The following is a 923,782-nucleotide window of genomic DNA, read 5'->3' as shown; positions in this document are numbered from 1 at the left end:
CTCTAGTTCTGCCCCCTAGCAAGTCTTGCCCTCTCCACCGAACCATTTCCCTCCATTGTACTGTTTGCCTGAAGACTTTTCTCTAACTGGAAATTGGAGTTCATTCTACCCTTGGGTAAGGTGACACACTTTGCCTCTTCCTCTAAGGGTATGTTTAGATAAGAGCCAGCTTATGGCTACAGTGGTGAGTGCCATTGTTTAGTTTATGACAGAAAGTTGGGTTTTATTGGCATGTTAGTATTTTAATGACAAGGAAATTTGTACGGCATCTAGTGTAGGAGAAGGTTATGGCCAGTAAATGACAGATCATGCTATACGAATAGAGAAATGTGAAGGGGGGCAGACTTTCCCTTGTGGAGTCTATAACCACACTTGCCAACCCTCGCTAGGATTAAACACTACATTTTTTTAAAGTTCTCATTAAAAGACAATAAATCATACAATGTTTTGGGCTAGAAGGAATCTGGACATTATCCGGACCCCATTCTGCCCCTGAAAGAAATGAGGCAAAAACAAGGTTAACAATCACAGAGCTAGCTAATTGTGGTATATCCAGAATTTTTAAAAAGTTTCTGACACATAGTCTTTACAGAGTTATTATACCATGTTAAATTAGCCGGCTCATTTGCCTTACTAAGTTCAGGAAAGTGTGAAGGGAACCATTACCTGTGTTTCTCTCCTAACATAAAGCACCTTTGTGATGAAGAGGCATACAGGAACTGCCCTAAGACTGTACCAGCTTGGGGCCCGCTACTGGTGTACAGGACCCGTCTCCAGTCTCTACTCACAGCCCCGGGCTCATAGTACAAGACCTGCAGATACCACATTAAACTTGCAAGGGAGGAAACCAAGCTGAGGCTGAGACCCTCTTAAGTATAATAAGTAAGTATTGATGAAACAACAAATCAATTCTGAGTGTTAGGTTCTGACAAAAGGAGGAAGCATAAGGAGAAGGAAGGGAAAAAATGAGAGGGAATAAAGGTATCAAACCAAAAGAATAAAGAGAATGTAGGTGAATTTAAAAAATGAAAATATAACTTAGTTGATTTCTTAAGTGAGCTTTCCTTTGGTGCTTTCCTGTGGAGCCTCAAACCCACACTCCTTTCTTACAGGGGAGCGGTTCATACAAGAGAGGAAGGAAGAGTGCATCTGGCATCCAGACATGATTTTGAAGAGTCTTTAATGGAGGAAGAATTTCTGGCCAGTACTGGACATGAAAGCATGATGTGTGTGTGTGGGGGGGTGTTTACTTGACATTTATTGAGTGCTTTTCATGGTCCAATTATTTTTTTAATTGAAGTATAATTGACATGTATCATTATATTAGTTTCAGGTGCACAACATATTGATTCAATATATGTATACATTATAAAATGATCATCACAATAAGTCTAGTCATCCATCCTCATATAAAGTTACAAAAACTTTTTTTCTTGTGATAAAAACTGTCAAGATTAGGGGCGCCTGGGTGGCTCAGTCGGTTAAGCATCTGCCTTTGGCTCAGGTCATGATCCTAGGATCCTGGGATGGAGCCCCGCATCAGGCTCCACCTGCTCCACTGGGAGCCTGCTTCTTCCTCTCCCACTCCCCCTGCTTGTGTTCCCGCTCTTGCTGTCTCTCTCTCTGTAAAATAAATAAATAAAATCTTAAAAAAAAAAAAAACTGCCGAGATTACTCTTAGCGACCTTCAAATGTGTGATACAATATTATTGACTGGTCATCACACTGTACATTCTATCTCCATGACTTTGTTTTATAACTGAAAGTTTGTACCCCTTGGTGTCCTTCACCCATTTTACCTAGCGCCCAACTCCCCTCCCCTCTGGCAACCACCAATTTAGTCTCTTTATCTATGAGTTTTGCTTTGTTTTAATAGATTCCACAAAAAAGTGAAATCATATGTTATTTATCTATCTTTGTCTGACTTATTCTGCTCAGCATAATACCCTCAAAGTCCATCCATGTTGCAAATGGCAAGATTTTACTCTTTTTTTGTGGCTAAGTAGTATTCCACTGTGGATGGATGGATGGATGGATAGATAGATAGATAAACAGACCAGCTACAATTTCTTTATGCATTCATCCATGAATGGGCACTTCGATTGTTCTCATATTTTGGCTAGTATAAATAATGCTACAATGAACATGGGGGTGCAGATATCTTTTTGAGCTAGTGTTTTCATTTTCTTTAGATAAATACTCAGAATTGGAATTGCTGGGTCATATGGTAGATGATTTTTAATTTTTTGAGGAAGCTCGATATTGTATTCCATAGTGATTTCGCCAATTCACATTCCCACTGAGAGTATACAAGGGTTCCCTTTTCTCCATGTCCTCCATACTTGTTATTTCTTGTCTTTATGATAATAGCTATTCTGACAGGTGTGAGATAATCATGGTTTTAATTTGCATTTCTCTGATGTTTAGTGAAGTTGAGCATCTCTTCATATGCCTGTTGGCCATTTTTATGTCCTTGGAAAAATGTCTATTCAGATCCTCTTGCCCATTTTTTATTTGAATTGTTTTTGTTGTTGTTGTTATTGAGTTGTATGAGTTCTTAATGTATTTTGGATTTTAACTCTTTATCAGATATATGATTTAAAAGTATCTTCTCCCATTCAGTAGACTGCCCTTTAATTTTGTTGATAGTTTCTTTCACTGTGCAGAAGTTTTTTAATTTGATGTAGTCCCATTTGTTTATTTTTGCTTTTGTTGCCATTGTCTTTGGAGTCAGATAAAAAAAAATGTTGCCAAGAGTGATGTCAAAGAGCTTACTACTTGTTTTCTTCTAGGAGTTTTATGGTTTCAGGTCTTTCATTCAGGTTTTTAATCTATACTGAGTTAATTTTTATCTATGGTATAAGAAAATGGTCAATTCTTTTGTACGTGCCTGTCCAGTTTTCCCAACACCATTTATTGAAAAGACTCTCCTTTCCCCCATTGTATATTCTTGCCTCTTTGTCATAAATTAATTGACCATATACTATGGGCTATCTATTTCATTGATCTGTGTATCTGTTTTTATGCCAATACCATATTGTTTTGATTATTATAGCTTTGTAATGCATTTTTTTTCACTCAAAAGCAATGAGGTTTATTTATTTTTCTGTTGATTAATGCTAAAGTTTTTTTTTTGAGTTGTATTTTATTTTATTTTTTTTAATGATTTTTTATTATATTATGTTAGTCACCATACAGTACATCCCCGGTTTCCGATGTAAGGCTCGATGATTCCTTAGTTGTGTATAACACCCAGTGCACCATGCAATATGTGCCCTCCTTACTACCCATCACCAGTCTATCACATTCCCCCACCCCCCTCCCCTCTGAGGCCCTCAGTTTGTTTCTCATAGTCCATAGTCTCTCATGTTTCATTCCCCCTTCTGATTACCCACCCTTTCTTTATCCCTTTCTTCCCCTACTGATCATCCTAGTTCTTATGTTCCATAGATGAGAGAAATCATATGATAGTTGTCTTTCTCTGCTTGACTTATTTCACTTAGCATTATCTCCTCCAGTGCCATCCATGTTGCAGCAAATGTTGAGAACTCGTTCTTTCTGATAACTGAGTAATATTCCATTGTATATATGGACCACAACTTCTTAATCCAGTCATCTGTTGAAGGGCATCTCAGCTCCTTCCACGATTTAGCTATTGTGGACATTGCTGCTATGAATATTGGGGTGCATATGGCCCTTCTCTTCACTACGTCTGTATCTTTGGGGTAAACACCCAGTAGTGCAATGGCTGGATCATAAGGTAGCTCAATTTTTAACTTTTTAAGGGACCTCCACACTGTTTTCCAGAGTGGCTGTACCAACTTGCATTCCCACCAACAATGTAGGAGGGATCCCCTTTCTCCACATCCTCTCCAACAATTGTTGTTTCTTGCCTTGTCTATTTTTGCCATTCTAACTGGCGTAAGGTGGTATCTCAGTGTGGTTTTGATTTGAATTTCCTTGATGGCTAATGATTTTGAACATTTTTTCATGTGTCTGTTAGCCATTTGTATGTCTTCATTGGAAAAGTGTCTGTTCATATCTTCTGCCCATTTTTTGATTTGTTTATTTGTTTCTCCTGTATTGAGTTTGAGAAGTTCTTTGTAGATCTTGGATACCAGTCTTTTATCTGTAGTGTCATTTGCAAATATATTCTCCCATTCCGTGGGCTGCCTCTTAGTTTTTCTGACTGTTTCCTTGGCTGTGCAGAAACTTTTAATCTTGATGAAGTCCCATAAATTCATTTTATCTTTTGTTTCTCTTGCCTTTGGGGATGTCTCATGAAAAAGGTTGCTGTGGCCGATGTCGTAGAGGTTGCTGCCTTTGTTCTCCTCTAGGATTTTGATGGATTCCTGTCTCACATCGAGGTCTTTCATCCATTTGGAGTTTATCTTTGTGTATGGTGTGAGATAGTGGTCAAGATTCATTCTTTTGCATGTAGCTGTCCAATTTTCCCAGCACCATTTATTGAAGAGACTGTCTTTTTCCCACCGGATGTTTTTTCCTGCTTTATCAAATATTAGTTGCCCAAAGAGCCGAGGGTCCATTTCTGGGTTCTCTGTTCTGTTCTATTGGTCTATGTGTCTGTTTTTGTGCCAGTTTTGTGCTGTCTTTGTGATCACAGCTTTGTAGTACAGCTCGAAATCCGGCATTGTGATGCCCCCAGCTTTGTTTTTCCTTTTCAACAGTTCCTTGGCGATTCGGGGCCTTTTCTAGTTCCATACGAATTTAAGGACTATTGTTCCAGTTCTTTGAAAAATGTCCTTGGTATTTTGATCGGGATAGCATTGAAAGTGTAGATTGCTCTGGGTAGCATGGACATTTTAACTATGTTAATTCTTCCGATCCATGAGCATGGAATATTTTTCCATCTTTTTATGTCTTCCTCAATGTCTTTCAAGAGTGATTTATAGTTTCTAGAATATAGGTCCTTTGTGTCTCTAGTTAAGTTAATTCCAAGGTAACGTATGGTTTTTGGTGCTATTGCAAATGGGATGGATTCCCTAATTTCTCTTTCTTCAGTCTCATTATTCATGTATAGAAATGCAACTGATTTCTGAGCATTGATTTTGTATCCTGCCACATTACTGAATTGCTCTATAACTTCTAATAGTTTGGGAGTGGATTCTTTTGGGTTTTCCATATAGAGTATCACGTCATCTGCGAAGAGAGACATTTTGACTTCTTCTTTGCCAATTTGAATACCTTTGATCCCTTTTTGTCGTCTGATTGCTGTTGCAAGGACTTCTAGTACTATGTTGAATAATAGTGGCGAGAGTGGGCATCCTTGTCGAGTTCCTGATCTTAAGGGAAAGGCTTCCAGTTTTTCCCCATTGAGAATAATATTTGCAGTAGGCTTTTCATAGATGGCTTTTATGAGATTGAGAAATGTACCCTCTATTCCTACGCTCTGAAGGGTTTTAATCAGGAAAGGATGCTGTATTTTGTCAAATGCTTTTTTGGCATCGATTGAGAGGATCATATGGTTCCTGAGTCTTTTCTTGTTGATATGATGTGTCACGCTGATTGATTTTGGAATATTGAACCACGCTTGCATCTCAGGTATGAATCCCACTTGATCGTGATGGATAATCCTTTTAATGTACTGTTGGATTCTATTAGCAAGTATCTTGTTGAGGATTTTGGCGTCCATATTCATTAGGGAAATCGGTCTGTAATTCTCCTTTTTGAGGGGGTCTTTGCCTGGTTTGGGGATCAAGGTAATATTGGCCTCATAGAATGAGTTTGGTAGCTTTCCTTCTGTTTCTATTTTTTGAAATAGCTTTAGGAGAATAGGTATTATTTCTTCTTTGAATGTTTGGTAGAATTCCCCAGGAAAACCATCCGGGCCTGGAGTTTTGTTATTTGGAAGGTTGTTTATCATTGACTCAATTTCTTCATAATTAATTGGCCTGTTTAAGAAATCAATTTCTTCCAGTTTCAATCTTGGTAGTTTATAGGTTTCCGGGAAGGATTCCATCTCTTCCAGATTGCTTAGTTTATTGGCATATAGCTGTTGATAAAAATTTCTAATAATCCTTCCAATTTCAATGGTGTTCGTCGTGACCTGTCCTTTTTCATTCATAATTTTAATAACCTGGGTCCTTTCTCTTTTCTTTTGGATAAGTGTTGCCAGTGGTCTGTCAATTTTATTGATTCTCTCAAAGAACCAGCTTCTAGTCCTGTTGATCTGCTCTACTGTACTTCTGGTTTCTGCTTGATTGATTTCAGCTCTAATTTTGGTCAACAGCTTCCTCGTGCATGGATTAGGCCTGTCCCTCTGTTGCTGTTCCAGCTTCTTAGGTGAGAATATAAAAACTGCATTTTAGATTTTTCTACTCTTTTGAGTGAGGCTTGGATGGCTATGTATTTCCCCCTTAGGACTGCCTTTGCAGTATCCCATAGGTTTTGGACTGTTGTATTTTCATTCTCATTGGTCTCCATAAATTCTTTAAATTGATTTTTGATTTCCTGGTTTATCGAGTCATTCCTGAGCAGGATGGTTCTTAGTCTCCAAGTGTTTGAGTTTCTTCCAAATTTTTCCTTGTGGTTGAGTTCCAATTTCAGAGCGTTGTGGTCTGAGAATATGCAGGGGATAATTTCAATCTTTTGGTATCGGTTGAGACCTGTTTTGTGTCCCAGAACATGGCCTATTCTTGAGAATGTTCCATGGGCATTAGAATAGAATGAGTATTCTTTGGTTCTGGGGTGTAGTGTTCTATATATATCTATGAGGCCCAACTTGTCGAGTATGGCATTCAAAGCCTTTGATTCTTTGCTTAGTTTTTGCCAAGGTGTTCTGTCTATTTCTGATAGTGGAGTGTTGAGGTCCCCTACTATTAATGTATTTTTATCTATATGTCTCTTTATTCTGGTTAAGAGTTGGCTTGTGTATCTTGCTGCTCCCCTGTTGGGGGATGTATATATTATAATTGTCATATCCACTTGTTGAATACTTCCTTTAAGAATAATACAGTGCCCTTCTGTGTCTCTAACTATAGTCTTTAGTTTAAAATCCAATCTATCTGATATGAGAATTGCTACCCCAGCTTTCTTTTGAGGTCCATTTGCGTGAAAAATGGTACTCCATCCCCTTACTCTCAGTCTGAATGCATCTTTGGGTTCGAAATGAGTCTCTTGTAGACAGAAAATGGATGGGTCATTTCTTTTTATCCAATCTGCAACCCTGTGGTATTTTATGGGAGCATTTAAGCCATTCACATTAAGACTGAGTACTGAGAGATATGTTTTTAATTCTGCCATGTTGCCAGTAAAGTCTTTGTTTGTATTGGCTGTGACTTTCTGTTCTGTATCACTCTTGGGGCCTTTTTACTTTTATAGAACCCCCCGTAATATCTCCTGTAGTGCTGGTTTCGTGGTTACGAAATTGGTTAGTGACTGGCGATTCTGAAATGTCTTTATTTCTTCATCAATTCTGAATGACAGCCTTGCTGGATAAAGGATCCTTGGCTGCATGGTTTTCTCTGAAAGAGCTTTAAAAATGCACCCCCAACCCTTTCTCTCATTCCAGGTCTGTGTAGACAGGTCTGACGTAATTCTGATGCCTTTGCCTTGGTACGTGAGAAATTTCTTTGCCCTGGCCACTTTCAATACTGTATCCTTGGATCTAATATTTGCGAATTGCACTATGACGTGACGTGGCGTAGGTTTGTCGTGGTTGAGCTTGGGAGGGGTCCTCTCTGCCTCTTGGACACGAATGTTTGTTTCCCTCGCTAGACTAGGGAAGTTTTCAGCTACAATTTGTTCAAATATCTCTTCTAGACCTCTGTTTTTCTCCACCCCATCGGGGATGCCGATGATTCTAACATTGGATCATTTCATTGAGTCAGTAATCTCCCATAACCTACATTCGTGGGCTTGGATTTTTTTAAGACCATCTTCTATTTTGGTTTTTTCCTCTATTAACCCATCCTCCAATTCACTAACCCTTTCCTCTGCTTCTGTGACCCTGGCCGTCAGAGCCTCTAGTTTTGCCTGCATTTGGCTCATAGAATTTTTAATTTCTGTCAGATTCGCTCTCATTTCTGTCCTTAGGGATTCTATATTCTCAGTAACCTTTTCATTAATAGTTTTTTCAATTCTAATCATCATTTTGACCATGATTACTCTGAATTCCATTTCTGATACTTTGGTTACATCCAGATCCATTATTTCTGTGGCAGAGGCCACAGACTCACTGTCTTTTCTTTGCTGGGGGGGGCTTCTCCTTCTTGTCATTCTGATGAAGAGAGGTTGTGGGGTTGTCCAGAGCCCAAATTATTGACTGGGTCCCAGGCCGTGCCCCTTGTTTTATAGGGATCTTAGGGATGTGGGCTTCTTCTTTAAAGATTTTATTTATTTATTTATGTGGCAGCCAAAAGCGAGAGAGGGAACAGAAGCAGGGGAGTGGGAGAGGAAGAAGCAGGCTCCCAGCGGAGAAGCCCGATGAGGGACTCCTTTCCGGAACGCTGGGATCACACCCTAAGCCGAAGACAGGAGCTCAATGACTGCGCCACCCCGGTGCCCGGTGCCCGGGTTGTGGGCTTCTTGATTTTTCAGCCTGCCTTCTGTGTTCTGGGGGAGGGGCCTGCCGCGTCGATACTCAGGCAACCCTGTTTGGGTAGAGTCTCCGCGTCCCCTGCGAGGGGGGATGGGGATGGGCACTCTCTGAGCCGGTATTTCCAGGCTTTTGTTCTCTGGTGGCTTTCCCTGGCAGTTTGCTGTGCCTCTTCTGAGAGTCAGAGCAGCAGCGGCCGAATTTCAGCCTCTGTCACAGAACAGAGGGATTGCGGCCCGTTCTCTACTAATGTTCTGGCCAATTTAACTCTGTTTCTGTTGGTGCTGCTCAACCCTGCAGCGTCCCGGGATGTGCGCACCAACCCGGCGTCCCTGCCCTCACTTCCAGGGCCGGCGCGTCTCTGTCCTTTGTGTTTCTAACGCCGCCAGCCGCCCGCCACCCCGCGCGTGCTCCGGAAGCTCCCGGTCTCAGTCTGGATCCAGTGAGCGCACCGGGATTCCGGTGTTCCGCGAGATGCCTGGTGGCGCGCGCACCCGGCTCACGGTCTCAGTCTGCTGTTTCGCGGGTGCTGTCCGCGAGCCTGCCCGCTCCCCCGTGCAGGTGGCTGCCGCTTCCTGGTGCCCGAGCGCTGTGGCTCCCTCCCCCTTCCGTTTATCTTCTGATATCTGTACGCGGTTTCATGGCTCCCCGCTTAGTACCTCAATACTCAGCGCTGGAGATGTTCATTTGTAGAGATCCAGATGCATCTTCCTACGTCTCAGGCTGGTTCCGTGGTTGTTTAGGCTGGTCTGGTACCTATCCAGCTTGACTCGGGGGGACCGGCTGAAAAAGGTGTCTCCTACTCCTCCACCATCTTAACTCCCTTGTAATGCATTTTGAAATCCAGAAGTGTGATGCCTCCTGCTTTGTTCTTCTTTCTCAAGATGTCTTGGCTATTCGGGATCTTTTGTGATTCCGTACAAATTTTAGGATTGTTTGTTCTATTCCTGTGAAAATTGACATTGGAATTTTATTAGAAATTGCACTGAATCTATAGATTCTTTTGCATAATATGGATATTTAAACAATATTGATTTTCAAACATTATTGATTCTTCTAATTCATGAACATAGAATATCTATTTGTGTATTCTTCAGTTTCTTTCATCAGTGTCTTACATTTTTCAATGTATAGGTCTGTTTCACTTCCTTGGTTAAATTTATTTCTAAGTATTTTATTCTCATGATCCAATTGTAAAAGTGGTTGTTTTCTTAATTTCTCTTTTTGAGGGGTGCCTGGGTGGCTCAGTCGCTTAAGCGCCTGCCTTTGACTCAGGTCATGATCCCAGGGTCCTGGGATCGAGTCCTGCATCAGGGCTCCCTGCCCAGTGGGGAGCCTGCTTCTCCCTCTGCCTACTGCTCCTCCTGCTTTATGCTCTCTTTCTCTCTCTCTCTCTGAAAAATAAATAAAATCTAAAAAAAAATTCTCTTTCTGGTAGTTCATTATTAGTATATAAAAACACAACAGATTTTTGCATAAGCGTACCTCACAGATATTACAGGCTCAGTTCCAGACCACCACAATAAATATCACAATAAAACCATCCAAAAAATCTCTTTGTTTTCCAGTGCATATATACAGTTCTGTTTACATTATACTGTACTCTATTATAAAGTTTGCAATAACATCATGCCTAAAAAAGCAATGTACACAACTTAATTAAAAATACTTTATTGATAAAATATGCTATCATTTGAACTTTCAGTGAATTGGAATCTTTTTGATGATAGAGGGTGTTGCCCTGATGTTGAGAGCTGCTGGATGATCATGGGGGTTGTTGCCAAAGGTTGGGGTGGCTATGACAATTTAAAATAAGACTGCGATGTAGTTTGCCACATTGATTCTTCTTTTCACTTGAACGTTTAGAGGCCATTGTAGGGTTATTAATTGGCCTAATTTCAGTATTGTTCTATCTCTGGGAATAGAGGCACAAGGAGAAAGAAAGAGATAGAAGAACAGCCAGTTGATGAACCAGTCAAAACACACACGTTTATGAAGTTTGCTGTTTTATGTGGGTGTGGTTCATAGTATCCCCAAATAATTACAATAGTAACATCAAATATCACTGATCACAGATCACCATAACAAATATGATAAAAATGACAAAGTTTGTAATATTGTAAGAATTGCCAAAATGTGACAGAGACAGGAAGTGAGCAAATGCTGTTAAAAAATGTTCCCAATAGACTTGGTTAATGTAGGCTTGCCACAAAACTTAAATTTGTACAAAACACAGTATCTGTGAAGTGCAATAAAACAAGGTATGCCTGTATATTGATTTTATACCCTGCAGATTTACTGAATTTGTTTATTAGTTCTAGCAGTTTTTTCGTGGAATCTTTGGGGTTTTCTCTATATAAAACCATATCCACAAATAGTGACAGTTTTACTTCTTCCTTCCCAATTTGGATAACTTACTTCTTTTTCCTACCTAATTGCTCTGGCTGGGACTTCCAATACTATGTTGAATAAAACTGGCTAGTGTGGGCATCCTTGTCTTATTCCTGATCTTACAGAAAAGCTTTCAGCTTTTTGCTATGAATATGATGTTGACTGAAGGCTTCCCATATATGGCCTTCATTATGTTGAGGTACATTCTGTCTATACCCACTTTGCTGAGAGTTTTTATGAGTGTATGTTGAATTTTGTCAAATGCTTTTTTTGCATCTTGAGATGATTATATGATTTTTAATCTTCATTTCGTTAATGTGGTGTATCATACTGATTGATATATAATGGTCTATTTTAAGTTGATAGCAAGTAAAATTTGTATGCATTCTAAAGCTCTGCTCTTTTTTTCTGGGGTTTTATCTTGTTTTTTCATTTGGAACATATCCCTCTGTCTCCTTGTTTTGCTGACTGTGTTTGTTTCTATGTATTAAGTGAAACAGCTATCTCTTTTAGTCTTGAAGGAGTAGCCCTGTGTGGGAGACGAACCTTATCTTTAACCTTGCCCTAGCTCTTGATTGTCTCTCAAACCATCTCTCTGATTGTCTCAGACCTGCTGAGTCCAGCAGCACCCACAGGAGCAACAGGGAGTGGCAGGGCACCAGCCCATGGAGGGGCAGGACACTTGCCCACCAGGTCACACAGTGGGTTGGTGCCATCTCAGTAGAAAGAAAGTGTAAAGATGCTACCCACCTTTGTTGGCACATGAAGGTAGAAGGAGAGTGCCAAAAATAGCATCTGCTAGTGCCTTTGTCCCCAGAGAGTCCCAACAGGCCTTTGGCCCTTTGGTAGATGCCTTAATGTTGGCGAATGAATCTCCCTCACATATGATCTGGGTGCTTTTCAATCTGCTACTTTTGTGCTGGTTCCTGGATCAAAAGAGTCTGTGTATGAGTCCTCTAAGAGCAGAATTTCCATTCCCTACAGCCCTATGTTTCTCTTGGATGTAAGCTTTGTTGGTTTTTGGAGCTGGCTGTTTTGGGAGCTTATCTCTCACGTTAGGTCCCAAAGATTTGGGTGCTGGATGTGGAGCACAAACCCTCTGCTTCTCAGAGAGAAGCTCTGTGTGTAGGAGATCCCTCCCAACTCCTGTTGTGGGTCACATGTCGGGGGCGGGGTTTTTGGAGAGACGGTGTCTCTGTTTTTCTTACCCATCTGGATGTGACCTTTTAATTCTTGGTTGTGGAAGACCTGTTGGGCTAGTTTTCAGGGGGGTCTTTAGAAAGAATTGTTGTATATGTAGCTATATGCTTGTTTTATCTATGGGAGGAGGTAAGTTTAGGATTTTCCTAAACTGCCATCTTGAAATGCCTCCTCTAAAAGCATAAAGGTTATGTTAGTTTTGCTACATGGTGAGCAGCCCTCCTAAACTGGCTGAATAAAAAGTCTAGTTAAATGCCAAGGAACAAAAGACTCAAATCATCTGTTTTTAAAAATAATATTCCCTAGCTACACTTCAGGAGGTAACATATGCCACTAAAGAGATGATACTTAACAGACAGAAATAGTTTTTAGTCCTCTGTGTGTGCTGTAAATGATAATGGCACCATAAATCTGTACAGATTAACATGTCAGAGCACTTTCAAACTATTATTTCATTCAGTTCTCGCAACATGTTTGGTGAGATAAGCCTTTGATCCTAATCGACAAATGAAGACACTTAGTTACAGGCCAATGCAATGATTTGCCTGGTTTACACAGTAAACACAGTAAACTGTACTGTTACATTGTAAACCGGTGGTGGTGGGACCAGGGCTGGGATTCAGGACTTCCAACATTCAGTCCAAGGCTCTTTCCCCTATGCTCTACTGTCACTGGCACTCTGTCATTTCCCCTGCGTGCACAGTAAAGCTGCAACTTTGTCATCTTATATATGCCCCCCCCCCGAGTCTAGCCCAGTACATCATATGGAGTGGGTCCTTAATACATGCTTGTTGAATAAATGAATGAATCTAAATTTGGGCTTTCCCAGAAAGAATCAGTACCTCTCTGAATAATCAGGGTAAGCTCAATTTAGACTTTGTAGCCTAAGAAATCATCACCATGTTTTATGGAATTATCTTAATCCCAGGAATGGCTCATTTAACTTGAAAGTACTGAGATGAGATACTATTCTGTAGGAAAGGAAGGCATAATTTATTGGGATTATATTATTATCCTGCCACAGAATCATATATCTATACATTTATTTTCCTTTGAATTTTTATTATTTTTCAAACGATCATTCATTACATGCAATGATACAAATCTTTCATCCCCAGGATGTGAATGACACACATATGAGTAACTCTTGTTTTTAAATAGATAGCATTTCTAGAACTCTGGCCCAGAAGGATTATTATTATGACTGGTCTTGCAATTTTAGTCATGTACCATCTCAAATTATTCAATAGTTTTATTGTCCTTGGTTGTCCAACTAGATTATAAACTCCTTTGAATCAACTCATGCATTTTATTCATTTCATATCTCCCTCCTGCCTAATAAAGAACTGAAAGCTCAACAAAGATGGATTTCTGAGCACACAAATCAGGGCAAAGAATGTAGTACTCTCTTGAGACAGCTCTTAGTGAGGTCTGGAAAATGTTGTGAAAAAATACTTGTTTTTTAAAATTTTCATCTTGATCCAATTTAACAGATATTATAGTTAGAATGGAATTCCGTTTTATGAAACTCCTCCCAGTATTTCCTAAGAGTATATATATTTTTCACAATGAAACTTTATAGACAGAATTGAGAAGGCTAGTTCTAGGATATTTGGCCAGAAAAGAAGCCACGTATGGCTCTCCTTCTCTTCCTGTTTTTCCTTCTTTTCTTACTCACTTAGCATGTTTTAAATCTGCAGGTGTATACTTTCCATTGCTAAAGTGAAAGGGAAATGATTGATTGCTTCTGCTTATTTGTCAAGCATTTAGTAAATGCCTATTATTGCTGGGGAGGGAGGTAACAAAAAGAAACTCTGATGGCAATAAGCATAATATCTAAAAAGGAGAAATGCTATAAATAAAAACAATTGTAATAACTTCAATAAAGGTGTAGAAAGTATGAATACCACAAAGACCACCGAGACAAAGCTGTGAGAGTTCGGAAGACAGATTACATCAACTTGGAAGGATCTGTATCTTGTGTACGGCAAACTGATGGTCATTGATGGGGCTGCCCTCAGATGTACCACTTTGGCATATTGATTTTTAAAAATTAAAGTTACTTAAGCAACAGCTACTGCCAAGAGGACAGTTATCCTCCTTTGTACTCCTGAAAGCAGAAAATAAATCTCACATGTGAAAGGTACCCTCCCTGTGCCAGGAGGTAAAGAGAGAATTTTAGGGCTGAAAAGACTGTATAAATAAACCTTGTTACTTCACTAATGTACTACCCCAAGCTCAAAATTCTTTATCGTGTCAACTCTTCACAAATTTATTGTTTCTAAAAGATATACAAGCTGTCTGCTTTGGTCACTTCTTTGAATATTATATTTTGAAGAACATATGAAATAAATTTGTTTTTCTCCTATTAATCTATCTTATGTCAATTTAATTATTAGGCCATCCAAGAAACCAAGAAGTGAAGAAAAGTTTTCCTCCTTTACATTATCATAAAATTTATCTTACATTCCCTCCCTCTTTTTTTATAGTATATTGGCAAAGGATTGGTAAGAATTCGTGGGGCAGTCACAGAGGAGTTAGGGGCCTCAGTGAGGCTGAACACATAATAGGATTTTAAGGCTGTAGGATTTTAGGAACATTTTCTGAATTAGAAATTTTTAGTTTTCTGGTTTGATCTTTCCAACTTGTATCAGTTACCATTTACTGTATAACAAATGCCCCCAAACTGAGTGACTTCAAACAATAACACTTTAATATTTCTCACGGGTCTGTGAGTTGACTGGATGGTTATTGCACAGGTCTTGGGTGGCCTCACTCATGTGGGTCGGCTGAAACCTGACAGGCTGGAACAGCTGGGCCTTCCCTGCACATGGCCTCTCACGCTCAAGGAGTCTTCACGTGGCAGGAGTAGCATTCCAAGGGGCAAGTCCCCGTGTGCTGGAGCACACGTGCTGATGACGCTGTTGGCTGAGGGAAGCCATGGGACCACATGCAGACACGTGCTGATGACGCTGTTGGCTGAGGGAAGCCATGGGACCACATTCAGTCAACCCGGGAGGAGCTACGCAAGGGCAGGGACACTGGGAGGCGGGACTCACTGGAACCAGTAGTGTAACGATCTACCATAGTCCAATACAGAACTCTCTAGAATATGAACGCATGCCTGGGGAAGCACAGAGTTGTATAGAAATTTATTCTATGGTGTCCTGGGTTGGTTTTATTCCTTCAGGTGTCTGTTGTGGAGTGACTAGACAACTCATAAATTATAATAAACCACTGCAGTAGTTCCTATAAGGACCTTTCTTCCTCCCTCCCTCCCTAAATGCTCCTCACTTCCTTCCTTTCCTCCCTCCTTTCTCTCTTTCCCTCCCTCCCTCCCCTGTAGCATTTTTTCCTTCCTCCCAGAAGGGCAATTACTTACTCATGCTCAATTAGGGAGCATTAAACACTAGAGCTCAATCTAATGATCTTTGCATAAACAACCTTCCTCCTCCTCTGTCTGCTGTGGATATGTGGTCTACAGTTTCATTTACTCTAAACTACACATTTGAGGACTTCTTGTCTAACATTTTATGTGATTTTCAATGTTTATAATTAATGTATTTGATATTTCTTTTACTTTTTAATGCCACGAATGACCCTTATTTACTGCATAACTAATTTCTCATCAATTTTGTTTTTATTTATTTAACGTTAACTAGTAGAGCCAGTAAAAGAGAAATGATCCTAAACCAGATCTTACAGCACTGAACCTTACATTCCCTAAACTATATTTCCTCCTGTTTATTATTAACATTGATTTACCGCGTTTCAGCTTGTAATCTGACTAGGAGGCCATGGTCTGACATGTGATAACTTGGGCTGCTTTTCAGAAAAGAGATGATCATTCCACATCAAACAAACCTCAACTTGTAACTCCGTGAATTCAAAGTATATTTTAAAATAGATTTTAGTTTTCATTAAGCCTAAAGGTATAATTTAACAAACAATAGCATGCCAAATAGGAGCAGGATGTCGAGTACTTCTTTCTGTTGTGCTTTTTGTATGAGTCAGAATTTCCCAGTGTGTAAGGCCATCACATGGGGGATAATTTAGGCCCCTCTAGAAGCCACATTAACACTCTGATCTTGCACTACCTGATTTAAACCAGGAAGTAACCTGGGCATTAGAATTAGGTCCTTGAGAAACTCTATTCTTTGTCTTATACATAAGGTTCAGGTTAAACAACAAACAAAACAAAACCTGTTCATTGTCCACCTCACCAGTGTTAAAGTGAGTTCTCTGAGACCTCTATCACCCACGGATTGCCCTCAGCTTCATGGGTTAATCATCATCATTATTATTCATATTGTTCTCCTTACTTGTCATCAATGAGCAAATCTTTGTTCAGGCATGTGTTCATTTGAAGGAAATGAAGAAAAGAAGGGGGGGCGTCAAAGATGTCAGGGTCTTTTATGGCTCAGTGAAGCAATTTTAGGGTGTAGGGAGGAAAAGTTAGATAGTTTCACCATATTCTCCTTTGGTCAGATTACCTTTGGAACATGTTTGATATTGAGATAAACCAATCACAACCAAGTGCAATTTTCCAGAGAAAAATGAATATGTTAAGTGAAAGATAGCTAAAGGAATGGGGATGGTTAGCCTCAATAAAAGAAGGCGTGGGGATGTGTGGAGACATCTTCAAATATCTGAAGGAGTCCCGTGTGGTTTCAGTTGTGGCTTAGTTATTTCTAGTAATAGAAATACTTTGGTGAAATTAGGGCATTTGAAATTTGAGATCAGCTATTGCTCGCCAGACATCTCATTTCTTCTTCTGACAATCATCATTTACCAAATGAAGGACGACCAGAACTTATTGCCATCTTCAACCTCTCCTGGCCCATTTTTTTCTGTATTGATACACCGGGCTTCATAATCCTTAGTTTTGGCTGTGACTCCTTTCTAAATATTTTCACCCACCATGACTGTTTTTAGTATATCACAGTTCTTGTATTAAAGCTCATTCCACCATTTTGGAAAACCACAGGCCCAAAATGGCATTATTTAGATTAAGGTCTCAAATCAGTAAACCAAGACTTACTACCTAATTTAACTGCAGTTTCAACCCTGGGGAATATAACCTTTAAGCAGTCGACATAGAATTTCCTGGTCAAAACTAAGAAACTTATTGATAGACCCTCTTCATTCCCCTTAGGAGAGTAACCTTGCCTAAACAATCATTCCTTGCTTAATATATTCCTTTCTTTTTCTCCTCTCTCTCTCTCTCATTTTGTTTGTTTGAGAGAGAGTGCGAGCGCATGCAAGCATGTGGGGGGCGCATAGGTGGCGACTAGAGAGCGAGGGAGAGAGAATCCCAAGCCAGCTCCAGCCCAGCACAGAGCCCTGTGTAGGGCTCAATCTCATGACCCTGAGATCATGACCTGAGCTGAAATCAGGAGTTGGATGCTTAAGTTACTGAGCAACCCAGGTGCTCCACTAATATATTCCTTTCTTCTTTTTTTTAATGCACTCTCTCTGCCTTTAGAAAGCTTTGCTTTGTTTAGCTCAGTGGAGCTTCCCTCTGCTTGATAGACAATATGCTGCCTGATTCACGAATCATTTAATAAAACCAATCAGATCTTCAAATTTACTTGGTTGCATTTTGTTTTTTTAACAGAGTTGATGACTGTGTTGGGATCTGAAATGAACTTCTGATGGCATTTGGGGACAATGAGAAACACAGGAATGGTGTCCCATGAAGCCCTTTGAGTTCTTGCAGTTTCCTAGGCCTACTGATAAGTTCTTCTAGCTTTGAGCTTTGCTCTTTTTGTGTTTGAGCTACTGACCTAATTGGCTTTGCAGTCTAGGGTTAATGGGTCAGTCTAGACTAACAGGAGGCTCTAACAGAGTGGCAGTTCTCAGCCCTTGGTTCAGTCTGTGATTTCACATGGGAGTCCTTTCCCAATTTCCAGTCCACAGTCCTTGTTTACTGTGGTTTGCTGGTTTAGTCCTTTACCCATTTCCCGTCCCAGTCTCCATTTACTGGTTTAGAATTACTGATGGTGCACATTTTCTTGGCCAGTCCACAGTAACTTCTTTTATTTACTGCTGTTATGTTAAGGTGCATAGGTTCATTTGTCTTACTTTGTGTAAATAAAAGGTTAACTAATAGGATGCTTAAAATCGAAAGCGTTAAGAACATCAACTTCTGGCACACCTACTTATCTAAAAGTCTAAAAATTATGGTGCTAGGAGCTGTGAATATCTACAGAAATGGCAAAATTCTAGAATTGCAATGGCCATTGTGGGGAATGTTTCAATTAGATAAGATCCTTTAAGAAGTGCACTTGACAGCAAGGGTTCCCAAATTAAACAGAATGGGAAATAGGCAATTTCAAAACCCCGAATAATTTCATTGAAAGATTCATTGCAAAAACTAAAGAAAAAGAAAGATCTAAGAGGTATCTAAGACAGGAAGTCTAAGACTGATATTGAGATAAGGAAATTAAAGGGACCCCATGAAAAAAAGCTGTTTTTTTTTCTTTGCTCCTTTTTCTGCTTCTCTTCTTGCTAGGATCTGCGCCCCCACCTTACACATACCTTAATATGCGTCCTCCTTGTAAAGATCAAGGAGTTAATGATTTCTTTGCAGTCTTCCAGCTCAATAGATAACATCTAAAGAGTAACTACGTGAGGTTGTCATGTATGTTTTCCAAGACCACTGACTCACCAACACCCCTGGCTCCAGGGCATAAGCAACTCAGGGTGGACACCTGAACACTTGTTCCTGTCCAACCAGTTCCTGGATGCCTGCAAGGACATGTACACCAGACCACCCTCCTCAATAAAAACCACAAACCCTAAGCAAAGATGAGACTCATGCTCCTTTTCCTTTCTGAGCCTCCCAGATGCTCTGTCTGTATCTGTTCTTTCCATGTCTTCAATAAACTTTGCTCTTACTTCCTCTCAGCTCCTGTTTGATTTCCATCTTGTGCAAAGCTGAGGGCCCCCTTGGCTGGTCCTGTAGAAACCACTCTGGGTCCTTGGACCCAGCCTGCTTGCATCAGTTATCACTTACTCCCTTCTTTTTTTTTTTTTTTAAGATTTTATTTATTTGACAGAGATAGAGACAGCCAGCGAGAGAGGGAACAGAAGCAGGAGGAGTGGGAGAGGAAGAAGCAGGCTCATAGCGGAGAGCCTGATGTGGGGCTCGATCCCATAACGCCGGGATCACGCCCTGAGCCGAAGGCAGACGCTTAACCGCTGTGCCACCCAGGCGCCCCCACTTACTCCCTTCTATCCTCGTTTGAGTACTCATTCTATTAATCAAGACTGTCTAAATTGTTTTTTCCACTCTGAAAAGATGACACAACCAGAAACAAAAGTCCACCAAGTTTATGGCCTTACAGACATTCCCATATCTATCTTCAAAGGAGGGCTCCCAAATGCGCCCCTCCCTGATTTGACAAAACAGAGGGATTTTTCTGGTAACACATTATTCATTTAAACAGCTAAGGGGAAACTGATAGCTACCAGACCTGCAGAAGGGATCCTATAAAAACTGGCAGAAGACAGCAAAGGCTAAAAATTCTTACCAGAATAATTTCTTCTAAATCTCTGTCTGTGATGTTCACTTGAGATTGAAAAATAAAATTTCACCTTGTCATTTCCTTTCCAAATCCAAACCCATTGTTTATTGATCCTTTCTCTCCCAGGAATAACCATTTCCTTCTTGCTTGTCTCATTTTGCACAACTGGGTTTGGCTTTCTTCCAATCTGGGATATTCTGGTTGTTGGCTCTTTCTTTTGGTTATTTTTGGAAGTGACTCTGGATTTGGGAAAGGTAATATCCTTTCACTCTCTTTGGAGGCCCATCTTATACCCAAGAAGGGTTATTCAATACTGCCAGAAATGTTTAAAACTATGTACCTAGAAGGAAAGAAGCATATTTAGGATAATATAGTTGGATAAGTAGATCAGCCTATGAAGTCATTTAAGTTACAGCCTAATTCTTTGAGGAATTGAGAACAACTGTCTATCTTAAAAATCTTTTGCAAAACAAAAGTCATCTCTGGAGGCAATTCAAAGTTCACCCATTCCTTTACCAATCTGTTTATCTCAAAAGGTTTGTAAATTATTGGCTTTAGAAAACCAAAATCCTTCTTGAAAGAACTTATATTCTTTCTGTTTCTTAAAGCTATATATATTATCATGTCTTTGAAATGTAAACACAGCCTACAGTGTACCTGAGACTAAAGGAAAAGAGGGGGAAAAGAATCCTTATTAAAATACAAACTGCTAAAAAGACTCTTGTGCCTCAAAAGATTAAATCCAGGGACAAATACAAATCTTGAAAATCCTCTTCACAAAGACCCCAAATAGCCAAAGCAATCTTGAGAATGATTAACAAAGCTGAAGATATCACAATTCCACATTTCAAGATATATTACAAAGCTGTAGTAATGAAAACAAAATAGTACTGGCACAAAAATAGACATAGAGACATAGAGACCAATAGAACAGAATAGAGAGCCCAGAAAGAAGCCCATGGTCAATTACATAGTCAATTATATGTCATAGAGGAATATCTATGACAAGAAGGCAAAAATATACAATGGAGAAGACAGTCTCTTCAGCAAATGGTTCTGGGGAAACTGGACAGCTACATGTGGAATAAAACTAGACCACTTTCTTACACCATACAATATATAAACTCAAAATTGGTTAAAGACTTAAATGTGAGACCTGAAACCATAAAACTCCTAGATAACAACATAGGCAGTAATTTCTTTGACATTGGCCATAGAAATATTTTTCTAAATATGTCTCATAAGGCAATGAATACAAAAATAAAATTAAACTTTTGGGACTACACTGAAATAAAAAGCTTCTGCATAGTGAAGGAAACCATCAACAAAATGACACGGCAATCTACTGAACAGGAGGCGTTATTAGCAAATGATACAAGCATAAGGGCTTAATATTGAAAACATATAAAGAACTTAGAACCAAATAATCCAATTAAAAAAAGTAGGCAGAGGACCTGAACAAGCATATTTCTGAAGAAGAAATCCAGGTGGCCAACAGACACAGGAAAGGATGCCCAACATCACTCAGTATCAGGAAAATGCAAATGAAAACCACAGTGAGCCAGAATGGCTAGAATCAAAATGACAAGAAATAACACATGTTGGTGAAGATGTGGAGAAAAAGGAATCTTCGCACACCGTTGTTGGAAAAGCAAATTGGTGCAGCCACTGTGGAAAACAGTGTGGAGATTCCTCAAAATATTAAAAATAGAATTACCATATGATCCAGTATTCCACTACTGGTTATTTACCCAAAGAAAATTAAAACACTAATTTAAAAAGATATATACACCCCCTATATTTGTTGCATCATTATTTACAATAGCCAAGATGTAAAAGTAACCTAAGTGACCATCGATAATTGGATAGGTAAAAAAAGGTGTGTACATATATACTGCACACACACACACACACACACACACACAAGTGGAATCTTAGCCATAAACAAGCATGAGGTCTTGCCATTTGTGTCAACATGGATGGGCCTAGAGGGTATAATGTGAAGTGAAGTAAGTCAGACAGAGAAAGACAAATACCATATGTGGAAGTTAAGAAACAAAACAAATGTACAAACAAAGAAAGATCAAATAAACAAAAAAACCAGACCTACATACAGAGAACAAACTGGTGGTTGCCAGAGGGGAGGTGGGTGAAGGAGGGGCGAGATTGATAAAGGAACTAAGGATACACTTATGATGAGCAATGAGTAATATATAGAATCGTTGAATCATTATCTTATACACCTACAACTAATACATAATATATGTTAATTATGTTTCAATAAAAAATAAATAAAAATGAAATAAATTATTTTAAAAATCTGGAGAAGAACTTGGAAACCTCAGTTACTAGTTTCACCATTCAAATCACCTGAAATCCCAGTTTGAAGCCACTCTTATAAAGGAAGTTTTATTCATTTTTCTGTTCTTCTGATAACCTCTCTCCTTTGAAAAAAATAAAATAATTTCACTGATTTTTTTTCGGTCAAAGAAATTTTGTAAGCACATGCTCAATTTCAGTTAACATGAAGTATCTAATTTTTTGAAAAAAATCCTCTCCACAAATATTAGTAACCATAAGGTCTTTGCATCTATCTGTGCGTGTCCCCATATATGTTGTAAACATGAGATGTTTTTCTACCTCTGGATGATATTGCTAAAATAATTTGTAAAAGAGCTCAATTGGTTTAAACGAAGTACTAGTAAGGACTCGGCATTCTACAGCTCTCAGAAAGATAGAAACTAACCCAAATGTTTTTTCAAGTTCAGATGAACTGGGAAAATATTTGATATAAAAGTTAGCTTAAAGTTGTTGGTTTAATTAAAATAGACATATCTTTAGAGTTATCAGCAGTAAAATTAAATTTTTTTTTCTGCCTGGCTTTACTTAAAGTCAAATAAATGGATGTTATCTGCCATAAAAATGTTTTTAAATAGCTTGGAAGATTGACTGACTTTGATGTCCCATGAAATTTTTCTTAGCATAATTGTTAAGAGCAAATACATTGAATAGATGTAAATAATTTGTTTTTAATTAGGTAGATTTTTGTATAGTCTTCCAAGGGGCGCCTGGGTGGCTCAGTCAGTTAGGCAACCAACTCGATTTCAGCTCAGGTCATGATCTCAGGGTCCTGAGATTGATCCCTCGGTGGGGCTCCCCACTGAGTATAGAGCCTGCTTAGTATTCTCTCTTTTTTTCCTCTCTCTCTCCCTCTGCCCCTCCCCCTACACACTCTCTCTCTTTAATTAAAATAATAACAATAATATTATTAAGTAAGTAAATAAATAAATAGTCTCCTAAATCTTTCTAGCAACCTAAAAACTTAAAGTTTTTCTGAGTTAGGTTAAATGATGAATTCAGTTAAATTTATGTAAAGTCCAGATCATTTACAAATAAGACAAAATATTAAAACATTACTAAACCCGTTTATCTCCTTTTAGCTTCTTATTACAGAAAAACTAAAAGATATTTAAATGTGTTAATGCTATATCAGAAAATTTTAGAAGGCATATGTTTCTAAAAACTATGAAATGTATTCATAAATTTGCAAATCTAAAGTATGCTGGGGCACCTGGGTGGCTCAGTCAGTTAATCAACCAACTTTTGATTTCAGCTCAAGTCATGATCTCAGGCTTGTGAGAACAAGCCCCAAGTTGGACTCGCACTGGGTGTGGAACCTGCTTAAGATTCTTTCTCCCCCTCTCCCTCTGCCCATTTCCCTCTCTCCCTCTCTAAACAAAAAAAACAAAACAAACACCCAGAAAGAACTCTGGTGTAACAGTTCACAGTTGCTTGCTACTTAATTTTACTTAGTTAAGTTTGCTAAGGATTAAACATTCTACTTAATATATGCAACTAAACCTACTGGAAATAAGGGGAAACATCTCCATATGCCAGGAAAGTAGTATGTGTTTTCTGTAACAGAAGGTTTAAGAAATGGAGATACATTTTTTTTTTTTGAGGAAAAAGAAAATAGTTTTGTCCTAAAGTAAGGCTGGCTGTTTAAAGGAAAAAAAAATCAATGTAAAAAAGAAAGTTGTAGATGGTTTATGAAAAGGGATTTTTTTTTTGAGAGAGAGCGTGTGTATGTGGGTGGAATGGGAGGGAGGGGAGAGAGAATCTTAGGCAGGCTCCATGCCCAGTGTGGAGCCTGACTTGGGCTTGATCTCACAACTCTGAGATCATGACCTTAGCCTGAATCAAGAGTTGGATGCTTTAACTGACCGAGCCATCCAGGTACCCCCAAAAGGGAATCTTTGAAAGCAAATTTTAATGTGTGCCCAAGTTGACTAAGATAAAAATGAATTTATTTAAAAATCAGGTTTTTTTTGTTTTTGTTTTTTTAAAGATTTTATTTATTTATTCGACAGAGATAGAGACAGCCAGCGAGAGAGGGAACACAGCAGGGGAGTGGGAGAGGAAGAAGCAGGCTCCCAGCGGAGGAGCCCGATGCAGGGCTCGATCCCAGAACGCCGGGATCACGCTGAGCGGAAGGCAGACGCTTAATGACTGAGCCACCCAGGTGCCCCTAAAAATCAGTTTTAGTATCAAAAGTAAGCTGATACAAAATTAGAATTTGGTTTTCTCTCAGTTAAAAGGACAACTTTTTTTTTTCTTTTTTTACTTTTGATCTGCTTAAGTCTTTTTAACCTGGAACATTCCAAAAGATTTGCTAAACTATTAGCCTTATTTTCTCTGTTAAATTCTATGGGAAGCATTGTTAAATAAGAAGTAATATTAAGCCTTCTTTATGTTGTATTCGTAAGACTGTGGTACAGGTGGATAGAGTCCATTCTGCCTCCACAAAAATGGCCCCTCATTGCCAGACTTTCACCATCTTGATGTCCTTGTAACATGGCAACAGTCTGCTCCTAAATAAAAACATTAACACTGACTGTAAGTTAAGCAAACAGGGCTTTAGAAAACCAAGACAGCTGCTTGGTTCTTCCCTGCTCCCTGACAAACCCCATTTTTTAATTTTTGCATTCCTTCATCCACCATAGTGCTTTTAAGATGACTCATATTATTATATAGACATGAGTGGGGAAACCTCTATAAAGTTACAAAAACAGTCTATCAGCAGTGTCTGACTTGTCAGGTCCATAACTCTGGAAACACCGTTTTTGCTGCCTAGAGGCCTCCAGGCTCCTCTCTTATACCCTTCCGGCACTTGCTGATGGACTTCATTCACCTGCCACTTAGTAGTGATTACCAATATGTTCCTGTAATTGTGTGTATGTTTTCCAGATGAGTTAAACACTTTCTTTGCTGCAAGACTGATGCCCTCAAAGTAGCAAAGAAACTGTTGGAAAGTGTGTTACCCACTTGAGGTATACTTTCCAGTCTCTAGTGATTAAAGCACCCATTTCACCAGACCAATCATATGAGCCTTACACAAAAACCTTGCAAACTTCTTGGAATTCTATTGCATACAATCTTCTGCCAATCCCTTGTTGACTCACACTAGTATGACCAGTTGATGTAAGTCTCTAATGTCTTATGTTCAAGCCTATCAACAACGGATTAAAAAAGCCTTTCTAGATTTCATTTAAAGGATCCTGTTGGTCACAGTTTACAGCCTGGTGATTAGATATTTTGAAAACATTATCAGAAAAAAAGTTGCTCTCGAGCCCTGTTTGGAAAGGACCTTACCAAATGTTTCTGACTACTGACACTGCTATAAAACTAAAAGGTATTAAACCTCGGTTACACATCACACAACTAGAAAAAGGCTCCACATGACACCTGGTCTTGCGCAGATGCTGGGGACCTCCAAATCAAAGTGACGAGAAAGAGAAGGAGCTGACATCAAAGTAGACTACTTCTACCCAAGACAACAAATTAAGACTTCATGCTTTAATTGAACATGTGACCCTTCCTTCTTCCCTTTCCTTTACTCTGGCACACCCTTATCTTTATCTCCCAGGCCAGTGCTAAGGGGAGTAAACTTTGGAATTTAGAACAACCCTCAGTTTCAGGCTTGGAAAAAGATCTAACTGTGCCCCTAATGTTTCACAACTGAAATAAGACATCTCTCAATTCCGGTAAATTTACATTGTGGAGTTAGAAAGGACATAACAAGAGGCTTTCATGATTCAGGATTTACTCTTTTGGACAGATCCCTATTTTCCTAGTTAGAAATAAATGTAAATGAATCTAACTTAATTTTTTTTTTTGAGAGAGAGAGAACAGAGAGAGGGAGAGGGAGGGGGTGGGGAAGGGGGAGAGAATATCTAAGCAGACTTCACGCCCAGCGCAGGGCCTGGCAGGGGATCTCACAAACCTGAGGTCCTGACCTGAACTGAAATCACGAGTTGTATGCTTAACTGACTGAGCCAGGGGCTAACTTCTTAATTTTTAAGAGTATTACAGAATCTGCTGCTAAAGCAATAACCGCACAACAAAGATCCTCAGACTTTCTGGCCAAAGTCTTTCTTGATAATAAAGTAGCTCTTCATTATCTTTTACCTGAGCACAACGGTGGCTGTGCTATGACAAATACCACCTGCTACCTGGGGATGTTAAAACTCAATTACAGGGGCGCCTGGGTGGCACAGCAGTTAAGCATCTGCCTTCGGCTCAGGGCGTGATCCCGGCGTTACGGGATCGAGCCCCACATCAGGCTCCTCTGGTGGGAGCCTGCTTCTTCCTCTCCCACTCCCCCTGCTTGTGTTCCCTCTCTCACTGGCTGTCTATCTCTTGTCAAATAAATAAATAAAATCTTAAAAAAAAAATAAAACTCAATTACATAAGATCACAAAACAAGCCACTGGTCTTAAAAAGTGACTCCTTCCATGGGGTATTTCTTTGACGTACTTGATTTTGATTGGCTGGCTTTGGGGACCGTGGATCTGAAGTGTGCTCCAAACATTTGGGAATTATTCTGTGTATAGTAACCATTATAACTTCTCTGGTGCGTTATATTTTTACGGTGAGCACAGCATAATGTATAGACTATAAACTTATCAAATCGCTAAGTTGTACGCCTGAAACTAATGTAACATTATGGGTCAACTCTACTCAAATTTCTTAAAAAGCTTTAAGTGTGTGTTCACAGCCACTAACCACCACACAAATGATCTCACCAAGACTGGAAGGTCAGAAAAGGAACAAAGAGGAGAACTGACATAAAGAATGTAAAACTACAGTCATAACCTGTAAATATCACAGAGATAAAGCAAAAATATCATGACCTGAGCACATATTCATCCCTACCTCACAGTGCCTAGATGCTGCTTTCGACCCTGGAGATGTCTCCTCCTTCTCCAAACTTGCTATTCCTTTGGCTTCTGTGAATGCCCACTCTCTTGGTCTTCCTGACCTTTCTAATCAACCCTTCTCTTCTGCTTCATGGGCTGTTCATCTTCCACTTCAAATGTCAGGGTTCCTAAGTCGACAACTCCTCTGAAACTAACAACTCAAATGGACTCTGCTTACATGATTTCATCTACTTGCGTTTTTTGAGCCTATTTTATGTGGATACCTCCTAAATCTGTATCTGGAGCCTGGACATCTTTCCTGAAGTTTAGACTTGGTAATATAACGCCTGATGGACATGTCCACTTGAACATCATCCCTGCATGCCATGTCAACAAAGCACAAACAGAATTAACATTTTCTTCTTTATTTTAATCTCTTTTAGTTGGTTATATCAACCAGTCCCTCAAGTTATTCTTGGTATATCCTTTTTCTTTACTATTCCTCACCCCACATTAATTCTAATCTGGCTATTGTCGATTCTAATGCTTAAATACTTCGCACATGCATCACAAGCTTTCCGGTTGTGTTATCACTGGCCCAGAGTCTCATCATATCTTTCTGAATTTCTAACTGATCTAAACTACTAACTGGTCTTGCTTTCTCCCATTTTGTCCTCTCCAAATTCATCTTCTATACAGCAACAAAAAAAGAATATAAATTTTAAACCAATTATGTTACTACATCTCAAAATCTATCACTGAGAGGGTAAAGACAAATCTTCAAGGTGGGCTCCTGCCTCCCTCTTCAGTTTCATCCCTTACACTATCTGTCTCACACTTTTGGCTTCAATAACAGTAATTTATCTAGTTTCTTTCACTGCCATGCCAGTTTTGACTTCTCCATCTTTGTACATGTTATCCCCTTTTCTGGAATGCTCTTCCCTTTCTCCTCTCTATATTGCCCCCAACTACTTCCCTCCACCAAAACAAAACAAAACAATGCTCCCCCCCCCCTCCAAAAAAAAAACACCTGGCTAACTCATCCTCTTCCTTGTAGGCTCCTCCACAAAGCCTATCCTGACCTCTTTTCTCCTCCACTACAGAGTTAGGTACCCCTTTTGACCTTTGGCTGAGGTTACTCCTTGGTGAGGATCCGAAGACCCAGCTGGACTGCCCTTGCCTGAAAGGGTGAGGAATTTCCCCTTTTGCCCTTTGGAGGGATCCTTTTCTCCCCCTCCTTTCTCTTTTCAGCTTTTCTGCAGCCTAACTGTAGAACTTCCCAGACAACTGAAGATCTCTGGCCCGAGCAGCTCCCTGGTGTGGTCTGAACGTCTGAGAGCAAACAGGTCAGACTGTCTGTGCCTATGAGGGTGAAGGACCCCTTTCCTCTGCTTTCTCACTCCGTGTGTGGTGCAGCTGGCAAAGGCAGCTCGACCAGGGCGAATCCACACATGTATGGACTGGATTGAGACCCTTTCTTGAATCCACATATGTATGGACTGGATTGAGACCCTTTCTTGAATCTACACACGTATGGACTGAATTGAGACCGTTTCTTGAATCTACACACGTATGGACTGGATTGAGACCCTTTCTTGAATCCACACATGTATGGACTGGATTGAGACCCTTTCTTGAATCCACACATGTATGGACTGGATTGAGACCCTTTCTTGAATCCACACATGTATGGACTGGATTGAGACCCTTTCCTCATGCTGGCTGACTCTCAGCTGCCTTAATTCTTTTAGCTCCCTTCCCATTTTGGTTTGTTTCCACGGATCCAGACTCCATCTTGATCTATGGGTAAACACATTCTTATGCTTCTGAGTGGTGAGTCCTCCTCCTCTTTTTTCTGACCTGGTTCAGCCACCCAGTGTCTGGCTTTTCCTGTTGGAGGGGACACCCCAATAGGAAGTGCCACCACTATTTGCTGTAACCCTTTTCTTGGTGAGATGCCCCAAAAGAGTTAGTCAGCCCATATAAGGTGCAGTCCTTTTTCAGGTCAGTGGGATGCCATTACTGAAATCGTGACCACTTATCAGAGCTCCATTTCTTTTGGTGGGATGCCCCTTTGGGAATTGATAGCCGGTCTTTCTCACTATAGTACAAACCCCCTCTATTCCTTTGGACTCATCCTTGGGCTGTATTCTTTTGTGGGGGAGGTTGTATTCTTAAAAACTGAAACAAATTGACCCCCAAGACCTGAGGAAAAAAATTTCTCATCTTATTATGTAATGTTTCCTGGCCTCAGTACAAAGCTCCAGATCAAGAATTATGGCCTTTCCTCAGAACTCTTTCTTATAATACTATTTTCCAGCTTGACCTCTTTTGCCAGAACTCCTCCAAATGGTCAGAGGTCTCATATGTGCAAGCCTTTATGACATTGTCCCAAGACACCGACCTCCACAAAAACTAGAATGTGTCTTGCTCAGTTTCATGGCCCATCTGACCCCTTGATTAGCTATCAACCCTGAAACTTTAAAGTTTTGCTAAGTTAAATAAGTTGGATTGAATTCATTGGATATCGAAGTTTCTTCCCAATAAGATACAATACTGAAACATAAATGACTAAACGTAAAGTTTATCTGCTTTAGGCTTCTTATTGCAGAGAAACTAAAGATACTTGGGTCTATTGGAAAACATGCTTTGTGCTTAATTGATTCATAAATTTGCCATCTAAAGAATTCTGGTGTAACAGACAGTTCACAACTGGTTACACTTAGTTTTCACTGGAAACTAAGATGCTGTTAAATGTAATGAAGACTGATGGAAATAAGGAAAGCAGCTCTGTATGTGGGAAAGCAGGAGATGTGTAAGAAAGATAAAAGGAATGGGAATACATTTTTGTTGAAGGGAAAAGAAAGTAATTTTGTCCTAAGATGAGAGTGGTTGTTTGGAGAGAAAAGGCTTGGAACAAAATCCCAATGTAAAAGAAAATTGTAGAAGGTTTGTGAAGGGAAAGCTTTAGAATTTTATATGTGGTCAGAATGGAGTAAGGTTGAAATGAATGGTTTTTAAAGTACATTGCTATAAGATTGACTCTGTTAAAAGACAAAGTTTTCTTGATTATTGCTCTGCTCTTGATAAAAAAAAAATGTAAACAAAGGGTTATTTTTCTCTTTTGTCTGCCCAGAAGACCAAGGTTTCTGTTCTGTTTTTATCCGGTCTTTGATGACCCCTGATCCTATTTAAGCACACAACAAACTTCCCTGAGATTTGAATTGTAAATGAAGTCTTTTGACTAGTTAGGGCTTTTCATGTATTTTGTTAAGTTACTCTGGAAGCACTGTTTAACAAATAATGTTATGGCTTGGGGTGGGTAAAAGCTATAGCTCGTCTAGAGATCATACACAATGCCTGAAGTTTTCACATGTTTTGATAACTCTTATATCAGATCTTTAACCATGTCCATTTTTTTAGTCTTCTGTCGTACATAGTTATTGTTCTTATTCTCATGCAAAATGAGTTTCATCTTCAAGGAGATTCATAAAAAGGACTTTTGACGAAGACAGGTGTTTGGTACCTTTAAGATCATAAAACTAAAATGAACAAGAATTAGTAACATGGGACTAAATGGATTAAGGAAGACAATTATAGTTTTTATGACTCTTCTTTGAAACATTACTGGTTCCCGATTAAGGAAACATTTTCTTAAGATAAATAACCATGATATACAGAAATTTGATAAAATATTTCTTTGTGAACAAATTGAAGCGTTTAACTTTTCTCTCTACTTGAGCCCTCCAGAATTCAAAAAAGTCTCAGTGAGTATTCTTTCTTTCATGGCAATTACAGTTACTTGCATAAGTTTAATAAGACTCTGTTTTCCTTGTAACAGAACACCATTGGAAACACTGGTTATATTACTAAGGCTTTGACTGGAATGTTATATTTGAGAGACGTGCATAGACTTAGATGTGACCAGGAACAAAGGTTGACCTTATGAAGCATGAAGCCAACAGAGCCCCATGGAAATGTTGGCCTGATACCTTGCTTATAGAGTTCCCAGCAGCCTTACCAGGCGAGTAAAGAATGTCACTTCCTGGCAGGTACAGGAACCTCAGGATACTTAGGGGACCTCAAGAGGAGTTTGCCCAAACCTATAGGTGTTGCAGGCATACCTGATGGCAAGCACTTGGCTTGGCTTCTGGCCTAAAGAGGCTAATAAAAGTTCAACCTGGAGATTCCTTGTAAAAAGTTCCAGCAAAGCAGGTTCTAAAAGATCTATATGATCAATCACTATTTTTGTTGAGCTTACATTAATAACTAGGCCAATTTTGTTAAAATTAGACTTTTTTAAAACTAACTTGTCTTAATTTGGCTATCTTTGATAAAAATGAGGGCAATTATAGAGAAAATGTTTCAATAACATCTTTGTAGATATTAGATTTTAATACTATTTATCATAAACTAGACTAGATTCTGAATTCTTCTAGTTTCCCCATATATCTAGTTATAGCTTTCCAAACTAAGGTTTCCAATCTTCTTCCATTCTCTCAAAGTCATTGCAGACTAAAACTGCCCTTATGCCTGGACTTGACCGTCGTACTTTTATAGAATATTAACTATTCAGAGATTATTGATCTTATTTATTCAGGAGATCAGACTTAAAAGATTCTCCTATTGATAAGGCAGATGACAGTTGGTTTACTGATGGTGGTAGTTTCATGGAAGAGGAGATAAGAAAAGCTGGGTACATTATAGTTAGTCTAACTCAGACTATTGAGGCCAAAGCCCTCCCAGCAAATATGTCTGCCAAGGAGTGGAGTTAATATTCATAAATTTCTAAGCAAATATGCAGACCATATATATCCTCCCTAAACCTGATCTGACAGTTACTAGCAACCCACCCCACATAAACCCAGGACACATGGTTTATTTAAAGGAGTGGAAATCTAATACAGCAGGGATTTAACTCTAAAATGGAAGGGCTGCTACTGGGTCATATTATGTACTCCCACAGCCATAAATTTAGGACATTCTTCATGGACTCATATATTAAGAATTAAACTTGTACCTTCGCTACAGGAATCTAGCTAACTCATCTTACTCCTGTGAAACTGTGAAAGACCTTGAACCTCTTCAAATGACAATGCACGTTGTGCCTTTCTTTTTCATTCTCTTTTCCCCAATTTATACTGACAATTTCTTCTTACAATGGACACAGCATTATGCTGAACTTCAAAATCCAGCAGCTTTCTGGAAATCTGCCTATATCAAGCACATCTGGTCTGCCTTGATGGGTCTCCCCATTTCAGGGCAGAGATTGGCATTCCTTATGTAACTATGCCTTAGATATGATCTATGACCCAAATACTGCTATATATTGTGATATTTCTGTAACAAAATGAAATGTTACCCTCTGGCCTATGGTCAATGCCACCTGGAATCTCTCAGGCCACAATTAGACTTTTTCATATTCTCAAGCCACTCTCAAATGCACTCACCCACAAATAAATGGGGACCAGAAGATGCCTAAGTTACAAAACCCAACTTCTCAGTATACACTGAATGGAATGTATTAAATCTCAGATGAATATTTATGGCTTATCCCCACAATTGGACAGTTAAATCAAAAGGCAATTCTATTCTGGAAATAAAGAAACCATATTTATGATACATGAGCAAATAGCACAGGACACTTAGGATGGCTGTCATCAGAAATATGCTCACAAATCATTGTTCTTCTGGTCATTAATTGGTTTGCTACTGACTGGACCAGGAGGCCCAGAATTAGATGGCTGGCTCCTATTGGGACCCAATGGCTATGTGGCTCTAAACTATGGCCATGGCTTCCCCCAGGCTGGATAGGCCACTGTACTCTGGGTTTTGCCTGCCTGCACAGATGCATTAAGACCATTACCAACCCAGCCAATCTTCCAAATTTAAAACCACAGTGGACATGTTCTGTGTTTCATTGCTATGACTGCCTAGCACCCTTCTTTATTTCTTCTTTAGGACTGGAGGATGTCACTTGGCACATGGATGCACTTAATAAGTACATGGTCAAAGCCCTGAATGACACTCAAAATAGTATTTCCTCATTAAATACTGAACTAACACAAATGTGTAAAGCAGTTTTACAAAGTAGAATGGTATTAGATGTTTTAACTACTGCACAAGGTGGAACATGTATTATCACAAAAACAGAATGCTGTGTATACATTCTAGATTACCACAGATATTTCTGGGTTTCTTTTTCTTTTTCTTTTCTTTTCTTTCTTTCTTTCTTTCTTTCTTTCTTTCTTTCTTTATTTATTTATTTTTTAATGATTTTTATTATATTATGTTAGTCACCATACAGTACATCCCCGGTTTCTGATGTAAGGCTCGATGATTCATTAGTTGTGTATAACACCCAGTGCACCATGCAATACGTGCCCTCCTTACTACCCATCACCAGTCTATCCCATTCCCCCACCCCCTTCCCCTCTGAGGCCCTCAGTTTGTTTCTCATAGTCCATAGTCTCTCATGATTCATTCCCCCTTCTGATTACTCCCCTTTTTTTATCCCTTTCTTCTCCTACCGATCTTCCTAGTTTTTATGTTCCATAGATGAGAGAAATCATATGATAGTTGTCTTTCTCTGCTTGACTTATTTCACTTAGCATTATCTCCTCCAGTGCCGTCCATGTTGTAGCAAATGTTGAGAACTCGTTCTTTCTGATAGCTGAGTAATATTCCATCGTATATATGGACCACAACTTCTTAATCCAGTCATCTGTTGAAGGGCATCTCGGCTCCTTCCACGATTTAGCTATCGTGGACAATGCTGCTATGAACATTGGGGTGCATATGGCCCTTCTCTTCACTACGTCTGTATCTTTGGGGTAAACACCCAGTAGTGCAATGGCTGGATCATAGGGTAGCTCAATTTTTAACTTTTTAAGGGACCTCCACACTGTTTTCCAGAGTTTCTGGGTTTCTAACTGACATGAACACTCAGATTGGTACTCTAAAACATCCCTCCCTTTCTTTTACGGACTGGTTAACATCCTGGATAGGAGGAGGATTTTTGTCAACTATCAAAGGACCCTAATTTGGGCTTCTTTTTCTTCTTGTTATTCTAATCATGTTTTGCTGTTTTCTCCCATTTCTCTGCCTGCTGCCAAGACTTCTTCACTGCCAGAACTTCAAGCTGACAGATGTTCCTCTCTGCTCAAGGAGACTTCCACATGTCATCAACTTTAGACACAGCTATCTCAGCCTTCCATAATTCCTATTAAATTCTCAACTGAATTCTCAACCAATGTTGACCCATAGGTTGGGACATCTCTATACCCCTCATTCAGCATGAAGCAGTTACAGAAGATAAGACCTTCCACCCTCAGCAGTCTTAAATATTTACGGGTCAATATTGTTCAAGGGGAAATGTAGAGGCCGCTTTTAGACAACCAACTCGGAAAATGGAAAGCTGAGTAAGGAAGAAGGTTGCACAGTGACCTCCTGGCTGAATATGAATAGGCCCATCCGACAACCCATCTCAAAATATGCGTAAGTCCTAGCTCACCAATGGATTACTTACATCTGGACACAGTTACCAAAAAAGGAAAATTCCATATGTTCCCATACCTCCTCACACTTCCCTTTATAGCCCCCCATCACTGTGTCATGGCAGATAATCTCTACTTCACTGTCCTGCTGTCACTCTCTTGCAGTATATTCAATAATCTTCTATCTCCTTGGTCTGCCTTGGGTGAATTCTTTCATTGCCCGTGCTGCCAGCCTCCACCCAATCAGGTCGTCCCACATTTGGTGACCTGTACAGGGAGCCTTGGTGCCCCCCATATAACAGATTACCTTTACAAACCTGGGTCATGTTTTGGTGCCAAGATGCTAACCCTCTCATTATTCCCTGTTACCACCCTGACTGCATATGAAAAATGGCTCAATCATCTAACAATCTTATGGTTAGGATTTGCAACGCTACCAAAATACACTTCTAACAGCACTTTAAAAGCTAAGTTTACATGAACCCAACAATATCACAAGTGTGGCAGAATCAGGACTATCCTTTGTCTAAAATTAAGAAAGCAACTCTATGTCCATCAATAGATGAATGGATAAAGAAGATGTGATATATATATATATATATATATATACACACACACACACAATGGAATATTACTCAGCCATTAGAAAAGATGAATATTTACCATTTGCACCCACCTGGATGGAACTGGAGGATATTATGCAGAGCAAAATAAGTCAATCAGAGGAAGACAATTATCATATGGTTTCACTCATATGTGGAATATAGGAAACAACACAAAGGGTCACAGGGGAAGGGAGGGAAAACTGAATGAGAAGTCATCAACGAGGGAGAAAAACCATGAGAGATTCTTAACTATAGGAAACAAACTGAGGGTTGCTGGAGGGGAGGAGGGCGGGGGGATGTGTTAATTGGGTGGTGGGCATTAAGGAGAGCATGTGATATGAAGAGCACTGGGTGTTATATGCAACTGATAAATTGTTGAACACTATATCTGAGACTAATGAGGTACTAGATGTTGGTTAATTGAATTAAAAAAAAAGAAAAGAAAAGAAAGCAACTCTAATACTGACCTGTGGGCTCACTGGATAATCAGAGCATGTCCTAGATAAGAAGGAAGACTAAGCCACATGAAAGTCAAATATCCAATATGTTGCAATCTTTGGGGTGAAATTAGAGCAGGCGAGAATTGAAAAGACTGGTTCTTAAACTACAGGATAGATGAATCATGAGGAGGGGAGAGTGGAATGGAAGTATAGTGCGGTGAACATGTTTGCTTTAAACACTCAAAAAAGAAAGGAGTTCTTATCACATGCACCGTCAATGGCTCAACTTTCAAAGGTTTTTTAGGTTTCCTGAATTGACATGTCCATCCTTAAGTGGTCTAACCCTTATTCGGGGCTATTTTGAAATTCTCCTGAGGGCAATCGTGAAGCAGAGCTAAAGACCACTACAGAAGTTGCCAGAATGCCAGTCTACCAAGTAGACTCACAGGGACCCAAATACTCCATCCTTCTCTGGGGAAAATGGAACAATAAAAACCACTTCACTTGCCACTGTGCAAAATGCTGTTGGACCTCCGGAATGGCCAAATACCTAGAAAGACAAATTTTAGAAACTTGTTTATTTATTTTAATTAAAGAAAATATTGAATTCTTTATTTCCATTAATCATCTGTATTAATATGGGTCCTTAGAGGAAATACCTCTATTGGTGGAATCTGAGCTCTCAGAACAAATGTAACCAGGTAAAAAGACTTTTTCTCTGTTCTTAATAAACTGTTTCCTTCTATGGGCTATAGTCTGTAAATATTATAGTATAATGAAGATGGCAAAATGTGTTATAGTGCAATAATACAAAGTTTTTAGGTATGAAAGTTATATTTGAATCGCAAACATATAACTGGCTTTTGCCAAGGTAACTTAAAAGGATTGGTGCGTGGGGCACCTGGGTGGCTCAGTCGTTTGAGCCTTCTGACTTCGGCTGGCGTCATGGTCTTGGGGTCCTAGGATCAAACCAGGTGTTGATTTCCCTGCTCAGTGGGGAGTCTGCCTGTCCTTCTCCCTCTGCCCCTCCACCCCACTCTTGCTCACTCTCTCTGTTTCTCTCTCCCAAATAAGTAAATAAAATATTTTAAAAAAGATTTTATTTATTTATTTACTTACTTATTTATTTGAGAGAGAGCAAGAGCGAGCCAGAGAGCGCAAACAGGGCGGAGAGGGAGAGGGAGAAGAAGCAGACGCCCCGCTGAGCAGAGAGCCCAATGCGGGACTTGAGCCCAGGACCCCAGAGTCATGACTTGAGCCGAAGGCAGACGCTTAACCAACTGAGCCACCCAGGCACCCAAGTAAATAAAATCTTAAAAAGAAAAAAGAAAGAAAGAAAAAAAAGAAAGGATTGGTTGGCTATTTTTATCCATCAGCTGTGTGGCTCATGCTTAACTGGTCATTCTCAATGACAGCCATGACCATTAGCCTCATGATTGTTGGAGTCCTTTAGTCTTTCTTAGCCTGTGGAATGACATACACTCTGGTTCCTTCTGCTCTCTTAAACTCTTTGGTATCCCCAACGGAACCACTTCCTTCTGCTCCCTGGGGATATGTCAGCTGTCGGACTTAGGCTACTGTGCCCTCCCTCCTGCATTGGCACCACGTACTACCCTCTGCCCAGAATGGTAGAAGTTGTATTCATCACAGCTAGGAGGAGTCTCCTTCTCCAAATGGCTATCAGTGTGACAATAGGTAGCGCTGGGACGGCTTTGGTTTTCCCACATCTAGTGGGATCCTTTATGCTCTTTGGCAGGGAACTAATTTCATTAGAGGACAAAAGGAACTTTTTGCAGCTCCACTTTTGGAAGTAGTGAGTTAATCATTAACTAAAACACCTATGCTTCTGGAAATGAGTCCCTGCAACCTGAACACTACTCTTTTGTAGAAATAGCCTATGATTGAAAGAGTGATGACAGTTTGGAGTAGAATAAAGACCAAATGAAGAATGGAAAGAGGAGTGGGGATACCTAGAGGCTTATCTTGGCTCCTACAGAACAAATAAGGGGTCCAGGGCTCAGACACTCCTCTCTCCAGCCTCAGTTTCCCCAAGTCCATAATGAAGGATTTAGAAGGAAAGGACTCTAAAAGTTTAAAATTCTATAGTTTTATAAATCTTAAGAAGTAGACAACTAATTTGAGTTAAAAGTAAGTAAGGGTATGAGCAACACATTTGCAAGTTTCGATCACTATTCTATGCATATTGTCATAAAGAATAATAGGGAAGATTTTGAAAATGTCAATAGTCTGTTTTTTTTCCAGCCCATGACAAGATCTATTCAGTTGTCAATTTCTTTTTCCTAATATAAATCAGTCCATTAGTGGTTTGAGATTTAAGTGTGGAATGATGGAAGACTAGAAATTCCAGTTGCATCAATAGGAAAAGAGATGTGTCCCTATAGCCATTTAACTTTTATTTTCATTCTTAAAGATCAACCTGAAATCCAAAACCAGGCCAGTCAAATTTAGTGTTGATGTGTCAAACATTTAACAGCAATGGCAGTTTGCTAGAGCCTCAGAACAAGGGTCTGGGGGGATATAAAGGTCCTTTTAGTGTTTGTTATTATAATGCACCTAGATGAATTTCAAAAGTACTTTGCCATCTTCCAAAGGTCATTTGATTTCAGATCTGGACCCTATCATGCACTGATTAGTGAGTGGCTAGTGACACATGAGGCTTTGGAGACTAGAACTCTTGATAGGTTTCTAACATTTGAATATTTCCCAGCATGTCCCTCAGCACTTCCAAAGGGAGCAGTACAAATGCATGGGCACTCATGTGGAACTGAGCTCTTTGAGTTATTCTCAGTTACAAGTTTCTAGGATCTGAGCCAACAGTCAAAAAATATGTGCTAAGTGCCAGTATGTTCTAAACACAGTGCTGGGGGGAGAGTATGGAAAAAAAAAAAAGATAGATAAGGCTTTTGCCCTCCGGCTTTCAGTCGGGCGGGAAAGGGTGACATTCTTCAGATTGATGTAATAAAGATTTCAAGTAGGTTTCTACCCGATTCCTGTGGCAGAAGACCAGGATTATTTGGGCAAAAATACCACTCAAACGTTGAATGTCCTGATCACCACCTACACAACTAACAGGCCCATTGGCCACAAAAATATCACAGGATTGATTTAAGTACTCAAAACACTGATGAGGTAGAATCTTTCCTTATCTCCATAAGAGAATTCTCTTGCTTCGGCTTCCGTGCTCTCTCTGCTCTCTTTGTCTGGCTCTATTTTTGTCCTCTGCCTACCCTATACTTTAGAATGAAAAAATTAATTAAATGACCTCAGTTGATTATCTCCATCTCGGAGCCTTTCTACCTTGAGAGAGGCGTAGCTGTAGATCACACAGGGTGATTAGACAGCAGAAGGTAGGTGCACATGCAGACAGAAATGATGTGCAAAGTGGATGCAGCAAATATTCACATGGACTTTTTCATTCCTCACCTTTTTTGTTCTTTAGTTGATTTATACAAGATGTGGTCCTGAGGGTCCAGAGAACACTGCCCTCTGTGGGCTGCTGTATTGTTTAAGAAATAATTCAGATAGTCTTCAGTTTAAAAAAAAAAAAAAGCTTACATTAAGTATTTACTGTGTGCCAGGCAGCACATGTCTTCCATGCTTTAATTCATTGAACCATCACACTGAACCTTTTGTTATCTCAATGTTACAGGTGAGTAAACCGAGGCAGAGAAGTCACCTGCCCAAGATTACACAGCAGAAGAATGGTAGAGCCAGCATTCCAGTCCAGACCATTCGACTCCCAAGTTTATGTCCTTAACTAGTGCACATTCTGCCATGAAAAACTGATGGGGAATCTTCTCTGTCACATTTCCCATTCCTCTTGAATTTGTGTCAACCAAGTGGCAATCCTGAAGTATGCTTGGCATCCACAGAAGCTAATCTATCTGCTGTGCTGGCCTCCCCTGCCGCAAAACAGCAAGCATGTTCCTGAGTCACTCATGGTGTGAGCATGTGGCTGGAGCTGACTTACACCTCCTGAACCAGACGCTGAAGCTGTCTAACTGGCTTTTCAACTGACACCACACAGGGAAATACATGTTTAAGGCGTCTCTGTACTTCTCTAACTTCCTTGAAAATGGTGTTATTTAAGTGGTTATGAAACATGCCTTGAAAAGGATTCTCTTTGATTTAAATACTTAGAGATGTACTTACTGAAGCATGTCCATTTTTACGGTTGTTGCATAATGTCTTGCCTATTAAGTGTGCTTCATAATTTCGATGGTTTAAGGGTCAATTGGAATAAAGCTTTTGAAAGGGAAACCATTCTCTGAAAATCATAGACATATTTATATAATCATCTCCTGCTTTTTGACCTCCATGGCATGCAAATCTATTCTGGCTTAGGATGTTATTTAAACTGTTTTATATGTGTTAAGACTTGCCTCTACATTTAGTTATGAAACTCCTTAAAGACACATCAAGACTTCTGGGGACACAGTAAGTGCAATACCTAATAAATATTTCTGCTGAACTGAGATGAAAATATACAGATACTAAATTATCATTAGGTATAAAAATCAAGCCATAGATAATAAATTTGAAAACTTATAGTCTCCTTTATTCCCCTAGGGACTGCAAGTCTCCTTTTTTATTTCTGTCTTAAAGTGAAAATTAAGTGGCCTATCTTTGTGAAGATAATGGAGTAGTTATTGTAAAAAGGTTATTTTTTTAAAAAATATCAAAGAATAATGTGAGTTTCTGAAAGACATTAAATCTCATGATTAAATACGCTAGCTTTTCTCACAGCAGAATTTAAAATTAATAAAGCAGTCAGGACCTATTCTATTCTATTCTGTTTTAATCTTTACAAGGAGGACAGTTTCTATTCCCATTCATGTTGCACCCCGGCTTCCCAACCTCACAAGTATTGGCAGCATTGAGAGTGGCATTTAAAGGAAGGCTGTCTAAATGCAATCCAGTCCCTTGTCCATGGCTTCACAAAGAAGCAGAGCTGCATATAAAACTTAAATCTTTGAGCTGGAAGTGTCAGCTCTCACTGTCTCTTGTTATGGAACCAAGAACTTGGGTTTTAATTCTTGGGGCTGGTAAAACTTGTGCAGATTATCAACGGAGTTTGTTATTAAATAGTGTTTTTTACACTACTGGATCTCAGCTCAGAAGCTAGTAAACAAATGGCCTTAACAAATGACCAGTGATGGATGGCTGTGCAGAAAGCAAGGGCAAGAAGACCCTAAAGACAGCACGTATTTTATAAAATGCCTCCCGTGAAACATGGCCACACAGTTTTGGAGACAGGGAGCTGGAGCATACTTGGCATACAGTAAGGGGTCCATTTTCCCCTTATGCAAGCACAGGCATGGGACAGGGACAAGAAAGTGGGATATGGGTGAGGAAGGGGACAACAAAACGGTGAATGACAAGCTAGTGAAGAAAAAAGGACAGACGTGCCCAAAAATGCCCGAAGGAAGGTATTTCCAGGCCTCAAGTTTTTTAATCTTTAAAATGAGAAGATTGAATTATGTCTTGGTTTGATAGCCATTCATACAAACTAACTCCAGCTGGCTAATGCAAAAGCAAGAATATACTGGAAAGATGCTGGGGTTTGTAGTATCCAAAAGAGGGTTGAAAACCCAGGCCCCAGAAACAACAGGGACCAGGAACCTCAGCAGGTGGATTTGTGAATTTTCTTTCTAGAATGTTGCTTTGCACATGACTCAATAACAAGGGCCCTCTCCCCAACATCTCTCTCCCTCCAAAAAGCTCTGTGTCTCTCAAAAGTCCCAATTTCTGGGAGAAACATCCAATTAGCTCAGGTTGGGTCAGCTGTTCACACCTGGATTATTCATCTATGACCAGAGAGATAGGATCTTAAAAGTGCAAACATAGCTGTAGGGTCCCATTCTGTGTCTCAGGCGGGAATTGAGGAGGAGGAAAGTAATTCCTGGAGAAACGCAAATAGATGAGAGCTGAGGGACCATACGATATCTTTCAGTTTCACCTAAAGTTCTACATAAACTACCATAGCTCATAAGAATATTTATATAAATAAGTAAAATAAATCGTTAATGGTACATTAAAGCTGGGTAAGGTTGATCAGGAAGGAGTTCTTAGAAAGGAGATAGTTTGAATGGCACTTTAGAAGGACCTGGTTTGGTGAGGCACGGCTTATTTCAGATAGTGAGGAGAGCGTGCACAGGGGCTCAAGACAGGAGTAGACAAGCCTTGTTTTGGGAAGAGGAACCACTTTGCTTGACTAGTCCAAAAAATTAAAGTTCGAGATTAAAGAGCATTTAAGTAAATTAGGTTAAAGGTGAGCTGATTTGTCAGGAGCCTGGGGTTGGGAAGGCAGCTTGGAGGAGAGGAAAAGCAACATGTTGTCATGGAAAGAGCAGGAGCGAGAGCCTGGGAGCCTGGCTTCTCTTGGCCTTAGTGTATTCACCTGTAAAGGGAGTCTATGATTCTACCACTGGCAATTGGGTTTTACTTATTCATTTGAAAAATATTTATTGAGCAACTACAGTGTTCCAGGAAGAACTTTAAGTGCCGATGATTCTGCGATGAACAAGACAAAGTGTCTTTCCTGATGGAACTCCATACCCAATTGATAAAGCAACCATCAAAACAGTGTTTGATTCAGACTCATAATGATGATAAACCCTGCCATGTTTCCTTGCTCCCGCATTTCCTGTACACACTTCCTTCCCAGAGCCACTTCTTGGGGTTACATTGTTCCTTTGCTAGCTCTCCCTGCCCTATCAGATGGTACTGTCATTATCACAAAATACTTGCCAGACTCGTAAATGGAGTGTTTCAAGAGTCCCAATAATAACCCCACTCTTTCTTTTCCAACTTGTGAACCATGTAAGAAATAAGACAAGAGTAAAGCAGATGGGAGACCTAAGTGACTCCTTAGTTACTGGCAAACGCTAGGGCACAGTTTATATTTGCTGTGAAGAAGTCCTTTTGACAGTAAACCTCAGAATTAGACACATTGGGTCAGTTCACGCCCTCGTCCTGGTAGCCTGCCCTGTGTGGTTTCCTGACGGAAGAGAGGGCAGAATGCATGCTTCTTACTGACAGCTGGTTCCCAGGAGATGGAGAAAGCCCAGCTTACCCACATCTAGTTCCTCTCCCCAACTCACAGCCAGTAGCTGGATAAAGGAAGAAAATTTTATTCCACTTCCCCGACAGAAACAGGCCAGGGCCAGAGACCCCATGAAACATTCCCGTGTAGCACTGTAACCCCGCCCCTGACTGCGGGAAGTCCTGTGTTCCCTTGTTTAACACTCATAACTATTGCATGGCCCACTTCGGCAAGTTGTCTAGACTCTTTGTATACTGTTTTTGTAAGGCCTGGGGTCTCCAGTGAGTTTTCCGCCAAACACTCGGAAATTAGGAAGACTGCTACCATAAGAGATTAGACACACAATTGAAGGACAAAAAAATAACCTCCAAGCCAGCAGTGCTTGACTGAGTAAGTGGCTAGGCCTGTGCTGTGAAATATGAGATGGCTACATGAGGTGACTTAAGTTTAAATTAACGAAAATGAAATAGAATTTAAAATTCTGTTCCTCGGTCTCAATAGTCACTTTTCGAGTGCTCAATAGACAATGTGGCTAACAGCTATCATGTTGGACCGTGCACACGGAGGACATTTTATCATTACAGAGAGCTTTCCTGGATGGTGTTCATCTAGAAAAGCTCCTATTAGTTGATGGAAGAGTTGGTCCGTTGATTAACCTTTGAAGTGCAGACAATGGAGAGCACTCAAGTCAAACCTGGGCAGTGAGATTACATCAGTCTGGGTCCTGGAAGAAAACAGATGGCACACTTCAAGGGTTAATTGAAGAGAGTTCAATAAACACATTATTTACAAAGTTGTGGACCAGGCTGAGTGAAGCAATGGAAGATGGTGAAGCATCTGGAAGCTTTGAACCATGAGCAGCCATCAACTGCCCTGGTGATGAAAGGTCTGAGAGGAATGATATCCCTGCAGCTGACAGCCCTGCCAAACTGACAGCCCTCCAGTGGGCAGTTGGGGAGATGCCCTGACTCTTTCTCTTTCTGTTCTTCAGCTGTCTTGCTGGTGCCTCCACTGGCCTCCAACTGGAAGCCAGAAGGCAAGAGCACTTGGGGATGCAGGCTGCCAAGACAGACACATGAGGCACAGAGCAGGACGTGGAAACAGAAAGACAAAGGAGAGGGATCAGCTCTCTTTGCAATTGCTGCCCAGGGCAGAGGGAGATTCGATCTGGCTAAGAGTGGTGTGAACTTCTGGGGCAGCAGTCCTAATGGAGACACAGATTGCCAGAGGGTGGTTTATCTAGGTACAGAGAAAGAATACCTAATGCATGTGGTTCCCATATCTGTTCACGGAGCAGTTTGCTCTCTCACTGTAATGAATACATTGGCCGTTTTGAACACTTGGCCAGGTGTTTCCAAGCCTTGGACCAGGTAGGGAGACAACACAGCCCCTTGACTTGACTTAGGAGGAGTACGCGTACAGTCTGAACTGTTCTTTGCAGTGACCACTTTGAGACCGAATGTTTGCTATCATTTAATCAGTTTGGTTTCCAAGATATTCCTAAAACATTCAAGAAATGTTGTTTTTCTTTTTCAGCACTATTTGCAAGTAAGGAAAACAATTAAGTGAGTAGTGACAGGGGCATCTGGGTGGCTCAGTCAGTTAAGCATCTGACTTTTGATTTCTGCTCAGGTCATGATCTCAGGATCATGGGATTGAGCCCCATGTCAGGCTCCACACTCAGCAGGGAGTCTGCCTGAGATTCTCTCTCTCTCCCTCTCCCTCTGCCCCTCCCCCTGTACACACACTCTCTCCAATCAATCAATCAATCAATCAATCAATCTTAAAAAAGAAAAAAGTGAACAGTGACTGGCCAAAACTTCTTGCCATTTATTTTGATGTGTTTAGTTGAATCACAAATAATAAAGTACACTTTTATAACTCAATTATGCTGTGACTTTACTTTCCTTTTATTATAGCAGGAAAATTGTAGAACACTTAGTAAGGAGAAAGTCACCTACTATCCTAACTCATAAAGTGTAATTTTTTAAACATTTGCTTCTTAGCTTTTTACTACTTGTACCACTAAGACTTGTATTGTGCTCAGTTCCTAAATGTGATTTCCTATGCAGTAATTTTAATATCTGCATAATATTCCTTCTATGATATACCATAATCATTCTCCATTAGCTAGCATTTAATAGCTTCCACTTTTTATTATTAAAATTACTGCAGTGGGGGCGCCTGGGTGGCACAGCGGTTAAGCGTCTGCCTTCGGCTCAGGGCGTGATCCCGGCGTTATGGGATCGAGCCCCACATCAGGCTCCTCCGCTATGAGCCTGCTTCTTCCTCTCCCACTGCCCCTGCTTGTGTTCCTTCTCTCGCTGGCTGTCTCTATCTCTGTCGAATAAATAAATAAAAAAATTTAAAAAAAAAATCTTTAAAAAAAATTACTGCAGTGAACATCTACGAGCTTGTGGTCTTCTTATAGTTTAGATTATTTCCTTACAATAGATTCCCAGAGATAGAATTATGGGCCAAAGGGCTTTAATATTTTTATAATTCTTCATATATATTGCCAGCTTGCCTTTTTGAAGGACTGTATAGCTTCACAGTCACCATTGATATGGGAGGTAGTCTGATTCCCAGAGCCCTGCCAGCAGGGAAATTGTATTAAATATGCAAATTAACTAGGGGGAATATTATGTTATTAAATTCAGTCTTGCATTTAAGAAGTATATATATTGCTCTATTTGTTATTGTGCAATATATATACTTATATATATATACTTATATATATCGTGCAATATATATATGTGTATTATATATATATACACACACATACACATATATGTGTATATATATTATTCTGCATACACTTAGCTTGAGGAGAATTGGTAACTCAAGGGGGCAGGATAGACCTTGGGCACCCTGTACGTTACCCAGAAATCCCCACATGTGGCATGGCCTATCCCTACAAGGCCAAGATTTGGGGACCAACTTCAGAGAGCAAGGATGCTTAGTCCCAAGGCCTGCACATGCAAATTCACTCCTATAACCTGTCTTAGGCTTCCAAGACCTCTAGACCTATGTGAAGAGGGGCTACCCAACCCCAGCAGGTCATCTTCCTAGAGTTAGGGCTTCCCCAAATTGCAATTCTGCTGCAGAGTGGGGAAGGTCATTTGAGTCAGAGTCCTTATGGACCTATGCTGGGAGGATACATGTGTCTTGATGGAAGTCAGATCTTTTAGGTGTCTCTCAGCAGAATTCCTGGCCATGCCAGGATGGCAAGGCTAACAAGTTCCTTGAAATATGGCTTTGGGGGAAAAAGCAACTGTGTTTTGGAGTGGGATGGACTTCACACATCATTGTGAGCTTCCAGAAGTCCCCGTGGGGGCCCAGTCCATCTCCACAAGGCCTGGATATAGAAGACCATCTCAGAGTGCCTGAACATGGAGTCATAGCAGCTTTCCCATGTACAATTTGCTCTGGTGCACCTGCCCCCAGGTATCAGAACCTCTTAGTCCTTTAGACTGGGCCTGTCCTTGCTGACCAAGCCATCTTCCCGGAACCGTCTTTCTCAGAACTGCACCACTGGTGAAGACACTTGAATGGTGGTTACCTTCAGACCACATAGGACCCTATGGTCCTTATGGGACCAGGGGCCTGTCTGGCAATTGTATTTCCCAGGTGTCTCCCATACCACATAGCCCTGGTCAGGCCCAGAATGGCTTCTGAGATCCCGTGAAATCTGGCATCAGAGAAAATAGCTATGCTGTGTCTATGTTGTAAAGCAGAGTGGTGCCTGGCAGCCTAGTGTGTCTCCCAGCAGTCCCTAACTATGGCTCAGCCTGCACCTACACAGCCTTGACCCAGGGACTGATCCTAGAGAGTCTGGCTGCAGAATGGAAGCCACAGGAGCATGTGCACTATGATCCCTGCCCACCTCCTACCCTCATGTATCCAGGTCCTCTAGACCTGAGTGAACAGGTCCGCACCAGCCCTGTTGGCTGTCTTCCTAGAGTTGTGGCTCCCTGCACTGCAGTCCTGATGCAGAGTAGGGGAGGTCTTTGAGTTAGCTTCTATTGACCTGTGCTGGCAGGATACATGGGGAGTCAGTCATCCCAGGCATCTCTATCAGTGGAATTCCCAGTGGTACCCAGGATGGTAAGGCTAGGGAGTTCCTTGAGATCAGGGTATAGGTAACTGAATTTTGGAGCAGGGTGAACCTTGTCATTGCTGTGAATCCTGCAAAAGTCCGCAGAGGGGGACTGGGTCCACCCCTGCAAGTCCTGGATCCAGGGTGCATGCGTGCTGACTCACCATGGCTGACACGTGTGCAGCACACTCCATCAACCTGCCCCCAGGCATCTGGACCCGTTGGTCCTCAGATAGGCCCTTCCCGCACTCACCAGACCATCTTCCCAGGGCAGACTTTCCCCATGTGTCATTGATGAGGATATTTGAATTGCGGTCACTATCAGACATTATATGCCTCTGTTGTTCATATGAGGCTAGGCACCTATCTGGCAGTCATGATTCACAGGTGCTTTGTTTTGGAGACAAATTATGTTCAGAGAAGAGTTCATCTTTCCCAGCAATTTATTTAATACAGTCTCACTGTGGGAGGATGCTGGTCTCATAAAATAAATTCGTACGGTTTCTTTCCTCATTTATTTTTTGGAATGGTATGAGAAGACTAGATATTAATTCTTCTTTAAATGTTTGGTAGAATTGGGGTGCCTGGCTGGCTCAGTCCATAGAGCATGAGACTTTTGATCTCAGGATCATGAGTTCAAGCCCCACAATGGACATGGAGACTACTTAAATAAGCAAGCAAACAAATAAATAATATTTGGTTGAATTCACCTGTGAAGCCTTCTGGTCCCAGATTGTGTTTTGTTGATTAGTGATTTGATTTCATTGCTGGTTATCAGTCTGTTCAAATTTTGTATTTCTTCCCAATTGAGTTTTGGGAGGTTTTTTGTTTCTAGGAATTTATCCATTTCTTCTAGGTTGTTCAATTTGTTGTCATATAACCTTTCATAATACTCTCTTATAATCCTTTGTATTTCTGTGGTGTTAGTTGTTATTTCTCATCTTTCATTTTTGGTTTTGCTTATTTGAGTCCTCTCTTTTTCTTTCTTTCCTTCTTTCTTTCCTTTCTTTCTTTCTCTTTCTTTCCTTCTTCCCTTCCTTTTCTCTCTCTCTTTCTTTCTTTCTTTTCTTCTTTCTTTCTTTCTTTCTTTCTTTCTTTCTTTCTTTCTTTCTTTCTTTTCTTTCTTTCTTTCTTTCTTTCTTTCTTTCTTTCTTTCTTTCTTTCTTTCTCTCCTTCCTTCCTTCCTTCCTTCCTTCCTTCCTTCCTTCCTTCCTTCCTTCCTTTTTTTAATAAGTCTGGCTACAAGTTTCCCAATTTTGTTGATCTTTTCAAAGAACCAGCTCCCGGATTTATTGATCTGTTCTGTTGCCTCTTTAGCTTTTATTTTGTTTATTTTTGCTCTAATCCTTATTATTTTTGCCCTTTTACTGGTTTGGGGTTTTGTTTGGTCTTTTTCTAGCAGACATTAGGTTGGGCTGTATATTTGAGATTTTTCTTGCTTCCTGAGGTAGGACTGTATTGCTATAAACATCCCTCTTAGAACAGCTTTTGCTACATCCAAGATTTTGGACTATTGTCTTTTCATTTTCATTTGTCTCCATGTATTTTTTTTTTATTTCCTTTTGACTTCTTGGATGACCCATTCATTGTTTAGCAGCATGTTATTTAACCTTCATGTATTTGTGTTCATTCCAGATGTTTTCTTCTGGTTGATTTTTAGTTTCATAGTGTTATTGTCAGAAAAGATGGACGGTATGACTTCAGTCTTTTAGAATTTGTTGAGACTTGTTTTGTGGCCTAACATGTGATCTATTCTGGAGAATGTTGCATGTGCATTTGGAATGAATGTGTATTCTGCTATTTCAGGATGGGATGTTTTAAAAATATCTGTTAGGTCCATGTGGTCCAATGTGTCATTCAAAGCCACTGCTTCCTTTGTTGATTTTCTTTTTGGATGATCTATCCATTGATGTAAGTGATGTAATAATACTACTATTATTGTATTTCTATCCATTTATGCTGTTAATAGCAACTTTATGTATGTGGGTGGTCTCATGTTAGGTGCATAAATAGTTATAATTACCATATCTTCTTATTGGATTATTCCCTTTATGATTATGTAGTATCCTTCTTTGTCTCTTCTTACAGTTTTTGTTTTATAGTCTATTTTGTCTGATGTAAGTATTGCTACCCGGGCTTTTTTTTCACTTCCATTTTCATGATAAATGGTTTTTCATCCCCTGCCTTTCAATCTGTGTGCGTTGTTAAGTCTGAAATGAGTCTCATAGACAGCATATACATGGGTCTTGCTTGTTTATTTATTCAGTCACCTTATGTCTTTTTTTTTTAAGATTTTATTTATTTATTCGATAGAGATAGAGACAGCCAGCGAGAGAGGGAACACAAGCAGGGGAGTGGGAGAGGAAGAAGCAGGCTCATAGCTGAGGAGCCTGACGTGGGGCTCGATCCCATAACGCCGGGATCACGCCCTGAGCCGAAGGCAGACGCTTAACCGCTGTGCCACCCAGGTGCCCCACCTTATGTCTTTTGATTGGAGCATTTAGTCCATTTACATTCAGTGTAATTATTTGGCTATGCACTTATTGTCATTTTGTTACTTGTTTTATGGTTGCTTTTGTAGTTCTTCTGTGCTCCTTTCTCTCTTGTTCTCTTTTCTCATGGTTGATTGCCTTTCTTTAGTGATATACTTGAATTCCTTTCTCTTTTTGCATTTCTAGTCCCAGTTTTTGATTTGTGGTTACCATTAGGTTTTTATGTAACATCTTATGCATATAGCATATATATTAAGTTGATGGTTGCTTAAGTTTGAACCCATTCCAAAAGCACTATATGTTGACTTTTCATCCTCCCCACCTCCATTATATGTATGTGCTGTAATACTTTACATTTTTTAATTTTGTAAATACCCTGACTGATTTTTATAGATATTCTTAATTTTATGGCTTTTGTGCTTCCTGCTTTTCTTACTCCTGCTTATGGTCTTTCTTTTCCACTCTAAGAATCTCCTTTAACATTTCCTGGAAGGCTGGTTTAGTGGTGATGAATTCCTTTAATTTTTGTTTGTTAGGGAAACTCTTTATCTCTCCTTCTATTCTGAAAGATTGCTTTGCTGGATAAAGTATTCTTGGTTGTAGGTTTTCTTCTTTCAGCACTTTGAATATATCATGTCACTCCTTTCTGTCTTGCAAAGTTTTGGCTGAAAAATCAGATAATAGACTTATGGCATTACCTCCTGCTTTCTTTTCTCATGCTGCTTTAAAAATTCTCTCTTTATCACTACTTTTTGCCATTTTAATTGCTATGTGTCTTGGTTTGGACCTCCTTGGGTTGATTTTCTTGGGGGCTCTCTGTGCCTCCTGGATCTGGATTTCTGTTTCCTTTTCCAGATTCAGGAAGTTTTCAGCTATTATTTCTTCAAATAAATGTTCTGCCCCCTTTTTTCTCTATTTCTTTTTGGGCTTCCTATAATGCAAATGTTATTATGCTTGATCCTGTTGCTGAGTTCCTTTAATCTATTCTCAGTTTTTAATATTCTTTTTTCTTTCTCCTGTTCAGCTTGATTGCTTCCCATTACTCTCTCTCTCAGGTTGCTAATCCATTCTCCTGCTTCCTCTAATCTATTCTTCTTTCCCTTCAGTATATTTTTAATTTCAGTTATTGAGTCCTTCATCTCTGATTGGTTCTTTTTTATGTTTTCTATCTCATTGTTGAGAGCCCCACTGAGGTTTCCACTCTTTCCTCAAGTCCAGTGAATACCTTTATGACCACTTCATTAAATTTTCTATTGGCATATTACTTATCTCTGGTTCATTTAGCTCTCTTGCTGTGATTTTGTCCTGTTCTTTCATTGGAAGACATTCTCCCCATTTTGTCTAACTCTCCATGTCTGTTTCTATGTGTTAGGAAAGTCAGCCACATACCTGCTCTTGAAAGTAGTGGACTTATGAACAAGAGGTCCTATAATGCCCTACAGGGCAATGTCTTCTGTTCACTAGAACCTGATGCTTCAGGGGTGTCTCTTATGTGTGTTGCGTGCACCCTACTATTGTGGCAGTGCCACATTTGCCCTCAGTCCAAGCATCTGCAATGGCTCACTTTGCCCGTTGTGGACAGGGTTTTGTTCCTCTGTTATTAGTGGGCCAGTCTGGGGCCATTTTGTGCTTGACTTGGATCAAACATGGCACTTGCCAGAGCTGCAGTAGCGCTGAACTGCAGGGCACTCTCACTGTGTTGACCCGTGAGAGGCTTTCATTGTGGGTGAGGCCAGCAATCAGACCAGATGTCTGCCCCACCCCCCTCCCAGTGCTGGGGTAGCAGTCTAGCTGCTGTGTGTGGTTATTTTCCCCTCTCCCTGGGCAGGAGTGACTTTGGAGTGTTGGTGGCCCGTCAGGGCTGCTTGCACAATGCCATGCTTGTGGTACTGCTTTGAATGGGCTCCTGCCTAGGGCAGTTTGGAGGGGGCTGGTCTGAAGGTGAATGTGGGGACAGGGTGTACTGTTAGCAAGTGAGGTGAACAGTATTTAAGCTGTACTGGTTCCATCAGGTCTCTATATATCTAGGCTGGGGGACAGGGTGGGGAAATGGTAACCACCAGCTCTTTTTATTGGGGAAGTATCCTAATGATAACAGTCCCCTCATCACACACTCTGAAATTATTAAATAAATCTCCTGCCCATATACCCATGATTTTCAAACTGCTGCTTATGTTGTTATCAGTGGGGCTGTTTGTGGTGTTGTCCCTTTAAAGGTGGGGACTCAGTTTCCTATTCGCCTCCCACTCTCCTAGGGCCTGCTGACTTTTATTTATTATTTTTTATTATTTTTTTAAAGACTTTTATTTATTTGACAGAGGAAGAGAAAGCACATGTGCGAGAGAGAGCGCAAGCAGGGGGAGCAGGCAGAGGGAGAAGCAGACTCCCCACTGAGTGGGGAGCCAGACATGGGGCTCAATCCCAAGATCCTGGGATCATGACCTGAGCCAAAGGCAGATGCTCAACTGACTGAGCCACCCAGGTGTCCTGAGCCTGCTGATTTCTAAAGTTCAGGTATTAAGCTTCACTGATTATAAGAATTCATGAAGTTAAGCCCCTGTGATTTTCAAAGCCAAATGTTATGGGGATTCATCTTCCCAGTGGAGGTCCACTGTGCCTGGGGTGCCTGGGGTGGGACCTGTTCATCCCCCTTCTCCATGCTTATGGTGTCCCTCCCTCTTGGGGAGAGTCTAGGATGTCAGTTCCCAACCAAATCTCAACTGTTCCTACTCTTTACGATGTGGCCTCTTCTCTACATGTAGCTATGGAGAGTGTTCTGCCAGTCTTTGGGTCATTTTCTGGATTATTTACACTGATGTGGGTGTTATCTACTTGTCTCCATTGGACGAAGTGAGCTTAGGATCCTGCCATCTTCCCTGGAAGTGCTCAGCTTCTCCTCCATTTTAAAGACTGACAAAAGCTGGCAGCCTTGGGTGTTCCACACAAGCCACTCTATGGGGCCTGGACCGTGGCTTACTGGTACCTAACCTGGGAACTGAGCCCATGCAGTCTGGCCGCAAGGTTTGGAGAGCGTGGCAATGCACAAGCTGCTCTCTGCCTACCTCCTGCCCTCAGGTTTCCAGCACCCCCAGGCCTAGGAAAATAGGGGCTGTCTTATCCCAGAAGGCTGCCTTCCCTTAGCTAGGGCTGCCCCAATGGCACACCTGTTGCCAAGAGGTGAAGCCCATCTGAGTGAGACCAGTTGTGGCCCTGTGCCCAAGATGGGCTCAAGGTATCTCTCCAGTGTTTGGCAGGGGAGGGAGTCAGGCACCCCAGAAGTCTGCTAGGAGCCAATATCCCAGACAAACCCAAGATGATGAGGCCAAGGGATTCCCTCTGAGATCTGGCTTCAGTCACAGACATGAAAGGGTGCGGTGGAGGGGTGTGGACCTGGGCACTGCAGTGAGTGCCCCACAAGTCCTCACCATGAGACTGGTCCATCCCCACATATCCAAGGCCCAGGGACTCAGCTGAGGCCACTTGAATGCTGAGGCTCTGGGGCTGGTGGGTACATCCTGGGCATCAGATTTCCCTCAGCCTGCTGGGTTGGGACTGCTCTCCCTCACCAGTCCTTCTTCCTGTGTCATCACTGCTCTGCACTGATCCATTGATGATAACGAGTTTTGAATGGTCATTCTGTCATACCCCATCAGACCCACCTGTCCTTATTGGACAAGGGGCCTGTTTGGCAATGGTGATTTCCAGGTGTCTCCTATCCCACCTAGTACTGCTGGGGCCTTGAATGGGCTTCCAAGATCTGGCTTCAGAGGGGTCAACTGTTCTGGCTAGGAGCAGGGTGGACCCTTTGGTCCTCAAGGGAACCCCAAAAGCCCCAAATATGGCCCAAACCATCCCTACCTGGCCCTGACCCTGGGGCTGAGGCCAGGGAGCCTGACTCCCACCTCAGGATGGCCAATGCAAGGGTGCTGCCCTTCACATGCACTTTCTGCCCTCAGACCTCCCGGATGAACTGAGGTCCATACTCACCCTTGGACACAGGGGAGGGGCCATCCTAGCCCATTACCTTCCCTGGTGCCAAGGGTCCTATTACTGCACTCCTAAGGCTGCTGGGAAAAGGCCATTTGAGTAAGAGCCCTGGTATTCCTGTGCTGGTGGGGTAGTCAGAGCCTCTGAGGGAGTCAAGACTTTCAGGTGTCTCTCATCCACATACTTTCTGGCCCTGCCCGGGGAAGACAAGGTTCAGGAGCTCCACGCCATATGTCTTGGGCAGAGCACAAAAATGGGTCTCAAAGCAGTGTGGAATTGGGCATAGCTATGAGTGTCCTGGAAGTCCCCCGAAGTGACTTATTTTACCCCATCCCCCATAATTAGGGTCGAATAGCAGGGTGCCAGAATGCTGCTCACAAATGCAGAGTTAGCTTAGGCATACTTATCTCTCGACGTTGGGCTTGGGCATACTTGTCTCTCGGCATTGGGCTTGGGTATACTTGTCTCTCGGCGTTGGGCTCTCTTGGCTTGTTCTGCAGGACTTGCCTTCTTGCCAAGCATCCCCACTGTGGCCAAGGCTATTCCTACACATCCCTGAGCTGGGGACCAATCCCAGGGTGCCTGGATGCTGAGTCACACTCACTTCTGCATGGATCATTCCCTTCTGTGCACCTCCGCTCAGATATCATGTATCTGTTTTTGTGTATAAGGGCTGTCCCTTACCTAGTGGGGCTATTCTCCGGGGGCCAGAGTTCTCTGCATTTAACTCTTGGTGAGGAAGCTGGAAAAATCCTTTACTCTTATGACCCTGGTGAATGTCTGGGAATAGGGGTCATTCTAAGTTGGTAAGCCTCCCTGATGTCTTTGCACTACCTTTCTGTCTTCCTGGCATAGCATGGCTCCTGAAATCCCACAAGATATGTACATAGGGTAATTGGCATCTCTGGTTTAGAGCAGGCTGGACTTCGACAGTGTGATGTGTCCCCTAGACATCTCTACCTGTCATCTTCGCTATCCCTTCCCATCCTAGACTCAGGGACAGATTCCAGGGAGATTATGCACTGAGTTGTGCTGCATCTCTCTATGGAGTTCATTCTCGGGCACATGCCCTCTGGCTCTTTGATCTGGCCTAAGCTCTCTCACATGAACATACATACATAATCAGACTTAGGAAATAAGAGGGTGCTTGGACCATGTACTCTTTCCCATCTGCTTGCCTTCTATGTGCTCCCTTACTATTCTCCTGTCTTCTTCCTGCCCAGCACACCCTGTTTACTTCTCTGCGCACAAGCCAACATGAAGTCATAACACTTCACAAAGGTGATAATTAAAGCTCAATAACCCAATGGTAGAGACACCTATTGCATCCAGGATAGTGAAGGTTTATGCTAGAGGCTGAGTACCTGGATCATGTGTGTGTTGATTAGGTCCCCCCCACATGGAATTAGATTGTGGTGAGCTTCAGTCTTATAGCACACTGTCTGGTGGTCAGAACTGTGGAGCATCCAAAATGAGAGTGTCACATAGTACCTGAAAAGAATCTTGGTCCTCTTGTAGTGTGTGTGTGTGTGTGTGTATGTGTACGTACCCCACATATCCATTTATGTGAGCTAATAAATGTGAGTTCTCAGCATGTTTACTTAGCATCATTCTCTAGTTTTAGGGGCAAAATATGTTCTTTTTGCAGGACGGCACTTATCTGCTCTGGGGCCAAATGAAGAAGGAGTTATTTGTGATGTTCCACACTTGCCCTTACTTCCCCTTTGCTGCTTCCTGACTCTCCTCTCTTGCTCCTGGCCCATGGTTAATGTGTGCCCACACACGGCTCCAAGGTCTGAATTGTAGGATCTCAGAGCAAAAAAGGCATCTCAAAAAATCACTTGGTCCAAACTTTTCCTTTTGAAAAGATGAGAAAACTGAGTCCAAGAAAAGTAAAATGACTTGACCCAGGTTAGTCTATGCAAAACCAGTACTAGAACCAAGGTGTCCAAGAAGAAAGGCTTTTAGATAAAGGGCCAAAAGACAGGGGTAAGTCCTACCTTTGCCTTGTAGGAAGTTCATGGCTTAGGATAAAAGTCACATGCCCTTGCTCATTTCCATAATTGTTCTAGCCACCTCTGCCTATCCAAAAGGCTGTTGCAAAGACCAAATTAAACAATGGATATGAGAGAAGGCTTGAGATACTGTTAAGACTCCTATCAATGTAAGATTTTTGCTATGTCCAGTCAAAGGTGTACCAAGGTCAGCCTTGTGTGCAGACAATAAGAAGGTACATTGTCTGTAGAGAATTTTAAAGTAATTATAAAACTGACAAAGTTAGGTTGCTTTTTGTTATCACCATGTTTGGCAATTCTAAATAATGGCAGTAATAAGATATCCTTTCTTGAATTTTTTTTTCATTTTAGAGCAGGTTTATGGCTTATCCCAAGATTAAAACTTTCCTAAGTATAAAATAGCTATGTCTTTACTTGCCAGACCACCCCTAGGAAATAGTGGCTTTCTTTTTCCCTCCTCAAAACCTGTTAAGCCCATCATTTTTTGTTTCTACCTGGAGTAGTTCCTAGAGCAGAATAACTTCCTTGTACTTATTTCAAACAAGACTTATTGAGCAGAGAGCTTAGCTCAGAGCCTCTTGTTGGCATACAATATATTTATTCATTGCGAAGCAGGCTTGTGGGTTCTAACATCTTGTTTTTGCTGTTTTTGTTTAATGGGCATATATTTTCTATAAAATATTGGTACTACTATTCCTAGCCATCTCATAAAGCTGTCTAGCTGTGCACTGGCTTTAGAGATAATGTGTGTAGAACAGTTGACATAGTGGCTGCCTAAATGAGTGCAATAATCCATTTTCCTTCCTTCCTACCTCCCTCTCTCCACCCCTCTCTTCTTTTGGCAAAATTTTTTATAGATTGACCTCCTATTTGCCTACAATATGTAGGCATGAGAATGGGGTTGACTGATGTCTTTTGTATATTTGTTTTTCCAAGTTCACCACATTCAGTTTACTAAAGTTGCATAAAATAAAAAGTTCTTCCAGCAGGCGTCACTGTAGGCTGCCAGAGGATCTGGAAGCCACTGGCTCCAGAAGTAGGTGCCCATCCTACAGTCAGAAAAGAAGTCTCCTTTTCTGGGTTTGTTCAAGGACAGAGTCGCATGCTCATGTTTCAACCTGGAATCCAACAGCGTTGTCATGTCATCCTGTTACAGACAGGACAATCGGTGCATAAAGCCTTCCTGAAGTCCTGCAGTCCTGAAGAAATAGAAGAACAAGTTAGCTGAAGCATGCATGGAGAATAATCCTGGTGAAACACCATAATGTTAGCTTATATATGCCATGTAACAGAAACAGGACTGACTTAAAAGGCAAACAAAGAAATGAACCAAGGAAACCAAGTAACTTAAGTTTAAATAAAGTATATGAAAATGCACTGGTTCTTGAGCAGAGGGACTCATCCGAATCTCCTTACAGCTTAAAACAAAATAAACATTCTTCGCTCCCACTCCTGAATGCTCCAATTGGATAAGTCTGGGTGGGATCTGGGCCTCCATGTTTTCTTAGGTTCCATAGATGATTCCAATGAACGATCCCAGTATCTAGTACAATGCTACAAAGGTCATCTGTATTATTCTTGACCCTGCAGTTAGTGTGATATAATGGGAAGAACATGTTAAATCTAGTGAGCTTTCAGTTTTCTGAATCAGCTTGCTCATCTGTAAAAAGGGCCAAGTTGCAGAGCTGGGCTAGTTCCTCAAACCGAATCCAGACATTAGCTATGATAGGGTGCCTAGATCTCTCCACATCACTCCTCCACATCCCCCACACCCCCCAAAAAAAGCCACTGACACAATGCTGAATGGCGAGATGTCACTGTTGAGATCCTTGCTCTCCTCAGTAATCAATTACAATATAATGATGTCCTTTCCCTAAGGCTGGTATTAGGAAACTGAGCCTCTGTCATGATATAGTCTAAGAAGTAGCGAGTCTTAAAACAGTGCTCCTTTGGGTCACTAATTATTTAATGATTTGGGACTCAGAGACTCCTCAAAGGAATAATTAAACCTGTTCACAGTAGGAGGAAACTGATATTTGGTCACTAATGATTTGGTTTACTCTTTTAGAGAGAAGAAACTAGAGGAAAAACTCCTTGAAAAGACATTGAGTCTTAACACTGGGGCAGACAGTGTCCTTGGGAACCTTCTATATGATATGAAACAACAGCCAGCCTTTTCGTTAAAACTGGTCACCTTGTAAAACCCTCTAGTTCCCACCTTTCCTCCACTTCTCCCACTTGACACCCTCTTCTACATCCTTCAAGAGGGAGTCAAAGGTCAGCTTCTCTGCAAGCCCTTCTGTCTTCCTTGGGCATTTTGGTTCCACCTCTCCTGGCCATATATGTTGTAAATATGTCTGTCCCATAGACTCCAAGTTCCTTGAGCACAGGAACTCTGCACCCTTCAAAGTAGAATTAACTAATTAATGATGGAAGATTAATGGACAAGTAAGGTTTCCTCATGTGCAGGGAATATGGGTGGCAATTTACGGAGTATGTCTGAAATAAACATAATCCCATCACCCCCTACTTCCCAGTATCTCGTATATCAGCCAAACAGGTGTTTAATTTTACCAGTGATTTATTCGGGTTAAACATTGCCTGTGCCTGAGGCCCTTTTGACAAGATAAGCATCCTTAGGAAGGATGAGACCACCACCTTGGAGTACGTGTGATTATCAGATCTTTTTTTATCAGGCAGAATGTAGGGTTCAGGATGGTTCGGTGACAATGCCCTGGGAGTGCAGGATTTGAAAGAGAGGTGTCACCTCAGGATTCTGAAGAGGACCAGCTCTGGGCAAAGGGATGTCCTATTATGGAGGACATGTTTTGGTACAAGGGAGCATTGCAGCTGGATTATGAACAAATAGAATGTCCACGTTGGAAGAGAATCCAATCCTTCATTTCGCAGAAGCAGCAGCTGAGGCCCAGAGACAGGAAGAATTTTGCCCAAGGTCAGGAAGAGGACATCACGATCCACATGCAAAATATCTTCAGTAGGGATAGAAGCAATGCCCTTGTGCAGTCCTTGGTGTTACTGGCAAGGCAACCTTCTCAGTGCCAGAGCTTTGCTTTACCTTCTACCGGCTGCTCACCAGAATTCTCCAGGACTCTTTTTTAAAAACCAAGGGACTGTATTTTTAACATTAATCTGCATTTTTAACAAATGCTCTCAAATGAATCTGATGCACAGCAGGTTTGGGAACTACTTGTCTCTGTTATTAAAACTGTTCATATAGCTAACCATAGATTTTTGTGGTTTGTTTGATCTTTTGCTTTTTATTTTTTGGTTGTGTGTGTGTGTGTGTGTGTGTGTGTGTGTGTGTGTGTGTGTTTAAAAGGGCCTTAGACACAGCATAAGTTCTCTTATTTTTTTTCCTTTTAGTTACAGAAAAATTATGCATTACTAACTACAGTCTACTTTCATGAAAAAAAAAATACAGAAATAAAAAAGACAGACTACGAAGTCAGAGAAAAAATAAATTCACTAATGCCACATTTTAGTGTTTCCTTGACTTCTTCGTTTCCCAAAAGGAGAAAACCAGATCTACAGAACTTAGTGGTTCTTCTTAAAGTCAAACAGGTGTTTGTGACAAAGCTGGGCCTAGGAATCTAGGCCCTCTGTCACCACTAGCCCAAACATACAAGACTATATAAACTTAAAGAAAAGTCTTGTGGGAAAAGACCACGCTGTTCACAGTGGTTAGCACGAGAAACCGATTCCTGATGTGGACTTTCATTTTATACCTATCTGTATTATTTGAGTTTGTTCTAACTAACACAAAAGACTAAATTACCTGAAAAGTCCTACTTTGAACACTAGATAATGCTGTAGTGCATATTGCAAATAGCCCTTCCAACAGAGAGCTGAGCTTGCAGAAAAGAAAGAGAAATGCTCATGTGCTGAAAATCAGGGTGGCTTTGCCTGATGCCACAGCTCCTCTGGGAGGATCAGCCTGAGACAGAAGAAGTAGCTTCTGCCCCCAGCATGCCAAGGTATGAGTGAGCCCCTCACATAAGCCAGGCCTGGATGGGCTGAACTCACACAGGAAAAGAAGGAAATGTTGCTGTTGCTGCTGAAACTCAGGTTAGGAAAATTCTCCCTGAGAACTTGTAGCTTGTGATTTATTCAAGTAGAAATTGTATTTTATTTAGTTAAGTTAGAAGTTAATAATAAAGGTATAACTTTTAAAAAATCCTCTACATTTGGAAATTTAGTAATACATTGCTCAATAAGCATTGGTTTTAAAGGAAATACCAAATTATTAGTGTTTATAATTAAAGGATAATGTAAACACTGCAGGTTAAGAGATGTGGAACAACTGAGGAAGTACTCTTAGGTAAAATAATAACCTTAAATATGTTTAACAGGAAATTAAAAAGATTAAAAAGTACAAGCTAACTGTTCAACTCAAGAGTTTGGAAAAAGAACAATGGAACAAACAAAGAAACATCATGAAAAGAAACAAAAATAAGTGCACAAATTAATGAGATGAAAGAGGAAAAATACCAGTGGGAATTAACAAAACCAGCATCTGGTTTGCGGAAAATATGAGTAAGAAAGGTATATGAAGGGAAAAAGAGAAAATACAAGTATACAAAATGCATAATTGAGAGGAAAAATAACTATAAACACTTAAACATTTTAAGGTTGTTATGAATGAATATATACTAATGAATTTGAAAACCAACCTGAGTATAAAATGTAACATGTAAAATGTGTAAAAATTGACACAAAGAGAAATTTAAAAATTAAACAGACCAGAACTTCTCGAAAAGATGGTGGTGTAAGGGGATCTTAACTCAGCTCATTCCACAGATACAACTAGATAACACTCACATCAGTGTAAATAACCCAGAAAATGACCAGAAGATAGAACTGACCCTCCATAGCCAAATGTAGAGAGGAGGCCACATCGAAAAAGGTAGGAAGGTCAGAGATGTAGTCAGAAACCAGACTGAGCTGTGAGAGAGACAGTTCATGGGAGGGAGAGACACCACAAGTACAGAGAAGGGAGGTGAACAGATCTCATCCCAGTCACACCAGTCACCCCAGAAATGGGAAAACCTGTACTGGGAAGATAAATTCCCCATAACATTTGGCTGGTTCTTTGAAAAGATCAACAAAATTCAGAAAGCCAGACTTTAGAAACAAAGAAAGAAAGAAAGAAAGAAAGAAAGAAAGAAAGAAAGAAAAGAAAAAGAGAAGATTCAAATAAGCAAAATCAGAAATGAAAGAGGAGAAATAACAACCAGCACTACAGAAATACAAAGGATTATAAGAAAGTATTATGAAAGATTCTATGCCAACAAATTGAAAAACCTAGAAGAAATGAATAAATTCCTAGAAACAAAAAACCTCCCAAAACTGAATCAGGAAGAACTACAAAATTTGAACAGACTGATTACCAGCAGCCAAAAAGAATCAGTAATCAAAAAACTCCAAACAAACCAAAGTCCAGGACCAGAAGGCTTCACAGGTGAATTCTACCCAACATTTAAAGAAGAGTTAATACTTATTTTTCTCATGCCATTCCAAAAATAGGTGAGGAAGGAAAGTTTCCAAATTCATTTTATGAGACTAGCTTTACCCTGATACCAAAACCAGACAAAAATACCCCCTAAAATGAGAACTACAAGCCGACATGTCCAATGAACATGATGTAAAAATCCTCAAAAAATAGGAAACTAAATCCAACAATATGTTTAAAAAATCATGTACCACTATCAAGTAGTATTTATTCCTGTAATGCTGGTATGGTTCAATATTCACAAATCAATCAATGTGATACATCTAATCAACAAGACAAGATAAAAACCATATGATCATTTCAATAGATTGAAAAAAAGCATCTGACAAAGTACAACATCCATTCATGATAAAAACCCTCAACCAGGGGCGCCTGGGTGGCACAGCGGTTAAGCGTCTGCCTCCGGCTCAGGGCGTGATCCCGGCATTCTGGGATCGAGCCCCACATCAGGCTCCTCTGCTGGGAGCCTGCTTCTTCCTCTCCCACTCCCCCTGCTTGTGTTCCCTCTCTCGCTGGCTGTCTCTATCTCTGTCAAATAAATAAATAAAATCTTAAAAAAAAAAAACCCTCAACCAGGTAGGTTTAGAGGGAACATACACCCACATAATAAAAGCCATTTATGACAAACCCACAGATAACATCATACTCAATGGTGAGAAACAAGTTTTCACCTAGGATCAGGAATAAGACCAGGATATCCACTCTCACCACTTTTATTCAACATAGGACTGGAAGTCCTACCCACAGCAATCAGACAAGAAAAAGAAATAAAATGCACCCAAATTGGTAAGGAAGAAGTAAAACTTTCAGTATTTGCAGGTGACATGATACTATATATAGAAAACCCTAAAGACTCTACCAAAATACTACTAGAACTGATAAATGAATTTAGGAAGGTTGCAGGATACAAAATCACTATACATAAATCCATTGCATTTCTATATACTCATAACAAAGTAGCAGAAAGAGAAATTAACAAAGCAATCCCATTTACTATTGCACCAAAAATAACAAAATACCTAGAAATAAATTTAACCAAGGAGGGGAAGACATGTACTCTGAAAATTATAAAACATTGATGAAAGAAATTGAAGCTGACACAAATGAAAAGACATTCCATGCTCATGGATTGGGAGAACAAATATTGCTAAAATATCCATACTATCCAAAACAATGGATAGATTCAATGCAATCCCTATAAAAACCCCAATAATATTTTTCACAGAACTAGAACAAATAATCCTAAAATTTGCAGAGAACCACAAAAGACCCTGAATAGCCCAAGCAATCTTGAAAAAGAAACACAAAATTGGTGGTATCACAATCCCAGATTTCAAGATATACTACAAAGCTGTAGTAATCAAAACAGTATGGCACTATCTAAAAAACAGACACATAGGTCAATGGAACACAATAGAGTCCAGAAATAAACCCATGATTATATGGTTAACTCATCTACAACAAAGGAGCCAAGAATATGCAATGGAAAAAGACAGTCTCCAACAAATGGTGTTGGGAATTCTGGGCATCTACATGCAAAGGAATGAAATTGGACTACTTTCTTACACCATACAAAATATAAACTCAAAATGGATTAAAAATCGAAGTATGAGAATTAAAACCATAAAAATCCCAGGAGAGAGTACAGGCGGTGATTTCTCTGACATCAGCCATAGGAACACTTTTCTAAAAATGTCTCCTGAGGCAAGGTAACAAAAACAAAAATAAACTATTGTGACTACATTAAAATAAAAAGCTTCTGCACGACAAAGGGAAGAGTGAACAAAACAAAAAGATGACCTAGTGAATGGGAGAAGATATTTGCAAATGTTATATCCGATAATGGGTTAATAATCAAAAACATATAAATATAAAAACAACTTCTACAACTTAACACCAAAGACTCCCAAATAATCCAATTTAAAAATGGGCAGAAAACATGAACAGGACTTTCTCCAAAGAAGACATCCAGATAGCCAACAGACTGAAAAGATACTCAACATCACTCATCATCAGGGAAATGAAAATCGACACCACAATGAGATATCACCTCACACCTGCCAGACTGGCTAAAATTAAAAAAATGCAAGAAGCAGCAGGTATTGACAAGGATGTGGAGAAAAGGGACCCCCTGTGCTGTGTTGGTGGGAATGCAAACTGGTACAGCCACTGTGAAAACAGTACAGAGTTTACCCCAAAAATTTTAAATAGGATTATCATATGATCCAGTAATTCCACTATTGCATATCTAACTAAAAATATGAAAACAGTAATTCATAAATATACATGCACCCTTATGCTTATTGCAGCATTATTTACAATAGCCCAATTATGCAAACAGGCCATGTGTCCATCAATAGATGAATGGATACAGATGTGGTGCATACACACACACACACACACACACAGAGGAATATTATTAAGTATAAAAAAGTGAAATCTTGCCATTTGCAGCAACGTGGGTGGACCTAGAGGATATAATGCTAAGTGAAATAAGTCAGTCAGATAAAAAAAAATGCCATATGATTCCACTCTTACGTAGAATTTAGGAAACCAAACACATGAACAATGAAAAAATGAGACAAACCAGAAACAGACTCTTAAATTTAGAGAACAAACAGGTGGTTCCCAGAGGGAAGGTGGGTGGGGGGATGGGTGATATGTGTGAGGAGGATGATGAGCACTGAGTAATGTACAGAATTGTTGAATCACTATATTGTACACCTGAAACTAATAAAACATTGTATGTTAATTATACTGGAATTAAAAAAATTAAGTAGATCACTACACAAGATTTTTAAAATGGAATTAACAAGTTGTTTCTCTCAAAGCATAACATACACACACTGTGGTATGCAGCCTCTTACATGTCTCTCAATAATCTCTCTGTCTCTTGGATTCATACCCCTGTGTAACTAATTCCCTGCCCATGAGTGTGGGCTGGGCTTTGTAGTTGTCTTCTAACAATAGAATATGGCAATATGGCAAAGTGTTTGGATGTCACTTCTGTGTTTAGGTTCCAGAAAGACTGTGACTTCCATCTTGCTCTCTCGCAATCTCCTTTTCTCTCTCTCTAAGCTGTCTCTGGGTGAAGCATGATGGTGTGTTATAAGTAGCTTTATGGAGATGCTCATAGGCAAGGAACTTATGTCTCTGGCCAATAATCAGTGAGGACCTACAGCTTGTGAACAGCCATCTGATTGAGTTTGGAAGTGGATTTCTGAGGCCAAGAGTGAATTGAATGAACTTGGAAGCAGATTCTCACTCAGGAGAACCCTGACTAATGCATTAACTGCCATTTCATGAGAGACCCTGAGTCAGAGGCACCCAGCTAAGACTTGCCCACAAAGAGCATGACATAATAGATGTGTGTTGTTTTCAGTCTCTAAGATCTGGGATTGTTACATGGCAAAACAAACAAAAACTGGTTTTACTGGTGAATTCAATCAACTTTCAATAAGTATTTTCTATCTTATGAAACTTGTTTCAAAAAGTAAAAAATGAAGCTGCCCAGTTCATTTGTGAAGCTAGTATCATCATTTCATTAATGCAGACATGCACACATCTGAAGTGTATAATTAGGTGAGTGATGAAGAATGCATGCTCCTGTGTAACCAATACACTAATCAAGATAAAATCTTTCTGTTACCCCAGAAAATTCCCCCATGCCTCCTCTAGTTAATCTCCTTTCTTAGAGGCAATCATTAATACCATCGGTTATTTTTGCTATTCTTCAAATGGAATTGTATATTTATGTACTCTTTTGTTCCTGGCTTTTTTTTTCTCAACATGTTTATAAAATTAAACCAGGTACCCCTCTTTCCTCTACTAATGCCAACTTTTCTCCATTCTGCACACCCATCTATACTCACAAAACTAAAATACTGCATTAAAACAAGGTCAGATAGTCTACCCAATTGAAAAACTGATTAAAGTGGGTCTTTTAACCACAGATTAATGACTATTTTAAAGATGTACAAAGAATTAAGATAATTTAGTGGCATAAAATCAGGCTGAAAGGCATGAAATTATTACAGTAGGTTATAATTTTCTATCTTTCTATAGAATATAATACTATGATGAAATAAAGGAGGCTGCATGAATAAGGTTGGTGGTCACATTGTACCAAATAATTTTGTCTTTGATATATATTAAAAATAGCTTATTTATATGTAGACTTTTATCTAAGAATTTTCATGTGGACGTGTATAGCCCTTTTTGTTCTTTTTTGCAACTAAAATTTTGTGTTTTTAATATACCATTGTTGAGGGAGGCACTGATCATTGCCATTAACTAATAGTAATCTTAAGTTATTTTAAAATACTCATGCCAGAGATAGCAGATTGTGGGCACTGAGGCTACAGCTCCTCCCCTTCATTATACGAGAAAATATTACTAATGCATCACACCACTTCACTGCTCTGAGCCAGAGCTGGCCTGTGAATTTTCTCAACCAAGTTCTCTGAGCAGCTACCATCCATCTATTTGAGTTGGCAAAGGAGTGGAAACCTATTGAATTATTCAAATAACTTCTTAAAGAATATGCTATTCATAATAATGTATTGAGATACAGAATGCTACTTTTAAAAAATAGTACAGTGTAAGAGTGTAGAGAAAAAAGGGACTTTGGAGTCTAAGAACGCTGGGTGTGAATCCTGGCTCCATATTTAATTTACCTCATGGCCTTGGCAAACCACACCTCTTTTTCAAAAGAGGAATGATCACTGTTATCTTATTGATTTTTTTGCTAGAATATAGAAATAAATTTTTTAAACTGCTGGGCAAATAATGAGTTCATTAAATGGTGCCTATTACTCTTATTACATTGAAACAGGTTTTGAATCAGGTGACTTATTCAAATCTTGGCTCTGCTCCTTTACTGTTACTTTAGAGAACTTACTTATTCACTCAGTCTGTTTCCTCATGGGCAAAACAAACAAACAAACAAATCATAAAAACTGCCCTGATGGGTTGTTTTACAAGAATCAGTGCTAATACATGGAAATTACCTAGAAATTAGTCAAAGCTTGACCAATGATAGCTTTATTTTAATGTCATTGTCATTATTTTTCTTCCTTCCTTCCTTCCTTCCCCAAAACTATGGAAAATAATTGAGAGAAAATGTGCCCAGCTCAGTTGATGGGGCAAAGATGGTGTGGGCATAGAACTTGAAAAGCTTCCAATGACTTCAATTGGTATTGTTTGAATTTTCCAGCTCTTAATTTATACATGAAATATAAAGGCAATATAATAGCAAAACTTTAAAAATGTGAATGTTAATTATCTACACGTGAAGATATTTTCAAATACTGATTCAACCATAATAAACAAAATTCCAAAGAAAGATTAAGCCGTGTCATTGTGTGTATGAAGTAGTAATTTGTTTTTTATTCCAATTTGTTTATCCAATTTATTTATCTGATAGTAAGCTGGGTTTTATTGCTATATTCCAAATAATTTGCTTAACCAACAAATTTGCATTGTTTTCATATTTTGGTTATGATAAGCTGCTATAAACATTCTTGTACAAGTCTTTTTGTAGACATGTTTTCATATTAGATAAATTCCTACAGTGGAATTACTGAGTTATACGGTAGGTACCTATTTAACTTTATCAGGAACCGCCAACACTATCAATTTTCCAAAGTGATGAAGCACTTCTACTTCAGGCAATAAAGTAGGAGAGATTTGTTATTCTACACCACCACCAATATCACTCACCTGATTACACACTTCATATTTTTGTTATCTTTTTAAATTTTAGTCACTATAATGGGTACAAAGTGGTGTCTCACTGTGCTTATAATTTGCATTCCCTTAGGGACTAATGACAGCCTATTTTCATGTGCTTGTTTGCCATCCATAGATCTTTCCGTGTGAAGTTAACTTCAACTCCTTTTCCCACGTTTTACATTTGGGTTGTTTTATTTTTATTATTGATTTATGAGTCCTTTATAATTTGGATACGAGTCCTTTGTATATTATGTATTTTCTCTCAGTCTGTGGTTTGTCTTTTTGCTTCCTTTATGGGGAGACAAATTTATTTATTTATTTATTTATTTAATTTTTTAAAATTATATTATGTTAGTTACCATACAGTACATCCCTGGTGGGAGCCAAATTTAAAAATGTTTATAATAAGTTCATTTATTTCATAAAGGTCGATACCTATTTATTATTCAAATTTTTCCTAGTAAATTATAAATATAACAGAAATTCCTTACCTTGTTTTGGATTATGTCCAAAACCTACAGCAAACATCATACTTAATGGAAAATTTTGAAAAAAAATTCCCTTTAAGATAAAGTCTACAATCCTCAGTATAGATCTGGCCAGTATTACAAGAGGAAAAAGAGGTAGTATAAATTGTGAAAGAAAAAGAGATAAACTGTTACTGTTTGAAGATTGTATGATCATCTAATTACCTAGAAAAACCAGCTGAATCAGCATGGAAACTAATAAAACTAATAAGAAAGTTCAACAAAATTGTCAAATAAATATCAATGTAAAACAACAACATCCCTTACACATGAATACAAAACCATAAAGATATAATAAAGTGTCATGTACATAGTAACAAAAATGTATGAAGTGTCCAGGAACTAACCAAGTTATTCAGACAGTGAATAACAGTAGAAAACAGATGAGACACTCAAATTTGAAAATTAGAGAAGAGATTATTATTATTATTATTTGGTAAAATACTTTGGAGCTTGTATTATCAGGCAGTGATTGCTACTCTTAAGTCTCTAAGTTTTTGAAGTTCTTATTTTGCATTTTCATCCAAGGTGGCTTATTTCTTCCTGTGTTTCTTTTCTTTTCTTTTTTTTTTTTTTTAAAGATTTTATTTATTTATTTGACAGAGATAGAGACAGCCAGCGAGAGAGGGAACACAAGCAGGGGGAGTGGGAGAGGAAGAAGCAGGCTCACAGCAGAGGGGCCTGATGTGGGGCTTGATCCCATAACGCCGGGATCACGCCCTGAGTCGAAGGCAGACACTTAACCGCTGTGCCACCCAGGCGCCCCTCTTCCTGTGTTTCTGAGTTTGGTTTGTGAGTTCATGTTCCTTAGAACTTCATTTGCAAAAAAATTTAGAAGACAAGGATTAGAAAACACTTTCCATCAGTGTTTGTTTTTGACAAGCCCCTGTCAGACTAAGTCTTCTTTAAACTAAATTTTAACTTTTTCTTGTATAAGTATTGTGACTTCTGGCCCCAAACTCATGTGTGAGCTGTCTGTGATTAGGAATTCTGAGACAAGAATTGTTTTATTTTTCTTATTTTCTCCTTCCACTCAGAACCAAGGCTTATCCAGGCAAATATTCTTAACATCTCCCATTGCATGACAGATTATTGTCATTCCTATTTTTTTAAATTTTGTTTTCTAGTTTACCCACTGAGAGTATTGCTGTTTAAGGCTAAATATCTCCAAGACTAACTTTCTGACCCATCCCACACCTTGGGAGAGCTTGGGCTTGTCTCTTGGCTCCAGCAACCATAGGCTATCAAAATGCATGGCAGTGCTTCCTCTTCCATGCAGTCCTTTCTGACGCTTTCAGATGCTCATCACCCCTGAGCTCCTTTGACAATCTGATGCTTAGCAAAGCTTGGTATTCAAACCTGACATCAGTCTGGCAACGAATTTCTTTCCTAACATTATCTGTGTCCAAAAGATATTAATTAAATTATTCATCTATTTAATTAATAAATATCTCTTTAGAACATTGCTGGAGATACACTAGTGAAGAATATAGAAAAAAATTCTTAATATTAGGGTCTTATAGTCCAGTAAGGACAGATAGCCAATAAATGCATTAAAAATATGTAAGTAAAATAATTTCAGATACTGATAAATGCTAAATATAAAACTGGGTAGTGGGATAAATAGTGTCTGCACAGGGATGGGGTTACCTTAGCCAGAATATTCAAAAAGGTTCTTTCCAGGAGGAAAACATTTGGTTTGAGAAAATGATGAGAAAGGGGCAGGTATGAAATAATCTGGTGTAAGATATTTTTAGAAGAAGCAGATAGAAAAGAGGTGTGTGTAAGGGATAAAAAGGGGTGTATCAGGGTTTTATGAATTGAGAGTATGAGACAAGGCTGGGGAGATCTGGGAGAAACCTGTAAGCCATGGTGAGGAGTTTGGACTTCTCCAGTGATTATATGAATTTTAAGAAGGGTATGGCATAATCTGATTCATGTATAAGAAAGATCCCTCTTGGGTCACCTGGGTGGTTCCTGGGAGCCTACTTCTTCCTCTCCCTCTGCTTGCCACTCCTCCTGCTTGTGCGCTCTCTCTCTATCAAATAAATAAATAAATAAATAAATAAAAATCTCTTTGTCAAAAAAAAGAAAGAAAGAGAGAGAGAGAAAAGAAAGAAAGAAAGAAAGAAAGAAAGAAAGAAAGAAGAAGAAAGAAAGAAGAAAGAAAGAAAGAAAGAAAGAAAGAAAGAAAGAAAGAAAGAAAGAAAGAAAGAAAAAGAGAGAGAGAGAGGGAGGGAGGAAGGAAGGAAGAGAAAGAAAGAAAGAAAGAAAGAAAGAAAGAAAGAAAGAAAGAAAGAAAGAAAGAAAGAAAGAAAGAAAAGAAAGAAAAAGAAAGAAAGAAAGAAAAAGATTTCCCTCTTGCTGTGTGGGGAATATTTGGATTGTGGCAAAAAAGGAAAATCTCAAAGACAGCTTCCAAGTGCAATCACAAAGGTAAGTATGATGACTGAAGAGAGCTGGGGAAGAGAGTGGACAGAAATAAAGGAGAGCTTTTAGTAAGTGTTGGCAATTATGCTTGCATGGACCCCTTAGGAGACTGAAGGAAAGATGCAACTCTTTTCGCCTCCCTGAAGACTGTGGGAATATGAAAGTCATTAGGTCCAATATTCTGGATCTCCTCCTTCTAGCCACAAGAGAGGAATGCATTTCCTGCCCCCCTTGAAGGTAAGTGTGTCCATGTGACTATCCAATGAATGGAAATACATGATTTTCCATGAACCCTTACCTTACCATGGTGACTGGAGACATTCCAGATGATAGAAGCACTGTCACCGTGGGTCCCTGACTGAAGATGACAGGGGGGAAGCTGACCAAAGATGGGCACATAGCATGAGCAAGAAATAAAACTTCATGGTTTTAAGCCACTGAGATTTTAGAGTTCTTTGTTGTTACACCATTATCTAACCTATTTGACTAAATATAGAGTGATAATGATAGGAGCTTCTGCTGTACTTGAACTAGTTTCAGTTCAAAACCTTTTTTGGGAGACTACTATGCACCAGACTCAAAAACATATGTCTAGACAAACCTCATGGTGCTTGCCATCTACATTTTGACAAAGAAAAGCACAGTACACTGTGTTAAGTAGAAAGATTTTGAACATACTCCTGCCCCTCCCATCTTAAAAAAATCTGTTTATAATTCCACCTTGCTGAATCACTAAGTAGTCTGCACAGCTATGTTTCTTGAGTTGTCTTTAGTTTCTATCTTCCTAATCTGTCTTTATTCCACTATACTCTGACTTTTGAACCTGCTTTTCCCAAAGTCAACAATGATAGACTATTGCTAATTCCCATGGCTTTATGTTTTTTAGTTTTTATCTCATCTGACTTCTCAGCAATGTTTAGTACTGCTGACTACCGCCTCCTTCTTGAAATGTTTTCTTTTATAACACAATCTTATCTTGCTTTATCCCCTGTCTACCTGACAATTCCTTCTCAATATCCCAACTGTATTTTGAAAGCTGATACTCCTCAGGAGTTTGTCCTAGGGCCCACCATCTTTTCTTCACACTCTGGACCTTTTCTCCTGTCAATCTCATCCATTCCTATGGCTTTAATTACATTTAAATGGTGATGGCATCCATATTTTTACCTCATCCCAGATTTTTCTTATAAGCTGCAGACCCCACACATTCATCTTTTACTTGGATGTTCCACGAAGATTTCAAGCTCAGTATGTCCTCAACTGATTTCACCATCGTCAAACCTCTCTATATAACTATGTCTAACTTCTCTGGGCTCTACCTCATCACATAGCACCTTCTTCTATCTTATCACTCTGCCGTAAATATTGGAGTCATCCATAATTCTCCTTGTCTCTCCTTTCTTTATAGCATCCAGTTGTTTCACAAATGTGATATTTTCTCTATTTCTGGGGATATTAATTTTGATTTTATTTTTTAAACATTTTTTATTCTCTACGTTGGGTCTTTTCCTTCATATTATTTTCTGTGGTTTATTTGTTTTATCATTTTCATCCATGTTGGAGGATTTTTTTAACTATCTTGCTTCCCATTCACATTTAAAATAACCACTGAACTTTGATTGGAAACTCTATGTCTACAGATGAGGCTTGTTTCCTGAGGGATTTACTGTAGAATAATTATGTCTAAACCAGCTGTTTCACTGAGGGAAACAACCAGGGGTTAGGGTGACTCATTCAGTGAGTGTCTCTACCTTTGGCCATCCCTGCACTTATGCATTAGACTTATTTAAAAAATAGCCACTCCTGTAAAGATAAAAGCTGTGCATGAGACCCAACAGCATGAACTTCCTCTCATTGATGCTGATCTAGCTACCACTGTTGCTAAAAGTGTGATACACCATATATATTCAATATGTTGATCCCATGGGCCCACAGTATGGTTTCATCCCTCAAAGTGACCAATCAACAATTTGACTGCAGGTAATTACATATTTCTTCTTCCTTGATTCATTCTTTTGTTGTTGATATGTTTTCTATTTATAAGTTTTCCTTTCTTGAATTAAGGAATAAACTCTAAGAGGAGTTATCCCCTAGAAGTAAGAGCAAAACATAAATAGATCAGTTTCTTGGCCAACAGCATTATCTGAGTTTTCACAGAGGACCTGATTTAATATAATTGGCTCTTCCAGATATTACTTCAGATCAAGGGACTCACTTTATGGATAATAAATTGTGACACTGTATACACAACTATGGAATCCACTGGACCTGTCATATAATACAACACTTAGATTCTGCTAGCCTGATAAGGTGTTCGAATGTCCTCTTAAAGGTGTAGCTAAGGCATCAGTTTAGGGTGGAGGAGTTGTCCTCCCAGATGAGGTACATATTTTGAACAAAAGGCAATTAAAAGGTGTTATTTCTTCATAGTTACAAAGCATGAATTTAAGAATGAAGGGGTAGAAATAGTCATAACCCTTCTCACCATCATTCCTGGACTAGCTTCATAAATTGTGCATCTTGTCCCTAAAACTTTTGCCTCTGTTTTGGCTGGGGGTCTTGTTGTCTGAAAGGGGGTGAAAGGTAAGATACTTCTAACAAGGGGCATTTAAAATTTCTTTAAACCTAATGTGGGGGAGAAAAAAATTTCATTTGCCATTTAAGATTCTTCTAGCTGGACTAAAAAAGTAAATCAACATGAGCTAAATTAACTGCAGAAAATAACATTTAGTTTGTACACACAGGAAATCCACACAGACATGAAATTCCAAAGATGGTCAGGCCTAATGATGTGCATATGTCATCCTGAACTAAGTATGAGAGGGTAGTAGTCTGGGACTTCAAAGGGAAAGAATGTAATTCATAGGAAGATAAAAAGAATAAATATTGGTTAGACAAATGTTTGCTGGGCCATTCAGACACAACAGGACATAGAGAAGGCTTTCATCAAACAGGTCTTGCAAGGGTCCTCCCTGTGTATCATATCTAGCTCATATTATAGTGTAGTTATTTATGGTTATAGCTCTCTTCCTAGAGCAGATCTTCTTTCTAAATTCTTTTAGGTAGTTGGTATGGGGAGGTTAAAGTTCATTCCTGAGTCTTTTGGGCCTTGATTGTTTGTAGCTTGGCAAAATCTTCATGCCTAGGTGGCCTACTGTGGGGTCACCCGCCTGTAGCTCCTACACTAAATTATAATTATAACCCTAACTGTAAGTTAGGTTATAACCTAAACTTAATCATTTCGAATTCCCCATGCCAGTAGACCATCTGGCAAAGAAAGAAATTACTTTAGAGGCAGGTGTAATTTACTGTGATATCATGAGGAGATAGAATGGTTGGTATGTAATGGGACAGGGAGAAGTACATTTGAAACTCAAGCTTTCACTAGGATGCCTCTGGATTTCTATATGCCTACTGCTCTAAACAAAGTAATGAAAGGGCAAATGTAGCAGCTATTCCCATGGAAAAGGCATGGTAGCCAGAGTCTCAGATTCCTCACAGATAAAGGTCTGGGTTATCCTGTTGGGCAAGCAACCTAGACCAGAAGAACAGTTGGCCAAGGATGAGAGAAGTCTACAGTGAGTGTTAAAAGAATAATAAATTATGGCTTTGGCACCAACTAAACAGTGGAGTCTGTGGCATGTCCCACTAACTCTCCTATTGTACTTTGAAAAAAAATTATTTACATATTTGAATATTGTGACTGGCCACCACCTTGATGAATCAATGACAGAGCAGAGTGAATTTAATGTAGGACACAAGTGAATCTGAGTAGTGCAAAAGGTACACTGTAATAGATAGTGCAGGCATTCTGTCCATATCTCCCGGGCATGCATCTTCCCAATCCTCAATGACTCAATTGCTTCCAATAGCAAGCACCTATGACCCTTTGCCTGAGGGTTTTCTCTGGCTGCTGGAGCACAACTGATCTGCCTGAATTCAGGCCTAAATGTTGGAGGAATTAATGTCTCTTAGGATCAGCACTGAATCAATATTTGGTGGAAGTTAGTGAATACCTGAATATGCAGAGAATCCTTGACCTTTTGTTAAGTTAACTGAGGTGCGTTTGTCTGGCATGAGCCCTAGTTTCCCACAGCAGTGATCTTTCTATTTAACTTTGTTTCTCTCTTTCACCACCCCCCCCTTCTTGGTATTTCCTGTGATTACCTCCTGGATTAATTATTTGCATATTTGCATCACATCTTTGCCTCAGGTTCTGCCTTTGGAATAACCCAATTTAAGAAAAGTTCCTTGATATGCTCCTTTGGGCTTCCAATCATATATATATATATATATATATATATATATATATATATATATATGATTTTTTTTAAACTATTATTTGGGTGGATTTCTATTTCTCACAGGAAACAATCCCCATCTAAGCTGGGTTTTGACCTAAATACCACCCCATTCAAGAAGCCTTGTCGGACACCCCCAGTGCAATGCACTTGTATAGACGTTGTAATTTTCAGTTCATACCATATTGTAATCTCTTATTTGTCTCTGTCTACTGCTACACTGATAATTCAATGAAGCCAGGAACTATTGTTTTATTTTTTATTATTATATTTAAGTACCTTAACCCAGCAGTTGGCATTTGGTAATTTCTCCCTCCCCCAAAAAAGTCTTTAAAAATCAGTTAAATAAAGGAGAATAAGCCCTGAGTGGGAGAAAATGATGAGTTTAGTTTTGGACATATTAGATATAAAGGGCTAGGCAGCTGCTTCTTTGAAAACAGAATTGGATATATGAGTGTGAAGCTCAGGTGGAAAGTGAGAACTGAAGATACAGATTTGATTTGTGAGATGTATCATTTATATGACAGTTGAAAGAAAAGAATATGAACAGTGAAAAAATTGTTGGCTGAGCACAAAACCCACAGAATTCTGTCAATTAAGGGAATGATGGAGTAAAGATATCAAAAAGCAGAAAGTGATTGGTAGCATCCAGTGTGGTAGAAAGGTCAATTAAACTGAGGACCAAAAAAATGTCTACTTGATTTAACAAGGTCATTGATAATCATGGAAAGAATAATTCCTTTCTTCAGTAAATATTTTTAAGAGTATTTATTTATTTATTTATTTGAGAAAGAGAGAGAGCATGAGAGTCAGTGAGCAGGGGAGGGGTGGAGGGAGAGGGACAATCAGACTCCATGCTGAGCATGGAGCCTGACATGCATGGGGCTTGATCTCAGGACCCTGAGATCATGACCTGAGCTGAAACCAAGAGTTGGACACTTAACCAACAGAGCCACCCAGGTGCCCCTTCAGTAAATATTTTATTTAAAGCATACCATGTGCCAGGCCCTGGTGTAGGCACAGAGGAAGCAGCAAAATACTGTGAAATGTAGTGATGAATAAAGTAGAAGACAGATTGTGGTGGTCCGAGGAGAAGCTATGTATAAGGAAGTAGAAACAGAGAATGGAGAATAATTTTTTTAAAAGTTTGGAAAGGAAGAAGAGAGATTAAGTAGTCACCATGCCGTATAATAAAGACTTTTCTGATTATTTATTTTCTTCTCTTGCCTGCTGATTTGTGAGTGATGAGTATTTTTAAAATTTGTAATTCACTGTAATATCTGGAAGGACAGCAGTTTTAATGGTATTATTTGCCTATTTGGCATTAAAGTAGATAGGTCTATAATACTTCAAGAAAAAGGCTTCTAGGCCAGGGGAAATGAATACAACCACCATAGATCAGCTAGGCCAACCCAAAGCTTGGAATGACTTCAAGTGCCAAATGTTGAGGGGAATCTGGACTTTAATTTCCACTGGATGGCATAACTTAGAAACAAGAATATTACCAAAACATGTAATTCTAAGAAATTTATATTTTTTTCCTTGTGATGAGAACTCTTAGGATTTACTCTCAATCTTGGAACTGGAAATTTGTGCTTTCTGACCACCTTCCTCTAATTCATCCTCCCCCTACCCCATCTCAAATAACCACAAATCTGAACTCTTTTTTTTAATGAATTTGGAGTTTTTTAAGATTCCACATATCTAAACTTGAAATTATATATTTGTATTTCTCTGTCTTACTTATTTCACTTAGTATAATGTCCTCAAAATCCATTCACATTGTCACAAATGGCAAGATTTCCTCACTTTTGTGGCTGAATAATATTCCAGTGTGTGTGTGTGTGTGTGTGTGTGTGTGTGTGTGTGTGTGTGTGTGTATGTGTGTGTATACTTTATCAATTCATCCATTGATGGGATACTTAGGTTGTTTCTATATCTTTACTATTATAATAATGCTGCTGCATCAAAGTGCAGATATCTTTTTGAATTAGTGTTTTCATTTCCTTTGAATTTATTCCTAGAAGTAGAATTGCCGAATTATATGGTAGTTCTATTTTTAATTTTTTGAGGATCCTCCATACTGTTTTCTGTAGTAGCTGTGCCTGTTTGGAATCTCACTAACAGTGCACAAGTGTTCCCTTCTCTCCACATGCTCACCAACATTTACTATCTCTTGTCTTTTTGGTGATGGCTGTTCTAACAGGCATGAAGTGATAGCTTATTGTGGTTTTTTGATTTGCATTTCCCTGATGACTAGGGACGCCGTGCATCTTTTTATGTACCTGTTAGCCTTTGTATATTGTCTTTGGAGAAATGTCTATTCATGTATTTTGCTCATTTTTAAACTGGATTTTTTGTTTGTTTGGTATTGAGTGGTATGAGGGTTTTTTTACGTATTTTGGATATGAACCTCTTACTAGATATATGGCTTACAAATACTTTTTTCCTTTTCCATATGTTGTTTTTTCACTTTGTTGATTATTTATTGTTCTGCGCAAAAGCTTTTGATTTTGATGTAGTCTCACTTGTCTGTTTTTTTATTTTGTTACTTGTGCTTTCATTGTCATACCCAAAAAAATCATTGCCAAGATCCACGTTAAGGAGCTTTTCCTATATTTTTTCTTGCAGTTTCATGGTTTCAAGTCTTTAAGTCTTTAATCCATTTTGAGTTAATTTTTGTGAGTTGTGTGAGACAGTGCTTTAGTTTCATGTGAAACTACACGTGAAAATCCAATTTTCCCAGCACCATTTATTGAAGAAATTGCCTTTTCTTTATTGAGTATTCTTAGCTCCCTTGTCAAATATTAGTTGACTATATATGCTGAGCTTGTTTCTGGACTCTCAATTCTGTTCTATTGATCTATTTGTCTGTTTTCATGTCAGTACCATGCTGTTTTGATTACTACAGCTTGAAATCAAGAAGTGTAATGTCTCAGGGCGCCTGGGTGGCACAGCGGTTAAGCGTCTACCTTCGGCTCAGGGCGTGATCCCGGCGTTATGGGATCGAGCCCCACATCAGGCTCTTCCGCTATGAGCCTGCTTCTTCCTCTTCCACTCCCCCTGCTGTGTTCCCTCTCTCGCTGGCTGTCTCTATCTCTGTTGAATAAATAAATAAAATCTTTAAAAAAAAAGAAGTATAATGTCTCTCACTTTGTTCTTTCTCAGGATTGTTTTGGCTATTAGGGTTGTTTTGTTTGTTTGTTTGTTTTTGTGGTTCCATATAAATTTTAGGATTATTTTTTATACTTCTGTATAAAGTGCCATTGGAATCTTGATAAGGTTTGCACTGAATCTATAGATTGTTTTTGGCATTCTTAACTTTTTAACAGTATTAATTCTTTAATCCGTGAACATGAGATACTGTTCCCATTATTTGTGTCTTCCTCAATTTTTTTTTTAATCAGTGTCTTATAGTTCAGACTAGAGATCTTTCACCTCCTTGGTCAGATTTATTCCTAAGTATTTTATTGTTTTTGATAGTGTTCCTCCTATGTCCCTGATTCCTCCTTCTTAGTCTATTTTGTGACCTACTCTTCTACTTGTCTTCCAAATAATTTTTCAGAGTCTTAAGACTCCCTCTATTTGCTCTGAAGGTGTCCAAATCTTTGGACTGCCCCAAAACCAGGAAACAGAAAACATTTATTCTTTTTTTTTTTCAGATTTGTTGAGTGGACTCATGGTTTTAAATATAGAGTGTCTTTGCCTGCAAAGATAAAAGAATACAGTTACATTTTACAATGTAATTAACATTTTTGGGGGGGCGCCTGGGTGGTTCAGTGGACTAGGTGTCAGCCTCCAGCTCAGGTCATGATCCCAGGGTCCTGGGATTGAGCTCTGCATTGGGCTCCCTGCTCAGCGGGGAGTCTGCTTGTGAACCATCTCCTCCCAGCTCCTGCTCTCTCTCACTATCTCTGTTTCTTTCTCTCAAATAAATAAAATCTTTAACAAAACAAAACAAAACAAAATGTAACTAACATTTTAAAGATATGTTCTCTGTATTTCCAGTTCTCATGTTTCTGCCTTGAACTCCTGACTATCCAAAGGCCACTTGGATGTGTTGTCATCTCAAATTAAGTTGGTCAAGATAGAAACTACTTATTTCCCCACTCCCATTTTTTATGTCTAACCTATCTCAGAAAATGGCACATCATCCACTTACTTGCTTTAGTAAAGCAACTGAGCATCATCTTTGATTCTTCTCTTTTATAGTCCGTATTGGTTTCATTTCCAAAATATGGAAAACCACCACATGTCCCTTGGACTCTCGAAGCAGCCTCTTAACTGGTGTCTGCCACCACTTTTCTCTCTTAGAACCCATCTGTTCCATCCTCCACATTTCAACCAGTGACTTTTTGAAATGTAAATCACATCAAGTCAACTCCCTGCTTAAAACTCAATTGGCTTTCATTATACTTAGAATAAAACTCATCTCGTTTCCTGCCTTTGCATTCACTTTGCAAGCACTTCACTAGGTATTTACATAGCTGCCTCCTGAATGCCCCTGGCACACTAAGTTGCTGTACTTTGTTTTCTTCATCATATTATATGAAGCTACTTATTTATTTCCATATTTATTATTTGACCTCCCACCCCCTCCCCATGCCCACACACTAGAATGTAAGGTCCTGGAGAGCAGGGACTTTGTTCTCTTCACTGCATATCCCATAGGCTTGTATAAGGCCACACACAGCATTCAACAAAGGCTAGTTCACCAACTGACTTTCTGTCCATTCTTTTCTCTTCACACATACAGACAAGAGAAACCACACTTACCTGTACATCATGCTGTTTTTCCTCCTTGAATGTTCTTTTCTTCCTTCTTTGGTGTTAGGATTTTTCTGGATTCAAATCCTCAAAGATGAGGATTTTTCTAGACTCAACTCAAAATCCTAACACCAGAAGATTCTCAATTCAGACAATAGTATCCTTAATGAAATTATCTTTGCGGAGTTGCATTTATGCAATGTCCTTGGCTTTTATCAATGACTGTTTAAGAAAATGCCATATATGGGTGCCTGGGTGGCTCAGTCCTTAAGCATCTGCCTTCGGCTCAGGACATGATCCCAGAGTCCTGGGATCAAGCCCTGCACCGGGGTCCCTGCTCCACTGGGAAGCCTGCTTCTTCCTTTCACACTCCCCCTGCTTGTGTTCCCTCTCTCACTGGCTGTCTCTCTCTCTCTCAAATAAATAAATAAAATCTTCAAACAAACAAACAAAAAGAAAATGCCATATAAAATCTATTACATTTGTTATAGGAGCATTGTAGGAGACATTGTTTCTCCTATTGCTCTCAGTGACACTAATAAAACTCCCACTTGAAAATTTTGTTTGAGAAAATAGTTCTAAGATTTGTTTCCCCCTTTATGAACTGGTTTGTTTTTTTTCTTTTATGACAATAAACATTATGCAATTGACCATGACTTCCTTTTCTCTTTGACTACCAGAGAGCTTATACATGCTAAAGTATGGTATGACTTGGGCCCCTGGGTGGCTCAGTTGGTTAAATGACTGCCTTCAGCTCAGGTCATGATCACAGCGTCCTGGGATCAAGTCCTGCATCGGGCTCCTTGCTCTGCAGGGGAACCTGCTTCTCCCTCTCTCTCTGAGTGCTGCTCTCCCTGCTTGTGCATGTGTGCGTGCGCTTTCTCTCTCTGTCAAATAAATAAAATCTTAAAAAAATAAAAAAAATAAAGTATGGTATGACTAAACTCTTCTTCTTGTTCTTATTCTCCTCCTTCTTGCTCTTGTTTTTCTCCTTCCCCTTGTTCTTCTCCTTATCCTCCTCCTCATTCTCCTTCTCCTCCTGCTCCTCCTTCTTCTTCTTTTTCTCCTTCTTCTTCTTCATTGTTGTTTTTTAATGTATTTCAGACAAATTTCTTTTTCCTCTGGTCTTGATTTTTCTTATGATATTTACATTTTCCCTGGTCCCAATCCCCTAATTTCTATTTTATCATTACTTAAATGTATGCATTTTTTTGGTGTAAGTTGGCCCAATCTCTTTCTAAAAGGAGGTAGAGGTATACATAAAGAATAGGGTAATACTGTCTCAGTGACACCATTTCCCACATCTCCAAGCTGAATAGCTCTATCCTTTATGCTCACACAATACTTTGTTCATATCTCTACTGTACCTCTTTTCAAATTATCATATAATGCAGTGGTTAAAGAGTGCTTAAAGTTCAATGTCTCAGTCTGCCAACCTCTCGTAAAACCTCTCGATGGTTCAGCTATAAAATGAAGATACTGATGATACCTACCTCATAGGTTTCCTGTGTTAAAAAACAAAATTCACTTGAGTAAATTTGAAAATCTAATTGGTTTTATTAGGTGATTCATGAATCAAGCAGCATCTCACCCAGCAAGTAGAAAGATTCTGCTCAGTGGTATTGTACAAAATGGAAGATTTTTATAAGAAGGAGGATGGGAAGCGGTGTCTGGGTGGCTCAGTTCGATAAGTGTCCAACTCTTAGTTTGGGCTCAGGTCATGATCTTGTGGTTGTGGGATGAAGCCCCATTTAGGGCTCTGTGCTCAGCATGGAGTCTGCTTCAGATTATCTCTCCCTCTGCCCCTCTCTGCATGTGTGCTCTCTCTCTCTCTCAAATAAATAAATAAATAAATAAATAAATAAATAAAATCTTTTTTTAAAAAGGAGGGTGGGGAGAAGAGTGATTAGCAAAAGAAAAGAAAGGATAATTTTGGACCAGAACATTTTCTTCTTGGGGGGAAGGGGCTTACAGGGTTTTCATCATGCAGATAACCTCACTAGTACTAATCAGAAAATTTTAGATTGACTTTTAAAAGAAGGTCACATTGCTAGGAGAGGTTGAAACTGTGATTAAGTCTCCATTTGCTGTTGTGGGGAGCAAATTATTCCATTTGGGGGTTGGTTTTTCTCTTTTAACAGTTGTGAGGATTAAAGGAGTGGATATGCAATACTTAGAATAATGCCTGGGCTATATAAAGTGCTCAGTAAAGTTAGTGATTATTATTATTACTATTACATTATAGTTACTTATGTGTTTGATTCCCCTGATTTGTCCCAAGCTCCTTTAGGGCAGAGACTTTGTCTTACTTATTCCTAGTGCATAATAAAGTGCTTGCAATCAACTAGGCATTCAATGAATATTATAGAAATTGTTTAGATTGAAGTAAGAATCTGTTTCATGACCATAGAACATTAGGAAGTGAATTTATTTATTTATTTATTTATTTATTTATTTATTTATTTATTTTTAATGATTTTTTATTATGTTAGTCACCATACAGTACATCCCCGGTTTCCGATGTAAAGTTCGATGACTCATTAGTTGCGTATAACACCCAGTGCACCATGCAATATGTGCCCTCCTTACTACCCATCACCGGCCTATCCCATTCCCCCACCCCCTTCACCTCTGAGGCCCTCAGTTTGTTTCTCATAGTCCATAGTCTCTCATGTTTCATTCCCCCTTCTGATTATCCCCCTTTCTTTATCCCTTTTTTCCCCTACCGATCATCCTATTTCTTATGTTCCATAGATGAGAGAAATCATATGATATTTGTCTTTCTCTGCTTGACTTATTTCACTTAGCATTATCTCCTCCAGTGCCATCCATGTTGCAGCAAATGTTGAGAATTCATACTTTCTGATAGCTGAGTAATATTCCATTGTATATATGGACCACAACTTCTTAATCCAGTCATCTATTGAAGGGCATCTCAGCTCCTTCCACGATTTAGCTATTGTGGACAATGCTGCTATGAACATTGGGGTGCATATGACCCTTCTCTTCACTACGTCTGTATCTTTGGGGTAAATACCCAGTAGTGCAATGGCTGGGTCATAGGGTAGCTCAATTTTTAACTTTTTAAGGGACCTTCACACTGTTTTCCAGAGTGGCTGTACTAACTTGCATTCCCACCAACAATGTAGGAGGGATCCCCTTTCTCCACATCCTCTCCAACAATTGTTGTTTCTTGCCTTATCTATTTTTGCCATTCTAACTGGCGTAAGGTGGTATCTTAGTGTGGTTTTGATTTGAATTTCCCTGATGGCTAATGATTTTGAACATTTTTTCATGTGTCTGTTAGCCATTTGTATGTCTTCATTGGAAAAGTGTCTGTTCATATCTTCTGCCCATTTTTTGATTTGTTTATTTGTTTCTCCTGTATTGAGTTTGAGAAGTTCTTTGTAGATCTTGGATACCAGTCTTTTATCTGTAGTGTCATTTGCAAATATATTCTCCCATTCCGTGGGCTGCCTCTTAGTTTTTCTGACTGTTTCCTTGGCTGTGCAGAAGTTTTTTTATCTTGATGAAGTCCCATAAGTTCATTTTATCTTTTGTTTCTCTTGCCTTTGGAGATGTGTCATGAAAAAGGTTGCTGTGGCCGATGTCGTAGAGGTTGCTGCCTATGTTCTCCTCTAGAATTTTGATGGATTCCTGTCTCACATCGAGGTCTTTCATCCATTTGGAGTTTATCTTTGTGCATGGTGTGAGAGAGTGGTCAAGTTTCATTCTTTTGCATGTAGCTATCCAATTTTCCCAGCACCATTTATTGAAGAGACTGTCTTTTTTCCACTGGATGTTTTTTCCTGCTTTATCAAAGATTAGTTGCCCAAAGAGCCGAGGGTCCATTTCTGGGTTCTCTATTCTGTTCCATTGGTCTGTGTGTCTGTTTTTGTGCCAGTACCATGCTGTCTTTGTGATCACAGCTTTGTAGTACAGCTCGAAATCCGGCATTGTGATGCCCCCAGCTTTGTTTTTCCTTTTCAACAGTTCCTTGGCGATTTGGGGCCTTTTCTAGTTCCATACAAATTTAAGGACTATTGTTCCAGTTCTTTGAAAAATGTCCTCGGTATTTTGATCGGGATAGCATTGAAAGTATAGATTGCTCTAGATAGCATGGACATTTTAACTATGTTAATTCTTCCGATCCATGAGCATGGAATATTTTTCCATCTTTTTATGTCTTCCTCAATGTCTTTCAAGAGTGATTTATAGTTTCTAGAATATAGGTCCTTTGCATCTCTGGTTAAGTTAATTCCAAGGTAACGTATGGTTTTTGGTGCTATTGTAAATGGGATGGATTCCCTAATTTCTCTTTCTTCAGTCTCATTATTCATGTATAGAAATGCAACTGATTTCTGAGCATTGATTTTGTATCCTGCCACATTACTGAATTGCTCTATAACTTCTAATAGTTTGGGAGTGGCTTCTTTTGGGTTTTCCATATAGAGTATCATGTCATCTGCGAAGAGAGACAGTTTGACTTCTTCCTTGCCGATTTGGATACCTTTTATCCCTTTTTGTTGCCTGATTGCTGTTGCAAGGACTTCTAGGACTATGTTGAATAATAGTGGTGAGAGTGGGCATCCTTGTCGTGTTCCTGATCTTAAGGGAAAGGCTTCTAGCTTTTCCCCATTGAGAATAATATTTGCTGTAGGCTTTTCATAGATGGCTTTTATGAGATTGAGAAATGTACCCTCTATTCCTACACTCTGAAAGGTTTTAATCAGGAAAGGATGCTGTATTTTGTCAAATGCTTTTTCTGCATCAATTGAGAGTATCATATGGTTCCTGAGACTTTTCTTGTTGATATGATGTATCACGCTGATCGATTGGCGAATGTTGAACCACCCTTGCATCCCAGGGATGAATCCCACTTGGTCATGATGGATAATCCTTTTAATGTACTGTTGGATTCTATTAACCAGGATCTTGTTGAGGATTTTGGCGTCCATATTCATTAGGGAAATCGGTCTGTAATTCTCCTTTTTGATGGGGTCTTTGCCTGGTTTGGGGATCAAGGTAATATTGGCCTCATAGAATGAGTTTGGTAGCTTTCCTTCTGTTTCTATTTTTTGAAATAGCTTTAGGAGAATAGGTATTATTTCTTCTTTGAATGTTTGGTAGAATTCCCCAGGAAAACCATCCAGGCCTGGAGTTTTGTTATTTGGAAGGTTGTTTATCACTGACTCAATGTCTTCATAATTAATTGGCCTGTTTAAAAAATCAATTTCTTCCTGTTTCAGTCTTGGTAGTTTATAGGTTTCCAGGAAGGCCTCCATCTCTTCCAGATTGCTTACTTTATTGGCATATAGCTGTTGATAAAATTTTTTAATAATCCTTCCAATTTCCTTGGTGTTGGTGGTGACCCCTCCTTTTTCATTCATAATTTTATTAATTTGGGTCCTTTCTCTTTTCTTTTGGATAAGTCTTGCCAGTGGTCTGTCAATTTTATTGATTCTCTCCAAGAACCAGCTTCTAGTCCTGTTGATTTGCTCTACTGTGCTTCTGGTTTCTAATTCATTGATTTCTGCTCTCATCTTGGTCAACTGCTTCCTCGTGAGTGGATTAGGCCTGTCCCTCTATTGCTGTTCCAGCTTCTTGAGGTGAGAATATAAAAACTGCATTTTAAATTTTTCTATTCTTTTGAGTGAGGCTTGGATGTCTATGTATTTCCCCCTTAGGACTGCCTTTGCAGTATCCCATAGGTTTTGGACGGTTGTGTTTTCATTCTCGTTGGTCTCCATAAATTCTTTAAATTGATTTTTGATTTCCTGGTTTATCGAGTCATTCCTGAGCAGGATGGTTCTTAGTCTCCAAGTGTTTGAGTTTCTTCCAAATTTTTCCTTGTGGTTGAGTTCCAATTTCAGAGCGTTGTGGTCTGAGAATATGCAGGGAATAATTTCAGTCTTTTGGTATCGATTGAGACCTGTTTTGTGTCCCAGAACATGGCCTATTCTTGAGAATGTTCCATGGGCATTAGAATAGAATGAGTATTCTTTGGGTCTGGGATGTAGTGTTCTATATATATCTATGAGGTCCAACTCGTCGAGTATGGCATTTAAAGCCTTTGATTCTTTGCTTAGTTTTTGCCAGGGTGTTCTGTCTATTTCTGATAGTGGAGTGTTGAGGTCCCCTACTATTAATGTATTTTTATCTATATGTCTCTTTATTCTGGTTAAGAGTTGGCTTGTGTATCTTGCGGCTCCCTTGTTGGGGGCATATATATTTATAATTGTCATCTCCACTTGTTGGATACATCCTTTAAGAATAATATAGTGCCCTTCTGTGTCTCTAACTATAGTCTTTACTTTAAAATCCAATCTATCTGATATGAGAATTGCTACCCCAGCTTTCTTTTGGGGTCCATTTGCGTGAAAGATGGTACTCCATCCCTTCACTGTCAGTCTGAATGTATCTTTGGGTTCAAAATGAGTCTCTTGTAGACAGCAAATGGATGGGTCATTTCTTTTTATCCAATCTGCAACCCTGTGTCATTTTATGGGAGCATTCAAGCCATTTGCATTGAGAGAGATTACTGAGAGATATGATTTTAATGATGCCATGTAGCCAGTAAAGTCTTTGTTTGTATCGGTTGTGACTTTCTGTTCTGTATCACTCTTGGGGCCTTTTTACCTTTATAGAACCCCCCTTAATATCTCCTGTAGGGCTGGTTTCATGGTTATGAAATTGGTTAATGACTGGCGATTCTGGAAGGTTTTTATTTCTCCATCAATTCTGAATGACAGCTTTGCTGGATAAAGGATCCTTGGCTGCATGTTTTTCTCTGAAAGAGCTTTAAAAATGTCCCCCCCCCCCCAACCCTTTCTCTCATTCCAGGTCTGTGTAGACAGGTCTGACGTAATTCTGATGCTTTTGCCTTGGTACGTGAGAGATTTCTTTGCCCTGGCCACTTTCAATACTGTATCCTTGGATCTAATATTTGCGAAATGCACTATGACGTGACGTGGTGTAGGTTTGTTGTGGTTGAGCTTGGGAGGGGTCCTCTCTGCCTCTTGGACACAAATGTTTGTTTCCCTTGCTAGATTAGGGAAGTTTTCAGCCACAATTTGTTCAAATATCTCTTCTAGTCCTCTGTTTTTCTCCACCCCCTCGGGGATGCCGATGATTCTGACATTGGATTGTTTCATCGAGTCAGTAATCTCCCGTAACCTACATTCGTGGGCCTGGATTTTTTTAAGTCCAGCTTCATTTTCGTTTTTTCTTCTACTAACCCATCTTCCAATTCGCTAATTCGTGCCTCTGCCTCAGTGACCCTGGCCATCAGAGCCTCTAGTTTTGCCTGCATTTGGCTCATAGAATTTTTAATTTCTGCCAGATTCGCTCTCATTTCTGCCCTTAGAGATTCTATATTCTCATTAACATTTTCGTTAATACTTTTGTCAAGTCTACACATCATCTTGACCATTGTTACTCTGAATTCCATTTCTGATAATTTGGTTACATCCATATCCGTTAGTTCTGTGGCAGAGGCCACAGACTCATTGTCTTTTCTTTGCTGGGGGGGGCTTCTCCTTCTTGTCATTCTGATGAGGAGAGGTTGTGGGGTTGTCCAGAGCCCAAATTATTGACCTGGACCCAGGCCGTGCACCCTTGCTTTATAAGGATCTTAGGGATGTGGGCTTCTTCTTTAAAGATTTTATTTATTTATGTGGCAGAGAGACAACCAGCGAGAGATGGAACACAAGCAGGTGAGGGGGAGAGGAAGAAGCAGGCACGCAGCGGAGGAGCCCGATGAGGGACTCCTTCCCAGAATGCCGGGATCATGCCCTGAGCTGAAGACAGACGCTTAACGACTGTGCCACCCAGGCACCCCGGGATGTGTGCTTCTTGATTTTTCAGCCTGCCTTCTGGGGGAGGGTCCTGCCACACCGATACTCAGGCAACCCTGTTTGGGTAGAGTCTCCGTGTCCCCTGCGAGGGGGGATGGGGATGGGCACCCTGTGAGCCGGTATTTCTAGACTATTGTTCTCTGGCAGCTTTCCCTGGCGGTTTGCTGTGCCTCTTCTGAGAGTCAGAGCAGCAGGGGCCAAATCTCAGCCTCTGTCTCAGAGCAGAGGTATCGCGGACCATTCTCCACTAATGTTCTGGCCACTTTAACTCTGTTTCCGTTGGTGCTACTCAACCCTGCAGCGTCCCTGGATGTTCGCCCCACACCCAGTGTCCCAGCCCTCACTTCCAGGGCCAGCGCTTCTCTGTCCTTTGTGTTTCTAATGCCGCCAGCCGCCCCCGCGCGCTCCTGGAGCTCCTGGTCTCAGTCTGGTTCCACTGAGCACATCGGAGTTCCGTGAGAAGTCTGGTGGCACGTGCTCCCAGCTCAGCGTCTCAGTCTGCTGTCTCGGGTGCATTCCGCGAGTCGGCCCGCTCCCCTGTGCAGGTGGCCACCGCTTCCCTGCGCCCGAAAGCAGCAGCTCCCTCCCTGTTCCGTTTATCTTCCGATATCTGTGCACGGTTTCTCGTACCTCAATACTCAGCGCTGGAGATGTTCGTTTGTAGAGATCCAGATGTATCTTCCTGCATCTCAGGCTGATTCCGTGGATGTTCAGGCTGGTCTGGTACCTATCCAGCTCGACTCAGGGGACCGGCTGGAAAAGGGGTCCCCTACTCCTCTACCATCTTAACCCTCCCAGGAAGTGAATTTAGAGAGGCATGGTGGGGATGGATTTTGGAAGGCTTTAAATGCCAAGTCACATTTACATTTAATGTCATGGTTTCCAAAAAACAGGTGGGGAAAACAGTTTATTAAGGAAGATTAATCTAATAATGGAGTGAAAATCTGATGGTATATGGGGTGGGATAGGGTCATTAGGCTGATGAGCCTAATATCCCTCTTTGTCAAGTAATCCTTCCATGTTTCTAAGGTCACTTTTCGGTTGTGCTAAACTTATTCACAAGGACTTGACTATAGTGAACTAAAAGTGATGCCAATTCTTTTACCAGCAATAGCCATCAGAGCTTGCCCCAGCATTTGAGGACGTAAGGCAGGGGCAAGGAAGGGTTAATAAGAACAAAGGCACATACACAAGTCCTCTCCCTCAAGAGAATTGTATGCTTGTGAAATAAATCAGATTGAAATCATCTCCTATGGCAATCCGGAGGGGGGGAAAAAAAGACCCACAAAGAAGTTAAACATCAACCAGTGCTGAAAGGGCATGGAGGAAAGGAGGACAGTCCCAGCCTCTCTGTGACCATGAAGACTGTAGCCATGTGGACATGAGCTGAAGCCGTCCTTTAGCACCAGCTGAGATTCTTCTGCCCTGGAACTACTTCTTTTGACTTATTGCCAACCCCTGGGGATTTGATTCCTACACCTGGAAAGTGAGGATGTGGTTAGATGAGCCAAGGGGTTATGGATTTAGCAGATCAACTTCCCTGCTCGGGAGGGCTGTTGATGGAGAGGGATTCTCCCTTCCGGCGGTAGACTCTAGAGTTCAGAGAAAGAAAGGAGGAAGAGAGAGTCAGAATGAAAAACCCTCCCTCCCTCCTCAGGAGCATGTCCTGTTAGCAATCTCTCTGATACAAGGACAAATATTTAAGAAGCATGATTCCTGCTCATACTACCTTTTTATTTTTTTCAGAATGTGAACAGCTCTAATGTTATATAAAGTTTCCTAGAAGTTTATTTTGTAAGTCAATCATTTCACTCATTCATTTTACGATTCATTTCATTAATAATGCAGAAAAATAATAGCAAATATGTTGTATAGTAACCAGAAACAAATAATGACTCTTGGATTTAACTCCTCCATACATTATAGCAGACCCCATTACATGGTATCTGAGGGTTAGCCATTCTCCAAAACTTTCAAATATAAGCTCCATTACCACACTGATTTATTAAAAATTCAGATTATTTTAAATGTATTAATCACAAAACAAGCAAATGAATTTTTTTTTAAATCCCTTGATTCTGTATGGAGGCATTCAAATAATCCAGAAAAAGAAACGTTTCCATCTTTCTGTGAAAATACATAAAGGAAACCTCATTTAAAATGGAGTCAGGTAGCCCAGAAGGGGGAGCCCTCATGCCCATACCACTCACTGCAGTTGAGTGAACCAGCAGCAAGAAGGAATACAAGAATCATTTCAACAAAGGGAGGGCACTTTTCACATAAACATCTATCTCCTGCCGTTAAGGAAGGAAGACCCCTCCCCTGACTCAGGAACAATGCCTTAGCCACTGTTGGCAGCCAATGAGAAACCCCCACAACCTCAAAGTCCTATTCTCCAATACAATTTTGTTCAGAACAACCCTCCTCAATTGTCTTTTTAAAAACCTTTTAAAATATTTTAATTCTAATATAGTTAACATGTGGTGTTATGTTAATTTCAGTTGTATAATATAGTGATTCAACAACTCCATACACTACTCAGTGCTCATTGTGATAAGTGTATCCTTAATCCCCTTTACCTACCTCACCCACCCCACCCCCACCCACACGATTGCTTTTTAAAATGTAGTAAAAGCTGACTTTCCTTGTGTCTCTTCAGACTTGCTTATGGTACATCATGGCTTACTTGTCCGCATTTGCAATTCCTCTGTTACTGCCAGATAAACTCATTTTTTTTTAACTAAAAAAAATTGTCCCTTTCTCTGTTTAAATGTAACATGTCCATAAGTTAAAATCAAAGTGCACAGTTTCTTAGGAACCTTTGGGTTTGGGTTCTATTACTAAACTTGCTTAGAGGGCTTCAGAGGGGAGGGGAGTGGGGGACTGGGATAGACCGGTGATGGGTAGTAAGGAGGGCATGTATTGCATGGTGCACTGGGTGTTATACGCAAGTAATGAATCATGGAACTTTACATCAAAAACTAGGGATGTACTGTCTGATGACTAACATAATATAATAAAAATTATTATAAAAAAATAAAATCTTAAAGTTAACTCAGGCAAAGCTGTCTAAAATAAAAAGTGAAGCATATTTCAATAATTACATTTATCACATAGGCAAAAAGTCTGTTTACCTTATTTTACTCCCACTAATTGTTTACCTTACCTTACTCCCAGTAATTCTCTTAATCCTGTACTTTGGTTTCCTTACAGAGTTTTCGTCACATTTCAGATACACTGCAAGGACCAGCTACAGTGGTAAATTGCGTCAGATGACACATAGAGAAAATATTGTTGGCATTTTTAGTTTTTCTACTTTTCTTTAATAACTGTAAAGAGTAACTGTATGTAAAGAACAAATTACTTCAAAGGCCATGACATTAGACTATCACCATCTGTATTTTTAGAAAGCACTCAGGTTGCCTGTGTTCTTAAAATAATACATATTGCTTATCTATGGTAAATTAGAAAAAATCAATACACTTTCAAAGAAGGTACATGGCTTTTTGTTTTGTTTCAAGTTTTTATTTTAATTCTAGTTAGTTAACATATAGTGTAATATTAGTTTCAGGAGTAGAATTTAGTGATTCATCACTTACATGTAACACTCAGTACTTACCACAACAGGTGTCCTCCTTAATACCCATCACCTACGTAGCCCATCCCATGCCCTCCTCCCCTCCAGTAACTCTCAGTTTGTTCTCTATAGTTAACAGTCTCTTTTGGCTTGCCTCCCTCTTTTTTTTTTTCTCTTCCCCTATGTTCATCTGTTTTATTTCTTAAATTCCACATATGAGTGAAATCATACAGTATTTGTCTTTCTCTGACTGGCTTATTTTGCTTAGGGTAATACACTCTAACTCCATCCATGTTGTGGCAAAAGGAAAGATTTCATTCTTTTTGATGGCTGAATAATATTCCATTATATATATATACACACCACATCTTCTTTATCCATTCATCAGTCAATAGACATTTGGGCTTTTTCCATAATTTGGCTATTGTTGATAATGCTGCTATGAACACTGGGGTGCATGTGCCTCTTTGAATCAGTATTTCTGTATCCTTTGGGTAAATACCTAGTAGTGCAACTGCTGGATCATAGGGTAGCTCTATTTTTAACTTTTTGAGGAATCTCATACTGTTTTCCAGAGTGGCTGCACCAGTTTGCATTCCCACCAACGGGGTACATGGCCTTTTGAACGTCTTTATTTTGTATAGTATAGAAAATTGATTTTTATTTATAACACATATTCATATATTAGTTAATCAGTAATTTTGCCCTTGGAACTCTACTAAAAAAATCAAAGGAAATACAGTATTAAACTATTTTTTTGAGTCTATGTTTTAGTTGTAAATAACTTTCACATTACCTCTCTAAAACTTTGTCTAAAATATTCACCACTCTCAATAACCTTAAAATGTAGCATTGAGGATAACTCAAATTACATGTTTATTATAAAAACAAAATTTTAGAAAAGGATAAAATGGATCTTTGCCTTTTACTTTTAATTCTGACTCTTGAACTTTGTTAGTAAATTTACTCTTTTCATTCAATGAAAGCCTTATAATAAGCTCCACACAACCATTTGGAATTGTAATTAAGAATTGCACTACATTAACACCTGTACTACTAGGAAAATGCACCATAACCATGTCCTAGACTCAGATTTGTGCAGCTGGACGCTTATCTCCCATATTGCACTATACAAAATTGTACAATAAGCATGCCCCTGACAATTAAGCAAAAGATATTATTACTGAAGAGTCTCTCAAATATATTTATTTTGCCATGAAGTTTCCTGGCATTAATTTCATTAAAAAGTTACATCATAGAAATAGTAAATATCATTGCATAACAGGTAGGAGGAAGAGCATGTAGGGCAGTGTTTCTTTCACTAACAAAATTAAAACAGATTTCACCAACAAAAATAAGACTAAGAGTGACTACGAACTCATCAATTTTGTAATTGAAATGAACAAGACAGATTCCCATTCCATAAGGTCTGAGAAGCAAAGGTGACTCCATAGGCTTTTCACTTGTGTGCAAGGAAAGCAAAAGCATCCACTATGAGATGCACCCAAAGATTAGGTACAGATTTAAGAGAAGAGTCCTGGACAACATGCACTCCTATGAAGGCTACAGTTGGGGCTACAACATTGACAGTCAACTGAAATTGAAGGAATTTGGAGATGCTGTCATAAACATTCCTACTCCTACTTGACAGCTGTAACAATATTTGTGAATTTGTCATTTATAAGAATGATATTGGTAGGATATGACACCATCTGTTAAGTGATAGTCCTGAGGCTTCCTTGATGAACAACTGAAAGCCCCGTCAGGCAGTTTTAAGACAGTAGTCATGGATTTCTTCTCTGAGTAGAAGGTATATACTTTTATAGAGTCTCTTATGTTAAGCCTCTTCCTTCCTTCTTTCCTTCCTTCCTTCCTTCCTTCCTTCCTTCCTTCCTTCCTTCCTTTTTCTTTCTTTCTTTCTTTCTTCCTTCCTTCCTTCCTTCCTTCCTTCCTTCCTTCCTTCCTTCCTTTTTCTTTCTTTCTTTCTTTCTTTCTTTCTTTCTTTCTTTCTTTCTTTCTTTCTCTTTCTTTTTCTTTTTTTCTTTCTTTCTTTCTTCTTTCTTTCTTTCTTTCTTTCTTTCTTCTTTCTTTCTTTCTTTCTTCTTTTCTCATCATCTATTTTTAAATGCAGAATAAATCCTGACAAAGCATATTTTATTTTATTGCCAGTCTGTTGTGGTAGACCTTTGATATCTTTTAAAAAAAAAGTTAGAAATATAAGAACAATTAACACAATATTTGTTAAAAAGATATTCCAAATGGGTCTGGAACAGGCTTAAGTCTAGGAATTGTTTTATAATGATATCACCAATGTAATCCTGGACTATCATTCTGTTAATAGTCAACGTTCTTTTTTTATCTGAGCAAATGATTACTTGTATTTCCTGTAGTTTCAAAAGCTTCCAAGTGTCTTAGTAAGTTATTATCTTTCATTATTTTCTTTACAGAATAAGCCAAGGAAAGAGGGACTGCAAATGGAAGGTTTTCTGGGATAGCCATCACCAAGACTGTTATTCCGATAATGAAATACTGAACAGTATATCCTATGTAACCATTTGTGCTCCCCAGTTCCAGAAGTCCATAGTACAAAGTTTGTCATTAAGAAGCAAAGTGAGTAAAGCCATTAGCAAACCATACTTGCCAGTTGTGCTATGGATAACTGAAAGTTTGTCTTATAGAACCAACCACTCTTTGGCACTAGTACTGTCTGAATCTGCTGCATTTGTCTTTGCTCCTTTGGATTGTTTTGCCCTCTCTGGTCCTTTGAGAATCTGTTTTCTTTACATCATCTTTGCTCTTTGTTTCATAAGTCAGCAAAGACAGGATGAAACTGCTTTGGAGCTAAGGCTGGCTGTGGTCACCTAGGACCCAGACAGCGGCATGGGGTCGCCGGGAAGCATCCTCTTCACCATTTCCTACTGTGTGGTGAGGATTCTCTCCTCCATCTTGAAGTGGTGTTAGAGGATCGGCAGCTGGTCCACTGCAGCCTAGTGCCCTAGGGAATCTGCACCATGTCTCCCACCACGAGGTCCATCACGTGGACCTCTTCCACCTGGAGCCCAGCAACACAACAAATGTCTCGTGGGCCTTGTTGATGCACTTCTCCAGGCAGCGGAACTGTTTTCTGCTCTCTGGTCACTGTAGCTGTCACCCATACCACGTGCACCACCCTCCTCCATCTCCATGTTCTGGAACAGCTGGCAACCCGGCTCCCAGCCCAAGCCACATGCACCCCATCTTCACGTGCCTGCACCATTGGGTCACTGCTGGGCATGTTTCTTCATTTCCTTCCCCTTTTCTCCAGTGGACCCTCAGGCCCTGGCCAGAAGAGTCACCTGTGTCCTTTCCCTACACCCCCAGCTACTTCCACCAAAGTTGAAATTTCCCCGTCTTCCAATTCCAGATCTCACTCTCCTCTGCCCCCTCCTGCCCCCTGCAGCCCCCACTGCAATGCCAAGTCCTTCTGTCACATATCAGCAGGCTCTCAGAGTGCTTCAAAGACCACAAACACCCAAATGAGAGTGAGCAGAAGCTATTGATTCAGAGTTGCTTTGGCAGGAATGTCAGCCACTGTCATGCCTAGGACAGAGACTCAAGAGCAGGCAAGGAGTGGGATGACTTTATAGTGGAAAACAAGGGAGGCTTCACGTAGGTCCTAGATAGAGTCTGTTGACCTGGGGAAAGGAGACAAGAATTCTATGTGATTGGTTGGAAGTACATCTGGCTTCCTCTGGTTGGTTCTGAGTTGGTAGCATTGGCGCAGGCAGGGCAAACATTAGGGGAGCTTGCATTTATTGACCAAATCTTGACTGCTTTGGTCTGGTTGGTGCAAAGATTGTGGGTCAGTGTTCAATTTTTTTATGGCCTGACCATGATCCCTTTGCATGTGGTCACAGTCATCCCCTCTGGTTCCTTTGGCCACATTTCCAAGTAAAAGCTGTCATTGGGAGTTTTCAGTAGGAACTAACCTTCCAGGGTGCTGGGGTTCAGCACTTTTCCCGAAAGAAAAAGCTCCAAGTGGTAGGCCTTGTACATGCAGCCTGTGCCCAGGGCTGTGTCTTCTAGGCCTTCCGCTCTAGGATACAGAAAGGTAGCTGAGCTCTTTGATTTTTAAAATTGTGAAACTAGCCCACCTCTTTCAGTTCTATTGCAGTGGAGCCAGTGGTTACAGAAAATCAGATATTGTCTGTATATTCATCATATTCTCATGAATAGTAACGAAAAAACTGAGTATACACCACATGCAAGGTCCACCACAGTGGATGAGGTAGGGTGTGGTGGACATTCTGTGGCCACAAATTTGGTATTAACCCAGTTTCTGTATTCACATAGCCTCCAAATTAATTTTTGTGATGGCCTTTTTTTCTGTCTGAATTATCACCATGGTGATAATTGTATGTAACGCTCTGTTACGCAGAGCCTTGGAACATCTTACAAAACCTTCCATCACTGAGGAATGATGTTTTGTCTTCATCTTTACTGTCTCCCTGCATCTGGTTAGCAGCAATTGAACAGTCAACTGGTGATTCACTGGTTGCTATTTAGTTTGTTCGGTCAGCTGTTTATTAATCTGTAACTTCCTGTTAAGATGCAGGGTGTGCTTTTTAAAGAAACCTTACACAGCATAAGTTTTATTTTGGGACTGGCTGTACTAATATATAAAGAGGATCTGTGAGAGTTACTTAGTCCTGTAAACTATTTTCTTTCAGCAAAATTTTGCGGGCACTTACCATGTGCCAGGCACTGTAGTGCAGGAATGAATGAGATAGTCTCAGCTTCCAGAAGTTTACCATTTACTCCAGAGAGACAAGCATAATAAAGTATGGTAAGTACAATCATAGATGTGCGAGGTATGGTGTGATGCAGAGGAGGAACTGGAAAATTCCAGGGGTACAGAGAAGTGAGAAAGCTTTCGTAGAAGCAGCTCTAGAAGGCAATCTAGGAAAGATTTCCAACAAAGATGTCACATTTTGTGACAATAAAGAGGGACAGATTGGACAAGGAAGAGCTTGAAACTAGGGAAATTATTTGAAGGTTGTTTAGGAAGCTGTTGTAATGATTTAGGCAAGAGATGATAAGGGCCTAATTGAAGACTGAGAGAGAGTTGCAGAAAAGATTTGAATTTGTACAGTGGAGTGGGAGAATGGGAGGTGAGGAAAAAAGATTTGAGCAAAGGTTTTCGTTTTGGAGCACTTGGTAATTAGCGTTGCCTTTAAATAGAATGGAAAAGAAAGAGAAGCAGGTGAGTTGGGTGACGGCTGTGGAAACAATGGGTTCACTTTTGGACCTGTTGAAATTCAGGTGCCATGTGGGGACATCATTTGTTCATTGGAAATCCAAGTTTGAAGTTTGAGAAAGAGGTCTGGGCTGGAAAAACAGATGTGAGTGTCATCTAACAATTTAGAAGCATGATTCTGTTAAAAATGGATTGTGTTTTCTGTGTGTGGCATTGGACAACTGACTAATACTTCAAAAATATAGAGTTTATTTGAAGATATAGTTTTCTATAGAAATGTAAGTAACTTCTAGATCATGGTTTTTTTTCTTTAATGGTGTCAGCTTTTATGTTGGGAATTGGGCGTACCAGGGCAGGGGAAGAGGGCAGTACAAACTGAATACAATCTGCAAATTGAACTTGGGGATTTTAACATTGACATTAAAAGTGTTACCATTTTCAGTATTAGAGATTAAAAAAAAACAACACAGGGGCACCTGGGTGGCTCAGTCGTTAAGTGTCTGCCTTCAGCTCAGGGCCTGCGATCAAGCCCCACTTTGGGCTCCCTGCTCAGCAGGAAGCCTGCTTCTCTCTCTCCCATTCCCCCTGCTTGTGTTTCCTCTCTCGCTGTGTTTCTCTCTGTCAAATACATAAATAAAATCTTTAAAAAAACCCAAAAACAACTCATGCCTTATGCTTTGGGTTTAAAAATAAAATAAAATTAAATTAAATTAAATTAAAAAAAACAAAATGATAAACTATGGAAAACTGTACAGTTGTATTTAATCTTGGATTGTCGTAAAATGTTCTTTACCAACAGTGCTTTACTAGTTCCTGGGAATTTGGAAATCTGAAAAGCCTGTCATCTTTTACTAGACACAGTGGGATTTTCAGGAATACCCTTTTGTAAAATTGTCCTTTGTATCCAGGAATCTAACCACACCCTAAATTTAACTCAAACCCTAAATTGTAGCCTTAATTATAACTCTAGCCCCAACGCTAACCCCAAGTGAATGAATCTGTATACCTAGACCTACACCTCATCTTCAACTGAGCCTTAACCCTACACTAACCACCAACTTAACTGTAACCCCAACTCTGAACCTACATATAGCATTGGCTCTATTTCTTGTCACTAACCGGAACCGGAACTGGCTCTTTCAGGGGTAGACCTATGAAGTTTTCCTTCTTTAGGGCTCTAGTAATTAGATAATCAAAACTGAGAAATGAATTTCAGACTAAATGAGTAATTTATAAGCAGATCATCAGCAGACCATCTTTAACAACATATCATGATTAGGTAACCTGAGCTTTCTGTTAAAGATGTCCAAAGGTTTGGCTATTGTTCCTGGATGTCTACAGGATGTACTTGCTTCTGGTCTCTGATTTCAGAATGTGTATTTTACATTTACCTAAGGGTGGCTGTGAAAATTTGGTGAATATCTCTGAAAGGCAAGGTCCAAATGAAGAGTACATTTTCATAGATTTCACAAAGGTGTATGCTAAACTTGCTTCCAGTCTTCTAGGGTTCCCCAAAGTGTAAGACTTTCCTACTCCAGAAGACTTACTGGGTCTCTTTCATTTGTATCTAAATCCTGATGTGACTCATAGCCAGACCTTACCAGCTATAACTAGTATCTGTTAGACTAGCAGTCATTAAGACAATGTGCAGTGTTAGACTCTGGGGATTACAGAAGTATTATAAGATACTGTATTACATTCAGAGATTTTATAGCCAAGGTGAGGAAAAAATGATTAACATTCATAAAACAAAGAGACAGTATGATGGGACAGAATGTAATTCAGTGCTATATTATGTGGTACAGACCTGGAAACTGAACTGTTTCAAAGTGTTGACAATACTTTCTCTTATCTACATTAACACTCAGCAGCTTACCAAATCTTTGTAACATGCATTCAATCTTTCTTAGGATACTGGGAGGTTGATAGAAGGCAGATATTAGTATAATTGTTCATATTTCCCTATGTAGAAATAGGCTCAGAGGAGCTAATTGTGTCCCCCCAACTCTCCCAGAAAAATCGCAAAGCAGAGTTTTGAAGGCAAGTTGGCCAACTTCAAATCCAACGGGAATGCAAGTTGGTCAAATCCAATGGGAAACTCATTCTATTTCATGGAGTAAATGAGACTTGAACTGGGCCTTGGAGGATTGAGTAAAGTTTGAAGAGATGAAATAAGAGTATTTTGAATGGGGTAAATACTATAAGGAGAAGGCAAGAAGCCAAGAATGGGACAGTGAAGAGACAGAGAGGGGAGTGGATGAAGTAAAACTGGTTGAAGAAAATGGGGCTTTGAAAGCCAGGCAGAGGGGTTTATATTATGTGTAAGGTTTCATTAAGAAGTCAATGATCTGGAGAGCGGAATAAAGGAAGATTCATTCATCTGAATGTGCACAGGTGTACAAGGAGGATTAGAACAAGGAGGTCCCAGAGACAGGAAGGCCATTTAGGTGGCTTTGTGGTATAGGTACATGGAAGGGTCTGGAATGGGGTAGCAAGAGTTAGTGTTAAATGAAAATAAATGGGCTAAAAAGAGACAAGTCAAAAGGATTGATTTAGTGCTTGATTGAGCATGAGAGATGGAGAAAGTGAAAAAATCGAAGAATTCCAAATTTCAAATAACTAGTTTTGTGGCCTCAGGCAAGTTATAGGGTGTGTCTGGGCTCCTCCCCTGAAGACAACGTGATGGCAGAAGGTGACAGCAGCCCTCATCTCACATATGACTGAGACTTGTTACGTTCATGGGGCTATTGGGTTAATCAGCTGCTTTAATGAGGAGGGGCAATGTTTAAATGTCTAGAAAGATATTCTCAATAACATTATTGAAAATAATGAAAATAATGAAAAATTGGGAAATATCTAAATGTTCTACAATGGAGGAAGAAGTAAATAAATTATGACTATTATGGGAAATCAAAATCACGTTTGTACAACACGGGGACATAAGTATTCAAAATATAAAGGTAGGTGGAGAAAACAGGACACAATGCTATCTGAACATTATTAAAAATAAAAATATGAATTGAAAAAAGGACTGAAAGAAAACATTAAGAGTGATTATCTCTGGCTGATGGTAACGTGGCTGATTTGTATAATCACTTTTGTACTTTGTACTTTTCTGAAATTTCCAAATTTTGTACAATGGAGCTTTTTTCTTTTATAATAAGAAAAACTATTTAGGAAAAAAAGAAAAAAAATGGGACCAGCTACTACTGTTTAAAATCTTTAGATGTGTTGTGTCCCTTCTGCTTAAAAATAAAATACAGAACCTTCTCTATCCGACTTGGAAAATATCAGTGGAGTGGAGTAGCTTTGAAGAAGTGCCCGAGACGGAGAGGTGACCTTCATAAGAAACAGGGAACAGAGCTGAAGAAGATTCCAGGGCTGCACGAACAGAGCAGAGATGTGTGCCTTTACTGAAAGAAAACGGAATCCTTCTCTGTAAGGTAGTTTGGTCTTTGGAAAATGCTTACAGCTCAGATTAATACAAAAGCAGCTCCGGAAGTAGATAAGAATGCGGTTATGTCACAACTGCAAACAGTGCTTCAGTGTACGAGGTATTTCATTAGGTTTGCTAACCTCAAGGAGACCTCTGCCAGGATTCCTCCTGGTTTTCCACTAGGACTGCAAAATGTTTTCCTTGACTGTGTATTCAGGCACAAGTGGAAATTGACTCTCCTGTGCATTATGAAACATTTACGGGTTAAGAATTTTTAATAAGCATTTGTATAACTAAACAAAATATTTCTAGGAAATGAGACCGCAAATATGCCCTTGAGGAACATAACTGAAAACCAGTAGAATAATTCTGGGAATCTTAATATTGATATTGATCCGTGATAGTTCCGATAGTTCCTGGCTTTGTGCTCAGTAAACACATAATATGACGTGACAGGGCTACTTATCTGAAGCAACAGGAAGTGTTACAACGGTCTTTGACTCAGTTTTCTGCTAAATGTGCTATTTCACATGACCTTGTACTATCACTTAAAACCCATGGAATTATCTTTGGTAGGTAGATAAGTTTCCGACAGTTGGAGCCTTCCTTTTGGTTTATCTTGGAATTTACTTTACATTTACCATTGTGGTGTTGTTTTCATTAAATATATGCTAGTTCAGGGAACTCTCCTCAAATATTGTTTCTCCTCCCTACGATTTATATCGGCCTCGCTATCTTTCCCATCACTGTCTGCTCTGGACGCCACCCTGCCGTGTTAATGGGTAAAGCACACTAGGGTCTGCCAGGGAGAGGTTCAGAGTTCTCTCAATACAAAAGTCCCTGGAACCCAATAAAGACCAAACCTGAAAAGGATCAGGGTACAACCTCTGTCTGGTTTTTCTTCAGGGTTAGTTTGTTATTAGACATTGGATAGACTCAGTTACGCTAATTTTCTTGGCTGTGCTCACATTCGTAAAAATGGCATACAGGAAAATAAACAAACATAGCAAACAGTGGGAAACTTTCCCACTACCTCTTGCCATCTCCCAGTGTTTGTGATCCTTGCCTATATTTTATGCCGCCAAGTGGACAAAACTGCTTCAGGCAGAGTTGGAGGTTTTTCCCAATTGTACTATATTTGTCTCTATAGGTTGTCAAAGTAAATATGTAAGCTTGTTTGCTTATGATATCACCGTAGATGATGCCAGGAACATTAGGAAAACAAAAATTCGCATGTCAATACTAATTTTTTAAAGGTTGGACCTCAGTAGAGTATATTTGCACCTTTAAAAATGTCTCACAGGAGGAAGTAAGCAGTGCTAGGAAGGAAGGATAGAGGACAGTAACAGAATGGGAACTTCACGGCCTTACTTGCAAAAATGAAATAATTAGGCCTGCGATGGCTTTTCTATTGTCCTCTCCCCGTCGTTTTACTTGAATGACTATCAAAATAAACGACAAGTTATCACACCGTGTGTAATCAGTGTGACATCTGGGGCTCCATAAGAGGCCACTGTTTCTCTGACTTCAGCTAACCAGTGCACTTCCTGTAGCGTGCTTCGGGTTAGCTGTCAGAGCCAAAGGGTCTGATTACCCTCGGCTTGTTCTAGAATCACTCTCTCTCTCTCACTCAGCTGGCAGAAGTGTCTCTCGCTGCACTTACCTCATTCCAGCCTTGGGAAAGCCTATTCTTCTGACAAATACATACAAACAAAGAGCTAATGTGGTAGCTGCATCTATTTGAAGAAACTCTTAAATCATTTTGTAATCGATGATTCCCAATTTGCGTGATACACGTACATTTTACACCTTTTCCTTGACAAGTAAGCCAAGATCGTGTGGTGCTTCTCGTCGCGGCCTGAAGTGTAGAAGAGAAGGAGAATGAGGAAGAAAATATTTTTGAGATTTTACAGAGATTTTCACTCTGTTGTGGAATAAAGTCGCTCACACCAGGCAGCTTAACTGAACGCATTTTATACTTTAAGTTTCTGACACAACCTCAGAGCAAAGAGGAACCTCTCCAAGGACCTAACCAGATGCGAGCCTGGTAAGTCACTGACCAGCATGGAAAATTTCGTGTGAAGCAAAACACTAGTAAGGATATATTTTAGGAGGAAACACTGGGTCCTTAAAAATACTGTCCTTTCTACAACCATGAGTGTGTAAATATAAGGGTTCCCACATGGTGGATGAGGTGATTTGGGGTATTTTTCCAGGCTGCTTTGTGTTATGTTTTCCTTGGGAGGAAGGAGAGGGAGAAAAATATTCTTAGTTTTACCATCTAACTCTGCTCTCTAAAGTCAAATTGCCAGTGGCTGGGTGTTTGAGGTTCCCGGCAGGTTGGTGACCTGTGAATCATGCTTTTATTTCAGTATGTTTTGGAATATTGACTGCTTGGATATATAGAGTTTTCATAAACATAAACTGAAGGATGATTTTATTGGAAAACTCAAGTGTATCTTGATTTTAGAAGATCTAGTTCCGTTTTTTAAAAACTGTGCTTTTTGTCCCTTATTTAATATCTTTAGAGTTGAAGAGATGAAACCACAATCAAAGCACTGAGTTGATGACAAAGAAGCTATAAATAAAACTGTAACAGTAAAAATATTAGAATAAGATATGTATTTCCACAGAAAAGCTGGACATTAAAACTTAAAAAAACAGAGGCAGAAGAGACAACTTTTTACTTTCCATTTATCCATAGTAATTGCCTTTATTTTCTTAAGCACACCCACTAAGCTGGCCTTCATATATGGTCCTTTGCCCTCGTGAAGCAAGTGGGGAAATAACCTGTATGTGAAATGATTGCCGTTTATTAAATGTCAAAGAGAAATTTGTTAACCAGGTGTATCAGATAACCAATTGCCATGCAGAGCGGTTGCCAACCACAGCAAGTGTCAGTCTTCCCTTTAAGGACAACTGGTGACTACACAAAATGCAGAGTTGATAAATAATTAGGAAAAAAAGATGAGAAAGCATGCCACTCATGTTATGCTATATGTTCCTAAAAAGAATAAATATTACCAGTAGTATCATTCATAAGAATGATTAAGTATCAGTGTGTTAGAAAACTGTGAACACAATCAGAGCCTTCCTTTTGGTTTATCTTGGAATTTACTTTATTTAATTTATTTTAGACAATTTCAGCTTAACTCCATAATCTCAGATAAATGGGCAAGATATAAGCATAAGAGTGAGGTTTCAAGGACAAGTGTTGGGGGAGGGGTGTCCAGAGCGCTTTTGAAGTGCTTTTTGTGGCTGTGGACTGAAAGACCAGTTTCCCTGGAAGAACTCCTGCAGTTATGAGATGGGGTTTTTTTTCCCTTTCTCTGTCCTGGGAATTTCTCTTCCCTGAGATGAGGGAAGGAATGAAGGCCTCTCAGTGTCTTTTCTGGATGTTCTTTTTCTTGGAAAAGGAAGAAATTAAATTGCCAGAATGGGATTCTGGCCAAGTTAGAGAAACCCTCAGAGCATTTATGGTATTCTAGAAGGTTCAGCCCTGGGTAGGGCTAAGAAGGCCTACCCGACATGAACCCCCTGCAATTTTATGCAGAATTGCATAAGAAGAAAAGAAGAACATTCGAAGGAAAGCACGTGCACAAGTGGAGGAGAGACAGGTCTTTGAACTACAGCTGCCTTTGAAGCGAGCGCCTCTATTGCTTTAATACTACACTCTGTATCATGGGATAGTCATGAAAAAAACAGGCTCAATTCAAGACCGCTTGGCTCATGCTTTGTATAGGGATCTGTGTATGGAGGGCTAGAGGACAAGATGCTTCCTGCGCTTTGCAAATAAATACAGGTCAGCCAGTGAAATTTAAGAACACTATAATTGAGTTAGACTTGCCCAGGCAGTGACAGAGAGGGTTTTGGTCATGAGAGGAACTGAGGCCTGCTGGAGGGGGCCTCTGAATTTGACGCAGGAGTGGGGAGATGAAGACTCAAGTGGAAAATCAGAATACTAGAACACTCAGATCACAGGAAGGGAAGGATGTGGTTCTGATGATCAAGGCAAAGAGAGAAATTGGGAGCTAGAAGTGAAGTCGGTGCTGACTTAAGAGCAGAATAGGGCAGGTTTAAAGGAAGGAATCATGAAGGAATCATGACTGCAAATTGATGCACCGGGGGAGCTGGCCGTGGCCATGGTGGCCTGAAGGTGCAGCAGCAGATTGAGCAAACTTCCTTCCCGATGCTATGGGTAGGCAAACTCTGGCTAGAATATTATATCGCGGATGAAAAGTTACCTTAAGACATCTTCTATTCTGACTCCCTCATTTCATACACATGGAAAGTGTAGCCCAGAGATTATACTGTGGCCTACGGAAGCCAGAACCATAGAGGGAAGGAAATCCGGGAAAATGTGGTTCCATCTTAGCTAAACTGACACAGTTCAGAGTCAGCAGAGATGTCTAATGGCCTTCTCACCCTTGACCTAACTCTACTCCTCCATCTTCTTTGTCTACGACCTTTCTCCATTAATGGCATCTCCATCCTTCCCAGGACTTCAAGGTCACTCTTGATTTTACGTTCTCTCTCACACCATACATTCAATCCTTCAGGAAGTTTAGTCAGCTCTGCCTTCAAAAATATCCCGCATCTGACCATGTGGTTCAAGCCGCCATAGTTTCCTACCTGGATGACTGCAGTAGGTGCTCTCTCTGCTTCTCATGTGCCCCTCCTTGTATATACTCAACACAACAGCCAGCATGACCGTGTTAAAGCATCACATTACTCTGCTGCACCAAACACACAGACTGTGATTGAATAAAATATCTCCTTGATTAGCATTAGGAAAGAAAGAGTCATTATTTATGTGATATGTCTCATTCAACTGGGAAAGGGAAGGAGGGTGGAAAGGGAAACGAGTATTTTTTGAGAGCCTACGATGGAATTTGTGTAACTGGCACTCATTACATGGTAGCTGTTTTTATTTTATTTAATTTTTACAGACTTTGTGAGGTGGATGTTTTGACCCCTTCTTGGTAGGTAAGGAAACTTTGGTTCAGAGAGAGGTTACAGACTTTAGGTTCCCTTAACTAATGGTGGTGGAGCAAGGATTCAATCCCAAGACTATGCACTTTTCCCAATCCTATTGCTCCACTGTAATCTTCAGAAAGGACCCCCAGGAGCATATAGCAGGTGTATATATGCATGCATGTAGGCATTATTCACCATAGACATGGGTAGGAAGGGAACTGGCAAAAACTCATCCCTGGTGCCTCTTAACTTCTCTTTATAACCCAACTGCTGAGCCCTTTGCCTTGTTCCTGGACACCCATTCAGTGTCTCATATTATCAGATGTCCTTAACCTCAGCGATCATCATTCCATTTTTCTTTTTCTTTTTTTTTTCAAGATTTTATTTATTTATTTATTTATTTATTTATTTATTTATTTATTTATTTGAAAGAGGGAGACAAAGATAGTGACAGGGAGCAGAGCAGAGCGAGATGAGCAAGCACGGGTGGGGAGGAGAGGGAGAAGCAGGCTCCCCGCTGAGCACGGAGCCAGATGCAGGGCTCCATCCCAGGACCCTGGGATCCTGCCTGCTCAGTTTTAAACAAGACTAATGAATCTTTGAACACTACATCAAAAACTAATGATGGACTATACGCTGGCTAACTGAACATAATAAAATAAATAAATAAAAATAAAAATAAATGGGAGTTTAATATCTTAAACATTTTTAACTTTCAAATGACTTCTCTGGAAAAGAAATTGTAGATTTCTTAGGCAGAAAACACAGACCAACCATCAAAACAGATAGTATTTATTTTCTTAATCTCTCTTGAAATGATAATAAGAGCAGCTAACATTTTTATAGCACTTGTGTACCTGTGGGCACTTCCTTAAGGGTTTTATGTTACATGTAATTAATTTATATGAATCATAGTTTTCACAACTATCTTATGAGGTAGGGACTTTAAATAATGATTGGAAATAAAAAGAAATTTGTCTCAATAAATAAATAAATTTTGAGAAAAATGAAATTGCTTTAATGTGCTCATTTGTGAAAATGGGTATAGTCAACAAATTTGATGGTGGGAAAATAATGGAATGTGTAACAAAATAGCTTAAATTATTTTTTCTAAAAGGATAATTTAAAAAACCATTGGATAGCCTGGCTAAAAACACTTTTTGGATATTGTTTGATCTTAAAATCTTCAGGAAAAATCACGACCCATTTAAGAAGTTTCTTAATCATTTCACGATCTATGTCAGTCACATTATAATGCTGTATGCCTTAAACTAACGCGGCTGTTGTATGTCATTTATAGCTCCATAAAACTGGAAAAGGACAAAAGAAGTCTCTTAGGAGTAAGAGTCTCAAGGTTAAGCAAAGAATTAGAATTTGAAAATAAAGCAGGGAGGCATTCCTAAGAAGTTAGTAACTTAGTTGCCAGGGCAACTCTTTTATGATAAAACAAAGGAAAGACGAAGGAAAATGTGTATGCTATGGGGTTTTTGTTGTTGTTGTTTCTTCCTTATTTTGTTCTGCTAGACATAAGGAAGAGAACACTTAGGGTTTTGGATCAGAGAGGAAGAAAAGTAACTTTCTCCTAGAAAAGGAGATTCAGGGATTTTAGATTCCCTGAATAATTAACTTAGATACAGATAAAGTCCTACTAATTAGAATAGAGAACAATTAAAGGCTTGATAGGGCAATAAGCTTTCTTTTTTTTTTTTTTTTATTAAAGATTTTATTTACTTATGTGACAGAGAGACAGCCAGTGAGAGAGGGAACACAGCAGGTGAGTGAGAGAGGAAGAAGCAGGCTCCTAGCAGAGGAGCCCAATGTGGGACTCGATCCCGGAACGCCGGGATCACACCCTGAGCCGAAGGCAGACGCTTTAACGACTGCGACTGCGCTACCCAGGCGCCCAGGGCAATAAGCTTTCTTGCCCAGCAAGATTGTTGCATATATGTAATATACTAATAGACAATTGCCTATGTCTTGGGCAATTTCTGATCTTAAGAAAAGGCTCAGTGAGTCCTTCTTAAAGTCAGAACTGCTAAACTTGAATTCTAGTTCAGGGTACCCAAATATACCTGGATATTTGAGTTTCTTTAACTCTTGCTCTGTGTCAGCTCATGTAGTTACTCAAGAGTTAATAAATATGTTCCCTCTCTCACTCTATTTTTTAGAAAAGAATAACTGGCCGGCTTGTAACTAAGTGTATTACTTCTTAGCTGGAAAGTATACATCACTCACCTGCATATCCGTACTTCACCACTTTTCACCTGGTGGCAGCTCAGCTTCCCTATGGGAAACATAATTAGTGTTCTGTGACAGTATGTGTATACTCAAACCTTTTGCGATGGCACACATTTTAGGTTTAATATTTTATAAAGGATTGTACACATATTGGGTCAGTGTCTATATGGCAAGCCGAATATTTTCCCATTTCTAATAAAAGCCTAGCTTAGAACTTCCTGTTTTCTGAGCTTTGTAGGAAGCGGCCAGAAAGCCATATATGTTACCTGAGACTTGTTTGTTTCCTTTGGCTCTCAACTGAGTTTGGCATCATGTTCCTTTTTCCTTGGCAGAAGCTGGAAATTAGAGCCTTCAAGGGGATTTAAATGTAGCACTTGGGGCAGCACCCTGCCGAGCAGCTGGCCATTGACACCTGAGATAAGGTTATGACAAGGTTTCTCAACAGTTGTGACTGGAAGAGTCCAAGAGTGAAGATTAATAATCACCTTGCCTTGGACTGATGTTACTTTGAGTCCCCTCTGAAAACAATCGAGACGACCATGTCCATGTTCAGATTGTCTCAATCAGCTGTGGTTTCTCTTTCAGACAAAAGTGGTGCCAATGAATGTTACTTCTGCTCCCGCCTGAAGAGCACTTTTCTCCTTATTTTAAAGTGTCATTTTACCAGGAGATGTAGTGAGGGGAGGAAGAAGCTTTAAATAAGTATGCTTTTTCTTTCTTTTTTAAGCTCTGCTCCCTGGAGACCAGTGTCCATAACACCTCTACGTAAACTTGGTGCACTCCTCTTTCCTCCATGCCCACTCTTAGAGAGAGACGGCTTCCCAGCTTATTCAGAAAAGAAGTTAGGAGGCATCTTCATGCCTTAGTTTCCCTCTTGTCTGCTTCCAAAGTAACCATATGTTACCCATCTTATTCTTCCTCCTATCTTAGAGGAAAAGAAATCCTTCATTTCTTTCCAAAGCCAATTTTTTTCATCTTTGTTAGTGATCTTTCTCTTTTCCCACCTTTTCTGGGATTTAATTTACTAATTTTTCTACTTTCTCATTTCTAGTTTTTCTTTCCCCTGCCTATAAATGTATATGAGTCTTAACCTTGCACAAAAACCTTCTCTAAGGTCACACACTCCGTCCAGTTACTCACCTTCTCCTCTGCTTTGTTTCATTGCCAACTTCTTTTTTTTTTTAATTTTTATTTATTTTATTTTGAGAGAGAGAAAGAGCACAAGCGGGGTGAGGGGCAAGGGAGAAGCAGACTCCCCACTGAGCAGGGAGCCCGACGTGGGGCTCGAGCCCAGGACCCTGGGATCGTGACCTAAGTCAAAGGCAGCCACTTAACTGAATGAGCCACCCAGGTGCCCCTGCATAAAGTATTTTTGATGCACAAGTACTGTATCTTTCATTTAGAAAACCACGGTACTTGTTACAAGTTATGCAATATCTCTCTGCCGTGGCATTGAGAAATGTCCAGGAAATCACCCAGTGAAGCTTTCCTGTATTCTCCGGGTATATTCCCTTAAAGGTTTCTCCAAAGTCTGATGATTGGCTGATGCTACAGATTGGTTTGTGGAGGCTGTAGTTACTTGCCTACTTCTATTTCAGCAACATCTTCCTTTTCTATTTTTTTTCTTTTCTGCCCCTCCTTCTTGCTCATGGGACTATTATACAGGAAACTATTAATAACCCCCCAAAACTGCAGGTTCAACTTTCTTCTAAAGAACAGAGGAAACAGACAACAGAAGTTGTGCACACAACAAACTGAAAGAGAAAAACCCAGAAAGTAGCAAAGAAGCCTGAAGTAAAGTGTAAGACATAACTCAGGGCAGCGAGGGAGGAGATCTCCAGCACTTTCAAAGGCCCCCTCTGGCACCGCGGTATCAGTAAGGAGGGAAATGAATCACCCCGGGTAGGTAGTTGGGAGTTTTTGAGTTTCAAAATTTGTATCATATTGCACCGTTCACGGGTGTAATAGGTGTAATAAAGTTTATCCAGCACTTAAGAGCCCAGTGTACTGGGGGGTGTTTTGGAGGAACTAAAGATACTGATTTTCTCAGGCTCAGTCCTTTGGTTTTCCCTTTTTTCAGACATAACTTTTAGAAGAATGTGAAAACTTTTGATAGTTTTCCAAGGAGCATTTATTTACAGTCACCCTTTTAGGTTGTGAAGAGTTATCAGAAGACTCTTTTCTTAACCGTATTTTGTAGTTTTGTATATTCTAGACAGTTCGAGGGTTTACACCAGAATAAAACAGCTTGAATTTAGAGTGGAAGTGCTTGGGTGGGAAAGGATTGATCATGCTAATGATATTGTATATTGTTTGTTCTTCCCTTCCATCTCCCAAATATTTCCATCCATCTATATCCAAACAAAAAGTTGTTTATTCCTTTTTGTTTAGTTTTGCCTCACATTTCTTTTTGATCAGAGTACTCACTAATTGCTGTGGGAGTTTAAGTTACCCAGTCTAATAAAATGCCATCCAGAGTCTGAAACTATGTAACATCCACCCTTTTGAATAAGCTGCAATGTTCTCAACTCAGCTGCAAAGTTTTTTCAGGATCTAACGTTTCTTCAGAAGTTGAATGGCCAGCAACGGGGAATCTATCATTTCAGAACTCTCTTTCCAGTGGAATGAATCTAGGATTTATGCTTTAGATACATGTGAACACAGTTCCGCAATTATCCATCTTGCTGAAGAGCAGATGTGAGACTAGACAAAAGAATGTGCAATTCAGTGGTTTCTTTTTGCTCAATTTGTAATGATTCCACTGTAAGCAGTAATAAATAATGATAATGTTTTTCTCGGACTTTGATTTGACTCAGAATCGGAGGGCCTGCTCCATGCAGATTGCTGGGCCTCACCTCCAGAGTTTCTGATTCAGTGGTCTTGCGGAAGCCTGAGAATCTGCATTCCAAACGCGTTCTCAGGTGATGCTGATGTTACTTGTACAGAGACTGAACTTTGAGAAACACTGTTCTAATTATAATCTTACAGCATGATAATTATACACGGTAATTTAAATGAGTTTCTATTTTCATCTCTGCATATGCAAGAGAAACTGAAAGATTAATGTGGGAATTTCAATTTTTGGTGAAGAACACATACTGAGGAAAATGATATTTTAAGAGCTGACTCTTCCTGATAACCTCAAAAGTCTGGCATAGTATGTATGAAACACCTGAGACAAACCAAGTCATCTTTTTCTCAGTGATTTGCTGCTCCAGAACAACTGTCCGGTTTTGCCTTTGAAAACAGACCATGAGATTGACGTCACATGACTATTGCTGAGGTCGGATCCACTTCTACACAAAACCTGTCTCGTCAGCAGTCCAGTTACATTTTCAATCTGGTTGGCCTATTTGACACCACAGTATTTAATCAATGGCCATCCGTCCCTCCGACGGGATTAAATCAGTACATGCTCCTACGGCCAAAGCAAGTGTCTTTCTTTGGGAATTTTACCTTTGGAATTCAAACACAAATCAAATTCCCCGAGTCGCTATTCAAAGAACATGTACAAGACTGCCCCACAACGTGTTTTTATTGGGTTTGCCTCACTTTTTAAAAAATTTAAGTACTTATGACTTTTAAAAACCACTAGCCTTTTCTGTGAATATTCCCTATGTGATATTTCAGCTTTTTTTAAAGCCCGAAGAGAGAAGAGCTCGAGGAGCTCTGACAAGCGCAGCCGACACACTGTAAAAGGCAGGCAAAGATGGCGCCACGGTAACCGAGCCCGGGCCGTGGCCGTGGCTGCCTGTCCACAGAGGCTGGTAGACGCAAGCCCCGGGAGGAAGAGAAGCCCCACAGCGCACGAGGACTGTAGCTCCGGCCGCCGCTGTACAGAGGCTGGTGAAGAGCAATGGAACGGCTTTCCCCCCAGACACCTGGTGTCCCGCAACGTGCAGCCTGAGTCTAAAGGAGCTATACCGTCCCTATTGTTTAGACCCGGGTCTATGTTAGCAAAGCAATCTTACGGGAAAACTTGGGGAAATGAATCAACAGCACTGCATCTGGTTATGATTGTCAAGCACGTTCTTTCTTTGATCGGCCTCATCTAGATTGCTTCCCTTCCCTTTCAGTGTAACAACTGCCGCCCGCGAGAGGCGAGGAGAGTCAGGGAAGTGCTTTTAGCCTTTGCCTTTTTCCTTCTCTTCGTTTTTGATCCCTTTGTTCTACCCCTCTCCCTCTCCCTTTTACCACCCCTTCCTCTTCTGATACAGAAAATGACTATAAAGTCATTAACTGGTTGCCCAGCTGCACATGAGAAACAACCCTTTTATTTCATTTTTAAGATTCTATTTATGTATTTACGTGAAAGAGAGACAGAGCGAGCTTGAGCAAGGGAGAGGGACAAGTAGATTCTGTGTTGAGCACAGAGCCCGACAACTGGCTCCATCCCATGACCCTGAGATCACGACATGAGCTGAAACCAAGTCAGACACTTAGCTGACTGAGCCGCCCCGGTGCCCCACAGTCCTTTTATTTTATATCTATGACTAGAATAGATCTAGTCTCAGTTATATTTTCCAGCTTATTCAGTCTCACTTTTCCCCCCTTTTTTTCTTTATTCTTTTTTCTCAGTCTCAAACTGAAGTGTCCTCTAGTTTTCCCACAAGTTCTCAGGTTACTTTCTTTATTGCCCAATGGTGCGTGCTCAAAATAATGTAACTCTTGATACTAGTCTCTCCAAAATGTAACTAAAAAATAGTGATCTGCAAACATCACATGCAAAAGCAAATAAATACATGATTTTTAATATTATTTGTGATTTTGGATTACGAGTGACTGTTCTCCATGGTAATAGGTAGCATGGTATATTGCCTCATACTTTTAGTACGCATTAAATTATTGACCGATTGATTGTCCTTCTGTCCTATGAGTTTAATGATGCAAAAAAACAGGAAGATTATGAGTATATTTTTATAATTGTTCTCAACCCAATTCTTTTTTTTTTCTGAGTTTCTGGCTGAGGACTTTATTTTTTTTCTATTTTAATGTTTTTTAATTATATTATGTTAGTCACCATACAGTACATCCCTGGTTTCTGATGTAAGGTTCGATGATTCATTAGTTGCGTATAACACCCAGTGCACCATGCAATACGTGTCCTCCTTACTACCCATCACCAGTCTATCCCATTCCCCCACCCCCTCCCCTCTGAAGCCCTCAATTTGTTTCTCAGAGTCCATAGTCTCTCATGCTTCATTCCCCCTTCTGATTACCCTCCCTTTCTTTATCCCTTTCTTCCCCTACCGATCTTCCTAGTTCTTATGTTCCATAGATGAGAGAAATCATATGATAATTGTCTTTCTCTGCTTGACTTATTTCGCTTAGCATTATCTCCTCTAGTCCCGTCCATGTTGCAGCAAATGTTGAGAATTCGTTCTTTCTGATAGCTGAGTAATATTCCATCGTATATATGGACCACAACTTCTTAATCCAGTCATCTGTTGAAGGGCATCTCGGTTCCTTCCACGCTTTGGCTATTGTGGACAATGCTGCTATGAACATTGGGGTGCATATGGCCCTTCTCTTCACTACATCTGTCTCTTTGGGGTAAATACCCAGTAGTGAAATTCAACCCAATCCTTTATTTAGTAAACTGCATTATAACAAAGTTTCTTAGGCTTGACAAAAGGATAAATTGTTTTTCTTTTCAATCTCCTAAGGCTATAGTTTTATAGTTTTTTGTGTTTTTTTTTTTAAGACTTTATCATTTTGAGACAGAGGGAGCACAAGCAGGGGTAGGGGCAGAAGGAGAGGGAGAAGCAGACCTCCCCCTGGGCAGAGAGCCTGATGGGGCTTGAGTTAAGGACCCTGGGATCATGACATGAGCTGAGGGCAGATGCTTACCTGACTGAGCCACACAGGCGCCCTTATAGTTATTTTAAAAGTATGTCTTTTGAGGGTGCTAAGACTAAAGACCAGTAGGCAAATCAAGTTGAAAACGGAAATAACATGGATTCAATCTATTAATGAACAACTATTAATGAATAGCCAGTAGCCACCAGACTCATATACTTGAGCTTGAGGTAAAAACACAAGATGAGAAGTTCTCTTTCTTTCTTAAGCATTCATATTTGGAACCACATAAACATCCCATAACAAATTCAGCTTGTCTCCACACAATTTGCTACCTTGTTCTGGCTTGACATCATGTCTAAATAGAGACTGAAAAAGTAATGGCTCAGAAAAATGACCAGCCCTGAAGTTCTATCCTGCTCTGAAAATAAAGCTAAGCAAATCCTAAAGAGTGGAGTGTCCCTCCGGAGAGTCACCTCCTCGGGGGACTGTCTAGATCTGCCTCCCATACTCCGTACTTGCGAAGGACGTGTCTCATGCACGTCTGCTGAAAGGGGGCTCTGATTTAGACAGATTCAGACTAAGACTCTTTTAGGAATGATCCCATAAACCCTGAGAGTTCTCAAAGGTGAAGGAGGGAAGGGTCAGAATAGGCTGGAGTTCTAACAGAAGAGATCTCTTAGAGAATCGGGCTTCAGGTAAAGACTCAGGGGCTGAGGTCTTTCGGGCCAGGCTTCTTAAGTCCCGCTGGCTTAATTTGGAAGATATGCCTCTGGTGCCACCAGCCTTTCAGAATGGTGGCTTGCGATCTTCATGACTTTGAATACGACTTGTCAGAAGGAGATAGGATGGTGGTAATACATCAATACATGCTTTCCGGTAGAAAGAAAAGTGAAAGGAGCATGAAATTTTGAATGTTTGTGTTTGGGGAACACTTAAGACACTCAACAACCTACTTATTGATTGATTTAAATGTACCTTTTCAATCCAGAAAAAAATCTGGTCTTCACTGTTTGATGGGAAAATTAGAAAGTCTACTGTTTTTTTCCTCTGGGCTCTCGAATAGGAAAAGACGGGAACAGGCTGGTGCCGAGGGAGAAGGAAAGGGACTGAGGAAAGCTTAATCCTTCAAAGCATTTGAATCATATTTTTATTGAGTGATGATGCCAATTATGATAACTGAGAAATACTGAGGGTGGAGATTTTATATGTTCATTATTAGAGAATGTCACAAACACAAGAGTTATGATGCCTGATCTTACAAAGGAAAGTAGCTGAAGATGCAGACTCTAGGGGTAGGCAAGTGAGGCACTCACCTTGGGTATACAGTTCATTGGGGTGCTAAAACCCCAGTCATCACGATCAATTATGTTATAGTCACAAAATACTTACATTTTGTGCCTGAGGCAAGAGCCTCCCTCCCCTCATCCTAGTTCCATAGATGGCTTCTCTAAATGAGTTGGACTAATCTGCTGTGAAGAGGGTTATAGAAAGCAGATTGCTCAGGGCAGGGGCCAGGGAGGCAGTCCTCAGTTGGCTTTTAACTTGTAACAGGGACATCTAAGATATACATGCCATCATGTCACCTGTAAGTGATTCAATGGGATCTTTGAAAATGTAACCCAGAAATCCCATACTTTAAAAAATATAGTTAGAAAATGTAAGCTTAACCTTAATATGTGTGGTGGGTTGAACAGTGGCCCTCCAAAAATTCTGTCTATGTCATAATTCCTGAGACCTGTGAATGTGACCTTATTTGAAAAAAAAAAAAATCTTTGCAGATGTAATTAAATGAAGGAGTTTGAGATAAAGAGATCATCCTGTGTTATCCTGGTTGGGACCTAGATCTAACGACAAATCTGCGAAGGGTCAGACCGGGTGAGACTATGCAGACAGGAGAGACAGCAGGGGAGTGGTGAGGCTGCAAACCAGGGAGCAGCCAAGGGAAGCCGTAAGAGGCAAAGAACGGATTCTCCCCTCGAGCCTTCCAAGGAGTGCCCCTGACCCGCACCTTGATTCTGGACCTGTAGCTTCCAGAACTGTGAAGGAATAAAAATGCCTGCTGGGTTAAGCCATCAAGTTTGTGGGGATGTGTTACAGCAGCCGCAGGAAATTAACACGAGACGCAATGAATTGCCGAACGACCGCATAGGTATCACAGCTGCACCGTTAGTGAGGTGCTGCGTGAGGCATGCTGTCATCTTGAAGTTACTAGGCCGAGGGTGGGCCTTTAAGTAGGGTGACCACATAATTCATTGACCAAATCAGAATACTTTTGAGAAAAGAAGGGGGTACTATTAATCATTACACCTGGACAATGGGCATAAATCCTGGAACGCCTGCCCTATGTGATTAAGGGCTTAAGCTGTGAATTTCCAGCAAATGAGGGGTCAATGGTAAGTTTATTGGAGCCACAACCTCACCTTATTAGTTATAGATGTTCAGGGAGTTCTAGTGTGTGATGCAAACACTTCAGGTTGTTTTTGTTAAATAGATCAATTAGAGAAATGAGTACTGAGTGGCCTTCGAAGCAAGGTGTATTTTTTTTAAGATTATTTATTTTGAGAGAAAGAGAGAGTGGGGGGAGGGGCAAAGGGAAAGACCCTCAAGCAGACTCCCCGCTGAGCAGGGAGCCAGGGGCGGGGTTTGATCTCAGGACCTTGAGATCAGGACCTGAGCAGAAATCAAGAGTCAGACGCGTAAGGGATTGAGCCACCCAGGCTCCCCTGAAGTAAGAGTTTTATGCTGCAAAAATCAGCAAGCAGACGTATTTATAAAAGCTGGGAATCTGACTTGGGAAAGCTGGAGGACCAGCAGTGTGTTTTAGACGGCTGGCAGCACTGCAGTGAGCTCCTGGGCCAGCTCTCCGGTGTCTTCAGAGGCGGCGTAACTGATACATTTGTGTGTGTTTATCATTAGCTGCAACGTTCCTGTTATGCCCGAGTTTCATGGTGTTTTAATTATTAAACTGCCGGAGGAGCTTCAGTATTTGGGCAAGAAATGTAGAACAAAAAATCTATTTTTCTAATACGAAGAGGTATGCAAAATCTTTAACTGAATCCACTTGGGGAAGCAATAACTTCGAAGCCATACAATACTGTACCTTGGCTATAACATTCTTAAACCAATTAGTTTTATGTTTTGGTTTAGAAATTTAACTTCATTATGACAACAGAACACTTTAAACTTTGATAATACACAGTTTATATATGCTATAGCAATGTTTAAAAATGTTTTCTATATTTCTAGGATATATCAATGAGAATATCTAAGATTCAGCAATTCGATAGAAAGTATTTCTGTGCACCAACCCTATGCTGAGTACTTGGCCACATGCTGGGGATGCAAAGACGTGAGCTCATTCTACATCAGTCCCACTTTCTGCCCTCTCTTCCCCGTTCTGAGCCCTGGGAGACTGACGCTTACTGATGGGCTCCCTTGCCTTCTGGCTTCCGGTTGGTGTTGGCTGCACCTGTGAAGTGACGCTCATCTGTCAGCAGCTATGTCCATATGATGACCATTTCTCTGGTTCTGATTCCAAAAGGATTCCAAAAGGATTCAGCTCTAGGACTGGTAAAAAAAAGGGGGTAGGGGAGTTGGTGAGAGAAGGGAAAGGAGGATATTGTATGATTCTTTCATTTTCTTAAAATCTGTTCACATTTTTGTAAATAGTCCCTTTGTTAGACTGACTCCAGATTACTAATTTGAGAGGCCAAGATCCTAACTGATGAAAATACGGACTCACTTCTAGCTGGAGAGACAAACGTATAACAGCTACCTGTACCATAAAGTGAAAACTTTACAGTAAGGGCCTGTGCAAAGAGATGTCAGGGCCCTGAGCGAGGCGGTGCTCCCAGGAGCGGTAGAGGTGAGAGAGACATAGACTAGTCCTCACCCATAGCGGAGCATTTGGGTTGTGGAGGGTTCAGAGGTGGTGGGTTTCCTGGCATCTTTATGGACCTCAGGACCTCAGAGATCTTGGGCTGGTTAGTGGAAGATGGTGGCACAGGCTCAAGAAGGAAGAGGAACCTCCTGGAGATCACATTATGCGGGGTTTTCACTATTACTATTTTAGAATAATGGTATGTGGTGAGATGAGCAATGAGCCCAAGCCAGAAAGCCTTTGGGTCCCAGTTGTCACCAGCTAACTGTATGAGCAAAGGTAAGTTCCTAACCTTTTCTCGGTCTCAACTGCTTCATCTACTGAAAGGAGAGGATAATTCCTGCCCTTCCTCTTATGGGATTTCTGTGAGGCTCAAAATGAAATAGTGTTTGTAAAAATGTTATAGGATTAAAGCACTATACAAATGTGAAACACGTAGGTATAGGTAAGGATGCCAGGTTAGCCAGGAGTTGGTAATAACTGAAGCCGGATAATAATTACCTAGAAGTTTATACATTATTTGTTCTACTGGTGTGTATATAAAACATTGTGATTAAGGATAATTAACTTACAGAAAAATTGCAAAAATAATACAAAAAAATTTCTGTATATACTCTATCAGAATCCCCAAATGTTGATAACATACCCCTTGTGCTTTATCATTTTCTGTATGTATTTATGGATGAATGTGTATGTGTTTTTTTATTAAACCATTTGAGAATAAGTTATAGACATGATGCCATTCACTCCTGTGAATGTGTATTTCCTACAAACAAATTCACCCTCTTTCATACCCATACTCCAATCATCAAAATCAAAACTAATACCTATATAGTACTATAAGTATTACAAGTGTATAATATGCACCATTATCTATACTTCATATCTCATTCAAATGTCACCAAATGTCTCGCTAATATCTTTTATAGCCAAAGAAAAATAGTTTTTGCTTTCTGGTTCAGGATCCAATCAAGGCCCACACTTGCATTTAGCAAGTGTTTGTTTAATGTCTTTAATCTCTTTAAATCTGGATCAGTTCCTGTCTTGTCTAGCTTTTTTTTTATCACCTCACATTTAAAAAATACATAGGCCCTTTATTTTGTAAAATGTCCCTCAGTCTAGGTTTGTCAGATGTGTCGTCATGATTAGATTTAGGTTATACATTTTTTACTGGAAAACCATGTTACGGAAATCCAAGTTCAGCTGCCCGTTGTTCTAAAGGCCAATGCTCAAGAGACAGGTTTTGACTGGAAAGGAATATGAGCTTTATTCAGGAGGCCAGCCACCTGGGAAGAAGGAAGACTCTTGTCAAAGGCTTATCTGAGGTTTCCTCCTGGCGCAGGAATTTTTAAAGGAGTTTAATCGGTTAAGGGAGTGCAGTGGTCTGTGACGTTTCTTGATTACAGGCTGACTCAATGATGTCAGCTGCCAAGTTATCTCAGGGCTTGGAAATTGTGCAAGAAGATCTGGTTCCTTGGTACCCAGGGGTTGTGCAAGAGAACTCTGTTCTTTCTGCAAAGGAGGGCAAGGTCTACAGATGTGCAAAGGGAGGCCAGTGAAGTCATTTGTGTGACCTTAAAAAAGAAAAACATTTTGCTAAGAGATTGCTGGGCTAATCAGAAAGCTAAGGGGGCTTCAAACAGACTTGTTGCCCTCTATGGCCTGGGAACATTCTGGTCCTTCATTCCCCAAGGCCAGTGGTCTGCAAGTCTCAAAGAAAGTAAATTAGTTCTGGTGAAGGGCCTTAAGCCAGCAAGCAAGGAGTGTGTTAACTTGAAGCAAGTTAACCCTTAAGACCAGCTGGAGTGCTGTGAGAACCACAGAAGTAATGTATCTTCTGAGTGTCCTATCAAGAGTCACCCAGTATCTGTCACATGATTGGTGATTAACTTTACTTGATTAAGGTTATTTATGCCAGTAAAGTTACATTTTCTCTTTGTCCTTAATAAACATCTTGTGAAGAGATCATTTACTTTCATATCTTTTTTACATATTTTATAATAAAAATGGGGGTGGCTGGGGGATCAAGAGTTTAGTTTTAGATAAGTTAAATTGGAGATATCAACTAGGAAAACAAATATATGAATATGAAGCTCAGAGTAGTGTTGTAAGGTAGTGTGGTGTAATATAGATGAAGAATTGAGTGGACTGAAGAGGAAAGAGTGGGCAAGGAAGTCAAGAGCCTTTGTAGAATTGGGGTTGGTAACTGACGGCATTTAAGGTCAGGAAAGAATTTTTTTAAATGTTGGAAATAGAAGAACATTACTGTATGCTGATAGGAATGATGCAGCAGGCGCGGAGGGGGCTGGGGGTCGGGGGTAAAATGGTGCAGCAGAGAGAGGGGGTATCAGAAGCAGTGAGATCCTTGAGGATCGTTATCCTGAAGTCAGGAAGCTGGCTTCCCATCCCAGCTCTGCCCCTCTTGAGCTGTGAAGATTTGGTAAGTAAATCAAACTCTTAGTACCTCAATTAACCCATTTGAAAAGTAGGATTATTATGAGGATTAAGTAAGATGATATTTATAAAGAACACAGTACAGAGCCTGCTGAAGTAAGTGCTCTGTACGTGTAAAGTTAAACATGAACTTGAACTCACAGTCATCTGATATCTTAGAATTGTTTTATCTCTCAGCTGAATTCTGAGATATTTCCTCAGGTCCTTTCCGCTCTTTAATTACATCTGATTTGTTATTTAACCCATACTTTGAGTTTTTAGCTTCAATAACTGTATCTTTCATTTTTTAGTTCTGTTTAGAGTCTCCTTTCTTTAGATGGTGTCTTGATATTTCATATGGTTTCTATTTCCTGTTTTAACTTTTAAATGATTTAAACATAGCTATTATATAGTCCCTTTCTAATATTTCAATTTGGTGGGGAGCACATGTTTTCCTGTATATTTATATCTGCTGACTTTCCCTTATGGTGATTCATTTTCTTTTGTGGTTTGTAACTTCTACTGTGAGTTCATTTTCAACTGTAGTTGTTTGTGTCTCTGGGTGTCCCATGAGACTTGTTTTGCATTTTCTTTTACCAAGTGTTCTATGAGTTTCAGAGGTCTGGAAACCATTTTTGTATTAATTTTGCAGTTTATTATCCCACAGATTCGGGCTCTGTACTTGCAAATGGCTCAGGATTGGGATTTCATTTCTCACAGGAGGATCTGTTGTTGTTCATTTATTCAATTTTTATTTTTAAATCAGAACCCTTTCCAGAACAGCTAATACTAGAATTTTTTATAACTTCTTTCCAGGGACTTAGCTATATAAAGCATTTCCCAGTTTCAGTTCCCTATTTTGCAGAGGCTTAAGACCACATCAAAATGCCCTTCTTGGGGCATTAGAATCTCAGTCTTTTGGGCCTATACCCAGGTAGGATGTGCCCCTGGACCACCAGAGGCAGCTGGTGAGCCTACCACTCTGCCTGAGACATTTCTTGTTATTGCCAATAACAGAAGAAAGTCCATTTGTTCTTTCAATCTTGGCTATGTGTTTACAACTTTTTGTTAGGTTTTATGTGTTTGTAGGAGGGATAGAATCTATTTTAGTCCAAATGACCCTGTCGTAGGAACCAGAATGCTGTCACTTAATATAGATAGATATAGATATATAGATATTATAAAGAGACCAGCATGAAGATTTTCCTGAAGCATATGCAAGCTATTTGTTTCTCTATAGATTCTTTGAACGCAACTCCTGGGGTAAGCCAGATCAAAGATCAAGAGCTGTGGACCAGGAATGTGTCTCATCCACCCTCTTGTAGAATTGCTTTTCCTGAATTACAGTTTGGCATGATACCCTCACCTTCTACAGGCAGATTTTTATCAGAAACAGCCTTGTGAAACCCCTCAATGCCTTTACTATAAAGATATTGTTGAAAAGAACACATTGTGCCTTTCTGTACTCCCCCCGAGGAACTGCATTGTTCTTTTATGGAAACTCTCCACTGAGTAACTGCTAGCGTTCTCCTCTTTGAACAGACTATTAGAAAGCTTAGAGCCAAGTTTGTAGCCAACTTCTAATGAGAGTATGAGGTTCTTGGCATGCATTATTGGATTCCAACCTTACTCTTGACTCCATCTTATGTTACTATGTTTATTTTCTCTTTTAGTCCCATATATTTGAAATGTACTTTGTCTCACTATATTTTATTTATCTCTGTAAACTGTTTTACATCTTTGACGGGAAGGGGTGAATGATGTGTCTGTGAATGAATAACATTAATGCGCAAGGTACCAAACTAGTTGAATGACACAGTAAATTGACTCTGTGAGTTTCTATTAAGGGCAGAAAATAATGTATAATCAAAGTGCAAGAGAGTTAAAATATCACAAAATAATAGGCAACCATTAAAAATTAAAATTGAAGAATGTTTAAAGAAATGGACACACACAACAAAAAGTTATTTATCTAATGCTCCTCTTCTCATATATACCAATAGGAGCAATGCAATAATAAGTTAATAATGATTATCTCCTCTAGTAGGATTCTGGTTGGTTTTATTTTATTATTTATGTATTCTTTATTTTCCAAAATTTTGATTATAAACATGTATTTCTATTACAATTATAAAATGGAAAAGCAGATGAATACCACTGTATCTATTAGGGCTGCAAGGAACCAGCATTCACCCCAAATGGTCTAAACACAGAGACAGATATTCCACAGAGACACGTGCTGGGTTAAAAGGATGAGCAAAGATTGTTCAGGTGCCCCCAAACCAGTAACACAGGGAGATATTACCAGCCCCCCGGGGGGACTGGAAGGGTAAGAGAGAAAATAAATAGAACAGTAGCCTGGGGGTGGGAGGCTATTTCAGTGGAACTGTAGCCGCAGAGAAACACAGACCCTTACAGAGACATGGTGCCAAAGCAGGGAGGCAGTAGGAAAGGAATATTCAGAACTTTCTCTTCTTTACCCACTGTGATGGTCAATTTTGTGTTAACTTGACTGAGCCACAGTATGCCCGAATATGTGATCCAGCATTATTCTGGGAGTTTCTGAGGGTGTTTTCAGATGACATTAACGTTTCAGTTGGTAGACCGCGTAGATTACCCTCCATACCGTGGGTGAACCTCATCCAATCAGTTGAAGGCCTGACGAGAACAAAAAAGCTGCCTCTCCCCCAAGCAAGAGAGACTCTTTCCTGTCTGACTGCCTTTGAACTGGAACACTGGCTTTTTCCTTTTTTGAACTCCTCTGAAACATGAACTTTTCCTGGTCTCAAGCCTGCCAACCATTGGGAGGGAACCCTCCGCGGCTGGCTCTCCTGGGTCTCCAACTTACTGAGTGACCCTGCAGATCTTGGAACTTTCAGCTTCCATAGTCATGCGAGCCAATTCATTATAATACACCTATAAATTACGCACACGCACACACAGCCAACTGGTTCTGTTTATCTGGAGAACCCTAATTCCTGACTAATACACACTCTGATCTCCCGTTGGTGCTTTCCATTGGCCAAATCCAGGCTGCAGAGGACCTGGTGATGTCCTGGGACTCAGAGCAATGCAGAAGACAGTGGGTGACTCCCGGAGCTGTGCATATTGACAAGGTGGCGGAGGTTGGGGATGCGAACAAATGGAGACAGTTAAAATGCTATGGTGGTTCAGAGAAGAGAGAGATTGGAATCAATGGGGAAAAATTCATGTAGAGGTAGATTTTGAGCTATTTATCTGCGGGTAAGATGGGATTTTGACTGAAAATTATTTAATAACTATAAAGTTCTGTAATATTCCAGCTCTTATGACCATGAAGCTGCATAGTACTACACACCATGTGATGATACTACCTACACAATAAAAATTACAATAGCATGGGGGTGCCCGGGTGGCTCAGTCGGTTGAGCTTCTGACTCTTGGTTTGAGCTCAGGTCATGATCTCATGGGTTGTGGGATTGGTCTACGTGGGGCTCTGTGCTCAGTGGGGAGTCTGCTTAAAGATTCTCTCCTTCTGCCCCTCCCCCACTCACGTGTGTGTGTGTGTGTGTGTGTGTGTGTGTGTGTGCACGCACGTGCGCACGCACTCTCTCTCTCAAATAAATTAATTAATCTTAAAAAAATCATAACAGCATTTACCATGTATCAGGCACTATGCTAAATGTTTTATGTAAGAAATTGTATATTTCCTTTTTAAATGTTAAATAATGAGACAGAAATATGACCCCTTCACAGAGACCTAGATATGTAAGACCAGCAGGTGGTTGGAGGAATAATTGCAATTTGCTCAAGCATTCTGCAACTAAGAGGCCCTATGGCTTGAAGAGACCATAATGCCATTTTGGGTTTCATGTTCATTCAATGCAGTCCTAGTTATTGCCAGAAAAACACTGACCTTGTGGTCCAAATCTCACATCAAGAATGATTTATGTCCTTGCAGGAGGAAAAAAAGCTCTTCCCACTCAGGTGCCCTGCAGGCAATCTCCCCTGCCTGAGGCCCATGACCAAACCTAGAAAGTAGGTAAAACAAAGAAGAAAGCTCAGAAGGACATATGAGTAAACGTGTCAGTTGTGGAAAGGAGTTAGGAAGCGCTCAGCTTTCTGCTGATATGAAATTCTATTTCTTCCTGTTTCGTCTGTGTCTTGCCAAGCCTTTGGAAGAATGAGGGTGGTGGTCGTCATGCTGTCAGATAACTGTAGGTCCCTTGATAGGAAGAGAAAAAAGCACAAGTGAAAGGAAGCCAAGTGAAATGGATCAGATCATTCTGGGCAAAGTAATAACGCCCATGGCAAGGCAGGGGAAGCTTCTCCGCATTGTCCCCAGGCCTTTTCTAGGCAGAGCATGTTGAAGGTCAGATGACGCAGAGCCTGACATCAGGTCTGACTCATATCTGCCCTGAGCTGGCTCTTGTCACTAACAGACCAGACAGGAATACTGGGGCTTGTTCAGGATTCTGAAAAAGGTTAAGAACAGGTTAAGAGCATCCAGTTTCGGGGTGCTTGGGTGGCTCAGTTGGTTAAGTGTCTGCCTTCAGCTCAGGTCATGATCTCAGGGTCCTGGGATTGAGCCCCACATCAGGTTCCCCGCTCAGTGGGGACTCTGTTTCTCTCTCCCTCTGCTGCTCCCCCTGCTTGTGCTCTCTCTCTCAAATAAGTAAATAAACTCTGTAAAACAAAAACAAAAACAAAGACAAAACATCCAGTTTCATTGCTTACATGACAAAAGACACTGTACTGCAGCCCGAGGTTAGACTGGGCATTTTAGGAGCCACAGTTATTGACATCTCCTGAGTTAAAGTGCAGTGAGTGACTGGATCCTGAAGAACAAGAGGTCAAACTTGTGACACCAAAATGGAACAGGAACAGAACCTAGGAAGGAAGACAGCCGGCAGCCCAGAGATTGACAAGTCCCTCACAGCTTTAAGAGGAATCTGATATGGCCATCCAGGACCTGAGAGCAGTGCTGCAGGTGGGGAGCACTTCCATTCCCCCCCCAAATTTCAGGTCACAGGTGTGGGAGCCAGGGAGTGTGGGTTCTGGTCCCAACCTTGCCTCTATGTCTTATGGTGAACCAGCTTCCCTGTCCTCAGCCTCTTCATAATTAAAATGATATAGAAAAAGCCTTCTAAGGACTTTCCCTGTAGGGGGTATAGCTCTATAGTATACCCACAGGTTCCTAGTCTTTTTGCGGCTCCTGATAAACTTCAAAGGAAGAAAAATCTCAGTTCCAGAACCCTGGTACAGGATGTCCACACTGCCAGGGGTATCTTGGATTCTGACCTCTAGCTGGGATCTAAGAGAGTTTGGCGAACGGCAGACAAATTGTCACTAGCTTTTCTTACACCATGGCAGACATCATTAATGGATCATATTATTTTCCTAAAACCCTTCTCAGCTCAGAGCTTCAGGCAAACACTACGAACAAATTACAGTAGGCTTGCTAGATGAAACTTATTTGCCATCCCTGCTTTCATCTTTCTTTCCAGTTTGACATTCTTCATTAGATAACATCAAAATTAATTGGCTTGCGTGGAAAATCCAGCTATTGTATGAGATGACCACATTTTAATTAGGGCTTTAAGTGATTGAACTCTGTAGGCAACAGTCTTTGTATTTAAGTATTACATTAGTGAAGACATTTGTTCTCATAATTCAGCGCTGTGCAAACAAAGATGTAGTTACCATAGAATCATGGCATGTGGAGAAAAGAAATAGTAAACATGTGTCTGGACAGCCCCTTAGTCCCCTGGAAGAAACACAGTGCAGTTACTCATAACACATTCAGTGATAATATTGTTTTCTCTGTGCTGAGTAATAGTATTACTTGTGTCTCCTCTGGGAGATTTCTATAACCTAATAGAGTTTCACAACATTTGGCCCAAATTATCTTTTACTTAATTTAATTCATTTGATTTAATTTAGATTGCTTTCTACCAAGCTAAGTTTTTCATCCTTTTCCTTGTAAATACACACAGCGATTACTAGAAGGTAGCTATCACATCTGTTCCCAAATGTCACAACTGGGCTAAAAATTCTTTTGGTTTTGCATTACAGCATCTACCCTGATGTTTGATGCTCTTCCCAGAATCATTTCCAAGTTATCTACATTATGATAAATAACATCACATACTTGGGGAACTTGTTTCTCTTGTCAACATACAAAATTGTGTAGGTTCTTTGAATTTTGTCTGATAATACTTGGGTCTAAATTTTCATGTTCTTCACTCATTCAGAGATAGTTTCTTCCGTAACTCACAGTGAGGACCAGAGAAGACCAGAAGTAAGGAGCTTAGTTGAGGAAGCCTGAATTATTAGAACAAACCAAGAGGAGACATGTTTGCATTAAAATGCAACAGACCATCTGGGAGAAACTGAGACCACTAAAATATATGATAACAGGTCTTCTCCACTCTGATTAATGCTTCTGAATAAGAGGGAGGCAAATAGCTCCCACATCTGGATAAAGAGCACAGTGGATGAGCATGGAAAGTACCTTAATCAATCAGAGAATTGAGGTCCCTATCCATGTGCTGGAACACTGGCTCAAGGCTGACATAAGGGTAGGGGCTGACTTATAGTGAAGCGAATAAAGCTTATGCTTATGGGCCCCTGGCTTCTATGGACCAGTTCTAAGAACCCCAGGAGGGGCCTTAGCAATGTGTTCACATTGTCAGATGTTCTTTTAAAATATTCCTCCAAAAAGGAAAAGAAAAGAGATTTTATTTTTAAAGATTTATCTATTTATTTGAGAGGAGAGAGAGTGGGGGTGGGGAGGAGGGGCAGAGGGAGAAAAGAATCTTAAACAGACTGCAGGCTGAGCACAGAACCTGATGCGTGACCTGGAGATCAAGACCCTGAGATCACAAACTGAGCCGAAACCAAGAGTCAGACGCTTAACTGGCTGCGCCACCAGGGGCCCCAAGAAAAGATATTTTAAACACTGTTGGTCAAGATTTCTGTCTCTGTCCACTTTACTCTGTCCTTCTTTTTCTCACATTAAGTGTGTTAAGAGCTCATGACGTTTTGAGGCTCCATCTAATGGGAAGTTCATTGGGGATACATTTAGCTGGATCAGTGGGATATACCCCTGAGGTTTACAGTACCTTTTGTGCAGGGTTTAGTGCCCATGAGCTGTGCCGGTGTGGGAGGCCTGTGCCCTCATACGTATATGCCTGCTGGGATGTGACCGTACAGGGCCAGAGGTCATCCTGTGATAATGATGTGCCCTGTGACACCTGGGCTGGTCCAGCTGGATTATGGAAGAGAAGTGAGGATTTAAACATGGGGAGAGAGAACCTGGTCTGCGGAAAATTCTTCTATTATCAGACATATAAAAAATAGGTAGAGGATTTTATTGTCAATAATATCTAGTCAAAATGGAAGTGATCTTTTACCAGGAATAGACTCAATAATCCAGTGTATAAAATAATAAAGTTACTCTATAATATATCTCTTTGTTGATGGAAACCAGTGTAACGAACCGATGGGACCTCTTGTGCATGAAGAGCACAAACTTATACCAGCACTGGATACAGAGGAAACGTCTGTGTGTGAAGCTACGTGCTTTATGCATCGTAACATATTGCCGCATCGAGAGTACTCTATCTTCACCTAACAAAGTCTGGTGGCTCCAGAGGAAATGATGTGCCGAATAATTACTGACACTAGCAATCCAGGGACAAAACCCCTCAATTCATCATCAAAAACTCAATGTTATGGATGTACGGAGCAGAAGAATGATTTGATTAAGTGGCAATGCAGCTAATACAACAATGCAGCATCAAAACCATTTAAAATTGCTTTTGAATTGCTGTATGTATGCCTCAGTTTCAAATTAAGTTGATATATTTCTTCATATTTATTGTTCAGACTAAAATTCAAATACAGTAAGAAAGAAGTAGCCTAGTGGAAGCCCAAATTAGTAAGCTAAAAGACTGACAGAGCTTAAAATGTGAAAAACTCTCCTGTATATCACGATAGAAAATAAAAAACAAAATAAAAAAAATACTGGTGGTTAAAACTCACAAAGGATGAGTTGATAAAGCTCAGAAAATAAGGGTAGTGAAAATGACATAGAAGAATTTTTAAAAATTTAATTTTTTTTTTTAGAGAGAGAGACAACACATGCAGAGGGTAGAGACAGAGGGCAAGGGAGAGAGAATCTTGAGCAGGCTCCATGCCCAGTGCAGAGCCCAATGTGGGGCTCAATCTCACCACCCTGAGATCATGACCTGAGCCTAAATTAAGAGTCCAATGCTTAACTCACTGAGCCATCCAGGAGCCCCGACATAGAAGAATTTTAAAAGATAATGAAGATCAGGACACTCTTAAATGGGAAAAAAAATGCAAGAGGATTAAAATCAGAATGAAGTAAAACAATTTGTGTAGTCAAATAGTACGTAAGGCTAGTAGCTTCATTTTGATGAATTCACTGACTTGTGACCTCTCCTTTTAGCTTGTTACAATGAGCAATAATTTTATTTGACACCATTTAATGAACATATAGTTTATTTTTTTTCTCAAAATTATTGCCCCAGTAATATTTACAGAAAATCAAACATAACACGCAAGTACGCACACACACAAAATATGTTTTGAAAATAGACAGTCTGGAAAAAACTTTCAATGATCAAATTTTCATGAGATTCTAACTGGACTATTCCAACACTGCGTGTATCATTTTGTTTGTAAACTATTATCAGAAACAGACATTTCTTATATCAGGTTAGTTTTTAGACTGAATGAATATTTCAAGAAACTTCAAAAGTCATAAAGATTCTACAGAGCACTAGAAGGCTATGTTTACTTGGGTCACATATTGATCAAATAAAAATGTACTATGTCTCAAAGAACAGACAGAGAAATAGTATTATTTTGATTGCTAAAAGGAGTTTCGTTTATTTTTTAATAGTATTGGAATATACTTGGATAATACTGTGACTTCTCTTTTTAGCTTGTGCTAAAATATGTTTTGAAAATTATATTTATATAATTATTTGAAAATTATATAATTTGAAAAGTATAATTATATATTATATACACATATAATCATATGTGTATATAATATATAATTATATTATATTTGAAAATTATAATATATATAAATATATAATTATATATACTATGTAATTATAATTGACACATGATATTAGATTTGTTTCAGATGTACAACATATTGATTTGACAGTTCTATACATTACTCATTGCTCACCATAATAACTGTCATCATACAACATCATACAACATTATTACAACATTACTAAATATATTCCCTATGTATTTTATAACTGGAAGTTGTACCTCTTAGTCCCCTTTATCTATTTTTCCCATTCTACCGCCTACCTCTCCTCTGGCAACCACCAGTTTGTTCTCTGTATTTGAGTTTGGTTTTGTTTGTTTGTTCATTTATTTTGTTTTTTAGATTCCACATATAAGTGCAATCATACGGTATTTGTCTTTTTTGTCTCTTATTTCACTTAGCATTATACCCTGTAGGTCCTTGCATAAAGCCACAAATGGCAAGTTCTTATGCTTTTTTATGGTTGAGTAATATTCCATTGCATATCTATACCACATCTTCTTTATCCATTCATCTATCAATGGACACTTGGGTTGCTTCCATATCTGGGCTATTGTAAATAATACTTCAGTCAACATAGGGTGCATATATTTCTTCAAATTAGTGTTTCCATTTTCTTTGGGTAAATACCCAGTAGTGGAATTACTGGATCATAAGGTATTTTTATTTTTAATTTTTTTGAGGAAACTCCACACTGTTTTCCACAGTGTTTGCACCAATTTACATTCCCACCAACAGTGCATGAGCATTCCCTTTTCCTCACATCTTCACCAGCACTTGTTATTCCTTGTCTTTTTGATAATAGCCATTTTGACTAGTGTAAGGTAATTTCTCATAGTGGTTTTGATTTGCATTTCCCAGATGGTGAATGATGTCAAACATCTCTTCCTGTGTCTGTTGGCCATCTGTATGTCTTTGGAAAAATGTCCATTCAGGTCTTTTGCCCATTTTTTGATCTAATCATTTGATTTTTGGTGTTGAGTTCTGTAAGTTCTTTATATATTTTGGATATTAATGCCTTATCAGATATATCATTTGTAAACATCTTCTCCCACTTGGTAGGTCACCTTTTTGTTTTGTTGATGGTTTCCCTTGGTGTGTAAAACCTTTTTATTTTGTTTAGTCCCAAAGCTTTATTTTTACTTTTGTTTCTTTTGCCTGTGGAGACAGATCCATAAATATGTTATTAAGGCCAGTGTCCAAAACAGTATTGCCTATGTTTTCTTTTAGGAATTTTATGGTTTCAGGTATTACATTTAGGTCTTCAATCAATTTTGAATTTATTTTTGTGTATGGTGTAAGAAAGTTATTCAGGGGCGCCTGGGTGGTACAGCGGTTAAGCGTCTGCCTTCGGCTCAGGGCGTGATCCCAGCATTATGGGATCGAGCCCCACATCAGGCTCTTCCACTATGAGCCTGCTTCTTCCTCTCCCACTCCCCCTGCTTGTGTTCCCTCTCTCGCTGGCTGTCTCTATCTTTGTCGAATAAATAAAATCTTAAAAAAAAAAAAAAAGAAAGAAAGAAAGTTATTCAGTTTCATTCTTTTGCATGTAGCTGTCCAATTTTCCTGACATCATTTATTGAAATGACTATCTTTTCTCCATTACATATTCTTGCCTCCTTTGTCATAGATTAATTGACATAGGTTTATTTCTGGGTCTTATCCTGCTCTATTGATCTGTTTGTTTTTGTGCCAGTACCATACTGTTTGGGTCACTAAAGCTTTGTAATATAACTTAAAGTCCAGAATTGTGAAACCACCAGCTTTGTTCTTTCTCAAGATTGCTTTGGCTATTTGGGGTCTTTTGTGGTTCCATATACATTTTAGGATTATTTTGTTACAGTTCTGTGAAAAATGCTATTGGTATTTTGATGAGGATTACATTGAATGTGTGAATTGCTTTGGGTAGCATGGACACTTTAACAACATTAATTCTCTCAATCCATGAGCATGGTATACCTTTTCATTTGTTTATGTCTTCTTCAATTTCTTTCATTAATGCCTTATAGTTTTCACAGTATAGGTCTTTCACCTCCTTGGTTAAATTTATTCTGAGGTATCTTAGTCTTTATGGTGCAATTGTAAATGGGGCTGTTTTCTGAGTTTCTTCTTCTGTTACTTCATTTTTAGTGCATAGAAATGCAACTGATTTCTGTAGATTATTTTTTTATCTTGCAAGTAAATTCATTTATTAGTTCCAAAACTTTTTGGTGGAGTGTTTGAAGTGTTCTACATATAATATCATGTCATCTGCAAATAGTGACAGTTTTACTTCTGTCTTATCAATTTGGAGGACTTTTATCTTTTTCTTGACTGATTGCTGCAGGAAGGACTTCCACTACTTGGGTTGAAGAAAAGTGGTGAGAGTCGACAGCCTTATCTTTTTCCTTATCTTAGAGGAAAAGCTTTCAGTTTTTTACCATATTGATGTTAATTGTGGGTTTTTCATAAATGGCCTTTATTTTGTTGAGGTATGTTACCTTTGAACCCACTTTGTTGAGAGTTTTTATCATGAGCATATGTTGTATTTTATCAAATGCTTTTTCTTTATCTATTGAGATAATCATGCTTTTCATCCTTCCTCTTGTTAATGTGACATATCACATTGATTGATTTGTGAGTATTGAACCTCCCTTATATCCTTGGAATAAATCCCACTTGATTGTGATGAATGACCCTTTAATATATTGTGGAATTAAGTTTGCTAATATTTTGTTGAGAATTTTGTGTTTATGTTCATTAGGGATGTTGGCCTGTAGTTTCCTATTTTTGTAATGTCTTTGTCTGGTTTTGGTATCAGGGTGATTTTTGGCCTCAATGAATGGATTTGGAAGTTTTTCTTCCTCGTCTATTTTTTGGAATAGCTTGAGATTAGCTATTAACTCTTTTTAAAATGTTTGGTAGAATTCACTTGTGAAGCCCTCTGGTCCTGGATATTTGTTTTTTGGGGAGTTTTTGATTACTGATTCAATTTTATTACTAGTAATATGTTTGTTCTATTTCTTCTTGATTCAGTTTTGGAAGACTGTATCTTTCTAGGAACTTATCCATTTCTCTAGATTGTCCAATTTATTGGCATATAATTTTCATAATATTTTCTTATAACTATTTGTATTTCTGTGGTGTTGGTTATTAGTTCTCCTCCTTCGTTTCTGATTATTTATTTATTTTATTTAAATGTTCTCTTTTTCTTTTTTTAAAGATTTTATTTATTTAATTGACAAAGAGAGAAAGAGAGTGAGAGAGCAAGAGAGCACAAGTAGGGGGAGCAGCAGAGGGAGAGAGAGAAGCAGGCTCCTGCTGAGCAACGAGTCCGATGTGGGGCTTGATCCCAGTACCCTGGAATCATGACCTGAGCTGAAGCAGATGCTTAACCACTCAGGTGTCCCTCTCTTTTTTTCTTTTCTTTTCTTTTCTTTTTTTTTAAGATTTTATTTATTTGACCGAGAGAGACACAGTGAGAGAGGGAACACAAGCAGGGAGAGTGGGAGAGGGAAAAGCTGGCTTCTCGCCGAGCAGGGAGCCTGATACAGGGCTCAATCCCAGAAACCTGGGATCACAACCTGAGCCTGGGATAAAAAAGATCTTGGTTTCATCTTTTCTATTATCATTTTAATTTCTATTTCATTTCTGCTCTAATCTTTACTACTTCCTTTTTTTCTACTAGTTTTGGGCTTTGTTTGTTCTTCTTTTTCTCATTCCTTTATGTGTGAGGTTAGGTTACTTATTTGAGATTTTTCTTATTTCTTGAAGTAGGCCTTTGTATCCATAAACTTTTTTCTTAGAACTGTTCTTGCTGTGTCCCAAAGATTTTGGAACATAGTGTTTTCATTTTCATTTGTCACCATCTATTTTTCAATTTCCTCTTTGATTTCTTCACTGGCCCATTTTGTTTATTTTTTTAGATGAAAAATTATCCTGATGTTGCAATGAGAAGTGGTTTTCTTCAAATACTGGAACTTTCATGGGAATCATTAAGCTGATTATTGAATTTGATGCATTTTTGTGTGATCAACTGACAGTTTTTAAAAAGTGACTTGCTTATGCAAAATAGTTTACATTACATTAATCAAAATAACTGAAAATCCTTTACAAAATGCATTAGACAATCAAATAAATAAACCAGGAAACAAACACTACTCCATAACTGTAAATTCTTCATAGGATATGACAAATGTTTTATCTGTTGCTGATTATTGTGCATTAGCCTTGTAACAGAAACACCTATGCATAATTTTAACTTTTTTACCAAAAGAAAACCATTTATCTGTGACTTTATTCTAAAAAGTAAAAGAAATGGTTATCATATGACAATATATGAAAGACGACTACAAAGGGCAGCAAACACCCTTTCAAATATTAATAATTACGTAGGGCATATGACATACACAGCTCATTCCCTAATCACTTTAGAGAAAAAGCTGCCCCAATAGTACCGAAGTTGTTGGTTACTGTAGTATTTCCACAATGGTTAATAAATTTGCTTTTCAGTCTTGTCTAGTACAGTGCTACCCAATAGGAATATAATATAAGCCATATTAAAATTTTCTAGTAATCACATTTAAACAAGTAAGAAGAAATAGTTGAAATATATTTTAATGATATGTTTTATTTAACCCTATGGATCTTAATACACAATCAGTAAAAATATATTTAAACATTAAAAAAGATTTTGTGTGCTAAATCTTTGAAATCTCATGTGCACTTGATGTCACAGCTCCCATGTGATTAGCCGCATTTTAGCCAGATTTTATTTATTTGTTTGACAGAGAAAGAGACAGGCAGCGAGAGGGGGAACACAAGCAGGGGGAGTGGGAGAGGAAGAAGCAGGCTCCCAGCAGAGGAGCCTGATGTGGGGCTCGATCCCAGAGCACTGGGATCATGCCCTGAGCCAAGGCAGACGCTTAACGACTGAGCCACCCAGGCGCCCCTGTTGGTGTGTTTTAAACACATATGACAACTAAGATTTTTCTTTAAAGGGTCTGAATACAATTAAATAGTTGGTCTATTATAAAGTGTTCGAGCCTTGCAACAGGGGTGCAAACTAATAACAAGCTAAAGTTAACTGCAGGGCTAGATCAGATAAGGCTGACTTCTGGGACTGAACCTCTCCCAGGTGATGAAAATTTTAAAGTGCAGATCACCAGGGCCCTCAGAAGAGTAAGCAGGCAAGTACAGCTACAGTTGGGCCACCAGTGAGAGCTGGTGACCAAGCAGCTCAGCCACAGGACCTAGGAGGGGTACCTCGGGCAAAGATAACAGGCTATGGAGAAGACACCCCATAATGAAGGATGACAGAAGGGGACCAGGGGAATAACAGATGGTTAACCTTCTTGAATGCTAGTAAGGGTGTGCCAGGGCCCTGGAATTTTGTATATATACGACAACTCATTGAGTCTCAGAACCATCTACAGTTAGGCTTTATTATACTGAATGTACAGGTCACACCAGTAGAGCTGAGAAAGGTGGACAGTTTGTCTGACATCACACAGTAAGAAGTGGAATCTGAATTTGAAAGCAGGTCTGTGTTTTTTCAAAGCCTCTGCGTGCCACACTGCCATAATGTCCCTGTCAGAGAGAGTGGTATTCCAAAAATGGTGCTGGAGGGACTTGATTACTTTATCCCCAATTCTAGCATTGCCTAAAAAGTCAAGAGTTTTCTTACTATTTCCACAGTATCTTTCAACAAAAATGGCAGGGGAAAAGAAAAAGTACCCATTGGCCAGATACAAGCCTGTGCAACAGCCGCTGCTTAGAGGGTTTCTAAAGATGCCCCTTATATTGTGATTCCTAGAAATACATTATGTCGTAGGAGCAGAGACCGCCTATGTTGTTCAGTATTGCTAAATTCCATTTGAACTAGTACAACTCATTTCCCTCTGACTTCTTGTTTCCAGGGCTTTTCTGAAAAATTGAATGGATAGAGCTTACACCTTCTTACCTTTTCTCTCCCACAGATGTAACTTTTAAGCAGGAAAATTCTTCTGAAGGAAGAGAGAGTGAAAGCATATGAAATGAATCTCAAGCTGAATGAACATCCTCCAAGTAATTAAAAGCAGATTGTTTCCTCCTAAACCCTTTAGTTTCTGGTTTCTGCCTAAGGAGGGCAAGGTTTAGGTGTGAATTGTGGGCTAAAATGACTTGAAAGGCAATCTAGACAACTGTCTGTTGATTTGAGCTCTTTACTTACTGACTGTGTGTCTGTAGGGAGAGGCGTGAATAACCTTGGAGCACCGTCCTGCATACTGATAAAAACATTAAGAACTATAGGCATTAGTTCTGCCTTTGGCTGCAACTTTTGTAAAGGAGCGTAGCCTCAGCTCTTCCTTGGTAAAATGAGAAGAGCTTGCTGTCACGAGCACGCTATGAAGGCACACACTCGCATTGTGTCTTTCCACAGTGTCAGCTTTATTCAATCATAGAGCCAAGTTAATCCCAGTAACAAAGCAGGTTCAGGATTCCAAACTCAATGGCAACTCACCATGTGATTAAACTTGGCTTCTTACACAGCACCCAGAGCGGGACAGAAGACGCGTCACACAACACACGAGATAACAGAAGGGTGCAGGAAGTGCTCGAACCGACTGTGAAGTCAGTCTGTGGGCGCACGGCTGAGATAAGGCCTCTGTCTCGTTGGGGTCGGCTCTCCACACTTACCGCTTCTTAGGTTCAAGCACTGAGGGCTCTCGGTTCTGTTCCGAGATCACGGGGATCAATGGGCAGAGCCTTCGGCGGCAGTTGCCTTTTTGAAGTGGTCAGACATGGAGGGGTCACATCTAAGGAGTCTGAAAGTTTGCTGCCCAAATCCTCCTCTTTTTAAAGGGATTTAATTGGTCTCGGGGCCCCTGAAGCCCTTGTCTGGTTCTGCTTGTTAGTAGTGCTGGAGTGTTAGCTGATGCGCGATACCTTGTAGCTACAGTACCGTTAACTGCTTACCTCATCGCTTGACACAGCCTCCTGCTTGACATGAGAGACTCCATTTTGCTCTCTACAGTTGACCATTTCATGGGATTGGTGGGCATATGGAATGAGATTAAATGAGACAATATGTGAAAGTGACTCCCACAGTTCCTGGGTCATGGTAAATAAAATGTTGAATGAATGAACAAATGAACATTTTAAGCTTTTTAAAAAATCATGTACAGAATATTAGACGAATTTATCATAGAAAATACTTAATCCATTTCTCACATAGCTTTCATTCTTAAAATTCACAGTTTATTTTCCTTAGTAGGCTACACATGATTATATACCTTTTTTATTTTATTTGTTTATTTTTTAAAGATTTATTTATTTGAGAGGGAGAGAGAAAAAGTGCACACAAAGGTGGGGGTGGATGGAGGAGGGGGCAGAGGGAGATTTTTCAAGGAGACTCCCTGCTGAGCGCGACCCCAGCCCAAACCAAGAGTCAGACACCCAACTGACTGAACCACCCCGGTCCCCCTATACATCTTTTTTTAAATCACAAATTTCACATAACCAAACAACTTCCACCTCTATTTTCTTTATACACTGATTTCAGAGTTAAGTCAGAAATTTATATAGCCTTATCTGCGTTGTCCAGAGATGGAGTCAAAAGGCTCTGAGAGGCCCTGCTGTATGCACAGCCAAGAATCGACTTGGGTCTGGACACCTATTTTGACAGTGCCTCTGTTGAGCGCTGCCCGGTTCTCAATGCACTGAGGGGAATGTTGGGTTCACAGATGGCTCAGGAATGGCCCTCATTCTAGCTGAGCCTATTAATGAGAGGAAAGTGTGTTAATACCTGCACACTCTCTCCTATGGTAATGATGATGCATCAGAAAAATAATGAGCAGTAGTGAGCACGAGGCCACTTGCTACGTGTCCGCTGTGCATCACCGCACGCAATCCTCACACCACCCTATGAGGTCAGTCTAGTATTTTACCCCATTTTCTACGGAGGAAATGAGGGGAAAGAGAGGTTAAATAACTTGCAAGGGCACTTTGTTGCAGAAATTCTCTGCCTTTAGTGCCCACAGTTCTCGGTCACACCGCTTCGCAGAATGAAGAGGTCGACCAGACGAAGGGTGGTGTTTATTGAGCAAGAGTATAAAGCTCCCAGAGAGGGAGGGGACCCAACAGGGCTGCCCTCAGAGTTTCTAAGTTTAGGGGTTTTTATGAGCTCATTTGCGGAACTATCTTCAGCAATCAGGGTGTACTGAGTCGTGCCAATCAGGGCCTTGGTCACGTATCTATCTACCTATTACGTTATTGTCTACGTGCAGATGGTCTTTTTTGCTGACATCTGGGGGCTTATGTCTTAATTGCTCCTTGCCCATGATGGTGACGAAAGCTTTGTGGTTAATTGTCTTATTTGAGGATGTTTTGCAGAAATCGTTTCTGCAAAGGCTGCAAAGCAGAATGCTAGTGTGGTCCTGTCTAAGCTGCAAAACAGATGTCAGTGGTGTTTTGTGTTAGCTGCCCTGACTCCAAATTTTCTTGTTGGGGACCCTGGCCCTGACTACCTAACTGTCCAACTAAATCTTAACAGTTTGACTGCTAAGCAGCAGACCTGGGACCAGATCTCGTTCTATAGACAACAGAGATTTAACCACTGAGCCATACCAGCGAGAGCCATAAAACACAACATGCTGACACCACTCTGACCATTTGAAAATGGCAAACGTGCCTGTTATAGAGAATTGTGTGTTTGGGGCCCATTGCACCATCTGTAGAGACCTGACTCTTGAATAGAATATTTCCCAGGAGGTGATTTTCATGCTTAAGTGCTATTGTGTGAGATAATAAGAATCAATTCTAAGTGCCCCTTAATTAATCAATACAAAGACTGTGAAGATGGAGAACTTGGATTTAAATCTTAGCTCTGTCACTCACCAGCCACAGCAACCTGGGCGTAATGAATACAGTAGTGCATATAAATATTCAGTTTATTGCCTAGCACACAGTAAGTGCTCTGTAACCATCAGCTGTTATTCTTTTTATTATCAGCACATTTTTGGTAAGCATCTATTATGGGTAGGTATTGTTATAGGGGTACTAAGTATTGGCTTTAAAATTTTTGATGTTGGAGAGATTCAGGGCTAACATTCTGATTAGAGGAAGAGTAGGCAGAGGACTTATCTTAAATCGGCTTAACATAACAATAGACTTGAGAAACAGCAGTTTTACATACCAGTGATGAGGGAGGGTAGACTGACAAAAACCTTAGAGGGGCTTAAGCTGCTCCTAAACCACCCCTTGCGGCCACAAGTGTCGCTTCTATAGAGAATACATATTCATATCCATGCAGCTGCCATTGTGCTACAAGAGAATATCTTATGCTGCCACTTTAAGAAAACCATCTTGTTGGAAAAGTGGACATGTAAATAAATCATGTGGCAGGAGACTTTCTGAAGGAGAGACTCCAGCCAGCACTGTGGCAATTTGGAAGAAGGAGCGGACAGTGCTTTGGGAAGTTGGGTTCAGCTTCACGGATATATTTGAGCTGGGTCTTATAGGGTATGTAACAATGTGCCAGACAGAGAAATACGAGAGCCAGCTAAGCAAAGAAAACCACATGAAGAAAGATCTGATAACATTGAAAGGACCGGGGTAGTCGGGAAAAGGCATCTTGAGGAATGGCATAGGAATTAGTGCGGCTGCAATTTAGGATCTAGGTTGCGGGGCGTAACTCCAGATTAGCCTGGTATTACAGGGGCAGGTTGGACAGGTGGTCTGCCGGGGTAAAGCACTTGTACCTTATCATTTAGGTAATAGCTAGACCCTGATAATTTTTGAGGAAGGAAATACTGGGGCGCCTGGATGGCTCAGTTGGCTAAGTGTCTGCCTTCTGCTTGTGCTCTCTCTCTTGCTCACTCTCTAATAAATAAAATCTTTTCTTTTTTTTTAAAGAAGGAAACACTATGATCAAATTCTTATTTCAAGGATATAAAAACATCAAATATAGTGTCTACTGAGACTCCAGTTGTTTTAGTGAGAATGTGCTAGATTGTGCTACAATAATAAACCCCAAATTTTAAGGACTTAAAACACATTTATTTTTCTCTCCCACACAATGTGTCCCACATGGGTCAGCAAGGGTTTTATAACACATAATCCCTCAATATTCCATCTTGGAGCTGCAGCACCTGGATAGAGCACCAGTCCTCCTCATCAGCAAGGGAAGAGAGAGTTAATCACACAGCCTTGTCTAACTGAAGAAGGGCTAGAATTGTTGATGAGCAAATGGAATGTTTGGTGAGTCTTAACTGTCTCTGCCATACCAGGAGAAAAGGAATTTTAAAACGATCTGGATATGACAAAATAAGAGCCATTGGAGGGGCGGAAAGTAGGGTCAGATGCAGCACCTAGAATTTGTAGGGCCAGGGCCAAGTAGTCATGGAAAAATTGGTCCTTCTGTATCCTGATCACATGCTTCCACTTTTATCCCACCCCTGCTTACAGATGCTTATCCACTAACCTCTACTGAGATAACTGTAGATAATTAAGAAGTAAGCTGATAAATATTCTAGGTCTAGTGGGGGCTGGAAAGACATGGTATGTAGAGATCCAAGGCCATGGTAAGTTATTAACCCCAACAATGTTTCAGGGCATGGGTCCCATTGTACCCATTTCCCTTTTCACCTCTCTGCCCTATTTGTGAGAGAAAATAAAGTAACCAACCTCTGGATGAGATGGGGGAGAACAGAGAGAGGCGAAAGAGAATAAAATGCTATTACTGGATAAACATAACGTTAATAGTGGTTGTTTGGAGGTAGTAAGATTATGGATTGCCTTTTCTCTCTCTTTTATCTCCTTTCTTTTCTGTATTTTCACATTTCAAAGCGAAGTACTATTAGTTTTCATCATTGGGCAACTCATTTTATTTAAAACACAATACAGAAATTGTACTGTTTATTCTGCCAATGGTTCTGTGAGGTTGACACTTAAAATTTTGATTTAATTTTCTGCATTATACAATGAAGAATAGAAAAGATTAGCAAAAAAATCTTCCAGCTTCTCAGTAAAACTAGTCTTGGACTCAATCAAGGATCTGAGGACAAAGTTGGGCCAGTGCCTGGGAAGATCTCCAGGAAAGGGGCTGGAGCCGGGCTTGGGGCATGGTGGGGGGGGAGGGCAGGGGCACATTACTGCCTTGAGGCTAAATTGTTAGCAACAGAAGTGGCTTCTGCTCTCCTAGGAGCACATTTCTTCAGTGCTGGGTCAACATCTGAGTCTTCCATCTGTCTAGAGAAAATTCTCCCCATGATTACATAATGAAAGTAATTACTATTGATTGTTAAGAATCTTATATTGATATGAATACTTTAAAAAAAAACTTTGTAAAGACAAAAAGAACGTTAATTATGTAATAATTAGCACATGTGACAGCAGCAGGGGTAGGGGGACACTATTAATCTGAACAGACATAAAGATGAACACTGAAAGGACAAGAAGTTTGGGGTTTGTAATTTAAGTAATGCGAATTGTTTCCCTGCGTGAAATCAAGCCAGGATGGTAACTTGTGGTTATGTCACTGTGAACATTCTTTCCCTCTGCATCATGGGAGATGTTATGCAGTCATTCTGATTCTCCAGCTGTTTCTAATCAGATTAAATGAAAACTTGAAAAAATACTCTGAACTGAACCCACACCGTCTATAGACAGTTCTTGCCTCAAGCAACACGGGGGGAGTGGAATATTCCTATCACCTACTTACACCATATTTATTTTATTCCTGATGGAGAAACCTACTAAGAGTCACTAATCAAGCAGAAGATGGCTTCTATTCTCTCTCTGGACCCCTTGTCCTTTGTAGGTCCCGCTAGAGAGACTGTCCGCCAAGCCCTGGCCTTTAGTAGTGTCTTTGAAAGAGCCACATATGATAACTAAGTCCTCGGAAGACATCACAGGCTCTGAATACCAGGCGGAGCCAACAGGTAGTTTAAACACCAAGGTTAAGATACATGTCTGCAAGTAAAAATGCACAACACTTTCTTTTGGTGATAGCTGCAAACGCCCCCCCCCATGATAGCAAAACATATTGTACAATGTTGTAAAGGAATAAAATGGTAATGTTTTGTGTGAATTGGTGTGAAGTAAGTGAAATGAGTGAGAGCACAGGCGAATCTGTATCCGGTTGCATGTCTCCACGCGGGTAATCTCACCTCTCTGAGTATCCATTTTCCCAACAGCATAATCGGGACATTACTTCTCTCATTGGAGTTTTGAGTGCCTGGCTCACAGTAAGTGAGGAAACAGAAGGATGGAAAATTCTCACAGCCAGAGAAGGGCAGAATAAGAATTTAGCCTCACTTTCTTTGGACTCGGAATCTGGGCTTCTACCCTCTAGGCTGTAATAGAACCAAAAAGCCAATGTAAGAAAATATAGGGCTGTTTTCGGAACTAGAGTAAGAAAGAATTTTTCAGTAGTATAAACAAATGAATAAACCATAAAGGAAAATGTTTAGATTTAACCACACAAAAATTTTAAACTTTTATATAAAAAACACTTTCTAAAAGTTTAAGAGGTAAATAGCAACTGAGCAAAACATTCACACCATATATCGGTTAATATTCTAAGTATATAAAAAAGCCAAGTGTTTAAGAAGATGAATAGTCAATTTAAAAAAAAAGACAAAATACATATACTAAAAATGCACAAAGTAAGAAATACAAATGGCCGATAAACATGTAGGAAAATATTCTAAGCCAGAAAAAATTTTCAGAGCACTTCATAGGCTGAGGGAATGTCCATGCTCCTAGACTCCTCTGATTCCCTTTTCTGCTCAGGCTCTCAGCTTGTCATGAGCTGGGAAGCTGAGGACTGTCAGGATCTAGCCACGGCCCCTCTCCTCCACCCTGTGTCGCTCAGCCTTGCAGGACACAGCAGACCTGCGGCGTTCTCAGGTTGAATTCTCCTGGTGTTGACTCTTCGTGAGCTACCCTGCTGAGGCTTGAATTTTAATCACAGGCGGATGATCGGTTAGCTAGTGAGTGAGCCTACCGGACTGTGAAGCATTCCCAATTAACTGTTCTTCCCTGAATGCATGTTGCTTTAGGATTTGGTGCCTTTGCCTTCCCTGTTTTTTACCCTCTTTGCTTCCCTTCTTCCCCACAAGGCCAAGTCCCAGCCCCACTTCCTCTGAGAAGCCTGCCCTGCAAATGGGCAAAGGACATCGCACCATCTTTGTACTCTCTTCACTCTTTGTGTATGCAGTAACATGGAGGTTAACAGCACAGACTCATGAGCCAGACTGTCTGGGTTCAATCCCAGTTCTGCCACTTACAGATGGTGTGACGTTGAGCCAGTTAACTTCTCTGTGCCTCAGTGTCCTCATCTGCAAAATGGGGATAAAAATAGCAACAATTCATTGGAATGTTGTAAGCCTTAGTAGTCAACAGGGTGCTTAGGACAGCGTCTGACACATTAAGTGCCTTTTTTTTCATTCTCCTATAAAACTTCCCAGACTTTATGGTAGTTAATTGCTTATATGAAGAGCAGGATTGAAAAAGAGGAAAAGAGAACTACCAAAACTCAGTTGTGCAGATATTTTGTTTATAGATTTTCTGGACTTCCTCTTGATCAACAACTGCCTTTACTCCTCTTGCTCTGGGAGATAAAACCACCAAATGTATTCCAGCTTTGTAAACTGAGTTTGATCCAATAATTTAAATAGCCCATTGATAATGCTGTCTTTGAAACAATTGCTTAGACTCTTATCTGCAGTTCTCCAAACCCCACCCAACTCCCGGGGTTGGCCTCTGAGTTTTTTGGGGGAGAGAATGTCCTGCCTCTGATGGGGGAGGGTAAGGACCTCCAATACACGTCGTGCTTTCAGCTCCTCCCTCCTCCCAGCGGACAGGGGCTGCGCTGGCCTTCCAATGGCTCACACCCCCCTCTATCTCAGCTCAGGAAGACCCACTGGCCCCTTCTTGCTGACTTAGCTCCCCTCCTGCTATGGCTTCCTCTAAGTCTCTGTCATGTCTTCCATCCTGCCCCCTGTTCCAGGTGGTCCGCCCCCAGCTCTCTTGCTGTTAGCTGCCTCTCCACTTAGTATCCCCACCACACCAGATGTGTGAGGAGTTCAGGAGCACGAACCAGACCCTTTCTCTGCCTGAACATGGTGCTCTGCCCCGATTTACGCCAGAACAACAGACTCCTAAACTCTCCTGCCCCCAATATTTCCAAATTCTATCAAACATACAATACCTCTTTTGACCATCTTATTCCCACTATCCCTGGTTGTAGAATGGGGACTTCCTCCATTTCTTGTAGATTGGTTGCCCCCCCTCCAGTCTCCCCCTACATGAAACTCTGATCTGGACATCTGGCCTGGAACTTAATATAGCTTTCTTCTCTTCCTATCATAACTGATAAGTACCTGCCTTTCAAGCCTATTTCGTAATTGAAAAATCTAATTCAAAAATCAGATTCATTAGAACCTAAATGCTAATGTTTTCTTTTCCCTTTGGAATTCATGCTGCCACAATTTAAATCTCCTTAAGGCTGACAAAGAAGGAAGGTTAAACGCAGTGAACTACTTCCCAACACACACACACACACAACTGGAAACATCAGCCCCATTGTTTGAGGTTGTTTCTCAGCCCCCAGAGCTCTGCAGAGACAGACTTCATCATATTCATCGAGGGGCGCTCTGTCTCAGTTTGAACACTGGCCCTACCACTTACCCTGTGACCTTAGGCAAGTTACTTGGCCTGAGTCTGTTTTTTTCATCTGTAAAATGCAGATAAGAATATAACTTTGGGGGCGCCTGGGTGGCTCAGTCGGTTAAGCATCTGCCTTCAGCTCAGGTCATGATCCCAGGGTCCTGGGATCGAGCCCTGCATCAGGCTCCCTGCTCAGCAGGGAGTCTGTTTTGTCCTCTCCCTCTGCCCCAGCCCCCTGCTTGTGCTCTCTCTCACGCTCATTCTCTCTCTCAAATAGATAAATAAAATCTTAAAAAAAAAAAGTATGACTTTATGGGATTGTTTTGAGGGTTAAATAACTTAATACAAGGAAAATTTTCAAAACAGTGCCTGGCATAAAATAATTGCTCAAAAAATGAGAATCATTATTGTTATTAGCTCAGCACTTCTCCAGAGCAGTTTGCTCAATAAATGTTAGTTGAAAGATCATACAATGTGGTAGTAACTAAACTTGGGGTATAGATCAGGAGTTCTGATTATCAGCACGGAACTATGTGTTTAATTGCACTGTGTTCTTAAAAAGAAGCCATTTGTAAGGCAGGTGCAATACTGCCTATGTTTTGCAATCATGTGTCTAATCTTTACTCACGGGGGAAACTACAATTAGCCTTTTTTTCACCTAATGCCATGCATTTAAATATTTAAGACTTATTCCCAAAGCTACTTTTTAAAAATTGGGCTTAGAGAAAGTAAAGAAAAATAATAAGAGCACAGGGAAGTAAAAAGAGCAGGGCTCTAAAAATCAAAAGATGGGCATCCCACTTGCAGCTCTGGTTCATAGGAGCCAAATGACCAAGAGTAAGCCATCACCTTCCCAGTCTTCCTCTTGCTGCTGCACGAGATGTCTAAGTTCCTTCCAATAAACAATGATATTCCCTACTTCTCTGAAGAAAGAGCACAAAGTAGTATGAACTAGATCTGCAGCACTGAATTTGCTTACATAGCCCTTTAGTTTGGTTCGGGATCCATCAAAATCTTCTTGCAAAGAAAGGCATTTGAGTAGTACCCACTGAAAACGCCCCTTGGACTGCAGGAGTCTTGCTTTAAAATGGGTCTCTTGGACAACCAGAAAAGTTAAAGGGGTCTAGATACATCTACTTTGGATCTCTTATCTCAAATTACTTTATTGATTTAAAGACATTGATGAATTTAAATGTAAATTATTTATGAATTAAACAGTAACAGCAAAATTTAAACACTCTTCGAGAAAGAACTTACTAAGAAAAAAATTAAAGTGAAAAAATTATTTTACTTTTTTTTATCCATCATCGTGAAGATATTTCTGGTCATACTTTTCAACTTCTCTTCAAAATATTTAATATAACCTAGGTTTTAATGCTGTAAGAATTTTGGCATAATTTTTGATTATCATTTAAAAATATTTTATAATTATAAATGTGACAGCAAATCTTTGATATTATATGCATAAGAATTTGTGTTTAAATAATTTATAAAATAATCTTACTATTATTATTTTTAAAGATTTTATTTATTTATTTGTCAGAGAGAGAGAGAGGGTACAAGCAGGGGAAGTGGCAGGCAGAGGGACTAGCAGACTCGCCACTGAGCAGGGAGCCGGACTGGGGACTTGATCCCAGGACCCTGGGATCATGACCTGAGCCGAAGGCAGATGCTTGACCAACTCAGCCACCCAGGTGCCCCTATTGTGTATACTCTTTTTGAATGGACTTAAGAAAAGTAATATTTTGGAGAAAAGTTAAAGAATTGTTTTTAGTTCCACCTCAATTATCTTAACCTTCTGTTAATTAATGTATATATAAGTATATATGTAGTCTATTGACTGTTCACTTGTTTATTTACCTGTCTGAAGTTTAAGAGTATATTAACAAAATACTTAAATACCCTATAACAACATAGTCATGGGTTAAATAAGCCACCAAGATGAGAATAAGCATAGTGATGTAGACATGCATCAAGTATGCTGGTAAGAAGGATATTAGCACTTAGGAATTATTTTCACCTCATTTTTCTGGAGTACTAGCTCTTCACTCAGACTAGTAATTTCTCATTTTCCACTGTTTACTTTTAGTTCTCCAAATCCATCTTTTTTTATTTTCTGTTTACTTTTTTTTGTCCCCCAGGGAGAGAGAAAGAGACAGGAGGGGGGCGGTGGGGAGAGGGAACGGGGGAAGGACAGAGGGAGAAAGAATCTTAAGCAGGTTCCACACGCAGCATGGAGCCCAACACGGAGCTTGATCTCACAACCCCGAGATCATGACCTGAGCCCAAATCAAGAGTTGGATGCTTAACCTACAGAGTCATCCAGGCACCCCAGTTTTCTTTTTCTTTTTATATTATATTCTACTGTTAATTGAATATCTTTCCCCGTTCAGACTTTAGTCATACTTCTTTTCTGGGATATTTAAACTTATGTTATTTTTCTTCCTGGTTCTCCCTTTCTTCTCTGTACTCTCGTGGCACTCCTTCCTAGCATGTCATACTTTTTACACAATTACATTGATTGCAATTGTTTCTGGGCTTTATATTTCTGAGCTTTATATATAGCAAAATTGTGTTTGAAAGGAAACTATCAGTACTGTTAACTGCCCCCAAACTCAACCCTATCCTTGAATCTGCCAATAAAGCTGTATGGGAATATAGCTCACTTTCTCTTTTTGTGGGGTAATACTTTTTCTCAGTGATATACGATTACTTGCAATCAACAAGGGAGAGTTAATTGATCTGAGATTAAAAGATACATAGGATGGTACAGTTCTTCCATCACTAACACCCCCTCCGTATACGTAGGTATAAAGAAAAAATCTGAATCAACTTTTAGAAAGATGAATAAAATTAGCTCCAATGGACTTTGAATAAAACATAGATTATTGGGAGAAAAAATTAAAATTCTAAAGGATTCATTTGTCAATCCGTAAGTCTAAAAGGTTCATGAAAAAAGAAGTAGAACCAAAGAATGCGACAGCTGGAAAAGGCCTAGAGGTCATCTAGGGGCTCGCTTATTTAATGCCCACTCCAACGTTCCCCCTGGAGTTTGTTGGAGATGCCACAGTCTGTCTCCTGCAATCCATTGCTGCAAGAGATTGTACTGAAACCTACTGCAGACCCAGTGATTATCCTAAAATTGACTGAAAGAAATTGAAGCATATATTTTCCTATTCTTTTGATTGATTTCACAAAAGTGTACCTAAGTCAAAGTTAAAATTCAGACTACCAAAAACGTCTAAATAATTTCACCATAGTTTTGAGTCCTTTTAGTATGTTGATGGTCCATTTTTGCATATTATAATAAGGGTACCTTGGGGTTTCTCTTATTATAAATATATTTTTAAAACAAGTTGGAGTTTCTGAGTAGGGATGGTTTAACAGAAACATTTGGGAGGAAATTCCACATTTCCAAAGCATGCCTTCAGTATAGAAAAAGAGCAAATGTGTTGATTTTTCTTTTGGGTGTGTTGGTTTTGGTTAGGTCTTAGTCATAGCACAGTATATGGAAAATTCATAGGACTTTATGTTAGCAAAGGGAATGAAATGGAACAGTTATTTAAAAGACCAAGACATTTGGACAAGAACCCAAGCACCTGGGTATCTAAGATATATAGCCTTGTTTAGAATAGCTGTTCCCTTCCTGTGTGTATGACTTTCATAGTGAAGTATGCAGAACTTCAACTGCCTATATGTTTCTGTAACTAAATCTAAAGTTTATTTTAAGGTCTCATTATCCCTGAATATAAAAAAATCAAAGATATTTGCAAATGACTTATTCCATAAAGGGTTAGCATCCAAAAAATATGAAGAACTTATAAAACTCAACACACCAAAAATTAATAATCCAATTTAAAAATTGGCAGAAGACATGAATAGATATTTCCCCAAAGAAGACATCCAGATGCCAACAGACACATGAAAAGATGCTCAACATCACTCATCATCAAGGAAATGCAAATCAAACCACAAATGAGCTATCACCTCATGCCTGTCAGAATGGCTAAAATCAGCACAAGAAACAAGTATCGGTGAGGATGCGGAGAAAAGGGAACGCTCTTGCACTGTTGCAAACTGGTGCAGCCACTGTGGAAAACAGTATGGAGGTTCCTCAAAAAATTAAAAATAGATCTACCCTATGATCCAGTAAACACACTGCTGAGTATTTACCCTCCAAAAAGAAAAATGCTAATCCAAAGGCATTCATATACCCGTATGTTTATAGCAGCGTTATTTACAATAGCCCAGTTATGGAAGCTGCCCAAGCGTCCATCAATGGATGAATGGATAAAGAAGATGTGGTATTTGTATATACAATGAAATATTACTCAGCCATAATGAAGAATGAAATCTTGCCATTTGCAATGACATGGATGGAACTAGAGGGTATAATAAATGCTAAGTGAAATAAGTCAGTCAGAGAAAGACAAATACCATATGATCTCACTCATATGTGAAATTTGAGAAATAAAACAAATGAGCAAAGGAAAAGAGAGAAAGAGACAAACTCACTCTTTTCAAAAATCTTTTTGTGATGTAATTTTTAAAATCACATTTCCATTTTTTAAGGTTTTTATTTAAATTCCAATTAGTAAACATATAGCATAATATTAGTTTCAGATATACAGTACAGTGATTCAACACTTCCATACAACACCGGTATTCATTACAAGTGCATTCCTTAAACCCATCACCTATTTAACCTATCCCTCCACCCACCTGCCTACTGATAACCATCAGTTTGTTCTCTATAGTTCTCTTTGAGTCTGTTTCTTGGTTTGCCTGTCTCTTTTTTCCCCCTTTGTTCATTTGTTTTGTTTCTTAAATTCCACATATAAGTGAAATCATATGGTGTTTGCTTCTCTCTGACTTATTTCATTTAGCATAATACTCTCTAGCTCCATCCATATACATATGTATACCTATATGTATATGTACATTCATATACATAGGTATAGATCTATATATACAATAGCCCAGTTATGGAAACTGCCCAAGTGATATATACATGTACATATATATATATCACTCCTTCTTTAGCCATTAATCAGCTAATGGACACTTGGCCTGTTTTCATTATTTGTTTATTATAGATAATGCTGCTATAAACATTGGGGTGCATGTATCCCTTTGAATTAATATTTTTGTATTCTGCAGGTAAATTCCGAATAGTGGGATTGCTGGAACCCAGGATAGTTCTATTTTTAACTTTTTGAGGAACCTCCATACTGTTTTCCACAGTGGCTGCATTCCTATCAACAGTGTTAGGCAGTTCCCCTTTCTCTGCATCCTCGCCAACTCCTGTTGTTTCATGTGTTGTTGATTTTAGCCATTCTGACAGGTGTGAGGTGATATCTCATTGTGGTTTTGATTTGCATTTCCCTGATGATGAGTGATGTTGAGCATCTTTGCATGTGTCTGTTGGCATCTGATGTCTTCTTTGGAAAAATATCTTTTCATGTCTTCTGCCCATTTTTAATTGGATTATTAATTTTTGGTGTATTGAGTTTTGTAAGTTCTTATATATTTTGGATACTAACACTTTATCAGATATGTCATTTGCAAATTTCTTCTCATATTCCATAGGCTGCCTGTTAGTTTTGCTGATTGTTTTCTTCTCTGTGCAGAAGTTTTTATTTTGGTGTAGTCCCAATAGTTTATTTTTGCTTTTGTTTCCCTTGCTTCAGGAGACATATTTAGAAAAAAGTTGCTTGGTCAATGTCAGAGAAATTACTGTCTATGCTTTTTTCAAGTACTTTTATGGTTTCAGGTCTCACATTTAGGTGTTTCATCCATTTTGAATTTATTTTTGTGTATGGTGACAAAAAGTAGGCCAGTTTCATTCTTCTGCATGTGGCTGTCCAGTTTTCCCAACACCATTTGTTGAAGAGACTATTTTTTCCCATTGGATATTCTTTCCTGCTTTGTTGAAGACCAATTGACCACATAGTTGTGGGTTTATTTCTGGACACTATATTCTGTTCCATTGATCCATGTGTCTATTTTTGTGCCAGTACCATACTGTTTTGATCACTACTTCTTTGTAAAATAACTTGAAGTCTGGAATTGTGATGACTCCAGCTTTGCTTTTCTTTTTCAAGTTTACTTTAGCTATTTGGGGTCTTTTGTGGGTTCATGAAAATTTTAGGATTGTTTATTCTAGCTCTGTGAAAGATGCTGGTGATATTTTGATAGGGATTGCATTAAATGGGTAGATTGCTTTGGGAAGTATAGACATTTTAACAATATTTGTTCTTCCAATCCATGAGCATGGAATATTTTTCCATTTCTTTGAGTCCTCTTCAATTTCTTTCATCGATGTTTCATAGTTTTAAGAATATAGATCTTTCACCTCTTTGGTTAAGTTTATTTCTGTTTCTTATTGCTTTTGGTGCATTTGAAAATGGGGTTGATTCCTTGATTTCTCTTTCTGCTGCTTCATTATTGTTGTATAAGAATGCAACATATTTCTGAGTGTTGATTTTGTAACCTGGGATTTATTGATTTCATTTATCAGTTCCAGCAGCTTTTTGATGGAGGCCAGGGTTTTCTATATAGAGTATCATGTCATCTGCAAATAGTGAAAGTTTGACTTCGTCCTCGCCAATATTGGATGCCTTTTATTTTTCTTTTTTGTTGTCTGATCGCTATGGCTAGGACTTCCAGTACTATGTTAAATAACGGTGGTGAGAGTGGACATCCCTGTCTTATTCCTGACTGTAGGGAAAAAGTTCTCAGTTTTTCCCCATTGAGGATGATATTAGCTGTGGGTTTTTTTATAGATGGCCTTTATGATGTTGAGGTATGTTCCCCCTAACCTTACTTCGTTGAGGGTTTTTGTCATGAAGGTATGTTTGTACTTTGTCAGGTGCTTTTTGTATATGTATTGAAATGATCATATGGTTCTTACCCTTTTTTAAAAATTGATATGGGGTATCATGTTGATAGATATATATTTATTGTCATTTTATTACTTGTTTTGTAATTGTTTCTGGAGATTTTCTCTGATCCTTTCTTGTCTTTGTCACTTTTGATCTCTCTTTTCCACTCAAAGAAGTCCCCTTTAATATTTCTCACGGGCCTGACTTAGTGGGAGCCATGGTGTGGACAGAGGGGTTTCTGCTGGTCTTCTGTGGAAGGGGCCCACTGCACTGGGATTGAGGCAAATTTTTCTGAGAAAGGCCGTCCCACCAGAGCGCAAAGGTGGGGCACTTGGTGTAAGAAAGTTAGGCAGCCAATATTGGTGCCACACTGCTTCCCACATGTGGCTCTGTGTTTATGCTGAGAAGCCAGGGAGGGAAATGGCACCAGCCAGCTTGTTTGTCCCTGGAGAGGTGTCTCCATGAATGCTGCCTCTCAGGCATATGTTCCAAGAAGAGAGAATAATCTCTCCACTGTGTGCCCTAGGTGCTCATCATATGCTATTTCCATGCTGTACAACTGTGATTGTTTGCTTGCCTTATCTCTAGGAGTTGGGCAGTGCCCTCCAGGCTCTATCCAAGCCAATTCCACTCACCTTTAAAACTTTAGGCTTTAAGCCCCACTGGTTGCAATAACTCATGTAATTCAGCCCCTCTCATTTTCCAAGTCAGTGGCTTTGGGGAAATGTTCTCTTCGTGTGTTCCCCTGTGTGCTCATCTCTCTCTTGCCCTTCTATATGACCATGGCTCTCTCTCCCCTCTGCAGAGTTCAAGATCCATTTCTCCCCGAAACTACATCTCCACACTTCCTACCTTCTTCAGTGTGGCCTCTTCTGTCCGTTTAGTTGTGGCGTTTGTTTGGTCAGTCTTCAGGTTGATTTCTGGATTATTTAGGATGATTTGATCATTATCTAGTAGTGTTCATGGGACAAGACGAGTGTAGGGTCCTTCTACTCTGTTGCCACCTTCCTTTATCTTAACAGACTCTTACCTATAGAGAACAAATTGATGGTTACCAGACTGGAGGTGGGTGGGGGCATGGGTGAAATAGGTGATGAGGATTAAGGCGTGCACTTGTGATGAGAACAGGGAATCACTGTCTTCTACATCTGAAACTAATAGAACACTGTATGCTAACTATAGTGGAATTAAAATAAAAAATAAAATGAGAATATGATTTTTTAAAATGTAGTCAGTTTCAAGTAAACCTGTTGCTATAAGGATTTTTCAGTCATTTTAGGATTTTCCCTGCTCACTTCTTCCTACTTTGAAGGATGAGGTAAATTCCAGAGCTTGTCTAGCATCATAGTCAAGGCAGAAGTAGCATTTGGGGAAAGCACAAAGCTCTAGTTGTTCTCTGTCCTACAGTGGCACCTAGTGAGGAGAACAATTTGCTTAGTCCTTGGGTGTAGACCTCTCTGCACACTTGTGCTTGCTTGGATGAGTTCATCCCTATCTCAGTATGGGCTAGAGGATCCACACTCCTATCTTGACTAAGAGACACTCTAATAAGACCATTGGCTTTTCTTTAAGTACATGTTCCCATTTCTCTGTTTTTACCCACACTGTCCCCTCTATTTGTAAAGGTCTTCCCCACTCAATAATCTTGTCTCAGAACCGTATCCAATCTTGAAAAAATTTGTCAGTTCTGGCCACAGTGGGCCCTTATGCCTGTATGACTGCAGTCCATCCATGTGAAGTCACAATTCCCCTCTTTGGTCCAGGCTTATGTAAACTGTCCACAAAATATAGGTACTTGTGACTTGGGCCCCAAACTACTAACTTTTACATTCGGTCTTTAAATTGAGCTCACCACAGGCAAGGTAAAAAAAATCTGACTAGGGTTATGACAAATAAATGTAAGAACAGAATGGAGAATCAAGAGGCCTCCTCCCCGGTGCCATGGCTGCCACTTAACAGGCTGTGTGACTGAATGAGTCCCTCGGCTTGTCTGTGCCTCTGTTCTTCACCAGTATAACGATGGTGTGGAATTAAAGTAGTAAAGACCTCTTCCAATACTAAAATCAGTGGAGACAGCTTTCTGATGTTCCCACCTCTCCTCTGAACTCTTCCCTCAAGTGGGGTTGTCATCTCCATGCAAGTGAACTTGATTTATGTATTCAGCATGAAGCACCTCTGTGCTCAGGGAAAAGTAATTCCCTCAGCTCTGGAAGTACTCTGCGGTGTGAGTGTGCCTTAAATAATTGAATGAGAGAGGGAAAGAAGAAAGAAAGAAAAGGAAAGAGAAAGTAGTTTACCTACAAAAAAAGTTAAGAAGAAATATTTGTAAACCACTGGAAATCTACAGGGTATTAGGGTTCATTCTATGACATTAAAGCACCATATTAAATTACCTTCACCTTAGTCTTCATTGTACTTTACCTTTGTGCTGATCTATATTGATAACTGAATACATTATGTTAGATTATATATACATATATCTCCTAAATAAATCTCCTAAAGAAATGGAGATGCCACCTCTTGCTCTGTGATCCCTCTGAGTCAGAAATAATCTCTTTCTGCTCAAAACCTTTTATTATGTTTTATATCTCTCGTATCACTCACCACACATTTTGCATTTTGTTTGTGTCTTTTTGTATTTTACCTTCTAGCCTATAAGGTGCTTGACAATAGAAGAGACCAAGTTTTGTATACTAAAGAATAGCCACACTGGGTGTTATACGCAGCTAATGAATCATTGAACTTTGCATCAGAAACCAGGGATGTACTGTATAGTGACTAACATAATATAATAAAAAAAAATTAAATAAATAAATAAATAAATAAAAAGAATAGCCACGGAATCTAACGCATGGTAGTGTTCAAAATATGTCTTCTCAATGAATAAAACGACAACTGCATTAGTCAGCTTTCATGATGTTAAGCTATGTAAAACAAAAATCAGTAGAATGCAAACCTGTATTTCTCCCTTGAAGGTCATGGACAGTCAGGTAGCTGTGCTTCGGGCTGATGTTTACTTCAGTTCTGCTCCATGCGTCTTTCATCTGGGACTCAAGCTGAAAGAGACACTTTTTTCTGGACTGCTCACTTCTATTGTTAGATAGTTATAAGAAGATTGGCAGAAAATCTAGAAGCTTCTTCAAGCATCCATTTGGAACTAGCAGGAGTCACTACTTGCCTCACTACTAAGCCAAAGCAAGTCACCCAGCTAAACCCAAATTCATTGGGAAATATACTTCTCCTAGGAGTGAGGTGGAACAGGTTCAGAAGTGAGGGAATACTTACTGAAAAATAATATAATCCACCACAAAGACAATGAAGCATACAGAACAGAAAATAAGCAGATCCATAGGAGACCTTCAGTGTTATGGCAACAGTATCACCAAGCTAAGTAAGTGCACTCAAAAAGCTCTTTCACATTAATTTTCCATCCTTATATACTTTCTAGTTAGGAAGTTGTTGTAAATATGGATATAGCCTGCATAAAAAATATATGTAGATGAAGTAAAATTCAGATCATGAAGGTTTTTCCCCAGAAGACTAAGAATGAATGGCTCTTTTCCATTTCTGACCTGGGTTTAGAGAAAAAAGGGATAGAGCGGTCTTAATCAAATGAAGTTCATTAAAAAAATTTTTTTGTATCTTTTTGAGATTTAATTTTGAATATAATAAAATTCGCCCATTTAGAGTATTCAATTCAATTCAATGCTTTTAATATATTGAAAGATTTTTGCGACCATCATCATAATCTAAATTTAGAACATGTTCCTCCTTGAAAAGAAACAGGTACTCATTAGCTTTATCTGCTTATTACCCATCCCCTAGCCTGAGGCAGCCACTAATCTACTTTCTTTCTCATTAGATTTGCTCACTTTGAACATTTCATAGAAATGGAATCATATAGTATGTTGTCACTTACGACTGCCTTCTTTTACCTAGCATCTGTTTTCAAGGTTTGTGCGTGCTGTATCAGTACTTCATAATGTTTTTATGGCTAAATAATATTCCATTGTGTGGATATACCACGTTTTACATCCACTCATCAGTTAATAGACATTTAGGTTTTCTCACTTTTTGACTATTATAAAAAATATTGTGTATAGGTTTTTGTATGGATATATGTTTTCATTTCTCTTGGGTACATATGAAGGAGTAGAGTTGGATGGTAATTCTATCAGCCTTTTGAAGAACCGCCAGAATGTTTTCTAAAGCCACAGCACCATTTTATATTTTAATCAGCAATGCATAGGGTTACCAATTTCCCCACATCCTCACCAACATTTGCTCTACCTGTTTTCTTGATTCTACCATCTTAGTGATAGCTCACTGTGGTTTTGATGTGCATTTTCTAAATGACTAATGATGCTCAGCACCTTTTCATGTGCTTATTGGCCATTCATATACCTTTCCTGAAGAAATATCTGCTGAAAGATGTTGCTCATTTTTAATTAAGTTATTTGTTCCTTTACTATGGAATTCTAAGAGTTCTTTGTATATTCTGGTTGTCAGCCCCTCATCCAATAATGATTTGCAAATATTTTCTCTGTTCTATGGTTGTTTTTTCACTTTCATGATGGTTTCATAGAATGAAGTCTTTTTGCCTTAGCTCTTCAGCTTTATTTCTTTCATGCCAATGCATCTGTACCGTCTTAACTGTAATAAGATGCTAGACTGGGTGCTGAAGACTATGACTTCACGTGCCTTTGTCCCCATATCTTGACTTCTTTGTTTATTTTGTCAGCATAAAGGAAGTTAACCTAGCACTGGCTGAGAACCTCCTTAATCAAACTAGTCCCACTTCCTCTGTTTGTGTAACAGCTACACTTGGATGAGCCCTGAACAACTGGATGAGCCACAGTTCAGTTGTGGCTCGAGTGGAAGCCCCTGGAGCAATGTCTGCTCTCACTTCGGTGGAGCTTCTTTCTGCCCTAACTGAAATTCAAGGTCATCAATGCCTTTCTGCTTAAAGAAGAAGCATCACGGCTAGTTCTCCTCTGGGTCATATCACCATGAGAATTTGTTTTCTGTTGTAATAAGAATTATTTAACTCCTCACATTTAGTCCCAAATAATCTAATTTGGAAAGGCACAGTATACTTTGCATGGACTTTAAATCAAGTATCTCCCGTGGAATGGTGCAGAGGTGCTCGAGAAAGCTTCATTATTTCCAGTTAATGTCCCATGACCATGCCTGCATATTCTCAATCCTCTGATCTAAAACCTAATGGAAAATGCTAAACCCATAAATTTCCAAGCATGAATGTGACTTTCTAAACCTGAAATCCTTGAGAGCTCTTTGTTTCTAATATGCAAGAAGACTGTGGTGTGCAAAGTCTGCTTTTAGTTTCAGGCAGCCTTTCAATTAGCAAATTGTAAGGTCAAATGTTCTTAAATTCATTAATAAAACTGACTGGAAGCCCAGAGAATTTAGGACAATTTATGGAGATTTCAGAGCTGTCAGATCTGCTGTGGACAAAGTTAGAGATGTCAGTTTCACCACCCTTGCTTCCCAATTTCCTTTTAATATATTGAGACTTATTTTAAAAACATGAAGTCGTATGCAAACAGCCAAACCCTGCGATGGTGACAATACTTATTGTCTTAGGTAGAATTTCCCAGAAGAGGTCCTGAGACAGAAATCGACTCCCAGGAGGTTTATTGGGTGTGCTGTCAGAAACCACTCCCATAAGAAAGTGAGACCTGTGAGCTCACACTGTATTCTCAGCATCTGGGGTGTGCTGAAACTTAACCCTAGTTATAGGCTGAGGTCAATAGGTGAGGTAGGGGTAGGTTCTGATGGGGATACATATCTTGTGGGTAGAGGTCTCAACACTGTCTTCAAGTAAGGGGGGATGCTGCTATTAATAGGGAGGGGTGGCCCACTTCTGTAGGCCCAGAGGGCTTGGGGAGTTAGGAATTTGAAGACTGAAGGGGGAGCTGTAATCAACTCAGATGTTCTTGGCTGCAAGTTTCATCTTTTTTGGTGATTTGTTGTTCTCACAATTAGGTCCTGAACCTGGTAGTCAGCTTTCTCTATCTAGCGTTTGACACCCTCTTTGTATGCTTCAAAGAGGTCCTCTTGCTTCCACATTTGGCTCTCATTTGCCTGTAAATTGCTTTCAGGTTTTCATTATATTTTCCAGAGTGTCAACCTATCTTAGTAATAGCTACTGATGTACATTATAGTTACTATTTTCTCCAAACTTTGGACACATCTTGTGCTTTATACCAGCTGCTGCCTGTCCTTCCACTGGTGTACCATTTCAATTTGCTACTGGTGAAAGTTTTAACAACCAGACCAAGTATTAGTTTCCTACAGCTGTCATAATAAACTGGATGGCTTAAACAACAGAAATTTATTCTTTCATAGTTCTGAGGGCTGGAAGTCTGAAATCAAGGTATCACTAGAGCCATGCTTCTTCTGAAGGCTCTAGGGGAGAATTCTTCCTCCCTCTTTCTGTTTCTGGTGGCTCCTGACATCCCTTGGCTTATGGCTTTATGACTTTATGGTCTGCCTCCATCTTCATGTGCCTTCTTCCCTATTTCTCTCTGTCTGCACATTTCCCCTTTTCTCAGAAGGCTGTCAGTCATTGGGATTTGAAACAATCCTAAATCTAAGATAATCGTATTCTGAAATCCTTAACTAATTACATCTTCAATGACCCTATTTCCTTTTTAAAAATTTGTTTTAATGTTTCAAGTCTTTATTTAAATTCATATTAGTTAACATATAGGCTAGTATTAGCTTCAGGAGTAGAAGTTAGTGATTCATCCTTACATGTAACACTCAGTGCTCATCATAACAAGTGCCTTCCTTAATACCCACAGCCCATGTAGACTACCCCTACCCACCTCCCTCCAACAACCCTCAGTTTGTTCTCTATAGTTACCTGTCTCTCTTATGGTTTGCCTCCCTCTCTTTTTTTCTTCTTTTCCTTATGTTCATCTGTTTTATTTCTTAAATTCCATATGAGTGAAATCATATGGTATTTGTCTTTCTCTGACTGATTTATTTCGCTTAACATAATACACTCTAGTTCCATCCATGTCATTGCAAATGGCAAGATTTCATTCTTTTTAATGGCTGAATAATATTCCACTGTGTGTATGTATGTATGTATGTACATACCACATCTTTATCCATTCATTAGTTGATGGACATTTAGTCTCTTTCCATGATTTGGCTATTCTTGATAATGCTGCTATAAACATTGGGCTGCGTGTATCCCTTCAAATCAGTATTTTTGTATCCTTTGGATAAATACCTGGTAGTGCAATTGCAGAGTCATAGGGTAGTTCTATTTTTAACTTTCTGAGGAACCTCCATACTGTTTTCCAGGGTGGCTGCACCAGTTTGCATTCCCACCAACAGTGTAAGAGGGTTCCCTTTTCTCTTCATCCTCACCAACATCTGTTGTTTCCTGAGTTGTTAATTTTAGCCATTCTGACTGGTGTGATGCCACGGCACCGTCTGCAGTGTTTGGGAGAAGGACGAGGCACAGACAGGTTAGCTTGCAAAAGAGAGCGTGGGTGCAGGGGACGACCGCCAGGCGTGCCACCACCATGAGTGCGATCTCCCCGAACAGCTGCAACCTCACGTATTTATTGGCAATAAGCAAAGACAATCAAGGGAGTGATCCGTATTACATCCTAGTGAATAGTAGTACATCACGGGGAAGGTCAGGGGCTTAGATGATGTAACGTTCAGCAAGTGGGACCGATTCTTAAACATGCTTCTATGGACCCTGGGGGCTATTGTCAAGAGCAATCAAGTTTCGGCAGTGTTCTGCCCTGAACGAGTTGGGCGTTTCCAACTGTTGGACAAACCGGGAGTTCCTGGCTGCTGGGCAGGCCCAGTGTTCTCGGCCGCTTGGCTCTGACATTTATGCTAAAGACCACAAGGTCACAAACGTGTTTTCCTATTATATCCTTAGCGTAAGTTCTCGGCCAGGGGCTGCTGCAGTGTGAGGTGGTATCTCGTTGTGGTTTTGATTTGTATTTCCCTGATGATGAGTGATGTCGAGCATCTTTTCACGTGTCTGCTGTCATCTGGATGTTTTCTTTGGAAAAATGTCTGTTCATGTCTTCTGTCCATTTCTTAACTGGATTATTTGTTTTTTTGGGTGTTAAATTTGATAAGTTCTTTATCTATTTTGGATAGTAACCCTTAATCAGATATGTCATTTGCAAACATCTTCTCCCATTCTATAGGCTGTCTTTTAGTTTTGTTGATAGTTTCCTTCACTGTGCAGAAGCTTTTTAACTTGGTGAAGTCCCAATAGTTCATTTTTGCTTTTGTTTCCCTTGCCTTCAGAGACATGTCTAGTAAGAAGTTGCTATGGATGATATCAAAGAGGTTGCTACCTGTGCTCTCTTCTAGGATTTTGATGGTTTCCTGTCTCACATTTAGGTCTTTCATCCATTTTGAATATTTTTTTTGTGTATGGTGTCAAAAAGTCAAAGACCCTATTTCCAAATAAGTTCATCTTCCGAGGTTCTGTATGGACCTCGGTGGTGGGTGAGATGGGTGGTGGGGGAGAACACTATTCAATCCACTATAGGTAGCCAGTTTGGCCAGGGACTATTTGTGCTCAATTTACCACTGACGAGGAGCTCCTTACTGCTAGCCAGATGGCAAGTGATTCATTTCCAAAACCGCATATTACCTTTGTCGTCCCACTCCTGGTACCAACCTCATAGGTTAGGTTCTCAAGGAAACAGACCCTGAGGTGGAGTTCAGCCTGCAGGACGTTAACTAGGGAATGCTTTTGGTACTTCTAGAAGGGAAGAGGAAGGCAAGCTGCATTAGCCTCAACCAGCCCCACAGGCAGCTTTGGAGCTCACTAAAATCACCTGTCAGAGTCATCCTGGGTTGGGCCAAAATGGCTAGATGTTTATATACCCACCTCTGTTAGTCACTGGATATGAGCAACTCTGGGAAACGCTTGACCTTGAAAGAGGTGGCGCTTTGTAGCTTTCATAACTATAGCCAAATTGCTCCTCCATATGTTTGAACCAATTTACTTTTTCATTGGCAACATGTGAATCTCAGTTATATCACATTCTTGTGAAATTTGATATCAGACTTTAAATTTTTGCCACTCTGATGGATGTGATCCAGTTTGTTAGTTTAATTTACATTTTGTTTATTACTAGTAAATTTGAGCTCATCTCCTAAGCTTATTAACCACTTAGATTCCCTTTTCTGTGACTTGCCTTTTATATTCTCTACCTATTTTTCTACTGTATTGCTTATATTTTTCATTTCTGTTTTTTTATTGATATGTTAGTCACCATACAGTACATCCTTAGTTTTGATGTAGAGTTCCATGATTCATTGTTCGCATGTAACACCCAGGGCTCCATGAAACACGTGCCCTCCTTAATACCCTTCACTGAGCTAACCCATCCCCCACCCCAAACCTTCAGTTTGTATCCCAGAGTCCATAGTCTCTCATGTTTCATCTCCCCCTCTGTTTACCACCCCTTCATTTTTCCCTTCCTTCTCCTAATGATCTCCCTGCTGTTCTTTATGTTCCACAAATGAGTGAAACCATATGATAATTTCTTTCTGTTTTACTTATTTCACTTAGCATAATCTCCTCCAGTCCCATCCATGTTGATGCAAATGTTGGGTAATCATTCTTTCTGATGGCTGAGTAATATTCCATTGTATATATGGACCACATCTTCTTTATCCATTCGTCTGTTGAAGGACATCTCGGCTTCTTCCACAGTTTGGCTATTGTGGACAATGTTGCTATGAACATTGGGGTCCATATGGCCCTTCTTTTCAATACATCTGTATCTTTGGCTTATATTTTTCTTATTGGTTTATAAGTGTTTTCATGTTCTGGATCCCAACTCTTTTGTATTCTATAGATTGCAGACATTTTCTCCCAGTCTGTCCTTTGTCTTTTATAGTGTTTTTGTTATACAAGAGTTTTACATTTTAATATACTCAGAAGTGTTTATTGTTACCTCTGTTGATTGTATTTTTCTCTTTTCCCGAACCTGTTATAAAAGGTATTTTCATAAATTTTACTCTAAGATCAAAAGTTTTACTTTTTACATTTGTCTTTAATATACTTGAAACATATTTTTGTGTATGAGATAAAGTTTCTACATGAATAACCAATTTTCATAAAGATAATAAGCAAAACATGTTTGAAGAGTATACATAATTTTTGACTCAGGAATTACATGATTAAGATTTATCCCAAAGAAAGGAACAGAGATGTGTGCAAAGATTTACTAGGATGATGACCACATCATTGTTTACTATATGGAAGAATTGCAGACAGTCCAAATATTTAACAGTGGGAGAATGAGTGAAATGAATTTGATTACAGTTATATAATGTTATATAGCTATAAAAATAACATATTTGAAAAAAATTAAATGACATTGAAATAAATGAATTGTAGGGTCTCACGTGGAAAAGACCAGTTAAGACAGTGTATATGTATGGAATGAATAAATCATGGGGATGGAAGGTACAGCATAGGGAATATTGTCAATGATACCGTAATAGCATTGTATGGTGACAGAGGGTAGCTACACTTGTGGTGAGCATAGAATAAAATATAGACTTGTCAAATCACTATTCTGTACACCTGAAACTAATTTAACATTGTGCCAACTATACCTTAATAAAAAATCCGGTGTATATGATCTAATATTATTTTGAAAAGAAAATGTAAATACACACAAAATAAGCCGAAAAGTTATTTATCGAACTATTAATGGTTATTGTCTCTGGGTCATGAAATTATGGATGGATGACTTTATTTTATTTACTTCTTTTTTCATGTCTATTTTTCTACATTTAATATGATTTACATTTTAACAAAAAATTGGAAGTTATTTTAAAATAGTCATTCCAAGGATTAAGGTTAACAGAGCATTCCTATGTGATTAATGAAGAATAAGTAGTCTTTGTTGCCTGATACAGTGGTTAGAACGATAGAAAACCCAGAATCTTAATGACAGGACTGAAGTCAAACATCCTGCGCCATTGTCTTCCATATTTGTATGACCACATATCCTGACTCGGGGTTCAGAAAATTTGATTACATTACACCCTAGGTTATGGGTGCAGAGGCTTGCTCAAACCATATAGACTTTCAAGGTGATATCATAATCACTTTTAATCCAGATTTATTTTTACACAAGTAGAAATCAAAATTGTAGTTCAACAACTAAAATTTCATGAGGCAAATGTAGGTATTCTGACAGTTATAGAAGATATTTTCCTTTCTGAAAAGAAGCAGGAAGTTTCTTATCACATAGAGGATGTCATATATGATTTGAAGACACTTTCTCCTGAAATTATGCAAGAAGTAGGAACTCAGGAATTTCTCCCAACACAAATAAGCCAGGTTTTCTCAAAAGCCAGATAAAACCTGATGTTTGGTTATATCTTTCTTAGAGATGCTTTACTTTTTTTTCATTACCCCAGCAAGACATATGTACAGGATGCTTTGTGGGAAAAAAATCCTGAAAAATTAAATAGAACTTTAATTTTTTTTATATTTTGAAAAATTTAAAAATCATTAAAAGTAGTAAGATTAATTTAATAGATACATTGTACCCAGAGCTGTGCTCGTCAATGTTAACAACTGACTCTCTAGCAGGAAAAAACCTCTGATTTGTAACATTTGTTGATTTCTGTGATGTAAATACTTCCATAGTGGCCAGTTTCAGGCTCTCGTGGTGGCATCATTGAAGGGGAAGTTGGGGAGAGATGCACAAAATTCACTCTTCCTGGTGTGATCCAGATCCAGCACAACACTGACTGTACCCAATAGCCATAATTAACAAACATTAACAATTTTTGCATGACATTTTTCACAAAAGGAAGAAAACATTAGGAACAATGTTGAAGTCTTCCTTGTTTCTCTCCACAGATCCATCTCCTTATCTTCCTTCCCCAGAGACAACACTATCAAGAATCTGGTATGTATTCTTCCAGACTGAATTTTCATACTTTTATTACAATATAGATGCAGTCGAAACAATAGTTACGCTTTGCATATTTTGAATTTTACCTAATGTTATCATGTTCATATTCTTCAGTTTCCTTTTCTCTCACATTATGTTTATGAAGTTTATTCATATTGACTCATGTAGATGTGGATCATTCCTTTTAACTGCTGATTGTGCTCAATTATATGAAAATATCACGACTTATTTATCTATCCTCTTACTAATGGACTTTTAAGTTGTTTCCAATTTTTGCTAATACAAGTGATGCTGTAACCACTCTAGATATGTCTCAGTATGTGAAGTTACAATGCCTATAAATGAAACAAATGAGTTTTAGAGGGTGGTTATTTTCTACTTTAGTAATATTGACAAATTGTTCCCTAGGTGGTTGTACCAATTTATACTTCTGGTAGAGGTATATGAAAATTTCTCATTTTCATATTGCCAATTTTTAATATCACAGGACTTTTTAAGTATCACCAAAACCTTAGGGTATGAAATGGTATCTTGTTTTACCTTGCATTTCATAGACTATGGGTTGGGTTGAACATTGTATTAGTTAGCATAAAGGCTAAGCTGCTGTAACAAATAGCCTCCCCCCCCCACACACAGTATGGTAGTTTAAAAAAGAAAGACATTTCTTTCTTGCATAGCAATCTTACATTGGGTAGTCCAGACTGGTAAGGTGGCTTGGCTCTACACAGTTATTCAGGGATCTTTCCATTTGTTATACTGCCATCCCTTAGGCCATCATCCTTGTCTTCATGGTTAGTTAGGCTGTTACCATATACCAACTTTTGGGGAAAGAGGTGAGAATTTTTGGGAAAGCAATTTTCTCATAGGCATGTAAGGCAGAAGCTGCATACGTCCCTTCCACTCACGTTCCATTAGCACTACTTAGCTTTATAGATGCATCCTAAGGAGGATGCTGGGAAATGTAGTCCTTGGCTGGACAACCATGTGTCCTGTGGGAAGGGAAGAGGGTGGGGACTAGTATTCCTTCTCAAGCAGGTGTTTATTGACCTTTTGGGCTTGACCTTCTACGACTCAGCTGGCAATATGTTTTGTCCGTGTTTGTTCTGTTTGCTTTTTCTTATCTATTTATAGGAATTCTTTATATGTTCTAGTTTGCTTATTTACAATAAATTTGATCCCTTAAAATGTACCAGTATACATACATCAATAAAGATATCTTAAATATTCCATTGTACATTTAAAGGAGTTATTTAAACAAGTCATGTCACATTCTTTTGATAAATTAAGATTTCCTTTATAAAGTGAATAATTCCCACCTATTCCGATTTTCTCTTTTCTGGAAATATGGAATCTCACCTGCTTAGTTTATTTAAAATGAAATAGACCTATATACTCCATTGACTTCTTAAAAATCTAAGTTTTATGGCAAGTTTTTAGGCTAATGTAAGTTTCTCAAAATTAACACTTAGCAAAATGTCGCTTCTTAAATTCAATTGAACCTACTGAACCTATATGGGAACCTGACAACATGTATAATATTGTGGTAATTTTCTTAACCACACTGAGATTCAATTATCTCAATTCAGTTAAGGATGATATTATTTGCTCTACCTGCAATATGAGTTGTTATAAGGACCAAGGAAGATTATGTACAGAAACACTCTATAGAATCCAAACTTTATTTAATTGTTAAGAATTAGAATTACAAATAGGACTTAAGTAGCATGCATTAGATTTTATTTGAAGTCTGATAAATCTTGTTTCCAGTTCCACTGACATACTCTATATATTATCTACACACATAATGTATACTCCATATCGGGGCCTAACTTTTGACAGTCACTACCATCTCTGGGTGTGCGTGTAGGTGTAGGTTGGAATAACAGCCATGTGGCTGAGCACATCCATGTGAGATAAGACTCTCGTGAGAATTGCTTTTATTCAGAGCTGCTCCTTTCCTAATGGCAACTTAGGAGACGCTTTCCAGATTGTTTTCAAGCTGTTCTCAGCTAAATCTCATCATTTCTAGTTGTGCCTTGGAGTTTCTTTCTATCACTGATTCGGGCCAACCCAGCTTGTCATTTATCACTGTCTTCACTGTCTCAGTTTCCTGGAATTTTGTGTCCAGCCTGTCACACACAATTAAAGCCCATTTCAGTTAGGTGGGCAGCACATAAATGGTGTATCCCTATCTTAGCCTGATCCATCAGCTCCTCTTCCCAGTATCTCTGTGCCACGACAACTCTGCATGGCAGTCCTCAGGTGTGGCCAAGGAAAAAGAGGGCTGGTGGGGGCAGAGAAGGAAAGAAACAAGAATGTTCTGGAATGTAATTTTTGCTTTATTAATGATAAACAGATTTTAAAAAGTTGGAAAGAATTATATCAATGTGTTGAAGGAGTATATAGTAGAAGTCTCATTATTTTATTGATAGACTTGAATTTTGTTTTAAAAATTAGAACAACAGTGTTCTTGTGACAAAATGCAGGACAATTATTTTATGCTGTGTGGCTTACACCTGCAGATGTTAGGTATACCCAGTGGGAAATAAAATGAGAACTGAGGTGATTATGTGGTGACCAAGGTGGGGAAATTAGCAGAGTGAAGGTCTCTGTCCTCCCTCCTATCCAAAATGGGGCTAACATTCATCCACTTGTTAAGCATTTATTGAGGGACTCCTATATATTAAGTGATATCTTAGGTGCTGGGAAACAGCAGAGGAGGAAAAAGGTGAGGTCCTGCACTCATGAAGCTTGAATGGTAGGGCATGAAGGAGGTTAAAGGGCAAGGCTTAGACAAAGAGGCACATGATAATGAAAATAAATAAATAAATACAAGCATATCAGTTAGTGGCAAATGCTATGTAAAGATTTTTAAAAGTGATGTGAGAGATTGGGGTCATCAAGAAAGATCTTTCTGAAAATGTAACGTGTAAGCTGAGATCTGAATGATAAGGAGCAAATCATGTAAAATCATATGGTAGGAACACATAGCTGGAAGGTTCAGCTAATGCAAAAGACCAAAAGTAGGACCAAGTTTAACAAGTCCCAGTGGGACAAAGGAGAAGGCATGTAGTGAGATGGTGAAGGCAGGTGGCAAGGAGGTGTGTGAGGATAGGTAGGTTAGATCATGCAGAGCTCTGCCAGGCAAGGCCTGCATCACAAGTCCGGGGGTTTAGTCCAGAATGAGGTCCATTTTGGGGAGCTTCTGGGACAATGAGGAAGCCAGGGTTCTCAGAATCAGGTAACTGCGAGGTCTAGGAAGTTCATCTGAGTTGGTTCAAGCGCAGTCTTTAGGGGTAAATGGGCAGCCATTGGGAAGATGGAAGCCATTACAGAAACAGTATCCTGTCCTGAAGGAATATTCTAGTATTGGGAGAGTTGGTGATGGTCTTAGCTGATGGAAATGAAACACCAGAACAAGGTAGGACGGAAAGACATCCTCTAAGTAAAGATTTAGTAGGGCTATAGTGGCTTTTAACTCATGCAAGCATCCCATAAGCAACAGTTCAGCCCCTTGTACCCCATATACAGACATAGGGAAGCAAACAAGCTATGAAACCCACTCACTTGTGTGTGGGAGCTCCAAATGTACCGCAAGGTCTGCCTTTGTTGGCTAACAGCCTCACCAGGTCCAAGCCTAAAGCTGGCAGATCCTTTTGGCACAGAAGGGAACGTGTACCTAAACAGTACTACAGCAGACTGGGAACGACAACCAAGAGGGGAAGAATTTTGCTTTTAAAAATTCAGGATCAAACCCAAGGTTCTGCTTCTTTGAGTTTGGGCACCACTCAAGACAACCAAGCCTTTCAAGTTTTTTGACATTGTAAGGCAACCATCTGGTAAAGGAACAAAGTTAAAAGTTTGTTGTGAATGACTTGATTATGCATCCCGCAGGCAGATATGCCCTGAATTAGGTCAGGCACAAAGTGAGGCTTTATGTGTCAAGAAATATCTCAGGATAGCAGAAAGTGTCCCTGCTTCAAAGGTAGCACCGTGTCTAACAACATTTTCCTTAATTTTTGTAGCCAGGAAAATCTCCCGATAGCCTGAAACCTCATACTCTTCTTACTAGACCATCCAGTCTTGCAAGTAAACAGGTCCCTAAACTTTTTATTTATTGCAGTAGAATTAGGCCATAATTATGAGGAATTGAAATGAGGCATATTTCATAAAGATAATATATAGTATTAAATTAAAATGTGCGTGCCTGTTTGCTCAGTGGAAACCGAAGATAGACAGTACACCTGACTATGTACATCACATGAGGATCTTTCTATAAAAAGTTAACAACAAAACAATTTTTTTTTTAGTTAGAAGCTTTTCTTTCTTGGTGCCTGATTGTTCTAGGCACTGTGCTGAGCACATTTTATATGATTTCAGGTCACTTCTATTATGCTATTATTTCTAACTAAAAGCAATGTACTCAAGGAATCCCAGGGTTTGGAGGGTCTTCTGTTCTGACTTAAACCATTTGACCTACATCACCTTTTCCATTAATGTAATCTTTACCTTACAGGACTTGGGTAATCACTTATTTGTACTTCTCTCTCTCTCTGTTTTTTTTTTTTTAAGATTTTATTTATTTATTTAATGCGACAGGGAGAGAGCACAAGCAGGGGGAGGAGGCAGAAGGAGAGGGAGAAGCAGACTCCCCGCTGAGCAAGGATCTCGATGTGGGGCTCAATCCCAGGACCCTGGGATCATGGCCTGAGCCGAAGGTAGACACTTAACCAACTGAGCCACCCAGATGCCCCTGTACTTCTCTCTTTTTGAGGGGAGGATGAGGGTAACAACAAAGTAACTAAACTAAGTGCTTGGATCATAGATATTAGAGATAGAAGGACCTTAAGAGGCCTGAGCTAGACTTCTGCCTTCAGATAATTATGCACAGGAGGGCAGGAGCGGTTAAATCACCTTCTCAATGCCACGCAGCTAAAAAATGGCAGAATGAAAACCATAGTCCAGATCTTCTATTAAGATCCTGTCACGTGGGCGCCTGGATGGCTCAGTTGGTTAAGCGTCTGCCTTCGGCTCAGGTCATGATCCCAGGGTTCTGGGATCAAGTCCCAAGACAGGCTCCCTGCTCAGGGGAGAGCCTGCTTCTCTCTCTCTCCCTCTCCCCCTCCCCTCCCACTTGTGCACGCTCGCACGCGCTCTCTCTCTCTCCTGCTTTCTCTCTTTCTATCTCAAATAAATAAATAGAATCTTAAAAAAAGAAAAGATCCTGTCACCTATTAAGATCTCCCTCTCCTAAACTGAGTTTTGCTGTGAAAGCAAGAGTTAATGTGTGTTGAGATAGGGCACATTTGTGACATTGGTTCTCCTTGACAAGTTGCACTTTCAAAACATAGAATGAAGAGGTGAGGGTAGAATAAAAAATGGTTACTGCAAATGGTATATTGTACTTCCAACTGGCCAATTTGGAAGAATTTAGGAAAGGCAAAAAACTAAAATCTGTAGCTCAGGATAAGCACTACCCCAAGGAACGAGATCAGAGCCTTATCCCAGCCCACGCTATCACAACATTCTACTCAGATGATGAAACAAACATGCCTCCCTCCTGCCCACCTCCTCTACTCAAGCATGTCTGTTCCATTCCATCCCTCCCATCTGCTGATGTCCCAAACCTCAGGACAGCCTGAGGATGCAGTACAGGATTTAAAAGGGAAGGCACGAAGAGGAATTTTCTGACAATCTCAAGTGATTTTTTAAAATGCAGGAAGAGTAATTAGCATAAAGAAGGCTCATTTTAGTGTGTGTGTGTGTGTGTGTGTGTGTGTGTGTGTGTGTGTGTGTGTGTTGGGGAGGGAGCACTCTTCCTGATGACTGTGCCTGAATGCTGGTCTTTCCTGACCTACTAATGAGATTCCCTCCATGGCAGAGGAATCACCTCTCACTCCATGAAAAGAGCCAGTCCCAGAAAATCTCTGGGAAGACAGAAAGATCTAAACAAACATAGACCAGACGTTGATTTAATGCAGATGCTGACACTACCAGGAAAATGAGAAGAAAAGGGAATATTTGGGGGAGAAGGATCAGCATCTCTTGAAAGAGGGGGGAAAGCAAAGTAATACATTAAAAGACCAAGAATTGGCAGCAAGAAAATTATCTTGTGACATTCATAACCATGTCAACCAGAACATGTCAAGAAGTGACTCTGAAAGTAATAGAGAAAACGTGGAGCTTTAGCAGAGGATAAAGAACCCAATCAAAGCATGAAGCTTGCTCACATCCAATCTGTGAAACTATCATCTCCCTAATAAAGAGGAATAGAGGCTCAAACTGCACTCACCCTAGCATGATTTATTTGCAGATAAATTATGTATCTATAATTAAGCCCATAGGTTTAACTGAAATGTTTAGCTACAATATTATACATACATGTTGTTGAATTATACTTAAGTGCCATTATTAATTTTAAATTATATTTAAAGTGCCATTAGGGAACTAGGTACCGGGGGTGTGGTGGGGAAAAGAGGAGTAGAGGATGGAGAACTCAAGAGTAAGCTATATTTTGCATAACAAAAGACCATCCTAGATTGGGGCTCTCTCTACCTTTACCTTTTTGCTGGAAAGGGGCTATGTTGGAGTTAATGGCCCCACAAGGAAGTTCCATCAGCAGATTTGAGGGTGTGCTGGTAGACTGAGTCAGTGAGTGAGTCAATTCCTGCTCCACCCAGGAGCAAAATGACAATAGCGTCTTTCAGGGCTAGGTGTGAGTCATGTTTGAGCACCAACCTCTGCAATGCAACACCATGACATCACCTCTACAGCCTACTATTTGGCCTACAGAACAGCTGTGGAAGCAGTGATTGAATCTGAATCAAATTCAACTCTATTAAGTAACCTTTATAAGGTCAACATCTGCTACTTGATTTTTGGCCAGCAGCAATCTAGAAAATGAGTGTAGATGACTTGGTTAATGAGGCTTCAATAATAGAAATCTGGGTCCTGATTAAATTTTGTACAGCATGTCTTTGTGGATGCTAGTGTATCTTGCAGGGTTTCTCAGAGTTGTCAATTATATATAAAAAAGTATAACAGCAAATGCTCTTTTAAAAAGCATCCTATAGATAATAAGCATTAAGTATGAATATGAATAACTGTGTATATATATGCATATAACTTTATATACATTTATATACATATACATATTATAAGTACTTAATGCTATTGTATCTGTATATATATGTATACATAGACATGTGTGTGTGTGTGTATACCCAAAGTTGTTCACTGTAGCATTCTTTATTGCAGCAATAAATTCAACAATAAATGGCCAAGACCAAGATATTTTTAATTAGATTATGGCCCATATATACGGCAGGATGTTATAGAGCTGTTGACAGAAAAAAGTGTATTAGTACATATGATATTATTACAAGTTATGAAAGAAAGCTATGTGATAGAAAAAATTATGCAGTATGATCCCATTTATGTAAAAAAAGGAGATATATAAATATAAACGTGTATTATGGCTTAGACAGTCTCTGAAAATGGGGGAAAATAGCTATTAACTGGCTTAGGCTCTGGAAAGGGATTTGTGGGCAGATGAATGTAGAGAGGTGTGAGGGAGAATTTATTTGTTAAAAGGAGTTTTTTTCTTAATGTATCTTCTAAAATATAACAAACATTTAAGAAAGGCACAATAATCTCATCTAATATTTGGAAGCCAAACTGTCATTACTAAGATACTGGCTGCTGAATATATACTGTAAAAATGGTTCCAAGTTTCCATGCATAAGGATTCAAGTACCCCCAAAGCAATTTCACATTAATGTTTTTATTCTGCCATGCTTTCTCTTTAGCACCATTTTCAAGAATTGGGGCATTCTCTTTCTAGGTATTTTCTTTCTCAGTTATTCAATCATTGATCTAATAACAAAAGGAAGCTATTAGAGATACTGTGTGCCAGATATTACTTATACTTGATAAATTGCATGCCCGAGGGAATATGAAAAGAAGCACATCAACAAAAATAGAATATAGTTCACATTGATTAAAACAATATGTGCCAAACAGTTCTTTTTGTGGGAGAGGAAAAACAGCAGCATATATTAAGAAATCTAACAAGTGAACATAGGAGACTATGGCCCGCATAGGTTTCAGTGATTCAGTGGACTTTTCTTGATTGTTTAGTTTGCATTGTGCACGATGCTGAGAATGAGTAGCCGGGCACCGTGGTGAAAGGAACAGGTAAGCTAAAACTGTAATTACAGTGCAGTGGAATAAGTGGTAAAGTAGAGGTCGAGAGGAAAATACATTTAAGCAAATGCAAAATAGCATATAAACATGAAAGAATGAGTTACTGAAGGAAAGGCGAGAACACTGCTATTCTTGGGTATGAAGGATACATATCCCAAACTGTCTATTCAACACATCCACTTGGATATCTAATAAGCATCTCAAACTTAATACACCCCAAATTGAGCATCTTATTCCTCCACTCTCCTATGGTCTCCAACTTCTCCTATGGTCTTACTCTTCTTAGTTTATGGCAACAGCATCCTTCAGCTGCTCAGCCAAATGCCTAGGAGTCACTATTGAATCCTCTCCATGCTCCATCTACAAAGTGTCAGCATATCTTTCTGGATCCCCTGAAAGGATCCAGAACCTGATCACAACTCACCAGCTCTATTGCTTCCATCCTGTCCCAAGCCACCATCATCTCTGGCAGCCTTGCTCCACTTCAACCTATCTACATAGCAAACGAAGCGATCTGTTTATACAGTAAGACAGATCAGGTACTTGTCCAGCCCAAACCCCACCTTGACCCTCATCTCACCCTGAGTAAAAAGCTGAAGTCCTTACTGTGATTGATCAAGGTCCTGAATAATCTGACACTTCCCCATCTCCTCATTCTGCTTACCTCCCCTCTACTTCCTCTTGTTGCCCTCTCCTCACCACCCACAGGAGTCGAGCACTTCCCCCAGCCACCCCCAGGCGTGCCTCCAGCTTTTATTCAATGACCCTTCTCAGTAAGTCTTTCTAATCCTCCTACATAAATTGCAATCTCTATTCTCATACTCCATCTTCTTTTTAATTTTTCATATCACACGGAACTATCAAACACATTTTATATTCCATGTATTTATTTTGTTTATTATCTGCCATCTAAAACCCATCCCCGAATATAAGCTCCAGAATGATAAAGATTTTCTTCTGTTTTTCTCACTATTACATCCTCAGAACCTAGAATAAGATTCAGAATATTATAGACATTCAATAAATATTTGTAAAATTCATGAATGAATGAGTGGGGTGAATGAGGTATGAAATGATCCAAAGTTGAGATTGAAGGGATATACAAGGGCCCAGCTGTTAAAGGTGCCACGGTAAGAACTTTGAAACTCATCAAACAATAGAAAACCGCAGGAACAAGAGAGGTGGTTATACCATTTGTGTGTGTGTGTGTGTGTGTGTGTGTGTGTGTGTGATATATATAAATACATATACGGTATAAAGAATGCAATAGGTAGGGAAAGACAGGGAAAAAATGGACAAATGTTTTGAATAGACACTTCTCCAAAAATATATCCAAATGTCCAACAAGCACATTAAAAGACGCTCAACATCATCAGTCACTAGGGAAATGCAAATCAAAACCACAATGAAGTATCACCTCAGTAGGATGACTATAATAAAAAAAGAGAGGTAATGACAGGTGTTGATGAGGCTGTGGAGAAATTGGAACTCTCGTACGTCTCTGCTGGGATTATCAAATAGTGCATCTACTGTAGAAAACAGTTTTTCATATGTTCAAAAAGTGAAATGTATAGTTACCATATGACTCAGTGATTGTGGCTTGATAGTTCATTTCTTCTTGTCACTGAATAATATTTCATTGTATGGGTGTCCTAAAATTTGCTCATTTACCTATTAAAGAACATCTTTGTTGCTTCCAAGTTTTGGCAATTACGCATGACGATTCTATAAACATTCATGTGCAGGTTTTTGTATGGGCATAAGTTCGCAACTCATTTGGGTGATATCAAAGAGCGTGATTGCTGGATCATCGGGCAGACTATGTTCAGCTGTGTAAGAAGCTGCCAAACTGTCTTCTGAAGTGGTTGTACCAGTTTGCCTTCTCACCAGCAGTTAATGAGTGCTCCTCCTGCTCCCTATCTTCAACAGCATTCGGTGTCAGCAGTGTTTTGGATTCCAACCATTCTAATAACTGTAGAGTTTGTTTTAATTTGCAATTTCCTGGGGCGCCTGGGCAGCTCAGTCGGTTGGCGTCTGCCTTTGGCTCAGGTCATGATCCCAGGGTCCTGGAAACCAGCCCCACCTCAGGCTCCCTGCTCAGTGGAGAGCCTGCTTCTCCTTTTCTCTTTGCCGTTCCCCCTGCTTGTGCTCTCTCTCTCACATAAGTAAATAAAATCGTTAAGAAAAATAATTTGCAATTTCCTGATGAAAGCATAGGTGAAAAATGTTGAATATTTTGGACGCTTATTTGCCATCTTTATATTTATATTATAGTATTATATAATGTTTCCAGTGTCTCCAATCTAAGTATGAATTGCTTATTTTTAGTCTTCCCACATTTCTATCTTTAGATCCAGATCATATTGGGGAAAGTGAATTTAAGAAATTTAAGGACAGACTGTATCTAGTAAGCTCACTATCTGGTACAGGAAATCACTCATGTAATATGTAAATTTGACTCCTAGCATGAGACCGATTATAAAGCCCAGAAGTCAGTCAGTTTGCATTTCCTCCTGGAAGATACCACTACTGGTTTTACTACCTTCCTTCCAGGTCGTATATTCTAACTTAATTTAACGGCATTTAAATATGCCCAAACACCCAGTCTAGAAACTCAGAGCTATCTTTGGGTCTTCCCTCTGCTTCAACTCGCACATTAATATAGCTACTATAGCTCATGAATTCTACTTTAAAATGTTTCTGGAATTGGTGTCATTTTCTTCGTCCTCAATGACAAATATAATTGTGATAACTTTTACACTTTTTTTTTCCTGCTCTAAAGGCCTGATGTGGCAGCAGGAAGCTCCCTATTGTGACCAGAGAGCTAAGATCCCACTTCTGCTTCACCAGAGTACCTTCACTTTTTGTCTGTTTTATATACTGGATTCCACATAGATTTAATTTTTTTCAAAAGGGTCCTCCAAGCACAAGCAACCAAAAAAATTTTTTGATAAATTGAACCTTATCAAAATTAAAACCTTATGTGGATCAAAAGATACAACCAAGGAATGAACACAACAGGAGAAAATATTTGCAAATTACGTATCTGATAAAAGTCTCATAACCAGAATATATAAAGAACGCTTCAACTCAATAAAAATAAGACAAATATTCCAATTTTTAAAAGGACTCAGCAGTTCCACTCCCAGGTATATATCCAAGAGAATTAAAAACATATGTTCACAGAAAAACTTGTACATAAATTTTCATAGCAGCAATATTTCAAAATATCTCAAAGTAGAAACAACCCACATGTCCATCAACTGATAAAGGGATAAACAAAATATGGCATAGCCGTACAACGGAATGTTAGTCAGCTGTGTAAAGGAATGAAGTTCTAATTCATGCTACAACATGGATGAACCTTGAAAACATTATACTAAGTGAAAAAAACAGACACAAAAGCCCACATGTGGTATGATTCCATTTATATGAAATATCCAAAGTGGACAAATACGCACAGGGAGAAGGTAAGTTCGTGGTTGCTAGTAGATGGGTGGATGGGAGAACAGTGAGTACCTGCTAACAGGTATGGAGGTTCTTTTTGGAGTCATTAAATTGTTCTAGAATTATTAGTGGTGACAGTTGCACAACATTGTGGGTATACTGAAAACCACTGGAGGTACTAAAAAACCACTTTAAAATGGTGAATTTCATGTTATATGGATTATATCCCAAATAAATATTGCAAAACAATTGGTGTCTTCCAGAAATTATTATCTGGAGCTTTAGAGACAACTTTGTGATCCAGAAAATAAGCAGACGGATAAAGGAGATTACTGTGGATTTCTGCTGAGGAGGAATTTGTGGAGAATCCTTACTGCCAGATTGAATGATCCTCTCAGATAAGCAGAGTTGGGCTTAGTTCTCAGGTCACTGTACTCTCAGGGTAACTGCTGTCATGTGCAAAGTGTGAAAATGCGGTTTTCAAGTGAGTGAACACAGGGCCACAAGAAATTAAAGATAGGTCAGTTTAAGGTCTGCTGACAAATGCCCTTAGCCCGAGGTAGGGCAGAACTTTCATATGTTCTTGTAAAACTCAGGTAGAAATGAAACTAACGACTAGAAATAAGGAAATAAAAACAAAACTAAAAATACCACTATAACTATAAAAGCACGTGGGTTTCATACATCATGGGAAAATAATCTATTTATGAGTTGAATGCTTTTTCTCTGGTCACCTATGGAGTTTAGGAAAGACGATCCAATCAAACCAGCACTTGTATGAATTCATTCCCCCAAAAAAGAACACAAAAGAACAAGATTTGAGTTTAATGGCAAAAGACAATTTTTTTTAAAAAAAGTGAGCCAATTAAAAGCTCGTTACCCAGAAATACATATGATGGTGTACGTCTTGGGAAGTAATGATCTGACAAACTTTTCTTGAAGCTACTCCCTGATCTACAGCTGGAGTAAGAACAATGAGAGAGAGGAGAAGCAGTGCAAGTCAGGCTCCAAGGGGTTGTGGAGGCAAACGCGCCCTAAGACAGAGGAACTTTGAGGAAAGGAATTCAAGGGTGGTTCTCAATTTCGCAGGTAATGGGACACAGCCTGCTATAGATGGAGCAGTCTCCAAGTGTTAGCTTCCTTAGGAGACCTGGGATTGTTGAGGGTCCCTGATTGGTAGGTAGACTTGTCTGGATTTTAAAGTTAAGACTAAGAGGACCCAGGCAGGCAAGGGGGACAAAGAGGTCCCAAATGGACTAGCGTGTAGACATTCTGTGTAATGCTCAAGTTTGAAAGATCCGTTATATCGTGTGTGTTATGTAGGCTGACAATACCACAGTTCTTAATTTATACTAGAGCAATACTACTCAGAAGGAAACAAATAGTAATTTGACAGATATTTGACTATAATCACTGCATATTGTAAGCTATATATAGAGTTACATATTTAACTCACTCCCAAAGAGAGAGAAATGGAAGGATTTTTTTTAAGACGAGAAAAGGATGCATCCTTTTGATTAGTTTTCTCATGTTCTGTCATTGTGCAAAATGAAATTCAGGTCCGAAGGGCAGTAAGCAGTCACAAATATGCAACATCCATCTGGAGTGGTACATGAGTAGTCACTAAGGAAACGATTCCAAAAAGGAAACCATAAATGCCTTCACCAAAGCCAGATAACTAGAAGTGTTGTTAAAGAAACAGTGTGGGATTTTTCTTAACTTCCTGGTGAAGGTAAATCAGATCTAATTATATTTTAGTTGCTAATTCCTACCCAAATCGCTGAAATCTTTCACGAAAATGAATTAAACTGATAATTCTTAATAGGAAGTTTGAGAACAATCAAGCTCTCTCCATGTTGTGTGGTTTCTTAATTTATAATCGTAACAGGAGTACAACATCTTCACACATTACTCTCTTCTCCTACCTCGTGGGATTCTTTTTTTCTGTAGTTGCACTAAATAGGTCCTATAGATCCTTTTTCTGTTTTGGTAAGTTTAGAGAAGGCAAATTTGATTTCTTCAATTTCATGTAGGCTTGCAAACTCAGACTGACCCACATCATAAAGAGACAGCATGCGCCTTACCACAGCCTAACTGAAATGTATCTGGCAGCCATTACATCATCGGCTAAATTACGTTCGAGTTTGGGCAGGATTCTGTGAATGAGGGAGCACAGGAGGGAGAAATAACTTTTGAGTAAGTGAGAGTCAGAAGAAAAATCGAGTAGGTGGAGAGCTCTGTTACTTGCCTTGCCTTCTGAGCCGTGGTATCCCCCAGGGAGTCTCACAGGCCCTTATCCGAAATTCGCGGGGTCAGATGTGTTTCAAAATTCCGAATGTTTCGGACGTCATGAAGGCAATCTGTTTTGGATATGTTGCATATGCCATGACACCCCCAGGGTGGCTGGGGCAGCAGCTCATCAAACATATCGGCGTGTCTGCAATTTAATGTATGAACATGACTACAAATAAAAAAATGACTGAAAACAGCCTCTTGTCAGTTCAGCTCAGGTTTTACTTTCAAATGAATTCTGAAAAATCTTTTGGTTTTCAGAGATGATTTTGGAATCGTGGATAAAAGTTTGTGAACTTGTAATGAAATTAAAGAGATTGAACTCTTTGTCCTGGTTGTAGGTGGAAAATCCTCCCGGGTGTCTTTTTTTACCCTTGTGTCCCCCTGACCCTTCAGAATAGAACTTGAGCAAAAGAGCAGCACCGCAGGCCCCGGTGGACCCTTGCTCCCGCAGCTCAGTGTGTCTTGGGAGAGAAGTTGGGCACTCAGTCAGACACAGAGTTCCTTGTTAGTTATACCCCCAACTGGAGGGTTCTGTAATTGCTGGATTTGAAATCAGCATGTGAGTTTCCAAATAATTATCTTGGGAATCTCTCACTCTCTCATTCACCGTTACCTAAATTTTGTGTATCATTTATCTCAGCAGTCCAGGATTATCTGATGATAAAAAAATGTTTACTTTCCCAGTGAATTTAAAAACATGAGGGATCCCTTCCTATTCTCCTTCTGGTTCCTCTCTCTCCCCACTGAGCCCTCAGCCCCCAACCCAAGTTAAATGGGATTAAAAGTATGAGCAAATTCTGAAAAACCTTATTCTAATAACTAGCACAAGCATAACAACTATAGTCAATGCGAATCTCTTTGGCTGTGAACCAGTTTTCATGTTTGAACTGGCAGGGCTGTCAGTTTAGGAACTGAAAATGCCATTTGCTTGGTCTTCAGACCTACTCAAGGAAGGGAGGTTCTTAACTGGAAAGACTAAGGGCTGTGTCACAGAAACATAAAGTGAGCCCTACTTGTCGCTTGAATTTTCTAGTAGCTGCATTTGAAAAGAAACAAGTGAAATTAATTTTAATAATATATTTTATGTAAGCTCATATATCTAAAACATTAACTTTCTATTATGTAATCAATATGAAAATTAATGATAAAATATTTTACATTTTTTTCAACCAAGTCTTTGAAATCTTGTGTATATTTTATACTTAAAGAACATTTCAATTTGCACTACCCACGTTTCAAGTGCTCAAGAGCCACATGCTATTGGCCACCATTTGGACAATAAAAAGAATGTAAAAGTTAGAAAGTGGAGCTGGCAACCAATCCCTCAGAAGTTTGTGATTCTTCAGGGAAAAGAATGGCTCCTACACTGACTTTTCTTTCACGTTAATTCTACTATATACTATAAGGAAAAACAAAGATCATTAACTAGTGAAAATAATGAAATACTCGGGATTCATGCTAAGAATTGTACGTCATTACTTGGCTAAGGAGAAGTCACAGTTTGAATCCAAAATTGGTTTAACAGTACAATCAGAAAGGTGTTGCCCACTGATCTTTTTGCAAATTTGCCAAACAGGCACCTCTACTGACTTTAACCTTGAACTTCTGCTGGTAGCAACTTAAACTGCTCTAAGGAAAACATGAACATGGTAAATGCTAACAAGTGAATGTTGAAATGATTTAAAAATAAAATTCAAGCATGTTTAGGCAGTTAGACTCCTTCCCTTCTGGACTAGGGAATTTAGATCTTACCATGTTACTGCACAGTAACGAGCTGCAGCTAGATTTTCACAACTACAAGATGAGAATAATATCGAGTGTTTATTATAGGCATTGTTCCCAGGGTATTACATGTGTTGATTTGCTTAATCCTCAAACTAATCGTATACAGAAGACACTGTATTTTATTCCCACATGAAGGATGAAGAAACTGAGACCAAAAAGGTAGTTTATCCAAGATCACACAGCCAAGAAGAAATGAAATAGTATTCAAACTCATGTTAGTCATCATTATTTCATTATTCTGTAACCTATTAGATTTCTAAGACGAGGTGACATAAAATGAAACCTGATTATCTTAAACAGAAATCACACTATAAGTGCAATATGTTAATATTAAAAAATATCTATTAGTGAAAATACTTTTGTTACAGGAAATCCTATTTGGTGTGGTTTTGCTTTTTAAATATGTGTATTTTTATGTCCCTCTTTTAATACAAATGTTAGGATAATATGTAGAGGGTTATGAGTTTCGCTTTTTTTAAAACTTAATAACAGCCTTGAGATCTTTTCACCTGAGCATTGATATAGTATTGAGTAGTATTTCGTTCTTTTTTACTCCCAAATTTGCTTTATTTTATCATTTTATTTTATTTTTTTCTTCATGACAAGTATACTCTTTAATCCCTATTTCTTATTTCCCCCAATTTCCCCACCCACCTCCCCTCTGGTAACCATCAGTTTGTTCTCTAGGGTTAAGAGTCTGTTTCTTGGTTTGTTTCTCTCCCTTTCTCTTTCCTTTCTTCATTTGTTTTGTTTCTTAAATTCCACGTATGAATGAGATCACACAGTATTTGTCTTTCTCTGACTGACTTATTTCGTTTAGCGTTATACTCTCTAGCTCTGTCCATGTTGTTTTATGTTTAAGTTATATGTAGTTTGTCTCATGTTGTACAAAAACAGCTGAAATTTAAACTCATTTATTCACTTCATTCAAATATCATCTATTAGTGAGATTTTCCCTGATCATTTAAAGTAAAATAACAATAAACTTTTCCAGCCCTTGACAATATCAATCTTCCTTAATTATAAATTTATACATATAATTCATTATTATAAATATATAAATTATAAATTTATGTATAAATTCATTATTCTAAATTTACTTTTGTGTTTGTGCTCTGTCCTTAATAATGTAAGCTCCATACAGGCTAGATTTTTTTTCTGTTTTGTTCACTCTTATATCCCGAGTACCTGACAACAATGTTGGGATCTTAGGAAACCCTCAATAAATATTTATTAATTGAATAAACAATTGACTTTTTAATATGTATTCACTTGCTGATGCTGAAACAACACATATAGCAATGACGTACATAGACTTTGGAACAAAATAGACTTGGATTAGAATCACAGCTGCCATTTACTATTTGTAAAATATTTTAAAAATAATAAATACTTGGATCTTGTAAGGTTATTGGGAAGATTAAATAGGATACTTCTTTCTAAAAGTAGTGTAGAGGCTGGCACAAGGCTATGCTCCATGAATGTCGTGGTGGTTAAATTGTTATTACTCATCCACTCATTAAACAAACACAGTGCCCAGCACTGTGCCAGGTGCTGAAGGAGTTTGAGTTAAAGCAGACATCTCCTTTGAGATAAATCATAGCTTTTAATACACTGCTGGACTCATAAGAAGTAAAGGAGCCTTTAATGCTTCCATACGCCACAAGCTCCAGCCACAACCCCCACCTCCCAACCATAAAGTGAGCTGAAAGCAGAGTCAGGAGCTGGGAGCAGGAAGCAAACGAGAAGTGTAGTGTTTTCCTGAGAACAAAGGCTACAAACTGTACTGCCATCAGGAGCTCAGGTCTCAGGCCGGTACCAGGCGGATAAACCTGCCAGTCCGACATTAGAAAGGCCTAAAATAGTACCTGTGTCAGTAGTAGCAAAAACAGGCAGAAATTCTCTCTGAAGAAGTTTGCATGATTTCCATGATTTAAGATCATGCAAACATGAGCTCAGAAAGATCATCAAAAGCACACATGAACAAGTCACCATGTTGCAGAAAAAGGAAATACACAGGTTTAGACCCCCAAGAATTTCACATGTTTAAATTATTATATAAACAATACATAATAAGAAATAAAGGATAGGATTATAAATTTGATGAAGAAACAACATGACAGGTAGATTTACAAAAGAATCTAATAGAGCTCTTTAAATCGAAAAATATAATCGTTGAAATTAAAAATTCAATGGAGGGGTGAAATAGGAGATGAATAGCAGCTGCCCAGGGAATCTCCGAGGTCATACATGGAAACTACGAGAAAGAGACAGAGGCTTGTGGAGGAGGGAGTGAGAAGCCTGTCATAGGTATAACCAGAGTCCCAGAAGTAGACAACGGAAAATATGGAGGAGAGGTGATGATTGAAGAGAAAAATGGGCTTCTGATGAGAGAAGACTCACCAAACATGATACATAAAAATGGAACTACACTTAGATAAATCATAGTGAAACTGCAAAATATCCAAGCAAGGAGATCTTATAAGTAGCCAAAGAGAAAATGCAAGTCACCCACAAAGGTACGACAATTAACTTCTAGCAGACTTCTGAACACACCATAAAAGCAGCCAGAAACTGTGGAATAATGTCGCGAATAGTTGAATGAAAATTTAGAAAAGCTGTTCACAAAATAAGTCTGAAATAACAACAATTTTAGACCATCAAGCCTGGAAGAGTTGCCACCAGCAGATCTTTACTAAAGACACTTCTACAGAATCCACTTCGAAATAGAGAACAGTGATTCCAGAAGAAAGGTCTGAGACACAGGAAGGAATGGTAAGCAGATAGATTAGAAAACATGCAGTTTATGATAAAAGTTATGTCTAATTGTGAAATAAAGCATTCCAAAGCCCTTGCATTTTTTTTAATGTTTTTTTATTATATTATGTTAGTCACCATACAGTACATCCCTGGTTTCTGATGTAAAGTTCGATGATTCATTAGTTGTGTATAACACCCAGTGCACCATGCAATACGTGCCCTCCTTACTACCCATCACCAGCCTATCCCATTCCCCCACCCCCCTCCCCTCTGAAGCGCTGTTTGTTTCTCAGAGTCCATAGTCTCTCATGGTTCATTCCCCCTTCTGATTACCCTCCCTTTCTTTATCCCTTTCTTCCCCTACCGATCTTCCTAGTTCTTATGTTCCATAGATGAGAGAAATCATATGATAATTGTCTTTCTCTGCTTGACTTATTTCACTTAGCATTATCTCCTCCAGTGCCGTCCATGTTGCAGCAAATGTTGAGAATTCGTTCTTTCTGATAGCTGAGTAATATTCCATTGTATATATCAAAGCCCTTGCATTTTGGGGAGAACATGAAGATAATGGGTTACAATTCGGCTTTGTTTACTCCAGAAAGATCACTGAAAAAAACTGTAATACAGTATTTTAGTTTCCTAACCAGAAGCAAAAAGATGAGGAAAATAAGTGAACAGAAGTCATGTTAAATTTTTTTTTAAGGCAAAGCAGAGGGGGAAAAGAGGTGTATAAAACATAAGACAAACAAAAATAATGAAATAAGTCTAAATATATCAATAATCACAATAATCAATAATCACAAGAACATAAATGTTATCATCTTACAAGTTAGAAACAAAGTAAATCAAAGAGACAAAAAAATTCCAGCTATAAACTATTTATGATATGCCTAAACACAAAAGCAACAAAAAGTTGAAGTAAAAGAATAGAAAATGATATAACAGATAAATACTAATTTAAAGCAACATTATATTAAATAACTTTTTGAATAAAATGAAAACAAAAACCGTCCAAAATCTAAACCACAATTATTTTTCATTTTTGTAAACTCCTTTGTTTGTCCAAAACTTCCATATTTGGATATTACCATATTTGTGATACACATTTAATTTCAATTCAGCTTTTTTCTTTTTAAAATTATAGTATAATATAATTTCCCAAGTTTTTAGGTCGTTTGTATAAAATCTATTTTGAGGGCAATTGTGGACAAATATGTTTGACCTTTTTATAATTCAATTATATTTTCTGCACGACCTTTCTAGTAATGAATTTTATAAGCTTATTACCAACTGTGTGAAGTAAAAACTCATTTTATTTGTCCTAAAATCTTAGAATTTCAGAATCTCTTTATCCTCTGAATACTTCTCAGTTTGGGGACTGCCCATGTTCATTTTACGCATGCGACAGATCTTACAGATTTTGAACATAAGCCTACTCGGTCTTTGAGGCTGAAGCACTGCCCTTCTTCGCACATCCTCACCGAGCACCGGCCATCTTGCGAATCATTTTACCTGACTCTTCTGTCTTTCTGCAGAGGGCAGGAGGCTGCTCAGTTGGTTAGGAATTGGAGTGGAGGATACAGCACCTTTGTACAAAGTCTCAGGATGCAGTACAAGACTGAAATAGAGGTGCTCAGAGATACCAACAAGAGATGATAACAGCAACAAACGTTATTCATACAGGACTTCCTACATGCCAGGCACTGTTTAATCATATTCCATACCGTAGTCTTTCTGATGAGTCCAGGAAGGGCTCAAATACCTGTCTTATTCTTCTCTTTCTCCTCCTCCCTTCTTTGTTTCCAAATAAATTAGAGACACGTGAGTAGGCATTCAGGCCTCTTGCCTGTTTGCAGAAGCTGTAGACTTGGTATCAATGCTTCCATTCATCTGCCTCTCTCCTGGGTCAAGAGGGCACAATGACAGCATGGATTATGAAACAAAGAGGTGTGAACTTGGGGGCAGGAGGCCAAAAAAGAAAAAAAAATCCAAATAAACAAACCATAGAGGTCAATGCTAATGAGCAGAGAACCAGCTTACAACTAAGACTTTCTTTCCAAGCCTTTAAGGAACTAAAAAAAATTAGATTATGTTTCAATGACTGGCATGAGAGCAAGGCTGAATAGTAATAATACAGTAGTGCAGTACATAGAAATTTCTTATGTACATAATTATGGCTTTACGCAAAGTAATGAACCAGATGAACTTCTCTGTTACCTCTGACACAAACCTTGGTTTTCTCCTGGGAGTTGGAAAAACGTCAATGTGTCAGCAATTCATCTATTTCTGCCTGTTGGTTCATCACGCAGAAATTAAATGAGGTGCATAATGGGAATTTAGATGTCAACATTCTGTTGAATTCTAGAAAGATGTACTCAAATGTTTAGTTTGCATTATAACAAATTTGTGTCATTCTGAGTTTGTTAAATTTGGATTATGGAAAATTGAAGATTTGCATAAATCTAAATTCTACTAAGGATCCTGTGTTAATACATTCTTCACATTATTTTTCCAAAGAATAACTTTGATCTGTTCAATCCAATCTTTAAAGTCTTCATTATATATTTTGGAAAGTAATGTTTCCTTCAACTCAAATATTCAGCCATTAAATTAATCTTTTGAACAGGTCCTAAAATATTTAGTAGTTTTATCTGCCAGGGTAATCATTTGACAGGAACATTACCATGATGTATTAAAAAACAAAACAAAGCAAAATAAAACAGCAAAAAAAGGTTCGCGCTGCCAACCATTTGATTGGTCTGTGCTAAAGTCACCCACAGGCCCTCACTGGGTCCTCCTGACAAATGGCACCGATCTGCGAATAGAGGCTGGTCAGGACCAGAGCTCTGAGCTCAGCCACGGAGCTGAGCACGTCTACGTGGGCTCTCCTGGGCCCTGCCCAGCTGATAACAACAAGAATTATAATTACTACTTAAACGAAGCGAGTTTTAATATTGTGCAACACAGAATGAAATATCAGCTTATGTAAAGCAGCCTGTAACATATGCTGCATATCGGTTTATTTGGGTGATAGCTTACCCCGAAACTGGCTCCTTTGAAAGCTAATGGACCCGCTACTCTTAGTTATCGTCCCTGTGGATACCAATCTCATCTAAGCCCTCATCACCCAGACGGAGGCCACTGTAACTCTTTGCCCATTTTCTTGCCTCAGCCTCATTCCACTTAGACTGCTCTCCACAGTCAAGCTAATCGTCCTATAAGAAAACTCTTGTCGTGTCCTAGCACGACTGAACAAGCTAGAACCATGCACAACTGCTCCTCCATCTGGCTTTACAGTCTTCCCTGTCTGCCTTCTTTCCTTCCTCCCTTCTTTGTTTCCTCCCTCCTTCTTTCTTCTTTCCTTTTGACCGGTGACAATGGGCATCTAGAAGAGTGCATGTATCAGTAGATTTCACAGGACTGACCAGCAACCCGGAAATTCCTCCTTGCTCCTTCCCAGGCTCCATCCACATGACCTAAAGGTAGCCAGTATCCCACATTCTAAGAGCAGGAGTCAATTTAGTCAGTCTTTACTTCTATTAACCTCCTACATACAGGACTCAGGGAAAGGCTCTAACTCGGGGTGTAGGAGGATGCCTTGGCCCCCCCAGACCTTGTAACCTATGGCAGCAAGTCTAATTTGAGTCCCTACATGGATGGATCTGAATGGCCTGAGATGTTACCTGCCTTCATCAGAATTTGCTCAGGAGCTGCCAGCAGGAGGTGTCCAGGTGACAGCTAGTGAGAGTTCGGTAGGGAGAGACCGACAAAGGGGGCATTTGCTGATGACGTTCTGAAGTGAATATAGGCATTTCGCCTCCCCCCCATTTTCTCCATCTCTTGCTCCTTAGTCATCTCCTCTGCTTCCTACTCAGTTGCTTTTCAATCAACAAAGCCACAAAAGGCACCTGCAACCTATGGCGTTCGATCATAGAGTCCCCGGCTAATACCCAGGACCTCTTGCATCTCAAGTGGAATGCCTCCAGGATGGGGGAGCCTTTGATGCTGCCCTGACCTACAGAACATTCTCCCTGTCTTCCAGGAGCAAAGACATGAAAATATTTTTTATCTGTGTTTCTTTTTAACAGCAACTCAACAAATGCTATTTGTTGTTGCCTTATTGTGAAGTTGAGATTTTCTTAAGCGTTATCTATAACAGAAAAATAAACCTAACATAAAAATAGTATATTAAATATTGAAGAAAAGTCAGTGGGTATTACTCATAATCCCAACCTAACTCTACAACTAGTTTAATTTTGTCTCTCAGATCCTGTCCACATTCATAATTTGTACACTGTTGCTTTTGTGCTCATATCAGGAGACTACCTTTAAGTAGCCTTTGTTTATGCAAACAAAAGGAGGAAGTTTTATGGAGTCCCCTATAAAATGATTTTGATACAGAATCACAAAGTCCTGCCTTTCTTTTCTGATATGCCCTAATTCTTCCCATTCAGGGGAGCTGTGGAGCTTAGCTAAAACAAACGGCAGCCGTGCCAGGACAGAGGAGCCGGATTCCGGCTCCGCTCTGTCATCGCTGGTTAGGTAAGCACACAGATGTCATTGTAACTTTGTTATGCCTCAGAATGTTCAGGAGTTAAGTACAGAGGCTGAGACCTATCCCACCTACCTCGCAGGACGTTTTATTAACTCAAGAAAACCGAGTACCTACTACACATGCTTGGTGTCCTGCTAGGGACTGCGGAAAGCAGCAGAGCCACCAAGTACAGCTACCGGGGCAGTGGACCTGTGAAGGCTCTGGTACAGAAGTGGCAATGGTCCCACTCAGGAGGGTATGTGATCAGACCTCGGTCTCGGCTCTGGTTCTTGCCTTGCCTGCTCTATTCCCCTCTAATACTCTCTGAGAGCAGGCTGCCAAGATCCCCAGGATGGTCGCAGGGATGTGACCTCTCTGGATCCCCCCTGGCCCCTTTGTCCCAGCTCCTCAGCTCCCTCCCCAGTTTCCACCACATCTTCTTTAGCCCTCCTTCACCAAAGCCTCATTCTCTGCTTTTTCCAAGGCAGGGGCTTGGTGGTTCATCAAACTGGAACCCTGACCCTGTGCAACACAAAACTTATTTCCCTTCCTGGAAGGGAAGAGTGGGGGCCTCGGAAACCCAGGGGCCTTTCTTTAATATATAACACCTTCCCTCAAGAATGCACAGAAAAAAGGTTTTCTGCTGAGGAGGGAAAAAATAGTTTTAAGACATTCCATTTCAAATTCCATATCCCATTCCACTTAAATGAATTCAGAAGCAAGAGCAGTTGTTTCTGATTGGAAATGTCTTGTAGGCTTTTGCAGAGAGTGTGGCATTTGTGTCAAGCAATAAAGACAGTTGGGGACTTAAATAGGGCACCTCACATGAAGGAACACTAGGGGCAGAGTTCAGAGGTGGGGGGATCCGGAGTGTGTTTGGAGAGCTGCAAGGATCCAGAGGCAGACAGGGACAGCTGTGTGGGGTACCCAAGGAGAACAGCTGCCTGTGATGACAAGGGCAGGACTGTGGCACCAGGCTACCAGAGCCAAATCTGCTTCCTCTAAGAGGCCAGTAGGCTCATTGCTTTGTGCACACCCCCCCTCTCCACTTCATCGCTCCAGAGGTCCCAGCGTCCCCAGCATCCATCACCACGCTCTCACCGCACCTTCTCCATGTGTGCCCTGACCTGATCCAGTCCACCTTCAGTTCCCTTCTGAAACGTCTCCATATCACCACCTCTCTTTCAAAATATGGAGGTTCCCTGAAGACGCCTTTCCCATGGCCCCCAAAGGCTGTCTTTTCTCCCACATTCCATGTAACCAGGACCCCAGAGTTAAGGTAGATATCTTCCTCGCTTCCCTGGGCTCACCTCCAGACCATGTTTTCCTGCAAAGCCTTGCCCTTTGACATTCATGTGACTTGGACACACTACCTCCCTCGTCTCTGTCACCTCCTGGTCACACTTCTTCATTCGATGGTTCCCAGGCTTCCTCTCCACTCCAAATTCTGTCCCTCTTTGTAATTGCAGCATTCCCAAGAAACGCTATTTTAATTCTCTGGCATCTCAGTTGCTTCACCTCTTTGTCTTATATGATCTTTCCTTCCCTCTACTTCAGTTACCTCCTCTGATCGTTGCACCCTGGACAATTTGCACCACCTCTGAAATCTTGAATGCCAACATTAAGCTCCCAGACCATCCACATCCTTCTAGTTTAATTATTCATGTTTCCTACTAGAAAAGTCCTTTAATCTCACCATGGCTTCCACTTCATTGATCCTCCCACTTTCTCACTACCCAACAATATCCTCCTCATAAATGCCTCCCTTCCTGCCTACGTTGATTTCCATACTCCACCATTCTAATCATTTTTTACAAAAGCCATAAATTCACTTCCCTTGCATTGCTTCATGGATGTGTTATGGGCAAGGATCCCCAGTAGCAGCATAAGGAATGAATTAAATTAGAAGGAAATTGAAGGCAAAACTGTTGGGAAGATAAAGTGATTCCACAGATATATATCTATTCTGTGAAAAGGTAAATAGACTATATAAACATATGGTTGTACTAAGCTACATTTAGTAATTTTATTCTTCATTAAGAATTAATAATACTTGACTCGACCAAATAGTTCAGCCTTGGGTTTGTCATGTTCAAATTATCATGGTCTTTGAGTAAATTTCTTAGATTATCTCAATATATTTATGCCTACAAGCTATAAAACATTTATGGTTTGTGGTTTGGGGGCTAATCAGGCCTAAAAGTATCTTTCTACAGTAATTGGAAAAAGCCTCCCATACTCAGCTGGCTATTTTTAAACACAAACAACCTGTCACTCTTTCCAAATCAGATTGCCTTAAACTTGGAGAGCAAGTGCTCTTATTCAGGACATGTGTGTAGCAGCTCTGAAGTTCTCAAGCCCGTTTCCTTCAAGTATCTGGATTGAAATGGTGCCTGGAAAAAGTGATTACAGTGACAATGAGTTTGAAAACTTCAAAAATGGTCATACACATTTTAAAGATGTATTTAAAAGCAAATAAACAAAAACTAACTCTACCCAAATACCTGTGAAAAGAAGGAGGTCAAACTCTACTCTAAATACCAAAAGAAATGAACAAAGAAAGGTGTCGAACTGAATCGAAGCCAAGAGACCTTTAGCAAAGGGCTATAAATGGCTATTTTATTCATTGTTGTTTCAAAAATCCAAAAATTCTAAGTGAAGCGGGCACACTGATGTGTCTGGTTCTGTGGTGGTAACGCCTTCACTGATCTGGTCATGAAAGCACTTTGCTGCCTACTGATTGGAAAAGGAGGTACGTCTCAAGCACCTCGCTGGGACATCCTCAACATAGTGGTGACCCAGAGAAAATGATGGAAAAAAGGGAAAAAAAAGATGGAGCTCCTATGAAAGGCATCTGAAAAAAATTAGTTTTAGTTTTAATTGTTAGGACAGAAAGCGTTATATTGATCCCTGGGTAGTTCTAGGACTAGAATGGTTTATCCTAAAGAAAGTGCTGTGAAAAGAAGGGGAAACTTAAAATAGTTATAGAAAAAAAAAAACTTGACAGATTACTACCAGCAGATATTCACAATGTGACTAGGTAATTTTATGCCACCATAAAAAATGTATTAATGACGTGCATCCGTCATATACTTGGACCTCTGGGGAGGCATCTGAAAGGCAGCATGGCGGGTGGAAAGGGCCCTCACCGGGGCATCAGGAGATGGGTTTGTTCCAGCCACATCTCTGACTCTTACCACCACTGACTTTGAAGAGTTAGCTTCCCTTCTCTGACAATTCTTTCCTCCTCTTAGACTAAAATGTCGGCACCCACCTTAGGCAGGAGAAACGACATCTCAGAGACTAACCAGGACAGAGTCCACGGGTGTAGATGTGTTAAAGAGTGGAGTAGAAAGCCAGCCTCCAGCTTGGACCTCATCCTTTCTGCAGAGCGGGAAGTGACTTTATCCACTGGGGGAAGAGGCAGGGGCCCACATGAAGAGGAAGTTTGGAGGAGTGTCTTGGTGAGCAGAAGGAGATCAGAAAAAGCTGGCAAAGCCACAGTAACACTTACAAGCACCGATACGCAGTGGACCCGACACATGGCTCCTTGCAGTGGCAGCATTTTCCAATGTGTGCAGCTAGAAGATGAACCCTTGAGCAGTGGGAGTTGGAGAGCGAGTAGGGGGCAGGAAGAGGTCCTGCAGTCAAATCTGAAGAAATATTGCAGAGTGCATTCCCTTAGTGAGGATTCATGGTGTATATTAGCATATTGAAGGCTCTGGGGAGACTTACAGTAAAGAAACAGGATCAAATCTTTAATCCTGAACGCACTTGACTATAGAAACTTTTAAAAAATAGATGTTTGCAATGGTTACCGGAGGGGAGGTGGGGGGAGGATGGGGGACATAGGGGATGAGAATGAAAGGGTACACTTATCATGATGGAAAAATAAAAGAAAATGAAAAAAAATGCTGGAAAAAATATGTTTGTTAAAATTTCACTGAACACAATAGCTAAAACACTGTTCTAGGGTATAAAATGCGAGCTTGCTACCAAGGTACGGACCAAGGTATACACCTCAACCCTGAAGGATCGAGCTCCTGCCTCTGCCTGTCGCAAACCTAATGTTTAGAGCTACTAAGCCAAACCACCTGGGGCGCATCTCTGCCCACCCCATCCCCCCAGTCTGCACCCCAGACTGCCCTGCAAACTGCATGCCCATGGTTTCCTTATGTGTGTTTTGCTCACTGAAAACACAAATGCTCTCCCACCCTTCAGACTGGCTAGTTCCTATTCATCTTTTAAGATCTGTGTAAGAATTATCCAGGAGGGAGGTGCCTGGATGGCTCAGTCAGTTAAGCGGCTGCCTTCGCTCAGGGCAATTAGGATCGGAGCCCCCTCCCCGCCTCCTGCTCAGCAGGGAGTCTGCTTCTCTCTCTCTTTCCCCCTGCCCCTCCCCACCACTTGTTCTGTCTCTCAAATAAATAAATAAAATCTTTAAAAAATACAAAGAATTATCCAGGAGGCCATGCTTGTCAGGGATGTTTTATAACTTTAAGTGGAGTCATACATTCAGAAAAATAACTCACTTGTGTATAACAATATCCATTCTATAAACTACTTTCTTACATGTTATCTCATTCAGTCCTTGCTTCTCTTTTACAAGGGAGACATTATTATCATCGTTTTATACGTGAGAAAACGAGGGTCAGCAAGCCCTGGCGACTTGCCCGAGTTTACCCCATCAGGAAGTGGCAGAACTGGGCCTTCTCGCTTCAAAGCCAAGGCCTGTCCAGACAGTGGGTATGTGAGCCATTGGGAATAGACTCCAAGCATTTAAAGAGCTTCTTGTAGAAAAAATCATCTGCTTCTCCCTCCTGTCTCTTTCTCAGTGTGTCTCTTTCTCTACCATCGTCACTGCCAGCATCACAGCGTCTGCCTCTCGGATGGGCCCCCAGTGACTGAGGACAGACAGTCTAGGTGGAATAAAACTCGTTTGTACCCTGTGCACACGTCTCTTCTCACAGCTGCTGCTGTTCCCAATTTTCTGCTTGGCTGGATTTTTTAAAGAGTGTTAACTGTGTTTTTCCTATTGCCAAATGCAAAACAAACAGAAAGCACAGTCACGTGTGTGTACACATGCTGGTATATTTCTTTCCGAAGCAAATATTTGTAATAACAAGGAGCTGGAAAGGATGAAACTTGCCTCTAAAAAAATTTTTTTACGTCGTTTTCCATATTTTAAAAGTAGAAAGTGACTAAAGGAAAATTCTCCAACTATAGTTGGAAACACGGAACCCAATAAAACCCTATGCTGTTGTCGGACTTTACCTTCACCAGCTGCACCCCATGCCCTTGACTTGTGTGGAGTTCACTGGGAAGAGTGGGTGCAGGTGAGACTCTCCCTGGCCTGCCTATGGCCCAGTCTCTCCTCCTGCTGCCCCGCTCGCATCTCCAGGAGCTGCTGAACCTGGACAGTGTACGAAGCAGCCTCAGAAAAGCACTTGCACCGAGATATTGGCGGTATGATGGGTTTGCTCCCCCCGAGTAACTGGAATTTTAAAAGAGAATCTGCCCTCCCCCAGGGGATGACTGACCCAGAGAAACTGATCTGCAAGGGTAGAACTTTTGGATCTATGTCACTCTGTGAACATCTCGTTGGGGCCAAGTAGGCCTTCCTGGCCTCCTTCGAGTTGCACCCTACGGGAGGGCATTTTCTTTTCCCACTTCTGAGGCCATGCTGACTACCCGGGCGAAAGAAGTCGTGCTAAGTTGAAAAGGAGGCCCTAACACGTATGTGTGTGAAATGCAATGAACAATCATTTTCTGTCATTGAAACAGCTGCACAGACCTAATGAAAAGCATTCTATTTCAAACAGTTATTCTTTTAAGTATTGCTTTCTGCCCTTTACCCTTCACTCTTCTTTTACTCCTTTCAAGATAAATAGGCCTTTTTTCCCCCTGCTATTAGAAGATTTCCTTCTGAAAGGCACAGACTGTGTGAGAAGCACATCCATTCATATCCAGCCGAGGTAGTCGCTGCTGCCTGGTCTGCCAGGCAAAGGGGAACCGGATCCATTGCGCTGTCTGTCTGCATCTACCCACAGGGCATGGCCACGTGCCCACCAGCCTCAGTGCCCCATACTGGCTCTGTTCTTCTCCCAGCAGAAAGGACACGCTGTGTCTCCCAGGCAGCGTTTCTGTTTGCTTCCTGACGGGAACACGGCTTGAGGGCTGCAGAGAATGACTCGGACGCCTGGCAGACCACACTGGTTACTGTGGCTACTGCTTGGTCCACGCACCCTCAGAGCCTCTGTTTGCTTATCTAAACCCCAAGGTGCCAGTGTGTGCTGTGGGAACTCGTGCAATGTGGCCTGTGAAGGGCCTGGCGCACTCATGCCCAGCGCAGTGTGCACGACTAGCTCTCACCAGACCCCCAAGAAGGGTTTGCTGGGCTGAAGCACGGAATTGAGCACGCTAACAAACTGTCTTTCACAGACTCAAAGTCATTCCTCCTCAAAAGCCTTAAAAGACTCCCTTAACTTTATTTTCGAGGCCTTCTGTGATCTAAACGTCCCCCATTTCCCATTGTAAACCATGTTTGCATGCACGCCATCACTTTGAGCCACTTATCATATGCCCTAAACTTGTTACATCATGCCCCATTTCTGTGTTTTTCCTCTAGTTTCCTCCAGCCTTGAATGTATGACTTCCTAATCTTTACCTATCGTAATGCTGACCAAGGCCACCTGAGGTGGCCTTCCTTCCATGAGACCTCCCTGACTGCTCTGTCAGAAAAATCTCTCTACTTGTACCTCTCTTCAGTGTTTATCCCATTCTATCTTGTATTAAAGCTGTGTTTTTCTGTCTTCCCCATTAGATTACAAGCTGATTAAAGGCAAGAACTTGTCCACATATACACTGTTTCTTCATTTAACAAGTATTTATGGTGCTAAGCTCTGTGCTGGGGACTAGGTGTGGGGTGAAGAGCAAAGTCACGTGGTACCTCCCCTAGTCCTGTGGGAAACAGACTTCAAATAATTAAGCAAATCAGTAACTCTGGGATGACACATCGTGATATGTGCTATGAGACCTATTGCAGAGACGCATCGTATGCAAGTACATATTTTCCGAACTGCCCTCTCTTCCTACTCTCATCTCACCTTCATCTTCAAAAGTCAAAATTCATGGTGCTCCTTACCTGGCAGTTCACGCCCATTCTAATCTCCTTATCAAATGGGTGCTGGACCACACCCTACATTCTCTTCCAAACACATTCTCTTTTTATTCAGTATGGGAATTTTTCAAATCTTTAAGGTCTGGTTCCTTTTTCCTTAATAATTCCATCTTTAATTCACTTCTCTCCTCTCATATTTTACTGTAAGAACTCAGAAGAAACCAAGTCACTTCTTCAACACTTTGCTTAGAAGTGTCCTCCACAAAGCATCTGACTTCATGGGGCACCTGGGAGGCTCGGTCGGTTAAGCATCTGCCTGACGCTCAGGTCATGATTCCGGGATCCTGGGATCAAGCCCGGCATCTGGCTCCCTGCTCAGCAGGGAGCCTGCTTCTCCCTCTCCTCCCCACTCGCACTCTCTCTTGCTATCACGGTCTGTCTCTCTCTAAATAAATAAATAAATAATCTTAAAAGCATCCAACTTCAGCCCTGGAAGTTCTACCTGCCACAAAACACTAGTACGCAAACACAGTTCAGCGGCATTCCTCACCATGTTAGAACAGGGATGGCCTTTTCTCCACTGTCCAACAAGTTCCTCGCCTCCATCACAGACCTCATCGGAATGGCCTCTGTTGTCCGCATTTCTATCAACATTCTGTACATGATGATTTATGTATTTTCTAAGATGGAAAACTTCTTTACAGCTCTCCTTTCCTTTCTGAGCTCCTACCACAATTGTTTACAGATGTTCCTGTATGATAATTTCAGCTTTGTCCAGCAAGCAACTAAACCTCCTCCTGCCTCTACCTGTAACCCGGCCACCAAGCTGCCGCCACCTTCTTAGGGGTTTGCTGTAGCGGCACCCCATTACGTGGTATGAATTTTTGTCTTAGTCAATTCAAGCTGCTTTCACAAAATACCACAAACTGGTGGCTTATCAACAATAGAAACTTATTTCTCACCGTTCTGGGAAATCCAAGATCAAGGTGCCGGCCAATTCAGCGTCTGACGAGGGCCTTCTTCCCCATTGCACAATGCCGACTTCTTGGTGTGAACTCACAGGACAGAAGGAACAGCCCTCTGGCCTCTTCTTTTAAGGAAATGAACCCCACCAAAACGGCTCCACCCTCATGACCTGACTACCTCCCAAAGGCTCTACCTCCAAATACCACTGGGATTAGGTTTAAACCTAATAAATCCTGGGGGGACACTAACATTCAGTCCGCAATATGACTCCGCAGTGTCCTCTCTTCTGAGCCCTGTAGCACTGTGGCCTCACTGCATCTAAGGACGTTTTCTTACTTGTATCTGGGTTCAGAGTTTTCCGTGTAGGCAGCACCCCCACTGGATCGAAGCTGCTTCTGGGCACTGACTAGTGCATACTTACCTCTGCAGTCCCTGCCACACAGGAGACGCTCAACAATACTTGTTGAAATGGTGAATGTGTGTCCCTTGGTGGCAATGACATACATGCCACTGATGTTAGAAACCTCAACTGACATAGACCAGAGGAGCATAGAGGAAGGCAGGGAAAAACAAAACAAGACAAAATCAGAGAGGGAGACAAACCTCTTGTAAGAGACTCTTAACCATGGGAAACAAACTGAGGGTTGCTGGAAGGGAAGGGGTTGAGGGGCTGGGGTCAGTGGGTGATGGGCATTAAGGAGGGCATCTGACGGGGCGCCTGGGTGGCTCAGTCATTAAGCATCTGCCTTCAGCTCAGGGCGTGATCCCGGGGTCCTGGAATCGAGCCCCACATCAGGATCCTCTGCTGGGAGCCTGCTTCTTCCTCTCCCACTCCCCCTGCTTGTGTTCCCTCTCTCGCTGGCTGTCTCTCTGTCAAATAAATAAATAAAAATCTTTAAAAAAAAAAAAGGAGGGCATGTGACATAATGAGCACTAGGTGTTATATGCAACTGATGAATCACTGACCTCTACCTCTGAAACTAATAATATATGTTAATTAATTGAATTTAAATAAAACAAAATTAAAATAAAACCTCAATTGTTTAATCAATTTGTCTTATCTTAAAAGAAAGCATCAAAATTCGAATTCTCCTCTATAGTCCTAACATGGTAATTATTCAGTAACACTCTGAGTTAGGGCAGATATTTTTATATTTCACATATAGATGCTGAATCTGTGCTCCTGGTGAGGTGTGGGGCTAGACCTGCAATCTGGTCAGAGCTCTTTTCTTTTTCTCATTCTTCTCCAAAACAAAGCCTAGGCCTGTCTCCAGTGACCATCATTCCTTTGACCTGAAGCCCCTGTCAAGAATCATAGCAGAAGCCCAGAAATCCTAAAAACAAAACAGGGAATCCATTTTGGATAAGTAAGTATCACCAAATATTATCTAGCCTTATTATATTCTCGACTTCTCCCTTCCTGTTACTTAAGGGATGACATCATGCCTTTCTTGGGAGAGAAATTGTGTTTAACACTGATGCAGGTGACTGCTTTGGTTCTGGATCATATTTTTGCCCTTGCTGGAGTCAGGGAATAGAGCAAAAGATCAAACTCCCAAGGACTGAAGATCACTGTTTTCCTGTGAGACCTTTATGCAAGGGCATTATTACTGCAGGGTAGCGAGCGGATACTCAATCAGTACGTGCTTAGTAATTGTTTTTATTATTAAGACCCGATAAAACCTCCTTCGCTTCTATTTAAACAGTGCCTCATTGGGCAAGTTGGTATGCCTCACACACAGCTTTCCAAACCCACTGCTGAATTAGTCATAATTTGATAGTGTTTCAAGTGAAACTATTGTCTGGTATATCTCAAAAATTACCAATGTGTGGTTCTGATCTGAGTATACAACTGAGCCAGATGTTTTACTTAGGGCAGAATGGTTGTAACACTAAAATATTTTGGATTTTTGAGACTGAGTCAGGAGTTAGCAAAAAGACAATTTCCAAACTTTTTGAAAACTTCTTTCTTTCTTTTCTCTCTTTCACCACAGGGAACAACACGTGGCTGGCGTTAGAATAGAAGTTGTTGGCAGAGCATGCTAGGAAGGGAAGGACTCCTGACGGCCGGAGTGTCTGGCAAGGTGTCAGAAAGCTGATGGAATCTGTACAGGGCCCCAGAAGGCAGTAGCGTTTGCATAGGTGGGGGAGACAGAGAAGGGAAGGGGCTCAAGCAAGGGTCTAAGTGAAAGTTTTGCATGGGGAACACACTTGCATGAGGGGGATCCCATGGAAGAGCAGTGGGAGAAAAGTCTGGAAAGAGAGGGAAGGTACAGGCAAACCAGTGGTTAAGATTATCTTTATGTTGGAGACCACAGATCATGGGCATGACTGACTTGGGGTCTTAGAAGACCGAGGTAGCAGCAGCTAGTAAAATCCATTGAACTGGGATGGAGTGAGCACTGAAGGAACTTGGAGTGGGCTGGAATGAGGACAGGGATGCACTGAGAGGCACTTGGCCCCTGTTTGGAGTTAGGACAAAAGGGCTTGAATGCTGGCTTTACCTCTTGTTAATGACCTTGGGCAAGGTGCTTCATGTCTCTGGGCCTCAGTTTCTTCATCCTGTGGCCTCTTGAGGACTAAACTGGGTAGCAAGTGGGAAGTCCTTGGCACATGGTGACACTAGATGAAATTGCAGCCATTATGAGTTCAATAGAAATGAGTCATTTCCTCTAATTAGTTATAAAAGGTTCACTTAGATGTAATCCCTATTCATCTAATCAAGCTTTTTTGAAGGCTGCTTCTGGCAAACGCACTAACACTGTGAGGAGAACTTCGCTGAAGAATGATCTGGAACAATTAGAGATTAAGTGAAGGAGGTATAGCCTCTGGCTCTGACCTGGGTCTTAGAACACAAATAACTCAGACCTTACTCCTCACACCACAAACTGTCCCTATCCCACCCCACCTCACCCCTTCTGTAAGGTGGAGCTCCCTACCTGGCTGCAAAGACCCCCACCTTTGACTGTCCAGCGCTTTCACAGTGGAAAAGGCTTCAGAAACCATGAACTAAAAGACAGCCAGCTGGGCACGACACAGAGCTGAGCATTTAAATTCCTCATGGGTATCGCTCTGGTCTGTTCAAGAACTTTTTCCATTTACTTCAAAAACAGTCAGCCTATGGGATCAGATGCCGGGGTAGGCACGTATCAACCTGAAACGCAAGTCACTCAAAACGCACCCATCTATGGGGTGGGGGGCGTCAAGGTGGCAGGCAGTTACAGGAAATGGAAATGGGAAAACTCCATCTGGTTCTTCCAAAAATAATCATCGCAAGGGGAAATATCCGACATGATGTCGACTCCTGAAGAAATGAGCTGAGCTTGCTTATTGGGGAGAGGCAGGAAATGGTCACAGGCGAGTGAGTTTGAAGAAAGTAAGAGGTGGAGGAGTTGAGGGGACCATATGCCCTTGGTACTTGAAAAGGATGTGAGAAAAGTTTTCTTTTCTTTCTTTTAACCTCTCCAAATCGCAGGTGTTTATCTATAAAATAGAAGATAAAGTTGGTCCCTGAATAGAGGCATTTGGAAGCAGTGTGGCATCATGGAAAGCACGTAGACTTTGGCGCCTGAAAGACCCGAGTCTGCATCCACTTAATTGCTATGTCACTTTGGGAAAATAGTTTAACTTCTGCACACTTAGTGTCTGCTTTGAGATAGACTCTAATATTTACCTTGTTGTGAGGATTAATGTCGGCATTAACATGTTCACTATTAAGCAAATCTCCTTATTTAAGCCACAACTGTGAGGGGAGGTGTATTTCTAACCAGTAGATAGACTATCCTAAAGAATCTTGAAGCCTTAGTTGAAATGGCATGAATAGGAATGTTCAGTGCTTACTATTGGCGTTGCTCCGACTCTCCTAGGTCATATCTTTCAGTTCAGTCCATGTCCCTGCCCTAACATACTCTCTCTGGCCTCTTCTTGCCTCCTTAGCTATTCAGGTTTCATTTCTGCCAAACTCTTCCTCAGTCCCATGCCCCACCCTTACCTCTGCCCTATTTCTCATTCTTTCTTGACTCAAGAATGCATTTTCCATGGTGCACTGGGTGTTATACGCAAGTAATGAATCATGGAACTTTACATCAAAAACTAGGGATGTACTGTATGGTGACTAACATAATAAAAAATATTATTAAAAAAATAAATAAAATAAAATTGATGATTCATAAAAAAAAAAGGAATGCATTTTCCAAACACATATAGCAGGAGAGGCTATACCTCCTATAGCCTTCTTTCCTTCCTATCAGGCTATGGATGACCAACAGGTCACAAACTGGACACAGTGACTCCAGAAGTTTCCCAGTTTAATTAACAAGGGCGGACCACTGTGGATGCCACCTTCTGAGAGAATGACTGACTGCAGAGAGGCAGGTTGTGACTCTGACTTTAACTCTGAATAGAATATTTCCGGGAATCCTTGGGATTTCCTGGAACTTGCACCTCTAACACTTGTTCTCTGGAATCACCACTCCTGGGAGAAAACCTTATCTTCAACTCAGACAACAGATTCTTGATTTTACCATTTTTGTACAATCTTGAATCATTTTAAGCTCTTAAAAACACCAGGGAAACAATTTTAGAGAGGCTCCCTCATCAGCAAACATAACACTTATGTGGTGAGTAGGTCTTCCCCAGGAATCCAGGCTTTGGAGATGGGAAGCACAGACATGCTGAAGGAGCTGCAGCGTTGATGGGGCCTACCCAGCCTAGTGAGGGGAAGAGCCAGACCTGGATGCAAATCTCAAATCCCTGTCCTCCCAAAACACATTGCTCTAAGCAAGTGACTTCATTTTCCTTATTCTCCCTTTTCTGCATTTCTTTTCTTTTTTTTTTGTTTTACTTATTTATTTGAGAGAGAGAGAGAGAAAAAAAAAAAAAGCCTGAGTGGGGGGAGCAGCATAGGGAAAGGGACAGGCAGACTCCCCACTGAGCAGGGAGCCTAACGTGGGGCTCTATCCTAGGACCCTGGGATCATGACCTGAGCCAAAGGCAGACACTTAACCGACTGAACCATCCAGGTGCCCCTCTTTTCTGCATTTCTAAAAGGGGGATCCTGCTGCCTACTTCCTAAGGTTGTCATAAGATTTAAGTGAGACAAGCAAGTACTCTGATATCCCTCCTCAATGCCCACTCCCCACACCACCCTTGTTAAGATTCTAGAATGTTCTTTTCCTCTCTAAATGTAATGAGAAGAAATCACTAGCAGAAATAGAGCATAATTTAAATTATCTGTTGTTTGCGATCACACCTTATGAATCTTGAAGGTCAATGGTGGTGGGAGTCAACCTAGAATCCTTTCAGACAAAGAAATCTTGAGTCTTCAGAGAAATCAGAGGCAATGATTTAGAGTTATTATTGATATTATAACAAAACCCATGCTGACTTAAAGACCTAATATATATGAATTTTGTGTTTACAAAGTATTCTTACATAGATTATCCCATTTGACCTTCGAGATAATTCTGTAAGGCAGGAAAGGCAGAAATTTATTTTGCTCAGGTAAATGCACTGAAGTTCAGAAATTTACTGTGAGTCATAGCTAATAAATGATCACATCAGAACTCAAGCACATGTGTCCAGACCCCAATTCACAGCTGACTCCTCCCTCATCCCAATTAATTCCTTAGCTCTTAGGTGCTTCATCACATGAGAAGCATGAAAATATGCGTGTGATTGCCCACCATGGATTAAATATATACATTTCATGCCACAGCTCAACCTTTCCATTGGGTCAACCAGTTTTCTCTAGGCCTTAATAGTATGTGGGTATAAATTCTAAGAGTTCCTAACATTTATTGAGAAACCATTATGTGCCAGCTACTAAGCTAAGTAAGCCCTTTATATACACTTCCACCTAATCCTCTCAGCAACCCTATAAATTAGATATTGTTACCTCATCTTAAACTAATTATCAGAGAGGTTAAGTAACTTGCTGAAGGTCACACAGCCACACAGTGGATTCAGAGAAATGTCTGTCTGGCATCAAAGCATGTGCTCTCAATCACAGTGCTATTTACATCATAGCAGAAACCTGTGTCTCTCTGGCACCTGCCTCAACTTCTCATACAGAACTTCAGCCTCCCTTTAAGGTGCCCCCCAAATACTTAAGAGGGTCCTAAGGAGATGTCTTACGTGTGTCCTCCAAGTAAGTCCTGTCAGCCCTTCTGCCGACTCTTTAGTGGCATCTACCATTTCTTTACTCTTCTCCTATTCCAAACCCGCACAACCTAGAAACGAAATATTTGTCCGTAGTTACTTCTGGGGTAGGCTTACAAATAAAAAGTTAGACAAGAGAAGTGTCGTGAACACACTACCACTACCACCATAGTTCTTTTGTACCTCGTTTTATTTGGAGGTTGGAGTTGAAGTGAGACCTCTCATCTCCTCACTCTTCAAAGCCCTGGCCTATCTGCAGCTGTGGGAAAGAGGCAGCTGGTAATCCTCTCACTCCCCTGAGCCGCACACTCCGCACCTGCAGGACCAAGGTGGTGCCACGTCCTCACGGGACTGTGTTCTGCCTTGAGTCACAGAAGGTGTGCAAAGCACCTGCTGTAATGCTCGCCACCGTAGAGGCTAAAACAAAACGATGGTTTCTTCTCAGCCACGTTCCTGTTCTGTACAAACACAGAGCTCCTGGCCTTCTTAGCGGTTGATCAGTTAACAAACTAGCATTTGTTGAGTGATTAGTGTCCAAACAAGTAATTTTAGGGGACAGTGGGCAAATTACATAAGAGGACCGGACACAGGACTTTTGTTGAAAAACAGCGTGATCAGATCAACATATCATTATTTCAGTGGACGGGTCTAAGACTTCGCCACAGTTTCCTCTGTAATGGTGTTTGTTGTAGACGGTTACAGTGGCCCATGCCTACATGAGACAGCGCTGGCACAGTTCTCAGGAGATGTACACTGACTCCTTGGTCAGCTGTCTGGAAATGAGGGCAGAGCCGCCATCGCCTTGGTTGTAAACGTTGTGCGAAGATGTTTAAAAATAAAAATAAATGGAGAACCCCCGCCACCCATCCTGAGAACTTCCCAAGACGCCCTGGCCAGCCGTGGCCCTGCATTACCCCAGGGGTGCTGCCGATGGAAGGTAATGGCCAGGGGCCAGGGAGGGAGAGGGGCTCAGGCTTGTGTGCTGCAGAGCAGACAACTTTCTGGGCTCTGGGCGCAGTCTGTCTCCTAGCATAATGTCCTGGTTCCCTTGCAGTCAAGTCCACATTGAGAAAGAAAAGACCTTTCCCACCTCCTACTCTCTCTTCACTCCTCAGGGATAAGGCCACAGGACTCAGAATGTTCTTTTCCACTGTGAGAGGTATTGAGCCTATAGTAACACTGAAAGTGGATTACTCAATGGATTTCCAGGTGGATTACTGTGGTTCTCACAAGAGGCTGAAGTATTTCTTTAAAACAAACAAAACCCCCTTGCATCTGGTTTGTCACTGCAGGTTTTTAATTTCATCTTTCTGTCACTGTCTCTCTCTCTTTTTCCCCTTATCTCTTTTTCTTCTTTATCTGTTTATTTTTATTTATTTGTGTGTGTGTGTGTGATGTCAAGTATTTTGATATGGAACTATGGGACTAACGCTGGGGCACTCCTAAATAACCACAGGATTTAAAGAGGAAATTCATGAAAACATTGAAGTTGGGTAAACTGTGTGTTACCAGCGCAGGCAAGCGAGATTGCAAGCACACTTTGAAGTGTCCTGGAGGCTTCATCTCTACATCACACACTGTCTCACAAGTCAGACACCAAAGAACAGCTGTAGCTAACACAGAATTTAGGATGAAACAATGAAACAAATAACTTTAGTGTTTCATTTCAAATATGGGGAAAGGGATATTTAATTAAGAAAAAGGAATTCCATCCGACACACCAAGGTGAGAGCGGTGGAGTCTTGACTGTCCCCTCCCACCCCTCAGTCCCAGTGTGTGCCCCACCAGTCTGTCTGTTCTTGTGATTCTATGAAGTGAGTGCTGAGTCCAGCCCCACAGCCAACATTCCCCCTGCTCCTTGAAGACTCCCCCTGGGTGCTGAAGGTGTGTCGTTTGCTTCCTCAGGCTGTCAGTGGAACCATGGGGCCAACTCGTGTCTGCCCACAGCTGCTGGCATTCGCATCCCTGGGCACTGAGGTCTGAAACTCGACCCTGGCAGGAGCCAGCCCTACCCCCTTGGAGGAAGTGGCTGAACAGCCTGAGCAACAGCAGATGAAAACTTCCTTCCTCTCCATCCAGCTGCAGGCCCCCCCTGCCCGCGCTCCCCCCTCCCTGTCTCCAGCCGCTGCAGCCTGGACAGCAGCCCCAGGGGGCCCGGAGGAGGGACACATTTTCCCAAGTCCCAGGACTGGCTTCTTGGCAGGCCGGGACCTCAGGCGCACACAGGGCTTGGCTGCTCCCCCCTTGCGCCTGCTGCAGAAGGGGGCCTCTGGGACAGAGGAACCAGCTGCTTTCAGTTGCTCTGCTCTGAAGGAGGAGAGAGAGGAAAAACCCCGGGACCTGTGTGTAAGGAGGGGTCGCGTGTGCAGATCCCCACGTCACAGGCCTTCCCTGGCCCCTGCCTCCAGGAAATTTGGACGACTACAGCCCCTGTCATGCAGCCTTCCTAGCCCAGCTCCCGTAATGAGCGATGAAAGGAGCAATCCCTCCATGGGCTGGGAGCACTGGGCAGCCACCACTGCCCCCCAGGACCTGTGGAGCACGGACCCTCGGTCTTGGGATGCCTGGGGATGTTCAATTCCACAGTCCAACCTGGCTCACACTACTGACAGGGGTGAGAGCGCTATGCTGAGGAGAAGTGTGGCCACCTGCCAGGTGCTCCCAAACAGCTGTGAAGAGGGCGCCGGGAGCACAGCGCGAGCTAGGAGAGCAAGGCTCTGCAGATACTGTCCACGTGTTCAGACCAGCAAGAGCTACCCGGCCCCGCCTGCCGCTCTGCCTCTCAAGGTAAGAAAGCGTGTGTGGCTGAATCCCCGGACTCCAGCTGTTCTCTTGGAAGAGGGCTAGAGAGTGGGGACAGGTGAGCCCACCAGGCTTCGCAGTTCCTCACACTTGGGTGTCCCCTCTGCTATGGATTGGGTGCACCCCAATAGTAGAGGACTCACCAGCCACAGTCCGCCGAGCCTGGGCCTGGATCTTTCCCCCAGGCTCCGCCACCTTCCCAGACATTGACAACTTTTTGTTTGGAAGGGGAGAGTGAATAACTGTTTCCCAAGATTTCTGCCAAAGATAGGAGAAGAGAAGTTAGGCAAGGAAGTACATACTTTTAGGGGAAGACCAGAGGAAGGACAAAGGAGGTCTACAGACCTTTACAGCCCGGTGATGCGCCAGCCATCATGCTAGATGTTTTCTTAGATCCCATTTATCCTCATAACCACCCTGAAGAATAGAGGCCCATATCCCCAGTTCCAGATGGGAGAACTGACAAGTGGCTAGGCAAAAATCTTCTTCCTTCCAAAAAGAAGAGGGCAGAAGCAAAATCTGTTCTCCAGAATGGGCTGTGGGAACTTTGGGGAGGCTTCAGTGAATTTTGTGGAGGTCTTCAGGACTGGGGTACAGCTTGGAACTCAGACACATCTTTACATGTTTGACCCTCTAAGGCCCACATCTACTTTCCATCACCCTCCCCCGCCCCAAGAGGATATGTAGCCTGGGCATCAGCCTCCCAGCCTCCACTTCCCAGCAGGAAGGGAAGGGGAGGTACGTTCGCGTGCTCCTCAGGGTCTCTTCCGGCTCCTGTGGGCTGTATGTCCAACCACGGCCACGCTGACTCTGTCATTAGCGTCTTGTTCTCTGCATCTCTGACTCCACGCCCTCATCACGCTGCTGCTCTCTCCACCCAGTTCAGGTGTATGGCTCCCAAAATGGGTGGACAAAATACAAAATTATGCTTTTATTTTTCCTTTCTTCGCAGCATGGACACTTTGCTATACGTTGTAGATATATAGGTGACAGCAGCGAGGGTGAGGAAGAGTGTGTGTGCTGGGGTTGCTGAGAGGAGATGGAAGAGTAGGGATTTTTGTCGGGACATGTGGAAGGTTGACACGGAGGGGACTGTCAGGGACCTCACAGGAGGAACGGATGAAATTCATAACATCAGAAAATGGGTCTTCCGTGGGCTTGGGAGTGATGTGGCTTCATCTAGATTCTGCGGCTGTCTCCTACATGCTTCTACACACCATCCTTCCTTTCCCTTTCCCTTTTTAACAGGGAGCCTGTACAGTCACAGTTAAGAAAGGATGAGCCTACTGTTCAGGGGAACTCTTAGAAGAAGAGAGATGCTAGCATGCTTCCTTAAGAAATAGTTGACATTCCTTCCTAGTTCTTGTATCATTCATTTCCTACAGGGACTTACAAGGAATGACATTCCCGTGCGTCAGCCCCGACTCTGTATGTGGGGTCACACAGTAGTTGTTTATGTACTTTAATGCTGGTCTGATAACTTGAAAATGGCATCTTTTCCTACTCTCCCCTCCTATCTTCCAGATATAAGCCAAAGCCTCAGAACTGTTGCCATTTGTCTAGGGAGAGGCACCTTGGGAGTTGGTCCAAGTGGGTGGATTTCTGCCTTGTCTACCTCATGTAGCCACTTTTGCTAATGGGCTCCCAGATATCTGCCCCCATCTAAAGCAGGGATTGCAAGATTCCAGACTAAAAACTTAGATTTGTATATGAAAGTGTTGGGCCAGTGAAAGGGATACTCTGTAGCCCTGTCTTAAAGGAGAGAAAAAGAGAGGCAAATCAGTGGGACATTTGGGTAGGACCAGGGAATACACGGTTCATGTGGGGTGGGACTCAAGGGTTAGGAAGCAGGGCTAAAAAAATTAACCTTGAGTTTGCTGGTCAGGTTTTGTGATTCCCTCCACCACAGGAAGGCAAGTTGTGAAATTAGCACCCTCAGACCACAAGTCCTTTAAATGCCTGTGGCTGTTATTAACCAGGTGACCCTTCCTGGTCTTCTGTGATAGAGAAAGGAGAAATTAACAGAGACAGATTTTCCATCTGTGATCCTGAGCTGATTAAGGTGTCTGGATTTGCTCGATTAGTGTCTGATAATTCTCCAGTGTTCTCATGTTTCTCATAGCTGTATAAGTCACAGCAAAGTGGCAGAAGGGTGATTGAAAACATCTTCTTGTCACCTATGAATGGAAAGCCCTTGATTACCTATAGTGGGAACTTCCACTTGATGTACTCGTGAAACATATGATCAATTATATTTGTTAAAGTGAAATGCTGGTTATATGGAAGCAAAGCCTGCATAGACTACATGTGTATGATAGGATCGAGGTTCTTGTATCAACTTTCCAAGCAGAAAAATCTGGATCGTAAGCATAAACTCTCTTCTTCGCAGTGCTCCAGATGGCTAAATTTATCCTCTCACAGTTGAAACAAATGGGCTCCAATGTGAAAATTGTTGACTTAAATCCTTCCAAGTTAGCACAGGGAATAAGCACAGCAAATCAAATCAAATCAATGGGTTCCTAATTTATAGTAAAAACAATTATAGCGCTCTGTGACCAACATGGGCCTTCCAACGCACTATTTCCTCTTATTAAAACCTCAGAATTCTGCGAGGATATACGTTATTATCATCCCCCCTTCACTGATGAGGTGACAAGATGTTTAGGGACAGTCAGCTGCTTGCTGTGTCCTATTACTAGGACATGGCAGCTCAGGACAGAACTCTAGTTATCCACTCAGAAGTCAGAGCTCTTTCAGCCTTCTCTCAGTGTCTTCTGAGAGGGTGAGATTTCCTTGGAAGGCAATACACTGCTTCTAGAACCTGGGATACTATTCTCCTACTTTCCCTGGTGGAAAGGATGGGAGAAGGACCGTCAGGAATATCGGATCTAGTAACCAGCCTTGCGCGAACAAGTGTGACTTTTAGAAGCAGGGAAGGCCTGGGTTTGCAAGACGTGGAGTTCCAGCTCCTGGCAATGCCAGCTGAGGGCTACAACATTCCTGTGGTGAGCCCGTCAGTGTGAATCACAAAATGTTCCATGGTCTGAGGCCAGAGCCAGCCCTAACAGTTTCTTGGACCCCATGTTCTGCTGCCTCTCTGTGGGAACAAGAGGAACTGCCAACGGGTGGCTTGAATTTGGGGTTAAAGATACAAAGACCATACAAAGATAAAGAAAACAGACACAACACAAGAGAGGGAAAGAAGCTTTCTCTATAATCATTTTGGGAAATTTCCATTTTTTTTAAAACTAGGTCTTCGTATCTTATATATGTTATGTTTTGAAATAACAATGACTTTTGGTATGTAAATGACAGAAAATTTTCTCCCAAATGCCATTTTTATAAACCTCACAAAATTTTCACCTATAGCTTTAAATTTCCCAGAAATTTTACCTCTCTCTATTGGTCTTCCTCTTTCTCTTCCTCTGTCATCTCAAAAGCATTCACCTTTTTGAGTTCTTATCCCCAGTTTCCAGGAGTGCTCAGATCTAGAAGACAGGGTGGAGAAGGAGCAGGACAGACAAGGAGTCCCTGGGAGGTTTACGCGGGAGGGAGACAGGGATGGGTAGTTCTTCTTTAAGGTAGTGACGGGAAGTGCCAGTCTACTGTCCTATAGGCAGGCCTTGTCAAGCAGACTAGAAAAAAGTAGTTTTAACTTTCTGTATCTTGGATTGTTTTGCCTTAAAATAAGACCAATGTCTGAAATAGAAGTCTGTAAAGTGCATTAAATTTTTAAAAGATTATTTATTTATTTATTTATTTGAGACAGAGACAGCGAGAGAGAGCTCCTGCGCCTGTGAGGGAGCAGTGGGGAGGAGCAGAGGGAGAGGGAGAAGCAGACTCCCGCTGAGCAGGGAGCCAGACACGGGGCTCCATCCTAGGACTTTGGAATCATGACCTGAGTGGAAGGCAGACGCTTAACTGACTGAGCCACCCACGCGCCCCAAAGTGCATTAAATTTTTGATGGAAAGTTTTAATTTAGAGTAAAGGTCTCTGGCACTGGAATTTAAGAGATGGAAATGAAACTCTGGTTCTGGCAACTAACTAGCTAAGGGGCCCCTGACAGCTCACTGAACAAAGCTAGGTTATCACATTTGTTCTCTGAGGTCTTTCCAGTTCTCACACTCCGCATAAAGTATGCATCTACAAATCCAGAGAGGGAATGAAACTGTTTGGTGAAATGAAAGTATTAAAACAATCAGTTTGTCTCTAAAAAGCAATGATTTTGTCAAATGACCTCCCCGCAAGGAAGATACCGGGTGGGCTTGCCTCTCTCGGGAGATCTGGGACTTAAGCCAGCGCCCGGGGGCTATATCCACAGTAGCACAGTGCCTGCGCGTAAGAAGTAGTCGAATGAGTGAAGGGATGAAGGAATGAACCTTTGAAAGGCTGATTAACATTCAGGGGGATGGAAGAGTCCGTGCCTTTTTTGAGCAATAAAACAAATCCCACCATGGAATTTTAGGGCCAGAATTCCCAGCCATCTGCCCCAATGATTATTTCCTTCTCTGACCTGATTCCAGGTGAATTAAATTCCCTTCTGGTGCTGAATACTGACACACACCTCCCTCCCGCCCCCCGCCCCGGGGGTATACTTAACCCGCCCCTGGAAAAGGTCATTTATCTTATCTGGGGTCAACAGTTAATTACCCAAGTCTGTTTGACTTTTTCTGGCCTGTCGTAAGTTTAGAAACTGTTCTGAACATAAAATGGTAGATAATTCTACCTTTACATTAATCCTTCTTGGTGAGCAATTTAGAATTTTAAAAAAGAACAAAGAGAGAGCTTGCACAAATGCCCATACAGTAATTTTAACAGCAATATAGATAAATATGCAATGGTGTCCCTTTTAAAAGATTTTGGTACTTAGGGGACAGCACTGATTGGATTGAAAAGCTTATCTTTAGTCTATTTTACACTGCATTGGTTTTGACACAGATGTCTTGATTTATTACTTGAGTAAATGAAGTCTGAGATAGCAGAATGGGTTTCAATTCTTTTTTATCTTGTGATTTGCCTCCGTGTTCCCATGACAACATTTTCTTGCTCTTATTCTCTCCTTACCCTTTCTTTCACTTTCAAACACAGAAGTCCTGTGGGTCCTTGTACGAGTGCTATGCTCAAGGAACTACGTGCACTGCGGCATCCTGATCGGGAGAAGAGGGCGGAGAGCACACCGGCCACTTTACGGTTGGGTGTCCCTGTGACATACAGAAAAGCAGTTGGGGGGCGCCTGGGTGGCACAGCGGTTGAGCGTCTGCCTTCGGCTCAGGGCGTGATCCCAGCGTTCTGGGATCGAGCCCCACATCGGGCTCCTCCGCTATGAGCCTGCTTCTTCCTCTCCCACTCCCCCTGCTTGTGTTCCCTCTCTCGCTGGCTGTCTCTATCCTGTCGAATAAATAAATAAAATCTTTAAAAAAAAAAGAAAAAGAAAAAGAAAAAGAAAAAGAAAAAGAAAAGCAATTGGAATGGGAGCTGGGACATAGGGACTCTGGCCTCTCTTTGATTAAGTTAGCTAAGGAAGGACAAGTCTCTTCATTCTGGGTCTTAACACCTTGTCTCTAGTGTGAAAAGATTAGACTGCTTTCCTCCCATCTAGTTCTATGATTCTAAGTTCTTGCTAATCCATTTGTGCTTACTTTAAAATTTAACCAAAACTACAGCTTTTGATGACAAGTCTCTGAAAGTCCATCATATTTAGAAGTTACTATGACTTGGAAAACTCCTTTATTGGTAAAATTAGATGTCTCTTCACTATCCAGAGGATAAGCAAGAACTAAATACTTTTTTAAGAAAAGATTTATTTATTTTTAGAGAGAGAGTGCAAGCAGGGGGGAGGGACAGAAGGAGAGGGAGAGAGAGAATGGCAAGCAGACCCCCCACTGAGTGCAGAGCTCAATGCCAGGCCCCATCTCATGACCCTGAGATCGTGACCTGAGCCGAAACCAAGGGTCAGATGCTCAAAACCTCAGCCACCCAGGTGCCCCAGAACTAAATACATCTTAAAACGCTTTACACCAAGTGTTAATTGTTTTTACAAAATGTTAGCAGCGTTAGTCAAGCATTAGTTTGGCCTGAGACATTTGGACAAAGAGACTAAAGCTGAGTGTTTTTTATAACTATCCAAAAAGGAGTTTTGTTTTGTTATTCTCCCATTTTAAAAAGGAAACAAATGCTGAAAGGGTTGTTCGTGTTTTTAGTTGAATCAGTTATTCAGCAAAGGAGATATTTGGAAATCAACGCCAATCAGAAATTAAGACCAAAATGGTGAAGAGACTTGTCCTCACTTAACTCGTTTGAATTAGTTCCAACAGATTGCCTCAGTTTAACTTTGAAGGTTTGTGCCCTTGAACAAAAGTGTTCTGCTTGGAGATTTAGTTAGGATTCTTGGTTGCATATAATAGAAATCCTCAAGGATACTTTATCCCAAACGCAGGGCATTCGTTGGAAGAAGGACACGTATATGTAAGAGTAGGGTCTCATAAAACCCGAGGGCCTCAGGACCCTAGGATGTGGAGATGTGGATGGGTCACGGGACTAACTGGAGTGAGGGCTCCAGAGCTTTCAGGGCTCTCTATCTCTTTTCTCTGTTGGTCTCTGCTCTTCTCTGAATCATTTTTTCTCTTTCTGCATATCTACTTCTATTCCCTCTTCCATAGGGGGGAGCATGGCCACCCACAAGTCCCAGGTTTACATCTCCTCTCTTTAGAGACAATTCAGGCTAAGACTGGAACCCCTTAGGCCTGCTTCCCAATCCCCCAGGAAGAGGCTCCTTGGTCCAGCGTGGGTTGGGTGTCACGCTGGTTTACTATGGTGGGGGCGAGGGCAGGAACAGCTCACGGGATACTATCAGGTCTGCTGAGAGCCCAAAGATGGTGAAATATATGTATATCTCAGAAAGGGACAGTTTCTAGAAATTAATGGGACGTGGAGAGGAGGGGAGCAAATTTGGACAACCAACCCAATAAATGACTAAAAACACTTTCAGGGAGTTGTCAACTAAATTTATAAAGTGACTGCTTTGTATAAATGTCCTATATGTGCCTTCCCAAATTTTAGGAAAGCTAGTTTTTATAGCCTTTGGGGAGATTTTTTTAAAAGAGCGTGCCTGAACTAAGCAATATATTAGAACCAAAATATTGCCTGATACGGTTTATGAGTAGATTTGCTTCTAGAATCTGATATTGGTCATGACATTGTAAATTTTCTCTTTCAAATATGTTTCTTCTTCGTAGACTTTTCAGAGACTATAGGATGCTAGAAGATTTATACACAGCTAAGTCCTTAGTGAAAGCGGGGTTCTCTACAAAGCAGGTTACCATCTCAGAGTCTACACGTGGTCTCTTCCACATCACAGCAACTCCCTGGGACGCCTGACCCACGGTATTCAAGAATTGAGAACAACAAAAATCGTAAAGATAACCACATTTCTTGAACTGGGTTATGCTGATTCCTTGAACTGAACCATATTAATGAAGAACAAAAGGTGGTGGCTAGAAGGAATGATGGTGCCGTGCAGTTCACAGGGCTGCCCTACTGCAGGGCTGCGTGCTTAAGGGGCTCCCTTTCCCTTGTTCTGAAGTAAGCTGCAGCTGCCACGCGGTTTTGGCTGCCCTTTGTGTTGTGCATATTTCCTGTGATTATATTTAGTCGATTTTTACTTTTTGGAATTTAACTTTCAATTTTCAGGATGTGTGATTTTGTATTAACCTTTCAATTACCAGGTCCAGCAGATTATGAGCCAAAAAGCTTCATTATTCAAGCACTTAACAGTGTTTTATCATTGAAAATCCCACTTTATCAGCAAGGAGCTTGGTTTCTCTTTATTGAATTCTCAAAGTGTTGTTTAATGGAGGAACAGTTAAAATGTCACACCATTTATCCCATGCCACAAGCAGAAAGGTCGCAGGAGAGTTGGTTACCTACGCTCCATCTTTTTCCGTAAAGGATTTCAAGCGTACTACAACTATAGCACAAATAATAAATAAAAATAATGGTAAAGGTAAATAGTAATAAAGAATCAGGTCTGGAAAATATAACTAGGGATCAAGATGAAGAAGAGATCAAGTGAAAATCAGGGAAAGAACAACAATAACAACATATATGCCGTAAAGGCTTACAGAGCTGGTGTTTTTCAGTCAGATTTGGATCTGGGCTTTCCAGGCATCCATGCTATAAGGGGCATGGTTAGTTGCACAGCTGCACAGTTCCCATTGTGAGAAGGGAAGGAGGGGAGGGGGAAAAGGAAGAAAGGAAGGAAGGAAGGAAGGAAGGAAGGAAGGAAGGAAGGAAGGAAGGGAGGGAGGATGGAAGGGAGTTTCTTTAACATGTTCCACAAAAATAATTCTCTCAGAAAACCAAATTTTGCTTGCCCTTTCAAATAGCAATAAAAATAACACTTTGGATAAAATCTTTTCTAAGGAGCACTTGATATTTACTATTTCCTTGTTTCTTTAGATGTATATACAAAATAATTTAACTTTCTTGATAACTTAAGTAATTACTATAATAGCAATATTGTTTGCTGGCAACCTTACATCTGTAAGACTATTGGCTTTGTACGTAATATCCCCCAGTGCTCTGCTCTCTGAGTTCTTACTGCTTTTTAGCAATTTTTCAGTTTCCTCCGTGCTGGCCTAGTCCCTCTTACTGCTATTAGTGGGCCTACCTCTAAGATTCTTTTTAAAACCCACCACAGGCCAGGAAACTAGATAACAAATTTGTTTAAATTGTAAAGCGAGTTCGTTAATTATGGAAAGTAAAAGTAAAAACCCTCCGTGTGAGGGGTTGAGTGGCTCATCTAGGAGAAAATCTCATGAGTTTTAATACAGATTTTTTTCTTTTGATTTTGTGTGTTCAGACATGATACTTTTGCTTTCTGTAACTATGGTTTCAATCTGGATGAATAGTTGCTAAAGAAATAACTTCTGGATTCATTCATTCAATTAACATTTCTTGATCACTGTTCCAGGCACTAAGGATACAGCAATGAATAGGACAAAGTCACTGCTCACATATTCTGGTAGGAGCAGGAAATGAAACAAGTAAATAAGACATGAACATATAACTTCAGATTGTGACAAGTACTTGGAATAAAATTAAACAGAAGGAAGTAGTGAGGTGAGGGGTGTTAGAATAAATAGTTTAGTTTGTGTGATGAGAATTGGCCTAACAGAAAAGGTGACTTTTGAATTAAGACTTGAATGACAGGCAGGAGCCAGCCGTGGAGATCAGGGAGGGGACGGTTCACGGTGGGGTTAGCACACGAGTCCACGTACCTGCAGGATCACTAGTGGGCATTACTTACTAGAAACGTCAAAACCATAGGAAGGGACAGATTGTGTAGAGCTTCACAGACTCAGAAAAGTAGTTTGAATTTTATTCTACGTACAATGGGGAGCTCCTGGAGAGTTTTAAACAGGAGAGGAACACAGAAATTAAGGGAAGAGTGGATGCATTGATGAAGTAACTTCCCTACACTCTACAGATTACAGGATTTAATATTCCTGCCTCCCACTTCCTAATCTTCCCAAAAAATCCTTGAGGCATACAATTTAACTTCCTCTGGATGATAGGCAGCTCTCATTTTTTCCTCAAAGTCTTTTAATTCTGAACCATAGATTTTATTTATTTATTTATTTGTTTGTTTATTTATTTATTTATTTGACAGAGAGAGAGAGGGAGAGAATGAGTCCAAGCAGGGGGAGCAGCAGAGGGAGAGAGAGAAGCAGACTCCCCACTGAGCAGGGGACCCTGGGATCATGACCTGAGCTGAAGGCAGAAGCTTAACTAACTGAGCCACCCAGGCACCCCTAGTTCTGAGCTATAGGGGTATGATGAATTCTGAAGGAATAAGATAGGTGGAGGGGGGAGAATACTCCCGTTCCTCAAGTACTTGAGGTTTCCCCAAATGAAACTGCATTCTGATGATAGACAGTCGAGCAGACCCTTCAATATATGTAACCTTGAGAAGTTTGATGTTATTTAGGGAAACAATGTATAGGATTTAAATTAAAAAAACTTTCTCTCTTTTTTTATTACGACAAAATGTACTGCACATAATAGGTACTCCATGAATATAACCTCTCGGTTGCCTATGGCATAGCCACTCTAAGTGACTCTTTTACTAATTCCTTCACTTCTGTCCTAAAGTCGTTTAGTTCCTTCACTTCACATTTCTAAGGCATTAAACTATGAGGCCTCCAGGCTGGTGACTTGTCCATCAAGGGGTAGTTGGCACTGTTGGAGTCAATCCAAAGTAGAATAAAATATCCAACTATCTTTGGGGTCATAAATTTAGCATAGTGGTATTTTTATGATAATACATTTCTCTTGTGGCTTAGACTAATGTTTAAGGAGTTCTTGGGTGGGCCTGTGGCCAAGGGATTACAGTAATATTTCTCTTTGGCTCAGCTTGTTGACCTAATTTTCTCAATCTACTTTGCAAATAATCTCCGTGAATAATGTCGCCTCAATAGTGATAGCTACTCTCCTAAAGAACCAGCTTTACTCCGTGCTTTGAACAACCTATGAAGTAAGTATTTTCACCGTAAATAATCATTCCTACTTTTCATGCCATTTGAGAAAGCTAATGGCAAAATTCTTTCCGTTTCCATCCTCAGTCTGTTTTAGTAAGTGAACTGTTTCTTACAGTTCTCTCCAAACTGCTCCTCCACCCTGTTATGCTGTTCGTGAGTCATTTATGGCTGGCTGCCTTCTGTGCAGTTATTGGGTTGCCCTGTTGTTTGTAGCCTCGGAAGCCCTTTGGGCAAAGAAAAAGCATTGCAAAATCCAACTAGAAGGAATTATACTGTTGACTACTGTAAGTTACTCTAAGCATTGTTAAAAGAATTTTTTAAATGTTTCTGTAGGTCCTTTAGGTAGACATTAAACAGGTGGGAGACTTTTTCCCTGCTTTCTCTAAGCTTGAAGTTTGAGGCAAACAAACATAGAGACATTTTAGACATATACAAGAAACACCTGCAGAGTAAGGACAAAGGCTTGCTACTTTGTGTAGTAATCAGCGTAGGCCCGCACTCTTGCGATGGCCGAATAAGAAGGTGGTTGTGCAAGTCACTATCTGCTCATCATGATTTGAGGAGAAAAGTCACCATTTCTGTTCCATTTAGTCAGGGAAAGATCCATACTGGAGATGGGCTTCAAGGGCTTTCTGAGTGAAGGAAGGAAAAGCGTGGCTGACCGAGTGGAAAGAGGGTTTGAGTATGGAGTTTCTCCTGAGTTCACGTGTGAATTTTCTTATTCATTAATAAGGAACATAACAACTGATGTAATCATATACACACAGAGTGAATGTTGTCCTAACTGAAAACTAAGATTTCTGGGTTGTAAGCTTATACCTTTTATTCAAAATATAAAAATTAATTTAAAATAATAGACTGCATTTACTGAATTAAAAAATACCATGAAAAGGAACACACATTTCAGCATAAAAATATGCATAATTTAATGCAACATTGGAGAATCTGGAGTCAGAACCAGAAAATCTGGACCATAGATGCCATGTTTATGCAATTGAGAGCAGTAGTAGCATACCCCCGGGATGGAGAAGATTTCTCCTCACCCTGGAAGATTTCCCTTCCCAGGTGGCAGGCAGTGATGGCAACTGATAAAGGGCCACTTTGCAAGGCATTGCTAAGAGACAGAGGACACACAGGAACGGGTCCTGTAAGCTTGATCAAAGTCAGTGAATCTGAATCTATCTCCTGGTCAGAGTGTGCAGGGAGGTGAGGAGGGGCGGTTGGGCTTGGGATGCCTCTTGAATGTGACTCCTTGTGCAAGGACTACAATCTTGCCGATAGCATGTGAAGGATTCTGTCATTTGGACAGCAAATGAAAGCAGGTGATCCAGGTTGGGAGTGAGCAGAATGTGGCCTTTGAACAAAAGTGAGGTTTAGAACTTTGTGACACTGTAACAACATGTCAGTTCACAACAGTAATGTATACGTGGGCTTTTCTGCACCTTTCTTCCCAGACAAAATGATTTTGAGACCTCTTAGGCCCCTTAATCATGAAGACAGGCCAAAGTATTCACAGCGTTACTATCCCTCCGTTTGCATACTTGCCTAGCCTTTCCTGCACGTACAACAAACAGTCTTTGCCTTATGAAAAAACTGGTTCCTATTCTGTTAAGAGCAGGAAAAATAAGAAAATAAATAATTCATGAACTATAACTATAGCAGGTATCAAAAGCCATCACCATGTTCAGAGAAAGAGCCATTTCACTATTTTTTATAAAATCACATTAATCTTGCTTCATACCCCCATCTTCTTGGACTAGCAATAAATTCAAAATTGGGCCAAGGGTCAAGAAATTTCCATGGTACAAAAGCAGTCATGAATTCTTGCATTTACTTGTTCCTTTAGCACATGGTCAGTGTAGCACCATCTTGGAGAGCACAGAGCCCGGAGTCAGACTCCAGGTGTGAGTCTCAGCTCTGCCCGCACCTTCCTAGCTGGGTAGTCTTGGGTGAGTTCCTTAATCTTTCTGTCCCTCAGTTTCCTCATCTGTAAAATAGAAGTGAGGTGAGTCCCTACCAGATAGAAAAAAAGAATTAAATTCTAATTTGTAAGGCACTTGGGCCCATGCCTGGCACAGAGTATGCAGATGCTGGGCAACTCCAACTTCGATCCAACTTCGATCACCAGTACTCCATCCACCCTAACCGTTGCCGAACTGCCTCTCACTCGGGCTGTGTGCCTTCGGGTCTGGCAGCTCCGTTCCTTCTGGGCCCCAGGGCCTGGGGTCTGGACTCCATCTGTGCTTCTGGAAGAGTAACACATAGGAAGTGGGTTAAGTCTGGAGCATGGGAGGGGAAGTAGAGGTCTCCCTCTACCTGTAGGTCTGAATAATACTTCCTTTCCTTACTCTCTTCCATCTCTGAGTATAAAGACAAAGGCGATTACTTTCTTTGTCTAATTGTAACTTTAGTGTTACTTGCACCTCCTATGTGAATTCTCTATCAAGTCATCATCTACTGTGGTCCAGAACTGATGGTCCTGGAGAAAAGGAAACACACTGAAGCTCGGAAAACTTCAGGAAAACAAAAAAGAGACCCCTCTGTAGTTGGAAGTGTGAATTTGCCTCAGAGTCCTAAAACAAGGTTAGGAAGTGGGAGGTAGAAACATGAAAACCTGTAAAATCCTAAGTACAAGTCATTTCATAAACACACCCATCCTTCCTTTAATTTCTGCCTTCTCCTGCTTAAAACTCCCCCAAGGGCATTGCCTCTGAGCAGTCCCCCAGGATTAATCAGGATTCGCATTACACCCCTTGCCACGCTCAGGCCAACACCTTCCAGACACTCGTTTTAGCATTTTTAGCATCTTCCAACAGAAGGGAAATATCTTGAGGGACATTGTGGATTGATATATAAACCCCTCCAAGGCACAGCAAAGGGCTTGGCTTAAAGGGAAGGGTGCTGAAAAAAAAATCAAGAGAAAATTCACAAATTCATATTAATAAATTATTCTGCCACTCAAGATGGTTTGGAGAGGTTTTAAATTATTAGACCACATTCTAAAAATAAAACACTAAAGCTGGGTCTGCCTAGCCAAAGTAAAAAGGAAAGAGTCAAAGAAAATTTGGATTTTACAAAAATTTATTGATAAACTATGCTGGTTCTCCGGATACAATATCCTGGATTCAAGATTCAAGTTGCTTAGTTAGTTCCAGTAGTTCCAGTGTCCTCTTTTTTTTTAATATTTAGGAGGGAAAACCAATCTTTATTTGCACTTGGGTTCCAGTTCAGAGCCATCTTAAACAGGATTGCAAAGCAGAAAAAAGCACAGATCCTGGGACCAAGGTTCAAATTCCAACACAAGCATATTAACTATGTGACAATTGGTAAACATTACCCGTAGTTTCTTCAGTGAAGTGGGGGAGAGCCTCATCCCAGCTTCCAGCAGCCCCTCCCTGGGCACTCTCCCTGAAAGGCCGCTTGGCTGAAGGAGCATGGGGTCTGCAAGTCTCAGTTCTGCTGGTTAGGGTAGGTCTTAAAATAGGAACTCTGCAACTGATGCAAGACCCAGTGAGAAAAACGGCACATAGGTCTTCAATAGGTATTTGTTATCTACAGGTCTTGCCCAGGACAAGGATGTGTCCGAAGTGGGCAACGATGTGCAAAGTGGGGTGCACAAGACAATTTATTTGGTACAGAAAGAAAAAGATAGTACCCCTTTTTATGTTTTTATATCTCATCTTTTAAAATTTTTGTTTTCTGTTTTAAAGTTTACATGATGTAATAATTTGGTAGTATTAATTGCAATGATGACTGGGTTCAGGGGAAAAGGTTTAAACATTGCTAGGCATATCATACTAAAAACTAATATTAAAAACAAATATTATTTACATGACAATTTTGTCAAAGCTTATGCTTCTTGTAGCATCATGACTCATCTGAGATAGGGAGGGAGTGCCCAGAACTATGGTCTGCTTCTGCTCCAAATTTCAATGTGTTGTGGAGCTTTCTCCCACACCACCAAGTAATTCTACACCAGCTGGGTGCCCTACAATTCAACTCAATTCTGACACTATCGACAGGGAGAGAGCGTCAGATCCCACAGGTTAGGTGTTTAGTACTGCGAGACTGCCCCTCTCCACCCAGCCACCCCTATTTTAGATGCCAGACCAGATTGTCACCTTTGCTTCTGCCCGAGTGGCTCTAGATTGGAGCTTTCCACAATCACTCCTGGAGTTCAGTTAATTTGCTAGAGTAGTCCGCAGAACTCAGAGCGACAGTTTACTTACTAGACTACCGGTTTATTATAAAAGGGTATAACTCAGGGGCGCCTGGGTGACGCAGTCGTTAAGCGTCTGCCTTCGGCTCAGGGCATGATCCCGGTGTTATGGGATGGAGCCCCACATCAGGCTCCTCCGCTGGGAGCCTGCTTCTTCCTCTCCCACTCCCCCTGCTTGTGTTCCCTCTCTCGCTGGTTGTCTCTATCTCTGTCAAATAAATAAATAAAATCTTTAAAAAAAAAAAAAGGTATAACTCAGGAACAGCCAGATGGAAGAGATCATAGGGTGAGGTCTGGAGAAGTGGCACAGAGCTTCCAACCCCTCACTGGGCAGGTGTGCCCCCTCCCCAAATCTCCAGTGTTTGCCCACTCAATAGCTTTCTGAACCCCATCTTTTCTGTTTGATGATGGCTTAATTGCACAGGTAACAACTGATTAAATCATCAACTGTTGGTAATTGAACCCAATCTCCTGTCCCTCTCCCCTCCTTGGAGGTGTGGGGAGGGGGAGCTGGACTGAAGTTCCAACTCTAATCACAGGTTAGTTTCTAAGGGACCAGCTCTCCTCCTTAGGGGTTTTCCAAAAGTTACTTCATTAACATAACAAGAGACATCTTCAAGGCCCTCTTCACTTAGGAAATTCCAAGGGGTTTAGGAGCTCTGAGCCAGGATTGGGACAAAGACTAAATACATATTTCTTACTATAAGTCATAATATCACATACAGGCAATAGGCTATTTTGTGATACTCCTAACCAGAGAGAACCCCTTCTAGTCCTGAATTCCCTACCACCTAAAAACAGGATCTTACCTTATCTTATAGGTTAAGATTTGGAGTAGGGTTGCCAGATTTACCAAATAAAAATAGCAATATTTGAGACATACTTTTACTTTTCAGTGTAATTATTTGTTGTTTATCTGAAATTCAAATTTACTGGTTTTCTATATTTTATCTAGCCACCCGTGTTTGGAGGTGGACTTGTCAACTTGTCCTTGTTTGGAGTCAACTTGTTGCACTCAGCTAGCTAAGCGATCTCGGACAAATTACTTAACTTCTCTGAGCCTCACTTTCTTTGCGCCCCTCCATTGTTGTGAGTGTCTGTTTTATAAGGATGTCAAGCACTTGCACAGTTCTTACACATAGTAGATAAAGTTCCTACTAAATTATAGGTATTATTGTAATCACAGATGACCCTGTTACTTGTAGTTTCAAGTGTTGCCTAGTTGTGCCTAATATTACCTAGTATTACCTAGTTTCAAGGATATCTGTACAAACCTTATCTCCTTTACTAGAAGTTGGGATCTACATTTGCACAGGCCTGTACATAATGGGTGCATAATATACTGAATTCTGAATAAATATAGCCTCTGCCACTTCTGTGGAGTCTGGTGGACTGGCTACTTGGCTGGCCCCTTCTTCCCATTCTCGTATTCCTTTCCTTTCCCTTTCCCCATATGAAGAATCAAGCTTGGTTCCTAAGTTATTTCAAGCAAACGAAGCCTTTGTGGAAACTGCTTCAGTCAGTTTTTATAGGCCAAGAGATCCCACAACATGTAGAAGATTTATTGTTCATATTAAGTTGAAAAGCTCCCTTGTGTAATTCTTCGGAACTACTGATGAAAGCGAATGGCGTTCGCTAGAACTGTTGTAAAGATTTAGTGACACTTGCATTTCAACCTGCTGAAAGTAAACACTTAGGATGCTGGGTAGCTATTCTTCTGCAGAGTTTAGACAGTTTAAAACAACTTGCCCTATGTTAGCTTGACATTAACTCAGGGTGTGTGAATAATCCCCATCATAACTGTGGGCTTGGGGTCGCCCAGGTAGCTCAGTGGGTTAAGCATCTGCCTTTGGCTCAGGTCATGATCTCAGGGTCCTGGGATTGAGTCCCGCATCGGGTTCCCTACTCAGCAAGGAGCCTGCTTCTCCCTCTCTCCCCCTCACTGCAGCTCCCCTGCTTGTGCTCTCTCTCTTTCTCCGTCAAATAAATAAATAAATAAATCTTAAAAAAAAAAAAGGACTATGAACTAGATACGATGGAAACTTAGACATTTTTATAGAATTACAGAGCATAACAAGGATTGGGGGAGGGGACTCCAAGGACAATGACAGGGTATGGTGGGAAGGACTTCCTGGAAGGTTCACCTGTCCAGACCACCCCATGAAAGGATGAGAGGAAGAAAGAACAACCATTGTTCCCACAGTCACAGCAAGCCAACTTCAGATGGCCCGCACGCCACTGCACCAAGGCACTTTCTCATCTTCCGTGCCAGCTCTTTGTCCTGCCCCTTCTTGCTATCAAGAAGGAAGATGAAAGTGAAAAATAAAGACTGAGTGTGACTTTATTTTTTTAAAAAGGTCCCTGACCTTAGCTTCCCCCATTTCAACTCTGTTGTTACTAAGTATCCCACTGGGCCACCCATTGTACCCTGTTCTGGGAGCTCTGGCAGTATCCCCTGAAGGGGAGGGAAAATTTTCCTTTGGTCCAAGATTTTTCTAGCTGGCCTAAGAATTAAATTTACATGAGGCAGATGAATAGGAGAAAAAAACCAGTTATATAAGGTGCACATGGAGACTCAATAATGAAACTGAGACATAAAGAGGTGACCAAGGCAGGCAGTTTTTATACTTTTTACACAAAGAGACAATACGTCTGCAAGGCATTGACAGGACAAAAAAAACTTAGCTTTGGGAACTTCGGTGAGTAAGGAATTCCAAACAGAATTTGGGTTGTAGTAGTTAATTAGTAAAAAAAGTAACCAGGGTTGTTTACACAGCTTGCTGGGCTCTAAATTTCCTGTCTCCAGGTGATGAGGACGTCTCTTTACCTTCTGGTGCTGGAAGGGTACCTTTCACATGGGAGGTGTATTTCCTGCTTCCACTTAGAGGACAGTCTAAGTGTCCTCCTTGCACAGCCTCTTAAGTTACTTTTATTTAAAATAATCAGTATGGGGGTGCCTGGGTGGCTCAGTCGGTTAAGAGTCTGCCTTCAACTCAGGTCATGATCCATCAGTCCTGGGATGGAGCCTGGTGATGGTGTAGGTGTCAGGCTCCCTGCTCAGCGGGAATCTGCTTCTCCCTCCCCCTGCTCTTACACTTGCTCTTGCTCTCTCTTCCTCTCGAATAAATAAATACATAAATAATCTTAAAAAATAAAAATAAAATAAGTAAAATAACCAATATACCAGAATGGTACATTTCGGGTGGCCTGCCCTTGGCCCCTACAGCTTCATATGCAGGCTACAGAGGAGCCAAAATCAGGGTACTGGGCAATCAGTCCTGTATTCCCAGCACATGGACTTGAGCCATGAACAAATGAACTTAAGTGAACTTTTGGGAATGTGGAAGATCATTGCCTTCCACATCATTATCAGAAAGCATTTCCCATGTGCCTAACTAATGGAGGGATTTTCCTTCAGAACCCAGGTGTGCATGTGGAAAGCTAAAGGGAGATCCCTGCAGTTGGCAGAAAAGACAGATGCCAGGAGCATTTCTCCAAGCTGGCCAGCAAACAGTATAAAGGGCTGCATTTGTTAAGCCCAGTGTTCACCCAGTTGGCCCAAGGGGGGAAGTGAGTCACACATAGGTGACTCCTGTGGGTCTCTCCAGAGCAGCTCCTACCTGTTTTGCCTAGCTTGCCATGCTTCACTTTACCCTGGGCCTTGAGTGTCACCCCTTGCTGCTGACTCAAGACACAGGAAAGACTGTGTCTGGACCACCCAATTGTACTTCCATCTTCTATTTCTGGCTGCCATTTGTGTGGGGTTTCTTATCCTTTCACAGGCCATTTGAGTGACACTCATGAAGGTTATGATTCAGACCCGTGAGCTCATTGAATGCATTGGTTAAAGTCCCAGGGCTTTTCTGATGTCCTTTCCGTGGGAGGTGTTTTGAAGAATGCAGTGACTCTTGGTGCAATGACGGCTTTCAGTTTCCTTATCTCTCAAGTGAAGATTTGGATGTGATGACTCCGGAGTGTCTTCCATCTCAAATAGTTTGTGAGCCTCTGCTATGGAATAAAAGGTATGAACATACTAAAAAGCACCATAAAGTAAGGTCACTACTGTTATTATGTTTTCCCCTGCATCATATCACAAACTAAGATGTAGCTTGATACCAATTTCTCTTGATAATTCCTTCAAATGCACCAATTTTTAAAAATGAAAATTGAGATAATCGGATGTCTACCCAAAGAACGAATCAGTCTTATAACTTCAGCATTAACTTTCACTCATTTAACAAATATTCCTTTACAGGCTTTGTGCTAGACATTAGGGAAATTAATAATAATAACAATAATAAACCCCAGAGTCTTCTTGAAGTATATATAATCTAGCTGAGAAGACAGACATTGAATAAGTAATTAAAAGTATGAGGAGTGTTACAAGGAAGGTCAAGATGCTATAGAAATGTAAAATGGGGGCACCCAGCCTGATTTGAATGGGTAAGAAAAGCTTCCTGCCAGGAGTAACATCCAGGTTAATAATAACAGCTAACATTACTGAATATTTATGATACGTCGTCATGTTATGTGCATTATTTCATTTAATCTTCACAACAGCCCCATCAGATAGGGTCTATTATTATTTCTACTTACAGACCAAAAAAAAAAAAAATCAAAGCACAAGAGGTGAAAAACATGGCCAAGGTTCCCAGCTAACACCTGGATATGAGCACAGGATACGAACACCACATTCTTTACTGATTCTGGGGTAGAAGAGAAGCTGGACAAGCCTGGAGACAAAGGCTGGGTCAGATCCTGCAGGACTTGATGGACTGTGTGAAATTGCACTGGAAGGAAGCATCAAATGGTTATGTGTGAACTTGAGAGGGAGTTTCTCTTTGTCCCTCTGTTCCTTAAGATAATAATGTGTTCGTGAACAAAAAACACACTGCTTTAGAATTCTAGAAAGAAGGAGATGGGATGGTTTATATACAGTCAAAGGTATTAGGGTTTGTGAGAAGTAGAGTTTCTTTAAAGTAAAATTTTCTCATAAGTAAGATAGATGGCACAATCTAATTTTCTAATAAGCCTTGAATAATAAAACTCTATAGTGATCTTAATGAAATTCCACCTGGTATCTATCAGATGGCAGTAACAGTGGAGGTTGATTGTTTTAATAATAGAATAATGCTAGCTAAAGTCACAAAGACATTGATTCTAGCAGGTTCTTTTTCTCAATACTTGGAATTACTACTATTTAGGGAAGAAGTGGGAATAATAAGGAAATAGTACAATGGTGGTAGGGAGGAATTTTATTTCTGACATTTTAAGCATAGCTCTAAAAAGTTTAACTTGAACATTTCTTAGCTAGGAATGACGTAACATTTAGGAGATGAATGTGCTGGACAGCATTTAGATTCTTCAGTATTATTAGAATGTTTCCACCTTAACTTCAAAAGAAGCAATTTAAGCGTGTCCAATATTGCTTTATCTAGGTGCCTAACAAAGGCATCTTTACTATTAGGAATCCCATGCTATTAAAGCTTAATTAACTAGAATTCAGCTACCTGTAGTTCACAATTAACTTGAATTTCTTTCTGTTTTGTATCTAAGGCTTAAGGGAAATTGGCAGATAATGAGGTGTTAAAAAAAAACAAAACCTGACTCATATATTTTTAAGACTAAGCATGTCATGCTGACTGTGCACTTCAGGCCAGGATTCTGTGCATTCCAATTCTGCTACACTTGGGATTAAAGGCTGAACTTGGAAATCAGATGGACCTAGCTGAGAGTCCTTATTATACTTGCTACTAGTCTCCAGGCAAGTTATTTAATTTCTTGATAGCTCAATTCATTCATCTGCACAAAAGGGATAATAATTTGTCTTGCTGTAATGTAGGAAGAGTAAAAAGGGATTGCATAAGTGAAGCAGAGAGCCAGCTCAGGCTCTTGACAGGTGCTCAAGAAAATGAAATCATTTAAAACCAAGATTTAGCCATCCCAATATCATAAATAATAATTTTAAAAAGTGACATTATCTTTGGTATTCAGTACTCTTATAGAAAATTATGCCTTCATTTTTTCAAAAATTATTTTTAACAATGATGATTAAAATTAAAATATTTCCTGGTTAAACCTTGGTAAGCTACAATTAAAATCAGGTAATTAGAATGCCCAATTTAGAAAATATTCAGGTTAATAAAGACTTGATTTTTTACATATTCAGAAACTACAGTGTTTTATCTACAAAAAAAAAAAAAAAATAGGATCACCTTCCAGAGTCAATAGAATGGTCAAGTCTGAGTTTAGTGAAGTTTAAATCGACTGCCAGGTAGGAATTAGTGTTATGTTTCTCTGCCTGTTTAAGCTAATTCCACATTTTTCAGGTCTCACTGTCTCGGACATGCCTTCTAATTAATTTCGTAGTTTTGTGTTTTGCTGAATACCTATTACCGCATTTATTTTGCAGGGATAATAGACTTTTTTCTTGACTAGTTTTGAATGGTTCTGAATTTTCTTTTCTTTTGCATTTGGGACAAAACGGACAAATCACACAGATATGACTTTGAAAAGATCAATTTTCAAATATAGGTTATACCATATGTATATAGTAACACCTGTGTAAAAAATACACTGTCTGATTGGTTAATATGGATTTTGGTGTAATGTAATGTTTCCCAAAAACATAAACTTTAAGTAGTAACACAAATTTTATTATTTTTATTTTAAAAATTATATATTTTAGGGGGATCTGGGTGGCTCAGTCGTTAAGCGTCTGCCTTTGGCTCAGGGCGTGATCCCAGGGTCCTGGGGTCGAGCCCAGCGTCAGGCTCCCTGCTCTGCTGGGAGCCTGCTTCTTCCTCTCCCACTCCCCCTGCTTATGCTCTCTCTCACTGGCTGTCTCTCTCTCTGTTAAATAAATAAATAACTAAAATCTTTAAAAAAAGTTAAATATTTTAAAGAATACTAGTATATACCTTCTACTTATAGAAAATGATACTAGTTTGTCATTTATTGATGGTAATTCTAGAGATTCCTTCTTAAATTATTTAAGTAAAAATCGTTGTAGGAATTGAACAGATTTTATTCATATGCAACAAAAATCGTGCATATGATGTGTGAGGAGGTGAAACTAGGGGAACAGTGGAATATTGCTGCTCTTAGCTTCACTACTTGGGCAAGTCACCTCACTTTTTTTTTTTCACTTCACTTTTCTAAGCTTTGGCTTCCTCACCTACAAAATGGGAATTGGACCTTATGATCACCACATCATCGGTAAGCATCCTGAGCTTACAACCATTTTACTCATCTTTCTCTCCCAACTGCCAACATAGTGAGAGAAACAGTGCCATGTGGCTCAATGTAGGATTATAAGATTCACTAAACTAATTGGAACCCCTTCAATTCTACCATTGGAGGGTGCCTCTAAGTCTATAGTAATTAGTATGTCAATTCTCTTTTCAGTCGCTAACTCATAGAGATACATTGTATAGCCACAAGCTGAATATCCAAACACTGTTTTCCTTTTCTTGTGTGTGTGTGTGTGTGTGTGTGCGCGCACGCCCGCACATGCATACGCGTGTGCCCTGGACATGTGAGGTGCAATCAAGGAAATAAGAGAAGTGTCAGAAATGTCCTCGAGGAGTTTACAGGGCAGGCAGTTAGAGGGCAGGTTAGGCATGTTGGTGAGCAAATATAATTGGATGTGGCAAATTTCACCCAGGATGGGAGGTGAAAGTTGTCCGCAAGTTTGAGGATGAGATAGAACATGGCCTGGAAGGAAAAGGAGTTTAAAATAAAGGGTGAGAAGAAGGAGAACATTCTAAGCGGGGTTAGTTAGCCGTGCATGTAAAGTCTCAGCAGTGATGTTCTTAAATGTATAATTTAGCAAATTTACTAGCAAACAAGCAAAATAGTAATACCTGTTTACTCCTGATTCAGGCACAATATTTGCAAACTAACATGCTTGTTGGTTGAGTCATTTTGTTAATTCTGTCTTGTCATCAATGATTAGATTATTAACTATGTCCTTTTTTGATTCTCTAAAATAGTCTCTAACTATAAGGATTTTGACCAACTAAATTACTTTGTCTCTTTTGCTTGTTTGCTTTGTAAGTGTGGTGTGGTTGTGTGTGTGGGGGGGGGGGCATTTATAAGAACTGTCAACTGTGATTTCACTTATTTCTCTTTAAGAAATTCTAAGCTGTTATAGGAAAATGGGAAGGGGTAAAGAAAAATGAGGCATGATCAGAGGCCACTGGTGGAGGCCGGCATCTGGCTGATGGCTGCAAAGAGTGCCAAGGCTAGAAAGGAAACCCTGGCTAATGAATGTGCCCTCCTGTGTTTTGTGGCTGATTGAAAGAGGACAAAGAAAGGGCCAGTCAGAGTCGGTAGAAGCAAAGAGCCTTCAACAAGGGGCTATTGTTACCTTGCCAAAGAAGGTATCTAGATAACCGTTGCATGACTGGCTGCTTCCATTTATCATCTTTCATTTCCCTCTTTCCTCCTTTAGTTAACTTTATAACTGAGGAAATCATAAAGAAGAATTTCATCCTATTAATAAAAAATAGGCATAACAATGAAGTGATCAATTTGGCTTCATCAGGAAAGCATATTTCACACTAACAAGATTTATTGACATATATTGATGTTAGTGCTGAGCTATGTATGAGATCTACAGATCTCTGGGCTATAGACATAAGGAAACCAATAATCCTATGAGTGAAGCTACAGATATGTGTATATTCATAAATAAGAGGTATGATAGCAAAATCTCTATATAGATATTTCTAAAGCTGCTTCTTAGAAACTCAATTAAATTTTAAAGTGTTTTTTTTTTTTAATTTTCCTTTAGTCATCTGAAACCACATAGTCCTTAAATCCCTAAGCTTCAAAATGTATTCGCTTCCTTCAGCTGACGTTATTCACAAAGCAGGAGGAAAACAAATCCCAGCTCAACAAAACCTGACATTTCAGGGAGTTAGGGCCCTCCAAACATCATAATACAAAACGGGTGCTATCATCTGAAAGGTCAGTGACATTTAAAGCTGCCTTTGGTCAAAAGCACTCATCTCAAGCACAGATTTGACTGCAGCCCGGGCAGACGTGCTAATCCTTTGGTTCTCAGCGCAGTTGCTTGGAATCCAGTGGTAGGCACAGCACAAAACCAGAAGTTCCCATGGTTATAGGAGGCAGAAGGCAGCCTGGGGCGGGTACCCTGGTCTGAAGGGTGGCTCTACAGAGCTGAAGGGGACTCTGGCAAGCCGGAAAAAAAGAAAATGATCCAAGAGAAAGAAAAGCCTTGAACTTTCAATGAATTGTTGTTTCCTTCCTATTTCTCTCCTTTGTTGTCTCCATAATTTGTTACCTAACCTTTCTTCTTTTTGTTGTGGGAGTGATTAAAGGTCTCAACGTTCTACAAACACAGAAAATTTTTAATTTTTTTAATAACTGATAACAAACTTGCTCTCATCATTTGCTTGCTTAGGTACTGAGGTAGGAGAAAGAGGTATCTATTTGATCTCATCAAATAAAGTATCCCAGTGTAATCTGATACTGTTTTAAATCTCAGACTTTTCTCAAAGCTTCAATCTCTCACCCTCCTGCTGAGGCTAGTTTTTTGTTCAAGGGCAGCTGCTCCTGCGACTCTTGGGAAGAGTGAGTTGCAGATCTTGGCATACCCTGTATTCCTCGTCCTTCCCTTAGTTTTCCCATTTTTTCCCTTGGAGCTGCGTCCTCTGCAGAAGCAGCTATAGAGCTGGAGGGTGGGGCAACCATCTTCCTACGAGAGCGAAGGCAGCCTACAGAATCCAGAAGCCTGGGTGTGGTCACTCTTTGTGGACCCCTGCTGCTGTGCCATTCCCTAGTCTGGTTCCGGGCACAATGATGCAGACTCAGCAACAGCTTGGTCTCTTGGGTGGAGGGAAGTGCCCATGACTTAGACCTTGATCATTCTGTTTCTCATGCTCTCCGCTAAAATGGGGATTGCAGTGTAGGTGGCATACAGAGTTTGCATGCGCAGCACTCAGCTCCAAAATGTAGCCAGCCCAAAAGACCACTGGAGGACCGTCAAACTTTCCTGGAGCTCTTGCCAACAGCACATGCTGTAGCCCTTCAGGCTGGACAACTCTGCTTTGCATAGTGATCACAAAGGCAAGCTATTGCCTTCCCTCCTTCACTTAATCTCATTTGGGTCACAGAAACCAGCTGGGCTCTTGCCTTGATACCCAAAGCCGCTAAGAACTGGAATGGCAATATCCTCACTTTCTCTTTCCTTGGTGTGCTCCATGCTATGGTCCCCTTTCATTCTATTGGCCGAGGTACTGCCCAGCCGCTTGCCATCAAAAATATCCAGATAAGTAGCTGGCACCAGTCCTTAATTTCCAGAAACATCTCCAAACTTCGGAGGACTTCTGTACAATGTACTGAGTTACTCCAGTTCAGGGAGAAAGAAGGGATACTGGCAGTACTTTAGTTCAGCCTGGTAGAGTAGACAACTTAAAAAAAGTATCATAAAGAAAAATTAACTTTTGTGTATGTGCATATGTATGTGTGCATGTGTACATAGTTCTATGAGTTTTAACACACACAGATATATACATAGATAATATATACACGTGTAAATTTGTACAACCAACCACCACTATAATCAGGAAATATAATGGTTACATCACCCCAAAAAACTCACTTGTGCTATTCCTTTATAGTTACACCTCCCCCTCACCCATAATCCCTGGAAATCATGGATCTGTTCTTTAATACAATAGTTTTGTCTTTTCAAAAATGTCCTAAAAATGGAATCACAAGTATGTAATTTTTTGAGACTTGCTTCTTTCACCCAGCTAGTCTTTTCTTTTTTTATTATGATATGTTCGTCACCATTCAGTACATCCTTAGTTTTTGATGTAGAGTTCCATGACTCATTGTTCGCATGTAACACCCAGTGCTCCGTGCAATACGTGCCCTCCTTCATACCCAGCTCAACCAAGCTATTAGCTCTCGCATGGACCCACAGCTGTTCCTTTTTGATGCAGAGTGTCCGCCGCATGGGTGCTCCACAGCTTGTTCAGCCATTTTCCCCTGGAAAGACATTGGGCTGTTTCCAAGTTTTAGTGATTGTGAATAGAGCTGCTATAAACATCCATGTACAGGTCTTGTATGAACATTAGTTTTCATTTCTCTAGGGAAAATACTCAGTAGAGAGATTGCTAGGTCATATGGTAAGTATATGTTGAACTTTATAAAAAATAAAACAACACTGCCAAGCTGTTTTCCTAGAATGGTTCTACCATTTTGCACTCCCACCAACAGTGTAGGAGAGATCCCATTTTTCCTCTTGCCAGGACTTGGTACTTCTGTTTCGTGTTTGTGCCATTCTAATATGGGCGTAGTAGTGTCTCCTTGTGGTTTTAGCCTGCTCTTCCCTAATGCCTATCCTTATAATCTCTTTAGTGAAGTAATTGTTCAAGTCCTTTGCCCATTTTTCCCCTTAAAAACCGTTTATTGAGTGAATTTTTTTCTTTTTTCTTTTTTTAAGATTTTATTTATTTATCTATTTATTTAATTTTTTAAAAATATTTTATTTATAAGATTTTGTTTATTTATTTGACAGAGGCAGAGAGAGCAAGAGAGGGAACATGAGCAGAGGGAGTGGGAGAGGGAGAAGGAGGCTTCCCGCAGAGCAGGGAGCCCGATGCCGGTCTCCATTCCAGGACCATGGGATCATGACCTGACCTGCTTAACAACTGGGACACCCAGGCGCCCATTAAGTGAATTTTTCTCTTTCTGTTTTTTTCTTTTTTGAGTTTTGAATATTCTTTATATATTCTAGATATAAGTCCTTTGTCAGATATGTGGCTTGTAAATATTTTATCAGTCTGTAGTTTATCTTTTCATTTTCTCGACAGGGTCTTTCATGAAACAAAAGTTTTTAATTTTTGATGGACTATAATTTATCATATTTTTTCTTTTATGGATCATGCTAATGGAATATCATGTCTAAAAACTCTTCATTTAATCCTAGGTCATGAGATTTTTCAATTGTTTTCTTCTAAAAGTTTTATGGTTGTAGGTTTTAGATTTAAGCTTATTACCCATTTTTAGTTAATTTTTGTGTGTGGGATTTAAATTCAGGTATATCTTTTTTTGTATAAAGGTAACCTGTTGTTGCAACATCATTTGTTAAAAGGGCTATACTTTCTCCATTGAATTGCTTTTTCATTATTGTTAAAATGAAATAGTCATATTTGTGTGGGTCTATTTCTGGACTCTGTGTGTTCCCTTGACCTCTATGTATTTCTTCATGAATACCACTCTGTCTTATTACTGTAGCTTAAAGTCTTAAGATTGGATACTATGATTCCTTCAATTTCATTATTCTTCAAAACTGCTTTAGTTATTCTAGTTCTTCTACCATTCATATATATTTTAGAATCAGGTTGTTTATATCTTTTAAAAAATCCTGCTTGGGGCAACCCTCTTGGGTCCCCTTCTTCTTTGGGAGCTTTTGGCATGTAGCTCCCGAATCGTTTTTTTAGACTTTGCCTAACTATTGCAACTTGGGGACTTATTATAAATGGCCTATTTTTTGTTTTAGTGTCGACTTTTCTTTTTTAAATTACAGTAAAACATACATAACATAAATCTTATCATTTAAATTATTTTATTTTATTTAAGTAAATTCTATCCCCAATTTGGGGCTTGAACTCACAATCCTGAGATCAAGAGTCAAAAGCTCTACCAACTGAGCCAGCCAAGCATCCCTCATTTTAACCATTTTATTTTATTTTTATTTTTTATTTATTTATTTTTTTAAGATTTTATTTATTTATTTTACAGAGATAGAGACAGCCAGCGAGAGAGGGAACACAAGCAGGGGGAGTGGGAGATGAAGAAGCAGGCTCATAGCGGAGGAGCCTGATGTGGGGCTCGATCCCATAACGCCAGGATCATGCCCTGAGCCGAAGGCAGATGCTTAACTGCTGTGCCACCCAGGCGCCCCTTTTTATTTGTTTTTTAAAGATTGTATTTATTTATTGGACAGAGAGACACAGTGAGAGAGGGAATACCAGCAGGGGGAGTGGGAGAGGGAGAAGCAGACTTCCCGCTGAGCAGGGAGCCTGATGTGGGGCTTGATCCCAGGACCCTGGGATCATGACCTGAGCCAAAGGCAGACACTTAATGACTGAGCCACCCAGGTGCCCCCATTTTAACCATTTTAAAATGTACAATTTCAGTAGCATCGAGTACATTCATAATGTCATACAATTATCACCTCCATCTAATTCCAGAACTTGCTTATTATTACCCCAAAAGTGAGTGGTATTATTTTTTATTTTTTAAAGTTCAGTTTTCAATTGTACATTGTTATTATATAGAAATAAGACTCTTGTGTGTTTACTTTGTATCTTGTGGCCTTTCTAAATTCACTTACTAGTTCCAGGAGTTTTGTTGTAGATTTCTAGGTATTTTCTACATAGGCAATCATGCAGTCTATAAATGAGGAGAGTTTTATTTATTCCATTGGGTTTTTTATTTATTTTATTTTATTTTAAAAATTGTCATTTGGTTCTTCTTTTTATCTTCTGATACTTTTTCAATATTTCTTTCAAGAATGTTTGCAATTACTTATAATAAGAGCACTTTTATAATAGCCGTTGAAAGTCTTTTGTCGAATATCCCAGTATCTATGTCATCTTGTTTGTATTTGCTGATTATCTTTTCCCACGTGAGTTAACATATTCCTGATTCTTTGTAGGCCAAGCAATTTTGGATCATATCCTGGACGTGTAGAATATTACTTTAAGAGACTCTGAGAATGGCTTAAATCATATGAAGGATATTGTTTTGTTTTACCAGATTACCAGCCTGCTTAAGTTCAGGGTACAATTCCAACCCTCCTTTGTGGTTTGTGGTTCCAATGTCAGTTCAGTTTCCAAAGCTTTTGCGAGACTATTTAAATTCTCCTCACAGGTACACCACTCAGTGGTCAGTGTGGGACCTAGTGGAGTTTATCCATTAACTCAGTTCTCAAAGTCTTTCATTTGCTAATTAGGATCAAATCCACGCACACTTGAGCCTAGGAGTTCATGAACAACTTTATGTAGTCAGGTTCCCGAGATGCTCTCTCTTCACTATCTACGTAGTATCTTCCAGTTCACTAGTTTCCTCTTTTAGATCCCCTAGCTGGAAACTTTCCACTTCCACACCTGTGCCATATCTGGGGCCAAGAGACAGGAGAAGATACGAGAGGGAAAGGGTGAGAAAGATTGGGGCCCCTGGGTGGCTCAGTCATTAAGCGTCTGCCTTCGGCTTGGGGCGTGGTCCTGGCATTCTGGGATCGAGCCCCACATCAGGCTCCTCTTTTGGGAGCCTGCTTCTTCCTCTCCCACTCCCCCTGCTTGTGTTCCCTCTCTCGCTGCCTGTCTCTCTCTGTGTCAAATAAATAAATAAAATCTTAAAAAAAAAGGATGAGAAAGATGAAAGGAAAGGAAAGCAATGGGATTTGATCCCACTTCTGAGAGCTGCAACTCCACTGAAGAGAGAAAAAGTTTCTCTCCTTTTGAGTTTTGGAGTTTGGGCTCCGGCAGGTTGCTGTTGCCACTACTATCATTACTGCCACCATTGCCACAGGATAATCTGGTGGCTGGTGATTTCCCCCCACACTCTCTGAAATTTAGTAGATCCCTACATTGCTTCTCAAGCCAGAACTAGAGTGCGTCTCCTGATTTCTCTCCATACGTATCACACACTTGCACATTTCCAGCTATCTCAAGTTCAGGCTGCAGCATACGGGAGGGAAAATAAAATGGTAAACTCATCAACGGTTCAGTGCTATTTTGAATTACGGTGTTCCCTGATCTGCCTGCTGGTATATATTTCCTTTGTTGGATCTTCAAATATCTGAACCATGCTTTCTGTCTATGTTTTATACTTGCATTCAGTGAGAGACAGGAAGCATGTGCTTATGCCATCATACCTAGAAACAGAAGTTCTGATGAGTTTTGCATGACATAATTTTTTTAACCCAACGAATTTTGATTTGATGAAGTGCTGTTAATTAAGGCATCATTACGTAACATTAGAATAAAAGATTACTAGATCTATACTCTTTCCATGTCTCAGCTTTCTCTTCTGAAAAGTGAAGATAATAATAATTTTTACTTTACAGAGTTGTTATGAGATTTAGATGACTAATGTATATGTAACACTTAGAATTGTGTCTCAAACATAGTGTTATATAAGCTTTTGATATCATCAACATGCACCATTAGAAAGACATAAATCATTTTTGTGATATTAGATCTATTTTTGATATTTCAAATATATGTGCAAATGGAGATAAAAAGAAAAATTTTAAGCAATTATATAGAATGTAGGAAAAAGTAAGATAAATATAATATCAATTTTAGACTTATGTATGAAAGCTAAGCAAGTAAAATACAATGAAGTTTAGATCTGAAAGTTAAGCAATAAAAAATCCACTGAAAATCGGGCGTTCTTTCTCTACTATACATGCCACTTTGTAAAAGTAAACCATGATTTTCCTTGAAACTTACTGCAAACGTGAGTTTTCTTATTAGATGAATATATAATTTCTCATTGTTTCTCTGAAGAACAATTTAGCAAGAATCCAAAACTCATTCATTTCTAAATGCTGAAAAAATTAGGATTCCCTACGAAAACTACTCCCTTGGTTTGGGAGAGCACTGAGTCTAATTTTTCTTTTTTCTTTTTTTTTTTTAAAGATTATATTTATTTATTTGCCAGAGAGAGAGACAGCCAGCGAGAGAGGGAACACAAGCAGGGGAAGTGGGAGAGGAAGAAGCAGGCTCCCAAAAGAGGAGCCTGATGTGGGGCTGGATCCCAGAATGCCGGGACCACGCCCCGAGCTGAAGGCAGACGCTTAACGACTGAGCCACCCAGGTGCCCCTGAGTCTTATTTTTCTAACTAATAACAGTTTACATCTGCTGAGTTGAATTTCCCTTAAAAAGTCCCATCCAAGTTGCTTTAGAAGTGTCCCTTCCATTCTTGCTGATGTTTGTACACAGGAACAGTCACACTAACACTTCTGTATATATTGTCAGGCCTTTTGTTGTTCTCAGACATTCTTGGGGCTTAGTCTTTAAGGCAGGGATGGGACATTCATTCACAGTTTTTCAAAGGAGCATAGCCATAATTTTAGCTTGGTTAGCTGACAACATTCTTTAATTTCATTCGTATCTAAAATGTCAACGTAGTCCAACCCTGTTTCTCGTTAGAAATATTTTCGGGGCGCCTGGGTGGCACAGCGGTTAAGCGTCTGCCTTCAGCTCAGGGCGTGATCCCGGCATTGTGGGATTGAGCCCCACATCAGGCTCCTCTGCTATGAGCCTGGTTCTTCCTCTCCCACTCCCCCCGCTTGTGTTCCCTCTCTCACTGGCTGTCTCTATCTCTGTCAAATAAATAAATAAAATCTTTAAAAAAAAAAAAGAAAGAAATATTTTCTTCAAATGTAAAGAAAATTAACCCATAAGTCCCCAAACTGTGCCTACTTAAATTGTACAAGTACTATATGCACAGTCTGAGTGACAAGGATGACTACCTCCAAGAGGCAACCTCTCTAAACCTTTCTACTTCTGTGTTGTATCTAATCTGACACCTGCTCCCAGCTCTCAGTAGTCATCCTCTAACCTGTATAGAACCAACTGGAAGAAAGAAACTTTTACATCTCCTTATTCTGCCATTATTCCCTTATGCCAGTGGGGCTAGCTCAAGAGAAGGCCTACAGAGGACAGGGCAGTTTCTGCATTTTGGAACCCATCTTCTCTTATGCTGGAGAGGAGAGGGCACAGAGTGTGGACCTCTGAGGAGACGTGACAATTACGATGTGATCTGGGCTTTCAGGGATTACCTCCAAGACTAGTCTGGAGTGCCCGAATCTCCTTTCCTTCAGACTCCTATACAATCAGCTTGCAGGCCCCTCAACTTTAATTTTTCTCTCCTAGCAACTTAGGAGTGTGAGTAATGAGAGGCACAGTATCTGCTAGTCAGCGAGTGAGGGGTGGCAAATGAGAAGGTGGTCTTTTATTAAGAGAAGATAAATGCTAACTAGTTGTTCTAGGGGCCTGAGTTCTGCACTTCTCCACCGCTAGACATCCTGTCGATTCAACCCACCCATCGATGCGTAGCATGGCCTTAAGGAAAGCCTTCAGAATATCTACAGGTTGGGTCAGACACTTTCATAAATAATCAGAATTTTCTGATTTCTATAGGGAGATTACTTGACCTAACAGTGTGTTCAGGAAACTTTAGTCATTTATATATTGTTTTTGTGATTTTTTTCCATAGTTAATATCTCTGAAGTCAAGATTTGATGTTCTAATTACATGCTTTCTAATATATGTTAAAATAGGTGCATCTAACTATCAAAATATATCAGAATCTCTCAGGTGGGACACATGCATCAGTAGTTCAGAGAGCCCCAGGTGATAACAATGTCTGGTCAATGTTGTTGAGACCTCATGCTTTAACGGTTATTGTGAAAAGAAAAGGAGATGCTGTGTGAGAATGTCTACCGTGCTAGCTGGCACATGAGTGTTGACTTTCTTACACTTCTACTAAGAAAATGGGTATTTCCTTTATACCCTCTCATTGACAAGCAGCTGAAAAATCTCAAATAACAAATAAATGTGCTTAGTAAGGTGGTGTATTCTAAATATATGCCTTCATTGGCTTCTGTCAGTGAAATCAAGTACCTCCCGGTTTCATAATACAGAGAGTAAAGGGCTTCTGTTTTGTCAGTGGTGGTTACTTGAAGCTCTTTTCTGTAGAAGAATGGTAACACCATTAAACATATGGCTGAATGGCTAGAAGGAAGGTGGTCAGTTGGCCATGAAATCCAAGGAAAGTTTTTTTGTTTTGTTTATTTTTTGTTTTTTGTGGGTTTTTTTTTTTTTTTCATTGTGGTGGCATCAGGCTCTTGGTATATAATTGTGAATAAAAGAGGTAGGGTTTTTACCCTCTTCTAGCTTATGGTCTAATGAAAGAGAAAGACCACAAATAAAACAAACAAATGAACGAAGAAACAAACAAACAGAAAATAGAATTACAAATTGTGGAAAGTACTACAAAGAAAAAGAATAGAGAACTATGGGTGAAAATAATGGGAGGCAGTAGAAGAGCATACTTTACATAGTTAGGAAAGACCTCTCTGAAATAAAAACATTTATGTTAAGACCTAAAGGGTGAGAAGAACTTTACCAAAAGAGTAGAAAGAAAGAGCATTTCCAGATGGGGTACAAAGTCCTGAGGCTGGAAAAAAGCTTGGTGAGTTTTAGAAATTGAAAGAAGACCAATGTGATAGGAACCGAGAAAGAAAACAGGAGGTAGCATGCTTACTTACTTATTACTGATGTATTTTGGTTTATTCCAAATGCTATGGGAAGTCATTGAAGAGTTTGGGTGAGGAGGATATTATAACAGGATATATATATTTAGATCACTCTGACCATAGACTGGATACAGGCAAGAATGGAAGCAGAGAACAAGTTTAGAGGCTATTCAGTGGTTCATGAGAGAAATGATATGAGAGTGGACATGAGATATATTGCCAAGTAGAATTGACAGATGACAGAAAAGAAATGGAGGGGTTGATTAAGGGAAGGAAGAATCTTGAGCAACTCGGACTATGGCAAAGACCCCAGACAAATAAGTTGGTGTGTGGGGGTGGGGTGGTGGATTAAGAACTCAGTTGGGATGTATAAAGTCAGAGGTGTCTCTGAGTTCATCCAAAAGGAAAGGTTGGGGAAGCAGTTGAGCTCTGGGGAGAGGATGGCGCCGAAGATAAAAGTTTAGGAATCTTCAGCATTTTGAAGTACTTAAGTCAAAGATATAGGTGAGATTACTCAGGGAATGAATGTAGAGGGAAAAGCCCAGAAATTCAGGACAAACCATTAGGCCTCTAAGGATTTAGAGATCAGGCAGCAGAGGAGTCTAAATGGTCACAAGGGTCAGGCACAGACACTGGCCTGTCTGAAGAAATGCTAGTGACATCCCTAAAACAGGGTCTTGGAAGCCCCCTCCTGTGCTATATTAAATAAATGTTTAGCAGGGCCCAGAAGAGGGTCCAAGATAGCAGAAAGGCTGGGGCAGAAGTGGCTCAGGACTACAACTATTTACAAGTGGTATGAAGTATTTCAATATTTTAGCAACAGGTATTGTCAAAATGGTACAGACCAATTGAATATCGTAGTGGATCCTGCAAAGGAAAACAGAGGCAAAACTAGAGTGGTAGGCAGAGTTTTTGGTGTCTTAGAAGCTTGAAAGGTTAATTGTGTCTAATATTGCTGAGATGAGGCAACATGCAGACCTTAACAAGAGAAATTTTGGTGGAAAGATGGGAGTGAAGCCAAATTACAGTGAGTTGAAGAGTAAATGAAGAACAGTATGCATATGCCACTCTGAGAAATTTGGCTACAAAATAGAGAAGAAAATGGAGGGATGTGTAAGGAGAAGTAAAACATATTTGCATGTCAGTGAGAGTAATATAGGAGTCTAGGGGAGAACCAAAGTAATACAGTTTTGGGAAGAAGAGAGATGAAATAGCATCAAGAGCTCATCAAAACCTAGCAAGAGAAATGAGGGAGGAGCCAGGCTGGCATGTAGGTTTGTTGGTAGTGAGATGAAAGATCACAGCCTTGAATGAGAGCTTTTCTTTTCTTTTCTTTTTTTTAAATTATTTTTTTATTTTTTAGTATTTATTTAAATTCCAGTTAACAACAGTGTAATATTAGTTTCAGGTGTACAATTCAGTGATTTAACACTTATATAAAACACCTGGTGCTCATCACAATACGTGCACTCCTTAATCCCCATCACCTTTAACCCATCTCCCATCCTCCTCCCCTCTGGGAACCATCAGTTTGTAAGAGTCTGTTTCTTGGTTTGCCTCTCTCTTTCTTTTTTTCCCTATGCTCCTTTGTTTTGTTTCTTAAATGCCACATATGAGTAAATCATATGGTATCTGTCTTTCTCATATTTTGCTTAACATAATACTCTCTAGCTCCATCCATGTTGTTGCAAATGGTGAGATTTCATTCTTTTTTATGGCGGAGTAATATATTCCATTGTATGTGTAGACCAACTCTTCTTTATCTGTTTATCAGTCGATGTACATTTGGGCTGTTTCCATAATTTGGCTGTTGAAGACAATGCTGCTGTAAACATTGGGGTGCATGTATGCCTCATGAATTAGTATTTTTGTATTAGTAGAGGAATTGCTGGATCACAGGGTAGTTCTATTTTTAACATTTTGAGGAACCTCCATACTTTTCCACAGTGGCTGCACCAGTTTGCATTCCCACCAACAGTGCAGGAGGATTCCCCTTTCTCCACATCCTCGCCAACACCTGTCATTTCTTATGTTGTTGATTTTAGCCATTCTGACAGGTGTGAGGTGATATCTCATTGTGGTTTTGATTTGTATTTCCCTGATGATACGTGATATTGAGCAACTTTTCATGTGTCTGTTGGCCATCTGTATGTCTTCTTCGGAAAAATATCTATTCTTGTTTCTTCTGCCCATTTTAAAACTGTATTATTCTTTTTTGGGGGTGATGAGTTTTTTAAGTTCTTTATATATTTTGGATACTAACCCTTTATCGGATATGCCATTTGCAAATACCTTCTCCCATTCCATCAGTTGCTTTTTAATTTTGTTGATTGTTTCCAGAAGACTTTTATTTTCATGAAGTCCCACTAGTTTATTTTTGCTTTTTTCCCCCTTGCCTCAGGAAACATATCTAGAAAAAAGTTTCTATAGTTCATGTCAAAGAGTTTATTGCCTGTATTCTTCTCTAGGATTTTAATGGTTCCATGCCTCACATTTAGGTCTTTAATCCATTTTGAATTTATTTTTGTGTATGTTGAAAGACAGTGGTCCAGTTTCATTCTTTTGCACATTGCCGTCTAGTTTTCCCAACACAGTTTGTCCAAGAGACAGTCTTTTTCCCATTGGATATTCTTTACTGCTTTGTTGAAGATTAACTGTTGTGTGTTCATTTCTGGTTTTCTACTGTTCCATTGATCTATGTGTCTATTTTTGTGCTGATACCGTACTGTCTTGATCACTACAGCTTTGTAATATAACTTGAAGTCCTGAATTGTGATGTCTCCAGCTTTGCTTTTCTTTTTCAAGGCTGCTTTGGCTACTCACGGTCTTTTCTGGTTCCATACAAATTTTAGGATTATTTGTTCTAGCTCTGTGAAAAATGCTGGTGGTATTTTGATAAAGATTGCATTGAATGGGTAGATTGCTTTGGGTAATACACACATTCTAACCTGATTTGTCCTTCAGATCCATGAGCATGGAATGTTTTTCCATTTCTTTGTGTCATCTTCAATTTCTTTCACCAGTGTTTTATAGTTTTTAGAGTACAGGTCTTCCACCTCTTTGGCTAGGTTTATTTCTAGGTATCTTATTGTTTTTGGTGCAATTCTAAATGGGATTGATTCCTCGATTTCTCTTTCTGCTGTTTTATTATTGTTGTATAGAAATGCAACAGATTTCTGTACCTTGATTTTGTATCCTGCAACTTTACTGAATTCGTGAATCAGTTGTAGCAATTTCTTTTAGTGGAGTCTTTCTGGTTTTCTAAATATAGCATCATGTCATCTGCAAATAGGGGAAGTTTGACTTCTTCCTTGACAATTTTGGAAGTTTTATTTATTTTTGTTGTCTGATTGCTATGGCTAGGACTTCTAGTACTGTGTTAAATAACAGTGGTGAGAGTGAACATCTCTGTCTTATTCCTGACTGTAGAGGAAAAGCTCTTAGTTTTCACCCATTGGGCATGATATTAGCCGTGGGTTTTTCATATATGGTCTTTATTATGTTGAGGTATGTTCCCTCTAAACCTGCTTTGTTGAGGATTTTTATCATGAAAGGTATGTTTGTACTTGTCAAGGGCTTTTTCTGCACCTGTTTAAGTGATCATATTGTTCTTATCCCTTCTTTTATTAACATGGTGTATCAAGTTGATTGATTTGTGATTACTGAACCACTCTTGCAACCCAGGAATAAATCACACTTGATCATGAGGAATGATTTTTTTAATGTATTGTTAGATTCGGTTTGCTGGTATTTTATTGAGGATTTTGGCACCGATGTTCACCAGGGATATTGGCTTGTAGTTCTCTTTTTTAGTAGTGTCTTTATCTGGTTTTGGTATCAGGGTAATGCTGGCCTCATAGAATGAATTTGGAAGTTTTCCTTCCTTTTCTATTTTTGGAATAGTTTGAGAAGAATAGGTATTAACTCTTCTTTAAATGTTTGGTAGAATTCTCCTGTGAAGCTATCTGGCCCTGGACTTTTGTTTGTTGGGAATTTTTTGATTACTAATTCAATTCCTTTGCTGGTTATCAGTCTGTTCAGTTTTCTGTTTCTTCCCATCTCAGTTTTGGTAGTTCATATATTTCTGGGAATTTATCCTTTTCTTCCAGGTTGTCCAATTGGTTGGTATATAGTTTTTCATAATATTCTCTTATCATTGTCTGTATTTCTCCTCTCTCATTTGTGATTTTATTTATTTGGGTCCTTTCTCTTTTCTTTTTGATAAGTCTGCCTAGAGGTTTATCAATTTTATTAATTTTTTCAAAGAACCAGCTCCTGGTTTCATTGATCTATTCTACTGGTGTTGGGTTTTTGTTTTGTTTTTAGTTTTTGTATCATTTTTTTCAGCTCTAATCTTTATTATTTCTTTCCTTCCGCTGGCTTTAGGTTTTGTTTGTTGTTCCTTTTCTAGCTCCTTTAGGTTGTTTATTTGAGATTTTTCTTGCTTCTTGAGGTAGACCTGTACTGCTATATACATCCCTCTTAGGACCACTTTTGCTGCATCCCAAATGTTTTGAACCATTGTATTTTCATTTTCATTTGTGCCAATGTATTTTTTAATTTTTTCTTTGATTTCCTGGTTGACCCATCCATTGTTTAGTAGCATGTTGTTTAACCTCCATGTATTTGTGACCTTTCCAAATTTTTTCTTGTGGTTGACTTCTAGTTTCATAGCAGTATAGTCAGAAAAGATGCATGGTATGATCTCCATCATTTTGTATTTGCTGAGGCCTGATTTGTGACCTAGTATGTAATCTATTACAGAGAATGTTCAATGTGAGGGCTTATACTTTCTCAATGAAGAAGCAGGAAAATTAGGTCATTGCCAATAGTCCAGGAGATAAGGGGGGATTTGGGGAGCAAAAGAAGCTTCTGCAATTCCTTTTGGAAATTTTTACACAGTGAATCCCTTTATTATATGTTTATCTTTCTGTTTCATTTTATTTTTGTCTTTGTTTGTATATTTTGAATCAGTGCAGCTGAGAAAGGGGTTAGCAAGGAATACTCAGGTATATTTGCACCAGACAGATATCAGTGTTCACTTAGTTTCAGAATATGGAAACTAGAAAACCTCGAAGAGGTTTGGAATAGCTGATGAAGAAGCCTGCACAGACACCATATATATTTTGGAGTCTGAATGGAATGTTCGCTATCTGTTGGAATTTGAAAATGAAGCAATTGCCTTGCTAACATGGTCTCCACTAAGCCGTATCTTGGTTTGTCCATGCATTTTTCTGTTCTAATTAGATTGCATGCATGGAATATGTCCAATCTTTCCATCAGGAGCCTTCTCTTTACTTTGTAGTTGTACAATGAATAAAATATCTGACTCACTTTTCTTCAACTGAGAGGAACAGTTCCAAGACACATTTTAGATTTAATATAAATATTCAAACATCCAGATTCTGCCTGGCCTGTTTAATTAGGGTATAAGATAGTCAACTTTCTTTCTGTATTTGTAAAGCTGCAGTGTAACAAACTGCCCAGAGGTTACAACAGATTTCTTTCATGGCTTCTGAGTGTTAGATTTTGCATTGAAATAATATCTTTTGTCTGTTTGTACTTGAAAAAAATGAAAGGGAAGGAAGTCATCCCATGAGAAAGTTGCTATAAATGATCACATTTAGATGAGATTAAAACTCAAAGAAGCACAACAAAGGGCACAGTATTTAACATCAAGGAGGAAAAGAAAATTCAGACCAAGAAACAAATATTTTTAAGATAATATAATTATCTTTCAGTAGACCGTATCTTAATAAGGTATATAGCAGCATTTTTAGTATAAGAACAAATAATTTTGGGAAGTAGTGTGTTCTCTTGCCATATACATCAGCATGCAGCATGGAGACTGAAGTTGAATTGTATTGAATTTTGTATCTACCTTTGTTTGGTAGGATGGCTGTCCAGCCATGTTTAAGGTAATCTGAATACAGGAAAGGAACCACCAAGAAGATTAAATCTCTGTAGTCACAGGTCACAGAATGGGGTGTGGATTTAGTTGGGTCTAGGATTTCAGCATACTGGTCCTAATTGTGTAATTTTCTTTGTCAACACATTTTATCTTTAGCATCAATTCTACACTTACCCTCTGAGCCTTTGCCTTTTCTTGCTATCTTGAAGACTGAAATAGTCCTTTTACCCCAGAACTAGTGATGTAGATGATTAAAAAGTCTACAAGTCATCTAGGAAGTAGATGTGTCATTAATTATGTATGAACCGCCTCGTCAGTAACCTTCAGCTGTTCTATTAGTTAGACTAAGCTAACCTCTTCCTTGGCAACATAGCAACCCCTGAGTCTCAGTGGATTAACACAACAAAGGTTTATTTCTTGCTCATGCAATATCAAGTAAGAGAAGAGAGATCAAGCAGGTTATGCAAAGGCTTTTCATTGTCACAGTCCAGAAATGACATATACATCTCTTCCACTCACATTAAATAGGACTAGTCACACCATGTGCCTACCTGCAAAGGGGCTCAACATGTGGTCTTCCATGTGCCCAGGAAGAAGAAAAAAGAATAGACAAACTTCTACGACCAATTTTCTTTCTGTTGGCATTATATATATCATATAACCTGTAATATATTCAATATTGTTATTTTCTAAATGACTTAGTTCAAAAGTCCCTCAAGCCTAGAATTGCAGATATGCCAGAATTAAAAATTGTTGGCATTGTTAGATGCATTAAGGGGAAATTTTATTAGCATGATTCCTGTTTAAGAGTAGGCCTTTTAGGGAAAAAAAAACCCCTATTTTTATAAAATAGTTTCAGATTCATGTAGTTAGCTCACAAGTATTATTAAAATTAAGATCACCAAAAATATTAATTCCCTGGACTGCATTTAGCAAATTCCCAAGTGAAGATTCCTTGCTGCATTTTTCAGCATAAAGAGAAGTAAGGGAGATGGGAGGAAGAAAACAGAGACATATGGGACAAAGAAGTTGGATCCATGCAAGATGATTATAGAGCTCTGGAAACATAATTTCCTTGCTCCCTTCCTCCCTCCCTTTGTCTCTTCCTCCCTTCCTTTCTCTCTTCTTTCCTTCAACAAATATTATTCAATCTCTGCCATACGCCACAAACCGCCCGGCACCAAGGAAACGCTCACAAACAAGGTAGTCATTGTCCCTAATTAGGGTAACACTGGGTGCTATGACAGATAAACCTCCAAATCTCAGTGGCTTAACACAATAGAAGTTTGCTTTTAATTCACATAAAATCCAAAATGTGTGTTTCAGAGAAGTGGGAGGCTGTTTTCAATCAAGTAGTTCACTCACATGGCTCCACAAATTTTACATGTGGCTTCCAAAGTGCTTGACTGCAACACACCAGCAGAAGGGGAAAGCACATGGATGATCTCATGTAGGAGATTTTTATAGGCCTGGCCTGGGAGTACTCTCTACCACTGCCATGTCCGAATGTGTCTAAATGCAAGGAGGGAAGATCAGAGCAGGAAAGACTTAATGGACCGTAGAGAAACAGGCTAAAGGAGTCCTCTTTTGGTTTAGGGAAACAAAAATAAAAATTTTATTTATTCACTTGTTCAACAAATAATCATTAGTGCCTTCTCTTTCAGGCATTGTTCTAGGTACAGGAGATAATATAGAGAACAAGAAAAACACAATTCTTCTCTCATTAGACTAATGGTAAAGTTTTAAATATTCCTAACCAAAAATTCCACTTTTAGGCCTTATACTCTCAAGAAAATCTTGTACAGGGCCCCTGGGTGACTCAGTTGGTTAAGTGTCTGCCTTCGGCTCAGGTCATGATTCCCGCATCCTGGAATCGAGTCCTGCATCAGGCTCCCTGCTCAGTGGGGAGTCTGCTTCTCCCTCTCCCCCTCCCCCAACTCATGCACTCTCTCTCTCTCACAAAAACAAATAAATAAAATCTTAAAAAAAGGAAAATCTTGTACATATAAATAAGAACCCATACACAAAATGTTTACTACATTGTACAAAAGCAAAAAAATGGAAATAAATGTCCATCATTGGAAAAATAAATTATAATATATTTATTCAATAGAATATTATAAAGCAGATAAACTGAAAAAATTTGAGCAAAACTATCAATACGAACAAATCTCGAAAACATAATATTGCGGGGGGGAGAAAAGTAAATTGCAGAATGATTACTGATAGATGAGGGTTACATTTAAATAAGTTTTAGAAGCCCGGAAAACAATACTGTATACTCTTCATGGATACAAATATATATTAAAAGTTAAAAACATGCATGAGTATGGTGAACACAGAATTTAGGATAGTGGTTGTTATCTTCAAAAATGAAGCAACAGGGAAACGGATCAGGAAGGGATACACAGAGGTCCTTGTGTGTATCTATAAAGCACAATTTCTCTTAGAAGAATCTGAAGCAAATATGGCACAATGTTTAGATTGGATAAAGCTGGATGTAAGCAGGTGAGTGTTCACCACAGCATTAGCTATTTTTGTTATTAAATTTGAACTGTTTTTAGTACCCTTCTAACTACTCATTCCCTCTATCTTCTTCCCGTATTGTCCCTCTCCAAACATCCTACATATCCCCTGGCTAGTATCTCAACTACTGGTCCTGCCAAGGGGAGACATTTTCCCTTCTTGCCTTTGGGTGACGCATCTGAGGCAGTACAGGAAGGCGCTAGTGGGAAGGAGGGAGGAACAGGGTGCAGGGTTACAGGCTTTCAAGTGAAGAGGGAGTGGTAGGTAGAAACATAGTCACTGGAGCCCGCTACTTACGCTCAGGTCTTTACCCAAACACCTGTCCTCCCCAGCTGGTCTGATTTCCCAGCCTGGTGCACACAATGGACCCACTCACTATCTTGTAGCCTCAAGTCCTGACCTTCAGCCATCACCAAGATTTCTAGTGACTAAAATCCTCCCACTTTGCATGGACAATTTGTCCTCTCTTGATATCCCTGGACTCCCTCCCCACCTTGGACTCTTTGATTAGCTGTATTAATGCAGAACCTCCACCCCATTTGGATATTGAAGCACAGTTAGAGAAATTTCAAGAAATCCATACATATATTTGTAGCAAACCAATTCTCAGCTCCTGATACTTGCTTTTATAACTTTCTGTAGTTTTTTTTTTTTTTGGCTAACTTTCTGGCTTTATTACTATAGTAGTTTTCCAGACCATCTTTACTCTCTTCAAGCCTGCATCTTTTCTTCCACCTACACTTACTCCTTTTTTTTTTTTTTAGGGAGAAGGAGGGCATTGGGAGGGTTTTTGTTGTTGTTGTTGTGTTGTTTTTATAATAATTTTTTATTATGTTATGTTAGTCACCATACAGTACATCCTTAGTTTTTGATGTAAAGTTCCATGATTCATTATTTGCCTATAACACCCAGTGCTCCATGCAATATGTGCCCTCCTTATTACCCATCACTGGCCTATCCCATTCCCCCACCCCCCTCCCCTCTGAAGCCTTCAGTTTGTTTCCCAGAGTCCATAGTCTTTCATGGCTCATTCCCCCTTCTATTTACTCCCCTTCATTCTTCCCTTCCTTCTCCTACCAATCTTCCTGCTATTTCTTATGTTCTATAAATGAGTGAAACCATATGATAATTGTCTTTCTCTGCTTGACTTATTTCACTTAGCATAATCTCCTCCAGTCCCGTCCATGTTGCAGCAAATGTTGTGTAATTGTTCTTTCTGATAGCTGAGTAATATTCCATTGTATATATGGACCACATCTTAATCCAGTCATCTGTTGAAGGGCATCTTGGTTCCTTCCACAATTTAGCTATTGTGGACAATGCTGCTATGAACATTGGGGTGCATATGGTCCTTCTCTTCACTACGTCTGTATCTTTGTGGTAAATACCCAGTAGTGCAATTACTGGATCATAGCCACCTACCCTTACTCCTATCTGAGGACCTCACCATGGAAAGCTGAAGCAAAACAGACTGTGAACACCTAGCACAAATGCTCCATCCCCAATCACCTTTACCTATTTTTATTTCTACATCTGTTCTCTCTTCCTTTGTTGTGGTATAGGAGGAAGAGATTTTCCCATTCCTTCCTGGAGTTAATTCACCTACCTGTTCTCTAAATTTCTTTACATCTAAGCTGAGAGATATTATTTCCATATCATACCATCTTTTTCTAGTAGCCTGTGTAGTCTGTCATTTTTCAGTTAGCTTTTTGTGTGTGCGGTTTTTTGTTTTTGTTTTTTTGAGTGCCTGCACTGTGCTAGATGCAGTGGATATAGTAAAGAATAATATATGGCTCCTGCCCTCAGCTGAGTAGGGAAAGATGGTAAATGCTATTCCCCTATTATAATATAGGAACAGCATGACACAATGAAAAATAGTTCTCCAGGTGTTCACAGGAAGGAGCAATTATTCTGATGAGGGCTTTTTTATTTCTTCAAGTCTTTCAACTGCCCCCAAGCCAATTTCCCCATTCCAGCAGCAAAATAATAGAAAAGGAGAAAATGCATGCAAATGCATTCATTAATCCATTCAGAAAATATTTATTGAGTGCCTACTATGTGTCAGCACTACTGGGGTGCTGGATGCTTCCTAATGAGCAAAAACAGGCAAGGTCCTTGCACTTCTGGAGCTTATAGATAATTGAACAAGAAAAGTCTTAACTACACAAAATAAGTATGAGCTATAGTAAGTGCTAAAAAAAGACAATGCTGGATCATGTAAGAGACCATAATAGAAGATGTGGTCTAAATTATCATATGATTTCTCTCATCTATGGAACATAAGAACTAAGAAGATCGGTAGGGGAAGAAAGGGATAAAGAAACGGGGTAATCAGAAGGGGGAATGAAGCAGGAGAGACTATGGACTCTGAGAAACAAACTGAGGGCTTCAGAGGGGAGGGGGGTGGGGAAATGGGATAGACCGGTGATGGGTAGTAAGGAGGGCACGTATTGCATGGTGCACTGGGTGTTATACGCAACTAATGAATCATCGAACTTTACATTGGAAACCAGGGATGTACTGTATGGTGACTAACATAATATAATAAAAAATAAATAAAAAAAATAAAAAGAAGATGTGGTCTAATCCCAGGAAGCAAAGAATTCTTGCCTGGACCTGAGATAATGAAACTAAGAATTGAAGAGTGAGCGCTGGTTATGGGGGCAAAGATGGAGGCAAGATGAGGGCTAGACTGTGCAGAGCTCCTGTCTAGGAAGGGAGCTCGACAAGGACACAGGCCTGGACAAGGCATCAAGGGAGGGGGACACCCTGGAAGGCTGGGGTGCATGCACGTCAGGTGAAGAGATGCCATGTGGGAGGGGCTCACAGACCAGGGTAAGAAACGTGTGTTTATTCTAAGAGCCACGGAACAGTTGATGATTTAAACAAAAGGGGAATATAATCGGATATATAAATCAATGAGCACTCTAGTCTCAGTGTGAGGAGCACTGTGGAGGGGTTGGGGGTCAGCTCTGCTGAAATTGAAAGAACGCTGGACTTGGAATTGGGAATCATACGTTCTATCTCCAATTTTTTAAGTCCCGTGACTTGGGCAAACTTTTCTTCCTGCGGCTTGGTTTCCTCCTCTGGATGCTGAGACTATTGGAAGAGTATTATGTGACTAGGTCCTGGTCCACAGGAGGTCTTCAGCCCAATTTTTTAATCCTGTACCTTTTTAATTTTCTCTAAGCCTCATAGCCAAAATCCATTTGACAGGTAGGGATGTGGGTGAGGGGAATAGACTATGGAGCCCACAGCATATCTGTGGCTGAAGTTCAAAGAGCTTCAGGCAAACCTCACAGGCCCAGGAGAAGTAGAGTCATTTAAATTAGAATACTTTTTTTTTTCTAATTTCCAAAATACATTTGTCAAAAACTAACTTAGCAGAGCTGAATGGCCTCCTTGACCCACATTGTATGTAGTGAGATCTTGATCTAAGAATTATTGCAATCCCTATCATGAACTGGTTGGCTTGTTTGAGCAGAAGTGTCATGTTTTTTAAAATCTTGGCTTCTTCAAGACTTCAACTTTCTGCTAGGTCATGGCTGGAACCAAGAATTTTAATTGTTTCATTCCTTTCCTTGTTGTGATTGTTTTCTACTAATGGGTTAGTGACATAAGAAGTTAAGCTAATAAGCGGCAGGGATGGGATCCAGAAGCAGGGCGTCTGGCTTCAGACTTTGGATTTTGCCAGGCCACTCTGCCTTCTCACAAGTCAAAGCAGGCTGAGAAGCCAAGCGGATAAAACACCTAGATTTTTGCCTTCTCATTAAACACGAAAATAAAACCGCCTTCACCATTATCCTCTCTCACGGATCATAGAGCACAGGAAAGTCTTAGGAGCACAGGAAGCTCATCCATACGTACGATTTAGCTTTAAGGGCTTCCTGACCTCCCGCTTATGGTAGGACTACAATGATGGAGATATTCTCCGCCCGCCTCATTGGAGAATATCACCTCCTTTTACAGCCCGTGAACCATGCTCCCTTTCCTACTCCCAGTTTATATGTTGAAGTCTCAACTTCCAGTACCTCAGAATGTGACTATATTTGGAGACAGGGCCTTCAAAGAGTAATGAAGATAAAATGAGGTCGTAAGTTTGAACCCTCATTCAATATGACTGGTTTCCTTATAAGAAAAGATTAGGACACAGACCACACACAGACCAAGGGGGAACCCTGGGAGGACACAGAAAGTGGCCATCTGCATGCCAAGGAAGACGAGCCTCAGAAGAAACCAAGCCTGCTGATGCCTTGACCTTGGACTTGTAGCCTCCAGAACTGGGAGAAAACAGATTTCTGTTATTCAAGCCTCCCAGTCTGTGGTATTTCGCCATGGCAGCCCGAGATAATTAACACAAAGCCTCATGCAGCTCTACCAAATCCACGTAAAATGAGAAAACCTGATTAGGTTTCCTTGCTTTCCTGCTCCTATGGATTAAATCTGACTCCGTGACAGTTTTCTGTATTTTGTGAATGAGGCTGCCTACTGCTAAAGCAAATTGCCTCTCCATATCTTTCAACTCAACATCGCGCAGGTCTCACGTTTATTGACCATGTTGATGATTTGGAATCTCCTCTCTCTCTTCTCTCTCATTTCTCTCACAAAGATATATAAGCTAGCACATTGGCAGTTAAATTGCTTAGAGTACACAAAGTATTAATTCTGTAGCTAAGCACCTTTTGCTAGTTTATGTATCTTTGTAAGCTAAATGTTTTTTATCATGATCAGTGCTATAAACTGTTTCTCCAGGAATCTTTCAAAGGCGTGGGCTCTGGGGAGACAAAGTACACCCCGCCCTCATAAAAGGACCCCATAAAAGATGACTCTAGCTGCTTTTGCCTCCAAGGTGATAGGTCTGCCAGAACTCGGCAGCCTATAGGAGAGGGTGGGGCCGCTTCTCCTTGAAGAGCCAAAGAGGTTGGCTCCATTGCTCCACCAGGTTCACTGGCATTTGAGTTAATTTCAGTCCCTGAGGGCAGTTATCCAACCTGGCCTTACTCTGGCTGCTGCTTCTGACAGAGACTTCAGGAAAATGAATTAGAAGCTATTGGCCCTGTTCTTTGAAGTATTTGGATGTGCACATACTGTTTGTTCTAGGTTTAGGCAAGCCAAGGATGCTAACCGGTTTGTCAGTGGAGCTGCTGCATAAGCAAGGATGGAAAGTAAATTTGCAGGAAGATTCATCTGGAAAAAAAATCTAATCACAAGACACTCAGTGGCCCAACTAGGCTGTAAGTAAGTGCCACCTCATAGCAGAAACTCCAGAGCAGGAGGCCCACCTGGCCATGGCGTTGGGCCCTGGGCAGTGTGATAGCCAGCTTCTGCCTGGAGCATAGGCACCTTGGGATCATTGTTCCAAGGGGTTCCCATCCTTAGGAAGGGGAGGGCTGGTTCTCTGCCTTGTAAACCCACATCATTCAACATGTCCCTATTGAATAACTGCCTTGTGCCAGGTATTATGCAAGATATGGGAGAAGAGTGGTGAATAGACAGACATGATCCCTGCCCTTTGGGCTCAATAGTATAGGTGTGGAGAAAGCAAAGGTTGTGTTTCCTTCCCCTACCCACACTCTGTATCTACTTCTTCTTTGTCCTTTCTCCCATTCATTCGTCCCCTGTACTCCTACTCCCAGAGGTTTGCATCTGAGGAAGAGAGCCACAGGAAGAGTGATGCTTACCCCAGGGCGAGTGCTATAGCCTGGAAGCCTTGTGGAGGTACATGAAGGCTCTCCAGAGCGCCAAGAACTGCAGAGTTAGAGAGAGATCACTAGGCTTGCGAATCAGCAGTGCATGTTGTCATTAGCAAATAAACAGCTGAGTGGCACTGCCTTTCTCTGCTAAGTCTCTTAAATTCAAGCTCCTAGTCTAGTTCCTGCTAAATTTACGTCCCCACATACACAGGAATGAGAAGTCTGCTGGCAGTGAGCCCCAGAGAGGTAGTGAGGTTCGCAGAGGATATGCTGAGAAATATACTTGCTGGCAGCTGTGGTCCCAAGGATGCCAGCCATAAGATTTAATTCCTTATTCTCCATATAGTAAGTGAACTGAGGATGGGTAGAGACCTCTCTTGATCGAAGACAAGTGTTCACCTGAAGCCCACACCTGAGAACTTTGTTCCTGTCCCTACTAAGTTTAATGCCTTTTCTTCTATTGTAGGACTAACAAATCATTTCACTTGGTAAGAATCGAATGATAGCAAGCTTCAGTATTAAATACCGTTTAGCAGAGCGAACAGTATTTCTTTGAACTCTTGTTGGCTTTAACAAAACCTCATCAGATCTTACTAAAAGGATTAGCATCTGGAGTTTTTATTTGGATAATCCAACAATGGCTCCAATTTGGAAAAAAAAGTTTAGCTTGCCTTGAAAATTTAAGGCAAGGTTACACTTGGGCATTCCAAGAGGTGTAAGGAGATGACAAGGGGATTATGAATAAGTAAGAAAGAGTGGTCATGACCCTTTGTTAAATCTGACCTCAATCAGATGCATGGTGCTGGGAATTTAGCTCATATTTATTGAATAAGAAAGTGATGGCCCAAGAAAAGAAATTGGCCAATGCTAAAATGATGAATAAATCAGGATCCCCATCAGGTCTGAGAGTGCACGATCTAATTATTTCATCTTTTTCTACACAACACTTTTTTGTCCCTATTGGATAATCCCAGTAGAAGTTTGCTTATGCAAACTAAACATGAAATTTATTTCAATTGTCCTTGGTAATCATCTATTAAGGACAGAGCATAAGGGATGATGGTTATGGCCTAAAAAGAGATATAAGGAAAAGTATTTGAGAATCTAGTAATGATTAGATTGATGTGAAACTTGAATTCAACTGGGATAAAAATGCCTGCCTGTGAGAATTAAATGAATTAATGGGTATAAAGCATCTAGCATAATGCCGGCACCTAGGAGATGGCCAACAATTGTTAATAACCTCTTCTCAGCCCTCTCAACACTAGCTGATGTTTAGCTGAATCAGACAGCTGGTTTCTTTTACTTCTTTCCAAATGGAAATCTAGGATTTCCTTCCCTTTTAATGGAGATGTCACTAAGGTAAGGAATTACTACCTTTCTTTCGTGCTATAGAGAAACTTCATCTTTGCAAGAGCCAAGAGTTTTCTAACCACTTGGATAAACTTCTGTAGAGTCAGTCTTAGAGAACAACTACTGTGAACTGCTATCTTCAAGTGCTCTATGCTGTTGCTTAGAAATGCGTATTATTTTTCCAGGAAAGATGCTTAGCTGTGTTCAAGGGAGTTTGGCTGTCAGTCTCATCTCCCTTAACACTTCTGGTATATTCAAAATAAAAGATATATGAAAGGAATATCTAGGCCTTTTGGTCACGTTTTCCCATGATACTGTGAATCTCTTAGTTTTATATCATCCTCTCCTTAAAATTTTCTCCTGATTGCCTGTGAGAAATGAAGTCCAAATCCCTTACAATGGCATTCAAGGATTTTCGCAATTCAGACCTTAACTTTCTTCAAAGTCTCATTTCCCTCTCTCCCTAGAACATTTATCTCCTTCTCCATCTCTACACCAAACTCTCGTCTTCATCCCTGGAGAATCTCCTTCGTGAAGCTTTATGGTATTGGGTAGAACAAGGTTCTTATAGTCCTTTCTTATTTGTTTCAATCCCACAGTACTTTTCATGTTTTTTTGTAATTATTTGCATGTGTTTGTCCTCACTGGACTACAAAGTCTTAGAGACCAAGACCTGGGTATTGAAAGTCACTAGATTAAGGACTATGGAATGAGTGAAAAGGAACAGTAAATATAGTGAAAAAGAACAGATGATAATTTATATTCACTTAATATTTGCTATTAGCTGGGTAGTGTGCCAGATGCTTGCCAGGATGTAATTGATATAATCTTATTTAATCTATTCAACAACCATGCAGGGATTAACCCATTTACAGATTAGTAAATAGATTTAAGGATAGAGTGACTTGTTCAGACTAATTAAGAATAGAACCTAGATTTGAATCCTATCTGATGCTCCAAAAAACCCCAGGCTCTTTGCATTACACCAGGCTGGCTTGAAAAGGGAATGCTGCAATGGAAGGTATAGGCTGGCGTTAGTAAACAGTACAGATTTGGCAGGGGAGGAAAAGCAGCTAGGACACTAGCCAGTGGAGCAATTGAATTGTGGAGTAATGAGGGCCTGGGTAAGAGTAATAAACAGAGAATAATTAATGAAAGTGATAGACATTGACAAGGAGCCAAACTGAGAACGAAGCAAATGAAAAGCAGATTCACAGAAATCACCAGTGCAACACAGTACATGGTCTGAATGTGGTTGGGGGACAGAGGACCTGTAGTAGGGTCAAGACATAGTCCTTAGCCTGGATCCTCAGAGGTAGCTTCTCCTGGCCCTATGCTGGGATACCACCGAGCAGCATGTGGAGCAGAAAACCAAAAGACTCAGGTCCTGCAAAGAAATCCTAATCTGTTCAATCCTATGTGAGTATTTGGGATTTGACATGAGAGGTGGTAAGGTATTTTCCCCTAACTATAAACCTAAAGGTGGCCTGCAAAAATGATAGGTTGAATCCCATTTCTCCCCCAGCTCAGATTTGTCAAGGGCATATCAGCTGCTGTGAAGAAAGGACGGCACCTTAGCCCCACAAATGCACTAACAGATGAGAGGGTTGTTTGAGTTACGTTTGGCTGAATACCACAGTGTATGGAAAGGCTGACCCTGAACCACCACTAAAACTGTTTGAAATCTTGTTTATGTAGCATGATTCCACATGTATGAATTCTTTCCTTAGCCATTTTGACCAAATATGCTATTTGCCAGTCTGTAGTATTTGACAAAATGTGTGGTCTGATGCTGAACATAGAATTGTCCTACTGGCTCAAGTCTTGGGTCTTTGCTCTTTTTTTCTACTCTTTTCTGTTCTACCTGCCCTGCCCCCACCCCCCACCTTTTTGACTTTTTGTTTCTATAAGGTCGAAGTCATTTAAGGACAAGAACCAGGTAATTGGGAAGAAGAGGTAGGACAAAGTAAGGACCATATTTTTTTGTAACTCCCTCTTACTTGCATTATTGGCCTGCTCACTGGTAAAATATTCCTTTATTTGATCTTACCAAGATGGGAGTTGTATTTAACTGGAGATGAGGGCAATTATTCTTCTCTTGTAAAGTTGTGCTTTCTTTTTAGGAAGTATGATTCTTTCACAGGCATTTAATTCAATTTAAAAAAGAAAGAAAATTGAACTTTTGGCAGCAAGCTCAAGCATTATGAATGAAATTAAAATGCCCAAGTCTGCTCAAGAGCATTACGTGGATTTATGATACTCCTTTGAGCTCTTCATGAATTCAACTATTTTGAGTTTCAGTGGCGCATGAAAAAAGCACTTTCATGACTGCTTTTTGTTTATATCCTCAACTTCTTTTTTTTTTTTTTTAAGAAAACTGCAGAGATTCTATTAGTGTTTAGACCTGGTCAATTTCATAGATTACCTACTTTGCTGGCACAGAATTGAAGGTTTTGATATTTCAATCACTGACATTTGGCTGTTACATATGATTTTTTTTCACTTTATGTATTATAGAACTAGATTTATCATGCCTGATATTTTTCTTTTAAATATGTGCTGGTTTTGCTTAGAAACATGCTGGGGACTTACATAGGAGCCTCTCCCCACATTTCACTAGCATATGGAAGGGAAATCATTTTGCAGGATGTAATTCTAGAAGCTAGGTCACCTGCAAAATCACTTTGGAATTTGATAGCCTTAAAAAAAAAAAAAAAAAAAAGAGCCCACAGGGATGAAATACCATATGTTAGGTGCAATGTGGGAATCTGAATCTTTTTCTTCTCTTTTATTATGTAAGTTTTAAAAACCACATGTTCATCCAGCTGTTTCTCATCAGTTTTGTTTTGTTCCCATATAAACACATACACATAAAATAAACAATTTTAATGAAAAGAGAAATTCTCTTTTTTCCTTAAAGTTTCTTTGATGATGGAATTCATGTAAAGCTCTGAATTATGAAAATGTACAAGTTGAGAATCCAAAGTAGAATTTAAAACAAAATGCATTTTGATTGTCTCTTTGTCTTGTCACCATTGTTCAAATATGTTCATTCTTTTAACTCTATAAAAACAACATAGGAAAAGCACAATTTTAAAATAATATTAGCAAATAAGGTTTTTGGTTTCTTTTTAATGAGAAAAGATCAATCAGAACATTTTTGCTGACAAAATCAGGGAATACTGGTTGTTCAGAGCATGTTGGGACATATCCTTACCTTTCTCATCTGTCCATTTTAAAAAATTTTTAAGTTTATTTATTTATTTATTTTTGAGAGAGAGCATGGGTTGGGGGAGGGGCAGTGGGAGAAGCAGACTCTCTGCTGAGCAGGGAGCCCAAGGCAGGACTCCATCCCAGGACCCGACCTTAGCCAAAGGCAGATGCTTAACTGACTGAACCACCCAGGTGCCTGGTCTCATCTATTTAAAAGCTGTCTAGGCTTATAGTCCAGTGTGTTTATCTGATATGTATTGACTTATAGCTTTTAGCTATCTCTGTGTACAGCTCTGGAAAGTTCAAGAGGTACGGTATTTCCAGCAGTTACAAAGTAACATAGTGGGGCGCCTGGGTGGCACAGCGGTTAAGCGTCTGCCTTCGGCTCAGGGCGTGATCCCGGCGTTACGGGATCAAGTCCCACATCAGGCTCTGCTATGAGCCTGCTTCTTCCTCTCCCACTCCCCCTACTTGTGTTCCCTCTCTCGCTGGCTGTCTCTATCTCTGTCGAATAAATAAATAAAATCTTTAAAAAAAAAAAAAAGAAAATATTTGATTGTACTTTTTTACTGAATTTTACTTAAATAAACAACAGTGACTTAGGTATCTATAGAACTTTATAGCTTTATGATTTTCATATACATTCTCTCATTTAATCCTCACAAACGTTTACCTCTTTTATCATGAATTTAAGGCTTGGGGGACATAGATAATTAAGATGAGTATAAGGGTGCCTGGGTGGCTCAGTCAGTTAGGTGACCAACTCTTGGTTTCAGCTCAGGTCATGATCTCTTCGTAGTGAGATTGAGCCCTGCATCGTGCTCAGTGCTGAGTCTGTTTCAGATTCTCTCTCCCTCTCCTTTACCCTCTCCCTCTACCCCTCTCCCCACTCACGCTCTCTCTTTAAATGGATAAAATCTTTAAAAATAAATAAATGGATAAAATCTCTCAAATAAATGGATAAATAAATGGATAAAATAAATGGATAAAATCTTTAAAAATAAGTAAATGAGTGTCATACAATGGGGCCCATTCGCTTTGGCAGTGTACTCTACCTCAGGGTCATATGAGCTACTAAAGATAAGATATTAGCTAGACCAGCTCCGAAGAGCCTTGTCCTTCTCTGAGTTAATGCCATTGCCATTTGGCTTCTGACTTGCAGGATGTAGGGGGCCATACAAAAGTAAATAAGGTAGGTTCTACAGAAAATGGGATCAATTCTCACAATACGTAGAATGTGGAAGTTAAAAAAACCTTACATACCGTGTGGTCCAAGCACGATTCACAGACAGCATCCTTAATTTCCCCCCCTTTTGCTTGGATACTTCCAATAAGGGACATAGCACCTTACAAAGTAGCTTATTCGGCAAACTTATCATTTGCATTGATATTTTGGTCCAAGCCACCGTAATCTCTCACCTAGCCCACTGAATCTTAGCAGGTCTTCTGCTATCATTCTTGTTCTACCCTGATCTCTATGATCTATTCTTCATACCGAAGCAAATGAACTTTAAAAAATGTAATCAGGACAAGTTATTCTCAGGTTTAAAATCCTCCCACCATGCTTTAAATCTAAATCCAAACTCTTACTATGGCCTTAAGGCCCAATGACCTGGCTCACTGCCTAAGTCTCCTGCCCCTCCCTTTCTTAAGCACTCAGCCCTGACCACATGGGTCATTCTGCTCTTTCCATTTCATGACATTTGTACGCTGCTCCCTGAGCCTGCTGAGCTTTTCCCATGCACCTGTGTGTGGCACATTCCCTCATTCAGTCCGATCATTGCTCACTTATTATCTCCACCAATCACCCTAACTAAAATAGGTCCCCCCAGATCACTCATAAACACTTGACCTGCTTTATTTTTCTTCATAGTTTTGTTGCTCCTTCATATTATTATTTTTATATTCAATTATAATTAACATACAGTGTTATACTAGTTTCAGGTGTACAATATAATGACTCAGCAATTCTACACATGTTTATTTGTGTGGATGTTTATCTTCACCTCCCCATTGTACTGTAGCTCCATGAGGTAGGGACTTTGTCTCTCTCATTCTCTACTGTATTGTCACATAGTAGGTATTCTATATATGTTGATGGAATGAATAAATTAACTATTAGAAAAATTTCCTCTCCATTTTAAGACTGAATTTATGTGGAGTGAAAGATGCTCTAAGGGGCGCCTGGGTGGCACAGCGGTTAAGCGTCTGCCTTCGGCTCAGGGCGTGATCCCAGCGTTCTGGGATCGAGCCCCACGTCAGGCTCCTCTGCTATGAGCCTGCTTCTTCCTCTCCCACTCCCCCTGCTTGTGTTCCCTCTCTCGCTGGCTGTCTCTATCTCTGTCAAATAAATAAATAAAATCTTTAAAAAAAAAAAGATGCTCTAAGATTCCATCCCTGGGTAATTGAAAGAAAGATGGAAGTTGGGCAGCAGGAATTTTAGGAATAAAGAGCTCAAAAGCACCTAATGTCATCCAATCTACCACCGTATTCTAGAGATAAGTTGAATAATGACCTCTAGATCATACATCCAGTACATCAAGGACTGGAATCCGGGTCTTGTGTAAATTTCCCTGATTTGTGTATTTTCCACAACACACACCATCTCATTTAATTCAGCAGAAGGAGATGAGGTTGGAGTATAGCTAAAACGGTAAAGGAAAGATGTTAAAGCCAGCTTTGGATATGCTGAGTTTGAAGTGTTACTGGAACATTTAGATTCAGATGTCATGTACCATAGATGTAAAAACTGAAACTCACAGATGAGCTGAGTTACCTGCATTGATTTTGTAATTCCAATTGTGGGAAAGGATGGATTGCCAAGAGTAGAGAAAGAGGGAAAAAAGAAAAGAAAAGGGAAAGAACAGAGGGGAAAAAGGCAAAGGCCAGAATCTTTACATATGAAAGAAATTTGCAAAGAAAAAAGGATCCACGTGGTCTCATAGAATCAAAGAAGAAAGAAAATCAACCTAGGGAAGGTCAGGTAGGATAAGTACTAGGCAGAAAGAGATGCAGTTTCAACAATGTGGGATAGAAAGTCAAATTTCTCAGGGCTGAGAAAATAAGGATGAGGGGCTTAATGGTTAAGAGCTCTGGAATTAAATTGTCTGGATTTAAATCCAGAGTTCAGCTTTACTATATGTCCTCGGGCAAGGTTTTTAATGTCTCTAAGCCTTATTGCCTCGTATATTAAGTAGGGATAAAATTAGTATCTACCACATGAAAGTGTTGTGAGAAATAAATGAAATAATCCATTTAAATAGTTTAGTCCACTACCTGACACATAGTAACTACTCGATAAATTTAGATATTATTTCTCTTGGTAAAAGTTTAGAATATAAAGGAAGGAGAAAGATAAATTTTGGAAATTAATGGGGTCAAGGGAAGACTGCTCTTGAGTGAAAAATCCTGTAAAGAAAGGAAAAAGGATCACAAATTTAGGCACAGGGCTTAGTTTTAGGGAAGAGAAGATAGATTTTGAAATAAGAGCACAAAACAGATTATAGGGATGAGAAGAAATATGGATATTTTGATAAAGAGAAATGTATTCTGATGTCACCTTGACAGATCAGTCCATGGCGCCAGCTTGTTGAGAGCTTTTGAGTCCTTGTTTCTTACAGTGCCACGTGTTAGCTGATAATTCCAACACTCTGAAGTGATAAGCTTGATAAATTTGATAAGCACTGCAAAGAGCTAAGGATAGATTTCTACAACATGCTGTGAGAAAGCCTCTCCAAGTTGCCGTTGATCAACACTGAATCAAGTGGCTATTGATTTAACACAATCTTTTTAGAATTTCGGGTTGGAAGGCATCTGATAAGGCCATCTGGCCCAATCTCATCTGAATTCTCTCTACACCTCTAGCAGGTAGTTTCATATAAGCTGTGTTTGAACAGCATCCCGCTTGATATCTTGCAAACCAGACCTTTCTTCCTCAGGTTAGATTCTTCAGCATATAATGTTCTTCCCACTGATTTGCCATGGGTCTTGAAATGGTCAAGTTCAATCACTCCTTAGGTTTAAGGGACAGAAGAATTCTTTTTCTTCTCTTTTTTCTAAAAATATTAATTTATTTATTTGAGAGAGAGAGAGAGAGAGCAAGGGGAGGGACAGAAAGAGAGGGGAGAAACTCAAGTACACTTCCCACTGAGCATGGAGCCAGATGCAAGGTTCAATCTCAGGACCCAGAGATCATGACCCAAGAAAAAACCAAGAGTGCAACACTCAATTGACTAAGCCACCCAGGCAGCCCGACAGAAGGATTCTTTCAAACAAAAACATACCTGGGAATAAAGACACTGACAATGACTTGTCTGTAACAGTCCTTTGTTAGTCACATAGAATGACCTCAAGGATAGGTAAATTCCAGTGTGGAGCAGGAGAGGCTGGAGCCCAGAGGATCTTTAAGAGCATAAGATACTGCTAAAAGGGTTAGTCCTAGAGAGTTGCAAAACAAAAGCACAAGGTATCAGAGGGAGGGAAATATTGAAGTCATATTCATCCTTCTTCACACCTTTGGCTTGTTCTGACCCTAGGTGGGTAGTAGGTGAGCTACCATCTAAAGAGCAGCCCAGGCCTGAGCAATTTACTCACCGCCATCATGTAAAGGATGACATTTCAGTTACTGGCAATGAGATAGTCCATTTAGTCCATTTAAAGGGATCCAGTCAGAAGTGCTTGGATCTGGTCTAAGGTAAGAAAGTTAAATGTATTCTCTATCTACCTGTGGATAAGATTTCCAACCCCAGCCACATAATGCCACCATAATCCAGATGTAGTCCAACCCAACCCAGTTCAGCCCAATACTCTCTGAGTTCAGCTAATCTGAACTTTGTGTCTCCTCATTTGTAAATTACCTTACCTATCAGATTTCAGAGAGCTGATTAAAAAGCCTCTGGTGGGTTTTCCCACTTTTAAGTTCCATGATAGTAGCTCAGCTATAAGATCTCCCTGGAGACTCAAGAGGTCATAGCAAGAGGCAGGTAGGCAGTGGCATCTCCAGAATTTCAACCTAGGACACAGTTGGGGTCAATCTATTTGAAAGCAAAAGCTGCAGGCTTGTCATGGAGCTGCATCTTCTTGGCAAGTGGCTGTTTTTACCTTAATTGCATAAGCACTGGGGGGACTTAGGGGAAGTTAACAAGAATTGGGAGAATCTAAACCTGCCCCACAAACAACCCCTTGTGCCATTTCTGGAAATAGTTCTAAGTAGATGGTGTGGTAATTCTTCCAGCTCTATACTCCTGGCAATCTCCATATCCTTTGTTCAACTTTAGGAAACTAAAAGGCTCAGCATTGGTATTTGAATATTATATCCACCGTCAGAAGATATTCCTTTTTCATCAGGAAACTTTGGTTATCTCTGTGAATTAATTTTCTCTTTTGCCTGAGTGTGTAATGTGAGTTGGTTAAGATTTGGCCAAGAGAAGTATAAAAGACAGACTGGACAATTTGTTAAAAACAACGACAACAACAAAGAAAAGAAGTTTAAAAAATTCTTCTTCCTAATTCAACAATGAAATTATGACTGTTAATGAAAAATGAACCGGTCAGGGTGCTTGGCTGGCTCAGTCAAGCATCTGACTCTTGATCTCAGGGTTGTGAGTTCAAGTCCCACGTTGGGCGTGGAGCTTACTTTAAAAAAAAAAAAGAAAGAAAGAAAAATGAACTGGTCTATTCTGGCCATGAACACTTCACCATTTATGATAATAACACTAGCATCAATACTAAACACTGTGCATCTATTAATAGCAGCTTTCATCTTCATAGTGTTTTACCAACAACTAATTAATTAAACAAACCTATTTTAATTAGTTGCCATGGTAGTAAATAGAGGTACACAGAAATAGTTGCCTCCATTAAATCTGTTCTTAGCTCCTGAAACATAATTCAGTTTGGGCAACAAATCATCATTATGTAGCACTATAATGTGTTTAGAATGACAATTATGTTATGTTAGTAATGAAGAGATTTGAAAGTACATGTAAATACATGCAACAGCAAATATTTATAGAGATGATTTTTATGTTTGTTACACGTAATTTTTTTCTTTTACTGAATCTGATAGCTAAAAATGAAAATTTCATCTATAATTATTACTGTTTATATCTTACCTATTATGTTTCTTCCTGGGTACCTATCCTGACAAAAGGGTCATCAGAATGTCAGAGACTACAAAAAAATCTGCTGTTAAATTAACAGTCAAGAGAGGAGTTATGGAGGAAGGATGAGAAGATGATACAGTCACCATCTTCAAGTGTCTGAGTGGTTATTGGTGGGGAAAAGGAATTGGACTGATGGTTTGTCCTCTGGGGTCCAGACCAGAGTGCACAGAAGCCACGGGGAAGTGTGATCTGAGGCGTCATGGCACAGTGGTTATGGCAAATGCTCTGGAGTCAGACTGTGCTTAAATCCAGACTCTGTCCCTTCCATAGGTCAGGCTACCTACTTCAAGCCACAGACCTGTTTCATGGGGTCACGTTGGGACTACTAAATTAACGCACTGAGAATGCGCTCAGGCCTATGCCTAGTTTATAGTAAGCAGTGCATGAGTGTTAGCACTTTATTAGTGGAAGGTTGTTAAAAATGGAATGGGTTGCTTTGTGAGGCAACTACTCACTTCTCTGTCACCAGAAGTAATGCGGCGAAACTGAATGGCCACCTGTTAAATATATTGTATAAGGGCTTCCTGCTTTGAGTGTGAGGTTGAAATAGATAATTCCTGGGTCCATATGATTTTTGGGGAGGGAAAGGAGGAAGGACTTCTTTTATTCTACACTGGATTCTTGCTATAATGTAATGCTTGGGGGACTATGTTGGTGACATAGTATTACTGGTTAAATTGTATTATATGGAGCAAACTTTTCTCTTTCAGACTTTTGCCCTGAAATAGCCTTAATTCTGGGGGGAAAAAATCCACTAATTTTGACAGTCTAGTCTCTGCTGGGTTTTCCTCTGAGACTCCTTAGGTAATTTTCAAATGGAGATTTTTTTTCCAACTGGTTTCCCTAAGTCTATGGCTCACTATGTTCTAAAATTACAAATTACTTCCCTTAATATCCAGAATGCTCTCTATTATAATCACGTTTCCCTAAATATTTATATCGACCTTTATCTTGTTGTTTAACTCTTCTGTCAGTGAGAAAGCAGGGAACTGATCTAGGTTTTAAACAATGGGGACTTCTTTCTCATCATTTTTCTCATTTTTATTTCCTTCTCTCTAACAACACTGTGTGGTGACAACTCTGGCCCAGTTGCACAGAGCTGCTGAAATCCATAACATTTCGGGCTTGTTTGTGGGACATGATGTTGGGTCAGTCCCAACCACCCATGAGACTGCTACTCTTGGGAGTGTGGCTGTCATATGACATAAGGCTGGGAATAACAGTGAACTGACTGAGAACCTTAAAGAGAAGCTGAGACAGAGCCAAGGGAAAAGGAAATGAAAAAAATTAATCCAGTGGAGGTAACCAAGGCAAGGGTAAAAGGCTAGACATAAACAGTACAGGAAGAGAACTGAAACAGAAGGAAAAGAGCACAGAGCAGAGAAAGAAAGAAGAGAGGTTTAAAATCTGTTCTTTTACCTTTGAACCTTACATTAATACAGATCCTTCAAATGCAACAAAAACTATTCTTTTTTTAAATTTAAATTAAATTAATTAACGTATAATGTATTATTACTTTCAGAGGTAGAGATCAGTGATTCATCAGTCTTATATAATACCTAGTGCTCATTACATCATATGCCCTCCTTAATGTCCATCACCCAAGTTACCCCATCCCCCCGCCCCCGCAACCCTGTTTGCTTCCTATGATTAAGAGTCTCTTATGGTTTGTCTCCCTCTCTGATTTTGTCTTGTTTTATTTTTTCCTCTCTTCCCATATGATCCTCTGTTTTGTTTCTTAAATTCCACACATGAGTGAGATCATATGATAATTGTCTTTCTTTGATTGACTTATTTCGCTTAGCATAATACCCTGTAGTTCCAACCACATCATTGCAAATGGCAAGATTTCATTTTTTGTTGGCTGAGTAGTATTCCATTGTATATATATATATACCACATCTTCTATCCATTCATCTGTGAATAGACATCTGGGCTCTTTTCATAGTTTGGCTATTGTGGACATTGTTGCTATAAACATTGGGGTGCAGGTGTCCCTTCAAATCACTACATTTGTATCTTTGGGGGTAAATCCCTAGCAGTGCAATTGCCACTCATAGTGTACCTCTATTTTAAACTTTTTGAGGAGCCTCCATACTGTTTTCCAGAGAGGCTGCACCAGCTTGCATTCCCACCAACAGTGTAAGAGGGTTCCCCTTTCTCCACATCCTTGCCAACATCTGTCATTTCCTGACCTGTTAGTTTTAGCCATTCTGACTGGTGTGAGGTGGTATCTCCTTGTGGTTTTGATTTGTATTTCCCTGATGCCAGGTGAAGTTGAGCACTTTTCATGCATCTGTTGGCCATTTGTGTGTCTTATTTGGAGAAATGTCTGTTCATGTCTTCTGCTCATTTCTTGATTTGATTATTTATTCTTTGGGTGTTGAGTTTGATAAGTTCTTTATAAGTTTTGGATACTAGCCCTTTATCTGATACGACATTTGCAAATGTCTTCTCCCATTCTGTGCGTTGTTTTCTGGTTTTGTCAACTGTTTTCCTTTGCTGTGCAAAAGCTTCTAATCTTGGTGAAGTCCCAATAGTTCACTTTTGCCTTTGTTTCACTTGCCTGTGGAGACGTGTCTAGCAAGAAGTTGCTGTGGCCTAGGTCACAGAGGTTGCTGCCTGTGTTCCCTTCTATGATTTTGATGGATTCCTGTCTCACACTGAGGTCTTTCATCCATTTTGAGTCTATTTTTGTGTATGATGCAACAAAAACTATTCTTCAGAGAAAATAAAAATTAAAGTTTGAAGGCCAAAATAGGTAGTAAAAGAGAAAAGAAAAATGTCCTTTTATAGATAGTTATTATAGAATTAATCATTTACTAGAAGCAGTTTAACTGCGTAGGCAGCATAAACTAGTATTTCCGGTATGGGCACTTTCCATAGTAAACCACAAATGAGAAAAAAATTAAAGGAGAAAACAATCTTATATCCAAGAAAAACTAAAACATCACATTAAAAGTCTTTTTTTTTCTAAACAAAACGGACTTGAAGTCAAATCCCCATTGTTTTGAGGGTGTGTGTGTGTGACATGTATGTGGCATTTTTATCAAATGACAAATTTTAAGGCATTAAAATAGCCTTCCCTCTTAATGTTTATAGTTTCAGAATTTCTTTAGCAAAAATGTGGGCATATTCAACTTATATTCACAACAAAGTAAGAGGTGAGTTCTACACTCTGATACGAATATTGAATATTCATCAACTACAAATTACTAATACTTTCTTTGGAAATATTTTATGACCTGAAAAAGTTCCACAGCAAATCAATATAATTAAATTATAAAATAGGTCAACTTGGCTTTCAATTTTGTCCCTAAATATTGTATTTAACTTATAACATAAGGGATAGATAAACTATAACTCGTGTGTGTGTGTATGTGTGTGTGTGTGTGTGTGTGTGTGTGTGTGTGTGTTTGGGGGTAGTGTAAGGGGATAAAATGTTGATTTTGAAAAGACAAAAAATTGCTCTACAAATCTTAATGTCTTTTCTATAAGGTAAAAGCACTTCTACTTGTAACTCATTTGACAAATGAAGATGGTGATAGGAATAAAATGACCAGATATGACTCAGTGGCTTCAGGTTGGCATCCTCCATTGGTCCCCTCCTTCCAGGTGTCCAGTGGTTTGAGCATCCCATTCCCAAGTCATGTTGAATGGCAGGAGGGACTCCCCTCAGAAGGTGATCATCTCTCTAAAATAGAACAGATCATTGGATGTATCCAATTATTAAATTTTTATAGTAAAATGTTATGATGACTTTACTCAAACAATTGTCTTGCAGCCTATCCCAAGAGTCTATACGAGGGTTTCCTCATCTGTAAAATAAAGAGATTGAGTTAAATAATCTCTAATGTCCTTTTTAGTTTTGTCTATGAAGTCAAGTCCCTTGTTCATGGTTTTATTTTCCACCCCCATTTAGTTAACATACAGAAACAAACCTGTCATCAGAATGTAACCCACTTTCTTCAGCAGGTAGCACCTAACTACACTATAAGGAATCTACTATACTTGGTAATGAACTCTCATCCTAAGTCTCCTTATTGGAGAGCCTTTAGATCGTTTGTTGGGGAGGTGGGGAACACCTTCACCTACATATGTGTTTAGTACTTTTTCAGACTTTTCCTGACTTTATTGTGTCAAACAACAAAGATCAGTTCACCAGGGTAGATAATAGAATGAGTTTAAATTTGTTATATATCACCCTGTCCCTGCTGTGATTTTACTCCTTGAAGTAGTGTGGCAAATGTGACTAAACTGATAACTGTTTTCAAAATACATGATTCACATATTTTCCAACAACAGAATTCCCTTACAACTTTCAAAATATATTATTTGGTACTTGATTATTTGTATTGGGGCTAGGTATTAATCATGTTCTTGCTCTAATAGAAAACCTCATAAATTTCAGTAGCATAACACAATAGAAGTTTATTTCTCATTTACATCACAGAATGTATGTTAGTGAATGTTCTGGTTGCTCTGGGCACTGGCAACTTCCTGATAAACAAAGAGAACAAGGAAGACTTTGGGTGTCAGGCCTTGAAGTGGCATATATTACTGCTGGGGACATTTCATTGACCGGAACTAGTAAAATGACCTCATCCAGATACCTTTGGGATAGGAAACATAGTCTTCCTAACATGCCTAGGAGGAAATTAAAATGGGCTGATAAACACAAGGGATTGTTTCTGCCATGTATTCTATAGCAATGAGCCATATTTAGCAATGAGTTGAAGAAGAGGAGCCTGAAGGGAAAGCAGCTTATCCAGGTACATTTTCCATGACCAAAGTTAGGATGGTCCTCAGAGGTTGTAAAAATTATCATGTTGAATTTCTCCTATTTGGGTAATTCAGAAATGCAAAAGTGGTAAAACTTTAGAAATTAAGTTGATATGGAGCTGAAGAGGATAAATGCTGAATAGGAGGAAAGTGCATTATTCTGCAGAGTGTGTGTGTGTGTGCGTGTGTTGGGGGAGTATTTACAGAATCTGGAGATATTCTCTGTCAGATATTGGGTTCCTATTTTTGCCTGGATGCCCCACCTCCTAATCTTCCTACAGTCTATACTGGCAATATACTTTATTTTCTTTGTTGTTGGTTTAAGCTTAAGAGCTCTCTAAGGTACACCTTAAGAAGCTAGAAAAATAAAAGCAAATTCAATCCAAAGTAAGAAGAAAAATAGACACAAAAACAATAAACACAGAAATCAATAAAATAGGAAATAGAAAAATAATGTAGACTATACATGAAACAAAAAGTTGATTCTTTGAGATCAATAAAATTGACAAGCCTCTAGCTAAACTGATGAGGAAAAAATAGAGAGAAGACACAAATGACAAATATCAAGAATGAAAAGGAGAACATGACTAGAGATCATAGAGACATTAAAAGGATAATAAGGAAATGCTATGAAAAACTTTTTTCCAATTAATTTTGACAGATGAAATGGACAAGTTCTTTAGGAGCTCACTCAAGAACTAGATAAACCTGAAATAGATAACCATATATATTTTATATGTTATTACATACATATGTGCATACACATATGTATATTTTTTAAAGAAATTGACTTTGTAATTAAAAACCTTCTCCAAGAAAACTCCAAGTCCAGATGGCATCACAGGTAAATTATACCAAACACTTCAGGAAGAAATAATACTGACCTACACTAACTCTTTTAGAAAGTAGGAGAGAAGAAAATACTTCCCAACTCTTTTATGAGGCCAACATTACTCTGATATTCAAATCAGAAAGATATATTACAAGAAAGGAGATGTCAGACCAATATCCTTCATAAACACAGCTGCCATGATAGTATAAATAATTAGCAAATTGAATTCAGCAACATACAAAAAGTATAATTGTTATGAACTGAATTATGTCCCCACAAAAAACCATATGTTGAAACCCTAACCCCAACGTGACTGTATTTGGAGAGAGGGACTTTAAGGTTAAATGAGGTCATAAGTATGGGGACCTAATCCAATAAGACTGGTGTCCTATAAGAGAGGAAGAGACTCCAGGGGAAAGCCTGTGTGAGGACATAGCAAGAAGGTGGTGTCTGCAAACCCAGAAGAGAGGTCTCATTAGAAACTAACCCTACTGGCACTTTAATCTTGGACTTTGGAACTGTGGGAAAATACATTTTTGTTGTTTAAGCTACAACGTCTATAGTGATCTGTTATGGCTGCTTTAGCAGACTAATGCAGTAATATATGGTGATCAAATGAGGTTTATCTCAAATGTAGGGTTGGTTTGACATTTGAACATCAGTCAATGTAATTCTCCAAGATTATAGCATAAGAAAGAAAAATCATATGAATATCCGAATAGATGCAAAAAAAGCATTTGACAAAATTCAATACCCATTCATGATAGAAGAAAGAAAGAAAGAAAGAAAGAAAGAAAGAAAGAAAGAAAGAAAGAAAGGAAGGAAGGAAGGAAGGAAGGAAGGAAGGAAGAAAGAAAGAAAGAAAGAAAGAAAGAAAGAAAGAAAGAAAGAAAGAAAGAAAGAAAGAAAGAAAGAAAGAAAGAAAACCTCTCAACAAACTAGGAATAGTAGGGGACTTTCTCAACCTGATAAAAATCATCTACCAAAAACTTGTAGCTAACATTACACCTAATATGGAAAAACAAATGCCTTCCCCCTAAGAACAGAAACGAAGCAAGAATGATTTGATTTAATATTGTACTACAGTTCCTGATCAGTGCAATAAAGCAAGAAGTAAACCCATCTTCATTCACAAATTACATGATTAGCTATGTTGAACATTATAAGGAATTTATTTAAAAACTAGTAGAATGAGTTTAGCAAGGTCACAGGACACAAGATCAATATACAAAAACAAAATTTGTTTCTCTGTATTAATAGTCAAATATTTGAAAGTATAGTTAAGAAAATAATAACATTTACATACCATGAAAAATCATGTGACAATTGGGTATAAAGTTAATAAAATATGTGCAAATACTATACACTAGAAACTACATAACACTGATGAAAGAAATCAAAGGAGACCTTAATAAATGGATATATATGTAACATGTTCACGTTTCAGAAGACTAAGTGCTGTTGAGATTTTCAATGTTCTCCAAACTGACCTATAGATTTAGTGCAATCCCAATCAAAATCCTAGTAAGCATTTTTAAAGAAATTGACAAGTTGATTTTCAAATTTATATGGAAATACAAAAGACCTAGAGAGGCAAAACAATTTTGAAAAGGAAGAACAAAGTTGAAATACTTACACTACCCCATCTCAAGATAATCTTTTTAAGAATGGTATTAGAACAACTGGATATCCATATGGAAGACCCTTAGTTTATACCATATATAAAAATTAAATCATATTGTAAACATAAGAATTAAAACCATAAAACTTCTGGAAACAAACATAGGGGAAAACTTTGTGACATGATGTTAGGCAGAGATTTCTTAGGACACTAAAAACATAAATCATAAGAGAAAAAATGGTAGACTAGACTTCATTTAAATTAAAAACTTCTGTTCTTCAAAGAAACTTAAGAAATTGAAAAGGCAAGACAGAGGCAGGAAGAAAATATTTACAAAATACATACCTGACACAGAACCTGTATCCAGGATATAAAAGAATTCTTACAATTCAATAATAAGAAGACAAAAGAATCCATTTTAAAAAATTGGCAAAAGTTTTAAAAGACACTTTAGGAAAGAAGACATAGAAATTGGAAATAAGCACATAAAAGGAAGCTCAATACCATTCATCATTAAGACACGCTAACCAAACTACAGTGATAGCTTACTAACCACACATACAGAAAGTCAAAATTGAAAAAAAAATTGATAATACCAAATGTTGGCAACAATGTAGAAAATTAGGATTCTCATACCTTGCAAATGGGAATGTAAAATAATATGGCCAATTTGGAAAACTATTTGGTATTTTTTTTAAAGTGAACATGAACAGCAATACCATATGTGGGTATTTATCCAAGAAAGAACATACATACACAAAAAAACTTGAACATATATATTCATACATTTTCTTTATAATAGCCAAAAGCTGGACACAGCCCGAATGTCCATCAACTGGTAGAGAGACAAGTTATGTATCCATGCAATGGAACACTACTGAACAATAAAGAGGAGTAAACTACAGACCCATGTAAAAACATGCATGAGGGGCACCTGGCTGGCTCAGCGGTAGAACATACAGCTCTTGATCTCAGGGTCATGAGTTTGAGCCCCACACTGGGCATGAGGGCTACTTAAAAAAAGAAAAACATGCATGTATCTTAAAGGCATTATGCTATGTGAAAGAAGGTAGACAACAGAAAATTTCTTATTTTATGATTCCATTTATGTGGAATTCCAGAAGGGCAAAACAGAAAAGCCGGTCAGTAGTTGCTAGGATCCAGGGTTTGGAAGGAGGGATTAACTGCAAAGAGACTTGGAACTTCGGCAGAGGCAAAATATCTTGATTGTAGTAGTGATTTGCACAACTCCATATATTTGTCAGAATCCCCTGAATTGTATACTTAACAATTCTGATTACCAGTTCCAACATGTATGAGTTTTCCCCCCGTATCACGGAGTAATTCTCCCATACCAGCTGGGTATTCTGCAATTCAACTCAATTCTGACACTATTTACCTGGAGACAGCATCATATCCCATAGGTTAAGGGCTCAGGCCTGTTAAGGGACTAATGGCGAGACTGCCTCCTTCCCTTCAGAAACCATAAGTCCAGGTGGCCGTTTGGGCTTCTGACCAGCTTGCTGTAGATGGAAGGTTTCGACATCCTCCGCCTCAGGTTCAGCTAATTTGCTAGAGCAGCTCACATTACTCAGAGAAACAATTTACTTACTAGATTACCAGTTTATCGGGGTGCCTGGGTGGCTCAGCTGTTAAGTGTCTGCCTTAGGCTCAGGTAATGATCCCAGGGTCCTAGGATTGAGCCCCGCGTCGGGCTCCCTGCACAGAGGGAAGCCTGCTTCTCCCTCTCCCACTTCCTCTGCTTGTGTTCCCTCTCTCGCTATGTTTCTCTCTGTCAAATAAATAAAATCCCTAAAAAAAAAAAAACAACCAATTACCAGTTTATCATTAAAGGGTATAACTGATTGACAGCCAGACAGAAGAGATGCAAAGGACAATGTATGGGGAAAGCGCACAGAGCCTCCATGTCCTCTCTGAATGAGCCACTCTCCCAGAATCTCCAAGTGTTCACCAACCCGGAAGCTCTCCAAGCCTGTGCTTTTTGGGTTTTATGGAGGCTTCATTACATAGGTGCAGTTGATTAAATCATTAGTTCTGGGCAACAATTCAACCTTCAGCCCCTCTCCCCTTCCTAGAGGGCAGGAGTTGGGACTGAAAGTTTCAACTCTATAGTCACAAGGTTGGTTCTCCTGGCAACAAGCAACAAGTCCCATCTTCAGGTGAGGTCCAAAAGTTACCTCATTAACAAAGCAAAAGACTTTTTAAAAAGATTTAATTAATTTATTTGAGAGGAGCAAGAGATGGGGAGAGAGGCAGAGAGAGAGGGAGAAGCAGACTCCTCGCTGAGCAGGGAGCCTGATGCAGGGCTCCATCCCAGGACCATGGGATCATGGCCTGAGCTGAAGTTGGACGCTTAAATGACTGAGCCACCCAGGTGCCCCAAAAGAAAATACATTTGAATGCTCTAGTCACTCAGGAAATTTTGAGGGTTTTGGGAGCCTCTCTGTAAGGAATGAGGACAAAGATGAAATACATATTTCTTATAAATCACAACATCATAGTACTTAAAATTGTTGAGCTTTACTGTACGTAAATTGTACCTCAATAAAGCTTATATTAAAGGGAAAAGACCCTTTCCTCCAGGGTTCCTAACTGGATTTATATGACTCAATAGACCAAAATAGCTTGTCTCACAGATCTTAGAGGTGAAATGACTCAAAAAGAGCCACTCTGTCAGAATTCAGCCTCAGGAATGTGTCACTTCTTGCAAGTAATTCAGCAGTTATGTCTAGAATGAGAGTCTTTAATGGGAAATAGAAAACTGATAGAACTCTTTCTTCTCAGAAACATTTAAATTTACAGAAATTTTCAAATGTAGGAGTTCATAATGGATGTATTTTGTGGTGAGACTTCTATTCAAAGTTCTCTTACCTACTTTGTGGCTAGTGCTTACCAACATTACTCTCTATAGAGTCACTGAAATCAAAGGAATTTTTTTTTTTAAGATTTTATTTATTTATTTGACAGAGAGAGACACAGCCAGCGAGAGAGGGAACACAAGCAGTCGGAGTGGGAGAGGAAGAAGCAGGCTCCCAGCAGAGGAGCCTGATATGGGGCTCAATCCCAGGACTCTGGGACCACGCCCCGAGCCGAAGGCAGACGCTCAACAACTGAGCCACCCAGGCGCCCCTGAAATCAAAGGAATTCTTAAACATGTTACTCCTTCCCAAAACAAGGAGAGATAATTCTTTCATGCGTTTATTCATTCAGTGAACATTTGTTGAGTACTTCTGTGCTAGGCAATATGTTCTGTGCTGGAGACAAAAAGTAAATGAATGAATAAATGAATGAATGAATGAATATGGTTTGGTCTGTATCCTCTGGAAAGTGCTGTCTGCTCTGGGTTTCTTGGGTCACAATTCAGAGCATTCAGCTCCTGGGGTTTGCCACTGTCACTTAAAGACTTGCCAGAAAGACTGAGGATCATGAAATTAAAGAATATTTTTAATTGAAAGCTCTTTAAATCCCCAAATAATAAAATTTTTCAAGTGGGAAGGCCAATTTTTTCCATTTATAGGAAAGGAAACAAGGGCCTATGATAAGAAGGTCCCATTCCATGGTTAGGCAGTGAGTGAGCTGAGACCCTGTCATCTGATTCTTGTTCAATATTCTTAGAGGCCCTTGGGGTCATCTTCATTGTCTCCTCTCATCACTGACTGTAGAGCAGCCTGTTACTATGTTATGCTTTTTTTCTTGGAGAAATGCCTGACTACTTTTACAATTTGAATGCACACAGCATTGGTAGTTTCCATAGGTCATTTTTTCTCTGTAAAAAATATTATAAGTGAAATGCTTATTTCAGCAAAGAAATGTTTTGTGTGGAATCCCCCTTCAATCTTCAATACAAATACTGCTTTTGAAACAATTCCTTTTCATTCGTTGAATGATTCTGAAAAAAAGTGATTTGTTTTTTGAGGGAAATAGGGACTTTTTCCTCAAACATTTTCAGTAATTATTCTGGTGGTAAAGCATTTTCTGGAGAAGTAGGAGAAAGCACACAGGTTTTCAAGTGTGAAATAAAAAAGCAGCTGTAGCTATGTAAAGGTTTGGTTTTTGTTTTTAATTGTTGAGTTGGTACATAGTATTGCACTAAAAAGCTTTATCTTCTCAGAAAAATAAATCAGTGCAATCATATGGTATTCTTGGACCAAACTTTCATTTGTCATGTATTCAGAGCCACCTATGTGCCAAACCCTGTGTGAGGCAGGGCTGTCAACAAAACTCTTATGAGTATGGCTATGTTCTGTCTGCATTGTCTAAATATAGAAGTCATTAGCCACATTCGAAATATGGCTAAAAACTGAATTTTAATTTAATATTAATTCATTTAAATTTAAGTGGCTACGTGTGGCTAGTAGTTATCAAATTGGACAGGATATGTATGAGGAATAAGTAATATGAAGTGTCTCAATATGCACAATGTGGTTATGGTGTATTGGGCTAGATGTAGATGTAGGATCTTTTCCAGTGATATCTGCCCACAAGGGTACCAGATCTTTCAGAATCATCACCTTCAATGAATCTACAATGAAAATGATTAAGTCTGTATCCAGAGGTACAATGTATAATGTGCATACTTACATGTCCATGTAAATATATGTGCACACATATTTACAGTGAGAAATAGAGTGTTAGGACTCTTTCAAACTAAGAAATTTAAGAGGATGATAGAATAAGGCTCTGTCTCAAGTTCAATTGAGGTGTCAATGCAATAGATATCAAAGGATATCAAAGTTAATGTGAGACAAACCTCCACCCCATGTGCAGATTTTTAAGGAAATGGTCCTGAGACCCTGTTCCACAATATTGGGTCCTATAGTCAGATCAAATCTATAAAAAGAAGTGAGTATGAGGAGAGTGGGAGCCTAGCTTTACTCCTCATTAGGGGGAGGTGGGAGGGGCTACTCTCTAATTCTAAGCCTAGTGATGGGATTTCAAAAGGCCCCTTGGAGATATTTGAAATTGTTCCCTCTGGCTGGAAAATGCTGAGGATGGTGGCCTAACTCATGTCCCAAAAAACTAATGGATGGGGCGCCTGGGTGGCACAGCGGTTAAGCGTCTGCCTTCGGCTCAGGGCGTGATCCTGGCGTTATGGGATCGAGCCCCTCGTCAGGCTCCTCTGCTACGAGCCTGCTTCTTCCTCTTCCACTCCCCCTGCTTGTGTTCCCTCTCTCGCTGGCTGTCTCTATCTCTGTCAAATAAATAAATAAAATCTTTAAAAAAAAAAAAAAGAAAGAAAACAATTGACTTTTCTATAAAAAAAAAAACAACTAATGGAGACTGCGGCTTCCCAAGAAACTCAGTGTGGGAGACAGTTGACCCCGCTTCGGGCCGGGGCCGGAGAGCTCCTGCTGTGCGGTGGGGATTAGCCTGCGCTTTCAGAATGAGTGAGGCCTGGGACGTGCGACTGTTTCTCGTGGACCAGATGTGGATCACATGCAGGAGAGTTGGCCTTGGGTCCGCCCTCTTGGGGTATGTCCAATAGGGTGGGCTGCAGAGAGACTCCGCGGGAACAGGAGGTGTCCTGCTGGGTACCTAGGACTGAATAACAGGAACAGGGGACTCACCCACCCTCTTCCCCGCTGCACACTTCCAGCTAAGCAGAGAAGATTTAATGCTAGGTCAAACGTCTTTTTAGCCACTTCCCTTTGAGGCACCTTCTAGCGATTACAAGAGGTAAAAGTAGCCTTCGTGCCATTAAACCGTAAGACAAACGTGCCGTAAGCACCATGCGGCTGGCCACGTGGACTTCTGCCTCTAGACAGACCTGGCAAGAGTGGAAGGGAACGTGTGATGCGCCCTTGGCTTCTAACAGACCTTACATGGGGTGGTTTCTAGATCGCCCTCTTCCTTCGCCAGGGGAGGGCGCCTCTGCTGGCCTGCCTTGGCCGCACACGACCGAAGGCGGGAGGAAAAACGGCACAGGACTTCGGCATGTTCGATCGAAAATGCAGTGTTTAAGTGAGCTACCCTTGCAGGCACATTCGGGGTGGGACAGTCCCGACACTGGACCGCCAGGTGCAGTGAGCGCTGTCTTCTCAGGCGGGACCCTTCTGGGGGGAATGGACCTCAAACGGGGCGGCGGGTGGGCAGGTCGCTGGAACTCCAGCGGCGGCTAGGCGCCCTAGGCGCCCCCGCGGAGGCGGACAAACCACAGCCCCGACCTGAGGGGCCTCCCCTCGCCACCCGCTGCCGCCCCGGACCCAAGGGCGGACGCGTAGGCGCGTGTCCCAGCCGGCGCGGCCCGGCGCTCTTCCTCCCCGCCGATCCTTCACACGGCCTTTCCAGAGAGGAAACACCCTGCAAGCGCCTCTCACTCTCCTCAGGCTGGGAAACCTGTCGGGGGGGAAGACAAAGCAACAGGCACGGCTCCGCGCTCCGGCTGCAGGCCGGGCGGGGGGCGAGCGCGTGGCACCTAGCGACGGCTGGAAGCGCAGGGCGCCGCCCCCGCGAAGGCACCGCCCCCTCCACCTCCCCTCCCGCCCCCTCTCACCCCCGGGAAGTTACCCCTTCCCGCTCTCCCGCAGCCTCCCCGCCCCCGGGCGCCTGCCCCGCCCACCGCCGGCAGCCGCCGCCTGCTCTCGGACCTTCTCAGGGGGCCTCGAGGGCGGCCGGGCGGGCGGGCGAACGGCCTCGGCCGCCTCCGCCAGGGTGCGCACCGCCGCCGCCGCCGCCCGGCTGCTCGCCCGCCGCCCCTCGGCTGTCCCGGGAACCCAACAAAGAGCGCGCGGCGCCGGCCGCCCTCCTGCAGTCGCTCCCGAGGCTCCCTGGGCCGGGAGCGCCCGGCGACAGTTTCGGCGCGGGCGATGGAAGATGGAAGGAAGAAACGCCGCGGTGAGGCTCGAGAACCGCGGGACTGAAGGGCGTGCGGGGTCGCTCACGGTGCTCACCGTGCGATCGGGGATTTGATTTGCTTTGTCGCCCCTTAGTTCCCCTGGGTCCCTGGGCCACTTGTGCTTGTGCCTTGATGTCAGGTTCTGGTAACTGTTTTCCTTTTTGCTCTTTCTTTGTGTGTGTTAGGAGCCCAGAAGGGTCAACTTTGTGGTGTTAAGGTTTAGGGGTTTTGATTCAGCCCTCCGCTTTGACTTGGAAGAAAAGCCTGAATATTCGTACTTGCTTAATGATCAAAAGAAGGAAAGCATTAAAGAGGACTTAATGTGCCAATTTTGACTCTGCCCAAGGCAGCTCTTGTATTTCTCTTTCAGAAAGAAACAACAACAACAACGACAAAACCCAAAACAAATTTGCATTGAGCGAGCAAACAGGGGAAGATTATTTGGTCTAACATTCTCAGTAGCTTTTAAAGACGTTTCATTCTGTTTTACATGCATTTAACTTTTATCTGCTGTTTTCAGCTTTAAGTTCTAGCAAATGATGTTCTGAGACTTTAAAAAATCCAGGTTAACACTCAGAGAACGTGCGTTTAGAATGTTGTCGGTGACTTAAATAATAAATGTTTAGTTTTACCGTTCCCCTCGAGGTTAAAGGATGTTAAACACCCAGTAGGCAGAAGATGTAAAGGGCATTAAGATTTTGTTTTATAGAAACTGGTTTGCCTGACAATGGGATGCAGGATTTCCACTCCAGAGTAACTCTTCAGTGGGTCCAGGTGTTGGTGTAGGAAGAAGGCAGATCTTGAAAATTACACCAAGGGGAATTCTGAGAACAAAATGCTTCATTTCATTAACTATAATTCAGTATATACAAAGGATTTTGCAAAGCCCAATAGCCAGGTAAATAAGACAGAATTTCTGCTGTCAAGGAGCTGCTTTCTAGTACGGAGAGACTTCTGCATAGCCTAGGTTAGGATGAGAAACCCAGAGGGAGGAGAGCTTCTGACCTAAGGGCTCGAAGTGCTCTGAGAGGAGCTAGCAGTTGAGCTGGACCTTGAAGTGGGGAGGGTTTGGCTGTCTTTTTGTGTGTGGGGGAAAGGATGTTCCCTGCTGAAGGAAGAGAAATGCACTTTCTATCCGATTCCAGGAGACACTTTACCATCCTTTCTTTTCTTAGAGTATTTACAAATCAAGAGATTTTTTTTAAAGTCGTTAAATTCCTCTTCACTTGAAAATGCAACATGCTCAACCGAACCAGCAAAACAATACAGAATAAATTAACACCTTCCCAACCAATTTTTAGTGGCTTGATGCATGTCCTTCTAACAACTTTCTTATATCCATTCACAGATCATATCACAAATATATGATTTGTCTTGCCAGATATTTCATTAACATATGCTTTTTATACTAAAAGGAGCAGAGTGGTACCATGGAAAGCACTTGGGTGGGACACTTGGCTTGTAGGTTTTGTCACTGAGTTTTTGCTGTTGTCTTGGGCAAATTATTTTAACCTCTAACTAAAATTTCTTCCTTTGTAGGTTGAGGGGATTGGGTAGATGCTTTCTCAGAGCCATCTAGCACTAACATTTTATGTTAACATGCTTAAACATGTATATGCATTACTAACTTAGTATTGTTCTCTTAACTTCACATTCTGACTATCTCTCAATTTGTGTTTGTGAACGGATCATCACTCTTATCCTAGCCATTGAATGTGGGAGAGCGATTAAAGCTGCAAAGCTAAAATAACCTTATTTAAAGGTGAAATTCCACAGTTGAATGTTATTTTTAGAAATGCAAGCCTAAGAAGCTTGATTTGCAAATCTCAGTTTGTGTTGGCTTTAAAAAAATTTTGTTGACACTGTTTACTTCATTTGTGAACAAAGAATAATCCATACTTCATTATGTACATTGTACTTCAGAGGTTCGGTTTTGCTTTTAATTAAAATAGTAGCAGTTAAAAAATGGGATACCTTGGAAATCTCTTTAGGTTAGTAAATCTTGGGAATTCGGAAATAAAAATAAGAAAATCAGTTCATTGAGAAAGGAAAATTCAGAGAAAGAAAAATTCAGAGCCTTTTACGGCTCTATTCACTTTTTAAAAACTTGGTATTTATATATTTGTTTGCTAATCCTGATGGAAAATATGAGTGGGATTTAAAAAAAAAACCCAACCAAACAACATGTCCAAGGTGTTACTACTTTTAGAGGGAATTTTTTTTTTCCTTTAGAAATTCTGGAGTCATCTGTCCTGCCTTATTCATAAACTGACATGCCATTGTGGTAATGGGTTAATCTCAGTCATGGTTAAGCTGAGGCAAAAACCATGTGAACTTTAAAATGTGTATGTGCTTTGGCCTCCAGATTGGTTTGTTCGAGGTTTACCTGAGGTATGTTGTCATATGGCAGTTATGAAAAGAGCATTTCTTTGGGCTTGGGTTGGATTAGGAGGTGAGTAATGGATGGTTGATCCTTTCCAATTTTTAGAAATGAATTCAGACATGATTGAAGCTTAGGCAGTCTGCGAAAAATAATCCGGCAATCAGTAGGTGACCAAAGTCCACTTACCCCAGGATATGAGTCAGGCTCACAGAAGGCTGGGGATCTCGTCTAGCTTTAAATCACTGTTGTTTTGTGGGTTCTCAGCAGTTAGGGATTCTTCCCCTGTAGTCTGGGCCAAACACAGAAATCCTTAGTTTCCCTTTGCTGAGAGCGGAGGTGATTTATCTCGAATACTGCCTTTTAGTTCTTTCTGAGGTCTTTTACAGTTTAACTAGCCTAGCCTTATGTTAGAGGAATACAGGATCCAGATGAATTTCTCCAGAGCATTTGTTCAGACTGTCCATGCCTGGACGGTTTGTGTTGTTTGTGATATTGTATGCAGACTCCGAGGCTTGCTGGGAAGAATTTTAGTGGTGACATTTTGAGAATGTGTCCCTTTGTACTTTTCCTGTGTTTCCGAGTTACAAGATCATCTTCCAAAGACATTTTTCACATGCTGCAAATTAGTGTTAGTTGCAGTGGCTGCAGTGGCAGTGTCAATCACTGTTGCAGTTTACAGTGGAGGAAAAAAGATAGTTTGCAGCGTGTAGTTAACAAATTATTCTTAAATCCAGATCACCAGATTTCCACGCCTCCTTCAAAAATAAGGTGTAACTCATAACCATAATGAATCTTTGCTTATGCTATCTATTTATATAAAAATAACACGTCCCTGCAGTCCATGTTTTCCGCTGGGCCCAAAAGGTCAACAAACTGGGGCCCAGTGGATGCCAATCTGCAAGGGCTTTGTTGACAGTCCAGGGCACAAAGGTGGTGAAACATTTTTTCTCTTGGGCATACTCGTGGTGTGAGGGAGTCGCTGACTCCTGCCCCTTCTTCCATGTGAGTGCCAGGCCCTGGTCAGGGCCTGCCACTCATTTCTTGGGGCTTGCTTAACTTTGAACAACCGTCTAGTATCAAACTCCCTTGTCTTTGGCCACAGTCAGTAATATGTGTCAGAATAATTGTACATGTTGATGGATGGTTTTCAAGTCTATTCTTGGAGTTAGGGATTTCGGGTAAGTGGAAAAGTAAGCATTTTGACCCAAGCCTGGGCCTCTTTGTTCTTACAGAGTATTTTCATGTGGGTTGTCTGAGCAGCAACATTTTCCTTTAAGTTTCATCTGAAGTCCTAACTTCTGGAAGATGCTTATTTTGAGCATTTTAGAAAAGCTAATTTAAGTTTCTAGGAGATGCATCATTACCATCATAGCTAATACTGATTGAGATCTTGCTGTGTGCTTTGACAGATTACCTCCTCTAGTCCCCATGACAACCCCATGAGGTCAGTACTGTCATTATCTCCATTCTGAAGTCTGGAGAGGTTAAGTAACACAGCTAATAAGTGGCAGAATGAGGTTTAAATTCAACAGTCCAATTTTCTTAACTACTTTTCTGCTTTTATGTCCTCAAAGTTAGCATTGCGTGTTGCAGAAACTGAACTTTTTGGCTCTCATGTTTAGATTCTGAAATTGGATGACTAATCAACAACCATTATTTTATATATGTGTTGGCTTGAGTGGTAGGACCAGGATTGTAGTTTGGCTCAAGAGATGGAAATTGTGTAATTTTCTTTCAAAAACACTTTTAGTGTCTAAAGGGATCACTAAATGGATTATGTAAGGAGTTCCATATAGTTATAAGCAATTCATTGGAATTCAAAATAAAGCAGATTCACAATTTAAAATTGAATGTAAGGCTCACCTCTTTTAACTTATAATTACATCACCTCATAGATGTAATCTAGACTTTTTTTTAATAATTGTGGGTGTTGACACAGAGAAGGCTGCTTTTTTCTTCCCATGAGCTGGGACTTAGGTTGTTGAGAAAAGGAACCTGAAACAATGAGAAGGAGAATGGGGAATGAGCTGGGGGCATTAATAAAAAGATCAGGCGGCAGCTGCTCCCTTTTCTCTTACCTTCTGTTCCCAGACTTTTGCTAAGAAAAAGTAAATTATAGAAGTGGAGCAGCTTGGTTCTTCCTATGGCTATTTGGTCTGTGGACAAGGCGAGAAGAAAAATGTAACTAGAAGAAGCTATAGCTTCTTTTGTTTGGACTTCAGAAGATTATTGCTTAAGGGCCAATGAAACTGCTTCTTTCGGTACATGAAAATTTACACCCTTTTCTGAATTTTGATTTTTTTTTTTGTAATCCTTTCCAAGAAGTTATTTGATAGTTACAATATAGATTCACTCATAGGACACTGGGAGAAAGGGAAATCTAGGTGTAAAAGTGAGTGACGTACAGTTAATGCAGTTAATGGAGTTGAATGATTGCTACCTTTGTGATTAATAATATTTTCTAAGAAAATTATATCTGGAAAATACTGCGAAATGACAGCAGGCTGTATGATCTTTCCTAGCATCTCTGCTGATCTTTCCTTCGTGTCTCTAAAATATACAAGTCCTAAGTGTTTAAAGAAGCAAGATACTTCCTTGGAGCTGAAACTTCATTTGAGTATCAAAGTTTACTCTGGGCAGGTGTTTATTTTCAGCTTTATTTCTAGTGGCTTCAGAGGGTCCATGAGCTGCCTGCCCCACCTGCTGGTGCTTATTTCTTCCTATAATATTCCCCTGTGCTGGAAAAAATCCCATTGCTTTCCATGAACTAATATCTAAGTAAATTAAGGCAGAAACTGAAGTACAGATGTTAATATACTACTCATTTATTCAGTTAAGTGTACTTATCACGTGCTAAGTTCTATGTTAGGCTCTAAATAAAAAGCTTGTCCACTGACCACTAAGAAAACCTGCCAAAAACATTCAGATGCATTTGGGTACTTCTGAGAGTCAGACCTCACAATCTGTAAATACTGATAATGTACCTAAGAACTCTGAACTTACAAACTTCTGTAGAATCAATGAAGTTTCTGTCATATCAGGATTGTTAAGTAGAACCTTCTGCTCTGATGGCAGTGTTCTGTATCTGTGCTGTCCAGTATGGTAGTCCGTAGCCGCATGTACCTGCTGAGAGCAGTTGGAATGTGGCTAGTGAGATTTAGGAACTGAATTTTAAATTTGATTTATTTAGGCGAATTTAAATAGCCTCATGTGGCTAGTGGTTAATATGTTGGATAACACAGCTCTAAAGCAAAAATGCACTAACGGATACCATTGGCTGTCCTGGGCAGTCATTTCCTACTTGACCATCTGGTTGCTTATGATGTGTTCACCAAAGAGGCTTTGCTAAGTTTTTAGTTTTGCACATACTTACCTGATCATGTCAGATAATACAAAGCAGTGAGAGTGTATGGAAGCATGGGATTTTAGTGGAAGGGAAAGTGGAGGTTAAATCATTGAAAGTGATGAGAAGGAAAAAAAATGTATTTGACAGTGGGAATTAGTCTGGTAAAAAAAAAAAAGAACAAATTGTGTAACAGGTAGCATGCAGTTGACAGTACTCAGCAAGATGGAGGAAAACCTTTGATAAAATGGTAAAACTTGAGTGTCCTGCTGAGAGTCTTCTCTTATATTAATAATGAGTTGTTTGAGAACTTACGAAGATGGTGAGAACACTGCAGTTGACTTTTTTTTTGTTGCAAGCTGTGGATAGTTCATAATTTCAAGTCCCGTCTGATTTGCCTACCATTGCAGTGAGTATCAGGGTGGGTCATGCTCGATACCCACGTGGCTAAGGTCTTTCCTGGGACCCCTTAAAGCTGTCCTGGAGGCCCAGTGGATTTTCAGTGTAGATGAAGCCAACTAGGAAAGATGCCTGAATAGCATAGGTATTGGCAAGGAATATGCCTGGTTTTAAAACTACTCATTAGTAGAGGTGCTTTTGCACCATCATTAGAGATCAAGAACACAGTAAGACAATGGAATGGAGGAAAAAAAAATCTTACTCTTTTTCCCCCAAATACTTTTAAGTGACAGGTCTGGGAGGTGGACAGCCCTGTTTGCAGGCTCCAGGATTTCTCCAGGTAGCTATACAGAAATAGCCTTGAGTGTAGCATATGTGAAATCATGAGAGAATTCTCATGGTTAGGCCTCTGTTGAAATACATTCCAGTTTTTGAGTTTGGTGAAAACACAGTGAAATCAAGGCATAATGATGCAAAGATGGGGGGATAGGAAGAGGAGAAGGAATAACATGTGTTCTGTATTTACTGTGTGCCAGGCTCTGTGTGAAGCATGTGTGTGTGTAAACTTATGTATTCTTATATGTTCTTCACAATATTGTGAGATAGGTGGTGTCCCCGTTTTCAGAGGATGAAATTGAAGCTCATGAAGGTTTAAATGGGATTCTTTTTAAAAACAACTTTATTGACAATAAGATTTACACACCACGCAACTCATCCATTTAAAGTGTATATTCAGTGACTTTTAGTATGTTCACAGAGTCGTGCATTTGTCACCATAGTCAGCTTCAGAGCATATTCATGACCTCAGAATAAACTTTGGACCTATTGGCTGTCACCCCTTCCCAACCCAGGCAACTGATAATCTACTTTCTATGGATTTGCCTAGTCTGCACAGTATGTGGCCTTTTGTGACTGTCTCCTTTCATTTAGCACAGTTTTTCAGTGCTCACCTGTGTTGTACTTTATTCCTTTTAATTGCTGAATAATATTCATTTGAATACACAGGGCACATTTCATTTATTCATTCATCAGATAATGGGTTTTTTCCATTTTTTGGCTATTAGGAATGATGCTGATTTGAACATGCAAATACAAGTTTTTGTGGGGACGTATGTTTTCATTTCTCTTGGATATATACATAGGAATGAATTGCTGGGTCATATTGTAACTCTATCTTTAACATTGGAGGAATTGCCAAACTGTTTTTCACAGGGGCTGCACTATTTTACATTCCCATCAACCATGTGTGAGCGTTCCCATTTCTCTGCATCCTCATTGACACTTATTCTTTTCTCTGTTTTTGATTTTAACCATCTTAGTGGGTGTGGGGTGTTATTTCACTGTGGTTTTCCCTAATGTAGTTGAGCTTCTTTTCATAGGCTTGTTGCTCATTTGTATATCTTCTTTGAAGAGATATCTCTTTAGATCCTTTGCTCTTGGTAAAATTGGATTGTCTTTCAAAATTGGGTATTTGTCTTTTCATTATTGAATTGTAGAATTTTTTTTATATATTATGGATACAAGGCCCTTGTCAGATATATGCCCTGCAGATATCTTCTTCCATTCTGTGGATGGTCTCTCTCTTCATTTTCATGTCTTGTCTTTTGAAGTAAGTGAAGTTCTTTCTTTACCTTAAGCAAAGCTTGGGTAGGGCTTAGCACACTTCACATACTTACTGAGGTCAGTCAACAAAATGACTTGTAAAATGGCTTGTGTAATGAATGTCCTTTTGTTTGTTTGTTTCTGGTTGGAGAAAAAGATAGATTTAACCTTTGCCTAAGCTGCTCAGGCAGGATTGCAAAGCTTTCATGTGTATTGAAAGTAAAATTTGGAAGTTGTTTCTCTGTAGACTTTTATGTATAGAAAATAGTGTTTTCCTCCTGAATTTGACAGAGAACTGTTTAAAAGGAAAAGGAGACTTTACCAAGAAGAACCCTCTTTTGAGGTCCTGTAATTTTTATGATCTAAATAGTGTTTCCCATATTTGTCTATCACAGGAATTACCTGGTTGTAGATTTCTGGGGCCAGTTGAAGGTTCTGGTTCAGTAGTTCTGAAGCGGCACAATTCATCAACACTTCACATGATCAGGGTCAGGAATGCTTGAGAAACTCTGATCTAAACTGGTGATAATAATGACCTTTTAGTGGTTGCCCCTAGAACTTAATTAGACCTCTTTAGTGGGTGTGGCCTCCAGGGGACTGCAGCCTTCACTGAGGGTTATTACAAAGAGCAGATCCAGCCAGTCTGACTACTTTGCTTACCGCAGCTACTGATCTTGATCCAGCACATCCCAAATTCTCCTCCCCTCCCCTCATATACTAGAGATAGTGCCACTGTAAAAATTTAATCCAGATTCATGAACATTTTCATGTCATAAGGTCACCACCATCCTCCTGAGAGTGTTGGTCTCTCTCCTTTTCCTCCCCTTTAAGATATGTTCATAGTTTTCTTAGCATCGTTGAATCCCTCGAGGCCTCCCATAGCCACACAAATCTCTGTGTAACTTGGATGGTAGGTTACTTACCTGGGTGGGTGGGAATTATTTTTATTCTTAAAGTCGCACAGCTATTAATTGGTAAAATTGCTCTTTCTTGTACCCCATATTATTATTGCCTGTAGTGCACTGTGGTTGCCAAGAGGGAAATCCTAGTACTTTGAGTGGTGTTCTGGCACATAGTAGTCACTTAGTAAATGTTTGTTCGATGAATGAGTTGAAGACCACAGTCTATTTAATAGCTAAGCCCAGGAACCCTTCCAAAAATGTATGGACAGAGTAGGTGCTCTGACATTTAGCCTTGTGTTACAGTGGAGTAGAATTTCCAGTCAGCAGACTTCTGGTGTCATCATTTTTTGCTCTTGGCTTCACTGTGGGGTTTTGTTGCATCTCCTGTTTTAGGGAAGTAGAATTTTCCCCTACTTTGTAGACGGTGTTCATGATCTGCTTTTAGAGCTCCAGGTGTGTGACTTTCGTTACAGCTTTCTTGCAAATGACAACCTAGGGCAGAAAAGATAAGAGTAATGTGTCACTGTGAATTTCCTCACACAGGTCCTTCCCTTGTGGCAGAGGCATCTGATTGAATTAGATAAAGGTGTGGGCTGTGTTTGCCTGGAGTGATGTAACGGTCTCAGAGGCCTGTTTCATTTATTCTTTTGATTTTACCGGATTTTTCATTCTTGGTTCATTTCCTCCTACTTTCCTTGTCTGGCTGGTATGTCAGTTGATTCTCTCTTCTATTGATGGGTTCTATTTGGAAAAAAAGATCTAATAAAATACAGCATAATCTAAAATGAACTTACATAAAGGTATGTTTATGTTAAAAATATTTATATATTTTAATTATATATATAAAAATATATGTTTCAAAGAACTTGGTAGGCTTAAAGCAATTAAAGCCAACGTTTTAGAAGCACTACTAAAATAAATATATCTGTGATTATGTTGTCTGTGAAAAAAATGTTTTAATTTATAATATCTATCAAGAAGGTTCACAGGTGAGCTAAAAGGATAACGGTAATTTCTTGGTATATGTATGGATATTTGCATGATGAATCTTAATATATGACAAATATAAGTTTTGTTTTATTTCTATACAGTGAAAACAATTTAAAAATAAACCATTGTTGGTAGAGTTCTCTTATGCTCATTTAATGTATTGTTTCTAAAACATTCCTTTTAGCTTTCATGGAAACAACTCTTTCTTATATACCCATACGTAGTTGTTTTACATTATATTTAATTGAATTACACAATTTCAGTAGCAAATACAACTGGCACAAATCAGTTTGGGAGCAAACACAGTTGATTCTTGGTAACCATCAACTCAGTGATAGGAGCAGAATTTCATGAACTTGCCAGAGTCTTGATTACTAGCTGTGGGCACTGAGTAATAATGGGCATCAGCTAGGATGTTTTACAGGGTGAATGTTTATCCTGGAGTTGGCTAATTGGAGGTTGGTTGAGAGTTTCTGCTCTATGCATGCTCCTATACATAACTTCAGAAACAAGCAAACATATGAGAATTAATATTACAAGGTAGAGAAATTAAGATACTCCATTTTTTTCCAAAAGTCAGTTTTCGGTTTTATCTGCCTCACATCAGAGTTACTTTACTCCCGAATAATTTATTTCTGCATGTAAATGTTTCTTGCAATTATTTTGCTTTCCTTTAACATGGAAGATAGTTGAAGTTCTTTTAAAATGTGGTTTGTAAAAATATGACCCACCCATGTCTATCTATTGTGTGAGTATATTACTAAAGTATTAAAAAAAAATCCGATTTTTGGTCTTAGATATCTAAGTTCAGAGGTTCACTGAAAATAGGTTACACCCATATTTTTTATATTATTAAAACATTGAGTGCTTCGTACTTTGTGTCATAATTTCTCTGTCTTTTTTAGAAATCAAAGCCCATTCTATTGCCTGGTAACTTTGACCTGCTTCGGGAAAGCTATGCGTATCGAGACCGTCTTTTCAGTGTGCTCTGGCGAAGCAAGATCTAGGGTTTTGAGAAGTCCTAGTGCCTTTGGAGTGTTTTAGAGTATCTCAGTTTAGAGAACTATTTTTTTTTTTTTTTTTACAATTACTCAGTTTTTTTGTCAGGTTAACTTAATTTTCAAATTGGAGCTGCTTGGTTTTTTTCCACAATATCTGAATATGTATATACATACAAAGTGCCTTATTAAGATATAATCCTTTGGAAAGGCTGCAGAGTATGCTGTCATAAATCATATACAGGTCTGTATCACTGTCCTCTTTCATTCACTCACGTATTTATTAAACAAATATTTATCATCTCCTATGTAGCAGGCATTATTTTAGATACTGGAGGTAAAGCCGTCAACAAAACAGACAAAAAATTCTTACTTTTGCAAGGTGTGACAGACTGTGTGTGTGTGTGAAGTACTTGGTGAAAAATAAAGCAGAGGAGAGGGATCAGGAATGAGGTGGAGTTGCAGTTATAAATAGGATCATCAAGGATGGCCTCGCTGAGGTGACTTGTGATGAAAGGCCTAGGAAGGTAAAGGGACTCGTGTAGGGAAAAGTACTTCAGGAAGAGTGGACAGCAAGTGCTAAGTCCTGAGGCTGAGGCATGCTTTCTGCCTTCCAGGAACTACAAGACCAGTGTGACTGGAGTAGAGTGAGGAGGGAGGGGAGCAGACACCAGTTCCTGTGAGGCCTCTGGTCTTATAGGCTATTGCCAAAGGCTTGGGCTTGTACTTAGAGTGAGCAAAGAAGCTGGGGGAGAGTTTCAAAGAAAGATGTGACATGATCTGGCTTCTGTTTTAAGAAGACACCCTGCTACTGTGTCTTATGAGACTAAACTTAAATGGGGAAGGGTAGAAATAAGGACACCAGTTAAGAGGCTGTTGTAGGAACCCAGATGGGTGATGGCAACTGGAGTGGTTATGTTTTGAAGGTAGAATGGGAAAGATGTCCTGAGTGACAGGATGTGAGATGTGAGTGAGAGAAATCAGTGGTGAATTATAGGGTTTTTAGCTTATACGGCTTGAAGGATGGAGTTGCATTAACTAAGCTAAGGGAGACACTGATTTGGGGGGAAGGATCAGGAGCTCAGTTTTGGAGCTGCCCAGTCGGCACTTGGATATATTACTCTGGATTTCAGAGCAAAGGTCTGGGCTGGAGGTGGACACTTGGGAGTTGTCAGAGGATAGGGATTGGATGAAATCCACAAGAGAGTGAGTGTAGATAGAGAAGCAGAGAGGTTCAGGACCAGGAACCTGGGCTACTTGCCCACTGAGGTTGGGAGATAGAACCAATAAAGGAGAATGAGAAGCAGCTAATGAGGTAGGAGGAAAACCAGGGGGAGTGTGGAGTCTCGGGAGCCAAGTGAAGAAGGACAGTGAATCAGATGCTCCCAAGATAGGGGTCAAGACTTGACTTAGGAGTTTAGCAACGGGGGCTTGACAACAGCAATTTTGGTGGAGTATTAGGGACCAAAATCAGTAAGGATTCAAGAGAGCAGGGATAGAGAAATGGAAACAAAACGTTGACACATATTTCAAAGGATTTTTGCTGCAAAGGGAAGGTGAGAAATATAGCTGAAGGGAAAAGGGAGGTCAAGAGAGATTTTAAAATGGAGAAAATAGCAATATGTTTGCTGATAGGAAAGACAGTAAAGAGGAAAAAAGGAATGAGCCTCATGTAGTAGCATAATTCCCATTCAGAAAAACATTGGTTTTGTTTGATATAGCTAAAATCATTTAGCTTACTATTGTAGACGTGAATTCTTGTTAATGCAGTTCGTATTTTCAGTATACAAAGTTCTTATCATCCTATCTCCATCAAAACCCAAAACTTTTTTTTTGTCTGAGCCTTTAACTAAATGATGTTTTGGTATGGATAGTTTCTGTTCATTTTATTCAACCTAATGTAGTCCTTAGTTCTGCATCAGTATGCATAAGCCTGAAGTACACTCAATTCACATGCTTTCTTCAGTAGCTGATGACTCTTTTTTTCTTTAAAGACTTTAGAACAGTTTTAAGGCCACAGCATAATTGAGAGGAAGGTGCAGAGATTTCCCATTTATCCCCTACCCCCACCCATTCATAACATCCCCCATTATCAACGTTTCCCATCAGAGTGGTACATTGGTTACAATTGACGAACCCACTCTGACACATCATCACCACCCAACGTCCATACTTTGCATTAGGGATTCACTCTTGGTGTTCTGCATTCTGTGGGTTGGCAAAAATGTATAATGATATGTATCCTTCATTATCATATCATACAGAATATTTTCACTGCCCTAAAAAGCGCTCTGTGCTCTGCTTATTCAACCTTCCCCACTGTCCCAGTACCTGGCAGCTGATCTTTTTACTCTCTCTACAGTTCTCCTTTTTCTAGAATGTTATATAATTGGAATCATGAAATATGTAGCCTTTTCAGATTGGCTTCTTTCACTTAGCAATATGACCTAAGCTTCCGCCATGTTTTTTCATGGCGTAATAACATTTCTTTTTAGTGCTGAATAATATTCTATTGTCTGGATACACCACAGTTTATCCATTCACCTACTGAAGGATGTCTTGGTTGTTTCCAAGTTTTTGCAATTATGAATAAAGCTGCTGAGAGCATATGGGTGTAGGTTTTTGTGTGGATATAACTCCTTTGGGTAAATACCAAGGAGCTGATTGCTGGATCATATTGTAAGAGTATGTTTAGTTTTATAAGAAAATGCCACATTGTCCTCCAAGTGGCTGGACCATTTTTGCATTCCCACCAACATTGAATGAGACTTCAGAGGTACTACTTCTGAGCTTATTTTTTTCTCCTTAGGTTTTGTTTCTGTTTTCTTCCTATTTTCTCTTATTTCCATATTGGGTCCTCTTCTAGCAAGAACTTTCTGAGTCTCAGAACATGTAGCATTTCAGTATCTTCTGCCATCCAGCCTTTGCATTTTTGTTGATCTCTGCAAAAAGGCTATTGGCTCCTGGGTGTTTGTTTAGTACTTAGGTTAGCTGAAGGGACTCGAGGCACATTTCATTTGTCTGAATGGCCAGATTCTGGGTCTTACTTAAATTCTGAGACATCGCATACTGACAAAAGCTTCTCAGATGGCTCTAGAATTGAAGAGGTACCTATCAAAGATAATTTTTTTTTTGGTTGAGGAAGAGTTTGAAGTTAATTACCTATGAACTCTGAAAATTCATTTAAGTTTTACATTTAGTTTCTGCTATAATTTAGAGCATATATCTTGTCCTGAATTTAATTTTCACGAGGAATGTTTTTTAGGATCATCTACATCAGTACTGTCTAATGGAAATATTAATGTAAGTTTTATATATAATTTTAAAATCCAGGACCCAGGATTTGAACTCTAGACAGTCGTATTCAAGTGAGAGTTTATTTTCTTAAAGTCTGTGCCAGATTGCTTCCTCAGCATATTTTAGCAATACATCTTTAAGTTGTATGATTGAGGGGTGAAGAGTGGGGATCGCTTGATTTATGAAATCAATATATTCAGGAAACTTGAGTGTAAATTAACTCTTTAAATAAATCACATTGTTTGCCATTAATTTGTCTTAATTTTAGAGTTGCTTTATCTTGATTTCTCACTGATCTTCCATTATAGTTGAGCCTCAACACTTTATTACTCTGTCCAACTCTGACTTGGGGGAAAAGCACCTAATAATATGTAAGGCAAACCTTCAGTGTAAAGAGAGAACTGGAGCCCAATAACTGCAGCAACGACTATTATCTCATCTGAACTTGGAGCTCAGTGATTTTCCTGAAGACAAACTTTCCGTTTCTTCATGGTGTTTTAGTTCCTTGAAGACATATGCATCTTCACTTTTGAAAGCAGAAGAAAGGTACAGTGGCTCTGATAATTTATCATTCATTCAAAAAATATTTATTGAAGGTCTTCTGTGTGCCAAACACTTTTCTAAGCACAATTGTACTGTCACAAGCTTTTACTCTGAGATGGGAAGCCACCAAATAGTTTTGGGCAGAGGTTGAGGAGATTTTCTTTTGTTTTTGTTTTTGTTTTTTAAGATTTTACTTATTTATTTGGCAGAGAGAGAGCACTAGCAGGGGCAGCAGCAGGCAGAGGGAGAGGGAGAAGCAGGCTCCCCACTGAGCAGGGAGCCTGATGCAGGACTCTGTCCCAGGACCCTGGGATCATGACCTGAGCCAAAGGCAGCCACTTAACCGACTGAGCCCCCCAGGCGCGCCACCCCCCCCCCGCCTTTTTTTTAAAGTATGGCTGAAATATAAAATGTATTCTCTCCAAGTTTCAGCCAGGTGCAGCCTGCCTTGATTTAGTGAGACACACCTTTTGGCCGCTAGACACAAGATTGAAATAACTGCAATTAGAGGTTTATATAAGTTATGTATGTAAGTTCACAACAAGTTATACAAGTAAGTTCACAATAAAACAAGTATAAACCTCTTGAAAATATTTACCATATACCAGTTTGAAAAACATTATAACTTCTTAATGGAATTTATAGACCTGGGTTTGAATTCCACCTCTCAGTGTTTATGTGATTTTGAAATGTATGAATTCTCTGAGCTTCAATTTCCTCATTGGTAAAATGGGGGTAAAACCTTTTTCATGGGACTTTTTTGATGGTTAAAGTGGGACCATGCATGTGAAATGCTCAGCTCAGTGCCTGGCACATTGTAAACATTCAGTCAAACTATTACTATGATAATTTAGTCAAGGGAATTTTAAAATGGGTAAGTTTTATTTTAAAGATAGATTTGGGGTGCTAACTCAGAGTGTTAATTTTTTTTTTTAGTCTAGACTAAATGTCTTAAATACCTTTGTCTAGAAGTCCTGACATGGACTTAATGCTTAAAATAATACCCTTCCTTAGCATTGTTTTATATGTACATGAATTAATCATTTTATATGTCACTAGCTGTTTTGTGGTGTCACAATGTGGCAAATTCTAGAGCTCTCCTCCACATTCCACAGCCCTTATCAGGTTTGGCTATTGATGAAAGCAGGCAGGGAAGGTCATAGTTGACCTCTAGCCAGAGGGCACCCAAGGGACTGGTTTACTGTGAAGCCTCCCTGGGTTTTGGGGGTGTGTGCATGTGTGCGTACTCTGTTATCCAGAATCTTTGTCCTCCCAGAGAGTAAACACAACACCTTACAGAGTTCACCTCTGTAATGTTTTTTGTTTGCCCATTTTTACACCTGGAAATTCAAAGCTGACTTTTAGTTCAATATTGTATCTATGGCTGTGTCTGGTTAAAAGTATAACAAATTTGACTTGCCAGCCTCCAAGTAATACTAGGAGAAAGTTCTGTGTAAAACTGGCTTGGACCTCTGTAAAACATGTCTTTAGGGTGCCCTCCTTTTCTTTTGCTATGGCTGTCAGCTGCTTCTAGCCCAGTGCTATGTCTTACTTTCCTGAGGCTTTAGGTATCACCTGGCTGAGTTGATAAATTCAGCTGGGTTAATGGGAGAGGGTTAGAGGACATTTTAACTGTTTTTGGAGGCACTGTTTTGCTTTCCTCTCCCCTCACTTATTTGAAAGTACTTTGGCAAAACTAAGACCACTGTGTTAATACAACATTTCAGTATTATTTTCAGTTGAGCCATTAGTGAATGTCATAGTCATGAGAATTCTAGATCATGGAAAATGTAGGTGCGTGGCAGGTCTCTTGTGAAGATATGGGCATGTAGAGCCCTTTTTGTTTTCCCTTTGGATTGTGTAATTTTTAAAATTCTACTTTAAAATATAAAATTTTAATTTTATTTTTTTTCTGATTATGGGAAAAGGCCTGGTAATTGTGGATTAATTGGGTTATACAGAAATATTTAAAGAAGACAACAAAAATCAACTAATCCTTCTACTCAAAGATAAAACACTATTAGCTTTTTTTTTTTTTTAAAGATTTTATTTATTTATTTGGGAGAGACAGAGAAAATGAGTGAGCACAATTGGGGGTGGGGGGTGGAGGCAGGGGGTGAGGGAGAAATAGATTCCCTGCTGAGCAGGGAGCCTGAAGGCTTGATCCTAGCACCCTGAGACCATGACCTGAGCTGAAGGCAGACCCTTAATGGACTGAGCTACCCAGGCCCCCCCTTGTTAACCTTTTTTGAGACATTTCTATTTCCTCTCTTATTCTGGGCATGTATGTGTATGTGTGTTCATATAGTATACAGTTTTACATGGTGTTTTAGTTTGCTTAATATTATAATATGAACATTTCCTCATTCATTAACACTATTTGCAAATATGCTTTATTATTTATTATTATTTTTTGAGGAGCATCTTTTTTTTTAATTGAAGTGTAGTTGACATACAATGTCATGTTAGTTTTAGCAAAAATGTTTTTTAAATGGCCACCTGCTATTTAATCTTAGGGTTTTTCTGTAACTTGGTTAACCAATTCCCAATTACTGAATACTTAGGATGTTTCTATTTTTTTCATTGTGATGACATATATATACACCTTAACAAAAGGTTTTTATGTAAACTTTGTGTCCGTGTCTCTGATTATTTCCATAGAATATTTTCCTAGAAGAGGAGTTTTGAGAGTGAAACGTGTGAACTTTTTAAGGCCCTCAAATCTATATTCCTTTCTGGCACCATTTGTATTTTACCCACCGTCATATAGAGGCAGACAGAAACATTTGCTTTTTAGGTGATAGAGGTTAGGGCTGGCTCTCTTTTAGCCATTATCCTAAGTTTACGCCTTTAAAAAGGAGGTGGTGGAATCACAGAGCTAAAATCTTTAGATCTGTATCTAGAAAAGATCTCGTCCTACTTTGATACTTTTATAGATGAAAAAACTGAGAACTACAACAAGGAGTTAATTCATTGACCCAAGATCATATAGGTAGTAGTTGGCTGAGCCAGGATTAGAGACTTAACTCCTTTTTTTTTTTTTATTAATAATGATTTTTTATTATATTATGTTAGTCACCATACAGTACATCCCCGGTTTTCGATGTATAGAGACTTAACTCCTTTTTGTCCTGTGTCGTTTCTTCTTCAGCTTGAACCTGATGTACCAGAGCTTGTTGTCTGAAGGACTGAACTCGAGGGGAGTGGGGACAGACTTTTTATTTTCTACAGCGTAGCCTCTGTTTAGTGTATAGTGCCATTACCTAGCATCTGGCCCCCTGGCATGCCTCTTGCCCATATTTCCAGCAAAATCCCCACGCTTAATTTTGATAGGACTAGCTTGAGTTATGTGTCTATCTCTATGGCCAAGGGAATAGAATACCTTGGCTAGGTCTGAGTCACATGGCTGCATGCGTGGCCCTAGGTAAGAATGAAGGGAAGTTGTCAATTTAAGCCTAACTACATGGAGTGAGAATAAGGGAAAGATGATTTAAAGAAGAAAAGAGGTGTTCTGTTATGAGAAGAGAGTGCGGGTAGGCAGAAACAACAGATGCTCATGGCACATGAAATGGGGCTGGCCAGGAGAAGCATATGCCATATAGCAGAATAGCAAGCAGAGGCCAGGGGTGGGCTAAAGCCTAGCATTTGAAGAATGGGAAGTGAGTAAGGAGGTGGTAGGTGGGGGAATGGGGCCGGGAGGGAAGGGAATTAGAAAGGTAGGCTGAAGCAGATAGTGCAGGACCTTATAAAGTAGGCTGCTTGGATTTTATCCTATGAAAATGGGAAGTGATTGAAGGGGTTTAAGCAGTTTGGCATTTTAAAAAGATCACTCTCAGGGTGCCTGGCTGGCTCCGTTGGTAAAGCGAGGATTCTTGACCTTGGGGTTGTGAACGAGTCCCATGTTGGGTGTAGAGATTACTTAAAAATAAAATCTTTAAAAAGATCCTTCTTCATTCCATTCTCTACACTGTAGAAGGGAAGCAGGGCACTCAGGAGGTGTTTGTAGGTGAGAGAGAAAGGTTTCTTGGATGGGAATGGTGGCAGTTGTGATACAGACAAATAAATAAGCCACATTTTGTGTAGATCAGTAGAACCTGCTTATTGATGGGATGTAAGGAGAGGGGAATAAAATAGATTTCTGGCTTGATTAACACAATGGATGGAATTACCACTATTGAGATTTAGCACTCTTGTTAGTATTGTTTTGTGTCACTCAGTTCCTTCCCCCTAGACTGTGGACTTCTTGAGAATAGGGTTAGACATCATCACTTCACCATTGATGGTAACGCAGTGCAGAGCGTGTGATAGGCACTTGGTTCAGTATCTGTTAAGTGGGTAGTTGGTCCTAGTCTCCTTCCAGGTTGGGTCTTGAGAGGAGGCTTAAAGTAACAACAATAAATCCTATTTGTTAGGACATACCTTGTTGCATTTGTAAATTTATTTAAAATACAAATTATATGGAAAGAAGGTACCATGAGCTGCATTATATAGAAAATGTAGTCAGACCTCAGAGTTAACAAAATCTGCCCTAATTTATTGACAGAGCTGTAACAATTTCTAATCCCTCGTATCCTCATTAAATCATCCACCCTATTGTTCTTCTGGGTAATTTTTTTTTTTTTTTTTTGCCTAAAATTAGTGTTTTTTTCTTCCTTTGGCATTCTATTATTAAAAGTGAAAGAAAACACTGGATAACTAGCCACGTCCCTGTACCTTTGATACTGCTTTGATTGTCTCAGTTCCTTTCAGTCTCTTTTTTCTCTTTTACCAAAAACCTCATTCTGGAGTGCCTGCGAAAAAGAGGCCCAGACCAGAAGAAATCAGTCCAGTGGCCCAGTAACAAGCTCCCCGAGGTTATAGGGCAAATTAAACCTCTCTTCCGAATGTGCTTCTAACACGTAAGCACAGTGCCTAGCTAGGACTCAGGAGATGTTCACCAATGCTGGTTACTCATCCTTAGCCAGTGCTTGGGTTTATCTTATTCATGGCTTGTTGCTCTCTCTGGCATGCTTTTTATTTCCTCCCAAGAGAAACTTTAAAACAGGAGGAATTGAATAGAGGTAGTCTAAAAAAAAGGGCACAGAACACAAGCTACCCTTATCTGATATCCTCACTTTGCAGGCTGTTGTCGATGTAAAGTGTTCCTACAGTCCTATGGTTTGCTGTTGGTTTTGAAGCCCCAGGCCAAATGGCAGGCTCTAGTCCAATAAGTACACACCTTCCCCTCTGGGGCAAAAACATGCTTTTTGTTCTGTCATTCCTCCATTTGCTACAGATTTTAATTTTTAATTTTTATTTATTTATTTGAGAGAGAGAGCATGTGTGAGAGAGCATGAGCAGGGGGAGGGCCAGAGGGAGAAGCAGACTCCCCGCTGAGCAGAGTAAAGAGACACCGGACACCACGCCACACCACGTATCAGGACCCTGGGATCATGACATGAGCTGAAGGCAGACACTTAACTGACTGACCCACCCAGGTGCCCTGATAGAAATTTTTAAAACAGTGATTGATTAAGAGAATTTCAGAAACCAGAGTTACTTTCCCTACTCTTTATTTGCATATTTCTGAGGGGTTATTTAAAAGTTCATAAGGGGGGCGCCTGGGTGGCACAGTGGTTAAGCGTCTGCCTTCGGCTCAGGGCGTGATCCCAGCGTTCTGGGATCGAGCCCCACATCAGGCTCCTCCGCTATGAGCCTGCTTCTTCCTCTCCCACTCCCCCTGCTGTGTTCCCGCTCTCGCTGGCTGTCTATCTCTGTCGAATAAATAAATAAAATCTTTAAAAAAATAAATAAATAAATAAAAGTTCCTAAGGAAAAAAATGTTCCAAAACTTTGGGATCTCTTTCACGCTCCCAGATCAGTCCTTGTTTTTTACATGTGGTGGAGTCATTAATGTTCTTCTGGAAAAATTGTTTAAGGAATAGAGCTGTGGAGGGGCTTGGTATGTTGGGGTTGGGCGAACATTTTGAGTTAGGTAATTAGGCAGCTACAGCTGTGTGGAACAGAAGCAATGATTAGACTAATTAGTTAAGCGATTTTGTAAGTGCGATGTCGACCCAAGGGTAATGGCCTAGAAATGCTGCCTTTCCTAATTTATTTGATTGATGAAAAGCAGGTTTTACACGTGGAGTTTACTTTTAAAATTAGGGATGTGCCTGGTTTTCATCTGTTTCGGTTTTAGTTCTCTGATAAAGGAGAGGCAGGTGTATCAGATTTTGGAGTTTTGGGCTCGGGCTTTTCTGCTTCCGTTTCCATCTCCTTCACTGTACTGTCGTAGTGGAGCAGATTTAACAGGGCGCCTGGAGTCAAGTAAGTCTTTGAGAACAACGGGAGTGTTGTATTTGGTCAGTATACAAGCAGCTTTCTAGTGGCAGGCCTCTTTCTGGTCATTTTTATGCGCCTAACTTTTTCATGTGTACATTTATTTATGTGCCATTCCATGGGGTCTGTTGTGTGCCAGATACTATTAGATACAAAGGATACAAAGATAGATAGCAGTTAGAGACTTTATTTCGTTCATTGTTACTACCCCAATTGCCCCAACTGCTTGGCATGGTAGGGATGTATGTTCAGATTCACCTCATGCAATTGTAGCTGAGTTTGCAAAACAGATTTTTTTTTTTTAAAGAAAAATTTCTGTAGACTGAATCCCATTTATTTCCTTGTAGTTTTAAAATTTAAGCTGAATCTCTTCAAATGATTGCTTTCTAAAAAAAATAATATCAGGAACACTGTAGATCTTTTTAAAAATAAAAATACAAAGTGAAAACATTTTGCCAAATTTTAATATGGTACTACGTGAAATTTACACAAGCTATGTTGTTTGATCCTGCCATCAACTCTGAAGTAGGCAGGCAGGCAATTACTGTCCCTGTGATAGCACCCTGAGAAGCAGGCACATTGTGTGCAGTTCAGAAGACGTAGCTGATTTTCCTCAGGTGTGCATAGCCAATACATAACAGAGACACAACATTACCTCATCTTCTCACTCCTGGCTTATTTTAGTCTTTTCTTAAAGGAATACTTTCTTCTGTAGTCAGTTCACAAATGGCTAAAGTGGACTCACTGGGCTTAAAGAATCCTTTAGGGGCATTCAGCAGTAAGTAAAGTGTCTAACTCTTCAAAAACAGCATTAGTAATATACATAGTAATCAGATAAACTAAATATAGCACTATTAAAACATGCTCGTGAGACTTTCTTCACACAGTGAACATTTTGTGCTGATTTGTCCGTTGTCCTTACCTTAGGTAAGAGTGATGGGCTTTATGAAAATCGGTAGTGAGGTGGAGAGCCAAATAGCTTTCTGAATCCTTTGAGTGTATTTTGTAATATACAATGAAGTAATAATACCAACTTTTCGGGAGTGTTCTGAGGATTACATGATAATCCATGTAAGCAAGGTGCTTGTCATATGAAGTACTCAATATTTGGTAGCAAAAATGAAAAAAAACAGAAACAAGTGAAATCCTAAACACCAAAGGGGAGATAAAACTTTAGGTGACTTTGTTTACTTTATAATTGAAATTCTAATTATAATTTTTATCTATTTATTAATGCGGCTTCTCCAAAGCCCTATACTGTTAACCTCATTTCAGTTATTCCATGTGTGAAAGGATCAAAATCATTCTTTTTAAAATTAAAACTTCTCAATTCAGTATGACCTTTTACAGTTAGTCTGAGTTAATGAGCCTTTATTACATCATTGCCAATTGAGGATTTTAAAGACCTATTGCTCAGCCTCTCAGCATCTTGTGGCTTAGGAATCTGAGACACAACTGGAATCTTAGTCTTTAAATAGAATTTTAGGTAATAAAATGAGGGGGATTATCAACAGCAAAGCTCGATTAAATATGATTGTAATGTAATGTTATTAATTCAGTCACAAGATATCCATTAAAATCGCACTAATTAGGAAATATTTAATTGGCTTCTAGGAAAAATAGAAAATGTTATAGAGTGAATTGCCACCCAAAATCAGGAACAGAGAATTAGAATTGATTCTGAGACCTTTTCATGGTACTGAAATACATCATTCTAATACTTAAATATTTAGAGAGAAAAGAAATCCAAAACAACTGTTTAAAATATTTCATCTGTCTTATGGGATAATAATGAATATTGATTTCATCATTTGGATAATATTTTTGGAAAATGCAGAATTTTAAAAAACTCAACACTTTTTAATAGTTACAATTAAGGAATTATGGTAATATTCAAAATTTACTTTATTACCTCATTTAAAAAACTGAAACTTGTTCCTTAAAATGGTCAGATGGTTCCTTTAGGTCATTTTTTGATGTAATTCTTTGTATTATTATTCCCTTTTCTGTATTTTAAATGCATGTACTTAATGCTGGTTAACTTTTTTCGATGATTCATGTTGACTCTTTTCTAGTATTCAGTTACAGTGTTGTTGTCTTTATGGGCTATAAATCTGTATCTTAAAGGCATTATGGTAAATTGTTTTAATGTATGATAACCAGCTTGTAAATAACAGTTTTAAATAATAATCTATGATAACCAGGTTTTAAATAACAGTTTTAGTTAAATTATGCTACTGAGGGGCGCCTGAGTGGCTCGGTTGGTTAAGTGGCTGCCTTCGGCTCAGGTCATGATCTCGGTCCCGGGATCGAGCCCCGCATTGGGCTCCCTGCTCAGCAGAGAGCCTGCTTCTCCCTCTCCCTCTGTCTCCTGGCTTGTGCTCTCACTCTCTGTCAAATAAATAAATAAAATCTTAAAAAAAAAAATTATGTTATTTAACAACTAGATATTCAGCCCCTATTGTAAATATACATACAGAATCTTAAGAAAAAATGTTTTAAGTCTTTTCAAGTAGTAGCTCATTTTTATTCCTTACAACAACTTAATGAGGCTGTTTTTATAATTATTTTCTTTTTTTAAAGTCACAGGGAAGTTAAGTACCTTGTCAAACTTACCTACTAGTAAGTAGTAGCATTTAGATTTGAATTCTCTCGTCTGGCACCAGAGCCTTCACTCTTAATCACCAAGGTCGTCTTTTTGTTGTATGATGAGTGGACTTTGTTTTTCATTTTGGGTACTCTGTGGGCTGTTTTGTTTCCATCCTGATTTTTGTATGTTTAGAAACTTTTTGTTCACTCATTCGTTCATCAGCACATATTGATTGAGCACCCATTATGTGGTGCTGAGGGTGCAGCAGGTTAACCCAGGTAGGCCCTTCCTTACCTGTTGGAATTTAGTCCATGACTGTTAGTGCTTGATGTCTAGGAGGAGGGAAGACAGATGTAGCAGAGTGCAGCTTACTGTGGGGTTAGAAAGAACTCTCTAGGAAGCGAGGGGCTGAGAGGTGAGCAGGGTTAAGCCAGATTGGGAAGGAGGTGTGAGGAGAAGAGGGGTGACATTCTAGTTTAGAAGGAGCAGTCAAGTGTAAAGGCTGGGATGAGAGGCTGTGTAAGTTGTTCAGGGAACTGCCAATAAATCCATTGTGGCTGAAGCTCAGTGTTTTGAATTGGGAGGGATGAAATGTGTAAATAGTGTAAAAGTGTTCAAAGATCAGATAGATGAGTAAAAGAATTAACTTTATACTTTTTGTAATTTCTGGGATAATAAAAGCATAGAAACAGAGTATATGGCTTCCATACATGTAGGGGGCACAGAATAATAAATCAATTCAAAAGGAGCAAGAAAGGAGATTAAAATAAAATAGATGAGATAAATAGCACAAAATAAGATGGTACATCTTACAAATGTATTTGTAATTACATTAAATATGTATGGATTAAATAAACAAACAGATTGTCAGACTGATAAAAACCAACCAACCAACCAAAGGCGGCCCTTTTACTTTATTCATTCTCACAGTATGAGAAATGACAAGAAGTGGCCATGAAATGATATACCCCCATCTCCTTACCTCTCCTTGTACTCTGGAAGCTGCTACCTTCTTGGGAAGGGCACTGGGCTTCCCACTGTAAGTGCAGTGGTTGTACTGGGAACTGGCAGGTTAGTTGTATCTGGGTTATAAAGGCCTGGCTCCCTACCAGCTTGTGAGACCTTTTATGGCAGAGGTGGAGTTTTATTCACATCTCTAGTGACTTATGTACTGTTTGACTTGTGGTAGTATTTGATATACGTAAGTGTAAATACCTTACCTAGAATTTCTCATGTGTATACATTTGATTTCCACGTGAGATTGTAAAATCTGCAGGCAGGGAACTTGTTATAGTTTCACTTTTCCCTAATACCTGCTAAAGTATGTATAAATATATAATAAATATTTCTTAATTAATTCAGTCAAGGTTAAATCTGACGTCTGCACAAGGATATTCTACCTCTAAATTCTTTGGTTGTTTTTTTTTGTATATATAGCACAGAAAACCAAAAACCACTTCTAATGACCTACTTCTCCATAAATACATTTTACAGGTAGAAGAGTGTTCTTTTGGGGTGGTGGGTGGGATGGGTGAAATAGGTGAAGGGGATTAAGAGTACACCTGTCTTGCTGAGCACTGAATAATGTATAGAATTGTTGAATCACTTATATTGTACACCTGAAACTAATATAACACAGTATGTTAACACAGTGGAATTAAAGTAAAATTTAAAAAATTGATTAACATCCAAAAAAGGTATTCTTCTGTGTTTTGAAAAGCATGATTTATTTAATATCAAAATAAATACTTTGCTTATATAAAAGCTGTAATAAAATATTAGTAATAAAATGATGAAAATATTTTTCTTGGAAGAAATATTGGGCAAAACATATCAAAACGGCAGTTTCTTTTTCTGGAGTGAAAGATACTTTTGATTCTGTTAGTACAAATGCCTAAAGTTCACTTGTTGACTGAGAATGTGCTGCTTGATATAAAACTCAGTTGACTTCATATAAGAGCTACGCCTTATAAGTGGAAAGAATTACAGAGTCCAGGGTGCCTGGGTGGCTCAGATGGTTAAGCGTCTGCCTTCAGCTTGGGTCATTATCGCGGGGTCCTGGGATCGAGCCCCATGTCGGGCTCCCAGCTCAGCTTGGGATCTGCTTCTCCCTCTCCCTCTCCCTCTGCCTCTCCCCCTGGTTGTGCTCTCTCTGTCTCTCTCAAATAAATAAATAAAATCTTTAAAGAAAAAAAAGAATTAGAGTCCAAAGTAAAAGCAAGACATTCTGTTTTTAATTACAAGTATAAAAATTTAAACATGCAGCCAGGATCTAGTTGGATATACTTTTTTGCAGTAGGCATTTTAGAAACGTTTACAGAGAAATAAAGTAAAAATGGGTAAATGCAGCATCCCCTCAATGTCCTGGTAGTCCTCCTGTTTCGTGATCTATTTGGCTGTCATGAAATCACAGAGTTTACAACCAGGGAAAAGTTCTCAGAAACCTCTTAGTGGTGAGAGGACTAGACTGAAGTTATCTGGCTAACTCTAGAAGGAACTAGAAAGGGGGAGAGGTTGAGAGGGAGAGTCAGTGTCAGTGAGAGAGATGAGAGACTGCAATTGAGAGGAGGAGAGGCATAGAGGATGATAAAGAAAACTGCCCTCTTTGCTCCTTCTCAGAAGTGGGAAGTCAAGCAGTGATCTGAAGCAGTGCATGCAGGAGGCGAACGGAGTCTGGCAGTGGTGGGGATCTAAGAACAGTCTGTCCCTTCAGTATAAACCCCACCTCGAGCTAACTGAGGCTTGCTGGCTGTGCTTCAGTGCAGAGACCATAGAGCTAGCTGACTCGGGGTAGATAGAGATGTTAAGGAGAGAAGAGGCAAATTGAAATTTATGTGGCTGATAATTTGTCAGATTTCAGATTTTTCAACTCTTAGCAAAAGTGTATAACCTCACATTCCCTTTTCTACTTTCAAATCTGACCAAAATTGTTTGACCTTCCTTGCTTGGTTAGGGTTTGACTTTTTAAGGAGAGTCATAATGCAAACTAATTTTCAAAAGTAATGTATGTTCATTTTAGGAAAATGGGAACATAGGGGGGAAAAAAAGAAAAAAATATAAATTAATCTATAATCCTCCTCCTAGAGAACCCCCTGGTAACATTTTAGTGCATATCTAAATGGTTTTCTTTGTATGTTTATTTACATAATTCTAAGTATATTTTAATAAAAATGAGTTTGTACTACATATATTGTTTTATACTAGCATTTCTCATTTGACATATTCTATACCTCTCTCGTGTCATATAAATATAGTTTTGTATTTTCAAAAGACACATCTTTTTGTCTCTATCTTTTAAATACAGGTAAGTACAAGAAAACAAAAAAGTCCTGTAATCTCATAACCCATGTTGACATATTTGAATGGCTAGTAATAAAACATCTAACATTAAATGTTTGCTTACTGTATGCCAGGGGCTGTTTTGTCTGTTAATTCCTCTAATCCTCACAAAAGCTGTAAGAAGTAGATACTATTATTAATCTTGTTTTACAGATGAGGATACTGAGGCTAAGTGTTTAAGTACTTTCCCAAAGCCATAGAGCTAGTAAGAAATGAGCCTGGAATAGGACTCAGGCAGCCGCCCCAGAGCCCATTTCTTAACCATGTACCACACTTTAAAAAGAAACAAACAGAAATACTTTTATGTCCATTTTAGCATTCATCTACCATCCATCCATTTCTGTTTATATGAAAGGGATCATACACATTTTTCTAAAAAGTTAATAATTAATTTGGAGATCCTTATCGGCATGGACAGAACTATTTCATTCCATATAACTGTTACATAGACATTTCGTGTAACTTGGTTTAATTGCCTAGTTCACTACAATGGACATTTTGGTATTACACTGTTAATATTATGTGCCACACCCTGTACTAAAATTTTATTTAATCTTCAAAATATCCCTAAGAGATAGTGTGATTATTCCTAGTTAAGGGAACTAAGGCCTAGAGAGGTTTAACAGTTTTCATTGTGTCACATAGGAAAGTAAGTAAAACCTAGGATTTGAACCCAGCCTTGTGATTCTGGAGCACATGGTTTTGACTTTTCCCATCTATATATGCTCAACTTCCAGGGGCCAGGGAGTTGTGACCCTCCCAGTACCCACAAGTGTAGGAGCATGGATCTTAGTAAATATGTATTTTGATGAGAACATATAAGTTCTACTCTCAGTAAATTTCATTCATGCAATACAATGTTACCAACTATAGTCACCATGTTTTACGTTAGTCCTCATACCTTATTCATCTTATAGCTGAAAATTTGTACCCTTTTACCAACCTTTCTTTATTTCCCCCACCCATGTAGCTCCTATAAACCATTTTTCTACTCTGGATAAATATTTGACTTAAATTTTGTTTTGTTTTGTTTTTTGTTTGTTTTTAGATTTCACATGTAAGTGATACCATGCAGTATTTGTCTTTTTCTTCCTGGCTTATTTCACCTAGCATAATACCCTCAAGATACATCATGTTGTTGGAAATGACAGGATTTCTTTCTTGTGGCTGAATATTCCATTATATATCCATATAATTACATATATATGTGTTATATGTATTATATAAACATGTATGTATATTATATCCATATATTTATGAATGTGTATTTACATATAATGTGCATGATGTGTATAATATGTATGTATAAATGTACATACACACCATGTCTTCGTTATCCATTCGTCCACTGAGGGACATTTACATTGTTTCCATATCTTGGCTATTGTGAATAATGCTGCAATGAACATGGAAATGCAGATATCTTTTCCGGATACTGTTTATATTTCCTTTGGATATATACCCAGAATTTGGATTGCTGGATCCCATGGTAGTTCTTTTTTTAACATTTTAAGAAACCTCCATACTGTTTTCCATAGTGGCTATAACAATTTACATTCCCACCAACAGTGTACAAAGGTTTCTTTTTCTCCACACCCTTACCAATACTTGTTATCTCACCTTTAAAAAAAAAATTATTTATTTGAGAGAGAGAGAGTGCGAGCATGTGTGAGCAGTAGGAGGAGCAGAAGGAGAGTGAGAGAGAATCCCCAGGCAGACACCCTGCTGAGCATGGGACTCGCAGGACCCTGAGATCATGACCTGAGCCGAAATTAAGAGTCAGATGCTTAACCCACTGAGCCACCCAGGTGCCCCCTCTTTGTCTTTTTGATGATAGCTGTTCATATAGCTGTGAGGTGATACTCAGAATGTGGCTCTGATTTGCATTTGTGGGTGACTAGTGATGTTGAGCATCTTTCACGTATTTGTTGGCCATTTGGATGTCTTCTTTGGAAATATCTTTTTGCTTCCTATGCCCAGTTTTTAATTAGATTGTTCCTTTGCTATTGAGTTGTATTTCTTTATATCTTTTGGATATTACCCTAACAGATAACACAATTTGCAAATAGTTTCTATCATTCCATAGATTGCCTTTTCACTTTGTTGATGGTTTCCTTTTCTTTGCAAAAGCTTTTTAGTTTGATGTAGTCACACTTACTTTTGCCTTTGTTGTCTTAGCTTTTGCTGTCATATCCAAAAAAATCATAGCCAAGGATGTCAGGCCTATGTATTCTTGTAGTTTTATGGTTTCAGATCTTATGGTTAAGTCTTTAATCCATTTTGAATTGATTTTTTGTTTGTGGTGTAAGATAGAGGTCCATTTTCATAGATGATTCTTTTTTTTAAAAAAAAGATTATTTTGAGTTCACTATAAAATAAAGAAATAGCCCTTCAATTTTCGTATGCATTGTGAATGCTTTTCCAACGTAAGCATTTTAATGACGGCATTTTCCATTATGTGGAGATACTGTAATTTATTTGAATAGTCTGTCTTTTGATTCTAGTTTTTTATTGCAATGCTGTCAAGAACATCCACTTAATATTTCCTTATGAAATTTCTTGTAAGTATAAATGGTAGATGGAAAGGAATATACATTTTTAAGGCTTTGATTCCTATTGTTATATTTCTAGAAAGATCATGTGTATGTTGGCCAGCAGTGTGTGATACAATGCCTATGTCCCCATAATTGATGATATTATATGGTGTTATTAAATAAAAAAATCTTGGCTAATATGTACTCCTTTGTTTATGAGTTAAGATTGAGATTTTTTCCATATGTTTATTAGGAGTTGATATTTTTTCATGAATTGCCTATTTATGCATTAGGGAAGATTTTGACTTTATGTGCAGTTTTTCAATTATGTTATCTACCGGTGGAATGAACTGCCTTACCTTCCCATCACAGGTGATACTAAAAGTAGAAGTTAAAGGTACTGGAACTGTTTAAAGCCAGGGAATGAATATTTATTAACTTACAATTATCCGTCAGCTTTTATACCTTTAAAAAATTATAAGTCAGTCTTTAATCTTTCTGTTTTAATCTTACGGGTAAAGAACAAAAGGCTTAGATAGGCCAACTAACTTATCCAGTGTCGCATTGTTGTAAATGGCAGAAAGAGGATATAAATCCTGTTCTGCCTAAGCTCACAGCACATGTTTCTTCTTCTCTAACTCCTGGGCCATACCTTGTTTAAGAAGGTTCATTTATATTAAGTGTTAAGTTTTCAGAAAATACCTATTTAGAAATACACTAATGTGATATAGATAGAGTACTTCAGAAATTTGTATTTTTCTTTTTATTTTTCTTCTAACTCTTCCATTAAGAACTGTGATGGATTAGGGGTATAGAAAACGGGTGGGGTTTAGGCAAAGACCTTTTCCTTAAGAGCTTTGACCTCTTCCCCCTCCCTACACTTCCAGGGGAGTGATATACCTCTACTTGCCTTTTGTTTTCTCCCCGATAGTACATTTGTCTTCCTACCCTCGTGTTAGAATGCTGTTTTCTGTTTCCCAATGCCATGGCAACAGTACATGGTAACTGCTTTCCTTGAGGCTAAGGAAAAAGACTTCTTATTTTTCTTTCTGTTTGACCTGTTGTTTGCAGTTAGCACTCTGGTCTACCCTTTCATCCCATGAAAAGCAAGAAAGCACTGAACAGTAGTCAAGACTACAGGACCTGCTGGACGTAATCGATAGCAGGCCTGCTGTGCTCCTCTGCAGCACTTTAAACCCAAGCCTCTTCTGACCACGAGTTCGAAAATAGCACCTGTTGAGTCTTCTGCCCACTGTCCTATGCCCCTTCACTCTCTATGCCTTTCTTTTTTAACTTGATATGTTATGCATTCGAAGTTTATTTGTTCAGTCTGCCCCCTACTAGTATGTAGGGTTTAGGTGAGTGGGATTTTCTTTCGCTCACTGTTCTACATGTTCCCTGGGACTAGCACACTGCAGGGGCTCCGTAAGTATTTGTCTCATGAGCCACAGAACTAGGTGGTGGAAAGTCTAATTTGCTCTCCTTAGATCTCTTCCCCTTGAAGGCACGTTTGGATTATATTTGGCCCTTCCTGGGAAGTTTGGTCAACTCCAGGGGATTTTGAAGGCCATCAGTTCTCAGGGCCTGAGCTAAGTGAGAGTCCCATAAAGAGGGGGTTGTAGTTATGAAAGATTTGCATGAAGAGTAGCTCAGACCTTGGTTTGAATCCTGACCCCAGATATTCTTAGTCATTGTATGAATTTCAGGAAAGCCTTCTGGGCCTGTTTGCTTAATCTGTAAATGTGCATAGTAATACCTGCCTCCTTGGTGTGCAGTGAGGATGAACTGGTACAGGGGAAGAAAAATAGACAATGGTGATAATGTGGTTGTTAGCACTTTAGTTTTCTTCTGTGTGATTTTCTGTTGGCAAATGGATTTATTTCCTCAGTTAGATTGTACTTACTGTCTTTTACTAATTTAGAGAGGCTGTTCAATGTAATGGGTAAAAGCTCTGTAGGTGACTTTGGACTTTGACTGCCTGGGATCTGGTCCTTTTGCCACTTATCAGCACTGTGACACTGGGCAAGAGCGAGCTGTCAGTAATAAATGACAACAAATGGCTGTAGTAATAGTATTTACCTCAGAGTGGATGTAAAGGATTCAGTTAAATCCTGCTTAACGCAAAGTGTGGTCCATAAGAAGCACCAACTAATTTATATCCTGTAGTTTAAGAGTAGTAGTTAATGATAGCTAGTAGAGTTGACAGAGGCTTAAACTTCATCTAGTGCAACTCTAGTAGCCCTGTGTTTCTTTCTTTTTCTTTTTTTTTTTAAGATTTATTAATGTATTTATTTGAGAGAGAGATGCACGCACACAGGCAGGGGGAGGGGCAGAGGGAAAGAATCTCAGGCTGACTGCCTTCTTGATCTCATGACCCTGAGATCATGACTTAAAATGAAATCAAGGGTTGGATGCTTAACCGACTGAGCCAACCAGGCACCCCCACCCTGTGTTTCTGATTTTGCCTCGTGCGGTAATGAACAGATGAGGATCCTTTCCAGTCACAGTCATTCATGTACTTCAGATTGGATCTTGTAGACTGATTTATATCCCTTCAGAATTCGTTATGTTGAAGCCCTAACCCCCACTATCACTAAATTTGGAGATGGAGCATTTAGGAAGGTAATTTAAGGTTAAATGAGGTCGTAAAGGCGGGGCCTTAATCCTGTAGGACAGGTGTTCTTAAAAAAAATAGGAAGAGACAGCAGAGATTTCTCTTTGTGAGAGACAGATACAGTGAGAAGGTGGCTATCTACAAGTCAGGAGGGGAGGCTTCATCAGTAAACAACCCTATGGCACCTTGATCTTGGACTTCTGGCCTCTAGAACTGTGAGAGAGCCCTGGAGGCTGGTTCTTAAGCCATTCAGTCTGAAGGTATCTTGTCAGAGCAGTGAGAGATTTGAACAGATCTTTTTTCTTTTCTCATGTTACCATCCCTATCTTACCTTAGTTCCCCTCTTGAGACAGTTTTCAGATGCTTCGCTGTCCTGGTCGTCTCTGGCTAGATACTTTCAGGTGTACCATTGTCCTTTTTAAAATGGAAAACCCCAAGAAGAACTCAGGACTCTCAGGTGGTCTGAGCAGATTGGGTACTGGGCATTACTCTTCTAATGAAATCTAAGATCATGTTTGGTAGTCCCCCAAATACCCAAGACTCATATCTGTGCCGCCCTTTATTTGGCCAATATTTTAGTCCAAATTCAAAATTTTATCTTGTTAATTTCAGCCCCCCCCCGTCAGAACTCTCTTTGGACCAAGTACTCAGTGCTGGTAGTTTTCATGCTGTGTGTTTTGGTCAGTCTGAGCTGCTATAACAAATTACCATAGACTGATGGCTTTGACGGTGAGCATTTCTCACAGTTCTGGAGGTTGGAAGTCCAAGTTCAGGATGGTAACATGGTTGTTTCTAGTGAGGGTCTGGTTTCTGGTTTACAGAGGGCTGTCCTGTTGCTGTTTTTTCACTTGGTGGAAAGGGAGCTGGTCAGCTCTGTCCTCTTCTTGTAAGAGGCACTAAACCCATTCTTCAGAGCTCTACACTCATGACCTAATTACCTCCCAAAGGCCCGCCTCCAGTTATGATTACATTGGGATTAGAGTTTCAGCATGCACGTTTTGGGGAGACACAAGCACATTGCACTGTGTTCCTAATGTTGGCTGTCTAGCCTGCTCCTACACTTCCAGTGGTGGGGAGCTCACCCTTTTGCTGTAGAAATTAACCCATTGTTTGGATTCCTTCAAGTGTTTTGAGGAATTACGTATGTTGAGTTAAAATCTGACTCTCTGTGGGGTTCTGTAGAGTAGCAGAAAATGTCTATTCTGTCTGCACTTGACAGTTTCTCATAGACTCCCTTTCCCCTCCTGTTATTTGTCCTAAACAATATAATAATATTTTATGTAGCATCATTAGGGAAAATCAGTTCCACTTGGCTTTCCACAGGCCAAAGGTATATAGGTAAATAAATCTGTAATACATTAGTAAAAGAGTAATTTTTAATTGACTTTGGAATTTCTTAATTGACAGTGGAATACTGTATTTGGTTTTCCTTAACGAGTAGCTTCCATCAGATCATTCTCTATGAAAATAGATTGAGGGAATAGGCTCTCCATTCCTTATTATTTTCATCAGTAAAATTTGTAGCTTCTCTGTTCAGTGTGATAAACATTAAATCTTTACCTGAACTCTTCATAGTATTTTAGATCTGGAAGGTACCCTACAAATTTAATTTCTTGTAGACCCTTCTGTGGCAGATGTTTATCTTTTCTGTGCTCAGTTTTCTTTTTTGTTGTGGTAATCCAAGGCAAATGGAAAGCTGGGATCAGCCTCCCTGTACTGAAGCCCAAGGCTGGGAGACCTACCTTGGCCCACTTTTGGCCATCAGATTGGGCTTGTGATTCTAAGGAGCTCTGCATTCTTCAGTTTGCCTCTGTAGATTATTGGAGGCAGCTGGGCTGGTTGATGGGCATCCTACTGACATTACCTATGGTCCAGAGCCTAGGTGGATGGGGGTGACTGGCTGCTGTGGTGGAGTAGTGGCAGTAGCCATGGCTCCATGCAGCGTTCCAGCAGGATAGGCTGTTCTGTTGTAGGACCTTGGCTATGCTTTGCCCTGCCTGGTCCCAGTCTGAGTCTGCATCTGCAGCCCTCCTGCATACAGTGAGCTCCCTGAAACCTTTCCAATAGCAAGTACCTTTTCTGCCTATACGAACCTGAGTCAGTTTCTTGTTTTTCACCAGGAACCTAGACAGGTACATCCTTATTTGAGTGTTTTCAAGTTGTGGTATAGGATTTTGGTGTTTAATCATCTCTGCCTAAGCACATCTGAGGTTTGCATGTACTAGTTAAGGAATGTACTCCCTAGGGTGTATAATTGCTATTTATGTGGCAGTTAGGAGCTATATCTTCTCATCCTTAACTGATTAATTTTCAGAGTACTCTTGTAGGAGAGATTTGTTTGTTTGTTTGTTTTTTAATTAAGTTTTGTGCCCAACATGGGGCTTGAACTCAGCAGTCCTGAGGTCCAGAGTTGTATGCTCTACTGACTGCGCCAGCCAGGCGCCCCAGAGAGATTTATTTTTTGACCTTTTCAAAGCAGGTACTTATAGAGTAGGCAGTTAGACATGACCTGGGGGCAAAAGTAGTGATAAATAGGTGACACTTAGAAGCCTGAGGGCACAACGTCCTGATTTTGTAGCTTTTAATTAATTTTATTTTATTTCTTAAAGATTTTATTTATTTATTTGACAGAGACAGCCAGCCAGAGAGGGAACACAAGCAGGGGGAGTGGGAGAGGAAGAAGCAGGCTCATAGCGGAGGAGCCTGATGTGGGGCTCGATCCCATAACGCCGGGATCACGTCCTGAGCCGAAGGCAGACGCTTAACCGCTGTGCCACCCAGGCGCCCCCTGATTTTGTAGCTTTTAACATCTTGGCCTAGCTGCTTCCAGCACCTTGGGGCTGACGGCCCACGAGCCACGGGTGCAGAAAGTGCACTCTCCTCTTCAACCATTGCCCCAGGGTAACCTGTGGCTTCATTATAATGTATTTATGTTGTGGTTTTGACCTCCCCCACCGACCCCTATAGGGGAAGATGGCTCTGACAGTTCCGTTTGTGTTCCTACTGGCAAGTACCTTGTAGGGCCAGAAGCTCCCCCTCCCAACCCTTAGGAGGAGTCCCTTAGATGATGGGAAACAACCTCAGTTGGAGACTGCCCTAGCTATACCCTCTGCAAACATAAAAAGAAGACACAGCCCTGACCAGTGCACTTGCCACCTCTGGGCCTGCCTGCTCCCCACCTTGAGAGTGTGCTGTCCTTAATGAGCTGCTTCGTGCTTGCTGCTTTCTTTCTGGCTGTCTTTGTTCGAGCGTGGATCCTCACATAAATCTTTCCTGGGGAATCCAAGAACTGAGACCTTCTTTTTTAGAACGCAGACTGTCCCACTGGTAACTGTACTTTTATTTATTTTACTTTATTTTTTTAAGTGGGCTCCACACACATTGTGGGGCTTGATCTCATGACCCTGAGCTCGAGAGTCGCGTGCTCTACCTACCGAACCAGCCAGGTGCCCCGGTAATAGTATTTTTTAGAAGAAGGTGGTCAGTCAGGCAGGGAACATGCCAGGATGTTGAAATTTAGGATGTGGAAAGTATTATAAAGTGGTAAAGCTATGTCTGATTGGCTGGTAGGAAAGTTACAATCTGTTATGAACACTGAAGTTTTTACCGAGCTCCATGAAAGGGCTCAAATTGCAAATAAATTTCAGAAAATGAGGTAAGTTGGTTTATCAGAATTTGGATATATTAGGGTAAATGAGGGTTTTTCCCCCCTCTTTTACCAAGCATGTTATTTCTCAGTTCAAAAACTAGATAGTTAAGAAATAATTAATGTTATCTTGCACACTAGTATATATTTGTATTTTATTAGCAGAAATAAACTCTTTAAATTCTTAAAGGTATATGTAATTTGGAGGGGTTTTAAAAAAATCCCCTGTGGGCCATTCATATGGAGACCATGTGTCTGTGGTGTCTACAAATCCATAATAATAATCCATCCTTTCAGAATATTTATCCCTTGTGACTAGTATTTTCAGATTTCTAAAGATCCTTGGGTTTACTTTAAATTACACTCATTTACATTAAATTATAGGTAAGTTAACAAGGATTCGGGTCTGTGGAATATGATAGCCAAGGCTAATATTAATAATATTAATATTAACGATACTAATATTATAACAGTTTGGATATTGAATTTTCCTACAGATGAACATTCAAAATATCAAGGGCATTTGATTAATTATAATCTTATACTATCTTGTTGAAATTTGTCTTGCTTATCAGTCCATTTCTGTGAATACCATACCTTGAACAAATAAGGTGACCTCTTTTTAGAAATGGACACAAGTAAGTATAAAATAATTTTTAACAAGTCCTAAAACATGAATACTTTGTATTTCATTACTGAATTCCGCCCCCCGTCCCCCAGAATTTGTGTTGTTTTCTGGTTATTCCATAAATTCACATTGTACTGTGGATTTCTAAATCTAAATTCAGCTGTTTTGTTTTCAGGATTTCATTAATATAGTGTGCTTTGTGGGGCACTTGAACAAAGAATATTTGTGGGAAAGGGATTTTTTTAAAGAATATATGAGTATGAGGTAACTTTACTTTGTACCTTAAAGCTGTTATTAAAATGGATCCCAGTAAGAGAAGGCATTCTGGAAAGCATACTGAACATTAGCTCCCCCCCCACCTGACATGTTTATTAAATAAATAAATTTTATATCAAAACATAAAGATTTTAAAGAATATTATTCTTTTCAGAGTAGACACTTTAGGAGGCTTTACACTTATTTTTGTGATTTCACAGTAACTCAACACATTGTTGGATCTTTTTACTTCGGAATTACTTTTATATCTGCCATTGCACTTTGAAAAATTACCCACACCAGTGATGGACCTTTACTTTTTTATGGGTAGATTTTGTTTTTGAGTCAGTCTACGACTTTGAAAGTTTGCTCTGTAGGCCAGCTGATAACAAGCTGGGGCACAGTCTTTCTTCAGTGAGACATGAGGTATGTCTGTAAGGAATCCCCCTGTCTTATGTGATGTGAAAACTGGTTTTGGAGGTTCCTTCAGAACAGGAATTCTAAATGATTCGCTCAGGATTTCTTGAAATAACAAGTGTGGTTTCCTAGGGAGACTCTTTGAATGAGGACAGTTCATTTAGACATACAAGTTCTGCTTTTAAAAATAAAGTTCAGTATATTTTATGATCTGCTTGTGAAATCTTCCTCGATGTCTGAGTATCCTAATTAGGCAGAATTGGACTTGGGAGCAGTTTTCTGAGTTGGAAAATCTCTGTTATTGGGTAGAAATCTAGGGTGATCTTAACCGGGGGCAGTAGCTACCCTGAGGCAGTGCACGGTATTTTATGTGGGTGTGTGTAGATATTTTTGTTTCCCCTCAGGAAAGGGTACAGTGTATTCGCCATCTTCTCCAAGGGTTCTGGAACCCCCAAACAATTGAAAACTGGGAGTAGCTTCCTTCTTTGGCAGTTTCAGGAACTGTAGGAATATAGATATGCATTTCTGCACCCCGGTTTTTTGTAAATCTAGAGCTGTCCCGAGGAGCTGAAATTAATGTCTTCCATGGTCGTTGTTGCTCATTTAGCTCCTCAGAGGGGTTACCAGTTTAATTTTGGTGGTATAGATTTAGATCTTTCACCAGCCTCTTGTTGAACTTCTTGGATGTTGGGAAAAATTCCCATCATAAATTCTGGGAATATATGAATGGGCCCTCAATACTTAATCCTCATTCCACGCATTTGGAAGCAAGTAAGTTTTGGGAGAAGCCTAGTTGATTTTCCTGGTTACCTGGTAACCTGGTAAACTGTGTGCTCTTTACCTTTGGTTACTAACTTGCTCTTGTGACTCTTTTGGCAGTGATATTTTTTCTTCCTTCCTTCCTTCCTTCCTTCCTTCCTTCCTTCCTTCCTTCCTTCCTCCTTCCTTCCTTCCTTCCTTCCTTCCTTCCTTCCTTCCTTTCTTTCTTTCTTTCTTTCTTTCTTTCTTTCTTTCTTTCTTTCTTTCTTTCCTTCCTTCCTTCCTTCCTTCCTTCCTTCCTTCCTTCCTTCCTTCCTTCTCTTTCTTTCTTTCTTTCTTTCTTTCTTTCTTTCTTTCTTTCTTTCTTTTAAAGATTTTATTTATTTGATAGAGAGAGTGAAAGAGAGAAAGAACAGGAGTTGTGGGGAGAGGCAGAGGGAGAGGGAGACACAGGGTCCCCGCTGAGAAGGGAACCCTACTCAGGATTGACCTCAGGACCCCGGGATCACGCCCTGAGCCGAAGGCAGCCGCTTAACCGCTGTGCCACCCAGGCGCCCCTGTAGTATAGATTGTAAAAACTTTATGAGAAGTGAAATGGCAATCCCTTTTGCAAAGTATATAGTAGTGTAAAAATTATAAAGGGAAACCTAATAAAAATGGAGTTGGGAGGTCAGAAGAGGGAGCCTTCACTTGTCAGTTGCAGAACCAACAGAGAGAGAGGTACTTTGCAAGTCCGTACTACTTTACTGCCCCAGCAGGACAAAGAAGGATTTTCTCCTTGCTCTTTAACAGCCCAGCCAATGAAAAGCCACTACACTTGGAATTCCCAGTTTACTCAGTAGACTTTTTGTTTATAACAGCCCCTCCCAACTCCCTCCTTTTCTTTATAAAAGAGCATTCCTCTCCTTTGTTCTCCAGACTTAGCTATGGTTTTGCCATAGGTGGGTAGTTTGTGTGTCCTGAATTGCAATTCTCTGCTATACCCAAAGAAACCCATTTTTGCTGGTTATAACTGGCAGTTTTATATTTAAGTTTAATAGTATACCACACTGGCTAACTAAGAAATCCATCTTATCTCAACGAGAATCATTTCCTTTAAAATAGCCCAATGTATTCCACCCTTTACCGAGAGTCAGGCCAACTGTTGCCCTGACTGTAGGACTGTGTGTGCCAGCTGTAATCCTGGGGAAAGTTATAGATCACATTTTTTTTTCCATTTTAAAAAGGGAGATTAAAATACTTGTTGCCTACTCCTCTTATAAGGTGTTGTAAGGATTAATGAGATCATGCTAGTAATGTGCCTTAAAAGCTCTGGAAAAAATGGGCACGGAAAATACCAAGTGTTATATTACCAGGAGTTTAACCCAGGCGTGGCTTTTACTCTGCCATTTATTTTGTTTACATGTTGCTTTAAACAATAAAGTCAAGTACTGTATTAAGCTTCAGGCCCTTCCAGTAGGTGTGTCAAAATGAGGAGTAAGCCTGTTGGCCTCACATGTTTTAACTTGCTGTCTATTTCAAGAATCCTGCAAGCTTGACTATTGCGTGATGGATTGGAGAATTTTTCTATAAGACCTCTTACTACATTTTGCAGCTTGAAGTTGGTTTGTGGGACTCGGCTTCTTTAATAACTATAGGCTGTCATTTTTAGCATATAGTTTAAACTTTGTGCCCTACTTGAGTAATAAATTGTCATTCTGGCAACCTGATGTGTATTCTCACCAGGGGATATGGTGCATGCCAAGGAGAGGGCTGATGACCTTGCCAGTGAACCCTGTGGTCCTTTTGTGAATGGCCCAATAGAGATGGTGATTTCTGAAGGGCATAGCCTCCTCTCTGGGTAGATTTCCCCTGATTTCATTTGGGAAACCTCTGGGTCTTGGCAGGATGTGCTCACACATCTTTATGTAGCCAAATCCTGACTGTATAATAACTGAGTTTAAAAATCAGATGCCAGAGTGTTCAGAAAGTCATGATTTCTGAATTATCAATGAATGAATCTACTGTAATAGAAGACAGCTGAGTTTAAAATAGTTGATATTCGGGATGGCAGAATTGGGGAAGTTGGGAAGGAGATGGGAGAAATATAATTTTAAACTTTTAAGATTCCATTGAAATATAATGCTTAATTGGTAGTGATTCTAAGCAGTGAGTTAGGCACATTTAAAAATAGCTTTTTAACATGAACGAACCTTTTTATGAGTAGAACTTCAATTAAGAATAAGTTGGTCACGCAAATTGTTTTTAGTGGTCTGTCCATTTTAGGGCTGAGATTAAAAAAAAAAAACAACATTTTTAGGCTGTAAAAGCAAAAAGTCTGACCTAAATGCAACATTAATTATAGTAATAGTCCATTGTATAGCTCAATGAAGAAATATGTGTCACTTTCTTTATAATGTTATGTTTTCTTTGAGTTTCAGAATATGCAAAAGGAGTGGCTTGGATGTAAAGTGGAGAGCAGTGAGTTGAGTGAATTGAGAATAGTTGTAGACACAGGGGTCTTTTGTGCCTCTCTGGGTAAAAACAGTCAGTTCAGAAGCACGCTGCACTCCAGCAGCTTTGGAAATCAAGGGAGGCCTTGCAAAGAGAGAAGTTAAGAGTAGTTGGCTGCTTACAAAGTAGCACTGTAAGGAGGAAATCATTGCTTGTGCTATGAATTGGTTCTGAGGCCACTGAGTCCTTGAAATAAGAAAGTAAGTGCTCCAGGGTTTTAAGGAATAAAACATTATTTTGGTGAAGTGTAGCAAGAGATGTTGATTAGAATTAGAAAATAATATTTCTTAGAATTTAATTGAGCTATTTTGCCTGTAAATATAGGCAAATACAGGTGGAAACTATGCATATGTATGTGCTGTCTTCTTAATGAGGTATTTTTGGTAGAAAGTACTGAAATGTGTAAATTCCATTATTTTTCATAACTCTGTTTTTCTCTGTACATGGTGGCCTACCTCTTGTGGCTAAATTACTGAAAGCAGGACCAACATTCACAGAGGGGTAGCAAGCAAATCGTACGAATATGGAATACGTAGGATGAATGGACCCAACCGAATGGGCCAGCTTGATAACTCATACTCTTTCAAGTGACATGTTTGCTTCATGTTGTAATAATGTGGCCTCTATATTTTAGCTTTAAGGAAAACCTTAAAATATTGCTGTTTCATTAAATTTGTAGTAGTACTATTAATAAAATGTTTATATCTGAAACATTGCTACTGACCATTCATTTTCCCCTACCCCCCATTTCTTATTTACTCCCAGCAGTGTTGTATGGTAGGAATTCCTCTGGCAAGATAAACGTAAAGAACTAATCATTGGTATTGGTTTTTAAATGTTTTCATGGTCTCTACTAACCCCTCTGAGTAAATCTGAAAAAGAATTGAATTTGTTTTGTTTATGCTTTGCATTTCAGTTGTCGCTAGTTAAATATGTATAAAATAAGAAAACGAAAGGAAAAAAAAAAAAAACCCTGAGGTTCATAAACTGAGAATCCATAGCATGCAGAAAATTTCAAGAACCTGATATGTGTATGAGAAAAGTTTTGAAGGAATTTTTTAGTTTTAGAAGCAGAAATTAAGGGGGTCAAGTTCTTTGTGGGTTGTTGTGTATGGGAATATATATAGTCTAAACAGAACTCTTCCAAAGATCATGGCAAATCTTGGCTTCCCCGTGGCCTGATGAAGATTCTATGTCTTCTTGAGATAGGGTTGGCAATAGAACCTAGGTCTCAAGTGCTTGTAAGGATTAAGGTGATACAGTATATGAAGTTGTTTAGCCAGGCACCCCTGGCTCATAGTTTGTAAGCATACATACCTGTTTTTTTTTTTTTTTTTTAAATAAAAGAAACGTCTTTTTTTTTTTTTTTTTAACTAGACAGTAAGAGCTGTCTAGGCTAGTCAGTTCTTCAACAGTTGCAGGTATTCAAACTTAAGCGTGCTGCATAAGGATTCAAGCATAAACTTGATAGTCAAACTGAAATAACTCCAAGTCCAGTCTAAGAATGATCCTTTTACCCAGTGAGAAAAAGACATCTCACTTGCATATTGAGTTAGCAATATGGTTGACCATTTTTTCCAAAACAATATTTTCTTTCTCTCCCACAAAAAATCCCTTTGGCTGAGCGTCTATTGTCATACATAAAGTTGTCTTGCCAACTTTAAAGCAAACCAAAGACTTCTAAGTTTTTTAATGTTGGGGAAAGTGTTGAAGGAAGTTCCGAATAGGCACAACAACGTTTTAAGAATCATAGTTGACCTGTCTTCATTTTGAGACTATTACAGAATTTTTGCAGAATGAAAGCCAGTGTTGTAGATTTTTTTTTTAAAAGATTTTTTATTTATTTATTCGACAGAGATAGAGATAGCCAGCGAGAGAGGGAACACAAGCAGGGGGAGTGGGAGAGGAAGAAGCAGGCTCCCAGCGGAGGAGCCTGATGTGGGGCTCGATCCCACAACGCTGGGATCATGCCCTGAGCCGAAGGCAGACGCTTAACGACTGCGCCCCCCAGGCGCCCCCCAGTGTTGTAGATTTTACAAAGTTTTATCAGGAAAGCAGGTAATGCCTGTTATGTGCATGAAGGAATGAGCTCTGGGCAGTGGAGGAAGCACGTACACTGTTGACCAGGACGTAGAAATATTTTCGTCAGACAGATACCCGATTTATCTGTTTGACTCAGGACAAACAAAATACCTTAATGACAATTTTAAAGACCTCTCTAGAGGAATATTTATATCTAAAATAGTTTCTTATGTATATTTATTTTTTATGACTCTTGTTTTTTTATCTTCTGTTGCCTTTCAATAGCTTAAATTGTGGCAACATGTTCTGTTACTGTCCCATTGTGTTGACAACTGTGTGGACTACCGAGTATTGAGATGACTAAAAAAGATCGTATTGTTTCTACTCCGGCTTCATTAACAATGCTTATGTTTAGAGTTTCTCCTTCAGATTTAGGTAAAATTTCTCTGTTGCTGAATTTCATCATTTTTCAGTGGCGCTGTAAAATGTCTAATTGCTGTATTGTCTTTAACTTCTAGTCTTCAAGAGTATGATTACTCCTCAGAAGTTTTTTTATATTTGTCCGAAGCTTTTTTACTCTTTGCAGAAGTTTCATTTTTTATTTATTTTTATTTTTATTTTTATTTTATTTTTAAAAAATATTTATTATTATATTATGTTAGTGACCATACAGTACATCCCTGGTTTTTGATGTAAAATTTGATGATTCATTACTTGCGTATAACACCCAGTGCACCATGCAATACGTGCCCTCATTACTACCCATCACCAGCCTATCCCATTCTCCACCCCTCTCCCCTCCGAAGCCCTCAGTTTGCTTCTCAGAGTCCATAGTCTCTCATGCTTCACTCCCCCCTCTGATTACCCCCGCTTTCTTTATCCCTTTCTTCTCCTACCGATCTTCCTAGTTCTTATGTTCCATAGATGAGAGAAACCATATGATAATTGTCTTTCTCTGCTTGACTTATTTCACTTAGCATTATCTCCTCCAGTGCCGTCCATGTTGCAGCAAATGTTGAGAATTCGTTCTTTCTGATAGCTGAGTAATATTCCATTGTATATATGGACCACATCTTCTTAGCTCCTTAAATCGTCTTCATTATTCTTTTCAATTAGGCTTGGAACTCTAATAAGGATCTAATTGGGATCTGTTGGTTGTACATAAAAAGAGTATAAAAATGACTTAGTTACCAGCTCCGATTTTTGGCAACTCTGTTATGTGAGCAATATTCCAGAGGCAGCAAGCCATTCCGGATCAGCTGATGACCTACAGTGAAGTGATCCTTAGTATACTTATGCATTTGCCAATTTGTTTTCATGAATTGTTTTGTTCAGTTCTTTGTTGGACAACTGTCCATTCTTTTATGATTTCTGCTTTAGTTTATCACTCTGACATTCAAAGAACCCTTTTCCAAATCACCTCTAAATAACTGTAGTTCCCTCTCTCGCTTCTCTCTGGCCTGTTTTCTTGGCTTTTGCTTCTTTGTATTTTGTATTCTAACCAGAATGCCATTGACTATGAATCTTCAGAGAACACCACTTGATTATGTTTCCCCTTTATTTAGCATTCCTTTTTAACTATCGAACACTCCACTCCACATTCTGACATTAATAATTTTTCTAAATCAGGAGATAGTTGGGTGTCGTTTGTTCGGGTATGCATCTAAGTGCTGCGCAGTCAGAGAGAGAAGATAGAGTCCCAGGATAGACTACTCATCAGTACAGCAGATACTGTTGTAAGTGAACAGAGTAGCACAGTATTAAGTGCTATAGGAATTCCAAGGAAAGGATAACATGATAAATGATGTCTGAGATGGGATGGTTTTCAGATCAAGGGTGGAACCTGTACTGTGCCTTGAAGAAAGGGTTGAGTATTAGTGAGACAGTCTATCTTTACCTGGCCTCATATTTCTAGTCAAAGGGACTGCCGCAGAAAGAGGAGTGACTTACTGATTGGTGAGTTGGGGAGAACAAAGATTCTCCACTCAGCACCTGCTAGGCCTCTCTGTTCACAGTCAGCCTGCATTTGGCTTTTTCTGCTTTAAAAGACCTGGCCCTGCTGGGATGGCTTGGGATTATCTAGCTGTGCCAATGACTGGCTAGAGAGAAGTCTGGTTAATTCCTATCATAGATTATAGCCATTTTCTCTAGTCATCTTTATCAGTAATAAAGATGATGTCTTGACTCATCTTGACTTGCTTCTCTCTTGGTTAAATGTGAGCTTGGAGAGAGGATGGAAGGACAAGGTTGGTGGAGGCATAAGGCATTAACTACTGGGTGGTTGAATAGTGTTGGTTAGTGTAGTGGATCAGCGAGAGGTAAAAGTTGAAAGAGGAGATGGAGCCAGATTGTCCAGCCAGAGCATGGACTTTATTTTGTAGTCTGAGGACGCATTCAGGTTTTTCGAACACTTGAGTATGTAGAGTCTTGTTTTAGTACTATAAATCAGATAGTGTTATAGAATGGATTCCTGTTTTTATACTTTTATTTAGGTCTTTATGTCAAGAATTCTTCAGTTGGGATTCATGGAAATTCTGGCTTTGGAAGTTTTGATGTAAGATGTTATAAAACATGCTGAAAGCATATGTAGGATATTTTAAAGGGGTTATCTTTCAAAAAGGGTTTAAGGTGCACCATTAAACACCTTTGTATCGTTTGTGTATAGGACAGGTAGGATTGTGTATAGGACAGGTAGGTACTCTGGATTGTTTGTAATGCCTTTGCCAGTTTACAGAACTTCTTTTCTATACCGAGTTTGCTAAGGATTCTTTTTAAAATAATGAATGGATGTTGAATTTTATCAAATATTTTTCTGCATGTATTCTGATGATCAGATAGGTTTTTTTTCCTCCCCTAATTTGTCAGTATGGTACATTACATTAATGGAGTTCTAAAATTAAAACAGCTTTGCTTTCTTGGGATAAAGCCAGGTTGGTTGTGATGGATTATTTTTTTTATATATTGTTGAATTCACTTTGCTAATTTCTTGTTTAGGATTTTTACATTCAGTTTTGTGAGATTGACCTGCAATTTTCCTTTACAGGAAAATGTGTAAATATTTTCTGTAACTCCTTGAATGCTCAGAAGAAACCCTAGAAAAACAACAACCAACCAAGCAACAAATCCCAAATTGAAAATAATAATATATGATGTATGATTAAAAACTAATTAATTAATTAATTGATACGAAAGAGTAGGAATTATAAAAAGAAAGTCTTTCTCTAACCTCAAAAACCCAGGTCTCCTGGCGTCTGTTACCAGAGACTGTGTGTGTGTGTGTGTGTGTGTGTGTGTGTGTACGTGTACGTGTGCACATACCCACACATCCCTCCCATAAATGGTTGCATATTCTACACAGATTTCTATTACTGTTTTTACTTAATGTACTTTGGAGATAGCTTTAGAGTAGCACATAAAGTCTTCCTTATTCTTTTCTTAAATCTCTATTGTATTTCATTATATTCTAGAATAGGTCATTAGACCCCTATTGATAGACAGGTGAATTATTTCTTGTGTTTTGCTAAAACAAATATCATTTTACTGCCCTCTTTGGTATGTTGGTTTTTGTAGACTAAATTCCTACAAGTGGAGCTGCTAAAGGGGTGTGTACATCTCAGATTTTGACAGAAATAGCCAAATTATTGTCCAAGTGGGTTACATCTCTTTACACTCCAACAGTGGTATGAGCACGCCATAGCAAATGTCTGAAGGATCCTGACCTAGGACTCATTTACTAGGGCACAGGTCACTGGGTTTCTTAGTCATGCTAGTTGCACCCACACTTCACCCCACCTACAAGTGCATTCATTATTAACTTGGTGATCTCATAAGCTTTGGCAAGCAGTGATTTCCTGCTTAAGAGCCTCTTGAGAGCCTTGGAAATGGCTGTGTTGTAATGTATTACTCTTCTAACATATACCTGATCTCAGCCTCCCTAACTCATTCCTGTCTCTTCTCTGCCTCCCTCCTTTTCCAGGTCATAGTGGAATAGTGAAAGTAAATTCAGCATATGCTGGCTTCTATCTCAGTCAGCTTACCAGTGCTCATGCTGAATGGAGAGGACAGGGATTGATGGGATGACATGGAATTAGTTCTTAGAGAATTGGACTCTGTCTGGGCTGTTCTTACCTTTGATTTTGTTGCCCTGAGTTAGATTAATTTCTAGAGTTGTGTGCTGTCACCATTCTTTCCTGAGGGATTATTTATTCTGAAGCCTAGGTGTGTTGAGGTGATTGATACGTACTCCTAGGATTGGCATCGTTGTGAATCCTTGTAGTTGTAGTCATGGGGGATGTGTGGCAGGGAGACTTAACACTTGGTTACTCCTCTTCCTAATAAACTGTTGGGAGTCCTACTTAGAAAATAACAAGATTTCCCTCAGTTGTTCATATGCAAGAGCCCTCAAGTGTTTTCCTGATTAATGTATATATATTTAATTGCATGGACTTTTGAACATGTATACTTTGATCAGTCTGAAAATCTCTTTTCTGTTGTCTCAATATGTGTTTGTTGGATTATTATGTTCCAGATAAGGGAAGTGTTAAACTAATAATATCACCATCTCTTTATATTTTTAATTGATTTGTTCTTGTACAAAAGATCATTTGTTCTCAGCTCCCCCAAGCAAAATTAGGGATCTGTAATCACTCACATCAGTAGCCTTTATTCATAAATTTATGTGAGCTACCAATCTCAGTTAACCAGATTTTACCATATATCTATGTCTAAGTAAAATGTATAGGCAATTTCTGACTCTCATATTTGAATCCCAAAAGTTTATTTATTATTATTTGGAACTCTGCTTTTATTTTCCCACAGAAGCAAATCAGTTTCTAGGTTTCCAGTAAGCCCAATCAAGCATTCTTAAAATTAGCTCTCGATACTTAGTAAAGCATTAAGTATTATTTGAGCTCAACCTAAAAAATATAGTTTATCACATGATTTGTATATTCCAATTATAAATGTAAAAATAGAACAAGCCTCTAATCCTCAGAAGCTCTGGTGATCAGAGACTGTGGGGTGTGTGGGTGGGTAGGCTGGGGCTAGGGTATGTGTAAATGTCTTTAAAACTATAAAAGTGAAGACACTTCTCAGTGAATCATTTATTCTCCAGTGTTCTGTATTTAAGAACAAAGGTAATTTGCATTCACTCCTTTTTCTTCAGCTCCTGCATTATCTGTTGAAAATCCCATTGTCTGTGAGGATGACTTGCCTTTTGTAGGAACGGGCATTACTCCATACGGTACTCCTTGCATTGCTTGGATTCAAAAACAACTTCGTGACTAATCTCGCTCACTGCACTAATTTAAAGCCATTGATAATAGCAGTTAATATCTTTAACACCAGTTGTGAAATACCCACAATAAACCAGAAATCCTAAGAGTACATTTTCCCAGGTATTTTGTGGTTGTAGTTTTTGCTGTAGGGATGGTGGAGGTAGCCTAAGAGGAACAGACTTTGTTCCTTTCTGTCAGCTTCCTACTGTTAGTATTTCTTAAGGGCTCAGTTGTATACTCCATGGAGCTCTAGAATAATAGAGTCAAACTTCAGCATGCCTAAGAATCAGTTGGAGGAGTGAGGTAAAAATTTAGGTTCTTCAGGGGCGCCTGGGTGGCTCAGTCGTTAAGCGTCTGCCTTCGGCTCAGGGCGTGATCCCGGCGTTGTGGGATCGAGCCCCACATCAGGCTCCTCCGTTATGAGCCTGCTTCTTCCTCTCCCACTCCCCCTGCTTGTGTTCCCTCTCTCGCTGGCTGTCTCTGTCGAATAAATAAATAAAATCTTAAAAAAAAAAAAATTTAGGTTCTTCAGCTCCATTTCCAAGAATCTGATCCAGTGTGCCTGAGCAGTTTGGTGATCTACAGTTTATCCATTGCACCCCGGGTACTCTCTTACAGATGTTCCCTGGGCCAGCAGAAATCGTGCTCTAGAATGTTTCGTTCTTCCTAATGTTATCTTTCTCAGGTATGAGTCAGAGCAAGGCAGTTCCTAGATCACCTGCTTCTGTGGTTGAGGCTGATGAACTGTCAGGGACCAGTGTACAACTTGATGTCCCTGAAGAGGTAATTGACCAAATGGGACATATAAGTCCTGAAATAATTATTTACTTTTATCATGTTTATGTAAGTGGTTTGTGTCTGAGAAGTTTACTCATTTTGGATTACAAATGTGTGTCTTTGCAAAATCTAAACATGTAAAATTGAACTTTTTAGTATTGAAGGTAGTGTAGAACGGAGATCTTCTGAAATCAAAATCCAGATCACTTTGTCAGTTTGTGTAGTGTCTTTTCCCTATTAACTGCCCATCATGACTTTCCTGAAGCTGGGATGCTGAGAAGTTATCAGTGGAAAATTGGCAATTAATGTATCTTGCTTTGTCAGGACATTTTGAAAAAAATGACTTTACTGGTGATTAACTGGGGTATTAAACACTCACATAAGTATTTCACTTTTGTGTTTCATTTTAAGTTAAAATTTAAATTTGATGAAAAAATTTATCAGGACCATTGATAACTAGTATTGTTTGTCTGAGAATTGACTTAGAATTTTTTGTTAAATTTCTGTTTTCAGGACCTAGTGTTCTATTTGCTGTCCTTCTATACCTTGCCTTGACAGATGTGTGTTTTATAAATAATTTTATTTTAGCTCATGCACATTTCTTCATGACAGGCATCTGTTAGCAGTTAGGGATGTGATGCTTGGTATTGTCTGGTCTGGATTTATGTCCTGCAGGAAGAACCAGCTCCAGGGTCGTTGACCTGATCCTTATGGTTTTATGAAACCAATTTCATGATCATTTGGTGTTTTTCAAAAGGAGTTTGGAGACCCTTTGCTTTGGACTGCATATTTTCTTGTAGAAATTAATGCAATGATTGTATTACTCCTAATATTTCATGTGTTATTTCAGCTTAAATTACAACCTGAATTTTATGACTTTTAGAATGTTTGTATTTGCCCAGAGGCACTTTTTTCTCTATACATTTGGGTCTGGTAAATGACTTGTACTTCAAAAGTAGGAAAGAATGTTGGTTTAATTTATTTGATCCCTCACATGCCTCCTTGAGAAGAAAATTGTGGCTGCTTTTCTTACCTTAATCAAAAACCATCTTTAGCATGGCTTATTTGTAAGATCCGGTCTTGGGTATTACACGTTTCACTAAAATACATAGCCACCACCCAAGAGGTCACTTTTAAGTTAAGGGAAATGAAGATGTAGCAGACTAAGGTTAGAAGACACTTTGAGAAGCGTCTTGAGACACTTCTCGTTTTTAAGGGAAGTGTTAAACTAATAATACCACCATCTCTTTATATTTTTAATTGATTGTTCTTGTACAAAAGATCATTTGTTCTTTTGTTCAAAAACCGAGAAGATCTCGTTTTTTCCACCTTGGTCACATTTAGCACCTATTTTTCCTTCCTGTCAAAGTGCCAAATGACATGTTTTTTAAACATTAGAGTGGTTGTAGTTTTTTTCAGAATTTAGTGGAAACTTTGAAGTAACTAAAGACATTCATATTTTGCAAAGCTTAGATTTAGATGAGTAGGCAGATAGTTTTCATTTATGTAATTTTTTTCTGGTGTTTCTGCCAAGGCTTCTAGAGTTTTTTGAGGTTGCTGAGTTTGTAAGGACTCAGCAAAAACATTTTGGGACACTTGGTGTGAGCCCATAGTCTGTCTGCTTTGTGTGATACTGGTTTTGATTGTTCTCAGTACCTAGTCTTCCTGCCTTTTTTGAGTACGCGGAGGAGCATTTGTGAATGCTATTATTCGAAGTCTGATTGATTCCCTTGGAGGCATGTTGATTTTGCTGGGCTGACTTCTGAAGTTTTGTGTGGCTTTGCAGTCTTCTCTCAGGTTGCTGAAATCGTGCAGTGCTCTCCGCATGTGGAAAACTCGAGCCTCCTGAGTAAGGACCTGAGGCAAGTAGGAAGATGTGTTTAAAGGCTTAAAAATGTGTGTTTTTCTCTTTAAAATCTGGATCTTTATATTGTCTGCTTCATTTATGAGTTTTAAACCTGAAGCACACGGGTCCAGAGCCTGAGGAAGGTGGAGGTGGTAGGTAATAGGTAGGTAGGGAAACAGGAAAGGCAAAATGAAACGCTGTCATGGGTCTGTACATTTGCTGCCGAAGGTCTCACCCACTTGTCATTACTAACTGAAATAGTGGGAAAGGCAAGGATATAGTATGAATTGATAATATTTGGTTACTAATTTTCTTTTAATTCTTTCTTTGAAGGTCTCCAGCACTTTAGTTAGTTGGTGCCTTACGGAAGGAGCTGTGAGGAAACTTGATCCCTGTGTCTTGCATTTATTTTACAGAGGTTTTGTAATGAGTATTTATCATCCTAGTTTTCTAACCCCTAACTCTCTACATTGCCCTCCCCCCAAAATAAAGGTTCTGTCACTATTTCTAATAAATCATAATGTGCTGTGAATGCAGAGTCTTGCCCAGTGTGGGCAGAGTTCCAAGAAGGGAGATATAATCTTCCCATTTGGTCAGAAAGTAACTAAAATGGGTCCAGGACACAGATTATCAAGGGAAGAGTCCTTTGAGTTGGCCCAAAGCCTGCTTATCCTTCCCTTTGACTTTCCACGCGATGGAAGGCAGCAGGGTTCCTCTGTGTCTGCCCTGGAGCCCCTGCCACCCCCTCCCCCATTAGGCTGGCTGCCCTGACTCCATAGGGGAGGAGCAGCAGGACTCCCACTTGCCCTGCCCCAGGGGAATGCACTTTCAGGAAATGGGCTGAGTGAGTAGACAGCAGCTGGTGGGAAAATGAGAATGGAGCTTCAGGGGCTTTTAAAAAAGCCATGAATTCAGCTCTTGTCTTTGTGCTCACACAGTAAAAAAATAGGCTTGGCAGCAGGGCCAGATAGTGACGAGGTGAGGAGCTGAGGTCTCCTTTTTGCTACTGTCTTCCTTTTGGTCTTGTGGCCCATTTCCTGCTTTGCTCTTTGGTTTTGCTCCTGTTTTTAACCTTTAGAAATCAAAGATTTAGCCTCTCTGTTACCTTGTTTGTCTCCTGGCTGTTTCTCGTCTCCCTCTACTCTTGAGAGGCCCTCTGTCCCAACTGTACTTGGTGCGGTTACCGGTTTTGGAATATCTATCCCATTAGCCTGTCAAGGTAGTAGGAGCTGGTTGTAGGGGAATTCTAAATTCCCCACCTATAAATTGGGCCACCTTCTTCTCAAACACCAGTGTTTATTCTGCTTGTTTATATGCATGCATGCAGGCATGTATCAAATATCTTTTTAAAGGGAAAAATGCTGCACATGATAAGATTTGAGTATCTCTGTTTATAACCATGTAAATGGAAGAAATGGATGGTTTTGTTTTTGGTTTTTCAGCAATACAAGTGTCTTAGCTACAGTGGAACAGTGGAGTATATTTGGATGAACTGCAATCACGACAGCAGGATTAGTGCAATAGCAATTCCTTCGTAAGTCTGGTGATTATTTCATTAACAACTCATTTGTACTTGAAAGCAGCAGAAGTATACTTATGGAAAAAATGTGAGTGTGAACTCTTGGTTTTTTAATTGTGTAGATGTAGAAAAATAGAATAAAAAGTATGCACTTGTACATACATTTCTCTGGTGTTTGTATTAGTTCCCTATGGCTGCTGTAACAAAGTACTCCAGTGTGGTAGCTTAAACGACAGAAGTGTATTCTCTTACAGTTCTAGAGGTGAAAAGTCTGATTGAGTCTTAGGGGCTAAAATGAAGGTGCCAGCAAGGCAGTGTTTGCTCTGGAGACTGGAGAGGGTCGATTTCCTTGCTATTTCCAGCCTCTGGAACTGCATTTCTCACATTCCTTACTAGGGGCGTTTGGCCCCTTTATCCATCTAATAGCATAGCACTGTCTCACTCTGCTTTCCTCTTTTCTGTATCAAATCTGGGCCCACCTGAGTAACCCACAATAGTCTCCTCATATCAAGAAACTTAATCATGTCTTCAAAGTCTTTGCTATGTAAGGCAACATTCACAGATAGCAGGGATTAGAATGTGGACATGCTGAGGGGCCCTTATTCAGCCTGTTGCTGGGAGCACACATGCTTGTGTGTGTCTGTTTAAAATTTTCTGTGTCCTCTGAGCTGGTCTGTAAGCAGGTGCACCTCAGTAGCAATGAGCATACCCAATCACCCAAAGTCTAGTTCTTAAATCTAAATACTAAGTGATATTCTTCACTAAAAGGGACTGGGTATTTTTGTCCCCCCCCCCTTTTTTTAAAGAAATGGCTGATTCTAGGGAGAAGCCTGGAACATCCTATTATACCAGAAAGTAAAGTGGTACTCATAAAATAATGGGGACATGTCAAGAAAAACCAGAGACCAGATAGTCAAAACTGGGCAATCTGAACTTTGAAATACATAATGAAAGTAGATTACAACCCATTGAATAAAATAGTAAATTCAGCCTTTACTGATAAAAATATATAAATTTATAGGTTGAAAGTTTGATGAGGTATTTACTTAGTTTCTAAGAATTTTTCTGCAGCATACTGATTAATTGCAATGAGAAGAAGTTGCAGATGACAGTGGAGAAACCTGGCAGATCAAAATGAGTATGATTAAGTAATGGGACAGGTTAAAACTGTGTGCCACGGAAGGATGCAAAGAGCAGAACAGCCTCACCTCTATGATATTCATGTCAAAGATGTATAATCTGAACTTAATAATGAGGAACTGTAAAGATAAACCCAAGGTGAAGAACATTCTACAAACTAACTGGATGATAATTTTCATAAAGTATCACAGACGTGAAAATTAAGGAATATGAAGTACTGTAATGGTGGGTTCTAATAGCCAGTCGGTAGTTTAAACTTCACTGTATGAGAACCTGGTTAGGCCACTTATTAGTGGACCCCTGATTTAATTATCTAGGTCTTTCTTCAGCTGGTTACATTTTGCAGAGAAAACTCTTCACATCTGCCTGCCTGCACAGTAAAGTCTAGTGTGCCAGCATTTTATGGGCTGGATTGGAGAAGTCTAAGCATCCTAACGTTTAGCAAACAAATCCCCATTTCCACTCTTTTGTCTTGTATCATTTGTGCCTGGTGTCCCTCAGCCAGAGATGTTCTTCAAAAAATCTCTGCGGTGAATACAGCTCCATTCTTTTGCCTGCGTTGGGGAGGGATACTTGCCCATGGAAGCAGAGGTAGGGATCTGGGGATCTAACTTTTTGATGACCATTCTTTTTTTCTAATCCTACTTGTTTTAGCCACTCCTCTCCCCACCTTCCCCTGCCCCTTGGCATTTGAGTACTGTGTGGTATGACTTTGGTTCTGTTCTCTTTTAACAGGACATAAAGTACTTGTCATCCTAAATGGCCTTCTTTTTGCTCTTGCTCCCTCAGCCTTCCTAATGTAATAGTTGCCTTGGCTGCCATAATAAGGTACCTCAGAGTAGGTGGCTTAAGCAGCCAGAGACAAAATTACTTTATCACAGGTTTGGAGGCCAGAAGTCTGAGATCAAGGTGTCAGCAGGGCTGGTTTCTTCTGAAAGCCTCTCTCCTTGGCTTGCAGATGTCTGGCTTCTCCTTGTATCTTTGTATGGTCTTCCTTCTGTGTGTGTCTGTGTCCTGATCTCCTCTTCTTATAAGGACACCAGTCATATTGAATTAGAGTCCACCCAAATGACCTTATTTTAACTTAATTATTTCTTTAAAGACTGTCTCCAAATACAATCACATCTAAGGTAGTAGGGGTTAGGACTCCAACATACGAATTTTGGAGGACACAGTTCAGCCGTAACACCCATCTCACCATCGCCTTTTGCAGCATTGGCACTAAGCCTGCCTGCACTTGCAATGCCATGCACAGTGCCCTGTTTCCACAGGCCCGACTTCTGCTGGGCGATGGGAGCAGATGGGATTGAACAGGATCAAGTGTGAGGTGTGAATGTTGGAACCAAGTACTTGTTCTTAATAAGTTCTGAAATACTGCTTTTATGGCCTTTTATTTCAGTTTGTCTCTGGCTTAAAGCATTTGATAGCACTCAGCTCTGGCTGACTAGGAGACTCTCCCATCCTCTGAACACCACACTGAGATGGAAATGATGAGAAATGAAAGAGCATACAACCTCTACTCTCAGTCCCTGTTCCACCCTTCCCTTCCTTTGGCTCCATCCTTCTCCTCCCAAATCAAATTACTTTTACTTCTAAAATTTGCTTGTTGCTTTCTGCTTTCTCCTCTTGATTTTTTGCAGCTAGGCAATTAAAAGAATAATTTTACATCAGTAGTGTTTCTTATGTGTCTAGACTGGTAATTATAGTCAATAACATCCAGAGAGTTGGATAATGTAAGTGAAAATTCTTTGCACACTTGAACAGCCATGTAAAATGTAAGATTGAGATTTTATTTGTCCTGTCCATATAACGGTGGACTTGCATCTTTAAATGCAGGGCGTGTTTTGGTAATCATGTCATTGTAATGTTATCATAGGGAAAGATTTGTGTTTTTCCTCCTTAATGTAATATCTGTGAGGGTGGTTCAGAAGTGTGAAGAATCTTTGTGCTACCGAATGTGAAGGGATCTTAGAGATAAATTTGAATAACACTCTTTATCAATAGGGAAGCTAATGTCCAAAGACTAAGTATTAGTGTGAGATTGAGTGCTAATTCCAGGTGGAATTGAAGTCTGGATCATCTGGCAGTCCGTTTGCTAATGTTACTTCATATCCCATACTTCTTAATGCAATCTATGTTTCTAAAATGACTGTGACAAAATCAAAGAATATACTTTATTCAATTAGTAGAATTCCTTCAGTACAGAAGGAAAAAGTAGTACTGAATTATATGGGTCTTTGGTCAAGTTGCTTGTTTCAAATACTATTTTTCAAAGACCTTCAAAAATTACTGTAGAGACGGGTGCTGATACAACCCTTGGCTTGGGAAGAGGAGACACACACAAACACACACCTACATATAAAACCTATATATATATATATATGTATATATATATATATAGGTTAAGAATTATTAATGTAGGTAGAATGGATTTTATTTCACTAGGCAAGGTGGAGGAATGTTGATGCTTTGATTCGGGTCTGATTGTTGGGTTTTAGGGTCCCCCATAGTTGTCCCCCATAGTTGTCATAGCATGGAGTGCTTTATCAGACTGGAATCTTTTAGTGTATTTAATTCCTGGGTAAAACATCCCTTTAAAAAATGCTTCTCTTCTCTGAAGTCTGAATATGCTATGAACACTGCTTTACTTACAAATTTTAGCACAGATGTGCTCTGTGAACCAGTGTCAGCATCCCCCTGGGAACTTTTTAGGAATGCAGAGGCATCTCAGGTCCCACCCCAGACCTGCTTAGTCTGTATATTAACAAGATTCCTGTGTGATTACGAGAAATACTGGTCTAGGACGGTGGTTCACAACATTCAGTCCCTGGAGCGCCAGCATTAACATTACCTGGCAACATTGTTAGAAAATGCAAATTCTCAGGCCAAACATCCCAGACCTACTGAAACAGGAACTCTGGGTGATTCCAAAGTACATGTGTTAACAAGCCCTGAGGATGGTGCCAATTCATGCTGAAGTTGGAGAGCCACTGTAGAGCAGTGTGTTTCCAACAGTTTGTAAGATACTCATTTTACATAATGATCCCCCCCATTCCCCTCCCACATGCATGTGCACATGCACACCAGTAACTTAGGAGTTTTACGAACAGTGTTTATCTTACTGCATAGTAAGGTATCATACTCTGGTCTTTTCAGTTTTATTCTCTTAAATGTATATATGTACGTATAAACTTAAAAATCTGATCAGCTCACTAACGAGTCATGAGGTGCACGTAAAGGAACAATGCTCTTGAGCAGGGTCTCTTCTTTTTTGTTTGCTTGTTTTCTTTTTAAAAATTTATTTTATTTTGTTTTATTTTATTTTATTTTAATTTTATTTCATCATGATAAGTGTACTCTTTAATCCCCATCATGTATTTCCCCCACCCCAGCACCCACCTCCCCTGTGGTAACCATCAGTTTGTTCTCTATAGTAAAGAGCAAGGTCTCTTCTTTTGCGCCACGGCCCCTTTGGCAGTCAGGTAATGCTCTGGATCTCTTGTCAGAAGAATGCTTTCACAGTACATATGGTAATGTACATGGAGCTGCAGGAAAATCAGTTACAGTGTTTAACACATATGTTTAACAAAATATTAAAGAAAATTTTGATAGGGTAATGCATTTCTTTATTCATAATTAAATTTAGCGGTGGGTCTAGTAACTACTATCATTTCAAAGTAGGGATGAGTATAAATTATATTTTAAAATATCTGCAGTAACTGTTAGGTGGTGTGAAAATGGTTGTGATTTCTATTGGTAACAAAGTTGCAGCTATTGAAAATAATACTGTGGTTCATTGCATACATTCGTATTTGAAAAAATGCTACATTTCAGCTTCAGGTAAGTGAAAATAAAGATGGAATTTTTTTTTTCACCATCTAACATCAGATTTCCAGAATTCTATTGATAGACCCCTGTGGAACTGAGGTTAAGAACCCTTCCTCAATAGGAATATTCCTTTAGAGAACAGTTTTCAGGCTTTAAATCGAAACTACGCCAGAAAATTCTTTCTGCAGTTTCTTAAAACCGGTGCTTCATAGATGGCATCTTTTCTTGTTTTTTAGCACCACAGTAATGGATTTTGTCTTTAGAATTTTCTCTTCTGTTGTTTTACTGAGACCTTGAGAGGTTACCTGGAAGCCCAAATCCGAGCTATTGATAATGTTCCTTCTCTAGTCTCCCCTGTCTCAATACATGCACCGAGTTGCTTAGGCCAGATTCCTGGGGGTCATTGCTTGGGTCATGGGTTCTGGATTCAGAATTTGAATCCATAATTTACTAGCTTTATAACCTTGGATAAGTTACTTACCCACTTATTGCTTCTTTCTCTACATATGAGACTGGGATGATAGTAGGGCCCACTTCATATGACTGTTCTGAGTGTTAAATGAGATATCCCATGTATTGCATTAGTGTGACCGAGTCCAAGCCTGTCCTGCTGGCCACATGATAGAGCACTAAGTCAAAGGCAAGATGTTGGGGCAAGGAAAGCAATTTCATTCAGAAAGCCGGCGAACTGATGGTGGACTAGGACTGTTGTCCCACAGAACCATCTCCCCAGGCACGAGATTTGAGATTCTTTTGTTAGGAAGAGGAGGAAGTAAGAGAGGGTTGGAGTCAAAAGGTGACTGATGTCTGTAGAACATCTAAAGAAGGTTGTGTAACTTCTTTGTCCTTGGTCAGTCGATCTTTGCATACAGGAATCTGGTCATGTCATTCTGTAAATCTTGAACATAGCAGAGTCATTTTTGTACATACTTCCTTATTTCCCTGGGTGAGGTAGATTTTGGATAGGAAACAGTTTTTGCAAATCTTAGGTGCCTATGTGCAGGGGTAAGCAGAAGTTTCTAAGCTATAAGTCACAGTATCAAGGGAAGTAGAAGCCATACAGTCAGACATGCTAAGTTTCTCTCTGCTGCATTAGAGCAATGATTTGCTGGGACTAAGTGGTTAGTAAATGTTATTCATTATAATTATCCCAGATTTCTCCCTGTCTCTCATTCCTTAAGCCCAATTTATCAGAAAATTTATGTAGATCCTCCCTACAAAATATATTTAAAATTCATCTACTTCTGCCTATTTTTATTGCCATTGTTCTACTCTAAGCTTCCATACTCTCTAACTTGGACTCCTAACTGCTTCCTCTTGACTCATTTCAGTCTGTTTTCCTATAACAATCATATGCTCTTTTTAAGTGAATGATCTTTAAAAAATATTAGTGAATCGTTGTATATTTCAAATCCTTCACTGCCTTCCCATTAAACCTTTCCTTGACCTACACACCTTGTGTGTTTGGCCCCTGTCACTTCTACAGTGTTACTTTCTGCTGTGTTATTTTCCTGGTCAGTCTCTAGTTTCCCACTTACCCGCTATTCTGTGACCCCACTGGCTTTCCAATCATTTGAGTAGCCTAATCCTTTCATGCTTTAAGGCCATTGTGTATAACCCTTCCTCTGCTTAGATGATGGGGGTTTCTGTCCCTCCCCAGCCTCTCCTCCTTCTCATCTCTGCAAGTATTAGTTCCTCAGAGAGCCTTCCTTAACCACTCTACCTAAATTACGGCACCACATTCCTCTTCTACCAGTCTGAAGCTCGCTAAACACATCAAAACGTTGATATTTCCTCTATGCTGGGGAAAAGGTTGATCAACAAACAGCCTGTGATTATCAAGCATGTAACTTCAAGAGGAGTGTGCACCTTTACCATAAAGCTAAATTTTACACAGGATGAACATTAAGTGATTTTAGAGCTATTTTAAGAAATAAATCATTATCTCAAAATTGTACAGGCTAGCGCTTTGATATTAGTATTAAAGAACAAAGAGAAGCCTGCTTGTTGAACTAGTCTGCAGTAGGGTGATGGTGTTAATCATAACCCCATCATAGGCCTTCTCATTACTGTCAATCATTTCTCTCCAAAGAATATAATAGAAATCATAAAATTTCCCTCTTTGAAGTGGTTGCCTGGTTGCCTATAAAATCCTTTGTGTTTCTCTCTCTTAAAGTGAATGGTCAAGTTTGCTACTCAGACATGAGAAAAGAAGATGTCTCATAATTAGAGGGTGGAAACCAGTGAGGGCAGTGTCTGGATCCTGGTTGATTTTTGAGTTCAGGGTAAAGTGTCAGAAGAATAGCTGCTTGAATGAACTAGGTCAGATTTCTGTGTTTTCCAATTTCTGCCTTATTACTTATTTTTAATTAATCCTAGGCCAGAGAAGGGAGGCACTCCTGATTTTTGTCAGTTGCCTAAAGCAGCCAGGAAGAAGGTCATAGGAATTCAGAATCATGATTTGAACCACTTTCACAGTTACCTTTGTAGCTTTTCTTTCAAATAGGGGATTTTAAGGCATTCCAAAGAACACTGGGACTGATGCTTAAATTTAGGACAGTTAGTATAAATGGAATGAATGGTACTTCTACTCTGTGCCCCCTGTTTGGCTGAGTGGTGTTCCTGATTATATAAAAAATATGGTCTCTTTTGGGGAAAGACTACTTTTTGTTGTCATATTTAGTAGAACCTATGCACAAATACTCCTGCTCTGTACCGTGGGGTAATGACAATCATTTGGAAAATGATGCATCTAAAAATAAAATACAGTTTTCTATTTGCAGAAAAGTAACATAAATTTAATTTAAAAAATTCCACCAACCCATAGCTAACATTATATTCCATGGTGAAAAGCCAAAAGCTTTTTCTCTACAACTAGGAACAAGACAAGGATGTCACTTCTCACCACTTTTATTCAACATAGTACTAGAAGTCTTAGCTGCAGTGGTAAGTCAAGAAAAAGAAATAAAAGACATTCAAATTGGTAAGAAGAAGTAGAACTGTCACTGTTTGCAGATGACATAGTATGATATATAGAAGACCTAAAGAGCCCACTAAAAAAACTATTAGAACTGATAAATGAATTCAGTCAGGTTGCAGGATACCAAATTAATATACAAAAATCTGTTTGGTTTCTATACAGTAATAATGAATTAGCAGAAAGAGAAATTAGGAAAACAATCCCATTTATAATAACATCAAAAAGAATAAAATACTTAGGAATAAATTTAACCAAGGAAGTGAAAGACCTGTACTCTGAAAACTTTAAGACATTGATGAAAGAAATTGAAGATGACACAAATAAATGGAAAGATATACCATACTTATGGACTGGAAGGATTAATGTTGTTAAAATGTCCATACTAACCCAAAACAGTCTACAGATTCAGTGCATCCCTATCAAAATACCAATAGTACTTTTCACAGAACTAGAACAAACAATCCTAAAATTTATATGGAACCATAAAGGACCCTGAATGGCCAAAGCAATCTTGAGAAAGAAGCGCAAAGTTGGAGGTATCACAATCCCAGATTTCCGAATATACTGCAAAGCTGTAGTACTCAAAACAGTATGGTCCTAGGACAAAAATAGACATGTAGGTCAATAGCACAGGATAGATAGCCCAGAAATAAACCCACATTTATATGGTCAACAAATCTATGACAAAGGAGGCAAGAATGTGCACTGGGGAAAAGACCGTCTCTTTAGTAAATAGTGTTGGGAAGACTGGACAGCAACATGCAAAAGAATGAAACTGGACCACTTTCTTACACCATACACAAAAATAAACTCAAAATGGATAGAAGGCCAAAATGTATGACCTGGAACCAAAAAACCCCTAAAAGAAAACATAGGCAGTCAGCTTTTGGACAGTGCCCTTAGCAGTATTTTTCTGGATCTGTCTCCTCAGGCAAGGGAAACAAAAGCAAAAACCCAACTATTGGGACAGCAAACTAAAGAGCTGCACAACAAAAGAAACCATCAACAAAACAAAAAGGAAACCTACTGAATGGGAGAAAATATTTGCAAATGATATATCTGATAAGGGCTTAATATCCAAAATATATAAAGAACTCATACAACTCAACTCCAAAAAACCCAAATAATTGATAAAAAATTGGGCAAAGCACCTGAATAGACATTTTTCCGAAAGAAGACCTACAGATGGCCAAGAGACACGTGAAAAGATGTTCAGCATCACTCATCATCAGAGAGGTACAGATTAAAATCACAACTGAGACATCACCTCCCACAGATGGAATGGCTAATGACTATTATAAAAAAGACAAGAAATAGCAGTGTTGTTAGTAAGGATGTAGAAAAAAGGGAACCCTCATGCACTGTTGGTGGGAATGTAAATTGGTGCAGTGACTATGGAAAACAGTATGGAGGTTCCTCAAAAGATTAAAAATAGAAGTACTGTGTAATCCAGGAATTCAGCTGTGGAAGAAGAAAACAATAACGTGAATTTGAAAAGATATATGCACCCTATGTTTATTGCAGTGTTATTTCTAATAGCCAAGATATGGAAGCAACCCAAGTACCCATCCACAGATGAATGGATTAAGAAAATGTATATATGTACAATGGAATAATACTCAGCCATGAAAAGGATGGAAAGCTTGCCATTTACAACAACATGGATGGACCTAGAGTGTATTATGCTAAGTGAAATAAGTCAGACAAAGACAAATGCCATATGATTTCAGTCATGTAGAATCTAAAAAACAAAATCAGTGAACAGACAAACACATACGCCCAGAAATAGAGATAAGTGCAGAGAACGTAAATGCAGAGAACAAATTGGTGGTTGCTAGAGGGGTGGGAGGATGGGCTAAGTAGGTGAAGGGGATTAAGAGGTTAAACTTCCAATTATAAAATAAGTCATGGGGATGAAAGTTACAGTATAGGGAATATACAGCCAATATTGTTGGAATAACTTTGTATGGTGACAGGTGGTAACTATGTTTATCATGGTGAGCATTTTGTACCACTGTTTGTTGTATACCTGAAGCTAATATGTTGTATGTCAACTATACTTTAATTAAAAGAAGACACTGTACCACAGTTCTGCCATCCCATCAAGCCAAAGTTTTCATATTTTTCTTATTCCCCTATAGATGTATGTTTATTTTTCTATATAATTGTAATCTTGCAGTGATCATCTTATATTTTGCTTTTTGTTGTGTTATATTTTTCATGTTTCATTTTTAATGACTGTGTAGCATTCTGTCAATTAGATATGTCATTATTGCCTAACCATTCTCTTGTGGTTGTTTTGCTTTATGATGTATTTTTTTATGATATGTTTTAAATGATGTCTTTGTTATGTTTTAATTTTGCAGGCAGAGACATTTGTTTGGGTTAACAGTCCATCAGTGCATTCCCAGAGTGTTGCCAAGGCCAAATACGAGTTCTTATTTGGCAGATCTGAAGAGAAACCTCCAGATACTAGTAAGTGTTTCCTGACCCTCCTCCTTCAGATAACAGGTGTGAAGTGCTACTGGAATTTCGTATCTCAGAAACTGAGACTTCTTCAAACCAAGAACTGATTTGAAATTACCCAGAACAGGCTACAAGAGTCACGTCCAATATTAGAAAGTTTGTTTTGAAGAGTAAAGCAAGCAGGCTTCAAAGAGGAGGAAGGCAGCAAGGAGGGTGGAGAAGTACTCAGTAGGTGATAAAGGGGATATTAATGTGCCTTGGGAATTAGCTAGGAAAGGGATACTGCAGTTAGGAGCCTGGGCTCTGGAGCTAGACTTTCTGCATTTGAATCCTGGCCTTGTAGTTTATGAGGTTTGTAACCTTGCCTTAGTGCTGTCACCTGTAAAATGGGATTATACATGTTAAAAATAAACTAGTCACACACAAGTCAGAGTTCTCTTAACGTTTTAAGTAAATTGACATATATAAAGATCTGAGAGCCACATGTGGCATGTAATAAGTGCATAAAGTGTTTCTGATGGTATGATTTATTGTAATCATCATCGTCATCATCACTGTGTCCCTGACCTTTGAAGTACAGTCCTGACTTTCCTGATTCTGTCACTCTCTGACGCTGATTTTTGTTTTGGGTAGACAAGAAATCTGATCTAATGTAGCCGTTGTTCAGTTGGAAAAAAATCAACTAATAACTGCATTTTTGACTTATATGGATGGACCTCATAATATTTGGGGATAGCAAGAGTGTAGTGCATATGCAGCTATGCAAGAATTTCTTTTACCTTAATAATGAATGCTTATTAGCTATTTCAGTAGTTGAGGACTCTTAATGAAGTGTAAACCAGCTTGATTATTTTTAAAAAATCATTCTGCTTTTATTAGAGTGCCCCAATTTGCTATTTAACATTCAGCATAAATACCTAACTATTTCTGGGCTTGAGGTTTGGGACACTAAATCATCTATTCATTATTTCTCAGACAGGGAATACTGATTCACCTAAGACTATTTAAAACTCTTTTTGGGGGGCGCCTGGGTGGCTCAGTCGTTAAGCGTCTGCCTTCGGCTCAGGGCGTGATCCTGGCGTTATGGGATCAAGCCCTGCATCAGGCTCCACCGCTGGGAGCCTGCTTCTTCCTCTCCCACTCCCCCTGCTTGTGTTCCCTCTCTCGCTGGCTGTCTCTATCTCTGTCAAATAAATAAATAAAATCTTAAAAAAACAAACAAACAAACAAAACCCCTCTTTTTTGACATAGCTTTAACTTTGCATGTCACATTGTGATTTTGTGCTGATTAAGCTATTTTTGGACTTCGATAAAAAATGATTTTTACTTCACTATGTAGAGATAATATCAAATGTCTACATAGTTCTCTGACTTGGTAGGTGAGAGGGGTTCTTCCTTCCTTATAGGTTTTGAGTATACCTGTATACCTGAGGCAAATTACAATGACATTTTAAACCTGTTTTTATTTGCCTTGGTAAAAATGGTTAGTATTATTTGTTTCTAGTGTGATGTTGTTCGGCAGGTGTGAAAGTATGCGTGCATTTATTGAATAAATATGTTTAAAGAACACTTACTGTGTATAGTCACCTGTACTGACCACTGTGAGGGTGCAAAGAAGAACAGGTATAGTTCTTTCCCTTTAGGAGCTTATTTGGTCACGGAGAAATAGATCCGTAAGTGACTAGAGGGAGAGCGTAATCATTTTCAGCTGTGACCTCATGGAGGACGTAGAAGTTGAACTTTTTCATAAAGGATGACTAGTGTTCTGATTAGTAGGATTTTTGGAGAGGGCATTTCAGATTGGAGGGAATCGTATGAACAAGGGTATGGTGGCAGAAAATAAAAATTGCTTGAAGGACAGGAAGGAGACTAGCCTGGTTGGTTAACAAAGTATACCAGTGAGAGATAAGTTTAGCAAAATAATCATTTGAAAAGGGGCAAAATCATGTAGGGCCTTTAAGGCAAGGTAAAGAATTTGTTCATTATCCAGGTGTGCAAAAGGAAGTGGCAAATCAAGATGGATTGATCTGGAAATTGGAATAGAGCAGCAGAAGCTGTTGCTTACCACAGGAGGGTTGTAAGATGCATGTTTATATATTTTTCATGTCTTTTTCTTTTCATAGCTTTACATATCTTTTCATATCTTTACAAAAAATTATGGCATATTTTTTTCATTTTAAAAACACTATTGAAGTTTCTTTACATAGACTAGTCATCTGTCATCAAAACACTGCCCAAATTCAGAATACCGTAGGGTAAGGTAGTAGAGAGACTAGGACAGTTTTTATTTGAATTTGATTGATAGACATACCTCTTCCCTCAAAGGTTGATAGACATACCTCTTCCCGCAAAGGTTTTTTTTTCCTAGAAAAAAAAAAAAAAAAGGTGAATTAGATAAGTGATTTAAACTAGGTGCTCCAGAAACAGCTGGCTGGAGAAATTTGGATGCATCTCCAGTAATACTCGGGGGCCATCATCTGTGGGGTGACCATCAGATCAGGAGGTGACTTGGTTCATGATCCCCAGTCAAGGAAAGTGTCACTGCTACAGGGAGAGAAGGCTTAGACTTTGCCACTGAGCAGGGACTTAACAGGAGTTGGAGGTGGGAGGTTCTAGGGAAAACAAGTCAAGATTATTTGCAAACTATAGCTTATTGCAGGGTTTTGAATCAGTTACAAGGCTTAGGATTTTGGATGGCATACAAGAGAACATGTGAATAGTAGGAAGAATCCCTTGGCTTGGAATTAAGATCTAGATTCTCATTATCTGTTCATCAGTATAGTGAAAGGAAAGCAATGACTGTGCTTCTCTGGTTTCTGTGTTCGCCTTACTTTCTGGGAGCTGCAGTTTTCAGGAGCTTCTCAAGGGCTAGAGCAGTAGCGGGTGCTTCTTGAGAGTCTCTGGGCTATGTGTGACATCAGTTGTGCTGTGACTTAATGAGGCTGTGAGTCACCAGAGGTAGGTTCTCTTCCATTCCAGTCAGCTGTTGGAATATGCTTGGAGCTGCAGTGAACTTCAAAGAGATAGAAAGAGGTATCATGGGAGCCTCACCTGGGGTTAACCATCAGGCCTGTATTAATTAGTGTGTGGTGACAATGCCTTTCAGACTTCTGCTTACCACACTTTTCCTCTTTAGATTGCCACACTTAGATGACCAGCATGACTTTTCTAAACTAGTCAGATAAAGTATACTTTAATAGAAGGGCGGCTTCATTTGGGAAAGTATGTTTTTTGAAGTGTTTGTAAGGCAGTATCAAATGACCATGGTCGGTTGGTCTCTCTTTTATCAAAATCTGATAGGAAGAAATGCTTGAGAAAGTCTTTGAAGAAGAATAAGACTCTGGTCCTCAACTTATAGGGAGAAAAGTGACTTGCGGAGGTATGTGAGGAAGTAAAAAGGACTGTGGGATACTAAGAAGGGGAATTAACTTATATTAACTCTTAGAAGTTGGCAAAATCTTACTCCTATGTTCTTTATTGATTTATAAACTAATTTTTAAGATACGTAGGTGAAGAAATGCACTTCAGAAATATTAAAGAACTTCTCCAAGGTACATAGTTTAGAGCTTTAGAATGAGGTGGAGGTCTGGGAGCAGATAAGGGGGATTGGGATATACTGATTTTCCAGAGCTCTGAGGGATGTGGAACTGAAACCCAAGGCTGCAGCACAGATGGGGTAGAGATCCAAGTGTATCTTCACATGATATCTAGAAATTGACACAAAACTGGTGTTGGACTTGTTGACCTTAAAAGTAAAAGAGCCAGTTATTTTATCAGCAAAATCAGTTTATTCAGGAGTAGCAGAGGAATTGCAGTTTGGGACACGCAAACTGTGGCAAAACATAGAAGTCCAAAGATCAAAGGAGAGGAACCTTACTTTATAGAGGGAAAGAAAGTTGGGACTTCTGCTTCGAACAGAAGTCTGTTGGAAAAAAGCGAGAGTTTAGGGTAGTGACAGTTTCTCATTTGTTGAGTCTTGGTATTAATGGTTGAGCTTATTGCTGGCCAATGAGAAATTCTTCCTTTCTCCTGCTGGAATTGTGAAGTAGGCTTCTTCCTGTTGGGAAAGCACAATAATACTTCCCTTCCTGTTGGCTTCTGCAGCTGACCAGTGGTAGGGCATGAGAGCTCCCCTTCTGGCCTCCCCACTCCATTTTAAATGAGGTATCCTTTAGTTTTCAGTTTCACAGACTAGGGAAAACCACAAATTATTGTCAAAGTAAATGCAAAACCACTGAGGGATCGTTTCACAGCTCAGGATATAGAAAACTCTCATATGAATAAATAAATCAGGAATCCATAACATTGATCAGCTCACAATAAAATGCTATAAATTGCAAAAAGGAAGTAATTTGCATGGAAGGAGGGGAAGTAAACATTCACAACAAATAGGGAACCAAGACCTAAAGAACTAGACAGAATATTTTGAAATTGTAAAATTCGTTTGTTTAAAAGATAAAAGAGGGAAAAGATACCATTGTGATGAAAGAGGAAAGTGTGAAATTGGACATACATATTTGAACAAGAACCAAATATAACTTACAGTGAATAAATATAGATTAATCATCAATGTCTCTTAATTTTTCTGTCCTATTTTAAAATATTATCTTCTTTCTAATAGAAGTTTCACTTTGATAATTCTATTTATAATTTCAAAAGTTCTTTCCCATTCTCTGATCACTCAGTTTTCATTTTAATCTGTTCTTATATGTATGCATTGTTATATCTAATCTCTCTAAAGAATTTGTTAGAATTGTTTTACTAAGATTACCTTCTGTTTTTGTAATTTCTATTTCATCCAGGGTCAGTTCTGTTTTATTCAATCTGGGAGCTTCTCTTGGAAGCCACTGTTTTTCCTCAAATGTCTGTTGGGGTGGTTGTTTTTTCTCCATTCATACACATGAATAAAGAGTGAGTTCCCAACTATAGGTAGCTAGAATTTCTCTCTGTGTGTTGAGTGCATCCCCAGCAGGCCTCTTCCTTGTAAATAGAGAAGGGCTGAGAAGAATCTTGGTGAGTTGAGATTTGTGGACTGGTACAGGGTAGGTTGGTGTGCTGCCTGTTTTATTCAAGCTAAGTGCTTTGATGTCAGCAAGCCTCTAGGTAGGGAGGATATTGGGAGAGGGACCAACATAGGAAGCTGTTCTGTAGCTAATTCTTCAGTTAATCACAGTGACATCTATTCTGCTTCCCATTCTAGGTGTGGACACCTGTCAACCCTGGGCTTTTAGCTTCTTTGTGACTTTACCATTAGGGTATCTGAAGCCTTCTTGATTAGGTTTTGGTTGTGATTTCTGCTTTATTTTGTCTGTGATTAAAACCCCATCCATCCCTTTCAGTCTGACAAACTCATTAAAATTTCTGGCTTAATAATGTTCCTCTTTTTCTCAGCATCGTTAAGAAATTTATTTTCTTTTGAAATTTGTTTTCATTTTAATAGGACTTAGAAAAGGAGAGGTACATTATTTGAAAATATTTTCTTGCATTTTATGGATTGTCTTTACTTTCTTGATGGTATCATTTGCAGCACAAAATTTTAAAATTTTGATCAAGTCCAGTTTATCTATTCTTTTGTTGCTTGTGCTTTTGGTATCATATCTAAGAAGCTTGTGCCTAATCCAAGATCAAGAAGATTTACTCCTAATATTGTCTTCTAAATTTTATAGTCCTAACTCTTAGATTTAGGCCTGTGATTGTGTTACTTTTTGCTTATGGTGTGAGGAAGAAGCTGAGTAATTTTTAATGATGGGAGGTATTGGGTAAATGTAGAGCGTCTGACTGATGTGTGTTGACACCTCCCCATACGCAGAATTCCTGGAGAGCAGGATGCAAACAAAGTAGCACTGCAGCTTAACACCCTATTCATGTTCTTTCCTGATCTTTGCATCTGGCCTTGGGATGCAAGAAAGCTAGGAGACGTTGCTTTAGGAAAAATGTGGGTTGGTATAGAAAACCACAAATGTACAAAGTAACAAATGACAAATCCACTAATTCTAGGGTCTTCTGTTGTTTTATTTTCTTGTCTTCATCACAGATACAGGTTGATATATAATTTTATGCCTAGTCCTTTGGTAAATCCTCTGTCTCTGGCACTTTTTATTTAGTTTACTCCTTCCTTTCCACTTCCAGTCTCCTTCCCACCCATGATGGGAAGCAGAAAAATGATTTTACAGTATGATACACAAGCATATATTACACTAGCTTGCCAGTCCTTTGCCCTTATTAAATTGTCCAGATGGCCAGATGGCCTCTGTTTTTTTAAGCTATTCCACAGACCCTGCTTGATAGACAGTAGTTTTTAGTGGTCTGTTTCGGCTTGGCAAAGTGGGCCAGGAAGTGAAGTGACTGTAAACTGTCTCTTCAGCTGGGGTTTTGGGTGATGATAATCCAGTGCTTCCGTCTTCTACTTGCGTGGTCCACACATGTGCACATTGGACTGTATACAGATAGCCTCAGCTGCCTCCTCAGAGCTGCCTGGTGTCTCTTAGACTGACGGAGCTAAGGAGTGTTGCAAAAATCAGTGTGGAGGGCATGTTGCAGAGCTTACTCCTCCTGTCTACTCAGTACAGTATTTTAATTTTGCCTAGGAGATCCGTTTTTTTGAACCAGTGTTCTTTGTATTTTGTTTAAAGCACCTATTGAAAAGCTGAACAGGATTTGACTCTTCTGAGAGTGGGATATGATCACCTTTAGAGCAATACCTCTCAATTGGAAAAGAGTTGTTTTTTTTTTTTTTTAAAGATTTTATTTATTTATTCGACAGAGATAGAGACAGCCAGCGAGAGAGGGAACACAAGCAGTGGGAGTGGGAGAGGAAGAAGCAGGCTCATAGCAGAGGAGCCTGATGTGGGGCTCGATCCCAGAACGCCGGGATCACGCCCTGAGCCGAAGGCAGACGCTTAACCGCTGTGCCACCCAGGCGCCCCTGTTTTTTTTTTTTTTTTTAATTGAAATATAGTTGACACATAATGTTACATTAGTGTCAGGTACACAACATAGTGATTTAGAAAAGAGCTTTTACTTTGCTAAAGGTAAGGCACCAAATGTAGTTGAGGTCAAACTTTTTTCACGTACTTATTAGTCACTAAGGATTCATTTTTAAGGATTTTCCTCTCTGTGTGTTTTGTATTAGAGAGTCTTTTCTTGACTTATAGAACTCTTTGAGTGCTGTTAGGATATTTTAGAGTAAATTTGGGTCCTTGAGATGGATCAAAGTATGCCTTTAGCAGAATCTCCCTTCATCTTCCTTAAATCAACTGTCTAATATTAAGTTTTCTTTTATTTTTAGGTAGAAGGTGTCTTTTTCCCTTTATTTTCTAAAGCAGAGGTTATATACTGCCATCTTTCACTCATGTTTTATTTAGCTTAGCCAATGTTTTATTTAAAAATTGAGCTAACTTTTAAAATTTGGGAGATTTCCTAATAAAAACCCAGATTTCAACCTTCTGTTAAAAATCTGAGACTGCAGCACTGAGTAGGCCCTGACACTAAATGGCGGCTGGCACCTTTGGAGCTCAGGTTTGCCAGTCACCACCCCTCTTGTGTTGTCTCCTACGTTGCCTGCTTTCTGTTTGTTATCTCCTGAAGCTTGTAGGCATTTTGGGCTAATGGTCTCTGCTTCAAAGTCATACTAGTGTAAGACTTCCCCCGTTCAGTCACGTTTTGTAGTAATGATTCATTACATCATCGTTTGCAGCCCTGATTAGCGTCCGGCAGTGGATATGCCAGGAAGCTAACACACAGCACTTTTCCAAGGCCTTGAGAGATGTTGCAGTTTTTTCTTCTTTCTTTTAAAGAGAGCACCCCAAATTGTGTAACTTTCAGGAGGCACAAAACTGGATCTGGCTCGGCCAGCATGAAAATCACCTGTAGACCTTTCAAAGAGAATAGAGATTCCTGGGCCCCACCTTTTCAGGCCTATGTAGTCAGAATCTGTGGGCAAGGCGCTCAGGCATCTCTGAATTTTTAAATAGCTCTCCAGGTGATGGCTATGGTACACACGCAGGCTTAAGAACTACCGTATTAAAAATACTCATCGGGCGTCTGGGTGGCTCAGTCAGTTAAGCATCTGCCTTCGGCTCAGGTCATGATCCCAGGGTCATCCCTGCTCATCAGGGAGTCTCCTTCTCCCTCTGCCTCTCCCCCCAGCTTTGCTCTCTTTCTCACTCTCTCTCTCAAATAAATAAATAAAATCTTAAAAAAAAATACTAATTCACGTATTGCATGGTGCACTGGGTGTTATACGCAAGTAATGAACCATGGAACTTTAAAAAAAATGCAAAAAAATTAAAAAATTAAATTCAGGATTTATATTCACTAAAAAAAAAAAAACTAATTCAAAGGGATACCCACACCCCAATGTTCATAGCAGCATTGGTATAATAGCCAAATTATGAAATAGCCCAAGTGTCCATTGACTGATGAACAGATAAAAAAAAAGTGGTGTACACACAAACACACACACACACACACACACAGGAATATGACTCAGCCATAAAAAATATGAAATCTTGCCATTTGCAATGACTTGGATGGAGCTAGAGTCTTATTCTAAGCAAAATAAGTCAGTCAGAGAAAGACAAATACCATATGATTTTATTCATATATGGAATTTAAAAAATAAACAAGCAAAGGGAAAAAAAGAGAGAGGAAAACTAAAAAACAGTCTTAACTATAGAGAACAAAGTGATGGTTCCCAGAGGGAGGTGGGTGGGGGGTGGGTGAAATAGGGGATGAGGATTAAGGACGGTGCTTGTGATGAGCAGAGGATAGTGTATGGAAGTGAATCACTATATTGTACACCTGAAACTGATATTACACTGCATGTTAACTAGCTGGAATTTAAATAAAAACTTAGAAGAATTACTGTATTTAAAAAGGTAATTACTTGAGCTATATATAAGTCGTTTTAATACTAAAAGGAGTAAAACATTTGAACTAAGGTTGTGGATATATTTTATAGACATTCAGATAAATAAGAAGACATCTCTGAAATTAAAAAGAAAGGTCAACAGGAAAACGTGATTTGATTGTAAAAAATAGTGTGCATTAGTTTTTAAAGAATTTATGAAGAAGTTTTCTCATATCTGTGATATTTGTCCATTCCTGTGGGATTTCATCAGCAATTTCAGTTTTGCTAGTATTTGTGTAAATATTTGCTTTGGAAAACATTGTTGTACAGGTGGACTGAGGTAGAGATTCTGGAGTTACTATCGTGTAAGACGGTAGTACGAGGGAGAATAATATTGTAGCCTGATACAGCTGCCTCTGTTCTTATTGCTTGAGGAGGTTGAATTGTTATGTTAAGGCGGTGGTTTTGGAAACGTGTGGGGATGTTTTTAATTGTCACAATGATAGGGGATGAAGGTTGGCTCCTGACCTTTCATGGGGAAGACCAGGGATGGTAGGCACCTTATAGCGCTTGGGATAGTACTGCGCAAGGAAAAATCTTTCCACGTGCTGCATGGCTGGGAATGTCCTGGACATTCATGTTGGAGGAAAAAACATGTTTCTAATGATCTGGACTTAGGACATGGTTTTTTTGAAGATTTTATTTATTTGTTTATTTTTAAAGATTTTTATTCATTTGACACACAGAGAGAGAGCGAGCATAAGAAGGCAGAATGCAGGCAGATGGAGAGGGAGTAGCAGGCTCCCTGATGTGGGGCTCAGTCCCAGGATCCTGGGAATCATGACCTGAGCTGAAGGCAGATGTTTAAGCGACTGAGTCACCCAGGTGCCCCTGGACTTAGGACGTCTAAACAAAATGTTTTTTTGCATTATTTTAAATACCACTGCATCTTCTAGGACTATAACTATCCTGTAAACCAAGGGAAGATTTTACTTAGTTTGGAAGGTTACTAAAAATTGTTCAGCATTTCAAAATACCATGTCCCACAGGTGGTGTTCATGCTGTTGAGTCATCAGTTCCACACACTGTTACCTGTGCGTGAGCTTGCCATCCGGGTGACTCTGTGTTTAGGTGCAAGCAAGCATCCGGCTAACCTAACATTTACATAATGAAAATCATTTTAATTTTTTGTATTGCATTTAGTAAACTGCTGAATGTACCACATTCCAGAAATTATTGATTATTTTGAATTTTATATTTAGGCAGGTTATATTATTTTTGAATGTCCTTCATGATAATAAAGGAGGGATTATAAAATATTTGTTATAAAATCAAAGGCATTTTTGATCTTAAAAAGTTGAGAATTGCTGTTTTTTTAGATTTTATTTATTTGAGAGCGAGAACACCGGGGGAGGGGCTGGGGAGGAAGGGGAGAAGGGAGAGGGGGAGGGAGAGAATCTCAAGCAGACTCTGCAGTGAGCTCAGAGCCCCCTGCGGGGCTGGATCTTGAGACCCTGAGATCATGACCTGAGCCAAAATCAAGAGTGGGCCACTTACCCGACTGCCACCCTGGCACCCCGAGAGTTGCTATTTTAAAGCAGTGGTTCTTAAGCACATCAGATTGCCCTGTGGAAGTTTTGAAAATGACCATTATGAATCACCCCTAGAAAAACTAATTTAATAGTCCTCTGTGGGGCGCCTGGGTAGCGCAGTCGTTAAGCGTCTGCCTTCGGCTCAGGGCGTGATCCCGGCATTCCGGGATCCAGTCCCACATCGGGCTCCTCGGCTAGGAGCCTGCTTCTTCCTCTCCCACTCCCCCTGCTTGTGTTCCCTCTCTCGCTGTCTGTCTCTCTGTCACATAAATAAATAAAAAATCTTAAAAAAAAAAAAAAAAGTTCTCTGTAAATTCTAGGAACTCTACACACCTTTCCCACTTCATGACAAACTTAGGTGATATTCTTTGTATTATACATTTCGGATAAATGAAGCTGCTTCAGGCTTCAGGTGACAGTTTCTGGGGATTCCTAGGCCCCTGTTTTGTCCATCCCTGTCCTGCCTTGCAGATATATTGACACCCTGGATGCTTAGAATGCTCGTTAAAAACTCAAATACTTCCTTTCACAGTGCATACATATATCAAATATCATCTTGTACGCTTTAAAATCTTATAATTTTACTGTCCGTTATATCTCAGTAAAGCTGAAAAAACAGTTTGGATTCTTGAACTGCACCCCAGTAATCCTGATTTTGGTGTGTGACCCGAACATCTAGTACTATAGTGAATGCCTGGATGATTCCGACCCAGGTATTCTCGGATTGCCCTGTGAGCCGTCCTGCTCTTGAGGGTGAGTGCAGTAACTATGTGGCCTCTGACGGGAGGACAACGAAAGGTGACACACCTTTCTAAGGGTGCGGGAGGTCATGCTAAGAGATTTCTGAGATAACGTGGAGATACGAAACCCCTGCTTGATTGGGTTTGTCCTATCACGGAGAGCGGTTGCCTTGTTGGAAATGGTAGAGCAAACAGTGTTGGGGAGCAAAAGCCCAGGAAGAGCTCAGCTTGCTCCTCTCACATGAATTTCAGCTGTGAGGGATTGTGTCCTGAGAGGCTGAGCAGAGTCACACATAAAGTGCAGACCCCCTCTAGGTAATCTTGGAAAAACAGAAAGAGAGGGCAAGTGCTCAAGAATTTCGAGAGGCAAAACCTCTATTTTTAGAAAGAATAAAGGAAATTGTAGAGACTCATGAGTTTCAGGATAATGTTCAGACAAAGTTTAGAGGATTGTTAAAAGTATTGGGAGAAGACATAGTCCTCTCCCGCTAGGGGCTGGTGACGGGGGCACAGGGATGGAGGGTGGGATCCGGACGGAGGGTGAGGCTGAGGGAGAAGAGCTTCCAGGCAGAAAGTAGCCAGCAGGGTGGGAGACAGGGTGGAAGGACTTTGACAGGTTAGTGGAACTGAAAGTCGTCTGGAGTGGCTGGAAACCCACATGTTAGTAACATTATTAACTTCCCTACGTGGATGTTATTGGAACACAGTTGGGGAAATGCTGATGTACTGGAAATAGTCTGGGCGAAGAATCAGGAAGCCTGGATTTCCATTTGTGTCAGGTACCAGACGCCAAAAACGTCCTTCAAGGCAAGTAAAGGCACTTCTGGGTATTATCTTTTTCAACATATAATAAATAATCTATAGTTGCTAGCCGGGAGATACAGAAATGAAGCCTGGAGTCTGACTAAAATCCGGTGGGGGAAACAGACGAATAATACCATGATTCTAACACAATACGCTACTTGCTAGTGGAAGGAAGAACAGTGGGTTTGGGAGGTGATTGGAAGCACACCTAAGATTGACTGGTTCTAGGAGAGGCTGATTATCTGAGCAGGGTTTTTGAGGGTCAGGTGGAGTGGGTGCTGGGAAGAAAGATGTTTCCAACAGGGGGAAGAGCGTATGTAAGGATGTGTTACTGTGAACACTGTGGCTTGTTCAGAGCAACTGGTGTCAACACAGGAGGAATGAGGGAGAAGGCCTGGGGCAGGCAAGGGCCAGGCTGTAAACTGTCTTATACGCCATGCTAAGGAGTATATATAGTATGGGTTTTTTAAAAATCATGGACTGATTTTTCACACTTGGGATTTATAAGAAGTAGTGTAGAGATTGGATTGCAGTTACGGAAAGGTGAGATTGGAGGCAGTGTACCGTGTTAAGGAAGGTACACGCACACACAAACACGTGAATACACACACACTAGTGGCTTAGCCAAATGAAAGGTTACTCTTCTCTTCCGTGGAAGGAATCCAGACTGATGATTTAGAGCTCAGATGCTGATTCCATGAGTCCTTTGGACTCTTCGGTCTGCTATCCTTTGAACATTTCTCACCTTCTGATGGGGCTGCCTGGGCTCTGCCATATTCTTTTAGAGCTGGAAGGTGCAGGAGGAGCGCTGGAATGGCAGAGGGACATGTGCTTTATGTAATTTAAAGATATTTGGGGGACAGGACCACAGCACTTTCAGTTAGAGCTCATTGTTTATAATGTGGTGCCGTAGCTACAAGGGAAAGGCCGAAAACATAATCTTTATTCCAAGTGGCCATGTGCCCAGCTAAAAATTGGGAGTTCTGTTAGAAAGGGAGGAGGACGAATGGGGCCAGGGGGTTAAACCACCAGAGCCTCTGCTCCAGAGTCATGCAGGAATGCAAGGGACTTGTGAGGAGGAAGGGACTGGGGCAGCGGAGACCAGAGAGAAGAGGCTTCCTGCAGAGACAGTGAGGTGTCCCCGCTGGCAGCTGAGTGGATGTGGAAAGGAAGAAGAGGGAGGCACTGAGTGGCCTCTACTTGGGTGGCTGCATAGATGGTGGTGCCTTTCAACAAGGCGCCATTTCGAAGGAGGAGCAGATGTGGGGTAAGAAAAAGAACGGTGCCGTTTGGACATGTTGAGTTTGAGATGCCTGTGGCACACTCAGGTGGAGACACCCGATGGGCAGGGGGCATGCAGGTCAGAGAGAAGAAAAGAGGTTTCGGAAGTGGATAGGATTGTCCAGGAAGCATGTGCAAAATGAAAAGATGGCACTTTGAAGAAAAAAAAATTAAAGGGCAGGCTGAGAGAGTGGTGTTTAAAGGAAAATCAGAACAGAAAGCTATTTGGGAAACAAGAGAGAAAGAATTTTAATAAGGAGTAATTCATGCCATACATGAATCTACTAAGATCAAGACTGAAGTGTCTAGAAATTAAGAGTTAACTGAATGCAATAAAATAGAGAAGTGTGTGTGTGTGTGTGTGTGTGTGTGTGTGTGTGTATAGACAGCTCTGTATATCAGATGTGTACGTGTGTATGTGTAAAGTTGTTTAGATTAAGCCTCATGATCCTATGACTTGTTAAAAATCACTCAGGGTTGGGGCGCCTGGGTGGCTCAGTCGTTGAGCGTCTGCCTTCGGCTCAGGGCGTGATCCCGGCATTCTGGGATCGAGCCCCACATCGGGCTCCTCTGCTGGGAGCCTGCTTCTTCCTCTCCCACTCCCCCTGCTTGTGTTCCCTCTCTCGCTGGCTGTCTCTGTGTCAAATAAATAAATAAAATCTTAAAAAAAAAAATCACTCAGGGTGGATGGTTGCTGTTTTCCTGAAATGACCTCTAAAAGTTGTCCTCGTATTCTGTGCCCACACTGGGCTTTTGTCACTGAGACAGGGTAGTGACTGAATCTCTCAAGTTAAAATTATGGGTATATTTACTGCTAAGTGAGAATATTTTTATGGGTATGGTGGGGTAGATATTTAATACAAGGACTAGTATGCCCTAAGCATCATGAAAGGGTTTAAAATATGTGATGGAACACTATTCCACCTGCCACTGTCCACTACCTTCTTGAGCTTTATAGTGTGAGGATGAGGGACTGCTCAGAACTGCAGCGAGCTTGGCTAGGTGGAACTGAGCATGGTGAGTCTTTGTTCCTTGTAAGATAATACTATATCTAGAGGTTCGATTAATTCATAGGCACAAAATGATTTTGAAAACTGGACCATCTTTTATGATATCATTTTAACCTAATTAGATATGTAGTGGCAGATGTCTAGGTTTTTCCTTCAATGAGTAGATATTTTTTCCCCCGAAAGCTTGGAAAGAAATTTTTTGAAAATACAGAATTTTATTCCTGAGTTCTTAATTGTTCCTGCAGTTGTTACCAGTGAGACAACACTGCCCTCTGGTGGACAAAGTGTGTAACACTTTCAGTAGCCGTTTTCAAGTTGTCAAGTGCTGTTTGCTTTTCCTGCAGGCAGATTTCTTGCAGATTTGTTTTGGAGGTCAGTTAATATACTCTTGTTCTTTCTGCCTAATCTAATCTGGAGGTTTATAAAAATTCCAGTGCTGTACAAATACGCCTTAAATCTGTTGTGTCCTAATCTCATTATGATGTTATGAAATTAAAGATTTTGTAATTTTTATGGCAAGAAAAACACATAAGTTTTTGAAATAGAAATGTTAACCAGCTATGCCTTTGGATGGACATTTTGTAGGCTGTTGATAATAATATTGCCTGAATATAATATACACTAAAATAATATAGAAATCTAGTCTGGAGTGTTGTTTTTTTCCCTTGTATGTAAATTTTGCAAAAACTTCTGAAGAAGTCAGTATTATTGGAGATGTGATAGTTGAAAGACTAAAGTGGAAGGTCCTAACTTGTTCTTAACTGGTGGGTTTTGGTTGCTGTGCTTGTTTTGCTCTCTATTAAGTAAGTTATGATATAGGCTGATACTGTGAGTAGGATATTTTTCTTAAATTTTTTGGTTCAATCCTGAGTGATCATTTTTACACTTTCACATTTATTATGTGACAGGTACTCTACTAGAAAATCTTTATATTAGCTTACACTTTGGAAGAATCCTCTGATATTAGTTAGTGTCTCCTCCCGGTTTATTTCATAGATGAGACTCACTGAGGTTTAAATAATTTAACTTCAGGCTACACAGCAAGGAAGGCCTGGGAGTGGCATGCCAACTGGAGTGTGACTTCAGAGCCTAAGTCTTCCGTGGTATCCTCCGTTTCTACAGAGAATCAGAGTGGGTGCCACTGTACCCCCAGTTGCCAGTCTATGTGAAGGTGGACTGTAATTCTGACTTTGTCACTAATTGGTAGTATGATATTGGACAAACTATTTAACTTTTTGGCTTCACTTTTTTTTTTTTTTTTTAATCTTGAAACCAAAATCTTCTTGTCTCCCTAAGGTTTTGAGGAATGAGTTGATGCGGTGCAATACCTCCTTGTATTTTCCTTTGGGAGGGAAAGAAGATATGGCCTAAGGCATCAGATTATTTAGTGCATGATCCTTTCCATTGGTAGCATTAGGGTGCTGATGACAGGGCCATCAAATTAGAAAGAAAGAAAGCTCGTGGTGGGGCAGTCTTCTGTGTCTTAGGATACTGAAATGTCTAAATTCTTTATCCATTATGATTGGAGCATCCAGCCTGCCCCTTTTTCCTTGCAGTGTAACTTCAACAACCCAACCTTTCTCAACCAGAGGGAAATTATAATGCCAGGAATGTGATAGAAGTAAAAAAATACATAAAAACACTGAAACATAAATTGAAATATCGATTTGCTTTCAACATTGTAGCATTAGAGATTTCTTGGCAAGATACAAAATAGCAGTAAGACCAAGCACCCTTTCATCCATTGCTATGTTATCTGTGCTTTTCCCCAACAATTTTTTTTCCCCTTGTTATGTCTATACTGTTCATATATTACAGTATCCTGTCAGTACTCATTCACTTGATAAGACAGTAGTGTTAACAAGGCCAGGGTCAAATCTTAAGGAGTAGGTAAGTTTATTTCAGTATATCAGGAGACTTGCAAACAATTTTACAAAAAGATTTCTGTTATGAGATTATGAGGGTGGCCCTAGCAAAGGGATAGGGGTGGCTCAATGTAAAACTCAACTAACTATACTAGGAAAAGCAATTTAGAGAGCTTGCCCTTTTGATGACTGATTGTTAAATATTTAAAATATGGTCTCTTTAGTTGTCCTTGGAACAATTAGCATGGTGAACTTTGAGTTAGTCCTGGTAAAAATGAAGAGAATTTTTAAAAGAAGCTTGAGACCCTGTTCTTTTTAAGGGAAAAATTTTTTTGGTGGCAAGTTCCCTAAAATTTGCTGGGAACTGAGATTTGTATAGCTTTGGTTCTTATATCTGGGTAATTAAAGATAAGAGAAGAAAGTAGGGGCAGGAAATAAATTTCTCTTGTTTAATACATTTAAATAATCTCTACAAATATTTATTGAGTATTTGCTATGTACCCAATACTGCTAATCACTGTTTATAAGAAGCTGATGAACTTGTAAGCAAGATAATATTGATGCTCGGAGCCATTAAATAGAAGATGATGTATTTAAGTGCCAGATAATTGGTTTAAATCTCATGAACAGATGACTAATTCCATGTTAAAGATCCTACATAGAGACAGACATGCTCTTAAAAGGAGACAGACTGTCGAGGTCAGGAGCACTGTGGGAAATCAGGGATGTGTGGTCATCATATTATATACAGTGGAGGAGAGAACAGAGCAGGTAATGAAGGAGTAATCAGGGGCTTCTTGGAGGGGTGCTAATGTGTTCTGTGTCTTAGATAGGTAGTATTTGAATATATGGAAAGAATGGGGAGAACATTGTGTTATGGGAGAAGATGAGAGTGCTGCGGAGAACGGTACAATACTGACTCAAGTGGAGAGGTGAATGAAGGTATGATCATGGCCTTTAATATCAGCTCAGAAAGTTGTGATTTGAAGTCTGTGTCCTGAAAAGCTTTATTTAATCCCTTTCAATCTGATCGACTATCATTTCTTTGAGGGTCCCCTTCGTAGGGTCTGTCTCGGCTTTTGAATCAGTCATTCAAAAGGCACTAGTTTATTTACAGGTTTTTCTTTCACTAAATGAGACTTACACTACACCTTGTTACCATGACTGGAATTTGGCTGTTTTTGAAATTCCACATTCATCAATTTCCCTATTATATTCAAGGTGGATTACTTCTACAGATAGTTTGATTTTAATTATTTTATGTTTGAATCCTAAAATTTAGATTTTTTTGTGGTATTTTGCTCTCATTCTCATGTGCCGAGTACAAAAGACAAAAATTAAATCCTATCTAGCAATACGTTTAATGAATTTGTCTTATAAAAAAAGACTAAATGAAAGAAAATTGAAGGTCAGCCACTATGTGTCATGAATATTGTGTGTTTTATTTATCTGCTTTTGTATTCACAGCGTGTTATTCTGCTGATGTTTAGAAACTCATTTTTATCTCTGAATTTGAGTTTTAAAGAGATATTTTACAAGTAGTTGCTAATGACAGTTTTTCCTGAGTTGTTGTTTTAGGGTATGAAACTGCCACTTCTGATGTTTGTGGTTTAGCAGTAACCTGTGTTGTCCCAAGGAAACCTGGGTGTGGTGGGGGGTGTGTCTCCAGGCCATCTGAGCTTTCCTTGCAGGCGGTGAAATGAAATTGAAATCTGTAAGTCATTGCTGATATTTCTCCTCTCCCCTCTCACCCATTTGCTTGTAACTATAAATTTTTCCATTTCCACTGTTTATGATCTTTGACATCTTCTGATTTAGGTATAATAGTTTGTTCTTTGACAATGTAAAAAAAATATTGCCAGGGGCGCCTGGGTGGCTCAGATGGTAAGTGTCTGCCTTCGGCTCAGGGCATGATCCCGGAGTCCTGGGATTGAGCCCCACATCAGGCTCCTCTGCTGGGAGCCTGCTTCTTCCTCTCCCACTCCCCCTGCTTGTGTTCCCTCTCTCGCTGGCTGTCTCTCTCTGTCAAATAAATAAATAAAATCTTAAAAAAAAAAAAATATATATATATATATATATATTGCCAGATTCTTTGATGCATTGAAATTTCTTTGAATGACTTGAACTAAAAGGAAAGTTTCTTAGGTGAGTGAGAGCTGTGAATGTCTAATGTGAAACCCTCTCAGGGAGGATTTCTTAACTTTAGAGGGTCTGTGAGCCCCCCAGAAATTTTATGCAGAGTTTATATAAATGTCCATCTGAATGTTTCTTATTGGGAGAGGGTCCATGGCTTTCTCTAAGAGGTCCATGATACCAAAAAATTAAGAACCACTTCTCTGAGACTTGGGGAACAGAAAAATCAGTTTAAGGATTATATTTTCCTAGTCCTACAAATATAACTATTATCCTAAATCAACAGCACTGGTAAGATGTTTATTGTAAAATAACCTCTTTTAAGTAGTTCAGTTACTGAATCTATATTGTCATTGTTTTTTTCCTAGATATACCTCATACTGGAAAGGCCAAAGGGATCAATTTATACTTTGTTCCATTAAAAAAAATATGTATTTACTCTATAGGGATCACTTGCTATAATCTTTATAAATAAGGGGAGTGGTGAAAATTGTTTTGGGTCCATATATCCATGGTTTGTCTTATAACTTAACATTGTCATCATTCTAGTAAAGAATTAATGAATACCTTTTAATTTTTACCGTATGGTAGTTATCTAGGGTATAGAAAATTTGAGATAAAAAAGAAGTAGGGAAGGCAGTATGATATCATGAATATATAAGGACCCAGTGAAAAGTACAGCAGTATATGTTTGAAGAGTAAAAGGGAGGGGATGATCACGGAGCTGGGTTAAGCATGGATGACGTCAGTGAGAAGTAGATTTTGAGTGGGGACATGAGTAATAAGGAAGACATAATTGGGAAAGAGGGAATAACTGTATACTAGTTTTATGGGTGCACAGCCATGGATTAATTTATTATCGTCTGTGGCTGTTTTTGCTACTAGGGCAGAGTCACATATTTGCGTAGAGACCTTATGGCCCATGGAGCTTAAAAATATTTACTATTTAGTCCTTTACAGAAAATGTTTGCTGACTCCTGAGTTAAAGAATTAGAGCTTTAATTTAGTCCTGCTGAGAATTCATTTAAGATTTGTTTTGTTTTGTTTAGGGGAAGGGGAGTCATATAATGGGACTGTGGTGACAACAATGCTATCAGAAAAGTGCTTTAGGAAGATGAATATGGCAGAATTACTTAGAGGGTATTAGAGGATATGAATTCATGTTGAGGTGGGTAGGCTGTTCAGGACCAGTAGCTAATTCCTAAAGCAATAGTACCCGCTCTACAGAAGTGATAGTAATAATATAAATGAAGGGGTAGATGCATAAGACTTTAAGAAACGAGTTATAGTCTTGGAGACTAAAGATATGGGGACATGTGAGGACTCTAAAGTGTCAGGAGAGGTTCATGTTACATCAAAGTAGGAATTCTCTCTCAGAAGCTAGTTTTTCAGGGAAGGTAATCACTATGATTTTGACGTGTTGAATGTATAACATGAGACATCTGTCAGATAGTTAGAAATTGTTGACTCTTTGCTTTTTCTCTGCTTCTCTGGACAGACCCAACTTTCCAGGGATGGTAGGCACAGTTCCTAGAAGAGGCTGCCCTGAGACCCCTACAGGATCCTAGGAGAGAGAGAATCTGTTTCCTCAGTTCAGGTTTCCTTCTTTCTGCTAGTTAGTGCCTTTCAAATCGAGAAGGCAGGGGGTTGACCTGATGAAGTAATGTGGATATGTAATGCATGGTTTATTATTGGCAGTGACGTGACCACTGTCTGTGGAGAAGCACGGAGCAGAGCTCCCAAGGGCTCTCTGGAGCATACAGACTCAAGTTAGCCCGTCATACAGAACTTTTCCTGTGCATTCTTCACATGAGACACACATCTCTTCTAGACTCCTCCTGAGACACTTCCCCGCCCCCCATGCCAGCTAACTAGACTGTATGTGAACTGCTTCTCGCTGTGGTTTCCCTTGTGTTTGTTTTCTCATATGTCGTCATTATCATAGGTTGACAGATAGGAATGTAGCCTCGAGACCTTTAACTCTCCTTGGTAAGATTTCTTCTGTGTTTGGTTTCCTTCATGCTTGTAATTAAAAGGGTACAAACTGGTCTAGAGTTCTCCTGTTTTCTGTTACCGCAGTCTAAGTCTAGACCCTGCCCCAGATGTCTGGTCTGCCTGATTGGCAGTTTCTTCTGAATCGACTGGTTTAAATCATTCACATCTTTCTCTTTTTATTTATGGTGGTCTCTATGTGACTCATACTCACTTTCCACTCAACAGAAGTGTGAAGTGGACTGAAGCTCAGAAGGGATGTCCAGTCTGGAAACCTGGATTATCAGTGTAGAGCCCTACTTTCAAATACCACATTGTAGTCCTCAGCTACTTTTTCATGTGACCTTTCTATTTTAATCTTTTTTTTTTTTAAGATTTTGTTTATTTATTTGAGAGAGAGAGTGTGCACATGAGAGTGCCAGAGCATGAGCAGGGGGAGGGGGAGGAGGGGTAGAGGGAGAGGGAGAAACAGGCTTCCCGCTGAGCAGGGCGCCCAACTTGGGGCTCCATCCCAGGACCCTGGGATCATGACCTGAGCTGAAGGCAGATGAACTGATTATGATTAGTTCATCTAATTAGTTCACTCAGACTAGCCGACTGAGCCACCCATGTGCCCCTCTAATTTTAATCTTATAGCAACCTTGTGAGGTAAATATCTTGTTTACTTACATTATTGTTTGAATCATGAATCAAAATTAATTGCAAATTTTTATTTTAGTGAGGACAAAAGACTGGAAAAAAAGGTGACTTTAAATGAGTTTTTTTAAAAGTAATAGGTGAAAGCTGAAGCTCAGAGAGACAAAATTATTTGCCCAAATTATAGTAAGTACTGGAGCAAAGACTGATTCCTAGTAGTAATAGTGTATCAGCTAGTTCGCACTAACCATTTCCTATATGCTGGGTGCCATTTTAAGCACTTTATGTGTCTTAACTCATTTAGGATACTTCTGCCACCATATCGGTTTGTCTTTTGGATGATCAATATTTATTCCAAGCTCTTGTATTTTATTTATTTTTTAAAGATTTTATTTATATATCAGAGAGAGAGAGAGAGAGAGAGGGAGCAGGGGTCGGGCAGAGGGAGAAGGAGAAGCAGACTTGGGACTCGATCCCAGAACCCTGGGATCATGACCTGAGCCAAAGGCAGATGCTTAACCAACTGAGCCACCCAGGCACCCAAAGCTCTTGCATTTTAGAAGGCAGAGAATGCCAAGTGAGAAGAGCAGTGAGCTGAAAACTAACCGATTCTTGATACTACCTAGAGTTCAAGGGCGGAAGAAGAGGAGTAACAAGCCACAGAGACAGAAGCATGGCAGAAGAGGTAGAACCACAAGCAGGACAGCATATTGCTACACAAGCCAATGGGGGAGACAGTTTCTAAAAGAAATTCTGTTCCCTTCCATCCTTTGGCCAAGCAGATGTGCTCTGTTGTTGAGCCTGGGTCTAGAATCGTTCTGGTCCTGATTCCCTGCTCATGGATGCCCTTATTGATCCTTACAGAGGTGAAATCACGGTTTACATTAACATAGTTAATATGAGAATTTTTTAACAGAATCTCTTACTGAAAGAAGGAAAGAAAATAGCAGCCGCAAATAAAGGAGTTGTAGGATAGAGAATTATATAAGTGTGGCTTACTGAGCCCTTCTGGCTGCTTATTTGCCCATTTGAATGCCATTTGGATACTTACCAACTTTTCTATATTAGGGGAGATTCAGTTCCTCATATTTGCTTTCAAGTTTTACTTTTGTGTATGGATAAGGACCCCCTCAGGTCACCTCTTGAGCTCAAGACTGTACTTTCCTTCTGCTCTAATGCTATCCTGGCACCCTTGGTTCTTATTCCATCCTGCACCCCATACATGAGGAAGGCAGCTTCCTGACTGTAAAAGTTCTCCTTGCTCATTACATGCAACCAAGTTTTATGCCCACTTGAACTGGGCTTGCAGTTTGATATTTGTGCTTCCCGAGTATCTTAGTGACATGCAGATATGGCAGTGAACAAATAGAAAAAAATCAGTGACTTCATGGAAGTTATATTTTGATTATATTCTGAATAATATTAATTAGCCAGTTATCATTGTAAGAATCTACTTAGAATAATATTGGAAATAACCAGACTATTCAACAATAACTAAATTATATTACTACTAAAAATGATGTTTACATGGTTTATATTAGCAAACAATAAACATGATATGAGTTATTACTGTAAATAAGTTAATGGAAACAATCAACAAGAAAACAAGGTTCAGATCCCCAAACTGTGCTAGATTAAAAGACCAGAATGGAGTATAATCCAATGTGAAATAATAATTTTGTTTGTTTCCTTCTGCTGTTCTGTATATTCATATTTGGGCTGGCAACTAATTGCTTTTTTTTCCCCCCTCTTCTTTATCCTTTTTTTCCTTTTCCAGCCTGAGGGATGTTTCTTGCTCTCCTGATCTAATCGTGTGTCAGCCAGGTTTCTTCAGCTTTATACCCTTGATCTGTAAAAAAGCAGTTAATACCCTAAATTATTCTATATACTCCCAAATTAGGGTAAGGATATTTTCCTTAAAAACTTACCAGAAAAAAAGGAGTGGTTTTATACTCAAGTTGTTAACTATTTCTGTATTAGAGATGTTTTGATTATTTTGAATAACAAAGAACTTTTTGGAGAAAACACATTAGCTTTAAACAACTATAGATAATGCTAATTGGGATATTTACAGAATTCACTAAAACAGATTAAAAAAAGGAGAAGAAAACATACTTAACACACGTTTAGTAATTATTCCTGGGGAAATGATCCTAGAGTTGTGTCAAAAGACACTGTAATCTAGCTTTTTAAAGATGACTTCCAAAGGACATACAGTAAGAAGTGGTTACATTGTGGGGAATCACCTAAAGTGAATGGATACTGTAGACTAGGATAGAATTTCCAGTTATAGCGTCACACAGATTTAAAATTGCTATGTGTCAACTAAAGACAGGACTGAAGATGTAATATAACTCAAAATAAGACTCTATGGGAGCAAAGATCTAATGACAAATTGCATGTGAAAAGCTTGAGTAAAGTAATTCCCTGAAATATAACTGAATAAAAGCTAATATTTTTTAATTGCTTTATGTGGTATATTGTTAAATATATATATAAATTACCATAAAACTAACAAAATATGCACAAAATTAGCATGAATTCTGTGCAAATTTGTACAAATATAGACAAATAATAGTAAAAGTGCTAATAGAGAAACTGAGATCTATTAAAAAAATTTTTTTTAATAGAGAGAGGAGGGGCAGAGGGAGAGGGAGAGGATCTTAAGCAGACTCCACACCCAGTGTGGAGCCTGAAGTGCGGCTTGATCTCACGACTTTGGAAAAATGATCTGAGCCGAAATCAAGAGTTGGATGCCTAACCAACTGAGCCACTCAGGCGCCCCAGGTCTGTTAAAAATTTTAAGAGTTTATTTGAGCAAAAATTGATTTAAATGAGACAGCATCCAATATAGGAGATAGAAGGGAGTTCCAACTTGTATAAAATGAAAGACTTTTATTGGCAAAGGGGGATGAGAACCAGGAGGTCATAGTAGGCAAAGTGGGTTGGTTATTGCAAAGTTACCTTCCTGTAGGGGATGGCTGGGGTCTGTCAGGCGTATTACCTAACTAGTACTGATTAGGTGATTCATTCCTGATTGACTGGTTTAACATTACATTTCTGGGAGAGCCAAAACTGTAATTAAGTTTTGTCTCAGTTTGGTAATGTAGAGCTTAGCAATAAAAGACTCCATTTGGCGCCTGTTGTCTTGTTTTTTTATTTTTTATTTTTATTTTTTATTATTTTGTATTGTCTTGTTTTTAACATAAGTTACATTTAAGCTTAGAGTGATTTTTTTTTTTTTAACAGCATTTCAGAGTATAAAGCTCTGCCATCACATTAATCTTGGTATTGCCTGCCCCTCCTCTCTGCTTGGATTTATTTCATGTTATATCTTCCTAGATTCTATTTATCTCTATGTGAAGCTTAAACTTTCAGATGTACCTTATAATAGAGACAATAGACTAATATATAAAAACTAAATTTTGGAACCCTGAAATTGGCAATGAGTTTTTTTGTTTGTTTTTTGTTTTTAAGATCTAAGAACCAGACTTAAAAAATAAACTGGAATCTGGCTCCTTACTTATTGGAATTTGTTCAATGAAAGAAAGTTATTTCAAATAAGGAATTATTGTTACCAGTTCTCCTACATGGATTTAGGAATTATTAAAAGCTAACAATAAAATATCATGATATGGTGATAAGAATTGGCATCGTAGTCTTGATTTGTGAAGAAGGTTTAATTCTAAAATCTCATACTTAATTGGATAAGTTTGCTTGCCTGTATTACTTTGTTTGAAGATTTTGAGAAATAACACATTATATAAAGTAACAGTATATTACCTATAGCTTGTCTTCTGAACTTTATAAAGGGGCAGTGCCAGTGAATGAAAATGGAGAAATCCATTACTGATTTGAAATTTTGTTCTTAAGGAATGCTTAATTGTTCATTTCTCTTAAAACTTTGTTATAAAATTTGGACCTAGCATATGTATTATCAGGTATACTCAAGTTGTTAACTATTTCTGTATTAGAGATGTTTTGATTATTTTGAATAACAAAGAACATTTTGGAGAAAACACATTAGAAAGACACACAAACATGGAAGTAACTGTCATGAAGAAAGAAGTTTATACCCACAGACTCCTAGAAATAGGCATAGTAGGTGTGCCTGGCCTCATAGGGAAGGAGGCAAAGGGAGTCTGGGAGAACACAGCCCAGCTTTTCTGTTTGTATGTATGTATGTATGTATGTATGTATGTATTTATTTTTTAAATTTGCTATATTAATATGAACTCAAGGTTTATTTTTTATTTTTTTTAATAATTTTTTATTATGTTATGTTAGTCACCATACAGTATATCCTTAGTTTTTGATGTAGTTTTAACATGGTTTTTGCAGGAAGGAATGGGCAAGGTTGGTAAGTCCCTGAGTATGGTTAGGATTGGATAGTTTGAATCATTTCATGGGTTCTAGTCTGTAGTGGTAGTTCCTAGTTGTCCAGTACAGGGCCCTGGAGTGATTTAGGGCAGGGGGAATATTGGTTTAAGAGTGTGAGAGATTTAGGGGCACCTGGGTGGCTCAGTCGTTAAGCGTCTGCCTTCAGCTCAGGGCGTGATCCTGGTGTTCGGGATGGAGCCCCACATCAGGCTCCTCCGCTAGGAGCCTGCTTCTTCCTCTCCCGCTCCCCCTGCTTGTGTTCCCTCTCTCGCTGGCTGTCTCTAAAGATTTAAATAAAATCTTTAAAAAAAAAAGAAAAGAGTGTGAGAGATTTATGTAGGAAATGGGGTGTGGCAGTAGATTGGTTTGTAATCCAAAGTGCTCTCCTGTGGGAGTCTACTGGCTAGCTCCAGGAAGCAGCTAGTGTGGTGGGGGAGGGGTGCTTTGCCTCAAGGTCGCAGCTCCAAATGCCAGAGCATCAATACAGCAAATAAGAAGATGTAGTCAATGTAAACTTTATGTTCATGTTCAAAGTATTTTATAATTTAAATTTCATACTTTATTAAAAAACATTGGTTGTAGTTAGTTGGCAAGTATACTTTTACTTATAAAATATTCCTTTAAATTTTAATGAAAAATAAATCTAGCTTTTTTTGATTAGTTCACTCTGTCAGTGACATTTCTAGAAAAACTATTATATTTTACAGAAGAGGTACAAACAGAATATTGGTTTGGATTTTTTTAATGGTTCTCTCCTCTGAATATTTTGGTAGTATATATCCTTTAAGAATAATGGCAGTGTTACTAGATTACATTTCAGACACAGAACAAAATAATTTCATTATGGCACTGCTCTCAGTCTAAATAAAGAGGTAAACTGAGGCAAGCTTGAATTACCAGAAATTGAGTTTATTTGGGAATAGCAGAGCAATTACAGTTTGGGAAATGCATCCTGTGGCAAACTATAGGTGGGCCCATTGAGGGTTTGAATCAGGCTGTGTCTTTGGCCAAGGAGTGTAGAGGCGGAGGGCCAGCTAGAGTTCAAGCCGGTCAATTCATTGACTTGAGGATGGAGGGAGAGTTGTGGCAGATGTTCATTGGTCAGGAGATAAGTGTTGGTCTTCTGTAAATCAGGCATTTATAGGAATCAGTCTCTTAGTTACTAAATTTTGTTTTTCTGCGGGTGCCTGTGTGAGTTCCTCCATTTCATATCCCCTGGTTCCATTTTAGATTGAAAAATCCTTTCACTTAATCTAGTTATGGACTTACATGCTGTTTTTGAACATACAGTTTTTAGAGATGGTGCCCATGAGAGACTAGAGAATATGTAACAAATATATTTTTGAGCTTTACTTTTTGAAATAGAAGGTTTTAGAGTGTCAGTCCAAGATAGTGTTAGTTAAAGCCTAATGTGAAATTAGACAGTTGTGTTAGACATTTGGTATTGGGACAGTTGTGAGGTGGAGACATGTTTCTTCATGGTCCCTGGTAGTTGCAGTTGTATAGCCTTTGTAATAGCAGTAACTTTATCAAGCATCCTCATTCTGTTTTTGAGGGATTTTGTTTTGTTTTGGTTTGCTTTTCTCCTTTAACATTAGCCTAGTGGCATGCTGATTGGATGTATGGATCCAGAGACTGGAGGAAAGTGAGATGGAGGAGGGACATTTCACAGGTTGTTGCTTTAACCCTTCAACCCATTGTTGTTCTGTTTGTAGTAAGGCAACAGAGCTACTAAGTATTGAGGAGTAGCATGTTTTGCTTTTTCTTTCCCACAGGGTCATCCATTGACTTTGACTTGGCACTGGAGAGGATGCAGTCTCAGGATGTAACAGAAAAGTCATGATAAATAGCCCAGCCCTCCAGTTAGCCCTTGAAACTACCAGGAAACTGTGGCCTTTAACTGTGTTTCATAGGATCATGGAGAGTTGCATATAATACAAAACTTGAATAAAATACTCGAACTAAAGGTTTATTTCTCTCCAATGTAAAAAAAGATGGGGGTGAGAGATCTATGATGGGTTTGGTCATTCTCTGTTTCACCTCCCTAACTAATAGGATGCCAACAGTTAAGGATGGCTGCTTTGGCTCTGGCCCCCTTCCATATTCCTGGCAAAGGAAGAAGTTGGGGAGGGCAAAAAGGTAAATGCTCCTGTTTCTTCCCCATATAAGGAGCTTTTTTTGAAAGGCATGCCTAATAACATCCATCTTCCATCTCATAGGAAATCGGTGATTCGTTGATTGGTTAATGCTCATTTGAAGCCAGCAGAGGTTGTCCTTTGCTTCTCCAAAATCAACTCTGGAAAAATAGCAGCTCTTCTTGGAGAGGTTTTTGAAAAGTTGGCACTTTTAGGGGAAAGAAATGTGATATTAATTCTAAAAGTAATGATGATTGTGGAAAACAATAATAATTAACCTTGAGCTTTTGTTATATACTTGTTGCTACTCTGAGTGCTTTATATATTTATATGCATAGTTCGTTAATCCTCAGAATAACCCCATTGTTTTCCTCATTTCTTTGGAGGAGGAAGTTGAGCCTCTCAGAGGTTAAATAATTTGCCTAAATTGACATAATTGGAAAATAATGGAGCCCAGATTTCAAGTCTGGATCATGTGCTTTAACCACATTTTAATACGGATCTCTAATTTAAAAATCTGCAGCTCAGAAATAAGGAAACTAAAGCTGGAAGATTTTAAGCCATTGTCTCCAGGTGACTCGAGCGCTCAGCACCGAACTACTCCTGGGCATTATTTCCAGTGTTTCTGTGTGCTGTCTCTTGGTGCACTCTCTACATTTATTCTCTTACATCGGGCCAGTCTTCTGGAGAGGTGGCTATTTTTGGCTTGCTGTGCTTCTAAATCTTGAAAATTATGTTCTTCCTTTAGAATTCTTTCACTTGACAAGGAAGCTGTCAGGAGGCAATGTAGCTTAGTGGTCAAGCGGGTGGAATTTGTAGCCTTAGTGTCTGTGTGTGAATCCTGCCTGTGCCAGTTTTCACCACGTGATATCAGACAAATTACATACCTGTTTGTGTTTCAGTAGTCGTATTTGTAAAATGGGTTAACTATAGTAGTAGCTATCCCAAGGGCTGCTGGTAGGAATAGAGGAGTTAATACAGTAAACCTGCCTAGTGCAGTGCCTGGCACCTAGTCAGCATTATAAATGTATTTTCTATTCTGATTTTATTATTTAGCAGAAATGTACACTCCAAAGTAGGCTTCTCACATTTTTTAGAACCTAGTAACCTCTCAGTAAATGTACATGGAATGAATGAAAATAACCATCAGTTGCTTTGTATTGTTGACCTCTGCTTTTTATACTGTTTGGAATATTAAGGTTATAGAAGATGAGTTCTTTTTAATGTTTGTATTAACCTCCATTACCAAGACTAAGGACCAGTATTATATTATGCTAGTCATCTTGTGCTATTTTTCACCTCACTTTTCTTATCTACAAAACTATTAGTTTTTACATTTAGTATTTTAATTGAGATCGTGTTGAAAGGTATCGCATACGTCCAAGGTACTATTAGTGATGTAAAAGTTTATGCCATCATATTTAAAAGCTAGATGTTAATGTCTTTGAATTTTTTATGTCACATTTCCCAAGTAATATCAATTACCCATTAAATATTAATTTAATCACAGAAATGATAATGTGATCATCAGTAAAATGACTTGAGATGGCAGTGTCATTTAGCAGTGAGATAAGGACTGGTGAAGCAGGATTTATATCTTCCTACAGCGTTTTTCAACATTGTATTTGCTTTTGCCTTTTCTGTTCAAATAACACAGGAATTAAACCCTTTTAAAGGGACCCCATGCATTTCCTTTCACATATGTCATTCTCTCATCAGAGAAAATGCTGCATAATACTGAGATGACAGCCCCACCTCTGATGTCACTGAGGATGGTACAATCCTCTCGGAGCCTTTGCTGGGGTTTCTGCTGCCGCACTGGGGAAATGGTTACATTAAAGCTAACTCCCGTCATCTCAATTATCTCCTTGGAAGTAGTTTTCACAAATATAGAAAAGCTGTACGGTGGTTGTTTTCGGTAAGCTACCAAGGTAGAGAGAGACAGGCAGAAAGAGGGCGAGCAAGTGAGCGAGGGAACAGGCGGCTTAGCCTTTGTGAGAGAGGGACTGAGGCGGCAGCTCCTCTCAGCTAGGGCTTCTAGTGCTCAAAGTGCTTCCATTGACATCACCGTGTGCAGTGCAGGGCAAAAGGGGCTGCCAGGAAATTTGAAACTAATTTGCTTCCAGTTGACTAGGACAGCAGATTTTGAATTAGCTGGCTTTTTTTCTAGCTAACTTTTCTCAAGCATTAAGCTGATGAACTGGGCATTTTCTATGATCAATGGGTAACTGCTGGAGCTACAGTAATCTCTGTGAGTAACCTCTATTTGTAGGTCTATGCAGGCAAATATATTTTTATATATCTATCTCTTGTAAAATGCTGCTGTGAAATGATCCATCTGTATTATTGACTGCTTTTGCTTACTAGTCTTGTATTTTGACTGTCCCATTAGGAGACTCCTGGGGCTAGACCAGGTTGTGCTGAATCCTGACATAGGGAAAAGCATACTGCATTATTTAGGGATGCCCACGCCAATATTTTTTTAATTCCCCAGTCATCAGAAAGATGCCACCTACCCTCTGAATGCTTTTGCCCAGTACCTTACCTGGCTTTAACCTGGAACATTTATTTTAGCATCTGATATTGGATTTTCCAAAATTTTTATTTTTAAATAGAAAGCAATATTCTTACCTGTGATTTTATTTCTTTTCATTGTTTTTTGTTGTTGCTGTTTTTGTTCAACCAGCTTTCCTGAGAATATAGTTCTCTCGATCTATTTCTCTACTCTCTGTTTGTGATGCATTATAGAGAAAGCAGGAGGAAAACGGGCTACCCCTGTAGTTTTAGAAAGACATTGTGGCGCTGGATGGGAACAGGGGAGGAGTTTCTCTTAAAGAGCTCAAACCCTTTTCCATCTGCATGCCTAAAGTATGGCTCTGAGTAGCCTAGGAGAGAACCAACGTTGGCCACAGGGTAGCACCAAAAATGTTCTGTGAACACTGTAGTTAAGGCTGAGATAGTATCCACTGGAGATTTATAATCGGTATTTTAACTCCTCAGTTTATACATGGAGGTGTGTTTTTTGCATCTATTGGAAGAGTCACTTTTAGAGTAATACAAGATTTATTTTTCTCTCACCAGTGTACTTGACTTTCTGTAAAATTTGCATTTCAGATATACTTGGAATTATTGCTCATGTTAGTTTGCAGCTGAATCCTTAGCAAGACTGTGGGTCTCTTTTTGATTATGAAAATCACTGAATGCAAATATGAATCAGCTGAGGCTTAGTACAGACTGGAGGCTGAGCGAGGTTGTTTACCACTGCACCTAACATCTGCCCGACACACAGCAGTGTAGAGAGGTCCACAGCTGTAGCCGATCATCACTGCTAGGAACTCCAGCTGCTTGGCATTCATGATAAAGGAAAAAAGAAGACGACTTGTATTTTTAAACATCAATTTCAGCTTCTTAAATATTAAAATATTTCATTAAATATTTTATATAAGAATTTATATTAATACTAACACATTCATATTAACTTTAGCAGAGGAGAGCCTGCTGTAAACAAAATTGTGGAATTATTTAAAACTTTAAACTTTTTGTGCTTTTCAAAATAAAGTAAGGGGCAGAGAATTGTTAAAATCGGGTTTTTCAGAGAATAGAGTGATAGTTATGAGGTGCTGGGGGGTGGAGGAAACGGGGAGATGTTGATCAAAGGGTACAAAGTTCCAGTTATGAGTGCGTTCTGGGGATCTAATGTGCAGCATAGTGACTGTAGTAAATAATATTATATTATACACTTTGAAGCTGCTAAAGAGAGTAGATCGAAAATGTTTTCAACACAAAAAAGAGATGGCAATTATGTGACATGATGGAGATGTTAGCTTAAACTATGGTGGTAATCATTGTGCAGTCTACAAGTATCCAATTAACACATACACCTTAAACTTACACAATGTTGTATGTCAATTATAGCTCAACAAAGCTGGAAGAAAATTAAAAAATAAAATTGGATTTTTATAAGTGTGAATTCCTAAACAGGAAGAAGTAGTAGAAAATGGATAGAGTGGCTGAAATCAGAGGAGCAACTCTAATGAGAGTAAGGCTGAAGGGAGAAGCATAAGGTGTGGATAAAAGAAGAAACAGAAGTTATGAGAAGTGGATGACAGTGGAGGAACTTATTGTTTGGCAAAAGGAAACCAGCTTCAAAAATGATTTTAAATTTGAATCTTACAGCTTAGTATTTCTTCTGCATGCCAAGAACAGTGTTCTGCACACTTGCAGAGACTTTCATTTAAAATTAGTGGGCTGTTCCTTATCTCACTCATTTTACCTTCTGTATGCTGCATGCAGTGCCACGCCTTAGCTTGCAGAGCGCCCTCTGAAATTGACTGGGGTGGTAAGCTAGTATCATTTCCCCAGGGATTAGAACTGAATGGGAAAAAATGGATTCTGAATCATTAGTATGTGAAATATCGCTCATGGTAAGCACAGCTGTAACTATTAATCACTCAGGAAAAGAGTGTTCAATTAATGCAATAGTCTCTATTTGTATGCACGTGCTAATAGCTTGTGTAGTAATTTGGCAGGCCTTTTCCTGGTTTTTGCAGCATATAAAAAAATACCTGAAATACGTGTGTTTTTAGACTTATTAGTGACCAAACAGTAGCCAGCATTCTCTGTGAGTTTTATTAGGGTGAAGGGTGTGTACCAAAATACAGTGTACTTTGATTACTCATTTAGTAAATTCTCATTACTCATACTCATTTTCTGTTATTCTTATCATACTAAATATATTTTCTATTGTTAAGTTAAAACAGATGAGATTATTTTTTTAAAGGTAACTTTTTCTATTGCGTTGCAAATCTGAACAGCATGTACATGCATCACTATTACTGGAGGGGTTTATTGATTATTAGACTTAAAAACATTGATCAATGTTATTCACAGTTAAGGATTATAGTTACTTATGGGTGAAATGTATTTGAGGTTTTTTAGCTCTGCAAGGCTTTTCATATTTGCTTTGTGAACTGGACCTTTGTCTTCCAGTTTTTTTCATTGATTTATGAAATTTCAGACTAAAGGGGACAAAGTGGTCACCCTCCTGTCTGTGGGACTGAATTCCTGTTTGACAAGTCAGGGGGACTTTAAGATTATTTCTGTAAAATTTCCAGTGTTAAAATAATTTAGGAATTTATAGTTCTTTTATCACACTAACTCATGATGTAAGTCTTAAGGTGTTTGCTAACTGATATTCATTAAGGAACAGAGTACCAGTGACATTATTGCATTTTATTTTTATTTTTTAATTTTATTTATTTTATTTTTATTTTTTGCATTTTTGAAAAAGATTTTGTTTATTTATTTGAGAGAGAGAGAGAGAGAAAACAAGCAGAGGGAGAAGCAGAATCAGACTCCCCTCTGAGCAGGGAGCCCAATGCTGGGCTCAACCCCAGGACCCCCAGGATCATGGCCTGAGCCAAAGGCAGACGGTTTACCGACGGAGCCACCCAGGCGCCCCAACATTATTGGATTTATGAACAAAGTACATGGACAGGAGACAAAGTAGATTTTTAGTGGCTAAGTTAGCTGCGATTTATAAAGAAATGAAAATCTGTTAAATTGAAAAAGCTTACCTTTCCGTCAGCTCTTTTTCCTTTAAGCTCTCGTGTTATTTCTTTAAGGGTGTGTACAGATGTTTACAGTGCTCAAGTTTACATTTGCATTATTTTAGGATTCTATGGGGTTTTTTTTTCATAAGTAGAGTTGAGTCATTGACCATTCATTATGAGAGAAATTTACTATGCGACGTAAAATAAAGAAGAGATTAAATCACAGTAGAGGCGATTCTCTTCCTCTCTGAAGGATTCCAGGATAATTGGAGGGCAAACCCAGACGAGAATGAGCAAGCCCTTCTTTTGTAGGAATGAGAGACTGTATGCTTCTTTAGTTGTTGTCTATTCAAATAGACAGCAAATAGAAACAAATCCTTTCAGTTAGGAGGTTGGAACTCTAGGCATTATCTTTTAGAATAAAAAAGTAGCCATTTAAATGTAGTCAGAGCTTCTAGATATTGTAGTAGATATTATTGTAGTTCTATGGAGAAGTGCTTCTCATACTTTAATGTGTATACAAATAACCTGGGTTTCTTTTTAGAAATACAGATTCTGATTAGGAAGGTCTAGGCTGGCGCCAGAGTCTGCATTTTTTACAAACCCCTCAGTGGTATTTGTGCTACTGTCCCAAGGCCACACTCTGAGTAGGAGGATTCTAGGACAGTACTTTCAAATAGAGTTTTCTGGAATCACAGAAAAATGTTCTATATCTGTGTGGTGCAATATGGTAGCCACTAACTACATATGGTATTGAGCACTGGATTTTCAATTTTATTTTATTTTAATTAATTTAAATTTAAGTAGCCATATGTGGCTATGCGTAACATATTGGACAGCATAGCATTTAGAGTAAGTTAATCAGTTGAGAAATTTATTCTTAACTGTAATAGCCCCTGTAGGGTCATGTTGAAATCTGGAACTGTGGACAAGATTGTCTCCTCTTAATTTTTACCACTTCCTGAACTTTGCAGGAGACAAGTGCATACAAATGGGAGTTACTGGATTGTAAACTCTCTGACAGCAAGAGCCGTGTTGGTCGTGTTTGTTGCTTTGTTTTCCAGTGTTCAGCACATCCTTGGCTCACAGTAAATGTTAGCTGAGCAATTGGAAGAATTAGCTAGCTTGATGTTAGGAAGGACCCCCATGTTTCCAGCAGCCTTTTCAAGCCTATACTTGGGACTAGGGGACAGAAGGCTGATGGCAATGACATGTAGTATTTTGTTTGTGTTTTGGTAGGTTTCTTTTTGTTTCTGTTTTGAAGTTCTCTTAAATGGTATCCTGATGGTTATAGGACATTCTTCATTTATTCACTGATCCAACAAATATATCCATTTTGCTAGGTACTATTGTTCTGGGCTCTGGGGATAGAATGATAAAGAAAGCAAAGTTCCAGCCTTTTGCAGTTTATATTCTCATGGCAACAAAACAAAACCAGTACAAAACAAAAGCAAAAACCTCTTTCTAAAAATGACTAGGTCCAATTTCTAGGGAATATGTATGTGTAGAATTCATAATTAATGGTTCTTCTGGGGCTCTAGGCATAGACATGACAGTAATGTTCTCTTGGGAAACCGACATCCTGTTGCTCAGAATCCCTCATGATAAACCTTTTTACTTGCTTCTCATTTCAGCTTCCTGTGTCCTAGTCTGCAGTAGACTTGCCAAATAGTTCTACTTTTTTCCTTCGACCATTTTCTTTCAAGGAGTTTGCTAGCCAGAATGGAAGGAAATCCATTTCATTTACTGGTCCTCAGATAGGATCATTCTTAGAAGGCCACACTCTTTCTGACGCCCATCTTATGGAGCAGGCTCATTTCCTCATGATTTGAAGAAAAACAGGTTTTTTAAATGGAGGTATAATTGACATATAACATTATATTAGTTTCAAGTGCATAACGATTTGATATTTGTATATATTGCAAAATATTCGCCATGAAAAGTCTAGTTAACATTCATCACCATATATAGTTATAATTTTTTTCTTGTGATGAGGGCTTTTAAGATCTACTCTCTCAGCAACTTTGAAATATGTGATACGGCATCGTTAATTATAGTCAGTATAAGCGCATTACATCTCCATGACTTATTTATTTTGTAACTGGAAGTTGGTGCCTATTGATCCCCTTCACCCGCTTCACCTAACCCCCACCCCCTGCCTCTGGTAACCACCAATTAGTTCTCTGTGAGCTTGGATGTTGTTGTCGTCGTTTTTAGATTTCCACCTATAAATGAGATCATATAGTATTTGTCTTGATCTGTCTGACTTATTTCACTTAGCATAATGCCCTCAGGTTCTATCCATGTTACTGCAGATGGCAGGATTTCCTTCTTTTTTTATGACTGAATAATATTTCAGTGTGTGTGTGTATATGGGTGAGCACGTGCGTGATTTTCTTTATTCATTCATCCGTTGACGTACACTTGGGCTATTTGCGTGTCTTGGCTATTGTAAATAATGCTGCAGTGAACATGGGGGTGCCTGTCTTTTCAAATTAGTGTGTTTTCATTTTCTTTGGATAAATTCCCAGAAGTGGAATTGCTAGATCATATGATAGTACTATTTTTAATTTTTTGAGGTGCCACCATACTGTTTTCCATAGTGGCTGCACCGATTTACATTCCCACCAACAGTGCACAAGGGTTCCCTTTCTTCCACATCCTAACACTTGTTGTTCTTGTGTTTTTGATACTGGCCATTCTAAGAGGTATGCAGTGATATTGCGGTTTTGATTTGCATTTCCCTGATGATGAATGATGTTGAACATCTTTTCATTTACCTGTATGTATATCTGTATGTCTTATTTGAAAAAAAATGTCTTTTCAGAACTTCTCCCTGTTTTTAAATTAGATTTTTTTCTGCTATTGAGTTATATGAGTTCTTTATATATTTTGGATATTAACTGTTATCAGATATATGATTTTCAAGTATTTTCTCCCAATCAGTAGGGTGCCTTTTCATTTTATGGATGGTTTCCTTAGCCAAACAAAAAGCTTTTTAGTTTTATGTAGAAGGTTTTTTGTTTTTTTGTTTTTCTATTCCGTTTTGTTTTATTTCAGTCCTGTCCCTGTTTCCCAGAAGTGGATGGCTATTTAATATACAACCCAACGCACTCTTGAAATTGATCTTGTTAACAGTCAAAAGTATCCCATTTCTTTCTCAATATAGTAAGTTAAAAAAACATTAAAAAAATTACTGGGTTTAGTTCATCACAGGAAAAGCATCTTTACTAAACAACAGGAAAAAATTTGTTAGGGATCTGACCAAATATACAAAGTGGCAGATAAGATTCCTATTAGAAAAAGATGATTCGTAAAGGAATATAAATAGATACCCCCAAAGTATATGAAAAGCTCTTCTCTCTCCCCTCCTCTCCTTCCTACACACTTGACACTACATTTTCATTCCTTTAAGGGGAAAAATAAATGCAGGAGAGCTATGAACTCTTATTAATTCAGATTCTACTAGTGTGTGGTTTATATTTAGGTAAGTGCTAAAGTTCTTTTTTTATACCTTGCAAATCCCTTTGTCACAGATATGAAACCAAATTTGGGCAAGACTAATTCAGTAAGACTTTCTGGAAGAGAAATAGCTATTTCAATATTCACTTGGATTCTTACATTAGTAATAGATGGAGACTGACAAAGGTGAAGGAAAAGCTTTAACAAGATGTAAGAGCCCACGGCAGCTGGCACGGGCTGGGCAGCAGCTTTGTGGGGGCGTGTTCAAGTTAGAGGGGGCAGGGCAGAGGGCATGAGGTGATACTGGATGTGGATACTGGCTGGAGTGGGAGACGCAGGAGCCTTGCATCTTTGTTCTGTCCCTTCTGCCTTTGCCCAGGCTCACCCCGTGCTATTGCCAGTGGCCTGTCTTGTTACTCCTAAGTCTGTTTAGGCTCATTTCTCCCCTGTATATCCCTTCAGACGCTACCAGAATAAACTTTTCTAACATGCTAAACAGACTTTTCATGCTTTGGCAATATTCACTTTTGAATCCCCTGTGTTTAGTACACAGCAGGTAATTAATAAAAGTTTGTTGAATTTGAAGGAATTTTGGAAATGATAGGCATTTAATGAGAAGTATCTAATGGTCCTGTTTCAAAAGGGAGCAGAAAAAAAATCTTACAGTAAAAGAAGAATTCGGTCTTTAAAAAAAAAATCACCCTAATAAATAGTCCCAATTTTTAAAAATAAGGAACAAGTCAGAAATTCTAAATAAAAAGGTCAGGATTAATATCTTAAGAAGTTTTGTTTGTTGTTAAATACAGTTTAAGTGGTGACCTGAAATGTAAGCAGCAAAAATAAACTACTCTTGCATTCTAACAAAGAAATGCCTTATTTGAAAGGAAAGATTTGATGCTGTGCTGCGTCCTGTGATGAGCGCTTTAACCAAGAGCCATGTGATATTTAGGGCTATTTTTACTCAGAAGCTACAACTGGAAGATTTTTCATTCTTCATTGTGTCTGGTAATATTATTGCTGTCAGAAATAAAGGTCTGACAACTCAGAGGCCTTAGTTTTTCCCAGGAATTTACTCCTGAGAACAAAAGACTAGGAATCTAGTCCTGACTTGTAATTCTCGCATAATACATGGTTGAACATTGTTCCATTTACCGTGGTCAAGTCAGTTTGCCTCTCAGAACATTGATTTCTCTTGGTCTATGCTAGTCCTTATTTAGTTAAAAAGTAAACAAAACTTATTAGACTCATACTTATTAGAACAGTAAACTTAGAACAGGAGAACTGACTGGAATGGTAAAGCAAGCTATTTGTCACGCAGAGTTTTGGTTTTGTCCTTCCCCCTTTCGTCTCACTTTCTTTGACCAGTTTGTCAAGATATCACAAGCTGTTGCCCACAACGGAGCGATTTGCCATCTCCTTTATGTGCTGCATTTTAATGAAAAGTATTAAAAATAGGGTGGAGAGATTATTTAATTCCTTTGAGGCCTCTTTTCTTGATTTCTTTATGGTCACTTGTCTTTGGGCTCGTGTGCCAGTGTTTATTTTAGTGGGTGTTTTACAGATGGCAATTTAAACTGTTAGAGCAAAGTGGACTCCTGAATGATAAAGTGTAATTTTTCTTCCCTTTGTTGAATGGATTTCCCTATAGTATGTTAAATATATGTACGGCTTCAATGGTCACTATGGGCAGTTTTGTTAAAGCACTTCAGATAGGTTAAAAAATTGTAGCTTTCTGTAGCTTTAAAATACGAGCTAAGATCATGTCCACTTATTTCATGTTTTTGTACTATCTGTGCAGCTAAAATTCTCTTGACATCTGTAAGGGGAGAGGTGACTTCTTGCAAGGGCTAGTGATTAAGGGAAGACTTAATTAGAGAATTAGGTCTTGAAGGATGAAAACAATTTGGTCATTTAGAGATGGGAAGAAAAACTACGTCTTATGGGGAAAAGAGATTGAGCAGAGACAAAGGCATGTATATATAGTTCACTTTATTTCCAGTATATATTTGAGAGTACCTTTTCAAGGTATTCATGTGCTGTACCCCTCCTTCAGTTAGAGAAGTAGTAGTATAACATATTTGAAAAGAGTTGAGCAAGAGAAAGACAGTAGTTTGGGGAAGATAGATTGGGACTGGTTTATGGGTCCTGACTTCTAAATCAAGGAGTTTGGACTTCAGACTTTATTCTGTAGGCAGTGTGAAACTACTGAAAGCAACATAATTTTTGGTTTGGGAACAAAAGGGAAAATGAGGGTGCGCATTGGATAACGATTTCAGAAGATTTTTAAATTTTAGGGAAAAGATTGAAGACACACATGTTAGGGTACCTTACTACCAATAAACGTGGAGGGGTGGGGAGGAATGTAAAGCCTAGTAGAGGTAGACTAGAAAAGCTGATTTTTTTATTTGTTGTGTCATGTTGGTAGAGTACACCATTCAGTTGAGCCTGGTTTCTCACCTAACTATGTTAGGTGGCTGAAGTAATTCTTAAATCTCTTCAACCTTTGAAATTCTATATTCTTCTGTCCTTAAATTTTTGTAAAGGTATCTAGCTTAGAGAAATAATGAAAAGTATTTAAAATCTAAAGGAAATATTTCCTACGTGGACTAAGTACTTCTGTATGCATTTTAAGCCCTTTTACTGTGTTAAAGAAAGGAAAACGTCTTTTTGGATTATTCACTTTTTTCTTTCATTGCATATTAACAATAAATTTATAGCTTTAAAGTGGTGAAGAAACTGATAATGGAGAGAAAACTGTTAAGAGCTCAAAAAAAGTATAAACCGTGAAAAATGTTTTTAAAAAGTGTAAAAAGGATATAAACAGATGCCCATATAGGATATTTCCCAATTCATTTTGTGAAGCCAGCATTACCCTAATACCAAAGCCAGACGAAGGTAATACAAGACAACTGCAGACCAATATTGCTCACCAAAAATATGAGAAACCTGAATCTAGCAACATATAAAAGGATTATACACTCTGACCAAGTGAGATTTATTTCAGGGATGCAAGGTTGGTTCACTATATAAAAATCAATCAATGCAATATACCATGTTACTAGAAAAAAATATGAAATGCACATGAGCATCTCAGTTAACAGAGAAAAAGCATTTGACAGAATTTGACACCATTTCATGATAAAAACACATAACAAACTAGGAATAGAAGGGATCTTCTTCAGCCTGATAGAAGGCATTTGTGAAAAATCCACAGCTAACATTATACTTAATGGTAAGAGACTGAAAGCTTTCTCCTAAGTTTAGGAACAAGACAAGGTTGTCTGCTCTTACCACCACCACTACTACTGCTTCTTGCTTCTTGCTTCTTGCTTCTTGCTTCTTGCTGCTGCTGCTGCTGCTGCTGCTGCTGCTTCTTCTTCCTTTAAGATTTTTATTTATTTATTTGAGAGAGAGACAGCACGAGCAGGGGCGGTGAGGGGAGGGGCAAAGGGAGAAGCAGACTCCCTACTGAGTAGGGAGTCTGATTTGGAGCTCAGTCCCAGGACCCTGAGATCATGACCTGAGCTGAAGGCAGCTGCTTAACTGACTGAGCCACCCAGGTACCCCTGCTCTTAACACTGCTAATCAACGTTGTACTAGGGGTTTACCCAGGTAGTTAGGCAAGAAAAAGAAATAAAAGGTGTCCAGATAAGAAAGAAAAAGTGAAACTATTTATTTTCATAGATGACATGATTTTGTATGTAGGAAAACCTGAGAAATCCACAGAAAATCTATTAGAACCTCTAAGTTCAGCAAGGTTGCAGGATATAAATTCAATGTACAGTAACCAGTTGTATTTCTCTATGCTATCAATGAATAATCTGAAAATGCAATTTTAAAATGACAGTTCTACTTATAACACTATCAAAAAGAATAAACTAAGAGGGATAAATTTAACAAAAGTAATGCAGAATTTGTACATTATAAAATTATAAAAAATTACTAAGAGAAATTAAAGAAAATTAAATAAATGGAAAGACAGCCTGTGGCATAGATCAAAAGATGTACTAGTAGTATTGTTAAGATACTCTACAGATTCACCCAAGGCTCTCACAATTTCAGCTGTCTGACAAGCTGATCCTAAAATTCATATAGGAAATGCAAGGGGCCCAGAGTAGTCAAACAACTTGGAAAAGGATGAACAAAGTAGGACTCACACTTCCTGATTTTACTTTCTACAGAGTTATAATCAAGATGGTGTAATACCAGCTACAAGATAGGCCTCTAGCTCAATGGAATAGAATTGAGAGTCCAGAAGTAAACCTTTACTCTTGGTCAGTTGATTTTCTACAAGGGTATCAACACAGTTCAGTGGGGGTGGGAATAGTTTTTTCAACAGAAAGTGTTGGGACAACTGGATATCCACATGAAAAATGAAGTTGGAACTCTGCCTCACACCATATACAAAAATTAACACAGAATGGATCAGAGATCTATCTAAATGTGAAAGCTGACTCTGTAAAACTCTTGGGAGAAGACATAGGAATAAATTTTTGTGATCTTGGACAATAATTTGTTTGGACATATAACATTTGGGCATATAACTCCAAAAGCACAAGCAACAACAACAAAAAAGTAGATAAGTTGGATTTTATCAAAATTAAAAGCCTTTGTGCTTCAAAAGACACTATCAACTAAGGGAAAAGACAGCCCACAGAATGGGAGAAAATACTTGCAAAGTATATATCTGATAAAGAAATCCTGTCAAGGATATATATAGAACTCTTACAACTCAAAAATAAAAAGACAAGTAACTGAATTATAAAATGGGTGAAGGGTCTGAACAGATATGTCTCTAAAGAAAATGGACAAATGACCAATTTATATATGACAAGATGCTCAATATCAGTTACTAGAGAAATGCAGATCAAAACCACAGTGAGATACATTTCATTCCCACCAGGACAGCTAGAATTAAATAAAGATGGGCAATAATGATACTCTCAGACTTTGCTGGTAGGAGTGTAAAATGGTGCAGTGTCTCAAACACTAAACATAGAGTAACCATGAGACCCAGAAATGGCACTCATAGGTGTATATCCAAGAAAATTGAAAATAAATATAGACACAAAAACTTGTACACAAATGTTTATTATTCCTAATAGCCAAAAAGTAGAAACAACACAAATGTCCATCAACTGATGAATGGACAAAGAAACTATGGTATATCCATACAGTGAAATATTGTTTGGCAATAAAAAGAAATAAAGTTCTGATACATGCCACAGTGTGGATAAACCTTGGAAGCATTGTGCTAAGTGAAAAAAGCCAGACACAAAATACCACATATTATATGATTCCATTTTTATGACCTGTCCAGAATACACAAATCTTTAGAGACAGAAAGTAGATTGCTCATTACCAGGGGCTGAGGAGACAGGGCAATGAGGAGTGACAGCTGATGGATATGTGTTTTTTTGGGTAGGTGGTGAAATGTTCTGGAATTAGATGCTGGTAATGGTATAATTTAGTGAGCATATTACAAACCACTGAATCTTCAAAGAGGAAAAAATGTCAATATGCCACCCTAGTAAGAGGGATCTTATTGTTTTTAATTCTCTTTGTTTCAAATTCAGGATTTGAAGACATGCTCTCTCTTCAGATTTCAGCAAGCCAAATTCTCATAGGACTGTTTTATGAAGGTATTATAAGTACTGCCATCACAGAGAAGTGCTTGTTGGATTCCATCCATACCTTATTCAAATTTAATTTTAAAAATGTATTTCAAATTATTTTAAAAATGGAATATTAGCTAGTATACACTCTCAGATATATAACTATTCATCGTATTTTGCATACTGTGGGATACCATATGTTAATTATGTTGATTCCAAATTAACCTCATTTTGTGCATGCCTTGGAATCAAGTCTTTCATGTCATTTTAGTGTATATATTCAGATATTTATCTAATATTTCACTAAGTAGGTAGGTAGAAGTTCACAGTGCTTTAAAAATAACAACACAACAACAAATGTCCTCTTTCATAAAGTTGTCAAAGTGGGTACACTACATTTCTAGTGTAGATGAGGATTTTCTTGATACAAAGCAACCAAAACCAAATTCAGAAGGAAATTGGATTATCAGAGCTGATAGAACTGTAACTGTTATCTATAAACTCCCAATTTAAATTTTTCTTCATCAGAACGTTTTCGTTGTTCTCACTGACTACCATTTTAATAAGAAAATATTGTAAATTTGGTTCATTGCAGTAAATATATACTAATTATTGTTTTTACTTCATATATTGGGGTTCTGCATAACATACCATTTAAATTTTATGCAGCTGGGATCCTCGAAATTTTTTTTAACACATTAAGTATCCTATTCCATTTTGACTTCACTCTCATTCTCCAAGGATGTTCTGAAAGCCTTTTTTCCCCATAGAAATCCGATACTGAAGGGGGGGGAGGCTTCCAGCTGAAAAAGTATTTATTGACTTTAAATAGATCATATCTGTTTCGGAGATTGCACTGTACAAATGCTGTTGGCTGGATCATAAGGCTATTTGTTTTTATGCCCAATATAAATATTCTAGTTACTACTTCATGAGTATAGTATATGGAAAATGATCCGTATTTTATTTTAATCTCTTTTTGCATATGCAGCAACAGGGTTGCATGTGTGGGACTTTATCAAAAGCAGGGTGAAATATGGTATGTATCATTAGATGCCTCCTTCTGTACTAAAACCTTTATCCTCATGTAAGCTAAGTGGAAAGGACCACTGGCAAAGTTATGAGAAGAATGTGTTGCAGGGTGGCTGAGGGGCAGGAGACAGTGAAAGAATCAAATAAGGATTACTGAGTACCTGACACGTGTGGTGGTTATTTATTAATACACACTGGAACCTGTTGTTCAAAACAAGTTATGTGTCCATTTTGTTCTGTTCGCAGGTGATCATGGAGGAAGCACTTTACTCCCACCGAATGTCACAAATGAATTTCCAGAATATGGGACCATGGAGGAAAGTGGAGAAGGCCCAAGAACTTCTCTTGGGTTTGATGCAGAGTCTCTGCCAGGCGGCCCACAAGGGCAGCAGGGGGTCCAGCTTCTTGATGGCCACCACTCTGGGCCTGACAGTGTTACAGAAGGACCAAAAGATGTCAGAGAGTCCCTCTCTCAAAGTCACCTCAAGGAACAAAGTTTACAACCTATTGACTCTTTGATTTCAACTCTGAAAGCCACAGAAGCCAGAATAGCTTCAGGAACATTGCAGGCTACAAAGGTACTGGACAAAGATGCTATTTCTAGGTTTTCAGTTCCGCGGGTGGAGAAGGAGCCGGACACTGCCCCTCATAAAACAAAGAGACAGAGAGCCAACCAATTATTTCCTACTGGCCAAGCAAAAGGACCAGATACACCTCTTTCAGCTGAAGCTACGAATGAGGAGAATTCTCATTTAAGCATCCAGAAGGGTCTGACTGTACTGTTAACTGGAGAAGCTCAGGCAGAGCTTTCCAAGATAACCGATAATGGTACAAAGGGGGCTCTTCATGTGCGGGAGCCAGCTTGTCCAGGGTCCTCCCTGGGGAGCCCAGCAGCGACCCATACGTCTGTGGGCAGTGTTGGTTTTTTGAGGGAGAGAAGGTCTGATCAAGGTAGCTCCACAGGACGCCCCAGCCGGGTCAAACACGTGGAGTTTCAAGGGGTGGAAATCTTGTGGACAGGAGGGGAGAAAAGAGAGACACGTCACCCTGTGGATTTTGAGATCCCATTGGAAAGGACGACCTCTCCTGAAAGCAGAGAGTTTTCCAAACTGCCAAGCCATATCATCTCATCTGCTGGTGTGTATAATTCAGTTGGTTTAACTGAGAATGTTTGGGATGAAACCTGGAGCGCTTCATCAGAGAAGCCAGGCACTAGCTCAGGGACGTTTTCCCCTCTGCCTCTTATTGACAGTGGAGAGGATGAAGTCTTCCTCAAGGAAAACAAAGGACATCCTGAGAAGAAACCAGAACTGGAGAGAGATAAGGAAAGGTGAGCTCCCATAGTCATCCTGCTCTCTGTGATGCCTGGTACACATTATAGGAAACTGTTAACCTCTGCTTGGCGATGAGAACTCAACACAGTGTCCGGGGCTTCCTCGTCGGAACTCCCATTTTATTCCATAAGCAGTGAGAAGCTATTTAGAGATATAAACCCAGAATACTGTTTGGTACATGGTAGACCTTTGTAATTTAAAAACAACAGAGACAACTGTATTGTTGATAGGGAGTCCTCATAACACCTAGGAATATGGATACTTATGAGGTAGTTTTCTTTCTATATTTATTGTATTCCTATTTATAGGAATCTGAGGCTCAGAGGTTAAGTAAAGTTTTCTAAAGTGACATAGCTGGTAATTGGGACATCCAGCACTCAGCTCCAGGGTTTTCTAACTCTTGACCTCTTGCTTTTACTGAGTTTTAAAATTTTTATTTAGTTATCCTAATGTTCATTTTTAATATTTGAACAAAATGTTGCATACTAATTAGTTGGTGCTCCACCCATATATATTAAATTGTAAGCTGTTTATAGATTTTCACTCTTTTGGTTAGCCTTGAAATTAACATGTTTGTTGCCTTTAAAGAAAACTTTAATAAAGATCATTCACAGTCTCTCTGATTTTGGGCTTGAAATCTCTGCAGTGCTGCCTTGTTGTCAGCAGGGGGCGGCCCTTGGATTCTAATGTATTCATCCTCTTGAGGGCCTTTGGTCTTGTTTAAATCAGAAAGTGTTAATAGACTGATGAAAGTTTAGTGTATTTTTACTCCGTTAAGTTTACACAATATATTTATCTGTGTCTGTTAAAATTGAGAATGACAGTAGCTGTTAATACTTTGAATTATTATTTGGAGTTTAGTTGGTTAAAATGAAAATTTAGTATTTTATTCAAATACTCATTAGACCAGATATAGTCACATACTGGGAAACTATTTGAGAGTATATAAATTATTTAGAGGGTAGTGTATCACATGTATGCCAAGAGGCTTGTCAACCCGAGTAAGTTTCTGTGATACCTTCCTTTCCAAACATATTAAAATGTAAGCCCAAAGAATATACTTGTTAGCTTTAAGAATATTATCTTTTTTATATGGTAGAAGGGGAAAAATAAAAAGAATATTAACCTAATTTTGAAATTCTTTATTCGTATTTCCTTTCCAGGATTCTTGAGCAAGAAGAGAACTTTAGGGGAGGAGATGACGACATCCTTGGGCCTGGGTATGCAGAGGACTCCACTGATGTATACAGCTCCCAGTTCGAAACCATTTTGGACAACACTTCCCTATACTACAGTGCTGAGTCCTTGGAAACATTATATTCAGAACCTGATAGCTACTTTAGCTTTGAAATGCCCCTCACTCCAATGATACAGCAGCGCATTAAAGAAGGCAGTCAGTTCCTGGAGAGGACATCGGTGGCGGGACAGCCAGACGTCCTGAGCATCTCAGCAGATGGTGGAATAGTGATGGGCTATTCTGGTGGGATCACCAACGGGCTGAATGACACCAGTGACTCCATCTACATGAAAGGCACACCGGAGATTGCTTTCTGGGGAAGGTACTAGCTCTATTCTCATTAATGTCATGTGGTGGTTTTTGTATCATTTTCTCTTTGGGAGATCTGAGTGTAGAATATATCTAAGCAGCATTTGGCCAGTTTCTGTGGCTATAAGTGCATGATGGGAATAGAAAGTAATTTAGGTGCTTGGGGCAGGCAGAGTACACCTTAGCAGTTTGTCAAATTGGCAAGCTGTGTTATTGTATTTGGTGATATTTCCTGGATTACCATATGTAAATTGGATCTGGAGCAAATATTTGTGGGTGAGGAGTAGGTGTTGGCTCCCTTGGTGCAGCTTTGGTAGCAGTGGTGTGGTGCTGTGAAAAGAACACTGAGAGGTGTTGACTTTAGTTTTGGCACTGATATGGGTGGATGACTTGAAGTGGGTTGTTTGACTAGGCCAGAAGTTCCTTCATTGCAAATTGAGGGTGTTGGGTTAGATGGTCACCAGAGTCTCTTGCAGGCCTTTGCTCTGCGAGGTCCTGTTCTGTCAGGCATTCTTCCTGTTCCTGAGGTGGTGGGGGAAGGATCTGATTATATGAATGCTTGATAGAACCAATACTTGGTCAAGGCTATAAATATTTCCTCTCTCTACTTTAGGATTTAAGTCTTTCTGGGAGATAAGATGACAAACTACATTGTTTGTATGTGGCATATCTGTCATTAGGTGATTCCCTATTTATGGATTATCCAGCATTTTATTTCTTCTTGCTCATCATCCCCAGGTCATTCACCTGTCCTTTAGCATCTTTATCAATGGGCAGGGAATACTAAACTTAAAATGATTTTGTGAATTTAGTTTTGATATAATTTTCCTGAGTCAAAGTATGTCAGTGTGTGTGTATTGGGAAAAATGGAGGGGAGGTTAAATGGGGATAAACTATTTTAAAGCTGTATAAAAAAGTGTCAGTGCTTTTTTTATGTCAGTATTCACGTTACAGGTTTTCAGTGAACCTCTCTTTGTGATCAGTCCATCTTATGTTGAGCGTTTTCTAGATTTCATTGGATGAGCACATTCAAGACTGGCACGTTAAAGCATTGTAGCTATGCACGTCCACGTGAAGTGGACCATGGGTGTTGATTGTCTTCTCCCAAAGAGAAAATGATACAATGATATATTTCTAATATATCTATATTAGAAATTAGATATATATTTCTAATATATCACTAGTGGGATATATTAGAAAACACCAGTCTCAAAAGCAGAAGACCTTGGTCTGAAATACTTGGCCAAGCCACTTATTTTCTCTGATACCCACTTTATTTATTGGCAAAATGGGGTTAATAATATCCAGTATGCTATGTGGCTATATTAAAGAGTTCATATAGATTTAAAGCAACTAGCATAGTGCCTGGTACAAAATAGGAGCTTGAGTAAAGCTGTTGTGACTCAGAATTGGTTTGGCTGCTAAGTCCACATTGAGACTTCCCGTATCTCTTAGAGGGGCCGTGTCCCTGAGACGGAGGGTGTCTCTGGAGGGGATCTTTGAGGGGAAGGTGTTTCTGAGGAGGGTGGTCCTCCCCTCAAAGGGGGGGACCTTTTTGCTTTACTCTTTTGTCCTTTAGTTTCACCATCACCTCTGATAACGAAGTTGTGATAAAATGCAATAGTATAGGCATGCAGATAATTTTATTAAAATTTCAGTCCAACTTTCTGGGGTGAGTTGAAGTTGTTTAAATTATAGGCCCAAAAAATAGGTTGGGGAGCTGAGGGGTTTTGTGGCTGAGAGGCTTTGTTGTAGAAGTTACAAGAAGGGTAAGTAACAAAAAGAAGAGGTGAACGTCAGCAAGTCAGATCAGGAAGGAATTAGGTGAAAGGTTTATCAAATACACGTATGGTCTGCTTACTTAGAATAGGAAGTAGTCATCATTGGGGCCAGCGTGGGTGCCAGTCATTATTAGTAGGGCAGAGTTAGATAGTTAAGAAAGAATATCAAGGTAGGTTACAGTATTTTAGCATCTCAGATTTAGGTAGCATGGAGTATACTGAAGTAGACTCAGGCCATGTCAAGACAAAGCTTCATTTACCTGCATTGTAAAGCCATGAGATCTTGGCCAGTAGTAAGACAAACCAAGAAACAGACTGTTAACTATAGAGAACAATCTGATGGTTACCAGAGGGGAGGTGGGTGGAGGGATGGGTGAGATGGGGAATAAGGAGTGCAACAGCATTTTCATAACAACCCCCCCCCAACACTAAGTGTTAATACCATGCACAGGAATGCAGGAAGGACTATCCTTTTGTCTGTTGCACACAGTTTATTTAACAATATAATTGATAGAAGAAATGAGTTGGTGCTTTACCATTCTATACAGTGGTTGAGTCTTCTTGAATTTTCTTATATATAGTAATTCTAATGCTTGCATGATTTACACTAGAATTGCTTTTCCTCATTTCAAGTTTGATATAGAAGAAAAGAATGCTTCTTCTCTATTAACATTAGCATGATCTAAGGGAGTGATTATCCCTGTTTTTTTTGTCTAAAACCAATTTTATCAGAGAAACAAATCAACAATTTCTACATCTGCAAGGCAAGACTTTGGCTTAAGCCAGTATGTATAGGTAGACGTGTGTGGGGGTTTGTACCTGTGTGCACGCAGGAGCCAGTTCCTGTCGTACAGGGGTAATAATTTGGAGAACGCCCACAGAGTTCACTATAGAAAAAAATCTTCTCACCATGTCAGAAAGTCATTGGGATACATTATAAGCTTGTGTTATTTCAAGAATCTGAAATTTCTTCTGAATATTATTTTTCTTCTGAATATTATTTTTCTGAATATTGTTTTTCTTCTCACTCTTAAATATAAATGTTTAGAGTCTTGAAAATACAAATAAAAATATGAATATAATGTACTTGTTTTTCCCGTTAAAAAAAGGCATGGGTCACCAGCAATGACAACAAGAAGAATCCAAACAAAACCCCCCTCCCCCAAAACAAACAAATAAAAAAACAGAGAGAGAGAGAACAGATATTTAATCAACTGGTTTTTAACAAAAAATATATATTATTTGTATTGTATGGATGGGTGAGATGGGGATTAGGGAATGCACTTATGATGAGCAGTGGGTATCGTATGGAGGTGTTGAATCGCTATATTGTACACTTGAAACTAATATTACACTGCATGCTAATTAACTGGAATTTAAATTAAAACTTTAAAAAAAAATTAGGTGGAATTCTAGTACTGCTTCTAGTAATGAGAAGCATCTTAGAGCTGTTCCAACCAATATTCTCTCCGAGCTCTTGCACTCTTCCACATGATTCCTGACTAGTGGTCATTCTACCCTTCCTTGAACCGTGCTGGTGACTTGGGTGGATCTATTTGTGTTCTTTGAGTTGGTGTAAGATAGTATATGGTTATAGGTGGAGGAGGGTTTGTTTTATGATAGGGGTCTCTATTCAGGGTTAAAAAAATAGAGTGGGCTCAATGATCCTAAGAAATTTTAAAGAAACTGGAATAACTGTTATGTTTTTCTTTACCCTCTCTGCCTTATTGGTGCTTTCAAGTTGCAGTACCACATTGTAGGTTGAAGAATTATCACATTTTTCAACTCGAAGGGGCCTTACGTAATCTTTCCTGTTTTTATAGTAAAGAATCTGAGTCCCAGTTTGGTGGGATGGATTTACCTGGTGAGAGATCCTGTACCAGAATTCAAATTGTCTGACTCCTAGACCAGATACATTCACTGTTCTAGGCTGCCTGGTCTCTTTATTCTTTTTCTAAATCTAATTTCTCTCATTCGTAAGTCTATAGAACCAGGAGTCTGAGTTGGTAATTGTAGGACTTGGTGGTGGTGGTGGTGGTGGTGTGTATGTTTAATTTGAGAAAAAATTTACCAAATTGATAATGAACATGTTTCCATAAATTTTTTAAGTAATCAGTGAGCAGACTTTTAAACATTTCTTCTACATTAAAACATTCTTCTGCAGAGGTAAGGAAGTAGACTATTGAGCCTGTTAAGGAAATCCAGACTAGAATGCTGACTGCACAGTTATCAACCTGGTTGACTTCCCTCATCCAAGCACTGAGGGTCAAAGTGTTAGGATTCAAGGGAAAAAATATTTTCCAATTTTATTAATAAATATTGTGACGTTTACATAAGGAAAGTGCCAAATAAAGCAAGTGCACATGCCTAGTATCTTGTCTCTATTCACCAGCCTCGCTGCTGCGTTGGCAGAGGACTGGGGGGTCTGACCATATTATAAAGGGAATCTGAAGAAGGCTCCAAGGAAAGGGGATTATATGACTAATGAAACAACTGTCTTCCCGATAATGCTTCTTTGATTTTAGCTAGACCTGAGCCAAGAAATTAAGCCCACCTCTCTTGATTGATTTTAATGTATAAAAGGTTAGTTCTCAGCCAGTAGAAAAAATAGGAAGTTACTTAGGTTGTCTCTAAGCACAATTTTATATCAAAGGCATCCTGTAGGTTTTATTTAGTAAACACATGGTGTGTAATTCTCATAAGAAGCCAGGAGAAAGAAGTTATTAATGATCCCATCTTCTAGATAAGGAAACTGAGGCACAGCACAGTTGACTAACTTGCTCAAAGTCACACAGGTGATAAGTGGCACACCCAGGCTTTGAACCCAGGTAGTCAGGCTCCAGAGTCCATTTATTATTGGTTTCAAAACAAAAATATATTTGGCATTGCCTAGGTATATTTTAAAATCTTTTTCTACTTCAATATGTGCCTTTACTCTGTCATTAAAGATGATTTCAGTGGCAGTATTTGACGGTAATTTCTTTTGAACACAGGGTAACACTGTTCTCTCTTGTGTTGCTTCTTTAAAGGCAGGTGCAGATGTTTGGGGAAGGTGATGACAATGTTGTGTCGTCTCAGCAAAGCTTAGTTCTCTTTCTCAGCAACACCTTCCGTTCTTGGATTTAGCCATACGTTGGCGGCCAGAGGGGGTTATTCTTTCCCGATACTCTCTCTCACCAATTAAGTCAAAGAAAAAACATTTCAAATCTGTAATATTCTAGTATCAGGTTGGAAAGGACATTTTTAAAGAGTACATGTACTCACTGTTAGTCTTTTAAAGGATGATATACCTTTGTGATATCAAATGAATCATTCTTTATAAGGTGAAAACAATTCTTAAGACCCTGTACTAAACCCGCGTAGGAATAGTTAAATTCTCTCAGGTGCTCTAAGTGCTCTGAACACTGAATATTGGCGAGGGAGCTGCATGTTGGTCCGGAAGTAGCTCACCCTGTGAATGTAACACAATATTTTAATGAAGGAGCAAAGAGGAGCGTCTCCTCCCGTTGCGGTCCGTTACTTAGCACTCAGGCGGACAGGGTCAGCAGTGCTGTGTGAAGTCCAGTCACATGGCTCCAAAATTAGAAAGGATAATTAGAGACTTAACAGTTGTACATGTTCCAATGGGTTCCTTTGTGTCTGGGTGCTTCTTCCTCGCTGGCTTGTCATCTGATGATTGCAACTCCGATCAGTAAGTTCTGACCTGAGGACTGAAAGGCACACATGTCACTGTGACCAATAACAGAACTGAATATTGTCCGTTTCTAATGAGCTTGGATTTGGACAGACAGGAAAAAAGAGATATCAAATACAGTAATATGGCAGGAGCTTTCTTTTGGTTCTCTGAAATATGTAACACTGCTTTTTAAAATCACCTATTTAGTGTAATGGATATATTTTATGTCTCAGCTGCCTAGTTTTTCTTTCAGATACCGCTCAGACCATGGAGTGCCTCTGAGGAGGTGAATTACATCTGTGTGCAGCTGGTATGCCTGAGGAGCCTGCTCCAGCCAGTCTTGGGTCCACTCAGAATTTGATAGTTTGGTTTTTTGCCGTCCTCTTTTCTCCCTCTCCCCTTCTCAAATGGAATGCTGACGCTTAAAAGTATCCCCTTTCTTCAGTTTTTCTCTTTCTTTAGTGTCTTTCTGTCTAGGGAAAAGTCACATGAAATAGGATTAATACAGAAATTTGTGAAGTGTGATTTCAAAAATTTGTTTGACATTACGATTTAAAACCTGCAGGTATTTTAATATAATGTACAAGTATTAAAATAAGAAATTAAAATAATGTGATATTAGTTAAGCTGGTGACTGAGGAAAGATTTGATCTTGTGAAATCATCTTTAGAGACCTGGCTGACCACTGAGTAACCAACTTTTCTAGTATCATTAGAAGTGGGAAGCTCTGCTGTCCCATAGGTTCATTATTGGGTCTCTCTTGCTCTAGTACTCTCTTTAGTCCTTTTCTTTTATGTTTTAGGTTCTCATTTTTTTTCTTCCTAGCTTCTTTCTGCTTTTCTAGCAGCTATAATGGATTTTGTTTTTTTATTTACCGAAAGGTGTTCTTGCGCAGTGATGAGTGATGTGGACTCTGCTAGGTCGAGCCAGGCATACCTGGGTTTGAATCCTGCCTCCGTTACTTACTAGATGTGTGATCTTAATTATAGAAAATCTGGGAGCCTTTCCAAGTGTAAAATGCAATAAATAATACCTATCTGGTAAAGGAAGGGGAAGCAAATGAAATTAATCAGGTGACAGAAATCAAAAAAAGAAAACCAAGTGTTGTAACAATGCCTGGTGTACATAGTAGGAGATAAATAAATCAAAATTTATGTCCATGCCACTCTACCTTGTGCCCAAGTCCTGTATCAGCCTCTGAGCTACCAGCACTGTCCTCCCAGCTCTAAGCTACCTGGCACACTTATTACTGGACTTCCTGAAATATCACTTCTAACGTGGGGATTTGGGATCAGAAGACGCGGAGGTCAAGTCATCTTTTTTACTGGCTGCCTGATGTTGGTAGGTTGTTTTGCTTCAGAGAGCCTCTGATTCCTTATTGGTAAAATGGAAATAACCTTACCACTCAATTTATAGTTTTGTTGTAAGAATTTACTAAGTTCTAGTTTGTGGATATTTATTTTAAACCTACTGTGAGTTTTGTAGTATTCTGAGTAATAGTCTAAGGGATATAAGAAAATAGGTAAGAAAAGCCTGGTAAAGAAAAAAAGATGCAAGGATTTGGTGAATGTTTGAATATAGGACATGAAGGCTGGGTCAAAATCGTTGTGAGACTGCAAGCTTAGGTGACATACTGCATCTAGAAGTAATAGAAATTGGGGAGATCAGCAGGGTTTGTGGGAGAATGGCTTGTAGGCGGGTCAGTTTAAACAGGTTATGTTTGAGGAGAGTGATGGTGCTTAATGTACAGATGCTGGTGGGAATATGAGATTGAAGGTTGGCTGCAGAGACTTTGGAGTCACCCTTGAGAGGTGAGGCCCGCAGCTGTTGACATGAGCGAACTCTTGGAGGGTGAGGGCTGCACTGAGGCCAGCTGCAGAGAGATGCATGCACAGGAGCTCTAGAGTGCTGCTCGTGCATCTTTCTGATGCCATGTTTGTAGAAAATAGCCCCTAAGGTGAGTTTCCTGGCAGTTCTTCTGCGTTGGCTTCATTTCTCCAACAGCAGGCACCTTGTTTATCAGGGAGCCCAGTGTAAAAGCTACGTGCTCTGGTCATCGATGTTCTTTCAGTTCCTTCCGGACAGTCCTGGCCCTGGCTGGCTCTGGCGGTTTTGGGCTCTTTCTATTGGTTGAGTGCCTCTTGTATACACTGGTGATGACTTCAGGAAATGGTGCTGGATTTGAAATAGGGTTTCCTAGAAACATTCTAATTCTGTAGTTTACAACTTAAAATAATGCGCCCTGGATAATGGTCAACATTACACTGAGGAGTGCTGAGGGATGCTCACTGAAGCGGATGATCTTTTATCAAAGACCGTATTAAAAGACTTCAAATGATAAAAGACGTTGGGCATATATATTAGTTACAAGGATAATCGCAGGTCTAAAAATAAAAACTGGATTGGCAATTAACATTATAACTGGTTGGGATGATGCAGCAATCTTTTTATTCATATATCAGTGCAATATTTAACTTTTAAAGGAAGCAATAACATTTCCTCTCAGCAGAGGTCACTTAACACAAGATTAGCAGTACTGGATGAGAAGTGTTATCCACTGATTTGCGGGTTGGGGAAGAAAAAAGAGAAGTAAAAGTTCTTTGAAGGTAGGAGTACCAATTTATCAGAACCCAAAATGGGTACATTTCCAATGCTTTAATCTTTTGTTTTTCTACTGCGGATCTCATAAGCTTTCTATTAACTGATATATGGAGTCTGTATTAAATTGGCTCAGGCTCCTAGCAGAGCCTTAATACTCAGTACCCAAGTGGCCATGGTGCAGGGTATGTTCAATATAATCTTTCTCATGAATGCTAATGAAAATTAATATTAAACTACATCTAAGCCAATGTTAGATAAATGATTTACCTTTATAATTCCTACACCCCATATGCTATTTCATATGCCTGCACCGAAACCTCCATCTGCAGTATTCTCCTGGTCTCTGAATTAAGAATTATGAAAGGAGGGGCGCCTGGGTAGCGCAGTCGTTAAGTGTCTGCCTTCGGCTCAGGGCGTGATCCCGGCGTTCCGAGATCGAGTCCCATATCAGGCTCCTCCGCTGGGAGCCTGCTTCTTCCTCTCCCACTCCCCTGCTGTGTTCCCTCTCTCACTGGCTGTCTCTCTGTCAAATAAATAAATAAAATTAAAAAAAAAAAGAATTATGAAAGGAGAGCCTTATAAATCACACACCCTAAACTACTGGAAATTTTTAGTTTTTCTACTTACCACCTTGCTTCCCAGCAGTATCAACCTGGGAGTTTGTTAGAAGTGCAGAGTCTCAGGCCCCACCTCTGACCCACTAAATTAGGATCTACATTTTAAGAAGATGTCCAGGTGGTTTACATATACGTAATGAAGTTTGAGAGGCACTGGTCTAGAACCGTGGTCCATGGACCGAGCTAAAGTAGGAAAGCTCTAGAATAGGGTTTTCTAACCTGACTTCACATTAGAGTTACACAGGGAGCTTTTTAAAATTCCGACTTCCCACGCTTCCCCTCCAGAGGTTCTGATTGTGTTGATGTAGGGTGACATCCGGACAGGGATAGCTTTAAAAGATTCTCAGGTAGATTCTGTTGTGCAGCTTAGGCGGTCATTCTCTCGCAGTTTGTTAGAAACATGTACCAGAGACCTTACCCCTGACCTACGTGATCAAAATGTGTGTCTTAACAAATTCTGAGGTGATTCCTAAGTACTTTAAAGCTTGAGATGCGGTGAAAACTGTTCAGAGGCAGAATACAAAGCTCAGTAAGACAGTCCCTGTTCTCAGGTAAGCAGGGTCATTGTGCTAGTGGCAGAGGTTTGTAAAAGTGAGTGGTCCTGGCTGTGAACCTTGGAGTGATTTCTTGTTTCATCTTTGGTGCGGTGATCGTAGGGCGTCCATCCTTACTCTAGAAATAAAGGGGTTGATCCATTTTCCTGTTAGGAAACAGTATGGTGTTTTTAGTAAAGAGTCTGGATTCTGAAGTCGGACTGCTTTGGTTCAAATTTTGGTGAGTTACCTTCCTAAACCTCAACTTTCTTTTTTTTCCTTTTTTATTTTTTTAAAGATTTTATTTATTTATTTGACAGAGAGAGGGACAGCCAGCAAGAGTGGGAACACAAGCAGCGGGAGTGGGAGAGGAAGAAGCAGGCTCCCAGCGGAACAGGGAGCCCAATGCGGGGCTCGAGCCCAGGACCCTGGGATCACTCCCTGGGCCAAAGGCAGACACCTAATAACTGAGCTACCCAGGCGCCCCAAACCTCAACTTTCTTATCTGGGAAAAGGGATAATAATTTACTTCCACTTGATGAGTACTCAAAATATGTTGGCTATTATTATCAGTAATAACACTGCTTAAACTAAAAGTTTTCTTTAAAACTTTTTCAAAGTCACCTGATATGAATGGGCTGTGGTCAGGTCGACGAAGGTGTTGTATATCTGTAATAATTTTAAGGGCCTTGGATTACTTGAAGGTGAGGATTTCTAATGACAGTTTTACTGTCTTTGTAATTATCTATTTAGCAGCTCCACCTCAACACAAAGAAGGTGACATTTTTTTTAGTCAAGAGTAATAATATAAAATTTTTAGTACACAGAAAATAAGAGGTATTGAATAATTATTCCAAAACAAAATCATGAAAGTTCTTTATTCACACTCTGCGTTCATTTGACAGTAGTTTTAGGGTTCATCCTATAATGTCCTTAGGTATGGGCCTGTCCCTCCTCTCAGGCAGTGATCTCAAGTCCTTAGTTCTGATACTGAGAGAACCTCTGTTGCAGGGGCCAGCACACACCAGACACTTGGTTTTTGCTTAATGAAGAACTTAATTACTGGCCGCTCACTGCTAGGGACTAGGTGTCTCCCAGAGAGGAGGCTGGTAAGATAATTTAACAAACAGTTCTAGTGCAGGCCTACTGAGCCAAACAGTAAGGTTCTGAGGCTGGGGTTACTTCTAGCATGAGGCATTGTGGGGGCCCTCTGGAAGTGTTGCTTTTTGTGGCGGGTTTTGAAGGGAGAGGTAGATATGTATAAATGATCATGGGGGGAGTGGGCAGGGTGACTGTCCAGATGGAGCCAAACTGAGGCAGAATTAGTAACAGGTGCTCGGATTTGGGGACTTGAAAGTTAGGAATTGAGGGAACTGTGAACCTCTTTGCCTCTTCTGTTAATTTTTTAGACTGAACAGGTGCCACTACACTCAGAGGCAGCCATTATGAGGTGACTTTTTACAACTTCTGAAACATTTTAGGCATACCCCAAAATGTAGGAAATAATAAACACCTGTGATTTCACCAGCCAATTTAAAAAATAAACATTGCAGGTGAATTGCCAACTCCTGTGAATGCCTCCGTGGTCCCAGTCCTTCCTTTCTCTTCCTTAAGGTAACCATGACCTGTGGGTGTTTGTCATTCCTATATAAGTGTGCACCTGTCAATACTAGATAGTAGTTTTTCATGTTTTTAAACCTATATAAATGCTACCTTCATCTCTCCTTTTGTAACTCACTTTTTTGCTCAACATTTCAAATTCATTCTTCCTGATTCATAAAGTCCTAATTTATTAATTTATTTGCTTATAGTATTCATTACATGAATATATACTATAATTTATTTTTCCATTTTCCTATTTATGAACATTTTGGCTGTCTTGTATTTTTGTTATCTCAGAGGGCATGGCAGTGAACATTCTAATTTGTGGCTTCTTGTGCACTTATGGGAGAGTTCCTCTAGGCTGGACAGTAAGTTATAATCATTTTCTGGGTGAACCAAGGCATTCTTGAAAGGGCATATTACATTTTCTTTGAGAAGTTGTAATTTTATCTACTTCTATTTATAAAGTAATTTTTAGTTATTTTACCTTCTGATCCTTATAATTCCGATATCCCAACAAAAACAGCTGGTGCCCAAAGAAAAAGCATGGAAAGAAACTGAAGTAAAACCCTGCTGTCCTTTCCTTTGAGGGGCGCAGAGTGCGGACTCTGTCATCAATTAGTTGGGTCTGGTGGCTGTGCTTTCTGTCCGATGTGATGCCCGATGCGATGCCCCGTAGCTCCTGGTTGCTGAGACTTCTCTGTGGCAGTTGTTGCCTGTTGCCTGTTGCCTGTGTCTGACAGCTGTGAGTGTTGCCTGTCCACTTCTGGTTGTCTGAAGCAGGATTCCAACAACAGGCAAATGAATATTTTCACATTAGTGATGGTAGAAAACCAGAATCACAGCTAGGAATGAAAATAGGAAAACACAAATCACATAAGAATAAGTGTGAATTTTATATAATATAAATGAACTAGGTTTTTTCCCCATTTTAGTCATTCTTATAGGTCCAGAATGTTTGTGCTGCAAGAAATTACAGTCTTCAGAAACAGTACTTCAAAAACCTTAGTGCTATTATGAAAGGCCAATTCCGAAATTACTTTGTTTTTCTTTTTTTAAAATGATGTTGGACAAACCTCTCTTTCTTCCGCAAGAGCAACGACTCCGAATCAGCTAAGACAGTTGGCCTTTCTCCCTGTTGTCGGCTTGCCTTCTGGCTTCTGAAGAGTTAAGTTGGAGGTTTGTGAGGTCATGTGTGACTTCACTGGGTCTGGACTTTTGAAGCAGATCTCTTGGAGGGAAGCTGCCTGTTGAGAGGGGAGGCTAGGCAGAGGGGGTGGAGGGAGTGCTCCTTTCACTTCTTTCAAGTTCTTCTCCCTCAGCCCCTGAGGGACATAGTGGCATTCTGGGAGAATGTCACTGCAGAGTCAGTGTGTAGCAGTTTGTACTCACAGCAGAAGCAGCTGTATAAGTGCATTAAAAGAGGCCTTGCTGAAGATGAGGGTTTGCTGAACAGATGGAACAGGAGAATGTTCTTTGTATTCCTGATAAAATTATGGGCAGACTGTTTGCTGACGGAGGTAACTGGAATTCAGTTTATTTTCTTTGTCTGGTCCTAGGCAGTACTGGGTTATATATAATTGTAGTTACAGAAAATTCCTTGGATTTTAAACTGTTTTATTTAAAATGGAAAACATCATAAGAAAGTCTTAGAAACTTAGGAAAATGATAATTCATATATATTGTTCTCTAAATTAGGTTGACAAAAATGAAGAGAGTGTATTTGTTATAGAGTAATGTTTGGACAGGATGAGAGTTTTTTTTCCTTAGTAGAGTTGTGCTGCTCTTTGAGGTGGTCAGACGTAGCTTGGTGCTCCTAGACTACAGTGTGCTTTCAGCTACCTTTTCTGAAACTGCATCCAGGCATTAGAAGGTTACCAGTTCGAGCTCCGTCATTTAGTGGGATCCATTCTGACTATTGCACAAGGCTGTCACTCTTATTTTGGTGTATCACTGTTCTAAAGGGAAAGTTGCTGTGCTGTTAGTGTAGAAACATGATTTGTCTTAGAATTTAGCATTAGGTTTGAAATTCCAAAGGCTAGCTGGTTATCTAAAGAAAAGAGTCATAGGGAATATTTTTTTCTGGAACTGAGGGAATTTCAGCTCCAGAGTTTACCTCTGAGAAGGTCTCTCTCCTGTTTCACATTCATAAATAAGATCAGCAATGGTAAAGGAGGGAACTTGAACCCAGTGTGTTGATATTTTTTTTTGGGCCATTCTTGAGATGCTTGGGGTTAAAGGATTCCTGAATACCTGGGAGCCTTTGAGAACCCTGGCATTTGAATGCCCAGGACAGTCAGCTGATTCTAACAGATGTATTTGTGTATTGGGTAAGTTAAAGTTTCTTGCCTTGATAACAGTGTTTAAGTTCATAATTTTAAATTCATATTTCTAGAATTTTATAATGTCATTTATCTTACCTGGCCATCAGTATAAAAAAAAAGCCTCTTTCTAATTGGATATTTTGTTTCATAGCTTTAATAACAAAGGACAAAGAGAATCCTTGATAAAAAGGATGTGAAATGTAATTTGTGAGAAGCATGGTGGTTATGATACTGGACTTGGGAATTATAGGCCCACTGATTGAGTTTTATCTCTATTTCTTACAATTTGACCTCTGGTAAGTTACTTAACCACTCTTCGATAGCAGTTTCTTCATACGAGACCTACGGATGGTCATAGCACCTAACCTGAGAGGTGGTGGTTGTGAAGATTAACTGAGGTTCAATGCATGGGAAGCACTTAGCAGAATTTCTCCTGCATTAATAAAAGCTCAGTGAGTATTAATAAACTGGCTCTTGTTATGTTTAAATTGCCCTTCCTTACATCAGGTATGTGAGAGGACTTAGAGAACGGCAGTATGCCCATACTGTAAGCATGGCAGGGTTCCAGGTAGTGCCCTGTGCCTCACGGCAGGCAGGCTTCCCCACCGCTGCCATCTCTCAAATGGAGCTCTATGTCAAGGAGGGCTGAGAGAGAAAAAGGGCAAATTAGTGCAATCCGTCAACACTTTGTGAAAACATCTTTATGCTCACGTCCTGTTGATAGTGTATCCTTTCCATCGTCTTTGAATGTGGAGCACGGGACTGCACATACATGTACCTCATAGGAGGAATGTGACCCACACTAGGAGTAAAACCCCAAGCGATCGCCAGAACCAGGCCATTCTTTCTGTGTTCTTTTTGTAAGTGCAGATTGTCCTTTTCCACGCAGTGGTGGCTGTTCTTAGAGGGTTTATCTGTATTTCCAGCTTGGCCCTTTCTATCTTTATGCTCCAGAAGTTAGTAGCTGAGCAGCTGTTTGAAGCTGCTGAATTTCTGTTTCCTGGTCTATGACTTGTGGATAATATCTTTTCTTCCATGGTTATTGAGATTAAATAAGATAAAATATGGGGGCCTGGTGGCTTAGTCGGTTAAGCATCTGCCTTCGGCTCAGGTCATGATCCCAGGGTTCTGGGATCAAGCCCTGCATCAGGCTCCCTGCTCAGCCAGGAGCCTGCTTCTCCCTCTGCCCCTCCCACAGTTTGAGTGGGCTCTCTCTTTCTCTCTCTCTCTCAAATAATTAAATAAAATCTTTTAAAAAAATAAGATAAAATATGTGGAAATGCCTAGCATAAAGTCCTAAGCACTAACAAATTTTTGGTCTTCCAAAAATACCTCCATTTCTTCTATTACTGTGAAAGGAAAATTCATACAATTTGTAAATGAGTCTCTTTCCCTATTTTGCTTTATAAAGGTCTCATGTCTAGATCAGTGTTTCTAAAGCTTTTGTTTACAATTATTTTCTTCTGTGTTATTAGTTTACTTTGTCTAGTGTCAGTTTCTCTGTTTGTCGCCATGACTTTCCCGGGCAGTCATTATAGCTTTTAAATTTAATTTTGAACTAGTTTTCAAAAATATGAAAGGAATATGTGCCAATGGTAAAAATTGAAGTTGAAGTTCTCTTTTTCCCCACTTTGCTCCCACTTGTCAGAAGGAACCTCCTGATGGTTTTTAGTGTATTCTTTAAGGCATGGTCTGTGCCGCTCTTTTAAACTGCCTTACTGGTGCAGATGTGGAATGGAAAGTCTGTCAGATTTGCCAGCTCCCTCTGCAGCTCAGTTCCTCCCCCCAGTTCTGCAGCACAATGTTTGGAATGTTTGGGAGCACCGTTGTAGGGAACCTGCCCACACAGCTGGGTTGTGTCACCAGGAGCTGAATGCACCAGGTCCAGCTGCAGCCACACTGTTGTGATTCATGTTATCAGGCCAGAGTTCATGCAGAGTAGCGAGGCATGCTTGGGTCTGAACGTACTGTGAAAATGCTCAGTCCTGAAATTCTGGGGAGGCAGAGCCTGTGTTGGGTTCCAGCAAGGATTTTAGTCATTGTTTAGCTGGCTAGAGGGTGTGGTTCAGTCAGCCCTTTGAGCGACTGTTGTGTTTGGCTTTTTGTCATTAATAACATTGGGTGGAGGGAGGATACAAGTAGGTGCACTGAATGTGGAGTTGGAAGAAAGGGGCTCAACTGCCAGCCTTGCTGCTTACCAGCTGTGCGGGCGGGGGGCAAGGCTTCTTTGGTTCTCTGTTTCTTTACTTGGAAAATGGGACTGTTGTGAGGGTGAGATACAGTAATGCTTAAGAAAGTGCTAGGTAGACTGCAAAGTGCTGTATTTGTTTTTCTTAATGAATATTGAAAGGACTGGCTTCTTCCTCCTGATTGGCTTAGGTATGTTAAACTATTTGTGCTTTGGAGAGGGAGGAACCTCGTCGCTGTCTAGTGTTTGGTGTCATTGGACTTCATCCCACCTCTTTGTGAAAGTTGTTTGTCCCATCTGCTTTTGAATGCCCCTGGCATACCTAGAAGCCTGCGTTTAGAAGGGGCTAGGGCAGTATAATTTCTGTGCTCAGAATGTTCTCAAAGAAGCCACTCCCTTTTGTTGATTCAGCTGGTCCTTTATTGAGACCCTGCCTTTTAGAAGAGGAAGCACTGAGAAGTGAGGCCCTGAGCATCTCCACTCGCCCAACTCTGCTACTGATTGTGAGACCTGGAAATAGTCATGTCCTCTCTTGATCTCTCTCACTTTTCTCCTCTGTAAAACAAAGGTGGTTGGACAGAAGACTTTTTTGTATTTGGGGTTGGAGACGGTGGACTAGATATCTTCCTTTTTCTATCCTTCCTCTACCTTATTATACCCATCATCCTACTGACCAGTTCTTTCTTCCCCTTTTAAACAACTTAGGACAGTTATCTTCAAAAGATAACACAATCACTTGTGTTGACTTGTGAGACCTAAACATAATGAAAACCCTTAAAGGGTGACAGGGTGTTAAGAGAGTGAGTGTCATATTCTCCTGCCTATAATCCACTGACCTTGACATGCTTTGTTTTGTAGTCATCTAGAACTAATCATCTTTGATTAGGGCTTCCATGTCTCAGATCTGTTGTTATGGGAGATATGAGTACCTGAAGGAAGAGAGAGAAAAAGGATGCCATGGCAAGTGGTAGCTGAAATAGAGATGCCACCAGGAGAAGAAATGGAGTATGAACAGTCTTTTAGCTGGAGGCAATAATCCCTTCAGGGCAGAGGAGGGGCCTTTTGCCAGGCTGTGTGTGAGATGTTTTCATTGCTGTGGCTTGGTTCTCAGTACTATTCATCCATCCTGGCTCTTAAGCTCTTTATCTAAATCTTATTCAGTAGAGAAACACATTTATCATGTATGGACATTTTAGTCTGGCTTTCCCAGGATGAGACTGCATTTCTAGGTGACAGAATGTTAGGGAAACATTTGTATGTCTTCAGTATTTTGCTGCTGAAAGATAAACAAAAAGACAGTTAAAAACTGTCTCTGCAGCTTGGAAATCAGAAGGCTTAGTACTGGCCCAAGTAGTGTGAGATAGTTGCTGCCTGCTTGTGTATTTAGTGTATTCCTTGGGTCAGCTGAGCCAACTGTTAGAGACCCGTGGAAAGTATCCTTCTTGTTGAAATAATTCAGCTAAAGAATTCCTGGATTCATGACTTCAAAAGTCAACAGTTGGTAAGAGGAACACAGATTTCTTGTGTGATTGGCTGAGTAGCCCAAGTCTATGACCATGTGTTAGAGGGATTATCTTTGTTGTAGACCCTTCAGTCTCAATGTAAGTAGAGATTCTTTTGATCAAAATTTCACACTTCTTGCTAATTCCAAAGGTGAGGTCTCAGATATTTACCTTGCATAAACTTAGTGACAAGTCGATCAATACTTGATTCAATGCCAAACATATAAATGCTGCTTCAGGATTGGAGGTAGGGATATGGCCAATAGGTTTAGGAGGTAATGAAGAATAAACCTAAGGACGTAGTCAGTATAAGATGAGTTTGGCTTTGCATTTTCTGGCGTCTTGACCTTGGGAAGCTGGTGTGTAACATCCTTGACTATAATTTTGAATTCACGATGGAAATTGCTGGGCATTTTCTTAAGGTTGAAAATGAGGGAACCAAAGTATCCACCTGAAACACAGCCAAAAACGTGTTGGCGTATTTTAATGTAATAAGAAACTGCCTAGTCCTTGGGCCCCACCTTCTCAGTTGGGTTCTGGTAAATTTACTGATCATTTTGGGGCTCCTCCTTGGTAAGCAATATGGATTTCACATCCTAATCCTTTGAATTATAACTTGTTTTTTTTAAGATTTATTTATTTGACAGAGAGAGAGAGAGAGCACAAGCAGGGGGAGTAGCAGGCAGAGGGAGAGGGAGAAGCAGGCTCCCCACAGAGCAGGGGGAGCCCGATGTGGGGCTCGATCCCAGAACCCCGGGATCATGACCTGAGCCGAAGGTAGTCGCTTAACCAACTGAGTCACCCAGGTGCCTTTTTTTCCTTTCCTTTCCTTTCCTTTCCTTTCCTTTCCTTTCCTTTCCTTTCCTTTCCTTTCCTTTTCCTTTTCCTTTTCCTTTTCCTTTTCCTTTTCCTTTTCCTTTTCCTTTTCTTTCTTTCTTTCTTTCTTTCTTTCTTTCTTTCTTTCTTTTCTTTTCTTTTCTTTTCTTTTCTTTTCTTTTCTTTTCTTTTCTTTTCTTTCTAAGGAGAAAAACATTTTAGTTAACAGAATTTTTCACTGGGAAATTTAGGTCGAACAAAACAGGCACCCAGTATCATACATAGACATACATACACATGCACACGCGTACACACACGCGCGCACACACACACACACACACACACACACACGGCTATTCCCAGAAATATCTCTACTTGAGAGAGAACATACAGCACTTACTTTTGAGCCTCAGTAGATGTTTGAAATGTCAGCACTGCGACATACTGATTCTTAGCTCCATGTCTGGCTTCATTTGGTTGCTGCAAATTGAGAGCTTGGCTATCTCCTGAGTCATCAATATCTCTTCCCGTGGCACTGAGGTCTTCTTGGGAGGTCTCAGAGCCACACAGCCATGGGGCCAGCTCTGGCAGTAGGCTGAGAGATCCATCTACAGAAGCTAGGCTGTGAGCCAAGGGTGGGGTTGCCCTACCCAGTATGTGTTAAGTATTAAAATCCACCCATGGTTGGCTAGTGTAGAAGTAATATTTATCTTGTGTTATACTCAGTTTTATGAAACCATACCCGAAGGCAGCAGTCTGCTGTAACTGTACACCAAGTTGATTAGAAATTGGATTAGATATACCTTCTTAAAGAACTTAAAGAGGAAGTCTCATTGTGAAAAAATAACAAGATTTAGGTATTTTTTCCCCTCAAAATATTGTATATTATATGGCCACCAGCTGTCCTTCCTGTGCTCCGATGCCATTCTTTTCATTTGCTTTTTTGATAGTACGTTTTCTCCTTCCTGCTTTCCTTCCTTTGCCTTTCCTGTCTCTTCTGTCCTCAGAATTCAGATTGTCATGGGATCTTTTCCTTTCCCTGAATATTTAACCATGCTCATGTCTCTCTAATTTTTTCTCCATTCCACGTTCTTGTCTTATTGAGCCTCAATAGCCACTGACAGACAGGGACTTTAAGTTGCTATGTTGCTGTGGCCATCATACATCGACCAGTGAGACTCTGGTAAGCTCAGGTTGCTTCCAGACCTGTCTATGGGACGTGGACATGTACAGTAGTCCTGTGTCTGTTGGTGATGCAAGTGGTAGTAGGAAGAGTGCTGTGCTGGGAGTTGAAGGACTTGGGCTCTGGCCCTTGTTCTGTCTATATCTAAATTCCTAACCTGCGTCTCCATTCACTCATATGGAAAATGAGATTAGATTAAATAGTTCACAACGTGTATTTTCAACTCCAAAAAATCCATTACTTGACTCTATGAAATCCTACTAATTCTGGCTCCTTAGATTAGTTCTTTGTGACCAATTAGAATCTTCTTTATAAGAACAAACCGAGAAATAGTGAGGAGACTGTGAAATTGAAGCAGGTAGAATAACACCAAAATTTAGCAACAATGCTCATAGCATTGATAAGATGGAGAGCAAGTGGAAGGAGAGGCCATTTTCCATTCTTCTGTGGTCTTATTTGGGCTGTGTACACAGCTCGACTTTTGCATCGTTCTTCCATGGAAGCAACATCCACCAATTACCCTTTTTCAGTCTGAGTTGGCTGATAAGAAATACTTATTTTGAAATCCCAAATGCACTCTGCTAGGAAGATGAGCACAGAGATAGTAGGACGTTAGAATTTTCCTTCTTTTGGCTGAAAGAGGTGACTGATGGTTATGTCTTCTTTATCCCTTCTTGAAGTCCTTGTTTCTCACATGAAAGCAGAAGTGTGACCCACAGCAGCTGAAATGAAACCAGAATGTAGGAGGTTAAGAGTCCGTGTAATTCTCTCTAGATTCTGGTTATCCGGTGTCTGGATATTGCATCCCCTGCACTTAGGAGAACTATTCTCTTCTCTTTGAACTAAAGAAGTATGGAGTTGGCAGTTGGGAGCCTGGGGTTTTTCTAGTACTTCACATTAGCTCTGCGGCTCTGGGCATGTCACTTACCCATTTCTGAGCTGATCTTGTCTTTAAAATGAGGGAGTTGGGCTAGGCAATACTTAGATTTTTTTTCCAGAGCCAACATGCCATGACCCTGTAATTTCCCTCTGCATTTGTGAGACCATGAGAAAGGAGTGGCAGTGAGGGAAAAGGAGAGTGACAACAGTCAGGTTCTTCTGATGCCTCGTGTAGAACTTCCAACCTCCTTGAAGGCAGAGGCTGTCTTTTTATTTTTGTATAGCACTAAGTCCAGGTTACCACAATGTTTTAAAATCGATTCTTCTTTTCTGTTAGTGTATTGATTTTAGCATTTATGAAGGCATCAGCAGTCTGCAGCTCTCTCTGTGAGGAGGACGACCTCCAAGAAGCATGAGTTTCTATATTCCAGTCTGAATTTTTCTTGTAGTGATGGTTTGACTCTCTGTACATCCCTCTGTGGGATGGTAGAAACTTTTCTATTGATCTCCCTTTCCGTTTGTTTTTTCTTCGACAAAAGCCTCAAGGACATTCGTTGTTCCCCAGCTTGTAATAAATGTCTGTTGGCATCCAGGTTGAGGGGCTTGCTTGTGTTTTTGAACCCTAAGTGAGGTTTAGCAAGGGAACATCAGTGTTTCTTCAGGGAATTATTTGCCTTTGCCTTCTCGATAACGATAGTGCTAATCAAAACATTTGTATTCTGATTGATAAAGTTGAGTACATGCACTGAATGGCTTATCAAAAATATTTTCTGGTCATGAGGAGATCTGAAAATCTCCTTTTCCTATTTTTACTTTTTTCAGTACCACAAAGCAACTTCAGAGTTGGCGGATTGCCCTGAGCTTAAAATACATCCTATTTCAGTGAGGAATGCCACTCTTTCCAGTTCTGGAGAATGCTTTGGTTTAGGCTCATACCTCTGACTTAGGGAAGGGTATCCATAGGAGTGGAGATCATTACAGTTGCATTTAGTTAGTCTGTGCTATTGGTCAGCAGAAAAAGAAAGGATTTCATTTATTTATATATGTTTATTTTATTCAAAACATTAGTTTCGGGGCGCCAGGGTGGCTTAGTCGTTAAGCGTCTGCTTTCGGCTCAGGGCGTGATCCCAGCGTTCTGGGATCAAGCCCCACATCAGGCTCCTCCGCTGGGAGCCTGCTTCTTCCTCTCCCACTCCCCCTGCTTGTGTTCCCTCTCTCGCTGGCTGTCTCTATCTCTGTCAAATAAATAAAATCTTTAAAAAAAAAAAAAACATTAGTTTCAGTATTTTGTCAAACTCTTAGACTGGGTTATAATTTGATTTATTTGTGTTTCTCTCTTCTGCCGTGTCCTAACTGATGTAGTAATGAGGTGTGTGAATCTTCACCTGAGGGAGAAGAGGGAGTCAGAGGCTCAAGTAGCCCCGACTTGTGCAGCTGACATAACTAAGAGCGTGTTGATGTGGTGGTTACAGAGTTCTCTTAGTTTGGAAGTACCTGTCTCCTGAAGCCCTGTCCTGTACACTGGAAGTGATGACTGAGGATGGACTTGCCCCCTGCCTATGCCACTTATTCTGGGACCACAGACAGGGCCACATCAGTGGGATGGCGCAGGTGCCAACGGCCCAGGGGGCAACTACTGCAGCAGATTGCAAGATTTCTCCAGCTTACACTGATGTGACAGCCTGTCCTCTCCCTATCCTTTTCAAGATAATATCTGTATAGATGAGCCAAGCTTCTATGAGTAATATAATCTGAAATCAGAATAATAATAGTGAAAGATGCTATTTACTTTTGAAGAAAAATTCTAATTTACTAAACATATTTCTACCTCCTGATTTTTTTCTCCTTAGACCAAACTTACCCTCAAATTAAAACTTTGTTCTATTTAAATAACAAGATTTTAGACAATCTAGGCTAGTTTGTGAACTCCCATGACATGGTTTGAGCCATCCGTGGCTGTACATTCCTAGATTTGAGTACAAGCCTTTTCCCACCAATTTGGAATGAACTGGTCATTGTAACCAGTTTTGTATGGGACAGTTGTTTCAGATCCTAACCCTATAATGATGTCATTTTCTTTATACCCAAAATAAATGCTGTGCAGACTAGATTATTCTGGAATTTGACTGCTCTATTTTTCTCCCAATTAAAATCTGTTGTAAAGGAACCCTGCTAGTGAACGGTTTCCCTTATAAGTTATTGTTTTTGTGCTTCTAACTTTGCTAGTAATAAATCTTATTTTTCCATGAGAAAGCAGTCTGTTCTATTTAAGGTGGAGTAGGAGTTGTGGTTGAAATTGTAAGCACATTCAGTGTGCTATTTTCTAGCTTCAGAGTATTCAGTGGAAATGGTTTAATCTCAATGTGGTTTGGATTCAACGGTATAGAAGAATAATAGCTATAAATATGGTGAATGGAAGGAGGATCATTATTCTATTAGCCAAAATAAAGTGTACTCTAATTTTTTATACATAAGGCCTTGAATTAGAGAAACTAGTAATCAGTAATAGAGTTCTCAGGTTTCTGATGGAAGGTATGCATGTCTACCTCAAATTGTTTATATGAAAAAGAATAGAGGAGAGATCACCTTGTAGAAAATTCCACCTTCTTTAGAACTCCCAGGATATTGGAAGGGGACCTTCCTTTACTTTCCTTCTATGGTATTTTCGTATTTGATGAATAATTACCGGAACTCGTAGTTTATCCTTGGGAAGCTACAGCTCTTAGGTAATTATAGATATATTTATATGATTTAAAGAGTATTAATGCAAGTCTTGCCATAGCTATTTTATGTAATCCCATCAAGCTAACTGCTGGAGCTCTTTTAGGGCTAGAATTCTAAGTATGCGATGGCTTAGAACCACATGTAGGGCTAAGAACCTGTTTCTTTATCAGGAGATTTATCTTCATAGCCCAAACTGGACATTTCCTGACAGTTTTACCTTGGGCAAAAAACCCTCCCTTTTATCCTTTGTAAAAGGACAGTAATACGGTAATACCTGCTTCCTAGAGGTGTTTTGGTTAAGGTAATGCTCATGAAGTGCTTCACACAGTGTGCAGGAAATACCGGTTGTCATCACCGTCTTCGCTGTCCTCATCATTATCAAGTCATTCCATATACTTGAAAATGCCTGTATTTTTACGATGCTTTTTTATAGAATTTCCATTAAGCATAAAGCTTAAATTAGCAACAAGGGACATTATTGCATACTCATTTCCTTTCTCCTCTCCTCTATGCTTTGTACCTCTTGGTGTCCTTCGGTCAGGGGTGCTAGGTGAGGCTTATAGCTGTATCTCAAAGCTATTATTAGAAGAGGAGAAAATCCAGAATACAGAGCTCTTTGTAGGCATCTTTTCACTGAGAAGGAATTTCCTAATGCCTCTTATTGTACTTTATTCCATAAAGGGGGGAAAAATATGCTAATGCCTGTGAAAGTCTCAGAACAGTGCCTCGAACAGTGAAAGTGCTTAATACACATTAAATATCATTTTTATTATGGATCACACTGAAATGTTTACCACAGCCTGGGCAGACCAACCAAGTTTCATTTAGTTCATTTAGCATAGCAAAATATATACCAACCACCCAGGTCATCTCTGGAAGGCCAGCATATTTGTCATAAGTGTTTTGAGACATTTTGGCTCAGCCTCCCCTCCAGTACACACCTCCCCACACCCCAGCCTATAACGAGGAGTGATTGGCGGCATGAGGCTTAGCTGCTTAGCATGATATGGTGGGATGTTTTCAGACAGAAGGTAGTTCTTGCTCTAAGCTCTTTAGGCTTATTCACTTGGCAATCACATTCCTTTGAAATAATGCAGAGTAGTTTTGTTTGAGACCCAGAGGACAAAGGGATCAACAGTAGGATCCTTAAAGGCTCATGGGATGGTTACTTTTTACAAAGCATGAGCCATTATTTTGTTCGTTCATGTAATAATGTAAATTATTATATGGAACAGTATGTGGGAGGAGAGAGAAAAGTTTTTATGGAACGATGGCACTGCATTGTCTGTCTATGTGAATGATGTGGGTGAAATAACCACAAAGTATTGCTAGGTAACTACCACATCTGTCAGTCCATTGCCATAGGCTGCGTGGGAGGCAGGGAGATACTGTGTGGAGCTAATTGTGTCATCACTATGTCATGGGAGAGCTACAGTCAAGCCCAAGTCTTGCTTTGTGTGCTAAAATACTGGGAGGATAACCCTATTGGTACTTTGAGCTCAGTGTTGAGTTGACTTACAGTGCGTGATACCTGTGGTGAGGGGTGTGTTCTAGAACTACTGGAGCTGCAAAACCTTCTTAGGAAACTCGTTTTTCTGTGGGTGAGTAATCTTGGTTCCAGCTTACATTTGCAGAAGTGTTTCTTCTCCTAGTAGGCCTCCCCTGTGACTGGCCACAGCCTGTTTGTCACTCCCTTCTCTTTGCTGTAGCGAACAGGCTCCACCTTTAAGGGCCATGAGTTGTATGAGGAGAAGCAGACTCAAGGTGCTTTGGTGGAGAGAGAATTCTGTGAGGAAGTTGTCCCTAGGAACCAGGGAAATTTGCCTTTTGACAAAGGATCTTTTAAAGGGAAAGCTTTGCTCTATTGTTTTTTGGTCATTTTCTTCTTTCAGGCTGAAGAAACAATTTTCCTTTAAAAGTAAGTTAGATGTGTGTCTAAAAGTTCAATGGAGAAAATGTGTTTGCGCTAGCGATGTCTTTTCTGTCCGTGCTCTGATGAGATAATAATGCAAGAAACCGATGAATCCACCAATTCAGAATACTTGTAAATGGTGTACTCTTAAGTTAGGATGCTGGCACACTTCCGTGGCTGCTCTTCTGCTTAAAATGAGGAGCAGTATCTTGGCTGCTTTTGAGAGAGCTTAGTACAAGAAGTGGTGTTTTGAGATTTAGTTCCCTTTTCAAAGACCTCTTCCTTCTGTTTGTTTTGAAGTTGGTTTTGAGTTGTCTACCATTTCCATTTGTATGATAAGCCCATTTCCTTGGGTCATTTGTAGAATATTTAGAGACTAATTGAGATTACTGAGAAACAGGGCCAAAGTTATATTTTTGAAATGCTTTTAGCTAAAATAGGTTGTCAGCCACTGAAGGCTTATATTTGTTTTATTGAACATTATTATTTTTAAAAAGTTGAACTTTGGTTTACATGTACTTAAAAAAGTTTCCCTAACTCGTATGTAGTTGGTTAGTTGGTTGGGTTTTTTTGTTTTTGGTTTTGGTTTTTTTAAGAGAACAGGATACATTTAGTGAATAATGATACTTAGCTTTACTAATCACAGAAGTACTTTTGGAGAGCAGATGCAGACTCTTTCCTTTCCAGGAAACCCATGTTCTAACACTTGCCAAGAGTGGTAAGACAATGCAGTCCTTTGAATAATAGATTTAATGTTTCCTGATCATATCATGAAGCCATAGCTCTACATGAAAACAAAACTTAAACTCTAGTATTATTGGCAGAAGATTGTTTAGAAACTAAAAGCCCTGCTCAGGGCTGCCGGGTGAATATAGGTGTGAGCCTTGTCAGATGGCGTTGTGTGATAACTGGTTAAGCCATATGATTCATTCGATAAATGAGACAACTAAAAGGCATTTGTAATTATGCTCTTTATTAGAGAGATTGGAGAGCTTTGTCTACACAGGGCAGACATCTAGAACAGTCCTCTATCATTTCATTCTCAGAGTGACCCTCCCTTACCCAGTGACTGTCTGTCTGATGTACAACATGACATTTTGAAGATAAAACAAGTTGTTAATCTGATTGAGGTTAGAAGAGAGTCATCCTAATTCTTACCCAAGGTGGAGTACTTGAAAACCTTTGAGCTGACCAAAATGCTGTAGAGTTTCATCTCTCATTTCATTTAGTATGTGTGTTTTATGGCCTTTTGCCAGTTAGTAATAAAGTGTTAAGAGCAGTGATATCTTGGTAACCTAACTAAGTGGTATGAAAATTAAGCCATTAGGATGGAGACAGAAAGCATAGTCGGTTTCTTCCAGAGCCCACTCTGACTTTCATTAAACTTGCCCTTACTCCTCTTGAGCTCTATGTAGGTAAACCTGGGTTTATTTTACCTGGGTAATGTTTTATTTTTTTATTTTTTATTTTTTTTAAGATTTTATTTATTAGAGTGAGTGAGAGAGAGAGACAGAGAGAGAGAGCATGAGTAGGGGGAGGAGCAGAGGGAGAGGGAGAAGCAGACACCCCATTGAGCAGGGAGCCCAACACGGGGCTCGATCCCAGGACTCCAGGATCATGACCTGAGCCACCCAGGCACCCCCTGGGTAATTTAGATGACGTTAATGTGGAAGCATCTGAGCAGTTCACTAAAATACAGTATTATGGTATTGGCACATGTCAAGAAGACTTGTTTACCACAAAGCAGTGAAGAATCTCTTGGTAGAGAGCTGGCCTCTGGTCGAACAAGTTCCCAAGAACTTGTTTGTGGCTGACTCAAGAGTGTCTTGCATTTGCTCTCTGTCTTCTACTTTCTGGACCTTGATTTTTGCACGTGGAATGCCATCCACCAGAGTTTTAAGATTATGTATACTATCTGTGTCTGCTACTGATAGTATTATGTATACTACTACTATCTGGGCTTCTGTTTTTTGTTTCTGAGCATAATTCCCACTCCCACCTTGAAGGTCTCTATCCTAGTTCTTTTCTGTTCTGGATATGTAGCTAAAAACCTTACCGATCAGATCAAACCAGAAACCAAAGAGCTTAATTCTTTCTTAATTAGTTTCAGAGGTAGAATTTAGAGATTCATCAGTTGCATAAAACACCCAGTGCTGATTTGCCTCTCTCTCTGTTTTTGTCTTATTTTATTTTTCCTTCCCTTCCCCTATGTTCATCTGTTTTGTTTCTTAAATTCCACATATGAGTGAAATCATATGGTATTTATCTCTCTCTGACTTATTTTGCTTAGCATAATACCCTTTGGTCTCATCCATGTCCCTGCGAATGGCAAGATTTCATTCTTTTTGATGGCTGAGTAATATTCCATTACATGTATATACACCACATCTTCTTTATCCATTCATCTGTCGATGGACATCTGGGCCCTTTCCATTGTATGGCTATTGCGGATCTTGCTGCTATAAACATTGGAGCGCATGTGCCCCTTTGAGTCACTATGTTTGTATCCTTTGGATAAATACCTAGTAGTGCAATTGCTGGGTCATTTCACTTTTTGAAGAACTTCCATACTGTTTTAGGAATGACTGCACCGGTTTGCATTTCCACCAGCAGAGCAAGAGGGTTCCCCTTTCTCCACATCTTCACCAACATCTGTTGTTCCCTGGTTGTTCATTTTAGCCATTCAGACTGGTGTGAGGTGGTATCTCATTTGTATTTCCCTGATGCCAAGTGATGTTGAGCATTTTTTCATGTGTCTGTTGGCCATTTTTATGTCTTCTTTGAAGAAATGTCTGTTCATGTCTTCTGCCCATTTCTTGACTGTTTTTTGTTTGTTTGCTTTTTGGGTGTTGAGTTTGATAAGTCAAAGAACTTAACTTGAGTGAAACTTGCATTTATATTGAAAACCCAACCACTTACAAAGGAATCTAATTCTAAAAGGAAAGTATTTAATCATGGAAGACAATTTCAAGAGTAAAGTATATATTCTTTGAAGACAATGTGAAAAGCACAAAGAAGAAAACAATGTATTATTCTACCACCAAGGAATTAGTACTGTTGTCATTTTGATATATGCATTTTCAACATGTGTGTGCATGTGCACACATGTGCACAGAATCTATCAAGTTTATTTAGATAGCATTTCTCCCAAGTTTGGTGCAGACACTATTCGTGGTATATGAGATATTGTGGAGAATATATGAATGAGCATTTTTCATTAATAGGTATATATTCTAATATGTATTATGAAATTATAACTAGCACATCAAACCTGTGATTTCATGGTTACAATTACTGTGAAAGACCTTTAGCTGTTGGGAGTCCTCATCACCTCTTCATTGCCTCACTCTTTAGGTGATTTAGGTGACTTTAATATCTAGCATATCAGCGATCTGGTCAGCTCTACCTTCAAAATATATTAGTAATTCAATTCTTTCACCATTCCAAATGCCATCATGATCCAAATGATCCAAGTCACAATGGTTTATTACAGTATTCTTTTAACTAGTGTCCCGCTTCAGTCTTTTATCAATCTGTGTTGGCTTCTCATCTCAGAGCAGAAGCCAGAGTCCTTACCATGATGTATAAGTCCCTACAAAATATATCCCCGTGTCTGCAGCCCGTACCTTTATGATCTCATCTCCTTTCACTCTTCTTACTCACTTTGCTTCACTCACATTGGCTTCTTTGCCCTTCTTTGAACACACCGGACATGTTTCCACCTTTTCCTTTGACCTTGTTATTCCATCATCCTGGAATGCTATCTCTCAGTTAGTCTCGTGGCCAGTCCCCTAACCGCAGGTCTTTCTAGTGAGGATTTACCTGGCTACCTTCTCTAAAATTCTAACCCCTTTCCTCACAAAGCCTCATATTCCCCTTGCCTGCTTTATTTTTTCTCCCTAACCGTGTCACTAACATGCTGTATATGTTATTTATTTTAGTAACAATTACACCACTAAAATGTAAGCTCCACTAAGGTAGGGATTTTTATCTGCTTTAGTCATTGCTGAATTTCCAGCACTTAGAACAGTTCCTGGCATATAGTAGGCATTTAATAAAACCTTGTCGAAAGAGTAGGTTAAATAAAAATCATGAGGGGACTTAAGGAGTAATGTTAAGTAACTCAATACATGTGCTGAAGGGATATATAAAAGTCATGAAAGCAAAGAATGATGTTTGAGAAACACTGATTTAAGTAATCTTTGAGTTTGTTTCTTTTGTGTTATTATAAATAGCACTGTAGTAAATATTCTTAATTTTTTTGTGCATGTTTATGATTATTTCCTTAAACTAAATGCTTAAAAGTGTAATTTCTGATTCTTAGGATATACAGTACTTAAGTCTTACCGAAACTAGAAACTTTACAGTTTACATTCCTCCCTCCAGTATATGAGTTGTCCCTGTTTCCTCCCATACCCCGCTGTGCAGTTATTTCAGTACTTTTTTATCTTTGCAAGTTGAATAGCTAAAAAAGTTATCTGAGTACCTTAACCTGTACTTCTTTGATAACTTATATGTATGAGCATTTTGTCGTATGTTTAATTTTGATCTTTTTATCCTTTTTTGTGAATTGTTTGCTCATGTCTGTTTTGGTCTGGGCTCTGGGTGTAGTAGACTGAAAACCTACAAGAACTGGTTTTATTGGACTGATATCAGAGGCACTCTGGTTTATCTTGAGGAATAGAATACAAAGGACAGTCATACCTCCCAGAGACAAGAATTGGAGAGTCAGCTTCCCTCTGTCATCCTCACTCTCCTGCTTTTCTTTACATCCTGCATTTCCCTTTCTTCCAGGCCTCTTCGCTCTCCCATAACTCTTTATTCCATCTGGTTTTGGCTTGCCATGTCACTTAGTTCAGCCCCTACTTCAAAGTGACCCTTCAGTTCAGGTGCCCGTCATCTAAGTGCCCTGGGTATCTGTGTCCCAGATTTCTAGGAGTGAGCAATTGATTGGCTCAGTTTCACTCCATGTTCAGTCGGCTGAGATTAGGATTAGGAGTTGAGGTACTTGGGGCTGTTCTTTCTAGGCACTATGAATGAAGCAGCTTCTCTAGGAGAGACACAGCAGCTGGCATGTTCAGTACAGTGTCTTTTGCCCATTTTTTGATTTGTCGTGTTCATTTTTCTCTTTTGGATCCACAGAAATCCTTTACATATGGAGGCTAGTGTTGTCTTTATCTTATGGGTGTTTTTCTGTCCATTTATCATTTTTCTTTTGCTTGGTGTTTTTGCCATGTAATTAAATCGGTCAGTTAAAGCATGATTTCTGCTGGCATAATATTGAGAAATACCTTCTCTGTGAGGAAATTATACATTTAGCTATAACTTCTTCTAGTTCATAATGGTTTTATTTTTTATGTGCCCCCTGAATTGTGTTAAATTTTAGAGGAATTTGAGAAATGATTATCTTTGCCATAGTCATTCCAGGAATATAGTCTTCATTTAGTACTCATTTTTTTTTCTCTTAGCAAAGTTTTGTAGCTTTATTTTAGTTCTGTGCTTTTAAGTTTATTCCTAGCTACTTTATAAATTTTATTCTTATTATGAGCAGGATTTTTTTTTTCAGTTATGTTTTCTAATTGCTCCTTCATGGTTTATTAAAGCTATTTAAAAATATTTTTATTTTATTATTGACCACCTCAGGCAGGCTGGCTCATACTAGTTCTAATAACTTTTTTACTTGATACTTTTGGGCTTTACATGTGGAGAATTTTAATATATAAGTAATTATCACTTTATTTCTACCTTTCTTTCTTCTTTCTTTTATTTTGTGGTAGATCTTTTAGGATGGGGATAATAATAGTTGTATTGAAATGTAGGGCATATCTTATACTGTTGTAGTTTGTTAGGGATAATTCTGATTAGAATGCTCTGGGAACATGTAAGTAAATGAAACTAGTGGAAAATGGGTCTTGACCCCCAATTTTTTTCCACTGCTTTGTCTTAGAGCCTGAACATTTCACTTGCTACACTATTTCTGGTCCAACCACTGCCTCTAGAAAGACCCATAAAACATAAAATGCACATATGATCCCTCCCATTAACATATTATACTTGCTAATATAGCATGTCATGGATTTAGTTTTCTGATGGATTTAGTTTTCTGTTTCTGGTCTACTGTTATTATGGAAAATTGAGAAGTACACCTTAAATGGAATAGAAAGTGTTTTGATGCTGATGTCAGCAGGAAACCTTCATAATGTAGCAGCTGCATGCCTCTCTAGCTTCTTCTTCTGCCAGTGCTGTGTTCGGCATACCTCCCACTTCCACGCCAGAGTGAATTTTTGCTTTCTTAACTATGTTTTGTTCTGGTGCATTGGGCTTTCCTGTTCTCCCCCCCACCCACCCCTAGCCTAGCGTCCTTGTTCTCAGGGTCAACTTCAGTATCACTTTCTCTAGGAAGGCTGATTTCCTTAGACAAAGCTGTATTCCTAATGTATTCCTTTCCTTAGACTACCATGTATTCCTAATGCACCTGGTATTTTCTTTAAAATAACATTGCAATTTTTAGGGGCACTTTGGTGGCTCAGTCGGTTAAGCATCTGCCTTTGGCTCAGGTCATGATCCTAGGGTCCTGGGATCAAGTCCGACATCGGGCTCCCTGCTCAGCTGAGAGTCTGCTTCTCCCTCCTCCTCTTCTACTCCCCCTACTTATGGGCTATCTCTCAGATAAGTAAATGAAGTAATTAATTAATTAATTAAAATCTTTTAAAAAATAACATTGTAATTTTTTAAATCACTCCTTTTAAAAATTGTTAACAGCTATTCAACTGTGACCTCAAACTGCAATGCCAGGGAGTGTATCTTATATCTGTGTTATTGACCATTATGTCTGACGTATAAAAGTTCTCACCCAATAAATGCTTCCTAAAGTAATGATTAAAAGGGGAATGGACGATAGTGCTTGGCATGCTTATCAGTGAGTTTATCGGTAAGATACTGCAGGGAGCTGCCTGGATTAGCAGCAGTAGTAGCAAGAGGGAAGTTGGTGGAGTTGAAAGGGGTAGGGACAGGGTATGCCTTCGTCAGAAACACTTAATTGTACTTGGAGTTGAACCTATGCAGAACTGAAGGGAAGGCCTGTCTTCTGTTATTGGAGTCCGAACAAAGAGTTTTGAGGAATTTAGAAGGCCGTTTCATACATGGATGAACTCTGTATCCCCTTGTGTACCTTGGACATGAAGGAAAATATAACCCTGTACTTTATGCTTTTACCCTTTAATTTCTTTGCCCTCCAGGGTTGAAGTAGTGCAGCTACTGGACTTTTACATCCTCTAAAATGTCAGGCTATCTCATAAAGTTCAGGAACCCCACCTACAAGGAAGACCATATTTAAGAAGTCAGAGTGAAAAAAGGCAACAGGAAAAACAGGAATGTCTACAAAAATGTAGTATTTGGTGCTCTTTTGTTGTCAAAAGAAAGGAAGGTTTGCTTTTGTGAGCCTGGATGGTACCAGTTTATGAAAATATTTCCAGCAGTGAATAAAAAATTATCATATGGTTTCAATGTTCTTCAAGTTAAACTTGTCTTCCTATGCTTCTTTTTTTTGTGTGTTATCATATTCTATTATAAATTATAAACTGTGGGGCACCTGCGTGGCTCAGTTGGTTAAGTGGCTGCCTTGGGCTCAGGTCATGATCCCGGAGTCCTGCATTTAAACCCCACATGGGGCTCCCGGCTCAGTGGAGAGCATGCTTCTGCCTCTCTCTCTCCCTCTGCCCCCCCTTCTGGTGCGCACGCACGCTCTCTCTCTTTCTCTCTCTCTCAAGTAAGTAAAATCTTTAAAAAAAGTAAATTATAAACTGTGAACTCAGAACTGAATATAAACAGGAAGACCAAATACATTTTGGTTTTTATTTTCTATATCTCATTTATTTGTACTATGTCTTTCTTAGGAAATCTGCTGTTTGGCATAATGTTGAATTGGTATTAAAAACAAACACAGCAATTGAGCTGATTTTATGTGAGATTACTATATGACTAATAAACAAGTTCAGACTGTGTATTTTGGCAGTTTGAGTTGTGGTGCTATATTTCAGTTCATAGTAATTCTAGAGCTGAACACTGGCTCAGATTTAATTAACCCTTTCACTTTACAGACAAGGTAGCTGAGATATTAAGTGGCTTACCTGAGGTCATGTGGCCTTCCAGCTTCAGGGCCAGACTAATAATAGTAGCCACACTATTGTATGCACTCGATGATGGTAACACTCTTACCTATTTTACAGAAGTGGAAAGTGAGGCTCAGAGAAGTAACTTCCTCACCTTCACACAGCTGTTGCGCATGAAGCCAGGATGTGAACCAGAGTCTGGGTCTCACATCCTTGCTTTTAACCACTGAGTTGTTTTGCTTCTCCACTCAGTCCAGTATTCTGTGCTGGTCATCACGCTGCCACGTAGCATTGTTTCAGTATTGCTATTTCCCCAGTGTTTGGCTCTAGAGGTGTTTTTCATGCCTGAGAATGGTATTAGCTTTTCCCCAAGACATGCTCTGTCCTCAGAGCTGGTTGAGGTTGAACGGATCTAGTCTGTGATTAAGTAACCTTGAGACAGGAAATAGGTCTGCAAGCAGTAGGGCCAGTTCCCCCAAAAGACAAATACAACTTCTTCAGGGACATAGCTCAGGTTATGCTGCAGTCCTTTTATTTCCTTTCTCAACCATGGAATTTTTTAGTTAACTAATTTCTTTTTCCTCAAAAGCCAACAGATGAAATGTGTTGATGCTATCATAGCTGAAGGGTACTCCGATACTTACTAAATATTTATCTACCATAGATTACAGAAGGTAATTTCTACTGGCATTCTTTGAAATGAATTGTAGTATGCATCTGTTCTTTGTCCTCTTGGGAAGTAGCTAAAAGAAATCCTCAGGAGCTTTGGTGCATAAAATTTGCTCTAAAGCTAGGTTTAGCACCAAATGGATCTGTTTTAGATGTGGGCCACAGGGGTTTATCATCGGGAAAACCAAGTAGAACCTGAATGCATTTTACTGCACTTGTGGAATCCAGAGTCCACGGTGTCCAGAGGGCTTATTCATTCAGTAGAAAATCGCTAAGGTTTGGTGTTTCTAGAGCTTTCTGAGGGAAAAAATGGTTGTGCTTTTTGCCAATCAGGTTCATGTGAGATGGTAGCCTTTTAAAAATTTCTGTTTATAAAATTATAATAAAAATTTTCTCTCAAACTTTAGAGCATCTTTTAATTCATATCCTATATATTATTTTATTTCAAGACAGAATTAAAGAAGTGCTCTTGTAGAGGTCGAGCAAAAGTGCTGTGGGATTGTAAAGTCAAGTCATTTGAGGGCTTGGATCGGCTGTACAGAGGCATGAGTAGATTTCCATATGCTAGGGAAGACAAAGCACGCTTGGAGCTAAGGGAGCACTAACCTGAGCAAAGGGTCTGCATAGCGCACAGGGAAAGATGCAGTGGGGACCGAGCCTAGAGACTTGATATCAGATGATACTAAGAATACCGTGCTAGGAACAGTGCGATGAACATCATGCTGAGGAGGTAGGAGGATAGGTAGGCTTCAGAATTTTTTTTAAGAGAATGATATCCATCCTATGATAGCAGGAGAATTCTGGACGAATGGAGGTTGGATTAGAAAGAAAAGGCCCATGGTGATTGAGTGTATCTAAAGATTTCGGGTTATATAACCTTGAAACTTTCCTCCTTCTGTATTTTTTGATGAATTTTTATTTTTCCATATGTAGTTATTAAATAAATGAACATTAAATTTATTTTAATCAAATATTAAATACATTAATTAAGTATTTAATTTAATATTAATTTTAAAATTAAAATTTAAAAAATTTTCGATGTCAGGTACCTTGCCTTTTCATTATAAAGAAAACTGCCTTTAAAAAAAACAAAAAGAAACATGAATAAGACCTTTTTTTCTGTTATCAAAATTTGGATGTGGTAACTTGGTTGTTTCTGTAACTTGTAAATAGACTTGAATCTTCAGTATTATTAAGTGTTTGGGCATTTCTCATTAGTAAATACATATAACAAAAAAATCAGCAACTGTAATACTCGTTTGTAATTATAAAAGACTAGTTATTTTGGTAATTTGGGCTGCTTTCTACAATTAGTTCAGGGAAAAGTGGAAAATTAGAGTATGAGGATGATGTGTTTCCTCTGGTGAAATTTGTGAAGTAGAAATAACCCAGAACCAAGGAGCTAGAGGATTTGGCTTATAGTTCTGCTGCTTGTAACTTTTAAATTACGCAACTCAGGGATCTTGTTAACTTCTCTGAGTCTTTTCTTATAAAATACAAGTAAACTGTCCACCCTACAAGGAGTTTGAGACCCAAGTGATCTAAGAATGAGAAACATCAGATTTTATTGCTGATATAAAATTACATGCATTATCCCTGTCTTTCCTAAAACAGTCTAACTTGTGTTTCTTATCTTGGCTAAAAGTTGGTTAAATTCACTATTATTCACCCAACATCCTTAAGTTGTACAAAGCCAAAAGCCTGGAAATCTACCTCGATTCCTCTCCTTCCTTCATTTCCCAAGTGTAATTGGCTAAAACATTTTACCACTTTTACTACTTTTCTTACAATTCTGCTCATTAGCTCCATATTCATTACCTTGTATTGAGTCTTGTGTTTTTTGCCTGACCTTTGCAGTAGTTTAATAATTGGAAGCCCCTCTCTTCAGTCTCTCCTCCTAACAAACATTTGAATGGCACTACTTTCCAGCTGCCATTTTAAGCACTTTATAAATTCCAACTCATTTAATCCGTCCCTGTAATCCAGTCACCTTCCATAATGCCACCCAGTGATCTCTCCCAAATCTGGCCATTTTTCTTACCTTCTTAAGTCTTTGGCTGGTTGGCTTGCCTGAGTATTCATACTCCTCCTTCCCCCTCTCCTACGTTGTAATCTGGTGACACTGGCCTGTTGCAGTTCTCTGAACAAGCCATTTGGTTTTACTGCTCTGTAACTTGCATGTAGCCATTCCCGGTGCTGGGAGAGCCTTTCTTTCATCACTATCCACCTGGCGAATGCCTTCTTTTGGGTCAGGATGGTGCAGGATGTAACCTCTTGCAACAGAAGCACTATCTCCTCCATGATTTCCGTCATGTTTGTAGTTATTTGTATAAAGTTCGTCTTCACTCCCTAGACTGAAATCCTGGATGTTGAGAGCTGTTTTTTGTTCTTTATTCATCTTTGTATACTCCATACCTACTGTGAGGTCTGGGTGCTTAGTAGTTGATGTCAGTGAGGGAACTTTGAAGATGGTTAGGCATATCTGGTAAGCCTGTGCTCTTAACCATCATGTTAACATTGTACGAAACAATGTCAGAATCATCATACTATTCATATCACTTTGGTATGAGCTGATGTTAGTTAGCTCCTTGTTAGTTATAGCTGTTGTTAGTTATAGCACTTAAGGCTTAGAACTTACAGTACACTTGAAAGATAGAAGATGTACTTCTTCTGGCTATAGAAATATTCATATCACTCTTGTAAGTATGAAATGGAGGTGGCCCTGGGTATGTATAGACATAATTAGATTTTTAAGAAATCAAAAATAAAACCTTCAAAAATTTTCCAAAGGGCCTTTGCCAAGACCGATATGCATTTCCAAACATCGGGGATAACATAGTAGATGTTAGTGGAATCAGTTGTATGTAATAGAACTTTTTTCTTCCTTGATAACATTTTTATTTTCCCAACAGGAAAGTACAAAAGGATCTCTTTTACATCACAGAGAATATTAAGTAATATGATATTATACCATCTGATGAGAACTATAGGAAGTTGGACTTAGGTTAGAAGGGAAATTGCTGTTGATATTATTCTGTTTGGATCCAACAATTGCACCAATTCATATAGAGTGTAGTATACCTGTGCTAGTCAGGGTTCTTCCAAAAAACAAACAAACAAACAAAAAAAACAACAGAATCCATAGGGGATACATATAATGAAATTTATTTTAAGGAAGTGGCTTATGTGCTTACAGAGGCTGAGAAGTTCCACAGTCTGCCATCTGCAAGCTCAAGACCCAGAAAAGTTGGTGGTATAATCCAAAGACCTTAGAGCCAGAGAGGTATAGATTCTGAGTTTGAAGGCCTGAAGACCAGGAGTGATCAGGGCAGGAGAAGATAGATGTCCTAGTTCAAACAGTTAGGCAGAGGTCAAACTCAGCTCTTCTCCCCCCTTTGCTTCTATTCATGCCCTTGGTGGATTGGATATGCCCACCCATATTGAGGAGAGCAATCTGCTTTACTGAGTTCCTAACTTAGATGTTAATTTCTTCCAGAAACATCCTCACAGACAGACCCAGAAATACTGTTTAACCACGTATTTGGGCATCCTGGGACTCAGTCAAGTTGGTGGATAAAATTAATCAATCATCACAATGCCTTTTGTTTTAAGAAGGGAACATGCAGAAGAACTCAAGCATCTGAGCAAAGGAAGTGGCTATGAACCAACTACACAGATCCTGCTGGGTGTTCTGATCTTGCAATACTTGGCAAGATGGAGGAGGCAATGGAAGAGATCAGATTTTCACAGGTCATTCTCAGTCCATGAAAGATAACAATCAGTTATACCAGTAATGTTCAAAGTATGAATCAGTGAATTATAGTTTCTTATCTTAAAGCAAATATTGAAAGCATCTTCATTCAAAATAATATTGAAATTCTTTGAGCTGTTTTTTACCAATGAACAGGGCTCTCTTCCCCCTCAGCATTCATGTCCTAATTGTTGCTTACTATTTTATAAAATATAATGATTAGGAGGAAGATGCTTATAGCCAGCAGACATTTTAGTTCTACCTGCTGTAGGTGTGATTCTCAAAGTGGCCCACACCCTGTAAATCTGAGTCGTTAGGGGTGGTGCCCAGTAATGTGCTTGCTTGCTTTTTTTTTTTTTTTTTAATATTTTATTTATTTATTTTACAGAGAGAGTGAGAGAGCATGAGCAGGGGGGATGAGGAGGGAGGGGGGGAGGAACAGACTCCCCACTGAGCAGGGAGCCCCATGTGGGACTTGATCCCAGGACCCTAAAATCATGACCTGAGCCAAAGGCAGATGCTTAACCAACTGAGACACCCAGGCGCCCCAGTAATGTGCTTTTTTTTAAAACAAGTTTCCAGGTGACTCTTAAAGACATTGAACTTTGAAAGGTACTGGTGGTAATTACAATGAGAGATAGCTGACAACACTAAAACTACTAGTATGTACATGGCTTTAAATTTGTTATAACCTGGGAGGCTTATTTGAAATATAACTAACCCATTGGTTCTCAAACTTTAGGTCTTGAGTGGGGTTGGAGAAGTTGTCTTTGTAACAATTTCCCAGGTGCTTCTGATGTAAACGTGAGTTCAAGAAACTGCTGTAGTACGTGACAGCACTGTAGTAAGTCAGGGTTTTCCAAACTCTAGGTGTCAGGAGAGATGTTCTTAAGCACAAAAGGATTTATGGTCAGATAAGTTTGAGAAATGTTAGAAAGTTAAAAAGTTTTTTGTTTTTGTTTTTAATAGCTCTACTTTTCAGAGCCTGGAGCACTAAGAATGGAATACTGTTTTGGGAGACATATAAGAAAAGGTGGCTCTTGTCCTCTGGTTTGGTCTAAGGCATGGTAAAGAGGTGATGTTGGACTTGTGTGTAGTAGGGCACACTGTGTGTTATTGGTGCTCTGAGTTGGGGGTTAGTTGGTCTCTTTTAGGTATCTGTATTGCAGTCAGGTATTGAACAAAGCCATCTTGGTTCAACTTTTTTATTAACTGCTGCACCCAAACACTGCAAATTTCTTTGGAGCATTTATCATGGATAATGAAGTGTGTGCTTTAGACATTGGTATGTGGCCCCTGGATTTATTTTGGGTAGTTGTGGGGAACTTTTTTCCCCCTTTCTATTCTGTAAAATTAAGAGTTCTGGGAAAGAGAAAACAAAGTCTTTAGAAAAAATTGTTAACACTATTTTTGAGTGCCTGATTTTATTTAATCTTCACAGTAACCCTTTAATGGAGGTATTACGATCTTCGTTATTTGTAGGCAAGGACGCCGAGGCTAGGACAGGAGATATAACTTGGTGATGCTGAACCCTGAGCCTGTGAGTCTCCAAACTCATAATTTTTTTTCTTAGTGATTTTGCCTTTCAGTTTTATTTAAGGTCTGTACTAGTGCATTGGGTTGTTTACTGTGGGAAATAATCTAAGACTGAAGATAGATATGGCTCAATTCGTTTTGTGTCTAAGTAGCTTTGTGTTTTTGGGAAAGTCGGTAATCTCTCTGGGCCTCACATTTTTCCTCCATTAAGTTTATAGTGCTTTCCAGACCTTATCCCCAGAGTATTAGGAAAATTTGTGAGTGTGTGTGTGCATGCGTGCGCTCGTATGTATTCAGTATAAAGTACCATCTGTAACTGTAAGGGAAGAGAGCAGGTAATGGTATTCTTATTTATAATAATGAGCTTTCCCCAAACTTTGGCAAGTTTAAAATGGTATCAATGGGAGTTACTTCTGCAAGTATTTTGGTTGCTGTGAAGTGACTAGCATGTGACAGCAGTGTGACAAGGTGCAGAAACGTCATCTCTTGCGTGACTTGGAGCTGATGGCATTGCAGCAAATTGCGGAATTTAGGATCTCCTGTGGCAGGACCAAAAAGCTAACCTGATCTCCAGTAGGACGGGACTTTTAACACCTCTGGTGAATAAAGGGGAGGGGAGAATTCACACCTTTGCAGTTATTGCCACTTGTACTTTTTTTCGTTTTATTTTAAATGGTTGGGGTAAAAATCTTCTGGTAGGATTGGCGACATTGACTTAAAGTGTGTTTAGATCTTATTTTATCAGTCCTCATTCCAAGGATAAGAATTCAGAATGTGAAAGTAAGACTGTCTAGGTAATTTGACTGTAGTTGAAGGAGAAATTTAAAAATGAATTTTAAGAATGGTGCCAGAGTAAATTCCGTTTCCTACAGACCCCAAAGGAAGGAGTGTATCCTTCGAGTAGAAGTTCCAGACTGGTAGGTTGGTTTTTTTTTTGTTTGTTTGTTTGTTTGTTTTTTACTTGTGTGTGTTTGTGTTTTAATTTTGCTTCTTGGGTGTTTTTTTAACTATTGACTTAGTTTTTTCTTTTCTTTGTCTTCCTTCCCTCCCTCCCTCCTTCCCTCTATACTGCTTTATAAAACTGGAGTTTTTATACCTCAGAATAAAGTTACTTACAATATACCTCAGAAATAAAAGAATAAAGCTTAAATAAAAACTTCATAGAGCTGATTGACTAGATTGATTCATCATTTTCGAGTGAGTATATATGCTGGGATAGGAGTTGTGGTGCCAGAATCTAGGAGAAGGGTGGACAAGCAAATATTCTTGTTCTCTAAACTTTAAAATATTTATGGTCATCCGACATGTATTTTTTATTTTTAGAAGAAAGATGAGGTATTATATGGAGTTAATGTACTGGTGAGGACAGTGTATTTTATTTTCTATTGTGCATTTCGTTCTGAAATGTCAGCATGTTCTCTGAAAGTCACAATGTATGTGAAAGCTGTTTTCTGGGTTAATCTCTGATATGTAGCTTTGTGTAGCAAATAGTTGGGAATTGCCAAGTTATTCACATTGACTACTATGGCATTTAGGTCAGGAAGTAGACAGACGGTCATTAGGGGGATACTGGCTTATAGATTTTACAGATTTTACCCAAGACATCACAACTAGGTCATTCATTCTAGCTATTTTAAAAGTTGAGTTTGAGGATATTTCTTATTTTTTTAATAATAATTTTTTTATTATGTTATGTTAGTCACCATACAGTATATCCTTGAGTTTGAGGATATTTCTACTTTATTCTTACACTATTATGTGAGGTGTTCCTCAGAAGAGTGTGTATGTCCAGCTTGGGGTGGGGTGAAGGGGTATCAGGAGCACACTCCAGGGGGTGGACTGTAGTATTGAAGAAGGGACCCAGGTTTGCCCTCCTGTTCTCAAGTGAGTGACACTCTTTGAGGAGCTGGGCTGTCCAAGGGCTCTGCGTGGTACTTCTTTTTCAGGAAGGCATATGTTACTAGATCTCCCTCATTTGCTTTTCTCTGAAGTCTGAAGACTCAGCCTGGGACATCTGTTGGATTCAAGCCACTGAAGACCGTCTTATGCCCCTCCCCCCCCCAAAAAAACTTTCTGTGGTACAAAAAGCATCTAACTCTGCAGCTCTAGTAACTTAGTGAAAGTTTGAATGCTCGTGTTCACAGAGTGTGTGTTCCACGTAGAATAGATAGGAAGTAGATGGGTCATAAAACCAAAACCAAAACCAAACAACAAAAAAACATTTTATCAAGGTTAATGTAAAACTCTTTCTGAAGAACTTCTAAGTCTTGAGGACTAAGAGGACTCAACTGCATTGTCAGTTGGCAGGAGGAGGGGGTGTTAGAAGTAAATACTCGTTTACTTCCCCCATTCTTCTTTTGTATGTTATGGAGGGTATTTATTCTATAGAGAATTTTCTCCCCTTGCTATCCCTTTCTCAAAATACAGTTTGAAGTGATGGAATTGATAATGGTTCAAGATTTAAAAATCTCTCTCTATATAATTTGAAGCCATGGGTATAGAAGTTCATGAACTGTATGGAGTTGCAGCTTTATTTGTGTGTGTTTGTGCATGTCAAAAGTCCAAAATTTTGGTATTAGAGCAATATGGATATTTAATATTATCTATAGCAATGTTTGAATTAGCTGGGGAAATACTTTTCATTTCTACAGAAACTGGCCAAAAAATGAGAAAAGTAATGATTTTTTTAGAGGAAGCACAAGAGTTTTCATTTGCTTTTGTTAGGCCTTAACTAGTTCACATAAACTCCACTTTATCATTTTTCTGCGGAGGTATAGTTACTCATAATCTTTAAAGTTTGGTATTTTGGAACTTGGTATATCAGTTTTTTTAAAACTGGAGGAGCAAAATTTTAGTACTAATTATCTGAAATCTGTTCTTGGTGCATATTGTCTTGGAGACAATAGCAATGCTTTAAAGATACTGTTCTCATTTATCTATATGGAAAAATAGTACTTTTAAAAGCACTGATTGGACTCTGAGAAACAAACTGAGGGCTTCAGAGGGGCGGGGGGTGGGGGAATGGGATAGGCTGGTGATGGGTATTAAGGAGGGCACGTATTGCATGGTGCACTGGGTGTTATACACAACTAATGAATCATGGAACTTTACATCAAAAACTAGGGATGTACTGTATGGTCGCTAACATAATATAATAAAAAATATTATTATAAAAAATAAAAATAAAAAAAATGAAAGCACTGATTGGAGAGTATGTCTGCGTCCTTTTGAATGGTGATTTTTGAGAAGTGGGCCATAAACTTCTAGAATTAAATGTAAACACTAGAACTTCAAAATAACTTGTCTTTTTTAAAACAGAGGGAACAGAAACCAAAGAATTTCATGCCATTATTATTTTACTCTCATGACCCATAAATGAGCAAATCAAGAAACTGAATATAATCTTCCTTTTAAAAAAGTTAATGTTATTGAAATTAAAGGTAAGCATAAAGTAACAAAAACAAAAAAGACAGAATTTTTAAAATCTAAGGTGCTGTTGATTCTGAGGTAAATCATTATTTTAAGTACCACCAGAAAATAATATGCCACCAATTAACTATGACACAATGCTTTTTAATAGTTAGAATTTTTTTTTCTTTCTCTGACTTATTTCATTTAGCATAATATTCTTTAGGTCCATCTATGTTGTTGCAAATAGCAAGGTCTCATTCTTCATGGCTGAGTAATGTTCCATCGTATATTCATATACCATATCTTCTTTATCCATTCATCAGTTTATGGACACTTGGGTCACTCCCACATCTTGGCTATTGTAAATAATGCCTCAGTAAACACAGGGATGCATGTGTCTTTTCAAATTTGTTTTTGTTTTCTTCTGGTAAATACCCAGTAGTGGAATTACCAGATTATTTGGTATTTCTATTTAAACGTACAGATTTTTACATAAAAATAAGAATCTTAGTTGTTTGTTCTCGTTGCCTTCTCCATACACAGTACCTTTGTTTCAGTATCAGTTAATAGCATAATCTTTTTGGAGACCTTGTACACTTCATTTAAGTCAAGACTAAATCAACAATGTATAATTTTTCCTTTGTTTACAGATAATGAACACCTGTCTGGCTGACAGGAATTGTACTATATAAGAAACCATCCTAATTTCAAAGACTATGAAATTAAAACAAATTGTCTAAGAATCAATGGAATATGATATGTACTTGTATTTATATAGTTTCGTCAAAGTCAGTGCCATTTTTGCCTCGTCTCTCTGGAGATGTTCAATGAGAAAAAAAAGGAAGGGGGAGAGGACTTCTAGTTTTTGTTCAGGAGCAATCTGGCTCTTCCTGGTATCACCTCCCTTTATAGGAAGGCTCATGATCAAGTTTTGGAGGATTGCTTTTAGGGTTTGCAGCTGGTCTGCACTGCCTCTAACATCATCCCCTCCTTTGTTAGTTTTCTGGACTTTCAGAAGTGTTCCTCCCCTAGCGCCCTTTCCCTTGACCAAGAGACTTTGTCATCTTCAGTTTACTTGAAAAATATTTTCAGAAGCATTTGTTGAGACTGAGCCTACCCTTTGGGAAGTTCAGCTTTGTCACCAGTTATTTAAATTGTCATCTTTGCTCTGGACGATTGTGTCCTGGACAAAAAGTTTTAGGTTTGGAGTGGAGGAGATGATTCTAAGGGCAGGTCACACCTCTGGATATCAATTGTTGTCATGCGAACGATGAGTAGTTAGATGATCTATTATTTGAAACTTCTGCAGGTGCTTTTCTAAGGCCACGTGATCTAATGGTAGGTGGTTGTCCTAATTATGCCATAATTTCTTTGGATCATGGCAAGGGTCTATGACCTGAATTCTGTTTGCTCAGCCCTGAGCCCTGGTAGGGTTTCCTTTATCTAAAATGTACCAAAGTGGATGCCTTACTGTATTTCATTTGTACATAGGGATACCTTTGTAAAATTCATTCAAAGAAGCTGTACTAGGAGGTTCTATCTAAAATGAGATCATACATGTAAAGGACTTGTCACGTGTCAGAGTGTCAAAAATGTGATTTCCTTTCTTTTCATCTGATTTTAAAGACTCTTCTTTTTTCTTTTTTGGAGAGGGAGGTATTCACTAAATTTGTGTCTACTGTGTCCCTTTAATTCTCAGCTTATTTGCGGAGCAGATTGTCTTGTCGTGTCCAGGAACTGAATCTGTTCCAGCTCATGTTATTAAACTACCTCTGAAATCCCATGATTTCAATTTTAAAATACCAAAATACTCGAGAAAAGAGTTAGATGGAGATAGCTGATGTCATTTACATTACAGAGCACTAGGATCTCTCCCCTCGCATTGCAGGTGGTTTGATTTTAGCAGTCGATAGTGTGAAATCAAAGGGCAAATGAAGATGATCTACAGCTCCCTAAAATTTGGTAACTTTTTTTGCATGGGAAAAGTAGTTTATTTCTAAATTGAACTTATACATGGTTCAGATGATTTATTCATTAAGCAAACACTTTGGTAAAAACAAACAGTGTGCCAACTGTCTGGTAGGCACAGTTCTCCTGGATTTCTTGCTTATTACCTCATTTATTTAAAAATATATATTTTTTAAATCAAAGATGGTTTCAAGAAACTTGTAACTTTCTAAAACATATTCCTTGGAAAGGAAAGCACCCCATGTCTGAGCACCTCCTCCTCTCTTATGTGACTCAGTGATCTGGGAATGTCGTCTTAAGCATTGTCTCATCTATTTTTTATTTTAATGTTTTTTTATTATATTATGTTAGTCACCATGCAGTACATCCCTGGTTTCTGATGTAAAGTTCGATGATTCATTAGTTGCGTATAACACCCAGTGCACCATGCAATACGTGCCCTCCTTACTACCCATCACCAGACTATCCTATTCCCCCACCCCCCTCCCCTCTGAAGTGCTCAGTTTGTTTCTCATAGTCCATAGTCTCTCATGCTTCATTCCCCCTTCTGATTACCCCCCCCTTTCTTTATCCCTTTCTTCCCCTACCGATCTTCCTAGTTCTTATGTTCCATAGAGGAGAGAAACCATATGATAATTGTCTTTCTCTGCTTGACTTACTTCACTTAGCATTATCTCCTCCAGTGCCGTCCATGTTGCAGCAAATGTTGAGAACTCATTCTTTCTGATAGCTGAGTAATATTCCATTGTATATATGGATCATAACTTCTTAATCCAGTCATCTGTTGAAGGGCATCTCGGTTCCTTCCACGATTTAGCTATTATGGACAATGCTGCTGTGAACATTGGGGTGCATATGGCCCTTCTCTTCACTACGTCTGATCTTTGAGGTAAATACTCAGTAGTGCAATGGCTGGGTCATAGGGTAGCTCAATTTTTATCTTTTTAAGGGACCTCCACACTGTTTTCCAGAGTGTCTGTACCAACTTGCATTCCCACCAACAATGTAGGAGGGATCCCCTTTCTCCATATCCTCTCCACCAATTGTTGTTTCTTGCCTTGTCCCATTTTTGCCATTCTAACTGGCGTAAGGTGGTATCTCAGTGTGGTTTTGATTAGAATTTCCCTGATGGCTAATGATTTTGAACATTTTTTCATGTGTCTGTTAGCCATTTGTATGTCATCATCGGAAAAGTGTCTGTTCATATCTTCTGCCCATTTTATGATTTGTTTATTTGTTTCTTGCGAATTGAGTTTGAGAAGTTCTTTGTAGATCTTGGACACCAGTCTTTTATCTGTAGCATCATTTGCAAATATATTCTCCCATTCCGTGGGCTGCCTCTTAGTTTTTTTTGACTGTTTCCTTGGCTGTGCAGAAGCTTTTTATCTTTTTTTTTTTTTAAGATTTTATTTATTTATTCAACAGAGATAGAGACAGCCAGCGAGAGAGGGAACACAAGCAGGGGCAGTGGGAGAGGAAGAAGCAGGCTCATAGCGGAGGAGCCTGATGTGGTGCTCGATCCCATAACACCGGGATCACGCCCTGAGCCGAAGGCAACGGTCAACCGCTGTGCCACCCAGGCACCCCAGAAGCTTTTTATCTTGATGAAGTCCCACAAGTTCATTTTATCTTTTGTTTCTCTTGCCTTTGGAGGTGTGTCATGAAAAAGCTTGCTTTGGCCGATGTCGTAGAGGTTGCTGCCTATTTTCTCCTCTAGGATTTTGATGGATTCCTGTCTCACATCGAGGTCTTTCATCCATTTGGAGTTTATCTTTGTGTATGGTGTGAGAGAGTGGTCAAGTTTCATTCTTTTGCATGTAGCTGTCCAGTTTTCCCAGCACCATTTATTGAAGAGACTATCTTTTTTCCACTGGATGTTTTTTTCCTGCTTTATCAAAGATTACTTGCCCAAAGAGCCGAGCGTCCACTTCTGGGTTCTCTATTCTATTCCATCGGTCTATGTGTCTGTTTTTGAGCCAGTACCATGCGGTCTTTGTGATCACAGCTTTGTAGTACAGCTCGAAATCCGGCATTGTGATGCCCCCAGCTTTGTTTTTCCTTTTCAACAGTTCCTTGGCGATTCGGGGCCTTTTCTGGTTCCATACAAATTTAAGGACTATTTGTTCCAGTTCTTTGAAAAATGTCCTTGGTATTTTGATCGGGATAGCATTGAAAGTGTAGATTGCTCTGGGTAGCATGGACATTTTAACTATGTTAATTCTTCCGATCCATGAGCATGGAATATTTTTCCATCTTTTTGTGTCTTCTTCAGTGTCTTTCAGAAGTGATTTGTAGTTTCTAGAATATAGGTCCTTTACGTCTCTGGTTAAGTTAATTCCAAGGTAACGTATGGTTTTTGGTGCTATTGTAAATGGGATGGATTCTCTTATTTCTCCTTCTTCAGTTTCATTATTCGTGAATAGAAATGCAACTGATTTCTGAGCATTGATTTTGTATCCCGCCACATTACTGAATTGCTCTAGAAGTTCTAGTAGTTTGGGAGTGGATTCTTTTGGATTTTCCATATGGAGTATCATGTCATCTGCGAATAGAGACATTTTGACGACTTCTTTGCCGATTTCGATACCTTTTATCCCTTTTTGTTGTCTGATTGCTGTTGCAAGGACTTCTAGTACTATGTTGAATAATAATGGCGAGAGTGGGCATCCTTGTCGTGTTCCTGATCTTAAGGGAAAGGCTTCCCGCTTTTCCCCATTGAGAATGATATTTGCTGTTGGCTTTTCATAGATGGTTTTTATGAGATTGAGGAATGTACCCTCTATCCCTACACTCTGAAGGGTTTTTTTAATCAGGAAAGGATGCTGTATTTTGTCAAATGCTTTTTCTGCATCTATTGAGCGAATCATATGATTTTTGAATTTTTCTTTCTGGATAAAATCTATGACACTGATAGATTTGCGAATGTTGAACCACCCTTGCATCCCAGGGATGAATCCCACTTGGTCATGATGGATAATCCTTTTAATGTACTGTTGGATTCAATTAGCCAGGATCTTGTTGAGGATTTTGTCTTCCATATTCATTAGGGAAATCGGTCTGTAATTCTCCTTTTTGATGGGGTCTTTGCCTGGTTTGGGGATCAAGGTAATATTGGCCTCATAGAATGAGTTTGGTAGCTTTTCTTCTGTTTCTAATTTTTGAAATAGCTTTAGTAGAATAGGTATTATTTCTTCTTTGAATGTTTGGTAGAATTCCCCAGGAAAACCACCCGTGAAGCCTGGAGTTTTGTTTTTTGGAAACAAAAAACACTGACTCAGTCTCTTCATAATTAATTGGCCTGTTTAAAAAATCAATTTCTTCCTGTTTCAGTCTTGGTAGTTTATAGGTTTCCAGGAAGTCCTCCATCTCTTCCAGATTGCTTAATTTATTGGCATAAAGCTGTTGATAAAAGTTTCTAATAATCCTTCCAATTTCATTGGTGTTGGTTGTGACTTCTCCTTTTTCATTCTTAATTTTATTAATTTGGGTCTTTCTTTTTTCTTTTTGATAAGACTTGCCAGTGGTCTGTCAATTTTATTGATTCTCTCAAAGAACCAGCTTCTAGTCCTGTTGATCTGCTCTACTGTACTCCAGGTTTCTAATTCATTGATCTCTGCTCTACTCTTGGTCAACTGCTTCCTCGTGCGTGGATTAGGCCTGTCCGTCTGTTGCTGTTCCAGCTTCTTGAGGTGAGACTATAAAACTGAATTTTAGATTTTTCTATTCTTTTGAGTGAGGCTTGGATGTCTATGTATTTTCCCCTTAGGACTGCTTTTGCAGTATCCCATAGGTTTTGGACCATTGTATTTTCATTCTCGTTGGTCTCCATAAATTGTTTAAATTGATTTTTGATTTCCTGGTTTATCGAATCGTTCCTGAGCAGGATGGTTCTTAGTCTCCAAGTGTTTGAGTTTCTTCCAAATTTTTCCTTGTGGTTGAGTTCAAATTTCAAAGCGTTGTGGTCTGAGAATATGCAGGGAATAATTTCAGTCTTTTGGTATCGGTTGAGACCTGTTTTGTGACCCAGACATGGTCTATTCTTGAGAATGTTCCATGGGCATTAGAATAGAATGAGTATTCTTTGGTTCTGGGGTGTAGTGTTCTATATATATCTATGAGGTCCAACTTGTTGAGTATGGCATTCAAAGCCCTTGTTTCTTTGTCAATTTTCTGCATGGGTGCTCTTTCTATTTCTGATAGTGGAGTGTTGAGGTCCCCTACTATTACCATATTTTTATCTATATGTCTCTTTATTCTGGTTAAGAGTTGCCTTCTGTATCTTGCTGCTCCCCTGTTGGAGGCATATATATTTATAATTGTCATATCCAATTGTTGGATACATCCTTTAAGAATAATATAGTGCCCTTCTGTGTCTGTAACTATAGTCTTTAGTTTAAAATCCAATTTATCTGATATGAGAATTGCTTCCCAGCTTTCTTTTGAGGTCCATTGTCATGAAAGATGGTATTCCATCCCTTTACTTTCAGTCTGATGTATCTTTAGGTTCAAAATGAGTCTCTTGTAGACAGCAAATGGATGGGTCATGTCTTTTTATCCAATCTGCAACCCTGTGGCGTTTTATGGGAGCATTTAGTCCATTTACATTGAGACTGATTATTGAGAGAGATGATTTTAATGATGCCATGTTGCCTGTAAAGTCTTTGTTTCTATAGATTGTGATTTCTGTTCTGTATCACTCTTGGGGCCTTTTTACTTTTATAGAACCCCCCTTAATATCTCCTGTAGGGATGGTTTTGTGGTTACAAAATTGGTCAATGACTGGCGATTCTGGAAGGTCTTTATTTCTCCATCAATTCTGAATGACAGCCTTGCTGGATAAAGGATCCTTGGCTGCATGTTTTTTTCTGAAAGAGCTTTAAAAATGCCCCCACCCCCCACCCCTTTCTCTCATTCCAGGTCTGTGTAGACAGGTCTGACGTAATTCTGATATCTTTGCCTTGGTACGTAAGGAATTTCTTTGCCCTGGCCGCTTTCAATATTGTATCCTTGATCTAATATTTGCGAATTGCACTATAACATGACGTGACGTAGGTTTGTCGTGGTTGAACTTGGGAAGGGTCCTCTCTGCCTCTCGGACACGAATGTTTGTTTCCCTTGCTAGATTAGGGACGTTTTCAGCTACAATTTGTTCAAATATCTCTTCTAGACCTCTGTTTTTCTCCACCCCCTCGGGGATGCCAATGATTTTGACATTAGAACGTTTCATTGAGTCAGTAATCTCCTGTAACCTACATTCATGTGAATGGATTTTTTTGAGTCCTGATTCTATTTTAGCTTTCTCTTCTACTAACCCATCCTCCAATTCGCTGATACGTTCTTCTGCCTCATTGTCCCTGGCTATCAGAGCCTCTAGTTTTGACTGCATTTGGCTCGTAGAATTTTTAATTTCTGCCAGATTCGCTCTCATTTCTGCCTTTAGAGATTCTATATTCTCATTAACATTTTCGTTAATACTTTTTTCATGTCTACACATCATCTTGACCATTGTTACTCTGAATTCCATTTCTGATAATTTGGTTATATCCATATCCATTAGTTCTGTGACAGAGGCCACAGACTCACTGTCTTTTCTTTGCTGGTGGGGATTTGTCCTTCTCATCATTCTGATGAGGAGAGGTTGCGGGGTTGTCCAGAGCCCAATTATTGACCGGGACCCAGGCAGTGTGCACTTGTTTCATAGGGATCTTAGGGATGTGAGCTTCTTGATTTTTCAGCCTGCCTTCTGGGGGAGGGGCCTGCCACGCCAATACTCAGGCAACCCTCTTTGGGTAGAGTCTCTGTGTCCCCTGGGAGGGGGAATGGGGATGGGCACCCTGTGAGCTGGTATTTCCAGGCTTTTGTTCTCTGGAGGCTTTCCCTGGCGGTTTGCTGTGCCTCTTCTGAGTCAGAGCAGCAGTGGCCGAATCTCAGCCTCTGTCGCAGAACAGAGGGATTGCAGACCATTCTCCACTGATGTTTTTGCCACTTCAACTCTGTTTCTGTTGGTGCTGCTCAACCCTGCAGCATCCCGGGATGTTCGCCCCACACCCTCACTTCCAGGGCCAGCGCGTCTCTGTCCTTTGTGTTTCCAACACCACCAGCCGTCAGCCGCCCCGTGCGCTCCGGAGCTTCCGATCTCAGTCTGGTTCCAGTGAGCACACCAGAGCTCCGGTTTTCAGTCTGGTCGCATGCGTTCTCCGGCTCATGGTCTCAGTCTGCTCTCTCGCGGGTGCGGTCCCCAAGTCCGCCCGCTCCCCCGTGCAGGTGGCTACTGCTTCACGGCGTCCGAGTGCGGCGGCTCCCTCCCCCTTCCGTTTATCTTCCGATATCTGTGCGCGGTTTCACGGCTCCCTGCTTCGTACCTCAATCCTCAGCGCTGGATATGTTCATTTGTAGAGATCCAGGTGTATCTTCTCGCATCTCAGGATGATTCCGCGGATGTTCAGGCTGGTCTGGTACCTATCCAGCTCGACTCAGGGACCAGCTGAAAAAGGGGTCCCCTACTCATCCGCCATCTTAACTCCCTCTCCCTGTCTCTATTTTTAACATATAATAAATGAAGATAGGAAGAACCTGGTTTAAGCATCATGCCTGGGAATATACAAAGCTTGTCAACTGGCAATGCTACTTTTCTTTTTAAGATAATGTATATGATCTTTTTATTTAGCAATGCTGGTTTTACTTATCTAAGTTATTAAGATTTGGGTGTTCCCCTTGGATTCTGTCTACTTTGTTGCCACTTTTTCGTATTTGCTTCCCATTGTGCAATATGAAGAAGCAGGTAATGTTTAAAAAAATAATAATAAACCTGGGGAAAAGTGGCTAGAGAGAGCTCATTGGTAAGTGTTTTGTACTGGTCAGAGTTTCTAGATTCCACAATGGGGGAAGTATTTAAAATTATTGAAGTAATTCTAATTGGTGGATGTAAGTAACCAAAACTTCATGGTGGAGACTTTCAGCTTTTTATATAGGGTCATGAGAGGATGCGTCCTAATTAATTATTTTCAGGCATCATCTAGTCAGGTACTTGGTGTGTTTAGACTAGAACATAGTCATTGACTTTTCTTTTTAAATTTTTCGCAATTTGATTTAGGGCACTTAGCAACTGTTTATGTGCCGGTCCTTGTCCTAGGCACTGAGATAGAAAGGGTGAAGATCTGGATTCAGCCCTAGAAACGTCACAGACCAACCCGATGGGGACAGTAGTGGAGACATTATGCACAGTATACAGTGGATCTTTGTGCCACAGGATGGGTTAGGGGATTCCTGCCTGGAGTCTGGGCCTTGGATGATGCGGAGAGTCACGGAAACATTCTCAGGAAGTAGCGGAGGAACTGAAAAACAGCCTACTGACTTTGGAAGCTAACATGTGTCTAAGATATGAATAGTCTATTTTTTTGTTTGTTTGTTTTGGTTTTGGTTTTTTTGGTTTTCTTTTCATTGTTGTGCCTTTTCTGACCATAGATGTTTGAGAATTGGAGTTGATTTGGGAGCTTTTGAGTGAGTGACTGCTTCGGAAGTACAAGTGAGTTCAGGCGCCACCTCTTCTCTTGCTGTCTCCCCTCTAGCCATAGTGTCCTCTCTGTGCTGTCCTTTGGACTTGCCAAACACAGTCCTGCCCAGGCCTTAGTATTTGGTTGGAGTGCTCTTCCTGAAGATACTTTGCAAGGATACATCCCTTACTTTCCTTCAGTTTTCCACTCAGATGGCACTTTCCTGGTGCCGTGGATAAAACAGCAGGTCTAGCCTCCCCTGTTTCCTTACCTGGCTGTATTTATCTCCAAGGCATTTATCACTATCACTGTCTGAATCTTAGCTGCATGAAAACAAGGACTTTAGCTCTTCGATGCTTTATTGAACACTTAGTATTTACCTAGAAGAGTGTCTGACTCATAACAGATATTCAGCAGATATTTGTGGAAAGGTAAAAGGGAGGGACACAGAGAGGGAGGACCTACATTTGGTTTATTGTCTGTCTCTTGAAGTTAGAACTGTACAAAGGCAGCGCTTTGTTATGGTCTATCTGTACTCCTAGCACCTAAAGTTTGTCCAGCACATATTAGATGCTTTAATAAGTTATTGCAGAGATAATTGTGCAAACTTATGTGTACACTTAATTAAGAAACTATACGAAGCATGTTTAGTCATATGGCTGTCCCCTAAGAAGTAGACATTTTTGTTCTTATATGCCGATATTATACCTGAAGTGTAACTATTGCCACAGAAGGAAGGCCACACAGCATATTGTTTAGGAGCTTGAACTTTGCAGGTCACACTGCCTGGCTTGAGCTTCTGTCCCAGCTTTGCCATTGATTAGCACTGTGACCATGTGAAATTACTTTATGTCTCCATGTCTTGGTTTACACCTCTGTTAAGTGGTGATGATAGTACCTATCACAGGGCTGTTAAAGGGGTTACATGAGTTTATATAAAGTGCTTAGAATAGTGTACAGAGCACAGTACACATTCTAGATGCACTTACAAAATACATTAAGACAAAAATTTGTATGGATGTTCTGGCTAACTCATTCATCATAGGCAATCAAGAGTGGAAAAACCCCTCTTTATTCCCACGGCCCCAGAGGACAGTGATCCCTTTGGTCTGTCTCCAGATGAGCTGAATAATGTAAAGAAATGAAAGCAGGAAGTGACTGAGATAAGACTTTATTATCTTCCTGCTTTCTTTGTGCTGATCTTCCTACATTGTTACGAAGCTCATTTTTTCTCTTTAAAATTATACACAAAATTTGTTAAGCAAATCTGAGAAACCTTTATCAAATACAGCGGCTTTCAGGGTAGTTGCAATAAGTAGAGCGTAAGGAAAACTCAGTGTGGAGAGGATATGCTGACAGGCCACTGTAGTAGGAATTTCATGGAGTTTGTGACAGTGAAAAAGCAAAAACCTACATCATCTAGGTCATGCCCCCAGGGAGTATGAAACTCTAGAAGGGCAAAGAGTAAAATTATATATTGAAAATAAATGCCTCCAAAGTAAATGCAGCCTGTGTCGTCCACTTGGTGTTTGGGCAGTTTCTGTACCCCTGCTTTTGCATGTTGGTGCCCTCTCCTGGAAGACTGCAGAAGGTATTTGCAAGGTGAGAGTGCTGGCCCTGCAGTGGCCCTATCAGAAGCTGAGGAGCGTTGTAGGGCAGCTGTGCAGTTCTGAGTGCACCAAGGAAGTGCAGCAAAACTGTGGTATGGGACAGTGAAAACAGGTATTTATAAAAATTTGAAGAGAGGGCAGAAAACACTAATGGTGATGATACAAATTGGATATATTTAACCATAGAAAGTATTCATAAAGCCTCTTGTTCTTCTGAAGATAGAAAGAAGAGTTAGAAGAGAAGAGGAAGAGAGACAGAGGAGAGTATAGAATTGATCTAATGTTCCCTACCTAGATAATATTATTTAGTACCTGGACCTGCAAAGGTGTGTGTGTGTGGGGGGGATGTTTGATCAAGCTAAATTTGTATTTACAGGTATGCTTTTGAGTGGTTGTAATGTTAGTTTAGGAATGGGATACTTATGTTTAGTAAGCTAATTTTAACTTACTTATCCCTAATGGTTATTACTCTCAAGTAAATTACATTAAAAAGTAATTAAGTTCTAAGTTGAGACTTCTAGCAGGGGTTGATTAAAAAAAAAAAATTCGACTTGAATTAGGATACATCTTCTACCTCTAGCCACTGCTTGCAAAATAGAAGAGGGGTATCTATCCCTGACTCGCTTTACGTGCCACTTGACTTGAAACAGGGATTCACAGGATTGGTTTAGACACACCAAGCCTTTTTTCTTCTTTTAAATTCCAGTAGAGTTAACATACAGTGCTATATTAATTTCAGGTGTACAATACAGTGATTCAGCATTTCCATACATCACCCTGTGCTCAGCAAGCCAAGAACACTCCTTATTCCCCATCACCTATTTCACCCATCCCCCCACCCACCTCCTTTCTGGTAACCATCAGTTTGCTCTCTATAGTTAAGAGTCTGTTTCTTGGTTTGTCTCCCTCTCTTTTTTCTTTCCTTTGCTCGTTTTTTTGTTTGTTTCTTAAATTCCACATATGAATGAAATCATATGGTGTTTGTCTTTCTCTGACTTATTTTGCTTAGAAAGTATAATTACTTTCTAGCTCCATCCACATCATTGCAAATGGCAAGATTTCATTCTTTTATATGACTGAGTAATATTCCATTATATATACATACCACATCTTTATCCATTCATCAGTCGATGGACACTTGGGCTGCTTCCGTAATTTGGCTATTGTGAATAATGCTCCTGCAAACGTAAGGGTGCATGTATCCATCTGAATTAGTGTTATTGTCTTTTTTGGGTAAGTATCTGATACCATGCTTACTGGACTGTAGGGTAGTTCTCTTTTTAACTTCTTGAGGAACCTCCATATTCTTTTCCAGAGTGGCTACACCAGTGTGCATTCCCACCAACAGTGCAAGAAGGTTCCTTTTTCTTATATCCTCACCAATACTTGTTATTTCTCGTGTTTTTTATTTCAGTCATTCTGACAGGTATGAGGTGATATCTCATTGTAGTTTTGATTTGCATTTCCATGGTGATGAGTAATGTTGAGCATTGTTTCATGTGTCTGTTGGCCATCTGTGTGTCTTCTTTGGATAAACGTCTGTTCATGTCTTCTGCCCATTTTTAATCGGATTGTTTTTTGGGTGTTGAGTTATATAAGTTCTTCATATATTTTGGATACCAACCCTTCATTGGGTATGTCATTTGCAAATATCTTCTCTCATTCTGTAGGTTGCCTTTAAGTTTTGTTGATTGTTTCCTTTGCTGTACAGAAGTGTTTTTTTATTTTGATGTAATCCCAATAATTTATTTTTGCTTTTATTTCCCTTGTCTCAGGAGACATATCTAGAAAAATGTTGCTACAGCTGACGTCAGAGAAATTACTGCCTGTGTTCTCTTCTAAGATTTTTATAGTTTCAGGTCTCACATTTAGGTCTTTAATCCATTTTGAGTATATTATTGTGTATGGTGTAAGAAAATGGTTTCATTCTTTTGCATGTACCTGTCCAGTTTTCCCAACACCTTTTGTTGAAAAGATTGTCTTTTCCTACTGGATAGTCTTTCCTTCTTTGTCAAATTTCAATTGACCATAGAGTTGTAGGTTTATTTCTGGGTTTTCTGTTATGTTCCATTGAACTATGTGTCTATTGTTATACTAGTACCATACTGTTGTGATCACTACAACTTTGTAATATGACTTGAAGTCTAGAATTGTAATACCTCCAGCTTTGCTTTGCTTTTTCAAGATTGCTTTGATTATTCAGGGTCTTTTGTGGTTCCATACATATTTTAGGATTGTGTGTTCCAGTTCTGTTAAAAATGTTGGTGTTTTGATAGGAATTGCATAAATGTATAGATTGCTTTGGATAATCAAGACATTTTAACAGTATTTGTTCTTCGGATCCATGAGCATGGAATGTCTTTTCATTTCTTTGTGTCATTTTCAATTTCTTTCATCAGTGTTTAAAGTTTTCAGAGTACAGTTCTTTTATCTCTTTGGTTATGTTTATTCTTAGGTATCTTATTATTTTTGGTACAGTTGTAAATGGGATTTTTTTTTTTAAGTTTTTATTTAAATTCCAGTTAGTTGTGGGGTGCCTGGATGGCTCAGTCGGGTAAGTGTCTGACTCTTGGTTTCGGCTCAGGTCATGATCTCGGGGTCATAAGATCAAGTCCTGCAACTGTCTACGCTCTCCCTCTGCCCCTCCCTCTCCCTCTGCCTCTGCCTCTCCCTCTCCCTCTCCCTCTGCCCTCTGCCCCTTCCCCCTGCTCCTGTGTGTGCATGCCTCTCCCTCTCCCTCTGCCCCTTCCCCCTGCTCCTGTGTGTGCATGCCTCTCTCTCTCTCTCTCAAATAAATAAATAAAATCTTTAAAAAAAATAAATTCGATTAGTTGGGATTGTTTTCCTAATTTCTCTTTCTGCTGCTTCATTATTGGTGTATAGAAATGCAACAGATTTCTTCATGTTGATTTTATACCCTGGGACTCTACAAAATGAAAATTTGTTTATCAGTTCCAGCAGTTTTTTGGTGGAGTGTTAGTTTTTCTATATAGAGTATCATGTCATCTGCAAATAGTGAAAATTTGATTTCTTCCTTGCCAGTTTGGATGCCTTCTATTTCTTTTTGTTATCTAATTGCCGAGGCTATTACTTCTAGTACCATTTTGAATAAAACTAGTAAGAGTGGACATCCTTGTCTTCTTGACCTTAGGTTCTGAGAAGTCTCAGTTTTTCCCCATTGAGTTTGATATTTACTGTGGGTTTTTCAGAGATGGCTTTTATTATGTTCCCTCTAAACTTACTTTGATGAGGGTTTTTTAAATAATGAATGGATGTTCTCCTTTGTCTAATGTTTTTTCTACATCTGTTGAGACAATTATATGGCTTTTGTTCTTTTATTGATGGGTAGACCAACTTTTGATATGACACTATTTAACAAACTGTTTACAATAGTAAAATTGTAGTCATTATCCATGTAAGGATGATCCACTTAGTGGAGTATCTGTTGCCAGTTGTGTTGTTCAGAGTTCATGTATACCATCACTGGTAAAATCCTTGACCACTTTCTGTTGCCCGGTGAATGTATAGTAATGCTAATTCAGTGCAGTAAAAGTGTAGACAGTTGATAAATTTTTGCTTAAAAATTATTTATTGTATTTTAAAATGTGTGGAACATCTATTAATATGAATAATTAGGAGATGGTTTAAGATCCTGTTGAAAATAATTCAGTGCTTCATATTTTTTAAATTAAAATTGAGCATTTTTCCCCCTCTGTGCAGAATATAACACTTTTAAAACATTATTTTTTAGGTATAACTTTTCCTCAATAATATAACCATAGTGATAGAAAACTGATCTTTTTCAAGTGTCAGATAAACTTAAAAATCTAGAAAACATTTTAGATAATTGTGATTGAACTTATAATAAAACATATCTTAAGTTATCAGATGGTTATCTGGGAATTTTGCTTTTGCATTGACTTCTTTTGTTTAATGATAGATTGTGTCATTGAATGGGCCTCAGTAGAGGGAAGCACTAAGAAATAATGTTATAAGCACTACAGAAAAGCAGCCATTGTCATTAGTTTTCTTGTTATATAGAACTGTATGGGACTGTTATTTGTTGTTGTCTGTCTTTTTTTAGTCGGTAGGGATTTCAGAGAGAAAAAACAAAGATGTGCTAGTTGAGGCAATTTTTGGCTTCTAAAAATTTGACATTCCTTTTAATAAATTGTCTTTGGAAGGATAGACTTGATTTCATTCCATGTTATTGTAAATACTGTCTCTAAGGGTATTAAACTTTCTTCCTTATAATCGTATTGCATTTGGCAATAATAGCATCCTTGACTAAATCTCAGGAGTGAGGTTAGTGGGCTCTAGCAGTTTAGCTAGTCCCTTTTACATATCTTTCTTTTCTCAAGTGTTCTAGGGACAAATAGTACCTCCTTCTTCCTCAGTCAAAGGAGGCTATGTTTTGATGAGTTTATGCTTTATTTGTATATGTATGCATTCATTTATTTAGAGCGTTAATGCCTTCCTTTAAATGAAATTTTTTTAAATTAGGTAATTTGAATTTGGAGAAACATGAAGGGATATAATATCTTGGCATGGGGGATAAGCTAGTGATTTTCTGTATAGACATGTGGGTGTATTGTCTAAATTCAGACCACCCTGTTTCCCCAGAGTGTGCAGTGCATAATCACAGTCATTAACAGATGTGGTCAGCTTCAGACTGTCTACTTATGAATTTACAGGGATATGAAATGCAGTTGCCCCTTTTATTTGCTTTTGTCAGGGTAGAGAGTGATATAGTGCCATTAGAGATTTTTAATGCCATATAAAGGCAGGGAGGTAACATGGCCAAAAGCTGTATCTCATGAAAGATGTAAACTCAGAATATGCAGTGACATTTTAGTAGCATTCCAGGAAAATAAGTTAGTCCATCTGTGAATGAGTCACTCTTCCTTTCTTGCCCTCTGGACTTGGGATTCACTGATTCGTTCACTGAAGCTTCTGTGCAAATAATGAACATGTAAATGTTTTTGCATCACTTTCCTCCTTATTTATTATCGAGCTAGACATCTAGTAATAGTTGCTTTGCAAATGATTCATCTCAAATTTTTATAATGTAGTTGTATTAAAATTGACTTGATAATATTGCAGCAAAATTACATTCTCATTTGGGAGCCAGCCCAGAAAAGCTCCAGTTTAATATGAAAAATCAAAACAAAATTAAAAACTAAAAAAGTAAAAAAGAAAAAAGAAAAAAATAACGCTGCATCATCTGGATTATGCCCCCAGCAGCATATGACTTTCTAGAAGAGTAAAGATTCCAATTATTTATTGGAAATAAGTGCTTCCGAGGCAAATCGGTTAAGTTTGGTCAGCTTCTGTACTACTGCCTTGCACGTTGGTGCCCTTTTCTGGAGTACTGAATGCAGGTCTAAGTAAAATGAATGAGGTTTAAAAAATATCCTGAGCCAGAACCTCTCGGTGACACTTACTATGATTCTTCATTTGTAAAGACTGAGTTATGTTTTCCATGCCAAACAGAACTAGCCATGAGAAGTTTCTATAGTTAGATTTTGTCAATGGTTCTCTATAATTATGAAGTCCCTGAAATCATTTATAAGTAAAATGCAGTCCCATCCAGAGAGATGTATTCTATATAAATGTCAAAAGTGGGTTCTTTGAGGCAATTTTCTTTAGAGAAGTCAAGTATTAATTTCTACTGAGAGCCAGTTAACATTTGTGTACAATACAAATAGCAGTTTACGTTTAATAAAATACGGCCTGATGTAATTATCTCATGTGATCATCCAAATAACCGAGTATCATCTTAGGAGTAGTAGTAGTGATGAAACGGGTCTGGTGATGGCACCTAACATGTATTGTTCACTATGTGTCAAACACTACTAGGTAAGCATTTATGTGGATCTTCTCATTTAATCTGCACAACACCTTGGGAAGTTGGTACGTTCTCTCCATTTCATAGATGAAGAAACTGAGGCTCACAGAAAATAATGAATTTACCCACTCTTGGGGACTGATAGAACCAGTGTTTGAACCTTGGCAGTCTAACTGGAGCTTTTTGACAGATACTTGCTTTTAGCATCTTCTAAATTAGTAATTGTTACTGGCAAACTAAGCACTTGCATGTAGAATCTCATTAATAAATGAAAGGAGACCTCCTAATTCTTCTGCTTTAATGGATTTGTGTTCAGATGAACACACTGCTAGACATATTTCTTTGTCACACATTTCTGGGTTCTTTGGGCATATTGGACATTACAGCCCCTTACCACATTAGTGGAGGGGACTGCTGTGCCTGTGCTGAGTTCCCACAGGTGGTGGGTAGTTGCTGTGGCTACTAGACAGCTCTGCCTGAATGTCCTGGACCCCTTATATGATTACATCTGCGAATCAAACTCATGATCTTTTCTCTTTCTGTCTCCTGTTTCTGTATGTGTGCATGCTCACGTGCCCCTCACACACTGTTCCACGTCCCGTCTTCTTCCTCTTGTATTTGCTATCTTGGTTGGTGGCAGCATATTCTGCCCAGCTTCTAAGTCAGAGTTAGCCTTCTGCCCTCCCTTTGAACACAGCTCCACACACATTCCAAATCACTCATTGTGTTCTTTTAGTTTATTTCTAAATATCTTTCAGAGCAGGTTTTCTTCTTCTTCTTCTTCTTCTTCTTCTTCTTCTTCTTCTTCTTCTTCTTCTTTTTAAGATTTATTTATTTATTTGAGAGACAGCACAGACATGGGGAGGAGCAGAGGAAGAAGGAGACAGTCTCAAGTAGACTGTGTGCTGAGTGTGGAGCCCGAGGCGGGCCTATCTCACGACTCTGAGATCTTGACCTGGAAATCGAGGTTGGTCAGTTTTACCAACTGGGCCACCCAGGTGCCCCTCAGAGCAAGTGTTTGTTTTTTTAAAAATATTCACATGAATTATCTTTCAATTCAGGTTCTTGTCTCCTAGTATTTTCATGGCTTTCCTAGCTGATTTCTCTGCCCTCAGTTTTGTCTCCCTATAGTTTTTCCTCCATAGTACGAAGAAAAGTGATCTTATAAAAATCCAAGTCTGGTGGGGTGCCTGGGTGGCTTAACTGTCTGACTCCTGATTTCTGCTCAGGTCATGATCTTAGGGTCGTGAGATCGAACCCCGAGTCCAGCTCCACCCTGAGTATGGAACCTGCTTAAGATCATCTCCCCCCTCTCTTAAGAAAAAGAAGAAAAAATCCAAGTCTGATCATTACCATTTCCCCTCTTTAGACCCATAGTGATTTTCCATGGGTTACAGTGGTAGCTCAAAATCCTGATAACACATCAGAATCATTTTGGAGTTTAAAAAGAAAATTTGAAGGCCCACCTCAGGCCAACAGTCTGAGAATTCCCTGGAGTAGGCCGCCGGCACATGTCTTTTCTGAAAAACATTATATATGCTCATATTCCCCTGTCTCCTTGGATATCTAATGGAGATCTCAAAGTTAATGTATCTAAAATGGAACTTCTTTCTCTTAAAACTTATGCCAACTTTGGTTTCCCTATGTTTATTGATGACAACTCCACCCTTCAAGTTTTTTGGACCTGCCATGGCCACTTTTTAAAGAAAAATATGTCTACCTCTCTCCCCAAGAGATTCTTGATCTCTCTTTCTTTGTTCTATTTTTTTCCATAGCAGTTATCACCTTCTAACATAACTACATATATTTTTTTCATTTGTTATGTGTGTTGTTTATTTTTAGCTCTCCTGGGGTAGAAGCATTTTCTTTTGTTTACTGATGTATTCCTAAACAGTAAGCACCTAAACACATTGCTTGACACATCGTAAGGGATTTGTTAATGTTTGTTGAATCAGCAAAAACAACCATACCAGAAAATGACCAGCAGTAACAAAATTAATAGTACTAGAGGATATAAAGGACTTGGGTACTAAAGTGCCATTGTCCATGTCCAGCTCTGTGCCTCAGTTTCCATCTGTAAAATGGGTATGCAACTATCTACTTTATAAGATTATTGAGGATTAGATGAGATAATCTCTAGGAAGCACTTATCTCTGACTGGCACAAAGTGCTTAACCAGGGTTAGATGCTGTTAGGTGAATGGGTACCACTGGAGGTACTGTAGCTTTCTGAATAATTTCTCATTTATATTTCCTCCAAGATTAGATGATGTGCTACCTCTGCAATGCCTGAGAAATAAATGTCCTACGGAATGATGGCCAACAAGGTTTCCTTTCCTTTCCTTCCCTTTCCTTTCCTTTCCTTTCTTAAAGGCAGTTTTTTACTTCAGGATTTTAAGTGTATCTTGCATATAATATACTTAGAACTCTTTTTGACTGACATTCTTTCTGGCCATGAAAGCTAATGCATTTGTACCGGCTTTCCTGAATCTGTTGGTTCCAGGCCTTTGTATCTGTATTTTCAGCCTGAAGAGTGGTGCCAGGGTCATATTGCACCCTCTGGTCCTTTCATTCCACTTGCAACTGAAGTCATTTCTTTCCACTCTTTGGGATTCTTCTGACTGGCCTTTACCTCGCTTATACAGTATAAAATTGGACTAGGTACTATTTGTTGTTGTTTTCTATGCACAACTCCTCAGGTATACTTTATAAGTGCAGGGGGTAGGGAGAGCTTTGACATCTTAGCCTAGTTTACTTTTTTATCCTCGTTTATTACCTCAGTTCAATAAAAATTTAAAGAATTTTTTTTTAATTCAAAGTAAATATGAAACCAGACAATCTAACTGGTACCCTCTGCTGATGTCAGTCTCTTCTAGAACACTCCAGGGTTGGTCATAATGAATTAGAAAGTTCGTGCCATGTGTCATTGATAGTATAGCAAAGAAGACAGTGGAGAAAGTGGACACAGCCAGTTGCTCGGTTCTTGCATTCTTTTAGCAGATGGCTATTGAATAACCTCAACCTACTCTTGTGATGTGGATACAGAGTGAAATTCAAGATTGTAGTTGGTGAGAGAGATGGGACTTTTATAAGAAGAGCTAAAATAAAGGTAATTTATCAAGTGCTCTGAGAATGCATCAGGAGGGAGTTGGAATATGATTCTTAAAAAAATCATCTCGCTTGGGCTCTTGTGGGGTTAAAGAGAATTTGCAAAATTTGGGGCACCACAGAATTTTAGGGAAGGAGTAACAAGAGGGACAAAGGGAACAGGATGGAAAAGGAGTATGAGAGCACAGCTAATATTCCTGTGTGGCCCAAGCATGAGGAAAATGGTAGATGATAAATCTAAATGAGCAGTTGGGGTCAGCTTGTGAATGGTCTTACCTGACATGCTACAGAATATGGATTTTTATCTTGTGTAGGATTTTTATGAAGGAGGCATATTATTACATCTGTGATAGCAGTATGTAGGCTAGGAAGGAAAGGTGAAAATATAGAGAAAAGAGAGTTTTTCCTTTGTATTTAGAGGACATTAGAGAAGAATCAGTAGGTCATAGGCTGAGAGAAGGTCTTGATGAAACTATAGAAAAATAGTTTAATAAGGAGTAAAAATTACATAAGTAAGTCAGAATAAACCCACTTTGTGGGTTGTGAAACATGCTTCCAGTGGGCATTAGGGAATTAGGGAACACCATTATTGGAATTCTTCAAATAAGTTTAGAACAAACATTTTAGGAGGTAGGGTTACCAGGTGAACCTAGGTAAAATATAAGACAACCAGTTAAATTTGAATTTCAGATAAACATTGCATGATTTTTTTTTAGTGTATGTTATGTGCTAAAAACTATTTTTTGTTTACCTGAAATTCAGATTTAACTGGGTATCCTAATATTTTTACCTAGAAAAACTGGTAATCCTAGTATTATAAAAAGGTTATGAGAATGCCCGGTGATCAGACTCAATAATCTGATCCTTCTTCTGATGATAGTGTTACCATATTTGTTTGCGAGTGTGAGGTACAGGCCCCAGTGAAGCATTTTCTAGAACACAGGGAGAATCTTTTGGGGAGTCTACATTTAAGTGGCTATTAGAAATTTCACCTTAGGAATTGTAAAGTTACATAATCAAGAAGAAAAGAGAGACTAGGAAAAAAAGGGAAAATTCAAACACTAAAAGCATCTAATATCAGCAGACTAGAAGGACAATGTCTTGTGTATTCCAGGAAACAAAATGGGGTGTCATCCCTCCTGAGAGGGATCGTCCAGTTCGCTTTATCAAGTGTGAGCAAGGCTGGGCTGCCATTGTTGTTTATGCTCTTGATATACAGTGGCTCTTGTGTTCTGGCTCCTGTTTTTATTGGGGATGTAAAAACATTACAAAAACCCCAACAGTAAGCACTCTGCCAAGAAGGTGAGGTCATAGTAATATGACTTCACAGGGAGCTAGGTCCTTGGAAGCCCTTGTGGACCAACAGACACTGGACTTGTGGGGCAAAGAGTGCTGAGAAGGGGCTTATAAGAGGATGTATGTATGGCCCAGGCACCCTAGGCTCTGGGATGAGTTCTTTTTGGTGTCTGCCTTATTGCTGGTGAGTTTGTATTGCCATTATATTGCCAGGCTTTCTGATTTAAAAGGAGCAGTCTCTGTTCTTGTTCAAGTAATCTCATAAATCATGAAATGGGACAAGAAGGAAGCCATCTAGGAATGGAGGTATTTATCCTCACTGTATTCCTTATTTTATTTTTTACTGAAGGTTTTTTCAAGAAGATCCAGAGAAGTCTGATTTGTTTAGATTTTAAAATTACCTCCTTTTGAAGAATGTAGGGAGGATGCAGTGAAATAGACTGGGCTGGGCAAGAGAGTAGAAAGGGGGCAAATATGAGGAATGAGAAACAGGAGTGACTGGCACCACTACACTTAAAAAAATATGCTCATTAGGATAAGTCTCTTATATTTGAACAAAATCTTCACAGTCCTGTATATGTGGTGTAATTATACTATTTACACAGAGTGATTAAATATATGCCATAAATTTGTCTTGAAAAATGAGCAATAAGTAGCAGTTTCATTGAAACGAAAATGCTTTCTTTAGCATTTGTTTTTTCTCCATGATAGCTACTACATGGAGTAAGAGAATGCATGCAGACACAACTGCAGGGATTTCTTTTATAATTACAAAAATTACTTGTTTGTAACTAAAATAGTTCTTGGAATAAATACTATATTTCCACCACGATGTGGGAAAACACAAAGTGTGAGTTGCCCTTTAAAAGAATTTTCTAATATGAGTTTATATATTATAGATTTGCTGTATATAATGATTAAATACTCAGTTTTCTGATAGAATAGATTTCATAAAACTGGCTGGTAACTCTGTAGAGGAAGATTTAGGGTGAAAAAATATTTAAATATAGTTGCATGAAGATCTCATCATAATGAAGCAATTTATTTTAATTAGTATCTATTTCTGTTGGAAAATTGTTTAAGGTGGCTAATTGTTTAGAAGGGTTACCAAATATCTTAGTTTGCCTGGGGCAATTCCAGTGTATGTTTGTTGTCCTGGCATTGACTGTGGTTTAACATTTGACTGAGTTTAAAAAATGAAGTATTATCATTAATAACTGCAGTAAAATTAAGTCAGCCCGGGTTTGATAAGCCTCCACTTGGTTGTTCTAGCTTCTCTCCAGTGTCCGGTGGGAGGTGTGAGTTTACATGTGTGTTGAACAGAGGAGTTGAGTCTAAAAGAAGTGTGGGATAAGCTCTCTCTTTTCCCTCCCCTCTCTTTCAAAGACAGCATGTAGAATACTGGCTGAGGAGTTGTGAGGGGCAGGTATCTCCCTCAAGTCTGGCAGTGGTTGGGAAGTCTGGGTCTGTGCAGTCCTAGGGGCCTGGTGTACTGGCTGGCGTACAGCGGCTGGAACTGCGTTTGAGTGAGGGTGTACCTACTAGGCTACCTCTCAGTTGGTGGTAGGAAATGGAAAATCATAAGGTGGAATAACTGACAAAAATAGGTACTGAATAGTCTGCTTAAAAAAACAAAACAAACATTTTTTGCTATAATGATTTTTGTCATTTGTTATAAGTTTACAAGTAATTTTTTTTATTGGTGATGCCTTTTTAAAAAAAAAACTTTGTAACAATTATAATTACATATTTAATTTTATCATCCTCTTCCCTCTTCAGAGTATCTTGGGTTAGACAATAAATGGATACTCTACTTATAATTCAGGCCAAGTTAAAGAACTATGTGATAGAGCAAAGACATGCAAAACTAGGCCTGTGGGCCTTGTCAGCCTAGCCTGGAGTGGTTTTTAGTTTTAAAAGGTTGTGGGGGAAAAACCCAACAAAAACAAAGAAGCGTGTGTGTGTGATGGAGACCTTATGTGGCCTTGGCTGAAATATTTAGTATCAGACACAGATCTCGGTTAGACTTTGTGGCAAGTATGTTGGAAGGCTACTTAAACATGGTAGCTTATCATGAATGTATCTTTCCTTAGTTACCAAGTTAACGTGAGGATTTGGAAATTACTGCATTATTGGTGTGTGTGTTATAAATTGATGACGTAGCATTCTGTAGCCAGCCACAGGCTGTCCCCTTTCAAGAGCAGAGGTACTCACAGTGTGGTTTGTGGGGCTTATCGAGACCTGTTGAGGAGGTTTATGAGTTCAGAGTTATTTTATAGTAACAGTACAGCATTATTTTCCTTTTTCACTGTATGGTGTGGGGGCTTTAGCATAAATCACACAGTGTAATTTAGCACAGTGTGGGGGCTTTAGCACAAATCAGGGTGGTGGCACCAGACTGTCCTGGTCCTTACGATGTTCTTCACTCTCATGTACTCAGAATAAAAACAAAGCCAGTCTCACCTAAAAATTCCTTGATAAATCAGTACAAAGTAATTACATTTTAACCCTTGAGTCATACCTTTTTAATTTCACATGTGATGAAATGGAAAATATGCATGAAGCAATTCTCCTCCTGATGGTTTTCTTTAGGACGGTCTTGTATGTAATTTGAGTTGTGAGTTATAAACTAGTTGCTTTTTATGAAATGCCATTTTTCCTTCAAAGTGTAACTGACAAACTATGGTTATTGGCAGCCATTTTCTCAAAAATAGAGGGAGCCTATTAATACTTTAAGAAGACAACTGACAATATTTGTTGCCAACAGTACAATTTGAGCTTTCAGTTAAAACTTAGAATTTTGGAAAACTTATATCTGCCACCAAAAGTTTGGTAGGTTTTCCATACTTAAAGATTTTTCTGAAGATGATAGTGGTGACATAATAAATGTGATTTTAAAAAATATTATATAATGAAATGTGCCAACAGATATTTTGCAAATGACCAATGTATGGTACAGAATCTTGCCTGGGTAAAAGATCCATTTAAAGTAGAAAACAGATTTTAACATGAATACAAAAAGTTCTTTGATACTATATTGCCGCTAACCTTTGGGAAACTACCACTTATTTTGGTGCCATAAAAAAAAAAAAAAGAATATCTACAATTATCTAAAAAGGATATTAAATTACTTCTTATTTTTTTAACTAAATATCTGTGTGAGGCTGGATTTTCTTAATATATTTCAACCAAAACAAAGTATCGGTTAGTGGCAGCGAGAACCCACCTGTCTTCCAGTAAGCCAACCATTAAAGAAATTTCTAAATATGTAAATAATTGTTGCTTTTCTCACTAAATTTTATGTTGTTTTGGAAACGATAATTGTTTTTAATAAAATATGTTATTTATATTCATGAAATGGGTGTTATTTTTAAGCAAGTTAATATTTGAAATTTTTCTTTTTAAATTACTAATACAGTGAGTATCAATAGATATAACCCACATAAACACAAAGGTCTTCGATGTCTTCCATATTTTTAAAGGTCTTGAGACCAAAAGTTTCGAGAACTGCTCATCAACGGTTTAAGCAATCAATTTTTCAGTACATTGAAATATAGTAGCTGGAAATACTTTTAAGCATAAAACTATCTCATTTAAAGGTTTTTTCATTTAGTTCTGCAATAGCATGGTAATTTCATCAGGTAGTTTTCCTTTGTGTCACATAAGAAAAATCTTTTCTTTTTTTTCTTCTTTCTCAATTCTCACAGCAATGCTGGGGTAAAAACAACACTACTAGAGGCTCATTCTGAGATGGGGAGCACTGAAATTCTGGAAAAGGAGACCTCAGAAAGTCTCAGTAATGGTACCAGCAGCAACGTAGAAGCAGCCAAAAGATTGGCCAAACGTCTTTATCAGCTAGACAGATTCAAAAGATCGGATGTTGCAAAGCACCTAGGCAAGAAGTACGTTCTGTACCAAGGCTGGTGTCTGAGTGTGTCCTTGTGTGTGTGTCTTTTTTAATAGCTTGGATTTTAATAACAAAGTGTATCCTGTTTTCTTATAGCAATGAATTTAGCAAACTAGTCGCAGAAGAATATCTGAAGTTTTTTGATTTTACAGGAATGACACTGGATCAGAGTCTCAGGTATGATTAAATATCACTTCTGTTCTCTTTTGCCTCCAAATAATTAATTCTGAGAAGAGACAGTAATACTGAAACTAAAATCCGATTTTTAATTTTTTTAGCCTACAGTGACTTTGTGATCTTAGCTGATTACACTACAGTTTATGAAGCATAGTAGAAAGAAAGTTAGATTGTTTTTACAAAATCACACATGAAATCGTATTTTCCATCTAGTACATGACATAGTAAAGAATAGTGACAGAGTGAGTCTTGAGAAGTGGAATCTGTGGGAGCTTGGTTTTTGAATGATCACTTAAAAAAGGCACAGATTTACAGACTGTAGAATTACAGTCTTTTTTCCCCTAAGCATTTGTTTACAATAGCCAAATAGCCTTTTAAGATGATACTTTGGAATTAACTCAGGAATGTAATAAAAATGAATATCAACATAATAACCAGCAGAAGATATCTGTAAACTGTTTCGGGTAGTAGCATTTTTGCTGATCTGTTCGAATGAAGGTTTAATAAGCACACTGATCCCCACTTTTCACACCATACTGTACTGTAAATTTCTAAGAGCCGCTGAAGGTAAAAACCCAATCAGCATTTACTCTTACAAACTTTATAGCATGTCAGAGCCTGGAGGAATTCTGAGATCATCTGTATAACCCTCTAGTTTTATAAATCAGGAAACTGCATTTTGGGAGGTAAAGTGAGGATGTTTGGATTAGAATGCACAATAATGACTTATTCAGTGGCGCTTTGTGTGAATTGAGGGCAGGCATAGGTTTTTCCACTGAAAACAAATAAGGGTAGAGGAAAGATCTGTATTTATGCTTTGTTCTCTGATGTGATTTATAAAAGACAGTTATGAAAAATTCAAGTTTGATCAACATAATTTAGATCTAACAAACTAAGACAGCAACACTTTCATCATAGGAATAAGGTTTTTTTATGTTTCTTTTAATTATAAGATTTCTTAGAACATTTTAAAGGGTTTTCTTTCTTCCTATCTCATGTTTAGGGAAGTGTATCTAATTTGTCAAGTTAGGGTCATTGGAATTCATCATTAATAGACAGTGCTCTTAGGGACTCTGATTTAGATTGGTGTGTGGTTCTGGGCGTATTTTTATTTTTCAAATAATTTTTATACATAAATTAATTTATTCCTAGCCTAAATAATAAATTACGGTTTTAGCTCCCAATTTTCTTCTCATATAAAAAGTTAATAATATGATGTGATAATAGGCAAAATAAAATTAATGAAAATCTACTGTGCACAAGATAATATAATTGTAATTTTTTCTTTTTTTAAGTTTTATTTTATTTATATTCAGGTAATTAACATATAGTGTACTATTAATTTCAGAGGTAGAGTTCAGTGATTCATCAGTAGAATATAACAGTGTGTCAATGGCAAGTACAATCATATGACAACATGACAAACTGTGATCCATGTATAGTTTTAAAACAGCCTACATGGTTATGGGTTCAGGCTTAAGTGTTCTTTGGGTTTTATCTTACTGATCTTTTAAACGGCTACTTGTCACTAAGTCATATGGGGACGTTACTACCTTCCCAAGGCTTTTCTTAATGTATTAGCTACCATGTTATTGTTATTGCCCTATCATCTTTTATATTGACATTTTATAGAATTAAATAAATTTATATCGAATGGCTATCAAGTAAGTGATTTTTTAAAAAAATAACTAGAATATCTTACTTTGTATAATTAATTTCTTATTATATATGAATTAACTTTAATTGTCAAACATAAAGAGTATGGTAATGTTTTCTAGTTTCACTTTTTTTCTCTTAATTCTTTTTTAGGTATTTCTTTAAAGCATTTTCTCTTGTGGGAGAAACTCAAGAACGAGAGAGAGTTTTAATACACTTCTCCAATAGATACTTTTATTGTAACCCAGATACCATTGCTTCACAAGGTAATCTAATGGAAATGTTTGTATTTCAGAAACTAAGGGTTATTTTTCTCATTATGAAAGTTATATTTTTTGGAAAATTTGGAAGATTATACAGAAGAGAATGAAAATCATCTAGGGATCTCTATCTGGAGATGACTATTAACTGTGATTTATTTCCTTCTACTCTGCACAATATTTAATTTCAAATTTGAATCATTACAGAGTTTTGTTTCCTGTTGTCTTTCCCTTTCATCGTGAGCATTTTCTTATGTCATTAAATATTCTTTAAAAAGCATGATATTTAATGACTGTATGGTATTCTTTTTTTTCATTATTTTTTACTTTGTTTTCCAGTTCCAAAGTATGACAAGATGCTTTAAGTTGCTCATGCTGTCACTCTGAGATTTTACATGCAAAGCACATTGTAATAAATGAAATGCTGGTTTTCATATTTCTTCTTTCTGTCCATCTGATCTCTAAACTTCTTGAAGTGCATGTGTGCTTAGTTTTGGAAACATTTACAAATCTCACTGGCGTTTGTAGTGTGTCCCCAGTGCTTTGGTTTGATATTCGTTGTAACAGCACTGACCACTGACTTTGATTTATGATTTTAATGAACTATGAGTTTATGTTTATTGTACTAATTTTAAAATCAACTTTAAACTATTTAATTGTTGATGCACCCTATCAAGAGGTTTTTCCTCCATGTCAGTTCCTGCAATAAAGCAAAATTTTCAAGGTTTGAAGTCAGGCGCATTCATTTGCAGTTGGAGAATCTTTCATAAGCGCAAAGTCTGGAATAGATCACTAGGACTAGATGCACTAGAAATAACAATTATCTCTTAGCTTCAGTATTGCCAGTTAACTGGGATAAGTGTACCTGATCTTGACTAAAGTGGTTAATCCCCTGGCCTCTGCCCTGCAGGCTATAGCTAAATTAACTAACAATCTGATCATTAAAGTCACATTCCTCTCCTCTGTAAAATGGAAGCTTAATTTTCTTTAGTCCTTTCTGTGATTCTACTTTGACTATTTATTCACTGTTTCTATCACTATCAGAATTGAGTAGAGAACGAAAGGGATAGAGGGTGTTGTTTTTATTAAAACCTCCTTTAAATCTAATAAGATGTTGACATTCCTGAGTGAAGTAAAGCATATGGATGTGTACACTCAACTGGCAGTTGATAAGGGTATTTGAGAGTTGGCTGCTGAGTTTTACACATGCTTTCAAGGAATTTATTCTAAGTGTATTTAAAATTTAGTAATAATAACCTGAACTGGAATAAATATACTTTTGGGCGTTTAATAGCATCATCTCCTTAGAGATATTAATAACACAAATCAGCTACTATACTCAAAGGCATACTTCTGAAAAATAAGCTGTCTTTAATTCATGAATTCAGTAATTAGGAAGGGCTGCCTTTCTGCACATTTAGCATACACTAAATGCACTAATAAGATTTTTCTGCAACTGCCACTTGGATTGAGAATTGCAGGAGAAGAATGAGGAGAAGTAATTCTAAGGTTTGGAAATGAGAAGCTTCTAACTCTTAGTGCTTTTTCTTTTCCTTTATAAAGTGAGAGAGAGAGTGGTGTTTCCATCTAAATGTAACATGATCCACCTGGTTTGAGCAACATCTTTCCCCTGACTATTTAATTTTTTAATCTTTACAGATTATTGCAGTATTTTACTTTTGCCTGATGCACAGTATCCTAGACCAGTCAACCTACATGTTGCCTTTAGTGAATTGTCAAGAAAGAGGATAACTGTTCCTGCCCATATATTTTTAGCCAGAGAACTAATACCCAGATAGTACAGTGAAAGACCCAAATCTTGGTTTCCTTTAACTTTTGCTTCTTTCTTAATTCACATTCCTCCCAGAAAGTAAAAAAAGAAAGAATATTAGCAAATAATTTATTTTCATTTCTGCATCTTGTGTTACAGAAAATTGAGGAAATAAATAAAAAGATAAAAATTATCTCACTATCCAGAGACGATAATCTTTTAATATAATGTTATATATTATTCTAGATGTATTTATATTTAAATGGAACCATACAGCCTATAATGTGCTTTTCATATAATAATTTATTGTGAAATATCTTTCTGTTTCAACATGTATACTTGGACAACATTTTTAATAACTTAAACATAACTGTGTTTTTGTAGGGTTTTATTTACTTGTTCCCCATTATAAGCAGTATTTCTTTGGATACCCTTGTATTTTGTATAGATTCCTTTTTCCTTAGTGTAAAGCCTTATAAATGGATTTGCTGTGTCAAAAAATACTGTTTCGAAGCTTAAGATATGTGGTATCAAACTACCCTCCAGAGAGGTAAGAATAATATACTTTATCACCAGCGGAGTCCAACTCTGTGCAGAGGTCCTTTTAATAATGTGTCTATTTTTTGTCTCCCCAAATATGATTAATTGTGCCTAGCCACATGATTGTGTTTTCATAGGTTCTTAATTTATGCCACTTTAATGATAATAAGGAGTCCAACAGGAAGTAGTGAATTAATGCTTTCTTTCTTTGTCTCTTCCCTTAGATGGAGTTCATTGTCTCACCTGTGCAATGATGCTTCTTAACACAGATCTTCATGGCCATGTAAGTATGGGTGTGTGAAGCTGTCTTATAGAAATCAAAATAGCTTGGGCTTATCTTTGCTTTTGTGTTCATACACACTTATTTTCTGCTTCCCTTTCTCTCATTCTGTACATGGCAGGTAGGTAAACGTAAATCCTTGGAAAAAGAAATAACTTTTTTTACGTGCTAGCACACAGCATGATTCACTTAAAAGTGAATATGATACCGTCTACATGTCTGGAGTTGACTTATCTGTAGTGAGTGTTCTGTATCTTCTTTCTCCAGTAGATGGCAGAGACAGAGCATTTGCTTTTTGGTTAGCCATTTGGGTTGATATATGATAGAAACGGGATGTGAGTTAGATCTGAAGATGTTGACTGTGTTTTTACTAAATATAGTAGCCAGTCTTAAGAACTCAGCCTTTGCTACGCTTCTCAGCTCACGTGGTCTTTTACTAGTTGAAATATCAAAATATTCTAATTACTGTCTCATCTTCTATTTAAAATCTAGAGTGAACTTAAATTTATAATTACATATAAACTTTTACCTTTCATAGATGTGGAATTTTAGCATTTACTTAAACTGTTTATCTTAGAGAAAGTAAAAATGTTTTAATTTAATAGAGGCCAATATGTACTTATTTAGCACAAAAATTATTTCATAGTCCCAGGTCCATTTATTTTGAAGAGAAAACCAGGTTTCTTGTAATTAAAGAATCTAGATCATCCCTTGATTTGCTATATGATTTATCTTACAATTAAAAAAAATCACATTGAAAGAACTAAAACTTATGTATCCATACAAATTCGTTCTCATATTCCAAAAGGCCACATAATTTGGGAAGTGAACTAACAGACCATTTTCCTTTTCTTCCTTACCATTGTGCCATGATAGCCATACAACAGCATGACCTTTCTAAGAAATACTGAGATAAACTTGTCATCTTGCTTTCAGTGGGGGAGGCATAACTTGGGAATTAGCTTCTTTTGGCTTTCCTTTGTGAATCCTTCGTGCGGGTTTTATTTACTCTAAGAAATGATACATTGAAAATGTACTGGTATGGGCCTTTGTTCATTCTGCTAACTTTTCTTACTAATAAAATGATAGAACGTATACTAATATAATAAATCTAATATAGTGTTGTATGTTGGAATGCCTTTCTATCTTTCTTTTTACAATTTATTCTGTCATTCAACACTTATAGTATGTCTACTCTCTCCAAGTTCTGTGCCATTTGGGTAAGGATCAGAAATGAATGAGACATTCATGGAAGTCAAATCTCATTTCTGGTAGTGTTGGCTAAGCAGCCTTCCATTAGTCTTTTTAACTGAAGAATGTAGCAGGTAACTGAGGTGCTATGGTGGAAAAGTAGTGGGGAGCTATTTTAATTATACCTTGGATTATTGAATTTCACTAATCAGGCTAGGGAAAAAATAATACAAAGTAATATTTCTGGGAGAAGCTCATTCAAATGTTTTAATTTCATTGAAGCTAAAAATGCTGATTCCCTTTTGTACCTATTTTTTAAAAATATGAATGATGTATCATTATTTTAACAATAATGTTGACTTGCTTTTCTTTGAATTCTCTTAGATAAAATATTTTATAATTGTGGTCACATGGCTAATTTGCTAAGTAATCTCTTATTTTTAAAATGCCTCTTCGTCTATGAAATATGTATGTAAATTAAACTTTTGCATATACAGATACATTTCTATTAAAACAAACTCTAGAGTTTAATTTTCTTTTACCATACTAGGACTAAGTTGTATTGATGTTATTTGAACTATCAACATGGAAAGAGCTGAAAATCTGAAAATCTTTTTCTTTAAAGCCTTGCGTTTTATTGGAAATAGTATGAATAGAAGATTTTGTCATGTTAGAATAAATTCAAACCTATTTCTTTTCTGGACTAATTTTCAAATGTGCTTTGTTGACTATACCTAGCTCTTGGGTACTTGGACCATAGTTGAGATTCAGCTATCTGCCAAGATTATCACTGGGGCTGAAGACAGGTGTTAGGGGCAGGACAGTAGGCAGAAACTTCTTACCAGGGCTGGACCCTGAGGTGGAAGGAAGTTTTAGATAATAGACTGAGTTGTAATGAAGAGCGGGATAGATAAATATAGAATCAGTTGGTCATTTTCACAACTAAAAGTCTAAAGAGATCTATAAGACAGTGGCTGCCCAGGGTCAGGCCATGGTCAGAGGCAGTAGCCAGGACGTTATTTTTAATCAAGGTATTGTTGCAGAATCTACCCTTTAACACTGTGGCTTGGGATTTTTAGTAGCAATTTTACGCAAGGTGTCTCTGTTTTTCAGTAATGGCAGAAGCTAGCCTACTCCTTCAACAGGCGTAAGGAAGTTGGGAGTGTGGTTCTTCTGGAGTGGTGGCTCTTTCTGACTCAGGCTAGGAATCCTGTAGATATCTTTGGGATACTCTGGGTGTGTTGAATATCATCCTCAGTGGTCTGAGTTTAATGTATGAGGCAGGACCTTACTGTTTTTTGTTTGTTTTTGTTTTTGTTTGGTGTTGGGTTATAGGTTGACTAAGGGATAAAACCACAGTTAGTATACCATACTGGTAGGGGAGCAGAAAGAAGTCAAGGAATCAGGTATAGATTTTGTAATAGAATAATGTTAAAAATATATGTGTAGTTCAGTTTAACATAGGTCATAGTAGTTCATTATTTTAAACTGCATTGGTAATTGTGTTTTTAATTCCCAGATTGGCTCTGTAGGATCATAGAATTTTAAATTGGCAGGTAAAATATTTGGTTTATTATCAGAAGTAGAAAATGACTATTATAAGAATTGTTTAATGCTTTTACTTTTCATAGTGTGCTGTTTTACCTTTCTACTCTCAAAAGCACCACAAACCGCTGTAAGGTTGATAGGTAGGGTTAACATCCTTAGGAAGTCTCTGTTTCTGTGATTATCATGATTGTAACTGGCAGCTGCCTTAAGTGCGTTTTGCCTGCTGCTTTCCAACCATATACCTGTCTTCTCTCTGGGTTCTTCTTCCTGTCTGTGCTGCCCCACATCCTCGATGCCCTCTGCCAGGAAAGCCATCCCTGGCATTCATTTATTTTCCTATCTGAGTTTTACCTTACTGTAGATTCTAGCCTTGTTCTTAATTTCCACTCAACCAGCACAGCCTCCTTCCCTTGGAGTCCTCTTTTCCATGTCCTTGGTACCCTTTCCTTTCACCTCTTTGGGAGCTTCCCGGCCATGGTGACTTCCAGCAGGCTCTCATCCCTGGAGCTGCTCAGTGATACTGAGAGTTCACAGAAGCACCGGGTCTGGACCAGAGTTGCCGCGGGTTTCTAGTGGGGCGTTGGGTTCAGTTTTACTGTTTCTCTTGCCAGAAGGAGTATTTGGGGGATCGCCTGAGAACCTTAACCATCAGCTGTTGAAATGTTCTTTATAGAAAAATGTCTTGATTTCAGATTTTTTTTTAAAAGATTTTATCTATTTATTTGAGAGAGAGAGAGAGCACAAGTTGGGAGGAGGGGCAGTGGGGGAGAGAGAAGCAGACTCCCTGCTGAGCAGAGAGCCTGACTCAGGGCTCCATCCCAGGACCCCAGGATCATGACCTGAGATTTTTCAATTTTAAAAATTTGCCCCTCAGATTTTTCAATTTAAAAATGACCTTTAAGATACTGTCACATTGACAACTACGTGAATTTTAATAGGAATGCTTACTTAAGCATGTCACAGTTAATTGTCTACTGGTGCATTTTCTCTGCTTCTGTGACTCCTCAAAATGAAAGCCTCCTTTCCTTTTTTTCTTTTCCCCCATTTCTTCCTCCCTAGCCATCTCCCACCCCTTCTATTTCTTTTTTCACTTTTCTTTTTTTTTTTTTTGTAGTTCTGCTTTTTTTTAGAATAGGTTCATACATGGAAAATACAATGCAGGTATAAGTTGGGTCAATCAATTGGGGCTCATTTAGGGACCTCAGGTTATCTAATTTATACATTACTCAGTCGCTGCATTCTTTTTCCTTCTTACTATTATGAGTTTTTCACGTTTGCCCAGGTCATTAATAGAACACGATAAAGGAAAGTAGATGAAACTCCATATTGTCTATTTTGCTCTTTCTTCCTGAGAATGGTTTGGGGAGGGAATAAGTGAGGGAGAGGAAGGTGACTGAAACCTCTTACCTCTAATCCCATTACGTGAATGTCTGTCATTCTATGACAGGTTAACAGTAGAGTTTAATCTTTGTAATTGGATAATGAGGTCAGTGTCTTTTCCTTTATGTTCTCAAATTTCAGAGGAAACACTTTCTGTGAAGTTGTGGTAGAATGTGCTAGGACAGTACTTCTCAAACTTCATAGTATCACATTCCGTTTATACTCTTACATTTTTTTGAGGACCCCAACGAGCTTTTGTGTGTATCCATTAATACCATGTTAGAAACTAAAATGGATAAGATTTTAAAATATTTATTAAATTATTTTAAAATAGCATTAATAAACCCATTAAATTAATTATGTACTTTTTTCTTTTAAAATGAGTGAATTTTATTTTTTAGTTTATTTTAGGTGTACAACGTAATGATTCATTATTCATATGTAGTAGAAAATGATCACCACAGTAAGTCCGGTTAACATCTGTCACCATACATAGTTATAATTTTTTGTCTTGCAATGAGAAATTTAAGCTACTCTTCAGTTTCAAACATTCAGTACTGTAGTCACCAACATGTACATTATATCCTCATGCAGTATTTATTTTATAACTAGAAGATTGTACCTTTTATAAAAATTGAAGTATAATTGACACACAATGTTATGTTAGTTTCAGGTGTACAGCATAGTGATTTGACAAGTCTGTATGTTATGCTATGCTGACCAGAACTATAGCTGTCATCTGTCACCATACAATGCTATTACAATACTATTGACTATTTTCCCTGTACTGTACTTTTTATCCTGTGACTTATTCATTCCATAACTGAAAGCCTGTTTGTCCCTCTCCCCTTCACCTGTTTTGGCCAACCCCCTCCCCTCTGGCAGCAGTTAGTTTGTTCCTCCGTATTTATGGGTCTGTTTCTGCTCTTCTTTTTCTTATTTTTTTAACTTTACACACACATATTTTTTTAAGTTTTTAATTTAAATTCCAGTTAATTAACATACAGAATAATATCAGTTTCAGGTGTACAATTTAGTGATTCAGCACTTACAAAGAACACCTGGTGCTTATCACAAGTGCACTCTTTAATCCCCATCACCTATTAGTTCATTTGTTTGTTTTTCAGATTTCACATATAAGTGAAATCATATAGGAATAACATTCTTTTTTATGAGTAATAATTATACTTAGAAAAACAAAAAGAATCTGAAAAGTATAGCATTGAAATTTTTTTTGCAAGACTCTTTCATATTTGGCTTAATAGAAGACAGCTAAATTCTCTGCTTCTGTATTTAGTTAGTTGCAGTATGTCACAAGTAATGTAGCTTCTAGAAAACTCCACTGTAACTTGTGAGAGAGAGTGAAAAAAATGTTCTGAGTGTTATTGTAACACTAGGTTTGACCTCATGGACACCCTGAACAGGATCCCTGAGTCATACTTTGAAAACCACCGTGTTACAATATTATTATCAGTTGCTGTATTTTTTTTCTTTATACCACGTCTAGTTCCAGTGGCAGGAAAAGTCCAAGTAATATTTCAGATATCCCTAAAAGTTGAACTTGTAATACTTACATTAGCTCTGTGATTGGGGTTTATGAAAGAATACTTTGAATATCACAGCCATAGCTTCTTGGTTTGGAAATTTACGAATGATCCTGCTTTGCCTGCTAATCATGCATATAAAAAAATAGACACCTGAGGGCAGCATAATACACTTAAACTTATTTGATAGAGAAGACAACAAAACAAAAGCAGATCTACAGAACTGAAGTAATTACCAAATCTGTAGTATGCTTTTGTCCCCCCATTTATTGTAACATGTTGAAGGAAGTGGAATTGTCATGTGGGAGGGTATGCCTGCTGTGTTTTAAAATCCCAAGATTTATGAGGCCAGATTTTAGCAATGGATCATGAAAGCTTTTAGTTTCTCTGAAAGCATGCTTTTCCGCAATGGTTCCAGACTCTACATTATTAAAAATAAAAATTTTAGGATTATTTTGCCTAATTCTGCAACCTGTAGGTCAGATTATATGCTGTGGTCTGTTTTCCTGGTGAATACTTGAGAGAGCTGTCCTTGCTAGCAGCTGCCTCTTAGGACTGAGTTTAGGTTAGGTCTTGGCTGGAGCTTTGAAGAAGGTTTCATTCTTCCAGTTGTCAGGGAAGGCATACTCAAAGCAAAGACTTGGTCACTCTTGTGCTGAATTTTGGACAGTAGCTTGTATGGTTTCTAGGTGACTCTAAAGAAGGAATCTCTTCATCTCAACTTTGCCCCTTTGCTCTCATAGTTACCACTAAAGCTGGGAGCAGATTATCAACTGAGTGGGAAAAATACCATAATTTTAACAGTAAGGCACAGAATACATCAGGGTGCCTAATCTGTTTGTATGCTCACTCATGATGTTGTCCTCAATACAAATACCACTTTCTTCCAGTTTTCTTTTAGTTCAGGGGTCAGCTGGGTGCCTGGCTGGCTCATTGGTGGAGCATGCAACTCTTGATCTTGGGGTTGTGATTTTGAGGCACACATTGGGTGTAGAGATGACTTAAAAATAAAATCTTAAAAAAAAAAAAATCAGGTGTCAGCAAAGCATGACCCACAGGTAAAATCCAGCTGATGGCCTGTTTTTGTAAGTGAAGGTTTATGGAACACAGTCACACCCATTTCTATACATCTTCACACTAAAATGATTAAGTGTCGAGTAGTTGTAACAGGGACCTCATGACCTGTAAAGCCTAAAGTACTTGCTATCTGGTTCTTTTCACAAACTTACAGAACTTTTCTCTTCTATACCCGCTGCCCTTAGTCCATGAAACCTTCTACTCTCTCCCAAACATAGTAGAGTAAGGTTGAGGATGATCCTTTTACTTAACATTCTGAATGAGAACATGTTAAAAACATGTGAATTCAGGGGCGCCTGGGTGGCACAGCGGTTAAGCGTCTGCCTTCGGCTCAGGGCGTGATCCTGGCATTCTGGGATCGAGCCCCACATCGGGCTCCTCCGCTGGGAGCCTGCTTCTTCCTCTCTCACTCGCCTGCTCTGTACCCTCTCTCGCTGGCTGTCTCTCTGTCACATAAATAAATAAAATCTTTTTTATTTATTTATTTATTTATTCAACAGAGATAGAGACAGCCAGCGAGAGAGGGAACACAAGCAGGGGGAGTGGGAGAGGAAGAAGCAGACTCATAGTGGAAGAGCCTGATGTGGGGCTCGATCCCATAACGCCGGGATCACGCCCTGAGCCGAAGGCAGACGCTTAACCGCTGTGCCACCCAGGCGCCCCAATAAATAAAATCTTTAAAAAAAAAAAATCTGAATTCAGTTTTTCAGAAATGATAAATTCATCAAAGAATTTCTCTCTAAAAGGCATTTAATGTATCTTTAAAAGAAAACAAATGGAGAAAACAGCTCTTTCTTTTGTATTATAAGAGAACATATTTGAAAATGGCAATATAATCATTTTGGAGAAAAGCCTTAAATTTTTCTGGGGATATGAACGTCCAGTGTTGGGTTGGGTTTTTCATCTTTTTGCTTAATATTTTCTCTCATTAAGGAGGGTGCCTTAATTGGCCAAATATTAAAAATTTGGGCCTGCCTGGGATTTTGGGGTTTCAAATAAAATTCTTACTCTCTGTGGATTTTCCATTCTGTATGTTAAATTTTATATGTGATTAAAGATGCCTCTTGATTTTAGTTAATGATCTAGAGATTCATATTCATTGAACAGCTCAGATTTGATTGGAAATGTTGCATTGATTTCAAGAAACGATTTCTGTGACTCTCAATGCATCAGGAGTCTTTTTCATATCTCCATGCTTTATTCATTTCAGAATATAAAAAGGTACTACAAAATTAGGGCCTTGGCATGTAACTGGCCAGCATTTGTTTCAGAGCAAGCCTACTTTTTTCCAAAGTTATGAATCAATTTGGGAAGAAAATAGAACCATGGCAGTGTGTGAGTTTCTCTGTGGTAGCTATGAATGGTTGAGATACAAAATCAGTGATTACAGTTAGCTTTGTTCAGTGGACAGTATTTGAATAATGGTATTTCGAAATAATTGATACAGTTTGGTATAACAAGAAGGAAAAATCCAGGTATTTTATGAAGGAATGTTTCTCAGTGACACAGATTTCATTTCATTTTACTTTTACTCCATGATAAAAATGGTATAAAAACTCAGAGAGTGTTTAAACATTTATGTTAGTAAAGCACAAATGGACTACGGAGACCCTTTGCCTTTCCTCCTGCGCCTTGCCTAGAATTACCGGTGAGTCAGAGGAGGACAATAAATAGCAGATATAAATAGCCTCAACTAATCAAATATTCAGTAAGTTGTTGGACATCTTTGACTAATAGAAGGCCGTGTATCTTGGTTATTTTCCTGCATTAGTCAGACAAATTGAGACACCAGGTATTGGGTCATTGTACTAATTCTTCCTTACTGTGGAGGACCCAGAGTGTATGAATTGTTTTTGTTGGTTCAAATTTACATATCCATTTTCTCCCTGATTGCTATTTTCCTAATTTTTATTTCAAAATCCGTATGAGTCAAAATGGTATCTTTATACTAATGTAGGCTGTGAAAATATACAAAAAGCAATGCTAAATAAGCAAATAAATAAAATAAGTCTGAATTTAAAATGAAGTGTGATTTTATAAACCAAAATAATGCCAGGGACTTTACCATTGTTTTTAAATGTTATAAAACATAACAATTGTTCGGGGCGCCTGGGTGGCGCAGTCATTAAGCATCTGCTTTCAGCTCAGGGCGTGATCCCGGCATTCTGGGATTGAGCCCCACATCAGGCTCCTTTGCTAGGAGCCTGCTTCTTTCTCTCCCACTCGCCCTGCTTGTGTTCCCTCTCTCGCTGGCTGTCTCTGTCAAATAAATAAATAAAATCTTTTAAAAAAAAAACATAACAATTGTTAATTTAAATGATGAAAGTCTTATTTATACCATACAATAGGAATTCATGGTGTCCTCAGTAAGTTTTGACTTAGTGAACTTCAAACATATTGCTCATGAATCTTTCAAAAGAATTTTGAACAAAAAATAGTATCCTTCTTCCAGTTTAAAGGTGTCCTCTAAATTTTTTCATTAAAAGTTTAAGTAATTAAAACTTAATTTTTGACGTGGACATTATTGACATTAAAAATACTCTTTCGTTAGAGTCTAAAAGTTATACTGAGGGAGTAGTACTTCCAAGGGGGAGTAAGTACTTCTGAAAATCTGTTCCTCCAAAGAACAATGAGAACACTTGCAAAAAATGATCAAAATCAATGTTTTCAGAACTCTGGAGATTAACAAAAGGCTTGCAACAATCTGAAGAGTCTGAAGAGTGTTTATTGAAGAAAAAAAACAGCTGAATATTCATAAGAACAATAAGGTTTTGTGGCTTTTTCATTTGCTCTGTTATCATTCCCCTCTCCTCAGCTCCACAGTAATCTTGAAAACCAATAGTCTCTCACAGTCATAGTAGCTGTGCAAACCAGAAGCTTAGCATTCACTGGAGTGGGCAGTTAGGAGCTTCCTCAAAAGCCCCATTCCCAGGGAACTGTCATTATTTGACTTGTCTGGCAGCCCCCTGGAAAATCCTCGCTTGCAGAGCTTGTTTTTCTTTGCTCTGACTCTGTGCTCATTCGTAAAAACAGTCTTTTCCCCAGAGCATTTGACAGTTTTTCAATATTACTGCTGCATCTGGTGCTAATAGCAGTTGGGCAAACCAAAAAACTTAAAAGGAAAAGCTGGGAAATACGGCATACTGGTGAACTCAGACATATTCTTGGGAATCTATGTCCACCTGCCTAGGAAAAACCTGAGAAGGTTCTAAGCTCTTACCTCTGACAACCCTTGAGATTCTGCGTAAACAGAAAGTGAAGACTATGACAGTCTTAAAAACCGTCTCCTGGAACATTGAAGGTATTTTTTGACATGCACGCAGAACCCGATGACAAAGGCTGGGATACTTACTCATTCAAGGCATTTAAGGAAATCTCTATCCAGTAATAAGCTGGCTACCGAGCTAACTGAGACTTCAGGGGTCATATTCAACAAAGAATTAGTTCAGAAAAGCCACTAAACAAACAATACAGTAACAACAAACAGGTGGGGAAGGGAAGGGATCTGATTTACAGATTTGCCACATTATTTAAAATCTTTAGTTTTCAACAAATAATTATGAGACTTGCAAAGAAATAGGAAAGTATAGGTCATACACAGTAAAAGAAAGCAGTTGATAGAAACTGTCCTCAAGGAAAGCCAGACATTGGACTTAAAATATTAGAAAAATGGATTAAAAATATTCAACTATGTGCTGTCTAGAAGAGGCACATTTTTGTTTCAGAGACAAATATGTTGAAAGTTAAGAATGAAAAAAAGTAGTACCATGTAAACAGGAATTGAAAGAGAACTGAAATTTCTATGTTAATATCAACAAAATATACTTTAAGACCAGAATTACTAGAGACAAAGACATTTTAAAATGATGAAAGGATCAATGCACCAAGAGGATACAACAATTCTAAGTGTAGGAACTTAATAATATAGCCCTGTAGGGGCACCTGGGTGGCTCACTCAATTAAGCTTCTGCCTGTGGCTCAGGTCATGATCCCAGGGTTCTGGGATTGAGACCTGCAGTGGGCTCCCTGCTCAGTGGGGAGTCTGCTTCTCCCTCTGCCTGCTGCTCCCCCTGCTCGTGCTCGCTCTCTCTCTCTGTCTGACAAATAAATAAAATCTTTAATAATAATAATAATAATAATATAGCCCTGTAATAAATGGATAAACAACTGACAAGTGGAAGGTAGATAATACACTGAAAATCAGAGCACAAAAATATATAAAGCAAATACAGAACTAAAAGGAGCAATAAACAGCAGTACAGTAATAATTGGGGCCTTTAATACCCACTATCACCAATGGTTAGATCACTTAGAGAATCAATAAGGAAACAGTGGATTTGAACAATAGTATAGGCCTGATGGACCTAGGAGACATATACATTCTGACGTACATTCCATCCAACAGCAGTAGAATACATATTATTTTAAAGCACATATGGTGCATTATCTAGGATAAATCATGTTAGGCTGCAAAACAAGTCTCAGTAATAGAAGATGATAATTATATCAAGTACCTTTTCTGACCACAAAGGTCAGAAAATAAAAATAGAAATCAATAACAGGAGGGAAGGTAGAAAATTCACAAATATATAGAAATTAACAACCAGTGGATCAAAGAAGAAATCAAAAGAAATGAGAAAGTATCTTGAGACAATTAAAAATGGAAACACAATATACTAAAACTTATGAGATGCAACATAAACAGTTCTAACAGGAAACTATAGCTATAAGCACATATGTCAAGAAAAAAAAATCTCAAGCAACCTAACCTTATACCTCAAGGAACTAAAAGAAGAAGAAACTAAGCCCAATGTTTGCAAAAGAGAGGAAATAATAAAGATAAAAGCAGAAATAAATGGAATAGAAAATAGGAAAGCAGTAGAAAAGATGAACAAAACTGAGTTGGGTCTTTGAAACGATACTGACATTGACAAACCTTTAGGTAGACTAACCAAGAGTAAAAGAGAAGACTCCTAAATAAATAAAATTATAAATGAAAGAGGAGACCTTACAGAACACCACAGAAATAAAAAGTATTATGAGAAACTATTAACAATTATACTGCAACTTATTGGACAACCTGGAATAAATGGATAAATTTCTAGAAACATATAGTCCTCCAAGGAAATAAAAAACCTGAACAGACCAGTAATGAGTACGGAGATTGATTCAGTATCAAAAACCTCCTAACAAAGATAAGCCCAGCACCAGATGGTTTCACTAGTGAATACAAACATATAAAGAAGGATTAATGCCAGTCCTTGTCAGACTCTTCCAAAAAATTCAATAGGAGGGAACACTTCCAAGCTCATTTACAAGAACAGCATTACCTCGATAAAAAAGCCAGATAAGGTCAGTATAAGAAAAGAAAATTACAGGCCTCTGATGAAGACATGCAAACATTCTTGAAATACTAGCAAATCACATTTAAGAGTACATTAAAAGGAACATACACTGTGACCAAGTGGGATTTGTTCCTAGGAGGCAAGGATGTTTCATCATACACAGATCAATAAGTGTGATACATTGTATTCATAGAATGAAAGATAAAAATTACATAATCATCTTAATAGATGCAGAAAAAGCATTTAACAAAACTTAATATCCTTTCATGAAAAAAACTCTTAATATGTATGGGATGGAAATATATATACCTCAACAAAGGCCATGCCACTGCTAACATCATACTCCATGGTGAAATGAAAATTTTTCCTTTAAGAATGAGGCAAGTGTTTCCATTCTCCTATGCCTATTCAACTTAGTAGTGCAAATCCTAGCCATAGCAATCAAACAAGGAAAAGAAATTAAAAGAATCCAAATGGGAAAGGAGTAAAATCATCTGTTTGCAAATGACATTCTTAAAATACACAAAAATTTTAGAACTAATAGAAGAACTCAGTAAAGATTGAAGATAAAAAGTTAGTATGCAAAAAATCATTTGGGTTTGTATACACTGATTACAGAGTATCTGAAAAAGAAATAAAACAATCCCAGTCACAATGTTATCAAAAACAATGAAATACTTAGGAATAAAAGGAGGTGAAAGATCTGTACACTGAAAACTAGAAGACATTGATGAAAGAAAATGAATGGAAATTGACATGGAAAGATGTCCCATATTCATGACTGGAATAATTAATATTGTTAAGATGTCCATAGTACCCAAAGTCATCTATAGGTCCAATGCAATCCCTATTCAAATTTCAATGGCAGTTTTTACACAAAAGGAAAAACAACCCTAAAATCTGTATGGAACCACAGAAAACCCCAAGGAACCAAAGCAATTTTGAGGAAGAAGAACAAAGCCAGATATATCACATTTCTGGATTTCAAACTATACTACAAAGTTATAGTAATTAAAACTGCATGGCACTGGCATAAAAATAGACACATAAACCAATGGAACAGAATTGATAGCCCAGAAATGAACTCACATATATACAATCGATACACACACACACACACACACACTCTACACTGAGCATAGAGCCCAACACGGGGTTCAATCTTGCAACCCTGAGATCATGACTTGAGCTGAGATCATGACGAACTGAAATCAAGAATTGGACATTTAATTACTGAGCCACCCAGGTGCCCCACAATCAACTAATATTTGACAGGGGAGCCAAGAATACTCTATGGGGTAATGATTATCTCTGCAATAAATGGTATTGGGAAAACTAGTTATCCATATGCCAAAGAATGAAACTGGACCCCTATCTTACACCATTCACAAAATTAACTCAGAGTGGATTAAAGGCTTATATGTAAGGTCTAAAACCATAAAATCCTGGAAGAAAACATTGGAAAAAAGCTTCTTGGCATTGATTTTGGAAATGATTTTTTTAATCTGACACCAAAGCAAAAGCAACAGAAGCAAAAATAGGTAAGTGGGACTACATCAGACTAAAAAGTTTGCACAGCAAAGGCAACCACCAACAAAATGAAAAGATGGCCTATGAAATGAGAGGAAATATTTGTATATCATATATCTGATAAGAGAGTAATATCCAAAAAATGTAAGGAACTCCTACAATAACAAGAAAAAAATTAAAATTGGGAAAGGAACTTAAATTTTCCAAGGAAGGTCTGTACAAATGTTCAATAGGTACATGAAAAGATGCTCACCATCACTTACCATCAGGAAATGCAGATCAAAACCACAGAGATATTACCTCACAGCTGTTAAAATGGCTATTATCACAAAGACAAGAGGTAACAAGTGCTGGTGAAGATTTGTAGAAAAGGGAACTCTTTTGCATTGTTGGTAGGAATGTAAGTTGGTGCCTCTTGTCACTTCTGTGTACCTTATTGAAGATTTTAACTAGAGTAATTAGGCAAGGGAAAAAAGTATCAAGATTAGAAAGGAATAAGTAAAATTAACTCTGCAGAAGACTTGATCTTGTATATAAAAAATCTTAAGGAATCTCCAAAAAAAAAAAAAAAAACCTTAAAAATCTCAAAAAAAAAGTTCAGCAAGGCTGCATAATAAAAGTTGACTGTACTAAGATCAATTATATTTCTATATATCAGTAATGAATAATATGAAAATGAAATTCATTTCATTTACAGTAGCAGCAGAAATACTAAGATACTTAAGAATAAACTTAAAGTAAGATTACTATATTGATGTTGAAAACTATAAAACGTTTTTCAAATAAATCAGTTGGAAAGTTATCCCATGGTCATCCCATGGGGATTGGAACACTTAACGTTAAAGTGGCATACTCTCCAAAATGAGTCAGTAGTCACTCAATGTCGAAATCCCAATTGGTCTGCCTTTCAGCAGGGATGGGGGTGGGGGGGGTGGTCAATCTTGAAATTCATGTAGAAATACCAAAAAAATCTAGAGCACAGAAATAACTTGGAGGACTTTTACTTTTTGATTGCAAAACTTACTACAAAGCATTGCTAAAAGAAATTAAAGAAGACACAAATAAGTGAGAAGACTTCCCATGTTCATGGATTGGAAGACAATATTGTTAAGATGTCCATACCACCCAAAGTGATCTGTAGATTCAATACAGTTTGTATCAAAATCCCAATGGCGTATTTTGCAGAAATAGAAAAAAAAATCCTAAAATTCATATGGATTCTCAAGGTACTGTGGATAGCCCAAACAACTTTGGAAAAAAATGGAGGACCCACACTTCCTGATTCCACAATATAGTGTAAGGCTATAATAATCATAAGAGTGTGATACTGACATAAAGACAGGCAAATAGATCAATGATTGGAGTACACAGTGCAAAGATTGACCCTTGCATATTTGGTCTAATGATCTTCAACAAGGATGCCAAGATCACTCAATGGGAAAGGACAGACAGTCTCTTCAAATGGTGTTGGGAATAAAGGATATCCAAGGCAGAAAAATGAAGTTGGGCCTTTATACCATATAAAAAATTAACTCAAAATGGATTAACAATCTAAATATAAGACCTAAAACTATAAAACTCCTAGAAGAAAACATGAGTTTGGACCTAGCGATGAGTTCTTGACTATGATACTCACGCACAGGCAACAAAAGCAAAAATAGACAAACAGGGTTACATCAAACTTAACTTTTATGCATGTAAGAACACAATGGAGTTAAATGGCTGCCAATGGAATGGGAGAAAATATTTGCAAATTATATATATGGCGAGGAGTTAATATCCTGTGTATATACCAAAACTCTATAATAAAAAATCAAGCATGAAGGTTAAAAGACAAAAGTAGTAAAATTAACTAAAATGACAATTAGTTAATGGAAATATAAAAGGATGTAAAATGTGTCATCAAAAATATGAAATGTGTGGATGAGGAAAGTAAAAAGGTAAAACTTTGGAAGTGTTTAAAATTAAGTCTATAACAGCATTATCTACACTCGCCAAATTATAGGAGATAGCACAAGTATCCATTGGCTGATGAATTGATAAAAAAGAATGAAATCTTGCCATTTACAATAGGAACGGATAGAACTAGAGACTATTACACTAAGCAAAATAAGTCAGGAAAGACAAATACCATTTGATTTCACTCATATGTATAATTAAAAAAAACAAGCAAAAGGAAAAAAAAAGAGAGAGACAAACGAAGAAACAGACTCTTAACTATAGAGAACAAACTGTTGGTTCCCAGACGGAAAGTGGGGAGGGGGTGCATGGGTAAAATAGATGATGGGAATTAAGGAGTACACTTGCTGTTGTATGGAAGTGTTGAATCACTGTATTGTATACCTGAAACTAATAGTACACTGTATGTTAACTAGCTGGATTTTAAATAAAAATTTAAAAAAAATAAAATTTGGTATCAACTTAAAACAGGCTGCTGTTTACATAAGCTATCTTACATGAACCTCACAGTAACCACGAGGAAAAAAAAAAAACAGGGTAAATAGACAAAAATGAGAAATGAATCTAAACAAAACTTGAAAGAAAGCCATCCAGTCACAAGGGAAGAGAGAAGGAGAAGAAAGGAACAGAGAAGAACTACAAAACAGCCAAAAAACAATGAACAAGATGGCAATAAGTATATGCTTATCAATAGTAACTTTAAATGTAAATGGACTAAATTTACCAGTCAGAAGACATGGAGTGGCTGAATGAGTAAGGAAACGAGTCATCTAGATGTTGCCTATAGGAGACTCACTCCAGAAGTAAGGACACACAGAAAGCGAGGGGATGGAAAAAGATATTCTATGGAAATGGATATGAAATGAAAGCTGGAGTAGGTATATTCATATCAGACAGAGTAGACTTTAAAAGACAGTAATATAAGTAGGTATATTGACATATACTTATGTCAAACAGAGTAGACTTTAAAAGACTGTAATATAAACAGAGAAGGGCATTGCACAGTCTTAAGGGGGTCAATACAATAGGAAGATATAACACTTATATATGCCCTCAACATAGGAGCACCAAGATCTATAAAGCCATATCTATGGAAATGGATATGAAATGAAAGCTGGAGTAGGTATATTCATATCAGACAGAGTAGACTTTAAAAGACAGTAATATAAGTAGGTATATTGACATATACTTATGTCAAACAGAGTAGACTTTAAAGACAGTAATATAAGTAGGTATATTGACATATACTTATGTCAAACAGAGTAGACTTTAAAAGACTGTAATATAAACAGAGAAGGGCATTGCACAGTCTTAAGGGGGTCAATACAATAGGAAGATATAACACTTATATATGCCCTCAACATAGGAGCACCAAGATCTATAAAGCAAATATTACCAGACCTAGAGGGAGAAACTGAAAACAGTGCAATAATAGTAATGTTTCATAAATGGACAGACCGTTCAGGCAAAAGATCAAGATGGAAACATCAGGCTTAAATGACACGTTAGACCAGATGGATTTAATAACTATACACAGAACATTCCATCCAAAAGCAGCAGCATACACAAACATCTCAAGTGCACATGGAACATTCTCCAAGGATAGATCATATGTTGAATCACAAAACAAGTCTCAGTAAATTCAAGAAAACAAATCATATCAAACATTTTTTCCAATCATAATGATATGAAACTAGAAATTAATTACAAGAAGAAAATGAGTAAAAAACTCACAAAAACTTGGAGATTAAACGGTAAGGTACTGAACAACCAGGGGTCATTAAATAAATCAAAAAGAGAAAAAAGTACCTAGAGACACATAAACAGAAATATGACATATCAAATTTATGGGATGCAGCAATCTCAAATCTATGACACATAATAAAAATGGTTCTAAGAAGGAAGTTCATAGCAATATAGACCTACCCCAAGAAACAAGAAAAATCTCAAATAAACAATCTAACTTTACACCTAAGAGAACTAGAGAAAGAAGAGCAAAGCCCAACATTGGTAGAAAGAAGAAAATACTAAAGATCAGAGAGGAAATAAATGAAATAGAGACTAAAAAGACAATACAAAAAGAATCCAGTGAAATTCAGAACTGGTTCTTTGAAAATATAAACAAAATCAATAAACTCAAGCTTGACTAACCAAGAAAAAAAGAGGACTCAAATAAAATAAGAAATGAAAGGGAAGTTACAACTGATATTACAGAAATACAAAGGATCATAAGAGACCATAATGAACAATTACATGCCAACAAGGTGGACAACCTAGAAGAAATTGACAAATTCCTCAAAATATACAAACTTCCAAGACTGAATATGAAGAAATATAAATTTTATGATTTTACCAGTAAGGAGATTAAAACAGTAATCAGAAATCTCTCGACAAATGAAATTTCAGGATCAGATGGCTTCATTGGCAAATTCTATCAAATATTCAAAGAAGATTTAATATTCTTCTCAAATTCTTCCAAAAAATTGGAGAGGAGGGAACCTTTTCCAATACATTTTATGAAGCCAGCATTATCCTGATACCAAACCCAGAAAGGGACACCACAAAAAAGAGAAAATTGTAGGCCAATATCCTTGATGAACATAGAAGCAAAAATCCTCAACAAGGTATTAGTAAACTGATCCAGTAATATGTTAAAAAGATCATACACCATGATCAAGTGGTGTTTATTTTAGGGATGCAAGGATGGTTCAACATCTGCAAATCTGGAGCGCCTGGGTGACTCAGTCATTAAGCGTCTGCCTTCGGCTCAGGGTATGATCCCAGAGTCCTGGGATCGAGCCCCACATCGGGCTCCTCCGCTGGGAGCCTGCTTCTTCCTCTCCCACTCCCCCTGCCTGTGTTCCCTCTCTCGCTGGCTGTCTCTCTCTGTCAAATAAATAAATAAAATCTTCAAAAAAAAAATCTGCAAATCCATGTGATCTGTAAACAAAATGTATGGTAAAAATCATGTGACATCTCAACAGACACAAAAAAAGCATTTGATAAAATTCAGCATTTATATGTGAGAAAAACTTAACAAAATGGGTATGGATGGAACATAACCTAAAATAATAAGGGTCATATATCACAATCCCAGAGCTAGCATCATACTCAACAGTAAGGAGCTGAAAGCTTTTCCTCTAAGAATAGGAACAAAACACGGTTGCCCACACTGACCACTTTAATTCAACATAGTATTAGAAGTCCTAGGTGCAGCAGTTAGACAAGAAAAAGAAGTAAAAGACATCCAAATCAGAAAGGCAGAAGTAGAACTATTTTCACAGATGACATGCTACTACATATAGAAAACCGTAAAGAATCCACCAAAATCTGATCAGTTGGAACTGATAAATGAATTCAGTAAAGTTGCAGGATACAATATACAGAAATCCATGGCATTTCTATATGCTAATAACAAAACATCAGAAAGATAAAGAAAACAATCCCATTTATAATTGCAAGCATTACAAAGAGTAATATACCCAGAAATGAATTAAACTACAAAGGTGAAAGACCTGTACCCTGAAAACTATAAGACACTGATAAAATAAATTGAAGATGATATAAATAAATGAAAAGATATACCATGTTCAGGAATTGAAAGAATTACTATTGTTAAAATGTCCATACTACTCAAATAATCTACAGATTCAATTCAATACCAATCAAAATCCTAATGGCATACCTCACAGAACTAGAACAAGTAATTGTAAAATTTGTATGTAACTGCAAAAGATTCCAAAGAGCCAAAGTGATCCTGAGAAAGAACAAAGTTGGAGGTATCTTGCTCCCTGACTTCAAACTGTAATACAAAGCTGTAATAATCAAAACATGTTATTGGTATAAAAACAGACACACAGACCGGTGGAATGAAATTGAGAGCCCTCAAATAAATTGACATATATATGGACAGTTAAACTACAAAAAAGGAACCAAAAACATACAATGGAGAAAAGATAGTCTCTTCAATAAAGAGTACTGGGAAAACCGGACAGCCACATGCAAGATAATGAAACTATACCCACTATCTTATACCATACACAAAAATTAACTCAAAATGGATTAAAGACTTGAATGTAAGACCTGAAACCATGAAATTCCTAGAAGAAAACATAGACAAGGAAACTCCTGGACATTAGTCCTCATGATGTCTTTTGGGACCTGACTCCCAAGATGGGAAACAAAAACAAAAATAAACAAAAATGGGACTGTGTGAAACTAAAAAGCTTCTGCAAAGGAAAACCACCATCAAAACATAAAGGCAACCTACTGAATGCAAGAATATATTTGCAAACCATATATCCGATAAGGGGTTAATATCCTATATATACATACATATATATATATATATATATGTGTGTATGTATATATTCTATATATATGTATGTATGTATATATTCTATATATATGTATGTATGTATATTCCATATATATATGGAACTCCTATAACTCAACAAAACCCAAATAACCTTATTAAAAAGTGCACAGAGGATCTGAATAGACATTTTCCCAGAAAAGACATATGGATGGCCAAAAGGCACATGAGAAGATGCTCAGCATCACTAATTTTTAGGGAAATGCAAACCAAAACCACAGTGAGATATCACCTCACACCTGTTAGAATGGCTATTATCAAAAAGACAAGAAATAAGTGTCAGATAGGTTGTGGGAGAAAGGGAACCCTCACACACTGTTGGGATTGTAAATTGGCATACCCACTATGGAAAACATTATGGAGGTTCCTCAAGAAATTAGGAATAGAACTACCGTATGACTTAGCTATTATACTTCTGTGTATTTTTTTTTTGAAGAATATAAAAACACTAAAAGAGATGCATGGATCCCTATGTTCATAACCCAGATATGGAAACAGGCTAAATCTCCATCAATAGACGAATGGAAAAAGAAGATGTGGTATATATGTATGTATGTGTGTATGTACAATGGAATATTAGCCATAAAAATAATGAAATCTTGCCATTTGAGACAACTTGGATGGACCTTGAATGTATTATCCTAAGCAAAATAAGTCAGAAGGAGAAAGACAAATACTGTGTTATTTCCCTCATACATGGAAAGTTAGAAAATGAATGAACAAACAAAACAAAAGAAACTCATAGATACAGAAAACAGAGTAGTGGTTACCAGAGTGTAAGGGGATTGGGGAGTGGGTAAAATGGGTAAAGGAAGTCAGCTGTATGGTGGTGGGTGGTAACTGGACCTGTGGTGGTGATCATTTGATAGTGTATGCAGATGTCTCATACATTTTTGTATGAGTGCACAACTTTGTAACAAGTTTGTGCACTTAAAAACATATATATATGTATATATACACACATACATACATTTATACATACATATATGTACATTTGTTACATTTGTACATATACGTAACATTGTAACATATGTACATTTATGTTACATTTGTACATATATGTAACTTTGTTACAAAGTTGTATACATACATATATGTACATATGTTACATTTGTACATATATGTAACATTGTATGTAACATATGTACATTTGTACATATATGTTACATTTGTACACATATGTAACTTTGTTACAAAGTTGTGCACTTGAAACATATATATGTATATATACACACATACATACATTTATACGTACATATATGTACATACATATATGTACATACAAGAAAGTACTCTATGATTCCACTTATGTAAAATATCTAATGCAGTAAAATTCAGAGAAATAGAAAGAAAGTAAAATGATTGTTACCAGAGGCTCAGTGGAGGGGTAAAGGGGAGTCATTTTTTAATGGGTATAGAGTTTAAGATTTGCAAGATGCAAAAGTTCTGAAAGTCTGTTTTATAACCATGTGAATATACTTAACACTACTGAACTGTACACTTAAATAAGTTAAGATGGTAAATTTTTGCTATGTATTTTTTAGCCATAGTAAAGTATAAAAGCAAAAACAACTTACTACAAAGCTACAAGAATCAAGAGAGTGTAATACTGGCATCCAGTCATAAGTCTAGGTCAGTACAATAGAATTGAGAATTTATAAGTAAACCGTTATATTTATTGTCAGTTGATTTTCAACAAGGATGCCAAGATTATTCAGTGGGAGAAAGAACAGCCTTTCAACTAATGGTGCTGGGAAAGTCACATGGAAAAGAACGAACTTGGATTTGTTTTACCTACCCTGTACAAAAATTATTGCAATATGGATCAAATACCTCTGAATGTAAGAGCTGACAGCGTAACATTTTTAGAAAACATAGGAATAAATCTTTCTGACCTTGGATTAGGCAATAATTTGTTAATTTGACAATAAAAACACAAGCAGCAAAAGAAAAAAAATACATAAATTGGATTTCATCGAGATCAAAACTTTCTGTGCTTCAGACAACACCATCAAGAAAAGATAACCCACAGAGGAGGAGAAAACATTTTCAAAGTATATATCTGATAAGGAGTTTTGAATCCAGAATATATAAATAACTCCTACAACTCAACAATAAAAGACAAATGACTCAATAAGAAAAAGGCAAACGGTTTGAGTAAGCATTTCTTCAAAGAATATATACAAATGGCCAGTATCTGCATGAAAGGATGCTGAACATCATTAGTCATTAGGGAATTGCAAATCAGAACCGCAAGATGGCAATTCATATCTACTAGAAATGGCTAAAATAAAAAAGACAGATAAATGTTGGTAAGGATGTGGAGAAATTAAAACTCACATTTTTAGTGGGGATGTAAACTGGTGTGGTCTGTTTGGAAAAAATTCTGACAGTTCCTCAAATGATTAAACATAGAGTTACCGTACGACCTAGCAATCCCACTCCTGAGTTATATATATGGTAAGAATGAAAACATATGTCTACGCAAAAACTTTACACAAATATTTATAGCAACATTATTCATAATAACCAAAATGTGGGAACAGTCCAAGAAGCCATCAACTTCTGAATGGAAAATTTGGTATATTCATACAATGAAATGTTATTTTGCAATAAAATACTGATACATACTAAAATATGGAGGTACCTTGAAAAGAATATGGTAGATGAAAGAAGCCAGTCAAAAAAGGCCACATTTTATATGATTCCATTTATGTGAAATGTTCCTGCACAGGCAAATCCATACAGATAAAAAGGAGATTAGTGGTTGCCAGGAGATGGATATTGGGAATGGGAGGAGAGATATGGGAACTGACTGCTAATGGATATGGGGGTATCTTTTGGGGTGATGAAAATGTTCTGAATTTAGATAGTGGTGATGGCTGCAGAACTCTATCAATATATTAAGAATTGTTGAATTATAGGGACATCTGGGTGACTCGGTTGAATGGTGGGCCCTTGATTTCAGCTCAGATCATAATCTCAAGATCATGAGATCGAACCCCCAGTTGGGTTCTGCACTCAGCGCAGGGTCTGCTTGTCTCTCTCCTTCACCCTTTGTCTCTCCCCCTGCTCGCCCTTGCTGTCTCTCAAGTAAATAAATACACAAATAAGCAAATTAGAATTACTGAATTGTGTAATTCAAAAGGATGAATGTTATGTGGATTATATTTCAATAAACCTGGTATTTTTTTTATAATTTTTATTTTGTTATATTAGTCACCACAAAGTACATCCCCAGTTATTGATGCAATGTTCCATGATTCATTATTTGCGTATAACACCCAGTGCTCCATGCAATACGTGCCCTCCTTACTACCCATCACCGGCCTATCCCAACCCCCCACCCCCCTCCCCTCTGAAGCCCTCAGTTTGTTTCCCAGAGTCCACAGTCTCTCATGGTTCATTCCCCCTTCTGTTACCCCCCCTTCATTCTTCCCTTGCTTCTCCTACAGATCTTCCTGTTTCTTATGTTCCATAAATGAGTGAAACCATATGATAATTGTCTTTCTCTGCTTGACTTATTTCACTTAGCATAATCTCCTCCAGTCCCGTCCATGTTGCTGCATCAGAAAGAACCATTTCAATAAACCTGGTATTTGTAAAAAGTTAGAGTGAGTGGACACTCCATCATATTAAAAACTCGACTCTTTTTATTTCACTTTTTTTCCTCCAAATAGTCAAAATTGTTTAATTTTCCATAGTTTTTTTTCATATAATATGTTTTTATACTTGGGAGTTTTTTATTGATTATTATTTGAAACTTATTTGTAACAAAATATCTCATGACTATAATACTACAAATGTTTAAATATAAATCATTCTTCAAGAAATTTTTGTTATGAACAATACAAAATTGATTTTAAAAAGATAATGTTACAAATATTTGAATTTACCAGATCACATTTTAAAGGAAATTTTGGTTTATGACTGATGGTTAAATCATGTCCTCTTTTGATTTTGAGAATTGGAAACTGCCTGACTTGGAAAAGAATTTGTTATGTCATCATTATTCATTCATTTTCTCAGGTCCTCAGAACATAACCAGAAAGACCTTGTCAAGTCATTATCAAAATGACTATTGAATATACTTGTTACTTTTTACCTTGAGGCACCTTTTGTTCTTTTTATTGTTGTGTTCAGTTAGCCAACATATAGTACATGTACCTTTTTTGATCTGTGCACTCGATAAGGATTGGGAAGGCTGAGATACTGTGGCGTTCAATATAATGTTGTCAAACAGTATTTTTTATTAAAGTTTCTGTGCTTTAAATAAATTTTCGTCAGAACTTAGGGCTGCAGATTTAACTTACTTAAAGTAATTGGCAAAGCCAGTTCTCATTGTTTATAACATTCATCCAGGCTTTCATGTAAAATCTGACTATGCCGTCTTTGCTGATGGAAGAGGTGAGGTTTTTAACAAAAGCTATTTAGCACTTGCACTATAATTAATTAGATAGGATGGGTTGGATGATTTGTTTCATGTTATAAAGTAGAAGAACGGTTGTGAGAGGGGGAGTGGGAAGCGATTACTTTTAAGACACATAGGTGTATATGTTCCCAGGCAGATCTGTGTTTTCGAAGTTAAGGTTTTGTATACATACTCTCCTAAAATTATCCATGGCTTTGCATCCCTTTTAAAGTCTTAAAATTTTTCCTCAACTTGAAGACTAATGTTCCATCCCACTCTTAGTCTCTTCTGAAAAATAGCCTCACAGAACATACATTTTATTTGTATGCATAATAGGTACAAGGATATATTAATATGTTGGTACACTCCATGTTCCCTTGGACCACATTTTGCCAGAGATCCCATGCTGGTGCGTGTGTGTTCCGCATCCCTCTCCTGCACTCGTGACAGATTGCTGTTTGTGTTCAGATTGAGCCTCTGAATCCTTCACGACTGGCAGCTCTTACTAGTTGACTGAAGCTGGCATAGGAGCTTTATTAGTTTTCTCAGTCTAACTTATTTGTATCTTCTCTTTTTTTTGTTAGTTTAGATTTTCTACCTTTTTCATTTTGTTTATTGTGATTTTTTTTTTGGTTAAACTTACTCTTAAATCAGCTTGGAAGTGTGTTTGGAGACAATTTTCCATGGGTCTCTTGCATTTCTGTACATTTTGTGAACAGAAGCTTTGGTTGTCTTTGTTCTGGTGTATTTTTTCAAAATCGTTTCTATAGTGAGCAGCTTTGGAAAATATAGTGACTTCAGAGCAATGGATAGGTATGCTTGCTTATATATAGCCTTGGATGAGAAGAGCTGGTTTCTTCCTTTAGAGCAAAAGCAATAGGCATGCTTACTGTCCATTACAAATATTCAGATTTCCAAATCTCGGGGCTCCTTTCCTGTATCACAACCCACTGCGTGTGCATGTCAGCTGGCCCTGTTCAGGTTCTGTGAGAATTGGGACTCAGGAAACTGGAGCAAGAAAATGCTGATATTTTGGCTACTCCTATTGTTGTAAAAAAAAAATTCCTGTGCCTCCGACTCAGGAATCTTGCTTCATCTGCCAACATGTGAGATTGTGGTAGACTAGTTTGTTAGTTTGAAAGTGGGCTAAAATCTCAGCTCCGTCACAGTTCTTGACAATATGTAGGAAATAAAAATAAACAAGCAAATAAATAGTTATCAGAGTTCAGCTCAGAAATGTCATCTTATCCATGTTTTTCATTAAAAACTACCTTTTCTGTATATAAATGTAGCATAGATATCTCAGATGTTTTCTTAGGTTAAAATAAAGATTTGGCATAATTTTGCTATTTATATTTAACGACTATTTTGAAAGCATAATAAGCCATCTGTTTCTCATGCATATAAGTTTGTATCATATGTGTGTGTAGATATATGCACATATAGGGGCATATGTATTCATATTTTGAAAAGCCAAATCAGTCTTGCTTTGCTTAATCACAGTTTTAAGAATTCCATGTATGTCATTATGATGTATTATTTGCCTCTATTCCAGAATATTGGAAAGAAGATGACCTGCCAAGAGTTCATTGCAAACCTCCAAGGGGTAAATGAGGGTGGTGATTTCTCCAAGGATCTACTGAAAGTAAGCATTGAAATATTGGTTTTAAAAATATGTTTATATTTATCTTTTCTGCTTATTTTCAAATCTGAAATAAACAGGCCAAGGATCACTTAAGTATTTTGTTTTTTACTTTTGGTTTTGTTGGTGATATTTCTATTGGACCTCATCCTTGTTGTGTCAGACCGCAAATACCCTTCAATGAATAAATGCTAAAAGTTCACATTGTAATCAATAATACTGAGATAATAAGTAGATTTGGAATAACTGGTGATTCAGATAATGGGAAGTTTTTGTTTTATTTGTGAGCATACTGTCAGAACTTCAGAAAGATCACAAAGGTGTATTTGCTATGGAAACAAAGAAGCATTTGCATACTGTTATGGAAGCTGTATTCAGTCCCTAGTTGCAGAGCCACTTAGGTTGTCTCTAGAAATCTGAGTAATTGTAGAATGTTTGAATTATTTGTAGCTGGCTTCATTATTGGTGACAATAAGCGTGTTTTTCTGTATCAGATTGTTTTCAAGGAGACAACAAAATCAGCTTTAGAATTCATAACATTCTACAACAGTATAAATGAGATATGCATTTGTTTAAATACAAAATAGTGATTGATAATGGATGTGAATATTTTAGAAATTCAGGATGAGATGTGTATGTTGACAATGTGATTTTTACAGATTTCTATTTGATTCTAGTCTTCTTTTTAAAAACTTTGTACATACGTAGATTTCTTTGGCAGTTCCTTTGAATTTGCTAAGGGCAACACATATGAATCATGGTACGATCTGGAAATGTACCAGTTGAGAATAAGTCCTTTATTATGTTTTATGTATCTTTTAAACCGTATAAAATATATACAGTAGAGTTCTAGATTTTGAAAGACATCTATACTATGGAAAGTGAAAGAAGGCATAAGAATGTAGTATTTATGAGATTCTCTTACTGACTTGAATTGCAGCTCATTAAAAAATTACATTATGGAAAAAGCAGGAAGAAAAGTAGCTTCAGGTTACTATAGAAGGTATTTTTTAAGTTGTTTCTTTATAGGACAAATGCTGTCATTGCTGAAGCTACAGTTCTGAATGGGAAATAAAAGGTGATGGATAATAAATATTTTCTCTACATCCGTTGAAGATGTACTGTAGACACGTTAACAAGTCTTTTTTCAGTTTAGTGTATTGACATGGAAAATAATGCAGTCTTTCTAGGAGAAGAATTGGTAAGGCTTTAATCAAGTCATGTCAGAAGTGGAAATTGTCAGGAAGAGTTTTCATAGTGAAGCTTTTAGCTTTTATTGGTAGGCATGACTGTGGATGAATTATTGGGCAGATTTAGAGCATGTTTGATGAGCTGTCTGAAACCAAATGTAGTTAACATACAGTCCAGTGGCTGTGTTCACCTTGGGTAAACATATGTTCTTTGGTTTACTCTGCCAAGAATTTTCTGGATGATTTGTTACAGCCGTACCATTGAGATCATGTTTATAAACCTCAGGGGGGGAAATATTTGTTATACTCTTTTATTTACTGTAGGAAGATGACAGTGAAATGACACTGAAAGTAACAGTGGCATTTAGCATGGAAATTGTCAAGTAAAATACGGATTCCCTTTTATAGCAAAAACCCCAGCCACTCACCCACCTAAGATGGGAGTTTTCCATTTCAGTAAGAATCTAGGTTTTACTGCACATTTCATCAAGAAAAGGTTTTCTTCAAACCATTTTTGTTTCATTTCTCCTTTCCACGTAGCTCTTCTTTTTTCCTTCCTGCTCTTCCTCCCTTACTTCCTCTATTTATCTCTGTTTTTGTCCTTCCTCTTATGCTCTTCTTTTGTCTCTCTTCTTTCTCCTCTTCTCTCTCTCTCAAACTCTCTCCCTCACTCTCTTTCTCAATGGCTGTCTCTTGATTCTCTTCAGAGATAAATTACTGGGTGGAATGTTAATTTGAACTTTTCTGGAAAATGATTATACACATGACACACAGACAGATAAACACAAAACATTTGGTATTACGTTGCAGGTTCTGAGTAACCTAACCCTCTTCTGTCTTCTTCTACCCTCTCTCCAACTTGAAAATTATAGGCACATACAACATTCAGTTTAATTTATGAGGTAAGATGCTTAGAGTTACATGGATTGAATTGAGGCTTTCATTGCTACATACTGATCTTACTGCTTTTAGATTTCTTTGGTTCAAAAATAGCATTTGGATTTATATCTGTTCAGATTCTTTGGACCAGCAGTAAGATTTCACCTTGTTCAATGTGTTTGGGTAGTAGGGAATATTTATTGATGGCCCATTGTGCATTCACTGGGTATTGTGGACTTGGAGAACATGCTGGAACTAAATGGGCCACTATCATCACAAACTACTGAGAATGGGTGGTTCTTTTTCCTTTAAAATGAACAGTTATTCCATATTAAAATTAAAATATAAACTGATTCTGCTTGTTCTCAAGAGAAATGGTTATCAAAAAAGATAAACCGTAATGTATTTAAAGGATGAAAAATGAGAAATTTATTTCAATCCTTTAATTCAGAGACTTCAATTAATATTTTGGTTTAATTTTGCCTTAGACTACATGAAAGGGATAGATGATAAATTGAGCCCTTTTTATAATTTACAGTTCCACTGCACTGTCCCTTTTGACCTGATGACCTAACAGATAAATGAGTGCTTTGTGCAAATAAGAATGTTTCTCTCACAAGTTGCATTGAGTATAAATTCTAGATACCTATAATATAAAGTAGAATTAGTTGGCTACCAAAGGACAACCAGTGATAGAATATTATTTAGGTTCTTTAAAGTTGAACTCTGGCTGGGAGGATATGATGTCTGAGAGAGGCCGTTGAAGTATAGATACCATTTTACTAGTAGACTTATTTTGGTTTTTAGTTAGATTATTATTCTGTTTCATTTCCCACCATCTTCCCCACCCATAAACGTTAATGTTCTCTGTCATAAGTACCTTTCCCTATTATTTCACCAAATCAGGACAGCAATGCTTTAACAAAATACACCAAACCATCTGGCATGGTTCATGGCTGTATAGGGACTGCCCACCCCAGCACTTGAATGTGTTTGTGCTTAAGCATCCTTGTGGGACAATATGGAAAAGAAAGACAAAGGGATGTTCTGCGTTTGGTACTGATAGACTTACTAAGACATTCCTAAGATTTTATAGCAAGTAATAAAACTCTTAAGTACATGAATAGAGGGGGATGAGAATGTGAAACGTGGGTCAACTCTGGGTTGGAGGCTGAACTTTCTGAGAGACACTATAGTGTGATGATTATGATTACGGACTTGGGAGCTATACTGATTGGGTTCTAATCCCAGCTCCCCTCTCTTAGTAGCTGAGGGATTAAAAAAAAAATTCACTGAAACTTTGTCTCTTGATTTCTGCATCTGTGAAATGGGAGATCTTATTAGTACCCACTTCATCAGTTGTTTTAATAATTGAATGAGTTAACCTATAAAGCCTTTAGAGTCTTAGCATGTAATAAATACTGTATGTGTTAGCTATTGTAACTTTTTATTTTTAATATTATTTTATTCTTTTCCTCGTTTGAAATGGATTGGGAAGGACCTCCATCCCTTCCTGCAGGGTTTGGGTCTAAGGTGTTTTTGTAAGTACGAAGGCCAAGTGGGATTAGCTTTAATTCACAAGACCTCTATTGCCCATCCTTTGTTAGCCTAACCATGCACATTCTCTTGCTCTTTCCAAGGGACCATCTGTGACCTTGAGCTTGAGCATTTCCTCCTTTTGTGGTAAGATTTTTAACCCTCGTCATTTATGGGTTCCTTCTTTTCCGAAGACTGTTGATTCCAAAGAATGGCCATCAAAATTTTCCACAAGAAGCATTTGTTCCATAAAGTCTGTGGTAACATCGTGGAGGCACTTGAAAATGAACCTTGGTTAGCCCTGTTTCTCCTGCCTTTTTACCTTGTTAACAACAGGTTATTTCTCATGGACCCTCTTGCCACGCTTTTATATCTTATGTTTGGTTTGGATCTTTGAAACTGCAAGATTGGAGATCCTGAGCCTTCTTACTAGAACTGTTTGGAGAAGATATAGAGAGCAGGTGGACATCTAGCAACATTTCTTTTTTCCCTGTGATTTTGAACCACTTCAAATAATTCACTTCTCCATTAACATCCCAGGATTATTTTGGGATCTTCAAAGAGGACAAGAACTAATTTGCTTCCTCAAAGGTTCTTCATGATTCCAGGGCCAGTTTAAGTTTGGTCTTAAACTGTTCTGTAAGTTTTATTTCTTCTGAGTTTCCCGTGAATCTCTATTCTTGGTTTTAACAGAAATGCCACATTTTTATCTTCAGTCCGTTCTGTGTTCTATTTCTAAGGAGGGTGGTTGATAATCCTTCATTTCTCATTACATATAGGGGGAAACACAGGAACTTTGGGTGATGACCACCAGTTATTTAAATATTTAGAGGGGAAGTAGCCATTTCAAAACATATTTACATAAAAGCAGGAAAGAAGCAATGGGAAGTAAGGCAAAAGGCGCCAATGAGAAGTGTCATAGAAACATGTGGGGTAGAAGGTTAGTTATTGGCTGCATAATAATTTCATTTTGGGGAGATCCAGACTGGAGATTTTGACAATGGAACATGAAACCCTGGTGGTTTTCTATCTCAGCTTTCTTATTGCCACCTACCATTTGATATTCAAATAACATTCTTAATATTTTTATCCTTGTCGTAGTTAGGTCTTTAAATTTCTTTTTTTCTTGAGCAGCAATTGAATTCAAAGGTGCCCATGGGAATTAGAAAAAAAAATCTCTAAGAATTTTTATATCATCTTGGGGCGCCTGGGTGGCTCAGTCGTTAAGCGTCTTGTCTTTGGCTCAGGTCATGATCCCAGGGTCCTGGGATTGAGCCCCGCATGGGGCTCCCCGCTCAGTGGAAAGCCTACATCTCCCTCTCCACTCCCCCTGCTTGTGTTCTTTCTCTTCCTGTCTCTCTCTCTGTCAAATAAATAATATCTTAAAAAGAAAAAAAAGAATTTTTATATCATTTTGATGAGGGCAGAAACAGCAAAACACCCAAGTCTTTCAAAATGGTTCTAATATAAGTAAAAAACAAAACTGAATACAATTTGCAGAGTGTTTTGAAACCTATCTCCTTTTAAATCTGCTTAAATACACAAATAGCTTTAATAATAGCTCTAGTTACAAGGCAGTGTCACTGGAAATCATTAAAAAGCAAGGTAAATAAATCTTGCTTGGGCTAGTCAATAACATGCCATTCTTTCAGGCTATTGCTTATAATGAGATGTTTGACTTTAGAATATTCTTCTGAAACTTAATTTTTTGGGTGGAAATTATCTGCACCTATCTCCTTTACTTGGGAATTTATTAACATTGAAATTAACTTGCAGTCTCTTGAGGAAAGACCAAAAGTTTTCACTCTCTCGGATGTTACTGGTGAAGAGAGAGGTAGTTAATGGTGAAGAGAGAGAGAGAAATAGTGTGTGTGTGTGTGTGTGTGTGTGCACGCGCACGTGTGTCTGTGTGTGTAGATTGTGGGGTGGGGGGGAGTGGCAGTTAAATTGACAAAATATAAATTAGTATGCCTGGCTTAGTGGAATTCTTATGTATCATTCCATTAATGGAACAGTAAATAACGTAGTGAACTAAATTGTTACATATTGTATTGGTCAGAATCCCAAAAAAAGTTCTTATTCAGATGTGCTTGTTTTTCCTTAGCTTTCACAAAAGACAGGTGAGGTTCTTTCATAAGAAGTTTCTAAGAACATAGACTACCTATATCCAATCCTTAACATACATATTTGGCTAAAAGCACTGTATTTTATTCTAAATGCATTTTTCTCATTTGGTATTATGGAAAAATAATTTGTGAAAATGATGGAGAAATTAGCTGGAATGTTAGTGTTTAAACAGACTCAAGGTCAGCAAAGAAAAATACAATACAGTTTATTTCTTTTCAAGGTTTTAAATTCCAGTGAACATACAGTGTAACATTAGTTGCAGGTATAGAGTCTAGTGATTCATCACTTACGTGCAACACCCAGTGCTCATTACAACAAGTGCCCTCCTTAATACCCATCACCCGTTCCCTGCCCACCCCCCTCCAGTAATGCTCAGTTTGTTTGTTCTCTAAAGTTAAGAGTCTGTTTTCTGGTTTGCCTCTCTTTTTCCTTCCCTCATGTTCATGTTTTGTTTCTTAAATTCCACATGAGTGAAGTCATAGGTATTTGTTTTTCTCTGACTTATTTAGCTTAGCATAATGTGCTCTAGATCTGTCCACATTATTGCAAATGGTAAGATTTAATTTTTTGATGGCTGAATAATATTCCATTGTATGTGTGGATATATATATATATATACACACACACACACCACATCTTTATCCATTCATCTGTTGATGCACATTTGGGCTCTTTCCATATTTTGGCAACTGTGGACATTGCTGAATAAACATTGGGGTGCATGTGCCCCTTCAAATCACTGTGTGTATCCTTTGGATAAATATCTAGTAGTGCCTTTGCTGGGTCATAGGGTAGCTCTGTTGTTCACTATTTGAGGAACCTCCATAGTGTTTTGAGGAGTGGCTGCGCCAGTTTGCAGTCCCACCAACAGTGTAAGAGGGTTCCTCTTTCTTCATATCCTCACCAACATCTGTTGTTTCCTGAGTTGTTAATTTTAGCCATTCTGACAGGTGTGAGGTAATATCTCATTGCAGTTTTGATTTGTATTTCCCTGATGATGAGTGATGTTGAGCATTTTTTCATGTATCTATTAGCCATCTTTAAGCCTTTTTTTGGAAAAATGTTCATGTCTTCTGCCCATTTTTTTAACTGGATTATTTGTTTTTTGGGGTGTTGAGTTTGAGAAGTTCTTTATAGATTTTGAATACTAACACTTTATCATATATGTCATTTGCAAATATCTTCTCCCATTCCATAGACTGCCTTTTCTTTTTTTTCTTTCTTTCTTTTTTTTTTTTTTTTGTTGTTCCTTCACTGTGCAGAAGATTTTTATCGTGATGAAGTCCCGACCCAATAGTTTATTTTTGCTTTTGTTCCCTTGCCTCAGGAGACATATCTAGTAAGAAGTTGCTATGGCCAATCCCAGACAGGTTATTGCCTGTGTTCTCCTCTCGGATTTTGATGGTTCCTATCTCACATTTAGGTCTTTCATTCATTTGAAATTTATTTTTATGTATGGGATAGGAAGGTGGTCCAGTTTCATTCTTTTGCATGTTGTTGTGCGGTTTTCCCAAAACCATTTGTTGAAGTGACTGTCTTTTTTCCATTGGATATTCTTTCCTGCTTTGTTGAATATTAGTTGCCCATATAGTTGTGGATTCATTTCTGGGTTATCCTTGTGTCTGTTTTTATGCCAGGGCCGTACTGTCTTGATCACTACTGCTTTGTAATATAACTTGAAGTAACTTGAAGATTTGTAATGCCTCTCACTTTGCTTTTCTTTTTTGAGATTGCTTTGGCTCTTTGGGTTGGGGTGAAAAATACATTTTAAATAAAGATTAATGTGTCTTATTGGACAAGGAAGAAACATGATTAGGAAATATAAGATACTGTGAAGGTTCATAGCCATTAGGCTTTTAAGTCAATTATAGTTGTATTTAAGGGTAAATAAAAATCAGTCATCAGTTAGACTTAGAGATAAGCAATTTTTTGTGATCTCAATCCCTGAAAAGGACCTGTTTCACACAGTGTGACATGAAGAGTTGTAAGAATTCTCCTTAAAAAGAGAGAGAGCAAAGTTAGCCGACTTCACTTCTAGAGTTCTAATTTGACCCTTTCAGCCAGGGAGAAGGTTGAAAATTTAACACTGAAAATTGCCCTCCTTTTCTTTATCCCAAAAGGCTAACCTTAAGCAACATCCCGCACTCCCCCTGCACATGCCATTTTTGCTCTCTACTCTTTACTTCCATTGTTGTCACTGAGGACAAGGATAACTAGAGAAACCTGAGTAAGATCAAGTTTTATTAACGTCAGTATTCTGGTTGTGATATTATACTGTAGTTTTGTAAATATTGCCTCTGGAGGAAACTGGGTAAAATGTATAAGAAATCTATTATTTCTTAAAACTACATGCAGATCCACAATTATATCAATAAAACTTTCAATGAAGAAAAGGCCCATTTAAAAAAGAAAAACAAAAAAAGAGGTTGGGGGCAAATGGGCCTGTTCTTTCCATTCAGCCAGAGATTTAAGCATTGTATAAAAATTAGCTTAATGAAATTTTACTACTCTTGGGTCTTTCTTTTAAATTACCAAATATCATGATCAGGTTAGGTATAACTATGTAGCAGCATTAAAAACAGTGGTATATTAAGAAAAAGACAATGAGAATTATTTTCAAGAGTTGAAAGCTGGAAAGTCATATAAATCTATTTTTATGATTATTCCGGATACTGTGGAGATTTGTTTGGGAAAATGTGGGAGTAGAAATGGAAAAGATGGTGAAGAAATGGTCTGTCCATGAGAGAAGGAATAGTGGCGTGAGAGTGGGTAGTGAGAGTATTGAGAAAAATATATTCACTATTGAATTATTTTGAGTTTATTATTAGAGTTTCTGTTGCTAAATTGTTACCCCAAATTGCCCATCTGCACCCTCCTATATCACCTGCATTCTGATCTGCGTGGAATGGAAGAACAATAAAAGGTAGAAAACCATAATTTTTTTTCTGAGTTAATGTTTGATCTGTTAGGCTGAATGTAATGGTAGGGTTTGTGGCCATGTAAAGTGAATAGTGTCAGATCTGGAAAGGAAGGCCAGTATTTTACCTTGGCCAGAAAGTAACTTTTTTCAGTTTCCTCGTGTACAACACAGTTAACAATACTTTCCTCCAAGAGTGGTTATGAGGATTAAATAAGATGCTGTGTGTTCAGTGGCTAGCATTGTGTCATCTAAAATGCATTCAAGTGTACGTAAATTTTAGCTTCTTTGTTTTTTCTGCTGCTCTAGTTTTTGTGAATGGGATGTGGGGGTCATTGGGGCTCTGAGCCTTTCTTAATGCTGCCAGTGACTGGTGATGGACCCTCAGCGTGATCATTTCACCACTTTGTGCCTTAGTTTCTTCATTTGTAAAATAAGGTATTTGGGCTGTGCCCATAACCTGTTCGGGCTCCTATAGCCCACAGTGTCTAGGGCCCACTCCTGTTCTGTCACCGCCACTTGCCACCTGGACCAGAACTTCTTGCTCTGTTTTTCTGCTGTGCTCATATTTTTTGAGCTAAATATTCAGTGGCAGGAATATTGGAAAAATCCTATAGATGGTGTTTAAGGTACCTTTCAATCTAAGTATTGGAGGCATTCTTAATTTCTCTTTGTAAATGCAAATCGTATCAAGTTTTATCTTTCATATTGTATTTATTGGTTTAGACAAACAAGTGTGTACTAATAGTGAAAGTTTAGATTTAAATCCAGGAAAATTACCTTTGTCGTAGCAGCATTCTCAAAGGCTTAGTCCTAAAGACTTACATGAGAGGAAGAAGCAGGCTGCAGTCAGAAAAAGTCTGAACTTTTTATAAATGAAAAGCTTGAAGTGAATTCTCAAAAATACTTGATCTGAGTTATATTCGGAGTATGTAGTTGAAAATAGGAACTTATGGGTGGTATTTAAGTGTAGCTAAAAAAAGAGCATCAACTGTTGCCTAGAGTAGGTGAGTTCTCTCAGAGAGAAGGTCATGGAAACCTGGTAGCAACAGTATCTATGGAGGAAAAGGGCTTAGATGCTTATCCTGATAGAAGCAGGATAGCTTTTAAAGAGAAAAGCTATGTTAGCAAGGTTTTTAAGACAAAAGCTCTAAAGGTTCTTGTTTAAAATATGGAATATTGCTTTTTTTCAGTAAAATGAATCAAGCTGAGTTGTGATGAAAGGTTTGTGGTGTGTTTCTGCTTCTGCTTTCTCCATGGAGATCTAGAAGCATGCTTTGCTTCCAGTCATGTGCTCGTCATGGACTGAATAATGATGCTGCCTTTCGTGTGGTTCAGACCTTGAATGAAACATGGTGACTATAATGAGAATAATACTTTGAAATAGCTGAAAATCCACAAATCATGTTCATGCTTAAAAAAAATGTATCTATCAGAAAGAAGTCTGGTAGAACATTTTGGCAGAACAGATGCTACTTAAAGAGTACAAACAGATTTTTAACCAAAAAAAAAAAAAAAAGAAGAAGAAAGAAAGGATAGAGGTTTGAGTAGGGGAGGTAGTAATCATTAAGGGTACTTTAATGGAATATTAATGATTCCCAGAGAGATTCCATTTTTAATTTGATCATGAAGGAGTGCTACAGAATTTCATATTCAGATGTCTCTATGGAAGTTAGATTGTATGTTTGGAGATTTTTTAGAACATACTCTGTCAAGGTTGCTGCTCCTTTGACTCAAGTATGAACATGTGATATTAATATGAATGTCATGGGTCACACTGTGAATTTAAACCCTCCTCCTTTTGCTTATGATATACCACATGGGGATGGGTTCCTTAGGAGTGATGTACTTTTTTTTTTTTTTGACAGGCCTGCAATCCAATGTAAATGAGCTGTCAGCAAATATGTATTCTAAACACAGTGTTTACCTATCCATTTAAGGATATAATGAAACAAATTTTAATTTAAAGACACTTTTAGCTGTACAATAAAAATGTTATAAAGGAAAATAATTTTTGTGGTTGTATTAATGGTTTACTCATGTAAAGGTCAGTTGTTTGAAAAAGACTCAGAAAGTTGAAAGCACAAAGTTAACATAAGAACTCCAAAAAGCCTGAATAAGTGGATGTTATATTGTCTGTGTAACAAACCTTAAAATTTTACTCAGACCCTCACTTGTGGACTATTTTTAATAATAACCACAATTTTTACTTCAAAATTGTTGTCCTCATTACCTTTCTTGGTATATCCTAAGCAAATGGCCATGCAGACACAGGTGGACACTGATACACAAACAACTGCTTCAGTCTGTGGTCGGGCTGGGCACCTGGCAGTCTGAACCAGCTCTTCACTGACAAAGTAGTAGTCACAGCCCATTGATTTTTCTAAAACCAACTTCATAAAACACAAGTATTTAGGTTGTTACTTAAATTTTTTAGTTGAAATTTTAACTTAATTTTGTTATTTTCCCAGTTAGCCATGAATTAGAAGGATGAAGTGGGAGGGACTACTGTTCGGTATATGGACATTAGCAAGAAATGATTTAATAAGGAGGTGGAAAGAAAATGAAACTTTAAAAAGCACTGGGTCTCCAAATGGAACAGCTGGAGTTGTTTTGACAAAGGACAGGCAAATCTGTGTAGTCAAGTAGCTTCTCAGAGAATGGCTCTATTGTGTACCGCATCAGAGTAATGGTTTTACTTAATGAGTCATCAAAAATGTTGAATTATGCTTATTTAGTTTAAGGAGACAGTGTGAAATAGATTTGGAAAGATTGCCAATGAAACTATAAAGATTTTGGCTTTTAAAGAAATTAGCTTACATCAGAAAATCTATTGTAGAATAATTCATTTCTCTGCTCATTTTTGAACTCCATTCCCTGTCAATGTTGGATTTTTTGTTGTTTAAAGTTTTTTGTTTCTTTTAGTAGTTTTAACATTTACCCTTCCCTCAAACTTTTCATAGACAGCAGTATAGTTTTTGTGCTGTAATGTTGCTTTCTCAGAAACACCAGGAAACAGCATTTTCCCAGACTTCACAAGGAAGTGTTTACTGGATGATGCAGGTACACAGACTTCCTCTTGAGCACTGTACATTCCTGCAGTTCTCCGTCAGCATCTCAGCTACCTGTTGAAAATTCTGATACTTTCAGATAAATGAACTACTATGTTTATTTCAACACACTGCCATTTGAAGACCACTAGGGAAACTCAGTATTTAATCCTAGGCAAGTCATTTTACCATGTAGTTGCTTAATTCTAGAAGCAATCAGAAGCAATTATTCCTTAAGAATGCAACATAGATACATTGTTTTCCTCTTGTGTTTTCCTTCACTTATAGAAATGTAAATCAAAGATAAATCTGTGTACCTAAAATATTACCTTGAAGGGTTGTTTGTATTTCAGGTTGTTAATCATATGTTATAAACTTAGCCAAAAAAAGACATATTTTAAAAGTGTTACGGATTTTGAGAATATCTGAATTTTTATTAGATGATATGACTTGTTGCTTGTGTATGACCTTCTCCCTGACCCTTTTTTTTAATATAGTTGACACACAATGTTGTATTAGTTTCAAGTGTGCAATTTAGTGATTTGACCAGTTTATACATTATGCTGTGTTCACCACAAGTATAGCTACCGTCTGACCCATTTCATTGGTATTACAATATCCTTGACTGTGTTGCTTATACTCTGCTTTTTATTCCTGTGGCTACTTATTCCTCTCCCTTTCACCCATTTTGCCCAAACCAACACCCTTCTCCATCTGGCAACCATAAGTTGGTTCTCTGTATTTATAGTTCTGAATCTTCTTTTTATTTATTCATTTTTTTAAAATCTTAATTCCAGTGTAGTTAACGTACAGTGTTGTATTAGTTTCAGGTGTACAATATAGTGATTCAGCAGTTCCATATATTACTCAGTGCTCATCAAGTTAAGTGTATTCTTAATCCTCTTCACCTATCTCACCCATCCCCCCCCCACCTTCCCTCTGGTAACCATCTGATTGTTCTCTGTAGTTAAGAATCTGTGTTTTGATTTGACTCTTTTCCCCCCTTTGTTCATTTGCTTTGTTTCTTAAATTCCACACATGAGTGAAATGATATGGTATTTGTCTTTCTTTTACTGGCTTATTTCACTTAGCACAGTATTTTCTAGGTCTGTGTTGTATCAAATGGCATGATCTCATCATTTTTATGGCTGTGTGCTATTCCTGTGTGTGTGTGTGTGACATTTTCTTTATCCATTTTCTTGACACTATTCTTTTTTTTTAATTTTTATTTAAATTCAATTTAGTTAACATATAGTGTATTATGAGTTTCAGGGGTAGAATTTAGTGATTCCTCAGTTGCATATAACACCCATTGCTATTACATCAAGTGCCCTTCTTCATGCACATCAACCAATTACCGCACCTGCCCACCCACCCCCGCTTCAGCAACCCTCAGTTTGTTCCAAATAGTTAAGAGTCTCTTATGGTTTGTCTTCCTCTCTCTTTTTTTTTTTTAATCTCATTATATTTTTCCTTCCTTCCTTTTCCCTATGTTCATTAGTTAGATTTCTTAAATTCCACATATGAGTGAAATCATATGGTATTTGATTTTCTCTGACTTATTTTGCTTAGCATAATATCCTCTGGTTCCATCCATGTTGCTGCAAATGGCAAGATTTCATTTTTTTGATGGCTGAGTAATATTCCATTGCATATATATACCACATCTTATTTATCCATTCATCTGTCGATGCACATTTGGGCTCTTTCCATATTTTGGCAACTGTGGACATTGCTGAATAAACATTGGGGTGCATGTTCCTCTTTGAATCACTGTGTGTATCCTTTGGATAAATACCTAGTAGTGCCATTGCTGGGTCATAGGGTAGCTCTATTGTTCACTATTTGAGGAACCCCCATAGTGTTTTGAGGAGTGGCTGCACCAGTTTGCGTTCCCACCAACAGTGTGAGAGAGTTCCCCTTTCTTCACATCCTCGCTAACATCCGTTGTTTCCTGAGTTGTTAATTTTAGCCATCCTGAGTGGTGTGAGGTTGTATCTCATTTTGGTTTTGATTTGTATTTCCCTGATGATGAGTGACATTGAGCATTTTTTCATGTGGCTCTTGGCCATTTGTCTATCTTCTTTGGAGAAATGTCTGTATATGTTTTCTGTCCATTTCTTGACTGGATTTTTGTTTTTTTGAGTGTTGAGCTTGGTAAGTTCTTTGTATATCTTGGATACAAGCCCTTCATCTGATATGTCATTTGCAAATATCTTCTCCCAGTCTCTAGGTTGCGTTTTCATTTTGTTGATTTTTTTCTTTTCCTGTGTAAAAGCTTTTTATCCTGATAAAGTCCCAATAGTTCATTTTTGCTTTTGTTTTCCCTGACCCTATTCTTAAGGGCAGAGACTGTGTCTTATTGGTCATAGTATCTTTATACCTAGTGTAATTCCAGGACAAATCAGATATTCAACAAATACTTGTGAAAGAAATTATTACAGTTGTATGTAAAACACAGTGTAGTGATTTCTGCCCATGGATTGACTTTGTGAGCATTATGTGAAGAACTTGACACTGTATGCAGAATTGTGAATGGGTGTGAGTGTATATATAATTCAATCTTTTTTTTTTTTTTTTTGAGAGAGAGAGAGAGAGCAAGGGGATCCATATAGTTTTAATCAGATTGTCAGAGGGATCTTTGGTCCCCCAAATATTGAGAGCCTATAGACCTAGGACCCTCCTAGAGTAGAGAGTTGTGCCGTATTGTTTTGATGTAAATAAACACACAAAATACTAAGAAAGAGTCTTTCTTTCCCCAAAAGCATATTGTTCATTCATTGAGGTCCTGCCATGGGCCAATCTCTGCTGGATTCTGGGGTGCAGCCCTTAAATAACACATACACAGGTTATGCCCTCATGGAACTCAGAATTTGGTATGGAAAAACAAATATTGGGCCCATTATTATATGGGGTATTAATTCTATCTGCAGAGTTCCTTCCCAGCAGCACCTAGGGAATGAAAATCTTGGAGAGGGAGGGCAAGCATGTTTAGAATTCTGCCAAAATTATATGCTAGTTCTGGTTAGGTATAAAAGGCATACTTAATAGATTTGCCATGTATGGCAAAATTAAAAAACTGGATTAAGATGAAATTTGAAAGGATTCATGAGTTCTGCTTTGCTAAAGACTGTGCTAAATATATTGGGGAAAGCAAAAATAAGTGAGACATGCATCTTGCCCTGAAGGAATTTTTAACATAGTGGTTCGTAACTCTGGCTACACACTAAAATCATTTGAGGTGAGAGGAGAAATAATAGGCAACTAACGTATTCTCACTTAGATGGAAACTATTAAAGTGGTATAGACTCTTTGAAGTAAGGTCTTGAACTTTCTTATAAAACTAAACATACACTTACCCTATGATCCAGCAATTCAAGATAAATGAAAGCCTATGTCACAAAAATATTTGTAGCAACCTTATTCGTAATAGCCCCAAATTGGTAACAACCCAAATGTCTGTTAACAGGTGAATGGATAAACTGTGGCATACAGTGTGGTATTCAGTAAAAAGGAATGGCCTACCAGTTCACACATCACGAGGAATAGACATGCAGAAACTTTCTGTGATAATGCTAATATTTAAAAAATTGTTGGGGAGAGGCGCCTGGGTGGCACAGCAGTTAAGCATCTGCCTTCGGCTCAGGGCATGATCCTGGCGTTCTGGGATCGAGCCCCACATCAGGCTCCTCCACTATGAGCCTGCTTCTTCCTCTCCCACTCCCCCTGCTTGTGTTCCCTCTCTCGCTGGCTGTCTCTATCTCTGTCAAATAAATAAATAAAATCTTTAAAAAAAAATTGTTGGGGAAAATGTCACTTGTGGAGTGTAAACAAAATGTTGATGTCTTCTCCCAGCTCTCCTCTCCTCGCTGTAATCAATTTCAAATCTCTAGGTCCATCTGCATTTTTAAAAGCTCCTCAGATGTCTCTGATGTCCACTAAGATAGGACAGATTATTGAGTATGATAAAGTGCAAAAGAAAACATAAGGTTTCTATTGCTCTTGTAACAAATTACCGTAAACTCAGCAGTTTAAGACAACACAGATTGATTATCTTACTGTTTTGTAGGTCACAGGTTGGGGTTGACCTGGATTTTTCTGCTCCAGGTCTCACAAAACCCAAGTCAAGGTTTAGGCAGGCTTACCTCTCTTTCTGAAAGCTCTGAGGGTGAATCCATTTCCAAACTTGTTCAGGCTGTTGGCAGAAATCAGTTCCACGTGGTTGTCAGACTGAGGTCCTCATTTCCTTATTTGCTGTTAGCTTGTGGTCATTCTCATCTTTTAGAAGCCAGCCACATTCCTTGGCTTCTGGTCCCCTTTCTCTATCTTTACACGTAGCACTGATGGCTCAAGTCCTTCTCACTCTTCATGTCTCTCTAACCTCCCTCCTGCTTCACCTCTCCTCTGCTCTTTTTGTTTTTGTTTTGTTTCGTTTTGTTTGGCACATCTCCCGAGTGACTGTTCTGTCTTTCTCTTATGTTTTGGAGGGCTTGTAGAATTAAATTGGGCCCACCCAGATAATCCAGAATAATCTTTCTGTATTAAGGTCAGCTGATTAATAAGTTTAATTCTATCTGCAGAGTTCCTTCCCAGCAGCACCTAGGGAATGAAAATCTTGGAGAGGCAGGGCAAGCATGTTTAGAATTCTGCGTTCAGTAGAAAATTACCTATAAAATGCTGTGGGTTTTCAGAATAAAGAGAAATTGCTTCCAACTCAGGAGCATTAGGAAACCTCCTTTAAGGAAGTAGAATTTAGTTGTCATTTAAAAGGTGGTTCTTATAGATTCTATGGATCTAGAATAGGAGAGAGAACTCCGGATGGGGGAGGTAATAGTTTAAGTGCCAGTGTGGTGAAAGGAAGGGTGACATTGTGTGATGCACTTAGAACAACCCTTATCCTATGAATGTAATCCATGTGTATTGTTTGTGTACACTGAGCTATTTGAGTCACTATGGCATAAAATCAGATTTTTTTAAAGTAGAATAGGAAGAATGTCAAAAAGTTACACATCTAACATGTAGAAATATCATTTTTAAAAGGACTGGGCAATTTTGTAATGTGACTTTTGTGTCAACTTTTTTTCAGCTGTTAGAACCCAGTAGAATTACATATGAAAGTCTAAAAGTTATTTACATATTTCTAAATTTTTTAGAACTCCAGATCTACTGATGAAAACCTGGGGATTGTGGGCTTCCATAAAAGTATACCACTCTTCCTTTACATTTCCCCACAATACTTAACTCTTGACCATTTTTAGTAGACTTTTTACCCTGCTATAGGTGGGTGATAAAACATGAGTAGACTTGCAGCTTCTATGTGGAGATGCTGTGGCCCTGTGGCGTCTAAAAACTACAGGGTTAGCCACTGATTTTTTTATAGTAATTTCACATAAAGGAAAAATCCTTTTTATAAGCATTAAGTTTTTCATACCAGTTATCTTCTTTTTGCCTAATTTATTTATAAGTATTTATTTATTTATTTATAGAGGTGGGTGAGGGGCAAAGGGAGAGAGAGAGAATAATAAGCAGGCTTCACACCTAGCGTGGAGCCTGACTCAGGGCTCAATCTCACAACCCTGCGAGCATGACCTGAGCTAAAATCAAGAGTCAGACGCTTAACTGACTGAGCCACCCAGGTGCCCCTATTTATGTTTTTAAAAAAGATTGTGTATACATTTTTTTTTGAAACACACACATCTATATAAAAAGTCTTAAAATACTTCCTGCCAACCTTTTAAAAATACAAAGGATGTAACTGCCTATGGTCATTTTTATTCAGCCTTCTAAAGGATGTGTACATAAAAGCTAGAATAATAAGACCAGCACAGCTAGCTCTGTAAAATTCTTGTGCATACTAAGCAGTCTGGAGTCTTTCCAGACTTTTCTTCCTAGCGCTTGCCAGTGTCTGTCTTCCTTCCTTCTTTTCCCAGCCTCCACCCAAACCTAAAGTGGTGGTCATAATTAGAGTCCTGCTAAAGGACACCCATTCTTCTTCTGTGTCATTTTTTACTAGCTTTGAGATGAGAAATAGCTTTTTCTTGGAGTTGCTTTCTGCGTTCTGAGTAAATAGTATATAAGTTATTCATACAGTAGTTAATTTAGCTATTTAGCACCTGCAAAGGAAGCACTGCTTTCTTCACCATGTTGCAGTCTTTTTCTTGTCACCATCCTGCCAGGATCTCTGCTGGTGTTTTGATTAAAACTTCATGCTTTCATATTCAGAATTACTGGGAGCTGTTTTCTGATTTCAACTTTTTCCATTTGTTTTCCCACTTTTATTTGCTGAGGTATATTTTCCAGCAGCTCTGAGAGACCGCAGTTACTTTCATTTACTCTCTCTCTTCATATTTCCACAATGCTGCTGACTCGGAGAACATATTTTTTTGGCTGTCTACTACATCAGTTGCATTTTTTTAAATAGGAAAAATTGAATTAAAGATACCTGAAAACTAAACCTTTAGAAACTCTCTTAGGTCACTTCTTCAAGTTCTTATGTTCTTATGTTTTCCTTGTTTATAATACTTCTAATTAAGCTCACTGTAAGGATTTTTCCAGTGCTGTTAGCCTCCAGTAAATGGTGTCAGTATTTCTGCAGGTACCCACATATATTTTTATTAAAGGGCCAAACTCTGATTTATGATGTGTTTTACATTAGTGTTATTAAGAAACAGAGAATTATTTGGCAATATTTGCATTTGAGAAGCCCTTTTTAACATTAAAAAATCGGTATGTTTCTAAATTTCACATTATTTCCTATGAGCAAAGGAGACCATGAGCTAGCAATTCTGAAACTATTACTAGGATTAAACAAATAAGCAAATAAACTGTAGGTGATAAGAACCAGGTTTCTCTCTATAGGAGAAAGACAGTACAAATTAGGGAAAAGGGTAGAGTTAAACCCTTTGGTGTTAGATTGGGATTGGAGTTATCATTACAAATTTATAGTATTTAATGTACAGACACAGAAATGTAGCAGAGTGTGTCTGTGTTAGTACATATAGAGATATTTCCTAGTTCTGCCTGCTGAGAGGATCCGGAAGCAGTGACTTTCCTAGCATCCAGACCTTGGTTTCTAAGTATTATTCACTAATAAAAGGAACCAGGGCTCCTTGGAGAAGTATTTGGTTCTAGACCTGGGGCAGGAAAAATACAAGGGGAGCCGAGAACATCTTGGGGTGCCAGAAAGTTAAGGAAGTGCTCAACAGAGGGGGGGGCATGCCAAAAAGACAACTGGGCCAACCTGGAGAGACTCCCAAGGTCAAAGCTGGAATGATTTGAGCAAGGAAATGTTAATATTAGATTATACCCCATAGAACAAAATAAATATCCATTGAAAAATGCCTAACCTCAGTGTAAACATGAGAAAACATCAAACAAATTCAAATTGAAGAATATTCCACAGACTCGCCAGTTTTATTCAGAAGTGTCAAGGTCATAAAAGATTAAACTATCACAGATTAGAGGGGACAAAGAAAACACAACTACCAAGTGGATCATAGGATCCTGGAGAGTGTCCTGGAATAGAAAAAAGACAGTAATGGAAAAACCGGTGAAATTCAAATAAGGTCTGTAGTTTATAGTACCATACCAATGTTAATGTCTTGGTTTTGGTCATTATAGTATAGTTTTGTAAGTTAACATTAGGAGAAGGTTGGGTGAAGGGTATACAGGAACTTCCTGTACTATTTGTACAACCTTTTTTACTAAGTCTAGAATTATTTCAAAAGAAGATGCTGGGCACTTAAATGTACAAAGATGTGTGTACAAGGACATTAATTGCAGCGTTGTTTACAAAAGCAAGAAATTGAAAATAATGCAGATGTCCATTGGTAAGGGATTAAGTAAATTATACTCATATAATTAATAAAGTTATTAGAAAGAACCACATAGCGTTATGTGTACTGATATGTATGTCATGGTGAAGGGTTGGAAGTGTAGTTTCACTCAGGCTGCATAGATTTTCATCCCCTCCTCAGTACTTAAAACTGATTCTGTGGGGTGCCTGGGTGGCTTATTTGGTTAAGTGACTGCCTTCGGCTCAGATCATGATCCCAGGGTCCTGGGATCGAGCCCTGCATCACACTCCCTGATCAGTGGGGAGTCTGCTTCTCCCTCTCCCACTCCCCCTGCTTATGCTCTCTCTCTCTCTCTCCCTTTGTCATATAAATAAATAAAAATCTTTTAAAAAAAACTGATTCTATAATCTTGGGCAGATTATTTTTCTTCTCTCAGTTCACCAATTTCCTCATCTATAAATTGGAAATAATTGGACTGGCTATGAAGATTAAATGTGAAAATCCACGTAAAGCTTATACTAATAATACTTAGCACATAATATTGATAAAATATTAGTACTTTATTATTTTCTAGGAATAAATGGAGGGAAAAAACCCAAAATAAGATTAAGTATCAAATGATGCCATTTCTGTTAAAAAATTGTCAGGCGCCTGGGTGGCTAGACCAAGAGTCGGTAAGCATCCAACTCTTGATTCCAGCCCAGATCATGATCTTGAGGTCATGGGATTGAGTCCTGTGTCACACTCCGCACTCAGCACTGAGTCTGCTTGAGATTCTCTCTCTCCCTCTGCCCCTCCCCTGCTCATGCACGTTATCTCTCTCTCTAAATAAGTAAATAAAATCTTTAAAGAAAAAACAAAGTCTATTAAAAAACATATGTATGAATCGTAGAGGTCAGATACTAATGTATTAATGGGGGTGGTGTTGGGGGAGTTTGACAAATTAGGGAACTTGCACTTTCTAAGTTAAACTTTAAAAATGTATTTACCATAAAGTACACAATTAGACAAGTGTGTATAGCAGCTTTTAAAAGAAGCCTAGTATTAATAATTATTAAATAAAAATTATTAAGTAGAAGTGATTATTAATAGAAATGGAAACTGTATGTCTAAGGCTAAAGGAATTGGTTAGTCATTCTAGATGAGTCGTCAAGACCATATGACTTGTGTTCTTTTATAGTGGGAAGTAGAAGAGGTTTGACTCGGCTCTTGGCCATGTAAAGCTAGTCGGTATCTAATACCCTGCATCATGGTTCTTGACTTGGAAAATGAAGAACTTAATGGCTCTAGCTGATTATTCGAGGCTGTGGAAGGTTATTGTGAGGATGAATATGACCAGCTTTTTCTCTTCATGGGATCTAACCCAAAAGACCTAAATTGTAGAGTTTAGCCAGAAATAAGTAGTTCTGGTAAATTTTATTAGAATGATTAAACTCTGGAGGAGAGTGCAAAAATGATATCTCTAAGCTCATAGGTAAAAATAGGATAGGTATCAATTGCTTTTTGATCCCTAGGTAGTGGTGGCCCACCTGAGTTACAGTGTAAGCCAGAATTCACTGTATGATAACAAAAACCATTTATATTTGTATACAGCATAGATAGAATATACATGTATATGTACCTGTAAACAGCTACACATTTTTGAAGAATATCCTTAATTCATATTTTGGATATGACATCAACTTTTTTGTGATTAAAAAGGCTTGTGTTTGTTGTTGGTTTTTGGTTTTTTGTGTTTTTTTTTTCCCTTCATACTTGCTTCAGTACCTATGATGTTCTGAAGTTCTTTATAGTGCTAGGGCTCTATGCTTGACCACTCTGATCTGTACAGGTCTATGTGGCAGATTTAGGTACATCTGTCTTTGTAGTTCTAGACTGTACTGGGTTTCTAAAAGGATCACAGGGTAGAACTAGGATGAAATCTCAAAAATAAGTATATTCCAGGGAGATAGGAAGACTATTTCTAGAAATTGGAATAAAAGGTAGAATGCTCTTCTGTTCTTTTGCATTTGTAATTCCTTTTTAATATCTTCCCTGTAATAGGCCTCTCAAATTTGAATCACTGAAGCTTTCCAAGGGAAAAAAAGTGAAAATGTTGAAAGCATATTTTCCTCATTTGACTCTTGGTAATATTTTTACACTCTTTCCTCTTGGTTTTGTTAAACATTTTTGTTCAAATATACAATATTGGTTGACCTGCTATTTTAAAATCATTTAGATTTCACTTACATTTCACTTTTCCTTCAGGACTCCACCTGCTTTTCTCTTTTGTTTGCAACAGTCACTGTTTCATCCATGGTAACTGGATGGCAGAGAATTTTTCTTTTATGATAAAATTAGATGCAGTGCATCGAAGCCCATATTATTATATTGCAATCTCTGGGAAGCTTGATGTGGAGAAGAGAGAGCGTCCCCAGATGCAGTGTGCTTGTAGCTAAGGTCCTGGTAGGTTATCTTAGCACAAGACTGGGTTTTATAGGAGTACATTTAACGGTACTGGTATATATAGCTAGTGACCATGTATAAATGTAGGGTCCGTGCATGAGCAGCACAGCCGGAATGTCAGTAGAGTTTTCCACTTTTTTCTAAATACTTTGGTTTCCTAAATTTCTAGAATTTTAATATGAGATAAAATTGGCTAGCTGTAGCAGGCACAGCTAGGTGAGCCAGTGCTGTGAAGGTGGGATCATGATAGTAACAAGTCTAGGGAAAGAGCAGTGGACTTTTGGAGTCACGTCATCTTTGGTGTTGTTCTGACCCTGCCACTTAACTGGTATTGTGACATTGGACAAATTATTGAAGTTTTCGAGGATTCTTTCTCTAACTGTAAAATGGAGATAACATTAAATCCCCTCGAACAGTTGTTATGAGGATTAAATTAGATCATGTATATCAAAATGTTTAGCACATCCTCTGGCTCAGAACTACCCTACCCCACTTGTTCTAACCTACCTCTTGCTCAGTGCTTTATTTTCTAATATTTAAAAAACAGACAACAGAAAATATTACTTAAGTCAAATTTTAAAAATAAGAAAAAAATTTAAAAATATATTACTTAAGTCCCTTTCATATATTTGGGCCTGAAAATTCTTATTATAAGTTTTTTCTTCTTTTCATTTTTTTTTTTTTTAAGATTTTATTTATTTGACAGAGAGAGAGAGACAGCCAGCGAGAGAGGGAACACAAGCAGGGGGAGTGGGAGAGGAAGAAGCAGTCTCCCAGTGGAGGAGCCTGATGCGGTGCTCGATCCCAGAATGCCGGGATCACGCCCTGAGCTGAAGGCAGATGCTTAACGACTGAGCCACCCAGGAGCCCCATCTTTTCATTTTTTCATTCATTGTTGACTGTTGCCAGAACATCTTTCTGGAGGATAAGATAAACCCTTCGGAAGACACCCAGGCTCACACACAGCAGAATATTCGAAGACACTGGCAGAGCCCTGAAGTAGGTGTACTGAGCCCTGGGGGAGCTAAAAGGTGTGGGAAGGTTAAGGTTGGCTCCACAGAGGAGGTTGAAGCAATGTTTAAGCAAAGTTAGGAGGAATAGGAGATAAAATGGCAGGAATAGAGGGAATAATTTGTTCATTTGGATCTGGGAATGAGCGAGAGAGAGGATTTCTGGGTGCCTGGTGGTGCTATTTCACTGAGATGAGCAATACATGGGCAATTTTATTAGAGCTAGAGGTAGTTTTAAAAGGTTATCTAGTCTGGTGTCCCTGAAATTTTAGATGAGGGAACTGAGGAACTCTTAAAGGTAGGCTCAAAGAGGAATTGGGATTTATTCAAGGTCACTCAGATACTTACCCTGCTTTATTAGGGGTGTAGTAATTTGATTGCTGAGAGTCCCTAAAGAATGGGACTAAAGGTCTGCTGTGTTTTACTTGAGAATTTTACACATGAAACACCAAGGCATTTCTGTCTTTGTAGCAAGAGAAGGTCACTGCAAACTGTCAGAATTGAGGAGGAGGAGTGAAGTGGGGGGGGGGGGTAGAGCTGAGGTCAGACTCTGAAGAGTGAATAGGTTGCCAACACCCATTGCCAGTAAAAGCAGTGTGGGAGTGATCCAGGGTGAGTTAACAGAGCAGGAGCTGTCAGCCTGGAGCGAGTGTCAGTGTCTGGTTCAGCAGGCCAGTGGAGATCAGAGCTGGGGACAAAAGACAAGGAAGCAAGGCCATGTTATATGAATATGGAGTTGGTGCCGAGAAATAACATGGGAGCCGCTGTGGAGGTGGCCTGAGGACGTCTCCTACAGGCCGGCCTGCCACCATTGCTTCTTAGTGTTTGGCTGATATCTAACATCTTGCAGTTTTGTTTCTCTGAGCTTTTTCATGAAAAAGAAAGTTACCAAGCAGTCTCTTAGCCCAGATTTGATGTTACATTATTTGTGGTATCTTGAAAATTTCTTTTTGGAAAGAACCTATGTTCTAAAAATAGCTAATAGTGTCTGCCTTTGGCTCAGGTCCTGTCATCGAGCCCTGCGTTCTCCCTCCCCCTCTCCTGCTTGTTGTGTTCATTCTCTTTCTCTGTCAAGTAAATAAATGAAACCTTTAAAAAAATATAAAAATAGCTAATAGTGTTATTTTCATCTAGTTTTATATAATTTAAAAATATTTGGTTTTTATTTTTTGCTACTAAAAATAGGACAAGTTAGAAATCTGTGACTATGTTTATTAATAAGTAAAAAGTAGACAGTATTTATAAAATGGACCTCTTATCTGTAACTATTAGACCCATGAAAAATGGAAGTTTTAAAAGTAAACTTTGGAGTACATAATCCTGTTCTTCATTTCCAAGCCTATAATAAAACACAGATGTTTTAGGAAATTTTATGGTTCACCATAGAGTTCAAACAAATGTATTTATATTTGATGTTTTCCGGGTTTGCCCAGCCCTCCGTTTCTTTAAATACTGATGGTATTTCAACAGTGAGCCTGTAACTAATAATTAAGCATAGGAACACCCATTTTTTCCCCTTTTATATCCCAGTCTTCTTTTTTGCACAAAGATTTGTTTATTGCCTAAAGTCTATTTCTGCTGGGAGAATCATATGTTTCCTTGTTACCGATTATAGCTGAGCAGTTTTCAATCTAAATGAGTTTTTCAATCGCTTAATATTTTCTTTTTTAAGAATATTTATTGCTAAATTCTCATCCACTTGGATTTTTCCTAATTTTCCATATGTGCTTTTCAAAATGATTTTTTAATGTTGAAATTATTTATTAACTAAATCACTAAGTGAAAGTTAGCCTTTTGTCCGATTTGTTCTGAGCAATCTGTGACACTTAGGTGCCAGAGGTTCTTCAAAAGAAAATCATTCTTAGGGTTGTTTTTATCTTATAAATATATTAAGACAATTTTAGAAAAAAAAAATGACTACAATTTCTTACAGACCACTTTTTTTTTTTTTTTTTTTTTTTTTTTTGAGAGAGAGAGGAGGTAGTTAGAAAGGTTACCTTTGTCTGCTCTTTACCAATCCAAGGAGACCATTTCTGGAACATGATCAGTTCATTAACAGTATAATCAACCCTTCTACCTGTGATGTTTATATCTCTTTCATTCAGCCATCGTTCTGGTAACTAGAACGAGTCTTCATTTTGATGCTGAGAGTAAGGTGCCATTTTGGCATTCAGACCTACTCATGTTATGGTTTAACCTATAATGGAATTGAGATATCCAGTAATGAGCAGAGTTTTCAGAATTTGATGTGTAGTATGTATGGTAGTCCCCCTTTATAGGATGGTTACTGTGTGGATTCACATGTACCACCTGGTGGATTGTGTCCACAGAAAAAAGCAGCTACATATTGTAAAACATATCGGTCCTGACAACATGGATGTTATTTAGTCATAGGTCATAAGGGTTAGAAGTCACTCCTGACATGATTCTGATGAACCCTCTCTGTTGACAAATGAGAAAATGGGTTTCAGGGAGATAGTGACTAATTCAAGGGCCTAGTCAGTATGGTTAGGCAAAGACAGAACAGAGGAGTAAAGCTAATTCTCTTTCCCACTGCCATGGTTTTCTCACCTCCAGGATGCCTCTAATTTTGAAATGACATGCAAAACTGACTACTGGAAAGTCATAATAGTCTGTGATGCAGATGCTAAGGTCAGGAATTAACAGTTCTGTTTTTTGCCAGTGACCTATGTCAGGGTTTCAGAGTTCCTGATTCCCACTGCATTATCCTTCTCCCAATCTCACACTGAAGGACTTTTAAGATCAAGCAAAGATAGGCTAGCACAACAGAATCCCTGGTTTCAAATGATAGTTCTATCATCTTCTAATAGTAAGCCCTAATTTTCTTCTTTTTTTTTAAGATTTTATTTATTTGACAGACAGAGTGAACACAAGCAGGGGGAGTGGCAGGAAGCGGGAGAAGCAGGCTCCGCACTGAGCAAGGAGCCTGATGTTGGATTTGATCCCGGGACCCTGGGATTATGACCTGAGCCGAAGGCAGACGCTTAACCAACTGAGCCAGCCAGGCCTCCCACCTAATTTTCTCATTTGTGAACTAATGCACTGTTTTTCAACTGTGGCTATATTAGCATCATCTGGGAGAATTATAAAGGCAACACAAAGCAAACAATAGTGCCAGCCTTTACCCCGACAAAGCTCTGATTTTAAGTGATCCTGGATGGGGTTACTATTGTTTTTAAAGCTCTTCACGTGAATCTAATGGACAACCAAGCCATTAGACCTGATAACTTTGAAGTTCCTTTCAAATTCTAATATTCTGAGATTCTTAGATTTTTTAAAATGTCGTGTAGTCCAACTCTTCACTCAGCATAATCATCCCTTAGTATTTGAAAAGTCGCATCTTATTTTTATGTTAACATGTTGAAAGAATGCTCATTACCATCAGAAATCTTAGATTCTTAAAAAGTTTTTTTCTGGTAAGCAGCCAGATTTGCCTTTGGAGAAACAGATAATAACTACAATTCCTTATTTATTTGATGACTTTTCTAATATTTGAAGATTACTTTTATGATTCTGCAAAGTTACGTCTTAAAGCAGAATACTCCCAACTTTCTATCTCTGTTGATGTGACAATATGTCCATATCCTAAATCCTGCTTGTCTTGCTCTGGGAATAACCTGGGTGGCTATCATCTCAGTGATGTGTGTTCCTTAGAAGTGAACACAGTCCTTTGATGATCACAGGAGGGAGCCTAGGGGGTTTGGTGATTGTCATCCTCTGAAATTCTCATTGAGCTTAGGGTTAATGAAAGTCCTTGGTTTCAGTAAATAGTTAATTACTTACTGACGCTCACTGGTTTACAGATATATGCACTAGTAAATACCGTAGATGATACAATCCCCAGCATTTTTGAATTCTTACGTACCAGGCATGGTTCTAGTGTTTAAGTATATTAATACATTTGATTCTTAGAATAACCCTATCAGGTAGCTACCATTATTATCTTCATGTTATTGATAAAAAGAAGAAACAAGCCAAGGAGCACAACAGGTAGGTATCTTGCCTCTGATTTCACAATGGGTGGCAGAGCTAGAATATGAATAATAAAAGGCATCTTACTGCAGAACCTGTAATCCTTTAGCCTTTCAGTAACGGTCTCCTGATCTGTAATGTAAGAATCTTGATTTCTAAGTACCTTGACACCTCTGAGTTCTTATGATTCTATGTAAATTAACAATTGTATATTGATACTCATCAATTTAACATAGTATATTAAAAGAAAACAATCTTCAGCTCCTTAGGCCTATTTCTAAAGCTAAGAGTTTTTCATTTATTTTATTGTAAATCACAGGTACGTTGCCTGAATTTGCACAAGAAATTGATCTTTTTATTGTATAGTAATACAGACATGCATACATGCATAAACACATAAAATAAAGGAATTTAAATTCTGTTCATTCATCCCTCATCTGAAAGTCTAGAGAGTCTGGCCTGAATCTTGTTGTATTTCATAGAATTCTAGAACTCTATAGAGTTTCAAGCATTGTGACTCATGATAATGAATTATCTTTAGTTTGTAATTGTGGAAGTTGGAAGTTAAAGAAGTTACATGGAGGGCGTAAGGTTTATGCTTATACCTAAATAAGTAAACTAAATTATAAGAGATGTGCTCAAATTTGTTATAATTATGTGCTGTTTTAAGAAACCTCAAGCACTTCAGAAGCTACTTTCCATAAAACAATTTATATGCTAATTATGTTATTTTTATTTATTCTTTAAAGTAGATTTTTAATGAATTCTGCTAGACAGTCTTTGTTCAATTTGCCAAATAAATTTTCTAAAACATAATTTTATTATTCAAATGAGTGTTTCTTCAATTGATTCAAACAGAAAGTTTCTGACTATATCATTGAAAAGTCATTTAAAGAACCCTTGTTGATATCCAGTAATCCTCGGTGTCCTCACAGTTTCACCAGCCTGAGAAATTTGTATTGATTCTTTTTATGAATGTTGTTTCTTAGTCCTTGTCTGATTCATTCTGAAAGCTCAGTCTTTGTGTGAAGGGCTTATATCCTCAAGGTTGCCAGTAAAACCCATGCCCCTGGGGAATAGAAACATTTCAGTTACAATTTTTCTAAATTGACCTTGTAGAACTTACTCTTCATGTGATTACTTTAGCAGATATGTTTGTATGGCTGGTAACAGAATATGAAGTATAAAAGCTGCAAATAAAGCATTTCTGTTCAGTGTGACTCTTAACCTACAGGGTAGTGTGTCTACTTGTGCTCATTTGCAGTCCATGTCCCAGCTCAAGAGATTTTCTGAACTAGTATTGTGAGCATCTCAGCCATCAGTCGGATTGTTTATGCTAAGGCCTTGGTGGTCTTGTGAATATGTGCCAGTATTACCCTCTAAATTATTGGCTTTAGGAGTATATGGAAAAGTGGTCTTTGATGTGAAGATCCGACTTTCCCTAATTTTAACAGCAGAATTTTAAGTTTTCATCTCAGATGAGGACTGTTGCTTTTGTAGTACAGAAAAGCTTTGTAATCACGCTGCTGTTCTTTGGAAGCTTTTGATTTCAGCTTTAGAAAGAATGATTTAACACCTTATAAAACATCAGAATGAGAAATTGTGATCTTCCTTTCTTTTTGTTGACTTTGAGATTTATAGTCATGGACTCACAAACTTAAATGGGGATGAGGTGGGGCTTGAAGATACTCTTGCCCAGTCACCTCATATATAGGTGATGGTACCTGGCACTATGCATTTGTTCTTTTTATGTCTCCCCATGACATGAAGAGCTCCTTGAGGGCAGAGAGTTGATTTGCCACATTCACTGTTGTGTCCCCAGCGCCCCCATAGGTGAAAAACCTAAGACTTAGGGAGAGAAAAAAGACTTACCCAAGATTGTCCGGCCCAGTAAGTTGCAAAATATGACCTAGACACTTCATCTTCTGACTACGAACTTTGTGCCTTTTTGTGATTAAAAAGATAAAAACACTTTACTTGGGAGTCTTAATTATTTGGGGGCCTTAATCTGTGTAAAAAGGCAGAATCATACATAGTTTACATTTATTGGATACTGTTTTTCAGGCATATAAACTACTTATTTCATTGAACCCATAGAAGAAAACTCACTGAGTATATTTTTATCCATATTTTTATAGGTGAAGAAACTTGGACTTTAAAAGATTAGTTTACCAGGGGTTCTGTATGGAATCAGAGAGCCAGGGTTCATTTTTTTTTTTTTAATGATTTTTTATTATATTATGTTAGTCACCATACAGTACATCCCCGGTTTCCGATGTAAGGCTTGATGATTCATTATTTGCGTATAACACCCAGTGCACCATGCAATACGTGCCCTCCTTACTACCCATCACCGGTCTATCCCATTCCCCCACCCCCCTCCCCTCTGAGGCCCTCAGTTTGTTTCTCAGAGTCCATAGTCTCTCATGTTTCATTCCCCCTTCTGATTACCCCCCTTTCTTTATCCCTTTCTTCCCCTACCGATCTTCCTAGTTCTTATGTTCCATAGATGAGAGAAATCATATGATAGTTGTCTTTCTCTGCTTGACTTATTTCACTTAGCATTATCTCCTCCAGTGCCGAGAGAGCCAGGGTTCAAATCTGTTTTTTCCTCCTCCCAAGTTTAGTGATCTTTCTACTTTTGCTTTTTATGTGGGGGCCAGTGTTTGTCAGAATAAAGAATTATCCAGGCCCAAAGTAACAGTAACTGAAATTATTTAGCCTTATATGTTGCAGACCTTAATACCTGTAAAATTGTTAAGTGAGTGCTGGCTTAGCCTAGAGGTCTCTGTTTAAAAGATAGCAAAAGAAGCATCGCTTCCCAGTTTCTTTCATCTGTGGTAGTCAGTGTTGGCCTCCTGTGTGGTCTGACATGAAGAGCTTTTCTGCTCCCTTGTCTTTTTCTCATTTTCCCATATTACTCTTAGATTTCCTCATTTTGGTCTTACACAGTTTGCAGGTTTCAGAGCTTTCCTGCTAAATTACAGATAACCCTCAGGAGCACCCAGGTGGCTTAGTCAGTTAAGCGTCTGCCTTCAGCTCAGGTCATGATCCTGGGGCCCCTCCGTGCTCAGTGGGGAGTCTGCTTCTCCCTCTCCCTCTGACCCCCCCCCCCCCCCCGCTCATGCTCTCACTGGCTCTCTGTCTTTCTAATGAATAAATTAAAATATGTTTAAAAAAGAAATTACAGATACCCCTGAGAAGGTATGGTATTGGCTTAGTTGAAGACTAACATCTATAGCTGGCAGAAAATTATTTACCTTTGTTGTTTTTATTATGGAAAATGGAGAGGAACAGTGACAAACTGGGGAATGAGTGGAAGCCCTGTAGCAGGGTGTATTTGTCTACATTCTTTGCAAATGATAAACCTCTTATCCAATGAAATTTTGTCCAGGCTCAATTGGACTAGTTTCTTGGGACTCAGTATAATCTCATTACATCTCCACTTTGGTATATAAACCCATCTGCCAACCACTTTTTGGGAAAGTCATGCATGACTAATACCACTGTTTCCTAGACTCAGAGATTGGAGATGTCAAGAGGGGTTGGTGTTCTGCAACATTGCACACTGGTGCAGGAAAGAGGCAGCTGCCTGTCCACAAGAGCTGCTGTGTTACTACCTCCATTTCCCACTTTTATTTTTCAACTGTGGATATTCCACTATTTACTTCTTCTAAAAAAGATGTTAGAGACATTGATCTTTTAAAAGCATGACCCTAAGAAGTAGAAATTTTTTGAAAAGAACTTTCTATCTTTTCCCCTAACAATTTGTATATTCTTTACTTGGCATTAAATCCTTATATCTTTTTGTTTACAGCATACATTTAGCTAAAGGTACTGAGAGACCTAGGGACAGTACCGTAAGCTCATTCTTTTGTTCTCTATTTCTGTATTTTAAAAAAATCTAATTAGATGGTATCGTCAAGGTTGCTCTCTGTGAAGGTATAGTCTGCACTGCATCTTCCATTTGGTTCTATTCTTCATTGGATAAAGAGTCAAGGGTAGGAAATAGGGTATATTGGTAAGAAAAGGCACTTAATTTTGACCATTTTTAATTTTTTTCTCTTGATTTCCTTTATGTTACAGTGGTTTCACTGTACATATGTTACAGTAGTGGGGCTTATGACAGATTGTTTGCAAAGATGGTCACCTGTAGTTCTTCCCATCCCTGTTTGCCATCAAGAGGGTGGCATCTCTTTTCCCTCCCCTTGAAGTCTGGGCGGGCCTAGTGGGACAGAATGTGGCAGAAGAAATGCTGTGAGAGTCACAAACCTTAGAAGGGACAGTTTCTGAGCCACTGTGTAAGGAAGGAAGGCCAGGCTATCCTGCTGGAGAGGGCAAGCATTTGTAATAGGAAGTCCAAAGCTCTGCATCCTATAGCCAGCACATCTTCCAGACATGGCAGTGAGGTACCTTGGATCCTCCAGCCCCTGGTAAGCCCAGCTAACGCCATGTGGGGCAGAGATAGGCAGTCTCCTCAGAGCTCTGCCCCAAGCTGCACATCCACAGAATCATGAGCAAATAAAACAGTAGGTGTTAAATGCCACTGGCTTTTGAGGTAGCTTGTTGCAGAGGAATAGATCATCAAGACAGGATTTTTATTTCTTCCAAATCTTTCTTCTTTTCATACAGCTGGTTACTGATTGTCTAAGTATGTCCATGAACGTGTATTCCAGAGGGGTTTTCTAACTGATCAGTATTTTGTCTGTTGTGGTAAAAATTTGTTAAAATTCTTTAACAGTTGTTTCTCATTTTATTCTTTACCAGCTTGATATTTGTCTTCACTTAGAGCAGATTCTGTGTCTCCTGAAACACCCCAAAGAGGTCATTTCTCTGGAGCACACAGAGAGACCAATTTCTCATAGTGTGTAGAAGACAAAAAATTACTCTTCTTTTGCAAAAGAAAAATAATGAAACAAAAAAAGATAACCTATTTTCTCTAAAGAGTATTTCCTGCTACTGCCTTAGACCATACTTACCTCTCAGACTCCACGAGTAGCTGAACATTGTGCTTGTTGGTGGACAAAGAACGTGCAGTGTATGTTTCCTGTTGAAATTATAAGCATTCCCAGGAAAACTTAGAGAGTAATTATTGAGTTTTACTTTAAATTTTCTGGACGGATCTGAAACCATTTTTAAGAGTATGACTTTTAATTTCCTGAGCAGAATGAATGCTTATTCTGAGGTCCTTGTATCAGCTTCTGTAAGCAATTTCCTTTGAAAACTCAAGGTAGTATTTTTCTCATTTTGTTGTCAGTTTTTTATACTTTAATTAAATATTTATCATGTTTTCTGTTGTCTTTCTGTCTAGCAATTTCTTTCCTCAAACTCTCCCCGAACAGTTGACTAAAAAGAGTTACTGAAATTATGTTTGATCAGGCAGTAAAGTTTAAGTATCAAATGGATAGAAGAGGCTGGGTTTAGAGGATCTAAGCTGCCTTTCTTAATAGAATCATATCAGGCCCACTTTAATGATTTCTTTACCGTTTCACTTACTTCTAGTCATTATTTATGGGGAAACATGATTCCATGAGTTCAATACTCAGTAGTTAGAATAAATGTCTTGCTGTTTGAATGAAGAGGGTTCTTTGGGATGGTGGGGGAGGAGACAATTTTCTAAAAAAGACTGAGGGGAATGATTTTTAGGACCAAATTCTCTTTCCTTCATTTTATTTAAAAATATTTTCCATCTTACCTAGGTACTTTTGAATTTCTGCTTGGTTACCATCTCTCCAACTCTAAAATGCTATTACATACTCTTAACAACCTCTAAGGCAGTGGTTCCTGCTGGCATTTGGCAATGTGTGGAGACATTTTTGGTTTTTACAACTTGAGGTGGGTAGGTGCTAATCGTATTTAGTGCATGGAGGCCAAAGATGCCGCTGAACATTTTGCAGTGCGTGGTATCTGGCACATAGGAGGTGATAATTAAATGAGTATTAAATGGATGTATGAGAGGTCAGTGAGTGTAACAGTGGATACAGTGCGTCTTCCTTCTCTTTTCTCAAAGGTACTGAAGGTAGGCTTTGTTAAAGATCAGATTGCTGGTTCAGGTGTAACCCATGGTCTTCTTGTTAATATGCATAGATAAAAGGTTTTTGCATTTCCTACACACAACAGAGATGAAAGCTGAATAATTTTTTTAGTTGTAATGTGGGTGTGGGGGTGTGTGTGTTTGTGCACACGCATATATATGTTTATATTAGAGATACGTGCCACTTATCAACTAGAGATTAACAGATTAAGGTATTAACAGATGAGAATTAATGGTAAGGTTGATCACACCATGGTACTTTCATTTTTAAAATGTCAGGTCCTCATTTTGTTGTCCTGGGGTTGTGGAGTGCATGGATTTTTTAGAGCTGTTCCAAAGTAACATTCCCTGTTAAGAACATCTCAAAAGAAGTGGTATGTTGGGAATAACACAGTGTACTACTTGTAATTAGTAAAAAGCAATGTTTTCATGTATTTTTACTTTTGAAAGTCAAGAACTAGTATGCCAAATGATGCCCTGTTTTAAAAAGGGGGCAGCTTTTTCGTTTTATGATGCTTTCTTTTCTAGTCTCTGTGGAATTGTGGCTTCACTATTTTTAATGAAAGAGGAAATAAATGAATGTGATAAATAATAAGAGTTTTTACTGGGTGGGAACATTGTTTAATGCGCTGGGGCAATATTATTTTAAAATTTTGAATTAGTAACTTCCTCAGAAGGAAGAAGTTTAGCAAGGGATTTATTTCCCTGTCCTGTGTAGTAGGCCAGAAACAGGGATGTAAGGGATTTTCCCCCAGAATAGCATTTATATTTTTTCATAGTGTCCTCATTTCATTCATGGCCCAGAGCAAGTGCTAGCTGTTTTGAAGAAGAGCAGTGTCGAAAGACAATGTATGAGACAGGTGCTGGGTAGTTCTTAATACACTTACTAAAAATTGTCCATTTAAAATCCATACCTGTTCTAATTCATACTTAGAAAATTGCATCTTTTTTGTCTTGGGAGCTGTGAATTCTGTTTATCCCTTTTATCTTTGTTGCACACTTCTTTAATGTAATGGGATGTTCTCAGGAGTACTATGAGTCTAGGTTTAGCCCTCTGTCTTGAAATAATTTCAGGTGACAGTCCCAAACAAGTTACCACATTTGGACAGAACTCAGTATTGAATATGGACTAATGCTAGGAACTGGTGGTGGATTAAAGGGAGCTAGTAAATTCAAAGCAAGAAATAAAACAGAAAGCAGAACCAGTTTAAACTGTTTCCTTAGCTTATTGCTTAAACTTTTACACATTGCCTGGTAATTATGGAAATTGATAGGATTACGGATTCTGAGAGAAGTCCAGTTCAGAGTCCCAAAGGGGAAAAAAAAATTAGAGACTTGAGGTTCATATAGTTGATGAAATCTTCATTTGCATTTAAAGTTGCTTATTAGTTCAATTACTACATTTTAAAATTACTCTTTTTTTTTGTTTGTTTGCTTGTTTGGATGGGAAAGGAGCCAGAAGAATAAAAATTTTCAGTCAGTGTTTTCAACACTGCATTTTTCGAACAGGCATTAAAGGATACAGAGAAAATATAAGACCACAAGGATTTTATTCTGTGTTTTTCCCACAAGGAATTATTCTCTAAACTCAGTATTAGAACTGACACAGAGGCCTTTCTCCCTTTCTTGTGTCCCTTCTCAGCTTCCCTCTCATATTCATTTTGATAGCCCATACCTTTTTTCCCTTTGGATGGGAAAGAACAGCTGAAGATGATTTCCAGGCCCTTCACACTCTGATCCCTGCCAGCCCTGAAGCTTCATTTCTTTTCTGGTCCTCTTTGTGCTCTGAACTCTCAACCTATTGAACTTCTTTCAGTTCCTGAACACTCTCTACTCTCTCTTGCTTCATGCTGTTCCCTCTGCCTCAAACACACTTCCCCACTTTTTTCTGGGTAACTCATACTCATCCTCAGGTCTTCCTTTGCATGTCCCTCTAAGAAGCCTTCCCTATTGTTGATTTCCAGGTTAAATGTCCTTTCTGTTTCATCCATAGCACCTGGTTTTTAGTTGACTTTAATGTTTACACTAGTCTATACATTTGGAGAAGACAAAGACCATATCTGCCGTGTGCATTGGTGTATCACCAGTGCCTGACTCAGAGCTTGATGCATCGTAGGCTCTCAGTTCTTCACTGAATACTTGAAATGAGTATTTAAGTGTTAAGTTGTATGAAGAGAGGAAACACTGATGATAGAAGTGACTTGTAAAAATGGGGATATGACCTGAATTATAAGCTCCTTCGTGGGGAGAGTTTGGCACATTCTTTCTCCTACTTCCCTTTCTCTCTTCCTTCTGTTTTTCTCTTATTCTCACAACTCATTCATTCATCAAGCAGATATTTTTTGCGTCCTAATATGTTTTCAGCATTATTCTAGGTGCTGAAGATATAAAAGTGAAAAATCCCTGCTTTGGTGGAGTTTATATTCTGATGGACTAAATGGATAAAAATGAGTTAAATCTGAGTATAGAAATTAGCAGGCTGGTAGGGCAACGAGGAGGGCCAGTTTGATGAATAAGGTATATTGCAAGTTGGACTTTGAATGGCTCCCCTTAAGAGCATAATTTTACTTTGGAAAGTAGGTGGGTAATGGAGAAGTATATATAGCTTTTGAGTAAAGGAGACTTTTTGTCTGTAATTAGTATGCAGCAACTGAAAGTAAAAAGGCCAACTTAGACAAGATTGCCAAAATAGGGGTAAAGAAACCCAACTTGGAATAGGGTAGTGGCAGAGAGGTAAGATTTTTAGAAGAGACATTGTGTGTGTGTGTGTGTGTGTGCGCGCGCGCGCGTGTGTGTGTGTGTATGGGGGGAGTGTTTGGATTTCTTTTTAATTCAGCAATTTAGTTTCTAAAGAAAATGTCCTAGATGATGGACTGTCTGGATAGAGGAGACAAAAGATAGAGATAAATTAAGACTATACATTTAGAGCCCAGAAGAGCAATAGGAACACCGAGAAACACAGGGGCAGTAGTTCTGGGTGGAATTAAGATACTTCGCATAAGTTGAATCAGATTTCATCAGATTTAGGTTACTTAATTGATGCTTATTAAGCTCCCACTCTTTATCATTCTCTGGAGGTCATACAGCTACACAAGACCGATGAGGCCTGTGCTGCCAGAAAGTTTACATTTTAATGGATACCCAGATGAAAGGATGGAATTGTAGATCAGGGTTTGGCAATCTTCTCTAACAAATATGAGTTGAAGTCATGGGATATCTAAGTAGCAGATAATCTTGTAGTTTAAATTTTTATATCTAGGGTTTGATATAATAATGTAATAATTATAATCAGTTATATGGCAATTGAAATGAAAATAAAGAAAAAGATAAGAGAAAATGAGGGAATTACTGTGAATCTTTTAACCAGCTATACTCCTATTCCATATGTGGAAGAAATATGGAAATAAAGACATTTCTTTGTCTTTAAATTCTGAGCTGTCGTTTTATTAAAGTTCAGTAACTTAATGTCTCTCTCTGCTTATTACTTGGCAGTATCTCACTAGCTCATCGATGTCAATTTAGGCTTGTCTCCAACAAATACATGAAAGAAATAGAGGCCAGTAATTCACATGGTTTTTAAATAGATTTAGCACATGGGTGCCTGTTTGGGTTTAGGGAAGTAGAGTAAGAAGAGACCCACAGTCATAGCTTCTGTTGTCTTTGTCTTCTGTCTTTCAATAATGGCTCTGAACTGTGAGGTTAGTGTCTTGGCTCAGAGATAAGGATGGTTTGGCATTGATTCTTCTGTTGCTATCTCAAGCTGTTTTCTTCATCCCCAAGAACAGCTCTCTCAGTGGGTGTGGAAGTGGGTGGGACGTGAAGCAATGGTTCGTTGCATTGCCTGGCTACAGCTTGGCATTTCTTCCCTTTTTCTTTCTCTCTGCGTCATTGCCACTAGTGCCACTAATTTTACTTATCCCAACCACCCTTGTTTCTTTGGGAGTATCCCATTATATTTTCTTCAGAGGTGTGGCAATGTTCTCAAGAAATAATCTAGGAGATGATACCCATCCCATCTTCCAAGGTTAATGCTAGAGGAATTCATGAAAGAAATAGAGTGGGAGAGAGAGAAAGTCCCTCTCACTTGATCTACTTTTCTCTCTGATTGTCTTTACTTGGGACATATCCTAAAAGAATGTATACGAGATGTCTCCGTTGCCAAAAGAAGGGATTTAAAATGGGACATAAGGTAGAAGGGTTGTAAAAAAGAGTGCCAACCCCATTCCTTCCAGTGATTCCAGAAATCAAAAGCAAGCTTCCTTGAAGGAAGTATCAAAGATTTTTACCCCCTTAGGACAAAGTGTGATTGAGAGACCTGGTTTTCGTCTTTTTTTTTTTTTTCCAGATACCAACCAAAGAAGTCTATAATATTAGTTTCTTCCAAGCTCAGATCCTACTTACATCTCCTCCTTTATCTATTTCTGTCCCTATCTGTTTGTAGCCTCTCTTCTCAAAGCTAGCTATTTTCTAAGTTTCCTAAAGAAGAAAGAATTCTTAGGGCTTTTATTGAGTTAGACCTTAAAGGATGAATAGGATCGGGGTGGGGTGAGGTGGAGTGGAGACTTATTACAGACGTGGGTTACAAAAGAAATAACATGATTGGGAGCCAATAAACAGAACATGTTTTCTCCGTTGAAAGCCTAATGAAAGGTTATTTGGCAGAAAAGAACTAGGAAATTAGGATTTGCTCAATGATCTACATGGGAAAAGTCAGTTCACTTTACCTATGTCTTAAAATCTTTTTACATAAGTTTTTTTTTTTCCTCTGATTGATAACTTTGCCCCAAGCTCAACTGCTCACTTCAGATCATCCAGTATTCCTGTCTCGTGGTTAGGATTGTTCTTTGTCCATTTTCTTCACCCATATCCAGGAGTAAATAATTTATCCCCACACTCCTTGTTCTGTTCTTGCATTCATTTATTCCTTCCTCTATTTATTAAATGTTATGTGTTCTAGAATCATTTGTTAAGCAGTATTTACCTTTCTCATATTAACCATTACGTGTTCACATTAAATTTTCTGCCTGTGCTGGAAACAATCTGAAGAGGTGTCTAGCCGTAATAGGACTGCTACTTGTTTTGGCTACTCGGTATGTTGTTGCCTCATTTTTGTTCTTCTGGTAATAGGCATAGGCATATCTGATGCCAAGATCTCCACTCTGCATAATGCTTCCATTCTCACCTGTGACCCAAACCCTAGGCTTGTATTTTCGTCTTGTTTTTAGCATATCCATTTTTTAAATGTCTGTTATTGTTTACTTTCGAAAGAATATTTTTCTATGTAACTTTCTTTATATATGTAGCCTTGCAGTCCTTTACTTAAATTAAAATGGCTGTGATAGCCAATCACTGTTGTGGCAACAGCAGGCTTCCAGAGGTATTCTGATATGTACAAATACCGAAGTTCCACCTCAAATTAACTACTGCTTCAGGGAACATGAGATTTAAAATCAATAGATGGTTTTTGCAGTGACAGTGTGTGGGAGAATCAACTCTTCTCTAAAAATTAAGTCAGAAGAAAAAAATGTCCTTAAAATATATTATTTTTATGTACTTGGCTTTCATAGGATTGTTTATTTATAAAGGGCCGCTGTGCTTTTCTGTGTTTATACCTACAAACTCCATTATTTCATAAACAATGCAGTGCCACTGACGCATTCTTTGAGCTATTACTGTATATGCTGCGGCAGGAGAAATGGTGATGGAGATGCAGACGGAGTAGGTTTCTGTTCCTTCCCTGAAAACTCCGTGTGTGTGTGTCTAGGTGTGTTTGTATGTGTGCTTTTTATATTTGAGAATTATCAAAATAGGGAACTCTGTCATATGTCTTTTTGTATTTATTTCAGGATGTTGTTAGGTGCTGGGCATTTAATAGATCTTCAGTAGAGAAATGCCTGTGTGACTAATTTGGATTACATTAAAATAGTTGACTGAAAGATCCTTTTAATGACTTGCTGCAAAATGAAAAAAATGCACCGGATGATGAAATCCAAAAATGAAAGAAAAATTACATCCATATTGGCACAAAGGCATTTGAGGAATTTGCGTGCCATAACTGTTACTTACAGCATTTTGCTTTCTTGAAGATGAATAACAACAATAATATTGATGATTATGTCTGGTCTCTTCAAAGGAGCTGGATCAGCAGTGTGATTTATAACCATATACCTTTCAATTTCATCTGAGTTCATGTACAGCCAAGGGAAGAAATACTGTCTCACTCCTGAGAGGCATGATTTTGACTATGCTAATTCAGTGTGGCAGGATTTTTTTCCCAAGCTCCTATTTGTCCACTTGCATGCTAGTGCTATGGAGCATATTTTGAAAGTATAAGTTCTGGTGTATGTCCTTGTAAGATCAAGGGAAACAAACTGGGTAATGTATATGCAACAACTAGCAAAGGACATGACATTCTCTAGTTGGTAACAAATTACGGGTTTCGCATAAGAGTGCTGTAAGAGTTCAGAAAATGGGAGCTTGGTGGATAGTGGTACTCCAGGGAAGCTCTGTTTGGGTGATGAATTTTGAATGGGCCTAACAGATAGATGGGATTTAGACAGATGGAAGGCTGCTTATGGTGAGGAGGAAAGGGCATTCTGGGGTTAGAGAAGAGCAGGATTTGGGAGGAGTGAGGGAGCACAGTCTTAGTGTTGGATAGCAGTGAAGATGGCCAAGCTAAGGTCTGACTGCACAGGTCTAGTGGTTACTAAGAGGCTGTGACACTAATGGGAGACACTGGAAGAGCAACCTGGGGGCTGAGGGAGGTTGATATGCTTTCTTTGCCCTACTGCTGTGTGCTTTCTTGAAATGGGAACGAAGGAGAGAGGACGGAGAGAAAGATTTAATATCTGTCTCTTTCTTAAAATACTAAGTTTATTCTTAGTGTAGATCATTTATTACCCAAATGAAGGGAAACCTTTTACAAGGCCATCTAGGTAAAAATCTCAGATTATCACCTGTGATTTGTGTTTATACTGTGCTGGAAAGAGAACATGGACATTTTTAGATTCTGGTTTAAGTTTTTCCTTGTGTTTGTCAGCTCTATAAAGTAGACCCAGCAGAGGTAGGCTGACTGTTGTTTCTTTAAAAGAGGGAACAACCTGCCCCTTGTCGAATTAGGGAATCTCTATAAGACTTTGTCACATACTTTTTAGTCCCACTGACATATTACTCCCACTTCCTTGTGGGTAGTAAAGTTAAAATTTTTTAAATGTTCTTTGATCTTCCACCCACTGATCTAGTAGACATTTAAGTTCAATACTGCAGCTGGGAGAAAGGGGAGTTGAAATATAATTTATACCATTAAAAAAGCCTCAGAAATCACAGTCTCTATGTCTGCACTAGTTTAGAAATTATAAGAATAAATTGGTTTCCGTTTTAGAATATGTTGTTAGTCATCACACTTCAAATTACATGGAATTACTATTTGTGACCTACTTGAAATGGTTGTCCTTGTACTGGGAACAATATGTGTATAGCCGTTGGTTGACTTGTAGGCCTTTTACAAAGCTGTCTTTTCATTGCAAGCATATTTCGAACATGAAGAGGTTAAATAAAGACTGATTCTCGGTGGACTGGATTTTATTGGGCGAAGTAGTGCAATGAGCCTTTACTCAGGGAACTACTTAGTAAATAGTATTGACTACTATTAACTATTAGTTAAATGCCTCCCTCCTGCCCTGCAGTAAGATAGGACACACTTTCCAGAGTGATCACCTGTTTATGTGGAGTGATTCCTAGAGCAGGAGTCAAGAGACCCAGGCCCTCCCATAGCCATGATGGTGCAGTGTTCTATGGCCTTGGGCAGGTTACACACAGCTTCACTTTCCTCATGTATAAACTGAGACATTGCGTTATGATCTCACTAAATGTCAATCTTTTTAACTTCTGAGGTTTTTATGGTCCTAGCTATACTATAGAACTCTGCAGGAATATAAAAGGATCGATCCAGTGTTCCTTGGTCTCAGATGGCTCAAGTACTTGGTCCTGGATACCTAGGACATGCTTGACTCATCCAGGTAGACATTTGTAGGCATATATCAAAATGAATCTTACATCAAATAGCACTTTGCCTCCCCCAGTCCTTTGGAGCCTCGCCTAGAAATTTCATAGATTTTTATTCAGAAATAATCGATCCTTAAAAGGAAACCATTAAGATTATTTGAAAAAAAAAAATACCAGAAGTTGCATACATCTTGTTTGGCTAGCCAGAAGTGAGTGCTCTGAGGGGGTATCCTGCGTGTCAGATGGCAGTGATTTGATCCCCTGGGGTTCTAGGGGTGAAAAGAGCTTTGTTCTCAGAGGGTCATACAGTGGTCAAAGTCTTCTTTCATCAAGAAAACTGGTAGAATGTTCATGATTTAATCTCTTTGTTCACATTGGCTGATGAAGCTTACCCCTCAGTATAAATATGTTTATCTTCATGCTTGCTTTTAAAATAAAGGCTCATTTTGGTTTCCCCAGATTCTGAGGAAGAGTGATATAAAATAGGAAAGATTAGAGGTGCCTGGGTGGCTCAGTCAGTTAAGCATCAGACTCTTGATTTAGGCTGAGATCATGATCTCAGGGTTGTGAGATTGAGTCCCAGGTAGAGCTCCATGCTAGGCATGGCGCCTGCTTAAGAGTCACTCTGTCCCTCTCCCTCTACCCCTCCTCCACTCCACCCCCCACCCCCCACTCATGTGCACTCTCTCTCCCTCAAAAACAATAAAGGTAGGAAAAATTAAAACTTTCAGAACATCAGTGCTAATGATAAATGCCTATTTTTGAAAGTGACCTTTGAACTTCTTTGCTGTTCTTGAAGACTTGAGTTGTAATTATGTGTGTATTTAAAGCGTGTTACATGAGTGCATCTGCATCCCTGCTATGGGTATTGTATGCCATCTGCAGAGCACTGTGGGGGTGGTTAGGCGGGGAGGAGGTTTTCATACTAGACTGGATTTTTCTTTCAGTTTTTCTGGCAGATTTCAATATGAACTTCTTTAAGAATCTATGATTTTTCTTTTCTTCCGGTCAGTTTGCATATAATAATTTGTTTCTATCCCATCAAGAGCTTCTCATTCTTGCTGCTTTTTGCCAAATCTACATAGCTGTAAACACATATAATTCCAGGTAGTGTGAGGATATGGTTACAGTTTGTTTTTTTTTTAAGTTTTGTTTCCTGCATTGCTTGTGTTTTACTCAACAAAATTGTACTGTTTTTCTAGATTAATATTAAAATATGTTGTCAATTCAAAGGGTCTTAAGAGGTTCAGAGTGCGTGCAGTTCTGTCAAAAAGTGTAATCCAATAAACATTTAGTGGTTCAGGTAGGTAGGAATTATTGGAATGTGCTTGTGTGCTTTGTTGCCTAGTCCAATAAAACAGGGTTATGTTTTTGTATCCAAAGCTAAGGCTTTGAGCTTCTTTGTATTTTCCAGCATGTCCCTCTGCTTATAGAATATCTCTGCAGATTTTCTCTGTACATAACAGTTTTGCCATATCAGGTATGGCAGTTAATCCTTAATGGGGTGGGTCAGAATGGGACAGTCATAATTGCCTGTAGGTTTCTGTATTTTACACTTCGGGCACGGTGGACAAAATGTACATATCCTTTTCTGTATTTCAGTGAGAGAAATATGATACATCACTATGAACAGAATAGATATTTCTATTTTTAAAAAATTTTTGAGTATAGTTACCACACAGTATTATATTAGTTTCAGGTATACAACATAGTAATTTGACAAGTTTATACATTATGCTGTGCTCAACACAAGTGTAGATACCATCTGTCACCATACAATGCTGTTTACAATGTCATTGACTATGTTCCTTATGACGTGCCTTTTATTCCCATGACTTACTCATTCCATAACTGGAAGCCTGTATCTCCTACTCCCCTTCACCCATTTTGCCCATCCCCCTACCCTCTCTCCTCTGGCAACTGTGAGTTTGTTCTCTGTATTTATAGGTCTGATTCTGCTTTTTGTTTGTTTATTCATTTTTTTTTTAGATTCTACATATGAGTAAAATCATATGGTATTTGTCTTTTTATGACTGACTTTTTTCACTTAGCATAATACCCTTTAGGTCTATCCGTGTTGTCACAAATGTCATAATCTCATCCTTTGTTATAGATGCATAGTATTCCATTGTGTGTTTTATATATATATAAGTTTATATAGTCATGGCTTCCTTATCTGTTCCCCTATCAGTGGACACTTAGGTTGCTTCCATCTCTTGGCTAGTGTAAATAACACTGCAGTAAACACAGGGGTGCATATATACTTTCAAATTTGTGTTTTCATATTCTTTGGGTAAATGCCCAAAGAATATGAAACTGTCTTCCACAGTGGCTGAACCACTTTGCATTACCGCCAGCAGTGCACAAGGGTTCCTTTTTCTCCGCATCCTTACCAACACTTGTTTCTTGACCTTTTGATTTTAGCCATTCTGACAGGTGTGAGGTGATATCTCTTAGTAGTTTCGACTTCCATTTCCCTGATGATGAGTGATGTTGAGCATCTTTTCATATGTCTGCTGGCCATCTGTATGTCTTCTTTGGAGAAGTTTTTCATGTCTTCTGCCCATTTTTTAATTAGATCATTTGTTGTTGTTTTTTTGTGTTTTTTTGTTTTGTTTTGTTTTTGTCTTTGGTGTTGAATTGTATACATTCTTTATATATTTTGAATACTAACCTTTTATCAGATATGTCATTTGCAAATATCTTCTCCCATTTTGTTTGTTTGTTTTGTTGATTGTTTCCTTCACGGTACAAAAAGCTTTTAATTTTGATGTAGTCCCAATAGTTTATTTAGTTTGGTTTTCCTTGCCTTAGGAGACTTATCTAGGAAAATGTTGCTATGGCCAATGTCAGAAAAATTACTGTCTGTGTTCTCTCTAGATTTTTATGGTTTCAGATCTTTCATCCATTTTGAGTTTATTTTTGTGTATGGTGTTAGAAAGTGGTCCAGTTCCATTCTTTTGCATGTAGTTGTCTGGTTTTCCGAGCACCATTTATTGTCTCTTCTCCATTGTATATTCTTGCCTCCTTTGTCATAGATTAATTGACCAGATAAGCATGCGTTTATTTCAGGGTTTTCTGTTCAGGTCCATTGATCTATGTATGTGTTTTTGTGCCAGTATCATACTGCTTTGATTTGTACAGCTTTGTAATATATCTTGAAATATGGAGTTGTGATACCTCCAGCTTTGTTCTTCTTCCTCAAGATCACTTTGACAATTCAGGGCTGTTTGTGGTTCCATACAAATTTTAAGAGTCTTTGTCTAGTTCTGTGAAAAATGCTGTTGGAGTTTTGATAGGGATTGCATAGAATCTGTAGATTGTTTTGGACAGTATGGACATTTTAACAATATTAAATCTTCCAATCCATAGCGTAGAATATCTTTCCATTTTTTGTGTCATCTTCAATTCCTTTCGTCAGTTTTTTTAAATTTTTGAGTACAGGTCTTTCACCTCCTTTGTTAAGTTTATTCCTAGGTATTTTATTCTTTTTGCTACAATCGTAGATGGAATTGTTTTCTTAATTTCTCTTTCTGCTACTTTGTTATTTGTGTGTAGAAATGCTACCAATTTCTATGTATTAATTTTGTATCCTGCAACTTTGCTGAATTCATTTATTATTTCTAGTTGTTTTTTGATGGAGTCTTTAGGATTTTCTTTGTATAGCATTATGTCATCTGCAAATAGTGACAGTTTAACTACTTCTTTACCAATATGGATGCCTTGCATTTCTTTTTCTTATCTGATTGCTGTGGCTAGGGCTTGTAGTATTATGTTGAAAGAAAGTAGCAGGAGTGGACGTCCTTGTTTTGTTAAGGATTTAGAGGAAAAGCTTTTAGTTTTTCACCATTGAGTATGAAGTTAGCTGTATGTTTTTCATATATAGCCTTTATTATGTTGAGGTATGTGCCCTCTAAACCCACTTTGTTGAGAGTTTTTATTATGAATGGATATTGAATTTTGTCAAGTGCTTTTTCTGCAACTATTGAGGTAATCATGTGATTTTTATCCTTTCTCTTGTTTATGTGGTGTGTCATGTTGATTGATACTGAACCATCTTTGCATCCCTACAATAAATCCTACTTGATCATGGTGAATGATCCTTTTAAGGTATTGTTGAACGTGGTTTGACTATACTGTATTAAGGATTTTTGCAACTATGTTCCTCATGGATATTTTCCTATAGATTTCTTTTCTGTGATTTTGTCTGGTTTTGGTATCAGGGTAATGCTGGTGACTTCTATTTTTTAATCATATGTGTTAGTATATAGTTTATGATATACAAAATGTTTTCCTATGTATTACCTCAAAATCTTCGGCAAAACAAAATATAAAATACTGAGTTTGCTATATACATAAATGCTATCTTCCTACAAAGCTATTTGGTTAAATGAAATGACTTGACTGTAAAAGAGGAGATGCAGGCAGTTTTAGGAATAAAAATAAAATATCCTGGAACAAGCAAGTCAGTCTTTCTCAGAGTTGGAGTTGTCCATAGATAAAATGTACTGCCTCTGTAAATGTGGCTTCCTTGGCCTGAGAGTGTTCAAGCATAGACTGGGCAGTTAGCTGGGGTACTGAAGGAGAGGTTCAGTTAAAAGAATAGTTGGACTAAATGAGTCTTTCTCATTTTTTTTTTCTCAAATAAGATTCTATGGTATTGTTCATTACAGTTCAATACAGATATGAATGTTGTTTTAAGCAAGATTACTAATAATATATAATAAAGAAGATGTCTTTAAAGAAGTCTTCTGTTTCTGCCAATGTTGCTTATGTGGCTTGAGAATGTTTTCTCCCCCCTTAGGAGTCTTCTAAAACATGGAATAAGGTACAAGCCTGGATTTAGTTATTTCCTCAAGCCAAACAGTTAATGTCAGATTTTTAAATTTTTCCTAAGGGTTTTATCTTTTGACAAATACCCCAATAAAGCCTGATTAAGAGGAACTTTATAATTAATATCATCCTCATGTTACAGATAAGGCAGTTGAAGTGTTTAAGTGAGGAACATTTCTGCATTCCTAAAGTCAAACTCCAGAGTCTTAACTTTGATTATATATTTTATACTGTCCTTTTATTTTTTTTTAAAGATTTTATTTATTTATTTGAGAGAGAGAGCAGAGAGGGAGCAGGGAGCACAAACAGGGACTGGGGGAGAGTGACAGAGGAAGAGGGAGAAGCAGACTCCCTGCTGAGCAGGAAGTCTGATGCTGGCTGGATCCCAGGACCCCGAGATCATGACCTGAGCTGAAGGCAGAACTTAACCAACCGAGCCACCCAGATGCCCCTATACTATCTTTTTAGAAACAAGATACATCTCATAAAGAAGCTGGAAGTTTTGTTAAAGATGAGTCCTTAGTGATGTTGGTGCTACTAATCATCTCACTTGACATCTTAAAGAAAAAAAAAAGGAACTTTATATATGCTACACACCAAACATGTTACTTTGACAGTCTCAGTGGAGTCTTTTCATATCCCTCTTCCAAGGTGCCTCCTGGAAACTTAGTTTATTATCTGGAACAGGGCAGAATACTTCTGAAACAGGCTCCATGCCTATCAGAAGTCACAGACACCTAGTTTTCACTCTCTGCCTTCATTCTTTCCTATTAACTTCGTTCTCCTGATCTAAGATAACTCTGTTATCACTTATAGTCCTTAATCCCTTATTCTCACAGGTTCCGTACATCAGTTGACTGACAGTTATACAGATGTCTGTGTCAGTTGGGTAGAGTCTGAAGTTCTGTGATGCCTGTTTTTGCGCATTATTTAGGCATTTGTGCTAAACTCTGCTCTCCTTATTTGCCTTCCTTTTTTTTAACCTGTTTTTCCCATTTTTGCTTAGTTTTTTATTTATTTTTTGCACCAAATCCCTTTACTTTCAAACTCATTATATCTCTAAGTTAGAAAATGTCCCTGACTTCCTACTCTTCTGCCATCATTTCCTATTTTTCTCCTACCTCTGTTTTTCATCTCCTAAGGGACTTTAGGGTTTTTACTTCAGATTGTATGACCTTTCAGGTTTTAGAGGACCTTGTACTCAAGAACACAGCTGAGACATGAATATATGCAGTATTGATGTGTTTTCTTTTTATTATTTTTGAGTATAAAATTTATTAAACACTTGTTACAGAAAATATTTAAAGTATTACAAATGCCTTCAGTATTCCGATAGCCCAGAGATAATATTTTTGAATATTTCCTCTAGTCCTCTTTATCTATGAAGCTGAATGATTTAACCTCGTTGTAATCCCTGCCTCTGCCTACTTTCTTAGAAAAATAAAAACCAAAAAACGCATACAATAGGATGCTAAAGTTACAAGTCTTTTATAATTTCTTATGGGGAAAAAAAGATATGTGAACATGTAATGGATAACACGGAAAACAGGTAAACATTGCCGGATGGTTCTAGAGAAATGAGCATGAATGAGTAAATGGACGAAAGGATAAAATAAAGAGTGTGAGTGTAAAAGAAGTTATTTACACTATACCTTTGTAAGGTGTTCTTTTAGGGACTGGAGGTGGGTTTTGTGTGTGGGAGCAGCAGCAGGAGGTAAGAAACAGTCAAAGCCAGCTGACAACAGAAGGTTCATCGAGGGCTTGGTGAAGCTGATGTGAAATATATCCCCCCTCTACCAAATATCCTTGAAAAAAAAACTCTGGTACAAAAGTAGAAAGGGATGCGCAAGAGTGTGACTCCTAGAGGCAGGACACACTGGGTGCCTTCTTAGAGACTGGCTACCACAAATCCTTCTGAGCCATATTTGACATTTAGTCTAAACCCTGTGGAACATTTGCTGTGTTCTTTTATTTACCAGGTCTCACCTCATGTAATTTAGTGTATGTAGGGGAGCCGGAGCAGGTGAAAGTTGTGAAATGGAAAGAATGATTTAATATATGTGTGAAAAAAAAATCACCAAAGCAGGCTGTATGGAAAAAAAACCCAAATAATGTTTTTTTCTGGCTCTCTCAAAATGGCAGGAATTCATCAAAGTCAGTGTTGTGGTTGCTTTGGAGAAGAAGGTAAAAGAAATTATATAAATAACTAATGAACAAATCTATGAAATAGATAATATATCGAAGAGTATTTAAAACTGACTTCCTTTCTGCAGTTTTGCATTTTGTTTTCTTTTAAAATTGGAGCAAAATATGTTTAAGCTCAAAAGGTTAAGACATTATAATTGTAAAAATAAAAGCAAATTAGAATGTTTTGACCACAGTTATGATGTGTGACCTCAAACCAGTAACAGGTACTCCTGGCAGAAGCATCAGAATCGCTAAATTAGGTATATACTTAAGGAAAGGTCCCCTAATTCCCATTCTGGAACATTTTTTAAATTGACATTTTTCTGAGTGAATTCACTTCTTATTAAAAAAAAGTAGGTTTGTTGTAAATGGAATGTTGTAAATGGAATGTAAGTGAAATGCTTACTACCTGAAAAAAAAATTGAGAAACATGATTGACTTTGATGATTTATTTATTTTTATTTAATCCTGTTGTTTTGCTTTTGATTTGTGTACTGGAGAAGAAAACAAAAAACCTTTGTTGATACTGGGACTCCTTTTAAAAAGGCTGATTTCATTTCTTTCTTTTTTTTTTTTTTGATATAAGTATGTCCCAAATATTTACTAAATGTGGCGACTCTAAGATGGAGGGAAATACTAGGAATTCTTACACAGTTCTGAGTATACATCAGAAGGCGGACCAGCTCACACTCGGCCTGACAGCCAAGGATGAGCGAAGAAGAATGGGTTTGGGTCTAGCCAAGTAGAAGACTCCAATGGGAGAGACTTATTTCTTCTCTGCATTTGTGGCGGACAGGTGCAGGGCCATTATTTAATTCCTCTTTAGTTACAACATAATTTTTTTCTCACTTCTCTGCTGCTTTTCCTCTTTTTTTTATATCCAGAGTTTAAATGTTTATCTTGAGAGTTTTTCTCAACTTGTTGCTGTAAAAATAAAAGTATAACATTGAAAGTGCTCCCCCCATAAACAAGGGGGTATGAATACCAATAACCATATAGGCTGATTTCATTTCTGCTGGCTAATTTTCATTTTCGTTTCTAACTGTGCTATTTTTTCCTGTTTGAGGAACTTCAGGTTTCTAAGTCTAGAGGTTTAATTTTTTTTAAATTTTATTTATTTATTTTTTAAGTAGGTGCATACTGATAAGCCACATTTCTTTGGAGTCTGACAGGAGACTATGCTCAGGGTCGGGCTGCCATTGTGCCTTCCCTCTCTGTCCTGGGGAAGGTGGAGACAATCATGTTACCACCCCTGTCTCTGTGACAGAGACATACATTGAGAGATACTACCTTGTAGTCCTTTTTTTTTTTTCTAAAATTCTCATTTTGTATGAGATCAAATTAGCCATTTTTAAACCATTTGTGTTTTTAAACCATTGACTTAAATCAGACGTGGAGAATAGTTTATAGAACTATAAAATGGTCTGTTATAAATGTTAATAGATCATGTTACTCCCTGCTTAAAACCCTTGATCCTATAACTTCCCTCCACACTTAGAAAAATAAATTTAGGCTCCTTATCAAGATCTACAAGACTCACATGATCAGACACCTGACACTTACCCCTAACCTCACTCTCACCTCATCTCTTGCCAATGTTTTTCTTACTGCACAAGCTTTCAGCCACACTGGCCTTCTTCGCGCTCTGTGAATACACTAAGCTCATTCCCACTCTCAGCCGTTTCATCGCTTCACACACGTGGAACATTCTTCCTTTCATGGGCTCCTCCTCATTAATCAGCAGCCTGCTCAAAAATTGGATTCTCAGGCATCTGTGCCTCTGAGGTACCTGGAAAGATAGAAATTGTATTTCCTTTAGCCCTTGCTGCCCGGGTTCAGATTTGTGATTTAGGTTTGACCATCAGGACTCCAAGTGAGACGTGTGACCAAGTGAGATGTGTGAGATGAGCCGTAAACAGGCTGAGTCTGCTTGTAATGGTGGTGTTCTTTCTGCAGCAGTTTTATTTCTCTGTGGCTTCCGTGGCAGATGTCCAAATGTCCACTGCTTATGTACCTGCACAGAGGCAGGATGTGGGTGCCAGTCATGTTAGAGGTCAGGTGGTTCCGGTGGCAGCGCTGTCCTCATTCTGGTCGGGGCCGTGGCTCCTGTAGTAGTGCAGGTCTGCTGTATGGCTCTGGGACTACTGCCTGGACACTCAGCCTGGATTTTTCCATTAGCCCTTCTAGTAATCTGTACACTGTTTGTCTGAGAAATCACAGTCTTAAATTTCCTTAGTAGATTCCATTCTCTGCACTTGCACCCTGACCGCTATTTTTGCTGGGCCTGCCCTCTCAAGTAGCACTTACCCACCCCCACCGTTACATTCTGTTCTCTTACCCTACTTTATGTTCTTCATAACACTTCAGCAACCTGGAATGATTCATGAATTTGCTTATTCACATGTTGGCTGCTTTCCTCACCGAAATCTATGTTCTGTGAGGGTAGATGCTTTGTATTTTACTGTGCCCATCTATACGTAGAACAATGCCTGACACATAGTAGAGTCTCAGTACATATTTATTGAATGAACTTCTGTGCCAACTCCAGTTTTGGGGTAGCTTCTGAGAGAATTGAGAGAAAAACTGAAGCCTGCAATAGGATTTGGTAAAAAAAAAAAAGTATTATTAATAAGTGATATTCATGGGCTGTGGAGCAGCAAGGCCTGTGTTTGCCATGCCTGCCATAGATTTTCACAGCGGAGGCAGAGCGTTGATATCTGTGTTTGGAAAGCATTTTCAAGTAATTTAATATTTTAAAAAATCTGCTATATTTAGCAATTATTAACAGATGAGTCTTTAGACTTAGTCTGTAGAAAGAAATCACATTTTAAAATTACCGTCAATTTGGAGTGCCTGGGTGGCGCAGTCATTAAGCGTCTGCCTTCGGCTCAGGGTGTGATCCCGGCGTTCTGGGATCGAGCCCACATCAGGCTCCTCCGCTGGGAGCCTGCTTCTTCCTCTCTCACTCCCCCTGCTTGTGTTCCCTCTCTCGCTGGCTGTCTCTCTCTCTCCGTCAAATAAATAAATAAAATCTTTAAAAAAAAAAGAAAAAAATAAAATTACCGTCAATTTATAAACTAGCTAATTTAGAGTCTGTAGAGTGCTTACCTTTCTTAAATAAATCTGAATTAGGGTAATTTAAAGAATAGCAAAATATTCTTTTCTTAAAGTGTTACAATTTGTAGATGGACAATAAATACATGAATACATTAAGAAAATAAATGTCCTAAAATTGGGTTTTTAGATCTGCTTAGTCTAGACCATTGCTTTTTAAATTGCAGGTTAACAGATCGTTAAATCAATCTAGTGTTTTGTGGCTAGCATTTCTTTCATTAAAATGGAATAAAAAAGAATGTAGTACATTTAGGAAAGGTAAGTATTACTTTTTAAAATTTTCATTTTAGATATATATGTGTGTCTTGTGTGTGCTGGGTCATGATTAGAAAATGTTATTTGTTACTGAATATTAGAGTAAAAACTTCCTGAAAAAACATGGAGAGACATGTATGATCCACAACTCATCAGCGATAGCTCTACCCCGAAGTACTGCTAAGATTAAAAGTTAGAAATTTGTGGTTAAACCTACTATTTTTTAAGCCCCAAACTATCACCCTACTCGACCAAACAAAAACTGCCCTCCCTTCTCCCAGAGAAGACAGATTGGTATTTATCTGTTTTTATTCAAGCACTCTTTTGGGGGGCTCTTATTTCCCATTCCAAACTTTCCAATCTCACGTGGTACTCTTCTGAGTGTAATAATTTTTCTCTGTCTTGTTTCACTTCCATTGAGTCTTACATTAGCATAAGAAGCAGAAATTAGCAAGAGGTAATATACGTAAGACCAAGCTAATGGACTCTGAATCCTAGCTTTACTACTACTGCCCCTGGGAAGGTTATTAATTGTCTGCGTGTTGCTGTGTCTATGGAATATGGGAGTGATGACAGTATCTATCTCATAGTCTTGTACTTTTTTTTTTTTTTCGAGTAATTTGTAAACAAGTATTCAGGACCGTTTGCTGCAGGGCTGCTGCCCATAAATCCTAAGCCTCCCTGCCCTGAACCTGTGAAATTAATGTGGTCAGATTTGCATAAATATTTTTTGAGAATCCACTGCTCACTTGTTGCTGTGGGGAATACAGGAGAAGGTTTCAGGAGCTTGTGGTTCCTGGAGAGGAAAATCTCGTATACTTGACATGTGAGTGGAGCAGAATAACAGGGAGTGCTGTTGTGAATTAGAAAGGAAGGAATAGGGTTCCTGGAAGGGAGAGAAGGGTGAGCCTTGAAGTATTTTTTTTAATGACTCCTTGTTGCTGTCTCTCCTAAAAATGAAATCTGAATCCCAATTTATTAACTTACTGACTTAAATAACTTTATCTGAGCCTGTTTTAGTAGCAAATTCTTTTCCATTGGTTAAAACTATGAAACCATATAATATTCAGAAGATAGTTTGGCTGGAGTGGGCATCAGGACAGAGGGGGTTAGTTGAATTGAATGCTTAATGTCATTGGGCTAATAAAGGCAGCTTGATATAGCCATTTCCAATAGGGATGAGTGTGCAGTGGATCACAAACCTCAGAGTTCCTTAGCCTCAGCTTCTCATCTCTATGCTCAGAGATTGCCAATTGGACCAAAAATATATCTAAGCTCACTAGCTAAGGCTGCTTCTCCTCTGGACTGTACTTGGATGGGCACTGCCAGTGCTTTTGTGTAGGGCTCATTTGCTCTTCTTCCTTGGCTAACAAATAGCTGACAATGAGTATTTCTTTAGATATTATAATATATGCAGTCAAGGTGAATCATTCTAGCTTGTTGAGCTAACTTGTTTGAACTACTGTGTGATTATGTAATACATAGTTGTAATAGAAAAATTAGGAAATATAGATAATAAAAACGAGAGAAAAATTCTCCCATAATGACATTTTGCAGAATAGCATTGCATTGTATATGTTTTAAATAGTTTTGCTACATAACAAACAACCCCAAAATCTTGATGACTTAAATCGGATTTATTTCCTTCTCTTACTACATATTGATTGGTGGCTGTGTGACGGCTATGACTGAACTCTGCTGTGCTCCAAGTGTCTTCTCATTTGGAGATCCAGCCTGGACGAGGTGTTCCTCTGTGGACAGGCCCATTCTTGTGGTAGGAAGACCAGGAGAGCCTGAACCCAACCACAACGAACTTAAAGCTTCTACTGGTGTGTGACATAGTTCGTATTCAAATATTCATATGCCATTGGCCCAAGCAAGTTACATGTCTGTGGCCAACATCAATGGGGTAGGTAGTTTTTCTTGGAAAAACTTGGGAGTAGGGTGTATATAGGTATTTGTGAAAAACAGGACAATTTATGATAGTTTTGATCACAAATATTCCCTCTCTTCACACCCAAAATATACATGTATCCAATAATACAGCAACTGCATTCTACTTTCCTGTTCATGAATACTCACTTCCTTCCACAGGCAAAATACACTCACCCGCTCTCTAAAGAGGAGACATCCAAGAACAGCCTGTGTTGCATTCTTTAAGAGTTTTGTAATATAGCCATAAATGAACACAAATTTAAGTGATGTGGTCTGCTTTTTTCAATTCATATATTAAAAAATCTTTACATATCAATATATATTTCAATAAAATTTTAATGCTTGCACTGTATTTCATTATTTATGCTATTTTTTTTTACCAGTCCTCAGTTAGACAGTTTGATTGTTTTTAGTTTTTGCCATTTTAAACAACTGTTTAAACATTTTTTTTTTCATTCCTTGGTTATGTACTTAGGAATTGCTGAGTCAAAGGATAAATTCATATTTTTAGTGCTTTTTCTTTATATTACAAAATTATACTCCCGAAGGCTTATTCTATGCTATTTCTGAACCAATTTGACAGGTGAAAATCCTATCTCATTGTTTTTTTTTAAGTATCAATTTCATTATGTTTATTGAACATTTTAGTATTTCTTCATTTTTGAATTGCCTGTTCATTACTTTTTACCAATTTTTTAAATTGTTATTTTCATCTTTTTTTCTCATTGATCTCTAAAATTTGTATTTAGTGATTTTTTTTTACCTTTGTCTCTCACATATGCTGCTTTTTTTTTTCTAGCCTGTCTTTTAACTTTATGTTATTTTTTAAACTTTCAGTTCTTAAATATTAAACAGGGCAAAGACATTATGGATAGTATGTTGCATGAAGGTAGAATAGGGCAGAATGCAGAAAATGGACACACTGAGACTGGGCAGCAGGCCTCTCAATAACTGAGCAGACCTGAGATGAAACTCAAAGAGTAGGAAGGGAGCACCGGGGTTCTCTTGTTTTCCTCTACACTCCGTGTTTAGGGTTTCCCACTGTGGAAGTGTATCCTCCCAGAACTTCTCATAAAGGGACATTCTCCGTTTATAGTCTAGTAAAAGAAAAAATGTTCAGGATAAAGGAAATGATCTTTATCTTAGTGGCAGTAAAGTAGTGTTTGAAGACAGAAATGTATGTTTTCACTTGGGAAGCAATATTTTGGTACATCATGCCTTGCTTTGATTTTTGCTTTTTCATCCTTTTGGCATCTTTGTTTTAGGTCTTATCTGCCAGGAAGTTCATTTTTGATTAATCATCTTTTTTTCTTCTTCCTTCCTTCCTTCCTTCCTTCCTTCCTTCCTTCCTTCCTTCCTTTCTTTCTTTCTTTCTTTCTTTTTTTCTTTCTTTCTTTCTTTCTTTCTTTCTTTCTTTCTTTCTTTCTTTCTTTCTTTCTTTCTATCGGTGCCACAATTTTAGGAACAAACCAGTGATGTTGCTGTATTTTCAGGGTTAAAAGCACTTTGATTAATGTGAAATTCATGGGCAATATACTTCAGGCCAAATTGCTTTGAGATTTAACTGCATTCATTTCTGTTGGTTTTAAAATACAAGGTTTACTAAATTTTCAGACTTAGCGTTATCTATTCTAGAAACACATTCATGTTATTTTACTTTAGAAAAAAAAGAAAACCCTAAAGATTGGCAACTGATCTTTTAGAAATAGCATCTATTTCTTAATCCAGTCATCTGTTGAAGGGCATCTCGGTTCCTTCCACGCTTTGGCTATTGTGGACAGTGCTGCTATGAACATTGGGGTGCATATGGCCCTTCTCTTCACTACGTCTGTATCTTTGGGGTAAATACCCAGTAGTGCAATGGCTGGGTCATAGGGTAGCTCAATTTTTAACTTTTTAAGGGAGTGGTCCATATATACAATGGAATATTACTCAGCTATCAGAAAGAACGAATCTCAACATTTGCTGCAACATGGACGGCACTGGAGGAGATAATGCTAAGTGAAATAAGTCAATCAGAGAAAGACAATTATCATATGATTTCTCTCATCTATGGAACATAAGAACTAGGAAGATCGGTAGGGGAAGAAAGGAATAAAGAAGGGGGGTAATCAGAAGGGGGAATGAAGCATGAGAGACTATGGACTCTGAGAAACAAACTGAGGGCTTCAGAGGGGAGGGGGGTGGGGGAATGGGATAGGCTGGTGATGGGTAGTAAGGAGGGCACGTATTGCATGGTGCACTGGGTGTTATACGCAACTAATGAAATCATCGAGCCTTACATCGGAAACCGGGGATGTACTGTATGGTGACTAACATAATATAATAAAAAAACATTAAAAAAAAAGAAATAGCATCTATTGCAGTGGATGTGTATCCCCTAGTGTTCTGTGGAAGTTATTTGTATGTTATTTATTTTAACTAACAGTTCCACCTCCAGGGGAATTCTCTATGTGGGAGTGTGTTTTTGTGGGTGATTATTTACACCAACAAAAATGGCACGTTCTTAATTGTTTGTGTTCTTAGAAATTTGTTTTAAACTTTTCCTTGAAAAGTAAATGCTTGATCTCCTCAGAGTTCAAATAATTTCATGATAATGAAGAATTAAAGAAAAGCAATTTTGATTTTAACCTCTTGAAAGCCTGATTAAGCACCTTTAGGTACCTTGGAGGGGACAATAACTCAGTATAACTCTGGGTAAGCCATTCCTGAGCCAGGTGGGTGCTAGATAGCTGTAGGTTTCAGTTGCATTTTGGTCAGTGAGCTTCACTCTTTTACAGCCACAGAAAGCACGTGAGAAAAATCTCTGTCATGGTTCATAGACTACGAATTCATCAATAAAAGACCCCCTATAACCAGGAGAACAATGAGAAAGCTCAGGGACTGTTTGTGGTGCCTTCTTTTTAGGGAGTCCTAGCAGCAAAGAATTGAAGGACACTTCATGCAGCTCTTGACACTGACAAATAAGAGTTTTTTCTTGCTAGAATTTCTCACAGTTCTTGTCCCCACAAGAAACAAGAGAGTATCAGAAAAGAGATAAGAAAAGGAAATTTTAGGAGAACATGAAAATGGCCCTGGCAAAGCAGTACACAAGACAATAAAATGCCCCTTGTAAAGAGTACCAGTTCTAATAAGCTAATATTTTAAGTCATTTCCATCTTACAACTCTGAGAACAATCCGTAAGTAGGTTATATGTAATATGTATACATATACACATACATAAGATTTCCCTATTTTATAGAATTGAAAACTGAAGCTTAACATATAGCATAATTCCCCAGACAGTAAATGTACCTCTCCCCCACCCCCATCCTTCTTAACCACTGTACTGTGTTTGTGTGGGCCTCAGTATAATTTACTTAATTAATCAGGTCATGTTTTCAAGTTATTAGGGAGAATGTGGATCTTAGAGATAGAGTTACAAACGGTTCCATCGATTTCAAGATAATCTTAAACATGTAGAAACAACTGTTGGTTACGAATTAGTGGTGTCAGCCTCCCTCTACAGATGGATGAGCTATCAGTGTAATACCTGCCACAGTAAACGTCACTCAGTATCTATCTGAAGGCAACGCCACAACTCCTGGGAAACACTCTGTCCTGAGAAGTACAGTGTTAAAACTCGATCTTGAAGAGTTTTTTGGTTTTGCTTTTATTTTCAGTTCTTTCATATAATTTTCAAATACTGTGTAGGCAAAAAGTCCCAAGAGCCATAAATGGTCCTATGAACATAGTGTTTCACAGAGACATTTTCATGATTTTTGTGCGTGTGTGTCGGATTGAAAAAGATTGAAATGAAGTATTGTCTATAAGTTTCTTTTTTAAAGTAGGTTTTTACACTCTTGGGAAAGCTTATGGCTTTGCTTTTGTAAAGCTTATTACAAGTGTGAATAATTCCATTTTAAAAATAAATATCCACCTAAGGGGCTCCTGGGTGGCTCAGTCGTTAAGCTTCTGCCTTTGGCTCAGGGCGTGATCCCGCTGTTCTAGGATCAAGCCCACATCAGGCTCTGCCACTGGGAGCCTGCTTCTTCCTCTCCCACTCCCCCTGCTTGTGTTCCCTCTCTCGCTGGCCGTCTCGCTGTCTGTCGAATGAATAAATAACGTCTTTAAAAAATAATAAATAAATAAATAAATAAATATCCACTTAAAGACAGACACTAAGCATTATCAAATAAACTCCATGCATTTGAGGAAAATTCACCTTGACAGATACGTGTATATATCTTGGAATATTTCCTGTTAGGAAACCACTTTTTATTTCTTTCTACAATGAAGGACTTAGATGGCATTTGCACACATACATCTGGTTTAACTGAATTGTAATATAAATGATCAACTATGTTCTTTAGATAATCATTATGATTCTATTTTGTTCTGTATGAGAGGCCCCTTGCTATATGCTAGGTTTTAAGTTGTACAGTCTTCACATGGGGCATGTTTAAGTAGTATATTTATATTTGGGTTTGAAATTTGTAGCAAGCTGAATGAAACTTGTTTTGTCATTGAAATTATTTATATCAACTCAAAATATCCAACTCCAACTTTGAGTTATACCAACTCAAAGTGTCATTTCCTGTGGCCAAATTTTTTTTAAATAACATTTAAGGTAAGATGTTATTTTATGAAATTGTGGAACTTTAAATCTGTAAGGGCCTTAGAGGTCATACCTTCTATACAGATGAGTAAACTGAGGCCTTGATATGTGAAGGGACTCTTCCAAGGTTGTTTCAGTTTCACTTAGGGTTTTGAATCTCAGTTCAGCACCCTTTCTGTTCCACTGTTTTTTTAGACCTTGGCTGAGGTAAAGAAAGGAAAGATGAAAAGAAAGGACAAAAGGAAATATTCTATAGATTGGTCGATAGTGTGATGTGAAGTCCATTGGTCCTGGAGTCTCGCAGTTTAGAGGTTTGGCCCTTTTTGCCCTTGCTAATTTTGGTCTTGTTTTCCTCTTAAGTAAAAACTATTTCTGCAGTGTTTTATGTATCCGGCCTATTTTTGTGTTTTGTTTCTGATGGGAAAAGGAACCTTTATACATTTTGTTTTATAAAAGGAAGTTTGTTTTTAAATCTTTATTCTCCAGAGCTCAGATCATTTATAAACAGGTAACTGTGCTTAATGATAAAATTATAGATCCCTGCACAGCTGCCTAGAAGCTGTTATTCCATCCTGCAAGCCTGCTACATGATGAAGCTGTGCTTCTGCTTAGTCTTAGCTCCCAAAGCAAACTGTTGATTTTCTTAAACACAGTTTTCAGGTTATTAGAAGTAAGTAATAGCAAAAAGGCTTAAGATGATAGGTGTGGGATATAGCCTCTAAGCAATGTTCACACTGTTTGGGTGGTGTTTTATATCTTTAAGAACTTGATCCAGAAAGAAACAACCATACTGTAGAAAGTACATCATATTTCCAATTATTAATATGAAAATATATACCTTTTTGATGAGTCATTCATTATAATCTATATAATATTCATATTCTAACAGCCTATATACTAAATTCTTGGACTTTGTGTATCTTTTTTTTTTTAAAGATTTTATTTATTTATTTGACAGAGATAGAGACAGCCAGCGAGAGAGGGAACACAAGCAGGGGGAGTGGGAGAGGAAGAAGCAGGCTCATAGCGGAGGAGCCTGATGTGGGGCTCGATCCCAGAATGCCGGGATCACGCCCTGAGCTGAAGGCGGACGCTTAACTGCTGTGCCACCCGGGCGCCCCCCCCCCCTTTTTTTTTTTTTAAGATTTTATTTATTTATTTGACAGAGATAGAGACAGCAAGAGAGGGAACACAAGCAGGGGGAGTGGGAGAGGAAGAAGCAGGCTCATAGCGGAGGAGCCTGACGTGGGGCTCGGTCCCATAATGCCGGGATCACGTGTGTATCTTTTTAAATTGTATTTAATTAAGTGATTAAATTAAGAAACCTGCTTTCAGAGGGAAACAGGGAGAGCCGCTGCATTATTTTCTGGTCTTCATTTTTAAAGATATGTTTAATGTTAACGTGAGAGCCCCAGAGTAGTGGGTAATTTCTTAGGTCCCATTTCTTTAAATCTTGGCTTAGGAAAATGATAACAAGGTTTGACTGAAGTAAGATTCTCTCAAATCCTCTTGCAAAAAAGGAAGCCTCATCTCATTAAAATTTTCCAGGATTTTTGTCATTGATTAACTAACTGCCTGTGGGAAAATTTTTATTCTTGCAAGTAAGTTCCAAAAGCTAACCGTTCACCAGTGGTTAATAAAGAAAGGAAGAAATAAAAAGCAGAATCTATAGCTTGCTTTTGTTTTTTTTAAAGCCTCCTTACAAGTTGTGCAATGTGTAGTACTAGGAAGAACCCTAATAAACTTCGTTTAAGTAAGGTAAATAATTAAAATGCTTTACATCTTACTTTTTCCTCTGTCTTAAAACACTCATTCTGGGGCACCTGGCTGGCTCAGTTGGTGGAGTGTGCAGCTCTTGATCTCAGGGTCATGAGTTGGACTTGGAGCTTACTTACAAAATAAAATTAAAATAATACACCCATTCTGTATCTCAGTATGCCTATCCAAAAGTTTCTTATGATTAATTTATCTTTCATACTACTTGAATTGCTTTTATTTTTCTCTTATCATATATTGTTCAGTAATCCTTACACTGCCTGAAATCTTTACCAAGAATTATAAACATCCCAGCAAACATTTTCTGAGGAAGTCCTTCTTCATATAGAATAATTGACCAAGTGAGATTAGCCAGCTCACTAAATAAAAAAGCTACAATTTTTACCACATACCACATTGTCACCATTAAAGTAAACTCAAAAATCAAATGTTGGGTCTTCTTTTTTAATTGTAACTAGGCGTATCAATTTAGGTAGGCTAAATTGCGGTAGTAAATGATCCCAAATTATATAATGGCTAAACACAGTAGAAGTTTATTTTCCTTCTTACCCAAGGCAGATATTCCTGGTGAGCAAGTTGCTTTTCGCAATGAAGAAAAGTAGCCGCCTGTTTCCATTTTGTGGCAGGGTAACAAACCCAGGGACACCTTAATTTTTCTATACCTGGCTTTTAAAAAGGGAAAGAGAACATGGTGGGAGCAAGGGAGAGGATGCTTTAAAAGCTTGACCTGGAAGAGGCACACATTCCTTCCACTCACATTCCATTGGCAGGCTGCAAGGGGGCTGAGAAACAGTGTCTGGATATTTCCAGCAACAGCCTTATTAACCTTAAGTTAATTCCACCTGTTTTCTTTTTACTCATTTTGATGAGGTTACTAGAAAATTTTAAAGTATATATGTGATTTTCATTATAAATTTCTGTCAGACAGAAACTTTTCCCCCAAGCTAATGATGGTATGATTTAAGGCTGAACAACTTTCCTCTATCCTAGTCAGAATGGATAAAAATAGTGGAGCCCGATTTGTTAGAAGTAGCTTAATAAAAACTATTTCCTGTTAAACTTACATTGATGAACAGGACTTGAAGAGTGATTGTGATACTGTATATAGTAAAACCTGGGTGATTCTCAACGGAAACTATAGTTAGTACCTGAATTAAAGAATATTTTAAAAGAAATGCATTTTATTTGCTTCTAGGGATATATACTAATACAAGCTAAGCAAAAGGCTGCTCAGTAAAATAGGTCACACAGTATTAGAAAGGGAATAGCTTTTAGGATCTTAGTGGATTTAATAATGAATTCAAGTCCTTATTTTAGCTGAGTGACTTTCTGTAGTTTAGCTAACTTCTCTAAAACCCACCTCTAAAATGAGATTAATGATGTCTACCTAGTAAGGTATGTCATAGGATTAAATGAAATAATGTAAGTGAAATTTCTGGCATATATAAAGTTCCCTGGGCAAAAATTGACAAGGCAAGAAACAACAAATGTTGGAGAGGATGTGGAGAAAGGGGAACCCTCTTACAATGTTAGTGGGAATGCAAGTTGGTACAGCCACTTTGGAAAACAGTGTGGAGGTCCCTCAAAAAGTTAAAAATAGAGCTACCCTGTGACCCAGCAATTGCACTAGTGGGTATTTACCCCAAATACACAGACGTAGTGAAGAAAAGGGCTATCATATGCACCTCAGTGTTCATAGCAGCATTGTCCACAATAGCTAAACAGAAGGAGCCAAGATGCCCTTCAACAGACAAATGAATAAAGAAGATGTGGTCCATATATACAATGGAATATTACTCAGCCATCAGAAAGAACGATTACCCAACATTTGCAGCAACATGGACGGGATTGGAGGAGATTATGCTAAGTGAAATAAGTCAAGCAGAAAAAGATAATTATCATATGGTTTCATTCATTTATGGAACATAAGGAATAGCAGGGAGATCAGTAGGAGAAGGAAGGGAAGAATGAAGGGGGGGAGTAAACAGAAAGGGGGATGAACCATGAGAGACTATGGGAAATAAACTGAGGGTTTCAAAGGGGAGGGGGGTGGAGGATTGGGCTAGGCCAGTGATGGGTATTAAGGAGGGCATGTATTGCATGGAGCACTGGGTGTTATAGGCAAACAATGAATCATGGAACACTACATCAAAAACTAAGGATGTACTGTATGGTGACTAACATAACATAATTGTTTAAAAAAATGCTTTAAATTAAAAAAAAAAAGTTTCCTGGGATGCATACTTTTTGTCAGAGGTTAACTTGTAGGACATTGACTCCCTAGTCAGCGATTCTCCCTAGAATCCAGATCATACCAGGTAGGTGGGGGCAGGGTGGGAGCATGCTGGGGAAGAGAGAAGAGTAGAAACTGGACTGTGATGTGGTCTTACAAAGGCCTCAGCTGACCCTTGATGGAGCTCTGAAACCAAGAGGTGGCCCTTCAGAATTGTCCTGCAGTGGGGTTAAGGAGCCAGGCAGCCACAGACTTATCTGTATATAGATCCAGGTCCTAGGTCATCCCTTCCTCAGAGCAATTCTCAGAGAGGGCTAGCAAGTGAGGCTGGATGTGTCCTTCCTTCCTGAAGGGCATCTGGGCAGCCCAGCACTGTTTCCACCCAGGAATGTTCATTACCTTTTCCCCCCTGTTACAAAGCTTGCTTTACAATAGGAAAATATGCTATTGTGTTGTACGAAGTTACTATAATTAAATAACCATTTTAATTTTTTCCTGTTTTCCCATTACAATGACATTTTTTAGTTCATTTCCTGGAACGTATATGTAAGAGCTTTTCTAGAGTATAGTCCTGGGACAAGAACTGCCAGGTCATAAGGTAGACAAACTCAGTTTTATAAGATAATGCCACATTTTCTGGAGTATTTATATGGAGGGAAGAGCAAGACAGGTAGGATGGGGCCCCAGAAAGTTTTAATGGTGATGATTATATTATATTTCACATAATGAGGGTAGAGGGTTAATGGGTGTTTCTCATTATTATGTTTATTTAGCATAAATATTGCATGTATTATTTTGTATGTATCAATTATTACATAATTAAAATGCCCCCTAAATGGGAATAGGTAGAAGTTTTCCATAGTTCTGTGAAATCGCTCAGGTGTCATCTAAAGTACACAGAAGAGGTCTAGCAGTTTGTTTCTGAAGTACGGCAGGAAACAACAAATGTTGGAGAGGGTGTGGAGAAAGGGGATCCCTCTTACATTGTTGGCGGGAATGCAAGTTGGTACAGCCACTCTGGAAAACAGTGTGGAGGTCCCTTAAAAAGTTAAAAATTGAGCTACCCTATGATCCAGCCATTGCACTACTGGGTACTTACCACAAAGATACAGACGTAGTGAAGAGAAGGGCCATATGCACTCCAATGTTCATAGCAGCATTGTCCACAATAGCTGAATCATGGAAGGAGCCAAGATGCCCTTCAACAGATGACTGGATTAAGAAGTCGTGGTCCATATATGCAATGGAATATTACTCAACCATCAAAAAGAATGATTTCACAACATTTGCAGCAACATGGACGGGACTGGAGGAGATAATGCTAAGCAAAATAAGTCAAGCAGAGAAAGACAATTATCATATGATTTCTCTCATCTATGGAACATAAGAAGTAGGAAGATCGGTAGGAGAAGAAAGGGAAAAAGAATGGTTGGGGGTAAACAGAAGGGGGAATGAACCATGAGAGACTATGGACTCTGGGAAACAAACTAAGGGCTTCGGGTGTGGGGGGGATTGGGAGAGGCTGGTGATGGGTAGTAAGGAGGGCACGTATTGCATGGAGCACTGGGTGTTATACACAAGTAATGAATCATGGAACTTTACATCAAAAACTAGGCATGTACTGTATGGTGACTAACATAATATAATAAAAAAATATTATAAAAAAAAAGTATTTGATACCTTAACCAGTTCTGTTTCTAACATGTTATGAAGGGAGGCGTGAAAGACGTTATCTTTTTACTCTTTTACCTCGTGCTTGCACTTTCCTTTCCACGAGGCTCATTTGGGGCTGTCAGATATCAGTGATTGTTGTGTCTACAGCTTCCTCTAAGAGATATTAAGATTTAATTAAGATTGTCAGCCTTCACCTAGTCAGCCCAAGCTGTGATCTCAAAATGACTGTAATACTAGCTCTCGTCAGCCCTTTGTTGTTGCTGCTCTTTGTAAAGAAGCTTTTTCCTTCTGCTGGAGATCTTTAGTCTTCTTAGGGGTAGTCTTATCCCTAGAGAATTTGAGAATTGCAGAGCATAGCTCTGGTCCCTTTTTCATGCTCTTTGTCTTAGATTCTCTGTTTCCATTTATTGGTTCCTCTTACATCAAAATGTATATTGGATTGCACCTGGGTGGCTCAGTCAGGTAAGCCTCTGCCTTCGGCTCAGGTCATGATCCCAGGGTCCTGGGATCAAGACCCTAGTAGGGCTCCTTGCTGGACTGGGGAGTCCGCTTCTCCCTCTGCCCCTCCCCCACCACTTGTGCTTGTGTGGGTGCATTCGCTCTCCCTCTCTCTTAAATGAGTAAAATCTTAAAAATAAATAAATAAATAAAATGTGTATTGGATTGTTTTTAGCGTCTAAGAGTTAGTAATATTTTGGGGGGGTTGGTATAAATTTCCACATACTTGACCAGCTCTAAGGATCCCTTGAATGACAACTACTGCTAACCTGAAAACCATTTAATTTTTCAGAATAATTTAAATTTATGATCTAAGTAAGAAATGAAAGAGCTTTCACCTAGAAAGGTAAACTTACTTTCTAAATAATTTGAGCTCTGTAGGATGGTTTCCTGAGAGACTTGGGGAACACTGTAGCAGTGGGAACAGGTGAGCAGGGTTGGCTGTTGGGGTGGGAATGGTGGGTTTAAGGGATAGCTGTTTAAGGCATAGGGAACAAGAATGTACTATTAATGATTATGTACTATTTGTGGCCCAGGCTTAAATAGGTACCAGGATCTTTTTAATCTTTGTTACTGAAGTGAAACTCTGGATTGAGCTGCTTTGTTGTTTATTTCATGAAACTCGGACAGGAATATTTTCACATCTCAAAAATCAAGTCTTTCAGAGCATCAGGATCTAGCTTTACTACTCAGTTACCACAAATACGTCTTTTACATGTGCTATGCTAAGTGCTTCAGCTGTGTTTCTTCTCTACCATCTTCCGTAATGCCACGATTGTTGACTACACCCCCCCCAAAAGGAAACTGACCCTTGATAAAGATAAAAAGAATTTATTGGAAGGTCATCAGGTAACTCACAATATGGAGGGGGAGATTATTTGAGAATCATAGTGGAAAATAGGCCCTATCCAAGGAAGGCTGACAGCAGAGGAAGATGCCAAGTTCCTTCCATGAGAAAGGTGCTGTCAGGACCCTGCAACCGCCACCAGGACTGTAACAGGGATGCTCTATCATTGCCCCTGTGTCTTTATGTCACTCCCTTGGGAGCACCAGGTGGTCAAGCTTAGGTCATGTGGCCTTTGCTGCTAACTTACAGTGACAGAGACTGTTTGTAACCCCACCTTTGGCCCACAGTAGGGGTTTCCCCTAAAGTAGGAAGTTGTTCTTGATCAGTAGCCTAAAATCAACAAATGTACATTGACTTGTTTCTCCCTTTTTCATTGAGATTTGGAGAATTCAAGTAACTTACCCAAGGTCATACATCCAGTCAGTGATGAAGCCACGGTGTAAACTCCAGTCTGTTTTGGCTCATAACCTTATACCTGGCTGCCACTTTAAGTGATATTATCCTTGTAGAAGCCACCGGTATAGTCTTGTATACACTGAAATTTGAATGAAGCAGGGAGTATTAAGTAGAAACCTATGCTTTGTTTAGTTTTGTTTTTTGAAGGTTGCACATTTCCAGCTGGTCTGGTTCCATTGGAAAAATCTGGCCCAGTTTGAGAAGTTGATCATTGGATACTCTGTTATATGGATAGTGTAGCCTTTACCCATTTCAGAATAAACTGTACTCCTGAATTTGCTCTGAGATTTTTCTAAACCCTTCGGGAGTTGACTTGAGGGTAAACTTATACCAGTCCAACCTCCCACCTGGACCCCCTACCCCGGGAAATGACTTTCTGAGGCTCTAGAGTACAACTTTGGTTTTACAGGACTTTGAATGTTCCTAACACTCTGTGTTCCATTCTTTTCTTTGATTGGAATTGCTGATTAAGAAGTTAAAGTAATATTCACGTAGTATGAGCAGTTTGGTTTACTGTCCTTTTGAAAATAAAAGCCACAGGTAGATTTGGAAACAGAAAATGGCCCCAAATTAACAATGTTTGCAGTTCCTTTTTTGACTGATCTAACTGTGGCTACTGCTATTATGCTACAATTACTTAGGCCGTTGGTCCCTCTCCTTCCTGTTACCCTTCAGATTCCATGTCATCATCAGCTTTCTCAGGGAAGCCTTCCTAGACTTCTGAAGACCAGCTCAGAACCTGATGGAGACTCTCAGAGTACCTTGTGCTTCTCCTCAAATCAGCGGCACAGTTACTATTTTCCATTTTCTTGTGCGATTATTTGATTATTTACTAATTAATGATTCTGGGGCTAATGTCTAGCTCCATGTAGACTCAGTAGGAGCTGGAACCTGTCTGGTTTTGTTAATATTCTGTTCCAAGTGCTAACATAGTGAATGAAGGAAATTATAGTGGTGAATAGAATTAAACAGGTCTTTTGTCTTTTGCACGAATAGAGCTTACAGTTACTCTTATGTAATACTGTTTTTGGCAAAATTAAATATGACTTGATATTATTAAAGACTGATAGAAACTGATAATGTAACCCAAACTACCAAGCAAACTAATCAAAGAAATGGAAAATGAAAGTCTGTGGTTTCTAAGGATTTTCTGAAAGAGAGGCAGCAAAAACTGGTGCTCTCTCTATACAAATCCTGTTTTTTTTTGGAAAAAAAAATGAAGGTAAAGTCAGGAACTTTGATTAGCATTATTTTTTACTCAGAATAATTTGTCTTTGGTGTGAAGCTCTGCAAGGGCAGCCATCTCTATTTTCTTTTCTCCTGGACACGGTGCCTGGCATGTGTAAGGCACTTACTGAATATTTTTTGAATTAACACTAAGCGTTATAAAGAGATTATTGTGGGTGGTCTTATTGGATTAGCTTCTGGAACAGAATATTTTCTCAGCACTTGCCATCCCATCTATAATTATTGGTTTACCTCCTAGAAGAACATCTTTTAGAGCTCTGAAGTGATAACCATTTTAGCGTTTGCATTTGTGTGTGTTTTGGGATAGAATGAAGAGTACTTGTGGCACAGAAAGAAGAATTTATAGTGTCTCAGGTATACATGATAGGTTCTTCTAGCATCCTAGAAGGCCTAAGCCGAGTGTGCCAGTGTTATACAAAATTATATCTTATGAACACTTGGATGAAGTCTTCCTTCTGTATTTTCCTGTACTTCAAAATAGCACATCTAATATTTGACCCTTGTCTAAATGTTTTACATCACTGGATTTGGTTTTATGAGGGGAAAATGATATTTTTTCAAGTTTGGAACTATTTCACGCTTACAGGGTGTTTTTCCCCCCTCAAGAATGTTATTTAATTTTAAATGTAAGAAGGTTCTATTTAAAGATTTTTTTCCCCATCCTGTTGCTTTGTATGAGGAACAGATGGAACTAAAGCATGTGATAACAGAGGCAAGACTGAGGGCTGCTGGAGTGAGGTAATATGTCTTCATAGGTTGAACAAGTCATAGGGATTTTGACTTCCAACTGCCAGTTACTGCAGACAGTGGTTATTCATTAAAATTAAACTGATTTTACTTTTTAGATAATGAATTATGACCCAAAGAAATCTGTAGCCCCACTGCTAGACAAAACTTCTCACTTTTGTGCACAGCTGAGATGTGTAAAGATAAGCATCATCAGACCTTTAGGAAAAGGGACAGTGGACAAAGGAAAGGAGCTGTGAAACTTGCTCTTTAGGCTGAGATTGAAGAATAGGGACCAGAGAGCAGGTTCAGTGTCTGTTTGTGGAGAAATTGTCTGGGTCCCGATTTGGACAATAGTCTTGAGGTATGTCCAACCGGTTAAAGTTGTAGATTGGTGACACATGGCAACAGAGTTCCAGTTCAGACTGTGGGCACAGATGTCAGGCAGGTGAGCCTGCGTGAGGCCTCATGCGGTCAGACCACCTATGGATCAGGACTTAGTCCTGGGGTGTAGAGCACTAGAAGAGTCCAGACTAATCACCATTTGCTAGGGTTCAAAATGAGTCCCCAGATTGGAAAAGTATCAGAATTATGGGAAAGCCTGGAAGAAGAAAGGAAAATAAAGCAGGGAATAAGTTTTTATCAAATGTATCTATTTTATTATTTAAAGTCATTTGTTGTTTTTATCTACTCTCAACGACTACATTGTCCTCTAGAAGGTTAATTTTGCAATCATGTTGCTATATAGAAAGGAATAGCACCCGGAGAATGGGAGGATACGTACCCTACTCTTGCCATATCAGGAACAGGAAACTGTCACACATTTTCCTGGACCCTAAGACTAGTTCCTAAGCTTTTGGCAGAGTTGATTTTTCAAGTCTTCCCTGCAGTTATATGAGTGGCTGGCCTCCATTTCACTTCTGGAGTCAGTCTTTCTGTAGTGAATTTTCCATTTCAAGGTAACCATTTCAAGCCTTACGGCAGTCTGAAAAAAAATGTATGGCCGTGGAATCCTTAGCTTTCAAGAAGCAAACAGCACAGGAGAAAAACAGCTTCTGTTAGATATTAGGAAACCTGGACACAAGTCTCAATTCTGTCACTTATTAGTTATGAGATCCTGGACAAGTCACTTCATGTTTCTAGGTTTCAGAAATCTTCACCTGTGAAATGAAGACATTGAAGGTGATTTTTTCTAAGGTCCCTTCCAGCTCCACCAATGAGATTAAATCCAAATGAATGGCCTAGAAGAAAACCACTCATTAGCACCTTTATGACACTAGCACCAGCACCAATAGTGAAGATGTGGGGCCACATGACAACAACAGCCAGAGAGCCTCACTGAGCACCTGACCTCTGACTCCCAGATCAGCATTCTGTCACTTTACTCTCTTTCATACAAGACACTGTGTTCTAAAGAACCTAGGGAAAGCCATGAGATCCTTTTATATTAAGTGATGTTACATCCACCATTCTGTTATGAAAATGAAGTGAGCTGGTTTCCTCCTGCCATTTCACGCCTCCTCCCTCCCCCAGCCCTTCTATGTATCATGTTAATAATTGTACCTCTGGGCAGTTGGTATTTAGAATTCATTACCACTGTGGCTTCTCTCCAGAGCTCATCACTCAGTCTTTATCTTTTTCTGCTCATGGTTCCATGACATTTTCTTAGAGGGGAAAGATGTTTTTGTTTTTGTTTTTTGTTGTTGTTAATAAAAACATTTATTTTGCATTTTATATGGAACAACCTGAAGGTCTGGATCGTGACTTGACAGTTGCCCAGGGGTTTACTGACAGTGTGTCCATCTCAGCGTGGTTCTGGGATTAGGGATCCACACAAACACAGGCAGGAGTTGCAAGGGAGGAAGGGGCACAGGAAGAGTGTATTTCAATCCTTTCTTAAAGAAAAGGCAGTAGAGCATTCTGAGTCACTGAAAACCTGTGCAAATGGGGCTTCTAAAAAATAAACACTGTACTGTGAGCTCTTGGCGAAGGGGCCAGATAAGGACCTGGATAAATAAAGGGACATTTCCTTGTAGCAGGGAAAGAGGAGGGAGGCCTACTATTTTTAATGTTCTCAGCCCCAGAACCTGATATTCAAAGGAAATCACATCCAATCTTAAATAATTTCCCTGCTCAGGAAGAAGTACCCATATCCCTGGAACCAGACTACAAAGATATCATGCTAGTCATTTCCAAGTCCTACTCAATGGCCCATAGCATATTACAAAGGGGCGGGGGGGGGGTTAGAGGGTAGTGGCTTGTGTTCCAAAGAAGTGAAAACTCAGTTCATGTGAAGCTGATAAAGCCAAATGACTGGGAAGGACCACAGTTTAGACAGTGGCGTATACAACCTGCTGAAAGAGGTCTCTAGTGAGGACCAAGAAGGGGAGGTCCAGAGCACCCTCAGCTTGAGGTGCAGCAGGTATAGAAAATCTGCGAGGAGGGGAGTATTAAAGTAGTAGGGAATAGAACACTCCAGGTCTTAATTTTCATGGGATAATTTAAAAAAAAAAATCAAACCCTGGGTGCTAGTCACAACAAATGCCATGGCCTTTATGTTCACCTGGCAGCATTAAAAAAAATATGCCAAAGATGTCCGACTAAACACAGGTCTTGCTAGGAAGTGTCTGTGTTCAATGGGGCTTGATAGAGCTGACAATCCAACATGATTCCTATGGAAACAGAAGAGGCAGAGTCCTGATTTGCTGGCCTATGGAGGGCTGGAGAGAGTAGAACCACAAGCTCTGAAGTGACTGCAGATTCTCTGCAACCAGCTTTGACCCAGGCCATGGAGAGCCAGATTCTCACTCTAGAGATGGTGAGGGGCCCAAACATAACCCATACTACATGCACTAGTCCTGGTCACCCTACAGTTGAAGGGCAGCTCACTAGGCAGGAGAAAGGAACTAACTGGTTGGGAAAGAAGGGGTTACTTTTTATCTTTTAAAATCTTAATTTATATTTTAACCTCAAACTTTTTTTATCAGTGCCTCAGATACAATTTAATCTTCAGTCTTAAAAAGCCCCCTGAAACAAAACAAAATTATACTTTTTAAAAATCTCCCTCACTTTCTGGTAGTTCGTTGCTTCCAGTCTTCAGTTTTACCCTGACTTAGAGCCCACAAATTTCATCAGACCATCTGTGCTCACGGACTTGGGCCTCTCTAGTGTGAAGCCTAGGGCTCAGCTCCAGGTGTTTTGTTTGTTTGGTTTTGTTTTCTCACTGACTGCCTTTATTGGCAGCTATATCAGACCCGACGCTCCACAGCCACAGGAAGGGGCTGGTGGGCATCACTCAAAGCAGGGACTCTCCAGTAGAAGGCATGGCCAACGATGCCACATAGCCCCCAGGACACTTGCCTCAGCCCCGGACCTCTCTGTAACCCACGTAGCTGACCCTAGATACCATTGACGTTCTCTTCTCTATCTCATTTGGGATCTGCAGTCTTCAGTTCATTGATCTTTCAAAGGTATTCACCATTATGGTAATAGAATTTCCTGTTTTTTCTAACCCTCACCCCCAACTGAGTATGAGCTGCCTAAAGTTAGGGGCCTCGTGCTGATCTTGTGTGTGTGTGTGTGTGTGTGTATGTGTGTGTGTGTCACACACATCTCCCCAGCACATGGTAGGCACACGTGAACAAGGTATTAAATTGGATTAGTTTCTCTGGGACTCTGCCTGTGGAAAGGCTTAGAGAGTTTTTCTGCTACCCATTAACTGGGACACTATTTTAGCAGCCTTTTAGGGTTTAGGTACTAAATAGTATCCTAAGTCAGAGAAAGCGTCAGAAGGTGAAGTACCAATTTTCAGACTTTCAGTTAATTAATTTGTAGAATTAAATTTCCCTTACAATTTCTATTTCATATGGAAGTCACTTTTATTTTCTGTGAAAGCTTTTATGGAAAGTTATTTTGAACTTCTAAATAGCTGCTTCTCTCCAGGAGGCCTGCCTTTATTTCATAGCAAGCAGGCTCTCTGTGCACAGGCTGCTGTAGTCTGAGGACAGTCAAGCCCACAGAGCAGGACGGGGCAGCACAGGGTGTTCCGATAAGTCTTTGAAGTGATTCATATTGAATCTGGTTGTGACCCCCATAAATATCTAACATGATGACTGCAGGAGATATGAAATAAATGTAGGAAAAGGAAAATATGACTTGTTCTGAAAACAGTTGGAAAACCATATTGTTTATACTATTTAAGATGTGGAATATTACAGGCATATTCACTGCATCCTGATTTATGGTAGCAAAGACTGTAAACTAAATGTCCAATAATAAGACCCTGATGACATATGATGCCTCACCACACTGGAAAACTATGCAGCTATTAACAAGAGTGAGGTAGCTTTGTGCTGATGTAGAAAGATCTTGAGGGTCGCCTGGGTGGCGCAGTTGTTAAGCGTCTGCCTTCGGCTCAGGGCGTGATCCCGGTGTTCTGGGATCGAGCCCCACATCAGGCTTCTCTGCTCGGAGCCTGCTTCTTCCTCTCCCACTCCCTCTGCTTGTGTTCCCTCTCTCACTGGCTGTCTCTCTCTGTCAAATACATAAAATCTAAAAAAAAAAAAAAAGAAAGAAAGATCTTGAAAAGGGAAAAAGGCAAGAAACAAAAAGAATATATATCATGCTTTCATTTATAGCCCATAAGAAGGGAAAGGACACAATGTACACATACACATATAGTGTATATGGATGGGTTATCTTTGGAAGGATGCATGGGAAACTGGCACTAGTGCTTATATCTGGGCATAGGACTGGGAAACCGGTGTGGGAGGGAACTTAAATTTCACTGCATACTCTTTTGTACCATTAGGAAAGAAATTAATTGTATATTAACTGTATTCATTTTTCAGAAAAAAATTATGCTGAATTTTCTTAGAAAGTTTAACAACATGAAATGCAATAGAGAAGGGAAGCTTACTATGTATTTAAGGAATTTAATTATTTGGGGGGCGCCTGGGTGGCACAGCAGTTAAGCGTCTGCCTTCGGCTCAGGGCATGATCCCGGCATTATGGGATCAAGCCCCACATCAGGCTTCTCTACTGGAAGCCTGCTTCTTCCTCTCCCACTCCCCCTGCTTGTGTTCCCTCTCTCGCTGGCTGTCTCTATCTCTGTCAAATAAATGAATAAAATCTTAAAAAAAAAAAAAAGGAATTTAATTATTTGACAAATAGTCACTGAGCTCCTGCTCTCTACCAGGTACTGTTGTAGGCTCTGAGGGGCACAGATGACTTCAGACAACAGTGAGCTCCATAAAGACAAGGAGATAGCCGCTACGATAGAGAAAGAATGAGGTGGAGAGTAGGGGCTCTTTTAGGAAGGGTGACGGGGAAAGTCTCTTGGAACAAGTAGCAGCTGAGCTGAATTCTGAATGATGAGAAGCTGGCTATGTGTGGGATCAGGGTAACACCACAGAGTTCCAGGTGGGAGGACAGCAAATAGGAAGTAATTCAGGAGAGTTACAGTAAGGAGCTGAGCTTGTGTTTTATGTGTAGGTTGAGTAAAAGCTACAGTCCAGTGTATTACACTGGAATGGACAGACAGGCCTAACTGAAGGAAAGATGGTATTGGGAAGTGGTGGAAATTAAGTTTAGGTCAATAGGATGAGGCCACACCACTGACCCTGAGTGCTAGGGGTCCTGCCAGCTTCTCCACATACCTCTTGGTGGACATGCTCAGGTATGTTATAGGCGTCATCTGTTGTTAATTCTTAGAGTACTAGAGGCATTGGAGTGGTTCTCTTCACTCGTCCAGATAGAAGTCTGAAACAGAAAATGTAGGGGGGGCACAGGGGGAGACTTCTCTCCCTGACTTGCAGAAAGATTTATTCTAGTTTAAAAAGGAAAGGGCCAATGTAAACAGCCACAGTTTGTGAGAGACAGTGTGGTTGGTGGTGTGGTTTAAAGTGAGGATTTGAGCGCTGACTCTGTGCTGGCTTCCTGAACTGACCTGGCTCACCTATAAAGTGGTAGGGATTGTAATGTCACTTCAACCCACCTCACAAAATTGTCAAGTTGAGAATCAAAATGAGGTAACAGATGTTACTTACAGAAAGTGTAAGGTGTTAAACAGATGAAAATTGTTTTTAATAATGACATTACAGGAGTAGTAGTGTCAGTTGGACAGTCTGTGGGTAAAGATAGAATATTTCTGCTAGACAGAAATGAAGTTGTATATCAGAATCCATTTCTGTACATACTAGCACATGGTTTTCATTCTTTTTATGTAACCTTTTTGGTGGAGAAAAGGTAATTCACTTCATCAGGAGCCATATTCTAACTCCTTATTATGGTGACTAGCAAATATCCAAAAGACGTGTTTCTTTTAAACCAGTGCTCTGTATTTATAACCATGCTGAGGCGGGGGCTCTGTGTTTTACACAGTACTTTTTGAATTTTTATCTTGCCTCTGCTAGTAGTTCCTTCATGGGTTCTACCTCAGGCTTACTTGTGTTAAATGAAGATATCTGCCTATATTATCACCACATACTTAAATTTGAATTGTGCGTATTTTAAACGGTCAACTTTATCATACTGTTTTATAGCACTTCTTTTATGCCTTTGGAACATGCTTTGTAATATGTGAAGTCGCTACGTTTTTGTTTTTTCCTTAATTTACTTTAAAGAACAGTCATGCAATAGCTTCAAATTACCTGGGAAGAGAGGAAAATTTACCATAAAGTAGCCAAAAATGATATTATAGACTCTAAAATCAATCAATTCTTAGAAGAGATCCCCAAGATCTTCTAAAAAGCTATTGTCTAATATTATTTTAGACAAAATTCTATCAAAAGTTAATTTCTCTCTTCGTTTATAACAGAGTTGAAATATCAAGTGCTTCAGAGATAAGAGATGGAAAGTGAAGAAGTCTAGAGGAGGGTGGGAGGAAGCCCCTGACCTGAGGGGGAAATAAAACCCCAAGTCCAAATATCACTTTGCCTGGGCTGATTGACAGTGGACGAAAGAGCCTGAATACCTTCTTAAGTAGTTCTCAAGCACATGGGTGCTTTTCCATATACTGTATAGAATTTGTAATCCTGAGTCATCAAGGAAATTTCAGATTTGAGGATTAGATCAGTTGAGGCACCACTCTCTTCCTAGATTGGCGTTTTACAAACTATTTTAAAATTTTGTTATTTATATTAACACTAAAACGTTTTTTATCTGGGGGTTATCAGGCTGACCCTCTCTGTACCCCTGAGATGCCAGATGTGTGAGGCATTGCAATCCTGAGTGTTATAGTCAAAACTGACTCTTTGTGTCAGGAACTAAAGTTATCTGGTCTTCTAATAATCTCCAGTTTGTAATTCTTACTCAGATTCTTACTCGTATTCTTGTTCACTGGTGGAACATTTACAGCTCTTGGAAAAGCTTATTGCTTTTTATTGATTGGAATTCGTTTTATTGGTCTTACTCTAAGCCATATTTAAAATTAACATGTGCTAACTGGCAAATTTTTTTTTAACTTTTTAATATGATAGTAGCATAACCTCTTTTTTTTTTTTTTCTGGATTTTTCATACAGCCTGACATAATTCCTGTCTAAATATCTGGCTAAGTACTCTAAGATCATAATAAACATTTAATTCATCAGAAGGCAGTACGATTTAAAGTACTGTTAAACAATGTGTGGCCTGAAACAGGAAAGAGAGGAAAATAAATGATCATTGGAGAGGCCTCCATCCTTTTATACTAGCCTGTTAATGGATGAGCCTTTTGATTTCCATCCTTTCCCTCCCCCCCTTTTGGAGATTTATCTCTGTTCCCACCCCACATGGTGCCTCACAGATTACTTGAGGCTTTTATTTGTGGTATCTCTATTTTGTTGTTGACATTAATGAGCTTGCTGCACAGTATCACGAGAGAAATGGTGCTGCTATTTGGAATGCTAATGAATAGCTTGCCTGGCCAATTGCCATTTGTTCCACTGTGTGAATATGGAGTGTGTGTGTGTGTGTGTGTGTGTGTGTGTGTGTGTAAAAGAGAGATGAGTAGCAGGGGTGGGATTGCATTTTTTTTTCCTCTTCGCAGCCAGTGACGTGAGCTGTGCCTGGAACAATCAGACTCGCTGCAAACAGGGTAGTTGAAGATGCTGGGGGAGGCAGCCTGGTGTTTCTTAGGCTAACGCCGATCTCAGCTCCCTGAGCTGCTCAGGCACAACCCGACAGAGTTCCTTCAGCATCAGAACCTTTCAGCGGTTGGAAAGTGCCTTTTATTTCTCCAAACCTCTTCCCCGGTCAACCTGCAAAATGATTGGAGTGAATAGTGTTCAGAGTACCAGCAAGGTGCGGGTGAGGACCTCAGGTTCCGTGAAATACTCCCGGGAGGATTCTATCCGGCGGCAGTCCCACCGGTCAAAGTCTATGAAAATTTCTAACTCCTCAGAGTTTTCTGCTAAGGATACCAAGGTAAAGAAATACCATGTTAAACCGTATTGAAAATGTGGTACAGTCTTTGCCAGTGTCTAATATGCAGTGACAGAATGAGAAAATAAGATCTATAAAATGGCTCTAAGATAATCAGGTGAGATCAGATGAAAGGGATGGTATCTGAAGTCCAGATATAAAGATTGCTGTGACGTGGGTCAGTCTTATAAAGAGCCCGTTTGTGGAAGAGAAGGGTGAGGCAACGCTCAGAATGAGGTGATTGTGAGAAAGTGTTGGTTGGCACATTGATCTTGTTTTTAGTCTCAGAAAGGTTGCCTTGACAAATGATTTGTCAGTGCAGTGTATTTTTAGAACATCAGGAATACAGAGACATTGTGTATGATTTCATCGTTCAGTTAGTCCTCTTGCCTTCCCTTCTCTGCCCTGCCCAACAATACGTGGAGCTGATGTACACAGTGACCTGGTCTTATTAAACTGCATTCTTGCTTTGTACGGAGTCAGTAGCCTCAGGTATATGTAATTGGGAAGATTTTCTTCTTTCATGTTTCTTGCACATATGTGTTCTGGCTGTGCTGCCATTAATCGCTTGTCTTTTTGCGACGTCTGTAGGATAATATTATCTCTGTTCATATGAAATGTGAAGGGAGTGATTACGTAGTGAAATGGGCATTTACTACATGCAACATTTCTTGAGATTCTTCCCACCACCATCTGTGTGAGCAGGGTACTCAGAAACACTCCCACTCCACAGGTTTAAAAATGGAATAATAGAATCACAGAACTCTAAGGCTGGAGACGTACATGATCATGATGGAGATTTCAACGCACAGAAAAAGCTTGGGGAGGTAGAGCTTAGTGTCTTCTGTCTTCTCACAAGTTATGTATCCAGACCCACTGAGAGTGACATTAGGCTTTCACCCGCCCACCTTTCACCTTCCCAGTCCCCTTCTATGGCATTTACATTGTTGAAAGACTTTGGCAATAACAGGTTCCCTTAAAAGTATGGCAGGGGTAGGGATGAAGGGGGCAAAATACCTTAATGTGACTTTAAGAAACATGTTCGCTTTCCATCCACCCCCTTAGATTATGACACAGTGGGATCTAACCCCTTCAATCATTAGCAAATTTCCTAGCTAGAATGTTGTCAGATACAGCTCTTTCCCCTTCAGTATTTTTTTTAAATTTGTAGCTTTGGGGAGAAACATGTACCTTCACATGTCCTGTTCACATGTCATCTTCACCGTCCTGTCACTGTGACCTGCACGGTGATGTATTGGTCTCTGTTGAAATTGCTGTGAGACCTCCTGTGGTGTGCTGACTACTGTCTCCTGCTCTGATAGACCTGGATGGCTGCTTATATTGTTAAATAAATGTATGTAAGCATCTATGTGATTTTCAACATGGCTCTAAAATTGGCTTCTATTAGGAGTGCTAAGAAGCATCTTTAGATTTTGTTTTAACATGGATTTTACCTGCACTATGCTGTCAAAGACTTTGGGAAATAAACAGATCATCATCATCTACCATAAATCCTGATGATAATTTAAGCATTGTAATATTAGTCTGTTTACCCAGAATTATGGTTGTATACTGTAATTAATGTTGAAATCTAGCATAGATGTGAAATGAAAAGACTTTCTACTATCTTCTCTGTTTGTTACGCAGTACAGGTTTTCTTATTTGATATTGCATCTATGCAAGAGAAAGCCAAGTATTTTTTTTTTTTAATATTGCAAACGTTACAAGCAGTGAACAGTATAAAAGACCCCTGGTAATCAATAGGCCATGATATGGTATTTGGAAATTACTGTCAAATTTTTAATATGTTTTTTAAGCATATGTCGTCTCTAAGTTCTGGAGTGTATATTGAAGAATGTATCCAAGTCCCCAGTATCTCACAAGAGATATTTTTGTAGGATTATGTAGTCTTTTAAAATTGAACACCAGAAGGAGCTCATAGAAAATCATTAGAATAGGAAATTAGATAGATTGAACTTAATCTTTCATTAGCCATTTTTGTTCCCTAAATGAAGTTAACTGGATAACACTATAGACTTGTACCCTAAATATGGGGGACTGAATTATATTATAAATGCATAAATGCATATCAACACATATTTCTATCTAGAGTGTACACATTTTACTCCAGGGGTTAATAATCAGAATTCTTATTCACCAGTAGTACTTTTTTAGCACTTAAATTAATATTTCTTCCTGCTAGTAATATAAATAACACTTTTTAATTATCTGACTTTTTATCTAAAATGAAAGATATCTAATCCAATGATTAGAAAAAATTCCTCCTCTAGTCCCCTCCAAAAAAGGTAAGCTGATGTATGTTCCTGGGATTTAATTTTGTCTATCTGGAACTCCACTTCTTCCTAGAATAGATGTATTAATTGTCCTTTGTCAGAGAGTTGGAGTTATAACATGTTTTGTGTTCCTTGAAAGCTTTCATTTTTCACATTTCTAACTTCTGTTTTGTTGTTTATTGAAAACATAATGGTTTAATTTAAATTTGATTCATCTATTGTCCTCACTTTTTATCTCGTTTATTCGTATTTGTTCTTCATTTGAAGCAGGTATTAAAGGACTTCTGTGAAAGGATTAGGTGCCATTGCCTTTGATTTTAGAAAAATATCTTAAAAGCTTCCCTTGATCTAATAATTTTAAACTAAGAAAATTGAATTTTCTAATCTTTTGTGGTTCATTTTGACATAGTTTAAAGAATGTTATTTGAACTACCAAAGCACAGCCTATATGTTATTTTCTTTAAAACTTGATTTTCTATATGGTCTTTTTTTTTTCTTTAAGGTATTTTAAATTATATTCTTTAGACTTCTGTGGCTTTGTTCTTTTCTAGATAACATTGTTTATATCAAATTCTGAAGCAGATAAAATGGGTAGGACACATGTCAGTGTGTTTTAGGAGAATATGCATTTTGTGGAGAACACATTCACTGTTCAAAGGTATTAATTCTTACTTTGACTTATAAGCTATTTGTCAGTTAAGGGTCTGTTATTGGAAGAGTTACCAGTGAGGCTCATGGCCATGAGGGGGCAGTGCAGACTTTCCTGCTGTCAGCCCAGCTGGTTGCTCTGCCTTTGACAGAAGTAACATTTTGGAATCAATTTCTTAAAAGGCAAATACTCCAGAATTTGGTATGTGTAGTATAAGAAATGTTGATTAGGTCTCAGTTCTGCTTGGAATTTCCACATGTCTCCCATGGATTTAGTTAAACCTCAAATATAAATTATTTCACTGTTCCTTAGTTTTTAACTTGAGTAAGTCAATTATAGGTCTAAAACATAAATCTATAAAAGTTCTTGTTGATAGTATCACTTATTTCCTTCTTTATGTCTTGTCAGACTACATTATATGTTATAGATCAGGAAGATCTCAACCGATGCTTTTGTTTCATGTTGTTGTGGGTGAATATAACAGGCATGGTTGAACTCTTTAGGCCTTTTTTTGAGGACTAGTATGAGGCTAGAGATAAACCAACAGTTCTCTAGTTGATTATTGTATGGATTCAAACAAATTGTTTAAAGCTATTATTTAATAATAAGGCAAAGAAATAAATTTCTCCAACACTGAAATTTGAGAGTAAAACTAGTACTTTGGGTAGTGCAAAATGGAAAAAGTTGGCCATTTGCTGTCTGTGCCAGGTTGTTGCATCCTGGTGGCCTAGCCTGGGTTTTGCTCCCTGTAATTAGCAGTGTGTGCCTAGACAGTCACTTCTCCTCCCTGGGACTCATCCATAAAATGCAGGGGTTGATAGAATGATAGCTTTGTTCTGAGCAATGTTAATTTTAGAAATCTTGCGGGGGTTGGTGGGGGTTATTTCCTCTGTAAAAGGAATCTAAAGACTGAGCTAGATTCAGGGAAGGTGAGTTTTATATGTATTTTGAATAAAACTCTTCCTGTGCTAGGAGATGTTACCCAAAAACATGTTAAAGCGAAATGAAATGCCTAATTCATTGCTTTGTAAAACATGTTGCAATTGTGGTGAAAGGCCCCATCAACTCTATTCTCTCCATCTGCATAAGCTTGCTTGTTATTTCTTTAGCATTGTTAGGTAAATGTTACTCATTTCCCCTTCTGTGAATCAAATCTATACACAAAGGAACCTTAAAGATAACATTACAATGCCCATTGCAGCCTCAAGTTTTTCATGAGAGGTTTGCGGATTGTTATTCTTTACTAGATCCTTTTGTGCTTTAGATTAAGGCCAGAGCCTGGGAAGGAGATTCTGGTCAAATGATCCTTTATATATGCGTATTCAAAAATGTATATCTCATATATTATGGGAAAAATCCTTAGTCATAATTTGGAAAAATTCCTGCAAATGTCTGTTTATATATATTTTTTATTCTTAAATTGAAACAGAACATCTTTTAATCTTGTAAATTCATGCTTACTCCGATACTTTCAGAAGGACAGTAGATTTAAACAATTGGGGTCAGAATTCAAGAACATCTCTCTGAACATCTTATAACCGTGGCACATGTGAGAGAATTAGGGAGGAAGTGTCTTTCACAACGCAAATACGATAGTGTAAAGATAAAAAATAATTTTATTTCCAAAACTCTATTTTTCTTACATTGGCTCTACTGTCTTCCCACTGGAGTCACTTCTTGTGTTCCAAGAACTTATGCTTTTCCCTCAGGTGTGATTCTGCCAGACTAAAAAATTTTGATGTTTTAACGTAGTCTCTACCCAAAGGAGATCTTAAGAAGAGACCTGGCTCCTTCTGGAAAGTATTTCTGCAGACTACATTCTTATCAATAGCTGTTTAACTCTCTTAAGATTTTAGTCAGCCTTGCCCCTAAATAGAAGCTTGTATTACCTTTTGATTTATTTTTAAATTATAAAGCTAGCAAAGTGATACTGGTTTTTATTGTTGGTTTGAGTTTTTTTCAATTCTCCTTCAAGCCCTAGCCACCCCCCAGAACCACTACCAGCTTGTTTCTGAATTTCTCAGATCCTGCCAGTACTTTCATGTAAATTAATACTTTTTTTCTTTAGATTATACAAATTTTGAGATGACCCTTGTTGACCCTTGAGTATAATTAAAAGCAGATCTTCATCATTTACCTATTTTCACTTGATTAAAGTGCCAGTAGAGTTGTGCTTGCTTGAGTGTCTCTAAAATAACTCCCAGTGTCATACTGTGTTCTTGATCTGCTTCCTCATGCCTTTCTATTTGAACACATTCTTCTAATGATGTTGCTGTATAGCAGGTGGTACAGAGCTTCCATGCCAGTATTTGAACATTGTAAAGAAACTGCTGGCCCATGCCATCATTCTTGGCAAGCTAGTATATTATCCTTGTCAGAATCAAAGAAAAGGGGGAAAAAAATCTATGAAATATTAAGATGAGCGTTCAGGGAGGAAAAAAAGAATCCTTGCGTTTTTAAGAGTATTAGTTGAAGCTGGAGGGAGGTTAGTAGCGTCATGATAACCTGAACTTAGCCATCTGGGAGCTCTTGTGTGGGAATATGCATGGTGACCAGATGTCCTGATTTTCCAGGATGATGCCTTTCCTTTATTGTATCCTGTTGTTAGATCATGCCTGGTGGCCTGGTTTATAATTCAGGATTGCATTCAGTTTAGGAACTAATAGGAGATTTTTGGAGAATGTTTTTATTTACTCATCCATGGTGATGCAGAAACCATGAGGGGCAAGGTGGCTCTTCCTCAGTCATTTATCATGGAGTTCATCTTTGATTTTAATTAAAATTTTGGAGCATTATCTTATCTTTCAAGCAGATCACTTTTCATTGCTTTTTAAAAGCCAATCTTTCACATTGGATGGTACAACATTTGGTTTATTTATGCATATATGACCATTTGATCTTTGTTTTTGTAGATAGATTACTTGTAGTGTTTCATGTCAAAATTTTTAAGAAAGTACTGGCTGAGACTCAAATTTTATAGCCTGACTCATCTCATAACACTGTTGTCACTGGACACATTAGTATACTTAAGCTCATTATTACCAGATTCAAATCTGGTAAGCCAAGTTTTTGTTTGATTCTGGCAAATCAAACAAGATTATATAGCTCTTCCATGGGGCGCCTGGGTGGTTCAGTTGGTTAAGCGTCTACCTTCGGCCCAGGTCATGATCCCAGGGTCCTGGGATCGAGCCCCACATTGGGCTCCTTACTCATCAGGAGCCTACTTCTGCCTCTGCCTCTGCCTGCTGCTCCCTCTGCTAGTTCTCCCTCTCTCTCTCTCTGTCAAATAAATAAATAAAATCTTTATAAAAAATTATATAGCTGTTCCAGACACAATAATCTCCTTGCATCCAGGTGCAACTTAGTGGGGTCAGCTTCAACTCTATAAATGAGAAATCCACTGGATCATGCCGAGGTATTTACAGCAAGCAGTAGGACCTTCTCTAGACATTGGAGCTCCTAGTAGCTCATGACAAGGGAATTCATTCCTATTGAGCTTTTTATTAAAGTTTTCTTCTAAGATTTCCCTTCAACTAGAAGGGTTGGGATCTAGTTAATTTAGTAGACCGAATAGGCAGAGAGTGCTTTGAGAGAAAAAGCTCTTTACTGTCATTTAGAAGGACTGCTGAAATACCAGCAATGCACTGATTTATGACAGTTCTCCTTAGAACACTTTTTAAAGAACAGGTAAAATGGAAAGGCTCTCCAGAATACTTTAATTATGTATGATTGGGCAGTATTTTGAGCGGATTTTTGTACGTTTCATTAACCCCCTGCTGTGACCTCTTATGACTGTGATTAAGTTGTATTTATATACTGCAAAAGCATAACTCTTAAAATTAAAGATAACAATATGCTTTTGTCTCCATGCCTGTGTAAACCTCACTAAAATGACAGTAGAACTCATAGATCTTAAAGGGCACAGAATGAGACCTGATGCCCTCAAGATGTCAAAAAAATTTGAAAAATTGAAAGCTTACAGACCTGTTAACTATTTACCACCCCAGAGAAAGCCAAAACCCAAGTGCCTGCAGACCTGGAAGCCAAGAAAGGGTGACTGATTTTCCCCATAGAACACAAGAAAGGTCTAGGAATTGGAAGCACTGATTACATCTAAGGACAGTAGGTCAAAACAAAAAGATAGCTTTAAAGGTTCTAAATTAGTAACTAGACACTCTCAGTGCCCTCCCTAATTTGTACAGCAAAATGCTCCTCATTTTCTGCAACTCCTGTCTGGGAAGATTAACCCAAAAACTTTGGACTTCAGAAGTCAGGTCAGTTGAGGCCAGTAGTGAGATGCCCACATTGAAAATAGCAAAATTAAGTGAAAAGTACCTACGTTTCACAATGGGCAGATTCTTCCTTTCTCCTCACCCATGTACTTTTTCTTAGTTACTTAAAGAGGAGGCTTGATATCCAATAAACAGGAAATCTGATAGCAGAGAGAGAAAAGCCTCAGGGTGATGATAAAGGGAAGCCCTAGGACATCAGCTATGCAGGAGATAGAAACCAACCAGTTTAGATTAGAGTGAGAGAATAGAGGATTCCAATGATGCTTCCAACAGTGTCACTGAGAGGATATGTGAAATGTTAGAACATATGGAGAGGAGAGTCACAGTTCTTTTGGAGAATGTGGAGATGAATTAGAGATAGGCTTTTGAAAATGAAATAAACAACAAAATGAGGTAATAACTCCAGAGAAGACAAAAAGCAAAATGAAACAGACTGCGTACATAGCTCAGAGGTGAATTATATGTACACAGTCACAATAATGTAAGCACTTAAAATTGATGTAACGTTCAGTTGTGATTGTGATATAATTTTAGTGGAAGGATTGGGGGTACAGGAAGGGAGAGAGAGTGAGAGTCAGCTGTGTGTGTGTGTGAGTGAGAAAAAGAGAGAACGAGAAGTGCCCTTTTACCAGAGGTCCATAGGTAAAAGTTAGTAGGTCATATTGAAAATACAAAAAAAAAAAAAAAAAAAAGGAGTTCAAAGATATTATTTCTGGGCAGCAAAAATCAGAGGTAAGTCAAGGCATTGTTATATTAATTATATGCTGTTAAGTATTTTTTATTATAAAAATTATATACATATATTGCCTTGTTAAGCTTTTAAAAATGAATAGAAAAGAAAATAGCATATATATGTGCATATGAGACTGGAACAATTTCCAGTGACAAGAATGGTTTGTGTAGAAAAGCAGGCTAGCATTGCACTACTGGGTGTTATCCCCAAAGATACAGACGTAGTGAAGAGAAGGACCATATGCACCCCAATGTTCATAGCAGCATTGTCCACAGTAGCTAAATTGTGGAAGGAACTGAGATGCCCTCCAACAGATGACTGGATTAAGAAGTTGTGATCCATATATACAATGGAATATTACTCAGCTATCAGAACGAATTCTCAACATTTGCTGCAACATGGACGGCACTGGAGGAGATAATGCTAAGTGAAATAAGTCAAGCAGAGAAAGACAAATATCATATGATTTCTCTCATCTATGGAACATAAGAAATAGGATGATCGGTAGGGGAAGAAAGGGATAAAGAAAGGGGGGTAATCAGAAGGGGGAATGAAACATGAGAGACTATGGACTATGAGAAACAAACTGAGGGCCTCAGAGGGGAGGGGGGTGGGGGAATGGGATAGACCGGTGATGGGTAGTAAGGAGGGCACGTATTGCATGGCACACTGGGTGTTATACGCAACTAATGAATCATTGAACTTTATATCGGAAACCGGGGATGTACTGTATGGTAACTAACATAATATAAAAAATCATTTAAAAAATAAAATAAAAATAAAAGTAATTAGGATGACTGGAAAAAAAAAAAGAAAAGCAGGCTAGAGGAGTTGGTGGCAGAGTAGGTGGACACTGGGCTTGCCTCATCCCATGAATATAGCTAGATAACTATCAAATTATCCTAAATACTCCAGAAATCAATCTGAGTGCTGGCAGAACAAACTTCCCAACTAAAGGTAGAGAAGAGGCGACATCAAAGAAGGTAAGAATTGTGGATACAGAGTTTGGAAAAGAAACGGAGCATGACTGCTGTGGTAGGCAGGGAGCTGCGATCATGGAGAAGGACTAGAGGTAGACAAGCACATAAGAGAGCTCACAGGGAAAACAAATCCCCATAGTAATTGGCTTGGAGAGTAAGAGGTCCCAAATTTTGTGAGTTCTTGCAAACTATGACTCTTAAAGCCTAGAGTTTTAAAGGTCAGCATGCACGTGGCTCTGGGAGAGCTCAGAGGAAGGACATTGGGACTGCTTTTGGGGAGAAGGCAAGCAAACAATCAGCAGACATGTGGTGTGGAAATAGCAATCTGAAGAGCACCTGGGGCATACAGTGGGGAAGTTAGTTGCTCATCTCTTGGAGCTCATCCCAGAGAGAGAGCATTCACAGAGACCCTTCCAGGAAAAGGAACTGGCAGGCATTATTTCCCTCCCTTCAGCATAAGCACAGGGCCAGCTGGCAGAACCAGCACAGTACCAACACTTGCTTCCTAACTTGCTTACACCATGCCACACCCCCATGCTCTGGTAGAACAGCCACTCCCAGTCTTGCTTCAGTCCCAGCACGTCACCTCTTCCCCCAGAAGACAGGTCCAAACCCCTGCTCACATCGCATCTCCCGATATGGGCGTTTTGTGGAGCCTAGGTTTAGTAGCAGTGGTGACAGGTCTCATTTAAACAAACAAAATCAGGGGCGCTTGGGTGGTGCAGTCGTTAAGTGTCTGCCTTCCGCTCAGGGCATGATCCCGGCATTCTGGGATCGAGCCCCACATCAGGCTCATCTGCTGGGAGCCTGCTTCTTCCTCTCCCACTCCCCCTGCTTGTGTTCCCTCTCTCGCTGGCTCTCTCTCTGTCAAATAAATAAATAAAATCTTTAAAAAAAAAAGAATATTAAAAAAATAAATAAACAAACAAAATCAGAAGACAGAGAAATTTATCCCAAATGAAAGAACAGGCCACAGCCAGGGATCTAAGTGAAACAGATATAAGTAACATGCCTGATAGAAAATTTGAAGTAGTGATCATAAGGGTACTTACCAGACTTGGGGAAAGAGTCAAAGACATGAGTGAGGCCCTTAACACAGAGATAAGGAATAATATAGCATAGATTAAAGGCTCAATAAATGAAATGAGAAGCACACTTTATGCAACAAACAGTGCAATGGAAGAAGCAGAGGAATGAATTAGTGACTTAGAAGACAGAGTAATGGAAATTAATCAAGCCAACCAAAACAGAAAAAAGAATTATGCAAAATGAAAATAGACTTAGGGAACTCAGTGATTCCATTTGTGGCAACATTTGTATTATAAGAGTCCAAGAAGAAGAGAGACAAAAAGGGGCAGAAAATTTATTTGAAGAAATAATAGCTGAAAACTTCCTTCATTTAGGGAAGGAAACAGGCATCCAAATCCAGGAGGCACAGAGAACTCCCATCAAAATCAACAAAAGCAGGTCCTCACCAAGGCATATTGTACTCAAATTGGCAAAATGTACAGTGATAAAAAAATTTTTTTAAAGCAGCAAGAGGAAAGAAAACTAACTCACAAAGGAAAACACAAAAGGCTAGCAGGGGATTTTTCAGCAGAAACTTCATACAGAAGAGAAGAAGATAGAGAGTTTCCCAGGCAGATGAAAACTAAAGGAGCTTGTGACCACTAAATAAACCACGTAAGAAATATTTTTTATTTTATTTAAATTCAAGTTAGTTAACCTGTAGTATAGTATTGGTTTCAGGGGTAGAATTTAGTGATTCATCACTTACATATAACACCCACTGCTCATCCCAACAAATGCTCTCTTTAATACCCATCACCCATTTAGTCTATTCCTCCCAACAGCCTCCCTTCCAGCAACCCTCAGTTTGTTCTCTTAACTATAGAATCACTTATGGTTTGCCTCCCTGTTTTTATCTTACTTTATGTTTCCTTCCCTTCCCTTATGGTCATCCGCTTTGTTTCCAAAATTCCACATATGAGTGAAATCATATGGTGTTTGTCTTTGTCTGACTGACTTATTTCACTTAGCATAATACACTCTAGTTCCACCCAGCCATCCAAGAAATATTAAAGGGAACTCTCTGAGTGAGAAGGGGAGACCAAAAGTGACAGTATAAAGGTAGGAAACACAAAAGTAGTAAAAATAAATACTTCTGTAAAAAATCAGTCATGGAACTCACAAAATAAAAGTACATAAAGTATAAAAACATAAACCTAAAGCGCAGGGAGTAAAGAGTGAGTTCAAACCTAAACGACCATCAACTTAATATAGATTGCTATATGCAGAAGAGGTTATTATATACAAACCTAATGATAACCATATATCAAAACCCACTAATAAACATGCAAAAAATAAAGAGAAAGAGATCCAAATATACCACTAAAGAAAATAAGCAACCCATGAAACAGAGAAAGAAAAGAAAGGATCAGAGAAAATATTAAGAAACAACCATAAAACAAATAATAAAACAACAATAAATACATATCTACCAATAATTACTTTGTATGTAAATGGACTAAATGTTCCAATCAAAGACAGTGGATAAAAAAACAATACCCATCTATATGCTGCTTACAAGAGACTCATATCAGACTTAAAGACACCTGCAGATTGAAAGTGAGGGGATGGAGAAACATCTATCATGTAAATAGATTTCAAAAGAAAGCTGGAGTAGCAATACTTATAATAGACAAAATAGACTTTAAAACAAAGACAAAGAAGGACACTATATAATCAGGGGACAATCCAAAAAGAAGATATGACAATTGTAAATATTTATGCACCCAATATAGGAGCACCCAAATACATAAAATAGTTAATAGCACACATAAAAGAACTAATCAATAATATAATAGTAGGAGACTTTAACACCCCACTTACATCAAAGTACAGATCATCTAAACAAAATCAAGAAGCAAATAGTGGCTTTAAATGACACACTGAAACAGATGGATTTAACAGATATATTCAACATTCCATCCTAAAGCAGCAGAATACAAATTATTTTCAAATGCACATGAAACATTTGCTAGAATGGATCACATATTAGCCCACAAAACAAACCTCAACAAATTCAAGATGGAAGGCATGCTATGTATTTTTTCTGACTACAGTGTTATGATACTAGAAGTCAAACACAAGAAAAAAATCTAGAAAGACCATAAATACATGGACGTTAAATAACATGCTACTAAACAATGAATGGTTCAACCAGGAAATAAAAGAAGCAATTAAAAGTACATGAAAACAAATGAAAATGAAAACACAACAGTACAAACCTCTGTGATACAGTAAAAGTTGTTCCAAGAGGGAAGTTTATAGCCATACAGGCCCACCTCAAGAAGCAAGAAAAATCTCAAACAACCTAATCTTTTTTTTTTTTTAAGATTTTATTTATTTATTCGACAGAGAAAGAGACAGCCAGCGAGAGAGGGAACACAAGCAGGGGGAGTGGGAGAGGAAGAAGCAGGCTCATAGCAGAGGAGCCTGATGTGGGGCTCGATCCCATAACGCCGGGATCACGCCCTGAGCCGAAGGCAGATGCTTAACCGCTGTGCCACTCAGGCGCCCCTCAAACAACCTAATCTTACACATGAAGGAGCCAGAAAAAGAACAACAAACAAAACCTAAAACTAGCACAGGGAAAGAAATAATAAGGATTAGAGCAGAAGTGAATGAAATAGAAAGTAGAAAAAAAAAATCAGGAGCTGATTCTTTCAAAAGAATCAATGAAATTGATAAACCTTTAGCCAGACATATCAAGAAGAAAAGAGAAGGGAGTCAAATAAATAAAATCATAAATGAGAGAGGAGAAACAACAACCAACACCACAGAAATACAAATAATTAGAATATTATAAAAACTATATGCCAACAAATTGAATAACCTAGAAGAAATGGATAAATTTCTAGAAACTTATAAATTACCAAAACTGAACAGGAGGAAATAGAAAATTTGAACAGACTGATAACCAGCAGAGAAACTGAGTTACTAATCAAAAAATTTTCAGTAAACAGAAATCCAGGACCAGATGGCTTCACAGGCAAATTCCACCAAACATTTAAAGAAGAGTTAATACCTAGTCTTCTGAAACTATTTCAAAAAATAGAAAAGGGTTGAAAACATCCAAATTCTATGAGGCCAGTGTCACCCCAATACCAAAACCAGATAAAGACACCAGTAAAAAAGCAGAGTACAGGCCAGTATGCCTGATGAACATAGATGCAGAACTCCTCAACAGAATACTAGCAAGCCACATCCAACAATACATTTAAAAAATCATTCACCACGATCAAGTTGGATTTATTCCTGGTTTGCAAGCGTGGTTCAGTATTTGCAAATCCATTAACGTGATACATCACCTCAATAAGAAAAAGGCTAAGAATCATATGACTATTTCAATATCTGCATAAAAGCATTTGACAAACTACAACATCCATTCATGTTAAAAACCCTCAACAAAGTAGGGATAGAGGGAACATACCTCAACATAATAAATGCCTGATATGAAACCCCACAGTCAGCATCGTTCTAAATGGGGAACACCTGAGATATTTTCCCCTAAGGTCAGGAACAAGACAAGGATGTCCACTCTCACCACTTTTATTCAACATTATACTAAAAGTTCTAGCCACAGCAGTCAGACAACAAAAAGAAATAAAACACATCCAAATTGGTAAGGAAGAAGTAAAACTTTTGCTATTTACAGATAACATGGTACTCCAGATAGAAAACCTAAAAGACTCCACCAAAAAACTTCTAGAATTGATAAATTAAGTAGAGTCACAGGATACAGAATCAACATATGGAAATATGTTGCCTTTCTGTGAGCTAATGATGAAGTCGCAGAAAGCGAAATTAAGAAAACAATCCCATTTACAATTGTGCCAGAAATACCTAGGAATAAACCTAACCAAAGAGGTAAAAGATCTATACTCTGAAAGAAATTCAAGACAATGCAAAGAAATGAAAGATATTCCATGCTCAAGGATCGGAGGAAGAAATATTGTTAAAATGTTTATGCTACCCAAGCAATGTACAGATTTAATGGAATCTCTATGAAAATACCAAGAGCATTTTTCACAGAACTGGAACAAAGAATAAAAATTTATGTGGAACCACCAAGAACCTCACATAGCCAAAACAGTCTTGAAAAAGCAAAGCAAAGCTGATGGCATCCCAATTCTGAAGTTCAAGTTATATTACAAAGCAGTAGTAATCAAATAGTATGGTGCTGACACCAAAATTAACACCTAGATTAATGGAACAGAACAGAAAACCCAGAACTAAACCTACAACTATATGGTCAATTAATCTTTGACAACACAAGAAAGAACAGCCAGTGGGAAAAAGTCTCTTCAACAAATGGTGTTGGAAAAACTGGACAGCTACATACAAAGGAAAGAAACTGGACGTCTTTCTTATACCATACACAAAAATAAATTCAAAATGGATTAAAGACCTAAATGTGTGACCTGAAACCGTAAACATCCCAGAAGAGAACACGGAGTAATCTCTTTGACATTGGCCATAGCAACTTCTTTCTAAATATGTCTCTTGAGGCAAGAGAAACAAAGCAAAAATAAAGTATTAGAACTATATCACAATAATAGCCTCTGAGCAGTGGAGAAAATGGTCAACAAAACTGAAAAGCAACCTATTGGAATAGGAAAAGAGATTTGCAAATGACTGATAAAAGGTTAGTATCTAAGTATAAAGAACTTATACAACTCAACACCCAAGAAACAAGTAATCTATTTAAAAAGGCAGAAGACATTAACAGGCCAAGACACATGGAAAGATTCTTATCATCAGGGAAATGCACATGAAAACCACAATGAGATATCACCTCATACCTGTCAGTATGGCTAAAATCAACCACACAGGAAACAGCAGGTTTTGGTGAGGATGTGGAGAAAAAAGAACATTCATGCAGTGTTGCTTTAAATGCAAACTGGTGCAGCCACTGTGGAAGACAGTATGGATGTTTCTCAAAAAGTTAAAAATAGATCTACGCTTTGATCCAGCAATCCCACTACTGGGTATTTGCCCAAAGAATAAAAAAACACTAATTCAAAGGGATACATGCACCCCTATGTTTGTAGCAGCATTATTTATAATAGAGGAAATATGGAAGCAGCCCATGTGTCCATCTATTGACGAATGGTTAAAGAAGCTGTGGTATACACACACACACACACACGCACACACACACACACGCAGTGGAATATTATCCACCCTAAAAAAATGAAATCTTGCTATATGCAGCGACACACATGGAGTTAGAGAGTATAATGCTAAGCAATTAAGTCAGTCAGAGAAAGACAAATACCATATGATTTTACTGATATGTAGAATCAAGAAACGAAACAAATGAGCAAAGGGAAAGAAAGAGAGAGGAATTAAGAAACTGATTCTTAATTATAAAGAACAAACTGATGATTACCAGAGGGTGGGGGGATGGGTTAAGTAGGTGATGGAGATTAAGGAGTCCACTTGTTGTGTTGAGTACTGGGTGATGTATGGATTGTTCAAAACTATATTTTACACCTGAAACTAATGCAGCACTAACTGGAATTACGTATGTTAACTAACTGGAATTAAAAAGTTAAAAATTGGGCACGTGGGTGGCTCAGCCATTAAGCGCCTGCCTTCAGCTCAGGGTCCTGGGATCAAGCCCCGCATCAGGCTCCCTGCTTGGCGGGAAGCCTGCTTCTCCCTCTCCCACTTCGCTTACTTGTGTTCCCTCTCTCGCTGTCTCTGTCAAATAAATAAATAAAATCTTTTTTTAAAAAAGTTAAAATTTTTAAAAATTTAGGAAAGCATAAAAAATTCAAAAAATAAAATGGTTTGTGTGTCTTAATTAACTTGTTGTTTAGCTAATACCAAAAAAACAGAGACTACTTTTTTAAAAGTTACATCTTTCCCAAGACAGTATATTTTAGCGGTTACAGGACTCGATTGTGTTCTGCTGATGGTTGCTGTCAGAATTTTCTGTCTGTAGTAAAAATGGTCATGAAAGACTGGTCCTCTCTTGGGAAACATTCCTCTATTGAGATTGTCCTTGTTACTTATTTTTATGGAATGATGACAGTAGTAGATAGTGTTGTGGTTTGGTTTGTTTTTAAAAATTTATTTCCTCACTTGGCAAAATTTAAACTTGGCAATTCCATGTGGGTTCCCAAAACCTCTTTAGAAAATTTTCCTGTTTATGAAATCCAAAAACCTGGTAGTCACTAGATTAGATCATTTAATTTGGCTATATTGATTGTTTTGGATAAAATCTAGTTCCATTGGGTTTGTCTTTCCTTGCTTTGTCTAATCCATGGAAATGACAGAGAACAAATGTCATGCCTGGTGTTCTCTATAAATGTCAGAGTCCCCTAACGATCATGTTTTTACAAGTGTTTTGTAAAAAGAAATCTGCATGTTACCCACCAAACAGTTTTTTAACTGTATACTTTAACTTTACCATAATGTCCATAATCATCAAATAGTTGATCATTTTTCTCAGGTATTTAAACAGTACTGCATGCAATTTGTAAAGATGCTTAGAATTTGTTTTCCTTATGTTCTAAAATTATAAAGCCTCTTTATTATGGTATAAGCCTGGCAGTTCTTAACAAGTAAGGTTTACCAACAGGAAGGTGTGACAACTGATTATTGCAAGTATAATTGAGAACCTTCTTTGAGGTTATTGGTTATTGGTATATTTTTTCAAAAGAATAGCTTAACTATCTCAATCCAGATAAGTTTTTGGTAAGTAAATTACAGTGCCAGAGGATTAGGGTGTAAGAATTAAAAGCAAAATCAGGAGATAATTATAAATGAGTTTGAAAATCATGAATAGTCTGAATCAGGTCAGAGAATAGTTAAACGTCTGCTGAAGAATATTTTGGAAGTTAATCATAACTCACATGGAAGAAGGTGGTGATTCACTAAGAACATAGTTACATTAACTTTTCCCAAGCTGTCTGGCTCTAAGGATTGCTATATTAAGTTACATCTATATCATGTTTTTGGATACTAGTTTTTAGTGCCAACATTGGTTCGAGAATGGAGGGTCCTTTTAAAATATATATATACACAAAGATAAACTCCAAATGGATGAAAGACCTCGATGTGAGACAGGAATCCATCAAAATCCTAGAGGAGAACATAGGCAGCAACCTCTACGACATCAGCCACAGCAACTTTTTCATGACACATCTCCAAAGGCAAGAGAAACAAAAGATAAAATGAACTCGTGGGACTTCATCAAGATAAAAAGCTTCTGCACAGCCAAGGAAACAGTCAGAAAAACTGAGGCAGCCCACGGAATGGGAGAATATATTTGCAAATGACACTACAGATAAAAGACTGGTATCCAAGATCTACAAAGAACTTCTCAAGCTCAATACACAAGAAACAAATAAACAAATCATAAAATGGACAGAAGATATGAACTGACGCTTTTCCAATGAAGACATACAAATGGCTAACAGACACATGAAAAAATGTTCAAAATCATTTGCCATCAGGGAAATTCAAATTAAAACCACACTAAGATACCACCTTACGCCAGTTAGAATGGCAAAAATGGACAAGGCAAGAAACAATAATTGTTGGAGAGAATGTGGAGAAAGGGGATCCCTCCTACATTGTTGGTGGGAATGCAGGTTGGTGCAGCCACTCTGGAAAACAGTGTGGAGGTCCCTTAAAAAGTTAAAAATTGAGCTACCCTATGATCCAGCCATTGCACTACTGGGTATTTACCCCAAAGATACAGACGTAGTGAAGAGAAGGGCCATATGCACCCCAATGTTCATAGCAGCTCTGTCCACAATAGCTAAATTGTGGAAGGAGGCGAGATGTCCTTCAACAGATGACTGGATTAAGAAGTTGTGGTCCGTATATAGAATGGAATATTACTCAGCTATCAGAAAGAACGAGTTCTCAACACATGCTGCAACATGGACGGGACTGGAGGAGATAATGCTAAGTGAAATAAGTCAAGCAGAGAAAGACAATTATCATATGATTTCTCTCATCTATGGAACATAAGAACTAGGAAGATCGGTAGGGGAAGAAAGGGATAAAGAAGGGGGGGTAATCGAAGGGGGAATGAAGCATGAGAGACTATGGACTATGAGAAACAAACTGAGGGCTTCAGAGGGGAGGGGGGTGGGGGAATGGGATAGACCGGTGATGGGTAGTAAGGAGGGCACGTATTGCATGGTGCACTGGGTGTTATACGCAACTAATGAATCATCGAACTTTACATCAAAAACCAGGGAGGTACTGTATGGTGACTAACATAATATAATAAAAAATATTATTATAAAAAAAAAGAAAAAATAAAATATCTGTTGCAGTCTTTCCATCTTTCATAAGAATCTCACTTAATGAGAGTACCTCTTCTACCCAGGATACATATCCTCTTCTTAAGAGTGTCATTTGACAGGTTATGGCAAGCTCATTTGGGGAAGGACAAAGAAGAAAGTATGAAGCAGTGAATAAAAACATGGGTTCTGGAGTCAGATAGTCCTATGTTTGAGTCCCAGTTTTGCCACTTCCTAATAACTCTGTCAACGGGATAAGATTGCCAGATTTAGCCAATAACTATACAGAAAACCTAGCTAAATGTGAATTTCAGATAAATTATTTAGACATATTTATGCCAAAAAAAGTCATTCATTGTTTATCTGAATTTCACATTTAACTGGGCATCTTGCATTTGATCTGACAACCTACGGCATTCAGCAAGTAACAATCTGCCTTATTCCCAGCTTTGAGATCAATGGAGTAAATTATACTTGCAGAAGGTTAAGTTAAATAATGTACATAAGTGTTAAGTTCAGAGTCCAGCACATAGTAGCACTCAATAAATGTGACATATATGGAAGGCCTTCTTTCAGTTTTCAGACATCTAGCCTGGCATCCTAAAACAGATAGGGCTCTAGCCCTAAAATGTTGTTAGACATCTAGTTGGAGTTCTGTGCCAGATTCTAAGATCCTTGAGTGAAGAGTCTGCTAGTCTGAGTGGTCAGAGGCTTTGTACTTGGTCTTTTAAAATTTGGGGAGGAGGAATTATATAGCCCAGGCTAGTTAGTATACACAGAGGTGGGAATAGGAAGTGAATGCCTATATTTTTTAAGGAAATCAGAGGTCAAGGAAAAAATTGTCGAGGCTTTAGAGTCAAACTGCCTATGATTCCATTTTGAGATCTGCCACTTAGCAGCAGTTTACTTCACCTCTCTGCACTCTATTTTCCTTCTCTGTAAAATGGGAATAATCCCCGTGGGTGGTGGTATAAGGAGTAAATGTGTAGTTCATGTACAACCCTAGTAATAGGTCTTGGCACTTGTTAACTACTCAGTAAATGTTAGTTTGTTGGCACAATTTGTCCATGATGCCAAACTGCCAATTTGATTCAAAATAAGTGATTCTCCCAATGCCCAGCATATGTTTGCCGTGGGGTATTGCTTGGCTAAGGGGCATGGAATGAATAGAGTCTGGATATCTAAATTCAAGTGTTCTATAAAATCTGAGGAGGACAGGAGTAGACTGCATGTAACAAAAGTAGTATTTTTTATTTCTGTGTCACTTAACCAGAGTACAAATGGTTTCATATCATCTTCACAATTCGGTGAGGTAGGTGTTGTTATACTATCTTTACAGATGAAGAAAGCAGAGGTTTAGTGTTAGTGGCCTAAAGTCATAACAACTGATTCAAGAGGCAGGTTTGATATGAGTACACTGATTTCTAGTCCATTGTTCTTTTTTCTACGTTTGCTACTTCCCATCATAATCGTTGTATTAAAATTATCATTATTGAGGTCTTTGTCTTCTCAACAGTTTTTTTTTAAAACACTTGCTGTGGTCGAGACAATTTATGAGGCATTGTGGAGACTAAAGAGAGGCTGAAGACTTGATTACATGTGCAAGAAGTTTAAAATTGAGTATCATCTAGTTTTTCAGTTGAAGTAATGCATACGTAGTATGGTAAACATTTGAATAACACAGAAGATTACACATTGAAAATGCTCTCTCACCCCATTTCCCCAATCATCCTCTCCAAAGGCAGTCACTGTCAATGGTTTCTTCTGTATTTCAGAAATGTTCTGTGTAAGCATATATTTATATTTATATATACACACATATGCACTGTTTTGCACCTTTTTTCTTTTAACAATATATTCTAATATATCTACTTCATTTTTAGCTTAAATAACTTTAAATACTAATGGGTGACAATATATCTCTGCTGCTATTGTTAAAACTGTCTTATCCAATTTTTTATTTGTGCTTAAGGCATGCAAAAATGGGCCACCCTTCTCCCATAATTTAGGAAGATAGCCTGATACATCCCAAATCTGCCACTGCCATTACCTCAGTCCAGGTCACATCATCTCTACCCAGACACCACCAGTCTTTCTGCCACTTCCCTTGCTCTCTTCTAGTTCTTTCTCCACACAGAAACCAGGGTGAACTGTAAGAACATGAACTAGAGCAGGTTTCTCCTCCATGGTTGCCCAACACACACAGAAGTTGCTTGTTTTCTGGTCAAAAAGCCCTTTGTGACCTGTCTACCCATTTGCCCTTACCACAGACTTTCAGACCCACTATGCTGTTATGCCAAGGAGCTGCTTACCAACCTTCCCTTTATCTTTGTGTCACTCATATTAAATTCCTTGCATAGAGGTTTTCTCGTCCATCCAGTTGAAAGCTAGTCTTTTAAGTTACCTTATATTATATACCTTATGATAATTATCTGGAAGTCTACCAGAAAATGACAGAATCATCTTGATGTGTTTGTCTGTTTTCTTATTGCTTTATTGTCTGTTTCCACCCCCACTAAATCTAAGTTCTTTGCCTGTGTTTTTCACCACTGAACTTTTAGTGCCTATATCAATACCTGACAGCCTGATAGGTAGTAGAGACTCCGTTAATACTTATTGACTGAATAGATGAATGAATGAGTGAACAGTTTTAAGAAATTTGTTTATACTATTTGTTACAAGTGTTACAACTGTTATAGTCTACTATTGACGTTACAATAGGAATTATAGTCTAGTAGTGAAGAAGGAAACTATTTTGTATAATTACTTATACTATATATTATACTATTATAGAAAAATATCATTGGTAGTTATAAAAAGTAGTTTTAAAAAGTTACTTAAAATTTTTTTCTGATATATTAGCATGTTATAATAAAGGTAATAAATAATATTGGCTACATTTCTTTTCCCTTCAGTAATAATGAAGGAATGGTGGTTTCTATTTTAGCTCACAAAGATACGTTTGACAACAGGTAATCACGCAAGCCCCATGTTCCCCTCCTCCCCCTTAGAGAATCAAATATCTCTCTCTCTCTCTGTCAAATAAATAAGTAAAATCTTAAAAAAGTCCATGTCAGTTAGATGCTCACCCCCCACACTTTAAATTCTTAGATCCAGAAACTGTTTTCCTTCTGTGAAACTTTTCTCTAAAGAAAATACATTTAATATAACATCAGATATTAGATACTGTGTGTGTAAAAGCATCTTGCACATTGTAAATAGAAAGCAAAGTTAGTTAACTCTGTTAGCTGACTAATTATCCATTAGGTAAGGTTCAATCAGGTTTAGTGTCACATTTTGTCACTCTCACATAAGAGGCCCCTGAAGGCAGAGTGTATTTTATCTGTACCTAACATAATGCCACTCCAGCCAATAGAATGTTCTCAAAAATGTTTATTATGTGATGAATTATACATATTAACTATTCCTCAGGTTCCTTTTCAATAACAAAATCATTTTTACATCAGTTTTCTAATGTCTGTTATGGGTTTTTGCTGGTACGTCTACTCAGTTGAGTCAGACAGTTAATGGTTGGATATTTCTGCCATTGCTGGCTGGGTTTGTAAGTGCACCACAACAGAAGGTTCAAGTTAATTGTCCAAGGCATAGATTTTGATTCTGCTTACATGGTGGCTGGATCCAATAGATCTGACTATAGATGTGGAAAAAAAGAACTCAAAATAAATTACTTTATATTGAGCATGCTTCTGTCACCCTGAGTGAGCACTAGAGATGTATGTTTATGTTGTTGCTTGTGAATACATGTTCTTCAATGTAGTGCTCTTTAAACTTGGGTACATGAAAACTGTCTAGTGGGTTTGGGAACACAGGTGGCTTAAAGGGAATCAATTCTGAGAAACTCATCTTTAGTACTTCTCCCTAAAATGGATCTACTGTATGAATGCCCTGTGGTCAAAGCTTCAGGCTATTAATTCTTTTTTACCTCTACTTGACAATTGCCTTCTGCCATTTAAAAAAAGGAGGAGGGGTTAGCTCTCACTCATAATCTTATTTGGTATATTGCATACATGAGAAATCCTCCAGAAATAGAAGGGGAAAACAAAACATCTATTCTAAATACTGATTTTATGGAAGCCTCTAATGGGGGGGAGAGTAATGCAATTTTTCAATATTATTTTAAGGCACAGAGAAGAAAATAAAAATAGAACGCCATTGCTTTAACATATTTTGAGTTTCTCTAAACAATTGAAAATTCATTTGGATACTAGTTTTATCATTAGTTTTTAAATAATGTTTTTTCTTTTTAAGATTTTATTTATTTATTTGACAGAGAGGCAGCCAGCGAGAGAAGGAACACAAGCAGGGGTGGGGGAGAGGAAGAAGCAGGATCCCAGTGGAGGAGCCTGATGTGGGACTCGATCCTAGGACTCAGGGATCACGCCCTGGGCCGAAGGCAGACGCTTAACAACTGAGCCACCCAGGCGCCCCATAAATAATGTCTTTTTCAAACATAGTCTTTCTTTGATAACAACTTCCAGAGTAGTGCATATTTAATTTTACACTTAAAAGTCTGCTTGATCTGAATATCTGCATGAAGCAGCATTGTACTTGGAGTAGATAGCCCTGGTGTTAATGCTGTCATAATTCTTCCTGGGTACAAATTTCATTGTGGTCACTGCCTGTCTCACTAAAGGAAATTGGAAGCTATCCCATTTATTCTTTGTACTTTTTATAATAATTGAAAGAACACATAGGAAAAAAATTATTGGAGTTTAGAGACGATTGAACTAAAATACATGAAAATCATAGATTGCAGAATGTGCCTCTCTGGGGCAGGGTGGGGGGGGAAGGAAAGAGAGAGAGAGAGAGACAGAGAGAGAAACTCAACAATGGATGGTAATGGGGAAAACGTCAGAGAACCACCAGTGGGCTGTCAGTGATGGTGTTGAGCCTTGAATAAAATGGCATTTTATCATCTCAATGAGAAGCAATCAAAAGTTAGGAACAAAGACTTAAAAGTAAATTTAGACCAAGATACCTTGATCTCTGTAATTTAAGCAATTTACTTTTGCTTTCTCATTCTTAAAATTTAATGAGCTTCAAATTTGAAGAATCATTCTGTCCTGTTTAGTCTCAGTGGAGGCATTTGATTGTTGTCTAGCTCCTGCGTTAAGTTGCAGGAATATCATTTAAAGAAATAATTGGTAGCTTTTTATCTTGATGAAGTCCCACAAGTTCATTTTATCTTTTGTTTCTCTTGCCTTTGGAGATGTGTCATGAAAAAGGTTGCTGTGGCCGATGTTGTAGAGGTTGCAGCCTATATTCTCCTCTAGGATTTTGATGGATTCCTGTCTCACATCGAGGTCTTTCATCCATTTGGAGTTTTCCTTTGTGTATGGTGTGAGAGAGTGGTCAACTTTCATTCTTTTGCATGTAGCTGTCCAATTTCCCCAGCACCATGTATTGAAGAGACTGCCTTTTTTCCACTGGATGTTTTTTCCTGCTTTATCAAAGATTAGTTGCCCAAAGAGCCGAGGGTCCATTTCTGGGTTCTCTATTCTGTTCCATTGGTCTATGTGTCTGTTTTTGTGCCAGTACCATGCTGTCTTGGTGATCACAGCTTTGTAGTACAGCTTGAAATCCAGCAATGTGATGCCCCCAGCTTTGTTTTTCCTTTTCAACAATTCCTTGGCGATTTGGGGCCTTTTCTGGTTCCACACAAATTTAAGGGCTGTTTGTTCCAGTTCCTTGAAAAATGTCATTGGTATTTTGATTGGGATAGCATTGAAAGTGTAGATTGCTCTGGGTAGCATGGACATTTTAACCATGTTAATTCTTCTGATCCATGAGCATGGAATATTTTTCCGTCTTTTTGTGTCTTCTTCAATGTCTTTCAAGAGTGATTTGTAGTTTCTAGAATATAGGTCCTTTACGTCTCTGGTTAAGTGAATTCCAAGATAACGTACGATTTGTGGTGCTATTGTAAATGGGATGGATTCCCTAATTTCTCTTTCTTCAGTCTCGTTGTTTGTGTAGAGAAATGCAACTGATTTCTGAGCATTGATTTTGTATCCTGCCACATTACCGAATTGCTCTATAACTTCTTGTAGTTTGGGAGTGGATTCTTTTGAGTTTTCCATATAGAGTACCATGTCATCTGCGAAGAGAGACAGTTTGACTTCTTCTTTGCCGATTTGGATACCTTTTATCCCTTTTTGTTGTCTGATTGCTGTTGCAAGGACTTCTAGTACTATGTTGAATAATAATGGCAAGAGTGGGCACCCCACATGAAAAAATGTTCAAAATCATTAGCCATCAGGGAATTTCAAATCAAAACCACACTAAGATACCACCTTACTCCAGTTAGAATGGCAAAAATTGACAAGGCAAGAAACAACAATTGTTGGAGAGGATGTGGAGAAAGGGGATCCTTCCTACATTGTTGGTGGGAATGCAAGTTGGTACAGCCACTCTGGAAAACAGTGTGGAGGTCCCTTAAAAAGTTAAAAATTGAGCTACGCTATGATCCAGCCATTGCACTACTGGGTATTTACCCCAAAGATACAGACGTAGTGAAGAGAAGGGCCATATGCACCCCAATGTTCATAGCAGCTCTGTCCACAGTTGATAAATCATGGAAGGAGCCGAGATGCCCTTCAACAGATGACTGGATTAAGAAGTTGTGGTCCATATATACAATGGAATATTGCTTAGCTATCAAAAAGAACGGTTTCTCAACATTTGCTGCAACATGGACGGCACTGGAGGAGATAATGCTAAGTGAAATAAGTCAAGCAGAGAAAGACAATTATCATATGGTTTCTCTCATCTATGGAACATAAGAACTAGGAAGATTGGTAGGAGAAGAAAGGGATAAAGAAGGGGGGGTAATCAGAAGAGGGAATGAGCCATAGAGACTATGGACTCAGAAACAAACTGAGGGCTTCAGAGGGGAGGGAGTTGGGGGAATGGGATAGGCTGGTGATGGGTAGTAAGGAGGGCACGTATTGCATGGTGCACTGGGTGTTATACGCAACTAATGAATCATCGAACTTTACATCAAAAAAAAATAATAAGGGGCGCCTGGGTGGCTCAGTTGTTAAGCGTCTGCTTTTGGCTTGGAGTCCTGGGATCAAGCCCCACATCAGGCTCATCCACTGGGAGCCTGCTTCTTCCTCTCCTGCTCCCCCTGCCTGTGTTCCTTCTCTCACTGGCTGTCTCTCTCTCTGTCAAATAAATAAATAAATAAAATCTTAAAAAATAAAAATAAAAAAATAAAAAGATAAAAATAAATTTAAAAAAAAAAGAAAAGAAAGAAATAATGGTAGGTACACCTGGGTGGCTCAGTCAGTTAAGTGTCTGCCTTCTGCTCAGTTCATGGTCCTGGGATCCTTGCTAAGCCAGGAGCTCCCCCTGCTTGTGCACTCACGCACTCTCTCTCGCTCTCTGACAAATAATTACATGAAATCTTAAAAAAAAAAATGAAGAAATGATTGGTAAACTTGCAAAGCATTGGTTTTTAGCAAAGGGTTCATGTAAGTCTCAGGAGTAGAGCATTTAGAAATATTCATATATTTACTCAACTGGGAATCTGGTTCAGTAGATCTCAGATGGGGCTCAATAATCAATATTTTAAAAAAATTCCTTGACTGATTTTGGTGACCACTATGGTAAAAGATTATGTTTTACCTAGGGACCAACTCTGGAAATATTTCTGAAATATTTCTGAGTATTTCTGAAGTCTGAAATCAAGGTGTCAACATGCTGCACTCCCTTTGGAGCATCTAGGAGAGAATCCCCACCTCTTCCAACTTATGGTGGTTGCTGGCATTCCTTCACTTGAGTCTGTATCCAATTTCTGTGTCTATCCTCACATTGCCTTCTCTTCTGTCTTTCTTAAATCTCCCTCTTTCATCGTCCAGCCCAGATACCCTCCCCATTTCAAGATCATTAACTTAAATTTGCAATCTTTTGCTATATACAGAAATGTTTACAGGTTCCAGGGATTAGGACCTAGACGTCATCTGAGGGTCCATTATTTAGCCCACCACAACTGGTTATCACCTCACTGCATATAATATATATGGGATACTGTGACCCAATAAGGTTGATTTATCCCCCAACTATCAATCTGTGGCCAATGGGATATAACAGCCTTTCATGACAATGTGTTTGCCCACAAACCTTGCTGTCTTGGAGCTAGGTCAAATAACCCCTCACATAGCTAGGGATGAATTATTTTCCTGAGCTATGGACTACATCTCCAGTTTCAGCCATTTATATGGCAGATACCTTTAGTGGTAAGTGGACTGAGACTATAGGATTAGTGTGGCAAAACCAGTCATGGTCACCAACAACGGCATTTCAAACATGTGTCCTAGCAACAGTGACTTTTGTTGAAAGCTCATTCTTTAGAATATTACAGTGACCACCACTATTCAATGTATCCTAAGGGAGGCACAAGCCTTGTTGCCTTTTCACATGGGTCTTGGCAAGCCAGGGATTTACGGTGCTGTAAAGTTTGGTCTTAGGAGAGAATGTAATTAGTTTTAGTTAGCTGATAAGGGAAAATGTAGTTAGTTGAATGAATATAGTCAATTTATTTCTAAGAAATGTGATTTCTGAGTCAGAGTTTGTGAAAAACAGCTATTGGACCTTGAGAGAAGTTAATTAACATTGGATTTCATTTTCTTTAATCTATAAAAGGAAGAATTTGTTTTATGATCTCTAAGGCTACTGTCAGCTGTGAAATTCCATTTTGTTGTTTCTTGAGTGGAAATCAGAGAGTTTTTACAATTTGTCCTGAAAACAGTATTATTACCAAAAGGCTTGTCCCTATGCCATTGCTGAGCAGATACAAATATGATTTCAACTTGAAACTTTCTTGCTTGTATGATAGGTATATAATAGTATTTTGGATGAAATAGTTGATAGAAAAATTCTGACGGTCTTAGGATTCTGACTTGGATATATTTTATATTATTGTAAACTACCTTTCCTTGGGCTTTATGTATAGTGTGTTCACACTCAAAAAGTTAAATACTTTATACCAATACAGTTAACTAAGATTGAGAGTACATTTTCACTTTTAGGTCTTCATGCCTTAGTTCCTCTTTACTGAGTTTTGTGGTGCTGTGGAAACATCCAAGTGCATCTGACATATGGAGCTAATGTTTACAAGAGTTCACACAGGCTGAAGATAAACCCTTAGGCTCACCCACATTTAAGTGATAAGATGAGGAAAATGTGAGTCATGGGGATTATCCAAAGAGTTAGGAGAAAATTCAGGAGACTGTATTGTGTCACAGAAAATAAGGAAGGGAATATTTGAGAGTATTCAGTGCTGCTGACAGGCGAAGTGATGCAGGAACACTGAAAAGTGGCCTTGAATTTAGCATGAAAGAAGCAGATGCATTTATTGTGATCAGTTTTTAATGGAGGAAGAGGAATGAAAGCAAGATTGCCTGAGTTGAAGAGAAGACATTAAGTGGAGGTATGAATTGCAGAAAGTTCTCTCAGAAATTTGGCTAAAATAGGGGCTGAGGAACAAATGGTGGTAACTAAATTGCAGAAGTGGGGTTTGGAGAGACTTGCACATGTTTGAAAGCTAATAGAAAGGAGCTAATAAAGGAGGAGATGTTACCACAGAAAGGGAAGATATCAGGACCAGTTTTAGAGGTTTAGCCTTGTAGAGGTGGGATATCCCTTCCCTTACCATCAGAAAGGCAGAAAAAATAAATGCTGTTGCAGATACATTTTAGGGAAGATGGCAAAAAGTTAAAGGAGGCTCATGAATGAAGTCTCTCCTGAAGTTTGAGATGGTGAATATTAATGGCATTAATTTGTGCTCTTGTTTAGTTTTCACTATTAGTGCTGAAATAGTCACATGCAAATGGAGGAGGCTGTGAAGGTCAGGAGGATTACACTAGTGGCTGGGTCAGTGCTACCCCTTCTTTGATACATAACCCAACCTCCTTGACTTCAGGGCTGGGCCCAGTCATTATACCTCATCTTCCAGCCACATGGATTAGTCCGTGGGGAGTACAGGTGATCTAAACCACACCAGTTAGAATCTTTTCAAATTGGAGTTAGGAGGAAAACTGTTTTATCTTGTTAAAAGACAGAAAGGATGTAAATGGGTGTTGCTTGTTGTAGACATGTTTCTTGTGTAGTAAAGAAACAAGGAGTGGAAATGTTTAGGGTGGAAAGAGAATAGTTGAGAAGAGAGGGGGAGAGTTTTAAGTGCGTGTGTCCCTGAGGCCAGCTCCATCCATGTCTTTTTATGATTTGGCTACATAAACTATCAGGTCCCCCTTATGCATAAGGTAGCTAGTTTAGGTATTTGTATTTGAAACTAAAGAAACCTTAACTAATGTAGGGGATATAAATGTGGAGAAGTCAGAGTAGGATTGGTTAAGAGTTTCAATGTTTCTTTTTTAGGTACAGCAGAGAGGCAGTGGGACAAAGAATTTAAAGATATTACTAAGAAGAAGACCAGTTGATGTGATAGAGCATGGGGTCTAGGCTGCACAAGAATGGAAAGGATGACTATGGGGCTAAAGAGGAAGCAATTCTGAACTAAGCTAAGTAGGTAAAAGGACAGGAAGTTGTGATGGAGGAGATATAAGTGTTAGATGCAAAACATATTTTCCTTTTTTTAAGAAAAATAATGTGTCATTATAAAGCACCAGAAAGATTCAAGAAAATCCCTTTGTAATTTTGCAGTTGAAAAGGATAAGGATAACATCCACTTTTTAGATTTGTCATGTTATAATATATACACTGGGAGAGGACTACAATATGGCAAGTTTGTTGAATTTTACATAATACTTTTGTTGCATGATATGCAGCTGAACAAGAATTTTCTGTTTTGGAACTCAGTACCTTATTAAGAAAAATATTCTCGTGAGCAAAAAATTTGAAAAACTTGTTCCAGGACAGAATTGAATGTATTAGAAAATTTTTAGATGCTTAGATATCATTGTCAAGTATCTACCTTTATGAATAGATTTTTTTAATCTTTACTACATTGTTCAATCACTCTAGGTGAATTTGAGTATGATAGTACATAAAGAACCTTTAATGATCTGTCTCTTTTCAGTTGCAGTTTCTCAGCTCACTATTACTTGTGAGTTCAAAATGACAAGTAATGGAGCCCATTAAAAAGGCATTTATCCAGCAAGAGTCTGCTGAGGCTTGAGTTAGACGTCTCCTCTCTCTGCACTTCTAAATAAGTGCAGCGTCATGAGACATTTAAACAATAGGTTGTTGTAGTTCTTCAGTAAATTTGAGTTCCTCAAAAAGCACATCTAATTTACAGCATGGTCTTTGTGCCTCAATTTACCCTTTATTTTAATTTGATGTTCTGTCAGTTTTTATATTTGAGGACACATTTTATCATGTCCTGTTAATGATGAAATGCCTCCTAATTTTTATTAGCTTCATAATTATCCAGTATTTAAACTGACTGTTGTAGCCACCCTGTAAAATTCCCACAGAGTTTGTGAAAATACTGGCTAAGGATATATGAATTAAATCTTAAGTAATGTAAAATCTGTAACCTAAATATATTTGTACTGAATCTTTGGTGAGTCGAGTTGGTCCAAGTTCTCCTTTGAAGAAAAACATTCCAACATCATTATAATGTTATGATGCACATATCCTTTTCTTCAGCATAATTTATTGTGGTTATAGCTTTTATAGCTTAGAGATATAGCTTGTGGTTATAACTGTTATAGCTTAGAGATTTTTTTTCTTTTCCGTCTTACTCAAAATTAAGAAAGCACAGATGTGGAGCAGCATTTTTTGGGTGGTTGTCATAGTGGAACAACTTGATTACAAGGATCTTATCTGGGAGAATCAGAGAGAATCAGGCTGACTGTCATTATTGTTATCAAAGGTCTAAAGAAGTTTTCTGTCTTTCTACTCCACCACCTCACGCACACCAGGGTAACACTCACTAACTGTAAAGCACAATTATGAAGTTAGACTGATAAAAATTGCATAAGTCATTGATAAAGAAACTGTGAAATTATTCTAAGATGGTTTTCCATAACATAGGTTCAGTCCCCCTCTCATGTATCTTGCTCATTAAAATGTTTTGAAAACAGTTAAATTTATTACATCAATGAAAAAGGCATGCATACTTCAGTATCCAAACTAGTGAAACTATAAGACTGTGTTTTGAATAAGAAAAATAGAGTACATGGTCTAATTTTAATCATATTCTAATATTTTACCATGGTAAAATGTAATACAGTGTTGTGTGTCTTATTTATAAAAGCCATTTTTTACTTTGTGCAAAATCTGTTTCACAAAATGCTGCTTACCCTGTGCTTTTTGCCTCACCTGTGTATTCCTTATCTTTCAGAGCCAACAGGGTGACCAAGAAGGGGCTTAGGAGTTGCTTGCTGACTCAGTCAAGCCTTTTGGCTGTGGTCGTTTGCTGAATTAAAAATATTGAACAGAATGAAAAGAATAATTCCATCTTGTTTTCTCTCTTTACAGGCTCTGTACAACTCTATTAAGAATGAGAAGCTTGAATGGGCAGTGTGAGTATGCTAGATGTCAGCATTTTAATAAATGAACCACTTGTTCTTTTCTTTCTTTATGCTTTAAAAGTGATCTTAGAGAAGGATTAAATATGCATGGCCAAGTTCTCATTTTATACCAGTGTCTAACATACTTTGTATAAAACCTAAGCAAACCTTGAGTATCCCATGTCTTTTTCTTGGTACCCAGCATGCTCCTCTTTGCTTTTAGTCTAGTTGCTTTGCCTAGAGACAGTTATCTTTTCAATGTATCCTTTTAAAAAATAGCATTCTAGAAGAAAATCTGATAAAATCATGTTTATTCCAGAATCCAATACAATTATTTTGGTATCATCTACTTGTTTTAATTCCCTGCTTCCTATCATCATAGATCAAGGTTTTCCAATTCTTATTTCCAGTGACCCTAATCATACCAAGATATTGATAAACTTGAGAAATGATGGATTAAATAAGCTAAAAAAATTTTTTAAACTGCAGAACCGCCAGGAGTGTGTACAATGCCAATCTCCAAGAGAGGAATCAAGTTTGCAATGTTTTCTGAACCTTTCAACAATATAATGTAGTGTTTCAAAGTACATACTTTGGGAGATACTATTATAGATAAATTATATCTAATCTGATGTAGACCAACAATACTACTCTTGCTGAACTTTCACCGATCAATGACGCAGTTAAGAATTTAACTTAAAAAAATTGTTACTAAAGTTATTCATAAATTAGGTCAAAATAATGTTTTTTAATGGTACTACATGTGAATTTTATTTTTGATTTTCACTGATATAAAGCATTCATAAATATTTTTCTACCATGTGACCTAACATGGCAATCTGTAATGAACTTTGGTTTATAGAATCAGAACTTAGGGCATAAATCTTATTCTTTCATTTGTACATTGGAAAAAAAAGTGGTTTAGCAATTGACTACATATGTCTCACATATAATATGCTAGAATGAATTTAAAAAAAAAAATACTATTAAACTGTTCCCACTGTAAAATCATATGGTACCGTTTTAAATTAGGGATTCAGAGTTTAATTTGGGACTAATATTTTCAAGTACATGTGATGGGTCTATATTTATATACATCATGAGACTCAAAGTGTATCATTTCAAGGAAAACTCATTAAGCTAATAAGAGTTCATGGCCTATCCAAAGTGATCGCTTTTGGACTTCTCTCTCATGAATGAAAGTGGGTGTCTTAGAAAAATTTCATAAATGATATACTTAGAATCTTGCTGAATTGTTAAAAGCATATCCTGACCTATGCAGAATATCTCCTCTAGCTAAAATTAATAAAAATGAAGCATAAATATATTAATACTAGGTAAGAGAATATTTTTCTTTTATAAAGTTATTTTAAAAACCAAATAAATGTACCGAGGATCTGTTTTGTAAATCTAAATTTTTGATATATTAAATTTGTTACAGTAGGTTTTATATATATTTATGTGTAATGGCAATTTGGTGCAAGAAAGTATCTTTTTTTAAAATGCTGGTATAGTTAACATAGAATGTTATATTAGTTTCAGGTGTACAATATAGTGATTCAACAATCTGTATGTTACCCAGTGCTCATCATGATAAGTGTACTCTTGATCCCCATCCCCAATCTCACTCATCCCCCAACTCACCTCCCCTCTGTTAACCACCAGTTTGTTCTCTGTAGTTGAGTCTGCTTTTTGGTTTGTCTCTTTTTTCTTTGCTCATTTGTTTTATTTCTTAAATTCCATATATGAGTGAAAGCATATGGTATTTGACTTTCTTTGAACGAATTATTTTACTCAGCATTGTACCCTCTAGTTCCATCCATGTCATTGCAAATGGAAGACTTCATTCGTTTTTATGTCTCAGTAATATATACACAGCATCTTCTTTATCCATTCATCTATCGATGGGCGCTTGGGCTGCTTCCTTATCTTGGCTATTGTAAATAATGGTGCAATAAACAAAGGAGTGCACGTATCTTTTTGATTTAGTGTTTTTTGTATTCTTTGGGTAAATACCCAGTAGTAGAATTAGTGGATCATATGGTAATTCTATATTTAATTTTTTGAGGAAACTCCATGCCATTTTCCACAGTGGCTGCATCAGTTAGCATTCCTACCAACAGTGCACAAGGGTTCTCTTTATCTCCATATCCTCTCCAAAACTCGTTTCTTGAATTTTTTATTTTAGCCATTCTGACAGGTATGAGGTGATATCTCGTTGGAGTTTTGATTTGCATTTCCCTGATGGTAAGAAAGTATCTTATCTTGGGCTCAATCCATGGGTGAGCATGGGAGTTTACCCAAGAACAGAATTCTTCTGTGGCCCTCTTGTCTAGTCAAGAGAGCATTGTGTTCAGGAGCCCAAATTCCAGAATCAGAGAGATTTGGGTTTGAATTCCAACTCTTGCATGTGCCAGCTGGGTCACTGGTCATGCCTCTGTGCCTCAGTTTCCTCTTTTGTATGATGAGCAGTTATAGACCTCATATAAGTCTCAGGATGTCACTATAAAATGTTCTAAAATACTAAACATAAAGCAACAGTGAAGGCCCTATCTACAGCAGTGAAAGGCATGGAGGAGTCAAAGACAAGGTACAGGCCAAAACTTAAGTAAGTAGGGAAATACTGGTGTTGCTTATAGAGATGGAGAATGTATGACAAAGTTCAGAGACAGATGATAAAGGCTAAATGGAGTGGAAATGTCCTGCAGGGAAGTGAAAATGTTGAGTTGAAACTTGGGAAAAAGGTCAGAGCTATATAAATACTTGGAAAATTTTTTGCAGATATGGCAGATGAAGTTTTAACAATGAGTCAAGATTGCTGAGAAAAGGACCTTAGTGAAAGAAGACAATTCTAAGTGCTGATCTGTGGGAGGTACCAACACTAATAAATAATAGGATGAAAATGAGTCATAGAAAGTGTGATTGGAGAGGTACAAGGAAAACTCGGTGAGCACAGTGTTCTATACAGTTATATACATGGCACGTACTTATTTATCAAGGAAAAATCTTAGTTCTTGATCTGAAGAATCACATAAATTGATACATAGCAGAGTTTTCTAAAGTGTGTTCTAAGGAACGTTAGTTTTAGTAGCTGTTAAAAGGTCCTTTATGATCAATATAGGACTCAGTTATCCCATTTTTTAATTGGATTATTTTGGGAGGTATTGAGTTTTATAAATTCTTAATATATTTTAGATACTAGCCATTTATTAGAAATGTCAGTTGCAAATATCTTGCCCATTCTGTAGGTTGTCGTTTAGTTTTCTTGGTTGTTTCTTTGCTGTGCAGAACCTTTTTGATTTGATGTAGTTCCAATAGTCTATTTTTGCTTTTATTGCTTCAGGAGACATATCTAGACAGATGTTGCTGTAGCCAGTGTCAGAGAAACTATTGCCTATGTGCTCTTCCAGGGCTTTATGGAGTCAGATCTCACATTTAGCTTCTTAATCCATTTTCAGTTTATTTCTGTGTGTGGTTTAAGAAAGTGGTCCGTTTCATTCTTTTACATAGTGCTGTCCGGTTTTCCCAACACCATTTGTTGTAGAGGCTTTTTTCCATTACACATTCTTTTCTGCTTTGTTGAAGATTCATTGATCATATAATTGTGGGTTTATTTCTGGGGTATTATTCTGTTCCATTGTTCTATGTGTCTGTTTTTGTGCCAGTGCCAATACTGTTTTGATCACTACAGCTTTGTAATATAACTTGAAGTCCAGAATTGTGATGCCTCCAGCTTTGCTTTCTTTTTTAAGGTTGCTTTGGCTATCTGGAGTCTTTTGTGGTTCCATACAAATTTTAAGATTGTTGTAGTTTTGTGGAAAATGCTGTTGGCATTTTGATGGGATTGCATTAAATCTGTAGTTTGCTTTGGGTAGTATAGACATTTTAACAATATCAGTTCTTCCGATACAATGAGCATGGACTATCTTTCCATTTCTTCGCATCATATTGAATTTCTTTCATCAGTGCTTTATAGTTTTCAGAGTACAGGTCTTTCACCTCTTTGGTTAGGTTTATTCCTAGGTATCTCATTATTTTCCATGCAATTGTAAATGGGATTGTTTTCTTAATTTCACTCTCTATTACTTTGCTATTGGTGCACAGAAATGCAACAGATTTCTGTACATTGATTTTATATCCTATGAATTTACTGAATTCATTTATCAATTCTAGAAGTTTTTTGATTGATTGTTTGGGTTTTCCATCTAGAGTATGATGTCTTCTGCAAATAGCAAAAGTTTTACTTCTTCCTTACCAATTTGAATGACTTTTCTTTTTGCTGTGTGATTGCTGTGGCTAGGACTTTGAGTACCATGTTAAATAAAAGCAGTGAGAGTAGACATCCTTTTCTTGTTCTTAATATTAGGGGAAAAGCTCTCAGTTTTTCCCCATTTAGGATGACGTTGACTGCGGGTGCTTCATATCAGGCCTTTATTATGTTGAAGTATGTTCCCTCTACCCCTACTTTGTTAAGAGTTTTTATCATGAATTGCTCTTTGTCAAATGCTTTTTCTGCAGATATTGAAAGGTTCATATCCTTTCTCTTATTTATGTGATGTATTACATTGATTCGTCAATAATTAACCACCCTTCATCCCAAGATTAAATCCCACTAGACAGTGGTGAATGAATTTTGTTGGATGCAGTTTGCCAGTATTTTGTTGAGGATTTTTGCATGTATGTTCATCGGAGATATTGGACTGTAGTTCTCTTTTTTTATTGTGTCTTTATCTGGTTTTGGTATGAGGGTAATGCTACCCTCGTAGAAAGAATATGGAAGTTTTCTTTCCTCTTATATTTCTTGGAAGCATTTGAGAAGAATAGATATTAACTCTTCCATTAATGTTTGGTAGAATTCAGTGGTGAAGCCATGTGGTCCTGGTCTTTTGTTTATTGGGAGTTTTTTTATTACTGATTCAATTACATTGCTGGTAATAGATTTGTTCAAATTTTCTATTTCTTCCTTACTTAGTTCTGGTAGGTAATATGTCTAGGCATTTATCCATTTCTTCTTGGTTGTCCAGTGTGTTGACATACAGTTTTTCATAATATTCTCTTAAGTTGTTTGTATTTCTGTGGTGTTGGTTGTTATTTCTCCTCTTTCATTTATGGTTTTGTTTGAGTCCTCTCACCCTTTTTTTCTCTCTCTTTTTTGATGATTTTGGCTAGAGTTTTATCAATTCTTTGATCTCTTCAAAGAACCAACTTCTTGTTTCATTGATCTGTTCTTTGTTTTTTTTTAGTTTCTACATTACTTATTTTTACTGTAATCTTTATTATTTCCTTCCTTCTGTTTGTTTTGGGTTTAGTGTGTTGTTCTTTCTCTAACCCGTTTGGGTATAAGGTTAGGTTTTTTATTTGAGATTTTTCTTGCTTTTTGAGATAGGACTGTATTACTATAAATTTCCCTCTTAGAACTGCTTTTGCTGCATCCCAAAGATTGTGTATCGTTATGTTTTTATTTCCATCGTTCTCCATCTAATTTTTTATTTCTTTTTTGATTTCATAGTTGATCCATTCATTGTTTAATAGCATGATAATTAACCTCCTTGTATCTGTGCTCTTTCCAGATTTTTTCTTGTAGTTGATTTCTGGTTTCATAGCATTGTGGTTATAAAAGATGCATGATATGACTTCAATCTTTTTTAATTTCTTGAGACTTGGTTTTTGGCCTAATATGTGATCTATCTGGAGAATGTTCCATGTACACTTGAAAAGAATGTGTTCTTTTGTTTTAGGTTGGAATATTCTGAATATATCTTTTAAATCCATCTGGTCCAATGTGTCATTCAAAGCCACTGTTTCCGTGTTTGTTTTCTGTTTCTATGATCTGTCCATTGATGTAAATGCAGAGTTAAATATCCCCTAATATTGTATCAATATTGATTTGTTTCTTCATGTTCGTTATTAACTGTTTTATGTATATAGGTGCTCCCATGTTGGGTGCATAAATATTTACAATTGTTGTATCTTCTTATTGGATTTTCCCCTTTATGATTATGTAGTATCCTTCTTTGTCTCTTATTACAGTCTTTGTTTTAAAGTCTGTTTTGTCTGATAAAAGTATTGCTACCCCAGCTTTCTTTCGCAATCAATTTGCATGATAAGTGTTTCTGTATCCCCTAACTTTCAATCTGCAAATGTCTTTAGGTCTGAAATGAGTCTCTTATAGGAACTGTATAAATGGGTCATGTATCTTTATCCATTCTGTCACCCTTTATCTTTTGATTGGAGCATACAGCCCATTTACATTCAGAGTAATTATTGGTAGATATGTATTTATTGCCATTTTGTTACTTGATTTGTGGTTGTTTTATACTTCTTCTCTGACCCTTTCTTCTCTTGCTGTCTCCTCTCATGATTTTCTGGCTTTCTTTAGTGATGTACTTGGATTTCCTTTTATTTTTTGCATATCTCTTACTTGTTTTTGATTTGTGGTTAACATAGGGTTTGTATATAACATCTGCATATAGTTGTCTATGTTAAGTTGAAGATCACTTAAATTTGAACCCATTCTTTACTCCTCCCCCACCCATGTTTTAGGTATATGGTGTCATACTTTACACCATTTTGAGTCCCTTGACTGATATTTACATATGTACTTACTTTTACTGTTTTTCCTACTTTTCTTACTCCTACTTATAGCCTTTCCTTTCTAATCAAAGAGTCCTCTTTAACATTTCCTGTAGGGCTGGTTTAGTGGTCATGAATGCCTTTACCTTTTGTTTGTCTGGGAAACTTTTTCTCTCTCCTTCTATTCTGCATGATAGCCTTTCTGGAAAGAGTATTCCTGGCTGCAGATTTTTTTCCTTTGAATATATCATGCCACTCTCTTCTGGCCTGCCAAGTTTCTGGTGAAAAACCTGCTAATAGTCTTATGGGGTTTCCCTTCTATGTAACTGTTTTCTTTTCTCTTTTTTCTTTTCAAATTCTATCTTTATCACCACTTTTTGCCATTTTGTTACTCTGTGTTTTGGTGTGGACCTCCTTGGGTTGATTTTGTTGAGGTATCTCTGTGCCTCCTTGATGTTGATATAGTTTCTTCCCTACATCGGAAGTTGTGCAGTTTATTCTGCTAGTCTTAGAGTCATCTTCTAGGTTATTTATGCTGAATGTGACTGTTATCTGGTTTTATCTGTGGGCTGAGGTGAGCTTACGGTTCTCCTACTCTGCCATCTTCCCAGCCTCCCTCCAGTAATTCTCTTTTTAAACTTACAAATAGCCAACTGTAGGTTTATATCAATTACTATTGAGAAAACTAAGGCAAAGAAAAGTTGCCATAGGTTGTACAGTGTTTGTACGTACCACAAATATATTTAATGTTAAAAAAAATTGAGTGTATCAGAAGTTGAGGAAGTTGGCATTAAGAGTCACTGGTACAGGAAGAAGTAACCGTGGAAAAATTAAAACTATTTGCGTGAAACATTGGACCATTAGGAAGAAAAGAAATAAAACTCAGTTCTCCATTTTGGGTGTTCATACTACTAAACATTTGCTAGATATGTATTGTGCCTCATTAAAATAATAGAATAGAATAAGATTTAACATTCTTAACTTCATTGCTATTAGATGATTGCTTTCCTCACATTCCTAACATGGAGAATGCTACATCATGTTTTTGATAAAATAAAAATTCTAATGTTACATGGAACTGACAAATTTAGAAGGTAATCTACATAAATATTAAATAAGGGTAAGTCTGTATGTATAGGTAGATATATAAAGAATATTATTCATTTTTTATTCTAATGTAAATTCAGTGAAAATACATTGAATATAAGATCAGGAAAGAAGGAAAAACAGAAATAACATAGTTATGAAGTGTCTTAATTTGAAAGGAGATTTTTGAGCTGAAGAATTACTATCACTTAAAAGTTTGTTAGCTAAAAATGATACTGAATGTGGATCAATCTCCCTGATTTTGGGGTTTAAAGGAGGGAAGATTTCAGGGTATAGAATTAGGGAAGATTCTCCTACAGCTCTGTGAAGTGTAATTTATTCAGAATCTGAATCATAGATCACAATGTTTAATCTGTAAGGACCTGTTTTTCTCAGTCATTTCAAGTATGCTAAACTCAGATATATAGGAAACTAGAAGAATTTGCCGTTTTATTCTTAGCTTTAAAAGACCAAGTTAAAAACAAAACATCTGCTTTTTGTGTAAGTAATATCTCTCTCAATGCTGAGATTGAGATGGATACTTAGAATATTTAAGGATTTATTGTCATAACAGTTTTAATATCCATAAAGATGATGATGAAAGTGATGTAATATACAAATACTGTTATCTTTAATTTCAGAATATGCTGAACAGACAGTTGGTGAGCAGATGGAATATGATTATAATGTTAGTATCCTACTTGTCCCAAAGCAATTTGAGAATCACTGAGGTGCAAAGAATTATGGAGGCTGGGCTATAAGGAAATTGTTTTTCCTAATATGCTGATAATTTAGAATTTTTTACCATCTATATTAATTGCCAACCTTTTTTTATAATTTTTATTTTGTTATATTAGTCACCATACACTACATCCCTAGTTTTTGATGCAATGTTCCATGATTCATTATTTGCTTATAATTACCCAGTGCACCATGAAATATGTGCCCTCCTTAATACCCATCACACCTTTTGATTTTTGTTAATGACACGAGGAAAATACTACAATGAATATAATTTCTAAATGGAGCATAGTATTCATGCAGTGGCTATTATAGTGCCTTGAACATTTTAGACAAGTAGTCTGGATTTCATTAAGCATTTTGTATGTGTACATTTTAATATACATGCATACATACATTTTCAGGGGTGAGGAAAATTTAGCCAGATCAGTAATACTAAAAGAAGTTATTTTATGTTGCCCATTAAAAATGTCTTAGTATCATGGAACATTGCATCAAAAACTGGGGATGTACTGTATGGTGACTAATAAAACAAAATAAAAATTATTTAAAAAATAAATAAAAAATGAAAAAATAAAAAATAAAAATTTCTTAGTAGATCTTTTGGAAACATCTTGTTTGACCCCAGTGAACTTCCAACAACTTTTTAAAAACCATCTTATCATTTATACTTAACTTTTCCTTAGTTTGAAAAGTATCCTACAGTCTGTACGTATAGCTAAGTTACCAGCCTGCATCTTCCTCACATCTGGCAGCATTTTTATTGGTGTTAAAGGACTAATGATGGAGCTTGACATTTTTAATAGAAAGGTCAACCCTTTTTTTTATAGTTCAGATGACTGTGTCAGAATAAGGTATTTTTAGAAAATAAAATATATTTCCTGGTTTAATCAGAATTTTTAAATTTACATACCTTTTTTATTTTATACTGTTGGTAAATGACAAAGACCGATTCATTTTAAACTCATTCTACTTTGTGCCATAATATGATCTGGTATCATAGAAATTTCTTGACATGTCAGCAAATTTTTTAAATAAGTTTATTCTTTATTTTCCAACAATCACCTGATCACAATGTTCAGATTACGTTCAACTTAGTGTTCTGTTCCTGCACTCAACTCGTATGTTCATTTTTAAAAAACAAATTTACTAAGGTGCAATTTATATACCATAAAATTCACTCTTAATTGTGCAATTTCATGGTTTTTTGTATATTTATAGAGTTGTATAACAATCACCAGAATTCATCACCCCATTGTTAACATTTCATAAAGATTCCTTGTGCATGTCATTCAGTATATTTGATTTGAACTCTTCCCTCCTCTCTGGTCCTATACTGTCTTGTGCACAACTGTATTGAGTTTATAATACAATACTCTATTTTATAAAAATGTATTACCCATTATTATATGTATCTATTCCCCTGCTGGACTATGAATCCTTCAAATCCTCTTAATCATTTTGATGTCCCTGTTGCCTAGCACACTGCCTGACAACTAAAGGCTCCTTTTAATCATTACTGAGCTGGTACCCACTCCCTCTTGGAAACAGGCAGGGGCTTGGCCTCTTGCTGTCTACCATGCTCCACAGGCATCCCTGTGGATGATACAATGACTTTCAAAAAAATTTTTTTAAGATTTTATCCATTTATCATTTATTTTAGTGAGAGAGAGAGAGCGCACCAGGGGAAAGAGAAAAAGGGGAAAGAATCCCAAGCAGACCCCACACCGAGTGTAGAGCCCAGTGTGGGGCCCAATCTCATGACCCTGAGATCATGACCTGAGCCAAAACCAAGAGTTGGATGCCCAACCAATTGAGCCACCCAGGCTCCCCAAACCTGAAGATAAAAATAGACACCAGATCCAAGAGGCCCAATGAGCCCCAAGCAGGTTGAAGCCAAATAAGGCTACACTGAAACATATTGTTATGAAATTTTCAGAAGTAAAGACAAAGAATTTTAAAAGCAACAGGAGAAAATGGAGAAGGACATAAAAGGGAACCCTCATAAAACTATGGGTAACTGTCTTAACAGAAAATTTTCCAGCCAGAAGAGAATGGCATAACACATTCAAAATATTGAAATAAAAAACTGTCAACCAAGAATACTGTATCCAAAGAAGATGTCCTTCAGAAATGGAGGAGAGATAAAAACATTCTGGAATAAACAAAAGCCAAGGGAATTTATTATCACTAGACCTGCCTTAGAAGAAATGCTAAAGGGATTTATTTAAGTGGAAATAAAGGGACATTAATTAACATCATAAAAACATATAAGAAGGCAGGGTAAAACTCACTAGAATGCTAAATTTATAGTCAAAGTTTGATTCTGTAATAAGGTAATAGTGATGATTAATTCACTTAGAACTCTAGTTACTTAAACTTTAAAAAAAAACTTTAAAAAAAGATATAGTAAAAGTATACTTAACGGCAATAACTTGTCATTAGTTACAAAATATAAGAAAATGTAAATTATAGCATCAGTAACTTAAAATATGTGGAAGAAGAGTGTAAAACTTACAAAGTTTATTGAAGTTACTAGCTTAAATTAGGGTGTTATAATTCTAAGATATTTTATGTATACCTCATGGTAACCACAAAAGAAATACCAAAAGTAAGTACACAAAAGAAAATGATAAAGCAGTCAAAGCATGCTGATACCAGAAGACATCAAGATACATAAAAGACAGCAGGGTAAGAAGGCATGATGGATCTACAAAACAACCAGAAAATAGTTAATAACGACAATTGTAAGTTCTTACCAATAACTACTCTAAAAATAAATGGATTAAATTTGTCAGTAAAAAGATATAGAATGGCTGATGGATTAAAAAAAAAAAAAGACAAAAAAAGGCTCAACCATATGCTGCCTACAAGAGACTCACTTGGACATTAAGACAAGCAGACTGAGAGTAGAGGGCCAGAAGAGATATTTGAAGTAAATGGTAACCAAAACCAAACAGAACAGCAGAGATAACTATACTTCTATCAGACAAAAAGGTCTTTAAGCTAAAAATGGTAGAAAGAGATAAGGCCATTATGTAATGAGAAAGGGGTTGGTACATCAAGAAGATATAACTTGTAAGTATATATGTGACCAACATGGATCACCTAAATATATAAAGCAAAAATTAGCAGAACTAAAAGGAGAAATAAACACTGATACAGTAACAGTTAAGGACTTTAATACTCCATTCTCAACAATGGATAGGTCATCCAGAGAATCAATAAGGAAACAGCAAATTTAAACAACACTATAGACTTAAATGACCTAAGAGACGTATACAGAACATTGTATCCTAAATAGCAGAATATATTCTTATCAAGTGCACATGTAACATTTGCTAGGATAGATTATATATTAGATCACAAAACAAGTCTTAGAGAATTCAAGATTAAAATCATACCAAATGTCTTTTCTGACCACAGTGATATGAAACTAGAAGTCAGTAACAAGAGGAAAATTGGAAATTCACAAGTATGTGGAAATTAAATAACACTCTTCTGAATAACCAATGGATCAAAGAAACTAAATCTTGAGACAAACAAAAATACACAATATACCAAAACTTACGGGATGCAGCAAAAGAAGTTCTAGTAGGTGAGTCCATAGCAATAAACACCCATTTTAAGAAGCAGGAAAAATCCCAAATAAACAACCTAACTATGCCCTAAGGAACTAGAAAAAGAAGAGCAGAGCCTAAAGTTTAGCAGAAGGAAGGAAATAGTAAAGATTAGAGCAGAAATAAATGAAATAGAGAAAAGGAAAATAGTAGAAAAGATTAACCAAACTAAGAGTTCCTTTTTTGAAAAGATTAACAAAATTGACAAAGCTTTAGCTAGACTAGCCAAGGATAAGAGAGGAAACCCAAGGCAACAAGATTATAAATGAAAAAGGAGATACTACAACTGATATACAGAAATACAAAGAATCATAGGCTACTATGAACAATAGAATACCAACAAACTGGACAACCTAGAAAAAAATGGAAAACTTCTTAGAAACATACAAAGTACCTTTCCTGAATCAGGAAGAAGTAGAAAGTCTGAATAAGTCAATTAGTAAGGAGATTGAATCAGTAATCGAAAATCTCCTGACAAAGAAAAGCCTAGGAACAGATGGCTGCATTGGTAAATTTTACCTAACATTTAAAGAGTTAATGACAATCCTTCTCAAACTCTTCCATAAAATTAAAGAAGAGGGGACACTCACAAATCTATTTTACAAGGCCAGTATTGTCCTGATACCAAAGCCAGGAAAAGAAAATATTAGAAACTACAGACCAATATTCCTGATGAATATAGATGCAAAAATTCTCAATAAAATAGGAGCAAACCAGGGGTGCCTGGGTGGCTCAGTTGTTAAGCATCTGCCTTCGGCTCAGGACATGATCCCGGAGTCCTGGGATCAAGCCCCACATCAGGCTCCTCTGCTGGGAGCCTGCTTCTTCCTCTCCCACTCCCCCTGCCTGTGTTCCCTCTCTCACTGTCTCTCTCTCTGTCAAATAAATAAATAAAATCTTTAAAAAAAAATATAGCAAACCAAATTCAGCAGCACATTAAAAGGGTCATTCACTATGATCAAGTAGGCTTTATATTTGGATATAGGGATGGTTCAACATATACAAATCTATCAAGTGATACATCACATTAAAAGAATCAAAGAAAAAAATCATATGACCATCTCAAGAGATCCATAAAAAGTATTTGACAAAATTCAACATTCATGATAAAAACTCTTAACAAATTAGGTATAGAAGCAACATACCTCAACATAATAAAGAACATATATGATAAGTCCATAACTAATATCCTATCAGCAGTGAAATGTTGAAAGCTTTTCCTCTAAGATCAGGAGTAAGACAAGGGTGCCCACTCTTACCACTCCTATTCAAGTAGTACTGGAAATTCTTGCCAGAGCAATTAGGCAAGAAGGAGAAATAAAAGGCATCAGAACTGGAAAGAAAGATATAAAATTGTCTCTGTTTGCAGATGACTTGATTTTATGTATAGAAAATCCTAAAGAATCCAACAAAAAACTGTTAGGCCTAATCAACAAATTCAGTAAAGTTGCAGGATACAAAGTTAATATTTAAAAATCAATAGCATTTATATATACTAATACTGAATTATCTGAAAAAGAATTAAAATGATCCTATTTACTATAGCATTAAGAACAATGAAATACTTTGGAGTAAACTTAGTCATGGAGGTAAAAGATCACTGCTCTGAAAACTGCAAGACACGGATGAAAGGAATTGAAGAAGACACAGATAGAAAGGTTTTCTATGTTCATGGATAGGAAGAATTAATGTTGTTTGAATGTGCATATTACCAAAAGCCATCAATAGATTGAGTGCAATCCTGATTAAAATTCCTATGGCACATTTTGCAGAAGTAGAAAAAACAGACCTAAAATTTATATGGAATCACAAAATAGCCAAAGCAATACTGAGAAAGAACAAAGCAGGAGAAATCATACCTTCTGATTTCAAGCTATACTATTAGAGCTGTAGTAATCAAAACAGTATGATACCGACATAAAAACAAATAGCTCAATGGAACAGAACTGACAGCTCAGAAATAAACCCCAGCGTATGTGGTCAACCTATTATTAGACAAGGGAGCCAATAATTCTCAATAGAGAAAAGACAGTCTCAAATAAATGGTGCTGGGAAAATTGGATATTCATATGTTTAAAAAATGAATTTTTAACACTATTTTACACCACTCATGAAAACTAAGTTGATATGGATTAAAGACTTGAACATCAGATCTGATACCATGAAACTACTAGAAGAAACATAGGACTAAAACTCCTTGACATGGATCTTGCCAATGATTTTTTTCTGTTTGACACCTAAAGCACAAGCAACGAAATAAACAAGTGGAACTACATCAAACTGGAAAGCTTCTGCACAGCAAAAGAAACAACAAAGTGAAAAGATGACCTACAGGATGGGAAAAATATTTCAAACCATGTTTCTGATTAGAGGCTAATGGCCAAAATATATAAAGGACTCCTACAACTCAATAGCCAAAACACCTAATTTAAAAATGGGCAGAAGACCTGAATAAACGTTTTTCCAAAGAAGATATGCAAAACACCACAGATACATGAAAAATGCTCAGCATCACTAGTTATTAGGGAAATGCAAATCAAACCACTATGAGATATAACTTATTCCTTTTAGGATGGCCATGATAAAAAGACAAGAAATAACAAATGCTGTCAAGAATGTGGTGAAAAGGGAACCCTTACACACTGTTGGTGGAATTGTAAACTGGCACAGCCAATCTGGAAAACAGCATGGAGGATCCTCAAAAAATTGAAAATAGAACTGTTATATGATCCAGCAATTTAACTGCTAGAAATACATTCAAAGGAAATGAAAACACTAACTTGAAAAGATATCTGCACCGCCCGCCCATGTTCATTGCAGCATTATTTGCAATAGCCAAGAAGTGGAAGTAACCTAAGTGTCCATCAATAAATTAATAGAAAGAAACTGTGATACACACATACACACACACGCACACGCATACACAATGGGATATTATTCAGCCATAAAAAAATGAGGAAAATCATGCCATTTGTGAACATGGATGGGCCTTGAAGGCAATTATGCTAAGTGACATAAGTCAGAGAAAAACAAATACTATATGATTTCATTTATATGTTGAACCTTAAAAAAAAAAAAAACTCATAGCAAAAGAGATCAGATTTGTGGTTACCAGAGGTGAGTATCGGGGTGGGTGGAAGGGAATTAGAGATTGGTGGTCAAAGATAAAAACTTCCAGTTACAAGACAATTAAGTACTAGGGATTTAATGTATTGCATGAAAAGTATAGTTAACACTGCTGTATGATATATGTGAAAATTGTTAAAAGAGTAAATACTAAGTTCTCATAAGAAGAAATTTTTTTTTTTGCTTTCTCTTTATATAAGATGATGGATGCTAACTAAGCTTGTTGTGATAATCATCTCAGACTATATATATACATATATATAGGTCAAAACATTATGCCGTATTTCTTGAACTTACACACTGATGTATGTCAGTTATATTTCAGTAAAACATAGGGAAAACAGTAAAGGAGAAATATGTTCTCATACAAGTATTGAGGAAATTTTAGACCTGTCTAAAAGAATTGTTAAAAGAAGTTCTTTTTTTTTTTTATAATTTTTTTTATGTTGTTAGTCACCATACAGTACATCATTAGTTTTTGATGTAGTGTTCCATGTTTCATTGTTTGCATATAACACCCAGTGCTCCATGCAATACATGCCCTCCTTAATACCCATCACCGGCCTATCCCAATCCCCCACCCCCCTCCCCTCTGAAGCCCAGTTTGTTTCCCAGACTCCATAGTCTCTTATGGTTCATTCCTCCTTCTGTTTACCCCCCCTTCATTCTTCCCTCCTTCTCCTACCGATCTTCCTACTATTTCTTATGTTCCTTAAATGAGTGAAACCATATGATAATTGTCTTTCTCTGCTTGACTTATTTCACTTAGCATAATCTCCTCCAGTCCCATCCATGTTGCTGCAAATGTTGGGTAATTGTTCCTTCTGATGGCTGAGTAATATTCCATTGTATATAAAGAAGTTCTTGAGAGAGAAGGAAAACGATACAAATCAGAAGTTCAGCTCTACTACCCTATGATCCAGCCATTGCACTACTGGGTGTTTACCCCAAAGATACAGACGTAGTGAAGAGAAGGGCCATATGCACCCCAATGTTCATAGCAGCAATGTCCACAATAGCTAAATCGTGGAAGGAGCCGAGATGCCCTGCAACAGATGACTGGATTAAGAAGTTGTGGTCCATATATACAATGGAATATTACTCAGCAATCAGAAAGAATGAGTTCTCAACATTTGCTACAACATGGACGGCACTGGAGGAGATAATGCTTAGTGAAATAAGTCAAGCAGAGAAAGACAACTATCATATGATTTCTCTCATCTATGGAACATAAGAACTAGAATGATCAGTAGGGGAAGAAAGGGATAAAGAAAGGGGGGGTAATCAGAAGGGGGAATGAAACATGAGAGACTATGGACTATGAGAAACAAACTGAGGGCTACAGAGGGGAGGGAGGTGGGGGAATGGGATAGACCGGTGATGGGTAGTAAGGAGGGCACATATTGCATGGTGCACTGGGTGTTATACACAACTAATGAATCATCGAGCCTTACATCGAAAACCGGGGATATACTGTATGGTGACTAACATAATATAATAAAAAATCATTATTAAAAAAAAAAAAAAAGAAGTTCAGCTCTACATAGAGGAAGTGCATCATAGGAGGAATAAGTGAACGTAAAATTTTTAAAACTTTTTATTTTTCTTAACATATCTAACTGATGAGAGTTTGTTGAAAACAATAGGAACAATTACTTGATTACGCATATATGTGTACTTATATACATATATGCTTGTATATAAGTGATATGAATTATAGCAATAAGAACAGGAGGCTGAAATTTGATGGTTTCTGTTATTATAAAGTATTTGCCGTACCTTTGAAATATCATTTGAATATAGATTTGGATTAGTTGTAAATGTATATTGCAAACTTTAGGGCAACTACTAGTAAACATTCAAAAATGTAACATACTAAGAAATGAGGAAAATGGAATCATATAAACTGCTCAGTTAAAATCACCAAAAGACGGGAAAAAGGGGGAAGACAAAAATAGGAATGAATAACAAGAGCCATGAATAGAAAGCAGTAACAAATATGGTAGCTATGAATCCAACTATATCATTAAATGTCAGTGGCCTAAACACACAGTAGACAAATTGTCAGAGTGGATCAAACAGAGAGAAATTTATAGCATTAATGCTTATATTAAAAAAGAAGAGGGTTCTCAATTCAAAACCTAATTTTATACCTTAAAAACTAGTAAAAGGAAACTAACAGAAATAATTAATATACTTTACTGCAGAGATATAAAATAGGGAATAGCAAAATAATAAAGAAAATCAATGAAACCCAGAGTACTTTGAAAAGTTTAACAAAATTGACAAATCTTTAGCTAGACTGAGGAAAAAAGAGAAGACTCAAATAATTAAAATCAGAAATGAAAGAGGGGATGTTTCTACTGATTTTACTGAAACAAAATGTTTATTAAAAGAGTACTATGAACAGTTATACACCAACAAATTGAATAACCTAGATGACAAATGAATAATTTTTGTAAATAAACAACCTACCAAGACTGAATCATGCAGAAATACAAAGTTTGACAGACTGATAGGAGATTGAATCAGTAATAATAAACCTCCCAATGAAGAAAAGCCTACAACCATAGAACACTTAGCATGGAGTCTGCTTGAGGTTCTCTCTCCCTCTCCCTCTGCTCCTCCCCTCCCATGAATGCTCGCTCACTCTCAAATAAATAAATCTTTTTAAAAAACTAATAAATGAAATCAGTAAAGTTGCAAAATGCAGAATCAACACACAAATATAGTTGCATTTCTATACACTAACAACAATATAAAAAGGAAATTAAGAGGGGTGCCTGGGTGACACAGCAGTTAGGCGTCTGCCTTCGGCTCAGGGCGTGATCCCGGTGTTGTGGGATCGAGACCCACATCAGGCTCCTCCACTATGAGCCTGCTTCTTCCTCTCCCACTCCCCCTGCTTGTGTTCCCTCTCTCGCTGGCTGTCTCTATCTCTGTTGAATAAATAAATAAAATCTTTAAAAAAAAAAAAGGAAATTAAGAAAACAACTCATTTTACAATAGCATCAACAAGAATAAAATACTTTGGGCTGAACTTAACCAAGAAGGTAAAAGACTTGTACAGTGTACACCCCTGCCCCTGACACACTGAGAAAACTCTGTTTAATTTTTGAGAAACTACCTACTATATAGTTTTCTAAAGCAGCTCGAATAGTGAAAATGTTTCAGCGCTGAAAATGGTTATTGAAATTAACAAAGACAAGTAAATGGAAGAATATCTTGTTTTCATGGGTTGGAAGACTTAAATTATTGTTAAGGCATCAGTTATGCCTATAGCAACCCACAGATTTGATGTGGCTCCCAGACATTCCTAAGTGACTTTTTTATTGTTTTGCAAAAATAGAAACCTATTCTAAAATTCATAGGGAATCTGAAGGAACCCCAGATAGCCAAAACAATCCTTTTTTTTAAGATTGTATTTATTTATTTGACACAGAGAGATAGAGAGGGAGGTGTAGGCAGAGGGAGAGGGAGAAGCAGGATCTCCACTGAGCAAAGAGCCCAATGCGGGGCTTGATCCCAGGACCATGGGATCATGACCTGAGCTGCAGGCAGGTGCTTAACCAACTGAGCCACCCAGGTGCCCCTAGCCAAAATAATCTTGAAAAAGAACAAAGTTGGAATAAAAAATATTAAAAAAAAAAAAAAGTTTAGGGGTGCCTGGGTGGCTCAGTCAAATAAGTGGCTGCCTTCAGCTCAGGTCATGATCTCGGAGTCCTGGGATCAAGCCTCGCATCAGTCTCTCTGCTCTTCCTCTCCCTGTGACCCTCCCTCCTGCTTGGCTGTTGCTGGCTCACTCTCTCAAATAAATAAATAAATAATCTTTAAAAAAATAAAAAGTTGGAGGCCTCACACTTAATGATTTCAAAACTTAACTACAAAGCCATGGTATCAAAACAGTGCAGTCAGGGGCGCCTGGGTGGCACAGCGGTTAAGCATCTGCCTTCGGCTCAGGGCGTGATCCCGGCGTTCTGGGATCGAGCCCCACATCAGGCTCCTCTGCTGTGAGCCTGCTTCTTCCTCTCCCACTCCCCCTGCTTGTGTTCCCTCTCTCGCTGGCTGTCTCTATCTCTGTCAAATAAATAAATAAAATCTTAAAAAAAAAAAAAGTGCAGTCAGATATAAAGACCAATGGACTAGAATGGAGAGCCAGAAATTAACCGTTCCATATTGTGGTCAAATGATTTTCAGCAAGTTGCTATGACCATTCAAATGAGGAAAGGACACTCTTCAACAATTGGTATTTGGAAAACTGGACTTACACATGAGGGAAAAAAATGAAGCTGAACCCTATCTTACACCATATACGGTAATTATCTTAAAATGGATCAAAGACCTAAATGTTAGAGCTAAAATATAAAACTTTTAGAAGAAACATGAGAGGTAAAACTTCAGACATTGGATTTGGCAATGATTTTTTGGATATAACACCTAAAATACAGGAAACAAAAGAAATGTTATACTTGGATTTCATCAAAATTAAAAAATTTTGTGCATCAAAGGACGTTATCAACAGAGTGAAAAGGTAACCCATGGAATGGGACAAATTATCTGCAAATCACATATTTGATGGAGGATTAACCTCCAGAATATTTAAAGGATGACACTTCAACAATTAACGACAAAAACAAAACATTTACTTGAATGGATAATTTTCCAAAGAAGATATACAAATGATCCATAAGCATATGAAAAGATGCTCAACATCACTGATTATTAAGGAAGTACAAATCAAAATCACAATGAGATACCATCTTATACCTGTTAGGATGGCTACTATCAACTCAAAAGAAAGTAAGTGTTAGCAAACATGTGGAGTAAAGGAATTCTGTGTACTGTCTGAGAGAATGTAAAAGGGCATAGCCATCTATGGCAAGCAATTCCTCAAAAAGTTTAAAAAAGAATTACCAAAAATAAATAAATAAATAAATTACCATATGTTCCAGCAATTGTACTTCTGAGTATATACCCAAAGTAATTTTTTTAAAATTCTTTGTTTAACTTCAGTTTAGTTAACATATACTGTATTATTACTTTCAGGGATAGAATTTAGTGATTCATCAGTGGGATATAACACCCAGTGCTGATTACATCAAGTGCCCTCCTTAATGACCACCACCCAATTATCCCTTCAACCCACCTACCTCCCCTCCAGCAACCCTCAGTTTGTTTCCTAGAATTAAGGGTCTCCTATGGTTTGCCTCCCTCTCTATTGTCATCTTATTTTATTTTTCTTTCCCTTCCTCTGTGTTCATCTGTTTTGTTTCTTAAATTCTACATAGGAGTGAAATCATACGGTATTTGTCTTTCTCTGACTTATTTCACTTAGCATAATACCCTCTAGTTCCATCCACATTTTTGCAAATGACAAGATTTCATTCTTTTTGATGGCTGAGTAATACTCTGTTTATATATACCACTTCTTTATCCACTCATCTGTCAGTGGACATCTGGACTCTTCCCATATTTGGGGTATTGTGGATATTCCTACTATAAACACTGGGGTGCATGTGCCCCTTCAAATCACTGTGTTGTATCCTTTGGATAAATACCTAGAAGTGCAATTGCTGGGTCATAGGGTAGTTCTGTTTTCCCCAAAGTAACTGAAAATAAAGACTCAAGATATTTTTACACCCATGTTCTTAGCAACATTATTCAGAGTAGCCAAAGTGGGGAAGCAACCTAAGTGTCCCTTGATGGATGAATGCTTAAACAAAATGGGTGAACACATACATATATACATACATACATACACAGTGGAATATTGGCCTTTAAAAGGAAGAAAATTCTGAAACATTGTACACCACTGATGAATCTTTAGGACACTATACTAAGTGAAAGAAGCCATTTACAAAAAAAGAGAAAGACTATGATTTCATTTACATGAGGTATACCTACAGTAGTGAAATTCATAGAGACAGAAAATGGAATGGTGGTTGTCAGTGGCTAGGGACGGAGGGAATGAGAAGTTGTTTTACTTAGTGGGTATAGAATTTCAGTTTGGAATGATGAACAATTCTGAGATGGATGGTTGTTTTGGTTTCACAGCAATGTGAATGTAATTAATATCACAGAACTATAGCATTTTTAAATGGTAAGTTTTATGTTAAGTGTTTTACTATAACTTAAAAGGAAATGCATGTATAAATGTGAATACTGGAAGTGTTTCACTTTTTCTGCCTGGTGAACTTATATTTATTGTCCAACTCCAATAACACATTCTTAGTGATGATTTCACATTGAGTGCAGTTAATATTCCAGTTTTGCTCTAGAAAATGTTTTTGTTTTCTTTTCAACTGTTACTTCTCTCCACCCCTCACACGCACACACACACACACACACACACACACACACACACACAAGCCCCACCAATTTATATTTGATTTCAGTATTTGAATGCCACATAACTGAGGCCCCTCAAGGTAATGTAGTTTTCAAGTTTGGTTCCAGCTTAACTACTTCGTTAAAACTGAAACTCCACTGTGATGAAACTTACCAGTATGAGGTATTTCAAAATCTGCTGAGTCTCTGAGTCAATGTAATGATACTCAGCTTTTGTAAATTTTAGGAAGCAGTTGTTTTCCATTCTTTGTGAAATTCCACTGAAATACAAGACTCCAATGAATTTATATGATTTCTTACCTAATTTTTTTTTCATAGTAAATCACCTGTCAGGAGTAAGACAGAATGTAGGAAATTCATGATTTACAGTTGCCCTTTAGAAAGAACATAAAAGCTAGAAACGTTATCTGCTATCAGCACAAGAGCGTTTGCCATTCTTGAAATGAACTGCACTGCCAAGTAGTGGACTTAGACCACCCGATGAGTCATACACTTGATTACTGAGAGAATAGATTCGTGTGAAGAATGGGGGGATTTTGTAGGTTGTAAGGTTTTGAGACGTCTGGAGTCTCAATAGAAAATACTACACTGTGAGTCTTTTTAAAAATATTCAGGTATGAATCATTCTTTTCACAATCCAGACCAAAAGCCCTGTTGTGTCTCCTCCATTTCAATTTAACAAAGTAACATCATCCTGAAAATTTCTTGGTGGTTCAGTGTACACAGGAAAATCCTAGTTAGGTGGACTATTTTCTATAGAAATGAGCTAACTTTATTTTTAGAAATATTTTTACCAAAATATTAATTTATATCCTCTGTGTACAGTGGAAATGATCTCCCTTATGGGGAAGCACTGGCATTATGAAAAACAATGAAACCCTACAATGATGCTGTCAGGAATCCAGGTATAAAGTGATTGGTTCCTATTCTATGCCAATTCCATGTCTCAAGTGAAGCCTGGCACAGGTTCTTCTGGGGACTAGGGAGATATGGAAAGAAGGGCAGGAATAAGAGAGAAAGAGGGTATGCTGCAGGGGTTGAAGGGTGGCTGTTAGGGAAGGAGAAGGTCCTCACATTATTATCTGATATAGCTTCCATCCCAGAAGTCCCAGCCAGCACAGACCCATGTATATTTAAGCCCAAAAAATAGTCGTCACCAGATGGAGCCAATCAGCATCTCAGACTAAAGTAGGTTTTTACTCTCAGAGCTTGACAAGATCATTTCATTAATTTTCAAAATACCAAGAATACTTGTTTACAGGATTGAATATTTCCAGCCTTCACTTATTTTCAGGGTTTTACTGAGCTGTACTCTGTTGAACATTTCTTTAATTATTGTTGTCCTATTGTTTTTAATATTCCAATATCATAGAATATTTAAGCTGTTCTAACAACAGACCTGCCTAAAAGAAATCTAATGCATGCCACATATGTAATTTTAAAGTTTTTAGTACCATATCCTAAAAGTAATAAGGAATCAATGAAATTAATTTCATAATGTATTTTTCAAATTTAATCCAGTGTATATAGAATATTATTTCAATATGTAAACAGAAATCTGTGAAACAATTCCTCCCTTTTTTTGTACTGAGTCTTTTGAAATCTATTGTATATTTTTTCACTTATTGCACATCTCAATTTGGATTATCCACGTTTCAAGTTCTCAATAGCTATATGTGGCCAGTGCTACCATATTAAACATTGTAACTCTATAAGCTTCTTTTTGTTGATGTTTATGTAGAGAAAAATCATAATTGCATCCTGAAAGCTCAGTACATTTTATTATTATTTTTTTTAATTTCATTTATTTATTTGACAGAAAAAGAGCATAAGGAGGCAGAGTGTCAGGCATAGGGAGGGGGAGAAACAGGCTCCCCGCTCAGCAGAACGCCTGATGCGAGGCCCAGTACCAGGCCCCCAGGGTCATGACCCAAGCCAAAGGCAGACATTAACCAACTGAGCTACCCAGGGGCCCCTCAGTACAACATTTTAAACAATACACGTGTAAGGTCTCAAATGACATTACATTTGAAGGTCAGTCATGTAGTCATTTTGAAAACTGTGCACATTGTCAGTAAAGAATTTTCTTGGACTAGGATGTTGCTGGTGCAAAGAGAACCAAGAAGTATAAAAAGAATTTGTTTAAAAACACAGTATTGGGGGGGCGCCTGGGTAGCGCAGTCGTTAAAGCGTCTGCCTTCGGCTCAGGGCGTGATCCCGGCGTACCGGGATCGAGTCCCACATCAGGCTCCTCCGCTGTGAGCCTGCTTCTTCCTCTCCCACTCCCCCTGCTGTGTTCCCTCTCTCTCTGGCTGTCTCTCTGTCACAGAAATAAATAAAATCTTTAAAAAAAAAAAACAAAAACACAGTATTGGGGTACCTGGGTGGCTCAGTCAGTTAAGTGTCCGGCTGTTGGTTTCCACTTGGGTCATGATCTCAGTGTTGTGGGATTGAGCCCTGGGTCCAGCTCCACTCTGGGTGAGGAGTCTACTTGAGATTCTACCCCCCCACCCTCCCACCACTCAGGTGCATTCTCTCTCTCAAATAAAATAAATAAATATAATCTAAAAACAGTTATTTGGTGATATGGAAGCAATATTTTAAGCACCTTATATCTTATGTGAGTGATTAGTGTATATATATATATATATATAGGTATTTTTACTGTGCTTTAAACACTTCTTAGGAAACTGTTTGAGATTGACATGTAATACACTATTATCACTTTTTTCTCTTGCAAGGACTAAGAAATAGATCCCCATTTTGCACTTCCTGACCAAACATTGATTTCCAGAAATGAATTACTTGCATTAAGTGGAACATGACTTTGATGCCAACTGTTGAGTACAGTGCTTTTCAAATTGTGTTTGTGTTGACTGAAGTTGAAGGCTGTTTTGTAGTGCTTCAGGATTTTAAAAGAATTTGATTCTACATTTTAAAATGTGTTTCAAACTTTTCAGCTTAAAATACAAAATGGCTTACCTGTACAAAATTTTTATATATTTATACATTATCATATTAATTTCTTTTATATATCTCAGAATGTTCTGCTATCTCACTTTTCTATTAAAAAGTACTATTTATGAAGTAGGCAACTTAAAAACTTTTATCATTTACGCCACTTTTTTGTATGAATCAGAATTTTTACAAAACTCTAACCATCCAAAGTACAAAATTAGACAGAATGCTAAGGCTGACTACACTGATACGCAGTCCAGGTTTTATAAATTGTGTGTTTGTAAAAAAAGTTCCAAAAAAAACAAAGTAATTTACAAAGTTCCACCTTTCCAATTGATATGCTTCAAAATAAATATTATATGTTAAAGTTTATAAAGCAGAATTACACTTCATCAATTTTATACTCAGGTTTTGTTTAGTTTACTCCCTCCAAAAGATTAATCTGCTTAAAAAACAAGCTTGGGAACAATGCATATAGTAGTGTTTCTTATAGCTCTTTATTTCTAAAATAATTAACATAATTCCCAGGATAATCATTCTGGTTTTTTCTACTCACAACTCAAAACCCCCCAAAATTAGTTATGCCCAAATATTAAGGACAGATTTATGAATAAATTTTGAAGTCAAGCAGTTAATACTTTATTAACACTTATTTAATCTGTGTCTTATCTTTCTCCTTCAAAATGAGAAAACTGTACTTTGAGTATGATCATCTTAAAATACCACTGCATGGATAAAGAAGAACTGTAACATTTATTATTATTTTTGTCTTGGACTTAATAATTTAAAGCAGTCAAAATTGCTTTAGAAATAGCCATGTGTGTCATGTGCTCTCTTTTAGAAATGTGGCATATTTACATTAAAATTACATTTAAAATAATCAAAATTTTAAAATTTATATTTCTAATGACTACCAAATGTAATAATAAAGAATGGTGTGGTGAGAAACGAAGTCTAATTTTTATAAGCACTTTGTAAATAGGTGAAATTAGAAAGGAGATAAAATTTTTTCAGGTAGACATATTTTGGCTTGCTTACATCAGAATTTACTTTGTATCATCAGTTGCACAAACAAAAAATTATGTAGGATACTACACAGAACAAGCAATATTTGACTTGTGAAACTGTGATTCTTTTTTTTAATACAGAGGATTACTTTTTGTTTTTCAAACAAATCCAAATTTATATCTTACCAGTATTAAATCTTAATAGTAGCTGAGAATAATCTATTTGAATAGAAGGAATCTTCCTTCTGGATTGATTACAAACTATGAAAGATCTGTAAAACTACTTTTATTTTATTATCATGATGGTGTTTACAAACACAAATATTTTTTCATTATAAAAATAAAACCTAGAAGCTAGAAGTTACCCAGATACCTTTCAAAAGAGAAATTAAAAAAAAAAAATCTTGAGACAAATGAAAATGGAAGTACAACGTATCAAAACTTATGAGATGCATAAAAAGCAATTCTCAGAGGGAAGTTGATAGCAATAAATGCCTGCACTAAGTAAAAGGTAAGATCTCAAATAAACAACCTAATTTTATACTTCAAGGTATTAGAAAAAGAAGCACAAACCAAACCCCAAATTAGAAGAAAAAGGGAAATAATAAAGGTCAGAGTGGAAATAAATAGTCTAAAAAGGACAATAGAAAAGATCAATGAAATGAAGAGCTCAGTTTTTGAAAACATAAACAAAATAGACAGACTTAAGAAAAAAAGAGGACTCAAGTAAAACTAGAAATGAAACAGACATTACAACTGATACCACGGAAAATGCAATCATTCATAAAAGACTATCTGCCAACAAAATGGACAACATAAAACAAAAAAAGGATAAAATCCTAGAAATGACCACCCTACCAAGACTAAATCAAGAAAAAATAGAAGAACTGAACAAATTACTAATAAGGAGATTGAATCAACAATCAAATACCTCCCAAAAAATAAAAATCCAAGACTGATGTTTTCGCTGGTGAATTCTACCAAACTTCAAAGAAGAATTAATGCCAATCCTTCTCAAACTATTCCAAAAAAAATAAAGAGGAGGGAACACTTTCAAATTACATTACCCTGATACCAAAGCCAGACAAGGATACAGCAAAAAAGTCCAAATCCCTGATGAACATAGATGCAAAAGATCCTCAATAAAATATTAGCAAATTGAATGCAACAATATATTGAAAAGATCATACTCCATGATCAGATGGGATTTATTCCGGAGACACAGGGATGGTTTGACATCGACAAATCAATAATGTGATGTACCACATGATCAAAATGAAGTGTAAAAACTATATGATTGTCTCAGTAGACTCCAAAAGAGCATTTCACAATATGTCACTTTTATGATAACTCTCAACAAACTAGGTAGAGAGAGGATGTATCTCAACATAGTAGGGGCTGTATGTGACAAGCCCATAGCATATATCGAACTCAACGGTGAAATGCTAAAAGCAGTACCTCTAAGATGAGGAACATTGGCCAAGGATGCCCACTCTCAACATTTTATTCAACATAGTACTGGAAATCCTATCCAGAGGAGTTAGATAAGAAAAAGAAATAAAAAGGATACAAATCAAAAAGGAGGAAGTAAAATTACCTCTGTTTGCACATGACACGGTATTATATATAGAAAACCCTATAGACTTACACAGAAACACTATTAGAATCAGTAAATGAATTCAGTAAAGTTGCAGAATATAAATCAGCATATGAAAATCAGTTATGTTTCTGTATATTAACAACAAACAGAAACAGATTTTAAATAAATCCCATGTACAATAGCATCCAAATCCGTAAAATACTTATGAATAAGTTTAATGAAGGAAGTGATAGGCTGTACATTGAAAACTGTAAGACACTGATGAAAGAAATGGAAGAGGGGACAAAAAACTGGGAGAAGTATTTTGTGTTTATGGATTGGAGTAATAAATATTGTTAAAGTGTCCATACCATCCAAGGCAGTCTACAGATTCAATGCAATCCCCATCTAAATTGAAATACCACTTTTCACAGAAATAGAACAAAAAGTCCTAAAATTTATGTGGAACCACAAAAGGCATCAAATAGCCAAATCAATCTTTTTTTTTCTTTTTTTAATTTAATTTTATTTATTATTTTTCATCATGATAAGTATACTTTTCTTTGCCTTCTGTATGATTGATTGATTGATTTGGTTTCAGCAGAAGTTTGTGATTCATCCCATCACCCATTTAACCCACCCCACACCTACCTCCCTCCATCAACCTTCAGTTTTTTCTTTTGTTAAGGGTATCTTATGATTTGCTTCCCTTTTTCTTTCTTCCCATATGTTCATCTATTTTGTTTCTTAAATTCCACATATGAGTGAAATCATATGGTATTTATCTTTCTCTGACTGACTTATTTCACTTAACATAATTCTCCCTAGCTCCATCCACATCATTGCAAATGACAAGATTTCATTTATTTTTATGGCTGAGTAATATTCAATTGTGTGTACACACACACACACACACACGGGGTACTTCCATAATGTGGCTATTGTAAATAATGCTGCTATAAATGTTGGTGTGCATGTATCTCTTTGAATTAGCATTTTTGTATCCTTCAGATAAATACCTAGTAGTGCAATTGTTGGATTATAGGGTAGTTCTATTTTTAACTTTTTGAGGAACCTCCATACTGTTTGCTACAATGGCTGCACCAGTTTGCATTTCCACCAACAGTGCTAGAGGGTTCCCCTTTCTCCACATCCTCACATCATCGCCAACCCCTGTTGTTTCCTATGTTGTTAATTTTAGCTATTCTGACTAGTATGAAGTGATATCTCATTGTAGTTTTGATTTGTATTTCCCTAAAGATGAATGAGGTGAGCATCTTTTCATGTGTCTGTTGGCCATAAGTTTGTCTTCTTTGGAAAAATATCTGTTCATGTCTTCTGCCCATTTTTCAATTGGATTATTCTTTTTTTGGGTGTTGAGTTAAGTTCTTTACATATTTTGGATACTAAACCTTCATCAGATATATCACCTGCAAATATCTTCTCCCATCCCATAGGTTTCCTCTTAGCTTTATTGTATTTCCTTCTCTGTGTGAACGTATTTATTTTGATGTAATTCGAATAGTTTATTTTTGCTTTTGTTTCCCTTGCCTCTGACACATATCTAGAAAAATGTTCCTGTGGCCGATTTCAGAGAAGTTACTGCTTGTACCCTATTCAAGGATTTTTATGATTTCAGGTCTCACATTCTAGTCTTTAATCTGTTTTGAGTTATTTTTGTGTATGGTATAAGAAAGTGGTCCAGTTTCATTCTTCTGCATGTAGGTGTCTCGTTTTCCCAACACCATCTGTTGAAGAGACTGTCTTCAATCAAATTGAAGAGGGCACAAAAAAATGTGAAAAGTATTTTGTGTTTATGGACATATATATATATATATGTATACATATGTATAGGTATATATATATATATATATATATATAGTGGAATATTACTCAACATAGAAGAGAAAATGTAATCCATACAATAACTAATTGTAATTTTGCAAGATTTTTGCAATATCCAGAAGATATTTTCCAAACATCAGTAGGGACCATTAACTTTAAATAAATTAATAAATAAGTAAATCTTTTACATTGCATAAATCAGTTATTCCAGAGGGAGAGAAAGATGGCAGCAGAGTAGGAGAACCCTAGACTAATGTTGTTCCATGAACACAAACTAGGTGACTATCAGATCATCCTAAATAACCCAGAAATTGACGTGAAGACTGAAAGAACAAACTCCACAACTAATGGAAGAGAAGACATTGAATAAGGTAGGAAGTGCAGAGATGTGATTTAAGGGAGAAACAGATGCCAGGTGCTACAGAGGGGAGAGAAGTGTGGTTGTAGAGAAGGATAAAAGAGAGAGGAGCACACAGGGGAACACACAAGGAGAATGTTTCCCCAAAGCCATTGGTTTGGAAAACAGAGGAGCTGGATTTCATGTATTCTTGCCATCAGAAGGGCTTAGAGCCTAGAGTTTTAAAGGTCAGCAGGCTTGCCTAGCATAGAGACCAGAGGGCACTGCACTGCTCCTGAAGAGAAGGCAGGCAAACAGAGCAGAGGGAACTAGACAGCATTATGCTAAGCAAAATAAGCCAGTCAGGGAAAGACAAATACCATATGATTTCACTCATATGTGGAATTTAAGAAACAAAACAAATGAACAAAAGGACAAAAAAAGAGAGAGAGAGAGAGAAACAAACCCAGAAACAGACTCTTAAGTGTAGAGAACAAACTGATGGTTACTAGAAGGGAGGTGGGTGGGCAGATGGGTTAAAGAGGTGATGGGGATAAAGGAATGCACTTGTGATGAGCACCAGGTGATGTGTGGAAGTGTTTAATCACTGTGTTGTACACATGAAACTATTACACTGTATGTTCACTAACTGGAATATAACTAAAAACTTTTAAAAATGTATTAAATCAGTTATTCTTCAGTAAAGTTGGGAACAGGGAAACACATGGATAAGCAAACTAAATATAGTGTACCATAAAATGAAATAGTACTTAGCAATAAAAGGAAACAAACTATTGATTTGTACAATATGGATGAATTTATGCCATTTTGAAAAAGGGAAATCAATAGGGATGGAGGACATCAGTAATTTTCGAGAATTGGTAGGAGAAAGGAATTGACTAAAAGAGGGAAACAGGAGGCAATTTTCTATATATAGTGAACACATCAACTACCTAGATTTGGTTTCTAAATACCGTTATCCAACAAGAAGAACTGGACTTCTTGGGCACATTTCCTCCAGGGTCAAGATAAGGAAATTTTAAGATGAGCTTGGAAGCATCTTCTTGTGGTACCTAAAAGAAGTGCTTGAAAAACAAAAAGGAAAAAGAAGGAGGCACGTTCAAAGGACACAGAAGCCTCCTTATAGAACAGTGGCCAAAGCTGAAAAAAATGGAGAAATAGGGGCACCTGGGTGGCTCAGTCGTTAAGCGTCTGCCTTCGGCTCAGGTCATGAGCCCAGGGTCCTGGGATTGAGCCCCGCATCAGGCTCCCTGCTCAGGGGGAAACCTGCTTCTCCCTCTTCTACTCCCCCTACTTGTGTTCCCTCTCTTGCTGTGTCTCTCTCTGTCGAATAAATTAAAAAATCTAAAAAAAAAGGAGCAATAAATTTAATAATGATGGTGTTTTATTATAATTCAAAAGAATAAGATTATATCCATTTGTCCATACTTACAGAATTCCAATTACTAATGTAGAACAAATGAGGGAAATAAATAAACACCATTAGATCAGCACAATAATTTTCATAGGCAAGATCCACTGATGAATGCTCATGTTAGCGCTCAGAAGTTTAAGGAGAAACAGGCTATTTTCATAGTCACAAATTTTCCCCAAAACATTTACAAAAGGAAATGATAACATTCCAGAATAGAAACTTGGCAGACAGCACCTTAACCAAGTAATCAAGGTTAATATCACTAGTCATAAAACATATGTACCCTGATCTGATGCACTGAGAGGGTGTATCACGTATGGTATCCTTCCCAAAAATGTACAACCTCAATCTAATCAAACAAACCTAAATTGGGGATATTCTATAACATAACTGGCCAGTTCTAATACTCTTCAAAATGTCAAGGTCAAGAAGGACAAGGAAAGAGTGAGGTTCTGTTGGTGACTGGAGAAAACTAAGAAATCATAACAACTACATGCACTGTGGGATCATAGATATGATCCTGGAACAGAAAAAAAATTAATGAAAAAATTGGTAAAGTCTGAATAAAGTCTTAAGTTTAATTCATAGTATTGCATTATTGCTTTGTTCATTTTGAAATTTTTACTATGGTTATGTAAGTTGTTAATATTGGGGGAACTGGGTGATGGGCAGATGAGAATGTATGTACTATCTTTACAAATCTAAAATTGTCTCAGAATTAAAAATTAAGTATAGATGTCTAAGGGTCCAGTGTTCTTTTTATATATTTCACAATAATTAAATATTTTAATTTGATCACCAAATAAACACTTGATAATTATTAATTTTTTGGTTTATTTTAAATATATTTTGGTCGTGGTTATTTTGAAGTTTTAATAAAAATATTCACTAATCAACACAATAAGCAATAAAGCCAGAGGCAATTGAGGAAATTGAACAGGTGAACTAAGACAAATGCTCCGAATTCGGTGCTGTGGTTTTTTTTAGCAGTATATCAGTTTGTTTTCTTCTTCTCTTCCTCTTTATTAATTGAATGTCACCATACATTTTCTGCTTCCTTCATACATTAGAATCTCAGAGTTTAATTTGCCCTCCTTGAAGGAACAGAGTTTTTTTTTAAGGTTTTTATTTATTTGAGGGTGGGGGGCAAGCAGAGCAGGGAGGAAGAGCAGAGGGAAAGGGAAAAGCAGACTCCCCGCTGAACAGGGAGCCCGATGTGGGGCTCAGTCCCAGGACCTTGAGATCATGACCTGAGCCCAAGGCAGATGCTTAACCAACTGAGCCACCCAGATGCCCCGGAACAGAGATTTTAAAAAGATTTGACAATTACAGGTTTTCTCAGTGGCTGTTAGGGTGCCCCACACTTTTATGGCAGTTGAGAAAGTAGTCACTATAAGATGCCAAAGCACTGTGGATGACACCACCATCCTACATCATTAATAGCTTTACAGGGGGTTTCAATATAAGAGAATTACCTGTTATTTGGCAGATATAGATCAGTATTATTCACTGGACTGAGTCTGTAATTATTTGTATTCTGTATACTTGGCAATGTGCTAAAGATGTAGAAATCAAAAATCAAGATCGAGGTCTCTGCCAAAGAATCCCCACTCTTTTGAAAGAGGACAGACATGAAGGCACTGTAGTGGGTAAGAAAGAGCAAAGGCTTTAGAGATTTTGCAGTCGTATCCTTAGAATCTCTTTCTTTGATTACTAGATCTGTGGCCTTGGGCATTTATTTAGTCTCTGAGTTTATTTCCTTATCTGTAATATGGGATACTGATGTCAGTCTTAGAAAATTGTGATGACCATTAATACCTGGCACATAGACACATAGTAAATGATACCTGTTATTACAGCTTTTGTTATCTAGTCTGATAGACTATTGGAAAACATGGTAGTTTATTACACTGAAAAACTTTGTTTATTGAATATTGCGTTAGGTGCTCAATCTGTGTTTTCTTCCTTTAGAGATGATGAAGAGAAAAAAAAATCTCCATCTGAAGGTACTGATGAGAAGGCTAATGGAACACATCCAAAGACCATCAGTCGTATTGGGAGCACTACCAACCCATTCTTAGACATTCCTCATGACCCAAATGCTGCTGTGTACAAAAGTGGATTCTTGGCTCGGAAGATCCATGCAGATATGGATGGAAAGAAGAGTAAGCACAATTTGTTGTCATTATCTATTTCATTTATTTCATCTTGAGGCTCAGAATTTAAAGTGAATTTATCTGAAGTAAAGTAAGGATGAAGAAAAATTATATTAGGTATTTCTGGAGAACTATTAACTGCAGTTTGATGAAGCTTCTAACCCTAAGTCAGAAATCCATTGTGGCACCTGCTCTTCTCCAAGTAGAACTATAGAGCTTCAGAAATGGAAGACCTCTTACAGATGATTCGTTTCCAAATATTTATTCATTTATTTACTCTTGCCTTCAACAAATAATTTTGGGTACTTAACTATGTACTAGACATCAGAAATTTATCAGTGAATGGGATGGGCAAGGTCCCTATCTTCATGGAGTTTACATCTCTGGTGATTGAGGGGAAGAGTAAATTTATAACACGTAGAATAATCAATAATGTAAGATCCCACAGACAAGGAAGGGAAAGAATTGCAGTCCACACACATTTGAAGGGATTGGCCTTTATGGGAGGTGGATAGGTGTGTCATGGGCAAGCATGGTATAATTAGTACTGGAAAACTAAAGGAGTCCCAACTGATGACTCTGTGAAGTATGAGACATTGTTATCTACTGTCTTTGAAATTTGATAGAAATGAAGTGTGTTTCTATGCTTAGAATAACCTATGCAGAGAGTGAAATAGCAGTTTGATATAGTTGAACAGGCTAAGGTAAGCTGGTATGTGTGCTTATAATTATTGGATTAAACCTTTGGGTGTTCCTACCTACCTACAGACACAAATATGCACTGCTTAGATGGACAATACCACTACTTCTATCTGTGGCTGGGTACTTTTTTTTAATGTGTTACACATTCTATTGGGTTATAGTCAAGAGAAATATTGTAATAGAGTGGCTTTGACACTGACTTATGATGCTGAGTAAGTTTCTCAGTTTTTCCAAGTTCCTTAGGAGTACCTCTACCATATATCCTGTACACTCTATCTACTAGCCTATTAGACTACTTAATTTTCTTGAAGAGAATTGTTTTACTTACCTGTCACTTGTAGTTGCAAGTGACAGGTAGTCTAACTGACTTAGGAAAAAAAGGACAAGGACACACTTAAAATGAAGAATGTTGCCAGGATACTTTGTCCATTTTTGTCTCTGCATTATATTGCATGTCATCTTTACTCTTTGAAGCAGGTCTCTTTTACATGGCTGGATCCATGATTATTAGCAGCCTTTTAAAGCATGTGTTTAATTTTGTCAACAAAAGTATTCTCCTTCTTTCCTAACTTTGAATTTATTATATTCTGGGCAGAACTCTGATTTGTATGACTGAGAGATGGAATACTGTAATTGTCAGCACTCACTTGGTTGAAACGCAAAGAGGGAAAGTTCCCTCAAGACGAGTAAGATACAGTTCTCATAGAAAAAGGGTTCTTTTTGGTGGATAAATAGATATTCATCTCTTTGTTGCCAGCATTTGCACACACCTTTCTCCAGCCAGTTCAAGTGAAGCTTTTGGTGAACACAGTACCATTTTCCATTTATAACCACAGATACACTTATCTCTGTCCCACATGTCATGCCTAGGAGTAGCTCCCATCTCCAAGGTTTAAATTTGCTGTTCAGTGTCCATTTTCCCTAGTAAATTCACTCTATAGGCTAAATGAAAAATATGGAAATATCTGACTTACTTCAGATAAAGTACTAGAAGCAAAAAGCAGAATAACTGCAGTTTAAAATACCAGTTCAGGAAAGACAAGAAAGGAAGCAAAACAGCAATCACTGATTCAGTGTATTTTACTACATTCTGCAAAGTTAACCTACTTGAGCATCTTTTCATTGATTCACTTCCCTAGCAATGGATTGATATAATTGATTAACTTATTCCAAAGAGTGCCCAGATTCAGCCTACCAGTGAAATTTTCTTTCTGTCTTGTTTTCCTGGGCCACTTCTAAGGATTATTGGAGAGAGTTCCCTTGCTGGAAGCTCTACTCCCTTAGCCCACTGTATATGAGTATAGGTACAAAACCTGGGAGGTGCTTAGTTGTTGAGCCATCATAGACCTTTTATATCACACTAGATTTTCCTGCCAGTATAATTCCTTTAAAGCCTTAGTTAACTCCTTTAAGAACTTCAGATTCATTAAAGCAGTTTTAAGTGTCATGGGACTTTATCTTTTTAGCACCTTAAGAATTTCTGCCCAGGTGAGACACTCCCCCCAAAGACCAGCACAGACCCCTGCCCACATCATGTCCCTAAAGCCTGAGTTTTAAAAGTCAGCAGTCTTGGCTGGGATACAGCTCAGAGGGCACTGCACTGTTCCTGGAGAGAAGTCAGACAAACAACCCAGAGGCAGACTGTAGAAACAGCAGTCTGAAAAACACCTGGAACAAACAGTGGGGAGATTATTCACTCTTCTTGGCATGCCTCCCTGAGAGACAGCATGCACAGATACTTCTCTCCAGGAATAGAGGAACTGGCTGGGGCCATTTCCTCTACTGCCCCTCATCATAAACACAGAGCCACCTGTGGTGAGCAGCACAGTGCCCACACTGGCTGTCTAACCTGCTTACACCAAGTCTCACATCCTTGCCGTCTGGTAGTACTGCCCTTCTCAGTGAAGCTTGCCTCAGTCCCAGTGCTGCAGGGCCTTTCCACAGAAGACCAGCAGAAGCCCCTGTCCACACCACAGCTCCTGACTGGAGAGTTCTGCTTGGCTTCAGTTCAAGTGGAAGTATCAGGTCTCATTTAACACACAGACCAAAGCATACCTAGTTAAAACGTGCCACATTCTAGCCAAGGACCAGACACTTCCCACTGTGGGCAAGGTGAGCCCCTGCAGAAACTGGCCTGAAGGATACAGCAGCCAAAACACAGTAGCAGAGGGCATGCAGCACACACCAGGGACATTATCTGAAGTACCAGGCCCTGGACCTATATGATCTCTTCTTCATAAAGCCATGACTCTCAGGAGCAGGAAACATACAGGCTTTTCTAACACAGAGAAGAAGAGAGACTTAGACAAAATGCCAAGACAGAGGAATTTATCCCAAATGAGAGAATAAGATAAGGGCACAGCCAGAGATCTAAGCAGAACAGATGCAAGTAATATGACTGATGGGGAATCCACTGCAGCAATCATAAGTTACTTGCTGGCTTGAGAAAAGAATGGAAGACCAGGGAGACCCTTACCACAGAGATAAAAGAGTAAAAAAAAAAAATCATCAGAAATAAATTCAATAACTGAGATTCAAAACAGGCTTGATGCAACGAACACAAGGATGGAAGAAGCAGAGGCACAAAGAAGTGACATACAAGATCAAATAATGAAACATAAGCTGAACAAAAGAAAGAATTTTGCAGTATGAGAATATACTTAGGGAACTCAGTGACTCCATTAAATGTAGTAACATTCATATTATAGGTGTACTAGAAGAAGAAGACAGAGAAAAGAGGACAGGAAATTTATTTGAGAAAATAATATATGAAAACTTCCCTAATCTGGGAAAGGAAACAAGTATCCAGATCTAGGAGACACCAAGAACTCCCATCAAAATCAACAAAAGCTGCAGCGCCTGGATGGCTTAGTCAGTTAAGCCTCTGACTCTTGATTTCGGCTCAGGTCATGATCTCAGGGTTGTGAGATTGAGCCCTGTGTTGGGCTCCGTGCTCAGCGGGGAGTCTGCTTGAGATTCTCTCTCTCTCCCTCTGCCCCTTCCCCCCACACACACACTGTCTCTCAAATAAATAAATCTTTTAAAAAATCAACAAAAGCTGGCCAAGAACATGACATTGTAATTAAATTTTGCAAAATATACTGATAAAGAGAAAAGTCTTAAAAGCAGCAAGACAAAAAGAAGTCCCTAACTTACAGGGAAGACCCACGAGGCTAGTTTCAGATCTCTCAACATAAATTTGGCAAGCTAGGAGGGAGTAGCATGATATATTCATAGTACTGAATGGGATAAGTCTGCAGCCAAGAATACTCTATCTAGCAAGGCTATAATTCAGAATATAAGGAAAGACAAAGAGTTTCCCAGACAAAGAAAACTAAAGGAGTTTGTGGCCATTAAACCAGGCCTGCAAGAAATATTAAAGGGGACTGTGAGTGGAAAGGAAAGACCAAAGGGACAGAGACAAGAATGTAATAGAGAAAATCTCCCAAAACAACGAAACAAGGTATAAAATGGCACTAAATACATATCTATCGATAATTACTCTAAATGTAAATGGACTAAACACTCCAATCAGATTACACAGTGTCAGAATGTATTAAAAAAAGAAGACCCATTTATATGCTGCCTACTAGAAATTCATTTTATACCTAAAGACACCTGCGCATTGAAATTGATGGAATGGAGAACTACTTTTCATGTAACTGGACATCAAAATAAAGCCAGAGTAGCAATACTTCTATCCGACTAACTAGACTTTAAACTAAACACTATAAGAAGAGATGAAGGGCATTATATCATAATAGAGGGGACGATCTAAAAATAAGATCTAATAATTGGAAGTGTTTATACACACAACATGGAGGCATCCAAATATATAAAACAATAACAAACATAAAGGAACTCATTGATAATAATACAGTTAAGAGTAGGGTACTTTATCACCCCACTTACATCAACAAATAGAACATCTAAGTAGAAAATCAACAAGGAAACAATAACTTTGAATGACACATTGGACCAGATGGACTTCACAGATATATTCAGAATATTTCATTCTAAAGCAGCAGAATACACTTTAATGCAGGTTCTTTTTGAGTGCACATGGAACATTGTCCAGAATAGATCATATACTAGGTCATAAACCAGGCCACAACAAGTACAAAAAGATTGAGATCATGCCATGCATCTTTTCTGACCAGAGTGCTATGAAACTTGAAGTCAACCACAAAAAAAAAAAAAAAAAAAAAAAAAAAGGAACGACCACAAACACATGGTGGTTAAACAATGTGCTACTAAATGATGAATGGGTCAACCAGGAAATCAAAGAAGAAATAGAAATGTATGTGGAAACAAATAAAAATGAACACAACAGTCCAAAACCTTGGGGATGCAGGAAAAGCAGTGGTAACAGGGAACTATGTAGCAATACAAGGCTCAAGAGGCAAGAAAAATCTTTAACAACCTAACCTTATTTCTAAAGGAGCTAGAAAAAGAACAATAAATGAAGCCTTAATCCAGCATAAAGAAGAAAATACTAAAGATTAGAACAGAAATAAATGATATAGAAACTAAAAAGAAAACAATAGAACAGATCAATGAAACCAGGAACTAGTTCATTGAAAAAATGAATAAAATTGACAAGCCCCAAGCCAGACTTATCTAAAAGAAAAGAGAAAGGAAATAAATAAATAAAATCAAAACAAGAGACAAAAAATAACCACCAACACCACAGAAATAAAATTATAAGAAAATATTATGAAAAACTATATGCCCACAAATTGGACAACCTGAAAGAAATGGATGTATTCCTAGAAACATGTGAACCACCAAAACTAAAACAGGAAGAAATAGAAAACTTGAAGGGACCATAACTAGCAAAGAAATTGAATTAGTCCAGGGCTAGGTGGCCTCATGGGTCAATTTGGCCAAACATTTAAATGATAGTGATTACCTTTTCTTCTCAAATTATTCCAAAAAAAAAAAAATAGAAGAGGTGGGAAAACTTCCACATTCATTCTATGGGGCCAGAATTGCCCTGAATTCAAAAATAAAGACTCCACTAAAAGAGAGAACTAGAGGCCAATATCCCTGATGCTTATAGATGTACAAGTTCTCAATAAAATAGTAGCAAACCAAATCAAACAGTATGTTAAAAAAAAACCATCCACCACTATCAAGTGGGATTTATGCTTGGCCTGTAAGGGTGGTTCAATATTAGTAAATCAATCAAAATGATACACCACATTAATAAAAGAAAGGACAAGAACCATATGATCCTTTCAATAGATGTAGAAAAAGCATTTGAAAAAATGTATAACATCCATTCATTATAAAAAACCCTCAACAAAGTAGTGTCAAAGGGAATATACCTCAACATAGAATAAAGGACATATATGAAAAACCCACAACTAATATTCTCTTCCATAGGGAAGACCTGGGAGCTTTTCCTCCATGGTCAGAAACAAGGCAGGGATGTCTACTCTTACCACTATTATTTAACATAGTACTGGAAGCCCTAGCCACATCAGTCAGTCAACAAAAAGAAATAAAAGGCATCCAAATCAGCAAGGAGGAAGCCAAACTTTCACACTTCACAGACAACATGATATTCTATGTAGAAAACCCAACAGACTCCACAAAAAAATTGCTAAAACTCATACATGAATTCAGCAAAGTCGCAGGATATAAAATCCATGTACAGAAATCTATTGCATTTTTTTATGCCAGTAATGAAACAGTAGAAATCAAGGAATTGATCCCATTTACAAGTGCAGCAAAACCTGTTAAGTAAGATATCTAGGAATAAACCTAACCAGAGAGGTATTCTGGAAACTATAGAACACTTATGAAAGAAATTGAAGTTTGAGACCCTTACAACAGGTTACTTTCTTTTCTATTTTCCTAGCATTTGTGCTATATCATTTGTTTTCCTTGTGTATAAAACTCATAGTACATTGTGATTATTTTTGCTTTAAATAGAAATGTAGTTTTTACTTTTACCCACACATTGTCTATTTCTGGCATACTGAGTTTCCTTTTGCATTTCCAAATTTCCATTTAGTATCTTTTCTTTTTCTGCTTAAATCATTTCCTTTAATATGTCTTGTAGTAAAGTCCTGCTAGCAAGACATGTGCTCATATTTTATTGGCTTTAAAAAAATGTACACTGCATCTTAATTTTAGGAATTTTTGACTACTGGTTGTAGAATTATTTGGCAGTATTTTCCTTTTCCTTCAGTAATTTAAAAATGTTCTATTTTTCAATGCCCTGTGTGGTTTCAGACAAAAGCCTGCTGACATTATTTATTTCTGTTTACCTGCCATGTTTTTATTTTCTCTCTGGCTACTTTCAAGATTTTTCTTTTTCTTTTTGATTTTCATCAGTTTTATTATGAGCTGCCTTATTGGGTTTTTCTTTTTGTTTTTCTTGTCTGGTGTTGATTGAAGTTCTTGTATTCATCAGGTTATATTTTTCACCTATTATGGAAATCTATTAGCCATTATTTCTATAGCACCCACTCCTCTTTCTAGGATTCTCTTTTCCTATATATATGACTACTTGATATTACACAAAAAGTTCATTAAAGCTCTGTTCGATTTTTTTCCAAATCTTTTTTATACTTTAAGAACTTACTGTTTTTGCATGTCTTCAATTTTACCACAGTATTTGTCATTGCATATATAGTATTTTTTTTTATGAGAGAGCGGAGGGAGGGGTAGAGGGAGAGGGTAGAGAGAATCTTAAGCAGCTTTATGTCCAGCACGAAGCCCAACTCCAGGCTTGATCTCATATCCCTGAGATTGTAACCTGAGCCGAAAACAAGAGTCAGACACATAACTGACTGAGCCACCCAGGTGGAACATATATATAGTATTCTTTATTTTTGAAACTGCATCTTGAATCTTTTCTATCCTCCATTTCTCTCATTATCAAGTTTCTGATTCTCTTAATGTCCTTGAGCATATTTTTCATATATACCATAGCTATATTAAGGTCCCTCTCTTTGATTCTTTTCTCCCTGTGATTTCCAGGACTGTTACTTTGATTAATTTTCCTGCTACCTCTAGGTTATAGTTTTCTTTTTCTTTGCGTTCCTAGTAACTTTTATTTGAATGCCAGATGTTGTGACATTTTGGGAGACCAGATTTAGTTATATTCCATTAAAGAATGTTGGATTTTATCCTATTGTATAGATAAGTAGCTTATGAATTAACTGGATCCTTTAGAGGCTTGCCTTTACTCTTTGTCAAGGTATATCCAAATCAGCCTTTTTTCTGGAACTTATTTAGCTTCATACTAGGGAGCCATTATTACTCTTTAGCCTCCAATGCCCTAGTATTACACAGTCTTTCTCTCCTCTGTCTTATGAAAAATACAGACTATTTCTACCCCCACATGAGCTTTTGAAATTGTTCATTCCACTACTGTTTGGTTATTTTTTTCACATGTGACCACATCAGTGCTGTAGCCAAGACCTGGGAATTCCTCTGCGGATCTCCAGAGCTATCCTCTTGTGTAGCTTTCCTCTCTCTTATACTCCGATCAACAAATTCTAGCCACCTCAGCCTCACAAAAGTCAGCACAAGTTCCAAACTCTATTTCAGTACCCTCTTTCCCTATTGGATCTTAGATACTTCCTTCAAGCAGCTATATGGTCTTACCTCTTTTGTTCCTTTCTCTTTAGAATCAGTTCAAAGCTGCCTATTGTACAATATCTGGAAACTTTTGTTTCATATGTATTGTTCTGTTTTCTAGTTGTTATGAAAGGAGAGAAGTTTTTGTAGCAATTAACCTTTCATGGACATAAGGAGAACTAAACTGATTACTGATTGCTTTTGTTAAGAAATTTTTTCTAGTTGCCTCAGACCTCAAGACTTAATATTTATTGAGCTTTAAAAGTGAAATGGAATTCTAATATCAAGCTCAATAGAGAAGAACTGAGACTTTTCTTCTGTGGTCAAGGACAAGACAGTGATGTCTACTCTCACCAATATTATTTAACATAGTACTGGAAGTCCTAGCCACAGCAGTCAGTCAACAAAAAGAAATAAAAGGCATCCAAATCAGCAAGCAGGAAGCCAGACTTCCACACTTCACAGACAACATGATACTCTATGTAGAAAACTCAACAGACTCCACAAAAAAAATTGCTAAAATTCATACATGAATTCAGCAGTCACAGGATATAAAATCAATGTACAGAAATCTGTTGCATTTCTCTATGCCAGTAATGAAGCAGTAGAAATCAAGGAATCGATCCCATTTACAACTGCACCAAAACCTGTAAGATATCTAGGAATAAACCTAACCAGAGAGGTAAAAGATCTGTACTCTGGAAACTATAGAACACTTATGAAAGAAATTAAAGAGGACACAAAGAAACGGGAAGGCATTCCCCACTCATGGATTAGAAGAGCAAACATTGTTAAAATGTCTATACTACCCAAAGCAGCCTACACATTCAGTGCAATCCCTATCAAAATACCACCAGCATTTTTCACAGAGCTTGAACAAATCCTAAAATCTGTATGGAACCACAAAAGACCCCGAATAGCCAAAACAATCCTGAAAAAGAAAAAGCAAAGCTGGAGCCATCACAATTCTGGACTTCAACCTATGTTACAGCTCTGTAATGATCACAACAGTATGGTACTGGCACAAAAACAGACACATAGATCAATGGAAAAGAATAGAAAACCCAGAAATGAACCCACAACCGTATGGACAACTACTCTTCAATATAGCAGGAATGAATATCCAGTGAGAAAAAGACAGTCTCTTCAACAAATGGTGTTGGGAAAACTAGATGGTGCATGCAAAAGAATGAAACTGGACCAGTGTCCTACACCATACACAAATATAAATTCGAAATGGATGAAAGGCCTAAATGTGAGATGGGAAATCATCAAAATCCTAGAGAACACAGGCAGCAACCTCTTTGACCTCGGCCAGAGCAACCTCTTACTACTCATATCGCCGGAGGGAAGGGAATCAAATGCAAAAATACGCTATTGCTATTTCTTCAATTTAAAAGGCTAATGCACAGCAAAGGAAACAGTCAACAAAACTAAAAGACAACCTATGGAATGGGAGAAGATATTTGCAAATGCCATATCTGATAAAGGGTTAGTATCCAAAATATGTAAAGAACTTGTCAAACTCAAAATCTCAAAAACAAATAATCCATTTAAGAAATAGGCAGAAGACGTGAGTAGACATTTTTCCAAAGAAGACATCCAGATGGCTAACAAAACATGAAAACAAAAAACAAAAACATGAAAAGATGCTGAACATCACTCATCATCAGGGAAATACAAAAACCTCTCATCAAAACCACGATGAGATACCACCTCACACCTGTCAGAATGGCTAAAATGAACAACACAGGAAACAACAGATCTTGGCACAGATGTGGAGAATCTTACACTCTGTTGATGGGAATGCAAACTGTTGCAGCCACTGTAGTAAGCAGTATGAATGTTCCTCAAAAAGTTAAAGATAGAACTGCCCTGTGACCCAGCAATTGCACTATTAGGTATTTATCCAAAGGTTACAGAAATACTGATTCAGAGGGTAACCTGCACCCCTATTTATTAGCAGCATTATCAACAACAGCCAAATTATGGAAGGAACCCAAATATCCATTAACTGAAAACTGAATAAAGAAATTGTGGTATAGGTGTGGAAAGTTAAGATGGCAGAGTAGTAGGAGTACCCCGGTCCTGCCTCATCCCTTAAACACAGCTAGGGTAATATCAAATCATTTTAAATACCTAGAAAATTGACCTGAGGATTAAGAACAATCTTCACAGTTAGAGGGAGAGAACGTGGCATGTACAGGGTACAGAGATGTGAATTGGAGAAGAGAAAAGCAACAGTGCTGTGAAGGGGAGGAGGGAGCACTTTCCATGGAAGAAGGAGAGAATGAGAGAGGGGGACAGTGAGCAGCGTGTTGGTTCACACAGGAAAAACACTTTCCCAAAACCATTGACTGGGGAATCCAGAGGAACTGACTATCACAAGTTTTTACAAGGAGGAGAGTTCAAAGTTTGAAGTTTTAGAAAGCCATGCCTGAATCCGGACTCCAGCGGGGTGGGCAGCATTTCTCCTGGAGGGGAGGAGGGTGGAGACCTGGAAGCAGAAAGCATTGTGTAGGGATCCCCTGAGTCACACTGGGAGAGAATATACCCCTTCCTGGGGTACATTTGAAAGAGGGCATATTGCCTCTCCAAGGAAAAAATACCCTTGAGGCACCAGTGAGCGGTTGTTCATTAGCAAGGGACAGAAGTATGCAGGGAGGGCAGATAACCTGTTCACAGCTTTTCACTATGCTTTACCGTAAACTCCAAGCTCCTACACTGATATACGACTGCTTTCCTGTGACAGAACAGCACCAGACACAATGTGGTAAGGCTCTGCTCCAGAGGAGGGGAGTGGGTTGACGCCATAGCAGGTTTTTTAAAATTTAGAATTTTGTATCCCATCCAGGCGCCAGACATAAAACACAGGAGAACTGTGGCACTGGATGTGCCCACAGCTCAGGCAGAGACAAATTGAGGGCAGGGATCAGCCTGGGACACCAGAAGGGAGCTTGTTCACTTTTCTTTTAGGGCTTTCTAAATAGTGTCAGTCCGAGCTCGCCTCTTTGGGGACCAGAGAACAGAATGATGCCATCTTTCCCTCTCCCAACAGCATGATTGGACCTCAGTGAGCAACACAGCACCCCCAGTGGAGTCTTGAGCCACTTACACCAAAGCCCGCCCCCCTGCACCCTGTAGGGGCATCTTTACTACAGCAGGTTGGACTGTGAGCCAGCGCAGGAGGTGTCTCCCCCAGAGGAATAGCATAAGCCCCCTGTATGCACCAAGTCTACTGATCATAGAGTGCTCCAAAGTGTCACCTTCAGTTCTGGTGGAAACAGGACCAGGCTTTCTTTTTTCTTTTTCCTTTGGAATCAGGTTTATAGTTTATAGTTTTTTGTTTGTTTGTTTTTTCATTTCCTTTTCTCTTTTTTAGTATCAGAGGTTTTCTTTCTTTTTCTTTGGAATCAGACTTATCGCTTTTAGTTTGTGTATTTGCAGGGTTTTTTTGTCCTTTTCTCTTTTTTTGGATCAAGTTAAAAAAAACACACACACACACAGGCTTATTGTAGCAAACAAATCAAAGCATACCTGGTTAAATGTCTAAACACTCCCCACTGGAAGCAAGGAGGAACTCTGCAGAAGACTGACCTATGAGAAAGGGCAACCAAAACACAACAGCAGAGTGTACATAGCATATACCAGAAACACTTCTGAAGTGCCACACCGTGGACAGTGTATTACCCCTTCTTGATATAGCATTACTGTCAGGAACAGGGAGCATAACAAGCTCTCATAACACACAAAAGACAGAAACCTAGACAAAATTACAAGGTGGAAGAATTCTCCCCAAAAGAAAGATGAAGAAAAAATCACATCCAGGGATTTACTCAGATAAAAGCAATACATCTGAACAAGAATTTAGAACAGCAATCATAAGAATACTAGCTGGCTTGAAGGAAGCATAGAAGACACCAGAGATACCCTTGCTGGAGAGAAAAAAAAAACCTAAAAAGTAGTCAAGCTGAAAGAAAAAATGCTATAACTGAGATGCAAAACTAAGCGGATAAAGTCACAATGAGGATGGAAGAATCAGAGGAGACAATACGTGATGGAGAAGATAAAATTATGGAACATAATGAGGATGAAAAGAAGAGGGGAAGAAAACTGATCACTAAGTTAGACTTAAGGAACACAGCAACTCCATGAAGTGCAATAATATCCACATCATAGGAGTCGCAGAAGAAGAGTGGGATAAAGGGGCAGAAGGTTTATTTGAACAAATTACAGCTGATAACTTTCCTAATCTGGGGAAAGAAACAGGCATTCAAGTCCAAGAGACACAGAGAACTCCACTCAGAATCAACAAAAACAGATCAACACCCTACATATCATGGTGAAGCAAAATGTAAAGATAAAGAGAGAATTCTGAAAGCAGCTAGGGACAAAAAAAAAAAAAAAAAGTCTTTTACCTATAAGGGTAGACACATAAGGTTAGCAGCAGACCTGGCCACTGAAACTTACAAGGCCAGAAGAGAGGGCAGGAAATATTCAACATGCTAAGTGGGAAAAGTATGTAGCCAAGAATACTTTATCCAGGGGTGCCTGGGTGACTTAGTTGGTTAAGTGTCTGCCTTCGGCTCAGGTCATGATCTCAGGGTCCTGGCATCAAGCCATGCATTGGGCTCCCTGCTCAGCAGAGGAGTCTGCTTCTCCCTGTCCCCCTGCTCGTGCTCTCTCTAAATTGAATAAATAAAATCTTTAAAAAAAAAAAAAGAATACTTTATCCAGCAAGTCTGTATTCAGAATAGAAGAAGAGAGATAGTTTCCAAGACAAGTGAAAAGTATAGTTCTTGAATTCTAAAGCACCTGTGCAAGAAATATTAAAGGGAACCCTTTGAGCAGGAAAGAGAGACCAAAAACAACAAAGACTAGAAAGGAACAGAGACAATCTATGGGAACAGCAACTTGACAGGTAATACAGTGGCACTAAATTCATATCTATCAATATTATTCTGAATGTACGTGGATTCAATGCTCCAACAAAAGACATAGGGTATCAGAACGGATAAAAAAAGAAGACCCGTCAATATGCTGCTTAGACAAGATGGACTTTAGATGCACTGACATCTCCAGATTCAAAGTGAATGGTTGGGGAACCATCTCATTTTAATGGACATCAAAAGAAAGCTGGAGTAGCTATACTTATATCAAACAACATTTTAAACCAAAGACTGTAATAAGAGATGAGAAAGGACACTGTATCATAATAAAAGGGTCTATCCAACAAGAAGATCTAACAATTGTAAATGTTTATGCCCCTAACTTCAGGGCAGACAAATATATAAATCAATTAATAACAAGGAAGCTCATGGATAATAATACAAAAATAATAGAGGACTTTAACACCCCACTTAGAGCAATGGACAGATCATCTAAGCAGAGGATCAGCAAGGAAATATGCATGGTATAATCTCAATCTTTTGTATCGTATTTATCCTACCCATCCATTCTGTTCATCTGCATTATTTCTTAAATTCCGCATATGAGTGAAATCTTTTGGTATTTGTCTTTCTCTGACTGACTTATTTCACTTAGAATACACTCTAGTTCCATCCACATCATTACAAAAGGCAAGATTTCATTCATTCTGATGGCCGAGTAATATAGCTTTGTATACATATACCACATATTCTTTATCCATTCATCAGTCTATGGATACTTGGCATTTTCCATAGTTTGGCTCTTGTTGATAACTCTGCTCCAAACATAGGGTACATGTACCCCTTAGAAAATGTACTAAATAGTATTTAGTGACTTGTCACTTACATATAATATCCACTGCTAATCACAACAAGGGCCCTCTTTAGTTCCCATCACCCATTTAGCCCATTCCCTACCCACCACCCCTCCAGCAAATCTGTTTGTTTTCTATAGTTAAAGAGTTTCTTATGGTTTGCCTCCCTCTCTACTTTAATCTTATTGTATTTTTCAATTCAATTTGAATGACACACTGGACCAGATGGACTTCACAGATATATTCAGAGCATTCCATACTAAAGCAGCAGAATACACATTCTTTCCAAGTACATAGGGAACATTCTCCAGAATAGATCACATACTAGGACACAAATCAGGCCTCAACCAATACAAAAAGATTGAGATTATACCATGCATATTTTCAGACCACAATGCTGTGAAACTTGAAGTCAGCCATTAGAAAAATTTGGAAAGACCACAAATACATGGAGGCTAAATAATATTCTACTAAAGAATGAATGAGCTAACCAAGAAATTAAAGAATTAAATAAATGTAGGGAAGACCGAAAATGAAAACATGACAGTACCAAACCTTTGGGATGCAGCAAAGGTGGTCATAGGAGGGAAGTATATGGCAACACAGGCCTTCCTTAAGAAGCAAGAAAAGTCTCAAATATACAACATAACTTTATACCTGAAGGAGCTGCACAAAGAACAGCAAATAATACCTAAAACCAGCAGAAGAAGGAAATAATAAAGATTAGAACAGAAATCAATGATATATAAATTAAAAAAAAAAACAGTAGAATACATCAATAAAACTAGAAGCTGGTTCTTTGAAAGAATAAACAAAATTGATAAACCCCTAGCCAGACTTACCAAAAAGAAAAGAGAAAGGACCCAAATAAATAAAATCACAAAAGAGGAGAGATCACAACCAACACCGAAGAAATACAAACAATTATAAAAGAATATTATGAGCAATTACATGCCAATAAATTGGGCAATCTGAAAGAAATGGATAACTTCCTAGAATCATATAAGGTACCAAAACTGAAATAGGAAGAAATAAAAAATTAGAACAGACTCATAACCAGGGAAGAAATTGAGCCAGTAACCAAAAATCTCCCAACAAACAAAGAGTCCAGAGCTAGATGGCTTCCCAGAAGAATTCTTCCAAACACTTAAGAGTTAATACTTATTTTTCTGAAACTATTCCAAAAAATAGAAATGTAAGGAAAACTTCAAAACTCATTCTGTGAGGCCAGTATTACCTTCATTCCAAAACCAGACAAAGACCACATTAAAAAGGAGAATTATAGACCAATATCCCTGATGAACATGGATTTAAAAATTCTCAACAAATACTAGCAAATTGAAAGCAATGGTACGTTAAAAAAATTATTCACCAAGACCAAGTGGGATTCGTTCTTGGCTGCAGGGTTCGTTCAATATCCCCAAGTTAATGAAGAAAAAGAAAAGGCATCCAGATCAACAAAGAAGTCAAACTTTTCCTCTTCACAGATAACATGGTACTCTATGTTGAAAACACAAAGACTCTACCCAAAAATTGCTAGAACTCATCAGGAATTCAGCAAAGTGGCAGGATACAAAATTAATGCACAGAAGTCAGTTGCATTTCTGTACACTAACAATGAATTAGAAGAAAGAAATTAAGGAATCAATCCCATTTACAATTGCACAAAAAAAAACATAAGATACCTGGGAATAAATCTAACCAAGGAGGTAAAGGATCTGTACTCTGAAACTATAAAACACTCATGAAAGAAATTGAGGAAGATACAAAGAAATGTAAAAGCATTCCATGCTCATGGATTGGAAGAACAAATATTGTTAAAATGCCGGTGCTTCCCAGAGTAATCTATACATTCAGTGCAATCCCTATCAAAATACCGTCAACATTTTTCTCAGAGCTGGAACAAATAATACTAAAATTTTTAAGGAACCAGAAAAGACCCCGGATAGCCAAAGAAAGTTGGAAAAGAAAACCAAAGCTGGTAGCATCACTATACTGGACTTCAAGCTATATTACAAAGCTGTAATCATCAAGACAGTATGGTACTGGCACAAAACCAGAAACGTAGAGCAGAATAGGGAACCCAGAAATGGACCCTCTGTGGTCAACTAATCTTTGACAAAGCAGGAAAGCGTATCCAGTGGAAAAAAAGGCAGTCTCTTCAGTAAATGGTGTGGAAAAATTGGACAGCAACATGCAGAAGTATGAAAGTGGACCACTTTCTTACATCACACACAAAAGTAAATTCAAAATGGATGAAAGACGACCTAAATGTGAGAAATGAAACCCTCAAAATCCTACAAGAGAACACAGGCAGAAACCTCTTTGACCTTGGCTGTAGCAACTTCTTACTAGACACGTTGCTATAGGCAACGGAAACAAGCAAAATGAACTATTGGCTTGGCCACCTGAGTGGTTCCGTAGGTTAAGCGTCTGCCTTCGACTCAGGTCGTGATCTCAGGGTCCTGGAATCCAGCCCTGCATTGGGCTTCCTGCTCAGTGGAGCATCTGTTTCTCCTCCTCCCTTGCCCCTCCCCCAGCTCATGCATGATCTCTTTCTCAAATAAATAAATAAAATCTTTTTTAAAAAGATAAAAACTTCTGCACAGCAAAGAAACAATCAGCAGAACTATAAGACAACCTACGGAATGGGAGAAGATACTTGCAAATGATATATCTGATAAAGGGTTAATATTCAAAATCTATTAAGAACTTGTCAAACTCAACACCCAAAAAACAAATAACCCAGTTAAGAAATGGGCAGAAGACATGAATAGACATTTTTCCAAAGATGACATCCAGATGCTAACAGACATATGAAAAGATGCTCAGTATCACTCATCATCAGGGAAATGCATATCAAAACCACCTGCAGAATGGCTAAAGTTAACAGCACAGGAAACAACAGATGTTGGTGAGAATGCAGATAAGAACCTTCTTGCACTGTTATGGGGAATGCAAACTGGTTCAGCCACTTGGCAAAATAGTATGGAAGTTCCCTAAAACATTAAAAATAGAACTGTCCTATGACCCAATAATTGCACTACTAGGTATTTACCCAAAGGGTACAAAAGTACATTTTCTAAGGGGTACGTGTACCCTATGTTTGGAGCAGAGTTATCAACAAGAGCCAAACTATGGAAAATGCCAAGTATCCATAGACTGATGAATGGATAAAGAATATGTGGTATATGTATACAAAGCTATATTACTCGGCCATCAGAATGAATGAAATCTTGCCTTTTGTAATGATGTGGATGGAACTAGGGTGTATTCTAAGTGAAATAAGTCAGTCAGAGAAAGACAAATACCAAATGATTCACTCATATGTGGAATTTAAGAAATAATGCAGATGAACAGAATGGGTGGGTAGGAAAAATACAATAAGATTAAAGTAGAGAGGGAGGCAAACCATAAGAGACTCTTTAACTATAGAAAACAAACAGATTTGTTGGAGGGGTGGTGGGTGGGGAATGGGCTAAATGGGTGATGGGAACTAAAGAGGGCCCTTGTTGTGATTAGCAGTGGATATTATATGTAAGTGACAAGTCACTAAATATTACTCCTGAAACCAGTACTACACTATATGTTAACGGACTTGAATTTAAATTAAACTTGGAAGAAAAAAAAAATGTATGTCCTGGAGATCAAAAGCAAAGTGTAGTCAATATAGACAACAATATTGTATTATAGTCGTCAAACTTGCTAAGAGACTAGATCTTAATTATTTGCACCACAAAAAAAGAAAGGACAGTGATTGGCATGATAGCAGTGCTAACTATTGCTACAATGGCAATCATATCACAATATATAAATGTAGCAAGTCAACATGTTGTATACCTAAAATTTACATAATGTTATATGTCAAATATATTTCAAAAAAGTTTTTTTTAAACTGTAACTGAACAAAAGAAGACTCTCAGCAGTAATAGGATTACCTGAAGTTGGTGAAGAGCATATACCAAAATCCTATTTCCAACATCATACTTACTAACGAAGGACTGAATGCTTTCCCCCTGAGATTGGGAAGTGGGCAAGGATTTATATGCTTACCACTTTTACTCAACATAATACTGCATTTCTAGCCAGTGGAATAAGGCAAGATAAAGAAAACAATTAGAAAATTAGATGGAAAAATAAAACTGCTTCTATTCGTGGATGACATGATTGTCTATATATAAACTTCCATAGAATCTACCAAAAAGCCCTAGGATTTAGCGCAAAAGAAAATCATAGTGTATAGTGTGAGTTCAGCATTGTTGCAGATCTACATAATAAAATATATCCCATTTCTATATATTAACAATAAATATGTGGAAACCAAATTAAAAATGCAATTCCATCTACAATTACTTTAAAGAACGTATATTGCTTAGTGTGATGGATTGAATTGTGCCCCCCCCCCCATGAAATTCACACATTGAAGCCCTTACCCCCCATGCAACTTTATTTGGAAATAAGGCTTTTAGGAATTGATGTTAAATGATGTCATAAAGTTAGAATCCTAATCCAATAGGATTGGTGGCCTTAAAAGAAGAGGAAGATCTCTCTCTTTCAGTCCCACCAAATGCATGCACTGAGGAAATATCATGTGAGTACTTGAAGAGAGCTCTTACTAGAACCCAACCATGCTTAACACCCTGATCTCACACTTCCGGGCTTCAGAACTGTGAGAAAATAAATTCCTGTTCTTTAAGCCACACAGTCTGTGATAATTTGTCATGGCAGCCCAAGCAGACTAAGACACTACGTAAGCACTTAAAACATGTACAGTATTTGTGTGCTGAACATTACAATATTGTGATGAAAATAATCAAAGAACTTAGTAAATGGAGAGGCATACTATGTTCAGAGGTAGGAAAATTCAACATAGTAAAGATGTCAGTTTTCTCCAAATTCATATATAGGTTTAATGCAATTTAATATCCAAATTCCAGCAAGATTTTTGTAGACATGATGAAGCTTATTCTAAAATTTATATGGCAAGTCACAGGCCCTGAAGTAGCTTAAATAATCTTGAAAAAGAATAAAGTATCAGGAATGACTTTATGTGATGTGAAGGCTTACTATATAGCTACATTACTCAAGACTGTGTGATACTGGTTGAACTATACATGAAGTCACACATATCAGTGGTGCAGAATAGAGAGCCCAAAATAGAACCACATAAATATGTTCATCTTGTTTACAGTGGTGCAAGAACAATTCAGCAGAGGAAGGATAGCTTTTCAACAAATGGCACTGAGGCAATTGGACACCCAGAGGCAAAAAAAAATCTTGATCTAAATCTAACACCTTTTATAAAAATTAACTCAAAGTGCATCTCAGAGTAAAATATAAAACTTTGAAAACTAGAGAGATAACAACATAAAATCTTTGGAGTTTAGGGCCGAAAGGTTCTTAGGCCCGACAGCAAAAGCATGATCAATAATAGAGAAATTGATAAACTGGATGTCATAAAAATTAAAAACTTTTGCTCTGCAAAATCCATGGTAAAGAGGATAAAAAATATAAGGAGAGACAACAGGAAAATATTTGCAAATCAAATCTCCAGCAAGGAACTGCTATCAAGAATGTATAAACAGGTCTCAAAACAGTAAAAATACAAAAAAAAAAAAAAAGAAAGAAAAAGAAAAATCAGCAAAATCCAATTAGAAAATGGGCAAAGACATGAAAAGACTCAAATTAAAACCACAATAAGATATTGCTATACACCTATCAGAATGGCTAAAATAAAAGTCAGTGACAGCATCATATGGTGGGGAGGGCATGGAGACATTGGATCACTCTGCATTGCAGCCACTCTATACACCTATCAGAATGGCTAAAATAAAAGTCAGTGACAGCATCATATGGTGGGGAGGGCATGGAGACATTGGATCACTCTGCATTGCAGCCACTCTAGGAAATGTGTTGGTAGTTTCTTATAAAACTAAATATGCAATTATTATATGCCTCAGCAAATGCACTCTTTATCTTAAAAACTTACGGGTACACAGACAACTGTACACAAATGTCCGTAGTAGATTTATTTGTCATTCCTAAAAATTGGAAACATGCCAGATGTCCTTCAACGGGTTAAATGTTTAAATACTGTATTATATACACACCATGGAATACTACACAGTAATAAAAAAATTGATACACCAGGCAACTTGGATGATACAGAGTATTATTCTGAGTTTATAAAAGCCCATCTTAAATAGCTACATACTATTTCATTTCATTTATATAAAATGGAATGGAAATGATAAAATATTAGAAATATTAGAAATATTGAAAGATTTGTGGTTAGTAACTGCAATGATGGTACATGAATTTATATATGTGATCTAACTGCAATGAATGTATTTTGTGCCAGTCTCAGCCTAGCAATAACCAGTGTTCTGGCTGAACTGACCCTTGTGGTTTTTATCATGATTGCAAGATGCCCTCAGCAACAATAATTAGGAAACTTTGAAAATAAGATTTATTACTTACAAAAAGGAAGGAAGGAAAGTAAAGAAAAGAAAGAATTTAGTGTGTGTGTGTGTATGTGTGTGTGTGTGATTGAGAAAGGAATATTACCCAGCCATTAAAAAGAATGAAATCTTGCCATTTGCAACAAGGTGGATGGAACTAGAGCATATTATGCTAAGTGAAATAAGTCATTGAAAGACAAATAACAAGTGATTTCATTCATATGTAGAATGTAGGAAACAAAACAGGTGAACATAGGGAAAGCGAAAGAAAAGAGAAGGAAGCAAACCATAAGAGACTCTTAAGGATAGAAAACAAACTGAGGGTTGTTGGAGGGGTGGTGGTCAGGCGATGGGCTAAAAGGGTGATGGGTATTAAGGAAGGCACTTATTAGGATGAGCCCTGGGTGTTATATGTAAGTGATGAATCACTAAATTCTACTCCTGAAGCCAATATTACACTGAATGTTAACTAACTAGAATTTAAATAGAAATTTGGGGGGATAGGGAAGAAAACCACTAAAAAGAAAAAAAAAAGAATTCTAAGCATTTGAGTACAAACTCTTTAGATATGTATTTGGAGACCCAGAAAGGAATTTTTTGGCTTCCCAGCTAATCTTCTCCATGCTCTCCCCAACCCCTGTTTGTTGAACTTTCAATCATATCTGGTTGAACTGGTTTATCTCAGTGATAGACTGCTGCTGCTTCTTGGAAATATACCAGAGTGGCTGAACTGCTTCTGAATGCATCTGCTTCTCTCTTTTGAGAGGTGGTCACTATAAGTAAATTTGGAATATATTTTATGCTACTCGTATCTAATGTGTTTTGAAATATATCATTTTTCATTTCTAATACATTAAAGAAATTAGAACAATGTGGAGCTTATTCGGAATAGGTGCTTCAAATAATTTTTGAGAAATCTGTGTAATGACACCTTTTGGACATATTTATCCTGCAAAATCTGTAGACATTTATTTGGGTTATAATGTTCAGTGTTGCAAGAACTGTATTGCATTTGTATGTATATGTAAACATAGCCAGGTGCTATGATAACAGATATTACTAAAAGTTTTTAAGAAGTGAAGATTTGAGTCAAAACTCTGTGGAGAGATGAAAACCCTGATTAACTTGTTTCTAAAAGACCTCTTGTCTGACTCTATATTTGATATCTTTCACTTTTTTAAATTAACTCCAAGGACTCAGTTTGTCAGATTATATCTGTAATTGCTCATAAACATTTTTAAGGCCTTGGAGCTTTTCTTTGCTTCATTTAATTAATTTATTTAGCCTTTTAAAAATATGCTCAAATCAGAAATTCTACCTCCAGGAGACAAATGATGATTGAAAGCAAATGTCGTATCTCTCATAGAAGTATATGTGTTTAACAGACTCATTAAATCTGACATTAAGTTAAAGTTTTGAACAGTCGCATTTGGAAAACAAACTGTATCTTCTGATTTGTCAAGTAAAATAAAATACAGAATTCAGTATAACCTTAGTTTTATTAATCTGATGTAAGAAATTTGTGGAAATCAAAGTGACTGGAAACAAGATATTCAAAGTATAGACGTTCTAAAATGAGGATAATAACAGTGATAAAGGTGATAATATTAAAGCTTTAGCATAAGCACTTCATGCATTAACTCATTTAATCTTCATTCTATGAAGCAAATATTATTAGTATCCCCATTTTATTAAGGAGAAAATTGATCTTAAACCTCTTAACCAAGGCTACAGTAGAGAATCAGAGGACATCTGATAGGACTTGAATCTGATTATAGCAAACTAATTGCAGCATATGGTTTAAAGCAGTGCCCCAAAGAAAATATGCCTATGAAACATTTAAGTTCTGCATTTTTTGTGTTGTTGGGGACAGTCTGTCACTATGTAGCATGTATTTAGATGACAGGAGATTGCAAACTAGAGCCTGTGCAGGCTGAGCATTTCTCTTCCTTGGCCAACACAGTCCTTTTTGTATATTTTGAATTGCATGAATTGTGTTAGGCATTTTCTTGTTGACCATAATTTCCACAACTCCCTGTATCATACCAGGCTGCCTCAGACAATATTTGCTACTTTTCCAGCCCCATATTCTTTTGAGATTGTGACCCCAATCCCTGTCCTAGACTGATGTAGCACACAAGAGAAGGGGGCAGGTGGTTGAATAAGATCATACATAGTGCTGTCTTTGTATTTTAGTGGTATTGATGTGGCAAGAAATGAAGTGGTTGTCTGGTTTTTATTACCACAGCCTACATAAGGTGAGGTGTAAGTAATGATTTTTTTTTCCCTACATGAATTAAGCACTCTTTGAGTACCTAAGACCATATATGTATAAAGATTTATATTAAACATAGCCTCTCTCCTAAATAACTTACATCCAGGTGTAATATGTAGTGAGTAATTACAATCTGGCATCCATAGTACAGATTTTTAAATCCATGGTTAGCTAAGGTACCACACATAATGTTCAAAATTGAGTGGAGGAAGTGCTAGTCAGACCATGCTTACATTTTCTCAGATAACAAGACATTGATAGGACCAATGGAACTGAAGAGAGCCCAAAAGCAGCAGTGTCCATTGTTTATAACTTGAAAGAAGTATTTCAGACAATTAGGGACATCAGAAATGCTTCAGTAACTGGTACAGAGTGTGGGGCCATGAGTATATGGATGGGATATGTAGGGGGGTATGGTGTGTGTGGTGGGGGGTATGTGATATGTGTTCATGTGGGGTGTGGTAGGGTGTGTGTGTGTGTGTGTGTGTGTGTGTATTCTCCACATTAGTCCTACCAGAAAAATCAGTTCCAGGTAAATTAAAAATAAAAATCTGAGAGACCAAATCTAAAATTTTAGAAGAAACTGTGGAACAATATCTCTATTATCTTTGGGTAGAGAAAGATTTCTAAAGATTTAGAAAAACAAAAACAGTGAAAATATGTTGATACATGTGATTACATTAAAAGTAAAGACTTTTTTATATTAAAATCCTCTTTTGAGAAGTTAAAAGACGGTTCACAGATCGGAAAAGATAATTGTAGCACATTGCCAGGATTAATATCCATAATATACATTTAAAGAAATCTTAAATTAGTTAGGAAAGGCAGCCCAATAGAATAATGAGCAACAATTTGAAAATACATCGTCCATAGAAAGAGAAATTCACATGATCAATAAATATATGAAGAAATACCCAACCTCATCAATAATCAATGATATTCATATTAAACACGTGATGATATATTATTTCACATATATCATTGGCAAGAATTTGAAAGAATGATAGCAAATGTTGGCAAGCATTTAGAGCAAAGAGCACTCTCCTACCCTCTGAGTGTATCAGTGCTATCACCACATTGGAAGACAGCTGGCAATCATCAGTAGAGTTGAAAGTACTTCAAACTATGTCTTAGTTAATCCAGTCCTACTTAGGTACATACCTACAAAAACTCTTGCAGTTTTATGAGGGGAAATTTCACAGCAACATTGTAATAGCTGAAAATGAAATAACCTAAATGGACCTTATTAAGGGATTGGTTGGATTTCAGGAAATCATATAATAAAAAACTATGTGAAAAGGAAGGAACTAGAGTTCCATGTATTAACTTGGATGACTCTCACAAACATGATGTGAAATGAAAAAAAGCAACTTGCAGAAGAATGCACACATATGATAAGATTATTTTTAATTGAATTTAATTGCATTTAAATTCAATTAATTAACATATAATGTATTATTAGTTTCAGAGGTAGAGTTCAGTGATTCATCAGTTGTATTTAATACCCAGTGCTCATTACATCATGTGCCCTCCTTAATGCCCATCACCCAGTTACCCCATCCCTCTACCACCCTCCCCTCCAGCAGCCCTCAGTTTATTTCCTACAGTTAAGAGACTCTTATGGTAGGGCTCCTGGGTGACTCAGTCAGTTAAGTGTCTGCTTTTGGTTCAGGTCATGATACCAGGGTCCTGGGATCGAGCCCCACATTGGACTCCCTGCTCAGTGGGGAATCTGCTTCTCCCTCTCCCTCTGTCTCTCCACCCTGCTTGTGCTCTCTCTCACACACTCTCTCCCTCTCTCAAATAAATAAATAAAATCTTTTTTAAAAAGTCTTTTGTTTTGTCTCCCTCTCTGATTTCATCTTATTTTTCACTCCTTTCCCCTAAGATTCTAAAGCATATGAAACAGCACTATTTTTAGTAGGAATACATTCACATATAGAAATAATTACATATAGAATAGTGGTTACCTCTGGCAGAGGGGAGAACATGTAGTCAGTGAGGAGTACACAGCACTTCAACTATATTGATATTTTTTTTAAAAATTAGGTGATGGTGTATGTTTGTTTGCTTTACTGCTCTTTTTTTTTATTATTATGTTAGTCACCATACAGTACATCCCTAGTTTTTGATGTAAAGTTCCATGATTCATTACTTGCATATAACACCCAGTGCACCATGCAATACGTGCCCTCCTTAATACCCATCACCAGCCTATCCCATTCCCCCCCGCCACTGAAGCCCTCAGTTTGTTTCCCAGAGTCCATAGTCTCTCGTGGTTCATTCCCCCTTCTGTTAACCCCCCCCCTTTTTTTCTTCCCTTTCTTCTACCGATCTTCCTACTTCTTATGTTCCATAAATGAGTGAAGCCATATGGTAATTGTCTTTCTCTGCTTGACTTATTTCGCTTAGCATTATCTCCTCCAGTCCCGTCCATGTTGCAGCAAATGTTGAGAAATCATTCTTTTTGATGGCTGAGTAATATTCCATTGTATATATGGACCACATCTTCTTAATCTAGTCATCTGTTGAAGAGCATCTCGGCTCCTTCCACGATTTAGCTATTGTGGACAATGCTGCTATGAACACTGGGGTGCATATGGCCCTTCTCTTCACTGCATCTGTATCTTTGGGGTAAATACCCAGTAGTGCAATGGCTGGATCATAGGGTAGCTCAATTTTTAACTTTTTAAGGGACCTTCACACTGTTTTCCAGAGTGGCTGTACCAACTTGCATTCCCACCAACAATGTAGAAGGGATCCCCTTTCTCCACATCCTCTCCAACAATTATTGTTTCTTGCCTTTTCAATTTTTGCCATTCTAACTGGCGTAAGGTTGTATCTGTGTGATTTCGATTTGAATTTCCCTGATGGCTAATGATTTTGAACATTTTTCATGTGTCTGTTAGCCATTTGTATGTCTTTATTAGAAACGTGTCTGTTCATATCTTCTGCCCATCTTATGATTTATTTGTTTCTTGTGTATTGAGTTTGAGAAGTTCTTTGTAGATCTTGGATACCAGTCTTTTATCTGTAGTGTCATTCACAAATATCTTCTCCCATTCCATGGGCTGCCTCTTAGTTTTTTTGCTTTACTGCTCTTGATAACCTTTAGATGCATTAATGTTTTATAATTTTTAAAAACTTGATAGAACACATGATTGTATGGGAATTTTAGAAAGAGTGGAGGATATTTTTTTCTTGAAATCTATGTGAGAAAAAGAACAGTTGGAAAGACAAAAAAACAAAAATTAATAATCACCATCACAACAATATAACATTATAGAACGTCACCACAATAATAGAATTTTGGTTGTCCTTTAACCTAGAAATGGGAAAGATTTAATTATGGTTACATTGTAGATGTAAATACTGTCCACCTTGACTCTGTAAGAGTACAGATAAAAGGCGGTGGGAGGTAAAAGTAGAGAGGAGAGCCAAAGGAAGCCAGGGAGAGCCATTATGTTGCTCTTACAGAAAGTCAAAAGAGACTGCTTATATTGAGGAAACACAAAATAATCAAAACATGTGCTTTTAAACTACTGAGGTAAGCAAAAGAAATGCAAATAAAAGCCATACAAATATATTGAGAGGATGGAATGAAGTGGCTAATTTTGCTAAATCCTCATCTCGCAGCAAAAAAGTCAGTGGAGAATTTTACAGTCTATTAGAACAGCACATTGTTTAGGAACATAATGGAAATTACCCAGAGAAATAGCTCAAATGTTAAAAAGTGGTTTCTTTTGGAAAATGGGATGGGAGAACTTGTGAAGAAATAAACCAAGGTGGCTAATGGTGTGGACATACTACTTTAATAATTTTGAAATACTTTAATCGCATTGCATTTCCAGTATAGATTCTTCAATGACTTTACCCACCTGAGATTTGTTTCTAATTTGAAATATTGAAATGTGGATTGCTTTGTAAGGAAGTAAGAACCACATTGGGTTCATATTTTTAATCTCATTTTAAATAGTTTGTATATAAGGAGTATTTGGTAGCATCTTGAGAAGGTTAGGGAGGTTTACTCACTCTAAAGGGATTTACGCACTTGCCTGTCAGTAAAAGTTTTGAAAATTTAGTCCCGCATTATCAGATTTGAGAGAGTAGATGTTATTCTGAGTCAAACATACTGAAAATAGAGTTTATAATGGCAGTGCAGTCAGAATTCTTTGCTGTTGTGTAACATTGAGAACAGTGACACTGTACTTAAAAGATAATAAAATTGAAATAGTTTTCTTATTTCCATAAGCCAGTTGTTTCGTCTTGTTAGAGAAAAACTCTTTAAGTGGAGGCAAAGAGAAGCAATTATTTTAAAAGTATGCTAAGGTCTCCCCCACCTTTCCACTTTGCTGTGCTGTGGGCTTTGGGTGAAGCCTTTGAGCTGTTGATAAAAGGTTTAGGAACAGCACCTTGAGAGCAGTCCATTGAGTTCTCATGTAGTAGTTTGCCCTATGACAATCTAGTTTTGGTGGCATTTTGTCTGTTTTTGATGGGGAATGCTTCTTCACAGTTCTACATTTATTCTAAAAAAAACAAATTTCAAGCTTTTAAGATCCATTTTGATGACTAATGTCTTTTTTCTTTGTTTTTTAATAATTTTTATTTTCTTATATTAGTCACCATACAGTACAGCCCCAGTTCTTGATGCAATGTTCCATGATTCATTACTTGTGTATAATACCCAGTGCACTGTGCAATATATGCGCTCCTTAATACCCATCACCGGCCTATCCCAATCCCCCACCCCCCTCCCCTTTGAAGCCCTCAGTTTGTTTCCCAGAGTCCACAGTCCCTCATGGTTCATTCCCCCTTCTGTTTGTCTTTAATTTAAAATCCATTTCCTAAAGTGGACTAAAGTTGTTCGAAAGAGACCATGAACCATTCTCAAAAGCCTTTGACAAGCACCCATGGAATAGGAGCTGCAATCTGTTAGCACCAAAAAAATCTGTGTTCATACTTTCTGACATATTTTTTTCTGAAAGTGGAATGCACTGTTTTCACTGTATCTGATTTTTAGAAATTATTCTATTTGAAATGTTGACTCTAAAAATTTTTGATATAGCTAACATTTATGAAAAAAAGAAAATAATGTTGATGTCTCTGTTATGGTTATTTAATGTAGTATGAAATTCTTCAGTAATTTGGTAAAAATTTGAAATGAAAAATATGATACTGTTTTGTAATAGAAATAATTACACTGACAAATTTAAGTACAAAACTTTTATCACCAGATAGTATGGACTTAATTTGAGTTTTGAAACTAATAATCAGTCTTTTTTTTTAAATTATGATATGTTAGTCACCATACTGTACATCATTAGTTTTTGATATAGTGTTCCATGATTAATTGTTTGTGTATAACACCCAGTGTTACATGTACTACTTACCCTCCTTAATACCCATCACAGCCTATCCCATTCCCCCACTCCCCTTCCCTCTAAAACCCTCAGTTTGTTTCCCAGAGTCCACAGTCTCTCGTGGTTCGTTTCCCCTTGTCTATACCCGCCCTTCATTTTACCCTTCCTTCTCATACTGATGTCCCTACTATTACTTATGTTCCACGAATGAGTGAAACCATATGATAATTGTCTTTCTCTGCTTGACTTATTTCACTTAGCATAGTCCCCTCCAGTCCCATCCATGTTAATGCAAATGTTGGGTAATCATTCTTTCTGACATCTGAGTAATATTCTATTGCATATATGGACCACATCTTCTTTATCCATTCATCTGTTGAAGGACATCTCAGCTCCTCCACAGTTTGGCTATTGTGGACAATGCTGCTATGGACATTGGGGTGCTTCACTTCACTACGTCTGTATCTTTGGAGTAAATACCCAGTAGTGCAGTTGCTGGGTCATAGGGTAGCTATATTTTTAACTTTTTGAGGGACCTCCACACTGTTTTCCAAAGTGGCTGTACCAACTTGCATTCCCACCAACAGTGTAAGAGGGATCCCCTTTGTCCACATCCTCTCCAGCATTTGTTGTTTCTTGCCTTGTCCATTTTTGCCATTCTAACTGGCGTAAGGTGGTACCTCAATGTGGTTTTGATTTGAATTTCCCTGATGGGTAATGATTTTGAACATTTTTTCATGTGTCTGTTAGCCATTTGTATGTCTTCATTGGAAAAGTGTCTGTTCATATCTTCTGCCCATTTTTTTATTTGATTATTTGTTTCTCATGTATTGAGTTTGAGAAGTTCTTTGTAGATCTTGGATACCAGTCTTTTATCTGTAGTGTCATTTGCCAATATCTTCTCCCATTCCGTGGGCTGCCTCTTAGTTTTGATGACTGTTTCCTTTGCTGTGCAGATGCTTTTTACCTTGATGGAGTCCCAAAAGTTCATTTTTGCTTTTGTTTCCCTTGCCTTTGGAGACGTGTCATGAAAGAAGTTGCTGTGGCCGATGTCAAAGAGGTTACAGCCTATGTTCTCCTCTATGATTTTAATGGATTCCTGTCTCACATCAAGGTCTTCCATCCATTTGGAGTCTATCTTTGTGTATGGTGTGAGAGAGTGGTCAAGATTCATTCTTCTGTATATAGCTGTCCAGTTTTCCCAGCACCATTGATTGAAGAGACTGTCTTTTTTTTCCACTGGATATTTTTTCCTGCTTTATCAAAGATTAGTTGACCATAGTGTCTAGGGTCCATTTCTGGAGTCTGTATTCTGTTCCATTGGTCTATGTGTCTGCTTTTGTGCCAATGCCATGCTGTCTTGGTGATCACAGCTTTGTAATATAGCTTGAAATCCGGCAACGTGATGCCCCCAGCTTTGTTTTTCTTTTTCAACATTTCCTTAGCGATTTGGGATCTTTTCTGGTTCCACACAAATTTTAGGATTGTTTGTTCCAGCACTTTGAAAAATGTCAGTGGTATTTTGATCGGGATGGCATTGAAATGTAGATTGCTCTGGGTAGCATAAACATTTTAACTGTGTTTATTCTTCTGACCCATGACCATGGAATGTTTTTCGATCTTTTTGTGTCCTCTTCAATGTCTTTCATAGGTATTCTGTAGTTCCTAGAGATAGATCCTTTACCTCTCTGGTTAAGTTTATTCAGAGATATCTTATGGATTTGGTGCTATTGTAAATGGAATCGATTCCCTAATTTCTCTTTCTTCACTCTCATTGTTAGTATATAGAAATGCAACTGATTTCTAAGCGTTGATATTGTATCCTGCCACATTACTAAATTGTTGTATGAGTTTTAGTAATTTGGGGGTGGAGTCTTTTGGGTTTTCCATATAAAGTATCATGTCATCTGTGAAGAGAGAGAGTTTGACTTCTTCTTTGCCAATTTGAATACATTTTATTCCTTTTTGTTGTCTGATTGCTGTTGGTAGGACTCCCAGTACTATATTGAACAATCATGGCAAGAGTGGGCATCCTTGTCATGTTCCTGATCTTAAGGGAAAGGCTTTCAGCTTTTCCCCATTGAGAATGATATTCACTGTAGGCTTTTCATAGATGCTTTTTATGAAATTGAGGAATGTACCCTGTATCCCTACACTCTGAAGGGTTTTAATCAGGAAAGGATGCTGTATTTTATCAAATGCTGTTTCTGTATCAATTGAGAGGGTCGTATGGTTCTTCTCTCTTCTCTTATTAATGTGTTCTGTCACACTGATCAATTTGCAAATGTTGAACCACCCTTGCACACCAGGGATGAATCCCGCTTGGTCGTGATAGATAATCCTTTTAATGTACTGTTGGATCCTATTAGCTAGGAGAATTTTGGCATCCGTAATCATCAGGGATATCAGTACGTAATTCTCCTTTTTTGATGGGGTCTTTGCCTGGTTTTGGGATCAAGGTAATACTGGCCTCATAGAATGAGTTTGGCAGTTTTCCTTCTGTTTCTATCTTTTGAAACAGCTTCAGGAGAATAGGTATTATTTCTTTGAATGTTTAGTAAAATTCCCCAAGGAATCCATCTGGCCATGGACTCCTGTTTTTTGGGAGGTTTTTGATCACTACTTCAATCTCTTCACAGTTAATCGGTCTGTTTAGACAATCAGTTTCTTCCAGTTTCAGTCTTGGTAGTTTATAGATTTCCAGGAAGGCATCCATTTCTTCCAGGTTGCTTAATTTATTGGCTATACTTATTGATAATAGTTTCTAATGATTGTTTTTCTCCTTGGTGTTTGTCGTGATCTCTCCCCTTTCATTCATAGTTTTATTAATTTGGCTCCTTTCTCTATTGTTTTGAAAAAGTCTGGCCAGTGGCTTATCAATCTTATTAATTCTTTCAAGGAAACAGCTTCTAGTTTTGTTGATCTGCTCTACTGTATTTCTTGTTTCTAATTCATTGATCTCTGCTCTAATCTTAATCAGTTGTCTTTTCATGCATGGCTTAGGCCTGTTCTTCTGTTACATCTCCAGCTGCTTAAGGTGAGAGTATAAGGACTGCATTTTAGATTTTTCTGTTCTTTTGAGTGAGGCTTGGATGGATATGTATTTTCCCCTTAGGACCGCTTTTGCAGTGTCCCATAGGTTCTGGACCAATGTGTGTTCATTTTCATTGGTTTCCATCAGTTGCTCAAGTTCTTTAATTTCTTGGTTTACCCAATCATTCTTAAACAGGATGGTTCTTAGTTTCCAAGTGTTTGAGTTTCTTCCAAATTTTCCTTGTGATTGAAATCCAGTTTCAAAGCATTGTGGTCTGAGAATATACAGGGAATAATCTGTCTTTTGGTATCAATTGAGACTTGTTTTGTGACCCGGTATATGGTCTATTCTGGAGAAGGTTCCATGTGCCTTCGAAAATAATGAGTATTCTGTTGTTCTAGGGTGTCGTGTTCTGTATATATCTATGAGGTCTATCTGGTCCAGTGTGTCATTCAAAGCTCTTGTTTCTTTGTTGATTTTCTGCTTAGATGATTGTCTACTGCTGAGAGTAGAGTGTTGAGGTCCCCTGCTATTAACGTATTCTTATCTGTATGTCTCTTTATTCTGATTAAGAGTTGGCTTATGTAGCTGGCTGCTCCCCTGTTGGGGGCATAGGTATTTATAATTGTTAGATCCTCTTGTTGGATACACCCTTTAAGAATAATATAGTGTCCTTCTGTATCTCTAACTACAGTCTTTAGCTTAACATCTAATCCATCTGATATGAGAATTGCTACCCCAGCTTTCTTTTGAGGTCCGTTGGCATGAAAAATGGTTCTCCATCCCTTCACGTTCAGTCTGGATGTATCTTTAGGTTCAAAATGAGTCTCTTGTAGACATGTCTTTTTATCCAGTCTGCAACCCTGTGGCGTCTTATGGGAGCATTTTGGCTTCTCACAATGAGAGTGATTATTGAGAGAGATGTTTTTAATGTTGTCATCTTGCCTGTGAAGTCCTTGTTTCTATAGATTGTCTCTGTAAATTTCTGTTCTGTATCACTCTTGGGGTCTTTTTACTTTTATAGAACCCCCCTTAATATTTCTTGTAGGGCTGGCTTGGTGGACACATATTCTTTCAGTTTCTGCCGGTCTTGGAAGTTCCTTATGTCTCCATCCATTCTGAATGACAGCCTTGCTGGATAAAGGATCCTTGGCTGCATGTTCTTCTCACTTAGTGCTCTGAATCTGTCTTGGCAGCTTTTTCTGGCTTGCCAGGTCTCTGTAAACAGGTCTGACGTTATTCTGATGTTCCTCCTTCTGTAGGTGAGGAATCTCTTCCCCCTCGCCGCTTTCAAGATTGTTTCCTTGGATCTAAGATTTGCAAATTGTACCATGATATGTCGTGGTGTTGGTCTGTTCTCACTGATCTTATGAGGGGTCCTTTCTGCCTCTTGGACACAAATGCTTGTTTCCTTCACCAGATTAGGGGAGTTCTCAGCTACACTTTCTTCAAATATCTCTTTTGGACCGCTTTCTTCACCTCTTCAGGGATGCCGATGATTCTGACATTGGAATGTTTCATTGAGTCACTAATGTCCCATAGCCTTTTTTCTTGCAAGTGGAGGTTTTTTAGCCAGGTTTCTTCTCTTTCCTTCTTTTCTATCATGTCATCCTCCAACTCAATAATTCTTTCTTCTGCCTCGTTTACCCTGGCCGTCAGAGCATCCAGTTTAGACTGCATTTGATTCATAGCAGTCTTAATTTCCGCCAGATTCATTCTCATTTCAGCCCTTAGAGATTCTATATTTTCGCTAATATTTTTTTCAAACCTACACATCATCTTGACAATGTTACTCTGAAATCCATTTCTGACAATTTGGTTATATCCATATCCATTAGTTCTGTGGCAGAGGCCACAGTCTCTGTTTCTTTCCTTTGTTGGAGGTTCCTTCTCCTTGTCATTCTGATGAGGAGAGGTTGCAGGGATGTATAGGGTCAAAATTATTGACCAGGACCCAACCAAGATGCACTTGTTCTATAGGGACCTTAGGGATGTGGGCTTCTTGTTCTTTCAGCCTTCCTTCTGGGGGAGGTGCCTGCTGTGCTTATACTCAGGCAACCCTGTTTGGGCAGAGCTGCCCTGTCCCCTGGGGGTGGGGAGGATGGGCACAGTGAGAACTGGTTTTTCCAGGCTTTTGTTCTCTGGAGGCTTTCTTTGTCTCTTCTGAGAGTCATGGCAGCTGTGACTGTATCCAGATCTCTGTCTCAGAACAGAGAGATTGCAGTCTGCTCTTCACTGAGCTCTCCAGGCCACACTGACTCAGTGTGGTTTTGATTTGAATTTCCCTGATGGCTAATGATTTTGAACATTTTTTTCATGTGTCTGTTAGCCATGTGTATGTCTTCATTGGAAAAGTGTCTGTTCATATCTTCTGCCCATTTTATTGTTCATCCATTCTTATCCTGAGTTCAGTTTGCACCTTTATGACCATTACCTTGAACTCTTTGTCAGGTAGATGGCATATCTCTATTTTGTTTAGTTCTTTTTCTAGCATTTTTCCTTGTTCTGTTGTTTAGAACATATTTCTCTATCTCATTTTGTCTGACTTCCATGTTTGTTTTTATGTATTAGGTAGGTCAGCTTTGTCTTCTGGTCTTGAAGATGTTGGCCTATGTAGAATGGTCTGGTGGTGGCCTTTGGTACTATCCCTCCTGGTCACCAGAACCAGCCATTACAGGGGTGTCTACTGTATTCATTCCATGTGCTCTTCTGTTGTGTTTGGGCAGTGACTTCTTCACATATGACCAGTGATGGGCAGGGTCGCCCCTTGTTTTGCTGGCTGCTAGGCCCAGCAACTGTTGGCACTGTTCCCTCCAAAGCCACCTTTCAGGTGTGGTAGGGTGGGAGCTGCTCTGAATGGGGGACACAGGTTCTGACTGAGGCTGCTTGCTAGATATGTGGGACAGAGCCACTTTGGGGGGGGGGGGGATTGCTTTCCAGCCAAGGCTGCCTGCTGCTTGTGGCAGTATTGGAGCCAACTTGTAGCGGTGCCTGCCTGGGTGGGCATGTTGGGTGGGGCAGGTCTATAGAGGAACACCCAGGCAGGGGAAGCATTGGTAGCAAGGTAGATGAAAGTGTTTAAATGGTGCTCACCTTTGCCAGGCCAGCAACCATAGGAGAGTAATATAAACTGGTATCTACATCCATATCCAGAGGAAGTTCCTACAGATCCTTCCCCTTTTGGCACACACCCAAAATTGGTTAAGTCCCCCCTTCACATATGACCTCGGTGCTTTTCAAACTGCTGCCTCTGTTCTGGGTCTCAGAGGAAGTGAGTTTGTGTATAAGCCCTTTAAGAACGGAGTCTTGGTTTTCTATATCCCTCCAGTTCTCCTGCAGTTAAGACTCACTGATTTTTCAAAGCCAAATATTATGGCAACTTGGCTTTCTGGTGCAAGGTCACAGGGCTGTACCCAGTGTGGGGCCAGAACTCCTCACTCCTCAGATAGGATCTTCTCATTGTGGTATCTTTCCTGCTTGTGGGTCACTACACTAGAATTGTTGGTCCTCACTAGACCACATCTCTGCCCCTTCAACTTGTATTTTTTTTAAAAAGGTTTTATTTATTTATTTGACAGAGAGAGAAACAGCCAGAGAGAAAGGGAACACAAGCAGGGGGAGTGGGAGAGGAAGAAGCAGCCTCCCAGCGGAAGAGCCTGATGTGGAGCTCTATCCTATAATGCGGGGATCACACCCTGAGCCAAAGGCAGATGCTCAACGACTGAGCCACCCAGGCGCCCCTCCTTCAACTTGTCTTAATATGACTTTTTCTTTATATCTTTAGTTGTGAAAGAGCTGTTCTCTTAGTGTCAGGGCATTTTCAGAGAAAGTTCTTATGTGTTTGTGGTTTTAGTGTGTCTGTGTTAGGAGGTGAGCTCAGAATCTTCCTACTCTGCTGTTTTTATTTCTCCTCCTTCATTGATTCATTTAAAAAGATACTTTTGAGCACCAGCTGTGTGCCAGTACACTTACTCTTGATGGGGAATAAGGAGAAGGAGTGGATATACCTGAATAGGTATCTTTCAACCAGGAGCTAAATTATAAAAGGAAGTCCATCAAATCTTTGCACACAAAGATCATGGATACAAGTATTCTAGCAAGGAAGTAGATAATGCAAAGCGTTAAGGTGAGAAGGATCAAACGAAACTAATGCCTGTTAGGGTGCTTAGCACATAGAAAGAACCTTATTGTTATTTTAAAAACCTAAATGTTATTTTTGCTACTGAATATCATCATCATTATCATCATCGTCTCAGAAATTCCAAGGCCAATGAAAGATTCATTGAGTAAAATAGGGAGGACAGTACAATGTCTTTCTTTGATGTCATTTTGAAACAACATATGATATATTCTTAGCAGAAGTGTTTTAAAAAAAAGTGTCATATCCACTACTACATGTGTGCGTAGTAAAATAATTAGAAGGTAATATACCAAAATGTTGATAATGGTGGTCTCTAGTTAGATTGGTAATTTTTTTTCCTTATTTTTTATTTACTTTTGTCTTTTTGCTATTGACACTGGACAGGCATGACTTACATTTTCAGGGAAAATCAATATTTTATGTTAAAACATGTAATTTAATATGTGACATTAGGAGGTGCCTGGTGGTGCAGTTGGTTAAGCGTCTGTCTGACTCTTGGTTTCAGCTCAGGTCGTGATCTCAGGGTCGTGGGATCGAGCCCCGCATTGGGCTGCATACTCAGTGTGGAGTCTGCTTGAGATTCTCTCTCTCCCTCTGCCCCTCCCATTCGTTCTATCTCTGTCTCTCTTTCTCACTCTCTCTCAAATAAATAAAATCTTAAAAAAAATTAAATGTGACATTAATACAATGTCATGTTTTAATGTTCTAATGAAGTATAATTATATCTAAAAAAAGAAAAACATTTGCAAAATAATGATAAATGGAAAAGGGTATAACAAACATTTTTCATACATGATTAACAATTTAAAAAATGACTTCTGATAAGATGGGTCTGTATTTTCCCTCCTCTAAAAATTCACTTAATGGTTGTTGTGGTACTGTTCTTATAAATAAATTGGGGCTAGGGGATGATTGTATAGTTGACAAAGGTGGTTTTGTGTTGTTTTAGGAGCACTAAGTAATTTGTATAAGGGATACTTGTTGCCATACTCCTGGGAATGCATTCCTGTTTGCCTTTTTACAAAGTGGAAAGCACTTTAGAGCACCAGAAGTCTAAATAAATGGAAGACATCTGACCTGAATTGGAAAAGCCAAGAGTTAAGCACATACTGGCATCAATTCAGATACAGTCTATGACAGCTCTGTGTGAGCAGCCTTATAATGTGAGGGTCAGAAATCATATTTCAGAAGGAGGAGTTGGAGGTCTCTCCTGAAACCTCTAAGTTTGGGGAAGAGCAGGCAGACTTCTGTTCCATGCCCTGGAGAACAGATTCTGTCTGGAGACTGCGCACCCTTGCTACTAGGAATTATTTTTATTGACCTGCAGTAGCTTTTGCCTAGGGGCATTCTAAAGATGCCAGGAGCCTTGGGCTGTTTTACAATTACAATAGCTTATTTGAATTGCTATTTGTGGAAATGCTGAACATAGCAGGGTCTTTGAGTCTGACCTTTCTCAGTCATAACGTTCTTGTGAAATGACGCCTGGTTTGGTGTCACTTGATAAGCCTACTTGCCTGATGCAGCAGTGACCTGTACTACTAAGATAGACTCTAACGATTTAACCTTACATTTTATTTTAGCACTTAGTTCTCTGTAAGTTTTATAATGAGCTCTATAAATTGCTGAAGAAATTATGAAAAAAACATTAGTGTGCTTGATTTTTTTGTAGTTCAGTGTTCATACCTTTCATATATGATTAAGTTACTGACCTTCAGTAACATTTAGCTATGTCCAACTTTTTAAGATGGTTATTAAAAACAGCAGATTCTCCTGCACCCTCCTTCAGTTTATAAGAATTATGATCATGTTGATTGTTGCTAATAATACTGTATCTCATATTTGCATGTTGCCAAAAGAAAAGATCTTAAACATCATAAGGAAAAAAAACTGCCACCATGTATGGTGACAGATATTAGCTAGATTTACTGTGGTGATCATTTTATTACATATACAAATATCAAATCATTATGTTCCTTACCTGAAATTAGTATAATGATATGGTAATTATACCTCAATTTTTAAAAATGAATTTTGAGATGGCATTTTTTCTTAGAATTTTGAAGTCCTTTACCACAAATGTTCATTCTGTAAATCCTTGAAAACCCATAGTACTTTGTCAAGCTATTTTTGTTCCTTTTGAGCTTAGTCTTTGCTAATAATCTTATTTTCATATCTAACATCATCTTGGTGATATAATCTGCATCAAAATTTTTCCTGCCCCCTCTTTTCTCTTTAAGCAATCTGAGTTTTATAACATGTTTCATCTAAATGATAGAGAAAATCAATTTTTAAAAAATTCCCTTTAACGTTTGTTCAGTCATATCATTTGCTTGCCTATTTGGGACATCTGATTTTTTCCATTTTTCTTTCAAGTTTTTAATCTGCTCTCTGGACATGGCAACAAATCAAACAAAGTGCATACTCGGAGGTTCCATTCCAGTATAGAGGAGCTCAGTAATAAATCTGCCATATTTCAGACAGGTGTTAAGTGATCTAGAGGAGAACAAAGCTAAGGTGAGGAGAGAGTTGTTAAATAACAAAAATTCAACTGAATAAATTGAAGATCTAATTGGCTTTATAAACATTTGGGGAGCATCCCATCTAACAAAGAAAAAGGCATTTCATTGAGCTGTAGAAAATGAAAGGTTTTTAAAGACAAAACAGAGAAAAGGAAATTAATAGCAAAGAATATATTGTTTTAGGTATGGTCACCCTCCTAAGAGGAACTGAAGGGGCCAATCAGTGAATTTCCTAGTGCTGACCAAGAAATTCCATGTTGACTGGTTAAAGGTTGTATTCCTGACAGGGGTGGATAGGAGTTGAAACTGCAGTTTGGTCAGGCATTGAGTCTTGGTTTGCTGACTTGGGGCCTTAACATAGATGATAACACTTTGGACGGAGAGTCTAAAGATCTTTGTTGGACAGTTATTGTCTTAGAAATGGGTTCTGTTAAATCTTTGAGTTAAGGAGAGGCTTCTGATCATATTCTTATTTATATTTACTCCTAACCAGGGTAGTATGGCCCCACAAAAGGAAGCAAATCCTGAGTCCTGAATACTTCCTACAGTTCCTTTCTACCTCAATGATATAAATCCAGCAGAGTCAAACCATGAGATGTAACTGTTTAGGGCCCCGTTAGAAAGCCTGGTTAGACACCAGCCATCTTGGTATTCACAGGCCCACAGAGAAGATAACCAGCACAAACAGTGATAAACCCTGTCAGGGTACAAACTACTTCCACTAAGCTGGCTTTGTTAATTGACATGTAGGAGTTTTTGATGACAGTTCCAACAATCTGAAAGGCAAACTTTTTCTCATTAGCAATGGCCTGGGAGACACAGAGAGTGACATTATCTTTCCAGACCAGTACCAGAGTAAAGGACAGAAAGGAAAGAAGAAGGGCTTACCTGTTTAGTTAAAGTACAAAGTCTTGATCCAGCATCTTGAGAGGAAGCATTCTACCTCAATTTCAGCCACTTCACTTCCTCATGAATTTGATTTGGAGTTTCCAGCATCTGTACAAGACCACATGTCAGGTGGAGACTTCTTTAGTTGTGAGATGCGTATCCAAGATTTAAGTCCCTGAAATGTGGCTCTCATCTGAGTAGTGAGAAGGACCCGGTGTCCCTTTCAAGGAGATTTAAGGACAGTCTTTGTTCTTAATGATTCCGTATCAGAAGAAGAGCATCTATCCTGCTTTTTTTGTATACAGAGATGTTCTAGTAGCTTTAATCACATATATTTATTTGAATTCTTAACCCTTAGGAACCTTAACTAAGGAATGAACAACTGTGAACTGTCTTTTATATTAGCATTCTGTGAATTTGGCAGATTTATACTTTTTATGATTTCTAGAAACATGCTTTTTTCCTTAGGAAATTTCTTAACATGGCATAAAACATGTTTACTAATAGATGCAAATGTCTTTAGTTCCTATGTAAAAGGGAGCAAAAACTGGGTAAGCTTATGTTTAGTGATTAATGTTTCATTATTTTATCTTATCTGGAAACGATCTAGATATTTGATAATTTCCCATGATTTAACTTCACTTAGCAAAACTTTAAAATTTCAAGTTACCAAAGAGATTTGAGAAGCTATTTTTAAGTACATATGCTTTATAAAACATAATTATTGCTAAAAAGCTCACCTAAAAACTTTTTATCATCCATATCTATTTAATTTACTTGTTCTCAATAATTATTTTGAGATTACCCATGAAGGCTTAAGAGGCATTAGACAAAGTCAGCCATTATTCTGTTATCTTTTGCTGACAAATTTTTCAACAGAGATAACATTAACTAATAAACCCAGGAAGAGTAAGAAGTTATGTCTGTAGTATATTCAGTGTTTATTAACTCTAAGACATGTATTTTAATCAAACCAGCAAACTTTTTTTATAATAATTTTTTATGTTATGTTAGTCACCATACAGTACATCCTTAGTTTTTGATGCAATGTTCCATGATTCATTATTTGCGTATAACACCCAGTGCTCCATGCAATATCTGCCCTCCTTAATACCCATCACCGGCCTATCCCAATCCCCCACCCCCCTCCCCTCTGAAGCCCTCAGTTTGTTTCCCAGAGTCCATAGTCTCTTGTGGTTCATTCTCTCTTGTGTTTACCCCCCCTTCATTCTTCCTTTCCTTCTCCTACCGATCTTCCTGCTATTTATGTTCCATAAATGAGTGAAACCATATGATAATTGTCTTTCTCTGCTTGACTTATTTCACTCAGCATAGTCTCCTCCAGTCCCATCCATGTTGCTGCAAATGTGGAGTAATCATTCTTTCTGATGGCTGAGTAATATTCCATTGTATACATGGACCACATCTTCTTAATCCAGTCATCTGTTGAAGGGCATCTCGCCTCCTTTCACAATTTAGCTATTGTGGACAATGCTGCTATGAACATTGGGTTGCATATGGCCCTTCTCTTCACTACATCTGTATATTTGGGGTAAATACCCAGTAGTGCAATTGCTGGATTATACTTAAACTAGCTTTGATACCAAATATCTTATGATCACATGAACCTAAAAAGCATTTGTGTTAGTTTCTATTATATTTCTGAGATTTAAAAATAATTTATAAGTGCTTATTTTTAAGCCAATTAAATAGAGCTCTTTACAAATCTCAGCAATACCATCTGGAGTTGGAAATGCTGCACATTTACAATAGACATATAAGCAGAGATCTTATTGTTTTCACATTTTTTAGCCATAGGGCTGGTATTATGGTACTGCAACTAGTCAATATTCACTAGTCTGTAAAAGAACAGTTGGATCCAAACTGTTTTCCTGGCAGATAGAATAAGTTAGGGTTATCTGCTCAGATGGCCTAAGTTTTTTCTGCTAATATTTGTGGAAAAGACACATGATTTTTCATTTGTCTAAATTTAAAATGACCTTTTCTTTTTTTCGTTCTTTTTCTGATAAGAATTACTTCTCTGAGGTTTGTACTTTTAATATTTTCATCTCAAAGGCACAGGGAAAGAATGCAAGTTCCTCCAAGAAGGACTTTGTTTTCCCAAGGCCAATAATTTCAAAGCCTTTGAGATAAATGAGAGGTTTGGAGATCAGTGAACTTTGAATCTCCTCTAATGCTGCATTTCTGGTTTTGACAAAAACTTGTAAGATAAGGACACTTTCTTTTAACCTTAGCTTTTGCTTGGCTGTTTAGGACTATAATGGTGCAGTTTACCAGAAAAGCCCTCAGAGTCTCTCCTTTGAAGGTAGATGTGGGGGTGTCTATAAAGGCCATTAACCTGGTGGGCTCTTGTTTACAGTCATGTAGTATTTCCAGAGAGGGAAGACTATTCCAAGGGTCCCTAGAATGAGTATTCAAAGGGGGACAGAGGGGGCAGCAGGGGGACATCAGTCTTAACAGTCTTTGTAGTCTTTCCTATCAGGTACCTCTTGTCTTTAGTTCGTTATCAGCCTTTTACAGTGAAACTTTTAATAAACTTATTTTGGGAATTTTGAGATTTTGCTTTTCGAGTTCACTTCTTAAATAATCTTATCTAATTAGAACGTTCCTCATAATGGCCATTGTAATTCTAGATTGTAATTCCCCTGAAGGCTGGCAGTTCAGTAAGACCCTAACTGCAAATGGGGTGCCAAGTCACATTTCTGTCCAGCCTTAATTTTGGAACCCTGGCCTGACAGTTACCAAGTGAAGTTCTTTAGGACACAAAACAAACTCAGTAAGATTTTGCCGTTTTTGTAGATATTTATAGCTTCTGGGGCCCTGGTTCTTGGATATAAAATAAGCAGGTGTGCTGGAAGGTGACGCACTCAACTCTGGGTTTTAAGGATCCCATTTTATCGTTATTTATTTATTTATGATTTTTCTTTTAGCTAAGCCTTTGGGGCTCTTGGAGCCAAATTAATACCAAAGAGGGATATGCTGAAGGGTTGGGGTTACGTGGTGTCTCACAGTGTACCTCATTGCGCAGAAATTTTCTTGAGGTTTGTGGGTGACTTAGTGTCAATTTAACCCCTTCCTTGACCATCTTATGCTAACACAGGAGTCTCTGGGTTAAGAGATGAGCACTCTGACAGCTCTTAACATGTACCCACCAATTTTTGTGGCTTTTTGGCCTTTGAGATTAGCAATAGCTTTTATCTACACCAAACAAAACAGACAGACGTGCACTTAATGTATCAGCAGTAACCAAGAGATGTTACTGTGTCTTGGCCAAGAGAAGGCCCTGTGCACACCACCACCAATTCCCATGCAGCCTTGGACTGGGGAAAAGACTGAACCAGCAAACCTAAGGAATAGGGACTGCCGACTGATTACAAACAAAATGCAGAACTGCAGTTGCCACCAGTAGTTCCCAATGTTGGATTCCCAGGGATTCCAAACAAATGGGGAACTATGGACTAAACTGCCAACAGTTCCCAGCATGGAATCTGGAGATAAAATTGAGGACTGGGGTTTTCCACTAAAAAACCTGGGACTTAGCTTTGGGCAGAATCATCTGCCAGTTCAACTGGGCTGGAGATAGAATTGCTAGCTCAACTGGGCTCCAGGAAGAACCATATGTCAGCTCAAACTGATGTGCCCTGTAATGGAAGGCCAATTAGATTGGGAGCTCAAAGCAAAGAAAGCAGAGCTCAGAACCAACAAGGAACTTACCCACAGCCCTTGGAAACAGCAAGAAAGACAAAGAACTCAAAGGGTTTGCTTTTCATTGTTCCTCTAGCCACCAGAAGTCTCCTTTGGTCCCAACTACTGTCACCAAATCTGTTTAAATAACAAATATTCAGCTGAGTAAATTTGAAGATCTAATTGGCTTTATTAAATGATTCATTATTCAAGCAGCATCCCATCCTGCAAACAGAAAAAAGCTCTGTTCAGCTGTAAAAAATAGAAAGGTTTTTAAAAGTACAGAAGGAACAGAAAAAAAAAAAAAGAAAGAAAGAAACTATTTGCAAAGAATGCATTGTTTTAGACAAGATATCCCTCCTAAAGGCAACAGAAGTTATCTACCAGTAAATTTCTTAGAGCCGATCAGGAAATTTGATGTTGATTGGTTAAAGGTTACATTCTTGGGGAGGTTGAAACTGCAGTTAGGTTAAGTATAAGTCTTAGTTTGCTGACATGGGGCCTAAACATGAATGAGTCCATTTTGGGCTTGTGGTTTTCTTTTTAACAGAGTAATGAAGCAAATGGTTAGGTGCTATATCCCGTAGAGTGATGAAAGTGGACCTGTGGGTGAGGTATTTTAGCAGAGACCTAGTTGAAGTGAAGGGGCAAGCCATGGCATTTGGGGAAGGAACATTTTAGCTAGAGAGAATGTAAGGTATACTTCCTTTATAAAAATTATTTTTTAAAAAGTTACGTGACTACTATTTCTTTTTCCTGAAAATATATTCACAGTCATTTTTTTATTTCTTGCTGCCTGCGTGCTTTTCCTGTAACCTTTAGCTTATGACGATATGTTCTTGTGTTCTGCCCTCTTTTTCAACCTCAGCATACATCATTTAAATTCCTCCTGTGCTTCAGTAATGGCTACCAGTGAAGCTATCTCCTACCTAAGTGGAGATAGTTGTTTATAAGTTAGGTTTGTAGATTTTTGTAGCTTATTACTTGGGTAAAAAGTTCTTCATTAACTTTTGTCCTTTCTCCTATTATTTATTTTTATTGTTTGTAATCGTATTTGAGATCTTCAATATTAAGACAGGGCCGGAGACAAATAGAAACAAATATGTTAATAAATGTGCTGCATGTCCCCTAGTTAAATTAAAAGTGAAAGGTGTACCCTCTTTCTGTTAAAAATTTATCAATAATGTCGGGGGGGTCCTCAAAATATTGACTTTAACAAAGAAAAATTTCTGAATACATGAATGAAATTTTTAAAAATAAGTTCTTGTGTTTTATCATGGAAATTGGATGCATTTTTCTTTTAGCAGATAGTATCCTTAACTTAAAGAAGAATACACTTCTAAAAGATTCATGTATATTAATTTTCAAGAAGTAGGTACTGTTTTATTCCAATTTTACAGAGAAAGGAAGTGGAGCATGAAGAGGCTAAGTGACTTGCCCAGGGTCACTCTGGTAAAAATCAAAATTTCAAACCTGGTGCTTTCTATAAAGAATACTATGTTGACTTTTGGCCAGAGATCATCTTATTAAAGGATGGTGGTTATTAGCAATGTTATGAGACTTCCATAATTGAGATCCACATTTTGATTCAGTGTCTTAGTCCAGACATACTATAGAGAATGTAAAGGTCAAAAGAAGACCTTTTTTTTTTCCCTTCGAAGTCCTGCTGAAAACTAAATGCTTATTTAAAATTTTCTCTGACTCATCAGAATGAATGACTTCTGTCTTTAACAACTTGAAACTCCATTGTGATTTTCTTAGTTTGGTGCCATGCTACCATTTGTTTACATAGCTTATTATGTATTAATTTTTATTATTAACGTGACTGCCTCTATATTCACACTCTTTAGGGGTAGGATCTCTGTCCTGTTAATCTTTACGTAACAAAATTCCAACAACATTGTAAAATTATTATAGTACAATGTAGCATGTTCACTTTATAGATTTAAAACCAGGGATATTAGATGACTTGTGCAAAATCAGAGAATAGAGGATATAGGGTAAATAAAATCCAGGTTTCTGGGCAACCAGTTCCGGGTACTTTCTGCCATTCCAAAAAGATCTATTTAGAAGAGTCTTGGTTTCTTAAAGGCATTGAACCATATCCAGAATGATCATCATTAGGGGACTTCTTATGTAGGGTCTTCTCCCAGTTCTCTCTCTTTTTTCATGTTCTTTTCTCTATCAATAAAATAAACCTATTCCTATATATAAAAGAAGGAAATATTTTTCTAGGTAAAACAATAAGTATAGGTTATACTTCTGGTTCCATTGAGGCTGCCACAGTTTTTCCTTTTATAAAATATAGTTGAGTACAAATAACCACTCCCAGTCTTGAAGAGAAAAATTGTAACGATTAACTGGCTTCAAACATGAGCAAATTGCCTTAAATGTTTCAAATATAAATGATGTAGAAATATAAGATAGTAATAGTACTATTTTATTTCAGCCACTCTGTTATAAACCTAGGGATGAATTCTGTCAGTAGCTTAATATTACGTGACTCATCTCCCAAAGGTAACTTCTGTTATGTAGAGCTTCCATTCCGTTGCTTCAAGTAGTAATCTAGAAGTGTCTGAGTTACTCTTGTAAAGAAGGAAGAAATTTTTCTTCTGCCCTTCAGGATCCTTCTAACTGAACTAAGAATTAAATTGACATGAGACAGATTAACGGGGGGGGAAAAAACCCAGACTTTTATTACATGCACACAGAAACCCAATAATGAAATTGAGACCTACAGAAATGGTCTAGGCAGACAAGTTTTATATGTTTTAGACAAAGAGACAAGAAACCTGTGAGGAGTTGATAGGACAGAGAAAACTGAGCTTTGGGAGTTTCAATTAGTAAGGAATTCTAAACAGAATTTGGGCTGAAGGAGTAAATTAGTAAAAAGTAACAAGGGTTGTTTATACAGTTTTCTTGTCTCTAAATTTTCTGTCTCTGGTGATAAGACTGTCTCTACCTTATGGTACAGAAAGGGTACCTTTCACATGAATGATTTACTTCTTGCTTCTCTAGACGAAGTGTATATGGTGTAGGATCAGAGTGCTCTTTTTGCATTGGTTGTTTCTTAAGTAGATGTTATTGAAAGTGCCAAAGTGGCACATTTTGGGCATCCTTCCCCTGACCCTAAAGTTCCCTGGAAGTTTCACACACTTAAAGTTGAGCCGGTAGATTGTTCTGTCTTTGCAAACCGGTCACCTAGGTCTAACAATAGGTCAGTTCAGTTAAACTCATTTCAGGATGTGGTGATGTGGGTGTGTTCTCAAACGTAGGCCTATGGCTAAACCAATCAGTTTTTAAGTAAGAGGCATGGAAACAAGAGAAAAGCAATGGTTAATGAGTAGATCGAGTTATAAAGTAGTTTTTGAGTTTTGAGGATACCTAGTCAAGAGGATTTCCAGATGTCAAACTTAAAGCATCTTTAGATTAGAGTGAGGGTAAAGGGTAAGTAGCAGCAATCTAACAGATTTTCTTGTTTTGTTGTTCAAGTGTCTTTGGTGATCTATTTGAGTGGCCCACTGGGCAATAGGTATGAAGATTGTCTATATGTGAGATATTGTGCTGATTGCTATGAAGTTTAAATCGAGTTGCTCAATTTCAGTTTGTAGGGCCTCAGGAAAAAGGGAGCTTTAATTATCAAATGATTCCAAATCAAAAGGATGGGTGGAAAAATGAAAAATGTTATTTTGTAGAGTTGTAGCCTAGGTATTGTATGAAACAAGAAGAAATCAGGATCTAGTCCATTTTATAATGAACTGTATTAGAATCTAATACCCACAAAGGTTTGTTATTGAAATACCATTTTTCCCGTCTGTAATCACCCTTACCTTACCACAGATAGCAAAATTTATGCTAATTTGTTTGCAAAATAAGTCAAGTTAAAAAACAAATAAACAAAAAACTTGTCCTGTTTATTTACTTCAGTGCAGCAAGAAGAACAATTGGTCAGATAAGCTCTTTTAAATCTAGTCTGCTGTCACTTTTAATAAGGAATCTCCAGGTTAAACTTTCAGCAGCCACTTTATTTTTTTTAATATTTTTTAATATATTATGTTAGTCACCATACAGTACATCCCTAGTTTTTGATGTAAAGTTCCATGATTCATTACTTGCATGTAACACCCAGTGCACCATGCATATACGTGCCCTCCTTAATACCCATCACCGATCTATCCCATTCCCCCACCCCCCTCACCTCTGATGCCCTCAGTTTGTTTCTCAGAGTCCATAGTCTCTCATGCTTCATTCCCCCTTCTGTTTACCCCCCCCTCCTTCTTCCCTTTCTTCTCCTACTGATCTTCCTACTTCTTATGTTCCATAAATGAGTGAAACCATATAATTGTCTTTCTCTGCTTGACTTATTTCGCTTAGCATTCTCTCCTCCAGTGCTGTCCATGTTGCAGCAAATGTTGAGAAATCGATTTTATTTTTTTGATAGCTGAGTAATATTCCATTGTATATATGGACCAGATCTTCTTAATCCAGTCATCTGTTGAAGGGCATCTCGGCTCCTTCCACGATTTAGCTATTGTGGACAATGCTGCTATGAACATTGGGGTGAATATGGCCCTTCTCTTCACTACGTCCATATCCTTGGGGTAAATACCCAGTAGTGCAATGGCTGGATCATAGGGTAGCTCAATTTTTAACTTTTTAAGGGACCTCCACACTGTTTTCCAGAGTGGCTGTACCAACTTGCATTCCCACCAACAATGTAGGAGGGATCCCCTTTCTCCACATCCTCTCCAACAATTGTTGTTTCTTACCTTGTTAATTTTTGCCATTCTAACTGGCGTAAGGTGGTATCTTAGTGTGGTTTTGATTTGAATTTCCCTGATAGCTAATGATTTTGAACATTCTTTCATGTGTCTGTTAGCCATTTGTATGTCTTCATTGGAAAAGTGTCTGTTCATATCTTCTGCCCATTTTATGATTTGTTTATTTGTTTCTCGTGTATTGAGTTTGTGAAGTTCTTCGTAGATCTCGGATACCAGTCTTTTATCTGTAGTGTCATTTGCAAATATATTCTCCCATTCTGTGGGCTGCCTCTTCGCTTTTTGACTGTTTCCTTGGCTGTGCAGAAGCTTTTTATCTTGATGAAGTCCCACAAGTTCATTTTATCTTTTGTTTGTCTTGCCTTTGGAGATGTGTCATGAAAAAGGTTGCTGTGGCCGATGTCGTAGAGGTTACTGCCTATGCTCTCCTCTAGGATTTTGATGGATTCCTGTCTCACTTCGAGGTCTTTCATCCGTTTGGAGTTTATCATTGTGTATGGTGTGAGAGAGTGATCAAGTTTCATTCTTTTGCATGTAGCTGTCCAATTTTCCCAGCACCATTTCTTGAAGAGACTGTCTTTTTTCCCCTGGATGTTTTTTCCTGCTTTATCAAAGATTAGTTGCCCAAAGAGCCGAGGGTCCATTTCTGGGCTCTCTATTCTGTTCCATTGGTCTATGTGTCTGTTTTTGTGCCAGTACCATGCTGTCTTTGTGATCACAGCTTTGTAGTACAGCTTGAAATCTGGCATTGTGATGCCCCCAGCTTTGTTTTTCCTTTTCAACACTTCCTTGGCGATTCGGGGCCTTTTCTGGTTCCACACAAATTTAAGGGCTGTTTGAAAAATGTCCTTGGTATTTTGATAGGGATAGTATTGAAAGTGTAGATTGCTCTGGGTAGCATGGACATTTTAACTATGTTAATTCTTCTGATCCATGAGCATGGAATATTTTTCCATCTTTTTGTGTCTTCTTCAATGTCTTTCAAGAGTGATTTGTAGTTTCTAGAATATAGATCCTTTACGCCTCTGGTTAAGTTAATTCCGAGATAACATATGATTTTTGGTGCTATTGTAAATGGGATGGATTCCCTAATTTCTCTTTTTTCAGTCTCATTGTTCATGTATAGAAATGCAACTGATTTCTGAGCATTGATTTTGTATCCCGCCACATTACTGAATTGCTCTATAACTTCTAGTAGTTTGGGGGTGGATTCTTTTGGGTTTTCCATATAGGGTATCATGTCATCTGCGAAGAGAGACATTTTGACTTCTTCTTTGCTGATTTGGATACCTTTTATCCCTTTTTGTTGTCTGATTGCTGTTGCAAGCAGCCACTTTAGACCAGAAGCCAAGCAAAATACTTGGCATCAGGTTTAGCCTGTTACACCATTGTAGATTTGGGTTAATAATTCTCTTCTTGAGTCTCCAAAATATCTTGAGGTTATTATACCTTCCAAGAAGTAACCTTCTTTACTCACCTGGTAAGACTGCTTGAGAACCCCATAAGCAAGGTAGCAGGTATTTTTCCAAGGGGCTTTATTGGCTCCATAAAGTCAACTTTAGTTCCTTAAAGCTATCTGGTCATATCGTGAGTTTATGCATATCTCCCTCAAATGTGACGTTCCACTCAAGTCCTGGATAATGTAACCAATGTTTCAGGGGTGCCTGGGTGGCAGAGTTGGTTGAATGTCCAGCTCTTGGTTTCTGCTCAGATTGTGATCTCAGGATTGCAAGATCAAGCCCTGCATCAGGCTCTGTGCTCAGTGCGACGTTATTCTGCTTGAGATTCTCTCTCCCTCTCCCTCTCCCTCTGCCTCTCTTGCTCGTGCTCTTTCTCTCTCTCAAGTAAATAAATACATTTTAAATATATATGTGTATATGTATAAAACCAATGTTTCCAAATGTGTCTCATTGCAAAGAGAACAGATTCTTATTGAACTTGAGCAGATAAATATGTTGTCTGAAAATACAAGAATACTGTTTTTGAATTCTGGAGGGATCTGGTAGGGAGAAAAAGATAAATGTTTCAATTTTGTTCACAAAGGTATATTTTATCAAACTGCTCTAAGTCATAGTTACTTTAAGAGAACTTCCCTTAGGGGCGCCTGGGTGGCACAGCGGTTAAGCGTCTGCCTTCGGCTCAGGGCGTGATCCCGGCGTTCTGGGATCGAGCCCCACATCAGGCTCCTCCGCTATGAGCCTGCTTCTTCCTCTCCAACTCCCCCTGCTTGTGTTCCCTCTCTCGCTGGCTGTCTCTATCTCTGTCAAATAAATAAATAAAAATCTTTAAAAAAAAAAAAAAGAGAACTTCCCTTAAAACTGGGAAAACAAAACTGAGAAAATTAGCAAGGTTTCAAACAAAAATGTTATATAAAAATTATAACCATCTTTTTCAATTCATTCAGTCCATGTTATTCTACTTTGGCTTGAATCCAGTTCTTCCACTACTTCCAGAAATTATTACCCAGTGTCAGTTTTATGATCTTAAGGTTATCAGAAACCTGTACTCAGAAAATGAAGCACATTTACAGGAATCTTTTCTAAACACATCTGAGTTGAGGCTTAACTATCGTAAATGATAAAAGACTTAAAAATGACCATGGTTAAAGATCAGATTTGAGTTCATTACAATGCAGTTGACAAGGAAATTTGGTTATTTCTGTGATATACAATAATACTTCAAGACAATAATGTACCAGGGTATATCATATTTTTAATAACATATATCTATACAAATATAATCTAAGAAGGTTGAGTATCACTTATTTGACAATGCTTCCCATATAATTTAACATAACAAGTAAGCCTCATTTATTTAATACCTCTCTATTATGAAGAGAGTACATCCTTTGAAATATTCCAGGGACCCTCTTGAATCCGCTCAGTTACATTGTGGCCAAAAGGCTTCATCTTAGAATTTGATTTTGGGAAGTTTATCAAAAAAATATCAAAAGGGTGAACATATTATTTAATAGGGTCACAGATCATTATGAAACAATTCCCTCTTTAACTAAAGTTACCCTAAATGATTTTTAAAAGGCAAATGCAGAATGTTACATAGTTGTGAGCAAAATTAGGTCTTATAATAATAAAAAGATTCTGTTTCCTTGAATAATCAAAGACCTGATAAAGACAAAACACAATCTCTTTGTTTTTCTAGACAGCTTACATTTAAAGAAATTTTTGTTTACAATTTTTTATAAAAATCAAAATAACCTAAGAAAACGTTTTCCTTTTTACAGAGAGGGAAACCAAATTCTAATTCTGCATTGGTGTATTTTTGATATTAAAACTCATTCTTATTTTTTTTTAAGTTTCAGAGGTAGAATTTAGTGATTCATCAGTTGCATATAACACCCAGTGCTCATTACATTGAATGCCCTCCTTCATGCCCATCACCCAGTTACCCCATCCCCCCACACCTTCCCTACAACAACCCTCAATTTGTTCCCTATAGTTAAGAGTTTCTTATGGTTTGCCTCCCTCCGTCTCCCCTATGTTCATCTGTTTTGTTTCTTAAATTCCACATATGAGTGAAATCATATGGTATTTCTCTTTCTCTGACTGACTTATTTTGCTTAGCATAATACCCTCTAGTTCCATCCATGATGTTGCAAATTGCAAGATTTCATTCTCAAAACTCTTTCTTAAATAAATTTGTTTGAAACTTAGCTGGTATTGACTGCATATAAAAATTTCTTTCCAGAGGTTCCTTTTCTAAAAACCTTTTACAACTTTCTTTTTTACATTCAGATTTTGTCCTGAGATTTCTCTGTTTAAATAACTAGCCTCACTTAAGGACAAAATTTTCTTTTTCCTCAACAAAAATGTACTTCTATTCCTCATACTTTTTCTTACCAAAACCATACATTTTGGTTTCCTTTCTTACAGAGATTTTTTTATTACTATTTCTGGTAGCTTTGATGCAGGCAGGCTCAGTTTGTGGACCCAGAGAGGGTCCCTGCAGGACCAGCCAGCCAAGAAGGTCCTTGGCTTCTCACAACACAGAAATCAAATGTGAGCTGGAAAAAGTGAAAACAGAATTTATTAAATAGTGTGAGTAACAGAGAATAGCAGGCAGAGTGTCTGGGAGACTCAGAAAGGAAAGGAGAATGAGTCTTGTCATTGCTTGGGGTAGGAATTTATATTGGAAGGGGTCTAGGGTATGTGTTCCTTCAGGAATCCATGGTGAGATCCCATCAAAGGCAAGGGTCAGGTGAACAATTAGGTGCTCTTCCATAAATTACCAAAGATAGGTGTACTGATGCCAGCGTCAGCCAAGGTTTGTTTGGAGCTAGTCCTGGAACATGTTCAGGACCTAGCTCTTCTTAGATGTTTTTAGGTGTTTGGAGCCTAGTGCAGAACTTAGAGAATGGTTAACTTACTTGTTTCCCCCTTGAAGTGGCTTAAGCTTCTTTGGCTTATACAGAGGGAAAATATAGAACATGAGTAAGTGGGGCCTAGCAGAAAAACAGCAGAGACAGAGTTCCTTCTAAATGGAGTCCCTTCACCTTCCCTGCCTCAGCATTACCCATATACATTAATTGGAATTCTTAACTCTCAGAAACTTTAATTTCTGGTGAAAGCTAAATGATAAGTAAATGTGAACTGTTGTACCAGCATTGTTTTAGATTGGTAAATTTATGAATACAATTTCTAAAAATGTGTGTTTTTTTCATAGTACAATCTTTTAGTAAAGCACAAAACATGTTTACTAACAGACGCAAAGTTATTTTTAGTTTCTCTGTAATTAAGAAACCAAAAGGAGGGCCGCCTGGGTGGCTCAGTTGGTTAAGCGTCTGCCTTTGGCTCGGTCATGATCCCAGGGTGCTGGGATAGAGTCCCATGGGCTTCCTGCTCAGTGGGGAGCCTGCTTCGCCCTCTCTCTCTGCTCCCCCTCCTTGAGCACTCTCTCTCTGAGAAAAAGAAAGAAAAAAGAAAAGAAAAGAAAAGAAAAGAAAAGAAAAGAAAGGAAGGAAGGAAGGAAGGAAGGAAGAAAGAAAAAAAGAAAAGAAAAAAGAAAGAGGGGTGCCTGGGTGGCTCTGTCGTTAAGCGTCTGCCTTCGGCTCAGGGCGTGATCCTGGCGTTCTGGGATCGAGCCCCACATCAGGCTCCTCCTCTAGGAGCCTGCTTCTTCCTCTCCCACTCGCCCTGCTTGTGTTCCCTCTCTCGCTGGCCGTCTCTGACTCTGTCAAATAAATAAATAAAATCTTTAACAGAAAGAAAGAAAAAAGAAAGAAAGGAAGGAAGGAAGGAAGGAAGGAAGGAAGGAAGGAAGGAAGGAAGGAAGGAAAGGGAAAGAAATCAAAAGTACATAAACTGATGTTTAGTACTTTATTATTTTCTTATTTGGAAATGATGGGATATTCAGTGAATTAAACCTAATTCATCACTTAACTTACCAAAACTTAAAGGTTTCAGGTTACCAAAAAGATTGGGGGAAAGTAAAAATTTACCTAAAAAATGTTTTTTTTATTTACAGCAATGAAAATTGTTCTTAACAGTTATGCTTCAAATAACCATAGAAACTTCAAGGGACATCAGACAAAGTTATCTTCCCAACGTGTTACTATTTTTTAAAACATTTTCTTTTTTTTTCCCCAGTAATTTTTTTTTTAAATCCTTTGAGACTTTATTAAACTGCTACAGTACATCATTAGTTTTTTATGTAGTTCCATGATTCATTGTTTGCATGTAACACCCAGTGTTCCATGCAATACGTGCCCTCCTTAATACCCAACACTGGACTAGCCCATCCCCGCAACCCCCTCCCCTCTAAAACTCTCAGTTTGTTTCCCAGAGTCCCTAGTCTCTCGTGGTTCATTTCCCCTTCTGTTTACCCCCCTTCATTATTCTCTTCCTTCTCCTACCGATCTCCCTGCTATTCCTTTTGTTCCACAAATGAGTAAAACCATGTAATACTTGTCTTTCTCTTCTTGACTTATTTCACTTAGCATTATCCCCTCCAGTCCTATCCATGTTAATGCAAATGTTGGGTAATCATTCTTACTGATGGCTGAGTAATATTCCATTGTATATATGGACCACATCTTTTTTTTTAAGGATTATAAAAGTTATATGTATTCACGATGCTGCACTTATTGCATTCCCTTAGAAAAATGGAGAACTGTTTATGTATCCAATTTGCATGTGTAAAACTTTATACAAATTGTGTGTAGTACATAAAGGCCTCTGGTACAGCTAAAATCCTGACACTACAATTTGGGTAATCCTGCCTCAGGGTCCCCAGTTTATCAAGTCTGTTCGTAGAAAATAAAAACTGGTATTATACTCAATCTTGCCGTTCACACTTAGAAATTATTTTAAAATATAAAAATTTCAATTATTCTAAAAACTCAAAAAAAGGTAAACACACGTTCTGTTACCAATTTCAATTTAACAGTATGACAAATCCATACCTTATGTTGGCTGGGTCTTTTTAAAAAACAAAAAAAAAACCTTAGTTTTGACATTATCTTTCTAAAGTTGTGGCTGCTTCAAGAAGGTAATTTGTCAAAACATTTACCGAACAATTAAAAATAATATTCCTTTTACAAAATAGTATAGTAACACTTTATGGAACCAGAAAATACTAACTGTCTTTGGCTATACAACTAAAAGCCCAGTCTTCCAATGGAACAGGGCATATTCACACCTTAGAACCAACTATAGAAACAGAAAGCATAACAGAAATATGCATAGAATTAAATGATAATTTGTCTTGCCTTTTGTTCCATTCTACCCATATAATAATCAAGGAGAATGCAATTTACATAATCTTCCCAGATGAGACTCTATATAGCACTACAAACATAGCCAACTTTCTGCAAAGGCAAAGTGAATTAAAACAATTACACAACTAAGTAAACACCAAAGGAACAAATGTTATTTGCAATTTTATTAGTTATTTGCTTGTTTTTTAAGCTTTGAGTGTAGAAATTATACCTGATTAAAAAAAAAAAGTCACAATCTTCACAAATGGAACTATAATAGAAAAATAAATCAAATGAAACATTTATTAATGAAGCCTGTTGTAGGGGCACCTGGGTGGCTCAGTTGTTAAGCATCTGCCTTCAGCTCAGGGCATGATCCCAGGGTCCTGGGATCGAGCCCCACATCAGGCTCCTCCGCTATGAGCCTGCTTCTTCCTCTCCCACTCCCCCTGCTTGTGTTCCCTCTCTCCCTGGCTGTCTCTCTCTGTCAAATAAATAAAATCTTTATAAAAAAAATGAAGCCTGTTTTATTACTTCAAGTATTAATGATAAAAAAAATTTCACATCGGAAACCGGGGATGTACTGTATGGTGACTAATATAATAAAAAATCATTTAAAAAAATAAATAAATAAATAAATAAATAAATAAATAAATAAATAAATAAATATAAAATGGGAAGAGAAAAAAGGAAAAAAAAAATTTCACCACAGCTGTTGCATTTAAAAAAGCGAAACTACAGGGCGCCTGGGTGGCACAGTGGTTAAGCGTCTGCCTTCGGCTCAGGGCGTGATCCCGGCGTTATGGGATCAAGCCCCACATCAGGCTCCTCCGCTGGGAGCCTGCTTCTTCCTCTCCCACTCCCCCTGCTTGTGTTCCCTCTCTCGCTGGCTGTCTCTATCTCTGTCAAATAAATAAATAAAATCTTTTAAAAAAAAAAAGTGAAACTACATACTATGTTTCTGAACTCAGTAAACAGATGAACCTAATGTCTCTGAATGACATAGCAATTGAACATTGTACGGTACATCTTATGAAGACCCATAAATTAAAGAACTACTGGATTAAAGTTAGTGGTTATGAAACAAATATGTATTCATATTTTCAGCTTCTTTTTTTCCTCATCGACCATCAGGTGCTCCATCCATTTTACGTTTCTGTGTTGAAGGTTTTGGTTCTCTCTTCTTTTTCTCTGCCTTCTCCTTTTCTCCTAGCTCCATGTTTTCTCTTATGATACTTGTCTTTCTCTGCTTGACTTATTTCACTTAGCATTATCTCCTCCAGTCCTGTCCATGTTGCTGCAAATGTTGGGTAATTGTTCATTCTGATGGCTGAGTAATATTCCATTGTATATATGGACCACATCTTCTTTATCCATTCCTCTGTTGAAGAGCATTTCGGCTCCTTCCACAATTTAGCTATTGCGCACAATGCTTCTATGAACATTGGGGTGCACATGGCCCTTCTCTTCACTACGTCCATATCCTTGGGGTAAATACCCAGTAGTGCAGTTGCTGGGTCATAGGATAGCTCTATTTTTAACTTTTTGAGGGACCTCCACACTGTTTTCCAAAGTGACTGTACCAACTTGCATTCCCACAAACAATGTAAGAGGGATCCCCTTTCTCCACATCCTCTCCAGCATTTGTTGTTTCTTGCCTTGTCCATTTTTGCCATTCTTACTGGCGTGAGGTGGTATCTCAGTGTGGTTTTGATTTGAATTTCCCTGATGGGTAATGATTTTGAACATTTTTTCATGTGTCTGTTAGCCATTTGTATGTCTTCATTGGAAAAGTGTCTGTTCATATCTTCTGCCCATTTTTTTATTTCATTATTCGTTTCTCATGTATTGAGTTTGAGAATTTCTTTATAGATCTTGGATACCAACCTTTTATCTGTAATGTCATTTGCAAATATCTTCTCCCATTCTGTGGGTTGCCTCTTTCTTTTCTCTTTCTTTTGCTGACTGTTTCCTTTGCTGTGCAGAAGCTTTTTATCTTGATGGAGCCCCAAAAGTTCATTTTTGCTTTTGTTTCCCTTGCCTTTGGAGATGTGTCATGAAAAAAAGTTGCTGTGGCTGATGTCAAAGAGGTTACAGCCTATGTTCTTCTCTATGATTTTAATGGATTCCTGTCTCACATCAAGGTCTTCTATCCATTTGGACTTTATCTTTGTGTATGGTGTAAGAGAGTGATCAAGTTTCATTCTTCTGTATATAGCTGTCCCAATTTTCCCAGCACCATTTCTTGAAGAGACTGTCTTTCTTCCACTGGATGTTTTTTTCCTGCTTTATCAAAGATTAGTTGACCATAGCGTCTAGGGTCCATTTCTGGAGTCTGTATTCTGTTCCATTGGTCTATGTGTCTGCTTTTGTGCCAATACCATGCTGTCTTGGTGACCACAGCTTTGTAGTATAGCTTGAAATCCGGCAACGTGATGCCCCCAGCTTTGTTTTTCTTTTTCAACATTTCCTTGGCGATTCGGGATCTTTTCTGGTTCCACACAAATTTTAGGATTGTTTGTTCCAGCACTTAGAAAATTTCAGTAGTATTTTGATCGGGATGGCATTGAAAGTGTAGATTGCTCTGGGTAGCATAGACATTTCAACTATGCTTATTCTTCTGATCCATGACCATGGAATGTTTTTCCAACTTTTTGTGTCTTCTTCAATGTCTTTCATCAGTGTTCTGTAGTTCCTAGAGTATACATTCTTTATGTCTCTGGTTAAGTTTATTCTGAGGTATCTTATGGTTTTTGGTGCTATTGTAAGTGGACTCGATTCCCTAATTTCTCTTTCTTCAGTCTCATTGTTAGTGTATAGAAGTGCAACTGAGGGGCGCCTAGGTGGCACAGCGGTTAAGCGTCTGCCTTCGGCTCAGGGCATGATCCCAGCGTTATGGGATGAAGCCCCACATCAGGCTCCTCTGCTAGGAGCCTGCTTCTTCCTCTCCCACTCCCCCTGCTTGTGTTCCTTCTCTCGCTGGCTATCTCTATCTCTGACAAATAAATAAAATTTTTTAAAAAAAGAAGTGCAACTGATTTCTGACCATTGATTTTGTATCCTGCCACATTGCTGAATTGTTGTATGAGTTCTAGTAATTTGAGGGTGGAGTCTTTTGGTTTTTCCATATAAAGTATCATATCCTCTGCGAAGAGAGAGAGTTTGACTTCTTCTTTGCCAATTTGAATATCTTTTATTCTTTTTTGTCATCTGATTGCTGTTGCTAGGACTCCTAGTACCGTGTTGAACAATCATGGCAACAGTGGGCATCTTTGTCGTGTTCCTGATCTTAAGGGAAAGGCTCTCAGCTTTTCCCCATTGAGAATGATATTTGCTGTAGACTTTTATAGATGGTTTTTATGAAATTGAGGAATGTACCTTCTATCCCTGCACTCTGAAGGGTTTTAATCAGGAAAGGATGCTGTATTTTGTCAAATGCCTTTTCTGCATTAATTGAGAGGATCATACGGTTCTTGTCTCTTCTCTTATTAATATGTTCTATCACACTGATCAATTTGCGAATGTCGAATCACCCAGAGATGAATCCCACTTGGTCATGATAGATAATCCTTTTAATGTACTGTTGGATCTTATTAGCTAGGATCTTTTTGAGAATTGGGGCATCCATATTCATCAGGGTTATCAGTCTGTAATTCTCCTTTTGGATGGGGTCTTTGCCTGGTTTTGGGATCAAGGTAATTCTGGCCTCATAGAATAAGTTTGGCAGTTTTCCTTCTGTTTCTATTTTTTGAAACAGCTTCAGGAGAATAGGTATTATTTCTTCTTTGAATGTTTGGTAGAATTCCTCAAGGAATCCATCAGGCCCTGGACTCTTGTTTGGGGGGAGGTTTTTGATCGCTACTTCAATCTTTTCATGGTTAATCGGTCTGTTTAGATAATCAATTTCTTCCAGTTTCAGTCTTGGTAGTTTATAGGTTTCCAGGAAGGCATCCCTTTCTTCCAGGTTGCTTAATTTATTGGCTATACTTATTGATAATAGTTTCTTTTTTTTTTTTTTAAAGATTTTATTTATTTATGTGACAGAGATAGAGACAGCCAGCGAGAGAGGGAACACAGGGAGTAGGAGAGGAAGAAGCAGGCTCATAGCGGAGGAGCCTGATGTGGGGCTCGAACCCATAACGCCGGGATCACGCCCTGAGCCGAAGGCAGACGCTTAACCGCTGTGCCACCCAGGCGCCCCTATTGATAATAGTTTCTAATGATTGTTTTTCTCCTTGGTGTTCGTCGTGATCTCTCCCCTTTCATTCATAGTTTTATTAATTTGGCTCCTTTCTCTGTTGTTTTGAATAAGTCCGGCCAGTGGCTTATCAATCTTATTAATTCTTTCTAAGAACTAGCTTCTAGTATTGTTGATCTGCTCTACTGTACTTCCAGTTTCTAATTCATTGATCTCTGCTCTAATCTTAATCAGTTGTCTTTTCATGCATGGCTTAGGCCTGTTCTTCTGTTACATCTCCAGCTGCTTAAGGTGAGAGTATAAGGACTGCATTTTAGATTTTTCTGTTCTTTTGAGTGAGGCTTGGATGGATATGTATTTTCCCCTTAGGACCGCTTTTGCAGTGTCCCATAGGTTCTGGACCAATGTGTGTTCATTTTCATTGGTTTCCATCAGTTGCTCAAGTTCTTTAATTTCTTGGTTTACCCAATCATTCTTAAACAGGATGGTTCTTAGTTTCCAAGTGTTTGAGTTTCTTCCAAATTTTCCTTGTGATTGAAATCCAGTTTCAAAGCATTGTGGTCTGAGAATATACAGGGAATAATCTGTCTTTTGGTATCAATTGAGACTTGTTTTGTGACCCGGTATATGGTCTATTCTGGAGAAGGTTCCATGTGCCTTCGAAAATAATGAGTATTCTGTTGTTCTAGGGTGTCATGTTCTGTATATATCTATGAGGTCTATCTGGTCCAGTGTGTCATTCAAAGCTCTTGTTTCTTTGTTGATTTTCTGCTTAGATGATTGTCTACTGCTGAGAGTAGAGTGTTGAGGTCCCCTGCTATTAACGTATTCTTATCTGTATGTCTCTTTATTCTGATTAAGAGTTGGCTTATGTAGCTGGCTGCTCCCCTGTTGGGGGCATAGGTATTTATAATTGTTAGATCCTCTTGTTGGATACACCCTTTAAGAATAATATAGTGTCCTTCTGTATCTCTAACTACAGTCTTTAGCTTAACATCTAATCCATCTGATATGAGAATTGCTACCCCAGCTTTCTTTTGAGGTCCGTTGGCATGAAAAATGGTTCTCCATCCCTTCACTTTCAGTCTGGATGTATCTTTAGGTTCAAAATGAGTCTCTTGTAGACATGTCTTTTTATCCAGTCTGCAACCCTGTGGCGTCTTATGGGAGCATTTAGGCTTTTCACATTGAGAGTGATTATTGAGAGAGATGTTTTTAATGTTGTCATCTTGCCTGTGAAGTCCTTGTTTCTATAGATTGTCTCTGTAAATTTCTGTTCTGTATCACTCTTGGGGTCTTTTTACTTTTATAGAACCCCCCTTAATATTTCTTGTAGGGCTGGCTTGGTGGACACATATTCTTTCAGTTTCTGCCGGTCTTGGAAGTTCCTTATCTCTCCATCCATTCTGAATGACAGCCTTGCTGGATAAAGGATCCTTGGCTGCTTGTTCTTCTCACTTAGTGCTCTGAATCTGTCTTGGCAGCTTTTTCTGGCTTGCCAGGTCTCTGTAAACAGGTCTGACGTTATTCTGATGTTCCTCCTTCTGTAGGTGAGGAATCTCTTCCCCCTCGCCGCTTTCAAGATTGTTTCCTTGGATCTAAGATTTGCAAATTGTACCATGATATGTCGTGGTGTTGGTCTGTTCTCACTGATCTTATGAGGGGTCCTTTCTGCCTCTTGGACACAAATGCTTGTTTCCTTCACCAGATTAGGGGAGTTCTCAGCTACACTTTCTTCAAATAATCTCTTTTGGACCGCTTTCTTCACCTCTTCAGGGATGCCGATGATTCTGACATTGGAACGTTTCATTGAGTCACTAATGTTCCATAGCCTTTTTTCTTGCAAGTGGAGGTTTTTTAGCCAGGTTTCTTCTCTTTCCTTCTTTTCTATCATGTCATCCTCCAACTCAATAATTCTTTCTTCTGCCTCATTTACCCTGGCCGTCAGAGCATCCAGTTTAGACTGCATTTGATTCATAGCAGTCTTAATTTCCGCCAGATTCATTCTCATTTCAGCCCTTAGAGATTCTATATTTTCGCTAATATTTTTTTCAAGCCTACACATCATCTTGACAATTGTTACTCTGAAATCTATTTCTGACAATTTGGTTATATCCATATCCATTAGTTCTGTGGCAGAGGCCACAGTCTCTGTTTCTTTCCTTTGTTGGAGGTTCCTTCTCCTTGTCATTCTGATGAGGAGAGGTTGCAGGGATGTATAGGGTCAAAATTATTGACCAGGACCCAACCAAGATGCACTTGTTCTATAGGGACCTTAGGGATGTGGGCTTCTTGTTCTTTCAGCCTTCCTTCTGGGGGAGGTGCCTGCTGTGCTTATACTCAGGCAACCCTGTTTGGGCAGAGCTGCCCTGTCCCCTGGGGGTGGGGAGGATGGGCACAGTGAGAACTGGTTTTTCCAGGCTTTTGTTCTCTGGAGGCTTTCTGTGACTCTTCTGAGAGTCAGAGCAGCAGTGACTAAATCCAAACCTCTGTCTCAGAACAGAGAGATCTCAGTCTGCTCTTCACTGAGCAATTCAGGCCACTCTATCTCCATTTCTGTTGGCGCTGCTAAAAACCTATGGCGTGCAGGGTTGTCCATTCCACAGCCACTCTCCCAGTCCTCACTCCCAGGGCCAGCACATCTCTGCCCTCTGTGCTTCTAAAACCGCCAGCCGCCCCCAGTTCCTGCGCGTGCTCCTGTGCTCCTGGTTTCACTCTGGTTTGCGCGCACACTCCAGAGCTTCCAGTTTCAATCTGGTTTGTGGGCGTTCTCCGGAGCTCTTGGTTTCAGTCTGGTTTCCAGCGGCTACCGGTCTGCGAGTCTGGCCTGCTCCCCATCACAGGAGGCTTCTGCTTCTTGGCGCCCAAGTGCCATGGCTCCCATCCCCTTCCATCTATCTTCCAATATCTGCGTGCAGACTCTCAGCTCCCCGCTTTGTACCTTGATACCCAGCAACAGAAATGTTCGTTTGTAGAGACCCAGATGTATCTTCTTACTTTTCAGGCTGATTTCGTGGGTGATCGGGATGGTCTGGTAGATATCCAGCTCAATTCAGGGGACCGGCTGAAATAGGGTCCCCTACTCCTCTGCCATCTTTTTTCCTCTAAAACATTTTCTAACAAGTAACATCAACTTGAGTTTGAGTAAACTTAGTTTTACTCAATACTACAATAAAAGTTAGTGTTAATACTGATAACTTTGAAGACATGTCTGCTTTAATTAAAGTAACAACCTTGAATTAGCTTTAATGTTGATTATTTTTCCCAGATCATATGAACTTGAAAAACATTTGGGTTAGTTTCTGTCTTTTGGAAAGTTTTAGAATGCCCAATCCATGTAAGCACTTGTCTTCAGATCAACAAATAGAGCTCTTTTACAAATTGATTTTAATAATAACAGTTGGAGGCAGAAAAATTATCTCACATTTACAACATATATAGACAGATACGAACAACAATCTTACAGCTTTGTTTTTACTAATATTATTAGAGAGGATATTATAGGCTTTATTCCAAATATCTTTTTTTTTTCTCTTTTGTTGAGAAACTTCTCCTTTAAGTTTGTATTTCAAAGAATGGCTTTTAGATCCTAGAGAAGATGGGAGCAGAAAACTTATACCACAAAATTATAGAGGACATATTCCCAAGTTTTCTCCAAGGTGGACTTTTGGTAATATAATGGTCTTTAATCAGAGGTGCTACAGCCTCTGGGTACAAGAGCCCTTTCAGCAGTTTTAATTTTAAAAAGGATTCTTCTCTTCCAGACTTCCCTTAATTTTCTTCAGTCTCAGGTAATTGTGGGTTGTGTTTACATTTCAAAGACATGATGGGATTTATAACTTTAAGAGACAGAAAAAGAATGCAAGTTTTATGTTTTCTTTCCTCAAGAGTTTTACAGTAATTGCTATTTAAAATCTATCCTGGGGCGCCTGGGTGGCACAGTCGTTAAAGCGTCTGCCTTTGGCTCAGGGCGTGATCCCAGCGTTCTGGGATCGAGCCCCACATCAGGCTCCTCCGCCAGGAGCCTGCTTCTTCCTCTCCCACTCCCCTGCTGTGTTCCCTCTCTCGCTGGCTGTCTCTCTGTCACATAAATAAATAAAATCTTAAAAAAAAAAATCTATCCTTCTTTATTTATTTATTTATTTATTTATTTATTTATTTGAGAGAGAAAGAGAGAGCAGGGGAGTGGGAGAGAGAAACCTAAGCAGACTCTGGGCTGAGTGTGGAGCCCATCATGGAGCTCCATCTCAGGACTCTTGAGATCACGACCTGAGCTGAAACCAAGAGTTGGCCACCTGACTGACTGAATCCCCCAGGTACCCCTCTATCTTCCTTTCTTTCAAGTACAGGACAATTTTGTCCCAATATCCTGATCTTTTATAATATCTATAAGCATTTTGAAAGTAATAGGCGAAGTTTGGGGATTGGTAAAGATAGGTGGGCTTAAATTGCCTTTAGATTTGTGTTACTGGTTTTGTAGAGATTTGTAAGACAAAGACAGTTGTTTCCGTTTCCCCCAAAGAACTGAATTACAGCCTGAATATCAAGGGATTGACCTGCCTTTTTATATTAAACTTGTTTGTTTGTTTGTTTGTTTGTTTGTTTTTGTATCAGGGAGATTTTTTAACTAAAATGGAAATCAAAAGATGTATGCCTTTGTAAAGTCTGTATAAAGCATTGTAACAAAAGTCTTCTTTCTGAATACACAGTTTAATCTTGTCTTCTGTTAGTCCCTGAATACTGGCCTTTCCCAAATCATTTGTAGGAGGACCTGTTAGTAATTATGGTCATTCCTTTCCTTTGTAAAAGACTAGTTGGGGGGATTGGGGGAATGTGCACTGTCTGGCCTGCCTCGTGACCATAATATACTCATGGGCGACAAGAATGCCCCTTAGCAGCCTATCTAGTTGTCTGTGAATGGGGTTGTGAATAGTCATTAATCTTTTTAATTTTTCTCTATATCTGGTGGAATCTTTTGAAAGTAGAGGGAAAAGGGCTTTTTAATTTAAAAGATCTGCTGCTGAATTCTTTGGAAAGGTGGGAGCAGGTCCTAGGATACATTTGCAAAGGTTATTGCATAGGAATGTCTGAAACTGGCAGAGCTTAATTACAGTAAACCAAGCCCTGCTGCGTGTCCCACAGGCTTCTGCTAAATTCACTTTCTGGCTTTTGGCATTTATAAGAATAGCTTATACAGTTTGAACCTATAGGTTAGACCAGAGTACTCTGCAAATCTTGAAGGGAAAGGAAAGTTAAAACAGGCAGATATGGAGACATATTTTAACATGGGAAATTTACATTGGTTGTGGACATTAATTTTTATCTTAAGTCTAATTTCTGTTTTTTGTTTGCTTTCATCTTTTCCAGGGAGTCTCTAAGGCTATCCATTATACTAATAAGACAATTGAGAGCTCTCTGTAAAGAATTTTTCTTCCAAATATAGCCAATTTAAAGGATCCATTGTCTGACCACTGATGAATAGGATTTTATTAATTTCAATAATGACTCAAACCAATAAGTCTTTTGTTTTTTTTAAGATTTTATTCATTCATTTTGACAGAGAGAGAGAGAGCGTGCACACAAGCAGGCAGATGGCAGGCAGATGGAGAGGGAAAAGTAGGCTCTCCGCTGAACAGGGAGCCCGATGTGGGGCTTGATCCCAGGATCCCAGGATCATGACCTGAGGCATGATGCTTAACCAGCTGAGCCACCCAAGCGCCCCCCAATAAGACTTTTTATGGAAAGGCTGAGAAGCAACTTTCCATGCTTAGATTATGGACCCAAGAGGCAGCCCTGGAGAAGGCATAGGTGATGCAGCCCCCATGATCCAAAAGTTTGCTCCCAAAAAGAGTCTAAGAAAGCAAAGACCTTTGTTATATAGGTGGTAAAAATCGTGTAGTATATATGATATCACCAATCTCCCACAAATGTGAGATGCCTCAAGTCACAGACCCACTAATCACCAGGCAGGTGCTACTGGAATGAGATTTTTTTTTTTTAGCATTAACAAGCAACCATGGTTGAAACAACAAAGATACCTTATGACTGGGACCTCTCATGACAAATTCCCTGACAGCTGGCATAACCCAACAGAGAGTACTGCTTTTAACTGTGTGTCTTAGATCCCTACCTAGTCTATTAAACTAGCCACCAGGGTACAGCCTGCTAAGTGCATCCTCTGGATGGAGGAGACCAGAAAGAATATTTTCACTTGGTCACCAAGCCAAGCTCTTAGGACATAAAACCAAATGAAAGGAAAAACCACATTCAAGGTTTTTTATATGCATTTTGGCTGCTTTAGCTAAGCCTTGGGTCTCTCAGAGTTAAACTAATACCTAGAAGGAATGTGCTGTTGGGTTGGGGATTGTGTGTCCTTTTACAGTGTACCTCGTTGCATGGAAGTTTTCTTGAGGTTGGCCAGTGACCTAATGTTAACCTAACTTGTCTGTAACCAACTTATCCTAACATAGGGGTCTTTGAGTTAGGTGGCAAGGGCCCTAACAGCATTTAAGTGCTTGACTCATGCCCACCAATTTTGTGGCTTTGGCTTCCAGATGTCTCTTAACAATAGCCTTTACCCCGTCATATACACATTAACCTTCAAGAAAGCTTATCTTAAACAGATGCTAGTCTGATAAGAACCATGAACTCAGTCTGTAAGACAAGCTTGAGCAGCAGACTTGGAGGGCCTATGCCTGGTGTTCTGTCCTATGGTAATACCTTTGTGTGGCAAAAAAAAAAAAAAAAAAAACACAGACAAAGGAAAATAGTGACCATCTCTGGGAGGAAATGGATCAGTAAAACTAAGAGTATTCTACCAAATTTTTACCAAGAATCACTAAGCCCAAAGAACTAGTTCCACAATATTTTCTCCCGCTAACCTAAATTTAGAGGAAGGAGAAAAAGAGTCTTACCTCTCTTGCTCCATTGGACTCTGGGGGTAGATTCCTGAAAGCTGCCATGGAAGAAAATCTTACCTTCTGCAAGCTATATATCAGATGTCCCAAGATCAGAAAACTGCAGAATCTTCAGAGCAAATATGAAGCAGAATTTGATCTTCCCCACTAAGCCTACTGTAGGAAATGAAGAAATAATTTTTCCTGTGCTCTTCAGGGTCCTTCTTGACTAAGAATTAAATTGACATGAGACAGATTAACGGGAGGGGAAAAAAAAAAAAAAAACAAGGTTTTATTACATGCAAACAGAAGCCCAGTAATGAAATTGAGACCTAAATAATGACCGAGGAAGGCAGTTTTTATACTTTTTAGACAAAGAGATAATAAATCTGTGCAGGATTGACACAACATGGAAAACTTAATTTTGGGATTTTCAATCAGTAAGGAATTCTGAATAGAATTGGGCTGGGGTAATAAATTAGTAAAAAATAACAAGGGTTTTAATACCGCCTTCTCGGCCCCAAATTTTATATCTCTGATGATAAGGATATCTTTACTACCTGGTACAAGAAGCATACCTTCCTCATGAGAGATTTACATCTTGTTTTCTGGAGACAAAGGAGGGAGAGGTTAGAGTGTTCTTTTTGCACTGGTTGTTTCTTAAGTTACTTTTACTGAAAATATTGATATGCCAAAGTGGCATATTTTGGGTGGCCTGCCCTTGGCCTTTATACTCCATAAAGATTTAATAGTAGTTATGGTAGTGCCTAAGTATATTTATGAAAGAAAATTAAGGATGACTATACAAGGATTACCCTTAACTTTACTTAATGATTTGTAGGGCTGTCATTTATGAATCTGTCCAAATCCTTTGCAAACCAGTTGCAGAAAGCAAACTCCACCTGCCTGTGTTATACCTTCATCTACCTAAAGGGCGTGAGGTGGCTCAGTCGGTTGAGCATCTGACTGTTCATTTTGGTTCAGGTGTGACCCCAGGGTCCTCGGATCAAGCCCTGTGTCAGGCTCCCCACTCAGCAGGAAATCTGTTTGTCTCTGTCTCCCTCTGCTCCCCCCGCCCCCGCCGCCCGACGCTTACTCATTCTTTCTTTTTTTCTCTCTCTTTCTCAAATAAATAAATCTTTAAAAGAAAGATAACCTACCTCAGTGATGTAGAATTTAAGTTTGCCTCCTACTGAGGTAGAATACCTCTTCGTCCTGTAAGGTAGATAATTTAAGAATTTTGCCCACTTTTCAGATGCCATCACTGGAGAAATAAAGCAGCTTTAAAAATGTCTTATTCCTTTCACAAATATAATATAAATGTATCCCAATTGTACTAGTGTAGAAGAGCTTTTGCTGAACACATCTTTGTTTCCAAGTTCAGCAAGGATTTATTTTGGAATGCCCTCTTTGGTATCACATTGTATTTTAAGTATCTTTGCCCATTAACATAAGGAAATTGAAGGTTCTATGCAAAATTCTCACATTTCCTTTGGTTCCAAACCTGGTAGGGCCTGCAGTGTTAGCCTTCAGGCCATGACTCAAGAATTCTTTCTCATTAGTATGGATATGGGTTACTGACCTTCTCTACTCCTGGGGGGGGGGGTATTTTTGTCATTTTACTGGGTTACTGGGGCAGTGGAAGAATGCTTTTCAAGCCAACATACAGAAAAGATTAGTGTATTAAAAGAAAAAAATAGACAATGTACATACTATGTCTTTCTATACATATTGAGTTTTTCTCATATTAAACTTGAATAAAAGCAAAAAGTTGATGATTAGGGAACCCAAAGTGAGCAGTGGCCAAAAACAGGATGAATCGATTTTGACATAGGAAAAAATTCTGCTTTTTGAATAAAATAGAAAAATTGGAACAGTAAGATCTTAGCCACAATTTCTTCCTAGTTTAGTTCAGAAGAAATTAAAGTTGAAGAGTATAGTATGCAAATATAAACTTTTACATGGAGCCTATACCTTTTGGTGGATTAAAAAAATGCATAACTTTATTTTTTGGCATATATCCAGCAATACTCTTTACTTAATATTTTATTGCTCAGAAATATTTTCTGATTCCTTCCTCTTTATGAAAAAATGATGGCAATCTGTGCTTTCAGTCCCAGTTATGTATTTAACGATTTTACAAAGATCAATGGCAATAATTGAAGCCAAGATGTTGTCACTTTATACTTCCAAAAAGACTTCTTCAAATGTATAATGAAGATGAGATGAGAACATTAATAAGAACTGGTTTGTAATATTGAAGATTTAATGATAGTTCCATTATCACCCATCTTTGGAACAACTGCCAATTTCTCTTTTGCAGAAATGTATACTGTGTGTGTGTGTGTGTGTGATATGTAGAATAATAAACACAAAGGTTTGCCTGACTCTTCTTGTTCCTTAATTTAACCTACAGTGGGTAGGAAAGAGTCTCCTAACCAGGGCTGATATTCAAGGAATGTGGGCTGGTTCCGTTGAACAGACTGTTTACCATGGATGTCCCTTCAGTCCTGATTGGGCAGTGTCTTTCCTGATTGGGTAGTGTCCATGCTAAGTCAGCTCTTAAATAAGTTGAATATGACTCTCATATCTCAGAGTTAACCAAGACATTGTTCTTGAGTCTGGTTTAACTGGTCTTTCCCTGCATACAAAGCAGAGTAAAAGTGTCCAGTGCTGTGGGAGCCAAGTACTGCAGGTTAGGTGGGATCTCAGATTCCACATCAGTGAAGTGGAAATTATAATATCGCTTCCTCATAAAGTTGTAGGCTTTAGTTAATACACATCAAGTTTTGGAACAGTGCTTAAAGCAATATGTGCTGTTACTTCTGCTATAATTAGTGCTGCTATTAGCATTGGTACTGTGCAAAAATGTTGGGCTGGTGGCATCTCAGAGGGCAGACACAGGGATCATGCCTCAGTTCTGAATTTCATGGCCATGAGCAAGGATACCTTTGAATGTTCTGGAGTTCAGTGAAATTAGAGAACATACCTAACTTGTATTCCCCTCCTATCCCAACTTCTTTCCCTTTCCCTTGTATTCATGTCACTGGAGTAGTAGGCCTGACTATTTGCAAAAGATTATCACCTGGACAGTTTCTCCTTCTTAATTGTAGCCTTAGAATGTAGTTCCTTGTCTGAATTGCCCTGTAAGCTTTGAAATCCTTAGATAGATAGCCTCCTCAGTAGCTCATTCCAATTCTAGGACTGCAAGTGTAGTTAATAAAGGAGACATTAATGTGAAAAGAGGCATTAATACCTAACCAAAAGGATTGTTTGGATCAAATATAGTATCCATTTTCAATGTTACCCAATGCCCAGAGCACTGTATATAGGTGCTCAGTTAACATTACTGCCTTCCCCTTTCCTTCTGTTTCTTTTTTTTTTTAAGATTTTATTAATTTTTTTTAAAGAGAGAGAGAGAGCAGGGGAAGAGGGAGAGGGAGAATGAGTATTCCAGGCAGACTTCACACTAAGCCCAGAGCCCAATGTGGGGTTCAATTTCATGACCCTGAGACCATAACCTGAACTAAAATCAAGAGTCATATGCTTAACCAACTGAACCACCCAGGCACCCCTCCTTCTATTTTTTTTATCTTATTTATTGTGCACCTCTATCCGTATTGTTCTTTTTCTCATCTGGGCAGTTGTAATAGCCTCCTCACCAGTGTTCTGTTTTCTAATTTCTCTCATCTTGTCCTTAGCAGTTATTTGCTGTGTTTTGCTCTAAATGAACTCTTCATAGATTATAAAATTCTCTACAAAGTAAATTCTTTAAAAAAAAAAAAAAAAGACAGGGTCTACTTTGGCAATATGATGGCCTACAGATTTTAAAACTTCCATTATAAAACATCTAAAAATGATAAAATGGGGCACCTAGGCAGCTCAGTCAGTTAAACATCTGCCTTTGGCTCAGGTCATGATCCTCGGGTCCTGGAATGGAGCACCACATCAGACTGCCTGCTCAAGAGGAGCCTGCTTCTCCCTCTCTGCCCCACCGCCCTGCTCATGCACTCTCTCTGGCTCTCTCTCTCTTTCAGATAAATAAAATCTTTAAAAAAAATAAAAATAAGTTAAAAATAAAAATGATAAAATATTTAAAATACCTTTTAAAAGAATGAATAACTGTAACAATGAAAGGGAAATCCTGTAAGCCAGGAAAAAAGCATAAATACAAATCTAAGGAAGGAAGCTAACCCTACGGCTGCTATACCTTTAGAGTATGTCTGGATCTGGGTGTTGAAGGAATATTGGAGATAAAATTATGCAGTTTTTAGCACAGAAGGACAAAAAATATGAAGAAGCAGTCAAGAAACCTGTGGAATGGAATAAGAAATTACAGTGTCAAAGGTTACAATAGTGGAGACAATGGAAGACACAATATTCAAAGATCTGATGACTATAAGTGTTTGGAATAGATACACAGAAAGTCCAAAGAACACCAAGCTGGCTCAATTTAAAGAAAACTCTTCTTAGGCATAACAATTAGGCTCAAGATAGACATTGCAATAATGATGAGAGACAAAGGATAGTGAAATAATATCTTCATAAGAAAATATAATTGTCAACCTAGAATTTTTAATAAAATAAAGACATTTTTATATAAACAAAAATAGAAAAAGATTTACCACCAAAATGATTCTCACTAAAGGAACTTCTAAGTATAGATTTAAAGAATTAATTGAAAATGACCTCAGGGCACCTGGGCGGCTCAGTCAGCTGAGCATCCAACTCTTGATTTCAAAGCTCAGGTCATGATCTTAGGGTCCTGGGATGGAGCCCCAAGTCAGGTTCCATGCTCAGCGGGGAGTCTGCTTGAGGGTTTCTCTCCTTCTCCCTCTCCCTCTGCCTCCTCCCCCTGCTCAAGTTCTCAATCTCTCTCTCTCTCAAATAAATAAATCTAGAAAGAAAGAAAGAAAATGGCCTCAAAAAAATCTGAGGTAAAGAAAGTGTTAATGAATAAAGGTAATAGTAAACATGACAGTGAATCTAAATAAACAATGGCAGTTTATAGAAAAATAATGATATCCCTTTTGATAGTGTTAAATAAAGTAAAAGGTAGCATTCTCATATAAGGTTTGAGACAGATGATTAGAATAAAATATTCCAAGATCTTTGTATTTTCAAAGAGAAGGAAAAATATCTTTGGAATTTTGAGTATGCTTATTAAAAAGGATCATGAAAACACAGTCTAGTGCATAGAATGGTGTCTTTTGATCAAGCTCAGTAAATACCTTTTCACAGTAGACACCCAGGTATTTTTAAAATCTATCTACCAACTCCCTATCACCCTTATAATTTAAAGCCTTTTAGTAGGAGACATTGGGTTTCCAAACAGAACTCTCACCCATTCCTCCCATCATGTTTATTATGCAACCACAGTTACAACTTTTTCTCTGGTCTTCTATATTTTAATAATCTATGAGTTATGAAATCAGTTTTAACTCATTCTGCAGTCATTATGAGGAACAATGCTGTTCACTCATTGACACCTAACTAAGCACCATGTGCTTACCTCACATGGCAAGCCTCACCAAAGATACAAGAGCCATAGCAGCACTATGTGTGTGGCTTCAGGATCAGGATTGTCAAGCTTGCCTTTAGAGAGCCTTCCCAGCCTGCTGTAGTGCACAGTCATCTCTTTCTTCCCTGAGTTCCACTCATTTGTACCCGCAGTCCCATATGTAAAATGGAGGTAACAGTAATACCTTATTTTTAGCATTGTGGTATGAGTTAAATGAATTAATAAATGTAAAGTCATTTGAAGTAGTGCTTTTGTAACACACTAGCTATATACTGTTGAACACTTGCTTCTAAGTTATCTGTTAGGAGAATTGGTGGTTTATTTAAGACTTAAACAACTAAATTATAATTGATCAAAAACAAGATTTTAAGTTTTAACATCCTGTGGGAGATGGAAAAGTAGAGAATGCAATACAGATTTAGTGCTCATTGACTTAAGTATTAATCATCCACAGTAACTTAAGATCATGTTTCATTTGGAAAGCTCTTTGGGATCTGTTTCTAGTAGCCTTGGTGTGGTAATTATAAAGAGCTGTTACAATTTTTTTGTGAACAGGTACATGGATTCATGGATCAGAGATTTCTACTTGAAAAGTAGTAAAATAGATTTGTAGATCTTTGAACTGAAGGAATTTCAAGATGCCTCTAACTAGGTTTAGAGTTTGGGGGAAAGCCTTTAAAATCCAGGACCCACGAACCTCCTATAAAAACAAAAGGATTTTCTTGAAGATGATGGAATAGGAGGACCCAAAGCTCACTTTCTCCCACAGATACAATGAGATAACACTCAAATCAGCATAAATAACCCAGAAAACACCCCCAAGACTGACAGAACAAAGCCCTCAACTAAATGTAGAGAAGAGGTCACATCAAAGAAGATAGGAAGGGTGGAGATGTAGTTTGGGAGCGAAGGGAACTGTGGCTGTCCACTGTTAGGAGTGAAGCCAAGGGTGTGGTGAAGGGGGAGAAACAGAGTATCACACCAGGGAGCCCACTCAGGGAAGACTAATCCCCATAACAGTTGGCTTTGAAAGTGAGAGGGACTGGGGCTCCTGGGTGACTCAGTCAGCTAACTGTCTGCCTTCGGCTCAGGTCATGATCCCAGGGTCCTGCCATCAAGCCCCTCATTGGGCTCCCTGCTCTGCAGGGAGTCTGCTTCTCCCTCCCTTCTGCCTGCCACTCCCCCTGCTTGTGTGTGCTCACTTACTCTCTCTGTCAAATAAATAAATAAAATCTTTAACAAAAAAGGAAAGTAAGTGGGGCTTACCTCATGAGTTCTTACAACCTGTGGGACTTAAAGCTTGGAATTATAAAAATCAGCAGGCTCAGCTTTGGGAGAGCCCAAAGGGTCTTAGGAAGCTGAGTCCCCATCCTTAAAGAAACAGTACGACAAACAGCCAGCAGAGATACAAAGTAGAAGAAGCAGTTTGAAAAATGCCTGGGGTATACTGGAAGGAGAGTTATTTACTCATCTCAGAGCATGGTTTGAAGAGGCAGGAATCACAGGGAGACCTCTCCAGGAATAAAGGAGCTGGCAGGTGCCATTTTATTCCCCCGTACCTCAGCATAATCACACAGATACTTGCATGGCACCGACACTCGCTACCTAACTTGCTTACACCAATCCCCCCACACTATGGTGGATCTGCCTTTGCCAGTCATGCTTGCCTCAGTCCTGGTGCTACAGGTCCCCTCCCCCAGAAGAATGGTGCAAACCAAGCCAACACCACATCTCCTGACCTGGAGGCTCAGTTCTGGTGGTAGTGGCAGGTCTCATTTTGCAAGCAGACCAATGCACACCTTCTTAAAATGTGCACCACTTGGCTGGGGACCAAGCACTGCCCACAACAGACAGAGACAGCGTCTGCATAGAACTGCACTGAAGGATAAAGCAGCCAGGACACAACAGCAGGGCACACACAACACATAGGAGACACTCCTTAAGGCGTCAAGTCCTGTAAAGGAGTGTCACTGCACTGCGGGGCACTATAGGACCTTTTCTTCATAAGGCCATTACCTTAAAGAGCAGGAGATGAAGCTGACTTTCCTAACACACCGAAACAGATACAGTTAGACAAAAATGAAGAGACAGAGGAGTATGTCCCAAATGAAACAACAGCACAAAACCACAGCAAGAGACCTAAGCAAAATGGAGATTAGTGATATGCCTGGTAGAGAATTTAAAGTAATGATCATAAAGATACTTACTGGACTTGAGAAAAGAGAAAAGGACATCAGTGAGACCCTGAACGAAGAGATTAAAAAAAGAAGCAGAGATGAACAAAATAATAAATGAAATTAAAAGTACACTTGATAGAATAAATAGCAGGTTAGAGGACTCAGAGGAACAAATTAATAACCTGGAAGACAGAGAAATGGAAAGTAATCAAGATGAACAAAAGAGACGGAAAAAATTATGCAAAATGAGAATAGATTTAGGGAACTCAGCAATTACATCAAGCATAATAGCATTCATATTTTAGGGATCCCCAAAGAAGAGAAAGAGAAGAGGGCAGAAGATTTATTTGAAGAAATAATAGCTGAAAACTTCCCTAATCTGAGGAAGAGATCCATATCCAGGAGCCACAGAGATTACCCCAACAAAATCAATGCAAGGAGGTCCACACCAAGACATATAGTAATTAATATGGCAAAGTAGTGATAAAGAAAAAAAAATTTAAAGCCCCAAGAGAAAAGAAGACATTACTTATAAGGGAAACCCCAAAAGGCAATCAGCGGGTTTTTCAGCAGAAATTTTACAGGCCAGAAGACAGTGGCATGGTATATTCGAAGTGCTGAAAGGGAAGAATCTTCAGCCAAGAATACTCTATCCAGCAGGGCATCATTCCGAACAGAATAACAGATGAATGGATAAAGATGTGGTGTGTATTTATATACAATGGAATACTACTCAGGCAACAAAAAACAAAAAAAAATGAAACCTTGCCTTTTGCAATGACGTGGATGGAACTAAAGGGAATTATGCTAAGTGAAATAAGTCAATCAGAAAAAGACAATTATATGATCTCCTCATATGTGGAATCTAAGAAACAAAACAGGACCATAGTGGAAGGGAGGGAAAAATAAAACAAGATGAAATCAGAGAGGGAGACAAGCCATAAGAGATTCTTAACTCTAGGAAACAAACTGAGGCTTGCTGGAGGGGAGGGGGGTGGAGGGATGTGGTAACTGGGGGATGGACATTCAGGGGGACATGTGATGTAATGAGCACTGGGTATTTTATAAGACTGATGAATCACTGAACTGTATGTCTGAAACTAATAATACATTATATGTTAATTAATTGAATTTAAATTTTAAGAAACAGAATGACAGATAAAGTTTCTCAGAAAAACAAAAAAATAAAGGAGTTCATGACAACTAAACCAACCCTATAAGAAATATTAAAAGGGACCCTTTGAGTGGAAAGGAAAGGAAAGACCATAGTGGGAGTATGAAAAGTAGGAAACACAAAAGCAGTGAAAATAAGTATATCTGTAAAAACCAGCCAAGGGATTCACAAAATAAAAGGATGTAAAATATGATACCATATACCTAAAACATGAGGGTGGAGGAGTAAAGAATGGATTCCAACTTAAGCAACCATCAACATAACATGTACTGCCATATGCAGAAGATGTTACATATAAACCCGTAGTAGCCACAAATCAAAAACCAGTAATAGATAAGCAAAGAATTACAAGAAAGAGATCCAAGTATTTCTCTAAAGAAAGCCAGCAAACCATGAAAGAGAGCAAGAGAAGAAAGGATAAGAGAAAAAACTATAAGAATAACCACAAAGTAAGTAACAAAATGGCAATAAGTACACATCTATCAATAATTATATTCAATATAAATGTACTAAATGCTCTAATGGATAAGACATAGGGTGCAAAACTGCAATGTGATATCACCTCACACCTGTCACAATGGCTAAAATCAACAACACAAGAAACAACAGGTGTTGGCAAGGATGTAGAGAAAAAAGAACCTTCCTGCACTGTTGGCCAGAATGCAGACAGGTGCACTCATTGTGAAAAATAATATGGAGCTTCCTCAAAAAATTAAAAATAGAACTACCCTATAATCTAATAATCACAGTACTGGGTATTTACCCAAAACATATAACAACACTAATTCAAAGAGGTATGTGCACCTCTATGTTGATTGCAGCATTATTTACAATAATCAAACTATGGAAGCAGCCCAAGTGTTCATCAACAGATTATTTGATAAATACGATGTGGTGTATATATGCAATGGAGTATTACTCAGCCATATAAAGAATTAAATCTTGCCATATGCAAGAACATGGGTAGAGGTAGAGCGTATAATACTAAGCAAAATAAACCAGTCAGAGAAAGACAACATATGATTTCATTCATATGTGCCATTTAAGAAACAAAACAAATTATTACAGGAAAAGAGAGAGAGAGAAACCAAGGAACAGATTCTTAGCTGTAGAGAACAAACTGATGCTTACCAGAGTGGGAATGAGGTGGTTCAGTGGGACAAGCAGGGCAAAGGGATTAAAGAGTACTTATCATGATGATATGTAAAGAAGAGTTAACACCTAATTTTCTCAAACTATTCCAAAAAAATAGATAAAGAAGGAAAGCTTCCAAATTCATTCTTTCTACGACACCAGGATTAGCCTGATAATAAAACCAGATGAAGACACCACAAAAAAACAAGCAAACAAAACTGTAGACCTGTATTTCTGTTGAACATAGATGCAGAGATCCTCAACAAAATACTAGCAAACCAAATCCAATATACATTTTAAAAAATCATTCAACAAGATCAAGTGGGATTTATTCCCAGGATGGAAGAATGGTCCAATATTTGCAAATCAATCAGTGTGATATATCAATTAGGGAAAGGATAAAATCCATATGATCATTCCAATAGATGCATAAAAAGCATTTGACAAAGTATAATATCCATTCATAATTTTTAAAAAGACCCTCAACAAGATGGATTTAGAGCATACCTCAACATATAAAGACCTTGTATGAAAATCCCACATCATACTCAATGGGCAAAAGCTGAGAGCATTTCCCCTATGTGAGGAACAAGACAAGGGTGTCCACTCCCACCACTTTTATTCAACAAAAGGTGGAAGTCCTAGCCACAGCAGTCAGACAACAAAAAGAACTAAAAGACATCCAAAACATTAAGGAAGAAATAAAACTTTCAGTATTTGTAGATGACATAAGACTACATAGAAAACCATAAAGACTCCACCCAAAAGCTACTAGAACTGATAGATAAATTCAGTAAAGATTCAGGATACAAAATCAATGTACAGAAATCTGTTGCATTTTTATACACTATTAATGAAGCAGCAGAAAGAAATTAAGAAAACTATCCCATTTACAGTTGCACCAAAAATAATAAAATACCTAGGAATAAACCTAACTAAAGAGGTGAAAGAAATCAAACACCACAAAAAGAAATGGATTGCAAGAACAAATATTGTTAAAATGTCTTACACTACCCAAAGCAATCTACAGATTTAATGCAAATCCCTATCAAAATACCAACAGCGTTTTTTAACAGAACTGGATCGAACAATCCTAAAATTTGTATGGAACCACAAAAGACCCTGAATAGCCAAAGCAGTCTTAAAAAGAAAAGGTGGAAGCATCACAATTCCAGACTTCAAGTTATGTTACAGAACTCTAGTAATGAAAACAGTATGGTACTGGCAAGAAAATAGACACTTAGATTAATGGAACAGAATAGAATGCACAGAAATAAATACACAACTACATGATCAATTAATCTTTGAAAAAGGAGAAAACAATGTGCAATGGGAAAAAGTCTATTCAACAAATGGTGTTGGGAAATCTGGGCAGCAACATGCAAAAGAATGAAACTGGACTGTTTTTTTCACCATACACAAAAATAAAGCCAAAATGGCTTAAAGGCCTAAATGTGAGACCTGAAACCATAAAAATCCTAGAAGAGAATACAGGCAGTAATTTCTTTGACATCAGCTGTAACAACATTTTTCTAGATATTTCTCCTAAGGCAAGGGAAATAAAAGCAAAAATGAACAATTAGGACTACATCAAAATTAAAAGTATCTGCACAGCAAAGGAAACTATCAACAAAACTGAAAGGCAGCCTATGGAATGGGAGAAGAAATTTGCAAATGACATATCTGATAAAGGGTTAGTATCCAAAATATATAAAGAACTTATTCAACACCCAGAAAACAACCCAATTAAAAAACGGGCAGAAGACATGAACAGACATTTCTCCCAAGAGGACGTCCAGATGGCTAATAGACAAATGAAAAGATGCTCAACATCAGTCATTATCAGGGGAGTACAAATCAAAACCACCATGAGATATCACCTCACACCTGTCAGAATGGCTAAAGTCAAAAACTCAAGAAAGAACAAGTGTTGGCAAGTATGTGGAGAAAAAGGGACCCTCATACACTGTTGGTGAGAAGGCAAACTGGTGCAGCCACTGTGGAAACAGTATGGAGGTTTCTTAAAACATTAAAAATAGAACTACCCTAAATACCCAGTAATCACACTACTAGGTATTTACCCAAAAAATACAAAAACACTAAGTCAGGGGCACACATGCATCCCCATGTTTATTGCAACATTATTTACAATTTCCAAATTATGGAAGCAGCCCAAGTGTTCTTCAGTAGATGAAGGGTTAAAGAAATGGGGTGTGTGTGTGTGTGTGTGTGTGTGTGTGTGTGTGTGTGTAGGAATCTTACTCAGCCATAAAAAAAAAAGAATGAAACCTTGGCATTTGCAACAACATGGATGGATCAAAGAGTGTGATGCTAAGCAAAATAAGTCAGAAAGGTAAATGCCATATGATTTCACTCATATGTGGAATTAAGAAACAAACAAAGGGAAAAAGAGATAAACCAAGAAACAGACTCTTAAATATAGAGAACTAACTGAAGGTTACCAGAGACGATTTGGGTGGGGTGATGGGTGAAATAGGTGATGGGGATTAAAGATGATGGAATAAAGCAAAAAAAAAAAAAAAAAGAGAGAGAGAGAGAGAGGGGAGAGAAATAAAAAAGAAAAAGGGTTCTCTCTAAATTGCTTTCCACCATTAGCTAGTGATTTGCCTTAACTTGGGTAAATTAGCCATGTTTTTAAGTGAAGCATCTGAAGTTTTAAAAAGTTGGTGGATTGGTCAGGAGTTACTCAGGAGTTTTGGGTGAGATGGTTTTAAGACAGGGCTAGAAACCAGCTGGTCTGTTTTCTAGTCCACTGCCGTCAGCACACCATGCTGCCTTTGGTCCTGCTCTGCCATGACCCCTGCAGCCTGTGGTCACTTCTGTGTGTACCGCTCTCACATCAACCATATCAGAATATGACACCTATTGGGGCGCCTGGGTGGCACAGCGGTTAAGCGTCTGCCTTCGGCTCAGGGCGTGATCCCGGCGTTCTGGGATCGAGCCCCACATCAGGCTCCTCCGCTATGAGCCTGCTTCTTCCTCTCCCACTCCCCCTGCTTGTGTTCCCTCTCTCGCTGGCTGTCTCTGTCTCTGTCGAATAAATAAATAAAATCTTTAAAAAAAAAAGAATTTGACACCTATTGAACAATAGAGTCAATATTTATGATATATATATTTATATATGTATATACTTATATATAAATGTATTTATAAAATATATATAAATAATGATCTCTTGTTCTCTTTATAAAGGAGATAATGGTGTACTGTTGTTGATCATTTATTTTTGAGTACATACTTTTAAACCTTGCATAGTGAAAACAGATGGGATTTTTTTTTTAATTTCCCCTGGAAACCTGCAGAGCGGATGTTTTGAGTCCTTTTTTGCCAGGAGGATATATCAGTATGGTGTTGGCAGGGGCACCTGTGTTCTGTAGGTGGATATTCACACAGTTCCCAACCCTAAGGATTCTTGAGAGTCTTCAGTCAAAGGAGATTTAAAGGATTTGCTTAAGAATAATGTATTTCCTGGGGCGCCTGGGTGGCACAGCGGTTGATCGTCTGCTTTCGGCTCAGGGCGTGATCCCGGCGTTGTGGGATGGAGTCCCACATCGGGCTCTTCCGCTATGAGTCTGCTTCTTCCTCTCCCACTCCCCCTGCTTGTGTTCCCTCTCTCGCTGGCTGTCTCTCTCTGTCGAATAAATAAATAAAATCTTTAAAAAAAAAAAAAAGAAGAAGAATGTATTTCCTAATTTAATCAGGTATCCAAGTTAAGACAGCATAAAGGCAGCCAAATAGTTGATAAAGGAATAAGAATAAGTGGTCCTCCCTACCTATTTGGATAGATATGTTAAGAAAAATGACATTCAGGTAATAACATTTTCCAGTTACATATTTTAATTAAGAATAAATAGTAAACTGGTTTTGCTAATCTGTGCTTTTGTTTTGGGACAGTCTGTAGAAGTATACATAAGTCAATAGAGAAATTCTACTTTTTACTGCAGGAAAATATAAACAAAAAGAATGTAAGGGACTTCTGAAAGAAAATTAATTTGGAGAATTTTTATGAGGGTACCTAATGTCTGCCTTACACAGTGCCGGGTACTATGAATTACAAAAAGAAAGGGTACCTGCTCTCAGGTCATTCATAATCTCCTGAAAGAGACGCTTCAACAGAAATATTGTCACAGTGTGGCAAGATCTGCAACGGAGGTATCACAGGTTGCCATAGGAATAACTAAAGTTATAATCCAGTTGGTGGGTGTGTGGGGGAAGTGCCAAGAGGAGTTCTATATTCTGAGATTTTAATGATTTCTAGAAACTTTGACAGAGCTATAAATGATCTGGTACATGAGCCTTTTAAGCTTTCTCTTAGATGAATATGTACTTCCAGAATGCCTCTTTGCTTTCCCAGTCCTCAAGTCATGTCTATAGAGCCACGCTGCCTGGGTTCAGATTCCTGCTTCTCTTCCCAGTTGTGTGACTATGAGCGGATTACTTTCTGTGCTTCAGTTTTATAAAAAGACAAGAGTCATAGTACCTATCTCACAGGATTGTTGTGAGGATCAAGTGAGACAGTACATGGTAGACATTTTTGGAATATTGCCTGTTTTTGTTACGTCTCAAGAAAATTTTGGTTCTCATTATTATTAATTTTGGAAGTTAGTAAACCAGGAACATTGAAACATAATCACCATGTTGATTGTTTTGATTCTTTCTAAAATGCTATTTTCTGTCAAATAAAATTTTCCATTTTTTTCCCCTTTGTAGCTCCAAGAGGAAAGCGAGGATGGAAAACTTTTTATGCTGTACTAAAGGGAACAGTCCTTTACTTGCAAAAGGTAAACATAAATTAAAAAATGAAGCCCACAAAACTTTATGAAATGATTTGACAAGGTAGCCAGAAAATATTTACTTTGTACAAAAAGGCTATATCAAACACCCAAAAGATTATTTAATTGATGTCTAAATTCTTTTTTAGGTTTTTTTTTGTTTCTGGTTAAAAAATTATTTTAGAAATTATATATTTGTAATTATATATATTATATAAAATATTTTATGTATATAATCCTTATGACATATGTTATATGTATTTTATAGTATATATTAAATATAAATATTGTGTATGTGTGATCAGAGCTGTGCTCCATTTGTGTTCAGTTAGAAATTTTGAATATATGTTGATAAGTCAGACCGCATATGGTCTGTGTAGGTATGGAGCTGTGGCAGCACTTGTTTCAATGGTTATTTATACTGTAGATTAGTTAGATCCTTCATTTAACTCCTTCACTAATGCTAAGTAACAGTATATCTTCATTTAATTATTTGCCTTCATTTAGCTCTACCTAAATCTAGAAACACATTTCATTCAGGTCCCGAAGCATTGGTACCCCTAATATAATCCAAATTATCTGGGTTTTTAACCAGAACATTTTCTGCCCGGATCCTTTCTTCTAATCCCAGAATCTGGAAATCTATTTGGGATCATGTTTTGTATGTTCTGACCTTTGAAGTATAATCCCTGGAGCTTCCACCTCCTTAGCTCTATGTGTGTGGACATGGGAAATTTGTGTGTTGACTGGAACGAGGTCCATCGCTTCCCAGGGCCAAACAAGACTGCAGCTCCAACTGTGAAGGGCAGCTTGGAATTCGGGTAAATAGGTAGCAAGGCGGTAACAACACTGCCCTCAATGATGACTGATAGGAAAAGTCTTATTTTTTTAACTGTGATCAAAAACACATAACCCTCAACTAATTTCTAAGTACACAGTACATACAGTATTAACTATCAGCACAGTGTTACACGGTAGATCTCTAGAAATTTTCCATCTTGCATGACAAACAATACCAAGTGAACAGCAATTCTCCCACTCTTCCCTCTCCCCAGCCCCTGGCAACCACCATTCTACCTTCTGTTTCTATGAGTTTAGCTATTTCATATAAGTGGAAACAAGTAGTATTTGTCCTTCGATGACTGGCTGATTTCATTTAACATAATGTGATGAAGGTTCATCCATGTTGTAGCCTATGACAGAACTTCCTTCTTTTTTATGGCTAAATAATATCCTATTTTTTACCTCATTTTCTTCATTCATTCATTCATCCATAGATATTTGTGTTGTTTCCACCTCTTGGTCATTGTAAATAATGCTGAAGTAAACATGGAGTGCAAATCTCTTTTTGATATCTTGATTCAATTCCCATTGATAAATATAACACAGAAGTGGGATCACTGGATCATATGGTAGTTCTATTTATTTATACTGTTTTCCATAGTGGCTGAATTATTTTTAGTTCCCACCAACAGTGCAGAGGAGTTCCAATTTCTTCACATGCATGTCAGCACTTCTTATTCTCTGTTTTTTGGTTTTGGTTTGGTTTGGTTTGGTTTGGTTTGGTTTGGTTTGGTTTGGTTTTATTTTTTTTTTTTTTTTTTTTTTTTTTTTTAAAGATTTTATTTATTTATTTGACAGAGAGAGAGACAGCCAGCGAGAGAGGGAACACAAGCAGGGGGAGTGGGAGAGGAAGAAGCAGGCTCATAGCAGAGGAGCCTGATGTGGGGCTCGATCCTGTAACGCCGGGATCACGCCCTGAGCCGAAGGCAGGCGCTTAACCGCTGTGCCACCCAGGCGCCCCTGGTTTGGTTTTAATAATGGCCATCCTAACAGGTGTGAGATGACATCCCATGGTAGTTTTGATATCAAGCGTCTTTTCGTATACCAGTTAGCCATGAGTGTTATCTTTGTAGAAATGTCTATTCAAGTCCTTGCCCATGATTTATTCAGATGATTTGTTGTTTTTCTTTTCTTTTGTTTTTTGCTATTGAGTTATAGGAATTTCTTATATATTTGGATATTAATCCCTTATCATATATATGGTTTTCAGACATTTTCTTCCATTCTGTAGGTAGCCTTTACATTCCCTTGTTTCCTTTGCCGTACAACTTTTTACTTTTGTGTAGTCTCACTTGTCTGTTTTTGCTTCTGTTGCCTTTGCTTTTGATATCACATCCAAGAAATCATTGCCAGTGTCAGTGCCAACAAGCTTTTCCCCTGTGTTTTCTTCTAGTTTTATAGTGTCAAGTCTTAACATTTGAGCCTTTAATCTGTTTTGAGTTAACTTTTGTGTAGGTATAAGGATGAAATTTCATTCTTTTGCTTGCGGATACCCATTTTCCTAGTACTATTTGTTGAAGGAATTATCTTTTCCCCCTTGTGTACTGTTGGCATTCTGTGGAAATCAGTTTACTGTATATGCATAGGTATTTCTGTTAAAAATGCCATTGGATTTTGATAGGTATTATATTGAATCTGTAAATGACTTTGGGGACTATGAACATTTTAACAGTATTGTCTTCAAATCCATGAACGTGAGATGCCTTTCCATTCATTAGTGTCTTTAATTTCTTTTAGCAATGTTTTGTATTTTTCAGTGTATAAGTTTTTCCCCTCCTTCATTAAGTTTATTCTTAAGAATTTTATTGTTTTTGATGCTATTGTAAGTGGCAGTGTTTTCTTAATTTCTTTTCAGGATTGTTCATTATTAGTATATGAAATGCAACTGATTTTGCATATCGATTTTGTATCCTTCAATGTTGCTAAATAGGTTTCTTAGTTCTAACAGGGTTTTTTTTGTGGAATCTTTAGGGTTTTCTATATATAAGGTCATGACATCTGTGAACAAATAGTGTTACTTTTTCCTTTCCAGTTTGGAATCCTTTATTTCTTTTTCTCCCCCATTCTGGCTAGGACTTCAGTACTATATTGAATAGAAGAGGCTAGAATGAGCTTCCTTGTCTTATTTATTTTCTTAGAAGAAAAACATTCAATTTTTCACCGTTGAATATAGTGTAAGCTGTGAGCTTTTCATATATGACTTTTATTATAGTAAGGTAATTTCCTTTTATTCTTTGTTGACTATTATCATAAAAAAGTCTTGAATGTTTATTAAATGCTTTTTCTGCATCTATTAAGATAATCATATGGCTTATAACCTTTGTTAATATGATTTTATCACATTAATTGATTTTCATATATTATCTTTACATCCTAGGAATAGATAGCACTTGGTCATAGTGTGTGCTCCTTTTGATGTAATGTTGGATTTGGTTTGCTGGCATTTTGTTGAGGATTTTTGCATCTATATTCTTCAGGGATATTGACCTGTAGTTTTCTTGTGTATCTTTTTCTGGTTTTGGTATCGGGTTAATGCTGTCCTCATAAAATGAGTTAAAAATGTTCCCACCTCCTCAGTTTTGGGGAGGAATTTGAGAAGGGTTGACATTAATTCTTCTTTAAAACTCTTCTTTAGGGTACCTGGGTAGCTCAATCAGTTAAGCGTCTGCCTTCAGCTCAAGTCATGACCCCAGGGTCCTAGGATCGAGCCCTGCATTGGGCTCCCTGCTCAGTGGGAAGCCTGCTTCTCCCTCTCCCTCTCCCTCTGCCCCTCCACCCTGCTCGTGCTTGCTCTCTGGCTTGCACTCTCTCTTTCTCTCTTTCTCTCAAATAAATAAATAAAATCTTTTTAAAAACAAATAAATAAAACTCTTCTTTAAAAGAATTTATGGGTAAGCCATGTGGTCCTAGACTTTTCTTCATTAGGGGGGTTTTGATTACTGATTTAATACACTTACTAGTTATAGATTTGTTTTGATTTTCTATTAATTACATGATTCAGTCTTGGCAGATTATATTTTTTCTAGGAATTTATGCCTTTCTTCTGGGTTGTCCAGTTTGTTCATAATTGTTTCTTATAATCCTTTTAATTTTGTGTCATCAGTTGTAATGTCTCTGTTTTCATTTCTGATTTTATTTATTCATAGTGTAGTTAAAGGATTATCAGTTTTATTAATCTTTTCAAAAACCAATTCTTGGGGTGCCTGGGTAGTTAAGCATTTGACTCTTGATGTCAGCTCAGGTCTTCTTCTCAGGGTCATGGGTTCAAGCCCCATGTTGGGCTCCATACTGAGCATGGAGCCTACTTTAAAAAAAAAAAACAATTCTTAGTTTTGTTAATTTTTTTTTCTGCTTTTGTTTTTCTGGTTTCTATTTCATTTATTTCTGCTCTAAACAGAAATACACCTTTAAATATAAAGTGAGCCTCTTATAGACAGAATATAGATGGATGTTGTTTTATTATCCATTGAGACACTCTCCATTTACATTTAATTATTAATAGTGAAGGACTTACTGTTAGCATTTTGTAAATTTGTGTCTCTTTTGTAGCCTTTTGACATTTTTTTCCTCTTTCATTGTCTTCCTGTGCATTTTACTGATATTTTGTAGAAACATGTTTTTATTGCTTTCTCATTTTCTTTTGTATATCTTCTGTAGCTATTTTCTTTGTGGTTACCATGAGGCTTACATAAAATATTTCATAGTTCTAACAGTCTCTTTTAAGCTGACAACTTCAATCACATGTAAAAAAACATACACTTTCACCTCCTACCACAACATGCACAATTTATGATATTGATATCTGCGTTCTTTTAACAAATTTTTATGTTTATAGTTATTCTTGATATATTTCTCTTAATTTCTGTGCTATACTTATATGTGATTTGCACACTGCTGCTACAGTATTTCATTATTCTGTATTTGTCTATATATTTGCCTTTACCAGTGAGATTTTTACTTCATATGCTTTCATGTTACAGTTTCACATCCTTTCATTTCAAATTCTTGTTCTGTTTTCATTACGCTTCTAGTAAGGCAGGTCCAGCAGTAACAAATTCCCTCAGTTTGTTTATGTGGGAAAATCTTTATCTCTCCTTCATTTTTTAAAGGATTAATTTGTTGGATATAGTACTCTTGGTAGCAGACTGTTTCCCACCATTCTAGGTATATCATCCTATTTTCCCCTGACCTGCAAAGTTTTTTCTGAGAAGTCCTTTGAGAGTCTTAAGGGATTCCATGTATATTACAAGTTTCTCTTTTGCTACTTCACAAAATTCTCTTCATCTTTGACTTTTGAAAATTTGATTATAATGTGTCTTCGTATGTCTGAATTTATCTAGACTTGAGACTTTTGGGCTTCTTGGATCTAGATGTCCATTTCTTTCCTGATTTGAGAAGTTTTGGGCCATTATTTCTCTCTGTAAGCCTTCTACTCCTTTCTCTCTTCTCCTTCTGAGATTCTGATAATATGTATTTTGGTCCAGTTGATGGTGTCCAATAAGTCCCTTAGGCTTTCTTCACTCTTTTTCATTCTTTTTTTTTTCCTTTGTATTTCTTTGACTGAATAATTTCAAGTTGCCTGTCTTCCAGTTCAGTTATCCTTTCTTCTTGCTCAGGTATGCTGTTGAACCCATCTAGTGATTTTTTTAGTTCAGTTATTCTAGTATTTAGCTCCAGAATTTCTGTTTAGTTCCTTTTTGTATTTTTTATCTCTTTGTTAATATTCTCATTTTGTGCATACATAATTTTCTTGAGCACATTGAACATCTTTATGATGGTTAATTTGGATTTTTTATCAGATGATTTATATACCTCTCCTTATTTAGGGTTGGTTTCTGGAGGTTTATTTTGATTTTCTGATCAAGCCATGTCTACTTGTTTCTTCATTTTTCTGATAACTTTATATTGGGATTTGCACATCTAAAGTTACCTCTCTCAGTCTTTACAGACCATTTTTGTTTAGGGAAAACCCTTATCAATCTGCTTGGCTAATTTTCTGGGGACCTTTGAAACTTTTTCTGAGGGTTGCAACTTCTCTGAGCTTCTGCATGCAGTTTCTCAGGTAGACAGTCTTGCACTCTTCTTTTCAAGAGCTTGTAATTTTTGCTCTCTCATGTTTATTTGTAGCAGTGCAACTGCTCTGGTTTTGCAGCAGCAAGCCACTCAGCTCTCTTCTTCTGAGTGACAAGCATCCAGAGTATGCCAGTTCCCATCAATGACCCAAGTCAGACAAGACAGATACCATCTCCCTTGGTCAGCCCTCTGATAAGAATGCCAGATATACACTCCACCCTGTATCTCCCTCTTGAGAGAGAAGCCTTAGGTTGTGAACATTTCTCCCAATCTTACCAAGCCATGCTGGCTGCAGCAAGCCACCCACCACTTTCCTTTAATTTCAGCAACCTCCATGTGTCCAATCTATGCTAATTCACTCAGAATTCTGAGTGAGGCAAGACAAACATTCCTTCATCAACCTTCCAAAAAGCCACAACATTGGAGGTATTCTCCACTCTTCACTTTACCCCGAGGGAATAGTGAAGGGCCAGGGTATTTTCTTGCAGTCTTGACCTGTGACAGTTTCAGGGAGGGGCTCACACAGGTAAAGTGAAATTGTTCTTATTATCCTTTTCAATATGGTTCTTTGGCTTTTTGCTCTCCTGTAGTACTGCAACCTCTTAACTGCATTCTAACATTTTCATAAAGCCATTATGATGCATATACCATGGCTAAATTGTGTTTCTGTGGGGGAACAAGAACTGAGACTTTTTATTTTGCCATCTTGCTGACATCACTCCTAGGAAAATATTTTTAAATCTACTTGGACTATGATAAATAGTTTTGGCATCTTTTTCTTTTTACTTTACTTAGTATCATAAGCATTCTTAAATAAAAATTTTTTCAGAAACATATTTTTTGGTCAACCTGGTATCTGGTGACTGTGATATGATAAGTCATATGGTTTTATTTTTTTCCTCTCTCCTTAATAAAGTTTATAAAAGCATTCATTTTTAATTGCTTACAGTATATTTTCCATTAAGTAGGTTTACCATAACTTCATCTTTTTCCCATTTTCAGACATACCCTCATTTCAGTTGATTTTCAGTTATAAATAATGGTGTGTGTATTTGTGCACATATCTATTTATATCCTGAAGATAGATTCCTAGTACTGTCATGGGTCACAGGGACAGGATAGGAACTGCTTAAAATTATTCAGGCATAATTCTAAATGCCTTCTGAAGAGGCCAAACCAACATGCATTCCCAGCAGTTTTTTATGATAATATCTGTCTCATCACAGCCTCTTCTCACCACATTAATTATTGGTATTTGGATATTTGAAGAGAAAGTTCCCATTCATTTTGAACTTTTTGTTTTTAGTGTACAAACGTATGCCCTTACACATTTTATACTCTTCTATAGCTGCATTTTCACAAGTGTGTTTCTCTGGGGAAGAGTCCTTCCTTTTATATAACATCTACAATACTGAATCAGATAGCCTTCCCTATGTGATGGCACCCACATTTGCACCACTGATATAATAAATACTTTGGAATGGAGATATCACTAATGGGAAATGTATTTGATTTATTTTTATTTTAAACATTTCAAATGTTATAATAATACTCTATATAACAAAATGGAAAGAACGATTTGCTTTAAAAACCACCCTTCCTTAAGAGTCCACCCAGTCCGAAGAAGGACTTTGAGTGCATTTTATTATATCCTATATCAACATTTTACATATTACCAGAGCAGCTTTGTAAGGAACACTTTTATAATTCTCTTTTGTTCTATTCTTTATTGGAGCTTTTTTTCAGATGTCTGCATTGGGAAGGACCATATCTTGCACAAACCCTTTTATTTTCTTCCTTTTGAAATAGATTAGGTAAGGAATATTAGAGCATGGGATGCTTCACCTTGGACCAGAGTTCTCTTTGTTGATAAGTCACCTTTGCAGAAAAAGGTGTGGAGTTAGCTGAAATCCAAAAATTACAAAGAATTTGCGGCATCCTCCTGAAATTTACACATTACTTTGAGTGAGAAAACAACAGGAGAAATGGAGACTGTCATTGATATTAGATTATCCATGCTCTTACATGGTCAGATATCTTGTATTGTCTTTATTTCTCTATGGAGCCAGCACAGCTTCTAATTTATAAGTCAACCACTTTGGCCTCTGCCAAAGCAGCATGTGTGTATATGCTGGGCCCACATTGGTCCTTTCAGCTAGCTTTGTCTCTGCAGGAAACAACCCTTTGAAATTAAATTTCTCATAGCACAGCTGTTTCCCCAGCAGAAATCCTATTCTCTTGGCTTACTTTTTCATTTTCTCTAAAATCTCTGTAAAGGGCATGGCTGTCTTTGGCAAAACCATTTCATTGAATACCGAGCCACAGGATTTCCACCCACGCCATCCCAGAGTGAGCCTGGGAAGAGAGAAAAATGCTCTTGCATTCAACATTTGACAGAGGCAATGCAAAGAGAGATACTGTTTCCAAGTTACCAGCTTTTCCTATCTTGTTGCCCTCTCCCTCAGTTAAGTGAATTGGATTGAGTTTGACTCATCAGATACTGAAGAAAAACTAAATATTGACAAGGGAATAACTTTGTGAACTTTGAATCTTTAGCATCAGTTTGAATTAGAGCTCCAAAATTAGATTGTCCACCATTCTTTTTTTCATGCCTTTTCATCCCATATATGTTTCTCAGCATTAAAGATTCATGTCCAAAGACTTCCAGTAATTGTTCAGTACTGGGTCCCTTCCCTTTTTCTCAGGTGGGCAGATGCTCTATCACTGCTCCCTACCACGTCATGACTTCTAGTGTCTTGGCTCCTAAAGGGGCAGCTGGGGTAAGATGGGTGGGGAGATAGTATTGCCTAAGACAGGACACAGGGCCTCTACTCCCTTGATAAATTAATCAAGTAAATCTTCTAAAGAGATCATAATGACTGGCAACTCACTCCTTTAAGGTCCACATTCCTTTTATTATAAACGCATACACACCGACAAAACCCCTCTTCCATTTAAATAACAATATATTGAGATGCTCATTCCATTATCAAATGCTTTTCATTTATGTTTAAGCCTTTCATCAAGACTTCCCAACTATGAAATAGCCTAATGATTTTTACCCATATGAAACAATTCAGTTAGTATTTCCTCATTAAGAGTGAAGAATAATAAGAAAAGCCACTTCCCCCTTCAAAAAGTCATTAGAGGCATAGCTTAAATTATACTGAGAAAAAGCTCAGTCTCCATTCATTCAGCCTCCTTCCCTACTTCTATCCCAAGCAGAGGCTTATCCCAAAGGTTTTCAGTGACTACTATAAGAAATTGAAGAGTTAGTAAATATCTAATGCCTCTAAAGTTTATAATCCTGCTTGTGTGTTTATAACCTTCTCTGTGGCATGACTATTCCTGTATTAAAAAAAAATACATTCTTTACAGAGCACTGTTTTTTTATCTAATATTTAAGAAAATAATAATTTCTTGATCCAAAGCATCACACATCAAAGATGTAAGAAATGGATTAGCAAACATACTAAGCCAGCTTACTTGAGTGGTCATGCAGCCAGAAATGACCAGTTAACTTTACATCCTCGAAGAGATTCAACTTACTTTTGGCTAATACACAGCAAGTATGCAATAGCTTATTTTCTTTCCCTTTAACCTCCTGCTTTGGTAAGAACTAATGGTTACCTTCTCTCTTTTACTGTACTCCCCTGGCTCCAGTTACTATTTTGCTGAAATATGAGACTATCTCTAATCATCTTCTGTAATTAGAGTACCTAACTTTTTGAGATTTTCTGACATGGACCCATTTTCAATTATTCTTTCTTATTGTTCCCATAAACCATGAAAAACCATGAAAATGTCAACATTCCAACCATTTCATGATTTCTAGATGGGCACTCAAAAGAAACCCAAGTATCCTTTACCAGCTGAACTTTGGCAAAGAAACTACCATTCTGATACAGAGGACCATACTAGGAAGAAAATCCATAGGGAATACATCTATTAGATTAGGACTATGCCAGTTTTTCAAAGTGCTCTACACTGGTGACATGATTGTGAGCAAGATGCAGTCCCTAAAGAAGCTTATACTCTGTCTGTAGAGATTTAAAAAAAAAAAAAACTATCTGAATGCAATTTAATATATGCTACAAAAAGTATGGTATTGAAACACTTAACTGAGCCTTAGGAAGAGAAAAGAAGATTGTGGAAGAATTCATGAAGTAAGTGATATTTAAGCCTACAAAGACAAATAGAAGTTAGTCATACAGAGGATTGAGACAGGGAGAAACCTGTGTGGGTGCCTAACTGTGAGAGACCACAACACATTTGCAGGGCTGCAGGTATCCTAGGCAGATGGAAGAGCCTAGAAAATTATGTTTAAGAGTTGATGTTTTATCTTAGAGCAATGTGGAACTATCAGAAGGTATAAATGGGATGTGACATGATCAGATATATATTTTAGAAAGATCAGTCTGACTGTAGGATAGAGAGGACTGGAGTCAGATTCAATCAGAGACAGAACCAGATTCGCTTGAACTATAGCAAGGATAACAGAAAGGGAGAAACATAGTCTAACAAGAGGGTTCAGCCTGTAGTGTTGATTTCAAGGTGTCTTTGGAAAAATAAATGGATATGTACAACAAACAGTGATGGATATTCAGATCTGGAGCTGGGGAGGGAACTTAGAAATACAAATCTGGAGAGCCATCAAAAAAATAGCTAATGATTTCAGCCATTAGAATAAGTGATGTCAGTCAGAGTAGAGTGAGAAGATGGTGGATAGAACCAGTGGAACACAAACACTTCATATGTTTTCTAAGAGTAATAGACAGTGAAGGAACCTGAGGAGCTTAAACAGTGTAACCAGAGAGAGCCAAGAACAAAACAGAGAGACAGAGAGATGAGATACTACAGATGTCAAGAGATATTAACAGCATTCCATGTTGTAAGGAGGTTAAGTAAGATAGTAATTGGAAAGTGTCATTTGAATTTCCCAACAAGGAAATTATTGATATAAAGCAGTTTCAGCAGAGTGGCAGGTATGGAAGCTGAAATGGACTGACAGTTAAAGACATACAGGCAGATGGGGCATCTGGGTGGCACAGTCTGTTGAACATCCAACTCTTGGTTTCTGCTCAGGTTGTGATCTCAGCGTCATGAGATCAAGCCCCTTATCAGGTCATGCTGAGCTGGGAGTACGCTTGAGATTCTCTTTCTCCCTCTCCCTGTGCCCCTGCACCTCCTCAAATAAATAAATAAATCTTAAAAAAAAAAAAAGACATACAGGCAGAAAGTATATAGACAACTGCTATGAAGACGCTTGATTTATAGCTTCCACTTTGATCTTCGCTCCACTACCCCTTTTCTGATACTCCCTTTCTGTGACTTTTACCAGTAACATCCCCAATTTCTAACTCATTTCTATTGAATCACTTTTCTTTACTGTTACTGATTTCTCTCTAAAGTAGAATAAGTCCTTTTCTTTCTTCTTTTCCCCTAGACAATTTCTGACGTTATCCAGAGCTCTTGTTTTGCTTTTCCAGGTTACACACAGTCTTCTTCATGACCACCTCATTTCCCTTTCTGGTCTCCTTCCTTAATATCACTTAGTCACGTTTGTCTCTAACTTTCAAGCAAAAAGTAAATCCACAGAGTATCACAATAGTAATGTCAGAACCATTTATAAAATGTCATTTGGGAGCTATGTAAGAAACAAACATTGTATCTACCCCCTAGAAAAGCTTAGGGTTACAATGTAGATGAGAAGTCCAGTCTCATGCAAAGAATGGCTAGTGATATGATAAGTGGAAAAAACATAGGGTAAATGGAATAAAGTTGGATGAATAATAACTGATTCCAGTTTCTAGAACTCCCTTAGGTACACCAAAATAGGGCGTTTATGATACAGTGGTTTTTTTCTTGGTCTTTTAGCTAAGTAAGAATATACTCCTTTCATTGTTTGGTTCTCATACTTTCAGTATCTCTGAACCCAGGCCAGCCCATGCCTAAGAAATGCACACCCTATTAATGATTATTATTATTGGTGGAATATAAAGTATTCATTACAGAGGATTCTAATATTATCACTTTAATGTAACACAGTTTATGCTTTAAAATTTTGAAATTGCTATGAACTGATGATAAAATGAGTAAATTCTTATTGGTCTTGATGATCCATCATTGTTGATATTCAGATATTAACTTCATATCCATTTGTTAACTGAGAATGAGTCATCTGCTAGCTAAAGGCTTAGACGAGCCTTTGCTATCACAGAACTTCAAAAGTTCTCTGTTGGTTTCTATTATGGGCTTTGTGCCTGACCTTGCTAGTCTGTGCCTTTTTCTTGAAAGTACTTTTTTGTGAGCTTTATGACAGTATTTCTATTACAGGTCTGGTGGTGACAAAACTGAACTATGTTGCTCTTAAAATAAATTGTCAGGTGATTGATGGAATGGTTATGAGAAATAGGTGTAGGTTGCTTGTTAATATATGGCACTAAATTACTTGATTATTGCATTCTCCAGACCAGGCTCTTGAGAATCTTCTAATATGTTTTACCTCAAGGGTCTAGAAAACAGCTATTCAAACCTGAATATATTTATCTTCACCAGGTCTTTCAAAGGAAAAAATCAGTTCATTACGTAAAAATTTAGCTTGCTGTCACAATATCCTAGGAACTCTCTGTGCTTGTAGCAAGATGTTCTCTTCATTCCTTGGATTACTTGGAAGAGAGACGTGTTCCAACTACTTACAAGGTTTTTTAAATCTGATTGGGAAGAGAGTTGTTCATTCTTTTTGTTTTTGCGGTATTTGAAGTATAGGTGACATCAGGAGTGAGCAGAAAAAAGACACCGATGATTTAAGTCTTCTGACTGTGATGATTGCGGCCAGTCTGAGGCTGATATGACGAATACCATAGTGCCAGGAGCTGGTTTGTCCCTGAGAGCAAAAAGCTTTCCTGTATGCTCAGGGCATTTTTATTTCTTTTCATGAAATTGCCGGCTCTGTGTCCTTTCACACTTTGAAAAGGCTCTCTGGACTTCTCTCATTCTCTAAAACAATGGTAAATGCATGAAAGAAAAAGTTAACTAGGCTTTGAAGCCTCCTGTTTCCTTGGGAGAATGATGATAATATCCAAGTTTTCACTAGTCATAATTTAGATGAATGACGTAGTCCAGCAGAGAAATGTGACCATTATATAAGAGATAGTCCAGAAATAATCACAACTCTAAAAGACTGTAAGTTTATAAAAAGACACTATAGCTAGAAACACACCTGGTCTCTGGGGCTTAAGACATATAGGCTGTGCTCTGAAGATTTCTGTTTAAAAACACAATTCTCATTCAGATGCCCAATAAACAGAAACTGGTTTATTCCTGAAGAATTTTTTTGTCCCCACATGAAGAGATGATGCAGTGCTTTATGGTTTCTTCCAAGTTTGGGTTAGGTCCAGAACTCAAACTTCATTCCCCATTTGCTACTCAGGTCCCTAGGCAGTGCTTCTCTCTCCCTCTCTGTCTTCCTCCCTCTCACTTTACCTCTCTTCCTTTCAATTAATACTATAACCCCAGAAATCATGTGAAAGTTGTGAAGGGAAACATGAATTAGACACTAACTTGATCTCACAGGACTCTGAACTGAGTGATGGTACGGTGGGTGGTGGACAGACACATCAATGTGGTCACATCATAACAAGCGCATGTTAGTAATGTCTAGAACTGAGAGGAAAGCAGACAGCAGCCTCCTACCAATAAAAATAGAAATATGGAAGAAGTATAGGAGGGTGCTCGAGATTTTTTCTTCTGCTTATAAACAAAGACTTCTTAAGTCTTTTGGTATGTTAAGTCAAGTAATCCTATTAGCTTTTTCAAAGGCTGTTGATGGTTATTACCTCTATCTAACTCTTCCAGTTTAGTTGTGTAATCATGAAAAATATAGATCCTAAATTCCTAGTTCAGTCACCAGACTGATCCTAGAAAATTTCCTGGGCTTCAAAGAAGTCCGAGGCGTTACTGAGAAAGCATTTCAAAAGTCCTTCATGTTCTCCTGTGTCTGTAAGTGCTCCCTGTCTATATAGACTAAGGAGGGTTACAGTGCAAAGTGTTTCAGTGCATAACGAAGTTCTCCTACTACAGGCTGTTACCTCCACATTATTATAACATATAATAGAAACATCTTGAATCCTTTGACTTTAACTTGTTTATTCTCTCCTAATTCTCTTTAGTATTATAATATAGGTCACATTTTTCTGACACTAAAATTGCTTACCTAACATGAGAAAGTTAGATGAAAAGATCCCTCAGGCTTCTTTCAATTTTTAAAATTCTGCAAATAACTGATTGTCAAATGTGTAATTAGTTGAGTGATGGGCTAAAACATGCCTTCATCTGATATGCTGTTACTCCTCACTTCCCACATTTGTGGAAACATAGCACTTTATTTGCTCCCTGGGAGAAGAAAAAGAAACTGAATGATTTTTAGAAAGACAGCTAACCAAAGATATTTAGAATTAAAAAAAAAATAGTCACCAAGTTATAAAAAACACTATTAATGCCTTTTTAAAAATCAAGGATTAATAGATTAAGATCCAGTTTCCTTTAATTGCTAACATTTTTATTAATATCATCAGTTTCAAACAAGAATTTGTTCTCAGCTTTCCAGTCTTTATTCTCTCAATGAAAATCAAGACCATTTCAACTTTGCTTTAAATTGTTTTTTTTACCTATTTAATAAGGCATGAGTAAATAATATTTTGAAAACTGAAATCTGAGAATCTTTTCAACTGATGTCAAAGAATTTCTATTGAGATTTGGTCACTTTCCAAATGGGACTTTATATTTACCTGAGAGTACAAGTTTTCAGACTGATACCAGTTATTTGTACATATATAGATGATTTTGTGTTAGTGGGTTATGATTCAAAATTATAAGACGTTTAATTAATACCTTCTTAGGGGGGAAAAAAGAAAGCTTTTCATTCCATACTTTAAATGAATTTAAAGTAAATAGCATTGTAAAATCACATTATTGGTGCTTAATTGGGTGGTGGAATGCTCTAATGAATCACGCTAGATAAAAAAGATACAGACTGCAACTGAACACGGAGGAGAGTAACATGTTTTTAGGCATCACTGTCACCTTTCATTTGTTTGAAACAAATGGATAGTAGTTAGATGTCATGGAGCATTTTGTTTTCTTGCAGAAAATTTCTTGATTGTATTTATTTTGCTGTTTCATATTATAGTTTGCATAGCATAGAGTCTTCGGTTTGAAATGGTTTGATGATAATTTATCCCTTGCTTCTTCCTTCCCAATTCCATCATTTAAACACTGTTTCTACTTCAAGTAGTGAAAAATAAAGATGTCGGAACAAACCCTGTAGGATAACGTCATTTCCGTATATCCGGTTGTCAATCCTAGTTTTTCCAATCTCACTCTGGAATTTGCTCATTTTTTATGGACTTGGAGCTTCAATTTCTAGTGGGAGTTCAGAATGCCAAACATATTTTTTTTATTTAGCCTGTTTTTTTAATTTTTTTTTATTTTTTTTTTTAAAGATTTTATTTATTCATTCGACAGAGATAGAGACAGCCAGTGAGAGAGGGAACACAAGCAGGGGGAGCGGGAGAGGAAGAAGCAGGCTCATAACGGAGGAGCCTGATGTGGGGCTCGATCCCATAACGCTGGGATCACGCCCTGAGCCGAAGGCAGACGCTTAACCGCTGTGCCACCCAGGCGCCCCATAGCCTGTTTTTTTTAAATTGAAGTGTAGTTGACATACAATATTATATTAGTTTCAAGTGTAAAACACAGTGATTCAGCATTTGTATAAATTAGGAACTGATCACCATCATAAATCTACCATCTGTCACCATACAAAGTTTTATGATATTATGCAGTGTATTCCCTATTCTATACATTGTATCTGCCTGTCTTATTTATTTTATAACCAGAATTATGTACCTTTACACCCCCATTCCCCCATTTGTCCATCCCTCCAACCCCCTCTACTTTGGCAACCACCAGATTGTTATCTGTATCTATGAGTCTGTTTCTGTTTTGTTTGTTCATTTCTTTCGTTTTTTAGATTCCACATATAAGTGAAATCATATGCTATTTGTATTTCTGTATCTGACTTATTTGACTTAGCATCATATCCTCTGAGTCCATACATGCTGTTGCAAATGACAGGATTTCATTCTTCTGTATGTCCTGAGTAATACTCCATTGTATGTAGGTATACGCACAGACACACAAACATACACCCCACATCCTTATCCATTCATGTTGATGAGCACTTCAGTTGCTTACATATCGTGGCTGTAGTAAAAAATGTTGCAATGAACTTGGGTTGCATACCTCTTTTCAAATTACTGTTTTTGTTTTCTGTGGATAAATACCCACAAGTAGAATTGCTAGCTCATATGATAGTTCTATTTTTAATTTTTTTGAGGACCCTTTATACTGTTTTCCACAGTAACACCACCTTTTTGCATTCCCACCCAGCAGGGCACAGGATTCCCTTTTATCTGCACCCTTGCCGGCAATTGCAATTTCCTCTCTTTTTGGTAACAGCCATTCTGACAGGTGTAAATGTTATTGTTATTTTGATTACTATTTCCCTAATGATTAGTGATGAGCATTCTTTCGTGTGTCTGTTGGCCCTCTGTGTGTCTTCTTTGGAGAAATGTCTATCCATAATGTCCTCTGCCCATTTTTTAACTGAATTGTTTATTTCTCTGATACTGAGTTGTGTGAGTTCTTTACGTAGTTTGAATAATAACCCCTTACCAGTTGTAAATATCTTTTCCCATTCAGTATGTTGCCTTTTCATTTTGTTGGTGGTTTCCTTTACTTCCTTCAAACTCAAAATATGAGTTTGATTTAGACTCGTTTATTTATTTTCACTTTTGTTGCCCTTTCCTGAAGAGACAGATCAAAAAAATATATTGTTAAGACCAATGTCTAAGAGTTTACTGTCTATATTTTCTTTTGGAGTTTTGTGATTTCTGGTCCTACATTTAGGTCTTTAATCCATTTTGAGCTTATTTTTATATGTGCTGTAAGAAGTCTGGTTTCATTCTTTTGCATGCACTTGTCCAATTTTCCCAACAGCAATTATTAAAGACTGTCTGTTCCCCATTGTATATTCTTGCCTCTGTCAAAGATTAACTGAACATATAAGTGTGGATTTATTTCTGTATTCTGTTTCATTTATCTTTGTGTCTGTTTTTGTGCCAGTACCATAGTACCATACTGTTTTGATTACTACAGCTTCATAGCATAGTCTGAAATCAGGGAGCATATTACTTTCAGCTCTGTTCTTCTTTCTCAAGATTGCTTTGACTGGGGTCTTTAGTGACTCCATACAAATTTTAAGATTATTTGTCCTAGTTCTCTGAAAAATGACACTGGTATTGTGATTGGAATTGCAGTAAATCTGTAGATTGTTTGGGGGTGGCGGGTAGTAGTATGGGCATTTTAACAATATTCTTTCAATCCATGTACATGGAGTATCTTTCCATTTGTGTCATCTTCAGTTTCTTTTATCAATTTCTTAAGGTTTTCAGAGTAGGTCTTTCACCTCATTGGTTAAATTCATTCCTAGGTATCTTATTATTTTTGGTGCAGTTGTAAATGGGATTGTTTTCTTAATTTCTCTTTCTGATAGTTCATTATTAGTATTGGGAAATACAACAGATATATGCATATTAATTTTGTATCCTATAACTTTACCAAATTTATTTTAGTTCTAGTAGTTTTGGTGGATTCTTCAGGGTTTTCTATATGTATTATCATATCATCCGCAAACAGCAACAGTTTTACCTCTTCCTTACCTATTTGGTTTTTTCTTATTACTGTGGCTGGGACTCCCAATATTGTGTTGAATAAAAGTGACGGGAGCAGGCATCCTTGTCCTGTTTCTGATTTTAGCTTTAAGCTTTTCACCATTGAGTCTGATGTTAGCTGTAGGTTTTTCATGTATGGGCTTTATTACATTGAGGTATGTTACCTCTGAACCCCATTTGTTGAGAGTTTTTATCTTAAACAGATATCAAATGTTATCAAATGCTTTCTCTGCATCTATTGAGATGATAAGGCTTTTTATCCTTTTTGTTAATATGGTATATCACATTGATTAGTTTGCAAATATTGAAACATCCTTGCAATCCTGTAATCAATCCCACTTGATCGTGGTATACGTACTTTAAATGTATTGCTGAATTTAGTTTACTACTATTTTGTTCAGGATTTTTGCATCTGTGTCCATGAGGCGTATTGTCTCTTTTTGCATTGTCTTCGGGTTTGGTATCAGGTAATGTTGGCCTCATAGAAAAACTTGCAGCATGTTCCATCTTCTTCAGTTTTTTGGAAAAGTTTGAGATGGATAGTTACTAACTCTTAAATGTTTGATAGAATTTACCTCTGAAACCATCTGGTCCTGGACTTTTGTTTGAGAGTTTTTCGATTACTGGTCTGTTCACATTTTCTATTTCTTCTTGATTCAGTTTTGAAAGATTGTATGTTTTTAGGAATTTATCCATTTCTTCTAGGTTATCCCCTTCATTAGCATGTAATTGTTCATAGAAGTATCTTATGATCCTTTGTGTTTCTGTGGTATAAGTTGTAACTTCTCTTATTTCTGATTTTATTGATTTGGGCTCTTTTTTCTCTTGATGAGTCTGGCTCAAGGTTTTTCAGTTTAGTATTTCTTTTCAAAGAACCAGCTCTTAGTTTCATTGATCTTTTCTACTTTTTTTTAAACTTTCTATTTCATTTATTTCCACTCTGATCTTTTTTATTTCCTTCCTTTGTAAATTTGGGCTCTGTTCTTTTTCTAGTTCCTTTAGGTATAAAATTGTTCATTGGAGATTTTTCTTGTTTCTTGAGGTGGACCTGTATCACAGTAAACTTCCCTGTTACAACCTCTTTTGTTGAATCCATTGTTGAAAACTATTGTTTTCTTTTTCATTTGCCTCAATGTATTTTTTCCGTTTTCTTCTTTGACCCATTGGTTGTTTACTAGCATGCTGTTAGCCTGTGTTTCTTGGTTTTTTTTTTTTTTCCTTATAACTTCATCCCTGAGGGAACCTTGCAAGCCCCAATGGTGTCCCAAACAATCCCTGTGGGGCCCAACCCTGGGCCCAAGCCTGGGGACTGAGCTCCTGCCTCAGGGCAACCAACACAATGACACAGCCCTCTTCCTGCCCTCAGGCCTCCTGGATGGATAGATTGGTATCTTGTTTTTTATTCATTCGGCCACCCTGTGTCCTTTTTTGGAGAATTTAATCCATTTGCATTTAAAGTAATTATTGATAGATAAGTACTTATTGTCATTTTATTGGTTGTTTTCTGGTTGTTTTTATAGTTCTTCTCTGTTCCTTTCTCTTGCCATCATCTGTTTGGATTTTGATTTTTTCAGTGTTATATTTATATCCTTTTCTCTTTATCTTTTGTGTATCTATTACAGGTTTACAGGTTTTTGGTTTGTGGTTACCATGAGGTTCATACATAGCATATATGGTACACTATTTTAAGTTGCTAGTGGCTGAAGTTCCAGTGCCGTGTAAAAGCACTACATCTCCCCATCCCACAACCACATTTTATATTTTTGACATCATATTTTACATATTATTTGTTATGTACCTTGACTAATTGTTTTAGGTCTAGATTATTTTACTGCTTTTGTCTTTTAGCCTTCATACCAGCCATATTAGTACTTGATCCACAACCTTTACTATATGTTTACCTTTAGCAGTAAGATTGTTTATTTCATATTTATTTTTCTAGTTATGGCCTTTTCTTTTCTGTTAAAGAAGTCCCTTTAACATTTCTCGTAAGACCAATTTGATGTTGATGAACTCCTTTAGCTTTTGCTTTTCTGGGAAATTCCTTATCTCTCCAGTTCTGAGTGATAACCTTGCCAGATGAAGTATTCTCGGTTGTAGGTTTTTTCCTTTCAGTACTTTGAATATATTGTGCCCCTCCCTTCTGGACTGTGAAGTTACTCCTGAAAAACCAGCTGGTCATTGTATGGAGGTTCCCTTGTACATAACTAGTTGTTTTTATCTTACTACTTTTAAGATTCTCTCTTTAACTGTTGACACATTGCTTATTATATGTCTTCGTATGGACCTTTTTGGGTTCATCTTGTTTGAGGCTCTCCATGCTTCCTGGACTTAGATGTCTGTTTCCTTCTGGAGGTTAGGGAAGTTTTCACCCATTATTTCTTCAAATAGAGTTTCTGTTCCTTTTTCTCTTCTTCTTCTGGGATGCTTTTAATATGAATGTTAGTATATTTGATGTCGTTTCATGGGTTCTTTTAAGTATCCTCATTTTTTAAAATTCTTTTTTCTTTTTACCATTACATTTAGGTGATTTCCACTACTTGTCTCCCAGATCACTGATTCATTCTTCTGCTTCATTTAATCAGCTGCTGTTGATTCCCTTTAGTGTATTTTTCATTTTAGTTATCGTATCCCTTAGCTCCAGTGATTCTTTTTTTTAATTTTCTATCTTTGTTGAAGTCCTTATTGTATTTATCCATTCTTCTCCTGATTTCAGTGAGCCTCTTTATGACCATCACTTTAAACTCTTTACCTGATAGATTGCTTATGTCTGTTTCATTTAGTTCTTCTTGGATTTTGTCTTGTTCTTTCATTTGGAATGTATTTCTTTGTCTCTTCATTTTGCATAACATTCTATGTTTGTTTCTGTGTGTTAGGTCAATCAGTTATATCTCCCAGTTTTGAAGGAGTGGCTTTATACAGAAGTTGTCCTGTGGCACCCAGTAGTGCAAACTTTAGTCATTCAAGCCCTTGTGTTAGCAACGTGAACCCTCCTCTTATAGCTGGGTCATGATTGACGGACTCACTAGTTTACAGGACTATCTCAACAGAGTTGTCTGTGAGGCTTGGCCACAACTGCTATGGGCATGCTGGTGAGTGGGGTTGGCCCCCAACCCATCTGGCCAACCATTCTGGCTGTGACTGCAGCAGACATTCTGATGTGCTGGGTTGGCCCCCAACATAGCTAGCTGAGAGGCCTGGCTATGACAGCTATAGGAGTGCTGATGCATGGGACAGGTGGGACAGGTTTCTGATGCAGCTGGCTGTGAGATATGGCTGTGTGTGTTGTAGATGCCCTGGTGTGCAAGGATGGCTCCCTGGGTTGGGGTCACTGATGCCAGCTGAGGCCACCACCATGTTTTGTGGGGCAAGGAGCCACTTGGGAGGAATGCTGGACTGGTAGGCAGTTTGGCTGTGTAAGTCCACAGGCAAATGTTATCATTAGGTGAATGGTGCTAGCCCAGTAGATGGAGAGTGTCAGAAATGGTCCCTGCCAGCACTTCCATCCCCAGAGAACGTTCTAACAGACCCCTCACTCTCTGATACATACCCTAAAGTTAGTTGATGGATCTCCTTCTCTGTTAACCCAGGCACTTTTGAAACTGCTGCCTCTGTGCTGGAACTTAGAGCAAGTGAGTTGTGTGTGTGCCCCTTAAGGCCCCCAGACCTAAGCCCCACTGATTTCAAAGCCAGACATTATGGGTGCTTATCTTTCCGGTGCAGATCCCCTGGGCCGTGGAGTCCAATGTGTGGCCTGGAAACCTCCTTCCTCAGAGAGGGCCCTCATTGGTTCTGAAATCCCTTTCTCTGTGGATCACTAAACTGTGGGTATGGTTCCTGACTAGACATCTCTGCCCCTCCTACCCAAGTCTTTGTAGATTTTTTTTATATCCTTAGTTGTGTATAATCTGTTCTTCTATTCTTCAGTTTTTTCTCACAGGTAGTTGTCCTATATGTAGTTGTAGCTTTTGGTGTGTCCATGGGAGGGGGTGAGCTCGGGATCTTCCTACTCCATTATCTTGATCCTCTCCTATTTTGCCTTATTTTTTTCACGGTAAAGTGATATTACTATCAACTAGAAAAACAGGCTTGTTAGACTTAATATTCCTAGACTTCGGTTCCATCCTAACTACATAGATCTTGCGTACCATTTCTGTCCTGTGCGGTATTTTCCTTCCAATGTAAGGTAAACTGGCAGTGTATCTTAGTTTTGGAAACTGCTGTAGAATAGAGTCCTCTAAAGCAACAGTGGAACAATTCTCCCAAGTTTGATAACTATTGTTTGCTTTTACTTAAGGCTATAATAAATGTCGCATTTTAAAATCCCTTGCACTTTTAGAGCAGTCTAAAAATGTCATCCTTTAGGCTTGGTTTTAAATGAAAATATTGGCAGATAGAATATGTTCTAAGAATATTTATATTCCTCCAAGTTCAAAAGCTTAAGTCATTCATTATTAATAGCTATGAATTGGGCTCATGTTTCTTTTTTTTTTTTTTAAGATTTTTTATTTATTTATTCGACAGAGATAGAGACAGCCAGCGAGAGAGGGAACACAAGCAGGGGGAGTGGGAGAGGAAGAAGCAGGCTCCCAGCGGAGGAGCCTGATGTGGGGCTCGATCCCATAACGCTGGGATCACGCCCTGAGCCGAAGGCAGACGCTTAACCACTGTGCCACCCAGGCGCCCCTGGCCTCATGTTTCTTATTCAACCTATAGCAGTTTGTTAGACATCATGATATAGGTAGGAGTTTAACGGACAAGAACAGTTGTAATCATCCCAAAGGGTATTTGGGGAATGAGAAAAGATGAAAGGCAATGGCAGAACTAACATCTGAAGGGTAGTCTAAAGAGGAGGTAACAAAGAAATGCTCAGCAAGGTAGGAGAGAAACCAGGAGTGTATTTTAATAGAAGCAAAGAAAGAATTTCAAAAATATTGTTGACTTCCTTGGGTGCCATATGCTGAGAACAGACAATAATTTATTGAATTTTTCAATTAAGAGCTCATTCATGACCTCTGCCAGGGCTGTTTCAGTGAGGCATAGAAATGAATTCCAGATTGCAATGGGTTAAAAGGTAAACTGGAAGACAATATATAAAAACAGCTAATATGAACTTCTAACTCATCATATACAAAGGAAAAGAAGTGATGCCAGAGGAGAAAGCAATATTCAGAAGAGACTATTATTTTACAAAGGTAAGAGACTTGGAGTGTATTTATAGGCTTTGGGGAAGAAGCCAGTAGATAGAGAATAATTAAAAATATAGAAGAATTATAATAATCAGTGAAATAAGCTCTTAAGAAAGGTTGATGGAGAATTAGCCTTGAGCAGGGATCTTCTGTTTTAGGAAGAAAGAAAACAAAAGTGGTCACCACGTGTTGTATTTATAGGGTATGTAAGCAGAAAGTTTTATATTTACAAGTTTGACCTTATAAAATACAAGGTCAAGCTATATGTTACTAAGAAATTATTATTAGAAATTATACCAGCTAGCATTTGAGTGGTTACTATAAGCTGTGAACATTGAATTTAAGAAACAGTATCTCATTTAATTTCATCATCTCAGTTCTATGAGGAAAGTATTATCACTGCTTCTCAATTTTAGAAAGTTTAATAAGTTTAATTAACCTAAGGTCATGAAAACATTAAGTATCATATTAGAACTAGTCATTTGAACCTAGATAGTTCTAACTCCACGTACCTGTGCTCTTAACCACAGTTGCGGTGAGTCAGGGGTGTTAAAGAGACTGGGGAATATTTGGCAGAATGCAACAAAAAAATTTTCATGGATGTGTGAAAGAATTGTCAGTTGGCACTGAATGCAACCATAGCTGAAGACCATAAATCAGTGCTGGCACACATCTGTATAACTGGGTTGATTATTTCTATCAGCAGTTAGCCTCTCGAGTGAATAGTCATATTAGGGTGGGAATTTTTTCATTCCAGTCTGGTTAGATGAGAATATTAAGGCATAGCCTAGCAATAATTCCTAAATTCTGAGAATAAAAAGAAATCTCTATAAGATTCATAACAGAAAATACAGTAATATGGAAAAAAAGAGAATCAGACTAGCATTGGACATTTGTAAAACTGGAAGGTAGAAGACAATAGAATAGCATCTACAGATTACTGAGTAGAAGAAAACTGCATCCAAGAGTACTATACCTGTCACAGAAAATGAAAGGTGTTTGGAAATTAAAACTAGAGTATGTCATTCACCTGAAAAAAATACTTGAAAGGAGAGAAAGTAACCAAGGGATGAGAAAAAGGACCTCAAGATAGAAGTTAGTAAGTGAGCAATTAAATCTAAAAGAATGAGAGACTCAGTGAACGTGTAGTGTAAGTGTGAAGTAAGGTTTCTTGAAATAGAAAATACATAATACAGATAATTTTAATAAGATTACAGAACAACATAATAAAGTATTTCAGCAAAGTTTAGGATTAATGAGAAAGCGGGAGGGAAGTTAAATGATTTTTAAAATCTTATTGTGTTGATGTGTGGACTATTAGTAGAGAATTAGAACATTTTTATGGGAGAGAGAGCCTTTTAAGTTTCTGTCTTATGTAGTACTGGATAAAGAACATTTTAAAATATAAATAGCACATCATTTAAGGAAGATAACAGTCATAAGCCTAAATACATCAAACAACATAGCAACTAAAATGTGAAAAAAACTATTAGAAATGCAAGGAGAACCTAAAATACAATATAGTGAAAGAAAGAGGTCAGTATGTTTGTCTCAAGAGGATGAACTTGTAGAAAAAATGATGTAAGAACATAGATTGAGTCAATTAATATAAAAACACACATCCCTCAGAGAATAATATTTTTCTGTATGTCCATGGAACATTAACAAAAATCAAATGTAGTCTGAAAACCTTAACAAATTTTGAAGACATAAAATCGATTTTACAGAGTGCTATAAAATCTTTGGTCAGAAGCCAATAAAATTAGAAATATATAATGATAAATAACTAAAACCTTAGGTACTTTAAACTTAAGAAACATACTATTTGACATGACTAAGATCAAAGAAGAGATCAAAAAATAAAACTGCAAACTATGTAGGGAACAATGAAAAAATACTTTTCATTTTCAAATTATGTGTAACCTGTACTCAGAGGAAAAATTCTAGCCTTAAATTCTTTCTTAATTAAAGAAGAAATCGGAAAAGCAAAAGAACTAAGTAATCGTCTTAAATTCAAACAAACAAAAAATTAATCAAAAGAAACTAGTGAGAAGGAATTAAGGTAAAAGGCCAAATCACAGACTTAGACATCAAAAATGACATGCAGAAATTTCTAGGCTGATCCATGTGCAAATTCCAATATCCAGTGTGTTAGCAGTCAGTATGTATGGAAATAGAGGTAGCATATGAATTCTCTGAAGATAATTTTGACCCTGATCTTTTATCTCCACTCCTCAATATTTATCTGCTTCAGATTCCTATATGGAGGTAAGTGGTTAAAATGAGTGACTGTTCAGCTATGCAGGGTTCTACTGTAGCATAATCATGAGGTTGGAGGGGAGCTCTACCTCTGGTTGGTACCTCCTACTCTAATGACATTTTCCCTGCAAGGAGATTTGTGAATCTTTGGAACGCTTAATCACTAAGAAAAATCTCATTTAGAAAAGATAAGACCCCGAAATGTAACTAGATTACAGCTTTATGCATTAATGGGAATTGTAGAACAGATGGGTATAAATATATTGTATTTATTTTAAGATTTCTTTTTATTTTCTTTCTTTATTCATCATACCGCTCTGGATAACTGTCATTGTCAACAGCAGTTCTTAATCTCTGAGGCTTAATAAAATAGACTTATTGCAATTTAAAGTAGTAATTTCATCATTTAATATAAATTTGGTAATCTTTATATTCCTATTGGTATTTACTGTGTATTTTAGGTTTTTCTTGCCTTTTTCTCTCAACACTGTCACTGATCATTAAGGATCAAAAGTTTATTTCTGTTGATTTCTGACTGTTTGAATTAATAGCAATAGTACATTTGAATTGCTTGATTTGTGGAGGGAATGGGGGAAGAAAGTAGGAGGTATGAGAAAGGGTAATTAGGTTTTTTTTGGAAGTTTATAAAACCAGTCTGTGATAAGAGAGTAGATAACGTCTTCCTTTTAGGATTTTTTTACTAATTAGGTTAGAGGACTGTGTGTTTATGTATGTTTTCTTTACAGAAATGCAAGTTTATTTAGTATCATGTCTGACAGATTATGGGAAGGGGAAGAGGGGACCTTACACACTAGCAAACATCTCCTAAAACAGTTTGTAATGTCTACTGTATTTAATTGCTTTCTTTGAAGTCCTTTTTTATTCTAATGGACCTGGGGAAACTACTAAATATAATGATAGGGTAATAGTAATCAAATTTGCTGTAAATTCTCATTATTATACCTGTGGGACTTTTTTGTTGTTATTTTGGAGGGAAGCCATACAGAAAACCTTTATAAATTCTGTAAATTGTGTGTAATTCATGCCCAAAGACAAAATTGCATCTATACATGACACCCTCCGTTTTATATAATTTTATCCATTTTCCCAATTTATTATAATACAGCTAAGCCTTCTCCTGAACATTAAACTGATTTCCCTCTTTTCTTTCAAAGAACAGCTAGAGGAATCCTTTTATTTTACTGTTCATTTTCTTTTGATAATATTTTACTCAAAAGAAAGTAGCAAGAAAATAGAGTATCTTTAGAGCAAAGACCACAATGGCATGGTTTTCACCATCAGTATAATTCTGTTGATGGGGATCTGAAGCAGTTGTTTTTACACTCTGTCACTTTTTTCATGCACCTTCGTGGATTTTTCTAGTTTCTTTTCTTTTAGTTTTAGGGGGTTTTTTTCCTTGTAGAAAGAGAAGATGAAATCTGAACATGATCTTGTCTTAGTTTTCTTTGTATCCATCTGTCCATCTCTAGGATGAATATAAGCCAGAAAAGGCCCTATCTGAAGAGGATTTGAAGAACGCTGTGAGTGTCCATCACGCGCTGGCATCGAAGGCCACAGACTACGAGAAGAAACCAAATGTGCTTAAACTCAAAACTGCCGACTGGAGGGTCTTGCTTTTTCAAGCCCAGTATGTTTCATTGGTTTGGTTTGGTTTTTTAGTTTGCATAGCACCACCTTATACCAAGAAATAGAATCAGAGCCTTCAGGGGAAATCGTTTGAGTTGGAATCAAAGTCATTAACAGGTCACATCAGAGAGACAACAAAGAAAACTAGAATCATAAATAGAAACCCTGAATTCAAGTTTTTTGTTTGCTACAAAGTAACCCTGTGACTTTTAGTCAGCCACTTACCATCTCTAGAACTTAATATTTTTATAAATAAAGCATAAGGGTTGTGGTGTACAAGTTTTATCACACAATAAGTAAAATAGACCTGGATTCAAATCACCATTTCCTAGCTTGTCCTCACACGTAATTTAACCTCTCTGAGCCCTAGCTTGTCATTAGTGCAGATGATAATATTTATCTCACAAGGTTCTTGTGAGAATTAAATGAGATCAAGTATATAAAGTACTTCATACAGTGCCTGGCATATAGAAACTGTTCGATAAGTATAGATTTCCATTTTTTTTCCCTCTGTCTCTCTTCTCTCTCCTTTTGAGCTCTAATAGTCTGTGATAAAACTAGAAGAAAAAGATAAAATTATATTGTGGGCAAGGAAATGGGATGGATTGCCAGTTTAATAAGGGGTCCATGGCAACCTTCAGATTAGAAGTGGAGCGCTTCACATGGAAAATTCTGGATTTGCGACATGAGAAGCTGGATTTTCAGAACTGAGCCTCTAGAACAGGAATTTTTATAGGAGCGCACATAGAATCAGTGGCTGTGGCAGTGTTAATTCTTCATGGCATGCTTTTCACAGCCTGGGCTTGACTTCAGAATCACTCTCAACACAACACCACCAATTGACTACAGTTGGCACTGGTCTTAAAATTTGACATCGAGATAGTGAACACAAGTGTCTGCATGCTCGTTGATCGTAGCAATGTAAGATCAAAAAAAGAAATAACAACAACAGGTACTCTGGTGGTTTATGAATGTTGAATTTGAGGAGGTTCGAAATTGCTGACACCGGGTGAGGAGGAAGCTGTAAGGCAATCCAAGTTACACAGGACTTTTTTAGTGTGGGAGTGAGACAGCTCTAACACCACAGAGGACTCATAGCCAGATGGATAACTGCAGCTAGTAGTCATCGGAGCCTTCCAAGTTATTCTATTCCCCAACATGTTCTTTACTAAAATACCAAATATGATAACTCAGAAGCTCTAACTTCATCAATAGAATTGATGCAGAAATCAGTGAATTGAGTTAACAGAGCCAGAGAAATCGATTAGAGAAGCATATGGGGTGCAAAGAAGAGTTGATTTCTAGTGTGATCTCAGGTTACTGTGGTTTCTCAGAGTAATAGGTAAAGGAAATGATTTTATGTGGACTGACATTTTGTCCATCTTCTGTTTCTTGATTATGTACATGATTGATCAACTATCGTGGCTCATGACTATTTCTCCCATTCATTTATGAATTCACAAATACTTAAGTGCTGTCACTGCTGGTCTCTGCAAATATATGACACTCAAGTTAAAAGTATGTTAATGACATCAGATGATTTTCACATCCTGTCAGGTAGATTTTTTAACACCCTTTTGGGATATACCTTATGTATGATTAATCTCACCTGGGTTAAGTGTACAATTTAATGATTTATGATTTTTAGCAAATTTACAGAATTGTGCAACCATCACCAGAATCCAATTTTGGAACACTTCTATCACCCCAAGGAGATCCTCCGTGACCACTAACCTCCTTGCTGTCTCTGTAGTATTGCCTTTACTGGACTTTTCATATACATGGAATCATAGAATGATATATGTCTGGCTTTTTTCACTTACCATAAAGTTTTGGGGGTTCACCATGTTGTAACATATATCTGCACTTCGTGCCTTTATTGCTGAGTAGTATTCCACCGTATGGATGTATACCACATTTTTTTTTTATTCATTCACTGGTTGATACGTTTGGATTGTTTCTCCTTTTGGACTCTAATGCTATTACATTCACATACAAATCTTTTTGTGCCTATATGTTTTTATCTCTCTTGGATATATACCTAGGAGTAGAATTGCTGGGTGTTATATGATAAATTTATAGTTAACTTTTCAAGAAACTCAAAGCTGCTTTCCAAGTGGGTGTTCCCTTTTTTACATTCTTTTTAAATTCTGTCAGTTAGTCTCAGTTGAATTTTAAAATTGAATTATATGATTGGAAGAGATGAGTTAATTTTTTAATTAATTTATGACTGAGCCTAGTATCAAAGTAGGGGCTTAATATTTATTATCAAGTGATTTTGCTTTTTTTTCCCCTTCTGTATCCTTGAGGGATAATCACAGCTTTATACTGTAATGATCAGAGTTCCCAGGGCCTCTTATTACCATGGTGATTGCTGTTGAAAATGTTAATCTCATTGAAATTTTGTCAGGAATTAATTGTACCAAGAAAAATAAATAAATGATTTTATGTGCCATTTTAAATTGGTAATGAGAAATGGGCAAGGTGTGATGCATTTAAGATAGAGAAATACACTGATATAAATGTATCTATTTCTCATAGGAGTCCAGAAGAAATGCAAGGGTGGATAAACAAAATTAATTGTGTTGCAGCTGTATTTTCTGCCCCACCATTTCCAGCAGCCATTGGCTCTCAGAAAAAGTTTAGTCGTCCACTTTTGCCTGCTACTACAACAAAATTGTCTCAGGTAAGTCATTTTGATAGTGCTTTGACTTTGGGAAAAAGCACTTTGTAAAATAATCTTACTAGTATTTGATTGGACTAATACTCCACATTTTGGCAGCAGGGGTGAGACCTTGCCTTGGAAGGTCTGCTGTATAAATGGGGCAGAATGGGTGTACTGGGTTTTACACTTCCTGTTGGAAGCTGACACACTTGAGTCATGGTTGGTAGGACACATACTTTGCATACATTTCAAAAATTATATTAGTTTACTACTAAGTCAAATGGGACTAGTTTACTTTGTTTTTATTTTTTTTTAATTGAAGTATAGTTGACACACAATGTTAGTTTCAGGTGTACAGCATAGTGATTCAACAAATCTCTGTGTCGTGCTGTGCTCACCCCAAGTGTAGCTGTCATCTGTCCCCATACACGCTATTACACTACCACTGACTATGTGCCCTATGCTGTACTTTTCATCCCCATGACATACTCATTCCATATCTGGAATCCTATTCCTCCTATTCTCCTTCACCCATTTTGCCCATCCTCCACCCCACCTCCCCTCTGGGAACCATTAGTCTGTTTTCTGTATTTATGGTCTGTCTGTGTTTTTTGCTTATTTGTATGTTTATTCATTTGTTTTGTTCTTTAGATTCCACATATAAGTGGAATTTAATGGTATTTGTCTTTTTCTGTATGACTTATTTCACTTAGCATTATACCCTCTTAGGACCATCCATGTTGTTGCAATTGGTGGGCTTAGGTTTTTGGTTTTGTTTGTACTAACAGCACCTATTTTTTTTTTTAATGACTGGCTAGTGTTAGACATCCTGGCTTGAAAACAAGCTTTTCATTCATTCATTCATTCATTCATTCATTCATTTTATTGAACTTTTCCCATATCCCAGGCTGTATTTGATGCTGGGTATATAAGAATATTCCCAGGAATCCACTATCCACACTACAATGGGGCAGAGACTTCTCTACCTCTTAGGGAGGAGCTAAATGGAAGTGGACCATGTGGGTTTTCCTAGGTAATCAAGACAATGTACAGTAGAATGGTATTAAATGTAGTCACCTAAGCTTCTCTCCTATTGTCAGATTGATCTTTCTAAAGACATATTTTGTGTCCCGCTCCTCCTTAAAACTCTGTTCTAAGGACACTGTAAGCAGGCCCATTTTGCCAATTTTAAACCTGTCTGCAGAGCCCCTATTGCCATTGACTAGTTAAGGATTTTGGAAGCTACTTTGATGTTCTTTTGAATCTCTTATTGGTGCAATAATAGAAATAGTTTCATCTGGCTCTAGTCAACCAGGTGTTGATATTAATTGACTCCTCTACCTACCTGACATCATGGATTATTAACATATTATGTGCCCGTTACACCTGAGAGACTATTTTAGGCTCCGGAGACAAAAAGACAAATGGAATCCAGATAATCTCTGGATACAAAACATACAAGCGAGTATACTACAGTTTGATTAGAGTACAGGAAGGGTGAGTCCAGAGTGCTATGGAGTATAAGAGGAGACATTTAGCCTGGCTTATAGCTGGAGGAGGAAGGTATGGTATCTCATATGAAACTTAAAGGAGGAGTAGCAGTTACATGTGTTGTGGGAAGAGAAGATGATGCAACAGAGGATCAGAAAGGCCCAGAGTAGAAAGCACTGAGATGTGGGAACCACATATTAGTTATCAAATGTGACTTGAGCAAAAATATTGAGAAAAGGTGAGATACATTCCTCTGTAGAAGTAAGTAAGGCCCCATGTTGAAAGGTCTTTTATGTCATGTGTAGGACTGGATGCTTCACTGGTTCCCCAACATCCTTATGATAACAGTTTAAGCACCAAATTTGTGCTTTAAAAATTATTTATGTTACAACAGGAAGAAAGTATTAGAGGAGGAAACTACTAGAAGCAGAAAGCCTAATTTTGGGAGGGGAAAAAAGATGGCAGAGGAGTAGGGGACCCTATTTCAGCCAGTCCCCTGAGTCGAGCTGGATATCTACCAGACCATCCTGAACACCCACGAAATCAGCCTGAGAAGAAGATGCATCTGGATCTCTACAAACGAACATCTCCGGCGCTGAGTGTCGACATATGAAGCGGGGAGCCAAGAGTCTGCACACAGATATCGGAAGATAAACAGAAGCGGGAAGGAGCTGTGGCACTCGGGCGCCGGGAAGCAGTAGCCACCTGCACTGGGGAGCGGCCCGATTCGAGGACGGGTAGCCAGGGGGAAACCAGACTGAAACCAGGAGCTCCGGAGTGCCTGCGCAAACCAGACTGAAACTGCGAGCTCCGGAGCATACACGCAAACCGGGGGTGGATGGCGGTGTTAGAAGCACAAAGGGCAGAGACATGCCAGCCCTGGGAGCGAGGACTGGGAGAACTGCTATAGGGTGCACAACCCCGGATGCTGCGTGTTTTCAGCAGCACCAACAGAAAGGGAGTTAGAGTGGCCTGAAGAGCTCATTGTAGAGCAGACTGAGATCTCTCTGTTCTGAGACAGAGGTTTGGATACGGTCACTGCTGCTCTGACTCTCAGAAGAGTCACAGAAGGCTGCCAGGGAAAGCCACCAGAGAGCAAAAGCCCGGAAAAGATCTCTAAAGAACTTCTCAAACTCAATACGTGAGAAACAAATAATCAAAAAATGGGCAGATGAACAGACATTTTTCCAATGAAGACATTCAAATGGCTAACAGACACATGAAAAAATGTTTAACATCATTACCCATTAGGGAAATTCAAATCAAAACCACATTAAGATACCACCTTACACCAGTTAGAATGCAAAAATGGGCAAGGCAAGAAACAACAAATGTTGGAGAGGATGTGGAGAAAGGGGATCCCTCTTACACTGTTGGTGGGAATGCAAGCTGGTACAACCACTCTGGAAAACAGTGTGGAGGTCCCTTAAAAAGTTAAAAATTGAGCTACCCTGTGACTCAGCAATTGCACTACTGGGTATTTACCCCAAAGATACAGATGTAGTGAAAAGAAGGGCCATATGGACCCCAATGTTCATAGCAGCATTGTCCACAATAACCAAACTGTGGAAGGAGCCAAGATGCCCTTCAGCAGACGAATGAATAAAGAAGATGTGGTCCATATATACAATGGAATATTACTCAGCCATCAAAAAGAGTGATTACCCAACATTTGCATCGGCATGGATGAGACTGGAAGAGATTATGCTAAGAGAAATTAGTCAAGCAGAGAAAGACAATTATCATATGGTTTCACTCATTTATAGAACATAAGGAATAGCAGGGAGATTGGTATGAGAAGGAAGGGAAAAATGAAGGGCAGGTAAACAGAAGGGGAAAATGAACCACGAGAGACTGTGGACTCTGGAAAACAAAGTGAGGGTTTTAGAGGGGAGGGGGATGGGGGATGGGCTAGCCCAGTGATGGGTTTTAAGGAGGGCACGTGTTGCATGGAGCACTGGGTCTTATACGCAAACAATGAATCATGGAACACTACATCAAAAACTAATGATGTACTGTATGGTGACTAACATAATGAAAAAAAAAAAAAGCCTAATTTCGAAGGCATTATAAGAGCATCTGGGTGACTCAGTCAGTTAAGCATCTGCCTTGGGCTCAGGTCATGATCCCAGGGTCCTGGTATTGAGCCCCACATCGGGCTCCCTGCTCAGCAGGGAGCCTGCTTCTCCCTTTCCCTCTGCCTGCCGTTCCCCCTGCTTGTTCTCTCTCTCTCTCCCAAATAAATAAATAAATAAATAAATAAATAAATAAATAAATCTTTAAAACAGATAAAATAAAAATAAAAGCAGGGGAAATAATGAGAGGAAAAGTAACAAAGTTATTTGTAGAAGAGATGGATGGAAGTGGAAGTATTTGAGATATCTTGAGAGTGTGGAATGAGTGTTCCTAGTGGCCCATTGAAGTAAAGGAATAAGGATTGTCATCTAGGCTTTGGCAGCTGGGGACTGTGGTGTCTGACTTGGCTTTTGTGACCTCACCATCTGGTTTTCATCCTGTTGCTTCTTCCTAGGGTTCTTTCCTGGGTCCTTTTCCTCTTTCTACTTCCAAATGTTGCAATGCTCAGTGCTCAGAAGGAGACCAAAGTGGATACTTGAGAAGCAGTTTTTCTGTTGTTAAGAAAAAGCAGGGAGAATGTTGTGCCACGAAAGTGGAGAAAGAGGAGAGAGGTCAGGTAAAATTAGTACAAAAAATATCTCCTATGAAGTGGCAGGAGGTCATTGGGTCCCTTGTTGAGAGCGGTTTGCGGAGTGATGGGAAGAGAAGCCACATTAGTGTCCTTTGAGGAAGTATTGGAAAGTAGTAAGGAAACAAAGGAAGGGAATGCGTACAATCCAGATAAAAAATATGCTAGTGGTAAGAAGAGAGGAGACATGGTTTAATGAAAGATTCTTTTGGTTTTGTTAATTTAGAATTATTATTAACATGAATTGCATACTCCCCATGTAAACATTACTATTACTATGTAGTAGTAGACTACCAAAACAAAACTGTTAAGAATAGAAAGGACCAGGCCAGCTCACTTTGCAAGGCAGAATGGCATTTAATTTTCAAGGATAACAAATATTCTAAGAGAACTATTCTAAGAGAAAGTATGTTAGCAGAATTCTCCATCTACCTACCTAAACTATGACCTCTTAAAGCAAATGCATTCCCCCACTTTAATTTTGGGTACTTGAAATAAACAGTAAACCACATTATATAAGGTACGAGAAGAGAAAACAATTGAACAACTAACTAGAGGCAACAAATACCTACAGAAGTTGGGTTTTGTTCTGTTAATTTCATGAGGGATTTTCCAGTACGTATTTTTCAATAGATTGGTCTTTCTCACCATTATTCTTATAAAAGATCCAGGAGAAAGGTGAGTTGAGGTTTAAAAGGAGCATTAATAAGCATAGAGCAACTTAAAAGTTTTAACTTGTTCTTTCCTTACTATGGATCTACACTTCTATTTGCTTTCTACTTTGAAAATGTACTTCTGTTCTATTTATGTTTGGGCTATATTTTAGTAAGTCACTGGCACATGAAAATGAATGTGTTTCTCTATTTGTGTATTTTTTTACCACGAGACTAGGCAAGCAAGCACCTTTTTCAAGGCAAACTCTCTTATTTTAAACAAATGTTTTACACTGGAACTAAAAGTAGAATGCATAAAATTTTTAATGTTTTTCCTCATTTTGAACATGAATCCACAGAGATACAAAAAAAAAAAAAACCTGCTTATGTAATGTGATCAAAATGATGGATTTAGGATTTTAAATAAAGCGAAAACCGAAAAGAAGCATGCTCCTTTGTCACATAAGACAAGATGACCAAGTCCTTTCAGGAATTTGATGTCCTTGTAAAAAAAAAAAAAATGTTTTCCTCCTCCACAAATAAATCACCAAGGCTTTGTGGGCCTCAGTTTTCCAACTGGAAAATGAGGAGATTGTTCTAGCATGTTTTCTAGCCCTGTATTTTTTGTCCAGGTCATTGTTTGTTTACTTAAAAATGAAGAAGATGTTTTGCCTTTGCAAGTAATAGGACAATTTAGAAATAAATATGTAAAAACCAAGCATGTGATAAAGAACAGCTTAGAAAGAGGGAGAGAAGAGTTAGTCCACACACAGCGTGTGCAGTATTTGGTGTACCTTCCGCATCATAGATACTCTTGTGGGGATATCTTTGGAGGAGTCACAGTGCACCTTCAGTGAATCCTGGAATACATGTCTAGATGCACCCACAAATTTTCCAGTGCCTTGAAGACTAGTCCTCATCATTTAGCCCTGGCATTGCCAACCTCAGCACAACTGCCATTTTAGCCTAGATAGTTCTGTGTTGTGGGGGTTGTCCTTTGAATTGAAGGATGTTTAGCAATATCCCCAGCTTCTACCCACTAGTTACCAGTATCATCCCCCTAGTTGTGACAACCAAAAATGTCTCCAGACATTGCCAAATATCCTGTGGGGTCAAAACCCACCCCACTGCTACCTCCTACTATTGAGAACCACTGAATTACACCCATCTTTCCTTTCTCCATACACCCACAGCCTGGCTATGACTCCCCTAAATGCCAGAACCACTAGGATAATTTTAGTTTACAAAGTACATGTACAACAATGTGAGTACCCGACTAGAAAAAAACTTAATAGTTTGGGGAAAAAACCAAACATTCAGTTAAAAGATTGTTTGGTGCTCTTCAACACATACTGTTCATCATCACCCTGTCATTTGCAAGCTTTTCTTTAATTTATTCTTGTCTTCTATCCAAAACAAATTAGTCTTCATTATTAAAATTGATTATTATCAGTGCAGCGTGGTTCTTAACAACTCTGCTGTGTAGGAGTCATCTTCTTTAGTTGTTTTCATGGCAGTGTTGCCAAAGCAGTTTTTTCTTCTTCTTTTGGGGGTAGAGAGACTAGTTTGAAAATTTAAGTTTTGTTTCTCCTTCTGGTACAGTACTCTAAACTTAGGATTTCATGGTTGGCCCTCTTCAGGATCTATTCAGGACCTCCCTTTCTACTCATCAAAGTAGTCATTTTCAGGCTTTAATGTGTACAAGAATGATCTGGGGACGTGTTGAAAGTGCACATGTCCCAGCATCCCCACCCCAGGTTAATGAGGTGCAGATCAGGGTCCCAGGAACATGACATGTTTTAAGACACACCAGGTGTCCAGCCTGCAAGCAGTACAGATCCTACTTAAAGTGAGTGCACTGTAATCCCTACAATCCCTACCCTCTCTTTCACTACATCTTTGGAAATGTGTGAAACTGAACTGGGCTCTTGGGCTAGTTTAGCAATAGAAATTGACAAGAGGCCAAATGGGCGTTTCAGGCAGGCTTTCCTGGGGCTTATGCTTGAGCGCCCAGGAGCCAACACAAAGGAAAGCTTCTCAGGCTGACTCCCCCGAGACAAGGTTAGGGAGAGGTTTTAAAAGAAACTTGGGCAGAAAAAGGGTACTGCGTAGGCATGTAGAGGCAGGGGTTTATTAGCACCTACGCATTTAAAATTCATGCTTCTTCATATATCACATGTCTAAATAACGTGGAATCTCCACCGTGGGTGGGATTTTTAGTATTATTATGAGGGAAGAAGTCTGTGAAAGTTCAGCACTGCGGTCCATCTTGGTGCAAACTGGTTTGGTCTGGTCTTCACCAGTCCTTGCAGTAAGCATCCTCCGTTTGCATTCCTGCAAGATGTGCTACTCAAGAGGTACAGAGTTTTATCTTTTTTTTTTTTTTCTCCTTATGGAAAAGGCAAGGAACACTGTATTTCACAGTCAGGGTTAGGGGACCAGAGTCTAGGCCATGCTCTGTCTCACTTGTACCTCATGGAGTTACCATTTCCTGATATCTAGTCCTGTTTTCTTCTTTGAATTTTCGCCATTCTCCTGTAAAGTTCTGAATCAATGATCAATAATCGTTTGAATCAATTACCAGTGAGTATTTTGATCATTGTTGAAGTCCGGGCCTTGTGATAAACACTGATTTGAAACAAAGGAAAGCCCTCTGTTTGCTTCTCACCCCTCTTTTTTTTTTTTTTTAAGATTTTATTTATTTATGTGACAGAGAGACAGCCAGCGAGAGAGGGAACACAAGCAGGGGGAGTGGGAGAGGAAGAAGCAGGCTCCCAGCAGAGGAGCCCGATGTGGGACTCGATCCCAGAATGCCAGGATCCTGCCCTGAGCCAAAGGCAGACGCTTAACGACTGCGCTACCCCAGCGCCCCCTCACCCCTCTTTTTCTCCTGTGGTTTGACTATCAGGGCAGTAATGGCCCGGGACCAGATGAGTGTGGCAGGGTTGTTCATAATCTGGCTCCTATACACAGAGGGCAAGGGGAGACTGAAGAAAGAAGACCACTTCAGATTGGTGGGTGGCCGTTTTAATAAGCAAAGGGAACTTACTTAAGACACCTGTCTTGGGTGGCCACAAGATGAGTAGATCTTTGCACCCACCTGCCAGAATCGTAAAGTTCATAGACCTTAATTGAGCTCAATCTTGTATACCATTCAGATGGTCTCGAAAACATTACTATTTCAAGGCTGTGTCCTTGGGGCAGCTTATGGCTTGGGAAAGGGAGGCAAAATGCACGTTTCATGGACGGGGAGGAGGTGAGGACCCTCCAGTTGCCCAGGTCCAGCTTGCATTTCGTCACTGGTTATGTCCTCTCAATGACCTCCTCCGACCGGCCGGCATTAGGAGCAGTGGGATTTCAGAGGAGGAAGTCATTCTTGTAATTGTGTCCCTCACTGGCCAAAACCACACCCTTCCCACCCAACTCCGTTTTATACTTTCAGCCACAAATCCTGTTACTTCTGCTTCTTAAATATTTTTTATATCCTACCTACATTCCTTAATTCAGACTTTTGTCGTCTTTCACCTATACCACTGGTCTCTTAACTCTTTTGATCATTCACCTTATTAATACTAAATATTTGGTCAGATATCCTCCAACATATGTATATATTTTTATAAAATATACATGTCCTGTTATCAGTACAAGATGGAAAAATGCTGAACATCATTAGTCATTAGGAAAATATAAATCAAAACCAGGAGATATCACTTTATACTCATGAGAGTGGCTATAATTAAAAAAAAAAACTCTCAAGGAAAATAATGTGTTGGTGAAGATGTGGAGAAATTACTTTGATATGTTGCTGGTGGGAATATAGAATGATGCAGCTACTTTGGAAAATAACTTGGTAGTTAATCAAATGATTAAACATAGAGTTAACATGTGACCCAGCAAATCTACTCCTACTTAGATAGCAGAAGAATGAAAACATAAACCCACACAAAATCTTTTACACAAATGTTCATAGCAGCCAGGGGTGGAAATGTCCATCCGCTGATGAATAGATGAACAAAATGTGATATCTACATACAATGGAATATTATTCAGTCGTAAAAAACAATGAAGTACTGGTACGTCCTACAGAGTGGATGACCCTTGCAAACATTCCGCTAAGTGAAGGAGGGCAGTCACAAAAAGAAACATTGTGGGATTCCATCCTAAAAGGATCTCTTTTAGGGAAACTAAAATGTCATAAAATTAAATTGTAGTGATAGTTGGACAACCCTGTGACTATACTAAAACTTACTGAATTACACACTTTAAATGGGCAAATTGTATGGTATGTGAATTATATCCCAGTGCTGATTTTTAAAATTCGTCCCAGTGGATCATTTTATCTGGGTTGCACACAACACACTTTGAAAAACTCTGACAGACTTTGTATAACCACTTGGGATCTCTCTTCCTCCAGTCTTGCTTTTCTCTAATCCATCCTTCACAGTTGTGGCTAAAATATGACTCATGTACTATCACTTAAACTTAATTGACTCACTTTTGCCAAGAAGATTAAGTCCACACTTGTTGGCATCCTCTTAAATGGTTGACTACCCTTTTCCGGAATAGATAGATTTTGTATTCATTTCTTAGACATCTGTATTTAACATATATTGAGTACTCAATAAACAAATCATGTTGAAGTTATGCAGAAGGTCACTAAACTGTTTAAAGTCTTTAAGTCTCTTAAACATAAAATGATAAAATCTTTCTGATGGTGCTTTCAATAATAGTTCAAACTGACTTAAAGCAGATGTTCTTTATTCTGAATTCCATATAGCTTGGGTTGATAAGGCTGCAGTATTTAGCAATTTGACTTAGAAGTTTCCCAGAAGATTCTTAGAAATGTCATTACCTTCTAAGTCATCTATCTACTTTAAAACAGCACCAAGAAATCAGTCTGAGCCCTCCCCTTTTTACTTCCCCACCCCCTCTTTTTAAATCATTTATTCAGCTACCGTTTGCCGAAGAACCTATATACCAGGTACTATATTAGATATGTGGGCATTATAAAAATAGCTCTCAGCTAATGAGAACTTAAGGAATATGTTAATGTTATCAGGTACTATACAAAAACTATGCCATATACTGTTTTTTCTGCTCAGTAGTGCACACTGGAGGATTTGAGAAAAAGGAAAAAAAATGACCCTTTTCTGCCTTTAAAGAGCTTGTAATCAGTAAAGGACATAAAATTCACACATAAGTCAGAGTATATTTTGTAATAAGCATGCAGTATAGACATTTAAGTGCTACAGTAATGCAGGAGTGGAAGACAATGTGAGATCTGGAATAACACTGGTTTTCAGTGAGTATCAAATTATGGCAAAGATATAGAACAATGTGAATTTTTAAGCCGACTACGGAAATGTAAACTGTTAGAAACACTTTTAAAAACAGGTTAATGTCATCTTAAAGGTGCATATTCTAAAACCCCAAAATTCTACCTCTTAGTGACTACACTGTGGGACAGTTCTTGCCCATATTCACTAGGCAGCATGCTCAATGTAGCATCATTTATAATAGCCTAAAGAAACCTGAAAACAACCTAAACATCCTTCAGTGAAATTGTCCTTCAATGTCCTATACTTAAAAGGGAAGAAACTAGAACATATTGTATGTGAGTAAATCTTAAAAACATGTTGAGTGAGAAAACAAGTCACAAAAGGAAACCAGAAAGTATAAAAACCTGTAGAACATACTCTCTATTTTTATGGAGCCTTATATCTGTATAGGAGCAGCATAGAAAAAGAATTAGATAGGGCGCCTGGGTAGCTCAGTCAGTTGAGGGGCAGACTCTTGATTTTCGCTTAGGTGATGACCTCAGGGTTGTGAGATCAAACATGAGTCAGGCTCTGTGCTTAGCAGGGAGTCTGCTTGAGATTCTCTCCCTCTCCCCCCGCCCTCTAAAAGAAATAAGGGGCGCCTGGGTGGCTTAGTCAGTTAAGCATCTGCCTTTGGCTGAGGTCATGATCCCAGGGTCCTGGGATCAAGCCCCATGTTGGGCTCTCTGCTCAGTGTTTCTCCTTCTCCCTCTGCCCCTCTCCTCCCCCCACCCCCCACCGCTTGTGCTTCTCATGCTCTCTCTCTCAAATAAATAAATAAAATCTTTTTTTTAATTAAAATAAATCAATAAATCTTTTTTAAAAAGAATGAAATGAGTAAATAAATTCAGGGAGTTTCCACTTTTTATCTTTTTTCTTCAACTGGGTATTAGATACATGAGCATTTTTTATATATCATTCAAAATGACTTTTTGTATATCTGGAACATCTTATTAAAGAAGAAAGTACATCACATATTTATTTATTGAAGTGGCCCGATTACCAAATATCTTTCCTCAAACATATACATATTGCAATAAATACACAAAAGAAAATTACTTTGAAAGGGAAAAAATAGGAGCACCTGGGTGGCTCAGTTGGTTAAGCCTTTGACTCAGTTTTGGCTCAGGTCATGGTCTCCAGATCCTGAGATCCAGCCTTGCATCAGGCTCCCTGTGTGCTCAGCGAGGATTCTGCTGCTTTGCCTCTCTTCCTCGCCCTCTGCCCCTCCCCCCACTTGCATGCTTGCGTGCACGTGCTCTCTCTTTTAAATAAATGAATAAATCTTTAAAAAAGAAAAAAAGGCAAAAGCTATTAATACATTCTTCTTAGTCAATTCTAAAATACCACAGACTGGGTGGCTTAAATGGCAGAAATGTTTTTCTCACAGTTCTGGAGACTGGAAGTCCCAGATCAAGGTGGCAGCAGCATTGTGGTCTGGTTAAGGCCTCTCTTTGGGTCACAAATGGCCCCCTTTCTTCTGCATTCTCACATGGTCTTTCTTCAGAGTTTGTACACAGAATGTTCTCTATCTCTTAGGACGACACTAATCCTATCAGATGAAGGCCCTACCTTTACGACCTCATTTACCCTTGATTACTTCCTTAGAAGCCCTGTCTACAAAGATAACCATACTAGGCTTCAACATAGGAATTTTGGAGGGACACAAATATTCAGACGTAGTCTACAGTCTTCTTGGAGAAAGAAATAAAAAGATAAATGAGAAGTTGTAAATAAAAGCTACTGAAGCATTGTTTTTATTTACTTTCAGTATTATTAGTGTACAAGTGACAGGTTTAAATAAAATCTCAAAATTGTTTTATTTTTTTTTCTCCCCCTCTACTTTTCTGGTACTTTGTTAGCTTTTTAATTTTACTTGATAATTAATGTTTGGGGAGGTGTTTTTTAGCTTTTTGTTTGTTTCTTTTAAGAGAGAATGGGGATGGGAAGGGCAGAGGGAGAGGGAGAGAGAGAACCTGAAGCAGACTCCACACCCATCTCAAAGCTGCCCTGTGGCTCGATCTCACAACCCTGAGATCATGACCTGAGCCAAAATCAAAAGTCAGATGCTCAACAGACTGAGCCACCCAGGAGCCCCTAGTCAATTGATATTTAAAAATGAATCTTGTCATCTTTCATCTATTCCACTTCCTCCTGTGCCGTCTTGTTTAGTTTTCCACTCATGTACTCAGCTTTTTAAAAACTTTTCGTGTTCTCTTTATTTTGATGGCTTTAGACTTGGATTTTTTTTCCCTTGTGTCTGACTTTTAAGATGTGCATTATAACAAATCCCTAAGATACTACATTTGACTCATAATTTCTGAATATCTTTTCTTTTAATTTACAATGCTACTATTTAACCTTAATTTGTCCATAAATTATTTACTTTCTGGTAGTCTTTTTAATTATTCCCTCTCTATATAAATTTTTTTTTGAGAGTAAGAGAGCAAAAATGAGTGGGAGAGGGAGAAGCAGACTCCCCACCAAACAGAGAGCCCAGCATGCAGCTCAATCCCAAGACCTGGGAATCATGACCTGAGCCGAAGGCAGACACTTAACTGAATGAGCCACCCAGGCGCCTCTGTATGAAATATTTATATCCTAAAATTATGAGCCAAGGCACTGGCCCAGTGGGACTGAAGGGGTGACGTTACTGACTCATCCTCTCTCCCTGTTTTGGGGGGTTGAGATGTCAGGTCTCAGCTACCCAGAGATGGAGGGCTGTCATAACCTCTTAGACCTCTAGACAGCGATGGTATCATGACCCTGTGTGAAACCATTACCTGTGCAGCCCTGAGGACCACCAAGATGCCACTCATGCAATATTAATGTATAGTCAAAGTGTAGAAGAACTTTTGGGGCATAAGAAAATCCACCAAAAAATCCGTATTTAAGCACTTGGCAACACAGGGGATAATTATACCTCCAGCTACTGGAAAACACAATCTTATTCAGCATACAAAGGATTATTGGAAAAAGCAATTACAACCGAGATTGAAGGAAACATCAGAACCAGTTAAAACAGAATACATTAGACTCTTTCAACAGCAGGAAAAAGAAAATAAAAAATCTGGAAAAAGTTAATGTTCATTGATTAGGAGAAAATTTGTGCCACTGGTTCTTTGAACTCCTTAATTCTCAGATTCCTTTTTTGGGACCACCTCTAGATGAATGGGGGCCACCACACTTCTGGCATGATGTCAACCTTAGTTTTTATTACGCTTCTGAACAAAATATGACAGATTACTCTGGAGCAGACATTGTGTGAGCCTTCATCTGCTGTCACTAGTAAAAGAAGAGTATCTTTTTCTCAGTCCCACCCTAGATTCCTGTGGACTGAAATGTGCTTCTTCTCTCCATGGTCTAGTTATGGTTGGAATTGCTAGGACTATAAAGAGGTCGCTTGTTTGAGCATTTTTGAACAAATTTTTGGACGCATGCACTGTCCTTTTGTGGAAAATACTTGGAAGATCAAATTTATCAACCTGAGAATCCTTGGAGGGGGTTCTTTTGCTCCTGGAACATGAATGAAACCAGCTATTACATTTGAACCTAGTGATCTAGAGGCCTTTTATACTGTAATTTATGCAGTGCAAAGGAAGTGTGACTTAATGTAAGGCAGGTATTTGGAAAGTGGAACTGGAGACCAAGCTTGATGCAGGGGAGATGAGGCATTGTTGAACAAAAGAGAACAAACTGCATTTACCCAACCCTCTAAAGCACTGAGTGCTGTATGTCAGCCTAAAAACCTTCTATACAGAAACTCTTCCAAATATCACATCAGTAATGTCTAAATGATATTAGATGCAAGGATTGACATATTTTAGTTGAAGTATCTTTCTTGACTACAGACTTACATATTATGTGAATACTTGCTTCTTTCTACTTGGAGCAAATGTTCTGAAAGCTTAATGTAGTTCATCAAATAAATACCACTTTAGACGGTATAACTGACAGTGTGCCTTAGAAACCGGGTAATATTTTCATTTTACTTAGTGAAAATATTCTGCCAATATCTGTACTTTTCATGTGGGAAAGGATTAGTAATGTTCAAGGCCTTTTCAAGTTTCTCATTTACTTTTATCTAAATCTGGATAGTTTCACAAATGCATCTCATGACACACTGTTTTTTAAAAAAGTACATGTTTGGGGTGCCTGGGTGGTACAGTTGGCTGAGCATCTGACTCTTGGTTTTGGCTTAGGTCGTGATCTCAGGATCCTGAGATGGAGACCCACATCAGACTCCACACTCAGCAGGGAGTCTGCTTGGTGTTCTCTCTCCCTCTCCTCCTGTCCTTCCCCAAGTGCTCTCTCTCTCGCACACAAATAAATAAATCTTTCTTTAGAAAAGTACGTTTTAGAGATGTTTAATGTAAACTCGAAGTTTTCATTTTAGAAAACTTAAATAATATCCTAATGCAAAAAGTCCAATAATTTAGCAGGTAGAGAAAAATTCACTTTTTAAATTTTAAGGAACATTTTTCAAAGTTATGTATTGTAGACCAAGCTAAATATCTTAAAATTTGCAACAATTTCTGAACTATTTTGAGCAATGATAAATGCTGTTCTCAGCACAGACATTATTCTTGTCTAAGCCTTCAACTAACAGTTTTATAGAGCATTTACTATAATGCCATAAAAAGGAAACATACTGCTGAAATTTTTTAAATGGTGTGCCCAGTTCCTACTTAAATGAATTACTGTTTTCCTCTTGATTGATCTGGGAGGAGGTGACAAAAAAAGGGAAAAAACCCCAAACACTCAAATTTATAATGTGGCATATTTATATACATATTCATAGATAGATAGATAGATAGATAGATAGATAGATAGATAGATAGATAGATATACTTCCACATCATAAATTTAAATTATTAGGATTTTTCACCTCTAAATTGTTCTACTAGATTTGAATTACAAGCTAAAATTGCCAGATTTATTACTCAGTTGCTTTAGGGTTTAAATTCTTTATCATCTGGCAACTATGTATGCTGATATTGGATTTAGATAGTAATTTTAATTTATAAAAATGCCATATGGAAAAAATTGAGCTGGGAATTATGGTGATGATGTGTTGTACATTTTAAATTTTTGCCTTTAACTCTACTTGTGATCATCCAGGGTGTCCTGAATTTGGGAAGCAGAAGGGGAAAACTCGTTTGTTTGTTTGTTTGTTTGTTTGTTTGTTTCTTAATGTCATGCCTTTTATGAGAAGTACAAATGATATGTCCTAAAATAAGAACTTAGTAAAGGAGGGAAATCCCTTTTCTCTGGTATTTTAAAAAATAAATAAATATCTTATTGTACATGTAAAATTTGTATTCAACAAGAATTTGGATAATATATATGTGAAAGTGGAATAGTAAAAAACCAGTCATACAATTATAAGAATGCAAGAAAATTCTAGTCTCTGTTTCACTTTTAAAATGTTGCCAGAGGGTTCGAGAGTGTCTTTCATTATTGTAAGGCAATAAAAATGGTGCTCCTAGAATGGAAGTTCTTTGACATAGGATCAACTGTGTTGCATTGGTACATGCTGCCTATAGTAACACTGTTCAGGAAAGAATTGCTCTATACTTACATTTAATTGAATCACTACTTTGGGTCAATAAGATTTTGAAGGAAGTCAGAATCTCTACTACTTTGGAGGGAAAAAAGCATAGGTTGCTGCATTTTTTAGAATATCATCTGATAGGGATGTCTGGGTGGCTCAGTTGCTTAAGCATCTGCCTTCGGCTCAGGTCATGATCCCAGAGTCCTGGGATCAAGTCCCGCATCAGACTCCTTGCTCAGTACGGAGCCGGCTTCTCCCGCTGCCTGCCACTCCCCATGCTTGTGCTCGTGCTCTCTCTCTCTGACAAATAAATAAAATCTTAAAAAAAAAAAAAAAAAAGAAGTTAAGATGGCGGAGGAGTAGGGGTCCCCTTTTTCAGCTGGTCCCCAGAGCCGAGTTGGATAGGTACCAGACCAGCCTGAACATCCACAGAATCAGCCTGAGACGCAGGAAGATACACCTGGATCTCTACAAATGCACATCTCCAGCGCTGAGTATTGAGGTACGAAGCAGGGAGCCGTGAAGCCGCGCACAGATACCGGAAGATAAACGGAAGGGGGAGGGAGCTGCTGATTCGGGCGCCAGGAAGCGATAGCCACCTGCACTGGGGAGCGGGCGGACGGCACCCGCGAGAGAGCAGACTGAGACCGTGAGCCGGGGAACGCAGGAGACCAGTCTGAAAACCGGAGCTCCGGAGTGCGCGAACCACACTGAAACGGAGCTCCAGAGTGCGCGGGGGCGGCTGGCGGTTGACAGCTGGCGGTGTTAGAAACACAAAGGACAGAGATGCGCCGGCCCCGGAACTGAGGACTGGGATGCCAGCTGTGCGGCGCACATCCCAGGATCCTGCAGGGTTTAGCAGCACCAACAGAAACAGAGTTAAAGTGGCAAAAACATCAGTGGAGAATGGTCTGCGATCCCTCTGTTCTGAGACAGGCTGGGATTTGGCTACTGCTGCTCTGACTCTCAGAAGAGGCACAGCAAACCGCCAAGGAAAGCCGCCAGAGAACAAAACCCTGGAAATACTGGCTCACAGTGTGCCCAACCCCATCCCCCCTCGCAGAGGACACAGAGACGCTACCCAAACAGGGTTGCCTGAGTATTGGCGCAGCAGGCCCCTCCCCCAGAAGACAGGCTGAAAAATCAAGAAGCCCACATCCCTAAGATCCCTATAAAACAAGTGTGCACTGCCTGGGTCCTGGTCAATAATTTGGGCTCTGGACAACCCCGCAACCTCTCCTCATCAGAATGACGAGAAGGAGAAATCCCCCCCCCCCCACCCAGAAAAGGAAAGACAATGAGTCTGTGGCCTCTGCCACAGAACTAATGGATATGGATGTAACCAAATTATCACAAATGGAATTCAGAGTAACAATAGTCAAGATGATGTGTAGACTTGAAAAAAATATTAACAAAAATGTTAACAAGAATATAGAATCTCTAAGGGTGGAAATCAGAGCAAATCTGGCAGAAATTAAAAATACTATGACTCAAATGCAGTCAAAACTAGATGCTCTGACAGGCAGGGTGAATGAGGCAGAAGAACATATCGGCGAATTGGAGGATGGGTTAGTAGAAGAAAAAGCTAAAATAGAAACCTGGCTCAAAAAAATCCAATCTCAAGAATGTAGGTTACGGGAGATTACTAACTCAATGAAACGTTCCAGTGTCAGAATCATCGGCATCCCCGAGGGGGTGGAGAAAAACAGAAGTCTAGAAGAGATGTTTGAACAAATTGTAGCTGAAAACTTCCCTAATCTAGCAAAGGAAACAAACATTCATCTCCAAGAGGCAAGAGGACCCCTCCCAAGCTCAACCACGACAAACCTACACCACGTCACGTCATTGTGCAATTCGCAAATATTAGATCCAAGGATACAATATTGAAAGCAGCCAGGGCAAAGAAATTTCTCACGTACCAAGGCAAAAGTATCAGAATTACGTCAGACCTGTCTACACAGACCTGGAATGAGAGAAAGGGTTGGGGGGGGGGGCATTTTTAAAGCTCTTTCAGAGAAAAACATGCAGCCAAGGATCCTTTATCCAGTAAGGCTGTCATTCAGAATGGATGGAGAGATAAAGACCTTCCAGAATCGCCAGTCATTGACCAATTTCGTAACCACAAAACCAGCCCTACAGGAGATATTACGGGGGGTTCTATAAAAGTAAAAAGGCCCCAAGAGTGATACAGAAGAGAAAGTCACAATCTATAGAAACAAAGACTTTACAGGCAACATGGCATCATTAAAATCATCTCTCTCAGGCGCCTGGGTGGCGCAGTCGTTAAGCGGCTGCCTTTGACTCAGGGTGTGATCCCGGCGTTCCGGGATCGAGTCCCACATCGGGCTCCTCCACTGGGAGCCTGCTTCTTCCTCTCCTACTCCCCCTGCTGTGTTCCCTCTCTCGCTGGCTGTCTCTCTGTCACAGAAATAAATAAAAAATCTTTAAAAAAAAAAATCATATCTCTCAATAATCAGTCTCAATGTAAATGGCATAAATGCTCCCATAACACCACAAGGTTGCAGATTGGATTAAAAAAAATGACCCATCCATTTGCTGTCTACAAGAGACTCATTTTGAACCTAAAGATACGTTCAGACTGAAGGTAAATGGATGGAATACCACATTTCACGCTAGTGGACTTCAAAAGAAAGCTGGGGTAGCAATTCTCATATCAGACAGATTGGATTTTAAACTGAAGACTATAGAGACACAGAAGGGCACTAAATTATTCTTAAAGGATGTATCCAACAAGTGGATATGACAATTATAAATATATATGCCCCCAAAAGGGGAGCAGCAAGATACATAAGCCAACTCTTAACCATAATAAAGAGACATATAGATAAAAATACACTAATAGTAGGGGACCTCAACACTCCACTATCAGCAATACACAGATCACCTAACTAAGAAATCAACAAAGAAACAAGAGCTTTGAATGCCATACTCGACGAGTTGGACCTCATAGATATATATAGAACACTACACCCCAGAACCAAAGAATACTCATTCTATTCTAATGCCTGTGGAACATTCTCCAGAATAGACCATGTTCTGGGACACAATACAGGTCTCAGCTGATACCAAAAGACTGAAATTATTCCCTGCATATTCTCAGACCACAATGCTTTGAAATTGGAACTCAACCACAAGGAAAAATTTGGAAGAAACTCAAACACTTGGAGACTAAGAACCATCCTGCTCAAGAATGATTCGATAAACCAGGAAATCAAAAATCAATTTAAACAATTTATGGAGACCAAAAAGAATGAGAACACAACGGTCCAAAACCTATGGGACACTGCAAAGGCAGGCCTAAGGGGAAAATACATAGCCATCCAAGCCTCAATCAAAAGAATAGAAAAATCTAAAATGCAGTTTTTATATTCTCATGTCAAGAACCTGGAACAGCAACAGAGGAACAGGCCTAATCCACGCACGTGGAAGCAGTTGATCAAGATTAGAGCAGAGATCAATGAATTAGAAACCAGGAGCACAGTAGAGCAGATCAACAGAACTAGAAGCTGGTTCTTTGAAAGAAGAAATAAAATTGACAAACCACTGGCAAGACTTACCCAAAAGAATAGAGAAAGGACCCAAATTAATAAAATTATGAATGAAAAGGGAGAGGTCACAAACAACACCAGTGAAATAGGAAGGATGATTAGAAACTTTTATCAACAGCTTTATGCCAATAAATTAAGCAATCTGGAAGAGATGGAGGCCTTCCTGGAAACCGATGAAGTACCAAGACTGAAACAGGAAGAAATTCATTTTTTAAACAGGCCAATTAATTATGAAGAGATTGAGTCAGTGATAAGCAACATTCCAAAGAGCAAAACTCCAGGCCCAGACAGTTTTCCTGGGGAATTCTACCAAACATTCAAAGAAGAAATAATACCTATTCTCCTAAAGCTATTTCAAAAAATAGAAACAGAAGGAAAGCTACCAAACTCATTCTATAATGAGGCCAATATTCCCTTGATCCCCAACCAGGCAAAGACCCCATCAAAAAGGAGAATTACAGACCAATTTCCCTAATGAATATGGATGCCAAAATCCTCAACAAGATCCTGGCTAATAGAATCCAACAGTACATTAAAAGGATTATCCATCATGACCAAGTGAGATTCATCCCTGGGATGCCAGGGTGGTTCAACATTTGCAAATCTATCAGTGTCATAGATTTTATCAACAAGAAAAAAGCCAAAATCATATGATCCTCTCAATAGATGCAGAAAAAGCATTTGACAAAATACAGCATCCTTTCCTGATTAAAACACTTCAGAGTGTTGGGATAGAGGGTATTTTCCTCAATCTCATAAAAACCATCTATGAAAAGCCTACAGCAAATATCATTCTGAATGGGGGAAAGCTGGAAGCCTTTCCCTTAAGATCAGGAACACGACAAGGATGCCCACTCTCGCCACTATTATTCAACATAGTACTAGAAGTCCTTAACAGCAATCACACAACAAAAAGGGATAAAAGGTATCCAAATCAGCAAAGAAGAAGTCAAACTGTCTCTCTTCGCAGATGACATGATACTCTATATGGAAAACCCAATAGACTCCACCCCCAAACTTCTAGAAGTTCTAGAGCAATTCAGTAATGTGGCGGGATACAAAATCAATGCTTAGAAATCAGTTGCATTTCTATAAATGATTAGTGAGACTGAAAAAAGAGAAATTAGGGAATCCATCCCATTTACAATAGCACCACAAATCGTACGTTACCTTGGAATTCACTTAACCAGAGACATAAAGGATCTATATTCTAGAAACTACAAATCATTCTTGAAAGACATTGAAGAAGACACAAAAAGATGGAAAAATATTCCATGCTCATGGATCGGAAGAATTAACATAGTTAAAATGTCCATGCTACCCAGAGCAATCACTTTCAATGCTATCCCGATCAAAATACCAATGACATTTTTCAAAGAACTGGAACAAACAGCCCTTAAATTTGTGTGGAACCAGAAAAGGCCCCGAATTGCCAAGGATTTGTTGAAAGGGAAAAACAAAGCTGGGGGCATCACAATGCCGGATTTCAAGCTGTACTACAAAGCTGTGATCACAAAGACAGCATGGTACTGGCACAAAAACAGACGCATAGACCAGTGGAACAGAATAGAGAACCTAGAAATGAACCCTCGGCTCTATGGGCAACTAATCTTTGGTAAAGCAGGATAAAATGTCCAGTGGAAAAAAAGTCTCTTCAAGAAATGGTGCTGGGAAAATTGGACAGCTACATGCAAAAGAATGAAACTTGACCACTCTCTCACACCATACACAAAGATAAACTCCAAATGGATGAAAGACCTCAATGTGAGACAGGAATCCATCAAAATCCTAGAGGAGAGCATAGGCGGCAACCTCTACGACATCAGCCAAAGCAACCTTTTTCATGACACATCTCTAAAGGCAAGAGAAACAAAAGATAAAATGAACTTGTGGGACTTCATCAAGATAAAAAGCTTCTGCACAGCCAAGGAAACAGTCAAAAAAAAAAAAAAAACGAAGAAGCAGCCCACGGAATGGGAGAATATATTTGCAAAGGACACTACAAATAAAGGACTGGTATCCAAGATCTACAAAGAACTTCTCAAACTCAATACACAAGAAACAAACAAATCATAAAATGGGCAGAAGATATGACAGACACTTTTCCAATGAAGACATACAAATGGCTAACAGACACATGAAAAGAATGTTCAAAATCATTAGCCATCAGGGAATTTCAAATCAAAACCACACTGAGATACCACCTTACACCAGTTAGAATGGCATAAATTGACAAGGCAAGAAACAACAATTGTTGGAGAGGATGTGGAGAAAGGGAATCCCTCCTACATTGTTGGTGGGAATGCAAGTTGGTACAGCCACTCTGGAAAACAGTGTGGAGGTCCCTTAAAAAGTTAAAAATTGAGCTACCCTATGATCCAGCCATTGCACTACTTGCATTTACCCCAAAGATACAGACGTAGTGAAGAGAAGGGCCATATGCAACCCAATGTTCATAGCAGCATTGTACACAATAGCTAAATCGTGGCAGGAGTCGAGATGCCCTTCAACAGATGACTGGATTAAGAAGATGTGGTCCATATATACAATGGAATATTACTCAGCCATCAAAAAGAACGATTTCTCAACATTTGCTGCAACATGAATGGCACTGGAAGAGATAATGCTAAGTGAAATAAGTTAAGCAGAAAGACAATTATCATATGGTTTCTCTCATCTATGGAACATAAGAACTAGGAAGATCGGTAGGAGAAGAAAGGGATAAAGAAGGGGGGGTAATCAGAAGGGGGAATGAAGCATGAGAGACTATGGACTCTGAGAAACAAACTGAGGGCCTCAGAGGGGAGGGGGATGGGGGAATGGGATAGACCGGTGATGGGTGGTAAGGAGGGCACGTATTGCATGGTGCACTGGGTGTTATACGCAACCAATGATTCATCAAACTTTACATCAAAAACCAGGGATGTACTGTATGGTGACTAACAATATAATACAAAAATATTATTATAATATTAAAAAATAATAAAATAAAATAAGAGTTCAAAAAAAAAAGAATATCTCTGATAGCTTACAGAGAATTATTCTTTGGTGGCGTTGTCTCAAAAAGGAGAAAAACTAAGCAGAGAGGCTCTTGATTCATTGTGACAGAAGTGGAAATTAACATTTTTGAGTGGGCAGGAAATGGAGAAGCCAAATTATGTGGGACTCAAAGGATAGGTGCTTTACTCGTGCCTTGCCTTTTGAAGTTTTTCTTTTTTTTTTTTTTTATGTTTTTTTATTACATTTCGTTAGTCACCATACAGTACATCCCTGGTTTCTGATGCAAGGTTCGATGATTCATTAGTTGCGTATAACACCCAGTGCACCATGCAATATATGTGCCCTCCTTACTACCCATCACCAGTTTATCCCATTCCCCCACCCCCCTCCCCTCTGAAGCCCTCAGTTTGTTTTTCAGAGTCCATAGTCTCCCATGCTTCACTCCCCCTTCTGATTTCTAAGGAAGCTTGGTCTCAACTCCATGACAGCTATGCTTGATAAGGGACTCTGAAAGTATTTGGTTTCGTTACAAGAGGCCTGATTGTCATTTTGCAAAGGTACATGTGAATACTAGTCAGGGAAAGTTGGTAAAATGTGGCAACAGAGGCACATTGAACTGTTTTGATGAATTAATGTCATTCATCATAAGGGATTTTAAAAACTACTCTATGATTTTTTTATTGACTTATTTTCTGGATGCTAAAAGCTAAATAATTTCCTGCAGGAGGAACAGCTGAAATCTCATGAAAGCAAGCTGAAGCAGATTACCACTGAGCTGGCTGAGCACCGCTCATATCCCCCAGACAAGAAAGTTAAAGCCAAGGAGATAGATGAATACAGACTGAAAGATCACTATCTGGAGTTTGAGGTATGTTGAACCTAAATGTAATAAATGTAATAAATGCCTATGCCTAAGTCATTTTATGATTTTTGTATGAGGCCGTTTTTTTTTTCTGCTACTGTAACTGTAGGAAGTGTGCCTTGACCCTGACTCTAACTCGGGGGCTCCAGGCATGCTCTAGATCATGGTGGCCCCTCATATTCAGGATTCTGTATGAGCATCAAACATACATTTAAAAAAATAACTCCATTTATGCGCTTCAAAGCAAACAGCCTGCCTGGTTGGGATAATGTGTGCCTGCCATGAGGAAAAACAACCGTAAATGGACATGCCAGAATGGGCAGCTGCCTTCCATGGGTCTGTGTCTCTTCCAGCAGAGTTTGAGTCAAAAAAAACAAAGAAACAAAAAATACAGTGGAGGAAATGAGCTACAGGGTGACATGAAACATCAGCTTCTTCCTGCATATTCTGCTGTTAGGCAACAATGATGCGTTTTTCCTCTCCCCATCTGTATCCTTCAGAAGGAGATTGAGAACTAGATCAATTGTGGCACATCCATCCATGTACTATATATAGCAAATGTGATTATTAAAAAGAATGGGGAGGATCTATAATCGCTGGAAAGGTGAAAAATGTAAAAGCAAGTTGAAAGCAGTGTATATAGCAAACGTTAGCTTTGGCTACATTTTCTCCCCAGTTAGACAGTGTTGTAGGAAAGAACTTTAGGGTTCGAAGCCAATGGCCAAGAAAAAATTCTTGAGACGTCTTTGTTGCAAAAAGGGGTTTTATGAAAGCACGGGGATAGGACCCGTGAGCAGAAAGAGCTGCACTTCAGTCATGAGGAGTGGCTTATTATATACTTTCAAGTTGGGAGGGGGTTAGGGAGAGTGTAAGTCTCTAAGAAATGTTAGAAGCAAGGTTTCCAGGATGTTGAGGGGGCTAGCTGTTGTTGGGAAAAGGTCATTTATTACTGTCTAATAAAACCTGAGTCATGAGACCCTTCAGATGTATATCGGTGGGCCATATGCTTGGGGGATGATTGCCAACATGTATCTTGGCGGGTAGAGATAAAGTTTCCAAAGGAATTTTTATATGTTAAAGGAGACACAGGATCCTGGGGTTAGGCTAAGGTAACCTGTTGCCCTTAGCAAAATGTCACCATCGAGGCAGTTTAGTCCCTAGAGGAATGTCACTCTGCCTGTTTGAAGGACTTGTCAGTGTGCTGTAGATAGTAAGAAACATCAGTAATTTTTCTTCTGCCTTTGTTTCCCACATCAAGTGGCATTTCTCTCTTCAGCAGCCGCCTTGATTTTCCCCTACAACTACCCCCACAATTCATCTTATGAATAAAGTCCTAATCCTTAATTTAAGAGGATTTGGGTTCTTTCTATGTTTCTACCACATTGGTCTTTCCACAACAGCCTCCATGTATGTCAGTTGCATTTCTGCCCACTCTCTCTGAGCACACATTATGCCTTTGTTCATCTTCTTTCTTCTGCCCCAAATGTTCTTCCCCTCATGTTCATTTCTCAAAGTCCTGTTCATCTTTCAAGATGCAGCTCAAATACCTCCTGATGTAGTTTTGGAATGTTGTTGGGGTCTGGAGCCAATAGCCAAGAAAGAATTCTTGAGATGTCTTTGGTGCAAAAAAGGTGATTTTATTAAAGCATGAGGACAGGACCGGTGGGCAGAAAGAGCTGCTGCACTGGGGTTGTGAGGAATGGCTGATTATATGCTTGGGAGTTGGGGGAGGTAAGGAGAAAGGGAGGTATCCAAAAGGACTTTCATATGCTCAGGATGCTGGCGGTCTGGCTATTGTTAGGTTAAGGTTGTTTTTCCTTCTAGTAAGGTATTAACATTAAGAGAGTTGGGAGTTATCTGGAGGAATGTTATACTCTGCCTATTTCAAGTATTTGTCAATGCGATGCAGGTTATAAAGAAATTTAATTTTATGTCCATTCCCTTTTGCCTTTGTTTCCCACATCACAAGGGGAGGGTAATGTTAGAACTCCATGAAATTGAGTCTATGGGTTTCTGAAAGTTAGGCTATTGATAAAAATGCTTTTTCCTTGTAAATCACTAAGACATTTGTAAACTGATGGAGACTAATGTCCTGTTGGACTGTGATCTCTATTAGTTAACCATTTGGTTTTTCCCCTTCCCTTAGTTTTAGGGCAGCCAGGAGTGCCTGAGGATGTCACACAGATCCCACCTTGGGGGGAGGGTGGTTGCTGGGTGTCGGCTTGTGCTTTGTCCTCAGCTTGCCTTCTGCTCCCTCATCACCTCCTGTGAAAAGCCTACTCTGAACCTGTTAGCCGGGTTTAATCTGTTACAGTCCTTGCCACAGTTGGCTTTCTATCAAAGTTTTTCAGTACGTCTTTGTATCTATAGTAGATTCCATAACACCTCCCCCTGCTCAACATAGTGAGACCTTGGAGTACAGAGACCTCGGAGTACAGAGACCTCAAGTTCATTTCTAATCTTTGCTTCATGTTTCCATATTGAATTGGACAGGATTTCATAGAAGCTTAAAAAAAGTATTTCCCTGAGTTATAAAATTTCTGTTATAAGATGTGGCATTTGATCCAGTGCAGGTCCATGGACTGGTTTTCTTCACCGTCAAGCAAGCCCTTGCTCTGGGGAGATGAAGAAAAACCATTCTTTTAGTAAAGGTTAAAGTTTATTAGCAAAAACTATGGAAGCCTTGATGTGATTTGAAGGGGGGTTCAGGAGCAAACATTTGGTCAAGAAAGAGTTCTTGAGATGTTTCAGTGCCCAAAAAAGGTGGTTTTATTAAAACGTGGGCAGAGAGAGCTGCATTGGGATTATGAGGAGTGATTGGTTGGGAGGGGTAGAGACAAAGGAAGTTTCCAAAAGGATTTTTCTATGTTAAAGAACCCTTACAGGATCCCAGAGGCCTAGCTATTGTCAAGCTAAGGTTGTTTTTTCCTCTAGCAAAGTTTTAAAATTAAGACAGTTGGGAGTTCCTTGGAGGAATGTCATTCTCTGCCTGTCTCAAATCTTTTGTCAATGGGTTGCAAGTTATAAGGAAGTTTAATTTTATGAACATCTCTTTTGCCTTTTTTCTCCACATCAGCCTCACCAGAAAAGACTTGAAAAATATTTTTTAAAAATAAACAAAAAACCTAAGAAGCTCATCTTTCTTTCCCCAGGCTTGTTCATTTTTGAGAAATGGGAGTATCTCAAAAAGCAATCATAATTCTTCACACTTCTAGAGTGGCTTTCAGCTATAGGCCCTTTTATTTTCACACATGCTAATTAAATTTCCCAACACCTCAGTCCCCTGTTTCCCATACTCAACAACTTACTTTGAGCCCTTAACTTTGAAAGCTAAGAGCCTGTTTCCAGGAGTGGGGCTGGCTGCAAGACCGTGGAAAGATTGTCACTACTAAAAGCACTCCTTATTTTTGAACCTACTGTGGTACCCCTTTTCCAAAAATGTAACCTAACATGAGCAGCATTTTCATTTAGTGACATGGAACTTAGACCAAGCTTTGTGGGGATAAGTCTTGCTTTCATCGCACTGTCACCTCAAGGAACCTGAAGATTGTCCACAACCCCTCACCCATTAAAATCATACTCCTGTGCTAATATGTCAGGCATGTTGAATTGTCTCTCAAGCTGCATTAACCTGTGTCTACCAGGAATGTAGAAGGGTATATGCTATCTAAACAGGTTTTTATAAAAGTAATCCTTTAAAAAGGTGAATTATTATTTTTCATTAACTTAAAATTGAAGTAGTATAACTTGTGGAGTCCACTTTGCTATTCTTTCAGCAACCAGAATTTGTCTTGTGTGTGTGCTTAGGGAGATCTTTTGTATAGCATTGAGCAGACTGCTTCATTCCCTCATTGAATCTAATCTTGTTCCCTGAATAGGGAATGTGAGAGTGATTGATCATTTTGTGTATTTTGTTCACTGTTCTGTCCTCACTTTCTGGAGCATGCAACTGAGTGCTCAATACATATTTGTTGAATGAATGAATGAATGAATGAATAAATGGAATTATATTGTGTATATAAAAGATAACATCAAATAAAGTAGTTCCCTGAGACAGCTTAGTAGGTCCCCTGAAAGCAAATCTGATAGGCAGGTGAGAACAGACAGCACTGTCTAGTTCATTGTGAACCACAAATGGGCAGTGACAGGGAGGGGAGTTTTAATCCTATCTGCATCCTGTCACCAAAAAGAATCACAGTCAGAAATGAGCTCTTTCACCTATTCCTGGAGAAAGGGCCTCCCTGTGGTTTCAGAACACAGAAAATTCTTATAATTTTTCACATCTTGGTAAAGAAAAATGCTTTTATTTTCTTAGAATATTAAGCTTTTAGTAATTACACTGGGAGCTGTTCCTAAATTTATGCATTTCATTTGTTTACATCCCAAGTTGCTTTCAGTACAATTCTTCATAGTGGGCCAGATTCACAGCTCTTTCTGTGCCTGAGAAATATTCTCTTATCGACAATAGCCAAATTATGAAAAGAGCCCAAATGTCCATTGACTAATGAATGGATAAAGAAGATATGGTGTATATATACAGTGGACTATTACTCAGCTATCAAAAAGAATGAAATCTTGCCATTTGCAACAATGTGGATGGAGCTAGAGTGTATTATGCTAAGTGAAATTAGTCAGAGAAAGACAAATACCATATGATTTCACTCATGTGGAACTAAAGAAACAAAACAGATGAACGTGGGGGGAGAAAAGAGAAAGAAAGCAGAAAACAGACTCTTAACAATGGAGAACCAACTGAGGTTTGCTGGAGGGGAGGTGGGCAGGGGAATGAGCTAAATGGGTGATGGGTATTAAGGAGAGCACTTGTGGTGAGCAGCAGGCATTATATGTAAGTGATGAATCACTAAATTCTACTCATGAAACTGATATTATACTATATGTTAACTAACTAGAATTTAAATGAAAACTTCAAAACAGAAAGAAAAAAACACTACCTGTTACTGCCTCCTAATTTTTCTAGAAACGTTTGTCTTAGACTGCTACCAATAAACGCCCAAAAAAAGAAAACAAAAGAAATATTCTCCAAACCCTGACTGACAGTAAATTACTAGAAATTGTACTAAGTAAAGTAGGTTCAGGGTTTGTTTTATTGTTTTTGTTTCTTGTTTTAAATTCTATAAAAAGTCTATAGAGAGCAAGGAGAATGGAAGTTACATTTATCTTACTAGCCTTAGCCTGAGAAATAGATTCTCATTTACTCAGAGTTTCACTCAGAATGAGCTATAATTATAGCTCATGACTAAATCCATGCCTGTCTCTCTGTTGACTGTTAGGGGGAGAAGGACAGTTTTGTTTTTTATTGGATTGGTACCTCCAAGCTATGGCTGTTAATTCTTTGGAAGAGTTCACTTGGAACCTAAATGTACTTTTGAAAGAGCTGTTAGATATCACAGGTCTCTGTTAAGAAACTCAGCATCATTTTCCAATTTTAAAAACTAAATATCAGAAATAGCCTCACTTCTTTATAAATTTTTGGACATAATTACAAGATGGAAAATTCACCCCAGAAGAGAGAACAAGAGGCAGTACTCACAGCCAGGGATTTAATCGATAGGGATATAAGTAAGATTTTTTTTTTAACTTATGTTAGTCAACAAATAGTACATCATTAGTTTTTGATGTAGTGTTCTATGATTCATTGTTTGTGTATAACAGCCAGTGCTCCATGCAGTACGTGCCCTCCTTAATACCCATCACCAGGCTAACCCTTCCCCCATCCTCTCCCCCCTGAACCCCTCAGTTTGTTTCCTGTAGTCCACAGTCTTTCATGGTTCGTCTCACCCTCTGATTCCCCCCCTTCATTTTTCCCTTCCTTCTCCTAATGTCCTCAGTGCTATTCCTTATGTTCCACATATAAGTGAAACCATATGGTAATTGTCTTTCTCTGCTTGACTTATATCACTTAGCATTATCCCATCCAGTTCCATCTATGTCGATGCAAATGGTGGGTATTCATCCCTTCTGATGGCTGAGTAATATTCCATTGTATATAGGAACCACATCTTCTTTATCCATTCATCTGTTGAAGGGCATCTCAGCTCCTTCCACAGTTTGGCTGTTGTGGACATTGCTGCTATGAACATTGGGGTGCATGTGCCCCTTCTTTTCACTACATCTGTATCTTTGGGGTAAATACTCAGTACTGTAATTTCTGGGTCATAGGGTAGCTCTATTTTTAACTTTTTGAGGAAATTCCATACTGTTTTCCAAAGTGGCTGTACCAACTTGCATTTCCACCAACAGTGTAAGAGGGTTCCTCTTTCTCCACATCCTCTCCAACACTTTTTGTTTCTTGCCTTGTCAATTTTTGCCATTCTAACTGGTGTAAGGTGGTATCTCAATGTGGTTTTGATTTGAATTTCCCTGACGGCTAATGATGTTGAACATTTTTTCATGTGTCCGTTAGCCATTCATATGTTTTCTTTGGAGAAGTTTCTGTTCATGTCTTCTGCCTATTTTTTGAGTTGATTATTTGTTTTTTGGGTGTTGAGTTTGAGAAATTCTTTATAGATCTTGGATACCAGCCCTTTATCTTTAGTGTCATTTGCAGATATCTTCCCCCATTCTGTGGGTTGCCTCTTTGTTTTGTTGGTTGTTTCCTTGCTGTGCAGAATCTTTTTATCTTGATGAAGTCCCAAAAGTTCATTTTTAGTTCTATTTCCCTTGCCTTTGGAGATGGGTCTTGAAAGAAGTTGCTGTGACCGATGTCGAGGAGGTTACTGCTTATGTTCTTCTCTCGGATTTTGATGGATTCCTGTCTCACACTGAGGTCTTTCATCCATTTTCTGTTTATCTTTGTGTATGGTGTAAGAGAATGGTCGAGTTTCATTCTTCTGTATATAGCTTTCCTGTTTTCCCATCAGCATTTATTGAAGAGACTGTCTTTTTTCCATTGGATATTCCTTCCTGCTTTGTCGAAGATTAGTTGACCATCGAGTTGAGGGTCCATATCTGGGCTCTCTGTTCTGTTCCGTTGATCTATGTGTCTGTTTTTGTGCCAGTGCCATGCTGTCTTGGTGATCACAGCTTTGTAATATAGCATGAAATCAGGCAACACGATGCCCCCAGCTTTGTTTTTCTTTTTCAACATTTCCTTGGCGATTCAGGATCTTTTCTGGTTCCATACAAATTTTAGGATTGTTTGTTCCACCACTTTGAAAAATGCTATTGGTATTTAGATTGGGGTGGCATTGAAAGCATACATTGCTCTGGACAGCATAGACATGATAACATTGTTTATTCTTCCAATCTATGAGCATGGAATGTTTTTCCTCTTTTTGTGTCTTCTTCAATTTCTTTCATAACTATTCTGTAGTTTCTAGAGTATAGATCCTTTACCTCTTTGGTTAGGTTTATTCCAAATTATCTTATGGTTTTTGGTGCTATTGTAAATGGAATCGATTCCCTAACTTCTCTTTCTACAGTTACATTGTTAGTGTATAGGAAAGCAACTGATTTCTGTGCATTGATTTTGTATCCTGCCACATTATTGAATTTCTGTATGAGTTCTAGTAATTTGGGGGTGGAGTCTTTTGGGTTTTCCACATTAAGTATCATGTCATCTGCAAAGAGAAAGAGTTTGACTTCTTTGCCAATTTGAATGCCTTTTATTTTCTTTTTTGTCTGATTGCTGAGGCTAGGACTTCTAGTACTATGTTGAACAATAGTGGCAAGAGTAGACATCCTTTTTGTGTTCCTGATATTGAGGAAAAAGCTTTCAGCTTTTGCCCATTGAGAATGAAATTTGCTGTGGGCTTTTCATAGATAGTTTTTATGAAATTGAGGAATGTTCCCTCTATCCCTACACTCTGAAGAGTTTTAATCAAGAAAGGGTGTGGTATTTTGTTAAATGCTTTTTCTGCATCAGTTGAGAAGATCATATGGTTCTTGTCTCTTCTCTTATTAATGTGTTCTATCACATTGATTGATTTGTGAATGTTGAAACCACCCTTGCATCCAAGGGATGAATCCTACCTGGTCGTAATGGATAGTCCTTTTAATGTACTGTTGGATCCTGAGAGCTAGGATCTTGTTGAGAATGTTGGCATCCATATTCATCAGGATTATTGGTCTGTAATTCTCCTTTTTGTTGGGATCTTTGCCTGGTTTTGGAATCAAGGTAATGCTGGCCTCATAGAATGAGATTTGAAGTTTTCCTTCTGTTTCTATTTTTTGAAACAGCTTCAGGAGAACAGGTATTATTTCTTCTTTGAATGTTTGGTAGAATTCCCTGGACTCTTGTTTTTTTGGGAGGTTTTTTTTATCACTGCTTCAGTTTCGTTACTGGTTATTGATCTATTCAGATTGTCAGTTTCTTCCTGTTTCAGTCTTGGTAGTTTATAGGTTTCCAGGAAGGTACCCATTTCTTCTTCCAGATTGCTAAATTTATTGGCTTATAGTTGATAATAATTTCTAATAATTGTTTCTGTTTCCTTGGTGTTATTCATGATCTCTCTCCTTTCATTCATAATTTTATTAATTTGGGTCCTTTCTCTTTTCTTTTGGATAAGTGTGGCCAGAGGTTTATTGAGCTTATTAATTCTTTCAAAGAATCAGCTTCTAGTTTTGCTGATCTGCTCTATTGTATTTCTTGTTTCTATTTTATTGATCTCTTCCCTGATCTTAATTATTTCTGTTCTTCTGGTTGACTTAGGCTTTATTTGTTGTTCTTTCTCCAGTTCTTTAAGGTGTAAAGTTAGTTTGTGTATTTGGGATATTTCTATTTTTTTTAATGTTTTTTTATTATATTATGTTAATCACCATACAGTACATCCCTGGTTTCCGATGTAAAGCTCGATGCTTCATTAGTTGCGTATAACACCCAGTGCACCATGCAACACGTGCCCTCCTCACTAAGTGAGGCTTGGATGGCTGTGTACTTCCCCCTTAGTACCGCCTTTGCATAATCCCATAGGTTTCGGACCGTTGTGTTTTCGTTCTCATTGGTTTCAATGAATTAAGTTCTTTGATTTCCTAGTTGACCCAAACATTCTTAAGCAGGATGGTCTTAAGCTTCCAGGTGTTTGAATTTTTCCAAATTTTTTCTTGTGATTAAGTTCCAGTTTCAAAGCATTGTGGTCTGAGAAACATGCAGGAAATAATCTCAATCTTTTGGTATTGGTTGAGACCTGATTTGTGACCCAGTATGTGATCTATTAAAGTAAGATGTTGGAATGAGAATTCAAAAGAAGGATTATAATGTTACCAGCTGGGCTTGAAAAAAAGCATAGAAAACAATAAATGATTACTAATTGGTGAAATAAAAGAACTAAAATCTAATCACATCGAAATAAAAAATTCTCATACTGAGATGCAATAAAAAAGGAGGCTCTAACTGCTTGGATAAACAAGGGAGAAGAGAGAGTCAATGATAGAGAAGATAAAATGATGGAGAATAAGGAAGCTGAGAAACATAGATAAACAGCTACTAGATCATGAGGGGAGGATTTGAGAGATCAGCGATACCATAAACTGAAACAATATTAGAATAACTGGAGCTCAGAGGAAGAGGAAAGAGAGAGAAAGAGAAACAGGTTTATTTGAAGAAATTATACCTGAGAACTTTCCTGATCTGGGGAAGAAAACAGGCATTCAAGTCCAGGAAGCACAGAGAACCCCCCCCCCAAAGTCAATAAAAATAGGTCAAACCTCAACATATTATACTGAAGCTTGCAAATTTCAGAGATAAATAGAAAATCCTGAAAGCAGCTGGGGACAAGAGGTCCTTAACCTACAAGAGTAGAAACATAAGGCTGGAAACAGACCTGTCCACAGAGACCTGGCAGGCCAGAAAGGACTAGCATGTTATAGTTAAGGTACTAAATGAGAAAAATATGCAGCCAAGAACACTTTATGCAGCAAGGCTGTCATTCATAATAGAAGAAGAGATAAAGAGCTTTCAGGACAAATAGAAACTAAAAGAATTGGTGATCACTAAACTAGCTCTGCAAAGGGGATCCTTTAAATGAAGAGAGAACCCAAAAGTAAGAAAGACCAGAAAGTAACAGAGACAATCTACAGACACAGTGACTTCACCCATAACAATGACACTAAATTAATCTTTCAGTAATTACTCTGAATGTAAGTGGACTAAATACTCCAAATAAAATACACAGGGTATCAGATTTGATGAAAAAGGAGGACCCATCAATATGCTGTCTACAAGAGACTCATTTTAGACCCAAAGACACCTCCATATTGAAAGTAAGGAGCTGGAGAACATTTATCATGCTAATGGACATTAAAAGAAAGCTGGGGTAGCAATCCCTATATCAGACAAATCAGATTTTAAACCAAAAAGTGTAATAATTAGAGATGAAAAAGGATAATATATCATAATAAAAGGGTCTATCCAACAAGATCTAACAACTATAAGATATTTATGCTCCTAACTTGGGAGCAGCCAATTATATAAACCAATTAATAACAAAATTAAAGAAACACATCAATTATAATACAATAATATTAGGGGACTTCAACATCCCACTCACAGCAGTGAACAGATCTTCCAGGCAGATGATCAACAAGAACCTTGAATGACACATGGGACCAGATGGACTTAAAAGATATATTCAGAGCATTTCATCCTAAAGCAGCAGAATATACATTCTTCTTGAGTGCACACAGAACATTCTTCAGTGTAGATCACATACAGGGTCACAAATGAGGTCTCAACCAGTACCAAAAGATTGGGAATATTCCCTGCATATTTTCAGACTGCAGTGCTTCAAAACTTGAACTCAATCACAGGAGATAATTTGGAAGGAACATAAATACATGAAGGTAAAAGAACATCCTACTTAAGAATAACAGTAGAACAGATCAATGAAATTAGGAGCTGGTTCTCTGAAACAGTTAATAAAATCAACAAACCCCTAGCCAGATTTATTGAAAAGAAAAGAGAAAGGGGGGCGCCTGGGTGGCACAGCGGTTAAGCGTCTGCCTTAGGCTCAGGGCGTGATCCCGGCGTTATGGGATCGAGCCCCACATCAGGCTCCTCCACTATGAGCCTGCTTCTTCCTCTCGCACTCCCCCTGCTTGTGTTCCCTCTCTCGCTGGCTGTCTCAATCTCTGTCAAATAAACAAATAAAATCTTTAAAAAAAAAAAAAAAAAAAAAAAAAAAGAAAAGAGAAAGGACCCAAATAAATAAATTCATAAAGGTAAGAGGAAAGATCACAGCAACACTGAATAAATACAATTATAAGAACATATTATGAACATTAATGCCAACAGTTGGGCAATCTGGAAGAAATGGATGGATTCCTAGAAACATGTAAACTGCCAGAACTGAAACAGGAAGAAATAGAAAACCTGAACAGACCAACAACCAGCAAGGAAATTGAAGCAGTAATCAAAACTCTCCCAACAAATGAGAGTCCAGGACCAGATGGTTTCCTGGGGGAATTCTACCAAACATTTAAAGAAAAAATAATACCTATTCTTCCGAAGCTGTTTCAAAAAACACAAATGGAAGGAAAACTTCCAAACTCGTTGTATGAGGCCAACCTTACCTTGATCCCAACACCAAAGAACCCACAAAAAAGGAAGATGACAGACTAATATCCCTGATGAACATGGATTCCCAAATTCTCACCAAGATACTTGCCAATAGGATCCAGCATTACATTAAAAGGATTATTCACCATGACCAAGTGGATTTATTCCTGGACTGCAGGGTAGTTCAACATCCACAAATCAACCAATATGATATACCAGATTCATAAAAGAAAGTACAAGAACCATATGATCCTCCTAATAGATGCAGAAAAAGCATTTGACAAATACAGCATCCTTTCTTGGTTAAAACTCTCTGAGTATAGGGATAAAGGGAACATACTGTAATATCATAAAAGCCATTTATGAAAAGCCCACAGTGAATATCATTCCCAGTGGGGAAAAACTGAGAGCTTTTCCACTCATTTCAGGAACATGACAGGGATGCCCACTCTCACCACTTGTTCAACATAGTAATAGAAGTCCTAGCCTCAGCAACCAGACAACAAAAAGAAATAAAAGACATTCAAATTGGCAAAGAAGTCAAACTATCACTTTTCACAGATGACATGATACTCTATGTGGAAAAGCCAAAAGTCTCAACCCCAAAATTGCTAGAAGTGATACAGAAATTCAGCAAAGTCGAAGGGTATAAAATCAATGTGCAGATATCAGTTGCATTTCTATACACTAACAATGAGACAGAAGAAAGAGAGATAAAGGAATCAATCCCATTTACACTGCAGCAAAAAACATGAGATACCTAACAAGACACCTAACCAAAAAGGTAAAGGATCTGTACTCTGAAAACTGTATAACACTTATGAAAAATTTGAGGAAGACACAAAGAAATGGAAAAATATTCCATGTTCATGGATAGAGGAACAAATGTTGTTAAAGTGTCCATGCTACCCAGAGCAATCTACACATTCAATGCAGTCCCTATCAAAATACCATCAACATTTTTCACGGAGCTGGAACAAACAATCCTAAGATTTGTACGGAACCAGAAAAGACCCCGAAAAGCCGATGGAATGTTGAAAAAGAAAACCAAAACTGGTGGTGTCACAATTCCAGATGTCAAGCTATATTACAAGGTATAATCATCAAGACAGTGTGGTACTGGCAGAAAAACTGACACATAGATCAGTGGGACAGAATGAAGAACCCAGAAATGGACACTCAACTCTATGGTCAACTAATCTTCGACAAAGCAGGAAATAATATCCAATGGAAAAGACAGTCTCTTCAACAAACAGTGTAAGGAAAATTGGACAGTCACATTCAGGAGAATGAAACTGGATACTTTTTTATACCATACACAAAAATAAACTCAAAATGGATGAAAAGCCTGAATGTGAGACAGGAATCCATCAAAATCCTAGAGGAGAACACAGTCAGCAACTTCTTCAACCTTGGCCTCAGCAACTTCTCGCTAGACACGTCTTCAAAAGCAAGGGAAACAAAAGCAAAAATGAACTATTCAGACTTCATCAAGATAAAAAGCTTTTGTACAGTGAAGGAAACAGTCAACAAAACCAAAAGACAGCCTACTGAATGGGAGATAGTATTTCCAAATGTCTTATCAGATCATGGACTAGTATCCAAAATCTATAAAGAACTTATCAAACTCAACACCCAAAAAACAAATAATCCAATCAATAAATGGACAGAAGACTGAACAGACATTTCTCCAAAGAAGACATACACATGACCATCAGACATATGAAAAAATGCTCGACATCACTTGGCATCAGGGAAATACAAATCTAAATCTCAATGAGATACTACCTCACTGACCATTAGACCAGTCAGAATAGCTAAAACTAACAAGTCAGCAAACACCAGATGTTGGCAAGGATGCCCAAAAAGGGAAACACTTAAACTGCTGGTGGGAATGCAAGTTGGTATAGCCACTCTGGAAAAGAATACAAACAAAGGATATAAACATAATGATTCAAAGGGGCACCTGCACCCCAATGTTTATAGCAGCAATATCCACAGTAGCCAAAATACAGAAAGAACCCAGATGTCCATCGACAGATGAATGGATAAGGAAGATGTGGTATATATGTACAATGGAATATTACTTAGGCATCAAAAAATGAAATCTTACCACTTGCAATGATGTGAATGGAACTAGAGGGTATTATGCTAAGCAAAATAAGTCAATCAGAGAAAAACAATTATCATATGATTTCACTCGTATGTGGAAATTAAAAAACAAAACAGGATTATAGGGGAAAGGAGAGAAAAATAAAATAAGACAAAATCAGAAAAGAGACAAACTATAAGAGACTCGTAACTCTAGGAATCAAACTGAGGGTTGCCAGAGGGGAGATGGGTGGGGGGATGGAGTTACTGGGGGATGGACATTATTGATGGCATCAATAATTAATTCTTAGACCTAAGTAGTGAAAGGGAGACTGCGTAACAGCCCAAACTGATTAAAAACATGACTGATCTGTAAGAGATTTAATGAGAGATTACTTAGGGTCAGGTTAATAGAGGGAGGCTTCTGGGGTTCATTCTAGAGCCAGATGGAAACCTGGTGGCCAACACAATGCCAATGAATTTTATGTGTCCATCAGACCTAATGATAACATTTTTGTTTGGCCAGCACAGTGCTATATTTATTTTCATTGTAATTTATATGCCCTCAGAGAAGACAAGCAGTCTCTTCTCCACCACTCCCTATTATATCATGTCTGGTAGGTTTCCACATTTATGTGTTGGTCTAGCCCCTGAAGGCATTTGAGTTTGCCATCACTAGTATAAAGATTGCAGCCAGTGTATATACTTTGTTTGTTAGTTAGATCTTTGAATATGTGCTTTGGAATCTACTGTCCCTTCATGTTTAGAAAGTAGATACTTCCTGGTATGTGTTTTCAGGTTCTAGTCTAGCAGGAAAAAAGTCCATTTCCCTGATGCTCAAGCCAGATGCAGAATAATGTCCCCTTGGCTTCATGGGCTAGATTTCAGTGAGTTCTCACTCCTGAATTGGAACCTAGAGTAGCATATGCTTATGGCTTAAGACCATTAAGACCCATCCATACCAACCACATGGCTAGAAAATTCAATTTTAGAAACAACAAATGTCCAACATAACAAGACATATAAGAGTCTTGGGACAGAGTATTTTAAATCTAGAAAATCTAGGACATTCTTGAGATATGCATTTTTTTCTGAATTTCTCATTTTTCTTGACATATAAAATGGCATGATTCTTTCTGAAATTGACATACTTGAAAATAAGAGCACATTCCATGCAGCCTCATTAGAGAAACTCAACTTATATTTAGAAGTGCACATAATATAAATATCTAGTTGTAAACCCTCAGTTTTTTTGTTGGGTTGTTTGTTGCATGATGGGTAGATAGGTGGTTTGAGATTTTTTTTTAAATAAATTCTCTGTGATTTTAGTTGCCCTGTTTCCTCAGATTGCTCATTTTTAATTTGTCAACATTAGATAAGTAATTTTCACATTACAGACCACTTTTCCTCTCACAGGAGCAGGGCAAGGGCATATCTCAATACAATACCAACTGTCACAAGGCAAATCCACCTCTGAAACAAAATGGTCAAGCTACTAATTTATAAGTGGCCTTAATCATAAAAGTACAATGATAGCAGTTGTTACCCTTTTTCTCCCTAATGAAAAGGAAGAAATTCCATTCACTCACTTAAAGATTAATAGCGAGTCTCAGTCTTAGTAACCGAGTCTAGCCTGGAATCTAATGATATCTCCTTCACAGAAAACATCATGGAAGTGTTATGTCTGGGTCTGAGAAGCTGTAATACAGATTAATAGAATTCTTGAGGAAATTTAAGAATTTTATTTTTTCAGTGGGGTACTGTTGTGAGTCAAAAGCTAGAAACCTAAGATCAGCAGTTTTCTAGGAAGTTAATAATAGAGACATCATTCTTGCCATGCCATTTGGAATTGCATTTTTATGACATGATGAAAGAGGGCTAAGAAGCTCAGAATTTTACTCTGTAAATGATATATGCTTTTGAAGAGAGGAGCTAAGCAACAGGATCCTTTGAATCACATTTTTTTTAATTTAAATTCAATTAGCCAAGGTATAGTACATCATTAGTTTTTTATATAATGTTCAATGATTCATTAGTTGAATATAACACCCAGTGCTCATTATATCACATGCCCTCTTTAATTCCCATCACCCAGTTACCCCACCCCCCAACCCACCTCCATTTTAAATAGATGATTGAAAAGAACTAGGGCCATACCTAAGAAGGCAGAATAAACAGCCAGCCATATGAGTTGAAATGACTGTCTGTGTCTATATCCCTCCTCTGCCTGAAATATCTGCTCTCATGAGGGTCACTGCTTTGGGTTAAGGTATTATCTTCAGGATAAGGGCAAAGGCAGTGATAAAATAGTAAAATTGGGAAAAGAACTGGGCTGGGAGTTAGGAAGCTGTTTTAATCTTATCCTTGACGTGTTTGTTACACATCTATTCTCTCTGGACTGCAGTTTCCCAGCTATTAAAAATGAGGCAGGATTGGGTGAACTAACGTAAAGGCCCTAAAGGACGAAAGGTCCCTTCCAACTCTGTATTTTTGAAGAGAGTGACGTATTAACACCAATTAGTTTGTTAGATTAACTCACTCTCATGAAGACCCCTAAGAGTATTAAACACAGAAGAAGAATATTTTGATTTGGTGAGGATGCTTGGCTTGCTAATTCAGTAGAACATGTGACTCTTGATCTTGGGGTAGTGAGTTCAAGCCCCATGTTGGGTGTAGAAACTACTTTTAAAAAATTAAAAATCTTAAAAAAAAAGAAAAGAGTATTTTGATTTGGCGATGTCAGGAAATCTAGACCAGTACTATCCAATAGAGATATAAAATGCAAACCACATATCTAATCTTAAATTTTCTAATAGCTACATTTAAAAGTTAAAGGAAACACATGGAATTTATTGTAATAAATTTAACAGTGTATCCAAAATATTATCATTTTAAAATGTAATCAGTATAAAATATTAAGATATTTTACATTCTTTTTTTCTAAGTCTTCAGAATTTGGTGTTTCTTTTCTTTTTTTCTTTTTTTTCAAGATTTTATTTATTTGTCAGAGAGAGAGGGAGAGAGCACTAGCAGGGAGAGTGGCAGGCAGAGGGAAAATGAGGCTCCCCGCTGAGCAAGGAGCCCAACTCGGGGCTCCATCCCAGGGTCCCAGGACCCTGGGATCATGACCTGAGCTGAAGGCAGATGCTAACCGATTGAGCCACCCAGGCATCGGTAGTGTTTATTTTCCACTTGTGACATATGTCAGTGCAGACTGGCCACATTTCACATGTTCTGTAGCTACCTAAGGCTAATGGCTACTGTATAGGTTTACACATCTATAAAACCATGCAATCTGTTTAAAAGTTGGGTAGGGATTAGGAGGTCTGATAACAGGCCTAGGTAGACTTTATGGGTAATTTAAGAGGTGGAAAGTGAGCTGATAGACAGCTGTTGTGCACCTATAAAGCTTTAGGATGGTTTACAAGTCGTTTCCATTCTGATTTAGCACTGCCTGTTGCTGTATCAGTAGTTTAATATTTTGATTATTACAATACAATCCAATTAAGAGAAGGCCCACCTATGGGGGCGCCTGGGTGGCGCAGTCGTTAAGCGTCTGCCTTCGGCTCAGGGCGTGATCCCGGCGTCATGGGATCGAGCCCCACATCAGGCTCCTCTGCTGTGAGCCTGCTTCTTCCTCTCCCACTCCCCCTGCTGTGTTCCCTCTCTCGCTGGCTGTCTCTATCTCTGTCAAATAAATAAAAATAAAATCTTTAAAAAAAAAAAAAAGAGAAGGCCCACCTAGTGTGAATGATGTTGCCTGTAACCTTGTAGTATCTTTTTTCATATCAGTAACTTTTGAGATAGGAGAAAACCAAGTACATTTCCCTCACAGAGTTCTCATGCAAACAATGAAAATCACCTCCTTTCTGGTTCCTGTAGAGTTTTTGGTAAATGACCCTCCCCATCTCATCTGTTAATTTGCTGACTGCGGGTGCGGAATACTTTCCTGGGCTAACCTCTGGAATCAGAACAATGAAAAGAGGGTGTGTATTTTGGTTTTGCTTTTTTATTTTTACCTGGAGTACTTTATCTCTGAGTAACTACATTAGATTTTTTCCTATTATATTCTAGAAGAATCTTACGCTTTTGATAGAAAAGTTTTAAAAACTTAAGTACCTGATCTGAGATGAAGAGGCTTTTGGGGTAGGGTGCCAGAACAGTCTATTGAGATTCTTTAAGTGTATGTAGTTTAAAATTACTCAATAGATTTATAATGAAAATGTCAAATGTTTTTTTTTTAATTTTATTTCTGGAAATATTAGGGGAAAAAAACCATATGCAAAAACCAAGAGATGTTTGCTATAAGAACTTTCAGCACAGCACTCTTTGGAAGACTAGAAATTGATTCTACTCGTGTCATAGACTTCTTTTAGGAGCACTCAGTAATTTGTCTACTTGTGTTCCTCCTTGAGGTTCACACACACCAAGGAACGTACAAGGTGCTTTCACAGCAGGTTTCCTCCCTGACCAGATCTGGCCTTTGGTAAAATTGTGATATAAGTAAGCCATGCTTGTTTTCCATTTCCCTTCAGTCCTGTGTGGAACTTGAGACCTGCAGGGATCAAGGGACTTACCCAAGGCCCGGTTGTTCATTGTTCACTCCATTGTTTGGAAGATGCTTTACCAAGACAGGCTCAAAATTGTAAGATACACAAAACTAGTAAGATAGTAGCTTATTGTACTTCCCTTAAAGGGACATTTCAACTGAGAACACAGAAGGTGTAAAAATGCTTTTAGCTCAAAAGCAATTAATAAGTCTCAGGGATAAAATGTCATGGAAGATTAGTAGGGAAGGTAGTTTAACACCAAGGTCTTTCAAAGCTTCCTCAAATCCTGTTTTTTTTTAATTTCCTGGAAAGACTGACCCTGTCTCCTTATGACTGGCATAGGCCCTCTTGGAGCTGTGAGTCTGTGACAAGCTGTAGTGAAGACTCTGGGAATGTGCTGCTGAGGGATATCTAGTATGACTTGAGGGAATTACAATCAATCAGAAGCATTAACAAGATATAAACCAAAAGATTAAGAACATGACTTTTATAAAAATTTTGTCATAACAACCTAAAAGTTTTAGATGAGTTCCATAAGGAAAAATTTAGTGAGAAACAAACTGTTATTCAACAAGAGTTAAATTTAGTCGTTTGTCCGGATAAATAGTATTTCTCTAGCTCAAATTACTTAGCGTGGGTATGTAGAAACTTGACTTCTTATCCCTCTGTTTCGAAGGACAATATCTTTTCAATTTTTTTTAACAGCAAACTTTTTAATCCTGTTAATCCAAAGTGAATTTTCTTTTGTAGTTAACTTCATACTCAGCTGCTGTCAAAACCCTCACACAAGGCCAAACTGTGTGGGGCCGTTGGGAGTAGGCGTAACTGGAACTCCCAGAGCCAGAAGCCTTGTGGATGACAGTTCTCTGTAGGATTGCCCCATTGTGGGGTGGAACTAAACAATTCATTTCTTGAATTTTCCACCGAGAAGACAAAATGTGTACTATTTTCTAAGTGAGCTTTGTGGAATTTTAAATTAAGAATTTTGAGTTTAATTTTTTAAAAGAGATATGTGTGTACTAATACAAACTGGGTTTATAGAAGGTTTTGAGAGCTAAAAAAACAAAATTAAAAAATGAGAGCAGTAGCAGTGTTTTAAAAATTATTTCTTAGCAGAAATCAGGAACATTCTCCTTAACAACCCAAGTCTTTTCCTTTTCTACAAAGATGGAAATGTTGCCCTGCAAAGGTGGAAAGCTCTCTTTTCTCTCTGAAAGGCCCACAGAAGAGCTCTTCAGGTGCAGTGTAGTAGGGCTGAGTTGACACCTGGCAAAGACCGGATGCCATAGGAATATTTGGGCTGGGAGGGCCAAGGGCAAAAGAATAGAGACAGTAAAGCTCTCTACAAATCCAGTCCTTTTTGTATATAGTAGAGCTTTTTGATCCCTTCTGCTTATATTATTATACAAAAGCAAGCTTTTCACTCTAAAGTTTTTAAAATAGAAGCCACAAAGTTCATTTAAAGAGCAACAGAGCCGAGAGGTAGACTGAAATGAAAAAATGGAATTCATATTTCCTCAGATTTTCCCAGAAAATTTGCTATATTTAGGCAGTGGGTTACCACTGCATGCAGAGGCCTAATATGGGAGTAGTGTAAGGGGGAAAAAATTATTTTTAGTTTCCTTTTAAAAATACAAGTCCTGGGGCGCCTGGGTGGCACAGCGGTTAAGCGTCTGCCTTCGGCTCAGGGCGTGATCCCGGCGTTGTGGGATCGAGCCCCACATCAGGCTCTTCCACTGGGAGCCTGCTTCTTCCTCTCCCACTCCCCCTGCTTGTGTTCCCTCTCTCGCTGGCTGTCTCTCTCTCTGTCAAATAAATAAATAAAATCTTTAAAATATATATATATATATAAGTCCTAGCATAACTTTCAGATAAGAACTTCCAGAAAGCTGCTTGGGATGTAATTGCTTCCTTAAGTTAGCAGGTACTGGTAGATGAACCAGCTTGTCGAGGAGAAAGTCTGCAAATCAATTCTGCCGCTATTCCATACAATGCAAAATGGAGACAAACAGTCTTTATTTGAATAAGCAGTTACTTCAAGAGTTCCTTCCTGTATTGTTTGCTTCTTTTTATTTTTTAGTTTGTTTGTTTCCCAGTGTAGAAATCTAAGAGCAAAAGCGTTTTGCTATGTACATGACATAATTGGTTTTCTTCTCATTTCATTTTGAAATGACCTTTTACCCTTCCTGTATGAGAAAGAGAAATGTCAGGAGGAAATATATTCAGAATTTGATTGCTAGAGCAGTAAGGTCTGAATGCAAATGGCAGGACCAAATTAAAATTGCCTGCACAGTGTTATTTTCATTCAGGTTGTTACTATTGTATTCATGTATCAGAAATCAAAAGGAGATAGTGTACTATTAAATGAAATAAATGGTGTGTAGGGCTCAAGAGAAAAGAAATTGTTCAATCAAATGCATGTAAATTTAAATGTGGATGTGATTAAACTTCTTTTCAAAAAAAATATCAATAGTTGGGTTGGGTTTTTTTTCTTTTTTCTGTTTTTGTTGTTGTTGTTGTTTCTTTTAGTAGGTAGTTAACATTCAACCTTGCCTTAGACATGGTGTTTTCCATTCCTCTCTAGTAGGCATTGCTGCTAGTGAAAAGGGGTATTTTTTCTATATATTGAGGGGCATTGTTATAAAGACCAACTATTTAATAAAAGAATACAGCAAAACAAAAATGTACTCAAGAGGTTACAGGCTGAAGAAAGAATTTTATTTTAGCAGAAAAAGAAGCCATTAATCATTTGAATTGTCTTTGGCTCTTGATGGTCACAGAAGGCTTCATGAAAATAGCAAATCTTAAGAAGGAAATTAAAGGAGAAAGCTTGCTGAATGGACAAAGGCACCAAAACAATGTTTAGAAGCTTTTCTGTAGGAAGTAAATATTGGACCTGGATTTAGTAAAATCCCATCTCAAATTGTTTTGATAGTGGCATAAGATTACACAGTTACACTGCTAGGAGTCTATTCACACTGTTGGAGAATTCCTAAGGAAAGAAGCTAAGAATACAACTACCAAAATTTCTAGAATTGATCTGAGAATGAACCAGCAGAGACTAAGACAAAATTTTTAATAACTTAGCCAAAGGCAGCAAATTGTCGCTGAGGTACATCTTATTCTCAAGCTTTCTTTGACTTTCTTAATGAAAGAAACATACCTGAAAGTGCTGCATAACAAGGAGTGAATAACAATTTAGGAAAATAAACAAATGCCATACTAATAGTGGCAGTGTCATCATCAGGCCACCTGACCCCAAGACTAGTCTTTTCATTGCCACAATTCTTTTCACTCATTTTTATTCCCATTTCATTTTTAACTTGCCCTGCCTGGAGTATGTTAATTCTTGTGTAGTGATTACTTTGTGGCATGAAATTATATTAACTAAAAAATTCAGGTTTTTTGTTGTTTCTTCTTCCCTTTGTTACCATCTGGTTATGAACATTAGAGTCAGAGCAAAGGTATAATATTTTAATACTGTTATTATTTGTTTACTATCAACAGCAGATTCCCTCCTGTATTAATAGTGACAAGGCTACTACTCTCAGACCCAGGGAGTCTAGTTTCTTCAGTTAGTATTGAAGTATTTACCCAAGGGTAAATGTGATCCTAATACATTACATGTAAGTTATATGTAGGAATGATCAGGCAGGGGAATTCAGATATAAATAACCATTGAAAAATTCTTATATTTATAATGGATGCTTCATTAGAAGGTAAATGTAGAAGCTGGTCTTCATGTCAAAATGAGATCTAGTAACTATCCAAATAAAGAACCACCATAGTCTGTGTACAATATCCCATTTCTTAATTTATTTTTAAGTTCAAAGTGGGTAGTAAAAATTGGGTCTTCATTTACTGCTGTGAGATGCTCAGAAATATGTCTGTTTTAAGACCCTCAAAAATATGATATAAACTACTTTTCTTTCTCTGCAGAGAGAGAGAGAACCCTTGTTTTGTTTTGTTTTTAGTTTTTTAATTTTATTTATTTTTAGAGAGAGAGCACGTGTGTGCGCAAGCTGGTGGGGAGGGGTAAAGGGAGAGCGAGAGAATCTCAAGCAGGCTTCACACTCAGTGTGAGCCTGATGCAAGACTCAGTCCCACAACCCTGAGATCATGACTTGAGATGAATTCAAGAGTCAGACGCTTAGCTGACTGAGCCACCCAGGAGCTCCAAGGGACCCCCTGTCTTACGCACAGCAGCCTGCCTGTCATTGCACTGTGCAAGGTTTGCCCTGCATGTCATCATGATGACCATGGCCAAGTAGATGTGGACATGGGAAGAATATGAACAAGTCTTTGGTGAGTAGAGGCTCAAGTGCCTCATACTGCTCTACAGGGTCAGCGCTTCATGTTTTTCTGGAAAACATGGGAATGGTAGAACACTGAAGATTTATAAGTCTGTCGCCAGGGGTTACTGACTTAGGAATTCATCAGACATCTACTTCTGTGTTTATATACATATTATTTTAATTTTTCTAGGACTTTCTATATTGAGAGTTTAAAGTATGTGAAATTTTATTGAAAAATCTTATTTTTTTTCATATTTGTTCCCTCTTTCCATTCAGTGTTTTTTCTCTGTGCAAAAGCAAAGTCTTTAACCTCATGTGATTACATTCTAGTATTGGCAGGAGAAAGAGAAACATGATTTTTTATAAGTAAAATTTAAGTCTGATAGAAGCACTAAGGAGAAAAATAAAGCAGTGAAGAGCAAGAAAGGTAGGCATTGCAATTTCTAGGCCATTTTAAGGATTTGAGCTTGGGAAGGATTTCTAAGGATGAGAAACCATTGGAGAATTTTGAGCAGAGATGACATGCTCTAACTTATTTTAACATCCATTCATAATAAAAACTTCCAGCAAAGTGTATATGTAGGAAACATACCTCAATTTAATAAAGACCATATATGACAAACACACAGTTTACATGGTACTCAGATGAGAAACTGAAAGCTTTTCCTCTAAGATCAGGAACAAGACAAGGATTCTCAGTCTTCTCACTTTTATTCTACACAGTATTAATAGTTATAGCTACAGCAGTCAGACAAGGAAAAGAAATAGGAGTTAAGATGGCAGAGGAGTAGGGGTCCCCTTTTTCAGCTGTTCCCCTGAGTCGAGCTGGATAGGTACCAGACCATCCTGATCATCCACGGAATCAGCCTGAGATACAGGAAGATACATCTGGATCTCAACAAATGATCATCTCCAGCGATGAGTATTGAGGTACGAAGCGGAGAGCTGTGAACCTGTGCACAGATATCGGAAGATAAACAGAAGGGGGAGGGAGCCTCTGCTCTTGGGTGCCGGGAAGTGGTAGCCACCTGCACTGGGGAGCGGGCTGACTCACAGACCGCAGACCAGCACCCGCGAGAGAATAGACTGAGACCAAGAGAGCAGACTGAGACCGTGAGCCAGGGAATGGGTGCAAACAGTCTGAAAACAGGAGCTCCGGAGTGCATGAACCACAATGAAACGGACATCCGGAGAGTGCGGGAGTGGCTGGCGGTGTTAGAAACACAAAGGACAGAGATGAGCCGGCCCTGGAAGTGAGGACTGGGACGCCGGCTGTGGGGCACACATCCCAGGACAATGTAGGGTTAAGCAGCACCAACAGAAACAGAGTTAAAGTGGCCAGAGGGGCCCAGTGGAGAACAGTCTGCGATTCCTCTGTTCTGAGACAGAGGATGGGATTCGGCTACTGCTGCTCTGACTCTGAGAAGAGGCACAGCAAACCGCCGGGGAAAGCCGCCAGAGAACAAAAGCCTGGAAATACCAGCTCACAGTGTGCCCATCCCCATCCCCCCTCGCAGGGGACAGGGAGACTCTACCCAAACAGGGTTGCCTGAGTATTGGCGCGGCAGGCCCCTCCCCCAGAAGGCAGGCTGAAAAATAAAGAAGCCCACATCCCTAAGATCCCTATAAAACAAGTGCACACTGCATGGGTCCTGGTCAATAATTTGGGCTCTGGACAACCCTGGAACCACTCCTCATCAGAATGCTGAGAAGGAGAAATCCCCCCCAGCAAAGAAAAGACAATAAGTCTGTGGACTTTGCCACAGAACTAATGGATATGGATATAACCAAATTATCAGAAATGGAGTTCAGAGTAACAATGGTCAAGATAATGTGAAGATTTGAAAAATATATTAACGAAAATATTAATGAGACTATAGAATCTCTAAGGGTGGAAATGAGAGCGAATCTGGCAGAAATTAAAAATTCAATGAGCCAAATGCAGTCAAAACTAGATGCTCTGACGGCCAGGGTGAATGAGGCAGAAGAATGTATCGAAAAACTGGAGGATGGGTTAGTAGAAGAGAAAGCTAAAATAGAAACTTGGCTAAAAAAATCCAATCTCAAGAATGTAGGCTACGGGAGATTACTGACTCAATGAAACGTTCCAATGTCAGAATCATTGGCATCCCCAAGGCTGTGGAGAAAAAGAGAGCTCTAGAAGAGATATTTGAACAAATTGTAGCTGAAAACTTCCCTAATCAGGCAAAGGAAACAAGCATTCGTGTCCAAGAGGCAGAGAGGACCCCCTCCCAAGCTCAACCACGACTGACCTATGCCACGTCACATCATAGTGCAATTCGCAAATATTAGATCCAAGGATTCAGTATTGAGAGCGGCCAGGGCAAAGAAATTTCTCACGTACCAAGGCAAAGATATCAGAATTACGTCAGACCTGTCTACACAGACCTGGAATGAGAGAAAGGGTTGGGGGGGCATTTTTAAAGCCTTTCAGAGAAAAACATGCAGCCAAGGATCCTTTATCCAGCAAGGCTGTCATTCAGAATGGATGGAGAGATAAAGACCTTCCAGAATCTCCAGACACTGACCAATTTCGTAACCATGAAACCAGCCCTACAGGAGATATTAAGGGGGGTTCTATAAAAGTAAAAAGGCCCCAAGAGTGATACAGAACAGGAAGTTACAATCTATAGAAACAAAGACTTTACTGGCAACATGACATCATTAAAATCATATCTCTCAATATTCAGTCTCAATGTAAATGGCCTAAATGCTCCCATAAGAAGCCACAAGGTTGCAGATTGGATAAAAAGACATGACACATCCATTTGCTGTCTACAAGAGACTCATTTGAACCCAAAGATACATCCAGACTGAAAGTAAAGGGATGAAATACCATCTTTCACGCCAATGGACCTCAAAAGAAAGCTGGGATGGCAATTCTCATATCAGACAGACTGGTTTTTGAACTAAAGATTACAGTTAGAGACACAGAAGGGCACTATATTATTCTTAAAGGATGTATCCAACAAGTGGATATGACAATTATAAATATATATGCCCCCAACAGGGGAGCAGCAAGATACACAAGCCAACTCTTAACCAGAATAAAGAGACATATAGATAAAAATACGTTAATAGTAGGGGACCTCAACACTCCACAGCAATAGATAGATCACCTAAGCAGAAAATCAACAAAGAAACAAGAGCTTTGAATGCCATATTGGAGGAGTTGGACCTCATACATATATATAGAACACTACACCCCAGAACAAAAGAATACTCATTCTATTTGAATGCCCATGGAACTTTCTCAAGAATAGACCATGTTCTGGGTCACAAAACAGGTCTCAGCTGATACCAAAAGACTGAAATTATTCCCTGCATATTCTTAGACCACAATGCTTTAAAATTGGAACTCAACCACAAGGAAAAATTTGGAAGAAACTCAAACACTTGGAGACTAAGAACCATCCTGCTCAAGAATGATTCGGTAAACCAGGAAATCAAAAATCAATTTAAAGAATTTATGGAGACAAACGAGAATGGTCCAAAACCTATGGGACACTGCAAAGGCAGTCCTAAGGGGAAAATACATAGCCATCCAGGCCTCACTCAAAAGAATAGAAAAATCTAAAATGCATTTTTTTTTATTCTCACCTCAAGAAGCTGGAACAGCAACAGTGGGACAGGACTAATCCACGCACGAGAAAGCAGTTGATCAAGATTAGAGCAGAGATAAATGATTAGAAACCAGGAGCACAGTAGAGCAGATCAACACAACTAGAAGTTCGTTCTTTGAAAGAAGAAATAAAATTGACAAACCACTGGCAAGACTTACCCAAAGGAATAGAGACAGGACCCAAATTAATAAAATTATGAATGAAAAGGGAGAGGTCACAACGAACACCAATGAAATAGGAAGGATTATTAGAAGATTATCAACAGCTTTATGCCAATAAATTAAGCAATCCGGAAGAGGTGGAGGCCTTCCTGGAAACCTATAAACTACCAAGACTGAAACAGGAAGAAATTGATTTTTTAAACAGGCCAATTAATTATGAAGAGATTGAAACAGTGATTTAAAAACTCCCAAAAAACAAAACGCCAGGGCCTGGTGGTTTTCCTGGGGAATTCTACCAAACATTCAAAGAAGAAATAATACCTATTCTCCTAAAGCTATTTCACACACACACACTACCAAAAAAAAAAAAAAAAAAAAAACGAGGAAAGCTACCAAAATCATTCTATGAGGCCAATATTACCTTGATCCCCAAACCAGGCAAAGACCCCATCAAACAGGAGAATTACAGGGGCGCCTGGGTAGCACAGTCGTTAAGTGTCTGCCTTTGGCTCAGGGCATGATTCCAGCGTTCTGGGATCGAGCCCCGAATCAGGCCCCTCCATGGGAGCCTGCTTCTTCCTCTCCTAGTCCCCCTGCTTGTGTTCCCTCTCTCGCTGGCTGTCTCTATGTTAAATAAGTAAATGAAAATCTTTAAAAAAAAAAGGAAATACAGGCTGATTTGCCTGATGAATATAGATGCCAGAATTCTCAACAAGATCCTTGCTAATAGAATCCAACAGTACATTAAAAGGATTATCCATCATGACCAAGTGGGATTCATCCCTGGGATGCAAGGGTGTTTCAACATTTGCAAATATATCAGGGTGATAGATTATATCAACAAGAAAAATGCCAAAAATCATTTGATCCTCTCAATAGATGCAGAAAAAGCATTTCACAAGATACAGCATCCTTTCCTGATTAAAACCCTTCAGAGTGTAGGGATAGAGGGTACATTCCTCAATCTCATAAAAACCGTCTATGAAAAGCCTACAGCAAATATCATTCTCAATGGGGAAAAGCTGGAAATCTTTCGCTTAAGATTAGGAACACGGCAAGGATGCCCACTCTTGCCATTATTATTCAACATAGTACTAGAAGTCCTTGCAACAGCAATCAGACAACAAAAAGGGATAAAAGGTATCCAAATCGGCAAAGAAGCAGTCAAACTGTCTCTCTTCGCAGATGACATGATACTCTATATGGAAAACCCAAAAGAATCCACCCCCAAACTACCAAAAGTTATAGAGCAATTCAGTAATGTGGCGGGATACAAAATCAATGCTCAGAAATCAGTTCCATTTCTATACACGAATAATGAGACTGAAGAAAGAGAAATTAGGGAGTCCATCCACTTACAATAGCACCAAAAACCATACGTTACCTTGGAATTAACTTAACCAGAGATGTAAAGGTTGTATATTCTAGAAACTACAAATCACTCTTGAAAGACATTGAAGAAGACACAAAAAGATGGAAAAATGTTCCATGCTCATGGATCGGAAGAATTAACATGTTTAAAATGTCCATGTTACCCAGAGCAATCTACACTTTCAATGCTATCCTGATCAAAATACCAATGACATTTTTCAAAGAACTGGAACAAACAGCCCTTAAATTGTGTGGAACCAGAAAAGGCCCCGAATCGCCAAGGAAGTGTTGAAAAGGAAAAACAAAGCTGGGGGCTTCACAATGCCAGAATTCAAGCTGTACTACAAAGCCGTGATCACAAAGACAGCGTGGTACTGGCACAACTACAGACACATAGACCAATGGAACAGAATAGAGAGCCCAGAAATGGACCCTTGGCGCTTTGGGCAACTAATCTTTCGTAAAGCAGGAAAAAACATCCAGTGGAAAAAAGATAGTCTCTTCAAGAAATGGTGCTGGGAAAATTGGACAGCTACATGCAAAAGAATGAAACTTGACCACTCTATCACACCATACACAAAGATAAACTCCAAATGGATGAAAGACCTCCATGTGAGACAAGAATCCATCAAAATCCTAGAGGAGAGCATAGGCGGCAACCTCTACGACATCAGCCACAGCAACTTTTTCATGATACATCTCCAAAGGCAAGAGAAACAAAAGAGAAAATGAACTTGTGGGACTTCATCAAGATAAAAAGCTTCTGCACAGCTAAGGAAACAGTCAAAAAAAAAACTAAGAGGCAGCCCACGGAATGGGAAAATATATTTGCAAATGATCTACAGATAAAAGACTGGTATCCAAGATCTACAAAGAACTTCTCAAACTCAATACACAGGAAACAAATAAACAAATCATAAACTGGGCAGAAGATATGAACAGACACTTTTCCAATGATGACATACAAATGGCTAACAGACACATGAAAAGAATGTTCAAAATCATTAGCCATCAGGGAAATTCAAATCAAAACCACACTAAGATACCACCTTACACCAGTTAGAATGGCAAAAATTGACAAGGCAAGAAACAACAATTGCTGGAGAGAATGTGGAGAAAGGGGATCCCTCCTACATTGTTGGTGGGAATGCAGGTTGGTGCAGCCACTCTGGAAAACAGTGTGGAGGTCCCTAAAAAAGTTAAGAAATGAGCTACCCTATGACCCAGCCATTGCACTACTGGGTATTTACCTCAAAGATACAGACGTAGTGAAGAGAAGGGCTGTATGCACCCCAATGTTCATAGCAGCATTGTCAACAATAGCTAAATCATGGCAGAAGCTGAGATGCCCTTCAACAGATGACTGGATTAAGAAGATGTGGTTGTTATATACAATGGAATATTACTCAGCTATCAGAAAGAACAATTTCTCAACATTTGCTGCAACATGGACGGTCTGGAGGAGATAATGCGAAGTGAAATAAGTCAAGCAGAGAAAGACAATTATCATATGGTTTCTTTCATCTATGGAACATAAGAACTAGGAAGATTGGTAGAAGAAAGGGATAAAGAAAGGGGGGTAATCAGAAGGGAGAATGAAGCATGAGAGACTATGGACTCTGAAAAACAAACTGAGGGCTTCAGAGAGAAGAGGGGTGGGGGAATGGAATAGGCTGGTGATGGGTAGTAAGGAGGGCACTATTGCATGGTGCACTGGGTGTTATACGCAACTAATGAATCATTGAACTTTACATCAAAACCAGTGATGTACTGTATGGTGAATAACATAATATAATAAAAATATTATTTAAAAAAAGTAAAGAAATAAAAGCTTCTAAGTTGGTAAGAAAGAAGTGAAATTTTCACTATTTGCCGATTACATGATACTGTATACTCTGGACTCTGCCAAAACACTACTGGATCCAATAAATAAATTCAGTAATGTTGCAGGATGCAAAATTAATGTATGAAAAAATCCATTGTGTTTCTATACACTAATAAAAAACTAGCAGAAAAGAGAATTTAAAAAAAAAGAGCTCCCAGTTGCAATTGCATCAAAAAGACTAAAATAAAATAAAATACCTAAGAATAAATTTAATGGAGAGGAAAAATCTACTCTGAAAACTAATAAGACATTCATGAAAGAAATTGAATGACACAAATAAGATATGTAATGCTCATGGATTGGAGAAATTAATTGTTAAGGAATTGTTAATATGTCAGTATTGCCCGATGCAGTCTACAGATACGATGAATTCCATATTGGAATACCAATAGCATTTTTCACAGGAATAGAACAAATAATAGTAAAATTTATATGGTACCAGGAAAGACCCCAAATGGCCAAAGCAATCTTGAGAAAGAACAAAGCTTGGAGGTGTCACGATCCCAGATTTGAAAATATACTACAAAGCTGTAGTAATCAAAACAGTGTGGTACTGACACAAAATAGACACATAGATCAATGAACAGAATAAAGAACTCGTAAATAAACCCACACTTGCATGATCAATTAATCTTCAACAAAGGAGGAAAAAAATATACAATGGGGTAAGGAGGTCTTTTTAATAAATGGTTTTGGTAAACTGGACAACTACATACAAAAGAGTGAAACTGGACCACTTTCTTACATCATATACAAAATAAAAACCTAAATGTAATAACTGAAATCATAAAGCTCCCAAAAGGAAACACAGGCATTAAATCTGGACATCGGTCTTAGTAACATTTGTTTGACTATGTCTATTCAGGCAAGGGGAAGAAAAGCAAAAATAACTACACCAAAATAAAAAGCTTTTGCACAGCAAAGGAAATTATCAACAAAATGAAAAGAATGGGAGAAGATATTTGCAAATGATATATCCAGTAAGGGGTTAATGTCCAAAATATGTGAAGGACACATACAACTTAACACCAAAAAAACAAACAACTCAGTTAAACAATGAACAAATGACCTGAATAGACATTTTTCCAAAAAAGACATACACATGGCCAACAGTCACATGAAAAAATGTTCAATATCACTAATCATCAGGGAAATGCAAATAGAAAGCACAATGAGAAATTACTTTCACATCAGTCAGAATAGTTAATATCAAAAAGACAAGAAGTAACAGGTATTGGGAGGATGTAGAGAAAAGGGAACCCTTCTGTACTGCTTGCTGATGGGAATGAAAACTGGTACAGCCACTGTGGAAAACGGTATGGAGTTTCCTAAGAAAACAAAGCACTAATTTGAAAGATACATGCACCTCTGTATGTATTGGAGCATTATTTACAATAGCCAAGGTGTGGAAGCAACCTAAGTGCCCACCGATGGATGAGTGGATAAAGAAGATATAGTGTGTGAACACACACACACATACACGCACACGTGCGCAATGGAATATCATTCAGCCATAAAAAAGATTGCGATCTTGCCATTTGTGATCACAAAGATGGAACTAGAGGGTATTATGTTAAGTAAAATAAGTCAAAGACACCATCACTTTTATGTGGAATTTAAGAAGCAAAAGTACAAAACAGAAAAAGAACCATAAATACAGAGAAAAACTGGCGGTTGTCTGATGGGTAGGGGGTACAGGGATGGGTGAAATAGGTGAAGGGGATTAAGAGGTACAAACAAGTTATAAAATAAGTCACTGGGATGTAAAGTACAACAGAGGGAATATAGTCAATAAGATGATATAACTGGTGACAGGTGTTAATGGTGCTTAAATCACGGTGAGCATTTTGTAACATAGAAATATCAAATTGCTGTGTTGTACAACTGAAACTAATATTGTATGTCAGCTATACTTTAAAAATAAACATTTTAAAAAGCTAAGTTAAAGCTAGTGTGTAAGGCAAGCAGAGAATCAACAGGGAGTGTATTTGTAAATTGCTTTTAAACTATCTGATGTACAAGTTTAGAGAACAAAAACATGATGATCGTGTTCAAATGGTCAATGTTGGCCAAAGAATTTGATGTATGGTACTGTGCAGTCACTGTGTGCTGCCTCCCTAGCATCCCCTTTCATGGTAACAGAACTGTGATTTTCATTGAGGAAGTCGTTATGCCTAGCCCCAGGAAGAGAATCATGGTTTAAACCAGACATGATAATACTTGCTCATGTTGCTAGTCAACCTGGCCCAGAAAGTTTCTGCTTAAAAATCAGGTGAGAGTCATATGAGTGTTCCCTTGTATATTACTAGTTACTTTTCTCTTGTTACTTTTAAGATCGCTTTTATCTTTAATTTTTGACCTTTTAATTATTGTATGTCTTGGTGTGGACCTCTTTTGGTTCATCATGTTTGGAGCACTTTTCTCTTCCTGGACTTGAATGTTTGTTTCCTTCCCCAAGTTAGGGAAGTTTTCAGCTACTATTTCTTCAAATAAGTTTTCGGCTCCTTTATCTCTTTGCCTTCTGGGGCCCCTGTAATGCAAAGGTTGGTACATTTGATGTTGTCCCAGAGATCCCTTAACCTATCCTCATTTTATTTTCAATTTTTTTTTTTTTGCTGTCCAGTTTAGATTATTTCAATTACCTTGTCTTCTAGATCTCTGATCCATTCTTCTGTATCTTCTAACCTGCTGATCATTCCCTGTAGTATATTTTTCATTTCCATTATTGTACTCTTCAGTCTGATTTGTTTCTTTTTAATATTTTCTATCTCTTAGTTGAGGATCTCACTGAGTTCATCCACTCTTCTCCCAAGTCTGATGAGCATCTTTATCAGGTAGATTGCTTTTCTTCATTTCATTTAGTTCTTTTTCTGAGGTTTTGTCTTGTTCTTTCATTTGGAGCATATTCCTCTATTTTGTCTAACTCTCTGTGTTTGTTTCTAGGTATTAGGTAGGTCAGCTACATTTCCTCATCTTGAAGGTAGTGGCCTTATATAGAAGGTATCCTGTGGATACCAGCAATTCTCCTGATCACCAGAACCAGGCACTCTAGGGGTGTCCCCTGTGTGGGCCGCATGTGCTCCCCTTTTGTCACTGGCCACACTGCTTCAGGAGTGCTCATAGGTGGAGCTAGCCCCTTGCCATGCTGGCTGCAATGTGGATCATGACTACTGCAGATGTACTGGTGTATAGGACGGGCTGAGAGGTCCAGCTGCAGCTGCTACAGGCATGCTGGTGGGTGGGGATAGCCCCTGTTGTGGCTGGCTTTGAGGCCAGGTGTGACCCCCAGTTACAAGTGTAGTGGGGGTGGGATTAGTACCTGGTGTGGCTGTCTGCAAGGCCCAGGTGACCATTGTGGGGGTGCTTGTGGGCAGGGCTGGTCCCCCTCCCTGGGCCAGTAGTTGCTTTGGAGGGGCACTGGTCCTGGCTGATGCTACCTTCCAGGTATTGCAGGGGTGGTGGAGAGCTGCTTTGGAGGAGCACCTGCCAATCAGGCCTGCTAGGCTGAAGGAGGGCAAGAAAAATGACACCTGCCCACACTTCCATTCCTAGAGAATGTTCCTATAAATCCCTGAACCTCCAGCACATGCCCTAAAATTATTCAGTAAATGTCCTTTGTGTATAGCTGAAGTGCTTTCAAACGGCTGCTTCTGTGCTGGGTCTCAGAGCAAGTGATATTGTGCATAGGCCCTTTAAGAGTGGAGTCTCCATTTCTGGCTCTCCCAGAGTTAAGACTCACTTGATTTTCAAAGCCAGATGTTCTAGGGGTTCATCTTCCCAGTGTATACCTCCAGGGGAAGTGCACAATGTAGGGGCTAAATCCCACAATTCTCAGGGAGGACCTCCATTCCTGTAATAGTCCTGCCACTTGTGTGTCACTATGTCAGGGGTTTAGTTCCTGACCATAACTTTGCCCTTCCTGCCCTTCTCTGTGTGGCTTTTTCTTCCTATCTTAAGCTGTAAAGAGTTGTGCTAGTTTTTAGATCTTTCTCAGAGTGAATTGTACTACATGTATTTGTGCCCTTTGTATGTTTTTGAGAGGGGGTGAGCTCAGGATCTTCCTATTGCTCCATCTTCCTCTCTCCCCCAGCTTTAACTTCAAACTTAAATCTCATAGTTGGTTTTAGAAAAAGAGATAAGAATTGTGCCTTCTAAGAAAGGAAGGGAGGAAGGAAGGAAGGGAGGAAGGGAAGGAAAGGAAAGAAAGGAAAAAAGAAAATAAACCCTTCCAAAGATACCACATGGTTGCATAGTTAGGAAAAAGTATGATTTTCTCGCCCTGAAAAAAGGAGAGTAAAAGGAGATATCAATGAAGAGACTTTAAAAATTTTTTTTGTTTAAATTCAATTTAGTTAACATATAGTGTATTATTAGTTTCAGGAGTAGAATATAGTGAGTCAGTTGCTTATAACACCCAGTGCTCATTACATCAAGTGCCTTCCTTAATGCCCTTCACCTCACTCCTCACCCACCTCCCCTCCAGCAACCCTGTTTGTTCCCTATAGTTAAGAGTCCCTTGGGGTGCCTGGGTGGCTCCGTCAGTTGGCTGACGTCAGGTGGCTGACTCTTGATTTCAGCTCAGGTCACGATCTCAGAGTCCTGGGATCCAGCCCCACATCAGGCTCCACACTCAGCAGGGAGACTGCTTCAGGACTCTTTCTCCTTTGCCCCTTCCCCCACTCTCTCTCTCTCTCTCTCTCAAATAAATAAATAATAAATAAATAACTAAATAAATAAATAAATAAATAAATCTTTAAAAAAATAAGAGTCTCTTATGGTTTGCCTCCCTCTCTGTTTTTATCTCATTTTATTTTTCCTTCCCTGAAGAAGAGATTTTTTATTTTATTTTATTTTTTTAAGATTTTATTTATTTATTTGACAGAGAGATAGGAAGAGCCAGAGAGCAGAAGCTGGGGGAATGGCAGAGGGAGAGGGAGAAGCAGGCTCTCCACTGAGCAGGGAGCCTGATGCGGGACTCAATCCCAGGCCCCTGGGCTCATGATTTGAGCCGAAGGCAGACGCTTAACTGACTGAGCCACCCAGGTGCCTCAAGAAGAGACTTTTTAAAGTTAATTCATTTCCATTGCTCTTCAGGGCTTCACGCAGAGCTGTTTTTCTTTACCCAGAGACAATCTTTTTTCTTACCCCTAAGCCACAAAGATAGAGGTTTACATATTTAGATGAATCTATAATCTCAGAAGAATATGGCTGAAACCAATACCCACTGAATAATTCTAAGATTAAAGATGTCCTAAAATATTTTGAAGATACATTTAGTTTAATTTTAGAGAAGGCTGAAAAGCAAAGCTGCATCACTGGGTTTAGTAGCCTCTGTCCCTGTAAACCTTTTTAACAGAGAAACAGTACAGCCATTTGGAAGTTTATAAACACCCATCAATTTCCTTTTCCTTATTTCTCTTAACAACAACTGAACACTTCATTTTCTGGTCCCTTTTCATTCTTTGCTTTGCTTTGTCTTTTTATCTGATGATTCATGTGCTTCCACTCTTCGGTGTTATTCCTTTTGATTGTTGACTGACACACTGATGTAATTTATTTGAGACAATAGCTTTACCACTAAAGCTGTAGAGTGAGTGTTTGAAATGGTATTTTTCAGGTGAATTTTCCCAGTAGCATCAATTTCTTCAAAGACTAGTAGAAAATTGGCCCTATCACCTTCCTTTTGTCCCCTTTCAAGTCATCTCAAAAAATGGTCTTTCATACCCCTTTCATTGCATAAATGTCCTAGCTTCATGAAATAGTATGCCTTCTACTGGCTTTCTGAATCTATTTTTAAACTGACTTTGGATCATTTTACTAAAGGTTGTTCATATTGGGAGTAGTTCTTCCTGTACTTTAATCTTGCCACCAAGGCAGTTTAGAGACAGATTGAAATAATAAATTTTTAGAATGAATAGGACTCTAGAATTAGTATGCCCTTTGGATATTGTCTAGTTCAGTCCCCTGAGTTCACTGATGCATTGACTAATGTGTAATATTGATGACATGACATTTTTTATTAGCAAATGCCCTTATTAAGCCCTTTCGTAACTTTCTGAGATAGGCTTAGTATTTTATTCTTTTATTTTGTTACTTTATTAAAATTGGAATGTATATCAGTTAGTAATGCTTTCAGCTGCATCTGACAATGCCTGATGAACAGTGGCTTAAACCCTAAGAATATTTATTATTCGTACTAACAAGATATTCAGAGATAGTAGGGAATCTTAGAGTTGGATCCAGCTCATCGTATCATCAAGAAACCCACATTCTTTCTGTCTTTCCATTTTTCTTCAACTAGCATCTGGTCCTTTTGTCTTTCTGCTTGCTGCCCTGACTATGTCATGGGGGCAGTTTAAGCAATCATATCCATGTCAAGGAAGAAATAAAAGTGAAAGGGGCTTGTACCAGTAGTTTCTCCTCTAAAGCCTGGCCCCTTTATCAGAAAGCAAAATCACTTTCCCAGAAGCTCCCCAATAGATTTCTCCTACATCACATTGGCAGGATTGTCACATGACCCATCTTAGCTGCAAGAAGGGCTAGGAAAGTATTCATGTTTTACCGTGGGAGGAACCTTTGTATTGGGAGGAACACAGGAATGGGGGGATTGGGAATGCCTTTTAAGTGACTAAACCAACAACATCTGTCAGAATAGTTATCCTAAAATATACATGTATATATTTTCATATCCAGGGAGGAAATACATCTTCAGACAATGAGTTCTGGAGTCAGATATCCTGAGTTTAAATCCCAGCTTCTTTGCAAACTCTGACTTTGGACTTCTTTCTGCTTCTATCTCTTTTAGTGTAAAACAGGAATAATAATGTACTGATTATGTACATGATTATTGTATTAATGACCTGAAGTTAGCTTATGAGCACTCCATATGAATGTCATTATCATCATTTTGTTTAAAAATAAAACACTTCAGGCTTTCTATAAATGCTTCATGTGTCAAAGCAGTATGGTGAAAGGCTTATTTGGCTAGAATCTATCAAATCAAGAATCTGAGATCCATCTGTAATTTGCAAGATGTATATACATATATTCTGTAGTGACCCAGATAAAAACAAACAAAAAAATCACCAATTAGGGTTAGAGGAAAAAAAAATCTCTGCAGTGTTCCTTTCAGTTATTTTTAGACAAAGATACACAGACATAGGAGAATCAAGGAGCTGTTTAAAACATAACAGATACTCAGGAAGTAATTGATGATGAAAAAAATTTGTAGTATGAGAAAAGCATCAGAATATAATTTGAAGTTTTGTGAGAAGCTATACTATAGTACTCTGAGAAATTGGTAATACTAACAGAAAAGCAATGGTGGGAAACCCAGAGCAGCTTCTAGAAAGTGTTATGGTCTTGTAGGGGACTGGAAAGTAGATTCGCCGTAGATTGATTCCTGAAGTTGAGTCTTTGTAGAATTACAGGGAGTAGGAAAGAGAGTAAACAACCATATCCAGGCTAGGTTCAAGTGAAGGCCTTGGTCCTGTGAGGGAAGCTCGAGTGACTATACCATAGGAACCATCTAATTGCCCACAACCAGAAGTTATAGCTCCTCCAGCTTCTACCATTCCTGTGCCTGGATTTGAGGAAGCACAATTCTTCCATGCATTTATTAACAGTGTACTGACCACCATTCTTCTCTGACTTTCCCTCCAGAAAACCCGTTATGAAATTTATGTCAGCATTCTAAAAGAAGGAGGCAAGGAGCTCCTGAGTAACAATGAAAGTGAGGCTGCAGGACTGAAGAAGTCACATTCAAGTCCTTCGCTGAACCCGGATTCATCCCCAGTCACAGCCAAGGTCAAGCGTAATGTGTCAGAGAGGAAAGATCACCGACCTGAAACACCAAGCATTAAGCAAAAAGTTACTTAGAATCCATCTGTGACCAGGAAGTACTGGTCATGGAACAAAATAGAGTTTTTCAAGATCTTTCTGGTAAACCCGTGAATATATTTTTAAACAGTCTGTGACTAAATGGTGCATTAGTAACCTTTTCTATTGTATAGTTTTGTTAGTTTCTGTACTGATTGTCTCTTTGCTCTTAATTTCTTCGCTTTGATGATGTTTTGCTACTTGATGACTAATGCACCTTTTTTGTGAAGGGGAGGGATCATGATTTCAGAATGAGTGGTGTGTCACTTTTCCTTTGGTTTTTTTCTTGTTTGCACTCTGCTCAGTTGTTTTATGTATTCTTGAATCAGCTATTACATTTTTTTAAGGTTAAAAAATTTAACTCAGTGTGAGACATTTAACTGGACAAACTTGGTAGTTTAGCAAATTCTAGCCAGAGTTAATATAAGCCTTTATATGTGAAATCTTGCTCAGTCACAGAACTGAAATTGAGCACTCACAGAAATTCAGTTAAGAATTACAGTTCTGGGAATCAAGATGTTCCACCGTGATGCAGGTGTGCATACATCTTTGCACTTACTGTGGAGTTCTGACCCTGCTGGAAGCAGGGGTAGGAGGTGTGAAGATCGGAGGACTAGAGAACGTAAGAAGTGCATTAGCTTCCTTGAAGTGTTGATTTCATTTCAGCCAAAGAAAGGAAGTGAAATCTTTTGCCATTGAAGTTTGTGGAAAGACAACACCAAGTTCATTTTGTTTCCTAAAAGGTAGTGGCAATAATCGGCTCTTGGGGAACTGTAGCAGTAGGCATGTGGTTTGTGTGCAGGAAATTGTTACCTCACTCCCCGGGTCTAGACTGGGAATCCAGAATCATCTCTATTGTCAATACCCTGACATTCAGGAATTAGGTTATTTCAGGCAGGGTGTTATCTCCTGTTTGTAAAATATTGGGGTCTTCCTAACAAAATAATGTTGAAAATGGAACCCCTTTTGTTCTTTTTTTAATCAAAACAAAGTAAGACAGGAAAAAGTAGCTGCAGTTCAGCAATGCAATGAATAATGATTCTTTAAAATAAATCTGAAAGTAATAAATTGTTTGAATGAATTGTGGTTGGAAAACTGAGGAACCTACTGGTTGCATATGCAAGGTTACTCACTTTATTCTTATCTCAGTCTTTTTGATAGCCAATTCACTCTGCTATTACTGAACTTTCTCCTAAAACTAAGTACTTTATTTTAAATCATTATTTTCTCCCTTCTCAAAATAGTTCTATTAACCTTACAGTAATGAGTTAGTTCCAGTGATGGTCCTTTTGCAACTTAGGATGATAAACCGCACATTCTCTTATAGAGGAAGAACAAGTGAAAAATGAGCCCTCTATGAGTTAGAACTTTCTGATTTTGAAACTTGAAAATTTGTGATCCTGAAAGCTATAATCTCCGTGACTTCAGAGCTAATGGAATCACTTTGAATACTCTTTTCCCTCCCATATATATTTGCTCTAGTTCTACCCAGTTTATTAGTTAAAGGTACTATGACCAAAGAATCAGGGACTCTGCAAGAATATCATAGTTCTGGTGAATTAGAGAAAACCTGCTATTAAACCATGGTGGTTTCTAGTGGCATATTGCTCTGATGTATCAGCAATCACAAGATTATTTATTAACATTTATTTCCTTTACCTATATAAATGCCCATATTTGCTAGTGCCCAGAAAAGAGAAACCCCATGCTATGGTTGTAGCTGCTTGTTTTGTGATAAGTATTTTGCCACACCTTTGAAAAATTCACTCTAACCCTCTGTCTTGTTTACATAAAGGCAATGAATAAATTTAGTTTATGTTTCAAAAGCGTAAAACAAACAAGGTAGTTACCAATATGGCCCTGTGTACCTAATTCATTTTTGTAGCTTCTGACCAAATCCAAGATTTCCATGAGGGAATCATCTTTCTTCCTTGAATCTGAATAATTAGCCTGTTTGTTTTCTGCCTAGATATTCATGTCAAGCAGAGAGAAATACCTAGACTATATAATCTCTGAGCTTCAATAACTGAAGAAAAATAAACATCCCTGATGGGCTTGAATGTGTTTGTCCACAGTGTGACTGTGTCTGTGTATATAGAATGTCTGTGTATTTTACTTACAGTATATAATAGACATGAAATGGTACCTTGCTGCAGTGTTTCTGACATTTAGAATAGTTCTGAAATGCTCAGTTAGCATCAGCACCACTACAGCATTATTCCTATTATATGATTCACTAATGCTAGCTACAGGAACTTCTGTATATGCTAATGGATAAATGGATGAGAAGGACACTTTGAAGCTGCCGTATACTATGTTTGCATAGTTTCTCTTTAAAAACAACTGCAAAAGGTTTTTTTGTGAGCCAAGATCCCAGATTGCCCTGGCATGATGTTGACCACCTGCAGGGGATGGTTGAGAATACCTCTGCCCTATCTGTTGTCACTGCACCTGTTAGGCCAAGAGTTTATCCAATAGGAGGAAATGACCGTTGGTTTGACTAGATTCTGAGTCTTGCCTATAGTCAACCACATTTTTCTTTGTGATAATTTCTTTCCTGTGGTGTCTAGTCAGAAGAAATTGAAGACATTTCCTTCCATGGCAATTCCAAGCCTGCTGCCTAGTTCACAGTACAGGGGACCTCTCCTCCTCCTTTCCTCTTGAAGGTACTCCCCCTCTTCCCATCCCCACTCCTCACCCATACCTCAGCACCAGGAGCCTTGGGATTTCTCTCCATATGATAAATCATTATTCTCCTTCACATAAATCACTTAATATTATTTTTTGTACAGAAAATCTTGATAGCCATCAAAACACCTTAGTGATAGTCTTGTTGCAAAATTGACCATAGAAGTGGCCCATGTATAAAATCTTTGAGTGTTTTTGGGGTTTGTTCCCCCACCTCGCATGTTGACTTTTACAAGAATTGTCAGAAATCCATTGTTAGCAATCAAACTTAATTACTAGCATGCAGAGTCATCATTTTATTGCCAGGCTATAGCCATTGTTTGAAGTGCGCTTTTTAGAAACATTTTGATAACTCTTAGCAATGCCTAATTAAACCAAGCAATACTTCCATGTATTTTAATTAATCATAAGTAAAACTAATATGTAGGAGGAGTCCTCTGGTGGAACACTATAGTTGCTATTGATCTTAGGTAAAAAAAAAAGTAGAAAGCAATTGTGCAAGACCCTCTAGGCTTCTCTGTTATCCTAATTCAGAAAATGAGGACTGTGTCCTGGTCAGGAGTAATATGAGGGGATTAATTCTAGAAGAGCAAAAGTGGCTGGCTTTCCAGGGCCAAGCTAGAGGTCATCTCTTGAGTTTGTATTTCACCCTGTGGCCAAACCACAGAGCTTCTGAGGCTGCAGAAGAATTTATATAACCAGCAGTAAGGGACAGTTTTCTGCTGGCCCTGACCTGCTACTCCTTCTGATGTAAAAGAGCTTGAAAAGCTGTGCTTAGGTAAGGCAGGGCCTGATTGGGTATGAGCTTTATTAACTCTTCTCTGCCTAATCATAGACAATGGGAAGAAACTTGACCTTTTAGAATTTTCTCTATTGTCTTATTAGCAAGACTTTCTTGAGTATAGTTAGCTGTCATTGGATTTTTAATTCCTTTGGCTTCTTTCCTTGTAGTCATCAGTTAGGCTTTTTTAAGGCCGAATTCACAGGGAGTTCTGGGGCCTTGTAGGCCAAATTTGTGTACCTTAGCTCTTAGGGACCTGGTCAAGTTTTCTGCACATTGATAGCTACCTTCCTTAATTTCAGCAGCCAACAATCTCTTCACTTTTCAAATGACGGTTTTTTCCAATTGTAATGTTAAACATTTGTTAAACAAAGAACCAAAGTGGCATCGTAGGACTTGTTAAAAGTAGAGTTTAGTTCATGAATAATAGTGTGACTTTGGGTTTAAATAGCATCTGCTTTCCTCAGCATCTAAGTTACTCTGACAAAAAAAGATCAGTCATTTTTTAGGCAGATGAGTCTCTGGGTCTACCTTCCTCCAAAGGTTTGCCAGGCCAGGCCACCAGTATGTCTTGGGTCAACAGATACTTCCATCAGCCTTTTGACATCTTATACTATCAAGTTACCTAGAGGACTTGACAGGTCAGTAGTTCACCACAAAATAATCCCAACAAGTGATAGGGAGGTGCTTTGTCATTGCCTCTCCTCTCAGATTCCTTTTCAATGTCTCACTGTTAAAAGGGGGACTAAAGTCCAAAGCCATTGCCATTCTCCTTTTGTACCTACAGCATCCAAAACCCAAGTGGGCAGCATTCTGCTTAGGATAATAACACCCATTGCATGCAAAGAGAACATCTTCATAGAGAGAATGTCAGTAAATACTTGAATCTGCATGATAGTTTGTTGACTTGAATGCAACAGCAAGAAAATATTGCAAGTTAAATAATTGTATATACAATTTCTTTAAATCTCCCTGGCTCATTCTTTGTAATTTATGTGTGTATCTGTAGTATTGCAGGCTTTTGGAGAATATTCATATAGATAGTATGTCAGGCATCAAAGAAAATGCTTTCTGTCACCTGCCAATGTTGTATTGTGGGTATTTATAGTTGTATGTATGTATATGTATATGTATCAATGTGTAGACTGTATATCAGTATATGGTATATGTATATCAAATTTATTTTTATCTTTAATAACCAGTGTGATATGAAAAGCAAGTAAAAACCTCATAGGATTGATTATATAATACAGTTATTGAGAGTATATATAGTGGTACTGTTTTATTAAACTTAAAATGATATTTTGATTAGATTTTTAATAAGATTTTATGTTAGAAAATTCCATCTTTGATCTTTGAATCACCAGGGCAAAAATGACTCTGAACTAACTTTGTGAAACTATTTCAGTGTACTGTGTACCATACTTAAAGGGATAGCTCATTATAATTTGATATATTCAGAAAGAAAAAAAAAAACAGGCATCCTATGCAGTCTTAACAGCTTCAGTATTCTGAGCACTTAACCATAAACTCAAACAGACAATTTTGGGCTTATTACAAAATGTGATGCTTTAAAGCACACATTCTTTATTGTTGTAATTAGTTCAGAAAAATAGAGCTTTCAGAAGAATTAAATAAGTGCCCACTGTATCATTTTTGTGCCTGTGTCTGTTTTACACTAGATCAAACCACTCTTCTAGCACCGCCTCCTCGCCCTCTTCACTTTCAAGAAATAGTACAATGTTAAAGTATATCAGGGCTTCCCAAGATCAGGTACTATATTCTAGGTTTGCAGTTGTACAAATTAGCATCTAGTGTCACAAGTAGAAGAATTTCAGGGCAGGTTATGGACCAGGTTAAAACTTTAATATTTTTATACTTGGGTCTCTTCCTGCCTCTCCCCAAAGAAGAGCCACTGGCCTTAGTTGTTTGAGCTTACTGCTTATCTTACACTATGTAAATAGATAATTAGAGATTAAATGTATATTAACCAGCATGTTTGGTGTATTTAAAGCAGCAACTGAGTATGTGTGAGTGAGTGGTTGAGTGCAGAATATTTTTAAACGTACTGTCTCCTATTCTTTGTATCTGATTCAGAGAATTGGAGTTGTGGGGTGGGAGACTAATCTTCGGCTCCAGTCTGCAGTAGTGTGTTGGTAGTTACGTTGGAGTTTTTTAATTAATTCTACAGTCTCAAACTATTTTTGCAAATATATCATATTTCCTAATCTGTTCTAGACGTGCAGTGAACTGGCCCTGTGACTGATCAACAGGGTCTTTGTTCCGCAAGAGTATGTTTCTTTCTAAAAATTATAGTGATTTGCAAAAGCATCCATTTGATTCAGAAAGTATATACAAAAGGAGTAGAAAAAATAAAGTTTCATTTTGGGCCTTAATCATTTGAAATGTTTGGACTTTTAATATAAAGCCATGTAGGTTATAAAGCCAAGTAACCATTTGGCGTGGATAATAATATCCACTGTATAGAGAGTATATATGCACATTGATTTTTAATGCCATTAGGATACTTTTTTAAGCTATAAGAATGAGACTACTTAGACCAAATTGAAGTCAGGGGGCTTGCCAGGGGAAGTGTGTGAGCTGGTTGCCTTCCATTTAAGGTAGACGTACATGTGGTCAGTCCTCTTCTCCTAAGAGATTCAGAACCAGTGTACTGTCCCCGTAGGTGTGTAAGGGGAAAGTCTTACACATCTTGGCCTCTCACATGTGTACATACACTTGCACACATGTACACGTAGTGAATGTTTTAAGTTATACAAACTTAAAACACAAAGGGCCAGAATGTAGAAGAGGTGATGAACGAAGGGAGTGGAAACTGCATCACAGGAATGTTTTCTAAGGGCTAGGGAGGAGTTTGAGCTCTAGGGTCTGACTTTGAGAAGCATTGGATTTTTAACAAATATGTGAGGGTGTACCTATCACATCCACCAAATTGAAGGCTTTCTTATAATCCACAAGCAGCAGGTCTCCAACACCCCGCAGGAGCATGGGGACATTCTAGAAGGCTGATGTTCACTATTTTCTAGGGTGGCATTGCTGCTTGCCCTGGAGATCATTCCTTTGAGAAAGGAACGGAAATGGAGAAGACACAACAAAGCACTTACCATAGAAGCATTGATGTGAATTGTACACACTCCCTTTTGAGCTGTACTGGTGAGAAAGCTCAGACTGAAGTATGCTGAACAGTTAAGCAATGACAGTGAAGATGGAGATGAAAAGAAACCTAGCTAAAATATATTTCCCTTTGCAGGGTAATAGTGTTATAAAGAGCACCTCACTTCAATTCCTGAAAATGTTGGTTAGTGGAGAGAAATTTGGGGTTTCACTTACCATTTCCCCGTGAGCTTACATAGATAAGACTTTAGAAGCCCCCAGGAGAGTCCTATTCAGAAAGCTCAGTTAAAGACAGTACTGTAGGTCTGAGGCTCCTTGCTCTGACCTCTGAATACTAGGGCACTACAGAGGGTGAGAATGTATTCTCTCTGCAAAGAGGAGCCTCTCTTCTGGCCTTACACTCCACTAGGGCTTCTACTGAGCAGCAAGTACATCCTGGATTTCAATGCTATTTCCCCGGCTTTAGGAATCCAGCCGTTCTAACAGGTTGACCCTGCTGAGGAAAGATATCAACTCAGAGTTACTGAGCCACTGGGGGTGACACATGACAAAGGTATTTTAAAAATTAGCTGACTGAAGCCAAGACCATATATTTTGCCTTTGCAAGAAACAAGATGGCACATTGAGCTCTAACCAGGGACAGATGATATCTTTGCCTTTGCATCCAGATTTCTGGAAATGGTTACTGTTTCAATTCTGTGGGAAGGGTCAAGAAACACTAAGCTTATTGCTTCGCATTTCTGCTCAGTTCAGATGAGAGCTGTTGGGTAAAGGCCTAAATGCCTCCCTGCATTCTCTTCTACCTCAGGTTTTAGGAGCCCATTTCTAGAACAGAAATTTATGTAAGTGGAGAACCAATACTGTCAGCCTTGATTACTGTAGGATGGGTAGAAGGGTGGTAGTATGTATCCTTTAATACAGAACAAGCTTCTAACTTTTCCAGCCTAGTAACTGGGTTATATTTACTGTGACTCAAGCTAATTGGCAGTGTGGAACATTCCTTTACCTTCAGAGTTTTCTCCACCAATCATTGCAGTTTCATTGCAGTCCTGGTGCCATATCTCCCTGCAAATTGTGAAAGTAATTAGTGACAAAATAGCAGCCTACTCCTTTTCAGTGGCCAAACTGTCAGCATTAGCAGACTTGGGTAAGCTAGTGGGACTGAACTACGTACTGGAAACCTGTTCCTCATTATCACCCACCAGATTGAAGAAATGCCATCTCCTAGAAAATTATGGCATTTATGGTGGTCATCTTTTTAATGGAACAGTAACTTATATGGATATTGTTAAAGTGTTTAGAGAATATTTTGAAAATTAAGTTTACATTTTACAATTGCTTTATTTTTTATTAAAATAGTTGTATATAAATATTACCCATTTCACTGTTGCTGAAGTAAACCTAAACCGTGTAGACGAGTCACCTGATATGTATAGAAGCTGTGACATATATATAGTACTTTTCTCTAGTGTGTAAATGTTTATGAATATAACTGTTCCTGTGTTTTTATAAGTTGGGGATAATTTGTTGTTTTACAACAGCAAAATCTATTGGATTTAAGTGGTTTTTATGTAATAGAAATCATGCAAAATAGTGAAGGATTTAAAATATGTATATGATATATGTAAATGTACAAACTTTAGAAAGAAATAAATTAACAAATTTCAATCATTTAGGGGAATATTTTTATTTGCTTATGCAACTGTATAATACCTTTAAAAATCAAAACAACACAATACACCCCCTTGTATTAAAAAGATACCCTCGGGGCGCCTGGGTAGTGCAGTCGTTAAGCGTCTGCCTTCGGCTCAGGGCGTAATCCCAGCATTCGGGGATCAAGTCCCACATCGGGCTCCTCGGCTGGGAGCCTGCTTCTTCCTCTCCCTCTCCCCTGCTTGTGTTCCCTCTCTCGCTGGCTGTCTCTCTGTCACATAGATAAATAAAATATTTAAATAAATAAATAAATAAATAAATAAATAAATAAATAAATAAGATACCCTCAAGCCCCACAGTGAGAGATTTGGCCAGGGTAATTGATTAAGGTGTTCGAAGGTCAAATCGTTAGCTCTTACTCACTTCCGTTAACTTCTGTAAAAACTTGTGTTTGCACAAAGATGTTTATGAAACTTAGGAGGCCTACTGTCTTCATCAGGAGGTTTTGAGCAGGGAAAGAACAAAAGTTTTGAAGTAATCGCAAAACTTAATTTACATTCCCATACTCCTAACTCTTTTTATCAAGGTAAAGGGACTGAAAAGTTAATTATTGCCCTAAAATGCAAAAGCCGATCACTACTTTATGGTGCCTAGTGTATACATATGTGTTCTCATTACTAAACTTAATGTTAAAAAAAAATCTGTTAATTTGGAAAATGAAAAAATAAAATTCCACCCTAATCACCTAACTTCTGAATATTTGAGAAAATGTTTTATGTTTGGGAATTTGGGCATTTTGAGGCAAGATAGCTGATAAATGAATGAAACTGCTGCCTGGCAGAGATGAAAACTGCTGTTTCGTGTAAATCTCAAAGAAATAAATAGCTTGGAGTGGGGAAAAGGGGGGAGATAGGCCCTTTGGCACCCCCTTGGCTTCCACTAAAATTCCCTGTGTGACTCTCAAACATGAGTCCTCTTACATAAATATTGAATCATATTGTACACCTGACACTAATATAATGTTATAATGTCAATTATATCCCAATTTTAAAAAGAAAGAAACATGAGTCCTCGTTGCCCAGTTGTCTTTCCTCCAGAGCTAGGAGTTTTATATGCCTTGTCGTATTCTGTTGCACAAATTAATATTAAAAGATGAAACACTCATGAGAAGAAACTAAAACTCAGGGCAAATTAAGATGTAATAAATAGCTATCAACTGTAAATAATGTCTCACTTCTACATTAATTCTATTCTACAATTCTGTGAGATTTACCAAGAGACTGCTGAATCACCCAATTTTTACTGAAAAATTATAAGCCATAGGAAATATTGGAGACAGGCATATATTTTTCTAATATTAGAAAAGAGTGTAAGCTCTGGATGCTGTAGACTAGTGAGCTTGGTATTAATTCTAGGCATAGTTACAGAGTGAACAATAAGGATGCAACAATTATTATAAGCCAGCATGGTTTCTCAAAAACAAACCATTTCAATGACATATATTTCCTATTTTGTAGATTAAGTAGATTGGGAAAATGCAGTAGACAAAATACCTGAGCCCTAACAAAAAATTTAATGTGGTCTTAAATATGTCTGGCCAAAATGGTGAAATATCAACATTATACAATTGGTAGGTGTGTAATCACTTGAATGGTGCTAATTAAAGGATTCCTATCAACCTGGAAGAGCATGTCCAGTGTCTGGTTGCAAAGATTGCCTTTTGGCTCCATCTGTCCAACATTTCAACTAATAACTTGACTAAAACTACAAAAAATGTGTTTATTAAAAATGTATATGTCATAAAGATGGGAAAGAATAATTTTACTAAAGGAAAGGATCAAAATTTGAAAAACAAAATCTCACGAGGCAGGGAAATGGGACAAATTAACAATGTGAAGTGTTGAAGTGTAAGAGTGTAATATTTTACACTTTGGTTATTAAAAAAAAAAAAAGTTTTACAAGATCAAGCTAGGACCTTGTGTTGCATAGTATAGCAAGCACATAGGAAAGCAAGCCTCCAACTGTAATCCACAGTGAGCTCAGTTAACATGAACAGAGTGATGTAGCCACCAAAAACACTGGTACCATCTCAGGCAAGAAGGTGAGTCACACTGCTCTACACTAAAGAGACTACACCCAGGTAAATTGTCTTGTAACTTGAGATGTAAACAAACCAGAGTATGCAAAATTATCAGTCAGGATGGCAAAAAACATGAACAATGTAATGAGAAATGTAGGAAATATATGAACTGGGAATAGTTAACCCGTGAGAGAACTAAGGAATACTGGTTTTAAAAAGTCTAAATGAGTCTTACATGGAAGGGAAATGAGAACTGTGCTATAGCAATCTAAGGGGTTTAACTAGGATTGATTATTGGAACCTGCAAGAACTTAATAGAAGGGAGAGCTTTCCACACAAGGCTGGCACAACAGACAAATCCTTTTGTCAGATATGGTCTGGCACACACGTAGAAGGTTGCAATATTGAGAAATAAGAGAAACCTCAGGTGAGTAGTTGGATTGTAGTAACAATGATAGATGATATTATTATTTAAAATATCTGTTGAGCACTTAGGTGCTTGGCACTGTGCTGGCTACTTGGATGGATCATCTCATTCAATCTGTATGAAATTCTATGATATAACAGTATTATTTGCCCCATTTTACAGATGAGAAAAAGCCTGCATCAAGTTCCATCTCTTCAGATCTTCAGCATTTGAATACCTCAACAGCTCCTATCTTGATCTACAGAAGTCAGAGCTAACCCTACCTTTCTTGTCAGCCTCAGTTTTGAGAAGCAATGACTCCATCACAGGAGTTAGGAATGTATGTGTATCATCTGGGAGGAGCTGGCAGTAAAAATAGTTCTTTTAGCTCCACATGCCTGGATGCCACCCACAAAATTCTGAATGAATTGATCTGGAATGTAGAAATTTTCTAAGTTCCCTGGGTGAATCTGTCATGCACCCAGGCTTGAGAACTACTTCCTTGGAGCTTGACAACTTAGTAACATCTTGGACCTTGTGGGAAAAGTAGAATCTTAAACCCCTTCCCAGACCTGATGAGTTAAAAGGATTCTGCATTTAAATTATATCCCCAGGGGCACATTAAACCTTGAGAAGCACTGCTTTAGAACAGTTCTCAAAGTTTGGTCCTGAAGCAGCGTTAGCAGCCTCTCCTGAGAATTTGTTAGAAATAAAAATTCTCCATCCTACCTTGGACCTACTGAGACAGAAACTCTGGGGATGAGGCCCAGCCATCGGTGCTTTATCAAGCCTTCCAGATGATGCTGATGCCAACAAAGTTTGAGAACCATTGTTTTAGAGTTAACTCACACGGCTACAGAAGACCTTTGTACTCACAAAGGGCAACTGGCTTTTTCCTGCCATTATGTACTTGATGCAGTGCTGTCCATTGTCCCTTGCATCTGTTAGCTGTCCTCATAAAGAAGGGAGATTAGGCTTTGACCACTATATTATGAAATGTGACCTGAATGGTGCTACTGAGCTGGCCAGAGGGCTTGCTTATATGTAAAAGTGAATGGGAAGCCCCAGCACTCTCTTATCCGTGTAAGGAGCCTTCCTACCGACCCACTGCATAGACCCTGCCTGAAGTACACGCCTTGGGCTAGCCCTTCTAAAATGGCTTCCTCTGTCAATTCAGTTGCCTACCCTTGCTTTAAGGACAATCTGCCCCTTCTTTTATAGGCAACCTTCCCAGACTAGAGTTAGTTCTGTCTTAGTTACTACAGAATTTTGGCCATACCACTAAAATTTGTGAGAGGCCTTTATGGCCTGGAAGAGTATATTGATGGACTTCTTAACTGGCAATCTCCCTAGAGTACAGTTGCTGGATAAAACATGTGCCTGGCATCCCAAGAAGCTTCTCAATAATTTCATCTTGGATAGAATCAAAATGAGAGGCATTAGGTGTTGTAGCCTTGCCAGCATAATCACAGGGTGTTGGTGGACACCGAACTATGTAGTGCTAAATGTACATGGCCTCACATGCTGACTTCTGCTCAGTAGAACAAATGGTTAAGAACAGAGATACTGGAATCCAAAGGAGCTGCCTTTAACTCCCTACCCTGCACCTTACTGTTTGTGTGACCTTGGGCAAGTTACTAAATCTCTATTCCTGTTTCCACATTTTTAAAATGTAAATAATAATAACACCCAACTCATGGGGTTGTTATGAGGCTTAAATGAGACAATACATATAAAACACTTAACACAGTACTTGTCCCTTAACAAACCCTAATAATAACAATAATAATAATAATAATAGATAATATTGACTAATGTTACCTTATTGATGACATTGATCCCATTAATGGTAGTTGTCAGGTTGTTCCTCTGGGTTTCTGGCCCAGGAAGAATTGTGTTTTTAGCATATATCTCAGCTCATCCACAATGTGCTGATTTTGTAATTTGACTCTTAGAAGAATTTTGGAGAGGGCTACTTTGCTAATCCACAGTCTGCACGTAAAGTTTAACAACTATTTAGTACTTATATTGTCTACTTTTGTTATGATCTTCATCCTCCAGAAAAGTATTGTTCAATATGATAGCCACTAATCACATGTGGAAATTAAAATTCTCTTCTAGTTACCTGACTTACATATCACTGATATATAGCATATACATAACATACTATGTGTGTCTGAATATGTACATGTATATATATGTGTGTGTGTGTGTATCTAGATATACACACATTTCCATCATCTATTGGATAGTACTGCTCTAGACTCATGTTTGAGATTTTCTATGCACTTCATATAGCACACATGATGACAATGAAAATTTCTTTATGGATCAAGTCTCAGGCACCCAAAATTGATTCATTCATTTGACAAATATTTATTCTGCCATGGAACTATGCTCAGTAATAACAACAAGCAATATAGGCAAACACTACTTCAACCCTTACATAAAAAGATACATACAGTATTGCTAAATAGCCTCAGAGAAAAATTCCAGTGAAATATATAAGGTATAACAGGTACCTAATTAAAATAAGTTAAGAACTAATGAAATTTACTGAAAAAGAGTGTGTAACTCAACCCAATGAATAAATCTGCTCTGAATTTTTGTTTTTACTTCTTCCTTTGAAATATGGATCTCTAGGAAGGGAGTGAAGATGGCGGAGAAGTAGGGGTCCCCTTTTTCAGCTGGTCCCCTGAGTCGAGCTGGATAGGTACCAGACCATACTAAACACCCACGGAATCAGCCTGAGATGCAAGAAGATACACCTGGATCTCTACAAATGAACATCTCCAGCGCTGAGTATTGAGGTACGAAGCGGGGAGCCGTGAAGCCGCACACAGATATCGGAAGATAAATGGAAAGGGGAGGAAGCTGCCTCATTTGGGCACCAGGAAGCGGTAGCCACCTGCACTGGGAGCGGGGTGACTCACGGACCGGCACCTGTGAGAGAGCAGACTGAGACCATGAGCCGGGGAATGCGCGCAACCAGTCTGAAAACCAGTGCTCCAGAGTGCGCAAACCACACTGAAACGGAGCTCCGGAGCACGCGGGGGTGGCTGCTGGCTGGCGGTGTTAGAAACACAAAGGACAGAGACATACCAGCCCTGGAAGTGAGGGCTGGGACGCCGGGTATGGGGTGCTCATCCCAGGACGCTGTAGGGTTGAGCAGCACCAACAGAAACAGAGTTAAAGTGGCCAGAATGTAAGTGGAGGACGGTCTGCGATCCCTCTGCTCTGAGACAGAGGCTGGGATTCAGCCACTGCTTCTCTGACTCTCAGAAGAGGCACAGCAAAACGCCAGGGAAAGCCATCAGAGAACAAAAGCCTGCAAATACCAGCTCACAGTGTGCCCATCCCCATCCCCCATCGCAGAGGACAAGGAGACTCTACCCAAAGAGGGTTGCCTAAGTATCAACATGGCAGGCCCCTCCCTCAGAAGACAGGCTGAAAAATCAAGAAGCCCACATCCCTAAGGTCAATATAAAACAAGTGCACACTGCATGGGTCCTGGTCAATAATTTGGGCTCTGGACAACCCCACAACCTCTGCTTATCAGAATGATGAAAAGGAGAAATCCCCCCCAGCAAAGAAAAGACAATGAGTCTGTGGACTCTGCCACAGAACTAATGGATATGTATATAACCAAATTATCAGAAATGGAGTTCAGAGTAACAATGGTCAAGATGATGTGTAGACTTTAAAAAAATATTAACAAAATTATTAATGAGAATATAGAATCTCTAAGGGCAAAAATGAGAGCGAATCTGGCAGAAATTAAAAATGCTATGAATCAAATGCAGTCAAAACTAGATGCTCTGACAGCCAGGGTGGATAAGGCAGAAGAACAAATCAGTGAATTGGAAGATGGGTTGGTAGAAGAGAAAGCTAAAATAGAATCTTGGCTCAAAAAAATCCAATCTCAGAATGTAGGTTATGGGAGATTACTGACTCAATGAAACGTTCCAATGTCAGAATCATTGGCATCCCTGAGGGGGTGGAGAAAAACAGAGGTCTAGAAGAGATATTTGAACAAATTGTAGCTGAAAACTTCCCTAATCTAGCAAAGGAAATAAGCATTCGTATCAAGAGTCAGAGAGGACCCTCCCAAGCTCAACCAAGACAAACCTACACCACATCACGTCATAGTGCAATTCGCAAATATTAGATCCAAGGATACAGTATTGAAAGTGGCCAGGGCAAAGAAATTTCTCATGTACCAAGGCAAAGGTATCAGAATTACGTCAGACCTGTCTACACAGACCTGGAATGAGAAAAAGGGTTGGGGGGGGGGCATTTTTAAAGCTCTTTCAGAGAAAAACATTCAGCCAAGGATCCTTATCCAGCAAGGCTGTCATTCAGAATTGATGGAGAGATAAAGAACTTCCAACATCGCCAGTCACTGCCAAATTTCATAACCACGAAACCAGCCCTACAGGAGATATTAAGGGGGGTTCTATAAAAGTAAAAAGGCCCCAAGAGTGATACAGAACAGAAAGTTAGAATCTATAGAAGCAAAGACTTTACACACAACATGGCATCCTTAAAATCATATCTCTCAATAATCAGTCTCAATGTAAATGGCCTAAATGCTCCCATAAAAAGCCACAGGGTTGCAGATTGGATAAAAAGACATGACCCATCCATTTGCTGTCTACAAGAGACCCATTTTGAACCTAAGGATACACCCAGACTGAAAGCAAAGTGATGGAGAACCATTTTTCATGACAATGGACGTCAAAAGAAAGCTGGGGTAGCAATTCTCATATCAGGCAGATTGGATTTTAAACTAAAGACTGTAGATAGAGATACAGAAGGACACTATATTATTCTTAAAGGATGTATCCAACAGGTGGGTATGACAATTATAAATATCTCTGCCCCAACAGGGGAGCAGCAAGATACACAAGCCAACTCTTAACCAGAATAAAGGGACATATATATAATAATACGTTAATAGTAGGGGACCTCAACACTCTGCTTTCAGCAATAGACAGATCGCCTAAGCAGAAAATCAACAAAGAAACAAGAGCTTTGAATGACATACTGGACCAGATGGACCTCATAGATATATACAGAACACTACACCCCAGAACAACAGAATACTCACTCTCTTCAAATGCACATGGAACTTTCTCCAGAATAGACCATATACTGGGTCACAAAACAGGTATCAACCGATACCAAAAGACTGAAATTATTCCCTGCGTATTCTCAGACCACAATGCTTTGAAACTGGAACTCAATCGCAAGGAAAAAATTGGAAGAAACTCAAACACTTGGAGACTAAGAGCCATCCTGCTCAAGAATGATTGGGCAAACCAGGTAATCAAGAAGGAGATTAAGCAATTTTTGGAGACCAATGAAAATGAAAACACATCATTCCAAAACCTATGGGACACTGAAAAGGCAGTCCTAAGGGGGAAATACATACCCATCCAAGTCTCACTCAAAAGAACAGAAAAATCTAAAATGCAGTTTTTATATTCTCACCACAAGAAGCTGGAACAGCAACAGAACAGGCCTAACCCACGCACAAGAAAGCAGTTGTTCAAGATTAGAGCAGAGATCAATGAATTAGAAACCAGGAGCACTGTAGAGCAGATCAACAGAACTAGAAGCTGGTTCTTTGAAAGAAGAAATAAAATAGATAAGTCACTGGCAAGACTCATCCAAAAGAATAGAGACAGGACCCAAATTAATAAAATTATGAATGAAAAGGGAGAGGTCACAACCAACACCAATGAAATAGGAAGGATCATTAGAAACTTTTATCAACAGCTTTATGCCAATAAATAAAGCAACCTGGGATAGATGGAGGCCTTCCTGGAAACCTATAAACTACCAAGACTGAAACAGGAAGAAATTGATTTTTTAAACAGGCCAATTAATTATGAAGAGATTGAGTCAGTGATAAAAAAAAACTTCCAAAAAACAAAATGACAGGGCCTCATGATTTTCCCAGGGAATTCTACCAAACATTCAAAGAAGAAATATTACCTATTCTCCTAAAGCTATTTCAAAAAATAGAAACAGAAGGAAAACTACCAAACTCATCCTATGAAGCCAATATTACCTGATCCCCAAACCAGGTAAAGACCCCATCAAAAAGGAGAATTACAAACCAATATCCCTGATGAATATGGACGCCAAAATTCTCAACAAGATCCTAGCTAATAGGATCCAACAGTACATTAAAAGGATTATCCATCATGACCAAGTGGGATTCATCCCTGGGATGCACGGGTGGTTCAACATTCGCAAATCTATCAGTGTGATAGATTATATCAATAAGAAAAAAGCCAAGAATCATATGATCCTCTCAATAGATGCAGAAAATGCATTTGACAAAATACAGCATCCTTTCCTGATTAAAACCCTTCAGAGTGTAGGGATAGAGGGTACATTCCTCAATCTCATAAAAACCGTCTATGAAAAGCCTACAGCAAATATCATTCACAATGGGGAAAAGCTGGAAGCCTTTCCCTTAAGATCAGGAACACGACAAGGATGCCCCCTCTCTCCATTCTTATTCAACATAGTACTAGAAGTCCTTGCAACAGCAATCAGACAACAAAAAGGGATAAAAGGTATCCAAATCGGCAAAGAAGCAGTCAAACTGTCTCTCTTCGCAGATGACATGATACACTATATAGAAAACCCAGAAGAATCCACCCCCAAACTACCAAAAGTTATAGAGCAATTCTGTAATGTGGCGGGATACAAAATCAATGCTCAGAAATAAGTTGCATTTCTATGCACGAACAATGAGACTGAAGAAAGAGAAATTAGGGAATCCATTCCATTTACAGTAGCACCAAAAATCATACGTTATCTCAGAATTAACCTAACCAGAGACATAAAGGATCTATATTCTAGAAACTACAGATCACTCTTGAAAGACATTGAAGACACAAAAAGATGGAAAAATATTCCTTGCTCATGGATTGGAAGAATTAACATAATTAAAATGTCCATGCTACCCAGAGCAATCTACACTTTCAATGCTATTCCGATCAAAACACCAATGACAGTTTTCAAAGAAGTGGAACAAACAGCCCATAAATTTGTGCAGAACCAGAAAAGGCCATGAATCGCCAAGGAATTGTTGAAAAGGAAAAACAAAGCTGGGGGCATCACAATGCCAGATTTCAAGTTGTACTACAAAGCTGTGATCACAAAGACAGCATGGTACTGGCACAAAAACAGACACATAGACCAATGGAACAGAATAGAGAGCCCAGAAATGGACCCTCGGCTCTTTGGGCAACTAATCTTTGGTAAAGCAGGAAAAAACATCCAGTGGAAAAAAGACAGTCTCTTCACTAATGCTGTACTGTATGGTGACTAACATAATATTATAAAAATTGTTATTAAAAGAAGAAGAAATATATGAATTTAGTGCCATTGTATTGCCTGCAAAGTCCGTTTCTTTAGATTTTCTGTTTCTTTCTGGTCTATTTGACTCTTGAGTTCTCTCTTTACTTATATAATCCCCCTTGATATATCTTGCAGGGCTAGGTTGTTTGTCACATATTCTTTCAGTTTCTGTCTGTCCTGGAAGCTCTTTATCTCTCCCTCTCTTCTGAATGACAGCCTTGCTGGATAAAGTATTCTTGGCTACATGTTCTTCTCATTTACTACCCTGAATATGTCTTGCCAGCCCTTTCTGGTTTGCCAGGTTTCTGTGGACTGATGTTATTCTGATGTTCTTCCCTCCATATGTAAGGAAACTTCTCTCCTTAGCTATTCTCCAGATAGTTTCTTTTCTGTAATATTGCAAGCTTCACTATTATATGTCAAGGTGTTGATCTATTTTTATTCATTTTGGGAGGGGTCCTCTCTGCCTCTTGGACTCACATGCTTGTTTCCTTCCCCAGATTAGGGAAGTTCTCAGCTATGATTTTCTCAAATATACTTTCTAGTCCTCTCTCTTTCCACCCCCTTGGGGATCCCAATAATTCTGACAATGGAACGTTTTATAGTATCATTAATCTGTCCAATCCTTTTTTCATGGGCTACTAGCAGTCTATCTCTGTTTTCCTCAACTTCCTTCCTTGGCATCAGCTTATCTTCTAAATCACTAATTCTCTCTTCCATCTCATTTACCCTGGCTTTTAGAGTATCCAGTTTTGACTGCATCTCATTCATAACAATGTTTTTTGTTTAGTTTGGCCTGATAAGATATCATCTGCTCTTACAGATTCTATATCATCACTAATACTTTTTTCAAGACTTGCTATTGACTTTATGAATGCTATCCTGAATTCTGACGTATTGCTTATATCCAAACCCATTAGTTCTGTGGCAGAGGACATTGTCTCTGGTCCTTTCCTTGTTGAGAGTTCCTCCTCCTAGTCATTCTTTTGAGGGATGATTGAGTGAATGAGCAGAGTCTAAAATATCAACCACAACCCAAGCAAGATGCACCCTAGCAAAATCCAGAGTGGTCAGATGCCACTGCAGAAAAACAAAGCCAAAATGAAACACAAGAATAAAATTTAAAAATTCTAAAAAGGTGGGGAGGGGAAGAGGAACTATAATTTCTCAGTGTGGACAAAGCAGAGTGTTTCATTCATTCCTGGATGTATTTTGGATTGCAAGGAAAGTTATATATATATATATATATGGAGACCATAAGACTGTAAATTATATATATATATATATATGAAGATAAAATTGAATAGAGTGAAAAAAGAACTAAAATGAGGCATGTATTTATAAAAAATTATAGGTGTGAAAAAATATTAGTTAAAAAGTGACTATGAAATATAAGTTGATATAATAATTAAAAAAATATTAGTTAAAAAGTGACTATGAAATATAAGTTGATGTAATAAACTTCTAGTTGAAATGAGAGAAAAGTAAAAAGAAAAAAAACAGAGAAAAAGCATAAGAAAAAGAAAAGGAGAATTTTATCTGAAAAATAAACAAGTCGTGACTCAACACCTAGAGCTCAATATACTATTTTCCCCTGGCTTGGGATTTTACAGTCTTATGGTCTCCATAGGGTTGTTATCCACCTGTTCTTCCAGCCTGTCTTCTGGGGGAGGGGCCTGCCACACCGTTTCTCAGGTAACCCTGCCTGGGCAGAGTTGCTCCACCCCCTGTCAGGGGGATGAGCTCAGTGGAAACTGGTTCTTTGTGTGGCTTTTGTTCCCTGGAGGCTTTCCACAACTTTTCAGAGGATCAGAGCAAAATGGCAGCACCCAAACCTCTGGCCCACGGCGGCAAAATCACAGTCTGCCCTCTTTAATAAACCCTCCAGGAAAAACCGTCTCCACTTCTGGATGCACCACCAAAAACCACAGCCTCCTCTGGTGCGTGCCCACTGCGCCCTCTTGGAGATAGTCCTGGGGGCCCAGAAGTGCCACTGCCCTTTGTGATTCTAAAACTGGGAGTGGCCACGGGCTCACGTGCACCCAAAGCTCCTGTATCATGTCTGGGTGCTCCTCATATGTCCTTTCTGGGCTGCTATTGCCCTGCGTATTTTTGCCTGGTTGGGCACAGTTTCCAGGCTTTTCCAGTCTGCTCAGGAAAGGAGTAGTTACCAACAGGCCCAGCTCAGGATTTATGGTGATCAGAGCTGAGAGTCCCTTCCTGGGTTCACTGACCCTAACCTGCTTCCTGGCTCCAGTGCTCAGGCACTCTACTAGTTCAGGCTCCCCCTTACACTCTGTGGCTCCTCATATGCTGAGATGACAATGCTCCACCTAGAATTCTGCCTTTTCATTTCCAGAGCCCCTTTCAGAGATGGATGTCTCTCACTAGAGCAGATTTCTAAAGGTTCCTATTTTGCACTCCATTGTTATATTACTTTCCAGGAGCCAGCTTATGGAGGGGTACTTCTGTTTATCTTCTTACATCTCCCCACAGATTCACAACTCCACACATCATGACTTGCAGAATGCAGTCATTTTTCTGCTTGTAGAGAACCAGATATATATTCTTACGTCTCAGGCTGATATTGTGGGTATTCAAAATGTTTTGATAGATATCCAACTAATATCAGGGGACCACTTGAAATGGGGTCCCCTACTTCTCCACCATCTTGCCTCTCCTCTCTGACACTGGACTTTTATAGTCCTATGGGAAATAAGTGTCTCATTCACCTGCTCTTCCAGTCTGTCTTCTGTGGTAGGGACTGCTGCTCAGCTTCTCAGGCATCTCTGCCTGGGTGGAGTTGCCCAACCCCTTGTCAGGAGGTTAGGCTTAATGTGAGCTGGTTGTCTGTGTGGCTTTTGTTCCCTGGTGGCTTTCCATACCTCTTTAGAGGGTCAGAGCAAATATGGCTGTGTCAGGATTTCTGGCCCAGATCCTCAGGGCTATGGTCCCCTTTCTTCAATAAACCTTCCAGTTCAAACTGTCTCCACTTCTGTGTGTACCAAACTCCACAGACTCATGCTATTCTCACCCACTACAATTCTCCCATGGGAAGTGTCAGGGACCTGCTAGTGTCTCTATGCTTTGTGTCTTTGCGATTGTGAGCAGCCATTGGTGCAAGTACATACCCTATTCCACCACTCCCAGGTCACACCTGGGTGATGTCTCACTGTCCTTCCTGGGGCCACACTGCCCCAAGAACTGTTGCTTAATCATGGGTGCAGCCTCTGTGTGAACCAAACTGTCAAATCCCAAGGTTTGAGTTGGCTGCAACTCTCAGGGGGTAATTCCAGGGGCCCATGAGCATCTCTGTGTTTTGTGTCTTTGTGATTGCAAGCAGTTGTGGACTCGCCCATGCACCCAGTTTTGCTGCTCCCAGGTCGTGGCTGGGTGCTGCCCTGCTGTCCTTCCTGGGGTCATTGCAACCCTGAGAGCTGTTGCCCAGTCATGGGTGCAGCCGTTTCCTACATCTCCAAGGATGTTAAACAGTCCAAACGTTCCAGTCCTTTCCAGGGTGCTCAGGCAGAGAGCGGTCTCCCTACCAGTCTGGCTTCCAGTTTATGGCAACCGGAGCTGGGAGTCCCTTCTGGGCTTGCTGACCATAACCAGTTTCCCCACTCCACTGCTTGGGCACTCTATTGGTTCAGGCTCCCTAGTTCTTTTCTGAGTTCCTGGATCCTGAGACCACAATGATCCACCTAGAATTCTGCCTTATTCATCCCCTCATTGCTCTCTCACTGGAGCAGATTTCTAAAGGTTCTGATTTTGTTCTCCAGTTTTATATCACTTTTTGGTACCCAGCTTATGGAGGCAACCTCCCCCCTCCATTTATCTTCTGATATTTCCCCTGAAGATTCAAGATTCTGCACCTCTTACCTTGCAAAAAGTAGTTCTTTTTCTTGTAGAGATCCAGATATATTTTTCTTACAACTCAGATTGAATTTATGTGTGTTCAGAATGGTCTGATAGATATCCAGCTAAATTCGAGGGACCAGATGAAATGAGGTCCCCTACTCTACTGCCATCTTGCCCCCTCCTCCTTAAATTTATAGTCTTAAATAAGTTTCCAGCCCTTGTTTTATTTTGGTATATTCTGTTTGATTTGTTAGCTTTATTTTTTTAATAATATTTTTATTATATTATGTGAGTCACCATATGTACATCCCTATTTTTTGATGTAAAGTTCCATGATTCATTACTTGAGTATAACACCTAGTGCACCATGCAATACATGCCCTCCTTAATACCCATCACCAGCCTATCCCATCCCCCCACCCCTCCCCTCTGAAGCCCTCAGTTTGTTTCCCATGAGAGACTATGAACTCTGGGAAACAAACTGATTTGTCAGCTTTAAATGATATTCTTTTACTCCATTACCAATGTGGCAATTACTAAACCTATTTTGCATTTCCTTTTCTCTCTCTTTCCTCTCAGGTTTTTGATTTTGTCATTTCTTTGCCAGAATATATAAGTGTTACATTATTTCTCTGCTCTTGTCCCTGTGATTGTATTATTCTTTATATAGAAATAAATTCAGTCCTCACAAACACATTTTTTTTTTTTGGCCAAAATTTCTCTAGTTATCTCTTGGTTGGGTGAAGCTTGCATTTGAATACACTTCTTTTTTTTTTAAGATTTTATTTATTTGGGAGAGAGAGGGCATGAGCTGGGAGGAAGGGCAGAAGGAGAGGCAGAAGCAGGCTCCAACATGGGGCTTAATCCCAGCACCCTGGGATCATGACCCCAGCTGAAGGCAGAGGCTTAACCGACTGAGCCACCCAGGTGCACCTCGAGTAGACTTCTTAGACAGAGTTCCTGAATGTTATGTTTCTAGAATTATCACATTAAAAAAACATTTTCAATACCTTTCATATTTGCAAGACTATTTAAATACTGAAGAAACTTAATACAAAATTCCTGGGCTCACATTTTCTTGAGTTTCTGAAGATATTGCCTTACTTTTGTTTTTCTTTATATATTGATGTCAAGAAGTCTAATCCCAAGCTAACATCCTCTCCTTTATACAAAATTTGGCCTTTAAACTTGAGAACTAACAGTTATTTCCTATATCTTTAAAGTCTGATTGTTTTAGTGAGATCTGTCTCATAGGTGGCTATTCTGGTTTAATATTTCCAGGTACACTTATGGTCCTTCCAATGTGTATACTTAGTTCTTTTATTTCAAGAATGTTTCCTTGGATTATAGATTTTAAAGATTAGTTCTGGGCTTTTGTTTTTTTCCTTCCACTTTTTGGGACTTCAATTATATGTATTTTGGATCCTCTTTGCTTGCTTTTTATATCTATCTCACTTTCTCTCTGCTCCCTTTTACCTCTTCTTTATTTTATTTTCATTGTTTTGACTATAGTTATTCCTCTCCTCAGGGATCCTTATTATTTTATCAATCAAATATTTTCCCTTGTTCCCCTTGCAATAATCTTAATTTTTGAGATGATGATTTTCACTTTTTTTCCTGAGTTTGACCAACTCTTACTTCTTCCTATTTTGGGGAAAGTTTTTTGGATATCCAAGTTCGTTGAAACATATTGAGATTTTTTTAATATCTTCTAAATTTTTTTCAAGGATATCTATGATATTTGATATTGGTTAAGAGGTGAGTTTTCCCCTGCTGTTTGGGGGGATGAGGAAAGGACTGGACAATTTTTATCAGATTCTCATGTGTTTTTTTTCTTCCTTTATGCATGTATAAAAACTGCCGTTTTCTGTTATTTGAAATGCATTATTTTTTTCTGGACCAGCAATAAAGATTATTATTTTTTTAAGCCGAGGATAAGGAGTTTTCATTGCTTATTAGGTTTCTTAATTCAGGCTTTCCTTCTTTTCTTGGAGAAGAGAGGATCAATTTCTTTACTAAACGATGACTTCTGGAGGAGAGGGTCTTAACTGATTTGTGCTTTCCTTTTGCTTCTGTACAATCCTTAATTCCTACCACTTCCTTCCTCCTTTTCCTTCACAACAAAGCCTTTGCTTCTAACTTGTATTCTCTTCTCCCAGAAGTTGTACTTTCCCCAACTTGCTATCTCAAATTCTGAACAATTTCAAGTCCCTTCTTTCCAAGTCTCTTTTAGCCAGTGCTCTGCTCTGCCAAGTCTCAGAACTGTTCTCAGAATTTCTTCAATTAGGGTGGATTCCATCTCTCTAGGGGTGATTTTTATCTATACTAGTCAGTCTTTCACTATTCTCTTTTCTTTTCTGTGTGGTTTCTCTCTGATTCTCTACTTCTGTATGAACTCTAGAGCTGTCTCAATTTGTTTCCTCTATTTCTTTTCCTATTTACATGCAAATTAAAGTTATAGTATTCTTGTTTCCCATAGACTACGTAAACATCCTGTAGGCATGTTTTTAAGGGTAGTTTTATTTGAACTCCCTTGTTATTTGTATGGTTTTTGTAGACTGCTGTCATTATGCCATGAGAATCAGGAAGTCTCTGTACCTCAGATCCTTTATCTTTTTTTTTTCAGATCCTTTTTATTAAAACAAGATGTCTGAAAATTACCTCTCCATGTTATTTTCAGAATTAAATGAGGTAACACATATAGAATTCCTAGCCTAGTTTGTGGCACATATTAAGTGTTCAACAAATTTTAGTTGTTATATTGTTATTCTGATGGGTATTATGAGTCTTCCCCACACTGGATGCTTTCACTGGATCCTCATGCATCAAGAATCCCCAGGGAGGGAGAATCTGACTTTTAGTTCTAGATCCTCTCTTAGTAGCATGTGCTAGCCCTGTTTCCCTTCCCAAATTCAACTTGAGTTTGACAAGTAGTCACTTTTACCATTTCCAGAATTCTAAAAAAATATTCTGATATTTTTCCATTGAGGATAAAAACTTCTTCAAAAACAGTTAATCATAAAAACATATGGAGTGGTAATGAATAAAAATGCCTTGTGGGTCTCAGCAGGAGGGCTGGAATGGTGGCTCTGCCTTTCACTATGCCTGAACTGCCTCCATTTTGTTCCTGTGCCATTTGGTATTTTATAAGATTTACTTTTCCAAACTGAGCTATTTCATCTTTCTTTCACTTTACATCCCCCCCCTTTGCCTGCTGCTTCATCCTTATTGCTCTCTCTTTCCCCATCATACCCTCTATGCTCTCTTGCATCATCAATCATAAATAGGTGATTGCTCGGCAGTGTGTCACTTGAACAGATAGTTTATATTTAGAATATTCCTCCTCCCAAATTGGAATTAACATATACCATCTCATTCAGTTTCCACTTCTTTTTCCAGCTGCCTTTGCTAAACTATCATTACCTAATGAATTCTGGGTAAATGACTTACTTAGGATGGGGCACTGAGAAACAGTTGCCCTTGAACCTCAAGCCTTTAGTGAACAAACTCGTTCTTATATCACCCCATAAGCAATGGCATATCTTATGCAGGGGGCACTGCATAAAAATACAGAATACTCAATTATTATTGCTTAGGAATCCTTGTAAACCATTCCAGTCCAACTTCCTGACTTTACAGTAAGAACTGTTCTTTGCATCTCTACTTCCCCACTACTCAAGAGAGAACCTAACATGCATAGAGTGCTTTGGCAATGTAGTATGCTGAATAATGGCTCCCCAAAGATATCCAGGTCCTAATCCCTGGAACCTGTGAATGTTTATATGTCAAAACTCAAATGTGATCAAGTTTAAGAATCTGGGGATGGGAGATTATTACTGGAATATCTGGATGGATCTAATATAGTCACTGGGGTCTGTATAATAGAAAGGCAGAGGATCAGGGAGAACGTGGTTGTGTCAACAGAAGCTAAAGAGTTGGAGCTGATGTGAAGAAAGGGTCACAGGCCAAGGAATGCAAGTAGCTTCCAGAAGTTCAAAAAAGCAAGAAGATGGATTCTCCCCAAGCGTCTTCAGAAGGAATGAGCCCTGCCAATACCTAAACTCAAGCTCATTGAAACTGATTTGGGTCTTCTAGCTCCCCAAACTGTAAGAGAATAAATTTTGTGGTTTTAAACTACTAGATTTTTGGTAATTTTTCACAGCACCACTAAGAAACTAATACAAGCAATGTTAGTTACCTTTTTACAAAATATATTTACTCTTCACTTAGCATTTAAATTCATCAGAGTTAAAGGACTTGTCCAAGTTCAGAAGGATGGTTACAGACAAAGTTTTGATTAGAACTAGTATGACTATATGTATCAGTTAGCTTGATGCATAACAAATAACACAGAACTTAGTGGTTTAAAACAATGGACATTACTTAGCTAACAATTTTACAGAACATAAATTTAAGCTATGCTCACCTGGGTAGTTTTTCTGATGTTCACTGAGCACATCAATGCATCTGTAGTCAGTTGCCAGGTCATCTGCAGATTGGCTGATCTGTGATGGCCTCATCTGGTAAGGTTTTATCTCTGCTCCTCATGATCTTTCAGCCTCTAGCAGGCTCACTCAGGCATGTTCTCAAGGCAGCTGGACAGAGCTCCAAAAGTAGCAATGAAAATATGCAAGATATGCTGGGGCCTGGGCTTGGAACTGGCACATCACTTCCATTGTGTTTTATTGGCCAAAGCCAAGTCATAAGTAAGTCCAGATTCAAGGAAGGGAAATAAATTCCTCTTTTTTTAAATTTTTTATTATGTTATGTTAATCACCATACAGTACATCATTAGTTTTTGATGTAGTGTTCCATGATTCATTGTTTGTGTATAAACACCCAGTGCTCCATGCAATACGTGCCCTCCTTAATACCCATCACCGGCCTAGCCCAATCCCCCACCCCTCTCCCCTCTGAAACCCTCAGTTTGTTTCCCAGAGTCCATAGTCTCTTGTGGTTCCCCTTTCTGTTTACCCTTCCTTCATTCTTCCCTTCCTTCTCCTACCGATCTCCCTGTTATTCCTTATGTTCCAAAAATGAGTGAAACCATACAGTAATTGTCTTTCTCTGCTTGACTTATTTCAAGAAGCTGAAATTCATATTGGAAAGAATGTTGATGAAGGAAGGAGTGATTGATTTTGCAATGTACCCCATCATAAAATTTACATCTTAAATTGGGTCACTTCTAAGAATGAACGGTGATGCTTTTAAGAATTACATCAAGAAAACAGATATAAACCAGGACTGTCCCAAGTGTTAGGGTATCAGGACCCTTATCTCCTGACTCCCAACACAAGGCTCTTGTTATGTCTCCAGACTGTGTTATCATACTGCTTTTATGATGTTAGGAGGAAGCCACAGAACTTGCAGGGGATAGACCTCAAATCTGAGTCCAAGCCAAAGATTAACACGAATGCTATTCCTGGTGCCCAGGTAAACACTTATAAAGAATTTATTTTCCCATTTCTCTCTATAACCCAAGTGTCTTCTCCTTTAAGTCTCTTCCCTGGGGCCTCTAACACATCTCAGTGGTCATCAAAGTGTCATTGTCAATAAAAATAGCTGCTGCTCTCATTTTGGCTCTTGGTGCTAGCTGTTCAGTGTGTGTGTGTGTGTGTGTGTGTTTAAGGTGAATGTACATTTTATAAATATAAAAATGTAAAGAAAATAATTTCTAGAGTTACCAACTGAAGCTTTTCATATAAGCATGGGTGTATAAAGCTTACCTCTGTGAATTCAAACCTTGTCATATATTCCTGTTGACCTGAGCTGCAGGGAATCTGGCCTCCTTTTCTAATCCTGTCAAGCCTTTCAAAAGTTTATTTCAAAAGCTTATTTTATAGCTTAGTTTATAAAAAGGTCTATTTTTTGTTCAAATAATATAGTATTTTTGAAACAGAATTTCTTCATCAACTTTGGAAATATTTGTACTATGGTTTGAAGTCATGAGCTGGGGCATTTTGGAACTTATTTAAAAACCTATTAAGGAGGGCACATATTGCATGGAGCACTGGGTGTTATACGCAAATAATGAATCATGGAACATTGCATAAAAAACTAGGGATGTACTGTATGGTGACTAACATAACAATAAAAATTATTATAAAAAATAAAATAAAAAAATAAAAATAAAAACTTAGGAATCCTAATGGATGTGTGGTTGCATTGTAATAAACTCTGAGCAAGCAGGCCATTTTCAGAGAGATCATTCAGCTAATTGTAGCTAATTGGCCTGGTTCCACTATTTCCATCATAACATTCTTAGATCAGATTTTGTGATAGCACCCATTTCCTGCCTTGATTAAGTCTAGAGGCCTCTGTTTGGCTTTGCAATCATGTCCAGCCTGGTCCTTGTAGCTCTGCAACAAGAAATTTGTCAGTCTCTCAGACTATTTCTCTTACTTTCCCTTATTTGTACAATTCTTGAGAAATACATCTCATCTCTCCTCGTTGGTAGAAGGCAGAGAAGAGTGCTGATGATAATGACAAGGGTGACGACTGCCCAATCATCACTGGGTGGGATGGGGGTGGGCAGAGTGTGTCTTCACACACAAATGCCTATTGTTCCCTTTCAAAATAGCTACCATGGGAGGCCACACTCTGCAGTAAGGGAGGACCTCAACTCTGCCCAACCTGCCCTCTCTCAGATTGTGACTAACCATCCAAATGCTATGCTTACCCTTTTTATCTGTGACCCATCAGCTCTTTTCTTGTTTTATTTAATTATTTTATTTTATTTTTATGTTCAGTTAGCCAACATGTAGTACATCATTAGTTTCTGCTATGGTGTTTAATGATTTATTAGTTGCATATAACACCCAGTGCTCATCACAACACATGCCCTCCTTAACACCATCAAGCAGTTATCCCATCCCCCATCCCCCTCCCTTCTTTAACACTCAGTTTGTTTCCCAGAGTCCAGAGTCTCTCATGGTTTGTCTCCCTCTCTGATTTCTTCCAATTCAGTTTTCCCTCCCTTTCCCTAGTGTCCTTCGTGCTATTCTTTATGTTCCACATATGAGTGAAACCATATGAATTGTCTTTCTCTGATTGACTTATTTCACTTAACATAATACCCTCCAGTTCTATCCACATCAATGTAAATGGTTAAGTATTCATCCTTTCTGATGGCTGAGTAACATTCCATCCATAGGGGCGCCTGGGTGGCACAGCGGTTGAGCGTCTGCCTTCGGCTCAGGGCGTGATCCCGGCGTTATGGGATCGAGCCCCACATCAGGCTCCTCTGCTATGAGCCTGCTTCTTCCTCTCCCACTCCCCCTGCTTGTGTTCCCTCTCTCGCTGGCTGTCTCTATCTCTGTCAAATAAATAAATAAAATCTTTAAAAAAAAAACATTCCATCCATAAAATTCATCTGTTGAAGGACATCTTGGCTCCTTCCACAGTTTGGCTATTGTGGACATTGCTTCTCTGAATATTGGGGTACATGTGCCCCTTGTTTTCACTACATCTGTATCTTTGGGGTAAATACTTAGTAGTGCAATTGCTGGGTTATAGGGTAGTTCTATTTTTCACGTCTTGTGGAACCTCCATACTGTTTTCCAGAGTGGCTGTACCAGCTTGCATTCCCACTAATGGTGTAAGAGGATTCCCCTTTCTCCACAACCTTGCCAACACTTTAACGTCCATCTCACATCTCACTCTGTAAAACAATAAGCAGGATGTTCCCACTCCTTACTCAGTGCTCATTTTTGCAATCCTTAAAGTAAAACCTAAATACAAAAAGTGCAGATATTGAAAAGGTGCAAGTCAATGAATTTTTATGAACTGAACCTATCCATATAACCAGCACTCAGATTGAGAGATGGAATATTACTGTTATCCCAGAGGGCCCCTCATATTTCCTTTCAGTCACTATACCCTCACCTCCAAAAGTAACTAGTATCCTGACTTCTAATGCCATAGACTGGTTTTATCTGTTTTGAAACTTATAATGGGAAATCATACAATATGTACTGTTTTGCATCTGGCTTCTTTTGCTCAGTTATGTTTATGAGGCTCACCCATATTGTTGTGTGTAGTTGTGGATTATTCATACTTTTTGCTTTATAATATTCCTTTGTGTAAACATACCACAATGTATTTGCTCATTTTTTGTTAATGGACATTTCCAGTTTGGGATTGTTACAAATAGTGCTGCTATGAGCATTCTTAGACATGTTTTTGATGGACATACATATGCATTTCTGTTGGGTATTTGCCTGGGAATAGAATTTCTGGGTCATTTGGTCTGGGAACAATCAGTTTCAGTTGATCTTGCCAGTAGTTTTCTAAGGTGGTTGTACCAATTAAATTTACACTCTGACAGGCAGTATATGAGAGTTCTGTTTTCTCTATATCCTCACTAATAGTAGGCATTTCCTATGTCTTTGGGTGTGTAGTGGTAAGACATTGTGGTTTTAATTTCCCTGTTAATTGATGAGGTTGAGAGCATTGAGTTTTGTAAACCATACCCCAGTGCTCCAAATGGTCCCACAGAACGACACAGACTGCCACAGAGACCTGGTGCTTGCCTGCTTTCTGTTGTATTGAAGACAACTTCATGGGAGTGGGGGGGCTGGTCAGCCAGGCTTGGGCCGTGGTGGGGAAAACCTATAACCACTCCAACTCTAGGAACTTAGTACACTTTAGACAAACCTTGAATCTTAAAACCCTTCACAATGGGCCACCATCTCTTTGGCAGGGGCAGTAAGCCCATGGACAACCAGAGGCCAGTCCAGAGAAACACTGACTGCTACAGTGTAGTTCCCCTAAAAGTGTTGTGTGAGTTAGATCCAAATCCTAACTGAGAAAATTAGAAGTGTAACATCTGAAACCTCTCTGGAAACATATTAGCTTATTATTTGACTTACATCCATAAGACTTTCCTGTTACATGGCCTCAGATGAGTTTCCTGGTGTTCTTCCTCATTTTTCAGACAATGAAACCAAGCTCAGAACTATGACTTCATTTGGTTCTCTCGATAGCCCCATGAAATAGTGCTATTGTCATAAGTACCTGGTAGAAAGAGCTACATAAAAGTAATTTTTTTGAGAATCAACTTTTCTAGATATTATTTGTATTTATATTTAATTCTAGTATAGTTAACATACAGTGTTATATTAGTTTCAGGTGTACAATATAGTGCTTCAAACTCTATACATTACTCAGTGCTCATTGTGATAAATATACTCTAATCCCCATCACCTATTTTACACCCACCTTCACTCATCACCCCTCTGGTAACCAACAGTTTGTTTTCTATAGCTAAGAATCTGATTATGGGTTTGTCTCTCTCTCTCTCTTTCTCTCTCTTTTTCTCTTTGTTAATTGGTTTTGTTCCTTAAATTCCAATATGAGTGAAATCATATGGTATTTGTCTTTCTCTGACTGACTTATTTTGTTTAGCATAATACCCTCTAGCTCTCCATGTCATTGCAAATGGCAAGATTTCATTTTTATGGCTAATATTCCAATGTATACATGCCACATCTTCTTTATCCAGTCATCAATTAATGGACCCTTGGGCTGTTGCCATAATTTGGCTATAGTAGATAAAGCTGCATTGAGGTTCATGTATCCCTTTGCTTTAGTGTTCTTATATTCTTTGGGCAAATATTGGGTAGTGTGATGGCTGGGTCCTAAAGTGGTTCTATTTTTAACTTTTTAAGGACGCCCCATACTGTTTTCCAGTGTGGTTGCATTAGTTTGCATTCTCAATAACAGCATAAGGGTTCCCCTTTCTCTGCATCCTCAACAACAGCTATTGTACTTCGTGATGTTGGTTTTAGCCATTCCGACAAGTGTGAGGTAATAACTCATTCTAATTTTGATTTGATTTTTCCCTGATAATGAGCATCTTTTCATGTGTCTGTTGGCCATCTGTATGTCTTCTTTGGAAAATGTCTATTCGTCTCTTCTGCCCATTTTTAAATTGGATTATTCATTTTTAGGGTGTCAAGTATTATAAGTTCTTTATATATTTTGGACACTAATGTTTAATCAGGTATATCATTTACAAATATCTTCTACCATTCCCTAGGTTGGATTTAGTTTTCTTGATTGTTTCCTTCACTGTATGGAAGCTTTTTATTTTGATGTAGTCCCAATAGTTCATTTTTCTTTTGTTTACCTCAGGACATCTATCTAGAAAAAAGTTGCTATGGCTGGTATAAAAGAAATTACTGCCTATGCATTCATAAAGGACTTTTATGGTTTTGGGACTCACATATGGGCTTTTAATCCATGTTGAAGTAATTTTTGTGGATGGTGAAATAAAAAGGTTCAGTTTCAATGTTTTGCTTTCCAGTTTTCCCAAGGACATTTGTTGAAGAGAGTTTCTTTTTCCCATTGGATATTCTTTCCTGCTTTGTCAAAAATAAATTGATCATGTAGTTGTGGGTTCATTTCTGGGTTTTCTGTTCTGTTCCATTGATCTATGTGTCTATTTTTGTGCCAGTACCATCCTGTATTGATTATCACAGTTTTTTGTTTTTTGTTTTTTGTTTTTTTTACAGAGATAGAGACAGCCAGCGAGAGAGGGAACACAAGCAGGGGGAGTGGGAGAGGAAGAAGCAGGCTCCCAGTGGAGGAGCCTGATGTGGGGCTCGATCCCAGAACGCCGGGATAACGCCCTGAGCCGAAGGCAGACACCCAACCGCTGTGCCACCCAGGCGCCCCTGATTATCACAGTTTCTAATACAGTTTGAAGTCTGGAATTGTGATGCTTCCAGGTTTGCTTATGTTTTTCAAGGTTGCTTTCACTATTCGGGGTCTTTTTTTGGTTCCACACAATTTTGGGCTGTATGCTCTAGCTCGGTGAAAAATGCTGGTGGTTATTTTGATAGGGATTGCATTAAATGTCTAGATTGCTTTGAGTAGTATAAACATATTATTCTATTTTTAATTTTTATTTAAAATCAATTACTTAACATATAGGTAACATTAGCTTCGAGGTATAGTTTAGTGATTCATCAGTTACATATGACACTCAATGCTCATTACATCAAGTGCCCTGCTTAATGCCAAACACCCAGTTACCCCAGACCCCCACTTACCTCCCCGTCAAAACCCTCAGATTGTTACCCTCAGTTAAAAGTCGCTTTTTTAATTTAAATTCAATTAGCCAACATACAGTACATCATTAGTTTCAGATATAGTGTTCAATAATTTGTCAATTGCATATAACACCCAGTGCTCATCACATCACATGCCCTTTGGAATGCCCATCACCCTTTTACAACATCCCCTCACCCACCTCCCATCCAGTAACCCTCAGTTTGTTTCCCAGAGTTAAGGGTCTCTCATGGTTTGTCTGATCTCTTCTCTGATTTCTTCTGATGTCTTCTCACTCAGTTTTCCCTCCCTTCCCTTATGATACTCTGTGTTGTTTCTTATATTCCACATATGAGTGAAACCATATGATAATTATCTTTCTCTGATTGACTTATTTCACTTAACATAATCCCCTCCAGTTCCATCCACATCAATGTAAATGGTAAGTATTCATCCTTTCTGATGGCTGAGTAATACTCCATTGTATATATGAACCACATCTTTTTTATCCATTCATCTGTCAATGGACATCTTGGCTCCTTCCGCAGTTTGGCTGTTGTGGACATTGCTGCTATGAACATTGGGGTGCAGGTGCCCCTTCTTTTCACTACATCTGTATCTTTGGGATAGTGCAATTGCTTGCTCATAGGTTAGCTCTATTTTTAATTTCTTGAGGAGCCTCCATACTGTTTTCCACAGTGGCCGTACCAGCTTGCATTCCCACCAACACTGTAAGAGGGTTGCCCTTTATCCACATCCTTGCCAACATCAATTGTTTCCTGTCTTGTTAATTTTAGGCATTCCTACTGGTGTGAGGTGGTATCTCATTGTGGTTTTAATTTGTATTTCCCTGATGTCAAGTGATATGGAGCATTTTTTCATATGTCCGTTGGCCATTTGTATGTCTTCTTTGGAGAAGTGTCCATGTTTTCTACCCATTTCTTGACTGGATTATTTCTTTTTTGGGTGTTGAGTTTGATTAGTTCTTCAAATATCTTGAATAGACCTTTATCTGTAATGTCATTTGCAAATATCTTCTCACATTCGGTAGGATGCCTTTTAGTTTTGTTGACTGTTTCTTTTGCTGTGCAAAAGCTTTTTATCTTGACGTAATCCCAAGTTAATTTTTGCTTTTATTTTCCTTGCCTTTGGAGACATGTCTTGCAAGACAAGTTGTTGTGGCTGAGGTCAAAGATATTGTTGCCTATGTTCTCTTCTAGGATTTTGATGGGTTTCTGTCTCACATTGAGGTCTTTCATCCATTTGGAGTTTATCTTTGTGTATGGTGTAAGAGAATGGTCCAGTTTCATTCTTCTGCATGTGGCTGTCCAATTTTTCCAGCACCTTGTTGAAGAGACTGTTTTTTTTCCCATTGGATAGTCTTTCCTGCTTTATTGAAGATTAGTTGATCATAGATTGATGATCCATTTCTGGGTTCTCTATTCTGTTCCATTTATCTATGTGTCTGTTTTTGTGCCAATACCATACTGTCTCGATGATTACGGCTTGGTAATATAGCTTGGAGTCTGGATTGTGATGCCAGCAGCTTTGGTTTCCCTTTTCAACTTTCCTCTGGCTATTCAGCATGTTTTCTGGTTCCATACAAATTTTAGGATTGTTTGTTCCAGCTCTGTGAAAAATGTCAATGGTATTTTGATAGGGATTGCATTCCACGTGTAGATTGCTCTGGGCAGCATAGACATCTTAAAAATGTTTATTCTTCCAATCCATGAGCATGAAATGCTTTTCCATCTCTGTGTCTTCCTCAATATCTTTCATAAGTGTTTTGTAGTTTCCAGAATACAGATCCATTACCTATTTGGTTAGGTTTATTTCTAGGTATCTCATAGTGTTTGGTGAAATTTTAAATGGTATCTATTCCTTAAATTCTCTCTCTTTAGTCACATTGTTAGTGAATAAAAGTACAACTGATTTCTGTGCATTGATTTTATATCCTGCCACATTCCTGAATTCCTGTATGAGTTCTAGCAATTTTGGGGTAGAGTCTTTTGGGTTTTCCACATGAAGTATCATGTCATGTGTGAAGAGAGAGAGTTTAACTTTTTTGCCAATTTGAATGTCTTTTATTTCTTTTTGTTGTCTGATTGCTGAAGCTAGGTCTTCTAGTACTATGTTGAACAACAGTGGTGAGACTAGCCATCTCTGTCATGTTCCTGACCTTAGGGGAAAAGCTCTCACTTTTTCCCCATTGAGAATCATATTTGCTGTGGGCTTTTGATAAATGGCTTTTATGATGTTATGTTCTCTCTATTCCCAGACTGTGGAGAATTTTAATCAAGAAAGTATGGTGTATTTTGTGAATTGCTTTTTCTGCATCAAGTGAGAGGAACATATGGTTCTTCTCCCTTCTTCTATGATTGTGATGTATCACGTTGATTGATTTGCAGATGTTGAACCAAACCTACAGCCCAGGAATAAATCTCACTTCATCACAGTGAATAAAGCTTTTAATGTACTGTTGGATCTTATTAGCTAGTGTCTTGGTGAGAATCTTGGCATCCATGTTCATCAGGAATATTGTTCGGTAATTCTCCTTTTTTGGTGGAGTCTTTGTTAATCTTGGGATCAGCATGATGGTGGCCGCATAGGATGAGATTGGAAGTTTCCTTTCATTAGCACTTTTGGAAACAGCTTCAGAGGTATTAGTATTAGTTCTTCTTTAAATGTTTGGTAGAATTCCCCTGCTAAGCCATCTGTCTGGACTTGTTGGGAGATTTTTGATTACTGCTTCAATGGCCTTGCTGGTTATGGGTCTGTTTAGATTTTCTATTTCTTCCTGTGTCAGTTTTGGTAGTTTATAAGTTTCCAGGAATGCATCCATTTCTTCCAGGTTGCCTAATTTGTTGGCATACAGGTGTTCACAATATGTTCTTAAAATCATTTGTATTTCCTTGGTGTTAGTCGTGATCTCTCCTTTCTCATTCATGATTTTATTAATTTGGGTCCTTTCTCTTTTCTTTTTGATAAGTTCGGCTAGGGGTTTATTGATCTTATTAATTCTTTCAAAGATCCAGCTTCTAGTTTAATTGATCTGTTCTACTGTTTCTAGTTTCTATTTCATTGATTTGTGCTCTGATCTTTATTATTTCTTTTCTCTACTTGGTTCAGGCTTTATTTGCTCTTCTTTCTCCAGCTCCTTTAGGTGTAAGTTTAGCTTGTCTCTTTGAGACCTTTCTAAATTTTTGAGAAAGGCTTGTATTGTTATGTACTTCCTTCTTAGGATCATATTTGCTATATCCCAAAGGTTTTCAACAGCTGTGTTTTCATTCACATTAGTTTCCATGAATTTTTAAAGTTATTTAAGTTCCTGGTTGACCCATTCATTCTTTAGTAGGATGTTCTTTAGCCTTCCAGTGTTTGAGTTCCTTCCAAATTTCCTCTTTTGATCAAGTTCAAATTTCAAAGCATTGTGGTCTGAAAAGATAGAATAATTTTCATCTTTTGGTATCAGCTGAGACCTGATTTGTGACCTAGTATGTGATCTATTCTGGAGAATATTCCATGTGCACTCAAGAAGAATGTATTCTTTTTTTTCTTTCTTTTTTTTTATTTATAATGATTTTTTATTTTATTATGTTAGTCACCATATAGTACATCCCTGGTTTCCGATGTAAGGCTTGATGATTCATTAGTTGTGTATAACACCCAGTGCACCATGCAATACGTGCCCTCCTTACTACCCATCACCAGCCTATCCCATTCCCCCACCCCCCTCCCCTCTGAGGCCCTCAGTTTTTTTCTCATAGTCCATAGTCTCTCATGTTTCATTCCCCCTTCTGATTGCCCCCCCTTTCTTTATCCCTTTCTTCCCCTACTGATCATCCTAGTTCTTATGTTCCATAGATGAGAGAAATCATATGATAGTTGTCTTTCTCTGCTTGACTTATTTCACTTAGCATTATCTCCTCCAGTGCCGTCCATGTTGTAGCAAATGTTGAGAACTCATTCTTTCTGATAGCTGAGTAATATTCCATTGTATATATGGACCACAACTTCTTAATCCAGTCATCTGTTGAAGGGCATCTCGGCTCCTTCCACGATTTAGCTATTGTGGACATTGCTGCTATGAACATTGGGGTGCATATGGCCAAGAAGAATGTATTCTGTTGCTTTAGGATAGAATATATATCCATCTGGTCCAGGGTGTCATTCAAAGCCCTTGTTCCTTGTTGATCTTCTGCTTAGATGGTCTGTCCATTGCTGTGAGTGGGGTATTAGAGTCCCCTACTATTATTGTATTATTATCAATGTGTTTCTTTACTTTGCTTATTAATTGGTGCATATAATTAATTGGCTGTTTCCAAGTTAGGAGCATAAATATTTACCATTGTTAGATCATCTTCTTGGATAGACCCTTTATGTATGATATTGTGTCCTTTTTCAACCCTTACTACAGTCTTTGGTTTAAAATCTAATTTGTCTAGGGGCGCCTGAGTGGCGCAGTCATTCGTTCAGCATCTGTCTTCAGCTCAGGGCGTGATCCCAGCGTTCTGGGATCAAGCCCCATGTCGGGCTCCTCCGCTGGGAGCCTGCTTCTTCCTCTCCCAGTCCCCCTGCTTGTGTTCCCTCTCTCACTGGCTGTCTCTCTCTCTGTCAAATAAATAAATAAAATCTTTTAAAAAATCTAATTTTTCTAATATAAGGATTGCTACCCCAGCTTCCTTTTGAGGTCCATTAGCATGATAAATTGTTCTCCACCCCCTCACTTTCAATCTGGAGGTGTCTTTGGGTCTAAAGTGAGTCTTTTGTAGATAGCATATGGATGGTCTTGCTTTTTTATCCTATCTGATACCCTGTGTCTTTTATTTGGAGAATTTAGCCCATTCACATTCAGAGTAACGATTGAAAGGTATTAATTTAGTGCCATTTAATTACCTGTAAAGTCACTGTTTCCCTGTTTCCCTGTTCCTTTCTGGTCTTTGTTACTTTTGGGCTCTCTCTTTGTTTAAAGGATCCCCTTTAGTATTTCTTGCAGAGTTGGTTTAGAGATCATAAATTCTTTTAGTTTCTGTTTGTCCTGAAAGCTCGTTATCTCTCCTTCCTTATGTTTCTATTTCTGTAGGTTAAGGACCTCTTTCCCAAGCTCCATTCAGGATTTTCTCTTTGTCTCTGCAATTTGCAAGCTTCATTACTTTATTTCCAATTGTTTACCATTTTCATTGATTTTCAGGGGAGTTCTCTGTGCCTCCTGTACTTGAATGACTTTTTCCTTCCCCAGATAGGGAAGTTCTCAGTTTAATTTGCTCAAATACACCTTTTGCCCTTCTCTCTTTCCTCTTACTCTGGGACGCCAATTTTTCTAATATTGGTTCTCTTTATGGTATTGCTGATTTCCCCAATCCTCCCCTTTGTGATCCAGTAGTTTATCTCTTTTTTCTTCAGTTTCTTTACTCTCCATAATTTTATCTTCTGTATCATTGATTGTCTCTTTTGCCTCATTTATCCTAGCAGTAAGAGCCTCCATTTTTATGGCATCTCAGTAATAGCCTTTTTTATTTTGACCTGATTAGATTTTAGTTCTTTTATTTCTCCAGAAAGGTATTCACTAGTGTCTTTGGTACTATTTTCAAGCTCAGCTAGTATCTTTGTGATCATTATTCTGAATTGTAGTTCCAAAATTTTACTCATATCCATATTTATTAAGGTTCTGGCAGTTAGTACTCCCTTGTGGTCTTTTATTTTCTGAAAATTTTCCATCTTGTCATTTTGTCCAGAGAAGAATAGATGAACAAGAGAACAAAGTACAAAAATATCAACCACAACCCCAACAAAATATACAGTAAACAAATCAGAAGAGGTCAGAAACCAGAAAGGAAAAAGGGGGAGGGAATAAGGGAGAATATAATCAAACTCATGGATAAAACAGGGTGATATGCCAAGTCCTGGGCTTATTTTGGTCTATTTTCAGAAGACACTAGATCCCAAAATTGTAAAGAAAGAAAAACTCATGTATATACAGAAATCAAATTGAATACAATGGAAGGAAAACAAAAATTAAGAATATATATATTGTAAATGTAAAAATTAAAATTAAAAGACTTTAAAAAAGAGTTGATAAAATAAGACACTTGTTGAAAGGAATAAAAAAAAGGAATTTTAAACTGAAAGACTAAGGAATCACAAGGAAAAATCCTTAAATTTTATATACTGTTTTCTCCTAGTGCTTGAGTTTTTCAGTACTGTGTGATTGCTATTGGCCAGGTGTTCCTGCTGGTCTTCTGGGGGAAGGGGCCTGTTGTGTTGATTCTCAGGTGTCTTTGCCTGTGTGGAGTTGCATCACCCTTGCCAGGCTGCCAGACTCAGTGTAAGTGGCTCTGGGTTGCTCTATGTGGCTTTTATTCCCTGAAACCATTCCACACCACTTTAGAAGATGAAAATAAAAATGGCAATGCCCCATCTCCAGCACCATAACTGAAATATTGTGGCCCCCACCCTTCAGTGCACCCTCATGGAAAAGCAGTCAATCACTTTTGTCTCCCTGGTTTCTGTCCACACTCTGTGTTCACCCAGCCTGTGAACAAGAGCTTTTATCTAAGGCATGCAACACTGTTTCACATCTCCAAATTTGCAGCCTCCTGCAGTGCACACCTGTGTTGTCCAAGTCTCCAAACTCTGCAGTGTCCTGAGGTGCACACCACTCCTCCCAGGGGAAGGAGAAGGTTCTCACTGCTGTTCTGCCAGTTTCTGAGCCCCTGCCAGGGTTTGAAGTTTATGGTAACACTGAGCTGAAAGCCCACACCTGGGCTCACTGATTGCAGCTGGCTTCCCCACTCCAATCCACAGGAACTCTGCTGCCCTCAGACATCCCCATTCTTTCTGTGACCCCAGGGATCCTGAGACCACACTGTCCCACCTAGAATTCTACCCTACTTTGCCACCTGAGCAACTTTCAGGCAGGGATGTCCCTCATAGCAGCAGACTTCTAAAAGTTCTGATTTTGTGCTCTGCTGCTACATCACTTTCCGGGAGCTGGCTTACAGAGGCTCCCTCCTCCCATGGTTTATCTTCTGATTGATCTCCCCAGATTCACTTCTCTGCACCTCCTACCTTGCAAAAAGTGGTTGCTTTTTTATTTGTACAATTGTTCTTTTATTAGATCTCAGTTAAGTTCACAGGTGTTCAGAATGATTTGGTAGCTATCTAGCTGAATTCAAGGGACCAGATGAAATGAGAGTCCCCTACTCTTTTGCCATCTCCCCTCCTCCTTAGTCCCCTTAAGCATTTCCATTATTGCCTTTGCCCCTTACCTTTTTCTGTTCTGGAGTAATTCTTACAAATTACTTGCTCTTTCATTGCAAAATTTACCATCTGCTTACCGGTCTTATGTCTTCATTTCTAGCCAAGATGTTTTTAAACTTAGGAGTCACATACTTATCTTCTTACTAGAATTTTCTTCAGGTACTCTCAATATCATGCCCCAAACAGAAGTCATTAATCTGTTCATCCTCCTCTATTCCTTCATAATAAATGGAGCCAAGCTAATCTTTGTGCATTAATTCTCTTTCTCCCTTGGGAAGACATCATATCATTCCTACATTCTGTCAGGTTTACTTATAAAATATGTCTGAAATATGGCCATGTCACCTCACTCTCATGAACTGGTATAACCTCCTTCAGGCCACTAGAATCTCTTACCTGGATCATCACCTTTGCCTCCTTATGGGACACCCTCCTTTTCATTCATACTAGTCAGTGATCTTAAACACAAATTTGCATATCACTTACCTATGTGAGACTTTTGGATGGTACCTCACCCTTGGGATAAGTCCACTTTCTTTAACACTACTTAGAAGGCTGATTATAATTTGCCTACAGTGCTCACCACCCTCTTGCCTCTCACACCACACCCTAAGTTCAGCCTTGCTGCTCTTCTTTCAACTTCTCAGCCATGTCATCATCTCTTTTCTCATTTGGATTTTGTGTCTACCCTTTCTTTCTCTTTTCACTCCATTAATTGTCAAATAGTCTTATCAGAAAAGCACCATGGAGTAGTGATTATCATCTCTGTGGAGGTTTTTTTTTTTTTTCAACTTCTCTCCCAGACTCACCCCCAAGTCTGGAACAAATACCTCTGCTGTGCTACCCAGTACTTTCTTGATAAAACATTTATTCTGTTTTGTTTTGTTTTGTTTTGTTTTTGCTTATTTACTTCTCCATTACTTTTACTAGACCAAAAGCTCCCAAAAACTAAAGAATGTGCCTACAGTGGTTTTGCATTAATCCTTAATGCTTAGCAGAGAATGCAGCATATATCAGTCAATGGATAAATATTTTATGAATAAATGAACTAATATGTTGTCAAATTAGTAATGACTTAATGTAACTATATTTAATGTTGACAAAGAGCTATTTAAAAGGCCATGTCTACAGAGTGACAGAATGGATAAGAAAACAAGACACATCTATATGCTCCCTTCAAGAGACTACTTTTAGACATAAATACACCAGCAACTGAAAGTGAGGGGATAGAGAAACATTTATTATGCAAATGGATGTAAAAAGAAAGCCGGAGTACCAATACCTATTTTGAATGAAGTAGACTTTAGCACAAAAACTGTAACAAGGATCAAAGAAGGACACCATATAATAATAAATTGAACAAACAAACAAGAAGATTTAACAATTGCAAATACTTATACACCCAACGCAGGAGTACCCAAATACAAAACAACAGTTGATACCAAACATAAAGGAACTAATTGATAATAATAGGGAACTGTAACACTTCATTTACATGAATGGACAGATCATCTAAACAGAAAATCAACACGGAAACAATGGCTTTGGGTTTTTTTGTTGTTGTTGTTCTTTTATAGTTGTTTTTTGTTTTTAATTCAATTAGCTAACATACAGTACATCATACTATATGATATAGTTTCAGATGTAGAGATCAATAATTTATCAGTTGTTTATAACACCCAGTGCTTATCACATCATGTCTTTAATGTCCATCACCCAATTACCCCATTTCCCCATCCACCTCATCTCCACCAACCCCCAGTTTGCTTCTTATAGTTAAACTTTCATGGTTTGCCTCCCTCTCTATTACTTTCCATTCAGTTTTCCCTCACTTCCCGTATGAATCTCTGTACTGTTTCTTATATTCTACATATGAGTGAAACCATGACAATTATCTTTTTCTGATTGACTTATTTCACTCCAGTCCATCCACGTTGATGTAAATGGTAAGTATTCATCCTTTCTGAAGGCTAAGTAATATTCCATTATATATATCATATATATTCCATTATAAGTAATATTCCATTATATATATATCATATATATTCCATTATATATATGACATATATATGACATATATATATATATATATGACATATATATATATATGTATATCATCTTCTTTATCCATTCATCTGTTGACGGACACCTCATCTCTTTCCATAGATTGGCTTTGTGGACATTGTTGCTATAAACATTAGGGTACGTGTGCCTCTTCGGATCATTACATTTGTATCTTTGTTTTTTGTTTTTCTTCTGAAATTTTATTTTTTTCTTTTTCTTTTTCTTCTTATTATGTTCAATTAGCCAAAATATAGTACATCATTAGTTTTTGGTGTAAGGTTCAATGATTCATTAGTTGTGTATAACACTCAGGGCTCAACACAACATATGTCCTCCTTAATACCCATCACCTGTTTACCCCATCCCACCACCCCCATCCCTTCTAAAATCCTCAGTATGCTTCCCAGAGTCCAGTCTTTCATGTTTTGTCTCCCTCTCTGGTTTCTTCCTATTCAGGTTTCCCACCCTTCCCCTCTGGTCCTCTGTGCTGTTCCTTATGTTCCACATATGAGTGAAACCATATGATAATTGCCTTTGATTGACTATTTCACTTAGCATAATCCCCGCCAGTTCCTTCCATGTCAATGCAAATGGTTGGTACTCGTTCTTTCTGATGACTGAGTAATATTCATATTGTATATATGAACCACATCTTCTTTATCCATTCATCTGTTGAAGGGCATCTCTTCTTTTTCCATAGTTTAGCTATTGTGGACATTGATGCTCTGAATATTGGGGTGCATGTGCCCCTTCCGATCACTACATCTGTATCTTTGGGGTAAACACCTAGAAGTGAAATTCCTGGGTCATAAAATAGCTCTATTGTTAACATCTTGAGGAAACTCCATACTATTTTCCAGAGTGGCTGCACCAGCTTGCATTCCCACCAGCAGTGTAAGAGGGAGGGGAGTCAAGATGGTGGAAGAGTAGGGGATCTCATTTCATCTGGTCCCTTGAATTTAGTTAGATAACTATTAAATCATTCTGAACACCTATGAATTTAAAAAAAAGGAATTACTGGAATTCTACAAATAGAAAAGCCACTACTTTTTGTAAGTTAGGAAGTGTAGAGAATTGAATCTGAGGGGATATATCAGAAATTAAACCATGTGGGGAGGGAGGCTCCAAAAGCCAGCTACCAGAAAGTGATATAGCCCCAGTGTGCAAAATCAAAACCTTTAGAATTATGTGCCATTGAGAGATATCCTTGTCTGAAAGGTGTTCAGATGGTGAAGTGGGGCAGAGTCCTAGGTGGGACAGCGTTGTTTTAGGATCCCCAGGGTTACAGGAGGAACGGGGGTGCCTGAACCAGCACAGTTTCCAAGCATTGGAGTGGGGAACCCAGTTATGGCCAGCGAGCCCGGTGGGGGACTCTCAGCTTGATTCACCGTAAACCAGAATAGTGGCACAATCCAGCGGTAGCTCTCCATGCAGAGGCCCTGAAAAGGGCATAAACACAGTGATCCTCTGTCTTCCCCTGGAAGGCAGACCACAGGATTCTGTAGAGTTTGGCACACGAAAGTGAAGACCGTTTATCCCTGAGAGTACTGAAGAGAGGGGACAGTAATATGTCAGGTCTGGAGCTAGAGATCGGGGCATGGCCTTTTCTATTTTCATCCTCTAAAGATGTGTGGAAAGCTTTCAGGGAACAAAAGCCACATAGAGTAAGCAGAAGCAGCTTAAACTGAGCCTGGCCCCTAGCAAGAGGCAGTGAAACTCCACCTAGGAAACAATACCTGAGAATCAGTGCAGCAGGCCCCTTGCCCCAGGCAAACACCCAGTTTACAGAGCACATAGGACTGCAAAATTCCAGTGCTAAGGGAAAATAGTATATAGAATTCAAGAATTTTCCGATGATTCCTTTATTTTTCAGTTTAAAATTTTCCTTTTCTTTTTTCTTTTCTCCTTTTCAACTAGTTTATTTTATCAATTCTTTGTTTTTAAGTCTTTAACTTTCACCTTTTACATTTACATTTTATAGATATATTCTTTACTTTTGGCTTCCTTTCACTGTATTCAATTTTATTTTTATATATATACAAGTTTTACTTTCTTTACAATTTTGGGATCGAGTGTCTTCTAACAAAGAGCCCAAAATACACTCAGGATCAAGTGGATCACCCTGCTTTGTCCACCTGGGAGGTTATATTCTCCCCCCACCTTTTTCTTCTTTTTCTTTCCTTTTTTGTTTTCTGGCCTCTTAGGATTTCTCTAGTGTATATTTCACATAGGTCCTGGTTGATATTTTTGATTTTGTTCTCTAGTTCATCCATTCTTTTCTGGGCAAACTGCCTAGAAGTAGGAATTCAAAACAAAATAAAGAACCAGAGGTAATACTCTGTGCCACATACCTAATCGATATGGGTGTAAGTAAAATACCAGAGCTGGAAATCAGCATAACGATTATAATGTTACTAGATTGGCTTGAAAAAAGCATAAAAAGTACTAGAGAACCTCTTAGTGCAGAAATAAAATCTAATCAGGCCAAAATTAAAACTGCTTTAACTGAGATGCAGTCTAATAGAATGCTAACAACTAGGGTAAATGAGGAAGAGGACAGGAAGTGAATTCTGTCAACACCTGAATGAGCTTGTAAGCAGATTCTCCCCTAGAGCCTCCAGAAGGGAATGCAGCCTGCCAAAAACTTAACTTTAGCCCTAGTGAGAACTGTAGTGGACTTCTGACATTTAGAACTGTACAATAATAAATATATCCTGTTTTAAGCCAAAAGAATAATAAATAAAGGGCAGGATGATGGAAATGAAAGAAGCTAAAGAAAAGAGAGAAAAACAACTGATGGACCATGAGGGAGGCTTTGAGAAGTCGGTGATACCATAAAGTGAAACAATATTAGAATTACTGGGCTCCCTGGGGAAGAAGAAAGAGAAAGATAGAGGAAATGAGAGAAGGTGTACTTGAGCAAATCGTAGCTGAGAACTTCCTTATTCTGGGGAAGGAAATAGGAATTCAACTCCAAGAGGTTGAGGAGACCCCTCTCAAAATCAATACAAATAGAGGAACCCCCTGATACAATAGTGAAGCTTGCAAATTGCAGAGATAAAGAGAAAATCCTGAAAGAAGCTCGAGACAGGTGGTTCTGAACCTACAGGTGTAGAAACATTACACTGGTAGCAGACCTGTTCACAGAGACCCGGCATGCCAGAAAGGACTGGCATGATATATTCAGGATACTAAATGGGAAAAATATGCAGCCAAGAATTCTTTATGCAGCAAGGCTATCATTCAGAATGGAAAAAGAGATAAAGAGCTTTCAGGATGAAAGGAAACTAAAATAATTTGTGATCACTAAACCAGTACTGCAAAAATAATTAAAGGGGATCCTGTAAGTAAAGAGAGCCCCATGTAACATAGATCAAAAGAAACAGAAATGATCTACAAAAACAGGGACCTTACAGGTAATACAATGGCACTAAATTCATATCTTTCAGTAGTTACTCTGAATATAAATGGGTTAAATGTTCCAATCAAAAGACAAAGGGTATCAGATTGTATATTAAAAAAAAAAAAAAGCAGGACCCATCCAGATGCTGCCTACAAGAGACTCAGTTTTGAACCAAAGACACCTCCAAATTGATAGTGAGGGGGTAGAGAAATACTTATCATGTAATGGACCTCAAAGACAGGTAGGGTAGCAATCATCATATCAGATAAAATAGAGGTTAAACCGAAGACTGTAGTAAGGGATGAAGAGGGACATTGTATCATACTTAAAGTGTCTATATTACTCAGCCATCAGAAAGAACGATTACCCAACATTTGCAGCAACGTGGACAGGACTGGAGGAGATTATGCTAAGTGAAATAAGTCAAGCAGAGAAAGACAATTATCATATGGTTTCATGCATATGTGGAACATAAGAAATAGGACAGAGAATCATATGGGAAGGAATGGAAAACTGAAGGGAAAATGATAAGAGAGAGAGAAAAACTATGAGACACTCTTAACCATAGAAAACATATGAGGGTTGCTGGAGGGGAGGTAGGTGGGGAATGTGGTAATTGGGCATTAAGGAGGGCATGTGATATGATGACCACTGGATGTTATATGCAACTGATGAATATTGAATACATCTGAAACTAATGATGTATTATATGATGGTTAATTGAATTTAAATAAAAAAATAAATTCCACAATCATAATTATTATATAATATCTACTAACACAATAGCAATGGTTTTGTTATTATAAATATGTCCCACTCTTTGATACCAAAAGTAACTGGGGCTATACGTGTGCTTAAATTAAAAAAAATAAAATTTCTAAAAAAAAAAAAGGTATAAGAGTTCCCCTTTCTCCCCATCCTTGCCAATATTTGTTGTTTCTTGATTAGAAACAATGGCTTTGAATGACATACTGGAATAGAGGGATTAACAGACACATTCAGAACATTCACCTAAAACAGCAGAATACACATTCTTTTCAAGTGTACATGGACCATCCTCCAGAAAATAGACATATTAGCCCACAAAACAAACCTGAACAAATTCAAGAAGATGAAAATCATATCATGTGGGAGAAGAGAAGATGGTAGCAGAGTAGGAGATCCTAGGCTCTACTCAACTAAGGACACATCTTGATAACTATCAAATCAATCTACATGCCTCAGAAATCAACCTATAGGGCTGACAGAACAAACTCCCAAACTAAAGGGAAAGAAGAAGCCACATCAAAGAATATAGGAAGTGTGAAGATGTGGTTTAGGGGAAAAAGGATAACAGGTGCTGCAGAGGGGAAGGAGCCATGGTCATGGAGACAGGCAAGAGAGAGTAGAGCACACACAGGGGAATGCACAAGATTTCCCCCAAAAACCACTGGTTGGGAAAACAAAGAGGGGATGATTTTCTTGAGTTCTTGTGACCAGTGGGCCTTAAAGCCTGGAGTTTTAAAGGTCAGTAGGCCTGGCTGGGATAGAGCCCCGAGAGCACTGCTCTGTGCTTGGAGAGAAGGCAAACATACAACCCAGGGACAGATATCATGGTAACATTGATTTGAAGAATGACTGGAAAAGAGAGACGGGAAATTATTCCCTCTTTTTGGAACATATTCCTGAGTCATAGCATTCATGGAGACACCTCTCCATGGACAAAGGAGCTGGCTGGATCCCAGGAAGTGGGGGGGGGGATACTTTGGATGGATGGTGAGGAGTAAGGAATGCACATGTTGTGGTGCATCTCCATCTGCATCTCAAACGCAGATGACATGATACTCTATATGGAAGTGCTGAACCACTGGAAAAAACATCCAGTGGAAACACTGTACATTAACTGTAATTTATTATTTATTTTTATTTTTTAAAAGATTTTATTTATTTATTTTTGCACACGCGAGAGAGAGGGTGAGCACCAGCAGGGGAGAGGGGCAGAGGGAGAGGGAGAAGCAAACTCCCCGCTGAGCAGGGAGCCAGTGTGGCACTCCATCCCAGGACCCTGGGATCATGACCTGAGCCAAAGGTAGATGCTTAACTGACTGAGCTGCCCAGGCGCCCAACTAACTCTAATTTAAATAAAAACTTTTTAAAAAGACATAAAGACAATCATTCAGGAGTCTATAAAGTTTTCAGGTGAAATCAGAAAAAGTAGCTATTGCTCAGATATATTCATAAAGATATACAATTCATACATTTAATTTACATTTGTCAATGTGGGCAAAATGGGCATTCTGGTATCTCTGCAGCCATAGTCCAAGTATATTATCTTTTACAGGGGCGCCTGAGTGGCTCAGTCATTAAGCATCTGCCTTCGGCTCAGGGCGTGATCCCAGGGTCCTGGGATCGAGCCCCACATCAGGCTCCTCCGATGGGAGCCTGCTTCTTCCTCTCCTACTCCTCCTGCCTGTGTTCCATCTCTCGCTGGCTGTCTCTCTCTGTGTCAAATAAATAAATAAAATGTTTTTTTAAAAAAAGTATATTGGGGCACCTGGGTGGTGCAGTCATTAAGCATCTGCCTGCAGCTCAGGGCATGATCCCAGCATTCTGGGATCGAGCCCCACATCAGGCTTCTCTGCTAGGAGCCTGCTTCTTCCTCTCCCACTCCCCCTGCTTGTGTTCCCTCTCTCGCTGGCTGTCTCTGTCAAATAAACAAATTTTAAAAAATCTTTTAAAAAAGTATATTATCTTTTACAAACTTTTTTATATTGAAAGTTTCTAAATCTTTGCTAGGTTTGCTACCCAGAGCAGTTTGGTAGGACATACCCTTTTGAAAATGCTTAAATGCTTAAGACAAAGTAATATACCTATTAAAGTAGAGACAACAAAATTGTCAACAAGATCCTAGCTCAAAATTCTCAACAAGATCCTAGCTAATAGGATCCATCAGTACATTAAAAGGATTATCCATCACGACCAAGTGGGATTCACCCCTGGAATGCAAGAGTGGTTCAACATTCACAAATCGATCAGTGTGATAGATCACATTAACAAGAAAAGAGACAAGAACCATATGATCCTTTCAATTGATGCAGAAAACGCATTTGACAAAATACAGCAACCTTTCCTGATTAAAACCCTTCAGAGTGTAGGGATACAGTGTACATTCCTCAATTTCATAAAAACCATCTATGCAAAGCCTACAGTGAATATCATTCTCAATGGGGAAAAGCTGAAAGCCTTTCCCTTAAGATCAGGAACACGATAAGGATGCCCACTCTCGCCGTGATTGTTCAACATAGTCCTAGAAGTCCTTGCAACAGCAATCAGACAACAAAAAGGAATAAAAGGTATTCAAATCAGAAAAGAAGTCAAACTCTCTCTTCGCAGATGACATGATACTCTATATGGAAAACCCAAAAGACTCCACCCCAAAATTACTAGAACTTATAGAACAATTCAATAATGTGGCAGGATACAAAATCAATGCTCAGAAATCAGTTGCATTTCTATACATGAACAATGAGACTGAAGAAAGAGAAATTAGGGAATCGATTCCATTTACAATACTACCAAAAACCATATGATATCTTGGAATTAACTTGACCAGACAGGTAAAGGATCTATATTCTAGAAACTATAGATCACTCTTGAAAGACATTGAAGAAGAGACAAAATGATGGAAAAACATTCCATGCTCATGGATCGGAAGAATAAAGATAGTTAGAATGTCTATGCTACACAGAGCAATCTACACTTTCAATGCCATCCCAATCACAATACCAATGACATTTTTCAAAGAGGTGGAACAAATAAGCCTAAAATTTGTGTGGAACCAGAAAAGACCTCGACTCACCAAGGAAATGTTGAGAAGGAAAAACAAAGCTTGGGGCATCACATTGCCTGATTTCAAGCTATACTACAAAGCTGTGGTCAACAAGACAGCATGGTACTGGCTCAATATGTGCCCTCCTTAATACCCATCACTGGCCTATACCATTGCCCCACCCCCCTCCCCTCTGAAGCCCGCAGTTTGTTTCTCAGAGTCCATAGTCTCTCATGATTCATTCCCCCTTCTCATTACCCCCCCTTCTTTATCCCTTTCTTCTCCTACCAATCTTCCTAGTTCTTATGTTCCATAGATGAGAGAAACCATATGATAATTGTCTTTCTCTGCTTGACTTATTTCACTTAGCATTATCTCCTCCAGTGCCATCTGTGTTGCAGCAAATGTTGAGAAATCGTTCTTTTTGATAGCTCAGTAATATTCCATTGTATATATGGACCACATCTTCTTAATCCAGTATCAGTTGAAGGGCATCTCATCTCCTGCCACGATTTAGCTATTGTGGACAATGCTGCTATGAACATTGGGGTGCATATGGCCCTTCCCTTCACTACGTTTGTATCTTTGGAGTAAATATCCAGTAGTGCAATGGCTGGATCATAGGGTAGCTTAATTTTTAACTTTTTAAGGGACCTCCACACTGTTTTCCAGAGCCGCTGTACCAACTTGCATTCCCACTAACAATGTAGGAGGGATCCCCTTTCTCCACATCCTCTCCAGCAATTGTTGTTTCTTGCCTTGTCCATTTTTGCCATTCTAACTGGCATAAGGTGGTATCTTAGTGTGGTTTTGACTTGAATTTCCTTGATGGCTAATGATTTTGAACACTTTTTCATGTGTCTGTTAGCCATTTGTATGTCTTCATTGGAAAAGTGTCTGTCATATCTTCTGCCCATTTTATGATTTGTTTATTTGTTTCTCGTGTCTTGAGTTTGGGAAGTTCTTTGTAGATCCTAGATACCAGTCTTTTATCTGTCGATCATTTGCAAATATATTTTCTCATTCCGTGGGCTGCCTCTTAGTTTTTTTGACTGTTTCCTTGGCTGTGCAGAAGCTTTATATCTTCATGAAGTCCCACAAGTTCATTTTATCTTTTGTTTCTCTTGCCTTTGGAGATGTGTCATGAAAATGTTGCTTTGGCTGATGTCGTAGAGGTTGCCGCCTATGCTCTCCTCTAGGATTTTGATGGATTCCTGTCTCACATTGAGGTCTTTCATCCATTTGGAGTTTATCTTTGTGTATGGTGTGAGAGAGTGGTCAAGTTTCATTCTTTTGCATGTAGCTGTCCAATTTTCCCAGCACCATTTAGTGAAGAGACTGTCTTTTTTCCACCGGATGTTTTTTCCTGCTTCATCAAAGATTAGTTGCCCAAAGAGCCGAAGGTCCATTTCTGGGTTCTCTATTCTGTTCCATTGGTCTATGTGTCTGTTTTTGTGCCAGTACCATGCTGTCTTTGTGATCACAGCTTTGTAGTACAGCTCGAAATCCGGCATTGTGATGCCCCCGGCTTTGTTTTTCCTTTTCAACAATTCCTTGGCAAGTAGGGGCTTTTTCTGGTTCCACACAAATTTAAGGGCTGTTTGTTCCAGTTCTTTGAAAAATGTCATTGATATTTTGATTGGGATAGTATTGAAAGTGAAGATTGCTCTGGGTAGAATGGACATTTTAACTATGTTAATTCTTCCGATCCATGAGCATGGAACATATTTCCATCTTTTTGTGTCTTCTTCAATGTCTTTCAAGAGTGATCTGTAGTTTCTAGAATATAGATCCTTTGCATCTCTGGTTAAGTTAATTCCAAGGTAACATATGCGTTTTGGTGTTATTGAAAATGGAATGGATTACCTTATTTTTCTTTCCTTAGTCTCATTGGTCGTGTATAGAAATGCAACTGATTTCTGAGCATTGATTTTGTATCCCGCCACATTACTGAATTGCTCTATATCTTCTAGTAATTTGTGGGTGGATTCTTTTGTGTTTTCCATATAGAGTATCATGTCATCTGTGACGAGAGACAGTTTGATTTCTTCTTTGCCAATTTGGATACCTTTTATCCCTTTTTGTTGTCTGATTGCTGTTGCAAGGACTCCTAGTACTATGTTGAATAATAATGGCAAGAGTGGGCATCCTTGTCGTGTTCCTGATCTTAAGGGAAAGGCTTCCCGCTTTTCCCCATTGAGAATGATATTTGCTGTAGGCTTTTCATAGATGGTTTTTATGAGATTGAGGAATATACCCTCTATCCCTACACTCTGAAGGGTTTTAAACAGGAAAGAATGCTTTATTTTGTCAAATGCTTTTTCTGCATCAATTGAGAGGTTCATATGATTCTTGACCCTTTTCTTGTTGATATGATCTATCACACTGATAGATTTGTCAACGTTGAACCACCATTTCATCCAAGGGTTGAATCTCAGTTGGTCATGATGGATAATCCTTTTAATGTACTGTTGGATTCTATTAGCAAGGATCTTGTTGAGAATTTGGAGTCCATATTCATCAGGGAAATCAGTCTGTAATTCTCTTTTTTGATGGGGTCGTTGCCTGGTTTGGGGATGAAGGTAATACTGGCCTCATAGAATGAGTTTGGTAGCTTTCCTTCTGTTTCTACTTTGAAATAGCTTTAGGAGGATAGGTATTATTTTTACTTTGAATGTTTGCTAGAATTCCCCGGGAAATCCATCTGGCCCTTGCGTTTTGTTTTTTGGAAGGTTTTTAATCACAGTTTTAATCTGTTCATAATTAATTGGCCTGTTTAAAAAATCAATTTGTTCCTGTTTCATCCTTTGTAGCTTATAGGTTTCCAGGAAGGTCTCCATCTCTTCCAGATTGCTTAATTTATTGGCATATCTCTGTTGATAAAAGTTTCTAATAATCCTTCCAATTTCATTGGTGTTGGTCGTGACCTATTCTTTTTTATTCATAATTTTATTAATTTGGGTCCTTTCTCTATTCTTTTGGATAGGTCTTGCCAGTGGTTTATCAATTTTATTTATTCTTTCAAAGAACCAACTTGTAGTTCTGTTGATCTGCTCTACTGTGCTCTTGCTTTCTAATTCATTGATCTCTGCTTTCATCTTGATCAACTGCTTTCTCGTGCGTGGACTAGGCCTGTTCCTCTGTTGCTGTTCCAGCTTCTTGAGCTGAGAATTAAAAAACTGCAGTTTAGATTTTTCTAGTCTTTTGAGTGAGACTTGGATGCCTATGTATTTCCCCCTCAGGACTGCCTTTGCAGTGTCCCATAGGTTTTGGAACATTGTGTTTTCATTCTCGTTGGTCTCCATAAATTGTTTAAATTTATTTTTGATTTCCTGGTTTACACAATGACTCTTCAGCAGGATGGCTCTTAGTCTTCAAGTGTTTGAGTTTCTTCCAAATTTTTCCTTGTGGTTGAGTTCCAATTTCAGAGCATTGTGTTCTGAGAATATGCAGGGAATAATTTCAGTCTTTTGGTATCAGCTGAGACCTCTTTTGTGACCCAGAACATGGTCTAGTCTTGAGAATGTTCCATGGGCATTCGAAAGCAATGAGTACTCTTGGTTCTCGGGTGTAGTGTTCTATATATATCTATGAGGTCCAACTCATCTAGTATGGCATTCAAAGCTCTTCTTTCTTTGTTGATTTTCTGCTTAGGTGATCTATCTATTGCTGATAGTGGAGTGTTGAGGTCCCCTACTATTAATGTATTTTTATCTATATGTCTGTTTATTCTGTTTAAGAGTTCCCTTGTGTATATTGCGGCTCCCCTGTTGGGGGCATAGATATTTATAATTGTCATATCCACTTGTGGATACAACCTTTACGAATAATATAGTGCCCGTCTGTGTCTCTAACTGTAATCTTTAGTTTAAAATCCAATCAGTATGATATGAGTATTGCTACCCCAGGTTTCTTTTGAGGTCCATTGGCGTGAAGGATGGTATTCCATCCCTTTACATTCAGTCTGAATGTATCTTTGGGTTCAAAATGAGTCTCTTGTAGACAGCAAATGGATGGGTCATGTCTTTTTATCCAATCTGCAACCCTGTGGTGATTTATGGGAGCATTTAGGCCATTTACATTGAGACTGATTTTTGAGAGATATGATTTTAATGATGCCATGTTGCCAGTAAAGACTTTGTTTCTATAGATTGTAACTTCCTGTTCTGTATCACTCTTGGGGCCTTTTTACTTTTATAGAACCCCCCTTAATATCTCCTGTAGATCTGGTTTCATGGTTATGAAATTGGTCAATGACTGGCGATTCTGGAAGGTCTCTATCTCTCCATCAAATCTGAATGAGAGTCTTGCTGTATAAAGGATCCTTAGCTGCATGTTTTTATCTAAAAGAACTTTAAAAATATCCCCCCAACCCTTTCTCTCATTCCAGGTCTGTGTAGATAGATCTGATGTAATTCTGATAACTTTACCTTGGTACGTAAGAAATTTCTTTGACCTGGCCGCTTTCAATACTGTATCCTTGGATCTAATATTTGCGAAATGCGCTATGACATGACGTGGCATAGGTTTGTCGTGGTTGAGCTTGGGAGGGGTCCTACTGCCTCTTGTACACGAATGCTTGTTTCCTTTGCTATATTAGGGAACTTTTCAGCTACAGTTTGTTCAAATATCTCTTCTAGACCTCTGTTTTTCTCTCCCCCCTCGGAGATGCTGATGATTCTGACATGGTAACGTTTCACTGAGTCAGTAATCTCCCATAACCTACATTCTTGAGATTGGATTTTTTTTTATTTTAATGTTTTTTTATTACATTATGTTAGTCACCATACAGTACATCCCTGGTTTCCGATGTAAAGTTCGATGATTCATTAGTTGCATATAACACCCAGTGCACCATGCAATACGTGCCTTCCTTACTACGCATCACCAGACTATCCCATTCCCCCGCCCACCTCCCCTCTGAAGCCCTCAGTTTGTTTCTCATAGTCCATAGTCTCTCATGTTTCATTCCCCCTTCTGATTACCCCACTTTCTTTATCCCTTTCTTCCCCTACCGATCTTCCTAGTTCTTATGTTACATAAATGAGAGAAACCTTATGATAATTGTCCTTCTCTGCTTGACTTATTTCACTTAGCATTATCTTCTGCAGTGCCGTCCAAGTTGCAGCAATGTTGAGAAATCATTCTTTTTGGTAGCTGAGTAATATTCCATTGTATATATAGACCACAACGTCTTAATCCAGTCATCTGTTGAAGGGCATCTCTGTTCCTTCCACGATTTAGCTCTTGTGGATAATACTGCTATGAACATTGGGGTGCATATGGCCCTTCTCTTCACTACGTCTGTATCTTTGGGGTAAATACAAGTAGTGCAATGGCTGGGTCATACAGTAGCTCAATTTTTTACTTTTTAAGGGACCACCACACTGTTTTCCAGAGTGGCTCTACCAACTTGCATTCCCACCAACAATGTAGGAGGGATCCCCTTTCTCCACATCCTCTCCAACAATTGCTGTTTCCTGCCTTGTTGATTTTTGCCATTCTAACTGGTGTAAGGTGGTATCTTAGTGTGGTTTTATTTGAATTTCCCTGATGGCTAATGATTTTGAACATTTTTTCATGTGTCTGTTAGCCATTTGTATTTCCTAATTGGAAAAGTGTCTGTTCATATCTTCTTCCCATTTTATGATTTGTTTATTTGTTTCTCATGCATTGAGTTTGAGAAGTTCTTTGTAGATCTTGGACACCAGTCTTTTATCTGTAGCATCATTAGCAAATATTTTCTCCCATTCCGTGGGCTGCCTCTTAGTTTTTTTTATTGTTTCCTTGGCTGTACAGAAGCCTTTTATTTCTATGAAGTCCCACACGTTCATTTTATTTTTTGTTTCTCTTCCCTTTGGAGATGTGTCATGAAAAAGGTTGCTTTGGCCGATGTTATAGAGGTTGTTGCCTATGCTGTCCTCCAGGATTTTGATGGATTCCTGTCTCACATCGAGGTCTTTCATCCATTTGGAGTTTATTTTTGTGTATGGTGTGAGAGAGTGGTCAAGTTTCATTCTTTTGCATGTAGCTGTCCAATTTTCCCAGCACCATTTATTGAAGAGACTGTCTTTATTCCACTGGATGTTTTTTCCTGCTTTATCAAATATTAGTTGCCCAAAGAGCTGAGGGTCCATTTCTGGGTTCTCTCTTCTGTTCCATTGGTTTTTGTGTCTGTTTTGTGCCAGTACCATGCTGTCTTTGTGATCACAGCTTTGTAGTACAGCTCAAAATCTGGCATTGTTTTTCTGGGTTCTCTCTTCTGTTCCATTGGTTTTTGTGTCTGTTTTTGTGCCAGTACCATGCTGTCTTTGTGATCACAGCTTTGTAGTACAGCTCAAAATCTGGCTTTGTTTTTCCTTTTCCACAAATCCTTGGCGATTCGCGGCCTTTTCCGGTTCCACAAAAATTTAAGGACTATTTGTTCCATTTCCTTTACAAATGTCATCGGTATTTTGATCAGGATAGCATTGAAAGTGTAGATTGCTCTGGGTAGAATGGACATTTTAACTATGTTAATTCTTCTGATCCATGAGTATGGAATATTTTTCCATCTTTTTTGTCTTCCTCAATGTCTTTCAAGAGTAATTTATAGTTTCTAGAATATAGATCCTTTATGTCTCTGGTTAATTTAATTCTAAGTTAATGTATGGTTTTTGGTGCTATTGTAAATGGGATGGATTGCCCAATTTCTCTTTCTTCAGTCTCATTATTTGTGTATAGAAATGGAAGTGATTTCTGAGCATTGATTTTGTATCCTGCCACATTACTGAATTGCTCTATAAGTTGTAATATTTGGAAGTGGATTCTTTTGGGTTTTCCATAAAGTATCATGTCATCTGTGAAGAGAGACATTTTGACTTCTTCTTTGCCGATTTGGATACATTTTATCCCTTTTTGTTGCCTGATTGCTGTTGCAAGGACTTCTAGTACTATGTTGAATAATAGTGGCGAGAGTGGACATCCTTGTCGTGTTCCTGATCTTAAGGGAAACGCTTCCAGCTTTTCCCCATTGAGAATAATATTTGCTGTAGGCTTTTCATAGATGGCTTATATGAGCTTGAGAAATGAACCCTCTATCCCTACACTCTGAAGGGTTTTAATCAGGAAAGGATGCTGTATTTTTTCAAATACTTTTTCTGCATCTATTGAGAGAATCATATGATTTCTGAATTTTTGTTTCTGGATAAAATCTAAGACACTGATAGATTTGTGAATGTTCTACCACCCCTGCATCCCAGGGATGAATCCCACCTGGTCATGATGGATAATCCTTTTAATGTACTCTTGGATTCTATTTGCCAGGATCTTGTTGAAGATTTTGGCATCCATATTCATTAGGGAAATCGGTCTATAATTCTCCTTTTTGTTGGGGTCTTTGCCTGGTTTGGGGATCAAGGTAATTTTGGCCTCATAAAATGAGTTTGGTAGCTTTTGTTCTGTTTCTATTTTTTGAAATAGCTTTAGTAGAATAGGTATTATTTCTTTTTTGAATGTTTAGTAGAATTCCCCAGGAAAACCATCCGGGCCTGGAGTTTTGCTCTTTGGAATGTTGTTTATCACTGACTCAATCTCTTCATAATTAATTGGCCTATTTAAAAAATCCATTTCTTCCGAAAGGGATAAAGAAAGGGGGGGTAATCAGAAGGGGGAATGAAACATGAGAGACTATGGACTATGAGAAACAAACTGAGGGCTACAGAGGGGAGGGGGGTGGGGGAATGGGATAGACCGGTGATGGGTAGTAAGGAGGGCACATATTGCATGGTGCACTGGGTGTTATACACAACTAATGAATCATCGAGCCTTACATCGAAAACCGGGGATGTACTGTATGGTGACTAACATAATATAATAAAAAATCATTATTAAAAAAAGAAATCAATTTCTTCCTGTTTCAGTCTTGGTACTTTATCGGTTTCCAGGAAGGCCTCCATCTCTTCCAGATTGCTTAATTTATTGGCATAAAGCTCTTGATAAAAGTTTCTAATAATCCTTCTAATTTCATTGGTGTTGGTTGTGACCTCTCCTTTTTCATTCATAATTTTATTAATTTGGGTCCTTTCCCTATTCTTTTGGATAAGTCTTGCCAGCAGTTTGTCAATTTTATTTCTTCTTTCAAAGAACCAACTTCTAGTCCTGTTGATCTCCTCTACTGTACTCCTGGTTTCTAATTCGTTGATTTCTGCTCTAATCTTGGTCAACTGCTTCCTCGTGCGTGGATTAGGCCTTTCCCTCTGTTGCTGTTTCAGCTTCTTGAGGCGAGAATATAAAAACTGCATTTTAGATTTTTCTATTCTTTTCAGTGAGGCTTGGAAGCCTATGTATTTCCCCCTTAGGACTGCTTTTGCAGTATCCCATAGGTTTTGGACCTTTGTGTTTTCATTCTTATTGGTCTCCATAAATTGTTTAATTTGATTTTTGATTTCCTGGTTTATTGAATCATTCTTGAGCTTGACGGTTCTTAGTCTCCAAGTGTTTGAGTTTCTTCCAAATTTTTCCTTGTGGTTGAGTTCCAATTTCAGAGCATTGTGGTCTGAGAATATGCAGGGAATAATTTCAGTCTTTTGGTATCAGTTGAGACCTGTTTTGTGTCCCAGAACATGGTCTATTCTTGAGAATGTTCCATGGGCATTGGAATAGAATGAGTATTCTTTGGTTCTCGGGTGTAGTGTTCTATATATATCTATGAGGTCGAACTCGTTGAGTATGGCATTCAAAGCTTTGATTCTTTGCTTAGTTTTTGCAAGGGTGTTCTGTCTATTTCTGATAGTGGGGTGTTGAGGTCCCCTGCTATTAATGTATTTTTGTCTACATGTCTCTTTATTCTGGTTAAGAGTTGGATTGTGTATCTTGCTCCTCCCCTGTTGGGGGCATAGATATTTATAATTGTCATATCCACTTGTTGGATACATCCTTTAAGAATAATATAGTGTCCTTCTAGGGGCGCCTGGGTGGCACAGCGGTTAAGCATCTGCCTTCGGCTCAGGGCGTGATCCCGGCGTTGTGGGATCGAGCCCCATATCAGGCTCCTCCACTATGAGCCTGCTTCTTCCTCTCCCACTCCCCCTGCTTGTGTTCCCTCTCTCGCTGGCTGTCTCTATCTCTGTCAAATAAATAAAATCTTAAAAAAAAAAGAATAATATAGTGTCCTTCTGTGTCTCTAACTATAGTCTTTAGTTTAAAAACCAATCTATCTGATATAAGAATTGGTACCCCAGCTCTCTTTTGAGGTCCATTTGCATGAAAGATGGTACTCCATCCCTTCACTTTCACTCTGAATGTATCTTTGGGTTCAAATGGGTCTCTTGTAGACAGCAAATGGATGGGTCATGTCTTTTTATCCAATCTGCAATCCTGTGGCGTTTTATGGGAGCATTTAAGCCATTCACATTGAGACTGTATACTGAGAGATATGATTTTAATGATGCCGTGTTGCCAGTAAAGTCTTTGTTTCTATAGATTGTGACTTTCTGTTCTTTATCACACTTGGGGCCTTTTTACCTTTATTGAACCCCTTTAGTATCTCCTGTAGGGCTGGTTTCATGGTTACAAAATTGGTTAATGACTGGCAATTCTGGAAGTCTTTATTTCTCCATCTATTCTGAATGACAGCCTTGCTGGATAAAGTATCCTTGGCTGCATGTTTTTCTCTGAAAGAACTTTAAAAATGCCCCCCCAACGCTTTCTCTCATTCCATGTCTGTGTAGACAGGTCCGACGTAATTCTGATACCTTTGCCTTGGTACGTGAGACATTTCTTTGCCCTGGCCACTTTCAATACTATATCCTTGGATCTAATATTTGCAAATTGCACTATGACGTGACATGGCGTAGGTTTGTCGTGGTTGAGCTTGGGAGGGGTCCTCTCTGCCTCTTGGACATGAATGTTTGTTTCCCTTGGTGGTTTAGGGAAGTTTTCAGCTACAATTTGTTAAAATATCCCTTCTAGAACTCTCTTTTTCTCCACCCCCTTGGGGATGCCAATGATTCTGACATTGGATCGTTTCGTTGAGTCAGTAATCTCCCGTAACCTACATTCGTAGGCATGGATTTTTTTAAGTGCAGCTTCCATTTTCGCTTTTTCTTCTACTAACCCATCCTCCAATTCGCTAATCCGTTCCTCTGCCTCATTGACCCTGGCCATCAGAGCCTCTAGTTTTCACTGCATTTGGCTCATAGAATTTTTAATTTCTGCCAGATTCACTCTCATTTCCACCCTTAGAGATTCTATATTCTCATTAACATTTTCGTTAATACCTTTTTCAAGTCTACACATCATCTTGACCATTGTTACTCTGAATTCCATTTCTGATAATTTGGTTACATCCATATCCATTAGTTCTGTGGCAGAGGCCACAGACTCATTGTCTTTTCTTTGCTGGGGGGAACTTCTTCTCGTCATTCTGATGAGGAGAGGTTGCGGGGTTGTCCAGAGCCCAAATTATTGACCGGGACCCACGCCGTGTGCCCTTGTTTTATAGGGATCTTAGGGATGTGGGCTTCTTTAAAGATTTTATTTATTTATGTGGCAGAGAGACAGCCAGCGAGAGAGGGAACACAAGCAGGGGAGTGGGAGAGGAAGAAGCAGGCTCACAGCGGAGGAGCCAGTGAGGGACTCCTTTCCGGAACGCCGGGATCACCCCCTGAGCTGAAGACAGGCGCTTAATGACTGCGCCACCCAGGCGCCCTGGGTTGTGGGCTTCTTGATTTTTCAGCCTTCCTTCTGGGGGAGGGGCCTGCCGTGCCAATACTCATGCAACCCTGTTTGGGTAGAGTCTCCGTGTCCCCTGCGAGGGGGGATGGGAATGGGCACACTGTGAGATGGTATTTCCAGGCTTGTTCTCTGGCGGCTTTCCCTGGTGGTTTGCTGTGCCACTTCTCAGAGTCAGAGCAGGAGCATTCGAATCCCAGCCTCTGTCTCAGAACAGAGGGATTGCAGACCGTTCTCCACTGGGCCCCTCTGGCCACTTCAACTGGCTTTCTGTTGGTGCTGCTAAACCCTGCAGCATCCCGGGATGTGCGCTCCACAGCCGGCGTCCCAGCCCTTACTGCCAGGGCCCACACGTCTCTGTCCTTTGTGTTTCTAACACCGCCAGCTGCCAGCTGCCAGCCGCCAGCCGCCAGCCACCCCTGCCTGCTCCAGAGCTCCGTTTCAGTGTGGTTTGTGCACTCTGGAGCTCCGGTTTTCAGACTTGTTGCACGCGTTCCCCGGCTCAAGGTCTCAGTCTGCTCTCTCTCGGGTGCCGGTCCACGAGTCCGCCCGTTCCCCAGTGCAGGTGGCTACCGCTTCCCAGTGCCCGAACGTGGCGGCTTTCTCCCCCTTCTGTTTATCTCCAATATCTATGCACGGATTCATGGCTCCTCGCTTCATACCTCAATACTCAGCGCTGGAGATGTCTATTTGTAGAGATCCAGATGTATCTTCCTGCGTCTCAGGCTGATTCCTTGGGTGTTCAGGATGGTGTGGTACCTATCCAGCTTGACTCAGGGGACCAGGTGAAAAAGGGGACCCCTACTCCTCCGCCATCTTAACTCCCGCTCCATTCAGGAGATATTTCTTAACTTGAGTTTTAATATCATTTTCTTTGAGGCATGCATTATATTTCAGGAGTGATTCCCACTTCTTTATTGTCTCCAACTGAATGGATCACATTCCTGATGAAGTATATTGATAGCAATCTCTCCTTTTGGGAAATTATGGCTTCATGTTCTACAAGAGTTATAAAAAAAATCTCTGAGCGGCTATAACTCCTAAATAGAAGTTAAAATAATTCTGGAAGGATAGACCCACATGTGTCTGAAAATACATAATTTGAAATGCAAGAAGTCCAAAATGCAAATTCTAGAGCAAGGATAAATTACATTCCATGTTTTATTTATAACTTTGGCACCATTTGTCATAGATGCTATAATTTTAATTTTGTGAATAGGTAATACTTCCACATGATTGAAACACCAAAACATATTTTTTAAAAATGGAGAACGTTCTCCCACTCTTCAATATATATTCCAAACTCCCTGCCTCCATCATACACAGTTTTTTTTTTTCTTTTAGACACCATTATGCATACAGGAGCAGATAGATATATTTTCTCCCTCCTTTTTAAAATTTTAATTTCAGTATACTTAACATCCAGTGTTACATTAGTTTCAAGTGTACAATATAATGATTCAACAATTCTATACATTACTCAGTTCTCATTATAATAAGTGTACTCTTAATCCTTTTTACCTACTTTCTAAAAAGTTTTTAATTTAAATTCCAGTTAGTTAACTTACAGTGTAATATTAGTTTCAGGTGTACAATATAGTGATTTGAAACTTCCATACAACAACCAGTGCTCACCACAACGTGTGTACTCCTTAATCCCCATCACCTATTTAACCCATCACATCCACCCACTTCTCTGATAACCATCGGTTTGTTCTCTATAGTTAAGAGTTGGTTTCTTGGTTTGCCCTCTTTCCTTCTTTTTTCCCCTTTGCTCATTTGATTTGTTTCGTAAATTTCACATATGAGTGAAATCATACAGTATTTCTCTTTGAGCAATTTGTTTTGCTTAGTATCATACTCTCTAACTCTATCCACATCATTGCAAATGGCAAGATTCATTACTTTTTCTTAAGGTAATATTCCATTGTATATATATCACATCTTCTTTGTCCATTTATCAGTCAATAGACATTTGAGCTCTTTCCATCATTTGGCCATTGTAGATAATGCTGCTATAAACATTGGGTTGCATGAATCCCTTTAAATTGGGGGGGTGTTTGTTTTATTTTGTTTTGTTTTTGTATTTTTGGGTAAATACCTACTAGTGCAATTGCTGGTTCATAGGATAGTTCTTCTTTTTTTTGTAATTTTTTTTTAATTATATTATGTTAGTCACCATACAGTACCTCCCTGGTTTCTGATGTAAAGCTCGATGATTCATTAGTTGCATATAACACCCAGTGCACCATGCAATACGTGCCCTCCTTACTACCCATTACCAGCCTATCCCATTCCCCCGCCCCTTCCCCTCTGAAGCCCTCAGTTTGTTTCTCAGAGTCCATAGTCTCTCATGTTTCATTCCCCCTTCTGATTACCCCACTTTCTTTATCACTTTCTTCCCCTACCAACCTTCCTAGTTCTTATGTTCCATAGATGAGAGAAATCATGATAATTGTCTTTCATGCTTGACTTATTTCACTTAGCATTATCTCCTCCAGTGCCGTCCATGTTGAGCATGTGTTGAGAACTCGTTCTTTCTGATAGCTGAGTAATATTCCATTGTATATATGGACCACAACTTCTTAATCCAGTCATCTGTAGAGGGGCATTGCAGCTCCTTCCACGACTTAGCTATTGTGGATAATGCTGCTATGAACATTGGGGTGCATATGGCCCTTCTCTTCACTACGTCTGTATCTTTGGGGTAAATACAAGTAGTGCAATGGCTGGGTCATACAGTAGCTCAATTTTTTACTTTTTAAGGGACCACCACACTGTTTTCCAGAGTGGCTCTACCAACTTGCATTCCCACCAACAATGTAGGAGGGATCCCCTTTCTCCACATCCTCTCCAACAATTGTTGTTTCTTGCCTTGTCACTTTTTGCCATTCTAACTGGCGTAAGGTGGTATCTCAGTGTGGTTTTGATTTGAATTTCCCTGATGGCTAATGATTTTGAACACTTTTTCATGTGTCTGTTAGCCATTTGTATGTCATCATTGGAAAAGTGTCTGTCATATCTTCTGCCCATTTTATGATTTGTTTATTTGTTTCTCACTTATTGAGTTTGAGAAGTTCTTTGTAGATCTTGGATACCAGTCCTTTATCTGTGGCGTCATTTGCAAATATGTTCTCCCATTCCGTGGGCTGCCTCTTAGTTTTTTTTTGACTGTTTTCTTGGCTGTGCAGAAGCTTTTTATCTTGATGAAGTCCCACACGTTCATTTTATCTTTTGTTTCTCTTGCCTTTGGAGATGTGTCATGAAAATGTTGCTTTGGCCGATATCGTAGAGATTGCTGCCTATGTTCTCCTCTAGGATTTTGATGGATTCCTGTCTCACATTGAGGTCTTTCATCCATTTGGAATTTATTTTTGTGTATGGTGTGAGAGAGTGGTCAAGTTTCATTCTTTTGCATGTAGCTGTCCAATTTTCCAGGCACCATTTTGTGAAGAGACTATCTTTTTTCTACTGGATGTTTTTTCCTGCTTTATCAAAGATTAGTTGCCCAAAGATCCGAGGGTCCATTTCTGGGTTCTCTATTCTGTTCCATTGGTTTATGTGTCTGTTTTTGTGCCAGTACCATGCTGTCTTTGTGATCATAGCCTTGTAGTACAGTTTGAAATCCGGCATTGTGATGCCCCCAGCTTTGTTTTTCCTTTTCAACAAATCCTTGGCAATTCAGGTCCCTTTCTGTTTCCATACAAATTTAAGGACTATTTGTTCCAGTTCTTTGAAAAATGTCCTTGGTATTTTGATCAGGATAGCATTGAAAGTGTAGATTGCTCTGGGTAGCATGGACATTTTAACTATGTTAATTCTTCCAATCCATGAGTATGGAATATTTTTCCATCTTTTTGTGTCTTCCTCAATGTCTTTCAAGAGTGATTTATAGTTTCTAGAATATAGATCCTTTACGTCTCTAGTGAAGTTAATTCTGAGATAACATATGGTTTTTGGTGCTATTGTAAATGGGATGGATTCCCTAATTTCTCTTTCTTCAGTCTCATTATTCGTGTATAGAAATGGAAGTGATTTCTGAGCATTGATTTTGTATCCCGCCACATTACTGAATTGCTCTATAAGTTGTAATAGTTTGGGAGCAGATTCTTTTGGGTTTTCCATATAGAGTACCATGTCATCTGTGAAGAGAGACAGTTTGACTGCTTTTTTGCCAATTAAGATACCTTTTATCCCTTTTTGTTGCCTGATTGCTGTTGCAAGGACTTCTAGTACTATGGTCAGTAATAATGGCAACAGTGGGCATCCTTGTCGTCTTCCTGATCTTAGGGGAAAGGCTTCCAACTTTTCCCCATTGAGAATGATATTTGCTGTAGGATCTTCATAGACGGTTTTTATGAGATTGAGGAATGTACCCTCTATCCCTACACTCTGAATGGTTTTAATCAGGAAACGATGCTTTATTTTGTCAAATGCTTTTTCTGCATCAATTGATAGGATCAAATCGTTCCTGAGTCTTTTCTGGTTGGTATGATGTATCATGCTGATCGATTTGTGAATGTTGAACCATGCTTGCATCCCATGGATGAATCCCACTTGATCATGATGGATAATCCTTTTAATGTACTCTTGGATTCTATTAGCCAGGATCTTGTTGAGGATTTTGGCATCCATATTCATTAGGGAAATCGGTCTGTAATTCTCCTTTTTGATGGGGTCTTTGCCTGGTTTGGGGATCAAGGTAATATTGGCCTCATAGAATGAGTTTGGTAGCTTTCCTTCTGTTTCTATTTTTTGAAATAGCTTTAGGAGAATAGGTATTATTTCTTCTTCGAATGTTTGGTAGAATTCCCCAGGAAAACCGTCTGGGCCTGGAGTTTTGCTCTTTGGAATGTTGTTTATCACTGACTCAATCTCTCCATAATTAATTTTCCTGTGAAAAAAATCAATTTCTTCCTGTTTCAGTCTTGGTACTTTATCGGTTTCCAGGAAGGCCTCCATCTCTTCCAGATTCCTTAATTTATTGGCATATAGCTCTTGATAAAAGTTTCTAATAATCCTTCCAATTTCATTGGTGTTTGTTGTGACCTTTCCTTTTTCATTCATAATTTTATTAATTTGGGTACTTTCCCTATTCTTTTGGATAAGTCTTGCCAGCGGTCTGTCAATTTTATTGATTCTCTCAAAGAACCAGCTTCTGTTGATCTGCTCTACTGTTTCCTGGTTTCTAATTCATTGATTTCTGCTCTAATCTTGGCCAGCTGCTTCCTCGTGCATGGATTAAGCCTGTCTCTCTGTTGCTGTTCCAGCTTCTTGAGGCGAGAATATAAAAACTTCGTTTTAGATTTTTCTATTCTTTTGAGTGAGGCTTGGATGGCTATGTATTTCCCCCTTAGGACTGCCTTTGCAGTATCCCATAGGTTTTGGACTGTTGTGTTTTCATTCTCGTTGGTCTCCATAAATTGTTTAATTTGATTTTTGATTTCCTGGTTTACCGAGTCATTCCTGAGCAGGATGGTTCTTAGTCTCCAGGTGTTTGAGTTTCTTCCAAATTTCTCCTTGTGGTTGAGTTCCAATTTCAGAGCATTGTGGTCTGAGAATGTGCAGGGAATAATTTCAATAGGGATAGTTCTATTTTTAACATTGTGCGGAACCTCCGGACTGTTTTCCAGAGTGGTTGGAACAGTTAGCATTCCTACCAATAGTATAAGAGGGTTTTCCTAGCTCCATATCCTCCCCAACATCTGTTGTTTCTCATATTGTTGATTTTAAGCAATCTGACAGGTATAAGGTGATATCTCATTGTAGTTTTGATTTGTGTTTCCCTGATGATGACTGATGTTGAGCATGTTTTCATCGGTCTATTGGCCATCCTATGTCTTTGAAAAAAATGTGTGTTCACATCCTCTGCCTATTTTTTAATTGGATTATTTATCTTTTGGGTGTGGAATTGTATAACTTCTTTATATTTTTGGAAACTAACCCTTTATTGGATATGTTATTCTCAAATATCTTCTCCCATTCCGTAGGTTGCCTTTTAGTTTGTTGATTGTTTCCTGTGCTTTAGAAAGTCTTCTAATTTTGATGTAGTCCTAAGTGTTTATTTTTGCTTTTGTTTCCCTTGCTTCATAAGACATATGTAGAAAAATGTTGCAACAGCCAATATAAATTACTGATGGTCCTCCTTCTAGGATATTTATGGTTTGGGGTAAAAAATTTAGGTCTTTAATCCATTTTGATTTATTTCTCTGTATGGTGTAGGTGGTCCAGTTTCATTCATTTTCATGTGGCTGTCCAGTTTTCCCAATACCAGTTGTTAAAGAGACTGTCTTTTATTTATTGGATATTCTTTCCTGCTTTGTCGAAGATTAATTGACCATATAGTTGTTGGTTCATTTCTGGTTTTTCTACTCTGTTCTATTGATCTATGTGTGTATTTTTGTACCAGTATCATGTTGTTTTGACCACTATAAGCTTTGTAATATAACTTGAAGTCTGGAATTATGATGCCTCCAGCTTTGTTTTTCTTTTTACTTCTTTTTATCTTTTAAAATTTTTTAAAATTTAAATCCAATTTAGTTACTATATAGTGTATTGGTAGTTAAAGGTTTAGAATTTAGTGATATATCAATTGTATACAAACCCAATCAATTACCTCATCCCCCACACACCTCCCTCCAGCAACCCTTAGTTTGTTTCCTATTGTTAAGAGTCTTAATCATAGGAAACAAAGTGAGAGTTGCTGAAGGGGGGGTGGGGGTGGGGTAACTGGGTGATGGACTTTAAGGAGGGCATGTGGTGTAATGAGTACTGGGTGTTAAATAAGACTGATGAATCACTGACCTCTACTTCTGAAACTAATAATCCCTTATATGTTAATTAATTGAATTTAAATAAAAACATTTTAAAAAAAGAGTCTCTTATGAAACTCCCTCTCTGTTTTTATCTTATTTTATTCTTCCTTCCCTTACCTTATGTACATCTATTTTGTTTCTTAAATTCCACATATGAATGAAATCATAGGGTATTTGTCTTTTCTGACTGACTTATTTTGCTTAGCATAACACATGCTAGTTTCTTCCACATCATTGCAAATGACAAGATTTCATTCTTTTTAATAGCTGAGTAATATTCCATTGTGTATATATGCCACTTCTATATCCATTCATTTGTTGATAGACATCTGGGCTCTTTCCATAATTTGGCTCTTGTGAACATTCCTGCTAGAAACATTGGGGTGCATGTGCCCCTTTGAATCACTATGTTTGCAACCTTGAGATAAATACCTATTAGTGCAGTTACTGAGTCATACGGTAGTTCTATTTTTCACTTTTTGAGGAAACTCCATACTGTTTTCCAAAGTGGCTGCACCAGTTTGCATTTCCAACAACAATGTAAGAGTGTTCCCCTTTCTCTGCATCCTCGCCAACATATATTGTTTCCTGAGTTATTCATTTTAGCCATTCCAACTGGTGTGGGGTGGTATCACATTGTGGTTTTGATTTGTATTTCCCTGATTCTCAGTGATGTGGAGCATTTTTTCATGTGTCTTTTGGCCATGTGCTATCTCTTCTTTGGAGAAGTATGTGTTCATATCTTCTGCCCATTTCATGACTGGATTATTTCTTTTTTGGGGTGTTGAGTTTGCTAAGTTCTTTACAGATCTTGGATACCAGACCTTTATCTGATATGTCATTTGGAAATATCTTCTTCCATTCCACAGGTTGCCTTTTAGTTTTGTTGACTGTTTCCTTTGCTGTGCAAAAGTTTTTTATCTGGATGAAGTCCTAATAGTTCATTTTTGTTTTATTTCCCTTGCCTTTGGAGACATGTTTTCCAAAAAAATTGCTGGGGCAGAGGTTGAAGACGTTGCTGCCTGTGTTCTCTAGGATTTTGATGAGTTCCTGTCTCACATTCAGGTCTTTCATCCATTTTGTGTTCATCTTTGTGTATGGTGTAAGAAAATGGTCCAGTTTCATTATAGGTATGGTGGTCCAATGTTTCCAACACCATTTATTGAAGAGACTGTCTTTTTCCCCCTTGGATATTCTTTCCTGCTTTTCAAAGATTAGTTGACCATAGAGTTGAGGGTCTATTTCTGAGTTCTCTATGCTGTTCCATCAGTTTATGTGTCTGCATTTGTGCCAGTACCATACTGTCTTGGTGATCACCACTTTGTAATATAGCTTGAAGTCTTGCATTGTGATACCCCCAGCTTTGGTTTCTTTTCCAAAATTCCTTTGGCATTTCAGGGTCTTTTCTGGTTGCATACAAACTTTAGGATTGTTTGTTCCAACTCCATGAAAAATATTAATGGTATTTTGATAGGGATTGCATTGAATGTGTAGATTGCTTGGGAAAGCATAGACATTTTAACAATACATATTCTTTCAATCAATGAGCACGGGATGTTTTCCCATTTCTTTGTGTCTTCCACAAATTCATTCGTAAGTGTTCAGTTTTTAGAGTAAAAGTCATTTACCTCAGTGGTTAGATTTATTCCTAAGTATCTTAAGGGTTTTACTGCAATCGTAAATGGGATCGATTCCTTATTTTCTCTTTCTTCAGTCACATTGTTAGTGTAGAGAAATGCAACAGATTTCTGTGTATTGATTTTGTATCCTGCCATGTTGCTGAATTCCTGTATGAGTTCTAGCAATTTTGGGATGGAGTCTTTTGAGGTTTCCACATAAAGTATCATGTCATCTGTGAAGACTGAGAGTTTGACTTCTTTGCTTCCTTGGATGCTTTTTATTTCCTTTTGTTGTCTGATTTTGACCCTAGGACTTCTAGTATTACGTAGAACAGTGGTGACAGTGGACATCTGTGTCATGTTCCTAACCTTAGGGAAAAAGCTCTCAGTTTTTCCACCTTGAGAATTATATTCTCTGTGGGATTTTGGAGATAGCTTTTATGATCTTGAAGTGTGTTCCTTTTATCCCTACATTGTGCAGAGTTCTAATCAAGAAAGGATACTCTATTTTGTCAAATGCTTTTTCTGCATCAATTGAGAGAATCATATGGTTCTTGTCCTTTCTGTTATGAAAGTGGTGTATGAAGTTGATTGACTTGTGAATGTTGAAACACCTTGCTTCTCAGGAATAAATCCCACTTGGTTGGGATGAATAATTTGTTGAATGTACTGTTGGATCCTATCAGCTAGTATTTTGGTGAGAATTTGGGCATCCATGTTCATCAAGGATACTGGTCTGTAACTCTCCTTTTTGGTGGGGTCTATGGTTTTGGGATCAAGGTAATGCTGGCCTCATAGAATGAGTTTGGAAGTTTCCCTTCCATTTCTATTTTTTTCCATAATAATATTTTTATTATATTATGTTATTCACCATACAGTACATCCCTGGTTTTTTATGTAAATTTCGATGACTCATTAGTTGCGTATAACACCCAGTGCACCATGCAGTACGTGCCCTCCTTACTACCCATCACCAGCCTATCCCATTTTCCCACCTCCCTCCCCTCTGAAGCCCTCAGTTTCTTTCTCAGAGTCCATAGTCTCTCATGCTTCATTCCCCCTTCTGATTACCCCCCCCCTTTCTTTATCCCTTTCTTCCCCTACAAATCTTCCTAGTTCTTATGTTCCAAAGATGAGAAAAACCATATGATAATTGTCTTTCTCTGCTTGACTTATTTCTCTTAGCATTATCTCCTCCAGTGCCGTCCATGTTGCAGCAAATGTTGAGAAATTGTTCTTTCTGATAGCTGAGTAATATTCCATTGTATATATGGACCATTTCTTCTTAATCCAGTCATCTGTTGAAAGGCATCTCGGCTCCTTCCACGATTTAGCTATTGTGGACAATGCTGCTATGAACATTGGGATGCATATGGCCCTTCTCTTCACTACGTCTGTATCTTTGGGGTAAATACCCAGTAGTGTAATGGCTGGCTTATAGGGTAGCTCAATTTTTAACATTTTAAGGGACCACCACACTGTTTTCCAGAGTGGCTGTATCAACTTGCATTCCCACCAACAATGTAGGAGGGATACCCTTTTTCCACATACTCTCCAACAATTGGTCTTTCCTGCCTTGTCAATTTTTGCCATTATAACTGGCATAAGGTGGTATCTTAAGTCTGGTTTTGATTTGAATTTCCCTGATGGCTAATGACTTTGAACATTTCTTCATGTGTCTGTTAGCCATTTGTATGTCTTCATTGGAAAAGAGTCTGTTCATATCTTCTGCCCATTTTATGATTTGTTTATTTGTTTCTCATGTATTGAGGTTGAGAATTTCTTTGTAGATCTTGGATACCAGTCTTTTATCTGTGGCATCATTTGCAAATATTTTCTCCCATTCGGTGGCCTGCCTCTTAGTTTTTTTGACTGTTTCCTTGGCTGTGCAGAAGCTTTTTATCTTGATGAAGTCCCACAATTTCATTTTATCTTTTGTTTCTCTTGCCTTTAGAGATGTGTCATGAAAAATGTTGCCGAGGCCGATGTCGTAGAGATTGCTGCATTTGCTCTCCTCTAGGATTTTGATGGATTCCTGTCTCACATCGAGGTCTTTCATCCATTTGGAGTTTATCTTTGTGTATGGTGTGAGAGAGTGGTCAAGTTTCATTCTTTTGCATGTAGCTGTCCAATATTCCCAGCACTATTTAGTGAAGAGACTGTCTTTTTTCCACTGGATGTTTTTTCCTGCTTTATCAAATATTAGCTGCCCAAAGATCCGAGGGTCCATTTCTGGGTTCTTTATTCTGTTCCATTGGTTTATGTGTCTGTTTTTGTGCCAGTACCATGCTGTCTTTGTGATCACAGCTTTGTAGTACAGGTTGAAATCCGGCATTGTGATGCCCCCAGCTTTGTTTTTCCTTTTCAACAGCTCCTTGGCAATTCAGGGCCTTTTTGGTTCCATACAAATTTAAGGACTATTTATTCCAGTTCCTTGAGAAATGTCGTCGGTATTTTGATCGGGATAGCATTGAAAGTGTAGATTGCTCTGGGTAGCATGGACATTTTAACTATGTTAATTCTTCTGATCCATGAGCATGGAATATTTTTCCATCTTTTTGTGTCTTCCTCAATGTCTTTCAAGAGTGATTTATAGTTTCTAGGATATAGGTCCTTTACGTCTCTGGTTAAGTTAATTCCAAGGTAACGTATGGTTTTTGGTGCTATTTTCAATGGGATGGATTCCCTAATTTCTCTTTCCTCGGTCTCATTATTCATGTATAGAAATGGAAGTGATTTCTGAGCATTGATTTTGTATCCCATCACATTAATGAATTGCTCTATAACTTCTAGTAGTTTGGGAGTGGATTCTTTTGGGTTTTCCATATAGAGTATCATGTCATCTGTGAAGAGGGACAGTTTGACTTCTTCTTTGCCAATTTGGATACCTTTTATCCCTTTTTGTTGCCTGATTGCTGTTGCAAGGCCTTCTAGTACTATGTTGAATAATAGTGGTGAGAGTGGGCATCCTTGTTGTGTTCCTGATCTTAAGGGAAACGCTTCCAGCTTTTCCCTGTTGAGAATAATATTTGATGTAGGTGTTTCATAGATGGCTTTTATGATCTTGAGATGTGTATCATCTATTCCTACACTCTGAAGGGTTTTAATTAGGAAAGGATGCTCTATTTTGTCAAATGCTTTTTCTGCATCTATTGAGAGAATCATATGATTTCTGAATTTTTGTTTCTGGATAAAATGTAAGACACTGATAGATTTGCGAATTTTTTAACACCCCTGCATCCAGGGATGAATCCCACCTGGTCATGAGGGGTAATCCTTTTAATGTACTTTTAGAATCTGTTAGCAAGCATCTTGTTGAGAATTTTGGCATCCATATTCATTAGGGAAATTGGTCTGTAATTCTCCTTTTTGATGGGGTCTTTGAATGGTTTGGGGATCAAGGTAATATTGGCCTCATAGAATGAGCTTGGTAGCTTTCCTTCTGTTTCTATTTTTTGAAATAGCTTCAGGAGAATAGGTATTATTTCTTCTTTGAATGTTTGGTAGAATTCCCCAGGAAAACTGTCCAGTCCTGGAGTTTTATTTTTTGGAAGGTTTTTTTATCACTGCTTCAATATCTTCATAATTAATTTTCCTGTTTAAAAAAATCAATTTCTTCCTGTTTCTGTGTTGGTAGTTTATAAGTTTCCAGGAAGGCCTCCATCTCTTCCAGATTCCTTATTTTATTGGCATAAAGCTGTTGATATAAGTTTCTAATAATCCTTCCAATTTCATTGGTGTTGGTTGTGACCTCTCCTTTTTCATTCATAATTTTATTAATTTGGGTCCTATCTCTATTTTTTTGGATAAGTCTTGCCAGTGGTCTGTCAATTTTATTAATTCTCTCAAAGCTCCTTGTTGTATTGATCTGCTCCGCTCTACTCCTGGTTTCTAATTCATTGATTTCTGCTCTAATCTTGGTCAACTGCTTCCTCTTTCAAGGATTAGGCCTGTCCCTTTGTTGCTGTTCCAGCTTCTTGAGGTAAGAATATAAAAACTGCATTTTAGATTTTTCTATTCTTTTGAGTGAGGCTTGGATGGCTATGTATTTTTCCCTTAGGACTGCCTTTGCAGTATCCCATAGGTTTTGGACTGTTGTGTTTTCATTCTCGTTGGTCTCCATAAATTGCTTAAATTGTTTTTTGATTTCCTGGTTTATCGAATCATTCCTGAACAGGATGGTTCTTAGTCTCAAAGGTTTTGAGTTTCTTCCAAATTTTTCCTTGTGGTTGAATTCCAATTTCAAAGCGTTGTGGTCTGAGAATATGCAGGGAATAATTTCAGTCTTTTGGTATCGGTTGAGAACTGTTTTGTGTCCCAGAACATAGTGCATTCTTAAGAGGGTTCCATGGGCATTAGAATAGAATGAGTATTCTTTGGTTCTGGGGTGTAGTGTTCTATATATATCTATGAGGTCCAACTCGTCGAGTATGGCATTCAAAGCCTTTGTTCCTTTACTGAGTTTTTGCCAGGGTGTTCTGTCTATTTCTGATAGTGGGGTGTTGAGGTCCCCTACTATTAACATATTTTTATCTATATGTCTTTTTATTCTGTTTAAGAGTTGGCTTGTGTATCTTGCTGCTCCCTTGTTGGGGGCATAGATATTTATAATTGTCATATCCACTTGTTGGATACATCCTTTAAGAATAATATAGTGCCCTTCTGTGTCTCTCACTATAGTCTTTAGTTTAAAATCCAATCTATCTGATATAAGAATTGCTACCCCAGCTTTCTTTTGAGGTCCATTTCCGTGAAAGACGGTATTCCATCCCTTTACTTTCAGTCTGAATGTATCTTTGGGTTCAAATGAGTCTCTTGTAGACAGCAAATGGATGGTTCATGTCTTTATATCCAATCTACAACCCTGTGGCTTATTATGGGAGCATTTAGGCCATTTACATTGAGACTGAATATTGAGAGATATGATTTTAATGATGCCATGTTTCCAGGAAAGTCTTTGTTTCTATAGATTGTGACTTTCTGTTCTGTATCACTTTTGGGGCCTTTTTACCTTTATAGAACCCCCCCTTAATACCTCCTGTAGGTCTGGTTTCATGGTTATGAAATTGGTCAAAGACTGGCGATGCTAGAAGGTCTTTATTTCTCCATCAATTCTGAATGACAGCCTTGCTGGATAAAGGATCCTTGGCTGCATGTTTTTCTCTGAAAGAGCTTTAAAAATGCCCCCCCCCCAACCCTTTCTCTCATTCCAGGTCTGTGTAGACAGGTCTGACGTAATTCTGATACCTTTGCCTTGGTACGTGAGAGATGTCTTTGCCCTGGCCACTTTCAATACTGTATCCTTGGATCTAATATTTGCGAATTGCACTATACATGACGTGGCATAGGTTTGTCATGGTTGTGCTTCGGAGGGGTCCTCTCTGCTTCTTCGCCACTAATGTTTGTTTCCCTTGCTAGATTAGGGAAGTTTTTAGCTACAATTTGTTCAAATATCTCTTCTAGACCTCTGTTTTACTAAAACCCCTCAAGGATACCGATGATTCTGACATTGGATTGTTTCAGTGAGTCAGTTATCACCCATAACTTACATTCGTGGGCCTGGATTTTTTTAAGTCCAGATTCTATTTTCGTTTTTTCTTCTACTAACCCATCCTCCAATTCGCTAATACGTTCTTCTGCCTCAGTGACCCTGGCCATCAGAGCCTCTAGTTTTGACTGCATTTGGCTCATTGAATTTTTAATTTCTGCCAGATTCGCTCTCATTTCCACCCTTAGAGATTCTACATTCTCATTACCATTTTTGTTAATACCTTTTTCAAGTCTACACATCATCTTGACCATTGTTACTCTGAATTCCATTTCTCATAATTTGGTTATATCCATATCCATTAGTTCTGTGGCAGAAGCCACAGACTCATTGTCTTTTCTTTGCTGGGGGGGATTTCTGCTTCTCGTCATTCTGATGAGGAGAGTTTGCAGGGTTGTCCAGAGCCCAGATTATTGACCAGGACCCTGGCAGTGCGCACTGTTTTTTGTAGGGATCTTAGGGATGTGGGCTTCTTGAGTTTTCAGCCTGCCTTCTGGGGGAGGGGCCTGCCGCGCTGATACTCATGCAACCCTGTTTGGGTAGTCTCCGTGTCCCCTGCAAGGGGGCATGGGAATGGGCACACTGTGAGCCGGTATTTCCAGGCTTTTGTTCTCTGGTGGCTTTCCCTGGTGTTTTGCTGTGCCTCTTCTGAGAGTCAGAGCAGCAGTGGCCAAATCTCAGCCTCTGTCTCAGAACAGATGGATTGCGGACCGTTCTCCACTGATGTTCTGGCCACGTTAACTCTGTTTCTGTTGGTGCTGTTCAACCCTGCAGCATCCCAGGATGTGTGCCCCACACCTGGCGTACCAGCCCTCACTTCCAGGGCCGTTATGTCTCTGTCCTTTGTGTTTCTAACACCAGCAACTGCCAGCCGCCCCCGTGTGATCCCGGAGCTCCCGGTCTCAGTCTGGTTCCAGTGAGCATACTGGAGCTCCATGAAAAGTCTGATGGTGCGCGCTCCCCACTCACAGTCCCAGTCTGTTCTCTCGTGGTTGCCGGTCCTTGAGTCTGCCCGCTCCCCTGGCGCCCGAATGCGGTGGCTCCATCCTCCTTCTCTTTATCTTCCGATATCTGTGCACGGCTTCACAGGTCCCCGCTTCATACCTCAATACTCAGCGCTGGAGATGTTCGTTTGTAGAGATCCAGATGTATCTTCCTGCGTCTCAGGCTGATTCCATGGATGTTCAGCCTGGTCTGGTACCTATCCAACTCTACTAGGGACTGGCAAAAAAAGGGGTCCCCTACTCCTCCGCCATCTTCCTATCTCAGCCAAAACAAGACTTTTTGAACTAAAACAGTTCCTCACATCGATAAGGACCTCGAGCTCACAGACAATATATCTGTTTTTGTGCCTACTTGGCTTCCTCTTAATTTCTAAGGAGCTGAAAAGAATGGAGAGCAGCCTCAAAAAAAAAAAAAAAAAGAGCAATAGCAACTTCAGTGTCCATTAATCTGAGAGGATCCTGAAGAAGTGGCCTGCAGGGCTGGTTTTCATCTTGTCTAAAGATTGCCCCTGGTGGTCCCAGGTTGTAATGTCTGAAAGGTTTTTCTTATCTTGTACTCTGTCTTGCTGGTCATTCCAACTACTTGCATATTGAGTCTTATTATTCGTGTATAGAAATGAATTGATTTCTTTTTTTGGGGGGGGTTAATTTTTTATTTATTTATTTATTTTATAATGATTTTTTATTATATTATGTTAGTCACCATACAGTACATCCCCGGTTTTCGATGTAAGGCTCGATGATTCATTAGTTGTGTATAACACCCAGTGCACCATGCAATATGTGCCCTCCTTACTACCCATCACCGGCCTATCCCATTCCCCCACCCTCCTCCCCTCTGTAGCCCTCAGTTTGTTTCTCATAGTCCATAGTCTCTCATGTTTCATTCCCCCTTCTGATTATCCCCCTTTCTTTATCCCTTTTTTCCCCTACCGATCATCCTATTTCTTATGTTCCATAGATGAAAGAAATCATATGATATTTGTCTTTCTCTGCTTGACTTATTTCACTTAGCATTATCTCCTCCAGTGCCATCCATGTTGCAGCAAATGTTGAGAATTCATACTTTCTGATTGCTGAGTAATATTCCATTGTATATATGGACCACAACTTCTTAATCCAGTCATCTTCAACAAGTGCCTTCTTTAATACAAATCATCCATCTGGCCCATCCACTACCCACAACCCTCAATCAACCCTAGTTTGTTCTCTATTGGTAAGAGTCACTTATGGCTTGTTTCCCTCTCTCTTTTTCTTCTTCTTCCATGTCCCACATGTTCATCTGTTTTCTTTATTAAATTCCACATATGAGTGAGACCATAAGGTATTTGTCTTTCTCTGACTTATTTCATGTGCCGTAATATACTCTAGTTCTATCTACATCATTGCAAACGGCAAGATTTCATTCTTTTTGATGGCTAATATTCCATTGTGTATATATATATACCACCTCTTCTTTGATGGACATTTGGGCCCTCTCCATAGTTTGGCTATCATTGATAATGTTGCTATAAACATCAGGGTGCATGTACCCCCTTTGAATCTGTATTTTTGTATCTTTTTGGTAAATACCTAACAGTGCAATTGCTGGATTGTAGGGAGTTCTATTTTCAACTTTCTGAGGAACTTTTTGAGGAACCTCCAGTTTTCATTCCCACCAACAGTGCAAGAGGGTTCCCCTTTCTTCATATCCTCACCAACACTTGTTCTTTCTTTGTTGTTGATTTTAGCCATTCTGATGTGAGGTGGAATCTCACTGTAGTTTTGATTTTTATTTCCCTGATGATGAGTGATGTTGAGCATTTTTTTCATGTGTCTGTTAGCCATTTGTATGTCTTCTTTGGAGAAGTGTCTATTCATGTCTTCCACATATTTATTAACTGGATTATTTATTTTGGAGGATGTTGAGTTTGATAAATTCTTTATGGATTATGACACCTACCCTGTCTCTATGTCATTTGCAAATATCTTCTCCCATTCCATGGGCTGCCTTTTAGTTTTATTGCTATTTTTCTTCACTGTGCAGAAGATTTTTATTTTTATGAAGTCCCAATAGTTCATTTTTGCTTTTGTTTCCCTTGCCTCTGGTGACGAGTCTAGTAAGAAGTTGCTGCAGCCAAGGTCAAAGAAGTTGCTGCCTGTGTTCCCCTCTAGGATTTTGATGGTTTACTGTCTCACATTTAAGTCTTTGAATTTATTTATTTTGAATTGATTTTGGTCTAAGAAAGTGGTCAAGTTTCATTTGTGCATGTGGCTGTCCAGTTTTCCCAACACCACTTGTTGAAGGGACTGTCTTTTTTTCCATTGGATATTCTTTCTTGCTCTATTGAAGATTAGTTGACCATATAGTTGTGGATCCATTTCTGGGTTCTCTATTCTGTTTCATTGATCTATGAGTCTGTTTTTTTGTCAGTAACATACTGTCTTCATGACTACAGCTTTGTAATGTTAAATGTTGATATTTTTAAGGTAAAATTTTCCTCAGTGTAATGTGTGAGTATTGGGGAAATATGGTAATTGATAATTGATAAATTGGATGATACAGACATTTACAATTTTATTGTCTCTAATATATGTTTTAAAATTTTTTATGATAAAAATTTCAGTACATGAAGTAATACTGCAGACCATTTTTACTCCTTATACTAAATGGTGAAAAATTGATCACCATGTTTGGGCACAAGCTTTCTCTCCAAGGAAATATTAAATATATTTTTCAGATTTTTTTCTACTTCTTCCTCATTCAGTATCTTAAACTCTATCAAATCCATATTGCCCTTAAAATTGAATTTCCTATAGGTAAGGGTGCAGCCCACTAAACAGTGAACCCCTTCAGAGGTCTGCAAGGAACAGAATGACTTGCTTGTAAACACAGATGTTGGAGATATCTGAAGGTATGTATTCACAGACTCAAAATCTTCAATTGTTCGAGGTTCAAGAGTGAAGGAGTATATTTGTCGGTATTTGTTCTTTTCCAGGAGATCAGAATTAAGAAATTCTTGGTTTGGAATGTACTGCTCTCTTCTGATTTGGTCCAAGTACCAGATTCCTTTGTCTTCTGTCAAGTGGAAGATGCAAGGCACCTGTGGTTGATCCTTCCCAGAAATTAACTCCAGAGGCTGCCACATTTGGTAAGAACGTCCAAACCCAGCATCCACTATGTAATTCCTGCCATCAGTAGTCACCTTTAGAAGAAGGTGGATCATAGCATTGCTATATTTGTTGGCTGGAGTACTGTAAACATACCCTCCCAACATTGTGGTCTCAAAACCGATTGTGGTCAGAGCCCAGTACAGAAGATGATTGACCTGGAGACACCACCCACCACGGTTCTTTCTCACAATTTGATCAAAAATCACTTCCAAGCCCAATTCCATGGCTTCCCCACAATGGATGTTAAGGTTCTCAAAGGGAATGGCTCTGATCTGGTGCTGAAGAATGTCAGTTAATGTTTCCAAGTCCAATTTCTTCCTAGAGTTCCTATATCCAATTCTTTCAAAATATGCTTCAATGTCCATGATCCCCTAAGGGAAATAAAACAAAATAGAAATCAATATATTACTCTTGGGGGGAAAGATGGAAGAGAAGTAGGGGACCCTATATCAACCAGTCCCTTGAATTGAGCTGGATATCTACCAGACCATTTTGAACACCCATAAAATCAGTCTGAGATGTAAGAAGATGTATCTGGATCTCTACAAACAGAACTTCCCTGGTAGTTGGTCTCGAGGTGGGGAGCTAAGAGTCTGCAGGCAGATATCAGAAGATAAACAGAAGAGGAAGGGAGCATCCATGAATTTGCACCAGGAAGGCAAAGACCTCCTGTTCTGGGGACAGGGCACAAACTTGCAGACTGGTAGCAGCGGGAAAGGTCTTTAGAACACTGTCCCCCAGACTGAAAAATGGAGCTAGGGAGCATGGTTGCGAACTGCGGGGGGGGGGGGGGGGCTGGTGGTTTTAGAAGCACAAAGGGTGGAGATGTTCCTGGCCCTGGGACCAAGGACTGGGAGAGCAGCCATGGAGTGCACAACCCAGGACACTGGATTTTTAGCACAATAGACAGAAACGGAGTCAGTGTGGCCCAGAGAGCTCAGTGAAGAGCAGACTGTGGCCTCTGTGTTCTGAGATGGAGTTTGGATACGGCCAATTCTGCTCTGATTCTCAGAAGAGACATGGAAAGCCACCAGGGAAAGCCACCAGAGAACAAAAGCCACAAAAAAACAGTTCCCACTGAGCCCATACCCCCCCCCAATGGGGTCAGGGGCATTCTGCCCAAATAGGGTTGCCTGAGTATCATCACAGCAGGAACCACCCCCAGAAGGCAGGCTGGAAGACCAAGAAGCCCACATTCCTGAAGTCCCTTAAAAATAGGTGCATTTGCTTGGGTCCTGGTTAATAATTTAGACTCTGTACATGCCCACAACCACACCTCATCAGAATGACAAGTAGGAGGAACCCCCAACAGAGGAAATAAACAGAGACCGTGGCCTCTGCCACAGAACTAACTGACATGGATATAACCGAGATGTCAGAAATGGATTTCAGAGTAGCAATTATCAAGATGATGTATAGGCTTGAGAAAAATATTAACAAAAATATAGAATCTCTAAAGGCTGAAATGAGAACAAATCTGGTGACATTTAAAAATTTATAAATGAAATGAAGTCTAAACTGGATGCTCTGACTGCCAGGGTAAATGAGGCAGAAGAATGAATTGGTGAGTTAGAGGATAAGATGATAGAAAAGAAGGAAAAAGAGGTGGCATGGGAAAAATGAATCCAATTTCAAGAAACTAAACTGAGGGAAATTACTGATTCAATGAAAGTTTCCAATGTCAGAATTATAGGGATCCCCAAAGGGGTAGAGAAAAAAAGAGGTCTAGAAGATATATTTTAGCAAATCGTAGCTGAGAACTTCCCTAATCTGGGGAACGAAACAAGCATTCTTGTCCAAGAGGCAGAGAGGACTGCTCCCAAGATCATTGAGAACAGACCGACTCCACAATATATAATAGTACAATTTGCAAATCTTAGATCCATGGAAACAATCTTGAAAGTGGTGAGGGGGGAAGATTTCTTATGCACAGGGGGAGGAACATCAGAATATCATCAAACCTGTCCACAGAGACCTGGAAAGCCAGAAAGGACTGGCAAGACATATTAAGAGCATTAAATGAGAAGAACATGCAGCCAAGGATACTATACCTAGCAAGGCTGTCATTCAGAATGGATGGAGAGAAAGGAAGCTTCCAGGACAAGCACAAACTGAAAGAATATGTGCTGACAAAGACGGCCCTGCAAGAAATATTAAGGGGGATTCTATAAAAGAAGAAAGACACCAAGAGTGATACAGAACAAAAATTTACAGAGACAATCTACAGAAACAAGGACTTAACAGACAACATGACAACATTAAAATCATATCTCTCAATAATCGCTCTCAATATGAATGACCTAAATGCTCCCATAAAATGACACAGAGTTACAGATTGGATAAGAAGACATGACCCATCCATGTGCTGTCTACAAGACTCACTTTGAACCTAAAGATACATCCAGACTAAAAGGGAAGGGATGGAGAACAATTTTTCATGCCTATGGACCTCAAAAGAAAGCTGGGGTAGCAATTCTCACATCAGACAAATTAGATATTAAGCTAAGGATTGTAGGTAGAGATATAGAAGGACACTATATTATTCTTAAAGGGTATAACCAACATGAGGATCTAACAATTATAAATATCTATGCCCCCAACAGGGGAGCAGTCAACTAAATAAGCCAACTGTTAACCAAAGTAATGAAACATATAGATAATAATACGTTAATAGTAGGGAACCTCAGCACTCCACTCTCATAAATAAACAGATCATCTAAGCAGAAAATCAACAAAGAAACAAGAGCTTTGAATGATATACTGGACCAGATGGACCTCATAGATGTATACAGAGCATTCTACCTTAAAATAACAGAATGCTCATTCTTTTCAAATGACATGGAACTTTCTCCAGAATAGACCATATACTGGGTCACAAAACAGGTCTCAACTGATACCAAAAGATTGAGATTATTCCCTGCATGTTCTCAGATGGCAATGCTTTGAAACTGGAACTCAAACACAGGAGAAAACTTGGAAGAAACTCAAACACTTGGAAGCTAAGGACCATCCTGCTTAAGAATGTTTGGGTAAACCAGGGAATTTGAGAAGAGCTTAAGCAATTTATGGAAACCAATGAGAATGAAAAAACACCAGTCCAAAACCTGTGGGATATTGCAAAGTCAGTCCTAAGGGGGAAATACATAGCCATCCAAGCCTCACTCAAAAGAATAGAAAAATCTAAAAATACAGACCCTATACTCACACCTTAAACAATTGGAGATAGAAAAGAACAGGCCTAAGCCATGCATAAAAAGAGAACTGCTTAAGATTAGAGCAGGGATCAATGAATTAGAAGCCATAAATACAGTAGAGCAGATCAACAAAACTAGAAGCTGGTTCTTCGAAAGAATTAATAAGATCGATAAACCACTGGCCAGACTTATCCAAAAGAAAAAAGAAAGGACTCAAGTTAATAAAATTATGAATGAAAGAGGAGAGATCATGACTAACACCAAGGAAATAGAAATGATCATTAGAAACTATTACCAACAACTATATGCCAATAAGTTAAGCAACCTGGAAGAAATGGATACCTTCCTGGAAATCTATAAACTATCAAGACTGAAACAGAAAGAGATTGACAACTTAAATAGGCCAATATCCAATAATGAGATTAAAGCAGTCATCAACCCCCCCCCCAAAAAAAAACAAGAGTCCAGGGCCTGATGGATTCCCCGGGGAATTCTACCATACATTCAAAGAAGAAATAATACCTATTCTCCTGAAGCTGTTTTAAAACGTAGAAACAGAAGGAAAACTTCCAAACCCATTCTATGAGGCCAGCTTTACCTTGATCCCAAAACCAGGCAAGAACCTCATCAAAATGGAGAATTACAGACAGATATCCCTGATGAATATGGATGCCAAAATTCTCAACAAGATCCTAGCTAATAGGATCCAACAGTACATTAAAAGGATTATCTATCATGACCAGGTGGGACACATCCCTGGGATGCAAAGGTGGTTCAGCATTTGGAAATCAATCAGTGTGATAGAACACATTAATAAGAGAAGAGATAAAATCATATGGTCCTCTCAATTGATGTAGAAAAAGCATTTGAATAAATACAGCATCCTTTACTGTTTAAAACCCTTCACAGTGTAGGGTACATTCTTCAATTTAATAAAAACCATCTATGAAAAGCCCACAGTGAATATCATTCTCAATGGGGAAAAGCTGAGAGCCATTCCCTTAAAATCAGGAACACAACAAGGATGCCCTCTCTCGCCATTATTGTTCAACATAGTACTAGAACTCTTAGCCTCAGCAATCAGACAACGAAAAGAAATAAAAGGTATTCAGACTGGCAAAGAGGAAGTCAAACTCTCTCTCTTCGCAGATGACATGATACTTTATGTGGAAAACCCAAAAGATTCCACCCCCAAGTTACTAGAACTAATACGGCAATTCACCAGTGTGGCAGGATACAAAATCAACTCACAGAAATCAATTGCATTTCTATACACTAACAATGTACCTGTAGAAAGAGAAATTAAGGAATTGGTTCCATTTACAATAGCACCAAAAACTGTAAGATACCTGGGAATAAACTTAACCAAAGAGGTAAAGGAGCTATACTCTTGAAACTACAGAACACTTTTGAAAAAAAATTGAAGAAGACACACAGAAAATGGAAAAACATTCCATGCTCATGGATTGGAAGAATAAACATTTTTAAAATGTCTATGCTGCCCAAGGCACTCTACACTTTCAATGCCATCCCTATTAAAATACCATTGGAATTTTTCACAGAGCTGGAACCAACAATCCTAAAATTTGGAGAGATCCAGAAAAGACCCTGAATTGCCAAAGGAATGTTGAAAAAAACAAAGCTGGGGGCAGCATGTTGCCTGATTTCAGGCTATACTACAAGCTGTGATCACCAAGACAGCATGGTACTGGCATAAAAACAGACACATAGACCAATGGAACAGAGTACAGACTTCAGAAATGGACCCTCAACTCTATGGTCAACTAATTTTTGACAAAGCAGGAAAAAACATCCAATGGAAAAATGACAGTCTCTTCAATAAACGGTACTGGGAAAATTGGACAGATGTATACAGAAGAATGAAACTCGACCATTCTCTTACACCATACACAAAGATAAACTCTAAATGGATGTAAGACCTTGATGTGAGACAAGAATCCATCAAAATCATAGAGGAGAACATAGGCCATAACCTCTTGGACATCGGCCATAGCAACCTCTTTCATGACACATCTCCAAAGGCAAGGGAAACAAAAGCAAAAATGAACTTGTGGGATTTCATCAAGGTAAAAAGCTCCTGCACAGCAAAGGAAACTGTCAACAAAACTAAGAGGCAACCCACAGAATGGGGAAGATATTTGCAAATGACCATTCAGATAAAGGGCTGGTATGCAAGACTTATAAAGAACTTCTCAAACTCAACAACTAAAAAACAAATAATCAAATCAAAAAATGGGCAGAAGATATGAACAGACACTTTTCTGATGAAGACATACAAATGGCTAACAAACACATGAAAAAATGTTCCACATCATTAACCATCAGGGAAATTCAAATCAAAACCACATTGAGATACCACCTTACACCAGTTAGAATGGCAAAAATTGACAAGGCAAGGAACAGCAAATGTTGGAGAGGATGTGGAGAAAGGGAAACCCTCTTATACTGTTGGTGGAAATGCAAGTTGGTACAGCCACTTTGGAAAACAGTGTGGAGGTCCCTCAAAAAGTTAAAAATAGAGCTACCCTGTGACCCAACAATTGTGCTAGTGGGTATTTACCCCAAAGATACAGATTTAATTAAAAGAAAGGCCTTATGCAACCCAATGTTCATAGCAGCAATGTCCACAATAGCCAAACTATGGAAGGAGCCAAGATGCCCTTCAATAGATGAATGGATAAAGAAGTTATGATTCATATATATGATGGAATATTACTCGGCCATCAGGATGTACCCAATATTTGCATCAACATGGATGGAACTGGAGGAGATTATGCTAAGTGAAATAAGTCAAGCAAAGAAAGACAATTATCATATGGTTTCACTCATTTGTGGAACATAGGAATAGCAGGGAGGACATTAGGAGAAGGAAGGGAAAAATGAAGGGGGAGGGAACAGAGGGGGAGATAAACCATAAGGGACTATGGACTCCAGAAAACAAACTGAGGGTTTTAGGGGGGGATGGCCTAGCCCGGTGATGGGTATTAAGGAGGGCATGTTTTGCACGGAGCACTGGGTGTTATACACAAACAATGACTAATGAAACACTACATAAAAAATGAATGATGTTCTGTATGGTGACTAACATATCATAATAATAAATAAATAAATAAATAAATAAATAAATAAATAAATAAATAAATAAAATACACTACTTCTGCACTGGATTTGTTTGATTAGCTTAATTATAACAAATGTATTTTAGGTATGTAAATAAATTCAGTGGTTATAAATATCTATAATCATAAATCTTTTGTTTAGTGCTTTTATTGTATAAATTACTTTTGTACATATAAACTTAGTAACCCTGTAGAAAAACTATTATCACTTCTTTCATGCTTTAAGCATGAGAAATTGGAAATCCAAAATAAGTGAGGAGTGAAACTATATAAACAGTTTACATGTGGTTTTCTTCATGACAAAAAAAAACAAGGTTCAAATTGGTATCAAAATAGGGTTTACAAATAGTTCTGAATATAAATAGGAGAATTATATAAAGGAGTCTAATGATTTCATGGTACTTTATCCACTCACTTTCCCCTTTAGATAAAATTATCCGGTCAAAGTTTCCCACTCAAAGATTACATTCATTTGTGCATTAATTTATTAATTCATTCAACATATTTTCTGAATACCTACTATGTATTTGTTCCTGCTCTGCTGCTTGCTTGCCCTCAGAAATCTTACATTTTTAGTGGGAGTTGGATGACATGGATAGCAAATTGATAAAACAATAAAACATTCAATTTCTTAGATTTTGATAAGTGTTCTGTGGAAAACTACAGCAAAGAAGTCACGTTATGCACTGAGAAAACTAATTTCGAATGAAGTGATTAAAGAAGGCATCATTGTGACCTTAAGGATGTGAAAGAATGAGCCATGTCCACATGTTTGGGATTGAGGCAGAAGAAACAAAGCAAAAAAAAAAAAAGTCTCAAAGGAGAACCTGCCTGGAGTGCTCAAAGAATATGTAGGAGCCCAGGGCGACTGAAGCAGAGTAAGTGGGAGGGAATGTGAATGGAGATGAGATAAGACAATTAACGCAGGCCTATATAATACCAGCCTTTTGGCTTGAACTCTGAAATCAGAATCATAGTGAGAAGGGCAGTGGGGGAAGGTTACAGTTTGGGCAAATTGTACCATAATCAATTTGATATTTCTGGTTATTATATGAAGAATAAGCTGTATGTATTCAGCTAAATAGACATGTGACCCAGGTAGACTAATTAAAAACATGTATGTTCTAGGACCAGTACTTTGCTGTGAATGGTATGTTAACCAAGTCAAGTCAATGAGACTCTATTGAAGGAATATTTCGGAAACCTAAGCAGATAAGTTCTGCTGCAGGGCTAAGAACTGGTAAGGTATTTTCTCAAAGCTACTGGGAGAACTTGCTGAAAAATAATATCAAGAAAAATTTATGGAGTTGAGGAATGAAAAGCAGGAGAAAAAGATGAGAAAAGATCTGAATTAAATCTTAAATTATCTCTTGACCTTCTATTAAGGTGAGCTAGCAAAAATAAATAAATAAATAAATAAATAAATAAATAAATAAATAAAAATAAAAATTCCTTATTTTGCTAAATCCCATGTAGAAAACGTTTCTGTCCCTTGCTGGAGAAAGGTCCTAATCCCATGTAGATGCTAATTGTAACAGAAGTGCATTACCACTATTACTATGACATGACCTGAAGTGACATGATACCAAAGGCCCTGTCCCATAGGATAATGATAATAAGCTATGTGTTTTTATTGTCCTCCTTATTCTCATTTCTTTTGTATTCAATTTTTCTTTTTTGATCAGCTTTTTCCATTTTGCTAGGGTTTTAACTTTCTCTATTTTTAATGTCTGCAACACTATTTTCTCTTAATCTATTAAGTTTGTGTAATCTCTTCTCATCTTATTTGCATTGATATCCTTTACCAACATGTGCACAAACTCTAAAACTACCGTTCAGATATGGAAAAGCAATTGTAATTGAGCCAGGCCATCCAAAACCCTCTCTTATTCTATATCTAGAAGCACTGTTGAGTAAGTAAGGAGGGCAGGTGATATGGAACAAAAGAAACATGGTTTAGAGATGCTTGACCTTTAAAAAAATTCATTCAACCATCTTTTCCCTTTTCAATTTAGTTAACATATAGTGTATTATTAGTTTCAGGCATAGAATTTAGTGATTCATTACTTGCATATAATACCCAGTGCTCATGACATTAAGTGCCCACCTTAATGCCCATCACCCAATTACCCCATCCCCCTACCCACCTCCCCTCCAGCAACCCTCAGTTTCTTTCCTATAGCTAAGACTCTTATGGTTTGCCTCCCTCTCTGTTTTTATCTTACTTTATTTTTCCTTCCCTTCCCCTATGCTCATCTATTTTGTTCCTTAAATTCCACATATGAGTAAAATCATATGGTATTTGTCTTTCTCTGACTGACTTATTTCACTTAGCATAATACCATCTTGTTACATCCATGTCTCTGTAAATGGCAAAATTTCATTCTTTTAGATGGCTGAGTAACTTTCATACACACACATACACACACACATCACATCTTTAGCCATTCATTGTCCATAGACATCTGGGCTCTTTCCATATTTTGGCTCTTGTGGACATTGCTGCTATAAACATTGAAGTGCACGTGCCTCTTCAAATCACTATGTTTGTATCTTTTCCTTCCATTTCCTTCTTTTGGAACAGCTTCAGAAAAATAGGTATTAATACTTCTTTGCATGTTTGGTAGAATTCCACTGGGAAGCCATCCAGCCCTGCACTGTTGTTTGTTGGGAGATTTTTCATTACTAATTCAATTTCTATGCTGGTTATGGGTCTCTTCAAAATTTCTATTTCTTCCTGTTTCAGTTTTGGTAGTTTATGTGTTTCTAGGAATGCATGTGTTTCTTCCAGATTGCCCAATTGTTGACATATAATGCTCATAATATGTTCTTATAATGTTTGTATTTCTTCAGTGTTGGTTGTGATCTCTCCTTTTTCATTCAGATTTTATTTATTTGGATCCTTTCTCTTTTCTTTTGATAAGTCTGGCTAGGGGTGTATCAATCTTTTTAATTCATTCAAAGTACCAGCTCCTACTTTTGTTGATATGGGTTACTTTTTAATTTTTAATTTTTTATTATAATAATATTTTTATTGTATTATGTTAGTCACCATACAGTACATCCCTGGTTTTGATGTAAGTTTCCATGATTCATTAGTTGTGTATAACACCCAGTATACCATGCACTACGTGCCCTCCTTACTACCCATCACCAACCTATCCCACTCCCCCACCCCCCTCTCCTCTGAGGCCCTCAGTTTGTTTCTCAGAGTCCATAGTCTCTCCTGCTTCATTCCCCCTTCTGATTACCCCCCTTTCTTTATCTCTTTCTTCTCCTACCAATCTTCCTAGTTCTTATGTTTTTATGGGTTACTTTTTTAAAAAAAAAATCTGTATCACTGATTTCTGCTCTAATCTTTATTATTTGTCTTCTCTTCCTGGATTTAGACTTTATTTGCTATTCTTTTTCCAGCTCCTTTAAGTTAAGGTGAGGTTATGTATTTGAGACTTTCTTGCTTCTTGAGAAAGTCCTGTATTGCTATATACTTCCCTCTTAGGACCACCTTTGCTCCACCCCAAAGGTTCTGAACTGTTGTGCTTCCATTTTCATTTACTCCCATGTATATTTAAAAATCTTCTTTAATTTCCTGGTTGACCCATTCATTCTTTTGTAAGATGCTCTTTAACCATGTATTTGTGGTCCTTCTAAATATTTTCTTCTGGTTTACTTCAAGTTTCATAGCTTGTGATCTGAAAATATGCATGATATGATCTCAATCTTTTTGTGCCTGGTGAAACCTAACTTGTGATCCAGTTTGTGATCTATTCTGGAGAATTTTCCTGTGAAAAGAATATGTATTCAGCTGCTTGAGATTCAAATGTTCTGAATATATTGGTTAAGTCCATCTGGTCTAGTGTATCAATAAAAGCCTTTGTTTTTTTGTTGATCTTCTGCTTAGATGATCTGTTCATTGCTCTGAGTGGGGTGTTAAAGTCCCTACTATTATTGTATTATTTATAATGAGTTTCTTTAATATGTTATTAGTTTATTCATATATTTGGCTGCTTCTATTAGTGGAATAAACACTAACAGTTGTTAGATGTTGTTGGATATACCCCTCTATTATGTATGATGTGGTGTCCTTTTGATCTCTTACTACATACAGTCTTTGGTTTAGAATCTAGTTTTTCTGATATAAGGATGGCTACTCCAGATTTCTTTTGTTGTAAATTAGCATGATATATGGTTCTCCACCCCTTCACTTTCAATCTGGAATGTATTTGGGTCTAAGATGAATCTCTTATAAGTAGCATGTCGATGGGTTCTCACTTTTTTTTAATCCATTCTGATACCCTATATCTTTCTTTTGGAGTATTTAGTCCATTAACACTCAGAGTAATTATTGAAAGATATGAATTTATGTACCATTGTATTACTTGTAAAGTTGCTGTTCCTATAGATTGTCTCTGTTCCTTTTTAGTCTTTGTTACCTTTGGCCTCTCTTTGTTCATAGGGTCTCCTTTAATATTTCTTGCAGGGCTGGTTTAGTGGTCATGAATGCCTTTAGTGTTTGCTTGTCTTGGAAACTCTTTATCTCTTCTTCTAATCTGAATGACATCCTTTCTGGATAAACTATTCTTGGCTACATATTTTTGCAACTTAGCACACTGAATATATCATTTCAGTCCTTTCTGGCCTTGCCAGGTCTCTGTGGACAGGTCTGCTGCCAGCCTTATGTTTCTACCTTTGTAGCTTAAAGGCGTCCTCTTCAAAGCTGTTTGCAGGATATTCTCTTTATATTTGCAAGTTATATGTCATGGTGTTGACCTATTTTTGTTGATTATGAGGGGAATTCTCCATGCCTCTTAAACCTAAATGTCTGTTTTCTTCCTCAGATTAGGTAAGTTCTCTGCTATAATTCATACAAATAAATCTTTTGCTCCTCTTTCCCCACTCTTCATCTTCTGGGATTCCTATAATATGGATATTAATTTGCTGTATGGAATTACTGAGTTCCCTAAGTGTACCTTTGTGATCTAATAGTTTTCTTTCCTTCTTTTCAGCTTTCTTATTTTCCATAATTTCATCTTCTATATCACTGATTTGCTCTTATGCTTCATTCATCATTTTTATGGCCTTCATTTGTGACTGCATCTTGGTAATAGCATTTTAAATTTTAGCCTGACTACATTTTAGTTATTTTATCTCTACAGTAAGGGATTTTCTAGTGTCTTCTGTACTTTTTTCAAGCTCAACCAGTAACTTTATAATCCTCATTTTAAATCTAGTTCAGATATCATACTTATATCTGTATTGATTAAATCCTTGGAAGTGAGTACTACCTCTTGTTCTTTCTTTTGGGGTATTTTTCTCAGTCACATCTTTTTGTCCTTGCAAAGAAAAGAAGAAAAAAACAAACAACAACAAAAACAACAATAACAACAAAAAACAAAACAAAACAAAAACTAGATCTTGCATGTGTTTTGATCTGCTTGTTAAAAGGCACTGGAGGAGATAATGTTAAGTGAAATAAGTCAAGCAGAGAAAGACAATTATCATATGATTTCTCTCATCTATGGAACATAAGAACTAGGAAGATCGGTAGGGGAAGAAAGGGATAAAGAAAGGGGGGGTATTCAGAAGGGGGACTGAAGCATGGGAGACTATGGACTCTGAGAAACAAACTGAGGGCTTCAGAGGGGAGGAGGGTGAGGGAATGGGATAGACTGGTGGTGGGTAGTAAGGAGGGCACATATTGCATGGTGCACTGGGTGTTATACGTAACTAATGAATCATCGAACCTTGCATCAGAAACCAGGGATGTACTGTATGGTGACTAACATAATGTAATAAAAAAACATTAAAAAAAATAAATGCTCATCTGCACAAAAAAAAGACAATGGATTCCAACATAAGAAAGAAAAACATACACATATTTATAAAAATAAAATAAAATACAATGAGAGGAAACAAAAAATTAAAAAGTATATATAAAGCATATTTAAAGAGGGCACGTGATATGAGTACTGGGTGTTATACTGAACTAATGAATCATTGAACATTATATCAAAAACTAATGATGTAGGGGGGAGCAGTTAAGATGGCGGAGGAGTAGGGGTCCCCTTTTTCAGCTGGTTCCCTGAGTCGAGCTGGATAGGTATCAGACCATCCTGAACACCCACGGAATCAGCCTGAGATGCAGGAAGATACATCTGGATCTCTACAAATGAACATCTCCAGCACTGAGTTTTGAGGTACGAAGAGGGGAGCCATGAATTCATGCACAGATATCAGAAGATAAATGGAAGGGGGAGGGAGACACTGCATTCGGGTGCCAGGAAGCGGTAGCCATCTGCACTGGGAAGCGAGCTGACTCGCGGACCGGCACCCACGAGGGAGCAGACTGAGACCATGAGCTGGGAAACGCGCTTGACCACTATGAAAACCAGAGCTCCGGAGTGCATGCAAACCACACTGAAACAGAGCTCCAGAGTGTGCAGGGGCGGCTGGCGGCTGGCGGTGTTAGAAACACAAAGGACAGAGATGTGCCAGCCCTGGAACTGAGGGCTGGAATGCCAGGTGTGGGGCTCACATCCCAGGAGGCTGTAGGGTTTAGCAGCACCAACAGAAACAGAGTTAAAATGGCCAGGAGTGCTCAGTGAAGAGCAGACTGTGATCCCTCTGTTCTGAGACAGAAGCTGGGATTTGGCCACTGATGCTCTGACTCTCAGAAGAAGCACAGCAAAAAACTAGGGAAAACCTCCAGAGAACAAAAGCCTGGAAATACCGGCTCACAGTGTGCCCATCCCCATACACCCTTGCAGGCGACAGGGAGACTCTACCCAAACAGGGTTGCCTGAGTATCAGTGCAGCAGGCCCCTCCCCCAGAAGGCAGGCTGAAAAATCAAGAAGCACACATCCCTAAAGTCCCTATAAAACAAGGGTGCACTGCTTGGGTCCTGGTCAATAATTTGGGCTCTGGACAATCCCGCAACCTCTCCTCATCAGAATGATGATGAGGAGAGGGGCGCCTGGGTGGCTCAGCGGTTAAGCGTCTGCCTTCGGCTCAGGGCGTGATCCCAGCGTTACGGGATCGAGCCCCACATCAGGCTCCTCCGCTATGAGCCTGCTTCTTCCTCTCCCACTCCCCCTGCTTGTGTTCCCTCTCTCGTTGGCTGTCTCTATCTCTGTCAAATAAATAAATAAATAAAATCTTTAAAAAAAAAAAAGAATGATGATGAGGAGAAATCCCCCCAGCAAAAAAAAGACAGTAAGTCTATTTCTTTTTAATGTTTTTTCTTTATTATATTATGTTAGACACAGTACAGTACGCCTCTGCCACAGAACTAATGGATATGGATATAAACAAACTAACAGAAATGGAGTTCAGGGTAACAATGGTCAAGATGATGTGTAGACTTGAAAAAAAATTAACGAAAATATTAATGAGAATATAGAATCTCTAAGGGTGGAAATGAGAGTGAATCTGGCAGAAATTAAAAATTCTATAAGCCAAATGCACTCAAAACTAGATGCTCTGACAGCCAGGGTAAATGAGGCAAAAGAACAAACCAGCGAATTGGAAGATGGGTCAGTAGAAGAGAAAGCTAAAACAGAAACTTGACTCAAAAAATCCAATCTCGAGATGTAGGTTACGGGAGATTACTGACTCAATGAAACGTTCCAATGTCAGAATCATTGGTATCCCCGAGGGGGTGGAGAAAAAAAGAGCTCTCGAAGGGATATTTGAACAAATTCTAGCTGAAAACTTCCATAATCTACCAAAGGAAACAAACATTAGTTTCCAAGAGGCAGAAAGGACCCCTCCCAAACTCAACCACGACAAACCTACGCCACGTCACATCATAGTGCAACTCCTTAGATCCAAGGATACAGTATTGAAAGCGGCAGGGGCAAAGACATTTCTCATATACCAAGGCAGAGGTACCAGAATTACGTCAGACCTGGAATGAGAGAAAGAGTTGGGGGGGGGCATTTTAAAGCTCTTTTGAGAGAAAAACAAGTAGCCAAGGATCCTTTATCCAGCAAGGCTGTCATTCAGAACTGATGCAGGAATAAGGACCTTCCAGAATTGCCACTCACTGACCAATTTCATAACCATGAATCCAGCCCTACAGGAGATATTAAGGGGGGTTCTATAAAAGTAAAAAGGCCCCAAGAGTGTTACAGAACAGAAAGTCACAATCTATAGAAACGAAGAATTTACAGGCAACATGGCATCATTAAAATCATATCTCTCAATAATCACTGTCAATGTGAATGGCCTAAATGTTCCCATAAATTCCACAGGGTTGTAGATTGGATATAAAGACATGACCCATCCATTTGCTGTCTACAAGAGATTCATTTTGAACCTAAAGATACATCCAGACTGAAAGTAAAGGGATGGAATACCATCTTTCACACCAATGGACCTCAAAAGAAAACTGGGGTGGCAATTCTCATAATAAACAGATTGGATTTTAAACTAAAGACTATAGTTAGAGACACAGAAGGGCACTATATTATTCTTAAAGGATATATCCAACAAGTGGATATGACAATTATAAATATCTATGCCCCCAACAGGGGAGCAGCAAGATACACAAGTCAACTCTTAACCAGAATAAAGAAACATATAGATAAAAATACATTAATCGTAGGGGACCTCAACACTCCAGTATCAGCAATAGATAGATCACCTCAGCAGAAAATCAACAAAGAAACAAGAGCTTTGAATGCCATACTAGACCAGGTGGACGTCATAGATATATATAGAACACTACACCCCAGAACCAAAGAATACTCATTCTATTGTAATGCCCATGAAACATTCTCCAGAATAGATCATGTTCTGGGTCACAAAACAGGTATAAACCGATACCAAAAGCTGAAATAATTCCATGCACAGTCACAGACCACAATGCTTTGAAATTGGAACTGAACCACAAGGAAAAATTTGGAATAAACTCAAACCCTTGGAGACTAAGAACCATCCGGCTCAAGAATGATTTGATAAACCAGGAAATCAAAAATCAATTTAAGCAATTTATGGAGACCAACGAGAATGAAAACACAATGGTCCAAAAATTATGGGACACTGCAAAGGCAGTCCTAAGGGGAAAATACACAGCTATCCAAGCCTCACTCAAAAGAATAGAAGAATCTAAAATGCAGTTTTTATATTCTCACCTCAAGAAGCTGGAACAGCAACAGAAGAACAGGCCTAATCCATGCATGAGAAAGCAGTTGATCAAGATGAGAGCAGAGATCAATGAATTAGAAACCAGGAGCACAGTAGAGCAGATCAACAGAATTAGAAGCTGGTTCCTTGAAAGAATAAATAAAATAGAAAAGTCACTGGCAAGCCTTATCCAAAAGAATAGAGAAAGGACCCAAATTAATAAAATTATGAATGAAAAGGGAGAAATCCCAACCAACACCAATGAACTAGGATGGATCATTAGAAACTTTTATCAACAGCTTTATGAAAATAAATGAAGCAACCTGGGAGAGATGGAGGCCATCCTGGAAACCTATAAACTACCAAGACTGAAAATGGAAGAAATTGATTTTTTAAACAGTCCAATTATTTATGGAGAGATTGAAACAGTGCTTAAAAACATTCCAAAAAACAAGACTCCACGGCCTGATGGATTCCCTGGGGAATTCTACCAAACATTCAAAGAAGAAATAATACCTATTCTACTAAAGCTGTTTCAAAAAATAGAAACAGAAGGAAAATGACCAAACTCATTCTATGAGGCCAATATTACCTTGATCCCCAAACCAGGCAAAGACCCCATCAAAAAGGAGAATTACAGACCGATATCCTTGATGAATATGGACGCCAAAATTCTCAACAAGATCCTGGCTAATAGGATCCAACAGTACATTAAAAGGATTATCCGTCAGGACCAAGTGGGATTCATCCCTGGGATGCATGGGTGGTTCAACATTCGCAAAATATCAGTGTGATAGATTATACCAACAAGAAAAAAGCCAAGAATCATATGATCCTCTCAATAGATGCAGAAAAAGCATTTGACAAAATACAGCATCCTTACCTGGTTAAAGCCTTTCAGAGTGTAGGGATAGAGGGTACATTCCTCAATCTCATAAAAACCATCTATGAAAAGCCTACAGCAAATATCATTCTCAATGGGGAAAAGCTGGAATCCTTTCCCTTAAGATCAGGAACACGACAAGGATGCCCACTATCGCCATTATTATTCAACATACTATTAGAAGTCCTTGCAACAGCAATCAGACAACAAAAAGGGATAAAAGGTATCCAAATCGGCAAAGAAGAAGTCAAAATGTCTCTCTTCACAGATGACATGATACTCTATATGGACCACCGAAAAGAATCCACTCCCAAATTACTAGAGGTTATAGAATAATTCAGTAATGTGGCGCGATACAAATCAATGCTCAGAAATCAGTTGCATTTCTATGCATGACCAATGAGACTGAAGAAAGAAAAATTAGGGAATCCATCCCATTTACAATAGCACCAAAAACCATACATTACCTTGGAATTAACTTAACCAGAGACGCAAAGGACCTATATTCTAGAAACTATGAATCACTCTTGAAAGACATTGAAGAAGACACAAAAAGATGGAAAAATATTCCATGCTCATGGATGGGAAGAAGTAACATAATTAAAATGTCCATGCTACCCAGAGCAATCTACACTTTCAATGCTATCCTGATCAAAATACCAAGGACATTTTTCAAAAAACTGGAACAAATAGTCCTTAAATTTGTATGGAAACAGAAAAGGCCCCGAATAGCCAAGGAACTGTTGAAAAGGAAAAACAAAGCTGGGAGCATCACAATGCCAGATTTCGAGCTATACTACAAAGCCGTGATCACAAAGACAGCATGGTACTGGCACAAAAACAGACACATAGACCAATGGAACAGAACAGAGAACCCAGAAATGGACCCTCGGCTCCTTGGGCAACTAATCTTTGATAAAGCAGGAAAAAACATCCAGGGGAAAAAAGACAGTCTCTTCAATAAATGGTGCTGGGAAAATTGGACAGCTACATGCAAAGGAATGAAACTTGACCACTCTCTCACACCATACACAAAGATAAACTCCAAATGGATGAAAGACCTCGATGTGAGACACGAATCCATCAAAATCCTAGAGGAAAACATAGGCATCAACCTCTACGACATCAGCCAAAGCAACCTTTTTCATGACACATCTCCAAAGGCAAGAGAAACAAAAGCAAAAATGAACTTGTGGTACTTCATCAAGAAAAAAAAGCTTCTGCACAGCCAAGGAAATAGTCAAGAAAACTAAGAGACAGCACATGGAATGGGAGAAGACTTTTGCAAATGACACCACAGATAAAAGACTGCTATCCAAGATCTACAAAGAACTTCTCAAACTCAATACACAAGAAACAAATAAACAAATCAAGAAATGGGCAGAAGATATGAATAGACACTTTTCCAATGAAGACATACAAATGGCTAACAGACACATGAAAAAATGTGGAAAATCATTAGCCATCAGGGAAATTAAAATCAAAACCACACTAAGATACCACCTTACACCAGTTAGAATGGCAAAAATTCACAAGGCAAGAAACAACAATTACTAGAGAGGATGTGGAGATAGGGGATCCCTCCTACATTGTTGGTGGGAATGCAAGTTGGTACAGCCACTCTGGAAAACAGTGTGGAAGTCCCTTAGAAAGTTAAAAATTGAGCTACCCTATGATCCAGAAATTGCACTACTGGGTATTTACCCCAAAGATACAGATGTAGTGAAGAGAAGAACCATATGCACCCCAATGTTCATAGCAGCGTTGTCCACAATAGCTAAATCGTGAAAGGAAGTGAGATGCCCTTCAACAGATGACTGGATTAAGAATATGTATTCCATATATACAATGGATTATACGATTTCTCGACATTTGCTGCAACATGGACGGTACTGGAGGAGATAATGCTAAGTGAGATAAGTCAAGCAGAAAAAGACAATTATCCTATGGTTTCTCTCATCTATGGAACAGAAGAACTAGGAAGATTGGTAGGAGAAGAAAGGGATAAAGAAAGTGGGGGTAATCAGAAGGGGGAATGAAGCATGAGAGACTATGGACTCTGAGAAACAAACTGAGGGCCTCAGAGGGGAGGGAGGTGGGGGATTGGGATAGGCTGGTGATGGGTAGTAAGTCGGGCATGTATTGCATGGTGCACTGGGTTTTATATGCACCTAATGAATCATAGCACTTTACATAAAAAACCAGGAATATATTGTATGGTGACTAACATAATATAATAAAAAAATAGTATTATAAAAAAACAATGAAAACTATACATATTTTCTTTTCAAATACCATATGGTACAAAATACATTAAAAAAAACTACATTGCCAACCTATGGGTGCTTAATAAATATGTAATGTATGTATTTAAGTTATGAAGCCTAATAATAAAGTGAACATTATTGAAAAAAAAAGCTAATGTACTATACCTTGGCTAATTGAATTTAAATAAAAAAATAAATTTACCCTATGTTGTTCAAATGGCAAAAAAATAAAGCATATATAAAATAAAAACTTTAAAGAATTTAAGAAAAGAATTGAAGAAGTAAGAAAATGACTGAAAAAATAATACTAAAAGTCTAAAGAATAAAAATACAAAGAATATATACCGCTTTCCCCAAGAGCGGGAGGTATGCAGCCCTCTAGGATTAGTACCCTTGTTGAGACTGACTTGTTTGTGCCGGTCTTCTGGAGGGGTCTGTTGTGCTGATTCTCAGGTGGACTAGCCCTAGTGCAAATGCACTTCCAGTGTGCAGAATGGCAGGGCTCAACGTAAGTCATTCCAGAATACTTTAGGTGGTGCTGTTTTGCTCTTTGAAAGTTTTCAGCACTGATGGTCAGGATGAATATAGCTGCATCCTGCTCTCTAGCCCTGGAGCTGAAAATTTTTGCCCCCCACTCTTCAGTGAGCTGTCACAGAAAAGCAATCATTCTTGTCTCCTTTGTTTCATCAAGGCTCTGTTTTCACTCAGCCTTTGACAGATCAATTTTTTTAATGTAACCCAGCAAGATCTTTAATCTCTACTCATGCAAAATCCTTGCAAAGATCATTGACAGAGGAAATTTAATTTTTTGTTAAATATATTCAAATTTTTTAAAATGTTTTTTTATTATATTATGTTAGTCACCATACAGTACATCCCCAGTTACCGATGTAAAGTTCTATGATTCACTAGTTGCGTATAACACCCAGTGTACCAAGCAATACGTGCCCTCCTTACTACCCATCACCTCTCTATCCCATTCTCTCACCCCCTTCCCTCTGAGGCCCTCAGTTTGTTTCTCATAGTCCATAGTCTCTCATGTTTCATCCCGCTTCTGATTACCCCCCTTCTTTTTTTTTTATAATGATTTTTTATTATATTATGTTAGTCACCATACAGTACATCCCCGGTTTTCGGTGTAAGGCTCGATGATTCATTAGTTGTGTATGACACCCAGTGCACCATGCAATATGTGCCCTCCTTACTACCCATCACCAGCCTATCCCATTCCTCCACCCCCCTCCCCTCTGTAGCCCTCAGTTTGTTTCTCATAGTCCATAGTCTCTCATGTTTCATTCCCCCTTCTGATTACCCCCCCTTTCTTTATCCCTTTCTTCCCCTACTGATCATTCTAGTTCTTATGTTCCATAGATGAGAGAAATAATATGATAGTTGTCTTTCTCTGCTTGACTTATTTCACTTAGCATTATCTCCTCCAGTGCCGTCCATGTTGTAGCAAATGTTGAGAACTTGTTCTTTCTGATAGCTGAGTAATATTCCATTGTATATATGGACCACAACTTCTTAATCCAGTCATCTGTTGAAGGGCATCTCGGCTCCTTCCACGATTTAGCTATTGTGGACATTGCTGCTATGAACATTGTACTCCCCCTTCTTTATCCCTTTCGTTCCCTATCAATCTTCCTAGTTCTTATGTTCCATAGATGAGAGAAACCATAGGATAATTGTCTTTCTCTGCTTGACTTATTTCACTTAGCATTATCTCCTCCAGTGCCGTCCATGTTGCAGCAAATGTTGAAAATCGTTCATTTTGATAGCTGAGTAATATTCCATTGTCTATATGGACCACAAATTCTTAATCCAGTCATCTGTTGATGATCGGTTCCTTCCACACTTCGGCTATTGTGGACAATGGTGCTATGAACATTGGGGAGCATATGGCCCTTTTCTTCACTACGTCTGTATCTTTGGGGTAAATACCCAGTAGTGCAATGGCTGCGTCATAGGGTAGCTCAATTTTTAACTTTTTAAGGGACCTCCACACTGTTCTCCAGAGTGGCTGTACCAACTTGCATTCCCACCGACAATGTAGGAGGATCCCCTTTCTCCACATCCTCTCCTGCAATTGTTGTTTCTTGCCTTGTCTATTTTTGCCATTCTAACTGACATAAGGTGGTATCTTAGTGTGGTTTTGATTTGAATTTCCCTAATGGCTAATGATTTTGAACATTTTTTCATGTGTCTGTTAGCCATTTGTATGTCTTCATTGGAAAAGTGTCTGTTCATATCTTCTGCCCATCTTTTGATTCGTTTATTTGTTTCTCAAGTATTGAGTTTGAGAAGTTCTTTGTAGATCTTGGATACCAGTCTTTTATCTGTAGTGTCATTTGCAAATATATTCACCCATTCCATGTGCTGTCTCTTAGTTTTTTTGACTATTTCCTTGGCTGTGCAGAAGCTTTTTATCTTGATGAAATCCCACAAGTTCATTTTTGCTATTGTTTCTTTTGCCTTTGGAGATGTGTCATGAAAAAGGTTGCTTTGGCCGATGTCATAGAGGTTGCTGTCTATTTTCTCCTCTGGGATTTTGATGGATTCGTGTCTCACATCGAGGTCTTTCATCCATTTGGAGTTTATCTTTGTGTATGGTGTGAGAGAGTGGTCAAGTTTCATTCCTTTGCATGTAGCTGTCCAATTTTCCCAGCACCATTTATTGAAGAGACTGTCTTTTTTCCCCTGGATGTTTTTTCCTGCTTTATCAAAGATTAGTTGCCCAAAGAGCCGAGGGTCCATTTCTGGGCTCTCTATTCTGTTCCATTGGTCTATGTGTCTGTTTTTGTGCCAGTACCATGCTGTCTTTGTGATCACGGCTTTGTAGTATAGCTCGAAATCTGGCATTGTGATGCTCCCAGCTTTGTTTTTCCTTTTCAACAGTTCCTTGGCTATTCGGGGCCTTTTCTGTTTCCATACAAATTTAAGGACTATTTGTTCCAGTTCTTTGAAAAATGTCCTTGGTATTTTGATCAGGATAGCTTTGAAAGTGTAGATTGCTCTGGGTAGCATGGACATTTTAATTATGTTACGTCTTCCCATCCATGAGCATGGAATATTTTTCCATCTTTTTGTGTCTTCTTCAATGTCTTTCAAGAGTGATTTATAGATTCTAGAATATAGGTCCTTTGCGTCTCCGGTTAAGTTAATTCCAAGGTAACGTATGGTTTTTGGTGCATTGAAAATGCAATGGATTGCCTAATTTCTCTTTCTTCAGTCTCATTATTTGTGTATAGAAATTCAACTGATTTCTGAGCATTGATTTGTATCCCGCCACATTACTGAATTGCTCTATAACTTCTAGTAGTTTGGGAATAGATTCTTTTGGGTTTTCCATATAGAGTATCATGTCATCTGCGAAGAGAGACATTTTGACTTCTTCTTTGCCAATTTGGATACCTTTTATTCCTTTTTGTTGCCTGATTGCTGTTGCAAGGACTTCTAGTACTATTTTGAATAATAGTGGCAAAAGTGGGCATCCTTGTCGTGTTCCTGATCTTAAGGGAAAGGCTTCCAGCTTTTCCCCATTGAGAATAATATTTGCTGTAGGCTTTTCATAGATGGCTTTTATGAGATTGAGAAATGTACCCTCTATTCCTACACTCTGAATGGTTTCAATCAGAAAAGGATGCTGTATTTTTTCAAATACTTTTTCTGCATCAATTGAGAGGATCATATGTTTCCTGAGTATTTTCTTGTTGATATGATGGATCACACTGATAGATTTGTGAATGTTGAACCACACTTGCATCCCAGGTATGAATCCCAGTTGGTCATGATGGATAATCCTTTTAACGTACTGTTTGATTCTATTAGCCAGGATCTTGTTGAGGATTTTGGCTTCCATATTCATTAGGGAAATCGGTCTGTAATTCTCTTTGATGGGGTCTTTGCCTGGTTTGGGGATCAAGGTAATATTTGCCTCATAGAATGAGTGTGGTAGCTTTCCTTCTGTTTCTATTTTTTGAAATAGCTTTAGGAGAATAGGTATTATTTCTTCTTTGAATATTTGGTAGGATTCACAGGAAAACTCTCCGGGTATGGAGGTTTGTTATTTGGAAGGTTGTTTATCACTGACTCAATCTCTTCATAATTATTTGTCCTGTTTAAAAAATCAATTTCTTCCTGTTTCAGTGTTGGTAGTTTATAGGTTTCCAGGAAGGCCTCCATCTCTTCCAGATTGCTTAATTTATTGGCATATAGCTGTTGATAAAAGTTTCTAATAATCGTTCCAATTTCATTAGTGTTGGTCATGACCTTTCCTTCTTCATTCATAATTTTATTAATTTGGGTCCTTTCTCTTTTCCTTTGGATAAGTCTTGCCAGTGGTGTGTCAATTTTATTGATTCTCTCAAAGAACCAGCTTCTAGTCCTGTTGATCTGCTCTACTGTACTTCTGGTTTCTAATTCATTGATTTCTGCTCTAATCTTGTTCAACTGCTTCCTCGTGCATGGATTAGGCCTGTCCCTCTGTTGCTGTTCCAGCTTCTTGAGGTGAGACTATAAAAACTGAATTTTAGATTTTTCTATTCTTTTGAGTGAGGCTTGGATGCCTATGTATTTCCCCCTTAGGACTGCCTTTGCAATATCCCATAGGTTTTGGACCATTGTGTTTTCATTCTCGTTGGTCTCCATAAATTGTTTAAATTGATTTTTGATTTCCTGGTTTATCGAGTCATTCCTGAGCAGGATGGTTCTTAGTCTCCAAGGGTTTGAGTTTCTTCCAAATTTTTCCTTGTGGTTGAGTTCCAATTTCAGAGTGTTGTGGTCTGAGAATATTCAGGGGATCATTTCAATCTTTTGGTATCGGTTGAGACCTGTTTTTTGACCCAGAACATGGTGTATTCTTCAGAATGTTCCATGGGCATTAGAATAGAATAAGTATTCTTTGATTCTGGGGTGTAGTGTTCTGTATATATCAATGAGGTCCAATTCGTCGAGTATGGCATTCAAAGCCTTTGATTCTTCTCTGAGTTTTTGCAAGGGTGTTCTGTCTATTTCTGATAGTGGGGTGTTGAGGTCCCCTAGTATTAATGTATTATTATCTATATGTCTCTTTATTGTGGTTAAGAGTTGGCTTGTGTATCTTGCTACTCCCCTGTTGGGGGCATATATGTTTATAATTGTCATATCCACTTGTTGGATACATCCTTTAAGAATAATATAGTGCCATTCTGTGTCTCTAACTATAGTCTTTATTTTAAAATCCAATCTATCTGATATGAGAATTGCTACCCCAGCTTTCTTTTGGGGTCCATTTGCCTGAAAGATGGTACTCCATCCCTTTACTTTCAGTTTGGATGTATCTCTGGGTTCAAAATGAGTCTCTTGTAGACAGCAAATGGATGGGTCATGTCTTTTTATCCAATATGCAACCCTGTGTCATTATGGGAGCGTTTAAGCCATTCACATTGAGACTGAATACTGAAAGATATGATTTTAATGATACCATGTTGCCAGTAAAGTCTTTGTTTGTATCGGTTGTGACTTTCTGTTCTGTATCACTCTTGGGGCCTTTTTACCTTTATAGAACCCCCCTTAATATCTCCTGTAGGGCTGGTTTCATGGTTACAAAATTGGTTAATGACTGGCGATTCTGGAAGGTTTTTATTTCTCTATCTATTCTGAATGACAGCCTTGCTGAATAAAGGATCCTTGGCTGAATGTTTTTCTCTGAAAGAGTTTTAAAAATGCCTCCCCCAACCCTTTCTCTCATTCCAGGTCTGCATAGACAGGTCTGACGTAATTCTGATACCTTTGCCTTGGTATGTGAGAAATTTCTTTGCCCTGGCCACTTTCAATACTTATCCTTAGATCTAATATTTGCGAATTGCACCATGACATGACGTGGTGTAGTTTTGTCATGGTTGAGCTTCGGAGGGGTCCTCTCTGCTTCTTGGACATGAATGTTTGTTTCCCTTGCTAGATTAGGGAAGTTTTCAGTTACAATTTGTTCAAATAGCTCTTCTAAACCTCTGTTTTTCTCCACCCCCTCGGGGATGTTGATGATTCTGACATTGGAACATTTCATTGAGTCAGTAATCTCCCATAACCTACATTTTTGAGATTAGATTTTTTTGATCAAATTTTGTATTCTAACTTTCTCTTCTACTAACCCATCCTCCAATTCGCCAATACGTTCTTCTGCCTCGTTCACCCTGGCCGTCAGAGCATCTAGTTTTGACGGCATTTGGGTCATAGAATTTTTAATTTCTGCCAGATTCGCTCTCATTTCTGCCCTTAGAGATTCTGTATTCTCATTAACATTTTCGTTAATACTTTTTACAAGTCTACACATCATCTTGACCATTCTTACTCTGAATTCCATTTCTCATAATTTGGTTACATCCAAATCTATTAGTTCTGTGGCAGAAGCCACAGACTCATTATCTTTTCTTTGCTGGGGGGGATTTCTGCTTCTCGTCATTCTGATGAGGAGAGTTTACAGGGTTGTCCAGAGCCCAAATTATTGACCAGGACCCAAGCCGTGTGCCCTTGTTTTGTAAGGATCTTAGGGATGTGGGCTTCTTGATTATTCAGCCTGCCTTCTGGGGGAGGGGCCTGCCACGCCAATACTCAGGCAACCCTGTTTGGGTAGCGTCTCCGTGTCTCCTGCGAGGGGGGATGGGGATGGGCACCCTGTAAGCCAGTGTTTCCAGGCTTTTGTTCTCTGGCAGCTTTCCCTGGCAGTTTTCTGTTCTGTCACAGAACAGAGGGGATCGTGGGCCATTCTCTGATGATCTGGCCACTTTAATTCTGTTTCTGTTGTTGCTGCTCAACCCTGCAGCATCCCAGGATGTGCGCCCCACACCCAGCATCCCAGCCCTCACTTCCAGGGCTGGCACTTCTCTGTCCTTTGTGTTTCTAACACCGCCAGCCACTAGCCGCCAGCCACCAGCCGCCCCCACGCATTCCGGGAGCTCCCGGTCTCTGTCTGGATCCAGTGAGCACACCGGAGTTCTGTGAAAAGTCTGGTGGCACGGGCTCTCTGCTCAAGGTCACAGTCTGTTTTCTCGCGGGTGTCGTCCCTGAGTCCACCCGCTCCCCCGTGCAGGTGGCTACCACTTCCCGGTGCCCAAACGTGGCGGCTCCCTCCCCCTTCCGTTTATCTTCCAGTATCTGTGCGCAGTTTCACGGCTCCCCTCTTTGTACCTCAATACTCAGTGCTGGAGATGTTCATTTGTAGAGATCCAGATGTATCTTCCTGCATCTCAGGCTGATTCTGTGGATGTTCAGGCTGGTCTGGTACCTATCCAGCTCGACTCAGGGGACCGGCTGAAAAAGGGGTCCCCTACTCCTCCGCTATCTTAACTCCTCCCTAAATATATTCAAATTTTTGAGAATTGAAGAGTTGATTAATCAAATCTTTATCACTCAGGATATAACCAAGTATTCCCTGTGAAGGATTTAAGAAATTTAGAATCTGAGTTCCAGTTTTATTTTTTAAAATTTTTTAATAATCATTTTTTATTATATTATGTTAGTCACCATACAGTATATCTCTAGTTTTTGATGTAAAGTTCCATGATTCATTACTTGCATATAACACCCAGTGCACCATGCAATATGTTCCCTCCTTAATACCCATCATCAGGCTAACCCATCCCCCACCCTCTGAAGACCTCAGTTTGTTTCCCTGAGTCCATAGTCTCTCATGGTTCATTCCCCCTTCTGACAGATCATTTTTATCTCAGACACTCGACTGAGTTTCAAAACTCTAAATTTTAGGAACTCCCATGGTACAGACCCATACTGTTCCTCCCAAGGAAGGGGGTTGGAGGTGGGGTCGTGCCAAGTTGCTTTTTTGCTGGACCTGTCCCTGGAAAGCAATTGCATGACTATGCAGTGGTTCACAGTATACGGCAAAACAGAGTAGAAAAAAACCATCATCTAGACTCCTTGTTCTCAGCCAACTTCCCCGTTCCAGTGCCTGGGAACTCTGCCACACTGATGGACCACCTGTTCTTCTTGTGACCCTGGGGATCCTCAGACCATGCTGTCACACCTGTGATTTGGTCTTACTTCATCACCTGAACACGTTTAAGTCAAGCATATCCCCCACTGTAGCAGACTTCTGAAAGTTCCAACTTTGCATTCCACTGATTATAATGCTTTGTGGTAGCCTCCTTAAGGAAGCTACCTCCCCTCTGCCATATCCTCTGCTATGTCACACTGGATTCAAGACTCCTTACCTCCTACCTTCCAAACAGTGGTCACTTTTCTACTTGTAGACTTGTAGCATTTGTTTTCTCAGATCTCTGATTTATTTCTTGGATGTTCAGAATTATTTGCTAACTATCTAGTTGTATTTGATGGACAAGAGAAACTTGGGGTCCCTCTACTGCTCTGCCATCTTAACTCCTCCTCTTTAGTCAATAATCTTAGTCTACTGAGACTCAAATTGCAACAGTTTTACACATCAAGGCTAACACTTTCACAATGAGGCACAGCCTGAGATGGCATGGTACAAAGGGCCCTGGCTCCAAGTTTAATAGTCATAAGTTAAGTATTTCTCTTCTTTCTCCTTATATAATTTCTTTCAGATTCTTTTATTTCTCTTTTTTGACCCATATTAGCAATGCTTCCAACTTTCTCTGTTCATGGTTTCTGAAATATTGTTTCCTTTAAATTTATTACATTTCCTCTCATCTCACCAGCATCTTTTCCAGTATTTAGAGCTGTAGTACTCTATTTAGTCACAGAAAGAACAACTGGTATTTAGCCAGATCCCCCCATATCCTCTCTGGCACTAAACCAATATCTGTAAATGTGTGTGTATAGAACAAAAGTGAAGGTTAATTGAAAAGGAATCAAGTGGTTTATAGCTTGGCCATTTGATTCTTGGTTAAACCATAATTCCTCCTACTAGGAAATTATTTTATATTTATTTTGAATTGTCATAATTTGTTTTCAAGTGTTTGTTTTCCTTTTCCCTTTTCTCTCTATTCTTCTCTTTTTTAAAGATACAATTTTAAATTATAATTTTGTAATGACATGTCCATGAAGAAAAAAAACCACAGAGTTTCTGTTAGGAGTCTTGATGCAAGCAATGTATTGTAACCAAAAAATACTTGAGTATTGTGTGTCTAAACAAAAGAAATTTTGTATTACTAAAGTTGTGAGTCAAGATTAATTGCTGAAAGAATTTAGAAAGTAGTTGGAAGGGAAATACCTCATTGAAAACACTATTAGTTTTATATATTGATTTTTAGCATCTCTGTGAAATGATATACTCCTTTCAGCTCAAAGATAAATATAAGAGAAAATTCAAAGAAGACAGAATGAATATGCTTAGAGTGCTTAATGAGAACTCTCAGAAAAGTACTTAATAACTTACTAAGTAAATAGAAATGAGGTTCATTTTTAATTTTAATTCAGAATACTTAGAAGTGTCTTATTCCTGGACCTAATTCTAGAGATAATGGAAAAGATAGTAAAGCATATAATGTGACTTCCCTTGAAAACAAAAAGTTACTTTGGTGGACCATGAATTATTTTTTAAAAATCCCTAAAAATAACAAAACAGAAGAGAAAGGACTGAAGAGTAAAGTGAACATCTGAAATGTATAGGAGAAAATGCAGAAAGTTTAACCACAGGTGATGAGAGCAGCGCGGATGGAGCTCTAGGCATGGAAATTGTGGAAGCCAGAGAAGGAGGTTCAGAAGCAAGAACCAGATGATTAGTTGCCATGGGATCAGGAGGGAGTCGTGAACCAGGTTTTATACTCCTGACTGCTACAAGATTAACCAAACACAGCAAATACGAGTATATAATGGTAGTATCTGGTCTTCCTTTTGGTGTAAAGTATAATTGGGAATATTGGCACAGAAAAATAAGGTAATGTTCTTAATGTATGGTGTCACCAGAAAGGAAGAATATACAGAAGACTGGCCATCAAACTATCTTCTGTCATATTCATTGTCCTTCATTTCCACTGAAAATATTGAGGAGTCAAGCTCCCTCCCCATCCAGTCACATTAAATTTAAGAAACAAAGGAGGAGACAGAGCTACACATACATGAATATGATGAAAAAAACAGAATGCAAATACAGTATGAGATTGGGCTTAGAAGAAAAGGACATAATATGTAAAATATAGACCAAAAAAAGCAGCCAACTCAAGAAAAATATAAACTGAACAATGGAAAGAAATTTTTCACAGGTACTTGGAATGATAAAACATTTAAAATGGACTCATAACAAAAAGCCAAAAACTGAGCTGCTAAAATAATACAGCATTATGGAAAGAAATATTTCAAGCCCTAGGAAACTAATTAAGAACAAAAACAAAGCTAATACATAATTAATTATAAACAGAAAAAGACAATATAGATAAAGCATGATATCAAATTACTTATGTAGAAAAACTTTATATTCACAGTAATGGTTAATAAAAAGACAAAGCCTTTTAACAGAGAAAAGCTAATAGAGAAAACAGTCGAGGACGATTCAATATGAAGATAATTGGTGCTTCTCAAGAAAACTAAAAAACATAATAGAAAAAATGTATAAAGAGAACATTTTCCTGAAATGAAGCAAAAAATTTTAATCTACAACACAAGAGAAACAACATTTTGGGAAAGTCTGACTCTACGTATTAACACTGGAATATATTCTGATTAAACTATTGAATATTAAAAATTTAACTGGTCAAGCATCAGGCAGAGAAAACAATTTATAAAGCAGAAAACGTTACACTGGCATCAGAATACTGCACAAAAATATCCAAAGTTTCACCTTACTTCAGTAATGAAATTATGCTTACAAAGTTTTGAATGAAAGTGTGACCCTCAAATATGATTCTGTTAGTGTTTCATTGAATCATGAAGGCAAAATGAATATAAAGACAATCTCAAGCATGAAAATACTTGAGAAATGCAACGATGAGCTACGCTGACAAAATGCTACCTTCCTATTGGTTAGTGAAGATGTAAATCAAAATTAAAAAAAAAATAAGAAAGACCACAATAAAGGAGTGCTAGGCAGAAATGACTCCTTTTATTATAGAACAACGAGTAGAAAAATTATGAGTATTATGGATGAAATAATTTAAAACCATCTAAAAAATGTGACTCAAATGAAACCTATTACTTCAGCACAGGTAAAGAGAGGGTAAAGAACAGAGCAAGCATACTTAATATGTACCTAGACAGGGCACATGGGATTAATGAAGATTCAGAACTAAGGCCAGTGGGGGGGGGGGGGAATGTCTGTAAGCCACTCATATCACTTCAGGTCTCTTTTTCCATTTTGCTTTGCCCTGGTCTAGCTTTTGTGTTCTTACACTTAAGGACCTGCACCCTAGACTGTCTTTGGAGAACTCCTTGAGGGCTTCTGGGGCTGCTTTGCCTTCCTATCCAGAAAGCTGGAAGTGTCAGGGAATTCACATCCTGCCAGGGCTGCTCTCGACCAATGGGTGGGAGGTTTTGAAAGCACAGTACTTTGCCTTGTGTCTGGACAAACTTATTGTTTGCATCCAGGCTGAAATCTGCTTTCTCCCAGGAGTACGTACTTAATGTCAACTTGCATATGGATTCTTGTCTCTCTCTGATTCTTGGAACCTGATATAAGTCACATTGATAGTTATTTTTGCAAGCTGTGTGAAGGAAAGGTAAAATACATGGGATGAGGCGAATTCCAGAGGGCCTTGAATATCAGATAAAAGAGACTTGTTTTCCTCTGTAGATCAAATGAATGCTTGTTTTCTTGAATGGTCAATATTCAATAGTTGAATGGACTTATCCTTAAGTGATATGTTCTTTCCATTTATCCTTAAAGGACATGTTTCAATTACAAATTACTTTTTGAATGTACCCCGGAGAGCAGGTTGGTATACAGAACTTATTGTCCAGCTTCCAATCTCTAGAATCTTGTATATTTCATGTGCATCAGCGATTTTCTTTTTTTCTTCTTTTTTCTTTTCTTTTTCTTTATTTTTTTTTGCCACAGAAATCCTTATTCTTTCCCCAAATGAAGTTATAAGCAAGAGCCTAAAATTTTTTTAAATAGATTGAGCCAGAGATAGACCACATGGGGTGCTGCCCCCCCACCTCAGACTACAAGCAGCACAAATAAATTATTGGACTGAAATGGAAACTTATATACTTAATGCCTAGATTTCTGGCATTACTGAACAGAATTTAAAAGAGTGCTAGTGAATTATTTTTCTTTCTGTGTATGCCCCCAGCCCAATCCCCTTCATTCTCTTTTCTTTTCTCTGTCCTAATGAAGACCATGGCATCCCACTGGATTGACACTACAATCCACACCTCCTTCCGAAAGGCAATGACAGCTACTTGACTTTCTGGATGAACAAAAATTTGCTAGCTTAGCTATGCTCACAGGCCATTGGTCAATAAGCCTTTTATGTACTGAAGGCCTGCATCTCAGCTGTAACCCTAAGTTAATGCCTATTGAGGTCAGGCAGGTATCGTGGCATCCACAGAGCAGAACCAGAAAGCCAATCTAAAATGAAACAGCTGCTCAGCTAAAGATGACAAAAGCCAAACAATATAAGTCTCTGGGACAGATGTAGGCAGGGAATTGACAGTTAAAAGTTTTCTTTTGAGGGAAGGAGTGAAGTTCACCACTTTATGATTAAGGAGCTAAAATGAAGGCCCGCGGAAAGAAACAATGCTGCCATCACACTCAAGACTACAAGCAGCACAAGTATAATTTTGGGCTGAGGTGGACTCTCCAACACCTACTGCCAGGATTTGTGGCATTACTGAATAGATTTTTTTTAATGACATAAAATTCACATAACAAAATTACTTTAAAGTGAACAATTCAGTGTCATTTAGTACATTCAAAATTTTGTGAAACTACCACCTCAATCTAGCTGAGACTTGAATATGGGGTGATATATCAGAAGATGCAGAGGAAGGGAGGGAGCCTGCTTAAGGAGGCTACCATAAAGTATAATAAGCAGGTGAGTACAAAAGTAAAACTTTTAGAAGTCTGCAACTGTGTGCCTGGCTTAAAGGTGCTCAGGTGGCAAAGTGGGGGCAGAATCCCAGGTGGCACAGTATTGTCTCAGGATCCCTGGAGTCACAGGAAGAATGGGTTGCCAAAATGTGGCAGAGATCCCAGGCATAGGAGCAAGGAAGTCATCTGAAAACAGGCAGTCTAGGCGCCAGCTTTCTGCTCTGTGTTGCCATAAACTGCAAACCACTGCATGGTCATGTGACCACTTTCCTGACAGAGATCCAGGAAAAGGATCAGGGAAAAGCCGCCAACCCCATGCCCCCAGGAGGAACAGCATGGGGTTGCACCACAGGAGTCTGTAAAATTTGGAGTTTTGAAACTCAGTTGCATGTCTGAGATAAAAATGCTTGGTCATAGGCTGGGTGAACACAGAGTTCAGACAGACACCTGGGAGACAAGACTGATTGACTGCTTCTCTGTGAGAGCTCACTGAAAAGTAAAGGATGGGAATTTTCAGTTCCGGGGTAGAGATTGGGGCGCCACCATTTTCATCCTGCCCATTAGTGCTGAAAGCTTTCAGGGAGGAAAACAGCACCACATAGTGGAATCAGAGCTGCTTACACTGAGCCCAGCTCCCTGGTAAGGGAAGTGCATTTCCACAAGGGCAAGGGCCCCTGAGAATCACTGCAAACAGGCCTCTCCCCCAGAAGACCAGCATGAACATCTGGCTCATAGCAACTTTACTGATCATAGAGAGCTCAGAGCTTCTGCTCTCGGGGAAAACAGAGGGTTTTTTCTTTTACTACTCTTAAGCCTTTTAGTATTATTTTTTCAGTTATTTTCTTATTTTTCAATTCTTTAAAAATCTTTTTAAAATTTTTGTATGTACATTATATACGTTTTTATATTTTGTTTCATTGTATTTCATTTTATTTTTTAATTTTTGCGTATATTTAAGTTTTCCTTTCATTCTTATTTTGGGATTCAGTTTCTTTAAACAAGCAGACCAAAACACACACAGAATCTAGTTTTCTGTTGTGTTTGTTTTCTTTTGTTTCTTGTTTGTTTCTGGTTTGTTTTTATTTCTGTTATTATTGTGGTTATTCTTATTTTTTCTTTCTCTCTTCTAATGTTTTCTGGACAGAATGAAGAGATGGAGGAATTTGCTCCAAAGAGAGACCAGGTGGTAGTACTCACTGACAGGGATTTAATCAACACAGATATAAGGAAGATGTGTGTACTAGAACTTAAAACAATGTTTATAAAGATAATAGCTGGGCTTGAAAAAAGCATAAGAAGACACTAAAGCATCCCTTATTGTAGAAACAAAAGAACTAAAATCTACTTAAGCAAAAATTAAAATGTTATTACCAAGATGTCACAAATGGAGGCTCTAAAAATAAGGATAAACAAGGCAGAAGAGATAGTCAGTGATATAAAAGATAAATGATGGAAGATAAGGAAGGTGATAGGAAGAGAGAAAGACAAATACTGGATCAGTAAGGGAAACAGGGGGCGCCTGGGTAGCGCAGTCGTTAAAGCGTCTGCCTTCGGCTCAGGGCATGATCCCGGTGTACCGGGATCGAGTCCCACATCGGGCTCCTCCGCTATGAGCCTGCTTCTTCCTCTCCCACTCCCCCTGCTGTGTTCCCTCTCTCGCTGGCTGTCTCTCTGTTAAATAAATAAATAAAATCTTTAAAAAAAAAAAAAGTAAGGGAAACAGAACTTAGTGATTCCATAAAGCAAAATAATGCTCGAGTAATAGAGGTCCCAGAATATGAAGAGAGGAAGAGAGGGATAGAAGGCTTATTTGAACAAATTATAGCTGAGAACTTCCCTAAACTGGGGAAGGAAACAGGCATTCAAATCCAGGAGGCATCATGCGCCCTCCTTGTTGCCCCTCACCAAGTGATGTGATGAGCACTGGGTGTTATATGCAACTAATGAATCATTGACCATTATATCAAAAACTAGTGATGTACCATACATTGGCTAACTGAATTTAAATTTAAAAAATTCAGGATTCACAGAGAAGCCCCCACAAAATCAACAAAAATACCTCAAACCTCATAATATAGTAGTGAAAGAAGGATGCAAATTACAAAGATACAGAAAAACTCCTGAAAGCAGTTCAGTACAAGAGGTCCTTAAACTACAAGGAGAGAAATATAAGGCTGGCAGCACACTTGTCCACAGAGACCTGGCAGGCCAGAAAGGCCTTGCATGATATATTCAATGTGCTAAATGGGAAAAATATGCAGCCAAGAATACTTTGTCCAGCATGGCTGTCATTCAGAATAGAAGGAGAGATACAGAGTCTCCAGGACAAACAAAAACTAAAGGAATTCATGAACACTAAACCAGCGAGGGGATCCTTTAAGCAAAGAGAGAGCCAAAAAGTAACAAAGGCTGGAAAGGAACAAATGCAATCTACAGGAACAGTGAATTTACAGATAATACAATGACACTCAATTCAAATCTTTCAATAACTACTCTTAATGTAAATGGACTAAACGCTCCAATCAAAAGACAGAGGGTATTAGATTGAATAAAAAACAAGACCCATTGATATGCTGTCTAAAAGACACTCATTTTAGACCCAACGATACCTCCAGGTTGAAAATGAGGGGATGGAGAATCATCTCTCATGCTAAAGGACATAAAAGAAAGTTAGAGTAACAATCCTTATAGCAGACAAACTAGATGTTAAACCAAAGACTGTAATAAATGATGAAGAAGGACCCTATAAAAAAAGGACCAATTCAAGAAGATCTAATTGTAAGTATTTATGCCTCTAATGTGGGAGCACCCAAATATATAAATCAATTAATAACAAAATTAAAGAAACACATTGATAATAATGCATTAATAGTAGGAGACTTTAACACCCCACTCACAGCAATGGACAGATAATCTAAGCATAAAATCAACAAGGAATCAAAGGCTTTGAATGACACACTGGACCAGATATATTCAGAATATTTGATCCTCAAGCAGCTGAACATACATTCTTTTGAAGTGCACATGGAACATTCCCCAGAATAGATCACATACTGGATCACAAATCAGGCCTCAACGAGTACAAAAAGATGGAGATCACACCATGCATATTTTTAGACCACAACTCTATGAAACTTAAGGTCAACCACAAGAAAAAAATTGGAAGGGTCACAAATACATAGAGGTTAAAGAGCATCCTACTAAAGAATGAATGGGTCCATATATATACAATGGAATACTACTCAGCTATCAAAAAGAACGATTTCTCAACATTTGCTGCAACATGGACGGTACTGGAGGAGATAATGCTAAGTGAGATAAGTCAAGCAGAGAAAGACAATTATCATATGATTTCTCTCATCTATGGAACATAAGAACTAGAAAGATCGGTAGGGGAAGAAAGGAATAAAGAAAGGGGGGGTAATCAGAAGGGGGAATGAAGCATGAGAGTCTATGGACTCTGAGAAACAAACTGAGGGCTTCAGAGGGGAGGAGGTGGGGGAATGGGATAGACTGGTGATGGGTAGTAAGGAGGGCACGTATTGTATGGTGCACTGGGTGTTATACGCAACTAATGAATCATCGAACTTTGCATCAGAAACCAGGGATGTACTGTATGGTGACTAACATAATATAATAAAAAAAACATTTAAAAAAAGAATGAATGGGTCAACGAGGAAATTAAAGAAGAACTTTAAAAATTCATGGAAGCAAATGAAAATGAAAGCACAACAGTTCAGAACCTTTGGGATGCAGCAAAGGCGATCCTAAGAAGGAACTATATAGCAATACAGGCCTTTCTCAAGAAACAAGAGAAGTCTCAATATACAGCCTAAATTTACACTTAAAGGAGCTGGAAAAAGAACAACAAAGAAAGCCTAAACCCAGCAGAAAAAGAGAAATAATAAAGATTAGAGTGCAAATCAATGATATAGAAATAAAAAAAATAGTAACCCAGATCAACAAAAGTAGGAGACAGTTCTTTGAAATAATTAGTAAAATTGATAAACCCCTAGCCAAACTTATCAAAAGAAAAAGGACCCAAATAGATAAAATCATGAATGAAAGAGAAGAGACCAGAACCAACACCATAGAAATACAAACCATTACGAGTATATTATATACCAACCTATTAGACAATTGGAAGAACTGGATGCCTTCCTAGAAATACATAAACTACCAAAACTGAAACCAGAAGAAATAGAAATGCTAAAAGACCCATAACCTGCAAAGAAATTGAAGCAGTAATCAAAAATCTCCAAACAAACAAGAGTCCAGGGCCGGATGGCTTCCCAGGGGAATTCTCCCAAATGTTTAAAGAAGAATTAATACTTATTCTTCTGCAACTATTTCAAAAAGCAGTAAGGAAGGAAAACTTCCAAAATCAACGTGGCCAGTACTACCCTGACCTCAACAACAGACAAAGAACCCACTAAAAGGAAAAATTACAGACCAATATCCCTGATGAATACGGATGCAAAAATTCTCACCAAGACACTAGCTAATAGGATCCAACAGTATATTACAAAGATCATTCACAATGACCAAAAATAAATCCCACTTGGTCATGGTGCAAGGGTGGGTCAACATCTGCAAATCAATCAATGTGGTACACCACATTAATAAAAGAAAGAACAAGAACCATACAGTCCTCTCTATAGGTGCAGAAAAAGTATTTTACAAAATACAGCATCTTTTCTTGATTAAAACTCTCTGCCATGTAGGGATAGCAGGAACATACCTCAATATCATAAAAACCATATACGAAGTCCACAGTGAATATCATCCTGAAAACCCACAGTGAATATCATCCTCATCAGGGAAAAACTGACAGATTTCCCCTAAGGTCAGAAACATGACAGGGATGTTCACTCTCACCACTGTTGTTCAAGATAATACTAGAAGTCCTAGCCTCAGCAATCTAACAAAAGGAAATAAAAGTCATCCAAATTGGCAAAGAAGTCAAGCTTTCACTCTTGTTAAATGGCATAATACTCTATGTAGAAACACCCCCCCCCAAAAAAAAGTCACCAAAAAAATTGCTAGATCTGATAAAGGAATTCAGAAGTTATAGGATATAAGATCAGTGCACAGTAGTCCGTAATATTTCTATTCACTACAAATGAGGTAGAAGAAAGAGAAGTCAAGGAATTGATCCCATCTACAATTGTTCCAGAAACCATAAGATATCTAGGAATATACCTAGCCAAAAAGGTAAAATATCTTTATTCTCAAGCTATATAACACTTATGAAGGAAATTAAGGAAGACCAAAGGGGCACCTGGGTGGCTCAGTCATTAAGCGTCTGCCTTCGGCTCAGGTCATGATCCCAGCATTCTGGGATCAAGCCCTGCATCTGGCTTCCTGCTTGGCAGGAAGCCTGCTTCTCCCTCCGCCCCCCCTTGTGTTCCCTCTCTCCCTGTTTCTCTCTGTCAAATAAATAAATAAAATCTTTAAAAAAAGGAAGACCAAAGAAATGGAAAAACATTTCATGCTCATAGATTAGAAGAAAAAATATTGTTAAAATATATATGCTACCCAAAGCAATCTACACATTCAATGTAATCCCTATCAAGATATTATCAACATTTTTCATAGAAGTGGGACAAACAATCCTAAAATATTTATGGAACCAGAGAAGACTTCAAATAGACAAAGGAATGCTGAAAAAGAAAATGAAATTGTGGCATCACAATTCTAGACATCAAGCTATATTACAAAACTGTAATCATCAAGACAGTATGGTACTGGCACAAAAATAGACATATAGATAAATGGGACAGAGCAGAGAACCCAGAAATGAACCTTCAACTCTATGGACATCTAATCTTCAACAAAGTAGGAAAGAATATCCAAAGGAAAAAGGCAGTCTCTTCAACAAATAATGTTGGGAAAATTGGAAAGCCAGATGCACAAAATGAAACTGCACCACATTCTTACACTTTATACAAAAATAAACTCAAAATGGATAAAAGACCTAAATGTGAGACAGGAAACCAAAAAAACATAGAGGAGAACACAAGCAGCAACCTCTTTCACCTTGTCCAGAGCAACTTCTTGCTAGACAGGTCTCCAAAGGCAAGGGAAACAAAAGCAAAAATGAACAATTGGGACTTCATCAAGATAAAAATCTTCCACACAGCAAAGGAAACAATCAACAACACTTAAAAAGCAACCTACGGAATGGGAAAAGATATTTGCAAATGACATTACAGGTAAAGGGCTAGTATCCAAAATGTAGAAAGAACTTCTCAAACTCAATACCCAAAAAACAAATAATCTGGTCAAGAAATGGGCAGAAGACACAAACAGACATTTGAAAACATAAGACATACAGACACATGAAAAATTGCTCAACATCACTTGGCATTGGGAAAATACAAATGAAAACCATAATGAAATACCTCCTCACACCAATAAGAATGACTAAAATGAACAAGTCAGGAAACAAAAAATAGTGAGGATGTGAAAAAGCAACCCTCTTACACTGTTGGTGGGAATGCAAACTGGTGAACCCACTCCGGAAAACAGGATGCAGTTTACTCAAAAAGATGAAAATAGAGCTGCCCTATGACCCAGCAATTGCACTAACAGCTATTCATCCAAAGGATACAAACATAGTGATTCAAAGGGCACATGCACCTCAGTGTTTCAGCAGGAATGTCCACAAGAACCAAACTATGGAAAGAGTCCAGATGTCCATTGGCAAACAAATGGGTAAAGAAGATGTGATTTAGTGTAAATCACAAAACTGGAATAGCAAAAAAAAAAAAAGTAACATAAAAATCATAGTTTATGGACTTCTAGAACATCAGGCATGTGAAAATTCACATTACAAATGTTCCAAAAGGAGAATAGAGAAAGAAAGGGACAGAAAACCTATTTGAAAAAAATATTGGCTATAACCTTCCCCAACCTGGAAAAGAAACAAACATCCAAATCCAGGAATTGTAGAGAATATGAAGTGAGATGAACCAAAGGGACCCACACCAAGACACGTTAAAACCAAAGTGACAACAGTTAAAATTAAAGAGAGAATCTTAAAAGCGGGAAGAGAAAAATAACAAGCTATGTACAAGGGAACCTCCATAAGAATATCAGTTGATTTTTCAGCAAAAATTTTGCAGCCCGAGAGAACCGCACAATATATTAAATATGCTAACCAGCAAAGCATACAACCAAGAATACTCTTCTTGGCAAAGTCATCACTTAGAACTAAAGGAGAGATAAGAAATTACCCCCACCCCCAGTTCTGAGACAGAGGCTAGGATACGGCCACTGCTGCTCTCACTCTCAGAAGAGGCACAGAAAAATGTCAGGGAAAGCTGCCAGAAAACAAAAGCCCGGAAATACCAGCTCACATTATGCCCATCCTCAAATCCCCTCACAGGAGACAGGGCGACTCTACCCAAACAGGGTTGCCTGAATATCAACACAGCAGGTCCCTCCCCCAGAAGGCAGGCTGGAAAATCAAGAAGCCCACATCCCTAAGGTCTCTATAAAACAAGCGCACACTGCCTGGGTCCTGGTCAATAATTTGGGTTCTGGGCATCCCTGCAACCCCTCCTCATCAGAATAATGAGGAGGAGAAATCCACCCCCCCAGCAAAGAAAAGATAATGAGTCTGTGGCCTCTGTCACAGAACTGATGGATATGGACATAACCAAATAGTCAGAAAAGGAGTTCAGAGTAACAATGATCAAGATGATGTGTAGGCTTGAAAAAATATTAACGAGAATATAGAATCTCTAAGGGTGGAAATGGGAGTGAATCTGGCAGAAATTAAAAATGCTATGAATCAAATGCAGTCTAAACTAGATGCTCTGATGGCCAGGGTAAATGAGGCAGAAGATGAATTAGTGAATTGGAGGATGGGATGGTAGAAGAGAAAGCTAAAACAGAAACTTGGCTCAAAAAAATCCAATCTCAAGAATGTAGAATACGGGAGATTACTGACACAATGAAATGTTCCAATGTCAGAATCATCGGCATCCCCAAGGGGGTGGAGAAAGAGAGAGGTCTAGAAGAGACATTTGAACAAATTGTAGCTGAAAACTTCCCTAATCTGACAAAGGAAAGAAGCATTCATGTCTAAGAGGCAGAGAAGATCCCTCCCAAGGTCAACCACAGCAAACTTACACCATGTCACATCATAGTGCAATTTGCAAATATTAGATCCAAGGATACAGTATTGAAAGTGGCCAGGGCAAGAAGATTTCTCACGTACAGAGGTAAAAATATCAGAATAACGTCAGACCTGTATACACAGACCAGGCAAGAGAGGAAGGGATGGCAGGGTATTTTTAAAGCTCTACTGTATGGTGATTAACATAATATTGTAAAAAAATTATTATTTAAAAAGAAAAAGCTTTATCAGAGAAGAACATGCAGACGAGGATCCTTTATCCAGCAAGGCTGTCATTCAGAATTGATGGAGAGATAAGGACCTTCCAGGAACGGCAGAAGCTGACTGAATTCGTAACCACCAAACCAGCCCTAAGGAGATATTAAGGGGGGTTCTATAAAAGTAAAAAGGCCCCAAGAGTGATACAGACAGAAAGTTACAATCTATAGAAACAAACACTTCACAGGCAACATGACATCACTGAAATTATATCTCTCAATAATCATTCTCAATGTGAATGGCCTAAATGCTCCCATAAAATGCCACAGGGTTGCAGATTGGATAATAAGACATGACCTATCCATTTGCTGTCTACAAGACACTCATCTTGAACCTAAACATACATCCAGACTGCAAGTGAAGGGATGGAAAACGATTTTTCATGCCAATGGACCTCAAAAGAAAGCTGGGGTAGCAATTCTCATATCAGACAGATTAGATTTTAAACTAAAGACTGTTGTTAGAGATACAGAAGGACACTATATTATTCTTAAAAGATGTATCCAACAAGTGGAGATGACAATTATAAATATCTATGCCCCCAACAGGGGAGCAACTAGATACACAAGATAACTCTTAACCAAAATAAAAAGACATATAGATAATAATACATTAATAGTAGGGGACCTCAACACTCCACTCTCAGCAATAGACAGATCACCAGATCAGAAAATCAACAAAGAAACAAGAGCTTTGAAGGACATCCTGGACCATATGGACCTCATACATATATACAGAGCACTACACCCCAGAACAACAGAATACTCATTCTATTCGAATGCACATGGAACATTCTCCAAAATAAGCCATATACTGGGTCACAAAACAGGTCTCAACCGATACCAAAAGACTGAAATTATTCCTTGCATATTCTCAGACCACAATGCATTGAAACTGGAACTCATCACAAGGAAAATTTGGAAGAAACTCAAACACTTGGAAACTAAGAGCCATCCTGCTCAAGAATGATTGGGTAAACCAGGAAATTAAAAATCAACTTAAAAAATTTATGGAGACAAACGAGAATGAAAACACAATGGTCCAAAACCTAAGCGACACTGCAAAGGTGGTCCGAAGGGGAAAATACATAACCATCGAGGCCTCATTCAAGAGTACAGAAAAATCTAAAATGCAGTTTTTATATTCTCACCTCAAGAAGCTGGAGCTGGAACAGAAGAAAAGGCCTAACCCATGCACGAGAAAGCAGTTGATCAAGATTAGAGCAGAGATCAATGAATTAGAAACCATGAGCACAGTAGAGCAGATCAACAAAATTAGAAGCTTGTTCCTTGAAAGAATAAATAAGATTGATAAGCCACTGGCCAGACTTATTCAAAAGAATAGAGAAAGGACCCAATTTAATAAAATTATGAATGAAAAGGGAGAAATCCCAACCAACACCAATGAACTAGGATGGATCATTAGAAACTTTTATCAACAGCTTTGTGCCAATAAATTAAACAACCTGGAAGAAATGGATGCCTTTCTCGAAACCTATAAACTACCAAGACTGAAACAGGAAGAAATTGATTATTTAAACAGACCGATTAATTATGAAGGATTGAAGCAGTGATCAAAAACCTCCCCAAAAACAAGAGTCCAGGGCCTGACATATTCCCCAGAGAATTCTATCAAACATTCAAAGAAGAAATAATAACTATTCTCCTGAAGCTGTTTCAAAAAATAGAAACAGAGGGAAAACTACCAAACTCATTCTATGAGGCCAGTATTACCTTGTTCCCCAAACCAGGCAAAGACCCCATCAAAAAGGGGAATTACAGACAGATATCCCTGATGAATATGGCCGTGAAAATTCTCAACAAGATCCTAGCTAATAGCATGCAACAATACCAAACAGATTTTTAATTTTAAAAGGATTATCCATCATGACCAAGTGGGATTCATCCCTGGGATGCAAGGGTGGTTCAACATTTGCAAATCTATCAGTGTGATAGATCATATCAACAAGAAAAGAGTTAAGAACCACCTGAACCTCTCAATTGATGCAGAAAAAGCATTTGACAAAATACAGCATCCTTTCCTGATTAAAACCCTTCAGAGTGTAGAGATACGGAGTACATTCCTCAATCTCATAAAAACTATCTATGAAAAGCCTACAGCAAATATCATTCTCAATGGGGAAAAGCTGAAAGCCTTTCCCTTAAGATCAGGAACACGACAAGGATGCCCACTCTCGCCATTATTATTCAACATAATACGAGAAGGCCTTGCAACAGCAATCAGACAACAAAAAGGGATAAAAGGTATCCAAATTGGCAAACAAGAAGTCAAACTGTCTCTCTTCGCAGATGACACGATACTCTATATGGAAAACCCAAGAGACTCCAACCCAAACTAGAACTTATAGAGCAATTCAGTAATGTGGCAGGATGCAAAATCAGCTCTCAGAAATCAGTCACATTTCTATACACGAACAATGAGACTGAAGAAAGAGAAATTAGGGAATGCAGTCCATTTACAATAGCACCAAAAATCCTACAGTATCTCGGAATTAACTTAACCAGAGACGTAAAGGACCTAAATTCTAGAAAGTACAGATCACTCTTGAAAGACACTAAAGATGACATAAAAATATGGAAGAATATTCCATGCTAATGGAATGGAAGAACAAACGTAGTTAAAATGTCCATGCTATCCAGAGCAATCTACACTTACAATGCCATCCCAATCAAAATACCAATGACATTTTTCAAAGAACTGGAACAAACAGCCCTTAAATTTGTGTGGAACCAGAAATGGCCCCAAATCGCCAAGGAAGTGTTGAAAAGGAAAAACAAAGCTGGGGGCATCACATTGCCAGATTTCAAGCTATACTACAAAGCTGTGATCAAAAAGACAGCATGGTACTGGCTCAAAAACAGACACATAGACCAATGGAACAGAATAGAGAACCCAGAAATGGACCCTTGGCTCTTTGGGCAACTAATCTTTTATAAAGCAGGAAAAAACATCCAGTGGAAAAAAGACAGTCTCTTCAATAAATGGTGCTGGGAAAATTGGACAGCTACATGCAAAAGAATAAAACTTGACCACTCTGTCACACCATACACAAAGATAAACTCCAAATGGATGAAAGACCTCGATGTGAGACAGGAATCCATCAAAATCCTAGAGGAGAACATAGGCAGCAACCTCTTGGACATCAGCCACAGCAAGTTTTTTCATGACACATCTCCAAAGGCAAGAGAAACAAAAGCAAAAATGAACTTGTGGTACTTCATCAAGAAAAAAAGCTTCTGCACAGCCAAGGAAACAATAAAAAAAACGAAAAGGCAGCCCACGGAATGGGAGAAGATATTGGCAAATGACACTACAGATAAGAGCCTGCTTTCCAAGATATATAACGAACTTCTCAAACTCAATAGATGTGAAACAAAAAAATCAAAAAATGGGCAGAAGATATGAACAGATACTTTGCAGTGAAGACATACAAATGGCTAACAGACACATGAAAAATGTTCAAAATCATTAGCCATCAGGGAAATTCAAATCAAAACCACATTGAGATACCACCTTACACCAGTTAGAATGGCAAAAATTGACAAGTCAGGAAACAACAAATGTTGGAGAGGATGTGGACGAAGGGGATCCCTCTTACATTGTTGGTGGGAATGCAAGTTGGTACAGCCACTCTGGAAAACAGTGTGGAGGTCCCTTAAAAAGTTAAAAATATAGCTACCCTATGATCCAGCAATTGCACTACTGGGTATTTACCCCAAAGATACAGACGTAGTGAAGAGAAGGGTCATATGCACCCCAATGTTCATAGCAGCATTGTCTACAATAGCCAAATCTTGGAAGGAGCCAAGATGCCCTTCAAGATGACTGGATTAAGAAGATGTGGTCCATATATATGATGGAATATTACTCAGATATCAAAAAGAATGATTTCTCAACATTTGCTGCAACATGGACGGCACTGGAGGAGATAATGCTAAGCGAAATAAGTCAAGCAGAGAAAGACAATTATCATATCATATCATATCATATCATATCATATTCATTATGGAACATAAGAAGTAGGAAGATCAGTAGGAGAAAAAAGGAAAGAAGGAAGGGGGGTAAACAGAAGGGAGAATGAGCCATGGAGACTATGGACTCTGGGAAACAAACTGAGGGCTTTAGAGGGGCAGGGGTGGGGGTTTGGGATAGGCCGGTGATGGGTATTAAGGAGGGCACGTATTGCATGGTGCACTGGGTGTTAAACACAAGTAATGAATTATGCAACTTTACATCAGAAAGAAAAAAAAAAGAAAGGAATTACCCCCCCCAAAAAAAAATTAAAGAAGGAAATTATCCAGACAAGCAAATGCTGAAAGAGTTCATCAATACCAATCAAGCCTTGCAAGTAATGTTAAGACAAAAAGAAAAGGTCGTACCTAGGTAAGAATAATCATGAAAGAAAAAAAAAAATCTCCTTGCTCATGATAATCATATAGTAAGATAGTGAATCAGCCACCTACGCAGCTAGCATGTAATATAAAAGGCAATAGTAGTAAAATCATCCAGACCTACAATACTGAGTAAAATAAAACAATAACAAAAGAAACTAATAATAAGAACAATAAAATGATACCATGTAAAACATAAAATGTGGGTCGTAGTAAAAATGCACTTTTAGGATGCAATTGTATTTAACCAACCATCAATTTAAAATTGTCTGCTATATACATAGGATGATACATATGAGCCTAGAGACAAGAACCATATGATCCTTTCAATTGATTCAGAAAAAACTGACAAAATACTGCAACCTTTTTTAAAATGTTTTTTTTATTATATTATGTTAGTCACCATACAGTACATCCCTGGTTTCTGATGTAAAGTTCAATGATTCATTAGCTGCTTATAGCACCCAGTGCACCATGATGCATCTTTTCCTGATTAAAACTCTTCAGAGTGTAGGGATAGAGGGAACATTCCTCAATATCATAAAAACCATCTATGAAAAGCCCACAGTGAATATCATTCTCAATGGGGAAAAGATGAGAGCTTTTCTCTAAGGTCAGGAACAGGACAGGGAGGCCCAGTCTTACCACTTTTGTTCAACATAGTACTAAAAGTCCTAGCCTCAGCAATCAGACAACAAAAAGAAATAAAAGGCATCCAAATTGGCAAAGAAGTCAACTCTCTCTCTTCGCAGATGACATGATACTTTATGTGGAAGCCCAAAAGACTCCACCCCCAAGTTACTAGAACTAATACAGCAATTCACCAATGTGGCAGGATACAAAATCAATGCACAGGAATCAATTGCATTTCTATACACTAACAATGTACATGTAGAAAAAGAATTTAAGGAATCAGTTCCATTTACAATAGCACCAAAAACTGTAAGATACCTGGGAATAAACTTAACCAAAGAGGTAACGGATCTACATTCTAGAAACTACAGAATGCTTTTGAAAAAAAATTGAAGAAGACACACAGAAAATGGAAAAACATTCCATGCTAATGGATTTGAAGAATAAACATTTAAAAAATGTCTATGCTGCCCAAAGCACTCTACACTTTCAATGACATCCCTATTAAAATACCATTGGAATTTTTCACAGAGCTGGAACCAACAACCCTAAAATTTGGATAGATCCAGAAAAGAGCCCGAATTGCCAAGGGAATGTTGAAATAGAAAACAAAGCTGGGGGCATCACGTTTCTTGATCATGCTATATTACAATGCTGTGATCACCAAGAAAGCATGGTATTGGCACAAATAGATCAGTGGAACAGAATAGAATCTCAGGAAATGGACCATCAACTCTATGGTCAACTAACAATTGACAAATCAGGAAAAAATATCTAATGGAAAAAAGACAGTCTCTTCAGTAAATGGTGCTGGGAAGATTGGACAGCTACATATGGAAGAATGAAACTGGACCATTCCCTTATACCATACACAAAGTTAAACTCAAAATGGATGAAAGACTTCAATATGAGACAGGAATCCTCAAAATCCTGGAGGAGAAAATAGTCTGCAACCTCTTGGACATCGGCCACAGCAACTTTTTTCATGACACATCCCCAAAGGCAAAAGAAACAAAAGATAAAATGAATTTATAGGACTTCATCAAGATTAAAAGTTTCTGCACAGCCAAGGAAACAGTCAGAAAAACTAAGAGGCAGCCCACGGAATGGGAGAATATATTTGCAAATGACACTACAGATAAAAGACTGGTATCCAAGATCTACAAAGAACTTCTCAAACTCAATACACGAGAAACAAATAAACAAATCAAAAAATGGGCAGAAGATATGAACAGACACTTTTCCAATGAAGACATACAAATGGCTAACAGACACATGAAAAAATGTTCAAAATCATTAGCCATCAAGGAAATTCAAATCAAAACCACACTGAGATACCACCTTATGCCAGTTAGAATGGCAAAAATAGACAAGGCAAGAAACAACAATTGTTGGAGAGGATGTGGAGAAAGGGGATCCCTCCTACATTGTTGGTGGGAATGCAAGTTGGTACAGCCACTCTGGAAAACAGTGTGGACGTCCCTTAAAAAGTTAAAAATTGAGCTACCCTATGATCCAGCCATTGCACTACTGGGTGTTTACCCCAAAGATACAGACGTAGTGAAGAGAAGGGCCATATGCACCCCAATATTCATAGCAGCAATGTCCACAATAGCTAAATCATGGAAGGAGCCGAGATGCCCTTCAACAGATGACTGGATTAAGAAGTTGTAGTCCATATATACAATGGAATATTATTCAGCTATCAGAAAGAACGAGTTCTCAACATTTGCTACAACATGGACGGCACTGGAGGAGATAATGCTAAGTGAAATAAGTCAAGCAGAGAAAGACAACTATCATATGATTTCTCTCATCTATGGAACATAAGAACTAGGAAGATCGGTAGGGGAAGAAAGGGATAAAGAAAGGGGGGGTAATCAGAAGGGGGAATGAAACATGAGAGACTATGGACTATGAGAAAAAAACTGAGGGCCTCAGAGGGGAGGGGGGTGGGGGAATGGGATAGGCTGGTGATGGGTAGTAAGGAGGGCATGTATTGCATGGTGCACTGGGTGTTATACACAACTAATGAATCATCGAGCCTTACATCGGAAACCGGGGATGTACTGTATGGTGATTAACATAATATAATAAAAAAATAAAAAAATAAAAGATAAAAAGCTTCTGCACAGCCAAGGAAACAGTCAAAAAAAAAACAAAGAGGCAGCCCACGGAATGGGAGAAGACATTTGCAAATGACATTACAGATAAAGGGCTGGTATCCAAGTTCTATAAAGATCTCAAACTCAACATCCAAAAAACAAATAATTAAGTCAAGAAAGGGCAGAAGATATGAATAGATAGATACTTCTCCAAAGAAAACATACAAATGAACAACATACACATGAAAAAATGTTCACATCACTAGCCATCTGGGAAATTCAAATCAAAACCACACTGAGATACCACCAGTTTGAATAGCAAAAACTGACAAGGCAGGAAACAACAAATGTTGGAGAGCATGTGAAGAAAGTGGAACCGTATTACACTGTTCTGGGAATGCAAGTTGGTGCAGCCACTTTGGAAAGCAGTGTGGAGGTTCTTCAAAAAGTTAAAAATATAGTGACCCTGCAATTGCACTACTGGGTATTTACCCCAAAGATACAAATGTATTAAAAAGAAGGGACACATGCACTCCAGTTTTCATAGGAGCAATGACCACAATAGCCAAACTGTGGAAGGAGCTGAGATGCCCTTCAACAGATGAATGGATAAAGAAGATGTGATCCATATATACAGTGGAATATTACTCAGCCATCGGAAAGGATGAATAGCCACTATTTGCATCAACATAGATGGAACTGGAGGGCATTATGATAAGTCAAATGAGAGAAAGACAATTATCATATGGTTTCACTCATATGCGGAACATAAGGAATAGCATGGAAGACCATAGGGGAAGGGAGGGAAAACTGAAGGGTGGGAATCAGAGAGAGAGACAAACCATGAGAGACTATGGACTCTGGGAAACAAACTTAAGGTTTAAGAGGGGAGACGGGGTATTGGGTAGCCAAGAGATGGGTATTAAGTAGGGCACGTGCCCTGATGTGCACCAGGTGTTATACACAACTAATGAATCACTAAACACCACATCAAAAGCTAATGACGTACTATATGTTGGTTAACTGAACATAATAAAAAAGTAAATTCTTAGAAAAGAAAACACACACAAGGACTGTCAGGCACCTTGGTGGCATAGTGAAGCATCTGACTCTTGGTTTAAGTTTATTTTGTGATCTCAGGGCGGTGATATTTGGCTCCACATCTGGCTCCACACTCAGCATGGAGCCTCCTTAAGACTCTCCCTGCCTCTCCCTTTGTTCCTGCCCACTGCTCTCCTTCTTTCTCTCTAAAATGAGTAAATCTTTAAAAAAACACAAAGTCTGGGACATAAAAAGATATTACATGTAAATGAAAATAAAACTGGGTTAGAAATACTTAGATCAGACAAAATAGACATTAAAACAAAGATTGTAATGAGACCAAATGGCATTACATAATGATAAAGGGATCAATACAACAAGAGGATATAACATGAATATCTATGCACTGGACATAGGGGCACCTAAATACATAAAGCAATACTGACAGACATAAAGACTATTGCCACTTTTATTCAACATAGTATTGGAAGTTCTAGCCATAGCTTCAGAGAAGAAAAATAAACTTTAAAAATCCAAGTGAAAATAACAAGTAAAATTGTCACTATTTGCAGAAAACATGATATTTATATAGAAAACTCTCCAGACTCCACCAAAAAAAACCTATTAGAACTAATAAATTAATTCAGTAAGGTGTAGGATACAAAATTAATATACGTAAATCTATGGCAATTCAGTCAGCTCTTGGACATCAGTAACTGATAGGGGTTAGTATACAAAATATATAAGAACTCACAAGATCATTATCAAAAACAAATGAAAAACCAATCCAGTTAAAAAATAGGCAGGAACCTGAATAGACATATTTCCAAAGAAGACTTAAAGATGGCCAACGGACACATGAAAACACACTCAACATCACTAGTTATCAGGGAAGTGTAGATCAAAACAATGAGATATCACCTCACACCTGTTAAAATGGCTAAAATCAAAAATACAAGAAATAATGAGTGTTGCCACGGATGTAGAGAAAAAGAACCCTCATGCACTGTTAGTCAAAATGCAAGCTAGCACAGCCACTGTGAAAAACAATGAAGTTTTGAGGTTTCTCAAAAAATTTAAAATATAATTATCATAGGATCCAGTAATTCCATTACTCAGTATTTACCCAAAGAAAACAAAAACACGAACTGAAAACATATATATATACGCTAATGCTTACTGCAGAATTATTGATACTGCAAAAGATTGATACTGGACCACTTTCTTATACCATATATAAAAATAAACTCAAAATGGATTAGACTTAAATGTGAGATCCAAAACCATAAAACTACTCAATGAAAGCATACACAATCAACTCTTAGCCATTGGTTGCACAATATTTTTTTGAATCTGTCTCTTCAGGCATTGGCAACAAAAGCAGAAATAAACAAATGAGACTATATCAGAAAAAGAAGTTTTTAACAGCAAAGAAGACTATCAACAAAATTAAAGGTGACCTACTGAATAGGAGAAGATGTTTGCAAAATATATAACTGATAAGGGGTTAATATATAAAATATATAAAGAACTTACAAGCTCTTTATCAAAAAACAAGTGAACAATCCAATTAAAAAAAAAAGCCAGAGGCCCTGAATAAACATGTTTCCAACGACATACAGATGGCCAACAGACACATGAAAAGATGCTTACATCACTAATCAAGAGAGATACAAATCAAAACCACAATGAGATATCACCTCACACATGTCAGAGTGGCTAGTATCAAATAAGACAAGAAATAGCAAGGGCAGGAGGACCTGGCTGGCTCAGTCAGTAGAACATGTGACCCTTGATCTTGGGGTCATGAGTTCAAGCCCCACATTGGGTGTAGAGCTTACTTAAAAAAAAAGAAAGCAAGTGTAGGTCAGGATGTGGAGGAGAGACCCTTGTGCACTGTAGGTGGGAATATAAATTGGTACATCCAGTATGGAAGGTAGTATGGTTGTTCCTCAAAAAATTCCAATGTCAGAATCATCGGCATCCCTGAGGAGGTGGAGAAAAACAGAGGTCTAGAAGAGATATTTGAACAAATTGTAGCTGAAAACTTCCCTAATCTAGCAAGGGAAACAATCATTCGTGTCCAAGAGGCAGAGAGGACCCCCCCCCCAAGCTCAACCATGACAAACCTATGCCACGTCACGTCATAGTGCATGCAATTCGCAAATATTAGATCCAAGGATACAGTACTGAAAGCGGCCAGGGCAAAGAAATCTCTCACGTACCAAGGCAAAGGTATCAGAATTATGTCAGACCTGTCTACACAGACATGGAATGAGAGAAAGGGTTGGGGGGCCATTTTTAAAGCTCTTTCAGAGAAAAACATGCAGCCAAGGATACTTTATCCAGCAACGCTCTCATTCAGAATTGATGGTGAGATAAAGACCTTCCAGAATCGCCAGTCATTGACCAATTTCGTAACCACGAAACCAGCCCTACAGGAGATATTAAAGGGGGTTCTATAAAGGTAAAAAGGCCCCAAGAGTGATACAGAACAGAAAGTCACAATCTATAGAAACAAAGGCTTTACTGGCAACATGACATCATTAATATCATATCTCTCAATAATCGGTCTCAATGTAAATGGCCTAAATGCTCCCATAAATCACCACAGGGTTGCAGATTGGATAAAAAGACATGACCCATCCATTTGCTGTCTACAAGAGAATCATTTTGAACCTAAAAATACATTCAGACTGAAAGTAAAGGGATGGAATACCATCTTTCATGCCAATGGACCTCAAAAGAAAGCTGGGGTAGCAATTCTCATATCAGATAGATTGGATTTTAAACTAAAGACTACAGTTAGAGACACAGAAGGGCACTATATTATTCTTAAAGGATGTATCCAACAAGTGGATATGACAATTATAAATATATATGCCCCCAACAGGGGACCAGCAAGATACACAAGCCAACTCTTAACCACAATAAAGAGACATATAGATAAAAATACGCTAATAGTAGGGAACCTCAACACTCCACTATCAGCAATAGACACATCACTAAGCAAGAAATCAGCAAAGAAACAAGAGCTTTGAATGCCATACTCAACAAGTTGGACCTCATAGATATATATAGAACACTGCACCCCAGAACCAAAGAATACTCATTCTATTGTAATGACCATGAAACATTCTCAAGAATAGACCATGTTCTGGGTCACAAAACAGGTCTCAACTGATGCCAAAAGAATGAAATTATTCCCTGCATATTCTCAGACCACAACACACTGAAATTGGAACTACACCACAAGGAAAAATTTGGAAGAAACTCAAACACTTGGAGACTAAGAACCATCCTGCTCAGGAATGTCTCGATAAACCAGGAAATCAAAAATCAATTTAAACAATTTATGGAAACCAACGAGAATGAAAACACAATGGTCCAAAACCTATGGGATACTGCAAAGGCAGTCCTAAGGGGGAAATACATAGCCATCCAAGCCTCACTCAAAAGAATAGAAAAATCTAAAATGCAGTTTTTATATTCTCACCTCAAGAAGCTGGAACAGCAACAGAGGGACAGGCCTAATCCATGCACGACGAAGCACTTGACCAAGATTAGAGCAGAAATCAATGAATTAGAAACCAGGAGTACAGTAGAGGAGATCAACAGAACTAGAAGCTGGTTCTTTGAGAGAATCAATAAAATTGACAGACCGCTGGCAAGACTTATCCAAAGAATAGGGAAAGGACCCAAATTAATAAAATTATGAATGAAAAAGGAGAGGTCACAACCAACACCAATGAAATTTGAAAGATTTTTAGAAACTTATATCAACAGCTATATGCCAATAAATTAAGCAATCTGGAAGAGATGGAGGCCTTCCTGGAAACCTATAAACTACCAAGACTGAAACAGGAAGAAATTGATTTTTTAAACAGGCCAATTAATTATGAAGAGATTGCATCAGTGATAAACAACCTTCCAAAGAAAAACCTCCAGGCCCGGACGGTTTTCCTGGGGAATTCTACCAAACATTCAAAGAAGAAATAATACCTATTCTCCTAAAGCTATTTCAAAAAATAGAAACAGAAGGAAAGCTACCAAACTCATTCTATGAGGCCAATATTACCTTGATCCCCAAACCAGGCAAAGACCCCATCAAAAAGTAGAATTACAGACCGATTTCCCTAATGAATATGGATGCCAAAATCCTCAACAAGATCCTGGCAAATAGAATCCAAGAGTACATTAAAAGGATTATCCATCATGACCAAGTGGGATTCATCCATGGGATGCAAGGGGGTTCAACATTCACAAATTGATCATGTGTTAGATTTTATCCAGAAAGGAAAATTCAAAAATCATATGATCCTCTCAATAGATGCAGAAAAAGCATTTGACAAAATACAGCATCCTTTCCTGATTAAAACCCTTCTGAGTGTAGGGATAGAGGGTATTTTCCTCAATCTCATAAAAACCATCTATGAAAAGCCTACAGTAAATATCATTCTCAGTGGGGAAAACCTGGAAGCCTTTCCCTTAAGATCAGGAACACGACAAGGATGCCCACTCTTGCCACTATTATTCAACATAGTCCTAGAAGTCCTTGCAACAGCAATCAGACAACAAAAAGGGATAAAAGGTATCCAAATCGGCAAAGAAGAAGTCAAACTGTCTCTCTTCGCAGATGACATGATACTCTATATAGAAAACCCAAAATAATCAATTCCCAAACTACTAGAAGTTATAGAGCAATTCAGTAATGTGGCGGGATACAAAATCAATGCTCAGAAATTAGTTGCATTTCTATTCACGAATAATGAGACTGAAAAAAGAGAAATTAGGGAATCCATCCCATTTACAATAGCACCAAAAACCATACGTTACTTTGGAATTAACTTAATCAGAGACGTAAAGGATCTACATTCTAGAAACTATAAATCACTCTTGAAAGACATTGATGAAGACACAAAAATATGAAAAATATTCCATGCTCATGGATCGGAAGAATTAACATAATTAAAATGTCCATGCTACCCAGAGCAATCTACACTTTCAATGCTATCCCAATAAAAATACCAATGACATTTTTCAAAGAACTGGAACAAATAGTCCTTAAATTTGTATGGAACCAGAAAAGGCCCCGAATAGCCAAGGAACTGTTGAAAAGGAAAAACAAAGCTGGGGGTATCACAATGCCGGATTTCGAGCTGTACTACAAAGCTGTGATCACAAAGACTGCATGGTACTGGCACAAAAACAGACACATAGATCAATGGAACAGAATAGAGAACCCAGAAATGGACCCTCGGCTCTTTGGGCAACTAATATTTGATAAAGCAGGAAAAAACATCCAGTGGAAAAAAGACAGTCCCTTCAATAAATGGTGCTGGGGAAATTAGACAGCTACATGCAAAGGAATGAAACTTGACCACTCTCTCACACCATACACAAAGATAAACTCCAAATGGATGAAAGACCTCAATGTGAGACAGGAATCCATCAAAATCCTAGAGGAGAACATAGGCAGCAACCTCTATGACATCGGCCAAAGCAACCTTTTTCATGACACATCTCCAAAGGCAAGAGAAACAAAAGATAAAATGAACTTGTGGGACTTCATCAAGATAAAAAGCTTCTGCACAGCCAAGGAAACAGTAAAAAAAACGAGGAGGCAACCCATGGAATGGGAGAATATATTTGCAAGTCATGCTACAGCTAAAACACTGGTATCCAAGATCTACAAAGAACTTCTCAAACTCAATACGCAAGAAACAAATTAACAAATCGTAAAATGGGCAGAAGATATGAACAGACACATTTCCATGATGACATACAAATGGCTAACAGACACATGAAAAAGTATTCAAAATCATTAGCCATCAGGGGCGCCTGGGTGGCTCAGTCGTTAAAGCGTCTGCCTTCGGCTCAGGGCGTGATCCCTGCGTTCCGGGATCGAGCCCCACATCAGGCTCCTCCGCTGGGAGCCTGCTTCTTCCTCTCTCACTCCCCTGCTGTGTTCCCTCTCTCGCTGACTGTCTCTCTGTCACATAAATAAATAAAATCTTTAAAAAAAAAAATCATTAGCCATCAGGGAAATTCAAATCAAAACTACACTAAGATACCACCTTACGCCAGTTAGAATGGCAAAAATTAACAAGGTAAGAAACAACAATTGCTGGAGAGTATGTGGAGAAAGGGGATCTCTCTTACAGTGTTGGTGGGAAAGCAAGTTGGTATGGCCACTTTGGAAAAGAGTGTAGAGATCCCTTAAAAAGTTAAAAATTGAGCTACCCTATGATCCAGCAATTACACTACTGGGTATTTACCCCAAAGATACAGACGTAGTGAAGAGAAGGGCCATATGCTCCCCAATGTTCATAGCAGCATTTTTCCACAATAGCATATCGTGGAAGGAGGCGAGATGCCCTTCAACAGATGACTGGATTAAGAAGTTGTGGTCCATATATACAATGGAATATTATTCAGCTATCAAAAAGAATGAGTTCTCAACATTTGCTGCAACATGGACGGCACTGGAGGAGATAATGCTAAGTGAAATAAGTGAAGCAGAGACAATTATCCTATGGTTTCTCTCATCTATGGAACATAAGAACTAGGAAGATCGGTAGGGGAAGAAAGGAATAAGGAAAGGGGGTAATCAGAAGGGAGAATTAAGCATGAAAGACTATGGACTCTGAGAAACAAACTGAGGGCTTCAGAGGGGAGGGTGGTGGGGGAATTGGATAGGCTGGTGATGGGTATTAAGGAGGGCACGTATTGCATGGTGCACTGGGTGTTATACGCAACTAATGAATCATCGAACTTTACATCAGAAACCAGAGATGTACTGTATGGTGACTAACATAATACAATTAAAAAAACATTAAATAAAAACCTAAAAAATTAATAATAGTACTGCCACGCAATCCAGCAATTCAATTTTTGGGCATTTATGTGAAGAAAATGAAAATATTAATTAAAAAATTATTGAAGTTCTTTGCAGAATTATATAATAGCCAAGATATAGAAGCAATCTAACTGTCCATTAATAGATGAATTGATCAAGTAAATGTAAATATATACAATGGAATATCACTAAACTATAAAGAAAATTCTTGCCATTTGTAACAACATGGATGGACCTTGAGAGTATTAACCTAAGTGAAGTAAGCCAGACAGAGAAAGATAAATACTGTATAATTTCACTTAAATGTGTATATATAAAACAAAACAAACAATGTACTAGACTCACAGATACAAAGATAATCTACGATTGTCAGAGAGGAGGAGCATGGGGGGATGGGTTAAATAGAAGATGGGGATTAAAAGTTACCAACTTTCAGTTATAAAATAAATAAGACATGGGAATACAATGTACAGTACAGGGACTATAGTTAATAATATGTAACAATTTTGTATGGTGACATGTGGCAGCTAGATTTATCTTGGCTGTCATTTCACAATATATATAAATAATGAATCACTATGTCATACACCTGAAACTAATATAAAATTGTATGTCAATTACTTCAGTAAAAAAGAAAATAATAAAAATAAAAAGTCTCCAGGTAAATTCAAAAGTGCAAAGTTGAAAATTATTGTCCACAGAAAGAATTCTCACTCTCTCCCCTATTAGCTACATAATCTCAGGCAAAAACTCTTTTACTCTGTGCCTCAGATTATTCCCCTATAAATTAGAACGATAAGAACTATTACTTTACTTGTAAGTTGTAGGCAGGACTAAATAGTTTAATATACAGAAAAGAACTACAATAATTTTGTTGTGGACTAAATGCTTGTACCCCTACAAAATTCATGTATTGAAATCCTAACCTCCAATGTGATGGCCTTAGGAAGTTGGGGGGTCACGGAAGATAATTAGATAATTAGGTTTTGAAACTGAAAGCTTCATGAATGGGTTTTGTGCCTTTAGAAGAAGACACAAGAGACTTTGCTTTCTCCCTCATCTCTACCTTGGAAGATAGAAGAAATCAGCCCTCTGCACAATAGGAACAAAGACATCAACAGACACATAAACAAGTATGACAAACACATATGTACACCTTGGAAGTGGACTTCACAGACTCCAGAACTGTAAGAAATAAGTTTGTTGCTTAAACAAAACACTTCATTCCTTTTTATGAATTAGTACTAGTCCATAGCATGAATATGTCATTTTTGTTTATCTCTTCATTCCTCAATGAGCATTTGGATTGTTTCCACCTTTGGCTCTTGTGAATAGTGCAGCTATGTACTTGCATTCAAGTACATTTTTCAGTATTTGCTTTCAATTGTTTTGGGTATGTACCTAGGAATAGAATTGCCAAGTTGAATAGAAGAATTTTAAGGAGTGCTCTTGAATGACTTCTCTTTTCTTTTCTTTTCTTTTCTTTCTTTTCTTTTCTTTTCTTTTCTTTTCTTTTCTTTTCTTTTCTTTTCTTTTCTTTTCTTTTCTTTTCCTCTCTCTTCCTTTCCTTTCCCACCCTATCCATTCTGCTTTGCCTCTGAGGACCACCACAAGGACACTACAGCCCAGTCTACCCCCAGGGGCAAGTGGCCAGCACAGTAATGTTCCAGATAGAAAAGGAGAAGTTGCCAGGCAAGCCATGCCCACAGACCATCCTTGAACTGTCACTGAAAAGCCCCATCCAGGAAAAACAGTTGGTATAGTTAAAGACAGTTGGAATGAGCCCCAGGAAGCAGGAAGTTCTGAGAGTTTTGTTCTGTTTTGCTTTTGCCCTCCTCAGGAAGAGAAATTCAGACTTGAAGGTAAAATCTGCCTATTTTTAAAGTTGTATCTGAACTTTTTAAACCTATAAAAGGCAAACAAAGTAAGTCTCTGGAGAGGATGCAGCTAAATAGTTGACAGTTAATTTCTTTCGGAGTGAGAGAGGGGTGGTGTCAGCTGTTTTGTGATTGAGAAACTAAAATGAGGGCCCTGGGGAAAGGAAAGAGCAGTTCATTTTAAAAGAGCCAACAAGCATGTTGTGGGAATCGTGACAAAGCCTGGGAGCAATGTCCAGAGTGGAGAGCCCATCAGGCCCCTTGCTCCTGGATCTGTCTGCTTCAGCAGGTTCCTCTCTACAGTGGAACTCTGTACCTCTGTGCTCAGTGCCAGCAGTGAAGGAGTTGATTCCTGTCATTATGGCTCCTGGGGCCTTCCCCATGAAGCCTTTCCAACACAATGAAACTTTCTTCAGGAATTCCCTTAAATATTGCAGACAATACAACTAGCCTCTCTGGACATTTGGGATTATTAGAGAATTTATGATCAGCTAATGCAGGAGGAGCAGGAAATATGAACTTGTTGCCTATAGGGCTAACTGAGCCCTTTGGGACACAGCAACTTGGGGATAGAGTAGGTGGACATCACTACAATTATCCAAGAGGAAATTCCCTGAAACATTCATTATACACATTACCTTTTATACACTTCTTTAACCCACACAACCCTTTTAAGTAAGCTCTCTTATTACCTCCATTGTAGTGATGGACAAACTGACTTTTAGAGTTGCAGAGTAACCTGCCCAAGTCCTCACAGCTAGGATGTGATGTGGTTGTGACTACAACCCGGACAATTTGAATCAAGGGCCTGTTATCTTATATGCTGTATAAAAGTTATAGCATAAGGATTCAAAGTATGTGTTAACCAAAGTTTCTGAACTACCATGGGACCTGAAATTCAGACGAGTATAGTATCTAGTCCTCTGAACTCACATTTAAGTAAGATTAAGCCCCAATTTCAAAGCATAAAGTCACTTACTGAGCTCCACCACGACTCACAACCAGGAACCAGGCCGATGGCAGTCGTCCCACTTCCAGCACCAGTACAGGAAGTGCCCTTCTTGGCTTTGCAAACTGCTCCGCCCCCCAGAGTTGAGTTAAAGCCACCCAGAGATTTCTGGGAAATGTAGTTTTGGGCCTTATATTGTGCTTGTGCACCACTTATTCAAATCTACTTATTGAAAAAGAGTGGAGAGCTGTATTATCTGATGAACTCTGGCCACAGGCTGTGAGTGGTATGATGTTTGACACAGTTCCT

The 923,782-nt window shown here is 38.5% G+C and overlaps 2 protein-coding genes and 1 pseudogene across 8 annotated transcripts; 2 read left to right on the top strand and 1 right to left on the bottom strand.

Moving 5' to 3' along the window:
- Positions 1 to 94,494: 94,494 nt before the first annotated feature.
- Positions 94,495 to 795,497, top strand: PSD3 (pleckstrin and Sec7 domain containing 3). Of its 7 annotated transcripts, none has more exons than XM_087856333.1 (18): positions 94,495 to 94,622; positions 160,302 to 160,350; positions 199,533 to 200,414; positions 334,260 to 334,368; positions 377,686 to 378,769; positions 379,937 to 380,332; positions 447,165 to 447,359; positions 447,461 to 447,541; positions 449,351 to 449,463; positions 451,993 to 452,051; positions 477,964 to 478,053; positions 584,561 to 584,604; positions 617,219 to 617,412; positions 697,149 to 697,219; positions 723,860 to 724,017; positions 726,558 to 726,702; positions 749,695 to 749,838; positions 787,007 to 795,497. In XM_087856333.1, the coding sequence occupies exons 3-18, from the start codon at positions 199,680 to 199,682 to the stop codon at positions 787,220 to 787,222; spliced, it is 3,834 nt and encodes a 1,277-aa protein (XP_087712459.1). In that variant the 5' UTR covers positions 94,495 to 94,622; positions 160,302 to 160,350; positions 199,533 to 199,679; the 3' UTR covers positions 787,223 to 795,497. The 7 variants fall into 7 exon arrangements, with proteins under 7 accessions (XP_087712459.1, XP_045635131.2, XP_087712460.1 ...); XM_045779175.2 differs by lacking the exon at positions 94,495 to 94,622 and adding an exon at positions 100,109 to 100,516; XM_087856334.1 differs by lacking the exons at positions 94,495 to 94,622; positions 199,533 to 200,414 and adding an exon at positions 100,109 to 100,516.
- Positions 739,534 to 740,585, top strand: LOC123780307 (uncharacterized protein C3orf38 homolog pseudogene; annotated as a pseudogene).
- Positions 795,498 to 860,602: 65,105 nt separating the features above from the next.
- On the bottom strand, positions 860,603 to 923,573 carry LOC123780321 (arylamine N-acetyltransferase 1). The gene is made up of 2 exons (XM_045779167.2): positions 923,504 to 923,573; positions 860,603 to 866,013 (listed from the first exon to the last, which is right to left on the bottom strand). The coding sequence occupies exon 2, from the start codon at positions 866,005 to 866,007 to the stop codon at positions 865,135 to 865,137; it is 873 nt and encodes a 290-aa protein (XP_045635123.1). The 5' UTR covers positions 866,008 to 866,013; positions 923,504 to 923,573; the 3' UTR covers positions 860,603 to 865,134.
- Positions 923,574 to 923,782: the final 209 nt, after the last annotated feature.

The sequence above is a fragment of the Ursus americanus genome, chromosome 27 (assembly GCF_024610735.1).
Source record: "Ursus americanus isolate L20-20 chromosome 27, mUrsAme1.1.p, whole genome shotgun sequence".
In the NCBI taxonomy this organism is placed as follows: domain Eukaryota; kingdom Metazoa; phylum Chordata; class Mammalia; order Carnivora; family Ursidae; genus Ursus; species Ursus americanus.
The sequence above is the reverse complement of the archived record's forward strand: the minus strand, read 5'-3'. Positions and strand labels throughout refer to the sequence as shown.

Coding starts and splice junctions, on each gene's coding strand:
- LOC123780321 (XM_045779167.2), bottom strand. CDS start 866,007: ATGGACATTGAAGCATATTTTGAAAGAATTGGATATAGGAACTCTAGG.
- PSD3 (XM_087856336.1), top strand. CDS start 199,680: ATGAAAACTTCCTTCCTCTCCATCCAGCTGCAGGCCCCCCCTGCCCGC. Junction 617,413..697,148: donor AGATATGGATGGAAAGAAGA/GTAAGCACAATT, acceptor TCCCCTTTGTAG/CTCCAAGAGGAAAGCGAGGA. Junction 697,220..723,859: donor CAGTCCTTTACTTGCAAAAG/GTAAACATAAAT, acceptor GTCCATCTCTAG/GATGAATATAAGCCAGAAAA.